At 40.7% G+C, this 1,117,505-nt stretch overlaps 3 protein-coding genes and 3 long non-coding RNA genes across 48 annotated transcripts; 4 read left to right on the top strand and 2 right to left on the bottom strand.

The window, feature by feature from the left end:
- The first annotated feature begins 48,022 nt into the window (after positions 1–48,022).
- On the top strand, positions 48,023–50,878 carry OTUD1 (OTU deubiquitinase 1). The gene has a single exon (XM_044762315.2). The coding sequence runs from the start codon at positions 48,171–48,173 to the stop codon at positions 49,617–49,619; it is 1,449 nt and encodes a 482-aa protein (XP_044618250.2). The 5' UTR covers positions 48,023–48,170; the 3' UTR covers positions 49,620–50,878.
- A 64,517-nt stretch (positions 50,879–115,395) lies between these two features.
- On the top strand, positions 115,396–164,810 carry LOC123282124 (uncharacterized). 2 transcript variants are annotated; one of them, XR_006522097.2, is made up of 4 exons: positions 115,396–115,532; positions 116,607–116,791; positions 117,914–118,020; positions 164,331–164,810. It is a non-coding gene; the product is annotated as an uncharacterized lncRNA (long non-coding RNA). The 2 variants fall into 2 exon arrangements; XR_011499223.1 differs by lacking the exons at positions 115,396–115,532; positions 164,331–164,810 and adding an exon at positions 149,319–149,426 and having other exon boundaries at positions 116,506–116,791.
- LOC139042481 (uncharacterized) lies at positions 152,277–160,332 on the bottom strand. The gene is made up of 3 exons (XR_011499224.1): positions 160,251–160,332; positions 157,595–157,771; positions 152,277–154,414 (listed from the first exon to the last, which is right to left on the bottom strand). It is a non-coding gene; the product is annotated as an uncharacterized lncRNA (long non-coding RNA).
- An 85,109-nt stretch (positions 164,811–249,919) lies between the features above and the next one.
- On the top strand, positions 249,920–952,511 carry KIAA1217 (KIAA1217 ortholog). Of its 33 annotated transcripts, XM_070501282.1 has the most exons (24): positions 249,920–250,576; positions 504,763–504,918; positions 669,153–669,433; positions 793,663–793,743; positions 807,707–807,905; positions 855,062–855,260; positions 859,060–859,153; positions 886,465–887,297; positions 905,639–905,743; positions 906,248–906,297; positions 912,242–912,408; positions 923,297–923,472; positions 928,179–928,309; positions 928,849–928,996; positions 932,795–933,242; positions 936,148–936,331; positions 939,354–939,517; positions 940,230–940,394; positions 943,822–943,941; positions 947,562–947,597; positions 947,748–947,825; positions 947,938–949,542; positions 950,055–950,177; positions 950,887–952,511. In XM_070501282.1, exons 3-24 carry the CDS (start codon positions 669,320–669,322, stop codon positions 951,376–951,378), a joined length of 5,712 nt encoding a protein of 1,903 aa, XP_070357383.1. In that variant the 5' UTR covers positions 249,920–250,576; positions 504,763–504,918; positions 669,153–669,319; the 3' UTR covers positions 951,379–952,511. The 33 variants fall into 33 exon arrangements, with proteins under 33 accessions (XP_070357383.1, XP_070357384.1, XP_070357399.1 ...); XM_070501283.1 differs by lacking the exons at positions 249,920–250,576; positions 504,763–504,918 and adding an exon at positions 582,239–582,610; XM_070501274.1 differs by lacking the exons at positions 249,920–250,576; positions 504,763–504,918 and adding an exon at positions 659,319–659,691.
- Positions 952,512–974,284: 21,773 nt separating this feature from the next.
- Positions 974,285–994,027, top strand: LOC139042526 (uncharacterized). The gene is made up of 3 exons (XR_011499324.1): positions 974,285–974,423; positions 991,069–991,156; positions 993,889–994,027. It is a non-coding gene; the product is annotated as an uncharacterized lncRNA (long non-coding RNA).
- On the bottom strand, positions 983,821–1,116,876 carry ARHGAP21 (Rho GTPase activating protein 21). Of its 10 annotated transcripts, none has more exons than XM_044761865.2 (26): positions 1,116,729–1,116,876; positions 1,114,926–1,115,371; positions 1,058,834–1,059,013; positions 1,056,367–1,056,391; positions 1,033,020–1,033,112; positions 1,031,419–1,031,497; positions 1,028,810–1,028,864; positions 1,022,098–1,022,127; positions 1,018,914–1,020,774; positions 1,006,319–1,006,477; positions 1,006,074–1,006,176; positions 1,004,712–1,004,748; positions 1,002,387–1,002,512; positions 1,000,998–1,001,282; positions 997,874–997,938; positions 997,658–997,797; positions 996,896–997,038; positions 995,951–996,106; positions 995,776–995,854; positions 994,771–994,844; positions 994,603–994,692; positions 991,762–991,887; positions 991,529–991,570; positions 991,116–991,221; positions 989,179–989,210; positions 983,821–986,301 (listed from the first exon to the last, which is right to left on the bottom strand). In XM_044761865.2, exons 2-26 carry the CDS (start codon positions 1,115,001–1,115,003, stop codon positions 984,607–984,609), a joined length of 5,859 nt encoding a protein of 1,952 aa, XP_044617800.2. In that variant the 5' UTR covers positions 1,115,004–1,115,371; positions 1,116,729–1,116,876; the 3' UTR covers positions 983,821–984,606. The 10 variants fall into 10 exon arrangements, with proteins under 10 accessions (XP_044617800.2, XP_044617802.2, XP_044617801.2 ...); XM_044761867.2 differs by having other exon boundaries at positions 997,658–997,794; XM_044761866.2 differs by lacking the exon at positions 1,116,729–1,116,876 and adding an exon at positions 1,116,317–1,116,482.
- Positions 1,116,877–1,117,505: the final 629 nt, after the last annotated feature.

Raw genomic sequence — 1,117,505 nt, 5'->3', positions numbered from 1 at the left:
AATTGGGATTCAACCAGTCTGTGTCTGAAGCCCATGTTCCTAATCTGTATGTGTGCCATTTCAAATAGATGCATCAGTGAATAGAGGCAGATTCATTGAATTATTTATCCCACAAAAAAATTTATTGTCCCTCTATTTTTCTAGACATTTGGAATGAGGTACAGATGAAACAATTCCCTTCTCTCATGTAGCTTTTATTAGTGTGTGTGCACATGTGTGTGCCTGCACGATGAGAGAAACAGTCAACAAATGGATATGCGACATGTTGGGGGGTGAGAAGCGCTCTGAGGAGGAATAAAGCAGGACAGAGACGCGGAGAATGACGGCAGGATTCTGCTGTTTCTCTAGTGCAGTGAGGGAAGCCTTCTCTAGAGAAGCAATCTGAGTGGCTGAGGATTAAGTCAAACAGACAATACACAGCTGATTGGAGGAATGTTTTCCTGTTAATAGATGATTCAGTTAAAAAGATATGAGCAGATAAAATTCAAAGCAAGCACTTATTAAAGCTTCTTACAAGCCCGGGCCTGGAGAAGGCTGCAGAATATCCTGGGAGGTCATTTTGCACAGCTTGATGGTGGTTGTTCCAATTCCAGGGTAACGGAGGCAAGTTAGCCTGGAAGTACCCCTGCCCTGTCTTTGGTGGGTTTGCTGGGGTGGCCCCTGCTGCCTGATCCTGGACAGGCTCCTGGTGGGGAACAGCTCTAACCAGAGTAAACAGTGTCACCACCTAAATGCACCTCGGATTCATTAAGAACGGTAAAAATAGAATATAATCTTCCGCGCGTCCCCAGGTCAGCCCAGATGCCTGCTTCCCTGTGACTTCGAAAGGAAGTGGGCTGTTTTTAGCATCTGTGCTGAGGCCAACGGAGCGAGCACTTTGCCAGATGGATGGTACATTTCCTTCTGAGGTTTCATTGATGCCCAGGTGATAGGCTAAGGACTTGGCCCATCTGACTCGACGCTGTCTAAGAGGAAAGTCTTGGGAACACAGATACCTAACTGGAACTTTCGCTATCAGATCTTTGTGAGAAAATGGACTGAGCAAGATCCAGAGAACAAAATGTTGGCGAGAAGGATTCGGTGTTTTGATTCCTAAAGCAAAGGAGTTCTCTTCTAAGGAAAAAAACTCAAGTAGGTGTTCAGTGGCCTCTGCTATCACTAGAGTTTCTGAATAAGAATGAAATGCTCCCATTGGCGCTTTAGATCTCTTTACTCTGATCCCTTCTCTCCACGCCTTGTCTTTTCTTGCTTTCTCTTTCTTTTTTTTTCCTTTTATAATTCATTCAGGAGCTGTACACAAACCAGCAAAGCCACAGTCAGGACAGCTGGTTAGATGATACACCTTGAGGTTTTCGAGAACAAAAGAGCTGAACATTTCTGTTGTGCCAAAGGAGAGGAAGCAGAGATTGGCTGGGCCGTTGCGCTTTATTAAGAAGCCCATTTAGTCAGAAAGATTTCCTGACTGGAGAGATAAATCACCTGTTTAGTGTTTCCCCTATTGATTTGCCCAAAGACCATTAAGATATAGATTATATCTCAGAAAACTGGGTGCAGAGGTAAAAGTTTATTAAACTAACATTTAATTAGCAATGCAATTACCGTCTGTAACCACTGCCCCTGAGAAGGTGTCGTCATCCCTCTCTCATCTTGGAATTGAGATTAGTCATGACTCTTGTAATGTTTGGATAAACTCCCAGGTGTTGCTGTTGATGCTGTTGAAGTTAGTTCTTGTAGGGAGAAAGAACTATTCCTCTATCCTCTAGGTTCTTCTGGCTGATTAAGAATTAAATCAACATGAGACAGAATAACAGGAGAAAATCCAACAAAGTTTAATAACACGTATACATGGGAGAAACCACGGAAAACTGAGCAACTCAGCAAAATGGCCAGAGCCACCACCTTAAATACCATTTTCAGCTAAGAACAAAAGAGGATGTCGTGGGTAGTGGTTTGGGACTTCAAAGGGGAGGAAGACAATTCACATGGAGATGGAAAAGCAAATGTTTGGTAAACAAATGTTTGTTGAGCTAGCTGTAGACAAAGTGACCTGAGAGAGAACTTAGATAAAAACAGGCTTGGCAAGGATCCTCCCAGTCTACCATACCCAGAGCTCTGTGTGCTGATGGCCTGTCCTGGCACAGGACTTCTTAATTTCTTTTAGGCAATTAGGGGAAAGGTCAAAGTTTCTTTCAGAGTCTTTTGTCTTTAAAAATAATCAAGCCAAAGAGACACATTTTGGGGTGGCGAATTCTGATCCCCCACATTCTCAAACTCTATGGTTTGATTGGAGGAGATAGAAATATTCAAGGCATCATCTCCCTCAGGCCGGATCTGGTACCTGTATCATTTTAAAGACTTTCAGGGGCCGGCCCGGTGGTGCAGCAGTTAGGTTTGCACGTTCCACTGTGGCGGCCGGGGGTTTGCTGGTTCGGATCCCGGGTGCAGACATGGCACTGCGTGGCAAGCCATGCTGTGGTAGGCATCCCACATATAAAAGTAGAGGAAGATGGGCATGGATGTTAGCTCAGGGCCAGTCTTCCTCAGCAAAAAGAGGGGGATTGGCAGGAGATGTTAGCTCAGGGCTAATTTTCCTCAAAAAAAAAAAAAAAAAGATACTTTCAGCAGCAGGTAATTGAAGTCAAGAGAGAAGATAAAAAGTTCTCCCAAGGATTAGCTCAATCCAGCAGCTCCACCTCCATGTCTCTATAGTTCTCTTGGCTCATTCTAAGGTCCAGCTCCTTCTCAGGCCAGTAGTAAGATGGCTGCAGCCATTCCAGCCTCAAGTTACATCAACGTGTGGAGGGAGAGGGAACCATGTGCAAGAGTTCTCTCAAAAGGGCACGAACAGACAACCCACAGAAAGGGCAGAATATTTGCCCATCATATATCTGATCAAGGTCTGGTATCCAGAATATATAGAGAGCTCTTACAACTCAACAATGAAAGGACAAATAGCCCAATTTAAAAATAGAAAAAGGATTTGAATAGACATTTCTCCAAAGAAGATATACAAATGGCCAAAAAGCACATAAAAAGATGCTCAACATCATTAGTCATTGGGGAAATGCAATTTTAAACCACAATGAGCTACGGCTACACACACTAGGATAGATATATTCAAAAAGACAAAACAAGTGCTGGCGAAGATGTGGAGAAATTAGAACCTTTGTATACTGCTGGTGTGTATGTAAAATAGTACAGTCACTTTGGAAAACCAGTCTAGCAGTTAAATATTTAACTCAAATAGTTAAATATAGATGTACCATATGACCCAGCAATTCCATTCCTAGGTATCTACCCAACAGAATTCAAAACATACATACACACAAAAGCACGTGCACAAATGTTCAGACCAGCATTCATAATATTCATAATAACCAAGAAAGTAAAAACAACCCAAATATCCATCAATTGATGAATAGATAAACAAAATGTGGTATATCCACATAGTGGAATATTATTTCACCATAAGAAGAAAATGAAATATTGATACGTGCAGTGATGTGCATGAGCCTTGAACATGTTATGCTAAAGGAAAGAAGCCAGACACAAAAAGCCATACATTGTATAATTCCATTTACATGATATATCCAGAATAGGCAAAAGAGACAGAAAGTGGATTTATGGTTATCAGGGGCTGCAGGGAAAGGAGAATGGGTAAGAAGTTTCTTTTGGGGGGTGATAAAAATGTTCTGGAGTTAGAAAGAAGTGATGTTTGCACAATTTTGTGAATATGCTAAAATCACTAAATTGTACACTTTAAAAGGGTGAATATTATGGTGTGTGAATTATATTTCAGGTAACAAAAAATGAGCATGAACACTTCTTTCCCAAAAGTCTTCAGAAAACTTGTCGTCCCCTGTCAACGGCCTGGACTGCAGCCCATGAACAAAGACCAGTGTCCTGGGGGATGCTGTGTGTCAGAGAGAGGCTTGTGGGTCCTGGGCGACTCAGAATCCTCAGGGCCCACTCCCTAGAGCTGAGATCAGCCCCCACAACCTTATGGCTGCTATCAGCTCCTCTCTGACCCTAGAACAGAACGAGCCTGGGCTCCCCAGAAGTAGAAAAACATTGGGGCCGGCCCTGTTGCTGAGTGGTTAAGTTCGCGCACTCGGTTGCAGGCGACCCAGTGTTTCATCGGTTTGGATCCTGGGCGTGGACACGGCACTGCTCATCAAGCCACGCTGAGGCAGCGTCCCACATGCCACAACTAGAAGAACCCACAACTAAAAATATACAACTATGTACCAGGGGGCTTTGGGGAGAAAAAGGAAAAGAATAAAATCTTAAAAAAAAAAAAAAAAAGAAAAACATGAAGGGGGACTTGTCTACCTGACTTTTCGGAGTGGAACCAGCTCATGTGACAAGATCATGGCATATGAGTTTTTTTGGTGTTTAAAATATGATTTTCCAATTATTCAATAAATACCAGTTTTTACCCAACTTGTTACATCAAACACACACAGTCACGTCTTCAGAGAGAACTCTTGCTTCAGTTTCTGAAATGGGAAAGAGGCATTTGGCCTGACAAATAAAAATGGCAAGTAATAGGATACATTGGAGTATATGAGGAAGCCATTTGGTGTAAACCTAATTTGGCCTGACCTTGTCTTTCCAAAAGGGCCTGACGGAGGCCGTTGAGCATGCACTGTATATCTGCTTTAGAGATTCCCTATGGCAAAAGCAAAGGCCCTTGAGATAAAGGTGCAACTTCCCTCCCCCTCCCAACGTTGGCATCTCCTTAAAGGTTAAGCATCTTTCTTTAGGCTGGGAACCGATTGCAGCGCTCATCTGTGACCACCCAGCCCAAGGCAACACACCTGCCACCCGGCGGCGTTCACTAAGACAGCAGACCTATCTGCCGTTTCCATCAATCGCTGTGCTGACAGAGCAGCCTCGTGACTATTGTAAAAGGGACATTTCAATCATATGTGAAACATACTCTTTGAGGGTATATAACCACCCTATGTACCCCCACTTCTTTAGAGTGCTCTGTTCCTTTGTGGAAAGACTCTCCCGGGTTATAATCCTAAAATTTAAGTTCAGAATAAACTCACCGAAATTTTCATTTATAGATTGGCTATGGATTATTTTCGTGGACAGGCCTCTTGAAGGAAAGATTAAAAGGAAATCAGATTTTACTAATTTAAAACAGTTCTTTGAGATGGTAAGTAGGTATGGAGGAAAGGGAAATGACAGAGATAATTTATCTCTTGTTTGAATCTGAGGTCTCTGTTAAGGAGCATTTGATAAGATTGTAAGGGTCCCACCAGCTTTAATGCCTTCTAGTTGTAGGATTCATCGCAGCATAATTTGTTTCGGAAAGTATTTAAAGATAGGCACTAGAAAATGATATACAGCTTCAATTCTTTAGCTAAAAAACTTTAATAGTGTTATAATTGATTTAAAAGAGCAAGTATACCATGAGCTCAAAAGTTTGTGGATACAGTAAACTCACTAAGTAGAGAATGAACAAATCAAAGAAGGGAGGAAATTTCAAGGACAAGTTTGTGGGCAGAAAAGTGACAGAGGAGCTTTAGTAAGGACAAATAACAAGAAACACAATTAGAGAAAAATGATTCTATCTAAGTCTATAAATTCACAAATTCGGAGCTGTCAGATACAACCTAGGAGAAGGATTAAACATCACGGATATGAAAAATATATTCTCTATAGTCTATAGAACATATAGAAAAAATATGTGAAAAATACATTCTACAGAAATTCACACACAATTGGATGTTGACATCAGTTTCTTTATAACATTGAAAACTTGGGATCCCAATTGTTTAAAAAAGGAATTGCTTTAATAAGTTATGATACATCTATTTCAAGAAATAACATGTAGGTATTAAAAGTGATTTTGTAACAGTGAAAAAACATTCGTAGCATGTAGTTAAATTAAATGAGGCTACACAGTAATGTGTATATTTAATCCTAGTTCTGGAAAAAGAGAAAGAATGTGTGTATGCATAGGAGAGAAAAAAAGACTGGAAGGAGTTAGTGACAGACTGGAAAGTTAGTGACAGTCATCTCTGAGATTATGGGTGATGTTTTTTTTCTTTTGCCAAATTTTCAAAGTAAAGATTTTACACTTAGTATTTGGCTTTTTTCCACCTATAAAAAGAACTATGATCTTTACATTTGGGGGCAATAAAAGTAGCAAACACGTAGAATACTATCAGACAAGATTCTAAGCGCTCTGCTATATGGTCTCTTGATGCTCACAACCCTATGTGGAAGAAAGGGAATAAGGAAATGAAGGAATGATGAGGAAACTGAGGCAGGTGGTTTTATAAGCAAATGGTGGAAACGGGATTCAAATCAGACAGCCTGGCACCAGAGCCTGAGCTCTTAGTTTTGATCACTCTTGAAAGAAAGATGAGGAAGTGTACAGCTTCCATCCACAAGACAAGTGGAATGGCACAGATACCATCTGTTTTGTCCCTGCCCTTAATCCAGATGAATTTGGTCTAACACACAGTGTGCTCCTACATTCACAGCACCTGGAGGAAAACAGTACAGCTGGAGAAGTTACAGCAAGGGCCCACTGAAAAGCATTCGAGATATTGTGAGGGCTTCCCATTTCCACAGAGACTAACATGAGTCAGACTCTTTATTTGGCAAAACGAAAGCCATTGTGAGTGAGCAATATTCATGAAGACTTGAGTGAAAGCTACAAGACCAGCTCACTCTACCTCGAATCCATCCCATGGAACAGGTGTCCCACGGAACTGATGGGGAGGAACGTGTGTGCCCCACCCAGGGCAAGGGCTTGGAAGTGGGGTCTGGAAAACATCACATCTCTTTTCCTGTTTCCCATACTGAGAGGCTTCATGGATTTGAGATGTGTCAGGAGCATGTGGCTCTATGCCTAACAGGGCCTTACGCTTGGTTTAATGCTCTGCGGTCTTAATCATTCTATCTTTTAACTTACATTCTGTTAAGTGAAATCTGATGAGGCAACGGAACGTATGTGGAGCAGAGGAGATACACAATATACACATCCACCATAGATTTTTGTCCATCTTCTCAGTTCACACATAGTGCTTGTGGAGCCCCATAAGCACAGAATGTCAGTAAACTCATGAGGAATGGGAGTTTAGTGAGACTCAAAGCTTGTTATATCTAGGGTTGAATAAGTAGGACTGCTGACAACCTTGATAGACCACACTTTCCTAGAACCAGACCTTGCTTCCAACACAGGTAGAAGGCAACGACATTCTAAGAAACTCAAAAGATCAAGGAATGACCTGCCCAGGGGCGAGGTCACATGGTTCAAACATGGCTGCAGGAACACGTCCTGTGGATAGATGGGCTGGCAATTCCAGAGAAAGGGGGTTGCTGCGAGCTAGGCAAGCATCCCAAACTTTATCTGGGATGGTCCGTCAGTGAGTAGTCCAGAACTGGGGAGGCAGTGGGGATGTTTTTTGTGCTAGGTCTCTCTCTCTCTCTTCCACCCACGGCAATGCCCAGAAAGGGACTCAGGTGGGAGTTGTCAGCACCAACATTCCCAGCAGTTGGTGGGCTGAGCCCATCAGTCCTGAAATAGCGGATAGGATCCAAGCAGGATACCATACCATCCTTTACACCCCAGTGCTTGGAAATGATACATTTTTTTAAATAGAATTCTTTTTATAGGGACTGAATGATCCTAGGAATAAGGGATAAGAAGCGCCATTCTGATCATTATCTGGAGACACCCTGGAAACTTGATGAATTACTTTTATGCGTGAAATGTTGGCCTGTGACTCCGTGAAGTTAGTCTAAGTGGCAGGTATTTAAAATAACAATAATAGGGCTGGCCCGGTGGCTAACGGTTAAATTCGCTTGCTCTGCTTCAGCGGCCTGGGGTTCATGGGTTCAGGTCATGGCACAGACCTAGCACTGCTTGTCAAGCCATGCTGTGGCAGCATCCCACATGAAATAGAGAAAGATTGGCACAGATGTTAGCTCAGGGCCAATCTTCCTCACACACACAAAAATAATAAAATAACAATAATAAAATTTTAAAGTGTGTTTGGTTACTCAAAAAGGTTTTAGTGGCTTGTCTGGGGATAGTAGTGGTAGTGCTAGAGGATTCTTTGGGGACACAGAAAAAGGTCTCTTGCAAAACCACCTGGGGGATGGAGGAACAGGCAGGAAGAGGAGGGAGAAGCTCCCTGGTAGTTTACATCTTCTTTCCAGAAGCATCCCTGAACTCCAAAAGGAAATGAAGCAGAGAGGCCAGCACTGACACTTGGAAAACCCCTCAGGACCGGGGGTCTGATTTGGTGGCAGTGCCTTTAGCAGGTTGTTCCTTTAGAAATCCAGCCCAGAGTTTACAAAATACAATTAAATAGACAACAATGCATTTTTAGGAACATGGATGAAAAATATTTCTTCCAGAGACCCCTGGGCCCACTTAGGTTACAAGCTGAGTCACGTCTCAGCATTTCCAGCAGCCTTGGAAATTTGGTATCTTATTGCTTCCACAGGATACAAGGCTCAAACGTGAAAGGAGCGAGAGAGGGAAGAGGGAAGGGACACTGAGGCATTTTCATCTGCTCATAAATAATCCGAATAAAGTGACAGCTTCTCCAGTGGTACCAGAATGATTTTATCTTGCTCCGTCTTTGTCTTGGCTGTCCAGGCAATGTATTTTATCTGGAATTTAATTGTCCTTTGCTTTCTCATACCTTCTCCTCCCAATCAATTAATAAGCAACGAACATTTATCAAGGCATTCCTGTATACAAGGTAGTGTATAAGATCCTCTGAGAAAGAGGATATTGAATAAGACATGACAAGGGGATGTACATTCCATCTGAGAAAGTATGTTTACTGAGATTCCTTCTGGGTTGTTCTTATGCTACTGATACCAAAATGACGCATGGAGGAAAATGATGTTCAACTGATGTACCTAGTCCTTGCAGCCCTGCAATGGGCTACCAAAACTCAACGGGCGCAAGGGTTGACCTTTCTGAACACCTTTCTATGCAAAATTATTATGCCTCCAGTCTGATCTAAATCGTATTATGTAACAAATATTAGCTACAAATGTATCCATAGCACAAACCCTGATTTTACCCAGAAAGTACATTATAATTACTAGGTTTCTCTTGGGTGATTAATCAGAGAACTTTGAGCTTGCCTTCCACAAAACATAGAGGAACACTCCCATATCATTATAGAATGCTTTGCCTCTCCTTGCAAGAATGGGTTGTATGCTTCCTTCTGTTAAAATGTTTTAGAGGCCTCCAACTCTCCCAAATTGTTTAACACCTACGTGATAACAAAAGAATTTGACTGTGTTTCAATTATTAATGCTTCAGAAGTAATCTTGTAACATGAATGTTACAAGGAAAAAGCCCACAGACCATTTATTGAAACGGATGTGAAATGAGCACACCACACAAACAGTTGCTCTGATTCATGCCACAAGCCTGTTCTGCTTAAGCAGCCTCTCAAGATCCAACAAGCCATCTGGTGACTCAGGCAACTTGTGAGCAGAAAACAAAATGCTCCGTGCAACCTGTGTTTCTGAAGCATTTATGGGTGTAGCTCTTAATGATCCAGCTGAATCCTTTTTTGCAAGCCATGCAAAGAAGAATTCAATCAACAAAGCAAAACAAGTCTGTAGCATTCCAGAAAGATTCCCTAGTCTAAATTTAAATATGCAAGTTACAACTAATCTGACAGATCACAAATGAATGTAGGGAGGATTGTGATAGACGAAGACAATAAAAAGGCTAACGCTGGCAAATTGAATTGAATTGGGTACAGTTTCATCAGTTATTTACACTTGACAAAATCAGAACGTAAAAATATTTTAAAATTGTGACAGTTTGGATTAATGAGATCAACTCAATGGACAATCCGCTTCAACAAACTTTATGCATTATTAAGGTCATTAAGAAAATTCTAACCTATGGTCTGACATTTTAAAGAATAAGAACTTGAAGCATTTTTATAATTATGTCCCTAATTTTTATTGACGTTTTCACTAGTAGATATGATTACACAGGTAAACATAGATGGAATTTCTGAAAGCTCAGTGATAAAGAAAATTGTGAATAATGAGACAATGGCCGTACATTTTAATTTCTATATACTTATTTTTCTAGTTTTATTGAGATATAATTGACATACGGCTCTGTATAAATGTAAGGTATACCCCATAATGATGATATACATCTATTGTGAAATGATTTAGTACTTATTTTTTGTATGTAATTTCTATAGCACCTAATGTCTTAGCTTGGGAAGTTTTGTATTTAAAGCAAATACTTCTTGAATGGCAGTTATTAAATTGAGAATAAGAGTGACTACAGGAAAATAGTGACCACAAAAAGAAGTTTACTTCTCTTGTTATTTCAAATAGTATATGTGTTCTTAATTATATATTGGGGTTTATTAACTGCATTGTTTTGAAGCAATTCCATGCCTCCTTCTCCCCCATTTTTATTTTGAAAATTTTTTAAAAACTGTAGAAAAATTGAAAGAATAGTACAATGAACATGTATATTCTTTACCTAAACTCACCACTTTTTAATACTTTGTCACATTGGCTTTATCTATCTACTATCTATGTATCTATGCACATGTTTTGACTTGATTTGTTGATAAATTCTTTGTTCCATGTTTAATAAAAAAAGAATTCAGCTGGCTGTTCATACATACAATACATATACACATATATGGAGGGAAAGCGAGGAGGGAGAGTCATCTAAGAATAAGGACATCTTTTATACAACCAACCACAATCTACTGATCATATTTAAGAAAAAAAGACATTAATTGTATAATAACATTTAATATACAGCCCATAATTGAATTTCCTCAAGTGTCCCCCAAAATGTCTTATAGCTGGGTTTTTCGTTTTCCTGATCCTAAACTAAATCTTAATTGAGTTCCAACTAAGATTTGTACATTGTATTTGGTTATTCCTCTTTAGTTCTTAATTTAGAATAATTTCCTTGCCTTAAAAAAATATTTTGGGGCTGGCCCCGTGGCTGAGTGGTTAAGTTCGCGCGCTCCGCTGCAGGCGGCCCAGTGTTTCGTTGGTTCGAATCCTGGGCGCGGACATGGCACTGCTCATCAGACCACGCTGAGGCAGCGTCCCACATGCCACAACTAGAAGAACCCACAACGAAGAATACACAACTATGTACCGGGGGGCTTTGGGGAGAAAAAAGGAAAAAAATAAAATCTTTAAAAAAAAAAAATATTTTATACTAATGACTTTTTTTCATGAGAATCTTGACCAATGTGTCACAGTCTGGGTTCCTCCACTCATTTCTTCATTATTAGATTTAGGTTAATCAAGTTCTTCATATATGCTTATGTTGCTGTCAGAACAATATTTAAAATCAAATTTTGAATTTTCTTTACTTGATATTATTCCCCAAATTTCTGGTGTGCAAATACTTTAAACTGGTTTGATTTAAAAAAATTGTTCTATATAATCAATAGCATAGTTCTACTAGTAAATACAGCATATGTTTCTTTAGTACGTTTTGTTTTAGTACGGACAGGAAATACGTCTTGCAGACTTTCAATTTAAGCCTACCTAATACCAAGAAAATGCTCTGTGTATGTAGTTCCTTACACTCACTGACACAGTGAGCACTTGTGAGCTTATTCATACAGCTTAGCATCTGTACTCGGTGAGTCCACAAAGGTATTGAGAGCGCTCATGGTGAAAATAAACATAGAGTAAAGAACTCTACGGATAAAGTTACACATTAGCTTATGACATTCTGATCCTAAACAGTTTTCCTTGATTATTAAAATTGCCATGTAAGTGCATTTGAATTCTCACAATTAAATCCATAGAATATGGGGCCAGCCCCATGGCTGAGTATTTAAGTTCACATACTCCGCTTTGGGGGCCCGGGGTTCACAGGTTCAGATCTTGGGTGCAGACCTACACAGCGCTCATCAGCCATGCTGCGGTGGCATCCCACATAGAAGAGCTAGAATGACCTATAACTAGGATATGCTACTATGTAGTGGGGCTTTGGGGAGAAAAAAGAAAAAGAGGAAGGTTGGCAACAGTTATTAGCTCAGGGCCAATCTTCCTCACCAAAAAATTTTAAAACTTAAAAGATAAATAAATAAATCTACAGAATCAGCAAAATTCTCTGTGATTTCCCCACAATTTTCTAGAGTTATCAATGAAGTAAGGCTGCAATTGGGGAGATTAAATCTTCTAATAATTAATGAATTGGTCTAAACAACAACAGACTGGCTTCTTACCTTCATCACTATTGTCATGATCGTTATTGATAATGATACGTGTTTCTTGGATTATCACGAAGTTTATTACGCATGTAGATCATGAGAGTGTGATGGAGATCTTAAACGCAACTATGACATTGGAATCTCACTATTTGTAACTTAACATCAGCTATTCACTAACAGAAACAAATCCAAAAATCATGAGGCTGAAAGAAATTTCAAGAGGGCATTGTACATATCTCTCACCATTAGGTGGGCCAAAACTCTCCTATGTGGCAGTTGAAAATTTACTCTATTTGTCATAATCCTTTGCACAAGGGTTTTCTATTGCCTTGTGGGTAAAGTACTCCATTGTCAGGATACATCATGTCTAACTTAACTTCTTTCTAGACAGTGGCTCAGAGACAATAGCTGTCCTTCATTTGAAAGCTTTTCTCAAGTTCGGACTCAAGTTCTGTGCTGCAGGCAGAATAAGCGAAGTCTCTTTAGCCTTTCCTCATGGGTCTTGTTTCCCAAACCTTTAATCATTTTTATGGCTTTCCTTTAAACTCTCTCCAAGTTTTCCGTCTCCTTTCAGATACAAAGCCCAGAATTAAATATAGTATTTGCAAGGATATGATTAGTACCAAATTTAGAGGACAATTACTGCATAGTTCTTGTATTCTGTGCTCTAAGACTTGTTAATAGTTTTCAAAAGTTATCAGACTTTCCAGAAAAACAACAAAGATTCCAAGTACTGGTCTTGAATATTATACTGTGACGTTTTAAAACTTTTGACCGTGGTCCACTTTAGTGGGCTAAAAGACTTCAAAGGCCCACCTAGTCTCAGTTTTAGTGAGAAAACTCCTCAAAACTGCAGAAACGTCTTAGACAGAACTGTAAGGAGAATTCATATTTGAGCCACAATGCATTCATGTCTTTAGGTGTAGTTCTTGCAAAATTACAGATCTCACATAGCTGACACAGCGGGCCCTCAACAGCAGCACTGGTTCTGATGAAGTTTCACTACAGTATTTTATATTTAAAGGGAAGTTGGCCAGGAATGAAAAGTCACAATGAATTCAAAACTCTGTTGATCATGGCCTGATGACAAAGAAATCTGGAAAATTGAGAAAACTCCAGTCATGGGCAAGTATATATTTCCAGTGGGAGCTTTTGCATCATTGCCACGCATTTCATAGCAGCCCAAGTTCCTGGCAGACAATGAGGACTTTCCTTGGTAAACTCTAGCAATATGTTAGTTTTCCTTTCCAGTAATATTAGCCAAGCTATCATTTGTTGAATGCTTGCTATGTGCCGGGAAGCCTGTTATGCCCTCTGTATACATTTTCTCCTTTGAATCATATCAGCTTTGGAAGGGACATATTATTATTATAGCCAATTTATAGATGAGCAGATTGAGGCCCAAAGTTGCCTGGTTAGTGAATGTCAGTGGGGATTCACGCCCAAGTATTTCTACCGAATATAACTATTATGTTATACTGCCTTATGAATATCAAATTTCAGTAATCTAATAACTTACTAAAAGTAGAACTCAGTCTAAAATAAGACAATTTTATTTTATTTTTTTAAAGATTGGCACCTGAGCTAACATCTGTTGCCAATCTTTTTTTTCTTTCTTCTCCCCAAAGCCTCCCCAGTAGATAGTTGTATATCCTAGTTGTAGGACCTTCTGGTCGTGCATGTGACATGCTGCCTCAACACGGCCTGATGAGTGGTGCTAGGTCTGTGCCCAGGATCCAAACAGGTGAAACCCTGGGCTGCCGAAGCAGAGTGTGCAAACTTAACCACTTGGCCACGGGGCCGGCCCCTCAGTCTTATTTTAAAATACAGTTCTCTGAAGATGTATGGCACTCATGTGTAAAATCAGAAGAAAGGACCAGCAGTTTTAGATGGGTTCCTTACCCCAGGAGAGCCTTTAAAAACCCGTTGCTCTACAGCACTTAGAAAGAATGACACAGAAGGCCATGTAATGACACTGCATGGTAAAGACATAAACTCGCCAAATCGCTCCTCCCCTTTTCCCTAGACTTGCTTTTGGCAGCCTTTCCTGCAGTTAACTTTGGCCGTATGACTAAGTTCTCACTGGTGGCACGGGGGCTGAAGTGACATTTGCCCTACAGATGGCCCTGCACAGACACCCCCCCCCCCCCCCCCGCCCCGGCTCTTCTCCCTTCTGGCTGACTGGGATGGCCTTACCCAGAGCGACCTTAGAATTCAGTTGTGGGAGCCACCACCAGCCTAAGTCTTTAAATGACTTCATGAAGACTGAAGCCGAGCCCCTCTCCCCCTCCCGAAACTTGGAACTCTTACGTGAGGGAGAATATAAGAAATTCTTTAAGCCACTGTGCTTGGGGTCTATCTTTTGAGGCAACTTGGCCCACCCTAACTCATACACATATACACATGGTAAGATGTCAATACACGTCTGAAGTGAATATAGAAAGCTGTAGAACAATATTTAGAATATGTACCGTTTTGATGTGCGTAAGTAATCAAATTTGGAGGAATGGACACCAAAATGTTCACAGTGGCTGGCTCTGGGAAGAATTACAGGGAGGATTTTGGTTTCTACATAATATAAATTTATAATGTCTAATTCTAAACAATAGTAAATATGTCTCATTTGTAAGAAGAAAAATAGTCATATGGGAAAAGATGCCTTTAGCTTCATTTTACAGGAGCCAGCAAGATGTCCCCTTTCCAGCAATGTCTTATAAGAAACTTGCAACACATACATGAATTTCTCCTCAGAACACAGATGAAAAACTTTAAAAGAAGAAAGATACACCTTATTTTATGGCTTAGATATATTCTTACAATATTATCTGTGAAATATACTCCTATTTATCAATCCTTGTTTTCTCAATGTCATTCAAAATAAAATTCAAGAGATGTTTTCCAGGAAGGAAACTATAACTCAGTTAAAGAGCAAGTTCACCTCTTAATGCATCAACTTTTGAAAGCATGTACTTTAAGAAAAATGGTATTTTTTAGTTATAATATTAACATTCATATAAGGTAAGTAGCAGTGTAATCAATCTGGTAGTTATTTTTACATTTAGAAAAATATTCAAGACTTAAAGGAAAGACCACCTCTGATAACTCCTTTGAACTTGACAAAATGAAGTTTCTGTTAATACTCTCTCCCCGGTGTCATACAGCTCGGAATGTATACGTTGGATTGCCCAAGATGTGTGTTCTAAAGAATTAGGGGTGCATCTGGCTTTTAAAAATGACTTTTCTGGGGGCTGGCCCCGTGGCCGAGTGGTTAAGTTCGCGCGCTCCGCTGCAGGCGGCCCAGTGTTTCCTTGGTTCGAATCCTGGGCGCGGACATGGCACTGCTCGTCAGACCACGCTGAGGCAGCGTCCCACATGCCACAACTAGAAGGACCCACAACGAAGAATACACAACTATGTACCGGGGGGGCTTTGGGGAGAAAAAGGAAAAAATAAAAAAAATCTTTAAAAAAAAATGACTTTTCTGTTGTTATTTTATTTATTTCTGTTTTTTAAAGATTGGCACCTGAGCCAACATCTGTTGCCAGTCTTTTTTGTTTTTTCCCCTTCTTCTCCCCAAAGCCCCCCAGTACCTAGTTGTATATTGCAGTTGTGAGTGCCTCTGCTTGTGCCATGCGGGACGCCTCTTCAGCATGGCCTGATGAGTCTCACTAGGTCTGCGTCCAGGGTCCAAATCCACAAAACGCGGGGCCACCGAAGCGGAGCGCGTGAACTTAACCACTCCGCCGTGGCGCCGGTCCCATCTGTTGTCATTTAAAAAAAGAAACAAAGACACAAAGACACACAATAGGCAAGAAATCAAATTGAGTGGTAGAAAAATAATATTTCCAGAAAGTCATCATACATATTTAATGATTTCCCTGAATTTCAATGCTGTGAATCAGATTTTCAGTGTTATTAGGGGTTTTCCCCAAAGAAAAGAGAAAATATATTCATTTTATTTTAAGCCTATCTGAGTCTCATTTTCAGATTTCTTTTTAGGTCCCAGCCAAGGAAGCTGGTCATTCTTTCCATATCAACTCTCTGCCCTGCTCAACTTCCCACCCCAGGAAATCCACTCTCCACCCATTCATTCAGCTTCTCTTAATACCTCCTCCCCACCCTCAGGCCTGAGCGGGCTTCTCTCCCTTGTTAAAAACATCTCTGATAGAAAATCTGAGAATGAGTAGAAACTGAGCTGGAAGAGGAAGAAGGAATTTTTCTTAAGAAAAGCTAAATGAGTTTACATAACAAAGAGCTGGGAGGAAAAAGGGAAGTGAGAAAGAAAAAGAGAAACGAAGATGGCAGGGATGAAAGAAAGGAGGGAAGGAAGGGGGAGGGAAGGAGTCCAGAGGCCTGGAGCTGGACGTTGGGGGAGAATTTGTGTTTCTTTCTTATTGGGGAATGTGTGGTTGGTGGGCTTTGGGGCTGTGTGAGGTGGTAGAAAACTGTGAAGACGAGAAAAGATGATTAAAGTATTATTACTGGGATTTATGCATTGGACGACATGTAATGTTTCAGAACCTAGGCAAGGTTAAAAAAAAAAAGCTGGAATTCATTTTGAAGGGTCTTGTTGGCTGTTTGAAGGATGCTTCTTTGAAGGTGGCTCTGGGGACCACAAACAGTGCCTCCCGCCCATAGCCCCGGCAGGAGGGGCCTACGCAAGTGGGGGGACTTGCTCTGATCTTCTCCAGCTGGAGCCCATACGTGAGGAGTGGGCCAAAGAGATGTGCCCACCCAACATCCACAGCTTCTCCTTCTTGATCATACTCTGAAGTACTGGGGACCCCGGATTTTTCTGCTCAAATGGCCTCAGTTGATTTATAGGGCTTGTTCCAGCTTTGTATTTGGGTCCCTCTTCCCAAGAGCAGATGTGCACAGCAAGGCACAGCACAAGACCCTTCCCTCTGTGGCAAGAGGAGGGCAAGCGTGGGCCTTGTGCAGCCGCCTTCCGGCCTGTAGAGCATAACATGTAGCAGAACAACCTTTGGAATCAAACAGACCTGGGTTCCCGCTTCCTTTTATCCCTACCAGGTGTGTAATTGTGATTGAGTCTCTGAACCTCCATGACACTCGGTGTCTTGGATTATAAAATGGCAATTAATAATAGTAACGGATTCATTGCACCAGTATAAAGATTAAATGAGAAAAATATGGAAAAATGCTTGTCACACAGGAAGTTAATTATCTTCAAGTGTTATACTTCAAACTTACATTAAATTTCATTCAATATAGTATTATTTGATTGAAGCTCATTCAATAGGCAATTTCTTTAATTTACTGGGATATTTTGAACATTGATGTGGTCTGCCAAGGAAAATCAAATTTGTGAGTCATCATTTGGTACATTTAGGACAGCTACTTTCTCTAAATTGTTTATTGTTAAGTGATTGGTGCTGTTTACTGCAGAGTTGTATTAGCTTCTGCTCTGCCTCCATTTATACTGCTGGCAGATGTTTATCTTCCATCCTTGGGCCTTCAAATGTAAGACAACTATCACCCAAACGAATTCATGAAATCCTGTGTCATTTCTGGCTCCTTGTAAAAGCCCAGCAGTCACATTGGAAATCAAAGTAAAATGTGACGAAGAGCTGAGAAAAAGAGATGTATGTGCTTACTGAAGTCTCCGGAATGTTTCTTGACAGTCACAAGCCATGTCTTCCTTTCTTCCTTGGGAGCACTTTATGAAGCAGTGAACCCAAGTTTGCTCAGAAGGGCACATGGACACACGGAATTGACTTGGCCCATAGGAATTCTGCCCAAGCGGCTTCCACGCAGTCGGGGAACCAGAGCCCTGGGACACCAGCTGACGCTGCCCTCGGACTGTGACTAGTACAGTTTGGAGAGAGAACGCGCCAGCGGCTCAGATTCGATTTCCCTTTTCTCCTTCCTCTTTCAAGGGGATTATTTAACAGTCTGTGTGCACATCCAGCACTAGCTCACTCTAATAATAGCCCGTGAGCCTGAATCATCGTGCGTCACCGCGTGTCACGTGGAGTCCTCAGCTGTTTCCATGACTTGTGTGGTTGGCTCTCAACACTATCTGGAAACCTCTCAGAAGGTGCAGGTAATCAGTGATTTTAATTTTAACCATGCATGACGTGAGGGGTCTTCTATTTATCTCTATTGACGTGTCTTTAAAATAGTGTAACGATGAAGGAAATTCTGGGAAAAACTTCAGTGTGACCCCCTATAAAATAATATATATAGGTACATACAAATGAATTTTAAATATATTCATATAAAATGTATATTCCTGCTATAGGCACGATCAATTTGCTGACACAATTGAGACGAATATCTGAATAGGTTATAACTTATTTGGTGGGCTTCTGGGTGCCGACAGTGTTCAGTTTCTTGATCTGGGTGCTAATTACATGAGCATGTTCAGTTTTTGAAAATCCATTGAACCAAAGACTTATGATATGTGCACTTTTCTGTATTATATTATATTTCAATAAACAGTTCTAAATATTTAATATTTAATCTTAGTGTTTTGAGGAAAAAATTAAGCAATTGCAATAGTGTACTAACACATGAATACATATATGAGCTGTATCAAAGATCACATACTGTTTGAAAAATTTACAAAGGCCAATAAACCTAGGTCTCTCAGTTAAAGGGGGCTCTATTTTATTTTTTAAAAATTTCCCTCAAAACCAAAAATAACAGTTCTCATCTCCTCATAATTATAGATACGTAATAAATCGAGCTCTAAAATTACTCCTGTCTTTGGTCTTACACATTTTTGTTGTAAAAATCTTAACAATTAAATTGGTACACACTCTGTGCAGGGCAATTTGACAATATCTATAAAAATACAAAATGATCATGAATTTGATCAAGCAACTCTGCTCTAAGAATTATCCCAGAAACACACTGAGAAGTCTGCAGTATTTTGGATACTTAGTCATTCATACGCTCAACATCCTACTGACATGTATTTATTGAGCGTCTGTCCCGTGGTGGGTGCAGGGGTTGTAGCAAGTTCTGGAGATATGTTAGTGAGCAAGACAGCTGTAGTCCAGCTTTGCTGAACTCTCACGAATTCACCTGCCAGAAGAGAACGTAGATATCAAACAGCAAGTCACACAATTCATGATTTTGTTACACATTTAATTTAAAATTACCAAAAAAAACCCCACCAAGGACAACTTATTCAGATTATTTAATTAAATATTAATTAATCTGAAATGAAGGAGAAGTACAGACCACTATGCTATGAGAACATGTAGTTAAAGGATGTGGACCAGTCTAGAGAAGTGAAATAGAAAAAAATTTGGAAGATACGCTCATGATAGGTTAAAAGTTCAAGGATAGCTAACACATTATGATAAATTTGTAAATAGAGTTGTATACAGCTGTCACAAAGAATTAGGTAGTTGAAGGCATGCAAATATGTATATTTACATATTATTTATCCAAGGTAAACTACAAATTTGAAAAAACAAGTTGTAAAATAGCATGTGCTGTGGTATTATCCCATTTTTGTAAATGAAAATAATTATACAGTTTTTTAATCTATAATACATAATGTATATTACGTATTATATACAATATGTAATGTGTGTAATATCTATAATAGATTATGTGTGTACGTTTGTGTATGGCTGGCTGTTCACCATAATCTATTCTTCTTCCTGAGCACCTGTGTGGACATTTCTCAGCCTTCCTTGCAGTTAGGCGTGGTCAAGTGGCTAAATTCTCAAAATGGAGTATGGCTTGGATTGCTGTGTCGGTCTAGGTTCTTGGACAGTGGGCTTACCTCCTCCACTTTCTCTTCTTCCTTCCCACCAACGGAACCTGGACTCGGTGGTGACCCATCTCTAACCATGCAGACATTGACAATACCGTGGCAGGACAAAGACTTAAAAGGAGCCTGGGTCCTTGAATGACCATATAGAGCAGAATTCCCCCAACAGCCTTGAACTCTCACCTTAGCATTTTTAAAAGACAGACTTTATTTTCTTCAGCAGTTTTAAGTGTATGGAAAAATTCAGCAGCAAGTACAGAGACTTCCCTTATACTGCCAAACTCCCTCTCACTTCCCCGTTATTAACACATGCGTTAGTGTGGGGTATTTGTTACAATGGATGATTATTATTAAGGTCCATAGTACACATTAGGGTTCATTCTTTGTGTTGTACATTCTATGAGTGGTGACAAATGTATAATGGCGTATTTCCACTATTACAACATCACACAGAATAGTTTCATTTCCCTAAAAATGCCCCATGCTCCACCTAGTCACCCTTCTCTCTGCCTGTCGTCCCCACCCTGTGTCCCTGGCCACTACTGATCTTTCTTCTGTCTCTGTAGTTTTGCCTTTCCCAGAATGTCCTATAGTTGGAATCAGGCAGTATATAGCCTTTTCTAACGTTAGCATTTTTACATGAGAGAAAAATCAGTCTCTGTGTTTTTAAGGTCACTTGGTCCCTTTGTAATAGTAGCTTAACCTTTACCCTAATGAAGTTAGGATAGTCATAGAACAAATTTAGAAGACTGCAGACTACATTAAAAGACACTTTGTCCCTGGAAGGCCTTATGGGGGACTATCACTTTAGGATATTTATTTCTACTGACAAACTCTCTCTCCTTTGCTTAACTTTATTGGCCTGATCTTAGACTTCCCTCTCTGTCTTTGCAGAATCCAGTTTGAGCAAGAATTCCCCTAAATCGGTTTAGTGAAAATCCTTCCTGCTTGGGATCTGATCAAATTCCTCACCCCCCCACATCCTCAATATCTTATCATTCTGGCCTGACTTCAGCAAGAATTCTCTCGAGTTGGTCTAGTAAGAATCCCCTTGACCCTGATGCTTCCTCTTAGTAATTTTCCATCCACTGACCCCTACCTGCTCCTCACATATAAAGCCCCCCACTTGTCCTTGTTGGAGTGGAGTCTCCCCTACCACAAAGCCCCATTGCGGTAGCCCCCTTGAATAAAGTCTGCCTTACCATCTTTAACATGTGTCATGAATCATTTTTACCTTAACAGTACAATGTTTGAATTAATGATTACTTATAATTTTGTGATAAGATAAATAATACATACGCACATAGTTTTTTTTTTTTTTTGAGGAAGATTAGCCCTGAGCTAACATCTGCTGCCAATCCTCCTTTTTCTGCTGAGGAAGACTGGCCCTGAGCTAACATCCATGCCCATCTTCCTCTGCGTTATATGTGGGATGCCTACCACAGCATGGCTTGCCAAGCGGTGCCATGTCTGCACCCGGGATCCGAATGGCGGAACCCCGGGCCACCGAGGCACGGAACAGGTGAACCTAACCACTGCGCCACCAGGCAAGCCCCACACATAGATTTTTAAATTGTCTTCTAAAACTAAATTCAGAGGGGTCAGAAGTGATCATGATATTAATATAATATGAGTTTACTATACAGTGCTATTATAACTGATTGATAGGCATTATACAGCAGAGGTCAGGGGGCTGGCCCCGTGGATGAGTGGTTTAGTTCCCATGCTCCGCTTCGTCGGTCCAGGGTTCACTGGTTCAGACTGTGGGCACAGACCTATACACCACTCATCAGGCTGTGCTGTGGCGGCATCCCACATAGAAGAACTAGAAGGACTTACAGCTAGGATATGCAACTATGGACTGGGGCTTTGGGGAGAAAAAAGAAGATTGGCAACAGATGTTAGCTCAGGGCCAAACTTCCTCACCAAAAAGTATACCTTAAAAAAAACCAAACAGAGGTCAAAACCTACAAATATGACTCCCATATGACTCCCAAATTTGACTCCCTGCACCCATGTGTGCAGGCAGCTTAGGGCAAGAGAGTGATACAGAGAGAAGGCTGCTTTTAGAGAAACTGAGTGGTACGATTAAGATAGAGAGGAAAAGCTGGAGAGTGTGGCAAGCAAACCTTCACTGACCAGAGGCGAATTAGCTTGGAAAGGCTTCTACCTGAAACACAGTCACACAGAGGGACTTTTTAGATGGCTAAATAGAAAGCCACTTTACCCTGGAATGCTGGCCTGAATAATCCCAATGGTGAGGCTCTAGCTTTAGGGAATGGATGCTAAATTGTTTCAAGACAGTTCAAGAAAGGTGAATACGCGTCACTGTTTTGCAAATACTTTTTATCTCAAGATTTTCTTACTTTGTCATAAAGGGCTTTTTTGCTTGTTTATTTTTAATTCAACAAGGCTGGCTGACGATGCATTAAGGAAAAGATGCCTTTTAAGGTTGTTATTGATATTTGTTAATGTTTACTGTTTGCTTTGGTGGGTCAAGCACAGTACTAAGCAAGTCTTACGTGTATTGTCTCATATAATCCACACAACCTATGAGGTAGCTACTAATATTAAACTCCCGTCAATCCTCTTAACAACCCTATGAGGTAGTTACTATTATAAAATCCATTTCCCGAGTAAAGAACTTTCCCAAGGACGCAGAGCAAGTAAGTGGGCAGAGCCAGGGTTGAAACTTGTTTACAGGCTAAGCCTGACCTCCTAACCACGCTGCTTTATCCATAAAGAAATAGGATAGGTTCTTGAGAGCATGACCTCAAGAAGGAAACCCCCCAGTCACAGAAGCATAAAGCCGATGCACCTTAGAGATCTCTAGAGCAACTTCTTCACTGTCCAGAGAGGGAAGCTGAGTCACAGGCTTAGTAGCAGAGTGAGAGCACGGAACTAGGGTTTCCAGACTCACAGGCCAGTTGTTTTCCATTGGTCATTGTCCTTGTAGAAGTTTGTGTGGTGGTAGTGGAAAGCATATCTATCAACAGGAGAGCGTCTTTTAGCCTTCCATGACTGGTGAAAGACACTGAGCTTTCTTCAAAAGCACAGTCAGTTCCTTATCTCCCACCCTTCGCTCACTTACATTGAACTTTGTGGCTATCTGAGCAAGAATCCCATGTCTACAGTCATTACTGAGATATACCCATCATCGTAAGCATCATTTAAAACATTTCTAAATGTATAATCTAGACATAATGCGCTTGGCTAAGAGCAAGTTGTTGCCATGGCACTCAAGACAGCATTCGCGGTGCACAAACATCTTCTTAAAATAGTTTTTCTAATAAAAATAGAAAGCTGAGAGAGCAGTGAATTTAAGTAGGGTGAGGGGATTGAAAAATAAAAACATCGTTGTGTTTCTTACTGTTTTCAGTACCACTATTTTAGCTCCTGTCAGTATCATGGCAGTCATCATACGTAGTCATAATACTGGTATCGACCTCTGTTTTTCTGGTGTGTCTTCGGCCTGTGTTACGGTAACTATAATTAGACTACCCTCGAAACTACTTACTGATCAGGTATGCAGGGCACCTGCTCGGTCACTGAACGTGCCTGTGTGGTCTGGTCAGGGGCACAGAAGAGGATGCCACAGATTGGCTGAGCTAAGAGGACACTAGAGTCACCTAGCCGAGACCCTTCAACAAAAATGCGCATGTGCTTGCACACACACAACACATCTCTTTCTATATGAAGTGAAGAGATACCTGATTGCATTGCCAATCAGTGTGTATTTTTAGAAGTCCCCCTCCGGACTCCTCACAATACAATTCTGGGGAAGATAATTAATAGTCATCCTTGAACATGCTCAATGAATACAGATTTCTCCTCTGTTGCTTGCCAAGGCAGCTCCTCATTTGTTTCCCGGAGAAAGAAAAGGAAAAGAGGAGCCCCTGACATTCAGGAGCTGTCTCGGCATTCACAGCTCGGCCACATTATTTTGCTCTTAGACATAAACAATCTTACAGAATATCAAACTTAGACAAGCTTACTCTGAGACCAGGATAAGATGAGACAAAGCAAGGCAACTTTGTCATTTTGTCTAAGCACAGACAAAACCAGGCCACTGTACAACACACAAAACGCCAAACTTTCCTTCTCTTACTAAGCGAACGACTGCTGTGTCTGTACACAGCCATAGAGTTGCCCCACTTTTGGCCAGCATCTGACCTGGAGCAGACCCTCACTTCCTTAGACTTTCTCCCAAATCACCCCGTCAGGTTCTTTCTAACACCCTGGCACTAAGACACCCCACAGTTCCATGGGGTGTATGTTCTCCTTGCTGCATTGAGTAGTAAACCATTTTGTTCCACTACAGGTGTGCTCCTGGTGGTCTTTGGCTGGAGGGAATTGACCCTTTCATAGCATGGACTAAATGTTGCAATTATTTTATCTGTTTATTTTTTCTCCCAACTCCTCAACTAGAAGGAGACGTCCAGAGGATAGACGCCATGTCTACCTATCCTGTCCTGTACTATACTCAAAGCACCCAGTCCTTATGTGGAATAGAGTAGACGTTCAATGTTTGCTGGATAAATTAATGAATATGGAGGAAAATGGGACTAGACTCATATCCCCTCGCTTCCATATCTCATTCCTTCCTTCTCTCTTCTCTCTCTCTTCCTTGGTGTTCCCACATACATCAAGGAAGCTGGCCTTTAGGTGGTAACCAGCTTGTGGGGAGGAACTTGCCTCTTGTAACCACTAACATACACTGGAAAATGTACGGAAAACCTCTTTATAAACCATACTTATCATGTTACTCTTAGTGGTAATGAAAATCTTCCTCTGAAGCTTGGATTTCAACTGTTCCCAACAACTGATGTGAAGAAGTTTGTGTTTTTCCTCCTCCTAGATTTTATTTCTTTTTTTTCCCCTCCTTCTTCCACAAAACCCCCCAGTATATGGTTGTGTTTTCTAGTTGTGGGTCCTTCTGGCTGTGCTATGTGGGACGCCGCCTCAGCATGGCCTGATGAGTGGTGCCATGTCCGCGTCCAGGATCTGAACCAGGGAAACCCTGGGCCACCGAAGCAGAGCGTGTGAACTTAACCACTCAGCCACGGGGCGGGCCCCTTTTATTCCTTTTTAACGCTTTATTGTTTTTCTCTTCTGTTATAAAAGCAATACCTATCTATTTCAGTATTTGGAATTTGGTATTTGGAAACTTTGGAAAATATAGACAATTAAAAAAGAAAAGAAACCCATCTCCTATTCTCAAAGCAGGTTCTTTTTCCCCAAATTTAATTTACGTCACCTCATGGTTTGGAGATTGAGACTCAACATTTAAGTATTTAGATATTTAAAAAGCAATGCAAATTGTGTCATGTTTGGTGATTAAGATAGGAATTTTGGGGGGCCAGCCCAGTGGCACAGTGGTTAAGTTCATGTGCTCTACTTTGGCCCCTGGGTTTATGGGTTCGGATCCTGGATGCAGACCTACCCATGGTTCATCATGTCATGCTGTGGTGGTGTCCCACATACAAAATGGAGGAAAACTGGTACAGATGTTAGCTCAGGGCCAATATTCCTCACCAAAAAAAAAAAAGAAAAGAAAAGAAAGAAAGGAATTTGTGAAGATATTTAGTGAAAGGAACTAGGAATGCCAGAATCCTGCTCTGCCAATCAGCCAATCACCTTTTCTGCTTTGTAGGCCTGCTCATTCTACCTTGAATATTGGCCACAGGAAACAAGGTTTCTCTTTATTGATTGTGTCTGAGCTCTGGAGAACCTAAGTAAAGCTGGGTTTGAATCTGCACTTAGGCTGGAGCAATGGGATGGGTAGGGGTGGAGGGGTGGAGAGGACAGGAATGGTGGTGGAGAGGTGAAGAGCGGAGCGAAGGGTGGGGTGCTTCCTCTCTCTGAAGTCAGTCCAAGTCTTGTGGCTGGACTCACAGTTCAGGATCTGTTAGCCAGGACCAGCTGGCTTAGAAATACATATACGTATTTCTACCCCAGGAATTTTACTACCCTTCACCACCAAAAGACCCCTTTTCCACCCTCGGTAATTCCTTTTATTATATTCCCCAGTGGACTGTAATCCTTTGGGCCAAAATGCACATGTTGAGAGAGCATTGGTTTCAATTGCGTATCTCCTTTTTTCCCTTGCAAAATCGAACCATATATTTGTCAGGTAAAAATCATTATCAAAAATTTAACAATGTAAAAATTGCTGAACATGTCAGTGTTGTGATTCTGATGCTAATAACCAAAAACATTAGTTGATACCAACGAGCAATAATGTAAGTAAAATATGGATACTTTAGCACTGTTTCCTGCTATTATTTCTCGCTAAAATTCAGCAGTCACTCTGTACTTATGTATGAAGTTAATTGTGTGTTAGATTGATAAAATTGGACTTGTTAAAACTCTAGCATGTTGTAATACTCTGGTAACCATCTGCTCCATCTAATAAATCCCAGGAATCTCTATGATGTCATCAGCAGCCAATCAGAGCTTCTGTTGCCATGTAGTCACTTCACTAAATAACTGCTTACTTCCCACCGTGTTCCAGGTATGTACTGAGCACTGGCCCAAGGAAGATGAGTGAAACAGGCCCTTTCTGGAGAGCTTATAGCGAATCACCAGTGTGATAACCACACTGTGGATATATGCCAGTAAGAAGCAAAGAAATTGATATTTAACTAGTTTGTGTAACTTTATGAAATTAAGATTTTACTCATCTTTTAAAAATATTAAAACTATCTTTAAATCTCCATCATTATATTCATGAACTCCTGGTGGGAATCACTAATTATATCTCAAATTTCAGCAAATATTACCAATGTTTCATTAGATCAGAATCTCCATTCTCAGTTTTATTATGACTTACCTGTCATAAGATATTTGAAAATGTCTCAAATACATAAAGCTCTTAGTTATAAAATGAGAAGAAATATGATAATAAACTATGACGAAATTGTGAAAACATCTGAATTAAATGGTACTGCTTCTATAACTTGAGCGAAGCAATCCTTTCTAAGTGTCAAACTGGATCTGCAGGTATTGAAGTCCTTAGAGTTTTTCTTAAGATGGCCTTGGTTGCAAAACTTCAGTTATCACTGGTACAAACTTAGATTCACTATTTTTTTGTGTGTGTGAGGAAGATTAGGCCTGAGCTAACACCCGTGCCTACCTTCCTCTATTTTATATGTGGGACACAGCATGGCTTCACAAGTGGTGCATGGGTCTGCACCCAGGATCCAAACCGGCGAACCCTGGGCTGTGGAAGCAGAACGTGCAAACTTAATTGCTGTGCCACCAGGCCAGCCCCTAAAGTCACTCTTTAAATTAAGATACTGTTTAAAAACCTTATGTATTAGGAACCCACTTTCTTTTTTTTTTTTAGATTTTATTTTTTTCTTTTTTCTCCCCAAAGCCCCCCAGTACATAGTTGCATATTCTTCGTTGTGGGTCATTCTAGTTGTGGCATGTGGGACGCTGCCTCAGCCTGGCTTGATGAGCAGTGCCATGTCCACGCCCAGGATTCAAACCAACGAAACACTGGGCCGCCTGCAGCGGAGCGCACGAACTTAACCACTCGGCCACGGGGCCAGCCCCAGGAACCCACTTTCTATTCTTTTCTTTTTTGGGAGGGGGATCCTGCCTAAAGGAGGAAATCCACTTTCTATTCTTGACAAATGTCATTACTCCATTCACTCAGGTATCCAAACAATTAATGGTTGAAATGACTCCACTGAATAAACACAACATTTACTGGGTAATACACTGTGCTTTTAGCTGCACAAGGTTTTCAGATAAGTCCTAGAAATTTCACTCAAAGAAAGCACAGAAAGACCTTGAGAACCAGCACTAATTAGATTCATCTTTATCACAAAGATCTCTTCGTGAGACTAAAATGGAATTTTCTTTCTTCCCGGGGAAGACTTGACCTGAAAAAGCATTAGGGAACAGCAATGAGCGTTTGGTCTGGAGTGCTACTGCCTTGGGTTCAAGTCCCTGGCCTGCCCCTTACTATATATTCTGTACCTTACTTTCCTCATCTGTAAAGTGGTGATAATAGTGCCTGTCTCATAAAGTAGTGTGAGTTTGAACTGAACTAATACGTGAAAAATTCCTAAACAGTGCCAGGAACACACTAAGGACTCAGTAATGTCAGTCATTATTATGTGACTGACACATAATTCAAAAGTATCCAGATAAAAATGATACATCACGAGGTGGAGGTAATCAGATGATTCTGAAGTAATGGCTTCGGACGAGGTGGGCTGCCCCCCAAAGGTTTTATTTTTTTATTTATTTGTTTTTCAATACAGGTCCTTTGATCTTGGTTTATTAATTATTAAACAGAGATCCAACTGAGAGTGCCCTCCTTCTTAAGAGGGCCTTTCAGCAATGCAAAAATTGCTGTGGTTCAAACCTTGCTTTCTCAGTCTAGTGTTTTTTTTCCAAGTATCAAATAATGACTAATACAATTAATCGGTATACTCAGAACATTCTGCCTGTGTCTTCACTATTGTACTCAGAAGGAATCCATTAAGTTAATCAATATATGCTTATGGTTGGCAAGTTGCAAAAAAAATCCAATACTTCTAAGGTTGTGGTGAAGAGACCTCGGTTTTAGCAATGCTTATTGACTCACCCTTTATCTCTGAGTCATTTGTGACCGCCCAAACTCTTCCCAGTGCTAATCCTCTGCAGAGAAAAAGTCCAAGTAAATGATACAGTGTGGTATTTTTGAGGCTCTGACCTCACTTGAAGAATCAGAGAGAGAGGAAATCTCTCTTTGGAAAATAAAAAAAAAAGAGGACGCAGAGAAAGAAAAGGCACAGTCAAAAACAAGCCCTATAGAAAAAGAGATGTTGCCATTTTCCACCATTTTGAGATTTTCTTTCCCTATCCTCCTGCTCTTTTGTTTTCTATGCTTAGCCCTGGAGAGCGTGAGTACCTGAAATGGGAGGGAGAGAGCGCATTCAGATCTTTTTAAAAAATGGATTTAGCAATCTGAAAATGTTTAACCAGAAGCTGTTTTAATGAGTAATGAATCTTTTTACATTAGGGAGATTCACAGCCACGGCAGAAGCTTTGCAGGCAAATTCAGTAGAGGGTAGGTTAGGAAGTCTTATGGAATAGTAATAAGAAAGACTTGACTATACTTGGAGGATTACTCAAATATCTCTCTGAAGATTGCTTCATTTAGACTCTAAATTTTAGAACCGTAATCCCTAACACCAGAAAGAGGAAGAAACAACATACTAGTTTAGTTATTTGGTTTTTATGAGAAAAATAGAAAATGGTCAACTCAATTTACTCAGGTACAGGGGACATATATTTTATTTGAGAAATATGGCCATTTAAAGGAATGAGACACATTCTGAGGAAGGAGTAAGAGGATGCAAACCTGAGTGTTGATAATATGCCTAGTAATTCATTCTGTTTTAGTGGCTTTAGTGAGCTATAATTCACATACCATGAAGTATACCACTTTAATGCATGCATTCAGTGTCTTAAAATATATTTACAGAGTTGTGCAACCATCACCATAAACTAATTTTAGAACATTTTCATCATCCTCAAAAGAAACCTTGTGCCCATTAGCAGTCATTCCCACTTCCCCATTCCCCCCTCCTCTCTCCACCCTCCAAACCTAGGCAACCACTAATCTACTTTGCCTCTAGAGATTTGCCTATGCGGAACATTTCAAATAAACGGGATCCTACAAATGTGATCATTTATGACTGACTTCTTTCACTTGATGTTTTTGAAGTTCCTCCCTGTTGTAACATGTCTCAGTGGTTAATTGTTGTTAATTATTGGCTAATATTTCATTGTGCCAGTATACCACATTTTATTTGTCCAGTCCTCAGTTGATGGACATTTCGATTGTTTCCACTTTCAGTCTATTGTGAATAATGTTGCTATGGACATTCATGTCTAAGTTTTTGTGTAGACATATGTTTTCAGTTCTCTTGCATAGATACCCAGGAGTGGAATTCCTGGGTCATACGGTAACTATATATTTAACCTTTTGAGGAACCGCCGAATTGTTTTCCAAAGTGGCCGCACCATGTTATAGTCTCACCTGTAATGTACGGAGGTTCTAATTTCTCCACATACTTGCTAAGACTTATGATTGCCTTTTTAAAGTTTTATTGAGGTATAATTCATGTATAATACAATTCACCTGTTTGAAGTGTACAGTTCAATGGTTTTTAGTATATTCACAGTTGTCAACCATCACCACAATCAATTTTAGAACATTTCCATCACCAAAAAGAAACCCATTTCCATTAGCAGTCACTCTCCATTTCCCACAACCTCTCTCCCCCAACCCTCGGGTGTCACTCATCTACTTTCTGTCTCTATAGATTTGTGTTTATTTCCTTTAAAGATAGTTCAGTAAGAAGTTTGAACTAATTGTGGTTTTTGATTTATGTTTCCCTAAAGACAAATATTGAGTAACTTTTCACATGCTTACTAACCACTCCTATATTTCCTTTGGAGAAATGTTTATTGAAACCCTTTCCCTATTTTTAAAGTTGGCCTGTCTTTTTATTGTTGAGTTTAGTGCTTTTTATGCATTCTGGATAAGTCCCTTATCAGATATGTGATTTGCTGATATCTTCTCCCATTCTGTGGCTTGTCTTTTTCCCTAGTAACTTATTTTTTGACCACTCCTTATTCCTGGAAACTCCATGTCTTCAATCTAGTTTGAGGCTACATCTCCAGATCTGACTCCCCTTCCTTCCTCCAACTTGAGCATCTTTACTTTCAATCTTTCCCATTTTTTGTTTTCAGGCAGACAGCCTAATAACCCATTCCCATTCTTTTATACCTCTTTTTCCCTAAAGCAAGCGGTTCTGGTAAATTTGCCTGCTCTAAGCCTTAGCTTCCTTCAGACAATGTGATCTCAGATCCTGACGTGAAAGCCTATAGTCTAAAGGCAGCAGCACTCCTTTATTTGTAACAAGGAATTTAGTCAATTTTTTGCTTGGGAAAGGGTTCCAGATATTTGGTTCAAAAAAATTTTCAGAACGCTGAAGTCCCTTCTCTCCTTTTCAGGTTTTAATTTTGAACCAAGTTATTATCTGAGTGGTTGTAACACTGTTTTCATTGAGAATACGGAATAATTTTTACTACTGAAGAGTGGAAATATAACCAGCTATGTATGGTATGTCTAAGTTAATTCAAAAGATATTCCTAATTAAATATGATATAATTAATCACATTAGTTATTAGTTCTTATTTGAAAGTGTAAGATTCATCTGTCCCTTTTAGTTCTAAATGGACATATGAATATTTGTCTCTCTCCTATAACAAAATAGATTTGATTACAGGTTCCTTGGGTTAAAAAAAAGCACTTATGCCAAAAGTAATTAAGAACACTATAATCATGATATTTAGGAAAGAGGTAAATTAAATATGAATCATCTTTTAAAAACTACGGGGCTGGCTTCGTGGCCGAGTGGCTAAGTTTGCGCGTTCCACTGCGGCGGCCCAGGGTTCGGGTCCTGGGCGAGGACATGGCACCACTCGTCAGGCCACATTGAGGTGGTGTCCCACATCCCACAACTGGAAGGACCTGCAACTAAGATGTACAGCTGTGTACAGGGGGGGGTTTGGGGAGATAAAGCAGAAAAAAAAAAAATAGATTGGCAACAGTTGTTAGCCCAGGTGCCAATCTTTAAAAAAAAAAAAAATAATGTAATTCAGTTATATTCTAGATATTTTTCAATCTCAAAAACATTTTTTGAAGATGTGCTTAATGGAGAATAGACATAAAATTTATATAACTAGATGCCTACTAATCTATTAGTAAAAATAATTACATTAATACATAGTATTTATAATCTCTTCTTTGTTCCACAGTTCTTAAAGTTTAACACAGTTGAGTAAATATTTTTCCTCTGTTTTACAGGCTGTGAAATGAAAACACAGGCTGTTGCAGTCTAAGATGTAAAAGGCATTTATATACTTACATGTAGTAATTAAATATAAATACATATTTCTGCTTTTTTTCAGTCTTTCTAGATATATGTGAACTTCCTCAAACTGAGAGGATTGATTGTTTTTATGAGGAAAGCACAAGTTCCCCTCTAAACATTGATTTTTTCCAACAATCATGATATTAGTGGAAAGCTGAAATGGAGATTCAGCAGGGGAAAGGGAGGGATCATTCTTTTTGCAGAGCTTGTGATCCAGAAAATGGGCAAGTAACCACATGGTCCATCAGTGCATGAGGCTCAGGCAGTTGTGAATGCAAAGAAAAGAGGCATCCTACCCAGGCGTGCATGGAAGAATCATCATCTAAATTGAGACCTTATGGATGAATAAGAGTCCCCCAGGTGAGGTGTTCAAGCAAAGAGAGCAGTATGTGCAAGAGCCTAGAGATCAGAGAGACAGGGTCCAGTTAGAGGACTTATCATAGTTTCCAATGACTGGAAGACAAAAGGGAGACAGATGGTGAGTGTTGAGAGATGAGGGCTGAAGGGAAGCCAAGGGCCTGGCCACCAAGCCCACTAGGAAAAGCAATGGGGAGCCATAGAGGATCTTAAACAGAGGAGGATAGCAGGATGAGATTTGCAATTTAGAGATATAATTATAATGATAATAATAACAACAATAATAATGATTGCTAACGTTTATTGTGTCGATAACACGCCAGACGGTATGCTAAACGTTTTATAGCATACACTTTCTGATATATTTTTTAAGTTAGATTACTGTAGCTGACAATAAAAGTTATATACATTGTAACTGTCAGATAGTGGGAGGAGAAACATTTTAGTTTGCTTACATAGGGCTTTGTTTTATAATTATCAGTGTGAGTGCGGCTTTATGGGAAGTATGGACCCAGCTTTAGAGAACATAATTTGACAGTGTAAACAAACAGGATACTTTTCATTTTGAGAACATAAAACTATTTGGGAATAGTGGTTAAACTACAGAATAGCTTTTAATTAACACAGAATGAATTATGTTTAATTTATTTCTCCATAGCACAGTTTTGTGTTAGCTTACTAACTGTGTGTGTGTGTGTGTGTATTTATGTGTGTGTGGTGTGTATGCACTGAGGTAAGCGGAGATTGGTGAGAAGGCCTTGGAAGAAAGTTACAAATGTGTGCCTTGAATTATGGAAGTGTGCATAAAGTTTTTGAGAAGACATAAAACTACCAGGAGGATAGCATCTTTATACTGATAGGTTTCTTAAAGGCATTGTTGAAATGAACAGCTATGGAAATTATCATAAAGTTAGCTGGCAAGCAAAAGGCTGGACATGCTCCTAGAAGTGACATTAAAAATATTTAGTAACCAATATGATACAAGCATTGATTAATCAAAAAGGACTCATGTCACAGAGCTGGAGGCTCCCTGCTGGTGTCTGGGTACTGGGAATATCCAGGGGTGCTGAAGGAGGGACCATAGATGCTAGAGCAGCTGGGAGACCTCGGAGGTCATAGGGTCTTCACTGTTTACCAAGGAATATGGAACTATTTCAATATTTTATTACCAACCAGTATGACCATACCAATAGTATTGGCTTAATATTAGCTGCACGTGTTCCTATTTTTAGTATGAATAGCAAAGCTATATAAAGACGGCAAGATGGTAAGCATCTGTACAAGGTACAGGAAAATGTGCTCAGAGAACACTGCATTTGAAAACAATCAGTAAACTTAACATCCCTCAAATAGACTTATGTTCCAAAGAAAATGAGTCAGAACCCCAAAACAGAATATAAGCAGAGCCCAACTTCTAAAAAATGTAGCATTCATCATAATGGAGATAGATTGCGCTCAACATTGGAGGACACATAGTTTTGGCTCTTCACTAAATAAGGACATAAAATTCTCAGAATGAACTCCCACTTTCAAATGTTTACTGAGCTCTTAGAATACACAAGAGCATCGGGAGCAAAAACAACATTCTCCTTTAGTAAGGACATCTTCCTTGTCAAAGTGTATGGAGGGAGGTCACAGAGCAGAAATCGGAAAGCGAGATGTGTCAGGTCTGCCACTTGCTTCTGGATGATCTTTGAGAAGTTAATGTATTAGTTAGTATACTGGTTTAACTCCTTTACTAGAGATCAAAGCAACAGTGGCTTGAATAAAGTGCATTACGTTATTTCTCTCTCACTTCAAAGTCCAAGCTGGCAGGCAGTCCAAGCTGGTAAGCAGCTTCGTGTGGTCATCTGAGACGTGGGCTTTGCCATGCCATCAGGTGGCGTGTTATCCGCATCGTGGAAGCTGACTCAACACCACATCTCCGTTCCTGCCAGCTGGGAATGGAGGCAACATAGCGCAGTGGAAGGCATGGCTTTGAAAGGCGTGACCTACAACTTACACACATCAATTCAACTCACATTCCATTGACTATTACTGAATCACCTGGCCATCCCCACCTGCAGAGGAGGTTAAGAATTGTGGTCACCAGTTTGTCAGCTGTGTACCCAGCTAAAACTATGGAGGTTCCAGTATTAAAAGGGAGAAGGAACAAATGGATATTGGGGAACAATTAGCAGACCGTGACGCCTTTAACTACTCCAAGCCTCAGTTTCACCTTTGCAAAATATGGAGAATTGTGTTAAATGATCAGTGTGTAGAAAACACTTAACCCAGTGCCTGGCACATGTTAAGTCCTCAACAGTAATTAGTTTCCCTCCTCCCTGTCTTCATGCAGTGGTGGCCCCGGTAGTGCTGATAGGATTCTTGTTTACAGAGGGTCCAGCTAGGTAAGAGTGCAGACCTGGTATAAGGAACAGTCGTGTGGCGTCAATCTAGTTACTGTTTTTCATCCTGTGCCACATCCACGAAGTTCACAAGTTTTCCCAATGCACAAGGTTTACTGGTTTACTACTTTTGTTAGTTTTACTATTAAAGGGTATCTTCCAGGCCATCCCTGGTGGCCTAGTGGTTAAGTTTGGCACACTCTGCTTTGGGGGACTTAGTTCCCAGGCGCGGACTTACAAGGCTCATCTGTCAGTGGCCTTGCTGTGACGGCGGCTTACATACAAAATAGAGGGAGATTGGCAACAGATGTTAGCTCCGGGCAAATCTTCCTCAGCAAAAATCAATCAATCAATCAATCAATCAATCAATAAAGAGTATCTTCCTTGAGCCCCTGGATCTCTTTCCATTTTGATGAAATGAGTGCAGTGACCTACAGGAAGCCTCTCTAGGAAATGTGAAAGATCCCTCTGGAACCTCAGCTCTGAGGAAGAGCCTAGAGCAAATCCTGCATTGCCAGTCCTTCAGCTTTTTCTCCTCTGTATTCTACTTGTCTAAAATATATCCAAGGGAACTAGGCTCTGCTGGGGGCCATCATTCTTTTTCTTCTGTCCGGATGTAGACATTAGGTTCCTGAGACCCTTTCTTTGTAATTATTTCCCTGACTTGTTCCAACGGTCTCAATATACCAATCTTAAGATATCTTCCATCTCTTGTTACTTAACGGAGAAGTACTGCTCCCTTCCTAACCATATTTCCCTTATTTTTGTAGTATGTAGTCTCCAAGAAGGCCCCCGGTAATCCTTACCCCATGGTATTCACTTTCTTACATAGTCTACTCTCGCTCTGAGTCAGGGCTGGCCTGTGTGATCCACAGATTATGGTGGAGGTAGTGGTTTGTGACATCAAGGCTAGGTCATAAAGCTACTGAAGCATTCGCTTTGCTTCTTTTTGGATCCCTTGGTCTGGTGGACATGAGCCACCATGCTAGGAAGACACCCAGAAGCCTTTTGGGAAAAGCCCATGTGCCAACAGCCAGCGACAAATTGCCACTCACGTGAGTGAGCCAACTTGGAAACAGATCCTCCAGCCTCAGTCAAGTCTTCAGATGATTGCAGCCCCCACCAACATCTAACTCTGACCTCACGAACAATCAAGCCATGCTCTTTCTGCATGTATGATCTATATACACTGTAAGACAATAAATGTGTACTGTTGTTTTAAACCATTATGTTTTGGGGTTATCCGTTACACAACAATAGATAACTAATTTACAATTGATCTTTACTCTATACTTTTTGAAATTGTCATGTGTTTCTTTCCTCAAATCTTCTCCCACTGTATTTGTTGTGCATTTCCCTGGGTGAATCACTACAAGTCTTCAGTCAGGGTGAGTGGAGTGCAAAGCAGACTGCAATCCGCTCTGAAGAATATTAAATTTCTTTAGGAATTATTTGTTTTTAAAATATAAGTTAGAGTGGATTCAAAGTTATCAGTATAATTCTTTTGTTTGATTCATCCCAGTTTGCCTTCGCAAATGGGAGGGAAAGGACCCTTGTTGCAGGCTGCAAGACAGAAGTGTTCACAACCCATATACTGCCTCATCCATTAGAAACATCTACAGGTGCATCGTTAATAGTTGTAGGGCTAAAAAGTTTATTCCACCTTTTACTTTCTTATATTCTTCCCCCCATCTCAGTATATACAGGGGAGGGTAACATTTGTGAAAGTTACATATGCCATGATAAATAAACAAATAAACAAACAAATAATGATTGAGAACCCATTCTCAGACACGTGGATTAAATTTCACATACAAAATGTACTTTCTCCTGTATCCTGTTGATCATTCCCATCCACAGAGACAGTGGTGGACAGTATGTATACAAGATCACTAAACCAGACTGTGGGATGCCTAACCCAGGCGTCCTAGTAATATTATAAGCATAAATTATATAGTTGAAATGACGGTGTGAAGATACATATTAATCACCAATGCAGTCAAATAATGAGCTTGGCCATGGTAGTTTCACACACAAATTCTGATTCTCAACACGATTGCTTACATTTGGTCTTCTAAAATCCTTTTTTTCTTTTCTATCACTTTTCTTCCCAACTTTCTCTTTATTCCTGAAAGATTATTGTTTCTTCTTTTGGGCTTCCTTCTAGACGTACCGTTCTTGAATTCTTTTTTTTGTTTTTTTTTAAATTTTTATTTTTTTTTAATTTTATTTATTTTTTGATTGAGCTAACATTGATTTATAACATTATAGAAATTTTGGGTGTACATCATTATATTACAATTTCTGTGTATTTTACATCACATTCACCACCCAAACACTAATTACCATCCATCACCACACACATGTGCCTAACCACCCCTCTCGCCCTCCTCCTTCCCTCTTCCCTCTGGTAACCACCAATCCAATCTCTCTCTCTCTATGTGTTTATTTGTTGTTGTTGCTATCTTCTATTTAGGAGTGAGATCATACAATGTTTGACTTTCTGGAATTCTAATAAAGTGATAATATTGAGACCACTGAAGTTAAGTGTTTAAACGTAATCATGAAAATGTGCATATCTTTGCTGTTAAAATCAACTCTAACCACCTCACATTGTAAAAAATCTCTAGGGGCTGGCCTGGTGGTATCACGGTTAAGTTCACACATTCGCACGCTCTTCTTTGGTGGCCCGGGGTTCGAGGGTTTGGATCCCGGGCCTGGACCTACATACCACTCATCAAGCCAAGCTGTTGCAGCATCCCATATACAAAATGGAGGAAGATTGGCACAGACCTTAGCTCAGGGCCAATCTCCCTCACCAAAACAAAACAAAAGAAAACAAAACTCTAAAATGACTAATTTTTGTTCCCCAAATCACAAACACATATCTAGGCTTAGATTTCAAGTCGTATGTTGGCTAGCCCCGTCTCACCACTCTGCTTCTGCAGCGTCCACTTTCCCACAGCAAGCTTTCTTACTCTCCTGTTGCAGCCACATCTCATGTCCCGAAAAGGGGGGCTCCACTGTCTCAGAACAGACTTCTGTCCTTTAGGACAAAAATCATCTTTCATCTCCTTAATAAAACTTTACTAGACCAAACAGACTCTAGCTATGGTATCCCTCAGTGTTCTTAGTTGCAAACAGCAGCATTTACTCTAAGGAGCTTTACATACATTAAATAACCTTAAGACGTTTGCAGAATCCACCAGGAGAATCAGAGTCGAGCTGGAACAACCCCACATTATATCAGGAGCCACTCCAAGGAAGACATCAATTCCCTTGAATACCACAGCTTGCAGGAGGGATGCTGGGAACCCTGGCAAAAGATGGCTTCCACTGTGCACCTGCTTATTCCTGTTACTCCCTTCAGAATTTAAGTCCTGGGCCTGGGGGTGTGTTTGATGCATGGAGTTTAGGACAAACCCTGGACCTTGTTTCATGGGAGGTTGGGAGAATGAATCCAGGCTTCAAGCTGGGGAGGAAGGGCTCTTAATGTAGGAGCGGGTGTTGAAAAAGATGCTGGGCAGTGACAAACACGACAAACACCCTCTGTAGTCAGTAGCTCTTAAAACTATGTGTGCTGCCTTTTATTCAACTTGAGTGACATTAAGAGTATTAACTTATTAATCAAACATGATTTTAAATAGGGTCCACTTTTAACAAAATTGTGAAGTTGACAATGTTTTTAACCTCTCTCTTAACCTCTTAGCATAGTTTTCTTCAATCCCAGGCTCTCTGTTTCTCTCTCTACATGTTTTTCAGTGTTTCATCTGAGAAACTTACCTTCTATCTTTTTGTGGCATTGTGCTTGGGTGGATAGAAGGGACTGCTCTTGAGGCCTCCAATTCTGTTATGTACTTGACTCCTTGCTCTTTGAGCCCAGCCAGGTACTGTGACTCAGGCACTTGTATTGAAATGTTCTAAGAAATTATGTTTTGGGGCCAGCCCAGTGGTGCAGCAGTTAAGTGCGCACATTCCGCTTTGGTGGCCCAGGGTTCGCTGCTTCAGATCCCCGGTGCGGACATGGCACCACTTGGCAAGCCATACTGTGGTAGGCCTTCCACATAAAAAGTAGAGGAAGATGGGCATGGATGTTAGCTCAGGGCCAGTCTTCCTCAGCAAAAAGAGGAGGATTGGCAGCAGGTGTGAGCTCAGGGCTTATCGTCCTTAAAAACAAAAAAAGAAATTATATTTGGGGGATGGCTAAAGTATTGCATAATTTAGTTACCCCATTTATACTGTAAGCTTTGTAAGGCTGTTTTCATATCATTTCCTATAGCATAAAGCCATAATTTTAAAGTTTAAAGGAATCATAGAGATCACTAAACCCTCATCTTATAGATGAAATAATTAAGGGCCAGGGAGATACAAAGATTTGTTCAAAGCCAATCATTTAGTTTTAAAGTTGAGAGTAGCTTATCTTAGCAAATTATAAGACTCATACACCAAATATCAGCAATCCTAGGTTTTCATGGGTATGATAGAGGAATGGGCGCTGTAGGAGAAAATAGGGAAAAATATGAAAATAAAACCATTTTTTTTCCTGTCACCTATTGATAAAGTGACCACACATGCCATTGTATCTGGGACTCTTTTCGGATTACCCCTAATGTCTGGAATAATTATTAAGAGGCACGTCTTTCACTCTCAAAAGTTTGCTGGTTCAGAACATAAATTACAGGTTATCTCACTTATTAAAAAAAAATTGCATCACTCTTCAGTAGTCCCATTTGCTCAGCACATGTATTGAGGTAAAAGGATTGGCTTACACTCTAAATACAATGATTAACTAGAGTAAAATTGAGGCTGCAATGCAGTGGCTTTCAAATTGCAAGTCATAACCGTTGATGGGTCATGAAATGAATTTGGGGTTATAATCAACATTTAAAGAAGGAATAGAGTAGACGATAAACCAGAATGCATCACATGTAGTAAACATAAGTATTATTTTACAAACTTTTTTCAGTTATACACACATATACAGTAGCAGACTTGGTCTCAGGGTAATCTAGTTCTTATTGTGGGTTGCAATTAAAAAAAATGGGAAAGCCACTGCATGATGAAACCCAGAACTTAAAGAGCTCTGAAAAAGAAGATGCAAGCTCGCGATGGTTTATACCACTTTGCAGTAAGCTGTGAGATGAACCGGCTGTGTCGGTTCTAAAAGGTAACTTTTAGTTACCTTTAGTTAGAAGGTAACTAAAATTGACACACTTTGAGACACAGTAAAGAATAAATACTAACGCTTTCACTACAATTATAGTCAGAGGAAGTGATGATCACCTTAAAGTGTATGTTCTTTAGTTGTCTTCATATTCCAAAGTATTATTAAATAATAACGCAACACAGATCCACCTGCTGCAAACACTATTTGCAGCTTACCTAGTACCTTATGTAAGGATGTTACAGGATTTCTAAAGGACTCAGGGATACCTGATTTATTAAAATGCTATTAGAGAAAAATGTTGTAGAAGTATATTTCTAATACGACAGATATTTTGACATATCGAGTAAAAAAATAGATGACAGCATAGTACCTTTGATATGATTCCATTTCTGTAAAAAATAACGTGTATGTGCCTGTGTGTGTATCAGGGTTTGCCAACCTCGGTACTACTGACATTTTGGGCCAGATAATTATTTGCTATAAGGGGCTGTCCTACATACTACAGCATATTTAGCAGCATCCTTGCCCTCTACCTACTAGATGCCAGTAGCAGCCTCTGCAAATCCCCACCCAGTTGTGACAATCAAAAATGTCTCCAGGGGCCTGCCCGGTGGCACAGCAGTTAAGTGCGCACGTTCAGCTTCAGTGGCCCACGGTTCGCCGGTTCGGATCCTGGGTGTGGACATGGCACCGCTTGGCAAGCCATGCTGTGGCAGGTGTCCCACATATAAAGTAGAGGAAGATGGGCACCGATGTTAGCTCAGGGCCAGGCTTCCTCAGCAAAAAGAGGGGGATAGGCAGCAGATGTTAGCTCAGGGCTAATCTTCCTCAAAAAAAAGAAAAGTCTCCAGACATCACCAGATGACCTCAGATGAGACCCACCAATATAGGTATAATTGACCAAGGAGTTGTCTCTTTAGTGGATGGACTTGTTTTTTTAAAAAAATTTTCTCTCTTTTGATTGTTTATAGATTCTGATTTTTCTATAATGAGCATGTAGTATTTTCATAACGATAAAGCACATAAAAGTGTATTTCCATTGAAGAAAATGTATTGGTTTCTCAGTAGTTATTTTACAACTTTGATGATTGAAATTCTTAAGCAGAAAGATGTTCCTGTGGAATCAAGAAGGAGGCTCATAATTACAGAGGCCAAGTAAGCATGATTTCTTTCATTTTGTTTTATTCATTCATTCATTCACAAAATATCTATTTATTAGCACTGTGTCTGTATGTTAACATATGACAAAAAGAGAGACTTTAAAAATACAATCACTAAGTACCATTTTCCCTGTGCCTCACAGAAAACTGGAATTAGGAAAAAAATTAAAATGTCATTAAATATATTTTGTGAACACAGTAATTTCTAAAACAAATCAGATTCACTGGCATTCAAAACCTCCTAAGGTCATTAAATGACCTGAATGTCATTAAAAATATATTATCATACATCCATACTTTGGAACTCTTTTCCAGACATTAAAAGAATGAGCTAGAGCTAAGTATTGAGACATGAAAAATGTTCAGGATATACTAGTTAAGGAAAAAGCATACTGCAGAGAAAGTACACACAGTGTAATCCTACCATGAAAAATTTTTACAGGCACATGGATATTATAAAATATATAGTCTATATATGCTTATAAAAGTTCTAGAAATATATATAACAAACATTAACAGTACTTACCTCTGGAACATGAGAAAGGGGAGATGCAATGGAAAGGAATTCCACTTTTATTTTTACATGCTGGCATTGCTTTAATTTTTGCAACACACATCTAAAAAATAAAAATAGATTTGGAAGTGGCTTAATGTCTAGACTTCATCTTTTCCTTTCCTTAAGCCTTGGCAAAATAGTTATATAATGGCTGGGCATTTTTACGATTGACCTCTTAGTCACGAAGGGTGTGTCTCTCAGCCTGGTCTCAAGTACCTGTACAGAGGGAGGTGGAGGTGAGGGTGCCTCCCTCAGCATCGGTCTGTAGGAGGGGTAAGCCACGATGTTATCACGTTCACTTATTTACAGAATTTAACTACTATGTACACGTTGAAGATTGTGGATATTTAAAATGTTGGCATGCAATTGAGTTATATCTGAACCACCCTTGGCAACAGATTACTGCATAGACTGCATTGTTATTTAACATTTGTCTGTGTGTGTGTATGTGTGTGTGTGCTTCTTGTTTTCCCTACTTGTAAACAGGGGCTGCCTTAGCCTGCTTGGGCTGCTATAATCAAATACCACAGACTGGGTAGCTTGTAAACAGGAGAAATTTATTTCTCCTAGGTCTGGAGGCTGGAAGTCAGACATCAGGGTGCCACTGTGGTCTGGTGAGAGCCCTCTTCCGGGTCGCAGCCGTCTCGTTGTATCTTCACTTGGTAGGAGAGACTAGGGACCTCTGAAGCCTCTTTCATTAGGCACTGGTCCCATTCATGAGGGCTCCACCCTCAAGACTTAAGGACCTCCCCAAGGCCCTGCCTCCTAATACTATTATCTTTTTGGTTTGGATTTCAACATGAGTTTTGAAGGGACAGGAACATTCAGACCATCACAGGGCCATAGGCTATATTTCCATTCCTCCCTCTGCAACTAGCAGGCTTAGTCATTATTAGGAGACCCGAGCATCACATTGGTTAAGGCAACCAGAAGCAGTCAACAGAGCACCGAACGAAATGTTTCTGGTCTAACTACTCTTTTTCTAATATCATACTAAATTGGATGAACAGGATTAAGAGAACACCTGAGGTTTTTAGGTTCCTCCCCTTCATGCTGGAATGATTCAGAGCTGTGTGGGAACCAATTAATCTGTTCAGATTATGTCATCTGAACCTCCCCGTGAATAACAGCCCTGACTTTCTTCCTTTCTCTCAATAGTCCATTGAAGCCACAAGATGAAAAATGCCATTGCATGAGCAGAGGCTTGAACCATATTGCAATCACGAGGGGAACTGTTGCGCTATTTATCAAGAGGATCTGCACATTTTCCAAGCCTAAGCTTAGGAGTCAATGATTGCGCATACTTCCCAGTCTTTTTGCTATTTTTCGTCCTATTTTTTTTCCATACAAAAAACAAAAACCTACTGATTACTTGATCTGGTTATCATAAATTGATTTAGATTTCCTGGAGTTACGAGACCTTTAGATGATAGGATTTTCAGTGATACTAATAAATACAATTTCAGAAGAGCCATAATTAATTAATAAATAATTAATTAAATAAATAATTAAGTGGAGCTTGCACTTCTGCCTGGCAATTTCACTTCTAGCCAGTGACATGTCAGCAGTGGTAAACGCGCTAGAGAAAGAATATTGAAGTGTTTGCATGACATAGTGCCTTTATTTATTTATCCGTTCACTTTAAATTGCCAATTTAATAGAATGAGTATATATCAACCCACACAATACTTCCCAAGATGCTTGCCTTTATGGATTATGTTCCATTTTTACTTGACAACATTGAGAAAATATTTATTAAGAGCCTGCTACATCTCAACCACTTTTCAGAATCTTTTTCCACAATATTTTAAGTTTGGTTGGTTCTATATATGGTTAAGCTGCAACATATTCCCATATGCTTTGTGTACATTAGAGCTCAATAAAAGTTTGTTGAACAGAAGGCAAAATTATTTTTTATATCATGATGATTACACAGAAATTTTAAGAAAAAACAAAATTATAAATTCAAATAGCATTTCCCTAGCCCAGCTCTTCAACTATCCCTTTTTTCCTGGGCATAAATAATTTGTTTTCAGTAAGCTTCAACTTATTTATATCATTTTAACAGTTACATTTAAGCTACCATATAGAAGTACCATGAATTTGTCAGAAAAATCATTAGGATATATAAAATGTCCATGATCTATGCAATAATGTCACAAAGTAAGTGTTGCTGCTGCTGAGAAATTTATAGATGATACATAATCATCTTTTTATCTTGAGTGCTTAGCACAGTGACTGGCTCATAGTAGGGGTTTTTTTTAGCGACTTTATTTAGGAGTAATTCACATACCATAATATTAACCCTTTTAAAATGTTCAATTCGGTGGTTTTTACTATAATCACAGAGTTGGCAACCATCAGCATAATCTCATTTTGAACATTTTCATCTCTTCAAAAAGAAATCCCTTCCCATTGATAGTCACTTCCCATTTCCCCTTTTCCCTAGCCACTGGCAACCATCAGTCAATTTTATATCTCGATGGGCTTGCCTATTCTGGACATTTCATATAAATAGAATTCTACAATATGCAGCCTTTTGTCTCTCATTTCTTTCATTAGAATAATGTTTTCAAGGTTTATCCATGTTGTACCATGTATCAGTAATTTATTCTTTTTACGGCTGAATAATATTTCATTGTATGGCTATATCACATTTTGTTTATCTATTCATCAGTTGATGGATAACTGAGTTGTTTCCACTTTTTGGCTATTATGAATAATGCTACTATGAACATTGATGTACAAGTTTTTATGTAGACATATGTTTTCATTTCTCTTGGTTATTTATCTAAGAGTGGAATCGCTGGATCATATGGTAACTCTACAGGTAGCCTTTTGAGGAACTGCCAAATTACTTTTACAAAGTGTCTGCACCATTAAAATTCCACAATCAATACATAATATTCTAATTTATCCATATTTTTGCCAGCACTTGCTATTGTCTTTCTTATTACAGTACAGCCATCTTAGTGGGTATGAAATGTATCTCACTGTGGGTTTTGACTTGCATTTTCCAAATGACTAATGAGGTTGAGTATTTTTTCATGTGCTTATTGGCTGTTTGTATATCTTCTTTGGATAAATGTGTATTCAAATGACTTGTCCATTTGAAAAATTGGATTGTGTTCTTACTGTTGAATTATAAGACCTCTTCATATATTCTGGGTACAAGTCCCTTATCAGATATATGATTTGTAAATATAGTCCCTCATTCTTCAATTTGTCTTTTCATTTTCTTTTTTTTTCTTTTCACTTTTCTTTTTCTTTTTTTTTTTCCACTTTCCTTTGAAGTGCAAAGTTTTCAGTTTTGATGAAGTCCAACTTATCTATTTTTTCTTTTCTGTTTTTGGTGTCACATCTAAGAAACCATGGCCTAATCCATGGACACTGAAGTTTACACCTCTAATTTCTTCTAAGAACTTGAAAGTTTTAGCTCTTATATTTGATCCACTTTGAGTTAATTTTCGTACATGTTGTGCGGTAGAAGTCCAGTTTCATTCTTTCGCATACAGATGTCCAGTTGTCCCAGGACCATCATTGAAAAGACTGTTCTTTCTCCCAGTGAACTGTCTTGGCACCCTGTAAGAGTCACTTGACCATAAACATATGGACTTATTTCTGGAGTCTCAGTTCTATTCCACTGATCTGCATGTTTATCTTTGTGCCAGCACCACATGGCCTTGATGACTGTAGCTTTGCACTAAGTTTTGAAATTGGGAAGCACGAGTCCTCCAACTTGGTTCTTTTTCAAGATTGTTTGTCTTATTAGGTTTATAAAGAAATGATTATTTAATTAGTGAATAAATGAACACAGTTTTAAAAGTTTCATTTTGGGGTAGGGGAAGAGGTTGGGAATTTTATTACCCTTAAAGGAATCTAGCTAAGAGATGGTGGTATTTAGATGTGTGTACCTTCAAAAAACATGCCAGGATTGGTCCTATTTTACAAACATGGCTTTGGTGGCCTGGTTTCTGCTGCCTGGGTTGCAGGACAGAATGGATTTCTGAATTCTCTGTAATTGGCACCATGCTGGGAGCATACGGGGTGCTCAACAAATACTTATTGATTAAATGCCTTGTTCTTTTGCTTTGTTTTAACCTCTTGATTGTCTTTTTGCTACCTTTTGGTTGATAGTTGCTGAAATTTCTTGTTTTTCTAGCCTATTCAATAACTACGCAATTTTGGTTTAGAATACTATTTCCCTAAGCTTCTGCCGATTTTCTGCACAGCATCAAAATATGCTGGGCAGATGATATTCGAGAAAAGAACCATTAGGAATTCTTTTCAGATGGAGTATCAAGGAATTGGATTTGCCTCTCTTTCCCACTCTGTTCTCTTTACTCTCACTTGCAAGGTGGCCTTGCCTTCTCTCAGGCCCCAAGGGCAGAGAATAATGCCCTTTTCCAAGGCTGGCAATCGTGCCTGCTTTGAGTTTCCTGAAGTACCATTTCCTCCAAGACTCCCCAGACTGAGACAGAGTGGACCCTGATTCTCAGTGGATATTCAGTCTTGGATAGTCCACCACTCCCACACAAACTAAAAGAAAAAAAAGAGCTGTCATGTCTGTTAAAGTTTTGAATCTTCACATTTTTGTTTATATTTGTTCCTAATTTGGTACATCAGGCCTGGCCTGTCCTCTGTGTACCTCGAGTTAATTTTCCCCCGTGTTTACCTCAGCCTGTTAAAACGCATTCTTGTTTAAGATTTAAGTTCTAATAGTCTCCTCGTCTCCCTCCAGGCTCCCGGTACGCTAGCTCTGCTAGGCACACAGTGGGTACTCACTCAATATTATCCGAGGATTAATTTATTGTTAATTGTCTTGTCTTCCGTTCCAGAACACCAGCTACTGAAAGACTACAGGCAGAGTTCAGGGTGAAGTGTTTAATACACAGAACAACAGATACCCCCATATCAGTGATGAAATCTAAGTAATTTCCCTTTTCCAGTGCGCCAGTGGCTGCTACAAGCTCCCGATAGGGTGTGACGGAAAGCTGAAAAGATGGTTAGGCATAAACATGGTCGTCTTACCACCTGAGTTGATTTACCTAACTGGAGCGACCCATGCAAAAGGCTGCTGCTGGGATCCCGCAGTCAGAACCGCCATGGCAAATTAAAAGCCCTGGCTAGGGTCAGGAGACCGGGATCATAATTCGGGCTTCTCCGCTCAGTGTCTGTGAAACCTTGGGAACTCTTTTTCCATTGATTAATTCATTCGGTAAATATTAATTCGCTCCAACTATATGCGAGGGATCTAACGATAACAGCCAACGATGGGAATCTACATTCACGGAGTCTACATTCCAGCGGAAGGGTGGGGGGAGGCGTATGCCACAACCTGCGGCTATCCGAACCCCCGCCCCCCCAGTCTAAAACAGTGGGGTAGGCTCTAGGTTCAATTTGAATTGTTAAGGCCTCTTAACTTAGTATATGATCAAAGCTTAGAGTATAGCAAAACCTGGACACCACTGTGGTCATATGAATACCCCCTATTTCCTCTACAAAGCGGGTACTACTAACACTCCCTGGAACTGCTGTCAGTGTTCTATCCCGCCCCAGAACGCACCCCGCCCCTCCGCTCCGCCCTGACATAGGGGCAACAGCCGCACCCATTTTCAAAGGCTGCAGGCGGGATGGTATTTGGTATTCCGAAAGGCTGTTTGAAAAATTTCCTTTGGCCCAAATCATGCGTTTGCTAGTCGACATGGGTTAGGGGTGCAGAAAAGTGGGTTTCGGTTTAACAGTAGGGCAGCAAGGTGCTGGGGAGGTCAGGCGACCCTAACATTTGGACACGGAACTGCATCAAAAAGACGGCAGCGGTGAACAGAAGCCGGAATGACCCTGCAGAGGCCATGCAGGTTTCAAGGCAGCGCTCCGTCCTCCAGACCCAGCCTGGAAGCTTCTTTCCCAACGCGCGCTTTCAAGGCATTCTAGCTGGCCCCAGGCAGCGCCCACCCCACCCCACCCCACCCGCAGCCGCGCGCTCAGTGGCGCGGCGCTCAGACCCGGGGCAGAGCAGGGGGGGCGGCCAGGCCCCCTTCACTGCGCATGACCCCGGGCCTCCGCGCTCTCCGGCCGGGGCCCCGCCCGCCGCCGGCGCCGCGGGCCCCGCCCATGACGTCCGCCCGCCGGGGCGGGGCTTGGGCCTGGGGGCGGGGCGAGGCGCGTAGTTGAATGGGGCGCCGCGACGAGCCGCACATTCCAGCGGGCCCACGTGACGCGGCCGCGCGGGCCTGAGGTAAACAACCGCGGCCCCGCCTCCCGGCCCGTCCGCGCGCCCCGCTCCGCTCCTCGCCGGCGGGACGCGCTCCAGCGGGGCGGCCGGCTTCCTCCGCGAGTCCCCAGCGGCCGGCGCGGGCCGGAGCAGCGGCAGCGGGCGCGGCGCCCCGGCTCTGCGGGCCGAGCGCGTAGCCCTCCCCGCCCCCGCGCGCTGTGGCGCAGCAGGAATTTGGCGGGGACCCGGGCGCTATTTGCGGCTCCTGACGCGCCGGCGGCCCTCCGCTCATTTCTATTCTCGGGCCCCGGGGTCACCGCGCTCGGCTGGCCCCCTCCCCCGGGCCCGGAGGGTGTGTCCCCGCCGCCGGGCTCGCCGCGCCTATAAGGGGCCGAGCGGCGGGCAGGGCCATGCAGCTCTACAGCAGCGTCTGCACCCACTACCCCGCCGGGGCCCCGGGGCCCACGGCCGCCGCCCCCGCGCCGCCCGCCGCCGCCGCCGCCCCCTTCAAGGTCTCGCTGCAGCCGCCGGGCCCCGCCAGCGGCGCGCCCGAGCCCGAGTCCGGTGAGTGCCAGCCCGCCGCGGCCGCCGAGCCGCGGGAAGCCGCCGCCGCGCCCGCCGCCAAGATGCCCGCCTTCTCGTCCTGCTTCGAGATGGTGGCCGGGGCCACTGCCCCCGCCGCCGCCGCCGCCGCCGCCGCCGGGCCGCCCGGCGGGTCCTGCAAGCCGCCGCTGCCGCCGCACTACACGTCCACGGCGCAGATCACCGTGCGCGCCCTGGGCGCCGAGCGGCTGCTGCTGCCCGGGCCCGAGCCCGCCGCCGCCGCGCCCGCCGCGCCCCGCGGCCGCTGCCTGCTGCTGGCGCCCGCGCCCGGCGCCCCGGCCCCACCGCGCCGCGCCGCCTCGGCCTGGCTCCTGGAGGAGCTGCTGCGGCCCGACGGCCCCGAGCCCGCGGGCGCCGACGCCGCCCGGGAGGCCTCCGAGCGAAACTTCCGACTGAGCGAGCACCGCCAGGCCCTGGCTGCCGCCAAGCCCCGGGGCCCCGCGCCGCCCCCGGGCAGCCCGGAGCCCGGCCCCGGGCCGTGGGCCGAGGAGCACCCGGCCGAGCGCAGCTGCCGCGCCTGGGAGAGGGCCGGCGAGCGCGGCGACCCGCCCGGCGCCCACGAGGCCCGGCGGCCCGAGCCTGAGCCCGAGGCGCCCCCGGGCCGCAGCGGCGACGCCGCCCCGGGCGGCGCGGCCGAGGCGGGGGTGGTCTCCAGGGCGGACCCCAGGGACGAGAAGCTGGCCCTGTACCTGGCCGAGGTGGAGAGGCAGGACAAGTACCTGCGGCAGCGGAATAAGTACCGCTTCCACATCATCCCCGACGGCAACTGTCTCTACCGAGCCGTCAGCAAGACGGTGTACGGAGACCAGAGCCTGCACCGCGAGCTGCGGGAGCAGACGGTGCACTACATCGCCGACCACCTGGACCACTTCAGCCCCCTGATCGAGGGCGACGTGGGCGAGTTCATCATCGCAGCCGCCCAGGACGGCGCCTGGGCCGGCTACCCGGAGTTGCTGGCCATGGGGCAGATGCTGAATGTCAATATCCACTTAACTACTGGAGGGAGGTTGGAGAGCCCCACGGTGTCCACCATGATCCACTATTTGGGCCCCGAGGATTCGCTGAGGCCCAGTATCTGGCTGAGTTGGCTCAGTAACGGACATTACGACGCGGTGTTTGATCACTGCTATCCCAATCCCGAGTACGACAATTGGTGCAAACAGACTCAGGTGCAGAGAAAACGCGACGAAGAGCTTGCCAAGTCCATGGCCATATCCCTGTCCAAGATGTATATCGAACAAAATGCATGCTCTTGAAGTGTCTGGACACCTACACCCTGGGAGAATCGCATACGTCATTTGTGTTTGGAGAATTATATGAACTCGAATCAGGGTAATAGCACTTTTAAACTTCTAGTAGATTTACTGTAGGTGTAATGCCTTAATCATTTTTTTGAATGTTTTCTCCTCAGAGCTGAAGGTTGCTGGGCACCTAAATGATGTTTCATGATAGCTTTGGGTGATCTTCCTGCTATTTATAATTTGCTGTATAAAGATGGCACTACTTAAGTTGCAAGCGAATTTCTCACAGTGTAAATTTGTTCATTCCTGGTAATCTATTTTCTATAAAAATGTATTTTTGCACAACATTTTTAAAAATGGGTGTAGCTTCATCTATGATGTGTTCCATTTTGACAAACAGCTTTCCGGCATAAATCCAGAGAAGTGCTTTATATGAAGTTTATTATTTTGAACAGAGTTTGTGAATTTAGTAGTTATTTTATGTTGTTGAATTTGAATTTTACAGCTCTTCGGTAATTATTTCAAATGGATATTGATGCATTCATGTTACCAGATGATTGGCCCATTCCATTTTGATGAAACAAACATTTGTTGTTCTGGAAATGATTATTTTTCTAGAAATGGTCAACCTTTTAAAGAGAAGTACTTAGGGAAGGTTGTGGGGAGTTTTTTTTCGTTAAGGGATAGTACCAGGTCTTACTTGAATGAAAGTCTGATGTTTGCTGATGGCAGAGTGATTATTCTGTACTCTGGTTGATGTTTAGAGTAGATCGTCTGGTGCTCTCAATTGTTTTTATTTATATTTGTCATTTTGTTATATAAAAGAATTTTAATATGGTCTAAGACTTTGTGACAAGATGAGCCTCCTGCTTTATATAGCATCTTGGATTCAACTAAGAGATTTAAAAATTAATAGCATAAATGCCTCAAACCAACCTTGGCAGTTATTTTATAGCAGGAGAATACTGTCTTAATATTCTGTTCCTTTTAAATTCTTGGCAGAAGGCAAAATAGGATTGCCCTGTATTATGTACAAATAAAAATGTCTGTAAACAGCTTGTATGGTTTGCTGGGTCAAACAATGTTCCCAACCTCAAATCTATCTCATTTCCACTTTAGCTACTTTTAGTCATATTTATTAAGTAATGCAGTTTGTACTTTTTTATTTTGTAACATTTTGTGATTTTTTTGTACAATATTGTATTTGTACAATAGAGCAATTCTCAGCTGATGGAATGAATGAATAAAATGCATAATTTTACTTTTACAACGTCTTTTCGGCTAAAGTGGTTTGTAAGATATGAAGTGATGTCTGTAGAAATGTTTCTTACATGTATGCAACTTTTTATGTGTGAAGATATCACAGAATTCTGAGAGGTTTCTTAAGTTCTCACATGAACAGGGTAGGATAATTAGTAATTTCAAAGGATAAGTCTCAATGAAATATAATTTAAAAGTGGAGTAACTCAGGAAATTACTCTCTTTATTTCTAACTATAATTCCTATCTAAAATTACAGACGTACCCATTGGCTAATAAACAGGGAAGTGCAAGTATTCTGTTAACCAGTACAATGTTTAATTAAATATCATAGTTTTGTGTTCCACTTACTCTCAGAACAGATTTTAATGTTTTAAAGAGTAACCAAAGCAATGCCCTAATTTTTATCCAGTCTGACCTCTTGGGAATTTATTAATTTTAACACGTTATCAGATTTGGTTGAGAAGTGCACCTGTATACGTAATGCTGGGTATGTTTATCGCAGAGTTTGGGCTTTTTCCTTTCAGTTGATTATTTAGATGTCGTGGTTATAGACACAACTGAGCTTGAGTTCATTGTTAACTGCATTTTTGGAAGGATGCCATTGGTTATCAAGGAAAGACAATTTGTCAAAGGTTTAAATGTTAACTAATTATGCGTCTCTGGTCTTTTAGATAAGATAAGGTTTGCTTCATGGCTTCACTAATTATGTGACTTGGGAAGAAAAATTCTTTTATTTGAATTTACCTGGCTAAATATGGTTCTTTCCCTTTTCTCCACTTTATTTAGAGCTATATGAAATTTGGAGATCCTTCCAATTTACACAAGAAATGAATAGACTAATTAGGCATAAATTCCTAACAAGCCTTCTATAAGCCCATTACTGTTTTAAAAAACCAGATTCCTCTGTGTTCTGTTTGGTTTTCAAATTAGGATCCCAAGTCCTTGATTGAGCTTCTGAAGAGTGATGTGTTTAAATAAAATGAGATGGATGCTAAGATTGGGTTACATGGTAGCATGGCTGTTTGCTTCTCTCGGTAGGAGGTTTATGTCTTTCCCATCCTGATTCTGTGGCTTAGTTTCTTTGAAGAAGTGTGGTGTGGGTCACTCCCTTATGCTCAGTGTTTATTCTCCGCTGCCATTCCAGTCTTGTGTGTTAGCTGGAGCAGTCGTGGATGACTTGAGCAGTTGAAGAGTTGGAAATGCGGTTGGTTAACTCCTATTTACTTTTGGCAAACAGATTTATTAAGCAGTTCACTCCTTCAGTTAATCTTCTAGAGCTGCTAAGAGGCTCAAAACTTCTGAAGGAAACAGTTGATGCCGTGAGCTAAAGTTTCTTTAGAGTTTACTCCCTCCCCGATAAAATAGGATGCAGGAGGATAGAATCTATAAGTAAACCCAACTGTGTTGTTTTTAGGTAGATTAGAATGAAAATCATACTATTAACTGGAAAATTTTATGAAAGTGGTATGTAGATGAAAACTCTGATACAAATAACTATTAGTATGATTTGTTTTTGATCACTGTTTCATTTAAAAACTAAAGTGGCAGGCTGGCCCCATGGCCTAGTGGTTAAGTTCAGTGCAGTCTGCTTCAGCAGCCCTGGTTCATGGGTTCCGGTCCAGGGTACACACCTACACCACTTGTCAGCCATGCTGTGAGGGCAGCCCACATATAAAATAGGGGAAGATTGGCACACACATTTGCTCAGAGCTAATATTCCTCAAGAAAAAACAACCCCAACAAAACAAAACAGTGAGATTGTCAACAGATGTTAGCTCAGGGCTAATCTTCCACAGGAAAAAAAACTAAAAAAGTAAAGTGGTATAGTTAGTACTTCAATATCTTGGCAAAAACCTAATTCCTTGAGCTTTTTGTTTTCCTCTCAACGTTTTTTCTCTAAGATAGGATAAAATATACTTATTTTAGTATATTTAGTTGGACTGAGTAGTAAACTGTTGGTAAGTGGCTCAAGGATATATATATATATGTGATACTTTACGTTTTTCTAAACTTACAGTTGTATGCTTGAGATGGCAAAATTTTCAGTAGGTACAAAGCTGTTTCTCAGAAATCCACATTTGATAGAGGAGAGGAAATGCCTTAGAATCTTTTGAACATCAGAATTGGTTAGCTTCGGCTTGACTAGATTGTCCTAGGTTGCAATATTTTCTTCATAATTGATGTACTGAAGAAAAAAAGGATCTTGAAATAATCTCACTACTAAAATGTATGTGTTTTTCCTTTTTCCCTAAAAGATGAGAAAGTTAAACTCTTAAAATTTTACTGTGGTATTCTATGTGGTCATAGGGAGGAAAAGCGTTAGAGAATAAAAGTAGGTTTTCAACTTTTGGGCATCTGATAATTTGATATGTGGGTAAAGGTACTGGATAAATTCGAGAGTTTGTACTTCAAATGTGTAGCATGTTTATATTTAATACTTAGTTGTCACGTGAAACATAAATCCAGCACTTGTTTTTTTTGACGTCCCTAGAGTGTCTAGCACTGTCTCAAAGGGGCACTGAGAAAGATGACATTGGATTCCGTTTCGTTCCCCGAATCTAGCATGCTCAGTAGACATGGACTGCATTGTGTTCTCTGTGGAAACCCTGGGTTCCACCCCAGTTCCTTGCAGAGTAAATGCTCAGTAAATATTTGTTGAGTGAAGGAATGAAGTGAAGGGAAATGTGTGCTTTGGAAAATATTTAGTTGGTGGGTGTGAAATTAAATAAAAATGATTTGGTTCCAAAATAATTAGGAATTATCACTGACAAAGTAATTCTGAGAATTTTAAACCGAAATTGTGTTATAAAAAGACATTAAAGTATTGAAATCTATGATGGAAAAATAGGTGTTGAAACCAAAAATTAGAATTTATTGATTTTATCTATGTGTCATCCTCCAAACATCTTCAGAACTGAACCAAGAAAAATGATTTGAAAATAGAACTTCCATTAATCTGAAGTGATAGTAAAGGTTTTGCCTTGTCCGAAGGGACTTGCTCTGACTTCAGGGGTCACACCCGTCCCAAGCCCAGTCTACAGCAATTCCTAGTTGTGCTGTGTTTTCGTACTAAGCCTGGTTGGGAAGGAAGTGCTGGACAGATTTCCAGCTTACTTTGGGACTGTCGTGGTCAGGAGTGCTGGCTGCATGCTTAGGCCATTGGTCACTGGGGACTGGACAAGCAGTGTGAATCAGATCACGGCAGATCTATTGGGGGAAAAAAAGCAGTGTGTTTCCTCCTACTGTGAATTAGGTCAGTGACAATTCTATGAATAAAGGTCAGAGAGAGCGTTCACTGTCATCAGACTACTCACGGTAAAACCTTATCTAGCCTGCTTTCCCGCAAGTGAATTTTCTAAAGAATTGAACAATCCGTTTATGTGTAAAATATAAAACAACTGTTTTTGACAGAGTTCTTTAAGAAGTCACCTATGGTACACTTATTTGCCTTTGTAAAATAACTGAATCTAGTGTGATCTTCCCTTAGTGACTTAGGCTCTCCTGATGGCAGGGTATATGGCTGTATAGGGCCATGCCGGCTTGGCTGATTGCTGAGGAGTGACAGTGCCTTTGTACTTTCAAGGATCTCATTGCTGGGCCTTTTATCTTCATGGTTTGTACTTTCCCGTCTCCTCCCTCACATTCTGATTGTTCCTCTCTCCATTGTCCCTTTCCAGCCCTAATTCCGTATTGTGATTTCCTATGTTGAATTAGAGACACCAACCAACATGCTAGTCAGAATCGACTCTAAGATCATAGGAAATAGGTCTCTAATTCGGGACTAGGATGCTTTGCTATGAGGAATGTGCTTGAGCTTTAGTTTTTGGTCAACCAGGGAGCTTTTTTGCCATTTTTGCACTCTTTAGTGGTATCCTGGAAATGCTGAATTTGTCTGATTAAGGGACCTCTGAATGTGTGCAGTGGCACAAAACAAAACAGAACAACTTGTGGTTAGCTGTCTGAAATCCTCACAATGGGCGTTGATTTGTCATTGCTCGGTTAATACTTTGCTTCCTCTCTGCCGTATGTAATCCTTTTTAGGATGTACCTGCCATTGTCTTCCTTTCTTTTTTTTTTTTTTTAAAGATTGGCACCTGAGCTAACTATTGCCAATCTTCTTTTTTTTTTCCTGCTTTTTCTCCCCAAGTCCCCCCAATACATAGTTGTATATTTTAGTTGTGGGTCCTTCTAGTTGTGGCATGTGGCACGCTGCCTCAGCATGGCCTGTTGAGCGGTGCCATGTCCGTGCCCAGGATCCGAACCAATGAAACCCTAGGCCACCGAAGCAGAGAGTGTGAACTTAACCACTTGGCCCTGGGCCGGCCCCTGTCTTCCTTTCTCTTATGCATTTTTGTATTTAGTTTTCTGGTCCACCAGAGTATGCTAATTATGAAATAATTCAAATATCAGGTCCTCATTGAACAACCCCAAATCACAATGCACATGGACAGGTCCAATACAATTGTGCATGCTCTCTCTTGAATTTCCTCTCCCTAATACTTCTTTTGATGATGTGTATTATGTCTACATTGGGTAAATAAGTTAGTCTTCCTCATCTTGGCCTTCCCTTTCCTTGAAAGTATTTTTCCTTCATATTGATTAGAATGGTTGAATACATTCAGTAGGAATGTGTTACTATGCATTAATATGCTAATAGAACTGAGACAATTTGAAAAAATTCCAGTGGGATACATGCATTTTATATTTTAAAGCAGTTAAAGCAGAATCCTGTCCCCTCCAACCTTCCCCCCAGCATTTGTACTTTGAATTGGAATGATGTTAGCAAGCGTTACTGCCAAGTGGATTGGCAATGCATAGAGAGGTAACCTCGATGATATCATGACTGAGTCTGATCTAATGCTCCACTTGGATTAGAAGTTCTCTGAGTAATTTTGGGAATGGACCATGTGCTTGTATGTCTTAGCTTATCAAGGTACGGAAAGGTAGTGTGCACAAGAGCTAATTGTGCAGGGAACTTATACCAATGTGTCACGTAACACCTGTGCAGCCAGTTTGTAAAATAAACTCAAACACGACTTTCAGTTCTAATGACAAACAGGAAACCTTCACACTTTTGGTTTCTTACGGTGAAATTTGAGCTATACTGATGGTGTCATAGGAATGAAAGAAGTGGAAGAATACAGTCAGGAAGTTCTTAGTTAGCTGTCACTTCACTGCCTTCGCCATCTTGCTGGAAAGTGCCAGACCTAGGGGGAGTCAGCCATAATATTTTTTTTAAATCTAAACAATGGTCATGTCACAATAAACAGCAGGTGCCTGAAACAGAAACCTCAGTAGTTGCTGATGCAGGATCCCAGGACAAAGAAGAGAGAGATTTAAGATGTGTGTTGAGCTTTTCAATATAAAGTAGTTCTCTGGCAGATTTTTCATTACCTTTTCGTGTTACTGCTGGTAGCTGTACTACTCAGAAATTGTGGCAGTTTGCAAAGAGGTGGCAATACTGATTTAGAAGGCAATTGGACCCTGCAAGAATGGACAGGGCAGTGTTAATAGTTAAGCTAACTTGTTCTAACGAAAAGCTTATTTCTCTCTCACTTAACTGTTCCAAAGGGAGCAGTCCAGGTTGGCAGGGTGGCTCCCCAGGTCACTGTCACCAGGTGTGGGATCTGAGCTGGGCTCCCACTGTGTCTGGATTGTAGCTGGTGGGAAGAGCACATACCCTGAGGTGGTACAATTCACTTCTGCTCTTGTCTTGGCCAGAACTTCGTCACGTGGCCTCATCTAACTGGGAAATATCCTCCAGACTGTTCCCAAGAAGAAGGGTGAATGGATTTGGCAGAAAAATAGCAATCTTTTCCAAATCTTTATTTATTAGAAATAGTGTAGGGTTAAAATATCTTTAAGAAGAAAATTATAATATTGAGATACCTGGGAATAAACTGAATAAAATATACATTCACTTGTTTCACATGACAAAGATATAAAAGTGGAATTAATAGTTGCCGTAATTTTGGGTTCCTTATCAGCTCCTCAACAGTGCATTTGCTACAGGTTAAATATATACATAGGCAAGGCCTTCCATGTTTTGAGAAGGCTGCTGTTTTTCTATTTCCTTTCCATTCTTAATTGTTCTTTAGTATATCAGAAATATCTTGAAAATCTGGCCTTCAACACAGCCCTGCCTTTTTTGGGAAAGAACGTTATGTAAAACTTCTTTTCTTTTTAGGTTTTTACAGATCTTGCTTCTTTAGGGTATTTCTGGCTTTACGTCTCCTTCTTTATTTTCTCTTTTTTTTTTTTTTACATTGTCCTTGATTTTCTTTTAGAAGAGTTTTATGTGGTCTACTCTACTTAAAATTAAGTAATCTTTACTAATTTTTACTAATTTACCAGGTCTTTAAAAGAAAATGACTAAACCTTACCCTACCCCCTAAAAAGGGGGAAAAAAACATACCAGTAGTGGGTACTTAGTAGGTGAGAGGCTCCGTAGAAGGGTCATACTTAGAATTTAAGGATGAGGCTTACCCTCTGAAGTTAAAGTTAATAAGAAGCATCATAAATCAGTCAGAGCAGCCAGTTGTAAAGACAACACATCCCAAGAGATGCTCGCTGAAGTTCTCGTTGAGGAGAAGGGCTCCTCCCAGTTGAGTCAGGGCAGCTGTACTCCAAACGCCAGCCTTAGCAGGAGTCAGTCAGAGGTAACGGACGTGAAGAAAGCCATAACCGACCCAGGCACCTATATCCAAATTTATCTGTCAGCGTGTCTGTCCATCTGTCCTGTTGCAGGAAGGTATTGTCACAAGAGAAGGGTGGTGGTCTGTGCGATGCTATAGAAGAGAGCCCCGGAGCATTGGTCCATGTGTCCCTACTTTTATCTAGGTGAGAAGGTGCCCTGGGCAAGCCACACTAATATGCTGACTCGAGAAGAAAAATAAAGGAAAATATTTGTTGGAAATAGGAAGTAAATATTCATTCAACAAATACTGACGCTGCAGAGTAGTAGGTCCTGTGCTGTGTACTGTGTCAGCGCACAGGCTGCAGGGTCACGGATACCGTACAGATACTCCAGCTGAATACCTGGGGCTCTAATAATCATATCTCACACAAACAATTTTGCTGATGAGAGGTCTTTGGAATCCAATGGGCTGGGGTTCAAATGGAGGCTGAACCATTTATGACCTTGGGTAAGTTAGTTAACTTCTTGAACCCTACTTCATCATTTCTATAATGAATATAGGTATTGCATTTATTTCAGAAGGTTGAGTAAGGATTAAATGAGAAATAATACACGATGGATATATCTCAAGCACAGAGTTAGCACTTGGTGAACATTAGCTAATTCTCTAACTATGACCTTTAGGACCACAGGACCAGCTAGTTTATGTACATTGAACCTGTTTCATAGCTTGCCTTCAGGTTTAATCCTGATTTTCTATTTTGTACTTACTCTGATTTAGATGATTTTTTAGCATTGATTGTTAGACTGGTATTGAGCTTCATTATTATTAATTAAGAGGTTTTTACTTTATTCATGCAGATGCTTAATTTTAATATTTTTGTATTGGCATATTTAATAGCAAAAATTTTTTGCAAAACTTGAAAATTCTAAGTGCTTTCAAAAAAGTGATTATTGAGTAGCTTCCATTTTGCCATTTATTTATATTTTCATTTAGTCAGAACTTGTTGATAGCTCCAATTTGCCTAGAAATATCAAAACTCTCTTTGAAATGGACAATTTTTTTTTTGACTGGGGATTTTTCAGTGAAATTTTGATCATTTTGGTATGTGTGTTTAAGAACTATGGGATTCTTTCCTTTGATACAACATTCTGCTTTGGTTGTCTCATTTTTAATATAATGTCTCATCTGCCAGATTTGATGTTATAATTGGGGGGCATTTTGAATTTTGAATTTTCTAGATTCATGAATCTCATTCTTTCCTCACCACTTTTTGTGAAGGAATAAAAATAGGGGTTATCTCTGTTCTAAAGACAATGAAATTGAAACCGAAGTCAAGTTTTCCTAGGCTGTGGTGGTGTTGGGACCAGCACCAGGAAATTTTAAACCAGGAAATTTTAGGTTATAGCACATGTGTTTTCCCCAACAGACTGGTAGTGGTTTCCAGGGGCCCTCATTTAAGAAAGTCATGCCCAGGCTTGGTAGGAGTGTCCATAAGTCCACCAGAGCAGAAGGAAGTGGCAACCCGTGTGACAGATATTTGCTCTTTGTATGTTGGACCATGTTATCTACATGGCCTTTTCTGTGGATGCTTTGCAGAGTGGAGGAGAGCTTCATTATAATGATTTTCTATGAAACTTCAGCTGTGTTTAATTTGATAACTCTTAGAAAAAATAAATATTCATCCTTCAAATTTCACTGTTACAAAGAAGCACACAATGAAATTCTTGGTATTAAGAAGACATAATTTTCAAGCAGTATAAAGCTACATAGATGAGACTTATTAGTTTCACCAGTGGATAGATATGCATGTGTGTGTATTTTTACATTTATGTATGTATATCTTTATTATATTTATATCTGTATATATGCTTGTGTATTTTTATATGTAGATGGCATATCTTTATTCTGTTTACACATATGTATATTTGTGTGTGTGTGTGTGAGTAGAAAATGGTTCAGAGATTTAGTAGGTCTGGAATGGGGCATGGGCCTTATATGTTTAAAAGTCTTCCTGGGTGATTTTGATGATCAGCTAGATTTAGGAACCCTTGAACTACAGAAAGACCTTATGAGTCTCACTCAGTGAGGGAGCAAGTGCTCTTGTGCAGTTTAGAAAGATTAGGAGAGATGAAGAGTAAGAAGGAGTATGATGAAAATTCATAATATCATGAATGCTATGAGGATGAACCTGGATATGCTCACCAAATCCCCAAACACCAAGACAAGGTAAATTTATTCAGTTTGATTCTTGTATGTGTAAATATGCCCGTAGTTGTCCACAATATGTCAGCAGAGAAGACGCCGAGTTCAGAGCGTTGGGAACCTGTCGGGGAAGCGCCAGTTGGCAGGCTCTAATCACTGGCCTTCTTTTGGGAGGTGCCCTTTGTCATCACTCCTGTGCCACTGTAGTTGACAGGCGATGGTCAGGTTCTTTCTGCTTCTTAAAGAGAAAGATGTGATATTAGGATTCTCTGGAGTGCAAATGACAGAAACTTGATCCAAACTGGCTTCAGGAAAACAAACCAACCAACAAGGGAGGGGGGTGTATTGATCCGCGTTGTGGAGCAGGATCCCGGCACAGCTCACAGAGTGGAAGAGAAAGCTACAGGACCCCGGTCTTCAGGGCTTGGAATCAGGTCTTCCATATACAAGTCTGTCTCTTTGGCTTTCATCTCGACAAGTCTCTGCTTTTATTCAAGTGTTAGCCTCTTTCTTCCTAGCCCATGAGACATAATCAGTGCTTCTGGGTCGCCCCCAGATAGCATCTCCAATGAAAGGGGTCCATTTCCTTGTCTCTGTATCCGTAGGTCGCAAACTTTAGTGGGCATCACCTGAAGCATTAACAAGAATCTCCTGAATTGCCTGTTAAAGGACAGATTGCAGGGCTGCCTCCAGAGTTGCTGATTCAGTAGTTCTGGGTGGGGACTGAGTATTTGAATTTCTAGTGAGTTTCCAGGTGATGCTGATGCTGCTGGTCCCAGGACCACAGGGCTGTCCATTAATCCCAGAGCAGAACCTTGTCTTTCCTCTGGGCTTTGCACGTGCTGTTTGCTATGTATTACTTGGTCTGTACTGTTTTCACAATTATAATAGTTAACCTCAGTGCTTTACCTGCTTTTTCTCATTTACCTCTCAGGATAATCCCATAAGTAGGTATTATATATAATAGGTATTATATTGTTGTTACCTATAAGTGAGGAAGAGTAGAGGTAGGTGCCTGGCAGACAGTTGGCCTTCCGTAAGTTTTTCAAAGTATAGATGGAGTATTAGGTTTAAAAATGGCATTTTCAACATATTTTCCACTTCTCTGTCTCAAAATACTTACCAAAAAGAGATGGAAAAAACCCAGAATTCCACAAGAACAAAGCAAATGAGAAAGGAGGTGACAATAATAAAAGTGTGGAAACTGGAAAGAGGAGTGGTGAATGATTTGGCAGATCAGAGAGCCAAAAACTTTACCAGACTTGGGGAGAGTCCAGAAGCAGCCTCACTCGCAGAATCCCAGAGAGCGGAGAATCGGAGAGAGGCCCCTGGCTACCTCTGCTGGTGATGGCACCAGTGGGGCTAAAAACAGGGAATGTGGAGACACAGCTGCACCCCTCTCCCCGCTTAGATCTGAGTGCTGGCCGCCAGGCTTACACCTCTCCCCTCCCTCCTACACCCAGCCTTAGGCAGATTTCTTTCTGGGGAAATAGATTAAACCAAGAGAAAAGACCCACAGAGACTCTTAGTTGGGATCCTCTGTAAAACAGGCACTCCAGGTCACTCAGCGTGAAGCCACTGCTCCAGGAGCACCACCCTGCACGCACTGCAATCAGCTTTTCCCTCGGAAATATCAGCACCACGGAGCATGAGGCATTTTACATCATTTCTAGAACAAAAGAGAGATACCAACAAATGAAAAAAGAAAACGGTCAATAAAAAGGAAAGAGAAAGTAAGCAGAATGCAGTGAATGGAAGAAAACCTGAAATAAGAAAAAAGTAAATAGACCTATAGTTGATATTTTCAGAGAGAGAAGAGAAGATCTTGGATCCTGGAGAACAGAATACTATTTTTAAAAAGAACTCTTGTCAATTAAAAATAGCACAGCTGAAGTTAAATATTCAGTAGAAGTTTGGAAGATAAATTAGACGAAATCTCTCAAAAATGGAACAAGGAGACATGGAATGGAAAAGAGACACAAAATAAGAAAATGAGGAGATTAATCTAGGAAGACCGCTATTTGACTAATAGGTGTTCCAGAGATAGAACAAAGACAATGGTTGAGAGAAAAGATTGTATGGAAGATTTCCCTGTGCCAGCCCCAGTGGCCTAGCGGTTAAGTTTGACACACTCTACATCAGCAGCCTGGGTTCGGTTCCCAGGCACGGACCTACACTACTCACCTGTCAGTGCCCTTACTGTGGTGGCTGCTCACATACAAAATAAAAAAGAGGAAGATTGGCAGTGGATGTTAGCTCAGGGCAAATCTTCCTCAGTAAAAAAAAAAAAAAAAAAGATTTCCCAGGACTCAAGGATAGTAGTCTCCAGATTGTAAGGCCCCACAGAGTGTCCACAGGGTCATCATGGAGAGCCATACAAGTTTTGTCTATGGATTAAATGGGAATAGTGCTCCCTAGAGAGGTGCAGTGGACAACCTGTATAACTGTGCGTGGCAGCCCAATGAATGCACAAAGACCCACACCATGACATTTCGACCAGAAATTTCAAAGTATTAGGAATGACTAAAAGAATAGCCTCCAAGCCTTCAGAGGGGAAATATAAGTCATATTTGGAACCTTAGGAACAAGAATGGCATCAGACTTCTCAACAGAAATGTCACAGCACCAGAAGACTATGGAACAATGCTTGCAAATTCTGAAGGAACATATTTTCCAAGCTGCAACTCTATTCCTAGCTACATCAGTTAGTATTATTAATTGTAAACAGCAGAAACTATAGTTTAAGCAGATAAGAAATTTGTTGATCTCAGATTGCTTAGGTTGTTCGTGAACTTTTCTGGTGAGCCAGAGAATGCAGCCTTATATGCCACGTTGCCAGGATCCATACCCGAAGACCACTGTCTCCTGAGGAAACATCTCCACGGCCACGCCTGGCACAGACACCACAGCTGACAGCGATGATGAAGTGCCGCTACTGAGCCATCCCTCCCCTGCAGGGTCGATGTCTCTATTTCCATCATTTATTAAGAAAATGGCTCTGCAAACACTGCTCGCATGTTGCTTACTTCTGAAATGAAGTCTCATACAGGTTTATGTCATTGGAAGACTTTAGGCTACAGACCTCCTTCCCGACTCTCAGCAGCAAAAGAGCACATTCTAGATTCTACCTTGGAAAAGGGAGACCTAAGATGTGGGAAATTTACCAAGGGAAAGGTGATTAAAAGAACTTGGGTAGGGAGTTGACCCCGTGGCCGAGTGGTTAAGTTTGTGCGCTCCACTTCAGTGGACTAGGGTTTCACCAGTTTGGATCCTGGGTGCGGACATGGTGAGCCATGCTGAGGCAGCATCCCACATAGCACAACCAGAACGACCTACAACTAGAATCTACAACTCTGTACTGGGGGGCTTTGGGGAGAATAAGAAGAAGGAAAAAAAAAAAAAGATCTTGGGTGGCACCAAAAATAAACAATATTTACACCAGCCAAGCTATCAACAGTGAGGGCAGAATACACATATTTTCAGATAGTCAAGTCCCAAAAAATGTACCATGCCCTCAGCCTTTCTTGGAAATCTTCTGGAAGAAGTTCTCCTACCTACCCAAGGGTGTAAACCAAGGAAAATTAAGACGTGGGTGCAGGAAATAGGCATCCATCTGAGACAAGACAAAGGGAATGCCCTAACGGTGGTGGAAGGGACCTTCAGGTTGATGGCAGGGCCACAGGTCTAGAGAGCAGCTGGCCCAGCCTGGAGCAGGAGGGCGGGCTGCAGGGAGATGGTGACCTGAGTGTGAGTGTGGTCGGGGGGCTGACACTGCTGTTGAATGGTTTGGGGACAGATCAATGATAAGAACATAGAAGACTAGCAAATGGAAGAAAAGAAGACAATGATTAGATTTAGGGAGAACAAAAAGTTGCACAAGGAAAGGAAATATAACCGCAATACATTAAATGTGTGTACTCAGCTGTCAAAGATAATTGCACGTGTAATCATAAAATGTACACTCTGCATATTGACTTAGAAAAATGAAATATAATTATATTGGGTAGATAAGGGAGGGGAAGTATATGCATGTATGTGAGGATGTAAGAGTTAAATTCTTATCTTCTGTAATGGAAAATCAATATATATTATCTAAAAGTAAAAATCAGGAAGTATTTTAATATTTCTATTAAATATAACTATAGTATATATTTATGAGTATAAATTATTTGTATCAATAATTCACATAATTATAATAATAACAATATAAGCACATTATTTTATAATGTGGAGGAAAATATCACAGTAAAGTTGAAGAAGTGAAACTACTTACCTCTGGGGAGTGGGAGGATTGTGACAAGGGACTATCATTTTTCATTTTAAACTGTGTTGAACATTTGACTTAAAAATATGAATATATATAACAATAAAAAAAATAGCAATTCCAGAGTAAATTCAGTACCTTGCGGATTCTTGGAAGCTCTGTGTCCCATATTTTAGTTCAGCACTATTCCTAATGCTATAGTCCACGATCAAGACCTTAGTTCTTGTTCTAGTGTGAAATACTTGACATGGCATGAATGAGAGATCTGTGGGGAGGGGGAGAGACAGCAGTGAATAAAGTTATGTTCGTTCTTTAGTTAAGTGAAGCTAGACGCGCATCTCTTCTACGTAGATGATAAAATATGCTCAGGACATAAAGGTAACTGAAATTTACAGGAGAAATGGAAGAGAAAGGAGACTAGCATGTCCAGCAGGTTGCTAATTCTGTGCTAGAGTAGTTAAGTTCCTGCAGTGGTAGTAATTGGTTACACTGAGGCATCTGAGCTGGTGGTTAGAAGATTCATACCTCTCACATAGACCTTGTGTTCAGATCACCGGAGGGTTTCAGTATACCCTGGGGACGCAAACTAAAATACCATCAGTCCGTAAGGAATTAATAGTCTAGTGGGAGCATAAAATAATAGAGGAAATTATAAGAACACAAATGTGTTAATTTTTTTTTGTTAAGTTGACCCTTGAATTTCAGAAAAGTGGAAAATCCGTGAGATTTGAGTTATCAAAAGAGCTTCATGGAGGCGGCGGGACTCAGAGCAGACTTCGAAGGGAGGAAGGAGTAGAATTGTGAGGGGGAGAGGAGAAGACATCTCTGGGACCGCACCTTGGAACACACAGAGGTGGCAATGAGTGTGGTGTATTCAGATCAGTAAAAAACTGGCCTGTCGTGCCTTGAGGAGGAGTTCTTGTGGAGCACCGGGAGCGGGGCCAGGGGAAGTGTAGGATAGGTAGGCGGGGCTATATCATAGAAGATAGAAGTCAGGGAGGAGAGTTTGGACTCGACGTGTTAAAGAAGGTACACTTTAAAACAAGGGAATGATTTTTCTTGACGTATCTTGCCTTAAAATATAATTTTGTGGTTTTTTTCTTATTATAGAATTAAACATACTACTTATAGAAAATACAAGCATCTTAGATGGTTTTTGGTTAAGGTCCCGTGGGACAGTTCTGTTAGACGTAAAAGAGCTTGAGATTTGAGATTAGATCTGGATTAAGGTCATGACCTTGCCACTGGTGGTCTGTGACCTTAGACGAGGAGAAAGTTCCCTATTCTGCCTAAACTTTGATTGATTTCTTCATCTTTTAAATTGAGTGAATGTGGCAGACGCCTTTTGAGTTTCTCTGGAAACTTCCCTTTGCCCCCATTCACAGGGATCAGTCACTGGGGAGCCCCACGGATCATGGCTGATTGCCTCTGGGGTACATATCTGACCACAGCTGGACTAATCAGCTTCTTTCTTTTGGAAATTTGGCACATTTGTGGGCCTGGAATGGTAACATCTGAATTTAGGAGGCCATACGTGTAATCTCTTCTACAGACTCCTGGAGAAGCAGAAAAAGTAGCTGGTTTGCAGAAAGAGAGAAGAATGAAGGAAATGTGCTGAGAGATCTGGATGATAGATGGAGAGAGAATCCTGAGAGAGTTTCATTTTCCAGTATCAACCCCTTTCTAAGGCCAAGCTGCCTTCCTGCATCCTTGTAATAAATAAACTTTTTTTCCTTAAGCTAATTCGAGTTAGTTTTCGTTACTTACAAACTAAAAGTCTTAATTCACACAGGATGGTAAGAGCTATCTGTAGAGCTTATGCACTTCCCCATGTTGCCTGGCCCTACCTCCAGACTTGGGCTTTGATCCTTGCTTGATGGAGATCCCAGCCATCACCTCATCTCCTTGTACTTCCGGCTGCTTCTGCCACCTCTGAAGTGTGACTTCAGCATGGCACTCATTACATTCGTTATGGTGAGAACTGTAGTCATTCCAGTGACATGGGATTGGAGCCCCAGAAGCTACAGCTCCTCCCTCCACTTCTGGACTCCGAGGAAATGCTGAAACAGGGGTTATAGAATCTGGCTTCTCCAGTAGCTGCCCAAAGGGCCAGGTAACCCAATCCGGTAGTGTGGTGGAGTCCATCAGTTGACTTTTGCTACAGACCCGAAAACTTAGTGCCTTTAAACGGGAAACTCTTACTTACACAATTCCAAGGGTGGCTGGGCAGCTCTGGCCTGGGCTAGCTCATCTGAGGCTGAATGATGTAGAATTGAGTTACAGGTCTGTTGGTTGGCAGGCTGGTTGGTCTGGGGGTGCCTCACCCACATGTCCAGCAGTTGGCTCAGTTTTAGCTGGGACAACTGCATGTGTCCCTCCTCACCCAGCAGATGAGCCTGGGGTCATTTACACTCTGGCAGAAGGATCCTAGCAGCAAGAGAGGTCAAGCCCACACGCACAAGCACTTTTCAAGTCTCCACTCAGCATCGTATGTGTTAATGTCTCATTGGCCAAAGAAAGTCAAATGGCCAAACCCAGATTCAAGGGGTGGAGAAACAGACTTTTCCTTTAGATAGAGGTTGCTGCAAATTCACGTTAGAAAGGGACACCTATATAGGAATGGGAAGAATTACTGTGACAATTTTTGTAAATAATCCACCACAGAATTTTTTTTTTTTTTGAGAAAGTTTAGCCCTGAGCTAAGTACTGCCAATCCTCCTCTTTTTGCTGAGGAAGACTGGCCCTGAGCTAACATCCATGCCCATCTTCCTCTACTTTATATGTGGGACGCCTACTACACCATGGCTGCCAAGCGGTGCCGTGTCTGCACCCGGGATCCGAACCTGCGAACCCCGGGCCGCCGAGAATGGGAACATGTGAACTTAAGCACTGCGCCACTGGGCCGGCCCCTACCACAGAATGTTAATGCCTAGTGGGGTGAACTTTGACAATTAGAAGACACAACAGAAAGGTCAACAGGCAAATCTCTCTCTTTTCTTTCTCCTTGGTGGACGATTCTGAGTGCACCGGTTCTGCATGCTCTCCCCAGAGATGCCCTATGAGCCATGCAACTGTCTTGATAGCTTTCTCTTCCTTGACTCACTTCCCTCCTCTTGCCGCCCTGGAATTGTACTCACCGACAAAGTGTCTCATAGAGGCTTTGTCTCAGGTTTGTTTCACAGCTATTCCGAGCTAAGACACTATTATATCAGATTCTTGAGAGGATTAAAGGGGATATAATGTTTCTGGGCTATGCTCCATAAGTTCTAACTTTTGTTATCACTAACAAAAATATTTTATAATAGTAAAATCTTAGTGAATTTTAAATGTAGAAATTCTAGGGGCCGGCCCAGTGGTGCAGTTAAGTTCCTGTGCTCAGCTTCAGTGGCCTGGGGTTTGCTGGTTCAGACCTACGCACCACTCATCAAGCCATGCTGTGGCAGGTGTCCCACATATAAAATAGAGGAAGATGGGCACAGATGTTAGCTCAGGGCCAATCTTCCTCAGCAAAAGGAGGAGGATTGGCAGCAAATGTTAGCTCAGGGCTAATCTTCCTCACCAAAAAGAAAAAAAAAGTTCTTGTTAGTATTAAAAAAAAAAAAGTAGAAATTATATAGGTTACAGTCTCAAATCACACTGCAGCAAAACTAGAAATTAATAAGTTTAAAGAAAACATTCCAACCTGAGGAAATTAAAAACAAACAAACAAAAGACAAACCCCACAAACATTCCTACGTAGCATTTGGCCAATAACACAAACAACAGACTACAAAAAGAATGAAAAGAAAAAAATAATATTTAAAAATCTCCAGCGTATGCAACCAAAATTGTTCACACAATTAAATTCCTTAATGGTCCTGATAAACAAAAAGAGAAAATAAGACATAAAACAAGTATTCTTCTTAAGAGTTTAGAAAAAAGAGCAAAAGCAGACCCAAGGAACGAGAGTACCAACACAGCAGAAGTGTGCTGGAGTCTGCTCTTGCTGCTTCTCGAGAGCTGACTGCCCAGTTTTGCAGAATTCGGTGAGTTGGGTGTTACAGCCATTATTAAAAATTGCATTATATAAGCTTAAATAAACTCTATTAAAAACAAAAGTAATAAATACTCAAGTCACCGCTTCCTATATTTCACTTCATGTCACTGAGTTGATCACGCGATCGTGAGTTTGTTCCTGTCTGTTGTGTTTGTCTGGTGGAAATACCACGTGCTGTAATGGCGTCCTTCTGAGCATCTTATTCCCAGCGCCGTATTCACAGATGTCACACCGGAGACCAGCCGTGGTGGGAGTACTTACACCATGGTGTTTGGCAGTGCTACCAATCAGAGCCATCGCCTTCTCTTCCGCATCCTTCTCTTCTACAGACCTGTTGTTAAACATTTACCAGCATACCAGTGGCCAGCAGTAAATAATCTTTTTTAAGGCATATGAATTTTTCAGCATGAGATTAGAATAAAAATGAAGGTAGAGCGTTAAGACACTTAAAAGTGCACACTCATTTCCGTGTTGTGGAATGCTCTGAATCTCGGGGGTGCATTTCCTGGGTTGGGATGCTTGCAGTTAAATCAATTCTAATTATGCAAGATGGATCTTAGTACTTAAGACTGACCCAGATCTCAGCATGTTTCTCTAGATTGGCAATCAATAAGGACTGGGCTGTATGGAAGTTTTCTAGCAAAGTCTCTGGCTGCCTCTATGTTCTCCAGAATCTAGAAATTGGGGGTGGGGGTGGTGGCGGGAAGAATGTATTATTGTATAAACACAGATTTTTGTTAAATGAAATACACTTATACATCTTTATTTCTATAAAGCATAAGAAAAATGTAACTAGCTTGGTGAGTTTTAGTGAAAACAACAAATAGCAACAGCAACTAAATCCTTTTTTCACTGTAGGGGTTATTTTCTTTTGATTAGAAATAATTCTTAGTAAAAAATGCTTTATAGCAATTTGTGTTAAAGACGTTTTAAACTGGAAGCTTAGTTTAAAAAATAAGTTAATGCTAGTTAAAAATAGAGAATTATGTTAAAGATTTTGGCTTGAGTAAAAACAGCTTGAGCCAGCACACAATTCCATTAGGTACCAAGAGTTTATTTCTGTTTATTTTTTCAAATTCACTAAATTTGGGAAGAAAAGGTTCTCTTAATTCACTTTGTGTACCTGGTTAAGTTTCTTTCTGTTTCACCATATTAACTTTTAAACATAATGTGGAATGGATTTTGGAGGATGAGAAACGCAGCTCTATGAAAGTTACCTGACACAGGTTTCTCCTTTATGCCCAAAATGTGTGATGACGCTATGAAGTAAAGAAAATATATTAGAGCAGTTTACCTCTATATGAGAAGTATTATATTTGAAGTCTATGCCTTAAGTTTTAAGAATTACTTAATTTGTGCATAAGTTTCTTGTGGCCTATAGAATATAGTGCATCTCTTTTTTCTTTACTTGATTTTTTTTCTTTCTTTTTTGGTGAGGAAGATTGGCCCTGAGCTAACATCTGTTGCCAATCTTCCTCTTTTTGCTTGAGGAAGATTGTTGCTGAGCTAACATCTGTGCCAGTCTTTCTCTATTTTCTATGTGGGATGCCACCAAAGTATGGCCTGATGAGCAGTGTGTAAGTCCACAACTGGGATCCAAACCCATGAACCCTGGGCTGCTGAAGAGGAATGTGCAAACTTAACCACTATGCCACCGGACTAGCCTTTCTTTTTTTTTGTGGGCCGCTGCCACAGCATGGCCACTAGCAGATTAGTGCTGTATGTCCCAACCCAGGCTGCCAAAGTGGAACGTGCCGAACTTAACTACCAGGCCACTGGGGCTGGTCCTTCACTTGATTTTTTTAAGTAGCATTTGGTGTTAGATTTTCTTTTAAAACCAAGATCTTTCCTTATGCTAGTGATTATTTAAGAAATCTCTCTTAAAATAATGGTAAGATTTATTTTCAAGTCAGTTAGAAGACTTTCAACTAGAAAATAAGCCATTTCCAAAGATGTCTATGAATCATGTCTGACATCTGAACTTTCCTTTTCATTTGTTCTTGGCGTTGTTGGCTCTTATGGCAGTCCTGGGGCTTATTGGAGCATGTGAAGCTCTTAAGACTCGCAGTTGATATAATAAAACCCTTTAATGTAAATTTGTCTTATTGTTCTGCATGTGGTTGCTGATTCTGCACACGCGTCATTCAGAGCTAGATATAAAAGATTATATTTGGAAGTAAGGAACTAAATGATCCTTTCTAATTATGTTAAAATATTTAAGCATTTGGATTTACTTTCAGTCTAGATTAAAGATCTCTTGGAAACAGGACTCTACATTTTTGTTATTTGCCTTCGAGAGATAATCTAGCTAATTTGTAATATATGTGAAAGTGAAGTTTCAGGCTGAAGGGACCTAGTGAGATTTGGGTTACTCTAGTAAGAAAAATGGGAATGAAGGATAGACAAAGTGGATCAAAGCCTAACTGGATTATGAGAATATATCACTGGTCTGATTAAGTAAGAACTAAATTTGAGCCTTGAAGCACGATTTGAAAAGTCTACTTCTGGACTCCAGGTAGCTCTTTCACTTGTCTAACTCAGTGTAAATAAATATTTGTTAAGTAAGTGATAGGTAAGAAAATCATAATTTAGAGAAATAGTCTATGTTTTCAAACTAATTTTATATTTTTCCTTGAAATCTTTTACTGTTCTAAATGTAAGTTTAAGCAGCAATCTGGGTAACTTAATTCTTGGGTTTGCCAAAGTAAAACTGAGGGCTTATATGCAGTCTATTTTTGTATCATGATAATTTATCCGTTAGAAGCAAGTTTGACACGTTGAAGATGAAGCAGTGTCTTCTAATGAGGATTCCCAGAATAGAATCAGCGTATTAATAAACGTGCCCGTCATCCACCTGAAATCCTTTACCTGACTAGTGTTTGTCGACCAGTCACCGATCAGGCCTGTATTGACTCTTCTCAGTCTTCCAGTTTGACTGACTGCTGACTGTTGACCGCATTAGGTGTTGTCAGTAGACCAGAAGGGTAGTGAGTTTAACAAAATGATAAGCAATGGCTGTTTACTTAAATTCCAAGAGCAAATTCTTTGTTAAAAAGGACCTTGTGTATGAATTTTAAAGATCCTGTAATTGATATAATGATCAGTGAACAATCAAATCTGTCATCACTGGAACAGCTACTACTTGGTTGATTTTAACCAACAGATATCAGTCAACTGATCACCCTTAGTACAAATATGGTGCCCCATAGAGTATAATATTTGGCGAATCTATTATAGATATTATTGTAAGATTTTGCCTTGTTGGTTGTCCGTCAACTAAAAAGGAAAAAGGTAAGAATCTTTCACAAAACACATTTGAGAGTAGAGTCGGGGTGGAGGTGAGCTTGCTTTCTTTGAACACAGCAGAGATAAAGATTGATAATAGACATGTTTACCTGTATCAATTATCAATTAGCTGCCATCCAGATGAATTCATGAGGATGAATTTGTTATGTTCTAGCATTATGATTTTTGTGAAGCTATGTATCTGAAAACTTAAGAACAGTGTTATTCATTTGTTCATTCATTCATTCATTCAACAGACGTGTGCAATGAGGCATTAGATGAGGCTGGAGATGTGGGCAGGGCCAGGCCATGTAGGGTCTTATAAGCCACGGAAATGAGTTTGGACTTTATTGTAAGCCAACTGGGGGACAGTTGGAGGATTTTAAACAGGAGAGTAAACAAATAAAACATTTGATTTACTGTCTAAAAATATCACTGTGCTGTGTAGAGAATAAAGTGCAGTAAGCGAAAGTTACGGTGTTATTGCAATGGTCAAGGCAGAAAGGCTGGCAGCGTGGATTAGGGCAGGCAACGGCGAGGAAGATAAGCAGGCAGGCTCAGCTGTATGGGTCTAGACACTCGTAGTTGACGGAACAGAGAATTCAGACTCCACCTAATACCTAGACATTTTTTTTTGTTAGAGGAAAAGTGATCTTTACATTCTTTTTATTTTTCACCTGAAGTTTTAGAAAAGATCTCCAAAATTAATGCTATAGTTAAATAAAGTTATAGTTAAACTAAAGTTAAGTTACTGAACAGAAGTATACTACTGAGTATGCAAAACAGACAACAGAACATATTGACCCATCAAATATTAAACAATGGTGTCCTGACATAAACTTTTAAAGTTCTAAGTGAGTAATTTTCAATGAATACAGCAAGGAAAGGCTTTCCCCATATTGAATGATCTAAGACAATTGTTGGTCAGAAACACGGTTCCTGTATGGCTGTAGTCCATTGACTATTAGATGGAGATGCATCATGCAAGGAGGTTGCGCGGAGTATGAAATCTCCATCAACAAATGATGCTGAGACTGCCTACACAGCAGTCCTGTCTTCTTCCAGGGACATCACCAAATGACATGATTCTGGTATGAGAATTCTGAGAAGTCAGTTTGGTTGAGGAGGTTTTCTTTTGATGAGGAAGATTGTCACTGAGCTAACATCTGTGCCAATCTTCCTCTATTTTTCTGTACGTAGGATGCTACCACAGCATGGCTTAATGAGTGGTGTGCAGGTCTGGGCCCGGGATCCAAACCCGTGAACACTGGGCTGCCAAAGCAGAGTGCGTGAATTTACCCACTACACCACTGAGTGAGCTCCTCACTTTTTTGATTTGGAGGTTTCAGGAGATGATTGTGTGAGGTTGCTTTGGCTGAGAAGAGAAGCCATTACTTCCTTTTTAAAACATTTTTATCTTTATTATTTATTTATTATAATTTCAGATGCTTTTTTTCTTTTTCTTTTTTTAATTGAGGTTTAGTTGACATATTATATTAGTTTCAGGTGTACAACATAATGATTCAATATTTGCATACATTGCAAAGTGATCACAATAATAAGTCTAGTTAATGTCTGTCACCACTCAGTTACAAAATTTTTTTTACTATTTTTTCCGGTGATGAGGACTTCTAAGATCTACTTTTTTAGCAACTTTCGAATATGTAATACAGTGTTATTAACTATAGTCAGCATGCTGTACAATACATCCCCATGACTTATTTATTTTATAACAGGAAGTTTGACCCATTTGACCAACTTAATCCCTTACCATCCCACCCCACTCCCTACCCCAGCAACCACCAATCTGTTCTCTGTATCTATGAGCTTGGTTTTTTGTTTGTTTTGTTTTTTAGGTTCCACATATAAGTGAGACCCTATGGCATTCTTTCTTTTCTGACTTACTTTACTTAGCATAAGGCCCTCAGTTTCCATCCACGTTGTTGCAAACGGCAAGATTTTGTCCTTTTTATGGCTGAGTAGTATTCCATAGCATATATGCCACATCTTTATTCATTCATCCATCGATGGACACTTAGATTATTTCCATATCTTGGCTATTGTAAATAATGCTGCAACAAACATGAGGGTGCATATATCTTTTTGACTTTGTGTTTTCATTTTCTTTAGATAAATACTCAGAAGTGGAATTGCTGGATCCTATAGTAATTCTATTTTTAATTTTTTGAGAAAGCTCCATACTGTTTTCTAGAGATGGTGCACCAATTTACATTCCCACCAACAGTGCACAAGGGTTCCCTTTTCTCCACATCCTCACCAACACTTGTTATCTCTTGTCTTTTTGATGACAGTCACTCTGACAGGTGTGAGGTGATAGCTCACTGTGGTTTTGATTTGCATTCTTCTGATGGTTAGTAATGTTGACCATCTTTTCATTTGCCTGTTGGCCATCTGTTTGTCTTCTTTGGAAAAAATCTATTCAGATCCTCTGCCCATTTTTTAGTTGGATTGTTTGTTTTTTTGCTGTTGAGTTGTAAGGGTTACGTGCTTTAGATATTAACCCCTTTTCCAATATAGGATTACAAATATTTTCTCCCATTCAGTAAGTTGCCTTTTCATTTTGTTGATGGTTTCCTTTGCTGTGTAGGAGGTTTTTAGTTTGATGTAGTCCTACATGTTTGTTTTTGCTTTTGTTGCCTTCACTTTTGGTGTCAAATTCAAAAAATCATCATCAAGACTGATGTCAAGGAGCTTACTGCCTATGCTTTTTTCTAGGAGTTTTATGGTATCAGGTCTTGCAATCAAGTCTTTAATTCATTTCGAGTTAGTTTTTGTGTATGGTGTAAGATAGTGGTCCAGTTTCATTCTTTTGCATGTGACTGTTCAGTTTTCCCATCACCATTTGTTGAAAACACTGTCCTTTCTCCATTGTATATTCTTGGCTCCTTTGTCATAAATTAATTGACCATATATGTGTGGGTTTACTTCTGGGCTCTCCATTCTGTTTTATTGATCTACATATCTGTTTTCTTGGCAATACTATACTGTTTTGATGACTACCACTTTGTAATATAGTTTGAAACCAGGGAACGTGATGCCTCCAGCTTTGTGACATCTCTTCTTTTGATGGCATTCCCACTGAGTGCTTAGCACAGCACCAGTACAAGGACAGACTCCATGTTTCTGTGAATATGTTTCTCTCTGTTTAAGGAGATAGCACATAAACATATGAAACAATGAACAAAATAGCTTGGGCACTGATATCACAATATGGTGGAAAGAGAACACCTTGAAGTCAGACATAGCTTCAGTCCTACTTTTTGCTCCTACCAGCGACATGATTTTAGGCAAATTATTAACCTCATCAAGTCTCTCTCTTTTAATTTAACCTGAGGGAAAAAATAGAGATATGGATACCTTTTTTCCCTCCAGTTTGTTAGGATTAAATAGAAAAACCTGAATGGAAATTAAAAAAAGAGAAAAGAAAAAAGAAAAACTTGAACAGTAATAGGTACTTAATGCGTGTTTCAAGATTCAAGAGAGTGATTCTGACTTAGCGAAGGAAACAGCCTACCCATTTGTTCTGATTGTTTCCAGGCTGGAGATGGATGGCACAAAGCTTGGAAGTGTTAGTTTTGTGTTACCGAATAATCAGAGACTAGAAAACATACAATGTACAAATCATAAAGTATAGGCAAGTGTACACAGAATTAGAGATGAATACATGCTTTTAGTAAACTGGAAACTATTCTTCTCAGAAGGCTGATAGAACGTGGATAAGCATGTGGGAGAAGGGGTGTGACAGGAAACTGGAAATATCTATTACCTTTCTCTTCTGCACTGAAATTCTCTTCACTGGCCAGGATCTGGGCTAAGGCAGCCAGCCAAGCCAGATGATCTTTCTGTATTCCTTTTCCTGGTTCAATTTCTGCAGGACTCTGACTCCCAGCCAGGGTAACTCAAAAGGTCTCTGCTTTCGGCAGCGGGTTCTATTGCCAACTTCTGTCTCCACATCTTCATGCTAGACGTTTACACTGCCAAATGCACCGGACGAAAAGCAGAATGACTCTTTGATTTCTTAGAAGCAGCAAGGTATATGGGGCTTCTATTTTATGCAAAGAAGTTTATGATGTGCTTTGTAAAATAAAGAGAACTGTGAATCTGTGCTTAACCTCAGGCATTAGAGAGCTCAGAATCTAATCTAAGAAACTGTGGTTATGTGAAATGAGATTGCCCTGAGATTCAGATGGTAAATTTATCCACACTCAATGAGTTGGCAAAGAGGGTGGTTGGCCTGTGAAATGAAGATGGATGAGACAGTACTACATGGAGTTACTGTTAGGAGCAAAGGAGTAAATACATGAAAGCAGTTAGAATGGTACCCTGCACACAGGGTGTGTTCAATAAATGTGAGCTGTTATTGACTTTAAGCAATGTTTCTTTTGCCTCGTGATAAATGTCCCAGAATTCTTCAGCCTTCGCGAGTTTAGAAAACACCACCTTAAAGCAATGGTTCTCAAGGTTTGGGTACCTTAGTGTCACCTGGGAGAGTCCTGGGTGGGAGTGAAGAATCTGCATATTTACAAGAGTCCAGAGAGATTCTGATGGTAGTAGTGACGCAAAGGGGCTTTACCCCACTTAAAATAAATATCTCCTTAAAGACATTCACTGACTTCGTGTCAACTATTCCCAAACTTCAGTTCTTGGTCCAAATATCAAAGTTATTGCCCCAGACAACATCCCCTGATTCAACTGGCTTCCCTAGGGCCTTCCAGCCTTTCTTGTGCGCTCCAGAGCCCCTGTTCTGTGATCAATGTGTCCCCTTCAGCCTCAAACGATCTTGTCCCATTTCCTTCACTTGCTTGGCTCCCCCAAGGCCCTCTCAAAGACTATTTATTCTCTCTCTGCCTGAATGTCTCATAGTCAGGATGAGGGGAGCAGTGTCCTTCGTGCTCCTCCTCAAAGCCTTTTCAAGGTCATGAGTCCATAGTGGGAAACAAATTCATCCTTCTCCTGCTCCTACTTACCACCCCAACTCCTGAGTATCTTGGGAGACTGCAGGGTTCACCTCATGACACATCTACCTCCTGAGCCACTTGATTCCTGGATGGAGTGAATGATGTTGCATGCTTCTGAGCACATCCAGTGTCCCTAATATGTCCAATGGGAGAACAAAGATGGCCAGGCGCAGAGTCATTATTAGACCAGGCTGAATGAGTAGTACTGAAAACTACAGAGCAGGCAGGGTAAAGAGCGGCTGGCCTGAAACATTTCTTAGGGACTATTTATTTATGCTAAAAAGCAAGCAAGCATTAGTACCTTGCATTCAGCTTATGAACTACCATAAAATTTACCTATTACGTTGTGAAAGAAGTTTTTAGGTATAGAGCAATCCTCACAGCGATGTTACCAAGGGTCTGGAGGTGAGAGTGGTCAGTCCTGGATGCAGGCAAGAAAGGGATGCACTGATGTAGAGAATTCAAAATCAATAACCAAACCAACCAAAAATCGATGTGTTTTTTAGAAAAATCATCATGTACTGGCAATTTTAAACAACTTTAGTGATAAATTATGCCTGCCCTGAAAAATCAATTCTGAACAATTGCTGTGGTTACTGTTGAGTTTGCTGTGGAGTAAGCTTCCAATGAGTGCATTTTAATGACTTTAATAAACATTGTATTGTGCTGCAAGTTAATTTAGAGAACTGGTAGTTATACTGTGGACTCATCTATACTTATTTGTCCACAGAATAATTTCGTGGAGGTTTGGCATCTTTGAAGCTAGTTTTGGAAGCCTTTTCCAAGCCTTCCAAATATGTAGTATTACATATTTTTTAATTTAACCATAGGTTTGAAATGAACAATTATAACATAGGCATTGTGAAGACAAGAAATGACTTGAGTTACTTCAGATTTGCCATTCTCTGTGACCACTCGGGGTTTCTATTTGTGTTAAAAATTTAAGAGCGTAAATTGCAAGGTGTAATATTTTTGTTTGGTAAGTGCAAATTTTAGCTCATACATGAAATATTTGATCAAATTTAAATAATATCTTTACAATTGAAAGTTCTTTTTTATTTTAATCATAAACAATTTGTTTTAAAGCTAAAGAACAAATAAAGAAAATAACAATTGTTACTGATCATTGCATGATTATTAATTTTTGGCCTATAGAAGGGGATGTTCACAAATGATTCTCTTTGATTGTCCAATACGCTAAATATAGAAGATGCACCACTGGTTCCTCAAAATACCACTGTTAGTTTCAACTAAAATAGAACACGTTAATCAGGATAGAGAGAAAATAGACTTATAACCAACTTCTGTCTCCCTCTCCCCCCATAAGAATTCAAGAAAAAACAAGGAACCAATTAAGACCTCTGAGTATACTTTGACTTATGACCTATAAGTATGCTTTGCAGATCAGAGGAACTCTTAACTGGCATTTCAAAATTTGCGTATGTCTGTACAGTGGTAAATTCAGGAGAAGTTGCCTTTTGAATATGGTTAAATATGTCGGAGGGGTATTTTAAATTTGGTGACTATCTTGTGTCAAAAATGTTCTTAATAATTTTAAAATAAGTGTATATTCTTGGCATTGAGTGGTGCAACTTAGGAAGTCGTGTAAGATGCTGTCACCAAGTTTAATTTAAATGATAAAGTGTCTTGCATGTTCTAATGGCAGCACTAGTGAAAGCTGTGTTTGGAAATGTAATTTTGTCGCCAAGCTATTTGTGAATCCGCGGATGTCTGGGGACCAGGAGTTTCGTCTCAGATTGGTCAGGCTCCCACTCCTTAGGTGCCAGTTGACCTCCTGGGCACACACTCATGCAGCCACTAGTAGAGATCACCCACATTTTTTAAATCATTTCCTCTTCCTTTCCTTTTCCCCCTCTCCTTTCTTCTTTTCTCCCCTCCTCTGCCTTTGTGTCCTCTTCCCATTTTTACTCCATACCAACGCTTATAGCTAAATTCCCTTGATACATTCTCATAGATTAATTTGTATATGAAGCAACTCCACAGTATTTGGCAAGTGACAGTATTTTGGCTTCTATTTTCATTTCACTTGCACTAACACAATTCAAGCAACACAGAATGTAGGATTAAGATAATGTATGTAACAGGGTTGGGGGTTGGTTATGTGCTTGTTTTGCAAAATAATCTGAACTTAAAAGGCAATTGCTTTAGGACCTTGCCAAAATCAAGGATGAAAGGACTTCTCTTAAAAACCATACTTTTGATTCTCTAGAGTTGGCAAAGAACGGAACTTTCAGGGCACCAGAAGTCAACAATGAGTCAAAGGGTTTTTCAACTGTCCCCTTTGTCTTCTACCCAAAACCGTGTTAAGCAATATCTAGATATTACTCTCGTTAGTTTTCTGGCACGTACAAATGAGATATTTCTTCATAAAATCTTGGAATGATCCAGAACTCTTATTTACTTGGGCAAAAGTGGGTACAAAGAAGCCCTGCAGCACACAGCTGGGCTCTGTGACCCTAAGTGCATTTGTCCTCCAAAGGGTGGCAGTGTTCTGCCCCTTACCACCTCCTCTAGAATAGAAAATATCTGCAAGGGGGCCGGCCCAGTGGCACAGAGGTTAAGTGCACATGTTCTGCTTTGGCGGCCTGGGGCTTGCTAGTTCAGATCCCGGGTACGGACATGGTACCACTTGGCACACCATGCTGTGGTAGGTGTCCCACGTATAAAGCAGAGGAAGATGAGCATGGATGTTAGCTCAGGGCCAGTCTTCCTCAGCAGAAAGAGGAGGATTGGCAGCAGATGTTAGCTCAGGGCTAAACTTCCTAAAAAAAAAAGAAAAGATCTGTGAGAAGACCTTCAGCTATCAGTCTCTTCCCTTTGGACTCATGCTCACTGGGCAGATTTTCTCTAATAACTGCCCTAACTGGCAAGGATGCACACATTTTGAACTGAGAGAAATTTCTTACAGGCATTTTGCAAACCTATCTTTCCCTTGTTGCAATATTCGTCTTCTGGGAAAGGACTTGCAGAGCCTTGGGGTAAGTTGCTTAATAGTAACCATGGCCTGTTAATTCTGGGTGTTTTTCTCCCTAAGAGAGAGGGGAAAATATAACCAGTGAATATCAAAGTCCCCAGGCTCATACAGCGGCATTGGACCAAAGGTCTCCCAGAACAGCAGTGCTTTATTCTAAAATAAAAAATTCGCTCACCAGAGCAGGGAGCTTGACTGGAGTCCGTGGGCCCAAGGGGAGGCCTTGGCTGGGCAGCAGGTGCCGGAGACCCCTCTAAAAAAAGGCTGCCCAGTCTGTTTTTGTATGTACATTTCATCAGTTTTTCAAAAGCTTCTCTGACTTTCTAAAATGATCTTTTGAGTCATTCCAGAAGCTAAGATTTGCATCTGAAATTATATTGAAATTAATTCTTAATTGACAGGTGAAACTTACATGCCATTGCCTAATTCCATTTTTCAGAATGTTAAATAAAAGAAACATTCAGGAGACAAGAGTGATGCTAGAATACGGCTGACGCTTGCCCTGTTTTTCCTTCTTTTCAATTTAGTGGAACCATATTGATTTCAAGAGCTTTGCACTGAAGCGTATTGAAGTGCCCCTAATTGAAAGAGAAAGATATCTACTTCATTAGAGTAAATGTATGGTAATCTACTGGGTAAGGTTCCTGGCTTGATAAATGCAGTAAAATTTATTTACAATATTTGGTTATGTGAAAGAAAACACTTAAAAAAATTGAGTTTTTAAGTGTGAAGAGCCTTTATTTCTGAGTAGAGAAATTGAGGTTATTTTATACTTTCTTTTATTGAGCTTTTCTATATTGCTTAGATAAATTTAAAAAATAGACCACTTTTCTTTATCCATGTAAGGGAAACCCTGTTTTAACTGTTAGTAAATTATAACACTATTTATAGCAACAATTTCACCGCATATAGTGGTGAGAAAGATTCTGAAATATTAGATAACGGTGGACCTTTAAATAGTAATTTTATAAAACTTGGGAAAATCGGTATGGAACATGTCAAAAATGATGAAAAACTGATGAAATGTCGGTTTATTGAAAGTTTGCTAGCTAATCTTTTTGTAAGTTTACGTATACCTCTTGAATACTTCTATGCAAGATTTATTGCATAAAATAAACGCAATAAATGATGTCATCTCATTTTGGTTAAAAGCTTATAGCCACTCCAAGAGTTTAATGGAAAATGTTCCTATAATTAAATACATAGGTTTGTTTTTATGTGGCTCCAGAATAATAACGTAATATATCGAGCACTAATGAGACTCCGGGCCCTGTGTATGCTACGTGGTCTAGGAGGATTTTCTCATCCAAACCTGTCCACAGCTTTATGCAATAAGAATTAGGACTATCATCCTTGTTTTGCAGATGGAGAAACTGAAGAACCCAAATTCTGGGATTTAAGAGCTTGCACTCTTCACTACACAAAACTTATTTTAAGTTGAATTAAAAAGTAAGTAAAATAGGAAATTGCATTTTTTATTATGGAAAACTTCAAGATTGCATAGTGAACCCTCAGGTATCCATCACCCAGCTTCAATGATCATTAGCACGTGGCCAGTGTGGCTTTCTCTGTGTCCTCTATCTTCTGCCATCTCTACTACAAAGCAAGTCCCGGACATCACATTATTTCATTCAAAGGAATTTTTAAATTAAAACAAATACACTTATCAGGATGAGTATTATGATCCTGTGTTACATAAATATTAATGATATCTTAGAATTTTTAAAGCACATTTAGGTGCATCCTCTCATTTAATTCTCATAATCTTTGAATTACTAATCTTTATTCCCATGTTAGAAATGAGAAAACCACGACTTTGAGAGAGATTGTCATTTCTAAGTTATAAAACAAATAGTGACAGAGTTGGGACTGAAATTTAAGCCATCAGATTCCGAATCTTAGCCTCGTTCTCTCACACCACTGTCACTTTACAGACTGATAGTTGTGAATGAACTTCAGCCATGTCACCATGGGAGCGAGAGAGAGGGAATTTAAAATGGTTCATGCATTTTACAACCTAATCTTCCATTCTCCTGAGGATTTCTGGATTTCATCATCCTTACATCAATAATTGTGTTTTGTCCTGTGTTGTGAAATTGGACTATCAGAACCTTGTAGGAATTATTCTTAGTATGAATGAGACACTGGGTTTGGATTAGGTTGAGATGTAATTAGCACATTCTTTCTCTTGGTTAAGTTGATTCACTTCTCTGTGCTACAGATAGAATTGATATGCTAACTCAGTACCTGAATGCCGTGTTTATGCATTTACTTTTATGCTTAAACTTGCCATGCCTTAGGGGATACCAAGATGAATAAAGCAGACTCTGGCCTCAAGAAACTTACAATCTAGTGGTAGGGAAAATATATACATAAGTGTCCATAATACAAATAAAATGCTACACGTCAAGGTCATATATAGATAAGTTTAGAAGTTCAGAAGATAATAAAAATAACCATTGTTTATGAATAACTTCCCTGTTTAAGCAACAGGAATGTGTGTAATTTATTTTAGTGTTTCAACACACAACTTAAAAGGCAAATATTATTAACCCCAAATATAGATGACAAAGTTGAGGCTCAGGTGGAAGGTGACAACTGAATTGGCCTTAAGGGATGAGCAGGCTTTGCATATCTGGTGAGTTGGGCATGTCAGGAAACAGAATTTGCTACTCCAAAATGTGTCTCTTTGGCTTAATTATTTTTAGGAACAAAAGACTCAGGAAGAAACTTTGACTTTCCCCTAATTGCCTAAAAGCATTTAAGATAGAAGGCCTGTTTGAGGAAGGAGCTAATATCATAGAAAACTACAGTATATTATGATCTAAGTGTGGTAGACAAGGAGGAACCTAGCAAGGCCTTTTTGATCAGTCTTCTCCATGTCTCATTGTCTCTGCAAGGCATGGCAAACATTTGTTTACCAAACATTGGCTTTTCCATCTCCATATGAATTGCCTTCCTCCCCTTTGAAGTCCCAAACCACTACCCCCAACATCCTCCTTTGTCTTTAGCTGAAGACGGTATTTAAGGTGGTGGCTTCAAGGATTTTGGTGAGTTACTCAGCTTTCCTGGATTTCTCCCATATATACGTGTTATTAAATTTGCTTGATTTTCTCCTATTATTCTGTCTCATGTCGATTTAATTCTTAAACCAGGCAGAAGAACCTAAAAGGGCAAAGGAATATTTTTTTCTCCCCTACAGGCATCCGAGGTGAAGGAAAATGCCACAGAGAAGCACTGAAACAGCCAGGGATCTGGGAAGCAGAGAAACCTCCCAGGATCAGGGATCAGGGAAAAGCAAATGGAAAGATCAAAAGCATATTCAAGGCCTCTAATTTGTAATGATGAGGAAAGACACTGAGTGAATGTATATTGTCAAGTGTAGGCTGAACAAGGACAGTGTGGTTTCAGTGAAGTGTCTGCTGATCAGTGAAATTCCCCCGGACCCTCTGAGTGATGTGAGTTTTTGGGGAGGCCGTGACCTTAGAATGTACGAAACTCTCTGATTTGTGCCTTTTATTTTCACCTGTGGTTCTTTCTCTTTTTTCATTCTAGACCGTCTGCGGTCAGCTCTCTGCTATAAGCAATTTGCTAGCAGCTGAGCTTTAGTTAAAGCCTTGTAAATCACCTATATAATTATATTACCAACAAAGAATAATTCAGCAGTGAGTTAGGCTAATGAAGACATTATTATTTTATATTGTTTAACCATCTTTGTTCCGTTTAGAGTAGCCTAAGCAATTTGTTTTTATTATTATCCAGGTGTCCCCTCTATTAACTAAATTTTATTTTTTAATGTAAGAATTAATAGAAGTTATGGCAGTGAAACTATTCTGTATGATACTATAATGGTGGATACATGTTATTATTCATTTGTCAAAATCCATAGAATGTACAATCCCAAGAATGAACCCTAATGTAAACTATGGACTTTGAGTGATAATGACGTGTCCTTGTAGCTTCATCAGTTGTAACAAAGACACCACTCTGGTGGGGCATGTTGCTAGTCAGAGAGGGCATGCATGTGTGGGGGCAGGAGACACATGGAAAATCTCTGTCCTCTCTGCTCAGTTTTCCTGCGAAACTAAAACTGCTCTAAAAAAATGAAGTTTATTAAAGAAGTTAATAGAAGTAGAAAACTGACAAAAGCCTGAAGCCGTCTATCTAGGCAATTTCATGTGGGAGTTCAGAAGTTGGTGGTAAAGGCAGGGGTAACAGTCATAGTGCAACTGGGAGCAGGTGGGAGCCTAGGTTCTTCCAGCTGCACCGGGGGTGGCGCGAGGTTCCTTAGAAAGAATAAATTTTCCTGTGGTGTGAGAAGAGACAGCTAATGAGAACACGAGAGAGGAGAGATCTTGGAGTCAGAGCAAATATTAAAGAATTCTAGAAGCGCAACATTCATTGTCCTGTACCATCCAGAACTGATGCGCACTGAACCCTTCGTCTATCCCTTGCTTTCCAAAAAAGACTTTTAGTGATGTCTTCCCTTAGGAATGCATCTTGATTTTGTAATGGAAGTTGGCTATTAGGTTGTTTTTTATTTTTACCTTAAAGTTTCAAACACAAAGAAAAACGTGCATGTCTAATCTAATCTGTCCAATTCTGCCAAATCTCTCTCTCTCAATATTTTGTTAGAAAATTGTGACAGTGAAATATATGCGTATCCCTGGCATATACATGCCCTTTGTTCTCACACGCCTGTTTGACCTAAGTACTTTTCACCATCACTTACTCTTCCATCTCAACTCGTTTGTTTTGAGGTTGCTTTTTTATTTTCACTGAATATTTTCTTTTGAGTCTTAGTATTAAAAACTATAACATGACAAAAATCTGGAAAAAAAAGCAAGAGCACTGTATTGAGACTTGGAACCAGGTTTCTTTGTTATTTCTATATTGCTGGTTTCTGAAGGCCTCGCTGTCCCCATCTTGTACATCTTCATTAGCCACAGACATATTTACATTCATTTAGGGGCCTGGTTGCTTGGCCAATAATTTCATTTCTTTAAAGAACTTTATGACTTGTAATTACAGGAAGGGACTAAATAAGCCAGGAAATGAGGATTCCCGATCGAGCCTTCAGTCACTTTCCTAGAGTGTTAGTGAAATCAATTAAGTCCTCTTGGCATAATTCTTACCGTAAACCTGGAGTCATCCATGTCAATCTTATTAAAGACTAGGAAAGAAAATTCATATGGATCTGTTGAAGGGGCACAAAATAACTAAATATCTTGGGTTCAGCTACTATACTTTTAGCGAAAATAATAATATTTAATTTTAAAATATTTTATTGTCTAAAAGCAATCTGAAATTTTTCTACACAATCTCTTTATGTTGAAATTTACTATCTCTTACGAGAAATATAGCTTCAGAATTTTCTCTTGCATCACCATCTGCCAATCACAGAGAAATTCAGTGAATGCTTATGAAACTAGAATAATCACCTATGTCTTTGATGTCCTTGAATTCTTTTTACTTCCAGCATAATATTTTATTAATTTTTTTCCCATGCTCTATAAAATGTCTATGATGTCTCTATCTAAAGATCTTGGCTTTTTTATGTTGTGTAATTGTCTGATTTGTAATTGCTGCTCTCTTGTTAATCCATTTGCAAATATTTACCTCTGTTCTGTTCAGATTGAACATTCTGGAATTACTTGACAAGTCAAAATCCTACATTTCTCTTTGGCTGTTTAAATGGTTATTATTGATCTCAAAAATGATTGCTTATAATTTAATTTTTCATTAGTCTTACTTTTTAAGTAAGAAAGTAAAGTTACTTTCTTCAAAAGATAATATTTGACCAAATTTTTAAGGAAAGCAGAGATGTTTCCAATGAGTGTTTTATATATCTATAAAACTGGCTCACTGAGTTACTTGCAAGGGTAACATACAATGTACATAACAGTCTATATCGTATCAGTACCAACCAAGAACAGGGTGTGGGTCTTAAAGCTAGAGAAAATTGCTGGATCATGAAGAGGGGCTCCCGGGAGAGCGACTGGCTAGCTGAAGTAGCGGTGTCAAAAAGACTCAGCTGGCCATCCATTCTATTGTTTGAAGAGCTGTGTCAAGATTCTAGATTCTATCTTGATGTAGGCCAGTTGACAGATACAGCAACTTACAATACATTCTAATGAAGCAGCATGACACTGAAGAAAGAGCATGGACTACAGAGTCAGAAAGGCCAAGGCTGGATTCTGCCTTTACAGTTGATAGTTGTGTGACCCTGGGCAAATTTCTTACCCTGTGGATATCAAATTTCCTTCTCTGTAAAGGAACACAGCAATGTCCTCCACGTGGGGTTGCCAGAAGGATAGGGGTAGCATGGGTGAAACACAGCACCTGGCCTACAGCAAGTGTGAAGTCGCTGAGAGTGGTCGCCATCATTCCCTCCATGTCTGTGATCCCATTCTCTCGGGATGCTCTTTCCTCCTTGGAAAACCTTTTCCTGGGCTCTTCGTCTTCTGCCCCTGCCTTAAACATGGCTGCTCGCTGGGATTCCTTCCCACATCTGTCTTTTGTTCTCTTTCTGCACATTCTCTCCGCAATCTCATTCACCACCTTGACTTCTGCCATAACCTCAGCAATGACTTCCTAATCTGAATCATGGTTCAACATTTCTCCTGGCCTCCAAATCCAGCTTCTTACTAGTAATCTCTGATTGAATATCCTACAGGGATCTCAGACTCCTCATGTCCCTATTGAACTCATCTCAGACTGTTTCCTTACGTCTCCTAACTTGGTTAAAGTAGCACTATTCAATTACTCTCTTAAGCCAAAAACCTGAGGGTCATCTTTGAAGATTCACTACCATTTTTATACCCAAATATGTCATCCATTCCTGTCAATTTGCCTCTAAAATATCTTTTCATCCCCACTGTCTTAGTTTAGGCCCCCATTCTTTCTCTGCTGTAAGGTAGATTTCCCAGTTTCCAACATCAACCCTCTCCAGCCTATAGCAAGCCCAAGAGAATAATTTTTTTCATTTTGCTATTACTTTCTTTTAAAAAGTTTATTATGCCCTAAATGACTATTTACTGTAAAAAGAGTAGAAAATACAAATAAATAAAAATAAGAAATAAAAAATATCTGTAATGTACCAGCTAGATGAAACAACTTGCTAAAAATTTGGTATATATTCTTTCAAACTATTTTAAACATACAAATAATAAAACACTATGTAAGGTTGAATCCTTGATGAGACAAGATTGAAAAGAAACTGAACTTAAATTTGCAATCTGACCTGCACTGGGCAATTGATGGTAAACACACTGTGCCAATAAATTAAAGTCAGACCATTGCTTGGTGATTGACTATTGGCTGATTTTATTTTAAAGGCCCATATGGTTGAATCACATACCTTTCTTGAGGCTGTGGTTTCTCCTCAAAAAGAAAAAAAATATGTCGTTGATGTCAGTCATCCTAGCAGCGGTCAATCCTGGAGCATGAGACAAGGCAAGCTGAGGTGAGGTAAAAGGCTTTTCTCTTTGACTCCAGAAGGTCCTTTAGTCTAAACCCTGAGGAACAGGATTCCAGGGAATTTCCAGTGAAGGAACAGCTATGGCTACATGGAGGAACCTGGGAGCAAACCAGCCTTATTAGGGATCAAGGGTAAGCCCTGGGAATGAGCAGTAGAAATTCTGAGTTATCCTGCGTGTGCTTCATCCTTCCCAATATTCCCAAAACTACAGTGAGACTGGATGGAAGTTACAGCCTGCTTCCTGCTGAACTGTGGGGAAATAAGAGAAAGGTTCCATTTGATGCTTGAGACAAGATTAAATGATGAGAAAATGCGACTAGAAAGGCTGGACAGAGCCAAGACAGCCAGTAAGTAAACATAGTCGAAATATATTCAGCACCTGGTCGGTAACAGAAAGTGAGTAAATGTAGCAGACAGTTGGCATCTTTTCAGCACTGATGGGACTTAATTTGCTTGCACTGCATGTTTTATGTGTGTGGCAATAACTTCACTGAGTGACCTTTAAAAGGCAAAATCTTCTCTAGGTGTTTGATTTTTAGCTAGGCAACAATCCTTTGAGGAAACAAGCCTTCATAAACAATAGGTGGCCATGTTTATCTGGTTCATTCATTGTTCCGAAGCTCTTCATTGTTGCCTGTCATTCATAGGTTTGTGAAATGGAGGAAGTTTCTGTGGTTAGTGGCCCCCACATGATATTTCCATGTCGCCTTCAGTGACCATGTTTCCTGGGCGCTTGTTGTATGATCTATTATCTTATGAAGGAAATTGCAGCTCTTCAATTGAAATCTATCTTGTTAACGCTTCCTTGTTCTACTAGTGGAAAGTAGAGCTGAGATTTCCTGAGTCTCAAAATGCATTTTTAGGTACCAATTATTTTAACCTAATATCGTTGAAGACAGCAATTATAGTATAGTATATATAATAGAGTACTTAAATAGCTAAGTTTTCCCTCTGGATCTTCTGGCCTCTCAAATGTCACTGATCATGTGCATTGCATGCTACAGATCATGGGGAAGAGGTGCTTCAAATTAACGTAAGAACAAATTCCTCCTTTCCATTCCTAAAGCTAATTTTATTTTACTGTTGTATTACAGATTCCAGTGGGAATCTGTTCTGTAACTTACCTTTTGTTTCTTAAGAATACTCTTCTCACAGAGTTAAGTGAAGTACCTTTTCAGTCTTCCTCTAAATATTTTGCATTCATGGATATGCAATGGGAATACTTTTAGTTTTTAAAGCACCAAGATTATGACTGGACTTTTCATAGTAGAATAAAATACACCAAGATGATTTGTGTTTTATAAATTGTTTTATGCCGATTGAATTAGATGTACACTAGTGTTTAAATATTCATGTACACTAATATTTAAATATTTGTCTTCTCTTAAGGCCAAGATGGAGGTTATTTATACTGCTGGATCTCCAGCTTTAGCTTGTATCTTAATTGCCTAGAGAATACTGGATCCCACCCTGAGTTTCTGATTTGGTAGATCTGGCGAGGGGCCGAGAATTCACCTTTCTAAGTTTTTAGGTGATGCTGATTCTTCTGGCCTGGGGACTCCACTTGGAGAGCCACCCATTTGAACGTTCAGAGGGATGCTCTTCGTAGGGCTTGCCGGGATACCGGAATGTTTCCTTGGCTAATAGGCACAGACAGGGGCCCCTCAAGGATGTTCCAGTTCTAAGCCCTTTGGTCTTATATCTCCGTTTAATTTCGTGACCTTTGGAATTCTGACCCAGGTGATGGAGAGAGGGCTGATGGCTTTGGTCCCCAGTCAGCTCTTGGAGAGCAGGCAGGAGTAGAAGAGTTTGCTAGTTTAGGTTTGCACAGCTGAGTTGGAAGTCCAGGTGGAGGTGGGCTAAAGGCAAATAGAAACTATGGACCAGCGCTCAGGAGCAAGAACAGGGCTGCAGGCAGAAGGAAAACTAAGAACTTATTGATGATCCAGTGATAGATGCCTTCATTTCATTTAATCCCACAAGTCTCCTGGGGGTAGGCAATAATATTCTTTGTTTGTTTGTTTTTTTGAGGAAGATTAGCCCAGGACTAACTGCTGCCAATCCTCCGCTTTTTGCTGAGGAAGGCTGGCCCTGAGCTAACATCCATGCCCATCTTCCTCTACTTTGTATGTGGGATGCCTGCCACAGCATGGCGTGCCAAGCGGTACCATGTCCTCACCCGGGATCCAAACTGGTGAACCCTGGGCCACCGAAGCAGAACGTGCACACTTAACTGCTGCAGCACCAGGCTGGCCCCAATAATATTCTTATTTTTATAGATGGGGAAGGAAACTGAGATTCAGAAAGGTTAGGTAACTTGTAGTTGTCTAGGACCTTAAATTCGAACCCAAGTTAGTCTGTTTCTAAACTCTTTATTATATCTGTAGATGAAAGAGTTTGAGAAGGGAAGGTAGGAATAGTGTCAAATACTGCAAAAAGATCGGGTAGGATGAAGGCTGAGAAAAGGCAATTAGGGTTGCTGTTTCAAAGAAAAACTTTAGTATTTTGATTGGGGGTGTAAGTCCCCCAACTGCAGGGAGCAAGGAAGGAGAGGCAATAAGTGAAGATTCAGTTTTGAAAAGATAAGTTTTAAAAGGAAAAAGACAAGAGAATGATATCTTGAGGATTAAGGTCTTCCCTAATATACGTACCTATTACGGACTGAATTTTTGTGTCCCACCCAAATTCGTATATTGAAACCCTAACCCCCAATGCGATGGTGTTTGGAGATGAAGCCTTTAGGAGGTAATTCAGTTTTGATTAGGTTAAAAGGTAGGACCCTCATGATGGGATTAGTGCCCTTATAAGAAGAGGAAGAGAGAGATCTCTCTTTCTCCATGTGCATGCACCCAGAAAAGGTCAAGTGAACACACAATAAGAAGGTGGCCATCTGCAAGCCAGCAGGAAGACCCTCACTAGAACTAGACCACGCCGGCACCCTCATCTCAGACTTCCAGCCTCCAGTACTGTGAGGAAATAAATGGCTTTGTTTTAGCCACCCACTACATAGTATTTTGTCATAGCAGCCTGAGCTAAGGCAGCACTGACGCAAATTGGTGGGTTGCTTATTCAGACGTGGTCCATTGCAAGATTGCTCTGAGGTTTTCGAATACATCCAACTGGAGTCCCTTGATGTTTTTTCCCATCCCTACTTCTACAGGAACCCTTACAAACAAGCAGGGTATTCCAGTCTTGTCAGGGTTCTCCTGCCAAATATGCTTAATTGTGTAACTGGGTGAGGCGTGCATTGCCTCTTACATAAGAACTGGTTTTTCTGTCGTTCATCAAGCTGGACTGGGCTGCTTTCTTGCTTGTGTGCATGTGATACGTGGGGTGGTGAAGGTGGTGTTAAAGGCATTCCTTGACTGGCTTTCAGTTTTAGTTTGAGCTTTAAAGCTGATGAGCTAAAGTTCTTAACACTAAGGAAATCAACTCTATCATGTGTAAGTCTTTGAAGTATTTAGAGAGCTGTCCAAAATAAATGAAATATCCAATTATTGATTCATATAGATTAGTCCATTCATATAAAAGATAGTGTAAAATCTTTTGAGGTTACAATGGAGATAACTCACAAATGACTATAGATTTTTTTTTGTGGCGTGGCTAAAGTGATTCTTAGCTGATTTATTACCAAACTCCCAAATATTTAACAGGTAGAGCCAAGACAATGAACAGCATACTAAACAAGAAGCCGGTGTGGCTCAATTTCTTTTTAGAACCAGGTAGAATACAAAATAACCAATGCATTACCAAGACTGTAATTAGTATCTAAAAGAAAATGATATTGCTGATATCATATGATTTCTTTGAACTGAACTAGGTTTTGGAAATGATTTATGGGTTTTTCTTTGTCTGAAGCATATTCTAGCTAAGTTTTCAAAACTGCTAGGCATTCTCCCTGAGGGTAAGTAAGAAGGCTGTGAAGTCGTGTTCTTCTGGTTCTTCAGTAATATGAGGACTTAAGAGTAGACGCACTCTCAGACTCCCCCAAAAGTCAGCCTGTGTGTAGGTGAAATTGAACAGCTACCCCACAAGACTAGGGAACCATCAGCAGCTTCTAACATATATACATATATATATATATATATATACATATCTTTCTAAGTCGCTTGAAAGAAATCACAAATATTAGAACATTGCTTTGGGTTACACACCAAACAGGTGAATTATCCCCTGGACCACCTGTACTTACTACTAAATTTGTTGTTAGTGCCATCTAGTCAATTCCAACTCCCACCCCTGTGGACAGCAGAGTGGAACCCTGCCAGGTCTTTTGCGCCATCCTCTTGCCTTCGGTGCTGTGTCAGATAACGCCCCGCTGTTATTCGTAGGGTTTCCATGGTCAATTTTCTAGAAAGTGGATGGTCTTTCTTAGCTTGGAAGCTCAGATGAAACCTGCCCACCCTGGGTGACCCTGCTGGTATTTGAAATGCCAGTGGCAGAGCTTTCAGCATCACAGTGACACGCAGCCGCCACAGTATGACAACCGACAGACGGATGGTGTGGTTCTCTGACCAGGACACAGCAATGAAAGTGCTGAATCTTAACTACTAGACCACTAGGGCTGGCCGTATATATATATATATATCCATTAGCTTTCTGTGTCTCAGTTTGCTCTTCTGTAAAATGGGGATAATGGTAGTACCCACCTTATAGAGTTGTTATGAGGATTAAATATTAATGTGTGTACAGCCCTTAGCACTATACCTTCCATAGAGTAAGCCTCCAATTAAAGTAATACATCTATTACCTGGAAGGGAAAAGGGAATAAGCCATCTTCCCCGAAGCTGTCAAAGAGTGAAAAAAAAGGAAGACACATAGAGGTGACTCAGCCAGGAGCGTTTGGCAGAGAAGAGGCAGATGGATAGCATCGGTGCAGAAGACACTGCCCAGGAGGGGCCCATCCTGATTGCCATCGGTCTTCTCTGCTCAGGGGGCACTTTTTGTGGGGTCACTGTCTGCCAGTGGGTGGCCAGTGTAAGCAGGGACAAGCTTTTTTTTTTTGAGGAAGATTACCCCTGAGCTAACATCTGCTGCCAATCCTCCTCTTTTTGCTGAGGAAGGCTGGCCCTGAGCTAACATCCGTGCCCATCTTCCTCTACTTTTATATGTGGGACGCCTGCCACAGCATGGCTTGCCAAGCGGTGCCATGTCCACACCCGGGAATCCAAACTGGTGAAGCCCGCCCGCCGAAGCAGAAAGTGCACACTTAACTGCTGCGCCACCTGACCGGCCCCAGGGACAGGCTTTTGAATTCCCTTCCCAGGAGCTGTGCATTTGCTTTCCGACTGCTGTCATCTCTGAGCACAAGCTCCAGCTTGGGTGGCCTTGGAAGGAAGCCACTTTCTCCCCCTCAAGACTCGGGGTCCACCTAGAAATAAAAGGGGCTTCCCATCTTTTCCATGCCTTCAACTCTTATCTCTGTCTGGGGGAAAAGCACGTTGTCTACTTCCTTAAGCATGTATGGACAGATGCTTTTCTTGATGGAACTGTCTAATGAAAGAATCTTAAAGCATCCTCCAGATATATATTTAGAAATGTTGCCACAGTCCCTGCTTCCTGTTCAGGCATCTGTCATTTGGCGATTGCAGCCTGCAGGTGAGACTCTTCCAGTAGCCATGTGGCACCATGTTTGGGGGAATGAAGAGCCAAGAAGAACCATCATTATTGTTGTCAGCAGCCTTTCCTGATTGCTTTACTATTTTACTATCACTGGGCAAGTCACTGGCCTCCCTGGGACTCCAGTCCCTCCCTATGTAAAATGGGGGCGTTGGGTGAGCCTCTAACCCCTTCAAGCTGTGATGTCATATTTGATTGATTTGACCCCAGTCATGAGAAGTTGATGAACTCTAGGGTTGCTAACATGTTTCTTACATACTGATTGTAAAAACAATTTGACAGAAGCCCCTTCTACTCAATAACAATCTCAAAGAGATTGGATCTGGTGACCCGGAAGCTGCTATTACAGTGGCTCCCTTGGGCGCCATTCCCTCTGGTCTGACCTCTCCCAACCCTCACTTCACTTGAAGCAGGCTTTGCTATTATTTACTTCCTGGAGGCTGCCAAAAGTCTAGCCAGTTTGTCATAAAAAGTCCTGGGGTCACAAAACCCCCATGGAAGTGAAAGATTCTAATTCCAGCCAGGACAGGATTGGACTGACCAGGGTGAGTCTGTTCTAAATAAGTATCATCTAGGATTCTACTGTTGCTGGCAATTGCTGATGTAATAACTGGTCGATAATACTTTGAATAGGGTCATTTTCCAGACATGATTGTGATAACATTTTTCCAGGCAGCTAGCAACTGTGGAGAGAGGGTGGGAAAGAAAATTACTATCATGGGACTATGAGCTTGCTGTGAAATTGCAAAATTGGATTTCTCATGTATTTTAGGGATCACAAAGTGACCAACAAGAGAGGTTAATGCTGACTCCATCAGTGACTGGCAAACTCTAGGGCGAGTATAAATGAGCTCGTGGATGTTATGTCTGACCCTGATGGGATTTGCTCCCTGCATATTTCTAGCAGTCAGCTGTTTAAGTGTGTGGATATTCTACAGATGACGAGCATGAACTTGTCAGGTTTGGATCCAAGGTTTCGTAAATTATTTTGTAAACTTCTTGTGGGTAGGCATTGTCTAATACAGTTTGTCTTACCCAAAGTGCCTGCTTCATCATGCTCAGAACAGAGATTCAGCTGCTTCAAATGCTTTTTGAGATGAAGAGAGGAGATATCTATATATAGAAATAAATTGCAAGCGTGTTCAATACATATTTTCAGTGAAAATGTGGTCCCCTTTTCTGTGAGAGAAGCTCATAGGTACTCTTGAGTAAATTAGTTTAAAATGTCCCCTTTCCATTGTATCATTCTGGTTTGGGGACCCAGAGGACGTAAGTCATATCCAAATGCACAGAACAAGACATTTTCTTAAAGCAATTAATATCTTCCCCCCAGTTTATTAGGCTTGAACGTTGTCAGGGAGTATTACTGGGGATGCCAAAACCTAAAATATTTCATAAAACATGCAAAATGATTTAAAGTTAGCAAGAGTTCATTTCCTAATAAGCTGAACCATTGCGTATGTGCCGCCTTCTCTTTTCCTGAGAGCTTTGCAGGGCCCAGGAGTACATATTAGCCCATTCCTCAGCACGACTCAGAAATTGTTCCAAGGTTTCAACTTGAAGAGTCTGGGTGTTTGCATCTCTTTTTAGTTATTTATTAAAATTATGATATATTGTAAATCTATAAATAGTATAGATGACAGTGTAATGAACATTCAGTGTACTGGCCACCCGGTCTAAAAAGATCACAAACCCAACTGAAGTCTCCATGAAAATTTATCACCCTCTCCCCTCCCCAGTTCTAAAAATTCTATTTCTGGCTATCTTTAATTTTTATATAGATTGTATCATGCTGTATGTATCCTTCTTTAAAAACTTTTTTTGTTTGTTTAGCAAGATATTTTTGACATTTAACCATGTTGACAGACGTAGCTTTATCTTGCTCACTCTCACTGAGGTTTGGTATTTGAAGTGAATAGACCAAAAATTGTTTTCAGCTGCTCTTATCGATCAGTTGTTTCAAATCTTTCTCAGTTTCAAAAACTATTGTGTTAAGCATTCTTTAACATTTCTCCGTATCGCTTCTGCAAGAATCTCTTGAGGCATGTGTACGGAGGAGTGGGATTGCTGGGTTGGAGGGCACCCACATCTTTACCAAGACTGGCTGTTGGCAAATTGCTCTGTAAAGTGGTCTGTGCCAATTTACAGTTTTCCTGAGCAGTGTCCCTATCGCTCCACATCCTCACTAACCCTTAGTATCAGAATTTTTCATTTTTACCAATTCAGTGAATGTGAAATAGTATACCTTATTGTTTGAATAGGCATTTCTCTGATTGCTACTGAAGTCAAGCAACTTTTTATATATTTTTAGCCATTCAGATTTCCTGTTCTGAAAATTATGCTGTTATCAATTTTCGCTCATTTTTTAAGGTTTTCCTCTTCTTAGGGGTCTATAGGATTTCTTTATAATATTTGGTCACTAATAATCTCCCAGCCTGTGGTTTTTGATTTTCAGATGTTCTCTCTTAATTAACAAATAATTCGTTAATTATTTTTAAAGTTTTCTGTTTAATAACGTTTTTCATAGCCTGGGGTCATAAAGCTATTTTTCCAAATTGTTTTCCTAAACATTTTAAAGTTTTTTTCTCTCATTTAGCTTTTAATTTATCTGCAATTGAATTTTATAAATCATGTGGGATAGGAATCTAATTTTATTTTGCTTTTCCATGCAAATAACTAATTATGCTAGTATAACTTATTGAATGGAATCTTTTTAGCTGGGAATGGGTGAATTTTTATTAATTCTGTTTGGGTTGGTTTTGCTTCCTGAAACTAAGGAATCAGGTTATTATCAATTCGGGGAAAACTTAAGACATTATCTCTTTAAATATTTTCTTTCCTGCATTTTCTTTATTTTCTTGTTCTGGAACTCTTATTAGAACTATATTGGGGGCCGGCCCCATAGCTGAGAGATTAAGTTCATGCGCTCTGCTTTGGCAGCCCAGGGTTTCACTGGTTCAAATCCTGGGCATGGACATGGGACTGCTCCTGCTCCGAGGCAGCATCCCACATGACACCACTAGAAGGACCCACAACCAAAAAAAATACACAACTATGTAGTGGGGACTTTGGGGAGAAAAAGGAAAAATAAACTAAAAAAAAAAGAGAGAACTGTATTGGACCTTCTAATTCTATCTTCCATGTTTCTTGACTTGTTTTTCATAATTTTCACATCCTTGATTCTCTGTCTTGTCTTGTGTGCAATTTCCTCAGATTTAAGCTCTCTCTTACTAATCTTTCCTTCAGCTGTGTCTAATATGCTGGTTAACATTTCCATTAAGTTTTAATTTCAATGACTATAATTTTCATTTATATAACTTGTATTTTATTCTTTTTCAAATCTATCATCTTTTTTATAGTGTCATTTTTTCATGTGTTCAATTTTTCTTTTGTCTTTGTTTCGGCATACTGATTTTTTTTTTTTTTGAGGAAGATTAGCCCTGAGCTAACATCTGCCACCAATCCTCCTCTTTTTGCTGAGGAAGACTGGCCCCGAGCTAATATCCGTGCCCATCTTCCACTAGTTTTTATATGTGGGACACCTGCCATAGCATGGCTTGCCAAGCTGTACCATGTCCACACCTGGGATCTGAACTGGCGAACCCTGGGTTGCCAAAGCAGAATGTGTGAACTTAACCACTGTGCCACCGGGCCAGCCCCACAGCATACTGATTTTTTATCTCTGATAATTTTATGATCTGAAGTTCTCCACCGTGTGTTGAGTAGGTTGATTTTTCAGTCTAATTTTCCTGTTTATTTGTAAATTTTGAACTGTGAACTCACCTTAAGTGCGACTTATCGGTGGGAATCTTGTACAACCTCCAGAGCAATTTTTAATCTTCTACTGCCAAGGATATCTGCAGCTTGGCAGGACTTTTTTTTGGTTATCTTTTTGGCTCAGACATCTCCAGCCAATGGAATAGGCTCATGATTATACATTTTTTGGAGAGAGAATTAATTTTTCCACTTCAAGCCTAGGCCAAGATAAACTGTCTTCTTTTTTTGGATGGCATTTTTTTTTTTTCTTAGTACACCTTTTGCAGAGAGGTAAAACTTCTGGAAGCTCTCTTGATTTGGGAGCCTCAGTTCTATCTCCCTTTCCTCAAAAAAGCTTCAGGCTTTATCCATGACTCACATGGTGGTTAAGAACCCAACCTGTTGGTTGCAAAGACGTGCAAAACCCTGTAGAGTTGTCTAGCATTATTCGCTAATTTGTACCTTTCTAGTTTAAGTTTCTCAGTCGTTTTTGGCCACTGTAGATTTCTCTTGCCTTATTACCTTTAGTTTTATAGCAGGAACATTTTCAGGTTTCCCAACTCTCAAACTGCCAGCAACGAAAGTCTGTTTGCTTAACTCTTAAAGCTTAGGCTATTCAGATAGGAGTCCTGGGTTAGAAAGAAAAGGATTCAAATAGTAATAGAGCCAAACAATCATAGAGAATAATATAAAGGTGTTTACCTTAGAAATTGGTTTTGTGCTTTTTGCCTTCAGTAAGCTGTATTTACAGGAAAACAACTTGCTCTTGACTGAAAATGTTTCTATTCTTTCAACAGGATGGTACTAAGTGTCTAGTATCTGCATGAAAGCATGGGATGCACTTCAGATTTCAGCATATTGACTCCTGACCTATTTCTCTCTTGGTCAAAAGAGAAACAAACCCATGTTTAAATTGGGAAAATGACAATCAATGCTGTGCAGATCTTTCATGTGAAAAATGTGTCCTTAAAACAAAACAAGGAGATTAAATGGTGCTGGAATTTTGACAATGTTGTCATGAACTGCTGCCCATTAAAAGCAATTAACTGGGGTTGGCCCTGTGGCATAAGGGTTAAGTTCGCACATTTTGCTTTGGTGGCTCAGAGTTCGCTGGTTGGGATCCTGGGTGTGGACCTATGCAGCAGCTGTCAAGCCATGCTGTGGTGGTGTCTCACGTGTAAAGTAGAGGAAGATGGGCACGGATGTTAGCCCAGGGCTAATCTTCCTCAAAAAAAAAAAAGAAAAAAGAAAAAAGAAGCAATTAACCCATTGTTCTTTATTAACTGGCCATGCAGTTTATGCAACTCAAAGGGCTCACAGTCTGAATCTGCTCTGATCTTGTTTTACAAGTAATTATGACCCAAGTATCTACAATTATACATATGTGTCTGTCCATTTTGCTCCCTTAGAAATAGTATCCTCCTATTTGTACTTATCTAGAAAAGAAACTTTTCCAGTTCAGCGAACTTGGTTTACTTGGCAAGAGAATGCATAAGGACACCCGTTTACATCTGTTGATTTGGCAGAGAGTTAAAGAACATGGTGGGTAATGCCCTTCATCCAGGCTCATCTCTCCTGAAAGGTCACTGCAATGGATTTTGAAGCCAGGTGTTCTTTTCAGGAAAAAAAAAAATCAGAACTTAAAAAATAATTCAAATATTATGGCTATACTAGAAAGTTTCTATACCCTTAAAGGGCTAAGGGAACTCTAGGTATAAGCACCAAGTAACAAAAACTATTCCTTGAGCCAAAAGAGATCCTAGGAAGTCTGTTTAAAGGTCACTATGACCTTGAAGCAAGCTGGAGCACATCTCTCTTCCCATGGCCCCAAAATATTGTGAGGTAACTCAGAAACCACAAAGGACACCCTCGAGTATGAAGACAGAGGGCAAACATCCATTCGTGCATTGCTGTGGCATCTCTGACCTTTCTCTCACCAGTGCCTGAGATGTCCACGGGATTCCAACAGCTGAGGGTGATGGAAAAAAGTCTGTAGAAATATTTTGCTTCTCCTGTGGTTGAGTTGACTAACAGGGCTGAGAAGATGCCGTGTTTCTTAGAATTGAATTTGTGAGTTTTTTGACTCCATAAGTCATCAATGAAGGAATGACTCATTTAAAAACACTTAAAGAGAGTCTACTAAGTGCTTGGGTTGAAGTGACAGAGGCAATTAAAAATTGATTCCTGCCCTAAAGGAACTCACAGGGAGGTGCAGGAGGCAGAGAGGTCAATAAGTCAGTTCAATATGATATGATAAGAGTTAGGGATATGATAAGAGTAATGTGGGTGGAGGAGGGGTCCAGGTCCAATCTTGGGAGTGTGGGGGAGAAGGTCAGGAAGGGATTCCCAGAGGAGGTGACCTCTGACTTGAGTAAAAACAGAATTGTGGCATTAGCTAATGCTAAGGCAGTAATCATATTACAACATATAAGTGCATCAAACCAACACCTTGTACAGCTTAAACTTGCACAACGTTATATGTCACTTATATCTCAATTGAAACAAAAGGGAATTGCATGTGTGTTTGCCAAGTGAACTCTTCTCAACCATAAGAGAAAAGCAAAACTTAGGTATCCTTTGGTTAGGAACAAGGCAGGTATGGCTATTTCTTGAAAGGAACTGTCCCATTTGATTATTCTTGTTTTGCTTTATTTTTATTGCCTTGGTAACGTAGCCTTCACTATTATGTGCGGTGTTACTTTCAGAAGCAAAGCGTTTCACCCTCTGAATAGCTTAGATGTTCCATGTCATAACGCACACCGGGGGAGTGCCTGCTCTATCACCTACTGCTGGACCAGGCTACCTGCCCGGAGGAGATGCCACGAGAGGGTGGCAATGGACATTTCCATTACAGTCTGGGTCTTCTCAGGCATGATGTCAACTGGAAGAGAGAGAGTGGCTGCAGCCTGAATCCTAGCCTGAGGGTCAGGATGAAACTAAATGCACTTTATAACTGCAATGAGTAGAGCAAAGCTCTGACCATTTGCTTTGGACTCTGCACTGGGGAGTAGACGAATGCAAACAATGGACTGAAATGAAGGGGAGCTTTAGGACGGAGGCATGGATGAGAGAGGACTCTGAGAAGTTCTGAGGACAGGGGCTTCTCCATCTCTGTTCCACTGAATTGACAATTTCTCACAAGAAGTTTTGAAAATTCCTCATTTTATCGTTGAAAGGAAACAATTTAATTCAACACAATTACATTGTTAACTCTTGTACAGCTACTATAATGAATTCTGGGTTTATATTGATGAAAAAGACATTTCTGCCTCAAGTTGCTCACAGCGTAGACAGACTCTTAAACAGGTAACCAAAATGCAGTGATAGAATGGATTTGGCTAATTCATGCAAAGATTCTATCCCCGTGATCTCATTACCACTGATTCCCTGGCCAGGTGTGATAGATAAAGTGCAGGGGAGATGGTCAGGCTCTGATTTTCTATCCTAGATCTACCCAGAGCTGTTCATCATTCAGTAATTTTCTTTGCATTTCACACCTCCAGATCCCAGTCATAGTTAATAGCGTGTCACTTTACCTCGCCACTTCTGTGGAATTTCCTGGCTGCATGCAAACTCAGCTCTCTAAGAGAATTAGGCTGTCTCTAGACCACATCTGTCCCTGAACCCCTGCCTCTGCTTGGGTCTCCTTGTCCCAACATTAACCTCGGCCCCTATTTATCCTCAATCCTTCATCTCGTCCTCTTCCCCACTTCAAAAATCTTTTGCTCGGTTCCTGCCATTCTTGAACCCTTGTAGATTTCAGCAAGACAGAGCTAAAATAAAAAATGGAACAAACACTCAAAGGAGTTGCATCCTGGATCATTGAACCTCATTGGTGCACCTGCAAAAATAGAGCCAGGATCTTGAAAGAACGGAAGGTGGCAGTAGAGGAACGAGCATACTTTCTGGTCCCGGTGCTGAAAAAAGGCCAAATCCAGGATTCCAGCTTCACTCAACTTTCTCTCACAGATGTATTACTTCTCTTCGTGTTGCCATTTCTCTTCTTTTTTATCCCTTTCTAATTCAGTCTTTTATCTCTCCTCTCTGATTCTTTCTCCATGTTCCCCCAATTGCTTTGGAAGGCTTTGTGCAAGCTGAGATATCATTTCTAGTTGACTTTTTCCAAGAAATATTAAATCTGCCATCCTTTGCCTTTTCATCCATTTAAGCCTTACTTAAATGAATGGGTTCTAGGAACTAATACAACAACTTACATTCTCTACCATCTTTAATACAAAACTTACCGAAATAATACTGGGTGGGTAAAATTAGCAAACGTGTGATTTTAGGCAATTGCCTGTAGAATTTTTAACGAGTTGCTAAACTACTTAAGTAACTTCCTCAGGAGAATCTATATCAGGGATCAGCTAACCATCACCTGAGGGTCAAATCTGGTCTGCAACCTGTTTTTGTAAATAAAGTTTTATTGGAGCATTGCCATGCTCATTTGTTTACCTATAGCCTATGAGTGCTTTTGCACGACAATGGCAGAGTTAAGTAGTCATGACAGAGACTGCATGGCCTGCAAAGCCTAAAATATTTCCTTTCTGGCTCTTTACAGGGTTTGCTGACCGCTGCTTTAGGTGTCTGTATTAATCCACCGGCTGAGTTGTGCTGCAGAAGGAAATGATTGAAAACCGCAGTGGCTTACAACAAAGGGGCACTTCTCACTCATGTGACATGACCTTTGAGGGTCAGCTTTGATGTTTCACTCCAGGCTGCAGGCTGGAAGAGCAGACCCCATATGGAACAGTGCTGATTTAGGAAAGAGGGAGAAGAGAGAAGGCAGAATCACAATATCTCTTGAAGGTGGCACATGTCAGTTTCACTCATGTTTCATTGGCTAAGAAAGTCGCAAGGCCACACACGTGGGGAAGGAAATATATTCCTCCTTCAGGGACTTCTGGGAGGGAGAGGCCTGGTGAGGAAGATCCAGAGAAAACTTTGGAAATAATACAGTCTATTACAGTGGCTGTTCGGCTTTTGTTAAGAGTTCAGAGTAAAAATGAAAACTACAAGGTCTTAGGGCAGAAAGGCTAATCATTTTTGTCTTCTCTTCCTTTGAAGCAGGTCAAACAGTATGAGTCCTACAATGAGTACGGCCTCAGAATGCTATGTGTTCCGAGGGTGACAAAGGAAGCTCAGAGCCTCTGGATTCCTGGCAAGACCCTCCACCTCACTCTCCCCCATGCTGGCACTCACAGCCTCCTCTTCGCTCTTTGCTTGGAGAATCTCAGGATCCATCTCACCATTTCCCTTGCATCACAGATTGAGTTTCCTGAGCAGGAGATTTGAACACAGATGGTTCACTGGGGAGTTCTCTCAGCATCGCCAGCTGTCGGGGGAATGGAAGGCAGCAGAATGGGCCTGGGCAGAGTAGTGGCAGCAGAGGCCCGCCAAGATCCTGTAATGCCAGGAAGAGTTCCGAAACTTTGATGATTTTTTAGAGTGGCTATGAGGAAGGTAGGCCAAGGGGCCAGGCATTTATCTCTCTCCATTGACCCGTCATTGAGGGGACTGAGTGAGCCCAGGAAGCGGTGTGACGTTGAGTGAGGGAGCTCTCTTCATCCATGGGCAGTTCAGGGAGGGGCACTAGGCTAAGAGCTGTCAGCACTGCCATCCCACAGCTGAGACATGAGTGCTTCAGTCCTGGAAAGGGGGTTGGGGATCTGGGCAGAGCGCTGCAGCATTTACCACACCTGTCTACTTCAAGCACCCTCAGTAGTGCAGGACTCAGGGCGCCCAGGTTTCCCCATCCCCTGGATTCTCATCTCCATTCAGCTCTGCACATTCTCTTTCCTGTCCCGGTCACCCAGCCCTCCCCAAACCCTGACTCTCCTACTGTGCTCTTTGAAATTCACAGGCAGTCACCAGCACTCTTGTCTATATCTGCAGATTCTTCTCTCACAATTCCCTGCCTCTTCATGCTCTAAGTGAAACCTAGCTCTTCCCTGAGGCCACTTCATCTTCAGCAGACCTTCAAAGGATGCTGTTTTCTCACCTACACCCTGTACCCCTTGGACACAGAGGTGGGATAGGTGTCCTCCCTGTCTCCACATTGCCACTTCCAGGCTTTGCTCCTTCCTGCCTCCCTAGTACTCCCAGCTCCAAATCTCCAATCAAGAGAGTGCCGTTCACCACCTCTCCATGTTGCAGACCAGTGGGTCACTCCCACTCATTCCTTGAAGACTTTAGCTCCTGGCACCCTGTAAGTCTTACTAACACAAGTCCTGTCATCATTCTTGTGATATAAATGTCCACATAGAGGTTGCTCTTAATGCATCTGCCCCCTGATTTGTTATTTCCCCTCCTAGAGTAGTCTTTGGTTCCACTCTATCTCATCAAATTATCCTCGTTCATAGTCTTGACCTTGTTACCAATGATAACAATCCATCCAAGTTCCCGTTATAAGCACCCCATGCTCCAGCCATCATCTTGTGTCTTTCCAACTCATTTCCTCAGGGATTCTAACTCGAATAATTGACTCCATTGGGACCTCAAATACGACCTTTCCTCTGTCCCTCTCTGCCCAGCTGAGATGTCTTGGTTCATCATGTACACATTGTCAATTGCATTGCTCCCCTTGGTCCTCCTCACCTGGAAAAAGTTCAACTCTTCACTCATTGCAGTTGGACAGGGCTTGAGAAAACCGTGCTTGTTAAATGCATGGACTGTCTTAGTCCATTTCAGCTGCTAGAACAAAATACCAGAGACCGGGAATGTGAAACATACCCAGAAACAATAGAAATTTATTTCCTCCAGTTCTGGAAGCTGGAAAGTCCAAGATCAAGGCACCAGCATGGGCGAGTTCTGGTGAAGGTCCTCTTCCTGGAGCCTTCTGGCTGTGTGCTCCTATGGTAGATGAGGAGAGGAAGATCGGTGGGGTCTCTTTTCTAAGAGTACTAATCCCATTCATGATGAGTCCATCCTCGTGACCTAAGCATCTCCCAAAGGTCTCTGAATACCATCACATTGGGCACTAGGATTTCAACATATGAATTTTGCGGGGACACAATAGCATTGACCTAAAGTGAGGTCATAGGGCTATAGGTCATAGCTATAGTTACCTAGTCTGTTTTCTTCCTGACTTTCACACTTTCTCCTTTCCCTTCAAACACCCAACATCTTCTCACTCTCAGCTGATGACTTTGTATTTTACTGAGGAAATAGAAGCAAACATAAGACTCTTTCCACATGTTCCCTCCTATCTCCATCTGTACCCATAGAGTCTGACTTCCCTCTTGATCCTACAGAAGAATAGTCTTTATTTCTATCTCAAGCCAACACCCCAAACCCGCACTTATGTGGTAGATCCTTCTCCTTTTTACATACTGAAGGACACTGTTCCAGTGTTTGTCTCCTCCCTCTTGTACATTATCAAATTATTCTTGTCTACTATATCATGCTATCAGCGAACAGATATGCTGCCATTTCTTCCATCCTAAAATGCCTCTCTTGATCCCATATCCTCCTCCAGCAACTACATTTCTCTGTGTCTCTGGATAGCAAAACTCAGAAGAGTTGTCTTTACTCATTATCTCCTTTCCCTGTCCTTCGCCACACTGCAATCAGATTTTCATCCTCTTCCCCTCACCAATCCACTAAAAAGGCTGTCACATTGTAGCTTTGATGGTCAGTCCTCTGTCCTTATTGGACTTGACTTCTCAGCAGCATTGGACAAAGTTGGTCACTTTCTCTGTCTTGAAATACACTCTTCTCTCAGCCTCCAGAATACCACGGACTCCGGTTTTCTTTCAACATTGCTGGCTGGTCCTTCCCAGTCTCCTTTGCTTGCCCCTCCTCAACCTCCACATTGCTAAATACTACAGTACTTCAGAGATTCTCCAGCAGACATCCTCTCAGCTCTGACTATGCTCTCTCCTGGGGGAGCTCACCTGGTTCCAAGACTTTAAATGCCATATAGCTCCCAAGCTTATTTCCACACTCTGAACCTCTGCTTTGATATTCAGACTCATATATCTAGTTGCTCACTTGACATTTCCACTTGGATGTCTCACGGGCAGCTCAGACTTAATGTGTCCATCTCCAGACTCCCGATAATAGCTGTCATGTGGCTGCTTTGAGAATCAAGTGAAGCAATGCATGTGCTGTATCTTAGACTATCCGTCATGGTAAACACTCAAGAAATAGTAACATTATTATAATTGCATTGAGCAGGTACTCAAATATTTGTTGAATAAATGAATATTACAGTTAATTGCTAGGGTAATAATATACTGTCTTAGGTAGTCAGTAATAATAAGTATATGTTGATGGTAAAGAGAATAAGTAACATAGCTTGTTTTTTATCCAATAAATATTTGATGTGTACTATGTACCAGGACCAGTTATAGAATATAGCAGAAAAGACCAGATAGAATCCCTTCTTTCTTGAAGTTTACATTCTGAGGGGTGGAGGGGGAAGGTGACAAATAAACAGTATGTGTAAATAAACAAATATATACTATGTCGGATATTGAGAGACGCAATGGAGAAAAATAAAGTAGGGAAGAGAGATTGAGGGTGCTAGGGATGTGGTGGGGAGGCTGTTTTTGGTAGCATGGTGTATTAGTAAATTATTGCTGTGTAACAAACTACTCCTGAACTTAAAGTAACAACAAACATTTATTATCTCCCACAGTTTCTGTGGGTTAGGAATTTCAGAGCACCTTAGCTGGGTGGTTCTGGCTCAGAGCCTCTTAGAAGTGTACAATCAAGGTGTTGGCTGAGGCTACTGCCATCTGAGAGCTTGACTAGGCCTGGAGTTGGCTCCCTCACAGGCTGGCAAGCTGGTGTTGCCTGTTGGCAGGAGGCCTTTGTTGCTCGCCATGTGGACCTCTCCACAGAGCTGCTTGCATGTCCTCATGGCAGAGCAGTTTGTTTCCTCAGAGAAGGTGATCCATAAGGGATCAAAGGGGAAGCCTCATGGTTTTTGGGGGGGGGGGGTTTGGTGAGGAAGATTGGCCCTGAGCTAGCATCTGTTGCTAATCTTCCTCTTTTGGCTTGAGGAAGATTGTCCCTGAGCTAATATCTTTGCCAGTCTTCCTCTATTTTGTATTTGGGATGCAGCCACAACATGGCTTGATGAGCAATGTGTAGGTGCATGCCTGGGATCCTAACCCATGAACCCTGGGCCACCAAAGCGATGTGTGAGAACTTAACCACTATGTCACTGGACCAGCCCCAGAAGCCTCATGTTTTCTATGAGCTAGTCTCCGAAATCACACATTGTCATTTCCACAATATCCTGTTGGTTACACAGGTCCAACAGGTTCAATGTGGGAGAGGACGACAAAAGGGTGTCGATACTAGGAAGGAAGGATCATCGACAGCCATCTTGGAAGCTGGTTACCACATGGCTGCAAATTCTTTGACACTCTATTGACAAATGGGATCAGTATCACCTTCTCTTCTATCTTGGGAGGTGAAGAGTGCTCAGTGACTGCTTAGGCCAATAGACTATAACAGAAGTGACACTATACTAGTTTCTGAGCCCAGGCCTTAAGGACCGGGGGCTTTGACTTACTGCTTCTTGGAATGGAACACTTGCTCCATCATGTAAGAAGTCTGACTACCCTGAGACCACCATGCTGTGAGGAATCCCAAATTAGCCAGTAGAGAGACACTGGACATCTGAAAGAAGAAGCCTTCTGATGATTCCAGCTCTAGCCTCTATTTGACTGCAACTGTATGGAGGCTCCCAGAGCTATGAGAGATAATAGTAAATTGCTGTGTAAATCACCAGTTTTGTGATGGTTTGTATCACAGCAGATGATGGGAATTCAGGGAAAGCTACTCGGAAAAGACAGCATTCCAGCAAGGATCTGGTTATTTGAGGGAAGGGCCATCCAGGGAACAGAAAAAATAAGTGAAATAGGCCATGAAATAGGAGTGTGCTTGGTGAATTTGAAGAATAGCAAGGGGGCCGATGATGAATCAAGGTGAGAGAATCAGTAAAAGAGATTCCGAGAGAGAATTCTCAGAGAGAATCAGAGAAAAGTAAGTGATGAAGTTAGAGAGGTGGCTGGGGACCAGATCCTGTTGGGGCTTTGAGTTTGTTATGAAGACTTTCAATTTTAGTTGGAGAGATATGGGAAGCCATTGAAAGGGTTTGCTTAACCAGAGAAGTGACATAATTCACTTATATTTTAAGTGGCTCAGTCTGGTTGTTCTGTGGAACATAAATTGTAGGGAGGCAGGAGTGGAAGCAGAAGAGCAGTTGAGAGACTACTCCTTTATAGCCCAGGAGGGTAGAGTTGGAGGTGATGGGGATTAATAGAATTCTGGAAGTGTTTTGAAAGTAGAGTCAACAAGATTTACTTATAGATTGCATGTGAGCTGCAGTGAGAGAAAGAAATATGTCAAGAATAATTCCTAGGGTTTGTCCCAAACAACTGGATGAATCAAGTTGGCATTTACTGAGATGAGGAAGAAAAAAGGAAGAAATAGTGGCTTATTTGGGGGAGGCGAGGGTTAAAGTCCTCTTATGGACAGATTAAGTTAACTTCAAAGTAGAAATGTAGGTTAGATATATGTGTTTGGGGTTCAGAGTAGGACCAGACTTATAAATTAATGAGTTATAAGTATATAGATGGCATCTGAAGCCAGTAGACTGAGATCATCACAAGAGTGTAGGTAGAGAAGAGGTCTGGGAACCAAACCAAGTTGACAAGAACAGGAAGATTCCATCAAAGATACTGAGACCAGGTAGCCAGGGATGAAAGAGAAGAGCAAGAGTGTGCTGTTTAGAAACCAAGAGAAGGAAGATTTCAAGAAGGAAGCAATGATCATATGTGTCAAACCCTGCTGATAAGCAAGAGAAGGAATAAAAATTGATCAGTGGATTTGACCATGTGGAGGTCATAGGTGATGTCGATGAGAGCAGAGAAATGGTATAGTACCTAGAGCAAAATGTGGGGACAATAGAGATATTTTTAGATGGAAGGACGTGCAAATACTGATGAAAATGATTCAGCAGAGAGAGGAAAGTTGATGACGCAGGAGAGAGAGGGGATATTTGCAGAAGTGAAATTGTTGAGTAGGCTAGAGGGAGTGGGAGCTAATGCACAAGCACCAAGTTCATTATTATAAAAGGGAAGACAAGGTACATGGCTTCCGGTGCAAAAAGTTAGTAAATTTGTTAAAAGAGATTTTATTTTTTCTCATTGAAATAGGAAGCAATCAGCTGATCTTGGGGAGGGTAAGGGGTCTGAGAGGTTTGAGAACAAAGTGTGAAATAGTTGTTCAGAGAATAGACTTGATAAAAATGCGCAAGAATTGGCAGGCAACACGTTGTTTGTGATCATGATTCTCTAGCCATATTCAATTGTTCAGGGGCAGGTGGGGAGTAGGGGAGAGAGAGTCAGATTTGGTCAAGGTTGGAGAATTTTTTGGCAGTTATGTCTAAAGGAGAGATGAAAACGGAGTTGAGAGTGTCTGCAAAGGAGTGCTGATAGTGTTGACCACGGAATTTGAGCTGAGTATGTAGAGAAATGAGGACGTGACCACGGGGAACCAACAATGAAAATGAGGTGCCAGTACAGCCAAACATCTTTGGAGTTGGGGCAGATGGTGGAAGAAGAATGGGATGCCTGAAACTGGGATTTTGGATGGGATGCTCTTGTTGGTGATGGCAGGGACTAGGGTGTGACCATGGAGGGGTGTGGTTGAGGTGAGACGGAGGACAAGATCCTTGTTGGTGAAGAGGCAGAGATTCGGGAGGCTGATGAGTTGAATGTATCTCCTTTCTAGGGTATTGAAATCCCCAAGAATTATGACAGGAATAGTGTTAAGAGACAGTGAGCCGGGTCTGAAACCTTCAGTGAGTGAGAAGCAGTGACTGTGAGTTTTATGGGCAACTACAACACTGAGAGGCTACACGTATCTTCTAATACTAATTTTATGAGCTTGGCTATTTCATTCAATCAGTGTATGTCTTGGTTGATCTGTCTAAAAATAGGGAAGTTGGATTAACACCAATGGACAGAACATCCAGACAGAAAATCAACAAGGAAATAATAGAATTAAATGAAAAATTAGACCAGATGGACTTAATAGATATATATAGAACACTTCATCCAAAAACAGCAGGTTACACATTCTTCTCAAGTGCACATGGAACATTCTCAAGGATTGACCATATTTTGGGAACCAAAGCAAACATCAATAAATACAAGAGAGTTGAAATAATATCAAGCATCTTTTCTGATCATAACGCTATTAAACTAGAAATCAACTACAAGAAAAAAGCAGAGAAAGGTGCAAAAATGTGGAGACTAAACAACACGCTTCTCAACAAACAATGGATCATTGAAGAAATTAAAGAAGAAATCAAATATTATCTGGAGACAAATGAAAATGAGAACACGACATACCAAATCATTTGGGATGCAGCAAAAGCAGTCCTAAGAGGGAAATTCATCGCAATACAGGCTCACCTCACTAAACAAGAAAAAGCTCACGTAAGCAACCTCAAACGACACCTAACAGAACTAGAAAAAGAAGAACAAACAAAGCCCAGAGTCAGTAGAAGGAGGGAAATAATAAAAATAAGAGCAGAAATAAACGATATTGAAACAAAAAAGACAATAGAAAGGATCAATGAAACAAAGAGTTGGTTCTTCGAAAGAATTAACAAAATTGACAAACCCCTAGCCAGACTCACCAAGAAAAGAAGAGAGAAAGCGCAAATTAATAAAATCAGGAATGAGAGAGGAGAAATCACAACAGATACCAATGAAATACAAGAGATCATAAGAGAATACTATGAAAAACTATATGCCAACAAATTGAACAACCTGGAAGAAATGGACAAATTCCTAGACTCCTACAATCTCCCCAAACTGAATCAGGAAGAAATGGAGAATCTGAATAGACCAATCACAAGAAAGGAAATAGAAACGGTAATCAAAAACCTTCCCAAAAACAAGAGTCCAGGACCAGACGGCTTCTCTGGAGAATTCTACCAAACATTCAAAGAAGACTTAATACCTATTCTCCTCAAACTGTTCCAGAAAATTGAGAAAGATGGAGAACTCCCTAACACATTCTATGAAGCCAACATCACTCTGATCCCCAAACCTGACAAGGACAACACAAAGAAGGAGAACTACAGGCCGATATCACTGATGAACATAGATGCAAAAATCCTCAACAAAATTTTGGCAAACCGATTACAGCAATACATCAAAAAGATTATACACCATGATCAAGTGGGATTTATACCAGGGACACAGGGATGGTTCAACATCCGCAAGTCAATCAACGTGATACACTACATCAACAAAATGAAAAACAAAAACCACATGATCATCTCAATAGACGCAGAGAAAGCATTCGACAAGATCCAACACCCATTTATGATAAAAACCCTCAGTAAAATGGGTATAGAAGGAAAGTACCTCAACATAATAAAGGCCATATATGATAGACCCACAGCCAACATCATACTCAATGGACAAAAGCTGAAAGCCATCCCTCTGAGGACAGGAACAAGACAAGGGTGCCCACTTTCACCACTCCTATTCAACATAGTACTGGAGGTGCTGGCCAGAGCAATTCGGCAGGAAAAAAAAATAAAAGGAATCCAAATAGGTAACGAAGAAGTAAAACTCGCGTTGTTTGCAGACGACATGATCTTATACATAGAAAACCCCAAAGAATCCACAGAAAAACTATTAGAAATAATCAACAACTACAGCAAAGTAGCAGGGTATAAAATTAACGTGCATAAATCAGTAGCATTTCTATACACTAACAATAAACTAACAGAAAAAGAACTCAAGAACTCTATCCCATTCACAATCGCAACGAAAAGAATAAAATACCTTGGGATAAACTTAACCAAGGAAGTGAAGGATCTATACAATGAAAACTACAAGACTTTCTTGAAAGAAATTGACGATGACATAAAGAGATGGAAAGACATTCCTTGCACATGGATTGGAAGAATAAACATAGTTAAAATGTCCATACTACCCAAAGCAATATACAGATTCAATGCTATCCCAATCAGAATCCCAAGAACATTCTTCACAGAAATTCAACAAACAATCCTAAAATTCATATGGGGGAACAAAAGACCACGAATTGCTAAAGCAATCTTGAGCAAGAAAAACAAAGCCGGCGGAATCACAATCCCTGATTTCAAAACATACTACAAAGCTACAGTGATCAAAACAGCATGGTACTGGTACAAAAACAGGTGCACAGATCAATGGAACAGAATTGAAAGCCCAGAGATAAAACCACACATCTATGGACAGCTAATCTTCGACAAAGGAGCAGAGGGCCTACAATGGAGAAAAGAAAGTCTCTTCAACAAATGGTGCTGGGAAAACTGGACAGCCACATGCAAAAGATTGAAAATCGACCATTCTTTTTCACCACACACCAAAATAAACTCAAAATGGATCAAAGACCTAAAGATTAGGCCTGAGACAATAAGTCTTTTGGAAGAGAATATAGGTAGTACACTCTTTGACATCAGTTTCAAAAGAATCTTTTCGGACACTGTAACTCCTCAGTTGAGGGAAACAATAGAAAGAATAAACAAATGGGACTTCATCAGACTAAAGAGCTTCTTCAAGGCAAGGGAAAACAGAATTGAAACAAAAAAACAGCTCACTAATTGGGAAAAAATATTTACAAGCCACTTATCCGACAAAGGGTTAATCTCCATAATATACAAAGAACTCACACTGCTTAACAACAAAAAAACAAACAACCCGATCAAAAAATGGGCAGAGGACATGAACAGACATTTCTCAAAAGAAGATATGAATATGGCCAATAGACACATGAAAAGATGTTCATCATCGCTAATCATCAGGGAAATGCAAATCAAAACTACACTAAGATATCACCTTACCCCCGTTAGATTGGCAAAAACATCCAAAACCAAGAACGACAAATGTTGGAGAGGTTGTGGAGAAAGAGGAACCCTCATACACTGTTGGTGGGAATGCAAACTGGTACAGCCACTATGGAAAACAGTATGGAGATTTCTCAAAAAGTTAAAAATAGAAATACCCTATGACCCAGCCATCCCATTACTGGGTATCTATCCTAAGAACCTGATATCAGATATCTCAAGAGTCCGTTGCACCCCTATGTTCATCGCAGCATTATTTACAATAGCCAAGACGTGGAACCAGCCTACATGCCCAGAAACTGATGATTGGATAAAGAAGATGTGGTATATATACACAATGGAATACTACTCAGCCATAAAAAAAGACGAAATTGGCCCATTCACAACAATGTGGATGGACCTCGAGGGCATTATGTTAAGCGAAATAAGTCAGTCAGAGAAAGACGAACTCTATATGACTCCACTCATAGGTGGAAATTAGTATATTGAGAAGGAGATCTGATCGGTGGTTACCAGGGAAAAGGGGGGGTGGGGGGAGGGCACGGAGGGGGTAGTGGTGTACCCACAACATGACTAACAAAAATGTACAACTGAAATTTCACAAGCCTGTAATCCATCATAACATTAATAAAAAAAAAAAAAAAAAAAAAAAAAAAAAAAAAATAGGGAAGTTGGTTTAGGTCATCTCTAAGTTCCCGTTTGTTCTAGAATTCTATGATTTGAAAAGAATATGTATATATAACCATGTTTAAAAACTCTTCTGTTAACTGGAGAACAGTTGAACTATAAGTTTTTCAAATTTTCTGACCATTTAAGGAAATCTATTTATTTCAGACTGTAATGTATAATCCTGCTAATTTGCAAAGGCATTTTCTTATAGCTAACAAGATAAACTAAAGGCCTTTTTGGTTTAAAAGAGGTGGAAGACCAGGGAGGGAGAGGGAAAATTCAACTCTACAAGTGTTTATCAGGTACCAACTAGGCAAATTTAGAATTAATGTTGTTAGAGGTTTCACCATTAAAGAGAGAAAGCCACATGACTGTTAGTTTATGAAACGAGCCAACAGGGAATCTGACAGCAGAACTCGAACTGAATGAACCACCCACTTATCAAAGAGGATTCCTTCACTCCTCCATTCTCCCTTGACTCTGATGTCATCCTTCTAATAAAGCACTTTTCTCATTGCTACGTAGTAGTTTGATTTCTTCTCTACCTCTCTGCTTGGAATTGGAGTTCCACAAGGGGAGGATTATTTCTTGTTCATTTTTGGACCCATCTTTAAGCGCAGTGCCTGCTATACCAGTCACTTGATAAATATCTAATCAATGGAGGATTGAATGACTGATTGAATGTATGAATGGAAGCAGTAGCCACTCATTTATTAGCTTTAGCATCTATTAAAAAGGACCATCTTATAGGTTGCAGTTACTGTGCAACTTAGGTGTTTGTAGGTATTTAAAATATACATTTAAACTGGCATGTGAGAAAGTCACATAGTTGGATAGGATTGCTGGTTCCTGCTGAGTGCCATCCCTTCTTTACTCTAGGATTCTGTTGTATCTTTTTTTGCCAAGGAAGATTTGCCCTGAGGAAGATTGCCCTGTGGCCAATCTTCCTCTATTTTGTATGTGAGTTGCCACCACAACATGGCAGCTGATGAGTGGTGTAGGTCTGCGCCCAGGAATGGAACCCAGGCCTCTGAAGCTGAGCATGCCGAACTTAACCACTAGGCCACAAGGCCAGCCCCATGGATTCTGTTATATCTTATACATGTGTGTGGCAACACCTCTCCTCGTACAAATCCTTCTGACTTGAACTTGCATCACACCAGCGAAATATCTCTAGTAATCTAGGTCTTTCGGCAACTCTGGGGCTAAGAATCCTCAAAAGACCTAAATGAAGAGCTTTGAGGAATTAACCCCCTCCTGCTGTCCTTTGTGGAAGCTCTGCACTGTGCTCTCCCACACTGAACACTGGTGTACACTTACCACAGTTCCTTATTTCTAACTGATGCTGGACGGTGAGCCATTTGTTCCAGCCCTGGAAATACTCAGTGAAGCTTTGATGTAAACTCAAGTGGTGCTTTTTCAAGAAACCCTCTCTTTTGACAAGCCAGGACTATTCTGGATGCGTGGGAGGGGTGAAGTGGCCACCACCAGGTGGAGCAGTTGGGACTCACCTGGAGATGAAATCATTCCCCATCTTACCTTCGCCTCTAATCGGCTGAGTCACCATCAGCAAGTTACTTTCCTCTGTGGACCTCTCTTCTCATCTGTACAAAAACAGGGTTGGCTCAAGAGGACCTGAACCATCTTACCCTGCTCTATCATTCCTGAAATGCTGCAGACTTTTTCTTTCAGAACTGAAAGTAGATTCCAGTACGAGTTGTCCTTCCAGCTCTCAGTGAGCCCTGCCCAGCCACTCCCTTCTCCTCTTGAGATAATATTTTAGCAGTAATCTTCCCCAGGCTCCACCTCAGTCTTGTGCTTTTTATCTTTCGTATCATTGTTTTCTTATTCACATCTAATCTGGGTTGCTTTACAAACCTTCTGGAAAAATTAAAATCCACTTGGCATACATTTATTTAGGTATTAATCTTAATCTGAACCACATACTGGGACAGGACAAGACAGGGCTCAGCCCCCCAGGCTCATACAGCTTTGTAGAAATGCCAGTTAGCTCCATTGTTGAAGATTCAAATTTTAAAGACCCTAGATGCTTACAAACATTGCCTCTCTCTCCCACTCTGAGAATTTTATTTATGCATTTCCAAAAGGATATAAGGAAGTTACTAGTACTATAAATACAAATGGTGATGAACATTTTTCTCTTTCCTTGGTGCAAACACAACACGTACCTTCTATTGAGTATTAATTTGGTTAGACTACTTCCATTTGCAGAATCGTTATCGTACTGTGACTATATTTTTTAACGATGGGGAAAATGTTAAGTAAAAAGCAAGATGTTCAAAGTTCTGAGGACCCAGAGTTGGAAGGGAAGCAGGCCCAGTGAGCTGTGTGGACCAGTGGTGCTGAGTGAGATGAAGGGATGGAGGTCAACCTGTGGGCATAAAGCACCATAGTGCCCTCTAAGGGTGAGAGTTACTGAATTACTTGGCTGACATACAGTTTACCCTTTAAAAGCTTTTGAAAAGCAAAATTTTAGCTGCACTTCTGCTCCAAGAGACTAAATTCTACCTAGAGAAACTCTAAATCTATTTAAAGGAAATCCATCTATTCCCACTGAAAAAGCTGAACCAGAGTGGGCGCCAGGAAATGGCAACTTCCTAGGTTTCCACAGTGAGGTCCATTTTATGACCTGCTAATAGTCACAGAACACCCAGTCGTCACATACTTCACTCGAAGCACAAAAATACTTCCAAGGAAAAATATCAGTGAGTTTCAAATGGTCCTCACCTCTTCTCCTCTCCATTATCTTAAGTATTAGAGAATTGAGAACATTATACTTTACACGCTTTATAGTTGAAATTTGATTGGTTACTTTTCCTTTCCTTGTTTTTACTTTTTGGTAGTTTTATTGTCTGATTATTAATTATTGTTGACATTTATCAGTAATGAATGACTATCCAAGAAAATCATACCAACTTCAATATGCATGTGAAAAATACTAGAAAATGTGCTTGCTATTAAAGAATATTTAACTAGAAAAAAAGGGTCATTTTAGGAAAAACGTCTTTCTTAGGTAACATATCCCATCTTTTTGCCACTATCTCTGAGCTCTTATCTCCTCTCTCGAATTACTGGGTTTTTGAAAGTAGAACAACATTTTGCTCACTTTTGTGTTCTTTCCAATTCCACAGGTCTCGCACAATGAAAGAGTGCAATAAAATGCTTGATTTAATGCTATTGATTTTAGGAAAACCTTGTGACGTAAGCAATTAAGCAAATCATTCACCACTTGTTACTCAACAAGAGAGATCAAGTAACTTGCCCTTGGTTGCACAGCTAACAAACGGTAGGGCCTGGATTCAAACTCAGGCCGTTTGGTTCCAGAGTTCGCTATACGTAGTCAAGGGTACATGTTGGTATACCCCTCCCCCCCATCACACACATACACAGCTGATGTTGCCTCCTTTTCCCTTAAAAGTCCTGATTTTTACACAGGTATCCACACTTCCTGTATGCAGCCCACGTCCTGGAGGGAGTTGGTTTCATTTCTTGCTTCTGAGATGGAGCGTGTAGCTGGGCCTACACTCGTGATGCGCTCGCTTTCTCTGGACAGAACTATTGCATCAGAGGTGGACAGTAAGGCTGCAGACCATGTTTGCTGAGGGATTTCTGGGAGAGAAGTGTCCTCTCTCTTCTGGAAAAACTTTGAGTAACCACCTTCTTTCTCTATCCTTAGGTATAAATGGAAATACAGCCCAGGTGGTTGTGGACAGCCAAAATAGAACTTCTAGAAGTGAAGTTGACATTGACAAGGGCAGACAGATGTAGAGTTAACCTGGTCTTGGAGGACATTGGTGAGCAACTCAATCAAATCAATCCTGAAACCAACCCTACCTCTAGCACTCGTCATGTAAGCCATTAAATCTCTTTTACTGTTTAAGCCACTTCGAGTTGTTTTCTATCTTTTTCATCTTCTTGCTCAGTGGAAGCTGTTCATGGCCATAATTTGGCAAGATAAGATTCTATCCCTTTCTCAAAAGCAAACTGGTGAGAACTTTGACCAAGTATAGTTGTTACGCTTGGTGAGGACTAATTAGATCTTGGTATTTAAGAGCTATGTGATAACTGGTTCGTGTTATATTTACAACTCTATTTTCAAATAAAGTCTAAATGTCAGGTGCCTGAATACAAATGTAAAAATCTCAGGACCTGCTGTTACTGCAGCTGAACCTAAATTATGGCTCCCTTACAGAGAATCCATACTTTTCTTTCAAGCCAAACGCAGATTCCTTCATGTATTTCCAAATAAAAGTAATAAACCGCCAAGAAAAATATTTAAAACATACCTCTATAACAGGATAAAAATTAGGGAAAGGTCATATTTGTCTGTTCCAAGGGAAAAATCATCTCTTAAGTTCCTCCTCTCTAGGATTTGCTTCTCTTCCAAAGTAGAGCCATTTAAATAATTTTTGGAGTAGAAGATTTGATTGTTGGTAATTATAAAGACAAATAATTCAAGGATAAAGATAAATAGTCCAAGGAAAAAACTGTCATCTTGGAGGAGAGTTTCCTTGAGATTTCAATGGTCCTAAACTTTAAACTAGATACAACGACAGCATAGGGAACCAAGTGTCCTTAGAATAATGGGAGGGCATGTTGATTCTTCTTGGTTAGGAAACCTGCAAGGCCCTCTTATGTCAAGGTCTCTGTTGTGTTTTCCCTTTTTTGACAGAATCTAAAGGCTGAATACTTTCCTATTCAGCTTGGAGAGTACTTCTTTCATCTCCTGGCCCTGTATCTTGAACAGTCAAATAGAATTATAGGATGCACATTAAAGTTGGGAATAAGAACATCATTTTCTGCTTTTGGTTTATTCATATTAGAAAGAGCAGAGGTCCCAAGCCATCTAATGTCACGGATGCAGTATCCAGAGAGTCTCTCATTTCAATAACTTCCTATAAGGAAGACTGGTTTGATTTTCAAGGTCCCTGGACTACAGAGAACGTGAGCTCTTGCTGCAAGTCACCTGCCTCTAAGAGACATAAATAACCACAACTGGCAGAAAATAAAGCAGGCAATCTCTGGAAATGCCTGGATAAATTAAAATGAAATACAACCCAAGACTCCAGCACTGTAGACTCCGTTGAATGCTGTGTTGCCAGTCAGCAGGTAAGATTTTAATTTATTTTATTATTGCATTTTTATGACAAAGTGTAACATAATTCATTCATGTTGTGAATTAATCCTCTCTCCTTCATAAAAATGGCATACATGATGATGACCTATATTAAAGTAATTGTCTACCATGTGTAGCATTATAGTGATCATCCATAAATAATATAAAAGCTTGCAGAAAATTAAAGTAGAAAGCACATAACTGCGGAAAGAGATAAATCTTTAAATATTTGTGGTTTTTTTCCTGCTCACATATTGAGCTAGTGTTTCAGCCATTTGAGCCACCTAGTGGTAATATCCATGAAATATGATTTCTTATACAGAAAAATAATGCAAAAGCTTTAACAGTTTCCAACTTAACGGGAAAGAACTGAGTGAAACAAATCAACCACTGTGTACATTCAGATTTTCAAATTAATATTTATTTATTGGTGGAAGATTGAGCATTATAAAATAAATTATAGAAACATAACTCTTTGCTTATTTTGTTTCTTCTAGTAGAGGCTACACAGCCAAGAAAATAAAAATTATAAGAAATTACAATAGTTGATGAAGAGGAAGCTTTTGCTATGTATGACAAAGAAATAGCTATAAAACATTTAATGGACTAAAATGACTAATATATTTTAGAACTTACTGTATTCAAATGTCACCTTCGATAAATGGTCTTGAGTATAGGTAGCCATGTTTCCTAAATCTGTCTTCCAGCCAGTCATCAGTTATATTCAAAGAACAAAAGTTAATCACCAATCTGCTCAGCGGTCCGTTAGGAACGCTCCATACCCAGATTAGATGGTGGCTAATTTTAGATTTCTTTGACTGGGAATTGCAGATCAAACTCAGTTTCCATGTTGGCTCTGTTCTTATGTAATAACTTCCTGCAGAGCCAGATCACTAAATACTGTTCACATCACACGCTAGAATCCACATTCATCTTTTCCTTGTTAACTTTTAGGGAGTTTTTTATTTGTTGTTCCAAGAGTGTCAGCTTCTTTGGCTTCCTGCTTTCTTAAATTGCCATATGTCTCTAAAGAGGTTTTTCAGAAATCAGAATTAGCACAAAGAAATTATAGATTTGTCCTCTTGTTCGAACTCACCAAGCTTCCTACTTGGTAGGATTGCAAAGCCATGATATGAAACCAGCAGGGAGAACAGCTTTGTTTTTGGATGATCCTGCTTGTCTGACCTCTGACCTCCTCCCTTCTCATCTGTGCTTTCATGAGGTGAGTAGAAGCCGGGTGGTTTTCATGAGTGGTTCTGGAAGCGAAGGTATCTAGAGGAGTGAAGAGTGTCAGCCTGAGAGCAGAGGAGACCTTTACAGAGTGATTGAGCAGAATAAAAATGAAACAGGCTCTAAAAGAGGGGAAGCTTCCCCGAGAGATAAGGCACCCAGGCATATCTCTGGGAGAATGACGTCACTGAGGGAGGGTTCTGCTTGAGCCTATGGTGGAGGTCTATTATTGTGACTTCTTTTTTTCTCTATGAATACTAGCTTTCTGGAAAGAATGTGTGGTCATGAGGTAGATGTGTTTTCCAGCCTGGGCCAATGAGAATTTCCTCAGGTATTTTGAACTTGGTACCAGTGAGAAGAGTCCGCCCGACATCTTCTCTGAGGTGAAACCTGGGAGATGCGAATTGTGGTGCTGCTTCCTGCTACGTGGAGAAAATCAGTCCAAAAGATGAGAGATGGAAGCCGAGATGCAGAAAGGGGCAGAGACACGGGACAGGGAGAGTGTCTGAACCATGTTTCTTGGAACCAATGCACTTCTCCCTTTGCCTCAACCAGTTTGTCGTGGGTTTCTGTCACTTGCAACCCCGAGAGTCCTGATTAATACAGAGCAGAAGCTGCCTACACACAGCCACGTAAATTATTCTAGTGTTTTAGTGCAGAAAATTGATGGAAAAGAGCAGGTCCTAGAGCCCTGAGAATCAGGTAGATAATGACCGGAAGAGCCCACCACAAGCTGGCGTTGACCATGGCAGAGTGAGCAACCTCCTGTAATCGTCATAGGACGCTGAGAGAATCTGTGCCCATGTAGGTGTCTGAAGAACTTCAGGAGGACATGGAATTTTCATCTACCCTAAAATGCTCATTACAGACCATATGTTTCCTTAATTTCTTTTCTCACTGTTAAAATTTCTACTGATACATTGTGATGACTCACTTTTACAAGTGGAAAGTACCAGGATGCCTAATAATAGTTTCTGGGTTGGGGCTGATGCTAGCTATATCAATATTGGTGCCTGTTATGCCCACAGCTCCATTTGAGGGAAACTGCCCAATATACCTCTTCTTAAAACTTTGGCCCCATGCAGCCATGTTTGGTATCAGGTAGACGTCAGCTGAAGCTAGGGTCTACTCCGTGTTCAATCTGGTCTTGATTCCACATCCTCTTCTCATTCTTCATGGGCTCTTTGAATCAACTTATCTATTCTCACGGTTAGCTAATTCCCAGGAATGTGCTAATGGTTTCCAAATTCACTTCTCTGGTATTGAATTCTTTCTTGAAATCAAGTTCTTTATCTAATTGTGTTGGACATTTCTTGTGAGAAGTCCTGTGGAAACCTCAAAGTCAATGCATCTAACAACTAAACTCTTACTGAATTCTTCATTTTCCCTGGGTCAGAGAGTGGCATCACCATCTACCCGGTTGCTTAAGCCAGAAACTTGTGAATCCTTGGGGACTCCTTCCTCTTTTGACCCCTACATTTGACCAGTCACTATGATTTTTCCACACTATCTCTGTTACTTCCCAGGCGCATCTCTTTCTCTCCATCCCTACCACCACATCCTTAGTCAAGATCCTTATTAGTTTTTGTGTGGCTTATTAGAACAGCCTCTTAACTTTTCTCCCAGACTTGAGTTATTCACCACGGGCTATCACTTTCCTTTCTGGAGTTAACTTTGTAAATCGAAGATCTCATAATGTCATTAAACATTTTTTTCATGACTCCCCTTGCTAAATAACTGTAAGTTCTTTTGTATGGCTTTTCCTGCCTCTCCAACAAGATTTTTAGCCCTTCCCTTCTGACCATTCCACTTTCTGGCTGTGTGAGTTGCTCCCTGAATGGGTCATGCTCATTCTTGCCTCAGTGCTTGGGCTGCTCCTTCTGGGAATACCGTCCCCGCCACTTCTGCCTGTACAGCTTCATGATTCAGCTCAGTTACTCCCTCCTTTGGAGAGCCTTTCTTTCTTTTTTTCCCCCCTTTTTATTAAGATTATGATAGTTTACAACCTTGTGAAATTTCAGTTGTACATTATTGTCAGTCACGTTGTAGGTGCATCACTTCACCCTTTGTGCCCACTCTCCACCCCCCATTTCACCTGGTAACCATCAGTCAGTTCTCTTTATCTACATGTTTAACTTCCACCTATGAGTGGAATCAAACAGAGTTCGTCTTTCTCTATCTGGCTTATTTCACTTAACATAGTCCCCTCAAGGTCCCTCCATGTTGTTGTGAATGGGACTATTTTACCCTTTTTTATGGCTGAGGAGTGTTCCATTGTATATATATACCATCTTCTTCATCCAATCATCAGTTGATAGGCACTTAAGTTGCTTCCATGTCTTGGCTCTTGTAAATAATGCTGCAATGAACATAGGGGTACATGGGACTTTTGGAATTGCTGATTTCCAGTTCTTTGGAGAGATACCCAGTAGTGGGATGGCTGGGTCATATGGTATTTCTATTTTTAATTTTTTGAGTAATCTCCATACTGTTTTCCATAGTGGCTGCACCAGTTTGCATTCCCACCAACAGTGTATGAGGGTTCCTGTTTTTGGATAGCCTTTCTTAACCTTCTTCCTCTCTGGACACTTCTACGAGAGCACTTATCACACTGTCTTTCTATCATCTGCTTACTTCTGTGTCTTCCCAAATGTGCTATAAATTCCGTGAAGCTCAAACCAGCAGCTGGATATTGAATGAACAAACAAACAGAGCCTTTCAGTTAACCAGTAAGTTCAAAGAAGAATAAAACCATGAACTATTTACTAACTACCCTGTTTGGAGTTTACACTCTGGGTAGCATCAATACTGAAACCATAAATAAGAAAAATGAAGATATTAGTATTGATAAGACATTGCAAAGGAGGAGCCTCCTGCCATTATCCACCCACTTCTAGCAGAACAGATTGGTGGGTGAGAGAAATGAAATACGGTACCCTAAACTGACCAAAACTAGGGTGGGAGGAAGGCAGTCATTTCATTGTGATAGAATAATACCTGGGTAGAGACTCTGCTCCCTTGTTAACTTTTAAGCAGCTGTAACAAGCATTGGCAGGTGTCTGCATGACCAAATTTGAAAGCCTTTGATTGTCCAAAAAAGACTGGAAAATGCTTTTCCAGAAGCAAGAGAGAAGAGAAGCTGTCTGGGATCCTGTGAGGACTCAAATGGAAGAGTGGCTAAAATTTGGATTTGTATGCTCCCAACTCAAAGGAATTGTCCAGGTAGCTGTTTTCAGTCTGTCTCCTGTCATTTTATCTATTTAGGCTGTTTCTCTCTCAGTGACATTTAGCAATTAGCTAACAAAATAGCGTTTGCCTTCTTTGTAGGTCGACTAAATTAGTCTCAGGATGGCTGCCTCTTTCCTCTTGGGAGCCTGACCCAGCTGCTGGCGATGCCTTGGTGATTATCCTCCACAAAGGGGAGCTAGAGACACATTTGAGGGACATAAAACAAGGGATCTAGCATAGTGATCAAATCAGAAAATTTCAGCAGCATCTATTTAGCATCAACTCAGAAGTTGCTCCAGAATTTCTATAAAAAGGGGATTTAAGGGCACAATTTGTTTGAAAAGGCAGACTAGGGAGGGGCGGATGGAGATACGGAGATTACGGAGTGGTAGGGTGAATGTAAATCCCTCCTGAGCTCCGGAATCCCCTTCTTGTGTTGCCGTGGTAACTATTTTCTTACTTCATTGTGCTGGACATCACAGGAGATTAAAAAAACAGCAACTTGATTAAAATGAACTCTGCCCTCAAGGGAATTAGAGTTCAGCCAGAGGAGACAGAAAACTAACAGGTGTATGAGGTTATTAACCAACCTGGAAGAATTTTCTAAAGACAACTGAAGTACAGGAAAACCCTATTGTAACTTGATAAACGAGGGTCCAAAAGTTCTGGTAGTGTAAATGCAGAGTCTACATTATTGCAAGATAAATAAATTAATTAGGCGAACCTGTGCAGCTGATTGACCGAGAGGTCTGGGCTGGACCACACCATTGAAATCCTTTGTGCACCCACATGCAATTTAGTATCAGCTGGTGGCCGTTGTGTCTTCTGGCTAAATATCGATGGAGATGATTCTGGGTTTTGGGCCTGGCTGGATTTTCAGGGCAGCAGCAGGAATTCCAGAAATCTCTGAAGCAATGCTCATCTCTTCAGCCCTTTGTAGGGAAATTGGACTGAGAGATTAGTGGGGATACGGACATGCTCCCTTCACATCCCTGTAACCTAAGATAGTGTTGCCTACACTCTCTTCCCCCAGTCTCATACCCTCATCCCACGTGTCTCCTCTCCAGAAAATGAGAACTTTGCTTGCCCTGACCCATTTGAAAAGTGGGTTTGGCCACGGTTGAAGACACTTGCCAATTTTCAATTGCATTGTATCTGGATTCACACTATCCTGGGGCATGGTTATCCAGGGATTTTTCTATAATAATGTTCTCTTTGAGTTGAAAGAAATCGGAGTGTTGCCCTGAGGAGGAAGAATTAAGATATAATTATTGTACAAGGTGGATATGTGTGAATAGTAATAACTAAGGATTATTGAATCCTTACTATATGCCAGGCATCGTTCTAAGCAATTAACTTGTGTTATCTCATTTATTCCTCGAGGTAGCCCGATGAAGTCTTTACTATTATGATCTCCATTTTAGAGATGTAGAAATTTAGGTATAGAAAGATAATTTTCCCAAGAGCATGTGGCTGCTAAGTGACAAAGTTGGGTGTATAAACTCAACTAGTCTTACTCCCGAGACCATATTTTTAACCACAAGGTTATTTTGCCATGGAAACATATAGGTTGTCACTTTGTTTTGTTTTGTTTTAAAACTAGCTCAAATTCTCAGCTGGACTATAATAATTAAAATCCCAGTAGCTAACTTTGTTATAAATGAAAAGAATACCATCAGGGTAGGAAAACCCTGCAAATACTTGGGATTTTGATTTCTCATGTCCAAAGAAATTCTGATTTGATTTCTAATCTTAGCCTCTTATCTTTTCACAGAGGTGTCCTGCAACCTTACTTGTTCTTTCTTTCCCTAGAATTTTCAGTTTTTGTCTCTCTTTTAATTTCTTCCTCTTTCCATTTAAATACGCCCATGTCTACTGTATCTTGGAAAAGAATCATAGGCTGATATATTCTGGGCTGTACCTCTAGTGTTTTAAAAAGACCTATTTCTCTCATTTCCTTCCATTTCCACTCCACTTCCCGAGGGTCTGTCTCTTGAAGGCCCTGGTAATCTAGTTGTGAAGTTCACAGGCATTTGTCAGTTTCATTGGTTCTGGTTCCTTTCTCTTCTCTTATTACAGAGAGATCCAGCTCATCTGCTTCTTTTTTCTTTTTCCTTTTTCATCTCTCATCTTCCTCCTACCCACTCACTGTGGGTTCCTCCAATGCCTATTGCATAGAACTCTGCTATTCTTTTGATGCATTCTTCCCTTTGACAAAGTCATCCATTTTCACCTCTCCCTTTCATACAGGCTATTTTATATCTATCTAAACCTGAGTAATTTCCTCTAACCCAAATGTCAGTATTCATTTCCAAGTGCTTCCTGGAAATTTCCATTTAAGTATTAATCTGCTGTTACCATTGAGCTCAAAGTGAACAAATCTTAGTTCAAAATTGATATTTCCCGTGTGGGTTCTCATGATAATAATAATAATAAAAAATGATTATGCAGCATGTACACAGAGCCTGGCACCATTCTAAGCACATTATATGTATTAAATCATTTAGTCCTTAAAACAATTATTATCCTTCTGTTACAGATGAAAGAACTCAGACCTAGAGGTGTGAAGCAATATGCCCCCAATTGGCACCACACAGCTACAAAGTGGAGCCACAATTCACCCAGGTGGTGTTGTGTAAGAATCTCTACTTCTAACCAATGCTTTATATATCTATGCCATGTTGTCTGATTCCTCACGTTCAAAACCATATTCATCAACATTCTTTTTATCTTCTAGTCCAGTCCATAACTTCTTTACTTTTCTTTCAAAACATTTTTGTCTATATTGCTCAGGGTCTGCAAACGCACAAATGGCCCATTCAAAAAAAGACACAGAGGTATGGTTAAGGGAACCTGAAAGGGATGGAGAAGCTCCCAGGTGCCAAAACCATTGGGAAGCTGTCACCACCCCTAGGCATGAAAGGGCAGAAGGGGTAAACAAAGATTTGGGAGTCCAGAAGAAGCTAGATCTATGGAAGTGGAACCACCACCAGTTCCTAGAGGAAAGCAGCCACTGGCAAACCCTAGTGAGGCATGGGATGTGGGAAGGAGGGTGAGAAGACTAAACATCCCAACCCCTCTCTCCTCGTGGCTTCCGATTTCCCACCTGTGCTTCTTTACCTCGTGCCTGGATCGTTGCTGCTGCCTCCTCTATGATCTAACTCCGCTCCCCTCCGCTTTATCCTGCAGTCCTATCATCAGACCAGTCTCTCTAAGATCCCGCATTCGTTATGTCATTTTTCTTCTCATAACCTTCAAAGGCTTGTCATTACTCTTCAGTCTGTTGTTGGCCATTCTCCAAATCCCGAGTTCAATCTCTCTTTCAGATGTTATCTTCTGCAACTCTCCTAGCCCTTTGCTCTGATTGGCCTCCTCATTGCCATCCCCCTTTCTATAAACACGCCACTCTCATCCCTGCATCAAATGCTGTGATTCATATCTTTCCGTATGCCTGAAATACCCCTGGTCTTCTATCCAGATGCTATACATCCTTCAAGGCCCATATCTTCTGCAAAAACTTCTCTGACCGCTCCTACATCAGTGGGTCCCTCTATCTTCCCAGGTTTCTGCTGAATTGTGGTAACACCTTACCAGTTAGGTCTTAATTGTTCCTATATGTTTCATAAACACATGCTTTGTCTCCTCTAACCGAAAGGTGAGGATCCCCAAACCAAAGGTGTGGTCGATTGTTCGTTGGTGTGACTCTCATTTTCTAAGCTATAGCAGCTTGAAGGGGTACAACTAAAGCAGTGTGGGGGACAGTTAACATGCCAGCAAAAAGTGATCTATGCTCTGAGCCCCTTGCTGTAAAATCAGGGCCACCCCAGCCTTCAAGTCCCTCGCTCTCCTGGCAGAGTTCCAGGTCCTCTCCTTTGCTGCTGAAGCACTTCAGATCAAGTGCCAGAGTCATCTCTGCGGGGCTCCGTCCGTGCTACTGTAGGCTGCAGGTCTTACCGCAAATTGAGATTGATCAGTGTTCTGTGGGCATCTTTCAACTTTCCTTCTGGGGATTGTTCATTTCCATATGGTTTGCGTTCTTACTCTTTGTGATGTAATCCATCCTGTTTGCCAAGAGTTGCCTGTTGGAATGGGATTATTTGGTTCACACCTCTAGAGAATTCCAGTCTACTGACCCCTAGCTAGTGTTTCTGGCTTAAGTTGGTCCATGTCAACTCTTCCCTCATGCAGGGCAATGCCTGGGAGTTAATCTTCATTTCTCTTCTTTGCTCAAGAATCTGAGTGCTGGGGCTGTCTATGAGCTCTGTTCAGCCAAGAACCCTCTGTGGAACCCTCTGTGACATGCTTGGGCACACCTGAGTCCCCTAACTAGCATGATAACTTGTTCTCACAAGACCCTTCCTTCTATTTGTCATTCACTGTGGTGTTTACATATTGATCTTTTCTCTTTCCTTTTCCCAATATCATACTTTTAGACCTTAGAATCTCCTTTACTCTCCCTAGGAGGCTTAAAACTCATCCTTTTAAGAGTTAAGTAGAGGCAGGATGAGTTAATGAACATAAATGGACTTATTCCATTGGTCGTTTGTTTGGTTTCTCTGGCCTTATATCTAGAAACCTGTCTCACCTTTTTGTCTTTTTCTACCTTGTCTTTTTAAATGAATACTCCTTAAGATGACAGGTTCTCCAATAGCTTAATCTGAACTGGAGAAATTTTAAAAAACGATCCTAAGAAAGCCTAAAGTATTTCAGAAGGAGGAAGAATTTGTGTAGTGAAATCTATTAATAATGGATATCTTGGGGTCTTCTGAATTATATATGTACAGCTGAAAAAATAATTCTTTGTGCTCATTAATTTTGGAGCAAAGAAATGCAACTTTCATCCTTTTCTAATCTGCTATGGTTTGTAATTAGGTGATGAAATGCACTCTTCTCCAAAGTCAGCATCAGTTAGCTGTCTGGATGTTTCTATCTATCGAGTCAAAGCTATCTTACTTTTTTAGAGATGATCACAGAAATGGAAAGCGTCACGAGACTGGCTAAATCAAGACATAGGGAATGGAGGAAAAAAAGAACCATTGAAAGAAACAACTGAGTCCATACAAGAACGTTCCTTTTGCAGACTTTGACATCATGAAGGACATATTTCTCTGTCTACCTCAGCTGTTATAAAATTGTATGATGTGCAAGAGAAGCTAGAACTAGATGGGAGCAGAGAAGGGGGTCTGGGCCCTTTTGCAAACACCAAGACCTTTTGTTGGAATGGGATAGAAAAAACCCACAAGCTTAACTTGGTAGGTCTGAGGGCTTGCTAATGCAACCAGCTGAAACTTTGTAAACGTTTAGCATAAAACTCATTTTTAATCTCATAAACTTAATTTTTTCCCCTAGCATATGGGATGCATAAAAAGGAAATAAAACTTTAGTAAATTGAGCCTTACTTGTGCTTTATAAAAAAGAAATTGAATTGCTCTAATGGCAGCTGCAGCTGGCTTTCAGCTTCGAACAACCAGTGTAAATCTCGTTTTTAGTGCTTGATTTAGTAAACACTCAGCTGCGAACAGGCTTGGAAAACAACTCTGAATGCAGGGTTTTCCATAAAGGCAGTTATGTAACCTCTGTGTGTTATGCCTTTAAAATCTGTGAAGAATAGCAGAAACCCTGATTGAGATATCTTACAATTATCCTTTACTCTGGATTTAAATCTGCAGAGAGTTTGCTACTCATTATGCACAGAGCGAGCACAAATGGATTCTAATAGGCCATACATTTAGATGTATGTGTGATACTCGTTAAAGATATTAAAAAAGTAGAGTACTAATAACCAGTTGAGAAGCCAGAGTTGAGTTGGGCGTGTCATCTGGTCATCTCCAAGTGACAATCACAGCTTGTTTTTTATTCTGCCCTTCTCTGAGCCGTGTCGGGCTCCTATACATTGAAGAGCCGTGAGAATTCCTGGTTTGTATTCTCTTTAGCAAAGGTTGCACGTGCCCAGCTTGCCATTTTTGCTAAAAATAGGGAGAAAATCTTCTTCCTAATGAACAAGATGAAACATCCAAGTGCTTTTAAATTGACACACAAATCACTTACGATTCTAAAGCCAGTTTATCCTAAATATTTCTAGTGACCTGGACTTAGTGGGGATTTCCGTGTTTTGGTTGTTGGTTTTCCCATCTCTCTATAGACTCACTGGTAGACAAAATGAGAGTTGGCACCTTGTGGCATTCCTGCTAAGGGAATCATTTAAAATAATTCTGGCTAGGATGGCCAAGGTTAACCCTGGGCACAATTTGGAATTAGGATAAATTGATGCCTCTTTTCTTCCTCCCTGAAACATCTTCCAATCCCTCAGGCCTATTTTTAGCTGGCTGCCAACCAGCCCTGCATGAGCAAATGTGTGAAGGTACGCTATTTCTCAGGGGCATTTTCAATTTTAAAAGAGACTCTCAAATGTGGAAAAGTCGTCAGACCCCAAATCTGTGCTGTTTACATGACGGGTCCTGGGGTTGATCGTCTGGGCAGAGGGCAATTTGTTCCAAGGCTGCCTCTGGGCGCAGTGGCTGGACTACAGAGAAGTAAATTCACACACAGCCTCCTTTTTCCCGCCAACTGGTTGTTTGGCTGCCAGCAATTGGAGCTATTAAACACATGGAGACTTGATGAGAAATTCGAAAAGACTAATGCACAGTGTGGTAGGTGGAGAGAGTCACCAGTGGGCGGTTCTACTCGTGGCTCTGCGGTACCAGCTTCGTGACCTCAGGGAAGTCACTTAAACTCTCTGAGCTACTGTCTCGCCCCACCTTTCAGGCCTGTTGCAGGATCAAATACAAACATGAGAAAGTACTTTGAAAACTGTCCCATTGGGTTTCAGAGGACAAATGTGGGCAAGTAGCAGATCCTGTTATGCCTGTGGATGGAATTCTGGATCCTGGAGAAGAATCGATGGCTGACTAAACAGTTAAAAAGGATGACAGCACTACAGAAGTCAGAGTGAAGATATTCAGGTGAAAACAAGAGGGCTATTCCAGGTGTAATCTGTATTATACCTCTCTCCAGCCAGGCATTCAAATGATATCATGACTCTTTTTAATATTCAAATTATCACTCGAGAGACTACCTGTTTATGTTGGAAGTCCAGTACTTTTGTGTTCTTTATTTTTATTTTTAAATTAAATTTTACATGCGTGTAGTTTAAAAAGTCAAATGGTAATAAAAGAGATGTTACAAAATTTAGCTGTTACAGGAGCCCTGTGGCTGAGTGGTTAAGGTTCCGCACACTCTGCTTCAGGAGCCCGGACTCACCAGTTCAGATCCCAGGCACAGACCTATTCCACTCATCAGCCATGCTGTGGTGGCAACCCCCATACAAACTGGAGGAAGATTGGTACAGATGTTAGTTCAGGTCTAACCTTCCTCACCAAAAAAAAAAAAAAAAAAATTGTCGCCATTACAAATTTTAGTTTCCTGACTTACCCTTTCTCACTTCCCCTGGTGCCCCCCTCCAAAGGCAACAGCTTGCAGCTCTTTTAAAACTCCTTTTGGCCTTTACACATCTCCAAAGTTCTAAAAATTATGGCTATATTGCTTTCTCTTGATTTGTCCATTAGGCATTATCTATTGAATTCTTACCATGGAAGACAGAGCTAGCTGTGTATTCTGCTGTCATTTTGCTTCTCCTTTCTCATCTTCCCAATATGGTCCTCTTAGAATTTTGGTTAAATTAGCAGCAGATTATTCTAATATTCTTTATAATTGAGTATTGCCACATACCCTGGCTTTTTTCCCCCCTTCCTTCCTTTATATTTTTCACAAAGTTAATAACATCTGTTTTTCATTTGCTGAGTATCCTTTGTAATCTATTTTTAATTATTTCCATTTCTTCTAATGGCCTTTTAGTAAATCTTTCCAGAAAGTCAATCAACAGCTCATCTATCAGTTCCCGTAGATATTTTTGAGACATCTTCCCTTCTTCCCCTCTGGCCTGGCTGCATGGTGGTCATCTTTGGATTACTTTTACTCCCATTTCAGGGCTGAGTGGATTTTCTGGATTCATATCTTTCTCTTTGTTTCTCTCTTCTTTTTCATTAGAGAACATCCTCTAGTGGTTTCATCCGGTGGATGCTATAGTAGCAGAGGGAATTGGCAGCTGCGCCCATGTCGATCTCTTGAATCACATGATTTCATTCATTCTCTTCACTTGGTGCCCTGTCATCATTAGGAATCGCTCTTCCCCATCACCTTGGAAATTCTTTTTCTCTTTCCCACTTCAAATCATCTCTTCCCTCTATCCTACAGATCCTTCTCCGCTTACTCCTTCACTCTGATGAGGGCATTTTCAACAGCCTCCTGAGAAAGCATGCATGAAAAGCATATTTTTTGAGACCTTACATTTCTAAAAGTGTTTAATTTGACCTCCTCTATAATTTAGGGCTGAGTATTGGATTCTAAGTTGGAAGTAATTTCCCTTCAGAATTTTGAAAGTGCTTCATTGCCTTCTGGATTCCGATGTTGGTGTCAGAAAGTTCAAAGCCATTCTGAATCCTGACACTTTGTGGCCGTTTTTTCCTTTCTCTAACTTGCCAGATCTTTTCTTGGTCCACAGTATAAGGAACTGAGGTGCTTCAGGGTGAATCTGTTTCTTCCACTGTGCTGGGTACTTAGCGGGCCTTTCAATCTGGAAACTGATGTCTCTTGGTTCTAGGAAATTTTGCTTATGATTTCCTCTTCTCTGTTTCCTCTCTTCTTTCTGGTAATCTGATAATTCTGATGTCAGACTTCCTGGAATTGTTTTCTAATTTTCTTATTTTTCTAGTTGTCCTTCTATTTATCTTTTCCCTTGTGTTCTGGGTTTTCCAACTCATTAAATTTTTCATTTGTGATCATGTGTTTAATTTTCAAGAACACTCTTTGTTCTCTGTATGCTCCTTTTTGGAGGACTCTGTTCTTGCTTCAGGAAGGCAGTATCTTTTCTTGTGCTCTTGTTTTTAAAGTACTCCTATCCTTGCACTGTTTCAGTTTCCCCCAGGTTGCTTTTTTCTGTTTGCTCTGGTCGTTTTTTTCCACATTAGCGGGTTTTCTCATATGTCTCGAAGCCCTTGATTGTCTGCTACCGGTCAAGCTTAAATCTCTGCAAATGAGGCTGGGGCTTGTCAACTTTGAGCTTCCCAGTGGGGTCATCTTCCCTTGAGTCATTTGGAGGGGAGTTCTAGGTGTTAATATTTTTAAATCTTTCTCTTTTTTTCTCTTACTCTTTTCCTAGCCTTAACAACTTTTTTTTTTTTTGCTACAATTTCAGTATCTACATGGTAACATGTATTGCAGCCTCTTATAATAATGCTGTGCCTTTGAATAACTTTGTTGTTGACTTAAGACATTTGTGAATCTTGTTTCTTTTGACTTTTATTGGCCTTGTAAGCTGCTTAACAATAAAATGTGGCTTATTACATAGTGCCTCTTGGTATTCTAGTCTTTCTGAAAAAGAGATTTTTCCATTGAAAATAAGACTAACAATGATGTCTTTACAACAAAAGTATTTCCCAGTCTCCTTCCTTTGAAACTCATGATTTTCATCAGCTGCTTTTCTCTTCTTGGCAGCAACCATTTGGAAAATGACAGCCTCTACTCACACCATCATCGTCCATTCTCCCCACCATCTGCCCACTGACTCCAAGCCAGCAGACACGTATGTCTACCTGCAAGACAAACCCAGTCAATGATTATCCTCCAACTGTCAGGTGCTGCCATTGGCACATCCATCGGCACATGAGTTGCAGATGTCACAGGATGTGGCCAAGCCAAAGTAGGTGCCTTGTCTCCCTAGCTGTTAAGTAAGAGGACTTCTGATATTAGACCTTGGGCTGTCCTGCCTCCCTGAGGCTCCCTTTCTTCATCTCTAAGAGGGGGATAATAACATTAATTTGCAGGGTGGTCGTGAGCATTAAAAACAAATTATTAGGCTGGAGGCTTTAGAACAACTGACTTTTAAGGAGGTCTTTTTTGTTTTTTTTGGTGAGGAAGATTGCCTCTGAGCTAACATATGTGGCAATCTTCCTCTATTTTGTTGTGGGACATCGCCACAGCATGGCTTAATAAGCAGTGTGTAGGTCTGTACCCAGGATCCGAACCTATGAACTCTGTGCTGCCAAAGTGGAGTGTGTGAATTTAACCACTGTACCAACAGGTCAGCCCCTGAAGGAGGTTTTTGAGGGTCCTGAGGCATGCTTACTCTGCATGAGGATGCAGGTGCCGCCCAGTGACCTAAGATGTGAACTCTAGGGCATTTGTGGTTTCAATGATTACTCACTTCCAAGTATTTCCTTATGAGGTTGTTTTTGTTACTCATGCAAATTTTAATGTAGAAAAGAGAGCCAGGTAATGAGAAGCAATTGCATTTTATTCCTAGTGTTGTTGTAAGGGACAAATGGGAACAAACTAACGTGGTGGTTCTCTTCCCTCTTTTCAAGCAAAGATTCTGTCAGATGGACTCCAGTGAATGGTTTTCTAATAGTACCTATTATGAGTGCACTGACACACACTAAGCTTGCTGTGCAGGGGGAAAATCAGGGCAGATCTGGGGAGATGAGGCCATGGCATGAGAAGAGCGTGGATTCTGGAGCCAGATTGGTGTGGGTTGGAGTTCTATCTCTGTCCCCTGCCCTTTTGACCTTGTGTGAGTTTCTTATCTGGACTGCGGTTTCCTTGTCTGTAAGATGGAGTGATGGCACTTTGCAGTGTTGACGTGACTATTCAGTGAAGTTAGGATCACAAAGAACTTCGTACACAGTTGGTGCTCAATAAATATTTGTTCTCTTTTCCTTTCTTGTGTTCTAAAACAGTTTTTGTCTTATTATATTTATTTTAAAATATATTTAAATGTGTATTTATTATAAAATAATATCAATTTATTATTTTTGATAATAGTCTATGTTTCCTTGCAGACTTTTCAGACCTTGACCTGAGGTAATCTTTCAAGCCAGGTGCTAGTTACAGGCTTCCATGCAGTAACCACCACTGTAAGTCCTAATGGTCGCTTATGGGCCAAGAGGTGAGCACGTGTGGGGACAGACGGCCTCTGGCTCTCTTTCCTTGTCTGCTGTTGCCATTTCTCTGTGATCCCCAAAGTCACCACTATAGCAACAGGGCATCTCTTCTACGAAAAACCTTCTGCCCTGGGATGAGATGGACACAAAGCAAAGAAATGGCCTTACTGACTTAGTTACGAATGCACGTGTAAGCTCTCTTCCCTAGATAACACTTGTGTACTTAGTGCTTTAGCCAAAATGAACCTGATTCATTTTATTATTTCATCTCTCTGTGTATTTGTACTTTGTATTGTTCTATCTCCCTATGCATTTCTTCCTAATTTCAGATATTTATCACGGTTCTTTTTGAGGGAAGGGTGGAGGAAAGGATTTCAATCGAGTTTGCCAGGAGTTGTGAATTTGAGAGAAACATTTGTATTGAATGTCCAATTATTTGATCTTTTAAATGAGATGTTCTATTAAAATCCAGGTATAGTGCATCTGTAGGATCCACCCCAGTCACAGAAACTCCAGCCAACTTGCCATGCACTTATCCAAGAGTGGACCAGGGTGGATGGGCAAAATATTTATTAGGATTATGTCAAATTACAATTTGAACTTTTAAGTAGACCCCTAAATATATTCTTCTTAATGTCTGCTAAAGACTTCTGCCACACATTTTTTTTTTTTAAGTAATCATAGTATTTGAGAGAGTACCTAGGCTAGCTTTTTTCTTCAATAAGTTCATGTATTCTTAACAAAAAGTAAAGAGGGAGGTCACAAAAAGGCCATGAAAAACGCCATTGTGTGTGTGTTTGTGAGTTGTGTGTGCTGCCCCAGATGGGCTGAATTTCCAAGTAGAGTTTCAGAATCCCCCAGGCCTTGGCAGGAGTAGGGTTTGCCACGAGCAAGAGAAGGACAAGTGCGCCATCTTCAATCGGCCCCTTTTTAAAGAGGCCTGGTGCTTCAGGAAAATGAGGGTCTTCGTGACTATCCCTTTGTACAGTTCTCAGTAACTCTCCAGTGTTTGGCATCTGTTAGGCTTATAAATAACACAACAACCATCAATCCATAAAGCACTCATTAAATACCTATAGAAAAATGTGTGGAGTACAGAAGTAGCTAGTGTTTAAAAGCATGGCCTTTGAAGTTAGAAAGATGGAATTTAACTCCATCACTAACTAGGTGTGGGGTCTTGTATAATGTTTTTATCCTCAATTTCTAGCCTAAAAAAATGGAGATAATAGTAGTCCTTGATTTACAGGGTAATGAAGAGCAAAGGGAACAATGATTATGTTATTTAACATAGTCTCAATATATAGATTTTTAATAAAAATTTAAACAAATGATTTTTATAATTTTCATTACCATATCAACATTTTATTAAATATCCCTTGAGATACTCTCTATGTACATAAATTCAAGAAGATATGGAAACCATCTTTCTATGTAAATGAAATGAAACTATACATTTTATCCTATTATCTGATCAATTCACTTCACTATATGTTCTGAGACATTTTCCAAGTCAGAGGTAAAAATCCACATCATCTTGGGGCTGGCCCAGTGGCGCAGCGGTTAAGTTCGCACGTTCTGCTTCGGCGGCCCACTGTTTGCTGGTGTGGATCTCGGACCTACACACCACCTGTCAAGCCATGCTATGGCAGGCATCCTACATATAAAGCAGAGGAAGATGGGCACAGATGTTGGCTCAGGACCAGTCTTACACAGCAAAAAGAGGAAGATTGGCAGCAGATGTTAGCTTGGGGCTAATCTTCCTCAAAAAAAAAAACCCAAAAAACAAAACTACATCATCTTTTTAAATGGCTATAGTGAGTTTTATTTAATGCATTTATCATAATTTATATAACCATGCCCTCACATGTGAACCTTTAATTTGTGTCCATTTTCTTTTTAACTAAAAATTTGTGGAATGGATATCCTTATGGGTGCCTTTTTTTGGGTACGTGTGCATTTTTCTCCTCAAAGAAAATTTCAAGAAGTGAGATTACAGGCTCTTTAAATACTCTTATTTTAATTAAATTGATCCATTTAAAAAAATAGTTGGTCATCTCTGCTTGAGACCAATGCAAAGTGTGGTTTTGCTATCTTTCTCAAAATATTCCTCACTAACGTATGACACATCATTGTTTTCTTTCTTTCTTCCTTCCTTTTGGTGAGGAAGATTGGCCTTGAGCTAACATCTGTGCCAATCTCCCTCTATTCTTTTGTATGGGGGACGCCGCTACAGCACGACTTGATGAGCAGGGCGCATAGGCCCGCGCCTGGGATCGGAACCCCAAACCCCGGGCTGCCGAAGCGGAGCACGCTAACTCAGCCACCATGCCATCGGGCTGGCCCCTGTTCTCATTTATATTTAATTATATAAGTTATTCATAATGTTTTGGTAAAAAAATCTACATAGATATAGCAAAAAATCAACAGCAATCTCCTCAAAAACAACCAACCACTGCTATTAGTTTCTACATCAGTAAATGGAAATCTACCCCATCCTTTGAAGCTACCGTACATAGACTTATCACGATTTAACCGCATTCCAAGTTATGCACGTTTAAAACGTTTCCAGTTTTCACTTTTGCAGGCAATACTCCAGAAAAAATCCTTATACGTGCTTGTTACATACGTGTATGCGTATGTCTCCCGAACAGATAACTAGGGTTGAGTTGCTGAGCCAAATGGTATGAGTGAATAAAGCCTTAACAGAGACTGCACAATTACTCTCCAAGAAGTTTTAAAAATTCTTACTCCTACAACAATATATGAAAGTACTCATTTTCCCACACTCTTGCCCATAGGATAGTATCAGTTTAAAACAATTTTTGCCAATTGTATGCTTAAAAAATGCTGTTTTTGATTGTATTTTAAATTAATAATGAGATTGAATGATTTTGAAACTTTAATGTCCCATTCATAACTATTACTAATTTTCTATCAGGTTGTCTTTTCCTTATTGATTGAAGTTTATTTCAGTTGATTGGTATGTGTGTGAAGGAGAGTGTGTCCGTATAGCAATTCTTTTTCATTTATATATGTTGCAAATACTTTTTCTAGTTTATTGTTTGATTTTAACTTTGTTTATAAGGTCTTTTCTTACATAGTTTCCAAAGTTTCATGTAGTACAATTTATTTAAAAGTTTTTGTGTTTGCATATGTGGAAGCAATTTTGAGTAAAAGGTAATAAACATATTCTCCTATATTTTCCTTGAAGTTTTTCAGCTTTATATATTTTTAAAATAGCTTTATTGAGATATAAATCACATATCTTACAATTCTCCTGAAGTATACCATTCAATAGTTATTAGCATATTCACAGAACTGTGCAACCATCACCACAATCAATTTTAGAACATTTTCATCTGCCCAAAAAGAAACCCCAAACCCATTTGTAATCACTCTCCATTTCTCCCTAACACCTCCTTAGCCCCTCACCCTAGGCGACCACTAATTTACTTTTTGTTTCTATAGTTCTGCCCATTCCGGACAGATCTAAGTGAAGTGTGGTCTTTTGTGGCTGGTTTTTTTCACTTAGCGTGTTTTCAAGTTTCATACATGTTGTATCTTTATGCTTTTGTAATTAAATCTTTAATCCATGTGAAATTTATTGATTTGAATAAATTGGGTAAATAATCACATATAAATTATTGATCTTTTTAAAAAGCATAGCCAGTTGTACCAATACTATTTACTTCAGATTCAGTCCACCCCTTTCCCACTAGTCTGCCTCGTTCATCCATACCTATGGGCCTGGTGCTGGGCTCTCTTTGTTCGTGTGTCTCTGTCACAGTGTTAGGACTCAAACTCTGCAGTATAGTTTCGTTGTCTAGTGGGGCAAATCTTCCCTCATTTTCCTTTTCCTAACATTTTCTTGGTTATTCTTCCACATTTTTCCTTCCCTTTGAACTTTAGAATTGGCTTGTCAAGTTTCATCAAAATATTGTTCACGTTTTGATTTGAACTTCGTTGAAATTGTAGATTAGCTTTTGAAGAAATTTCATCTTTATAATATTGGGTTTTCCTATGTTTTATTGAATTATAGCTATATTTTTTATTCATTAGAGGGAGGGTATATGTTCCATCTGGAATTAGCTTTTTAACTGGTTATTGATGTGTGGGAAGGTCCTTTACTAAGATAAAGGCTGCCGAGGGAGGAGCAGAGTTTGATAAAAAGATAATGAGATCTGCTTAGATTTATTCTGCCTGAAGATGTTGATGAGAAATGAAGAGGAAGATGTACGCACCAAATATTGCACCATTAATTTTGGTGACTTTTTTAGAACGGCAGTGGGAAAGCAGATGGTCCATAATGTCTTTTGAAAGAAAGTATGGTCTTTGGACCAAAAACGTTTGAAACTATTGGATTTGAAAACAGCAGAGCTTCTAACCTGTAGTTGCAAATTTCTTTTTCATAAAGAGGAAACAAAGAACAATTAACTGTTTAATTTGACTTACCTCATGTTGAGAGACTACTCATAATAATTCATAGTAATGAATAATTCCTGAACCTATAGCTGGTCATGTGCCCCACAGCCTTCCCTTCTCTCCAAGGTCTGGTTGTAGTTATAGCCTTCCATTATCGCAGCTTTCAGCACAGCAGGTCGTAACCTGGGTTTCCTAGGCAACCTGAGTGGCTAAAAAGAAGGTGATGATAATAGTAGCCAGTGATATTTCTCTTCTCTTTACACACACACTCTTGTAAGATCTTCAGTTTCTCAGTTTGAAGTCCTCCTCATATATCTCAGGCAACCCTCAGGGGCATCTGGTGTTTCCAGGCATTGTCCTCTTAGGTTCCTTGCAGAGCCTGACATCTCCCCCTGTCCTGCTAAGCCTCCCCCATGGGGACATGAGGCACTGTGCTCTGATGCCCACCAAGATACTAGGGAGGTGACTCATGGCCACATCCCATTTTGTGTCCAGCACAGGGTCACGCTGCCTTTCAGTTGAGCCACACTGACATTCAGCATGCTGTGTCAGAGACGCTGTAGCAGACACACAAAAGCCCTGTCGCATGCTCTCCTAGGGTGGGGAGACCCTTTCCTCTGTCTCTAAACATCACTCTTCTCTGCCCGGAGGAGAGCTGGCTTGGGTTCTCAGCAAACACCTGGGCACATGGGATTGGGTAGCGGGATGTGCTGAGCGAAGGCACTGTGCTCAACATCTCCTTCCTCTCCAGCTGTCCAGTTGTGTGTGGTGCCTTGACCTTGAACCCAGCTTGTGTATGATTACCAGTCTCTTCGGTCTTGATCCCACGCATATGTAGACCTCTGGTATCCCATTACTGGGACCTTCCAGATACGACCAGAAGGTCTGAATCCTACAATGACTATAGTTTAGGTTCAAGCTGGAACCCCTTCTGCTCATCTAAGGAAATGATTCAGAATCATGTATTGAGTCTGAATCATCCTGGTAGGCCTGTGGCCATCTGCTCATACTTGTAAGGAGAGAGACAAATTGTGGTTTTGGGCATATGGCTTTTGCTACTGAACCTTAATGGTGAAAATGGTACATTGTTTAAAACTAAGGAATTGTGACAGCATGTGACTAAATGTATAATGAAATGCCATAGAAGTTATATTTATAATTTGGTGCTCAAACTAATGGAATAAATATGAAAGTAGGAAGGGATGGAGCATGGAGAAAATTGTGGCCATGGACAAAAAGATGATTTCTTGGCTCATCATTTTTTTTTTTTTTTTTTTTTTGGTGAGGAAGATTAGCCCTGAGCCAGCATCTGTGCCAACCTTCCTCTATTTTTTTGTATGTGGGATGCCACCACAATATGGCTTGATGAGTGGTGTGTAGGTCTGCACCAGGATCCAAGCCTGCGTACCCCAGGCCATGGAAGTGGAGAGCACGAACTTAACCACTAAGCCACCGGCACAGCCCCAATTTTTTTTCTTTTTTGATTGGGAGTGGCAGGAAGTTGTCGGAGAGAATGCCCAGATGGTCGTTTCTCCTCTTACCAGAGATGATTGTTAGTAACTACCTCCCCTCCATTTGTCTTTCTCTTCACTTCAAAGGGGTGAAGAGGTTTGGTGGCCTCAGCCTGCCTGTCTTCAGGACCTGCTGTGGATGACACTCCTTATGACTTCTCTGGTTTGGACCAATTTGAGGCATTGGCAACACACAGAAGTTAACTTCAGAGAGAAGCAGCTGGATGGTTTTAAAGAGGCTCACCCTAGTAGGCTGAGACAGAAAGGTGACCGTCAGATGCGAACTTTCCTAGCAGCTGCTCTAATTCAACCCCTGCTTTTAGACAGGACGTCCAGTCCCTTCTCATATATCTCAAAGACATCCTGTGGCTACACATCCCCATGTCTCACAGGCGTTATTAGTATTTAGGAAAACCTTTCCGACTTTTGAAACTTAAGTCAAGTTTTAGTTCCTGTTTTATTCCTGTTCCGTCTTTGGTGAAAATAACAAATAGCTATTTTAGTTCTCCTGGCCCCAAACTGCATATGGAATGGGATGTAAAGGAAAGAACATAAAGCTCTGTTGTCAGACAGACCTTAATTTAAATCCTGGCTTCACCACTTGGTAGCTGCGTGACCTTGGGCAAGTCGCTTAACCTCTCTGAATCCTTCTTACTGCAATTCCAAAGTAAAGATTTAGTGCCCATCTCAGCGGGTAGTTACATGAATTAAAATGAAATGATGGATGTGAACATAGCTGGCATACATCACGTGTTCAACAAAGGCCCTTGCCCTATGTGTTATTTTCAGATATGCTCTAGATCCACGTTTTTATTGATCCTGCTGCTTATGTAGCAGGTGACGTCAGCAAGGAAAGAGTCCATTACAATCAAGGAAGTCTTTAGAGATCTAGTTACAGCCTAAAGATTGGACTGATATCCAGGAGACGGAATTATTTTGCAACCCAAGATTAGTTCAGTGAGAAAGATTAATGAGGCGCATTATACAATCGGCTCAAGCTAATGACAAATGAAAATGTTCTGGTTTTTAGCTAGAGTTGATTTAATAATATCTGTGCAGTAACAGCATTAAATTCAAGGTCTGTTCTGGTGAATTAGACTTTACGCAGAACTTTCCTCTTGGAGGCGACGTCATCCTCCTGATCTGACTGACTGCTTTGGGGGCAGCCCCCTCTGTGGTGCAGTTTTGGGGCTGCCAAGAGTCCCTCTAATTCACAAACATTCTGCTCTTCCCCCTCCCTCCTGTGATGTAACTTTTAGGTAATTGAAGCTTTCATCTATCTATTTCCACGAATTAAGTCATCTGGAAAAATCATAGATTAAGCCAGAATCAGGCATTAGTATCTTAATCGGCATTAATTTATCTGACAAACCCTAACAGGGAGTAGTCATAAGAAAGGTTGTGTTGGGGAAGAACAAGTCAGAGTGGGAGACCCAGACCATCGGGAAGAAGTGGGAATCTACAGGGCTGAGCAACTACCGATAATGGGGTATTTGTTACCCTGAGCTGCCAGCACAACTGTTTCATTTAGCATTTGGGTCGACTGTGACTTGTTCTGACATTACTGTTTTCATATTTCTGTCATTCCCATCAGGTTATAAAATCTTCAGTGGAAAGGAGCTTCCCTTTCAGGTCTCTGACTTTCCCTCAGAATGCCTTCCTTGTATCTAGTAGGCACTTAATAAATGCCTGCTGAATGAATAAATAAGCCAGTGGAAGCAAAAGGGATATGCAAAGTGAATGAAGAGGCATTGAAGGAAACCTTTGGTTTTTTTCACCGAGGGCTGAACTTCATAATTCTATTTCCATTTGTTGCTTCAGGGAAACTACCCTTCGGTGAAGTCCTTTCTATTTTCTGCCCAGCTTTGGGTTCCTTTTGATCTTCATGGCCATCACCTCCGATACGCCTGACCAGGCTTACATTGCTGGTGAAGTATATGGCTGTCTCTGCTTCTTCCTTCTTACCGAACTTCTGGCATCCAGCTGATGCCACTCAGAGCGACCAGGAAGAAATCCACCATTTCACTCTACTATCCCCTGAGCCAGAAACAACCAGGGATCACCATGCTTTTGACGTGCTCTATCTTTAAGTTAACATTATAGTACAAAAATTAGTTAGTTTGCTAATAAAGACAGACAAATATTGAGCACACCAACTATACACCAAGACCGGAAATAGAAAATTATGCAAGATAGATACTGCAAGAGACTACTAAAAGTATTTTGATGAACAAAATTTTGTTGCCCTGAACAATTTTTAAACTTTGGTCTGGAATATTGGAATGACTTTATATTATAGAAAAAATCATTTCACTATTTCTTTCATTGGAATGAATTGTGTTGACTCTTTCTCCCTTTTTCCCTGTGGGAGAACAATATATTCAGATACATTTTACAATTAAAAGTTTCACCTTGAGGTAATTGTAGATTCACGTGCAGTTGTAAGAAATGATACAGAGAGAGCCCACACTCCTTTATGCAGTTTCACCCAGTGGTAACATCTTACAAAACTGCAATAAAATATCGCAACAGGATACTGACGTTGATACACTCAAGATGCAGAACACATCCATCACCACCAGAATCCTTCACATTGCTCTTTTTTAGCCACACCTACTGCCCTCCTGCCTCCTGCTTTCTTAATCCCTGGCAACAACTAATCTGTCCTTCATTTTTATAATTTTGTCACTTCAAGAATGTCATATAAATGGAATCACATAGTCTGTAATTGTTGGGGTTGGCCTCTTCCATTCAACATAATTCTCTAGAGCTTCATCCAGGTTCTTGCATGTATTAATAGTTCATTCCTTCCTGTTGCTATGATGTGGAGGTACTGAAGTTTGTTTAACCATTCACCCATATCCAGTTTTTGGCTATTAAAAATAAATCTACTATAAACATTTGTGTATAGGTTTTGGTGTGAACATAAGTCTTCATTTCTCTGGGATGAGTATCCAGGAATGTGATTGCTGGGTTGTATGGTAGTTGCATGTTTCATTTTTTCTTAAGAAACTACCAAAACTTTTTCTAGAATGGCTGTACCATTTTCCATTCCCACTAACAATGTATGAGTGATTCAATTTCTCAGCTTTCTTGGCAGCATTTGATGTTATTTATTTATTTATTTTATTTTAGCCATTCTGATATATGTGTAGGGGTGTCTCATAATGGTTTTAATTTGCATTTCTCTAATAACTAATCATGCTGAACATCTTTTCATATGCGTATTTGCCATTTTTATATCTTCAGTGAAATGTCTTTTCATGTCTTTTGCTCATGTTCTAAATGGATTCTTAGCTTTTTTTATCTGTTGAGTTTTGAGAGTACCCTATATAGTCTAGACATTAGTCTGTTAGTCCTTTGTCAAATATGTGGTTTGCAAGTATTTTTCCCACAATTTGTAGTTTGTCTTTTGATCTTCTTAGTAGAGTCTTTCATAGAACAAAAGTTTTTAGTTTTTATAAAGTCCAAGTTATCAATTTTTACTTTATGGATTGTGCTTTCAATGTTAAGTCTAAGAACTCTTTGCCTAGACCCTGAAGAATTTCTACTTTTTCCTAAGAGTTTTGTAGTTTTACATCTTACATTTAATTTTGTTATAAAGTGTGAGACAGATTGAAATTTATTTCTTTGCCCGTGGATGTCAAATTGTTCCAGTACCATTTGTTGAAAAGCCTATCTTTTCTCCATTGAATTGCGTTTGCACCTTTGTCAAAAATCACTTGGGCATGTTTGTGTTGGTCTATTTCTGGGTTCTGTATTCTGTTGCATTGATCTATGCGTCTACTCCCTCACCAATATACAGTTTTGATTATTGTACCTGTATAGTATGTCCTGAAATCAGGTAGACTCCTTCCTCTTACTTTAATCTTCTTTTACCATCTTATTTTAGTTATTGTAGTTACTTTGTCTTTCCATCAAAATTTTGGTATAATCTTGTGTATGCTTGCAAAAAAATTTTGCTGGTAGAAATTACATTAAATCTGTATACTAGTTTGGAGAGAATTGACATATTTACTCTGTTAAGTCTTTCAATCCATGAACATGGCATATCTCTCCATTTATTTAGATCTTCTTTGATTTCTTTCATCATTGTTTTTTAGTTTTTATCATACCAAACCCCATACATGTTTTGTTAGATTTACACCTGAGTATTTATTTTTTTAGTGATTGTGAATGGTATTGTATTTTTAATTTAGGTTTCCATGTGTTCATTGCTAGCATGTAAAAATGCAATTGATTTTTATATGTTTACCTTGTGAGTTTGCTGAACTCACTTATTAGTTCTAGGAGTCTCTTTTGTAGATTACTTTGATATTTCTACAAAGAAATCATGTCATGAAAATAGGGACAGTTTTATTTCTTCTTTTCTGATCTGTCTGTCTTTTAATTTTTTTCATTTTTCTTGTCTTATTGCACTGGCTAGAACTTCTAGCACTACGTTGAATGAGATTGGTGAGAGTGTACATCCTTGCCTTTTCCCCAATCTTGGGAACACCTTCAGTCTTTTACCATTAAGTATAATGCTAACTCTAGGTTTTTTTAGATTTTTTTTACCACATTGAGGAAGTTCCCCTCTATCCCTATTTTTCTGAGACCTTTTATAATGAATGTGTGTTAAACTTTGTCATATGCTTTTTTTCATCAATTGATATGATCATGCAATTTTTTTCTTTAGCTTGTTAATATGGTGGAATATATAGACTGATTTTAAAATATTGAACCAGACTTACATTTCTAGAATAAACTCCACTTGGTCATGGTGTCTAATTCTTTTTGTATATTACTGAATTCTATTTACTAATATTTTGTTAAGGATCGTTGCATCTATCTTCATGAAGTATATTATTCTGTAGTTTTATTTATTGGTACTTTGTCTTTGCCTGGTTATGGTACTGGGGTAATACTAGCTTCATAAATAAATTGAGAAGTGTTCTCACCTCTTTTATTTTCTGGAAGAGATTGTGTAGAATTGGTGCTAATTCTGTAAAAGTTTGGTAGAATTCTTCAGTGAAGATTTCTAGGCCTAGAATTTTCTCTTTGAAGTCTTAAAATTATGAATTCAAATTCCTTAATAATTATAAGGCAATTCAAAATTATCTGTATCTTATTGCATGGGTTGTGATAGTTTGTGTTTTTCCAGGAAGTGATTCTTGTCATCTAAGTTGTCAAATTTATGTGTGTAGAGTTGCTAGTATCCCTCTGTCTCTATTTTACTGTCTTCAGGGTCTGTAGTGATATTCCATGTTCCACTCCTACATATATGGGTCATTTGTATTTTTTCTTTCTCAGTCTTGCTACAAGTTTGTCAATTTTATTGAACCAGCACTTAGTTTTATTGGTTTTCTCTATTGTTTTTCCATTTTCAATTCATTGGTTTTTGCTATCTTTGTATTTCCTTCCTTCTGCTTGCTTTGGGTTATTTTTGCACTTCATTTAGGTTCTTGAGGTAGGAGCTTCGATCATTGATTTGATATTTTTCTTCTTTTCTGATGTATGTCTTTAGTACTATAAATTTCCCCCTCAAAATTGCTTTAGCTGTGTCCTGTGAATTTTGATATATTGTATTTTCATTTTTATTCAGTGCAAGGTATTTTTTTTTATTTCCCTTGAGACTTACTCTTTGACCTATGGATTATTTAGTAGTGTGTTGTTCAGTCTCCAAGTCTTGGAGATTTTCCTGTTATCTTTGTCATTGATTTCTAACTTGACTTCATGTGGTTGGGGAAAACACTCTGTAAGACTTCAATTCTTTTAAATTTTTTGAGGTTTGTTTTATGGCCTGGGTTTTTGTCTATTTTGGTATATCTTTCATAGGGACTTGAAAAGAATGTACCTTTGGCTGCTGTTGGATGGAGTATTCTATAAATGTCTATTAGATCCTGTTGGTTGATGGTGGTACTGAGTACTTCTATATCCTTGCTGATTTTCTGTCTTCTTGTTCTATTAATTGTTGAAAATGAAGTGTTGAAGTTTCCAACTATAAATTGAATTCTGTCATTTTTTCAATTCTATCAGTTTTTTGCTTCACACATTTTGCATCTTTGTTGTTTTGTACAAACACTTTTAGGATTGCTGTGTCCTTTTGAAGGATTGACCCTTTATCATTATATAATGTTCCTCTCTTTCTCTGGTAATTCTTTTTGGCTAAATCTACTTAGTCTGATGCTAATATAGACACTCTTACCTTTTTTGATTAATGTATACATTAATCTTTTCCATCATTTTACTTTTAACCTGCTTATATTGTTATATTTGAAGTGAGTTTCTTACAGACAGTAAATATTTGTGTCATGTTAATTAGTTCACTGTGCAGAGATTAGTCAAATCTCTTTTAATTAGTTTTTAAAGACCATTTACATTTAATGTAATTATTAATGTGTTAGGGATTAAGACAGCTATTTTATTTTTCATTTTCTGTTTTTTCTCTTTGTTTCTCAATTTTTCCCCCTGTGAGTTACTTGAGCATTTAAAGAAATTCCATTTTGATTTTTCTGTATGGTGTTTTCAAGTGTATCTCTTTATAGCTTATTTAGTTGTTGCTCTAGATATCACATTTAATAATTAGGTGTCATCATTTTACCAGTCTAAGCATGGAAATCTAACTTCTTTTTACATTCTTTACCCTTCCTTGTTTATAATACACAGTTGATTTTCATTATTCATAGTCATTATGTTCTATAAAGTTTCTGTGAAAACTTAATTAGCAAACGCTAAATCATTGCTTCTAGGGGAAATACGGAGTTAGATTCCTGTGAGCCTCAGGTTGCGCTTTCACCAACCAATCAATACATAACCTTGTTTTATGTGTGTTTCTGTTTAAAGGCACGTACCTTATTTAATATATGTTGTTGATTCATTGATATTGGACTCATAGCTGATGGGACTATAAGTCACACCTGGATGAAGTTTATCTAAGACATATATTTTCTCCATAAGTCACATCACAGTCTTCTTGCACTTAGGAACATGAGACAAAACTTCAGCAGTACACTTGGAAGCCATTTTAAACAGTGAACAAAAAGCACAAAAATAGTGCAGAATACATCACACTAAATAGAGTAAAAAGAACACTTGTTTACTATATGAGAGCTAACACAAGAAGGTAGAGTTTTGTTTTGTTTGACCTTAGTTTGGAACAGGGGTATTGATAACTGAAATCTTTCACCATTCTGCATTTGTCTGTGAATGACTAAAAGTGTCACAGTGTTAATTTTGGAGTTACAAATAAATTTCAGTGAGTAGGCAAATTTGCAAATACAGAATATGTGAATGGGAATAGACTATAATTGTCTTAAATATTTCTTTTACATACATTTAGAACCACATCAAACAGTATTATTATTTTTGCTAAAATCATAAAACAGTTTGGAAAACTCAGGGATATAAGGAAGGCCTATTATATTTACCTACAGTTTTGCTTACTTGTTCTTTCTCCCTTACTGATGTTCCAAGGTTCTTCTTTTATCATTTCTTTTCTGTTTAGAGAATTTCCTCTCCATCCTTTTAGGGTAGGTCAGCTGATGAAAAATTATTTTTGTTTTCTTGAATCTGAGAATATCTTGATTTCCTCTTCATTCTTGAGGGATATTTTTGCTAGGTATAGGGTTCTGGGTTGCCAATTCTTTTGTTTCAGCACTCAAAAAGTGTTGTGCCACTTCCTTCAAGCTTCCACGGTGTTTGATGAGAAATCTGCTATTGTTTGAATAGTTTTCCCCCAAAGGTAAAATTTTATTTTTGTTTGACTATTTTCATGATTTTTCTTTGCCCTAGTTTTCAGAAGTTTAATTAAGAGGTATTTTGGCATGGATTTATTTGAGTTTATCCTGATGGGGTTGACTCAGCTTCTTGGATTTATAGGTTTATGTCTCCTGCCAGATTTGCAAAGTTTTCAGCCACTATTTCTTCAAGAACTTTTTTAGCCCAACCTTCTTTCTCTTCTCCTTCTGGGATTCAATGACATAAATATTAGACATTTTCTCAGAGTCCTACAGGTCCCTGAGTCTCTCTTCATTTTTTTCTCTGTGGTTCAGATTGGATAATTTCTATTGTTCTGTTTTCCACTTCACTAATTCTTTTCTCTGTCCTCTCCACTCTGCTGTTGAGTCCACCCATTGGGATTTTTATTTCAATTATTGTATTTTTCAGTTCTAAAGTTTCCTTTGGGTTCTTCTTTATGATCTTCTAATTATTTTCTGAGACTTTCTATTTTTCTTGCTAAGGCTTTCTGTTTCTTCATTTGTTTCAAGAGAGTTCATAATTGCTCTCTGAAGTATTTTTATCATGGCTGTTTGAAATATCTGTTAGATAATTCCAACAGCTTGTCACTTGGTGTCAGTATCCATTGATTGTCTTTTTGCATTCAGTTTGAGATCTTCCTGGTTCTTGGTATGATGGGTGATTTTTGACTGAAATTTGGATATTTTCGTATTATGTTTGGAGACTCTGGATCTTATTCAAATCTTCTGTTTTAGCTAGCAGTTTTTGAAAGAACTCTGGCAGGGAGAAGGGAAACATTACTGCCACATGGAAGTAGCAGTCCAAATTCCCCACTGTGCCTCTGTTGACACCAGAAAAGGACGCTCCTTGCTATACCTGGACAGAGATGGGAGTTCTAGCTTCCCATGGGGACTCCAGTGACACCGCAGTGGGGCAGAGCTTGTTACCACTGGGCCATAGGGAAATTTCTTTTCTTTCTTTCTTTTTTTCCTTTTAAAGAAGATTGGCCCTGAGCTAACATCTGTTGCCAATCTTTTTATTTCCCTTCTTCTCCCCAAAGCTCCTCCAGTACATAGTTGTATATTCTGGTTGTAGGTCCTTCTAGTTCTCCTATGTGGGACACCTCCTCAGCATGACTTGGAGAGCAGTGCTATGTCTGTGCCCAGGATCTGAACCAGCGAAACCCTGGGCTGCTGAAGTGGAGCACACGGACCTCATGGGACTGGCCCCTGAAATTTCTGACTTTTCATTATGCCTCCTGTGACATCACCCCAGTGGGGTATAGTCACATGTTTTAAAAAATCTTCCTTATATCTAGAACATAGATACAACTAAATTTCCTTAATGAACTCTTTAGTTTTCCATTTCTGTCGTCTCCCTGCTGATGAATTCTTTCATTTACCATAAATCTCTTCACCTGTATGGATCCAGCAACTGCTCAGACACTTTTTCTTCATCTGCAATGACTTTTCATACGTGTGTCTACTATTTTCTCCCTTCTTTATCCAGGTACTTTTCCACTCCTCCTGCTGTTTGTCACAATTAATCTCCTCTGTGCCTTCCTTCTCATTGTTTACTCCTTTTGAATGTTTGTTTGTATTGTGTGTGCTCTCTTCAGAGCATTTTGCTTTAAAAAAAAAGCCAACAACCAAAAAGGGGGTTAAGTGAAAGTGTCAAAAAATGCAAGTAAATGCATCCTGAGCTGAGATTTCTCCTTCAGGGTTGGAGGTAGGGTGCGGGGCATCTCAAATTGACTGGAGAAGGGTCAATAGGAGAGACTAGCTGAGGAACTAATTTTGAAGACTAAAACTCATTTCCTCTGAGGAAAGGAAATAGTGCAAAACTATTTTAGATCATATTTCCTTGTCTCAGCCACTCGAGTTGTGTAGTGGCAATCAGAAGCTATATATAGATAAACTTTGCTAGAAGCACCTTAAAGAACCATCAGGAAATGGCTGGCCTTGTTCATGGTATTTTAGAAACTAGCATGTTAGCACCTGATACCACTATCTCTAATTTCACTTTTGCAAACATTATTCATGGAAATTGGCACCCCTTTGTCAATCTCTGGGATTCTCAGAAGTCTTCGTTTAATTAATGCCCATCCCCCCTGCTCTATACACACTTGGGCTTCTGGATGCCCAAATAGGATTTGAGTGATTGATTAGCAAGTTCTACTAATGATTTTGATTAGTTCTATTTGTTTTGCATGTAATTATCTTTTCTTGGTAATTAGAATTTAGTCACAGTATTTATACTTGATATAATTTTGGATAAAGACTATCCTAGTTAAACTCAGATATATTTATAATTTCCGAGCAATTATAGAACAATCTTAACCTATAGTAGCTGTATCTTCTGTGGGAAAAAATGTTCTGTTTTGTTTTAAAGTCTGAAGTCATTTTAGCTAAGATGACTGATAACACAAATTGATTGTGTTTTTAAAAATGATGTTTCCTGACAAATTATTTCCTAGATAAAATTGATATGAATCTAGGACATAGTAACCTTTTCTTTGGAGAAGGATTTGAATGAGTTGGCCTTTTGGATCCATTTATTAGATTAATCTCTTTTTAGAATCCCAATTATGCCGTACTGGTGTCTGGAAAAGAGAGAATGCAGGTGTCCCTGTCCACCTGTGTTCACAGACTTCAATAAAACATTATATTTGTGGACTATAGCATTCAGCTGGTGTCTGAGCGGGTCTTCTTTTATCCCCTTAGGGAAAATGAAGTGGTTATCTGGATTTATCCAGGTCAACAGCAGAGCGGGGCTGAGCAGGGCTTTAGCTGATCTTTCTCTAAGTACGTGGGCAGCTGTGTGGCTCCCTGAGCCCTTGCTGAGAAGAGCAGAAGCACCAGGGCATCCTGAAGGCGTGGATAGGCATGATTCCTTCCCTGGCCTGCCAGTCAGGCCAATGGGATGAAAATGATAGCCGCGTTTTTGACGATGTGCTTTCTATTAGCCATGCTCTTTTGTAAGATCTCTTTTGGAGGCAGTAATGATGAGTATGAACTGCTTCCTACAACTACTTTAAAGGCATCCTAATTGGTTGGTTTTTGTTATAAAGCCTTTCAAAGAGACTAGCTACATATTCGTTTGCTCACAGCTGCATATTAATAATACTTCCCTTGGAATTTGATTAAACCAGCTTCAACTCCAATTTTTGTATGATTTGATAGTGGTTACAGAATGATCTAAACTAAAGCTCCCAGCATGACGCAATTCCTCCAGAGACCCAGGGGGAACTTTGGCATGGAGGAATTCCCATGCATGTGCTTTATCAACCACCTGGCTGTTGTGAGTGGCAGCTCATAAGCAGGTGAAGGAGCCATGGCCAGGGGACCCATCAACATCAGCACTAAGGCTGCTACCTAAACAGTTTAACTCCCTTCTGCTTGGTTTGCCCACAGACACTGCTGACTGTGACTGCGACTGCTGATAAGCTGAGTAAGGCTGAAGGTCAACAATCTGGAGACTGCTCTTAATTATTAAAGGATCAACACGTCTTAATGCATTCGTCCTCTGAACTGGAGCCAAACAACTGGGTCTCAGGGACAGAAGTTTTCCCTTTCTTTTTAAATTAGCACAAACAAACAAACAGACCAGTTGTTGGGGCGGGGGGAGCTAAAGGGTTTTCCCTATACTCTAATTCTAAATTTGGAACTTAAAATATCGAATAGGGAGAAGGCTCTTGATTACTCTCCAGACTCAAACTCCCGTTTAATTGAGTCTCTTTGTTGATGTGATCTACGCTTAATCAATTGAACCTTGACTCAGTCCCACATCTTGGACCCCTTGGACGCAATGGCACAGAGCCTCATCGGAACTTTGTGTGTCTGCCATGAATTAGTGCCTTCTCTTGTCCTAAATTAAGCTCATCAACATATAATTATCCATCCCACACATCGAACCTAACTCCAAGGTAAACATTTCTCCTCAGCTAATAGCTGGTTCACACTACAAAAAGAAGTCTTCCTCTCTCCACCTGCTCCCTGTCACCACCACCAGGCACATTGTGAGTCCTTGCTCGGTGGTCTGTCCTCAGTCCTGGGCTGCTGTAACATTTTTAGCTTTAGTGATTACACAAAGGTGAAGGCGAGCCTGAGGAAGAGTGGCTTGTGTCCTTCCCACTTTACTTCTTTCTTTTCTTTCTTTCTGCAATTTGAGGGAAATCTGTCAAGATTTGTTAAGAGCAGTAAAGTTGGATTTAATAAAAACAATTAGGACACCACTCAAGTGACACAGTTCACAATGTTAGCAAAGGATAAACGCTTCATAAAATTAGCAGCTGGGCGGGTTATCTCCAAAGGCGTATTGTGTATGAGATGCTGAGCGTATCCCGGAAATTCGGCTGCATGAGTCATCAGAAGTACCTGTTTCAAACTTTAGCAAGACCTGAGCTGAGCCTTGGTTCCCGAGAGTCCGCATGAGCATCATGTACGTGGCAGCTTCCGTATTTCGGCACTGTGGCATTCCACACCCATAACAGGGATAGCAAAGAACAGAGATTTGAAAAAGCCATAGAACAAAATGACCAAAAAACATAGAAAAACGAGTTCAAACTAATTAATAAAGCAATAAGGCACCTTAAGCAATCTTTTTTTGCCTATCAAATTGGCAAAGATCTAAGAAACAATAATACCCAGTATCGGAGAAGGTACTGGGGAGTTATAGAGTCAGAGGGGCGGGTTTTGCTTCTTAGCTCTCCCTCTGACTAGCTGAGGGAACTTGGGCATGTCATTTATTTTCTCTGAGATTATCTTCCTTATCTGTAAAATGCAGATAACATCAGTAACCTCCTCACAGGGTTTTTGAGGGAATTAAGTAAAACAATGCTTATAAAGTGTTTAACATATCATCTGGTATGTAGTAAAGTGCTCAATTAATATTAGAATTATTATTGGAAGCTAGAGTCCCAAAACACTGATGGGAGGGTAAAGTGGTAAAACCCTTAAGAGTAAATATTTGACATATATGTTAAAACCTTAACGATGTGTGTACATTTGACTTAGTCACTCCACTTCTAGAAATTAGTTCTGAGAAAACAGGCACAATGATATGTTTACAAGGATATCTTTCATGGTATTTTTTATAATGACAAAATGGAAACAATTTAAATATCTAACAGTAAGGGAATACTTAAAATTATGGTTTGTCCACCTACTAGAGTTCCACTCCAGCATTGCAAAGTATAATTTTGAAGAATATTTATTGGCTGAGAAAAATGATACTGTGTAAAAATAATGGTTTTTGGTGATCAGTGGGATTACCTGTTGTGTTTTTCCCTGATACTTATTTGTAATTTTAAACTTGTCTGTAGTCTATACACACTTCTTGAACATCTGCTGCACCTTAGGCTCCATGGCAGGTGCCTTGGATGTGGGAGTGAATTAAGCAGACAGGGTGCTGCCCTCATGGAGCTTCTAGTCTCTCCACTTGAAAATGTGTAACTTTTATAAGAAACAAGGCTATTAATAAAACAGAAGGGAAACTATCCTAGTTTGCTAGGGCTGCCGTAACAAAGGACCACAGATTGAGTGGCTTAGAGAGAAATTGATCATCTTACAGTTCTGGAAGCCAGAAGTCCAAGATCAAGGTGTCAGTAGGTCTGGTTTCTCCTTGGCTTGCAGATAGCCGGCCTCTCCCAGTCTCTTCACATGGTCTGCCCTTTGTAACTATGTCCAAGTTTCCTATCCTTGCAAGGACACAGTTCAGATTGGATTAGGGCTGACTCTAGTGACTTCATTTTAACTTAAATACCTCCTTAAAGATCCTGTCTCCAAATACAGTCATATTCTGAGGCGCTGGAGGTTAGGACTTCAAAATATGAAATGGGGGGACATAATTCAGCTCATAACAGAAACTATTTGATACTCTTCCATGTCTGACAGTTGCTCTTCTGAGCCATGTGATAAAGAAACTACGCGCCTTTCCTTTCCCTTCAATGGGATATTTTCCACCCCTTTGGAGAGCCCCTCAGGAAGACTAAGAACAAGTACCACCCTTTGAAAGCTCAGTCGTTGGCCCCAGCATGGGCAGCTGTGGAGATTTCAGTTTAGATTAAGGTGACCTTAATGCGTGGTCCAACGTCACCTCTGGAAAACAATGATGTTCAAAGTTTTCCCTGGCACTTCAGGTTTGTTCTAGAGTGAACAGGGGGCTCCTGGCTAGTCCAGGGTCTCTACCTCAGCCCAGAACCAAGCACTCCAGATGGACTTTGCAGGAAGGACTTCCTGACGGGGAGGGTGGAGCCCTAGAGTGTAACCAGATTCACATCCAGAGTCTGCAAATGCAATCTTCTGGGTGTGGCAGGGGCCACCCAGGGAGAATGAGTCATTGGTGAAGAGCAGCAGCAAAGATGGTTATGTAACTCTATAAGCCAGAAGCTTCTTTTATTACATAAATCCAATTTTGCTTTCATTAAAAGAGAGAGAAACAAAAGAGGAAATAGATGATTGTTCTCAGCTGGAGGATGATGGCAGGTTAGGATTCATGGGGAAGTGAAGTGAACCCGGAGACACCAAGTTCAACCCCTTGTTTTAAAGGCTGGGGAACTGGTCCTCCAAGGCCACCTGGATTTGCTTCAAATCACACCTCTGATGAGCAGCAAAAGCTGATCTCAAGTCCAGGGATCGCGACCCTGGTCCACTGTCATTTCCATGACACTCTGTGAGGGAGGGAGGGGGCATGTGTACTGGAGGAAACATTGGACCTGAGTTCCCACCCCAGCTCAGCCACTAAACAGCTGCATAGCAATGGGCATCCTGAGTGCTCTCTCTAGTCTCCTGTTTTATTTACCTTCAAAATGAAAGTTGGATAATACCATCGTCCCTTCTATTGCTAACGTTCCATGAGTCTTCCATGGGTACCATTCATCTTATATTCAGGCCAACAGACTTGGCAGGTGGGTGCAGATGTGTTTGGCACAGAATGTTTATGTCATGGTGCTTAGCACACCGAAGAAAAGAGCAGTGACTTCACATCTTGTCTAAAGAATTAATGAAGACTGAGAATCAGGAAGTAAAAACAATGACAAAAGGTAGAAAATGAATGGTAAGAGTTGCAATCTTGTGTTCACCTCCACTTAGATTAAAAAGCCAGGTTCCACTCCACTACTCACATATTGATTTAAATGCTGATATGTTTTGTTGCTTTCTCAGATTCCTGTAACATAATTTTTACATCTGTTTTAATTAACAAGTAAAACATCTTCATTCCGTTGTCTTTTCCTCTTGAATCACTAAACTCCTAATTTTCAGAGTGCCAAATGTCAAGAGACTGATGAAAGTCTTTTCCACTTTTCCTTCAATTAGGGTTGGAAAACATTTTCTTCTTTTTCTCCCTCTCTTCTGTTCTCTTCAGTGTATGATTAGGTTTATTTTCAAAAGGTGTTATAACCTTAGCAAAATTTTCATTAGGATTCCCCGTGCATCCTTTAATTAAAGGAAACTCACATTTTGCTCAAGTCATTGGAGAAATGAAAAATATAATCTAAGGCTAAACATGCTCATACTTTGTGTTAATTTAACTGGACCCCGTTCTCTGAAATAAGAACAAAAAGAAGGCCACAGACCAACACCTAGTCTCAGAAAAATTCGTACATAGCATGGTTCCAAGACTGTTTCCAATTATTTCATGTCCTTTTTAGTTTTAAAGGACAAAGATCCAAACGAGGAGTTGTACCTTCCTGCATGAAACAGAGCATTAATTGCTGACATTTTTACATGCCGCTGAAGAGTGTACATGAAGTATAACGCATATATTCCTACAGGGTTCCTGCATTGATTGTACAAGTTTTACTTGGGTTACTTGCACTAATCTTTTTATAAAATTGATGCTGCTAATCTCATTCATTTTACAAAAATTGAAATTTAAACCATCAGGCTTTCCCTCAAATATATGGAAACCTAATACACTTTATTTTACTTGTCGCATCATCTTTCATCATACATAGTGATTATGGAAATAAGGGTTCTTGGGATTTTCTGCTTCTTTCTTATTCCACCAAGAGGGAAGACCATCTATTTTCTTTTAATACGAACTTCCATTTCTGTGATTTTAAACGTACGTAAAACTTTGCTCTGGAGTGTCAGATCCAAGAGCCTATATTTCCAGTGACCATCACACAATCACTTTCTTTTTAAAAACTGCTTTAAAAACCTTTCATTTTGGGGCCCGCCTGGTGGCATGCTGGTTAAGTTCACGTGCTCTTCCTTGGCCCGAGCTTCACAGGTTCGGATCCCAGGCATGGAACTACACACCACTCATCAAGCCATGCTGTAGCAGCATCCCGTATATAAAAAATAGAGGAACATTGGCACAGATGTTAGCTCAGCAACCATCTTCAAGAAGAAAGAGGAATCGGGGCCATCTCCGTGGCCGAGTGGTTAAGCTCGTGTGCTCCGCTGCGGCGGTCCAGGGTTCGGATCCTGGGCGCGGACATGGCACTGCTCGTCAGGCCACGTTGAGGCGGCGTCCCACATCCCACACGTAGAAGGACCTGCAACTAAGATATACAACTATGTACCGGGGTGGGGGTCGGGGGTTGGGAAATAAAGCAGAAAAAAAAAAAAAGATTGGCAACAGTTGTTAGCCCAGGTGCCAATCCTTAAAAAAAACACATAGCATTGGAGATTGGACTGGTGGTTACCATTGGGGAAGGGGGGAGGGGGAAAGGGGAGGGGGAAGGGGGAGGGCAAAAGGGGTGATTAGGGTCACATGTGAGGGGATGCACTATAATTAGTGTTCGGGTGGTGAACATGATGTAATGTATACAGAATTCGAAATATGATGTACATCCGAAAAAAATAAAAATTAAAAAAAAAGGTAACTGGGCTATGAGACATTCAGATAGACATTGGAGTCAAATCCTGGTTCATCTACTTAACTAGCTGTATGGTGTTTAACAGATTACTTGGTGACTTCAGTTTTCTGATGTATTAAATGGAGATTCTAATAGTATTTACTTCATCACATTGTTGTGAATATTAAATGAGATAAACATAAAGTGCTAAAAAAAAAAAAAAGGAAGATTGGCAACAGTTGTTAGCCCAGGTGCCAATCTTTAAAAAAAAAAAAAGAAGAAAGAGGAAGCTTGGCAGCAGATGTTAGCTCAAGGCCAATCTTCCTCACCAAAAAAAACCCTGTTTCATTTTTGTGTTCTTTTGGTTAGTGTGACTTAGAAGTTACTCAGGTTGGTGAGTAAATTTTTTTCAGATAACTCTCTCCATGTGCCAAAGAACAGAATGTTACCCAAACTGCCTGCTTGTGTGCTGTGGTTCCTTGGCAAAGAATCTTGAACTAGCCGGGAATCCACCAAGGGCTGAAAAGAATGGACAGTTATAGGCCATGACCCCTGCCCCTGGTCATAACTCCGTCTGCCCTCTGTGGTGGGCTTACAGGAGCTTGTTCTTGCCACTATTGACTGCTGAACCTGAAAAGTGAAGTAAGAGTGGTTGAAATGTCTACAGAACAAAGAGTAGGATGGGACTCCAACCAAGTCAGTTCATGATCAGTGCACACCGTAATCTAAAGGCAATTCATTAAGTCATGGGAAGTCACCATCAGAGACCTGACATACTCAGAATCTGCATGTCATTCTCCCTGTGGATAGACTTAGATGGGAAGCCAAATGATAATTATAAAATTGCTACATGAGTATGGAATTAGAAATGGAGAGTTAATGGCCCTCAGCTAAAAGAGGTGGATGTATCCATTTCATAAAAGGGATGTTCTTACAAATGGGACCACAGGATTTGAAGTCCATTAGCTAAAACTCCTTCATCCCTGCATGTGCTTGTCTAGGCATTCTAGCATTTACCTCAATGACTCACTTTGTTCTACGTTTCCTAATTGACCAACTCCTTTAATGATTGATATATTCTTTATTTAGACACGTCAATACATTTAATCAAATTAGGATGAAATTAGCCCTGCCTGGCAGCCATTCTGTCTCTTTAAAATGATAGTCATTCATTCATCAAATATTTATGGAGCATCTCCTATGTGCTGGGCCCTCCATCCTGTATTAGGCATACAGCAAGTTATGTATGAGTGAGACAAGTTATACAGTCTGGCGGGGGAAATAACAATTAAACAAGCAGTTACAGTAACGTGTGATGTGTTACAGAATGAAACGAGTAAGGAGCTATGGACCACATTATCCCTAGTCTAGGGGATTCAAGAGGGCTTCTGGGAGAAAATTATGCCAAATTTGAGACCTGAAGGATGGAGTTGAGAAGGGCAGAGATAAGAAAAGTATCTTGGTAAAGGAAACTTCCTGTGTGAAGGCCCACAGGTGAGAGGGTGCAACCGACCTTCGATGCACTGGAAGAATTTCATCAGGGCTATAATATAAAGTGAAGATGATAATAGCTGGTGAGCTCAGCTGGGATCTGCACGAAAGATCTTAGTAGACCTGTTATGGAGATTGGATTCTCTCCTAAAAGCAGTGGGGGAGACTCTGGAGGGTTTTAAGCAGGAGAATGATGATTAGGTTTGCAGTTCAGAAAGAAGATCACTCTGGCTGTAGCACGGAGAAGGAATTTGAGGGGAGAAAGATTAGAAAAAGTGAGGCCAATTAGAGACCATGGCATTATTTTGGGCAAAAATGGATGGTGGGTAGATAGGGTAGATAGAGGTAAGATTACTCTGATTAATAAGAATTGAGAAATATAATGTTTAGAGATATATTTATGGGGAAGAATAGATACGACTTGGTGCCTAGGTGGATGTGAAAGGTAAAGGTGATTACGAATCAAACATGACTCCAGGTTTTTCTGACATAGGGGATAGTTGGGGAAGACTGGGTGTGGGGAGAAGATGATGAATTCAGGCCAGGACATGTTCAGTTTGAAGTGTTCAGGAGTCTGAGATACCTTTGGATACATAAATCTGAGCCCAATAGAAATATCAGAGCTGGGGATAAGACTTTGGAATTATCATCATAAGGATACTCTTTGAAGCCATAAGAGATGAATTCACTTATGGAAAATATGGAGAATAAGAAAAGAGACCAGCATTAAATTTCCACTGGAAAAAGTACAGCCTGAGAGGCAGAAGGAGGTGCTTCAGATGAATACATACTTCAACCTCCAAAATCCTGTCTTGTGTGTCTGCTTTCTAGAACCATTTTCCTGTTCTACTTTTCTGAGCACAGGTTTCTCTGGAAAATATTCTAAGGCAAAGATTAAAGAAAAGTTCATGCTTTATATGGTATGTTCAAACCCAGCAAAGTAACAAGGAAGAGAAGAAAAGAAAGATGAGAATCAATGCAAAATGATGTTCAGCAGGGACCAGATCATAAGGTATCTTATTAGAACTGTTAAAGAGATTGGACTCTCTTCATGCTTGCTACCATTTCATAATGAGCAGGAAGAGACCCAGGAGGTGACTCACAGATGTGTCCCCTAAGCACACAGGAAGTCCACTTGGACGTCCCTAGATGGGCTGCAATGAAGCATCATGCCTTGGAGTAGACTCTGGGAAAGAGGAAAGTGGAGGGATTCACATGCCTACTTCTCTTCCAGATCCTATTTTCCATTATTAAGTGTTACCCTAGGTGTATCAGTTATAGTTAGCCAGAAACAGAACTAATAGGTGACTACACATACGGATTTATCACAGGAAATTGGCTTATGCAATTGCAGGGGCTGGTTCAGCAGTCTCCATAAAGCTGTCTCCATACCTGATGCTGGAGCTTTAAGTCCACGGGGCAGGCAATCTGGAAGGGACAATCATGAGCAGTCTGGAAGCCCGTGAGGATGGACTAAAGCCCACATCCATTCTTGTTGCCTCCGAACTCTGCAAAGAGGGTGGTCTTGCAGAAGCTTGTGCTCTTCGTCATGGAAATAAACACATACACCTGGCCCAGGAGTTAGAAAAACTGAAGGTGAATTGAGAAAGTGGAACAACTGCCAGCCCAGATTCTGCCTCATGCCAATGAGGGAAGTCACCCAATCAGCAACTTGCAGTAGACACAAAATGGCGGCTTCCTTTCTTCTTCCTAACAAATCTCCCAGCAGTCTCCCTGTGGCCCACCTGGGGGCATAGCTTTTCATCCAGACTGCCACCTACTTTTCCTTCAAGTCTCTTTCTGGGGCCAGTTCTTGAAAGCACAGGACCTGGCAGGAAATTAATTCTCCCCATTTCTGGGTAGCATCTTCTGGCGTCTGCAGTGTGGGGCTTCATCCAAGTCTAGAAGTTCTGGGAAAAGCCAGACACTTTGGGTAGCTGCCAATGGGGAGGACCTGGCATGTCTAGAACCAGTGTTTGCTTGGCGCTTAGCAGTAGCAGAATGGGCTGAGAGGCAGGTGTATCTGCGGGAATCTGAGGCACTTAAATAAAAGATAGCTATCTGTTGGGAAATTTCAATAAAATTGTACACAATAGGACCTTTAAGCTTGAGTAGAAAATGTTCTAAAACTGGGCCAGAGACTTTGAAAGGTTTATTTTTGTTGGACCAAGAAACATAATATTTCAGAGACCTGCTGCCTGAAGCTTGTAACTCTTATGTGTCGACTCCAAAACCTTTTGCATGACAATGTTCCTGCAAAGTCAAAGCGGATTTCATGCATACACTGTGCTGCTTCTGGGAAGAGCTATCGAATGTTAAGGAATTATAAAACTTGTTAGATTTTATTCGTTCTTTTAAGAAAGAAAACCATCCCAGATAGAGAGGTTTACCTATAGAGCAATTTCAAACACGGTTCAGTGACAAGAACAATGCCTGGATTGGAAGTAATGAAAAGTGTGAAGATCATCAGATTATTGAAAAAAATTTAAATATTTCCCTCTGCTTCCAGGTTTCATGCATGTTCCCAATCCTTTCTCTGCAGAAACACAGTAAGAACAAATAAAAGGAGAGATGGTGCCCACTATAGTGGCATTTCTGAAAAGACGATTTGATGTCAAGACTATAGGCATACACAGATTTATTTCCCCTCCCTGATTGGTTCCCTGTGGTTCTCATTCTGAGTTACTACCTGTGACAGATGATGTTTATATAAATAAAACACCCTGTGGGCTGAGGCACTGGCAGGTTCTGCTGTGGCTTTACTTAATCCCAGCTCCCTGCCTGTGATACCATGCACTTCTCTCTCACTTAAGAAATCTGGTCAGAATGCATGTAAGTCTGAGTAAGTTATACTATGGATAATGTGAACTGTTAACAATTTATTTAAAAATTAAGTAATTTTCAAATTTTGAAACTTTACCGCTAAATGTTTTTATATATATCATTGTGTCTCTCACACACTTACGTTTACAACTAAAATCCTAAAAGCTGGTTATGAGGGAGAATAACCTTCCATTCAGCTTCTTAAGTGTTCCTGTGAATAAAGCTTAGTGATAGGATTATTCCTGTTGATTCTAGAGAGTGGTTGGGGGGAGCGGAGGGATTAAAACTTGCTCACCAGTATTCTCTCATCATTGGAAATAGTGCTTTATATTATTTTGAAGGTATCAAATTATCAGTCAATTGTCGTGACTTTCTTGTGGGGTATATATCAATTTTAATTCCTTGATTAACTTCAAGTGAAAACAAGCCACGTGGTACTTTCAGAAAACCAGAGAGCAGGAATGACCATGGGCAGCTTCACAGAGGAGACAGGTTGTTCATATCCATTCTTCATCTCCACTTCTGCACTCACAAGTCCCTCAGGTATTAGACAGAGCTGTTTTGACTGCACATGACAAGAACCTGACTTGAACTTTGTTGTTAGTAGCATCAAGTCAATTCTGACTCCTAGCAACTCCGTGTCCAGCAGAGTGGCACCCTGCCTGGTCTTTCTGTGCCATCCTCTCACCTTCCAGTGCTGTATCAGACATGCTCCACTGCTATTCACAGGGTTTTCAAGGCCAACTTTTTGGAAATGAGTGGCCAGGTCCTTCCTTCTTCCTAGTCTGTTTCAGCCTGGAAGCTCTGCTCAAACCTGTCCACCGTGGGTGACCCTGCTGGAACTGGAAATACTGACGGTAGAACTTTCAGCACCCCAGCAACAGGCAGCCACTATAGTGTGACAACCAACTGAAGGGTGGTGTGGTTCTCTGACCAGAAACAAACACGGGCTGTGGCAGTGAGAGCATGGAATCTTAACCACAAGACCACCAGGGCTGGCTGACTTGAACAAGCTTAAGACAAAAAAGGGAATCTGTCTTCTATAACTGAAGTCTACAGGAGATTTCCCATGTGGCTGAATTCAGAGATTCAAGTGATACTATCAGATCTCTCTCTCTCTCTCTCTCTCTGTCCCTTTGTGTCTCTCTCAGGGTCTCTCTCTCACACGTACTACACAATTTCTATCAAATCACAGCACAGCATCAACGTATAAAAGAAAGTTTACCTGATAGCAGTGGTGGAAGAGCCTCAGGGAAAAGCTGATGGCTCAGCCGGGGGTGTGCTCACCCCTGAACCCATCACTGAGTGTTGTTAGAGGATGGGCTGTTCCAGTTGGCCAACTTGAGGAGGTGGTTGGCAACCCCATTGTGTAGTAAAGAATTAACTTTACCCAAGAAGAAGTTTGGACTTTGTCCCAGCTCTTGGAAAGAAACCTCTAAATTCTTAGAATTTCCAGAGTGGGAGGAGTGTCTTTGTTATTCCTGGTGGCCCCTTGGACCACACCTAATAGTTTATGTTAGTGAGGTGACTCAGGGTGGGGGCATGGCCACACGAGAAAGACCAACTATGTGATGAGAGAGTTGGCATTTTGAGCCATGAGATATCAATCTGAAATCAGAGGAGGTGTAGGGGGTTGGAAATTGAGCTCACTCATGTCAACAATGAGTCAATCAATGATGCCTCTGTAATGAAACCCCAGTAAAAACTCGGGACATGAAAGCTGGGTGTCCTTCCCTGGTTGGCAATATTCTTTGACTGTTGTCACTGTTTTGATGGTGGGAGGGTAATGTGTCCCTGAGTATGATGAAAGCTTCATATTTAGAATCCTCCCAGACTTCACCCCTTGTGTCTCTGGTTCTAGTTTGTATCTTTTTGCTATAATAGAACTGTAATTGTAAGTATAGTGCCTGCCTGGGTTCTTTGAGTTGTTCTAGCAAATAATCAAACCTGAAGGTGGGCATGGGAACCCCCAGATTTGTACCCAGCTGGTCTGAGGTAAGGGTGGTCTTGGGAATCTCTGAACCTGTGGCTGGTGTCTGAAGGGAGGGTCGGCTTGTGGAGACTGACCCCTTCGACTTTGAAGTTTGACATGCTCATTGCAGTTGTTGTCAGAAGTTTTGGGTAGACTTGGCAGTCTGTGACAGTGCCCTTAACCTTGAGTTTTCCTACTTCTGCTACCCACAAATGGGGAAAGGCTGTTTCTGAAAGGAAAAATGCTGGGTAAACAAAACAAGACAAAAACAAAGACAGATGCCCAGTTCTTTTTTTAAGGTAACTCATCACTCCCAGAAATATGGTGCCTATAACAATGTCCCAGAGCTACTGTTAGGGACTGAATATTTGTGTTCCCACCACCCCCCAAATTCGTATGTTGAAGCCCTAGCCCCAATGTGGTGGTATTTGGAAGTGGGCTTTCGGGAGGCAGTTATGCTTAGATGAGGTCATGAGGGAGGTTCCCATGAAGGGATTAGCATTCTTATAAGAAGAGAGAGACCAGAGCTCACTCTCTCTGCCATGTGAGGACACAGCGAGAAGGTGGCAGTCTGCAGTCGAGGATGTGGGCCCTCACTGGGAACTGAATCTGCTGGCACTTTGACCTTAGACTTCCAGCCTCCAGGACTGTGAAAAATAAATGTCTGTTGTTTAAGCCTCCCGGTCTACGGTATTTTGTTATACAGCTCAAGGTGACTAAGACAGCTACTAAGACCTTTCAGGAAATGCTTAACCAAACCTGTAACTGTGGGCAGCATTTGGTATTTTGTAGCATCCTTAACTACCAGAATAAAAATTCGAGTTTAGTTGCTAATTATGGATAATGAATTAATGCACTACCTTTCTTCCAACATTTACTTTGAAAGGTATTTAATTTTTAACCCAATTTGGAGAGTAATCCAGAATGTATGCTTCACAAGGACAAGGACTGGTTAGAAAGTTACCCAGTGTCAAGGTGGTAAATTAGGACCATGAGCCAAACAATTAGGACTTTATTCACTTACTGGGATAGTGTTGGCAAGAGGCCAAAGAGAGGGAAAGTGCCGGCTCCCCCACTGTTCCACTTGTGCCTGGGAATGGCTCTGGGTGAGGTTCAGATGGATCAGCACACTGCTGAGGGAGCCCTGAACAATGGGCTCCTGCCGGTCTGTGGAAGGGAGGAGAGAGGCAGGAGAAGGAAAATGGCTAGGAGTGGAAAAGCACTGAGCACTGAGTCAGAGTGCAGAAAGATGTCTTGGAGCACCCTCCCCACCATAAGGAAGCCTTGGCAGAGGAGCTGGAACAAGGTCTCAGCAGAGCCTCCTTGTCCCAGTAAGGAGGCCTCCAATTGGAGGCACCTAGCCTAGGAAGACAGGTGTGTGTAAGAGCGTGGCCAGCCAGGGGAGGCTGACTCCTTGGGGGCTACTCCTTCCAGAGAATGCAATGCACTGGCTGTGCACCAGCCCTGGTGTGGGGAGGGCAGCTTCTCTGCCAGGCGAAGCCTTGTAATTGGCTGTGGTCAGCCTGAAAGATCACACATAGGCTTTTGGCCTGGAGTCAGACTCCTCAAGGCCTTGTCTGTTTGTTCCCTGATGCATCATAAATGCCTCAGATAGTGCCAGGCACAGATGAGGTGCTCCATAAATTGTTGATTTGATGGCTGGTAACTTTGGTGGGGGAGGAGAGCCACTGGGGAGACTCCATGCTGTTCCGTTGGCCCTAATGTCACTGAAGGTTGGAGCAGCTGGCTCCCAAATTGAGGAGTTGCTTCAACACATCAGATGCCCAGTCCACCTGGGTCTCCAGCAAAGCAAACACAGTGAACACTGGAGTTGTGGCATGTGCTTGGGAAGTAGATGAAAGAAGAGAACTGGCAAAGGGGAAAAAAAAAGCATAGAAAGGAATGAACGGCGACTGGAGGTTTGGGAAGTGCCCTTTTGTGCTCATTGTATGAAAATTTAGCTTCGTAACTCTAAACTCTGGTTGGAAGAGAGCAGATTAGGCTATAAAATTTATAACAACTCCTGCACCTTCTGCCATTTGGCCTTTGGGCTCATTCGCAATGGTCACGATTCGCCATGGGTCAGCAGAAGAATTATTTTCCTGGCTCTGATTAGAGCATATTCTTGTTGAAGAGGGGTGTCCCCTGATCTGTGCATGCTGCTCCCCCATCTGTCCCTCCAGTTTGTGCATTTGCCCAAATCCAGAGCTATAACTCACAGTTCACACTGTAACGTGGGATGTCTGCGGTGCTCGGTGTTAACCCACTGAATTGAAAGCATCAGAGACTAAACTTTTCTAAACAAGAAAAGCCTCTTCTGTTGAGGGCTTCTTGGAAATTTGCATATTTTCATTTCATCGCTTTGTAAATTATTACCAGGAAGTTAAATCTTCGGAGTCTATAAACAATATGGTGAAATGCAATTTTTCTGTCTCTAATGGATCTGTTTTTAAAGAAACAAAAGCTTGGATTCCAATGTTCCAAAGATGTTTTCTACGATCCCGTGTTATTTAAAACTCATTCATTAAACATCTGATGAATAGGTCTATTACATTTTTCTAAGCTGATTAAATGCTTATTTTGGAAGGATGGGATGAATTACCACACAATGATTTCATTGCAATACATCTTTGTAGGTGACCAGTATTGTATCGAATTGAGTCACAATCTGCTCTACAAATTGACAGGCTAGCAATCATTATTTTTCACATATAAGCAGGAGTCTATCTTTGATCTCATCGTATTTTTCAGTGGTAGAAGAGATGGAGGTGGTGAAGCATTATGATTTTTCTTCCACAGAAAATTATTCTACAAAATAAATCATGTACAGGGGTGTCAGTACGGCTGCAATGGTTATGACAGGAAAAAAGAATAGTTATAGCTACCCTTTGGTGCACAGTGAAATAGTGAACAATTTGTTAAATATTCCCGTAGTCAATTAAACTGGCATATGATCAGTTTGGTGTCTGCCAAGCCTCGGTGGGAGTCAATTAGAATTCACCAAAAATGAAAATGGATGAATCTGGAAAAGTAGCATTAGATTTATGGGGAAAAGCAAACCCGTCATTGAGCCAAGAATAATCTTGGTGGGCATCCTCTGAAGGAGATTGGTAAATACAAGGGCTGTATTGTTGTACCTTGTTCAGAGTGTTTTGAATGTTTCTTCGCTATATTTTAAGGCATCACTGCAAAGGAATTAAATTAGTCAGATTTAGCCCACACAACATGAGAGAACCATTCTGCAAATTGCAGCCATTATTAATTTCGTACCAGAAGCAGCCTTGCGTGAAACATTAGAGTGATTTTTCTTTTCTTTTTGCATTTAAACTACAGATAAACACTACAGATTGCTCCAGAGGAAGGCTACGGAAATGCTGAAGACCATATGACAATTCCTTTTAAAGTCAGGTATTCAATTGTGAAAGATGTGCGAACAATCTAATGATGGATGTTCATTAGTTCACTGCTGTCAAGACGAGTTACTACTCCACATCTCTGATACTGATCGTGTTTTCGCAGTCATGATTGAGTTGTTGAAGAGAAAACACTTCACAGAGCTCTCTCGACTGTGTCCAAACCAGCAGCAACTTGAAATATCATTGGCTTACTCAGCAGCATCGAAACCCACAAAGTGAATAGGTTAGATCCATCCAGAGACTTTTCTGCAGCAGCAAATGGATTTGCCCCTTTTAGAACAGGGAGCACAGTTCCAACACAGTTACTCTTATTGGAACAGACTAAGGAATTTACTTCAAATGCGGTTTCTGGTTGTCCTGTGGAAGCTATGTCAGAATAAATATTCAACTACTCTTCAGAGGCGTAATTGGTTCATTCTCCCATGAAACATTTGTGCCCCATGAAGTATATATAGCCAACTGTGTTTAGATGGAGCAAAAATTCTTTCACTCTAGCAAAACTTGCATATAACTCAGGTAGGGTCCCGTTTTAATGAAAACACTTCACCGTCCAGATTTCAAAGGGGCCATTTTCATGTGCCAGATGTCCTGAAGCAATTGCCTTTGTTACTTGTGCACAATCAATTTTATTAAGGGAAAAATTCCAAGTGACAGATGTCACCAGTGAATGTCCACATCGGTTTAATGAAGACATGGCTTGGAAATCTATCATTGTAGGGTAACTATTTAAAAGCAAGGCCTACACTGTTACCATTTGACAAGATGTGATGTTTTTCAGATTTGTAGGGACAGGCACTGCCAGGTCCTCATGAGACACAGCATATACTTTTTCCTTCGTCGAATCCAAACCTTCCGGAACCTAAGACAGTTCTGAATGTGGTGAGAACTCAGGAGATGCTTGATAATGAACTATAGGACGACTGTGGCCCAATGCTTTTATAGGGTTGTTTGACTGACTGAAAGCAAAAACTAGGGTGTTTCCTACATGAGAAGTAGGAACAGGCTAGGATGTGTTGTCAAGAGGAAAAAAAACTTTTTATGAAAATTCATTCTTTCTTTCTAAAAAATACAGTGTCTGTACTAGGTATAAAATATTAGGCTAGACATTCTAAGTGATACAAACTCACTGTGTGATAACTTGGATTTCCTGATGTGGCTTGGGTTATGGATGGTGGCATCTCCTTTCTCTGTGTTGAAATTTAAGGACTACCAAGAGTGGACTTCCAGTTAATAGATGGTCTTAATATTGGCTTATAATGAGCTAGAAATGAGGTCATTAGACTTGTACCTAAAGTGGAGCCTTTGGTAGGGCTTCTTCCACTCGACGGAGAGTTAGGCAAGAAGAGCCCCATGGATACTAAAAATGACCTTGGGAGCATTTACATAGGTCCTTCCCAATAACATTGCCAACGTGTGTATTTAAAGCAGCCATTGAGGGCATTTAAGGCTTATAGCTTCTATCTTATTCCTGTGTCCATTGACTCTGTTTGGAAGTGTCAACACCATTTTATACCTGTTTAAGGTAGCCTCATTTATACAGCAGCTCCCCCTTATCCATGGTTTTGCTTTCCTTGCTTTCAGTCAACTGCAATCAACCACCTTCCAAAAATATTAAATGGAAAATTCGAGAAATAAACAATTCATAAGTTTTAAATTGCACGTCTTCCCGCCTGGAACATGAATCATCCCTTTGTCCAGGGTATCCACACTGTATACCCTATTTACCCATTCGTCCTTTATTTAGGAAAAAGTATAGTATATATAGGATTTGGCACTATCTGCGGTTTCAGACATCCACTGGGGGTCTTGGAACAGATCCCCTGTGGATAAGAAAGGACTACTGTATGTCAAGCTGGAACATCCCTCTGCTGTTGGTCTCGTCCCATAGCCTGTTAGCCCCATAAGGTAATGTTCCTTGTTAGAGATGTGTCCCCTAATATCCTGGAGTTGACCAATTCCATGTCCTCACTGTAAAGGCATGTGCAATCCTTTTTCTCTCCATGTTCCCTGCCCAGCTGACACAGGTAAAGTCATGTGCCACATAAGGACGTTTTGGTCAACGACAGACAGCATATACACAGTGGTTCCATAAGATTGGTACCATATAGGTGTGTAGTAGGTGATACCACCTAGGTTTGTATAAGTACTGCAGGGGAGAAAGAAATTTTTCTCTACCCTTCTAGGTTCTTCTGGCCAGTCTAAGAATTAAATTCACATGAGACGGATTAATAGAAAAACAAAAGTTTATTAATGTGTATACATGGGTGGATCCGAGGGAAATCGAGTAACTTGCCAAAACAACCAAAGTCCTCACCTTAAATACCATCCTCAGCTAAAGACAAAAGAAGATGTTGGAGGTGGAAAGATTCAGGGACTTCAAAGGGAAGGAAGGCATGCACAGGTAGATGAAGAGGAGCAAATGTTTGGAAAACAAGTGTTTGTGTGGCCACAGAGACACAGAAGAACACAGAGGGGAGTCCAAGAAACTGGCTTTTCTTGGTTCCTCTCTGTCTGCCACCGAGTTCATGTGATGCTAAGGTGCTAGCTCGCTTCCCGAGTCAGGTTTTTTTATGTGAATTCTTTTAGGCAGTTAAGGGGGAGGTAACAAGAAAAACTTTCTGAGTCTTTTGTTTCTTAAGAATAATCAGCCTAAAATAAGCCTCACGTTAAAGAGGCACATTTCGGGGTGGCATATTCTGTTCCCCTTCAGTGCACTCTATGATGTTTGCACAATGACGAAATCGCCTAAGGGCGCATTTCTCAGAAGGTTTCCCTGTCTTTAAGTGACACACGACTCTAGTCCTATCATTTGACAGGGATTACTTTTTCTCCTTAGATTTTTAAATCCTTTAAACATTTAACATATTAAACTGAGTGCTACAGTTGAGTCTCATCTTTCACTGGTATCTGGGGATAATACTGAGACAGACAGTGTTGGAAATACTTCCTTTTCAAAGATATATACATGTTTTTTGGTATCTGATTAAATCAGTGCTACCAATTTATCACAGCATGTTGGTAACAAAACCAGCCAGTTTTTGCCAGGGCCACTCTATCTTCTAGAAAAGTCTCCAGGACACAATGAGTACATTTATCATGAGGGGATTATAAAGGTTCACTCTGACATTTCAAGGGAGACTGATTATATGTATTCTTTTCGTGAGATGCTGAAAATCTATGCATATATCAGTTATGCCCAAGGAACTACCAGATCTTGACAACTTTTCTGTCTCCAAAGTTAGACCGTGAGATCCCACAGTTAGGGAAAATTTCCACTTTTTAGCTTGGTTGGGCCAAATATTTGTGTCTCCTCAAAATTCATATGTTGCAACTTAACCCTCAAGGAGATGGTATTAGGAGGTGGGGCCTGTGGGAGATGCTTAGGTTGTGAGGGTGGGATTAGTGCCCTTATAAACGAGACCCCAGAGAGACCCTTCACTCCTTCCACTTTGTGAGGACACACAGAGAAGACAGCCATCTGTGAACCAGAAAGTGGCTCCCACTAGATACCCAATCTGCTGAGACGGTGATCTTGGACTTCCCACCCAGCAGGACTGGAAGAAATAAATGTTTGTTGTTTATAAGCCACCCAGTTTGTGGTATTTTTATTATAGCAGCCCAAACTGACTACGACGTAGCTTTAATATGGCTCCTAGTATGTTATAAATAAATGGAATTTTAAAAGCTTTAAGCAAATTTGTAATATACAGATAATTGGGAAAGCAAACATTTTTTTACAGTTTTTATTATGGAAATTTTCAAATAGTCAAAGATAGAGAGTAAAGTCTAATAAACCTACGTGTACCCAACTGCAGCAATTAGCAACATTTGGCTAACTATGCTTAATTCCCTCCACCTCTTTTTTGCTGCAGTATTTTAAAGTAAATCCCAGACATCGTGTCATTTCATACCTAATGCTTCAGTACGCATTTCTAACTAACAAGCTCTTTTCCTTCCATTTTTTTAAAGAAACAAAACTACCATACTATTATTATAGATAATAGAATTAAGAATTTCTTTAATTTCATTTAAATCCAGGCAATATTTGAATTTCCCTGATTGCCTCAAATGTGTCTTTTTATGGTTGACTTATTCTTTGTCAGGTTCCACACAAGGTCCACGTGCTGCATTTAATGAATATGTTAGGTCTTTTTGATCCTATAACCACACACTCCTCCCCCCCCCCCTTTTATTGTTGTCATTAGTTTGTTAGAGAAACTCAGTCATTTATCCTCATCTAAAATGAAAAAATGTCTAACTTTCCAGGGTTGGCCAATTGCTTCCTCATCGTGTCAGCTAACTTGTTCTCTCCTCCATATTTCTGAACCTGAAATTTAGGTCTAGAAAATTGATTGGATTCAGGTTGAATTTTTTAGGCAAGATTACTTCACAGGTGGTGCACGGTGCTTCCTAGTGTGTCATGTCACAAGGTGTATAGTAACCCATTGTACCAGTTATTTTAGGAATGCTGAGACTGGACAGTCTGTTGAGGTGGTATCAGTTTAATGTCTCCATCTGCCATAAACCTTCCTCCAAATGAGCACCTTTTAATTACTTGTTTAATGACAACAGATTTATTGTCGATATCTAACATCCTTGAGACTGCTTGACCCACGCTCACTTCAAATGCATCCTTGGTTCCTATGCCACTCCCTGTCTGTAGTTTTGACACCAATTTTATGCTTCAAAAAAGGCACTTTAACAGTGTTCTTTACTCTCCATTTCCCCAAATGTCCTTACATAATCCTCTTTTTCATTGACATGCACTTTTCTTCACCCCCTTCTTTTTCAAACACAGACTCATCAGTGTTTTAGAAATAGATCTTTTACTAAGGTCCGGGATGCACTTCAGCTTGCTCTCTGCAACAAAACTGCACGACTGCAATGTGGCATCATCCATTTAACGGGTCTGCTAGGCCTTCATCTGTAATGTCCTGTGGTTTCAAGTAGGTTACTTGGAGGAACTGCAGTGATTTGTGGGTGACCTGACAATATGGAACCACCTAGAACCTTCCAGATAATGAATGCTATTGAATGAATAATTTATAATTAATTAAATTTGAATTTTCAAATTCCAATTGTTCATTTGATAAATAAAGAGAAAATAATATGTTTTCTTATAGAGTCCGTTGAGCTCCAGTCTCGGGAGCAAGGGATTCCTTTGCATAGGATGATATTTAGGGTGGAGACAGAAAAACATTAGGAGAAAGGGTTTGGGGGTAATAGGAAATATTCTTTCAGCAGCAGTTCAACTGGACTATATTTATTTTTCAACTGAGCCCTTGCATTTCCATTACCCTGTCCCCACCTATCCATGAGGGGACATTCTGGAACATTCTGTGAGTGCTTATGGGGTGCCAATCACAGTAACAGACTTCACATTCCTGAGGCTCCAAAAGATTGTTTAACTTGTGGAAGATCATCCAGGTTGCAACTGTCAAAATTTATCTGGACAGAGGTCTCTTAAATATACACTACATTGCTCTCCTGCTGGAAAATTTTGAGAAAAGCCACAATGTTTGCAGTTTCTACACTGCAGAGATTGGTACAACCGCCATTAGTAACAGCAAGAATTCCCAAGACAAAAGATTGTATGCTAAGAGCTAAACTTTGGGCTGTTGCAGATGATGAGACAAACTCTTTGCAATGACATATTAGTGACAGTGCTAGAAAGCCACCAAACCAGCACTCACCAGTGAGGAGCACGTGATTAAAGAATGAGAGGTGAAGATGGAGAAGTGGGAATAGAAAATGAGATACGTGTAATGAGGACACAACTCTGGACATGTTCTTGGCCAAGGTCTTCACCACAGAGAACAAATGGGTAGATAATCCCACACCCAGGCTGGACTTTAACTTAAATTATGTGTAACTGGCTGTCTATATTTATGGTAAAATAATTAGGTTTAATGATTGTCAACAAAACTTATTTGTTTTTATACAGTTTCAAATTTGAAGACTCTCTTCAGTTATTACTAAAGTCTACCTGGACCAGGTAGACTTCACCGACAGGTGTAGTACCAACTGTTACACCTGCATTAGAACAACTCACAAGACTAACTGGATTGCTTATTCTTAGCATCAATAATCAACATAACCATCACAAAATGTACGACTCATATAAAACTTCCTTACTTGACTACTGCAAAGATAATCCTAACAACGTAACTCCTCCCATTTTCACCTCAGTGTTTAATTGTGAGACTTGAATAGGTTCTCCCTCCAAAAAACCAAAACACTACTGACAAAGCAAAATTTTCATATTTATTCTGGGATTATAAAGTAATTCCTTCTAACAGATCTCCACAAGTAAAGGAAAGCAAATAATTCAAACGAGCTTTCTTTTTGCCGCCGTCAAAGGGGAAGGGTCGAGGATGAATCCTCTGGAATTTGCCCAACTTTCTGCAGCAGGGGATGCCTGGCCATGTGTTATGTTAGTTAACAACTCGTGTCTGAGGTTCACTAAAGGGAATTTCAAGGGTTGCATAGTTTATCATCCATCTGGAAGCAAGACCAGCTGGGATTCCATTTCTCAGAGGATTTGGCAGTGGCATCTACATAAAAAAGGACCAAGGAGATATTTCCTAGTTTGTTTTTCTAAGATTATTTTCCTCTCTGTAGATTCTATAACCAGAATAGTATCTATTCTACTATTTTAAAAAACAGTAAAATTTTCTGTGTCATGATTCTAAAAAATATTTTTAGCCTTGTTTTTGTTGACTTTTCCGGTAGGGCTCCCGTTAAAGTATGCCAATGAGAAGAAAAACAAAATTAAAAGCTGTTCTGAGAAATGAGAAATCAAGACTCTTAGAGGCATTTTTTTTTGTATGAAAGAAAAATGGGGGTTTGAGGGTACTTTCATTATTGCTCTTCAAAAATCACAAATGGCTTTTATCTTTTTTCTCTTTCTTCTTAAACTGTTCAGACATTTTTATTTTAAAATAACCTTCAGCTTAGAAAAAAGGCAACGGAAAACGTTGACACGGCAAAGAATTCGGATAATGTATAGGGCAGCTGTTCCCTGAGGAGCTGGAAGAGTGGGGTGGGCTCTTATATCAGAATTACCAGTGGGTTTTTTCAAACTATGTTTGCTTAGTGAGGGCCAGGCAAAATTTGAGGGGGTTGAGGCTGATAGAGAGAGAGCAGCGACCCTTTCCTGTGGAAACTGGTTTATGCTGTATTTTGCCAGAATTTTCGAGATGTTCTCAAATGAGTGAACATCTGTCCAGATTCCTCCCTCCCTTCTTCCCTTCCTTCTTTTCTTTTTGAGAGATTCTGTTGAACATCCAAAATCACTTGCTTCCCACAAAAGAAGCTAAAAAAAAGCCAGGTACTTGTCCCCACCCCACCCCCGCCAGCAAAGTGTGAGAAGATGACTGGGCTTGACCAATCACACACTCTCATTAGAACTCTGCGTTGGGAGGGAGGGACATGCAGAAGCAGGGAGGCTTCAGTTCCCAAGGGCGGTGGTGGCAGTGGCCGTGCTCAGTGTCCAGAGCTGGGGCGGTGGAGTAGCAGCTGCAGAGGAACCCACACACTCTTCTGGTCCTGGTTCCCTGGCCTTGCTGGCCGATTTTGGGAGCTACTCAGTGGCCTTCCAGCATGTTCTTTTTCTGCTTCAATCATTCAGAGTGGGTTCCTGTCGCGAACCACTAAGATCCTGCCTGACACAGGCTCCTTCTGAGATTTGGAGAGATCTAAGTCAACTTGAGCCCCTGTCACACAGCACAGGAGCATTCATTTGTGGAGATGGCCTTTCTCGAGTCTGACCTGCTCCCTCTCACCTGATTTCTCTCAGGAGACTTTCCTTGTCAAATCAAACGCCGAGGGAGAATGATGTAGTACTAACAACTCACAGGGAACAGAGTCAAAGAAGTGTAGTTTCAAGAAAGAGATTAATGCCACTCTTTCCAACCCTTTCAACATTGCTTGAATTCCTGTTCTTTCATGGAGAACAATAGTTCTGGAAAAGGCACCAACGTCTTCAGGTGTGATGTTGGGGTTCACTTAGCTAAGCCTTGTTGAGGACAAACTTGTCAGTAGCTGACAGTTACCTTTTCCTGGTCCCTTCCCACCTGCCCATTGAGCCCATTTATGGGAGGTGAAAAGTAGCAACTCAGAGCTAAGGACGGTATTACCTGCTAAGACATTCTGAGACGGAGCCTCTGAAAAGGAGACTATAATTTATCAAGCAGTGTGTGTGCAATGATTCAGAAAGATCCATATGTGCTTTTGTTTCAGCCGCCCTAATGAGAATGTGTCATCTTCAGTTCTGTTCTTCTGTTATCAGGCTCATTCCTGACAGACCCAGAGCGGCTGGAGTGCGCTTGCTTTCCAGAGAGGCATTCTTCATCATCCGGGACTGTTGGGTTAGGACTGAGCCCTCTTCAATTCTTAAAAATCAATATATTATTTCTAGAAGGAATTTGGCAATATTCCAGCATTATTATCCACTACCAATTTTTAGAATGAAAAGGAAAAGGTCTATGGCAATATTTTCAAGAGTGAGTGATTTTGAGGGGTGTGGGATGGGCTGGAGCCATAGCCAACACAGAACAAGATGTCACATTGTTTAAAGATGAAAAGAAAATGACATTCTTTCCAGTTTCCTGCTGAAATGAAGGTCAAGTCTTCTGGTTTGGAGACAACTGGTGTCCCAAGGGGACAGAATATTTTACAGTCACAAGAATGTGCTGTCCAGCAAGTGGATCGTGAAATACATGAGTGGCCGAGGATTAGTATAAATGTTCCACTGAAGAAAAATGATCCTCACCTGAATCTAGCAAAACTCTATGCTTTTGTACAGAAAGAGAAACCCTGAGAATAAAAATGGGAATTTTTGCGTGAAGTGTGACGCAAATAATGGTTTTTATTTTTTTCAACCCAATATCCTGTCTGCCTTAAGGGTGAAAAACACAAGAAACTTCATGGCAGCAGGAACTAAGAGAGGTGTTCTCCTTAAGTAGCTGAATACGTTCTATGTGGGGCCGAGTCTAATGCCTTATTTGTGAGGATGGTCGGTTAAGGACAGGGTATAAAGAAGACAGAAGACAAGGCAACCAGCCAGCGCCCCTCAGAATTGATTTCTGCGTCATCCTTCTTGGGGGGTCTGAAACCAAGATTCTCTCTTTGATGTTCTGGGCTGAGATTTTCTTGCTGACTTCCTCATAGGCAATTTGCATTAGACAATTTGTGATTCAGGGACAAACTTTCCCAAATTTGCTCTTTTTACTAGTAGGTGGATCTCTCTATACCAAGTCATCAGTCTCTCGGGGAAACTTTAACAATTGTCAGCCGTGATGAGGACAGCACAAGCGACAGCAAAAACTTAGAGTCCTCCCTGGAAAAAAAATAATCTCACTGATTCTTGGATTAAAATTCCATCTGTAATTTACCTCCTCCATTTCTCTACTTTGATGATGTCTGTGTTTTCATTGACTAGTTCCTAGCGCTTCCTACTTATTAACATCCTGAGGAAGTCTTAAGATTGTTGACAGTTTTAGCAAGCTACTAGAATTTTGATGACATTTCTGTCACTCACCTTTTATGTTCCAGTAATAATAAAAATACTATTTATTATGTACCAAGCACTATGGGTGGTACTTTACATATATCATCTTTAATTTTTATAACAAGCCTGCTCAGTGTCGGTGTTATCACTCTCTTTTTTCTTTTTTTGAGGAAGATTAGCCCTGAGCTAACTGCTGCCAGTCCTCCTCTTTATGCTGAGGAAGACTGGCCCTGAGCTAACATCCATGCCCATCTTCCTCTACTTTATATATGTGACGCCTACTACAGCATGGCTTTGGCAAGCGGTGTCATGTCCACACCCGTGATCCAAACCAGGGAACCCTGGACTGCTGAAGCGGAACGTGCGCACCTTGCTGCACCACCAGGCCTGCCCCTACCACTCTCATTTTAGGGGTTTAGAAATTATGGCACAGAGATTGGCCAAATAATTTCTGCAAGCTAGCTGTTTTCTTGTTTGAAGCTGTATTTCTGTTTGATTTGACTACATGTGTTTAGGGAGAGTCTTGCGGGCTTTGTGGGTTGATTAATGCCCGTTCCTGATATTCTCTTCTTCACGCACAGCTTTCTGCCATGTCAGTAGCATCTCATTCGATTTTGTAATTGTTTCTGATCCTTTTCAAGTGAAAGCTGCTTCACTCTCCCTTCAGCAGGGTATCAAAGTTGCTGCTGGCAGTTGATAGGCATTATCAGAAGCTGCAGATCAGAAGATGCTTCATCAAATCGAGTGTGCTTTGGCTCCGAGAAAGCAAGCAACATGGGCATTTCTTTCCATCATAGTGATGGAACCTTAGGAAGAATTAACTAATTTGCTGTCTAAATGGGTGTCTTTGACTCAAAGCTGTCAAACTAGGTGAATACTGCCTATTACCTAATTTGCAACTTGTATTGAAATTTCCAGAAACTCTAAAAGGGCATTGCCTTTGAGCACACAAAGTTGTTCTTTTTCTAAATGCTAGGTTAGTTAAGAGTCAGAATGTACAGTATATTTATTAGATTTATTTAAAATTTGCCAACATGCTGTCCAAAAAAGAATACCAATATGACATGTATGAACCAAGAATTTTTAAATATGGATGGAAAATGAGCAGCTTAGGAAACAACTGTAAGATTTTTTAATAAGATTTCCCAAAATATAGTCCTAGAGATACTAACGCCACAAGTTGTTCCCTGGAAAAAAAAGAAGTTAAATGGTTAAATAAATTTGGGAGACAACGCATACTTTATTTCTCGCTTGGAGAGTTACAACACACATTAGTATGTTGTAGAATCTGAGGCCCTCTGCAACAGGAAATCTGTACTTTCCTTAAGCCCATTGTTTCTCAAATGTACTTAACCATGGAAGATTTTATTGAGTAATACTTGGGTTTTTGTTTTTGTTTTTGGTGAGGAAGATTGGCCCTGAGCTAACATCTGTGCCAATCTTCCTCTGTTTTGTATGTGGGTCACCACCACCGTATGGCTTGATGAGCAGTATGTAGATCCATGCCTGGGATCTGAAACCACAAACCCTGAGCCACTGAAGAGAAGTAGGTACACTCAACCACTATGCCACCGGGCTGGCCCCTGAGTAATACCTTTTGACATCCCACAGACCACCCTTTGGGAAATGCTGGACTGTGAAAATGGAAAGAAAGAGATGAGTTTAAGCTTTTCAAATATGGAGTCTTCTACCAGAGAGATTTTGAGAATGCCAATGCCTGAAGCCAGTGTTCTTGCAGGTTCAAGCCTATGAAGGAAATTTTTGGGTCTGTCAGCAGGGGCAAATTTGTATTGATATGCACACCATCAGCCCTTGGCCACCTTCCAACAGCCTGGCATGTGATTTGCATCAGCTGTCAGCTCCACCCCACCCCCACCCCTGGATGGCACTCTCTGCCATTGGACAGGGGACCCTGTGTCCACTCCTGTCCCCTCACCAAATGCAAATGAGGGGAACAGGCCTGTGAAAACTAGGTAATCATCCTCTTGTTTATTTTTATAAGAAATTTGGCGCATCAGAGTTTTTCCCAAAGTACCTCACATATACCCTTTTTTTTAAACGGAAAAATACTACTTTCGAGTATCATATAATCAGTCTTAAGGTCAGTTCCTATGTGCTGATTTCTTTAGAACAGAAAAGAACTTAAATATGACACCATCTATTGCATTATATTTGTTTTGAATATGCATATTGCATTTCACGTCCCATATGCTTTTCCACACCCTCTTGTTCTAGCCTTGGTAGGAACGATTCCAATGAGACCGCGGCCCTTTAACGCCAGCCAAGCCTGCTCCAGAAAAGGTGCTGCGTCAGTTTTCATTAGTGCTCTTGCTTAGATAACAAGCTTCCCGAAGGCAAAGATGACAGGGCAAAGTATAGGAAGGCTGGACTGTCAATAGATCAACAGCCTGAATTCTAAAAGCGATTCCGTGTCTTTCAGCTGTCCTTGGAGGAAGATGGACCCCGATTTCGCATGCTTGAATTCTTGGTCCATGGCCTCTCGCCAGCTTCCTCGTAGGACCTTGCCCAGATTTCCGTCTCACCAGCAGGCTTGTGACGTGCCACCTCTGTAGACGGCTTTCTAATCTGGGCCAGTACGCTGTCCCCCTTGTTGAGATGGAGTCTGGAAGGATATTCACAGGCCTCTTGGAATCTCATTCAGCCTAATGTACTTGGAAATGAATTCGCTTGTCAGAGAACAATTGACAAAAGAAAGAAAAATCTCCATTAAATTTTGGGTCTAAAAAAAGCTGCTCTTAATCACTTCTTAAAATAGCAGCCCTCCATTTCATCACTGAACTCGCAAAAATGTGCGGGCCTGAAATTTGGTCAGCCTTGTTTCAGAGATATGCTTGTCAAGGCTGGGCCGCACATTGCCACTTACAACAAATCACACACACACAGCAACGAATTAACTAGAAAAACATGTATTTTTTCACAAGCTTATTCCTACAGTTCCTAGTATTGCTCAGGAATAATACTAGCTTTCTTTCCAGTGAAAATATTTTACTAAGGATTTTTTAGCATTGAGGGAAATCTCCAGCCCAGAGACAGTAATGACTATGATAACATGTCTGTGTCTTCAAGAGAACAGAGACACGGTTAAATATCTCTATCAGTGAGGGCTGCAAAGTGTGCTCCAAGCTGGGGGTTGTTTCTGCTGTCATTTCTACATGGCCAGGTTAACCAGTCACCCCAAGGGCATCCAGGCGGTATAGAAGGGAGAGACTAGAAACCTGCTGCAGTTAAGATTCCTGGAATCACCAGGCAAAGATAGATGGATAGACACATACCTCACAACAGTACATGAAAGAAATGTGTCGCAAGTTGGGTTTCTTGGGGAACAGACTCCAAGATGGAGAGTAGTTTTCAGGAGTCTTGTTAGTGCCCTTGGGATCAATCCCTGTGGAAGGGAGGGGACGGCAACAGGACTGGGCAGATGGGGAAGCTGGGCCGAGATGCAGTGTCAACAAAGACCTCAGCCAACCCCATGGGAAGCCCTGATGCTGGGATGGTCCTTCAGTGTTGTCCTAGTGGGAGCCAGGGGACTGTCCCTTTATACTCTGTGTTGGCCAGTCGTTGGATTGCTCTCCCCTGAAAGGTGAGGTGGCTCTTCAGCTGAGGCAATTCCTGAAGGGGCCTGCTAGCTGAGGGGGCTCTGCCAGCAGGATGCCCGGCAGGTGGGGGAAAGTCTTTTGTCTTGAAGGGGCACCAGGACATGCAGCAGAGCTTCCACTATAAAATTCTTCAGTTTTCTTTTCCAACACAGCGGTAACTCAATGAATGAACCTAGAGAACCAGAGTTCTATTAGGACAGAATGTTTTATTTGAAAGAAACCGCCATGACTCAGGAAAAGCAGCGATGGCGGGCACCCAGTGGCAACGGTGGTTTTCTACAAATTGAGGACAAGCTCCTCCATATCCACAACTTCTACTCACTTGAAGGTGAGAAAGCTCTGTTCTGGTTGTGATGAGTTTGGTAAATGATGTCTCAGCCTTGGCCTTGCGATCTTTCTCTGCAGCCCTGCTACCCCGCGCCTCCACCACCGTGACGATCTCTCTTCTCTTTCATCCCCCTACCTCACCTTGTCCCTTTGCCCCACAGATCCCTTAAGGCACAAGAGTTTTTGTGCATATTTAACATTATTTTATTTTTAATAATATTTTTGTCTATGAACATCACTTTGATATCTTTTATATTCTATTTCACCCTTGGTAATGAAATCCTGGCAACAAAGAAAGCTATTGAACTTTTTCTTCTGTTACAAAAAAAGACAGCATACGGGGGCGGCCCAGTGGCGCAGCAGTTAAGTGCACATGTTCCACTTTGGCGGCCCGGGGTTCCCCGGTTTGGATCCCGGGTGTGGACATGACACCGCTCAGAAGGCCATGCTGTGGTAGGGGTCCCACATATAAAGTAGAAGAAGATGGGCAAGGATGTTAGCTCAGGGCCAGTCTTCCTCAGCAAAAAGAGGAGGACTGGCGGCAGATGCTAGCTCAGGGCTAATCTTCCTCAAAAAAAAAAAAAAAAAAAAAGACAGCATACATAGAATTTAAGTGCAAACCAGACGGCCACAGTTTGAGCCTGGCGCCATCACTTAGCTGCTGTGTCCATTGGGCAAGCTGTTAGCTCTCCGTGCCTCAGTTTCTTCATCTGTAAAAGACAGAGAACAGTAGCACTTTTCAGAGATAACAATAGGGTTTTCACAAAACAGGTTGTTATAAAAATTAAATGAGTTCTTAGTAAAGTATTTAGGACGTATCTGGTACACAGTAAACAGTATACAAATATTTTCTCATTAAAACACTCTAGTCATGCTGCCTCTATTTCTTTGTCTGGAAAGGGAGGGGGTTTGGAAAGGGGAGGAAGGAACTAACCCCAGTAAAGCACCTACATGTGCCAGAAGCTGTGCTAAGGCACATAGATGCTTTATCTAATCCTCATGATAGCCTATCATGTAGACGTGGTTCCCCTTTTACAGATGGAGACATTACAATTGGCAGAGTTTAAATGGCCCGCCATCATGGCGCTGGTGAGTGGGGAGCTGGCAATAAACCCAAGAAGACTTGACATGAATGGCTTTGTTTGTTCCATTTTGCTCTTTCCCTCTCACCCCATTCCCACTCTTTTTTCATGATACCCCCTCAAAGTGGTTTTCCATTTTCCACTGAATAAAAATGGATGTGCTCAGAAGGCACACAAACCAGAATTTCTAATTCCCATGAGAACTCCCTGTGAAACTGTTAGTTTCATTTGGTTTCTGCGACGACATCAAACAAAGAGTAATGACATGAAAAATATGACTTGACAGCATCATTTATATTATTATTTTTCCCATATTTTGAACTGCATCCTTAAAACAATCCTTTTGTGGCAAAAATTAGCTTACTTTTGTTCTGTTGTTAACTGCAAAAATTATGCTTTAGTTTTTGGGGTTTATTTGTGTTCAAGGAACTCATGAGCAAATGTTTCTGCACAGAAGAAAACTCAAAACTGAGAAGATTAATTCATAATAAGTCAAATCTTGATGCTAAAATAGTTTGATCTGAGATTACCATTGACTACAAATTGCCATCTGTGCTTACTTGTTAAAGATGTCAAGTGTAATTAATTCAGTGGCCCCACTGCTTGACAACCTCTGTTAACGGGATTTGCAGAATACGTACTGTATGTTAATTTTCAAATTAAACCTGCCAAGTCGTTGTTGGCTTTGTGAAAGTAGCTGCTTCCCTCATTTGACCAAACTTTGAAAGGTCCCCATAAGGGGGAAAAAATGATCATTTATCAAAGACCGATTATGTGTCAAGCACTGTACTAGCCACTTTTACTTACATTAGCTTAATTCATCCTCCATATGTTCATGTAAGGGGAAGTTATTAGCTCCTTCAGTGAAAAAAGGCCCCTGAAAGCTTTTGTTTCAGACCCCATGAGATGCGAGAACTCTTAGGTTAGTTCTTTGTGTATAAGACTCATTGTTGACATAAATGCGCAGAATTGGTCTTCCCTTACATGTTCTGAGGGAGAAATAGAGGACAAATAGGAGACAATCGCTTTACCACTTAGGTGTCGCCCAATCACCACCAGTGGTCAAAACCCTTAGAACTCCTCAAGGGGCTTGTGTGTTTGCTTGAGGGCTAAAGGGGAGAACCAGGTGGATTGATCTTGTTGAGGGAGAAAGGCCATCTTGCGCAGAGGCAACAGGAAGCGGCAGGGAAAAGAGAGTGGTGGACTACTTGTGAATAATATCAGAAATAAAACATTGACAGAGGAAGGGAAAACCTGACCTAAGTCGCAATATGGAAAGAAAGGCTTGGCCCAGAAGCTTGACCCTGAAACTCTGTACCTTTTCCCCAAAACTTCCACCCAAGGTCCTGACTCATTTTCCTTATTTCCCACCAGTCCCATCATTAGCCTGGCCTGCTGGAGCTCCCACACCAGCCCACAGAAACCACCATAAGTGTCGCGGGTTGGAGAAGGTCCCGGCACTGGTCAACCTCAGAAGGGAGAAGGGGCAGAAGAAGAGGAGGTACAGCTCTTACTGCAGTGTGGGAATAAACTCACTTCTTACATCTCAGCTTGAAACAGAATTTCCTATGATATAGTCGTAAGAAATGGTAGATAGACTCTGATATTACTGGAGCCAATTCCAGCAACAATTTGTGAGAAATAGCTCTTTTCTTTTCTTTTCTTTTTTAATGAACTGGTCCGAGGACCTATCAACCACGGACAGCATAATTTCTCTAAGAAAGCGTCTTCCTAATTTTCCAATAATTTATCTTTTAAAGTATTTTTTAAAAATATCGTAAGGTGAGGCTAGCTTAAAATTGAAGAGCTGTGGAGAAGACAATCAAAGAATCTAACAAATTTCTTAAAATAGGAATATAACAATTGACAAGTGAAATTAGAAATGGCACACAAAAGGAGATACTAAAATTGACCAAAATTAGGGAAAAAACTTGCTTTACTTTGAAAGAGTTAAGTAATTTACAAAACACGTTAGTGCTCAGATTTACTCTATTGTTTATTAGCCTTTATCTCAGACAACATGCATTTACTTTGAGATAAAATACACAGCAAATATACGAACTTATCTATTTATTAATTTATTTTTATTTAAAATTCTATGTATTTGTGCTAGGCATATGTATGTAAATGTGTACTACAATTTTTTGAAACATTTACATTGTGTTCAATATTACGTCAAAGTGCTTGAATTAATAATAAACAAATCAAGCCTCCTACTTTTACAGTTTTATGATATACCATTACACCTTAACATTTGTAGTTTTCAGTATTTTCTGAACCCACGCTAAGTGAGGGCTTTCTTTTGTATTTTTATTTCTAGATTTCTCTATTTTATTGGACCTTTAATTTATGTGCAGTTATAGACCAAAAGAAAAAAAAATCCTTGCTTTCTTTCTAGGCAAGTTATGGTAGCTGAGGAAATGCGTGCTGTTTCTTTAATATTTTTCTACATAATTGGATCTATTTTAGCAGTCTGAGCTACAGCAGCTATTATGAACCGAACAATGGAGGGAGACCAGTTATTCCAAAGCTGCATTTAATGGCTGCTCACCTTGCACAGCTATCTCTCTTCAAAATCAACTACAACGCAACATGCATTTTCCGAAGAATTCAAGAGGCAGGCAGATCAACGCTATTAAACAGCATCATTTTGAAGTCTAGTGGCAGACATTAAGAATCCTGGACCATCTGTACTGTTATCCTGTTTCTTAGAGTTCTTGGCCAGTTGCACTTTTAACTATATATTTAAAAATGCAGATTGATGGTTAGAAACGATCTCAAAGAATTTTTGTTCATAAAATCTTCTTTTTGAGAAACATGTTCTCATATGTCCTGTGTACTCAATATAGATAAGTTCTCCCAAAAATAGCTTCAAAACTAGCTCAAGTAAACAGCCATAAGCATTAGGGGAAATGTGCCAAGATTAAAATCTGAATAGAAGGTACCAGTTGAAAGAGACTGGGAAATTGGGTAATAAAACTGAGCTTTAAAATAGCAAGTGAATAAGGTAAACTACCATTATGACCTCTGTATGTCCAGGGGCGATGCCCCTAAAGCAAACCCAAGGCCTCCCAAGCTCTTTGACAGACTTCTCTTTGCCTTAAGAAAAATGGTAATTTGAGGGATGATGGCCTTCAGCACCTCCCTGCCTTACGTGATCCTCCATCATTGCTCACCTCAACATCTCACTTCAGTTTCCCGAGTTCTTGGGATCCTGCCACGCCTTCCCCCCAACCTGGCCAGTGCCCCACATCCCCAATCTTTCCTGCCTCGTCCCCACCACAGTGTAGCTGACATGCATTCTTTTCCCTTGGGACATGTCTCCCACTGAGGTAGCATAGCCTCATTTGGGAACCAGATAGGCTTGGATCCAAATTCTGGCTTGGCTACTAATTAACTGTGAGAATTTGGGTGAAATATTTAACCCTTTTGAGCAACTGTATGTTCATAAGTAAAATGGGCATAATTATAGGAGTACCTAACAAGGTTGTTGTGAGGACTAAAACACATAGTATGTTTCAAATGGCTAATATGATAGTTGAAAAAAAGCAGGCTCCCAATAAATGGAAAATATTATAACTGATTTGATAACTCACAGTAAAAGAAACCCAGACTTTCACATTAGCGAAAAATCTAGCAAAAAATGTACAAGTACTCTACAAGGAAAATTATAAAAGTTTATTGGGAGAAATTAAGGAAGATCTAAATAAATGGAGTGATGTGCCATGTCCATGGATTGAAAGAGTCAATATACTAAGGATTTAAATTTTCCCCAAATCAATCTACATATTTAATGCAATTCCAATAAGAATCCCAATAGAGTAATTTTTGTATTGACAGGCTGATATTAAAATTTATAAAAAACACAGGAAAATCCCAAGAATATTCAAGACACACTTGAAGTAGAGTGATAAGGAGAGATTTGTTCTGCCAAATATCAAGATTTATTGTGGAGCTGTATCAAACATGACTGTGTAGTATCATTGCAAATAAACACACTCATGGAAAAGAATAGAGATACCCCACAAAGACTCATTCATATATTGATATGATTTGTGACAAAGCAGGTAATCCAGAAGAGTTAGGGAAATGGTGGTCTTCTCATTAAATGGTGCTAGGATAACTAGTCACCTAGGTGGGAAAAGAATGATACTGAACCCCTTCCTCACACCATACACAAGAATCAACTCCAAGTGGGTTATGAATTTAAATGTGAAAATAAAAATTTTAAAGTGTTTATATGACTATAAATTTCTTGGTGACATTGGGCAGGGTTTAAAAATATGACAGGAAATGAAAAGATTGTAATGATGTTAAAATTAAGTAATTAAACTCATGAAAAGAAACCACAAAGAGTGTGAAAATACAAGCCACAAAATGAGATGATATCTGCAACACATAGTCAACAAAGAACTTGTATTCACAAGTCAATTAGAAAAAGACAGACAACCCAATTAAAAAATGAGCAAAAGACTTGAATAAGCAAGTCATGAAAAGGAAATCCAAACACTAGTGAGAATATACTTAGATGCTCAAGTTCATTAATAATCAGAAAGTACAAGCTAAAATCTTATTGAGATCCCAGTACACACACCAGAGTGGCAAAATTAAAAATCTGCTAGGAGCAAGTGTTGGCTGGGATGTGAGGTAATGAGAGCTCCCATACACTGTTGGTGGGAGTGGAAATTAGTCCAATTACCTTGGAAAACAGTCCACATTTTCTAATAAAATTTGAGCTACACATCTTATGATACAGCAGTCCTAGTCCTGGGAATATCTCTAGAGAAATGCACGCATTTGCGTATCTGGAGACATGTATAAGAATGTTCTAAGCAGAATTTTGATAATAGTCTTAAACTGTAAGTGAAGCAAACATCCAATAACAGTAAAATGGCCATAAACATTAAGTGGATGAATAAATTGTCATACATACATTAGCACATTGAAAGCCTCACAAGAATGTAAAAAGAGGAATAGAGCTTTTTTTTTTTTAAAGATTTTATTTTTTCCTGTTTCTCCCCAAAGCCCCCTGGTACATAGTTGTATATTCTTCATTGTGGGTCCTTCTAGTTGTGGCATGTGGGATGCTGCCTCAGTGTGATTTGATGAGCAGTGCCATGTCTGCACCCAGGATTCGAACCAATGAAACACTGGGCCGCCTGCAGCAGAGCATGTGAACTTAACCACTCGGCCACAGGGCCAGGCTGAGCTTTGAGCTTTTTTTTTTTTTTTTTTTAACAAATCTTGCAAATACAATATTGATCAAAAGAAACAAGGAACGTAAGAATACACACAGTATATTTTTAATTGATATAAGATTGAAAAATAAGAGAAACCATACTCCACAGGGGATAAACGTATAAAGAAAAGCCAGAGGAGCTAGGACAGGACCATCATAAGCATCAGAGCAGTGGTTACCTCTAGAGAGAGAAAAAGGGCTTCTATTAGGAGGAGACACAGTGGGGGCTTCAGAGGAGTGACCAAGATTCCATTTTGTATCTTGGATTTTGGTTATAAGCATATTTACTACATAATCATATATAACCTTGTTTATTTGAGTATTTTTGCATTTTTCTGTATGCCATGTCAAAATAAAAAATTTTAAAAAATACACCCACAGGAAAGAGTCATGTTGGTATCATTTTAGATTCCAAAATAGAGAGTTGTTACCAGTCTCTATGCCTTGAACATAAATCCAATATCATGCTGACATCTTCAGCAGCCTTCCAAGAGTCCATGACAAGCTGTATTTAATGTTAAATAATAAGGTAACATATAAATGAAGGGCTTATTATGCCCAAGGCAATGTGCTAAGGGTCTAGCACACATTAGCTTTTTTAACCCTCCCAACAACACTGTGAGGAAAGTGCTATTATTAACTGAGCCACTGTCCTGTTTCACCCCTTTGTTAATGGTTAGACATGGTCACTAACAGGAAAACCTTGAACATAACCAGATGACCACTATACAGAGATGGTTCCTACAGCGTGGCATTCATTCATACATTTCACAGACGTGTATGTGCCAAGCTTCCTGTTGGGTTTTGTGGCTACAAAGAGGAAAACAACACCAGCCCTGCCTTCTGGGATCTCCAAGTCCAAGAAGAGAGTCAGGTAAATGAACAAATAAATAAAACCAGTAGTTCTTGGGTGCCCTAAAGTGGATGAGGACAAACAAGGATGGAAGAAGAAAATGGACAAAGGTAAGAGAAGCTCAGCTCTACCCAGAACTTTTTACCCAACCAACCAACCCATCCTTCTTTATGCCTTACTCCTTTACCCATCTCTAATTACCTTGGAGATAACTCCATCCCATCACTCACTTTCCCCTAGCTGGACTCCAAGTTCTTCCATTCTTTGCCTTAGAAGGTAGGATTGTTTTGGGTCCTCCTTCTCCCTATCCCCTTTTCCCCCTCCCCAGCTCCTACCACCTCTCCTCCCCTTCCTCTCCCTCCTCGCCTCCTTTTGGCTTCCTAAGTCATACTAATAGCTAGGCCTGGTGGTTAAGATTCAGCACTCTCATGGCTGTGGCCCAGGTTCATATCCGGGTCAGGGAACCACACCACCTGTCTGTCAAGTGTCACACTGTGGTGGCTGTGTGTTGCTATGATGCTGAAAGCTCTGCCACTGGTATTTCAAATGCCAGCAGGGTCACCCATGGTGGACAGGTTTCAGCAGAGCTTCCAAAGTAGACAAACCAGGAAGAAGGACCTGGCCACCCACTTCTGAGAAAATTGGCTGTGAAAACCCTATGAACAGCAGCAGAGCGTTATCTGATACAGCGCTGGAAGATGAGAGGATGGCACAAGAAGACTGGGCAGGGTTCTGCTCTGCTCTCCACAGGGTCACGAGGAGTCAGACTGGATGGCACTGACAAAAAGCCATACTAATGCCTGGATCAAATGTGCCTTTCTCTGTAAACCTCCTGATACCCACCTGGAAGGGGGCGCTCTCTTACTGACATCCTTTCACATTTTGTCTATGTCATTTTTGCAGCCTATAGCATATTTGATCTTGTATTAGAATCATTTATGTGCGTATTTTGTCTCCACTGCTAGCGTGCAAGCTCCTTCTGCCCAGAGACCATGATTAATTTTGCTTTGTGTTCCTCCACAGCCCAGCTGAATAGAAATGGACACATAACCAGAGCTGAGAGGTCCTGGGTAGCAAGCTGACCAAGCTTTTGGAGGTTGGGTGGGTCTTTTGGAGCAAAGGTATCATGAATGGTATCATAATAGCAACTGACAGTACGTTAACATCTCAAGACTTTTTTAGTTGGGATAAATGGAATCAATAGAGAGAAGTTCTCCACAGGCCAAAGAATACTGTTGAAATTATTTATGAAAACATTTTCTCCTTTTGCAAGAAAAATCATTTATGAGGAAGCATACCTAAGTTTTCACATGTATAGAATATGGAAAGGATGACCAATCACTCGCCGATCTGTTCTATCGCGCTCATGAGTTCTACCATCGGCAGCAATAATTACGGACTTTAGAACATAATCGATATAAAATACCATTGGTTACACTATATTTATAATTGTTTCATTTTTGCTTGGTGATATGGAATAAAACCATTACAATCCTTTCAATATTTTGGTTTGGAAATTTCTTCGCTTTTCATTTCTTAGCGGATTTCTCGTCGTTTCTTATCACAGCTTTTTCTATTTTTTTTTCTCTACTGGAAAAATTTTCCACCTACCAGACCTGTAGAGTAGGTAGGAAACTTAATGAAAGTCTATGCAAGTTTCATTATTTTTAGTGTCCTCCCCTTGAAACTTCTTTATGTTTTTTAAATGTTTAACGTTAAATGGTCCCTAGGGAGTTCCGCTGTGTAGTTAACTAGATGTTCAATTTAAAACACTCAAGTTAAGTTAACCAGCTTGGAGGCGTACATACAAAAGAAAGCAAGTCACAGAAAAGGCACAATTTTTAATGCTAGCCTCAATTCCAGATTCCCCCTATCCTTGACAGTGCCTGGGGACAGCTCGCACATTCTCTCTGTGACTGTTTGAGTTTCCCTCTGAGGCTTATGGCTTTGGTCTCCCCTCTCCTCAGCCTCTTGACTTATATGGCTGTTGTCCTCATGACAGCATAGACCAAATTGGTCACTGGCCACAGATCAGGCCGTTTCTGGAGACACACTTGGGGTACCTCGTTAGTGGGGCTTCACTGTAAGGAAGTAGAGGGAGAGAAGAAGGCACAGAGAGCAGCCCCAGGTCTGAGTCTCACGGTGAACAGGAACAGAACTCCAGGGGCTGTCACTGCAGAAGCTGGTGTCTACTGCTTTGTATACGTTTCTGCAGTGTCCTCCAAACGTTTTTGATCATTCAACAGTGAAAAAATTGGGGTATGCTCCCCTCAATAAATGTATTTTTAGGTGTTCACAAATAATAACAAAGAAGAAACAATGAGTAAAGAAATAAATGTAAATAAGGAGTTCTAATATTTTCTTCTAATGCCACAGTGGGTCATCTTGCAAACCCCGCCCTGGACACCATTGCTTGGGTGCTCCACACCCAGGGTATCAGTCACCATCTCTTTTGCTGCTCCTGTAGCTAACAGCTAACTTCTCTCTATGGTGTGATTCCCTTTCGTTGTGTTCTCTGTGTGTGTCTCCACACTGGCTTTGCCTACTCTGGTGCTGATTCCCTCTGTATGTGTCACATATAAACTGCTTAAGAAAGGGATCCAGGGAGGCCTGTCAATCATGTCTGTGTGGAGCTCTCTCCTTGACAGAGCTTTCTTGCCAGGCCCCAGCTGACCAGCCTAGAAAGCTTGGTGGAGTTGGATGTTTGGCCCTGGTTCAGTCATCTATGGCCAGGGTAGCAGTACTATATTTTGGAATATGTGGCATGGGAGTGGAGGGGGCCATGAGTGTGACAGTCCTGACAGAGACTGTGCAAGACTCAGTCCATGGGTGGTGGTGTTTCTCCTCTCATAGCCGTGTTTCTTTGGTCGCTGCTAGAGTTCTTGGTTAAAGAAGTTGATTTAACTCTTCCTTTCTTGTATGGTCCCCCACTTCAAACACCCCCATCCCCTCAACTATAGAGCTGCAATTTATGTATTAAGCCCACAGTAGGAAAGCCCTGCTACCTCTTTCTTCTAACATCCCAAATAAAGAAACATTCATTTAACCTGCTCTTGGTTAATCAAAGTCCCTCTCTCGAGGAAGGTAATGTGAATTTTCAGGACAATCTGGCACATCTCAGGGTGAGTTCTCTCTGCCTAGGGAACCCTTCCCAGAAGGTAGAAGGGTGATGCTTTGCCCACCTCCCCCACCCTGCTGGAGAGTTTGAGATCTAGAATCAACTGATGGCAATCATTTGTCTGGGTCGTCTTCCTTCCTGGAGCCTATGCACATTTGTCTAAACTGCATCCAAGGCTCCTGGCCCAACCTGCCGTCACATACTACGTGTGCTAGAGGCCAAGAAGATGAGGCTGCTTGTGGGCTTCCCTCCACCTGTGAGAAGCAGTGTCCAGTGGAGGCTCAAAGTGAGGACTCTGCAGCCAGGCTGTCTGGGTCTCTCATCCAAGGTCGGCCACATATTCATGCAATGACGCGAGCCAGTCACTTAGTCTCTTTGTGCCTTGGTTTCCTCAAATGGCAATAATAGTACCTGCCTCATGGGCTTGCTGTGAGGATTAGTTGAATAAATATATAAACCCTTATTACAGTTAGTATTCAGTAAATCCAAGCTTTTATTATCTAGAAGGAATAATAGACATTTTGTGATTTTTCAGACCAGGAGGGCTTATTTCACTTCTTGCTGAAACAACTGAGGATGAGCAGAGTGGACGATGGGTTTCCTTACCTGTGAAATGCACGAACAGCAGTGTGCGTCTGCCTCCTCCGCTCCTGTCTCCTCAGTACCGAGCCCTGGGACAATGCAGACATTCAATAAATATTAATTATTGTTTTAGAAAATGTTAGGAAATAGAATTATATAAAAGTGAGTATCCTTAAAGGGATTCTAACAAGTTTTTATTTGCTGAAGGAAAAGGCGATGAGGCTTATAGGTTCTGGGAATGTGCAATGATCGTTTCTGTTTACTCAATATTTCCCTCCCATCCCCCCCCCACCCCTGCCAAATATCTTACATAATCCTCCTAAAGTCCTCAGAGGTAGACAGTAGTAATCATGTTTTGCCGATGGGAAACTGAGCTCCACAGAGTTTGTGACCTTCATTATGATCACAGGGCATTAGGTGGCAGAAAATTGAACCAGAGTGACATGAATGGTTCTAAAGTCAGTGCCTTCTCTGCCAACCTGTTTTTACGGCAGTGAGGACCACTCAGAGGGAGCGCTGCTCTCTGGTACCTCAAGCATCCAGAACTTGACCATGAAGTCACTCTAGGATGGAGAGCCCTCAGGCTTCCTAGGCATGTCACTTAAACCATCCACTGTCATTCAGTTCCTACATTTGTCATCAGAAACTGGCTTTCATCTGATGAGAATTAAGAGGCAAACAAATTGCTGTACTAAATTCAAGTGCTTGATGAACTTTTCGCCGTAGGCTTGTCCTGTTTGATACTTCTTATTTAAATAAATGCAGAATCTAGTTGGTATGTTATGCAAGAAGGATCAGGAACACAAAGATGTATACAGGACTGGGGAGCCAGAGGGAAAACTGCAAAGAGCGTGGATGGGGCAGTTAATTTCTAGCTTTTGTTATCATCTGCAAGAGGAGTTCATGCCTACTCACCTTCTAAACCAAAAGGGAATTTGCAAGAGGTGCTATTCAATGCTTTAAAAATAGGTTTTTAAATAGTTAAGATAAACGTTAAAAAAAGCCAGGCAATAAACTACTTTTAAATATTTTACAATGGTATATTGCTAATGTGACTTATATTCAGACTGTGTCCTAATCTGGATATTTCGTGTTTCTACAGTTTGTTCTATAGATCACTAATCAAAAATAAATAGTGACCATTTCTAATTACAATGATAATTTTTCATAGGCTGCAAAGAGAATGGCAATCTTAGAAATAAATGCCTTTGTTCTGAATGAATTCTCTCTGAAATAACTTGTTGCTTAGATGAGTAATTTGTGGAGATAGGTTTTTTTAACATTTTTTTAATTTAATTAACTAATTATTTTGAGGAAGATTAGCCGTGAGCCAACTGCTGCCAATCCTCCTCTTTTTGCTGAGGAAGACTGGCCCTGAGCTAACATCCATGCCCATCTTCCTCCACTTTATATGTGGGACGCCTGCCACAGCATGGCTTTTGCCAAGTGGTGCCATGTCCGTACCCGGGATCCGAACCAGAGAACCCCGGGGCGCCGAGAAGCAGAACGTGTGAACTTAACTGCTGTGCCACCAGGCCAGCCCCAGTTTTTTTTATTTTTAAGATTGGCACCTGAGCTAACATCTGTTGCCCATCTTCTTCTTTTTTTCCTTCTTCTTCTCTGCAAAGCCCCCTAGTACATAGTTGTACATTCTAGTTATGAGCGCCTCTGGTTGTGCTATGTGGGACGCTGCCTCAGCGTGGCTTGCTCAGTGCTGCTACGTCCATGCCCAGGATCCGAACCAGCAAAACCCTGGGCCGCCAGAGTGGAGCACGTGAACTTAATCACTTGGGGACGGGGCAGGCCCCTGAGATAGTTTTGATATAAGGGGTTACAACTAGAAATAAGGAAATGAAATGAAGCAGTGGAAAATTTGGGATGGATATCAAAAAAATAGGAGGTTTTAAACTTCTAGACTGTGTGAAATAGATTTTTGGGGGGAAGAGAGACAAGTTCTGGTTATTTAAAAATACCAGTTAAGCCCCAAAGTGATTAGGAGGCTGTTTATTCAGTAGGAAACATTTCAGTGCTTTCTAAACACCATTGAAAAATATTACCAAGCACACTTCTAATGTTATCCCTTAGATCCTGAGCAGATAAGTCTTTGGTGTCTGTGAGTAAACACTGAATTTCAATTCTACCACAAATAATTATTCCTCAAAGTAATTTTCTTTAGAAGGATAAATTGTCTAACTCTGTTTACTTGGAGGGACGGCAATTTTCATCTTGAAGAACTATGATCTGATCTGATATGAGGCTGCAGAACTGAAGGCAGGAAGCTTGACTTCTCTGGGTGAATCTGCTCAAGGTTCCCTAGACGAGAATCCTTAAGCCACATAAACACAAACATTGCCAACCCAGGTAACAATGTGGGTCTTATTCAGCTCACCTGGATGTTTTTCCAGGCATCAGGAATTTTTTCAAATCCCCCAGGTGGTTCTGAAGCGCAGCCAAGATGGAGAACGACCACCAGGACTCCTGAGAGAGACACCCATCTTTTACCTGTAGTACAGACCTGCCTCCACTCGCCTGATTCTCGAGGGACTTTGATTATTATCTCTGCAGTTTTGCCTGAACACAAGGAAAATGGCCTGTAATACCTCTACTGAGGTTCTTAACTGTGAGGGTTAATTTTGTGTGTCAGTTTGAGTTGGCCCTGCGTGCCCCGATTAACCATTGCGTGTGCCTCTGAGGGTGTTTCTGGGTGAGATTAGCATTTAAATTAGCATTTCAACTGGACTCAGTAAAGCCGATTGTATTCCCCAAAGTGGTTGGGCATCAACCAATCCTTTGAGGACCTGAAGAGAACAAAAGGGAGAAGAAGAAGAAATTTGTTCCCCTGCTTTCCTGCCCCACTGGTTGAGCTGGGACATCTTAGTCCATCTTCTCCTGCCCCCGGGCTGGGAGTTACCCATCGGCTCCCCTGGGCCTCAGGCCTTTGGACTCAGACTGAGTTACACCACTGGCTTTCCTGGGGGTTGTGGGACTTCTCAGCCTCAATAATTGTGGGAACCAATTCCTTATATTGGTTCTGTCTCTCTGGAGAACCTGATTCCTATATTAATATTTTTTTGAAGAATCCAATAGACACTCTCCCAGGAATGTACTTTTTCTTGGATGCAATTTAAGCGTGTTCTAGAACCCTACACTCCTACCTCTAAAAAGCCAGATTAAAGTCCCCATTTTACCTACATGGTGCCTGAAACCAGGTACCCTTATTCTTACCTAACTGGAGCTGTTACCTCCAAAGCCTATGCCTGAGCCCAGGAGACTAGGACATTTGTCATGTCCTTTCCCAAAGAAGCAGGAGAGACCACCAGTAAAGCCTGATGCTGAACTCCATTTGTGTGGCTGTTCAAAAGTGACTTAGAACTCTACAGGTATAGACACAAGAATGTAATTCAAAACAGAGCAGAATTCCAACAAGGCAACCCCACAAAGGTTACACAAAAATGTGGCAGGGTGAGGGGCTGGCCCCGTGGCCGAGTGGTTGAGTTCGCGTGCTCCGCTGCAGGCGGCCCAGTGTTTCGTTGGTTCGGGTCCTGGGCGCGGACATGGCACTGCTCGTCGGGCCGCGCTGAGGTGGCGTCCCGCGTGCCACAACTGGAGGGACCCACAGCAAAGAGTATCCAGCTATGTACCGGGGGGCTTTGGGGAGAAAAAGGAAAAAAATAAAATCTTTAAAAAAAAAAAAATGTGGCAGGGTGATTTGCTTAGGACTGGTTACCAGAATCAGTCTCAACACCAAACAATGGGGATTAGCCTGATTGGTTTAGTTGGGGCTTACCCCTGCAGCTGGGAGAGAGTGGATGAACACTACGGGGGCACCTGTGGAAACAACCACAAAGTCAACAAGTCTTCTCTTCGGTTATGCTGCCACAGCTCTGGGGCACACCATATTAACTGCAGAACCTCCCACGACGTGTTCTTGGAGCTCACAACTCCACTGAGATGTCCACATCTCTAAAGCAGTGTTCATCGTTCGTCAGGAATCTCAATATCTACACCTACTTTCAGGCACCTTATTTAAAAACAACGGAGATATAATTGATATATAACTGCATAAATTTAAGGCTTACAGCATGTTAGTTTGATACATTTATTTATTTCAATGTGATTATTACAGTAGCATTAGCTAATATCTTTATCGTGTCACATAGTTATCACTTTTTTTTTTGTGTTGAGAACAGTTGATTTAGTTTCTTAGCAACTTTGAAGTTTATAATACAGATTCGTTGACTATAATCGGTACGTTGTGCATTAGCTCTCCAGAATTTATTTATCTCCTTGTTGTAAGTTTGTACCCTTAAGCAGCATCTCCCCAATTCCCCCACCTCCCAGCCCCTGGTAACCACCATTCTCCTCTCTGTTTTTACAAGCTTAGTTGCTTTAGATTCCACATATAAGTGAGATCATACAATATTTGTCTTTCTCTGTCTGACTTTCTTCACTTAACATAATGCCCTTGAGGTCCACCCATGTTGTCACAAACGGCAGGATTTCTTCCTTTCTCATGGCTGAATAATATTCTGTTATACATATGTATATATGAACCACATCTTCTTTATCCATTCATCTGTTGACAGACACTTAGGTTGTTTCTACATCTTGCTATTGTGAATGATGCTGCAGTAAACATGATTGTGCAAATATCCCTTTGAGATGCTGATTTCAATTCCTTCAGATATATTCCAGAAGTGGAATTGCTGGATGATATGGTAGCTCAATTTTTAATTTTTTGAGGAATCAAGCAGCTTTTTATTGTTTCTCTGTTACTGCAGGGTTTAATTATTCATCTAAATATTTCACAAATAATTTTTCATTTAAAATACACATGTTTATCTTATGATAATTTGAACACAATTTAATATTGAGCAAGACACATTTGAAACTGAATTGTTCTGCTTTATAACTTGCTTAATAGAGAAATGTGGTTTGAATCATAGCTCCTCCAAGTATTCCTCTAAATTGGGATTCTTTTTCCCTTGTAAAGGAGAAAGAAATAATGTTACCTTTAATCCAAACAAGGAAATGCTCATCAGTCCATTTATTTGAAACATTGAGTTTTTTTTCCCTTTTTTGGTCAACCTTTCTACTTGGCAGCACTCAAAGCTAGAAAATCGGGATGAAATATATCATAACCCAAAAACATATTGGCTCAAAAAAAGTTAGAAAATTTGTTTAGATCATTAGCTGTAGTAGATCGTGAAAAGTAGACAAATATCAACAACTCCCCAAAGACAATAGGCCCAATTTATGGATGAGTCCTGTAAAACCTTCAAGCAACAGATAATGACTATTTTAAACAGTTGAAGAGTATTAAAAAAAAAAAGAGAAGTTTCCTTATTTACTCTATATAGCTAGCATTGCCCCAGTGTCAAAATAGGACAGGTAGGCACTCAAGTAAAGGGAAATCATAATCCAGTTTGAAAATACAGATGCAAGTATGTAAATAAAACATTAAGAAATCAAATTCAGGGGCCGGCCTGGTGGCACAGTGGTTAAGTTTGCACATTCTGCTTCGGCAGCCTGGGGTTCGCTGGTTCGGATCCCAGGTGCGAACATGGCACCGTTTGGCAAGCCATGCTGTGGCAAGCATCTCACATATAAAATGGAGGAAGATGGGCATGGATGTTAGCTCAGGGCCAGGCTTCTTCAGCAAAAAGAGTAGGATTGGCAGCAGTTAGCTCAGGGCTAATCTTCCTCAAAAAAAAAAAAAAGAAAAAAAGAAAAGAAAGAAATCAAATCCAGTGGTAAATAAAAAAATACATGATGACCAAGTGGGTTTCATCTCATGAATGGAAAGGTGGTCCAACATCAGAACACCTATTAATCTAATTCACTACATTAACAAATGAAAAGAGCAACTAAATTCAATCCTCAAACATGATAATGATTATTAAAAACACTCTTTATAAAAAGAAGAGAAGCGAACTTCCTTCCATCCTCAAATAAACCTGGTGTTGAAACACTAAAAGCCACTTCCACAATTGGCAAAAAGACAAGGATAACCATTGTCACTGTCACTATTCAATATTTTATGCAGGTTTTAATTATTGGAATAGATCAAGAAAAAAATCAAGTAAATGATGTGGAAAACTATTAGGACTTAGAATTAACAAATGTGATTGGAAATAAGAACATACAAAATTGATGGCATCTACAATTACCAGTTAGAAAATTTAATGAATAAAACACCATGACTTACAATTAGCAACTCATCTTTAAAGTACCTAATGAGAAATATTAGAACTATATGAATAATACAAACAATTTACAAGACGTAAGTCAAGGCATACACACATTCTGGAGAGGAATATCCAACATTGTAAAGACATCAAATCTGCCTCAAATTATTTGATAAATTAAATACAACCCTAATAAAAATTCTATTAGAATTTTCGTCAGAAATCTGAAGTTTATCCTGAAGATCACTGGAAAGAAAAAAATGCATGAGAGTAGCAAAGGTATTTAGGAAAAAGAAGAACAGAGGAAGAAGGGAGGTTCTCTGCCAGAAAGGAAAACACATAAACCTATAATTAAAAAAACGGCAAGAGAGTGGTGCAGAAATTGACATAATCAATGAAACAAGGAGTCCTGGGACAGACTCCTGTAAACATGGGATTTAGTTTTGATACAGGTAGCATTTAAAATCTGAGATGAAGAATGGAAAATTTAATAAATGGTGACTGGATAATTTCCCAGACAGTTGAAAAAACATAAAGCTAGAGTCACTAGAAAGCCCAAGTATTGACAAGAGATGGATTTAAGAAGGAAATAAAACCTTCTCTTGGAAAGCCATTAGTCAGTCCATAAAAATGAGAAAACAAAATTACAAAATGATTAGAAGGAAATGCAGAAAATTATTTTTGTAATATCAAATTGAAGTAGACCTTCTGAAACAAGACAAAAATTCACAAAACACAGTTAAATCAATCTCTTTTTAAAAAAATTAATATAAAAAAGAATGTATAAGCAGAATTAAAATATGAGCAATAAGACTGAGAAAATATTTACAACATATTTAATAGGCAAAGATTACTATCCAGAATATGGAAAGAGAATATTTAAATCAAAAGAAAACACTCAAAATAGCTGGAAGAGATGAATAAACAATTCATGAAAGTGGAGATTAAAAGAAACAAATGAAAAGATTCTCAATGTCATAGGTAGCCAAAAATACAGATTAAAGTGTTAAAATATATTTTAACTATCCAACTGTCAAACTTAGAGAAAATGCTTATCTAAACTATTTGGGGAGTATATAGGAAAACATGTATTTCTATAAACTGTAGGCGAGAGTATATCTTTTTTTTTTTAAAGATCGGCACCTGAGCTAACATCTATTGCCAATCTTCTTTTTTTTCCCTTCTTCTTCTTCTCCCTAAATTCCCCCAGTATTTAGTTGCATATTCTAGTTGTAGGTCCTTCTGGTTGTGCTATGTATGATTCTGCCTCAGTGTGGCTTGATGATGGGTGCCATGTCCACATCCAGGATTTGAACTTGTGAAACCCTGGGCCACCGAAATGGAGAGCATGAACTTAACTACTCAGCCACAGGGCTTCCCCTGGTGAAAGTATATCTTGATGCAGCCTTTTTGAAGGTGATTGGCCACTCTATATAGATGACAGAAAGTTCCTATCATTTGGCCCATGCATTCTATTTCTCAGATTCAAGTCTTCAGAAATATCTACACTTAAATCTAGAAACATATGTACAAACATGTTTCAACATTGCTTCTTAGCATGAAAAACTGGAAATAATATAAATCTTCAGTAAAACCTAGTATCTCTGCTATTATTGAATACTACATAGCTTTAAAAAATAACAATAATATGAAGTCATCAAGTCACAAAACATAGTTAGTATGATGCAATTTATAAATCTCTCACTACCTAAACGTATGTGTGTATACGTGCATGTGTCTGTGTGTAAGTTCAAAGGAAAGAGTCAGGAAGGATCCACCAAGTATTGACAACCGAGATTATGTCATGAGTAGAAGACAGGGAAGGGAAAATTTCATAGTTTCTTCATTTACTTCTATTTCATTTCAGTTTTTAATAATAAGAATATATTCATATATTGAGCAATATAAATATAAAAAATAAAATAATGTGATCTGAAAAATTTCAGTCGTACCACAAAGCCCAATGACCATGAATTTCCACCTCCCACCCCTTCACCCTTGACTACGTGGCAGATGAATCAAAGTATATAACCTTCCTCTACATTGATTCCTCTACATTCCTCTACAGTGATTCTAATGACAGAATCATTCAGTTGAGCATCACAGTACAAGATGAGATTCACAGAGTGAAAACATAAGACATGAACTTGGAGAAGATATTCACAAGGCATATATTTGGCCAAAGACTTGTATCCAGAATCAATTAAAAGTTAAATAGAAAACTCCTATGAATCAATAAACTACAATACCAGATTAAAAACAAATGGCAGAAGCACATCTGGAATGATAGAGTAAGGATCTCAAAAAATCCACTTCTCTATATAAGCAGTAAGAACACTGACAAAAATAGTCAAAAAATAAACTTTTTCAGAACTCTGGAAAGTAATCAAAGGTTTTCAACAATCCAAGGAACATTTATTCAAGAAAAGCAACTGAATCTTGGTAAGAACAGTGAGCTTTGTGGCATTATAACTTGCTTTAACTCCTTCTCCCCAGCTCTGCAGTAGCCTTGAAAAGTTAAAGCCTTTTAACCATACTTACTGTGAAAACCAGCAGCCCAGCAGCCCCTGCAGGGGGCAGAACAAGTTTGGAGCCGACCAAAAAGCTCTGTCCCCAAAGAATTGTAACTATTTGTCCTATCTTGCTGCTCCCTGGAAAAGCTCCATTATCAGAGCTTGTTTCTATTTTACTAGATTCAGCCTCCTCTATGCAAATAGCCCATCCCCAAAGTGCTTGTCAAAAACAATCAGTGGAAATTGTTTAACATAGCAACTGACTGAGATAGGGATGCGAGCTAGGGCACACAAGAGCCTGATCAAAATTCTTACAAGAAAAAGCACAAGAATGAGAAGTCCGTAGGGCACTGGTAAGTACTTTTACATATTTCTGGCAATCCGGAAGGCCACATGTGTGTGAAGGGCTGTGCTCATGCTCAGGAAAAAACTGAGAAGGCCCTGATCTCTCACTTCCACCTTACTATGAGGCTCTGTGCAAGTAGGAAGTGAATATTAAGGCAGCATTGTAAACTACTGGAGCATTGAAAGTATACTGAAACACATACCCAGAACCCTCAGGCAAAGGCTGAGAGACTTACTGGTTCAAGGCCTTTAAGGAAATCTATGTCCAATCATTGGCAAACTCAGCAGAGACTTCAGTGGCAACTCTGGAAATCAGATCACCCTTCACCCCCGTGGATTGTCATTGTTGCTGGTGGTTGTAGTTGCTGCTCTTGCTTACTTATTGATTTTCCTTGACTAATTCTGTAACATCTGTATTCTTTGTTGCAGATACAAAAGAAGACAAAAGACATGAGACATATAAAATAAAAAAAGCAAAAAGACAGACATAAATCCTACTTTATCAATAATTACACTGAACGTAAATGAAGCATTCCAATCAAAGGACAGAGATTGGAAGAATGGATTTAAAAAATATGATCCATGCATATGCTATCTACAAGAAACTTTCTTCAAATTAAAAGAAACAAATAGGTTAAAGATAAAAGGATGAAAAAGGATATATTATGCAAATAATAATCAAAAAAGTACTTGAGTGACTTTGCTAATATAAGACAAAATACACTTTAAGGCAAAGAATTGTTGTTAGAGACAGAAAAGGACATTATATAATAATAAAGGAAGCAATCCATTAGGGAGACACTAGAATTAAAATAACAGAACATCAAAATACGTGAAGTAGAAACTGAGAGGACGGAAGGGAGAAATAGAAAATCCAACAACAACAATTTGAGATCCCACTTTCAATAACTGAGAAAACAACAGAGTAAAAGATCAACAAAGAAATAGAAGATTTGAACAACACTATAAACCAAGTAAATTCGACAGATATCTATAGAATACTCGACCCCAGAACAACAAAATACACATTTTTCTCAAGTGCACCTGGAACATTCTCTGGGACAAACCATACGTGAGCCCATAAAAAAACCTCAATAAATTAAAAATAAATAAACTTATACAAAGTGTGTTCTATAACTATAGTGAAATGAAATTAGAAATCAACAATGGAAGGAACCAAAATCAGAAGAAAATTTGAGAAATTCACAAATATGTAGAAATTAAACAACACACTCCTAAATAACCAAAGAAATCAAAGAGAAATTGTAAAAGTCCTTTGAGTTCATTGAAAACACAACATGTCAAAACTTACGGGGTTTAGAGGGAAATTTATAGTTGACATGTACACTTAAAAGGAAGCAACATCTCAAATCAATAACATAACCTTCCACCTTAAGAACCTAGAAAAAAAGAGCAAATGAAACCCAAAACAAGCAGAAATAAGGAAATAGATATTATAGTGGAAGCAAATGAAATAGAGAGTAGAAAAACAATAGAAAAAATCAGCAGAACCAAAGGTTGACAAATATTTACCTAGTCTGACCAAGGGGGAGAAAGCTCACTCAAACTGCCAAAATCAAGAATGAAAGAGAGCATATCATCACCTACCCTACAGAAACAAAGAGGGTTGTACGGGAATACGATGAACAATTGTATGCCAACAAAGTAGACAACCTAGATGAAATAATACAAATTCCTAGAAAGCCACAAACTACCAAAACTGAATAAGTAAGCTGGAGACCCAGGAGAGTTGATGATTTAGTTCCAGTCTAAATCTGAAGGCCTGGCAACTAGAATAGCCAGTGGCGTAGTTTTTGTCTGAAGGCCAGCAGACTTGAGACCCAGGAAGAGCCAATGTTTCAGTTAGAAGGCAGTCAAACAGGAAATAATTCTCTCCTACTGGGAGAAGCGTCCACCTTTTTGTTCTATTCATGCTTTCAACTGATTGAATGAGGCCCACTCACATGGCGGAGGGCAACCTGCTTTACTCAGTCTACTGATTTAACTGTTAATCTCATCCCAAAACACCCTCACAGAAGGACCCCGATGATGTTTGACCAAATATCTGGGCATCCTGTGGCCCAGTCAAGTTGACATACAAAATTAACCATCACAACTGGTAAATTCTATAAAATTCTTAAAGAGGAGCTAACACCAACGCTTTACAAACTCTTCCAAAAAGCAGTGGAGAATGCATTTTTTAGCTCATTCTATGCTACCGGTATTACCCTGATATCAAAACCACACAAAGATATCACAAGAAAAGAAAACTACAGACCAATATACTTTATGAATATTGACATAAAATCCTCAAGAAATATAAACAAATACAAAAATTTAAACATAAAAAATATAAAATAGCAGCAACACATAAAAAAGATTATACACTATGACCAAGTGGGATTGATCCCAGGAATGAAAGGTTGATTTGACATGCAAAATTCAACCAATGTAACATGCCATATTCATACAATAAAAGACCAAGAATTGTATGATCTTCTCAATACATGACAAAAAAAAATTTGACAAAATTCAATGCCCTTTCATGATAAAAACACTCAACAAACTAGGAATAGAAGGAAATTTCCTGAAACTGATAAAGGCCATCTATAAAAAACCATAGCTAACATCATACTCATTGGTGAAAAACTGAATTTTTTCCCCTTCAGATCAGAAACAAGACAAAAACTTCATCACTTCTACTCAACACAGGAGATTCTAGCCATTGCAGTGAGGCAAGGAAAAGAAATAAAAGGCATACAGATTAGAATGGAAGAAATGAAACTATTTCAATACATAGATGACATGATCTTGTACATAGAAAATCCTAAGGAGTGCACACACCAAAAATGTTAGTACTGATAAACAGGTTCAGCAAGGTTGAAAGATACAAGATACAAAATCAATACGCAAAAGTCAATTGTATTTCTATTCATTAGCAATGAAGACTCTGAAAATGAAATTAAGAAAACAATTTCATTTGCAAAAAGTGACATACTTAGGAATAAACTTAGAAGAAATGTGACATTTGTACAATCAAAACTCAAAATCTTGTTGAAAGAAGGGGCCAGCCCCATGGCCAAGTGGTTAAGTTCATGCGCTCTGCTTCAGCTGCCCAGGGTTTCACGGGTTCAGATCCTGGGCTCGGACACGGCACCACTCATCAGGTCATGTTGAGGTGACGTCACACATAGCACAACCAGAGGCACTCATGACTAGAATATACAGCTATGTACTGGGGGGCTTTGGAGAGAAGAAGTGAAAAAAAAGGAGATTGGCTACATATGTTAGAGCAGGTGGCAATCTAAGAAAAAAAATCTTGTTGAAAGAAATTAAATAAAGCTAATAAATAGAAAGATATCTTATGTTTATAGGTTGGAAGTATTAATAATAAATGGCAATACTCTTGAAGTTGATCTACAGATTTAACACAATCCTTCTCAAAATCCCAGCTGAATTTTTCCAGGAATTAATAAGCTGATCCTAAAATTCGTATGGAAATGCCAGGGATCTATAATAGCCAAAACAACCTTGAAGACGTTGGAGGACTCACACTTCCCAACTTCAAAACTGACTACAATACTATTGTAATCAAGAAAATGTGGTACTAGCAGAATAGACACATAGATTAATGGAATAGAATTGAGAGTACAGAAATAAACCCTTATATATATAGTTAACTGATTTTTGATGAGGATACTAAGAAAACTCAACGAGGGAAAGAACAGTTTTTTCAACAAATGGAGTTGCAACAACTCTACATCCACACGCAAAAGAATGAAGTTGGACCCCTCACTACACCACATACAAAACTTAATTCACTATAGATCATAGACATATATGTAAGAACTAAAACTTTAAAATTCTTATAAGAAAACTTGGAAGTAAATTTTCAGATCTTAGATTACACAATGATTTTGTAGATACAATACCCAAAGCACAGATCACAAAAGAAAGCCTAAATAAAATGAACCACGTCAAAGTAGTATGGAGTGTTAAAGGACACCATCCAGTAAGTAAAAAGACAACTCACAGAACGGGAGAAAAATATTTCCAAATCACTTACCTGTCAAGGGAAATGTATTGAGAATATATCAAGAACTTTTATAACTCAACAATGAAAAGAAAAATAACCCAAGTTAAAAAGGGACAAAGAACTTGAACAGACATTTCTCCCAAGAAGGTATACAAATGGCCAATAATCACATAAAAAGATGTTCAAATCATTAGTCATTGAGGAAATGAAACTGAAAATCACAATGAGATACCAATTCACACCCACTAGGATAGCAAAATTTTTAGAAAGGGACAGGCAATAGCACGTGCTGATGAGCATGTGGAGAAAATGGAAACGTCATTCATTGCTTGTGATATTTTAAAATAGTACAGTTGCTTTGGAAAGCAGCTTGGCCGTTCTTCAAAATGGTAAACATAGAGGTGCCATATGACCCAGCAATTTTTCTCCTAGGTATATATCCAAGAGAACTGAAAACATATGTTCATTCAAAAACTTGTGCACAAATGTCCATAGCAGTATTATTCGCAACAGCCAAAAAGAGGACACAATCCAAATGTCCATCAACTAATGAATAGATAAAAATAAAGTAGCATAGCCATATAAGGGAATAGTATTCAACAACAAAAAGGAACAAAATACTGATACATGCTACAACATGGTTGAACTTTGAAGACATGTTAAGTGAAAAAAACTAGTTACAAAAGGCCACCTATAACGTGATTTTATCTATATGAAATGTGTAGAATAGGCATATAGACTGAAAGTAGATTACTGGTCACCAGGGGATGGGGCGGATACAGAGTGACTACCTAATGGCAATAAGCTTTCTTTTTGGAGTGATGAAAATGTTCTGAAATTAGATGACGCTGATGGTTGTACAACTCTGTAATACACTGAAAACCAATGAATTTATACTTTCATAGGGTGAAATTTATGGTATGTGAATTATATCTCAATAAACCTGTTATTATTTCTGTGTGTGTGTGAGGAAGATTGGCCCTGAGCTAATGTCTGTTACTAGTCTTCCTCTTTTTGCTTGAGGAAGATTGTCCATGAGCAAATATCCATGCCAATCTTCCTCTATTTTATGTGGGATGCCGACACAGCGTGACTTGACCAGCGGTGCTAGGTCTGCACCGGGACCGAATCTTTGAACCCAGGGTAGCCAAAGTGGAGCATGCTTAACCACATGCCACTCACCAGCCCCTCAATAAACCTATCATTAAAAAATGAAATGAGCAAAGGACTTTCACAGGCGCTTCATGAAAAAGCATATCTAAATGCCAATAAGCATATAAGAAGATGTTCAACATTATTAGTCATGGAGAAAATGAAAATTAAAACCACAACGAGATACCACTACACACCCGCTAGAATGGCTAAAATTGAAAAGACTGATAATACCCAGTCTGGCAAAAATGTAAACCAACTGGACTCTGATACGTTGCTGATAGGAGTGTAAATTGGTGCAAACACTTTGGAAGATAAGTTAGAATTATATACTAAAACTAAATATATATCTACTTTAAGTTTCAGTAATTCCACTATAAAGTATATGTTCAACAGAAATGAGTAGAAACATCCACAAAAAGACATGTACAAAAATATCAGGTAGGTTTCTTTTTTTTGTACCCTTTTCCCAATATTTTCCTATATCCTTCACTCCCCAGTCCCTGGCCGCCAACTTCTTACTCTCTGTTTCTATGAATCCAGCTTTCTTTTTTTTTTTAAGATTCCACAAATTAGTGATAGCATGAAGCGTTTATCTTTATCTGGTTTACTTCACTTGGTACAATGCCCTCCAGTTTCATCCACATTGTCGCAAATAACAGAATTTCCCTCTTTTTAAAAACTGAATAATATTCCATTGTAAATATATAGTATCAATTCACATTTTCTTTATCTATTTATATGTCATTGGACACTTAGTTGTTTCCATACTATGGCTGTGTGAACAACGCTGCTGTGAACGTGACGGTGCAGATGTCTCTTCAAGATGATGATTTTGTTTCCTTTGGATATACACCCAAGAGTGGGAGTGCTGGATCATGTGATAATCCTCTTTTTAGTTTCTTGAGGAACTTCTATACTGTTTTCCACAGTGGCTGCACCAGTTTACATTCCCACCGACAGTGCACAGGTTCCCTTTTCTCCACATCCTCACTAGCATTTGTTATCTCTTGTCTTTGATAATAGACATCCTAACTGATGTGAGGTGATAACTCATCATGGTTTTGATTGATTTGCATTTTCCTGATTATTGGTGATGTCGAGCACCTTTTCATGTACTTGTTGACATTTTATAAGTCTTCTTTGGAAAAATGCCTATTCAGGTGCTTTGCTCATTTTTCAATTGGGTTGTTTGGGGTTTGTTTTGCTATTGAGTTTATGAGTTCTTTGCATATTTTGTACATTAGCCTCTTATTGGATATGCGGTTTGCAAATATTTTCTCCCATTTCATCAATTGTGGGAGCTTTTTAGTTTGAGGTAGTCAAACTTGTTTATTTTTACTTTTGTTGCCTTTGATTTTGGTGTCAAATCCAAAAAATTATTGCTAAGAGCAATGTCAAGGAGCTTACCACCTATGTTTTCTTCCAGGAGTTTTATAATTTCAGGTCGTACATTCAATCCTTTAAACCATTTTGAGTTGATTTTTGTGTGTGGTGTAAGAGAGGGGTCTGGTTTCATTCTTTTGCATGTGGCTGTCTGGTTTTCCCAAGACCATTTATTGAAGAGACTTTCCAGAACGGCTAGACATTCTTTTCTGATTTTTCCCAAAAAGACAGAAATAAAGATTTGTTTTGGTAAGCTCTCCCAATTTTTAAGGGTCGAAACTATTTCATATTCTGTTTTAAAACCACTCTGCATGCCTAACAAAGCACATTGGCAAGTTCCATTCAGATCATGGACTGCCATCTTGCAGTGTGCATGTGACATTGTTCTTACTCTCTTTTCTGGGGTTAATTATAATAGGTATCTGGATCTAAATGCTTCTTTAAAATACTCTTGTTAAGTAACTAATTGACAATAATATATAATTAGTAAAATTCAATAGTAAGACTTTTAGTTCAGTAAAGATGACATAAAATTAAGAGGTAGTCCATGTGTCTGGGAGTTAATCCATTGTGGAGCAAAGTAATAGTCTTTCTTTTGTGAAAAAACTTGTGGCTTCATCACTCCAATTTCTGCCTCGATCTTCACATGGCCTTTTCCCCAGTAACGTTCCCACAGTAACGGTGTTTCTGTGTCTTTAAATCTCTCTCTCTTTGTAAGGATTCCAGTCATCGGATTTAGGGCCCACTCTACTTCAATATGACCTCATCTTAACTTGATTACATCTGCAGTGGCCCTATTTCCAAATAAGGTCACATTCACAGGTACCTAGGGTTAAGACTTCAACACGTCTTTGGGGGGACACGATTCACTTCACAACAATGACTACAGCTTGCATAACCATGTAGAAGCACACAAAAGTGAAATATAAATCTTGCCTTCAAGGAGCTTACATTATATGAAAGATGCAACACAGACAAGGATACAATTTCAGTACAATACTATTTTTTTCAGGTATACATCGTAATGTATTTTGAATGTGTAGATTACATCATGTTCACCACCCAAAGACTAATTATAATCCATCACCACACATGTGAGCCACCAATGTCACCCCATTATCCCTTCCCCCTCTCCCCTCTTCCCCTATAGTCACCACCAATCCATTCTCTGTTGCTCTGTGTTTGTTTGTCACTGTTTTTATCTTCTACTTATGAGTGAGATCATATGGTATTTGACTTTCTCCCTCTGACTTATTTCACTAAGCATAATACACTCAAGGTCCATCCATGTTGTCACAAATGGCTGGATTTCTTCATTTCTTATGGCTGAGTAGTATTCCATTGTGTATATAAACTATATCTTCTTTATCCTTTCATCCTTTGATGGGCACCTAGGTTACTTCCACTTCTTGGTTATTGTGAATAATGCTGCAATGATCATAGGGGCGCAGGTATCTTTATGCATTTGTGTTTTCAAGTCCTTTGGATAAATACCCAGGAGTGGAATAGCTGGATCGTAAAGTAGATATATTCTTAATTTATAAGAATATGTTTTCCATAGTAGCTGCAACAGTTTGCACTCCCACCAGCAGTGGATGAAGGTTCCCTTCTCTCTACATCCTCTCCAACACTTGTTGTTTCCTGTCTTGTTAATTATAGCCATTCTGACCAGAGTGAGGTGATACCTCATTGTAGTTTTGATTTGCATTTCCCTGATACTTAATAATATTGAACATGTTTTCACGTGTCTGTTGGCCATCTGTATATCTTCTTTGGAGAAATCTCTGTTCAGATCTTTTGCCCGTTTTTTCATTGGGTTGTTGGGTTTTTTTTTGGTTGAGACGTATGAGTTCTTTGTATATTTTGGATATTAACCCTTTATCTGATATATGGTTTGCAAATATCTTCTCCCAATTGTTAGGTTGTCTTTTCATTTGGTTCATGGTTTCCTTTGCTGTGCAGAAGCTTTTTAGCTTAATGTAATCTCAATTGTTTATTTTTTCTTTTGTTTCCCTTGCCCGGTGAGACATGGTACTTGAGGGTTTGTCATATATGGGCTTTATTATTTTGAGATATTTTACTTCTATACTCATTTTATTTACAGTTTTTATCATAAATGGAGGCTGTATCTTGTCAAAGGCTTTCTCTGCATCTATTGAGATGATCATGTGATTTTTATTCTTCATTTTGTTAATGTGGTGTATCACGTTGATAGATTTGCAGATGTTGAACCATCCCTGCATCCCTGGAATAAAACTCACTCAATCATGATATATGATCTTTTTAATGTATTGTATTCAGTTTGCTAGTATTTTGTTGAGGTTTTTGCATCAATGTTCATCAGTGATGTTGGTCTGTAATTTTCCTTTTTTGTGTTGTCCTTGTCTGGTTTTGGTATTCGGATAATGTTGTCTTCTTAGAAGGAGTTAGGGAGCCACCCCTCCTCTTCAATTTTTGGAAGAGTTTGAGAAGGATAGGTATTAAGTCTTCTTTGAAAGTTTGGTAGAATTCACCAGGGAAGCCATCTGGTCCTGGACTTTTATTTTTGGGGAGGTTTTTGATTGCTGCTTCAATCTCCTTACTGGTGACTGGTCTATTCAAATTCTCTACTTATTCTTGGTCCAGTTTTGGAAGGTTGTATGATTCTAGGAATTTATTCATTTCTTCTGGATTATCCAATTTGTTGGCATATAGCTTTTCATAGTATTCTTTTATAATCTTTTGTATTACTGAGGTGTCCATTGTAATTTCTCCTTTTTCATTTCTGATTTTATTTATTTGAGCCTTCTCTCTTTTTTTCTTGGTGTGTCTAGTTAAAAGTTTGTCAATTTTGTTTATCTTCTCAAAGAATCAGCTCTTGGTTTCGTTAATTTTTTCTATTTTTTTTTAGTCTTCATTTTGTTTATTTCTGCTATGACTTTTATTATTTCCTTCCTTCTGCTGATTTTGGGCTTTATTTCCTCTTATTTTTCCTGTTCCTTTGGGTGTACTGTTAGATTGCTTATTTGGGATTTTTCTTGTTTGTTGAGGTAGGCCTGAATTGCTATAAACTTCCCTCTTAGAACTGCTTTTGCTGTATCCCATAAATTTTGGCATGTCATATTTTCATTTTTGTTTGTCTCCAGATATATTTTGATTTCTCCTTTGATTTCTTCATTGACCCAATCATTGTTCATTAGTATTTTATTTAATCTCCACATTTTTGTGGCTTTTCTGATTTTCTTCCTGCAGTTGATTTCTAGTTTCATACCTTTGTAGTCAGAAAAGATGCATGGTATTATCTTCATCTTCTTAAATTTTTTGAGACTTGTTTTGTGGCCTAATATGTGATCAATCCTGGAGAACGTTCCATATGCATTTAAAAGAATGTGTATTCTGCGGTTTTTGGATGGAATGTTCTATATATATCTACGAAGTCCATCTGGTCTAATGTGTGGTTTAAGACCAGTGTTTCATTATTGATATTTTGTTTGGATGATCTATCCATTGGTGTAAGTGGAGTGTTAAAGTCTCCTACTATTATTCTGTTACTGTCTATTTCTCCTTTTATGTCTGTTAATAATTTCTTTATATATTTAGGTGATCCTATGTTGGGTGCATAGATATTTACAAGTGTTATATCTTCTTGTTGGATTGTTCCCTTTATCATAATGTAGTGCCCTTCTTTGTCTCTTGCTACAGTTTTTGTTTTAAAGTCTGTTTTGTCTGATATAAGCATTGCTACCCCCACTTTCTTTTCTTTGCCATTTGCATGGAATATCTTTTTCCATCCTTTCACTTTCGGTTTGTCATGTCTTTAGGTCTGAAGTGTGTCTCTTGTATGCAGCATATACATGGTTCTTGTTTTTTTTATCCAATTGGCTACCCTGAGCGTTTTGATTTGAGCATTTAGTCCATTGACACTTAAAGTGGCAATTGATAAATATGTATTAATTGCCATTTTGTTACTTTTGTTTTCTGGTTGTTTTGGTAGTTCTCTGTTCCTTTCTTCTTCTCTTACTCTCTTCCTTTCTGGTTTGATGGCTTTCTTGAGTAATATGTTTGATTTCTTTCCTCTTACTTATTTGTTTACTTATTATAGTTCTCTGGTTTGTGATTACCATGAGATTCCTAAATAATATTCTATGTATATAGCAGTCTATATTGAGTTGATAGTCTCTTTAGCTTGACCTCTTTCTAAAAGTTCTACCCTTTACTCCCCTCCGCCCACGTTTTATCTTTTTGAAATCATATCTAACCTCCTGTTTTGTGTGTATCTATCCATTATCCTCTTATCATTGAAATAGGTAATTTTAGTACTTTTATCTTTTAACCTTCATATTATCTTCCTGAGTTGTTGATCTGCTACCTTTACTGTATTTTTTCCTTTACCAGTAATTTTATTGCCTGGTTGTTTTCTGTTTTTTGATAATTTTCTCATCCCTATTTGTGGTCTTCTCTTTCCCACTTAAATAAGTCCCTTCAGCATTTCTGTAGAACTGGTTTCTTGGTGATAAACTCCTTTAATTTTTGGTGTCTGGGAAACTGTTTATCTCACCTACCATTCTGAATGACAACCTTGATGGATAGAGTATTCTTGGCTGTAGGTTTTTTCCTTTCAGTACTTTAAATATGTCATGCCTCTCTCTACTAGTCTGTAGGGTTTCTACAAGAAGTCTGCCCATAGCCTTATGGGCTTTCCTTTGTATGTCACTTGTTATCTTTTTCTTGCTGCTTTTAGGATTCTCTCTTTATCTTTTATTTTGGTCATTTTAATTATAATGTGTCTTTTTGTGGGCCTCTTTGGGCTTATCTTGTTTGCTGTTCTCTGTGCTTCTTGTACTTGGACGTCTGTTTCCTTCCTTAGCTTAGGAAAGTTTTCAGCTATTATTTCTTCAAATGGATTCTCTGCCCCTTTGTCTCTCTCTTCTCCTTCTGGGACATATATAATATGGAGGTTAGTGTACTTGATATTGTCCCAGAGTTCCCTTAGACTGTTCTCATTCTCTTTAATTCTTTTTTCTTTTATCTGTTAGGCTTGGGTGATTTCCTCTAGTCTTTTGTCCAGCTCGCTGATCCATTCTTCTGTATCATCTACTCTGCTATTGAGCCCCTCTAGTGAATTTTTTGTTGCCAGTATTGTATTCTTCATTTCTGATTGGTTCTTTTTCATATCTTCCAATTCTTTGTTGATGTTCTCACTGTGTTCATCCAGTCTTCTCCCAATATCAGTGAGCATCCTTATAAGTTTTTGTTTGAACTCTCTGTCAGGCAGATTGCTTATTTCTGTTTCACTTAGTTCTTTTTCTGGGGTTTTGTCCTATTCCCTTGCTTGGAATGAATTTCTTTGCCTCCTCAATGTGCCTCTTTCTCTATGCTTATATCTATGCATTAGGTGAGTCTTCTATGTCTCCTGAGCTTGAAGAAGCAGCCTTATGTAAAAGATGCCTTTTGAGGCCCAGCAATGTGCTTCCCTCTCATCACCAGACCAAATGATCCAGTAGTGGCCCTGTGTGGGCTACTTGTGTCCTTCTGCTGTGGCAGGATTGCTCTTACTGCAGGTACCCAGGGAGTCTAGTCTTTCCCCTTCCTGGCTGGCTGTTTGTAAATCTGGTGTGGGGAGCCCCAGCACCATTGGCTACAAGGTATAATAGCACACTCTTGTTGCAGTTTTCCTGTTAATTGGGTAAGTACCCAGTGTAGCTAGTAGCTAGGCTCAGGGGCTTACAGTTGCTGTAGGCCTCAGGTAAGTACAATTCTATGCATAAAATATGAAGAATCATCATTGCAGAGCTTGAAGAGAGCTTCAAAATCATCTTTCCAAAGCCTTCATTTTCTATTTGAAGGAAAGTGCAGTAGTGGGCTAGAGCCAAGTTTCTTTGTTTTGTTACTATATAGAATATTTTAATTTATAGTCTAAGTTATGGATCTTTTCCTTTTTCCTTTGCTATGTCCAGTAAGGTATTTCCCAACCCCAAATTATAATATTAAGAATCAATATTACTTTATGATCTTATTCTTTTACACTTAAACTTTTGTATAAATCATAATATAGAATGCTAATTAATGCTTTTCTCCAAATCACCCATGTTTAACTAACTTGTTATTTCTATGCTAACTATAAATACCACAATATTCATCAATCTGTTTCTATTTTTGTCTATTTGTATCTATTTTTGAGTCACAATCTGTTTTAATTTCTGTGGTTTTACAATATGTTTTAATATATGATAAAGTAAGTCTTTTCAATCTTCTTTTTCAAACATAGCTTGGTTCCTCTCAAGTTGATCTTCAAGTAGAGTTTTAGTGGCATTTTTAAAGTTCTAGAATGATTTTGTTTGGAATTACAACTGGGGTTGCATTAGTTTATAGAGTCTTGCCAAGGGCTGTCAGAACCAGAGCATCTAAGAAGGATGCTCCCATAGAAGGGAAGTCTGGAAGTCTGCACCCAGTATGGTGCAGAGGGAAACCATGCAGAGCTGCTGCCTGGTAATATGTGCCAAAGCCTGAGTAGGGCCTGGAGGGCATCCACAGAGAGAGGACATCCACCCTACGGGGGGAGTCAGCAGAACATGGTCCACATCTATGATATTTCTTCCAAGGGTGCATTAGTTGAATTCAATCATGAGGAAACATCAGACAAGCCCAAACTGAAGGGCATTCTACAAAACAACTGGCCTGTAGCCTTCTAAACTATCAAGGTCTTGAAAGCCAAGGGAAGACTAAGGAACTGTTAGTGACTGAAGGAGACTAAAGAGACATAAAAATGCTGTGCATGATTCTGAACTGGATATTTTTGCTATAAAAGATTATTGAGATAGTTGGTGAAACTTGCTTATGGGGTTTAACGATTAGATGGCAATAATGAATTGATAAGAGTTTCCTGATTTTAATGGTTATATTCTCATTATGTAGAACCTCCTTGTTTGTAGGAAAAACACACTAAAGTTTTAGATGATCGGGAAACAGGAAAGCAACATACTCTCAACTAATTCAGAAAAAACAGAACTTCATATTGTACTTCAACTTTTCTACAACTGTGATTGCTTCAAAAATAGTTTTTCAAACAGAAAACAATTATGTGCTGTAAATAAATGTATAGACTAAACTGAAAAAGAATTAATTTTTTTCAAGATCAAATCTTCCCATTCAGGATCTAACATATCTCCAGTAATTCAAGTTTTTTTTAAAATATTCTCCAGAAAAGTGTTTTTTATTCTATATGGGTCTTGAATATTTCATTCTTAGGCATTTTATATTTTTTGCTATTGCAAATGGTACCTTTTTTCCATTTCAATTCTTTTGGGGCTTTTTTGTTGTTGTTGGCACGTAAGAAATATATTGAGATTTCTATGTTTATTTTTTATCTTTGGCACATGGCTGACCTCTGACCTTTTATTAATTCTATTATATATCTAGTGTCTCCTTATAGTTTATTAGTACTAAATCATATATCTGCAAATAATTTTAGTTTTGGTTCTTCATTTTATGAATGTATACCTTATTTCTTTTCTTATCTTATTGCTAGTAATTCCATAATGATGTAGTATATAGACTTAAAGGTTGATATCCTTGTCTTAATCTTGGCTTCAGTGGGAGTGCCACTAATATTTTACTGTGAGCCATAATATTTAGTATTTGTTTTTAATAGATACTCTTTACCAAGAGTAAGAGAATATCCTTTTATTCCCTAGTTTGCTAGGAACTTTTCCCCAAAGGATTGGATATTAAACTATATAAGATATCTTTGTGGCAATTATCAAGATATTCATATGAATTACATAAACAGATTTCCTAAAATTGATCCATTCATAAATTCTTATAAATAGTTCAACTTTGGAATTAATATAACATTGAACTTAAGGTGATAATGTTCTATATAGGATTTTTACAACTATATTTGTAAACAATATTGGTCTTTATTTGTTCACGTCTGTTATGTTGGTCTTGTTCATTTTTAATTTTAGGGCAATGTACTTAAACCTCATAAAATTAACTTGGAGACATTCCAAGTTTTCTATCATCTATAATTGTACAGATAACATAGGAATTAATCAAGCTTTCAATGAACAGAGAGACCTTGTCTATCAATCATGTGGGCCTATAGCCTTTTCTTTTCTTTTCCTTATTATTATTTTTTAACTTTTCCAGTTTCTTTCCTGGTTACTAGACATGCAAATTTGCCATACTTTTGGGTCAGTTTTGGTATCCTACATTTCTACATGTTCTACATAAAATCAACTCTTTCCTATGTATGTTCCAGCTTATTTTGTCCCCTTGCCGTCTTTTGTTGCACTGATCAAGTTTTCTTTGATTTTTTTCTCTAGTGATTTGAAAGTTACATGTCTAATTTTCATTCCATTACTGGCTATTTTTACATTAAAAATATATTTGAACTTAAATTTCTCTGTCATTCTCAAGAACCAGATTGTATCTAAATACTCTCCACCCTCTGCCGCCTTTGTCCCAAAGAAAACGAAGTTAGCTTGTTTCATATCCCTCTTTTTCCAATTCTATCCTAGATTTTGTTTACCTAGCTCTGGGTTATTTTAAAATATTATATATGTTTATACTAAAAATATTTAGAATTGCTTTACTCTTCATAGTCACAGTTATGTGACTATGTTATTATTTTAAATTTTTGTTTCTTTTTAATCATCAAGTAATACAGGAATATATTCTAACTGTCAAAATTCAATCATTGTACATAAAACTAAAGTCTTCCTTTATCACCACTGAGAATGTCAGTGCCTTCCAAAGAAGTTATTAGCATTATAAATTTGGTATATATCCTTTCAAGTATATAGTGATGCATGGCATGTGTACCCAAACCATGTATTATACATGCAATATTTAGAATAAATAGTTTAATATGGCACAAATTATTATATAACTTCCCTTTTTTTAACTGACTGAAGTCTTTGAGCTTTTTTCAGGCCAGTGTGTATAGATTTATTTAATTCCTTTAACTGTTGGAACCCATAGTATAAATGCACCATAATTTATTCACCCATTCCCCTATTATTAGACACGTAGGTCATTGTTTTGCAGTTTTGCAAACAAAGCTGACATGAGCATCTTTTACGTGCCTCTTTTTGAACATATACAAGTATTTGCCAGGGCTATAGATCAGTTGGGTTTTAATTCAGGAAACAGAAAATAATCCAGGTTTTCCAAACATAAAAGGATGGAATATAGACAGAAGCTCCCTGTAAAACAATTGTAAGTGCTGGAGGTCTGGAAGTCAGGGTGTTCCACTGGAACTTGACTTCAGTTTTGACCACTGTTGATGCCATGCCAGGATTAGGTGATTGCTGCTGCCACTGCTGCCAGAGCTATCATCGCCACCATCCACACCCATGGAACTGGTGACTAGATGGTGGATTATGAAGTTTGGCCACTGCAAATTCCCTCACCCTTCAGAGCTTCCCTGTCTGTCTACACCATTGCAGAAAGATGGTGTAACTCCTGCCTTCAGAAAAGCTCATGCAAATGTATTTATTTGGAAGAACCAAATTTATATCCAGAATCCCAGCAGCAAGAGAGTCTGAGGAAAGTTTTGAGCTTTCTTATCTCTCCAAATAGAAGAAAAGGATGAACCAGGAGTTGAGTGAGTCAAACCAACCTATCACAGTCTAAACCTTAGACTACTCAATATCTATAAAGAAGTTTCTGTGCACAGGGAGTCTTCCAAATAGCCACAATGGCAGCAACCTACTTCCACCGAACATTACGCAACTATCCCTCATACAAATAAAACATGCCCTTTTCCCACAGAAAAGGTTCAAATCCCAATAAATGCTGTCTCCATCCCTGAAGATGTTCATTTCTTGTCTAGTTCAGTCACAAACCTATCTTGATATCCCATAACCTAAAAACTAAATTACAGTTAACTACCATTTCATAGAAATAGAAGTGAAAGGAGAATAAAAAATAGGAAATTGATTAATACATACAGATATATGCATAGTAAAGCAAAGAAGAAAAATATATACAGCTATTATAGTCCTTAATCCTGCAACAGATCAGAAGAACATACTTGCTATTTATAATTTCCTTTGTCTACTACTAATTTTTTTTTAAGATTGGCATCCGAACTAACATCTATTACCAATCTTTCTTTTTTTCTTCTTCTTCTTCTCCCCAAAGCCCCCAAGTACATAGTTGTATATTATAGTTAAATGTCCTTCTAGTTCTGCTATGTGGGATGCCACGTCAGCATGACTTGATGGGTGGTGCCATGTCCGTGCCCAGGATCCGAACCGGCGAAACCCTGGGCCACTGAAGTGAACCACTCAGCCACAGGGCCAGCCCCTGTCCACTACCAATTTTATGGATCAGTTTTCCCTCAGCTAGCAATTCAGTGGTCAGAGTTCTAGATCCAGTGGGCTGGTCCAAGTCTTGCCCTGCTAAATGACTGAGCATTCTTGGTTTTGCTTTTATTGGGTTGCTGTGATCTTCCATTACTCTTTACTATGGGATATAGAGGTACTAGGAGACACTCCAGGTGATGCTCTGGGTTATAAATGCTCCCTCTTGCCCTTGAAATGTACCAGTAACTCTAGTTCTGCTTGATAATCAAGGTCAATCACTGGAGTTACAGTGGTAAATCTCCTCTTTGTCTATTAGTTCAGTAGCATGAGAACCCCAGAGTGGCCAGGTGGCTGATTCATCTTTAAGTTCAGTGAAATCATTGTTGTATCACAGGTGGAAGTAGCCCTCCAATGGGAAATAAGACATTTAAGCCAGTAGAGTTCAAAATCATGGTAATGAGAAGCAAAAATTGTGCAAGTGAGTAATTAGATACAATAGTGAGAGGAACTCACTCACACTTCACTCTCTGGATGCCCAGACTCTCATACTTTATCGGCAGGAGAATCAGCACCATATTATAGGACTGTCCCCAATATCCCAGGGAGTTACCTTTTTTTAAAAAATTTTTTTTATTGCAGTTACATTGGCTTATAACATTATATAACTTTCAGGTGTACATCGTAATACATTTCAAATTCTCTGTAGACTACATCATGTTCATCACCCAAAGACTAATTACAATCCATCCCCACAAGGGTGCCTAATCACCTCTTTCACCCTCCAGCCTCCCCGCTTCCCCTCTGGTAACTACTAATCCAATCTCTGTCTCTGTGTGTTTGTTTGCTGTTGTTTTTATCTTCTATTTATGAGTGAGATGACACAGTATTTGACTTTCTCCCTCTGACTTATTTCACTTAGCATAATACCCTCAAGGTCCATTCATGTTGTCACAAATGGCTGGATTTCTTCATTTCTTATGGCTGAGTAGTACTCCTTTGTGTATACACACCACATCTTCTTTATCCATTTGTCCCTTGATGGGCATCTAGGTTGCTCCCAAGTCTTGGCTATTGTGAATAATGCTATGATGAACATAGGGGTGGGGAGTTATCTTTTAGCTGATGCATAAATGAGTTTTCAGTGGACTATCCCACCGTTTTGTAAGGTTTTGGGATACAGAGTAACATCTATGAATCTTGTAGAATGAGTCCACTGCCTCATTTTTTAAGAAATATAAAATGAATCTCTTGGTCAGAAGGAATATTGTGTGAAATACTGTGATAATGAAAAAGATATTCAGTTAGTCCACAGATGGTGATTGTAGCAGAACCACTTGGACAGAGAAGGCAAATCCATACCCAGAATAAGATTACTTTCTGAGTTATATATGAAAGACTAGGCCTAAGCAGGTCACGAGCAATTTCATGACCTCCACTTGCAGATCTGGTAATCACCTGGTATGAAGAGGTATGGTCACATCAGATGCAAAAATATTTGGAGACCTCTGCAGTGGCTAGTAAACAGTACTTCCCTGAGCTCCCTAACTCTTTATCTTCTCCGAGATGCCTAGCTGCCCCAGTTCTTCCTCTGAGATCCAGACAGTAGAGTGAAGAAAGGTGTAATTGATAGTTTGCATTTTTTTTATTGTTGTCTTAGGAGCAAAAAAGGACGCAAGCAAGGGATTTCCCTTCTATTCATATACTATCCCTGGCATTCCAAATTCAGCTTAGATTGAAACCTTCTCCGTAATAAGTAATAACTTCTGTGTTTTTTCCTGCTCTGTGTCCGTGTCATGTGACTACATAGTATGCCTTCACTATATTTAGTTTGATAAGTTAAAATGTCTTAATATAAACTTTGATTTGAAACTTTTCCCCATGAGTTCCAACCTGAGACTGAAGTTCAGGACTCAATTTTACCTTTCCTGGGTTTGTCCTAGACCATGTTAATGAGGTTATGGGGAGGGTAGGGCAGGGAACATTATACACTTGACTGTCAGACTCTGGGGCAACAGACAGCGTGGGTCGGCGGGTGGGTTATCGTCCATGTCTTACTATATCCCTCCCTAGTGTCACCCACCAACATCTCCCTGAGAACTCCTCAGTCCCAGCGTAGATGCTAGCATCACACCCTGGTTTATGTCAGAGCAATGGAACTTGTCCTTCTATATGGCTGCTTCGCCTCAGTGGAAAAGTAGAAGGAAGGAATGAGACGAATATACTCAGGCTGCCACGTTTGTCTCAAAAAGTCTCCAATGATGTTTCCATAAAAGGTTTAATATTTATTCTGATTATAAAAATAATACATGGTCATTTAAAAACTGATATCATACAAAAATACATAAGAAGTGAGATTCTCCTTTATTCTCACTACCTCTTCCCATAACAACCATTGGCATCAGTTCTGCATTTTATACACACTCACACATATCTACACGTATATACACTATACCATAATAATTCATTAGTATTTTTACCAAAAGGAATACTAGTATATGGTTCTGCACTTTAAAAAATTAATAATCTATTTTTTCATTTCTCCTTAACAGGTCATCTTATTCATTTTATTTCTTTGAACGGTGGTGTAGTATTCCACAGCTGGTCTGCATCATGATTTATTTAACCAATGCAGTATGAATGAATATGTAGTAGTTTATACGTTTTGCTTTTTTATATCTATGCACATATGGCGATAATTTAAAAAAGTTGAAATTTCACCTCTTCTTCCTTGGATCTTGGACTCATCACAAAAGTTAGCAAAATATAGAAGCTTCCTAAATTTAGGGATTTGCCAATTAGTTTGGAAAGCTAGGCTTGCTTTTGGGTGTTAATTTAGAATCATTTTTGCAGCAAAACAGGCTTCTTTATTTATTTTTGTTTGGAGAAGAGAATTGGAGAGTGTGGTGTTGGTAAGTGCAGTCTGTGTATAATTGTTCCTTAAATAAATGTGTGGCATAAAATACTTTTTAAAGAATGTGCATATTTATACGCTACATTAAAAGTAACCTTTATTTTTGTCTTCCAAGAAAATAAAAATAATTTGCACGATGATGTTTTAACTGAACACACACCCCTCCAGAAGTTGCAACTAATCTAAGGATTAGAGAGGTTTTTATACTCTATTTGTAATAACTTTAAATTTTGTAGTTACTGAACCATTCCTTCATCAATTTTCATTTCTTTTTATTTTACTTTGAGGTGGACTGGTTCCAAGTTGACTAAGTCACACATTTAAAATAATTAAAGGTTTCATATTGCAGAAGAAAAATATACTCTTTCTTCCACCTTGGAGTACGTCCTTTTCTCCACTCATTTATCACAATAATACAGGGAAAGAGTAAACTAAAGCAAGCATTTCATGTCTAACCTTCTCATCTCCAACATACAAGATGAAACTTATGAGTATACACAAGCTCTTGCACGTGAGGCCTGTACTCTTAACAAAGGCATGGAAACAACAAAATGTTTTTAAAATTACGTTTACAAATAATGTTTGCATATTTGCAATATTTTTGGAAGAGTTTTTCATGCTAGCAAAATGCCTGTATACAAACAGTTTATACAAGCAGTGAAGGAAGGGGAATGAAGAGAAGGGCTATGTATTGCTAAAGGCACACGCAACTTATCTGAAGACAGAAGGCGATGCCCACGGACTTAATGAGGTCACGCCAGTCTGCGGATTCTCTTCTCTTGCAACTTCCTCCTCCTCCTCCACCCCTCCACTGCCCATCTCCATGAACTGCTCTTGGAGATGCATTTCACTCACATTTATTTCTCTAATTTTAGGTGGTGGAGACTCCAGAATTCCTTTGCATAAAGAATTAACTGCTGACAATCTTGTAGGGGAGAGAAACTTGAAGCTGGATTTGTGTTGCTTTTTATATAAAATGGAGAAAATATTGATGGTATTAAAGAATGTCCTCTCCCACCCAAAACCCAGGAGTACTATGGCACTTAGAGTGAAAAGGGAGCTTAGAGAGAGTCTTCTCTGATGCTGTTACTTCATACATGACACAGAGGCCCAGGAGTGGAAGCTAGTTGCCCCGTCTCACAGCCAGGTAATGGCAGAGCCAGTCTCCCACCTCTCCCTCCAGTCCTGACATTTAGAAAGCATATATAGAATCATAAATAATTACCACAAATTTAATATTTGGTTTTGGAACGTGTTTTATATTTATATAATTCCTGGTCTTATAGGAATTCACTTTTAAATGAAATAATCATGTCCTACAGCAAAGGCCTAATTTAGGGGGACATGTCGAAAAAATTCACTTTTTTACTCTTTCTCCCTGCAACTGCTCTTGAACTTTTCCTAAAATAGTGTTGTGGTTGAATTTCCAAGTATTCTTTCTGGTGCATAGCAATTTAATCATTTGGATGCACTAAAAACAAAGGTTCAACAAAGATAATTCGGTGGTTCATTGTAGGTTCTCTTTTTAAAAAATTGAAAAAGATCTTCTAAGAAGCTGTAATAAGCTTGAAGGTAAGATGGCTGCTCTATCTAAAATTACAGTTAAATTTTCATTATATGAGATTTGGAAAGACTAACATGGTGGATCAAAATGCCCTCCTCTAAGGCAAAATGTTCCATCTCCCAATTAAGACATCTTCCTAGTCTTTATTTTTATCCACAGAGAAAAAACACATGGGTGCTGTAAAGGTACACCAATGACTACATAAAGACTGATGTTAAGAACTTCAGCACTTGCTGGCAACAGCATCAAAAGTTGCTTCTGGAAGTGGATGTCCATGTAAAAATATGTTTAGGATGCCAGAGTGAAGCCTATGACATAGAAATGGTTGTTGCATCTCCTTGTGCAAAGGTCCAGAGACATAAGAAATCTTGGCCTTCTTGGGGAAGTGAAGGATATTCAGTAAAGGTGAGCAGAGCTGTGCAAGAGTACGTTCCTCAATGATGGAAATGCTCTATGTTTATGTGTTCAATACAGTAGCCACTTGCCACATGTGGCTATTGGGCACTTGAAAATGGCTAGTGCAACTGAGTAACTGAATTTCAATTTTAATTAATTTAAATTTAAATAGCACATGAGCTAGTGGATACCACATTGGTCAGTGCAGTTCTACAGCACAGACAAGTGGATGAGAGTGAAGACATGAGTTTGGACTTAGCCACGATAGGAAGTATGGACTTTGTCCTGTAGGCAGCAAAAAGAAACTGAAGATGGATGGCTCATGGTTCGGGGTCCTGAAGTTGGCATAAAAAGATGAGCCCATGGGGGCTGGCCCCGTGGCCGAGTGGTTAAGTTCGCGTGCTCCGCTGTAGGCGGCCCAGTGTTTCGTTGGTTCGAATCCTGGGCGCGGACATGGCACTGCTCATCAAACCACGCTGAGGCAGCGTCCCACATGCCACAACTAGAACAACCCACAACGAAGAATACACAACTATGTAGTGGGGGGCTTTGGGGAGAAAAAGGAAAAAAAAAATAAAATCTTTAAGAAAAAAAAAAAAGATGAGCCCAAGAGCACAGATAGAGAGGTTAGCCATGGACTATAACTTAACACCCAGGATCAGAGGAAATGAGGCAAGGATGCTCAATTTATAAAGAGAGAAGATACAATTTATAAACGGAAGGAGAAGGGAAGGAAAATTTAAGGAAAGTCAGATCAAATTCAACTTTTTCCAGGTAGCAAGACACCAGTCTGTCTACTGAAGCTGAGAGAAGGAAAGATGAGTACCGTGCTTGGAAAATGTGAAGAAGAGAGTAAGGTTGGTCTGAAATGATGGTTTGGGGACTGACCGACGATAAGTTATAGGATTTCCTGGTGGTGAGACTGAGAGCACAGTTGAGGTCTAAGTCTGTAGTTTTGAAATAGCTAGAAACTGCAGTTCTAGAAAGGCTGATTTATCTGGGTATGGGATTAGAGAAGGTGAGTTGTAGCAGGAATCCAGAGTTGTAGCCCCAAGTAATTACTGCAAAAGGCCTGGGGTCAAGGAAACTCAGTAAACTGGTGAGGCAGTACTTCAGATAGTCAATAACTTAAGGTCATAAAAGATCCAGAAGAGTAAGATGGGTCATAGAATGGAAAATTGGAGTTGAAGCCTTCAGAGGCGTATAAAGGTGAACACAAGATCCATGGTAGGACCACAGTAATCTATGTTTGCAAAAGATTAGAGGTGAAAGTCATGGGAGTCGAGGTGCTTAATGGGCCATCTATGTTAACAATGAACAAAATGGCAAGACTTGGGATAGAAAGCGAGGACGTGAGCCAGATGTCATCAATGAATGAGTGAAGCTATTAGGACCTCAGAAAGAAATATAAAGAAGAAGGAGAAGAAGGTGGTATGATAAGATGGCATGAGCATAAAGGAGAGCATTTTTACATGAAAGCAGAGAAATAATGCCATCTTTAGTCCTAACCCGAGAACAACACTGTTGGAAGATGGGCTGTCTCTGGTGGTTGGGCTGGTGGGGAGACAGTGTTCCTCAGAGTAGAGACAAATTTCAGCTAAGAAAAGAGATAGAGTAAGTGTCCAGTGACTCAATGAATGATGTCATGGAGCTTATTTACTGGGTATGGAGAGTCCAAGAGGGTCCATCAGTTACCTATGTGAGGGGACCAGTCAGAGGAGGATCGGGTGAGAGAAATTACAGTGTAGGAACACTAGCAAGGTCTAATATTGTGATAAATTTGCTAGTATGATGTACAGTCATTTTTACTGACTTTGGGAATAGTTTAGGAAAAAACAGATTTTAGACCCTATCACCAGTTAGATATAGGGCAAACAGCCTTCATCACAGACATGGGACAACTGGGTCTAGAGCTTTACTTTTTCTCTCCTCCAGAACACGGCTGTGCCTTCAGAGAGGGAGGGCATAATGCAAAAGGTTTGTTGATCTGCTTTTCTGATCATCTTCAGAAACAGGATAAATTCTTATTAGTCTCAGATGATTCAGGTGTGACTGTCTACCTGAAAGAGAAGGACAAATTATATTACCTTACAAATGCTTTTATGTTCCACTGATTTTGTGAATCTAAGCTATATCATCTCAGATTCCTGAGTATCATAAATACAGTGGAATATCACTACAACATTTTTTGAGGGTTTGTGGTGACTTTACTTTATAAACTTAAAATCAGAACACATGGTCCAGCAAATAGATGTTTTCTAACCTCTAAATTGAATAATATGAAACTACATTTGATTAAACATTGAATGTGCCACCTTTACAGCAAAGACTAAAATAAATTTATACTGGAATTGTCCCAGAAAAGTCTAAGATATATGACCACTACACTCATAAGTGAGAATAATTTATCAGGTGGATATTTCAGTAACTATGCCTTTTTGGATATAGTTTAACAAATTCTCATCTAGGGCACAGAATGTCCCCGTGGAGTTGTCCAAAACCAAGAAATGCAAGATATAACTCATTGAATAATTTATATTTTTCTTCTCTATCTACTTGAAGTCATTCTGGTGTTACTCTTCTCCTCTTTTTCTTACTTTTCTGTGTTTTCAAGAAAAGAGGTTCCTTGTTTCGCTCAACTGCTCAGAAACAAATTATCTCATTTAAAATGAGGAAGCCGATGAGAATAAGTTGGCTCTATTTTCAGTGCTGTAACTCAAAGAAAACTCCTTCTGCAAATGATAAAAAATTCTCAGCATGTTTAGCCACAGCTAATCCTATTCCTTTGGGTGCAATGTGGTGCTGTACACTGGAACGTTTTAAGAGCATTTCCCAGCTAGCAATAAACATGCTTTTAAGGGCTTATCGGTAGTATGCTGACTCAAAGCAGAAATAATATCATTTTACATTTCCACCTCCTCATTCATTCTTTCTAAACACCCTTCTAGGCTTTTCAAGGTCTTTTTGCTTTTATAAGAAGACAGTTTCAGAATTCAGTTTATTCTATGATCTGAAAACAGAGCAAAACAAAACAAACAAGAAAATCTTGATATTTATTTGAAAGTTCATGAAGTGAAGAATTCTCAGTCAAGAGATCAAGCCCAGCCTTTTCTTACTGGTGGCATACCTGGAGTCACTGATGAGCTATGACTGGGACCTGTTCGTGCTGTAGAAAGCACCTTTGGTGAAAAGAACTTTAGTTGGAATTATGGGGACCGGAGAAGAGGAAAATAAAGGTGTGAGAGGGGAATGAGAGGAGAGAAACCCCGTTAGAGTTGAAAGTGGACAAAGGAAGGCAAGGCCAGAGCTAATCTAGCGGCTTCTGAGAGTAGGGCTATGGGAACAGAAAGTTGTTTCTCATTACTTCTGGAATCTGACAAAAATGGATGCTTGAAATACTTATTCTTGGAAACTTGAGAGCTTTTTGTGAAGTTCCCAGACATTACGATAGTAGTTAGGAACTATAGCCTACAGATCTGGACCTAGGACATTGTAAGATTTCCTGAACTCATATAACTGCCCCAACTTATTGTTTTTTCTCCACAGAGGCACTGGTAAGCCCTCCAAGAGTGAATGGTCCAGGTGTCCATTTTGAGACCAGTAAGGAAGGGTCAAGCAGGGGAAACAGTCTCTTCTGTTGCCAGATTTGGAGGATGAGGGAACAAGGAATATAGAGTACGGGCAGCTTTAAAGAAGAATGGAAAGCAGGCTTCTCAGGTGACCAGAGAGGGACACCTCACAGGAAGCCAGCCAAGAACTCCTTCAGGAGTTTGAGGCTGCCATCTTGGCCAGGGGGTGACGGGAAGGCTCATGGGATCACGGGGTCTTTCAGTTGCTGCAGTACTGGAGCTAGAGTCAGCTGCTCTGTGTTTGGAGAGCTTTTGGGAAGGCAGTGTTTGGTCTTCATCTCTCTAATCTTTCATCTCAAATTAGTCCTCTCCACTTCTGTCTCAATAACATTTAAAATCAATTACCCCTACTAGTGGCTCTCTATCACCCACCAAATTTGGTCCAAATTCCTTGACAACAAATTCATGGCCAACTTCAGCCAACTGCAATTTGGAATTCTGCTTCCTGCTCTGAATATTGTAAGCAGCCAGGAATTCCATTTGAGTTTGACCTCTGCTGGACCTCAGCCTCATGGTTTTCACCTTCATGGTCCTGTCTCCCTTGGTCAACTGGGCTATGATAGAGCTTCCTGTTATACAGAAAGCCACCATGTTTAGTTCTTGTTGGCTATCTAAGTTACTCCCTACCCATGCAAACAGTTTCAATAAATTCATAAGGAACTCTTTCTGACGTTCTGTGTTTGCGTGTGGGGACAGGGAGGCAGGCTGTGGAACTGCACAGGAGGTAGTGCTTAATTCCTTTCACTGCCAGTTGTCATCATGATTCTCTTCCATTCCTTTTGCTTTTTATCCTTTGATTAGAAAACACATCTCCTCTCTTTGTGATTTCACAGTGAACTCTCTGTTCTCCAGTTTTCCAAAATCCTTGTAATCCTAATTATAACTTAGTTACATTGCTTTTGACTACTTACTGTCCATCTCTTATTTCCATTAGACAGTGAGCTCCATAAAGGCAGAGATTGAATCCATTTAAATTTGCAGTTCCAGAATCTAGCACTGTGCCTAGAAATCAATAAATATTTGTTGAATGAGTCAAATAGAATTAGAACTATCTTCCATCCTTGTAATACACGACAATGAGTTGATTAGTGACATTCTCCATTGAGTTTCCATCTGAGGTTTACAAGCTGCAATGACCACCTGTCAAATGCTTAGTCACAGACATTTCTGATCTAATACTGGAGGGTTTGGCCCTAGAGGAAAAGGAATCTGATGAGACACACCAGAAGATATTGAAGCAGCTGCTACTTTGCTCATAATGGATTTAGTGCGTCCTTCCCTCTGGTCTCCTGCTCTACATCCACCTAGAGGGTACAAAATCACCATATGCCCAGGCACCAAAGCCTTCTGGATAAATGGGTGCAATATCCTTCTTGGAAGATCAGCTCCTACAGGCTCAGCTTCATAAGCCCACAAAGGGTGAGCTCCGGGGGCAGTGCTGATGGGGGAAGCCTGAGTTGCCAATTTAAAGCACAATTGCTCCAAGCTTTTAACTCACATAAGCCTCTCCAGGAGCTTGCTTCAGACCTGGCCTCCCTTCCTACCATGTTGACCCTGAGCAGGCATCAATCATCATTCCACCTTGTCCAGGGATGTTGCCATGGGTCTTTTTATTCATGACTGGGCCTCAGGGTATCCTGTTTACAATATTCTCCATCCTTCTATTTAACCTAAACAAGTCTCAGAGATGCTAGAATCCTACCTGCACACACCCCAGCCTACCTCTCCCAGATGCTGAAGTGATAGAGCAGAGGGTAGTCTAGGTGGACAGGATGCAGGGCCTGGGCAAGCCACGTCATGCAGCTTGTCTGTACTCAACATTTGTCTTGGGGTGAAATCAGGTGAAACAAACATCAATGGCAGTCATAAAGAAAAAGACGTTATTGGAGGACAACATTTATCAAGTCCTTTTTCCATACCAAACTTTACATTTTCTAACTCAGTCTTCTTCCTAACAATACTCTGAGGTGAGTGCTATGAGGTGCATCTGTGGTGAGCATGGAGATGCACACCTCCCCCAAGACCTCCACTCAGGGAGACTTGTCTCAGCTCCTTCAAGGGCCGCCGCAGCTGTAAAGAGCCCCTTCACTCAGGGCACGCCCTTCCCAGGGTGGCTCACATCCAGTGACTGATCATGGTAGGGCATAAAGGGGACATTCCAACGGGCCATGAAACCTCCTGGGGAAGGAGGAGTCGGCTGAGCCTTTGTCTGGCTTTGTGGCAGTTCAAATTCTGCCTCTGCCCAGTCCTGCTTCCTCACCCTCCCTTCCACAGGTGTTGATCTCTGATAAGTACCCTCCATCCGAAACACCATCTTGGCACCTACAGAACCCAACCTGTCACAACCACACTGCAGGATGCTCCCAAAGCCTACCTGATTGGACTGAGGGTGAACACCTGACCTGATCCAAGAGGAGCCAGAAAATCTCCCCTGCAGATGTGAAACCATGGCTGAGAGACTGCTGGTTAATCTCTGCAGGAGGTCAGACTTCAAATGGTAATCTGAACTCCAAGTCATTAAAAAAAGTAATGCTAATGCTAACAATATTCACAGTAGAAGAATATGACCAGTTTATGGTATTTGAATTCAATTACCTGCTCTACCACATGGGTTTATGTATGAGACAATCTAATTAGAGCTTCAAAAATACGGACAGTAACATGGTAGACTAATATGTCAAAATTCTACAACAACAAATCATTTAAAAATACCAAGAGATTTTTCAGTTTTTTTTTTTTTTAAAAAATCACATTAATGGAAGGTCAAGAAAATCACTGAGGCCAGGGACAAAGTGAGAAAGTCAGTCCAAGGCAGGTTGGGATTGCTGAAACTGTTACAATCTCTGAGAACATCTGGAGAACCTCATGCTTAGAGTTTCCCTGAAAAGAGTTTTTTTGGTTTTGTGTATGTATGCGTGAGGAAGATTAGCCCTGAGCTAACATCTGCCACCAATCCTGCTCTTTTTGCTGAGGAATACTGGCCCTGAACTAACATCCATGCCCATCTTCCTCTACTTTATGTGGCATGCGTGCCACAGCATGGCTTGACAAGCGGTGCATAGGTCCACACCTGGGATCCGAACTGGAGAACCCTGGGCCGCTGGAGCAGAACATGCAAATTTACCTGCTGTGCCACCGGGCTCACCCCTTGAAAAGAGTTTTAAGAAGCGTTGCTTTCTAAGAAAAATGGAGAAGAGGAAGAAAATAAGTCCAGAAGACTCAGAATGCAAGGAAAACTGTCTCAGGCTCAATTCTGAGTGGGTGTGTAAAGAGTCTCCCCCAAGATTTCCAAGGTCACTAGCCGTGACAAGAGGTTCTGGCTCTGAATGTGCACTATTTGTGCGATGTACTAAATCTCAAGATAAAGGAGACTCTGGTTAGACATCACCTTAGATGACTTCAGAATTAATGCATCCTTCTAGAGTAGAGTAGAGGAGAGGAACGCATGACTGCTAGAGTAACACATTCTCCACCTAGGTCTCCCACTCCCCAAAAAGAGAGTCCCCACAAATACAAGCCCTTAGTTAAAAACACACAGAGAAACAAGCCAACATGCATGACAGCAGAAAACAAGCACAAAACTGGACCCACAAGAACTATCAGAAGTAGTAACAACTAAGTTTAATATGTTTAAAGAAATAAAAGAGAGAATTTTTTAAAAGGATAAGGAAAGAGAGGCTATAAAATGACCAGATAGATTTGAAAAAGAACAAACTGCAATTCTAGAAATGAAAAGAATCATGATTTAAGTGAAGAACGTAATGGAATAGTTCAACAGCAAAATAGGCATAGCTGAGGAGGGAATTAGGAGGAATACAGATTACAGAAACAGATGAGAATATGAAAGGGAGGTCAAAACGCTTGAGAATTTTCCACGATTGTAGAAAAACACATCTCCTTAAATCCAGAAGACCAAGAAATTTCTACTTACAAAAATGAAAAGGAATCTGTACCTAGATGCATCCTAGTGAAACTTCAGAACACAGAAAATAAAGACAAATAGTTAAGAGCAGCCAGAGAAAAAAGGCAATTTACTCAAGAAAGAATAATGATTAGAATGAAAGCTGAGTCCTCAACAGCAATGACGGAGGCTGAAGATCGCAGAATATTAAAATATTAAAAGTCCGTGCAGAAAGCAACTGTAAAACAGGAATTGTATTCAGTGCAAAATTCTCTTTCACAAACAAGAGGAAAATATTTCCTGTATAATAAAACTGAGAGGATTTGCCACCAAGAAATTTTCACTCATGGAATTTCCAAAGGGTGTTTTTCAAGTGGAAGGTAGAAATCTCCAAAAGAAGATCTGAGCTATAGGAAAAAATGGTATATAAATAAAATCATAAATATTTTACTAAATCTAGTCAATAATGAGAGTATAAAACAATAATGTCTAATTTATGAGGTTCACAATGAACAATACAGAGCTAAAAGACTGAACAAAAATTAAACGCTGAGGGATAGGTTGGCAGTGGCTGAAACTAAAACTATAAGCCTCTGTCTATTATTTTGAAGGTGGGCAAATATATCTATAAGAAAGTTACAACAGTACTAAATATATACAAACGTAATACTATAGACTAAAAATACCTGAAGGAAAAATTAATAGAACTACAAGAATAAATTGACATACACTACTGCAGAGTGGGAAGTTTCAACATACCTCTCCCACTTATAATAAAGAACAACAGCAAATTTAGAAAATTTGAACAACATAACTAGCAAGGTTGATTTAATGGACAATATGAAATTCAACTAAAGAATATGAATTATTCTCCAACAACATGGATATTTACAAATTGATTGCAAACTGAGGTATAAAACAAGTTTCAATAAATCTCAATAAACAATAATCATATAGACCACATTCTCTGACCACACTGGATTAAATAAGAAGTTAACGATAGCACAGCTTCATGATTATAGCTCATAATACTGTATTGCATATTTGAAAGTAGCTAGGAGAATGGATCTTGAAAGTTCTCATTGCAAGAAAAAAAGCTTTGTAACAATGTATGGTGATGGACATTCACTGGATTTATTGTGGTGGTCACTTTGCAATATATACAAGTATCAAATCATTATGTTGTACACCTGAAACTAATATAATGTTAAGTCAATTTAAAATAAAGAAGTTAACAATAAAAAATTAGTTTAAAAGTCTCAATGTATTTGGAAATTTAAAATAACTAAAAAACTCATGGATCAAAGGTAAATCAAAATGGAAATTAAAAAATACTGAAAACTAAATGATAATGAAAACATTCTTATTCAAACTTGGAGAATGTAACCAAAGAGATGCTTCAAGAGAAATTTAAAGCAAAAAAAAAATAATGTATATTAAAAAACAACAAGTTGAGAGGTAATGCAATTTCCAAGTTAGAAAATAAAATAACAGATGACAAAGGTAAAGAGAAGGGCAGAAATCAATGAAAAAGAAAACAAACACACAAGAGAGAGGATCAAAAAGCCAAATCTAAGGCGTTTGAAAATTAAAAATAGACAAATCTCTTAAGAATGTTAAAGAAAATGAGAGAAGACACAAATAACATTATGGATAAAAAAAGAGACATAACTAGAGATACAGCCAAGATAAAGAAGATAGGAGAATATGATCAATAACATTTTTCCAATAAATTTTGAAAACTTAGATGAAATGGAAAAATTCCCAGACAAATACAACTTACTAGAAGTGAGTAAAAAAGAAATTATAATAATAGCTAAAAATCTTCTTAGAACCAGAAAGTTTTAATGAGCTCTACCAAACTTTTAAGGAACAGATCACCCCAATCTTTTACTAACTCTCCCAGATACCAGGAAACAAAGGACAATACTCCCAAATTCATTCTATGAGGCCAGTTTAACTTTGTACCCAAACCAGATATGAAAATACTAGAAAAGATCATTGCAGAATCATTTTGCTAATTAATATAAAATTTAAAAATCCTTAAAAAATATGTATATGATCATTCTAAGGCAAAACATTTTTTCACATTTTAATGTTTCTGAATTGAAGATACTGTTTTAAAATATGTTTTCTTACTACCTAGGTACGGCAACACCAGCAGATCAGGAGACAATTGCCATTGAAAGGTAGCTTTTTACTCACAGATACCAAGAGGAGGGGCCGTACCCTGCCACAGGGGGCCACACGGGGAAGCACCAGGGTGGGTCAGGAGGAGACTAGGAGGGTAACTCGTGGGCCAGAACCTTCACTGTCGTCTTCTGAAGGAAAGGAAGGATAAGCAGGTGTAGGGTTGGCTAGTTGGAGTAACTGCAGTGGCTCTGGAGTGTGGGGACTGTCCTGAGTTGTCTGGTGTCTGGCCAAGAGGTGATTAGGGCAGACAGACAGTGCCCCAGAATGTGGGGTGTGAGAACTCCACAAAGGAGATGGTTGGGGGTTTGGGCTTTGGGCTGGTTGGTTTGCATGTGAAAGGCATTGTTATGGGCAAGAATTAGCTGAGCCTGTGAGAGTCACCAGGGTCAGCAAGGCTCTAGATTTCAAAGCATCAGAATACAAAAAATAAAAGACCTGGTCAACTCAGTTACTTCTTACAATCAATGGTAGTTTACAATAGCTACCAGATGGAAGTCATGGCGTAGGTGCCATGGCCTAAGTATGCACGAACTTCATTACTATTCATGACTTGGAGGCTTGTGATTCCTCAGTATTTCAGTCAAGAAATCAATTATTTTGTTTAGGGGATGAAAAAAAGAATCCTTAAGTATACCATATAAAAATCAACTCTAGATACACTCAATTTTTTTTTTTTTATTAATGTTATGATAGATTACAACCTTGTGAGATTTCAGTTGTACATTTTTGTTAGTCATGTTGTGGGTACACCTCTTCCCCCTTTGTGCCCTCCCCCTACCCCCCATTTTCCCTGGTAACCACCAATCAGATCTCCTTGTCAATATGTTAACTTCCACCTATGAGTGGAATCATATAGAGTTCGTCTTTCTCTGACTGGCTTATTTCGCTTAACATTAGATACACTCAATTTTTAAAAAATACTTTAGAATTTGAAGAAAATATAAATGAATATATGTCTTTGTGGTTTGGAAGGATGTGTCTAATAATATAAAATAAGGCTAAATTTGATCACATTAAAATTAAAAACTTATGGGCCAGCCCGCATGGCCTAGAGATTAAGTTTGGCACACTCCACTTCAGCGCCTGGGTTCGGTTCCCAAGTACAAATCTACACCACTCATCAGTGGCCATGCTATGACAGAGGCTCACATACAAAAAGAAAATTGGTAACAGATGTTAGCTCAGGGTGAATCTTCTGCTGCAAAAAAAAAAGAAAAACATTAAAAACATTTTTAATGAAAAGATATCTTAAAGAGAATGAAATAATTAATTACAAACTGAGAGAAGTTATTTGCAATACACATGACCAGTAAAGAAAACTGGAAAAAAGATATAAATAGGCATTTCACAACAAAGTAAACATATTTGGTCAATAAACATAAAAAAATGCTTAAGCTCATGAGTAATAAGAAAAATACAAGTCAAGACCACAATGAGACATCATTTTACACCAATTGATTGGCAATAATTAGCAAGTCTGACAAGATCAAGTGTTCTAGTCTCCTGGAGGAATCTCTTAGACATTGCTGGTGGGAATGCAAATTGGTAAGCCACTTGGGAAGATAATCTGATATTTTGAAAAGCTGAATTCATTCAGCAGTCCCTCTCTTGGCCCTGAGCTAACATCTGTTGCCAATCTCCCTCTTTTTGCTTGAGGAAGATTGTCGCTGAGCTAACATCTGTGGCAATCTTCCTCTATTTTGTATGTGGGACGCTGCCACAGCATGGCTTGATGAGCAGTGTGTAGGTCTGCCCCCAGAACCCAAACCCGTGAACCCTGGGTCACCGAAGCAGAGCACGCGAACTTAACCACTACGTCACCAGGCCAGCCTCACATGTACCATTCTTATACTACGGAATATTCGGAGTAGTAGTGTTTGTCATCTAGAAAATTTGAAGTAATCCTGTGTTAGTTTAGGTCCTCTGGGAAGCAGACACTAGGATAGAATTAGAAGTCCAAAGGATTTGGAGGGGAAATTCTCATGAAGAATAAAGGAGAGGGAGGAGCAAGAGGGAGAAAGAACATACCGACTGTGAAATTCTCTACCAGGCTGATGGGGAGCCCCAGAGATAGCCTGGCTCAAGTACTCATATGATGCTCAGCTATTGGTTGAAAGCAACCCGGGAAAACCATGGCCTCTGTTTGAATACTGTAGTAGATCCTTCTGTCACTGGAGGATGTCAGCTAACTACAATCCTCACAGCAAGTTCTCTCTTGAAGAGAGATCTGAATGCCACACCTCCATCACTGCCTCAAATCAAATGCCCATTGATAGGAGACTAGAGAAATAAATTATGGAATATTCGTGTATGAAATACTATACAGCAGTGAAAAATAATCTAGACCACAACAATAGGTATGACTCTGTTTTTTTTTTTTTGGAGGAAGGTTAGCCCTGAGTTAACATCTGCTGTCAATCCTCCTCTGCTTTTTTTGCTGAGGAAGAGTGGCCCTGAGCTCACATCCATGCCCATCTTCCTCTGCTTTATATGTGGGATGTCTACTACAGCATGGCTCGATAAGTGGTGCATAGGTTCACGCCCAGGATCCGAACTGGTGAAGCCTGGGCTGCCAAAGTGGAGCTTGTGAACTTTACTATTGTGCCACTGGCCGGCCTCTGGTTGACTCTTAATTCCATAAAATCAAATGAAAAAAGCTAGTTCCAGGAGACAACCTAGGAAACTTTATGAAGTCTAAAAGCACACAAAGCTAAATGGTACATTTTTTAAGATACACATACATATGTGATGAAACTACTTTTAAAATAGCAACAAGAAAATGATTAACATAAACATCAGGGTAGTTGTTATCTCTGGAGATGAAACCAAATTATCTATGATGGAATAAGGAAGGAGTTTATAGATAGATGCAGCAATATTGATAATATCCTAGTTCTTACGTTGAGCGGCAGGTTCACTCACATACGCAAGTAATGTAGGAAAACAAAACATGATCGAATTAAAATGATGCTAGATGACAATGGTATGTAAGCTTTGAGATGGGTGACTGGGTTAAAGCATCCTAAGCCCTTATATTATTTAATAGGCAGGTGAAGATATTGATTAGAGTTTTAAATGTAAACATTAAAATTTCAAGGACAACCACTTGAAGACCAGAAATAAAATATGTACTTCTAAATCAGCACAGGGAAAAAAGTGGACCGAAAAAAAAAAAATAACTTCAGAAGACCAGAAAGAAGAAAGGTGAAATTCAGAAAAAAGTTGGACAAAATAAAATAGAAAAAATACGGCCAAATATATGAAGAATCACAATGAATGTTAAAAGCATAGATTGGTAGTCTGATTTTTAAAAATCCACCTATATGCTGTTTGTAAGCAAAAGTTGATGAGAATTTTCTTCACCTGGCTTACCTATGCTAACCTATCCCAATTATGTCCCGTCTCTGTGTACTTCAGGTGCCTAATGTAACAGAAATTCACAGATGTCTGAGCCAAGAAATGTCAAGCAAGTCAGAATTAATTTGCCTCCAAGGCTCTTGAAGACCTTCAGAGACGTGCTTTTATTTCATCAGTCACTGCCTGAGGGTGTGAGGTATTTTAGGCCAGCCCTGTAGTCTCTCTAGCAGTTTCTCTGGATCCTATAAAACTGACCACTCAACCAAGTGCTTGGACAAAGCTCTTCCCAATTGGAGCATCATCGACCTTGGCATGGGACTTCAACCTCAGGATGTCATTTTGGGGCCTTTTCTGAGGGCTGAATTCCTCCTTGGAGAGCCTAAGGGCTGACTTTACTAAAATCTGATTCCACATTTGCCTGTCTATAGAGACATTCAGTTATGTCAATTTCATAATGTCAGGGCCAATCTTATTACATAGGCTGGTAGTCAGCTGTCTAGGGCAGCAAAATATTACCAGCATTAAAGTGCTGAGTGACTATGTTGGCAGAAAAAAAATTCTATTTAAAAAGTCCAAGAAAACAGAGTGAAAGAGAAAACTTTCAAATCTAGGAGTTCTTATCCCTTTGCTTCCTTTAGAGAAAATAATGCTATGAAACTTAAGATCCATCCTGTGCGTCTTTCTTTCCTGAGAAACTAACAGGGCTAGCTCTATGCCTAGGCAGATTTGAAAAACAGAAAACAGCTTTCTCTTCTCCAAAAATATTATCCTGCAGGCTTCCACTCTGACTGACATTCTTACAATAGGCAACTGCAGTTAAAAGTCAAACTTGCATGGTTATTTTTTCAAATAACACATCTAATAAAAAACAGTACTCCCTTAGCCCAATACCTGAGCTGAGCATCACAGAAGCACTGTCTTCCCTTCTTTTAGCTATTTCTTCTGATAATTACCTGTATAATTTTAAATACAACTCTCACTTTAATTTTTCAGTTTTAGATACTGTTGACTTCGTGGTATGAAAGAGGAGCATTTGGAACTCTAACGAGACCACCCCCCTCCCTCAACTTCCTCCTTCCTCTGTCCTCCCAATATACTCACAGAGAACTTTTTAATAAAATCAACAATCAGCCTTACATTTTTATAGCTATGAAAGTCTTATTCTCTGCTGAGCAAAATTTGGTTTATGATCGTTTTTCTTTTTTATGAAACTTTCTACTTGTCCTGAAGTTGATATTTGCTTCATTTCTATTTGTTTTTTTTTTAAATGCTTCCATCACAAATTCCTCTCAAACTCTTCACAAGAACTATAAAACCTGTGATACTATTTTAAATACATTTCCACTTGGTAAAATGTAGCAGGTAATCTATCAATTCGAGTTTGTTTCTCCTGGAGACATATTTCTTAAATTCTTCTCTCTTTCTCTTCCAATCTGGACAGTGCGATATGGCCCATTGCAGAGATGGCATCCTGGGACTTCCCTGTGCTTTACTCCTGTATTGGATTCTCTGTTCCTTAGATTTGCTCTGTTTTTCTTTCTCCCTCTTTTATTTTTCTGTGTAATATCATCCAGTAGCTTTCTGAGAAATAGTGCATGGGAATTGGCAAGCAACATTTTTGAGATCTCGAATGCCTAAAAATGTGTTTATGTCACCTTTGTGCCTTTGATAAGTTGGCTGGATATGGATCTTCTTTTTCACAGTTCTGAAGGGATTGCTCCATTGTCTTCTAGCTTCCAATGTCTCTGATAAGAAGTCTAACGTCATTCTGATTCTTTACCCTTTGAATATATCAAGTCTTCTTTGCTGGAAGGTTTTTGGATTTTTTTCTTTTAATCTCTAGTGTTTTAAAAATTCATAATGACACGCTTTGCTACAGTCCTTTCTTACTCATTTTGCTGGGCTCATCATTTCAATTCTGGGAAGTTATTCTGTATTTTTTATTGACCAAATTCTCCTCTTCTCTGTTTTGTTTGTTCTCCTTTCCTGTATTACCTATTATTTGGATGTGGACTTTTGAATCAATCATGCAATTTTCCAGAATCTTTCTTTCCTGTTTTACATCTCTTTATCTTAGGTACTACTTTCTGACAGGTAGTCCTCAATTCATCTTCAGGCCTTTCTTATATTTTTTATTTTGTTGACCCTGTTTTTAGCATCCAAGAGTTCTCTATTTTTCTCTCATTGTATCTTTTATTATTTTTTTATGGAGTCAGTATCTTCTCTTAGCTCTTTGAGGATATTAAATGCAAGTTTTAAAGTTTTTTTTCAACTTTCTGCATTGTCTTACTTCCCCTGAATGCCTCTGGCTTCTTGGATGTCTCTTTATATTAAGAAGCAATTTGGAACAGGTGTGTGTGTGCAAGTGGGACGTATCTACAAGGGCTTCATGCGAGTTTCCTAGCAGAGGCCCAGCTGATTCAGTGAGTATTATCAAATGTCAGGATATGCAAATCTTCCCTTCATCCTCCACTCAGTCTTTTTATATCTCAAGAGAAGAGAATTCTCCAGTCTCCAGCCTTGGGAAATATGGCTGGTTGCCTGCATTCTTGAGCTGAGTCATGGAAAATTGGTGGGTGTCTCAATATTCAGTGTATAGGTTTTTAAATTTTATTTTTTAATTTAGATACAGTAGCTTTTACTCTTTTTGGTTTACAGTTTTACTAATTTTGACAAATGCAAAGAGTCACAAATCATCACCACATTCAAAAAAACAGAACAGTTCTCTAGTCCTCCAAAATAACTTCATGCTTGTCTTTTGTAGTCAATCTCTCCTCCGAGTCCTAACTGCTAGCCACCACTAAAATAGTTAAAAGAACTTTGCAAAGAAGTCCTAAGGCAGCATGCCTTATCCAAAGGACTGTGACTTAAGGCTTCTGCTTCTGGTCAAGATGGAGTAACAGGTATTGTCTCCTGGCAGCAAAAACTAAAACACTAGGAATAATATATTAAATGATGGTTTGACAGACATTGGATATCAGCCAATAAAGAACAGTTTTCCATGAGAAACAGGAAACAGATGAGGTGAGCATTACGCCTGAAGGAGCTGGACATCCGGGGATGCAAAGTCTGCTAAAGTTTGCAGAACAGAATCCCAGAGAGGAGGATGCTGCACAGACAGGGAATTCCAGAGATCTCCAGAGAGTTCCTTTTGAGTATTCCGGGTATTGATAAACACACACATGTGAGAAAACTATCCAAGGCAGGGGAAAGAACCACTTAAAAAGATTAGAGGGAACATTCTTGGTGTTTGTATGGGGTCTGAAATAGTGCCTGTTGCCAACAGCCAAAATAGAAAAACTTATAATTCTGGGGGCATTGGGTAGAACACTCAAGGCAATCTTGCCTAAGAAGTAAGAAATAATTAGCCTTAGAGTGCTCACTACTCTGAACCTGCCTGACAAATCAGAAATGCCAGATCCAAACAAATCAAACAGTTTCACGATAACTTAACTGCATCCAAGATCAAAGCTTAGGAAGACTTATAGGAATACAAAAATACCCAGCACCCAATAAGGTAAAATTCTTAATGCCTGGTCCAATCAAAAATCACCAGGCAAGCAAAGAAGCAGGAAAATAGGATTCATAATGAAGATAAAAACTGAACCAATCAAAGTGGACCCAGAGCTGAAACAGATGCTAGAATTAGCAGACAAAGACATTAAGACAGCTCCTATAACTGTACGCCAGATGTTCAAAACACGGGAGGGAAGACTGAATAAATACAAGCCTAAATCATACTTCTAGAATGATAACTAAAATCTCAGAGATGAAAAAATTCACTGATAGGATTATTGGCAGATTAGACATTGTAGAAGAAATGATTATTAAACTGATGACACAGCAATAACAACTAAACAAAATGAAAAACAGAAAAGAAGAAGAAGAGAATCACTGAGATGTGGGATCACCCAATGTCTATCATATGTGAACTTGAAGTCTACATAAGAAAGACAGAGATTGAGACAGAAAACTATTTGAAGAAATGATGGAAATATTTTCAAATTTGATGAAACCAAAAACCTATACATCCAAATCAATGAACCCTGAGCACACACACACACACAAAAATGAAGAAAACTATAGCAAGGCACATCATAATCAAATTCTCCAAACCGTGATTAGGAGGAAATCTCAAAGGAGCCAGAGAAAGTAGACTTATTAAGTATTGAGGAACAAAGACAGGGATTACAGCAGATTTTTCAACAGAAACAACACAAGCGAGAAAGCAGTGGAGCAACATCTCCCCTGGAAATGTTGGAAGAAAACTGGAAGAAAAACTGTCAACTGAAAATTCTATACTCAACGAAAACAACTTTTAAAGAAAAACTTGAAATAAAGACTTTTTTGAGACATACAAAAGCTGAAAGAATTTATCACCAACAGAGACACATTACAAGAAATGTTAAAGGAAGTCCTTTAGACAGAAGAAAATACCAGGTGGAAATAAGGGTGGACACAAAGGAAAGAAGCGCATTGGAAATAGTAACCATGTATGTAAATATAAAAGGCCTTTTTCCTGTTTACTTAAATCTCTCTAAAGGATAATTGACTATTTACAGAAAAAACAATAATGTATTATGAAGTTTAAAACATATGTAGAAATAAAATATATGATAACAATAGCACAAAAGACGGGGGCTGAAATAAAAGCATACTACTGTAAGGTTCTCATGTGACGTGGTATAGCATTACTTGAAGTTAAAGATAAGCTAAAGACATATACTGAAGATAATTTAAAGATGAATCCAAAAACCCTAAAGCAACTGGTAAAATAACAAAACAAATAGTTATATCTAATAAGCCAACAAAGGAGATAAAATGAAACCATAAAAATATTTCACTAATTCAAAAGAATGCAGGCAATGAAAAAAGTGGAACAAACAGATGGGACAAATAGCAAGATGATACATTTAAATCTAAACATATACACATAAAATTAAAGGGTTTAAATACCCTAATTAAAAGGCAGAGACTTTCAGATTGGTTAAAAAAGAAAGCCCAAAGTATTGGCTGCCTGTAAGAAACCTGCTTTAAATATATAGACACAAACATGTTAAAAGTAAAAGGATGGAAACAGATTTCCATGCTAATACTAATCTAAAGAAAGCTAGTGTGGTTATATTAATATCAAAGTAGATTTCAGAGCAAACAATATTATCTTGGATAAATAAGATTATTTCATAGTGATAAAGACTTTAATTCATCAAGAGGACAAAACAATCCTAAATTTTTATGTACCTAATAAAAGAGCTTCAAATACGTGAAACAAAAACTGACAGAACTACACAGAGAAATAGACAAATCCACAAATGTAATCAGAGAATTAAATCTAATTGATAGAACAAGTAGACAGAATATCTGTAAGGACGTAGAAGATTTGAATAGCACTGTAAATCAACTAGATCTAATTGGTAATTATAGAACACTTCATTCAATAGCAAAAGAATACACATTTCTTTCAAATGCGCATGGAACTATCTTTGCCAAGACAGATTGTGTTTTAGGCCATAAAAGAGTTTCAACAAGTTCTCTGACCACAATGGAATTAAGTTAGAAATCAATAACAGAAAGGTCTCTGGAAAATTTCTGAATATTCGGAATCTAAATAACACACTTATATAACCCTTGAGTCAATTATGAGGTCAAAAAGAAATTAAAAGGTATCTTGTACTGAATGAAGATGAAAACAGAAAATATCAAAATACGTGGGATGCCCTTAAAGCCTCAATTAAAGGGAGATTTATCACATTAAATGCCTACATTAATAGATGGTAAGAAAGGTCTCAAATCATTGACCTCAGCTACTATCTTAAGAAACTAGACAAAAAAGGGCAAATTAAACCCAAAGTAAACAGAAGGTAGGACATAATTAAAGGTTGGCGTGGAAAACAGACAAACAATAGAAAAAAATCAGAGAAACCAAAAGCTGTTTCTTTGAAAAGATTGATAAAACTGATAACCCTTCACCCATATTTATCAGAAATAAAAAAGGGCTAACACTACCATAACTACAGATTTTAGAGATAATAAATGGATAATAAAGAAATACTATGAACAACTTTAAGTGAATAATTTGACAACTTTGAGGAAATTAACAAACCTCTTGAAAGCCACAACCCACTAAAGCTCACTCAAGAAGAAATAGATAACCTAGAGAGCCATATAGCTATCAAAGTAATGGAATGTGTGGTTAAAATCCTTCCTAAAGAGGCCAGCCCTGTGGCCGAGTGGTTAAGGTCGCACACTCCACTTCGGCAGCCCAGGGTTTTGCCAGTTCGGATCCCGGGCATGGACATGGCACCACTCATAACATAAGGCCATCCTGAGGCAGCATCCCACATGCCACAACTAAAAGGACCCACAACTAAAAATATACACAACTATGTACGGGGGTGCTTTGGGAAGAAAAAGGAAAAATAAAATCTTTAAAAAAAATCCTCCCTAAAAAGAAAATTTCCTTTTCATTGGTAAATTTTACTAAATACTTAAGGAAGAAATAATACATACTCTACATAAACTCTTCCAGAAAACTGAACCATAGGCTATAGTTCCTGGCTCATTCTATGTGGACATAATTACCCATACACCAAAACCAGAGAACTACATTGCCAGAAAAGAAAAGTATGGAGCAATAGCCCTACTGGACATAGATGCAAAATTCTTAACCAAACTAGCAAAGCAAATCCAACAACGTAAATTTAAATAAAAGATAGGGGCCGGCGCCGTGGCCGAGTGGTTAAGTTCACGAGCTCTGCTTCGCCGGCCCAGGGTTTGCCAGTTCAGATCCTGGGCGCAGACATGGCACGGCTCATTAGGCCACGTTGAGGCGGTGTCCCACAGAGCACAACTAGAAGGACCCACAACTAGAATATACAACTATGTACAGGGAGGATTTGAGGAGAAAAAGCAGAAAAAGAAAAAAAAAGAAGATTGGCAACAGTTGTTAGCTTAGGTGCCAATCTTAAAAAAAAAAAAGATAACATATTATGACCAGGTGAGGCTTAGTCCAGGAATGCCGGGTTGGTTTAACATTTGAATATCTGAAAATTGACATGATTCATCATCTTAACAAACTGAAAAAGAAACAGCATATGAATATCTCAACATGCACAAAAAAGTATTTGACAAAATCCTAAATTCGTTCCTGATTAAAATTTGTTTTATCAACTTGATAAAGGGCATGTATGAAAAATCTATGGCTGACATCACCCTTAATAGTGAAGGACTGAATACTTTCACCCTAAGATGAGAAACAAGGCAAGGATGTCCACTCTCACCACTTCTGTTCAACATCATATGGAGTTTCTAGCCAGTGCAACTGGGCAAGGAAAAGAAACAAAAGGCATCCAGATCAAAAAGGAGAATAAAATTGTATTTATTCACATATGACATGATTGTCTATGGGGAAAATCTAATGGAAATGTACAAAAGTTGCTAGAACCAATAACTGAATTTAAAAAGTTGCAAGATACAATATCAATACACAAAAGTCAATGTGTTTTTATATATTAGCAATGAGTAATCAGAAACTGAAAGTAAAAAATAACATCATCTATAGCAGCACCAAAATTATGAAACATTTGGGATAAATCTGACAAGCAACATGCAAGACCTGTACATTGAACATCCCCAACCATGCCAAGAGAAATTTTAAGAGATCTAAATAAAAAGGGAGATATATTGTGTTCATGGGTTGGCAGACTTAAAACTGATAAGATATCAGTTCTCTCCAGATTGGTCTATAGATTCAACATAATCCCAATACAGCTCAGGGCTAACACTTCTAAACCACACCACAGAGCTGGTCATGGTTGCCATTGTTGCACTCGACACTTGACTTTGCATGGCTGCCCACAACTCACCTTGGCTTCAACTGCTCCAGCCAGCGCTGATTCCACCTGTCAAGATGCTGCCTTGCAATCACAGCTTCTCCTGAAAGCTGAAGTTCTTTGCCGTCACTCTCTCCACTAAAGTGGATGCTCCACCCAGAGGTTATTTTTCATCTTGCTCTCTTCTGAACTGAAGCCTCGTGGTGGGGGTGTAACAGACTATTGGCGCCAAGTCACCTGTCTGTGCTCTAGCTGCAAAGGAGGTTGAGCAAGTGAGATATCCTCTTTTTTCATCTTGAAAAGGTGGAACTTACAAAATGGAACATTTCCCAAAATTAGAAGGATATTGGGCAGCCAGAAACATAACATATGTCCCTTATATAGGCCAAATCCTAAAAATAATCAACATAAAATAATTGGACTTCAGGCTTATTTTACAAGAAACTCCCTAAATTTGAAGTCCATGAATCCTTTCATTAGTCCTCAAGACAAGAAAAGCCTGTGTTTTAATCCAGGAGGAACATCATTTCCATTTCCCCCAGATTCACTTAAGTGCCAATGTGTGTGTGCAGGTGGCAGTCAGGAAGACAAAATACAAAATCAAAAAATAGCCTAAGGGATGCAGAAAGTCTTCATCAAAAGTCTAAGGAGAAATGACCTATTTCCCTTTGCCCAGTCTGCACTGCTTCCCAGGGAGGCAGAGAGAAAATGGAGAAAGGGGACCACGTGTGATTAGCTCATGAGCAGATGAGGACCGCCTCCTTGGACATCTTTCAAGAAGAGCTAGTGCTTGAGTCTTGGGTCTTTCCCTCACCTGGTTTCCTGTTGATGTTGTTTTAAAAAGATATGTCAGAAGTTTCAGAAAAAAAACTGAGATACCAGAGCCATTGTTAACATTGCTGTTATAATTTAAGGCATTCCTGGCAGTCTTGGGGAACAAATAAGCAAGTAAGATTTGAAAGAATAGTACATTTCTTCATAGGTGCATTGGATTTTTAAAAGAACATCTTTTTATATAGCTTTATATGGATGTAGTCTAAAAATATGTAATCTGTTTCTCCAGGCCATCAAAAGAGTGGGGACTTAGGCACACACACACACACACACAGTATTTATACAATTCTACTCCCCACTCTACTATAGGACTATAATTTTCCACCTAAAGAGCACTCCTTGCATCCCCCTGAGAGGTCTAGCTCCAGGGCCAAATCCTATGTGGGATCTTTGGGGGCCAACCATAGGTAATTACAAAGGTTCTGCCAGGCAGGCCCCGGGGCAGGAAGCTGCCCTCCTCACACCAGACTTGGTGCACAGCCCCTGCACCGCAGTTTTCTGGAGGGAGTCCTGGTCAAGGACTCAGGCCCCCAAGGCCAGCCATGCTCATCTTCATATCTGCATTCTCAGACCAGGCACCTTCATCCGGAGGACACAGTGTGGTGGCCTCGACTGAGGCAATTTTCTCAACTCTGAGTCAGTACTTTTCCACTCGATTCCTTCCCCTACTCTCCCTGCTCCTCACCCATGGGTCCTTAAAAATGCAGGAGCCGTTTGTTCAGGGCTCCTCAACAGTGAGCCTATACCCTGCCCCCCCCCCCCCCCACACAAACCTGCTCTGATCCATTTCATCCTTGCCCAGCGCCATTCCCTGGGGGAAAACGGGACATTGGGCAGCCAGCCCGGCTCTGCGCCTCGTGCTTGCACCGCCACAGGAAGTGACGAGAGGCTTGATGGTTCATTTCCGTTTGGGTTGTTGTCCTAATTGACCATCTCGGCACTTGGTTGTGCAGCAGCCCTTCCCGCGTGTCCCCCAGTTATTTCTGAACCTCTGCAGGGGTCCTCCACCAAAGGTACTGTCAGCTACCTTGGGGAGCTTGTGGCTTCCTCTTCTCTGGTTTCTGTCTGGTCCTCGGGACTGAAAACTGGGAAGTGGCCTCTGAACTTCCAGTGCTGCTGATACAGGTGCCATCTACTAGTCATGCGTTCTCCGCGAAGCTGGCCCATTGTGTCAGACCCGCCATGCTCCCACCATGGGTACTGCTGGTGCTGTCTACTGCCCACAGTCTTCATGGGCTTTTCTACTTCTGCTGTGTTTTCTTTGCAGGAAGATTCCCTCCCTCACGTATCCACTCCCATTACGGATGCTCATAGCAGAGCTGCTTCATTTGCTTAAGGATTTGGAGAGGTTTCTGTGAAATGGCTCATTCAGTGTTTCCAGTATTTTCTCTCTAAGATGCTGACAGAGAAGACGCCGCAGGTGAGAGGATCTGAGCAATAGATATTTACTGTTCTCAAAATGACCCCATTCCCTGCTACTGACCAGCTTCACGAAACCCCTCCTCTCTCTCAGACCCAGCGAGTTCTTTCTTGGCCGGCGGGGATTGGTACTGTTCATTGACTCACTCAGTTGCTATTCCACCCCCAGGGTTGGAGAGGCTAGGAAGCTAAAACTTCATTTCCCATGTTCCTTCACCGAAGGTTCTAGATTCAAGGTAGGATTCACTAATGAGGTACGCTCACACATGATTTAGATGGCAGAAAGGAGGCAGGGGCCACCTTCCTGCCAGCTTTGACTGTTTCTGCGGGCAGAGAAGGTCACAGAAATTAAAATCTCCCTGCATTGGCAGTCTCCTGCTTTCTGAAGTCCAGAAACAGCTGCCGCAGCTGAGCAGACATGGAACATATTTTTGGACTCATAGGTCCAGTGGCAGCCTCAGATGTCATGGCTGGCCGGGGAGTTCAGTTCCATATTTTTTGCATGTCATTTTTGGAGTCTCGGGTCTCCAGTCAGAACGTTTTCCTCCTCATCTCCCCATGATTTTGTGAGCACCTCATTCTGGATGTTGAATTACTGCTTGCTTAAAATATCCAGAATAATTTCTGTTTCTTATCCTGAACCCTGACTGATATACCCATCTTGTAAGTGGACCTCTGGGATGCAAGTTTAAACTCAAGCAGGAACATGTCCTCTGTCACCTTAACCCCACCCATCTCTTGCCACTAAATATTTCTCCTTCGATGTATGTTTTTTTCCTGCTGAGCACTGAGCAGTATATATCTTCTGATGGTGTTTTAATGAAGAAGATGTTTAGTTTAAAACTTCAGTAGTAGTTGCTGGAGAACAGGTACAGTCATTGTACACGTCTCCTTTTATCATCTGAATGGAATGTTCTGGAAGGCATTTTGACTTACATTTCTCATTCGCCATGGTCTTTTACACACAAATCTGAGGATTAGGTCCAGACGGCTTTCTGTTTGTTTTTTTAAAGCAGCTGCAAATGAAGACATACATACCTAATGATTATTTTGGTGGATTGGACAATGTTACCAATGCTAACATCCTCCAAACTCAGTTCCATGTCCTGTAAAAATCAATGGGTTTTGCTCTGGTGGAGAGGACCTGGAGAGGCGGGATGGTTGAGCAGATTCGGCTCCTCTGCCGGTGTCAGCTCTGCAGCCAGCCGGTGGGTTCTGGGAACTATGCCTTAGGTATTTCTGCAGCAGTGTCAAAGGGATTTTTACTATGTGATGCCATATCCAATTAATTCAGAAGACTAAAAATACAGCTTGAGACACTGGAATTTTTGAGTGCAGAAGTCTCTGGCCAAGGTTTCCATTCTGGCACATTAAAATAACATTACTGCATCAGAAGAAAACCCCGGGGCAAAGAGCAAGGACGGCAGGGAGCTCCGTCTTCTTAGGCAGTAAAATGGTGCGAGGTTTTCAATTTTATGTGGTACTGCTCTTTCAACACTATATATTTTCAAATGCCATGGGTATTTTGGGCATGTAAGCTGTCTGCTTAATGATTTAAGCCTCAGTACTAACTTAATTACCTCAACCTGGCAAGTTCTTTGCAGGAAGCGATCAGTGGTGCTGGTTATTATAAACCAAGAGGCATTTATCGACTGCGTTTTCAGCAATTTCTTTGCTCTTTCCTCTGAGTTTGAAAATGAGAGGCAGTGCACCGTTTTTACAACAAAGTCGAGGCTAATTTTCTGATGGCTATTTAATCAGACAATGAAAGCTCAACCAATTTACAACTGTGGCCATTGGTAGTTACCAATGGTTGAAGCTTATGTAAATGCCCGGAGGCCCTCCATTTCCTGCAGTAAACTAGTGGCACTCTATCATTCTCATGCTATCCTTTATGTGGGACGAATTGTACATTCCCATCTTCTTGTTCAAGTTACTCCTTCAGGATGCATCTATCTTAACCACACTTAATGCTGGCTGGCTTTTTGGGCGGAAAAGGCTGAAAAGGAGATTACTTTGAATAGTTTGCAACATGAATACAACTTAAGTATCACCCTGCCATTTCTGTATCTTAGAGGTGGGTGGAGGAAAACTGCAGGTGCATCTCTCTGCCAGAATATATAGTAACATATTTTTGGAAGATTGTATAATGTAGTGCCCATTATACCATTGGTTTCATGAGATAATTATGAAGCACTAACGCAAATCAGCATGCTAGACTGGTTGAATATGCTAACATTCTAATTTTGTATAGAGGGTGATTACTGTTATTATTATTTATAGAGTGCATAAGTGTACATAAGGCTTTATAAACACGTAGGCAGACAAGGGCTCTGCCCAAAGGTGCCCAAGTTCTAATTGCCTGAATTAGACAATGTAAATGGAAAAAGCTACTCTGCGCAAAAGTGGGAGACCACGCAGAAAATGAGGTTCAAGAAATAAGCATTTCTGAAGGGGCGAAGGATAGACGCCAGTGTTCTTTCAGACTTAGGTTGAAGTTGCTCCATACAGTTCAGGGAGAATCGAAGTCCTGTAACTAAATCCACTTAAAAATACTTCCTGAAGACTTTTAAGAAATTTTAATTGGTTCCCACCCAGTCAGTCCTCCTCTTCTTACCAAGGTCTAGATCCCAAAGCATACCTCATCGGGAGTTCACAGGGAAAGCAAGAAAAGAGAAAGGGTACCAGACTGTAGGCTTTCGAGGGCAGGAAGCAAGTCTGATAGGTACCTGACCTTCTAAATCCATTCTCTTGGCTAGGACTTTTCTTGACTTGATACCAGCGACAGCAAACATGAAAACTGTTACTAGCAGCATTGTTTTCACACATAAGCAAATCCACGTATGGAACATTATGTATGGAATACTCTTATATGGAACATTCCTTATACAAACCCCTAAAACCTACTCTTTGAAGAAGCCCTCCCCCCAATTTGAACTGAAAACAACCACACACTCTTTGCTCATTAGGTGTTACGATGTGACAGAAATGTCCTTAGAATGAATATTATGTAATTCACAAAAAAGCAGACACAAGGGGGGCTGGCCCCGTGGCCGAGCGGTTAAGTTCGTGCATTCTGCTGCAGTCGGCCCAGTGTTTCGTTGGTTCAAATCCTGGGCGCGGACATGGCACTGTTCATCAAACCACGCTGAGGCAGCGTCCCACATGCCACAACTAGAAGGACCCACAATGAAGAATATACAACTATGTGCTGGGGGGCTTTGGGGAGAAAAAGGAAAAAATAAAATCTTCAAAAAGAAAAAATCAGACGCAAGGAATGATAATTCCTATTTGAAAATCTATAATGAAGTATAATTATAACACATGAACACATGTATAAGTAAAAAGTTCTAATATCTTTAAATATAATAACACCAGCCAAATCGCATGTTCATCACAAAATTATTGCTAATCTGTAATAATATTTTGGGAGTACTATCTATAAATACATTATGGCAACTGCTTGTTTTGCTTATGACATTTCTGAAATTTGGATTTATCAGTTTTGACTTTAACTTCTTCAAAGAAATCGGCCACTTAGGTTTTTATCATTGGGGTTAACTCTACCTGGATTTGAGGGCACTACACAAGCAGTTCAAATACAGAGCTATTAATATATCATGAAGCATAAAATATTAAGAGCAAATCCAAGTCCTGAGAGAAGTTGTAGGAAAATTCCGGTGTTTAATACCAAATTTACCATGTTCTGAAAACAAGTATTTAAAATTTTTGATCTTTTCTTTGTCATGAGCTAAAATATTTTAGGCTCTTTTTAAATGTCTCTCTAAAAATGTATCTACCTAATTGGACAGATTTATTAAAATCATTTTGTCCATAATCTATAAGTGGTATGTATATGCATATATGGATACACATGTATACATATACTATAAATACATACAAGATATATGTGTTACTGGTTTTAGGTAAGTCCTATGTGAAATAATTTTTATCCTTATTCTTTCCTTTCCTTTTTTTTTTTTTTTTTGTTGTTGCAGAAAATGACATGATGTATCGTGGACTTGTTTTGCTCAGGAGATAGCTTCTGGAAGGACAGGATTATGAATCGCCATAGTTTTGCTAACATGTATTTGCTGGAGGGTTTGGTTTAGAGGCTTTAGTGGCTATAGAGTGTATGATGAAAAGCCACTGCTATATTGAAATAGTGCCCCTCTCCCCAGGAGCACCACAGCCCCAACTCCCAACAGAGCTGTTCCTTCTTTGTAAACATGATGTTCTGGCTCTGTGGTAGCTGTGCACTGGTGTGTGTGTGTAGCTAATTTTCCACCTGGTCGCTGGAATGTACCTGATAATTGAAGTGCCTGGCCATAGGTGTCCTGCACTTGACAGCATGGTCACGCAAGCATTGGCCTGCAGCCTATCGGGCCATATTACCATGCCTGGACGAGTGTGAGCTGTCCTCACACTGATTAGGACAAAGTCCAGGGCAAGTCGAGCTAACAGTTTTTCTTAACTTATTAGAAATGCAAACCCAACTTAAATGATATGTCGCATTCTGAACAGTGGAAGAAAATTTGTAGTGCCCTTCAGACAGTGCTTCTGAGTTCCAAACACCAAACTTTAAAACATGTAAATGTCAATTGACAAACATGAAAGGATTCTCATAGGGTAAGAGCAGCAGTGATGTTTCCATGGACATTTCAAACTCCCACTCAGCCATTGACAGTTATTGTGAGAACTGATTTTTCCTCTCCTCTCCTCTCTTTTCCATTTTGTATAAAATATGTAAGTATAAATATATATAAATATATATTTTTTTGTTTGTTTCACATAGATAGTATATAAGTCAGTTTAAAACAGATTTTAAAAATATAGTTATTTTATACTCTTTAAAAAACAATTAATCAAGTCAACATATATTTATTAAATGTTTGCTATTTACCAGGCACTGTGCTGGGTCCTGTGGAAATAAAGACAACGTTCCTGTCCGGGAAGAGGTTATAGATTTAGATGGGACACAGACAGGTAAACAACCAATCACATTAGAATGTGGAAAAGGTTATCCTGGAGGTGTGAACAGAATACTATAGGAAGCCAAGGAAGTCATGCTTAGCCTGCCACATCCAATACCCATTACTTGCCATGGTTCTGTCAGCCAGGCTGTCACACCTGCTAATACAGCATCACCAACTAGCTGTTGACACTGAACACTTGGAAGCAAAGTTGTGACCCAGCTTAGAAGGTTGATATGTACCCGCATAGCTGCCACTTCACAATCTTGTTTTCAACCCATTCCTTTGTCCGCTACTTGTTTTTTCCCACACTATTAATCTGAATTATTATTTTCAGGGACAGCCATTCCTACTGAAGCATTGCTGTTTCTGAAACTCATACAACTAGGATCTAGTTATGTAATTTCTTCACGATGACAGTGTGTTTTCAAATTTAAAAAATATTAAATATTAAAAAATAGGGGGCCAGCCCGGTGGCACAGTGGTTAAGTGCACACATTCTGCTTCGGCAGCCCGGGGTTCGCCTGTTCAGATCCCGGGTGCAGACATGGCACAGCTTTGGCAAGCCATGCTGTGGTAGGCGTCCCGCGTATAAATTAGAGGAAGATGGGTACAGATGTTAGCTCAGGGCCAATCTCCCTCAGCAAAAAGAGGAGGATTGGTAGCAGATGTTAGCTCAGGACTAATCTTCCTAAAAAAAAAAAAAAAAAAAAAAAGGACGGTTGCAACAGGCCCTGGAAGCTGATACCCCGTGAACTTCTTTGAAATTCCCTTGTTCTGTGTTCTAGTTAGGAACTTGCTGTGTCTTTATTTATTTTAATTACTGTATCTATTTGTTAAATGCAACCCGTAGTTAAGGATATCCATAACATTGCCTACTTAGCTAGAATTCTAATTTTCAAATGTAGGAATTCCTGAGATTATTAAAGTGAGGCAGTAGACAGGATCTACTCGCTTCCACTTTGTGAAGCTTCCGTTTGAGATTCAAGATTGTGATGAAACTTTCTGCGGCTTCAACGTCGTCTGATCCCACTTTTAGTAACTTTATGAAGTTGACGTTAAAAAGTGTGACAGGGGGCCTTTTCCTTCCATTCTGTTTACTTTTCAACTCCCACTCTTCACCCTTTCCATGTTAAACAACTATTTTAATAAATAAGAGGCAACTCGGGCGATCAAACCGTGTTCTGGATTCAGGAAGGCAGAACTTTGCAGTTAAAAACCCTTGCCATCCGACGGGCGCAAAATTACCAACCGCTTTGGGGTCCCTGCGGTGCGTGCCCGACGCCTCGCTGCTGACGGCGGCTCCGGCCCCGGAGGTGGCGAGCGGGCGGCTCCCGGCTGGGCCCAGCCGCGGGGTGCAGAGTGCCACGGGCGCCCCGAGTCACGCGCTCTGCCCCAAAGATGGCTGGGTCGCTGCTGAGGGACAAACACTGCAGGGACAACCTTTAGCCATCCTAGAATCTCTTAAATATCCTTCATGTGCTGCCTCTGCCGAAAGTCTAGTATATTTTTGGCCCCCAGGACAACTTCAGAGAACGAGGAAATTTGGGTGGCTACTCAGGTCCCTTTCGAGAGTAAGGTCCTGGAGGGTGGCAAAGACTTAAACTGTCCCCTCGCCCTGATGATCTCGAGGGACTTTGCTCGGAGTTCTAACCACAGCGGCATCCGAGCCAGACGCCAAGGGCAGGGTATCGCGCACCCGGAGCCCAGCCCCTGCCTGGACCCGCTTCTCCGGTTCCGGGTGCGTCCGCCCAGCTTCTGGGGGAAAGTCCTCCAAGATTCACGCGGGGCGCGAATTAGGCGGGGAAGGCCCGGGCGCTTTGATCCCTTTGCAGCAACTTCTCAGTGCACGGCCACGGTGGGCTGGGTGTCAGCTTCGAGAAGGCGAAAGGTGCCCTTGGCGCACCAAAGCGGGCTCCCTCCCAGGACCTTGGGGCGGGAGTGGAGGCCAAGGGGACCCTGAGAGCGCCCCGTTCACATCCCGCCTCCTTCCTACAGGAGCGTGAAAATCACCCCTCCCGCACGGTCCACTCCTCTCTTCTTCCTAAACCTCTAGCGCAGCGTTTTAAAGGCGTCCAGTGCATCCTCCAACTTTGGGGAAAGAGACACCCAACTCCCGCTCTCCCACCGCCCCGGTTGCGTTAATCCGTTTCCTTTGGTCGCATCCAAACTCCGCGTCCGTAGCATCCCCGCCCCAACCTGGAAGCGAGCGCCCCCGGCTGTTCACGGCAGCCCCTTGGCGCCTGTGTGCAGGGAGCTCGGTTTCTGGCAGGATCCAGCTGCGGTTCCGACTGGTCCCCGGTCTTGCGAGGCACACGCGCGTGTGCACACACTCCCGCGTCCTCGCTCCGTGCACCCCACCCTCTGCACCGCTCCTCCGCGGGGTGCGGGGGGGGGTGGGGTGACGTCAAGACTGCAGTCCCGAGGAGAGCGGCTGGAGAGGGCTGCGCGCTCCTCGCCGAGAAGCTGGAGGCGCACTCGGGCGGCCGCGGCGCCCGCGCTCCTCCCTCTGCTCTGCACCCGCTGTCACGCTGCCCGCGCGCGGGGGAGCATCGCAAGCCTCCAGGTGAATTGAAAGTCGTTTCCGGGGGAGGACGGCGAGGGTGCTGCAGTCCTGGCATGCACTGAAACTGCAACTCGGACAGAAACGACCCAGCGGAGGAGCGCGGCGCGCTGCGCAGCATCCTCGGGCTGCTGGAGGCGGTCGTTGCTCAGCTCACAGCCGAGCGCCGCGGCCGGACCTCGGCCCCGGGACGCCGGCCCTGGGCGCGCTCGCCCGGAGAGACCCCCAGTCCTGCGCATTTCGCCGCTGCGCTCGAGTGGGGAATGCGAGCGCGGTGGCTCCAGGTCGCCGCGGAGCAGCTGCCTGGCGGAGAGCGAGGAGAGGCGAGGGGGCGGCAGCCTCGGCCCGAAGTAAGTGCAGCAGAAGTTTGCGTCGGTTTCCCCGCCGCTCCCCTCGAGCGAGTGGGAGGCAGAGCTCCTCCCCTCGTTCTCTGAGGAGACCCGGGGCAGACTTACAAGGGAGCCCCTCCCGGGAGAGAAAGCGTTTCCGGGGGGGCCAGGACCGAGAGCACAAAGGCCAGGAGGGAGCCCAATGGGGAGAGGGGGTGCCAAAAGAGGAGACCCCTGCCTGGGGTGAGGGACACGCAAGGAACCCGATCCAGGGGATCTCAGAAAGGGAGAGATCTGGAGAGAGTGCAGGTGGAGGTAGTCACACCTATTCTGGTGACCTTGGCGTGCCCCCCTGGAGCGGCAAGCCAGGGCTGATCAGAGGTTGGAAACGGGTGCGACTAGGATAGTGCGTGGCTTCTCGCCGGCGTGCGCTGAGGGCATCGCGCTCCCAGACGCTGGAAGACCAGGGCAAGAGGAGAGAGAAGGCGGCCCGAGGCGGCGACGCTGGAGGGTGGGGACGCCGGGGAGTCGGGACCCAGGTGCTCGGAGTGGGAGGTTGGGATCCTCTGGGATGCTCCAGCCGCGACGCGGGAGACCGCGGCCGGAGGAGGCGGGTGCGACGCTTTGGGTCGCTACAGTTGTTGCGCGTCTTTCGAGCCTCAGTAGCGAATTCTTGTAATTGGGAGGCTTCTCTGAGGGCGACAGCGCTCGGGGAGCAGGTTGACCGGCCGCGGCGGCGACGGGCCTCCCCGCTGCCCTCCCTCTCCGCTGCTCTCCCCGCGCCGCCTCGGATCCCCAGGGGTCTTCAGGCTGTTCCCCGCGGCCGCGAGGGCCGGACCAGAGTGGGTTTGCTCAAGTGACGTCGACTTTCTCCTCACTCTTTCTTGGGCCATGTTCAGCTCTTCTTGGCTCCCTCTTCTCTAATCAGACTACCGAAGGACGTCTTATTCTTTAACCGACCAAACTTCTAGCGGGGAAAAAAAGTTCCTGGAAGCTGCGTTGCGCCTAGGAGCAGAGCCCCGCGGTGGGGGGGCGAGGGCGGCGCGGACCAGCTCGACCACTCTTTTTACCTGGGGAAGGTTCTCGGAGAATTTTATATAAAATGTGATAAGATTATTCCGGGAAGGCAACGAAAGCATCCTTTTCTAGAGTAGGGCTGTCTGTGCCTAGGAAACCCGTATCCCACTCAGCTTCTGGTACCAAGGGTACACTTTGCGGGGAGAGGAAGATGGCTAAATAAATCTTTTTTTCTTTTTTAAGTCATTCACGGTGCATCCTGATTTCATTTACTCAGATTCATTCATTTATTCATGCAAAATGCTTTATGAGGTCCAATATGTGCCAGGCCTCGTGTTAGATGCTGGGGCAATAGAAATAAATGATTGATGTATGGCCCCAGTACTCAGGGAAGTTACAGTCTATAAAAGAAGGGATCTGGAAAGAAGATGGAAAAAATACATGTCCCACAGGAAAAGGCAGATGCTGCCTGGTTTTTGTCACAATGACTCCCTCCCAGCTCATTAACTATGGGGCCCAATGTCTGCTGGATTTTCTCTTCCCTGAAGGCAAGGATCATTCTTCTTTGATGCTCAGAGGTCAACACTGTGCCAAGCACATAGTAGGTCATCAATAGCCTCTGTTAAACGAATGGATGAATGGATGAATTATTCTCAGAGACAAGTGTCTTAAAGACGATATCAGGCTGTATTTGGGGAACATGCAAAGAAGAAAGAATGTGTTGGAAGGAGAAGAAATAAAGGGAGCTGGAGAGGGCAAGAAATAAGAGAAGATAGGGTTCATAGACATTTGAAGGTACATATTCTTTAACAAACAAGTTTTGTTTTCCATTTTCACAGAGTGGAAATTACCAGCACCCAGCTCAGTTGCCTATCTATGAAATATGTGAATCTCTGTGGATACTTAGATTATAACTTTTTTAGAGCAGAGTCTCTGTCGATTTGCCATATGGAGATCGTAATGTCGTGCTCATGTGGATATATTGATAATATGGTGATTTGGATATGTCTAGGACAGTGGAACAGGTTGGTGAAAAAATACTGGGGAATTACCAAAGTAATTCCTTCGAACATTTCATAATATTTTGATACTTAATGACCACATTTCTACCCCTGTAGTTTAACCATAATTAATTTAAATTTGATTAAAATATTTATACATAGATTTTGCCAATGAAGATTAAATACATATATGCAACCCTCCCCTTGGTTTAATGAATTGAACCCAAGTTACCATCTCACTCATATAGAAGGTGGTAAATTCCAAGGTGAGTGAGAAGGGTTTTTCCCCCTATTAATTTAATGTTATTATTTTTACCAGAAAAGTAAAGCTTCATATATTCTTCTTATTTGTACAACAGAACTACTTACTTTTTTCAAAATCAGTATTTACCAGTGGTAATAATAATTCAGTGATTTTAATCAAGAGATTATAGGCAATAATCCTGGATTTAGTTATTGGAACCTTCTCAATGCTATGAGATTTGGACCCATTCTAGAATTTTTGTAAACCTTGTTTTCTCTACTTAGAAAACGAGATTATTTTACTTAAATGATTTAATTAGGCATGTATAAACAGAGTGTCAATGTAGAGTGCTATTTCATTTTGGATGTTGTACTCTGTAGTTGATGTCATTAATTTAGTATACCAACACTGACAAGCAATTTGTAATTAACAAATAAAAAAACCCATATTTTCCATTATTAGGTATTTTGCACATGTTTTAGGACATTATCAGAGTTTGAGGAAGAGTATTGTGATTGTGGACAATGTATGGTGATTAAAGATTATATTTTAGAAGTAATTGTAAATAAATACTAAAAAAGGTAGCTAAACTTTGGGATTCTTTAACCAAACACTGAAATGTGTCTTCTGTTGTGCATATTTGATTTGGATTGTTACCAGAATGGTACTGTTAGAGCAAAGGACTACTTAAATGAATCTTGCAGATTTGACAAAGAATACATTCTAGAGGGCAGAACTTTATTTGGGAAATGTAGTGACGCTACAGAAATGCTGAGGTCATAGGAGTGTGGGATCTTAGATTACCGAGCTTAGAAATTCTCTAACCTCATTTTTGCAGATGAGAAAACTGGGGCGTAGAAAGATGAAGGGTCTAGATTTCCCAGGATCACATTCAAATGGGCAAAAGAGTCCCATATGTTGTCCGTTCTAGGCTGGACAGGCAATCATGCCCTCAGGGCACATAAACAGGGGGACAAGTTAATGAATCTGCTATTGTTGGATTTCCTCTTTTCTCTCATTCTCTCCACTTCACACCCTCCCCTGGCCCCATCTCTGAGAGGGCTCCCACCTGCCAACTCCCTACTCTCGTTGTTCCTACTGCCTTCAGGTCCTTCATTGGACAGAAGAGTAAAGGACTTGGTCAGGTTCCATTCTCCCAGCCTCATACACAGATCTGGGCCTCGACAGAACTGTGAAATAAATCAAGTTTGGATTGAGTGCTCCCCACATCTTTCCTACATTTTGACATCAATGCACATCATAGAATCATAGTTTCAGAGCGAGAAGACCACAAATCATCTGGTCTCTGTATAGATCATCTTATCGATGAGGGAACTCCAGCCCAGAAAATGTTCTGTGACAGTCATATTGCAGCCATCATGAAGAACTTCACGAATCGAGTTCTGATTCTCATTGGCTGCTGTGTTCTGTCTTCACTGAATGGCTCTGGCTGGCGTTCTGTTAATGTAAGCGTGTGGCCTCTGGAGGGAGACAGCTTGTGTTGCTGTCCCAACCCTGTCTCTCCCCAGCTAGGCAAGTTACTTAAGTTCTCCAACACCTCTGTTTATCTATCAGTAAGTTTTTGTTTTGTTTTGTTTATAGGCTCTTACCTATATATAGGTATTGAAGTAGTTGCGTAATTATTTGTTTATTGTTTCTCCTCTAGATTGTAAGTTTTATAAAGAGAGGAACCGAGTATTTCTTGGACACTCACTGCATGTCCAAGACTAGCACACTGTTTGGCACACAATGGACACTCAGTAAACATTTGTTGAATAAAGGAATGAGTGAATGAATGAATGAGTGAATTTAGTAATGATTAGGTGAAGGAGGCATCATTTAGGTAGAATTGGAATTCTTAATATGACAGCCATATCCTTCTAAAGATGCTAAATCTAAAACAACATCACTTCTTTGATGCTCAGAGGCCAACACCATTTTCTGGGTTGACAAGACCCTGATATGCCCCTTCCCAAACCTACTTCTCTGATTTATTCCTTCTCTCAGCAGTAATGAATAAATGTGGCAGCTCCGTTTTTTTTTCAATTGCTTGAGCCAAAAACCTTGGGGTCATCCTTGACTCCTCCTTCTCTCACAGCCAGCGATTTTAATCAAGAGTTTATAGGCAATAATCCTGGATTTAGTTATTGGAACCTTCTCAATGCTATGAGATTTGGACCCATTCTAGAATTTTTGTAAACCTCGTTTTCTCTACTTAGAAAACGAGATTATTTTACTTAAATGATTTAATTAGGCATGTATAAACGGAATGTATAAACAGAATTCCATGCATTCGTAAGTCCTGTAGCTGTGCCTTTAAGATATATTCCAATCCCCACCACCTCCCTTGCTACCAGCCTAGACCAAGCCTCAGTCATTTCTCACCTGGATTATTGCAGTGGCTTCCTAACATCTCTCTCTGCCTCCATCCCTGCCCCACCCCAAAGTCTAGGTTCAACACAGAGCTAGAGCAATACTACTAACACTTAACTCTGGTCTTAGTACTCCTCTGCTTCCATCTTCCATCTTCTCATCTTCCTCTTACACCCCATCTACCATCTTCCCATCTGTCTCAGAGTAAAAGAAAAAGTCCTTACAATTAGTTAATTAATAAGGCTCTACACTATCTAGCCCCTTCCCACCCCCCTGACTTCTTGTCCTATTTCCCCTCCAATCACTGTGCTTCTGCCACGCTGACGTCCTTCCCGTTCCTACAACACACCACGTAGGCTCTCTCCTAAGCAGCTTTGAACTTCTTTACCCTTCGTCCGGAATGCTTTTCCCCAGACACCTGCTTGACTCACTCCTTCACTCCCTTCAAATCTTTCCTTAAATTCCCCTCCTCACTGAGGCCTCTCTTGGCTACCCTATTTAAGATTACACCCCTCTCACCTTTTATTCTCCTTCGCCGTGTTAATTTCCCTTTTAGCTCTTGTGACTATAAATATTCTACACACGTCTGTTTTGCGTTTCTCTGTGCGCCTGGCACACCGTATATGCTTAATTAGTATAAGATGTTATCATTATGGTGTCATCTCTGATCTCCTGGCCTTTTTGTCCCTCCTTTGACCAGGATTGTGGTCAGAGGCAGAATTCTTCCAGGATCCTTAGCTGTTATTTTTGGAAATGACCTTGAAGGAGTCCCAGTGGTTGTTTACATCTCCTGCTAGAATTAATTAGGAAATAAAATGCAGTTATCTCTCCAAGATATGGCCTAATCCTTTCCATGAAATACCTTCTGGCCTGGGGCTTCTGGAAGGTTGCTGCTGTCAGTTCCATCCTCAGGGAGAGAGTATCGTGTTCTATCAGGCTTTCCACACAAGCCCTCCTCACATGGGGCCGGGTCTTCTTCCACTAAGGGATCACACTGTGTTTCTGAAATGGCAGCAGCAGTGGGAGGTTGGGAAGAGTGGTATCCCAAGGCCAAAAGTGGAGTCAGGGCCAAACTGGGAAACAGCTGTTTCTGGAACATTATTTCCTAATGCCGTCACCCAGTCAAGTCAGGACTGAGAACAGGAGTGTGTGAGGGGTCACTGCGAGGAACTTCATAGGACCACTCGGGTTGGCTTTTCGTGTCTCTTGCAACTAGGTTTGCTTCTTGCTTGTCTTAAGATGAATTTTCTCGTTGGTTGCCTCCTGACCCAGCAAGTTTTAGCTGAGGAGGAGTTACGAGGCCGTATCAATTAACCAATGAGACCCTACATGAGAAAATAAGAATTAGATAAAACGACCCCTGTAAAGCCATCCCCAGGCCTGGGAAGAGCGTGTGTGCTACATAACACAACTTGATTGCTTAATAATTGGCTGTACCTGTTTAAATGTGCTGTTGGCTGAGCTGATAGGATGTTTTTTACGGTTCTACCAGCATATTGGGAGCAGATATTGTGCCTATGTGTGAAAGTTGGGTACCTTCTTACCCTTCTGTAAAATTACCATACCCTACTCGTAATTCCTATTAGCTCAGAGCAGTCACACTTTACAAGTTCGCTCAACAGACGATATTTCCAATCCTGAGTGTTCATAATGGTTTTGTCTTAACAGAGAAAAATGTTCTGCTGTGCCCATTTTTGGCTCTAGAAATAGAAAGGGAGCCCTGGGTTTAGTCCTTGTAGGTTACTAGTTCTGTTCTTAGCACGCTCTGTGACCTTGTCCAATTTACAGTAGTTTAGAGTACCTTTCTGGAGCCAGGGAAAGTCACCGCAGCAGCAAAAATGGGGCCAACAATCTTGAAGTATAGCCATGAGAAATCCATTTTCTTCTAAGTCTAAGAGATGCAGCCAGTGCCACCCTTCGGGAGAGACTGTATTTTTGGGGGTGTAGCGGGTGTGTATGGCTTTTAGGATAGAAACCCAAACTCCTACAACAATGAAAAGAAAGATGGGGTGACTTTTAACTTTCCAAACCACTGTGTACACATAATTTTTTTTGCCTAGTTTACAAACACATTTTGTTCTGAACATTTTTCATAAGTAGGCTGTTTGGAAATTTTCTCATAGAAACAATGTTACATGTGGAATTTAGGTTCCCAGCTGCCTTGGGAAAAGCCTGTTTAATTCATTGCTGAGTATTAAAAAATGATACTATGGTTGGCTTTTTCATATGGGAAAATGAGTATTAACTTATAATTAATAAAATTCTAATTTCCATCATGTTACTCCTTGAAGATCTAGGTTGGCATTTTTATAAGTAATCTCTCCCTTGACTCTTAGTAGTTTATTCAACAGAAAAGAATAATGTATATATTATTATATATGATCATTCAACTAAACAGACAATCTTGGATCTCCTTTATTTACCAGCTTTTGAAAACAAGTTTTATAAAATCATGTTAAATGAATAAAGCATGAATAAATAAATGCATAACCAACATTACTTATGTAGACATCATGGAGAATTAAGACGAGTGCAAGGCAAATCTCAGTGTTGATATATCCATCAATGTCTCGTGGATTTGGAGGGAATGAGCTGCTCCCCTAGCCTCCCACCCTGAGGCCTCTGCTGTGACCCCATTCTGCACAGGACAGGGGTGCTTAGCTTGTTGGACACTTGCTGAGATTTTGAAGCCAGTTTTCTCAATCACACCTGGGTCCTTTGCTTACCGGATCCCCAAGATTGGACGCTGGCATCTAGTACCCCTTGTAGATGACACAAAACAATGATCCTTTCCTCTCTCTTTGTCCTCCTTCCCTCCGACCTGCAGTGTTCATGGCTCCTCCTTCCTTTTGGCTTCATTCTCTGGTGAAATCCAGCCTTCTAGTCCCTCAAGCGCCCTTATGCAAAGTGTGACCCGCCTTCCCTCTAGTGGTGATCAGGAAATCTGCCCCTCCATTGGTTTTCTCTCCTAGGTTTGTTGAGATATAATTGACACATAACATTGTGCAAGTTTAAGGTGTACAATGTGTTGATTTGATACACTTATGTATTGAAAAATGATTACCACTATAGTATTAGTTAACACCTCCATCATGTCACATAACTACCATTTCTTGTTTATGGTGAGAACATTTAAGATCTGCTCCCTGAGCAATCCATTGCCTTGGTTAACGCCAGGAGCTCGTTTTCACCTGCTGCAGACCTGGCAGTGGGCTGCGCCCTTCCCTTGCAGCATCTCCGGAGACCTGGGAGTGGAGACTCTCCTGGAGGTTGCTCATGCATAGAATGGGTGTCCCAGCAGAGTAGGGACAGAGGGAAGGGGGATTGGAGTCAGTGACTGTGAGATTCTGAGGGTTTTTTTCCTTTGGAGGACCCCAAACATTGCCCTGTGTGCTTCCCTGTCCATTTTGAGCTTTGTACCCTGGTGTCTCATCTACACATTCCCTGAGGTCCCCAAAACAGGTTCAAAGCTTCTTCCCTACCCTCTGATTTTTGAAAAGTGGAGAGGTGAGAAGATTTTCAGGTTTTCACTTGGAGGTGTGCTGGCTCTCTGGAGGAAGAAAAAGCCCTGATTTGTAGTGTTTGTTGATTTCTGTGTTGTAAATATTTCCACTCTAGCCGATTTCAGCATGATGTCAACTGGCTGGCAAAACCCTTGAAAACTGAACAATTGGCTCTTGCGAATCTGTACAAGCTGCTCCCACACTCTGCTCTTCTTATTGCGGACAGTGGTGTAAAAGAAACGATAGAAGTTTTCCTCTTCTGCTCTCTTTCTCTCCCCGTCCCCCCTCGCATTTTTCACTCAGTGACTTCTAGAAAAAAAATAAAATGCATAGATCTGGGCGTCTGCATAATGGTTCTATAAAGATCCAGATAGTAAATAATTTTAGATTTTGCAGTCCACATTTGGTTTTTGTCACATCTTCTTTTTCTTTCTTTCTTTTTTTTTTTTTTTAAAAAAACAGTCCTTTAAAAATGTAAAATCTATTCTTAGCTAAAGTCAAAAATCATGCTGAGGGTTAGATTGGGCCTGTGGGTCTCAGTTTGCTGACCCCTGGAATAGATGATTTGAGTGAGTCTTTGGAAATCCAAATTTCAGAGGAGTGGTGTAATAGATATATAATATATGCAAATCTAATATATTATACATTTACATAAATACATATGTATAAATATTTCTGAGACAGTCCAGACTGAGGGAGGCTATCCTGACCACTTCACCGTGGGGCCCAGCCTTGGGTTTCTGTTGGAAGAATCAGACCTCTGGGAGCTGGGAGTTGGAAGTGGTGAGGACACTGCGGATAGTGATCTCAGGGGTGAATAAGGAGGAACATGGCCTCGGGGCATCTTTTTCTTTCCTTCTTTCTTTTTTTAAACAGTCTTATTGAGATATAATTCACATGGTATAAAATTCATCTGTTTAAGTATGTAGGTCTGGGGCTGGCCCTGTGGCACAGTGATTAAGTTTGGTGCACTCCACTTCAGCAGCCTGGATTCGTGGGTTGGGATCCCAGGTGCAGACCTACAGCACTCGTCAGCCATGCTGTGGCGACAACCCACATACAAAATAGAAGAAGATTGGTGCAGATGTTAGCTCAGGGCTAATCTTCCTTAAGCAAAAAAAGAGAAAGATTGGCAACAGATGTTAGCTCGGAGCTAATCTTCCTTAGCAAAAAAAAAAAAAAAAACCTATATAGTTCGATTTTTGTTTTTTAGTGTATTCATAGGATTGTGTAACATCACTACAATCTACTTTTAGAACATTTCCATCTCCTCTAAAAGAAATTCCCATACCCTTTGCAGTCAGTCACAATTCCCTCCCTACCTGCCTGCCCTGCCAGCCCCTGGAAATCACTAACCTACTTTCTGTCTCTATGGATTTGTCTATTCTGGACATTTCATATAAATGGAATCATACAATATGTGGCCTTTGGGGACTGGCTTCTTTCATTTCTTTTTATTTCCAAATAATCGTCCATTGTATGGATATGCTACATTTCATTTACCCCATGCATCAGGTGATGGACATCTGGGTTGTTTTCAGTTTTTGGCTGTTATGAATAATGCTGCTATGAAGAGTCACGTACGAGTCTTTGTATGGATATATGTTTTCATTTCTCTAGGGTAGATATCTGGGATGGAGTTGTTGGGTGGTGTGATAACGCTTATGTTTAGCATTTTAAGGAACTGCCAACTGGTTTCCAAAGGGGCTGCATCATTTTCCATTCCCACTGGCAGTATAGGAGGCTTCCATTTTCTCCACGTCTTTGCCAATATTTGTCTCTTTTTTTGGTTATAGCCATCCTAATAGGTGTGAAGTGGTGTCTCACTGTGGTTTTGATTTGCCTCTCCTTAGCAACTAATGATTTTGAGCATCCGTGTACGTATTGGACATTTATGTATCTTCTTTGGAGAAATGTCTATTCAAAGACATTCTCTGTTTTTAAATAGAATTATTTGTCTTTTTATTATTGGTTTGTAAGTTGTCTAGATACAAGTCCCTTGAAAATATTTTCTCCCTTTATGTGGGTTGTCTTTTCACTTTTCTGATGGTTTAGTTTGCAGCACAGCAGTTTTGATATTCTGATGAAGTACAATTTATCTATTTTTTCTTTTGTCACTTGTGCAACAAATCCAAATTCATTAAGATTTATTCTTATGTTTTCTTCTAAGTGTTTTGTAATTTTAGTTCTTGCTTAATTTAGGTCTAATCCATTTTGAGTTAATTTTTGTGTATGGTGTGAGGAAGGGGTCCAACTTTATTCTTTTCCATGTGGATATTCAGTTGTCCCAGTGCCGTTTGTTGAAAGGAGTTGAATTTTCTTGGCACCTTTGCTGAAATCAATAGATCATAAATGAGAGGTTTTATTTCTGGACTCTCAGTTTTATTCCATTGATCTATCTATATGTCTTCTCTCGTGCTAGCACTACATTGTCTTGACTACTGGGGCTTGGTAGTAAGTTTTTAAATGGGAAAGTGTGAGTCCTCCAGGTTGGTTCCTATTTTTCAAGATTGTTTTGGCTATCTGGGTCCCTTGAATTTCCATATGAATTTGAGAATCCATTTGTCAAATTCTGTTGAAAAAGCCACCTGGGATTTTGGTAGGAATTGTGTTAGATCTTTAGATCAATTTGGGGAGTGATGCCACCTTAACCATATTAATTCTTCTTGTGAACGTTGGATGGCTTTTTATTTATTTAAATCTTCTTTAATTTTTTCAACAATGTTTTGTAATTTTAGGTGTAGGAGTATTGCACCTATTTTTGTTAAAATTATTCTTTAGTATTTCTTCCTTTCCAATCTGTATTCTTCCCTTCTTTCTTTCCTTCCCTCCTTCCTTCCTTCTCTCTCTCTCTCCCCCTCCCTCCTTCCCTCCCTCCCTCCCTCCCTCTCTCCCTCTCTCTCTTTCTTCCCCCCCTTTCTTTTTTTTTCATCCTAATTGTCCTGGCTAGAACCTGCAGTATAATTGTCAAATAGGAGGGGTGACACTGGACACCCTTGTCTTTTTCTTGATCTTAAGGGGAAAGCATTCAGTCTTTCACCATTAAGTATAAAGTTAGCTGTGGGTTTTTCACAGATGCCTTTTATCCAGCTGAGGAAGTTCCCTTTCTCTTTCTGGTTTATTGAGTGTTTTTATTGTGAAATAGTATTGGATATTGTGAAATGCTTTTTCTGTGTCTATTGAGATTATCATATGGTTTTGTTCCTTATTCTACTAAAGTGATGTATTACATTAATTGCCTTTCAGATGTTAAACCAACCTTGCATTCCTGGGATAAATTCCACTAGGTTGTATTGTGCAATCCTTTTTATATGTTGCTGGATTTAGTTTGCTGGTGTTTGTTGAGGATTTTTGTGTCTATATTCATAAGAGATATTGGTCTGTGATTCTCTTTTCTTGTGATACCTTCATCTGGTTTGGGTACCAGGGTAATAGTGGCCTCTCTTCTTCTATTCTTCATTCATAGCACTGCTTTTCTAGCCACTTCAGGGACTAGCACAAGTGTAAGATGAGAAGAAGAGGAGGTGGATCCCAGGCAGCAGCATGGAAGCAGGGAGGAAAACCCCAAGTAGAGTCTACAGAGGACACAGGGTTCTTGGTTGTCACATGGACACCAGACTGGATACCTATTATTGGGGATATCTTATGTATAGGATGTAGTCTATCCTGTACTTTTTATACATATATTCATTCAGAATATTAATTGGTCACCTACTGTGTGATAGGAAGTACATTTATTACTGATAAATTTAAATAGACACGTTCCTGTTGTATTAGAACATACAGGCTAAAGAGGTAGACAGATACAATAAAATAATAAAAAATTAATTATAACCTTATAATTGCATTCAGGACAATGAAGAGAAGTTCCTGGTGCTGTGAGAGAGAGAGGATTTGGTCTAGCGTTCTGGTGATGAGAACAACCTTCAGGAAGGCTCCACTTTGGGAATAAGTGATAGAAGGCCAAGGAGGTGGAGTGCACAGAGCAAGAGGAAGGAGAATAATGGGGAGGAGATAGGTGAGAAGAGCCAGACCACTCCTGGCCCAGAAGTCAGGCTAAAGGACTGCGTCATCATCCTCAGAGCAGTGTGTTTTCACTTTTAAAAAATTTCCTTGCCCGGATTAACTAGTCATATTTTTGTTTCAAGTTTTCCTTAAAGAAGAAAATATCACTCGTTATTTCTGCTCTTTCCATTTTAGTTTCTTACTTTTATGAGACTCCAAGTGGAGACAGGAGGGAAATGGAGCAGAGTGAAGGATGAAAAAATGGTTTCAGGCTGGTCATAGAGAAAAGGAAAGGAGAAAGAGAGGGTGACAAGGTTCTGTTTGTTGAACAGTAATAAAAAGGATGGGAGCTGGAAGGAGAAGCAGCAGGCATCTGGTCCATTCCCTTAATTTTACAGGTGGACACACAGGCCCGAGAACACCGGCGGACTCCTTGCTCACATAGCCTGAGGGGGCAGAGCCAGAACCGGTGCCCCAGCTGCTCACCTCTCTTTTGAGTGCTCTTCCCACAGGAGTCACTCTTCCTCAAGCTGAGCTCTAAAGGGTAACAAACTGTTGGTCAGGTAAAGAATGAGGGGAGGGAGGTTTCAGGTATAGGGCCCCGATATACAAAGACCTTGAGGCAGGAGAGAGCTTGAACATGGACTTCAAAGATGGCTGCTCTGGTTGGAGCATAGAGTGACAAGAAGACAGTGAAAAGTGAGGTGGAAGGGTTAGGTAGGGGCTTTGTCACAAAGGGTCTTGTCGGTATTGGTAAGGAGTGTGGATCCATTCTAAGTGCAATGTGAACAGTTTTAAGGAAGGGAGTAACATGAAAAGATTTATGTATTATGAAGATGACTTGCTACTTTGCGGAGAAGAGATTAAATGGCGCCAGAGCAGAGGTGGACAGTCCAGGTATGACTTGGTGGAAGGTGAGATGGTGAGGAGAAGTGGACAGACTAGAGATGTGCTTTGGAGTTAGAATGGACAGGACTTACACATTACCTTTACGGCATTGATGGGACATCCAAGAGGAAGATTAGGAAAAGGGGGCAGTGTAGTTCGCTCCTGGGGAGTTGGGTTATTCTGGAAGCAGATGTATTGGCTCTTCCTGAACCTCCTGAGAAGCGCAAAGTTTTGGGTAGTGGTGTCCATGACTTGCCCTCCAGTTTTTTTGACCAGATGTTGCCCCCCCCCCCAGTGGTGGGGGAAAATTCTCGGAGAAAAAGAAACTTCCTTCCACCTGCAATGCCCTCCCTTCTTTCCTGATGGACAAATGTTTACCTGTTCTTCAAAGCTTGTCTCAAATATTACCTCTTCTGTGAAACTTTCAAGTTATTTATTTATTAACAAACACATTTATGACACTTTTTAATGTCAATCTAGCCCTCATTACTGTGTTTGTATAACCCTTATTCTGCCTAAAGTGCCATGTTTACCTCCATTTAATACACAGCAATATGAAGCACAGAGAGATTAAGCCACAGGGAGGCAGCGTGGCTCCACAGCCCCATGCTGTGTGGCCCACACCCACTACGCTCTGTGGCGTCTTGCTGGGAGCTCTCCAGGCACAATACTGACTCCTTCTCTTGCTTCCACTGACTTCTGTTATAGCACTTTTCATCTTGTGTCAAGAATTAATTGTTTGAATGTTTTTCTTCTCTGGTAGAAAGTGAGCAAATTGAAGGCAGGAACTGTGTGTTGTTTATTTTCATGTCCTCAGTGTTGAGTACATAATAGATGCAGAATGAATGAATGAATGAAGGAACATGAGTGAATGAATGAATGGCTGAAGGAATAAAAATATACTGGCAGAAGTGGGATGGAGCCTTCTGTAACCTTATGCAGGCTGCACTTTTTGTAGGCCAAAGAATCCCCGAGCTGCATTATAATTCAGGCCAGTGTAATTTCTGGCTTTGCCATCATATTATTTTAAAATTTCCATTAGTCCTTTGATGTGTTCTAATCAAATAATGCTATTCTCAGTTAAACAGATGATGAAGCTGCTGCACTGGCAGGTATTATGCTGTCTAAACAGAGTCGCTCTTTTGTCACCAAGGACATCTTTGCATCTGATATTGATTTAAATATTCAGTTATGAATGTTGTGAAGACGACTTTATTTATAGCTAATGAGGATTGTATTGGCTGAAGGAACTGGCAGTGTGAATCATACAGCGTGTGCTTGTTAATCCAATGTGAATGAATGGAGTCACTTCATTGATCAGCATTCACAAGGCTATTTGTTCTGTACTGCTATACAGTTGAAAATATTGGGTGAAAAATGATTTGATTGCATTTTAGTGTCAAGTGGTAAAAGTATTTTTGGAAAATTCATTATATTTTGCAGATAATTCAAGTCGTGTTGAGCTTTTACTCAAATATTGATTTATGTAGGTGTGTCTTGATTTGGAAAAATTGTTTTACAAAATCTGAATTGTCGAATAGATACATTAGAAACAAAGTCCATTACAAAAGAATCTTCAGGTGGTTCATCAAATATCTATGGAATGGGTATAATGAGTCTAGGGGACTGGGTCACCATCTACCCTTCTTATTCTCCAGGGTTCTGATCAATACAGCAAACCAACCAAGCGAGATTGGCAGCCAGATGGAAAATATAAATAGTGGTTTTGCTTGTCTGTATAGTCCTCAGTGCAGAGTTCTGTGAAATCTGTATTAGAATATACACTTTAGGCCTCATCCAAAGTGGGACTTTTTACTCCTACTCTTTATCTAGAATTGAGCCCCACAAGCTCAGGTGTGCTTGCAGAAGGAAGGAGGGACCAGATCATCAGAGCAGACCCTCCTAACATTTTCTTGAACATGGATGAGGCTGGCAGTCTGCTTCCAGAAGAAAAGTGTGGTAGGCAGAATAACAGCCACCCCCAAAGATGTCCACATCCTAATTCCCAAAAGCTGTGAATATTTTTACCTTTTGTAGCAAAAGGGGCTTTGCAGATGTGATTATGTTAAGGATCTTGAGACGGGAGAGTATCCTGGAGTATCCGGGTGGGCCCAATCTAATCACAAGGGTCTTTACAAGGGGGCTGCAGGAGGGTCACAGGAGATGTGACGACAGGAGCAGAGGTCAAAGTGATGGAGCGCCACAAGCCAGGGAATGTGGACAGTCTGCAGGAGATGGAAAAGGCAAGGAAATGGATTCTCTCTGGAGCCTCCAGAAGGAACGCAGCCCGGCCAACACCTTGATTTTAGCTCAGACAGTTCTGCCCTGCAGAACTCTAAGATGGTAAAGTTGTGTTGTTGTAAGCCATTCAGTTTGTGGTCATTTGTTACAGCAGCAATAGGAAACTAAAACAGAAGGCTTGGGGACCTGCCCAGATGTACTTACCACAAGGGAACAAGAAACAAAGGAGAGCCCTCTGGGTCCCATCCCAGAAAGTGAAAGATGAAGTAACCCTGCCCACTAGAAGAGCATCGTCCAGTTAACGGCGAGCTTCAGCACATCAAACCAACCACGCTCCTCTCCTGAGAATGAGGGAGTGAGAGATACAGGAGCTAATGACGGTACCTCAGAGGGGAGAAGTTTAACTGCACGAGTTAGAGACTTACACAGCCGTTGGAAGATGGGTGAGCGAGCCCAGGATGACCACTTTCAGGAAATCTGGAAGTGTGGGAGTCCCAAAAGGGTGCCAGATCTATAGATCGGGCCTCACTTCTGCTGTCTGCAAACACCTGTGAGCTTGCCTGTGGCTGCCATCGAAAAATAATACCTTTCACCCTCCAAATCTCACGTGGGGTGGACTCTCAGAGGGAGCCTGCAGGCCAGGGAGAAATGTGGTTTCTAGACTTTATCACTCCCAAGCTCAAGGACTGAACTGGACAGAGTATCAACAATATCTGACATGGAGGGTGAAGAGAAAATGATGGCAGAAGTTGGCTTCGTTATAGTTGGAGGAAGAATGTGGAAAAAGGAACATAAATGTCCCTCCTCATAACCCCCAGTCCCTTTGTTCTACTGGGGCTTTAGCCACCCTTAGGGGGCCAGTTGACGAACATACTGGCAATTCTTTAAGTTACTGCAGAGCTGAGCAGTAAACTCAGTACCCAAAAGCGAGGAGGTGGATGTGAAACTGAATGTTAACGGATACATTTAAAATGATTGTGCTGTAATTTAACCACAATTTACCAGGTATATATTTTGAACCTACCTTATTTCAAGGGCATTTTTCTTTGAAGCTTTTAACAAAGAATTTAAGCCAAATTAATATTCATTGCAAATGTCAGGAGCAGTTGAATTTTATTTTCATAGGGCCTTTGAACTTCTGTGTTTATGGGGCAGGATCAAATGTTATCACGCCATTATTTCTACTTTTTAAAATTTGATGAAGTTGCCTGTGTAACATTATCTAATTATTAATAGTTATAAATACAATTTAATTAAATAATGTAGGAGTAAACTCAGCATGCCATATTTCTTATTCCTCTCAATCAAGTATTTTCAGAAGATTTGCATATTACCTATTAGTTCAATCTTTAATTGCTTCTTCAGAGTACAGAATTGCTTCTGGTATGCCAAAAGCAGCAAAGCCAGGTGGGATGGTCAGAGCCGAGTAGAGCCTGCAGGCATTGGGTTCTGTGTGTAATCTTGGAGGAGGAAGGTGGGAAACAGCCAAGGTTAACACCAGGAAGTCAGTAGGAATCTCTAGAAATTGAGTAGGGAGGGGAGCCAAGTCAACCCTTGGTTTCCAAGCATGAACTGAAGATTTGGAAAAGAGTGAGGGAGGGATGTGTCATGGATTCATGAACGTGGCAGGAGATAGGAGTGAGGGAGCATGTTGCTAGATCATCGCTGAGTAGAGCTTTTTGAAGCTCTCATACTTTGGACTGCCTTTACGTGCTCAGGTACCCCAGGTGTCTCCTGCAGGCCCATCCAGCACAAGTTCTGGTCTGTGAAACTGTCTTCATTTGGCTCTTTGCCCCTGGCTATCACACTGAGTTATTTCTCCATTTCCAAGACCATAAGGCCGATATCAAGAGCTATCGGTTTCCGTTCACAGTCACTAATCATTTCAGTTTTATTTTATTACTAGAGATTTTGTTTTTGTACTTCCAACAAATCAGTCTGATTACTACCCAGGCAGACTGTTATGGACCAGAGGGTGGGTCCAAACACTACTCTTGTCTAACACTGCACCAGTCAGCAAACATTTTAATAGTCCTTTCCATTTTTTACCAGACTCATCGGAACGATGTTTCAATAGTGGTGACCATTCTACAGATCATATTTTCAGTTAATATGGAAGTTTTGCTCTTATATAGTCTAATTTTTAAGGTTGTGCCTACTTTCTCTCTGTCTAGGAGTCTGTTCTGATTTCCATGGTGATATTATTATTAGTTAGTCTTACTCAAAACACCTAGCAAAACTCTTCAGTATGTCTAATAAAGTTTGGCCCTAATTCCCACTAGAATACGTGATATGATTCTGGAATTGAAGGCATTCTAAAAAATGGTCAGTTTAGTTTACTCTATTCCCCAGCAAAATTAATGCTTCGTGATCTCCTATTTCTGGTACCTCTAGGCAATTTCTTTTATATCCTTGACTTGAAACTTACTCTCAAACCTGTTCAGCTGAGAACTCTCTTCTGAATTCAGCCTTGCATACACACTCTTTATTCGGTACTGAACCCAGCTGTTTCACAGACATCTAATGCTTGATATGTACAAATCTGAAATCATCACCCCATCTTCCACTCCTTCAGATCTGCTCCCAGTTCTATATGTCCTCGCTCTCTGAGGACACCAGCTAGTTGTGCAAGTTAGATATCTGAATTTATCCTAGATTTCTTCCTAGACTTTATCCCCCTATCCAGTCGGTTGCTAAGACCTATCAATTGAGGCTTGCAATGGTGGTTCTGCCCCCAGGGTAGCTGCTTCTCCTGTGTTCCCACAGCACTATTTACTGACTTCTGTGATAACAGTTATTTTATTGTATTGCAACTGTCATTTGCATGTCTGTGTCTCCTTTATGATGGTGGAGGAGAGAGACGAGATTGTTTTCATTTTCATCTCTTTGATGTTTAGCCCAATATTTGTTGAGTCAGTGAAGTGAGTGAAGGAGTAAATAAGTTTGATGACAGTACTGTGATCAGAGTTTGTACATATTATGTCTTAATTTATTTATAATGAGTCTGTGGTTCCTTATTTTATTTTACTTCTTCTTTACTGTTGAGTATTATGTGACCTAATGATAAAAGTTGTATTAATTTTAGTCTCTTCAATACAGCTATAAGATTTTACATGTATTTTATGATTCACAATGTGAACTTTCAAATATATACCAGAGAGATTTTAAATGAGCATTAAGCAGATGATCAACATGTAAATTTGTGAATTTCAGTGTTAAAACATATATATTCATTTTCTCTCATCTACAAGTATTATGTTCTTAAAAATAAGGTAGAATTGGTTCTAAAAGAAGTAATTGCATTACCCAAATTCTAACAATTAAACTTGCTCATGAAAGAAAAGCAAACCTTACGTAAAACTTTAACTTTTACAACATTTTCTTTAAAGGATAAGTGTCATTACTCAAAATGACCTTTAAAAGCCTGTGATCTTTTAAAAAGAAATGATTTTATTTTAAAGGGAAACACTTTGCCCCAATTTGCAAGTTAATGGTTGTATTTTTGCCTTAACAGTGATAAGAAAGCAGAAATTGTGGCACAAATGATATAAACGGTGTGTTTCAATTTTGAAAGGCATTATTGTTCCTCTTATTTCTTAAATAAGCATTTATGGAAGCATTCTGACTAATGCTGTATATCAGAAATTTGTGCTCCTACTTCCATTAGGTCAGGATATTTCATTCAAATATATATACATAGACTTTGTGCACAGAAAATAAAGCAAAACTGTACTCAGGGCATTTGGAAAATTTCTCCTTGTGAAATCAATGAACGACACCTTTATTTAAATCCATCTGAAACAAAACTGTGACTTATAATATAGGGCTTAGTTCTGGATCATCAAATTCCCTTTGTATTGGATTCTTATGCGTACATTTTGTGGTAGCTCTAAATATGTAAACTCATCATCCTTTGTGCGAGGCATCCCTCGTACTAAATAAATAATTGCAATATGTAAAAATCTTGGATTACAAATTATAAATGAAAACAAATTCAATATATCCAATCAGCCCTGCTTACACTTACAAGGTGAAGGGCTTTGTCTTTCCCTGAATAAAATGAAACTTGTTGGGCCTTCCCAAGTGTTAGATTTACAGCCACTTTCTCCATCTGAAGACTCTCCCCTCCCCACCTCCAGCCTGGCCCAGCGCTGAACACACAGAAGATGTCACCATTTGATGGTGCAAGTCAATGGGGAAAGCTGATCCAGTTTACTAGGAACATCTTTTTAGGTCTGCCTCTATTGTGTATATTAAAAGATGTTTATATGAACATAACACCAATGAAACATTGATGTGGCTTTACTTGTTAAAGGCTTCTTTAAAGACAAGTAGATTGTGAATGATTGCTTTATAAAGTAGACCCCAATTTACTACCTAACATTTTATCTTTGTCATCATCTATTGTGCTTTTAGGTCCTAATTTTTCATTTTCCTCACTTTTTCAACTTCTTATATATTAGGTTTGTTTATACTTATTTGTCATCATCCCTGTGCCTGTCACAGTGTATATTCATCTTTCACCCGTCTTAAAAACACACACATGCGTAAACGTACATGAAACAAATAAACAAAAACCACACACAAAAATTAAATTCTCCTTCAATACGAAACCCTCTGCTTCGGTTGCCCTTCTGTTTGCAGCCTGTCTTTTTGAAAGAATCGCACTTGATCTTCACCTCTATGTTTCTGTGAACTTAAAATGCATCTTGACATTAAGAAATACGTGGAGGCCAGCCCGGTGGCGTAGCGGTTAAGTTCTCACGTCCCACTTCAGCGGCCCAGGGTTGGCAGGTTCAGATCCCGGGCACAGACCTACGCACTGCTTATCAAGCCATGCTGTGACAGGCATGAAATAGAGGAAGATGGGCACAGATGCTAGCTCAGGGCTAATCTTCCTCAAAAAAGAAAGAAAGAAAGAAAGAAAAATACTTGGTTACCCCTGTGATAGTGCATTTTTAGATGAAGTAGGTTGGATTCTGCTGTTAGATGTTTTTTTGCTCTAAATTAAACTCACAAGAGGACTTGTTAGCATGCAATGGCTAATAAGAGCTGATTTTTATTGAGCACTCAACTACGGTCCAGGCGGTGTATTAAACCCTTTGCATGGATTATGTAAGTTATGCATCACAGACACATGATGAGGTCAGAATTTTGCCCACTGGTAGCTGAGGAAAATGAGGCATCATTCGTTGTGCCCATGCTCTCAAGCACAATAATGCAGGTCACCTTAAGATCATCCCAACCTTGGATATTATAGATCACTGGAAATACACCAACTTTGGTTAGGTCCTAAAATCAAAAGTTGGCAGTGGCTTGGTTAGAGCAATTCATTTCTTTATGTTCTTGCATTGTTCCTAATAGATTTTAAGTCACAGCAATAAAGATATACACCATGAGAGTAGAAATAGGGATACGAAAGCAAACGAACCTAAGATGAGATTAGTCTACAAAATGTATGCTCCAAAATCCTCTACCCTCGGAGATGTGAATCAGAAAATCGGGCTCTGAGCTCACCAGCAGCTAATGCAGATCAAAACCTCATCAGTGACATGATTCACTGTGTCTGCAATCTAAAAACAAACCAGTTGTTCAGGAAAAAAGCAGCTAATCCTGATAATGAGACCCAGATCCTCATAGTAATGATCACAGGGGATTACATGTAAATCCCCTTAAAATATGTGTATCTTTTCAAAAAATTTTTCATATGGGTTTTGTAACTTTCTTAAGCTGTGTTTTAGTGTCAAAGCCATTATGATCAGACTTTCCTATGGGTTTGCCTACATTCTCTTTGTTTCCATTGTAACTGACAGTGTATGATTCAGTAGGTGTGGAATAAATGTGAGTTCTCTCTCCCTCCCCACCTTAAATCCTCAATAGAAAAAAAGTGTAGGGCTGGCCCGGTGGCGCAGTGGTTAAGCGCACACGTTCTGCTTTGGCAGCCTCAGGTTGCCGGTTCGGATCCCGGGTTTGGACATGGCACCGCTTGGCAAGCCATGCTGTGGTAGGGGTCCCACATATAAAGTGGAGGAAGATGGGCATGGATGTCAGCTCAGGGCCAGTCTTCCTCAGCAAAAAGAGGAGGATTGACAGCAGATGTTAGCTCAGGGCTAATCTTCTTAAACAACAAAGTGTGGTGCAGATAAAGTAAGTGTCTCTGAAATGGCCCTTCATCTATTAAATATCTTAATACTTACAAGGACAGTTTCGTTTCTCATTTTTTGTTCTGGAAATATTTAAATGTGGCTTATGGGGTAGCAGAAATATTCTGAAGAGCCATTTGTTTATGAGCAAGTTTTGTGTCATAGGGAAATATTTTATGACTCAGGATTTGTCCCATTTGTTTTCTCCATGTTTAAATAATTCTTTTTGCATGCTTTGTTATTTATCACAAGCTTAAAACAGTTTTAAAATTTCATTATTTTATAGTTCCTGATAAATCCCTTATCTGGGGAGAAGAGTATGTGGGTGGAGAAACATCAAGACTGGTCTGATGCAGAATAAATTTACAGAGATGGAGGCAAGGAAAATCTATCCCTTTTTTTTAAACGAAGATCTAGTTAGTGAAAGAAGATAGATGACAGGATTTTTCTTTGTTATAAAGGACCTTATTCTTGACAATCTTTTCTTATAGCAATCTCAAGGTTTATGTAGATGAAGTGGTTATTTAATAAATAGTTTCAGAGCATCCACAGAAGCATATTAGGAGCTGCATAACTTGCAGAGAGAGAGATACAGAGAGAGAGAGAAGGAAGGAAGGAGAGCAAGCGAGCAGAATGCAAATTTAATTAAACACAAGGACTTCCCTTCAAGAAACTTATTAAGTTAGATGAAATGCACACACAAAATAAGTGTTTGTGTTTGGCACTTCCTCAGAAAGTTAAACATTGAGTTGCCATATGACTCTGCAATTCCATCCTAGGTGTATACCCCAAAATATTGACAACAGGGACTCAAACAAGTCCACGTATACACATGTTCACAGCAGCACTGTTTGCAATAGCCGAAAGGTGGAAATAGCCCAGATGTCCATGGATGGAGGAATGGATACACAAATTGTGGTATATCCGAACAGTGGAGTGTTAGTCACCCATGATAAGCAAGGAAGTAGTGATTCAAGTTCCAACAGCAATGAACTTCCAAAACATTGTGGTGAGTGAAAGAAGCCAGGAGCAAAAGGTTACATGTTGTATGATTTCATTTAAATGAAATACTCAGAGTAGATAAATCCCAGAGACTTAAAGCAGATTGGTGATTGCTAGGAACTGGGGGGAGAGGGGAATGGGGAGAAATTGCTTAATGGGCAGGAGGTTTTACTTTGGAATGATGGAAATGTTCTGTAACTGGCTAGGGGTGGTGGTTGTGCAACATTGTGAATGTATTAAATGCCGCTGAATTGTTCGCTTTCAAATGGTTAATTTTACTTATGTGAAGTTCACCTCAAATTATTTAAGAAATAGCCATATAGACGTATTATGTGGAAATATAGAGATGTTTAAATGCCAGATTAAACAGCTGAAAGATTCAAGTGTTTACCTCCAGGACAGAAGAATGGGGGATTGGGGAAGAGTAAGAAAGCATTGTCGTGTTTTTGTTTTCAACTTTGCAAAAGTACTTAACCTGTTCAACTATGTGTGTCACTTGATAAAATAAAATTAATTTAAAAATTTAAAGAGTGTTTGCTTATCAAGATTTTATAGTAATAGGCAGTTACTAATAATGAAAGATCTAAATCCTTGAGAAATGTTGAATAAAAAAAGTGACTCGAATATTGAGGGTCATTTGAAGAAATCTTTATAGCTTAAAGTATTTTGAGAGTGAGGTGAATAGGTTGATGGCACAAATGGAGCGAGGGGGCAACAGAATGAGGTGAGACATGCAGAGGCTGAATGACTGCGGAATGATAGGAAGGACTTCCCCACAGCTGAAAGTAGAGGTAACAGGAATCCAAAGAATTGGTCACCTTTTCTTCATTTTGTTTATCATCTGCTCTAAACAGTTTACTTACATCTCTTTGCTTTCAATTTTCTAGTTGGTTAAGCAAAAGGCACACTGGAATCTCACAGCTACATGTTGGAACTACTGTAAGAATCCTGTGTTCTGGGGATAGGAAAACCCCTCCTAGATTTTATAGATACGAATTCAGTGTGAGTATGTTAACTACTTTAAGCCTAGAATTATTCCACTGACATTCACCGCTTACCCGTATGGAAATGACTCATATTCTCTAAGGGATGAAAAATCTGTGAGTCTGGATTTCGCTTAGAGAATTGAAATGAAAAGGTATGAATTCCACTGATGCTTTTTTAACTTATTGAAGACCGGAAGAATATTTTTGGACTCAGGGCATTGATAATGGCTTCTACCCACCCAATTCTGTATAAACTTCTGTCGTTTTTAAGTCTTGCTTTTTCACGTCCATTAAAAAATCATTTTTAGAGTGAAATATGTGAGAACTTCCTAAGACATCTTGGAAATTAGCCACATTCCTTGAGAGTGCCCTTGAAAAGTCAGGTGGGGCTTTCAAAGTGACTCTAGGAATTCCAAATTGTTATCAGAACCCACTCCTTCATCTCATCTGACCACTTCAGCCCCAAAAGTACAACCACGGGGCACATTGGAAAGTGAGTGAGGGCTTCCTGTTCTCAGCATTATTTTAATTTGATGTCTCAGAGCTGTCACTTTTCACCCAACTAGCTGACAGACTCCTTGTCTTGCACAGCGTATGAGTAAAATGATAGCTAAAGCATCATCATCTATTGAAGTCAAGGTTACTATTATAAATAACACCTTTTATTCCTTTTTTTGAACCTATGATGAACTTCTCCTATTGCTTTCACTACTGGTGTGTGCTATTCCTTTTCAATGCTTATAAAAGTATAAGTAAATAAACAATCCATGTTCTTGGTTACTTAAGGCAATCCAAACTGACGAAGCTAATTAAAAACGTTCTCTGAGCTTGTTTGCCTTCAATATAAATAAATTGTTAAAGTTTCCTGGAAAAAAGTCCCTCATTCAGGAACCAGAGTATTTGCCTTCTGAGACAATGGAAGAAATTAGCATAAGCCCACCTGTTCAGAGTTTAAAAGAATTCAGCCGTAATGCCCAAAACACATGTCGTGGGGGCCTCTAATAAAAATTTTGAAATTTTGCTTTCCATTAAGTCAGGTACACAATGTTTCCTATATTTTATCTTCTTTTATTATTCTTGTTTCTATCCATATTTCCTATCTTTTTCGCTTTTAAAATATTTTGCTATTGCTGCCCAAGGGTCCTTCAATGGATGAATGGCTGGACAAAATGTGGCGTCTGTATATACAACGGAATATTATTCAGCCTTAAAAAGGGAGGACATTCTGACACATGCCACAACATGCATGAACCTTGAAAGCATTATGCTAAGTGAAAGATGCCAGTCACAAAAAAGACAAATATAAGTGATTCTGCTTATATGAGGTACTTCAGAATAGTGGTTACGAGGGGCTACAGCTGGAGGAAGAGAGGAGAGAATGGGGAATTGTTGGTTAATGGGCCCAGAGTTTCAGTTTTGCAAGATGAACAGAGTTATGTGGGTGGTGATGGTAGCAGAATAATGCCCCTGAACTGAACACTTAAAAATGGTTAAGATGGTAAATTTGATGTTTTATGTATTTTACCACAATTAATTCCTTATAAAAGCAATGGTTTTAGCACTTTCCATTAATTTTATCATTAGCTCTTGGATTAGGTTAAATACTCATTGTTGTGTTAAAGAAAAAAATCTTGCGAATATTTTTTATTAACTATTCGAAAATTCCAATAATTCTGGTAAAAATATTTTCCAAGTGTATCTAGCTTCTTAAATATAGTCTATTAATAGTCTTAGTTTTTAGAATGTGCCATCCTTTGGAGTGACAGACCACATGTAATGCAATATGCTTGAGATCTGTTTTCTCATTAAATCCTCGCAATTATCAAAGTGGAAATTTTTACCAGTGAGGAAATTGAGGCTCGAAGAAATTAAGTATCTTACTCCGTCCCCCAGTGCTGAAAACAGAACTTAGCTTGGTCTGTGTAATAAGAAGCTTTGGAATGCTTGTAATAGAAAATCCCAATTGACATTGACTTCGACAGGGAGATAATGTAATTCATAGATTCCAGTTCCCGAGGGGCAGGTTTCAGATCTTGAATCTTGGGTCTAGCTATTCTTCCCTTAATTCTGCCCTAACTCAATTCTCAGACTAGTGGCAAGTGGCTAAAGTAACTCTTGAGTGTCATCAGACAGCCCTTCAGTAGTCTTCGTCGCACACCTGTTTGGCCAGGATTGGTTCACACGCCCATCCTTAGACCACTGACTGGCCAGCAGAGAGTGATGAACTTAATTTAGAATTTAGGCTCAAATGCATATTGAGGAATCCACCGTCATGACCCTTTTAGCCCGTCTGTGTCTCATGTACTATGCTGCTTTCTTAGAGCTATAGACGTTTTTGATCTGTTTCTGCGCTGCATGGCCCCTACACTTTTATGCTTTTGCATGATTGTATCTGGCTTATTACAATTTCTGTCTCTTGCTGTCACTGTGAACCACTATTTCCAGTTTCTATTAAGTGTGCTTGTTCCCAGCAGTCTTCTCATTTCTCCTCTGATTATTTAATTATTTGCTTCTTAGATACTTTGCCCTGGGAAAATGAAAAAATATCACCTTATTAAGGCTTTATATAAAAATTTAAAAATAGACTAATAGTAATGACATGTTGGTCTCTCCTAAGAAAAAAAATGCATGAGCTTTAATGGGTGCAATATGTATCGTGACTTTTTGCTGTGCAGATGTTTTTGCACGTTTACCGCTTCTTCTCAAGTTTCTCAGTGGTTGAGACTGGCTCCTGAGTAACTTATAACTGTGAGAATTTGAAGTTACACAAAAGAGTATATAATACTTCTACGTATTTCAAAGCTGTAATGAAATTAGTAGCATTAGAATTTTTAGCGTTCCTAAGATGTTGTCCAAGCTATTTTTCATAATCAAATTAGATTTATCAATAGTGGAAGGTAAGGCGGAAAGGTAGGTAGGAAGCTGATTGTGAAAGATTTTGATTGCCAGGCTGGATAACTTAGCAGATTCTTTCAAATATTATCCTCAATATCCCTAAAGGTAGAAGAGAATGGAGGCATGATCTCATAACTTGGGTGGTCAGCCCTAAATGGTCCCAAAACACCCATCAAAATTTATTTGAGTCCTTGTGTTTCAGCTTAAAAATTCATGTAAATTTTGTATTCCCCTCTATAATGTAACTCTTTTAATGTAACAGTTATGCTTTGAGTACTTGTCATTGAATTAATTGACAGACCAGGAAGGCATGCCATTGTTTGCTGATGACTTTGCCTTCAAAATGTCCCACACCCGGAAGGACTTGCATATCTGACCATAACCTTGGTCCCAGGGGAATGTGGAGCCCTCCAAGTCTGTTCTGCCAGCTGCTTGAAGCCATCGCCATCGGGTCGGCCTCAGTTCTACAGAGTGGGAGCCCTCCTACACCCAATATTTGATGCCAGCCTTTCTCCCAAAGTGCTGGCTCCTGCCTGCTGATCGCACGGGTTCACTTTCCTCTTATGTCTTCAACTCTCCTGCTTCTCTGTTTTGGCATTTTTCTTCCCTTCTAAACTGAATTTGGACTTTTGTGCACCCTGACTCAGCCCTTTCCATGGAGCAGGACTAAAAGCTGAAGATTTCTGTAAAATAGCGTGGTAGATTCAGAGTCTTTCTGGAAACTTGGTCTGTGCGAAGGGTTTACGTGGGGAGCCACGGAGTTAAGGACACCCGTTAAAAGACCCGTAGAAGGCAGGTTTGGCAGGAAGGCTGGCGTGATTCGATGCCGTTATGTCAGGACTACAGAGAGACGATGAACTAGGCCTTGAATTATCCTTTTTTACCCCCTTTTGATTAAAGACTGTTACGTGGGCGAAATCATTCATGTGAAATGTTTTAGGCATTGCCCTACATTTAACTTCATGATTGCAATCAAGTACGGGATCTATGAGAATAAGACACTATTAAACATAACACAGCAAATGAGCTAGTTGCCCCCTTTCTTCCAAGAAGAGTAAAATTCAGAACACCGTAGTTAATGGAATAATTAATATCCACTGCTGATTAGAGCGAATTCTTTGGTTGGGAACAATAAATGTCATTCTGCTTACATACAGGGCTTGTTTATTCGTTGAACTTTTGACTTACGGAAACTAGCATTTTACTGTAATAAACACTTGGTTACATCTGTTATAAATTGAATACAATTGGATTTTCCAAGAATAGTGTTCCAATTCTAAACCAAAATTATAAGCAGCTGTCTGCTAATAGATATGCACACCAACTGCCCACCTTTGTGTCCTGTTGTTTACAAATGTTGTCTATACCTCAAAAGTCAAGTTCAAATTGATGTAATTTCTCCTTTGAAAAAGTTACTTTAGGGTTTTTTGTTCTTTTCTGTGCTTACTCAAAGAATGAGCCATTCTGTTTGGGGAGAAAATGGTTGTTTGCAACATTTTCCTTCATGTTGTCCTTTAAATGAATTCAACAAAATAGTTCTGTGTTAATTTTATCCACCATTCCACCTAAATTTAGCTTTATCTTTCTTTTTAATTCTTATGGGGTTTTAAATTCACCTTTTTTCTAAGTGTCTGTTTTTCTTAGTACCAACCTAGAATGTTCCTAGGACTTTGGGGAGGGCAAAACTAATTTGTTTGCAAAAGATAAGCTTAATATTTGAACATTAGTTTTTCATTTTCTTATTAACTTTCTTAAATTATAAAAGAAATATAATTCACATATGAAATCTTGGAATATAGAGAAAAGTAAAGAATTTCTTGAAGTCTTATCCAGTCAACAAAACCGCTCTTATAATTTTGGAGTATTTAATTCCATTGCTTTTTATAAGCTTATTTCTTTTTAGAAATATAGTTATCATCAAGATGTACATGTATCTTTGTGTTCTTTTTCATCTAATGTTTATTAATATGCTTTTTTGTTATATAATCTTCAAAACTATCAGTTTTAATACCAGTAAACCATTCCTTTGTGGAGATATATGATGATTATATTGTTGAACATTTACTTTACTTTTCACTGTTTTGAATAAACTACAAAAATAAGGATTGTCAAAAGTAGGATATCTGGATTAAACTGTAAGAATATTTTTAGACTATTAGAATGTTTTGACAGTTCATCTTTCGAAGTTCATTTTTTAATTGTATCCTAGTATATGGTAATTACAGGATTTCAAGTACCCACATTTAATTATACAATAGCTAATACTGAATTTTTAAAAATGTGCCAACTTAATTGGCAGTAATTTTTGGCTTCAATTGGCATTCTTTTGGCTGTTAGTTAAGATCAAATCTTTTTCCATGTTTATTTTCTAGTTGCATTTTGTATTTTGTAAATTGTTCTTTGTTACTTGACAATTTACCTACTGAATTTCTAATATTTTTAATAATTTTTGTGTATTTCTGACTGCTCCTTATCATGCTAAGAAGTATAAAATTTTTCTTTCAAGTGTTTTTATCATGTAGCATTTGATACATACAAAATATTGAAACAGACAAGTAAGTTATAAAAATAAATTTATATAATTATAATACCTCTTTAACTGGAACCACGCAACTTAACTGGAACTCTCCTTAACCAGAACATTAGCTCTTGACTTAGTAGAATCTTACCCCAACCCACCCCTCCACTGTCTGCTCCTCCCCACCCTCCTTTCGTTGGTATGCACTAATCTTACTTTGGGATTTATCATTCTCTTTGAAGTTGTTTTTAAACTTTTATCACATATATTTGTATTCCTAAGCAACATTTTGTTTGATTTTGCTTTCTTTTGAATTTTTAGAAAATCGTATCCTACTCTACGTGATCTATGCAACTTCTCCTTTTTCTGCACTATGATACTTCTATGAATCATCCATGTTGTTGCATTTAGATATAGTTTGTCCATATTCACCCTGGTGAATTTCTGTTGAGATAACACACCACAATTTATCCATCCACTCTCTTGTTGAATGAGCATCTGAGGTTTTCCCAGTTTGTTACTATTGTAAATCATGCTGCTATGAGTGTTGCTGTAGGTGTCTACTAATGTGCACAGGCACAGCTTTCTCTAAACTATGTTCCCGAGAACAGAATTACTGGGTTATAGGGTATGAAGAGCTTCAGTTTTAAAGTCTAAGGCCGCACTGTGTTTTGAAGTGGCATACCATTTTAACTTTCTCCAGCAAAGTGTAAGAGTTCCTGCAGATCCGCATCCTTGCTGATGCTTTGTATTGTTAGACTTTTTAATGTTTATAAATCTATGGAAGAAAAGCGATACATCGTTATGATTTTAAAATTACATTTTCCTGATTACTAATGAGATTGAGCATCTCCCTATATGTTTATTTGCCATTTGTGGTCCCTCTTTGATGAAATGCCTGTTTGTGTCCTTTGTCCATTTTTCTAGTGGATTATTTGCTTTCTTATTGGGTTCAAGGAGTTTTTAAAAAATGTATTATGAATACGGTTCCTTTGATGGTTACAGATACCTTCTTCCCATTGTGGGCTTGTCTTTTCACTTTCTTGACTGTACCTTTTTTAAAAAGCAGCTTTGTTGAGTTATAGTTGACCTACAATAAATTCCCAAAAGTTTCCTTGTGCCTCTTCTAATCTCTCTTCTGTCTCCCACACTCTTCATCTCCAAGTGCCCGCTGATCTGCTTTCTGTCACTACAGATTAGTTTGCATTTTTTGGAGTTTTATATAAATGGAATCATGCAGTAGGCATTCAGTTTTGTCTGGTTTCATTCACTCAGTGTAATTTTTGGAGGTTCAGCCATGTTGTTGTATATCGATAGTTAATTCATTGTGTTGCTGAGTAATATTCAATTATGTGGATATACTACAATCTGTTTATCCATTCACCTGTTGGTGGACAGTTGTGTTGTTTCTAGTTTTAGGCTACTAAAAACAAAGCTGTTCCTACATTTTTGTATGAACATATATTTCCTTCTCACTTGGGTAAATACCTAGGAGTGGAATAGCTGGGTATATGGTAGGTGTACTTTTAAATTTTAAGAAAGCATCAAACTGTTTTCCAAAGTGGTGTACCATTTTACACTCCAGCTAGCAGTGTATGAGAGTTTCTTCATGGTATCTTTTTATGAACATAAGTTTTTAAATTTTAAGGTAATTAAATGTATTAATCGTTTCTTTCATTATCTCTTTCTACACGTTAAGTTCTTGCCTCCCGAGACCATAATAACATTCTCCTATTATGTTTAAGGTTTTTAGGTTTTGACTTTTATGTTCAAGTCTTTAACCCTTTGGTGTGGTGAGTGTGTAGTGTGATCAGTGTGGTGTGACATGGAATCCAATTTTATTTTTCCCATATGGACTACCAATTGTCTTAGCAACATCTATCAAACGTCTCTCCTTTCCTTTGTGATCTTCAATGCCACCTCTGCCATCCATCACATTTTCCCATATGAGAGGCCCAGGGTGTCATCTCTATACTGTCTTGGTGGTCTCTCCCTAAGTCAGTGCCACACTATGGTAATTAATCAGTGCAGTTTTATAATAAAGCTTCAGATCTAGTAATGGAAATCTCTCTACCTTTTTTTGGTCAAGGTTTTCTTGGCTATTCTTGCCCTTTGTTTTTCCATGTCCTACATTTTAGAATCCGGCGTCCCACATAGCACAACCAGAAGGACCCACAACTAGAATATACAACTATGTACTGGGGGCTTTCAGGAAGAAGAAGAAGAATAGGAAGAAGAAGAAAAAAAGAGATTGGCAACAGATGTTAGCTCAGGTGCCAATCTTTAAAAAAAAAAAAAGAATCAATCTGCCAAATTCCGTAAAAAACATTTCTGGGATTTCATTGAACTGCACTTAATTCAAAGATTAATTTGAGAAGAATTGAAATCTTTGCAAATTGGAGTATTCTGATCCATGAACATGGCATTTCCTTCCCTTTGAGTCTTTCATGTCTTTCAAAAGAGTTTTATAATTTTTTCCGCACGTCTTGCACATCATTTGTTAGATTTATTCCCGGATTCTATATGTTGAAGGGAGATAGTCTCTTTTAAATGCTACTAGCAAATACATTGACATTTTAAGAGGAATTTAGTCTCTTTCTTTTCTAGTTTGCCTTCCGTCACTCTTCCTCTCCCTGCCTGCAAAGACACATTGCTCTTCCATCAGTTTAATCTGGAATTTAACACAAACAAACAAATCTTTTGAAACAAAATGCCCTCTTTTTCAATAATGCATATTTGCATTCTGTTTTAGTTACTATAATTATAATAATTAAAATTATATTTGTTAGAATCTATTTTTTTCATAACAGTTAATGTATGTATTGAATCATCTCCAAGCAGTTGACTAGTTTCAATGCCTGCTGGTAGTTATTTTCTATTAAATGACTCCATTTCTGAACTCGTAGTTTTATTAACCTCTTCATGTTGTGGAATATATTGTCAGTCAATTTTTGTAGAAAACACATTGGCTGGTAAACTTATAAAATCTTTTCATCTCTTAGCTGATATTTTTTATAATATTTTTCATCTGCAGGAGTGATTATTTAACATATGTTGTCCTAACATATTAATAACACATAAATATTTATAAAATTCTTGAATCACAAACTTTCTCCCTTCATGTGCTATGAACTGCTTTGTGGTCTGGCATTTACTGTTGCAGACGAGAAACTGAAATTAGAAAAGGGGCTGTAGTTGATGTTTTTCCCCCAGTTTGCTTGATTTTAGGACTCATTTAAAAATTCTTTAAGTCTAAAATTTTCATTAGGTTATGTCAAAATATTTATTTCTGCTCATTACATTTCTCTGGAAGATGTTAAACTATCAGTTTCTAATCTCAAATGTGCTTTTTCGGGTCTGGAATGTTTTACTCTCTCATACCTCCTATTATTGCTTTTCATCTATACATTTGTTCTTTTTTAAATTTTTTTTTGGTGAGGAAGATCAGCCCTGAGCTAACATCCGTGCCAGTCTTCCTCTATTTTCTTTGTGGGATGCTGCCACAGCATGGCTTGACAAGTGATGTGCAGGTCTGTGCCTGGGATCCGAACTTGAGATCCCCAGGCCACTGAAGCAGAGCATGTGAACTTAACCGCTATACCACTGGGCTGGCCCCATACATTTGTTTTTTTATTGGATGATTTTCTCTCCAAAGTTTGTCCTTCAAGTGTGTCATTCCCTTTGTGCACATTTTTCACAAATGTATTCATCTGGCCTTTATTCTGGGAGTGCTTCTCAAGTTTATTCTCTACAATTATGAATTGATTTCCTGTATGCCTACTGATTTTATTTCAGTCACTACCTATTTCATTTTGCTATTCCTGTATCTTATGTCAGCCAGTTCTTGTTTAATATATTCTTTTCTCTATTGGGCTCAAAAAGTAGATATTCTTAAAAATGTTTTTCTGTTTCTTGAAGTTGGTGTGCAAGGGAGTATGGTGAAGAGACAATAACAGGATTCTCCTTTCAGCCTTTATACTTTCTTTTCTTGGACAGGAGAAATTTATGGATAGATAATTGACTGAATAATTCAACATATATTTACTGAGTACCTACTATGTGTCAGGCACAATTCTAGGCACTAGGGATACAGCAGTTAACTAAATATGCAAGAAAAATCCCACATTCATGGAGGACATCATCTACTGGGGAGACACAGGGAATAAACGAACAAATAGAAAACATTACTTCAGGTGGAGGGATGCGCAACAGAGAAAAATAAGGTGGAGAAAGGGGAGAGGAAGTCTTGGATGGGGATGTGTTGGCTGCTTTTAAAATAAGAAAGTAAAGATATCCGGGGAAGAGGATTCCAGGTGGATGAAATTGCTGGTCCAAAAGCCTTTAGAGGGAGCATGCCTTGTGTGTGAGGAATGACAAGGATGTCAGCATGGCCTGAGTTAAGTGAGCAAGGGGCCGAGTAGCAGGAAGTGACGTCAGAGAGGTATTGGGACCAGATCACACAGGGCTTCTTGACTTTGCCTCTTTCCTGTGTGAGATGGGAACCAGTGGGGGATTTGGGAGCAGAAGCGTGATGGGATCTTACTTTTTTTTTTACAGCCTTACTCTGGCCCCTTGGGTTAAGGATTGACTGTGGAGGTCAGAGTAGAGGGAGACCAGCGAGGTTTCTGCAGGGCCCCAGGGAAAGGATGCTGGTGATGTGGGCCAGGTGGTGACAGTGGAGAGGTGCCAGCGGGTCAGCTCTTGAAGCAGAGCTGATGGGATTGGCTGAGGCATCAGATGTCAGGCGAAAGAGAGAGGAGTTAAGGATAAGTTCAAGTCTGTTTTCCTGAGAACTGAATTGGAGTTGCCCCCTCTGAGCAGCAGAAGACAGACAGAGGATCAGATCTGGGGAAGGTGAGGGGTTCCGGTTTATACATCTTAGATTTGAGATGCCTCTTGGACGTGTAAGTGGAGCTGACAGGTAGACAGCTGGAAGCTCGGAGGAGAGGTCAGGCTGGAGAAATGACTCGAGAGTCATCAGTGAATAAATGGTTTTTAAAACCATGATTCCGAATGACACCAAGGGAGGAAACGTAGGCAGGGAAAAAAAATGTGTTGACAGTCTCACCTGTTTAATTCACTTTTGAGTTTGACTTGTTGATCTTTTCTTATTTCTGCGGTTGTCCTCGGAGGCTGGCTTTAGGTCATCTCCTGTGTGGGTCCTTGTATGTGAGCGCATGTTGGGTTGTTTTGTTCCGTGAATATAGAAGGTCCATCCAGGTCTGTGTGGGAGGACAGACAGAGTGGGAAGATTGTGCTCAGCTCATCACTGCTGTATCTAAGAGTTTTCTTCTAGACCTTAAGATTGTGTGCAGGTTGGTGTGGAAAACATCTTGCATTGTGCCTGGAATAAAGGAGACATTCATCAAGTCCTGGTTCGTTCCACTAGATACGGATTTCCTACTCTTTCTCCAGTTTGGTTGCCTAGCACATTGTCTGGCCCCAGCTCCGTTGCACTTCAGCAATAGACCATGAGGGTGGCATTGCACTCAGGAATGGGTAATCACATATCCCTGGACAAGGAGTCGGTCCAGTGGTGCACATATGGTGCAAGCTGGGCCGATCTGAGTCATCCCTGGGATTGATACAAGCCTGTTGGGATAAAGAAGGCTTCTTCCCACTGAAGTTATTAGTTAATGAAGTTAATTAGTTCCACTAATTAATATAATTCTGGAATTGACAGTAGTCACTCCCTTGCTTGCATGAAGGAAGCACAACTACAGGAGGAGAGAATACAGCTTTTATAAAGAGGAAAACTGAGGTGAGAAATGGGAGAGAATATAGACCCTAACAATATTTTTAAAATATCCTGGATCGAGCCATACCTGAAGTCACTGTAGGACAGCTTTCTTTCTTTCTCTCTCTCTCTCTCTTTCCCTCTCTCCCTCCATCCCCTCTCTCTCCCCCTCCCTTCCCTCCCCCTCCCATCCCCTCTTCTCCTCTTTCCTTTCCTTTCCTTTCCTTTTTGGAATTGGCTTTCTGTTCACTTGCAGTTGGAAGAGTTCTGACTGATTTCATGCCTACTCAATCCTTTAGGCAACCCTCAGGCCCAGGTGTGGGAAATAAAGATCCTTCCTAGTGGTTCCTTGAACAAGGAAGCACATTCAGATGCTTATTTAATTAAGCTCCCTTCTCTGTATCTCAGAGATGGCATCACTGAGTAGTTTCAGGATGTGTTTCTCTGTGAGCACAGAGGCTGTACATGCAGAACCAGCTCCAGGTGGCTTGAGAGGCCAGCCAAGACCGGAATGGGGGTCAGTTGGGGGTCAGTGGCGAATGAGTTGGTAAATTTCCTCCTTGTCTTTATTTTAGTGGGGGAGACAGACATCAAACAAATAAATATAATTTAAGTAATAAAGCAGAAGAGGGCATAGGGAGTGCAGGCCCAATTATGGATAGGAAGGGCAACTCTGGGGAGGTGACCTTCGAATGACACAAGAGAAAGTAAGTGCATGAGCATGGTGATCTAGCAGAGTGGGGTCCAGGTGGAGGCTGTAGGAAGGGCCCCGAGGGGGAATGAACTTGTGTGTTTGAACATCAGCAAGAAGGCTCATTTGGGGGAACAGAGTGAAGGATGGTAAGAGCGGCAGTCAGAGTTGTACAGGGGGTCCTGTCCAGGCTGCAGGTGTGGTGGTAAGGATTTGGAATGTTCTGAAGGCGTGAACTCCATCTGGGTTGGGCAGAGGTAGGGAGGGCGAAATCAGGGAGGGCTGCTGGGAGAAGGTGGCAGGGCCAGAAATGATACCCTGAGCTCCTCCCTCCCCATCCACGCCTCTTTATGCTTCACTCCAACCTGGAGGGAAGGAGGAGAGTGGGGCAGGGCCTGCAGACCACATCCAGGATTTTGATATTTGTCCAAGAACTATGAGGAGCCACGGGAAGATTTTAAGATGCCACATGACATGGTTGGATCTTCATTTCAACACAGTCCTTGGAACCAGGGGAAGGAAGCATTATATGGTAGAAATCTCTTTGTTATTTTTCCCCCTGAAAATGCATTTAAGATTGTCAACTGCAAGAATAAATTTTCCTCTAATCCACACCCCCATTTCTGAGTATAATGAGGAGCTTCTGGGTGGCTTTGACCAGAGAAGTGATGTGATTTGCTTTATGCTTTAAACCATCACTAATGTTCTATGAGAACTGACTGCAGAGGCAGAAGGACCAGTTAGTGGTCCAGGTGGGAGGTGATAGTGACTTGGACCAGAGTGATGGTGACAGAGGGTAATCAGGAGCTGGGAGATAAAGCTGATGGGCTTTGCTGGTGGAGTAGCTTTGGGGTTCGAGTACATGACAGAAGTCGAGCATTGCGTGTAAGGTTTTTGTCTGAGTAAGTGAGTCATTGTATCATTTACTGATATGGGGGGTGAGGGGTTGATTCTGGGAGAGGACATAACAAGAGTTCTCTTTGAGAGCTGTTGTGTTCAGATGCCACTAGACATCCAGGAGGAGATGCCTGCTGTGTGGACTAGTCTAGAATGCAGGGAAGAGGCCAGGGATGGAGGTACACATGAGGAAGTCAACGACTTGTAGATGGATTTGAGGTCATCAGACTCGATGAGAGGTCCGGGAGAGTGGGTGTGGAGAGCAAAGAAGAGAAGTTGGAGGCCTGAGCTCTGGGAAAGTCTACCAGAGGCTTCTAGAAGCACTAGACTGGAGAGGGGCTGCCACCAAGCAGAATACTAGGAGGTTGTGGCATCCTGGGGACCAAGGGCATTTTCAGAAAGAGGGGTATCGACTTTATAAAACATTGCTGAGCAGCCAGGTACAATGAGGAGTGAGGAATGACCATTGAGTTTGCCATTGTCATCATAGCACATCAAGGCCAGGGGTTGGGAGGGATGGAAGAGCCTCCAGGCAGGGACTAACCCTTGACCGAGTGTGGAGGGGCCGTCCCTCCGATGTGCCAACCTCCGAAGGAAAGCAGAATGTGCAGAAGCTGCCCAAACCCATCCTGCCTCTGTGGAAGCGTTACAAATGACGAGTTGGGTACCTGGAAAAAAAGCCAAAATGACACCACTAACACTGTGGTAGAGAAAAATGCAGAGTGCTGGGAATTTCAATAAGATTAAGATAATTTTATCGCCTTTCTGGTATATTTGAATGTGACCTGCACAGGAAACCTGGAAGTTAAGCTAAGTAGAAAAGTGAAGCTGCCTCGTGGTGGTCCCAGGTGACAGATGAATTTTGCAAAAATGAGTGAGTGTTTATGGTAGTTCTTACCACAGTCTGGTGGTAATCCCACCCAACATTTATTTCAACAATTAGCTCAGTTTTATTATTTCTTTTGCAAGTCACCTCTAAGTTGAGCACGATATGTGCTAAAATCAGCCCGAGGCGGGGAAATTTCTCTGGCATTCGAAGGGATTTGACATGTGTTAGTTTTGAAAATTCCCAGCAAGAGGGGATATTTTATTAAAACATTCCACTGAAACAGATTGATAGTTGCTTGAATGATTTTCAAGACAGAACAATTCCATTTGCTCTTAGGGATGAAGGATCTGAAGAATAGAGGTGCTGAGGGTGGTTCTAATAGAAACAATTATGAATGGGGAGCTCACACTCCCTAATGACCAGTACCCACCCCACGACCACTGCACAGTAAGTTTTTATGTTTTGGAGTTCTTATATTTGAGGCTAATGTCCGATTTATGAGCTAACTAATCACGAAAAAAGCAGCTGAGCTATCTAATACCGAGAATCTCTGTTTACAAATTGCATCTGTAAAGACTGGAACAGAAAACAGGATAAGATATAACCAGTGAAACTTGCACTTTCTCCTATTTAGACTAGTTTTCTAGGACAACTTTCACTGGGCTGATATTTGAATATTTGGTCAATATGACCATCTTTTTATGTGTGATTTTAATCTTCAGAAGTAATATAAATGTCTCTGGGAACACAGTTCAAGGAGTAATTAATTTTTCCTGGCAGGAGTCAGGAGAGACTTCAGAAAAAATGTAACATTTGAGGCAAATCTGAAGGGAGGAAATATGGAAGAAAGTATTCCATGCAGAGAGAAAGATGGGCAAAGCCATGGCCACATAGAAGGGCGTGACATGCTTGGATCCAGGCCACGTGCAGTGGGAAGGTGACTGCCTTGAAATTAAGGACTTTAAAGACACGAGCAAGCTTTTGTGGTGTCCGCAGTTTCCAGTTAGCACATGCATGAGCCGCTAGGTGGCCTGCTGACGGTGGGGCAGGATTGACTGCCATTCCCACTGAGACATTTTCCTGCTGCCTGTGACATTTGTATGACCTCAGCCCAGGATCCAAACTGGTATTGCTCAGATCTAAAGATTGATTTTTGATGAGGTGCTAGTGGTAGGTGCCACAAGTGGGGCTTCCAAAGGGCAGGCTTTCCTTGATGGCTATATTAACTCAGTTGGGGCCACATCCAGACTGCATCATGGAGGCCATCACGGGAGAGCCAGAAATGACCAATTGCTCCCTGGTCCTTCCTGGGAAGAATGTGATGGAGGCCACCACAGAAATGAGTATGAGTATGCCTGTGTGAGGACTGGAAACCCTTTCCATCAAAATCAGTTATTAAAATAATTTACCCTATATTAGTCAGGGTTCTCCAAAGAAAAAGAGTCAATAGAATGTGTATATTTGTAGAATAGGTACATATGAAGAATATTATATATGCATATATTCTTTATTTCAAGGAATTGGCTCATGTGATTATGGAGGCTGGCGCATCTAAAATCTGCAGGGTGGGCTCTCAGGCTGGAGACCCAGGGAAGAGCCCATATTGCAGTTCAAGTCTGAAGGCCATCCTGGGCTGACAGAATTCCTTCTTGCTCAGAGGAGGTCAGTCTTTGTTCTATTAAGACCTTCAACTGATTGGATGAGGCCCACCCGCATTATGGAGGGTAATCTGCTTTATTCAGAATCCACCAATTTAAATGTTATTATCCAGAAAACTCCGTCACAGAAACATCAAGAATAACATTTGACCAAATGTCTTCGCGCCATGGCCCAGCCAAGTTGACTCATAAAATCAACCATCACAACCTCCAAAGACTGATGGAGAAGGAGGCTTCTCTATTAGAGCTCAACATCGGCTTATTGTCTTTTTGCCACTTTCCATGTTTCTGTATCCTCGGTGCCAGTAAGATTACCTGGCCCGTGCTAGGTGCTCAAGAAGTGTTATAGAAATGAATGAATAATAGGATAAATGTTTGAGTCTATGTATTTGGAAACACACTATCCGACACTCCGGGTATTTCCCTCCTGGCCAGAGTGTTTGTGCTAACATATTGTGACTGCATTGAGTTGCTCAGTATGTCTGACTTGAGCCTCTGCACCTTCCCAGACATAAATTAGGCATCTTTGGAAATTGATTAGAGCTTTTTCATATTGCTGATTATCATGGAGACATGGGGAATGGACTTCAATGCCTTATGGTTGAGTCTGTTTCATTGAGCAGCTGTCACACTAGTGAAAAACCCTAATGAATGATCTGAGGAATGGTAGCTGTTTTAGCTGTATACATATTACAGTGCTTTGAAAGATCTATTTTCTTTACCAGCAAAGCTTGAGAGGCTATTTGTAACTGTCCTTGGCCCACAGATAATTTGTAGCCCTGGAAAACAAGACTGACAGGTGTGGAAGCTCTCACAGAGCCTATGGTGAGAGGAAGGATGAGTCACAGCCTAGGGAATGGATGGGTGACCACAGGGAGATGGCACGGCCAGAGGAAGTTCATCAGGCAGTGGTGCAAATGCAAAGCTCAGTGCTTCTGATTCAAAACCTCTGCTTCTGATTCTGTCCACAGCCGATGAAGACAAATCCACACTTACATTTCCCTGCTGGTTCAGGTCTTCCCTGTTGTTTTGCACCTGTTGTATTTTGCACTGACGTTATTCTGAGGACTGCACGGAACCTTCACGGGCCACGTTCCTGCCCTTTGTTAACCTACATCCCAGGTAGATGTCTAGGGGCAGAGATGTGTGTTTACCTCTTCTATCTGGGGTGGCAAAATTATTCACATGAGTTAGAATTGGAGTGAAAACTTACAGGAGAAAATAGAGGGACACAGAGATGGGTGATGGCACTCATTCTCTGCCAGCTGCAGTGGGGAAGCAGATATGGGGATGGGAATGAAGGATTAAACAAAGGGCCAAACGAGTATCTGTGATTGGAGTGAGGGAAAGTGAAAGACTACAGGAGTGAAGAAAGAGTCAGGAGAGCTGGCAGAAGGCCTTGAAACCGCCAGGAAGGAAGCCGAGGCTGCAGGACCCAGAGGACTGTCTTCACTCATAAGAATGTCTCATTTGAAAAGCACTTTAGCACTCAGCTCATAGGAACGTGATGTGATCAAAATATCCAGCAAGAAGAAAGCCCTCTTTGTGTCTCTGGAGAGGAAACTATTAAGAAAAAAGAAGGCGGCTGAGAAAATGACAGCAGCCAGAGTCTTGTCTTGAGGAGTAAAAGATCAAGGAAGGTCTTGAAGGGTTGGAGAGAGGACTGGCATTTTATTTCTTATAGAAATCGGGTGAGGGGCCCGCTCCGTGGCAGAGTGGTTAAGTTCGTGCGCTCTGCTGCGGCGGCCCGGGGTTCGGATCCTGGGTACGGACATGGCACCACTCGTCAGGCCACGTTGAGGCGGCGTCCCACATCCCACAACTAGAAGGAGCTGCAGCTAAGATATACAACTGTGTACAGGTGGGGTTTGGGGAGATAAAGCAGAAAAAAAAAAAAAAAGATTGGCAACAGTAGTTAGCCCAGGTGCCAATCCTTAAAAAAAAAAAAAATAAGATTGGCAACAGTTGTTAGCCCAGGTGCCAATCTTAAAAAAAAAAAAAGAAATCAGGTGAAGATAGTGGTGCATCTTTTATTTCCTAGTCTTCTGACCCTGGGTGACTGGGGTGACTCTCTGGGGCTTTATGAAGATGAGCAGAGTGATGGGTTTCCGAAAAGAGATAAAGACTGTCGTCTTTATGTTCAGGCAACAAAGACGAGTTCATGAAAATACACTGTCAACAGAACTGCAAATGAGCATCTTGGACTGAGCCAGAAAAAGTCAGGATAGGGTGACTCTCAAGACCATGGCAGTTGAGATAATTAAGGGAGCACATTCCTTGTTAGGAAGAAACTGAGTCTAGATCCCAGAGGAAGATTCACATATAGTGGGGGAAATGATGAAGGTGAGCCTTCAAAGGAGATACAAAGGTTAGAAGGATACAGAGAAGCAAGATCAGTGGATTCCTTCAGAAGCGTGATCTAGAGCTGGCTCGTCCCTTTGCAAAAGGTCCAGCTTCCTCCTGAGCACCAGGGGCCATTTCTGTAACAGACACTGAGGAATACATCCTCGTGCCTCCCACTGTCCTGTGCTCAGATTCCCTGGGTCCACAGTCTAACCAGGCCTAGGCTGCCTTTGTAATGAGAAACAGGTCACAGAAGCTACTCCTGTGTCCTCTGCTTGGATTCCCTGAGAAGCCCAATGAATCAGGATCTGCCCATTGGGACAAATTCCACTGGAAACCCAACAGCCTATTAGCCAGTTCCTCCAGGCTGCACACCCTTGACATTCTTAACTGCTTCTCAAAATCTAAGTCCCTCCAGAGTAAGTTACCTCTTTTGTGCAGCCCAGCCTGCTCTGTGCTTCCTTCCTCTAACCCAGCCTCCACCACTCCCTTCCTCAAAACCTGTGCACTGTGCCTTATGGAATACTGGTTCCCTTCCTCTGCCCTCCTCTTCAGTGGAAGCTCTCTTTACCGCTGGGTCTTAACTGACAGCTTCCTCCATCTCAAGGCTTTCACTTTTCCAAAACTGCAGGTTCTATGAGAGCAGAAAGCACATGTGATTTGTTTACCAAGAGTCTTCCCAGTTTCAGGCACAACCCAAGCACTAGCAGGTACTCAAGAAATGCTTCTTGAATGAATGAGTGGGTGCAGGTAGAATTTGCCCGTTTGCCACAGCCTGTCTTCTCAGAATCAGGACCTGGGGTTGTGATCCCTTTATTCCCTCTGCATTTTACAGATAATGATTCCACTTCTGCTTATCAATGCATTCTTATCAATGTGTGCTCATCTTCTCCATCTATGCCCATTTCTAAAATGCCGGTGTTCCTCAGTGTTTCATCTTCTGCTCTTTTTTCTCTTAACTCTCCACTTTCTCCCTGTGCCATTTCTGCCACCCCTTGAATAATTATTTGCATTAGAGATGTCTTCCACATTTAGGTCCACTCAGACCAGCTGGTGAGATCCAGATAGAGACCTCAGTGCTGCGCACTGATTCATTGTACCTAAGGGGCTAATATTGACCTCACATTCAACCTATTGTAAATTGAACACATCATTTCCCAAACATCTCTCCAAATTTGCTTTGTCGCCTGTATTTTTTTTTTTTTGATAACCTTCCTTGTATATCATGATTGTTTCATTCTCTCCAACTCCATTCACACAGCCTTCTTCTGGCCACCATCATTTATTGCCTGGGTTATTGCAATCCTTTCTTAAACTGCTTTCCTGGTATCTACTTCGAGCTCCATCCAATTTAATATCCAAACTGTCATCTTTCTAACACAAAAATCTGATCATGTCCTTCTCTTGCTTAAAACCCTTCCGTTTCTCTACATTCCCCTTAATAAATGTCTAAACTTTTTGGCATGGCACACACAAGCCTTCAAAATGTAACCCAAGCTGACCTCTTCTGCTTCATCTCTTGCCACTCTTCTGTCTGCCCAGCCCTAACCCACAGCCCTGCTGAACTTTCAGCAATCCTGAGAATATAACAATGGGTCATTCTTTCTTTCGTGACTGTTTCTGTTGCTTGAAAACAGGCTTTTTCTTTCCTCTCTTCCAACTACTTCTTCATTTTCCAACTTACATGACCTCCTTCCCTGATGGCGTTGGTGCCTCTCCTGTGTGCTCACACCCACAATTCCTTCTTTCATGAATTGTCCCTGTATGTTGTGCTTGCCTGTTTACTTCTCTCGTTTGTCCCCCTCACTAGACAGAATGCTCCTTGATGGCAGGTGCTCAAATTGTGTCACTGTTCACTCCCCACTGCCCAGGACAGTGTCTGGCCCACAATATAGTTGTTGAGTTAATTTGTGACTAGACTTGGAGGATGGGCTGTGACTGACTAATGATGGTGTCAATGCAGGAGAGTTCCACTAGCTGCATCTCGTCAGGGTGAAGGCACTGGTCCTGTTTTATATTATCATTAATATATTCAAGTACTTTTTACAGCTTGGAAACATTGGAAGTTTAGTGGTTCGTGAGCAAGCACGCCCCTTTTCTTTCTTCCTTGTAAAAGGTTGGCCATTAGAGCTCTCTCTACAACACTGTGTGAGGCGTCCCGTGCACTGGAGCCGATGTCTTGTTTGGGAGGTTTATCCACGCCCAGATTTTAATAATTTAAACTGATGAGCATCCGTGTGCTGAAGCATTTGAAATATATGCTGAAAATGTCTTCTAGTTTTCACTTCCCCACATTGTGAGTCATGAGGTCCTTGCAGGAGCTAAAATTTCTTTTGGATAATAGGACACCCTTTCTCCACCTCTTCTCTCGTGACCTTGAACTTAATTTCAGTATGAAAAAAATTCAATCTCATTCCATTTCACTGTGATGGATGAAATTAATTTGTTAGTCTGGCTCATGGTCTTGAAAATCAAAATAATTTCCTTGGTTAACAAATCTGGTTGCAGAAAAATGTGAAGACAAAGTTCTAACCTTGTGGCTTCCTTTCCTGTATCCGGAGACGTCTCCAGGGGCGTTTTGTCAGATCATGTGTCTTGAAAATATTTCTGATTAGTTATGGGCAACAGAACCTGGAAGAAGACTGTTAAGGCTCAGGTTTTGAAAAATGTTGAGATGAGGGCACATCAGGAGACATTTATTATTGTGTCTACTTTTTAAATAAATTTTCTGGAAAATTTTTTGTACAGGCAAAAAATGAGTCCAGTGCATTATTATTTGTTTTGCTTTTGACAGTGGATTCTGTATTTTGCGTCCCTCAAAATCCACCCTCAGGTGAGAGGGAAGACACAGGTGGTTTGTGGGTATTTGGGAGCCCTTGATAGATCCAGCTGGATGCCAGTTTCTATCATTGTTCAATTATCCTGTGGTTCATGTTATACCCAAAATAGTTTTCATAAAGAAACAGATTAAATTTCACCGTGAACATTTTCATCAATTCCTGGAATGTAAGAATGTCATTAATTAGCAGGTGGAAGTGTTGCATTATGTGTCAGGAGCAATTTAATGAATTAGAATAGTATTAACTTTGTCTCTCTTTCTTTCAGTTCCTAAGACATTTACGTTTTATTTACTCTTTAGCTGTGGGCTTAAGCAAGCTTTATTTTAGAGTGGAAGTTATTGAACAAAATATTTGTTTGCTCCAAAGGTAGGTTGATTTTATTGCTTTGAATTGCATGGGAAAAAAATTGTGCTTTGATCCAAATGTTAATTGAATGCTGAAGAAGTGTTTCTGAAAATTTGACTTTTTATTTTTTATTTTTGGTGAGAAAGATTGGCCCTGAGCTAACATCTGTGCCAGTCTTCCTCTATTTTATATGTGGGTTGCCACCACAGCATGGCTTGATGAGCAGTGTGTAGGTCTATGCCCAGGATCTGTACTCGTGAATCCCAGGCCACTGAAGTGGAGCCCATAAACTTAACCACTGTGCCACCAGGCTGACCCCAATATTTGACTATTTTTAAAAATTTTTATTTACCTATTTATTTATTTATTTAATTGCAGTAACATTGGATTATAACAATAGATAGCTTTTGGATGTACATCATCATATATTTCGAATTCTGTGTAGATTACATCATGTTCACCACCCAAAAACTAATTATAGTGCATCCCCTCACATGTGAGCCTAATCACCCCTTTTGCCCTCCCCCCCCTTCCCCTATGGTAACCACCAATCCAATCTCCATTGCTATGTGTTTGTTTGTCCTTGTTTTTATCTTCTACTTATGAATGAGATCATATGGTATTTGACTTTCTCCCTCTGACTTTCACTCAGCATGATACCCTCAAGGACCATCCATGTTGTCACAAATGGCTGGATTTCATCAATTCTTATGGCTGAGTAGTATTCCATTGTGTATAAATACATCTTCTTTATCCATTCGTCCGTTGATGGGCACCTAGGTTGCTTCCAAGTCTTGGCTATTGTGAATAATGCTGTGATGAACATAGGGGAGCAGATATCCTTATGCCTTTGCGTTTTCAAGTTCTTTGGATAAATACCCAACAGTGGAATAGCTGGATCATATGGTAGATCTATTCTTAATTTTCTGAGGATACTCTATACTGCTTTCCATAGTGGCTGCACCAGTTTGCACTACTTATTATTTTGGTTGGGAAGATTGGCCCTGAACTAACATCTGTTGATAATCTTCCTCTTTTTGCTTGAGGAAGATTGTCACTGTGCTAACATCCATGCCAATCTTCCTCTCTTTTATTTGTGGGATGCCACCACAGCATGGGTTGATGAGCAGTGTGTAGGTCTGCACCTGGGATCCAAACCTGCAAACCCTGGGTGGTCAAAGCAGAGCGTGTGATTTTAACTGCTATGCCACTGGGCCAGCCCCCCAAATTTGACTATTTTTAACGAGTTTGATACAGGCTCCAATTAAAATGACCACATAGGGGCCGGCCCCATGGCTGAGTGGTTAAGTTCACACACTCTGCTTTGGCGGCCCTAGATTTTGCCAGTTTGGATGGACATGGCACTGCTCATCGGGCCATGCTGAGGTGGCGTCCCACATAGCACAACCAGAGGGACCTACAACTAGAATATACAACTATGTATGGGGGTGCTTTGGGGAGAAGAAGAAGAAGAAAAAGAAAAAGGAAGATTGGCAACAGATGTTAGCTGAGGTGCTGATCTTTAAAAAATAAATAATAAATAAATAAATAATAAATAAAATGACCACATATAACATTGACTTTCATTTTTATTAACTCAGAATTGTGTGTTATAAATATAATTTTCCACTGCTCATGCAATAGTACACTTTCTCTATGTCCCTTAGGTACTATATATTTGATTACATTTATTTTGAAATGATCTTTTTTCTCTTGTATCAAAACTATTAGTTATGACATGTTACTAATGAATGTAAGCATACAGGAGAGACACTTTTATTAAATCCTAAGCATTAGATTTTATTCAGTGTCTTTAGAGTGTTGGCTTTTAAAAAAAGTTCTATCATGAGCCAACGTAAACAAGCATTTGCTGAGTGCCTTCTATGGGTCAGTCCTGTGTTAAGCTACATGTGCTACGGCCTTAAACCTACAAGAGCCCTACAAAGTATTATTATCTGCAGTTTACATAGAAGGAAGCTGAGACACAAAGACATGGAGTACCTAACCCAGGTTCACACAAATAGCAATTGATGAATTTGGGATTATAGACCTTTGAAATCAGTGATAGATCCTTTGCATATTGATTCTCTGGTTTAATGCCTCTTATTTTCTGTGGGAGCTCAAATTTTTATATAGAAATTTTCTTCTTCTTTGTTTTTTTTACTGAGGAAGACTGGCCCTGAGCTAATATCCGTGCCCATCCTCCTCTACTTTATATGTGGGACACCTGCCACAGCATGGCTTGACAAGCAGTGCATAGGTCTGCACCTGGGATCCGAACTAGCGAACCCCAGGCCGCTGAACGGAACGTACAAACATAACCACTGCACTACCATGTAGCCCCTTTATAGAAAGTATTTTGTGCCTAGTTGAAAAAAGATTCCAGATTTGATAAGCAGTGAGGCCAATGAAGTAGAAATCAAATAATAATAGAGGAAAAATAGGCTAAGACCAGTGGTACTGGTTGTAATCAGTGTCCATGGTCATTGCCTAGAAGCTTTATGGAAAGAAAAGATAAAATCCTCAGTGACAAGGATGAGAAGGTCATTGTACCCCAAAAAGCATGACCACTAAACTCATAGCTGTTAATGGAAATAATCTGAGAGTTTTGTATTGTAACATGCTTTATCTATTATGTCTGCTTCATCTGTGCACTTGCTTGTGAACATAATCAGAAGTCAGATAGCTACCTGCCTGTTTCTGGGTTGAAGTAGCTGTAATAATTTTAGGTAATTTAGGGTGCAAGCTAGGAACTGGATTTGGAGATTTGCAGCTTGCATGTGGCTGAGTTGACCCAACTCTCTATAATATACTCTCAAAACATTTGGGAGCAGGAATCTCACTGATTGAAGCAAGAGTTATCCAGACTTGCAGTTTCTAGAAGGGTGAGGGAGAACAGAAGGAGAATCTATTCCATAATAAGCAAATTAATCTTTTTTAATGATTGAAAACACCATATGTCCAAACTGCAAACTAATCTCAACAGTTGATCAATGAAAAATAATTAAGAGCTTTTGATTTACCAACCCATCTAATATAAATTTTAAAACATCCATTTTTTTTAGAATGTAAGGGAAATCATAGATTTAAAAACTTGCGGACTGTCACTTTCAACTCTGCCTTTGCAGCTTAATTATTCTAACTCCTCCTTGTCTTCCTGATAAATTTCTACTTACCCACAAGACCCAACTCAAAAGTGCCCTGTCTGTGAATTCTCCCCTAGCCATTAACTCACTGTTTGCTCCTCCCTAATCTTCTCTGTTCTAATGGGAAACAAGATGACTGCTCGTAGGTACACATAAACAGTCTCTTTAAACTGAAGCTTTACTACAACTCACACTTTCAATGTTCTGCCTAGGAGACTTCCAGCATTTTTCCAAGTAGTCTAACAGACAGACTCTCCCTCCTTTCTTGTTATGATCTTTGATGAATCTCATTGGATTTTCTGATCCTGACAACCTTTACTGGGGCATGATGGAGGCCCAGAGGTGGCAGCTAGCAAGGCTGCTGCCTCTGTATCATCTCCCACACCTCTTTCTACCCCTTTCATCCTTGATGCCCCTATGTCCCAAAGATAAAGTGTCCCTCTCTTTCTGATTTTGCCCTCAAGCTTCTCTTTAGGACACTTGAATCCTGACACTCAACTTGTTAAATTTCTAAATGCTCCTTTTTTTGCTTTCTCCTGTTTCCTTCATCTCTGGGCATCCTCTGAGGGAAGGAGCTATTGGGTCTGTTGTACCATTTCTTACAATATTTTTTTAACGAGCATTGCTAATTTTTTCCATTTGTGAGCCTTAGTCAGTGATATTTAATTGCTGCATTAAAAGAAAGGATAAAATCAAAGGAAAAGGAATTTTAAAATACCATTGGCAAATGGTTTAAAGCCACCAAATTATCAAAACAATAATTAAATACAAACTGGATTTCATCGTCATTATACAAACACCCAGGCAAATCACAGACAATGTAGCCGTCGTAGCTGACACTCGTGATCCAGAGACCTGCAGCTGTACCACCCCCACACACTCTGCCAGGCCCAGCTGCCTCTGGCTGTGGCCCGGATTCTTTCCAGAGCTGTACAGCAAATGGAACAAAAAAGTTTGAAAGAGAAGATAACTTAGATCCTTGGAGCTTACTAAGAGAAATTAAATCCTGAAGAAATTCTAGGAACCTAAATCTATGGGTTTGAAAAAACATTTTTTTAAGTATATATGGCAGTTCTTAACCACTGATCTTCTCTGTGATCCAGGGAATTAAGACTCCTGGTTTAGTCTCAATTCAGTCGCCTTATAACTGGCCATATAATAATTTTGTCCAAGTCTCTTAGCCTCTGTCATCTTCAGTGATCACAGAAGTCCCTAATAGTGCTAGAATTCAATACTTCTGTGATCCTATTGGTAAGAACGTACAAAATGTGCAATGAAGAGATGAATGTAGATGATCTTTTCTCCCCAATGGCATTTAGTGAGGAGTGAAATGCTTATGACTATGTGAATGCGAAGCAGAAAGAAATGAGGAACGAAAAGAGAAGAGAAGCAGAAAATAGAAGCCTCGAGGGAGAAGATTTAATAGGTTATTGTGGGAGTAGCAATACCAGCAGGAAAAAATAGAAAAGTCAATAGTCAAAACAAGTCTTTTGGCCGTGCCGTGTACCACGGAGAGCCTAATGGAGCGACTGAGAACTGATGAGTGCAGCAAAGCTTCCTGTTGGCCTCAAGTAAACACCTATGCCTCGTGTCGTTCACGATTATGAACCAGTGCGTCATCGCAGTGATGTTTCATTTTACTTTCTAGTCATTCACACATTTATATTACCTTTGGTTATTATGTGATTCTGAGGCCTGCTTTAAAGAAGCATAAGATTTAAAAAAAAGAGAGAACATATAGATAAATACACAGGAATTGATGTGGGTTGATATTTTGAAAAGCAGTCTTGGGAATGCTGAAGATGAGTTTGATGGATAAATATATGGTGCATTTAGTGTTTGTTTTTGAAAGGACTGCTGTCTATTTTCAGATTATTCTTGTTTATTTTTTTAACATTTTTTCCATTTTTTTCATTGCAGTAAAATATACATAACATGAAATTTACCATCTTAACTATGTTTAAGTGTAAGTTTTTTATAGTGTTGGGTCTTACCTTTAGGTCATGGATCTATTTTAAATTGATTTTTGTATATAGTATTAGGTAAGGGTCCAACTTCACTTATTTGCATGTAAGTACACAGTTTTCCAAACACCATTTGTTGTAAAGAATGTCTTTTCTCTGTTGAAGGGCCCTGGCACCCTTGTCAAAAATCCTTTGACCATATTTGTGAGGGTTTATTTCTACGGTCTCTATTCTATTCCATTGACCTCTGTATGTCTATCTTTATGCCAGTGCCACACTGGTTTGATCACTGTGGCTTTGTAGTAAGTTTTGAAATCAGGAAGTGTGAGTCCCCCAGTTTTGTTCTTCTTTCAGGATTATTTTGGCTATTTGGGGTCCCTTGAGATTCCGTATCAATTTTGGGATGGATTTTTCTATTTCTATAAAAATCAACATTGGGATTTTGATAGGGGCCCCATTAAATCTGGAGATTGCTTTGGCTAGTATGGCACCTTTCCATTTGTCTATGTCTTCTTAATTTCTTTCAGAAACGTTTTGTAGTTTTCATTGAACAAGTCTTTCACCTCCTTTTTAAACTAATTCTTAAGTATTTTATTCTTTTTTTTACTATTGCAAATAGAAATTGTTTTCTTAATTTCCTTTTCGGATTGTTCATTGTAAATATATAGAAATGCAATTGATTTTTTTGTTGCTGTTGAATTTGTATCCTGTTACTTTGCTGAATTTGTTTCTTATTTCTAACAGGGTTTTTTTTTGTGTAATATTTAGGTTTTTTTTACATGTAAGATCATATCATCTGTGAACAGAGATAATTTTATTTCTAATTTGGATGCCTTTTGTTTTCATCATTGAATTGAACTTACTGAAATAGCAGAGGCATTTAGTTATTACACATAGTGAGAAGTCTAGGTACAGGTAGTTCCAGAGCTGGTACACCCAGGGCACTGGGTCAACCACTCTGTGACGTTCTGGCCTTTTTCTTATGGATGACAAGGTGGCTGCCACAGCTCCAAACATCACACCCTCACAGCACAATGTCAAAGGAAAGAAGCAACAATAACCAGGCTACTGAGAGAGGTCTCCTGGAATGCTTTCCTGTTTTCTCAAGTATGTGGAACGTGATCAGCTACAAGGAGGCTGGGAAAGCCAGTGACTCCTCTTTAGACTTTTGGGTTCTCAAGTCTGTAGGCACAGCTTTTGGTCACTGAAGAATATTCTTTCCCATCTGTCCTTTCCAGACACATCTGTGGCAGAGAGAATCCAGTTCTGGAGGTCAGAAGTCTGAAATGGGTCTCACTGAACTAAAATCCAGCTGTCTGCAGAGCTGTGTTCCTTTTGGAGGCCCTAGAGAAAAATCCATTTCTTTGCCTTATAGCTTCTAAGCTGTCCGTATTCCTTGATTCATGGCCCAATTCCTTTATCTTCAAAGCCAGCATCATCAGGTAGAGTCCTTCTCATGCTGCCACCTCTCTGCTTCTTCTGAATGCCTTTTATTTCTTTTTCTTGCCTAATTACTCTGGCTAGGACTTCCAGCACTATGTTAAATAGAAGTAGCAAAAGCAGGCATCCTTGCCTTGTTCCTCATCTTAGAGAAAAGCTTTCTGTCTTTCACCATTAGTATGTTTGCTGTGGGTTTTTCACAAATGGTTTTATTATACTGAGGTACATCAGTGTTTAATTTTGAATGTTGCAATTTCTCTGAATGTCTGATTTTGGAGTAAGTAGCTTTATTGTGTAGAAGGCAATAACAGAAACAACAACCACACACATAATGATTAGATAATGGTATAGAGAGAAGATAATTATGTCTGACAGACCTTGGGCTGATTCACAACTCTATCTTCTGGCTATCGGATTTGAACAAGGTGCTTAACCTCTGTGAGCCTCTAGTTTCTTGTCTGTGGAATTGCCCTAAAAAAATGGTATGCATCCTTTAAAATTTTCAGATTGCTTCTATATCCACACCTGCACTGTGTGTATGAAGAGTGCATTACTTTGCTGAGGAAAACTGTTTCCTGCAACTTGATACCATATCATTATTTAGCTCATTTCTCCCATTTCCCTCATATTGTGCATACATCCTGCTAGGAGACCAGCCAATTTTATTTTACTCTGAAATTTTTCTCTCTTCTTTCGTTTAGAGAAGTTTTATTTCACTGCCCAGGCTTTCACGTATGTTTCCAGGAGTTGGCCTAGACAGGTTGGTGTGCATACAAGAACCTAATCAAGAAGATGAGGAGCTGACGGTGCATTCCATCATGTACTTGCTAAGAACATCCTCTGTTGCCCTAGGGGTCAAGCTCCCTTTCCCACTAGGCGTGAAGGGTATAAGGACAAGATCACTGGCCGTGATGATGTGCACGTTACAGTGCATGCAGGAGGCAGATGGAAGCAACTCCTTTCACCTCAATGCTGATTGATTTAGGCTAGTCCATAAAGTTCTCATACCATCTGAATAAGACTAAAAGTGAAGTTAACAAAGAATTTGTGACATTCTAAGTTTGCATCAGTATGCACTAAGATGGAAACATTCAGGAAGAGCAAAGCAAAAGAGGGGAACTGACAGTGGGACAGGAATTGAATTCTAGCAGTCACAATAGGATGTCTATGTTGGCAACCAAAGATTTTTTTACCTTTTTCAATAATAATAATAAGAAGAAAAATAGGAACAAAAAAGTTTGCAACATGGGAGGATGAAAAAAAAATGAGTCAAAAGATTGATAGTAAGATGAAGGCTCTGCATGTACTTACGTTGAGACAGTTGACCAGTTGATAAAGAAAAGTTCAGAGAGTTGAACAAGTATCCAATTCAAGGCTGATCTAGACCTAAATTCAGTCACTAAATCTTAAATGTTGATTTTTTAAAAATGTAGTTGGGCAAGTCATTTAAGTTGAACTTTCTTGTTAGTTACCTTGTGATGTTAGTTATGATAAAGACTATAGGACAGTTGGACAGAAAACTCTTCCTTTTGTTTTCCCTTTTCCTTCTCTTCAATGTCACCTGTTTCCTCCCCCAGCAATGTGCATTAAACATCAGAATAAAAAGCATTCCTTTGCTATCCTACCTAACGTAGGATCCTGCATTACTACTTTCAAATTTCTGAGTCTTGTCAGGGGTACTCAGTAATTTTAATTTTATTGAATTATCACAGTAAGGGAGAATTTAAAGGTGCCTTACAGAAGAACATTTGGCTAATAAGAAGGTAGACAGTAGTTAAATTTCTTTAATTAGTAATAATTTCAGAGTGTTCTTCTGCTCTGTAGGAGATTCGAGTCAGATGACAAGTTGAAAATCATGTATTCTAAAAAAAACTGGGTCTTTCCCCAAGAGATTTTTATGGCTTCTAAATCAAGTGTGGTTTCATGCCCTGTTGTTGTCACTAGTGGTGTGATAGAGTGAATATAGAAAATATTGATTTTTGCTTTTGTAATGTTTGAATACTGGCTTTTATTTATGAGAAGGATCTTGAGATTCAAACAAACATTTAATAGTTTGATCAAATTTATCATGGTATGGTTTCCTCTGGGTACCAATTAACAGCAAAGAGCAATAATTTATTTTTTCAACCCTAATGTTAACTGGAAGTTCAATCAACAAATATTTAGGTTCAGAAGCCCTTTGACTCCTGAGCTGTGGTTACCACTCTGTGTTCAAGTTCCTCTCTGGCAACATGTCGTTCTTGCCTGTTTTCAGTCATTTGTTCAGCAAACATTTATCTAGGCCCTATCCTGTGCTGAGTGCAAGAGAAACAGAGATGGGCATACAGAGGCCTACCTCCTAAGGACCTTATGGATTAGCTGGGAGACACAGGAACTTTCATGGTAGTAGGTGGTAAGAGAAGATAGTCAGAAATGATTTCCAAAAAACAGATGGACAAAGAGGGCAATGAGTGCAATGGCAGAGAGATATGAATGTGTGCATAGTACTTCCTGAAAATTACAGCTGAGGGTGGGGGGAGGAGATGATTCTACTAGGAAAGAATCAGAAGGGCAAGGTAATGGACTGGATAAGGGAGAAGGAAGAGGCGAGGACCACTTGGGTTGGGCAGTTGGGAGATGCCATTCACAGAGGAAAGAAAGGGCTGGGGAGGCATTTGGGTGGGGCTGGGATTTTAATGCCCTTCTCCCTTCCATAGTTTCCTAACACAGAAGTGTATATGTAAGGAAAAAACTCAAATGACACATAAGCACTGCTTTAGTAATAATCATGTAAGCATCCTACGCCCCAAGAGAAGCCCACAACTAAGGCTTAAGTCTGGGAACCCAAGTGGGGCTTCCTTCTTTCTTTCTCAACAGAGACAGCTGAATCTGGGAGGCAGACACTGGGTCCTCTAATTCAGGAGACCAGAAGGAGTAGGCTGGCTTGTTGCCCCCGTGGCCAGGCCCTGCCCAGGAGCCAGGATCCTAGAAGAGCAAGACTTGGGAGAAAAGTGACCTCTGAATTAGAAAGTGGCAACAAAGTAGATGAAGCCTAATTCTCTCTCCGAAGAACAGTGAGCCCATCCATTCTTAAAATGGGGCTCAATGGATATTTCAAGAGCTGACCAATAAGATTCATAACTTTTCCCTTGGGGAAGAAGTAGTGAGGGGATGGAACAGCGGGGCAGGGACATTATCTCTTGTATGGTCAGAGGCAGAAGCATAGGGACAGTGACAGAAGCATATTCCTTTCCACACAGCCACCCCAACACTGGACATAGTGACTCTGGAGGCTGTGAAGCAACTGAGAGGAAACACAGCAGGAATTCTTCCTCTGGAGAGAAAGAGTTGTTTGGGATGTCATCAGAATTTTGGTGGTAGTTAAAAGTTAAAATGGGGGCGGTCACTAGGGAAAAATGTTTCATGAATGAGGAGGGAAGTGTATGGAGGATGGAATATGGGAGCACCAGTATTTAAGGGACATATCAAAGAAGTGGTGTCTAGAGAGGTAAGTCAGAAAAGAGCGTTGTCATTGAATCCAAGAGAGGAGAGAGTGTCAAAATGGAAGGGGCAGTCAGGAGGGCAAAGTTCTTTAGATGGATCAAGCCATATAAGTTTCAAAAGCACCCATTGATGATTTCAAGTAGGGACCTCAGGTAACTCGTATAATGCCAATGCATGGTTAGGGGAGAAGACAGGTTCCGTGCACATGGGAGGAAAGGAGAAAAGAAAAGGCTGAAAATGCAGGGGTTGGTGGAGATGAAAGAAGGAGCAAATTTCAGAGATGCTGGGAAAGGTGGGAGGGAGTCAGAGCTCCAGGTGAGCCGGAGTCTCAGATGCACCAGGATCTTTCCCATCTCAGGGACTTGACATCTGTGCTTCTTCTTACTTCCAGCTCTTCACCTACCAACTCCTGCTCATCTTACATGTCAGTTCATCTAAATACGTTCCTCAGGAACCTCAATCTAAATTAAGTGCTTCTATTTTATTATTTTGTCACACCCTATATCTATTCTTGAATTTCAGAAGGCTTACTACTGTTTATAATTACATATTCTTCTCCATCCTTATTTGTTTAATGCTTGTTTCTTCTATGAGACTGGAAGCCACACGAGGGCAGGAATCATGTCTGGTTTTGTTCACGGTTGTGTTCTTGCCACTTAGCCTGGTGTCAGGCTCATATTAAATTCTCAGCAAATATTTGTTGAATCCGTCAGTGAAGTTTGTTGGACTACTCCTGTCTACTGAAAGGTACTTTAATTTTACTGTTCAGGAACAAAGGTATATTTGTAAACTCTTTATGGGGAAAGTATAAGCTGCCATTTTAAGGATATAGGAAAAACTTAGTCTTGATTTTTTAACCCAGTGGCTCAGCTTTACTGTGATCACAAGAGATGAGGGGTTGAGAAAATACCTGGACATGTAGCTCAGAGATGGATTAATTCAAGGATCATTGACTTGCCTATGGGCAGTCCTGGGCTGAACTTGCATATGGCAGGGCTGAGGGTGATGCGGATTTGCCTGGATCTTCTGGAGCTGCACAGATCTACAGCAAACAACCCTCCAGAATCAGATCAGAGAGTTAAACGAGCATTGATCCCTACAGTGTGCTGTTTGCACTGCCAGGTGCTGAGGGTCCTCAACTGAACAATGCACATCCCCCATTCCCACAGAATTTCAAACCTAGTGAGGACTTAGAGTAACGGGGAAGAAGGTGGGACAGCAAGTGTGTTTAGTCAAAGGAGTGGGATTGATGGCCACTATATTATTCTTTCATCCCCTCTCTCTCACAGGTTTTGCTTTAATGACCTTAGAGTCTAAGAAGCTCTATTCAGAACACCAGAGCACATTTGGCTTTGACATATGTAATCATTGCATGCCCTGAGAACTCAGCTCCCTTTTACCTCAAAATTAATTATAGGCATTTATATTTTCAGGGACCAAAATGGCTAATCAGTCCTAATTAACTGGTAATCAATCAATGCTTCTCTTCTTCCCCAGGTACAATGGCAAGTAAATGAAGATAATTTTGATTCTGAGAAGATTAGAAACCCTTGGGAGGCTGGAAAGAACCATTCTAACATGATGCACGGGGAATTTGATGTGTGGTTTCTACTATCGTTAACGATGTATGGTGGACACGTAGCCATCTTTCTCACAGTGCTCAAACCCATCCCCACTTGGTGTTTTTCATGTCTTCTATGGCAGAGGGTGTAGTAAAATTTGCAAATCTCATCTCTCAAGTGGTTACACACTGGATGAGTCTTGATTCTTACTATCCCTGTTGTTTAGGCTTCAGTTTGAGTTGAGTTGACTTACACGTTGTTTATGGTTGTTTAAAAGATCTTTTCAACCTAAGCTCAATTTTCACCAATACTCACAGGCAGGTAAAGTTCAGTGAGTTCAGTTGTGATGGAAGGGGAAAAGGCAGGTGTTGGTGACATACCACTTCAAAAGCAATATCAAAATGTTGCCTCATTGGCTTCCAAGGATGGAGAAGACTCTGTGAAGAAAGTTATATTGTCGCATGGATCTAAAAAGTTAATTTTCTGAAAAAAGGTTACTATATCGTAGCATCAATCTAAAAAGTTTCTAAGAGTAGATCTTAAAAGTTCTCATCACAAAAAAAAAAATTTAGTAGCTATGTTAAAAAAATAAAATGAAAAGTTAGTTTTCAATTGTCTTTTTGAGGGAGTGATAGTAATTTTCCTCTTATTCAGTACTGAGTCAATCTGGGTTCTCTAGCATCTCCATGATGCACAGGTCTTCCCAATTTCTCTAAAGTAAGTGAGTCACAAGACTAGCTTCTGTGCACAGATTAACCATTGTAGTTTTCCGGTGGCTCCCAGGAGCCCATCTGTTTTCCAATGTCATGGAACTCAATGGAGTGGGAAGCCTAATGGAATTAAGGAATGTATTGGTTACAGAATACAAGTCACGTTTTTATGACTGGCAGTATTACTGCTGCACATTCAAGCTACTTCAGGTCAAGTTTGAGATACTCCATTAATGTGACAACGTAAATTAGCATATATCAACTCAGCACTCTTTCTGTCCTCAACACTTCTCTCCTTTCATCACCTTGATGTACTTGATGTCCTCAAGTGCGTGGAAATTCTAAAGAAGTGTACCTTGTAAGAGCTGAGGTATTAATGTAATGATGCCACCAGGTTATGATATTTCTTATGCCATTGTTAGATCTACTCAGGGATGGTTTCCAAAGATGTACCTTTGCCTCCTGTGTAGTTCTGGCTGAATAAAGATCTCTCCTAATATAAATTACCCAATATGTAGAGTTTCTGCAGTGAATATTAGAGCCTAGTTGTTTCTTTACCTCATACAGCATGCTTTTGAACTACTTCCTTGTGCCAGAGGTTTGGATTTAGGAAATGCAGGCAAACTTTTAATTTTAGCGTGAGTAAGAATTAGGAAAGTATATGTTTTTGCTTCCAAATCCCTTGCATCATGTCAATCCAATCCAGGCCTTAATTTATGCATCGAAGGTAGTGCTGCTTTTTGATGATATTTTGTGATGTTTGTATCATATATGGTAACCCTGGCCACTGAACAACAGATGAACTTGAAATCTTGAGGCATGAACGCTAGAAGTTTATTTCTCGGTCACATCATGTGTGCTCCTCATTAGTGGGTGGCACCCTTCCAAGCAAAGATTTGGAGACTCAACTTTCTTTCATCTTTGGCTGTGTTATTTTGGATACAAAGCTTCCACGTTACCATGAAAGAGTAAAGGGCATTAAAGATTGCGTGTGTTTAAGGGCCTGGCTTGGAAGTGCCACACATCACTTCTGACTCATATTTCCTTGGCCAGAATTCAGTCACGTGTGAGGAAACTGATACTGGAGTCCAGCTGTGTTCCCCGGAGGAAGAGGACACAGCTGTGGTCCATGGCTAACCCGTCTCTGTCACCATTCTTTCCTCTCTTCCTTTATATCCTCTCCATTCTTTTGCAATTTATCTTTTTTCACTTCTACACTGCAAAGTTGGCAGTATAGCCCAAATGTTGAAAATTTAAGAAAGCATCTAAAAATACATGATCCTGTCAAATATTTTGAATTTTAAACCATGTGAATTTAAAAAGTATGACTTAAATGTTAGTAAATATTAGCAGAAGCTCATTTTACGTGTAAAATTTGAAAAAATAAAATATACTGAATTTAAAAGCAATCTAAATTGTATAATTTCAAAGCTGGCTGGCAAAGCCAATTGTAAAGTATTTACACCATTGACACTTGGATGCCGCACCTGGCCTGATAATGGATATAGCCACCATCCTTATTAGGTATACTGTGAATCATAAAATTCTTTACATGCAGTAGAAGCTCTGATGATGATTTTAATGACCAATGTGCTATTATCTTAACATCCATGGTTATTCTAATTTAAATCTTTCTTATACCCTAAAACAGTGGTAAACAAGAACTAGTCAACTGGGTATTAGTGCCAATGTGGGAAATGTGCTTGAAAGTCAATTCATTGAAATGGAAGGTCAGTAATAAGCAGGAGGTTAGAAGAGGAAAGGGGAAAGAAAGGAGGAAGAAAAGGAAAAGATTAGCTAACATTCATGAGACATTGTTCTGGTCATTGTCAGACCCTTTTACTCCACACACTAACCCTCAGAGGTAGGTAGGAGGTATTGTTACCACTCCCATTTTGTAAATGCAGAAACATAATATGCTTGGTGGAAGGCCACTTACCACCATACTATGCCATGCTGTTAATTTAGAATGGACACTCTACAAACTATTAGAGAGATTGCAGAAAAAATTAAAAGAATGAAAGCAATCTTTTCATCCTTCCCCATTCTAGAATTAATCCTATGGGATAATTAACAATTATATGTTATGACAATATAATTCTTGGAGAACACATGCCTAGTGTACAAGCAGCTGCCCTCTAACTTTATACATGACCACAGAGACACACCCTTGTGATTTCTACATCCTTTTGGATCTAATGCCCTAATTTACTGTTTCTAGTTCCCTTTCCCTCTGTGTCCTTTTGTAAAGAAGCTGTTTCACTCCCATCAATGGAGTAGGGTTTTATTTTATTTTTTCTTCCTGGAAGCCCTGATGGATTTAGAAATCCAGTAATGAGAATGGAAGTTGAGGAGGAGAAAAACAGGGATGGGTTAGAGATAGGGAAATAATGAATTGATTCATCCATTAATTTCCTCATTCATTCATTAAGCTGTCATCAAGAGTACTTTGTACCAGGCATTGCTGTAGAATTGAGAGATTTAAAGTGGAGGGAGCAATCAAGGTCTTGGAGGCTGCTAGGGAAGAGGAGTGTTAGGAATACAAAAAAGGAACTGCAGAGATGAGTCTAATTTCCCTGGGAAAGGTCTTCACCTACAGCTTCTCCAGACACAAAGAGGTGAAAGGACCTGACATGTTCCAGCAACCAAGAAACGTTCCACGTTGCTGGTGTGTGGGTTGTGCTGGAGAACAGTACTGCCCTTCAACTTGGGTGACAGGCACCCTTGTCCTGTGTCCTGCACTTTAGAGAGTATTTCTCTGGCAAGAGGTCCATGGGGCCAAGGTAACCTGCCAACCTGGAACCCCTGCCCCCTATGTTACCAGGGACCCGAGAATGTCCTGCTCAGATGGCCCCCAAGCTCACTTCCAAGGGCCTCTTCCATAGGTAGCTCTCTTGAAAGTGGGAATGCACAGTAGATGTAAGCATCTTTAACCCTGAGCTGGGACCAAGGGTGGTGTTTTCAGGGGCATGTGATTGAGTTCTGACATCAGCAAGGGGTGTCCACAGCCTGCCCATAAGGCTGTTCATGGAGGGAAATGAGGAGTGGAAGAAAAGGAGGATAGGGTGCAGGGTGGGGGCCCAGAATCTTCCTGTGCTGCTGTTTCCCATGTAAGACTGAGGAATCCAAGACTTCTAAATTCCCCTGTTGCCTCCAAGTCCCTTAAGCAGTTATATTTGTTAAGATCGAAGGCTTGAGCATATTTGCCAGTTTATACGCTTGATTTATAAGTTTTTATTCATAATACAGTATATGGGGCTCCAATTCTGCTCTTGCCCAGGCCCTACAAATGTAAGGGACCAGCTTCATGCAGGACATAAAGCTGATGAGGTAGATTGCAGTCAAATGGTGAAGATCCTGATATATCACCCCAAGTAGCAATAGGGAGCTAACAGATGTTTTTAAGAAGATTCCATGGTGAGATGAATTTTTATCAAAGACAGCTCCGAGGGCAGAGTGAGGCATGAACTGGGGAAGACTCTCAGGCAATGAGTCAGTTACACGCTGTTAAATTGATTAGCTCACAGATGACGATGACGAGGAAGTGAGTGAAGGCTGTGGAGCAGGCAGTGGATGGGAAGCTGGGATAATGAGGAGAATCTGGATGTGAGGGACATATATGAGGTAGAATCAACAAGCTTCGTTGATTATTAATAGGTTAATGGGTGGACAGACAGAATGGGAAATGGGGAGTTAGAAAAACAGTACTCAGAGGAGGAGTTGAGAAGGACTTCATTTGTTGTTGTCTGGGAAACTGTAAGGAGGGCGATGCCATTGATGGAGTTTGGGAGGTAGAGAGGATTGTGGGGGACAGACAGCAAGTTCGGTTTCAGGTCCCCTAAGTTGGAGGTGTCTCTAAGACATCCAGGGCAGGTGTGTGAGTGTGCAGCATGGAGCATGCACTGGGAGGAGGGGTCAGAGCTGCAGCTAGGCCGTCATCCCTCCTCTCCCCCCAAGCCACACACGTGTTGTAGTGTATGAAGGTGGATCCATGTTTCATACAAAGTGAATGACCAACATTAATTGCTATCTTGACTAAAGAGACTAAATACTCGAGTTAATTTAAGATTTTAAACTTAGTTTATGATAGACCCAACATTTTAGATCATACTAATATTTCATATCATGTGGAACTTCAGGGTGATTAATTGTCTATAAGTATTGCATTAAATGGGATAAATCTGCATTTTCTTCCTTTGATGTCACTGATTTGTACTGCAAGACACTTCCATCACCGACTTTTTTCTAATGGTCAGCGGTGTCTCTCCACATTTTATATATTCTTAATTTAAAGCATTTTATGTTGTAGCCCTGTGAACTTCTATAATTTCTATAACTATAAAACATAATTATCCCTCAGACGTATCAGATAATGTTATGAAAGTAACATTGAATCAGAGTGACTTTCACTGAGTCAGGTAAAGAACTCTAATGATTTCTGTGAAAATTATAGGGCAGGTCGTGTTCAGAAAGGAATCAAATATTAAGTAGAGAAATTACATTGGATCAGTGCCCAGGTTCTTAAGAGAGACCATTGAAGATGATGACATGGTTTCCTCTGAGCTTGAATCCAAATAATGTCTGCTTTATAGCGCAGTCTCTGACACTAAGCCTGAGGATGAATCTCGTGCTTGCAGAATCTTCCCCAGAGGACACTGGTAACAATGTAGTTCGTATCTTGATTCCTGAAGGAATTTAGTCAATGCTCACTATATGAACTTCGAGGAACTATTGGGTGTATGTGTGTGTATATATATATATACATATATATAAAATATATATATATATTTTAATTTTCATCTATGAAGATGTAGATGATGATATTCCTGTGCCTACTCATTATTGCTTTATTCACACACTTATTTCATGCATTTATTCATTATATTCTCCTATGTCAGGCTCTTCTTCCAGGTGACAATTGTATACACCGTAAGGGGCATATTTGGATATAGATATTACTTGAGGCTGGTATCTCAATAAAATATTGATATTAATAAAATCTAAAGACCTATTGTTATTTTAAGACGTATAGACAAAATTACTAGAACAAACACATCGGAATTATTAGTATGTATATTGAATGGTATGACTATGGGTACTTTTTCTTTTTTTATACAAATCCTGTAATTTCCAAAATTTCTCCATTTAACATACTAGCCTTATATTCAGAAAATGGAAATATACCCTTTTTAAAAAATAAAAAAGATGCATGAGGGACATACATGGTTGAGGAACAGAGTGATGAAGTCACAGGAGGTCATGCAAGTCTCATGTGAAGGCACACTCATACGTTCACTAAAAGGAGATAAGAAAACCAAGAAAAGGAAAGAAAGAGAGCAGCTCTCAATGTGCTGCCATCCTTGTAGGATGGAAAGGAAATTAAATTGCAGAAAATACTTGCCTTCTCCTTAAAAAGTCTGACTGCCAATTTTTCACTAAGGATGTATTTGTGGCAGGTTGAAGCATCAGTTGCTGCATAAGAAACATTTTAATTTCATAATTGGAAGAGTTACCATCACAATTTCTTTATCATTAAAGATTTAAGCACATAGAAAAGTATCGAGAAAAAATGTGGGCCAACCCCATGGTGTAGTGGTTAAGTTCAGGGCATTCTGCTTCAGCAGCCTGGGGTTCGCAGGTTTGGATCCCAGGCATAGACCTACACTACTCATCAGCCACACTGTGGCAGTGACCCACATATTAAAAAAAAAGGAGGAAGATTGGCACAGATGTTTGCTCAAGGCTAATCTTACCAAGCAAAAACCAAAAACTGTAACAACCGTAACAGCCATGAGCTCACAAGCCAGCTTTGTCAAAACTTGGCATTTTGTGAGATTTGCTTCAGATATTGTAATGGTGTTGTCAAGTAAAATATTACAGCTATAGTGGAGAGAAAGGGAAGGCTTCAAGCGTGCCTTAATTGGAGGCTGTTGGCATGGGGAAGCTGGAGGTGAGCTAACTGGAAGTGGGGCATCCTCTGGGGTTAGTTAGGGACACAGACCTGGTCCTAAGTTGGAAGTGGGACAAAAATTATGGAAGTTATTAATCAAGTCCTGGCCATTTGGGGCCAGTTGCTGCAGAAGTTATTGTGTACCCTCCTGGGTTGTCACTAAAGATAGCAGTCTGACTTCCTGCAAGTCTGACTCAGAGCAGAGTGGCTTCCTGGGCTGCTTATTGGAGGTGAGGGGCTGATTTCCTGGGCAGGTGGCTGTAGGCTGTGGGTCTGAGTTGTGTTTTTGTATATGGTCTGGCCATTGTCTGTTGGTATATTCAGTCTCTCTTGATACACAAACCTCAAATTCATTCATGTTTACCTGTTAAATGGTATTTCATTGTATGACTATCCCACAATTTATTTATCCATCCTGCAGCTGATATAAACTTGGACCACAGTTTTTTTCCATCACAAACAGTGCTGCAATTAATATTCACGTCTGCTTATAGAGAAATAACTTTTATTCAATGTTTCATACCATAACTTTCCTGATCTACATCTGTTTTTGGACCAGAAAGATATGATGACTTTTTATAACTCTTGTCTTTCCCTCAGGTCAGGTCTAATGTCCTGTACTTTAAGAGCTGAATCAAAGATCGCTAGAATTAGTAAACACCGCCCAAGACTTTCACGGCCTACAGAGGTAGGCCCGCAAACCACATTTGTCTGGTGTTTAAATGCTTATGACAAAAAAATCATTGTTTCTCCTCCTTCTGCAAAAACACAAATTCCACCTCCCCTTCCTCCTCCTTCTCTTCTCTTCATCTGGAATTCGTCAGAATGGCCACTCCAGCACTTCACCAGGATAGGAACCTCTTTAAGCTAGCCATTATAAATGGTATCCCTGTTGCTTATTCAGGACATTATCTCATAAAGCTCACCCAGTGTGAAAGTTTTCAGTCAAGGCCAGGTGACCAATAGATACTTAACTAGAAGTTAAATTGACCGCAAGTTCTAAGACGAGCCTTTGGTATTGAATAATCGTCAACACTGCTATTTTATGTTTATCTTCTCCTTTAAAAGCTCTACTGTGTATTGAATATTAATATTCTAATACAACCTTTTATATGGATATGCTCTCTAGGATTTTCATAGCTTGTCTCTTCACCCCAGGTAATCACTTAATGCGCACTCATGTGAATAGTAAATATTTATTTCAGAGAAATAGTAAAAGAATAAAAACTTACAAGAGGAAAAATATGAAGCTGTGATCCTTACTTATGTGGCCAAATTTTAAAGACCCAATCTCTTAACTCACAAACGTGTTCCTTTTTGTCTCTCTCACTGCCTCCCTTTCTTGCCTGAACTGTTAAAAGCAAAAAGACCCTTTCTAACAATTCTTGCTGTCTCTGGGCTTGCCCCATTTTGACGTATTCTTCCAACTGCTACCAGATTGATCTTTCTAAAATGAAAATCTAATTAATCCCCTACTTAAAATCCGTTGAGGCTTTTTATCATCTGAGGATAAAGTAACAACTACTTAGTCAGCTATGAAGGCCTTTTGTGATCTGACCACTTCTCCGCGCTCTCCCGGCTCTCTCCGGCACAGTTACACACTAGACAGCCCTACTCTCCAGCTGCAACCAGGGGTTCCCACAGATCCCATGGGCCCTAGACGCTTTGCCTGGAATATTCCTCCTTCCCCTGTTGATTTGAGTAACTCACCTGTCAGGACTCACCTCCAGAGTGACCTGCTCTGTGAAGCTGTTTCAGAGCAGAATCAGGAGCCCCTCCCCTCTGTGCCCTGGGCCTGCACGTACCCCCGTTATGGCACTTGAAGAGTTTTGTAATTAGGAGCATGTCTGTCTCCCCTACTGGACTGTGGGCTCTTTGAGGCCAAGGAGTGTCCTGAAATACTAATCTATTTTTCTTTTTCAGTTTTTAATTTAAATTAAAAAATATGTACACATATATACGTGTATGCAAACATATATGTACATACATATACTTGGCTTTTAGCTCCTCTCTACCGCTTGGTTTCTGAACTGGGACATGTTATTTAATCCCAGTGTTTCAGTTTCCTCATGAGGAAGATGAGCTTAGTTAGGTTTTGGGACTTTGGAGGAGTCACGAAAAATCTCGACCAAAGATCCACCCAAAATAAGACCATTTCTCCTAACTTCTTTTTCTGTCCTTAGCACCCAGGAAATTACCTAGCTCAATGAATGCTTGTTGAATAACTTGAAGGAAGAAAGGAGTGAAAGAGGAAGGAGAATGGGGAGGGAGGAAGGTTGGAAGAAAGGAAAAAGGGAGGAAGGGAAAGAGGGAAGGATGGAAAAGGAAAGAAGTGGAGGAAGGGAACATACAAGGATATGAGGCATTTCTTGAGATCTACATGGGCAAGGGGGATGCCTAAACAACACTGAAATAATTCTGTTGGAAAAGAGGAAAAAGGAGGAAACTGATGGTGGGTAGGCAGCTAACAGTGTCCACACCAAAAATGTCTTGTGGGATATAAAAATAAATCAGACCTGAATCTTGACCCCAAGGAGCTTTCTCTCTAGTAATGACATTTAAAACATGTGTTTACACAAAACTGCAAAGCAAGTGGTGAGAACCGTCTGGGGCAATAGGTTTCTGTAAAAGTCCATTGAGTGAATAAATAAATGAGCAAAGTGCAGTAAGATAAAGTTCTTGTGGGACTTCAGAGGAGGAGTAAATTCCATCCAGCTGAGAAGCTCAGGGAAGGGAGAAGCAAGAGTTGACCGTAGCACTGAGGGCAGGGAGGGTTTGGATAATGTGAGTAGGGGCAAGGGTTTGGGGTGATGGGAAGATGGGGTGGGAACATTCCACGTAGAGTCAAGAGTGGAGAGGAGTGAATGGGAACTGGGATTAATTCAGTTTGGCCAACTAACTCAGTTTTGATGGCTCCCAGTGAGGATGGGAATTCTAATGATTCTGATGATTTAGACATGCATTATTCTCTGATCTTGACTTTTCTACTATTATGATAATCATCAAATATCATTTCTACCTCTCCCAAGGCTTAAAAATATGTTCAGAAGTAACCAAAAGAGTATTAGTCAAAATAGTGATAGATAACTATTGCAACTCCAACTTTGTTACGTGCAACAAACATAGGCACTAAGAAACAGCTCCCAAGTGTGATGGTGGCAGAGTTTTCATAGCCTTGTTTCTTAGGAAGGATTGAAAGTTCCTTAACCAGAGTAAGCCAAAGGCCAACCGAGGTGCTAAGATTGGCAGGCACAGCGAACCTGGATAGCACACTGAAATGTGACTGTACCTCATCACGTGGAACTGCACTTTCTGCTTATGCTGCTTGGAAGTCTAAATTCATATAGAGAAAGAATATTTTCCAATCATCAAAGCTTAGCCTTTAATGGTCATGACAGCTACCTTCGTGGTTGCCCATAGGTCCTCGATAGAGGAGGTTGAATATGACAATAAGAAAGTGAAAAAATATTTTCTGTTTTGTAGACATTTAAAAAATGTTAAAGTTTAATAGCATGATGGTTTTCTTTCTAGGGACATTTTTTCATTTAAAGTAGATGTCTGAATAATTTTTTGCATTATAAGCAATCATATAAAAGATACTAAAAGGGGAAGTTCAATATATTTTTTAAATATTAAGGGGAAAAAAACCCAATTTCTTGGGGCCAGCCCCGTGGCATAGTGGTTGTTTGGTGCACTCTGCTTTGGTGGCCTGGGTTTGCAGGTTCAGATCCTGGGCGCCAGCCTTCACTATGCATCAGCCGTGCTATGACGGTGTGCCACATACAAAATAGAGGAAGGTTGGCACAGATGTTAGCTCAGGGTGAATCTTCCTCAGCAAAAAAACAAACAAAGAAGCAAAACAAAACCAATTTCCTGATCTTGTGAATTATCTCATATTTCCAAATGTTCACCAATGACATTGATCCTCTGGGGTAATTTAAATATATAGTTTGATAAGTGGAAAATCCTCTTGTTTGACAATTGAATGAGAGTATATGAGATTCTAAGAGATTTATGTTATTCAGCTTTGAATAACTACTGGTTACCTGCTGCTATGTCTGGTACGAGGCTGAATATTGGTATGTAATAGAACAGAAACTTTCCTGACAGTGTCCTAGGAGAGTCAGGAGAAGCAAGTAGGGCTCACAATTTGACCCACGCAGGTAAAGATAGTAGTAAACACAAGTTTCTCCAGGAGCTTCCAGGAGGGCACCTAACCCAATCTGGAGGGTCAAGGAAGGATCCTGGAAGACTGGACCTTAAGGTAGAGTACATCAAAGGGAAAAGTTGGAGATGATGTTCTGGACAGAATGCTCAGAGGTGAGAGAATATTGCAAGGAGTTGTGAGAAAACCAAACCAAAATCCATCACACTGCCAAGTTCCACGTTCAGTGTGCCACATACATATTGTAATCCTGAAACAGAAATAGCCTTCCTTAAATGTTATTTCTTTTCTGAATTGTTTGGTGAAACAAATGATTTTAAAGATGTTAATCTACTGTAATTCTTTTTGGACTATATTCTTTAGGACAGAAATTTGTGAAAAGTCTGTTAGTTGTTTAGTGTTTTGTCATTGGTAAATCCTCTTCTAAACATAACTGGTTATTTGAGAAAAAGGAAGATCCCTTTCCTCACCATTTGTGGATAGCATGATGGGAGAAACATGGAGTATCTTGCTGGAATTCTTCAAGGAACTCATAGGCCTCGGTGAACCGAGGTAGCCACTGAGTTCCAGATGGAGGAAGGGCCTTGCCCAAGGTCACTCAGCCTCCGAGGCCAGAGGGAGATCTGTCTACAGCTCAGGTTTTTAAACGCCCATCCAGTGCCATTCTCTTAACACTTGAAATTTAGTCCTAAATTTTCCGACAAAGGTCTCATAGGGATCCACTAATTCTTTTGTAAAGTGTCTATTATGACATTTTTCTTTGCTTCCACTTCCCTCTTCTCACATGTGGAGCTTTCAATTAATTAATGAAAGGTCAGGTGACAAATGGTTCGCTTCCTGATGGGATTTTGATGTGAATTATTGAGCGTGATTATGTGTGCACATTTTAGGGACAGCATTTTCCTTATAGCACTCAATAACATGGTTAATTATTGCGTGCAGCCCTTGTGAGCCAGCTCTGCCAGGTGAGGCAGGACAGGAACAGGGAGAAACCACCAAGGACATGACGTGAAACCCCCAAATTATGCTCTTTCATTACTGAACAATCAGAGACACGTTTTAGATGGAGCCGAGTGACTTGTTATTCCAATTCTCAAGGTCCTTTTACTTGAGGCTTCAGAGAGCCCTAGAACTGAGGGGCATGACAGAGATGAGCTGCAGGTCACAGGGGACTATTTTTGATAAGTTTCTTTACAGGAGTGGGGAAATGAACTCTCAGCTACCAATAAAATGCAAAGCTCTTTCTGCATCTCTCTAGTTCTTAATGAAACCCTTCTGAGACCAAATGAGAAAACTTTGTTTTCTCTATCTCCCTTCCTCTGATTACAAATAAGTTTATAAGTGAAAAGAGGAATGGCTTCTATTTCATTGAGTTTTTGTGTGTGTTTTTATTACACTGGACGTAGTGAAGTCATGAACATCAGATGCTTGTGATTTTTACCAGCCTTGGTGACCTTTGCTTTTAATCTTTGGTGATTCAACTTTTGTATCTTGATTCCCGAAACAGACCACTGTGTGAGTCATCTGGGATTGTACAGTATACTAATCACCTATGACAGAAAACTGCTGTTTCTAAGCTTCTCTTTTTTCTGTAGATATTTAGTTCAGAACCTCCTTTGAATGTAGGCTCTGGAATCCGACGTTTTTGCCTTCCTATCCCAGCTTAGCCTCTCTACGTCTGAAAGATACTGGGTGAGTTTACTTAAACTGTCTAAGACTCAATTTTCTCACCTGTACAACTGGGATGACAATAATGTCCACAGGAGAAAAAATAAGATTCCCTAGCATCTTTGCCAAGTGGTCATATGAGCCTTGTATGTTGTAATATATAAACATGTATTTTAAATGAATCTTAGTACCTTTCTGGGAAAAGAGTACATATTTTTAAAAACCTGGTGTTTTCTTTATCAGTTTGAGAAAACTACATTGTGCTTCGTTATTGTTTCAATCACTGTTAACACAATATTGATGACAAAATTAGAGTTTGCTTTTTAATTAACTGTCAGGCAAAGAAATAAAATAGAACTTTGCTTTTCTCTTCTGGGGAAAAAAAAGAGAAGTGTCCACATCACAGGGTCTTGGTGAGGATTCATGAGATAAAGTGGATAGAGCCCTTAGCAAGGTGCCTAGCCCATCATAAGACCTCAGTAAATGCTACCAAAATATAATGTGACTGGTAAGGTAGAATTTTAGAAATTTCTAGATTGCATTTGGTATTTTAATCTTTCCTAATGGCACTGACCCCGAGTTCCATTACTGAGAAATGGCCAACCTCAGTTATAGGTGCTGAAGCATGTATTTCTTTAAATTGTCAATAAGTGATCATATTGGTGATATTTGTAGTGAATGCCATGCAGAAATTTTCTTTTGATTAAAATAGCTCACTTTTAAAGAATAAGTGATGTTTCCTCATTGTACTACTAAGTAAAATGAGGGATAAAGGACTGTTTGTGAGATCTGTAAATCTCTCCATGCATAGCTTTCTTTCAAGAGTCTTGTTAATTCAGTTTATTGACGTAGACATCCTTAACCTAATAATATTACGACTTCTGCTTATAATAATGATCAAATCTTTGAATGCTGCTTTTAAAAACTTTGCATCATGAAAAATTTCAAACATATACAAAAATAGAGAGAATAGAGCTATGTCTATTTGTACCTATCATTCAGCCTCAACGATTAACAATACACAGCCAGTTATTTTTTAATGTTTTATTCTTTTTTTCCCAGCTTTCTTGAGGTACAATTGACGGATAACATTGTGTGAGTTTAAGGTGTACAACGTGATGATTTGATACATGTATGTATTGGGAAATGATTACCATAATAAGGTTAGTTAACACCTCCATCACATCACATAATTACCATTTGTGTGTGTGTGGTGAGAACATTTATGATTTACTTTCTTAGCAAACTTCAAGTATTTAATACAGTATTGTAAACTATAGTCACCATGCTGTATATTGGTTCCCCAGAACTTACTCATCTTATAACTGGAAGTTTGTAGCTTTTGACTAACATCTCCCCATTTTCCCCATCCCTTAGCCCCTGGCAACCAGAACTCTACTCTCTCTTTCTGTGAGTTCGGCTTTTTAAAATTCCACATATAAGTGAGATCATACAGTGTTTGTCCTTCTCTGTTTGACTTATTTCCATTAACATAATACCCTCAAGTTCTATCCATGTTGTCGCAAAGGGCAGAATTTCCTTCTTTTTTATGGCTGAATAGTATTCCATTGTGTATATCCACATTTTCTTTATCCATTCATCTGTCCATAGACACTTGGGTTGCTTCCATGTCTTGGCTATTGTAAATAATGCTGTGATGAACACGGGGTTGCAGGTATCTTTTTGAGTTAGTGTTTTTGTCCTTGGGATTGTTGACACAATCACGATATCTATCTTTCATTCTATTAATGTGGTAAATCACATTGATTGGTTTGCATATGTTGAACCATCCTTGTATTCTATCACTTGATCATGGTATATGATTCTTTTAATGTGCTATTGAATTGGTTTTTACTAGTATTTTTTTTTTTTTGAGAATTTTCGCATCTGTATTCATTAAGGATGTTGGCCTATAGTTTTCTTTTCTTGTAGTGTCCTTATCTAGCTTTTGTATCAGGGTAATGTTGGCCTTGTAAAATGAGTTTGAGAATGTTCCCTTCTCTTAAGATCTTTGAAAGAGTTGGAGGAGAATTGGTATTAATTCTTCTTTAAATATTTGGTAGAATTCACCTGTGAAGCTATCTGGACCTAGGCTTTTCTTTTGTTGGGAAGTTTTGATTACTGATTCAATCTCCTTACTCATTGGTCTTTTCAGACTTTCTATTTCTTCATGATTCAGTCTTGATAGCTTGTATGTTTCTAGGAATTTATCTATTTCTTTTAGATTATCCAATACTTTGGCATGTAGTTGTTCATAGTAGTCTCTTATGATCCTTTATGTTTCTGTGGTATCAGTTGCAATGTCTTCTCTTTAATTTCTGAATTGATTTATTTGAGTATGTCCTTTGTTCTTAGTCTAGCTAAAAGTTTGTCTATTGTCTATCTTTTCAATAAACCAGCTCTTAGTTTTGTTAATCGTTTTTATTGTTTTTCTGGTCTCTATTTCCTTTATTTCTATTCTGATCTTTGTTATTTACTTCATGATGCTAACTTTGGGCTTAGTTTGTTCTTCTTTTTCTAGTTCCTTGAATTGTAAAGTTGTTTGAGATTTTTGTTTTTTCTTAATGTAGGCATTTATCACTATAAATTTTCTTCCTACAACTGCTTTCCCTGCACCCCATAATTTTTGGTATGATGTCTTTTCCATTTTCATTTATTTCAAGATTTTGAAATTTTCCCTTTGTTTCTTCTTTGACCCATTGGTGTTCAAGAGTGTTTTATTTAATCTCCATATGTTTGTGAATTTTCCAGTTTTCCTCCTCTTATTGAGAATGGTATTGACCGCATACCATTGTGGTTGGAAAAGAGACTTAATATGATTTCCATCTTCTTAAATTTGCTAATGCTTGTTTTGTGACCTGATATATGATCTATCCTGGAGGATGTTTTGTGTGCATTTGAGAAGAAGGTGTATTCTGCTGCTGTTGGATAGAAGGCTGTATATGTGTCTGTTGTGTCGATTTGGTCTCAAGTATAGTTCAAGTCCAATGTTTCCTTATTGATTTTCTGTCTGGATGCTTTGCCCATTGTTGAAAGTAGGGTATTGAAAGTCCCTTACTGTTGTCATATTGTTGTCTATATCTCCCTTCAGATCTGTTTTTGCTCTGTGGTTACCATGGGGCTTACATAAAACATCTTATAGATATTGAAATTTGTTTTACACTGATAACAGCTTAACTTTGATCATATACAAAAACTCTACCCTTTTATTCTGCCTCCCACATTTTGTTTTTGATGTCACAATTTACCTCTTTTTATAGTATGTATCTATTAATAAATTATTGTAGCTATAGTTATTTTTACTACTTTTGTCTTTTGATCTTTATGCTAGAGTTAAGTAATTGACATACGACCATCTTACAGTATTAGAGTGTTCTGAATTTGACTATATACTTTCTTTTAACAGCATATTTTATATTTTCATGTTACTAATTAGTGTCCTTTCATTTCAGCTTGAAGAACTCCCTTTAACATTTCCTGTAAGTCAGGTCTAGGAAGCCTTTACTTGTCTGGAAAACTCTTTATCTCTCCTTCAATTCTGAAGGACAGTTTTGCCAGATAAAGTATTGTTGGTTGGCAGTTATTTTCTTTCAGCACTTTGAATATATCATTCCATTCTCTCCTGGCCTACAAATTCTGCTGAGAAATCTGCTGATAGCCTTATGATGGTTCCTGTATATTTGAGGAATTGTTTTTCTCTTGCTGTTTTAAAAATTCTCTCTGTCTTGAAATTTAGATAGTTATGTTATAATGTGTTTGAGAGGATTGTTTTGGATTGACATTCTGGGGTGACCAGTTAACTTCATGACCTTGGATGTCCAAATCTCTCCCCAGACTTGGGAAGTTCTCAGCTATTGTTTCTTTAAATAAGTTTTCTGCCCCTTTCTCCCTCTCTTCTCCTTCTGGAACTCCAATAATGTGTAGGCTTTCTTAATAATATCCCATAATTTATGTAGGCTTTCTTTATTCTTTTTCATTCTTTTTTCTTTTTGCTCATCTGACTGGATGATTTCAAATGACCCATCTTCTACTTCACTAATTCTTTCTGCTTGATCAAGTCTCCTTTTGAAGCTCTCTATGGAATTCTTCAGTTCAGTTACTGTGTTCTTAACCTCTAGGATTTCTGTTCATTTTTTTTTTTAATGGTTTCTATTTGTTTGTTGAACTTCTCATTTTGTTCATGCATTGTTTTCCTAAATTCTTTTAGTTGTCTATCTGAATTTTCTTGTAGCTCCCTCAGTTTCTTTAAGAGGATTATTCTGAATTCCTTGTCAGACAATTCAGAGATCTCCATTTCTTTAGAGTCAGTCATTGGAGCTTTATTAGATTCCTTTCGTGGTATCATGTTTCCTTAATTATTCATGAGACTTAGGGCCTTGTGTGAGTTTCTGCTCATTTAAGGAAGCAGGCACCTCTTCCATTTGTTACAGACTGGCTTTGGTAGTGAAAACCCTCACTAGTCAGCCCATCCAGAGATTCTGGGTGGGTGTCTGATGTCATCTGTGGGCAGGTTTGTGGCTAGAGTCTTCAGCTAGGCAGGTCTGGTGCCTGGGCCAGCAAGGGGGCAGGCCTGGTGCCTAGGTCAACAGAGGCAGGTCTGGAGCCTGGGTTCTCTGGAGTACCTCTGGTGCTTGAGTCTATGAGTACTGGCCTGGACTTGTGTGGGCAGATCTAAATCCTGGATCCAAGGGGACTAGCCCAGTGCTGGGGTGGCCCAGGAACCTGGGTCTGCAGGAACCAACCTGCATGCTAGGGCCATGGAGGCCAGTCTGAAGACTGGGCATGCAGGAGCCAGTCTAGAGGCTATGTCCATGGGAGCTAGCCTGCCACTGGGATAGGCTGGGAACCTGCCTGGAACCTGGGGCTGCAGGGTCTGGCCTGGTGCTGTGGCAGGCTGGGAGCCTGGGTTCACAGGAGCTGGTCTGGAGGCTAGGTCCATGGATGCCAGCCTGGTGCTGGGGTGTGGGGGGCTGGAGCCTGGGTTGTGAGAGTTTGCCTGGAGCTGGTGTGGGCCTAGTGCTGGGGTCTGCACTGAAGTCAGGTGCTCTCTTCAGTCTCCTTTCCCTGTGGGGATGATGTCTCTATCCTCGCTGAGCTGCCTGGGTTTGGGGAAAGGATGATGGGAAAAATGTGAACCTGTCTTTTCTAACCACTTCAATGCATCTTTTCTTATTTCTGTGCTCCACCCAGATGCCATAGTCCCTCATCTGGAATACTAAACTTTTGTGGAGGTACTTCTGTGCATGGATAGTTGTTCAAATTGGTGTTTCTGGTAGGGGACAAGAGCTAGAAATTTCTATACTCTCATCTTGCTGACATCACTCCACTGGGCTGGGATCAGTCTTGTTTCACCTGAATCCCTACTCACTTCCCTCCTGCCCCACTGCACTGGGTTATTTTGAAACACATGTCAGAAATCTTATCGTTTCATTCTTAAATTCTTAGGAATGTATCACTAGAGAGTAAGGACTCTTTTGATGGAAATATAACCACAATACCATTATCACACCTAACCAAAATTTAAATTCCTTAACATCATCAAATACCCAGTCCCTTCTCAAATTTCTCCAATTATTTTTATGAATATTGTTTTATCGTTTGAGTACCATTTTTGAATAAGAGAAAATGAAAAGAAAACACTAAATAAAAAATAATTTTACTTTGCATTTATGTTCATGTGATACACTATACTAATTTCTGGCAATTGCCTCTGATGGAGTAAAATTATACCACCTAAAATATTGAAAAATATATATTAGTTCTTGAATTTTACAAAGCAACTGCTGGATGCAACTAGATGGCAATGATATTATCAAAGGTGAGCATTTGCATTGGGAGTGAGAAATACAGTGATGTTGTATTATGCTTCTAACAAATAAGAACTGATCTTTTCTCTCCATTATCCAGACAGTGTCATCTAGGCCCCGATGCAGGATAATTTATATTTCCAATTTTATATTCAGGAAACCTATTGAAAGATTTTCCTTTTTTTTTTTGGCAATTTGAGCTCCATTTGTACCACATTCTGTCTGGAAAAATATTGATATCTATAAATGGTTTCATGACCTTCATCTCTAAAAGTGGTGAGCACCCCAGAAATTAATTAAATACAAACCCTCTCTTCTGGGTGATCATTTTGTGATATGTTTTATCTTTGCAAACTAGGACAATAGAGGGCAAAACAAACATTTAACCTGTCCAACAGGGTTAGAAAAAAGCAAACCTTTTCTCTTTCTGCCACAGCTATTCCAAAGGATGGCAGGTAAATCATACTTTCAGAGCCAAGCAATGCTTTAGATGCCTACAGGAGTTGATTATTTAAGGAGAATTACAGAGAATCCTTTTGCAAAATGAAGAATGTATTGTTCTGAACCTTGAAAAACATAGTATTAATTTAGTTTTCTTAGAGTAAGCTTTCCTATGTTAGCTTTTTTCAAGTGGATGTTGCCTGAATGTCATTACTACTAAAATATTATTCTGTTCTTACTGTTTTTGTATTAAAGTGAGAACGGATGTGAGTAAACATTGTAAGCTTCTATGGCCTTTTAACGTCTCTGTTCCACAGAATTGCATATCCCTAAGAATAGTTTGCTTTCCTTTTCTGTGAGCCAGTGTTAGGCTGAAATGGAGCTGGTGGGTATTCTTTAGCCACGTTTCCTGGTGCCTCACAGATTGCTAGACCAATGGGTTAAGTGATTGTCCGGAAACCACCACTTCCCATGTGGGAGAAGGGATGACAGTAAGCATGCCAGGTCACTGAAGCTCCCGATCATGGCCGGGAAGAAATGAGTAAAGTTTCTTGCAGAGTTCTCTTCCATTTGTTAGTAATGTGTGCATTTTATTCCCATCACTCTGCATATTCCACCACCAGAATGAGACTTCTAACTCTATTCGTACTGTGGTCACAAGGAGGACCTCACAAGTGAGCATGGCTGGCCCAGGGAGCCCATTTCCACTCATGGAAAAGCAGCTCACAAGGTGTCCGACTCAGGCATTGGCATCACCTGGAGTTCCTAGGCCGTCCTCACATAGCATGTGTCCACTATCTGTTTGGCTCTTTGCTCACTCGGTTACTCCATGGTGCTAATGACTCCCTGGCTGAGGATTAGATGTCTATATGAGCCAGAAGCCACATTCCTGTTTGCGCCTTCCTCTGCCTTTCCCACCTCTTCTTCCAACTGTAGTGCTGTTTTCTTCCTGGACAGTTGGCACCACTTCCGGGAGAGTATTCAGTCATTTGGTGAAGGTTTAGTGCTATTAAATGCACTTTTACTGAGCATAATCTTTGGCATGGAAGCAGTGCCTTGGCTAGCAAGCCACTGCCTGACACATGCCACTAGTTCCTAACCATGCACAGTTTTGCATAGAAAGTGTCTCGTGCAGAAGTGCCTGCTGCTTTGCTCTGCTTGGTGCTGGAGCACTGCTGCCTTCTAACCTCCGGCATAGGCGAGCTGCAGTCAAACACGACACAAATGCCACAGACGTGCGAGCTGTGGGCTCAAAGCCCCCAGAGGTAATTTAGGCTCTGTCAGTAAAAGCACTTAAAAGCAAAGGAGATGATTTCATTTTGACCCTTCCCCCCCATGGTTCAAATAAGGTGAAATTAATTGTAACAGTCATTCATCAAAGGCATTTTGGCTATTATTATAAAATCATTGCTTTTAAAAGTAAGCAAATGCTTATAAGAGGAAATTATTGGACTTTTAAATAGCCTTCCATTAAAAAAAAATCCTTTGATAATGTAAAATCATAGAATTTCTAGAGCTTCTTGAACTTTACTTCCCAACTTGCCTTTAAGCCATTTATTTGTAGACCAAAGTGCAGAGAGAAATGCATCATTTCTTCCCACCTGTTTGGGAGGTTGTTTTTTAAGTGGATGCTTCCTCATTGTCCAGTTCTTCTGAGGTGCTTATTTCTCGCTGATGGCCATGGTCACTGATCAGACAGTACTTAAATATTTTTGAGAATATCCTAACATATATGAAATGAATGATTCGGGAGGTAAAAATCTTTCCTACAGTAACTTGCCTTGTGGGTAAGTTGAGTCGTAAGGAAGCTGACCCAGTTGGTTCTGCTTTCTACCTCCTTCTCATTATAAGGGATCAAGCAAAGCTCAGGTTTTCACGAAAGGACACATTTTTCCTCAGGCTTTTGCTTACAAAGGCAGAAAAGGCTGTTGCTCATGTTTTTATTTAACTGACAAAATTGCGGTTCTCTCTTTTAGGGGGGATTTGATTTTTGTTAACAACTGTGAGTCATTTCATATATGATGCATGCTTTGGTTTTCGTTCTGTCAAATTTCAGAACAAAATTTTAGGTTTCCTGAAATAAACATGGAATATATGATTTGTCCGATGTAGAAGAAACCAGACTTATAAAACTGATTAAACAAAATAAATGCGTACTTCCTTACCTTAACCTAAAAATGCCCTGGAAAATGTATGCTGGTTTTAACGTATATGGTTGTGTCTCTTTTGGTGATAAAAATATAAAGATAGATTCTTTTATGTGACTGCCAGGGGGCACTTGAATATCGCTTGGTTTTAACACTTGTAACAATGTCAGGGGGGCCTCTTAGTCTTTGAAGAGCTGCTTCCACTTGGCCTGACTCAGTTTCCCAGTTTATGACCCCTCAAAGTCCTTTGTGGGAGAGCTGGGAGGCCCTGGAGCTTCCTTCCTCAGGGAACCTTCAGCCTCAGTGCTCCCCGGTCTGTGCAGCAGCTTCTGCTCCACCTGGCCCACCCCGGTGCTGAACACAGCCTCTTCCCCAACGGGTTTTTACCAGAAAAGCCACACTGATGACGTTTCCTGATTTCAGTAGTCTTCATTGACTATTTGGGGAGCTGTGGGGAGGGCTCACTCAAGAAGTGACTTCCCTCTGATGTATCTCTGGCTCTTCCTCCCTCTCTCCTGCTCTCTTCCCTCCCCCACCCCCTCTTACTGAAGAAGCGGATGCCTCCCCTGCCCCCTCACTAGTCCTCTTGCAGGTCTCAGCTTCTACCCATGGTGCTTACACAGATATTTTCCAAAGGAAATCTGGAATATGAAGTGATCTCCATCTTGTTACGTGCTGCACAGAGATTTTAGCTTAGGTTCCTAAGGGACACAGTGGTGTGTCAGGAAGAGCGTTTCACCTCTCTAAACCTCAGCTTCTCCATTTGTGTGATGGAGGTGGTAACACCCACGTTACCTTCCTCAGAAGCTGCCTGCTGTGTGTCTTTCACATTCTCCGGGATATCCTGGAGGATGGAGCAGCTCCAGAGTCTCCACTGTCATCCACATGCCCATGGGATTACAAAATGGCGCACCCACAGGATTCTACACAGGAGCCCTTCTTCAGAGGAGCAGAGTGCTTTGGGTACAATGTCTTAAGCACTGTGTAAAATGTATATTTTAATACAAATATTGAGCATGCTATCATGTATGTCTAGAATATTCCAGCCATATCACCCTTCCCCATGAGGGGCCTGAGTAGATGTACAGATATTACGAGGCCTGAGGGATTGAGAGGGAAGGACTCTGTCTCCCCGGACAATGATGGGGGTTCTTTATTGAATACTCCTATGCCTGGTGGCACTGGGCACTTTATATTCGTTATCCATTTACTATTCACAACCACCCTGGACGATAAGATACTGTTATCTCTATTTCAGAAGAAGGAAACTGAATTTCTGAGAGATTAAGCAACTTGCTCAAGGCCACACAGTTAGCAAGTATGTCTGGTTCCAAACATATGCCTGACTCCAAAACTCATGATTCTGTTAGTCTAGGTTAGGGTAGAGATGGCCATTGGTCTGTGCAGAAAATAGCATCTGTGTTTAAAACAGCTGCTTGTTCTCTTGAACCGTAGAAGGAAATTTAAACTCAGAGGAGTGAGATGCAAGAAGCCCATTAGAGTCACTGCCACCTACAGCATTCTGGGAGGTTAGGAATCCAATTCTTCATCCACAAGTTAAACTGGGTGCTCATAAAGGGACTTTTTTTTTTTTTCTTGTTTTGCCTCTTCCTTTAGAACAATGTTCTCTGGAGTGTGATGTGAAAGACAATCCATTAGGGTGTGGAAAGAAAACAGTAGACAAGAAGAGGAGCTGGCCAGTCTCTTAAGGGCTGGCCTGAAACTAGCCTTCTGTATTCTGTTGGTCAGATGGTCCCAGCACACATATAAACTCAACAGGAGGACAGAGACCTCACCTCGGGATGGAAGGAGTGTCACAGAACATCTGGCAAAGCACCATTTGTAGGAGCTACACGCTGTGTTCCTATCCTCCACCACCTCCATCCGTGAGCTGGAGCAGTCCACCCTCTGACTACTCCATGCCACTTCAGGGTGTTTTAAAAAAGATGTATCCCAAGTTGTTGGAGCTGAAGACATAGGTGATCAATTGAGTCTGGCAATTTTCTGCTAGGAACCAAGCAGAAAAGTTAATGGTGGAGTGACTGTAGGCTCTCTAGCATTTGTTGTGTATCTTGTGAAACAAGACAGAAAGGGTGCATTGTGTCTCCGCAAATATTCTGAAATGTGTAATGATCCCCGCTGGGCAAGGCACTCTCCTTCTGTCGATTAACATCATGACAATAGCTAGCAGGTTCTTTGCAGACAGAGTCCTGACTAAGATGTTCAGTTTGGCTAAAGTGTAGACTCCATTAGAAGGAGAGATGGGAGATGATGCCAGAGAGAAAAGAAGGGCAGATCATGAAGACCCTTTGTATAAGTTTGCTAGGGCTGCCTTAACAAAGTACCACCAACGGAGCAGCTTAAACAACAGAAATTTAGTGTTCTCAGTTCTAGAGGCTAGAAGTCTGCCATCAAGATGTTGGCAGGGTTGGCTCCTTCTGAGGCCTCTGAGGGAGAGTCTGTGCCCTGCCCATTGCCTAGCTTCTTATGGTTTGCTGGCAATCCTTGGCATTCCTTGACTTTTAGAAGCATCACTCTGATCTCTGTCTTCATCTTCACATGGCGTTCTCTTCGTGTACTTCTCTGTCTCCAAATTCCCCCTTTTTGTAAGGACATCAGTCATATTGGTTTAGGGCCCACTCTAATGACACCATTATAACAATTACGTCTGAAAAGACCCTATCTCCAAACAAGGTCACATTCTGAGGTACTGGGGGTTAGGATTTCAACAAAGGAATTTTTGGGGAAACTGCTCAACCCATAACAGCCTTGTAATTAAGCAAAGGAGCTTCAACTTTGTCATCAGAGCTTTTATTAAGATTATGTGAGATAATGTTTATGAAAGCACTTCCAAACTCTGAAGTACAACAGATGTGAGCTATTGCTATGGGAATTGCTATGTGTTTTACAATTTTTCAGGCTATTTCTTCCAATTTTCTCCTGATCTTTGGACACTACAAAGCAGGCTGTCTCTCTACAGAAAGTCTGAGGAAGGCAAAATGCTTCTGCTACCACAAGATTATTAAGAAAGAGAGGAAACAGCTGCCCTTAGCATATTCTTCTAAAGAATTAGGATCTACTAATTAATTTCTGATTTTCTGAGGGAAGCCAAGAAACTTCCTCCAGAATTTTTATTGGATCTGTTAAGACTCACTCTTGTACTCCAGCCCACCGGGCTTATGTATGAAATAGAAATGTCTGTTTAAGGAAACCTAGCAGCTTCCATTCTCTGCTCTAATAAAAAAACCCTGAGAATCACTCTATTTGGAATGTCAGATTTAAAATGTAGAGAAAATTTTATATTTAAAGGACAGCAAAAAGGGTAGAGTTCTTTTAGACTAAGAATTAAGACTAAGTTAGTCCTACAAGAAATGCCTTTCTAAGATATAAACAAGATAAATTTTAAAGTGATTTCTTTTTCTTTGCCTGTATAATATTTTTCTGGGAGCAATTTTGTTTGTTTTGAAAACTATCACCACCGGGCGTCTTAGAAATCTCTTGATTGCTTTTTTATCTGCTTACAGCCCACCACTCCTCCACCATAGCCTCTTACATTTTGACAACAATAGAAGATCAAAATTCATTTAAACAGAATGAAGAACACCCATAAAACAGAACAAATAGCATAATAGGAAACAAGATAGTCATTCTATATGGATTTGTTGCTCTGTTTAGGTGTATAATGACTTTATTCCTCAATGGCTTTGATGTGGCTCATAAAACCACATCAATTACAACAGGATTAAATAGCATCTAAGAGAACAGGGGCCTAAGACAAAACATGGGTAACAAAATATAAACTAGAGGTAGGCTCAACACAATGAAACACATACCACATGGTCCCGTGTCCTTGTGGGAGGTGGACCTTAGATGGTGCCCAGCTTCTCAGTGGCCATGGGATTCATCACAAGGAGCCTGGGCTCTCTAAGACAATGAAACTAATGTGCTCTTCACCTAAGCAGCTTCCCAGCATCCTTGTCTGCAGAGATTTCTCCCGTGGGACTTCATATAGAGGACTCTGTATGATGGTGGGCAGGGCCCGTAGATAAACAGTGGGTGTCATGCAGTTGGCCTCTTGTACCATCCATCATTGAAGGCCAATGGTATAATACTAAGGCATAATTCAGAGAAAGCCAAGTCAAAGAGAACATGGTCCAACTCAAACTTTCTGATGGTCTGACTCCATGAAGGGTTTAAATGAGAGTATCCAGAGCAGTGTTTCTGAACCTTTTTGGAATGATGGACTCCCTTAGTAAGAAGAATAGTAGCAATATAAACTGAGTACCTACTGTGGCCACGCCTTGTTCAAAATGCTTTACTCGGTTACCTGAGGTTACCTCATTGACTCTGCATGCAACTCAGGCACAGGTACTGTCATTATCCCGCTGTTACAGGTTAGGAATTTGAGGCTCTGAAAGATAAGTAACTCACCCAAAGTCACATAGTAGGGGAACTGGATGTAACTCAGGCTGAGTTCAGCCTGCCCTTGACCACTATACAGATCATGGCAGCCTCCGGGTATTGATATATTAGGTTGCAGATTAAGGACAGGTCCATGAGTTTTTCCAGTCAGGGAAGGTATGAGTAAGGTGAGAGTCCTCTCATGAAAGCTGAAGATCATCACTGAGTGGGTGGTTGCTCTTGCTGCACAAGCAGAGAAGCTGGCCAGGGAACACCTGCAGAAAACGGTTCAGTGTCTGCCCCAACACATGGACCAATGAGTGATTGAGGCGCCACAGTTTTCTGCCTACATAATCAACTTAGCCGGGAGATATTGTTCCAGTAGCACAAGGTGACAATATGAAAATTTCAATAAAGTAGCCACAGTGTATCTTCCTTTTAAATGGTGTGGTCTCCTGGCAACTTCCCTAGATGAACTCTCTGCAAATTGTGCCCCCAGGTATTCGATAGACTTGACTTATTGCATAGAATTAATTCACACGAGCAATTAAAGGTTGGAGGACATCTGACAATGATGATGGGTTTTGATTTTAGAGTAGTTGACCTAACACTGCCCTTTCTACTACTCTCAATAGTCTGTTGAAGCCATATCTCCTGATAATAAAACCAAGAACAGAGGAGAAACTTACATTTTTTCTTATCAATGACGTGGAAGTTAACCAAGGGTACCACCTGGAAAGAGGCTCCTCTGACCTTGAAGTGGTTTCTGAGGCAGATTCTGAGTAAGTGTTAGAAACTGTGAAGTGATAATGAGTTTACAGAGCTTTCCAAAAATCATAATGCTGGTTATAGATAATGGAGTGACAGGTACTCTTTTATGATCTTTGCATGGATAATTTAATTTATTCTGTACACCGCATGAGGTAGGTACTATTATTACCGTCCCTGTTGTACAGATAAAGGAACTGTTGCCCTTTCTACAAGGAATGCTAGCATTTTATGCCAGTCAGAATTCTCTACAAGGTGATCAACAGCACTTTTCCATGTGGAAAAGCTAGACTACAGTTGACTCACTGACCTAAGAAACCAGATTATCAGGAGGGAAAATCATAAAGTTTAGAAGGAATATCTGATAGATACTCATCACAGGAATGTCTCATAGTGATGCTGCGGTGTCCCACCCAGGCCCCCACTTTGGGCGTAAGGCCTGCATTTCCCCAGATGCCGGGAGTGTCACTGCTAATGGCTTACAGCTGAGTCCGTCTCCAGGCATTGCCCTCCCTTGCCAAGGTTGTGCCCCTTCACTAGGGGCAGCATCCTATGACTGGGCAAGGCAGCAACACAAGGGCCCAGCCCTTGTGCGTCAATCTGGGGCATCTCTGAAAAGCCATCCCAGCTCCAGAGCTTCCCTTGAGATCAGATGAGGTCTCTTTTGAAACTGAAGATCATTTCAATTCCTCCTTGTGCCCTATCCTGCTGCCATCATGCCCTAAGACGTACTGCTCCCGAGGGCACTCTTCCGTAAACATCACGAAGACAAATTTTGATCTCAGAATCTGTTTCTTGGGGAAACTGACCTATGACATCTGTCTTTGTTTACAATGTTCCTTTCTTCATTTTTAAATCAATGAAAGATTGCTTTCTCATTTCACATAGGATGTCTATTAAATCAGTTTTTTTTTTGGTATAGATCTGTTTTTCTTGTATCCCACTGCTTTATGGAAGAAATACATCTTCAATTGCATCTTGATGAAACTACCATGAGGATGATATGATTTTACTTGGTGAGTTTGTACACACACACACACACACGACAGATATTGATGAAATTCTTACAAATATATGTGTATTTATATAAAATTAAAATCATTATAGATAACTTCATTTAATATTGATATACATATGAACAAAAATATAGACATAAAAATAAAAATATTTTATATACATAAAATCATTATGTGTAACTCCATAGACATATAGACACAAATGTGAACAAAAATATAGAGGTACAGACAAGAATATAGCCATGGACACAGATATGGCTTTTTGTTGTTGTTGGATCGTGTTTTCAGCCCAACGCTTCTTTTTCTCTTCACTGCTGGTACCTCATCTTTATCAGGAGGACAGGTGAAGTGACACTGTTCAAATATGCCTTAAATCAGCTGCTGGGAGACTTCAGGGAAGTTTGTAATTGTAAGCTGCAGATGGGTTGCAGGATCCTGCAGGGCAGTGAGTCGATCTTTCTTTCTGAGCCCCTTGCCAATTGGCCTGCTTTCTGTAGGGGTGCACACCATAGGGAGTTGGGCGAGAGGTACCTTTGAACACTGAATTTCTTCTCTTTGTGTGAGTGCAGGGGCCGGAGGAGCTGCTCACTCAGATGCTTTGCATTTGGTTAACACGACAACAACCAAATTTTGAGAAACATATGAATAAATGTTGGAATTTTTCTTGGGCAAACTTTTTTTTTCAGTTTTTAAACAGAGAATATGTGCTTGGGGAATATGAGCATGAGTCTTGTTCATGGTGCTTCTATCAGTCTGCTTGTTGCTCTGAGTTGCTTTTCCAGTGCAGTGCTGGACATACACAATCTTGCCATTGTCTCATGCACTGCTGGTGTATATTGAGGAGATGCTGGCTGAATGAAAGTGTCTAATCTGAGAGAACAGGGCAAACTGCATCATTCCTGTTAATCCTCCAGTCAACTAACCCAGTCCTTGTGTTTTGAATGAAACCTCGATTTGAACTCAATCCCAGGGCCCTGGAAGAGAACTCTATAAGGTAAATGCTTTTAATTAATCTCTGGTTATCTGATCAGATGGAGTTCCCATCTTGAGAATTCCAGAGACATTCAACCCAGAGATGCCTGAGAGTTGATTGAGGTGTGTGTGCGAAAGCAGAGTGATGAGAAGGTATGGAATGGAAAAGTGTGTTGAAAAGAATGCTGTCTTTGATGAGTTATGTGACAATATTTCCACAAGTAAAAAGGATGCATATCTAAGTGCAAATTAAAGGTGATGGGTAAACAAGTCCAAATTGAAAAATAAATAAGAAATGAATGATAAAATATGAATGATTTTTTGCGTTAAATTGGCTATACTTTTGGACAATGGAATCAAACTGGAGACTCAGATGGTGATTTTTCATTTCTTCAGATCCTGTCCTAATTACTAAAACTTTATTTACCTTGGTGATGACCTTCTAATTTTACATTCATCAGCCTTCTGAAGGATACCATTCTGCATTCTCACAAATTATACTGTGAGCAAAAAATTCTCAAAACAAACATCTGGGTGGGTTTTTTTTGTTTTCATATTCACATTACATATTCTATTACTTTCCTCTGTCATCTCTTCTAGGAATAATGATTTTTTGCTAGCCGAGCTGAATCTTCTTGGGTTTGAACTAACTGTCTTTCCTCTTTTGAATGAGTTTAATTTGCACTGCTACTTTTTATTTTTGCCGACTCTTTGAAGATTGCAATCAACTCCTTTTTGGCCTTCACTGTACATTTTCAAGTTATTGATTTACTTGCTATGTAGTATATAAATGAAGCTTACAAATGCAATTTCTTTGGTTCCTAAGGTGGTTTTTTCTTATCGTTCAGTTCTCTGATGTCCCAGCAATTCTAACTCTATATTCACAATATCTTGGCCCATTAGTGGCTAGGATTTCTTTGGGCACAGGGAACTATATTTCCTTGCTCTAATGAAGCACAAAATATAACTGCTATCTTCTTATCAGGCTACCCTTTCTAAAGAGGGCACAGCAAATGTTCCCTTAGAGCAGAGAGCTAAGGCCTGAGAACTGAATGAATTCTAAGGTGCTGTCTACGTGGGCCTGGTCCATCAGTATGAAACTCAGCATTTACTTCAGCTGGCTCAGCTGCTCCTGTCTCCACAGAGCTTTTCTGACCTTTTGAATGGACACTTTCACTCTCCTGTTTGGGTTTTGTTTAGTTTAAAGCATTGGTGACCTGGATGACGTAGTCAGCTATGCTTTCAAGCCCCATTTTGCATTTAATGAAATGAAAGATTCACAGATTTTGAAGTATTCACAGCCTGGATGAAATATCATTATTAGAAATAGAAATTGGGCCTAGATGCCACCCCTAAATGAGGTTTCTTAAAATGAAGATGTGATGCTCATGGAATGTCGGAGGATGACATGTAGGCTGTGACTGTTGTAGTATGGGATGCAGGAATTAGGGATATGATTGCAGGTGAAGTTTGGGAGCCAGAAGCCCATCTGGATGAAGAGTTTTTAAAATAGCCAGCTAAGGAGATTGACTTTATTCTTCAAGCAAATGGGTATCCATTAAAGGCAATGTGATGATATTGTGTTTAGAAAGACACGATGAATATGACTGAGTTGATATGAAACAGCTTCCTGCCCTTTCACTTCAACACACAGAAATATCAACAAAATATAAAAATGTGCATACCTAGGCCACGTTAAAAATCAAGAAATGGAAATCCTCAGCTGTCAGAAATGAAGAGGAATTCAAAGCCAAATCAGTGAGCAAGAGCTGAAACTTAGATGGATCGTGAAAGAAACAATAAAGATTTAGGCAGCTGAAGTTTTAAGGCCCATGGACAGGAAGTTGAGGCCACAGCCTCAGATCTGAGCAACCTGCACCAAACCAACAGTCACAAAGTGCTGCCTAGCATACTAGAAAAATATCTCCAAGAAAACTGTGCACTGGCTCAGAGAATTGATGATGAAGCTTGCCATATATCTGGGACCACAGGGAAAATTATCACCAGAAAGAAATTAGAACTCCAGGCTATTGCCATTGCAGAAATAAAGTCTGGATTTATACTATGTATGTGGTAGAGAACCCAATATTGAGAAATTGACAGGAAAACTGTTCTGGAACCAGAGAAATTAGTAGACCTCTGGCAGATGCATCCACAACCATCTCATTGGTATCCTTTCCTACAGAACTCTAATGGAAAATAACCTCCACTGAAAATGAGCTCACACTCAAAAAGTACAAATCATCTGAATAACAAAATACCACAGAGAGAATTAAAACACCCAACAAAGGGGAGAACGTAGGTTCCAAGAGCTAGAAATGGTAGGATAATCAGAAACATTAACATAAGTATATTTAGAATGTTCAAATAACCAAAAGAAATAGAAAAAATACTGGGCAAGTAAAGAACTGTGTAAAATAGGTGTATTTGAAAATAACCAATAGACTTTATAAAATTAGAACTGTAGCCATTTAAATAAAAGAAATAAGTGGGTTGAATAATAGACCAAACAGATACAAAGAAGTGGTAAATTGGAATATTACTCTGAGGACATCATGGAAAATTAAATGCAGAAAGAGAGAGGTGGGAAATATATAAAAGAAGTTAAGAGGACTAGAGATCACATTGGGAAAAGTCAACACAAGTCTAATACAAGCTCCAGGAGGAGAGAAACTAAAGAATGAGAAAGAAGCAATATTCAAAGTGAAGGTGGTGAGAATATTCTAGAATTAAAGTGAAGGAGCACACTAGGTCCTGAATATGATGAGTAGATAATAAAATAAAAATATAAATCACATAAGACACATAACTGTGGACGTGCAGAATATCAATAGCATACAGAAAATTTTATAAGCTTCTAGGGAGAAATTTAACTGTCTGACAAAGAAGGGAGGTAGAATATTAGTACACTTTACATCTGCAACGAGACATGTCATGAGACAACAAAATGATATTTTCAAAGTGCAGGCTAGGATAGTATGCTCAGATAAATTATTATTTAATAGTGAGGATAAAATGAAGACAATTTCTGACTTACAAAGCATAAGAACATTTACTACTCTGACTCCACAGTTGAAAGAGATACCTCAGAAAGATGGAAATTAAATCCAGAAAAGACTGATGAATGAGAAATTTTGTAAACAAGCATGCAAGTCAAGTAATATTCACAACACCTAATTATGGAGATTTAATAAAAAAAGGTAGACTTTAAACAGTACTAACATAAGATATGGGTGGGCAGTGTGGAGAATGAAGTCCTTGTGTTACCTGCAAGATTAGAGACATTGATTAAATCTAGACTTACTAAAATTAAGATTACGTGTGAAAACTTGAAAGGTAAATATTATAAGAACTGGAATACGTAAGTTTGGGAAACCAAAGATAACAGCAGAAAAAATAAAAAGGAATAAAGAAAATGATTAACTCAACAAAAGTGAGTTAAGGAGGGGAAAAGAAATCAAAGAAGAAGCAAGGTAAATTCAAAATGCAAAATAAGATGGTACAGTAAAGCCTAAATGTGTAAGCAATTACAATTACTGTAAATGCTTTAAACATACCTCGTAAAAGACAAAACCTCTCATAGATAAGCTATAAATTAGTAGGAATTTAAAATGTCACTAAATTGAAGTTCAATATACAAAAACTAACTGTATTTATGTAATACATTTTGGCAACAATTAAAAATATGTTTTGAAAAATACTACAGACCACAGCTTCTGGGAAGATTGTGGAGTAGCAATCGCCAGGATTCTGTCTCCTCACCAAGACAACAATTGCACTGGCAGGATCTGTCTGATGTAACTATTTTGGAACTCTGGAGTCTACTGAAGGCTTGCAACTTCCACGGGAAAGCTTGGAGAGTAACTGTGATACATTTTGTTCAATTTCAACTCGTAGCACAGTAGCAGCTACCCATCCCTCCACCCCATCCTCTGCCCCGACCCCATGGCAGTTCACTGTGCACGTGCTTAAGAGCAGCTTATGGGAGCCAGGGTGGGTGGAAAAGGACCCTGTCCTCCAAATATCAGAGAGCTGTGCTCTGATGGCTGATTGCTACTTCTTATCTCAGAGGTGCAGGCAAAAAGGCAGGGAGCCAGTTGTTGTTGCACCTCCTTCCATTGTTGCAAGCCTTTCCCTCTCTGGCTGATATGACTTCCAGGGGATTTAAACAAGTGGGGCCTGAAAATTTCATTCCCTTTCTCTTCGTTTTTCCCCTTTTTTTCCCCTTTTGGGAGTCAAACATTAAAGACTGGGACATTCCATAGCAACTGCATATAGAGGGGAAATTAGAAAGTCACTGTGCTTGCCCAGGGAAAGGCATAGGCTCAGAAAAGACCTGAGAAGAACCTAAATTTCACCACAGGCTAGTGTTTAGCACAGAGACAGCCTTACAGCAATCAAGTAAACAAAAAAATTTTTAAAAAACCCCAGCAAACCCTGGGTAAGGGGAGCATTTACCCTTGATTGAGAAGTGATTTCTAGAGTTACCACATTATTAAAATCAAATGTCCAGTTTTCAAAAAGAAAAAAATCACAAGCCATACAAAGAAGCAAGAATGGCTCATTCAAAGGGAAAATAAATAAATCTTTGGAAATTGTCCCTGAAAAAGAACTGATGGTGGATTAACTAGACAAATACTTTAAAACAACTGTCTTAGACGTCTAAGATACTTTAGTTCTTAGATACTAAAAGAAATAAAGGAATATGTGGAGACAGTGAAGAAAATGATGTATGAACAAGATGGAAATATCAATGAAGAGATAAAAAACTTAAAAAGATACCAAAAAGAAATTTTGGATCTAAAAAAAGTATAATTACTAAAATGGAACATTCACTAGAGGGATTCAAAGGCAGATTTGAGCTGGCAGTAGAAAGAATTAGTGAACTTGATGACAAGACAATGGAAATGATCAAGACTGAGGAATAGAAACAAAAAAGATTGAAGAAATGTGAACAAAGCTGAAGGGCCCAGTAGAACACCATCAAGTGGGCCAACATACACATTGTGGGAGTCCCAGGAGGAGAAGAGAGAGAGAAAGGGGCAGAGAGAATATTTGAAGAAATAATGGCTGAAAACTTCCCAAATTTGATGAAAGACATGAATGTAAGTATCAAAGAAGCTCAGCAAACTCAAGGTGAGAAGAATTCTGTACCACACACTGAGACATTATAATCAAACTTTCAAATGACAGAGAATCTTGAAAGCGGTAAGAGAGAAGCTTGCCAGTTTTGTCTGAAATGCTTCATTTCTTCTTAGAAAAAAATTATATTTACAGCAAAAACGACATTGTGTTAAGCGGCATTCATTATTTATTTTCTTGTGATGTGATTTTCTGTATATGTGTGTTTAAAACTTTTTAAAAAATGCAGTTAAAAAGGGAGGGGAGTTGGGGCCGGCCCTGTGGCCTAGTGGTTAAGCTTGGCACATTCCACTTCCGTGGCCTGGGTTTGCAGGTTTGTGATGTTCAGTTTATTTTTATTTTATTTTTTTTTTAAAGATTTTATTTTCTCCTTTTTCTTCCCAAAGCCCCCCGGTACATCGTTGTGTATTCTTCGTTGTGGGTTCTTCTAGTTGTGGCATGTGGGACGCTGCCTCAGCGAGGTCTGATGAGCAGTGCCATGTCTGTGCCCAGGATTCGAACCAACGAAACACTGGGCCGCCTGCAGCGGAGCGTGCGAACTTAACCACTCGGCCACGGGGCCAGCCCCGTTCAGTTTATTTTTTTGTTTGTTGCTGGTGCTTTTGATGTCATATCAGAGAAACCATTGCCTAATGCAAGGTCACTCCCCCTTTTTAAAGAATAACTTTTATAACTATCTGTTTCATTATACTTCTTTTCTATGTGTGTATACCTTGTCTGATCTTCTCCCTCTCTTTCTGTCTGTGATTATCTATCTTTAAAAAAAGTTATTCATGTATTTGATGGTTTCATCCTGTTTTTCTCACAAAAAGTTTTATAGTGAATATTTTCCCATATTCAAAATATTTGGAAAAGATCACATAAAATGGCTGTAAATCCCACTATGTAATTTACGTACCTACCATAATGTACTTAATCGTTTCCATATTCTTGCAGATTTATAAACTGCTTTCAATATTGTGATATTACTATTAAAGGCTAATCAACATGCATATAAATATATCTTGGTCCAAGTACCTGGTTCTTCCCCTAGAATATATTCTGGTTAAAAGGTAGAGTTAGTGGGTCAAAGGGTGTGAGCATCTTTCTAGACTGAATGCAAATTTTTTTCCAAGAAAGTTGTGCCAATTTGTGCTTTCCTGGTCAGCACCTGTTTCACTGCATCCCTATGAGTATGAGTATTATTTTTAAAAATGAAGTAGTAACTGTAGGATACTTCTCTTCTTTGATGCCCCAGTCCATTCATTTACTTAAAACTGAGAACGCAGCTGCCAGTTTCAGCATAATGCATTCCCAGGGAAGTCATAAATTCTACCAAACGTTTCACAGGATTTCTGTGACTTTTTGGTGACTTCACACTCCATTAAAAAAGGCATAAAACAATTACCAGGTCATTAGCAAGCACTTTTTTTAAAGGAACTTCAAAAAGTCTCTCATAAAGATGGCTTCTGAGTTGGTGATGTTTATTGTGGAAGGAATGGGGAGGGAGATGGGACAGGAATCATTGCCAGAAACGAACGTTTTAAAGGTGAGTGTCAGGTTATGGGAAGAATGAGTGGATCATCCCGCTCACTAGATTTAGGTGATCTCCTTGCGGGCAGGGACTCCAGCTTCCTCTTAGAATGGGAGGCACTTAACAGCATAGTCTCCAGGCAGACAGATCACGTGGGAACCCAGGCACTACCATTCTCTGGCTGTGTGACCTTAAGTTCACCTCAACTGTACACAAAGTACTTAGCATAGCTAAGCACAGAGTAGGTTCTCAATAAATGTAGTTATTTTCCATTATTTTTCATCTCTGTCTCCCCAGAAGGATAGAAAACACTGGGACTAGCTGGTAACAGCATTCAATACAATCGTTAAACGAGTTTATGAATGTGTTATGGAAAAACTAGGAAGAGTGTGTATGGAAGAAACCTCCCAACTTTCCAACATTTTGGACCACTCATGATCCTCCATTTCAAAATTGAGCCATCTCGTGTTTGAAACTTTCCTAAGCTGTTATCCATTTAGGCCTCCTTGGTGAGATTTTACTCTGAAATAAACCATTATTTGTACCCTGTCATGTTCCTGTTCCTGCAAGGATGTGCGTTGTGCTTTAGCTCTTCTATTGTAAATCATTTAGCAGATAACACCACCACAAAAAATCACTTTGAGTCTGATTTAATCAAGAGGCACAGGGTGAAGTGTGAAAAATCCAGTGGTGTTCTGATGCTTGGCTTTATTGAAGGCTGCAAAAAGGTATAAATTAAGTGACCTTTCCAGGTCAGGATTTTACGGCTCTGATAAATTCCCCAGACTGAGCAGCTGTCGGTGAGAAACATGTGAGTGAGAGACTCTGTGGATCCTTTCCCCCAACTGCATCTTTCCAATGAGGAGATGAGATAATGGATTTGGAAGTGCTTTGAGAAAAGTAAAGTTTTATAAATCTAAAACAGGATTATTATGATGGAGGTGATATAAGCACAACAAAATAAGAAGGAGTTAAAATTGAGGCAAAGACTTTTTTTTTAATCGTTTCATAAGATCTTACAGTTAGAGGGACTGTTGAGGTTTTATGGTCCAAATCTCTCATTTTTATATATGAAAAGAGTAAAGTGACTTTATCAAGATCACATTACTTAAAACCAGAGTCCTGTTACTCTCTATAAAAATCACGGACGGTAAAAATTAAAGTTTAAAATGCTCATGAAAGACTGTATTATTTATCTTCACAATGCAAGAAAATATAATTCATGTGTTTCATTTATAATGAGTTTGCGTGCATTTTAAATGTTATCGTCCTAAGGTAAACTTAAAAATCTGAAATGAGAAATTTCAATTATGAAGGCTTCATTGGAATTGATCATGTTAGTGCTTTGAAAATGTTTTTGCTGCCTAAGCAGTGCAAAGTTTAAATTCCCAGACTCCACATGTATAGTAAGTTAGCCAAACAGCCTCTTTATTTGGAGAATTGTTTGTAAGGAGGGTGTGATCTTCCCTGGAGGCTAATTTACACTGGAATTATCAAAGTTTAATGAAGTCTGTTAGGAACAACCTTTTTTCTCACGAGGTCCCATATTTAAAGTTAAGCTACTTCCCTTAAGCAAAACTTTAAGAAAGTTATTTCCCGTAGCCAGCATTCACATTACTTTGAGCTATCAAAGTGCTGTATGCAAAGTATTGAGTGACATTTCAAATACTCAAAAAGCAAACACTAGGTTGCAATTATTTCTGCAAATATTTACTTTGATCCTGAGGAAGAGCAGTTTCCCACATTCACTTTTGGATAGTACTGTGTTGAAAATACATTTCTCCCTTGTCCACTTCTATTTGGAAGGGCTGAAGAGTGGGGAACCGAGGAATCTAAACCACTTCAGAGAGTTCTAGAAAAACTACATTCTGCTATTATAATTTCAAGGGCAAATGGACAAGTGGTTGGAGGTTAAAGCTTTTGTATCATTTATCACTAACTGGAGAGACTAGTCGGGAGGTGAGCACCGGAAATTGTCCAGTTGAGCACTATTCTCTACGCAACAGAGTAGGGCACACACAGATTCTGGAAAAGAAGCAAAAGCAGAGGGAGGGAAAAGGGAAAAAAGATGACTCTGCTTTTCTCAGGCTCCAGCATACACTGCTATCCTGCTGCTTTGAGCTTGGGATAACAATGGGCATTGCAGAATGTGCATCGCAGAACTTCTTGACATCAGATAATCCTGCATAGCTGGGAGGCAAGATGATCCTTTTCCCCTTGCAAAAAGCAAAGTGCTAGATCTTCCAAAAGCAGTACTCTAAGACTGTTACATAACACTCATTTTAAATGATTTGAAATAATTTTAATTGGTACTTACCTGGGAGGCTACATCACTTTTCATTTCACCAACACTCTCAAAATGGCATAGTGAATTGCTGCTCATCGGCAGCTGTGAAAGTATGATAAGACAGGATGATGTATACAAACGATTGCTTCTTCGGAAGAATTCATCCAGAAGAATTGTCAAATTATTTTTCAATGGCTGTAGTTCTTATTGAAACACTGCAAGAGAAGTTTAAAGCTTCACTTGCATTATGTGACCTTGCTATTTAGTAGTCCTATCGTAGAATTGTGGGATATGTTTGAGCTGGGACATCTTTAGGGGCCATCTTTCCTAAAGCACTCACTTTTTCAAAGGAGATAAGAGCAATCCAGAGGGGTTAGGTAACTTGAAGCATATAAAGTAAATTCGAGGATAAAAGGAGCCTTCAGAAATTCAAAAGATCACAGCCACTCATATAATTGATTGTGAAGAAGATTGAAGGATGTCTCAAATGGCTTCGATATTGACAGTAGGACATTGGAGATGGGAGCAATGGAGAGAAGGAAATAGGTTGTTAAGAGGAGTATTCCATGGACTTTGGTTACAATGTTGAAATAATACTAGTCTCATTTCGAGATATTATTTCAGAAGAGCTTTTGGCTGATAGTAATGTAGGTTTTCTATAAAGTGGAGGGGCCAGGCTCTCACTCTGAACAGCTATCTGGGAAGGGCTTAAAGAGACTGATTATGTCCAAAGTGAAAAATATTTTGCATTTACTTAAAAGCTAAATTTTGAGTAACTCATGTTTTCTAGACTCCCTCTTGGTAGTCTCCCCATCATGAGGAACAGGAAGGAAGAATCAGCAATCTTAATCTCTGTAGTTTGGTTATGGAGACCAAGACACAGGGCGCTCTGTCACAGAGGCGAAATCTGAACCTCTGTCTGCTCCAGAGCATCCACTTGCTTTTTAGTGCTTGTCTGATCCTGACACAGGCGACCAGAGTCATCTGGGGAGAGTGAAGGGCCTCGGTTGCCTTGGCAATGATTTGGTCTTTGACACTGTTTGAGGGAGTAGCAAAGAGGCAGATGAGGTGGGTGGAAGGGGCTGGTCAGACCCTTGAAGAAATCACCCACTCTCGTAAACTCTCTTGACAAGTGTCGTGACCTGGTGACTAATTTCTTGTCCTATGAGGCATTTTCTAATAGCCCAGGGGTTATTTTGCTGCTGTTAGTATCAATAAGGCAAAAATGTAAGCTTATGATAATTGCATTCTAATAAAATATTTCTCATATACCAAATGTGTTTTAAATGATTGTCATTATGCTGGTTCATATTACTTTATCCATATAAATTATAGCATTCCATTTTAATACCTGGTTATTTGCATAATATTAAGGCATTCTTTGAATTTGTTAAGATAGGGGTTGTTGATCAGAAGTTCTGTGGAAAAGGATGCTGGTGGCTCCTCGTGATCATTCTCTCCTTCTTGCCTAGTAACAGACCCCTGATATTAATGGGGCACATGGCCACCATGGTAAAAGACTACATCATCCAGGGTCCCTTGCAGACAGGTGGGGCCACATGACTATGTTCTAGTTAAGATGATGTAGACAGATCTATTGTTGGAGACCTCCAGGAGGTCTTCTAAAAGAGAGGAGTGTGCCCTTTCTCTACCCCTTCTCGTTCTTGCTGGCTGAATTCAGAGGAGATGGATAGAGCTCTAGGAGCAACCTTGAACCCAAATGTAATATGGGAAAGATGTGGAGCAGAAGGGACATGGGTCCATAGCAGCCTTGAATTCCCTGCTGCTGGACTTCTTTAGGTGATAGAAAAATTAGTATCATTCTCATTTAAGCCATTATTACTTGGGAATCTCTGCATATATTTAGCCAAATATAATCCTAAACAATACACATCTTAAAATATTATGCAACATTTAGCCCGTATAGAAAAATTGTCAAGCAAAAAGTTTTGCCAATAGACACATAAAAAAATATGATGTCATTGTAAATGGAAATTTGTCTTGGTGGTTGGAAACTTTTTATGTCATAATATTGAGTTTTTGAATCAAATTCCCCCTTACATGCTGTATGGGGAGCTGTGAGAGGAATGCTGGACTAATAGTTCAGGAGCCCATGTTCTGTGCCACCTGCGTCACTTATTGTCCCTGTGCTCTTGAATACTCCATCCTGACCTCAGTTTCTCCATCTGAAAAATAAAATTCTGGACTAAGTAGTTCCCATAATTCTTCCAAGCTCTGTAAGCTGTAAATTTATAAAATTGCCTATTTTTTTAAAAAACCACTAAAACTGATTTTGGCCCTAGTGACATATACAAACATATGTTAACAAATACTTACGGAGTGCCCAGTGTATGTAGATGATCACCCAGCTTTGCATCATATGGGATATGTGTGTATTCAGGAGAGGAGGGTCACAAAGCTCATTTTCAAGGAATTTACATTCTACTTGTGTAGAAAAACTAAGCAAACATCAAGTCATAGGATTTTGAATGGCCTGTGTCTCCTGACTCCTAGTTCAGTGTTATCTTATCTCAGTACTCTCTCATCAATCCCATGTTCCTTCACTCACAGAACTCCACGTAGTAAATTGACCGAGGTCTGCTAGCCATGTGGTTTATAGAGCTCTTATTAAATTCCAAAAATTTTATTTAATGCCACAAAATACAGTTCTGCTCTATTATTGCCCGTCCAAGACTAAACTGCTTGCTGTGATAACGGCCATCCAACCTCTCTCTAATTAACATTTAACTGCACTTCATCTCACCTATAAAGCTACGTGTCAAGGAGGGCAAAATATTCTATTATTAACTGTGTATCCATATGTCGAAAGAGTTGAGGGAACAATTAAATCAGAAAAGACTTTCTGGAGAAGGTGAGTTTCCATCCAGAGTTGGGTTGTCAGAAAAGTGAAGAAGTTGTCTGAAAGGGGTGAATGTTATTTGCAAAGGAACCAAGGTAGGAATGATCAAGTGGCTTGTGGCAGATGGTGCCCAGGTTGGCTGAAGGAGAGCACAGGGTGGAACTGCAGGGACTGGGACTCCAGAACTTTCCTGCCATTCTTTTTCTTCCCTGAGTCTCTTACTAGCATGAAATACTCCCTTTAAGCCCAGTGTTTGTTTTGAGTATGGAAGGAGCTCACGTAGAAGCGAGATGGATGAGAATATGACTCTGGTGGAAGTCATTTTAAAGATACAGAGCAAGGAATGACAGAATCATCACGCAAGAATGTATCCCCTTTGTACAAAAGGGATTCCGTTTGCATATTTAGGCTTCATGCTTCACTGTGTGCATATGTGGTGTGGATGTGATAAAGTGGCAGAAGGAACTTAGAATTGCCTGACTTTTGAAAGTTAAGTCAGCTGTGACTTTCCACTAATAAAGTATCTTCATGGGCTTAATTTTCTGGTGGTTGTGTGTGTGTGTGTGCGCGTGTGTGTGTGTGATATTTAATGGGAAGAGAATAAGTAGGTAGCTGATTTATCAGTGTGTTTACCTGAGTGTGTCATCACTGAAATTATCATAGACATTAGAAGTGGAAACATGTCACAGCATTTAGTATCAGTTCCAGTCTCTTCCTTTTGCAGCACAGACCTGACGGAGTCATGACAGCTCCTAAGCACTGATTTGGACATTGTCACAGGAGGAAAGCATGTAGCCATATGTTCAAAGAACACATCATACACTGTCTACAGCACACTGGATTGGCCGAATAAAAGGAATGCACGCACACTGCAAAGCAATCTTAGTACTGATTTATCTTTTCTATCAGAGGTGCAGAAGCAGCTCTCCATCCTGAGTCTTCCAGGCTTCTCTGAAATCTTGCTCGTGCCTGGCGAACACCCGTGCACAGCAACAACCACAACTGACCGAGCAAACCTTGAGGAGAAGGATGCAGGGCCCTTTCGCTTGTCCCTCCTTTTTATAGCTAATTTCTTGGGTGCCTTTCATCTACTCTGCCCCATCTACCCATCCACATGTATGCATATAGCTGGCACAAACCTGCTCCACAACAGCCATATACAAAAACACCACATTGCTTTATGTGTCGATATTTAGTTAAATGTCAGTTTTAGCCTCTGTTGGCTCAGGTAGGTGGACACCCAATATCTGTCATTATTGGAGGCCTCAGCACCTGAGAGGGACCCAAGAGTCCCATGGTATTCTGCATGCTGAAAAATCCAGCGAGGGCCTCCAACCTGTAGGCCACTGTGGTGACTGCTGAGATGCGTGTTGTCCAAGCCTTCATGGTCTGCTGCGCGACAGGAGGCCCTTCTAGCAGGAGGCCCTAGTAGCAAATGTGAACATGGACATCGTTCCCCATGTCAACCAATGCCACAGCTCCATGTGTTCAAGGCCCGGCATCCCAGACCGTCCCATCAGACATCCTGGACGATAAATAGGAGTGTGGGCAGCTGCTTGCACTTACCACTCCAGTCTCTTCTTTCAGTTTCCAGGACATTTTCACCATCTAAACTCAAAGCCACATCCATCTCTTTGGCTAGTAATAGACTCCAAAGCGTGGGTAGGGCTGTTATTCAAGTGTCTGGCAATGTTTGTCTTCAATTCCTTAACCTAAAATTTCTGGGTACCCTGAACTCAAGACTTCTCTAGAAGAAGGGGGGCAAAATTTGCCTTATTTCTCTTAGATCCTATTGCAGTGGCAATAACAAGAAGATAAATTTATATTTTAATAGATTATCTTGGCACATACTTGTTATAGGAATTCGTGGCAGGTGGGAAGAAAAACAAGAATTTTTTGACCAGTGGAAAATTGGCAAGCTTTTTTATTTGTTTTTATTGTTGTTGTTGATTTTTCTTTGTGTTATATGTACAAGAATCTTTTTAAGGCCAGTTTCTTAAGGTCAATATGACTAATAAATTAAGTCAATAGGTAGAATTGACTGGTTGTTTCTGCATCATAGACTTACTCATCTCTTGTTCCATTTATAAATTCAGGTTAATTATTCCATTCTGGTGGTAGGTGGAGGATAGTGTGTCCCTTGAATGCTTAAAGAAGCAAAGTGTTTTGCTTAAGTCTCTCACAAGGAAGGAGAGGTATTTAGAAAAAGACAAATGAGGAGATATTTCCCGGAGAGTTTTGTGAGGACAAGAATGAACTAAGTGTTGACAGTAATGATGTGTGCTTTGAGAATGAGGCCCTCGAAATTACTAAGTTTATCCTTTGATATGAAAACATGACAATTATTGAAAAATCAATTAGCACATGCACCATATGTCCAAATAGCCTAAAATAAAGATGAAGGAGGCAATTTTTTTTCATTTATTAGGAGCCACTAACCCATGAACTTCTCCTCTCAGAAGTAAGTAGGGTTAAATACCATGTATGTATGTATGTATGTATATAGATAGATATAGTATAGTATATATATATATATAGTATTAGTTTTCTGTTGCTACTGTAAGAAATTTCCACAAATTTAGTGGCTTCAAACACCCATTTACTATCTCACAGCTCTGTAGAGCAGAAGTCCTGTTATAGCGTGCCTCAACTGGGTCCTCCACTTAGAATCTCACAAGGTCAAAATCAAGCTGTTGGCAGGGCTGTGTTCCTTTCTGCTTTCAAGTACATTCCAGTTGTTGGTAGAATCCACTTCCTTGTGGGTGTAAGGCTGGGGTCCTGTTTCCTTGCTGGCTATCAGCTAGGGGCCACCCTAAGCTTCCTTTGGCTCTCTCCAGTCCTTGCACATGGAACCTTCAATAATGCGACCTTCTCATGCCTAGAATTCCTTTGAGTTGCTCTTTTGCTGTGTCTCTTCTGTCTCTAGCTGGAGAAAACTCTCCACTGTTATGGGCTCATGTAAGTGGATTGGGCCCATTCAGATAATCCAGGATAATCTCCTCCTCTTAAAATCCATAACCTTACTCACACCTGCAAAATCCTTTTTGCCACATAATTTAGCATATTCATAGGTTCCAGAGATTAGGGCATGGATATCTTTGGGGGGTTGTCCTACCTACCAAAATGCCTTTTTGTAGAAAAAGAAATATGAAACATTCAACTTCTCTTAAGTTAAAAAGCAAAGAACACAAAATTAGTCAATAAAAGTAACAAAAAATTTAAAACTTATTTCAGTCCCAGGCATTGCCAAATTGGGATGGGCTTGGCAGGATGGCAGCAACACAGAATCCAGAAGAGAGAATTAGTTTTGAAAAGGAGAAGCGGGGAGAAGAGAGCTTCATAGATGGCGGAGGGCAGAGCCATGGCAAGAGAAGATCAAAAGGGAAAGAGAGGAAAAGGGAGAGACAGAACTAGGAAGAAAGGTAGAGAGGAGATGAAGGAGGAAGGGCAATATATAAAGGTTAAGAAAGATATATGACTATCCAAAGGAAATAAAATCAGTATCACAAAGAGCTATCTGCACCCCCATGTCCATTGCAGCATTATTTACAATAGCCAAGGCATGGAAACAACCTAAGTATCTGTTGATGGGTGAATGGATAAAGATGTGGTACCTATATATATATAGTGGAATATTATTCAGCCATAAAAAAGAGGGAAATCCTGCCATTTATGACAACATGGATGAACCTGGATGACATTATGATAAATGAAATAAGCCAGACCCAGAGAGACAAAACTCCATGATCTCCTTTATATGTGGAATCCTGAAAAGTCAAACTCATAGAACCAGAGAGTAGAACGGTGGCTACTAGGGGCTTCGGGGTGGAGGAAAATAGGGAGAGGTTGGTCAAAGGGTACGAACTTCCAGTTATAAGATGAATAAGTTCTGGAGATCTAAAGTACAGCATGGTGACTCTAGTTGATGATACTGTATTATAAACTTGAAGTCGCTAGGAGAGTAGATCTTAAGTGTTCTCACCACACCAAAAAACAAAAGGTAACTATGGGAAGTGATGGATGTGTTAATTAACTTGATTGTAGTGATAATTTCGCAGTGTGTACATATATCAAAGCATCATGTTGGACACCTTAAAATATACAATTTTTATTTGTCAATTATACCTCAGGAAAACTGGAAGAAAAAGACATATGAAAGGAGAAAACAGATGTATGAAGACATGTACATAGAGTTTAGCAGGCTTTAAAGAGAAGGGCAATTGAAGGTCTTTTGGGCTTTTAGGGCATTTGTCCTCTATTAGGGTGACCATATGCTCTAGTTTTCCTGAGACGGTTCAGGTTACACTAATTGTCCTGGCATATTTACTAGTAGCATCTTTCATTTTCACAAGTGTCCTGAATTTGGACCACATATTATGTAGTAATCCTCCCTTAATAGGGTTCCATCTGGAAGGTACATTAACTGTTTACTATTTTTTGCATCTCTTTTTTTTTCTTTTTTGAGGAAGATTAGCCTTGAGCTAACATCTGCCACCAATCCTCCTCTTTATTGCTGAGAAAGACTGGCCCTAACATCCATGCCCATCTTCCACTACTTTATATGTGGGATGCCTGCCACAGCATGGCTTGCCAAGTGGTGCCATGTCTGCACCAAGCATCCAAACGGGTGAACCCAAGGCCACCGAATTGGAGCGTGAGAACTTAACTGCTGTGCCACCAGGCCAGCCCCTATGTTTTGCAGTTTTTAACATGTTATCAGAACACCTGCTCCACATGCGTTGGTCTCAGAATTCTGCAAAATGCATGAAATTCATCAATGACAGGCTCAGGTGTCCCAGAATCAAATTTCTTTTTTTCTTTTACAGATTGTCACCTGAGCTATCATCTGTTGCCAATCTTCCTTTTTTTTTTCCTTCTTCTTCTCACCCAAATCCCCCCAGGACATAGTTGTATATTCTAGTTGTAAGTCCTTCTAGTTGTGGCATGTGGGACGCTGCCTCAGTGTGGTCTGATGAGAGGTGCCATGTCCGTGCCCAGGATCCAAATCAGCGAAACCCTGGGCTGCCGAAGCGGAGCTCGTGAATTTAACCACTAGGCCACAGGGCCGCCCCCAGAATCAAGTTTCTAATTCCTGAATTCATCTTCTGTTTCTCTTTGTCTCTGACATTCACTCTGACAACACTGTAAGTGGTATTTGGAAATGGCTGTGTTTTTTTTTTTTTTTAAAGATTTTATTTTTTCCTTTTTCTCCCCAAAGCCCCCCGGTACGTAGTTGTATATTCTTCGTTGTGGGTCCTTCTAGTTGTGGCATGTGGGACGCCGCCTCAGCGTGGTTTGATGAGCAGTGCCATGTCCGCGCCCAGGATTCGAACCAACGAAACACTGGGTCGCCTGCAGCGGAGCACGTGGACTTAACCACTCGGCCATGGGGCCAGCCCCGAAATGGCTGTGTTTTTTTGTTTAGACAAATTTCCTTTCTCCTCTTAATATATCATTATATAACACATAGTTTAGAGTGTAATTTTATGCTTTTTGGAGGGAGAAAAATGAAAACTTGTTATTTCTTAGATATTAAATCAAAATATGCTCTCTGGCATTTTAGTTTTTTCACATCAAAATCTCAGCTTTTCCTTATCATTTGGGTCCACTTTAACCCACTTAAGAACTTCAAGAACTTCAGGTTCTTAGAAGTCACATTCAGGTTTCCATGGTAATTAATCCATTTTGGTGAACACATGTATAAATAATGGTGATAAATAAAAGAGCGGGTGACCAGTAGAAAAGCTAACTCTGGCTTTAATGAGGCTGTATTTTAGGTTGCTTTTGGTTAATAAACCACACATAAAGCTCTTGCCTTACAGTTATTACATTCAGCAGGACTGGTTATTTGATTGTGAGATAGTTTTAATATTGGCTTAAATAAAATTCATTTTCATAGACTGCACTTTAGTTCTGAATAACCCCTGTATTATTCTGGATTGTAATGCCTTTAGAAAATAGTGAATAACAGAAATGTCCAGTTTGTCATGGATTAAAAAGGTGTGTGTGGCCCAGGTCTGGTAACATGGCAGGGTGGTAAAAGAAAGCAAACTTGGAGTTAGGCAGATGGACCAAATGCTGCCTTTGTTCCTTAGCAGCTGTGTGACCTCAGACAAGTTGCTCATCTACTCTGATATTCAGTATCTTTGTGTGCAAAATCAAGATATCAGTATCAACTTGGGGTTGGGGAAGGTTTATGCAGGTTAGATGAGATTTTTGAGAATCCCCTAACAGTTTCTGGTACCCAGGCAGAGTTTAAAAATTATTAGTTACCATCTCCTTGCCTCTTCGGGTGGCTGGTCTGCTAGGATGTTAACTTCCTGTTCATCCGTCGTCTTTAGTTTTGTGATGAAATAATTGGTCCCTTTAGATTTAATATTTTTTATATTGTTCTATTATATTTGAATTTTTTTTTCAGTTATACCCTCAGGGTCTACTAAAAAACATCTAAGTATTTTATATGATCATTTCCTAAGGCAATAATAACAAATCTTTTTCTGAAAAGATTAGAAATTTGAAATTTCATAACAGGGCCAGGAACAATCGAATTTTATGATTTACAGTAGATTTGTCATTTCAATAGCAAATGCTCCTAGTTGAAAGGTCTTACCACAAAGAGCTTAATGTTAGTCGTTCTTCTCAAGAGTTGGAAAAATCTCCTTTGTGTTGTATGTTTTTTGGACTAAAGAAAATAGCTTTGATCGGTGGTTTGGGAGCAAGGTCACTGTCGCCCTGTGATCCCTTTGGTGCTTCATTTTTGACTCCTTCGAGGTGCCCTTGTCCGTGGTGCTGACCGCCAGACAAGCTGTGCTCCAGTTTCAGTATTTGATGGTTTCTTCCATGCCGGGCACATAAAGAGCGCCCTTTGGTTTGTAGCTGCTGTTCTGTGTTGAGTCTGTTATCATTTTAAAGTTCCACTTAGACTCCCCAAAAGTTTGAAGGGCCAACTTGTTCCTGGTTACTATTTTTTAAACACCTCTATACAGTGTCTTGTTTCATGCTGTGGTTCAGCATTTTTTGAAATGTTTCGTGGCCCACCTCACTTGTGGTTGTTGGGATTCAAGTCCCCCACAATGATACCCTCACTCATTCATTTCACAAACTTTTGCTGCTTCTCTACTATTTAGAAAAACCTCAGTCTTTCTCCTTTACTCCCGCACTACTACCACACTCATAACACTTCACATGCCAATTGCAAATCCACGTTGCCACCTGTGCTTCTGACCAACCAGCTGTAGATTACAGGTTCCATGATCCCCCTCCTTGGCTTCCAATAATTTGCTAGAGTGGCTCACAGAACTCAGAGAAACATATTACTTACTAGAGTACTGGTTTATTATAAAAGGATATACTCAGGAACAGCCAGATGGAAGAGATGCATAGGGCAAGATATGGGGAAAGGTCATGGAGCCGCCAAGCCCTCTCTGAGTGCATCACTCTCCCAGCACCTCCACATGTTCATCAACCTGGAAGTTCCTAGCCCTGTCCTTTTAGGTTTTTATGGAGGCTCCATTACGTAGCCATGATTGATTAAATCATTGGCCATTGGCAATTGATTCTACCTCCAGTCCCTGGAGGTCAAGGGAGTGGAACTAAAAGTTCCAACCTTCTACTCACATGGTTGGGCCACTTGGAAATCAGTCCCCATACTTAGATTACCTAGGGTCTTTCCAAATGTCACCTCATTAACATAAAAAAAGACACCTTTATCAGTTTCATCACTTATGAAATTCCAACGGTTTTAGGAGCTCTGTGCCAGGAACCCGAAAAGACTGATTATCCATTTCTTATTATAAATCACAATATCACACCTCCTAAGTATAGACTTCTGTCATGGGCACTATAGGAAATTAAAGGTGAATATGATTTGTACCTGACTTCAAGAAGCTTAGAATCTGGTAAGAGGTGAGAGGGAGAGATGAGTAAACAGATTAGGGAAAGCAAGGCAGAATAAACTAAGTATTGTAGGAGACATACAATCCGTGTGCTGTATGAGCCTACAGCAGTGACTCTCAACACTGCTACTCAGAAGAACCACCTGGGGAGCTTTGAAAAATCTCAGTGCAGATGCTCAATCCCAGACATGTTGGGAAGTTCTAGGGATGGAGGTCAAGGCATCAGTATTTCGAAGTCTCCAGGTGATTCCAGTGTGCAGACACAGTCGAGAACCACTGGCCTGAAGATGGGCCTGACAAATTCTAATTCTAGCTGGCTCTGCAGTAGGATAATAGTAAAGTCTTTGATACCTTTGTTTCCATTGATTTCCTGCACTTGTCCTCATGCTCCATATTGAGTTTTGAGGACTACGCACTTCAGTGTTGGTAGGACCTTGCATAATTACTAAACATTAAGTACATTCATTTGTTGATAGATGAATACCCACTTTTTAAACTGCTCCCTCCCCCCATAACAACAAACATGTATTGAGCACCTGCTGTGTTTGGGGCACTGTACTAAGTGATGGGGTTAGAGCAGCAAATACAAATACAATCGTGTTTCTGCCCGGATGCTCTCTTTTCCCCACACTTCCCCACACTTTCTCTCCATCAGAACCATCTGGGGACCTTGTTAACAGAGCGGGCTCTGGGATCCCTCCCCAGCCTCTTACTGAGTCTCTCTTCACAAGCTACCCAGATGATTCCTGTGCACAAGAAAGCCTGGAAGTGCTGAGTAACCATGCTTGCAAAGCCATGATGACAGGACAGAGCTGGGGGATGAGTGCTGTGGCACCACTGCAGAGAGGCTGCCTTATGGAGGAGCCAAGAGAGAGGGCTGGGAAGTGGTAGCCACTGAACTGGGTCTTCAGTGATGACTTTTTGCTCACATGGAGGGAATAGGAGGGAGAGCATTTCAGACAAAAGAAAAACTTCGTGAAATTACAGAGACATGAATTGAATGCGGCACATTTAGGAGTTTGGAGGCCACTGTGAAGAGCCTTTTGTAATTTTAAGTTAATTAACCTTTATTGATTTTCTACAATGTTCTAAGCACTGTGCACAAAGAGGGTGGCAAACTGCTCAAAGAACAGGGTGTTGCTGGGTTTGGCTCTGAGTTCTTGTTTGCTTCGACTGAGCGATTCACTATCAGTGCTAAGTTCTAGAAGTCTCCCAAGGACCCAGAGGGCTTCTTGATTCACGGTGTTATAAAGCCACACCCCAATGGCTTTATAACCCCAGTGTAGCGTGTCTCTGCAGGAAAGGCACAGAGTTCTGGATGGTATAGTAAGGATCACCTGTCCCTGATGCAGCCCTGGTAGAGGGGGTAGAGATGCCCCATCTCCAACCTTCTGAAGGCTCTGGAAGGAGGCAGAGTCTGGTCTGGGAGGGTGGGCGTTGGCTGCTGAGATGCTCGTGGAGGTCATGACTGGTGATACTGTGGAATTGGTGGTTTGGTTTTATAACACTATTAATGCCAGGCTATAGACTTTGTGAGTAAAGGAAGCTTTGATAGCCTAACCTGGCATTGTAACCACCATTTATAACATTTTGTCTAAAGGAAAGAGTAAACCAGCTTCCAAAACCTAAAATTTGTTGAATAACAATAGTTAGCTATTGTTTCTTATTAAGCATCAGGACTCAACTGCTCTGAGCTTTTCATTTACTTCTCATTATTGCTCATCCCCTCCTCTCACCAACCGTCTGAGATATGTGGTATTATTCCATCAGTTTTACAGATCATGTGGCTTGTCAGTGACAGAACTGGGATTCGAACCCAGGTGCACGTAGCTATTAGAGACTGAGGGTGTAACAACTTGCCAGGCTACGTTTGGAATGTGGCTTTTTATTAAATTGGTGATTTTTCTCTGCCTTCTTATTTTACTCACATATTTCATAGTGTCTGTAGGGGTTTTGGTGGATAGTTAAGGTAAAACAGATTGAAAATAAATTAAATGCCCCAGAATACTGTCCTTCTATCCTTCTACAAAGCTGGTTGCTATACACAAAATCCTTTCTCCTGGGTAATTTTGCTTAAGAATGCCAGTTAAAGGGGTGAGAAAATGTAAAGCTATTCAATTTGGCATCCATTGTAGCTCAGGTTGAAAATCAGATTACTCTGCTCCAAGGAGTGTTTTCAGATACAGTCACATATCACTTAAGGATGGGGATACCTTCCGAGAAATGCATCATCAGGCGATTTCCTCATTGTGGGAACGTCACAGAATGTACTTACACAAACCTGGATGGTATAGCCTCCTACCCACCTAGGATATATGGTACTAATCTTATGGGACCACTGTCATATATGTGGTCCGTCATTGACCGAAACATTGTTATGCGGCCCATGACTGTTCAGTGGCTATAAGATAATTCTTGATCACTTGTTTTACAATTTTCTACATACTTTGGCATTTAATCCAACCGTTTTATGTTTATTCACTGGATAGTCTAAGTATGTTCTCTCTTTCCAAATTTGACTGATGTTTATCATCATTTGATATCATACAATTATATTATTTAAATAATTACTGAGTGCTTCCTGAGTACCAAGTATTATATTTGTAATCATTGTGTACGTGTGGTAATTTCGGGTACCAAGGGGTTAACAAAACATTGCATAGCTGTTAGGCATTTCAAAATATTTGTGGTGAAGATATGAATTTAAATGACCTTTAAGTAAAAAGAAATTAATTGAGCTCATGCTGTGAAACTAGATAAATCAGTGGGAAGAAAAATGGTAGGGTTTACTGGCAGAAGTAATTAGATCAAAGGATTCTTTTCCATTGAACTAAGTGCCTGTGTTTGTTTCTGAATGGCTGCTAATGTTTAAATCTCTGTGCTGCCAGATTCTTACTAGTATTTTGCCAACAACATTTTCTCTACTCCAAGTGTTACTGGAAAACTAATGAGATGCAGTAATTGATTTAACAACAGAATGATTCAATAGTTGCAATCTTCCATAAAATCTCCCTTCTTCTTTATTCTGAAGGTAAATTGTCAACTTATGGGTCTTCCAAGAAAAAAAGTTCTCTCTGCTTTCTTAAAAAGAAGAGTTCTCTGCACCCAAATTTGTTTTGGGGTAAAATGTTCTACCTATTGAGCCCTGTGCTGGGGTATAAACAGTTTGCTGACAACCAAGTCTAAGGTGGTAGTCCCATACGATAACTATATGGCTGTTTAAAATTGCATGTAATCAAGATGATGCAATCTAGATAGAAGATGATGCTTGCCTGTCGCTGTGATAAAGGTTTTTGCTTTGGGAGCCTCTGCTCTGTCTGAACTGCCTACCTAAGCCCCTAGGACCTGTTTTCTGATGGACAACATGCAATTCTCCCTTACAGGCACATGGAATATGAGGTATACCTATACACATAAATGCATATAATTATATTTATATATATGGTTAATGAGCAGAGAAAGTACCAAATAGACATGAAAACTGCAGATTTCATGTCAAGGCTAGAAGTCTCCTCCAGGGCCCACAGGTATGGAGTGTGGACAGGGCTGGCGGTGAGGGAAAGGGACAGAGTGGGCGGGAGACACCACTCTGGAGAGCCCTGAGCTGAGCTGACCCCTCACTTCTGGAACTTGTCTTTTCTACTGCTTCCTGGACAATTGGCAGCTTCCCTTCAAACAGCTGGGGACCCTCTCAATTTCTGCATGCCACCCCCAGCTGCCCAACTGTCTCCACAGCTGCTCTTTCGTATCCTCGCTGGTACAATGGAAACATGTACACTATTAAACATGTAATGTTTGTATTGATAATAAAATTGGAATAGTACAGAGATGATAATATAGAAAATAATTATCTCCTCCTCCAACCGTATCCTCCATCTCCTCCCATTTCTGTTTCTAGTTCTTCTTGGGGTCTAATCATCCCAGGTAATGCGCAGATCCTTCTATCTCTTGATTCATCAACTTTAAACAGTCCATATTGATTCCCTGCTGTGAAAGATGAGGAATTTAGCATACTTGTACTGTTTCTTCCACTTCTGAGGAGGTTTTATTCTTATTAGTGATCCATTTATTAATTGATTTTATAAGTCTAAATATACTTAACTCTCTTTTTCTTCCTTATCAACCTTGGGTACCACATCTATACTCCTCGATATATCTGTAAAATGAGGATAGTTATACTTGTTTTATAAGGCTGTTATGAGGATTAAGTGAGAGAATCCATTTAAAGTGTTTAGCAAGGGCCTGGCACTTTGTGAATTCTCAACAAATGTGGCCAGTATTCCATGATGGCAGTCCCCAACCTTCAGCTCCTCATTACCCTCACTAAACATCCACCTCAGTCAGCTGTGACTTTCACATTATCAGTGTTGATGTCATTTACGTTCTCAACTGCAGCTTTTCTTGTTGACGTAAAACAATTGTGTGCCTTCACCTGATTGCTAGGGTCATTCAGCTCATTAATAGCCCAGGTTGTTACATTTGAAGACATTCTCTTTGGGCCCCTTGCTTTCCCATTCTAATTTGGACTGATTACTTTCCAGGTCTGCTGAATAGTCGTCATCCTGCTTATCTTATATAAAAGGATCAGGGACACCCTCTTTGGAAAATTGATATTTTAGCAAAGACCTGAACTAGGGAGAGAATTCTAGGGAAACAAGTGGAAAGACACCTTTCCTACTGAGGGCACCTTTCCTCCCTCAGGAGCATCTTTCCTACTGAGGGCATAGCAAGGGGGCCAGTGTGGCTGGGGTGGGGTGAGCAATAAGGGTGGACATGATAAAGGTAATGAGAAATATTTTAAAGATACAAGTAAATGGATTACATGTGGAATAAGATATAAAGAGAGGAATCAAGGACAATCCAGGTAATTGTATTGTAAGCAATTGGAAGGATTGGCTTGCTGTTCACTAAGATGGCGAAGATGGGAAGAGCAGATTTGGGCCATGTGGGGTAGGGAGAGATGGGGCAGGAAGGGGCAGAGAGCCAAGTTGAGTTTTGGAAATAATCATTTAGAATGCCTACAACTTATTCAAATGGAGATGTGAAGTGGGGAGCTGGGATTATGCTCTGGAGTTTGGGACAGACATCTAAACTGGGAGTTGGAACATGTGGTGGTTAGGCCATGAGAGGAGTGAAGTCATGGAGAGAATGTAATCCGAGAAGAGAATAAATAGGGCTGAGGGTCAAGCTCTGGGTTATGCCTCCTTTTAGAGTTGGGGGAGATGAAGAGGAGCCAGTGAAGAAGGCGAAAAGGAGAGTCAGTGAAGCATGAGAAGTGGGAAGGAGGGGTGTTTGGGAAGCCCAGTGAAGAAAGCATCTCAAGAGGAGAGAGTAAAAGAATTGCAAAGACGATTAAAAAAAAGAAGAGAAGAGAAGAGTGATAAACCAGAACAATGTTAATAATAAGAAAAAGAATATGAGAGTTGAGAACTGACTGCTGGATTTAATAAGTGGAGGTCATTGGTAAATTTCATAAAAGCTAACTGGTTTTATTTTTTTCAGCTTCTCTTAGGAGAGAAGGGGGACCATCCCTAATCCTTGGGACATTTTTACTCCCAGAGATGATGAGCAGCCCACCACTTGGTGGCATCTGCATTAGCACTTAGCAGGGCTGTGCTTTAGCCATTGATGTTTCTGCTCTGTTCCTGGTCCAGGGTGATATTTATGTCTTAGGAAGCCTGGTTGTTTTTGCTTGCTCTTCTTCTATTTGATCACCCTGGCATGTGTTTAGAGAAGTGGGAGTACAAGAAATCATGAATCCATTATACCGTTTTGACTGAAATATCTTTCTGCTAAATCTTTAAGTGCTTTTCTTAATGTTCCTTTTACCTCCTGGCTTTACCTGCCTCACCATTGAGGGTGTGATTTTCGTGGTCACTTTCTCAAATGGAAGTCCTTTCTCTTCCCTGCTCCATGTACAGCTAGGTTGGTGCAGTTGGTGTCTCATCACCCCACACTGCCACTAGAAGCCATTTCTCTTTCACTTATGTTCATCTCATTGGATATAACTTCCTCTGTTCCTCCTAGTTTTTGTTACTTTACAGCCTCTTGTTCACTCTCTGTTATGGGCTAAATTGTATCCCCTCCCTGAAATCCATATGTTGAAGTCCTAAGTCCCAGTACCTAGAATGTGGCTGTATTTGGAGATAGGGTCTTGAAAGAGGTAATTGAGATTAAATGAGGTCTTTCAGATGGGCGCTAATCCAATATGACTGATGTCCTTATAAGGAAAGGGAATTAGGACTCACACACACAGAGGGAAGACCATGTGAAGACACAGCCATCTGCAAGCCAAGAAGAGAGGTCCCAGAAGAAACCTGCTCTGCCAACACATTGATCTTGGAATTTTAGCTCCCAGAATTGTAAGAAAATAAATTTCTGCTTGTTAAGCACACCCAGTGTATGTTACTTCATTATGGCAGCCCTATCAGACTAATACACCCCCCTCATTCACAGAAGACTCTGATGTTTAGTTCACAGACCTTCCTCCCACCCAATGGCCTGCCTTCCTCCTGGCTGACTTCAGTGTCTGCAGAAACAGTTCATTCAATACCCTGATGATTTAATCATCTCTGAGGTCCTCTTCACTCTACTCAAGCCAAGCACTCCCAAGGCCATTCTCTGGTTTTCACTCAGAACTGCCTCACCATTGAAATGAGACGCTCACCTTTCCAACAGTCTCACTCAATTATTCTTAATATACTGGTTCTTCTAGATTATCTTCCCATTTTATCAGGCAACTTTTTCATGACTTCATCCTCATGTAGCTTAGACTCCATGACTGTTCCTTCAAACAACCTCTACCAGAAGCCCCTAACCCTTAGAACCTGTTCTTATGTTCTCTGATGCATCCTATAGATCATCCCTTTCCAGAAATAGTACAGGAAAAACTCTCACCTCCCCAGCTTGGGGAGCATGGCTCCCACAAACTCTTCTCCTCATCTTACAACAGATTTTTATTCCAAGATTGATGCCTCACCACAAATCTGTCTTTTTCCACCCCAGTCAAATAGTTTTGCTGAAAATGCATGTGTCCAGGTGGATATGGAAAAGAATTGACAGAAATGGATGGGGAAGGGAGTCCTGGCCTGCAACACAACATAGCTTCTGCATTTAGCTGATGGCTTCCCTTATTTTGACCAGAGAATGGTCCCAAATCTGAGGCAGGCCTGCTCCATGGGCAATGGTGGAAATCGCCCATTGTCCTCTCCTTGGGTTCTGTCAGCGCTTGCTTAGCATATCTGGTATATTCCTTCTTGTCCAATAAGACCAGTAAGTATTCCTTATTGCCAGTGCTCTTCTGATTATGTCTTTCTTTCAGTGTCATTGTGAGTATTTCAATGAGAAGGTAGAAAAGGGTGAATGTGAAACTCTGAACTATTCGTCATAGTAATATGGAAGTCTGTGTTTTTCTTAGAAGTTATAGAATATGGTTTTAAAAGTGATAGGGTTAATAGAGGGAAAGAAATATAGAATAAAGAATTAATGATCCGTTTATGTTAGCTTCAAATATGTTGTGTAAGAAAAAAACTTGAACGTGATTGAAGTTTTAGGGATGAAAGTTTTTCACCTATTTAGCACATTTTAGATTTTTTGCTTAATGGAGATATGTTTATTACAAGTTTCCTAGATAGGAAGAATGCAATAGAACTGACAATAATTGACTTTCTTCATATTACTCTACTGGCAATTGCATTTTTGCCATATTTTATTTCAAGAAGAAACATAGACTAATGGTCAAGAGCATGAGTTATGGAGTCAAACTACCTGAATTCAGCTTTCAGGTCCATCAATGACTAGCTACAGGTCCTTGGGCAATTTGACGTGACTTGTCTGTATTTCCATCTCCTCATGTACAACGAAGTAATAATAATGATAGATACTACATAAAGTTGATGCAAAGATATTTAATTTAAGTACATGGGTGTAGAATTTGGCTTATAGTTAGCACTATTATGTGACTTCTATTATTATTAGTTTTTTGTGATAAGTCTAGGACTGTTTGGCAATTCCTGTTGTAAAAGTGACTTTTTCATGAGGTTGTGCAGAAACTAGAACGTTGAGAAGGAGCCTGTGATATTAAGACTAGAGAGAAGACCGTGCCAGAAAGAAGAAACAAGAATTGCAAAGGCCGTGAGACAGAAATGAACTTACCGTGTTCAAGGCACAGTGAGACCTGTGTAACTGCACTGTCAGGGGCAGTAAAGTGGTACACAGTCCTTGATGCATGTTTGTTGTTGGTGGTCATCCAGTCGCTTCCGACTCTCAGTGACCCTGTGTAAATTAGAGCAGAACCCTGCCCAGTCTTTTTGCGCCATCCTCTCACTTCTGGTGCTGTATCAGATGATATTTTGCTGCTATTCATAAAGTTCTCATGGAGGTTTTTTCAGAAGTGGGTGGCCAGGTCCTTTTTTCTAGTCTGTCTTAGTCTGGAAGTTCTGCTGAAACCTGTCCACCATGGGTGATCCATGGTATTTGAAACACAGGTGGCAGAGCTTTCAGCATCCCAGCAGCATGCGGCCACCATAGTCTGACAACTGAGAGAAGGGAATGAATCCAGGCCGTGGTAGTGAGAGCGCTGAATCTTAACCACTAGACCACCAGGGCTGGTTTGGTGCGTGTTAGTGCTATTTATAATGCACCAAAATAGTTAATGCGTCCTGCAAAGTACCCAATTTACTCATGCCTAATACAGTATATCATAGGGATGATCTGATTGGTTTTTATCTCTTTTGTATACTATTCATGGTAAAGACAGAGCTAAATAACTATTTTTTTTCATTATCTTCCAGTAATTTGCAAAAGAAAAACTAATACCTGATGCAAAAATAATAGCTTCTATTTATTATGTCCCAATAAGTATTACGATTTTTGGTTGTAAGAAATGGGAAACCAGCTTGAAGTAATGAAAGTCTAATGAGTAATTTATTATGAGAAGATTGGAGTGTCTCACAGAATACAAGGACAGGACTCTAGCTAACCCTTAGGTACAGGGAGAATCAGGGCCTCCCAACCCAACGGGACTCTCTTTCTTCATCTCTGCATATCTGCTTTATTCTTTCTTATCATAGACCAGTTTTTTTTTTGTTGCCCAGTCAACATAATAGGAAAAAAATGGCTTCTGCCATCAGCTCCTGAGTTAACATCTTCACTATCCAAAAGGACAGCCAAGCTGCTGTCCACATTCCAAGAGACAACTATAATTGGCTGAGCTTGGGTCCAGCTGTTCATCCTTGGACCAATTGCAGTCCTCAGAGAAAGTGAGGGGAAAAAACAGATCCCAAAAGAGAGGGTGGTGATATAGCAATTTCCAGAATTGGAGAGCATGCTGGAGGCATTCTACTATACACATGTTCTTTGATTTAATCCTTATCACACTTAAAAAGCTAGGAAATAATTTGTCCACCGTCACTCACTTTATCAGTATATAGAGCTGGAATTTAAACTCAGAGCTCAACTTCTTTATAGCGTGTGTTCTTAAGCACCATGCTACACGACAAAATTTTAACTATATGATGTGGAATGAAATGTCAGTGCCTTAATATGATTATATAAATGAAATTCTGGGCTCCAGAAGGAACTTAACCTATCTAAGTAGAAGAGTTTCCATAATGGACTTAAAAAATAATAATAATTAGAATCTTCAGACCTATTGAAAGCAAGCATAGATTTGTCACAACTATTCTAAATTTGAACATTGAGATGAAAGGAATGAAGTGGTAGGCACCAGGAAAATTACAAGAAATATTTATTTCTGACAAAGAATCAAGTAAAAAATTAACTTAGTTCATGGTGGTCGGATGTGTCCTTATGTGGACCCTGAAAAGAGCTCACCAGTCTAGACCAATGCTGAAGATGCAACTCAGCTTGAGAGCTGAGGACCTGGACCTCCTGAGCCTGGATGTGGCCTCTTAAATGGCAAAGAAAATTCCCTAGAGTCACAAGCTGAGCTTTCATCCTCAGTGTCTTTGTTTTTTGAGTATTTCCAAAAACAAAAATCAATGGGCAGAAGTTGAGGGAGGCCTCCAGTATTGGAACATTTCATGTGAAACCACTTAGGGCTATCTGTGATAGAATAAACTGTCAGTGTTACCAGTGTGAATGTCTCAGGTTTACCGTTGAAAGAGACATAGTTTGGGATTTGAATAATTTTGATTTCTGTTTTTATGACTATGTAAATCTTTTATCACTTGTGCTAGAATTATCCTGTCAGTATCTAGATATTCTTTATCTTTTTTATTAAAAGACCTAAATCTTGGTTAAGCAAAACAGTAATACCTTAAGTCAAAGTAATTTTGTAGAACATCTCTAAATCCTCCTACCCCCAAAATAGATTTTACAAACCAGAGAGTTATTTCTTTCTAATTTCTAAGCCTTTTTCCAGCTTCCAGATCTATTAGATGATTTTCATCCTAAATCAGTCCCAATAGAGATTACTTAAAATCAGTCCATATCCTTCCTTGCCTTTCTGTCTGACTCTGTCCTCCCAAGTGTTTTCTGCCAGTTTCCAGAAGCAGCTCCCATTACGTGGCCCTCCTCAAGGTCTTTCCCCTTGAGGAAGACGTCTTCCTGTGGCCCCTCCAGATCTACTCCGTCCTACTCACTCTGCTTCCTATCTTTGGAGGCTGATCTATCAACCAGATTCCTTGCCCTTTGACTTCCAAGCCCTTTGGCCAATAGGGATAGTCAACAAGAGATTGGAGAGAAGAATCAGACTGACAACAGGTATTTTGTTGACTGTGTTCTTCACCGTAGGGTGATGTTGGTTGACCTGTTTCCTTTGGGAAAAACCTATGTTGGTTTCTTTGAGTCATTTCTCTTGGGCTGGTCAGATTTCCCAAAGAGGGCTTAACTAATCTCTTCCTAACCATATAAGCCTGGCTACAGTACATATCAAGGAAGAGAATCGAAGGTCTCAACCTTCCATAAATAAAGGATTTAACTCTCCTTTATTCAACATGGTACTCTATCTTCAATTGTGCCTGGAATCCACCATCCTAGACATCTTGTGGTACCCACTGCAGAGAATAAACCTCCCATTGTGTGTTGGCATGAAGCAAGGACAACTGTACAGCTGCATGGTGTGAAAACGGGTAAATGAAGATTTAATCGCTTTTTAAATATTTTCCATCAATCCTTCTATATGTAGCAGCCCCTTTCATCCTCACTTCCAAAGGGACCCTGTGTCACAATTTCTTGAGATTTCTTGTGGGGTCTGAAATGGTATTTGTGTTGCTACTTCGCTTTTCCTACCTGTTTAGGATCCAGCTTTCTGGAGTCTCCAGTGGTTTCTGTCTTCTCTCCCTTTCTCCTTGTAAGTTTATGCCTTTTAAAAAAATTCTTTCGTTTTGTTTTGAAAGAGAGTGGGACCAAATCTGTTTCCATCCACCGTCTTTCACTAGTGGTCTCCCACTCTCCTTCAGCCCACTCAGGATATAATTGCTGTCTCCATTATACAACTAAAATATCCCCTGCTAAGTTACTAATGACTTGTGCTGTCATATGCTAAATACAGGCCTCATTCTCATTTTACTTGATATTTTAGCAGCATTTTCTTGTATTGACTACTCTTCTTTGAAAAAGTTTATCTTCTGAATTTCAAGATAGCATATTCTCCTGCTTTTCTCTGTCTCTTTGGTTCCTTCTTTCTCCATATCCTCTACAGGATAAGGTAATAAGTGTTGGGATCCCTCAAGGCTTAGTTCTAGGCTCTCTTCTCATCTCACACTATACCATCTCCATAGGCATCTTTATCCATGCTTCTGACTTCAGTTTTCTCCCATTTCCTCATAACTTCCAAATTTATTTCTCCAGCTAGATATCACCTCTGAATCGGAATGCCCACCCAATATCTCTATTTAAATTTCTCAAAGGAATCTCAAAATCAATATATCCAAAACTGAACTCAAGAATCTCCTGTAATACACTCAAAACATATACACCACCTACCCCAAAATCATAGATCTCTTATAGCATTTCATATTTCAGTGAATGCAATCATCATCCATGAAGCTTGACAAGTCAGAGAGTCGTCCTTGACACCACCCTGTCCCTCACCCCACATATCTAATACATCTCCATTTTCTCTTGCTTTTACCTCCCTTATATATATTGAGGTCTCACTTGGAGGACAATTGTTGTCTGCCTTGGAGAATTGTGTGGTTCCACAATGGACTTTTTGTGAACAAGAAATACACCTTTGTTGTTGCAAGCAATGAGATGTTGAGATTGTTTGTGGCTATAGCATAATTTAACTCATCCTGATTAATGCAGTATATGTCACAGTCTGAAATTATGCATTCCTTTTCATTATTAACTTGATGTCTTCCTCCCTTTAAATTGTTACCTTGAGTAACGGAGAAATTGTGTCTATTTTTTGTATCCCCAGAACCTGGTACAATCCTAGCACATAGAGGGTGCTCAAAAGTATTTGTTGGATGAATGAGTAAGTAAAAGACATAAAGCTTAATGTTATTGTTGATACAGTTCTTCAAATATCTCTCCATAAGTGTTGATAGAACAAATGAATAAAGGAGTTGATTTTGTGCCATAATTTATAGCATTTTACCAGTGAAAACCTTAAAATACATAAATCTTCAATAGAGAAATAGGAACTAATGTTGGGAATGAGCTAAAAGCTGGCATTGAGTTGTATTTTCTGGGGACCAGTTCTCATTTACACATATATGCTACATCCAAATTCTGGTAGAAGGAGCTTCAGTAGCAGCTGGTTCTTGTGGAAAGTTCTTTGCTCACCCTCTCCTCAGGACAAGGACCCTGGATCTCTGTTGAAATAAGGGGAAGTGAGGCAGTCACTCTAAAATCATCAAGAGTAGCTCTTGGTTAATAGAGTGTGACTTCGCCAGTCCCTCCTAAGGAATATTCTGAAAGTTCACATCAGGATAGCGTTCACCTGAATACAGCTGAGCCTCACACCTCACTAACTGCTTAACTGTTGCTCTCACTGGATTTTCTAATCCTTGCAGCTCTCCAGCTAACTTCCCTCTCATTCTCTAGATTGATCAGAAGACTTTCTGTTCAAACCACCTCTCCCCCGTGATGACCTAAGCCCTTCCAATGTGACGGTCTCTTAGTTGACCTTTCTCTGTTCTCTCAGGAGTCCTCTGCCAATTTCCAGGCACTTATAAACGTTCATACATAAACAACAGACACCTTGCAGTCTTGCTTGCTTTCTAACTGGAATAACCTATAAATCCATCCCTCAGAGACTGCTGTGAGTTTTTTATTGTGTGCTCAAACCAGGAGGCTATTTTTAAACACAATTTACAAATTAGGCTTTGGAAAATGAGGTGGACCAAATCCTTGCTTTTACCACAAGTAAATGTCTGAAAGTCTATCCAATTGAAGAGGTTTTAATTAAAAAGAACAGCCCACAGGTGCCTCATTGTTCTAGCATAGAGGATAATTCAGCAGCTTTCAGAGAAAAGAGAAGAGTTTGCTCCATGGTTAATGTCCTCTAGACAAAATTAACCCTAGCAAAGAGCTGGGCTGGCCATTAGAGGCTAAGGGAATTTTGTTTGAAGTGTTACCAGCTCCTTATTTTCATTTCTTTAAATCTCCCAGAATAACAAAGAAAAGAGTAATCATGGCCTCAATTATTTTCTTTCCTCCCCACACATGTTAATATGAATTTCAAAGAATGCCAGCTGACAATTCCACAGTAGGGGAAAAACCAGAAGCAGAAGTGTAAATAGGGATAGGATAATTTTCCTCTTCATTACTAAACTGTGATCTTCATGAAGGAAGGGGCAGAGATTAACACACCCTTGTAGGCCCTGTACCTGGTAGAGTACATCAAACATACTAGCCTTTCAATCAATGTGTGTTGAATGAAATTTACGTAAGATGTTACAATGCTTTTAATTAATAAATTATGATCTCAAAAGGAGAAAGTCCCAAAGCTTCATTAACTGTTGATGGACTTCAGGAGTCAGTAAATTTTATTCCTCAGGCTACTAGAGTTTCCTCTGTTGCCTCTACTGAACATATGGTCCAATAGAGTTGATCAGTTCTCTTTATTTGTTAAAGGAAATAGGACAGGACTGAATGGGAGGCCAGAGATAGAATGGAGTAGGAATCAAATGGTGAGTTGAAGAAAGCATTTGCTAGAAGCAAAGCTGTCATTAATAATGATGCATCTTTAGCTGTAATTAAAACCACTTTGTAGATTTATTCTTGCCTGTTTGCCTTAGAGTAGAGGTCCACAAGCCTGTGTCTGCTTTAGAATCACCTGGGGAGTGACGGGTGCAGGTAAAAGGTGCTGAATCAGAAGTGCCAGGGCTGAGACCCAGGAATCTGCATTTCATAATAAGTGGTTTATGTGTTTCTGAAGCACAGCTAGTTAGGAAACCACACTGCCTCTAGGAATATCCAATACAATATCGGACTATCCAATTATGATATAGGACTATCCAATATGATATTCCTTTTAGGAAAGGAATGGGGAATCTTTTCTCAAGAACTTCACATTGATGGATGAGTGGATAAAGAAAATGTGGTATGTACATATTCTGCATATATATACACACTCAATGGAATAATATTATACATATCATATTTCTTATATATACATACAATGGAATATTATACATATGTACATATATATACATACAATGGAATTTTACATCAGAAGGATTTTACTGTATTTATAGCTTTCCCTGTACATCAATCAGTTACTTTTCTCATATATATATATATATAAGAAAAAATATAGAAAGAAAAATACCATATACATTGTGTATACATAATGGAATATTATTTAGCCGAATTTATACACACACACATTGGAATATTATTGAGCCATAAAAAGAAGGAAATCTTACCATTTGAGATAACTTGGATGGATTGTGAGGGCATTATGCTAAGTGAAATAAATCAGGCATAGAAATACAAATAGCATATGATCTCACTTACATGTTAAATCTTAAAAAAAAGCCCTGGGGATGTAATATACAGCGTGGTGACTATAGTTAATAATACTGTGTTGTATATTTGAAATTTGCTAGGAGAATAGGTCTTAAAAGTTCTCATCACAAGAAAAAAATTGTAACTGTGAGATGATGGATATTAACTGGACTTACGGTGGTGATCACTTTACAATACATACAAATATCAAATCATTATGTTGTACACCTGAAGCGAATATAATGTTATATGTCAATTATATCTGAATACAAAAAAAAGAACTTCACAAAGAACCAGCTGTGATACATTGGAAGAGAAAAGCAACTGATTGTTGTACAGAGAAGGCTGCAGAGATGGCAAAAGTCCTTCTGATGTAAAAGTTAAGGGCAGGGAAAATAAAATTTTATTAAGTACACATCAAAAACATTTTAAACATTTCAACCTGGTTAAAAGAAGATAGATCAAGAGACCTCAAGCAGGAGACAGCAGACAGGAGGCAGGCCAACAGAATCAGATCAGGGAGAGGCAGGATGAACAAATGTGTGCTGCCAGATACAGCAGGAAAAACAGTCAGAGGAGGATTGCCCTGACCACTCAAGGAGGGCGGCCAGGGCCGGATCCCCTTCTTCCTCTGGCTGCTCCTGGTGATATCGTAGGACAAGCTAGGTCCTGGGGCAGCTCAGACATTAGCTCCTCAGGTGACCTGGGGAAAGGAACTTAACCTTGCCAAATCTGTTTCCTCTCCTGAAAGATGAGAAGGATGGAGAAGAGTAGTGATTTTCAGTGCAGCACGAGAATCTCTTCATTTTAATGTCATCATGAGGAGAACAATATGTTGGCAGTTGTAATTTTAGTGACCATTGATTGAAAAATTGATGATAACTAAAGAACAACAAACTTAGAACTTCTTTTTCGACCCAAAGCCCAAGTCCATAGTTGTATATCCTGGTTATAAGTCATTCTAGTTCTTCTGTGTGGGACGCCACCACAGCATGGCTTGACGAGCGGTACATAGGTCTGCACCCGGGATCCAAACCTGTGAACCCTGGGCGGCTGAAGTGGAGCACATGAACTTAACCCCTTGACCACGAGGCTGGCCCCTAGACCTCCTTTTAATTAAATTTCATTTTATTTACCACAACAGCATCTATATACATTTTCAGAGTGGTTATATATACATGTTTATAGCAGCTACTGGTATTATTCCATAAATTCTGATGTATATGAAACATCACTTTTTAAAAAAATGACTTAAATCTGGCTATGAATATCACAAAAATGATTTTGTCAGTCTAGTAATATATCTAATTTCAGTCATTGTTTGGGCTCCTCCTTCAAACCTAGGATCCCTCCAACCTTCAACCAATCCTTATTACTGCTAAAATACTCGTTGTCCAAAACCACTTGGTCCTTTTACGGTTGCCTCACTTGCTGGTTCTCTGGGCGTGGTAATCTTTGCCAAGTATAAAAGTCCTGGTTGTTGGTTGGTATGCCTTCCCAGACATACCAGACATACTAGAAAACTAGAAAATTCTCTATGCCGTTGAGTCTGTTGCTCTTCCAGTCTTCTGTGCTCTCTCAAAAGACTTTCATATCTTCCTCAGTAGGGAAAATCTTCCTTACTTTGGTTTAAAGCTTCCACCCTTCTCCCCCACTCATAACTTAATTCTTCCAAGGAGCTTAGGGTTTCAGAAAATAAAATATAGGAAGAAATTCAAGCTTATTCTGAGCCAATGTTGTACAAAGAGCCTGACTACCGTCTTGTAAAGGAGAAGGGAACACAAATGATTTCAATATGTTCTAATTTAAAATGTAATAAGTGTGGGTGGATGTGTTTATGTGTGTGTATATATATATAAATGTGTGTGTGAGTGCTATATATGAGGCTCGTTGCATTATACATTCATAGTTCCTTTGTTATGATAGCAGCCTGAAGCCCATGGATTGGGAACCTCTGGACTAGAGGTTCTGTAAGATCCATTCCAGCCTTAGTGTTCTGTGCTCCTAGGATCTCTTTGCCCTTTAGTATTGACCTTGACTGGGAGGTACTGCCTACAGCATCCAGCAATAGGTACTAATCTCTCCATGTGTAATGACAGGAGTAACTTTGGATGGAATTGTCGTTGTTGATTGGTTGATTGGTTTTCTAACGTAAGGTGGAATAGAAACATATTCAACGTCATGTTTGGAAAAATAATGGCACCACCTTCCGCTAACCACAGGGCTTGAGACATTCTTTGCGCTGGTACCCGAGGGATAACCACTGCCTACGGCAGTCAGACTGTGGCTGTGGTGACATGTGAGCTTCTTCCACATATAAGCAGCTGTTCTTCAGTATTTCACACTTAAATCGGAACATTATTACTTTTGGCCATGGCGTGTTGCAAAGCTTTCAATCCAAAAAACAAGTACACTGTGTACTTCAGCAAAGGTTATATGCTTTCAGCAGAATTTCTAAATATACAAATTGACAACATTTTAGAGATGGGTTTATTAGCCTCATAAAAGCATCACTGTGTTTAGAATGAAGTGCCTGAAATGACTTTACCGTGATTTTTTTGGCAGCAGGCACTAAAACAATTACTCAGGGTCACTGACATACAAGACTTCTGCTTCTGAATTAGAATATCGCATGGACTTTCAACGGCATGTGCGCTCGCTGTCATATGCTCATCTACCTAATGGCATTTGCGGCCACCATGCTGAATGTCACTTGTCAAAGTATAAGAGGGGTGAGAGGGAGCAGGAGGACTGATGTCCGTGAGCAGCTCTGCCTCTGCGGTGCGCTGACTCCCACGCCCTCCTCGTCAATGTCAGGAGCGGCTACATCCTCACAGCCCAGGGCCGGTCCTCCTTGCTTCTCTCTCTCTTCTCCCTGCCTCGCTCTTCCTTGATGCAGCTGAGGTAAATGCATATTTTTTTATCTTGACAGTAAACTCTAACTGACCTTAATGGTGAAATCTTTAAAAATTTCTCTCTCTGGTTTCCTAGGTGATAATTTAATATCATTCCTCCTTATTACCAACCTTGGAAACTATTCTGTGTCACTTTGGTCCTCTTTTTAGTGTGATTTCCATTATATAACCCCCATCAAAGCTGACAGGATTTTCTTGCCACCTGTAAAAAGGATATCATTTAATGACATTAGTATTATGCATAGCAGTGGAATGTCTATATGGGACCAACCATGTTTCAACATAAAAAGATTAAACAAATAGAGTTTTGGAGTTAAGAATTGTTATTGTCAGTACTTCCTCTGTTCCTTTATTTATAAACAATTTGGGCATCCAGTGTTTCTAAGCTATTCAAATACATCACTGCTGTAGTAATCAAATAAAGAAAGGAATTGCTATAGCACTAATCATGGAGACTGTGATTGTCTTTATGGTTTGCTTTCAACTTGTTATGGGCAAAGTAAAGGTCAAGAAACATTAAATCTTTTTTAATGTTCATTTTTTTTTTCTGGGGAAGAGTTCACTATTCTTGTGTTACACAAGGAAACTGACTCTTCAAAATTCTTGGTAGGGGCTACAGACTTAATGTTCGTGTCCCCCTGAAATTCATACGCTGAAACCTAAACCCCAGTGTGATGGTATTTGGAGGGCTGGCCTTTAAGGAGGTGTTTGGGTCATGAAGGGGGAACCCTCATGATTGGGATTATTGCTCTTATAAGAGACTCAAGAGAGCTCCCTCACCCCTTACGAGGACACAGTGAGCAGACGGTCATCCATGAACCGGGGAGCAGGCTCTCACCAGACACTGAATCTACCAGCACCTTGATCTTGCACTTTCCAGCCTCCAGAGCTGTGAGAAATAAAGATTTGTTAAGCCACCCAGTCTATGGTATTTTTGTTATGGCGGCCTGAACAGACCAGCAGTGGAATGTATCTTATCTAACAACACAGGCATGAAACTTGCATGAAAAAAGGCAGACTTGGTGAAATTTCAAGTTAACTTGGATTGAACAATGAAATACACAGACACGGGGGTGTGTGGTAGTCACTTTACGGCCCATGAGCAATGCAGTAGGCAGAATGGACCCCAAAGATGTTCCTGCTCGAATCCTCGGGAACTGAAGACGTCACATTACCGGGCAATGCAGACTTTGCAGAAGGAATTAAGGTTACAGACCTTAAAATAGGGAGATTATCCTGGATTATCTGGGTGGGCCCAATCTAATCACATGAATCGTTAAAACAGAGAATTTTCTCTAGTTAGAGTCAGAGAGATGTGGCTGAAGGGGAAGTCAGAGAGATTCAAAGTCTGAAGTCTTGACCTGCCGTTGCTGGCTCCAAGATGGAGGGGCCGTAATGATGGGGATGCAGGTGCCCTGAAGGATTTGAGAGAGGCACCGGACTGACAGTCAACCAGGCTATGAGGACCCTAGTCCCACGACCATGTGGAAGTGAGCTCTTTGGACAACCGGAAAGAGCCTGGAAGTGGATTCTTCCCCCAGGACTTTGAGAGAAGAGCCCAGGCCGGCTAACTCCTTGATTTCCACCTTGAGGGACTCAGAGCAGAGAAACCAATCGAACCACCAGGATTTCTGACCTACAGAGCCATGAGAAACAAACTGTGCTATTTAAAGTGACTAAGTTTGCACTACTTGGTCATGACAGCAATGGAGAGCAATAGCAGTAGGGAACTTGGCACCAGTCTTCAGAGTTTAGCTCTAAACTGATCAACATTGTAAGGATCAAACCTCTGCATTAGTTATGAGTAGGATCAACTCCGTTAGACTGCAGGTTTGAGTCTGGGCACCCAGATGTGATCAGGTGAATTCAGAGCAGCCCCACAGGCTCAGTGGTTCCTAAATCGTTGGTGGCATTTTACACCTAATTTCTCATTGCCTTGTTTCTTTTGTCCCATAGTAAGCTGGATTTTTTGCCTATGTGGCAGGCAATAAAGAAAAATATTAGTGAAAATGAACATCTATTTCAGTGAACTTTGAATGTTTATAAATAGATTATAAATAGGGTTATTGTGCATTTTAAGTTAAATTTTAAAATAAAGAATTGGAGGTCAAAAATTGGGAAGCAGGGGGGCTGGCCCCGTGGCCGAGTGGTTAAGTTCGCGCGCTCCGCTGCAGGCGGCCCAGTGTTTCGTTGGTTCGAATCCTGGGCGCGGACATGGCACTGCTCATCAAACCACGCTGAGGCAGCGTCCCACATGCCACAACTAGAAGGACCCACAACGAAGAGTATACAACTATGTACTGGGGGGCTTTGGGGAGAAAAAGGAAAAAAAATAAAATCTTTAAAAAAAAACAATTGGGAAGCAGGGGTCAACCCCATGGCCACGTGGTTGAGTTTGTGGGCTCCACTTCAGCAGCCTAGCATTCACCAGTTCAGATCCTGGGCACAGGTCTACATGTGGCTCATCAAGCCATACTGTGGCAGCATCCCACAGAGAAGAGCTAGAATGACCTACAACTAGACCTACAGCTAGGACACACAACTATGTACTGGGGCTTTGGGGAGAAAAGGAAAAAAAAAAGAGGAAGATTGGCAACAGATGTTAGCTCAGGGCCAATCTTCCTCACCAAAAAAAAAAAGTGCATACTTAAAATTGGGAGGCAGGGAGAGAGAGAGAAAAAGATGTGAAAGTTGTCCATATTGACACACATGAGTTGACTCACAATTGTCCATAACTCATGTTGACCAAACACATTCTATCCTTTACCAACTGTATAGCTTTATCTCTGTCTTTGCCACCACATGTCTCCCAGGAGTTCTATTTCCACATTGCAGTTTAAAATGTAGGGAAATTTTGTGATTGCTCATTAATACTCTGTATTTATCAAACAGATTGGAATAGTAATAGAAGTTAGTAGACAAGAAGTTCAGGTTATAAAGGTATATTGATAAATTGTCAAGGAAAAATCTCTAACATCTTTTTTTTTTTTTTTTTGGTGAGGAAGATTGGCCCTGGCTAACATCTGTTGCCAATCTTCCTCTTTTTTTTTCTTTTCTTCCCAAAGCCCCAGAACATAGTTGTACATTGTAGTTGTAAGTCATTCTAGTTCTTCTATGTGTGATGCCACCACAGCATGGCTTGATAAGCAGCACATAGGTCCACACCCAGGATCCAAAGTGGCGAACCCCTGGGCACCAAAGCAGAGTATGTGAACTTAACCACTCAGCCTCGGGGCCGGCCCCTCTTCTCTAACCTTACCTGTGCACATGGACATCACAGCTCCTCCAGGCCACCTTTGTGTGCTCAGGGATTCCATCTGGGGTGAATGAATTAGCTTTGTGGTTCTCAATCTGGATGCATTTTATAAGCACCTGTGGAGCTTTACAAACTTATCAGTGCCCAGGTCCCACTCTCAAAGTTTCTGAAATAATTGGCTGGGGCAGGGCCTGGCCACAGGTATTTCTCAAAACTTTCTTCCAATAACAAAAAATTTCTTCCAATTTCAAAAAATTTCTTCCAATAACTACAAAGTGAAATCAGAATTGGAAACCACTGGCTTCTCCAGTAACTAAGGCATGAAATGACACAAGAGTGACTTAGATGAATTTTCCGTCGCTCCTAAATACAAGTGTTGTAAAACTTCATCAGTGTTTTTTAATCACATTGGTTGAGTTCTCTGTTTTATTTATAAAATTTCTGGAAACTTGTTGGAGGAAGGCAGTGCATAAGTCATATATAAATAAAAGGAATGGGCAAAAGCCAGTTTTACTAGAGGAATTTCTACAGTGTTTTATTGTGTGTGTGTGAGGAAGAGAGACAAAGAAAGAGAGAGAGAGAAATCATTAATAATGTATTCTGAGCCCTCCAGAGAACTGATTATCTCCGCATGACTTTCTCTTTCAACCCTCCCTCACCCCCGTCTTCAGATACAACATTACTCATTCCTCACTTACACTTCCCTTCTTGCAAATCCAAGATCCCGTCCTCTTCCAAAAAAATCTCACTTGAACCTCTTCACTCGTGCAAAGTGTTTCCTGGTTGACCTCAACCCACCGTCTAACCCGAGTCTACATGAGGCTTGTGTGCTCTGTTTTCGTACTACATTAACTTGTGCACTTGTGCTCATGTGAATATTGTATATGTGTGTGCGTGCATTGTGAATGCACAGTTAAATTATGGTCTTCTTGGGAAGAAGTACGCAGCCTCCCAGCTTTATTTCTTAATTCCTTTAACAAATCTTTATGGGGCTCCAACAGGTATCAACAGAGGTTCTGGTTGCTGGAGCTGTTATAAGGAAAAAAACCACATCCCTCTCCTCATGGAGCCCATATGTGGTGTTGGGAAGCAAACACTAAACAAGTAAACATCTGGTGATGTTGATGAGAGCTATGAAGAAAAAAAGCGAGAAGGACAATGGAAAATGACAGGGGTAGAAGGAATGCTGTTATGGATAAGCTGTTCAGGGAAGGCCTCTGACAGGGAGACAAGACAGAGACATAAATTAAGAGATGCTGACATCCAGGGGAATAGTGGTCCAGGCTGAGGGAACACGAGAGTGTGAATTCCGCAAGCAGGAGAGTGTGTTTGTACCAGGAACAACAAGGCCAGTGAAGCTGGAGCACAGTTAGCGAGGCAGAGAGTAGCAGGTGATGAAACCAAAGTGGTAGGTGGGCACCAGATCAGATGGGACCTTGTAGGCTGACTAGGGATTTTGTTTTATTCTGAGGGAGCTAGGGAGCCTTTGGAGAGTTTCAAATGGAGGCAAGACTTTATAACTGCCTTCCTATCTGTCTCCTGCCTTTGGCTGTTACATTTCTTGAAAAAATATTCAATATTTACCATTTCCTCTTATGTATGCTCTATTCTTAAAGCCATTGAACTCAGACCCTAACAAGGATGAGGTTGCCTCCCGATTGCCAAATCCAATGTCTTTTTTCAGTCTTTACCCTCCCAGACTCTTGGCAACCCTTCACGCCTTTAACCGTGTCCTCCATTTTGAAATTCTCTTCATCTCTTCATAACCCAGTTCCAGCAATTGTTAGCTCTGTGACCCTGAGCAAGTTGGTTAATGTCTCTTTTCCTCAGTTTCCTCATCTGTGAAATGGGAAAAGTAATTGTAACAACTGTGTAGGTTGTTGTGAGGGTCATAAAAAATAAGCACTCAATAAACATTAGCTATTGTTATGTGCCCAAACTCCTTATTGTATATCCTTCTCCCAAACCTGCTCCTCCTCCCTTAGGAGCATCACTGTCTAATCCAGAAACTTCAGCAGCATCTTTGATACTGAAATAATCTTATAGATTTCACCTCCAAGATCCTCCCCTCCACTCGTTCCTACTGCTACCGCCTCTTCCCTCTGAGCTTGATGGCCGTGCACACGTGCCCACGCATGCTCACACACACACGACTTTCCTTACGTTACTTGGGCTGTGTGGAAGTACTCTACCAACCACCGAACCACTCTTTGCAAATTTGGGCTCTTTCAATAGCTCCCTAGTAATCTTGCTGCCTCTATCTCTAATAACAACAAAAACAACGGTAGTAATAGATGTGTTTGCTCTGCCAACATAAAGCATACTAAGTGCTTTTCAAAGGTGATCTTATTGGATACTCACAGAAACCTTGTGAAGTAGGTATTATCACTCCTACTTTATAGATTAGGCACTACAACTCAGAGGAATTAAACCATATATAAAAGATGACACTCAAGTAAGTGGTGGAGCTAGGATTTGAACCCAGATCTGCCCGATGTGAAAGTGCGAGCTGCTGAATGCTCTGCTCCCACTGCGCCCAGAAATGAGCCTGTCTTGGTGAAGTGTCTTCAGATCACTGTTATGTGTGTGCTTCAAACCTTTGATGACTTTCTGTTCTGTTCAGGGTAAGTCAGAGCTCTTTACCCTGGTGTGAAACCTTATACTATCTGGTCCTCATTCATCCTTTTAAAATATAGTTGATTTAGGTCTTTATTTTCATGCATGTTCAATTTTTATATACTTGTGGTTTTATTGTACTTTCTTTTATATTATGCTACTTCCTTTTTTCTCTAGATTTTTTTCCCCTTTCTCTTCTTCCTAAATACACACGTATCAGTATTTTCAGCTTGGTGCAAATTCTTCTTCAATTTTCCTCATGTTCATACAAACTTATACAAACATAAATACACATGTATAGAGTTTGTCTGTAGCTATGGAAAAACTATATGCATATATTAGTTAGGCTTATCCAGAGAAACAGAATCAAAAAGATGCATATACACAGAGAGAGAAAGAGAGAAGGATTTCTTTTAAGGAAATAGCTCACATGACTGTGGTGGCTAGGAAGTTTGAAATCCACAGGGCAGCCTGGCAAACTGGAGACCCAGAAAAAGTTGATACTGCAATCATAAGTTTGAAGGTAGCCTGAGGTCAGAATTCATTCTTCCTTTGGGGACCACTGTCTTTTTCTTTTAAGACCTTCAACTGATTGTATGAGGCCCACCCACATTATGGGGAGTAATCTGGTTTACTCAAAGTCTACTTATCTACTTAATCACACCTAAGAAATACCTTCACAGGAGTGGCATGGTATATTTAAAGTGATGAAAGGAAAAAATCTACAGCCAAGAATACTCTACCCAACAAGGTTATCATTCAGAATGGAAGGAGAGATAAACAGTTTCGCAGACAAGCAAAAAGTGAAGGAGTTTATCACCAAGAAACCAGCCCTACAAGAAATGCTAAAGGGACTTATTTAAGTGGGAAAGAGAAGACCACAAATAGGAATAAGAAAATTATCACAAGAAAAGCAATAAAATCACTGGTAAAGGCAAAAATACAGTAAAGGTAGCAGATCAACCACCTATGAAGATAATATGAAGGTCAAAAGACAAAAGTACTAAAATTATCTATTTCTATGATAAGAGGGTAATGGGTACACACACCCACACAAAGGAGTTAGATATGATATCAAAAATGTGAAATGTGGGAGGAGGGGGGTAAAAGAGTAGACCTTTTAGTAAGAGTTCAAATTAAAGACACCATCAACTTAATATAAATTGCTATATATGTAGGTTATTATATATGAACTGTATGGTAATCACAAACCAGAAACCTATAACAAATACACAAAAAAGAGAAAAGAGCGCAAACATAATACTAAAAAAGCCATCAAACCACAAGGGAAGAGAGCAAGAGAAGAAGAAAGCAACAGGGAAGAACTACTCAAACACCAAGAAAAAAGTAACAAAATGGCAATAAGTACATACTTATCAATAACTACTTTAAATGTCAATGACTAAATTCATCAATCAAAAGGTATAGGGTAGCTGATTGGATAAAAAAACAAGACCAATTTATATGCTGCATACAAGATACACACTTCAGACCTAACGACACTCACGAATTGAAAGTGAAAGGATGGAAAAAGATATTCCATGCAAATGGCAAAGAAAAGAAAGCTGGGTTAACAATACTTACATAAGACAAAATAGACTTTAAGACAAAATTGTAAGAAGACAAAGAAGGACACTACGTAATGATAAAGGGGACAATCCAAGAAGAAGGTATAACACTTATAAATATCTATGCACCCAACATAGGAGCACCTAAATGTATAAAGCAATTATTAACAGACATAAAAGGAGAAATGCACAGTAACACAACAATAGTAGGGGACTTTAACACTCCACTTACACCAATGGATAGATCATCCAAATAGAAGATCAATAAGGAAACACTGGCCTTAAACAACACATTTGACCAGATGGACTTAGTAGATATAGAAAGAACATTCCATCCAAAAGCTGCAGAATACACATTCTTTTCAAATGCACACAGAACATTCTCCAGGATAGATCACATATTAGGCCACAAAACAAATCTCAATAAATTTAAGAAGATTGGAATAATACCAAGCATCTTTTCTGACCACAGTGGTATGAAACTAGAAATCAACTACAGGAAGAAAATCAGAAAAGCCACAAATATGTAGAGACTAAACAAAATGCTACTGAATAACCACTAGGTCAATGAACAAATCAAAGGAGAAATCAACAAATACTGGGATCAAATGAAAATGAAAATATGACATGACAAAATTTATGAGATACAAGCAAAGCAGTTCTAAGAGGGAAGTTTATAGCAATACAGACCTACATCAACAAATAAGAAAAATCTCAAACAAACCATCTAACGGTGTACCTAAAGGAACTGCAAAAAGAAGAACAAACAAAGCCCAAAATCAGCAGAAGGAAGGAAATGTAAAAATCAGAGCAGAAATAAAGGAAGTAGAGACTAAAAAAAAATAGAAAAAGTCAATGAAACTAAGAGCTATTGAAAAGATAAACAGATTTGAAAAACCTTTAGCTGGACTCATTAAGAAAAAGAGAAGGTTGAAATAAATAAAATCTGAAATGAAAAAAGAGACATTACAACAATCTCAGAAATACAAAAGATTATAAGAAAATACTGTGAAAAGCTATATGCCGACAAATTGGAAAATCTAGAAGAAATGGATAAATTCTTAGAATCATCCAACATTCCAAAACGGAATCAAGAAGAAGTAGAGAATTTGAATAGACTGATCACCAATAAGGAGATCGAAACAGTAATTAAAAACCTACCGAAAAATAAAAGTCCACGATCAGACAGCTTCCCTGGTGAATTCTACCAAACATTCAAAGAAGACAATACCCATCCTTCTCAAACTCTTCTAAAAAATTGAACAGGAAGGAAAGCTACCTAAGTCATTCTATGAAGCCAATATTACCCTGATACCAAAACCAGACAAGGACAAGAGAAAAAAAGAAAACTATGGGCCAATATCACTGATGAACATCAATGCAAAAATCCTCAACAAAATACTAGCAAATCAAATACAACAATACATTAAAAAGATTGTACATCATGATCAAGTGAGTTTCATTCCAGGGACACAGGGATGCTTCAACATCCACAAATCAATTGACATGATACACCACATTAACAAAATGAAGAATAGAAATCACATGATCATCTCAATAAGTGCAGAGAAAGTATTTGACAAGATACAGCATCCATTTATGATAAAAGCTCTGAATAAAATGGGTATAGAAGGAAAATAACTCAACATAACAAAGGCCAGATATGACAAACCCATAGCTAATATCATTCTCAATGGCAAAAAACTAAAAGCTATCCCTCTAAGAATAGGAACCAGACAAGGATGCCCACTTTTACAACTCTTATTTAACATAGTATTGAAGTCTTAGCCAGAGCAATCAGGCAAGAAAAAGAAATAAGTGGGATACAAATTGGAAAGGAAGAAGTGAAACTGTCACTATTTGCAGATGACATGATTTTATATATAAAAAGCTCTAAAGCATCCACTAAAAAAACTTTTAGAAATAATAAATGAATACGGTAAAGTTGCAGGATACAAAATCAACATACAAAAATCAGTTTCATTTCTATACACTAACAACAAAGTGGCAGAAAGAGAAATTAAGAATACAATCCCATTTACAATTGCAACAAAAAGAATAAAATACCTAGAAATAAACTTAACTGAAGAGGTGAAAGATCTGTACACTGAAAAGTATAAAACATTGTTGAAAGAAATTGAGGAAAACACAAAGAATTGGAAAGAAATTCCATGCTCTTAGATTGGAGGAATCAACATAGTTAAAACGTCCATAGTTCCTAAAGCAATCTATAGATTCAATGCAATCCCTACCAAAGTTCCAACAACATTTTTCACAGAAATAGAACAAAGAATCCTAAGATTTATATGGAACAACAAAAGATCCCAAATAGCCAAAGGATTCCGGAGAAAAAAGAACAAAGCTGGAGGTATCACACGCCTTGAATTCAAAATATACTACAAAGCCATAGTAACCAAAACAGCACAATACTGGCACAAAAACAGACACACAGATCAATGGGACAGAATTGAGAGCACAGAAATAAACCCACACATCTATGGACAGATAATTTTCAACAAGGGAGCCAAGAACACACAATGGAGAAAGTAAAGTCTCTTCAGTAAATGGTGTTGCGAGAACTGGGCAGCCACATGCAAAAGAATGAAAGTAGACCATTATCTTACACCATACACAAAAATCAACTCAAAATAATTAAAGACTTGTATGTAAGACCTGAAACCATGAAACTTCTAGAAGAAAATATAGGCAGTACACCCTTTGACATCGGTCTTGGCAGCATATTTTCAAGTACCATGCCTGACTAGGCAAGGGAAACCATAGAAAAAATAAACAAATGGGACTACATCAAACTGAAAATCTTCTGCACAGCAAAGGAACCATAAACAAAACAAAAAGAAAACCTAACAATTGGGAGAAGATATTTGCGAACCATGTATCTGATGAGGAGTTAGTATTCAAAATATATAAAGAACTCATGCATCTCAACAACAAAAAACTAACAACCCAATTAAAAACTGGGCAAAAGATCTGAACAGACTTGTATCCAAAGAAGATATACAGATGGCCAACAGGCCCATAAACAGATGTTCAACATCACTATCAGGGAAATGTCAATCAAAACTACAATGAGATATCACCTTGCTCCAGTCAGAATGTCTATAATTAACAAGACAGGAAATAATAAGTGTTGGAAAGGATGTGGAGAAAAAGGAACTCTCATACACTGCTGGGGGAGTGCAAACTGGTGCAGCCACTATGGAAAACAGTATGGAAATTCCTCAAAAAGTTAAGAATAGAAGTATCATATGATCCAGCTGTTCCACTGCTGGGTATTTATCCAAAGAACATGAAAACACTAATGTGTAAAGATATCTGAACCCCTATGTTCATTGCAGCATTACTCACAATAGCCAAGACTTGGAAGCAACCTAGGTGCCCATCATAGGACGAATGGATAAAGAAGATGTGGTATTTATACACAATGGAATACTACTCAGCCATAAAAATCAATGAAATCTGGCCATTTGTGACAACATGGATGGAACTTGAGGGTATTACGCTAAGCAAAACAAGTCAGAGGGAGTAAGTCAAATACCATATGATCTCACTCATAAGAAGAAGATAAAAACAACAACAATCACATAGAAGCAGAGATCGGATTTGTGGTCGCCAGAGGAGAAGGGGGGAGGAGGGTAAAGTAGTGATTAGGCACATGTGTGTGGCGGTGGACTGTAATTAGTCTCTGGGTGTGAACATGATGTAATCTACAGAGAAATCGAAATATAACAATGTACACCTGAAATTTACATAATGTTGTAAACCAACGTTACTACAATAAAAGAAAAAGAGTGGAAAAAAAAAGTTAAAAAACAAAACAAAAAACCTTCACAGCAACACGTAGCCTGGTGTTTGACCAAATATCTGGACAGCAGAGTCTAGCCAAACTGACACTACAATTAACCATTACAATGCATTTTTTTATAACTGGCTTTTTCTCACAAACAAGGTGCCATTGATCTCCTTCCATATCAATAGCTACAGATCTAGCTTGTTCTTTTTAATAGCTACATAACATTTCATATTTTACATACTTTTAACAGTATTAAGTACCATAATTTGTTTAGCCATTTGTCAATTGATGGATATTCAGGTTATTTTTAGAGATTTCTTTGGGAGGGAGGTCTCTACAAATAATGCTACACATTGCAATTATTTTACTAGGTATTATTGGATTACTTTCTTAAACTATTGTATCCATGTTTCCATCAGCAGTATTTGGGAGAAATTTTTCTTTTGTCCTGGCAGGCATTGAGGATTACTATTCTTTGTAATTAATGCCTATCTAATGGATGAAATATGGCATCTTTTTGTAGTTTTAATTTGCATTCTCCAGACTATCAGTGAAGTTGGGCATCTTTTCTTTTATTTATTAACCATTTGGACTCTCTTTTGTGAATTGTATTTTAAGAATTGAACCATATTCCTTGCCCATTCGTGTTAATTTCTATGCCTTTTTCTTATCAATTTATATATTATAGAATTTAACTCTGCATCTTACATGTGATTTTCAAGCAAGTTTTACCATCTATCATTTGTCTTTTCACATTGTGGATTCATTTATCATTGCAAACATTTTTTAAAAATTTCTTTTAATCATCAAAACTGCCTTTGCTTTATAGCTTTGATCATTCCAATTTTGCTTCAGAACTCTAAGCTGCATTTTGTTTTTTAATTTTTAAACATGTAAATCTTTAATTCATCTAGAATTTATTTTTGTATTTGCTGCGGGATGAGATCCAAATTCATTTTCCTCAAAATGGTTAATCATGCCAGCAAAATCCAACCTTATTAAATTTTATTTTAGAGGAGAAAGGACTAAATAAGCCATCATTTCTCCTCTGAATCAAAGTATCATTTTTGTCACATGTCAATTTCTCATGGCTACTCAGATTTTTTTCTGGATTCTCTATTGATCTATCTGTTGTCCCTGTGTTGGTTTGATCAAAGAAACTCTAAAATAAGTTTTATAGCTGGTAAGGCAAATCAAATCCTCAGCCTCAAATACAATGTGCTCTATTTCCATTCCTCATAATTTCATAATATTCTCTAGACTTATTCTTCCATGCAGACTTCAAATTACTTCATCCAGTTCCAAAAATAAAATAAGTAAAATAACCCCTATTGTACCAAACCAAACACACAACCTTCTAGGATTCTACTTATAATTGCATTATATTTTATGTTCTTTCAGGGAGAAACATTGCTGTCTTCATAATATTAAATCTTCCCATTTCAATAAAAGTTGCTTATTTGCTGAACCAATATCATAATAGTTGCTTCAAGTTGATCAAGTCTCAAGGAAAACTCCCCCATTGGGTCTGGATGGTTCTGTGTCATTGATTAAAAAGTACTAAAATAAAAGTAGATGAAAATTTAATAAAGTAAAAATTTATAGTTTAGTAGGTTTCTCTTTGTTAGATGAGGACTAATATTTCTTGTTGTTATACCCACCCCTTATTATTACAAAGAGCGTGAAACGTTCTCCTAATGAGAGCCCACCTGGTCGAGGGAGTCAGTTTAATCGTGCTGATTTCCTAGGGGCTGCTGCATCCCTGCCCCAGGTGTCTTCCTCTAGAGGGAGGAGGGATGCAGCCTCCTGGGCACCCCACCCAGGCTTAGGAGGGAAGATGCCCCAGAGGTTCCTGTTGCCTCTCTCCCTCATCTTATTCACCTGAGCCTCCTGGGCTGGCTGCACTGTTTTCAGACCTTTGCATTCTGTAGGAGTTAGGTCTTCATGCCACAACATAGGTCACACGAGCGAGCCTGGCACCAGGCAGCTCTTGTCCTTGGCACAGTCATGGTGTGCACTTCACATGCTTCCTCATTTCCTTCCGCTTTAGGCCTGTTTGTTTTTTGGTTGCTTTTTACCGTTTCTCAACTCATAAAAGACCTCTGGACCACGTGGTTTTCTTTGTCGCTGGGAAAGCAGCCCAGATGGATGGCTGCTCAGTCAAACCAGTCTTGGCATGAAGGATTCGAAGATAGACCAGCAAATAGGCTGAGCAAAGCCTGGACAAAGGTTGCCCTGACCCCAGGGCACAGTGACAGTCAATGCACTGCTCACATTGTGCCTGGGGTCCGGGGCAGAAGGGACAAGTGTGTTTGCCTAAGTGTCTTCCTTGTCTGTATATCTCTTTGTTTGGTGATTTAAAAAAAATTTTGTCCATCTGTCACCAAACCATGACTCTCTTGGCCGTCTGCCTGGGTCAAGCTGCAGTGGTTAGTTCCTTGTTCCTTCTGAAGGCTGACATTTTCCAACATCTGCAGCCTAGATATTGAGCAAATAATTGGCTGTCAACTCACTCAGGGGGAAGATCCCTCCTTTCTCTTGTGACCCAAGACGGGGACACATGGCAGGGCCTGAGCTGTCTGTCTTCTGTATTACCAAAGTCTCCCAGCTCTCAGGCCTGCTACATGGTCAGGAAGTTTGCAAAAGCATTTTACCGGCTGGAATAGCTAATATAAAGTTATCACTTGCTATCACAGGTTAGGGCTACCCTCTCTGTGCATATTTTCGAATAATATTTGAAAAAATATCTTCCCTTTGGAAAAGCTAGAATATCTTTTATAAAAATAGACCTGTTCTAATGTCAATTTTCTGCCTGAGTAAAAGTGAATGAATATTAAACATTGCTGCAGGCTGCCTTGTCATTGGAATTGAAGATTCTCTGCTATAATAAATAATTCTGTAAAAACACAAATTTTGTCTAAGCAACGTTAGGCCTAACTTTTTTCTAAATGTATTTTCAGTGCAAGGTACGTATATTTGCAGCTTAATGTGTGAACATGAGACGTAGGTTTTAGAATAAGTAGCATAGTTTTTGAAATAGCAATATAGCCACCCACGTGGTAAAAGGTGGTCCAGAGGCTAAACAGGGAATAGACGGTTTGCCCTGGGGGGGGAAGTGGTATATATCTTGGAGGAAAGTGAGTCACACCCAACACTACTAAATTGTTATTCACTTGAATAACACCGTGGGCCTCTGCTGAGGGAAATGTGATGTGTCATGTAAAAAGAACACTGGACTCAAATCAGTAGACTAGGTTTCAAGTGGGTGGTGGCATCGCTACTTGCTGGCCATGTGACCTTGAGCAATTTGCTTATGCTTTCTGAGCCTCACCTTTATCCACTACAAGAGAGAAGTATCAGACTAGGTGGGAGTTCTAAACCACATTATGGTACATACTGGTGTGTCTGGATCGATTCTGAGGTAAGTAATTTATTTCTACTAGCAATAAAGTCCTGAGGTTTGCGAACAATTTATGGTTGTAGCGCAGATAGATTTAGCCCTGTGATGTCATTCTCGCTAACTCGCCTTCTGAAGTGGTTTCTTGAGAGGGAGAGAGGAGCATGAATTGTGGCTGCCATACCGGTACAACAAGTGCCACTGCCACAAAGAACTTGCAAATGACCAATTTCGCTATTTCTGTGCCTATAAAATGTCCTCATGGATGTCACTCCCCAAACCCTTCTGGATATTTGCCTTATTTCCATATGAATATTTCTTGTCAATTTTTTGTCAACGTTTATCAACATCTGGGCACAGCATGAAGAAGGGCTTCTCTTAAATATGACTCACCACCTGTGAACAGCTGGATGGATTTTCCCTGGCATTCCTTCTGGTTAACTACCCTCTTTAGAGGAACAAGTGAGGACTTCCACGCATCCAAAGTCGGGGGCTGAGGGAACAGACACTGACTATATCCAGAGATGGGAATGGACCTAGAGGCAGGAGCATCTCTAGAATATTTCTGCTGCATTTCTGATTCTGTTTTTGCTGCTGGCTGCTTGATCATGGAGACTGACTTCCTGGGGATTGAGTACTTTGAGTTTCAAATTCTGTATTTTCATATTCTAGATTCTCTTTGCTTCAAGGCATCTTAACAAATATATGATATGAATCGAGCTATAATGAATCTCTCCCCTCCACCGCTGTCCACTTGCTCCCACCAAGCATACACACTTAAAGAAACACTGGTAAATGGACAGACAACACAAAGGAGTGGTCATGACAGACAGGGTAGGGAGGACGCAGCCCAGCTCTGGCCAGGACTTCGTTGATGCTTACCCTGTGCTAGACAGGGGGTTACCTTTTACATACTTTAATTTGCTAATTCTCATAATTCCATGAGATAGGTAATATTAATATCTGCATCTTACAGGTGAGAATGCTGAGGAACCAGAGAAATTAAGTAACTCACCCCAAAGATACCAATTGCATGAGATTCACGCTCAGGCAGTCTGGATCCAAAATCAAGGCTCTTGACCACTCTTCTATGCCATGTCATCAGTACCCTAAGGGAACTGAGCTTGTGCAAGTTACTTTCACGTAACTGTCCTCTGCTGTAGCTCTTACGATCCCGATATTGTATTTGAGGAAGCCAAGGATGGGTGAAATTAAATAATGTGACTAAGTCCACATGGCTGGAAATATCGATAGGCAGCGAAGGAGCTGAGATTTGCATCTAGGTCTCTGACTGTAAAGCCACACTCTTTCCTCTGTTTCCCATTGTTTTCAGTATAATAAAGCAATCTAATGGAAATGAATGTGAAATGCTCCCAGAATTTTTTTTCTGAAAACATTCGTCCTAATAGTTTGAAGTCTTCATCTATAGTGGGGCATCCGTTTTTAGTCGCTTGATAATTAGAATTTTGCCAAGCACCAGGTTTTGAATATTTGTTGGAGTTACCTTTACTAAGACTTGGAGCATACGTTCCAAATAGAACAGACTGCTGTCTCTATCTTCCTTAGCCCCATTCAGGTGTGGATGACATTTACTACTCAGGCTCGGCCCCTTCAGTCCTGAGCTGATCAGAATTAGGTAAGCCAAACTAACTCTAGCTCCCACCCACTGGTAGGCGGGAAGACCTAGCGCACTGTCAGGCTTGGTTCTGATTGGCTGTCAAGCCCGACAACCTACTAGGTCTTCCCGCCCACCAGCAGTGGGAATCCGGAGCTGGTCTTGCTCGCCTAAGGTGGCTCCGCCAGTTACGGCTTCCTTCCCGACCCCTGGGGGTGACCGTGGGCAAGATGAAAGTTCGTCCTAGTTCTTGATTTTCAGTCAGGTTCTTTGGTGGAACTAGACTCTTGCTCTTAGCCTTTGGCCACTGAAAAGCCATTAGCATAGTTCAGCTCCCCTGCTTTGAACAAGGATTGAGTCGCTTATCCTTAAAGATTGGCTAGGATAAACCCAAACATCTTCCCCTTCCATCTCCACACCCCAAAATTGGTCCATTACAAGTTCACCATGCTTTCCTAAGTATGGGGGTTTGGATGACACCTCAGTTACCATCCTTTCAATGGCAAGGTCTTTTCAAGCCTCTAACCCTAATATCAGGTTGTTGGGAGGATTCTAGAACTACTATGAAAACTCAGCAGCAATCAATAACCGTTTGCTAATAGCAGCAAGAGTTAATAGTAGCAGCAGCACCAATATGCCATTTTAAATTTCCCATTCAAAGTAACATGCATGGAGTGTCTCCAACATGTCAGGCAATGTGTTTAGCCCCAGGGATCAATGACAATGAGTCCTGGATTGTGTCCACATGCACTTGCAGACTCGTTTGCGCCAGCAGAGATGCCTTCTTCTCCAATTTTATTCAGCTTTTCTGAGGTCAAATGGCCTCTTTGTTTCAGAATCTTTATATGATTGCATTTTCCCATGTGGAGAAAAAACACTCAGCTTCCAAAATTTAATTCAGAAGAGATAGTGCAAGTATTTGTGGTCAGAAATTGTAGGAGCAACAGAGTGAGACCATGTGGCCTGGAAAACTTAAGAGGAGCGGGAGGGAAAGTGGTCATTGTTACTTTCCCAAAGGCAAGCAAGGACGTGCCAGGAGCAGATGAAAGAACACTCTTTAGAATGAACCTGGAAAGGATAGATTTTCAAACACTTAGGAGAAATAGAAAGTGGAAGAAGTTTAACATGACTGCTAAGGTTCATGTTCAACTTGTAGGAAAAAAGTTTGCTCTCAGCATCTTGAGAGCGAAAGCTGCAGGGGCTGACTGTGCTGTCTGCCTCGTGCGGACTGTCCCCCCAAGTCCCTCCCTGTGTCGTGCTAGCCTTGCCAAGACTGCAAAGAGCTTCATTTACCAACGCCACCACTACCATATCTCCACTAGCTAGCGTTCACATTAAGGGAAACAATTATCAAGTTAATTATTTGGGTTTTTTCTTTGCTTTTGTATTCTCAAAGTCCCATTGCCTTGATCAGTAGCTTAGGCGTTTTGATGTTCTCCCTGAGCTAGCTTCCAGGGTTCTCAAAGCAAGGTTGGTGAAAATATAGCATTTCAGAAAAGCCAGCCAACTAAAGTGAGAGTTTAATCTTAATGACTAATTTCTGATTTCTCAGCAGAAGCTCTTTATACATTTATATACAATTAGTTTTGGAACAGAAATAGAAATACAGATAGATTTTCAATTGTTCTTCCCAGAGTTTATCATTGGCATTAAGGTCAGATCTCCAGCATTTTCAGAATGAAACAAACCTAGAATAAGCAAGTAAACAGCCTGAAATGAAGTATGAGTAAGTGACAGAAGTCTGTTACGTAGCTCATGCATTTTCCTCAATTAGAAATGTTTAGCCTCTCATTGGCTAGAAATTATATAAAATTAGAAGCAGGATATTCTGATAGCGAAAATCAAGGTCAGGACAACACAGTATAAGAACAATAATCTGGGGTCATTAAATGTGGAGACAATAGCTTTTCATACCTTAATTTCTTTTCAGAGCAGCACAGCTCTTAGATGAGTTAACTGTTCTTCCTATTCTTCTCAAGAATAAAATCTAATTATGTTTAATATACACTAAAAAAAAGTCATGATTAATGTTCTTTATAAATAAGTCAATAAAAATCATGACATTTTTCTAGAAGATGACTCTTAAAAGAATGTAATTTATGTAAAAAATGAATTTACATGGAATATCTCTTCGGTAAAGATGCTAGATGAAGCATTAGTATATTTCATTGAGCAAGTTGCATCCTACCTTACTTCTGAATTAGGTGTTATACTCCAAATTTTAAGATGGGACAGTGAGTCATAGTAGGGTGGTTGGATGTCAGCAAGATTTGCGCTTGCCAGGGCCGATCCAAGATGCCATCACCTCTTCTCCAGTTACTGATCTCATCTATGCAATTGGCTGAGAAGGTAGGAGGGAGACAGGGAGAGCCCACTGCTATCCTCTTTTGGTCCTCCAACCACCCTCTCTTGCTCTCTGTCATTGCTCAGAATTGAATTGAAAGTTAAAATACTCATTGCCTTAGGTAAATGCTGATTACAAAATTTCAGTCTTATACCATTGTACAGGAAGAAAAGGGGAGTACACATGCAACATGATAGTCAAGCATTCCAGTTATATGAACTAGCACAGTCCAATTCAGTTGGATTTTGTACAGTGACAACAGTGACGTGAAGCAGTACCTGTCATTAATTGAGCACTTACATGGTAAGAACATATCCAATATATTATTTACTTCAATGTGAAGAAAATGAGTAATATTTATGGAACCATTCTGTAATTCACCCAAGCTTGGATTCCATTTGATATTAACCAAGTCAAGTTGGGTTTTTACTCTGATTTTCACCCCTTATGGTTAGTTGTCACACCTCAAACCCCCAATTTCTCCTACAAGTCTGCGGTGAGCCATCATGGAGTGATCTAATAACACCTTGTTGCATTCACTTATTGATTGCCATAGGTTTTGTATTTTCTGAGTAAAGCTGTCACATCCTTTTATTTATATTCTAAGTTCTCTCTCTCATGTCAAGAGATGTCCCTTCACTGTTTAGTTAGTCACATGATCATGAGGCCACATGACCAGAGTCCTGGCTCTGCCACTAACTAGTTTTGAGATCTTGATTGATTCACGTAGCATCCGTTGACTTTGGTTTCCACACCACTGTACAAAAGGTGGTCCTCAAGCTCTCTAATATCCCTTCCAACTCTAAAATTCTGTTAGTTTATGACCCAATTTATACCCTTCATGATTCCATAATCTTTACTTATATGTCCTTTATCTAGAACAGTGCCATAATTATGTATACCATCATTTGGAGATATTTTTTAAAATACCTGATGCCGGGCTCCCACTCCAGACCAGTTAAATCTGAGGGTGGAGTCCAAACATCATATTTTCAAAAGCTCTCCAGTTCGTTCCAATCTGCAGCCAGAATCAAGAACTACTAGTCCTCACTAAAGCATCCTGATTTTATCTTTGACATCTCCACTGGTCACTATTACAAGTAACCAGACAGAAGGACAAGGGGAAAATGTTCCAAGATCCCTCTTAGTAGAAGCAAGGAGCCAGGAATCTGACAGGAGGAAGGTAGCCAACAGCAGAGGAGATAGCACGGCTTTGAAAGATACTGTACAAGAGCCATTATTTTTCTAGGTGCAGAATATAACCCTTCAATGGCTTCACTGGTGGAGTTCCAGGACAACAGAGAAGAAGAGTGGTTGGTCTCCATTCTAACCACTGTTTCAATTTGTTGTAATTGGTTTTCCCCATGAAAACACACCTCCAGTTTTACAAGGCACAGTTGTGGATAGAGTATGCTTTACAAATATGCTTTGAATATGAATATGCTGGAATGGAGCTCTTGCACAAACATGGGGTGTGCACACATATGTTCTGATTCTGGCCTGTGTCCCATAGTGCATGGCCTCCTCTTTCATAAATTCCACTTCCTTGGAAAGCCATTGTGTAGCAGTTGAATTGGAATCTCTAATTCAGTGCTTTTTTTCTTGACTATGAAATTTTTACTTTTCTTCCAATAGAAAAGAAATGGTTAGATTTAAAGCAATATGTGCTTAGGGCTGAGACCCCCATGAAATTCTACAACTATACTTGACGACATCGATCAGGGATGAGTTATGATGAGTTGAGTTGGGGTGAGAGGCAGCACAGTGAAGTAGAGACACCAGCTCATGTGTCCCTCAGTCTGGAAATTAGTGATTAGTGACTCTGCCACTAAGTGATTTCATCTTGCCGAGTTTTTTTAACCTTTAAAAGTTCTTCATTTTCAAAACTGTGGAATGAGGGCACATGACGAGATCATCTCTGTGGTCCTTTTCTGTAAGGGTCAGGTTCTATAGTTTTAAGTTTATGTGTCACCAGCTGTACTTTCTTTGGCTAACAAATGGATTGTCTATCTAATTTTCCTCTTTACGTGACACTGAAGTTTCTAGACTTTTATGAGATGTGATCACATGTAAGGCAGAGGGCTCTGTGGCCATCTCCTTCATAGCAGGCATTAGACCAGAGGACTTGATCAACCCCAGCTGTATTATCGCATCTTGTTTGATTCTCCACTTTAATTTCATATAGGCTTTTATATCTGCAGAAGAAAATTTGTTTTTTATATGTCCTGATTTGTGAAATTCTATTTATTATTTTTAAGATTTCTAAGACATTTCCCCTGGACCCTCAGTCTGATGTTTTCCATCCGCGAGCAAAAATTTTTTCCATAGCTAGAAATGTTGAAAATTGGGTGAGTGCGACAAGTCTATAATCGACATGTTTGTATTAATGGTGTGGATGCCCTCATATCTTGAGAAGTTAATATATTTTTGCCTAAAGTAATTACAGCTTCTCTAGAAGGATATGGTTAGGTTTCAGTGAGCCATCTATCTTTTGCCCTGTCAGACATGCACAATTGTCTTTAAAAATTAGGAGGCTAATTCTCTTTGATAGCTTCTGAATAAATGTTCGCTCTCAAAGGCTTTAGGTTTAGATATAAATTGACACGAATATAAAATAGGCTTTAACAAAATCTCTCTTCTCACTTGGCTAGCATCTATTTCGTTATATACCAAATAAACACAGGTATATAAAAGACTCATACTGTGATGCCAATGTTCTTGATAGAGGGTTCACGGACATGGTGAAATCTTGATTTGTAGCCACATAAAAGCATCGGTTTTCCACTGTTTCTTGTCAAGCTCCTGCAGAGGCACCATGGGAGCCAAATTACGCCGGGCACACGGTTCAGCTGCATCTACAACGAAGGCAGAGAAGTTACCGGTAACACAGATGCATATTGTCACAGTAAAGAGGCACAAATGCCCTCTGCTTTTTTCCTGGCAGGAAGGCTCTGAAACAAGAAGACTGACTTCTGAGACAGCTTGGCTCTGAGCAGTGCGAGACACTGAGTCAGATCATGGCAAGAAAAAACCCAGACGTGATTATATTGAAATAATATACTTTTCACATCCAGCATGTTTTGGAGGAGGCATCCTCCTGTGCCAAAATGTTTTATCCATATCACCATACCAGTAGATCGCATCAAAAGGTGGTGTTCCAGTCGCAGTTTGGGTCAGCTCTTCCTTCTTGCTTAAAAGGATCACACTAGTTTTGTCTTGACTCGGTTATATAATTGTATTTCCAGAGGAGTTTGTTTGCTAGGATATAAAAGATTCAATCATTCATTCAACAAATATTTATGTTCATGTTCCAGATTCTATTTCAGATGCTGGGCCCTCTTGAGCCTGTATTCTCAGGGAGAGACTGAGTTAATAAACAAATCAGTAAAAGATGTGGTGTGTCTGATAGTGATAAATGCAAGGGAGTGAGATAGAGCAGAATGGGGATGGAGCATGCAGTGTGAAGAGAGGGTGCTGTTTTAAATACTCTGGTCAGGGAAGCCTTCCTTGAGTAGGTGATATTTGGGCAATGAATCAGAGGAAGTAGGGAGCAAGCCATGTGCCTGTCTGGGGAAAAGTGATGAGATTTTGGAGCAGGGCGGTAGTAACAGAGGTGGTGAGAAATGACAGGTTCTCCAACTATTTTGGAGGTAGAAATGACGAGATTTTCTTCCAGATTGAACGTGGGTGTGAGAGAAGAATGACCATGATGACACCAAGGGTTTTTGGCTGTAGCAACTGAAAGATGGAGCTGTCTTTTACTGGCATGGAGACTACAAAAGCAAGTTCAGAGAGGGTAGGATTAAGCATTCTGCTTTAGATCCATGAAGTTTGAAATGCTTAGTAGACATTCAAGTGCAGAAGTCAAGTGGGCGGTTGGATATTCGACTGTGGCGTTCAGGGGCAGGATCTGTGAGGAAGACATCTGTGTGAGGGTATCAGTTCTCAGATGGCTTGCAAGGCTGTGAGACTGGATGAGATCATTTAAGGCAGTGATTCTCAACTGGTACCCAACTCTACCCTTAGAAATTCTTCTCCAATTGATCTGTGGTGGGTCCCAGACATTGGTATTTTTAGAAGCCTTCCCAGATGATTTGTATATGCAGAGTGGGTTAAGTACAGCTGACTTGTCCAGGGCATGCTAACATTAGAGGCAAAGAAGATGAGGAAGAACCAGCAAACAGAAGGAGCTACTGAAACAGGAGGAAAATAAGGAGAGGGAGAGGTTCCGGAAGCCAAGTGAATAGTGTATTAAGGAGGAGGGAGTGATCAACTGTATCACATGCTGTGGACAGGTCAAATTAATGAAGACTGAGAACTGGCCATTGGATTTAGTGATGGGAGGTCATTGGTGGCTTTCATAAAAGCTGTAACAATGGCCCAGCAGGGAAATAGCTTGGTTGGAATGGATTCAAGGGAGAATAGGAGGAGAGAAATTCGAGTGAGTCCTTATAAGACAACTCTTTTGACAAGTTTCTCCATAAAAGGGAGCAGAGAGTAGGAAATTAGCTGAAGGGAGAAGTGAGACTAAGAAAGTTTTATTGTTTTAAGATGGGAAAAATAATAGCACAGTTGTATGCTGTGGAAATGATCCAGTAGAGAGGTGAAATGATGATATAGGAGAAAGAAGGAATTGGTGGAACAATCCCATTGGTTAGGCAAGAGGGGGATGCATGTGCAATGGGTGGTTTACTCTGCCTGGGGACATGGCAAGTTGCTCCATAGTAACAGGAAGGAAGGTTTGAGTACATAGGCCGTTTGCAGATAGGTGAATGCTTCTGGTGGCAGGTGCTGGAGGATATTTTCTTCTGAGTGCTTCTGTTTTCTCAGAGAAATAGGAAACAAGATCTTTAGATGAGAAAGGGGATGGGTAGGAGAGATTAGAGGCCAGAGGAGAGAGCAAAGTACGAAATGCACATAAGGAAAATGAGTAGGTCAATTGACAAGGGAAATGTAGAATTGATGAGCAGTTCAGGGATCACAGGTTTGGGGTGAGATCAGCAACATGGCGATATGTGTATTTTCCAGCCACATTCAGCTGCTTGCCTGGTGCAGAGGACCTGGATCTCTGGGTTCAACCAGGGTGGAGTCTTTGCCAGGTGACTAAAATGAAGGAAGAGTGGGTCACAGAGTTGCAGCTACATGCAATGATGTGATTATAACGATGAACCCCTGCAAGGTATGCTAGTGGGGGAAGAGAGGACAGCAGAGGGTGAAGCATAGTGAAAAGATGGTAGGATTAATGGATTGGAGATCTAGATAGGGTCAAAAAGTTGCTGAAGACATGGTTCCAGTAGCTCCTCATGGTGTGAAACTACTGTCTATTTTGATGAAAGGTAAGCGTATTCATCACTGAAGCTGATTTTAGTTTGAATCTACTTAATTAAGTTTTCCACAATTCAAATTAGTTAAGTTATGCAAAAAGAACCACAGCTTTGAACATTAGTATGCATTCTTTCACTTACAATTATGAAATGAATATATTAGTGTATAATCTAAAAACAATTAGTGATTGCTAGAATACAGCTCAGTAATCTTTCTCTTGTAAAGTAATAAATTGCCAAAGACAGAATTAAACTATCTTGATCACTTTTTAAATATTCATGCTTCTTTGTAACCCCAGTGGCTTGGGAAAATGATGACAAACAACGTAATGTATCTCTCTGCCTATTTTGTAAATCACTTTAATTTTGCTAAATTGCTGAAAAGGGATTTACTGTGGTTAAGAAACACTCCTCAAAAATCTAATTGATAAAATTGTGTTATATAAGACTGATGCCAGAGCTATAAAATACTTGACTTTGATTAGATTTTGTCCGTTACACTTTAGAATTTCTATGTGTGAATGGGGATTTAGCTATCCCACAACCTAATCTAATGACCTTTTACTCCATTGACTGGAAAGGGCAGATCTGATGCCTTGCTCCATGTCCTTGTCCCATGATTGAATGGAGAGTGCCAATTTCCTCTAGCATGAGGACCTGTCAGCATGGTGGACTCATGTACAGCGACCCTCCTCTGACACAGCCTTCTGGCCAGGTCGCTTTCCACCAATTCCATTCTGATTGGTCCTGGTTTATCTTCTGATGTCTGATGCTGGAGCCCCCCATCCACCCACCAAGATATAATCACCTTACAGGTGTGAGGGACAACATGAACTTGTGTCATTTACCTCTTTCTTTAGGAAAAAATACAGTCTCCAGTTCTGCAAAATGGAGTGCTCTTTGTGGTCTCAAAAGTGTTATAACTCACTACCATCAAAGACTAAAATTTTGAATATATTTTGAAACAATAAAAGCACATACAAAAACCCCCCACAATTTTAAGGTTTACTGAATTCCTGGTTAAGATGAGATGCTCAGTGTTGCTTCTTTTTCTCAATTTGGGAAAATTTTCAATTTTCTCAGTCTTCTCTCACACTCAATCTCTTGGTCCATTCCAGTGGCACATGTTCGAGATCGGGTTCAAAGTACTCACTATTATTCTCAAGTTTCTCATGTCCAGACCCATCAACCATTCTCTCACCCTCTAATGGGATCAGTCTGGAGCTTCAGTGAACGTGCTGAAGTGGCCCTGAGTTCAACCACACATCCAGTCCTCCATTGACTCTACCTTGAACTGCAATGCTTAGATACAGGTCTTTGACAAAAGTAGTATGTCACTTGCATATAGCATATAATGCAATATGAGTTGGATGTCTTAAACTTTCCCATTCAAATTATGATAGAAGAAAACTACTATTTACACATAAAATGTGTTCCTGAATATGTGAATATGTGAAAAATCAAATGTGGGAACATTGAAAAATAGACATATTTCACAAGGAATTCCTATTTCTACAGACATTTAAAAAATTAAATCCCTAATTACATTTGACCTGTAATCCTCAATGATATGGTTTTAATATTCAGATGCATTTTAAAATTTTGTTCTTTCTTCAGAATTAGACATTTTCTTAGTTCTAGTAGGTGTTCAGTTGAGGCTAGAGATTTGCTGTTTTGTTAAACAATCTGTGTTCCTTATCAATACTATCAGAGCTTTCCTTTTTCTGTTTTCCCTTCATTCCTATAAAATAACCTGGACAAAATGGAATATCATATTTACATTCCTACGTAAACTTTACTGTACAGATGAAGGTAGCAATGTCCCAAACCTGAGCCATTGTACAGCAGACACTTGCCTTATGCAATGATTTGGGAGGTTTATTCATCCACTGAATATCAAAGTATGGCACTTTAGATGATGAGTGTTGCGTGAAAACCAGACATATCACCACCAAGGAAGGACCACTTACATATTTGTTAAAGCAGACCCCATGGATAAGGAAGAGGAAAGCATTGAAGGGGAACTAGGACACATGGCTGATGGAGGATGGGGAAGAGGGTGCAAGGTCTGCAAAACTCACCTCCCTGTCCATTGAATGGTGGTTGGGAAACATGGGTCAATACTCCCTCACATTCGAATTATGTTTTGTTTCACTTAGAATAGCATCTGGGAATACTTTGTACCCATTTTACTGACTTATGTTTATTGATGGACTGATTGATTTGCAATTGGGAAACAAATTGTCACAATGATTAAATAGAAACAAAACCTGGACTTAAAGTTATGTTCTCTGCTCAAGGCAGCCAATGCCTTCTCAGGGAGTTACTCTAGTAATATTTCTCATGCTGAGTATTAAATACCAGAATGTCTCCTACTTCACTTTGGGTTTAGCATGTTTATAAATCCTCTTCTTTGTGAGGCATTGTATAGATTGGAAGATATTTGTGTGATTCCTCATGAAAATGGGTTAAAGAATAAAACTGTGGCTAATATCGCAATTAATAAATAAGTTAGAAAACAATCCAAAAAGCTTGGGAAGAGATGATGAGAGACAGAGCAACAGTTAATTGCGGTGGGAGAGTTTACTCTTTTAGAATGGTCTTGGCCAGAGGGATATGCCTCATGAAACTCTTACCTAGAATGTTTTGCATTATAGTAATAGCTGCCTCAGCTCATGCTTCATTTTTTTTTTCTTTAACAAAGCCAAGGATCAAAGACAGGGACCAGGGACAGAATTTTTACTTGAGTTATTAAGGTCACTTCAAGAGCTAACCAAATCATACTATGCTTTATTGAAATTACAGTCTCTGGAACTGAGGAAAATTGTGATAATACATTGGCCTGAACCTTAAGAATTGAATTCTAGATCCTGTCAATGGCCTAATTCACTCTGGACCTGAGGCAAATAATTTAAAGGCCGGGCATGAGACTAGATAATACTTCAGATTCTAGCTTTCAAAATTTATATTGTGCAAAATAAAAGGTGGGATGCAAGTAAGCTATTTTTGCCCTTTACTTAAGAAACTTAAATAAAGCTTTGCACCTGAGTATTGGTTGCTGTATACAAAAGAAATACTGGTATACTTGTCTTACCCATTCATAATTATTCAGGAGCCTGAAAGTGTGCTCTGCGAGTTCCCAGAGATGTCTGACCACTGGACACATAATGACAACGGGAAAGGAAATGTGCCATCAATCTGGTGACTGCCTCCTTGTCCCTTCTCCGAGCAGCAAGCTGGCAAGCCATAGCCTTAGTTCACGTCATCTTCATCTTTTAAACCAATGTAGCCTGGTAAAATGCTGTCAGTTAATAGTCTCAGCAGCAAAATTATTTTTCAAGGTAGGGAGGCCTCTCTCACCAGTAGCCAGACTGTTATCCAGGGAAAAATAAAATTCAGCCACTACAATACATAGTCTCTTGCATTTCCAGTTGCCTCTCTAATTATTCTATCACAGGTACTAGTACATGGCAGAAGTAAAAGAATTATTCCAGCAGATTTGCCCTTCACTGCAGGCTTCGGGATTGTTCCAAGTCACTCACATATTCGCATCCTGTTCTTGGGAATAGAAGATGCTGTGGCACCTGCTGTTGTCCCCAGGATGCTAATGACCCCAGGTTTCCACAGTTCCTAATTAACTGTAGTAGCCAGTCCTCAACTCATTGCCTGGAAGTTTAACTTGAGACAGAATTGTTTGGGATGGGTCACCCCTGCCACCTTGTCTTCTCTCCTCTCTCTTATCACACTGCACTATTCTTTCCTAGTTGCTTAAATTGCTGTTTTAGGAAGAAACCATTTCTATTTCCTCCAGCCAAAGAAACTGGGCGTTCTTTGAGTTTTATACTTCACAGTGTACTGTTTTAAAGCACCTAAGCTGAAATCTCTAGAGAGGGACAATGATGGAGAGAGACTTGAAGATGAGCGACCTCACCAAGGGGGAGTCTCAGATGGAGGCAATAGAAGGGGCAAATCGGAATGACAAATGCTTCTCTCACCAGCTTGTTTATAAACTTGACCTCTATAAGGTCAAGAAAAATGTCCTGTTCATCTTTATATCTTCAGCATGTAGCCCTGTCTTTTGCATTTAGGAGATACTTGAAAAATATTTGTGGCCCTGAACAGAACACAGATGCACACAGCTGAACTGGGGATGGAGGTCAATTAGTGACTGAGTACCATTGATGATGGAGCGATGGGAGAAGGAAGCAAATAAACCTCTCGCCCCTGCTTTTATCTCCAAATATCTCTCTGCTGAACCCCTGTGTGAAGCCGTGTGCTTGTACAATCCATTTTCACAATCAGCTCTAAATCAAGCTGTCTTTTAAATTGTTGAAATACTAAAAATTGTTGTACCCGTCTTTAGTGGATTATTTGTGTAACCAAAGGTGCCCAGACGAAATAGTCATTTCCCGTAACCACTTCACCAACGTGAAGCCTTGCCTGCTATTTGGAATATAATGACTTGTATGTCTGCTTCCATCCTGGATTTGATGGTGCTGGTGATGCCTTCAGCGCCGATGGTGACTGTAGAGTCTGCAGCTGTTAGTAGATAAATCATTATCCTGATGTTGGCTCCTGTTTATCACCTGCCTAGCCTTTACAAACAGTGAGAAAAAGAAGAGAAAAGCTGATACTATAGTAACACTGTCGTAAGCTTCTCTGATTCCCAGTCATGAGCACCAAGTATCCCTCTCATGGCTAACTTTGTGGGTGTCAACACGGGTATCTTTGTATTTGGATCAGAAGGCACTATTTTTCTAAAACACATTTCTTTGAAAATCTGGCATCTCATATTCATTCAAAAGGATTGTCACCAGTGTACACGTATGCCTGACCCCACCAGTCAGTTACTTTTTTGTCAAAGCCCTTTCTGAATGATAAAAGCTCCGTGTTAAGCACGCTTTGGAACAGCAATTGCAGAAGTAGCCCCATAAGTCAGAGGCCAACGTGCTCTTTCAGATTAGGGGGTCAGACAGAGGAATCTGTCGGGCTTTGGTAAATTTATTTCATTTCTAACATGTTCACTGGGGTGCAGCAGTGAGAAAAAGTTGTGTGTGTTCTCTGAGGTTGAAGATTTCTGCCACTGAAGGCTGAAGGACTGACTGAAATCAAGAACCATTGAATGAACCGGAGAGACACAAAGTTCAGATTCAGGTTCATTTACACGTGTCCGTTATCTGAAAAGACACGTCTTCTGCTAGTAATATTGCCTCTTAGAGATTGGGTGGTTATGATCTCTATTATAGTTTAAAAATAGTTCTTTTCCCTAAAAATTGGATTTGATAACAGACTAGGAGTTATAAAGGTGCTAGGAACTAGGGATATTTTAAATTGTTTTTTGGTTTTTAAAGGAATGTACAGCTAGAATGTTAATCATTTGAATTTTGGACTCAAATTCTTCAACTGCTGTACCAGTAGAGAACACAATTTCCCATGTCTTAGCTTGTAAGTCTATCAATAATGAAAGGGATTTGAGGCCTTTCCTAGTTTAATCTTTCCAGGAAAATATTTCAGGCTATATTTGATAGAGAAACAGATTGAGTCAGGAATCCTAGATTTTAAATTTGGTACTGCCATTGTCTAGCTTTCTTACCTTGGGGACATCATTGAATCCCTTGGAGCCTCAGTTTCCCCAATTGTAAAAAATGAAAAGATAGTATCTCACACCATTGTTGAAGATTATATCCAATAAACTAGTTTAGAGTATTTCTAAAAAATGTGAAGCATTATATAAGTGTTTATATTTAAGACAAGATATGGATGAAGAAGATGGATTCTATAAATGCTGGGGGGGTGGTGTTTGCTTTTAATCTCTAAATCACATTCCTTTGAAATTTTTCCATTACTGATGTTCTTATAACAGAGTTGTTAAAAAAAAAAAAGGAAAGAGAAAGAAAGAGGCACAGCTATAGGCAACTATTAGGATAAGTTAGAATCTGAGTCTAAAGAATGTAAGTCTCTTCACATCTCTGTCCTGAGGGGTCAATATCTACAGTCACACAAGAAAAACAAAATTTTATCTGGGCCTACAAGCCAGTCCTGAAATTTGCTTATACTGACAGTAATCAGGCTATAAAAGTACTCATTTTTAGTTATCTCTTTTATATCACATTTTCTTGGTTTCTTTTAAATAAAAATCTACCTTGTCAGGGTTCTGTGAAGATCCAGATGTGATTGACCTATAAGAACCTGAAATTTAAAAACCACTAAGAAATTTTACCAAGGACCTGGATTTTGTTGGTTGGAAAACCTGAAGCAAATATTATCCAGTTGCTAGTCAATATTTATTTCATATATATGTATCTTAGGAACTAGTTCTCTTTGTGATGTTGTACAAGTTATATTAATTCTCATCAATTTTTGGTACTATTTTTCAGGATTTTCTTCATAGACCAGATTGTTCTCTGTAAAAAGAGAACAATGTCCTATCTTCACAATATCTTTAGCAGATTTTTACATTTGCAAAATGGAATACAGTCAAGTTTTAAATTATTTTTATGCCCCTTTCCAAACATTTCCGCTTGTCTCGCTGAGGATGTCCAAGCCTCGTGCAGGGAGTTGCTTACTAAACTAATTGTTCCATTTCCCAGTTTACCATCATTTTGCCAGCCTACACCTTTCTGGAATTAAACCTTGGGACCAAGTTGAAGAACTTGAACTAATACTAATTTGATCTCATTCAGTCTCCATCAAAAAAGATACCAAGACTGAAATCAGGATAGATCTTTTTTTTCTTTCTCCCTATTTTTATCAACATCTCTCTCCCTCTTTTTTGGCTCTTTCTAAGGAGAAATAAATGAGATGTACTATTCTTTTTTGGGGGGGGTGAAAAGGAAAATCATCTTTTATTGTCTTTGCCGGGTAAAGGGAGCATGCAGCAGGCTAATGCCTCAAGAACTGCTGGCTCCCTGTTAAGAAGTGGGGAAAGGTCTTTAAAGGTTTTAAGGAATATGGCTGCTTGTAGGGAGGGGGTGCATATGGCCTTGCTGTTTGGCACTTTCCCACCAGCCTGTGTTTGGCCTTGTGAGGCTGCTTGCTGGGAGGGGCATGTGAAATAAGGGAATCTGCAGATGGATGGCCTTGGTTGTCTGCCTCCATGGTGGATGGTGGATTCTGGTGCCAGGAAGTCGAGGAGTTGGGGCCTGTGAAGCTTCAGTTTCTTGATATTGTCTGGACATCAGTTTCCCTGTAATAAACTCACTTCCAGAAAACGTTGCATCCCCCGAACCCTGAGGCAATAGTTTTCCGACCCCACATCACAAAAAAAAATTTTATGAATGTAGATCATTCAAGTTTCTCCTTTAATCTTCATCTTCTGCAAATAACTTGCCAAGCAGGAAAGTCTATAGCATTCTCTTACCACAAAAACCATAAGCAGCTCACCCTAGTGACATCTCCTTTCTTACATACCTCCTGTTCCTCCAGTTGGAAATATATACCAATCATTTCCACCATCTTTTTCTTTGTTTAAATTCTTAACTTCTATGGGCTCAAAACTGTAAGGATTGTCTTAAAGCATTCTCCTAAAGTTTGTAGTTTCAAAGTTTGATATGTTTGATATAGTTTGATAAGAGAGATGTACTATTCTTGAATGGCTAGTTATATACGGGATCATGCATCTGAAATCATCCGTCTGGATTTTGAAATTCAGGGATAATGTTTAGTATGTTGTTTCACGTTTAACATCTGGCTAGACTTTTTCTTAGAATTCGGGTGTAGGAAGCCTAAGGAATGTGCAAAGGGACAGATGAGATTGAGAGGACTACCTAGTATTTTTTAAGTGGAATACATTGTTTTAACTGACTTTTGTGCAAACCAACTCTTGTGCAAAGGTAGTTCTGCTAACTGCAAATTAGTCTGTACTTGGAAAATTTTTAATGAACTTTATTGACGTATGATTTACGTAGAGTAAATGCACCCATTTCAAATGTACAATTTAATGAATTGTGCCAAAGATACAGGCCCTTGTAACCAACACCTAAATCAAGATATAGAACATTTCTATAACCCAGAAAGTTCTCTCTTGCAGACTTTCAATCAATTCAATACCTCTCCCCACTTCCAGCAACCACCGATTTGATTTCTAGCACTATTGATTAGTTTTTCCTGTTTCAGAGCGTCATATAATTGAATCACACAGTATGTATTCAACTGTGTCTGGCTTCTTTTGCTCAGCATTATATTTTTGAGATTCATCAATTTTGTGACACATTTTAATAGTTTTTTCCTTTTAATTGCTGAGTAGTTGCTATAGACTGAATGTGTCTTCCCCAAAATTCGTATGTTGAACCTAATGTGATAGTAAATAGGAGGTGGGGCCTGTGGGAGATGATTAGGTCATGAGAGTGGAACCATGAATGGGATTAGTGCCCGTATAAAAGAGGACCTGGAGAGCTTCTTCACCCCCTTCCACCACGTGATCTTACAATGAAAAGATGGTGATCTGTGAACCAGGAAGCAGGCTCTCACTAGACCTGGAATCTGCCAGCACCTTGATCTTGGACTTCCCAGCCTCCAGAACTATGAGAAATAAATTTCTGTTGTTTTGCAGCTACCCAGTTGATGGTATTTCTGTTACAGTAGCCTGAACCGACTAAGACAATAATAGTATTCTATTTTATGAATATACCACAGTTCACCTTTTATGGACATTTGAGCAGTTTGCTGTTAGGAGATATTATGATTAAAGCTACTCTGAATTTTCAGCACAAGCAGTGATGTTGATATATGTTTTCATTTCTCTTGGGTGAATACTCTTGGCCATAAAGTAAGTGCATGTAATTTTACAAGAAATTGCCATATTGCTTCTCAAGTGATGGGGCCATTTTGCATTCCTACCTGTAATGTATGAGACTTCAGCTGTTGTACATCGTTGTCAACACTTGGTATTATTATTATTACTTTGCTATAGACATTCTAAGGAGTATGTATTGGTATCTCATTGTGGTTTTACCTTGATTTCCTGTTGACTAATGATGATTAGCACCTTTTATTATTATCCATTTACACACCTTCTTTTTGCACAATGTCTGTTCTCGTCTTTTCCCCACTTATCACGTTGTCTTCATATTACAGATTTGTAAGAGTTCCTTATACATTGTAGGTACAAATCCTTTGCCAGATGTGTGCTTTGTAAATATTTTCCCCCAGTTTACGGTTTGCATTTTAATTTTCTTAAAGGTATCATTTGAGGAGCAGAAGCTCTTAATTTTAACAACTCCATTTTATCAAGTTTTCTTTTATGGCTAGCATTTTATTTTATTTTTTCCTATCTAAGAAACATTTGCCCACCTCAGAGTCAAAAGGGTTTGTTGGCCTATGTTTTGTTCAGAAATACAGTTGATTTTTGTCTTTTGACCTTGTATGATTCAACACTGCTAAATTCAGTTATGAGTTCTTATTAATTTTTGATACATTCCTTAGGATTTTTTTCACAGACAATCTTGTTGTCTGTAAACAGAAACAATGTAATATCTTTAGCATGTTTTGGTATCAGGTTAGTACTGTTACTTGGTTAATACTGATTAATACTGGTTAATACTGGTACTTGTCTCAGAAAATGAGTTTGGAAGCGTTTTCTCTTTCTCTAATTCCTGAAAGAGTTTGTGTCAGATTGATATTAATTTTTTCTTAAATGTTTGATGGAATCCACCAGTGAAATCATGTGGAAGTAGTTTTCTTTGTGGGAAGCTTTTGATTATAGATACTAATTCTTTAATAGATATAGAGCCATTTAGATTTTATCTTTCTTCTTGAGGTAATTTCTGGCAAGCTATGTCTTTCAAGGAGTCTATCCATTTTATCCACATTATCAAATACATTGGAGTAAATTCTTAATAATATTCTCTTATTAATTCTTAATAATAATTATTATTCCTTTTATAATCTGTAGGTTCTATAGTGATAGTCCCTCTGACATTCTTGACTTCAGTAATTCATGTTTTCTCTCTTTTTTCATAATTAATCTTGCTAGGAGTTTATCATTTTTAATGATCTTTTCAAAGACACACTATTTGTTAATATTCTCTGTTTTCTTTGATTGATCTCTGCTCTTTATTATTTTCTTCCTTCTACTCACTTTGGAATTAATTTCTTAAGGCAGACACAGATAATAAAATTTAAATCTTTCTCTTTTTTGAATTTAATTATTTAAAGTTATCAATTTTTCTCTAAGCACTACTTTACTTGTATTTTGCGTATTTTGATGTGTTGTGCTTCATAATCATGTATTTTGAAATGTTTTCTGATTTGTCTTTTAATCTTTCTTTAATCCATGGATTATTTAAAAATATTTTGTTTAATTTTCAAACATTTGGTAATTTTTAGATATTTTGCTGTTACTGATTTCTAATTTAATTATTTTATGATCAGAACACATGTTTTGTCAGTTTTCAAATTTTTGCAACTTATTGAACCTATTTTATTGTTCAGCATATTGTCTATCTTGATGAGTAGTTAATGTGCTATTGAAACAAATATGTATAATGCAGTTGGATAAAATGATCTGTAGATGTCAATTAGATGGAGTTGGTGGATAGTGTTTTTCAGATCTTCAGTATCCTTACTGACTTTTTGCTTATTTGATCTATTTACAGACAGAGCAATAGTAAAAACATTCCAACTATGATGTATATTTCTTTCTTTAATTCTGACAATTTTAGCTTCATGTATTTTGAAGTTTTGCTATTGGTGCACATGCATTTAGGATTACTATGTCTTCCTGATGAATTGTCTTTTCTACCGTTATGCCCCATCTCCCCTTTACTCAATTAATACTTTTGCCTTGAAGACTATTTTGCTATTAATATAGCCTCATCAACTTTCTTTGTTTTTTTTTCCAAAGATTGGCACCTGAGCTAAAAATCTGTTGCCAATCTTCTTTTCTTTTTTTTCTTCTTCCCCCCAAAACCCCCCAGTACATAGCTGTATATTCTCCTTGTAGGTCCTTCTGGTTCTGCTATGTGGGATGCCACCTCAGTATGGTTTGATGAGCAGTGCTAGCTCTGCACCCAGGATCCAAACCAGTAAAGCCCTTGGCCACCAAAGTGGAGTGCGCAAACTTAACCACTTGGCCACAGGGCCAGCCTCGCCTCATCAACCTTCTTATTCTTACTGTTCACATGGAAATCCTTTCCAACCCTTTTACTTTCAACACATTTGCATATTACATTAAAATGCATCTTTTGAGTTGATAAAGTATATTACCTAGTTGGATCTTTCTTTTACATACAGTCTAATAATCTCAGCCTTTTAATTGGATTGTTCAATCTATTTACATTTAATGTAACGATTAATCTTGTTATGTTTAGAGTACATCTTCCTATCTTTTTTCCATTTGTCCCTTCTATTTTTTCTTCCTCTGCTATTCCTTTACTGTCTTCGTCTGGATTCATTGAAAAACTTTCAATTTAATTTGCCATTTTATTTCTTCTCATGGTTTTAAAGTATTTCTGTTTTATTATTTTTAGTGGTTTAATGGTTATCAATGTTTCTTTAGTTTCGTTATAGTACCACTTCCCATTCTCTTCCCACTTTCCTCTTCCTATAGACACTTCATGCTCTTCCCTTCATAAATTTAATTGTCTTACTTCAGTAGAATTCCACATAACTGTCCCTCCAGTACTTTAAGCTGTTATTTTCATTTCTTTTACTTCTATATACATTATTAACCCCATCTTACAATGACATTATTTTTACTTTAAATAAACAATTGTCTTTTAAAGAAATTACAAGAAAAAAAATAGCCTTTTATATTTACCCACTTATTTCTCATTTTTTTGTTATTCATTCCTCTGGGATGGAAATGAGTTTCCATCATTTTCTACCAGTTCTTAGTTTCATCTGGTATCTTTTCCCCTCAGCCTGAAGTAAATCCTCAGGTCTGCTGGCAATGCTTTCTCATAGTTTTCATTTATATTAAAATGTGTATATTTCACCTTTGTTTTTGAAGCATATTTTTATTGGATATAGAATTCTGAGTTGACAGTTTTATTTTTCTTTCAATACCTTAAAGATGTTTTTCCATTGTTGTCTGCTCTCTATTTTTTCCTGTTGAGAAGTCAGCTATAGTCTGTGTCATTGTGCCCCAATATATCTTTTTCTCTGACTGTTTATAACATTTTCTCTTCCTCTTTGATTTTTAGCTATGATGTGCTTAAGTGTGATTTTCTTTGTATTTATACTGCTTGGGGGGCATGCTGAGCTCTTTGGATGTGTTTGTCAGTATTTTCAATCAATTTTGAGAAGCTTTTGACTATTATTTCTTCAAATATTTATTCAGCCCTTTATTACTCTCTTCTCCATCTGTAATTCCAGGAACATATACATTAGGCTATTTGATATTGTTCCACAGGTCCTTGAAATTTCGTTCATTTTTTTACTTCAATCTATTTATGCCCTGTTCTTCCAATTGGACATTTCTACTGGTCTCTAATCAAGTTCACCAACTCATTTCTTCTTCCATCTCCAAATTGCTGTGAATTTTTCATTTTGGTCATTGTTCTGTTCAGTTCTAGAACTTCCCTTTACATATAATTTGCATTTCTCCTGTCATATTCCTCCTCAGTTGACTTATTATGATCATCTTTTTCTTATGTTCTGGAACATATTTATAAAAGTGGTTATGAAGTCTTTGCTAATTCCAACATGTAGGTAGTGTCAGGGTCTGTTTGTTTTGATTATTTTTTCTCTTTACCATGGGAGACATTTTTCTGTTCCTTCCCATGTACAGTAAAGTCTGACCAATATTAGAAATTGTAGATGATATGTTGTAGAAACTGGATTCTGTTTTCTTTCTCTAAAATATGCTGATTTTTGGTCTTGTACGAAGTTCAGTTTCTGAATGATCATGTTGAACTTGTATTAAGCTTTTTTTACACTTTGTTAGATTGGGTCTATGGAAAGGCTAAAGTGTTTCCTAAGTTCTTCAAGTGGACAAATCTTCAAACTCTGTCTCCCCTGTGGATCTCGATGTGTCGTGGTTTTAGAGTTTGTAAAGACAGGCACAGTGGAAGCCTTACTTTAAGTTATGGTCCTTTCTCCTCAGACATACCCTTTCTGGTGTTTCAGCAGTGTCAGTATTGTATACTGGGTTATAACTAAGGTCTCTCTCATCTGATTGAGCCAGAACACCAAAATCTCCCGGCACTGCTTGAACTCAGTATCTCTGTTTGACTTGCAACTGGGTAGTAGCAGCCTTCTGGTAAACCTTAAGTATTTCTCAGTGCATAACAGCCCAACCCTGAGCAAAGAACTTGTGGGGAACACATATCTAGACTTCTAAGTCCATTTCCCCTACACCCTGGCAGCTCTCTACCCTCCAGGACCTAGTCATTCAGGTTTCAGTAGTTTCAACAACCTCAAATTTTGATCTTTGCCTCTTCAAATCAGCAGAACTGTTATGCTTTGCTTGGGCTCCAACCCCTTGAGTGAGTGAGGGAATTGTCCTCAGGCAGACTTCCAAGGTAACTATGGGGCTCACCCCATTCATGGGTTTCTCTTCTCTGAGGGATTACATTCTTGTATTTCCTCTCGTCTATTGCCTAGAAATTATTGCCTCATATGTTTTAGCTAGTTGTTTATGGAAGAAGGCTTGGTCTTTGGTTGAGGTTAGAAGTTGACATCTCTAAATTCTTTCTGTAAGTTCCTTTTATCTGTTTTCCCTTTAACCTCCAGGTGTTAATTTTCTCTTATTTATTACTTTTTCAGTTATTTTTCTATTCTCAGAACAATTTTTTTATACTTCTTAATTAAAAAAATTAGTTTCCCTCTGAATTCTTGTTTGATTTTAAAAATGAAAAACCACAGGAATTATCAAAACATCAAATTATACATATATATATGTTTTCAAAGTAAATGCCATTCGTTTCAATAAACCATTAATCAAAATATAAAGAAAAGATTATTATTATTAAATGCTTTAATATCTGTTCAATTTGAAAATTCCCTTTTAAATATTGCTTGTCAAGTTGTGATATATAAAGAGGTCTCTTTTGTGAGAACATGGGTAACATTTAAGCAAACAGTGCTTTTTATGAGATTTTCCTTTAGTCTGGTTTCTTCTAACTAGTGGAAATAAAATTATCATTACAGTAAATGGGAAGGCTGTTTCTAGTCCCCAATAGCATGTTTCAGAAGCCTTGTTGAGTTTTGTGGTACATCTGGTACAGCCAAGTGAGTCATCTTTCATAATATGTTCAGTGTCTGTTGGCCTCAGGACTAGGAGTCTGCTGATGAACCTTGGCCTCTCAGTAATAGGAATCAGCGTTTGAATTAAGTTATTAATGACACACATTAAGCATCAGTTTTCATTTCCTCCAGGAAGCAGAAATCTCATGAACAATTTGCACAGTGTACCTCATTTATTGCATTAAATGTCTTTTAATAATGATGGCTTACTTTTTAATATTATTCCAGATTCACAAATTTGAGAAAGTTGTTTGTTCTATATTATAAATAAAAGAAAAGATGCCTCAGTTAAGAATTTTGATAGTACTTGGGAAAAAAAATAAACTTGCAACTTAAAATAGGTAATACCATCATCAATGAACCATGGCCTGGTGGTTTCTCTGTTAGGAGCCAGCGCTGAGGATGGGAGCTACAAATACTGGTGGTTTTAACCAGCTGTGGAGCCAGGGTGCATGGGTGGATCACAGTCCTTTCCATGTTGAAGATGTTTCTATTTAGGCCCCTGGGTGCTGTGAGAAATTCAGAGGAATGGAAGCTAACTGGCAACTGGAAGCCCTTCTGCTGTCTTCAACCTTCCTGAATTCTGAATGTTTATAGGGCAACGATTTTTAGTTTTATTTGACGTGAGGACAAATCACTGTTCCATGTAGAACCGAAAAAGGTTATTCTCTCCTTAAATATGAAAAAAACTCTTTAAACTTCTAGAGTGTATTGTAAAAATTTAATTTCTTAAAATAATCTGACGTGACGTTGCATTTTATTTAATAGTAAACAATTTTTAAATTTTTTTTTAAGAGTTCTCTCCTGGATCCTCAACTTTCCTTTTCTTTGTGAGTAGAATTCTATTTTTGGGTTAGGCTAATAGCAAGAGTTTAGAGAGAAACTGCCAGAGCATCTGTGATATGGCTATTTTCTCTGGTGCCAGTGCTTAGCTGTTGCTAGGGGAGTATAAGAAAACAGTGGCTACTCATATTTTATTGAACAGGCTGCACATAAATTCTGACTCTAACCAGGAGATTGGGTGTTTTATTGCAACAGAATGACTTTCCAACCTGGAGCTGGGTTCCACATACTCCATCATGCTGATCTCAATTCTAACATTCAGACCAGAGCTTTTTAGCTTGAAAAAATAGTTTATATATTCATAAGATGTATATATTATGCATATACAACCATCAAACTATATCCAACACAACTATCATCATTGAAGACCCTTACAAGCCCTTTCTCATTTCATGGCGTCATCTTACTTTTTATTACCACCAATGTTTGTATCTCTAAGAATTATATGGGAAGTTGCAGGTGTTTGAGATTCATAAAAATTGAATTATGTCCTGTGTATTCTTCTGCAATTTTCCTTTTTAAATTTTTAAAAAAATTTTCACTGTGGTAAAATATACAATTTACCATCTTAACTCTTTTCAAGTGTACAGATCTGTATTTTTAAGTATATTCATATTATTGTGCAACCAATCTCCAAAACTTTTTCATCATGCAAAACTGTAATTCTATACGCATTGAACAAGAACTCTCCGTTTTTTCCTCCTCCAGCCCCTAGCAGCCAGCATTCTACTTTCTGTCTCTCTGAACTTGACTACTTTAGATACCTCTTATAAATGGAATCACACGTTAGTTGTCCTTTTGTGACTGGCTTATTTCACTTAGCATAATATCCTCAAGGTTCGTTCATGCTGTAACATGTGTCAGAATTTCCTCTCTTTTTAAGCCTTAACACAACTTTCTTTTGATCCACTCAGCATTAAACTCATGGGCCAAACTGTATTGGTATATATAACTATTGTTGATTAATTTTCACTGCTATATGTTATTCCATTATATAACCGTTTCATAACTTATTTACCCCTTCTGTTTTTTTCTAGACTTTGAGATGTTTCTGGGATTCACTTATTTACTTTATAACCAATTCGCCTGGATCATCTTTCTCATGGCATCTTGTTCATGTTGTGTGTACCTATGCAAGAGTTTGATATTTTTACTCTAATTTATTCTAGTCTTTTTTCTTTCCTTCCTTCCTCCCTCCCTTCCTTCCATTCTTTCCTTCCTTCCTCTCTTTCTCTTCTTATTTCCTGCCTGATTGGCACCAACTAAATTGACTTCACAATCCACAAATGTGGTGGTTCTCAGTGGGGACAATACTGCTTCAGGGAAAGTTTTGGATATTTGCGAAGGTTTTCATGGCATTTATTGGCCAGGAACCAGAGATATGTTGTATAACACAGTCCCAAACAATGAAGAACTATTCTCCATATCACGGAACTTTCCATATTGCTACAGGTGATCATTACATATTCACGTAGATTTTAAAAAAATTATTTACCTGAGAAAGAACTTGGTTTCACCAAGTACATTTTGCATTGTTTTAATATGCAATGTATACTTCTATTATAGGACTTATGTCAGTCTGTCTTATAAAATAGTGGTCTGACACCTGCTCAAATGGAAGCTCCTTGAAGGCAGGACTGGTGTAGCAGCAGCATCTGGGTAACATTACAAGTGCCTGGCAAGGGGCCTCATGTACAGGAAGTAGGGAGGCAATACAGTGGAGGAGTGAGCATACAGGCTTCAGTTAGAGAAAGACTTGATTTAAATTCCAGCCACACCAGGTCTCGTTGTTGTGGATAAGGGTAAATTATGAAGTTTCTCTAACCATCCATCTTTCACCTGCAAAATGAATCAGTAATACACATATCATAAAGTTTCTGTGGGGATTAAGTAATATAATGTTTGTAAAAGTACAGATAGTAGGTGTTCAAACTATCATAACTATTGTCACTGGTAACAATTCTTTTCTTTTGATAAATGTTTGTTCCATTGACTTTGACCCATCTTGTTCAAATATGTTTATTTAACCATAATAAAAGAGCTAAAATTTGTTGAGTGCTTGCTTTGTGTCAGACATTGAAGCTTTACAGTGTTACTTTCCTTAGATTAATATCTGCTAGAATCCTCTTATAAGGTAATTATAATTGTTATCTAGCTGAGAAAATTTAGGTAAAAAGAGGCTAGGCACCTTGCTCAAGAGCTCACCATAATGAGCAAGGAAGCCAGAATTTGAACCATGGAAGTCTTATGTCAGCATCTATGTTTTAACCATTTTTCCATCGTTTGCTCATATAAAGAGCTTTTCAAAAATTCCACTACAGTCTTTCACTTCAACTGGCTTCAAGTTTGACAAATCTTTGATCCTATTCTACAGAAAATAAAGTATACTGATATAAATAAAGCAGGAAACCAAGCCTATGCCCAAGAACACAAACACAAGAAAGTGTGTAAAATTGCTGCAAAACTAACTTGTTTCGGAAAATAAACATCTAGCTCCAAAATTTAATTTGTGGCTTAGGACTGAATCTATTGTGGAATCTTGTTTCTCTAATCATGCCATTTCATTAATCAACTAAGAACTGAAATATTAAAGAGCCAGCATATTCAGATGTGAATCCAGATGACAGACTTAACCAAAAGGTCCACTTTAGGTGGATATATAGACCTTCTATATTGAGTTTAGCATGAAGTTCGGTGCTGATGGGCCCAGCGTTTTGTCTCAGTTCTCTGTGTGCTGGTCAACAGCTCTCTGACCCATGGGCGTGAAGGAGTTGTATTTTTCACGACAGCTAAGGATCACATGTAAGCCTGTAATTTTGTGGAGATGGTGTGAGAAGTCTGGATGGATGGATATGAAAACATTACCACAATTGGAAACACAATTCAAAGTACCCAACCTCCTGAGGTGGGGTCAGGAGCTTCTTGCTTATGATGTATTCTTGGTACAAGCTGAATTTATGCATGAATGTAAGTAGGAGGGCATGGTGCCATGCTAAGCTCTGAACCAGTTCACAGCAGTACTTAAGAGGCAGCATCAGATGGCAGATAAGGCCATGCCTTACACAATCAGCCCAGCAATATTGCATTAGTGCTCATTACAATTTAATGTTGCTGAAAATGACTTATGACCAGTTGTTGAAGTGCCATAAAGTTACAATAGGAGAAAAGAAACACTCACCAGAGCTGAGGTCTGGGCATAGCTGCAGAACTGCTCCACTGATTTGGCCAAAAGGTCTTTGAGCTCAGGCAATCATAAGGTCCAAGTGGCCCACAGCTCAGAGGATATTGTGGAAGGAGAATGTTAGCAGAACAGCTGAGGGGAAGATTAAAATCGTGACACAAAGACAAAACCTTGAGGCATAGGGGTGGGGGATGTTAATGACAAGAGGGATATTAAAGTAAAGTGGAGAAGTTGAGACTGGAGCCAGTTTCAATGAAAGCTTTTTAGTTCCTTTGCTCTGTAAGGTGGGTAGGACAATGAAACCCCCATTTTCTTACTCTAAGGTGCTTTTTGTCATTAGTCCACACACAAATACCAGAAATGGGGATGGAGATAAGGAAATTTCTCTCCCATGCCTTTAGTTTGTTGTTGTTGTTATTAATTAATAAAATTAAATCAATTCAATTTTTGCTATTTTAAAAATTTGCCCATGATGGACTTACTTTCTTTCAGGTATGGGTGATTCTTTGATGGATATTAGAAAAAACATCTAAAAAGTCTTTCTAGCCCTGGGGTTTGGGGACTGTGCATGATGCATCCCTTATATATTTTTTTTATTGAGGTGTAAATGATACATAACATTATATTAGTTTCAGGTGTACAAAATAATGCATTGATATTTATATATATGGGAAATGATCAGTACAATAAGTCTACTTAACATCTATCACCATACATATTGAGAAATTTTTTTTTCTTTTGATAAGAACTTTTAAGATCTACTCTCTTGGCAACTTTCAAATATGCAATACAGTATTATTGACTATAGTTGTCATGCAATACATTACATCCCCAAGACTTATTAATGTTATAACTGGAGTTTTGTACCTTTTGACCACCTTCACCCATTTTGCCCACCCCACCATTCCCTGCCTCTGGTAACTCTCAATCAATTCTCTGTGTCTACGAGCTTGCATATTTTGGGGATTTTTTAGATTCCACATATAAGTGAGATCATGGGGTATCTGTCTTTCTCTATCTGACTTGTTTCACTTAGCATAATGCCCTCAAGGTCCATCCGTATTGTCACAAATGGCAAGATTTCCTTCTTTTCTATGGCTGAATAACATTCCATTGCATACTACATTTTCTTTAACCATTCATCCAACAATAGACACCTGGGTTGCTTCCATATCTTGGTTATTGTAAAAAATGCTGCAATGAACATAGGAGTACATATATCTTTTCAAATTAGAGTTTTCATTTTCTTTGGATAAATACCCAGATGTGGAATTGCTGATCATGTGGTGGTTCTATTTTTAGTTTTTTGAGGAAACTCCATACTGTTTTCCATATTGCCTACAACAATTTACATTCCCACCAACAGTGCAAGAGAGTTCCCTTTTTTCCACATCCTCACCAACACTTGTTATTTCTTGTCTTTTTGATAATAGCCATTCTAACAGGTGTGAGGTGATATCTCATTGTGGTTTTGATTTGCATTTCCCTGATGATTAGTGACATTGAACATCTTTTCATGTACCTGTTGGCCATCTGTATGTCTTCTTTGGAAAAATATCTATTCAGATCTTCTGCTCCCTTTTTTTTTTAATTGTTATTTTTTGTTTTTTATTTTTTTGAGGAAGATTAGCCTTGAGCTAATATCTTCTGCCAATCCTCCTTTCTTTTGCTGAGGAAGATAGGCCCTGAGCTAACATCGGTGCCCATCTTCCTCTACTTTATATGTGGGACGCCTGCCACAGCATGGCTTGCCAAGAGGTGCATAGGTCCACACCCAGGATCCAAACCGGTGAACCCCTGGCTGCCGAAGCAGAAGGTACAAACTTAACCAGGCCCACCTCCTGCCCATTTTTCAATCAGATTGATTTTTTGCTATTGAGTTGTATGAGTTCTTTATATATTTTGGATATTAAACTCTTATCAAATATATGATTTGCAAATATTTTCTCCCATTCAATGGATTGCTTTTTCATTTTGTTGATGGTTTCCTTTGCTATACAGAATCTTTTTAGTTTGATGTAGTTCCTCTTGTTTATTTTTGCTTTTGTTGACCTTGCTTTTGGTGTCAGATCCAAAAATTATCACCAAGACTGATGTCAAAGAGCTTACTGCTCAAAATTTTAGAATTCTTGTTTTGCAGATGGAAGAAAAAGGAATGAGAAATGTTAAATAGCTTGCCCACAGTCACCCAACTAGTAAGAGTTGGGCCAGCATTCGACCCTGGTCCTTGAACCCCAAAATCCCTTATTCTTTCCATCTACCACAGAGTAAAGCTTATTGCTGAGAGTGCTTAGAAACAGGCTTTGGGGCCGGCCCCCTGGTGTAATGGTTAAGTTCTTGTGCTCTGCTTTGGCTGCCCAGGGTTTGTAGGTTGGGATCCCAGGTGCACACCTACAGCCATGCTGTGACGGCATCCCATACCCAAAGTAGTGGAAGACTGGCATGGATGTTAGCTCAGGGATCGTCTTCCTCAAGCAAAAAAAGAGGAAGATTGGCACCAGATGGTAGCTCAGGGCCAATCTTCCTCACATACACACATGAAAATAAATAAATAAATAGAAACAGGCTTCACGTTGACTTGGGATTTTGCAGAGTAGTCACCATATTGCCAAGCATGTAGTGGTACCTAAAGTAGCAGTATGTGGCCTATCATCTGAACCTGATCTCAGGAAGGGGCTGGTTATTATGTTGCTGTTGAGAAAGTTCCTAGGTGGGGTAGAGGAAAATCTCCTGAGAGGGTCTGAACAGAGGGAGTAGTTGGAGCTTGGCTCTACATGTCTCCTCACATAGGAGCTGGCCTTCTGTGTATCCCACGGCATGACCTGCACCTGTTTGGGGTGTGAGTCTTTATCTGTGTGTACGTGAGTACTGCCAATGAGCCTGGAGATAAAGGAGTTCAGCTGGCCTTCCTTCAGGGGCCATACTTTAGTATGGTTTCCACTTTATAGGTAATGACAGCAGGTCCTCAAAAAGGTTCAGTCACTTGCCTAAGGTCATAGAGATAAGGGAGTTGGGGACAGCTCAGGACTCCATGATTCTCAGGGAGCCTCCTTTGATTGCCCCACACAGCCTCTGAAGGAGCCCCACAAAATGCTTTGCTGCAGACCTGTGAGAGCAGATAACAGGCAGGAAGAAGGGTATAGATTGTACCCATGAGCTGGAAAGAGCCCATTCTTTGCTGAAAAGGGGGAGGAGTTAATGACTATCTCATTAATCAGAGAGTAGTAATATTATCATCCCCCAACAACTTTGAAACGCTTAACAACAAATGTGAACCATTCCCCTGAAATTCCAAGACTCAGGTTGCCACGACAGGGAAGTACACATGTACACACACAGAAACACATAGGCCCCAAGCATATAATCAAGGTTTTTCTCATGATGTTATGTTCCTAATCTCTTCATTACTCATCGCTTTCTTAGAATAACCAGATGTAAAATGGAGCATATTTAAAAAACAGATGAGAGGTGGAGAAAGAAATTATGTTTGAAGATATTTGGGGTTTGGGGTTGGTATTTATGATTTTAGTTTTTTGTTTGGGGGAAAATGATAATTAGGGTCAATTTTTATTTTGATTTATGCAAAGTAGTCCTAATTCCAAAAACATTTCACAAACTCCCCAATTTGCAATTTCTTCTAAAATTTTATCTAGGAAAAGAGTTCTGGGTGGACTGCTTAAGAAAGCTGGTCATCTCCAGGACTGAATCCCCAGCATGCATTTAGCTTCATAATTGCCATGAGGTATTCTGGAACATATGAGAGCAGTTCGTAGGGTAAGCCAAGCAAAACTGCTGTTCTTATTACTGGAGCCCAACAGGTGCGTGGACGTCAGAAAAGAGACAGAAGTCATGCTGTAGGGCTGATGTGAAATCCCCTCATCTTGGCTCAACTTCTTTGTAATTAATGATCCTCCAGTCCGGTGCCACCATGACTGAGTTCCCTTACACTATACAAACGCCTTGTTTGAGCACATGTGCAATTTAACGTGCTAAATTCTATCACGGAGAGAATGTTTATGAGAAAAATAACAGCCTTCCTCAATGACTTAAATATTTATACACTGAGGTATTGAGAACACAGTGTATATGAAGCTGTCCCAGCCAGCTTAAAGGCCTTTATGGATTTCTATATATAAATAATTGACATGAAAACTGCACACCACTCTCCCATGTGTGTTAAAGCAAATGGCCTAGGGATCTTTATTGGACTGCTGCTTTGCTTGAGTTATTCAAAAAATAGGCTTATCTTTCTTTCTCCTTCCTTCTTTTCTTCAACAAATTATCATTGAGGGCTAACTATGCGCCTGCCCCTCTTCTAGGCTCTGGCGAAACAGCCATGAACAAGGCATAACTCTCTTCTCATGGAGTTAACGTTTGGGAGTAAAGGCGAAGCACCGCAACAAGTGTATGAAGATCATTCAGGGAGTGCTGAGCACCGTGTGGTTAATGGGAGGGCTTGTCAGTGATGCCAGCAATGCAGGTAGTCAGGGAAGGAGTCAAATTTGAAACATGAGCAAAAGACCATGAGAACCCTTGGAGGAAGAGAATCCCAGGAGGAGGGAAGAGCTGAAGCAAAAACAGAAGGCAGGGGGCCAAGCTTCATTCAGAGAGCCTGTGTGGCTGGGGCCAAGACAGAGACGGTGGGCAGGGTCCTGGTGGCATAGGGGTTGTCTGCTGCTAAGGAATTCAGATTTAAGAAGCTGTCGGTGTGTTGTTTTGTTTCAAAAGTTTTCCAAGATTTGGATTTCACCCTCTCAGCTATACTTCCTCCAATTCCAAGGCTAACACTTTCCCCTTCGGAACTGGTGCCCATTCTTCCCTGAGGCTGGTGGCCTCACTCTCGCCTCATTTTCTTTCCCCCTCTCTGACTGCTCTATCTCTGCTCCTTCACTGACTCTTTTCCTTGGAAAACCCCTTAGGTGTTGCTGTGCCATGTGTGACCCTCAACTGTCTTCTGTCTCTGAATACCCTCCCTGGGTGACCTCTTTTGCAACATGGTTTCTATTACCGCTAGTTCTCCAACCCAGCCCTGACTTCTCAGCTGAGCTTGTGGGCCAGCCGGACTTCTCCACTGGGAGATATCCAGTCTTTTCAGTGTCAACTTTTTCAATGTCTCCATATTCAGAAAGATAAAGTCAAAGCTCCTGAATGACCCTTATTCTGTGTCCCTGCTCCATCTTCAACCTCATACCTGCATCTTCCTCCCAAGGCTGTGAGACACACATAGGGCAGCTTGTCAGGTACTCTCACCAGCCCAACTCTTTCCCCAAATGCAACTTCACTGAAGAGCTTGTTTCATGAACCTCTGGCCACCTAATGTGTGTCAGGTGGTACCCTGTGAGCCCAGCACACAAAGATGAACAGGACCTCCTGGATTCATAGGTGAGGCTGAGGAGCTCACCGATGAGGATGATGGAGTTTGGGGAAACCAATAACCTCTCAGAGGAAATAACTGAAAGTGAAGAATGTGCTTTAAAATTTTAAAGGGTCCATCAAGTTTTTTTTCAAAAAAGGAAATTGAGCAAAAACATGATTTAGGGAAAGGGAAGAAGGGACAGGAAATTGGTTAGAAAATAGAAGTTATGTAGGAATGAAAAGCTAAGGAAAAAGTGGACAAACTATTTCAGTACTTTAGGTGAAAATGCCTTCTGAAGAAGCAGGGGAAAGTGGGAATTTCTAGATAGGAAGAAAAGAATAGGCAGACTCCCAGGGAAATCTCCACATGGCCTCAATTAGATTGTGGGCAATGGGTCCAGTGGCACCTCTGATGTTACTGTCTTCACCAGTGGAAGAAAAGTGATGTGCCATAAGCTAGGGGAGACCTCCCCTGAGAACAAGCCTCAAGGTTAAGTAAAGGGAAATGAAATACTCTAAGGAAGAAAATTCAGTTCTCGGTAATGAAACTTGAGGTGTGACAAATGACAAAGAAGATAAAGATAGCCTGAAGCTGTTTATTTCAGTAGGACATTAGGTGTAAGCTGGTCCCTCTGCTATGAACAGCCACAGGTCTGAGAGCTGGTCCGTGGTGGTGATGTCTGGCCCCAAGCAGCATAAAGGAGACTGGCCAAGAGAGAAATCAAACCCCTGGTCCAGTCTTTACCAGCAAGATGCTCCAACCTGATGGGTCCACCAGCATGGTGTTGTACATGGTGATCTTCAAGACTCCTCCAAGGATCGATGGATATGTGCTACGCAGGATTGGAGTCGGGAATGTATATGCTAAAGAAAAATTTATTTATAAAACTGTTTAAAGATGCTAAAGAAGACTTTATTCAAGGAGGACTACTACAATGGGGTTTTGCAGTAAGGGGCAGAGATTGTGCTCAACTCTGAATACGGTGAGGAAAAGTGGGGATTTACAGCCAAAGAGCAGGGTTTGGGGTTGGCGGATGGGAAATTACTTGTTATATGTAACCTGTAATTTCAGGCATATGGATGGCCATCCCTGGTCCCCAACACAATTTAGATTCCACCAACACTTAAAGAATATCTACAATGTGCAAGGTGCTGTCACGTACTTCCACATATTATTTCATTTCATCCATACAAGTATCCTGTGATGTAGGCATCAGTATCCCGACTTCAAAGGTGAGGATATTGAAAGGAGAAGCAACCAGCCCAAGGTCACATGTCTGATAAGTGAAAAGCCAGGATTCAATCATCTGGCTCCAAGTTCAGAGGTATTTCCATGGCTTTGTAACTGTCTACAAGGTTCTAGGGCTGACCTTATTATCTGCCTGCCTCTGGGCCCTTTATCACTTTGAAATGGTAAGAAGACACCCAAAACAGCCTCAGTTCTCTACACATGCCCAGTGGGTACTTCAAATTAGAACTGTTTTAATCATTGACAGCTTTCTAGTTTCTACCATTGAAATGCAAACGATTCACTCTTTTCATTTTGCAATCACACATAAGAACAGATGCTATAAACAAAGGCTTTTTAAATGTATTTGTGTGTGCCTGTGTGTTTAGAAGTTTTGTTTCTCTAACCAACCATTCTCTTCCCCACCCAACTCCCAAATTAAAAATAAGCAAATGATAGATTTGAGAAGGAAATTTTATTTATTGTGTTTATGGCAAAACTGGACTGACATCACCCGGAGTTTTAGCAAGGCATTTGATGGAGGTAGTCTTGTCTTCCCTGATAAGGGTGCCTGTCTAGGCCTGACATGAATGATCATCCAGTTCAGACAGCAGAGGCTGTGCAATGCCTTCAGCTCTGACTTCCATGTAGAGCAGCACTTTGCAGTCGGTCAGGGGTTGGAATGAGACGTCCTTGTCAATAAGCGCCAAGCTCTATGCAGCTGTAAGTTGAGTTGTGATAGCATGGACTGCTCCAGGTAAGGATGAACAATGAGGATGGGCACAAAGGAAACCCTCCACTTCGCCTCTCGCATCATCCTAGGGGGCAGCCACTTACCTGCTCCTGGGTGGTATGCTTCCTTGACATGCTTCCTCCTCCATTTACCTGCTTATCGATGCTGTAGGTTCCATTAACAAAAAGTAAGGCCCCCTCATACCTCAGTTTTGAGGAGAGCTTTAAGTGTAAATACGCTTGAGGGAGGCAACACGTTGACCTAAATTGACATGGAGGTGATGACTCCCGGTGGATTAGGCCTCAGGTTCTGAGCTTTGGGGAGCTGTTGTCCACCTTTCTACACCCAGATTTAAATGAGCACTTAAGGTAGTCTATTAGAGAGGATCTGACAGCACCAGGTGAACTGTCCAGAGGATCTCGGGTAAGATCCAGGACAGTGTGTAATAAAATAAAGAAGTCACTTGCCTGTCAATGTGATTGGAAGAATGGAATACACGCCCCACTGGACAGAATTTGAGAAGCAGAGTAAGAGCAGCAGAAATACAGAGCAGGCATTTAAGTACTGGGTGCAAGAGATTGGGCACCCCACCCATCTTAGCGCCACTTCATGGTCCTTTGTAAATACAGTGACATTCTCGGCGCTCTTCAGCAAGGCCATCACTGGTGTTTTCCTTAGAACATCACTTTCTCTCCAGAGTTGTCTGTATAGCGTGCAACATAGCATGGCCAGTAGGAAAGAACCAAAGCGATGTGATTTTCATTCATTTGTCCTTAGGAGCAAAGGTCACCCCTGGTAACTGTCCTTTCCTAAGACAGCCTATGAGTTCACAATGACTTGTGACAGCCAGCCAGAGTCTTAATGGAGACCTTCCTTTTACTGAGAAGATCTCCCCCGAAGGCTCTGCATTAGCCTCCTTAACTGCAGGCAGATAAAGGAGTTGTCATCCTGAATCAGGCCCAAAGAACAGACATCCTCTCTAGTACATGAGCTGATACTGGCAGGAGGACTAGTGGAGCCCCATAATCCTGGTTTCTTACCCAGTGCTTTTCTGTTCCTAAAAAAAGGAAAAGGAGGTGTTCCCCTCCTCCAGTATTACCCCAGTCCCCACAACTTGTCTTAGAACTTACTTGGGGGTCTGGAGGGATTTTTGGATGAACATGGTGGGGGTGGCAGGGAGGAGAGTAGGAAGATGTATTTAATTAGAGGACCAGAAGCTGGAATGAAGAGATAAGTGAGGTGGGTACCCAGAGGACACTGGAAAGTTTGGGAAGGTGGAGCATGAGGCAGGCTGCCAGGGAAACTCCTGCTTCCAAAATAGTGTTGGCACTCCTGCCTGGCATACACTCCAAGAGAGACACCTCAGCCAGATTCTTCAAATAGACTAATAAAAATAGGACTTCTCCCATCCCTTTTCTAGTTCTGCCTTTACATACTGGGGAAGCAGATAGTCAAATGGAGAACCATCTTTGAGGGGTTGGGGGGAGCAGGTAACTGCTTCCTGCTGCTTTGATCTATTATCCTCACACACGCCAGGTGTGGCTGGTCAATCTGCAGTCACTATTCAGCCCTTCACTTAACCAACATTCATTGCAACCTCCTGGGAACCAGGCACTTCCTAGGTGCTGGGGATGCTGCAGTTAACACAGATGGATTCTCTCTGCCAGCAGAGGGCTGGGACACAATGCTAACCCAGGAGTGCTAAGTTAGGAGAGGGGACCCAACGTAGTCCGAGGGCTCAGGTAAGACTGCCCTAGGAAGAGGACGCTTAGGCCAAGATTGAAGGATGGGTGGGCCTTGGCCAGCTTCCAGGCAGGAAAGACCCTTCCAAATGAAAGAAAACTCCTTCTTACAGGCAGAATGCAACTTACAAAGTGGGCTTGCACGAGGGTGTGATGAAGACACATGTGAGGCCAGTCACCAGTGCACACATTTCCAGCTTTTCCCTCTATCTTCGGAACAAAATACTGATGTCAGCTCTTACTCAGCCATCATGGCTCTGTGGGCGTAATCAGATGTCATAGTAAGTTATGCTCCCTCACCTTTATGTCACCCCAGCCCAGGCTCAGGGACAGTGTGAAGACCTGTGCCACCTTCTGTGCTTAGGTCCAGGATGGTTCTCCATTTCTGTGAAATCCATTCAAACAAGGAGGAAATAATTTCCTGGTGAACTGCCTGTTTTGTTATATGTGACAATCACTCTGTATCGAACTTAGGTACAATCTAAACTCCCAACCCAAGAGCAGGATAGGACATGGTAGAATGCTCTCAAGGTGGGAGACAGTGGGCTGGGCCCCAGGAATGGAGCAGGGAGAGGAGGCAGCAGAGCTGGGCTTGAGCTGCCTGGGGGGCAGGCTGGGAGCTTTTGTAGATATGCTCTGCTTCTTTGATGCTCAAGGGGGGCTTGGGGTGCAGATGTAGGTTTGAGTCGTATGATCTATTTATTAATGGAAGAATTGAGTAAGATCTCTCAGCAAGAATGTCTTGAGTGAGAAGAAAAGAAATTATAGATCAGACCTAAGATGACCAACACTGAAGGGAGAGCCGAGAACCTCACAGAGAAAAGAGCAGGGGAGAAGAGGAGGGAAGAGAGGGAAGGAAGGAGGAGGAAAAAAATATCTGGAAGGGAGGATGAAAATTAGGAAAGCGAAATTGCATGGAAACTAGGGGAAGTGGCCAATGTGGCAGAGAAGTCGTATAGCTAAGAAAAAAGAAGTTGTCCTTGGATTTAGAAACAGGTGGGTCATCAGCAACGTGGGCAAAGTCATTTAGTGATTGCAGTGGGCTGAGCTGTAAACAGTATCTGTGAGGGCGGGAACTGAAGGAAGTCATGGATTTGGGGCAGAGGCTTTTATTGTTTGTTTAGAATATTGTGGAGACCTGGCTATGCTAAATGCTATTAGGAACAGACAAAAAGGAGATGAGAGCACAACTGGCGAAATTCAAATAAAGTCTAGAGTTTAGTTAGTAATAATATATCAATGTTGGTTCCTTAATTTTGGCAAATGGACCACGGTAACGTAAGATGTTAACATTAGGGGAAGCTGCGTGAAGGGCATATGGGAACTCTCTGTACTATTTTTGCAACTTTCCTGGAGATCTAAGATTATTCTAAAAGAAAAGATTTATTTTAAAATAAGCTGTTGGGAACCTGCTGCTAGAGATGGAATGAGAGACCAAGAAGAGAAAAAGGAGCAAGATTGGTAGGAAGGCAGGGCCAATGACCAGGCCTAGGAGGAAGGATTGGGCAGAGAGAGAAGAACATTTGTAGCTATGATGGTGGGAAGTTCAGGGCCATCTCCTTGATGGCATTTGCTTTCTCTGTGAGGGAGAAAGTTCCTTCATTGGCTAATTTGAGGGAGGAAGGAAATGGAATTTTAGGGAGTGAAAATTCTTTTAAAAGCCACAGTGTATAATGGAACAGAAAGAATGCCTAAAGCAATGTAGAAGAATATTTGAGTGCCATTAATGGGTTTTAGGCATTTTATTGTATGCTGGTTATCAATATTTTATTCTGTCACTTAACAACATTTAGCCTCTGGTTGCGTATACCACAGTCCAGTTACTATTGTCTGCTTGCTTTATCCTAATGAAAAAGCTCACTTAAAGTAACTTTATAGATTGATTGATGTCTAATGAGAGTGAGCTGGACTTTCAATTGTCTAGAGTGATAGTAACTGACAGACTGCCTATGAAGCTTCATATAAGCTGTGGGTTTGAGGGAAGTTAAATTAATGCTTATTCATCCTTTGCTTCCCTCTTTGGCTCTGAGCAGTTCCAACCCAACAGGCTCAGATAGTCCCTCCTCTCAACTTAACCACATCCCACTAGGCAATGTTGGTCACTTCCTTCACTGAGCACTCACACCTCTTCATATGTGCTTCAGCTAGAGGCAGCATTATCTCATTGTATTGCAATCACTTACTTGTTTATTTAATGCTTTGGAGCTAGATTAAAACAAACACATCATACCTTTCAAAAGCTCCATATAAAAGTGTTTCCTTGCAAAGGTTGCTAGATGTGGTAACTTCTAGCTTAGAGGTAGCCATGTAGCTTAGAACCATATCCTGGTAAACTGGAATTGGAAATGTTTGACTTAATATTTCTTTTCTCTCTCTTCTTATAGAATAGAATATATGCATACAAGTTGGGCCCTCAAGTTTTAACGCTTTCACATTTTAGGTCATACTTGCAGTTCATTTTAGTGTGTTAATGACACCGTGGTGGCTATCATGGCCAAGTTAAGCAAGTGGAGAAAAATTCAGATAAAGACAGCATTGCATAGAGACTCTAAATTGATTCAATATGAAGAATGGAAGTCTTGCTGCATTGCAGTTTCCAAAACCACTGTTACTCACCAAAAAGAAACCACTAGGATTTCAGTCCAGCCAGTAGCCAGGGCAGTAGAGCTTCCAGGAAAGGGGAATACTCAGATCTTTATTTCTCGTTGTGAAACTCAGAGTGCTTGTCCTGTGAGAACTTGTCAGCCTACATCTGGTCAAAAGAGGGCACTAGAAGTGGGAAGTGGAGATTTCGGGACTGCCGTGGGGTGGGGGCAGGGAACAGGTGTGTTTGGGAGCCACAGAGAGAGAGAGGCAGCAAGATTAAGTAACAGATCAGAGACCTGGAGCCAAGGACTCAGGCTGTGTAAGTGGAAAGTGGCTTGAGTTTTAGCTTGGAGATGTTATTCCCAGAGCTTGTCTGTCACAGGCAATATGAAAGGTCAATGAAAAGGAACTAGCAAGAGAGTTCCAAGTAGGTAACACAGGGCTCTCTCCAACTGTCCACACAGCTGTAGTGACAAATGATATCTGGTTCCTGCTGCCACAGCTCATCCCAGGTGTGATCAGCAAGAGAGGATGAGGAAATGGATTCCGTTGCCTAAAGCTTAGGAAGGGCCAGTGACTCCATCTTGCCTTTGCTGAGGTTCCATCAATTGACTACTCTGTTTTTAGGGTGGTATGTATTGTGTATGTCTGTAAAGATGTATGTGTATATAGAGTGAGCTAGCATAGTTTTTTTTTTTTAAAGATTTTATTTTTTTTCCTTTTTCTCCCCAAAGCCCCCCAGTACATAGCTGTATATTCTTTGTTGTGTGTGGGTCCTTCTAGTTGTGGCATGTGGGACGCTGCCTCAGTATGGCTTGATGAGCAGTGCCATGTCCGCACCCAGGATTCGAACCAACGAAACACTGGGCTGCCTGCAGCGGAGCGCCCGAGCTTAACCACTCGGCCACAGGGCCAGCCCCTAGCACAGTTTTAACTTAAATATTTTTGATAGGACTTATTTTTTCAATTGAGAAGTGACACGTTTTCTATTCCACAATTCTTAAAGAGAAAAAACCCAAGAGGCTAATGAGAAATTGGTTCATCTCATCCATGTGAAAAGTGAATGGAAAAACAAGCAGTCACAAATGGATCTTGTCATGATAATGTAACATAACTGACCCTTGGCCAGTCCTTTTGGGAAGCTGTTTTTAGCCATGATAACCTTTGGCTGAGGGCTGCTCCAGCGCTGGGTCATGGCTGAGATCCCTTGGGAATGTCGCTATTCCCATGGTTGCTTCAGCAGGAAGGCAACTATAAGAGCCCTTGCTTGATTGCAGACCTGCTGTCAACGTCAGACTGCCACCAATCCTGCTCAGGACAGAAACAGAGAAGTTCAGAGTGCTCCCAGCACTGAGTAGAACATGAATAATTTTGTGTCCCATGTATAGGGGCAGTTTTTTGTTCTTTAAGAATTTAAAGAAGAATGTGCAGTCCATGGCAATAACAGGACGAAAAAAAAAAGCTCTCAGAGCTAGTTGGCTAAGAGCACATGTCAGGATAGCTTTTTCGCCAGTGAGGCTATTACGGAGCCAGAGCTGGGTATCCCCAAGCCTGATTAGAAGCCACCCATACAGGTCTTAAGCACATGGGGGTTGAAAGCAGGCGTCTGAGGAATAAGGGGGCAGGGCCGTGTAGCATCAGAAACTGATGCAAATGACTCAACATCAGCTTGTGATGTTGAGAGAAATACAGTCGTGCATCACTTAACGACAGGGATCTGTTCTGAGAAATGAGTCATTAGGTGATTTCATCACTGTGTGAACATCATAGAGTATATTTACACAAACCTAGATGGTATAGCCTGCCACACATCTAGGCTCTATGGTACTGTCTTACGGGACCACTGTTGTGTACACCATCATTGACTGAAACTTCGTTACGCAACCCATGACTGTCGAAATGATTTCCCCACCTCCACCCCGACTCCGTCATTCAGTGTTTATTGTCGTTGGTTTGGGACTATCTGAGTGAAGATTTATCTCATTGAATAGCAATCCCGGAGTGTCTAACCAGGAAGGTGCCAAATGTCAAGTGTTAGCCATGTATGTTTGAAGCTAGAGTCACAGTCTTTGAAACATTTATCCACTTACCTTGGCTACAACCTCTCTCCACTAAATCTCTAATAGGCTATGGCTATGCAGCTTCCCTCATTCATTCAACAAATATTTACTCACATTTACTAAGTGATCAAGTACTGTTCTAGGCTCTGGGAGCAAATGACAATGTTTATTAACCCAAAACTTTCATCTCAATTCCATTCTGCTGGAGCTGGCCAAAGAGAACTGACCTAAATCTAGAGGAGTCTCTGTAACAAGATAGAGAAGACCTCAAAATCCTGCCCCATGCCTCCTTTCCCTTGAGCACTTAGTTCCTATGTGGCTTCTCCATGGCAGAGCACAATCTAGTGCTTGCTGCCCTCTCAGAAGCAAAGAGTTTTATGGGACACATCTAGAATGAAAGGGCTTCCAAGAAAGACCAACCCAAGGATCAATCCTCCAAGACTCCAAATAAGGTGACCTCAAAGAAGCCTTGCCACATGGACATGAAGGTCGTCAACCCTGCGCTCCACACGCAGCAACTCATGGACAGGAAGGTCCTCGGCATTGTCCCAGCTTCATTCCAGTGCTTCCACCATCACAGTAACTCTTGGACCTTTTTTGCCCCAATGCATTTTAGGGACGACTCAGGTGAGAGGAAGAGGGCCTATATGTTCTTTTCCAGAATCTCCTTTGGGACCATCCCTGGGGATGCTGATTCAGAGGTGACAGTTGGACGCTTTCTCTTTTAGTCTCTACTTATTCCATTCCAGCCTAGCCTCTCCCTTGGGAATATCTCTGACTGGCTGGGTTGATTAAAGTCTACTCCATTTCTAGATTGATGAAGCTTTGTTTTGAAGGCACCTTGAGCTTTTTGCATAGCCACGGAATACATTGGTCTCTCTAAGGTCTGTCATGTTGAAAATTAAGAAGAGTTATCAGGACACTTTAGACTTGGCCTTAGAGTGATTAACCATCGAGTTTGCAAGAAACTTCAAGGACATTAAGTCTAATTATCTTCTCCATTTGTTGCTTGAATTCCCCTTTGACACATTCCGAGAGATAGTTATTTGGCTGTTTTTTTGGCATAGTCAGTGATGGGACTTCTCTACCTCAAGATGGCCCAGGCTACTGATAGTGCTAATGGAAGTTCTAATTATGTGAATCCAGTTTTAGTTTATATTAATTTGTTTCCATTTTAAAGACAAAGCATTGTTTCTTCTTTATATAGGACCATTTCAACAACTGGCACATTTATCGCTGGTGAAGTGCATATGTTGGGATTCCTGTACCCAACAGGAAACAAATGATTTCTCTACAGAATTGGGTCAGAGAGACAGAATACTCCCACTGCAGCTGGAGCCCAAAACAGACAACTGCTGGCTCCTTGTGGTCCTATTTTCTGATCCAGTGAGCAGATTCCATCAGGGAGAGCACTTTGGTTTTTCCTGACTCCATCTGCTTGAAAGATTTAGTTTGAGATTCAAGCACATTGTTCTCATTTCCTTCTCTCATGGTTGATATATCTGCTGTTATACAGATATTTCTTGTACGGGGCAAGAATATCTTTTAAACTTTGCCCGGGGAAATCAGAATCTAGCTACCAGTAGTTTCAATAGCCCCTGTTTAAAATGTGTGATGTTTTGAGATGGGTGCTTAGCATATACTTTGCACAGTCCAGTGATTTTCTTCTGGGAAGATGTTCCAGGATGAGCAGATTCTCCTTCACAGAGAAGGGAGAGTCTTACAGAGAAGTGCCAATGGCCTTTTCAGAACAAGTGCCAATGTACTTGGTTCATAGCATGATTCCTAACTGATTATTCGCAAAACATTGTTATTTACTGGGTTGTGACTACGTGTATCCTTGACTCAAGAGATGAGAACGTCAGAGTTCAATGGATATTAAAGAGTATAATGGGCTTATTTTAGTGATAGAGAATGTTACTAAGGAATATGCCTGTGTGGGACAAAGTAAAGGAAAACTTAGCCAGAAATAAGGGCACAAGTTACAAGAAAGAAGGGAGTCCGTCCAGGCTGTTATAACAAAAATGTAAAGTAGGTGGCTTATAAAGAGCACAAATTTCTCGCTTACAGTTCTGAGAGCCCCCATCCAGGTTTCAGAGTGCTTACTTCCTGTTGTATCTTCCCATGGCAGAAGGGGCAGGGGACATTTCTCAAACCTGTTTTATCAGGGCACTAATCCTATTTATGAAGGCTCTGCCCTCATGGCCTAATCACCTCCCAAGGGCCCATCTCCTAATACCATCCCCTGGAGGGGTAGGATTTCAACATATGAATTTGGGGGGTACATAGACATTGAGATCATGCAGAAAGGGTAACATAGTACTTTAAAGAATACAGTAAAAAACAGTTTTGATGCAGATTATAAAGTAAACCAAGTAAGACTTTTTAAAATAAGAATTCTGTGCTCAGAATGATGAGAAAAGCATGCTGCAGTCGGCTGAATAATGGCCCCTAAAGATGTCTATGTCCTAATCCTGGAACCTGTGAATGTTACTTTATATGGCAAAAGGGACTTTCCAGCTGTGTTTAAATTGGGGATTTTGAGATGGGGAGATTATCCTGGATTATGCAAGTGGGCCCAAAATGTACTTTCAAAGGTCCTATAAGAGGGAGGCAGAGGAAGATCTGACTATACAGAGGATTTGATGATGGAAGCAAGATGGAATCATGTGCTTTGAAGATGGAGGAAGAGGTTGTAAGTCGAAGGGTACCGGTGACCATTAAATGCTAGAAAAGGCACAGGAACAGTTCTCCTCCCAGAGCTTCCAGAAGAGACAGGCCCTACTGATACCTTGACTTTAGCCCCGTGAAACTGATTCCAACTTCTGACCTCCACAACTGTAAGAGAATAAATTTTTGTTGTTTTAAGCCACTAAGTTTGTGGTAATTTGTTACAGCAGCAATAGGAAACCAATATACATGCCTTTAAGTACGTTTTCAAGTGATTAGAGGAAAGCTGAAAATCTTAGAGACTGACCAAAGGAAATTATAATTACCAGAATGACCAAAGAACAAATGGAAGGTTCTAATCATGAGCATAAGGTGTACTTATGCTCTGCCTAAAAAAGAAAATGTAAGATTAATACTTGTAAATTGTCAGAGGAAGATATAAAGATTATACAAATTTTGTGACAAAATGAGAATAGTGAAGAGTGGTAGAATCAGAGTATTTTAGAATGAAAGTGACCTTAAAGGTCATGTTATGCATCCTCCCATATTGTGGATGAAAGGATTTAGACATAAAGAACTTCAAGAACAAGGCCAAAGTCACACAGCAAGGCCATAGCAAGCTGGGACCACATCTTTGCTTCCTGACTCCAAATCTCTCCAGGGAATTTTCTCCTACTCCAGGATATTTATAAGCCTGTGAATAATCTGTAATGAAAAGAGAAATGCTGTGGATGAATTAGGTGCACAGTGCCCCAGTAATAGGGCTGGGCTCAGTCTTCATTATGACTCTGTTATTGGGTCTGAATGCGGGAAGGGGGAGAATATTATTGCAATCTGCAAATGCTGCTAATGAGGGTATAGAGTTCATTGTTACGGAAAAAATAGATAACAAAGAATTTAGGAATATGCTTTCAATTTAAATATTTTCAAAAATAGACTGACTTAGAGAAAAAAATCTCTTTTTAATTTGCGAGGCAAAATAGCATTATCCTGAGAGATCTAGAAACTTGACATGTTTTTCCCACTATCCTGACCTGAAAATGTCTTTGAGGTGAAATATCCTAAGCTTTGGTGCCAAAATATTAAAATTATTTAGAAACATAGAAGAAGGAAGAAGAGAAAGAGGGGAGAAGGGGCAGAGGATCAAGAAGAAGGAGATGAAAGAGGAGGAAACAATTTATAAAGGATGGTAATTGCTCACTTCCCTCCTTCTCCTCCAGGACACATAGGCGTACACCCATTGAACAAGGATTTATTAAGCCAGAGCCACACCTGAGCTTGGCCCTAGGGAGGCACTGAGAACAAAACTGCTAGAGCTTCTCTCCAGTGGACAGACACGCAATAAATTATAGACTGATTAAGGGAAGATTCATGCCAAGTCCTCCTCTCGTCTCCCACCCCTCCTCCATCCTACATTTTGCAGGATCCATATCTTCAGACTATCTCTAGCCTGTTCCAGTTTACTTAATAATTTCCTAAGTTTTGAAAGAATTTCTTGAGTGAATTGCAGTTTAACTAGCTTTGATGCTGTGTTTCATGTTTCCTAGGAACAAACCTTGGCTTCTCATGAATCCTTAATCATCTTCCAGAATTTGCCATCTGTGATTGAGATGCTGTCCTTATGTAGTTCTGGAGTGAAAAAGTGGAAGGAACCCTGGGCAAGTGTAGACAGGCTGGGTTAATTTCTGATCCCTGTCTCTTTCTAGCTGTGTGACCTTAGATAAGTTACTGACTATCCCTAAGCTTGGGGTTTGGGATTCACGGAGATCTGATAAAATAGCATGCCTCTTTCCTGACTGAGTTTTGGTCAATTGAAAATTGAAACAAAGTAGAAAGTGGATGGGTATCAAAACCACACCTATGTTCTGGGTAAAGATGATACAGAAGGAATTTGGATTATATCTCAGGCTAGTAGACTTTCTGATGGAATCTCAGGATGTGTCTACTCACCCACACCCCATCACAGTGGTGCAAGGCTCAGGTAGAACCCCTCCCACCAGGGCAGAGCCGGCTCCTGGAGAAGTAGGGTAAAAACTGGGCCGTATAGTTTCGCTTATATGTGGAATCTAAAAAACAAAACAAACGAACAAACAAAACAAAACAGAAGCAGACTCATAGATACAGGAAACAAATTGGTGGTTCCCAGAGGGGGAAGGTGTTGGGAGGCATGCGAAATTGGTGAAGGGGATTAAGAGGTACAAACTTCCAGTTATAAAACAAATAAGTCATGGGGATGTAATACACAGCATAGTAAATATAGTCAATGACATTGTAATAACTTTGTATGGTGACAGATGGTAACTAGACTTGTAGTGATCATTTTGTAATGTATATAAATAACAAATTACTATGATGTACATCTGAAACCAATAGGACATTGTATGTCAATTACACTTTAAAAAAAAAAGAAAGAAAGAAAACTGTGCTCAGGGACATCAGTCCTCGGGAAAGAGAAGGCAGAAGAGGCAATTCTGTTCTGCTGGGTATCTCCTCCAGGCTCCTCAGTGAGAGTGCATCACATCTCCCCAGGGCAGGTAGCAGGGGACAGGGGAGGGTGCGGGGTTGGGGAGACCCAGGGGCAGGAAACAAGGCTCACTGCAAATAGAAGGAAGCATCAGAAGTGAAGAGAGGTCCAATCTCTGAGCTTCTCATCTTCGAAATGAGGTCAATACTCATCTCATGTGAATACCATGCCTATGAAGAGGCGCATAGGCAATGCCCTATATCGAAGTACCTGGAAAATTCTTACCTGCCTGTCTCCCTTCCTCCTTTCCTTGCTCCTTCCTCCTCGCCTTCCTTCAATCCCTGTCTCTCTCCCTCTCTGTTTAGTGGAAGTTATTTGAGAAAGGAATCTACCCTATTTGTTTTAACTGCCTGAAAATTTGTACTACAGATGTATTTCTGCTCTAGGTAGAGTACCATTTTCTCTCATATGGCTTTCCCTAGCAAGTCACAAGAAAGGAGTGTGTGTTTGTGTGTGTGTGAGTGTGTAGGTAAATGTTATCTGCAAGTCAAGGTTCTCTTCTTGCAATATTACTGGTCATTATTCTATATGAAGTATAACATGGAAATAACATGAGAATTAGTGTTACATAAAACTTCCAATAAATTTAAGATAGAATTTTGAGGCATCAAAATCAAATTTTGTTTTACTATAAAAGAAGGGTGGGATCACGCGGGGGATGCTCAGATGTGATCTGCAGTGAGGATGTGAGCTCATGAAAGTAAAACCTTAAGGAAGATAAAATGATTATGCATTAGGCTTTTGGGCAAATATATTCGAGATTGGATTCATAAACCTCTATTCTTTCCCAGAATAAATGCTTCTGACTGTTTTCTTGCTTTATGTCCCCTGAATGTCACCTGTTTGTGGTGTCGTGGGTTCTGTAGCACAGTTGCAGGTATAAACAGATGTGCTGTTCTGGCCTCCAGAGACGGCGAAGTTCTTTTTCAGGCTTAGCTCTGAAACTGTTGTGTGATAAACCAAATGTCACATTGAACATAAGACGGGGAACTCATGTATGAAAATAAGTATTATGATAATCACTAAATGATTTTAAAAAAATTAACCGAAAACCTGCATAATCCAATCAGTGAGGACTGGTGCTGTTAAACTTTAGGTCAGAGGCAGTAACTAGCCCACAGCAAACCAGTCAACATGAGTTCCTGACGCGTGTAGCTTGCTCTCTGTTTAAAAGCATAACTTCAAAGAAAACACAGTTACGCTGTTGACCTCTGCAGGCTGAGCTGACTTCTGCATAATCCTCAAGCGGTTCAGAACCTCTTTGAGACACTGTGCTTTTGTGTTTCTCAAGCAAGCCACATCTGGAAGCTCCTGCCGTGCGGCACGGGGTCCCCTGAGAGCAGGTTAGTCTTGGAAGGGCCGTGATCCAGATCTATGTGTTTTCCAGCTCTTCATTTTTGAAGCAAACACCACATTCTAGTTGAAAAGATTGCCTTTCAAACCAGCTGAGAAAGTAGCTTCCCAGAAGTTGCAATGTTAAAATTTTAGTTTTTAGTAGCATGATAGAACTTTCTCTTTGTTAATGACCATGTATTTACTGGTCTGTTTGTTCATCTATTTATTTACATAAATACGTATAGTCATCATTTAATAGTAGTTATTGAGCATCTGGTCCATGCCAGGCATTATTCTAGGCTCTGGGGATAGAGTATTGATAAGACATAAAAAGGTCCTTGTTCTAATGGAACGTAGAGCCTTCAGATGTGAAAAATAGTCAGTGAACAATGAATTATGCACACACATGCTATATAGTGCTTACTATGTGTCATGCTCCCAATAATGCTATGAGGTAGATACTGTTACTATCTGCATTTTACAAATGAGGAAATTGAGGTCCTTGCAGCTCAAGGGCCCGTACCAGTAGTAAGGAACTTGAACACAGGTGATGTGGCTCCTCAGTCTGTTTTCTTCCCTTCCACGTGGAAAATTAAAACATGGTGCGGCAATAGCCCCCGAGTGGCCACTTTAAATGGAGAGATCTCAGCAGGCCTCTATATTGGAGGAGACGACCTGTAAGCTGAGGTCTGAATAACGAGAAGAAGTCAGCTGTGCAAAGAGTGGAGCAAAGAACAGTGTGTACAAGCCTCTAAGGCACTAATACACTTCGCATGATAGAGCTTCGAAAAGAAGACCAGTGCGGCTGGCAAGTCGGAGGAAAACAGTACAAGATGAGGTGGTTATGCAGAGGCCAAATCAGGTAGGGCTTTGTGAGCCAAGCAAAGGAATGTGAGCGTTTATTTTCTTTTTAAATATTGCTATGCCAAAAAAAATAAATAAATTTTAAAACACAAAAACCTTTCATTTACTGCTGATTATTCATACAGTTTTTTTTTCCATAGCTAACCACCATGAAGTCTGCACCAGTTATGAAGAAAAAAATATGGACACACTGAAATAAGGGATTTTAAAATCAACCCCTGAATCTTTAAAAATAAATACAGAAAAACATCAGACCTCTGTAAGGTCTGCTTCTGTGTCATCTTACATAGTTGTTATCTAAATATTCAAAGTGGAAAATGGTTGGAATTCCTAGTGAATGGCAGTTAAGCTTCAACAAAAGCAGTGTCCACATTTGTTCTGTATCATACACTTTTTGATCTCAATTCTACAGCAGACATTTTCTCACATTTGAGTGTTTTCAAAATTGGTTTGCATCTCACAATCAAGATGTCCATGTATATACTACCAAAATAATTGGCAGGGTCTTTCAGAAATTGTAATTTCTGCATCTTGCTAGGAAAGAGCAATATGAAAATTGAGCTATTTACAATTTCAGCAGGAGTCAGGGTCAGTGAAAGAGATCTTTGCAGTGTATCCCTGACTCCTTGGGAAGGAGTTAGACATTTAAAGATGTTCTACCTTTTTCTTCATTACACTCTAGCTCCATCTGATTCACGAAAGTTAGCTCAGGGTAAAGATGGTGTTCCTAAAGTTAAGGCCTGGATTCCATGCCTTCAAGAGTGTGTGTTTCACAACCATAGAGGACCCCTTGGTATTGGTCATTCCTCAGATGTGTCCCTCTTTCTGGTCTCTGAAAAAATCCAGACAATTATATGGAACTTCTAGTTCAAACACTTCACTGTCTTTCAAAATTAAATGACACATAACACATCCTAAGTCTGCTGGGCGTATCATTGTCGTATAGAATGTAGCAGCAGAATATTATATTAAATGCTTTTCTGTACTTCTCTACACTCCCTACTTTTAGGCTGTGAGCTGACCTACCTTGTCTGCCTCTGTTGGTTATCACTTATGATAACAACAGCCTTTATAGAATGCTTCCTAAGAGTCAAAGACTGCATTATGTTTCTTATTAGGATGTCTTGAGTAATTCCCAAAACACCCCTGGATGGCACTGGTGTCTCCATTTTATAGATGAACAGAGTCCAAGAGAGAGTGAGTAACTTACCCTTGGTCACATAACCAGTCAATGGCAAACCTTGGATTTGAATCTAGACAATTGTATGTTTGTCCCCCACTCACCTATGCCCTTGCCTTTCACTCCTGTACCTAGAGATGCCAAAAGAAAGAAGATTCACTGTGTCAAGGTCACTCCAGCTAACACTTACCTAGACCACTAACTAGACTGTGAACTCCTTGAGATGGGAATGATGTCTTATTGTTTTCCTGTGCCCTGCCCAGTGCCTGACACAAAATCTCTGCATGATAATTATTTGTGGACGCAGGATCCCTCTTCAAGGGTAGGAAACCTTATCAAATTGACCTGAAAGTATTTGTTCACCTACAGCAAATGAGCACCATTTTCCTTCTTCATTGGTAGTGTTGAATTTATATTCTAATATTTTGTTTAAATATATGGCATATCTGCAATTTCTTAGAAATTTGTGCATCAGTCAGAGTCCTGGCAGGAAACAGATGATTCGCTCAAGCTGAGAAACAGGAGTGTTTACTAAAGGGGCTGTTTTCCTAAGGGGGTGGGCCGAGTTTCAAGGCACACAGAGAAGGATCATGCAGTCCTCCAGGACTAAATGGCTTTGGGGGCTGTCATCACCCATCCACCTGAAAAGGCAAGGGGGGCCCAGGTACTGGATCCCAGAAAGAGACCTGAATGGAGGCCATTAGTAGAGGAAAACCACCACAGCAGCCCAGCAGGGAGCGACCAGGAGCATAAACACCTTGGCTTCACCCTTCTCCCACCTCCATCTCCCACCAAGCCTCCCTCATATTGCTGAAGGTAGCCAGAAGCAAGCGCAGGTGCAACAGAACCGGAAGTGAAGGCCAAGGGCACGCTTCCCGCAGACTTAAAGGCCCTCTCCTGGGCACAAAGTGCAGAAGGAAGAGTGTGCAACCGGTGGAGCAGGCAGACAATATTCATTACAGCTTGCGAGAAAAGCCAAGAGCGTAGCCTGTATAGTTCAAAACAGTATTGATGACATAGTATAACTCTCACTTGCTCCATACATATTCATTCATTGGACAACTAGTTGTTGATGGTCTCATATGTGCTAGGCAAAATAGATAGATTGAGCTAGATTCTTCTAGTTTGTAAAGTGCAACTTTAGAGAATCTCAGAAACATTAACTCTTCAAAGATGCTTGAGCAATATAATGCATCATCAACTCCAGCGGCTTAACACACAACTTTGAAGACATTTATACATGGGGAGTGTGGAATAACTATAAAATTTTACACACACAGAACTCCCTCAGAGACTATTGAATCCTGTCCTCATGGAGAACTTTCTTTATGATTTTTACATAGTAATATTTTAACAGCATTTTTAGTTTATACTGTTGATAGAAAATTTTCTTTTACACTAAAAAACATGAGTTCTGAAGTCATTCGGTGTTGTCTTTCTTCACGGTAGCGAAATAGATGGTGTTAACCATTGCTGTTTAGTTTTCAGCTTATAAAACAACTGGTTGCACATTGCAATGAGTGTCTTTAAAGTGTGTTAGTCTAAATTAATAACTGAGATAATGATGAAGCAAAAATTTAAAAATGAATAAAGTTGCTTAGAAGAATTAATAAATATTAAGGCAAAATTAGGGCCATTTGTAAGTAATGCCCTTGTTTTCTGGCCGTTACTTTGACAGGCAAATTGAAGATCCTAGGAACCTGTTATGAGCAATTCGTTAGTCAATTAGCTAGAACCACAGGCAGTTTATAATGTAAGTACTGTAGAGGCATTGTATTGGCATTTGAACACTTCTTATGATTGCTATTATTTTGCCCATTTCACTTCCTGTATAATAAAATCAGCATATTCTTTGCTGAACATTGTGGAGCTAAGGTCTGTTAGCATATATTCCTTGTTTACATCTTCTCTGCAAGCTGTTTAATGACACTCTGAAGGGAGAGCTGATGATAGAAGTTGGTAGAATTTCAGACTAGCAGATATTACTTGGAAAGCCTCAAAGAGCAACACTCTCTTCATGTGAAGGTTGAATTAGTTTCTGAGCTGAACGTTCTGCTTTGGACTAGGGCTCCAAGGATGCAGGACATGTGCTTTGCTAGATGACCGACCCTTTTGCCTAGAGTAAGGCTCTAGTCCCCCCGAGCCTTCATTTCTTCAGTCGTAAAATCATTACACTAACTTTTAAGGGTTACCAAGTCACTTTCCAGCTCTAAAGTTCCATAATTTTCTGCTAACCAAAATATAAAGTAGTCTTAGGGCATATTTTTTAAGTTCTTTAGATAAAGCATATTCAAAACAAATACACATTAATTTCTTCAGCCTCCAAAGATGAAGTCTACCATGAATATTGACCAGAGTGTGGAACTGATGACTTTACAAATCCATGGGCTGTTCATATTTTCCTCTGCCACGTTGGTGGCATTTCTTGTTAAGGTAAATAAGGTCTATATTCCCTAGGAAAATGAGTGACAGTGCAGAGGAAAGGAGGGTACCTCCTGCATGTTGAACTCTTGGTCTGTCTGAAAGCTGAGAAAGCCCAGAGAATTATTGGGAGGCATTTAAAGACCATGGTTTTATTGCTAATTATTAAACTGACTTCAAGTCAATATGGACATGTTTATCCAAATACAAGACTTCTATCAACCCCAGACCACTGAAGGAAAAACATCTGAGCATTCAGAATAGTTGCGAGCAAATATCTGCACTTAAGCCATGAACTTTATTTTGTTTGTCCTCACTCAGCATTTATCGGCTCTAATTTAACCTGGAATTCTCAATTTGACATGCAATTTAACCTGAAATTCTACAAACTAGATTATTTGGTCTCTCAGACCAAAGTATAAATAAACTAGGAGTTAAGTAAAGGGAGGAACTTAGAAATACATATAATAAAGGCAAAGGAAGTGAGGTTTCAAAGTCTGGATCTGAGGAATAGATAAAGTAATAAAAGGTAGACAGAAAATTGTATAATTGCAACTATAACTAATATTCACAATAAATTCCTGTATCACTGATTACATATTGAGTTATTTGCACTGGCATTCATTTAAGAAACAGTGCATTGGTTTTCATCAATATGGTTAGTTTTTCTAGTTTTGATGCTGTAAGAGATGAGCTACAAATATATATATTATTTAAAAACCACTTGTTTAGAAGAGCTGAAGCCCAACTATGGTGGATAAATGTCAGGGACCCAATAGGAGACAGATGGCACACACAAATTAGGATAATTCTAGATGGCTTGTTAATAAAGGGACTGATTACAGACTGTAAGATAGACTGCAGGAAATATCAGAAGCCAAGCTATCCCCACTCCTTGTTCCAAAGAGCAGGAGGAACAGTTTACTGCAGCTGGGAATGAGACAGAGTCAAGTAGAGCAGATGACCTGGCAACCTTCTGTCAAGGCGCACGGCAAGGTGGGGGTCACTTCACAGAAGGGAACCAGGTGGATAAGTTCTCTGGCTTCACTCTTCTCAGTCCCTCCAGCCTCCTCCTGGGGCTCTCCATTCACTGAACCCAACTGAAAGCCAGAGGTCATGGGAGTCCATTGATGTAACCCCTATAGGTCAACCTCCAGGGGCTGAAAGAATGGAGAGAAGGGTGGATCATAGAATTGACAGTTGGAAGAAGGCATCTGACACACTACTTGTGGTGGGTTGAATTGTGTCCTCGAAAAAGATCTGTTCCAATCCTAACCCTGGTACCTGTGAATGTGACCTCATTTGGAAATAGAGTCTTTGCAATGACCTCAAGTTAAGCTGGTGTCTTTATGAGAGAAAGCAGAGGGCTATTTGGACACAGAGACACAGAAAATACACACAGGGAAGAAGAAGACTACACAACAATGAAGACAGATTGGAGTGACGCAGCTACAAGATAAGGAACTGCGAGGATTGCCAGCAAGCCCTAGAACCTAGGAAGAAGCAAGGGAGGATTCTTCTCTAGAGCCATCAGAGGGAGTACTGCCCTGCTTATACCTGGATTTCAAACTCCTGGACTCCAGAGAATCAACTTTTGTTGTTTTAAGCAACCCAGTTAGTGTTGATTTGTTACGGCAGCCCTAGGCAACTAACACACATATAGCAGCCATATTGTATAGTACCACTGTAATACAAATATAGTGGAATTCTCCTTCATTTCATCCTTTTTGTCAAGTGGTCACAACCTCAAAGCTAAGTTACATAGGATATAGTCATAGGGATGGAAGTATATGGAAGTAAGTGAGAGGTATACCTACTAGGACTAAGAAATGGTGTTCTAAGACTCCTGGGTTGGATAATAGCATGCTCACTCAAACAGATGCTCCCCTATCCGACTAATTTGTGACACAATGACCAACCAGCCTTCTCTTGGGGTTTCCCTGGGACTCATTCCTGGACCCTGTCCTCCCAAATCCCTGTGGCTGACCTGGCTTGTACTTGTCCTCCTTCTAGATTCCACCCTCTTCACCACACACATCAGGCAGTGCTGCCTCAATTCTGTTCACCAGAATCTGTGCCTTTCTCAGCCCCACTAACCAAGGTTTCATATGCAGGTTTCAAAATAAATCCAGGCTGCAAAAGATTGCTGACAGGAAGATCCATAGACTAGCCAATTAATCCCTCCTTTGCTTCTCTACAGCACCTTGCTTAATTTAGCATCACCATAAATAATAGGAACTTCTGCTGTAGGCCAAATTGGAGTGACAGGTCCCAGGTATCCTTTTCCTTGTTCCTAAACAACTAGTTTGAACGACTAATAAACTAGGGGAAATATAAGAAATAATGGTTTTCAGATATTGAACAGGGGCAATGTAGGGCAGGGATTCCTGAGAGAGAAGAAACGAATAAGATGAGCCTTATCATTACTCCAGTTTATTTCCTGGAGTGAGTTTCCAGACTCCAGCACAAGGAAAGGAAGCCCAGGCAAAGCCCAGAGATATTCTTGAGTTGAGAAGATAGAGTTTAGAGTTCAGGCAGACAAGGTGGCTAATGTTAACAAGGCGGGGTATTGGAGAGGGAAGAGCTGCTCGGAGAGCGCTGCAGATCTGGAGAAGATCCCTTGCAAGTCTTCTGCTGAGAATGTTCAGCATACACGTGTGAAGAAAATTCCTAAGGTTGGAGAATGGACCACTCAAAAATAGCAAACAAAAATTTATTCAGAGTTCACATAAGACTTGGAAGAGTTGGTGTTTCCACCAGGCAGAGTAGGAATATCTCATAACACATGGGGCATTAGATGGAGTGCTCAGACAGGTATTGCGTCAGTAGTGGGAAAAAAATCAGCCTTAGGTTAAAGTCTGCTCTGATCCTACTAACTAACCTTAAATGCAATCCTGGAAAGAATCAAACTGCTTCCAAATGACTAAACTATGTCCTAGAACAAAGTTCGTATGTACATATGTGTGTGTATATATATGTGTGAGTGCAAGTATATACAGTACTCAACAAGGTAAAGTTCACAATATGTGATATTCAATCAAAATGTAACAGGCATATTAATAAATCAGGAAAATATGACCTATAATGAGGAAAAACATCCATTTAAATCAATGCATAGAAGACAAAGATGATAGAATTAGTAGATAAGGATATTAAAACAGCTATTATAACTGTATGCCATATGGTCAAGAAAGTAGAGAAAATAGGAATGTAAGGAGAGATATGGAAGATAGACTGTGGTAAGTTAAAGATATATACTATAAACCCTAACACAGCCACTTAAAAAATAAGTATAGCTAATAAGGCAACAAAATAGTTGTAATGAAATAATAAAAAATAATTAGTCCAAATGTCAAAAAGGAAGAAAAGGAAGCAAAGAGCAAATGGAACAAATAGAAAAAAATAGCAAAATGGTAGATTTAAACCCAACTATATAAAAATCGCATTTAATATAAACGGTTGAAATATCCTAATGAAAAGAGATTGTCAGATTGGACAATCCTTATATATAAAAGTGTGTGTGTGTATGTGTTTAAATTTAAAGACACAAAAAGATTAAAAGTAAAAAGATAGAAAAAGATATACCATGCTAACACTAATCAAAAGACAACTGAGTGGCTATACTATATTATATATTATATATATACTATATTATATATACTATAGTATATATTATAATATTCATAATATATAAATATTAGATGCAGTAGATTTCTGGGGAAAGAATATAACCAGGGATAAAGAGATTCATTTCTCAAAAACAGATGGGTCAATCATTAGGAGGACATAATAATCCTACATATTTATGCACCTAATAACAGAGCTTCAAAATACAGGAATCAACAACTTGTAGAACACACACAAAAAAAACAGGTAGACAAATCCATAATTAGTAATAGGTTTCAACAGTTGCTCAATTATTGTTTTGCATTTTTTTATTGCAGTAACATTGGATTATGACATTATATAACTTTCAGTATTTCGAATTCTGTGTAGATTGCATGATGTTCACCACCCAAAGTCTAATTACAATACTTCACCATACATGCGAGCCTAATTACCCCTTTTGCCCTCTTCCCTCTCTCCCTTCCCCTCTGGTAACCACCAATCAATCTCTGTTGCTATGTGTTTGTTTGTCATTGTTTTTATCTTCTACTTATGAATGAAATCATGTGGTATTTGACTTTCTCCCTCTGACTTATTTCACTCAGCATAACACCCTCAAGGTCCATCCATATTGTCACAAATGGCCGGATTTCATCATTTCTTGTGGCTGAGTAGTATTCCATTGGGTATGTATACCACATCTTCTTTATCCATTCATCCTGTGATGGGCATCTAGCTTGCTTCCAAATCTTAGCTATCGTGAATAAGGCTGCGATGAACATAGGGGTGTATGTATCTTTATGCATTTGTGTTTTCATTTCTTTGGAAAAATCCCCAGCAGTGGGATAGCTGGATCATAAGATAGATCTATTCTTAATTTTCTGAGGGAACTCCATAATGTTTTCCATAGTAGTTGCACCAGTGTGCACTCCCACCAACAGTGTATGAGGGTTCCCTTCTCTCCACATCCTCTCCAATACTTGTTGTTTCCTGTCTTGTTAATTATAGCCATTCTGACCAGAGTGAGGTGCTATCTCATTGTAGTTTTGATTTGCATTTCCCTGATAGTTAATGATGTTGAACACATTTTCATGTGCCTGTTGGCCATCTGTATATCTTCTTGGGAGAAATCTCTGTTCAGATCTTTGGCCCATTTTTTAATTGGGTTGTTGGTTTTTTTATTGTTGAGATGTACGAATTCTTTGTACATTTTGAATATTAACCCCTTATCTGATATATGGTTTGCAAATATCTTCTCCCAGTTGCTAGGTTGTCTTTTTGTTTTGTTGATAGTTTCCTTTGCTGTGCAGAAGCTTTTTAGTTTGATGTAATCCCATTTGTTTGTTTTTTCTTTTGTTTCCCTTGCCTGGTCAGACATGGTACTTGAAAATATGGTGCTAAGACCAATGTCAAAGAACGTGCTGCATATGTTTTCTTCTAGAAGTTTCATGGTTTCAGGTCTTACATTCAAGTCTTTAACAGATTTTGAGTTGATTTTTTTGCATGGTGTAAGATAATGGTCTACTTTCATTCTTTTAAATGTGTCCAGTTTTCCCAACACCATTTACTAAAGAGACTCTCCTTTCTCCATTGTATGCTCTTGGCTCCCTTGTTGAAAATTAGCTGTCCATGTATGTGTGGGTTTATTTCTGCGCTCTCTATTCTGTTCCATTGATCTGTGTGTCTGTTTTTGTGCCAGTACCATGCTGCTTTGTAGTATATTTTGAAATCAGGGAGTGTGATACCTCCAGCTTTGTTCTTTTTTCTCAGGATTCTTTGGCTATTCAGGGTCATTCATTGTTCCATATAAATTTTAGGATTCTTTGTTCTATTTCTGTGAAAAATGTTGCTGGAACTTTGACCGGTATTACATTGAATCTATATTGCTTTAAGAAGTATGGACATTTTAACTATGTTAATTCTTCCAATCCAAGAGCACAGAATATCTTTCAATTTCTTTAGGTCTTCTTCAATTTCTTTCAACAATGTTTTATAGTTTTTGGTGTACAGATATTTCACCTCTTTGGGTAAGTTTATTCATATATTTTATTCATTTGGTTGCAATTGTAAATGGGATTGTATTCTTAATTTCTCTTTCTGCTAATTCATTGTTAGTGTATAGAAACACAACGAATATTTGTATGCTGGTATTGTATCTTATGACTTGATTGTATTCGTTTATTATTTCTAAAAGTTTTTTAGTGGATTCTTTAGGGTTTTCTCCAATCCTGGAGAAAGTTCTATGTTTTTTAGTGGATTTCTTTAGGGTTTTCTCCAATCCTGGAGAAAGTTCTATGTCATCTGCAAAGAGTGACAGTTTCCCTTTTGCTTTTCCAATTTGGATCCCTTTTATTTCTTTTTCTTGCCTGATTGTTCTGGCTAGAACTTCCAATACTACATTAAATACAAGTGATAAAAGTAGGCATCCTTGTCTAGTTCCTGTTCTTAGAGGGATAGCTTTCAGTTTTTCTCTATTGAGAATGATATTAGCTATGGGTTTGTCATATATGGCCTTTATTATGTTGCAGTATTTTCCTTCTATACCCATTTTATTTAGAGTTTTTGTCATAAATGGATGCTGTATCTTGTCAAATGCTTTTTTTGCATCTATTGAGACGATCCTGTGACTTTTATTCTTCATTTTGTTAACGTGGTGTATCATGTTGATTGATTTGTGGATGTTGAACCATGCCTTCATCCCTGGAATAAAACTCATTTGATCATGGTCTATGATCTTTTTAATGTATTGTTGTATTTGATTTACTAGTATTTTGTTGAAGATTTTTGCATTGATGTTTATCAGTGATATTGGCTTGTAATTTTCTTTTTTTCTTTTGTCCTTGTCTGGTTTTGGTATCAGGATAATGTTGGCTTTGTAGAAGGAGTTAGGAAGCCTCCCCTCCTCTTCAGTTTTTCGGAAGAGTTTGAGAAGGATAGATATTAAGTCTTCTTTGAATGTTTGGTAGAATTAACCAGGGAAGCCACCTGGTCCTGGACTTTTCTTTTTTGGGAGGTTTTTGATTTCTGTTTCAATCTCCTTACTGGTGATTGGTCTATTCAAATTCTCTACTTCTTCTTGGTCCAGTTTTGGAAGTTGTATGATTCTAAGAATTTATCTATTTCTTCTAGATTATCCAATTTGTTGGCGTATAGCTTTTCATAGTATTCTCTTATAATCTTTTGTATTTCTGAGGTATCAGTTGTAAGTTTCTTCTTTCACTCCTGATTTTATTTATTTGAGCCTTCTCTCTTTTTTTCTTGGTGAGTCTAGTTAATGGTTTTTCAATTTTGTTTCTCTTTTCAAAGAACCAGCTCTTGGTTTCATTAATTTTTTCTATTGTTTTTTTAGTCTCTATTTCATTTATTTCTGCTCTGATTTTTATTATTTCCTTCCTTCTGCTGATTTGGGACTTTGTTCTTCTTTCCCCACCTCCTTTAGGTGCACTGTTAGATTGTTTATTTGGGATTTTCTTGTTTGTTGAAGTAGGCCTGAATTGCTATAAACTCCCCCTTAGAACCACTTTTGCTGTATCCCATAGATTTTGGCATGTCGTATTTTCATTTTTGTTTGTCTCCAGGTATATTTTGATTTCTTCTTTGATTTCTTCATTGACCCAATCATTGTTCAGTAGTATTTTGTTTAATCTCCAAATTTTTGTGGCTTTTCTGATTTTCTTCCTGTGGTTGATTTCTAGTTTCATACCTTTGTGGTCAGAAAAGATGCTTGGTATTATTTCGATCTTGTTAAATTTATTGAGACTTGTTCTGTGGCCTAATATGTGATCAATCCTGGAGAAAGTTCTATGCACATTTGAAAAGAATGTGTATTCAGCAGTTTTGAGGTGGAATGTTCTATATATATTGATGAAGTCCATCAGGTCTAATGTGTCATTTCAGGCCAATGTTTCCTTATTGATCTTCTGTTTGGATCATCTATCCATTGGTGTAAGTGGAGTGTTAAAGTCCCCTACTATTATTGTGTTACTGTCTATTTCTCCTTTTATGTCTGTTAATAATTGCTTTATATATTTAGATGCTCCTATGTTAGGTGCATAGATATTTACAAGTGTTATATCCTCTTGTTGGAGTGTTCCCTTTATCATTATGTAGTGCCCGTCTTTGTCTCTTGTTACAGTTTTTGTTTTAAAGTCTATCTTGTCTGATATAAGTATTGCTACCCCCACTTTCTTTTCTTTGCCATTTGCATGGAATATCTTTTTCCAACCTTTCACTTTCAGTTTGTGACTGTCTTTAGGTCTGAAGTGTGTCTCTTGTATGCAGCGTATATATGGGTCTTGTTTTTTTATCCAATTGGCCACCCTATGTCTTTTGATTGGCACATTTAGTCCATTGACATTTAAAGTAGCTATTGATAAATATGCATTTATTGCCATTTTGTTACTTTTTTCTGGGTGTTTTAGTAGTTCTCTGTTCCTTTCTTCTCTTGCTCTCTTCTCTTGTGGTTTGATGGCTTTCTTTAGTATTATGTTTGATTTTGTTCCTCTTATTTATTTGCTTACTTATTGTAGGTTTCTGGTTGGTCATTACTATGAGGTTCCTATATAATATTCTACGTATATAGCAATCTATATTGATTTGATACTCTCTTTAGCTTAACTTTTTTCTAAAAGCTCTACTCTTTTATTCTCCTCCTCCCACATTTTATGTTTTTGAAATCCTATCTAATCTCTTGTTTTGTGTGTGCCTATCCTTTACCCTCTTATCATTGAAACAGGTAATTTTAGTACTTTTGTCTTTTAACCTACATGTTATCTTCATAGGTGGTTGATCTACTACGTTTACTGTATTTTTGCCTTTACCAGTGATTTTATTGTCTTTAAAAAAAATAATTTTCTTATCCCTATTTGTGGTCTTCTCTTTCCCACTTAAATAAGTCCTTTCAGCATTTCTTGTAGAACTGGTTTCTTGCTGATAAACTCCTTTAATTTTTGCTTGTCTAGGAAGCTGTTTATCTCTCCTTCCATTCTGAATGATAACCTTGCTGGATAAAGTATTCTCGGCTATAGGTTTTTTCCTTTCAGCACTTTAAATATGTCATGCCACTCTCTTCTAGCCTGTAGGGTTTTGGCTAAGAAGTCCACCAATAGACTTATGGGCTTTCCTTTATATTATACTTGTTGCCTTTCTCTTGCTGCTTTTAGGATTCTCTTTTTATCTTTAATTTTGGACATTTTAATTATAGCGTGTTTTAGTGTGGGCCTGTTGGTATTCACCTTGTTTGGTGTTCTCTGTGCTTCCTATACTTGGAAGTCTGTTTCCTTCCTTAGGTTAGGAAAGTTTTCAGCTATTATTTTCTCAAATAGATTCTCTGCCCCTTTGTCTCCCTCTTCTCCTTCTGGGACATCTATAATACAAATGTTAGTGTGCTTGATATTGTCACAGAGTTCCCTTAGACTGTTCTTATTCTTTTTAATTCTCTTTTTTTTCTTCTGTTCACCTTGGGTGATTTCCTCTAGTCTTTCTTCCAGCACACTGATCCATTCTTTTGTATCATCTACTCTGCTATTGTGTCCCTCTAGTGAATTTTTCACTTCCAATATTGTATTCTTCATTTCTGATTTGTTCTTTTTTATATTTCCCAAGTCTTTGTTGACGTTCTCACTGTGTTCATCCAGTCTTCTCCCAATATCAGTGAGCATCCTTATGAGTTTTTGTTTGAACTTTTTGTCAGGTAGATTGCTTATTTCTGTTTTGTTTACTTCTTTTCCTGGGGTTTTGTCCTGTTCCTCTGCTTGGAATATAGTCCTTTGCTTCCTCATTATGCCTCTTTCTTTTCTCTATGCTTATATCTGTGTATTAGGTGAACCAGCTATGTCTCCTGATCTTAAAGAAGTTGCCTTATGTAGGAGATGCCTTTTGAGGCCCAGAAGTGTGCTTCTCTCTCGTCACCAGACCAAATGATCCAGGAGTGACCCCTATGTGGGCTGCTTCTTTCCTTCTGCTGTGGCAGGGTTGCTCTTACTGCAGGTACCCAGGGAGTCTAGTCTTTCCTTCCATGGCCAGCTGTTTATAAATCGGGTTTGGGGAGTCCCAGTACCATTGGCTACAAGGTCTAACAGCACACTCCTGTTGCAGTTTTCCTGTTAACTGGGTAGGTACCCAGTGTAGCTGGTTGCTAGGCTTAGGGAGTTATAGTTGCTGTAACCTCAGTCCTGCAAGGCTGTTGTCATCTCTTTTAGGGTTGCAGCTAAATGGGACGAGCCCTAGGCATGGGGGCACCCAATTGTTTCAGGCTTTGCAAGGTGTGGCTGATCCTTTTTGTGGCTTTTTGTGAAGCACAGGCCTTCTGCCACTGATAAGTCCCACCTCCCACAGGCCCACACACACCATCAACACAGCCCTGGTCCATGCACAGTTCCTGACCCCCTGGAGCATAGCCAGTCACCTCACTGCAGAAGCTGCCACCTCTTCCCCAACATCCCCGACAGTTCACCTGATCCTCACACAGGCCCTGCCCCAAAGAGACGGACACACTTGCCTGCCTGTAGAGGATCAAGGCACCCAGTCTGTGTAGGCCAACAAGTAGTCTGAGGGTTTGCTCTTGGTTGGGGCCATTCCCTAGGGTGGGCTGACTATCCTGGCTGAACTGGATTAAATCTGTGCTCTCGTGGGTGTGGCAGACCTCTGGGCTATCAGGCCAGGGGAAGAACTTCAATGGTGTCTGCCAGCGTCTGTGTCAGCATGCCTGTACTAGGTCACAACAGTGGCTGCCACCAATGTCTCAGTCTCTGGAGAGGTCTCCAGAGTCTACAGGATGCACACAGAGCCTACCAGGTGAGTGTCTTTTCACCAAAGGACTGTGCAACTTTCTTTTTAGTGATTTTAGGTTGCTCTCTGAGTCAGGTGAATTTGTGCATGGGTCCTGTAAGAGCTGGGTTTTTTTTAGCTTTCATCTGACAGCTTTTCTGGGGGTATTCCCTGGTGTGGTTAATAGCCAGCGAAGCCAGATAGTAGAACACTTGTCTCAGTTGTGCTAAGTCTGAAGGATGCTTATAGAGGTAATATGCCCCTGCTAAGGTCCCCACTTCTCCAGGGAGGGCTGCATACCTTAGGGTGGCTCCTGCCCAGCTGGCTGTGAAGCTCTGCCACTCAGTAAAGTGGCTTTTTTCTCTCCAGAAGGAATTTCTGCCTCTTCCACCTCAGTCAGAACTGTCCCTTGTTGTCAGGGTTCTTTTTATGCAGTTTTCAGTTTTCTCTCCTGTGTAATTTTTCCAAGAATAATTGTAACCTGGTTGTGTTTGTGAGAGGAGGTGAGTTCAGAGTCTGCCTGCACTGCCATCTTGACGAGATCTCCTCAATTATTGATAAAACAAGTATATATAAGACTTGAACAAGACTTTGTCCAAATTGACCTAATGGACATATATAAAATACTCCACCCAACAGCAGAATACACATTCTTTACAAGTGCACATGGATCTTTTTCTGACATAGGCCATATTTAAGGCCATTGAACAAATCCCACTAAATTAAAAGGATTCCATCATAAAAGGTATGTTCTGTAACAACAATAGAATTAAATTAGAAATCAATAAGAGAAATATATTTGAAAACCCCTATCCAAATAATTGGAAATTAAATAGCATACTTCTGAATAACTCATGTCAAAGAAAAATGATAAATGTATAGGTATCTATTCTATAAAGTCTTCTTGATCACTGTAATCACATTCAAACTTTTTATTTCTATTTCTGTTTATGACTATACCAAACTAAATGAAACAATCAAAACAATAATTCCCAAAAGAATGAACAAGCAACTTCTCCCAAGTTTTGTGACAGAGCAGCTCTGTCTGCAGGTGTCTATATATGAAAATGGTTCAGGTGCCTACAGGCTTGTGAGAGGTTTAGGTCATTACATCCCTGTTAATTAGGCATAGACAAAGGTCTGGAGGTGGAGAATTTAAATTTTTAACTATGGTTTTTTGGGTAGTGAAATCATGGATAATTTTTGTTTTTTTACTATTATTTTTTGAATTTCCAATATTATTCTGTAATGAATTAATCATATATTTATAAAAAGCAGGGGGGGGAATGAAAGATCATCCTTATTAAAAATAAATGTGGAATAATTTTGGGTCCACTAATGGTGTAGTAGATTGGATTGGACTAATCATTCAATATAATAAGTTTAACTCCTGACGAAATATGAGCAATAACTATTCAAAGTCATTCTTCAGTGACCAAAAACAGGCAGAAACTGGAAGAGCTATGAGCCTGGATAAAGAAAACCACTTTGAATCAGACCAACATTTGTACCACTTTTGTCCTAAAACTACTCTCTTGCTGATTAGAACTCAAAATATAGCTTCATTCATAGTGGCTTGATTTGTCACAATGGCTGGAAATTGAGGGAGAAAATTCCCAGAGGAGGCAGCCACAGGATGTGGAGCCTACATATTTGCATATAAAACTTCAAATTCTTGATTGACTCCTGACCTGAACATAGATGAAGGAAAGTCCAAGGACCCCAGCAGAAGGTAACAGGTGAAAATCTTAAAAAGCTGAATAGTTCAGATACTGCTTAGCACAGAGGAGATAGTTTGGAACTTAAATTCAGTCATGTTAAAGGGTTTGGTAGATGTGAAAAATTTCTACTGAAAATCCAGAAGAGCCAAGCCTTAGGAGTCAAGTCAATATCCTAACTCTAAGGATTCATCCTAAGAGTAAGGGTAAAAGGTGAAACAGCCTGCCCTGACAAAATGAAAAAGCAATGCTTCACAATGTCAAGACAGTCAACCAGTAATTCAACTGCCTGCTAGAACAAAGATCTACACTCTTCAGAGGAAGAAAACAGAATTCAAAGCCACTGAAATTTGTCATTGACAATGTCCAGTATATAATCAAAATATACTAGACATGTGGAGGAACAAGAAAAGGTTACCCAGTTATCAAGAGAAAAAGTAGTAAATAGAAACAGTTGTTGAGGGGCTGGCCTGGTGGCATAGTGGTTAAATTCGTGCACTCCACTTTGGCGGCCCAGGGTTCACCTGTTCAGATCCTGGGTGCAGACCTACTCACTGCTCATCAAACCATGCTGCAGCAGCATCCCACATAGAAGACTAGAATGACCTTCAGCTAGAATATACAACTATGTACTGGGGCTTTGGGTAGAAAAAAAGAAAAGAGGGATATTGGCAACAGATGTTAGCTCAAGGCCAATCTTCCTCACCAAAAAAAGCATACCTTAAAAAAAAAGAAACAGTCACTGAGATGCCAAGGATTTGGAGATTATCAGAAAAGGGCTTTTAACGAGCTTTTATAAATATGTTTAAGTACATAAAGCAATAATGGCAATAATGAATGGAAAGATGAGGAATATCAGAAGAGAAAAGGAAAGTTTGAAAAAGAATTAAATGAAAATTCTAGAACTGAAAACCCCAAAACGGAAGTGGAAAGATAGGCTTAATAGCAGATTGGAGACAGAAGACAGAGTCTATTAACTTAATTTCAGATCAGCAGAAATTATGCATTATGAAAAGCAGAGAAAGAAAAATAAACAAAACTTCAGCCGGAGAAAAAATGGAGCAGAAAAAGTGTTTGAAGAACTAATGTCCCCCCAAAATCCCTAAGTTTATGAAAAACAGTAATATACAGATCAACAAGTCTCAAGACACCGATTCTGATCAATCAAACACATACACACACTTAAGTCCATCGTAGTAATGTTGCAAATATCAAATATAAAACCCGGAAAGCAACCAAAGGAAAATGATACATTATATACAAGGGAGTAAGAATAAACAAGGATATTTAGTCTTTCCACTTTTTTGGTTTGTTTTTTGATTTTGTTTTCAATAAAACTTTATTTTTAAGCTCTTGGGCGATATTATACATTCAAAATCTGTATTAAAGATGGTCATAAAATTTGATGTTAACTATTCTCCACGTCTATTCATTGTACTGGAGACCCTAGCCAATGCAACATGGCAGGAAACATATATATTCCATGTAGTTTAATGTATTTTAATATGGTACTTAAAAAATGGAAATATGAGAAAAATAAGAGAAGGGTAAAAACTGTCTATATTTATAGAGGACATGATTGTTCTTTAGAAATTCCTGAGCAATCTAAAAATCAACTACTAGAACAATAAATTTACCAAAGTCTCAGAATTCAAGGTCAATATATAAAAATCAATTGTATATCTATATAGTAGAAGCAAACAATTGTGAAATTTTTATGTCAAAAAACATAAAATAATTAGAAATACATTTAACAAAATCATGTAATACCTGCACAATGAAAACTATAAAATATTGCTGAGAGAATTTACAGAAGATCTAAATAAATGGAGAGATAGGTCATGCTAATGGATTAGAAAGTCAATATTGTTAAAATGTTGATTCTTCCAAAATTTATCTATAAGTTCAGTGCAATTCTGGTCAAAACAACAATAGGGCTTTTTTGAGTAGAAATTGATAAATCGATTCTAAAACTTACATGGAAAAGCAAAGGCCTTACATTGGTTTAAAACATCTGGAAGAACAAAGTTGGAAGAATCACACTATATGATTTCAAGACTTCTATAAAGCCAAAATAACCACGACAGTATGGTAGAATGGTAAGGATAGATAGAGAATGGAATAGAATAATCCAGAAATAGACCCATAAATGGTTGGTTCAATTTTTTTTACCGAGGCACCAAGGCAATTCAATAAAAAAGAAAGTTTTATCCACATATGATGTGGGGAAAACAATGGAAGACTAAGCTGACATCTACTTCACCCTATTAAAAGAAATTAATATTAGATGGATCTAAAAATAAAAGCTAAAACTGTAAAGCATCTAGAAGCCAACATAGCCAATTTCTTCACTATTTTGTTTGACAAAGTCTTTAGAAAGGATACCAAAAGCTTTAAATGTAGGAGAAAAAATTGAAAAACTGGGCTCTATCAAAATTTAAAACCTTCTGCTCATCAAAAGATGACAAGCATTAAGAAATGAAAAACTGCATTCTCTATATGTAATAAACTCTATAAAATAGTAATAAAAGACAAAAATTTAGTGAAAAATTGGGAAAAGACTTGAACACATACCTTATCAAAGAAGGTATACAAATTACCAATAAACACATATAAAAGTGGTCAACATCCTTGGTCATCAGGGAAATGCTAAATAAATCAACAATAAGGTATCATTTCACACCAAATAGAATGGCTAAACTTAAAAGATTGATGACACCAACTGTTGGTGAGAATATGAAGAAATTGAAACTGTCAGGCAGTGCTGACAGAAGTACACACTGGAAAAGAGTTTGGCAGTTTCTCATAAAGTTAAACATATATCTACTCTATGATCTAATAAGTCCACTTCTAAGCATTTAACCAAGAAAAATAAAACATATATCCACAGAAAACATTTCTACAAGCATGTTCATAACAGCTTTATTCATTATATCCACAAATAATGTAATTGTCGTCAATAGGAGAATGGATAAACAAATTGTGATACATTCATACAACGGAACACAGCTCAGCAATAAAAAAGAATGAAATATTGATACTTGCAACCACATGGATGATTTTCAAAACCATTAAGCAGAAGAAGGTGGGCACAAAAGACTGAATATTATTTTAATTCATTAACATGAGGTTCAAAAAGAGACAAAAACTGATTTGTGGTGTAGAAATTAGAACAGAGGCTGCCTATGGAGGGAGGTAGGAATTGATGCAAATGGACATAAGGCAACTTTCTGGAGCAAGGGAAATGGTCTACATTTCAATTGAGGAGCTGGTTACAGGAGTATATACATTTATCAAAACAACAAATTTTACATGTAAGATCTGTGCAATGTGAATTTTATTAAAAGAGAGCTCATCTCAAGGAATTCTAAGAGACTATCAAAATTCTTTTATTATGCAGGAGAGACATTTCTTAATTTACAATAAGTGGTGTATTTGCTGGAACTTGGAAATGATTCTCCCGTATATTTAGTTTCTAATAGTAGTAATAGTTATTATTTTAAGGGTCCATTTCTGTAGGATTCCACACATATGAAATGACAGGACTATTAGCAAGAAAGAAGTAGAATGTCTATTCTGACATGTGAAGGCCACTCCCAGCTGCAGAGAGCTCTGCAAAGCCTTGTACTTATTTTCGGCTCTTGGCTAGCTGTAGAGCCTGTTTTTAAACCCTGAGAATATTTGACTGTGGAACTTAGCCTAGTGGCTAATGAAGCTCTGTGTAGATAATAGTTGTAAACCACACAAATTCTTTTTGGCCATACTCATTTTATGAAACCCTGCTAACTCTTCTTCTGGGCAGCTTCCCATCCATCACCACAGGCTTCTGCCTGAAGAAAATACACACAGGCTGTGAGCCTCCAATATCTGTTCTGTTAAAAAGAAAAAAGAAGTCAGGAAGCTATTTGGCCTGTAGAAGGAAAGATCAATAGAAAAACAACCTGACTAAAATCTCAGTCAGCCTTCCTGATTTATTTCAAGGGCTCAGATTGTGTCAGTGTTTCTTTAATTATATATGTATTTGTTTTAAATTCATGTTTTACCTATACACATAACCACTTTTAAGTTGAAATTCACCTGTCCATAACAAACAACACATTTTCAAGAAAATACAATTGATGTCTTCAGCTTCCAAATTAAAAAACAGAAATATGAAACAGCACTGTGTAGAAATGATCACTGCGAAGTGTTATTTTCATCTTTCTTTTCCTTTTTTATTATTCTAATACTTAGGGGACAACATTATCATCACATAACCGTCTACGTATGGACTCTTCAAGAGTTTATAAGAACCCATCTTTACAATGGTAAAAGGTTTGGATAACAGTCTAGTTTGAAGGGATGGGGAGGAACTTCGGAAAGACCACTTTATTTGCTCCTAGTAGAATTAAAATATAAGGATCAAGTGTGTATATTTGTATCATGAAACATTTATGACTGGAAAAAAATATCGTTGCATAAAAATAATTCAAGAGAGACTTTGTTGAGCTGGCCAAAATCAGGACTATGACTTTTAAGTGATGAATATTGATCTCATTAGCTAATTCTCTATTTCTATGGCTTGTAATTAGGGTAATCCCATTATGTGCAATCCATAGACAAACATCCCAAGCCTTTCTTTTAGTTAATCCTATAAATTTCATCCCATACCAAAGCTTTTCATCTAATTACTCATTTCCATAAAAGTAACATTTTTGAATTTCATTATCTTTCCTCTCCTCTCTTTTTTCAACAAGAGATACTAATAGAAGGTGACTGCAGTAAAGTTAAAATTGTGAAATTACCATTAAATTCCTCCATCATTCAATAAGTTTTTACTGACTGCCTTACTATGTGGCTGGCACCATTCTTGGCAAGGAGATGCAGCAGGAAACTAAATGCACAAAATTCTGCCCTTATTGGGCTCATCCTGTAGTTCAGGGATACAGACAATATACAAGATAAGTACATATATGACATTACAGATGGTGACCATTAATAAGGGGGGGAATTAAGAAGAAACATCTAGAAAAGGGGAAATGCACTTAATCTAATTTTGAATAATTGAGAAATTACTGTGTTCCTGTCATCGCCCAGCCCTGACAGAGAAGAGGATCTTTTCCTTGTCTGATTAACTCAGATCCTTCCAGCACTGGTCATTTACTTAGTTACTTTTCACTCAGTGCAACATGAGTGCAGAGACTTTCCAACATGTCTGTGACCTAATATGATACCTTGTCTGAGTTCTTATGTATTTCTCGTATACAAAATTATTTGACATATTGTCAATTTGTTTGCCTTCATGAGTTTGGTTGGACTGAGTGTTTGCCACTGGTACCAATGGAAACCCAGTAGAAACATGGGAAGTTAGTCTATTAGTAGATCAGAGCATAGATGCTAGGGAAAACTGCCTTGGTTCAAATCTCATCTCTCACCAGCTGTGTGGCCATGGGCAAGATACTGAACTTCTCTGTGCTTCACTCTCTGCAACTATAGAGTGAGGATGATAATAGTACTTACTTTATAGGGTTGTTGTGTTAATGTATATACAAAACACTTAGAACAGTGCCTGAAAAATTATTTATTACATAAAACCATACAAAGAAGACCACGTTGGACACTTGTTCACCTGGATTTCAAATTTAATTCGAAATTATCAGAAAAACTTCATTTGTTGTTTGTTCTTTATTGTAATTTTCCTTCCTCTAAAAGATAAGCTCCTTGAGGGCAGGGATTTTATTTTTATTTTGTTTACAGATGTAACAAGTGCCTAGCATAGTGTTTGGTTCATGGCAGGCATTCAGTACATTGGGTAAATAAATGAACAAAAGAATGAATGAATGAATGATTGAATGAAATACAATGTAATTAGAAGTGTGAGGAGCCAGGTGTAATTCTGGCTTAGTCCCTCATCCCAATAGGTCTTTATTACTTGTCTATCTGTAAAATGTCTTCATTTTTGGAACTTTTATTGAATGCCAATCTACATAAAGTGATCTGCTAGACTGTGAGTGCTCAACAAGCTCACAATTTGGTTGCATAGATAGGAAGGGAACATAAATAAATGACACAAGGTAGAGAGAGCTAGATGCTAGATATTCTGAAAAGAAAAAAGAAAAGTGGGAGAGGGAAGTGGAGAGATTGGGGGAGATTCCTCACTGGCCTTTTATCATTTAGGAATTCTTGGGCTGCTTCATGACATCCCCTGATGAAGTCTTCTTAAATAAATCTTTTGAAAATTAAGATATTTTTCAAGTTCCCAAACCTGTGAAACCCTGACAGAAAATACATGGGGAGCTCTCGTAAAACAAGATGCCCTCACGTACAAAAGCAAACAAGCAGTGGAGAGGATGGTTGTTTTCTAGGGGACTCTGATGAAATTTTGTAAGTCTGATTATGTTTCAGTTGATTCATGTATATTTACACTTCCAGTTGTTTTCTTACCTCTCAGAGTTATTTATGTTATTTAATTTGGAGAAATACCCAAGATTTGTGGCATATGCGTAGTGAGAATTTGTTTCTCTGACAATGATTACTTCTATTTGTATAGAATAACATTACAAATGCATTAAATCCAGCTATCCAAGAGAAATGGCAGCTATGAATTTCATTTACCGAAAAGCAGACATCATTTCCTTTTTTTTTTTTTTACCTTTTTCAGATTTAATCTTTATAATATTGAAGGAAAGATTGCCGGATTTTTTTAAAAGCAACTCTACTGCCAGTCATTTGTGATCAGGATAATGCAAGTACTGTGAATGAAATTTTTACTGTAAAAAGTTGAAAAGTGTTCAATTTTGTACACAAAAAGTAATCAAGAAATATCAAAGTGAGAAATTATAACTTCTTTACAATTAAAATTCTTTAGTTTGTTTGCTAAGCCGTCTTCAGTTGCATTATGAAGTGAATAACGTGGGATAGCATGACAACCTTAAATCCAAATAATAACAGCCAACATCTATTGATCACATCCTCTAGGTCAGACTCTCTTCAAAGGTTTTTACATTTGTTAACTCAGTGGATCCTTATAACAAATGTGGGAGGCTGATGATTTCATTATCTCAATCATATAGATCAATAAATCAAATGAGAGGCATTAAGAGAATTGCAATCTTTGAGGGCCAGTAAGTGGCAGAGCAGAAATTTGACCCAAGACCCTTCTCCCCCTCACTTTACAACCCTGAATGACCCTTATACCAAGTGTGTTGACCCACCAGGCAAATAGTGGTTATATGGTAGTTGTAACCATACCAATGATCCAGCCCTTTTCTACAAAATTTGGGGCTGTTTTTCACGTAAGAATTTTTGGTAATCATTACATTGAAGTGCTGTAAGAATTCTATCAATGCTTTATGAGAAGACAGCAGCTAAGATAAAGTTCAAATGCTGAATGTTGGAGTATTTCAGCATTTTTTCTGAAGTTTTTATAGTGTTAACTTTAGATCTCATCCTTTCTGATCCACTGAGGTTTGCCTCCGTGGTGGGACCTTTGCTGGCATTATCTCAAATAGTACACAAAGTAATTCTATTACTCATTTGTTCATTAATTCGTTCATTGGAGATGGTAATAGAAATGAATTTTAAGTGAGAGAATTGTAGATGAAAATGGGGTGTGGCTAGAGATAGGGATGAAGCTGATCTTGGGCCCAGGAGACAGAAAAGGATGGGCTGGAGATAGTTTGGGATACAGGATGAGGATAGGATGGGTTGAAGACAGTGCATCACCATCCGACATATTGTATATTTTGTTTATTCATTTATTGTCTCTTCCCCCTACTAGAATGTAAACTCCATGGAGGCTCAGAATATTCTGTGTTTTCTTTATTGTTGTATTTCCAGGGTCTAAAACAAGGCCTAACATGTAGCAGGAGTCAATATTTACTGAATGAATGAGTGCTTTCATACATATTCACTTTGCTATGCCAGTCACTTCACTAGTGCTCATTGTCCATGATAAAAGAAAGTGCTCTTGCTCTTAGTAAACTTGCTGTTGAGAGATGAACACAGAAACAGGATGTTGCCATTTATGTAAAAGGCACTACTGTGAAGGCAGGAATCAAGAAGCACCTAAGCCAGTCCTGAGGAGGCAGAATGTCCTCGGAGAAGAGGCAAGAGCATCTAAGCTGAGACTCAAGGCAATATAGGAGAAGGGAGGGATGGGATGTTCCAGGCAAAGGAAACAATAAAGAACAGACTGATGGGTGAGAGGAAGCATAGCAGTTCAGGGGACTCTAAGGTTGCAGTTAATGTCCTCGTGTTAGTTTTGTGAAAATTGAAGGTCAGAAAGTGAATAACTGGCCCAAGGTCACAGTGAATCAAGACCTTGGTGATTCACATTGAATCAAGTTTCCTACTCAGTTTTGTCCGCTTTCAAACGCCACAGCTTTTCCCACCTGCCATACGCATATGACCTCACAGACCAGAGTCCCCTAGTGTATCAAATGTCCTCCTCCTGTTTATGTGACTATAACTTTCCAAGTGAAAATTATTAGTCTCATTTCTTACCATTTAACACATTCCTCAGAGAACCACAAAGCTAACTTTTCTTTTTTTCCCATGTGATGTAGACTGGGACCAAGCTAAATGTTTAGAAACTTGTGTTCACTTTCTTAGGACACCAGAGATTCATTTTGTGGACTAATATGTACATTGAATCAATGTAGCCTAAAGGGCTAGAAGAATTTATGTGCCTTCCAAACAGGCTGATTTTCTCCTGGGAAATAGCTTGCACACAGGGGTCATCATCCCTGTTCCCAGAGATTAATTGTTCAACAACTGTTGGACCAAATTTTGTAATAAGTATCGACTAGCTGATGGAAGATTGGGCTTGTGTCCAGCCAATGCCATCTGCATTTCCAGCACTCATCCTACATTGTCACTTAGCCAGCTTTGCCTTCTTCTGGAGACTTCCTTTGCCCTTGCCCGTAGAACCAGACATTTGCTGAGTCGGAAGTGTTTCTGTCCTCTTATCCTACATCTCTGCTATAACCATCACCATCCTTGTGCTCTAGATCTTTCTGTTCCCCTTCTTTCTTGTGTGCTCAGTAGGTACCTCACAAAGGTAAGAACATAGTGAAATTCAAGTCTGTAAAAGGCAGCCCTATTGCGATCTGTTCTTGGAAACATGGGGGGCTGTAATAATGTCCACTGCTAAGAGAAATTACCTCTGACTACGGGCTACAAATAGGACAATTCTAAATACCTGGAATCAGCTGGAGATTCAAGAGTTCTTCCATCACAGCAGTGTTAATAAGACTCTTCAATACTCTTCTTGGCCATTTTCTCCCATCTGGGAACAAGGTACTAGGATTTGGAAAATCTAAATCTCAGCTTTAGCTCTGCCATTTAGAATTCTTGGTCTTCTTGAGCCTTAGTTTCCTAATCTGTGAAATGCGGATAGTAACACTGGACTTGTCATAAGGAACAAATGAGATAAATTGTCTGCACATAACTGTAAACCATAAGACTTCCTGTAAACGTAGCTGTTAATATTATGATGATGATGATGTACGGATTGAGATACAATTGGATGTTTCATTTCAGCTCTCTGACTATGACCCACTATTATTTCAAGCAAGAGGACCTGGCTGAGTGATGTAGAAACATAGTGCTGAGCATCAGTAGCGCCTCCGTATCACTTGGACTTCCTTCATTCACAAAATGAAGAAGGACAACACTACAGATTTCAGGGATTTCACACGAGGGGTTCTATTGTCTACTTTCTGAGAGAAGACAGTTGAGACATTCTATAGTTCTATTCAATGATATCTTAAGTATTATTAAAAGACTATCTCTGGGACAGGTCACTTAGCAACATGAGGTAAATGGCCTAGAAGGTATCACGCAATGGTTAAGGGTTTGGGATCTGGATTCTGCCCAATGTTCTAACATGGTATTTTAGTTAGGATTGTACTAGAACAATTACAACAGAAACAAGCTACAGAAACAAGTTAATCTTGAAATATCAGTCGTTTAATGTACTGTAAGTGTATTTACCTTTTATGAAAAATCTGATGCAGGTCAATAACAGTTTTTCTTCATCCAGTATCCCAGGAATTCAGGCTCCTTGCAAGTTGAGACGTTGCTATCTCAACACAAGGCTTCTAAATTTGCCAAGGTAAGGGAAAAAATTAGTACAAAATTGACACACCAGCATTTGAATGCCTTAGTCTTGATGTGTCACCCATCATATCTATTCAGATTTTGTTGGCTAGAAGATCACATGACTTTGTCTAACTACCAGAGTCTGGGTGGTGTAGTCTTTCTGTGTTGCCAGGAAGTAGAGGAGAACCAGCAGGAGAAGCATTAAGGGTCTCTACCATACTCCGCTCCATCCACTTCTTAGCCTTAACTTGGGCAGGTTAAGTTTCCTCACATGTAAAATAGCAGTAATGATAGTTTCTACCTCATGTGGTTATTGTGCAGATCCAACGAGATAATGTACATAAAACATCTAGCATAATACCTGGCACAAATAAGTGCATAATAAACGTTAGGTATTATTATTGTTGTTATTGATGAACTGGTTGACCTAATCGTCAGTTGTATTAGGAGTCTATGAAGGCACTCCATAGCTTACCTCTGAATTACTTGGAGGAGAGTCTTCAGCACAAGAACCAGCTTATTTCTAAAAGCCTTTGAGATTTTTTCCCACAACTATTAAAACATCATGAGTTTTATCATTTCTGGTTGGAACTCTTCTCTTGTTATGAAATGAATACTCTCTTGATTTAGGTCAATTTTATCCAAAGACCAGATGAAAATGCTTTTGTGTGATAAGGTGTCAGCCCCTTGAAGGGTCTGCCATCTTCTGCATCCATTACACAAGACCATGGTGTCATTTTTTCAGGTGGCTGTTTTGTTTGTATTTAAAATCATCTGGAGCTTTCTTCCTCTAGTTAGTCAATTGCCAGAAAGGTTGAAGCAGATGTACCCAGCAGACAGGAAAATTCTTAGGAGTCCTGGCCACTGGTTCAATAGCCTCAATGAAGGTGGGAAAATCAACATATACTGATTACCTGCTTGACACTGAGCACTTGACATGTCGTTTCATTTAATCCTCACAGCAAATTCATGAGGTTGGTACTCTCTCCAGTTTACAGGTGAGAAAGCTGAGTCTCAGGAGGGTCCAGTTAACTGGTCCAAGGTCTCAAAGGGCTTGGCTCCGAGTCACACTTTGAGGAAGGGGGAAAATAATAGAAAGAATATATTATTTGAAGTGAAAAAGAGCTGAGTTTGAATCCTGACTTTGCCAATTACTGACACTGTGTCTCAATTAAGTTACTTAATCCAGCTTATCCACCCATATACTGAAGATAATAATAATACTGCCAACAATAACAAGTAACACCTATATAGGGCTTTCTGGCAGGGATTTTTGTATAGGGCTTACTATGCCAAGTCCTTTTGATGTGCTTTCTATATATTAACCCACTAAATCTACACAACTATCTGATTAAGATGCGGAACATTATTACTCTTATTTTACAGAAATAAAACTGAAACACTCAGTGATTAAGCAACTTGCCCAGGGTCACACAGCTAGGAAGCAGCAGAGCATGAATTCAAACCCAAGCACTCCAGCTCCAGAGTCTGAGTCCTTAGCTACTAGGTGTCCTCCATGGATAATAATGCCATGCAGGACAAATGGGAGAACACATAGAGTTCAGTACCTGCCCCTGGTTGGGCCTTAGCAAATACACATCATCCTCATCGCCTTTCCACTCGACAATACTGAGATATTTCCAAGGAGGCATCTTCCCTCTGAGGAAGGATGATCTAGCCTGGGACCACTGACCATTGGCCCAGCTATGAATGAGTCTTCACCTCCTTTGTCCATAACAAGGCTCCTCTCCCACCCTTTATATTGTCTTAGGCTTTATCCTTCCATGGATCAGGTATGTGCAATTTCTCTGATTCTAAGGAAATCAGTTTGGAGATGGGACCACCCAGTTGCCATTAGCCTGTGATGGTAGGTTCTTTGCCCACTAGGAAGGCTGTGGGTGATGAAATGTGAGAAAATTAAGGAGTCAAATCATGGTCTTTGAGAAGACCATCCATCAAATGGTGAGTTAGCTGGATAGTATAATTGCTTAGAGATTTTATCATATATTTGGGTTTTGCTAATGGAGGGCCTAAGTGTAATCCTCTTAAATTGGTTAGCCATTATTCCTGTTGTTAGGCCAAGTTGTTAAGAATCGTTCCTCATTTCCTTTCACTTCATCTTATCCCAGAAATCTAAGAGATGAAGAGAAGTTCTATTTTCAGATGAGTAGTTAAATGGACAGGAACAATAAGAGAAAATGTGAAAGGCCTGAGATCTTTAGATTGGATACGGCTGTCTGATAAATTTGGAAGAAATGCTGAAAGAGGGAACAACTTGCTAGCTGAACAGAAAGATGATTAACTGCATTGACTATAGCGAGCAGTCATAGTAAGTTACTGTGAAAATATTTTCCAAACCTCCAGGCAAAAAGCGCAGACTCAGTGAAGACAAATGGCTCTCAGAGTCGTTTTGTTAGGTGAATCCATAAGGGAGCTACAACTTATGAACTCTCTCTAATGGCCTCGTTTTAATCTTCTTCCTCTCTAACACTGAATAAAATAAAGTAAAAGTCGAGGTTAAGTGAGAAAGCGATCTTTCATGACACCTTTCTGTTCCTATATCTTTGGACAGATTTTTACCTCAAACTTAAGACCTAAAAAATATGTGTACACATACACACTCACACATTCATTTTAGCATTCTTGTATATCATATGAATTGCTGAGTGTCCTTGGGAACTTATGGGAACATTACAGTAGTTTAATTCAATATACATCATTGAAGACATATTATGTTCAAGGCAGTAGGCTAATTACCTCACTCCATTAAAAAAAGATGCCTGCGGGAGTCACCTTGATGCACCTTCTAACCCCCATCTAATCAAGTTAGCTAGTCCTGTGGACTCTCTGCAAGGCCCGCCCCCATCACCACCTCCCCGCTTTCCAGTTACCACCATTGTCTCAGGCCTGTACCTCCACACCAGCTTCTCATTGACCTCCCCAGGCCTCTTCCTTTCCTTTGAACAGCAGTCTGTTCTTTCAAATGTAGATCTCGTCATGCCACTCCTGCATTGAGAACTGATCTGTGGTACCCTGCTGCTCTCCGCTTGATCAAATTCACCTGATACATTAGACGGCCTTGCATGCGCTGTCCTCACGTATCCAGTCTTCCTGTTCAAGCTGCACCGTTCTCCAGTCTCACTTGCTCTCGGTCATTTCCTCGAACGAGCCTTGTCCCTTCCTTCCCCACATCCTTTACACATCTGCTGCCTCTGCCTGCACAGTTTTGCACCCTGGCTTCACCTACCTAACTCCTATCCTGCTTTCGAGCACTTTACTTTTTTCACCTGTCTCTCGCATCACAATTTATTTACATACCTGGTTGTGTACTTAGTTGCAACCCCAACAAAAACAAACTCACAAACCTTCATAAGGCGGTGGTTGATTGCTGTATCCACAGGATCTAGCACAGGGCCCCATATAGAGAGAAGCTAAATATTTGTTGAACAAATAAATGAAGTAACTTACTCTTCTTGGAGAGAAAAAGAATATTTGCAACTAACTGAACATAAAAGAAATACTGTGGAGGCCGGATAAGAGAGCCATTTGTTCCCTATAGTCAGACTGAGAAAGTCTCCATAGATTTAAAGTGGACTTTTAAGGATACGCAGGATTAAGATATGCAAAATAGAGGGACAGTCCTTCCCGTGCAAAGATAAGCACTTGGCCAGAGGCACGCAACACAGGACACTTCTTAGCATGGGAGAGAAGTCTAGTAGAGCTCAAACGTAAGGGGCTATGGTGGAGATGGTGGCAGGTGGCTGGAAGGGGAGGTTGATTGGAAGGTGGCCTTGAGTGCCACACCAAAAATTCAGGGCATGCATGTAGATAAAAGACAGGCTTCCTTGTCCTTGCGAGGGAGAAGAGCATGACCCCAGATGATTTTAGCAACACTTTATGGGTGGGTGAGAACAATCTAGGCGAAAAATACTGAAAGCCTGAACTGGGATAATGGTGAGGTGAATGAAAGCAGGGAACGGATTCAAGAAATAGCGCAAAAATTGAGGTTTCTTTCCACAGTGAAATCAAATACGTGTTTGATATAAGAGTTTGTTGAAAACAACAGTAACTTTTCCCCTGTGACTGAGTCATTCATTTGAAATGACTCTTTCTAACTTTTCTGGGAAATGAAAGAAAGAGAGAGACAGAGAAAGATTGTTTGGTTGACTGTTTTGGTTGCAAGGAAGATTAACTTAATCAGTTTAGGCAAAATGGGGAATGTATTGGCTGTCATGCCATAGAAAAGCCGCGACACCGCTGGATGCTCTCGATCTGTCATCTTTCATCTCTGTTTTGCTTTGGGTATGCGTTCTGCTCTCTCAGACAGGCATTGTCTGAACTTTTTCTAGCAAAGGTTGTCACCACACGTCCTTTACGTGCTATTAGATAACTTCTGGAAAAGGGCTCTAGGTGACCTGGTTGGGATGCCCATCTACTCCTGGGACCTGGAAGAGGTGTTCTATGCCAGCTGTTCTCTAGAACCATAGGCCCGACATTATCTGCTGGCAGAGATCTCTAAGTCAAGAAAGGGTCCATTACGGAAAGAAAGAAAATATCTGGTGAGACAAAGCAATAGATATCTACTACATATACCGTGACATGCAGCATCAGAAGTGCTGATTATTGTCACATATTTGGGGACCATAGATCAGCATGGCTACTCACATGTCTCTTCTTGGTGCTATTCACTCATCTTATAATAATTCAAAATATCTTCTCCAGCATGCATTGCTTGCAATTTGAAGAAAATAGAAAGCCTTATTTTTCCTCTTATGGATCTTGGGTTTGGTTAACTGATTATGTTTCTCTTTTCATGAATTTGGAGAGTGCTCTTTTCATTCCTGAAATGAAAGAATATTTGTGTAGAAAAGGAAATAGCTGAACACAATATTTCTGCTCCTTCTGATTCTACCTTACTTCATAGTTGGATAATGTCCTAGATAGCCAAGGGGAAATAAATAATGGAACCAATATTTCACTTAGAAATTTAAACAAAGCAAAACAAATATCCATTAAAATTCTGGGACTCTAACTCAGTTTGACACACCCTAATGGATTCATTGTCTTCATTCCTTATATAAGTTCAGAATACGCCATTAAAAAAAAAAAAGATGAATATGGGTGAACTGCTTAATAGTTCACCTTATATTTCCTGTAATCACTCTCACATTATTTTATAATCACAAAATTGGATTCAACAGCTGTGGATTTCAGCAGCTATATCTAAGGACAGATAATTTAAAGCACATTACATTTAAACGAGATATCTTGATACTATTAGGAAATCAAAGTCACTAAAATATGAAATTACAATGCCTTAAGAATGTTGAAATTATATTTTTATGGATTATAAATTGCAAGATTTTTACAAAGCCTCCAGGGAATTTTAGAATTTGCATGGGAAGCCATTCTATGGAATTCCATAAAACACTTTAAAGGTAGTAATTTTCATGGGTCACTAAGGATGTGTGTAGGGCCCCATAAAAGTGCAATTTCCATAAAATATCATATTAATACGTTTTAGTTTATTTATCTTTGTGCCTTTCCTCCAGCTGTAACGTAACAATCATTCCATCTTTTACTTATGTGACTTGCTTGCGATTATACTCAGATGTAAATCTGTACATTCATTATATTTCATGAAGCCTTTTGAGGACCACGTTATCCAAAAATAATATTTGAAATGGCACCGAGAAACGTTTTTGTGAAGCTATCAGCCAACAGCGCCATGGGTCGGGAGCAGGTTGAAACAGAGACTTTCAACATTTCTAAATAAGCTTATACACCAACAGATTACATGACAGCGTCTATAATTTTAAAAAATTATGCAGCAAGGATTGCATTCATAGTCACCCCTGGTTCTCTCTGTGTGTACCACAGGTTGGCTGGTAAAATCATCCTTCTTCATGTGTTATTTCACCTATAAACTGTCTTAAAAATAACTCCTAAGCTTTTTTTCTTAATGTGACAAATAAAACTATATGGATCTTCGTAAGCCTATGAAAACTTCTTTTTGGTAGCAACTGAGCTAACATGGCGTATGAGTTGGCTAAGTCTGCCATAACAAACTGTCACTGACTGGGTGGCTCAAATTGTCTCAGCCTTCTGGAGGCTGGAAGCACAAAATCATGGTGTCGGCAGGGTTGGATCTTCCTGAGAGCTCTGACCGAAGGATCTGTTGCAGGCCTTTTTCCTTGGCTGGCAGATGGCTTTCTCCATGTCTCTTCACCTCATCTTCCCTCTGTGAGTGTCTGTCTCTGTGTCCAAATTTCCCCTTCTTGTAATAACAGCCATCATATTGGATTAGCACCCACCCTAATGACCTCATTTGCACTTTATTACCTCTCTAGAGACCATTATCTCCAAATTCAGTCATATTCTGAGATACTGGAGGTTAGGATTTAAACATGTGAATTTTGAGGACACCCAATTTAACTCATACCAGATGGGTTGACCTGGCTGGCTGACCATGCAGGCGAGCACTGGTCAAGGACATTGTAAGGCATTAGTCTCTTAGAGAGTGGTTAGCAGCATAGCTCCTGGGGTTGAGGGCCTGGATTAGAATATGGCTTCTGACACTTGTTACCTGTCTGACTGGGACTAATACTTAATGTCTCATGGTCTCAGTTTCCACATCTGTAAAATGAGGGTAAAACAGAACCTGCTTCATGAGGTGTTCTGAGGCTTAAATGATATAATCCAGGAAAGTGCTTAGCAACTAGCTCAGATATGCCTCAAGGAACTTGGAATGAAAAGTACTATGGACTGGGCCTGAAATCTGATTATATTTAGAAAACTAGTGGCCAATGGAATGGTCCCTTATCCCACCCCAAGGGGTACATATACAATATTCTGATTCGATCTATGACTTAAAAAATTCTTTTGTGCACACAGGACTGGGCTGGAAGATAAATGGACTAGAAATTCTAGTCCAGATTCTACTATCACTTCTCTTCTCTGTGTTTGTTACCTTTTCTGCACAAAGAAAGATGCTGGACTTGAGGCTAAGATTTTGTCATTTAGACTTGAGCAGGAATGACGACTCTTCAAACATGGCCACTTGTTGTCTGTCACCAGACAGAGCACAGGAGGAGGTTGGCGCCCAGGCTCAGATCTTACTTTATCTGTGTTGGGTATTTTACAGACAAAATCTCACTAAAATATAAAATCTCTAAAGAGAAAACAGAAAAGATTTTCAGGTTCCAGTTAATCATCTTCTTAACTCAAGTGTTAGGTTGAGCTACAGCAGAACCAACAATATTTGACCTTTTTTTTGACCCACAAAAATAGCAGTTTCATGGTTGAGTGGGATCACTTCTTTTGGTGGCAAAAGAACAAAAATGGCTTCACCGCCAGCTGTGTGTTAAAAGGGAAATACAGACACATGAGCTATCACTATTGTGTTTGACTCTTTCTCAAACAGAGACTTGTAAATATTGTAAGAAGTATTTCTGTGATTAGGACCAACCTGAATTAGTGAAGATAAAATGACAGCCACACATTTATAATTCTGGAATGTCTTTTCTGAAAGAACTTAAGCCGTGTCTAGACACATGAGTGAGCATTGTGCCCCATCCAGGAAATGTCCTCCACACGTGTCCTCTGGGAACTCGTGAGCTGTGGATGCTGAGGGTTGCACTGACGCATGCCTCATCCCCACCTGGGCATGGTCTCATGGGCACAAGCCCCACAAGGCGTCCTGCTCCTAGGTCAGTCAATGGCTGCAGAAGAGAGGTTAGTTTAGTCACTGTGAATAGAGGGCCCTGTGTTTTGGATGCCTTTCCTGTTTTCAGCTGGTTTCCACCTTAGGGTCTGGGTATCAACCTATAGCTGTGTATGGAAGGGGCCGGGGTCACACTGAGCTGTAAGTAACTGGAACTGTGCCACGTGTTGTATGATCACATCAGAAACTCACAGCATTGCCATCTCAAGGGTGCTTATGAGGTCTGTGCAGGAAGTGAAGGAAGAGAGCAAAGGTGACAGCAGCAAGTGGGCTTTTTAAACAAGCCCTAGCTACACATCTTCAGCACAGCGTAGGTGGGAATGCAGCCTTCAGGGTAACTGGAGTTCCATAGGGTGCGGTTTCTGCTCTTGAGGCTCAGGATCTGTGGGAAAGGAACCCTCTGCCTTATGCCCACAGGGCCTCTGCAGAATTTACCTCCTGTTACCCTGATATCTTTAAAAGATACCCATTCATGTACAACAAGAGAGTCTTGTAATCATATCCCTGTAATTGACGGTGTCCTTGTAAGTGACACTGATTTAATGGCTTGTCCCTGACATGCCATGATCCTTTCTGAGCCATGACATCATGGCACGTTTTAGCCAACATTGTTCCTGGGACATTGATTAATGGTGGTGGCAGAGCTGGCTTCCTGGGCGTGTGGCCTGAGCGGTCTCACAGAGCCCTGTGCTTAGAAGGGCCCCACACCTGGTTTAACGCTCTGCTGTCTCCATCTAGGGATTCTTAATTTTTGAACAGGGGCTGCACATTTTCATTTTCCACTGGGACCTGCAAACTCTGTTGCCAATGCTGACTGACGGACAACAAGCCTCCGTGGGCCCCATCTCTGGGGAGGTCTGAAGAGCCTGAACGAATGCTGTAAGCATTGTGTATGGAACTGAAATGAATCTCAAAGACAGGGTGTGTAAGTATGAGTGTAAAGTCTGTGAGGGAGCGGTGTTCTGTGAGAGCCTCATGGAAGAGCTTATGGGGAAAGGCAGTATCGCCAGTGTACCCCTAAACCCCTCCAGAGTGGACTGCTGCCCCAGGACCCCTTTGAGCCCACTCTGCCTTCTCAAGGAGTAACAGCCAGACTGCCTTGACTGACCCTTCTGCTGTCCTGCTGTCTGCAGCCTCCATCATGCTAACCATGAGGCAGATGTTTGAAGCAAGAAAATAAAAAGGTGCTGTTGTCTCTTCTCATATACAATAATGACTGTTTACCCAAGCTCCATTCTTTTCTAGACCTTCTTTTGTCTTCGAGGGAAGGCTAAAGATGATACATTTGTGATCGAGACTGATGAAGTCCTCTCTAACTGTTCATCCCAGTGAAAGTAATCATGTAGTCAGAAACTTAGGAAATGACTACAGAATTATATAATTAATTCTCTCTGGAAGGGCAGTAAATTGAATAATATTAAACCATCCCAGGCAGTTTCATTCTCATTCCCTTTAGTAGGCAAGCCATGTACCTCTTCTAAAAGGGTAGAATACTTGATATGACAGAGACCCCTTTATTTTTAAACTAAATAAATGTTGAAAAGTCACCAATTTCATGGAATCGAGTTTGATAAGCAAAGAATCATTAACTTTTTAAAAGGACAACCATTTGGAAATATAGAAACACCTCTTCTAAACAATTCTTCAGTGAAAACAAGTAACAAAATAGGTAGAAAATAAAAATTGTAGAAACATGACATAAGATAAGACTAAATTTATAATCCCTAATGCTTTCATATTTAAATCAAATAAAGGAAAATAAGTGAATTAAGAGTCCAATTCAAGAAATAGAAAAACAGCTATAAATAAACCTAGGAAAGCAGAAACAAATAAATAAGAAAACAAAAAATGACAGAATTAATAAATAAACTCAAGGGTAATTTTTTTTTAAAGTTTGGCACCTGAGCTAACATATGTCGCCAATCTTCTTTTTTTTTTCTTCTTCTCCCCAAAGCCCCCCAGTATGTAGTTGTATATTCTAGTTGTAGGTCCCTCTGGTTGTGCTATGCTGGACACGACCTCAGCATGGCCTCATGAGTGGTGCCATGTCCCCGCCCAGGATCTGAACCAGTGAAACCCTGGGCTGCCGAGGCAGAGCTCACGAACTTAACCACTCGGCCACAGGGCCGGCCCCAAGCATAAGTGCTTTAAAAACAAAAAAACAAAAGGATAAACCAATGATTGTTCTATTCAAGAAAAGAAAGTAGGATGTATAATTCACAAAATTAAAAGAGAAATAACCAGCTAATCAAAGAGTAATTTACATGACTTCACAAATAAACTTGAAATCCAGGATGAAGTTTTCTAGAAAAATAAGCACTGCCAGAATTGACCTCAGGAGAGAGAAAAACCTAAATAGACTAAGAAACCCAGAAGAAATTAAGATTATCAATGCATCTCCCTCTCATTCAAACACATGCACACCATTAATGTGAAGTTTGGCTGAATTCAAACCTTTAAAGAATTTGTAATTTGATGCTCTATAAGCTTTTCTAAAGCATAGATAAAAGAAACTTCCAAATTCTTCTTACAAGGGCAAGAACTAAAACTTGCTGATGATAGCAAACACAGAAAAGAAATCTGCAGACCATCCGTGTTTGTAAATATGAGTGTACAATATGAACTACAGTCCTACCGAATGCAAGTCAGCAGTGCATTAAGGAAACAACTTGCCACAACCAAATGAGATTGATCCCAGGATTGCAAGGATAGTTCAATATTATAAAATCTAAACAAACAAAACTTAGTTTTCCCTTTTACCATATAACTAAAATATAAGCTATATAGCTTCAGGGAGCTACCCCAAGAAGAAGGCAATCACCTTCCACAAGAAGTGAGAAAATAAACAATGGCTTCAAAAATGTGCCTCACATCAATCTAAAGACATGAGAGCAAAAGTTACTTTTCACAGGGCAACTGTCTCATGTGCTGCAGGGTGAGAAGAGCAGGGACTTCTTTGAATAATATTGATTGAAGATTTTCTAGAAAAACACTGAGGAAGCCAGCTAGACATATGTATTCTAATGCTATGCTTAATATAGAATACAGTGGCATTTTTATTGAAGATAGAAACAATTTAAGAAATCCCATAGTTAATATTACTTTATTTACACAAGAGAATCAGCAAAAAAAAAAAATAACATCAATAAGGTAATTCAGAAAGAGGGCTAGTTATAAATTCAAAATCCATAAAACATAAGTATGCATGTGTATTTTCCCATATTCAAACCAATCATCAGAGGATAAATATAATGGAGAAATGGAAAAGATCTCATTTATAATAACAGGAAAATACTTAAGAACAAACTTCAAAAGAAATGTACTGGATCTACATGAAAGAAACCTTACAAAGTCTATCAAGGGACATTTAAAAAAGTTTGAATACATGTCCTTAGGACAAGTCATTATTAAAAAATATAAATTCTTCTTAAATATCAGGACCAACAATATATTTTTCTGGGACCTTAACAAAGTGAATCTGGAGAAATAAACATGTGACCTTAGCCAGGATATTTCCAGAAAAGAAGAGTAATGAGAGGGACTATCAGATATTGATATATTCTGAAATTTAAGTGCTGAAAACAAAATAGATAGAAGAGCATTGGAATAGAATAGTCTAGAAACAGACCCAAATTGATAGAGTTTATGAAACATTGTTCAAGCTAAAAATAGAATTTCAAATAATTGAGTAAAATTGGGATAGGCGTTGGCCATTTTAAAAAATAAATAAAGCTGAATCTCTATCCCATTTGTTACATCACAGCAAACTCCTCATGTATCAAAGTTTTAAATGTGAAAAATAAAACCATGAAGGATCAAAAGAAAGCTCAGGTTTGTTTATTTCTAATCTTGAAGTAGAAAAATCCTTCTGAAGGATGGTATAAAACTCAAAGCCATAAAGGAAAAGATTAACAAAATTAACAGCATAAGGTTTTAGAAAATTATACAGCAAATTATATGCTAATAAAAATAGACAGCTAAAGGAGACATATTTCTAACATGGATATCAGGAGAAGCATGAATTTCTTTAATGTTCTACATAAAAATTAATAAAAGAACAAGGAATTCAAAGAAAAAGAAAAACAAATGTCCAATACATAAATAAAATGATGCTTAGACTTTTTTTTATAAGCAAAGAAATTCCACTTAAAACAGAAATGCATTAGAGCCAGCCCTGATGGCCTAGCAGTTAAAATTGGGAGCTCAATGCTTCAGCAGCCCAGATTTGTTTCCCGGGGGCAGAACCACACCATTCATCTGTCAGTAGCCATGCTGTGGTGGTGGCTCACATAGAAGAACTAGAAGGACTACAATTAGAATATACAACTATGTACTGGGGCTTTGGAGAGGAAAGAAAAAATGAGAGAGGAAGATTAGCAATAGACACTGGCTCAGGGTGAATCTTTCCCAGCAAAAAAAAAGAAAAACTCTTTAAAAAAAAAAAAAAAAGCCAGAAATGCATTAGCTTTCACTTACTAGAATTCTAGATAGCATTGACAAAGATTTGGAGAAGTAGGCATCATCCTCCACTGCTGGTAGGAATATAAATTGGTGCAAATTTTAGAGCCAATTTGGTACTATAATTCCCCTTCAAAGAACTAATCCTATGGATATACTTACAAAGAGATACTCCTAAAACTATACCAATGTATGCACATAATGAATGTATAAATATATACAAATATAAATATGTACCTATATGCTGCATCATCAAATTCAAGGCTGGAAGTATTCTGTGTCCGTGATGAGGAAAATAGTTAGATATATGATAGACAAGAATGCCAAAGAGCTGTGTAACAGTGAATGAAGTTGATAGGTATGTGGTTAACAGGGAAGGCTCTCCAAGAGGTATAGCTCATTTACTTTCATTTCTTGGCTTATGTAGACTGTCTTCATGTAATGTGACTTTTGGAAAGCAGCCAGCACAACTTTCTTTTTTGTTTTTGTTTTTAACAGCTCTATTAAGATATAATTCATATGCCCTACAATTCACTCCTTTAAAGTGTACGATTCAGTGGTTTTTAATATATTCACAGAGTTGTGCAACCATCACCAATTTTTGTCATGCTCCAAAGAAACTCTGTAGCCATTAACTGTCACTCCCCAGTACCAACCAACCTCCCAGCCCTAGGCAGCCACTAATCTCCTTTCTGTCTCCACAGATGTGCCTATTCTAGACCTTTCATATAAATGAAATTATACAGTGTGTGGTCTTTTATGACTGGCTTCTTTCACTTGGTGTAATATTTTCAAGATTCATCCATTTCTGTAGTGTGTATCAATACTTCATTCTTTTCATGGCCAAATAATATTCTATTGTACAGACATATCACATTTTATTTATCTATTTGTCAGTCAATGGAGATTTGGATGGTTTCCACTTTTGGCTATTACAAATAATGATATTATGAATATCGGCGTACAAGTCTTGGACGTATCTTTTCACCTTTCTTGGGTACATATCTAAGAGTGGAATTTTGGAGTCGCAAAGAAACTCTATGTTTAACATTTTGAGGAACTGCCAAACTGTTTTCCAAAGTGGCTGTATCATTTTACGTTCTTATCAGAATGCATGGGTGTTCTAATTTCTCCACATCCTTGCCAATACTTGTTATTATTTATCCTTTATTATAGCCATCCTAGCATGTGTGATGTGATAGCTCATTGTGGTTTTCGTTTTCATTTCCATGATGCGTGTTGAGTATTTTTCCACGTGCTTCTTGGCTATTTTTAAATTTTCTTTCGATAAATGTCTAGTCAGAACCTTTGCTCGTGTTTCAATTGGCCTATTTTTTTTTATTATTGAGTTATAAGAGTTCTTTATATATACATATTCTGGATACAAGTCCCTTATCAAATATATGATTTTCAAATACTTAATTCTATTTCATGGGTTGTCATTTCACTTTCTTAATGGAATCATTTGCAGCACAAAAGTTTTTCATTTTGTTGAACTCCAATTTATCTATTTTTTTCTTTTTGTTATTTGTGCTTTTGGCATTGTATCAAAGAAGGTTGAATCCGTGGTCACAAAGATTTACTCCTGTGTTTTCTTGTTAGAGTTTTTAATATAATTTTAGCTCTCATATTTAGATCTATTATCCATTTTAAGTTTTACTTATGGTGTTAAAAAGGGATACAACTTATTCTTTTGCATGTGAATATCCAGTTAATCCAACTCCATTTGTTGAAAACACTGTCCTTTCCCTCATTGAATTGTTTTGCCAGCAACATTTTCTGAATATTCTAGAAGCAAATGTTAATTAATGTTGATGAATTTTTATGACTCTTTTTGTTTAACAAAAATTTCCATCCCTGTGAGATAATTTACATAGAATTTATATTACATTTCAAGAGAAAAATCACCAGATAACTTCTTGTTACACTTCAGTTTTCACACACATTTGTCAGTATTGATTCTGCTTGAATTGAAAATGCTCAGTTTAAAAGGCTATATGTCTAAACACCTTTGATTTTTCTCTATCATTGTAAAGTTGCAATATCACTTTGTCAGTTGATGCTGATGAAACAAAAGTTTTTTACATCTTTATAATTTAGGTACACAGAGAATTAAGTATAGGAGAAAAAAATAGCTCTGGAGAGGGAAAAGGGAATTATTGAAGAATTTTATCTTGATCCTTAGAATGATAGCTATCATTTATTGAGCACTTTCTTTGCACTATGTATGTTATCGGATTTAATCCTTAAAGCAACCTATTTTACAGATTAGGAAACCAAGACTAGAAAGTTTAAGTAAGGGGTGGGCCCGATGGCACAGCGGTTAAGTTCACATGTTCCACTTCTCGGTGGCCCGGGGTTCGCCGGTTTGAATCCCGGGTGAGGACGTGGCACCACTTGTCAAGTCATGCTGTGGTAGGCATCCCACATATAAAGTAGAGGAAGATGGGCACAGATCTTAGCTCAGGGCCAGGCTTCCTCAGCAAAAAAGAGGAGGACTGGCAGTAGTTAGCTCAGAGCTAATCTTCCTCAAAAAAAAAAAAGAAAGAAAGTTTAAGTAATATCCCCAAAGTCACCTATTTATAAATGGTAGAGTGAGATTCAAAGCCAGGTCTACTTGAATCCAAATTTCAAAGACAGCTTATTGCCCACTCCTGAAATGATTCCCAGCCTCACAGAGGGATCATGCTGAAATTCTATAAAATGGCATTATGGGGCCCAGCCTGGCAGTGCAGCAGTTAAGTGCACACGTTCCTCTTTAGCAGCCCAGGGTTCACTGGTTCCGATCCCAGGTGCGAACATGGCACCACTCGGCAAGCCATGCTGTGGTAGGCGTCCCACATATAAAGTAGAGGAAGATGGGCATGGATGTTAGCTCAGGGCTAGTCTTCCTCAGCAAAAAGAGGAGGATTGGCAGCAGATGTTAGCTCAGGGCTAATCTTCCTCAAAAAAAAAAAAATGGCATCATGCATTAAGGGAACAAATACACGTATTTGTCCAGATAAAAGACAATTATTTTGTTCAGGTCAAGGAGGACCAGATAGCAAATTTCATAACTTGCTGAACATACTTCAAACAAGTACACTGTTCACTTCTGAAAAGCGAAGAGGAGGAAAAATAATCTTCTTCTACCCTCCTGGGTTCTTGGCTCAGACCCCCCTGTAATAAACAACAGATTAACAGGAGAGAAACAAGCAGAAATTTAATAACATACACACCTCCTGTATACACGGGAGATACCCCAGAAAACTGCATAACTCTCCGAAATGACCCAAGCCATCACCTTAAATACCATCTCCAGCTAAAGACAAAGGAAGATGGGGGCAGGAAGAGCCAGCTATGGGAGGTTTTCAGGCAAAGCACAGGGACAGAGTGTGGTGTTAGGCAGATTTAAGTCCTTACCTTCTCTGTTGATAAGAGTTTCTAGAGATTTGGCCATCCCCCTTTCCTGGTACAAGAGGGAGACACCATTACAAATGGAGATTTCCCTTATAAATGTAAACATCTCTTACAAAAGAGTAGCTCCTACTTGGTTTTCAGAGCTTCCCCTGTGTCTGCTATTTCTTAAAAATAAACAGTCTAAAATAATTCTTATGCCAAAGATGCTTATTTTGGGCTGGCAAATTCTGCTCACCTTCAAAAGGCTCTTCCTTATCACAGGCAATTAGAGGTAATGATGAGAAACCGTGATTCATGCTGCAAGCCTAAGCGCTTCTCTCAAGTCTTAGCTTTCACGCTAGTCTCTGTCAGCAATTTTTTTCCTATGGGACCAACTTCTCACCAAGAAACAATGACTTGGAAAAAACTTGCATTTCACCTCTGGAAGGAAATGCAGTAACATTCCCACTGATCTTGGGATCAATTTCAATGCTCTGTAACAATCCTAGAATCAGATGTTCATCAAACAGCCTCCAGGAACTCAACCCATTTTTTAAAAGTGGAAAATGAAAAAGGATGTGACTGATATAGAAGACAAATTGGATTAACTCATTGACCATAAGAAAGAAGCATTCATGTTGACTGTGTGTACACCCCAGATTGAAAAACACAGATTTAAAGGCTGAGCCCTTAGCTTTAAGGCACTTCATTATTAAGTGTGCTGCATGATCAAGGTTGTATACCAGGTAGAGGAGTAAAAGCACGTGTTGTGAAGGACAGGGTGTGAAGTCTATGTCCAACAATTCCTACAATGCTAATCTTGGAGAAATTACAAAACTCTGAATTACACTTTCCTTGTCTATAAAATGAGGATGCACTTGTAACCACAGGCCCATTTAGAGTCAGTTTGAACAGACGCCATTTCTTATGAACAGAGTGATTAAGACATTGTCTTTCAGAAAATTTGCAAAGTCACAGAGCCAGAGCGTGTGTGGAAGAAGAAATCTTGACCAGGACATGACAGGAACTTGAAAGTCAGGGTCTTATCAAAAGCAAGCGGTCAGTCATTCAGGAAGGTCTGGTGTTAAAATTCCTTCCCTATCTTACCATAAGTGTTTTACAACCTCATCGTGAATGTTTAGAACCTTACCATAAATGCTTGAAGCCTGCCAATCAAAACCTGTCCCACCAGCGTTTCTGCATGCCTGCCTATTCTCCCTAACCTCTTAAATTTCACCCCAAATCCTGAATCAGGGAGACATATCTGAGGGCACATGCCCCTGTCTCCCTGCAGATTGATCTCACAGAATAAAGCTGATTTCTTTTCCCAAAAGCTGACACCATAATTAATTGGCTTGGTTATGCATATTGGGTAGGAGAACTCTATTTTTGTTTGGTAACGCTATTTATTAACTGTTAGACATGTAGTCTGTGTAAAGATCAGGAGACTGGGCTTTGTACTTATTCATACCAGAGTCCAAGTCCTCATTCCTTTTCTTATCAACTTTGTGATACTGGGTAAATAGCTAGCCTCTTTAAACCTCAGTTTTTTCTTATGTAATGGAGTTATTAACACAGAAGTTTAGTGAAGACGAAGTAAGATAACACGTACCAAGCACATAAAATTGAACTTGGCTCCTACTACATGCTAAAAAATACATGCACCATTTGTTGTTTATTATCACTAGTATTACCACTGCTATATGAAACACCCAGTACAATGCCAATCATGAAGCAAGAACTCAATATATGTTACTTCCCTCTCCTCATTTCATAATTTGAAATAATATTCATAAGTTTAATGATTATCCTTCCCTCCTATGGACAAGCATTTCCTCTTCAGCCATAGTGTAAATGTAGAAAACTTCTGGCTCCTTTTCATGAGTTCTGAGTATAGCTGTGCTATTTCTTTCTCCTTAGCAGTTAACTTCAGAGTTTAGTTTAATTACTCAAAGCACATTGCAGAAAGTGTGCCTTTCCTGGGTCAGTGGCTCACACAGCTGATACACACAGAAGTAAAAGAGCTAGGGCGATGGCTTGTCAGTGCCCTTTCCGCTTGCACAGAAAGTGCATTTTCAATTAAAAATCTCCATGGAAGCCACTGGCCCCAGAGGCAGAGACTATTTTTATCTGAAGAAGTTGGCCCCTAAAACTTTCTTTGCCATCTGATTTTACCTCACCCTCACTCCTCTTGTCTGGCTCCCACATTCCTTTCCCACTGGAAGTGAGATCTAGTTTCAGGGAAACGCTTGGCTGGCAGGCAGGCAGGACACATTTTATAAAAAGCAAGTATCTGAAATTAAGATTTCAACCTGTTGTCCCCATAGCAGCTTCTTCCAGCTTTTACTTTCTACCCTGAAGTGAAATTAGAAATACCAAAATTTCTTTGGAAATAAAAGGTAAAAAGGGAAGCACTTCCTTGGTTCTGATTAAAATGCTCAGACCAGTGCTTCCTTACCTTCCTTGTATGAGTCAAAGAGAACTCACAAAGAGGAGTTCAAATCCCTTACCAGAGTGGAAGTGACTTCCTGTGGAAGATGCTGTTGGTGGGAGGAAACGTGAAGATCAACTATTCCTCGCTGACGTTGAGACACCAACGATTCTACTCAGAGTCCCACAGGTGCAACAGCCCCACACCTCCCCAGAATGACACAACTCCATATTATGTTTGATTTTCTGGAGTAAGGGACCTCTATCCTCTTGCTTTCCTTCACTTTCGAAAATGTCACAATGGATCCCTGTAATACAAGTCACTTATCTAGAAATAGAGATGGTTCCATGTGATTGTTACAATCCTATGCCCAACTCCCTTTTTGACCCATTGCACCCATTTTCCAGGCAGTTTATTAGGTCTGGCCACGCAGATTCTAGGAACTCACCTCTCTATGTAGGGGTGCTCCCACTAGCAGTCTATGCCTATCTTTTGATCCATCATTCACAGATCCAGAATGAATTCAGAGACTCCAAGCTCCATGTCAGAACGACATAGGAGCCCATGATCACTCAGTCACATCCACTCATTTTTAGCTGAAGGACTGAATTGAAGCTTAGGGAGATAAAGCAATTAACACACAGTCACCCAAGCAGCTGTGGCAAAACCGAGACTAGAAGTCAAGATCTTTCTTTGTCATTTCAGACTGTTCCTCTTCCTATTCCTAAGCAGTGGGACTTTACTGAGTAGCAGCTTAGCTGGACTTATTCTTCCTCAGCAAGATTATAAATGGTCTATTCTCAAATGGACTGCAACTGCTAAATTGTTAATAACAATTTAGGCATATTAGAATATGATAATTTGTGCCCAAAGGCACAACTTCTATTTCTAGGCAGATGACACATGCATCTATGCCAAAATTCTCCCTCTTGACTCGGGCTCACATAATATTTTGTGTACAAGATAATATTCCTCAACACTCAACCAGTGCATATTTAATGAGTACCTCCAATAGGCTCAGCACTCTTGCAGGTGCTGTAGAGATTAGAGGGGAAAAAAATTGTCAATACAGATTTAGAAGAATGAAGATGCCTATGGAGGAAATTTAGAAGGAAGGAGTCCAAAGGCTTTGGTTTCCAAAGACATGCTGGATCCAGAAGTGTCAATGGCTGCTGGTGGTCAACTGAGGGGGCAGAGATGTTATGTAGAAGCCCACTGAAGATGCTGTTATATCACACCGACCAGGTCAAGGGAAAACTCTTGACATTTCAAGATGAAATATACTTTGCTTAAATCAAGACTCTGTGTGTGGGTTTAATTTATACAAAAGGAGTACAGGGGCAAAGTCATTGCAGTCAGAGAGCTAATAAAACCCCATGAGACACCACTTTCTTTCTCAGCAGAATAATAGCTAAAAGTTAAAGACGGTTATGACTTAGTCTGCGAGCCATTCTGCTGACAGATCTTTTTCCTGTGTTTTTTATATCTAAATGGAATGATGGGTACCCTTGAAAAAAATGCTGCCTAATTCTAGAATTAGATCCCTCTTGGTTCCATAAGGATGATTTGTGATTTAAGGTTTGAAAAGAATTTTGATTTAGTGATAAGAAGAAACACCCATCATGAAATGGTTTCGAAGTTTGTCAGATTTCTTTTCCTTAATGAATCAAATGCCATCTTCCACTTCCTAGTTTTTAGAATGCCATAAATTTATATAACTCTGAAGTTTACAAAGCACTTTCATTTCCCCACTTAGAGAGGAAAGGAGAGCCAGTATCGTTACCTTCATGTTATAGATGAAGAAACTAAGCTTCAGAGAGGTTGGGTGACTCGCCCAAGATTATACAGCTAATAAGTGGCAGAGTTAGATAAGGGGCGAAGTCTTCACTCGTTTCATCCAATGACCTTTCTGTCACACTCGAATGGCCTAGTGTTAAAAGGAAGAAAAGGAAAAGGAAATAAGATTAAGGCAAGGGTTAGGACTCATGGATACTTCCTAAGGTAACCCAGCTTCCCAAAAAGTAAAACAGTTGGAAGAGAAAATCCACTCCATTTTTATATGTTTTAAAGCCCTCACCAGTGTCATATAAAATGAAAAATTAATGAACACCTGTAAAAGATTTCATTGCCCAGATCTCTGGGGTCACAATTTAAAGTTAATGTTATTTTCTATATTAATAGCTGCTCCCAATGATGTTTCCTTTTAAATTAATGCAGATGCCAGGTAATTTGGAAGAGACCAAATAGACCAGGAGGAGCAGCTCAAATTGCTCACTCAGCAGCCCTCTAATTTGAAAAGAGAGCTTCAGGAACAGTTACTACCTTTGGGGCCTCGTCTGGGGTCATTACAAGCACACAAGTTACTCCTTAAGGATAACAGCCCCTATTTCTTATCCTTCAGAAAAATGTGGGCACTCCTAGTAATGGCAGAATAGAATTCCATTATCACGATACTCCTACTGAGTTTCTCTTCCACTCTTCATTTTTCAAACATTTTCCTTAGATATGACTGCTGGCTCCAGCACCAATGAGGGAGTAGGATGACACACTCTGCTCATACAATGGCCATGATCATCAGCATGGCGATTTCAGATGAAGAATGGAAACATCCTACGTCTGAGACCCAAGCTTAGGAGTCAGAGACTGCTCAAGACGCAGCAAGCTCTCCAAGTCGTGTCTTAATTCTGGAAGAGCTGAGGCTGTGCCCCAGCCTCCTTGAACCTTTAGCCAGACCTCCCTCAAGGAAAAGAACCTCCCAAATGTTCCCAGGTTCGTTGCTCCCCACCTCCTCTGATCAGAGACATAATTATTTCTGTGAACAGGAAACAAAGGAAACGTGTGGGTGTCTTTCCTGACACTGGTTTGAAGTTATTCTAATATATTAGCCGAGATAAGAGTGGAATTCCTCGGGCACAGTGAACATTTCAGGTGGAATTCGCGTTGAGCCTTCGTATGGGCCTACTCCTTTCCTCTCAGCCTCTAAGTTTGCTTTTGAAGCACAGTCTTATGGAGAATTAATGGACTAGCTGTATAACTGTAGAATTGATGGACTCCAAATATTACCAGTAACAGACCACCTCATATAGATAATGTATGCATGCTGCTCTACCAACACATGCTAAGACACAACATGCATTTTAGCACATGAACAGAAACTGCAACCTAAAAGATAACTAGAAATAGGAGTTGTATTTTTTCTGTACTTTAATGAATCCTCTTAAGTCCTTCTTTAACCAAGGTTTAAAGCACTCTTATGAGGCCACTGGACTAACCATCATGTTCTACCCGCCATTTTTTCTCTGGTGGCCCTGTTGGGTATGGTAGGGAGAGGAGTCTTAATGTATTTTGCTTGAATGAATTCTTTCTGCTTCCTTGTTACCTGGCTAGCAAAGCAAGCAGGGCACATGGATGGTGGCAGAGCCTCATGTTTCATGTTCCCAAATACTTGGAACATCAAGCAAAGAAGAGTGGGACAGAGACCCAACTGTATCTTTTCCTCAAAGGCATGTCTCCAATGAACGTCTTTTAAGTTTTGATTAAATTACTCTTATATAAAGTCACTTTGAACTACAGAAAATAGAAAACGAGAAAAAAGTATTACTCTTTCCAACATTCCTTAGAATTATGAACTTGAGATATTAGTAGTCTTAAAAGTAATTTTGCAGGTGGTTCACTGAGTCCCAGAGAGGTGACAGGACAGGCCCAATTTTACACAGCCAGTCCCAGTGGATGGCAGATCTGGTGCTCCAAGCCTTCTAAGCTCATTTTCACTCTAGTAGAATTTATGTTTTAAGGTGGCAAAGCATTGGATTCCCAGGTCATAGACAATCCCACCTTTTATGCCCCCTTAAATTTTTTTTCTCCTCTTGCTTTCCTTCAAGGAAAATATATTGTAATAAAGTTTCATATGTGGCTTTCTCTTTTTCTGATTTAAGATTCTTTTTTTTCACATTTTATTGTAAAATAAAACATAAATAAACCCACACAAAACATATTTTGGGGTTTGTTTTCCCAAGATGGACTGGGAGCATTCCTGTCTGTCTCTTGCAGCTTAAGCGTGCTTGCCTTTCTCTGCCCTGACTTTCTCGCCCACCTTTACCATCCACTCCCAGCTGGTGCTCCTGTGAGGAAGCTTGCTCTCAGGATTACTCTCAACCCGACTCCATCCTGGACCCCTCCATCTTCCTGTTTCTGCATGGGCTGCTGCAAAGCTCTCAATCTGGAACATCCCTTAGCTGATTTCAACTAATTTTCTATTTTTAAAAGAATTCTTTGTTTCTTATTTCTCATCTCTTTGCTCTGCTTTCTGGAAGATTCTCTGAACTTTATCTTCCAGCTTATCATTTTTTTAAAAAACCTTGGCTATTTTAATTTTATTTTCCAAGAATTATTTCTTATTTGTCAGTTGTCTTTCCTTTATAGCATCCTGTATTTTCTCTTTCAGTCCAATGATAGGGTTGCATATATTTAAAGTTTTCCTCTGTTCTTTGCAGTTTGTCATTTTCTGATGTGATCTTGCTTCCTGGTGTTGGTTTTGGTCCGTCTCTTTCGGGCAGGAAGCTTTGCTCAGTGTCCGATGACCTTGGCTGTCTGTCCTGTTGGAGAGTGGGGCCCGGAAAGTTTGACAAAGAGTTCATGTTGGGAGTGCCGAATGGCGAGCTTCACGTCAGGTCATTGGGGGGCTGATCTAGCAAATGATAGACGGCGTTATCTGGACACTGTCTCTCTGAGGTCTTAAATTTCCTCAGAGCAAAACCATCCAACTTAGCTGACGGCCAGCATTCTGGAAGCAGGACTAGGAAGGTATCTGAGGACTCTTCCATTCAACATTGGAGTTTCACTTCGTTACATTTTGAGTCCTCCACTCCCCTTCACTCTGCTTGGTGTTTTGAGTCCAGAGTTCATCCAGGGAGGGTTCCTCAGATTTCCTGTGGGCAGGGTCTGTTGGCAGCACGGGGGGCGAGGGACGACCGGACTGTGGGTAGAGAAAGGAAGGGATAGCCATTTTGTAAAGTATCACAGAACCCCACTGCTCTTTCAGCCATCTCCCTGCTTTGGCCTCGTCCTCCTTCTGTATCCCTCCGCCTTCCTGGCGCCTGGTGTTTCCAAGAACTTTACTTTCATTGGTCCTGTAGGGCATACCAGCTGGCTGCTTATTGACATGCCCCTGGGCGGGCACTTGAGCCATAATTCTGCTCTGCTCAATCTGTTATCACTTCTTCCCCTTCCCTTCTCTGATACTTGTAAAACTTCTCATCCATTGCTGTCTCCTCCAATTTTCCTTGTGCATATGGTTAATGCCTTTTTAGGTTTCGAGAAAGAGAGGAGATAAATGGATGTGGTTAACTTGCTGTTTTAAAACCTGATATCAGTAGGCTTCATTTGCCTTCTCAATGTCACCATAAAGTAACTTCAGTTACACGGTCAATTGTTCAAGGTTGCTTAAAGTTTTAAAATAAATCTATATTTAGACCAAAGTGTAGAGAAATTTTTTTGATGCACCAGTGGATCCATTTAAAAGGCAGGAGATTTATTGTTTGCTCAAATAGCAATGATTTTAAACTGCTGAAGTCCTTATCAATAACATCCAAAAGAGATTTCTTTGGGTACTTTTTGAGATTATAAAGAAATTTTGTTTAATTCAGATATTCATTTCAAATTACAGCATTTTAGATTAAGTCTTCATTTTAGAGAATATTTTTCTCAAGTAATTTCTTGGAAGTTTTACCAACTTCCTCTCAGAATTATAACCATAGCTGTCCTCTTTAGAAAGCATCTACCAGATTGACTCAGCTGAAATTTTATCTCATGCTCCTTGCGCGATTGCAAAGTCCCCATGTCCTTACACATAAGAGAGCTATTGGTGACCTTTAATTCAGAGGTTAATTTTGATTTTGCAAGTCCTTGTCACGTCTATGAGCAGGTGAGGGTCATTTTCAGAACATGTAATAACTTAATAAGGTGAAAAACCCATTTGTTACTCTCTGCAATGACTCTAATATTAATTTTTTATAGTCACAGCAAAGGACCTTGTTATTCTGCCTGAATTTCTTGTATTCTCCTCCTGGAAATTGATATCTTTCTTCACACACATCAGGCCCGGTACACCATCTGTACTCTAATGGACTTGCAGTACCGCCAGGGGCTGTACGTGGCCCTGAACTTTTCAGTACCAGTCATTTCTTGGGTTTGCTCATGAAAGTTCCAGTTAAAATGCAAATATATGAGTATTTCAGCTACTGCTGTCCTGGGATAACCAGAGCAACTGAATTCAACAGGGCCTTAAGAGACTAGGACAGGTACATTTTAATGGGACCAAACCAACGAAGATGATGCTGTGTGAAGCGTTATCCGGCACTGCAGAAGCGAGAGGTGAGAAGAAGTGGGAATCCCTCAAAGCTGCCTGAGAATGGATCGGGCTGCCTCTGGGTAGTGAGCCATGCCCCTGGAATAATTCACGCAGATGCCAGATGAAATCTGGCAGAAATCCTGTAATAACAATAGCTCCCCTGGTTACGTAGCACAATACTATTTTCAAAGTGTTTTCACATCCATTATCTCCTTTCCTTTACTCCCAGTCGTCCTATGAATCCTATGAAATAGAACAAGTTATAATTTATAAAGAAGGAAACTGGATACCAGAAAAACTATGTAACCATTCCCAAGGTCACACTACTGATAATAAATAAGTAGTGGAACCAGCATTAGAACCCAAGCTTCCTTACTCTGGGCTGGGGTTCTTTACTAGACAATGTTTTTCAAAAGATTGCCTGAAAACTCCTAACATCAGTGGAAGTGACCAGTGACTCTGAGGTCTAAAACTATTGTCTCAAAAGGCCCAAGGAACGGTGACTTCCTTGAAGTCTTATGTTTTATCTTAAAAAATAGTGGGAAGGTTGTATTTCGCTCTGTATTAGTCTGTTTTTTCTTCAAAACAAGCTACTTCAATGATCTCAGGCCTTAAGATAATCAGTATTTCTTTTCTCACTTACGGGTCTGGGGGTTGGCGGTGACTGTGTGGACCTGGCTGAGATAGGCCGGCCTTGACCCTCGGCTGTGTGTTGGGGTCAGATCTGCTCTGCAGGTCTTCTCATTCTCCTTGGACCAGTAGTGACCCGGGGCATGTTCTACTCATGGCGGATCAAATGAGTGCAAGAGGAGCAAGCAGAAAGAGGCGATGCCTCTTAGGGCAGCTGTCACCTCCAACCTCCTTCTGATGGCTGAAGCATGTCATACAGCTGAGCCCAAAGTCAGTGGGGCAAGATATATTTTCCATTTGTTCTGCTATACTGCAAAGTCACGTGACAGAGGAAATGAAGAATTGAGACATGCAATCCAGTCAACCACAGCCTTCCCTCTTGACCACAGTTATTCACCCCCAGGTGTAAAATATATTCACCTCCAGGCTAAGACTCCCAAAATTCTCATCTAATCCCAACATTAGGCTCCAAGTCCTGAATCTCATGATTGACATCAGATCCAGATGCAACTCCTCTTGTTATGGAGACTTATAACCTAAAAAGACACGTTACCTGCCCACCCCCATGCCTTTGCATACATCACTTCATACTTAATGTAGAATGGTGGGAGAGGGAGAGGCTGAAAGCCAAAAATATTTGGCAGACCAAAAATGAGAGGCACACAGCATTCAGTAATCCACTGTAATTCTGAAATCCCATTGGGAAAATGTTGCCAGGTCATAGATAAGGGAGTATTTCTTGATTGGGCCCAGTTCTGCCCCCTGGGAGCAGCCCCCAAACATTGTTCTCTGTTGATCTTGGCTCTAGCTCCCAGGAAGTCCTTCCTTTTTGATCGTCTTTTATGGCCACGCCCCACAGAAGAGGGTTGTGGTGAATATGTCCTTCCTGGTGGCTGAGCAGATTTCACTGAGTGTTTCTTGCTTATGGACTGTTTGCTGCCCCTGGTCTTTTTAGAGCTAAACAGTCATAGGCTTTTTCAATTAAGACTGGCAGTAGTTCTGCCAATATAATCATCTCAAGAGCATTGCAAGTTTTCCATGTATTTGATTTCAGTCAATTCCATGGGCCTAAGCCACACCCACCATTCTTTTTGGATATAGATCTCTCTATAGACTTATTATAAATCCTTTGAGCTTAATAGGCTTCTGAGGGAGCATACCCCTAGTCTATATAGAAGCACTTTTTTTCCAGTTAAAACCGTCTATAGGAGCCATTTTAATCCTTTCAGATGTCTTTAAAAAGGTATGACTACCATGACCTTGATTACTGTTTGCCTTTAAGGACAGTGCCCTGGATCAAGTCATTTCCTGAGGCGGTGTCTTGATGGCTTCATCTTTAAGAAACAGTTGCATTTCCTAACCCTACAAGTCCCCAAATTTCTGGGCTCTCTACTCTGTTTGGAAACTGAGTTTATCTTTCTTATAGTACCTAACTAAAGGAACCAGCTCATTTTATCAACATTTTGCCTCAAAACGCTGACCCAACACCACGTTATTATGAATATTTTCTGTGTTCCGAGTTACCACAGAGGACAGTCTTACCAAATGGTTTGTCAGTTACATAACATAGGTCACAATTTTTCCATCTTCTATAATAATTTCTGTATTTTCTGTCAGTTGATCTCACAGCCAATCTTCTAGAGATTTCTTTCACTAGCACTCTAGTTCTAGGTACCAATGTCTGTATTAGTCAAAGTTTGCCACATAATAACCAAAATCAAAATCTTAAGGGGTAAAACAATAAGTATGTATTTTTCTTTCTCATGGTTCTTCAGGCTTCCTTGGCATGGCTCCAGGCTTTATGTTGGGTTCAAGTTGTCCCTACACGTCTTCTTATTCTCTTTGGACCAATGGCTACCTGAAGCATGGTCTCATGGCAGATCACAAGAGGGGTACTCAGAAATCATTATCACTTCTGCCTCCATTCTCTTGTCCAAAGCACGTCACACAGCTAAACCCCAAATCAATGCCTATTCTACTGTTCTGCAAGACACATGACAGAGAAAGACATAGAATTGAGACAAATAAGCTAGTTATCATGCATTTCATAATGTACCTTTGTTTTAACTTAATTTTTAAAGTATACTGGAGACTTCAAATAAAATTAATATTCCAGGATTATTTCATGGCTTTGAATACTCCTGACACTCTACCAAGCGCCCCTTAGGGGGATATGCTGTCCAATTTGGAAAGCAGAGCTTCATAAAACTGTGCCTCAAGCATTGAGAGGGACGATGATCTTGCAGGTCCTTTCCAATAAGGATTTCCTGATTTTATGACAAAGGATAGGGGGACACTGAACCCTTCACCCAATTCACACTTTTGCCTTAGGCCGATCTGAATCAACTTTTGTCACTTCTGCAATATGGTCTCACCTGCTCCCTATCTTCCAGCAACAAAATTATGAGAAGGATGGAGAATGAATGCAGGAGGAAGTCTTCCTTTGAAAACACGTGCTGATTGTTGCCTATAGGCATTGCAAAAGGAAGAATGCAAGAATATAATGTCCTTTTACTGATTAATTCATTCAACAAATATCTTTTATGCATCTATTGTGTGTCAGATAAGGATGCTAGTGGTTAAGGTCTGAATGTCCCTGAGGAATTTTCAGGTGGACTTCCCGGGCCAAACTGTTTCCATGTTAATGCTAAAAAGTATTTTCCATTTTTTACTCTTGTTCTTAATATCTTAATAGAAGATAAACTATCGCCTATTATGCCAGACATTAAAAAGATTTCCAAAAACATAAAACAATGCCACTCTTCTCACTACTTTTGTTTTACTCATTTCTCATAAGAAAAATACAGTCATTTGTCATAAGAAATATCATATTTATGTTAATATGTAATGATTTTATTATTGTTATTTTTAAATGAATTAATAAATTAACACTGTTAACTCTTCACAATTTTCATTTCCATTATGGGAAACATTGATAAGTATAACCCGCATAAATGAAAGCTCTCAGTGGTGTCCTCAAAAAATTTTAAGAGTGTAAGATATCCTGAGACTGGGAAGTTTGCAAACTACTGTGAGAGTGAATGGAGGCAGCATGGTCCTTCTCATTCAGAGCTTGTACTGAATTATCTAGAGACTGCCGAGCAACGCTCCTCCCTTCCATACGCTGCTCACTATGACAAGGGCTGGAAGCCTGAGAACTCATTTCCTAGAATCCCTTGCCAGGAGGGTTTCAGATTAGATTCTGCCAGTGAGATGCATTCTCACGAGAGTTTGAAAATAGAAGCCAACTTGTTACTCCATGGGCAGGCGTCTGGGCTTCAGCAGATATGAGGTTTTTCGGCAGCTCTGGGTATTGCTGTATCGCTGTTTCAGGGACTCGTGCAGCTATGATTATCACCCATGACTTTTTGTGGTTCCAGAAAGTTCCTGACTCTCTGAAAGCCAGTGGCAAACTTTAATTGTTCTCCTTCCACCTTTTCAACATTTTTGTAGTCATCCAATTCGCTAATTTACATCCCTTTCTGCTTGGAATACTTGGAGAGATTTTGTGTTCCAGAACCAGCTTACCTTGTTGTTGGAGAGTCAAACAAAGACCAAATGAACAAATAAATTACAAAACACACCCGGGCTGTGATAAGTACCGCAAGAGAAATAAAATGAGTGTTGTAATGTAGACTCGACTTTAGGTTAAAATATAGAGGCTCTCCTTTAGGTTAAAAAATCTGTACATCAGAACTGTATAATCTATTCATTCATGTTGATGATTATGTATCTGTTTTTTGTTTTCTAAAAAAAGCATGTGTTTTTTTTAAGTTTCAAGGCATGAAGAAATAAAATCCTAAAATTATATTAGAAAAGTGACATTGACTTTAAGAAATTAGTAGCAGTGCTCCTCGCCTCCATGATTTGTGAATGTGTCATAAAGTTTTACAGACTCTCACCATATGGAAATGTTTTACACAGAAATGCTTGGGAACATAATTTAGAATCTTGTTACATAACAGCTTGATATAAAACATTGATTTGCTGGTGTGATTAATGAAAAGCAAAATTTCCATTAATTTTTATTTAATTTCTGAGAAGTTTTCTACTTCATTAACTCTTCTGGAAATATCACCACAATCTGAGTCCTAGGAAACACAACTTCTAGTGACTGGAGCAGAGGCCTTAGTTTGCAGCAACAAAATTTTTCATACCTCAGTTAGGCAGAAACAAGCAATGTTCACCATTAGTAATTATTTAGTTTAAATATTTTACCAAAGTTGTAAGGAAGACATAAATGTTGAAATTGCATTCATCAGATGAAATGGGTGTGAAGTGTGTGCGTGTGTGTACAGTAGAATTAGATTTCCCTGAAACTTCAAGCTGTCTTCTTAGGTCTGTAAGACAAAAAAGGATGTGTTGTGGACACACACAAGTTTGTCATTAGAAAAAGCCTTAGAAGTCAAATGCTAAATCAGTTCCTTTTCCAGATTTCAAACACTGCTAGGGCTAGTGACTTGTCCAAGGGCACATCTAGAATGCAGCTACTGTCTGGGCTCTAGAGCAGTTAGTGAAGCCCAAGACCCAGTGGCTATGGAGAATTTTCCAGAGCTCAGCTTTCTGGAATTTGTATTATGAAAACAATAGACTTTTTTTTTTTTTGAGGAAGATTAGCCCTGAGCTAACATCTGCCACAAATCCTACCCCCCGCCCCCGGCTTTTTTTTTTGCTGAGGAAGAATGGCCCTGAGCTAATATCCATGTCCATCTTCCTCTATTTTATATGTGGGATGCCTGCCACAACGTGGCTTGACAAGTGGTGTGTACAGGACAGTTCCAACACCTGGGATCAAGCTGGTGAACCCTGGGCTGCTGAAGCAGAACGTGCAAACTTAATCACTGCACCACCAGGCTGGCCCTGAAAATAATACACCTTTAAATCTCAATATAAAATTTACTCTAATGTCATAAGTACTTTTAAATAACTCCATATTCTTCCCTAGAGATGATTGCAAGTCTCTCCCTTCACAGTCTGACCCTTCCATAGACAATTTCCCCAACTTGAGACTTTTAGAGGAAGCAGTCTTTAAAGAAAGGGAAGAGGAATTAACTTGAAAGAGTATTTCTCACACTTTTTATTAGGGATTCTTATTGAGGAAAGACATAATAGGAGGCAATTTGGTGTCAGATCTATCTTCAGATAACGGTAAGTTACTTAAGAAACTCACATCTTCTTTGTCCTGTAGCCCTTGAGAAGAGGGCACTAAGATTCAGGGGAATCTAATTCCACTGTTCACGTGAATAACTGCCAGTTACTCAGCTTATTGAGCCTCAGTTTCCTAATCAAGAAAGGTGTGATCATACTGAGCTGCTAGGACTGTAGCAGGAGCTAAACCGAAATGAATGTTAGATGCCTTGGGCAGTAGAGCACACAGTAGACACCTAAAAAGAGTAGCTCCCTCACACAGTCACCTTGGACTACAGTGGGCACAAGCTGTGAAAGTAAGTTGATCCTATGTCACTCTTCTCATCATGTCACATATAATGAAGTTTAGAAATACTAAGAAGTTGAGCATGTTGCACATTTATTTACTGGGATGAATTTACTGGTTATAAGCCATACAAAGAGGACAGAAAAACTATTTGATTAAACCTCATCTCCTAACCTCAAAAGTGAATCATGGCACTTATTTTCCAACCAAGCAGATGCTATAAAAAGCACTACATAAGTCAAGGGATTGGATTTGTATCTTTTTATTTGTGAATTTTATTTAAATCTTTCCCTTTTATTCTTCTTTTCAGTAAAGCCTTTAAAAAATCACTTTTAGATCTTTCCAATAAGTATCAATATAATATCCTTCACCATTATTAATAACCTTTTTAAAACATAGTGGCCCTTCTGTATGTATTCAATCAAAGGAATCCACATTCTTTTCCTAATTTGGTTTCTAAGGGTATCCCTTCCCTCCTCTAATGATGAGTCATATCTGTGGGTGCTGAAAAAAAGACGGAAGTTATCTCAAATATATCTCAGAAAAGCATGCATTTTATTTTTTTCTGAGATTTTTTTCCCAAAGGAGGCACATCTGTTTAAAGTACCACTAGCTTAATAAAAACTAAATTGCTACAGGAAGAATGACAGAGTCATGATCAAATGAAAACTAAGGAACTGTCTTAGTTATTTTTAAATTGCTGCTGTATACCATTTTGACAAGAGGCCCTGATCAACAGACAAAATGGCTGCCTTCTTTACCTGGTAACAATGGGTGTTAATGGACAATTAACTGATGAATGGGGTGAAAGCCAGAGAGGAAAGAAGGGGTGGTAGAGACAGAAAGTGGGTTATAAGGGTTGAGGATGCTGGAGGTGGAAAGAATCTTGGAGAACAATCTAATATTCCAAACCCCTCGTTTTATAAATGAGGAAATTACAGGCAAATGAGATAAAGTGACAATCAAACTGAGAACCTGCCCCTGGAAAATCAAGAGTTACAGATGACTTGTCTGCACAGGAGAAGCCCAGGGAGAAATGGAAGCCCTTCTCTGTGCTCAAATTAGGTTTAGAACTGGAATTGTCAAGTTGTGCTCTCTCTGTTGATTGGGTCATCAAACTAATCGGCTCTTTTCCTAATCTCTGCTGAAAGCTGTGCTTTGCAAACCCAGCGTGTGTGTGCACAGGAAAGTAAAGGTCAGACCTTGCACCCCAGCAGCTACCTTGACAGTTTTTAGCACCGGTTTTGTGCTGAGAAAATACCTTCCTGCAATACTGTCACATCAGCTTCTCTGTTATTTTTCCTGTAATCCATTGTCTATTTACCAAGCACCCAAGATATGCACAGCCCCGGGTTGAGTGCTTCATGGAAATATTAAAGTACAAGGCGAGTTCCTTTAGGAGCCTACAGTCTAATTAGGAAATAAATAGATGGATGGAGAAGTGAAGTGACAGATACGTGCCTGTGTGCGTGAGGAGTCAGGGCTATGGCTCAGCAAAGTGGTGACTTCTGTACAGTGTCCTGGATTTGATCTGGAGCAGGAAATGTGGACACGTTCTAGATGTAGGAAGGAGACTGGGAACAGCATTCTAGGAAAGGAACAGCATGTGTGTACACTTTAAGTTGGTAATAAACACCATGTATATCAGGATCGAAAAGGAACATAATCTGTTGAGGGAGCAGGGATTCATGGTGAAGAATAGTTAGATAAGTATGTTTTACAAGGACTTGAGTACCAGGCTGAAGCACTTTATATTTATCTCATTAAACACAACAATCCTGGGCTGGCCCAGTGGCACAGTGGTTAAGTGCACATGTTCTGCTTCAGGAGCCCCGGATTCACTGGTTCGGATCCCGTGTGTGGACATGGCACTGCTTGGCAAGCCATGCTGTGGTAGGTGTCCCACATATAAAGTAGAGGAAGATGGGGACAGATGTTAGCTCCGGCCAGTCTTCCTCAGCAAAAAGTGGAGGATTGGCAGCAGATGTTAGCTCAGGGCTAATCTTCCTCAAAAACACACACACACACACACACACAAAATCCTACTCATTACAAGCCTATGAGTAAATAACCTATTTGTGGTGGAAAGTAGAGAAGATAAATTGCCTTGTGATCCATTAAAATAATGACATGGAGCCAATTTTCCAGATTTCCAAAAAGCCCCTGATTTTATGAGCTACTCCTCTAGTAAAATTACCTTTCTGACTCCGCAACAGTAAAAAAAAACACTCTCCAAACCACAATACTGAAACAACTGGGGTGTTTTGGGTTTTCTCCACATGTGGATTTATAAGTCTTTATTACTATTTCATTGTGGAAATTGTTTTGGCAAATATGTGTTTGGAAGTATGGTCTGGGGCTGGCCCCATGGCCAAGTGGTTAAGTTCTTGTGCTCCACTGCAGCGGCCCAGGGTTTCGCTGGTTCGGATCCTGGGCACGGACATGACACCGCTCATCAGGCCACATTGAGGTGGCGTTCCACATGCCACAACCAGAAGGACCTGCAACTAAGATATACAACTATGTACCGGGGGGTATTTGGGGAGATAAAGCAGGAAAAAGAAAAGATTGGCAACAGTTGTTAGCTCAGGTGCTAATCTTTAAGAAAAAAAAAAGATTGGCTACAGTTGTCAGCTCAGGGGCCAATCTTTAGAAAAAAAAAAAAAGACGTTCAAAAAGCAAAGGCTTATGAGGGGAAGAAACCAAAAATGTAATGGATCTGACAGAGCAACAGAGAAATAGAATGATGAGGTCTGAATTTCCATTAAATATATTAGTGTTTTGTATGACTGAACCAGAAGGAGATGCAGTACCCTGCCTACCCCCTAGAAACCTCTTAAAGGTCGAAATGAGACCCGTGAGAAGCAGAGAAGAGATGGAGGCTGCTGAAGGGAGAGTGACTAAAGGAAATAGCTTTGAATATTCTCACGGCCTGATTTGAGGTTGAGGACACACCAGGACAAGGGATGGTCCACGTAAGATATGTTTATTTGGCAGATAACAAAGGTCAAGGGAACCAAGCTCCATCATTTTTTCTAGGATGCCCTCATGCTGGGATAAGAAGAACATGTTCCAGCCAATGATGTTGAAGGAGCTTTTGATGTCAGGATATGAGCTGTTGTGGGGTCCCATGGTTCTCTATCACTGTCAAGCTAGGCATCCCTGTTGGCTCCTACAAATGGTCCAGAAGAGCTTGTTTGGGGTTGTGGTAGGGTCACACAGATTGTCCTGCTCTACTGAGCGTGCAACTCCAGAGGGGACACATATGGAGTGCAGGTGGTGGGAGGTGGGGGGAGGAAGAAAGGGCAAACCCACTTAACCAGCCAAATCAACGGAATCTACACTGCAGGACAATGGAATCAGTGATTTCACCGCCAGCTTCACTTCACCCCTCTTTGTGTGTATGTGATTTAGGAACCACTTGCAGTCACTTCTCATGGACTCTGATGGCTTTATTTTCATCCCTACCTGCGTAAGTTGGCTAAATAGCGAGCCTTAGGGCTCCCTTTATGGCCTCTTGTCCTTTCTTGTCCTGGGCTAGTTGTCCAGCCCTTAGTCCTGGCTAGAAGCAGCCAGCACCTTCAGGAACTCCTTGTGAAACTCTGGTGACCAGGTTGCTGTCCAGCCATCTCAAATGTCTCCGAGTTCAAGAGTTTGGCTGTGTGTAGGCAGCCTTTTCTAGAGAGATGCTGGATGGGGCAGGTCTTCTGAGTCTACCCGGACCTCAGCCCAGGCTCCTAGGCATTTAGGGGAACAAAGAAATGGTGCCAAGGTTAAAAGTCCTCCTGCTTCCCCCAGTCTGGTGGACGGGGGCACATGCCAAGTTTACCAATGGCTCCAGCTCCTGAGTGGATTTGGAGATCCATGGAGGGAAAGGAAGAGATGTAAGTGACATAACCAGTTCCCTTTGGATTAACCTGGTAATGACTGTGTTGTATTCTTAACCCAGCCTGGCCTAGAAAAACTCTCACACTGAATAACCTTTCATGGTTTCTAAACCACAAATTTGTGACTGCTGAAGCTAAACATGACCTCAATGGTCTTTTAGCTGCCTTATCATACCTGGGATGGGAGCGTGGATATGTAGGAGTCTCAGGGATCCCGATAAGGGATCAAGAGTGGCAGATAATAGGAAACTTCCTTTGTGCTGGTTTTAGGACTGACACCGTCTCACACATGGGCCATCAGGGTTGCTGTGTTCTCCGCTGGAATCCTAACATCCTCCCATAAGCAGTTTGCCTTTCTCCCTGCCACCCAGGGCAAGCTTTGGAGAAATGGGGCACAGATAATATGTGAAAGTTGAGCAGGGGTCTCAGACTAAGTCTATAAGTCTAAACTCAGGAGGCTTTCTTGAAGGAGTTGCTATGGAAGCCAGAGATGAAGTCTGGGTTTTACTCCAAGATTGATGAGGTTTCTGAGCATAGTTAGCATGACACCACGAGGGGGCACTGTGAAGCTGTGGCCATTACTCATTTCGCTCTTGCCCAAAGTGAAATTTAAACCTGGCAACATATTCTGTCTCTGTACGGGAGCTTCATGCAAGTCTTTAGGTAGCATTTAAACTTTAAAGCTGTAGGAACGTTTAGTAAATCTGACAGCATCATTACGAGCAGGCTGGATTTCCCTCCTTAAAACCAATACTGAATTCAATTTTACTGGGAGTTTGTCACTGTTCATTTTCTCCTTTGAAATGGCCACTTTTCAGTGGTTTCACCATCTGAAGTAAGAATGTGTTATTGAAAATTATGTTATGCCCTTGCCCTAAGCTGTAAAATAGGAAACTTGCTTTCCTCTGTCTTGTAAAGCCTTGCCTTCAACCCGCGTGATTAAAATGTAAAAGCATACAAGGGCAGCGTGGTGCCAGAAATGGATTCACGCCCAGATTAAGTTCTTTTCAGCTCTGGCAGTATGAAAAGCATTGCCCTGGGAATGACGTAGCTCCTGCCCTCAGCGGGCTTACGATCTCCCAGGGAATCTGACAAAATAACAGAAGAGCCAGTTCCTGGCACACTGTTAGTTTTAAGGGAAAAACTGGTCAATTTGGAAAAATGGAAAGAAGAAACACAATAGAATCATTTCTGGAACCATCACAGTTTAGGGAACTTGACATGTCCATAATCTCAGATTTGGGGGCAATACCCCCCAGGTGAGTTTTCTACTTTATCAAATCCATTACGGTTGATATGGCATGTGTGTGTTTGTGTATGTGAGTCTCTCTCTCTCTGTCTCTGTGGAACAAAATTAGGGTAAATGACATCTCCATTACTGAGAGAGCATTTTCCCCTTTTCCTAAAGTTTTCGTTAGTTTCTAAGTAATGTTTTCCTCAGGGCAATTTTGCAAATATGTGATACATGGGAATAGGCACAGGTTGAAATGGTAATCCAGGGACCCTCTCATAAAAATGTTGCAAAGTTTGGAAGAACATTGAGTTTTTAGATTGAAACAGCAATAAAATAATGTTGCCGTGTTATGAACCAGGTGCTGCCTTCTTGCCTAATGTGTCTTAATTCTAATTAGTTAAACAGCAAAATCGAGCCCTTCTTTTTTGGCAAGGTTAAGCGTATGGTTGAGAGCGCTCAGCACAGGATGGGGATTTATAAACTCTGAATCCTGGTCCCAGGTCTATTATTGACTTTGGGAAAGTCATTGAACCTCTTGTTTCTTTTTTCTCTGGAGTAACATGGAGGTAATAAAATGGTCCATCTCACTGGGATGCTGTGATTAATGTCACAAATGATGGAAATATATTTTGCAAATTCAAGTTGGTATTGCAATGCTGATGCGAAGCCCTAGCAAAGGGGGCATGTGTCCTGTTTCAGAGAGAAAGAGCCCCTGGCCCTCCCTCTTTTGCTCACCTCCATCCTCAGAATATGTCCAGAAGCTCCTAGAATGTCCCCCAGCCCTCCTTGCCTTTATGTGAAGTAGAGACATGATCATTTCAAAGACATTTAGAAAGTGTCTTATTTTTATGTTGAGGAAGCAAGGTCTGCTAAAATCAAGTTATTATAGTGCTTGCTCCCCTTCTTGCCTTAGGGTGATGGGGAAGGTATAGGGATTGGGGAAAATAGGGATAAAATCATTTTATTATGTAGGAAAGAGACAATTTCCTTACAAGAGATGGAGGGCATTGGACCAGTACCTCTTGCAATGGCTTTCTCCTCACTAGAGAGCATAAAAGCAGGAACCAGGCTATTTTCTTTTTTACTGTGTCCCCAAGAGCTGGCAGAGTCTCTGGCACAAAGTAGCCACACAATAAATGTTTGTGGAAGGAATGGTGGAGAAAAAAATCAGCTGGTTCCCTTGAAACTACTAATAGCCACACCAAAGTGCTTAGTAGCTGCATTTTCGTGAAGACTTAAATAATAATCATGAAATAATAGGAAATAACCACTAAGCAATTTTATCTCAACTATGCATAAAATAAAAATTTAGCACATTCAAAAATGAATTTTAACTTTCATCTTTGTTATTTTTTGTTTTTTGTTCTTTGTGGTTTCTTAGTGGTCAAATTTTTCTAGAAGCCTGAGTGTCTAGAATACAAAAGAATGAAGAAAGATGCTAGTTGAAACTCAAGATACATTGTGGCCTTTCCAACTAAAGTTAAAGTAGTTCACATGGGAAAATGTAATTTCCGTCAGATGGATTTTATTCTTGTTTACTCCTAAGCATCCAAAATATTTTTACATGTAAAGACAGGAAGAATAGATGCAAATGCCTTCAGAGCCTACTGTTATCTCTTAGAAGCCCCGTGTTACCTGAGAATTGAAAAACAGCATAGCTTAGTCGTCTAACCTTTTTCAAATTTAGAAGTAATTCTCAAGTCTCACCTACAGATGATTCGTGCTGGGATTTCAGCAATTTATTCTTTCATGCACTCTCAGGAAGAAGCCACCACATTTCAAGACTTTCTACTTACTTCCAGAAAGTTCTATCATGAAAAGAAAAGTGAATTTGGTAATACTTCAGGAGAAGAGTTACATTCTCTCAGATTACCACGTGTCCCCCAAAAGCTATTCTTGGAGGGCAAAATAGATTATCGCTTGAAAGAAAATGTGGGTTTAAAGCCATTTTCAAAAGAAGTGCTTTATGTTTTTAAATGAATTGGATCCATATTCAATAAAGAGCTTTGCTGATCGTTTTTTCTAATTACTTTGGCTAACTCATATTTGATGGAAAAAAAATATTTTGAAAACTGCAGTGAAGTGCGAGTTGCTCTCCCATGTAATTAGTTTGTTCTGGGAGCTCATTTTTATTACAAAAATAATTTGTGGTTGGTAGTTATAAGGGAGAGCTCAAGCTGGAAAGCTTCAAGATAATATTTACTATAGGAAGACTTCTCTACCATGACAATTCATATTACTCCTTGGAAGTCAAACATATACTTTATATCTAATTCCAGATATACAGACTTAACAGGCTCAGGCCCTGGACTGTCAGACAGGGTTTCCGTGGCATTCCATTCACGGAGGGAATTAAAGGCTTCGGGCGTCAGTGGCCATCTGTTTTCTTCCAGAGAACCTATTGCCGGGGCCCTGTTTCTCTTTCCTGCCTCTCTTCCTTCCAGCACTAATCTGATTGCATGGAAGATACAGGGGCTGGTGGAGGATGGAGGGAGGGGAAAGCCATGCTCATAGCTGGAGTAACATTTGGGGACATTGACTGGTTTTGCTCCTGGTTCCCTGAAGCTATGAGAAAGGGTGGGGTGGGGATGCTTTCATTTTCTTTTAAAACCAGTCCCTCTGCCAGTGCTCTGGATCCCATCCATACCAGCCCCCTAGGAACTTTCAACTATTTTCAGTTTTATCCTCCATTTGGATCTTTCTCCTTTGCCGTCAAACATGACTAAGTTCATTTGTATTTTAAAAAAAAAGGCTTAACCTTACCAAAGTCTTCAAACAAATGTTCTTTCCCTGGTGCTTTTCTTTCTTTGTGATCCACTTTCTGGCTTTTATGTACTTTGCAGTCTGGCCGTATCCTGAAATACCTTTATGTCTAAAATGTTAATTCAAGAAAATCATACCTCAGTACAGAAAAGAACCCCAAGAGATGATCTGATCTCAATCCATAACTTCAGGCGTCAGTGGCCATGTATTTTTTTCCCCACAGAACCTACTTCCAGGACCCTGTTTCTCTTACCAACGTCTGTCTTCCTCCCAGTGCCGGTATGATTGCATGAGAGACAGATGGAGAGAGAGCCGTGCTCTGCCCATACCTGCAGTGCTTCCCCACTTTGTAGACAAGGCCCTGGGGCCAACAGCCAGAGGAGGCCATGTCTCTGGATAAATCTTAGGGTGCTTTCCCATGCTCTTCAGTTTTTCGACTATGTTTGATACAGTTGAAAGGCCTGTTGAGTTTCCATGACACTGCTTTCTGAATTGAATTCTGAACAACAAGGGAGCATTGGTTGGGGAACTGGAGCTTTATAAAAGGTCGCAATGATGCTGTGGACCAGCAAAGAACTGTCATAAGCAGAGGGCCTTCATGTTACAATGAAAAGCCTTGTATTCTGTGAGCAAAAGACCAGCACATTTCTAATGGAGAAAGGTTACTGACTTAAAAACAATTCCGAGCTGAGTGCGAGTTCAAGATTCAATGTTTGACTAAGGGTCGTTATTTAGATTCTAGAAACATGTCCAAGAGAAAAAGGCATTGACTGAGTTACAGTATAACAGACAGTATATTTCATATGTATTCAAATATCCAAAATTGAATCTCTCTCATTGGGATAGTTATGTTCTTATTTCTGAGACTAGCTCTATCACTAAAATAACCATATATAATTTTTTCCTATTTTTTCTACTTTTCTTGTAGCCGCTAATATTGAACAATTGATAGGAAACACTGCATTTCATCTTAAAATGAGAATACAGAGGAAGTGGATTGCATTGTTGGATGTGTCTTTGGTGGTGTTTGCTATGTTTAGTTTATTGGTTGATTTGTACAGGAAGATTCAAAAGAACAAGATGAAGGCTGTGTATTTGCTCTGGGAGAGTTCCTAATTGTGAGAAACAGAAGCAGAGCTGAGCCAGGAGACTGAGGTTGACAGAGTCTGAGTAGCTGTGGCCAGGCTTGGACCATGGGCATAACTGGGTAGGGTCTGATCATAAAGGATGGGGAGCAATGTGACCAGTGCAAGGTCACTGCCCTCCTTTGCCACCACCACTCCATCTAAACATCCCGTTGAGTTTGAGTCGTTCCCTTGGGGTTTAAAGAGGAGCCCAGGTCACCTGCCTGGACCCTGGCTACCAGGACTGCTGAAAAGTGATGCGGGAAGGGGAGAGAAAAACCTGAGAAGGATCTGACTCTTTCAGCTTCCCTAGATTGGAGGATGAAGGGACAGGTTCTCTCAACAAGTCTATATACCAGACAGAATTTCCTAACAATGGAAAGAGACCTTGGATTTTGGACAGCTCCCCTTACCTCTCTCCCCAGTCCCCCATATTCATTGCAGAGGGAAAATGTATTAGAAGACTCTGCCTAATAAAAATTCCGTATGCCCTCTGCAGATTTATTAAGATTACTACAGAGTTCAGAACACCATTCTAAGCATGGCTAATATATTGTAATAATTTCTTGCATTGAAGACTTTTTTAGTCCAACTCAGTAAAAATATACCTTTCCATCATTGGCCTCAAGCATTGAGGAATACAACGTGCATGTTGTAGGGGGCGATGTCATTTCTTCAGCTTCACAGGTCACCCTTGCTTCACATTAAACCAGCAATAACCAGCAAAGGGTTTAAATGCTTTTTAATAGGAACCAAATTAACCAGACCCCTTGACCTTTATACTCTTCAAATCATATTTCTTTAATTCTGAATGTCACCAACTGTTTCACATTTAGGAAAAATCTCATCTTGCATTCTTGTGTTCCATCTAGTTATGCAACCAGTTTGGATTTCTCAGATGAGAAGATTTGACTGGTAGCCAGAGGACCAGAGGGAGAAATTCTGTTGCAAAAAGGGGTGGGTTTCACAATTGCTTTTCTCATGAAGATTTTGCTGGCACAGAATAACCCTCTGGTGATCAACATGCCATTCTGAATCACAGGATGTTTTCCATAATTCTGCTACTAATAGTAATTTGCTGCAGTTAATAAGATTTCATTCATTCAGACTCAGTAGTTTTCATATTTCTCTTATCTCAAAGTCTTTCAATTTTGAAATAATTTGACGCTCAGCTGGTTTGAAGTTAATATTTACTAAGTAATCAATTTTGAAATAATTTGACGTTCAGCTGGTTTGAAGTTAATATTTACTAAGTAAACTCTCTCTTCCAAAATCTTACAAACTGGGTAGCAATATTCAAAATATTTCAGGGGCCTTTTTATTTTATCAAAGACAAGATTTTCAGGTAACATCCAGTATTTTGAAGGTACTCATTTGTTTTTTAACAATCCAGTGATTGCAAATATTCTTATTCATTCATTATAACAAAATCAGTAAGAATTTCCACTTGGCCATTTTTAGTAGAGTAACCGCAGTTACTCTTTTTGTGTGAAATAAGTAAAACTGTAACTATTTGAAAATATATTATAATACTCTTTTTAATTACCTGCCCCAATTAGTCTGAATTCACCAGATTTGACCCCATGGAACTTGTTTTTTGTATGCTTTTATGCTTTTTTTAAATTTTGATGAGGAAGATTGGCCCTGAGCTAACATCTGTTGCCAATCTTCCTCTTTTTTTTTTTTTTCTCCCCAAAGCCCCAGTACATAGTTGTATATCCTTGTTGTAAGTCCTTCGAGTTCTTCTATGTGGGATACATCCTCAGTGTGGCTTGATGAGCGGTGCATAGGTCTGCGCCCAGGATCTGAACCGGTGAACCCCAGGCCGCTGAAGCAGAGCACGTGAACTCAACTACTTGGCCAAGGGGCTGGCCCCAGACCCTATAGAACTTTTCTACAAAGATCTCCAAGCAATGGCTTATTATCATTATTACTTCTCAGCAATACCCAGTGACCAGCAAACAATTCAGGATGTATTTTCCTGTCCTGTTGCAACATCTGCTCTGTTCACACACAATTTGTCTGTTTGCTCATCTATGACTTTCTCATATTGCCCTTCTTTTCTCGCACATGCGGTGGTATGAGTAGGAAGGGGAAGGGAGAGAGAAATGGCAGCCACTGGGACAAAGGTTTCTGGGAAGAGGAGCAGAAAAGACTAATACCAATATTTGGAACAGGGATAGAATTGGGCAAATCCTGTGAGGAAGTAGGGCCGTGAACCTGAGAACTAGGGTGGACGGGGAAACTGGTGTGGTGTCGCTGGAGACCAGAATGGAATGGTTGGATGACGGGACTCAAGGAAAAGGGGGAGATGTTGGGAACAACTTGGGACTTTTTGTCCCAAACAGTAAACTGATTCACACAGAATTGTAAACTCTCACAAATACAGAAACCAGGTAGCCACTGAGAGAATGGGCTCTAGAATTAGGCTGACATGAGTTTGAGATCAGGCTCTGCCACTTACGAGGTGATTGTGGATGACTCATTTAACCTCTGTGGCACAGCCTCAGCGTGCTCATCTGTAGAATGAGGCTAAGAATGCCTCACTCATAGGCTTATCGTGATGATTATGTGACCTAGTGGGGGGGACCTTATGGTTGTCACTCAATATAAGCTAATTATTGTCTTTATTAATAAAGCAATCAAATAGCTATGTGGAAAATATTTTATTTAGTAAAATAATCATTCGTTGGCCTGGTTAGCGATTTGTGTAAGTGGAAGGATCCCAGACTTTGAAGTTAGGTTGACCTGGGTTCAACTTGGGCCCACTCCTCGCTGGGAATGGAATTTTTAATCTGGAGGCTCTCTTTCCTTGTGAGCAATGGGGGATCGAGTCTGCTTTTCTCAGAGAGTTGTCGGTGGCATTTAAAGTGACACTCATGGGCTCAGTAGTGTGCTTTATTAAGGTGCCAGTGAGTTGGCATAGCGATTTTCAATTTTCAGCATTTCATAATTTTTGTCATTCAGTGGCTGGAGGAACTTAACATGGTGAGTGGAGGAAATGCTGTCACAAGTATTAAACAAAGGAAGAACTCAGAGTGGGTAAGAATGTGCATAAAGTTTCATGATGAAGCAGTAGGGGAGTCAGCACGAGAACCTGGAATGTAGATTAGCCGAGTGAAGGACTCTTTTCCATTATAATAGCATTGATAACTAATTGATCTCAGCGCAAGAAATAATCTAAATTGTATGGACATAGCCAATATTTTAAAAGTTTCATAACATGCCTATTCCAGGGTCAAAACTCAATAATATCTTTGTGATATATTTTAATTGGGGCATAGTTCAAATTTTAATAACATGCCTATTTTAGGGTCAACACTCAATGTGTTTGTGACACACTTTAATTGGGTTCAAAGACTTTTTTTCATACTTTCATCCATGATTTTTTTTCCACTTAGAAATGTATTTCTCTGGATCTTAAGAAGCACTGATATAAACAGATTTCCATCTGGGGCAACGTTGTTCTAAAGGGTTGTACTATTCTGTGTGTGCTCCGTTCACTAGCATCAGCTGAACTCCCCACAGCTTCTGGCAGCATGCAATCTGCTGATGGTAGGGGCAGATTGCAATGTCAAGCTCAGTTTTCTGGGGCTCCTTGGTGATCTAGAACCTTCCTCTGCAGAAGAGGTGCCTCTCAGCCTCATCCATAATTTCAAAATCTTTATGTTGGGAAACTCATGTTCATCAGTGGCCCAGCCTCCCCTACCCATCCTCAAGCCCATTGTTTCCCATGTGGCCCAGCATATGGAATCCAGGCATTTCTGTGTAGCAGGCTCTTCAAATGATACAGCAATTGCAGCTGCCCAGTCACTCCCTGACAAAGGAGCAGAGAGGCTAATGGGGATGGTTCAGCCTTTCATTTAGCGTTTCGATTCTCTATTGGCTTCTCCTGATTTCCTTCCACCCCCAATTCCATCAGCTTGCTCTTATGATCATGGTTGATCTAGTTTAATGTGTTTACCTTCCTCTGTAATGTCCAACTGATGTTTTGCGGAAAACTGGAAGTTAAAAATCTCTAAATTTAGGTATCCTTATATAGAAGCACAGGTGTGATCACCATGCATTCTGTGCTGCATATTAGGTATGCATTTTACTCCTACTCCTTCCTGTGTTTTTTGGTTTTTTTGAGGAAGATTACCCCTGAGCTAACTGCTGCCAATCCTCCTCTTTTCCTGAGGAAGGCTGGCCCTGAGCTAACATCTGTGCCCATCTTCCTCTACTTTATATGTGGGACACCTGCCACAGCATGGCTTGACAAGCAGTGCATAGGTCTGCACCTGGGATCCGAACTAGCGAACCCTGGGCCGCCGAAACAGAAAGTGCAAACTTAACCACTGCGCCACTGGGCTGGCCCCCTTCCTTGTTTTTTAATCAGCATAAATTCCTAATTACTCCGTTTGCAGTTACTTGGTGGAAACAATGACATCATTATTTGTATTTTACAGATGGAGAGACTGAGATCCTAAATTCAGACTGATTGCGCTGTGAGCTCCCTTGTCCTGGAGACAGAGCTGGAGCCCCAACCCAGAGTCCCTGGGTGTCGCCTCAAAAGACTGTGCTGCTTCTCCATGGAGCACTCCTCTTCCTCACCTTCTTTTTAGGTAAGCCCTATCTTTTTATTAAATCATAAAATGATCATTTGTCATCTTGACAGTGAATGAATTATGAGCTAAAGTCCTATCTGTGAAAGTTGGCTTCTGTTGATTGCCTCCCCGAATCCTGTGGAACCAAGTGCCTGAGTCGAACCATGCGATCTTCTCCCAATGTGTATTTGTTCTGAGATGCAGCTGTTTTGTTTTTTTAGCCATTCTTCCTTGAGTTAGCAGGCAGCACCATTGACATATGTGTTACTTCTCAGGCCATGTTTTATTTTCACGTCTATGCTTGTCTTTATGTTCAGACTCTGGCTTGAAGCCATCATGATGACCAAAGAATGAGAGAATGCTCAAAAAACATGAACTTTTGGCAAATGATATGTGGACCTGTGTAGGTGTCTGATGACTTTCTGTCTACGGAGTGAATAGAGTGAATCAAAATTAAGAGTCCAAGTCAGGATCCCACAAAAGTGGCAAAATAAATTTGGCAATTTCGTCGAGATCCTTTGGCTTTGCCCAGATCAGCCTTCGTAGGTGGCCTCAAGCATCTGGAATGGTGGGATGACCAGACTGCCTCTCAGCTATAGCTGTATTCATTTGGCCCAAGTTCTGATCATAAATCCACCAGTTTGATATCTTATACTAATAAAAGGAATCTCCATTTTGAGTTTTCTCCCGTTACAGAGGTCCTCATGCAGCCCTCGCCATTTCAACATCACATTGTCAAATTTTGGTATTTGATCCGGAGGAAGATAGGAAAGAGAATAGATAGATCCTATTCCAGGACAGTCTTGATTCAACTTGGATTTTGCTTTAGTGAGCAGCGTGAATCAATGCTCAGCCACACTGCAGATCACCAAAGAGATCACCATCTGAGAATCACTGACAAGAAGTCATTGAACTCAGCTTTAACAACTTCAGAATCAGGAATTCATGGCTTCCATGTTTGCACCAGCTCTGACACAGGAAGTTCGCTGAGTCAGGCAACAGTCATACTTGCAAAACAGCTTCTGAATTCAAGGAACCAAAGAGGGCATTTCTCCTCTTTCTGTAAGGTGACAGTGTTGGAACACCTTCAGATGAAAGAGGGCGTGTGGATGCTGGATTTTGTACAGCTAGAGAGCTGGTTAGTAGGTCCTGTTTATTCTCAGCCAGAAGCTGAACCAGCCTCAGAAAGTGAGTTCAGGAGTCCTCTTAGCTGCCGGTGATTTACTCTGATTTCCCTTTACAGGCATATGGAGTCGATTTTCTACTGTCTCTATAAATACTGTTGTGTCTGTCTCTCTGCCAAACCAGCTACCTTTCTCACCCCAGGGAGAAGCCAGAGATCAGACATTCCTACACTACAACCCCATTAGACCCCAGAAGGGGAGGGAGCAGTTTTGGCAGTCAAAATGATGTGTGTATTTGAATCTTGAAAGAGCCAGGCTAAACTTAGAGTCAGTGGGCCCCCATAAATAACCTGTGTCCCTCTCTCTTTGTGTGGTTTGGACTGGAATGCCTTTCTCTTTAAAGTCGTCCAAGCAGCCAGAGATCAAACAGTCAACCCGTTTATGGATGCGTAGTTCATTACAAAATCATAGTGCTCCGCGGGAGCACTCTGGCAACAGCACAGATAATTTTCTCCTGTTATTATTTTGTTACATGGGTTGGGGGTGGAGGGCACGAAAAGAACTTGCAACTACTTTAAATAACTTTTAAAAGAAAAGTAGAGATGAAAATTCGCTTTCAAAGGAGGGTTAAAACTTAACTGGCATCTTTTTAGGGTATGGAATGTGGTAGGAGGGAAAAGGAAGTAAAGAAATTGACCCATTACCACGTGGAATGTGGTTCGAGAAGAATGATAGAAGGCAGAACAGTATCCTGTGTAATTGACTTACCCTTGGGTAAGCATTACGGAGAGCCTTTGATAAGCGGAGCAGAACATACACAGGGATTTTTTTTAAAGCTCAAACTAGATAATGTTTTTGAAAAACAGGCTTTGAACTAGTTTGCTGGAATGTAAAGTATAATATGTTTCAAATTATAGCATTGGTGATGTTAACAATCTCGGGATTGTGGATAATCACAATGGTACAAAATAATGACTACTATTTATTCAGTGTCAACTGTGCGCCATGCGCTGTGCAGTGCTCTTACCTTTTAATCCTCCCGACTATGCCCAGGGAGGTGCTGCTGTCCCTACTGACACCCAAGGAAACAGGACTCCACAAAGTTTAAGTGCTTTGCTCAAGGTCACACAGTCATTAAGTAGGGAGCCCAGGATTGGAACTGAGTTCTGGAATGAAGCAGAAACACTCCCACTTCGCCTGTAGTTAGGGTTTCTGGCTCCCAGCTCCTCCTCTGGCCTCTGTTGCAGGAGCTGTTGGAGCGCTTCTGTTTTCTGAGCTGGGGAGCTTTGCCCTCAAAGAGCTACCTCACTCTGTGACTGCAGCTGTTCAGACCAGGGTAGAGCCTCTCTGAGTTCAGCTTCCCTCCATTCTCATTTCCCTTACCCACACAGTCGCACTCTGGCTTCTAGAACCGCCACTGAGCACACACAGGCCTTCCGCCAGGAGCATTCCCTTAATATGCGATGAAGAAAGCACTTAAAGGAAATAATTAGTCAGGTCTGTTGCCCTTTCCAGGGGCAATAAAAGCCTTGTTGGACTTCTTGTTTAATTTGTATACAGTTATAAAATACTTTTTTTCAAAGAAAACTCCAGACACTAAATGAGTCTGTCAGTGTGTGGGCCGTGCTGGTGTGTTGTCTATAGACATTCAGACTTGATCACTGACATTTCATACAACATATCGCATAGGCAAGGTCCTTGACCTGCTGTTTTTTGCATGGATGTCAGGGACTATATATCTAGTGGAAGAACTCTTGTCACATGCTGGATCAGTTGCAGTGATAACTGAAGAAACATTTTCTCAAATGTATTATTTTCAACAGGAATCTTGTTCTGATTTCCCATACTTTATGTGAACTCTGTGAATCTTAAAAAAATTTGAAAGTAAGGCAGATAGTATAGTGTAAAGAAAGCAATGATTAGAGTCAATATGAAGTCTCAGTGGCCATGTCGTCCCTGAGAGCCCTTGTCCTTATCATTGATAAAGTGACATCACAGGGGTGCCACAGGACCACATAATTCAGATGATTGGAACACTACAACACGCTACAAATGTTACTTTCTTTCTGTTCTTTCCAGTGTCATTAACTTGTTCAATACATGTCTTCATACTGCTTAAAAAATAGTTCAAAAGGGTCAGAAATAGAAGCAAATAATTGATCGATTCTTTTTTTACTGATTTAATGGGAAAGCAATTGAGAGCATCATCCAAAATTCAGTGGCTCTTCTCCCCTCCAAGTTTTCTTGAAAGATTTCACACGTGCAGTGTAAGGAATTGTGAGTCAGCCCCCTCTCATCCTGACTTGAAGAGTTGCAGAAATCATCTGCCAGGCAGCACATATGTTCTTCGTTCCATGAGAGGAAGAAAACACATTTACTGAAAAGAAATGGAAACTTTAAAACCAGTTGAGTTGTAATAAAGACACTTTGCATTTTGCTAACTTCTTTTTCCCTCAGGTGCCTGACTGCTTTGCTGGCCCTGGACAGGTTCTTCTGCTCATGAGGCATCTATCACCCCAAACACGCCCTCCCTGGGGTGTGGGCTCTAGGTGGCCATGGAGGGGAGGCACGGGAAGTGCAGAATGACCACAAGATGGGATTATGATGCAGAAATAATAAATCAACAGTGACCACTTCTTGAATGGAAGGCACTCAAATCCTGTAAATCCATTCTGTTATCAAGATCTTGTAACAATCCAATGTGATAACAAACTTTGGGAATCCTCAGTCTGCACTTGAGAAGACCTCGCCTCAGCAGGCTGTCACTCGGCCGAGGTCACACAGCTAGTGAGCCAGGAAGAATCGAACGAAAGCCCTCTAAGTGTAGTATTGCACATGTAGCATTACACACGGGACCTCCAGGCGTTGGAGTTATTTTCTTCTGGGCAATTGTCTTCAACAAAGCATACACATGAGCCCCCATCCCAAAGAGGCAGACAGCCGGCAGGTACTATTGCTTCGATGTTAATGTCGTAGAAACCAGATTCAAGCAAGTTGTGAGTTCCTCTTGAACCCAAAGAAATCAGTTACAGGGAAAATGAAACTCTCAACTGAGTGCTTTATTTAAACTCATTTCGTGGTGTTTTCCACTTCTTCACCTCTCGCTGAAGCAGTTCTGTTTTTCAGTAATTGGGATCTGCTTGTTCTTGTGGATTGTCGGTTAGCATGTTTTTATTCATTAAATTGTGTAAGTAAAAATGGATGTGCTAGAAGCAGCAGAGCAGCCTCGGCCACAGAACAAAGCCTTTTCTAAACCAGCATTTCTCCCATAACATCTGGGTGGATGTTTCATGTGGGTTTTCTTTCCCTATGTAGCCAATGCGTGATTCTATGTTCAGGAAGAACTGACAGTGACATTTCATTGACCAAAAAAGGAAAAAAGAAAGAAACATTTAACAAAATCTAAAGGCCACTTGAAAAACACTTTGAAAATTTGTTTCCATTCTGCGTTCTAAAGCAGACCTAAGGTGTTTCTGCAGACAGGCAGTGTGCCAGGCGCAGTTCTGCCGTGAATCCTTGTGAAAAGGATCATGTTGACCTTCTGAGAATATTTCAGGCTTCTTCATCACAAAGGACTTTGAAACATGGTTTTAAAACTCTCATTGGAATGGGTCACGAGGTAAATCCTAAAGAGAAAACCAAGCCAGGGAAACCCAGGATTTTGGTTCCACGTCAAACCTCACAACTGGAAACCCCAGCTTATACTTCTCGAAGTTCTCTGAAGCAGACTTCTCTGAGCCCATCCTCCCCACAGCCACTGACCCTGTGGCTTCCTTGATCCTGCTAAAAGTCAGCCAGGAAGCAAAAGTTCACTGAGTGCCATTTTGCATGAAACTATCAGGCAGGATGGAATGACAGCAGTAAGAGAAGAATTCCTGAATCATAGAAAACCAAAGTGTTTGATGGTCAGCCAGTAATCTTTTCCTTCAGGATTAGTGGGGGAAATTCTCCTTCGTGCCTTTGAATGAGGGATTTCCCTGAAGACAATACGAAATTCTCTGTTTAGTTGCTGGAATCCTGCAGCCCTGGGATTAAAAAGAAAAAAGTCCGAACTTCGGAAGAATATAATGCACACTATGATGAACTGTAATTTAGAAGCATCCCGTAGACACAAGAGAATTTAAGGCTTTTAAACACGGTTTTAACAAAACTTTAAACTTCAGCTGGATTAAATTGTCCCTGATTTCCACATTCCTCAATCGGCAGAAAATGTACCTTTTAAAACAGGGAACTTTTTGGGGGGTTACTGTTAGCAACCTGAGCCGTAGCATTTTTATGATTGAAATAGAGTCAGTCCTCATTATTCCTAGATTCTATATTTGCAAATTTGTCTCCTCACTAAAATTTATTTGTAATCCCCAAATCAATATTTCTGGCGCTTTCACAGTCATTCCCAGACAAGAAGAGAGCGGCAAAAAATTTGAGTCGTGCAAAATGCGTGCATGTTCCCAGCTGAGGGGACAAGGCAGTGCTCTTCTGCCTCTATGTTTCAGCTCATACTGTATACAAGCATCCTTTTCATGGTCTATTTGATGCCACATTTTTCGCATTTTTTGTGCTGTGTGTTGATGCTTTCACTGTTTAAAATGGTCCCTGAGCAAAATGCAGTAGTTCTCTCCAGCGTTTCTAAGCACAAGAAGGCTGTGCCATGCCTTAGAGAGAAAATATGTGTTAGATAAGCCTCATTCAGGCTTGACTTATAGTGCTGTCAGCCATGAGTTCCAAGATAATGAACCAACAATATATTCTAAATAGCATGTCCTTAAACAGAAACACAATGAGGCAAAGTTAGGTATTGACGATCAGTTGATGAAAATGCTGTGACCAGAGGCTCTCACGAATCAAACCCTGTATTTCCCCTAGGAGCAGCGGTTCAGCATCCGCTAATTCAGTGTTGGCACAGATATTATAGAACTTAACTACTGAAAAAACAAAAATTGGCTGTATTTGATTGAAAGCTCTGTGCCATCTGCTTACTTGAGTGGCTGTGTTGTGTGTAGATGGTCTTCACTTATCATCTCAACTGTGACTCAGAAATGTCCTGCTATGTTTGGGACTAGGTTTCAAAAGAGTCAGGAGTTATGTAGACCAGATGAGAATCCAGTGAATTTTATATATGAGGCCAAGAAAGGGAAGCTGGTAATGGAATGTAGGCAGAGAAGGGAAACTTGGCCATTGGCCATGGCAAGGGTTGCCATAAGGGGTGGGAGATGGAGGCGGAGGAAGAAGCTGAAGAGAGAAACCTGATGGTAGAAGAAAAAATGGGTGAGATCATAGTAAAACTGAGAGTCAGTACCACGAGAATGCTCTTAACCATGGGATGTGGCACTGTCTTAAAGTATTCAACATCCTCCTCCCACTGAAGTATAGAACAGGAAAATTAATGTGTGTAAAATGTCATCTGTTTTATTTTCCTGAGAAGCAGTAGGTAAGATGCCAATACATTCTGCAGAGCATAATGACACTGTTTTTACACAAATTGAGTTTTGTTTATTTGTTTTTCCTGTCTCGTGTAAGGTCATGACTCTTTGTTTCATGGCTACCCAGAAAAGACAATTTTGATTTGGGATAAATAGTATCTGTAGAAATGTTTCTCTTAAGCCAGCAGTACTTGCACGCACTTAAGTTAATGGATTTTAATAACCTACTTAATACGCTGTGGCAAGAGAGAGAGTTTTACTAGCTAACTTAGAGAAACTATGTGTTCTCATATTTGTGCAAAAGATAATTTGTTTTATAGGCAGAAAATAGAGTTTACAGTCTGAAATATACAAATCATTACTTTAAACAGTGTAAGAGAAAGTACACTACTTCAAAAATAATTGCTTGTTTACATGCATTTGCTTGTTGGAAACAAAAGACTGAAATGAGAGCTCCTCTAGCATTGGTCTGTTGTGTGAAGAAACGAGAAAGTATACACGGGGACCCCAAGCAGTAGAGAGAATTTCCCATAATTCCATGTGGACATGACAAATTGTACCATTTTGCCACTTAATGGTATATTAGATCAATACAGCATCTAACTCCTGAGCTTCAGTTAGAAACCTCAAGTCTGATGGAAAAGTTTTTTTTGATATTTCAGGAAAGATTCTCAAAACTTTAGGAAAAATCAGTGCTGATGAAATATAGCCAAGTTGTATCTTCACATACGAAAAATGGACTATTTTTTCCTAGGCGATTGAAAAACATTTTGAGCACTAGGAGTTTTTTAAAGCAGTGTTAAAACCACATTGAATTGTTGCCAACAATAATCATACCCATCTTAAATATTTTTAAAAATTAAACAAAATAAGGCACATAAAATATGTAGAACAAATTAATGCAAATTGTTCGATAAATATCAGCTATTATAATAATATTGTTGTTATAATGAATGTTGACCCTAAAATGGTACATAATTGTCAATTTGTCCTAAGCAAAATTTCATTTTCTTTTGACCATCATACAAAGGACCTCGTCACTCTTGAAAATCCCTACAACCAACAAAGTAAAAGATAGGAAACAATGAGGGAAAAGGAAATTTTGAGGGCTACAAAGACACTTTTCTGAATCCTCCAAGACACCATCTATAAAGGACTGTGCAATGATTTTGCTGGTCTGCATTCATATCTGTTTCGTTAGTCAGGGTAATTAAAACTCACTGCGATAACAAGAAACGTCAAAATCTCAGTAGTTTAAAACAATAAAGATTCATGTATTGCTCGTGTCATAGTTACATAAGAGTCAGATGGCTCTTTGAGGGGTTCTCCTTAGATGATTTCTTCTATCCCGTATCTTCCTTGGTCTAAGTGAAAGAGAAAGAGTTTGTATGATTGTTTGGGAAATCTATGGCCAGGCCTAGAAATAGCAAGATACCTTTCTCTCTCTTTCTTTAACCAGAATTTAGTCCTAAGGGCACAGTGTAACTTCAAGGTGTTCTGGTAACTCTTGTCTTTCTGTTACCATGGGGAAAAGAAACAGAATGTGCTTTCTTGATTCTACAGAGATAATAAAGCTTTGAACTTTCCAGTATGCTCAGTTTATTTCTTAGCATGCCATTAAATGGGGTTAAGTGTTTATTATAAGAGAAAAAAGCCACCATTTGATGCCCTAATTTATGTTTCTCAGCATGCGGTTGTGGTTGGTCTTGAGCACAGCTAAAGTTCCAAGTCTTTCAAAAAGCTTCCCTGATCATCTCACCACGCCCTGTAGTGATCCTCTTATCTATGCTGTTACAGTGACATTTAGCAAATATTTCCCTGTGCAATAGTACTCCCTTATCTGCAGTTTCTCTTTCCAGGGTTTCAGTTACTCAGGGTCAACCACAGTCTGAAAATATTAAGTGGAAAATTCTAGAAATAAACAATTCATAAGTGTTAAATTGCATGCTGTTCTGAGCAGCATTATGAAATCTCACACCGTTTTGTTCTGTCCTACCTGGGACATGAATCATCCCTTTGTCCAGTGTGTCCACACTGTATATCCTACCCATCCATTAGTCACTTAGAAGCTGTCTTGGTTATCAGATCAACTGTTGTGGTGTTGCAGTGCTTGTGTTCAAGACACCCTTATTTTACTTAATAATGGCCCCAAAGCACAAGTGTAGTGTTGCTGGCAATTCAGATATGCCACAGAGAAGCCATAAAGTGCTTCCTTTATGTGAAAAGGTGAAAGTTCTCGACTTAACAAGGAAAGAAAAGAAATTGTATGTTGAGGTTGCTAAGATCCACAGTAAGAATGAATCTTCTTCCTGTGAAATTGTGAAGAAAGAAAAAAAAATCACACTAGTTTTGCTGTCGTGCCTCAAACTGCAGAAGTGATGGCCACAGTGCGTGATAAGTACTTAGATAAGATGAAAAAGGCATTAGATTTGTGGGTGGAAGACATGAACAGAAAGCGTGTTCCAACTGACGGCAGCATGTTGCGCCAGAAGGCATTGAGCCTACACGAAGACTTGAGCAAGGGAGCCCATGAAACGCGTGACACCAAGCTGTTTGCTGCATGTGAGGGATGTGTACACCCATTCAGGAATAGGTTTGGACTGAAAGAGCAAAAGACCACATTCACATAAATGTTATTACAGTATATTGTTATAATTCTTCTATTTTATTATTAGTTATTGTAAATCTCTTACTGTGCCTAATTTCTAAATTAAATTTTATCATAGGTGTTCATAAGAAAAAGCATATTACATATAGGGTTCATCTGCAGTTTCAGGCAGCCACTGGGGGTCTTGGGTTGTATCGTCTATGGATAAGGGGGAGCTACTGTAGTCTTTGTTCTTTCTAATTATTGTCTCTACTATCTTCCTATTAGACTCCAGCTTCTCACACATAATAGGATAGTGTAGTCTAGTATCATGTAACATCGTATCCTGTAGTATCATATCATGGTCAAGAACGTTGGCTCTGCAGTCAGACTGGAAGGATTTGAATCTAGGTTTTGTTACTTACTAGCTATTTACCTAACCTAATTATTTAACCTCCGTGTACTCCAGTTTCCTCATTTAAAAATAAGCATAGTAACTAAAGGACATACCTTATATATTTGCTGTGAGAATCACACGTGATAAAATATATAAAAAGCACTGAGAGTAGTAAGCGTTTAAACCCCCATAGTGAGTCCTTGGGAAATGTTAAATATAATTACCAGTGCAATGAAGAACTATGACTTTCTATTCTCGAATCCTCTACTGCTGCTAGCATACAGTCCTGCCCATAGCAGGTCACAATAAATGTTTGCTAAAAGAAATAATGAATACTTTTGATTGGTGAAGTACAGAGCCTTCTACTTCCGTGTAAGAATCCTTTCCCAGTATATTTCCTCCAGTTCCACACTGATGCCAACATTAAGACATAATCTTTTTCTTTATAATTAGGAATCCACCTTAAAATGTAAATAAATCTGGAAAAGTAACATATTGGCTTAAATTAACCCTATATTTTTCCATTTAAGCAATAGGATGTGCTAAATTTTAAGTGAAATGCCTCCTAATATAGGATACCTAATATCCTGGATAAAATAAAACATCTAACTTTTTTTATGTATTCCTGAGCTGTTATGAAAGTGAAAGAATTCCTGGAAAAGCTAGAAATTATATGAAATTGTAGTTCCATGGAAGGGCAGGCATTTACTCTGGGGTGTTTCCCTGTATTTGCTGAGTATTTGCTATAAGAATCACTCATGATAAAATATATCAAAAGCACTGAGAGTAGTAAGTATTTAAAACCCACATAGTGAGTCCTTGGGAAATGTTAAATATAATTACCAGAGCAATGAAGAACTATGACTTTATATTCTGGAATCCTCTACTGCTGCTAGCATATAGTCCATACTCAGGGCTCAAGAAACACAACCTAGGACCAGAGCAGAGTGGGAGGATAGATTGGAGATATAGATAAAAAACAAGAAAGAGGGGGGCTGGCCCCGTGGCCGAGTGGTTAAGTTCACGTGCTCCGCTGCAGGCGGCCCAGTGTTTCATTAGTTCGAATCCTGGGCGCGGACATGGCACTGCTCATCAGACCACGCTGAGGCAACGTCCCACATGCCACAACTAGAAGAACCCACAACGAAGAATACACAACTATGTACCGGGGGGCTTTGGGGAGAAAAAGGAAAAAAATTAAAAAAAAATCTTAAAAAAAAAAAAAAGCAAGAAAGAGGATCAGTGTTTAAAAATGCACATTTCATAGAGAGTTAATGGAGATAATTGCTTGCCTCAGCCTTCACTCTGAGAGGAGCAGGAAAGAGAAAATACCTGCCTTCAAAATGACTAAGCTCAACCCTACCAAGTTACCATGATAGCCAAAAAAGGGGCAAAATTTGAGTTCAAAGTAGCATCGAGTGTCCCAGCTGAGACAAGAGAAATACAAATCCTATCAGAGAGAATTCATTTTAAACTTAAGCCTCACATTAAAAAAAGTTCCCAAGGAACATGAGCTCACAAACAAAAATTACCAAACACAAGGAAATAAGGTACCACAAGGAAAAACCAAGAGAAATAAAAAAGTGAAGAATTTTGGAACTGTAATTTTTATACCGGGAATATATAATGTTTTATTTCTTTAATATGTTCAAGAAACTAAAAGCATATAGTTACATGACAAGTAACAGAAAGTTACATAACATGAAACTGAAATTTGAAAAAAATTAAACAGGAGATGAGAAATATAGTAATTGAAATTAGAAACTGCTTTACACATCAGATTAGACTCATTGAAGAAAGAATATATGAACTGGAAGATAAATTAATAGTAATGATTAAGAATGCCACTTGGACAAAGAGGAGTAAATCTGAAAGAAGGGTTTAAAGATGAAGAAAATATAATGGGGAACATAGAACCCATGTCAAATTGGAGGTGCAGGACAAGAGCAGGCAACTTTTTCTGTAAAAGATCACATAGTAAATATTTTAGGCGTAGTGGGCCATGGGGTCTCTGTCGGAAATACTCAACTCTGTCATTGCAGTGCAAAAGCGGCCATAGATAATGATGTAAACACATGAGCCTGACTGTTTTTCAGTAAGACTTTATTTACAAAAAGACAGCAGATTAGATTTGGCCCATTGGCCATAGTTTGTCATAGCCTGACCTAGGAAATAATATAAAATCAGGGCAGAACAGATTTGAGAAGATAGTGGATTATATTCAATCAAGATGCCTTCAAAAATAAAAAGTAAAGCAATTAAATCTCAAAAGAAAAAGGCACGATAATGTCTGGGAGTTTTCCAGAAATAATAAAACACAATTCTCAGATTCAAGAAGACCAAAAAGTTCAAAGCAGGAAAAAATAAAAATAAATTCACCCCTTGTAAATTACTGTGAAACTGCAAGTCAAGAATGACAGAGAGAAGAATTTAAAAGTAGCCATGAAAGTCAGTAAATTCTCCCACCCCACCAAAAAATGAAAATCTCACACCGTTTTGCTATGTAGAATGTAGAAATTGGACAAAATTGTCCAAAATATAACCATATCAGGGCCCTGGAAATCGATCAAAGGCAAATAATAATTATGAAGCATTTATTTATGAAAAATACTGCTCGAATTTGGGGTAAGAATGGTAGGAATCTGTAATCTTCGTGTCTGGAGTTAGTCAAAACACCCCACTGCCACCACTAGCTTGGATGATACTGTAGTTTTACAAGCGGGCTAGCTGTGAAAACGAGCAGTTTAACTATCAGAGAGGGATGACTTGACTTGGAATGAAAGGTGAAAACCTATACTCAGGTGTGTTTTTAGTAAAAGTAGCCAACTTGAGAGGAAATGAATGGGGAACATCTGCCACTCTTCACTTTGAGCATAAGTAAGGAAGGAATGATTGAAATAATATTTTCTGGGCCCTTGTAATTATTTTGAAGACAGGGCAGGGGAAAACATTGATTATTTTTAGAATTTTTAAAGATAGACATTTATGTTTAAATATATAAGGTAAAAATTTAAGAAATAGAATGTATATATCCAAACTTATGGAAGAAAAGTTACAAGAAAAAATACAAGTCTGAGCAAAGAAAAAGGAACAAAGAAAAATCAAGCTAAATAAAAAGGACAAAAATAGGGAATAGAAATAAATCAAAATAGATCAGTAATCACACTCAATGTAAATGAACTATTACATTAACAGTTTAAAGGAGAAAAACTGTATGTTCATCCCAAAGGTTAAAAAATAAAAATAGGGGCCGGCTCCGTGGCCGAGTGGTTAAGTTCGCGCTCTGCTGCGGCAGCCCAGGGTTCGGATCCTGGGCGCGGACATGGCACCGCTCGTCAGGCCATGTTGAGGCAGCGTCCCACATCCCACAACTAGAAGGACATGCAACTAAGATATACGACTGTGTACAGGGTGGGGTTGGGGAGATAAAGCAGAAAAAAAAAAAAAAAAAGATTGGCAACAGTTGTTAGCCCAGGTGCCAAATTCTTTAAAAAAAAAAAGGAAGATTGGCAACAATTGTTAGCCCAGGTGCCAATCTTTAAAAAAAATAAAATAAAATAAAATAAACAAAAAGCATATAATAAAATTCAGCAATCATTCATAGGGAAAACTTTCAACAGCTAGGAATTAAAGGAAATATATTTAAACTCAAAAAAGAATATGTATAAAAAACCTATAGCAAATATTTTAATTACTGTTTAAATATTAAAAGAATTATCTTTATATTCAAGGTAAAACCCAAATGCTATCACCATTTCTTTTCAGCATTGTACCAGTGAGCTTAGCCATCACAATAAGACAAGAAAGAGAAAAGGCATAAAGATTAGAGAGGAAGAAACAAAAATGTCGTTATTTGCTGATTATTTACCTAGAAAATCCAAAAGAATCTGTATGTTATTAGAAATAGTAAAGCAGTTTAGTAAAATTGCTACCATGTAAGACCAAGCTACAAAGTTACCTTTCAATACCAAGTATAACTGAGCATTTGAAGAAACTGGAATTCTCATACTTTGCTGAGCAAAGAGTAAAATTTCACAACCATTCTGGCAAACTATTTGTCAGCATCTGTTAAGCTAAATATGATACAGGCAGTCTCTCACCATCAAGACGTTAGCTGTGTTTTATATCGACATCTTTTATCAGATTAATGAAATTCTCTTTTATTCTTAGTTTACTAAAATTTTGACATATGTGTTCATGATAAATTTTAGTGGTTTTTTTTCTTATAACTTATGATAGTAATTCAGCCTCATAGAATGAGTTAGGAAATATTTCCACCGCTTCTATTTTCTGAAAGAGTGTGGATAGAATTTGTTCGATTATTTTTTTTTTTAATGTTTGGTATTATTCACCAAGGAAACCATCTCATGCTAGAGTTTTCATTATGGTAAGATTTTTAATCACCAATTCAATTTCTTTTATAGATATAGAAATATTACCTATATCTTCTTGAGTGAGTTCTGGTAGTTTATATCTCTAAAGAAATTTGTACATTTCGTCTAGCTGGTTGAATTTATTGTCACAAAGTTACTCATATGTAGTTCCTTTATGTAGTGATGAGCTCTCTTTCATTCCTATTATTGGTAATCTGTGTAAGTCTCCTTTTTCTCTCGATTAGCTTGGCTAGACTATTATAAATTTAATTGATCTTTTCATAGAATTAGCTTTTGTTTGCACTGATTATTCTCCATTGCTTTTTTATCTATTTCACTGATTTTTGTTCTTTATTGCTTTTCTCTTTAGTCGTATTTTAGATTTAATATTTTTCAAGATGGAAGCTTAGATTACTGTTTGAGAGTTTTCTTGTTTTCTGGCAAAAATATCTATAATATATCATGTTATAACTTTCCCTTTAAGCAAGCTGTAGCAACATCACTCAGATTTTTATATGTCATGTTTTCACTTTCAGTGAGTTCAAAATATTTTATAATTCTCCTTGTTATTTCTTCTTTAACTCATGGGTTATTTATATGCTTGTTGTTTAATTTCCAAATGTTTGGGGATTTTTCAGCTATCTTTCTGCTATGAGTTCTAATTTAATTCTGTTGTGATCAGAGAAAATACTCTGGGTGTTTCTGTTACTCGGTGTAGCACCCTCCCGTGATATTTTGCCCTGAAAATTATGCCTTTGCCTCCCTGAACTTTGACAACTGGCCTCCGTTTGGGTGTCCCTTCCATTCACTATGACCTGGAAACTCTCCCAGGCAGGAAGCTGGGACATTCGTTGGGCTCACCTCACTTGTTAGCATTCTCTCAGGAATCACTGTCCTCTGCTGTGTATTGTACGATGTCTGAAAATCATTGTTTCTTATATTTTGTCTGTTTTCCTAGTTGTTTGAAGAGGAAGGGTAAATCTGGTCCCTTTTACTCCATCAATGTCAGAAGCATGACAATAACTGTTTAAAGTCAACTGTGTTTCCTCATAATAGTAACAAGCAAAAAATGTAACTTTAAAATAACATCTTTTTCAGTAGCAGAAACAAGAACAGGCACTTAGGAATATATTTAGCAAAAGATGTGTAATTTGTAGAATATTATAAAACATTGTAAAAATACAGTATATAATACCTAAATATGTGGAGAGAAACATCATGTTAATGGATAGGAAGACTGAATAGTATAAATTTATCTATAGATTCTATTCAATACCAATGAAAAATTTTTTTTCCAGCTTTATTAAGATATACTTGATATACCACATTGTGAAAGTTTAAGGTGTACAATGTGCTCCTTTGATCCGCTTACATTGCAAAATAATTACCACCATAGCATTTCCTTTGCTGTAGAGAAGGTTTTTAGTTTGATGTAGACCCACTTGTTTATTTTCACTTTTGTTGCCTGTGCTTTTGGTGTCAAATCCAAGACCCATGTCAAGGAGCTTACCCCTTCTTTTCTTCTGGGAGTTTTACAGTTGTAGGTCTTATGTTCAAGTCTTTAATCTATTTTGAGTTGATCAACTATTTTGAGTTGATGTAAGATAGGAATCTACTTTCATTCTTTTGCACGTGGCTGTCCAGTTTTCCTGGTACTGTTTATTGAAGAGACTATCCTTTCTCTATTGTATATTCTTGACTCCTTTGTTGGGAATCAACTGACCATATATGCATGGGTTTATTTCTGGGCTCCCTATCCTGTTCCACCAGTCAATGTGTCTGTTTTTTATGCCAATATCATACTATTTTAATTTCTATAGCTTTGTAATTGTAGTTTGAAATCAAGAAGTGTGAGGCCTCCAGCATTGTTCTTTCTCAAGATTGCTTGGCTGTTTGGGGTCTTCTGCAGTTCCATACAAACTTCAGGATGGTTTTGTTCTATTTCTCTGGAAAATGCCATTGGAATTTTGATACAGATTGCATAGAATCTGTAGATTGCTTTGGGTAATGTGGATATGAGGGTGGAATATCTTTCCATTTATTTGTGTCCTCTTCACTTTCTTTCATCAATGTCTTATAGTTTTCAGTGTAAAGGTCTTTCACCCCTTTGGTTGAATTTATTTCTAAGTATTTTATTCTTTTTGATACAGTTGTAAATGCGATTGTTTTCTTAATTTCTCTTTCTGATAGTTCATTGTTAGTGTATAGAAATGCAACTGATTTTTGTATATTGATTTTGTATCCTGTGACTTTACTGAATTTGCTTGTTAGTTCTAACAGCGTTTTGGTAGAGTCTTTAGAGTTTTCTATATATAATACCATGTTATCTGAATAGAGAAAGTTTTACTTTTTCATTTCCAAATTGGATGCCTTTTATTTCTTTTTCGTTCCTAAGTGCTCTGGGTGGGGCTTCCAGTACTATGTTGAATAAAAGTGGAGAGTGTGGCTGTCATTGTCTTATTTCTGATCTTAGAGGAAAAGCTTTCAACTATCCACGATTGAATATGATGTTAGCTATCGGCTTGTCACATGTGGCCTTTATTATGTTGAGGTATGTTCTCTCTATACCCAGTTTGTTGAGAATTTTTATCATGAAAGGATGTTAAACGTTTTCAAGTACTTTTTCTGCCTCTGTTGAGATGATCATAGGATTTTTATCCTTCATTTTGTTAATGTGATGTATCATCATGATTGACTTGCAAATGTTGAACCATCCTTGCATCACAGGAATAAATTCCACTTGATTGTGGTGTTTGATCCTTTTAGTGTACTATTGAATTTGGTTTGCTAATATTTCATTGAGGATTTTTACATTTATTTTCATTCGCAATATTGGCCTGTCATTTTCTTTTTTCATTATGTCCTTGTCTGGTTTTAGTATCAGGGTAATGTTGACCTTGTAAAATGAGTTTGGGAGTGTTCCCTCTTTTTCTTTTTTGGAAGAGTTTGACATGGACTGGTACTAATTCTTCTTTAAATATATGGTACAATTCACCAGTGAAGCTGTCTGATCCTGGACGTTTCTTTGTTAGGACCAATGAAAACTTTAATAGTTTTTGTTTTGCATGGAATTTAGCAAGATGTGTATAAAATTTTCATGTAAGAGCAAAGGTCTAAGAAGACCCAAGACATTCCATAAGAAGACCCATTTCCCAACCAGATATCATAATGTATAATACGAGTCAGCTTTGCACAATCTCTGTGGATAAATTGGGTTTCTAATCCTGCCTAGGTACCTACAATTTATTTCTCTGAGCCTCAGTTTTCTCATCCGTATAATAGTAAGGCCCACCTCATAGGGTAGTGATAAGGAATAAATTGGTTACCACCGTGAAAAGTGCCTAGAACAGTGTTTGACATATCAAAAATGTCAGCATGTATTAGCTATTTTTTTTATTATCTAGCCCTAATTATTAAAACAAGGATAGACAAACAGAGAAACAAAACATGCTCAAGAACCCGGAAAAGACTCACACAAAAATGGAAACTAGTAAGTGACAAAGCTGACAGTTCAGATCCACGGGAAAAGATGGATCTTGGTGTGGTGGAATTGATTGATTGATTATCCATTTGGGAAAAAAGTCAAAATGGGTCCTTCCCTCACACGAAAAACAAACCAAATATTCATCAACTGCAAGATGTAAGTTGCTCGTTCATTGTAATATATTCTTGTCGTGGACCACTATACAAAGTGACAGTGAGTGCATTACAGTATGGCAGGTACACACATATATGAATCTCAAGAAACATATGTTGTTAAGAGATATATACACATTTGTAAAACTGTGAAGAAAAACAAAAGAATCATTAAAACTAAATCGGCGGGGGGGGGGGGGGGAGGAGCTGGCTCACTGGCGTAGTGGTTAAGTTTGCATGTTTTCTGCTTTGGCGGCCTGGGGTTCGCAGGTTCAAGTCCTAAGTGTGGACCTACACACTGCTCATCAAGCTATGCTGTGGCAGCATCCCACATACAAAATAGAGGAAGATGGGCACAGAGGTTAGCTCAGGGACAATCTTCCTCAAGCAAAAAGAGGGAGATTGGCAACAAATGTTAGCTCAGCACCAATCTTCCCCACCAAAAGAAAGAAACAACAGCAACAACTAAATCCAGGGAAGCTGTCACATCAGGACACAAAGGGCATGTGGCCAATTGGAAACAGTTGGAGGACTTCAAATTCTTCAAAGGTAGTGTTTTATTTCTAAAGCTTGGCAATGGGCTCGTATGTATCCTTTGTATTATTTTTATCTGTACATTTTAGTATATGTCCTTTCTATGTTGGCTGTATTTTAAAAATTTTTTAAATTATCTGAGGAGTACCAAAAAAATCTAAATATTATTTGTGGCATATCAATAATTTTCTGCTTCCATAAATAAGTATTATATTTGTTATTTTTAAATTTCCTTAACCTAAAAAATATTCCAAGTTATAAATATCCCATGAAGAGCCTTTCCAGAAAGCAGGCTTTCAGTGAATTAGAATTAGGGGTCTCCTGAGGACGTAAAAAGAGATGTCAAGGAGGAAGCAGGAAGTGAAGGGAGCTGAGGGCTAAGATATAATGGAAAATAAGCTTGTATTTCACAGTTTTCTTAACTGCCCATAAATGGATACATTTTTTGTCTATGAATTTTTTTTTAGGGAGGAAAAGAGTCATCTGACTAATCCTACTTCGGATTGGAGATGCAAAACAAATCAAAAAGAGTCTTTTAGAGGCCCGTCTGGTTTTGTAAATTAGAAGTGTCTAAAAGAGGGACACACCAGACCTCTCTTTAAAATATATGCTGCTCTATTTCTCTACATAAATATCTCGATTGCCTTGTTTGTGAACATGAGTCTTCAGAGATAAGAGAGTGATAGACTCTTCTCATGCAGCATGGCATAAATTCTTCCTTTCATTCACTCGAAAGAGTGCTCAGGGACTGGCGCGAGCTGCTTTTTCTTCATAAAGGCAAGTGCAGCCTTCTCAGTAGATCTTTATTTATTCATTTAGAAAAAAATGGAACACCAGTATAGGAGCCTCTATAAAATAATTGAGGGCAAATTTTGGAAGGTCAGGGACAAAGGATTAGCTAGCAAGGATTCTGAAGCCGGAGGGGGACATCTCTCCCTGATTTTGAGGAGGGTTTGCTATGCTTTTCAAGAAAAAGAGATGCTCTCCAGGGAGAACTTAAGACCAGTGCCAGAGAACCAAAGAGCCAGGAGACAAGTTCTGAAAAGTTGGTTTCAAAGTCTTTGTGAGGCAAATCCATCTCTAGGCTTGCTCATTACTATTTAGAGCAGTAGTTTGCATTTGTTGTTGTAAAAGTCGGGGAGAGAGAAAGGAAGTAAGTTCCCTTACAAGGGCTTTGCATCTTCTGCTTTGCAATGTGGCTGTGTGACAATGAGTCACATATTGCTTTGCAATGTGGCTGTGTCACGTTGAGTCTGCCGAGCAGCCGTGGTTAGGCGTCAATGAGAAAACCACGTCTCTCCTCTGGTAGCAGAGTGACTCTGACCGTCTCCTTAAATCCACCTTGTGAACCCAGAATTTGCATCTAGGCATTGCCCAGGCTACGGAAAGCTGGAGAGAGGGAGAAGATGGAACATTGTCTAGCCCTTGGTACACAAGAAGAAAATAGAGTACCAACTGTGTGCAAATATGAATTTGAATATCTCTTCATTGTAAGAAAATATATATAACATAAAATTTACCATTTTGGCCATTTTTATGTGTACAGTTCTGTAGCATTAAGTGCATTCACATTGTTTTACAACGATCACCACCATCCATCCTCAAAACTTTTTCATTTCCTCAACTGAAACTCTGCACTCATTAAATGCTAACTCCCCATTCCACTTCCCTTCCAGCCGCTAGTAACCACTGTTCTTTCTTTTTCTATGTATTTGACTACCCTAGGTATCTCATATAAGTGGGATCATACAATATATGTCCTTTTGTGACTGGCTTATTTCTCTTGGCATAATATCCTCAAGGTTCATTCATGTTACAGCATACGTCAGAATTTCTCTCCTTTTTAAGGCTGAATAATATTCCATTGTATGCATATACCACATGTTGTGTATCCATTCACACGTCAATAGACACTTGGGTTGCTTCCATATTTTAGCTATCGTGAATAATGCTGCTTCAAATGTGGGTGTACAAATATCTGCTTAAGTCCCTGCTTTCATTTCTTTTGGGTATACACTCAGAAATGGAATTGCTGGAAAAATATGGTAATTCTGTGTATAATTCTTTGAGGAACCACCGATACCATTTTCCATGATGGCTGCACCATTTTACATTCCCACCAAGAATGCACAAGGGTTCCAATTTCTCCACATCTTTGCCAACACTTGTTATGTTCTGATTTTGCTTTTTTTTTGGTAACATGCATCTTAATGGGTGTGAAGTGGTATCTCATTGTGGCTTTGATGTGCATTTCCCTAATCATTACTGATGTTGAGCGTCTCTTCATGTGCTTACTGGCCTTGAATAATGTTTAAAACTGTACTATCTCAGGTTCAAAGAAAAGAGCTATTTCTTAACTTCACTACTTTTTTGTGTGTATCTGGTTTCTTTATTACTTTTGTGTAAAATTTACTGTGGTTTGGATAAAGGGAAAAGGGAAATGGAATCTTTAAACACATTTAAAAACAACATTTGTGTTGTCTGTATTGATGGATCGCACGTCTTTCAAAATGTTTAATTGGTGCACTTTCTCCTCACTCCTCCTTCATCAAAAGTTAATTGAACACATAGAATTTCCCCAGAAGGTTTCGCATATTGTTAGTTTTATTCAAATTTGCTCATTCACATCATGATTTCTCATACCCCTCCCAGTGCCATTAAAGCAGAGCATTTCAATGCCTATGGGAACCAGGAAGGATTTCTGTAGGTTTCTGAGAAAAGCAGCAGGTGTCTGTTGAACGAAATGTCATTCCATGTTTCCACAAGTGCCTGGAAGTTCTGAAAAAAACTTCTTACCTTTTTCTCTTTTAAGATTTGGCTTTTACTAACCTGGAAAATTCAATATGTTGGATGTTTTATAACCAAGAACTTCAGTAAGATAATTTGAAATTATGCAAATAAAGCCCCATCACCTTTATAAGTTACAGTAAGAGAATTAAGAAACTCATCCACTTTGCATTTTAGGGTGAGTAAACGGTACTGCCTATTAGAATCACAACTATGTAAAACCTCGTGGATAAACCTGAATACACTATTATTACTAATAAGTCCTAAGAATAGCTTTTAAGTTACTCAGCGTTTTCACGTTATACTTTGTTATATTTTCAATAACATCACTGAAGTCGAGCTTAATAAGAAATAGCTTGTCTTTACTTCAGGATTCTACTCAAACAGAAAATTTTAACTTGCGCGTAGAACTGATATAATTCTTAAAATGGCACATGGAAAACCGTCTGTGACTACAGAATTCCAGCCTCCATAACAACCTGGTTGTCTAACACATTTTTGTACAACTTTTCCAAACTCCTTCCAAATCTACTGTTGGTTCAGAGAAGTCGATCAGTCTTCTATGTATGGGAGTGTTTTGTGATAGAAACTAAAAAAGTTCTTGGCACTGACAATTTTATAACATACCAAAGCATGTCCTAAATAATTTTAAGATTCTTTTACAATATCGAAGTACAGATGGGTGACATCATGGTTTAAAGCAACTTTTATTGGACTCATAAAAATGCTTTTTAAAGGATTCTTAGAAATTAGAGTTGTGAAATCAAGAAATCTCTGTAGCGTTTAACTAGGAAATTGAGGAATCTTTGTCTTGACTCTACCAACCTTTGTCTTGAATCTATGAAGCATGCAAAATTTTACAAGATAAGTTCAGACCACAGATTCTGTCATCTTAGGATTTAAACCATGCCTCCCTAAGTGTGGCAACCTAGATAAATTAACCATTGGTAGAAAATGGTAGACCATGATATAATCCGGGTAGCCAAAGAGGTGGGTGTTACTCCTGTCTCAGCTGCATTCTGTAATTGAGTTAGAATCAGCATTGGCTCTTCATGGAAACCATCAAGAGCCTTATCTCAAGTCCCTGAATGCGACCTAAGTTCCAAATAGAAGAGCGAGGTAAATTTCAGAAATTGTTCATATCTGGGTTTGGAGCCAGAACATGGTGCCCTCCTCTAGACACAGTGAGACAAGCAATCCACACAACAGGTTTTAGTCAAGGAGACAGGAATCAGAATGATAGTGTCACTCACAATGGGTTAACTGGCTGCTGTAGAACAGGGGTGAACAGAATATGGCTGACTGTGCCTGGCCACCTGTTTTTGTAAATAAAGTTTTATCAGAACACAACCTTGCCCAATCATTTACGTTTTATCTGTGGCTGCTTTCACACTCCGATGGAGAAGGTAAATAGTTGCAATGGATCACATGGCTCGCAAAGCTGAAAACATCTGCTGTCTGGCCCCTTACGGAAAGTTTGCCTACCGCGGCTATAGAAGACTCTGCTTGGATACCAAAGTAGTCTTTAGACAGAACAAATAGGAAAATTGGTACTTTCTAACCACTGAAATTATTACTGTTAATTCATGTTATTTTACAAATGTTGAAGTGCTTTCACATTCATTATCTCACTTGATTGTTGCAATAACCCAATGATATAAACAGAGCAGATACCATGACACCTTTTCAAGGTGATTTGGTCCTGAGAGGTGAAGTGACTTCTCTGGGATAACATAAATTGGGGTATTCCATTCTAGGAGTACGGGTAGGGTAAACTCAGAAGTCAGACAAATCTCATCAAGTTGTTTTGCTTGACATCTGGCCAGAAAGCACGATCAGGAGGCAGGGATGTGGAAAGGTCAGGAAGCCTGGGAGATGCTGACGCTCAGGCACCTGTACTCCTCATGACAGCTTGGCTGCCACCTTCAAGCTCGTTTTCTCATTGACCTTCTCTGAGGGCTTGCTGGCTCCATGTCGGAAGCTGCTCGTTCACACCCTCCAGACTGCCACTCTCCCCCATCTGCTCCCCAGCACAGGATGCTGTGCTTCCAGACGGGAGCTGCTTGATTCTCATGACACTGAGCTCAGGCACACATCCCATGCAGGGACTCTTGCAGCCACACGGATGTGGTGCTTTTGGGGGTCTGGTGCATGACATCGAAGACGGCAGGGGCCCTTTTCCCAGGTCACAGATGTGACCAAACAATCACTGTCAGTGAATGTTCACACTCAGTGTGTGGTGTGGATCGCACCAGACTTTTTGATTTCTAGAGAAGAGGACAGACTCTGGGGCCAGATTGATGCAGTTCAAATCCTAGCTTCAATGAGACCCTGGGTGAGTTTCCAGCCCTGTGAGTGCTTCGGTTTGCTCATCTGTAACACAGAGATAATAGCACCCCTTAGGGTGACTGTGAGGGATAAATGACTCAGAACAGTGCTGGGTGTATAATAAATGCCCAACAAATATTAACTATTGTTATTAATGATCTTTACTGTCTCAAGGAGAGCTAGGGCCCTGCAGTAGCATTTTCATCTTGGGTGGCATCTTTACTGTCTTGGGGTACCTGTTGCCTTTACATCTTCAATTGGAAGTGAATAGTCTCATGCATTTCCTCACTCACCCAGAGTACATCCCGCAGGTTGGGAAGAAGACAGAATTTAGGAAAACCCACTCCATATCTGCAACACCAAGTGTGGGTGCACTGGGAGGACACTAATCCTTCCAGCTTCTGAGGCAGGATGGCTGCCTGGGAAGGTGGCCAGGGCCAACTCTAATCTCCAGATCATGGGCAAACCCCAGTTAGACAGCACACAGAACTCTCATCATGCGAGGTCTCTCTTAGGGATCAGGAAGAGATGAGGGAGGGTATTCCCTTCTAGATGATCTCAATTTCCATGTCAAAACAACAAGAAAAAGTTTGTTTGAAGCCCATAGGAGGGGTTTGGGTTAGCTATAAGAAAGAACTAGTAAGCAGGGAGATTTGGGGCCAGTTTATGCCTTCAGGATTTGGAAAACAGAATAGACTCAGAGAGGTGCAAGGAAGCTCTGAGTCAGGCTTCGCTGAACCAGGAGATTACAGGATATGTTGTCCTAAGAACCAGACTCCAGCTGGATCAAAGGACAGTCATGGGTGGGTAGCCACTGGTGTCAAATTCTGATGAGAAAGCGGAAGCTGCACATTAACAGGTAGAACCCTTTGTAGACTGTGAGAGAGTCTGGGTGACGGCCAGCCAAGTGCAGGGTCTCTGAAGGCCATGACCTTGAGCCAGCCTCCAACAGTGCCCCAGCAGCACCCGACTTCACGGGGGCAGCCAGAAATCATCCTTGGGCCAAGGCTGCTCAGGCAGTTACAAAAGCAGAATTCAGGAGCTATAGCACAAGGCCAGACGCCAAGAGGAGAGTTCATGGGAAGAGCTAGCTGATTTACTCAAGTCCCATACTCCAAACTCATAATGTTGTCTCTTTAGTGAGGAATGACGTCAGCAGAATGTGGATTTCCAAGGAGGCCTGGGGAGCTACAGGCATCCAGACATGAAGGTAAATAGAGATATCCGTGGGGAGGAGATCGGGGAGGGACACAAGAGCAATGAATAATTCCATAGTGATAGCACTAAAAGGGGTTCAGCAAGATGTTCTAATGCTGAGAAAACAATGGGTGGCTGGGTTTGGAACAGACAGGGTAAGTGCTTGGAATTTTAGAATAGGAAGGAAGTTTCTGTCCCCATCCTTTCTGATCAGGCCAACTCCAGAGGAACTGATGGTGAGATCATGAGACTCAGGGAGAAAACCTAGGGCCCACTGGGGGACAGACACTATCACCAGCATGTGTAGAAGGCTTGTTACTTACAAAGAGTCTTAAGGAAAAGGCCAAAGTCAAGGGCCAGAGTTTGAGTCACTCTGTGATTAGATCATCATAGGGAGAGAGTTAGCAAGAAGGTGAAGCAAACAGGAATAAAATCCAAGAATTCAAAGTAAATCCAAGTCTAAAACCACAGTAGGAAATGACCCTGGCCTGAAAGTGTTAAGATCTGGGGTAGATGGGCAAACTGCATCACAGGAGAGACACTGTCTACTGTAGATCAAAGCAGCATTCTAGGATTAAGCTTATAGGTGTGTGCTATTTCCCAGAGTGAGGCCAGGTTTGTTCTGTAGGGGCAGGTCTTTGCCCTGAGGTCACTCACAATTTGAACAAGATCTTTGTCATCCAATGGCACCTTCCTAATCTTTGGAATCAAACTAGTGATAAAATAACATAAACTTTACGCACTCTCTTCTTTCTCTTTTCGCTTTGGTGCTAGGAAGCTCAGAGCCAAATTTGCTATCTGCCTTTAGTATGGAAACACGTTTCCATGTTCTGACTTTTCCTCCAGTCTCTATTATTCGTTTCTTATTTGAACTTCACATTAAGTTACTTCTATTAGTGTACTTATTTTGTAAGCCAACTCAGCTCCTTTTTAAGGAATGAGGCAAGGATAGAAAAAAATTCATGACACCTCTCCTCTTTATTTTCATCTTTCATTTTCAGAGGGGTTTTGTTGGGCTGGTTCGGGGTTGCATGGCCAAGCCGATGCTTCTGTGTCAACTTTCAGCTCTTTTCTTGGTTTAAAATAAAAACATACCATCAGTTTGACGAAACTTTTTGATGGCCTGAGGGTTTGATACATACTAAATGACAAAGCTTTCCAGGAAACTTCCAGAATGGAGAGGAAAAATACCGAACCATGTGATGCTTCAATGTGCTTTAAAGTATTGGCCTTGTGGATGCTCCAGCGTTATTTAAATGGATGCCTGAGTGTTGGTACAACGAGTGATGTCTATTTCTTGAGTAACTGGGGAGTACACTAAGCCTTGGGTATTACAGCTCGAACCAAGCATGTTTACTGAAACCCTGGTTAAGTGACAAATGAAACGAGTTTGGTGTTCTCAGACACGTTCCCCGGATCCCCATAAGGGACCCACTACACGACCTGTTCACGGAAGGTAGTCTACAAAATAGAAAGAACAAATGAGCAGGCAGCCTGCAGGTGACCCGCCCCTCTAAGGTGCAGCAGCACCCAGGAGGGCAGCCAGGAAAAGCCTGACCCACCGGCAGCTACTAGCGTGAGCACAGGGAAGGGAGACGTCGGTGAGGGACTCCCCTGAGAGTTGCTTTCGTAAATTTCTGAGAACCCCTGCTGAGCTGTTCCCCAACATTTGAGTCCACTGGGCCTGAGATGGAGCCTCAGGAATGTTCACTTTTAGTGTCTCCAGGTGATTCTATAGCCTCTCAGATCTAGAAACCACCATGGCCTAGAGACAGCTGCCCCCACACACCCCTGCGCCAGCAGTCCAGGCATGTCATAGCAAAGCTTCCTCTGGTGGAGGGAGGGGCACATGAAGGTGAGAGAGAATGGATCCCACATGGGGGCCACTTCCTCAGTAAGGGATGATGGTGGAGGCAGGGCCCCTGTTTGAGGAGGTGTGAGAAGGGGGAGGAACGCCCTGGCCCCCATCACGTATCGGGGTAGTAAAGAAGAGAAAAACGGCAGAAAGACAATATGTGGGGCCTGGAGACACCTCCACACTCAACCAGGTGCTGCAGCACCAGCTTTGCCCTCTGTGATAAATGGGGACTCTAGAGGCTTCTTCTGCTGCCCTGAAGGGACGATTGTAGGAAGAAGAGGAAGGTACGTTTCTTTTTTCTCTCTCCTAGAGGTCCCATCCTATGGTGGAGTTAACTGAATGAGATTTTAGAACACAACGTTTTGGTCACACATTGGAACCAAATGCTGTGTTGAGGGAAGTTGTTTACATGGCTAATACACACTTACTATTTAGGGGAACAATAAAAATCCTACCTTCTCTTCTTGATGTGGTAGGTAGCTTAGTATGGCAGTCTCCATGGGTTGAAAACCTAGGAAGGATATAGTTTAATCCCTGTGATCATAAATTTAAATGCCAACTTGGCTAGATTATGGTGCCCAGTTGTTTGGTCAAACACTAGTCTAGGTGTTGCTCTGAAGATATTTTTTAGATGTGGTTAACATTCAACTCAGTAGACTTCGAGTAAAGCGGATTACTCTCCATAACGTGGGTGGGCCTCATCTAGTCAGTTGAGAAAAGACTGAGATTTCCTGAAGAAACAGCAGTTCTGTCTTAAGACTGCAATATAGAAATTCTGCTTGGGTTTCCAGCCTGCAGATTTTGGACTTAAGACGGGCACGGCAACTCTTCCCTGAATTTCCCTCTTGCTGGCTTGTTCTAGAGATTTCCAACTTGCCAAACCCCACCATCACATGAGCCAATTCCTTAAAATCTCTCTCTCATGCATATACATATGTATGTATGTGTGTATGCATATGTATACATATATTCTCAGGATCCTCCAGAGAAACAGAACTAATTGACAGGAGATGTATACATATACACACCCCAATAAGATATATGTCATATGTGTATATGCATATATACACATGCATGTGTGTGTGTGTGTATCTCCTCCTGGTTCTGTTTTTCTGGAGACCCCTGATTAAGACAATCCTTACCTCTGTAAGTGGCCTGTTGCTTCATGTTTTCCTTCTCCTTCAAAAAATGGGTCTAATTATACTGGGCTCTCCCAGAGAGTGAAAATGCACTATGAAGAGCCATAATTCCCTTCCTCTGAAAGCTTCTACCCACATTGTACAGCCAAACCACCAAACCACCAATGCCGAGGGTGTTAGGACGCAATCACACTCCTTTCCTGGCCCTGATCCTTCCACTTGGCTTTCCAGGCTACAGTCTCCTGCCATGTACCACAGGTCTTCAGCAGCCCTGTGATTTGCAAACCCCACGGTCCAAGAGATGTCATTCTTGGTCATTGTTCTGAGGCATGAATTTAAAATGTGAGCCTGCCTTTGGAGTGGTCATTTGGCTGGGGACTGCTGGCTCCTCCATCGCAGCACAACTCAGATGCTCTCCACTTGACTATCTATGAAGTGGCTGAAGTTAGTTTCTTTAGAAATCTGTTCCTGAAAAGAAAGCCAACTGCTAGAGTTGATGAAGAAAATGGAACCCAAAGAGGCCTAAGAAATCAATGGTTCTCAGGTGGAGGTAAAAGATGATTTGGGTAAACTAAAGCATGGACTATCCTATTTGGACAGAATTATTAAGGGGGAAGTGGTCACTTAAACTTGGCACTTATGCTTTCCAGTATTTAATGGAGCAAATTTCACGACAGAGCAGTATTTGCAAATGCGTGTTTCATTAAGTTCACAGGACACATTTCTCGTAATATTAGGGATCTGCTCTCACATGGCTTCTCCCAGATCCACTGGTCTGAAATCGGGACTGTGATCTTATCGAGGTCTCTCTGGTCTGGCTCAGGATTTGATTTCATAACTCTGATGTTTTATAAGGCTGTACTAGACCCATTGGGAATCTTTAAAACTGTGAATTTTTAGAAGGACAGGATAAGGAAATTCAAATTTTTTGAGGGTTACCATGTACTGGACAAGGTACAGATTTGTCACTTCAGTTGATCTATATAGCGAGCATATGAGGCAAAATCACAACCCCAATTTAACTGATGAAAAAAGCCCAAGAAGGTAACTCGCCCAGGGCTGGGCCCATATTTAGAGGTAACTTCAGGTTCAATTGATTCCAAAATTTATGCTCTTTCCAGCACATAATTCTGCCTCTGATAATGTGCTAAGTAGCTGTGCATATGTCAGCTATAAATGGGGAATAGCGCGGTATTTACACGTGGAGTGGGGTTGTGTGATCACATACTCCCAGATACTTTTTATAGTTCATAGAGAGTTTGTGTAGACTCTCCTTAAGGGGACACAGAATAATTGAGCTGGGAAACAGCTTAACCCCAAGTCATAAAAGTCACTGACATGGGACTCTAAGAGGAAAATGGTTGCCCTTAGTGGGGAAGAGGTTGTGCGCTCCATACGGGCTATGTGTTCAATTGGTGGAAGGAATGTTTTCAGCCTAGAAAAATATGACCCCTTGAACACACTTTATTTTTACACCACTACTATTGGTCTTTCAGAAAGCATGGTAATTATGAATATTCATTTGCTCATTAGAATAAAGTCTCAGCTCTTTAAAAGGTAAAATAATTTACATCTCTTCCCAACTCCTCACACCTCCCACACACATGCACACGCATACACACATCCTACACCACACCCCACAGACACACGACTCCTTATCAATTAGGAGGTACCCCATGGCAGTCCAAACAGGTATGGAAATTACATTCTTCTGTTTTCCTTCTTTTTCATGGTGCTATGCATGTTCTATAAACAGCAGGAGAAGTAATTATATAGGTGGGCATTCGTTACACAGTCAACTCCTGGAGTATAATATAGGAATGTGCTAAGGTGAAGAAATATTTGCTTGAACTAATGCCTGGAAACTGAGGGTGGTATGTACTTCATAGTAATATAAGCCACACAGCTGGGTTACTTTCATATGTTGTACCTGAGTGGGTGGGTAATACTTACATTCTTTTTCCATGTCCAGGCTGTCCAGTGTCATCTACTCCATGCATGCTAGGAAGTTCTGTGTGTGTGTGTGTGTGTGTGTGTCTATTTTACGTTGCCTATTCCAGCATCTGCCGTTGACTCTGAGTTGGAGCATTTACCATTGCAAAACTGTCACCAGCATCTTCGAAACACGCATTTACATTCCACAGGTCTAGTAAATGGGCTCTGTGGCTGCGTGATGCCTTTTGTTTAAAAGAAATCCAAGTGGCAGCCCGGCACTTTCCATCCAGCTGCACTTTATACTGTAACTGTGGCAGCTGAAAAGTAAAGCTCAAAAGATTTTTCAGAATCTGCTGCCCCAGCAGGTAACATTCTGGGGTCGGTTCTTTTTATTGTTGTTTTTTCTGCTGTTTAAAATGTCCAAACCTTCTCGCTTGGCTAGACCTTTCTTCGCTAACGCGGCTTCTAAGCTGTCATCATCTAGAAGGGACGATTTGAACAGCAAACAGAAAAAAAACAGTTTAGGTGAGAAGATTTTGAAAACTGGGAGTGAAGGAAATTTGGTCAAACAGCAGCAGGTGCCAACAGCAGCCAGTCCGGCTCAGCAGAAGGCTGCACCACACAAAGGTAATGTTTTAAATCAGCTGTTTTGTCAGCTTATGCTTAGAAACTTCTTTCTTAATAATACTGCCAGGTAATTTAAATGAATGAGATTTTTTGCGGTTTCAAAAACTTACCCGTTGGCGAGTGCAACATTTTTTTAAATCCGAGAGTGTGTTGCCAAAACAACCAATAATTAGGAAGATGGAGGTAATCAAACTTTCTTTCATTAATTAAGGAATGATAAAAGAAAAACCAATTGTTTTCACTTCTCTTTGAAAATGACAGGTTTTCTTCTTGGTTGTGTTTCACAGTCTTTCATAATCCAGGCATACTTGCATGAAGTTTCTTTTTTATTGCTTATTTATATCAAAAGAAACAAAAAAAGAAGGAAACTGTTCTAAAACCACATCATTAACTAGCAAAAGAATTTTTATATGTTTAATTTTTTGAAGCCTCTTTTAAAAATGAATTTGTATCCAAAATGATAATCTAATGATAGGGTCCCTTGCCAAGCGTGACAAAAATCTTTGCTAACATTGTTACCTGGAGCATTTAAATGAATCTTCTCAGGTGAATATCAGAATGTTTCACTTAGTAAAAAAATTGTTGAATATTTGACATGGAATTGAGAAATGTAGTAGCCAAATAAAGCTATCTACTGTTATTGTGGGTATAATCACAGAGGGCAATGAAATCATAGTCTAAACTATAACAATAATTTCCTCCATTATACCAAGAACTACATATTGAATCACTAACAACATTTATAATAGTTATTTTAGTACATTTTGTGCTCAGTACCAAAAACGTAATTTTTGGCCATGAGATTTTATATTGAAATAAAAAATTGTTTTAATATTCTCATTCTTATAACTGGAAGTTTTTATTTTATAGAAAAAATAAGGTCATGGTACAATTTCAATCTTGACCTCGTCTCTATTAAAACTATTACAAGTCAATATGCAGTGATGTATCTTCACACCATGTGCTATTTCAAAGACTCAAATTTATTTCTGGAAAATTTTAATTATTTCCTTAACTTGGCTTATTATTGTTTTATCCAGAATGATCAATGAAATGTTTGTACAAAAAACAATGAAATGCTTGGTCAAAATACTTGGTAAAAGACACATACAATGAACACTGAAGGACTTTGGAAGTATTGATGAAAATTGCTTGATAGACTGAATGTTGGCTGCTTAAAAGGAAAGTTCTCTTTGATGTTTTGATATGTGTGAAAATCTAAAAAGTTATTCTAAAAAGGAACGTCAACCACCTCAACCTGAAGAGGGTCCAAACGTTTATATGGTGTATATCTCTTTGTCTGGGTAAGGTATGCCAGGGAGGAAGTTTTTAAACAAACAATCCAAGGCTAAATGCTTATTCCAAAGACTATTCAAAATGCTGACCTTCTTCTGGCAGCCTATGGGGGCATCTGTGAATAGACTTAGCAGGTGAAAATAGTTTTTCTTTGATAACAGATTTAGTTTGGGGGTTAGTTAAAAGTCATTTGAAACCAAGGGTGATTATCAAGGTACGAGGTCAATATAGATAAAGCATATTTTTGTGAAAAATAAACTAGGGGCAGATGATAAAATAATAAGGTGGTGTTTCCTTTTGTCTCCCCGAGAGGGTTCAGGCTGGCCAAAAGGAAAAGTTCACTGAGAGAATTTTGAACTTGGCAGCAGGACTGGGTTATTTTGAAAGACAACACTCATCAGCATGTGTGTTTGTTTTTATTTTTAAACAGAATTCACTTTTCCCAGGCACACATCGTGTCGTATAGAACCAATAGAAGTACTTAATTGTTGGAGAACAGGACTAAGACTCTCTTTATACGATAGTTGTGTTGTATGAGGCTTTTACTTAAAGTGGTTGTTATAAGATCACGAAATCCAAATAATAGTCGTGCTGTCTTAGGCTGGTGTTGAGTTAGGGTGCATTCTTGCCCACAGCATGAAGATCTTAGTGTTAGGTCTTTAGAATGTTTATTTCATTTGATCCACAAGGTTTAGTTCAGTCTCTTTATATAGGTTCTCGTGAATCTGACTTCCCTTTTTTCCCCCTTGTGTAATTTATTTAGTAACATAAATGTATTCCGGTACATTTTTAATGTTTGGTTTTTTTTAAAGTTTGTTTCCCATTTAGTTTATTTCTTAAATTTGTGCACAGACCTTTCCCTCACCTGTTTTCCAGCCCTCCCTCTCCATTTCTTAAATTTTATCTTCTGTATTTCTTCTTATTAAAAAGGTTGATAATTATTTTTTATAGTAATTAAGTCTGCCACGGTTTATTTTGTGGGCTAATTCTAAAAGTTGCAAATCAGTAAGGTATATAACTAATAAGATGTCATACATATTTTCATTGCCAAGCCAAAAAATGTGCTATAATCATTTTCTCTTATAGTCTTAAAGTCCTTAGTCTTCCTCTCTCAGCATTTCTAATTCTCTCAAGGACAATATAGATTTGATCATATTCACAGAACCCCCTTTTCTTCTGGATACTTCTCTCCGTGGCCCTCAGGTCTTTTGTCTTGCTCTTGCCTGACCGATTTCTAGAGCACCTGGACAAGTCTTTCTTCTTTTGACTCTTCATTTTGCTGATGTGCACTCCCAACAAATTTCCTAAGAGAAGCTAAACGGGAGGTAAACTTTGAGTTTTTCCATGTCCAAAAAATATCTTTATTCTCTTTTCACATTTCAGTGATAGTTGGAACAGGCATAGATTTTTAGACTGAAAATAATTTTCTTCCTCATAATATTAAAGGCTTTTCTCCATTACCTTTTAGGATCTAGAAGCGTTGAGAGAAGTCCCATGTCGTTCACACGTTCATACATTCCTTTTTAGTTGATTTTTTCTCTCTCTTTCTTGAAGCTTTGAGGATATCCTCTTTATCCTTGATGTTCTGAAATTTCACTGAAATATTTAAAAGTGTGGGAGTTTTTCTGTTCATTTTAGCTGGATACTTGATGGACCCTTTCGATTTAAAGAGTAATGGCCTTCAGTTCTGGGAATTCTTTTTTATTAATTCTTTGATAATTTCTTCCTCTGTATTTGCTCTAAATTTTCTCTTTGGTTATCCAGTTATCCAGTTATGGTTATCCAGTGAGCTGTCTATTGAATCCACTGCATCCATTTTTTGATACTTATTTTTCTCTTATATTTTCTAGTTCTGTCTTTTTATGTTTTCCAGATTTTCTTGACCTTATCTTCTAACTCTTCTACCGTCTAATTTTGTTCATCATCATATTTTTAGTTTTCAAGAAACTTTTCTTACTCTGATTATTTCGAGACTGAAACAGATAGTGCTATTTTCTGTATATAAGCAGAAGATCTGTGTGCTTTATTTACCTAATGCAGTTACCTTTCTCTACTCCAGTTTTACAGTACCATGCATCCATGTTTAGTGATGTGAGTAACCACATCACTCTGATGTAGCTGTACTTTTCATTCTGAGCCAAAGGTCCAGATTAACCCCTAGAACAGAAGAGCTTGGCAATCAATAAACTTTAGGACAGCAGGATTAATATCTAATTTTCACCCATGAAGAACTGGCTTCATGATGACAACCCACTAAACGGAAGATGAATGTTGAAGTGTGTGTTGATATGTGCCCACAATTTTATTCAGGATGAGGATATGAGTCAACATCTGAGAATGTGATGATTCTTCCTGAGTTTTCTGTATTCTCCCGAATTCTGTTTAGGTATATTTCCCCAAAATAGTTTTGTCCTGAGTTTACTTATTTGACCTCTTAATTGTTCTAAATAAAGAAAAGCATTTTTTTAGAAGTGGGCGTGAACACTGACCAGTAACTTACTTTGAAAAAATAGTTTTCACATGCTGTGCATTTGTAATGATGATGATGATAATATCTAAGCTCTATGGAGCTCTTCCCATGTGTTCAGCACAGTTCTAAGTATATTGTAACTATATTGTCTCATATCATCCTTATGACAATCTTATTACGTAGCACTATTACTGTCTCTATTTTGCAGATGGGGAAACTGAGACAGAGAGTTTCAATTGTTTTTCCAAGATCATACAGACAGGAAAAGTAGAATCAGAATTCTAATTCTGGCAGTTTTGACTCCTGAACTTGCACATTTCACCACGATGCTGAAGTACCTTTTTATAAAGAAAAACAATTCGTTCATCAAAGTGAATAAAATCTATCAAAACTTTGTGATTGGACAGACTGATCCCTGAAAAAACTGTCTGGTGACATTCTGGAGTTCAGAATGTGCTCTTCTGGCTTCAGCCTTTTTATTTGTTGCCTGGGGTTGTTGTTTCTTAGACAAAACAAAGAATTGAAAAAGGAAGAAAACAAATTTCAGAGTTAATAAATTTATCACAATACTGTAAATGTTTTTCTAATTTTGAGAAATGAAATGGTATGTTCAATATAGGACTTTGCACTCCCAATATGTACACTCATGCCTACAGACTTGAGTGTGTATGCACACACACACACACAGAGATACACAAATACTCTGCATACAATTCAAGAAAGACTCTTCCATCACACATGACCTGGTGGTCCAAGTACAAGCCTGTAGGCCAAAAATCACTCAAGTCTAATTCTTTTCTAACACAGGCTCCCTCTGTGGCCTTGAGCAAGGCAATTATCCTTCCTCACTGAGTTTCATCAACCATTAAGGCATAATAATATGAGGTTTATGGGGAGAAGCAGTGGTGAGGATTAATGTCTTAGTTAATGTGTGTCCAATGCTTTCAAGAGCACATGTTTCGCGTGAATACTCTAAGTCAAGCACAATGGGGTCTCTAGTTACCCTCAGTTGCTGTAGAAGCTAAAAACTTATTCTCTCACAAATATCACGCATGCACCTACACTGGAAAAACTCTGAAATAAAACGCAATTGCATGCCCCACGCTATTCTTTATGTACAAGGGTAACCTCACATGCGTCTTGTTTGCCAAAGCACATATTGATTGAGATTGTCTATGAATACCTGGAACTCAAAATTGTTCATGTCTATAAGTCTATGATATTAATAACCGGAGCACAAAAAGTTTTTTTTCTCTTTGTCAGGGTTCAAATTCATTCTGGACACTACTGCCGACTGCAATGATGTCAAACCCTTGCGCGATGAGGTAGCATGGAAGGTAATCGTGGCTATGGACAGGCAGTGTCTCTAATGCTTTTGCCTGTAAGAAGCTGATCATACCAGTAAGCAGTCATTACTCACTGTAGGGCCTGAACGTTGCCCGGTATTTTCCAGAAGCAGCAGCGAGTTTGTACTGATCATGTATGCTCCTTTATCTGACTGCCTTGTGACCAATATCACTCATTTCTGATGAGAGCTAAGGTCAAGGGCACAGTATTTCTTCAGCAGAGCAATGGTAACTTATGCTCACAGTTACTAAATTTACGCTTTTGGCTCATTATTGATACTCGTTAGTCTGGAGTTATGCATTACACATCTGTGTAGGCCGGAAAGTCTCTCCATCCCATTACTAAAACTCACGTGGCTTACCTTGGACGGTTGTTTTAGAAACAAAAACTAAACATACTGAACGCTGCTTACCAGCATTTAATGGCAATTTTTCTCCAACTAGCTACAGTGTGAATTATGACTGTGTGAGTATTGAAAATTAACAATTTCTTCTAGAGTTCTCCTGATTTTCCCTTACTAACTTTATCGTTATTTGTCTTCTTCTATCTAGTAATAGATGAGAAGTAAGAAATAAAAGTACCACGTGTTCCCATATTCTATTTGCTTACTTGATTCTGTTAAAATTCAATACGTCGGAAAAGGACTATAAGACCACCTCTCAAAATTAATCTAGTGTTTTCTTTGAACTAACCCGTGCGTTTTCAGTTACTTAGACACAGACCTCTTAGCCTAGTGAGGTCAATAACTCACAAGTCTGATAAAAAATTAAACGCACCGACATTGGAGAAGCATGGGACACTGAGGAAAAAGAGAATTAACAGTCTCAGAATTTTAGAGTGCGATAAAAACTTAAAGGTCATCCAATTTATCTCTCTCTTTTGATACATGTAGAAAAAGTCTAGTTCCTTCTTTTGATCAAGACTAAAGGTGCACTGGCTTGCGCCAAGGTCTTCTGACTCAGTGGTTTTTTCCTTTCTTATATCCTCTGCAGAAAAGGCAAAAACTGCCAGAACACCTTCAGGCTTCCTTCAAATGTTCACTTCCTTTAGCTGGACTCCTGTTAAGCTCTGGTACATAACATCTCTTGGACTATGCTTCCTACACTCTTGGTTCTCTGTTGTTACTCGCTTGCTCCAAGTTCAAGATAACTCGGCAGGGAATTGTGCTGATCTTTACTGCATTTTATCCTTGTAAATAATCAGAGATCATTTAATGCTGAAAAGTTGTGAGCAGCATTTCTTATTACATTTATAACACACAGGTTTGCCTTTGGTTGCTTAACTCTGATGAACCTGATAAAGGAATATATTTCTTAGCTTGATAAAGTTAGAAAATCATAAAACGATTTGCTGTTTCTCCTTTAACGAGAGTTGAAACCTAAAGTAACAAACTTTATTTTTACAAATATTTTTCTAAAATCTGTATTTTTCAGTACCTTCCAAAATTTAGATCTGTGCCCCAGTGAAATTTTTCCTCTGTCAAGAACTCGAGATTGTATACAACCACAAATGAGAAATTTTGCCAACCTCAGTAGAATACTTACTACCTGGACTGCTTCTTCACTTTCATGCCCTGTAGTCAGATTTTCACTTTGTTGGATATGTTCCTTTCAGCTTTAATTTTTAAGTCCACTGAGCCACCTTATTTTCAAAATGTGTATATTCTTTTGGATTCATTTAAGAAATCAGAATTTGGCCTTTTGAAAAATAATCAGAATTAGTATAGATGAAAGAGTGTGTGGTTACCTTGTCCTTTGGGGATGTATTTATACAAATTCTCCAAGTGACTAAATCATCTCTATACATCATTACGTGCTGTATATGTTCTTAAAAATGGTTTCATTAACCTTGGCTCTTTAGGAGCAAACTATCATGCATCTCTGCTGTCTGTCTGCTTATAAGGCTTCTTGTCTCTTCTGTAATCACATAACACTGACCTTCTGGCTCATGGCCAGATATGGGTAGGATAAATGTCTGGGAATTTGAAAATCTAGACAGAAGAAAGCCTTTCTTCTTGGGATGTTGCGGTACCTGGTTACCTATTGTGGTTCTTGACTTAATGATCTCTAGTGTCTTCTATTAAGTCACAAACTCTACCTATGTGGTTTTCTCCCCCTTTGCAACAGGAAAAAAATCTCAAATGGGCTCAGGTTCATCTTATTTTCCATGTTTGCAAAGTGTACAACTATATTTCCAAAATAAACTAGAGAAAACCACAAGTAAGTAAAGAATCCTTTCTTATATAAAAAATTTCAGTTGAATATTATCTGTCAAGAATACAGATTTTTTTATTATGTGTTGTATTTCTTGATAATTTATCTTTGCAAATACAATATACAAGTTATACTTTAAAGGAAATTCATTATTTAAACACAATTATTTCTTCAGATTATAGAATATTATGCTTGTATCTGGCAGTTCATCATATGCATTATGAATATATAAAATACTATGCTCATATGTTACATATCATATATAGTCATTATTTTGGAATTAATAAACTTAGGAAGTTCCTTTTGGATATATATTAGATATACATTAGGTTGGCTTTGATTGAGTCAATGTTTTAATGCTTGATCCTGATGACTAGGTTGTTTTCTGAAAATATAATTGCTACAATGCCTTTATTCACCCCCCTGCCCACCAAAAAGCCCTCAATGACTATCTACTATGTGTCTCGCATTACATTAAATACTGGAAAGTTAAAAAAAAAGTAAAACATGGTTCTTACCCTTGAGGAGGATCATACAATGACTGGCATATCCAGCTTATTTGGAAATCTAAATAGAATTTTATGAAGGATTTATGTACAAAATTGTATGAGTGCATAGAAAAAGCAGAGCAGGCTATTTCCCCAAGGTAGTAGGAGTTTACTAGGTAGGGGGGAAAGCAAGCATCATAAAAGACCCTTTTGCATTTAGGAAATGGCAAAGCAGACCAGAGTTGATGGAGTAAAAGAGAACTAGTGAGAAAGAGGTGGAGGGAGGGAGAAGGCTATTTGGAAAGATTCCAAAAGAGAAAAGGGTGTTCATTTCTTCATTCCTTCAGTGAATGATTATTTGGCCCCTACTGTGTGTCAGGTGTTGTTCTAGGCTCTAACCAAGTTGAAGGCCATCATAGACGAAGGCTTTGGCTCCATGGGGCTTACCTTATCATGTGGGTTCTCTGACAAACATTTAACAAGGTAAAGTGATGAGAGTAATAGAAAGTAAGGCTTCTGGGGACTGAGAAAGTCGAAAGTTCTGTTTATGATGTGGATGTGGTCTAGCTATTAAGTATTCAAGAGGCAATGCTGGATAGGAAGTTAAAGACCTGGATCTAGAGATCAGGGCAGGGCAGGGACTGATAGAAAAAAGTGGGTCACCAGTATATAAATGCTATTTAAAGCCATGAGAGTGGATGAAATCACCTATGGAGAGTACAGAGAAGAGAATGTAGCCCAGGACTGAGGAGAGAAGGTGGCCCAGGACTCTGGGGCTCTCCAACACTCAAGGGTCAAAGCAGGAGCAGGAGCATGTCTTAAGGCTCGTGTACACCAATTTGAGAACTTCCCTTTAAAACTCCAGGCCAGAGGATTCTAAACATTCCCTCCCAACAAAAACAAATGCATTCATGCCCCTTCGGTGGTTTCAAACAAATACTCCAAGTATGAATTCTCTTTAAAGTGTTTTATATTTAAAATTATCCAAGTCTTGTACTCTAGCCCATAATATATTGTTTATTTAATATAACATCATGTTTAACTTAATTACCATCAGAATTAAAATGTTTCTGACCATGTTTAATTTATAGCTTCAGATACCTACAAGAGCCATATCACTGGGGGTACCACATGTATTCCACTTTGAGAAGAAAGACTCAACAATGGGGAGCTATTAAGAAGCATTCAACAGACTTCTATTTTTATTTGTAATTTAATATTTACATCACATAATTACTTTATGTGATTTGTTAGTGTTTGTTTGGCTATCTTTCATATATTCCTGAGAATGGAGTTTTATGTTTGTTGATTATAAACTTCTTTCTCAGAAGGTGAGGACTAATTTGCTACTTCAATTTCTAACACAATGTAATATGAAGTTTTTTTATGACGAAACTTCTATTTACATTCTTAGGGATTCATGAAGAAGAGTCTTGATTATTTAAAAATAATACACTAGGAAAATCTCAAATATATTCTATTTGGGCCCTGTTTATTATAGTTATTTCCCAAGGATTTTTAAATATCTATAGCTAGAAGAATCATCAACAAATAATAATGGGAAAAGTACATAATAGATGTTCAGAGAACACCCTCCCAGGAGAGTAAAGCTAAAAACACTGGATTTTTTAAAAATACCATATATATCTTTTGTAATGCCAAGTTGATCTGACAGGAGGGTAAAAGAATTCCTCTGAGGCAAAAAAAAAAAAGACCCGAAAAACAGGAAAGCTTTACTGCAAAGGAATAAGTGAAAGCTGGAGCCATCATTTGTGTAGTGGTCTGTATCAATCCCTTGTGGTCTAGGGAATTTTAATAGACACATTCAGTGGAAAGTAAGTAAATCCTGATGCCAAGAAGAGTGATGGTCATATCAGAGGCCTCTGCACACAGCAAGGATGACACTTTCAGTGGATGGACAAGGAAAAATACCTGCCCTGCAGAGGGACACCTTGGGTAAAGCTTTTGACTCCACCTCTGCCCTGGGTGGAGACAAATGAAGGAAAAGAATATTGTGAGAATGTCTAACCTCATGTCTTCACTCATGTGGTCCTGGAGTCTGAAGTCATATTATTGTAGAGTAGGAAAAAAAACAAAAACCAGAAAAAGAAAAAGCCAAAAGTATTATTTAATGGTCTCAAATTGGCAGCATCCTTGGCTGCTTTGTGGCAGAAGATAAAAATCCTCTTGGAAAGAATGTACTTTATATCCAGGCCTTTGAGAATTCCCACAGATGAAAGCCCAAAACCATATGCCTACAATAAAAATTCACCAAATACATAAGGAAACAAGTGACCATGAACAAGATTCAGGAAGGGAAAAGAATCCTACAGAATCAGATCTTCATAGACTGCCGATATTGGAATTGCAGATATGGAACATGATATAAATGTATTATACATATTTAAAGTACAAATTCTAACAATGTTGACCTGTCATATTTAAACAATAGATCTTCTAGAAATGAAAAATATAATAACAGAAGGTAAAAACTCAATGGAATTTCTTAAACGGTGAACTAGATACAATGAAGAGAGAACTGGTAAGCTTTTAAAATTCCTAATAATAGAGCACTGAGAGACAAAGTAATGGAAAAATGAAAGAAGTGTTAAAAGATATAAATAGTAGAGTGAGAAGGTTCAACATAAGTCTAACTGGATGTCCAGCAGGAGATCATACAGAGACTAAAAGAAAAATATTATTTAAAAAGATAATGGCTGAGAATATTCTGGAATTGATAAGACATTAATATCTAAAGTCAAGAAGCCCAATAATTCCCAATAAAGATACATTTTAAAAAAATAAAGCAAAGTCAGCCTTGATGGCCTAGTGGTTAAAGTTTGGCACTCTCACCACTTCGGCAGCCTGGGTTCAGCTCCTGGTTGTGGAACCACACCACTCATCTGTCAGCAGCCATGCTGTGGTGGCAGCTCACATAGAAGAACCAGAAGGACTTACAACCAGAATATACAATCGTGTATTGGGGTTTCGGGAAGGAAAAAAAAAGAGGAAGATTAGCAACGGATGTTAGCTCAGAGCACATCTTTCCCAGCAAAAAAAAAAAATAAAGCAAACATAAAACTCTCACCCAGACATATAATAATAATAAATACTGATTTCGTTTTTATATTTATATATATAAAATATAGCTATATGTAAATATAGATAAATATATATCCATATATAGGGTTATCAAATAATAAATTGGTACATGACAGTTAATCAATTTTAATAAAATATGTACTCTGTAGACATGTCTATGGATAATACATTAATATATAAATTAGTTACTAGTTCTTGTTATAACTGGGCCAAGCACATTTGAGAAGTGTGTGTTTTTGAACCAGCCAGAAACACAATAGTAGTTAAAACTCTCGACATAAAGTTTAATAGCCATATCCTGTTTTTTCAGTGGATGGGGAGGGGAACATCAGTCCTGATTTGTCCAATTTTTGCTGAAAGTGTTTTCAACTCACTTCCATTTGCCTATTATCTATGGAGAGAAAGGTCGTAAAAAGGGGAAAACTATTTAGAGAACAATATGCAAATGGGCATTAGAAAATAGAATTCTAGAAGTTTGTTGTTTTATAATCAGAGCATGTATGTATCACTGAAATTGTGTCTCTGTGAGATCCAACTAGCATTCACGTTGCTTGGATGTCATTGTAGCCTTGTTAATATTTTTAGAGATATTTCTATAATCATCATTTCCTGAGTATTTAAGAAAGTTGGTACTATATCTACTAAATAAACCATTATATCTGTTAGCATACCTAATGGGACCAATTAAAGGGACCATTGTGCCATCATCAAAGGAATTAGGACTTCCATTAACAGATAATCCCCAATTACTGAAGATAACAGAAAGCTTGCTTCTTTGTTCGGTTATCCATCCAAAGAGCTAGAAATTCTAAAAACTGTGCAGGTAATTATGTAATCCTCTTCTCTAGGAGGGAATCAGAAGGGGACAAAATATTGCAAGTTTTGTTTGTAAAACCTTCATTGGAGAAAAATTGGTTTGAGAAGTACTTTGTACTCACTGGTTCATCTATATGTTTAAAACTTTATCCAGCTGAGCTTAATGCGCTTAACCTTGGCTGTCCTAAAGCTAGCTTTCCTCTTCCACCTGTACTCAGATAACGTAAGTATTTCTCCAGATCTGAGCCCTAACTGCACAGTGAAATCAGCATAAAAAGAGAAGAGGTTTAGTATTTTTAAGTCTTTCCTTATAACTTATTATTTAATTAAGCAGACACCATGCTTAATGATTTCTGATTTTGAAGCACATGTTTTGGGAAGTCTGGTTTCTGCTTCGTTGATTTTTTGATGCCAAATGGTGAGTGAAAGATCAAGTCCAGCCGGCTGTGGACTTATATATGATGAAGAGTATATTTACACTTAACTAAATGCCTTCAGTTACTAGATGACAATGACTGCGACAATGACCCTGAAAGGCATTCTTGCCCATCATTGCCACAAAGTAGGAGAAAAATATGGCCAGTGTTGAGACAGTAATGGGGAAGTATGGCACAGAGGGAGAGAGAGAGAAGAGAGATGAGAAAACATATTTGGAAAATGACAAAGTAATAGAATATTATTTTGCTTATTATTTCACCATCTTTTAAGTCAGTATACAAAATCCTTGAGTAAGCGGTGCTTCCTCAGCATTATTTCTTACAAATGTTACTGAAAAATAAAAAGGGAAAATGTTTACTGTGTTTTAATAATAAAAACCCAGGTCCGGAGGAGAGAGATTTTGAGAAGCACTAATTTAGCGCAGACATCCTAAAGGGAAGATTGGTCAATTTATCAGGAAAGAAGAAATAAATATTGTTCTTTCCTAAATGTATAAGGTAAACATAAACAATAGCAACATGACCATTTTTGTGCTACTATTGAGATGTTTAAACTCAGGCTATCAATAACGTGTTACCTTTGTAGGATCTGTTGAAGGGGCCGGTGTGCTGCATGACAAATGTGATCAAATAGCTTCAAGGGTCATTAGGCAAGTGAAAGGTCAAACGGCAAGGGTCATTATTGAGCAGCCACAACCACAGAAGCCTAAGCTATGCTTAGAACACTGGTAATCCAGCAAGACTTCGAAGAATGTTGAGTAGGGGGTGAGCGACATGATCAATTTTATACTAGTCAGGCAACTTTGGAAACATTTTGAAGGACTGGGAAGGAAGATTAAGAACACAGGCAGAGAGGAAGTGAACCTAACAAAGAAAGACAGAATCCTGTCAGAAAGAAGACTCAGTTCTTCACATGCCTCAGCAGCCTTGGGCAAGCAAAATAGAGCACATTCACTTCATAAACGTTCAGCCAAGGTCTGAACTAAGGAATGAGCGGTGGGACGCAAGAAAAGAAATATGAAGGAAGCGTAGTTGATGACTTTAGACAACAATGGGACAAGGAAGCGTAGTTGATGACTTTAGACAACAATGGGACGAGGAAGGTGAAGGAGAAAGAGGGTTCTAGATTTCTGTCTGAGGCAACCAAGTGGTGGTGAGCCATTCACAGAGCCATGGAATAGGAGATGCCTAGTAACTATGTGGAGAAGGTGCTAGAAATAGTCAGGGGCATATAGGCCTTGAGATATCTGAGGAACACCCAAGTAGATGTCCAGGTACCAGCTGGATATATGGAGCCGAAATGCAAGGATTCTGGGCTGCATACATAAATTTGGGAGTCATCAGCTATTTGAGCTTTGGGTATGGATAAAATTGCCCAGAAAACAAAGGCTGAGGACTGGAGCCTGGGGATTTGAGATGGTTTAGTTCTAGCTGCTACAGTTTGGAAGAGCCAGTGATAAACTAGAGCAACCTTATGACAGAGGAAATGATTCGAAGGGCTGGGGGAACTAAGAGGTGAATGCTATTCCAGTATGAGTGTGTTCCACAAGGCGTGGGCTCCTCTGGACTTCCAGAGTAGGGCTGGTGCCAACCAGGGCAAGTTAATGGAGGGAGCTTTGAGCTTAAAACACGAGACCAAATGAGTAATTAGAGTGCCCCAACAAACAATCAGACAGCCTCCAGAAGTCGTGAGCTTCCTGCCACAGGCCAAATGGGGAATGAAGGGGAGCAGAGTTTCTGCATTTGGTGGCAAGCAAAATTACGTGGGTCTTTCTGCTTCTTCCCACTCTCAGAGTCGGGGATAAACTCTGCGCTGTAACAGAATGGTATACTGCAAGATTTGGGTATCACAGAAAATAAGTGGCTTGTTCCTGGAAAGAAGAGTTTGAGGTCGTTTTTGAAAAATAGACTTTAAAAGCGCTTTTGGTATTGCAGACATTTTCGTTTTCTGTCTGTATTTACCTCTATTGCCCAGTTCCTCTCCGATTCTCTGATTCCCTCCTCTCTCTTCCTCTTGCTCTCTGTAAGAACGTGTCAATAACAAACATAAAAAATGTCAAAGAAACCAAATAAAAAAGGAAAGAGCAAGGAGAGGTAGGTCATACGACATCTCTTTGAGGCTCAATGTCTTCCGCTTTTTTTTTTCTTCTTTCTGTTCGTATTATCTGGAATTCTCATTTCATCTCCACTGCCTGTCAGGGGATTGCTCTACCCATTCCTCTCCGCCGTCTCAGAGCTGTCTGTCCCTCCCGTGGGCTCGAAGGAGCTGGAAACTCTTTCTGCGCCTCCTATTCTCACACACCACTCCTCCCCCCACCCCCGCCACGCACACACACACACACACACCCCTTCCTCGTGTGCTCAGCACAGCCTGAAATTTCAAAGTAGGCACTTTATTCTCTGAATTCAGGCAGTCCTCCCACTAAAACACAAACCATTGTGGAAGATTATCATTCCAAATGATTACTGGTTTTTTATGCCTCGTGTGAATGAATGTTACATCTCTCTAAGAGCTATTTCTTAAGAGGGAGAGAATACAAGGATGCTGAAGTTTAAGGAGAGGGGACTGGGTGGAGCCGTTGCGGCAGATCTGGGGATACCCGGGGACATAGGCTCTCTGCCCCTTCCCCGTTGGTCTTCAAATGCCACCACCAGATGTATTTTAGGAACTTTGCCTCTGGTAAAAAGACACGTTACCAACGTTTTCATGACTTATCTGAGTCATTCTTTCTAGTTTCTTCCTCTTCCTTAATTTTCACAGTGGTGACTCATTTCAGTCAGTGATATATTGTTTATATTTATTGAACAATGTAGGTCCTCGATCTGACGATTTTATGTTTATGTTATTGTCTCTTTCATGGTTTCCCTAGTGATCTGAAAATGGTGGTTCTGTCCCCGAATCTAAAAGCATTTCGTCCATTCTTATTATTGTGCTTATTAACTAATGTTAGTTTTTTTGAATCCTGAGAGGTCATCCCTGAAGATGCATTAGCCCCTGAGAGAAGCTTGCGAACTCTTCTCTTATTGAAGGCAGTTAGAGACATTTTCTGTAGGGAGCTTTTTAGGGTAATAGGGCCTTGGGGGGCATGAGTGACAGTGAGTGGGACCTCATCCATGTACTGGTTTCGAGACCTGAGGCAGAGATTGATAGCCAGCTGGTGATAGCCTTCAGTCACTCCCAATCTATCTTGGCCAGCCCATGAGTCATACCAGGCCGTGGGGCAATTTTCCTGCTGAGCTAATCTAAAGACTGATATTGAACAATTAAGCCATGTTTAATACTGAACACCCAGCGTCTACTGCTTGGAGAACTTACTGAGCTTAAGCAGAGTGGGGCTGCCCCATTACCTGGCAATGTGACTGACTGTGGACATAAACAGACACTTTGGTATTGTGGCCATGAAGAGAGGCACCTACCCTGGGGATTTTTTGTCTGGGCCTCTTCCCAGAGCCCAGCCATCTGATGCTCGTGTTTCTGGAACTTAGGGTCTAAGCAGCTCAGGATGCTGGTAAGTGAATCCTTGTCTTTGCTCTCTTAGGGAGCAGGAAGATTTCCTGCTTCTGCCTCCTGGTGAGTCTGGGAATCACATTTGCTTCCATGTGTACAGAGTACCTCTTTCAATTTCCACAACAACCCCATTTTACAATGAGGAAACTGAAAGAAAAGTAAGTGCCTTATCCAGGGGTCTCAAAATCAGAGAGTTGCAACCCAACACAGGGTCCTCTGTCTCCAACATCCATGCCCTCCCCTGTCCTAACCAATTACGTAAAATGAAGACCTGTTCTCTTCATTAGGCCAAGAGAATACCAGAGAAAGAGGCAGAGAGACTCGAATTGTTGTAAGTTCAGACATTTTTAAAAGAGAAGGATGCTACTATACCCTCAGACCTATTAAGCAAAAACTACTATTTAAAAACTAATAGTAAAAATACTATTTAAGGAGATTCAGATGTAAAGGACTTTGAGCGTTAAGAGAAGAAACATTGTCGAGGGAAGAATTTGGCCCAAGGGTGTGAACTGGGCCTTGGGGTTTGAGGACTGGCTCCTCTTACAGAGGGGAAGCCCAGATGGAGCAGTGCTCTGGGGACCTGAGAGGACAGGGCAGCTGGAGATGGGTTGAGCAATCGAGAAGGAAGTTGTTCTTATTACGCAGCTTTAACTGTGACTGGCAACTTTCTAGAATTTCTCTCCAGTGAATCCATTCACTTTAGACTGCACTATTTTTCTCTCAAGTCAGGAATCTTACACTGGACACTTACCAGCAATGCTGATGTGCAGACAGGTACTTGGGTTCTAGTCCTCACGTTCCCTCCGACTAGCTGTGTGACTCTTCACCTCTCTGAACCTCAGTTCTCTTATGAGCTGCAGAGGCACAGTAGATCGTTGTCTTCTGAGTTTCCTTCCATGAGACAGTGGTCAATGCCATGGCCCTTTGGCTTCCTCTTGCATATGGAACACACTGGAGAGTTATGTGAACTCCCTTTCCCCCTCCATTGATAGATTGACTCATGAAAGGATCTGTCAAGGGCCCATAATGGGCAGGGACTGTGGGAAGAGACAACTATAAAAGATACACAAGTAAAGAAAACAAACACTGAAATGCAGAGAAGAGGAGATATTCGGTGATGTGTAGCTGTGAGGTTTGGACCCAGAGGCACAGTTCAGGGGAAATGGGAGAGCAGCAGTCACCTACACCCCCATGGAGGGCCATGTGAATTGACTGTAGGGCCATGAGGCGACTATGAGTACCAGAGTTGGGTTTGGGCACTTTCTGTTCACACCATTAAGCAGTCTTGGTACACTGTTTATCAAATGGCCACCTCTTATAATTTTCTCTCTGTATGAGCTGGATAACAATCTCTATTTCCCTTAGAAAATAAACGGAGTAATACCATTTGCCCCTTCATGGTATTATATTGTCATTAAAAGGAAATAAGATAAGCCTATTTAAGTACAAATAAGATATCTGATTATTTCCATTCCTTTGAAATACTGAAACATGCTTCCTGCAAAGGTCAGTGGTTGATCTTGAATAAGAAATTATCCATTCCATGATAGAACATTCTTTTGAGCCCAGATGAATCTTTTGCAAAGAGGAACGTCACCCCTGACACTGGTCATGGATAACTTTTGGGATGATGGCACAGCCCACATCTACATCCTCATCACCCACAGACATGGCCCTCTGTCACAATATTTGCATCCCCAATGCCAGGCTGTAGATGCCACAACTGAAATGAAACACTGATATAACAGATAATCTCTTCTGAGAATATAGAATTGGGTCTGTTGTTACTTAAACCAGAACATCCCCACACATCCATCTTTGGCCCAGTGTGTAGAGAATCAGAGAAAAATGGTTTATAGGGAGAAAAAATAAAAATAAAGAGGCGTGCAGAGAGAGACAAACGAGAGAGACAGAGATAGATGAGATTGCTGAGTCCAGACTCTCACATGGTGCGTCTCTGCTCCCTACCTATGTCTTGAAGGCAATACCCCCATATCCTATAAATCCTCTTTTATGTTTAAGCTAGTGTCAGTGCGTTTCTGTTACTTACAACCAAAGGATCCCTAATTAAATGTCCTGATTTCTAAAACCTTCTTCTCTGTTTTTATTTTTGTTTCAAGTTTCTTGTAGGCACATGAGATCTGGTGAAATTTTAGCAGAGAGAGAGATGAAAACACGTACATTCCATTTTTAATGGCTGCTAGCTGAGCAGGCTCTTTTAAACTCTCATGATACCGTAAGCTGTTTGGTTGTTTATCCAGTGCTCCTGGGTCACTGTTTGTCCTTGGTTTTGTTTAAGAGGCTGGAGGAGGAAGAAGGGACACTCTGTCCTTGGCATAACTAGTATTGCTCAGTGGCACATCTGTTTTCCTAAGGCATTAATGGATCCTTCTGGAAGCAGCCAATCCTTCCTCAAGCATTAGGTCACCAATCCTGATTAGAATCAGCATCAGCCACCCTTGAAACGAGAAGCTTCTCTTGTGATTTATTATTACAATAAAACCTCACTAATTAACCATAATTAGGAGGAAAAGCCCCTCTCAATTTTGAGATTCTAAAAGAAGCAACATTTTAATTTCTTCCAACTTGGCCTAGTGATTTAAATTAGGTTAACCATGTATATTTGACTTAATGTATAAATAAAAGTGATTTCTAGAGAGCACATCAAATTAATATATACATTTGGGGTATGTAAATGGTCTTGAAGGAACAGCTTTTTCTTTCAGGCAAGCAATTTAAGCATTCTACTTATACTTTTATAGTATTAATAGTTTAGCAAATGCTTTTTCCCATTGAAAACAATGATTAACTTAATCTTAACACTTGTCAAAATTATTTTTAAATAAGTAGAGTCTGAATTGCAGAGATTATTGTATTTTTGGATCAATACAACAATGATTAAGGGAACAAATGGGATGAGTTAGAGTGCCATGAAAACCTGTTTTAAAGCTTTCTCCATCTTTCACAGGGGTTTATACTGCAGTCAAAAGTGAAGTTGATTTATTTAAGAGGAATGAATGTGTTGTGAATGTGCTGAAACTCATTTCTCCTGCGTGTTTGATAACGCTACGATCTTCACACCATGGTTCCAGTTTACAAAGAGACAAGGGCACATGCAAATCAGCCTGTGATGGGATGTTTGGGGCCCTGGATCATTTCTCCTGATTGTGTATTTGCTGTTTATGAAGTCTAAAGAAAATCAGCTGAGAAGCCCAAACTGATGTTGTGAATAGAGATAGCTTAAATGGCTACACTCATTTCAAGCTGGCAAGAATGTCCCTTTAGGACACCTGATGTCAGCTGCATTGGGCTACCAAGGCACAGAGTTTTCATTTGTCTTCTGTGGGGGCACCCGTAAGAGCTGGGGTGAGAAAGCTGGCACAGTGTTTGGGTTGGTCCTGAGACAGCACCTGCTGAGGAGTCGGAGAGAACCAGACTCACACCGGCCATTCATCTCCTGGTCGAGCCTCCTCCCCCTGGTCCCTCTCCCTTCCTGTTACACTGGATACTTTCAGCTTCCTGCCTTTCCTTTAACCTGAGCACATAAAACTATCTGCATTGTCTAGTGGGACGGAACATGCCTAAAAACGAAGGCAGGTTTTTAGACTTGTTGGAAACTGCCTACCTTCTGGTGTTCCTGCCCATAGAAGTAGGAGCTGCACCCTTGCCCAGCTGGGCCCAGGAGTGCATCTCTGACTCCACAGGGTCAAGTCTGCTAGAGGCGGGCCCCTGGTAATTAAAAGACTGGACTACACATGGCATTAACGTTGCCAGAGTCAGTAACGGAAGATGAAAAGGAGCTCTCCATGGTTGCAGGCCATGGTGCTTGTCCCACCCGTAGTTCAGCCTCTGGACGGGAGTGACCGATGGGCTGTGGGTAACTCCACCCCTGAGGAGCTCGCTGTGCTTGCCCAGGGCACCAGTGTTGTCCCAATTCTTTTGGGCTTCAACACTTTTGAGTGTTTCTGTTATTGCTTGGCATCTTTGCTTCCTTTTTACAATTTCTCACTTTATATAAAAATAAAGTTTGTATGAGATAAAATCAAATTTTCCTAAAGAGGAAGGACAGGAAAGAAGCAGGACCTGGTGGCATGAGCACAGCCTTTCGCTCAGTGCCACTCCGTGACTGCTGCCTCTGAGACCACAGTCTGTGTCTATGCCTCCCTCCCACTGAGGCCTCCTGATCCCAGTGGGCACATGACCTGAAGGATGTTCCTAGTGCAGAGTACCTGGGCATCTCCCCACCCGAGTTCTAATCCAGACCCTACTATTTACTATTTGTGTAACCTCGGGCAAATTGCTTCATCTCTCTAGGCCTCAGTCTTATGAGAAATACAATTAAGTAAAATCAGAAGAAGTCCTCAATAATTGCCAGCTAGCTTTGTGACATAAGATTTAGGGTAATATGCGGGCCTTTATATACCCTGGGAGAGAATTAGTCTCTACGTTTTATCTAGCTCTTCCTCGCAGTAGAGGAACAGCACTTTACATTTCAAAGTACTTGGACACACATCTCTCAATATTTTGTCCATTGAATGTCAATTAAATTATGCTTGTTTAATAGGTGAGATGGTAGAGTAAATTTAAAGCCAAATGTAAATCTAAAATTACAACATTAAGAAGTTGCAGGGGCCGGCCACTTGGTTGAGTGGTTAAGTTTGCGCTCTCCGCTGCAGGCGGCCCAGTGTTTCATCGGTTTGAATCCCGGGCGCGGACATGGCACTGCTCATCAAGCCACGCTGAGGCAGCGTCCCACATGCCACAACTAGAACCCACAACTAAGAATATACAACTATGTACTGGGGGACTTTGGGGATAAAAAGGAAAAAAATAAAATCTTTTAAAAAAAATTAAAAAAAAAGAAGTTGCAGCTAGTGGTGGGCCCCGTGGTGTAGTGGTTAAGTTTGGCACGCTCTGCTTCAGTGGTCCAGGTTCGCAGGTTCGGGTCCCAGGTGCAGACCTACACCGCTCATCAGACATGCTATGGTGGCAACTGACGTGTAAAATGGAGGAAGCTTGGCACAAATGTTAGCTCAAGGTGAATCTTCCTCACAAAAAAAAAAAAGAAGAAGAAGTTGCAGCTAGTCAGATATAGGGGAGAAGGGAGGGAGGAGGTGAGGCTGCCCCCGGGTTTCTGCCTCATGCGGTAGGTGGATGATGGTACTATTCACCCAGGCAGGGATCGTGAGGGAGGGATCGTCAAACAGGGGGAGGATGAGTCTATTTGAGGACCTGATGAGTTTTAGGTGTCCATGGAACATCTAAAGGAAGTGTCTAATTAGAGGCTGGACCTTGGGAGAGAAACTTAAGAGCTAATGTGTTATAATTAAGAGTTGTTGAGGCCTTGTACTTGCTGGCTCTCCTGTCTGCAACATCCTTTCTCTGGGTATCTGCACCATTCGCTCCCCGTCTCCTTCAGAGCTTTGCTCAAAATTCATCTTTACAGTAAGACCGTCCTGGTCACCCAATTTTAGGTGGCAAATGCCTGCTACCAAAGCGTTCTTTGTCTACTTTCTCTGCAGCATATTTTTCCATTGTATGTAGCATTATTAAATTACTGTATATCTTACTTTTACTTATTTCATTTATGATGTTACACCTTAGAGTGTAAGCTCCGTGTGGGCAGGGATTTTTGTCTGTTTGGCTTACTTCTGTATCCCCAGCAGCTACAATGGGCCTGGTCCACAGAAGCACTGAATACATAGCTGATGAATGAGAGAGGACCCCTTACTGTGTGCCTGACACTAAGTGCTTTCTCTCTATTATCTCAATTCATCAGGCTAGAGAAAGAAATTCAGGAGCTACAGCTTTATAGTTAGTAATAAGAGCCATGAAAATGGATGAGATCTGCGGGGTGAGTGTTTAACAAAAAAGAGAAGAGGACCTAGAACAGAGAAATAAAGAACATTGTCTTTTTAGAGACAGGCAAATGTGGAAATGGACCCCCCGTAGGAAACCAACAAAAGCCGCTCAGAAAGCAGGAGGAAAACCAGGCTGCTGTACTGTTGTCAGACCGACTGAGGGAGCCTTTCAAGAGGGAGAAAGCACTCAAAGGTGTCAGATGCTACAGGGAGGTCGGCTTAGGTAAGGAGCAAAAAGTGACTAAGAGAGATGAACTGGCAGTCTGACCACCTTGGCCTCCTGCATCTGATTCATTGCCGACTAACCTCTTACCAAAATGGGTAGATTTGTTTTTATTACTATCTCCTCTGACAAAGCATATTGCAAGGATATAAATGGCAGCGTTTGCTTTTAAGCAAAATGTAGATGATGATGTATGCAGTTCAGTGGTTTCTAGACTTTGGTAACATTTTAGAAAAAAAATGAGTCACTGAAATATTAGTCTGCCTTGTCAGTCATCTAGGCATTTCTCTCGGTTCATAAAGGGCAATCTGACCACAAGGAGTGAATAAATTAAGAATCATTTAGGAAACATGAAACCCAGACAGCAAGATCATTTTTGTTGGCTTGGCTTCTGGTCCTCAGTGCAAATCAGAAATCTGTTTGGAAAAGGTACAGCTTCCAGTTCTTTGCCACCAACTTGCCTCATCATGGGCACTATTGTTTGCCCTGCTGCATCATTTGCCATAACTCACAACTGGGACAGTCTAGATTGAATTAGAAAAAAAGCAGCAGTCCTTGGCCAGCCTGAAGGCCTCGTGGTTAAAGGTCAGCATGCTCTGTTTCACCGGCCTGGGTTCAGTTCCCGGGTGCAGAACCATACCACTTGTCTGTCAGTGGCTTTGCTGTGCCAGCAGCTCGCATAAAAAAAAAAAAAGGAAGACTGGCAACAGATGTTAGCTCAGGGCAAATCTTCCCCAGAAAAGAAAAACAAGGGGCCGGCCAGTGGCATAGTGGTTAATTTCATGCACCCCTGCTTCAGCAGCCTGGGGTTAGCAGGTTCAGATCCTGGGTGTGGACCTACACACTGTTCATCAAGCCATGCTGTGGCAATGTCCCACATACAAAGTAGAGGAAGACAGGCGCAGATGTTAGCTCAGCAACAATCTTCCTCATTCAAAAAGAGGAGGATTGGTGGCAGATTTTAGCTCAGGGCTAATCTTCCTCAGGAAAAAAAAAAAAAACCCCAGCAATTCCCAGTAATGCCAAAGAGAAGCTTGAAAAGTCTTTAGCACCTTTAACTAGTAATCTCCATCAGCCTTCCCACCCAATGCCACAAATAAATATACAGCCATATAATCTCAATTTTAAAATGTCTTGGTTATGTCACTTTAAGGCAAGTCCCCTGGCTGCCCTCACTGCTCCCCCCACCTCACACACACACACACACACACACACACACCTGGCACTGGGCAGGTGAGATTCTATGTGATATGGTGTCTGGTGTTGGTTGTTAATGGAGTAAGGCTTTCAAAGAGGAGATTACTAAAACCGGGGTGGAAGTGACTCTAAAAAGAAGCCTCAACAAAAGAGGCTTTTACCAGGGCCAGCTCTGCCTCCGGCAGTTGAGCAAATCAAGCATTCCTTTTGCCTCTGATGGTTTTTCAAACCAGTATAGCCTCCCCTATTTTTGGAGAGTACAGATACTCGTTCATTATCAGATTGACATTAGCCAGAATATCTTAATGTCAACAAAGACATGTGAATGATTGTTAGCCTAATTATTTCCTACAGCCCCTTTGGAAGTTTCCATGTGTACGGGATTTTAAATAAGGAGTATGTCCAGATTGACTTTTTGTTGGTGTTCTTGTAAGAATCCTGAATTTTATCAAGGATGCAATCCAAGGGAACTTGGAAGAAAGCTTTAGTTTCATATTTTCTGGCTAATGTTCCATAAATGTCATAACTTTGTTGTTTAATGGGAAGCGTGTTTTTTAATGTAACAGATACACCCAACATTAATGAAGGGAAGAAGAGAGAGAACGACGGAGAAATGCCATCTCAAGCTCAAAAACATCAAAATGAGCCATAAAAATAGAAGTTTCTTATCACCAGGAATGAGAGGGAGATAGCCACAGACATTAGAACAGACACAGCCGGGTCCTTGCTCCCAGTTTCCCATGAGGGACTCATGGGGTGACCTTGACCCATAGTTCATCCGCCTCGTGCCTGTGTTTTTCCTCCATTTGTTCAGTGGGGACTGTAGGACTGCTTTGCCTAAGTGACACTGAGGTTCCAGCTGGTGCAGGGGTGTTGTGACAGTGCTGCAAGGACATGGCCTTAGGTCATCCTTGTCACTCCACTGACCTCTAAGTCTCGGGGTAGAGTCCTTCATCTAATGTGGAGATTCATGCATGATGTTTGTGCTGTCCAAACCCAGCAAATCTAGTAATCCTTAAATGCAAGCCACTCTGAGGAAAAGTTTTAGTACCACCTATGACTCACGGTAGCTGAAAAAGTCAGTCTGATTTAGTTAGAAGTATGAAACATAGAAAAATCTTAGGAAGTGTAGTTTTATTACTTTGAAAGATTTATAGTAACTGGGATTAGGTTAAATCCTGACCTAACAGCAATTCTTTCAGAAACACTTAGACACATCTTTAAGAATGATCTGTTTTTAATGTATTGTCTTTGTGTGCTTCTAAAGGTACTTCTAACAAGGGTTCTTGAAAACCACTATCTTACACAATTAGAGCATTCTTCTGTAGCTATATCAATGTTTCATTGGTTATTTATTTCGATGTTAAATTTTATGTGCTTTCTAAGTGATTCTCAAATTCTTAACTAAAGGGGTCCAAATAGATGAAGTTTTATTATTGTGGTTATCTTCTCTTTCATACCAGTTTTTCTCTGCTCATACACTGCTTGGCAAACGTAATAAATAAAACATCATAAATGTTTGAATGAATGAGTTGCTACATGAATGAATGGCAAAAGGCCATAGATTCAACCCTCCTCATACTCTTTAGCTGGCTTCATTTTATTCCATGTGCAGAGACAGAATCACTAATGCTGTCTATTTAATGCCATCTGCAAAGACCATTTGTCCAATCCAGGCCACTATCTTAGTCTGGTCTGGCTGCTGTATAAAAGTACCGCACACTGGGTGGCTTATAAACAACAAAATTTATTTCTCACAGTTCTGGAGGCTGGAAGTCCAAGATTGGGGTGCCAGCACGCTTGGGTTCTGGTGAGGGCCCTCTTCTGGGTTGCAGACTATCCCCTTTTCACTGTGTCCTCATGTGGCGGAAATAGCATAGAGCTCTCTGGGGTCTCTTTTCCAAGGGCACAAATCCCATTCATGAGGCTCTGCCCTCATGACCTCATCACCTCCCAAAGGCCCCACCTCCAAAAACCATCACACTGGGGGTTAGGATTTCAACATATGAATTTGGGGGGACACAAACATTCAGTCCATAACAGTCACAAAGGAAAGCATATTATTGCTATGTGACATGGGCTTGATTCCATCATGGCTGAATCTCCTTACTCACAGTGACAGATCCCAGCACTCTTTTCACATTCACCTGTTTAGGAATTAGGAGTCAGCAGGTGTATGTGCTTCCTGGCTGCACAGGAGTTAGAAAGTCTGTTGTGAGCAATTTTCTTTGATATCAGACCACAGCTCTGTCAGGCTCCCGTAGCTTCCCATGATGGGATGTGAATGGAACAGGGCATACACTGGTTTCCCAAGGCAAGTAAGTAGACCATACGCTGTTGACAAGGGAGCCCAAACATCCTTTCTCTGGGCTCACTGCTCCATTCCCATTCCACATCTCTCAGCAGCCCTATAACTGTGCTGCCTGGGATAAACTCCAAAAATTAGGCAAAGAATGACTCTTCCCTGGGGAAGAGGCTTATGGCTTTGGGAAGTCAGAAATGCCTGTAGACACATGGCTCTCCTCCAGCCAGGCTTAAGGAGTCGTTTCCAAACCACGCTCTCCAAGTCTCTGTGTTTTAACGCATCTTGACCGCTCTGCCTTGGCCTTGCTCTGCTCTGCCTCCTCCATCAGGAAGATCCTGCTTATTCACTGAGTTTCAGTAGATATAGACGCTTTCTTAAGCCTATCTTCCCTAGACTTTCCTAACTGAGCTAATTTTCCCTTTCCTGTGCTCCTGATGACACAAATCACATTGGATTCTACTCTCTGCATTCGGGTCTCTCCGAAGAGTAATTGAGGGAACGGACTATCTATAATCCCCGCTGGACCCCCAGCCCCCAGCACAGAGTGGCGGCCCTTTAGAAGTCTGTGAGTGATTCAACATCAAGCAACAACTTTATAATCACAGAGCTATTTCCTAACATGCTTAACCCTGCTTTAATAGTGCTAAGTGTTCTAGAAGGAGTTTCTCAAAAGTACAAGCAAATTTATTTATAGTATGGCAGCCCTGAAATACATTACATTGTGGGCTGAGAAAATCAAAACAATAACCAAAAGTCATTAAAATACTCATCACCTGTGTAGATTATATCCGGATTCACAGCCCGAGTTGCCATCTGCAGAATTCTTCCCTGATTATATTAGACTTATGACTGTTTCCAAGCCTTTCCAAAAACAAGAAATTATGTTTCCTGACTTTAAACCCTTTTCAGGTACATTAAGATGAGGTTACCAAGCACGTTCTTTTGTGCAGAACTGTTTGGCAAAGCATTTATCGGTTCCTATGAGTTTTTAAGGTATTCAATCAGATATCCAACAACTGACGGTGTTATTATCAGTCCCAGCTCACAAATTGCTGTGTTCATATCAGAATGAGGCTTTATGAATCTGAATCATTGGCTGGAGTAATTTCAGATATTCCCTGAAGATCTCAAAACTGTAATTTCCTCAACAACATACCCAACAACTTGCATCATCATCATTTTGGTTAATATAAATGCTGTTTTTCTTATTGTGTCATTATTGTTACTGTTATCTTCTTTTTAAGGGTAGAAATAGGTGAGGAAAAAATATAGCCTGTTTTACTCATTAATGAGTCAGAGGAAAAGTCACCACTGCTTCTAATTATCAGGGTCAAGGTCAGGGTCTCTTACAAGGAAACGTGTTCATATTATCAAGAAAGCTAACTCATGTGCCAAACTGTACGATGTTAGGGGAATTTTCATGACCACGTCACCTGCCCCCGAGTCCTGTTCATACCTAGGTTCTATGACCTGTGGGCTATTTGGTGATCTGGTGGTTCTTTGTGACATTCAGATCAAACTTTGGCTATCAGAAGAGTATTTTTGTAGAAAATGAGGCAGAACATCCCTCTGGAGATAAATATTAACAATTTGCTGAACTTGTGGCTTTGCTTCTTTTCCTTAGCAGCTACTCTGTCACTGCTCGACTAACAAAGATGATCAACTGCCACCGCCAAGAACATTGATTGGCTCTTACGGAAGAGCATGAGCATGGGGTAATCATGAGACAGCCTGGTTGGGATCAAGGGTTTATGCAGGCAGGTAGTTTGAAAGGTCTGAACTTGTCTTCTAGCATCCCCTATATGGTCACGTTATGGTCAGACTAGGGCTTTGAAAGGCTCATTGCTTTCCTGCCCTCTTAGTAAAACAGGGGGTGTACCTCCTTCTAATCAAAAGCCAGTCCCTCCCACCCTATCAGCAACCTTACCATCCCCTCCTCCCCCACAGCCTTCTCTTTGCGTTATCTTCAACTTCTCCCTGTCTGCTTTCTCTTTCCACCCTTCATTAAACATGCTCAAGTCTTTTTTATCTTTGCCAAACCCTCCCTCCCTCCACCTCATGGCCACCTCTAACCACAGCTGTGTTCACTGTCTCCATGTCAGCCAGAATTCTCCAAAGCATTGCGTTTGTTTACTGTATCCACCTCCTCACTTCCCTCTTACTTCTTAACCCTCTCCAATTCTGTTTTGACTTTACCACCAAAGCTGCTGTGATCATTAAGATGCTAAGGATTATAAAGCTAAATATAGCCTTGCCATATAACCCAACAAGCTCACTCCCAAGAGAAGTGAAAACTTATGTTCAAACAAAACCCACATGCAAATGTTTATGACAGCTCTATTCATAATCAACAAAAGTGGAAAATAACCAACATGTCCTTCATGTGAATGGATAAACAAATCGTGGACTATCGGTGCAATGAAATACTACTCAGCAATAAAGAAGAATGAGCTATTGATTCATATATGAGTCAATAATAACATGAATGATTCTTAAATATATTTTGCTAAGTGAGAAAGTCAGACCTAAAAGGCTACATAATGTATGATCCCACGTATGACATTTTGGAAAAGACAAAACTCTAGGAATGGAAAACAAATCTGATTTCCAGGAGTGAGAAAGAAAGGCTGAGCTACAAAGGGACAGCCTGAGGACATTTGGGGGTGATGGAACTGTTCCGTAGCATGACTGTGGTGGTGAGTAAAAGACTCTATGCATTTGTCCAAACCCAGAGACCTCTACAGCACAGAGTGGATTTTACTGCATATCAACTTTTTAAAATATCAGCCAGGATGTAGGAGAACCCCAAAATGGAGTACAAACTAACAAGTGAAAAAAACAAAATGATGCTAATGGCCTCCAGAGCTCCATGGGGACTCAATAGTCCTTAGCATACTGCATTCAACATGGTGATACTCCCACTCCTCGACATACTTTCTTCCCTTAGCTGTCCGAGCACCGCGCCCTCCCACCTTCCTCCTAGTTGACAGGGTTCTCTTTCTCAGACCCTTGCACTTTCTTCTCTACTCAATCCTTCCATGTTGCTGTTCCTTGAGCCTCAGGCCTGGGCCACTCTTCTCACTCTAAAAGTTCTCCCTAAACAACCTCATCCACTCCCATGGTCTCAATCACCAAATATGCCAATGAATCTCCAATCGATAGCTCACACTGGGACCTCTCTTCTGAGCTCCAGCCTGACGTAGGCTACTACCTACTAGAGGTATCCACTTTGGATTAAACTGCCCAAGACTCAACTTGGCATCTCAGTCTTCCCACACCCACACCTGCTTCTTCTCCTGGGCCCCCAGCTCCTTAAAGACAAAGAACTTGAACATCATCCTTAACTTACTTCTCTCTCTTTCCTCTCCCTCACTGCTGATCACTACATCACATCTATCTTGAATCCATATATTTTCTCCTTTTCCACTGACTCCCATTGCACTGCACTGGTCCAAGCCACCACCATCTTTTTCTACACTACGCTCTTACTTGGTCACCCAGCAGCATCTTCAAACCTTCTCCAGTTTGCCGCTGGGGTGACCTTTTTAAAACAAAATAAATCATTGCATTCCTCTGCTTCAAATCTGCCTGTGGTTTCCCATTGCTTTTATAATAAAGCCCAAATTCTTCAACATGTCCTACCAGGCTCTGCATGGTTTGGCCCCCGGTGACCTTTGGCCTTTACCCCCCACTGTACTTCCCCATGTCTCCCTGCATCCAGCCACACCAGGCTTCTTTCTTCCCACAGACCCATCAGGTGCTCTCCCACTCCAGGCCCTTTGCACATCCTTTCCCTTTCACCTGCACTCCCCTAATTAATCTTCATTCACCCTGAGGCCTCAGCTTAAATGTCACTTCTGGGGAAGCTTCCCATGACCCCAGAAATTACCTTTGCTTCCCTCATCATGGGCTTTCATAGTTTCTCTTTTTGAGCATTTATCTTTAATATCAACCTCCTTCTCTAAAAGGCAAACAGGAAATGGGTCTGGCTCATTCACTGCTGTCTCCCTAGAGCTAAGGATGATGTAGAACACACTGCAGGTACTCAATAAATGTCTGTTGGAAGGAAATAAAAATTAAGTTAATAAGTTCAGTATTGCACAGCACAATGTGTTGCATATAGGTAATAGGGAGCTATTGAAGGCATCAGTGCATGCAAAGACAAGGTGAAATGTGTTAAATGGTACTAATTTGGTGGTCATTTCTAAGGAGATTGGAGAAACCTAAGACACAGAGACTATAATGTAATAGGCCGGGCATGGAGAAGTAAGAGTCTGGATTAGAATGATGACAATAAGAATGGGGAGAAAAAAGTTATAGGATTTGATGACTAAGTGTATTTGGAAGTGAGATGGGAAAAAGTAGATTCAGAAATTAGAGTCAGGTGATTTTTGATATAAAAAAATTAAGAAGAGAACCAGGTTTCAGAGGAAGCTAATGATGCCAGGTCAATAAATTGCCATGGAGTCCGTGAGGCTTCCAAAGAATTCCAAGTGGCCGAAAACACTGAAGTCATATTTCAAAGACTGTCTGCATACCTTTTCCAAATCAGGACCATCTGCAAGGAAGCCTGCAGTGAAATCGTTGTTGATGCAGATGATTTTCTCTGCAGGTGGTCTCCTTTTCTTCAGGGGGCGTTGTGTGAAGCCAGACTATATTTCATGCACAGGCATGGCCACGACCCCACCGGGGAGGTAGCTACATTCTTCTAGGCGAACTGCCTGGGACTGCAACCTGCAGATCTCCCCACTCCAGGGGCATCATACCTTCCTTCTGCCTGCGTGCCCTCAAGCTGCCACCGATCTTTGGCAGAGTTGACCTGGAAAGAAGGTCAATGAGCCCCAGACGACAATGCAGTGACATGTGAGTGTGTGGGTCATGGACCTGCTGGAATTTGGTTCTCTGAGGCAAGGGGAGAGGAGTAGCTATCAACAAGCCACATGGGATTCTGTGGAAACAGAGATGCTGTGAGGACCCTAGGAAGTGTGGGAGTGGAGGAGAGATTTTGGAGACCTGTCATCAGTCACCAATGAGGGGTTGAGATCTCACCCAAGGGCGGAGGGGATGGAAATGTTCTGTGTAACTTAAACTGAGAGAAAAAATAAAGAGTGGTTTTAGACTACAAAGCATGGAGAAAGGAGAATGTCTGAAATATGGAACTGAAGTTTGCAAAAAACCAAATAGGAAGGAAACAGGACTATTCAGTGATAAAGGCCGCCTGAGGCCCTGGATGGATTGCCCCTGGTCTGGGGTGGGGAAGGGTGTGCCCAGCTACATCCACAGAGACCAGAGGCCCAAGTTAAGGGCCCAATGTACTGTAGTGGAGCAAGATCCAGGCCAACCACTTTCTGGCAGCTCTAGAACCATGACAATTTCTCTGAGCTCTGGGAGGAGAGAAGTGGTTTAAGGTGGGGTCCATAGGGTCAATCTCTGTTCAGACTCCAGATTATTTGACTATCTATTAGAGAACAGCTTGTAATTCTCATCAGATTGAGAGTGTGTGTGTGTGTGTGTGTGTGTGTGTGAGTGTTTGTGTAAGAGGAAGAGACAGAAACACAGAAAGAGAGAACACTCCCAGCTTGAATTTGCCAGTGTCCATCTTGGCAGGGGTTCAAGACCAGACTTAACCCACTTTGGTCCACCCACTTCTACATGGTTGAAAAAACAAGAGCAGGGAAAGCTTTACCGCTCCCTTTGTGATCCTGATCCTGAATCCTACCCTTGTTTAGGCAAACCCATTTCCCAGCTTACAGGAGGAAGAAGGGAAGGCCTTTTGTTACTCACTGCAGAGGTCGGAATTTACTGTTCTGCCGTTGGGGAGATTACTCCCACTCGAAACACTACCTAGCTTCACCTGCCTTAAAAGGAGGCTTGATTTCATTTATCTGTGTCTCATTTGCCTGCCAATAACATCCTACCTGATAAGAGGGTAATGGTAGCTCTCTTAGACTTGCATTATTAGGCCTACCCTATCTTTATTCATCCTCCACTTCTCTTTGCCCCTGTCTTCACTCTAGCAACCAACCTGCAAAATCATTGTGTCTTATTTCAGTGGTCTTCAAATCTTTTAGAGCTTTTTGCATCCGTCCACCAGGAAACGGGGGTATGAGGCTGCTATTATGATAGTTATGTTGGTAACAAGCCCAAAGTTGTTACTCTACCTAGCCAACAACTTCTGAGGACAGCAGGGTGCGTGCACATCTGTTTCATGGGCTAAGAATAAAAGATTCCCTGCAGAGGGCAGCCTTTGGGGTGGATGTGCTAACGGTCTCCAGAGAGAACTCTGTAACTCTCAGTGCCAAGTGATGGAGGCAGCTATAGTGTGGAAGTAATGTGGAGAGGGATAATATCCCCAAATATCTTCCATACCGTGAGCACACAAATTATCAAAAAAGAATGACAACGAAACAAACATAACTAAATCTTGCCAAATTAAACTATACCCTGTCTCAAATCTATCTACTGAGCCTCAACTTTTCCTGTAAATAGGATGCTCTGTCACTCTTATATAAGGCTAGCTCTTAGTACTTAAAGTGAAGATTGCTTTTAGGAAGAGTGTCATTTAGTCTGTGTTCTGGCCCAGTTTAGACAGTTGCCTTAAAGGCAAGAAATATCATTAACTCTTCTCTTTCCAGACTATTTTAAAAGGACATCAATTTGTATAATAAAGATATATTTCTAGTATAGTGTAATTTGTATTACATGGATCTAATCGTCCTAGATATTTCGCTTCTCCATTTCTTCCTTTTAGCATCAGTTTTAGGGAAATTGTTTTTCTGACATTTTACTCACAAAATGGGCTAGGGAAATAAAAACTCAACTATGTAACCCTATTATTAGCTTCTCTAAGAAAACACGTGTAAAGAATACGTCCAAGGGACCTGGGGTGGATGTTTAGTATCAGGAACTTCCTGGCCATTTTGTTGGAAATTTTAGCCCCGCTGACAAGCATTCTTTAAGCTTTTATGGTTTTTCTTTTTCTCAAAAAAAGAGAAAAATTCCACCTTACTGTTTCTCAAAAGAACTGAGACAACAAACTGCAGTTTGTCTAATCAAATTGCAATAACAGTCAAGGTTAAAATATAGTCACAGCTTGGAGAAAACAGCCTCCCTGTGTTAACAGCAGACATTGCTGCAGAAACCCAGCTGATGGTCATCTGAGGAGATGACTAGCAGTGGGCATGCCATATTGGCACAAGGCCCATGTTTTTTCTCTAATGGTTACTAGTGGGGTTTTATAATATGTTTATAAATTATTCATGAAATTCTCTAACAAGTTTAAATACTGTTAAAAAAAGTTTTGTTAAAATAAGTTTTAAAAATAAACAAGTGGGAATTCATCAGACTAAAGAGCTTCTGCAACGCAAAAGAAACTAGGATCAAAACAAAGAGACAACCCACCAACTGGGAGAAAGTATTTGCAAATCATATATCTGACAAGGGGTTAATCTCCATAATATGTATGGAACTCACACAAATGAACAACAAAAAAGCAAACAACCCAATCAAAAAGTGGGCAGAGGAGACGAACAGACATTTTTCCAAAGAAGACATACAGATGGCCAAAAAACACGTGAAAAGATGTTCAACATCACTAATCATCAGGGAAATGCAAATCAAAACTACACTAAGATACAACCTTATGCCTGTTAAAATGGCTATAATCACTAAGACTAAAAATAGAAAATGTTGGACAGAGTGTGGAAAGAAGGGACCCCTCACACACTGCTGGTGGGAATGCAAACTGGTGCAACCACTATGGAAAACAGTATGGAGATTCCTCAAAAAACTAAAAATAGACCTACCATATGACCCAGCTATCCCACCTCTGGGTATCTACCCAAACAATTTAAAATCAACAATCTAAGGTAACATAAGCACCCCTATGTTCATAGCAGCACTATTCACAATACTCAAGACATGGAAGCAACCCAAGCGCCCATTGACTAATGATTGGATAAAGAAGATGTGGTATGTACATATATATACAATGGAATACTACTTAGCTAGAAAAAAAGACAAATTCATCCCATTTACAGTAACATGGAAGGACCTAGAGGGAATTATGCTAAGCGAAATAAGCCAGTCTGAGAAAGACAAACACCAGATGATTTCACTCATATGTGGAATATAAACAAGTACTTGGACAAAGAAAACCGTTCAGTGGTTACCAGGGGAAGGGGGTATGGGGGGTGGGCACTGGGGATGAAGGGGAGCACTTATGTGGCGACAGTTAAGAAATAATGTACAGCTGAAATCTCACATTGATGGAAACTATTATGAACTCAAAAAAAAATTAGTTTTAAGTACTTGGATCCCCTTTCTGTGTATGCTTAGGAAACCACCCAAGACATCCATTCTTATGGAGATATGTTAGCGCTGGAGGATGCTCAAATTCAGTTCTGGCATGTGCTTTATAAAATGTTTGCAATTTTCATTTTTTCTTATTTTGCTTACACGTTATTGTTACTATGCTTGGGATCTGACTTTAAGTTGAATTGAAGGCTATAGTCATCAAGGTATTCTGATACAGTTCCTTGATTCAAGCACACCGATGCGAATGTTAGATTGACCCTATGAAATTGCCACCATTAGGTCATTTTGCCTATAAAAATGACAATTTCATAATGTTTAGTCTAGTATTTTTCTCTTAGAAATTGGTCATATAGTGCTTTGAATTATGTTTTGTTTTTCCTTCTGTACTTTTAAATTTTGTCACAAAAGTTTATTTATCTTGGATGTTGGCTTCTTTGTGTAAAATGTGACCACCTGGGGAGTAGGGAATGAGAAGTGACTGTTAGTGGGTATGGGGTTGCTTTTTTGGCTGATGGAATTGGTCCAGAATTAGATAGTGGTGATGGTTGCAGTTTTGTGAGTATACTAAACCGCTCCAAATTGAACAGTTTAAGAGGGTCAACTTTATGGCAAATAAGTTATATCTCCACAAAAAAATTATCCAAAGGTATAGAGATTTGCAAGGAAGAAATAAAATTGTCTTTGCTTGCAGATAACCTGATTGTTTATGTAGAAAATCCAGAAGAACCAACAAAAAAAAGAAGCCCTGGAACTAATAACAAGGATTCAGAATACAAGGTTAATACACAAAAGTCAATTGCTTTCCTATATACCAAGAGTGAACAATTGGAATTTGAAATTAAAAACACAGTGCCATTTATATTAGCACCCTCCAAAATGAAATACTTAGGTATGAATCTAACAAAATATACACAAGTTCAATATGAGGAAGACTATGAACTCTGATGAAAGAAATCAAAGAAAATAAATAAATGAAGAGATATTCCATGTTTATGGATAGGAAGACTCAATATTGTCAAGACGTCAGTTCTTTTCAACTTGATCCATAAATTCAATGCAATCCCAATCAAAATCCCAGAAAGTTATTTTGTGAATATTGACAAACTGATTCTACAGTTTGTATGGAGAGGCAAAAGACCCAGAATAGCCAACACATTATTGAAGGAGAAGAACAAAGTTGCAGGGTTGATACCACATGACTTTAAGACTTACTATAAAGCTACGGTACTCAAGACCATGCGGTATTGGTGAAAAATTAGACAAACAGAACAATGGAACAGAATAGAGAGCCCAGAAATAGACCCATATAAGTATAATCAACTGGTCTTTGACAGAGAGCAAAAACAATACAATGAAGAAATCAAATGATGATGGAACCACTGGACATCCACATGCGAAAAACACGAATCTAGACACAGACCTTACACCCTTCACAAACATTAACTCAAAATGGATCATGGACCTAAATCTTAAATGAAAAACTGTAAAATTCCTAGAAGATAACATAGGAGAAATTCTAGATGACCTTGTGTTTGGCAATGGCTTTTTAGATACAACACCAAAGACATGATCCATGACAGAAATAATTGATTAGTTGGACTTCATTAAAATTAAAAACTTCTGCTCCCTGAAAGGCACCATCAAGAGAATGAAAAGACAAGCCACAGTCTGAGAGAAAATATTTTCAGAAGACATATCTGATAAAGGACTGTTATTCCAAATATGCAAACAACTCTTAGAACTCAACAATAAGAAAATGAACACACCAGTTAAAAAAGGGGCCAAAGATTTCACAGACATCCCACCAAAGAAGGTATACAAATGGTAAATAGGCATATGAAAAAATGTTCAACATCACATGTCATTAGAGAATCGCAAATTAAAACAATGAGATACCACTATATACCTATTAGAACAGTGAAAATCCAAAACACTGACAGCACCAAATTCAGGCAAGGACGTAGAACAACAGGAACTCTCATTCATTGCTGATGGGAACGCAAAATGGCACAGCCACTTTGGAAGACAGTTTGGTAGCTTATGACAAAAACACAGTCTTACCATATGACCCAGCAATCACACTTCTTGGTGTTTTCCCAAATGGGTTGAAAAGTTTTGTGCACATAAAAATCTGCACACAGATGCTTATAATAGTTCGATTCATAATAACCAAAATGTAGAAGCAACCAAGATGTCCTTCAGTAGGGAAACAGATAAACAGTGGTACATCCATACAATGAAATATTATTCAGCACTAAAAAGAAATGAGCTATCAAGTAGTGAAAAGACATGGAAGAAACTTAAATTTTGCTAAGTGAAAGAAACCAATATAAAAATGTTGTATACTATATGATGCCAACTACATGATATTCAGGAAAAGGTGGAACTGTGAAGACAGTGAAAGATCAGTGGTTGTCAGGAGTTGGGGGAAGGAGGGATGAACAGGCAGAGCAGAGGATTTTTAGGGAAGTGACACTCTTCTGTATAATACTCTAATGATGTGTTGTCATACATTTATCCAACCCCATAGAATGTGCAACACCAAAAGTAAATCCTAATGTAAACTATGGATTTGGGGTGATAATGATTTGTCAATGTAGGTTCATCAGTTGTAACAAATGTTGCACTCTGATGCCAAAGTTAACAGTTGGGGAGGCCATGCATGCGAGGGGACGGGGCTAAATGGGAACTCTCTATACTTTCCACTCAATTTTGCTGTGAACCTGATTGCTCTGAAAAAAAAAAAAATCTATTTGAGAAATTTATCTGTATCCAGTCAGAAAAATGGTAAACTCGGGCTTTTTTTATTGGTAAAGCAACATTTGTTAAGGTTGCTGTGTATCTCACTTTGCTCACTGCAGGATCTTGCCTGGCGTAATCAGAGGGGTTCCCCTAAGACACATTCCTATCTGTTTAAATTTTTGGAATAGCTTTCTACTTGGAATTTTATGAAGACACCAAAGAGAGTGTTGAAAATAACTAACCCCCCCAAAAGATGATAATTATACACATTTTATTTTATAGTTATGTAAACATAAATATACATGGCCGACTAACTAGAATACAACTATGAAATCCAAGGTTTGGGTCCAGGTTGAAATTCTAGGGCCTCAAAGAGGCAAAACATTGAGAAGCAAGAGAAACCCCAAGAGACAGTCCCAGAGAAACAGACTCAGGAAACACCAGGATAGTACAAAGCGTCAAGTCCCAAGGAGTGCTGGTGGACAGCGAAAGCAGAAAGGCTCAGCCATAGGGGCCAGCCGGACAGTAGATTCAGGAAAGGAAAGGGCAGTTGGAGCCAGAGAACACACTCGGAGACATTCACATACCACAAGTAGCAGCTTTTAATGAGCCCTTCCTCCAGCTCATCCCGTAGGTGAGAACAGAGCCCCTAAAAGCAGCAAGCTGGGCCAAACATAGATAGGCTTCTAGTTCCTTCTGCCCAAGAGACCAGTCGTGTCTGTCCTCATCTAGAGCCAAGATTCTTTTCATTCCAGGCCCACTGAAATCTGAGCTTGCTGTAGGACTGCATTCCCTCTGTGCAGACTAGTTTGACTCATTTTTCAACAAATCTTTATTGAATGCCTACAATGTCCCAGGCACTCTTCTGGGATATGATGGCGAATAAACAAATGGAAAGACTAAGTTCCTGCCTTCGTGGGGCTTGCAGCCTGGGATGGAAGCCACGGCAGCCACAGGCCAGGAGTCAGCCATGCACGTGGAGAACTTCCCCTGGGCAGAGCAGTGGGGAAGGAGAGGCATCTGGGCTCTGCCATGTGGAAGGAGGGCCTCCATCCAGGCAGGACTGCTGTCCCAGGAACGTGAGGAAGGAATGAGGCCCAAAGGAAGAGTAGGAGTTATTAGGGAGCTGGAGACCAATTCTAGGCACAGGGAACATCGCAACGGGATGGACCTTTGTGCAATAGTTTTAACAACGCCACTGCCACCCATCAGGTGGTGGCAATTTATGTAACATGCTCTATATTAACCACTTCCAGTACACTGGGGTGGCAGAGGCAGTTAGTTGTCTACAATAGAATTTTGCCTCCTTGGAACAGAACCTTGATTCTTGGCTGGACACAATGGCATCTGGAGAAAAGATTCCATTTTGCAGGTTTCCTTGCAATTAGTTTGGCCATATAACTATAGTCTAATCAATGAGATGTATGTGGTCTGTTGCATGGGACTTCAGAGAAATATCTTTAAAAAGAACATCTTCCTCCCCTTCCTTCCTCCTGCCTAGAATGCAGATTTAATGGGTGGAGTTCCAACAGCTATTTTGGGCCCTTAGTTGACTTGGAAGCCAGAAAACTGGCTCTCACATACTACATTATAAAGATAATAGGAGACAGTGTCCCTGATTATGTGGATCTCCCATTCACACCCGGAATTACATAGGAGTTGACTTCTGTTATGACAGAATAAAACCCTTGTCTGCTTATGCTTCAGTTCTGGAGGTGAGGAATCTTAGTTACCTTTAACTGAACAATAAACCAGAAAATAAGATGTCATTGGGTATCCCAGCTTGTCTCACCTTTCTGTTTTCAAGTATTCTATGCCAGATGAACAACAGAATACATTTTAATCTGCTCTGATCAGGGTACATATTTTTCTGCTTAAATGGGGAGGACAGGACCGAATCCTCTGGCAAAGTCCCCACCAGCTCTCTCAGCACGGGTTCTTAAATAGTGTGTCTTGGAGGTGAATGTCTTGCCACATCACATCTCCTAGCAGTAGTTAACAACACATCAGAATCTTTTTCCTTTTAAAAGGCCCTTGCATTCACACAAAGGGTGAAGAATATTGCTTAGTGTTGCAAAAAGGAAGAGCAGTAGTGGCGAAGGGCTGGCTGGGATGTCATCTATAAGTTACTTTCTGTTAGTCGGGGAACTATAAAGTGAAAGAGAAAAAGATAAATGAAAAATTAATGATGTGATCGTGTTACTCTGCGACATGGTAGGGGGTGGAATGGACTTGCGCAAGCACAGGCAGGTCTGGGGTTTCATCTAGGAGCAGATTTTCAGAACACCCAATAGACCTCACATGTCAAGGCAGGGAAGAAGGAAGAAGAGAGAGATGCCATAGGAATAAGCAACAGGAAGTTTCCAGAAGCCTGCAGGTGTCAAATTTGACCCCTCATCCTAAGGCAGGCTATTTTATTTTATCTACTAGGTGTGAGCAACTGTGTAACCGTAAGGATTCTTTATAAAAGAAAGAAATCACACATCTTCAGAAAAATACTAATTTTGATTGAGCAGGGGCAGAAATGCTAGGATTACCTCACCGCCAAAGATATTTAGGTGGCAAAAACAGAGAGGGACACCTGATAGTCATATTATTAAGTAGAATTCAATGACTGAAGGGTTCTTAAGATTAAAAAGATATAGTATGTTGTATACTAAATAAGAACAGAGGAAAGAGAAAAAATGTGATACTTTTAGTTTTAAAGGTTTTATCAAAATACAGCTTAGAATTTACTGCCCAGAAAGTCTAGCTTAAATCTCTTGTGAAGTAGTTGAACAACTATTAAGAGAAACCTTTAAGCCAACTAAAGTTTAGAAAAATGAGGAGTAGAAAACATGTTTTACTAACTCAATTGCTTTTTTTATAGAAAGATAAAATTAATGGACACAGAGAATGCAATAGAACTTTCTAGAAGCAGCTTTTGCCATGTCACCGAATTTTACTCAATAAGTCAATTCAAACTTGCCAAGATGTGGATATGTTCCCTAGATTAAAAAGTACATGGAAATCTGGGCAACATCTAATGATGAATAATGGGGAGACCTGAGAAAGTAAAGTGCTCTCAAAACTGGCCATAGCTTGAATTTCACTTTATTCGTCACTCTTTTCATTAATGATCAGAGAAATGAGATCAACACTATGAATAAAAACAAAACAAACAAAATGCTATTATGGATATTTAAATTACTTAATGTCACAAATGGAAAGAAACCTTACTAACTTTTTTGTCTATTTTCCTAGTTGCCTTTTTAATTTTTCATTGTGATAGCTACCTTGTTTTATGTAGCTAGTTGAGGTTATCAACTTTTCAGTGGAATTGTGGTCTTCTTTTTTAGGCATACTTGAGTTTGCTGGATAGAGTACTGAGCAGCATTTACATCGATCCACAGCTTTAAGGTCTCTGTACAGCTCCACCTGCCATCAGTAATTCTCTGTGTGGATTAACTGCACTGGAGAAAACCAGTAGAAAGGTGACGAGACGGAGACTGAAGGTAGAGTAGAAAGTGAGCTAACCGGGACCCGAAATCAACAGAAATCCAGATGGACATTCAGGGAAAAATGAAAAATATTGGAAAAGAGGGAAAAGGGGTTAAAAGTTAAAGGAAGAATGATGAAAGGAAAGATTGACCCAGGAATAATTACAAAAAGAATCAGGAATAAAAAGTAAATGTTTTGGCAGGGGCAATGGGTATAAAAGATATAGGAAGAGCCCAGGAGTAGCTGTCAAAGGGATCCAGGACAGCAACAGAGAGTTTGGGTTGAGAACAATTTGGGGTTGGTAATTATTGAAATAAAAATTCCATTTGATTGTTGTTGATAATGTATGTATTTTTTGTTCATTCACAATTTTTTACACACCGATCAATTGCAAATAGTTCTGGTGTAACTAAGGATAAGAACTGGTTTTTGGGACAGACTTGAGTTTGCATAAGAGAATTGTGGTTCATAATTTTCCTTTTCCATGTTGGTAAATCCCTTCGTCTCTGTCGTCATATGAACACAGACTAGTTGTATCTTTGTATCAATCATGAGAAAGTGAAGTATGAGCACATTTCAGAGCTCGCCTCTATCTATATGAGAGAACCATTGAGTAGGATATTCTCTGACTTTACTCTCTGTTAGGGAGCAAAACCAAGAGGAAAAACATAAAGATTCATTTTCCAAAGGAGTTCACGTACACTCTTAATGGTTGCTATGATTAGACAATAAAATCATACAAATTTAAGGTATTTGGAATCCCTTTAATGGTGAAATAAAAGTATGTAATTACGTGGCTAGAGAAGAAAAATATATGTAGATTGAGGCATACTTATGCAAAGTCCTGACCAATAGCTTTGTTCCGTCTTTCTGCGCCTCTGATTCCTTCTGTGGGTCTAAAATACAAATCTCAAGTGTTTTTGTCTTAATTTCTCCACCTAAAGTGAACGGATTTTAAAGCTTTGTTGAGAAGTGTTACAAGAAATAATTCATTAATAAATGTGAAATGTTACGAAATGGCAAAGTGGCATATGTTTTAAGTGCCTATTATGCCAGTAATGTTTCTGTATTGCAAAATTGGATTTTAAATTATATGGGGACAAATACTTAGGTTAGAACAATGCAAGTTTTAGTTTCCTCAAAGCGCATATGAAAAATGAACTAGTTTAATAGCTAACCACTAAATCTATTTTCAAGTTATTTTTCAGACACGACATATTTTTAGTAATTTTTTCTTTATGCATTCTTATAACTTAAATATTCAGATTTTTGTAGCTACAATGAGCTTTGGATTAATACTTTTGGTGACACATTAATGTATGCCAAGAATGGTTGTGTTGTGTGGTTTGCTTATACCCGTAGTTATTTTCAATGTTAGTTACTTGGTGTAAAATACAATTCTTACACATTATGGGAACATAAACTTTATTGCTGTATCATTACCATGCAGAAGCCAAATATGAGCAAAAGAATATCATCCTCTATTAATCTTCCAAAGATTGGTTATGGATAACCCAAGTGATTACATTATAGTTTAATTAATGGAGTAAGAAGGGAATAAATAGCTTCAGTGCTGCCTGATAAATGTAACTCTCTCATGGCAAGATATGTACAGCAAAAAATGGTAAATGAGTTCTGATGGCATGGCTTTTTGTGTAGTTCATAATGCAATCTTTTCTTCCAGGCCCGTAAAAAAAAGATACCTCCATCCTAAGACTATATTTTGTAGTGTCATTTTAGGCCTTCATTTTTGGGGGAAAATTATTTGCTTCTTCAGCTTTAAGGAATTAGATCCCATTGAACTAGAAAAAAGTATCTAAAATAGCTTAAATTGTTTTTTGATTTGGAAATGTAAAAAGTCGTCACTGTACATGAGTGAAGTGACATTGGTTTCAATGGCTTTGCCTGACATTTTTCTCCTCTACACAAAAGCTTGTCCTTCGCGGAGGTTACTGTGGAAATTCTCATAGGTAGAACAAAATTGGAGGGGTGCATTCATGGGGGAAAAATTTTAGATGAGGGGTTGGTATTTTTGATGGTTTATTTTGGGTAAATTATCGACATTTCCCTGTAACTTTAAGATTTTCCAAGTGCATTGGAAGAAACCCAGATGTCCCTTCATATTTGGACGTGTCCTGATGGTAGGATGTGTTTGAAGGTAAAACAAACTTGCCACTTCTTGCACTTTCTTCCACAACAGTATGGTTATCTCTAACTCCTTCTAACCTCACATGTCTGTAGCAGGTTGGTTCAGCTGGCCAGGAATAGACAGCCATGAGGCCAAGATGTTTGACCTCTGTGTAGACCAGATAGCTTGATTTGGTTCTACAGGCTCAAATCTATACCCTGGTGTAGTGGGTTGAATAATATGCCCCCCAAATTCACATCACCCAGAACCTCAGAAGGTGATCTTGTTTGGAAATAAGGTCTTTGCAGATGCAATTAAGTCAAGATGAGGTCATAGTGGATTAGGGTTGGCCCTAAATCCAAAGACTGGTGTCCTTATAAGAAGAGGAGAGATACAGAGACACATGGAGGAGAACGCCATGCGAAGACTGAGGAGGCAGAGATTGGAGTGAGGAACGCCAAGGAAAGCCAAGGCTTCCCAGCAACCACCAGAAACTAGGAGAAGTGGCACCGAACACATCTCCCTCAGAGCCTCCAGAAGAAGCCAACCCTGCCACACCTTGATCTGGGACTTTTGGCTTCCAGAGCTGTGAGAGAAGAAATTCCTATTGTTTATGCTACCCAGTTAGTGGTAACTTGTTACAGCAGCCATGGGTTACTGAGGCACCTGGACAGACATATTCCACCTGTCACGTGGGCATTCAAGTGAGACTGTAGACAGGCTATGATTCTAGGTCACCAGTGGGAAATCAGCAGTCTATCAGTAAGGGAAAGAATGCATCTTTACAATCAAAGGGTGCAACTAATGTACACAAGTCCATCCCCACTAAACAGCAGCTCAGCCTCTCCGCCTCATAAAGAGCATGTCCAGAACATGGAATCTCAAAATTGCCGCGAAATTCTACCACCTCAACAGTACAAAGTCTGATGATAAAACAGGAAGAAAGCTCTTTAAGAAGCCAGCTTGTTCCTCCAAGTGTGTCCTTAATTAGGGATGAATATTGCTGAAGATAGCAGCATCCGCTCTGTTTTAAACAGAAAGAGAATTTTGCTTGCAAAATTCTTGGAGAGCTGGAGGAGCAGAATCTAGGCTGGGCCTCCAAAAATGCCTCCAGAGACAACACCTGCGAGCAGAGCTGGCCTCCCTCTGTCATGACCAGGAAGATGAGGACCATGGAGCCACTGTCCCAGCTATTGACTCCTGGATCATGGCACCCGAGGCAATATCCAGAGAACTGGAGGCTATGGTCATCCCTGCTGGCTCTGGGAACACCTCACCATAGCTCCCTCCAGAGTGGAGGAGGCTGACTCCAGAACCATCGGCAGGACCGGCTACGTAATCTGTGTGGCCTGGTGCAAAATGAAAATGCAGGCCGCTTGTCTAGAATTATTAAGAATCAGGACAGCAACAACAGAGCATTAATCCAAGTGCAGGACCCTTCCAGACATGGGGCCTTGTGTGTCTGCTCTGGTCACAGCCCATGAAGCTGACCCCAACTATTGGCTGCAGAGTCACGCTGACCTGCTGATCTGCACCTGCAGAATGGATGGATGCATCCTGTACTATTGCTCTTCTTGACTTAAGTCAGGACCAAATTCAAGTTTGTCAGAATGTGTAAGGCTGGCAGAACCCTGGCTGCAAGGGTGTCTGAAAAATGTCCCCAGCTGTCCATGCTTTAAGGTGAAGGAAGCACTCCAGAAGGAGCTGGAAGAAACGCTAAGTGAGCTGATCTACTGTATCCACCCAAATGTTCAAACTCCAGAAGCAAAGATAACTTTTTGCAGAGCTACGTGTTCTCTTCTCACTTTGGGATTTCCAGACCCACCCGACTCACTTGTAGCTTTTTGTTCACAATATCTGATGTACAGCTACCAGAATAACATGCGTCCCTTCTGTGTGTGAGTCATGTGCTGGGGACACAGTGGTGACTAAGGGAAACCAGGTAGCTGCTTGCTGTGGGTGGAAATGAGAAATTAACATGTGGACAACTAAATGAGGTGACTTCAGATGACCATTTCTGAGGGGAGGAGTTGGTGGGCCTCCAGAACACATCTCAAACCATTCTCTTCCCTTGAACACTAATGGCACCATTTTATCCCAGCCAACACCCATCTCTCAACGGATCTCCTCATTTCCACTCTTACCTCCCTCCAATCCACTCTCAACAGGATGGGTAAAGAAATCCTTTTGAAAACATAAATCAGATCACAGACATTCCCCTGCTCAAATCCTTCCTGTGGCTCTGCCTTGCCCTTGGAAAAGATCCAAAGCCCTCCTCATTCCTGCAAGACCACACACCATCTGCTCTCTCTCGGTCTTTAGGCCTCCACGCCACTTGCCCACTCTGTCACACCGCTGTCCTTCTGCTTTTTGGGGCATGCCAAGTTCTTCCTTACTTCTCTTTCACTGGACAGCCCGCTCCTTCTCAGCTTCCAGCATTCGGCTAAAATGTCACCTTCTCAGAAAGGTTCTCTCTGACCACCCACTTAGGATAGAATCCCCCCACCCCACAGGTAGTTGACAACACATCACTGTGCTTATTTCTCCCAAAACATTTATGAAATTATCCTGTTTATATGTTTCTGGGTTCTCTTTCCTCTCTATGAGGCCAGAGACCTTGTCAATCTGATTCAGTCCTTCACTCCAAGCTCAGCACACTTCCTGGCACATAGTAGCAGCTCAAGAAATATTGGTTGATGGGCTGACTTACTAACAGGTTGATGAATGAAAAAATAACTCCATTCATGTGACCTAGAAAGTTGAGTGAGCATTCACTATTTAGGGAGAAGGAATTAAACTTCAAACCCGAGGGGCTGGCCCCGTGGCCGAGTGGTTAAGTTCTCGCGCTCCGCTGCAGGCGGACCAGTGTTTCGTCAGTTCGAATCCTGGGCGCGGACATGGCACTGCTCATCAAACCACGCTGAGGCAGCGTCCCACATACCACAACTAGAAGGACCCACAACGAAGAATGTACAACTATGTGCCGAGGGGCTTTGGGGAGAAAAAGGAAAAAAATAAAATCTTTAAAAAAAAATAAAAATAAAAATAAAAAAAAAACTTCAAACCCAAGCACTATTTGGGATGACTGTGGAGTATGGGAAAATTAAAGCAGAGAGTTCAAAGTAAGGGGCAGTAATCAAATTGTGCAGGTCAGTTATTCTGAAAAAAAAATGCAGGCTGGCTTTGGGGTGAAAAGGTCAGGCCAAAAACGGCCCAGTAGGACAGATGATCTCACACTTGTTTACGGGTTGTTTGGAGGTTACGCTCTTCCTGTTCACACGGGGCAAGTTCTCACAGTGAGATCACTGACTCACCGGGAACAGAGACCCTGTCTTCCTCCAGGGGCCCCTGGTGATCCCCAGGAGCATGAAAGTGGTCCCCTGCTTCTTACCTAAGCTCTCTAAGGACAGAAGATCCCCAGCACTGGGAAGGTATGGCTACTGCCCTCCAGGTTTTTCTTTTCAACTTGATTTCCACCTCTTCCTGCACAGCCCCAGCAGTTAGGGTGGCCAACAGTCCAGAGTCCTTGGGACCAAGGAGGTTCCCGGATGCAGGATCTTCAATTTTAAAACTGAGAAAGTCCAAATTGGGACAACTTAGTCACCCTTCCACCAGACCACCAGAAAGAAAGTGTCCAACATCCTTATTTTTTGCTCAAGGTCTTAGTGCTAACAGCTTGCTCCAGCCGTTTCATACTCCATATCCTGACTTGTAATAACCAATCTCCATTATTTTCTCCTCCATATATGGCTTTATTGTGCTTCTCAGTTCTCGCTCTCAGCCTTCTTCTCTGGCTTCCCTCCTTGATGATGTCTGAATTCTGCTTCTGACTGTGTCATCCCGCAACACCCCTGTATGGTCTGATCCATTTTGTCTCCCGGGAGCTTGGGGTTTCACCCCCGCTTCATACCTCTAAGAAGCTCTCCTGGTCGCATCTGCTCTGGGAGTAGTGAGAGGACATCTGAGTGATCAGCATTCCCTCAAATACAATTATAATGGTACTTCTGACTAGACAATGCCAAAAAAAAATGCCTATGGATTTGTAGTTACCTAGTGACCCTCTATCATGTAGAAGAGGAGTCTGCGAGCTTCTAAAGTAAAGGATCAGATAGTAAATATTTTAGGCTTTTTGGACCACACAGTCTCTGTCATAACTACTCAGCTTTGCCACTGTAACAGGAAAGCAGCCATAGACAATATGTGAACAAATGGGTGTGGCTGTGTTCCGGTAAAACTTTATTTATGAATACTGGCAACGAGCAAGATTTGGCCCCTGGGCCATATGTGGGCCCCTGATGTAGAACATCCTTCCAGATAATTTTGAAAATTTTTAAATTAAGCCCACAAAAGTTTTCTTTGTCCCCACCACCTAGATAGGTCCTAGTTCCACATACAACTTAAACATCTTCTTCCTCATACCCATCTCTACTTCTTTTAATCATTCATGCTGTCACTTAGCTCGGCTTGTAGAAACATTTCCCCCACACAATTAATTCTTGCACAAACACATTGACTTGGGAAGAAAGACCACGTGAAGCTTATTTCTAGCAGGATATTTAACACCAGTTTGTAATATAAAAGATGGATATGGAGATCGAGAGAATTATTAGGATAATTGAGATTAATACATGGTTAATGCTTTGCTAATGGAGTTGCTGGATTAATAGGGGAAAAAACTCCTCTGATGAATTGTAGTACCCTCACTGTTGGTGAGGGGGAGGGAGGTAACCCCAAATAGTGCTTTTAAAGGTAGGTTTTAAGATATTAGCTCTTTTTGTTTTTCTTTTTCAAACTAAAAAGTATTAATCCACGGGGTCAGTGGACAGGCCTCCCTAGTTGTGAGGGGTTTATGTAGAGTGATGTTTTCATCATATGTGCAATCGACTATTCCTGCCAACTGGTGTCTTCATGACATATTTTAAAGTGTGCTGTCCTTAGAAGTGTACTTTCAAATGGGGGAGGGGGGAAGGAGAAAGAAGACGTTGGTAACATTTCAAATTAATTTTGGGGAATGTGCTCACAAAGTGCACCTACCTGGAAACAGCTTATCTCAGATCAGAAATCAGGAGGTAAATGTGAAGAGACACGGAGAAAACAAATGGGAAAAGAAGCCTGTCCTTATGTACGTTTCTCTGGTCTTAGAGGTAAGAGGTGATTGAGACACAGACTGTGACAAGCAGGGCGCTAACATACCGTTGACCTGCATCCTGCGAGTCATCTTTGCTGATGGGGTTATTGCAGAATAACAGAGTTCTCTTCAGCACGGCAGCAGCCCATGCAGGCTCATTGCTGAGCAAAGACTGCTGAGTCTAGAAAACGGAGAGCCTTAACAAGTAAATTCCACACCCCCTCGAATTTGTGCCTCAGTAGGGAATCCTCAGCAGGAAATCCTCCATATGTTTTCTTTTACTACAAGGAACTTCAGAGAATGAGTTCATTTCTCTTCAAACATCCTCACATTGCTGTAAAACAGCACTGACTGGGTGATGAGAAATGTCACCAGGAATACGGGAGGATGCCTTCAGCAGAGAGAGGGGAGCAGTTACGCTTCTGAATTAGATATTAGCTTTGGAGAGGTTTCATTTTTCTTTTGTTGCTTACATTCTGGACATCGTGAGTTTTTTTTTTTTAAGGACAGTCTTTTGTTTTTCACTCCTTCCTAGTAGAGCTTGGATACTTGGAGAAATAAATATAAAAGGAAGACTTCTCAAAGATTTGTCCTGTGGAGGAATGGAGTATAGACTCTGGACCAAAGGGTTATAGCTCAGATCAGAGTCTTTGCTCTTAAGCAAAAAAGCCAAATTTGAAATTCAGGATTACTTTAAAATTATCATTGCAAGTAAGTACTTTATTGTTCTCTTTTCTTCCTTCTTAATCCCCTAATAAGCATCGTTTTTGCATTTTGTAATCTCAGTGAATCTATCAGTTGGACCCAAAACATAAATAAAACGATTTGCCAACTTGTAAATTAATTACAAGACGAGGTACGGAATGTTCTGCTCTTAACACTGTTTAGCGGGTAGCAGGTAATATTTATAGTAATGTTTATGTGTTTATGCTGAGAATCATTTAATTTCATTAATGGTTTAAGTGAATATCTCTTGCCTCATTTCCTGCAGTAATATAAACTACGTTTTAGATGGAAAATAAGCAAGTAAAAATTTCTTCTGAAAAGAGCATTGTTAGCCTAGCAAGTAGGACAACTTTTGTTGACTTGTCTGGAATATTTAGGTAGATTTGCTGAAGAACCTGTAAATCTAGGGAGTAAGATTTGCTAAAACCATGCCTCTTGTGAACCCTTTTTGAAAATGTCATGACATCGTGTTGGAAATGTGAAAAAAAAAAACTGACTCCATGGCAAAAGGGCATTGAAACATTAAAATTTTTCTGCTGCTGTTACCTTCCTTAATTACGCTATGAAACTGAGTGACAGCCATGCCTGTGTTGGTGCCTGCTCAGGACTCCAGGAATCTAGAGCTGTCAAGCTGGCCTGGCAGGATATGGTTAGACAATGCACAAGTAATCAGGGAGGCAACTAGAAGTAGCCAAAATGTCCTGTTCCCCTCCAGACTCCTGATTTCCCACACCCATCCGTCAGCCCTCCCCTCCTTAGGTGGTAGCTGTCAATCATGAGTTTGCTGCTGGAGAGGTCATGCTTCTTTTCCCAGCAATCATTTGGGGGAAGAACTGGCTGCTTTCAAAGCATTGCCTGGTTGATATTGGGGAAGAATGAACATAAGAATGATCTGTGCTTCCTCTGCACCCCAGTTCCCCGCTTCGCTACTAAAGCCATCATCCAGGCCACGGCTTTCTACAGACCAGCTGGTCTGAAATGATGCATTCAGCAGAAAGATAAGGAGTGAAAGCCCCTTGCATGGGTGGAGAGTGTTGCATTCTTCCCTCTACCTTCCCCTAGTCTTTGGATCCTGTCTTCCTTGTCCTCTAAGAAACATGATTCCTGTTCATCGTTGGTTGCCAAAGCCAGTGCTCCCAGAACTGGCCTTGTTATTGCTTAGCCTGTCAGTTAAGGATCATTATCTGCCAGGCCATCTGTTATTTTCCCTCAGGAGAGTGTATGATTTCAGTTCTATAGGTGTGCTTTAAATTTTCCCCTACGTGTTGTGTAGTAGCTAGATGTCTTCCAAGAGTAAAGTCCTGTTGTGAACAACAGGAATCTGTGGCCCACTTTTGAAAGTGTTAGTGGTAATGGTGTAATCTCGCGTGGCCAGAGAGGGAGCGGGGGATCTGGGAACTGCGTAAAATGAAGCCGAATGAGAGTCTGGTCTTTACCCTCCACAATGGTTGTTGCTTTCAGAGGAGTTACTTGCTTTCTGATTCAGTTGTGCTCAAGGATTTGTGCTTCTTTCTAGGGTGCTTAGTGTTGCCCCCCCACCTTATGGATGCTTGACTGTTCATCAGCTATGGTGATTTGGGGGCTCAACCATTAGAAAGGAAGACCATGAAGAATGTGAGCTTTCCTCCTCTTCATGCTCCTCCTTCACCAGTGAAGAAAATGTTCGGTAGATTTTGCCTCTTTAAGTGGCCTCTTATCTACCTGCTAAGTGAGAGTGAGCCTCTGTGACTTCTTTTTTCCCCAGTGGAAATTATATTGCTGAATTTCAGAAGACATCAGGTCATCTCTGCAACCTTGGCAACTTTCCTTTGTCAAGAGAATGGTTGCTTTGAGCAGTTCTTTTATAAACCTATGTCTAGGACAAATCTGAAGCACCATGTCCTGTGGCACTAGCAAGTGATAATGATGATCATGACGATGACCATGATGATGACATCCAAGTATTGACCGCCATCTTTTGCCAGGCTTGACAGTAAATATTCTATGACATTCATGACATTAAATCTTCCTTATCTTACCTGTAGTAAGGTAATGTAGGCAGCCTTATTCACATATTTCAATGGATGAGGATCAAAAAAGATCCAAGAATGTTCTTCTCAATTAGCATCCTGTATTCTTTTTGCCTGTTGTCCTTGTTGTTTCTTTCATTCAACTGTCTAACTACCAAGGTTGTGATTTGTCCTGGCTCCTTTCTGTATTACTTTTAATTCATGAATAACATTTCTGGCAGAAAATGGGTAACCTAGAAGGTAGCAGGCTGGGATGGAGTGGGAAGAGAAATTGGGACTTCAGCAGTGAATTTTTGGTAGATGTTTTGGAAATGGATTTCATTTCTCTCTTCTCTGCATTAACCTCTACGCAAAGAGTGACTTCACCCCACGTCATGCTTCTCTGTGCTTCATTTTCTGCAGGGTTATGGGGACAATTAAACCTTGTTGGATAAAAGCATCAAAATCCTGGGGAGAAAACAGCACATTAGTGAGCAAATGTGTTTTAGTTGTCTGTGTTGGGCCAGGTTCTCAGTGGGAGCAATTAACATTTGGAAGATAGAACAAAGTCTTTCAAACTGTCAGAAGTTGGGAGCCATGGAAGGGGAGAATTCAGACTTTTTGCAGTCCTAAAGCATATATTTTGAGCAAAGTTTACTATAACATCTACTGTTATAAAATTTTTATTAACATATAACAAATTGGGATAAGCTGGTTTGTAGATAATCACTCGGGACAAATGACATATGAAATAATCAATGAGTAAATGAATAAAGAAACAATCCATTTATAAATTTGGGAATGGAAGTCATTGGGGGTTTAATAACACTTTTTTGGTGTTTTTATATGGTTCCTAATCTGGGTCACGGAAACATTTTAAGCTAATTTGCCACATTTATTACATCTTTGATTCAATGATTGTTTATCGAATATCTCTTAGGGCATGACTTTCTGGAATAGTCCATGATTATACTTGGGAATAAGTGTACTGCTATGTGGTGAGTGAGTATATACTTTGAAGATGATGTCCAAGGAGACAGAAAAATTGAATTCAGAAATACTATTCTCTTACAACCTTAGTCTCACAGAAATTTGAAACTAGAATAGATTTTGGATCATCTTATCCAACTCCTTAACATTACGTATGAGGAAACTGAATCAGTGTGGTAAAATGATTTACACATCACTAATTAGTTGCAGAACTAGGATGAGAATTCTAGCCTCTGGCCTCCAAATCCAATGCCTTTTTTGTTTACTTTTTAGTTCTATGTTTTTAAAATATTATTGTGGCTTTTGAACGATTAAAAAATAATAAAAACATGCCCCCATGATCATACTAATTATATTGCTCTTTTGCCTTTTAAATATTTTAACATAAAATATCTCAAACATACAAAAATAATATAACTATCTGCAAACCCACCACCAAGATTAAATATAAGTTATTTTGCCATTTTTCGTTCAGATAATGTGTAAAATCAAATGAAACACATTACAAGTGCAGTCACAGCAGTACCCTCTCCTTTTCCCCCTCCCTCCTAAGAGATAATTATCGTAAAATTGCTCTATTTCATTTCCATATATCTTTTAGTATTTTTACTATTTGTGTATTTGTGTGTGCATGTGTGGGGGGGGTGTTAGAGCCAGACATAGATATCGCTATATGTGGTTACAGCTAATATCTGTTTGTGGTTCTATTATTACTGTGTGTTCAAATTTTAAAATATATAAAGCATCATCCATATTCTTTTGTGCCTTTTTTGTGTTCAACATGGTTTTGGAGATGTATCCATGATGATATATAGGTATCTGGTCCATTTGTTCTAGCTGCAGGATAGGATCACGTGGCATAAATAATCCAAGGTTCACTCATCTGTTTTCCAACTGAGGAAATTTGGGTTGTCCCTGTAGTGTTGCTATTGCAACAGCACTGCAGTGGTCCACATACATACTTTCTTACACTCACACTAGAATTTCTTGAGAGGAGTTACTCAGAAGGTGAGTTGTTCAGTCACAGGGAGTTGAGTCATATTTTCCCGTTTCTAGATATTACTAACTGGGTCTCCAAATTCTACTGGTTTAGTGGGACACCAACAATATTGAGAAGTCCTTCCAAACTGGTTTCAGAAAGAATCACCTAGGGAGCTTTTTAAAATTACCAATGCCTAAATCCCAGCCCAGACCAATTGAATCAGAATCTCTGGGAACGGGACCCAAAACTGGTATTGCTTTTCAAGTTCGCCAGGTGATTCTGACGTACAGCTAGGGTTAAGAACCACTGATTTAGCATTTCTCTTTCCCGACATCTTTTCCAATGTTTGGTATTATCAGACATTCTGTTTTGCTAATCTCTTAAGTGTAAGGATTTTCTAATTACTGGTGTAGATGAGTGTATTTATATAATGTTATTGAACATCCCAATTGAGAATTATGTGTTACATATTTTACCCATTTTTTCTCATTAACTTTCTTTTATTGTTGATTTATAGGTGCTTTCTTGATATTCTGGACAGTAATCACGAGATGGGGTATAGAATTTGCAGATACCTACCCCAGTCAATAACTTATCTTTCACTTATCTGTGGTCTCTTTTATCATATATAGAAGTAAAATTTTTAATATAGTTAAATCTGTCAATATTTTCCTTTATGGGTTGTACAGTGGGAAATCTTAAGAAATATTTTCCCGCATGATTTAATAAAACTATTTTTCTGTCTTTTCTTTGAAAAGTTTTACAGTTATACTTTTTTTCTAATGAGATCTCGAATCCATCTAGAATTTCTATTTCTGTATGATGTAATGTCTTGATCAAATTTTCTTTTTTATATATGAATAAGCAATTGTCCCAATCTAAGTTATTAACTGGCCCATCTTTTCCCAGGGACATTTAATGCTATTGAGTCCCCATTTGTCTTTTTTCCAATCTATCCCTGTATCAATACCACAGTTTTAATTATTATAGTCTTACAATAAATGAACCCTCCTTACTATTTTTCCACAAATGTGCCTTGACTATTCTTGAATATTTACTATACCATATGAATGTATATGCATCATCATTTCAGGTTACATGAAAAACAATATTGGGATTTTGTTTATAATTGCATTGAATTTATATATTATTGGGGGGGACAGTTTCTATATCTAAATATTGAGTCTCCCCATTCATAGTTCTAGCTCTCCATTCATTTAAGCTTACTTTTATGTCTTTCAATATATTTTATAATTTTCCCTATAAAAATCTTCCATATTTTTGTTAGATTCATTACTAGGTACCTTATAATTATTGTTGAAGAGGTTTATTACTACTGTAAATTGTATTTTTTTTCTTAAATATTCTAGCTATTGGCTGATGGTTCATAAAAACATAGTAGATTTTTGTTTAACTCTTGTTTTCAACCCTGTTGAACTCTATTAGTTTTAAAAGCTTGTAGCTTATTTGGATTTTCCAAATAAACAATGATTATATATGCAAATAATGACAATTATATTCATTCTTTTGTAATATTTGTATATTTTATTTTAACTTGTTTAAATAAGTGTGAGTTCAATATTTAATATATTTATATTTGTATCTTTGTTTCTTTCCTCCACTTGCTGTCATTGTTGGGACCTCTTGTGCAATGTTAAATAGAAGTATTGACAGCAGGCATCCTGTTTATATGAAATTTTATATGAAATGCCTCTGACTTGTCACCATTATTATATTTTCTTGGGTTTTTAGCGGATGATGTCTTTTATCAGGTTAAGAGTTTCCTTCTATTCTTTGTTTGCCCAAAGGTTTTATCAGGAAAATGTTTGGAAGTGTATCAAATACTTTCTGCATTTATTGGAAAGAACTTATGGTTTTTCTCTTTTAATGTGTTAATTGATGAATTATATTCATACATTTTCTAAAATTAAGCCATCCTCTATTCTGGGATAACCTCTACTTGATCACAATTTTTAAAATGTTCATTCTAAGTTTAGTTTGCTAATATTTTATTTAGAGTTATTATACTTATAAATGAGATTGGCCTGTCATTTTTCAGGTTTTCTCTTCCATCTTGAGTAATTGTAAGTGACATTTGTACTTAATTGTCCATTTTGGCTAGATTTTCAAAGGCATTGACATAAAATTATCCCTGATATTCTCTTTTTAAAAATCTCTACCCTATCTCTTGTTATGTCCCTAGTTTTTTCCCATACTGATATAGTCATCTGAGCTTTCCCTTTCTCTCTCTTTAAATGAATCTTACAAGAATTTTGTCTGTTTATTAGTTGGTTTTATTCAAAAAAAAACCAATTTTTTGTTTTCTGGTATCTCTCTGTGAATAATTGGCAAATGCTCTCGATAATTCAGTTGGGTACGTTATTTTAGATTTGCCGTTATTTTCTCCCCTTTCTTTAAAAATATTCCACTGACTTCTGTTACTTGTCTTTGCTTTTGAGAAGTCTGTTGTCTGCTTGCCATCCCTCAGTAGGTAACATATCTCTTCTCGTTAGTTGCCTTTAAGATATTTTCTGTCTTTGTTCACATTTTCACAACAATATATCTCACTGTGAATTCGTCTTTTATCTTGATTTCTTCCTAACTCATAGAAATCATATTTAATCAATTCTGGGACGTATACAGGCATGTATCTTTGAATACTGATTCTTCCATAATTCCATTCTCTTTCTGAAATTCATATTAGATGTTGAATTTTTTGGTTCATTTCGTGCTCTCTGTCCCTTACCTTTATATTTCTCTCTTTATCTCCCAGTGCTGCGTTCTGAGTTGTTCCCTTAAACTTGTCTTTCAGACATTGATTGTCTTCAACTGTGTCTAAACAGCTGTTTCACCTCTCCACTGAGTTTTTCATTCAATTGCTACAGTTTTCAGTTCTAGATAATCTGCCTAGTTATTATTTTAATACTGTTTTTCTTCTCATACAGCTTGTATTTCCTTTAGTCTTAGTCACTTAGAATTTCTCATAAATACTCTGTTATTTTTTTCATTTATCCAAAGTTCTCAAGATTCAGAGTCTCCTATTTGTTGTGTCTGGTCATATGATTCTTCTGGTGGATTGTTTCTTCACGTGCTTTGCAATTTGAGACTATGAGTTCATCATCAATGAGGAATACTATGTAAAAATATGCAGTCAGAATGTCCCCTTCAAAGACATTTTGCATTTAAAATATTGTCTTAGGGTAAATCCTTATGCTAATTTCTTGACTCAGGTATTCCTGGACCACACACATAGCCCTGGTTATAAATTCTGAGTGGATACTATCATTGCCCTTCACTTGGTATCTAGATAGAGACAGACAACCATCATTACTGTGTGCATTTGCTGGAACACTTGCACCTGACCCCTACTCCTACATAGGAATTTAAACCCAAGCTTCTAGGTTGCTGAGACCCATAAGCCTCCTCAATGCAGATGAGTATCTGTTTGTACCCTTTCCATGTTGCTGTTTAGGTCCTCATATCTTACACCCGGCTCACTCTTGCTTCATCTCTGTCTCTCTCTCTTGTTCATTCTCCCTCTTGCTCTCTTTTTTTGCAAGCTCAGTAATGCATTTGAAAGAATGATATCTTTTTATTTGTTATTTCTAAGCATTTGTAGTGGCAAAGTTTTCAGGTTGTCCTGAGAATAAATTCAGAAGAAGAAGTCCTACTTTGGCCTTTTTGACAGTAAAAAAAGTGTAGGAATTTCACAAATCATAATCACTATGCAAAGTTTCCTTGCTAGCTTTTGTAGAAATGTACAATGTCCAAAAATCAGCTTGAAATTTATTAAACTAATGTAACCCTTAGTTTTCGCTATCTAACTGCTGAGGAATTGCATTCTTTTGACCTTTTACAGTAAACGCAGCCACGGTCTGGTGTGTTGAAAATCACAGGGCGAGGGGGGAGGGGCTATATCCTACTTTGAGAAAATTTTCAGGGAGGAACAAATAATATTTTCTGAAATAGTGCAAACATCTTTTGCTTTTTCTTATTGAGAGACCAGGAGGACCTGGTTTTTAAAAGGTTATAGTGAAAACCCCAAAGCCCTTTCTAGCTCTAGAATTCTATGATTTTTCTACAACCTTGAGACATTTTTCCAAACAAATCTTATAGCCTGTGTACAGCTTTGTAACCAAATCCTGGGTATCAAAGTCACTTAATCTTCTCAAGATGCTCTCTTGTTCTCTCTACCACTTGCCAAAGCACCCCAGCAAGTCCATAGATATAAAGGGGACGGTGTTCAACTTTTTCTCTGCTGTTAATATTTGTTCACATATAATTTTTATGATATGTCAAAAAGTATGTTACCAAACAAAATAATTATTTGATTAAAGAGAACATTAATTTTTGAATTCTGTCCAAACATGACATATTTCAAAATATACACTGCTGGAAGTTTTTATAACTCCTGTTGAACATGTTATAATTTTGAGATATTTTACCCCAGCATTCTCTTTGGAAGCAGCAATTTGGTAATATGACACAGTTTGAAATAAAAACAAAGGATTCGTTTCTTAAAATACAGCAAATATTTGCTCAACACTTCATACCCAAAGTTATTTTTGAAGCCTCACCATATTATTTTAGATTAAATGTCTTAAACAAATTATTACAAAAATAAATCCATCTCTTTGCTGAGTTTCATCCTGTGTTTGCATTGAGGTGGAGTCGGTTGTTAGCTGCATGATCAGAGCACAGACGCTGAGTCTTTTTATTTTCTTAATTAAGAATTACTGTTTCAAATCCTCATCAGTGGTTACAATGGCAATAATTCCTACCAAAACAGTTGTTCCTCTGGATCCTAAGTGGTTTGCCAGAACATTAACCTCGACATGACCCCTCATGGTCACAGGGGAGATATACAAGAGTCAATAACCATTTCTAGAAAACTATCAAGCGTGGGCTGTATCCTAGATTATGTAACTTGCCTTTAAAAATAATGATAATGTGTTTGTCATTTAAAATGACTAGGATCAGCAAGGCTAATGAAAATGTTTAAATCCTTATCAGTCGGAATGAAAAGGGCTGGCTCCAGAAGGTGCTGACCTCAAAATTTTTGAGCTGCTTTTGTTGATCCTGTCTGCTGATGCACATGATGTCCCGATGTGTGGCTTGGCACGCCATAGAGACTTATTCATCCATGCCGTATGTGAAAGGGGCTTCCGGGCCTCTACATGTGCTGTGGCACATTCCTCTAGTTCCCCAACAAAGCTTTTAATTGGTGTCTGTGACTAATGAGCATGAAGTCCCAGGAGAAATGCAGCACAGTCTTCCTCCACCCATTAAGACAAGCTGTAAGCTCCACACTTATCAAGCTTGAACCAGGAGAAGTTGGGGCCAAGGGCTTGAGATAAAACAGTCACTAATAGTTGCATAAACTGCATTAATAATTCTTAGCCAAATTGCAGTGCACTGTTATTACTAAGCTATCATATCCAAGCGCGTCACTGGCCCTGGCCATTAAAGGCAACATACTTCTTTTAAGAGAATTTGAATTAACCCTACTTTTAGCTGAAGTTTAGCCTGTGGAGTAAAGTAATCTTTTCCCTCTTTGTATAGGGAAGTAATCTCATTCTGCCTCAAGTCATGTGGGACAAAGTAAGTGCTGCAGGTGGGCCGTGTTGAGCTGGAGAGAAATATAAAGAAAGTCCTGATGCAAATGGTTCTACCTTAGGATTTTTATTATTTTTGTTTTTTAATTTAAGCTTTCAGTTATGTGGCTTGCTGCAGTGTAACAGAGGAATAAATGGATTAGAGGAGAAGCAGGATGAGGAACTCATAGTCATTACCTACTATTTATTATATTTGGTCAAGAATGTCAGAAAATAAGGTCATTAAAACTCAGTAGGTTGCTGGAACCAGGGGGGTGGATTATGCTCTGTCCCTAAAATCTTGGCATTAATGTTTGAAAGGACACTTGATCTATTATTTGGCCATTAATATATTATAGACCTCATACTTCTAAGTAGCATAAGTGACTCTGAAGGCATATTTGATAAAAATATTTTAAATTTCTTTAAAGTATATAATCATTAATTGTTCATTATAAAACTGTTATATTCGTCCCCACTCCCATTGTTGATTTTAAATAGTCACCTCTCTATCATATGACTCTACTATTTCTTGTCCTACATGTCTGTGTCCTACCACTTCTACTTATCTATCTCCTTTGCTTTACAATTTCCTCTCACCCATCCCTCAAAACTTTGCTTGAACTTCTTATCATCCTGGCCATCTAGTCTTCAGCTTTTCATTGAGCTCTTCTTTCTTCCTCCTTATGTGGTGTTCCGTTGGCTCATTATTTCTGTTACTCAGGTCCCGATTCACCATCTCAGGTCTCATGGACCTGATACTGAACCTCTTATTCTCAAGTTCATGTTCCCAACGTCCAGTAAACCAAACACTGAGACACTGGTGCTCGGAGATGGAGAAAGATTTTTTCGAATAGGCCAAAATGAGATGGCAGGAAGATAGGTTGTCTCAGGGGCTAGCCATGTGGCCAAGGGGTTAAGTTCGTGTGCTCTGCTTCAGCAGCCCAGGGTTTCCCCGGTTCGGATCCTGGGCATGGACATGACACCGCTCATCAAGCCATGCTGAGACGGCATCCCACATAGCACAACAAGAAGTACCTATAGCTAGAATCTACAACTATGTACTGGGGAGCTTTGGGGAGAAGACTAAAAACCAAAAAGAACAAAACAGAAAGAAACAAAAAAAGATAGATTCTCTCAAATCCGCTTTAATAAGAGAAGAAAGCAGGGGTGTTTGTAGAGCTAAAGGGCTTTGCAGGAGGAGTTTCAGAGATGCAAAGGGGAAATCCATGTTTCTTTCACTCCTGATAAGCCCCTGGGCAATCTGACTTCTGGGCATCAATGGCATCTCGGAGCTGGTTATCTGGTCATCTTTGAAGGCATTCTTTTTCTTCTGTAATATAAGCTCATAAATCCTTGTGACCCTTGAGCCACTATCAAGAAACAACAAATTGACACTATCAACTTTTTTTATAATGAAGTTGAAAGGTAATCTTATCAAATATTTAGAGTAACCCTCAGGTACCTGGCTTCAGATCTCTGCCCCTGTTCCCTGTTCCACCTGCCCTCTTCTACCTTGATTCCTCTTGCCTCCTTTCTCCTTTCTAGTAAGACCTGCAAGCTTAGCATCTACAGACTTTTTTTGGACACTTGTTAATCATTCTCCTCTGCCATCTCTTACACAAAAATGTGTCTATTCACATCCCTTCTGCCCTCGGTGTATAAGTTAAACTCAACTTTTCAATGAAATCTCACTTGATTGGAACTATTGGGTTATTTGAAGTATAACTTGAGTATAAATTTCCTATATTAAAATGTTTAACTGGCATGCATTGGGAAGGATATGTTTCATTATTTTGCTGGATACCAGATTATACACTATTTTAAGATAGTTACCAGGTTTCATGTTCTGTAGCATCTTGTGTGAATCCTGAACCCTTAATCTGCATAATCAATATCACAGCAGCTAAGGATGGTAGTAGTATCCAAATGCCTGTGTAAAATGAACTTCTAGCAAATGTCTGACTGGAACATAGAGTTGGCAGAACACCATAGAGTTCCTACATTGTACTTTAAGAACTGAAAATTATAAAGAAATAAGTATCCAGGAACCACTCAAAACAGATAAATCATCCAGCTGCTCATAAAAATCAGAACAATATCTATTAGAATTACCTTTTCATGTACCTAGTAACTGGCGTATGGTAAGTTCTCAATAAATATTGAATTTACTGTCATTGGCACATGTTTTCAATACCATATGATTCATCACCATCATCAACTTTTCCAGCAGTTTTTCTATAAAATCTCTAGCTATTTCACGGTTACCTCTGGAATCCTAAAGGCCATTATGAAATCAGTGCAGCAACTGGTGGTCACGACTCTTTCAAGTGAAGTCCTTTAATCTAGGGATGCAAGCTTCTGTCTTCCAAAAGATAAAAAGTGAAAGTTTTTCAAGTCTGATAAGATGGTAATAACAGTTCTTTCTCATGGAGGAATGAGAATACACATCTTAAGATAATTGTATGAATGATTTAATTAAAACATAGAGAAATATGACAGCTCAGTGTTATTGAATATTGAAGCCGATAATAGCAGAGGATATGCAATCACCTTCTTTACATTTTATTAAAAATATGATAACACACTGAGATTCAAGGTGGATTTGGAGACTAACTTAATCCCTACAGATCTAGGATTTTACGTTTATCAATGATAGCTCTCCTGTTCTTTGATTACATGGTGTTTTTTTCAAGGTATTTTTAACTTTAGAACACCAAAGCCAAGATGTTCAAATTCAACCTTGGAGTTAATACATCATCTTTTTCGCCAGAGACATTTTTACTGATCCTGTGTTATTTAAAGGCCAAATGGAAGTGTTATGGTGAAAATCTGAAAAGAATGTCAGAACTAACACAGTATGGAGATCACATTTTCACAGAAATAATGATTCCAAGTCTTGTAATTTAATTTGCATGGTTGAATGAACTTATCTTTCTCCTACTCCAAAAACACAGCCTACCACATCCTGAACTACAGCTCTTCAGAAAAGACGCCAAGTCCTTAAGCTAGCATTCCATAACTGTGCCTACTGCACACCTTCATTCTCAGTAACAATTTTTTAATTAAAAATGAATTCTAAGCCTATAAACCTGTCCTTTCTGAGAAAATGATGGGAGAAGGAAAGAATTCCTATATATTCCTTTTAGCTAAAAATGAAGTCACTTAACCTAAAAAGAGCAATGAGACATATTTCAGTTGGGGGTATGTGAACTTTCAAAGAAAAGAATAGATCCTGTTACCTGGAACCCAAAGAAATACTATACTTTGGGCACTTTCTCGGGAGAGTTGAGAAAATTCTTCCTAGGAGGTTTTCCCTAGCTTGCTTTCCTGAGTATTTTATCAGAATCTAGCCCTCTGTGTTAGTGGGCACAGTTCTATAATAAACAATCGCCACATTTCAGTGCCTTATCACTATAAAAGGGTGTTTATTACAACACAGTCCAGCAATGTGAGGATGAGGGCTCTGCTCCAAACAGTCATTCAGGGACCCAGGTTCCTTACAATGTGTGGCTTTGCTATTTCTAGGTTTCCTACCTTCTCTGCATTCAGCCCACCCATGGGAGCAAATCACAGGGGACTTCCCAGGAGGCCTTCTGGGGCCAGATCTGAAAGTGGTGTGTATCACTTCTGCCCTCATTCCATTGGCGGGAACTCAATCATACAACATCACCTAACTATGAGGGAGACTGAGAAATGAAGACTAGATGGCTGCCAAGAGGAAAAAGAAATAGAATTTGATGAACACAGAGCAGTCTCTGTCACATCTTCAATAGTTTGAATTGGGCTTAATTAACAGGGTATGTGAAAATAGCCCCATGGCTGGTCCTGAATGCTAGTAGCTATAAGAAAATATAGGACCAACTGTGCCCATTACAAGAAGCTGTAGCTACATGTTCCCTATTAGGGAGAGGGCTCAATTTTAGATGCTGTGAGGGGTATGAGTTGACTCAGATATTGTCTTTGCCCTCAGGCAGTCTACAGTCTCTTAAAGGAGCAGGATATCTGTACAACTAGCTGTATTATAGCTTGTATAACAGGACGTTAAATTGAAAGTTTCTACTGAGGCTCCGAGTTCTCATAGATGTAAAATCCCAAAGTGAAATATCAGATCTAGGTGCAAATTTTCAAAGGAAAATCAAAAATGGGTGCTATAACCTAAAATTTTCTCGTCTTTGAAGAGGATATAAAAGATCTCTGAGCATGAAAGTTGAGAGAGGATTTCATGAGGAGAATTTCTATTAAAAAAATTAATAAAAAAGAAATTTTTTAAACCATGCTTTCCACCCACATCCCTAAGGACAAGGGCTGGGGGCTGTCTGCCTCCTCACCTAAATTCTAGTAAGGCTGACTTCAACAGGACCATTTTGAGAACTTGACACCCACTCCCTGAAGTTGGGAGATGTGACACAGTGGACTGATGTTGCCCTCAAACCTGAGAAATCCGAAGGAGGATACACCATGACTGGCTAGCTGTTCTGGTGGCAGGAAAGTTGTTGCCAGGTTGAAATCAGCCTGCCCTTCCAGAGTTTGTTTGCTAAAAGCATGGAGGCCATCTTAGATTCTGTCCAATATGGCTGCCCAAAGGGCAATGGGACTTCAGGAGAGAAGTGCTGGAGGTGGAGCGCTAGATACCTAGGTGCTGAAAATGAAGCAGGCTGGGCTAGAGCCGCACTGCCTGGGTCAGCAAGTCAGGAGAAGACCTCAGAGTGGGAGAATCTCTGAAGAAGCCACAAAAGTGATCTTAGAAAGAGCCAGCTTCAAATATTGGCCACAGTGTCTTGTGATTCTATTGGTAAGAAATATCTTTCCTGTCCCTCTTATCTCTCTTCCATACTTCACCTGTGGGGATGGAGGTTGGTCAGAGACAGCAGTTAGGGAGTGAAGGAGGATGGCAATGGGAAAGATACAGGAAGCCAAACACTCCCTTTATGTTGGAGACAGCAGCTTGCCTGCGGGCAGCCTTGGCCAGGAGATGGTGAAGAAGTTAGCTTTGAGTGATGGTTCAAGTACCGATGAACATTAGGCTGGGCGTTCTCGTTTTCGAGCTGAGACTGTGTTTTGTATCCTGCAGTGAACATAGAACTTTTTCTTAACTAGCAATGATCAGAAAAGTCATAGTTTTGCTGGCGTTTTCATCAGGGACATGGGGAAGAGCTAATCCCTTTGATCAGGCTTAAAGGGACAGTGACAGGCAAAAAGACTGTTCTTTTATGACTACAGCTGACATAGCTGATTTGTTCAATGTGCCGTGTATGTTTGAATTCTGATGAATTGCTCCAGGAGAAGTACAAACAAAGTGCTCTGAGAGGTCACATAAAAAGTGCTCGTGTCTAGCTCGAGCGGAAGTGTGCCTAAGGAAAGGCTGCGTGGAAAAGAAGGCATATGCAGTAGACCTTAAAGATAACAGGATTTGAATGTGCAGAGATTTGGGACGGGCCAGGGAGGATAGGCAGCTGATAGAGCTTTGTTAAAGGCATTGGTATCATAGCAAACACAAATAGCAAGACATGTGTCAGCGTAGGTTTATCCTTGGTAAAAAATGTAACATTCTGGGAAGTGATGTTGATAATGGGAGACACTATGCATGTGTGGGGACAGGGGGCATGTGGGAAGTCTCTGTACCTCCTTCTCAATTTTTGTCATAAACCTAAAACTACTCTAAAAAAAATTGTCTGAAAAATAATCAAGGCGACAGAGAAACATAGCAGATGCAACTAGAATAGCAATTAGTTCCATTTGACTGAAGCCAAGCATGGGGCAATAATGGAAAATAAGGTAGAAAGTGTTGGTTTCTGGCTTGGGTAAAAGGCACCAGGCATGCTGGAAACCTCAGCAGGGAGTCTGCAGAAAAGGCAAGAAATCAAAGATGAGGCAGGTGACCAGGTCAAAAAGAGAACCCCTGTAGTGGAGCTGACCTTCATGGTAGGTAGCCAGATGTCTACCTTATAGGGACAATGAGGTATGGGGCATTTGTTTTTATCTAGATAGACCAGGTTGATCTCCAGGGGGGGCTAATGTGATCAGTAGGGTGTGAAAAGGAATTGTCAGAAGCGGGGATGATAAATTCAGTAAGATGTACTTGAAGGTAGTCATTTCATCTTGAATAGGTTTGGGAGTCAAATGTGTGTAGATAGGAAAAGCTTCTTTTCAGACAGGCAGCTCCATCACACCAGTTCTATGACGTCCGACAAGCAATTTGACTTCTCTAAGCCTCACGTTTCTCATCTATGAAGTAGTAAAAATAATATATAATAAGACAATCCACACACAGATTACCCAGCATGTCAGGGACATATTTGTCAGGCACATATTTGGGGACCAGGAAAAGCCAACTCCTTTCCCTTTCCTTCAAGGGGAAAAGGATGGAGATTTCCTAATGAGCAGGCTGCAATTCAGGTCATGGTCACTGTCTCTGCGAGGGAACTACAGAAACAGTCCAGAAGCCACAGCAGATGCTCAGTTTCATGGACCATGTCATCAGTGGGAATAGGGGGAGGCTTTAGGTCAGTGGGTCTTTAGATCTTCTCAGTACTGAGCGTAGGACAAGAAACACCCACCCTATGGCAATTCTGGGTCTGCTGGCCTTGGATGGGACTGGCTCAGGGACTGGGTGAGGCTGACTTTGTAGGTTCTAAGTCCTCAGTGATTTAAGGTGGTCTGGGAGGCAGGAGAAAAATGGAGAGTGGGGAAGGTGTGCAAGTCTTTCACAGGCTCTTAAGGAGGGCAGAGCTGGAAGAGGAGAGAGACCTGAGACTTCACATGTCCATGTAGCCATGGAGATGGCAAGATGGGCAGATGGGGCAGCCCGGAGAGTGAAAACAGCATGAACCAAGGCCTGAAGCCAGAAAGGGATGGTAAGAGTCGGGAGAGAGGGCTCTAGTCATAGCTCTGCGGCTCAGCTTGCTGAGGCTTGGTTTCTCCATCCATCCCATGGGCTTACAGTGACACTTCACTTACCCGTAGGCTGTGATCTGAAACCTCGTCTATCCAAAATTCAGCCAAAACAGAAAAGCAGATAAAAGTGGTCTTTGGGTAGTCAGTGTAGACATTCTTACACCTTCCTGCTGAAAATATGAGACAGTACCCCTCTCCAGTTTATTCACCAAAGACTATATACTTAATTCGAACACAATTTTAATATGTTTGACATTCTAGTTACTCTTCCCAGAGAACGGAAGATACAAATAAAGAGGGTGTATGAGAGTATGAGATGTGGATAGGAACAAGCAAGGGTGGAGGAGGAGATAAAAGGAGGAGGAGATAAAAGGGAGCAAAGGAATTTTTTAAAAAATAGCAACATGGATCTATTCAGTGTAAGGACAAGGAATATACACATCTCCATATGCTCCGAGGCCTATCCATACTTGTGCTACAGTTTCTGGATCTGCAAACATCATGAGTAATTGATACTTGCAAAGATAAGTCTGAGTCATCAAGAAATGGATAAATTACTTCCAGAAGCTTCTATTATAAAAGAGACAGGGGAGGGGACTGGAATACTGTTTTTTTTTTAAGTTTTATTCAAAGTTATAGAATTTTAAAAATTTGAGCCTTTCAAGGGGCAGGTCTTCATTATATGAACATTCAGTTATCCGATATTTATCTTTTGTAGGTCACAGTATTCTTATAAACACCCACTGTGACTATAAAGTATGCAGACTGCTTTAAAGAAAAACAAGAGGAAACATATGCCAGAACATAGTCAAATGAATAGTCATCTAGAAGGCTATAAACTTACCCTGATGATCCTGCCGTTGCTGAAAATATTTTTGTGATTTGTGTTTATTGTCTTTTTAGTGAGTTTATATATACAAGGCGACAGTCTCCTTCATTTAGAATCTCAAGTTAGTATTTACAAAGAAAACCACCACCACCAATAACAACACATTTTGAGCCTGATTCTTCTAGAAAATATTGTTTGAGCATTTAACTCTATGCCATAAAAAGGAGACACTGGCTGGCCCTAGAAATTAGCCCAGAGTGAGGCTGAATTATCCATATTATTCACTTTTTCAGAGCTTACAAAACATTAGGCCTACCTTAAAGGTCAAAATGTTGCCCCCATTGAAAAAATTTTTTTAAATGTGTCATAGCTCTGGCGTCAAGTTCCCAAGTGGAGTATCAGTGGTGGCTTGAGTGATGACAGCACCATTAAAATAAGGTAACTTATTTGAAGGAGACAATACTCATTTAATATGTAAATTCTGGCTTTTTTTTTTTTAAAAAGTCATCACATGGAATCACATTTGAGAGGGCATTGATGTTAATCCCTTTACAGAAGTAAAAATACTGCTGTCATCATCATTCTATTGGAAGCTGCCTTGGAGCCTGGAGATTGCAGACTTGAGTTCACCCTCACTGCTGTCTGCAGGATCACAGTTCTCTGTCCCTGGCAGCCAGGCGGGTTGATGACTGAATCCTGCTGAGACCCAGGACTGCAGATGCCCAGGCTTGTAGCAGAGCGTCCCTAGGCCCTCAGGAGAGCACTCTCCCAGGGTGATTCAGAACAGAGAATGACACTTTGCAAACAGCATTATCTTCTGCTCCAACCCAACTGTCTTTGAAAGGCCACACAACATATGAGCCAACCTGCCTTTCTTGAGATGTCTAGCACCACGAAGGTGGGACTAGAGCCAAAAGTTTTTGCCCAGACTTTGAAATGGTTATGAACTGATTTCATCTTTTCAGCATGTAGTTTTAAAACAGAGTAAAATCATATTATTACACGAAGTATTATAAGTCATTTATAACTCTACTGGGATGTGCCAAGCCTGAACTTGAAAACAATAAAGACAGTATGTTGTATTTGGGGAGATTTCGGCATCAAAAATATCCTATTCATCCTAATGACTATGAAGCACTAAGATTTAATTATCTGTTTATTCCTTTTTTAAACTGATGTCATGACATCTTATTAAAAACACTCCTCATCTACTCATAGTCATAAAACATAAGGGTTTAAGTAGACAAGTCAGCTCATATTCAGCAGTTCTTTCAAAAGCACAGATGAATTCTGTTGGGGGCTTTTAATAGCAAAGGATGTTTGTTTTGGTTTAAATAACATAATTTAAAATATAAAAGTAACATATTATTAATGGAGATTTGAAAAACGCAGAAAAATAGATATTAAGAAAAAATCTAAAGATAACCACTATTAAGAATTAGACTTTATCAAAAATTAAAACTTTTGCTCTGCAAGAGACACTGTTGAGAGAATGAAAAGGCAAACTACAGACTGGGAGAAAATATTTGCGAATCACATAGTTGGCAGAAGATTTGTATCCAGAATGAATAACAACACTTAAAACTCAACAGTAAGGAAACAAACAACCCAATTAAAAAACAGCCAGATGACTTGCACAAACAGTGCACCATAAAATATATATGGACAACAAATAGGCATGTGAAAATATGTTCAACATCATAAGTGCTTAGGAAAATGCAAATTAAACCATGGTAAGATACCACTATGCACTTATTAAAATGGACAAACTTTAAAAGACTGACAATATCAAGCACTGGTGAGAATGCAGAGCAACTGAAACTCATACACTGCTGTTGGGAGGGCAAAATGATGCAACCACTCACCATGGAGAAGAGCTTGGCAGTTTCTTTTAAGGTTAAACCTACTCTTACAATATGATCCAGCAGCCCCACTTCTAGATATTTACCCTAGAGAAATGAAAACTTGTGTTCACATAAAAACTACTACACAAATATTTATAGAAGCTTTATTCATAATCTCTAATAACCGGTAACACCCAAATGTTCATCAAAGGGTGACTGGTTAAACAAACTGTGAGAAATACATGCAGGGGAATGGTCCTCAGCAATAAAATGGAATGAAAATTGGATACGCGCAGCAACTTGTATAAATCGTAAAATAGTTAATGCTGATTGAAAGAAGCCAGACAAAAGAGTTTACCTAATATATGATTTCATTTCGCTGACATTCTCAAAAAGACAAAAGTATAGCGACAGAAGATCAGGGGTTAGGGAGTAGACAATGGTCTGACTACAACTGAATAGCAAGAAGTGGGTGGAATTTTTAGGTATCCGGATTGTGGTAGCACTTACATGAAACTGTCCATGTATTTAAATTTATAGAACTGTTAAATTCATAGAGCACATACACCGTCACACAAAAGTCAATTTTATTGTATATTAATTAAAAATAAAATAAATAATAGAACGAGTAGGCATATGTAGTGGGATTTTTATGAGAAAAACTAATTTTTCTATTAAATTATGACAGGATAAATAACTTTTAAAGTCGTTCCAGAATTTTGGCTCTCTTCATAATATAGGTTACAGCATTTTTGCAGAAAATAAATTTTCCTTTCCTCCCCTTTCTCAACTTTGAAATCTTTGCTTTGTAGTATTCAGGAGATCAAAGAATGTGTCTAATCACTCGTTCTAACCTTTTTTATGCAGTCACTGAGGAGTGCCAGCATGTAAAATTTGGTAACAGAAATGGTTATTTGATTAAGAAATTGCCTCCTTGTTCAAGGGTCTCCTGAGGATTCCTTCAGCGATGGGAACAAAATGACCCAATGCACAAACAGGTGGAATGCTCACCTTCCCAGGTTGTAAGTGGACAGAGGACTATAGACAGGAGAGAGGACAGGGAAGGTAAAAGACAGCCCCTTGGAAACAGGAGGAATGATTTCTGAGTCAAAGAATCCCCCATCCAAAGTCCATGGGTTTCCATCGTGTTGAGGATTAATCGTACCTCCTTGATGCACAATTGCACAGAGGGAAGTTTTTTGGAGGGAGAAAGGATGACTTAGTGAAATACAAATTCTTACACTGAAATAAGATGATTTTCTGCCCTGGCTATGGACTCAAGCCATGAAGTCTTTAGTGGGAAAGGTCTTTCAAATCTCTGCTGAAGTATCTTCTAGCTAGAAGACTTGGCTTGGCGGAGGCCTCTGGCCCCCTTTGAGTTGTAGCTCTAGCACGGGTGACCCAGCCCTCATACCTCTGTGATCAGGCTCTAGGGGCCTTTGTGCCTTCACAGCAACCACGCTGAGAAATGAGAACTGGTTGGTTCCTTGAGGGGATGCTGAGCCTTTGGGTATGGTACTTTGGCAGATTTTTAAAACCACAAATAACTCAAGGAAAAATAAACTTCAGATGTATAGTGCACAAGAATGAAAACGACTCTTTTTCTAGAACAAAAGATTAAAAAAAAAAAAAGAGGAAGGGAGAGTTAGTATTGCTCTTGCTACAGCATTTAAATATCTGCATTGGTTGGGTAAAGACTTCATTAGCATTGTTCTTAACCCTCAGATGGTTATTAGCATCGTAGATTAGCATTGTTCTTAACCCTCAGATGATTGCAGTTGGAGAGGTCAGATCGTGACTCCAGAATATTTCCACTGAATTCTGAGTCCAGTCACTGGATTGAACAGCTGTGGTCTAATTACATTCAGCTGCTGTTCTTTAACAAATACATATCTGGGGCTCATTGAACTTGTGATGCCAAAAAGAAATAGATGATAAAAGTAAATTGAATCTAATGCCTACTTCTGATCATTTGGAAAGAGCCAGGATCAACATATACATACAGTACAAGCTTACAGACCTATTATATTTATTTTTAATTGACTTATTAAAACTTAGAACCAAGTAACCCATAATGATGATGTTAATATGAATAATGGTTAGATTCTTAGGCTATCCTTTGAGGGTCTATTTAACCCATAATATAGCTGCTGGACCACAGAAACTTATCACCACACACAACCTTGTTTCTCTTGGAAAAGGAATTACAATTTCACACACAAAATGGAAGGCACACATCTCTCCACCCAGACAGCTAGAGAAAGTTCCCTTCACCCACTGACTGGGTTATCCAAATGGGCAGACTACACATTTCCTAAGGGTATAAACAAAGCAGAAACACTAAAATCTTTGCTATGGTCTGAATATTCATGTCCCCGTGAAATTCACATGTTGAAAGCCTAAACATAAACATCAAACCTTGATGGTGGTGATGGTTTCATGGGTATGTACTTATATACCCCAACTCATTGAGCTGTATCCATTAAATATGAACAGCTGTTTACATATCAATAACACGTCAATAAAACGGTTTATAGAATTAGACCCAGAAATTGACCAGGAGCAAAAGTTTGATCCAGATATTAAGAACCAAGGTTTGATTTGGGGGGGTGTATTCAGAAACCAGCCTATTGAAGATGATAGTGATTTGGTTAGAAAACAAACAAAAAAAAGACACAATTTATCTACTATATTGAAATAAAAATTTAGTCGTAATGAATATTCTCCCATTTCTCATGACTGGGGTCAGTTTACTTGCCAAAGAGAGGAAATTTCTACTTAGGACCAGGTAGATTCTGTGCGTGTGCACCAGCTCTCCTATCTAGACAGTGCTGTCCAATAGGAATATAAAGTGAGCCACATATGTAATTTTAAATTTTCTAGTAGCCACATTAAAAAGTAAAAAGAAACTGGTGAAATTAATTTTAATAATATATTTTATTTAACCCAATATATCCAAACTATTAGCTCAGCATGCAATCAGTATTTAAAAATGTTAATGAAAAATATTACTAAAATATTAATAAGATATATTTTGCTCTTTTCTTTACAAACTCCAGTGTATATTTTACACTTCCAGCACAGCTCAATTCAGACATTGTTTTCATCAGAAATACTTGATCGGTATTTAAATTTCATAAAATTTACCATTGAAAATATAGATTCACATGCTCAAGTTGTTCCAAACATTCCTAAAAGTTTTCCAATAAGAAAATCAAGTATCAGTTTTTAAATTTGTTTATAAATTGAGAGGTTTGGACGAGGTGATCTCTTCCTGCTCTAGTAGACTTTGGCTCTATGTTTTGCTAAATTATATGATTCAACATTCTTAGGCACGGGCTTCATATAAGTAAGAGAGCATCAAGGTGTAGGTAGTCTTGATGTATATCAGAAAGTTCCCTGAGTCTACAAAGCTGAGAACAGGAGCAAATGGGACACACAGAAGAGGAGAAAGATTAAAGACTCTGCAAAGAAGATGCTAGGGCTTTTGTTAGAAAGAAAGATGAAAAAGAAAAATACTCCTCAGACAGGAGCACAGAGGAGCTGTCAAACTTCAACACTGCTGAGAGTGTGAAAAGGATAAACCAGTTTGGCCTCCCATGGTGTCATGTGACCAAGAACTGTTACTGAGAAACTTCACAGTTGTCCCTGTGAGTTTAATAAAAAGAAAATGACCAAAAAAAAAAAAAATCTGAGTACTGTTCTTGATATTAAAAAACAGGCATATATACAGAAAGAGAAAAAGAATTTATTACCAACGTCAAAGATCAAAACTACAATAATTTCACAGCAGGGGAAAGACATTAATCTATACCGTGCTAAACAGTTTTCTACTAAAAAGTAGAAGGACAGAGAAGAGGAATAGCAAGGAGCAATTTGCTGGTTGTCTCAGGTAGATTCTTGAGGGTTGCAAAGAGCAAAGAGATGTCAGTTTACCTTAGTTAAAGAAAACTCAAACAGAGAAATAAGGAGGGAAGTGTCTCCATGGCTGCAGAGAAACCTCGTGCAACAGGAAAGCGGCGCAGGATGCAGCTGGAGTGCAGTGGCCCTCTGGACACAGCAGCTGTAGTGACCTGGTTATCCTGTCATCCCCTCAGCTCCAGACGCCCATTTCTCCTAAACCTGTGCCCCACCATTTCAGGGACTCGGCTACCTTCTACTTCTGCTCCTACTGATTTTGCTGGTGTCACTTACTATGTGCCTCACATTCAGTCTAAGAACTAGGGTTTGATTGGTTCGGTCAGTTACCACTGAGCTGGAGCCGTCTTGTTGACATATCTGGCCTCCTCCTAAGCCAGCTGCAAGCTTTTGGATCGGGAGCTGATCCCTGATAAAAACAGCTCTGGCCAGGACCTCAGGATCACGTGGAGCAGAGCATCTGCCTTGTCATAAAGAACTGAACTATTGATTTCATCAGAAGGGAATTCTGGGCATGGCAGACATCCAGCGGATCATGGACATCTCAGCCAACTTAAGGTCAAGTCTGTAATCCAATTCTATAAAAGTTAATGCATATGTTGGCTATCTGCATCATTAGACTAGACTTAAATCTACTTAACCTGGATAGAAAAGTGAGAAAACAAAGATCCAGCTATAAATAACTAAAACTAATTGGATCAGAGAAAGTTTTATTAAACAAAAAATTTTATTTTTCTTCATACGTGCGTTCAAATCTTAAAGTACTTTTCAATATTCAGTGAGGAACTAAATTTTCAAAGTTTGCATCTCACTTTCTGAATCATCTCGGACGCGTGAGTAATTCACAAGCCTTTAATTGATGAGTGTTAGGAAAACCAAGCAAGAGAATATTTTTACAGCATCTCTTGTTGTAAAGCAAAAGGCAAAGAGAAATAAAAGAGAAGACACTAAGCAAAAATTAATGTAGGGTGAGCTCTAAGTGTAGAAAGGAGGCACATTTGAAGATGTGTTTGCAAGTCTTGCATCTTGCGCGTCCATGGTTGCTTGCAAAAATGAGAGGCGCAACTGTTACTAACTCAGTTTTGTGATTCGTGTAAATTCACAACGAGAAAGCAATGCAACATGAAACTGACCTTTTAAAATAAGAATTGAGAAATCCTGGTCTAAGGACCAGCAGCACAAAGCAGGATGTGTAATCAGTATCTTTACTGAATAGATAGGAAGGAGATGCATTTTTAAAAGATGCCTTTTTATAGATCTGACTTGAAATGGCAGGATTTGGAGTACAATGGCAAATCGAATATCTTTAGGACCATTTCCTACAGTCCTGCTATTTTTAGATGTTTTGTGCTTTCTTCTTCCTTAGGTCCTCGTGGGCTGCCTTTTAGTCCTCCAAGTGACTCAGGGTATCTGCGTTTCTCTATTTAACACCACTTCTCTCCTTCCTTACTCACATTCTTTATGATTTATATATCCTGTTTCTCTGTGAGTTTCCCAATCTTAGACAAAGTTATTTACAGCTGCCAAATGGTCACAATGGTTTTGTAAACAAGGAACTCATTTGAGTTAATGATTATCTTATTTCACTACAGATCAAATGAAATCAATTTGGTATGAGATTGAACATTTTAGAGGCTCTGTTTTGGAGATGCAGAGAGAAGAATGCAAGCAAAGTCTCCCCCAACGTGAACTGGCTCATGTTCCAAGCGTCTACCTGTGCACTTCATATTTGTTTTCTCTCTGCCCATCTCCAGCAGTTACACAAACAGGTCTTGAATTGTTAGAAAATTGAGATAACAGTTTGGTCAAGGATACCTCTGTTCTCCCTTGTCTGTTTCACTGTGACTTTGAGGCCCCGCTCACAAACATGTCCAGGTGTTGATTATCTGAGGTTAGTCAGGGGTCTAGATTAAGCATGGTACACATCTGTGCTTATGAACTTCCAACAAGGGCTATTCTGGCAATTAATTGTTCTAAAATAATCGTATACAGTAAACAGGACTTCAAGAAAGGCAAAGCTAGAAAATAAGTGTTCCCTGAGTAACCAGCATATGAGTTGCTTTTTTTTTTTTTTGGCCTTCGTTAAGAAATTCAGCATTTCCCTGATGAAAAGAGATAAGCATCTACTTGTAATAGGAATCAACCACTATGGGTTGCATTCGTAACATTTGCTCACGAGAGATACAATGAGGGGTCACATAAATGCTCCCCCTGCACATCTATTTTTCTGTTTTTTTAGCACCTCACAAAGTATTTGGTATGAATACCCTTTGAAGTTTGAAGAAAAGTCAGAAGTTGCTCATTCTCATTGGTGGACTGAGATCCTAAGTTATATGAACTACGTAGACACACGTTCTCTTTTTAGAAATTGATATCTTGAAGAGAATCCAGGCACTACTACAAGAACTGTCAACTCGATCTGTAGAGGAACCGAGTCTTAACTGGACACAGTCTGATCATTATCAAAAATTTATTAATTCCCTGATCAAAATATCAAACAAGAAGAATACAGTAGCCCCGATCTTTGTTTGCTAAACCCTGGTGGGAGAAGATAGGCCAAGATCACCCACTTTTCCACCTCCCAAATGTCCCCACCCCATCTCCCAAAATGGTGGGAGAAAGAAGACGCAAAACTGCTATGCAAAAAAGAGAGAGTTGTTTGGAAAACACTTGGTGCTTCTATGGGGTTTGAGGATTGCTCCGTCCCTTCAGCATCACATGCCGTGGCTGACACATTTCCGTGTACCTAAGAACCACTTAGGGAGCCTGTTAACCAAACTTCCCCAAGATTCTGATTCCAATTCAAAAGACCTGGTGAGGCCCCAGGAGCTGCAGTTTTAACTACCCTCTCTCTGTAATTCTGGAACAGTCTGAATAATAGCTTCCAATGATTGATAAATGTGGAACATCTTGTTCTTTTCTACCAGTGTTTTCATTGCAAAAATCAAATGAGCACCCTGTTTCCTTTGACAGTTGCAAATTTAATATTTTTATTTTTGTAATTCAGTGGGGATGAGGACAGGGGAAGAGTGGACTGTCTTTCTTTCTCTAAACACATTCTGTTTTGAGGAAAAGAAAAACTCTTTGAAGTGACCTGTATCATCAGTTCTTTAGGGAGCCTCTCCTAACCTGGAAAGCACCACTTTGGGAATCCTTAGAGGGTCCAGTTAATGTATTTGACTTTTAAAGAGGGGGTTGTCCAGCAGATGTGTTCTGTCTCAGCAGTGGTAAAGTACTCATAATGTCAGAGATGCATGTTGAGCAAAATCATTATTCCCTTAAAAAAGTGAACTTACTACTCTGCCTAAATTCACTTTGCAATGACTATCAGAAAATGCAAAAGAAAAGCTATTAAACTTAGTATATGTATTACCAAAACACTGGTTTTTAAAATATCAGGTTAAAATATTGTTTTAAATATAGTCACTTTTGAACTTGTAAGTCCAAGAAAACTAAAAGGTTTTTTCTCTAGCTCCCTAAAAATAAGTTGGCTTTGAATAAAAACCATATATGGAATATTTATCCCTAAAGGAGACATTTTTCTTTCTTGGTTTTAAATTGCTAAGACTATTTTGCATTCTTAAGTACAGCATTCATTACTATGAATAGATTTAAATTTTTTCTTGTGCATATTTGAACTGAGTTTTATGGAACACTTACGTAGTATTATGTAGAGTTGCTGCTTCTGATGCTAATGTTTTACATGTAAATAGAAAGACACAGTTTTCTAAAGCTAGAAGAAAAAAACCCTAAAGTTAAACTTCATATTTTTCCCATTTGCTTATATTTAATTGTACTGAGAAAAGACGTATACTATTTTTTTATCTGAATATATGTTTTCATTTCCATAAAATGTTCATTCCTGACCCTCAGACCTTAATCTATTTTGTGTGTCTTCAAATAATATGGAAACTGAAGTGAGTTTTTATTCTTGTCGACAACATATCAACTCGAATCTTCTGTTCTGTATATACTCTGCTTACCGCCTGGTGTTGCGTTCCCTCATGGATTCGAAGTTAGAACCTCCTGGATTCTACAGATGCATGGTGTGAATGATTTGATAGGACTCACAGATTATAAAAGAGTATAATATCAGCAACAAATTTTTCGTCCTCAAAAACAGTATTTTTTTTTTCAGTAAGAAAATAGAGAAGCTTGTGTATAAACACATATTGGATTTCATGTGTAAGAGATTGAAGTGTCTTGAGGTAAGAAAAAAAATTAGGGACAGATTTTCTTTTTAAATAGAACTGCAAGGTATTCTGTATCTTTCTAAAACATTCATAAGCATTTTTCAGAAGGTAGTAAGATCTTGTTGACCAATGTTTCTATTTAAGAAGAGAGCCAATATTGCATTTGTTTAAGAGGACGGTCAGGTCTCCAGATAGCACCCAGACTTTTGGTGGTGAACACGACTTAGTCTATCCAGAAATCAAAATATAATGAGGTATACTTGAAGTTTATATAATGTTCTAAACCAATGTGACCGCAATAAAAAATAATAATAATTTTAAAAAGGAGAGAATGGTCAAGTCTTGCTTTCCTATTTCCAGGCACTGGTCTGATTCTAGTTCCATTGGCAGCGTGGGCCAGACTAGGGAAGAGCTATGGGGACAGAAGGGCTTGTTTAGAAGCAATTCTGGAGGTTCCACTGATTTCCGGGTCTATCTTTTCCTCTCTCTCTTCCTCTACTCTTTCATGCGGTCTTTGAATTGTCTGGCTAGAGTATTGTCTGGCTAGGTATCAAGGCTCTCTCACTTGCCAGGAGCAGAAATCAACATAAATTGGCCCAGGGGTGGGATGGGGTAAAGATAATCAATTGGTTATGAAATAAAATGACTAGGGATATATCAGCATCAGGAATGGCTGTATCCAAGGTAGCTGTCAGCAATCTCTTCTCCCTCTACCTCTAGGCTCTTTGTGCCTTTTCCTTGGCTTCATTCTCAATAACTGAATGATCTGACAGAGCTGACAGCTTAAAAAGGGGCATAAGTTTGCCAAGAAGTTATCAATAATTGGAAGTGAAAAGTGTTATCCTTCCTGGGAGACAGAGAGGCAAGACTGGCCTGGTTGGCAGCTTTGCAAATTCTGGATTCCAGCTCACACCTGAAAAGGAAAAGCATGTTATCCAAACAGGCCAGGAGTAAGATGAACCAGAGTGAGGCTCGGGAGGCTGGAGAAGCTGAGATCAGACCTCCAGTCCCTGGAGACAAAGCTAAAGTGTCGGAGGCCAGGTGTGCCTGGAGCTGAGCAGGGAGAAGACATACCTGAGGCCATTGCTAGAACTAAGTCTAGAAATGCCCTAGTTCTTGATCTGTTGTTTGTTTACTCTTTGGTTGTAGAGGGTTGGGGAAAGAGCTTACTAAACACAGGCGTCACACACTTTACAGTTTCATAGTAGTCTGGGCTACTCGGACTGAATTTTACATATTTTGCATCATTGAATTAAAACCTTAGAGGTAGCAACTGTTATATCATTATCCCCTTGTTAAGGATAAGGAGACTGAAGCTTTAAGAGACTAAGAAAGTTGCCCAAGGACACTTGCCTCAGGTAGGGCTAGATTCTGGCCAGAGGAGGGGTTTTCCTAGTGTTCATTCATTGAGCATCTCGCATGTGCCAGGCATGCTTTGAGGTTTTATGACGGAAGAAGGATGGGAGCTGGAGAATTCCCCAACCGTACAATGCCATGATACATGTTATGGAGGGGCAAACAGTGCTAAATGGAGCTTTGTCGTCGGGGCTGAGTGCTTCATGAGGACTTAAAGTCCCTCCGGAAAGAGAATGCTCTCTCGTCTCAGGAAAGAATGTCTGCCTTCCTATCTCCTTAAATTCCTCCCTAAATTTTGCTGAGTGTCACAACATGGAGGGCCCTGCGCTCCATGCACTACCAGCTTTTTGTGTCAGAGAATCACAGCCTTCCAAATCCCCCTAGACCCCAGGGAAAGATTCAATCTGATCCCCTCATCTTCTAGGTTAGGGAATGAGGGCCAGAGGGGACCAGTGGATGGCTCAAGGTCACACAACCAACTGTGAGTGGCAGTGCTAAGACTTGAATCTAATCTAATTCCAAATCCTCTGTTCTTTCCATACTAACCCCAACCGTCTGACTTTCATGTTTAAATATCCAAATAGAGTAGCAGTCCCTTGCTGTTAACCAAAGTAGTTAAGTTTTGTGACCGTAGGTCAGACCTGACATTTTAAGTTAGAATAGCTTTCAAACCGCCTTTCTCCCTCCCTCCCTTCCCCTTACTTCTTAGTTTCCACTGTTTCAAGAATGCTTAGCTTCTTGGATATGGACAATAAAATCTCTCTCGGTCTCTTTCTCTCTCTTTCAGCATTTAGAGTATCAAGCAATGAGTGTATGATTTTCCTCTGATGTGGTTTTATGTATTTTAAACACTGGTTTGACTAGTAGACATTTGCTGTAAATGCCCAGATTGCCAATGGTAGGGAAGTGCTATAAAAATAAGATGTTATTATTGTAGTAAATATCCACAGAATGAGAAGGAGCACTGGTTCCCAGCTCCATTTCCTCTTCTTCTCATTGATCGGATAAGTACTTAGCCTTTGAAAAACCTTTCTGTGCGAATCAGTATATAAAATGTTTGCTGCATGTGTCCAAACTGAAAGTTAATGAATTACAAAATATTCTGATTTTGTGAAATGGCATTTTCGGTCTCTTTATGCATAAAGTACACAGAAATGGGCAGTGGCTTTAAGTGTGATGATGGTCTTTACAAAGCAGAGATTATGTTACCTGTGTGAGACTTCCAAACCCCCCCCCACTCCATCCTTTGGACTAAATAAGGCAGAACATATTATGCCTTTTTCATCTACTTTCTAACTCTTAAATAAACTTTACTGTCTTGTACTTTCTTTTCCCTTCAAAAAAGCAAAAGTTCTCTTTGTAAGGAAAGATTGTATTGATTTATTTGAAAAGCAATGTCAAATCTTTTAGCAAGAAGGGAAGACACTAAGGTTGAATTGGGGTTTTTTTCTCATCATTAAAAACAATCTCTTTCTAGAAATTGTGAAATGCCTGCAAGATTATTTAATAATGATTAAGTCTCAAATGACCAATATAGAAAAGGAAAGAAATTCACTCATTCTGGAGTTATGAATAAACCTCAGAACAGTTTTGCTTAGAAAAAAATAAATCCTTGAATATCTATAAGGCTGACTTACTCAGAAGGGTGTCTGCTGGGTACAAATCCGCTGTTTGGGGGCTTGACGGCCTATTGTCGCGTTCATGAACGGCTAACGTTAGGCCAGTTGGCCCATCACAGCCCCTTGATTCTTTCCACCATGAAGTCTGGCGGTGGGACTGTCTGGTTCACTCTGGGGTTGATTGGCGACAGCTGGTCTTGGAAGCAAATGTCTCTTCATATAACATCTTAATGTCCTTAGACTGCAAATTCCTACACCCTAGGATTCACCAACAGCTGAAACGGCAGCCGAGAAAGGGTTAGTTTATGCTTTTGAGGGTAACAACACCACTTGTGGTTATGTCTGTCTGGAATCTTATTCTGTGTCTTCTAGAGACGTTTAACTCTAAACATTGGAAGTAATAAAAACATACACTATGGTTACATGGTACTATACTTCTTTCAGAAGGAGCTTGGAGCTTTACATATTTTATCTAACTCATTTTTATTTCACCTTGGCTTTAGGAATGAAGTGACATAAATAAACACACACACATAATTGATAGAGATGGGGAGACTGAGCCACTAAGGTTTTAAGTAGCCTATTACAATCTAAACAGGACCGGTAGGTGAATGAATTCCACTGTGTATTTCTTCTCGAACTTCTGTCCTTCCTTTGCTGGATCGCTGCCTTTTCATTGACTGTTCTATCATCTGATTACAGCATGGAAGGACCAGGGCTTTGGAACCAGCTGACCTATGTTTCAGTTCTAGCACAGTGATGTCTTAGTTGTGTGATATCGAGCTTCCCCCTCAAAGCCTTAGTTTGTTCACAATTAAAAAGAAAGAATAATTCCTACTCCTCTGGCTTTTGGGGAGGATTAAATTAGATAGATTAGATAAATTAGATAGATTAAATTAGATTAGATTAGATTCAGTGCTGTATGGTTACACTTATATGAGGCACCTAGAGGAGTCAAATTCATAGAGACAGAAAGTAAAATGGTGGTCGCCAGGGGCACTGGGGGGAGGGAAAATGGGGTCATTGTTTAATGGGTACAGAGTTTAAGTTTTGCAAAATGAAAAGAGTTCTGGAGATGGATGGTAGTAATGGCTCCACAACAATGTCAATGTACTTAATGACACTGAACTGCACATTAAACATGGTTAAGATGGTATATTTCTTATATGTATTTTCTATAATTAAAAAAAAAGAACTTAGTGCATTGCCAGAAAACCTTCGTTAACCTGCCACTTTCTGCCTCCTTTCCTAGTCTTCCTTTTGCCCTTGGCAAATGGCTGACAGTCGCTGGAGATCTGCTCAGGCATTATCTGGAACTCTCTGAGCAGGGAAAGTTGAGTAAATCCACATAACCCTGAGGAGTGAAGTTAGGATCCACTGCTCAGAAGCACAGAATCACAGAATCACAGATTGTCAGAGATGCGTCAGCTCAGAGAACATCTAAGTGTCACATCTTCATGCTAAATACAAGAAAACTGAGGTCTGGAGAAACTGAGTTTTTTGCCTAAAATGACAAAGCAAATCAGTGGCAGAGCTGAAACCCAAAGCCAAGATTACTAACTCCTAGTCCAGTTTGCTTCCCAAGAAATCTTGGATCTGCAGGCATCTCTGGGCATCATCTGGACCACTCTGTGACCTCAAATTGGGCTAAGGGTTTTCTATTCTCTGATTAGATAACTTCAAAGACTAGGATATAAAACATTTCCTTGATGGGCAGTTTGTTTTAAATAGCTTTCTTTATTGGAATATAAATGACCTATGGAAACTGAACATCTTTAATTGCACTATTTGAAGACATTTGGAATATTCAATTCTTTATACATTGAAACCCGTCAATCTTTTCCTCAGTGATTTGTTCTCCCACTGTGAGTTCAGAAAGTCTTTCTCTACTGGAGTTAATTAAAGATGTATTTCATCTTCAAAAAAAATAAATTGTACTATTTGATAAGCCTTGACATATGTATATACCGTGAAACTATCACTACAATGAAGATAATGACATATCCATCAGCCCCAAAAGTTTCTTTGTTCCCTTTTTTAATGATGCTCTCTATCCTACCTTATCACCACTCGACCACTGATCTGTGTTCTGTCACTATAAATTAGTTGGCATTTTACAGAATAAATGGAATCAGACATACTCAATTTTTGTCTCCTTCCACTCAGCTTAATTATTTTGAGATTCATCCCTGTTGTTGCATGTATCAATAGTTCATTCCTTTTTATTCCTGAGTAGTAGTCCATTGTTTGGCTGTGCCACAATCTGTTTGTCCATTTAGCTGCTGACATCTGTTGGGGTTGTTTCCAGTTTGAGGCTATTACAGATAAAGCTGACATGGACATTGACGTGAAGTCTTTGTATGTACATGTAAGCATGTGTTTCTGATGTTATGACATCTGGGTGCTCTTGGAGAGGCTGCCCCTGCCTTCAAATGTATCTTTCATATGCAAATTAACCAATCCAGAGCACATACCCCAACTGCCTCTCTCATGGGGCTCTTACACTCTGAGCCATTATCCACCAGTGTATGAGAGTTCCAGTAGCCCCACTTCCTCACCAACACCTGGTATGATCAGTCTTTTTAATTTTAGCCATTCTAAGAACTATGTATCTCATTGTAATTTTAATTTGTATACTCTTAATGAACAATTATGTTGAACATTTTTGTATGCTAATTTGCCACACATGTCTTTTTCAGAGATGTATCTATTCTAATCCTTTATTCACTTTTTTGTTGGATTTTTTGTTTCTTATTGTTGAGTTTTGAGAACTCTTTGTATAGCCTAGATACGAATCCTTTATCAGATATATGATTTGCAAAGATTTTTCCCCAGTCCCTGACTTATCTTTTTGTTCTCTTAACAGTGTCTTCTGAAGAGCAGAAGTTTTAAATTTTGATGAAGTCCATTTTGTCAATTTGTTCTTTTATGGATTTTGTTTTTGGTATCAGATCTAAGAAATCTTTGCCTGACCCAAGGTCACAAAGACTTTTCCCCTTTGTTTTCTTCTAGAGTTTTTTAAGTTTCACAGATCTATGATATATCTAGTACTATTTTTTTAATCTGGTGCAAAATACCAACTGAAGTTTGTTTCTTTTTTTGCATATAGATATCCAATTGTTCCAGCATCATTTGTTGAAAATACTGTTCTTTCCCATAGAATTGCCTTTCCACCTTTTTCAAAAATCAGTTGCTCATATACGTGTAGGTCTATTTCTGGATTCTCTATTCTGTTCCATTGACCTATTTGTTGATCTTTCTGCTAATTCTACACTGTCTTGATTACAACGGCTTTATAATAAGTCATGAAATCAGATCGTGTTAGTCCTCTAACTTTGTTCTTTTTCAAAGTTGTTTAGCCCATTGTAGGTCATCTTCATTTGACATGCATTTAGAATTATTTTGTCAATTTCCACAAAAAAACCTTCTGGGATATTGATCGGAATACATCAATTTGGGAGAAAACTGACATCTTAACAATATCAAATCTTCCAACCCATGAACATGGTTTAATCTCTCCATTAGTGTAAATCTTCTTTCACTTTTCTAAGCAATATTTTGTAGTTTGCAGTGTACATGTATTGTGCATCTTTTGTGAAATTTATCCCTAAGTATTTCAAACGTTTGATGCGATGTGAATGCTATTCTTTTCTTAATTTCAATGTCCAATCGGAAAAAACCTTGTTCCATCAAACTTGAATGCTCTGTTTCCAAAGAGGACAGTAGAACAATGGTGTCCCTGTTCTATTTTGGCCCCTTTCTCTCTCCAGAAGTTCTACAAATGGATTTTCCCCTCAGTCTTTCAAACTAAATGCCACGAGTCTTATAATGAGGTTGAAAATGTAACCATGTTGCCCAGAAGGAGCTAACTGTGCTGTCCTTGTTGGCAAAACCTGCTCAGCAAACTGAGTATATGAGAGGCACAAGTTTCTACGGCTTGTGAGGGTTCTGTCAACTGTGGTTAATGGGGATGAATTACTCTGGCCATGAGAACTTCAACTTTTGCACTTCCTGACTTCACGATGGCTAAAATTGAAATACCGAAGTGGTTGTCCCCAAACGGCTTGAGTTCAACAGCATTAATTACCAGGCCCCCACATGTCCATAAATTCTTATTTAAAAACTCAACTATTCTATTTGTAATTCCTGGGAGTACTTAACTTTTAGCGCGTTACCAGTAAGTTTTTCAAAAAGCAAACAACCTCATCTCTGATGTGAAATCCATTTAAGGAGTGAGCAAGCAGCTCTGTGTCCCCAAAGAATGGCTGTCCTCAGGAGGTGTCTGAGGGTCGGAATTTGGCTGGATCTCATCTCCTTCTCTTCCATTAAACTCTTATTCTCTCGGAGCCCTGAGGAAACGTATTCTGGTAAATTCCTTCAGCATAAAATGTCAAGAACAGAGAGAGCAGGTTAACACTCCTAAGAGTATTTGCATCTCAAAAGACTATAACTCTAATGCAGAGACATTTATTGTAACAGTGGATTTCAGTCACTGTGGGAGGGAAGGACAGAGAGAGAAAAGAAAGTCTTTCAATGTCCTCTCTGATCTCATTGTTAGTCATGGCTTTTGGTAATTCTGATCCACATATGAATTTTTTTTCAATTGAAGTCACATTGGTTTATAACATTATGTACATTTCAGGTGTACATCATTATAGTTCAGCTTCTGGTTCACTACCGTTCCGTCCACCACCACACTTGTGTGCCTCTTTACCCCTTTCGCCCTCCCGCTACCCCTCTTCTACTCTGGTAACCACCAATCTTTTTCTGTATCTGTGTGTATGTTTGTTTGTTTATCTTCCACATATGAGTGAAATCATACATTATTTGTCTTTGTCTGATTTATTTCGCTTAGCATGATACCCTCAATGTCCATCCATGTTGTCACAAATGGCATGGTTTTGTCTTTTTTATGGCTGAGTAGTATTCCATTGTATATGGTAGTTCTGATCCAATCTTCACCTCTGACTTTGTGAAGATTGGGTTCTAACCACTGAAAAATATGACTAACGCACACACAATTTTTCTCTCCCTATATCCCAACTATGTAACAATGGGTCATGGATTTCTTTTACATACATACATATATATGCTTCCCTCACAGGACAGTTGAGAAGCTAGAACACCATATGCAAAGTCACACTAAAGAAAGTTCATGTCCAGCTTGAGCTGGTATTGTTACCATTATCCAACTCCTTCCTTACCATGCCAGACTCTTAGGCACTGGCATGATTTGGTGACACATATTAAGCCCCTACTGCTAAAAGTCTTGAATGTCCCTCAATACAGAGAATCAATGTGGCGATCCAGGAAGGATACCCACAGAGACAAGGGCAATGTAGACCCAAGTTGAGCTCTACTCAAGCATGAGGACTAATGGTGAGAAGCAGATGGATAAGAAAATGATACTGACTAGACAGAATCACTTGAGAAAAGCTCTATAAATCTCATGAGCTCAAACTTAATGATGAACAAGGAAAAAGACACAGTCTAGCAAAGAAACAGGGTGGGGTGACTCAGGGGCCAAATGGTGCCTTTAAGACTCAGGAACACCAGCATAAGTATATCCCATGCCTTAAATTGGTAGTATTTTAAAGAGTCCACATTCCTAGAACTAGTAAAGAAAATATGAAATTTGGGTTCACTGACATCTTCAAAAATCTTTTCCACCAAATCCAGGGCAGGGAAAGGGCAGGTTCTGGAAATTTCAAGTTCTCCAAAGGCATGAAAATAGCAGCAAGAGATTGTGCATGTTTAAAGGAAGTCTGCCTAAAGCCACGCTTTGTATTCAGTCTTCTCTGTGAACATCAAACTACCGCCATGCCTTTGTTCCAAGTTTTCCAACGGAAGTTTAGCACAGGCTAACACCTGCCATGCGATGCCCTTGAGGAGGCGTTGTTGGCATTTGGTAGAGCCACCCTCCCATTTCTTTATCCCTGTTGGCAGAGACAACTGAGACAGGTCCTGGATCAGAGCCAGTGTCTGTCTGTCTCTCCCCTGTGTGAGAAGGGGCAAGAAGATGAAGTTGTCTCTGAGTGATGCAGACCATCGCATGGTACTCATGATTTAGAAGAATTAAAGCACTGTGCCTGTATTAGTTATCTATTCTTGCACAAAAAATTACCCCCTAAAATAGAAGCCTAAATAATAAATGCTTATTCTCTCACAGTTTTTCTGTATTAGGAATTGGGGAGCCATTTAACTGGTTAGTGGAGGCTCAGGGTTTCTTGTGAAGTTGCAGTCAAGCTGGCTGCCGGCACTGGAGTCACATGAGGCTGCTTCTAAGCTCACTCATGTGCTTGTTGGCAAGACTCGGTTTCTTGCTAGCAGTTGGTTGAACATCTCACTTCCTCGCCCCGTGAGCCCTTCCATGGGCTGCCTGAGCATCCTCACAACATGGCAGCTGGGTTTCCCCAGAGCAGGTGATCTGAGAGAGAGAGAGACTAAGATGGCAGCCACAGTCTTTTATAACCTAATCTTGGAAGTGACATACTATCACTTCTGCCATATTCTGTTGGTCATACAGACCAACTTTGGTCCAAAGTAGGAAGGGACTGCACAAAGGTGTGAATCAGGAGGTAGGGATCGCTGGGGGCCCTCTTGGAGGCTGCCTCCCACAACACCTCTAATCTGACAGTGCTGAGAACACAGTTGGCCCTGATCTTTGATATAATGTCTGTCAAGTAACACGTCTTAGCTTAGAGGCCCTATAAAACAGTGGCAAGACTAGTGGACTGGGAGTAAAGAGGTTTGGATTCAAATTCAACCCTGCAATTATAAATGCTATGTGATTTTGGAATACTGCTTAGTCTTTTTGGATATCTCTTATTTCATCTGTAAAATGAGAGGATTGTCATTAAAGATCTCAAAGATATCTTTCAGCTCTAAAATTCCATGCCACTAAGAAATATGCCATTTCGGGCATGAATGTTATGAAGGCAATTTTGTTTAACAAAATGGGCAATTCCAATGAGATTTCTCTTATTTCGATGTAATAAACCAACTGGAAAAATGGCACTCCAGAGCTTTCTTGGATCATATTTCTTTTCCCTTCATTATCTGTACTTTATTCTAGTAAGTGAGCCTCACAATAAGCTATTTTTAATTGTATCACACTTTAAGGTGTAATATATGATTTTTAATATGCAAATGAATTCATTCATAAATCCCATTAGGATACCTTCTGGCACCTGATCCACGTAAATGAATGGAAATGCTCCTTCATCTCTAAAATCTCAAAGTCTAGAGAGACAGCTGTAACAGTGTGGCATATCCAGGGTGGACTAGCAGTGGAATAAACAGGGAAGCTCTTTATCTCGTGTGCTAGCCTGGAGCAAGCCGAAGACAGGGAAATGCATCTTGGGAGGTTGAACTCTAAGATGAGAATGGGAACACCACCCATTGCTTACCTTAAATTCCCTGGACATGTCCAACAGGCTCCCTCTTCAGGGCGTTTGCATTTGCCTTGTCCGGGAATCATTTAGGTCCAGTTCCATGGTCTCCCATTCAGATAAGCCTTCTCCAGCCACAGTCTGAAGTGGCACCTTTCCTTCCCCCTCAGTCTACACTGCATTTTACTCTCTCGGAGCACTTAGCACTATCTAAAGTCATCTTCCTAGCATACCTGTTTAAAGTGCTCACCTCCAATAGAAGGGAAGCTGTCTGAGAGCGCTAACTCCGTCTGTCCTGTGTGTTCCACATCCCCAGTGCCTACAACAGTTCCTGGGGCAGAGCAGGCACTCGAGAAATATTTGTTAAATGGATGAATGAACTGACCAGTGTGGAAAGGCTTGTGGCTTGTTGGACGTGAGTTTCAGGAGATGTTTGGAGAGGAGGATAAAAGAATATTAACTGGGCCTTCTTCCTGTTCCCTTGGGATGAGCAACAAGGGAGCGAATCTGAGAACAAAGTGGCTTCAAGGATCCTGCACACTAAAGGTAAACCCCAATAGTTGGGAGCAGACACGGTCCACAGGTTTGGAGGGGAATGGGTCCTGCTTCTGGAACCAAAAAGGATGCCCCAGGAAGGGGAGAAAAGGAGACAGGGGTATTCCTGGGGTATCTGGGACCACTCCATGAATGCCGTGCTCATTGTGACAGGGGAGTCTCTCACCTGGTGACAGGAGGGGTGCTGTCCCCTTCGTGAAGCCAAGGGAAGACTGCCTTGAAGAGAAGTGGGCTGGCCAAAGGGCAGAGTGGCACCTCTTTTGCTGGCTGGATGTGTTCTTAGGTGGCAGACCTGTGCCTTGTCCCAGGGAAATGGGGCAGTAGAAAGATGGCAGAGCAGCACAGAGCAAAGAACTGGCATGAGCCCAATGATACCGTGCGTGGATTGATGAGATTCTTGAGCGGAACAAGGACGGGCTAGCGCCATCTTGAAAGTTCTCTATCAGCAGAGTAGGGCTCCCAAGCTTCTAAGAAGACGCAAGGAGGGGTTGGGGGTGGTGCTGCTGGTAGCAGGAGCTGTGTTGGAGTGGGAGAGGTTGAACAGGGGCCTGATCTCCCACCTCCAGCATCTATGTAGACCCTGCAAAGCAAGCCAAAAAATTTAGTCAGGTACCCAAGAGCCACATTTGGATCCTGTCACATGGTGGATGCTAAGAGCTTTTCAGCATCAGCCCAAGAAACAAAGCAAACTACCCAAAGACGATTCACCTCATCTCTCCTCACTGCCCCAAACCCACGGAGGAGCCAGAGTTTGAAGAAGGGTGGAAGAGGAGGTGCCCAGAGGTACACCACGTCCTGTCTCCATGGGGTGTCTTTAGAGCACAGCTCAGGCTGCACTGGAGGAGGGAAGGAGATGAGCTTTAAATTGGATATGAGATTCGAGTTTTAAGTTGGCCTGGACGTTTGATACTGGAAAGTGGCCAGAAGTTTACAGAATCTAGCTGAGATATTAAGGGACGGGAAAAGGCATTTGACAGAGCATGGTTGAAGGCAAGAACTGGGAAAGATAGATAAATAAAACCATTCTGTGTTTTCAACACTGAGTTCAAGCTCTCCAATCCCCTAGTTACAGCAAGAAACAGGCAGTTTGGTGGACTTTGAGGAAGAGAGTTTTTCAGGCATTTGCTTTTGCTTTAGGTGAACTATTGCTGGGTTTTGTCAGAGCATAAGGTAACAAGACAGTTTATAAAATCCACGATTCAAGACTCAGTTACTCTTTGGGGCCAGCCCGGTGACCTCTTGGTTAAGTTCAGCAGCCTCCGCCTCAGCAGCCCAGGTTGGGTTCCTGGTGCTGACATACACCTCTTGTCTGTCGGTGGCCATGCTGTGCCAGTGACGCACATACAAAATAGAGGAAGATTGGCCACAGATGTTAGCTCAGGGCAAATCTCCCTCAGCAAAAATAAAAATAAAAATAAAAAAATAAGACTCACTTACTCTTTCTTGTTTCATGGACCCTCTCCCTGTGAGAGCGCTGAAAGCTAATTTTATGAAAATCATTTTCCTGAAGCTTCAAAAGATTTTGTAGACCTTTGGCAAATCATTTAAAAAATTTCAAAGATACTTTTTCCTGAAACTGAGTGGCTGGATTGAGAGAAAAACACCGCCCTCACTCCCTCCTTCCTTGATAAATAAATCCCCAGGAAGACCTGTGAGATTATCCTGAATGGGTGGATGTCCTGGGAAGGCATTTCCTGTTGCTGTTGAAAGCTGGGTCAAGGCAAGACCTACTGAAATCCAGGTTCAGGATAGCCCGGGTCAGAAGAAACAGTTTGGTTGTTGATCGCTGGAGAGAGCCTTTTAGAAAGGAATGACAGTTCAGTAAATATACTTAAAAGTTACTATATACTTAAAAGTTAAGTATATAGCTTTGGGTTTTACAAGATCTATTGTTAAAAGGAAAATACATTTTTTGAATGGTTAAAAAAAAACCCAAAAAACACGCTTACTTTTAACAGAAAAAAAAAAAAAAAGATGTCTAATGACAGTAAATCAGTAAAACCCACTTTGCTTGGCCCTCTCTCATCTTTGTTTCATGGTGCCTCTGCTGCCAAGAACCCCTTTCATCTTCCTGATAAGAAGCACCAAAAAACAGAATAACATGCACCTAGAGCTGTTAGAAAGGTTGTGTGTGTGTTACTTGCGAAAACCCATGGCTTTTCCCACCTTTGCCTGACATTGACGACTGTGAGGACCTCACTGGCTTTCCATTACATGGTTATATCCATCAACCAACCCCTTTCCTCACTGCCCTTTCTCCCCTCCCTCACACAAAACCAACATTTTCTAGTCATTATTAGACCAAGTATGGGAACTAGGTTTTATCTCCTTTGATGATTGCCATGTATTGTTAGAGGAAGCTGGGGGTGCTGTGTTGAGAGGGACTCTGGGCAGGATTTTGGCTGGGACTCAAGGATAAAGAGGAACATGAGGGATTGACAAAGTCCTGGAGCAGAAAGTAGCAATGTGTTCACAGACAGTCTGTCCTCTCTGGTCTAGGCACTTCCTTGAAACTTGACCTTTGTTAACAGATGGAACATTGGGATCCTAATTCAGGCAGATTCTTCCCTCTCTACTGCAGCTGAAATTGAATCCCGGGGGGTCTCGGGGGGGGTGGGCGGTGTGGCACAGAGACCTAAAAACTATCAGATTTGAATTATTATTAATAACGGTAATAGAAGTTATGACCATCCATGATTAAATTTCTACTAGATGCAGGGGAATATATAGATAATATATACGAATATATAATTTTCAATCCTTAAAGCATACTTATTAGGAGGGAATTATTATTTTTTCAGAGGAGGAAACTGAGGCTTGAAGAAACTATGTAACTTTCCCGAGGACACAACCACGTAAGTGGATAAGCTGGGATTCAGTCTTGAGTTTGACTCAAGCATGGCCTCTTTCCAAAGAAAACTTTTAAGCAGAAGCTGGAGCACGGCAGGCCATTTCCGCCGTGCTATGGAGAGCTCTCGTGGAGGGGCTGGGATGTGGAGCATCTTCTCCCTATATGGGATCCCCGCATTTTCTTTGTAACAGAAACGTGGCAGACTGAATAGCTGATTAGTAACGAATTAGGTTATTTTCCGTATGATAAAGTGAGGCGAGAAGAAAGAGCAGACTCGCCAATAAATCAAAGGATGGCCTTGATGTCCCCCGCACCAGTGGAAGGGGCTGCTCCTGTGACATGCGTTTCCTGAAGCCAGTCTTGGGCTCTCCCTGGCCACGGCCTGACATTATCAGGGTTCACGTGTCTTAGCCTCAAAGGACACCCTGCATTCCAGAGCACCCGCCTCTCAGTTCCTGGAGAAATCGTTTTTCTTCTGTTAAGCAAAGGAAAGCCCCACTAAGGAGGCCGTTTTTCATCTGGATCATCAAGTAACGGCTCTGAAGGTGTCTTGAAGTCACTCTCAGATGTGCTTGCCAAGCTCACAATGTGGGGGCTGGATTCAGGGGCATAATTCATGAGATTCCAGCTGCCAGCGGGGCCTGGTGAGCCTCGCAGCAAGGTTGGCTGATCTCATGAGCATAGTTAACTCTTCAGAAGCATGCAATGCAACAACATTTCCAAAAATCTTCCATACATCAAATTGTTTCTTTCTTTTTTTTTTTTTTTTTTTTGGTGAGGAAGATTAGCTCTGAGCTAACATCCACCACCAATCCTCCTCTTTTTGCTGAGGAAGATTAGCCCTGGGCTAACATCTGTGCCCATCTTCCTCTATTTTATATATAGGATTCCTGCCACTGCATGGCTTGATAAGGGATACAATAAAGGGTGCGTAGGTCTGCGTCCAGGATCTGAACCTGCAAACCTGGATAACCGAAGCAGAGCACGCAAATTTAACCACTACACCACCAGTCTGGCCCCTGTACATCGAATTTTTGTGCTGAGCCTGAGTTATCTTTACTTATTTATCTTTAAATTACCAAGGATGTTAAAACACAAAGCTTTGGGGCAAGAAGGCTCTCAGTAAATACACCATCACTTCTTGGCACACTTGGCATAAAATCTTACAAGATCCTAATGGTTTGGCCAGTGCTGGCTCTTCCTGACTGTGTTCTACTACTCTTCCCTGTATTCTCTCTGCTCTAGAGTCTTCTAGAGACTTCCTTGATACACTGCGTATTTATCAAAAATGTTTTGCTCTGGGGTGTTTGCTGTTTCTTCTTCCTGGAACATTTTTCCTCTAGGTAACTGCACAGCTCGTTTAGGAACCTGGAGCAACAATGTTACCTCATCAGAGACACATTCCCTGGTCACCGTCCCCCAGCCCACGAGTAACACTGCCACCATTCTCTACTCCTCATCCTGCTTTGATTTTCTTTGCTGCCTTTGTCAGTGTTTGTTTACTGCTGTCTACACCACTGGAAGGCTACCTCTATGAGGATGGGAAATTCATTTTGCTCCCTTCTGTATCCCAAAGCCTGGTAGTTATTCAGTAAATCCAAAGCTCATGATGAATGAATGAATGCATGAAATATAGACCTGGAAAAGATGATGGTACTCAATTGATCTGTAGGTCCGTCCGATTTTACTGAGTCCCTAACTTGTCCTACGTCCCCTTTGCTAGGGGCAGACAACTGAGGTTACCAGGACTCTTCCAACAGAAAGGGTCTTCTTTTAGATGGGATAAGTTTCTCTTCTCGTCTCAGTCACCATCTTGTGTTGATGGCAGGCCATACATGGCACTTCTGACCCTCAGCAATTTATGGGAAGTAAAGTACCCTACGCTCATAAAACAGTACAACTCTAAGCTCACTGCATTACTATTTGGGGAGATAATTTACTAATACTCAAAAGGTTTTAAGGATTTTTTTTTCCAGAAGGAGGCCATATTTAATAGCAATGGTTGACTATGTTATGCGGGTCCATCTCTCTGCTAGCTGTGGAAAATGTACAGATTTTGTCCTAGGATAGAGACTACTGGGTTTGATTATCTACACATACCCATTCTTTATACAAAAATCCAAATTAAATTAAAGATAGCATTTTCCATTGCCAGTTTGTTTCTGTCCTAAATACAGCAGTGCTGAAAAAGACTTTATTTCATCTTCAATATTTTGCAGCATTTGCTGCTCTTTGCCTGGTGGCAAGTTGAGACTTCAGAAATAGGAAATAGAGTTGCTCCTGAAGGCAGGAGAGGAAGGGGAGAGTCCCAGGGGAACTGGCCTTTGTGTTTGATGAATGAGTCTTTTTCAGGTATTTCTGTTCTTTGGTTTTTAAAGGAAACAGAGACCCTTTCCTATCTGTCCCCAAGTCCATTGTGTGAAATTTGCCTTGTTTGGGGACTCCGTTGTTTTCCTGGCTGTGAAATGGAGAGCCAGTAGGGTTTCCAGGAATGTACTGTCTGAAGACATTCCCAGGGGAGGCTCTTCTTTGGCAGCCTTCCTCATCCCACAGTCTGGGGATGATGCTCAGTAAATTAGTCCAAGTTCCGTGATACAGAGAGGACAAAGGCAGTGATGAATGGATATGATGGTCAAAAGCCCCTCGCCACTTTGGACGTTTTGTTGATATCTCTACCACCTCTACTGCCCGTGTAACAAAAGGTTAAAGTTGGCACCATCCATTTCTATTCTGAATTGACTGGAGTTGTATATAAATCTAAAAGATGCTCTATAAACTTGAAGGAAAGTCTGCATGAATTGAAAGTTAGAAAAATGAAAAATAGTATGGCTTGTAGCTGCAAGATATCCTCTGATGGAGATGGCAGAAACTTCCCCCTACCCCTCTTGAGTTCTTTTGGCTGGTCTAATAATTAAATTGACACAAGATAGAGTAACAGGAGAAAAAACAAATTTAATGTGTATGTACGGAGGTCTCATAGAAATGGAACCTGAAGAAATGACCAAAGCAAGTAGCTTTTATACTATCTAGACAAGGAAACAATAAATTTGTAAGGAATTGACAAGACAAAGAAACTTAGGCTTTGGGGGTTTAGTTAGTGAAGAATCGAAGCAGAGTTTACTTACATAGCCTTCTCTGCCCTGAATTCCCTGTCTCTGACGATAAGGATGTCTCTCCACTTCCTGGTGCAAGGACAGCACCTTTCACATGGGAGATTTATTTCCTGCTTTCAGGGGGACAGAGAGGAGAGTGAGCGTGTTCTCACATTGGCCGTTTCTCAAGTAACATTAATTCAAAATAATCAATATGCCACCGTGGTACATCTTGGGGCAGCCTGCCCTGAGCTCTAATACCTCCTTAGAACTATTTGTGCATAAAGAGGCTTCATGTCCCCTGGGTGCTCTGGCTATAAAATCCCCCTGCAGGGGGTTCCAGATGGATCTGCTTTTGTTGGGGTAGAATTCTGCCCAGTCATGACTCATGGAAAAGCAAAATTCCAATGCAGTTTTCTAAACATTCTTCTCTGAACTGCGTCAGCAAAGCTGAGCCTTCCCAGCCTGTACGGGAGAGCTAAAAGCTTAGATTGACAGCATCAATCTGCCAAGAGCAAACAAAGAGTAAAGTACTTCATTCACTCAGAGACTTCACTTCATTCAGTCAGAATCACCCTCAGCTGCCTTAGATACTGTTCCAATGTGAATGCTCAAAGTGAAAAGGTTTGTCATTGTCTTCATCATCATCATCATCATTCTCACCTTCCTTATATTTTATAATGAATTTATAACACCAAAATATACATCCCTGATAAGAAAAGCTCCAAGAAACGTTTTCATTGAAAAGATCTCGAATAGGGAGTATAGCATGACTAAAAGAGACTTCACTAGTCTAGATATTTACAAAGATCTCATGAAATGTTTTTAAGTGAAAAATCTTAAAAAGCATTTAAAGTATTTAAAATCAAACGTTTTCCCTTCAATAATAATGATGATCAACTTCATAATCAAAATCATAGCAAATCCCTAAGGGTTATTGAAACGTTCCTGCAAGCCAGGAACGGTGGAGAGTTTACATGCATTGTTTTAATTTAATCCTCACGACATCTTCTGAGGCTGGTGCTGTTATATTAATCCCCATTTTACCAAGGAGGAACTGAGGCTCAGAGAGGGCAAATGACTTGGCAAAGGTCATATAGCTGGTATGTGATGGCACCAGAATTTAAACCCAAAACTGTTGACTAGTGTACTGAATGTGTAATTCACACAAGTGGTACAGAAACAAATTGGATAAATTTGAAATTTTGAATTTCTATCGAGACCGCAGCCATTTGAATGGGAACTAAGCTTTTGCTGTGACTTGCCCTGAAGTGGTGAAAAAGGAGAAACATTTTAAAGGAAAAGCTGTCAAATGATTTCTCATTCCTAGAGAAGCCAATTTCCTGCGACCACTGTGCCAAGAGGGTATTTTCTTTGTGTCCAAATTCATAAAGACAAAATAAACAGCCTGCTCCAGGATTCTGAAAGAAGACAGCTAAGTTACCGTTTTGAGAGGCAGTCTATGCAGTTCTTAAGAGCACATACCCTGGAGCCAAACTTTCTGGATTCAAGTTCTGGCTCCAACACAGACTAGCTGTGTGACCTTAGAAAAGTTATTTAGCCTCTCTGTGCATCTATTTTCTCATCTGTAGAATTGAGACATGTATTCCATTGAGTTGTTGGGAGAATTAAAAATGAGTCAACGTTTGTCCAGTGGTTAGAACATCCTTGGCCCATAGTGAGTACTTTGTAAATGTTGGCTGTTACTAGTCCCTACATGGGAATAAGCCTTGTTTAAGGCCCAGCAGTTGACCAAAGACATCAGTGCTGTTCATGATTCCCTGTCTGTCCACAAGTTCAAGCTCAGGCTCTCCACGCATCTTGTTCTTAAAGGAGTGGAGGGTCTATGTATCCACTTCCATTTTCTCCCTTTGACATAATGCTCCAGTCCTGTTCTTGCCTTCCTGGCTCATTCTTAAATGAATGATAGACTTTCCCTTTGTTCTGCAAGCAGAATAGTAAGTTTCAATGAAGTTAATTAACAAGATAATTCACAGAAGCATAATACTCAAAAGTTACCGAGACTTCTTAGATGATATCATAATAGTCACAGAACCTAAGAATTCAACTTCTAAAGTGACCTGGTTCAATCCTCTGTCTAAAGGATGGTTCGCCTCTGTCACATTAGAATGTTCTATAGACACTCCAAGTGGAAACTGATTCTAAAAATGGAGTTTTTCCTAGATAATTATAGAATTTAAAAAGATTAAAATACAACCTGGTCCATAGGAAGTGCTTAATAAATATCAACCGTATTATTAATATTAGTGTTAGTTTGAGTAACTCAAGTCTCAATGTGACAAGAGAGTCACATGGCCTTTTCAATTTCCAATTATAAAGCCTGAGCAGCCTCTATTTGCCATGAGTTTACCAATTTCCGTGTGTCCCTCAGGCATTTCTGAACATCCCACTGGGGCTTTCTTACACCCTCAGGAACATGTCCCTTGTGACACCCGTCATGTTCTACTAGCTGTGGCCACCATGGCCTCAGCTTCTGTAACTTACCTTGGAAATGTCCTATCTCTGGGCCCAGCTGTTCTCTGCAAGGTCACTGTCAAGTCCACCACTACCTTGCCTCTGGAGAAGGGCCTCAGGGCTCAGCATGTGCAGGACCTCCTGTGAATGGAAACAGGCTTCCTGGACATTCTGTGGAAATATAAGGGCACGGAGCATGAGTTATTGTTACTCCTGCTCAGAGCCCACAGACCCAGAGCTTTCCAGGTCTGTCTAGCTCCTGGCTTGCTGCCTTTTGACCTGGCCAGCTCGCTGCCTCATCACAAGGTGTGGTCCAGGCATCTCCACAACCACCACCAGGCCGCAGGAGAGAGGAAGGCATCCTCCACCCCTGCACTGCCACATCCATCACACACACGCATGCACGTGCACACCCACACACCCGAGACTAAAGCTATACCTTGGAACCCAATTCCCTATCACAGAAGATGATTCTTCCAGAAGACTGAAGAGCAAGAAGCCTATTTCCTTCTTAGGGAAAACACATCCTCCTAACGAGAGGCTGTTCTTGCCTTGTGGCCCCAAGGAAACAACTTACATGAGAACGTATTGCTTCAACATAGCAGATTTGGGGTCACAGCTCTGCTGAAATAGTCAAGTTATGTAATCAGACCAGTGAACAGCCAAGTCTGAAAGATCTGCACTCAGGCACTATTTTAGTACACTTTTGTCTTTCCCTTGCTTACATTTCATTGATTAAAAAGCCCATTGTCTGCCCTAAGGTAAATTTAAGTCTCCTCTCTAAGGATCTATGAATGGCTTATAACTTTAATTGATTAATTTAATTTCTATAAGTTAGAGTGCAATCTCAGGGAATCCCTTTAGAAAGGACAAAAAAAATATGTAACCACCCATGCACACACATGCACATGTGGAATGAGTAAATTAACAGAGAATATTGATGACTTGACATGACGACCTTAAGAGTCACTATAACCTTCTGCACAGGGAGATGGGTTAGCAGGCTTTTCCTACAGTTTGCATGGGAGGAGATGGTGACTTCGACAAGGCGGGAGCAGTGGAGGTGGGAGAAGAGTCAGATTTGGGGTATATTTTTAAGGTAGAGTGAAGAGCTCTTACTATGTAAACTGGCTTTAGGGTGTTAGGGGAAAAAATTGATTTTTGTGGAATATTATTTAGCCATAAAAAAGAGGAATCCCACCATTTGTGCCAACATGGATGGACTTTGAGGGTGTTGTGCTAAGTGAATTAAGTCAGACAAAGACAAATACTGTATGATTTCACTTATAGGTGGAATCTGAAAAAGCCAGACTCATAGAAACAGTGTAGGTTGGTGGTTACCAGGGGCTGGGAGTTGGGGAATGGGGAGATGTTGGCCAAAGGGTACAAACTTCCAGTTATAAGATGGACTACCAGTGAGGAGACAGAGCACCAGGAGAGGGTGGTGTCCCAGAAACCAAGTGGAGAAGGTGTTTCAGGAGGAGGGAGGGGATCAGTGATCCTTAATGCTGCAAAAGGTCAAGTAAGACCAGGACTGGGAGTTGACTATTGGCTTTGTCAAGGTGAGGTTGGTCATGCCGACCTTGTTGAAAGGGGTTTCAGGGGAGGGCCGTGTGGAGATGGAAGCCCGAGGGAGAGAGATGTCAAGGGACCTATGGAGTCTTCTTAGTGAAGGCTCCCCTACAGTCTCTAGCTGAAAATCAGAATTGTGAATTCACATGGTCTTAGGGTGAATTTTCCATAATCCTAATGTTTCTTTTCTTTTCTTTTCTTTTCTTTTTTTTTTTTTTGCTGAGGAAGACTAGCCCTGAGCTAACATCTCTTGCCAATCTTCCTCTTTTTGCTTGAGGAAGATTCGCCTGAGCTGACATCTGTGCCAGTCTTCCTCCACTATATGTGAGTTGCCGCCATATCATGGCTGACGAGTGGTGTAGGTCCAGGCCTGGGATCTGAACCTGCAAACCCAGAACACCAAAGTAGGGCATGTTGAACTTAACCACTACACCGCAGGACCAGCCCCCCTAGTTATCTGTAATACAGGTAAAGCTTTTTAACGTCTTGTAGAGGTGGTACTTTGTTGTCACTAAAGCACACAAAATACATAATTTTTTGAAATGTCAGGAGTGAACGTCATTACTGAAATTTTAGAAGTAGAGGAGTTAGATGAATGAAAATGAAGACGCTATTACCCCGAGTCACTGTGTGATGACCCACTGGGATATCAGATGGGGTGGGGGGGAGTCCTTAAAGGGGTAATCTCCCATCTGTGCCCACTCTGTCCTCCACCTCCCCACCCTTGCCTGGTGAGGGCCTGGCTGGCTCACCTTGCACAGAAAGGAGCTAGACTTCACATCTCAGAGGTACTGGCACACGGGTGCCTGGGGTGGAGTTGGGACTCCCCTGTCTGGGGACTGACTGAAAAACTGCACAGCTGCCCAGTTGTGTGACCCCAGAGGGCAAAAGTGAAGGCATGTTTGAGGTAAAATTTGGAGGTAAGGATTGGGAACTGAAGTGTGCCATCAAAAGGGGGCCCAGAAGCCAGAGGAAAAGTGGATTAGAAAAGAAAGGAGAGGGTGAGAAGAGATTCCCGAGATGGAAGGGAGACATACAGAGAAGGGTTTTTGTGAGCTCCAGACTTTGGCCAGCTGGGCCCATGGAAAGGGACCCAAAGAGGAGGGTCTCCTATAGAGATGGTATTGGGAGACAAGGCTCACACACACCTTACAGGATCAGATTTGTGCTTTTTGGAACTGTTACGGGTGGTATTGTGTACCCAAAAAGGATATGTTGAAATCCTAACCCGGATCCATACCTACGAACGTGACCCTGTTTGGAAATAAGGTCTTTGCAGACGTAATCAGGTTAAGACGTGATCATACTGGAATACAGCGGGTCCTAATCCAGTACGACTCGTGTGCTTATAATAAGAGCAAGATGTGGACACGGACAAACACAGAGGGAAGATGGCCCTGAGCAGGTGAGGTGGAGAGTGGAGCAATGTGCCACAAGCCAACCCAGCCTGGGGCTGCCAGCAGCTGGAGGAGGCAAGGACGGGTCCCAGTCTCAGGGGCTTTGCAGGGACCTGGCCATTCCAGCCACCTGATTTCAGACCTCTAGCCTCCGGAAGGGTGAAAAGGTAAATGTGCCTTGTTTGAAGTCACCCAGTTTGCAGAACTTTGTGACAGCAGCCTTCGGAAGCCAACGGAGGAACTGTAGACACTTTTTGACATATTACACGTATATATGTAAATCTGTGATACAAAAATATTTTTTTGCAACTTTTTTACAACCTTTTTTTACTTTTTATAAACTTTTTTTTTTACTTTTTATAAACGTCTAAACGGATGACATTTTTAAAAAGCCCAACTCAGAAAAAAAAAAAATGCACAACATCCAAATCAATGCCTATATTTATTTTTTTCTCCCAAGTAATTAAACGAATTTAAGGTGGTGGCGGAGGCCAGCTTCGCTTGATTTCCAGTGAATAGTGTTGATGAGTTCGGGCCGTTACATCCCTCGGAAAATGCCCCGTAAAAAGCAAAATCTGAGTGTTGTGTTTACTAAAGTGATACCATATGTTGGTTGATTAACAAGTTGTCAGAATATTAGAAGTTCTTGGCTGATTGCGAGAAGGAGCATCTGTTTTCTGAATCTTTTATCTAATGTGTGTACAGATATCTCCAGGTTTGGCACTTTTCCTAAATATCAGATATAAATTCCTGCAGTGTTTAGTTACTCTCCAAAGAGAGTAACACTGATGTACTGTTAGGGTTTACGATGTTTTATTCTCAGGAAAGCAAGTGAAATGAGGCCAAAGAGATGAAGTACACACCTAAGAGTGTTATGTATCATTCAGAATTGTTTTCCCATTATACCTTAAATTACCTACTACAGCTAATGCTTGCTTGAATGTCACTGGCACAGTAATTTAAGAAAAGAAAGATTAAATCTCCTTTAGAGCCAATTAGTGCTTTCCTCATTGATAGAATTTAATAATGCCTTATATTTATAAAGCAATTTAGAGTCTGCAAATGCTGCCACACTGGATTCTCATAACCCTGTAAAGATGGTAAGAAATCACATCCCCGGTTCACAGATCAAGAACCTGCAGTTGAGTTGCGGTAAATCTATCTGGCCTTGGACATGGTGAAACCAGGACATAAAGCCAGGTTCTCGGAGCTCCATCATGGCAGATTCCACATGCAGAAGTTCAGGAGCTGGCTGGAGGTGTTACAACAGGGTCTAGTCAGGGTGAAACTCTGGAGTTCTCCTTTGTACCTTTTCACAACCCCTCTTCCATTCAGTCAGCCGCCAAATATTGGATTGTGCCGTTTTAACTTCAGCAAGTAGATCCTGTTGGGGAGGAGAAACTTTTCCTGTAACTTTTTAGGTTCTGTGACTGGGGCCTGTGAATTCAAGTGACAAACAAAACAGATTAACAAGAGAAAAGGAATACAAATTTTAATAATATTTTACATGCATGGGAGTTCTCAGAACAAAATGAAACTCAAAGAAGTGGTTAGACTCAGGGGCTTATATACACCATTTTAACAAAGGTTTTTCTTTGTTTGGGCTCCGAGGAATGATAAATCGTGGGAAAGTGACTTGAAAATATGTGGGGGAAACTAATGGAAGACAAGAGTTATTTTAGAGAGGTTTGTTTGTGCAAACTCATCTCAGTGCTGACTCTCCGTCGCCGGTAATAAGAGTTGCTCTCCTCTTCCTGGTACAGGCGTAGGGCATGCCTTCACGAGGTGAAATTTATGCCCTGCTTTTAGTCAGAGAGCTGGAGGGGACAGAGTTTCTCCTATGTCTGCTGTTTCCTAATTGCTTTCAGCTCAAAATAATACTTACGCCCAAGTGGCGTATTTTGGAGTGGCATATCCTGATCCCCTTCAATTCCTTTCCACCACTCATCAAAGCAGACAGGAAATAAGTAAGGTGGAAAAAAAGAACTCTTCTTATATTAACTGAGTTCAAAGGTAGACTTCTATTTCAGTCCTTCCATTTCCTTTGAAATTTCTAAGCACTCATGGTCTTAGAACTAAAGTGCCTCCGTGACATGACGTAAATGTCGCCTTTTTCTTTAGCCTTGATTTTTTGTCCTATATTCTTACCACATACACGAAGGCTACATTATGGAGATGTCTTTTAGTGCTTCAGAGAAATGAGGCGTGTTATGAAAAGAGAGTATTTCCTTTTAAATATCCCAAATTTTAGCCCTTTAAATTGCCAGTCAGGTGTTACTTTGGGGAGTTTCTTCCTGTCATTCTTTTGCTTAATGTAGGGGAAGGAAAAAACTCTTCCTCCACCCTCTTATGTTCAGTGACTGGGGCCTGTAAATTAAACTGACAAAAGATAGATTAACAGGTGAAAAGTTTTATTTCATATGCACACAAATGGACTTGATGTACAAGAATTGAAAACCTCTAAAAGTAGGCAGGCCTGGAAGATTATGTACCATTTTAACAAAAAGTGGTAAATTGTGGAGAAGTGATAAGACAAAAGAAAAGAGGTTTGGGCTTCTAGGCAGAGTTAATCATGGGAAGGTAAATATATGGGGGCAACTAACGGAAGATAAGGATTCAGTAAGGTTTGTTATGCAGACTCAAGTCAGCACTGTCTCTATTGATAGGAGTCATCTCCTCTTCCTGGGACGAGAGAGGGGAGAGAGGACACCTTCACAAAGAGAAATTTGTGTCCAGCTTTTAGGTAAAAAGAGGGAAGGCAGAGAGTTCCTCCTGTATTTGCTATTTCTCAATTGCCTTCAACTCAAAATAATTCTTATGCCGAAGTGGCATATTTTGAGGTGGCACATTCTGATCCCCCTCATTAACTTCAAAGAGCTCTGCAGTCAGGCCCTTCCCTCTATTTCCAGTCATATCCCCAACCACTCAATTTCTGAACCGTCTTATCAGCCTAGGGCCTCACTTCCTGCTTCATACCTCCCTTCCTCTGGACTCACGCTCCCACTTGTCTGTCTCCAACACCATTTCCCTCCTCTCCTTCTTTCCCACATTACCCATCCTATGGCACTAGCTCAAATTTATTTTCCTATTTTACTGTCTCCCCAGACATCCAGCCACTTCGGGTGGCACCTTCTTCTAAACGTTTTGGGCTATCATCGTCTGAGGAATTAAGCTGACAATCTACCATTTAGTCCTACAGCTCTTCAGTGGTTGTCTGAACAGTTGCATAAATCTTCTGTTGTTAATTAGCTTCCCAGGTTTGGCTGCCTTTTGTCTCTTTAACCTCAATTCTGCTTCTCTCCCCTTGTTCTCTGTATCCTGGAGAATTGCTTTCCAAAGTATGAGCCAGGACAACCTGCATCAAAATCCCCCAGGGTTCCTGTTGAAAAGGTAGATTCCTGGGACCCATCAAGGACCTGCTGGCTTGGCTTCTCGGGTGATTCTTCTGCATAGTGAAGTTTATGAATCACGGATTGAGACAGCACATGTCATTGATTAATTTATTCATTCGACAACTATTTGAGCACAACTTAGGAGCTAGGGACCTGAGATACAGCAGTGATTGAGGCAGACAGGTCCCTGTTATCTTGGAATTTCTAACCTAGTTTGGGAAACCAACAATGAACAAGGACTTGAAAACATGATGTGGGTTACAAAGGAGAGATGTAGGGACGGCCCGGTGGCGCAGCGGTTAAGTTCGCACGTTCCACTTCTCAGCGGCCCAGGGTTCGCAGGTTTGGATCCTGGGTGCAGACATGGCACCACTTGGCACACCATGCTGTGAGAGGCATCCTACGTATAATGTAGAGGAAGATGGGCACGATGTTAGCTCAGGGCCAGGCTTCCTCAGCAAAAAGAGGAGAACTGGCAGTCGTTAGCTCAGGGCTAATCTTCCTCAAAAAAAAAAATTCCAGAATGAGAAACCTCCCCACGCAATTCTTGAGCAATGCTCCACCCGCCTCTACTTGGTTATTCTTAGTGGCAGGGAGCTCCCCCCTCTATTTTAGAAATCAACCTATTTTGTACTAAATCCAATTAGACAGAATATCTTTCCTGTAATGAATCAAATGAGCACACTCGCTGGCATTGGTTCTGCACCTCACAGCCACACAGAATAAATCTATTTTCTCTTCCGCGTGACAGCCTTTCATGTACACTAGACAACTGTCGTGTCTCCTCAAGCTCTCTCCTCTGCAGACTAAATATCTCCAGGTCCCCATAAGAAACATGTTTCTTCTCGGACACTCTTTCTGCATTCTTCATCATCTTTATCAGAACGCGTCTCCTCTGGGCCCTCTCAAATGGCGGTCACCCCCTTGTAAGGGACAGCCACACTGACCAGGGCCATGTACAGCGGGACAGCTTCCTCCCAATTGTTCCCGTGGTTATGTTTAATGACAAGCACTTGTTTTAAACAGAGGACAATGAGTGGATACTGAGGGCTGCGTGGGTTGTGTGTTGTTTTTAGAGCTCTGACACCTTCCAAGGTAGGTGGAATATTTACATTCGGTTTATAACAGAGCGGCTTTTCATTTGTGGGACTTGAAATGTGCTGAATCCCAGTGGAATTACTGAGTAATAAATGGGAGGGGTTTAAATTCCATCAGAGTAAAATGGGAAGATGGTTCCCTTTTTCACTTTTTATGTGGCAGTTGTACCTTAATCTGCTTTCAGGAACAGCTGTTGTAATAGATGTTCATTTTAGATGGTATCTTTTTTTTTTTTTAGTATACCTAGCAAAATCCTTTTCATGAAGAGATGTTTATGAAGACCCAGACCTTTTTTTTTAAAGCAAATAAGCTTCCATTTGTATAGCACCTTCAGACTGTCACCCACCTGATTAAGGACCTTCGAGGGCACAGTCCTCTATTCCGTGTTATAGCGGGTTTCACATGAAGCTAATGCTCCTTCCTCACTCAAGAAACTTCCAGTTCACTGACTGCTGTCCAGCACAGGCTTCCAGCTAATGCGGAGTCACTGGTCAACAGAGTGGGTTTAATGGAAAGAGGAAAGTCAGCCCCATACCTGGGAGTATTAGACTCAAAACCTGCAGCAGCATAAGACTATTTTTTCCCTATTCATCCTCATTACTAGGCTTTGGGCCTTGACCCCATAGACAGTCATTAAAACAAGATGGAAACGACAGACGTCCTGGTGAATCCTGCTCTTCACCAGTGCAGAAGCAAAAACTATATTATCTCAGAAAAAAATGATTGCTCTCATTTACACATAGTATCTAATATAGATATGAGTCACACTTATAAAATAGGTGTTTCTGTATGTAAAAAGAGAAAGAGACACAATGCTGAAATAATATTTTTCAAATCACTGACCTGGAGGCTTGATCTGAAACGAAACAGGAGGCCCTCAAGAAGAGGTGTCTCTGCTCTCCATTTATCTGTGATCTAAAAGGGGGAAGTCTTTGCTAAAGAGTAAACTCTTGGGATCACCATCTACCCAACTGTCACTGTTGTAAAGTCTTCACATTTTCACTGTGTACCCTGTAAAACCACAGGTAACGTTCCAATACTTAAGTAATATTGATGCTCCAAGAAGATCTGCCACGTGTTAGCCCAGCAGCGTCTGGAATTCCAGTGGAGCTAAGATACCAGCACATGTACTAGGACAATACTCAGTTCCATAGTTTGGCTGTAAAAGCTTAATGAGAATCTCCCCCAAGACACTCTCTCTAGCGTTCTCATTGCAAGTCCTCAAACTCTTCCTTTATTATAAGTACCTGTTATTTTATTATTTTAAATTTACTTTAATAAGCAATCTGTACACCTGATTAAAAACTCAGAGTTCTAATCCATACTTCTATTACCTGATTTACCAGCTTTAAAGAATGCATTTTATCTTCCATTTGCAAACATCAGGAAATCAACATACGTATTCTCGCTTCTCTTCCCTCTTCCCCTCCATTTCCCAATACTTGTTAGCAATACTGTTACTTTTAAATGGCCATTGCTCATAAAATTTAAGTTCTGAAATTATAGTTCTGACAGTTGTCTTAGTTTTAGTACTAAATGTGTTCCGTCCTCAAGGCAGCCCTTTTCCTCCGGCTTTTTCAGTCCTCTCTGGGATGACTAGGATTTGGTTTTCCAATATTTCTTCAAAAGGGCTAAAAGGAATTACTTTCCTGTGTTCTTAAAATTGAAAAGCCTTTGCCTTTATACTTGAATGACAGTGTTGAGGGTAAAACTCTTGGGTCACTCTTGACGTCTCTGAAGTCTTTGTACTCTTACCCACTGCCTTCCAGAATTGACTTTTTTCCTCTTAGGATTTGATCTGTATCTGTTTTTTCTTAGTCTACATTTCAATTTGTAGATTCAAGTCTTTTATTTCAGAGAAGCTTCTTGAATTATCTTTGGATATAACTATGCCTCTGTCTCTGATTTGGTCTTCTCCAGAGATACCTATTATTTGGAAGTTGGATCTCCTTTGTTACCCTCAGCTATAAGTTTTTATCTAATTACTTTTCACTCTTTTCATCCTGAATTCGTTTTACCTGGTTTCCTCAACTCTACACTCTGTGACTCAGACTGTGCTTCCAGCATCATCTCTCCTCCTCTTTTCCTCTTCCAGGGTTGTCTCATTTCTCAGATAGCTTCAGTTACGTGCCTTTGAAACTTTCCTCACAACCCTGATCCACCAGCCCAGCCAGTGTCTTTAGGATCCGTTCATAAACAATTTCTGAAAACCTGATTAAGAATCTAACCTTTCACTCAATTTTTCCTAACCTGAGCTTCCTCCCTTGTTACAACATTGTGGGCTCACTAAACCTTTTCTCTCACTTTTTATATTTGCTCACGTAACTTTTGTAGCTGACTGAGCTAACCATAATTAAGCTCCTCGTAGTTTCTCTCTCTGCCCTGCCTCCCAGGTCATCTGTTTCTTTCTCAGTCTGGAGGGTCCAGCTTCTAGAAAATATCACTATCTATATGTGTTTATCTCCCTTCAGTAATTAATACATTCTGTGCTCTTTAACTGTTTCCACCTAGTTATGTAGTAGCCCCTAGCAGAAGAAAAAGGAGAACAAGGACTCCTGGGAATTCTAGGGTGTAACCTTGAAGGGGTTGGCCTCATGTGAGCAATTTCTTTGAAGTGCAGCATTTTATCTTAAAAAAGGAAGGCAATGTTTTTATTCAACTCCGCAATATCTGCGTTCGTATTAAATGTTTGTTTGAAGTGTTTTAAATTGCTTAGCTATCAAATTACTTAATTCCCCCACCCCACTGCCAATCTTTGAGTAAAATTGAAGCCTCAGAGAGATAAGCCCTAATAACAATGAAGTTTCAAGTACTTTCTAGCATTCCGTCGGGGATCCTCAGGGGTGTGAGGATCACAGCCATGAATAATCACATGCTGAAAAGGGCCCCTCATTTGCATCTTGAATCTCTGGTCTCTGGCACAGGACCAGGAGCATATTTGGCATGCAGTAATTGTTTGCGGAATTGACTGGAATTGAAGTCGCAAGATATCTTTGCTATGTTCAGTAGGCTGCTGCCTATTTTAGTTTATTCTTGGGGTCATTCTAACTCAAATGCAATTGTTCTTTGTCCTGAAGGAAAGATGGAGGTGGGGCCTTAAAGAATCAACTGTCATGTGTGTTTTTATTGGGTCGTCAGGAGTCAGCTATTGAAACAGGTGTTTTCTGATTTCCCCTCCCAGCCTCAAGGAGAGCAGACCCTTGTCTTGAGCCCCACTGAGGGAGTACGCAGATCATTCGGGAGCATGGACTCTGTAATCAAACTGCCTGATTGCGAACCCTGGGATCACCCATGGCATTTGGGAGTCCATGGGCTTGTTATTTGACCTATCAAGCCTTCATTTTCCTCATCTGTAATATGGGGATGATAATAATAACTATTTCATTGAGTTGTTGAGAGGAATAAACGATGCTACCTGTGAAAATGTCCAACATAAATCCTGAGACAAAATATGCACTCATTAAATGACAACTGTTCTTAATACTAAATGGTTGACTAAAGGGATCCAGAGATCATAGGATGAGCCCAAATCATTTTGTTTAAAAATGCCTTGAAAATCTGACCCAGAGACTAGGGAGTGGCTCTACGACATAATTCATTGCCTTGGAGTAAAACTCCATAATTCCCACAATGAACGTAATAATTAAAATCTTTTCCCACTCCCTTCCCCTCCTGCACACATGCGCATACACTCTTAACCCAGAAATAGGAAAATCGTTAAGTGAGGAAGGTTTTGCCTACAGGTCCTGGGCTTCAGCCATTTCGCATCCTTCTAAAGCCTGCACTCCCCTAAACAGCTTGGTGCACACGGGGTGTTGAACCACCTACTTTGGGGGACAATGGTAAGCAGCCTGGGGTCCCACTGAGCTTTATAAGTTAGCTTTAGGGCTTTCCCATAACAGAATTTCCCTGGTTGGCAAACATAAGGAGCCCAGAAGTTTCTCCTACCCACAGATTCCTCCATTCCCCCATATGTCCTGGGAAAGCCCAGTGCTACCCAGGAATTCCAAAACTAGAATGAGCCGTCGGGGATGTGTTTAAGGGGAGGCAGTGTGCTGACTAGTTATTTTCTTAACGTGTTCCCATCCTTTGGCATTTACTCCAGGAAACACCAGCCAGAACTCTCCAATTAGCTCCCATATGGGTAGAATCTATAAGAAAACAATGTATAATCTATATCAGTGAAGCAGTCTGATGAACAGATGATTTCATGGGGAGAAAAGGCATAATGAGGATGAAGGCTTGTCATGCTGTCCTCTTAAAAGTCGTTCAGGCAATCTCGCACCAGTGTCTATTTTTTCATAATGCAGTTTTGCTCTGTTTAATGTGATTTAAACACCCGAATTTTTATCTGTTTGGTTTGGTTAGGAGTGAGAAACATTAATGGGCAGAATAGGAAAGTTCTCCATTCAGGAGAGATACTTACGGTTTTGAAATTCCTGTGAAAGAAATCTGGATGAGGATTGAAGATGGAGGCAATGAAACAATCATTGTGACCTATTTTCCAGCACCATCCCCCCTAGGTTAAGTGCTTCACGTCGCCCTTGTTCCTGGCCCAGGCTTCTAAGAGGATATTTGAGGCTTGAAATGGGGCCACGCTAGGGCCCTCCAACCAGAGCTAAAGGTCACACCCAGATAAGGACTAGCAAGATCCCTAATGGACTGGAGAAGAGCACAGGGGTCAATGAATCCATTCTATGTTTGTGACCAGAAGTGGCATTAACAATGGCTGGAATAGGGCTTACAGCAAGACCTTGGGAAGCTCACATTGATAATGACTAAAAAGCTCTGGCTTCGGAACTCCCTCAGGTAACGTTTTACTTGTCTTAAATCTTATAGCCGTGATTTTCTCAGAATCCTGTGGACTTATCTGGAGAGAATACTTGCTGTGAAGTGGTAGATGTCTGATACAAGATTTCATGCCAGTGTCCAATTCAACACCTCCTTGGCAGTGTCCCTCCATGATCCAAATGCTGAGTCCTGTGTAGACATTTGCTGTCATGTGGCTCACCGTCTGTCCTGCTGAGTTATAAATACTGCATTAGAGACTTCTTCTTCACCTTCCCCATGGTCAGGTCTGTTAAAAACAAGACAAAGGGCCCAAAATGGAGTCACTTATGCTAAGCCCCACATCACCAAAACGAGACTTTGCTTAATTCTAGTATCGGCCTCTCCCAAAAACGGAATCTTAAAGCAGTCCAGCAGGAATGGTCAGCACTAATGAGGTCATCCACCACATGGAGCCCTGCTGTGACCCTGCCACAACCAATCCGAATTTTGCTAGTGTAACTTCCTTGTTCCCCCTCCCTTCTGTCTATCAAAGTCTCCCATTTTGTCCAGCTCCATAGAGCCCCTGTCTATCTGCTAGATGGGATGCTGTCCAATTCATGAATCATTGAATAAAGCCAATAAGATCTTTAAAATTTGCTCAGTTTGGGGCTGGCCCCGTGGCCGAGTGATTAAGTTCGCGTGCTCCGCTTCAGCGGCCCAGGGTCTCACTGTTTCAGATCCTGGGCGTGGACGTGGCACCGCTCATCAGGCCACGCTGAGGCAGCGTCCCACATAGCACATCTAGAAGGACCCACAACTAGAATATACAACTATGTGCTGGGGGGCTTTGGGGAGAAGAAGAAAAAAAAGAAAAACATTTGCTCGGTTGAATTTTGTTTTTTAACAGGCCATAGAATGCTTGTCTTCCCTTAGCTATAGGGGAGAATTCTCTACCTTATTGCTACCTAATCTGAACAAGAATGATGGCTTAAATAGTTTCTCCTTGAGGAAATAAGTGAGCTTCCAGATGCTCTAATCCAGATAGCCCTCTCCCTGTCAACAACAGAGGAGAAAAAGTGTCCAACTCTTAACAGCTAAGGTATTAGAGCAGATCTCAGCTCTCAACAGGTGCATTTATTTTTTTCCTGGTGTTTTCTCCCTCTTCAGTGTTTTCTTAACAAAAAGAAGAGTCCTGTGCTTTGGTTTGTTGATTTAAAGAAAACTTAAAGTAACTTGGTTAGAAAAAAATGAGAAGATTAAACCAAAAGAAATCCTAGCAGAGGGCACATAGCCTGGAGGTAGTCTCTGGGCTCTACAGCCAGACAGCAAGTTTGAATCCCAGCTCCTCCCTCCCCAACTGTGTGACCTTTGTCGAGCTAGTGAATGTCTTGTTTCTTCATTTGCAAAATAATAATAATAATAGCACCTTCTTCCTAGGGTTGCAGTGAGGATTAAACACAAAAACACACATAAGAAATTTAGAACAATGACTAATGCATATAAGAGGATAGATTGTGGTTGTAGAGGACCCCATTTATAATACCACTTTCCCTGCTCAAGTTTGGAGCAAATTAAGAAGTAAATAAAAGAGTAAGACAGAAACAGACTAAAATATCAGCCTGGTTACTGATAAAGCCAGTGCCAAAACAGAGCTTCCAGTTAGGGCAGCAGTGGGCTGCACCCCAGAATTAGGCTAACTTCCTCACCAGTTCCAGACACATATTGTGGACCACACAGACCTCCCAACGTGGGGGCCCAGAGAGAGAGAGAGAGAGGCTGAGAGAGATGTTTGACTGGGCATGTCCTATTCCTCTCTAGGAAGGAGTCAGGAGTACGGCAAGAACGTTTGGGAGAAATCCTTCCTTCTGAAAAGTCAGGGAATGGGAAGAAGTACTTCTCTGCCAAAGTGGTTGTTACCGAGCCCAGATTCATTTTTGCCCATTGCCCAGAAAGCCAAACACCGAGATGTCAAGATTGCAGCAGAGAGAGGGTTTAATCACAAGGCAGCCAAGTGAGGAAGCAAGAGAAATGAGTCTGCAATCCACTTTGCCAAAAATGGGGACTCAGGGGCATTTATGGGGTAAGGGGGCAAGGTGGTCTGAAATGTGGAGGTAGATGGTTGGAGGTGAGGAGAGGTGAGAGGTCATCAGATCTGCACAAGTGTATTCAGACTCCATGCCTCCTCATAGGACGCAGTTCACCAAATGGCAGCGTTAGCATGATCTGAGGGTGGAATTTTTAGCCTCTTGACATCAAAAGGTCACCTATCAAATATCTGTGTGGGCCCAGTTGATGAGTTGGTGGTCTTAACCAGACTGAAGTGGACAAGGGGTTCTAATTCCTGAAAAACAGCTCAAACACCCATTACCATGGTGACCCAGGCTCCAGGGCGATGTTATCTATAGGAACCTAGTGGGAGTCAGATAGCATATTGCCTAAACAGCACAGTTAACAATGGGTGGGGGACAGCTAAAAGCTATAATTAGTAATTGCAAAAAGGAAGAAAAACTTCAGTTACTAGCTGCTTAATCATCCACGGCTATTGGATTGAAATCCACATCCATGGATTGTGGGTTTCAATCCCCCCTATTCTTTGGTCATTCCTCATTCTTGAGGGATTCTGGGTGACAACCGATCTAACTACTTCCTGCTGAATTTAGGCATAGATCTGGGTTAGAGGAATGAAACTGCTTAGCACTCATTTGGAAATATTCTCTTATTCCCAGCTTCAAGTTGACATCTTGCATTATTAGAATTTTGTACCTTGCTCAACAGTTTTGGGAAAACATCTAAAGGCATGTTTTATAATCAAGTATTCATCCAGAAGGATAAGAAGTATAGACAACCCAAATTGTAACAGTCCCTGAAAAATAGACCTAATCTCAGTGGGGCCTCCATCTGATCTCCAGGCGGGGGCAGACATCTGGTCTTAGTTCCTGATAGTCTTTGTTTTGCTGGATATGCATCAGAGACCAGAGCAAGGCCCTATACTCTGATCCTTCAGTTGTCATTGATGATGGCAATGAACATAGACTTTCTTCCCGGGGGTCATCACATTCCTAAGGAACTCAAGGGAACAAAGTCATCAAGTTATACTGGCTGGGTGGGGACATAAAATCTACACAGCATGTCTAGGTTAGTTAATCAGAGGTCATCCAACGTTACAATACAGTTTCTTTGCTACAATATGGCTTCCTTTATGTCAACCTTGTGTTGAGCGGGTATCATGGTTGTTTGGTGTGAGCAATTACAACTGAACTGTGGACATTTCATGTTTAACCTGCATTCTCATGTAGTTGAGCTGGACATAGTAGGCCCTTGACAAGTGCTTCTGAAGGAATAAGGAAGGAGGGCTATCCATTTTGCTGTTTGTTTTTATTAAAAATCACCTCCAAGGAGACCACAAATAACTTGCCAAACCTTCTATGCCACCTTCCCCGCCAATTCTGGCCTTTATTTTTGCTGTCTGCTCAACTCCCAAGCCGGGTGTCTATATAGCTCCCTTGGTTCTTAGCACAGGCAGCCTGCATTTGTATTGACTTTACATACTTGCTCTTTCTCTCCATCCATCTTATTCCTCCACGTTCCTCAGCACCCTGTGCATCATGGGCTTCACATCATTTCCCCATATTTTGTGATACTTTCCACTCCATGCAGAGGGCAAAGGGAGACATTGGACTTGTCTCAGGGAGACTAGAGCAGAAGTGGAGACCCATCCATGGACCTTTCTGGACCGTGCCATCTCCATTCTGCACATTGCTTCCACTACCTCAAAATTGGTGAATTTGCTATTTAATTCAGTTCAACAAACACTTCACAGAAACTGAAGGCCAAAGAGAAGGAGCCGGGCTCACTCCTTCCCCAGCCCCCTCCCTGCCAGGTCTCCCTATGTGGGTTCCTCTCCTCTGGGGAAGGCCACACTCTGCCCAGCAGCCCTCCCCTGGAGCTCTCTCTCCAAGGCTGCAATAAGTCCTCCTTCCTCTTGCTCCTTCGGGGCTGGGGTATGTAAGAGTCTCCATCCCGATCGCATTATCCCTTGGAGCCTGTTTTGAACTCTGCCCACCATATAGAAACATTGTGGTCCCTTTATTAATCTCCCTTCAATTACCAGCTTCAGGTTGCCACCTCTTCTTACCCTGGACCCTGCTGGAACAAAATATTAGGCAGATGGCTCAGGAGCACTTGTCTTTGTTTAGACTGAAGCCCAAGTTGTCTTTGGATGATGAATCTGAGCCTGTCAGCTGCCCAGTTTAAGGCTTTTATGGACAAGGCAGCTAGGAGCCTGTCCTGTCCTGAAGGTCCTCTGAGTATCCATTTTTGAGATCAGGGATAAGGTGTTTTGTTCTAGGGCATCCACTTCTGGAAAAGAGGTTAAAAACACAGGGGAGGTTGCGATCAGAGGGCAACAGAGCCAATAAGGTGATGTGTGAAAATGCCGTGAAGAAAGTAGGAAAGTTGGAAAATTTGATGACAGCAGGGCGTCAAATGCGTATTCTCCTTCATGGCTTGGTGAAGAAGTGGTGAAGCCAGGAGAGAAAATGAGGAGGAAAGGGAGAAGAGGGGGACTAAGAGATAAAATATGCCAGAAAGGGAACAATGGAAGATTTCTTCCTTTTTTATTTTTATTTTCTTACAAAAAACTAGGGCTTTGCTGATTATATTATTTTAAAAATATGCAACTGTGTTGAGTTTCTGCTGGGAGCTAGTCTCTGTGCTAGGCATACGGACGCAAAGAGGAGCAAGAAACACCCTGTAGGCCCCACCCTCAGGGGCTGGTAATGTAGTGCAGTGTTGCCAACCCTGTCTTTGCTCCCATATACAGGGACAAGGAGAATGACGCCTCCTTGTAGGTGATTGGAACTTGTCCCCTTCCTTCTGGTCCCCACTGTGAATCGCCGATGCCATCACACACACAAACACTTACCTGGAAGACTAGGCAGGCATGATCAGTGCTATATCACACAGCTAAACGTGGCCCTTCGGCAGCACAGAAGAGGAAGCAGGAGGTAATATTTAAGCCAGACCTTGAGTAAGGAATATGACACAGGTGGTGAAGTGAGTAGAGGAAGACCATTCCAGATGGAGGAGATGGCATGAGGAAAGGCAGAGAAATCAACTTCACCTTGTGTGTCCTTGAAGTGTCTCTGTGCTCCATGCAGGGACAGTTGCCAGATTTAGCAAATAAAAATAACAAATATTCATTATTTATCTGAGACTCGAGTTTAACTGGGCATCCTGTACTTTACCTGGCACCCCTTCCTGACTGGGAGGGCCTCTGGGCACAACTCCTGGCCATTCCAAGGAGCATGTCCAGCCTCACAGTTTCTGGGCAATTGCCCCAGAGGCAGCTCAAAGCAGTGGCCTTACCCAGTCCTACTTGGTCAATCTTGGGAAATTTTCTGGATTGTTTTCTGTTTTCATTTCAAGATTATTATTAGAAAAAAAGGAAAGCATTGTCAAAGGTGGAAATTTCAAATTGCACGGGAGTGAAATCTTACAACGAGTTCTGCTGTACCACATATTGGGAACTATTAGTAAAAAGTAGCTGAGGATGCTACAGAGGAAGCTTGGAAGTTTCCCCCTGCACAGGGCAAGGCTGACGTCCAGAAGCAGACTTTTGACTCTCTTGCCCTCTAGCGGCCAAAGGCCTAAACAGGGATTTGCATTCTTACTCGTTACAGTCTCTCGTCCCCTTGGACTCCTCCATTGTGCCAACTCTGCCGGAAGTGACGTCATTAAGAAAGCCGCAGGAAGATGCAGGTGCCTGCAGATGCTAAGCCCCCAAACCAGCTTTCCAGGCCCTTCCACCTTTCCAGGGAAGTGGTGTAGATTGCTGTGCTGCTCTTCTGTAGCCTCTTCCTACTTCATGATGTTCCTGGGCAAGGCTTCAGGCCCTGCAGATGGAATCTGCCCACAGTTGCCTTTACTTTCATTCATTTATCCAATGAATATTTCTGGAGTGCCTACTATGGGCCAGGCAGGGTGCTGGATGCTGGGCATAACGTCTGACGTATTTCATTTTGATTTGGAGTTAAACGAAAGAGTGTGCACAGAGCTCTAGAAATTGCACCCAAGGCAAATTGAACACATCTCCAGGCATGGGAATTTTAGAACTCTAAGGGGTCTACACGAGTCATATATTTTTAGTTGACCTCTAATTTCCCTGCCACATTCCTTCTTTATAACTCATAAGCACAGCGTCTTTTTGATAAATGGTCATTAGACTTCTTGACAACAATTTATAAGTTGGCACACAATAATTAATCAGATTGCATATAATATAAAATTAATGCCATGTGATGGCCCTAGAGCTATTCCTAACTTTATGGGAAAAAAAGAGGGTCTTGGCAGAATGTTGGATTTTTTCCCTTTTCTGGGACATGCGATGCTGAGTTACTGACATTGAAAGAACATACCAACAGAAACCTATTAGAGCAATGAAGTTGTTCTGGAAATGGTTGGCTTAAACGAAATCAGTGTAAAATCCTAGGTGAGATGTTGATGTTTCACCTAGTTTGCTCAGCTGTATGGGTCATCTTCTCAACTTCTGCCAACTAAATTTTTTTTCTCAAATCTGCATTTTTTTATCCTTACTACCTCCTTAGTTCAGATTCTCGCATCTTTTTTCCTAAACTATGATAATAGACAGTTTAGTTAGTCTATCTTCCTGCTTCTCTCAAATCCATTCTCCACACACATTTATCTAAAATACAAATCTGATCATGTCACTGCTGTTTTTATCCTGTGCACGAGTCCACACTGCTTACAGGATAAAGCTCAAGCTTTTTGTGCATTGAATGCGTGGGACCGCCCCTTGTCCAGCCACATCCTCTGTCACTCCATCATCCTTCGCATCACGTCCCTGCCAGGGTTTGCGGGCACTCTGTATTGGTTTGTGGACCTGTTAAATGAACATCCAAACATATAAATCTACTTCTGTGCTCTATTGCTTATAGGTTTTCTCCTTCATAAAACCAGGTAGCCCTGAGGTGACTGAATCCCATTCTGAACATGTTATGAATTGGTACTGACTGTGTTTTAAGAGTGCTGTTATGAGTGAGTGATATGTTTATCAGATTCCAGAGGCTTCCTGCCCTTCCCTTCCCCCACCCCTCAGCTGTGCAGAATTCTCTGGCTAATTCTCTCTGGGTTCCAGGGTTGTGTTAATTAGATTTTGACCTCAACATGGAGTAGAAATGCTTTGGTTACAAAGGCCTATTGTCTTTTTTGGAAAAGTTACTGGTGGGGGTGAGAGTGGGGAGCCCCAGTCTTTCTAACTAGGGGAGCAAGTTCATCCTTGGCAGACGCTTCCTACATAGTCTATCTTTCTACACAGTCTAATTTTCCATAATACCACTGGGCATGCCACATCCAAATCTATTCTTGATATTTCTATTATGTTTAGATTCCTAAGGTCACTGCATTTTATTTTCGTTCAGAGGACTATAGACATTGAAGAAAAGTGCCAAAACAAATTTCTTGAATCTATTTTGAAGCAGAGAGGAAACAGCTATCCATGTCACCGTGTAGGAGTAAACCAGTGATTACTAAGGGATCTTGCTGATCTGCCCAGCAATGTCACTTTCTACTCAGACCAAGAGACCAGAGAATATTTAATCACCTGTCTGGTCTCTTAGGGATCATGACCCACATTGGGATGATAAAGGTTGGTTTATCGTGTTATGACCCAGATTGATGGAATTGCCTATCACATTCTGTTTATTCACTGGCTCCACTTAAATGGCACTTAGAACATGCCACACACTGTTCTCCTTTTAACCTCACAACAACCCTATGAGGGAGGTACTATTGTTATTTCCATTTTATAGGTGGGAAAACTAACATACCTTTCCCAAGTTTGCACAGCAAGCAAGTGGTGGAGCAGAGATTCAGGCTAGGACTCCAGAATTTGTACTCTCTCCTCCCTGACGCTCTTGCAGAAATATCAGCTGCTCAAGGTGGCTAAAATCATGTGGCTCCCCTTATCTCAGAGTTCAATGTGCTCTCCCCTTGGCCTCTGTGTAAAGCTGAGGCCTCAAGAACGAGGCTGTAACCTTGTATGTGTGGTCAGAATTTGAGCTCAAGGAAGACTACTGAGAGTAAAGCATAGATAACTCCCTTCTCCCTTCCATTAGTAGAGTGGGGCAGCCCACGGAAGAGCTGCTTAGGGAGGGACGAGGCCTCAGCGTGAATTATCTTGCAGTACTAATAGGAACCTGGGTTGTCTGGAAAAGATATAGTAGAACTGAGACATAATGTCATAATTGAGAGAGCTCTCAGAGTTTATCTAGCCTGAAGCCTTCATTTGACAGATGAGAAATGCCAGGGCCCAGAAAGGTGAAATAACCAGTCATCCAAGAACACACAACTCAAGAGTGAACATGCGGTTGCTTCTGCATAAATCGAGAACTTGAATAAAACAGCACTTTGTTAATTACTAGTTTCCCGCCTCTGTTTTGTTCTCTTTGGATTTTTCGTTCACCAGGTCACATCTGTTGTTGTTGATTTTTTCTTCTTACTGGATAAACATAGATGCTGGTTCAATCATCTGCATAATTTCTGTGTAATAGCGATTCAAACTTGCATGTAATGGATGAGCTTTAACTTGGGAGAATATTTAAATCAGAGTGGGCAGCTTGTAGGGCACTTGCTGTTGTGTGTAAATACACAGAGCAACGGAGGGACAATGTCCTTGACTCCAGCAGACACACCCCACGAAACAGTGTGTGTGTCACAGCTCCTGATTGTTCTGCTGCCCATCCCCCACCTCCTCATTCAGTACAGCCTCCATTGCGCCAACAGAATCTCTCTTCTGAAGTCCAGATTTGGTCCATTCTTTCCTTGTTGTTGACTGGAGACAACTGAAACTTCTCATTGGAAGTGCAAGAACCCTCAAAATTGGCCCTCCCTTATTTTGTCAATCTTCTGCCAATTCCCGTCCCCACCATTCATTTTTTAAAATGTCTTTACTTTCTGCCATTATTTGCCCGCCACACACACGCTCCCTGACGAACACATCCCACTCATACTCTCTCAAGGCATTGGCCATTGCCGTTGGGGTCCTTGGATTGAAAGTTCTTTTCCCAGTGAGTCACCTGGTAAAAGCCTATTCATTCTTTCAGACAACATGTCATCTTCCCTCCCAAGACTTTCCTGTTCTTGACAAATATGGCTGCTCTTCCTTCTGTGTTTTTTGTTTATATCTCTACTAGAACTCTTCCCTTCTTTTCCCAATTAAGTGAACATAGACACTATTGTCTTAGTCTTCATGATTTCATCATTCTTTAATTGATCCTACCAGGCAAAAAACATTTACACAGCATCTCGGTGTGCCCAGGACTGTGGCAGGAGCTGAGGATTCAAAGATGACTAAAGCTATTCTTACTCCTTTGAGATCTCACAATCTTATGAGAGAGGCTCATATATAAGCAAATAAATACTGTGCAGGGTGATAAAGGTCACCAATCTTGGCTTGTCTTATCAACTTCAGCTTACTTAGCATCCACCAATGGCAAGTTAGTGCTCCATAATTTTTGAACAAATGAAGGTGTGAATGAATGATGGGATGGGTGGATTGGTCATCTTTAGCCTAAACTAGTACTCATCAAACTGCAGCATCTTATGAGGCAATTTTCAGAGCTATATGGACAAAATATTTTACTTTTTAAAAGTAGTTATGTATTTACTATACTGTAAGAAAAGTAAGAAACTATATCATTGTTTTATTAAACCCATACTTTTAATATATTATAGATGAGAAAAAGCTTAATCTTTTTAAGTGAGTCAATATACAGTCAATACTAATATAATTGGTGACAACTTGATGACAGAAAGCAAATTGCCGAAGTTTGAGAAACACTGACCTAAATGAGGTAATTTTCACTGTTTCCTTTTCCTTAGGTTTTGTTCTTTTTCTGACTCCAGTCTACATAAATTCACCTTTAGAATTTTTGGAACCTCATGAAAGAAATGGTTTTACTATAAAAACTTGCAAGCAAAAGCAATTTTTAACTAATTTAAATATTTAAAAGATTAGCACAAAGAACATTGTGTGAGTTGTGAAAATGAACCAAACCATACTTATTATTTATTTTGTCTCAGAAGTGACTCTATAAACCTTCCACTTGGATGTCCTGATTTTCACAAGCTGTGACCTGTGCAGATGACAAAGAATATACCTACCCATAGGTTGGGTTATTCTTTATATGAGGAGTTAGGAAGAACAGGAAATGGCCTCCCCAGGCCTCCTGAGCAGTTGGACGTGGTTCTTTGACATTTAGGATGCAGCAGGAGCTACATGAGGATGACAGCAATTCTGGGAAACCAACAGGAATCTTTCCTTGTCCCTCATTCCAGCTGTTGCATGCCTGCTTCTTTCTCTAGCTGCTGCTGCAGCATACTATTCCTCTCTCTCCTCTCTCTCTCTCTCCCCGTCATGGCTTTTGCTTGCTAAAGTCTCTGTTTGCGGGTCTCAGCTTTTGCCCAGCATACTCCCTGCATCTGGGGTGACCAACTGAATCCAGTTTTCCCAGGACTATCCTGTTTTTAACGCCAAAATTTCCACATCCTAGGAACACCCAATGCCCCGGGCAAACCGGGAATGTTGTTCACCCTAACTGCATCCCTTTTCTAAACATCTCATATTCAAATTCTGCAAGGAAGAAGAGGGGAGATCTGACTGGGTCTCTTGGCCCTTCTCTAGCCCAGAGCATCCCGAGCTCTCCCACCAGGACCGCTCCAAGCTGATCCCTCCTGACTGGACCAAGGGCAGGCTTGGGGGTGGCATAGAGAAGCTTCCTGGCACCTTCCTCAGAAGGGACTTGTGAGCAGGGCAAGCCTGGAAATATTATCAATTCTTCTCTGGGGTCCATTTTCTCATTTTGCACATCAGTTTGTCACTCATCAGGGTCCAGGGGTTCTTATGTGGTGGTGGGGGAGGGGGTATGAGATGGGGGATATGTATATATGGAGAAGAAGGTAGAAACTACTTATTATCATTTTATCCTTTTCACTTTTTTTTTTTTTGAGGAAGATTAGCCCTGAGCTCACATCTGTCACCAATCCTCCTCTTTTTGCTGAGGAAGACTGGCCCTGAGCTAACATCTGTGCCCATCTTCCTCTATTTATATGTGGACGCCTGCCACAGCATGGCTTGATAGGTCTGAGCCTGGGATCCGAACCATCAAACCCTTGGCTGCGGGAGCAGAGCACTCAAACTTAACCACTGTGCCACCAGGAAGCCCCTATCCTTTTCACTTTTATGAATTCAGTCATGTTATACAAATTAGACTCCTAATATAGTGTTAGCCAGCCCTGGTGGTCTAGTGGTTGAGATTCAGCCCGCGTTTGTTTACGGCTCAGGGAACCACACTACCCGTCTGTTGGGTGTCAGACTGTGGTGGCTGTGTGTTGCTTTGATGCTGAAAGCTCTGACACCAGTATTTCCAATTCCAGCAGGGTCCCCCATGGTGGGCAGGTTTCAGCAGAGCTTCCAGACTAAGACAGACTAGGAAGAAGGACCTGGCCACCCACTTCCAAAAATTTGGCTGTGAAAGCCCTGTGAATGGCAGTGGAGCATGTCTGATACAGCGCTGGAAGGTGAGATGATGGAACAGAAAGACCAGGCAGGGTTCTGCTCTGCTATATGCAGGGCGCTGGGAGTCAGAATCCGCTCATCGGCATTAACAACAAAGCACATGGGGATGAGCACGAATTCACTGTGGCTGCAAGGCGGAGAAGGTGAGGTGCAGAATAGTTGGCAAATGCCAGAGGTCTTCTTCTTCCCCCAATTTCAGCACCCCACCCACCCACCGAGCTCCAGAAACTAGGCCCTTCACTATTGAAACCGTTTTTCCCATCTGCAAGGAACAGAAGTTCTCCCCTCTCCTTAAATTCTGTGGACTGAGGTGGAGAGAGAAAAATGAAATCCCTGTGAAAACACTTAAGTTCTGAAGCACATGCTTGGTTTTCAGGAATTGACTATAAAACTGGAGGGTGCGCCTGCCTGATGGGGAAGCTGGAGAGCGGTGGCTCCGGGAGGGAGGCGGGGAGCGCAGCTGCAGGGCCTGCTCCCTTCCAGCACCCCGTGCCCGGCAGCACCCTCCGTGCACTCCCTGTGCACTTGCGCTGGCTCTTCCATTCTCTGTTGCCTGTGTCTCTCTTAAAGTTTGTGGCTGTTACTTACTAGAGCTGAGAACGGATGAAAAAGTGGAGAAACAGAAAACTAGATGCATTATTGAAACAAGGTCTATTTCAGGGTTTATTTAGCAGAGGAGTATATAGAGGCGATCGATCCAATTTCAAATGTGTTTCAAATGTGTTAGGAGCTCTGAGTTCTAGAGGTGGGGGCAGCAGAGCAAAGGCTCAGGGGAGGGAGCAGTAAGGGAAGCCACCCTTCAGGACCCCAGGAGGCACGTCAGGGACCTCTCTTTCTGCTGTTTCAAGGTCACCTCTAGGGCCTGGCCCTCAGGGCCCCCAAACCCACCCCTGTGCTGCACCCGACACTAGCCTTCATAGCCACGCCTGCACCCCAGGCTCTTCTCCTCATCTGACCATGAACAGGCTCCTCCTCATTAGCAATGACGGCTGGTCCCAGCCTCCCCTCCTCTGGGAAGCCCTACCCACCTGGGATGATCCATGGCATTACAGGACCAAGACATGGGCTAGCACCACACCACACACCAGGTCTCAGCGAGCAGCGAGGGCATGCAGCTCTGGGGAGGCCCTTCGTTACGGCTGTAGTTGAGTTGTCTGATGTCTCATGGCTGGCACAGCAATGCCCCCAAGTAGTACCAGACCCAATTCTATGGTTGGTGGGAGAAGGATTTTAGAAAATAGGGATGGGGGCTGGCCCAGTGGCATAGCAGTTAAGTGCACACATTCTGCAGGGCGGCCCAAGGTTCACCGGTTCGGATCCCGGGTGTGAACATGGCACCACTTGGCAAGCCATGCTGTGGTAGGCGTCCCACATGTAAAGTAGAGGAAGAGGGGCACGGATGTTAGCTCAGGGGCAGTCTTCCTCAGCAGAAAAAAGAAGAGGGTTGGCAGCAGATGTTAGCTCAGGGCTAATCTTCCTCAAAAGAAAGAAAAGAAAAGAAAAGAAGGATACTCCCCTTTACCAACTCTGACTTTATTCTCCATTTAATTCAGGATTTGGAATAATTGATGGATCCCCTAGGGCAGTTGTGAGAAAAGAGGTTAAAAGATCTTAAGCATTCAGCAAATGCAACAGGGTGATGACTGACTGACTCCAATTAACTCTCCAGGCCTCAGTTTGCTCATCGGCAAAATGGGGGAGGCAAGAGGGAGAAGTGAACCCCATTATCCCAATTTCCTGGCTCCCCGTAGTTAGTGCTCTCTCCACAGCTCACTGCAGCTTTGAGGGAGAGCATGTGGAGAAGGCCAGGGGCAGAAACAAGGCCAGGGAAGTCCCTTTCCAGTGAGGCCTCCCAAATAGTCTATATTGAAAGGACTCATCATGGCACCATTGGGTAAACTGAGGAAGCAAATGGATGCTGGGATCTGAGGAAGTTCTCACATTCTTGTGGATTCCACCCCAGGGTGCCTTTAGGAACCCTGTGGAAGGCATCAGGGTTTAGCTCACTCTGGCATAAAAGGGGTGAGCGTCTGCGAGTTGCAATTTTCACTTGCAAGCTGCCACCTGGAATCCAGACTTGGTCTGCAGCAACCGGACAGCAGAGCTGAGCGCCAGCTTCTCCACAATGTGCTGCACACATGGCAGCTCCAGCTACAGGGGTTGGCAGACGTGGTGGTTGCTCTCCAGCATCTTCCTACTTAAAAGAGATAAAAGAAACCCCGATAAAAATGAACATCAATGGATTCTCTTGAAAAGAAAGAAAATATGCTTAAAGTATTAACACATTGGATCGAAATGTAGTTTATATTTATAACCGCACGAGGAATTTGTATGGGGCAGGGGAGGAAAGTTCCAAGACTTCAGAACAGAGAGTCTTGAGTGGAGGGGCTCTTGGCCACTTCACTCTCCTCTTGGCTGGCAGGGTCTCCTTGGAGCAGCTGGCATTTTAAGGATTGCAGGCAAGATGAGAAAGATTGGTGACCCTCTGCAGAGAATGCTGGTGATATAAATGGTGACCTGATCACATCTATAAATGGTTCCGTCCCGGTCACACAGAAAGGAAAATTCTGTTTTGATCGGTGAATCGTGCAGAATATCATATCGTGGAGTTTGTGTTTTCCAATGTGAAATTATTGGTGAGACTTGTAATACAGCTCTAATGAGTTCACACCTTTAATTAATGCTTAAATTTCTCTTATGAGGTCTGTCGGGGGAGCTCCAACAGCATTATTTCGCATTTGGAAACCCGTGGCGCATGTGGGGCTATCTTGGACTACACAGAGGTAACCATCTGTGCTGGTTTGCCAGGAAGAGTCGTGGTTTCTGCATCTTGCCTTACTGTAATTATTAATAGTGTCCCCTTTCTCTGTCACAAATGCTCTGGTTTATATTTAAGTATAAGGCCACCCTAGCCAGCTGACACACTGCTGGCACAACTAGAATTGAAGATCCCACATTTCATTCACCACATCATCCACTGAAGCAAATGTTTTCCCAGTTGTCAGAAGTCCTTTATTTTTGAGTGACAGGGTGACACACAGCAGCATGTCCCTTAGAAAAGGCAATGCGTAACACATCAAACATGACGTCTCTGGTGAAAACATTTTTGTTGTTTTTCCCTTTGCTTTGTTTTATTTTCACAGTTACCAATGCCTTTGAAAATTACATTTTATGACTTCAGCAAGCATTAATTATTCCTTTTGTGTCCTGATGTCATTTTAAGCTATCTTGTTCCTAATAGGATTTAAAGTTTTAAACAAAAATTGAAACATATATCAGGGTTATGCTACTTATGCTTGCTTCTGGAAATGATTTCTCTCTCCAAAAACTTACATAAAGGAAGTTGACACGCTTTCCACAGCCCTGTAATTAAATAGGTCTGCTGAGAAGTTGTAGGTAATAGTTTATGATTCTTGAGATTAATGCCCATCATGGCGGATGCCCGTTTAAGTTGCGTTATCAAAACCAATAACGACCCAGTTCTGTAATAGGTTAGCACTGACTGCAAAATCACCATTTGCCCTTATAGCTCTCTTTTATCTCATCACTTGTCTTTCCTTTTAAATGACACTTTTTTGTGTGTTAGCTCATTCTGAGTCAAGAATTGCCAACATATGGAGCCATTAACCAAGAAATAGTATTGCACCTTCCCTGGTTAAGAGAAATGGAGTTGAAAATTTAGCCCCCTGGTATCATTATGGTAGCTCTCTATATGACTGGAGGAAAATCACATTTCAAGTTCTTCTCGCTTCCCTTCTGCCTTTCACAGCAAATTTCAAAGAATGGCAGGAGGCAGATTGGTTTGTAATAGCAATTTTTAAACCCCCAAATTAAATTAAACCGAAAAGCATGGTATACTTCTAGTTTAAATAGCGTTTCTTCCAGAAAGAACATCTCCACAGTAACAGCAATGACAACAGTAGTATTTTTCACGATCTGAGTTACTGAGCTTATGTAGATTGCAGAATATAGTTACTGTTTTCCAGAGAAACTGACAATCAGCGGAAAGTTCTTAGTAAGATCTGTGTGCTTCCAGGAGAGAGCTGTGGTCGTCCAATGACATTAGCACAGCGCCTTCTCAAATTGTTTTCAGTTCTCTTCCCCAAGGAAGAGGAACAAAGGGCCAGTAACTAGTCCAACAGAAGCTTTTCCCCATAGAATGGTCAGAAAGTTTAACTATTCAAGAGAACATATTTTACTGTAAATCTCTGTCGAGATTTCATGGTCCTTAATGATTTATGTTAATTTTTTTCACTGGTAATGCCTTTTTCTTTTGTGCATTCCACAAAGTTTTGCTCGGAGGAAGAGCCACAGAAGCTGCAGTCTGCTTTGCCGGTGGGGGAGGGGAGGGTCCGAGCAGCTTGAACAAGTAGTCCGCTGAGGCGGCTCCTTGGGCTGCCTGGAAAGGAACCAGAGCTCAGGACTGGTGGGGAAGCTGCCCCCACTTTGCCTCGCTGGGGATCCACGGGGCCCTGAAGGATGGCTCTCAAGCTTTCCAAACAGCCCCAGGAAGCACAATCTGCATCTGAAAATGAATCTTTTCTGCCTGGATTGAGCTAGCCAGGAAGGCCCAGGGCAGGGCAGGGCGCTGTTGGTTGCAGCCGACTGCCCTTGGAGGTGTGCTGTTGGATCCTTCATCCTGGGGGGTTTGCCTCTGTCCTGTGTCAAGTGACAGGCAGGAGTGGCTCTTTGCACGCGGAAGCAAGTCCGGTTGGTGCCAGAGCCGCAGGCCCAGGGATATCTGGTTTGGGCCACACTCTGGTGCTGCAAGGTTGCGCTAGCTCCTGAGCTCGCTCTCTCTCTCTCTCTTCTGCACCACTTCCCCCCGCCCCCACCACGATCCTTTCAGGCATTAATAATTTGAAGACAAATACACAAGAGTTATCCAAGGATCAGCATATTCTGGTCCTGGGGGCCTGAACACAGATTCCTTCCTTCGTGAACATCTTGTACCTGAGGAAACAGTAACGATAAGACGAGATACATCTGGCATCTGCCCGCCGGCCACCAGTGCAGAAACTATGCACGATTAGTTCCTCCTTAAAGCAAGATTACCAAATAATTCCGTTGTCAGGTCCTGGAGACCTAGAGTTACCTGCCCTGTCAACCCGACTGCCTGTATTCATGCTGCCAGGGGCGGGCTTTAGCTTTCTGGAAGATTCACCACATCTTGGATTTCAAGAGAAATCTTAGGAGTTGAAGGGTCTTTTCCTCCCTTCTCCACATGAAGTTCACTCCCTGGCAGTATCTACTTTCCCTTTGGTTTACCTCTTTTGTCCTTAGGGCCTTCCGCATCTTTTTGTTCTAAGTGCCCCAAATATGTCTCCCACACTGCCAAAACACACAGGTGACTCAAGGTCAGAACCTGGAGGCTTGGCCAGCCATTGTTCTGCACACATTCTTCACCCGAATTAATCTAAACCCCGGGCTAAATGGCCCGTAAACTGGGTCAAGGTATGGTCAGCAGGCCAACCATTGTCCTTTTTTTCCCCTCAAATGATGGGGCCACCACAGATGAAAATATCCCGCTCTTCCTACTGGTGATCGTGTTACTTTCAGATAGCTGAAATAGCAGGGCTTGGATTAGTTTCCCATCCTTTTTGTGTGGACACGGTGCCTCCTTTTTCCACTTTCTGGGAAATTTGCCAGTTTTTCAAGGACTGGGTAAAGAACAAAATAAATATTTGTAGGTAGTTTAAAAGGAGAATGAGTCTGTTGGATGTAACTCTGACTCTCCAAAGGAAAGCATTTTAATTGCTGTTCAGAGATTTTTAAGTAATTAACTTGAGAGATTCAGAAAATCGATTTTACTCAGTTTACTTTTCAGATCTATGGTCAAGGTTTGTGTGTGTGTGTGTGTGTGTGTGTGTGCGCGCGCGCGGGGGGGGGGGGGCGGAAAGGGGATGAGTCAAAGTGTAGGCGAATGAGTATAAACTCTTTATAAAGTCCGGCTTAAGTGATCGAGATAGTGTGGAAAGTAAACAACCTCTTTGTGTTTAGTAATCAGGCTCCCAGTCAGTGCCACAAAGTGTTTACTCAACATTCCGCATATACTCTAATTTTTTTTAAGGGATTTCACTGAAATTTGGGACCTTAGGTGGTTGGTTGTTTATTACTAGTCTATCATTTTGGGGAGGCTCGTTCTGTGTCTGAGATTACAGACCAGAGAACTGGATTCCAGCAAAGGTTCCTGCGGGGGCCCCTGTGTGCCATGCCTTCCATGCCTGGCTGCGGAGCCTCCGCGGTTCGTGGCGGTGGCAGCAGGCGGCCTGGGTCCCGGGGAGGGAAGCCCACCACCTGTTGGGGCCGCGGGAGCGCGCGGCGCGGGGCCGGGCCGGGCACAGCCCCCATCCCTCCCAGGCCAGTCCGGCCCGACGCGGGGCGCGCGCGGAGGGACGGGGGAGGCCCGGCGCTGGAATGCAGCGTTCTCGGGCGCGAGAGACTTTGCACCGGAGTCGAGACTCGTTTGGGGTGGGGTTTCGCCCGGTCTCCTCCTCCCCACCCCTTGGGCCCCCTTCCAGGCGCTTTGTGGGAGCTTTCAGAACCGCGCTCGGAAGTTTAAAGCGCAGCGAGGAGCTTGTGCCGTAGGCAGGGACAATGGAAGAAAACGAAAGCCAGAAATGTGAGCCGTGCCGTCCTTACTCAGCAGACAGCAGACAGATGCAGGGTAAGTAACAGACTCATTCAAAGATGGAGTTACAGGTCCCCGCGCCCCTCGCCGCCCACTGCTTTTTATAGCTGGAGACAGGGCGCATGGCGAAGAAAAAGCGTGACTTCTTGGGGTGGTGCGTTTTCAACACTGAGTGGAGAGCTGTGATTTCTTGGGTTTGGCTTGATCTCTGGCAGGATTTTCTGGAGCAGCAAAAGCAGTGGCGTGGTGATGTCACATTTGTCGCACAGTAAGCAGTCAGTATGTGCTGTATCTCTAGGCAATGACAAATGTATCGCAAAAAGCAGCTTTTCCCACTCGCTGCTCCAGGCGTGGGAGCAAGGAGCTGCTTCTGTGAACTTCTCCCTGGCTCTCTGGGACGGCAGCATTTCCATTCATTGGTCGGGGGGTTCCATGAGGCAAATGCATGTTGAACGCAGTTTTGTGGTGTTTTAGAGCTAAATCGGGGTTGAGAGGTGTTTCATTTTACAGATCAGAACAGCGGGGGCGCATTTTGTACATCTGGACGATAGATGGAACTCTGTGAATCTTCTGTGTGCTTTAATTCAAAAGTTGGGAGTTGTTAGGCAATTTTGGTCAATTTTCTCCTGGCAGTTTCCCTTTAATTGTGTTTATAATAGACTTGTCTTTTCCGTAGGGAATTTCCAGAAGCTTCTCTTGTTCCAAAGAAATTTCGCAGTGGGGCTGGTGGGGAGAGGACTGCTCTGCTCTCCACTGTCTGACGTCTGCGGTGCCCGGGCCTGTGCTGTTGTATCATATAGGCAGCGTGTTCAGAAACCGCACGATCCAGAACCACCCCCGCCCACCCGGCCCCAGGTTCATCCAGGGGCCAGTTAGTAACCAACTAGGAGACGTGCTTGCGGGGCGCCGCGCGCTGCGTGGGCGTAGGGATTATGCACAGGGGAAAAGGTGTGTGTTTGTGAAAAAGGCAAAAGGGAAGTAACAAATGACTCATCCACACTGAAAAGGCAGAACTAAGCCAGACAGAAGAAAAAGCAATTACGAGAGATAGAAAGAAGCCCCCAGTGAAATGCAGGCAACTTTAAGCTTAGTAAACCCTGGAGAATCCCTGAGTCTGACAGTCATCAGTCTGGCTGTCTGTTTGTGCTTCCAAAGCAGAGCGCTCTCCCTGAGGGCGCCTGGTCAGTGGAGTCCAGCAGGAGATAAGGCTCCCTGCCCTCCCTTCCCCCGCTGATTTGATGGGACTGGATCCTGCAGCAGCCTCTGGGCCTGGCTGAAAGAAATCGGTCAGAGCCTAAAGGGGCGATTAGATGGGACCAATTTAAGGAATCACTTTCAAACAACCACAGCAATTCGAAGATGCTCTGGAGGCTGAAGATGGTGAGACTGAGGGAATGTGATCACTTGATTCATGTATTCATTCATTCAAGGAATATTGAACATCTGTTATATAGTAGTCCCTGTTTTAGCTGCTGGAAATCCAGCCGTGAACAAAGTTGACTAAAAGTACTTGCCCTCATGAAACTTATATTCTAAGGGCCAGGTTTTGGAGGAGAAGGAGGAGGTGGTGGAGACAGATAGTGAACAAATAAGCAAAATATGTAGCCTGTTACATGGCAAGGTTGCCAGATTTAGCAAATAAAAATACAGGATGCCCAGTTAAATTTGGATTTCAGATAAACAACAAATAATTTTTAGGATAAGTGTATCTCATGCAATATTTTGGACATACTTATACTAAAAAATTATTTGTTTAGCCGAAATTCAAATTTAACTGGGCATCCTGTATTTTATCTAGCAAGCCTATTAAATGGAAATAAGGCTGTGGTGAAAAATAAGGCTTGGAAAGGCAATAAGGAGTGTAGGGGGTGAAACTGTAGATAGCATTATGAGGGAGAGCCTCACCAAGACCCGAAAGAGGAGAGGGAGGGAACAGCACGGATATGCTCAAAGAACAGCAAGAATATGGGAGACAGATGGGATGAAAAGAATTTAAGAGGTAATCCCAGGCCAGAGCATGCAGGGCCTGTGACACGACGGTAAGGACTTGGGCTTATATTTCAAGGGAGGTGGGAGCTGCTGGTAGGTCTGACCTGTCTCATAAAGGGTGATACTGGGTGCTGTATTGAGAATAACCCAAGTGGGGCTGGGGGAAGGGCAAGGAGGCTAGCTAAGAGGCTTCTTCAGTAAAACAGGCAAGAAATGGCACCAGTTTGGACTAGGGGCAGTAGAGCAGGGGATGATAAGAAGTCAGATCCTAGACGTACGTTGAAGGTAAAGCCAAAAGAATTTGCCAAGGGATTGGATGGGGGATATAAGAGAAACAGAGGAGTCAAAGATGACTTCACAGATTTTGATGTGGGGCCTGCCCTGTGGTCTGGTTAAGTTTGGTGCACTCTGCTTCAGCAGACTGGGTTTGCCGGTTTGGTTCCTGGGTGCTGACCTACACCACTCGTTTGCAGCCGTACTGTGGTGGCGACCCACACATAAAGTGGAGGAAGATTGGCACAGATGTTAGCCCAGGGCTAATCTTCCTCAAGCAAAACAAGAGGAAGGTTGGCACCAGATATTAGTCCAGGGCTAATCTTCTTCAGCAAAAAAAAAAAAAATTTGGTCTGCACACCTGGAAGGATAGAGTTGCCATTAATGTACTTAAATGGGAAAGCATTTGAGAGGACTAGATGAGAGGGTGTTTATGGTTTCAAATGGGTGGAGTGCGGAAAACCTTTTGGGTTTGTTAGGATTGAGAAGTTTATCAGGCATCCGTGTGTAGATGATGACTGATTTGGATATTTGTGACTGGAATTGAGGAGAGAGGACTGGGGCCTCTGATGAGAGATGGGCTAGGATTGGGTCTCTGTGGGGAAGAAAAGATCCAAGAGATGCGCCCTGGGGCACTCCAGCATTTAGAGGGTAGGAAGGAGTGGCTGGAGAGATGGTGAAAGAGGGATAAGAATCCAGGTTAGCTTTTAAGATCCCATTGAGTTCTGGGTGAAAATGATGCTGTAAAGGATGTGGCTTTGTTTCCAGTTCTTCGGTCAGCACAAGGACCACAGATGGGAGGCTCTCTGATGCAAACATCATCCACAATACTACATGTCCTTTCCTGTCATTGCACTATCCATGGATGATGTTTGTTTCTCTGTATGTTTCAACCAGTGACCACGTGGTACTCCAGGGCAAAGACCACATCTTCATCTTTATGTCCCTGGCACCTAACACAGCGCCAGGCGTGCAGAAGCCCCTCAATAAATATTTGTTGAACAAAAGGTTAATTATACCACCCAGGGCTTTGAGTTGATCAATCTACTATAGATAAGGGTCCCTCAGTGATCATGTAACTTTACTGTCCAAACCAAGACACTTCTGAGAGTGAAAGTGAACGCTATAAATAATTTCGCTGGGACAACAGTTGTAACCCAGAAGTGTTTTGGCAAACTGGGCCATATGGTCGCCTCAAGAATAGCTCTAATCGATGAGGTTTTTGTGACTGAATGGGCAGGCCGCTGGGTAAATAACAGTGTGAAGTGTGCTGCGAGGTGCATTGTGAGTAGGCGCTCAATAATTGGTTGGATTTGAATCTAACTATATCATGCTCCCTTTGACGGCCATGGGCTCCTCAGATTGGTCCTGCAGGTTCCTTGGGATGCATCTATGTGGCCACAGCAGCCTGCGGTGTCTGCTTTTGCTCTAGCCCCTACAGTCTGGACGCCTTGTGCAGGTGAAGTGCTGTCAGTGCCCCTGCCTGCCTCCCCTACTCCCTGATTCACCAGCTTTTAAGATACTTAGTATTTGCTATGGTGGCAATCATTTTGCAATATATAAGTGTATCGAATCAATACATTGTACACCTTAAACTCAGACAATGTTATATGTTAGTTCTATCTCAATGAAGCTGGAATAAAAAATAGGTATTACTGGCAGCCTGACAGAGTGCAAGCTTGGGGAGTCCCAGGCATTCAGCTCTTTCTCAGAAGTCTCCTCTAAAATTGCCCCGTCCGTCTCTGTCCCTTATCCTGTTTTATCCTTCAGAGCACTTATTACTACGTGACATTTATGTTGCCTATTGTTTGTTTGTCATCTACTCCCTAATTATAATGTAGATCTTCTATGAGAGAAGAGAATTAAGTCTGTGTTGATCACCACTTCGCTACATCTCCTAACTCCTTTCAGTGTAGGAGAAAATACTCAATAAATATTTGTGTGAATGAATGAATGAGTCAATTAACTAACCAGCACTTGAGACAAGAATGCTTTTCTGAGTGAGTGAGAGGCTGTTCTTATTTTGCGTAAAATCTGTACCAAAAACCCTCTTCATCACTTACTTAATTTTTAAGAGTTTTTTAGAAGAATACAGTGGTCTGGTTTTGGCTGTAATTTCTGTACCAGGTTGTATATGGTGGTGATCTTTCTGATATTAACAAGGGAGCTGGAAATCTGAGGAAGCCTGTGGGCCCCCAACAGAATATGTGACATATATTCGTCAAATAGGCTGATTGCTCTAACAACCCCCTAATCTCTGTGGTTTAGCATAATCAAGGTTAACTTTTTGAACATAGTGGAATGTGGACATTCCTGGCCAGGTAGATGTCCTGGGTGGCCCACCTCCAGGCTGACTCTGGGATTCAGGCTCCTTCTGTCCAAATTGTGACATTCCACAAGGCCTTGTAGGTTTCTGCTGGAGCTTTTGCATCCAACTAGCCAAAGAGGAAAGAGAAAGGGTGTGGAAGATTATTTAGGAGGTCCGGGGCCACATCACTTCGGCCCACATTGCATTGACTAGAATTAGTACAAGGCCCCAACTAGTCCAAGGGGACTAGAACATGTAGTCTTCCTGTGTGTGCAGCAGGAGGATATTGTTCGAATTTGTAGCCTGACAAAATTCTGTCACTACCGTGGTAGGGCCAGTAGGTTATACAGCCAGACAAAACAGCAACTCCCCACAATATTCCTATGACAAGAGACCATCTTGGCACAATTTAAAAAGCTGCATCTCAGAGACAGCTAACACCAGAAGTCGCTATAAAGGAGTGAGGGATTGCTTCTCTAAGAAGCCGTGGCCTACAAATCTCGGCCCAGGAATAAGATCTCAGGGAAGCCCTCAGCCCCGTTGCTGGCTCTCAGCTACAACGCAGCAGGGAATGCCTGAATGATACAAGGCCCCAGGTCTCTTGCTGCAGGTCAGCTGATCCAACACAGCAGCCTGAGTTGTGGCCTAGAAGCCAGCGCCAGCAGCTCCTGGGATCACCTGCCTGCAGGATGACGTGCTGTGTGCACGACTCATCTTCCATAATCCTCTGTCTACTTGGTACCCACCCCAGATCCCACTTTCTCCTTTCACTTTCCAGAATGTCTACACCCCACCAGGAATCCCTTTGAAACACGGGAAGAGTCTCCCTGTGGCACTTCTGCCCTCCTCGTGCCCACTTCTGCTCCAGGAAAGATTGGAGGGGTTGTTCCTGCTGGAAGCTCCTGGTTTGCTCTTTGCCCTGCTGGAAGCGAGCTACAAGGAGGAGTCGCTCTGGGCTGTGCAGAGGCTGGGAGGGGCAGGAAGGGGAAACTGGAAGCCTTGTCTTCAGGCGACAGCTTCACTATTTGTTTGACATGGATTCCCAGAATAGCAAACAGCTAGACACACCCATATTTAAATGTTAGCACCAAAGCACATTCCAGATGAGAAATAGAACTGTCTTTCTGTTTTGATGGCTTGGGTACTCTATTCATGCGGCTAATGAGGAGCTGGCGGGCCTGAGATCCCTGACTCCATGGCTGTGGAATTGTGGCTAAACCTCCTTTGCCCGCTCCCTCTCTTGTTTGTTTCTATCCCTGCTTAGATTTTCTCCTCAGCTGAGAGACCACATTCTCTCCAAATGACTGGGATGGGTGGGTTGTCCTTCTCCCTCAGGCATGGGAGTTGGCAGCCTCCAGCCAGCTGAGTCTTACCGAGGAAAAGGCTCAGGTGACCAGGATGCTCTGTGTGGAAAGTGGTGCTGGGTTGCTGGGGGCGTCTGGTTAAAGTGGAGCAGATGTGTGGTGGTGGGATGGGAGGCAGTTGGGGCCGACAGAGAGCTGGGGCAGCAAGGAGCCGGCTCCTAGGGCAGTTACACATCTGCCAAGGGACTGTGTGTTTAGCTGTTGGTGCATCAACCACTGGTGCTGTTCGTTCCTTTCCTCCAAATCGCTTTAACCTGTTAAGCCACCGGAGACATTTTAGAAGTATCCACAGGAAAGAAAAAATGGAAAAGTAACGTTAGGGTTAACATGACCTTCTCAGTGCAAAATTAGGAAAGATGGGGCTTTGGAGAGTCAGTAAGTTGGGGCTGCCTGAAGGTGAATGTTGACAGAGGACTGACTCTAGACTCCAGCCCTCCACCCTCCTCGCTTCTTTCCCAATTTGTTTCAAGGAAGAAAGTGGAAAACTCTTTTCAGTCTCCAAGCGGCTGCTGTTCTGACTCTGTCGACCTCTTTTGAGGATCCCTGGATGAAACAGAACAGTTCGTGCGAGTCTGCGTGGTGTAGAGAGGCAGAATGGGACTCATTGGTATTTGGGGTCCGTGAGCGTTTATTCATATGGGTGGATTTGGATGTTTGCGTGTTATGCCCATGTAAAGAAATCATCTTTCCAGAGATTCAATCCTGCTAATTAACCTAACTGTCCTGGGTAATTTTAAAAAGATATTATTTTAATGATGTCCAAAGTAATCTTTTGACAACAAAAAAAGTGAACAGCCTGATCAAAAACTGTGCAGAGGGTATGAGCAGAAGTTTTCCCAAAGAAGGTATGCAGATGGCCCACAGGCACATGAAAAGATGTTCAACATCACTAATTATTAGGGAAATGCAAATCAAAACTACAATGAGATATCACCTCACACCTGTCAGAATGGCTATAATTAACAAGACAAAAAATAACAAGTGTTGGAGAGGATGTGGAGTAAAGGGAACCCTCACACTGGTGGCGGGAATGCAAACTGATGCAGCCACTATGGAAAACAGTATGGAGATTTCTCAAAAAATTAAAAATAGAAATACCATATGATCCAGCTATTCTACTACTGGGTATTTATCCAAAGAACATGAAATCAATAATTTAAAGAAATTTATGCATCCCTGTGTTCATCGCAGCACTATTCATAATAGCTAAGACATGGAAACAACCCAAGTGTCCATCAATGAATAAATAGATAAAGAAGATGTGGTATATATACACAATGGAATACTACTCAGCCATAAAAAAAGACAAAATTGTGCCATTTGCAACAACATGAGTGGAGCTTCAGGTTATTATGCTAAGTGAAGTAAGTCAGACAGAAAAAGACAAATAATGATTTCACTCATATGTGGAAGATAAACACATAGATAAGAACAGATTAGTGGTTATCAGAGGACAACGGGGTGGGGAGGACGAAAGGGATAAAGGGGCACATATGTATGGTGACAAATAAAAACTAGGCTATTGGTGGTGAATATGATGTAGTCTATATAAAATCTGAAATACAATAATGTACATCTGAAATTTATACAACATTATAAGCCAATAAGACCTCAATAAAAAAAAAGTAATCTTAAAAATCCATTTAAAAGTCAGCAGAGTTAGGTCAGGTATACAGCAATTTTGGCTAGTACAAAACTCATACGCACACGCACATTCAAAAGTGTAAAGCCAAACCTCTTCAGATTGCACACATATTTACCAACCTGAGACGCGGCATTTTCTGCATCTAGCTTTATTCAATAGATCGTGTTAGTTCTGTATTGTTAAAGAAGACACCACAAAACAGGTAGCCGTCATGTGAGTTCATGCAATGAGAGGGTAACCTACATAAATGAAATTACGGTTAATCTCCCAATATCTTTTAAACCGATAGTTCTGTCTTCTTCCCCTTCTAAACTTGCTGCTGAAACTAATGAAAAGTAGAAGTCCACTGATCTGGCTGTTTTTTTCTCTGCCTTTCCTCATCAGTGTCTGATGGAGATGCTCTAGGTAGCAATGTAATGAGAAGTGAAGGGTAGACAAGAATTATTCCCAGAACACACATGTAAAGGTAAAAGATGGGAACAGGAAGACCAGCCTGTGAATAAAATATTTTCTATACCTAACCAAAGCGCGTCGGACCTAGAGTTCTACACGCAGACGTTTCTAGGCAGAGAAAAGGGAAATGTGGTGGCGGCATCGCCTTTAGACGAACTGGTTTACGCGTACGTTCTGGACCCCTGTTGCTTTGTGTCACTGCTGTGAATGTTGGTTCTCTATTTATCTGGGACTCAAATCTAGAACTCTCAAATATTGGATCTCTTTTTCTGCACGTAAGTTGTAAACATAAATAATTGGCAAACAAACTGTTACTGGAAACATGTTTTTTAAAATAACTTAGAGTAGATTTAAAAGATTTAGAGCTAGAAAACTCTTTGCATATCTAACGCTAGTCCGATCATCCTCATTTTGTAATGAAGACAATGAGGCTGAAAGAGGTCACATTGTTTGTTCCAGGTCTGGGATTAAAGGCAGGACTCCTGCAAGCCACCCCAGTGCCTCATCCAGGGAATTATGGACACAGGCATCTTATCCTGCCTCATTGTAATGCTGTAGGAGAACTCTCCCCATGAGGAGAACTGGACAGTTTCTGGATTGCTTCTGAATGTTCCTTACTTTCTCTTCCTATTCTGGTTTTTCAGAAGTAACTCCCTTTTCTCAGTTAACTGGAATCTTCATACCTGACAGCCCATTTGCCATCATTGAGAACGAGTGGAGACTCCCTCTCCATGTCCTGCGCTTGAAGCATCGTCCTTGCCTGCCTCGGTTGCTCAGTTCTCAGTAGAAGTCAGCTTGTTCTTTAAAGGCCAGGTCAAAGGCAGGGTGTCTAGGGCAAGGCCTTCGAAATGTTCCATATCTCTTCCCTTTTCATTGTGTGTTTCAGATAAAGTCTACTTCAAGTAAGATGTGTCAAAGCCTTTACATCCCCTCGATTATTCCTTCTAATAATATTCTTATGCTTACTTGGTTTATGTGAATGAAGAAAATAGAATTTTCAAGTGGTTCACATGCCAATGATTATAATAGCTGTTTTTGGTCTTGGAGATGAAACAAATGTTGCAGAAATCACCTTCAGATTATAAAAATATAAAAATCCTGTTACCAGGATGAAACTATAACCAGGATCACTGGCGTTAACTTGTCTGTAGTTACAGATGAAGGTAAGCCGTAACCCAGTTTGCCTGCAGACTAGTCTGCCCAAGTGTTCTCATTTTGAATAACCTCAGAGAAAGAGTCAGGAATAGCAGAGTTTTTGCTGCAATATCTTTATTTCTAAAGTGCGATTTTTCCTATTCTTTTTGATTATTGATTTTTTTCCCCTTCTTGCCTCCAAATTAAAAACTCTGCTAAGTAACAGTCATACATTAACGGCTGCCACAGACCTTCTTGGTGTTCTGTAAATGAGATTTCTAGTGTGAAATCATTAATTGTAAACTGTCTTTGTTTTTTTTTTGGCTTTTAGAACAAGGAAAAAGCAATCTGCATGGAGCATTAGAAGATGCAGAATGTCGCAGAACTAAGGAACGCCTTCCTAATGCCAACAGTCGGGTTTCAGGTTCCAAGTCATCCCGCAATATCCCAAGGAGACACACTCTAGGTGGGCCCCGAAGTTCCAAAGAAATACTGGGAATGCAGACATCTGAGATGGACAGGAAGAGAGAAGCGTTCCTAGAACATCTAAAGCAGAAATACCCGCATCATGCCACAGCAATCATGGGCCACCAAGAGAGGCTGAGAGACCAGGTACGGATGTGTCTCCATGTCACTCTGCAAAGCTCGTTCTTTAATGAACACGAGGGAAAGCGAAGTGACTTGCAGTTTAAAGGGGGAAAAATGGTTGAGTGGGCTGAGCCCGCCATTGAGTTCGTCCAGATGTCTTCTGGGGCTCTGGAGGAGGGATCAAGCTGTAGAAAAGCATTGGCCTGCCAGGTAGCCTTCTTTTCCAGCACAGCAAGAGAATAGGAGGCCAGAGAGGAGAGACCCAGAGAGTAGACACTTCCCCAAAAAGTGTCTCCATATTCAACCAGAAATACAGCCAAAGTGCGGGCATTGAAGGGGTATGGTTTGACTCGGTAAAGCTTAGGACCAACTACTGTGCACTCTGATGGCACTGAGTGCTTAGCATAGTGAATGAATGAATACAAGAATACATTTTCAGGGTGAAATAAAGCACAGAGAGATAGACTTATGATAAACCCCTGTTCCTTAAGAAGCTGACTTTAGGGTTTTGTTTCTGCTCGTTTTTTTTCTTTTTAACCAGAGATGTTTTCCTTTTGCATGTGTGGCTTTCTGCTGCCTTCAGCTACCTGTTTTCTCAGGTTATCCTGACAGCCAGGCAGATATTACCCAACTGTGGCTCAGGGTATTTTTGTTTTGTGGTTGTGTGTAATTACTGTTCAGCAGACGGCGCAGCTTTGGGGTCACAGGAGATGGCAGGCCTCCTCTGTAGCCCTCATAGGCGTGTTATCAGATTGACCTTTGAGAATGGAGAACATCATAAAGGAAGCAGAACACTTAGTGATATGCATGTCAGGGATTTCCACACTCTGGGTAGAGAGGCAGGTTCTGTGTTTTAAGTCTGCTAGCTTGCCAGTTGGTTTGTTATAAAAATGATCTGTAGGGGCCAGCCCTGTGGCCTAGTGGTTAAGTTCAGTGGGCTCTGCCTCGGCAGCCTGGGTTTGGTTCTGGGCATGGACGTACACCACTGGTCAGTGGCCGTGCTGTGGCGGTGACCCACATACAAAATAGGGGAAGACTGGCAATGGATGTTAGCTCAGAAGAAAAAAAAATTCTTCAGAAGAAAAAAAAAAGGTATCTCTAACTAACTCAGCTTTTGATCATCCATGGAAACGGAGATTGGCATCAGCATGAATAATTTAGATCTATACTTTATCCTCAATCTCATTCTCTCCCTTATTCAGCCTTCTCTTCTATGAAGTATTTTCCAGAGTGCCTAAAAATGTGAGATGTGCTTTTGAACTTTATGTTTGCTTTTTGCTCACATTGCCAAAAGGCAGTAGACCCAGAGAAGAGAAAGGAAACAGGAATCTTGGTTGATGTAGAGATGAGTGGATTAATTCTTCAGCTATTAGTAAAGGAAGGCTATCTTCATTCAAGTATATATAGAAAATAACCCCTATTTTCTTTAAAAAAATTTTTTTTCTCATTTTTAAATTTTTCCTTAGTTTTATTAAGATATAATTGATGTCCAGTAGAAATTCCCCTATTTGCTGTTGGTGGCAGGGTCACTGTTCACTTAAGTAATGGAATGAATGTATGCCTCTCCTCTGTCATTTTTGTGAGGTGCCATACTTTATCCAAAGTGGTTCAGATTGGGCAAACTCAAACTCAGTGTAGTTACAGTTACAAAATTTGCTATGGAAAAGTTGAAATTTGAATCTGGTCTGAGCTCAGAATCCTGTTTATTCCACTATTCTGTAAGTTGAAGATCTTGCTGCTAGAGCAGATAATATGGTCTGTACATGGGGTATAAGGGATGTAGGGAGGATGTGTGTGTGTGTGTGTGTGTGTGTGTGTGTGTGACTATGGAGACAAGAGTCGGTGAAGGAGGCTAGAAAATTGATTATGTGTTGAGTGAGGAGGGAGAATATATTTTTTTAGAGTTAAAATATTAATTTTGCTGAGAAGTGTAGAAATTAGTCTGTCAAATGGTATATTTTCCATGTTAAAAATATTTCAATTACTATCATTACTAGCAATAACAATTATTATTGTACTATTATTCATGATGTCATAGTTAGTGCTACTAGCCAGCTCTGGTAGTCTAGTGGTTAAGATTCAGTACTCTCACTGCCTTGGCCTGGGTTAATTTCCATGTCCGGAAACCACACCACCCGTCTGTTGGTTGTCACACTGGTGGCTGCATGTTGCTGTGATGCTGAAAGGTATGCTACCCTTATTTCCAATACCAGCAGGGTCACCCTTGGTGGACAGGTGTCAGCAGAGTTTCCAGGCTAAGACAGACTAGGAAGAAGGACCTGGCCACCCACTTCCAAAAAATTGGCCATGAAAACCCTGTGAATAGCAGTGGAGCATGTCTGATATAGCTCCAGAAGGTGAGAGGATGACGCAGAAAGACCGGCAGGGTTCTGCTCTGCTGTCCACAGGGCGCTAGGAGTCGGAATCCACTCCATGCACTAACGCCAATTATTGCTACTACTATGTTGATGGTGGCTTTGGCTAAAACTATTACGTGGGGAGCCTAAATATAACCAGAAGGTCGTGAAGGGTGCGTGATATCAGATGACAGGAAATAATGAATGTGACTTAGCAGCCTCAGACTCGGATCTCCTGTCACATAATCTCTGCCATAGGTGTGGTCCGGCCATGGCTGATCAGCTGTCCCTTCGCTGTGTAAATCAAGATGAATTCTTTTGTATTCCAAGCTGAGCGTCCAAAAGGGGAAAGATTTTGTTGCATGGATCTGTGTACACATTTTTCACTCCACTGCTGTGTTGCAAATGAACCCTACTTAGCATTGTAAACATCAGAGATAAGCTTAGGCAGTGGTGTAGGAAATTCTTATGGACAGAACATCACCTTCTGTCTTTTTCATTCTTTTCTCCTGCTCCCCATTTCCGCTTTCCTATCCTCTTCTCCACGAGGCCCTTTGTTCCTCCCTGACCTTTTGACAATGGATTATTCCCATACTTCCTTTGCAAGAAGATCACATGACCAGCCATAAGGAAGAATTCCAATAACCCAAACCTGATGGATTTCTCCAGATCCTGAGGTTCTAAATTCCATCTACTCTTCTGGTGGCTGTTTTCCTGGCTGCCTCCCAGAGAAGTGGCTTTAGTGAGAAGAGTGCCAAGGAGGGAGATCAAGGATAAGATGTTGAAAATGCTGCACATAGCACCTTACATGAAGTATCTTGGTACTAAGGGAATCTAGCTTCTAATTCCTTGGTATTAAACCTAAGGAGAATTACGGCATGCCTTATGTTTTGAAATCTGAATTCAAATACTGGAAGATTCATGGTTGAAAACTTTTATTTGAGTCTTTGAAAATAAGTCAGTCAGGAATTTTCTTCAGTCTAAATTATTGAAAAGCAAAGAGGTTTCCTTAACGCTCTTCTACTGTCTTTAGAAAATGCACATGACCGTTACTGCTGCGTAATGCTTATCTGCCTAATAGTAGCTGTAATGTGCTTGTGTGGGGCGATCAGACTGAAGTGCGTCATCTGGCAGCCCAGGGCTGGGCTCTGTGGTCAGGCAGGACTGGGTTGGAATCCAACCTCCACCATGTGCTAATTGTATGATTTGCAGCTAATGACTTCATCTTCCTGTTTCAGTTCCGTCATTTGTCCAAGGACAGTAGCACCTATATCACAGAGTATTGAGAAAGAAAATGATAGAATCTCTTACTGTCTCAATGGCAGCTCTTGGTGTCGTAATATTCTGGTTTATGGTGTCCTAAAGAAGAGTCTCAGGGGCTCTTATTTTCAAATTAGTGTTTAAAGTCATTTTACTTTTTTATCAACATATATTTGAGTACCTGAAGAAGTTTCTTTTTCCCATTGTCAGAGCGTAGTTTTATTTTATTTCTGAAACTTACTTGTATTTTTCCTTCATTAAAGGCTTAAAATTTTGGATTTCTTTCACTCATTCATCCCATACATATTTATTTGGCACCTACCATGGTAAAGGCGTTGCGAGGTTTACAAGGGATGAGCTATAAGACAGTGAAAGAAATAAGGCATCTGTGTACAGAGACTAATCCTTCAAGATCCAGCCCCAATGTCACACCTTCTGAGCTGGTCATAACATCTTGCGTACCTGTATTGTAGCATCTAATCATGCCTTTATTGTACTTTCATTTATGTTTCTTTCTCCCATCTAGAATATGCTTTTGGAGGCCAAGAACCTTGTCTTAATCACCTTTGTAAATTCAGCATTTAAAGGAGCACACAACCTAAATTAGGCGTGATCAATTTTTGTTGAATGAATGAGCCAATATTTCTAATACGTTAGAATTAGATAGGTACCATAGAGTGGTACAGATGTGGGGTGTTGGGGGGGAATCCAAGAATTAAGAAATTGACTGCAGTTTGGGTAGTCAGCAGAGATTGAAGCTAAGAAAAGCAAAGAAAGGCTGAGTAACTTCCCTCAAGTTAAGAAGCCAGCATTTGAATGAGGGTCAGAATTTCCAGTGTCTGTGATCTTTCCATTCGTTATTGACCTTGGGGTTTGCTGCCTCCACATTTAATTTCTCTAAAGTTTTGCTAACAAATTATGTAGGTCACAGTGAATCAAACAATACAGACATTCCATTGTCATTTCTTTAAAAAGATAAATCTTAATTCAATTCCAAAGCATGTGAGGTAACCATAGCAAATAGATTCTGGTATATATTTTACATTGAAGGAAAGTTACTTTTTGGAAATAGCTCTGAATTCCTTAAGGTCTGTAGGTCAGCAGTCTCTCGGTCATGGTCACTCTGTAACTATACATGTGGAAATGCTCTTCCTTCATGTCTTCACTGATAAAGAAGCATGTCCAGCTGGCCTCTCACCTGCAGAAGCCAGCTCTTCACTGCTAGTCTCAGAAACCTTTCTGAAAATAATTTTTTGATCTTTATTCCCTGTTGCCCACAGAATTTCTATTTAACTAACTAGAAATATAGTTCCTGCTTTGTAGTTACAGTTAATTTCTGTGTGTTCTTATATCTAATGTGGTCAAACTGATACCGAACCTCTTAATCTCAAATTCGCATGCCTGATGTGCGGTAAACCAGTCACTGAGACTTGGTGCTTGGAGATGGAGAAAGGTTTATTCAAATTGGCCCAAATGAGAAGGTGGGAGGATAGGTTCTCTCAAATCTGCCTTAACAAGAGAAGGAAGCAGTGGGTTTTATAGAGCTAAAGGGCTTGCCACGAGGACTTTTGGAGAAACAAAAGGGAAATCCGTGTTTCTTTCACTCCAGGTAAGCCCTTGGGCAATCTTACTTGTGGGTACGTGGCAGCTGGGGCTTGGTTATCTGATGATCCTTGAAGGCATTCTTTTTCTTCTGTAAAATAAGCTCATAAATCCTTGTGACCCTGAGTCACCCGTCAGGTTAAACAAGAAAACAGCAAATTGACAAGATTAACTTCTTTTCATCCATGTCTGTGTTGGGAACAAGGTGGAAAGGTAATCTTGTTCTTATTGAATATTTACAGTAACCCTCATGTTACTTCAGAACCTTAGGAGGAAAGACCTGCCCTCAGGCCAGGGCTGTGCCGCTGTTGAGTGCCCCTCAGGCCTCCCCAGCGCCCCCTCATCAAACCAGCCTTTGTGTTTGTAGGAAATAGCACTGGAGCTGTCTTCTCAGTGCCTGGTTAGTTTGGCGCCACTTACCATTGTCTACTGTAGTCCTGGTGTATCTGGTGCTGAAAGGTAACTATGCTGCCAATTATGAAAATGGAAATAAAGCAAATATCTATCAGTCTGTTTATTCATAAACACCCCAAGTTTCAGTTCATTCTACTCTTTTTTTAACAACCTCTAAAGAACTTTATTTATTGGTGCAGTTGTTCTATCGAATTTGGAACTCATGGTTTTGGTTCGGATTCAACAGTATCCATTCCTTTGACTCACATCTCCTTTAGAGAAGATATATACAGTAGCCCCCTTTATCCGCTGGGGGATACATTCCGAGACCCCTAGTAGATGCTTGAAATCACAGATAGTACTGAACCGTAACTAATAACAAAATAGAACAATTATAACAATATGGTGTAATAAAAGTTATGTGAATGTGGTCTTTCTCTCTCTCTCTAAGTATCTTACCGTACTGTCCTCACTTTTCCTCTTGTGAGGATGTGAGATGATACAGGGCCTGCGTGGTGAGAGGGGGGAGGGACATAGGCCTTGTGATGCAGCGTTGGGCTACTGTGGACCTGACCATATGTCAGAAGGAGGAGGACCTGTTTGGGGACCGCAGTTGACCTCGGGTAACTGAAGCTACGGAAAGCGAAATCTCAGATAAAGGAGGATGACTGTACTCAATTTTGTCAAGAATCGTGGAAAATTGGACAAAAACAGAGAACAAAAGAAATCTTAACTGCGTTTGAATCAGAAAAATAGGCCTTACGAAATAAACACTCCAGAAGCAAGCACTGCTTCCAGTTGGTAGAAAACGGCATTTTGTTCCTGTTGCCTCAGAACTCACTGAAAACGATTAAGGGTGTTAACAATGGAAAGGGAGAGAGGAAAAAACTCTGTCTGGAGCAAAACAAGGAAATGATGAGGACCCACGGAAAGGCTTGGGGAGACCAGGAGATGTCTTTCTGGAGACCCAGTGAACACAGAATATGGGAAGAGAAGGTAGAGTTAAAGGAGGAAAGGACGCTGCCATCAATTTGTGCAGCCTTGACCTCACCTTCAACAGATGAGGCTTTTTGGATGAAAAGTGGGGTTAATAGAAGAGGGGAGGCCGTGATTACCAGATCTCAATACATCGAGCCACTGAAAGCCTGTGATTTAAAGGGCTTTGCTGTGCACCACACAGACGTCGAATGCCACACGCTGAAGAGTGAGGGTGACACACTTTTAGGGCAAAGCAAGTAACATATTTTTGTGGAGAGGGCTTTTGATGTCACAAACTGAGACTAGAGTGCCAGCTGCCTCTGCTCACTCCTCCCTTCTGTGTGCTAGTTTTCTATAGCTAGCTGGCCCCATTCAAATGTGAGCTATAATAAGAAAGGAGCCAGTAGGAGGTGTATACCTTAAAACTGATGTATTAATCAGGACAGTCTTGATTATGCTGCATAACAAATAAACACTGTTGGGGTATGTGTGTGTGTGTTATGACACAAAAATATTTTTTCACACACATAGAGTTTGTTGTTTGGGCAACTCTCCTGAGAAGTTGTCCTCGCAATAACTTCATGATTCAGGCTGCTTCCATCTTTTAGTGATGCCATCTTGACACATGGATTCCCAGTCGCCATGACAGAGAAAGAGCGAGCGCTAATGGGTTGTGCACAGGCTCTTAAATATGTTGGCCCAGAAGTGGCATCTACCACTTCCCTTCCTTGTAGCATCTTGGTTCTAGCACCTACTGAGATGTTTGGTTTATCCAGATTTTGGCTGTGGAATCTAGTTCAAGAAGGAAATCTCCCATTTTCTTATATCAACTGTCCTAAGTGCAATTAATGGTTTCATTGACTTTGCTGCACATAGTACTTCATACCTATCTGGACAATAGCATCAATCACATTTGTATATAATGTAAATATAGTAACTATTTATAACTATGTGCCATGGCATCTTTATGACTTATTTTTGATGAATTTAATTATATCATAGCAGAACTCCTATTGCATTGGATTACTCTTCATCTGTACATCTCAGGATATCAGTTTGTAGTCCCTCCGTTATGTATAAAAAACTCCAAATTAGTCGGGTTTTGTCTGTCACATTTGTATTAACTCAGATCAACCTATATATGTGAAAGTGTTCAGAATTCCCAAATATGCATCTATGTTCATGGATATATCAGCAAAGCCTGGAAGGTGAGGCTAATTGGAACTAAGGATGTGCTAAGACCATGCACCATTCAGTTAGTGGAGGCCTTAGGCCCTGGGAGAGGTCTGGGTAAAAGCTGATGGTGTAGAGGGGTAGGTTTTGAAAAATCGTACATGTTTTGTAAATAACACAAATGAAAACTTTATAAATTATAGTAAAGGAAATAGACCCATCTAAGAATTTCCTCTTAGAGCTATTAATTTATTCTAATCCAAAGGGGAAGATGATGGGAGAATGACCATGTTTAGCAGCAGAAACAGTTTAGCTGTTTGAACTAATGATGGAATATGAGTTTACAGACCAATTTTTTACCTAAACCTTTAAGGAAAAGCAAACAACTTCTTGACAATTAAGAAATCAAATACAGTGTATGTGGAGCAAATAATAATAATGACAAATCACTATAGGAAGAGGAAAGAAATATCCTACACAGACTACTGGAGAATTTTGTCAGATGTTCAGCATTTTTTTTAGCACTATTTTCTCAAACTATGATTTATAGTGGTGAGAAAGTGGAAAAGATTACAAGGAGAACATATTATTGGCATCAGCTAAAACTGTGACACTATTGCTGTTTATATTTATTAGCATATTCCATCCTCCCAACGAGTCCATGGGATAGGCACTGTTATTAACTCTCCTTAACAAAATGGGAAACCGGGGCACAGAGCAGTTACATCTTGCCCAAGGTGACACAGCAAGTAAGTGGCAATGCCAGGATTTAAATCTTGTTGTCTGGCTGTGGGGGCCTTGCTCTTAACTTCCAGATTACACCATCTCTCTGATGGATGATGGAATCAAGAGATGTTCTAGAACACTGAGGAAATGGAGAAGGACCAGAATGGGGGACCAGTTTGCCCAGTGTCAGTAGGTATGAAATTTAGTAGTGATCCCGGAATGGCTGAAATGCCAGCCTCCTGATTAGATCAACCTTTAATAATTCGGGAAACCAAAGCAATTCGGCACTAAAGGGGCAGTGGCGGGGGCCGGCCCAGTGGCACAGCGGTTAAGTGCGCCCGTTCTGCTTCGGCGGCCTGGGGTTCACCGGTTCAGATCCAGGTGCAGACATGACAACGCTTGGCAAGCCATGCTGTGGTAGGTGTCCCACGTGTAAAGTAGAGGAAGATGGGCATGGATGTTAGCTCAGGGCTAGTCTTCCTCAGCAAAAAGAGGAGGATTGGCAGCAGTTAGCTCAGGGCTAATTTCCTCGGGGAAAAAAAAAAAAGAAAAAAAAAAAAACCCAGGAGCAGTGGCATAAATAGTGATGAGCATCTGAGAAAGGTAAAAATTGAGAAGATGTTACTATTGCCAGAGCAACACCTCCCAATGGAAGGAGCTTGTGTCATAACAGAAGTACACATTGTGCTTAGAGAATTTATATTAGTGTATATGTGAGTGTGTGTTTGATGAACTACTGGATGCCTGTGAATAAAGAACGCGATGGGATTGAAAATCAGTATAAATAATTTCTTGTTCTCAGAAATTCCAGATCATCTTGGATATGTCTAAGGGAAATCAGACTGTGATCAGAAACAATAGTCATTTAACTTGGAGTATGATGAACAACTATAGTAAAAATAAATAAGCAGAAAGAGCAGTGTAATACTTAACAGATGATGCTACTCAGGGACCAGATGAAGGAGCTAGCCTGGAAATGTTTCCCAGAGGACTGATATTTTGAATTGTGACCTAAAGTGTGGTGGAAGTGCATTTCAGAAGATTTGGAATATTACATAGTAGGACATCTTGTGGTGGGGACTCAGTGATTGAAAAGACTAAATTCAAGGGGTTGCAATTTTCTTGCAAAATTGACTTTAGGTTGACATTAATCATACCAAATACAGAAAAAGGAAACAGAATCCTACATGAGGATCATTCATAACACATGGCTTTTAATCCATCTTTAATTGGGTGCCATCCACCCCTGCGTTAGCTCTCATTTTAATTAGTGGTGTGGAGGAACGAGAGAACACATTTTGAGAACAGCGCTATATTAAGAAGAGCTGTGCCAAAAAATCAAAATAAGATTCTACTGGAAAACCTGTTAAAGAGTGCCTGGGAGGAGATGGGAAAGTCAGGGGGAGTCAAGAACCAAAGTGTCATTACGCAGTGGCAGGAGACACCTGGAAAGTGGCAGTCAGCAGAACCTAGAGGAAATTGCCACCAGATTAGATGGAAATTTTCAGTATTGAGGAATCTAAGAAAGACCAGTGTGATTCAGTCCAGCATGTCGATGCAGAACTCATATTGCAAACGTCTAAATTGTCCTTCCTCCTCTCACTCATCAAGCTCATTTCTTTGCTGTTATTCGTTCTTTCTCCTGCAGGTGTTTCTTTGGATTAATTCAGTCAGTGGTTATTTATCATGGACCTACACTAGCCCAGCATCAGGCAGTGTATAACAAGTAGACAGTACTTGCCCTGCCAAGGATGCATGTCGTTAGTGGAAAGTATACCAACTTTTGGGTCCAATGTAACTGAGTTTATGTACGCTGGGACACCCTTAACTGTGCGATTGTTGGTTGAGTCAGTCCATTTTCCTGAAGCTTCTTCTTAACCAAAGAAATGAGACAGACAATACTGTTGTGGTGAGGATTAGATGAGATAATACATCTGCCCTATAGCGGGTGTTGAATGTGTGTCAAAACTCTTCTCATTAAGGGGAAATCATTCGGGTTGGGAAGTCAAGGCCAGGACACGTTAGGGCAACATGAAACAGTGTATATTCTCAGTGGCAATGATCTAGACTAGTGTTTTGTAAGAGTATGTTCTACAGAATCCTAGAGCTCTAGGCTGTTAAAAGCTGTTTCATGAATGGGCTAAATGTTTCTAATTTGGGACATTCTTGGTCAACCAAGGTTAAATTAATTTCTACACTGCAGGATTGCTCAGATCTCTTAATATGCTAAATGACATTGTGAATCTCAGGTGGGCATTTGTGAGTAGGTGGGTGAGGAATGAAATATGCAGGATTTCCCCAATCTATTTGACCACAGAATTATTGTTTTGGGGACTCTTGTTTTATGGGACACATTAGGAAATAGTGGTCCGTAACTCAAAAGCTTGCTGGCATTCAGAGCAGTGAAGGAAGATTTCACATGGGAAATCAGAATTTGAATGGAGTCTCTTGGAATGATTGAGGGTTCCAGAGACAGGAGACTTGTCCTAATTATCTCTGTTTCCTCAGTGCCCAGTACATAGTAGCTATTCAATAAATATCTATGGCAAGGATATTGACAGATTACAATTTAAAAAAAAATTTTATTTAGGTCATATTGGCTTATAACTGTAAATTTCAGGGTGTACCTTACTATATTTCAGTTTCTGTACAGACTGCATCGCATTCACCACCAATAGTCTAGCTCGTATCCATCACCATGCATAAGTGCCCCTTTACCCTTTTCGCCCTCCTGCTACCCACTTCCCCTCTGTAACCATCAATCTGTTCTCCTTAGACAAATTATGATCTGAATGAATAGAATGAAAGTGTAGAGGCATTCCGATGGAGGAAAGAGGACAGGAAGGGACAACACTGAGACAAGAATGGAGGCGGCTTCCCTGTGAATCAAAGGGTAGGCCCCTCCAAGTGAGGCGGAAGTGTCATTTGGAGAAGAGGGAAGTCAGTGGACTCAAGTAGAAGAAAGCAAGATTGTGTTGGATCTTGAAAGTCAAGCAGAAAGCTCAGTGGCAGACACTGGGCACCACTGTAGCCTTGAGTAGGAAAGTGCAATAAAAGCAAAGTTTACAGGTTAGCTTTTCAGTGCTACGCAGGGGGAACTACGAGTAAAGCCTGGCTGCTGGCCCGGAAGTGGCTGTGGTGTCCAGGCCACATTGATAAGGCCCAGGATAGGGGCCGTGGGAATGGAGCTCAGCCAGAATTGAAGGAGGCCAATCTGAAGGAGGACACATCAGATATTCAAAAGAAAAATGGGAATGACTTGTTGACTGATGGGAGAAGGATGAAGGTACGAAGGGCTGCAGCAGGTGTAGCAGAAAAGGCAAGAACACCCAGTCAGGTACCCCAAGACCTGGATTCTGGTCTCACTCTATTCCTAACTGTGCAAGACCTTGAGCAAGTCACTAAGCTCTCTGTGTCATCTGTCCGTATTGTGTGGAACCACTGGAGGGCTAGAGAACTTCCACTGAAGTCCCATTAGTCATGATCATGAGAGGAGTGGGTGGAAAAGGGCACCAGTGTTAACTCTTGGCATGTGCTGATGGGGATGGAATTTGGGGAAAACGATCTGGTCTGGTGCTCAGTGGATTTTTCAATGAAATTCTGTAGTGTCTTCTTTTTGAAACACTCTCTGACATGTCCTCTAAGGGCTCCACTTTAGCAACCAACCTCATTTTGCATTTCCACCTCAGCGTCTTAGTCTTATCAGGCTTGCCCTTTCTCCTTCCTTCCATTCACCTAATCCGAGGTTTTAAGGGGATGTGCTGCAAACCATGCACACATATGAAGGTGAATTGTGAATGTTGTGTAACGTTGTGGGGCTATCAGGGGAACTTTGAATTGAGGCATTGGTTTTGACCAAATGTGGAAAGGGGTGCAACTTACTGCAGTAGGTAAGAGGCTTTACATTTCATCATGCTTGCACCGAGGAAATATTTTTGAATTTAATGGAATATGTAGGGTCTTTGCTTCATGAGTCCTTACTATCACAGCTGGGGCAGTAAACATTGCTACTCAAAACAGCACCAAGATGCTGACGGGAGAGCAGGTGGATGGTGTGGTACTATAGATAGTGGTTGTCCATAGTGGGAAATCAACGGGTAGTATGTGCCTAGTTACCGCTTACTGATTCCATCTTTTGGGTTCTTTGTCCTCCCTCTGTCCCTCTTCCCCCTTCCTTTGTTCCTTCTTTCTTTCCTTTTTGTTCTTAAACATTTCAACTGAACCAGAACATTCTCCTATACAAAAGTGTGCTAAATATTAAAAGTGTGAGAACCATTGCTCTTCCAAGTCGAGCATGTGTGTGCCCCATCTCCATGATTCTTTCTCCAGTTGCTCCATCCAGCATCTATTTTACTTCTAGTTAAGTACCAAGAAATTTAGTGCCCATATAAGCTTCTAGAGAGCAAATGTCATTTTTGCACTCTCTCGGGTTTATCCGTTTTACTAATTTCTTCAAAGAATCAGTTTGCATTTATCTATCTTTTCTAGATTATTGTTTGCTATCTCATTATTTTCAACTTTTATCTTAATTAGTTGCCTTTTCTTAGTTTTTAAACTTATCTTTGTTGTCCTTTATAATTTCTCAAAATGAGTATTAAGTTCATTTATTTTTAGTATTTTTTGTTCAATAATGAAGGCATTTAAGGGCATATATTTCCTGACACCAGCTTGGGCTGTGAACTGTATACAAAGTGTGTATTTGGTATCCTGCAGTTTTGTATGAAATATTTCCTCTTTTATTTCTTTAAATAAAATTGAAAATTTCAATTTTGATTTTTTTCTTTGATTTAAGGGTTGCCCAGGAATATTTCATTTCCAAGTAGTTGAGATTATCATTATTTATTTATAATGTTCTTGGATGTGACCAGAGAATACAGTCTGTAAAACTCCTACTTTTTTTTTTGAGTGGGGGGAAGATCAGCCCTGAGCTAACACCAGCTGCCCATCCTCCTCTTTTTGCTAAGAAAGACTGGCCCTGAGCTAACATCTGTGCCCATCTTCCTCTATTTTATATGTGGGACGCCTACCACAGCATGGCTTACCAAGCGGTGCCATGTCCACACCGGGGATCTGAACCAGTGAACCCTGGGCCGCCAAAGTGGAACGTGCAAACTTAACCGCTGAGCCACCGGGCTGGCCCCCTAAAATTCCTACTTTTAATTTAAGGATTTGTTTAGCACATTTTTTTTTTTGAATAATCAAATACACAATTGATATGTGTTAGTGTTCCATAAATATTCATTAAAAATGATCTGTTTTGTAGTCATTATATATACACATACGTGCACACACACGTGTATCAGGTTTGTTGTTTGTATCATTCGTTTCTTCTCAGTCCTTATTTTATTTTTCTAGTGCTGTTCAGTTCTAAACAAAGGCTCACTATATTTGTATATTATATATTATTGTACAATATTGTATATTGTAATTAAGGCTCACTATAATTTTCTTTTTATCCTGTTCGTCTTGCATTCCTAGTTTTTAGTTGTTTTGTTGTTTGTTGTAAACAAATTTATGATGATCATCCCTTCTTCATAAATTATGTCTTCTTACATTACCAAATGATCCCTTTTTCTGTTTAATGTTTATTAACTTTTCCTAATATTAATCTTATCACTCTTGCTTTACATTTGTTTGCATTTATCTGGTATGACTTACTATCCATTTTCAACTTTTCTTTATTAATAACGAGTCTATCTATTAGAAACTAGATACAACTAGGTTTTTTTTTAGCACTAATCTGTTAGTCTTTGTCTTTTAATGGGAAATTCAGTTCATTGATATTTACTGTAATAATCAGTGAATTGATTATATTCCTTCATCTTAATTTGACAGCAAATATGTCTATTCTTCTTTATAAAATACAGTTCATCCTCAATAAATACTAAACAGTCACTTGGGTTTCAGTCTTGACAAGCTGCATTTGAAATTACGGTAGGTATTCCAAGTGAAAATAACTGTTAGATAATTGGAGTTAGGAGACAGCTGGAATCTAAGCCAGAAAAGAAGACTGGACACATACATATTGGCATCATCTGCTCTGTTAATCAGATTTCTCCAGAGAAATGGAACCAATAGGTTAGGGAGAGAGAGAGAGAGAGAGAGAGAACTTGATTTATTTTAAGGAATTGGCTCACACAATTATATGGACTGGGCAAGTTTGAAATCTGTAGAGCAGGCCCATGGTCTGGAAATTCAAGTAAGAGTTGATGTTGCGTCCTTGAGCCCAAGATCTGCAGGCTGGAAACTCAGGATTCTGATGTCACATTCTTAAGTCAGAATTCCTTCTTTGGGAACTCTCAATCTTTGCTCTTAAGGCCTTCAACTGATTGAATGAGGCCCACCTACACTGTGGAGGGTAATCTGCTTGACTCACAGTCTACTGATTTAAATGTTAATCACATCTTAAAAATATCTTCAGAGCAGCATCCAGAGTGGGGCTTGACCAAACAATTGAGCACCATAGCCTAGCCAAGTTGACACATAAAACTGACCATCAGCTCAGCACCATAGCAAAAGTTGACTAAATGTGAATGGATAATTTCTAAAGCAAACAGCAACCACAAACAAAAACAGAGTGAAAGTTCAAGGACTTAGCATTAGGGAATGACCACAGTTGGTTTCCATTGTTTCACTCAAAAATTCAAGTGCCCAGGGCCAGCCCAGTGGCATAGTGGTTAAGTTGGCATGCTCTGCTTCAGCAGCCCAGAGTTCACTGGTTCAGATCCTGGGCATGGACCTACACACCACTCATCAAGCCGTGCTGTGGCGGCATCCCACGTGGAAGAAGTAGAAGGACTTACAACTAGGACTCACAACTATGGACTGGGGCTTTGGGGAGAAAAAATAAAAGAGGAAGATTGGCAACAGATGTTAGCTGAGGGCCAATCTTCCTCACCAAAAAAGCATCTCTTAAAAAAAGAAATTCAAGTGCCCTTATTCTTTTGGTGATACAGTGTGTTCTTGACATATAAAATGTATACTTGTTTTTTTCTTTTTGGTGTTTGTCAGTTTTTCTTTAATCCAGAACTTTAGGTTGCAGACCTTTCTCGGGAGTCTGCTGTTTCATTAGCCTTATCTGCATTCTAGTGGCCTATTTGTCCTGGGGTTATGAGCTGTAATATGTTAATCCTACTCTGTTCAGTCCTTACAGGCCTCCCTATAGCCCAAAGCCACATAAATGCCACCGCTGTGCTGATAGACTCTCCCCATCTGGACTATTCTGGACCCTGGTCCCATCTGTTGACTTGATGTATCTCGGTGGATCTGCAGAAGGTCCATGTTTACCCTTTGCAATCCAGTATGTACTTTCAGGTTAGTCTACTAAAGAAACCCTTCAGCATGGCTTGCTTAGTGAAGATTGCAGTATGTCCGATGATGAGCAATTTTATTAGACTAGGGATAACATCCGTAGTGGTTAAGCGCATGTGTTTTGGATTCAAATCTCAGGTCTCCCTGGGTTCACATGGAGATTCCGACACTTAGTGGTCACGCCAACTTACTCAACTCACCCAGCCTCTGCAGGGCTCGCTTTCTCCACCTGTAATATGGGGATAAGAATCATCCTTGCATTATACTGTTGTCCTGAGGCTTAAATGCCATAAGCATTGGTTATTTTAATTCTAAAAGTATTGTTTTTTTTCCTACTCTGAGAAGTATTCCTTTTCTACGTGACAACTTCTAACTCATATTTTTTTAAGAAACAAAATTTCAGGCCATAAAGGGTTAAGTCCAACGTCTTTCATCAGTTACTTTTATTCTTATATTTTCATGGGTCTTTTCTACATCTATTATGAGCAGCTTTTTATCTGTTATAGGAGTTTTGTTGAAACAAATTCAAGGGAAAGAATCTTATTTGCTATCCAAGTCCATCATTGCTACTTCTGAGGTTGCTAAATATAGAAACAAAATAGCCCATCTCTATGCATATTGAGCTCTGACTTGGTTAGTGTGGTACTCTGTAGCTATCAGGCAGATCTCAGTGCTATAAAAGCTTGATCCTGCTTGATATTTTCCTCATTTGGGGATGGGAGGAAAAGTCATAACTGGGCTGGTCACCTCTAAGCAAGCCTTGGGATTTCTGTCCAGCCCTCGCATGTATTGTTGTTGCTGAGATTGTTGTCCAGAACTTACCCTGCTCTAAATATTTCAAGAGCCTCGCATCATCATAGTGATGTCATTGTTGGTTACCAACTCCTCTGTCCGGTGTTTACCTCGCCCCCCTGCTGATGAATGGGTTAATCGGCTGGCTCTCACATCTGAGTTATTTTGTGACAATCTCCATTTGCCTGACTTTCAGATTCTGACTCTTCTCACCCTCATTTCCAAACTTGAATTCAATAAGTAAAAGCTGTGATATTGTGATTTCCTAAATAACCCAAAGGGAAGATTTGGTGTAATTTATAACCACTCTGACTGCTGAATCAATGTCCACATGCTTCTCTCTCTAATGGAACTTTGAGGAATAACCATAATTGAATAGTGCCTCCGCCCTACCTTCAGATTTCACTGAATAAAGCCTAGATCGGGTTGTATCTTGTTTTTGTTTGTTTCACATTGTGTGGGTGCCCCACTGGGTAAAGCACAAGTGTAGACTTCGTCTGGATGTATTTTCATCTCACGGAGGCAGTAATTGAATCTCTCACAATAGTCTTGCCTCGGAGGAGTGTTCCTACTCTGGCTGCTGTATTAAATGAGAGTAGTTCCCGGTTCCCTTGGAAGGTACTGTCCCATCTCTTGACTGTGAACTATGGCAATGCGCAACTCAGAATCGTCAGAGGAGGGGATCAAAAGCATTTAGGATTCCTTCTCTGAAAAGAGCCGCTCTGAGAGCTTTCACGAGTGATTGCTCTCTCTGCAAATACCTGGGCGGGCTCAGCAAGGTGTGGGGGTTAAAACTTGCTCTCTGACCTTGGAGGTCAGACGCTGTGAGTCTGCTGCGGTTTGCAGCAGGCTCTGTGGCAAGTTAAAGCAGGCTGCATTTTCAGCTACTGCCGCTTCCAAGACTGCCGTGTTGGAGCAGATTCTGCTTGAGGCTGCCTTCCAGTGCTTCCTGGTTCCCTGCTCACTCCCCCTGAAGAACTTTCTGCTATGGCGTTTGACAGCCATTTGATAACATCATTACAAACTCTCATGGGTTTAGAGCAAATCCCATTCAAACCTTTCTGGTCCCTTGGGGTCGGCAGACTTAGACTTGGAGTGTGAGGTGTGTCCTGCGGTAAATTTAGAGGTGAGAAGAAAGAGTGCTGAGCCCAGAGTCACTTCCACCTACAAGAGGAGTTGGGCACAAATTTGGCAGAAATTTGTCCAAAGATTTATGCAGACATTAGGGATTTGATAACATTTGGTATGGTGAAAAGTGAGTGAATAAAGGAGAGTTTGAATGTCTTAGAGCCTGTCGACCATTCGCAAGAAAACCCAAGATCATTGGCTTTGATGTTATTCTGGTAACTTATGCCAGCTAGGACAAAGAAAGATGTGCGTGTGTTAGGAAAGAGTTAAAAAATTCTCAACACCTTCTCCTACCACCTCTGCAACCACAGAGGCCAAGAGAAAATGCACATACACACACACACATACAGACATGCACACACATTCCAGCAAGGAACCTGTTTTGCAAGTTTTGCTGGTAAAAAGTAGGAAGGGGGGTTGCCGGAGAGCAGAGTAGAAAAGCCTTAGAAGTATCAATTGAAGATTTTTCAAAACCTACATTTTCAACGTAACTTCATCCTGCAGAGAGAGGCACATGCTGCTCTGTAGGGTTTTCTTCAGCCGATTAAGTGCGTTGTTAGATGGGGAGAGGCGGATTAACGAATGCCTATAATTTTGATCATTGTTTTCTGCAAAACAGCTCAGGCTTTGAAAAATGAAGCCATCACTCTTGGCTAAGTTTCTGCCAACAGCACAAATTATACCATGCAGGGATCCAAAGCCCCTAAAAGGGTTTCATTAATGAACAATTTCAGACGATTGTTTAAGTCTTTGCCTGACAGGTAACGTTGGCATGTAGGCAGGTGGGGTTAGGGTTTCTATGGAGATTTATGATGTCATGCTTGAAAAAGCATGTCAAGACAGCCAATTTAACAAGTAGCTACTCAAAAAGTCCTTATAGGCTAGAAGTAGGTTTTATGCAAATGACAAGAGTTTCGCTGGGAAAAATTGCAAAAGAAAACGGTGGAGACATGGAGGGGGGTTTTACCTGACAGCTCGGAAGGATGACCCTGGAGTCCTTTAGAGACGAAAAGTTCCAGAAGATGAATTAGATTCTTGACTTTACCTGTGGAGCTCTGGGTACTGGTAAATATGCGTTTTTTTTTCTTTCGAGTTATTGCCAAAAATTATTTTGGAAACATTGAGCTCTGTTTCTCTGCATTGTTCTGTTGGCAGGAAAGCTGAATCAGTACGCACAGCTTTCCCACCGAATGTACGTGCTTTGGGGCTGTTTTTTTCAGAGCTTTTTTATTGAATGAACAGAGATTTTTGAATAGAGCTGAAAAACAAGTGATGCATTATGCATTATGCTGATTATACCCTGTGAATAATGCTATAAAAATGCCACAAATAAAGGTTAGAAGGATGATCTGAGGATTGATAGAATGTATGTATTTATGGATTATTCCCAGATGCTGGTTTCTTTCTTTCTTTCTTTTTTTAACTCTTAGACCTGAAGTTGGGACTATGAGTATTTCTGTATTTCCAAGTTGTAAAATGGCAAAAATAAAAATCCACGTAATGTTACAGAAACAGTCAGGTTTGTGAACATTGCACTTTTTTTTCCCTTAAGTGTGTCTGTTTACTTTTCTCACAGAGGCATTTTGTGAGACTTAGAAAAATATCCTGTTTGCGATATCAGGGTTTCTGGACTTTAGGAAAGGAGGACTTGTGAATTCTAAGAGGACAGATAAAGGCTTCTAGGGTGAGGAGAATGGTTGATAAAAGTAGTTTTTAAAGCCTGCTTTAAAAAAGGAAACCTCGCTTTGGCGGGACAGGGTTTCTGCTGGTGAGACTGAGTCAACAGTCTTGTCAGCCATATGCATATGATAACAATCTCTAAAGGGAGCTGTAGACCCGAAAAGTTGACTTAAAGAGGTTAATCTGGGGACATCGGGCCGTGATGTGAGTAGTTAGCCCACCACCAAGCTTAAAGAGACGTGAAAAACATATTTGTTTCTTTCACACACTGTGGAAGGTTCAAGCACAAAGTTAAGAATCATTTAAAGATACCTGGCAAATGGGAATTCGGGCTGTTGAAACCAAAACGATTTAGGAGCAACTGAGCAGGTATGAAAATATTTGTAAAACTGTCTCATGTGTGAGAATGCGAACCTCCAGAAATTTTGCAGTCAAGTAATATGGATTCGCGCTGGAACTGATATTCATAACAGATTGTTGTGCTCCCGCTGTGATTGAAGAACAGTTGGGTGACAGAACTGTGCCCCTAACATCAGGAGGCGTGGGTTTGGGTCCTGGCTTCACCACTTACCACTTGTGTAATTTTGGGAGAGGAAATTCATGTCCTTAAGCCTCAGTTTTCTCCTCCATAAATTGGGGGTGATAATAGTGGCATTGTGAGGATTAAATGACAAAATAGCTATAGCTGCACTTCTCAGAATTCATGCCCCACGTGTTAGTGATTGTTTTTATTTACTGCTTATGTGGCACTGGACTGTTTATGAAGTGTTTTCATATGCTTTACTTTATCTTATCTTTGCAACAGCCCAGTAAGATTAGCAGAATCGTTTTATTCCCACTTTCCAGATGAAGAAACTGTGGCTCAGAGAGATACTAAAATAGACAACGCAATAAACTGTCCTTCTACATTTCCTGATTGTTTTTTCCTTATTTTAGGGTTCTAGAAAAAAATTAACGTGTTAGTGACATAACTCCCAGCAGCAGCAATTATTTCTGTAAGTTAATTAAAATATCAAATGTTGTGTGTCAAAGGAGGTAGGATATTTGTGTTTTTACATTAATTATGTTTGTGACACTTTTTCTAGACAGGTTAGAGAAGTGATATCAATTTACTTTGTGCTGGCACCTGTTGGTAGGAGCTCAAGTCCCTTCACAGACTTACCTTTTTAACTCTTACCTGCCTCCGCCATTTCTTGGCCTATAAGGAAGAGTCAGGTTTTGCTGTCCCAGGGTTTCTGAGCAGGAAACCAAGTCACCAAGGGGCTGTGGGAATCGCCACAGGGAGTGAGGGGTTGGACAGACTGTCTTTGCTCCTTTTAGACCTTGGCACCTCCTTCCCTTTTCTACATCCCAGACCGAAACAGCCCATAATTATATTCTACAGCCATTGTATGTAAGAGACAATATGTTTTCCATTGTGTTATTTTTAGCAGCCGTGTTCCTAGCCAGGGAAAACACTCTATTAGTCTCAGGGTTTTCCTAATGGCTTTTCCAACGTTTCCAAGTCAGACTGTTCGGCAGCGTGCAGGTTCCGGCCTCCTAGAAGAAGGAGCACCGGGTAGGCTCATCGAGTGGGATTCTAAAGGTGTTCTAACCTCTGAGCTGCTTGAGGTCGAACTCATTGTGTCCCAGATAACATATAAATGAATTAAATGTGGTCACATGAATGGCATCAGGCTGCATTGTGGACTCCAGTGCCCAGCACTGGTTTGGGCGCTGAGAAAGCTCTGGTTATCTCAAGGGCAGATCTGTGAGTCTGAAAGCAAATATTTATTTCATTCAAAGTTCAGCTCCAAATGGGAACCACAAAGCAGCAAGTTGAAGGTAAAAAGGGTCACGAAATCGAACAGCCATAGGGTGCCAAAATTCCAGATAGGTTCAGAATCACTAATGAATATTTTATGCATTTTTTTTTTTTTTTTAACCCACAGACCCTGTTTTGGAAGTCCATTAAAGCTTTTTATTACACTTTATTGTTGCATTGTTCAGAGCTTATCTGTTGATCAATAAGTAGTGATTGCGTCTAGAAGCGTGTTTTGTACCTAGCGGGGTTTAGTAAAGGTTAGTTGAGTCAGAGAGGCTGCGTGCACAGTGATTCAAGAGCCGGGTGTCTGGGTTCGAATCCTGCCTCCATGACTTCCTAGTAACACAGGGTTTCCATTGAAGAACGTATGGAGGTCTGTTCATATTCCAAAAAAAAAATCTAGCATCTGATTTCCAAAAGCCTCTTAGGGAAGGAATTAGTGATCTCTAAAAATCATATTTTTTTCTTTTAAAAACTTTTTGGAATTTCTATGGAAATTATTTCTTCAGAAAGAAAGGCCCTGGAATCTCCCAGTTTGGGAAATGGAACTCGCGCTTCCTGAGGGACAGGCCGTTGGAGAGGTGGAGAGTGTCGAGTTCATCTGAGTGGGAGGGAAGCTATTTCTAGAAGCTGTTTAAGGCTCAAGCCCTTGTCACTGCTATTCGTCAATTTAACTTCATCAGAAACAGTCTTGTGTTGACGCTGATGGGGAGTAAGTTTCCACAACTCTATTTATTTCCACAAAAAGTCATCCTGAAAAATTGTGTCCTCCCAGATAACGTTGCTTTTCTTCTTCAGATGTGTGGCGGCTGAGGGATGAGCAGGGGAAGTGGGCCGGGTGCCTTTCTCCTCCAGCAATCAAACTTTTCTCTTGCTTTTCTTTCCTCAACTCTTTCTTAAGCAGCTAAAAACGTGATTTAGTAGAAGCTAAAATTCCTCAGGGGACCCCGAGTTTGGGATCTGTTTTTATTATGAATTGTCAAGTACCATGAATGGCCTGTGAATTTTGGCCAGTTTGTATTTCAGGGTGGAATTTCCTTGAAAGTCATTCCAATATTGATCGCCTTCCCATAAACTTTTTCTGGAGGCATAATATTAAGGTGGGCAGGATCCTGAGGTTACTAAATCTGCTGTCCCCTATAATACCAAAACAACAGGTCCTCCTTGGTTCATGGTGACAGTTGTGTGGCTTCTGGGCAACTGGAGGCCTTGGAACCTGTGGGCTGTGGTGGAGAGAGTGGAAATCTAGACAACCTTAGCTAGGAAGGGATGAAAGATGGAGGTTGGGATGAGCTTTACCCTAATGACAGGAAGCTCTGCTGCTTTTGTTTCCAGGCAGTGGGCTTATAGGCAGCGGAAAGAAGTTAGAACTACCCATTTGTATGAATGATGAGAGCAAATGTGAAATATTATACATTTGGAGAAATCCTTCTCTAGAGATCTAGGAAGCTGTGCATTCCTTTCTGTAAGAATGTACCTGTGATGGCATGAGAACAGTCCATCCAAAGTAAAGGCAGGTGATAGCTTTGTGGCCTCTTACAGCTCCAGGATTCCATATTATGGATTTCACTTCACACCCTATGTGCCATTGCATGGGACTCTTAACTTGCACTCCTGTCTGTTAGCACATGATGAAGCAAGAGGAGTGGTAATGGGGTTTCCCACCAGCAGTTTTACTAGGTTAGTAAATGCAGGTGATAACGTTGGTCCCCATAAACCCGATGGTGGGACTGTCCTCAGAGCTATGAGTCCTCCCTGTCTGGTTGTCCTGCTCTGTGCTCTGCTCAGATCACACAAGATGGAGAGAGCAAAGCCCCCCATCCCAGAGTGTGTGGCCCTGTGAACTTTTCAGAAAGAACTTTCTTTGGCCTGGCCACCAGGCACCACATGTTTTTTGGGACAGCTGAGAAAGCAGTGGTTCAGATGGACCCTTGGTCATTTTCAGTCTTTGGCATTAAGAATGCTTGTCAACACCCCTCAGAATGTCATGTGGATGTCAAATCACATTGTCATAGTAGTCATTAGTAAGGTAAATGTGTCACCACCATCATTCAGCCTGCTGTTCCAAAGGGAAGATTTTTTTTAATCTGTTTAAATTTTGCTGAAGGAAAGGTTGTATGGACTCCATCCTTAAGTGTAACTTTATTTGGACCTTTTTCAGGGTAAGTTTTAAGACTGCAGCAGAAAGCAACGCCAGCCAAATGCCTCATAAAAGACAATTTTCAATTTCTTCTTTGGGGAGAGTGTGTGTGTGTGTGTGTGTGTGTGTGCATGTCTGTGTGTGTGTCTGTGTGTTTATGATGGTGAGAATAGCACAAACTCTGATTTAAAACTATTCTCTTTTGAGAGCAATTATAGCAGTGCCCTCATAATCTATTAACTTGACCCCTTTTAATTGCTGTTTTGATTGCTTCTTTCTCTTCCTGTTAGGAAAATACTGCAATGACCTTGTGTATCTGTGCACATATCAGCAAATCTGAGAAATAAATTCCTAGATGTCAAATTACTAGTTTACTACTACTAGTTTGTTAGGATTGCTAGTGTCAAAAGGTATTGCTCAATTTCCTCTCAAAAAAACTCACCAATTCGGTCTGTCACTATGAATGTCTGAGAGTATGTTATGGCGCATTCAGAGAAGCCGCTTCACTGTGGTCATGACAATATATGAAATAGACCCCGTGTGCAGGTGTGGACACATAGCCAAGTTATAGTAAGTAAACATTACAATTTACAAAGCAGTACAGAGAGCATGATCCCATTTATTTTAAAAAGGCTGGATCCTATTTGTATGAAAAAGCATATTCATTTTCTGTATACATATCTACACGTTAAAAATTTCTAGAATGATGCCTGATAAATCAGAAAGAGGGCCTAGTGGGCTAGTGAAGACAGAAGCTTTTATTTTTGACTTCTGGACTTCTCTATTTATATTTTTATCATATGCCTTTAATACTTTAAAATTTGAAAACCAGTTTACAACAGAAACAGTTGTGTGGGGTGTGGCCTGTGTTCTTCGAAGGGAGGCCGCCAGTTTCCAGGTAGACTGAGAAAGCGACTCTCTTCGTCTCACACACTGACCTGGGAGCATACTTGTGCTTTCGTGTAGTTGTCCCTTGAGGAAAGTGGTGATTCTCTGCTTTTCCTTTTCCTTCACAGGGACAGTCAATTCTCATGCCATTAGTAGTCTCGTTCCCAGCAGAATCTTCCCTAACCGAGTTTATTCCGGTCAGGACCCCACCTTTCCCATCAGTGCTGTTTTGGGTTCTCAGCATCAGGTGTGTTTGGATTAAATATGTTTAAGTTGCACGAGCTTTTCAGTAAAAGCAGTGAATTCACCCTCCCAGGTCAGGCCATCTTCTGACCCATTGTATAAAATCTTCACGTGAAAATACTTGATGACTAGACCTTGCCCCTTGCCAGCTTACTAAGGATCAATTTTGGATAAAGGATTACTTAGGCTTCCGTATGATGTCTGTAACGATATAATGATGATTCACTTTCCTAAATGAAAACGAAAATATTTTAATATACAGGACATTTAGATTTGTAAAGACTTTTCTTTTACAGCAAGACAGGTCAAAAATAGCAGGCATACTGTTGGAGGATGCCTTTTGAAAGAAAAGAAACAACCCATTTGATACTTCAGAATCCCTGAAGAAAGCTTTAGACATTATTTTCAACTCCAGCTCCTTTTTAATTCAGATGCACAGAATGCATTACCACAAATACAGTAGATTTGATTTATCCGTTCTTTTGCACAAGTTGGTATGTACGTATCTTCATTGAAATTAGACTTTTCTTCTTTCTCCTTCTCAAAAGCTCCTTTTGAAACTTCACGTTTTTCCCAGATATGTACTTTTTTGACTTCATAAAATATCTCCATTCTGCAGCTAACTGCAAATATTTGCAAAAGGGAAAAAATATAAAATAAATGTCTCTTAATGTGGTATGTTTTGAGTAAACATATGCTTGACGTTAGTTGGTTAACCTAAGAAATAATGAGGAATCACTATGCTTAGAGGAGAAAGGGTAGAGTGGTGGCTGTGATGTGCAAAATAAGGAGAGCCTTAATTTAAGCAATTCCATTAAAGAGACTATCATTACTGTAGCCTCAGGGTGGTGGCCGGTCACTTTTAAGCCTAATTGAACTTTTTCTGTATCATTAGAAAAATGGACCAAACTTTGTGTATGGTGGGATAAATACAGTATTTTCTTCCTACACATATTAAATACCACTGACTTTTAAAGACGTATACGTCTAACTCTTGAACGCCTTCATGCACGCCAACACAATGCAATAAAACTTTCCCTGTATGCAGGCAAACCACTGCAAATAAATCCTGGAATGCCCACAAGTATTATTACGTACTGTATGCCAGAAACTTTCACACAAATTATCTCATGTGACCCTCTGAAGAAATCCTACAGAGGAATAAGTATAAATAAGGAAACGAAGGATTAGAAGAGTCTAGAGACTTCATTCTGTAGGCTACAGAGCGGGCGTTTGAACCCGGCGGTTCTGACTCAAGCCCAGGGCATTTTTCTGGGATCCCTGAGGTGTTCGCTGTGAACATTGTTGTTCATTTTACGAGCCTGGATTTGCAAACACTGTAACCACGCACCGAATGATTTACTCCTTGCCTCTGTAGCCTCGCGTCCTCCTTGTGCCTCCTACCTTTTATTGCCATTTTAACATGACCCCAAAGGGTGGACTTGAAGAACGGAGGAGGTTGCAACAGCAATCGGTTTTGCTACTTGTCAGCAGTGCCTCTGAAGTCAAGCCTGCAGCTGACTTGTCAGGAATGCACACCTTCCTCCTGCTATCAGCGGCCGAGAGCTGCAAGCTTCGATCAGATCCCTCCTTCAGAAACCAGCTCTCTGTGAGCAGACCTTTAGAATTCGCCAGAGAGAAAGAATGCCCAGTGGTTCACAGCATGGCCTTGTGAACACATTTTGCATAGTTACCCCCAAGCACACGCACTCCCCTTGCCAATATTCTGCGTGTGATTGCAAAAACTCTCACTGGACTTGATGGGACAAATTGGGCAGCTTTCACAGGTGACTTCCTTGTGCAGGACAGGATAAATATAGATCAGAGGCACCAGGCCTGGGCCCAGGTTGTCCAGAAAGGCCAGCACAGTGGCTTCTGTACGTTTTGATAAGCCACTGGAACTTTGTAGAATCGGAAATTTTTACATAAAAATCAAATTTCTTACATTATAAGGGAAAAATCAGATGATTGGGAAATGCTGGGCTCAAATTCCTTTGTTAAAACTGCTTCTAGAGCTAAGTAGCAGCTGCCCCATTAAGATGGGGGATCCAGGTTCCCGGGTTCACCATAGTCCCTCACTCTCCGTCCTGCCCCTGTGTCCCTCACCTGCCTGACTGCTCTCGCAGCTTCCATGTTTGCAGGCCTGCTCCGTGAGGCACCGTAGTGAAGTGGGAGGAATCTGGCCTTTGTCCTTGGACAGACTTAGGGCTGGGAACTGGTTCTACCACTTACCTCTTTGTGTGGTCTTGGGCAAGTCACTTGATCTAAGGAAGCTTCCGTTTCTGCAGCCAAGTGGTTTGCAGATTGCAAGTGTGTGAGAAATACCTAACCCAGTACCCAGCATGCGGTAGATGCTCCATACATAGAAGCCACTACAATGGAAACATCTCACAGAACATTCTGGGAGAAAGGATAAGAGTCTACCAATCAGAGTTTTAAATATTCGTAGGTTGTTCACAGGAGGGACCTTAGAGCTGCTACAGAAAACATCCTAGCTTTATGGAGGAGGAATCGAAAGCCAGGAGTTGACAGTCTAGTCCAAGATTACTCAGTTACTCAAGGCCAACAGGTCCAGAGCCAGTGGCTTTCCACCGAACCACAAAAAGTCTTCGGAGTATGGTTTTGAGGATTAAGTATGTGAAAGTGCATTTTGCATTTGAATTGAATTAGGCAATTTCGGTTAGCATGAAGATAGTACAGCTGTGTGTGATCATCAGCTTTGGAAAGAACAGAGTATCATTGACTCATTCATTCCTTCAGCATTGACTGAGTCTCTAGTGTGCACATTCCTGAGCTGGAAATCCAGCACTGGGCCTGCTGGAAGGGCCACCGCCTTCGGAGAGCTTCGACCTCACACGGGGAAGCAGAGGAGAAGACAGATATGCAGACAATTTCAGGTGGCCGTGAATGCCGGCAAGGAAAGCAAGAGGCTTTTGTGAGAAGCAGCCAGTCTTGCAAACAGCCAGGCAGAGCGTGGGCAGGTAGGAAGTGCAGGGACCCCGAGGCAGGAGGATTTATCTCCTAAGGACCCAGGTGACCTGGGAGAGGTGCCCAGAGGCTAAGGAAGCAAGGATAAAAGTTTGGATTTTATTCTTAGGGTAGTGCAAAGGATTTTAAGCAGAAGAGTGATAGAAAATATTTAGCTTTTGTTCAAACACTATTTTACACAGAAGCCCCTTTCAGGGTGGGGTTGGAGAGAAGACTTTTAGCTGAGCCAGTCTCCCCTCCCTCCAACTCTGTGACTGTCCCCAAGGGGTCCTTTGGCTCGCCAGAGCTCCCTATAATGCACTGTGGAGACCCCCAAGGCAGGCAGTTTTCAGAATCCGGAGAATCTGTGACTTGCCCACCTAGGGTCCCACGCCCAGTGTCCAGAAACACAATGCAGTGTTCTTGTCATTAACCCAAAGGCTGATTGCTGGTATTTCTGTTCCTTTTTTTTTCGTTTTTTTCCTAATTCTCAACACTTTTGTTGGCTCTCATGTATTCACTCTTGGGTCACTAAAATGTTCCCTCTCAACCACAAAAGAACTATAGGTCGGTGCATAATGTCTGAAACGAGATACATGTGTCAGACGTCCCTGAATTTGAGTTTTCCAATGACATTATGATACAGCTAACTTTTGCCTTTTTCTGTGCTCTCAACTCAAAGAAACCATTCATTTGTATTTCAGTCCAACTCAGTTGTTTTCGTTTTGTGGTGGTTGATTTGAGGTAAGATGTTGCCAACGGTAGAAACCGCCAGCTTCCACACGAAGCCCACCCGGAGCTCCCCCTGCTCCTAGCACAGGCCGGGCCTTCAGATCCCACCCAGCTAAGGTTGGCTGAACAGTGCAGTGTAGACGATGACAGTCCCACTAGCACCTTTAATTCTGGGCATTGTGTACTTTAGGCTTGTGTGTAAAAATTATGGAAGTGCTGGAAAGGGCAGGAGATAGCATTGAGCGCCTTCATTTTACAGGTCAGGCAACTGAGCCTCAGAGAAGTGGTGTGATTTGGGTCAACCTCACAGCTTGCAAGGGCGAGAGCAGGTCTGGGATCCAGCCTTCTGACTCCTCCGAGTGACCCTTGCACACCAGCACGTGTGCTTTGAGACCAAGTTCTGAGCATGGTCAGGCAGGGTGGGTGGCACAGGTCATGCCATCAGGAAATCAGGGGCATATTCTTGGGTAGTTCTCAAGCATTTGTGTGTCATGGTCTCACCCCGCCCCCACCCTCTGTCTTTATTCTTTATTCTGTTGTTCTAGAAGTTTCTGCCTGGTGGGTTTTGGGGCCAATGTGGTCACAGAATGAAGCATCCTCACCATGACCGCATTGCTTTTCACCATGAAGCAGTTTGACCAAACACTGATGGTGAGACCCTTGGCGATTTGGGCTTTGCCTCATGATGGTAGAGGCGCAATAAACAAATTTTGATGTGAACTTAGTAAAGATCTGTCTCTTTTTAATCTGAAACTGCACAAGAACGTTAACTGCCCAGATGTGTGCTGGTGAACTTTAAATGGCTCCTGCCCGCTCTGTTCCCTGTTTGACTTGAATTTTCTTGAACAAGTGGTGTGTGGGTTCAGCCCATTTGGCCAAGTGAGAGGTATGGGAAAGAGGTACATTTGCACCCTCCTTTTTGGTGTCCACATCCGGATTTACCTAAACCACACCCAGGTTGCATTTGCGTAGCAATGAAAAACCAGTATTTTCGATCCATGAATCACACTATAAATCCTGGGCCTCTGTCTGTCAGGGGTGCGTCAGGCCAACTCGCAAGAAGGATGGGCACGGTTGAAGGCGAGCTGCGTGCAGATGGGGAATGTCCTGCTGCCTGGGGGCCCGGCAGGTGACTGCTGATGTCCACTTGTGGATCTGGACATGGAGCCATCTGTGTGTCCTCCTGTAGAAAGGCCGAGAAAGGACGGCAGCTTCCTGAGTTTCTGCTGTCGGGGACCTTGCAGTGCCGCAGACAAGAGTAAGGTACAGAAATGGCATGCTCCCGGGGGTTGCCGCCCCTCCTTGGGCTCTCTCATCCGCTGTGCACTGTGTCCCCTCCTTACCTGGGCAGCTCACCTGGGCTGAGCGGTTCCTGGCCGTTTACTGCTGAGTGGGAGCCGGAGAGGGCTGTGGGTCACAGGGTTTCTTTTAAGTCAAATGGTGCTTCAGTGCAGAAGATGGTTGCCCGCAGCAGTTAAACCTTGTTTAATGATAATGAAGTTGCTTTTCTTTACCCTGAAAAATATCTTCATTTTCTGTACAAAGGCAGGAAGCATTTCTCTTTGATTACACGGAAGGTCTCTGGGTAAGGTGTAATCTATTTTACCGTCCTGGATGCTGAGATAATGAGTCTGCGGGATCCTGATTTGTAAACGCCACAAAGATTAGAAAACCGAGTGCTTCCAGTTAAGAATTTTCTCAGAAACCAAAAAAGCTGCTTTTCCCTCCTTCCGCCTCTCCCTTAGGTTCTGCCTTAATGCTTGGGTTAGGAGTCTCTTAAAACCCCCATGGCTGCCGTTGAACCGGTCTGGGTTACCTTTTCAAAGAGTGGAGGAGGTGTGGCGTGTCCCATCTTGCTCCTTCCTGACTTAATCCCTACTCACTGACGTCGCTGAGCTGCCCCAGGAGCCCGCGGAGCTGGAACAGTAGAAAGCTCACCTCTCCCAGGCCTTGAGGAGTTGACCAGCCCTTCTTCCTGGGAGGAAAAGGTTTTCAGACAGTGGAGGCCGCAAAGAAGAGACTTTGGCTGAAGGCCACATGAAGAAACAAGCAAAGCTCCAAAAATGAAAAGCCCTAAAACGGGACTTCATTTGCTGAGTCTTTGTCTGATCTGTCGTTTCATGTGCCCGACTTCCCACTGTCAGAATTAAGATGTTCTGGAAAGAAAGCTTAGGAAATGTGTTTAGGAAAAGCTTGAGGTAGCGATAGAAGGGAGGGGAACCATGAATTTTCCTGAAGGAACTGAACCAAGTTTGGTTTTAAAAGCTTGAGTTTTAAATTTCAGTGGAAACGTTTGGCAATATGAGGATTTGTTTGTGCACTTGTGTGTGTTGTGTTGGAGCATTGGAACATTTTGGCTCACGCTGCTGTTGCTCTCGCAGTCTTCGAGGTTGACTCTGTGGCCTGGCGTGCCTTGTTCACACATCTTTGTGCTGAGGTGACGCCGAGCTGGCAGCGAAGGGCTGGGGGTCGAGGTATGGAAAGTTGGGCCCGTGGAGAATAATGACAGCATAAGTCACCCAAGGGCATAGGTCAGAGAAAGCAGATGCTTGTCATGTCCATGGAGAAAAGGAGAAAGGCCCAGGGTCTCACTACTGTAAAATTTGGATGAGGCAGAGCACAGGGGTTTGGGTACATATAAATTTGTTTAACCAAGATAATCAGAAAAAAACTTTTTTTCAAAGATGGTTTGAGTGGAGTGAGGCAAGGAAATCCACAGTCTTGATATTGGTGGGCTTGCTAAGGAAGGATGGGTCATGGCTTCTACGTGGAGACCTGAGTTCTGCTCCTGCCAGAATGGAGGATGCAAGAGCATTCTGTTTTGGAGAGGCCCCCTCAGTTTCTACTTGGTTTGCTAATGGCTTTTTAAAACTTGGGTCTCTGAGGACATGAAAAGGAAGATAACATGTATTAGAGAAGTGACTGGCAGGAAGTGCCAAGTTTATTCTTGAGAGAGGATGGAGCCGCATGGGAGGGGAGGGGTCCTTGAGACCGCTCTCCGAATTCCCCTGAGCTGATCAGAACAGGTCCACAAGATTCGCCAGACATCTGAGTGTAGCTCAGATCCAATACAGGACCCTTCTCCTTTCTTGCTTTCTTCTTCTCTCCTCGAACCTGGATCAAACTGTCCCTGATTCCCTCACTCAATCCCAGGACAGTTTTCTGGTTGAATTCCTACCTCGTTAAGTCTTCTTAGTCTTGATCTGAGAAACAAAACTAATTCAGATCAAAATCTAACTCAGAGAATCAGAGCTGAAAGGTGTTTCCGGCAGTCCCCAAATGACACAGGAGGTCCTGAGGCTGGAAAGCTTAGGTGACTTATTCAGGGTCACAACTCAGGCTTCCTGAGAACAGTCCCCAACCTGTAGTTTTTGGCCCTTCTGGAGGAAGGGCAGAAGGATATGCATGAGGCGGGATAGCATAGGAGTCCCAGGTGGCTTGGGCACGCACCCTGATGGCTCCCCTGTGCCCTAGTGTCCTCATTTCTGTTATGCCCTGGCCATCAGGCTCTGCCTCCTGATTCCTCTTCTTGCTCTCCCTTCAGTGGACCACACCAGGCAGCATGGAGGAGCTGAGTGGTGGCCCCTCCCAGGCAGCATGCATCCCATTGCCTAGTATCACGCTGTTAAAACTCTGTGATGGGGGCTGGGTCCGGTGGCACAACAGTTAAGTTTGCATGTTCCACTTCGGTGGCCTGGGGTTCGCGGTTTGGATCCCGGGCACAGACACACACACCACTTATCAAGCCATGCTGTGGTAGGTGTCCCACATATAAAGTAGAGGAAGATGGGCACGGATGTTAGCTCAGGGCCAGTCTTCCTCAGCAAAAAGCGGAGGATTGGTGGCAGTGTTAGCTCAGGGCTAATCTTCCTCAAAAAAAAAAAAACCCACAAAACTCTGGTGATGAGTACGGTCTATGACAAGTCTTAGAGGCCAGACAGATTCTGGATGGGGGGAAAGGAAGTGAATGTGAGTGAAAGGGAAGATCTCATACTTGATTATGTATTGTATTCTCCAAAACCCAAAGGCAGAGACACGCACACACACACATGCACACACAGTGGGATGGGATATTTGAAACCCTGACAGGCTTGGAAAATCTAGGGCTAATGGTTGACCTAAGTGAAAGGTGATAAGAAAAAGCAAATTTTTGAAAGATCCAGCCTGAGAATGGGGACCTGTGACTCGCCTCGGAGCACCGCCAGGTGAAGTTAAGCATTATGATGACTGAGGATAGAGCCAGCCCAGGGTGCGAACTCGCTCAGAAGCAATTCCTGTCATCCCCGGGCTTACGTTTTAATGAGCCTGTAGATGCCTGTCAGCATTGTGTCATTGCAAAAGTGATAGCTTTTTCTGGAAAGATACTTTTCCCTCCAAGCCCTGGGCTCAGAGGCAGCTCTTCAAAGACAAACTACTGTCTGATTCGAGCAGATGCAGATGGGGCGACGTTAAGCTGCTTCTGCCCCATTCAACTGTGATGAGATTCCAGCTAAAGTCAATATTCAAGAGACTGTGCTTGCAGGGGACTCTGGTGTTTTTAAAAAATAGAACGATCTGTCTGTGTGGCTGTATTTGTGAGTGTTTCTTTCAATAGAAAATGAAAGCGCATTTTTCACAAATTAAACTTTGGCCGTTTCTCATAGATAGTCTTTCCTAACTGAAAGCATGTTTGTCAAATCACCTGGAATTACCTTCATATGAACTTTGTCAAAATACTTGGTGCTGAAAATGGGCTCTGCTTGGGGGTCTCTTCTGGAAAGTTCTGGAGTCTGGAAGTGAATTCTGTGTTTTCCCTACTCCCTCCGTCTAGAAGCCTGAGCACCTTTGAAGATGACAGACACACAGGGTAGCCTGGTGATGGCTCCCTTGCTGGGGTCCCACCTCCAACCGGGGTCATTCCAGAATGTTCTGTCTTGGTTCTTTCTACTCCCTTCACCCCTTCTTTCCCAGATGGAGAAAAGGGAGAGTGTGAGAGGAAAAGCAAGCAAACTTCCACTTCCTTCCCTATCCCCCCAGTCCAACCCCCAACACACACACACACACACATATATACACCCGGGGCTGGGACTCTCTCTCCTGTGAAACTGAATTCTGAAAGGCCAAGCCATTCCATCTGTGTTTTGGCTCAGTTGCTCCAAAGAGCTCAGGTGTCTAAATTTGGAATTTTCCCATGGCTTTAAAATTCTGTCCTGCAGATCTGTCCCCTGTAGGAAACCGAGGGGCCTTCCTTGGGTTTGTTTTTCTCACCCTGTAAAGAAAACAGAAAGGTTTAGGCCTCGTGTGTGAGGGCTTAAGTAGGAAGGAAAGATAACTTAGATCAAAATACTCTCATTGTGGAATCGTAAGCCTGGGTTTCGTGTGTGTGTGGTGCCAGCTGGAAAAATGAAGACGAGAGTCAAAGCTCTTTGGAGGATTTGGAAGGGGATGCAAAACCCAGCCCTTTTGCTTCAGGAAGCATGTTTTCATACAGGTTTCTCAGAAACGCTCGCCAAAAGTGGTGAGGGAACCTCAGACTGAGAGAGACACCACGGAAAACAAAACAGAAAGTGTTTGTTATAATCGTTCATGACACAGTCAACTTTTCAATTGTGCAGTCATTACACACTGAAAGACACAAGCATGTATAAAAAGACAGTTTTGAGACATAAAATAGCTCACTAACAGCTTTATCTAGACTACAACTTTTTCTCTAGACTTGACAGAAATTGTTTAATGCTGGAATGTTACATTATTTATCTTGCCTGACCTGTTCTGTCTGTGAACGGAGATGTCTGTTTTTTACCTAGTCTGCAGGACTGTCACAAGGAAAGTAATAATAGAGTCACAGTATCAGAGGTCGAGGGGTCAAACGCCCCTTCATAAAAGAGCCCTAGTCACACAGCTATCTGAAGTCACTGTTTAATGTCAGTTCTGAGTGGTGGTTCTCAACGCCACAGACACCACAGACACTGTGTATCAACACCTCTCTGTCATTGTGCATATGTGCTTCCCCAAATGACTGTTTGTGCCCATAAAAGTTTATGTTTTAAGCTGGTTGTGTGGAATTTGGCACCCGTTTTCCAAATAGCCCCACAGAAGTGAATTTACTCTGCAAATTAACTGACCACCGTGCTCTGAGTTTTCTGTTGTTTCTATGGGAAATGGATCCTGAGTTCTCATTCTGTGTTGGGACTTAGTGAACACTTCTCTCCCAGGAGGGGAGGAGGGGGGTGAGGGAGGGGGATGGGGTGTGAGAGGGGACCCATTGCCCTGTGCTGTGGGTGGAGAGGCTGTGCTGTTAGTGAGGGCCTTCCTGGGATGTATGACAGAGTGAGAGAAAGAAACTTCTGCAGTGATCTTTCTCAGGATGGGTTGGGGGAAGGGGTAGTGGACCCCACCTGCAAAAAGGGATAGGTGGGGGTGAAGAGGGCAGAGTGGGGTTGCTGTGTGGAGTTTGGGGATGCGGTGGTGTAAGCTTGGTTGTGGTAACCAGGACCCAGTGGATGGACTCGGGGCAGTCAGTGTCTGGGAAGCGTTGCAGGGCCTGCTGCCATGCACATTGCATGGAAAGGACATTTGCCTGAGCTAAGCCATGGGAAAAATCTAAATTTAGACACCTGAGCTCCTTCCAACCACTGAGCCAAGACACAGTAGACAGAGTGGTTTGGCCTTTGAGAATCTGAGTTTTGACATACAAGGATCCAATTTCACAGGAGAACGAAACTCCTCAACTCTTGTGTGTGTGTGTGGAAAAAAATTGGCATATGAGGATCATTGGAGTGTATTGGCTCCATATCCAAGTGTTCGGCCCCGTTTTAGTTATCACAGAGGATTCAGGGAGGAAAAGGTGACAAGTGATAAAGGAATGGAAAGGTGAAAAGAATTGGATTGTTACTGAAGAGAAAGCTGATGGTGATGGATCTGTTGTCTGGAAGCATATGAAGAGGATGCACATATCATTTCACGTGTCCAGAGAGAGCCACACAAGGAGAAGAAGACTTTAAGGTAAAGTATTGGTTGATCAATATTTTGTGAGAGTTGACATGACAAAACATTGACCTGTGTTACCAGCTGGGGGATTAGGTTGTTGCTGTTTTAGAGGCTGGACGGTTCTCTGCCTTAAAGAGTAAATAATTGTGGAAGTCCCAATTTAAAGGTCTAGGGAAAGTGGGAGTTCTTCCTGAGGCTTCCTTACGGGTAAAATATTAATATTAAAGAATTCCTGAGTAACTTGCATGTCCTGGACGAGGACCAAGGTCCACTCATATACAAAGTGCTCTCGGTAGGAAGGCTCTTCTGTCTGTGTCTTGGCACTTCCTCGTGCTGAGGTCATCCTTCTAGTCGTCCTGCTTCCCTGTTCCCGACTTACATGGTACGTGAGTGTGTGCATGTGCATGCCAGGGCTTCTCCCAAAGCCTGGCACGCTCAGCCTCCCTCCCTCCCTTTTCCCTCTCGGTCCTTCCTCCTGTCCTCTTTCTGTCTGTATATGTATATGTAAATACCCACTGAAGATTAGCTTCTACTTATAAATTTTCCAATCATACTTCCTTCATAATGATTCACGGCTACTCCTGTTTGTTGGTGACTAGGAGAGAAGCGTCTACAGCAAGGTAGCTTACAATTGAAAGAGTGCAAAATGCTAGGCCATCATGGGGAGAAAAAAAGGCTTGAAAGTAAAGGCGTCGGTCATTCCCTCGTGCTTATTAGCTCTTGTGGGAAATGTGTGCCACACCGCCCTGCTGTGTTGTCCCCTGCCTGGGTCTCAGCCCGCTACAGTAGAGTGCGGATGGTGTCTTTAATGTCTTACAGAAGGGACTCTGGGTTCTTGGAGGCCAGAACTCCCTTCCCCTTCTGCCACTCACTTCTGCCTTCACTGACTCATCTTGACTCTCAAAAGGCATTTTAACCTCTCAAACCTTGTTTTTCAGCCAAAGACAGATAGTTATTTGTCTCCCATGTGTGTTTGGGAGGCTAACCACTAAGCATTTAGCTTTTTGGATTTGAAAGCTGTTTCTTTCTGAGGACTGCCTTGTTACTGACTGGCCTTACCCAACTGAGTGGAGTTATGTTTACATTTCTGTGGGGAGCCTCTAACCTGTTTATTATTTTTTTGTCCATTGGATAGTAGGTTTGGGAGGAATATTTGAGGTTTTGTCAGGTAATTATAGATTTCGTGCTAGACATAATCAATCAGACAGCTCAAATCCATATCACAAATACAGGGTGATTTTTCTTTTTCTGCTCTGAGGTGAATGGGCTGGATAGAACATATATAATAAAGGTCAAAACTGTGTTAGAGTGCTTGAAATTCAGTCTTTCCCTATTTCGTTATATTTCTGAGACAGAGAGAGGGACAGGAAAAAGCTGCCTTTTAAAAGGATCTGCTAGTGAACACATACCCGAATGGTAATTTAGGAACCATGTGGGCAAGATGAGACAAAAGCAGACAGGTTCAGATTTTATCAGCTCGACACAGTTGTGTAAGGAGATGAAAGGTGAAGTCTGTGATAATGTGTTGAACTAGTAATACCGGCTCTAGAGTTAAAAAAAGAGAAGAAAAGCACAAACACAAAGGGAGTTGCATGGAACATTCCAGGAAATCATTGAACTGTGAGCGATAACATGTTTCCTTTTCCTTCAAAGATGCGTTTCAGAGAATGGCTAGGATAAGAACTCGTACTATAAAAACAATACAGGGAATTTGTCAAGAACAGGGAAAGGAATTATCTGACATGGCATTTATCATCACCAAAGTTTTTCATAATTTAATTTAATCTGAACTTACTATGGTGTTGGTCTTGACATTTCAAAAACATTGGCCATGGCCTTCATAATGTATCTGGACTTGAGTACTTCGTACCTTTGACTATAAGTAATGCTTACATTGGGCTCACACATGGTTTCAGATCCACCAACATTTCATTCAGGTCCAATAACAATCATCTGGATAATGCCATTATGTATGAGTGTGGTCCTTTAAAAAATATTAAAAAATCTTCTGTAACGGACAATACTTCATCCTCATGTTAGTGCATACTCCTTCATTCCACAGCAACATCTACTGTTCCCTATGCAGTCTTTCTTACTTAAGACTTCTTGTCTTAGTAGCTTTCTTACTTAAGCTCTGGTCTTTATCCCTCAATATCTGAACAGATGCTTCTTTCTTGAAAGCAGCTCAGTTAGAAAAGTGGAGGGGGAAGGGACACTGACCTGCCAGCCATAGCTGCCTGTTTCCCATCTTGATATCATTGTCTCTCCCGTCTTCTTGTGAATGTTTTTCTTTCCCTTCTTCCTTTTTCCCTCCGTTCACTGAATAAAGATATTGAGTATCTATTTTGTACTGGACACTGCTAGGCCATGGATGTACCTCAGTGAGCAAGATGGACAAGGATTCCATCTTAAGAGGAATAAAACATGAAATAATTACAAGGGTGGTGAGTGTTAAGAAAAGATAAGGGATGTTTAATGGGGGAACTGACATAGTCTGTGACTGGGAGGAGGCGTGAGGGAAGTCTGAATAATTAAAGCCATAAAAGAAATCAAAGAACTCTAGGATTTATCTCTAAAAAAGGGGAAGGAGAAAGCCATAAAATTCCAAAGAGAATAAGGCGGAAAGATGCTCTGTTTTATACAGAACATTGGAGGCCACATTATATTCAATTCGAAATCTGTGAATTCGTGAAGACTCATCGTTTCTTATTGGTTATCCAAACACTTCATCTTTCCTCTTTCTTCAATGCCATTTGCTACTTTTGACCATTGTGCTACTCATCAACAGCTCCCCCTGCGGCTAGATATAGGAATAAAAAAAAAAATCTGCCAGTATGCTATCGTTAACATGTGACTATCTGTAATAGGAGGTGAAAAGTTTGGAGTTGAAATTTGTCAGTTTTGATTACAATGAGATTGAGGTTTTTATAACTTTCTGCTTTTCGTCTTCTCCATAAATAGAATTAAATAAATTCTCATTAAGCGTCCACTAAGAGCCAGGAATTCATGTAGCTAATGGGAATATAAGATTGATAAAAACCGTTTGTGTTCTCCAGGAACTTCAGTCTATCAGCAGAGATTCACATATACAGACCGCGTGGGAACAATCTCCTGCCGGGAATATGAGTAAAGCATTATAGGAACGCAGAGGAGGGAAGAGTTCGCCCCAGGGGAGGGACCCTGGAAGGACTGCAGAGGGGACCAGATATCTGAATTGATCTTAGAAGAATGATTAACTGCTAATATAGCTAAATAGGCTTTTTTAAAAGAGTCAAATTATTTTTGTAGTTAATGCTTAAAATGAGTAGTAATGCTTTAAAGAGAGAAAAAGCACCCAATTGAAGCACACCTGCTTTCTTTCATCTAGGTATCATACTTGGCATATGTTGGTCAAGAAACAACTTGATATTCTACTCACATTGTTGCATGGCTTACATAATAAGTGGAGTCTTGAAATTTGGGCATGGGTTGAATTTTCAGAAATCAAATCTCATTTCCTACTATCTTACATTTTATTACAGAGATGGTGTGCTTTCTGGAATTGGCAGGGGTGGCTAACCCTTAACTCTGTTTTCCTGCCCTAAAGCTCCCTTCTCCGGCCGTTAGTTAATTTCAGTGCACGGACGTTAACATTAAGTTAGTAAGAGAGATGCTATTGAAAATTAAAACACAAAAAAACTCTGTTCCTGAACAGGGAAGGATTCTGGTGCAAATCATTGTTCCCTAGTTCATTTGGGTAGAAAGGTCAGATTACTTATATTGGATTTTCATAAAACCAGGCAAACTAACAGTTCCCTGCGTACAATATGTCAACAACCTATTATATTTGAAATTACTCTTTAAAATGAGGTGTAAAACGGCACTATGCTTTCTCTCTGCCAATAATTGACTTGCTAACCTCCTGCCAAGGTCTGTCCATTTTAAAAAGGATTTAAAAAATATAAAAAATAAAAAGGATTGCTTTAAACATTCATCAAAAAGCATATAGCGAATTATACTTTGGCAGAAACACGAAGACTAATATCTGGATCTGCGCATCCATCCGCTCGCGGCTTATCACTCTGAAGGGAAAATGAGTGGTGCTGGTTTTCTCTCAGAGAAATGTTGCCCTGGGACAAAGACCCTTTTTGTTCTGTGCAACCCAGCACTGTAGAATAGGTTTGGTTACCTCAGGAAGTTCTGTAATGTGTTCAAACAATGCAGATATTTATCAAGGGGCACTTTTAGGAGTAGTAAAATGCCAAACCATCCCCTCCGCCTGAAGTTTAGGGCCCCATGCTACATAAAATACTCAGTAAATCTCCGATTCTGTGATTGTAAGAGACAGTGAGAGGGCCCCTCGTCTCTTCCCACCATCTCATCATCAGCCACAGGCCCACGTCAAAACAGCACGAGTAGGAGAGAGTCTCTCCCACCACAGGGGAGAGCAGTGGTTGGTGGAAACGGAACTCAGGTCAGATTGCTGAGTGCTGGTTCCAGGTCTACCCAAGTCCCTGGACACCTGGTCTGTTTCTCTAACTGTAGAGCAAAGGTGTTGGCGATGGAAAATCCTCAATATGTTCTTTAACTTCCAAAAGAGAATAATTGGTTTTCGTCATCTGCCTTAGTAAATCGTTCACCTTTTGCACCTTTATTCTGGACCCATACCCAAGATTGTTGTTGACATAAAGAGTAAGTTTGATCACAGAGCTTTGTCCCTTCCAACTCTGTGACGCTTGCATGGATTCTGTCCTAGGGGCTCACACTCGGGCGCCCACTCACTAGGTTCTGATGATGTTCTTGTTACAAGTGGGCTGTTAGATAAACACTTACAAACCATCCCTCCATCATCATAAAGGCAATTCATGTGCACATACTCCATGGAAATAGAGTACACTGTTGCTAAGTTGCATGAAGAATGGCATCTTTGTTATTCTCATCTTTTTGCCAATTAGCAAGTACGAAAAATGAAGGTGATGAATTAAGCTACAGCACTGTGAAGTGTAGTGTAGATTTCTTTCTTTTGATGACACTCAAGAGTAATCCTGGCACATACCACACCCCCCCCATTTCCATTTTAAAGTGATATTTCTTTGAACTACAAAGCGCAACATACAGTTCTCTGTCTACTGAAGGGAAATGGGTGAGAATGCCAGATTTCTATGAGAATTATAGGGTTTTCAAATCATCATGGAAAAAAATTACTGTGGTTCAGTGTCATGAGAAAAAAACATATTCTTAACTTGCCTGAAATTTTTCTTTTAATTGGAACTTTGGTTCTGTTTTCAAAGCACTTTTAAAGCTTTCTTTTCCAATTTGGCACCAAAGTTACTTTAAAAATATGCTGTTTAATTGTAGAATTATTTTCTATTTTGATTGACATAAAATATATCATTCTGCCCAGAAAAATGACAGTGGCCTACCACAAACTAAAACAAGTGATAGCTCCTATTGAAATTGCTGTATCAGATGTGGTATCTTTTCTAGAAAAGATTAATTTTATGTTCTTTGATTTTTTAAAGAAATGAGTGAGAAATAAAATTAAGTGTAACTTTTTTGGGGATCATTAGTTTAAAAAAAATCATCTGACCACCATAATAAAGTCTTACCCTTGGCTCATTAAAAAAAATGATATATATATTATTCTAAAGGGAAAAATATTAACACATTTTTGGGTAAGGAGCTGAGTAATATTAAGCTTTGTAATCACCTCCCTAGGAATGAAGTTTAGTGGCTATAGGTATTAGGAAGACCTCACAGTCTAACCAACATGCTCTCTGAATCTTGGTTGAGAGTCCAGACCATAAGTGCTAATTTTGATTCTAATGATAACCGTTTCATTAGTCAATACTTGCTTTTTCCTAAGGGAATAAAGAATAGGGATAATGAAATTGGATCCACACAGGCCTTTTAACAAACTTTTCTCCTGTGCATAGCTCATTCTCACTGTATATATTCCTTGGACACCCCCCCCCCCCCCCCCCAGGAAAAAGTTTCATTCTAAATATGTGTTTCATTGAAAAATAGGACTTGGCCACACCTAAGGTAAAGTAATGCTCATTGCCAGGATCGTGCAGAAGTCACCTCCATTTTAGGCTGATCCCTGAAGCACAGAGAGACCAAGGCCAGTGGAGATGCTTGCAAGAGTCAGAAATATGGTGGGCTCTGGGCTGGGGAGGCAACCTGGAATTTCTCTGCCCTCTGCCTAGCAGTGACATTAAAAGTCCCTCGGGTCTTTTTCTCTCTTCCCTCCACATGATCAGGGGCCCATTCCTGTAACAGAGGGCAATGTGGTTAGGCAGTAAAACTGGATAAGGGGGAACTACCAGGAAAATGACTATTTGCTTAGGGATGGCATTGATGCTCGCTACAGATCCAGGTTAGTGATGGGGGCCCCGGACCAGGAGGTAGGAGGGATCTCTTCTAGCCTAGGCCTATTTCTAACTCGATGTGTGACCTCAGTCACTTGTGTTTTTGGGCCTTGGTAATCTTATCTATTGGTAAAAAGATGATGAAATGATATCTGAGGTTTCTTTCAACTCTAAAATTCCTCGAGTGAGTGACCCTTTGAGAAGAGTGTGAATTCCCAAGGCCACCCTCTGGGGAGCCCCACCTTCACCAGCACCCCCCCCCCATCATTGTTGAGAATAAAATGCTGAGGTTGTCAAATTCCAGTCAAATGTACATCCGCAAATTCCAGCCACGTTCCAGCCAAATTGAGATAGCTGTTACAAGAGTAACGGGTTTATCGAATAATTGTCTTTGAAATGTTTTAGTTATTTCTTTCAAGGTATCGTTAACAGCCATCTTGGAATTTCAGCAAAAATCTGTTTTTACGTACTCTTCACTGATCCCTGTGAAATAAATCATACTGAAGGGGTTTTTCCCCCTTAGGAGGTATTTGCCTGGAGGAGAAATTCTTAACTTTCTTTTTCTTCTAAACGCACGTTGGAATAAAGTCTCCTTTGAAAAGGCGTAATGAAAAGAGCAAACATGGGACTTGCTCTCATCCCATTTCTTTCCGGGGATGAGAATGAAGTCTCTGATGGCCACAGGAATGGCAGGGCACTCCTGCTGTGAAGGAGTTCATGCCTTCTCCTCCTCAGATAGTTAGTCTGTTGACTAGTTGTGGAGAGCAGGCTTTGGGAAGAAAAAATATTAAAAAGTAGTTCGTTGCCTATTAGTTATTTTAGCATTATGTTTGGAGACTGATAAAGATCCCTACGGTTACTCTCAAGAGATCAGACTCTTATTAACTTTTGCAAAGTGGGAACAGAGAAGAACATTTGAAAAATAAACATCAAATTAAGTAATACTCTCTCCTTTATTCCCCTTTCTCTAGAGATATTCTTAGGCAGTCCACGCTGGGCATTAACAGTCATCTTTGACGCAAAATAGACCCTTGCTTCTGTCGTTTCCTGGGTATTTTTAGGTCCCCTCTTTTGGACCACTTGAGGCAAATGGAGTGGCAGAATCCCTCACATCCAGCTCGCTGTCCCCACCCAGTGAGGATCCCACATAAGGGCTCTGCTTCCCTCTGTGTGCAACTGTCCCACCCCCCCATCCTTAAAAAGAACGCCAGGTTACCTTGGAGACGGATGGGGCATCCCCTTCCTACCTGAATTCCAGAACATGGATAATATCCCAAACATAAAAATGTGTCATGTGGAACCCAACCAGAGCAGATATTTAATGCAGTGAATTTTCCAATACAGTACCCATGAATTACAAATACGTACCTTAACCCCCAAAACAGGTGAAACCTCATAAACAATAAGGTCATAGTTTATATTCCACATATTACTAGATTAATTTTAAGAGCACACATAGATACATAGATCTCAACTGATTTTACAGAAATTACTAGAAACTTTTCTTTTTTTTTTTTGAGGAAGATTAGCCCTGAGCTAACTACTGCCAATCCTCCTCTTTTTGCTGAGGAAGACTGGCCCTGAGCTAACATCCATGCCCATCGTCCTCTACTTTATACGTGGGACGCCTGCCACAGCATGGCTTTTGCCAAGTGGTGCCATGTCTGCACCCAGGATCCGAACCGGTGAACCCTGGGCCGCCGAGAAGTGGAACATGCGAACTTAACTGCTGCACCACTGGGCCGGCCCCCTAACTAGAAACTTTTGAATTGGCAAGACCTGAGGTGATTGATGCTTATTTTCAGATTGGTCCAATATTATTGGATAATGTGGTGGAATAATGAATGTTTTGTAAGACTTGGTGATAAGAAAATCTAACTATTGCTATCTTTAAAAACTTTGCAGGGGCTGGCCCGGTGGCATAGTGGTTAAGTTCACATGCTCTGCTTTGGCAGCCTGGGGTTCACAGGTTTGGAGCCTGGGTGCAGACCTTCACATGGTTTGTCAAGCGATGCTGTGGTGGTGTCCCACATAGAAAATAGAGGAAGATTGGCACAGACGTTAGCTCAGTGCCAATCTTACTCACTACAAAAAAACAAAAAACCCAAAAAAACTTCGGAAATAGTTTTAACAAAGTGGTACTCAGACAAAAGTAAATTGTTACAAAGGCATTTCACACTGTGTTAAATAACTTTTACTTAGTCTATATTAAGAGGATTTGTGTATTTTAGTCTAACAACCTAGTTGTTGAAATTTAGCTTTCCATGAAAAATAGGTCTCGGAGAACTATGACAATGTGACCTAGAGTAAAAACCACAGTGCTCCTGAGTGGAAGCTGGAGCCTGGGTAAATATCACCTTTGCAGTGTGAGCATATACTAGTCTTGGTTTTTAGAGTATGTAAGACTAGATTTGAGGTCTTGAAGTCTTAACTCTCCAATGAATATGAACAGTCCACCTGTAAAATCCTCATTGTGAGGAAGCCCATTTTGCAGGTAAAGATGTGTAAGTTCTTTTTATTTTAAGGTGAAAATATATATTAGGTTTAGGAGTTAATCCTAATAATTATGACTCATTTCTAATAAAACGTCTCAATGAATAGAGGACCAAATAAGTACTAGCTGGCTATGTTCTCCTGTGCATCCCCAGTGATGAGAAATTGTCAAATTCTTAAATCTTCAAAAGAGTAAAAAAGATGAACCTACTATATGTAAATATCCTTCACTGCTTTCCTACAAGTCCTGTTTTATGTGTTTATGGCCTTTTTACTGTAGTTTAAAAACACAGTTGATTCTCGTTATCTGCAGTAGTTATGTTTTATGAAGTCACTGAAAACATTCCATTAGTGAATACTGAACTTATTAGTGAATACTCAATTTCCAAGGGTTAGATTTTTGTGAGCCTCTGGTCACGACATTTTTGTCGCTCAGTCAACATGAAGCCTTGTTTTATGTGTGTTTCTATTAAAAACCACCTTATGTCATATGTCTTATTGATTCATTAACATTGAACACCTGGCCAACAACACTATAACGCAGGCCTGAAGGAAGCTTACCGAACATACAAATTATATCCATAAAGCACATCCCAGCCTTCTTGCTCTTAGGATCACTAGGCAGCACTTGAGCACACACGGGAACCATTTTAAATAGTGCAATCACCAAAAAAAGCAAAAAACATAGCACTGCACAGACTACGAAAAGGACACTCGTTTCCAGTATGAGAGCTGAAACCGGAAGGCGGGCATCACCTTGTGGGGTTTCAGCTGGGAACGTGCTCGTCAGGAAACTCAGATTGGCGACTGCTCTGCACATGTCGGTGAGTGACTGCAGAAGTGCTGGGAGTATTAATTTGTGGCTACAAATAAATTTTAGCAAGGAGACAAGTTGGTAAATATGGAATCTGTGAATAGCGAGCACTGATTATATTATAATATAGCAGCTTCTAGTATCTTTTTTCCCCACTAAGCCTTTGCTTAAGATGCAGGTGAATGATGTACACTTTAAATATCTTACAATTTTATTTGTCAAATATACCTCAATAAAAAATGGTTTTTTGACCAGGAAAAGAAAGGCAGGTGAGATGGATGCTACTGGCTTTGTTGACTTTTAGCCTCAGTGCGATTTGGTTCATGATAGAATTTGCTAAAGTAGAGTCTACTCACCATTACAACATGGCAGGAGCAGATGACAGCAGGAGTCCTGGCCATCACTTCCACCTTCTTGGCTCCTTTGATATTCTTGTTGAACCCGTCCTTCCAGACTCAGCCCTCCAGTGGACTTGGCAATGTTGCCATGAATGTTGGGCGGAGGCAAGCTGCTGCCTTAGTCCTGACTGTTTCTCTTTCTGCCCAGGCCAGCTCAGAATGTGGAAGAGAAGCTGAATTGAATTCAACAGCTTGAGTACTATCGATTTTGCTGTTGTTTACTGAAACCATGATTGAATCAGGCTACAAGGACTTTGGAATCAGTGCTGTTTCATTTCATAATGATATTCCATGTTATTATTCTAATAATAGTACAAATGGAGTTGGATGCTGTTTCCCAGTCATGCATCGTATTGATAGTGTTGAACGGAATGGAGAAACACGAAGGGAATTAGACGGCATCTCAGCTCTGATGTCCTTTGAAAAAGGAAGGTCTTTCCAGAAATCTAAAAGACGAAACAACTTATAATTCCATCTACTTCTTCCTGTTTGGAAGCATCCCTCACCATTTCGGAAAGAGCTGCTAAATCCTGTGGAAATCTGGGTTTGGATTTTTCAAAAACTTAAACCAATAGTCAAATGGTCTGTCCTCTTACAGCCTCTTCCCCAGTTTCGTAGATTGGAAGTTCTTGCTCTGTTCAAACCAAGTCAATGGAAAGCTGGCGACTTTTCGATACAGGCTGTGTCAGCTCTCAGTCTGGGCTTGTCACTCCAGAGAATGGCTTTTTCTGGATTGGTGAATTGACTTGCAGTAATTCAGATGTTTCTGAGGTAGACCCTGCAGTGGCCTCACATACAGTGGAGCTAGCAGGCCTGGGGCGGGTCTCCCTTCCAGAAGGAAGCCTCGTAGCAGAGTGGGTAAGACACCACGCTGGGTGGCCTCTGAATAGGAAGACAGAAGCCCGCCTGCTGTCTAGGTTATTCCCAGTCATCTCTCTGCCTGCCCCTCCCCTGAGGCAGACCAGAGGTAATGGGCAGTGGCGGCACAGCCAGCGCCCAGCTGGGCCTTGAGTCCACTGTCCCCTGGAATAACTCAGTGCACTTCGGCCTTGCTTTGTGATGTTTTTGGATGGCGGCTCTATGATCTGTGCCTTTTGTCCTGTTGATGCCTAGTCTTGGCAGCTCCAGGAAGCTGTCACGGGTGAGATGCAAAGCGTGGTAACATCCTCTCCCAGGTTCTGTGTGAAACCAGCGAGGAGAAGCAGGCTCTGACGTGCCACTTGGGGAAGGGATATAGGCGCCATGGAGAAGAATGTTCAAACCACAGTGGGTGTGCGGAGGGTCAGTTTACCACCCGGCTTCTGGAAAGGCTTCATTTTTGAAAGACTGTCAGGTAGAAGATGGATTCGAATTACTCTGGGAGGGCCCACGCACAGAACTCTGCTCATTGTGCACAGACCACAGGGACAGGCAGTGTCGGCAGGGAGATAAGCAGGAATTTTGAAGCTATGCAGACCTAGTTTTCAATTTGCTTGTGAGCTGTGGGACTTAGAGAAAGTATTTAATCCCACTGACCTTCATCTGTAAACTGTCCAAAAATAATACAGCGTTTGCAGAGTTGTGTGGATAAGGGATAATCTTTTCAAAGCACCTGGCCGGGGGCAGCCATGCCATGGGCGTTGGGTAAGTGGCAGCTCCCTTATATTGAGTCTCATTCAACCAGTGAATGAATGTTGGGTGCTGACTCTGGTCTGGGCATTATGTGAGGCACCGGAGAGACAAAGGAATAAGAGGGACAGAGTGACCTGGTGCCTACAGTCTAGTGGGGACAGTGAAGAAACAGATAGTTAAAATAGACCAGGAGAAGTCCAATGATGACAGAAGAAGCTGTTGATGAAACAGAGAGGGGACTCCTAATTCATGCTTATGGGGTAGGGAGCTTTTCCATGAGGAAGAAACCTCTCCACGGAGCTGGAAAGATGAGCTGGCAGGCGGGGAGAGGGAAGGCTGGGCTTCCAGGCACACAGAGGAGCATATGCAGAGCCCTGGAGAGAAAAGAGAGTGTGGATCTTTAGTGGAATGGAACAAAGTTCAAGGCACCTGAGCGCAGGTGCCACAGGATGTGTTGGGCATCAGGGCATAGGTGGAAGGAGATAGAGAGAAGATGAGCAGAGCCGGGAGGCTGTGTCAGAGTCTAGATTTATGTTAAGGGCAATAGGGAGCTGTCGAAGGGTTTTAGGCACAGATTTGCTTTCAGAAAGGCCACTGGCTGCAGAATGGAGGTCAGATGGGAGAGCAGGGAGGGGGAGGCAGTTGTAAGACACCAGGTGGGGAGACTTGGTAGCAGGCTGTTGCTGTGGTCCATGGGAGAGACGAGGAGAGGCTGCTTCGGGGTAGAGGTAGTGGCAGGGAGAGAAGCAGATGGATTCAGGGGTGTTAAGGAGCTGAGATCAGCAGGACTTGGTGAATGGAGGAGAGGAAAGAAGGAGACTGACTCTCTTCAGTTTCCAGCATGAGCATCAGGGTGGATAATGATGTATTTCACAAGATGAGGGAGCAGTTTGAGAGGCTGAAGTAGATAAGGAGTTTGATTTTGGCTACCACGTTTAGGATGACATAGGACATTCAAGGGGAGATGTCCATTAGGCAGTTAACCAACACAGGAGGGAGGTGTAAGCTAAAGGGATTGAGTTGAGACTCATCTGCATGTAGATCATTTGAAGCTGAGGGAGTGGATGGGATGGCCCAGGGGAGCGGGCAGAGGAGGAGATGAGGGCATGGGACAGACCCTGTAAAAGTGGTGCCCAACCAGAAAAGCTGAACACTTACCCAGAGACCTCTTTGCATTTTGCCAATTTTGATTAGTTATACCAATCAGCTAGTAAGGGTAATTTTCTACTTTTTTTTTTTGGTGAGAAAGATTGTTACTGAGCTAACATCTGTGCCAATCTTGCTCTATTTTGTATGTGGGATGCCACCACAGCATGGCTTGATGAGTACTGTGTAAGTCCATGCCTGGGATCCGAACCCGCAAATCCCAGGCCGCCGAAGCAGAGTGCACGAAATTAGCCACTATGCCAACATTTCTTTTAAAAAGGTTAGGGAATTTTCTACATTTTTTTGTTGGCTAATAATAGCAAAAATAAAACTATATTTCGATAAAGCAAATTTTGACAGTTTAGAAACACGGTGAGAAGGACTTTATAGAGACAAAATATTCTAAGAAAGTAAGACATTTCTGAAGGAAGCTATTTACATAGAACGAGACCCAGTGACAGCAAAACCAATGTCTAATTGCCGAAGGCCTTTGCAATTACACGTTCTTCAGGGGACTGTGAAATTTGTCTCTCAGCGTCTAGGATTTGAGCTCTCCAAGCCATGCCTTGCATCTCTTACTTTGCAAATAAAACAGAACAAAAAGAGTCTGATTCTGGAAGTAAATCCAGTTGTTTTTAATTGTGTAAGTGTTCTCTCAACAACATGTTTTAATCTACACCTCTGGAGTTCTCTAGGTTCACAGAAAAGGTGGAGGAATCAGCATTAATGTTTGAGATGCTTACATTTCTGCTTGCCTCTCAGTCTTGAGATTTCCTGGATAATTAGTCATGAGGATAAGTTCTCTGTGTGCACAAGGAAAGGGACTTTTTGGCATTCGCGTGTGTCCAGTTTCACAACATGTTAAGTCTGTGCTGCCATCCCTGGGTCAGGAAAGGCTCAAAAACCATCCAAAATGCACCTTGGGCAAACTATGTTCTGTCTTTGAAAATTTACTCTTATCTTATTATCTCTAAATTGCATTTCTATTCGAGACACTTTATTTAAAGTAGTTTCTGCAGAGGAAATTGGCACAGAGTTAATGACCTAAATCTTGCAGAAAGCTAAGAATATAAAATGAATGTCGTGTCCAACACACACTTTCATTTCTTAGGAAGGTAACTCGGACTAGAAGGGCCTCCCAGTACTCTGAGCCAAAAATCACCTACTGTGCCTCGAGTTATAAGTTAATGGCACCATAACATAATGGGATTTAACATCTTGCTAATTTACAGTGAGTGTGTGGTTATATAATTAGAGGTTAGTAAACAGGTTCGAGATAAGGCAGTGCTGCGTTCCTCCTGTATGTTTGAGGTTTTGGCGGCTGTGAAGCCCACGCCAACTCTTTCTTGAGCCTCAAGCAGCATCAGTCTCTCTCATATGGAATCATAGGTTATTTTGGGCAGCTTCTGGGCCTTCTGTGCCAAGAAACCTATGCCCATACATCCTAGATGAGAGCAGTTCCGGAGTTATATCTGTTTGGGCAGAGTACTGAAATGCTGTGGATTTTCCTGAAAGCCAGCATTCATCTTGCCAGCTTCTGCCTGTCATGTGGACTCGAGGCTGTGCCTTTTGACTCTGCTCACACTCTCTGTATCTGAGTGTACCTTCTCACGCTACATTCTTTCTATTCTGGCTCTCCTACCCAACATAATAGGCATTTCAGAGGGACTTGTTCTAAATCTCAAGATTCAGTTTTGTTGCGGTGGACCTCACTAGGTCTTGTGGAATGGGATCAATGCTAATTTTTAAAGTTTTCTGTATTCTGGATTGAAAAGTTGGAAAAATGTGAAAAATACTCCCCCATAAACCTACCCCCAAGAAGCAATTCTTGTTCACATTTTTGTTTACAATTTTCAGTATTTCATCTATGCAGAGATATTTTTAGATAAAAGTAGCATCTTTTGGTACACTCTAATCTTTTAAATTTGTCAACATTTCATGAGCATGTTCTCAAGTCATCAAAATAAGGAATATAAATTTTTAGCTTCACTCATATCCTCTTAAAACTGAAAATTCATCCTTCTTCAGCTCTCTAATCTCTTTGCCGCTGCTCGGCAAACCCCAACCTTAGAGACTTGTCTTCAAGAAATAAATGTACAATTACCTTGTCATAACACCTTTAGAAATATTATAATTCTTCTATCTCACTTGCATCAGAGATGTCAGGTTAACTATGTGGTGGACAACTAGAGTCCATTATTTAATTCATTCAGTTGTAGAAAATACCAGTTGGATAGGTAGCATGCCATAACTGTCACCATCGCCATCAGAAAGCATTAATTAATCATGTAATTTACAAAGTATCCCATGGTTAATAGGAAAACTACACTGCGTAATCTCTGCCTTCAAGGATTTACCACCGCAGGTGAATCAGCTCCTGGTTTTACTCACTGAAATATATGACTTTGACATAACAGAAGCCGTCATGGCTCCATCACACATAGGTGGTGGTCGGCTATTGTAAGTCATTGATGCTAGCTCTAGCCATGACGTATGTTCCAGAAAATCAGGATTGAACCAAAGCACAGTGGCTTTTATTATTATTATTTTTTTTGCTTGAGGAAGATTAGCCCTGAGCTAATGTCTGTGCCAGTCTTCCTCTACTTTGTATGTGGGATGTCTCCACAACATGGCTAATGAGTGGAGTAGGTCCACACCCAGGATCCAAACCCATGAACCCCGGGCTACCGAAGTGGAGCACGCTGAACTTTAACTACTTGGCCACAGGGCCAGCCCCCAAAGCCCAGTGATTTTTGACTCCTCTAATTCCAACAGCCAGATACTCCTTACGAGATGAATTGGGTCCTACCACCAGCATGATTTACATTGTCATACCAGATAGAAATTTACCTCCATCAAGTAGCCACCCCTCTCTTTTGTTTTTAAATAAAACAGGGGTTGAAGATTGCTTACTGTGAAGATATCACCAAGGAAGAACTGAGGCAGTTGAATCTACTGGGGGTTGGCTCAAATTAATGGAGATAAAGATTGAGGATAAGACAGAGTAGGCATAGGAATTATGCTTTCCCCTTCCAGTCCCTTATGTCTGTTTTGTATATGTGCCAAAAAAAAAAAAATTTGCACGGTCCATCATATGCTTTGCTAGAGCCAAGAGCATAGTAGCATCCTTGAGTTCAAAGTCCTTCATCATTGATAACATCTGACTCAGTCATAATCGCCTTTAATACTTCGCTATGAAATCTACAGTATTACTCAAGTGGAGGTATTACCGTTTAACTGGGAGATATTACTGATTAATGAGTATGTGGAAAATTTATCTAGAAAATGAAGCGTCTGTGAAAAAGAATGAAAGGGTTTTGCAAAAGACCATATGAGAATGATATTATAAACCGAAGGTTTATGAATTCTACATATTAAATAGAAGCAGCTATTAAAATATTTATTTTACTACAATTAAAAGGAGTAATTGAATTAGAACCTATCATTAAGAATCCGGAATTTATGTGAAAACTTATAAAACTGAAACGTAATAAATCCAAAATAGAAAAAAATTTCACCAATTAACTCCGGTGAAAGCTTTTTTCTTCTTCTTTTTGCAGTACCAAAGGGAAAAAATTATTGGAAAACATATTATAATAAAAAAGTGAAAGTAATATTGCTAGTGTGGACAGAGGTTCAAGTTCATCTGGTGGTTGCAGCTCTGATGCTGTAAGGGGTTCTGTACCATGTGGTTCTCCAAGTTTTATGTTTAAAAGTTCATATTTAAGATCAAGGATGCTATTGTGCTCTTGGCTTTAGGAAAGCAAATGATGGACCCTGCAAATCTTTTTTTTTAAGACTAATTTGAAAATTTATGGTGTGCAGGGCTCAGTGAAGACTCATCTCATTGAAGAAATGATTCTCTGAAATAAAATGAATGCGTGGGTCCTTTATTATCTTTAATGGGATGGCGTGCTTGGGCTCAAGCGTAGGTTTAAAGAGGTGGATGATCTTCCTCTGTGCTCAGATTATCACAGACACTTCTCTAAAAAGGAATGTTGAAGTCTTTTAGATGGAATTATTTGAAATTGACCTTTACATATGTCAAAAACAGTCTGACAACTACAGTTTCATCTAATTCATGCTCATGAATTCTGAATGGGACTAAGACTGTGAGTTGTCTGAGTTGGCAAGAAATGAGGCTCCACATTTTAAGGACAAAACAATGTTTGCAAAAATGTAACAGAATATCAAAAGAAGCAAAACACTTTTGCTTTTCTGGAATTTTTGGAATAATCTGGGGTACAAAAGGGTGGACTTTGGGTGATGATGATAGCTCAGTGTAGGTTCATCAATTGTGACAAATGTGCCACGCTGGTGGGGTTCTGTAAACTAAAATGAAAGAGTGCTGAACTTCACCGCTTAAGTTGAAATTTGCCTAGATTCTGGGTTGAAAATGACTTTTTCCTCATACGTAAGCAAATTATTTCAATGAAAGAATAAACCTCATTATAATTTTTCAGTTTAAGATAGCTATTTTTCTATTTAGGAAAACATATAGTTATCAAGTATTTGAGAAAACTGTGCTTCTGTTCAAATAGTGTAATCTTGACACATGTGAAGGACAGTATTCCTTAGATTGGTGTGTTGATAGCTTATTTCAAATCAATATTCTTGATTTATTAAAACGAGATTGCCAATAGGCAATATTTGGTAGAAAATAATGTAATTTTCAAAACTTGACATATATTTAAAACAAACTTTTTACTTTGGAATAGCTTTAGATTTCCAGAAAAATTATGAAGATAGTGTAGTTCCCTTATATTCTCCTACAGTTTCCCGTTATTAACATCGTACATAGTACATTTGTCACAATTAATGAACTAGTATTGATAGATGTTATTGTCTACAGTCCATAGTTTATTCAGCTTTCCATAGTCTTTACCTAATGTGCTGTTTCTGTTCCAGGATCACACATTACATTTAGTTGTCATATCTCCTTAGGATCCTCTGGGCTTCGACAGTTTCTCAGACTTTCCTTGTTTTCAATGACCTTGACAATTTGGAGGAGTACTGGTTAGGTATTTTGTAGACTGTCCCTCAAATGAGACTTGTCTGATGTATGTTTTAAATTTGTTTGTTTTTTATTAGGACAGTATTTTTAGAGCACTTTTAGGTTCATAGCAAAATTGAGGGTAAGGTACAGAGATTTCCCCTATGCCTCCTGCCCCCATACATGCATAGCCTCGCCCATTATCAACATCACTCAGCAGAGTGGTACATTTGTTACAACTGGTGTACCCACACTGATACATCATACTCACCCAAAGTCCATAGTTTATATTATAGTTCAGTCTTGGTAGTGTACATTCGATGGGTTTGGACAAAAGTATAATGATGTATCTACCATTATTGTATCATACAGAGTGTTTTCACCACCCTAAAAATCCTCTGTGCTCTGCCTAATCATCACTTCCCCGACCCTCCACCCCTCTTAGCCACTGATCTTTCTACTGTTTCCATAGTTTTGCCTTTTCTAGAATGTCATATAGTTGTAAGCATACAGTATGTAGGCTTTTCAGGTTGGCTTCTTTTACTTAGTAATATGCATTTAAGTTTCCTCCATGTCTTTTCATGGGTTGGTATAGCCACGATAGCTCATTTCTTTTTAGCATTGAATAACATTTCAGTGTCTGGATGTACCACAGTTTATTTGTCTGTTCATTTACTGAAGGACGTCTTAGTTGCTTCAATGTTTTGGCAGTTATGAATAAAGCTGCTATAAACATCCATATGCAGGTTTTTGTGTGGACATAAATTTTCAGTTCCTTTGGGTAAATACTAAGGAACACAATTGCTATAGCATAGTGTAAGAGTATATTTGGTTTTGTAAGAAACTTTTGAACTGTCTTCCAAAGTGGCTGTACCAGTCTGCATTCCCACCATCAGTGAGTGAGAGTTCGTGTTGCTCCACAGCTTCACCAGCATTTGGTGGTGTCACTGTTCCAGATTTTAGCCATTCTAGGTGTGTGGTGGTATCTCGCGGTTTTAATTTGCATTTCCCTGATTACATATGATGTGGAACATCTTTTTGTGTGCTTATTTCCCATTTGTATCTCTTCTTTGATGAGGTGTCTGTTTGGATATTTGGCCCATTTTCTAATTGGGTTGTTTGTTTTCTTATTGTTGGGTTCTAAGAGTTCTTTGTATATTTTGGATAACAGTCCTTCATCAGATGTGTCTTTTGCAAATGTTTTCTTCCAGTCTGTCTCACTGTCTTCTTTTTCTTTTTTTTCTTAAAGATTGGCACCTGAGCTAACAAGTGTTGCCAATCTTTTTTTTTTCTTCTGCTTTTTCTCCCCACATCCCCCCAGTACATAGTTGTATATTTTAGTTGTGGGTCCTCCTAGTTGTGACACTTGGGACGCCGCCTCAGCATGGCCTGATGAATGGTGCCATGTCCGTGTCCAGGATCCAAACCGGCGAAACCCTGGGCCGCCACAGCAGAGCATGTGAACTTAACCACTCGGCCACGGGGCTGGCCCCTGTCTCAGTGTCTTCTAATTTTCTTGCTGTTATCTTTCACAGAGCAGTTTTTAATTTTAATTGTCTACCTTATCAATTGTTTTTTTCATGGATCATGCCTTTGGTGTTATATCTAAGAAGTCCTCTTCATACACAAGGTCATCTAATTTATCTATATAAATTACTTGGAATTCTTCTGCATGAGAGATTTGTCTCTTCTGCTTTTATTTATTTAATAATTTGTTTATATCTATATAGAGTCATGGATATTTATTTATACTTTGAGTTTTAATCTAATACTACTTTATCATCTTGCTGAAATTGTTGCAACTTTGGCCATTGGGAGCTCCTTCAGTTGGTCCCTGTGTTCTTTTGATAGACTCTCATCTTTAGGTGTGTGTGTGTCTGTGTTTCGAGCACTTCTTTACTTCACAGCACTAAAAGATATCTCAGATTCATCTTACACATTTCCTGCCACAGTCCTAGAACCAGCCATCCCTCTAAGAAGTTTTGGTTCCTTTTATTGGAAAACGGTATTAGAAACCGAGATTTGCTCTTTGCTCCTGGGGTGTTTCTTCTTTTAAAGCCTCTCAGTGACATAGCAAGGAACTATATGTGTGGGAAGTAAACAGTGAATATGCACATATCTATGATATTTCCATATGTAACCATCTCTTTCTATATTAAGCTAAACATGAGTTCATACTGATGTTTCCAACTCTGATCCGTAACCACATGGATCATTCTTTCCCTTGCTCATCTGTGACCTCCCACTCCAACAGTGTGGAACCCGCCTCCCACCATCTGCCATTCATTTACTTAATCATTCAATTCTAGTATACATGACTAATGGTATCAGAATTGTTAGCCAGTGCCCCATGGGAAATAACTTTTTCAACTAGAGTGCAGTGCTTATGTACAATTTCTTTTTTCTTTAGTCTTACAGATTTCACTCCTTCCCCAAATTAATTAGGTCAGCACCTCCCCTGCCCCCCCACACCCCTTCAGAGAGTTGTTTCATAAATTTGCAATGCATTAGACTGTTTTATCACATTCCTACATTCCATCCTAGGGTCCCCTAAACTCTTAAATGATTTAAAAATTTATATACATTAAGGTTAACCCTTTGTGCTATAAAATTCTGTGGGTTTTGACAAATGCATAGTGGAATGACCCCACCATTACAGTATCATATGGATTAGTTTCACCATCCTAAAAAAAGTCCCCTTTGCTTTATTTGTTTGACTCTTCTCCCTTGCCCCAAACTCCCAGCAACCACTGATCTTTTTATCATCTCTATAGTTTTCCCTTTTCTGGAATGTCATATAATTGGAATCATACTCTATATAGTCTTTTCAAATTGGCTTCTTTCACTTGGCAATATGTATTTAGGATCCATCCATGTCTTTTTGTTGCTTGATAGCTTTTTATTGTGAAATAGCAGTCTCTTGTTTGAATATACCACAGTATCATTGACCCATTGAAGGACAACTTTGTTGCTTCTGGTTTGGGAGATCATGAATACAGCTGCTATAAATATTTGTGTGTTGTTCTTTGTGCGGACATAAGTTTCCAGATCAGTTGTGTGACTGCCTAGCATCATGACTGCTGGATTGTTTTTGGTAAGACTATGTTTAGTTTCATAAGAAATGGACAAACTGTTCTCCAACATGGCTGTACCATTTTGAAGTCCCCCCAGCAATGAATGAGAATTCCTATTGTTCTCTATCTTCACCAGCAATTGATATTGTCAGTTTTTTGTATGTTAGCTATTCTCATAAGTGTGTAGTAGTATCTCATTATTGTTTTAATTTGCAATTCCCTAATGACAAATGATATTGAACATATTTTCATATGCTTATTTTCCATCTGTATATTTTCTTTGGTGAGATAGCTATTCAGATCTTATCTGTTCAGACCAGCTCATTTTTCAGTTAGGTGGTTTGTTTTCTTAGTGTTGAGTTTTAAGAGTTCTCTTTATAATTTCACTTATTTTTCAAAACCCAAATACTCTACATAGTTTAAGAGACCTTAAGTGCTATCATCAATTTCTCAATTTTACAGGATTTCTTATTAATTCAGAAAAAGGTTTACACTTCCTCCATGAATGTAGATTAGAAAACTTATTCATTTAGTTTCAACAAATATATATATTTGTACACATCAAATAGGCTAGACGAGGACCCTGCTTTTAGAAGTTTATGATTCAGGAAGGAAGATTCAATGGGAGGTATTATTATAGATTTAATTTGATGGGAAATAAGGCAGCAAGTTTTAAGGACATTATCCCCTTAACATCCTCTTCACCCTTTGCCGATTCTGGCTTTAGAGAGACTTCAGAAGTCTTCCGGAGAAATTTTTGCATTCTCTAAAGGAATGTTCAAAATCCTAATTCTGGGGTAATTTTGTTTTACTCCAGATTCTGAGTGCTAGGGTTCTGGTCTGTAGATTCTCACCAAAACATTCTGTCCCTTCCAGGAAGGGAAGCACTGGTGAATAAAAAATGCTCATGCTCTGTTAATTTTTCTACGTAGCACTAATTGGAACGGCCACCTAGTCAGACCATTTCTTTCACTTTAAATCATAAGATGGAGGATTATAATTATATTTGATTCAATGAAATAATGAAATAATTCCCAAGTCCATGCCTATGGATTTGAATTTAAAAGCATCCTATCCTTTACTTCTCAGAAGCTTTTCTCACTTGTTTTCAATTAGGATGCTTGGGTCAGTGAGAACTTCTTGTGAGTCGAGAATGACCACATTCATATTTGAGAAGACTTAGGCCAACATATCAAGTTTTTAATTACAGGAAATAATCACAAACTACTGTAGTTGCAATTAAAGACATTTTTCTTTGGGGGAAGCTTATTTGTCTTTTATTTTTTTTTTCCAAAGCTCATTATAAAAAATACTATACTCTTTCATGTGTATCACCTGAACTGTATAACTTCCTGCTGTGAATATGGAAATGAATTTTGTTGAAATCAAAGAAATTAGTTAATAGGATTTTTTTTAGCCTGTTAGAAGTGGTTTAACGTTTTTAAAGAAAATATTTGCTTTGTTCATGATTTAACTGAACTAAACATCTGACTCTGATATCTATGAAATCCCACACCGCTCTTTCTGCCACCGATGAATTGTTTTAAATTCTATGAATTGAGAATTGATGAAATAAAACCATAATTCGATTCTCCAAACTGTTTAGAATTCAAATGTATGAAGTATATCTCACTTGATAACATGAGAGTTTTTTGTTTTTCTTTGTAAATGTTCGCTCTGGTATTCGGCAGCCACCAGAGAAAGATTTGGGTTTGGAAAGGCATTTTAGGTCAATCCTAAAAGCCTGGAGAAGAACTGAGTTGGCAGAATATAATCCTGCCAGCTGATCTTTAGCCAGCCTTTGAAACTTATTCTCATCTGAAAAGTACTACAGGATTTTTAAATAATGTAGGAGCCATGCTCCCTAGGAGCCCGCTCCCTAATATTTCTGTCATTCCTCATTTGCCAAGATGACTTGTTGATTTGAAAGATATTGGAATGGGGGCTGGACTACACATATTATGATCACTTTTCTTCCTGTGTATTATTTTAATTTGAAAACATCAAAGTATATTACTGAGTATTTTCCTATTTCACAGATTTGTAGACTGAGAGAGATGATTTTGATGGGCTTAAGCTCTCAGGGCTAGATCTCCATTTGGCCTTATCTTCTCCTATTCACTACCGTCCATACAAGGCAGCTGCACTACAGGGCATTCTCTTTGAGTCCTGCTTCTGCTTGCCATTCCTTCAACAAATATATATTGGACAGCGACCACATGCCAGGTAACGCAACTGCGAGTGTGGACAACGCTCAGCTCTTCACCTTGAGCCTAGTGCGAGAGATGGTACACAACTGCTATACAGGATGTAGGTGCTGGCTTGAGGGACAGAACATGCGCTGGGACCCAAGGGATGGGGGACTTAACCCTGGAGGAAGCAAGGAGATGAGAGGCGATTTGGATCAGGGAAGGTTGCCCAGAGGAGCTGACCTGAAGCTGATTCTTAAAGAATGAGTCAGAGTTTTCCAGACACAAAAGAGTCAAGTGGAAGCAAAGAGATCATGGTGTTCCAAGAAGTCACCTGCAAATAGTTTAATGAGCCTGCAGCACAGCAGGTGGGGGAGCGGCAAGGGGGCGTGGCATGCTGGGAAGTGAGGGAGCTGGGGCAGGTCAATGAAGTGTCTGGTACATCAGCTTAAGAAGTGCAGACTTCTTCCTGAGGAAGATTGGGAAAGATTATAATTAGGGAAGTGACATGACCAAATTTGCATTTAGGCAAATCCAATGAGAAGGGTTTGAGTTCTGTGTTATAGAAAGCTGCTGCTAGATGCCCTTCACATTTATATAACTAACCTGTATTAATCCTCTACTGTGTGCCCAGGCATGCCCATATACTTTTTCCTCTACTCTTTTTCCCTTCTCTGTTGGCTCTTATCTGCCTCATCCCATGCCAAGTTTATAAACATGACTAAGTCCAATATTATAAATCAAATAATAATACTAAGGCATTAAGGTGAGGATATTGCTATCACTGTTGGATTCAGCAATCAAGAGGTCATACAGCCTTGGGAAGAGCCAGTTCAGTTGAGGCACAGGGGCAGTGGGTCAGGAATTGATTGGGAGGTCCGGAAGGTGAAGGGGCTGGGGGTGGGGATAGGATATAAATGCTTTTTCTGGAAGCCTTACTGTGAAAGGAAGGAGTTAACCACAGAAGATTGTAAGAAGTGTGTGGTCCCTAAGGAAGCCTGAGAGGATTGAGCTGAAGGCATGGAGAAAGTTGGTGGGTGGATTTGCTTTAAATAAGGGAAAGAGTTGGAGGAGGGATGGAAAGATCTTTTCAGCTGTCAATGAGGAAGACTGGAGGTTGGGGCTGACATAGATGAGATTTTCTGTGGCGGTGTAGGAAGTTGGAGAAGTCTTGCTGCCTGCCTTTGATTTTTCCAATGGAGATCTTCTACTGAGCATAGCAGAAGAGGCTGGTGAGGAAGGAGCTTGAAGAGTCTGGACAAACTTTGAGGGAATGTTTGTGTGGGAAGGAGAGGGGAATGTTGAGAAGAATTATCACCGTGGCCCTGTGTGAGGCCAGCCCACGATAGAGACTGCAGGTAGGCAGTGGCACCACGCAGCAAGGCTGGGGAATCTTCTTCTGCGCTGACCAGCAGCCCAGTGAGGAAACACAGAAGGTCAGTACTGGGAGTGACGGGAGATTGAGGTTTGGCTGTGGGGACGTGGGAGAGGCTAAGTGGTCAAAGGAGATGAAGGTTTTGAGAAAAGTGTGAGGAAGTGATAGATAAGTCATTCAGTCTTCTTAGGGATAAAGATGTAACCAGGAGGGGACTGAAAGAAGACGAGGAATGGCCAGAGTAGGTGACTGTGAGAACCGAAGGGTTGTGATCAGAAGTGAGGATGACAGAGTGAGAGCTGAAGATTTCAGACAGTTGTGGGCAGTGCTAAGCTCCAAGGGATGGCCATTAACATGGGTGGAGTGCAAGCGATGGTCCTCTAAGGTAAGGAGGCCAAAGAACCTGGAGGCAAAGGTGTGAAAAGCTTGTCCTAAGGGTACTGAAGCCACCCAGGGTGGTGGCAGAAATTAGAGTGAAGAGAAAGAGTGGGAGGAGAGCTCCAAAATCATCATGAACAATGGAGTCCTTATCTGAACAGGAGTAAAGATTAATCTAACCGGAATGTGCTCCTCTGTAGAAGAAAGCTGCTTACTTGCACTAAAAATATTAAAAGTAACTCTTAAAATCTGATAGTAATCACAATTTCTCACAATGGATTTGAGGGTCTTGGAAAAGGTCAAAAGTGCCCCAAAGTAGGAATCTATTGGAATTCTGAAAGTATGCTGAAAACTATGCCGGTAAATAGTCCCTGTCATTCATCTCTCAGGTGAGGCTTTATAAGTTCCCCAGAAAAGCAGTAGTTCTTTCTCCTTTTCTGAGTTTCACCTACCACAATAACGCAACAGGAAGAAGGCTTTAACAAAGCAGAATAGAACAAATATCTCTCTTAAGACCTTTTGTTTGGGGAGGATTAAAATATATCAAGCAGGGATAGCAAATTGTCTTCTCTTTCCAAAGCTTGTTTTCCATCCTTCACCTATTTGAGTTGTCCTGCTTCATATTAAGTTTTATGATGCTCCCTGTCCATGGACCACAGTGGTTGCCAGGATAAGAAGCACAGCCCTCTAAGATGGTCTCGTGGACAAGGAGAGCCAAGCTACCTTTTCTTGCCATATACCCATGGGCAGGGCCGGAACCCGGTCCCCCATGGGAAATTCCCACCAGCTTTTATCTTAAAAAAACTTTGACCAACCATTCTACTTCGGCTCGTCGCATTCCTCCTTGGAGTGTGGGAACACTTCTATGGAAGTCTGTGGGGACGGTGACTTTTATGTTGTGTCCTGTCACTAATGGGCTCTTACCAGAAATATCTTTTTGGTCAAACCACACCATTTCTGTGTACTGCCACAGAATTGACAAACAGTATTAACCATTTCTTCTTGCTTTTCTATCCCAACTTGAAAAAGAATCTTACTAAGGATTATGTTTCCCTTTCGGATTTTTCAAATCTAGAACTATTTAAATACAAGGGATCCCAGAATTCTAAGACTGAAGGCTTCAGGTTCATCTTCTGTGTGCTGAATTCTCCCATTTCTATACATGAGGCTTTAGGGAAAACAGTAAATGTGTGGTCCTAACCTCTGTGGCATACACAGAGAATCTGTATCCTGAAGTCAAATGAAACAACACTGGAGGATTTTTGTTATTGGCTTAAAATTCAATAATAATTGAAACACAGTGTCCAGGTCTCTAGTGGAGACGCTTGGATGAGTTCTCTGCCTCTTTTCTTATCAGGAAAGGCAAGTGGAGAATTAAGGGTGAGAAAATAAAACAGTCAAAACAATGCAAAATTATTCTGGATTAGTATGATAGTATGAAAAAAGAGGATCCCAAAGGATTAAGTTGACGTCGTTTGGAGTTAGGGCTAAAGTATCATGATGATTTGCTGTGGAAGTTGTTTAACTGATGGAAAACTCCAGAAAATGGGCCCAGGAACTGAATTGGACGAGTCTGAGTCTGGACCAATAACCTGGAGCTCAGTGTTGCCCATTGTATTCCTCCAGTCACAAACTCTGCTCATCCAAATACCCGTTGCTCTGCCCTAGCAGCTCAGGCTGGTCATGCAAACTTCCTGGAAGACTGCTGTGGTTCTGGCTCTAGAAGAAGTCCACTTACCTCACTTGTCAGACTTTACATAAAAGGAATGTATTCTGAGTAACTGAACAGGTTAGGGAGAAGGGTGGGGAGGCAGTGGGTGTTCTTAACATTCCATCTAGGGTTAAATGATCCTGTTAACTTCTTAAAACTCTGGCAGAATTTGCCCCAGACTATTTACAGTGCAATTCATATCTACTACAGAATTTCTTTGTAGCTAATGTGCTGACTCCAAAAATGGGGAAATCCATTGCCCTGCTCTGTTTTCTTGATAAGGAAAAACTACCAGGTTGTGGTTGAGGTGGACTGATGGAGATGTCAAAGTCTGGGTCAAGTTAAACACTTAGGATATTGCAGACAAATGCGAGACACTGCCTAGTGCAGCCACTTCTGGAAGTTCTTCATGGTGGGTGGAAAGAGGATACAGAGCACTTCTTTCAGTTAAAAAAAAAAGTGGTCAAAAATTTTCTTATTTAAGTAATCTCTGGAAATATACAGACATCCAGGACTTCAGTTGCAGCATCCTGTGAACCAAGAATCTGACTCCTACTTGCTGTGTGCTGGGAAGTCTCCTTTAACGGCAATAACTAGATGAACTCTGTCTTGCCTTGGCTGTTCCTAAACTCCCCATCCCTCCACCCTTTCTCCTCCCCTTCCCTTCATCAGAGGAAAGCACCTGGCATTTAGCATCTTTCATTCTACACCCAGGAAATAACAGATATGCTCAGGGACTTTTCTTCTTACTCGCACCCAAGCATGTTTGTTGGGCTTGGCGGCCATCAGGCCTACACCGGCTCAGCATAAAAGCTTCCACGTTGATCTCCACTCCGAGCATGCGCCGTGGGGCTTAGCGGTCCAGGATGTCTTGTGTGCGCGGTTCGATCTCTGAAGCTTCATGTTGTCTGTTCTTCGGATAGACTATATCACCAACAGTGTCCTCAATTAATAGCTTCTCTCTGCTGGTAGTTTACCTGCCAGAGCCGACACAAGGTTTCTCAGTCCTTAATGCCCATTAATGAAACTAACACCTGGGACGCAGAAAGCCAGGCGGGGTCTACTTTGCGTTGGGGCATCCTGGCATGAAGAGTATACCACAGCTGTCCTTGCTATAGTCCTTTTCCACCGAGGGTGGGGATGACACTGGCCACCTTAGGGCCCCACCTTTGCCTGCTTGTCCAGCCAGTTTTCTCCTATTTCGTGTACATTTCGCTTTTTCCCTCTTAATGTAAATGCCGACTCAGATATATACTTCTTTTAATAGTTATCTAAAGACTCCAGTTTTTTTTATATCAGTGAGATGGAGACTGAACAACTGACATGGCACATTTCCCATCCAGCGAGAGGCGTGCCATTTGCTGTGGCCACAAGCTGCTTCCATTAGGCAAGTTAATGGCAGTTACATACACTCACGCCGAGGAGAAAATAGACTACTGAATATGTATTTTGTAAACAGAAATGTAGTCTGCACATCTGTTTCCTTAACAGATCATGGTTCTGCTGCACTGTATGGTTCGATAAACTGCTTCAGAGTGATCTTATTCCTTAGAAGAATTTTGACTTAATGAGGATTTAGAAAGGAACATGGCAACTGTAAGATCTCCTTTTGGTCCGCTGCGTATTTCAGGGGCTTCTGTTGTCTTCTGCTGAGATGGGAAAAGTCAGTGGTTTGAAACTTTAAGATCCAAAGTTAAGCACAATTTGAACACTGTCCACGTTACCAGGGTGTCAAATCACACACACTGAGCCTGATAATGTGGGAATTAGGGAATTTAAAATTATGTTATTTTCCACCTTGCATTCTCCCTGGTATTTGGAGGCAGCCTCCCTTCCTCTGTTTCAAAGCAGAAGCTTTTCTCTGGAAATACATCTCTTTTTGGAGTGCCCTAAAACCAGTGCAGTGCTGGGCATTGCAATAAGAGGAAATGTGGTTAATGATACTAAGACCACCTCTTCTGAGAATGAAAAATGACCGAGTATTTTGTGTTAGGTGGGACATTATTCATTAATAGCACACTTAAATCTTAAGTCTCTGAAAAAGAATTACAGCATTTCTTAGTTATTTCCAGTATAACCCAGGGGTGAGCACTCCAAAAGCGTCATCTTATAACTTTTAGTTAATGTATCAGTTTTTCCAAAATCCATTAAGAAATGCTTGTAACTTTGCTTGTCAAATCAAAAGAAGGTAGATCATTATTCAAAGTAAAAAGCCAATATAGCAAATTCAGGTATAAATGGCTCAGCATTTTTTTTTTCTTATGAAAGATTTATGACTGTCTCTATTTTAGGCCTTCTTTATCTCTTTCCTGGACTATTTCAATAGCCTCTTCATCAGTCTGTCAGCATCTGTTTCTCTTCCTCTGCCCCTGCGCTCTGTCCCTCCCACTGCCCTGTGGGTAATTGTCATAAGCTCGGTTGTAGATTTCCTGACTTCATGTCCTGAGTTCTTCCAGGCTTCTCTCAGGCCAACTTGAAACCCCAGCTCCCACCATTTATTCACACCTCCTACAGTCATTCCCTCCAAACGGGACCTCTCCTTCTTCACGTGAGCATGTCACACTTTTTAATTCTGTGCTTGTTGACGCTGATCCCTGTTCCTTCTCTTCCTCCTTGTGGCTACATACCCAATCCTATCTTCCCTAGGGAACCAGCCTAAATGCCGTCTTCTTTCTTCTTCATATCTTCCCAGACAGCCAACCACTCCCAAGCCAGGAGTCATGCTTTGACCTTGAAGAGCAGTTTATCTGTTGTATTACTCATTGCATGTGGGTCTTCTATTTATTTGGAAGGTATATATCTCCTTATCTAAACCGTAAGTTCTTTGAAGGCAGGGTCCATGTTTAATTTAATTCTTTGATTCCCTAAAGTGCCTTGTTACTCAAAATGTGGTCTGCTGACCAGTACCATCAACCTTACCTGGGAGCTTGTTAGGAATCCAGAATTTCAGTCCCCATTCCAAATCTGATGAATCAGAACCCACATTTTAACAAGGCCCTCCAGATGATTACCCTGCACATGAAAATTCGAGAAGCTCTGCTGTGTTACGTCTCGCAGAACCTCATGTGAAGCAGTTACCACATGGATATGTGTTGAATGACTAATGAATGAAGAACGTTGAAAGCTGAGGTTGTTCTCATTGACTTACAGGAAGATGATTTCATAACTAAATACAGAAAATGTCATCCAGCGTACTTCATTTTTCTGTGACCATTTGCAGTCTTAAATCATGGAGACCCTTTTCTGCCTTTAAAATCTTTGATTTGTTACTTTCAGGTCACTTTTGGTAGTTGTTTGGGCTTTTTCGGTTTTGTTTTCATTTTTTTTAAATCCCTTCACAGGGCAATACTGGCCTTAGGTAGATAAGTATAGAGAGAAATCTTGCTAATTAGGTCTAAATATAGATTATGTGCAAGAAACAATTGCTAGCTTCTGAAAAGAAGCACTCATATGGCGTGTATCATTTTGTCATCTTCACTTCTGTGTTCTTGAGGACCAAGTGAGTGGCAACTAAAGGCTAGGAGTGTATTCTCTGTCACTCTGTCAAAAGCCAAGTGACCCAGTTCATGGGTGTTTGCTAATAACCGTGGAAGGAGATGACAATATAATACGCTGGGATTTTTGAAGCACTGAAGATTTGATATTAATGTCTCCTTAGCTGTCTGGGAATAAAAGGAGAGTGGGGAGAAACTTGTAAAGTATGGAGGAGTGTTGCCTACAGCTTAGAGGAGTCAAAAGTACCACCCGCTGTGGTGTATTGTGGAAACTTGTGGGGCCATTTTGCTTGTCCTGGTCATTGGGGGGTGACATTTTCATGGGCACAGGCCAGGAATACTAGATGCTCTGCGATGCATAGGATTGTCTCACACCGTGAAGAATTGTCCCATATGAGGCCATGACTTCAGAATGTCTGGCCGGTTTGTGGGTGAAAAAACATTTATATTACTAGGATTACTAGAATACACACATACAAAGAGCATTTTAAATACATGCTGAATTTTTGAATTTTCCAGGAATGTGACCACCATATTAATTGAGAGGATATTGTTCTTTGCTTAGAACTTTACTGTATGTTTATTTCAGAAAAATAACGTCACTGCTCCCATCAATCTACACGTGTAGCTATTGAATTCACAGTGATCTTCCCTAGAGGTGTAAGCATCGCCTCTTACGTCTTTTGGTGTACTTGTCCCTGAGCATTTATATATTGAAGTGCATCTCATTTGTTATAGATATCCTTTTGTTTCTCCCTTATGTAATAGTTAGGACATTATATTGATTTAAAAAAGTGTATGTGACTAGGCAAGTTTTTTATTTATTACGTCTCAGCATATAAAAGGAGACATTGGACCTGATGGGTTTGAGACCTTGTCTGATGTAGACAGCCTCGTTAGTTTTTGTCTGAAGACAGAGGGTCTTTGTAAAGGCTCAGGCTGCATCCGAGTGTGTCAATAGGAAGAGTCGCATCGCACGTGATGAGAAGCTGCGGGAGAAGCACAGGATTTGGGGTTGCTGCGGGAGGGATGTACGTACAATTGGGCAGAAGGGGCAGAGCTTGGTCCAGAGGTCACCACACCTGAGTGCCCAGCGCCCCCCCCCCCCCCCGCCACTGACTGCTGGATGGCCCTCATCACCCTCTTGACCTCTGGCTTCTGTGGATCTTTGCGGGGTCAGAGTTGAGGATGAGAGATTAATGGCCTTAAAACACTTGGCACAGAGGTGCAAAAATCTTACCAATTGTAAATAATACATATGGTGACCCTAATATCATGTGACTCTCTGAAAATGGAAACCCAGGAAGCTATATCATTGGCTTCTGGAGAAGCTGAGAGTTTTCTGTGGTTCTTGAGGGCTGGATTGTGTCGAGGTTCCAAAGTCCAGGTTCTTTAGGTTATTATGACACCGACGTCCAACTGCAAGCAAAACTCCTGACTTGAACCACTCTCTCTCTCAAATTCCCTAGCCTCTTTTGGTTTTGTCCACGTGGGCCCCTTCCTTCAAATTACACCAAACGTCAAATAATCTGTACAATCCCTCACGCAAACCTGTGACTTTCCCATGGCAAGTTCAGTGTCTTCCACACGTTAGTTGTTTTTTTTAATAGTCACTATAATTTTATGAAGGAAGAAGAGATGAAAAAAAAGTATTTCTCCTGGCACTCTCTCAGTCATCGCAAAACTCACTCTGTGCCGGAGCCCTGCCCGGCCACCTGCCAGCTCCTTAGGAGACTGAACTGGAGGGTGTCTCCCTCCCACTCCAGCTTCCCTCCCCCACCAAACTATTTCTGCTCTCCTCTTTATGCCCCCAGAACCTGTGTGAGCTTTGAATCCAGCAACCCTTTTTCTTATAGGTCCTTTACTAGCTTGTTTAATTTCAGGTATAAGAAGGATGGACTTCCTAAGCATTTCTCATCTTTTTAAGAAGGGTTTCCATGGTGGCTATACCAATCGGCACTCCCACCAGCAGTATGTAAGGCTTCCCTTTTCTCTACATCCTCTCCTACACTTGTTATTTCTTGTCTTTTTTTTTTTTTTTTTAAAGATTGGCACCTGAGCTAACATCTGTTGCCAATCTTTTTTTTTTTTTCTTCTTCTTCTCCCCAAAGCATCCCAGCACACAGTTGTATATTCTAGTTGTAGATCCTTCTGGTTATGGCATGTGGGATGCTGCCTCAGCATGGCCTGATGAGCAGTGTCATGTCCACGCCCAAGATCCGAACCGGTGAAATCCTAGGCCTCCGAAGCAGGGGAGCACACGAACCCAACCACTAGGCCGCGGGGCCGGCCCCCTCTTGTCTTTTTAATAATAGCCATTCTGAGGAGTGTGAGGTGATATCTCACTGTAGTTTTGATTTGCATTTCCCTCTTAATTAGTGATGTTGAACATCTTTTCAGGTGCCCATTGGCCATCTGTGTATCTTCTTTGGAAACTAGACTTTTGGTGGTGAATACACTGTAGTCTATACAGAAGTGGAAATATAATAATGTACACCCGAAATTTACACAATGTTATAATCCAATGTGACTTCAATAAAATAATTTTTTTTCAAAAAAGATAGTTTCACTTTTACCCTAAGGGAGAGTCACCACCCCTCACCCGGGTACTGATGCTAAGGTTATGCAAATAGGGGTGCTTACGCACCGGTCCACCTTCCTCCAGGGACATCTGGGTGAATTATTGGAACATCTTTGTAAGACATGCGAGTTGTATATTTTGCATTAAAACCTCTTTTAAATGATGATAACGAAATGAATGCCCGCTTTGCAGGGTAAAGAGATCACGGCTCAGTCAGTTTCCTTTTGGAAGAATTATTTCAGATTTCTTTTGAATGTTAAATACCAGTCGTTAGGAAAGTGACCATGTGGCCACTTGAGTCTATTCTAACCTTTCCGTCAATTTTTTCTCCTCTTGTCGGCCTTTTTATTCACTTGTCACAATGTGTTCACAGAGGTTCCTTATGTTCTTGTCTTTGGCATGATTATCTTTAAGTGCGGTATAAATAGAGCCCTCTCCTGTCCTATTATAAAGGCCTCTCTCTTAGCATTTCATGCATGGTTTCTTTAAGCTGTTGCCTGCCTTTTGGGTGGCATCTGCCTTCTTAATACTGCTTTTAAGCTTTGGTATCTCAGACAGTAAAATGCAGCGCATCTGGGGCGGATAATGCCCTCTGCCCTGACATTTCTCTTTGGTCTTGGAATGTTAAAGTTAGACCAAGGTCATTATTTTTGTATCAATGACATTTTCATAATGCACTAAATAATGAAGTGTTAAGAACACCAAAAAAAAAAAACCCTTAAAAATGACTAGAGCATTTCCTGAAGCATTTAATATTAAGGGTATTAACCTTTCACATCTCTTTTTTTAATATAAATTTGATTATGAAGCATATTCAGTGACTTCAAACTGAGGTATTCAGTATCTGGAAAATTGAAATTTAATTGCAATGTGCACCACATCACCCCAGTCCCACGCCCAGCTTAGCCCCTCCGTGCTGCAGGCACCTTCCACTTCCATTTCTTGGCTAGTCGTAGGTCTTCTCTCCTCACCTTGCTCCAAAGCCCAGTCTTCTCCACCTGCTGCAAATTGAGCCAGGTCCGTGATGTCCTCAGCTGGAAGTAATTTGCTCTTCTATCAATTCCAAGAAGCATTTTGCTTGCAAAAAAGGCAACAAAGCTTCCACATTCAATATTTTGTACTCACGCTTTTTCTTCCTGTATATAATACAGTATAGACTCTTTGAGGCAGGCAATGATTAGTTGATCTTTCACTCTACAGTTTGCCTAATATACTGCCTGTCACCGTCACTGCACAGTGTTTTAAGTAATTAGATATCACTTCCACACTAGCTATGCATAGAGTTGTGTGTGAGTTGACTTTTTAAAATGGAATCCTATGAGAGCGATGCTCATTGTTTAAAAGAAACCTTCAGGGAAGGCAAATGATTCTTCTTTTAGCATGAAGAGTCCTTACCTAAATGAACTACCGTTGATCTGGCATTACAGTTATTATGTACATGTCCTGCTTCTCTTCCATCCTTTCATTTCTTGAGTGTATATAATAAGGGAATATTATGTACCACTCTCTGGGTGTGGGAAAACAATAGTGAACAGAACAATGTGCCTGCCCTCTCAGCACTCACATTTCAGTGAAGAGAGGCAGGTGGTAAACAAGGGTGAGAAGTGACATGTGGTATAAGGGCTGCGAACAAAAGTAAGGTGGGGTAAGGGATATAGAGAGACTTCAGGTGATTTTTACAGAGAAGGCCTTTCAAATGAAAGGACAATCTGAGCAGACACCAGGGAGAAGGGTGGGAGGCAGGCAACTAGTGTGTGGATTCGTCTACAGGAGTAGCTCAGTCTACAGAGGAAACAGCAAAAGCCTGGAGGTGGAGGTTCCTCTGCGGAGTCGGAGGAACAGGGTGCTGGGAGCTAATGTGGCTGGAGTGGACTGAGGGACTGGTGCAGGGTTGAGTCTGGGGAGATAGCTGGGCAGGGTCAGGTCGGGCCTTACAGGCCGTGGGAAAGACGAGTTTTTACTCTGAGTAAGAGCGGAAGTCATTGGAGGGTTTTGAAGACCTACATACTTTTTTTGAAAGAATGATTTCGGCTGCTGTGTAGAAGAGTCTGTAGCAGGATAGGTCAATGTGGGAGCGGAAAGACCCTTTAGGAGGCTCCGAATAGCCTAGTGGGAGGTGACAGGGGCCGTGAGTAGGGTGGTGGCTGGCAGGCTGAGCAGTCATTGGATCCTGGTTCATAGAGTTGATAGAATTTGACGGTGGGCCGACTGTGGAGGCCTGTGAGAGAATGAGGGGAATCAAGAATGATTGTCAACAAGGTCTGTGGCCTTAGCAGCTGGAAGATTCATGTTGTCATTTACTGAGATGGAGAGGTCTGAAGCAGGATCAAGTGTGAGGGACAAACTCGGTTTTGGTTTCGGATGTGCTGTGTTTGAAGTGCCTGGTGGACATCCCGGGCTCTTGACTCTGAGTCTCCCTCACAGATGTGTGAGTCCTTGAGTTCACGATCATGTCTTGGTCATCTTAGTATTCGCCAATTAATATGCAGGAGTTCTTGCTCATGGGACACCAAACACTTGTGTATGAGTTAATGGATTCAGATTTGCATACGTGGGATTTTCTGAAAGTGGCCTGCGGTTTCACTGTGTCTTCATATTCTTTTTCATCATAATCTGTAAAAGCAAAGAAAAGACAATTGGAAAAAAATGCTGTATGAAACTTGCTGAAAGTGGGCAGAACCAGAAATGATGCTGACAGGAGGTTTAGAAGTGCAAAAATGGAGAGTACTCAGGCCAAATATAAGTAAATTAGCATAAATCATCATTCTCTGATTTCCATGCCTATCGTACCCAAGTTGGCTGACTCAACAGCTGCTTCTGTGACTACAGCTGTGCAATTCCTCCACATTTTCTTTTTGCATGGAAAAAGTATTCCAGTTTGTCACTGCTTCATCACTTGCAATTTTGGATTAAGTTCTTTTTTTTCGGCCTGACCATATGGTTAAGAAAAGTCTTGCAACTGTCCTCCATTCTGTTGAACCAACTGTTTCATTGTTTTCACTCGGGGTTTTGTTTGAGATCCACTTAGAGTTTTATCATTTGCCTTTGGGGCCCTCCAGAAAGCTCTTCTTAGATGTTTGGAGATGCTTCTCTCAGGAAACTTCCTTCTACATAGTTGAGCCTTGTAGGATGGTGGGGGTTCCAGGTGGAGAAAGACCTCATGGGCAGAGGGAAGAGCAAGTGCAAAGACCTGTGTCCTCTGTGAGGGCAGGTGCCTAGTTTGGTGTGGCTGCAGCATGGGCTTCATGGGGAGTGCAAAGAGAGTTGAGGTAGAAAGAACAGGTGACAGGCAGGTAATAAAGGTCCTTATGGGCTATGCTAAGTAGTAGAGAAAATGGGGAGTATCAGAAGTTTAGAGTCTGGAAGTACTGTGATGAGATAGGTATTTTTGGGCAAAGCTACTGCCATAGAAAGGACAGAAGGGAGGTGGGGGAGACTGGTAAGAAGGTTCTTGGTGATGAAGGGAAAAGATCATGAAGTTCTCGTAAAGCTCTTAGAACAGTGACTGGCACACCTTCAGTGTTATATAAGTGTTTATAAAATAAGATTCAAGAAATGAAAGCAGAAACATTTGTGATGGGGAGAACACCAAAGTAGAGAGACATCTTACAGGCAGGATTACAGCATCTCCTTGGATGGGCAGTGATGTCATTCCAGGACAAGGAGCAGGTGGGTTAAGTGGAGGTTGACGAGGGGCCATAGTTCCATCCGGACACGTCCTCTTTGTGAAGCCTATGGAGCATCATTAGGCAGCTGGAAATATAGCTCTGAAACTCAGCTGAGACCTTGGCCTGAAAGAACACGTTTGGAACACATTTAGAAATCTTCAACATCTAAATAGGAAAGAAAGAAATCAACCCAGGAAAGGAAATAAAGCAAAGGGAGAAAATGGTCAAAAATGGAGTCCTGGGGAATCGGTGCCCATAGGATTGAGTCTCTGTGATACCGGTGGTCCTACCGCTGATGTGGGGGTTAGAAAAGAGGAGCAAGTTATCTTCAAATTTTGGTTTATTTAATCTCTTATGAAGATTTTCTGGCTAGCTAACTGGTAAGTGTCCCAGGAAATATTACATTATTTTTGCTTTGTTAACAAAAAAAGAATACAAACTATTTGTTTACTCTTAAGGCAGTGCCAAACGGTGTCAGTGAACACATCTTAATAAGGTGCCCTTTCTATGGTGAAGGTCTGCCACAGTCCACTTCGAGGTTCAGTCATCGTAGAGGATACCGGCATGTTCTGGTTTCCCCAAAGCATCAATAATTTGCAACTTTGGGCGTAAATGTTCTGTTCTTAATATTTTACAACGCTCAGTGGTATTGAGACTTTTGGAGTCTTAAGGAGTTGAAGTAAAGCATCATTTTGCCCCCAACCTAGATGCCACAATAAAAAACCAAGCAGCCTCCTCTTACCAGCAAGATGGATTCCTGAAAGATATGAAACAATAATAAGTTCCTGCATTTTTTGAATTCTCTCCAAAATGGCAGGTCCTTAGCATGGTATTTAAAGCTGTCTCTTTGGCCACTTGGTGTGTCTTGGTGACTTGCAGGCAGCTGTCAGCCTTTAGTTGGAGTTATTCTCTGAAGCCATAGAATGCATCAGGGAAGTCTGGACGCATGTCACATACATGCATGGCATCTTTCTGAAACAGCATCTTCCAAGTGATAAAAATAAGTCACTTTAGTCAGTGGCCGTGAAGCCAAGTGTCCCCTTTCACTTCCTGTTCTCTGTTGGTATTCTGCAAGGGAACATCTTGTCTTCCACAGTTTGGAATGTGATGTGTCTAGTCTTGCTAATTTAACTGTCTAATATCTGTCTGCTTCTCCTGTTGTCTAATATTTTAAGGGTCCTCACCTCTTAAACGCTTGTATTTTACATTCCTCATGGCTGTTGTTCATTCATACAGCAAGAGTTTGACAGCTACCTGCCAGGCAGTGGCTAGCATAGATGTTTATTCTTTTTTGTCATTTCCCCACTTTTTAGGCCTAAGCTGTTGAATTACTGGGCGACAACTTTCATGTCAGTGATTCTCTTAAAAGTCCTTCTTTATTTTATTCCCCCATCACAGAAGGTTCTTTCAGGTCCGCATTACTGATAATTAATGTATATCCTGCAAAATATTGGATCATCTTTTAGATTTTGAAGCTCTTCACAAGTCTCCTTTTTGAAATCTTTATTGACTAGTGAATATAGTTTCTTTTTTCCATTACCTCCAGGCTGAGCTCCTTCTCAGAAGCTCTTACGTTATAAAACCTACATCAGCGAGCATCCAAGGATGGGTGGTGGGTGTTATTAATCATTGAAAGATGTGGCTGCCGGTGGTGTTATTTCCTGCGTCAGGCTTCCCACTGTCAGACCTGGCAAAGAGCTGCACTGCTGTGGGGACCGCCTTCGTGTAAACGCTGCTGACCCCACACTTTCTCCTCCCGGGCGTGACAGAATGGCATACGTCTTCACCCAGGATGCCGGAGCAGGCCGGCTTCATCCCTCACCACAGAGAAAAACCTCCCGTGTACCTGCTAACAGAACCGCTGAGTGGTTTGCTATTGGCGGGAACAAGGGAATGTTAAGTCACTGCCTGAGTCATAGGCTCACTACCCGAGCTATAGAAAGTTCTTGATTTCGGCAGCCATATTTAACTGACCAATTACATTTAAAGCTGTAAAAGAAAAATATAGCCTAAGATCATTGGATACCATAAACCAATGTATCTTATCTGTTATTACATATAATAATTGTTGTTTGGGGACCAGGTTTTTTATTGCTAAGCAGGGTGAGGAGCCTTCCTTTTCCACTCTCTCGGCTCTTCTTCTCCATCATTTCCTCAGCCCTGTCTCTTCTCAGTCTCTTCTGCTAACTGATAGCACATGTGTTCCAGAGTGGAACCTGGAAAAGGAATGTGTATGGAAATACCGTTCCAAATTCCATACGCCATTAGATAATACACTGGCTAGACCATCGAAAGTCACCCCAGAAAGGGGGATTTAGATTGGAAAGGAATCAAAGGAACTGTGGGGCTCATATAATTGACTGCAATTAAGCAGTAATGGGGTGGTCTGGACAACTGGACGGAGGCCAGGTTCAAAATCACAAGCAATACCCCCTACCCCTTTAGAATGAGGCGAGTTCTCCGGAATGGAGAATAGAGCAAGTCTTCAACTTGCTTAGGGTTTAACCCAAATGTGGGCCCTGAGCTTTGTCTTTTGTTCTCTGAAAGGGACAAAGATATTGATTCCAACCGGAAAAACCCATGCTTAGCCATCGTAAACCTCCACACAATTACTTCTTTTGTCCCCCTTGTCTTTGTCTCTCAGAAACAGGGTCTGAAATAAGTTCTTGGTTGTCTGATAAATATCAGTTGATGTCCATGATCCCTTCATCTCCTTTGTCCCCAGCATAATGTCTACCATAACATATTTGTTGAATGAGTGAATGAATGAATCGCAATAGTGTCAAAAAACAGAGAAAGTGTTAGTGAGTGGAGGAAGGGTGAAAACAACAAATCCTAGTTTTCAGGGTAAGGAGTGTGCCTTCCATGCCAGGGGGAAGCGGTATGGTATGAGTGAGGGGTTACCCAACCCTGTATTCCATGGAACAGTAGACCATGACAAAGTGCACACACACAGACACAAAGGCTTCTGTTATCTGACGGATGTTGCACACTGTATCACACTGTGGGATCCACAGTGTGTATTTGCATACTGAAGTCTCTGAAAAGACCAGCAAGGAAGATAACCTGGTAAATCTTTATTTTACTCAGCTTTTCTCCCAACATATTTGGCCGTGGAACTCTCTGGTTTACGTCTTTTATATCCAGAACCCACTGAACACACTTTGGCCAACACTGGTGGAAATTTACAAAATCCTCACAGACTTGAGACCAGCTGACCGGGGTTTGAATCACTTACCGCGTGATCCTGAGTCAAATTAAGTAAACTGTGGTCCCCTGTATCCTCATCTCTAAGATGAGGGCAACGTTCATTTCCTACAATCAGAGAATTAAACCAGATAATGCGTGTAAACCATCTTCTGTGCGCCTGGCACAGGGTGGACCCTCCCTGGTTATTTATTTCCACGCTGATACACTGCATTTCTCTGAACCACACTGGTACCCATAAATAGGGGCTTTTTTGGGACACAACCTGTTGTCCTTAATCTCTGTGACCAGTGGCAGACAATTGTTATTTGCGCTTTTAAAATGTGAATAAACTAGCCTTTTTTTAAAACTGCTTTCCCACAGGAGAGGTCTGGTGAAAGGCTCAGAGCTACTTTGGTATTTGTTGGTGCTGTCGCTTCCTGAGTCCTGGCAACATTGTTTCCCTATTTTTTTCTTGACTCCTTCTGGTTCTTCTAAACTGGGTATTCAGAAGGAAAATGCCTTCTAGAAATGTCTTTTATGAATCTACCAAATAAATGGCCATCCAAAAGCTACCTGGAACAAAAATAACGCACGAATGCTTATTTCGCATGTACCAGGCACAGCTCCAAACTCTTTCTGTGTATAACTTGTTTAGTCCTCACCACAACCCAAGGAGTGTGTGCGGGGTTAGGTGCATTTTGCAAATGAGGAAACTGAAGCTTTAGGAGTGACGTGGCTAAGGCCACCCAGCTAACGAAGGATGATGGTGACTCTGAGTGATAAGAGCTCACGCAGACTAGCACAGACAAGGACAAATTGAAGACTGGAAAGCCACCTGGTGGAGAACCTCGAGATTTTTATTTTCTTGCCACGAGCAGGTGAAAAGTTTTCATTTTTCAGGAAATAAAAGTTAGGTAGCCTGTATTAGTCAGGGTTCTCCAGAGAAATAGAACCAACAGGATTTAGATGTATCTAATGAAATTTATTACAGGGAGTGAGAGGCCCCAAGATCTGCAGTTAGCGAGCTGGAGACCTACGAGAGCCAGTGGTAATAAGTTCCAGTCTGGACGCTGGCATGCTCGAGACCCAGGAAGAGCTGATGTTTCAGTTCAAGACCAAAGGCAGGAGAAACTCATGTCCCAGCTCATGCAAGCAGGCAGGAAGAGTTCCCTCTTACCTGTGTGTGGGAGGGTCAACTTTTTTGTTCTATTCATGCCTTCAACTGATTGGATGAAGCCCACCCACATTAGGGAGGGCAGTCTGCTTTACTCAGTCTACTGATTCAAATGTTAATCTCACCCAGAAAACGCGCTCACAGACACACCAGAAAAGTGTTTGCCCAAATATCTGGGCATCTGTGGCCCAGTCATATTAACACAGAAAATTAACCACCACATATCCCAAAGTTGTAAATCACAAATTAGGCATCCTCCTCTCTAGTGTGTATGTTTTCAGGCAAGATCAACAGAACCCAGTGGGGTCCTGCTGAGTTCGCCCACCCCATTCCACAAGTTCCTCCAAAACTCAGCCCCTTTCGTGAGAAAGGGCGAATATAATTGAATATTGTCAAATATTCAAATGTCAATTACTATTAACAACTTAAATACTTAAAGTTTGAGCAGAGGTCTCTTTAAAGTCAAAACTGCTGTTTTCCCCTGATACCAGCAGTCATAACAGGGGACCCCGTGCTCTCTGGGGTGATCGTGAGTGACCCGAATTCAGAGCTTTGTGCTCTGCATGCATAAAGCAGCCCCAGGATCAGCTATGTATCAGGTCATAGCCTGTGTCCTGTGACAGCGAGGAGAATGAGTGACACATTTATTTTTGAAGAGGTGAGAACGGAGCCCTTCTTTCGCCAGCTGCTCTGCTGTTGTCTAAGCATCTCAAGGACAGTGAACGGGTCTTAGCTGGACTCGTCTCTGAGCTCCACAGCTTGCCTTGCATGCAGGAGTCAAGTAGTAAATACTGGCTGAAGGCATCAGCAGATGTTTGCGAAGCCACTATGTGCTCTCTGATATTTGCTAGAAAAACAGTGACGGGGGTGGAGATCTGAGGAGCAATAGGGAGCTGCTCTCTGAGTGAATCAGCTTAGCTTTCTTAGCCCATGGTTTCAGCTCTATGTAACTATTTCTACCTTATTACCTGAGATGATGACCAGCAAACCCTGAAAACTGATCCCGTGCTGGATGGTTCTGTAATGGTGGCCTCTAAATTTGAGTTAGGTCTCCCTGTATCAAATAAGAGGCACTTAGGAGGCTAGACTCAGGGTGTTAAAAATCATTTGGGGACTTCTTTTTATCATCTAGGGGAAAAAAGCCTCTTCCATAAAATTTAGAAAGTCTCCTTTTTACTCTCAAGATGAAAAAGAAATGCAGTTGAGATGGATGGGGGCTTGTAGACGAGAAAAGAGAGGGACTTGACAGGTGACATCTGAACTTTGTTCAGCAGCGGAGAAAGGAGGAAGAGGGCAGGAACACAGCTGTTTTTTCAAGACTCACTGACCCTTTGGCCCATTGATACGAAGCTCTGCCCTGCAAAGTGGACTCTCCTTGCAGTGGAATTTTATTTTCCTCCCTGGGCTGGTGTTAGATTCTCTGGATACATAAGGTGACATGAGGAGAAGCAGATGATATCAACATCACAGTTTATTTGTGGAATCTGGGCCTCCTCAAGGGCGATGATTTTCCTCCAAAGGAGGAGGCACTTACTGATGCCCAAGATGCCTGCTCGCTCTCTGAGCCTTTGGGCACAAAAGCAAGAAGGAGAGGAGTCCAGCGAGTGGAGTCCGGTCCACAAGTCATTTCAGGAAAAATGGATGTAAATAGAAATGGCTGGAAGGCCGAATGTGTTTTCCGCTGGGGCAAGGTTAACGTGGAACCCTAAATCATAGATTTTCTGAAAATTAGCATTTTAGAATACACCAGGCCTGGAAACTGGCAAAAGATAACTTTGGTTTCATAACATATGAAGGGAAATCTAGCATCGCCAATCCTCTCCTTCCAATTAACTTCTTGATGAAAATCAATAGGAGAGCGGGACATATTTTGCAGTGTTCTGGTTGATTTTTAAGGAACCTGGGAAGGTAGATTTATAAACGTTTCTTTGAAGACGGTGACAGGAGCCCCAGCAGAGCTAGCAATGAAATCGTAGTCCTGTTTGTTGACAAGCACTGACGTAAACGCAGGACAGGCTGCTGTCGTTGGTAGGCTTGAGGAGAGCAGCCTGTTGATTAGATGTTATCTGAGAGTGAGCAGCGTGGCTGCGTTCAGCAGAGCCCATTATGTTGAGTGCAAGGCCCATCAACAGTCCAATTAAGAGGAAAGAGAGGGTGCCTGTGGAAATATCAGTGGGTTGTGTTGCTGAAGCTGTCTGGGTTTAGAGCCAAATGGGGCTTTTTAGGATGAAGTCGAGATGAAACTCTTGGTGTTTTCGCGTCAGATGCCCTCCTACAGAGGGGGCTGGTTTTAGATAATGATTGTTTTTGCTTCTCTGGGATACCACCTGCAGAAATGTGTTTATTTTGACTGTTTAGAGACTGCAGAAAGCTGCCGAAACCGCTTGGTGAGAGGATTCTTTGGATGGGTGTTTTCCATCTGATGACAATACCCAGCTTGGAATTGCCAGCGGGCTAAAGGTTACAGGCCATGATATCAGAGCTCAGTGCTGGTTTACAGACCTGCTGTGCGTGGGCGCCCTTGGAAACGCTGGAGCCAACGTTATTCAATTCCAAAAGACAGCTTAATCCTTAGTGAGAGAGCTTCAAAAACACCTATTATTCCATACTTTCCTTTAAAAAACAAATCCTGGGGCCAGCCTGGTGGCGCAGCGGTTAAGTTCGAAAGTTCCCCTTCTCGGTGGCTGGGGGTTTGCTGGTTCGGATCCTGGATGCGGACATGGCACCGTTTGGCAAAGCCATGCTGTGGCAGGTGTCCCAGTATAAAGTAGAGGGAGATGGGCACGGATGTTAGCTCAGGGCCAGTCTTCCTCAGCAAAAAGAGGAGGATTGGCGGTAGTTAGCTCAGGGCTAATCTTCCTCAAAAAAGTAAGCTGCTGTCCGACAGCTCCAGTTAGTTCCCTTGGTTGTTGATGGAGGTTCACATGTGGTATTTGGTGATCTCTACAATCTACAAAATAAACCCATCGTTTACCTGAGAACCCATGCCTGTCTGGTGCCTCTTGTTGCTGACAGTCTCTAGCACTGAGGGTCTTCTGTGGGACCTGGAAGTGCCCAGAGGTATCTCTGGAAGATTGATGCAGAGAAAGGAGAGGGCTTGGAGAAGTTGGGGATAATCTACAGGAAATTTATGAAGGGGAGGAGGTGCTACAAACCCCTGGTGGGCACCAGCAGTTGCATCAGCTCTTGATGTTAAGGATAACTGCAGAAATCAGTGGTGCTACCTAGAAGAAAGGGGGGAGCGCAATTTGAGGCCAAGTGAGTTTTTTCCAAATGTGAAAACGAGCCCAAGAGTTTCACAGGAACTCTTCCCTGCCTTTGCCAGATCTCCTGCTTCAAAAGTGGAAATCCTCTAGGATAGGGGCTGGATTCACCAGGTGAACGATGTGCTTCTCCACCTGTTTTCTGGAGAGTGATTCTGAGTGATGGAGACTATCTGAAAGGAAGGAGGTGGAGCTTTGACTAATTGTGAAAATAGCACTTTTCTGTTTTCGGAGGAGACAGACTCCCTCCTGTGTCCGTGAGGCCTCAGGGGCACAGCGGATCAGCCAGATCTCCTGCCACTGGGCTCTGAGCCTTCGTATGTTTTCAAATGCAGTATCCACTGATGGAAATGATTGTAATTTTGTCTGTTGCCAGAAGGGGAGTTAAATATTTTTAAAACATGAGCATTGAAACGGTAGCAGTGTATGCTTCACGTGTTTTCTTATTTATGATGGTTTAAACTTTTGATCATATAAACAGGGACTGGGTGAAAGTTTATCTTGATATTATCTAACAGTAGGGGGGATAAAAAGAGCTTATCAAAACGAGATCTGATAGAATGAAGATTATAAAGAAGGATAGTTACCTATAAAGCTGAAAACGCTTTCTTTAAACACTTGGGTATCCCTTTCTCCCTCAAGGGTGAGCGTGGAGCCCAGTCTAGAGCACTGTGAGCAGCGCTTTTATACATACACATCCTGGTGATGTAGGAAACGCCAGGTTGTTTCACCTGCTTCAGGTGACGTGTCTACTCCAGTAGGTACTGCTCAGTCCAAGCTATCCGTCGGTTGCTGCGTTACTGTGGTTGGAAACACTTCACAGTGAAATGGGCCGCCAGCAGGAGCTATCTTGTAGTATCATTGGAGGGTAGGGTAAGTAACTCTCCTGTCCCAGTTTGCCAGCACAAAGGGGGTTCCAGGGATGTGCGACTTTCAGTTTTCACACTGGGAAAGTCCTGGGCAACCCGGGATGAGTTGTCACCCTGTGTGGGGTAATGGATTTGAGCATAAACTTCAGTGTTACATTTCAAAATATTAAGCAGTTGGTATTCTGAATGTTCCCAAGCCTATTTTACAGCACAGAGTGAACTTTTTCCCGAAGGACCGTGTGTGCACGCTTAGCCGACTCTGTCAGTTCTTGAGGTTCTCCTTCTTGAAGGGAACCCCAAAATGGTTTCAGAATGTGTCTCATTCTGCTTCACTGGCTCTGTGTTGCTGCAGACTGGGGCAGAGCAAGCTCAGACGACCGGGTACCCCACCTCACCCTGTTTGTTCCCTGGCCTCCGTCCTCCTCCTTCATCCAAGACGTCACACTTTTATCTATCAAACAAAATGCTTCACGGCTCAAATTTTAAAAAATAATATACTTCCAAGCCAGTGGCTAGATGCCTGCCCAGCTCTTCTGGCTCCAGCATTCTGTGGTCTTCTATGGAGAATTGCTAATTTTCTTAACGCTTTCAATGGAAAGAATTTAAAGAAAACTGCCTGTTCAAATGCTTCTTGTGATAGCGAGAGATACTAACTGTGTGGTCCTTTTATTTTTAGTAATAGTGTTGGAAGAATCAGGTTATGTTTATTCTGAGTGTCTGGGGGGGCTGGTATGATTGTGTAGTCTAGAAAATGCTGGAATTATAAATTATTATAAACGTTGACCGGGTGGGGAAATTCATATACCAAAAATACTACAATATATAAGTCAGTCTATAGATTTTTCCCCTAGTTCATTGCCCAAAAATGTATACATTGGCTGAAGAGAATAAACCAAGAAAGCACTTTCATGGAAAAATATAAATACGTTTAACTGGGCTGTTCTTTCGTCAAATTTGTTTTCATTTCAGATTTCTTGCTTATTCAAAAAGCCCCAATTTGGGGTTCATTTATTTTTTGCTGCCTTCCTTATAAATCTCATAGTGTGGACTTGTTTTTCTGTTAGATAAATACATTCAAATTGTAATACTTGCTAGTTTTCAGCATTAATCAAATATTTTCTAGATTTTCTCGGAGCTATTATTGGTTGTTAGCCTTTTGATGTTTGTTTTCACTAGAATATTGAGTTTTCTGGAGGGCTGCCTACCTGCTGGGGTATTGAGGGCTGGCGATAGCGACATTCGCTCAACTGGAGCCAGAGACCCCATTTAAATGGATTGGGTTCTTTTTATGGCCAACCAACTGTCCTCAATAAATAACAAGTTCACCTTCTCAAGAAAGAAAAACCACATTGCCTTGCTATCTCAGGAGGGCAGTTCCATAAGTATTATTATGCATGATGGAACAGCATCTTTATTCAATAGAGCAGATATTGGCAACAAAAATGAAATAATAGAGGAAAGAACTTCTAGTGGTTCCCAGCTTTAATTATGAGAAATAAGTGAAAAAGAGAGTTTGCAGTCAAAGTTTTTTGCACGGTGATCGTTGGCTGTCTTTTATTCTCAGGTGCATATGCTCTCAGGGGAAAATAGATAAAATGAAAATTTCTTTTAAACGTTTTCTGCCTTTGGTTTTTGCTTTATAAGGTCAAATGTTACACTTGGTTTTAAGCCACCCACAGACTCAGCTATTTGGGTAGGGCTGGCCTCATCACCGGGACAGAGGCCGGCTCAAGTTTATTATTATGGGATGGCCTCGCCATATCGAGACTCATTTTAATGAAATTTCTGCCTACAAAATGTTTCCTTAGAGGCAGTGTTTTAAAGTGTTGTTTTTTTCTAAATCAAGGAGCATTTCCCTTATAAAAACACCCTTATTTATCACTGGGCTGAGTACTTTTCCTACCCTATCTTGACAACTTTTTCTAAGTATGAAGACATGAGAGAGGTTAAAAATAAACATTTTCCCCTGGAAAATGATAAACCTTCAATTTCTGACAAGAGCTTTAATCTGTCTGTATTTATTCTATTTTTAAAATAAAATATGACATAGGTGAAAATCAGTGTATTACACTTCCAAGGAATGCCATGACAGGCGTGGGTGGGGATAGTTAATGGGGAGGAGAGGAAATGAGGATTGAAAAATACATGGCTGGAAGTCAGATCGACAGTAGGTTTGGTGGAGGAAATAAGAAATCGAGTTTGAAACATCTGAGATGAGGTAAATGTGGGAATTCTCCTCTTGGGAATATACATGTATATTGGCATGCATTTAGAATATGCATGTATATTGAAATGAATTTAGAATATGCATGTCTGGAATTTGGAAATACAATCTGGGCTGCCGCCATCAATGTATAGGTCTGTTCTTTTTTTTTTTTAAAGATTTTATTTTTCCTTTTTTTCCCAAAGCCCCCGGGTACATAGTTGTGTATTTTTAGTTGTGGCATGTGGGATGCCACCTCAGCATGGCTTGATGAGCGGTGCCATGTCCACGCCCAGGATTCAAACTGGTGAAACCCTGGGCCACCGAAGCAAAGCGCGCGAACTTAACCACTGGGCCACGGGGCCAGCCCCCTAGGTCAGTTCTTAAGCTTTCTCTGTTCATGGCAGCTCAGTGCTGATAGCCAAAAGAAATACCTACCAGTTCTGTTTATTAAGTGGTAAAGCCCCAGCAACTTAATAGGTATTTATGTTCTAACAACTCAGTGGCTGATTGAAATACAATCATGTAAATTGAAAGGAAATGTATATATATACAATTTCATTCCTAAGTGATAGTTAATTTTGTGTGTCAAGTTGGCTTGGCCACAGTACCCAAACATTTGGTCAAACACCAGTCTGGATGTTGCTGTGAAGCTATCTTTTAGATGAGATTAACATCGGCATCAGTAGACTTTGAGTAAAACAGATTACTCTCCATAATGTGGGTGGACTTCATCCGATCAGCTGAAGGCCTTAGGAGATAACTGCTGAGGTTGCCTAAGGAAGAAGGAATTCTACCTCCAACCTGTCTTCAGACCCCAGCTGCAATGTCACCTCTTCCTAGGTCCCCAGCCTGCTGGGCTGCCTTGCAGATTTTGGGCCTGTCAGCCCCCACAATTGCATGAACCAATTCTTTAAAGTTTCTTTCTCTCTGTACACACACACACACACACACACACACACACACACACACACATTCTATTGGTTCTGTTTCTCTGGAGAATCCCAACTAATATACTTACCAATGGGATGTGTGCACCTTTTGGGCACTGCACAACTTCTCAGACCTTGGAAACAGACTGAACACCATTTCCTGTTCCACTTTGATTTTTATACTGTACTTACTTTTTGTCACAACTACCTGTGAGAGCCCCGATTTGCAAAGATGACGTCATCCAAATGACTGTGGGTCACCTGATGTTGAAACTATGAACTTCCTCAAGCTAGTAGTTTGCACAGTGTCCAGCAAGTGCCAAATACGGCTGTGTTTCCCACACAAATTTAAAATATCTCATAGAGCCTGTGTGAGCTCGCTGTGGCATCCCAGGGCACCTTGGCACACAGTTTCAGAACTGCAGGTACACGTGGTGTCATGAGTCCTGGGGAGTAAATGAGCTTGGGCAGAAAGAGCACAGAAGGAGCAGAGAGCAGAGATGACCTCCAGGCAACATGCGGAAGGAGAAGGCAGCAGAAGAGGAGATTTTGAGAGCAGATTCTGAACGGAGACTAGAGAAATAGGAACAAATTGATAAACTATCTGAACAGAGCAAGGAGAATATGATTACAGCTAAGAAATGAATCTAGGTATAGGGAAGAGGACAGAAGGAAATATTTGTTAAAGCTTGCATGGTTGGTTGAGTTAGGATAGTGGGGCTATGGTAATATTTTCACCCTTTTCTCTCTTGTCCAAAACTTTTTTGCATGTGTATGTCTTCATTGTATAATGAAAGATTATATATTGATAACCATGGAAAAAATATTGCTGGGCCAACCCCAGTCACCTAGTGGTTGAGTTTGGCATGTTCCACTTTGGCAGCCGGGGTTCGGTTCCCAGGTGTGGACCTGTACCACTCGTCAGTGGCCATGCTGTGGCAGCTGCTCACATACAAAATAAAGAGAGACTGGCAACAGATGTTAGCTCAGGGTGAATCTTCCTCAGCGAAAAGAAAAAGAAATCGTATATATATATATATATATATATATATATATATATATATATATATATATCTTGCTTTCTAGCTCTGCTGTCACTCAATACACTTGATCTTTTTTCCTTTTCATGCACCATGTTTCTGTTCAGTTCCAGCATTGAGCTGGGGGGGGGGGGGGTAAGGATAGGAGGAGATAGTTAAACCAAGAGTGTTACAGAAAAAAATACTTCCAGGTTTCCTCATGAAACATTCAGTAGAGTCAGAGAGGTAAGACGTGAAGCAGGTTCTCAGGAGACCACGCAGTGAAGCCTCAGAAAGAAGCCACAGCCACATGTGCAAGAGCAGCAGCTCAGAGGTGTGCAGGGCTGGAGGGGGCCCTGGGGAGGGCGGGAGAATCGCACAGGTGAGTGGAGCCGGGAGGAACACCTGGGCTGAGTCTTAGCACAGCACATGGGCAAGACCCCAGCAACTGACCCTCAGAAGGGTCTGAAACGACGCTGTGTGGCCCGGCTTCATTTCGCAGTCTCAGTTTTCCCCAGCCAACCTTAAAACCACCAGTCTTTGCCAAAGCCCCTTAAGTCTCTTGGCATTTGTTGAAATTAATTTGTCTGTAAGAAAATTCATATATCTGGCTTTGTTAACTGTGCATTCAGGTAAAATGTTTCTGTGAGATAACTAAAGCCCATATTTATGATACAACAATGTGACAAAACAAAAAGGTGACATGAGTATATAAAACTCAAGACTTTTTGCAATTACTATCATCCTATACCTGTTTGTTTCATCAGATAAAAACAGTGATTCCAAGAATCGTGTGGGCAGAACCAGTGGGCTTATGCGGATGATATGAAACACTATTTGGCGTCTATTTTTTTGGGGGGGGGGGAGATAAAGCACAAGGAAACATCCTATTGCAAGTCTCCAAGAGTGTTATGTTTTTAATTCTGCATCAGAGAAAATGCAAACAAATTTGTAATTACACTTCATGCATGGAGCTCTGTAGAGGAAAAATAAAGTGGTACCCAGATACCCGAAAGCCATCAATCAGACATAGAATGGCTAATCAGATATAAAGTGTGTGCTTGTGCTGATGACCTTCTCCTCAGTCTATTCTATACAATTAAGAATTTAGATTTTAGGCTGGCTGTGCGGTTTTTGAAGTAGGACTCAAAAGCACGAAGTTGATTTTTAAACTCTCCTAATCCTGGTTTGCACTTTTAGTTCCTTTTTGGTTCCAGTAGTATCTTCGCGAGGCCCATGTTAAGTAATAAGGACCGCCTTAGACAGTTTCCAGAGCACAACAGCACCCACCCGTGATTTATCAGAATAACCAAAAAGCCTGATGGCTGAGAAAACACAACCGTTTTTGCTGTGTAAAAGCAAAACAATTTTCAGTGGCACTTGTCATTCATTGATTTCATGGGATGGAGCTGGTTCTAATGGGCCCAGCACTTGTTTTCTGCCTTCCCATTCTCATTAGAGACACCTTGGAACATCTTAAAAGGAACATTCGGAGGAAATGGTACACCTGCTATGAAAACAGTATGGCAGTTCCTCAAAAAATTAAAAATAAAATTACCATATGACCCAACAATTCCACTTCTGGTTATTCAACCAAAAGAATTGAAAGCAGGATCGTGAAGCGATATTTGTACATTCCTGTTCATGGCAGCATTGTTCACAGTAGCTAAGAGGCGGGAGCAATCCACAGGTCTATCAGTGAAAGAGTGGATACACCAAATGTGGTATAGCCATACAGTGGAATATTATTCAGCCTTAAAAAGGAAAGGAACCCTGCCATATGCTACAACATGGGTAGACCTCGAGGGCATTATATGAAGTGAAATAAGCCAGTCACAAAAGGACAAGTACTGTATGATTCTACTTAAGTGAGGTACCTGGAGTAGTCAGATCCATAGAGATAGAAAGTGGAATGTGGCCGCTGGGGGCAGGGGAAGGGAAGTAATTATCTCATTGGTATACAGTTTCAGTTTTGCAACATAGAAAGAGTTCTGGAGACGCATGGTGGTGACAGTTGTACAACAATGTGAGTGTACTAAATGCCATTGAACTGTACGCTTGAAAATGGTTAAGATGGTAATTTTATGTCATGTTTATTTTACCACAATTGAGAAAACAAAAACGACAGAAGAGTGGGCTCCACCACAGAAATTCAGTTCCAGTTAGTCTGCAGCAGACGCCTGGAGGCAGTGATTCTGGTCCAAGGCGTGGGGTGATCTCTGGAGTGGTTAGACCCCAGGAAGCAACCAACAGTGGAGGCCCATGCTGCTAAATGACAGGAGGGGACAGCTGAGCACTGGAAAGAGAGAATGGCAATGTGAGGGGCAGGTAGACTCCAGCAAGAAAGAAGACCCTGCACACGGGTTTGGCCAAGGAATTATTCCAGTGAGGGAATTTCAGGCATTGTGAGTAATTTGTTCATGTGATCCAGAAGGGTCTTCCAATCATATCTGGGCTACTGTCCTTCTAAGCACACGGAGTCAATGGAGGTCTGTCTTGCCTCCAAGAAGGACCAACTCTGTCCTGGGTCTCACCTCACCTGCTGCTCAGGAGAGTCTTGAAAACAGTGGACACACATCTGCTTAGAGTGAAGCAGAGATAGGAGGAAGGTGAAGTGAATGGACCACATTGCTTTTCATCTCAGCGATTCATGACTGAATAAAACAACTTTTTTAGATGCTTAAAAAAAAGACTCGGTGATGTGGCTTCCAAACCATCCTCCATTCTTTTATTTGTGAGGACGGGAACCTGGGTTCAGCCCTTTTGTTTCCTCAAGAGCTTGGACTTCTGGCCCAGAAGCACCTTACTGAACGTTGGGTTAATTCAATTTACACACCTGCACGGGGAGTTTTATGCATGCTTCAATGGCTCACCAAGTAAGACAAACCATAGTTCAGTTGAGTAAATCCTTCCATGCCATGAGAAATCTCTGATGGTGCTGAATTGCTCCTTTTCCAGAGAATTTATGGCAATCAATAATAGCTCATCCTGGTGGCCCAACTGAAGCTCTTGATTGAGTACAATTCATTTTGAATGACCTTTACTTTTCAGTAATACTTCCTTATTTGTGAAGTGCAGATTGCAAACGGTCTAATCAGCCCTCCAGCTTTGGGCTATTAGCACTCCATCTGCTTTCTAATGCTCTTGTAAAATCCAGCTGTGCTGGGAAGGAAAAGAGTATTGACTGATTCTTTTTTCTCTGGAGGAAAAATTTGTGTAGCCTTAAGATTATCGAATGGCAATGTCTTCTTTTTGTTGTGTGTGTGTGTTTGACTAACTTAAAGTGTTTGTCGTAGTTCATGTTAATACCTGTGAGTTCATGTGCCCTCCTGAATGTTAGAATTATGAACAGAAAAGTTTCTAAAAAGCAAAGGAGGAATAATAAGTTTAACAATAAAGTGTTACAAGTATGCAATGTTAGTATAAATAATAAAATGTTATAATGTTAAGCATTAGGTCTTAAGCTGAGCCACTGTAAATATGAAGAAGAAAATATGGATAAGAGGTTGAGCCCAGGGTGACAATATTAGTAAGAATTATTGGATCTTTCTTCCCAAGCCATGGCTCATTAGTTATTTTGTAGTTCTGCTTCTTCAGTAATCTTTGCATCTTAGATTCTGCTTTTTAAAAAGATGATGTTGCTACTTGTTTGTATGCTGGTCTTGTCAAGTCTTGCAAACTTGTACCGCTGTTGTGCTAATTTCTTGGCGAGGAGCCAAAGATTATCATGTGTTTGTAATAATGCTTATCCTTGCTTTTATCCAGAATCTGCTAGAAAGAGCCTTGCCGTCCTGGGTTAATCATGAGCTTGACCCCTCTGATACTGGCTGGAGAACTTGAGCTGGAGAAGGTATAAGTAGGTGACCATCGAGGTGCTGGTCTTGTTACCACCTTCTCAAATTGAAATAATGCTAGAAATTCTCATTTCCATTTATCGAAGAACAATGCCAAAGCCACCTAGAAATAAGCAGTCAATTTAAATTGAAGCTCAGTTTTCTCACTTGTCTTCATTCTTTCAATATTTCCTCATTACAGAAGTGTGGGGCAATGATTTCCAAATTCTTTGAAGGTGGTGTTTTGTTAGGATTTTCTTTTCCCTTTCAGGTTTGGAGCTTAGCTCTTTGATTTCAAGGAGGAAAACTCAAGCAGGCTGTGGCAGTTCAGCTTTCTCTGCTCACATCGCTTCCTGGAGTTATGGATGAATTGGAGAATTATTAGGAGGAATATATGGAAGCAAGATGGAGTAAGAAAGAAGGCTGTGCTTGGTCCCTGTGTGGGCATCTAAGACTGAGAGTGGAGAGTGATCTTGGTCTTGACCCTTCAACCTACAGATGAGGCCCCAGAGAGAACACAGGGCTCTCAACCAAGGTCTCAGATGGTTGCAGGCAACTCAGCCGCCATACCCCTTATCAACTGCCTTTCACACCACAGTATAGATGGATTCTCTTAAACCTCTCAGACAAGACTAATTACAAGCAACCAGTTGATCCTATAATTCACCGATTTGTCTGGTCTGGCTGTGAGACTAGAGAAAATTATGTTCTTGATGCAGGGGGAGGAAAAGGGAGTCGGTAATGGGGCGGAAGTTTTGCTTTGCACATGGATGTGCATGGACATGTATGGACGTGTTTGTACACTTTGAAGGAGTGATGAAGAGAAGACAATGAAGAAATCTGCCAGTTTGCCAGTTTCTCTCCTAAAGTCAGTTTCACTATTTTGTAGGCTTTCTACTCAATGCTATTTTTTTATGAGTTTATATTCTGTGGATTAGATTCTATAGGTCTGGCTTTGGGGTTCTTGTTCCTCAAATCCAGGGTTCACAGAATTATTTGAGCTTACAAGAGGGGGAAGTGTGCGCTGGTGAAGTCACTTGCCCAGTGCATTGCTGATTACAATTGAGGCTGTCAGTAACAAAGGTAGATTATTGCCCACCTCCCTCCCCGACACACTCTTTTGGATCACTCATTGATTGGTACATTGCTTGAGAAAGTCTGATCCTAGAAATAAAAGTGGGTAAATATCAGGTGTTGTTTGTATAACTTGTTTACTGAAAAATTGGCTCTAAATTTTAGCCATCCTTTTATAAACAAAAGGAATTTATCCTAGCAATGAACAGCATTCCGTAAATTGGAATTTAGAGGAGATGGCATAAGGATGGATCCTAGGATATGAAGTTCTCTCCCTTGTCCCTTGTCCCTTGTCTGGAGTTCTGGTCTTTTGTCTCTCTCTTTCACAAGTCATGGGCTATAGTGCCCAGTTTTCTTTTCATGCATGCTATGTATCCTAGCATCTTTCAGGATTGTCTCTCTCCCAGGCAGCCCTAGGAGAGTAGGCAGGTCCAGATCCCAGACTTGTTCAAGAGGTTTCTAAGACAACACCATTGCTCCTTTTTCCTAGACCCTCAACCCAGAATGAACGGAGGGTGCCACTCCCAACCACCCCAGTGATTTATCCTGCCTCCTCAGAAGGTTTACCCATCATGGCATCCATGCATCTGAGAGAAAAGCTACTCTCTCTAAATGATCACTCCAATGAATTTGTAAGGGAAAACTCTCTTTGGGGAAACCAAATAATTACACTTACATTTTTGTTTTAAATTTTGTTCATACTATATGCAGTCTTGTTCCATTTATGTGTTACATTATTAGTGAAATAGCGTATTCTCCAGCTAAGTAATTTCCTGAAAATTGCTTGGTTTTCATGTACTCAGAGCTACTCAGCTGAAGGATAGGTCATCTTCGTAACCGCTAAAATTTCTTGGTTTCACTTCATCTCCTATTTCATCTATTATATCATTGCATTATATACTTAAAGGGAACATGAACATAAAACTATCACTTTTTGTTTTTAAGATGAGCAAAATTAAGGCAAGCTTGTATGCTCATCAGAATGATCTAGAGAAAAGAGAGGGACAATTGTAGGAGGGAAGACACTGAGCAGGCCAGAGGGTTGCGATTTAGCATCCAGTGGAGGGCTGGCCTCAGGAGCAGAGACAACTTTTCCATCTTAAGAGTAGGAAAGGCATCATGTGGGTACATAAATTTGGTGGATTTGAGGGTGAGGGGAGGAGGTAGTTCTTGTCTGTCAATGACAAACCAAGGGAGGTGAGCAGCTGAGAGTAGGAAGAGCATGTTTGCAGTGTGAGGAGAGAGGAAAAACTGTGAAATAGATGGTCATCCTGGAAAATAGTAAAGTGAGATAACGAGGAAAGTGTTGAAGAATCAGTTAGCAGAGTTGAGTCTAATTGGAGATTTGTGATAATGAATTTAAGGTAGGACCATTAAGTGGGGGTGTTTTCTTCTAGCAATTTTAGCTGCTCACTTGCAGATGGTTAGTTAGGTTGAATCTGTGTTGATTGTCAGGCTGGTATAATGACAGAAGAGAGGGGCAAGGCAGATGAAGATATTTGCAAGGAATTGATCACAAAGTTGAGCCACACCGTCTAAGCTGGGCATGGAGGACAGTGGGCACATGAAGTGATAAGGTCCATGTGGGGTCAAGGAATCACTAGAAAGGAGGGGTTAGGTAAGTATTTTTGACCGGTTTAATCTTTACGTCTTCACTTTGACTGTGTGACTGTGCATTGTTTAAACTATGCTCTATATAGCCAACTGTCCTGAAAGCACATGGCAGGGTGAGTGATGGGGAGGAGGTATGGCTATAGGTCCAATAGCCAAACTCTCCTATCAGGGAAAAACTTGGGATCAGGGTTTTTATTTAATAGACTCTGTTAACCTTTGAAAGATTATAGAAGTTTCTTTTGTTTATCAGTTTATCCAATTTGGCGTTAATAATTTTTTTAAAAGCTCAGCTGTTTTTTAATAGATTTTTTTTAAAAACCTGTCCCTTTTAAAAATTTCTTTCTTTCTTTCTTTTTTTTTTTGCTGAGGAAGACTGGCGCTGAGCTAATGTCTGTGCCAGTCTTCCTCTATTTTGTATGTGGGTGGCCACCACAGCATGGCTGATGAATGGTGTAGGTCTGTGCCCGAGATCCAAACCTGCAAACCCAGGCTGCCAAAGTGGTGTGCACAAATTTTACCACTGCATAAGAGAGCATCTTCAGTTATGGGTATACCAATTAAAGGGGCCATGACTTGCCCTATCAAGGTCTTGTTGGAAGCAATGTCTCTATTTCAGCAAGTTCTAGGACTGTTTGGAAGAAAGTACCATTATGAAGGCTTTGGATACCTGGGAAAGTAAAAGAACCTTACTTTATATCCTCTTTTTACTTCTTTATCTTTCTCATCAAGCTCTTTCATCCTAGGGTACCGTGTTGATACTGTTAGATGTTATAAGTTGTAAAGTTTCTTATAGGCTGTCATTTTACTCGTCGTATCTCCTAGGATCATTCATTTCACCCAGGATCTTAAAATTAACCTCTTATAGTAGAAAACCTTAAATCAAAAAAATTCTGCTTGCTTCCTCACCCCCCCCACACACACCCTAAGAATTAAAAAACGTGCTATTTTTTAATTTTGATGGCAGACTACTTTGGCCTAGCTCAAGGAATACAGATATTTGTGGTAGCCTAGTTTAAGAAAAACAGACTGCAGCTTTTCATCACACAGGTGTTGTAGTTAGATAGTTCAGTTTTTCCAATGTGCTCTAACATTTCTCAAATCTGAAGGTGTGAAGGGCATGGTTACCAAAACCAAATAGATGTGAACGATGCTGTGTTATTAAATGTCATGCTTCTTGATTTATCGGTCATGTATTATCTCAAACAAAAATGGATTTTCCTACGCCTCTGCTTCTGTGTCTTCTCAACTGGGCTAGCCACTAAGAGGTTTGTGGCATTCTTATTTTCCAGTGAAGAACACAAATCTAAATTGCTTTTGGTCCCTTTCACAATTATATAAATTAATTCTGGCCCTCAAAACCCTTATCCATAGGAAAGGTACACTTAAAGTAGAATGGTGTTTTGATGGTAACTAGGGAAGAAATTGATCTGAAATAGCGGATGGTGTGTAAGCGATTTGTAATAATTTAAGCAGAGAAAGGTAGTAAATTGTGTCCATGTTGGAAATGTTTTGCATACACCACTTTTAGTTTTCCTTTCATTGAATTATACTTACCTCTTGGTATTTTCAAAAGATAGCATAAAATATTTGTTTTTGAGTTGTTTTCTGGAAGATAAGATGAAAAGTGCAAAGTTATCGCATTTTTATTGGAATGGATGCAAGTTAGTTGCCGTCTTCCAAACTGGTATTGCTTATCCTTTGGCAAGAGCTAGGCTGGGTAGTGTCAGCATTTTAGAAAAACATTTCGTGGGTGCTGTCTTCACAAGGTCAGGTAAGATGCCAAATACGGAGGTTTCCAAACTATAAGTTCAACAGGTTAGTATCACTGGTACCCAGACCAATCCTGGCATATCACGTAACTGAGACGTTTAACAATCTCTCCCAAAATATGGTTACCTATATGATTTTAAGTGTGTTTTTGCTATTTTATTAATTGATGCAAAATCCCCTTTCTCTGTAAACTTAAGGGAATTGCTCATTAAGTCCTATGAGCTGTTCATGTAATAAGGCCTCCCAAATACCTTTGAGATATGTAACTTTATTTTTATTCCCATTTTACTAATGAGGAAATAGAGGCATAGAGGATTTATATGACTAGCCCAGGATCGCAGCCAACAAATGGCAGAGCCAGGATTCAAACTCTGGTTCCAGAAAGTGTAATCATAAATCTATATGCTGTTATTTCCTTCAATCCCGAGACTCTGGGACATAACGTTCTTCATCTGCTACATATTATCATGGTGCACCCTATTCTGAAGGCAGAACATTAATGTCATCTCTGTGTGTGAACCTGAGACTCCCTGATTGGGACCCAGACTGGGCCACTGAGCCATGAAACAGCCCTATTAATAGAGATCTTAATGTATTTATTTTTTATTTCCTAGGAGTAAATTAGGAATTCGTATGTTTTGATCGTTAGTATATTGCCATAAGGAACTTGGCCGGGTCTGGAGAATCCACCATTAGCAAAGAAATCGTAATGGCAAGAGGCTGCACAAATGCACTAAGCCAGTCCTGTTTTATGGGTTTGCCTAAAATAAAGGAAATAAGGGAAAATGGGGGCAAAGAAATCCCTCTTCTTGACCCAAACCTTGCTTGACTTGTCTCATGTATGACTTACCTGAGAATTCAACAGTGAGGACTCTTTAAGAATAGGTAGGGACTTGTAAGGGTACGTTACCATTTGTACAATTCTTCTTGTGATTTAAGAGGATGTAAAAGGAGATCATCAGGCAGAAAGTTTCTAATTTCAGCAGTAAACTTTTAGAAAAAGCAAAGGGAACCCTTTCAAGGAATTTCGAGGTAGATCTCTCATTTAAGAGAAGCCGTGGTTGGGCTTTCTTAACATCTGACCAAGTCAAACACTTGGATGGTGTCAGGGATCTCGTTGTCCTCTTCTGCCTTATAGGACCAAATAAACTCACAGAGAAACAGTGGGATCATTTTGGAGAGAAAGCAGAAGACTCAAGGAGGGTGGCTGCCCCATTTGAAATTATCGATTACAAATGAAGGAATTAGATCAGTATCTGATTGGGAAAGATGTTTGTATTTCTTGGGATCTTCAATGGCCAAAAATCGGCAGTATTAATAAAGTTGAATTTGTGAAAATGGATTCCAAGTATTTAAAAGGAAACTGTCACTACAGACATGGAATAGAAAAAGACATGAGAATCCAGCCTTAATGAAATTCAATGAAAGGAAACAATGAACTAAGGTAGGGAAAGTAGGAGGAAACCCAACAGATGGAATAAAGAGCTGCCTGGATAGCTGAGACGCGAACAAGAATGCTACAACCAAGTAGGGAGGATGGCAGAGGGCCAAGGAGGAGTACAAAGAAATAGCAGAGTCAAGTCGGAAAGCTCAAGCAGGAAATGAGAAGCAACTTTCAAAACACATCAAGGGAGACATTCTTTAAATACATCAGAAGCAACAGGACAAGGAAATGTCGCTTCTCTGTTCAGCAGAGGAGGGAGTTGGTTTTAAGTGACAGCAATGGGTCAAGCTGTCTATTTTTTTTTTTTTTTTTCAAAAGCAGAACTTCTTTGTTTCAAAAGAATCTGGTATTGTTGACTGGGAGTCGGGGGAGGAAGCAAGATTATTAGAAGAGCTGGCAACAGGCTGTATGAAAATCGGTAGGCACCGATGGATACTGAAATAGTTGCTTAGAATGATGGCCTCACAGAACACCAGTTGTGGAGAGAATATGGAACTAGAAAAGGAGCAACATGCTATTTCTGTGTAACATGGAGGGGGAATGACCTTGAAATGACAAATCTGAAAGCTTTCACGACGTGGAAGAAAATGGGAGAGCGGAGAGAAGTAGCAGATACCATCACAAAATTGGACATACCTTGCAGGCTGAAAGATAGCGAGTATGCCAGGGTGGTTTGAAAGAAAGCAGATTTTGTGAGACTGACATAGGCGCTCTCTGTGACAGGGTGGCAGCCCGATAGACTGAGGGAAAATGGAAGAAATGATTTAATTTGATTTTGGGGAAAGCTAACGATGCTCCTCCACCAGTCTCACTTACAGGACCTCAGAGAAGTGATTATTTTTCACTATACCATTCTTTGAGGGGCTACCTCATTGGAACACATTGAAAGTGTGTTTAATCAGGAATTAATGTTCATAGTGGAGTGGGTAAAAAAAGTCATAGCAAGAAATGCTCTGAAGTGATCAGTACTAGATCCAGTGCTTATTCAGAATGTTCTATAACCTGTAAGATATGCAGGAAATGCAGAAAATGACCAGGGATTTAGGTCAGGATGATTGTGGGCATTTGGAGGCGTGGCCAAAAACTAAGTACTAGAAGGTAATGTCAAGGGCAGAAGGCAGGGCATAAGAGAATGGATACATTTTTGTATGTAAGTATCATGATGATCTTAATTTGAATGCATGCTCAGAAGGCATACATTTTGAGTTTATCTGATAGTGGTGTTTTGTCCCCAAAAGAACATTGAAGTAGTTTCTTTCTGAACCCTATATGTTGGTCCTTTCTGGACCGACTGCCCTTTTAGTAGGGTTAAGAGAAGGCCTTGTGAGTATAAAGGTCAAAATCAACAAGCCAACATACAAGGTCAAGTAACAAAGTACCCTGTACTAAGTTCAGGGCTTAGCCTTAGGTAAGCAAGGATCTGCTCTTAGGTATGCTAGTAAAGGAGTGGTCGGAGACCTTGAAAAGAGTCATAAAGATGGTTTACAGGTTGGGGAAAAATAAGGCTTCCAGGCAAAACGAAGCTTGAATTCAGTGTAGAAAAGTGTTGAGTGATAAGTTATTAATGTTAAGTATCTAAAGGACTCCTAAGAGCGCATTGATGGTATCTGTTCTGTATTCCATTTGATGGCAAACTAAGAAAACAAAAACTTACCTGAATAAAGGCTTGGAACAGATTTAAAGGGAGATGGAGTGACCCTTATTAAACATTGAGGTAAGGTAGTGAGGAAGAATGTGTGTCTCTTTCCTAGAGGTCTTTAAAATTATGAGCAATTACCTTTTGGGGATGAGTACGTTTTATACATTTATAAAATGTCTGAGTTTGGACTTAAAAGTAGGCAACGAAGGAGATGAGCCCTCTGATCTCTTTCAAGTGTATGTCGAAATTTGTATGTTTTGAAGGACTTAGTCTTTTGTAAGAAAGTTTTAATTGGCATTTTCCTCTTCCTACTACAACTGTGTATTTAGCTCTCTTCTAATTACCATGTAATTCCTTTATGTTAGTGTTTATAAGTTTTTATTTGCTTGCTTAATTAACAGTCTCCTTGGTGCCTCTCAGCTTTGTAAATGGACCATGTCTATCTTATTCACCATTATAACTCCAGTTCCAACAGATTATCTGGCACACAGTTGTAACATTTGTAGGATGAATGATAATGTTGAAAAAAGTATGACATCGAAGGTTGTAGGCTTAGAGTTGTCATTTTCAGAATGATTTGTTGGAGGCTGGAATATTGTTAAAATATATTTCCCAATCTTGAGCATTTTATAGAAGTCCCACTCCTGGAATTGTGTGTCATTTGAATAGAAGAACTTCCTCTCTGATCATCTTCTTTTAAAATGCAAGTCGAATCCACACAAAAACTTGTACGTGAATGTTCATAGCAGCATTATTCATAATTACCAAAAAGTGGAAATAACCCAAATGTCCATCAGCTAATGAATGGATAAACAAAAGGTAGTATATCCATAGTATAGAATACTATTTGAGTGTGGGGTGCGCATCCCTCCAGAACATGAATGACTTCTTGTTCACCAATGCAGAAGCTCTCCAAATTCCTTTGGTTAGGGTTTTTATGGAGGCTTCACTATATAGGCATGCTATATTAAATCATTGGCCATTAATGATAAATTCAACTTCCTGCCCCTCCTTCCTCCCTGGAGGTTGCTGGGTGGGGCTGAAAGTTCCAACCCTCTAATCACATGGTAGGTAGGTTCCGCTGGCAACCAGCCCCCCATCTTAGGGGCTTCCCAGAAGTCACCTCATTAGCATAACTCAGGTGTGGTTGAAAAGGGCTTGTTATGAATACCAAAAGATGCTCCTTTCATCTTTATCACGTGGAGCTGTTTCAGGAGCTGGAGACAAAACCCAAATATTATAACAAAAAATGCTCCTTTGGCTCTTATCACTTAGGAAATTACAAGGGTTTTAGGAGCTTTAGCCAGGATCAAGGGACAGAGATCGAGTATACATTTCTTATTACCTTACAAGTTGAACAGACATTTCTCCAAAAAGGATATTCAAATGGCCAATAAGTACATAAAAATGTAGTCAACGTCATCTGTTATTAGAGAAATGCAAATCAAAACCACAATGAGATAGTACTTCGCACTCATTAGGATGGCTATTAGAAGGAAAGAAGGAAGGAAGGAGGGAGGGAAGGAAGAAAGGAGGAAAAGAGAAAGACAGAGAGCATGCTCAAGCATAACAGTTTGGTGAGGTTGTGGAGAAATTAGAACCCTTGTGCATTGCTGATGGAATGTAAAGTGGTAGTGGTGCTGTGGAAAATGGTATGGCAATACCTCAAAAAATTAAACATACAGTGACCATGTGAGTTAGCAAGTCTGCCTCTGGGTAGATACCCAAAACAAATAAATGCAGGGACTCAGACAGACATCTGTGTAGCCATGATCATAGCAGCATTATTCACAATAGTAAAAGGTGGAAGCAACCCGTGTTCATTGCTGGGTGAATGGCTAAACAAAATGTGGTGTCTACACACAATGGAATATTATTCAGCCTTAAAAAGGAAGGAAATTCTGACACATGCCACAACATGATGAACCTGAAGATATTATGCTGAGTGAAATAAGCCAGTCACAAAAGGACAGATACTCTGATTCCTGTTATGTGAGGTTTCTAGAGATGTCAAATTCATAAAGACAGAAAGGAGAACGGTGGTTGCCAGAGACTAGGGGGAGGGGGAACGAGGAGTTCTACTGTTCATTGGGTACCAAGTTTCATTTGGGAAAGATAAAAAGGATGATGGTGATGGTTGCACAACAATATGAATGTACTTAAGGCTGAAACTGTACACTTAAAAATGGTTAAAATGGTACATTTTATGTTTTATATTTTTACCACGATAAAAAAATTATTATTTTAAAATGATGGTGTTTACTTACATAGAGTAGTCTGCCATAAAAGTCCATTGTCGCCTCTCTCAGAACAGATATCCTCAGTTGCTTCTTTTAGAAAATAGCGAGCCCAGTAAGCATGGCCTCACTTTGATTCTTTTACAGCTTCTATTTCAGGATTACTGAGAGAACCAAGCAGTAACTGACATTTTCAATAGTGCTTAATACACTATTGGAAAACCCGGGCGGGGGGGGGGGGGGGCTGCGGGGCCAGCCCTGTGGCTGAGTGATTAAGTTTGCATGCTCCACTTTGGTGGCCCAGGGTTTCGCCAGTTCAGATGCTGGGCGCAGACATGGCACCGCTCATCAGGCCATGCTGAGGCAGCGTCCCACATGCCGCAACTGGAAGGACCCACAATTAAAAAAATACGCAACTATGTACGGCGGGCTTTGGGGAGAAAAAGGAAAAATAAAATCTTCAAACAACAAACAAACAAAAACCTGGGATACGTTAGTCATTATCTGGGCCAAACTCCCTGAGATTGAGAGTGTTGCTTTTTTATTGTTGTTCTAATAATTTTTCATACTAACTTATTTGATTCAGTAATTTAAAAATATATTTATAAATAATGTATTTTTGAAAGATACTACTACATCTCATGAGCTATTTCTTAGTAGAAACCAAAGATTTCCTCACAATGGTGGAATGCAATTTTTTTCTTTTCTTTCTGGTTTTCTTTTGTTGAGGAAGATTGGCCCTGAGCTAATGTCTGTTGCCGGTCTTCCTCTTTTTGCTTGAGGAAGATTGTCACTGAGCTAACATCTGTGCCAGTCTTCCTCTATTTTATGTGGGACACCGCCACAGCATGGCTTGATAAGCAGTGTGTAGTTCCGCCCCCTGGATCTGAACCTGCGAACCCCAGGCCACCAAAGCGGAGTGGCAAACTTAACCACTACGCCACTGGGCCAGCCCTTTGGAATGCAAGTTTGATGCTTGAAAAGGGGTCTGGAACATCAATGCTGTGTGCACATTATTTCTTCTGTGACCTATGGCTTACCCTCTTGGGTTGGACTGCCCATGCAAACCTCATTTCAGGGGAGCATGACGCAGAAATTTGTTGATCTAGACTTAACATTTTTGCAATTGCCTTTTTCTAGATTTTTGCCCGTTTCAGCAATAGATGGGACATTATAATCTCTCAAAATGTTTCCTAAATTTAACTGAAGTGAGTTTGTAGTCTAGTAGGTGACCAACATGTCCCCAATCTGTCATAAAAGTCTCAATGTCCTACCAGCCTCTCTCAATTCCCCTTGAGTCCTTTTGTCATCATAAGTCAGGAGTAGTCTTTGTCCCAGTGTGGGTAATTTTCTAGCTTCTTCTGTCAAGGCTGTTTTCAGGGTCTCTTCCCAGGTTATTCTGGTGTCTGAAGTGCACCTTTCAGAATACTTAACATCCCATTATGGAGGATCTGGACCTTAAGCAACTTTCTTAACTCAAGTCTGCCAGTCCTGGAGGGTCACCCCTCTGTGGCCCTGACACAAATGACATCAGTGGGCCCTTCCTTCCAGAGGAGTCACAGAGACTCTTCAAGTTCTGCAGGATGTGGACAGGCTGCAAAGAACCTCATGAAATTATTCATGCGTTCAAGCTGGGCTGAATTTAATCCTTCAGAGAGGCAGCTGTCAGGTTTTGAAGATGTCGCGTCTGTTTTACAGTTTGGACTGTGATGCCCAAGATAGTCCTCTGTGTCCAACCTAAAATTTGTTTGAAATGGATTTTCTTTTCACACAAGATAAATGTATCTGTTTTTTCCTGATTCTAGAAGTAATACCTGTTCTTTTTAAAATATTGTCAATTTGAGGCATTTTAAGTTTATTTCCTTTGTTCTTTTCTTGTGGCTATGAAATTTAGACAGAATTGATTCTTATAATACAGATGATTCTTAAGAAAGAGTAATTTCATTTTAACAGAATCATGTTGGAACTATCTTATAGAGGGACATATAGAAATATATAAACTAACGTTTCTGGGGTAAATTCCATTTACACAGAGAAGGCAGACTTTGAGTTAAAGTGACTCACATTTTGATCCAGGTTTATGCCTGAACCAGCCTTTCTTAGCAGGTTTTTGAAGCTGGGTTTCCTTATGTGTAAAATTGAAGATACCATATTTTTTTCAGCGTTAATGTGTGGGTTGAATAAAATACTACATGTCAAAGAATCTAGTAGGTATTTGGTAATCATAGTAACTTCTCAAATAATATCTCCTCCCATACTTTCTTCTCTGTCTCAACTTAACCTTTTTTTCTTACATACTATCTCTGTATAGATATCTCTTTATGAGCACAGAAAATATATTTACTTAGGATTGTAATCATTGCAATTCAGTCATTGAATATATGTTTCCCCTCATGGGGCCTTGTCACTCAGTTTTCGGCCCTTGAAATAAATCTTCCTTTATCATTTATTAATTATTACCTAATTTCAATCGAAAAAAAAATTAGTCTTCAGAATGGAAGGGAATTCTGTGCCATCCTTTGTAAAGGATTCACCTTCTTGGTGTCAAAGTAGCACATTTGTGCCTAGGCCTCAACCTTACACGGGCCTATTGAATTACTGGGTTCAGAAGCAAAGGTGAGATGATAGTCAGGAATTTGGATATTATTCGTTTAGTAACTACTCTGGGCCAGGAACCAAGGCAGGTGCTTTGCAGATGTTTTCACACTTAATTTCACAATTCCCCAATGGGTGTTATTATCACAATTTTACAGGAGAGGAAATTAAGGCCAACAGAGGTTGGTTGGCTCACTCAGGATGGCACACTAAGAATGTTCTGGACCAGTGTTGCAGCCGGGCCTGTCTGCGACTTTTAGTATTTTCCACAATTTAATTGCATTTAGGGGCCATGATTATGGGGAGCCATGTTTTCACATATAGAATTTTAGTATCCCTCCACAGCCAGTGTTAGCGTCTGTCTCACGAGACAGATTCTTTCCTTTTCTCCAAGTCTGTCCTCTCTCCCACTCTCCCTTGCCTGCCAGAGACACAGTTTCACTGTTTAGAGTGTGTTAGTAAACATAGCTAATTCCAAGGACTCATAGTGTCATAATATCAGGGAAGAAAACCTACTGCAGGCCATGCAGTTCTGGGTAGAAGGAAAGGAGAATCTAATCGAGACTTAGTCTCCAGGCCTTTGGGGGTTGGGTAGGAGGGAGGACTGCCAAGTGTGGCCTCTGTTCTGGAGGAGCATGAATCCCACACTGCCACCATTGCTGTCCTCTTCTAATTAGCACTGCTGTTGTTCCCTCCCGGCGCCCACTGTCCCCTCCCATCCCTGTGGCACCCATCATGGGGCTGGAGGCAGGCAAGACTCTTCCAACCCAAGCCAACTGATTCATAGTGAAGTTTTCTCTTGGGAACTCTCTTTGGCCTTAAACTGCCACTGAAAGAACTATCTAGACGGCTACCTTCTGTAGTTGACTACCTCACATTTGCTGCAATGCTCTTTTCTTCTGAGAGATCAAGCTCACAAGGAATCATAAAATTTTCTTGGAAATTGTTTTCAAGTAAGCAGAAATACTTCAGCATTCAGTCAGCGTTCTCTGAGTGTGTGTGTGTGTGCGCGTGCGTGTCTGTAAATGTGTCTGACACATGTTATGTGGAGATAGTTCTCTGTCATGTAATCCTAAGAAATGCAAATCCTTTCCTTTGCTTGCTTTGCTCTCTCCTTTCCTGTAGATGTTGTTTTGTGCTCAATAGGCTGCTAAGTCCATATGGATTAGAGCTGCTCGGTATCCTTCCACTATTCCTGTCAAAGTAATCAACCATATCAGTGCAGAAGGAAAACCAAGAAATGCCTGTATTCTTCCAGTGCTGAAATGAGACTCAGTGCCCCACCTTGCGAATGGACTGTTTTTTATTTCTTTCTAGAAGCATTCCACGGTTGTATGTAATAGAATTCCCTTTTTCACATCTTCTGTGTGTAGGCAAAATCTTTATTAAACCCTTGTTGAGATGGCAATCAAGAGATTAGCTGGAAGATTTTCATGACAAAATGATTCCTTCTCCTCCATTCCTAAAAAAGCGACCTCACAGAATTGTTTTCATTTAAATTGAGTGTTTTGTTAATCACTATCTGGAGCTGAGTTCTCCGTTGCTTTCCTCTTCAATGGCGACTTGATGTCTATTTCATTACTTCTGGCGCTAGATAAGTGTAGCATCTCCCCGAGTCAACCCTGATGGGCTAGTGGTTAAAGTTCGGTGCTCTCACTGCTTCAGCATCCCAGGTTCAGTTCCTGGATCGGAACCACAGCACCCATCTGTCAGTAGCCATGCTGTGGCAGTGGCCCGCATAGAAGAGCTAGAAGGACTTACAACTAGGATATACAACCATGCACTGGGGCTTTGGAGGGGAAGAAAAAAAAAAGAGGAAGATTAGCAACAGATGTTAGCTCAGGGTCAGTCTTTCCCTGCAAAAAAAAAAAAAAAAATCCTTTCCTTTCTCATAAAAAAAAAAAAAAGCATAGCATCTCCCCTATCTGACCCCAACACTCCTGGGAAAACTTTAAGAAACTGAAACAGGAAAACAAAGTGAGTTTCCTTTCATGTTCTATGTCATTTCCTTGTAGAGTCCATGGCTCCTTTAATATGTATTTCTATGAGCTGAGGTTGTAGTTTAGATTTCCTGAATATGGTTTTTAGAGCAAAAAGCAATGAAACTGGCATTCGGGAGATCTAGGATTTTCCACTGGCTCTCCGCTTGCTAACTGGTGACCTTAGACAAGGCATTCAACTTTGTCTAGTTTCAATCTCTTAAATGTGGGGGTTGACCTGGATAGCTCAAAGAATCCTTCTGGGACTCTGAAAAAAAGATAGTTGCATAGAGTAGGAACATCCTTATTTGTTCCTAAAAGACTGTTCTATATAATAATTGATGTTGTTTGAAAGAAGGACCAATATACAGATCTTGGACAAATAATTGAAATTTGGGGAAGTCTACCAGATCGTTCTTGCTAGGATGAGATGATGCTTCAGGGAATAGCACTGTGGCCTCTTCAGCAGCCAGCTTGTTTCTGAGAAGTCCCATCCACTGTAGACATCGGAGTAGCCAGTGAGCTCTGTGTGCAAATGCGCACAAGGCCACAAGCACAGAGAGCGACAGCCACAAACATCTGGAAAATCGCCGTAAATTCAAATGTGGAAAAGAGACAGTTGAGAAACAAATGATTGTCATTAAGCCTAAGCATTTTAATTAGAGGGACAACCACGTACCCTACATACTTGATCAATTTAGTAGAAGACTATGACAACAGAAAAGATGGCAGCTGACAACAGAAAGAGGACTAATTCTTTTTTATGCTTTGGTTCTTTTTGGTGAGGAAGATTGGTCCTGAGCTAACATCTTTTGCCAGTCTTTGTAGTTTTCCTTTTTTTTTTCCTCCCCAAAGCTCCAGTACATAGTTGTATATATCCTTGTGGCAAGTCATTTTAGTTCTTCCATGTGGGATGCCACCACAGCATGGCTTGATGAGTGGTGTGTAGGTCCGCACCCAGGACTAATTTTTTTGATTAAAAGTTTTAAATGAAATGCAATATGCGTACATTGCAAAATCTTCATATCATTCATTAACCATGCCTACACCCATACAACTAAAATCTTCTACTCTCAATTCTCAGTCTTTCTTTCCAAAATTAACCATTGTTAATAGTTTCTTATAAGATCCTTTCCAAAAACAGTATGTGCATATCCCAGTAGATATATGCCTAGCTTCTTTTCACATTTATATAAATTACCATATTGTACGTTATGCTTTTCTTTAATGATGCACCCTCAAGATACCCCATGTTAGGTCATACAGATACAACTCGCTTTCTAATGACTATATTGTTTACCTCTCTGTAGGTTATCATAATATTAAATTAGTCTCCTATGCAAATTAAATGATCATTTCTCTTGTTTCCATCTTTCTCAGCCTACAACACTGACATTTCAGTCATTGTTCTGTTTCTGAGGAAGGCAAAGCTGCATTGAGCATTCTGTTCATATATTTGGGTTTTTCCCCCCAGCTATTCTATAGGATAAATTTCTAAAAGTGGAATTGATTGTTCAAAATGTTTACAGATTTTACCAGAAAGGTTGTACCAATTTAGATATCCCTGCAACATGTAAGAATTCTGTTTTCTCTGCTGTTGTTACCCTGGATATGAAATTTTGAAAAATTTTGCAAGTCTAATAAGTGAAAAAAAGACACTCATTATTTTGATTTATCTTTTTAAAATAAGTGATGTTAAGCTCTATTTTCCTATTAATTTGTTGCTTTTTTTGTGTGTCTAAGGCTCCAGTTTATGTTATTGCCAATTTTTAATTGGATGATTAGTCTTTTTCATATTGATTTGCAAGAGAATGTCGTAAATTAAGGAATTAACTTTCTGTCATCCTTGTTGCAAATATTTCTCCAGTCTGTCTTTGGATTTTGTGGAGATTTTCTCCCCTGGAAGTTTAAAATTTTCACGCAATCAGATTTAGAAATCTTTCTTTTTGTATTTCTGGCTTTAGAGTCATGTTTTTAGGAAGGCTTTCCCCATTTGAATATTACATATTAAAAACTTGTTTATGTTTCATTCTAGTGCTTTTAGAGTTTAACTTTCTTAAGTTGTAATATTTGATCCATCAGAGGTTTGTTTTGAGGTAAGGAGTTTGGTAGAGAGCTAGCTTTATTTTTTTTCTATGTGGCTAGTCAGTGGTGCCACTACCACCGACTGAATAATTAATCTTTTCCCTACTGATTTGAAATGCCACCCTGTGGGATCCAAATTTCTGCTTGTATTTGAGTTTATTTCTGAGCTCTATGCTTGGTTCCATTGAACTCTTTTTTCCTTGTCTAATTCCACTATGTTCGAGCTACTGTATTTTTAGATATGAGTCAAGCAAGGGGAAGATTAAGATTGATTGTTCTGCTCAGTTCATAGGCACACTGTTTGGAGGCTACTTAATGAAGGGACTTCTGTTTTCAATTTCTCTATTAACATCAGAACCAATGTTCATGGCAGTGTATCATCTAAAAAGAATTAACTTTTGCCATTACACGAAGCTTAAAAAGATAGAACATATGCCAAATGAAAAATAAATAAGATGATTTTTAAAATGGCATTGAAAAAGATATATTTTTAGTATCTTCTTTGGAGATCTCACTTCTGTGACAAGGTTCCATAAATAAGACATTACTGTAGCTACGCACACACGCATTTGTAGGGGATCCGCCAGAAAAGCATTTGTGTTTCTTGTGCTCCATGTTTAATATGTGGCACAGCAGATAGACTTATGGGTTGCCCTGATCTGATGGATTTCATGGAAAGGTCTTTGCTTTGGCAACCGTTGGGACCTCTTCACTCTCTGAGGTAAATCTTCTTGCAGAGCAGGAAGCTGAGGTTTTGGGGTAGATTCCAAGAGTTCATTCTGACCTTATTGTTGGGGAATGTGGAAACCTTCTGTAGTTAATAATGTGAATAGTGAAGGATCTTTTTCCCGCTGTGCTAATTAAGTATTTTCTAAAAGAGGATGAACTTTTAATAATAGGAGCGTAGCTTTTCATTTTACACAGATCTGTGCTTAAACATGTCAGAGAACAGCCGCTGCTTTAAAATGTCCTTATTTGTACATGTTATAGTTCAAAGGAGAGACCTTACTATTTATGCAGAGAGAAAATAAGTGCGATTTCTTTCTATCTGTCTTCCATATGTTTAGTGGTAAGATTCTCTCTTGGATCCTATTTTGAGTTAAAACAGACTGTGGATTCAATGAGTCGCTACAATTAAGAATCGTCCTTATCTCAGAATTAACTCTGCGTTCTATCTCAGAGAATCAAATATCAACTTTGCAGGGAGAGCCTTCTTAAGCTGAATGGGCAGTTTGGTTGTTTCTTTTCAGTTGAACGAACATATGCACTCATTAGTCCCAGATTCCAGTCAGAGAAGCGATGTGGGTGTGTGGAAAAGGTACGTATATTCTATTGTCTTGTCTTAAAATATGAGAAAACTTTTTGCAGTCCAACCAACTTGAGACACCAAGCATAGTGATTTCTTCACCGACAGCGCTGAAAATGAACAACCACATCTTCCTTCCATAAGAGGGGCTGTGAAAAGCTACGGCAGATGGCACTTGAGGGAGAGTGGTGCTTGTGGCTTGAGTCCACTCAGCATCCAGCACAGAGCTGCCCACTTGGTACGAGTGTGGCATTATTTGCCTACACACAGCACTCTCCCCAAATAAGAAGGGAGGGTAGACTAATTGCAGTCTGCCTCAGCAAGCATATCCAAAGGGCATCGGTGTATAGTCCAGCATCTGAGAGAAGAGTGTGGTTAAATAACCCGAGGGATCAAAAGATTGGGAAAATACCAAAGGGACCATTTGGCAACATGAAATATGGCTAAGAACTTCATTCAGACTGATCAAGTCCAGGGCCGTTCCCCTCTGGAGAGAGCCATTAGGATAAGACTTAACTTTGACTAAATGTAGAAGCAAGGAATTGCCCCCACATCACAGATGATGTGCTAAGAATAATTTGCCATTTGAGCCCTCCTTATATATTTAGATACTTTGTAGGGAACCCAGGCTAGGAGTTGTTCCTTCTTATTCATTTTTTTTTTGGCTCTTTTATTTGATTTATATATATTGACTATCAACAGTATTTTATTATTATTATTATTTTTAATTGTGGTAAAGTGCACATAGTATAAAATTTTACCATCTTAACCATTTTTAAGTATACAGTTCAATATTGTTAAGTATGTTTGCACTATTATGTGACTAATCTCCAGAACTTTTTTATCTTGCCAAACTGAAACTCTATACTCATTAAACAACGCCCCAATCCTCTTTCCCCCAGCCCCTGGCAACCACCACCCTACTTGCTGTCTCTATGAATTGACTACTCTAAGTATCTCACAACAGTGGAGTCATACAATATTTATCTTTTTGTGACTGGCTTATTATTTCATTTAGCATGATGTCCTCAAGGTTCATCCATTTTGTAGCATGTGTCAGAATTTCTTTCCTTTTTAAGGCTGAGTAACATTCCATTGTGTGTATACACTGCATTTTGTTTGTCCATTCATCTGGCAATGGATGTTTGGGTTTTGTTCACTTTTAATCAACAAAATATACATACACTCCCATTATCCATGTGACTATGTCTCAACAAAATAATTTTAGAATCTGAAGATACTTCCTGGTTAGACTTTTACTCTTGTCAACACGTGTGAGTTGGCTTAGGGAGCATTAAGGCACACAATAGTGCTCCCAAGGATTGCTTTAGAAATAAATTGCAGCAGTTGATCACTAATCTTGAGACCTTAAATCTTCCCCACTTCAAGTTCAGGCAGCTGCAGGATCCTGAAAGAAGCTGAAGGGCAAAGGTGACAACCACTCGGTGAGGGATGTTTGCTTTCTTGAACTGATTTCCCTCCACCTGGGATCCAGAAAGGTGTGTTTCTCATGGCTATTTTAGGACTCTAAGCTTGAGATGTGGGTGGATTTTTCCTCAAAGACACAGTATGTGAGCTTTCTCACCAGACTCTCTCAGAGGCTCCCTTAGATATACTCTCAGAGGTCCTGAAAATGGGAGTAAGGGGAGCCACTTAGGTTAATTCACATCCTCTTGCTCTGGAGTACTTTCCTTACTCGACACTTTCCTCACATTTCTCAGAGGAAGAAAGAAATGGAAACTTGGTACATTTATTTTTTACATATGTGCCAGCTTTGACCACTCTTGGCTCTGGGTGAGGAGGAGATTAATGATTGGGGTTATGCCATGGAAAAAGCCATGAGCCTTCACATCACGATTTTTGTTTTTAAACCATTTTGTTTTCATAGCTGGGGATTACTGTTTTGGCATGGGGGGAGAATGAAAAAAGTATAGTACGATAAAAGAGAGAGCACTGATTAAAAGAACAAAATATAGAGTACATATACATTTAAAAAAAATAACAAATTCCCCATCAGTTTTGTGAAGAAATGATATGAGTTTGAGGTGAATAAATAGGATATTATTGCTACGCATATGCCATTTGCATATCATTCCTTCCCTTAAGAAAATTGCTGAGTCACTAAGAGGTAATTGACTGACCCAATGAACTTAGGGTATGATTATTCTTATCCTAAAAGGATTACCAATAAATTTACTTCTGAGATAAAAGTTACTCTAGTTCATTTCAATATTCACATAATAGACTCAACTTAATTTTACAGCTGTACTTTAAATGGTAAAAACTTAATTGAAGATAAATTATAAATGAAAATAAAAGCTTTGGTGTAATCCTCATATTTAACCAATTAAGAAATGAAAAGTATAATCCCATTAAAAATCGTTTGACTCATATGCAACCCTTTGAGAACATACTTGCTGTATAACTTGATATACACAAATAGCTAGAAATGTGTGCACACATGTTCATTTCACTGTCAGTGGATGCAGTGGCTTCAGAATAGCATATCTGGCATAGTCAGCAAGTGGACACATTTACTGGCCCTGAATATTTACTCACAGCAGATATTTCTTTCCTTTTTACTCTGTATTTATAATGAGATCTTTTAAAAATTATTTTGCGTTTTTGATAAAAATTACCTAAAGATAAAGAGAAGTTATTAAATTTTGTTTTAAATTAGTGAGGTCTTAGGGAAAAAGAAGAAATGTTGTATACAGGTCAGGAAAGCCACCTCCTGTGCTGTCTATAGGATCTCGTAGATAATGGAAACCAGAAAAATCTAAGTTAAGAGTAGATCTCGAGAATAAGTGGGCTAAATTCTCATACCCATTCCCTGAGCAGTGAGTTCAGGGAAGATCACTGGCTTTGGGGAGAAATACGGGGCCCTAGCAAAGAGTAGTTGGTGCTCTGAGCAAGTGACTGCCGCCACAGTATAGGCCCCATCATGCAAAATGAGGTGGGGTCTAATATTTTTCTAAGGGGTTACTTTGATTATAAGTGGATATATATTAACTTAGTGATTTTATAAAGAACATGTCACCTTCATCATTTGAAAGGGAAAAAAATGACTGCCAGATTCAGCCAATGTGTAATGTAGAAAACAACCCCCCTAGCCCAGGGGATCCCCTAACATCTGTGCGTATTTGAGTAGAATTTTTGAAGACAGGTTGGAGAGTGAGCAAAGCGAAAGTATTTGTTGAGCATGGACCAGTGCCTGGCATGAAAGTTATTTTATTTTACTCCTCACTGAAACTCTGAATAAGCTACATGGTGGTATTCCCATTTTACAGACGAGAAGACTGAGGCTCAGTCAGGCTAAGTTATTTGGTAGACCATGTATGTGGGACAGTCTGAGTCCTAGATTCTTATTCTACCAGACACATCCATATGGAGCCTCCCTATGTATAACCAGAGGCTGTGTTACCTTCTCTGCATTGACTGGTGCAATTGTAAACGTTGGAATGTGCATGCCAATATCTGAAAGCTATTAAGGAAAATGAGTCACTTGCTGGATGCAATGAAGTTCTTTCGAGCATGAGAGCTTCATGGAGGAATAAAGTACCAAATCATTTTCCTCCTTAAAAAGAATTGAATCTCTCTCCTGAGTAGAGATTGTTGGCAAGTTCCTGTGTAGTCATGGTCAGCAGAAAAGAAATTTAAGCAATAATGAAAAGCTTGTGTACTCGGAATGCCTTTAGCCCCCAGAGCTGAAGAGCAGACCTTTGGGGGAATCTTGGTGAAAGGAGGTAGAATTGGGGCATGCAAAGAATTCTGGTCTTGGAGGAAAACACAGGTAACAAAAAATGAGGTTAAAAGCAGGCATGAGAGGTAGTTACTCTTCATGCCTGGGCGAGGCGGTGTAAATTGGTTTTGTTTCAACCCCTACCCCCAAAATAATTTTTTTTAAAGAAAGAGAAGAAAATATTTTTGAGGTAACTCATTACCTTTTGGCTTCAGGCCTAGAAACCTCAGAAGTTGGAAGTAATTTTATATGCTGCAGATGCTTCCTGGTTTTAAAACCGTGAGCTGGCTCCTAAACCATGATGACATCAACGCTGAAGGGTAATATTCTTCCATATCGTGTAATTCCAGTAGTAGCCGTGGCGTGGTCTTTATGAAATTAGGGGAAGAGGAGGCAGTCTGATTTAGATCGCGAACTAACCAAAGAAAAGTTAGTTAGTGTGACTGCTATCGTATGTAAAGATAATCTTTTACTGTGTTCCAGTTCTGAGTAGATAAACCCATCTTGCTTGTTTGTATTTTAAAATCTTCGTGTTGATTACATACTTTTGATGTGTTTTCATAATCAGTTCAGACTCCAGAGCCATAAAACACCAATAATTAAGAAAAACTCTCCCTCAGGGAAGAATCAAGGAAACTCTGCTTCCGTTATCTAATTTTTGACATCTCTGGAGGGACACAGTAAACTCTGTTCACCCATTAGTAGTTGACCTTGAAATAGGATATGTATTTCCTCTATAGTCTCCTTGTGAGTCTCAGTTTTATTCTTGTGAGCATGAGGTTAAGTGATGGAACCAAAAGAAACTTCATAAAACAGATTGTTTCCATATCCTGTCCTCCTACATTCATTGGAGCTAGCTGACAGTAGATATGTGATTTTTATGGTTGATCAGACCTAATGGGCCATGCATTTCAACTGTTTCTTTTTGGAAGAATGACTATGTGGCTTGTAAATAGATTTTTGGAATCTAAGTCTTCAAAAATTTCTATCTGGCTTCCTTTCTTCTCCTCTAAGAGTCCCCATTTTCTTGCCTGCTCTGGGCTTCATTCTTTTCTAAAGCTCCTACCAGTCTCTCTAACCATACCCTTCACAGCACAATCCAAGGTCAGCATCCATTCACGTCTTCATGTGGTCATTCAACAGTGTGGGTGGGTGTAGGCGTGCTCCACCACTCCTGGCAGGAGAGAGCTGCTAACAGAGTCTCAACCACAGTCGGACCCTGCTGCTCATTGTAAAATGGGGAGGTTCATCCTGTGGGAGAGGGGGAGCTGGAGAGCCAGTGGGAATACGAGACTTTTCCCCACCTCGTGTCCAGGCTTGTGAACCCATGAAAAACAATGAAGTCAGGAATAGTTGCCTTTGCACCAGTTACTTCATTTCTGGATCTCTTCTCCTGCATTTTAATCAAGATCTCCTCTCAAGAAAGACTCTACTAAATTACTGATACTGAGTCTAACTATCTGATAGGGCTGCTGTCGTTTCTCTCCCAGTGGGGTCTGCACTTTTGGTGATGGAGTCCGAAGCCCCTGCTTAGCTAACCAAGGAGCTGTCAATTTGCAGGGTTCATCTGGCAGGTTGGTGAGGTGTTCCTGGAACAAGATAGCTCCTTAGTTCACATGAAATCACCCTCCTCCCCCCAAAATGCATCCACAAGCTACTACCCTGCCTGCTCACATGTCTGATCCTGCCCTTGCGGTTGATGAGCAGGACAAGAGTCTACACACGCTGGTGGCTGGTAACATGATAGGGAAGAGCTGCATTCTCCTGCCTGGGGGTATAACACAGCTCAGGGCCAGGAGTGGGCCTTCCAGATGCCCTTGGGATGGATCACTTGCCCAGCTGGGCTGTTTTTCCTCATCCCTGTTGTGCTGGCCATCAGCATGACTGCTCTGTATGTCCCATTGAAGTCTGCCTTCCGCCTCTGCAGCACCGTTTGCTCCACTGCAGTGGGAAAGAGGTCGGTAGACGAGTCTACAGCAGAGCTAATCATTGGATTACACTTTCACCCTAAGTCTTTTCAGCTGACCTAAGAACTGCGTTAGGAATGAGGAGGAGGGGTGACTCAGAGATAATCCTTTAAAGAGAGACTGAGCCCATAGAAGGTCTACTCTCTTTCCAGGGTTCCACATGGAACAATCATGGGCCACGTAACAGTTGTGCATTTCCATGCAATTAATTGCAAGGTCTGTGCGAACATTTTAAATATAAACTTAAAAACAGCGCTTGACCCTTCTCATAAACGGGTGCTGATCTGCTTATGATAGATTATGGTGGCCAGAGCACTACTGTTCCATTAAAAATAGAATCTTTTTTATGCTAACCAGTCAGATGCTCTATCTGTTTAAACTCTGTCCTCCATTTTGGATTTTAAAGCTCTTCAGTGGCATCTCAAAGTCAGCCCTATAATGAGAAGGTCAGTGTCAAACTAGGAGTAAATGCAGAGTCAGGGTTATTCTTGCTTTGCGATCTTGCCTTGAAAGAGTGAGTTCCTGTTCCCAGAGGCAAAGGATCTACTGCTGTGCCTTAGTTGATGATATACACATGGGATTTATTAGCTTTGAGAAGTAGAAAGTCTTCATGATACTTGGTAAATTACGAGGAGGGCCAAGGGGCCAAAAAGGAGATGAGCAGATTCTGTGCCAGACATCCCTGGCTAAGAGTTGAAATACCATGGAACGAATAGTCTGACAATTATGAGTGATCTTCTCAGGTTCGTCCTAAACCCTCACGCCTGGGGATGCAAACCAAAGGAGGGAAGGTGGCTTTGCCGGGATTTAGGATGGGGGGATGGCAGCTGGCCAGTACTCCAGGGAGTCCTGGAGGGTGAAATGGTATTGAGGCCTCCCCAAGAGCCCCAGAATGACCCCATATGCCTACACATCAGCCTCAGACCCACAGCAGCTTCCCGGGCAGAAGAGGAGAGAGAGATGTGCCATACAGGATGTATTCAGACCACTGGGGACTGCTCATCTCAATGATGTGGTTTCCTCTTTGCTCCCTGGCTGCAGGTCCCCCATCGCCTCACTCCACCTCAAAACTGCTGAACCAGACCTCTTTCAGAGGAGGGAAAATAAAGCCACTTCACCCCGTAGCGTTAACATTCCAGTATTGCACCTCCCCGATGTTCTAAAGGACAGGAGGTGGGGCAACCTAGGCAGATGGTCCAAATGGAAATGGCTGTGAAATAATAGTGTCATTCCAACACTTATTTGGAGCTTATTTATGGTAAAAAACCACCTTTACAATAGCACTGCACAGTCACGCGTTGCTTAATGACGGGGACACGTTCTGAGAAATGCGTCGTTAGGCAATCTCATCGTTGTGTGAACATCTTAGTGTGCACTTACACAAATCTAGATGCTATAGCCTACTACACACCTAGGCTGTACGTCGCAATCTTATGGGACCACCTTCCAGTATGTGGTCCATTGTTCCAAAACCTCTTTATGCAGCATGTGACTTCTTTTTGTGAGTAGCAGTTTTCTGTTTTTCTTTCTCTCTCGACGCATTCCTCATTAGGTTTGTTCCATCAGATGTTTTCAACTTATTTCTTTATGAAGTTTAGATAGGAGGAGTGTCAAGGAAGTTCTGCATTAGCTTTTTTTTGCCCTTCTCCTCGAAGGGCAGTTGGCAATCTTAAGTGTTTTTTTAAAAGCCTTTTAATGGCACTACCCACTGCCCTGCTGATCATTTGTGAACTGTGGTTGCATCCCAGCTCCAAAAATTCCATATTTATGAGGCTAAACAGGAGCTATACAACTTTTAATTTATCTAAGGGCCTATTTTCTCTCTCTTGATTTCACTCTCTGTTTTTCAGTGTTAGGGCCAGCCAGAGGCTGTTTGTGTACTTAGAGATGTTTTCAACTTTTGTTCCTGCCATTTCCAAGCAATTAACAAAGTCTGTTTAGAGTTGAATTGTTATGTGCACACATTCCATTTTATATGTGTTGTAATTAGAGGGACGTGTATTAAACTTCTTCGAGAAGAACTCCTAGAATTCCACCTTCTGTTTCAAAAGACTAAAATCTTTACTCATTTTATGAACAATAGATTTGACTGAATATTAAAAATGACAACCAATAGTATTCACTCAGCTGGGAGAATGTATGAATGCTACTCCAGTAACTTCAAAATCATGCTAGAGAGCTATAGCTGGGTTTGATTTTGTTTTTCTTTTTGCTCCTCTACAGATTATTTTCCTTAATTGCAAGGTTAAAAATACTAATTTGTAATTATGGTCCCAGTTATGCTGTATTTCTTATAATGATGATGTTTCATCACAGAAACTAGCAATTGATGATGGCTCGTGTTCCTCGTCTGTTTAAATAGTATCAGGCCATCTTTGAATTTAAGCAAGGGCATCATTCTCTTATTTAATTGCTATTAGCAGTGAAATGGAACTGTCTAGAATCGTCTTTGTCTAAGAAGGCATTTTTCTTTCAATAAAACTTATCAGCTTTCACAATAATTTTCAGCCCCCAAAGTTTATTTGGCTGTTTCCGGAGATTTGTAGGCCAGAAGCTGGGAAATGAGGCCAAGGTCCAGCTTTGAGCTCTCCCCACTGATGTGGGCTGGTGAGGGCAGGCGGGTTGGTTGAGCCGAGTCCCTGGGGCTCAGCACACGCATGGCAGCAGAGAACTGGAGATTAAACAGTAATTAGCTTGGGGTCAGGGGTTGTTGCAGATCCCTGGGTGGATGGGCCTCAGGACCTCAAGACAGCAAGTCTCACATCACAACCCAGGCTCCAGCTGGGGCTGGGGACGCTAACATCTGCCAGCATGATTTTCCCTGGCTCAGGAATTAAGGCTACATGTTGAAGGTCTCTGTTCCTGCAGCTGAGCTGGCTGCGGTGGGCACAGCCAGACCTCAACCTTTAGCAGCAAAACGTTTCAGGAACTTTTTTTAACTGTGCATGCCTCAAGCTCCTTCTTCTTAATAATAACACTGCTGCTTTATTATTTTTAGAGCTTTACAGCCAACAATGCTTTTGTCCAGTTTACCTCACTTGTGCTCCTTGGTGACCTTGCAAAGTAGGCGGAACAATCGTCGCCATTTTGCAGATGTGGAAAGTGAGATTTAGTGGCTTAATGACCCACTACAAAGCCTCATGTTGGGTTAAGTAATTTATTCCAAGTAAGAGAGCTAAGGCGTGCTGCGCTAGGTCTGGAACACGGGTCCTTGTGACTTGAGCTTCTTCCCACCTGCACTTCGAGCTTTGGAGCTGAGGGGCTGACAGCTCTGGCCCTGCACGCCAAGCCTTCCTCGGTAATGACTCTGTGAGGGGAGCTCTCTGGTGTGGCCAAGGATGTCAGGAGGCAGTTGTGTCTAGAGCAACCCAAAGCTAAGATTTGCCCTGGAGGTTGAATCTAACTCTTCGTTTTACACATAAGGAAATTGAGGACCAGGCAAACACCTAAGTTACACTGAGTGTGAGGCAGGGTCTGGGCTGGAACCCACGCTCCGATTCTCAGCCCAGTACTCTCTGGACCATTGAGCCTTACCTCTCCCTCAGAGTGGCATCGGTCATCATTCTGCAGATGCCACCTTTCTATCACTACCAGCTGTGATGGAAGCTTCCAGAGTAGATGTTGTGTGAAAAGGCGAGCCCCTTCTCATTGTAGATAGAGAAAGACAAGATGCTCAGAGGCATCCTTCAGCTGGGCTGGGTGCCCTTGACAGGTGGTGTGAATGACCTTGCTTCTGATGCAAGTTAAGGGGAATCGGAAGTTCATTCCCAACTAGCCTCAATAAATGACTCCATTTCTCATCCCATCTTTCCTCCCTATTATTATTAAATGATCCCACTTCTCCTCTCTATTAAAATTCCTAGCTTTGGTAAGGTCTTGAGCGTGAGCAGGCTGCTCCTACAGCGAGGTCTGGTCAGATCGCGGCCCAGGCAAGTGTTAACTGGCACCTTCTATCACAGAAGGAAGCATAATTCCTCTGCAGCAGTTTACCCACGGGCGGCCACCGAAGCGAGGATGGAATGCATTACAAAGCCTTTGTAATAATGAGGGAGAAATAGAAACCTGGGGTTTGGACGCTCTTGTTTTCTTGAGGGGTTTTGAGTATTTTTGTTTAACTGGAGTTTAGTGTTCCAGGGGAGGAGGGTTTTGGTGAAAATTGAAGAGAAACCCTGCCAAACAGAAATTCCATATCAGATGGAGATTTTCCTCGTTTCAAGAAGGTGTGAGAGCAGCCAAGGAGCATGAAAACACGGGGGAGTGGGGAGTCCGTGAGCCTGGAATGCTGTCGGAGCGAGTGGTGGCTGGAGATGAGGAATGCTCTCGATGGAGCAGGCAGGTGGGCTGGGGAGGCTGATATGCGTGTTGGTGAGCTTGCAGGCTGGCTCCCAGTGTAGTCAAAGCTTCCTAGCCACACATCTGAACTCCTCAGACCCGACGAGGTAGTTTATAGTCAAGAGGTAGACCCTCAAATCAAGCAGGCTGCCAAAGCCACAGCTCCCCAAGGACCATTGCCCCTTCCAGCCTTTCATTCATTCATTGGAGACGTGAAATCTGGGCACTGGAGAGACGCCTGCCTTCCTGGTGCTTACATTCCCGGGAAGGAGGACAGACAAGAAACAAGCAAGAAAGCAAACTGCCTAGGGTGTCAGGGGGTTCTTAGTGCTGTGGAGGAAAAATAAGCAGAATTCTCAAGGAACTGGTCACCCCATTGTCCATAGGCTGCACCTGGTTGGGGCACTTGCGAGAATGTCTGTCACCTTTGTGGAGATGACCTGCGTCAGCTCTCCTAGACACTTTATATAACTCTGGGCAGGGACATTTCCATGTCTGCTTCCTGCCTTTTCTCTCTTCATTAAGCGGAAACATGGAGGCTCAGGAAAGAACTGAGATCTGTTCCTCAGACACGAGTCATCTTCTCACTAGTTCTCCATGCGTTTGTTTATCCTGAGGCCGCCCTTCACTGGCATGAGACTGAACTCTTTCAAATGTCTCATAAATCTATTGCATCACTTCAGTCTCATACTCTATGAGGTAGGAGGGGTGGATATTGAAACACAGAACTGAAGATGAATGACCAGGGTTAATGTTACAATATTTACCAGTTGCTGTGGCATGGGCTGCCAAGTCGGAACAGCGGCCATAAACCTTGGTGAGGCTAAAGGAGGAACAGGCTGAATGTCCACCCTGCATATGGCAGGGCTTCTAGCTTACTGTGCGCTCTGTTTGCTGCAGACATGACAGATTATAGAAATAATTGTGTCCCCCCGCAAACCCACTACTTTGAAGGCCCGCACTTCATTGTGTGCATAAGGATACAAAGCATATTTGGTTTTAGTTTTTTTAAAAAATCAGACTCCTTACTTCCATTTGACTCGGAGGAACCAGAGGGATTCAGACAATTCCCTCGGCCACATACCGGCACAGGAGCGGTGGCAGTCCTAATATTTATCAGGCTCTTCCTATGCCAGGGACTGCGCTATTGTACGCTAGGCACCGGGTTTAGCATTTCTCATAAGTTATCTCATTTTAGACAACAAACTGTAATATAAGCAATATTGTTACGATTTGTACTATCTTATGGATGAGGAAACCGCACGGGAAACATGACCAGGGCAGCATTTCCAAGGTAACATGCCCATAGTAACATGCCCACAGTAGTAACATGCCCATAGTAGTATCATGCCCACAGTAGTAACATGCCCAAGGTAACGTACCCATGGTCTCACTGATACTAAGTGTTGAAATTGAGGCTCAGGCCCTGTTCTGTCTCTTTCCAAAAGTTGTACCCCCAGTCACTGTCCTAAATTCACCATAGGATCACTTAGGGTACCTAGGAGTGAGAAAGTCTTAGGACTTCTGCCCTGAACTCCTCTTGTTAGATGTTGCAGCCTTTTTCATTTGTTTGTTTACCCTTGAGAGTCCCTCAGACTGTATCCTTTATTTTATTTATTTATTTTTTGTGTCAGGAAGATTAGGCCTGAGCTAACATCTGTTGCCAGTCCTCTTCTTTTTGCTTAAAGATTGTCCTTGAGCTAACATCTGTGCCAATCTTCCTCTACTTTATGTGGGATGCTGCCACAGTGTGGCCTGATGAGCAGTGCTGGTCTGTGCAGGGGATCCGAACCTGCGAACCCCAGGCTGTGCAAGCGGAGTGCACGAACTCAACCACTACACAACCAGGCCAACCCCATCCTTCATTTTAAGATTGTTGTTATATCAATTATAAATCTTAGCGTGACTTACAAAGTCTCACAAGGCTACCTAATGTTATTCCATCTTTAATATTTTAAACATTCTTAGAAAAGGAGTTATACTACAATTGGGTTTCTCAGTTGAGTATCTTTTTTTCTTTTTATCCCAAATAACCTGAAATTTCTTTGGTCCCCAAGTTACTGATAGATGTGTCTCTTTAGGATAGAAGTGCTTCTGAGACGATTTCCTCAAAATTTGTTTTTGTCGTGTTCTTTAGTTTTGCATCACAGGAGCTACTGATTTCTGTCTCTTCAATGGCAATTTTATTAAATCTATTAGACTTGCGGAATCAACTCTCTGCCTTCTGTGTTTGGTGTTAATGACACATGCGGTCAGCCCACTGCAGTTTTTGCACAGACTGGTTACCTACAGCCGAAGCGGGCTGCACAAAGGACTCGGGGAGGCATACTGAAGGGGATGAGGATTGACTCAAAGCAGTCAGTGTGGAGCACGTCTTGTTTCCTCCCCGGTTTGCGATTTCAGCTGCTTCCATCACGCCAGGCTGTCCTGCTGTACTTGCTAAGTTCAAGGCGCCCCCTCGTGGTGCAACTGATCCATAATCAACGTGAGAAAAAAACGCCGAGATTACAAATGATAAAGAGGCTATGCATTTAGATACGATCTTATTGTTCTTCTCATTCTTAAGCCTCCAAATGAATAAAATCTTGTTTTAAACTCATCAGTAGCTATTTATATCATACTCAATGCTAAGTTTTATTGGAGGTAGAAACGAATCGGAAAAGCAACCACAAATAATTTGATGCCAAATCCCAGGTGACGTTTAAAAATATTTTTTTATTACAAAAGTAGTACATGTGTGTTCTAGAAGTGCTAGAAAGAACAGATAAAGAGTAAAAGAATCATTTACGATCTCATGACCCACATGTATTAACATTTTGGTGTATATCCTATTTTTTTCTAGGCAAATAGACTCAGAGAAAACCAAACACGTACCGTTTTTTCTAACATGATTTTTTTCCACTGACTTGGATGTGTGAACTTCATTATGTGTTGTTACAGAGTCAGCTTCTTCATCATTGTTAGTGGCTGCTTAGTTTGATTGGTTTCATTGTGTACATCCTTGTGGATTGTTATAGATTATTTCCTTAAAGTCAGTTGCACCGAATAGAATGGCTGAATCAAAAGGGTAGGCAAAGTTTTAAAGCATTTGGTATTTATTGCCTGGTTATTTGTTAAAGCAAAGCATCTTTTCAAGAATGCATTTTTTTTTTTGTCTTCACGTTTCTAACATTTATTTGCATTCTTACTCAGTGCCAGGAATTGTGCATCATGATTTACCTGCATTTGTCGCATTGAATACTCACAACAGCCTTGTGAAGTAAATACTATTATTGTCCCCACCTTACAGATAAGGAAAGTCAGGCTTAAGGAAATTAACTAGCTGTTATGTGATTTCGAATGCAAGGAGGGGCCGACCCCGTGGCCAAGTGTTGAGTGCGCATGCTCCACTTCAGCGGCCCAGGGTTTCGCCTGTTCCGGTTCTGGGCATGGACATGGCGCCTCTCATCAGGCCAGGCTGAGGCAGAGTCTCACATAGGGCAACCAGAGGGACCTACAGCCAAGAATATACAACTATGTACTGGGGGGCTCTGGGGAGAAGAAAAAAAAAAGCAAGGAGACAGTAGGTTTTCGGGAATTTGATAAAAATAGCACTTTATACTCCTTGAATCTTGAACTAAGTGGAAACTAATACTGATAATTCTGCATTTGTAGAATAAAGAACAAGAAGGTTGACAGTAAGAGAGGAGGAACAGGAAATCTGCTTCCATAAATTTAGAAACATGGATGAAAATCTCGGTGAAGGCTCTGGCAATTAGATCTCCATGTTAGAAGAAGATACGGTGGACGCCTCCATGATTGCTGTCTAATTACAAACTCTAAGGACTCCTAATATAGACGTGTTGCCACTAGATCTTATAATTTTTCCCTGAATGCGTTTTCTTTAACCACAGTTAGTCTTCAAACTGATTAAATTGCTCCCAAATAGTCAAAAGTTGCTAGAGGTAAAGCGATATCAGAAAATCTTCCATTTCTGAACAGAACCAGAACCTTCTGTGCGTTTGTACATTTTACCAGTCTGCAGTGTTCCTTACAGTTTCTCTCATTGTTCACTAGATACCTACATTTCAGTCTTGCCACCTTTAACAACACTCTTTTCTTTTTATATTGTCATCTGTGTTATAGAAAACTCAGAGAGAGACATAGCGAAAGAAAGAAAATAAATATTGCTCATCGTTGGCTGTTATAAATACCCTATGTGTGCTGTTTGTTTGTGGTTCTCTGTGCCACATCTGTGCAGTGGACATTTACCTGATGTGTGCTATTCCCGATCGGCTCTTTTCAGGCTCCTCAGCATTGTCTTCATCCTTAGGAAGGAAATTTTGAACCTCTTTTCCAAAGATTCCTGCCACACTTAACCTTTCAAAGAGATCTCAAGTACCCTTCAGTATAAGGGCAACATCTGTTGTTTCTCTTTGCCGTTTTCCTCTTATGAGAGCCATTGGATTTATGTGTAGTCTTTGAAATAATCGAAGTGTCCTTCTGTTTAATTTTTATGCATTATTATTTTTGCTGCTCCAGCTGTTTCCTTGAGGTGGCAAGTCTTGCATTTTCTGTTATTCTCCCTTCATCTTGCTGCAGCCTCGATATATGGATAAACTACTTGATCATCAGTATAAGTCTCTGAAGTGACTCGGAAACACACAGCTCCTTTCCCACCCACTCTTATTTTTTTAGGAATAATTTTCTATTTTAGAGTCAAATCCATAAATCAGTCTTGGAAGTTCTACACACTTGATTTAACAGGAGTATGTGAGTGGCCTAAGGAAATCCAGTTTTCTTTCTCTGCGTTCTTACCAGAGGGCTCAAAATCTGTGGGGTTCAAAACAGTTTCCACGCAGATGGAGACTGCTGAGAAGTGAAAAGTCTTTCTGTGAGTTTAATTTTGTAATCCTGAGAAAATTTATCTGTCACGATGGAGGCTGATGTTCCTGTGGCCTCGAGTTCTGAAGCCCTTTCTCTGTAGGAGCCATGGATCTCTGAGAAGGACCGCCTGCCTCTCCAGCACCCGCGGTCCCTCCTGCTCTGATGCTGGGAGACGCTTCCTGCTTCTGTGTTTTCTTGACCTCAGTCAGTGAACATAGAGAAAGATGCAGCCAGTGCTCCAAGTTTGAAGGTTCTGACCACTCGTGTCTTTCTCTTGTTCCTATTGTCTTTTCTTTTGAGCTCATGTTGGTTTATAATAATATATAAATTTCAGGTCCATATCGTGATGTTTCAACTTCTATATAGACTACATCATGTTCATCACCAAAGTCTAGTTGCCATCCATCACCATATGTATGTGCTTTTTTTTTTTAAAGATTTTATTTTTTCCTTTTTCTCCCCAAAGCCCCCCAGTACATAGTTGTATATTTCTCATTGTGGATCCTTCTAGTTGTGGCATGTGGGACGCTGCCTCAGCGTGGTCTGATGAGCAGTGCCATGTCCGCGCCCAGGATTCGAACTAATGAAACACTGGGCCGCCTGCAGCGGAGCGCGCGAACTTAACCACTCGACCACGGGGCCAGCCCCCATATATATGTGCTTTTTTAACCCTTTCGCCCTCCTCCCATCTCCCTTCCCTGTAGCAACCACCAATCTGTTCTCTGCATCTGTGTTTGTTTGTTTGTTTGTCTTGCACATATGAGTGGAGTCACAAGATAATTCTCTTTTCTGTCTGACTTATTTCACTTAGCATAATACTGTCAAAGTCCACCTATGTTGTCACAGATGGCACGATTTCACCATTTTTCTGGCTGAGTAGTATTCCATTGTATATGTATACCACAGCTTCTTTATCCATTCATCCATCAGTGGGCACTTAGTCTGTTTCCAAGTCTTGGCTATTGTGAACAATGCTGCAATGAACATAGGGGTGCACGTAGCCCCTACTTTCTTGACTTTCAGATGATTCTTACCTAAAGCAGTTGTTTTAGCGACTTCCTTGTCCCATTGTGTCCAGGTATTCTATTCTTGTTGCAGGTTCCTCTGCTTAGCATCACCTTGCAGAGAGAGCTTGTGGTCTCCGCCCCTCCTGGCAGCCTTGTCATCAGGGGGCCAATCTCCTCCAACCCCTCCATTTGCTGTTGTTTCTGCAGGGCTGTCTCCCCTGGGTTCTCTGCCCTCAGCCCGTTTTATTCCCCGTCGCCTGGGGATGGAAACTGATTCTCTGTATCCTTTTTCCCCTTGCCTGTCCACAGCAGCTCTTCACATCTCTCATCCTGTTTTTTATCTTGCACTTTTATTTATCGCACACCTGTGGGGCTCTGAGATATGTCCTTCATAGTCGATGAAGCCTGTAAAACTCGGAGCAGGAGAATTGGAGGCCCTACAGCAACGCTCGTCTTTCTAGCGAGAATATATTCACCTCGAAAAGGGCTCTTATGAGGTCAGTCTAGCTAATAGCTCTTCTAACGGGGTCACTCCCCTTTTCTCCTAAAAGTCCTTCCGAGTTCTTTTCCTCTTTTTTAACTCCTAAGTGCATTCTGGGTAGAATATTTCAGTACGGTTCTTGTCTGGAGGCCTGTCTGTTGGCTTTTGGGCTTTTGGATATGGCCCTCTGTATTCCGGTGATCTTTGTCTTGTGGAGATTCATGTCTGATAAGTGTGTGAGACTAGCATCCGAATAATATAAAGTTACTCAGAAATAAAAGAAACACACATATTTTATATATATGCATATATCTGCATCCATAATGGTGGTATGGATCATGGATATTTCAGATTCAGTTTTGATGGTATTTAGGGCCTCTGCGTCTGTCGGTCATCCATATGGACACATCTATATGCATGTGCAGTAATATATGAAGTCAGCTGCCAAGTCATAACGTCTCATTGGCTGATTATTTTCCTGTTTTTTTCTTTTTCATTGTGGTAAAATATGAAGGGCATAAACCTACCATGCTAACCATTTTTAAGTGTACAGTTCAGTGGTGTTAAATACCTTTGCATTGTTGTGCAACCCATCCCCAGAACTCTTTTCATATTGCAGAATTGAAACTCTGTATGCCTTAGACCATAACTCCCCCCTCCCCTCCACCGCCCGCCCCTGGCACCCACCATTCTACTTTCTGTCACTATGCATTGTCTACTCTAGGTACCTCACAGAAGTGGACTCCTGCATTATTTGGCTTTTTATGACTGGCTTTTTTCACTTTGCATAATGTTCTCAAGGTTTGTTCATGTTGTAGCATGTGACAGGACTCCTTTTTAAGGCTGAATAATATTCTACTATATGTATATACCATGTTTTGTTTATCCGCTCATCTGTTGATGGACATTAGGGGTGCTTCTCCCTCTTGGCCGTTGTGAATAATGTTGTATGAACATGGGTGCATAAATATTTCTTTGAGATCCTGCTTTCAATTCTCATTGGCTGATTTTGGATGCAAGAATAAGTCATTCTTCTTTCATGGAGATTATGAAAATTTTGTTTTCTTAAAACACAAAAATATCTTCCCACTATGATTTTTTAAAAAACAAAGCCCTGTGGCCTAGTGGTTAAGTTTGGTGAGCTCTGCTTCGGTGGCCCAGGTTCAGTTCCTGAGCATGCACCTACACCACTCGTCAGCAGCCATGCTGTGGCAGTGACCCACATACAAAATAGAGAAAGATTGGCAGTAGATGTTAGTTCAGGGTGAATCTTCTTCAGCAAATAATAATAATAATAATAATAAAGTCCAAAAATTAGTCAGTGGATCAAAAAGAATTGAAATATTTATTTATTTATTTTTTTTTTTTGAGGAAGATTAGCCCTCCTCTTTTTGCTAAGGAAGACTGGCCCTGACCTATCATCTGTGCCCATCTTCCTCTGCTTTATATGTGGGATGCCTGCCACAGCATGGCTTGTCAAGCAGTGTGTAGGTCTACACCCGGGATCTGAACTGGCGAATCCCGGGCTGCTAAAGTGGGACATGAGAACTTAACCAACTGCACCACCAGGCCAGCCCAGGAATTGAAGTATTTAAATACTGGCACAGTACGCATAGTAAACTGAAGGCATTCTCCAGGGTCAGCCAGGTTCAGGTGTCAGAGTTTCTTTCCTGAATTGTGATTCTGATCTTCTGTTCCTGTAAGTATACACATTGGGTCTAGTCATGAAAAACTCTTGTCATCCTATGTGGCAAAGCACAGACACAGAGCACTGTGTCACAGGCCTGTCTTTGGAGAGCAGCCCAGTGGCCAGTGCCAAGCAAGATGGCAGGCTGGGGCTTGCCACCAGACTGCATTCTGACTAAGGAAGGTATTTTCTTCTGGCTCCGGTAACTGCCCTGCAGCCTTGGGACAACCTCAGGACAATAGGCCAGTGTGACATATTCTCGGACGACAAGGTGAATTGAGATCCTCCTGTGGCAGGATATTTTGGGGAAAACTCATTGCCAGGCGGGACTTGCTTTCAACGTTTCTCTCTATAACATAAGGATGGAACTGCCACCATCCTTCCCTTCTTTGAGGGGAGGGGGTCACCTGTGCCACATTGTCATCATGAACGAATAGATGGTCCATTGGGTCCAGCTATTCTTTTTCTATTCATGTTTTCACCCTTTTTCTTTTCTATTTCTCTCTCTCTTTTTCTCCTGCCACACAGGCTTTGCAGTGCATGCTGATCTCTCTTCAGGCAGAACTTGACATTCAAAGGTACTTGATGAAAATTGAGTCATCCCAGCGAGTTAGTACTCTACCTTTTCTTTCTCTGCATTGGGTTGCTCCTCACCTCGTGCCTTTTTCTCAACCGCGTGTGACATTCTAATCAGTGTCAGCCACTAAACCAGATGGCCTGGACGTTTCCCTGTCTACCCCAAGCCCTGATTTAAACCTGGCAAAGCCAGACGCTTGCAGCCTTCTGAAACACGTGCATCGTTTTTAAACTGTGAGAGTTAATATTACACTGAGCACTAATTGCATGCTTGCTTCGAAATATTTCCTTGACTTCCCACAGATTGCGTTGTGGAATCCACAGTCATGCGGCAGTGAGTCAGAGGCCTCTGCTCCGTCGTCTGAGGAGTGGGGCTGTCTAACGGGAGACTCCGTCCTCGCCAGCTGACTCAGGGCAGAACAGTCGTGGAAGTGAAGTAGAAGCCTACATCATTCGAACAGTCTCAGAGCTCTGTGACTCCTCCTCCACTCAGTTCCAGTAAACCCAATATCTGGTCCAGATCGTTTTCCTGGCATATATCTTAATACTAAAAATGATGGGAATGAACACGTTTATATAGAACTTACTATGCGCCAGGCACTGTTCTAAGCGCTTTACGAGTATTAACTTCTCTCAGCCACCTCATGAGGTAGGTGTACTGTGGTCTCATTTTAAAAATGAGGAAACTGAGGCACAGAGAAGTTAAGTAACCTGCCCAAGGCCACAGAGCTAGTAAGTAACAGACTTGGGACTGGACTCCAGGCAGCCTGGCCTCAGAGTCAGTTTTCCACATATTTTTTATTTGCCCGTAATTCTCAATGCCCTCTGGTTCTTAAGAGGTCAGGATAAACCTGGAAGGGAGTGGGGCGAGTTTCCAATCCCTTGGCTTAACTTTGGACACCTGTACCAACTGACCCTTTGGCACACACCTCTTGTGCCCTGACCATGGACTGTTTCTGTATCGTCTCCTGAGCATGCACAGGGCAGAACGTGTGGTCTTTTCTGTGAGGCCTGAACCATCCTGTGCTTCCGAAGCATCCAGCAACCTGGCTTTTGTACAAAGGTGACTTCTTTCCCATTCGGTCGGTCTTCAGTGACCACACTGACCTCTTGGCCTTTTCTTTCTTAATATTCAGTCTCTTTGATCTTTTTTTAAGAATAATAAGCTCAAATGGGAAAGCTCCTGCCCAAACAAATCGACACAGAGGTAAAAGTTGTATAGACATACTACAGAGAATCACCGTCATGCCCTTCGCCATCTCAATTCTGCTGGGCCGGGCACCTTCAGTTTTCTCTAGGAGTTCTTAATTGTTTTCACATTCGTATAATTCATGCCAGATAGAGGCATCTTTATGATTGCCTTGCACACACACTGTGCACTAAATAGAAAGGCAGGAAGGGAAAAGAACGTCATGAGGAGTTCTTCCCTACAACTCAATACACTGCCATTAACTCTTCCTTTCTAATTTTGGAACAGAGATTTGACATGATGATGTGGGATTTTCCGTTATCAAAAGTAGAGTCTGGGGTCCTCCTTACTATTCCTTTTTTCCTTATGTTTGAAACAAATAAATTCTCAGGCCTGACTTTTTTTTATTTTTTGGCATCTCAGCAAATAATGGGATATTTGAGAAATTTTTCAAGGTTCTTTTTAAGCATTTATACGCAAGTTACCGTGACAGTGGTGTTTTTTGGAGAAGGAAGGAGATGAAAGTTAGCGTTGGAAATAGAAGGTGTTCTTTCTCCCCTCTGGGAAGGGAGTAACTCTCAGAGCGGCTGTGGATGTCAAATTCTCTGTTTTGAAGTTGGAGGTGACCATTTACCAACTTCGGGCAAGGTGGACACAGTGAGGAGTGCAGTAGGGAGCCAAGCCCCCTAGAACCACCCTAAAGAGAATGGTTCTACAGAAAGGTCACTACACACTTCACGTCATTTACAGTTGACAAATTCCTGTGCACTTTTTCTCCTCACTACAACTATATCAAGTAGATATTCTGATTCTTTGATAAAAGTGAGAACTAAGGTTCAGAGAGATTTCCTATGAGGTCACAGTGTCAGCGCATGGCAGGACTGGAGTCTGCATTGTGTAAGAATAGCCTGATGAAAAGAGTTAAGTCATGGGGCCAGCCCAGTGGTGTAGTGGTTAAATTCACACTCTCTGCTTTGGCAGCCTGGGGTTTGTGGGTTGGGATCCCAGGTGCGGACCTACACTGTGCTCATCAAGCCACGCTGTGGTGGCATCCCACGTATAAAATAGAGGGAGACTGGCCCAGATGGTAGCTCAGGGCCATCTTCTCACCAAAAAAAAAAAAAGGAGAGTAAAATCCTCTCATTCTAAATCTTGTCTTCCTTCCATCTCTCCAAATGCTGGTATTCTTTCCTCTAGCAGGACTAGAAGAAAAGAGAAACTTGGGCCTGAAAAGCTAGTTGGAACTTTCACAAGGTGTTTTTTCATTTGAAAATCACTCCAGTGAAATTGGGATGGTGGTTGTGGGAAGCGGGGTGTAGGGAGGGTGCATGTTTTTGGAAATGTGAGTTTGAAAGTAACAGCAAACTCTACTCCTCCGATGTCTGGAGAGGGTCTGGCTACAAGCACCGGAGCCTTGGTGGCCTCGGGCCCCACAGTATCCTCTGTGACCCAGCTCTCTGTGGCGCCTTCGCTCTGGGGGGTGGGATGGATGTCCTCACATCTCCCACAATGCCTAGGGAGGGGGCCTCTGCTACCAGGAAGAGCCTCTTTGGTTTCACAACAATGCGGTTAAGCTCTGGGGACACCACCCCTGGCTTGGGGCCCCCACATCCTCTCCAGAAAGAACTGAAGTCTGGGCCACAGGGATGAGCTTAATCACAGCTTTTGTTCAGAGGTCGTCTAAGGGGCATATTTAGCGCTAAGTGTTGTGCTGGTTGTATTTTGCTTGAAATTTCAAAGCCTGCAAGCAGGTCCGTTTCCTTTCATCGCTGTAATAACAGCAGTCCTCACAGGGACACCTTTTCTTCTGAAGCTTTTAAGTGCATTCCTGGCTCTCTGAATTGCAAAGGCATCCGCTGCCTTGCTCCAGCCTCTCCCAGTGAGGACTGTGGGAGCCAAAGCCTGTGAAACTGTTGGTTTGTTTATAATGCTCATCTTCTTGTTTCAAAAATAAAGAGACTGATTGAGTCAAGGTAGCTTGCAATAAAGAGACATCTACCTGAAGGTGGATTAACTAAAAATCAAGCCGTGAAACCTCGTAGGAAGAGGAAACAAATCTACAAATATAGCTAACTATGATTGGCTTGAACATTAAATTTAACTTCGACCTTTCTGATATACAGGATATTTTATACACAGTCATGCACCCCATAACGACGTTTCAGTCAATGACGGACCGCGTTTACGACAGTGGTCCCATAAGATTAGTACCATACAGCCTACGTGTGTAGTAGGCTACACGATGGAGGTTTGTGTGAGGACACTCTGTGATGTTCGCATAACAAAATCACCTAACAATGTGTTTCTCAGAATGTGTCCCCGTCGTTAAGCGACACGCAACTGTACTCATTATAAGACAAAGTAGTACTTGTTACTCCTTTATGAAGCAAAATTATTTTCCTTGTTTTAAATTCTAAAGGAAACATTGTTTGTTCATGCTTTCGTAAAAGGGACATCAATCAATTGACATAATAGACAGGGTCAACAAGAAAACAGCAGTATTCTTAATCTGACCTTTTATTTTGTGTCAATTCCTTCAAGAGGAAAACACAACACTAAATAATACTTGCAGGAGCTGCAGTGTCTGAATTGGGTGAAGTGGGTGGGGGGCTAAGTTCCCGAGCTCCAGATTGGGAACTTGCTGATGTGTAACTTTCTGAGTTGATGGAAGGATGCGAAAGAGAGAGGGTGGCAGGCTAGGCCTTATCTTCTTTCAGTAGCCTTTATCTCATCCTGGCTTTGGAGGGAAGTCAGAGCAGCCAGTTCAAGGTGTTATTTCAGAAGCAAATCTGTGTCATGTTACAGGTAGGACACCAGGTGGACAGGTGGCAGGTTGACATCTATTCCCAGAAGTGGAGAAGGCAGCCCTGCATGCTGACCTGGTGAGGGGCCCACCCTCTGTCTGCAGGCCAGCAGGCTTCAGCTGCTCCTCGAGGCACAGCCAAACCGGTTAAAGGAAAAAACAAGGACAACTGTAATTTTAACAGCCTTAAAATTAAGTTACTGTGATGGTATCAGAACTACAGATATGAGAAACTGTCTCTTTAAAAGGTGAAGTGCATAATCTGCGTGTCCAAAATTATTTGATGACCTTTGCCTCTTCTTTCTTTTTTTTTTTTTGTTGAGGACAGTTAGCCCTGAGCTAACATCTGCTGCCAATCCTCCTCTTTTTGCTGAGGAAGATTGGCCCTGAGCTAACATCTGTGCCCATCTTCCTGTATTTTATATGTGGGACACCTGCCACAGCATGGTTTGATGAGCGGTGCGTAGGTCTGTACCCGGGATCTGAACCTGCGAACCCCAGGCCGCCGAAGCAGAGTGTGGGAACTTAACTGCTGTGCCACCAGGCCTGGCTTTTCTTTCTTAACTGTATCGTTTTTGGAATTGGAAGTCCATGCAATTCTGGATTCCTGCAAAATTTTGCATTGCATGAAAATGAAAATGGGTCTTCCTTCCTGTGTTTTCCTAAAATTTGTGTCCTCATTTCAGGGGCCGTGTATAAGGACAAATCTTTTTACCTGGCGTTTAATCATATGGAATACACATGAGAAGACAGGAATGGGCATGAGTATTTTCAGGTCACCATCAACAAGAATCTTTCTAGATTCTAAATGTTTTGTGAGAAAGTTTACCTTTCCCCTGATCCACTCTTTGGAAATATGTTTATTCAGTCATTTCCTGATTTGCGAACATAATATATTCTCATTTTGGAGAAATAAAGAAAAAAGCATGTCGCTCATAAATATCTCTTATAAAGAAAATCAGTGCTAGTATTTGAGTGTTGCCTCCATTTAAATTATGAAAAAAAATCCTTAAAAAATCTTGATTCTGATTACCTAGTATTCCATAGTATGACTACATTGTAATTTGTTAACCGGTCTTCTAAGTCGTTTCTAGATTTTGTTTATTCTATTAAAGGTGTAATAGGTACACATTTTGTCCCTGACATTCTAGTACAGGAAGTATCACTTTTTAAATTTTTGCAAATCTAATTAATCTGGCTTGTCTTCAGCAACTATTGAAAATTTTGTTCTCATTACTTGGGGGTCATTAAGAAATCCTAAGGGGTCTGGCCTGGTGGTGTTAAGCTCACATGCTCCACTTCGGCGGCCCAGGGTTCGCCAGTTCGGATCCTGGGCACAGACCTACACACTGCTCATCAGGCTGTGCTGTGGCTGCGTCCCACATAGAAGACCTAGAAGGATTTACAACCAGGATATACAACTATGTACTAGGGCTTTGGCGGGGGGGGGGGGGGGGTGGGAGGAGGAAGATTGGCAACAGAGGTTAGCTCAGGGCCAATCTTCTTTACCACCCCCCGCCTCCAAAAAAAAGAAATCCAAGGGAGTGTGTCTAGTCCATAGAACTGGGTAGGCCCTCTTGGTCTCCTAGGACTCAGCAAATGGCCTCCCATGCTGTCTGTTGCAGTGGGCTTGTGGGACTCTCTGCCAAGCCTCTCAAGCTTGGGCACCCAGTTTCAGCCGCTGTAAGCATGTCACACATCCTTTCTCCTTGAGGGGAAGAGGCCACTCCTTGTAAATGGAATCTGGGTGTCAACGATTCAAGAACACTGTCACCATCACCTCACCACCAACAAAACTAGCATCCTCTTCCTGGCCCTGGAAAACCATTCACCCCCTCTTCCTGCCCAGTTAGCAACATCCCTCCTCTCCCATTCTGGCGGCCACCTCCAGATTCATTTTCCAAATGCCTTTACCTTCTAAGGCCAATCTAGGGAGAAGGTCTTCAGGGTGGCCTCTGTAGCATAAGGACACCGTTAACAGCCCTTCTCCCCGGGAAGACCTTAGAACACAAAGGCTTGGCAGTTTTCCCAGAAAGTTGGGGTGATAGGAGTAGATGTTCCATAATTTTTTTGTTTTTGTTGCTGACAACTATGAGGACAAGATAAATTAATAATATCTCAAAAGATTAATCTGACACGTGAACAACTCAAAAGAGAGGATCTGTGTACTATACTGCTTCTTTACATAATGAGAAAGCATCCTTTTCTGCAAAGAGGTGTTCTTGTCATTTCTTCCTTGGCATCTGTAAGATGGGGCTTTGCATGGCAAGAGTGGGTTGGCAGAGGGGTCCCACTCAGCTCTCTCGGCTCATTGCAGTGCCTGCCTCACCGCATGTATGCTTGTGGCCATCTCTAGACAGGGAGGCAAGGGGCAGTGACTACTTGGCATCACCCCCTTGTCATCTTTCTGATCTGATAATGAAGTAATACACACAGTGAAGGAAAATGTGGAAACAAAAGACACGGTTGTACTTTGCTCAGCTGCTGAATCATCTGATTTTACACCAGACCAAACATCTTTCTGTTTGCACAGGTGAAAATCATGAAAAATGTCTGGGTACTCTTTGGGTGGAAAGAGGGAGGAAGGGGTTGAAATCGTACCCTTGAAGAAACAGGGAACAAACTGAGTTTATCAAGGATAATTCATCAAAATAAATCCCAGAGAAAATGCTTCGCCTTTGTCCAAGCTGGGGAAGGGAAATACTAATTTTCAGAGCTAAATGTAAGTCTCTATGAGGATCTCAGATATGCAAGTTGGAAATTGGCATTAGAATGGGGTTTGGTACATATACATCCTTCTCGCTGTAAAGCCCAGAAGTTCCTGGTTACCAGTAAACCTGGCATGTGTCCACAGACTGCTCACGTGAAGTGCCCAGATACACACTGGACACTCAGTTGTGTGTTTGTATTACCAGCAGGACTTTTTAGAGCTTGCACCCAAGTTTTCTATTAAAAACAAAAGCTGATCTTCTCCTCTAAGTCTTTAGCATCAGGCCCACTCAAAAGTTTCGTAAGTGTTATAAAACTAAGTACAATCTCTCTTAAATTTGTATTGCACTTCTTACATAAATCTTCCATTTCTAGAACCACAGATGTGCTTAGTCTATTCCCCAGATTGGCCATCAGCCACAGAAGTTGTGAGAAGCAGCCAAAAAGCCATGTGGGGACCAGGGCCCACTGCTGCAGAAGCACACCTGGCTGATGGTCCTAGGACTCACCTGAGAATGGCAGGTGGCCGGCCCAAAGGGAGAGGATCTGGGTTGATGTGGCCACCTGGGATGGGTTTATTAAGGATGGGAGGTGGGATGGAAAGCGGGTATGCCTTAGGAGGGCTCTTTGTCTTTCTTCCCATCCGCAGACCCAAAGCCAGCATAGGTTTTAGACTTTGGAAACGAGGAGAATTGTGGTTCTAGAAAGGACTCTATAGGCAAATTTAGAAGCTTAAACCTTCCTAGTGACAATTTGCTAATTCTTCTGATGCTAGAGGATTGTGGAGCAGGAATGGTGGAGGAAACTAATGTCTCGGTATGGTCCCTTGTTTAATTTCTGATATCTTGCTCTTTGAATCTTTTGAACTGGAAAGTTTTCTTTGGTTGAAGTCAGAATTTTGACTGAAATTTTGAGTTAAAAGCTTCATGAGTGCAAGAAATGGGGTTGACGTGTCTGACTGTCATGATTAAATGAACCACGTCAATTAATGAGTACTTGGTTAATGAGTCATTCTGAACATATTTGCGTGCGGGAAGCTTTACTCTATTTCCAAATTCTCTGTGGCAGACTGGGCTTTAATTAGGATGAAGTAAGACTTCAGTAAGGCAACGTCGAGTTTTCTTTTCAAAATGTAACATAATCCGAGGCACAGTGTACACACTGGCTAACCAGACACCCCACCGTTCCCGACAGTTAGTGTATTACGAAAAGCTCCATTTGCAGGTTTTATTTTCTGGACCTGGGCATTTCAATTTAGGGCTTAAAAATGGGAATGAAGAAACATCATCAATGCCTCTAGCTCTACCTTTCTTTTCTCTTTGGCCTTAGTCTCCAAATACAACAGCATTGTAAAGAACGAGAATAAATTTGACCCCCTGGTACATCATCAGGCTCATGGTGAACATTTCAGCCAATATTTGTTCATGATGATAAATGCAAGCACAGCAGTCTTTTAAAAATTAATGCTGTGCAACTATGTTGCATGCACTTGAGGATGTAAATGCAGAAAACTAGATCTTAGTTCTAACTAGCTACTTATTTCTATAGAGCAAGTGCTATAGGGTCAATAATTTGAGGAAGTCTCAGTAAAGTTTTCTGGGTGACATGATTTTTTCTTCTTTATGTATATCTTAGGGTTATACAGTTTTAGTCCTGAAAGGATTAACTACCAACTAGTTCACCCTCTGGTCTTACGGATGAGAAGACTGTGACTTAGTGAGGTTATATGTTGCCCAGTTTTTGGTAGAAGCTGACTAGCACCAGCATCTCCACACTCCTGGTTAAATGACCTTACCCCTGAGTGTCAGCTCTGGAATCCTGCAGGCTCGATCCCAGTTCCTTCACTTGCTAGAATTTTGGGCAAGCTGCTCCCATGATTTGTTTTCTCAATGGGAGCCAGAATGATGAAGTTGCATAAGGGTTAAACAGTGTCACCTAGCACAGTGCAGAGGCACTCAATTTGTTTGTCCCTTTCTCTCTTCTCTCACCTCTTCATTAGGAAGAGAATCCTTCTAGAGAGCTGGTCTGCACGTGTTGCAGATGAAGCAGAGGGGGGATCTGCAGGAAGCCTGTTACTCTAGTGTCTCTAGGTGATCAAAAGCCCTCTTTGAAGAAAAGAAGACCAGAAGGGACAAGTGAGGTTCAGATGGGCTTGTTACCCAGACTACCCCTTCCTGCACAACCCCAAAGGACTTCCCATTGGGCTTTAGGTTTGGGGGTCATGTGATGATTTGGAGAAACTTCCAGAAGGTTGTGATGGAAACAGAGAGAGATTGGTTGGTGTCATGGATCTCTGTGAAGCACCAAGGGAAATCCAGCCTTCCCCATCCTTGAGTCCTGCTCAGGTGGCTCAGAGAGCATCTCCACCATCCCCTGCTTCATGCATCTTCTCTAGTTAGGGGCACTTCTCCACTCAGCAACTTAGGGAAGAGGATCCAAACGCCACTCTGTAGACAATGCATGACCAAAAACAGGCTTCACCTGAGCCCAAAATGAGAACAATAACTCTCAACATAAAGACTTTTTTTTTTAAAAGATTTTATTTTTCCTTTTTCTCCCTAAAGCCCCCCAGTACATAGCTGTATATTTCCAGTTGTTGGTCCTTCTAGCTGTGGCATGCGGGACACCGCCCCAGCATGGCCTGTTGAGCAGTGCCATGTCTGCACCCACAACTCTAACCAGCGAAACCCCAGGCCGAGGAAGCGGAGTGCGAACTCAACCACTCGGCCTTGGGGCCGGCCCCAACGTAAAGATTTTTTTATTAGGCCAAATCTGAAATTGTGCCAGTATCCTGCTTCCCTCTTTTTGGCATTAAAATATCTTTCCTTTCTCATGGTAATAATGATACCACAGAGAGTGATACTTTCAATAGAAAGGGCATTTTTGGATGCCTCAAACTTTGCAAAATAAAATCTTAACCCTATATTGTACCCTCCCCCATAATTTTTTTAAAGAAAATTTAATCTATGAAATACAAAATAATGGAAACTAATGCTCTGGAGAGTTTCGCTTTCTCCATGGGTATTGCTAACATCATGAACCTGAGAGCCCATAGCAGCCTAGGCAGGGTTGCTATTACAGTTGCTCTTTGTCAGTGATGGTTTACTTGCAAGGCGCAGAGTCAAAACTAGTTTAAGAACAAAAATGGAATTGATTGGAAGGAATTAATCAGAAGGGCCTCACAGTGTACTGGAATCAGGAACTGGGACGCCCAGGGGTGCAGGTAGCTCTTTTCTTTATCTTTCGGGCTCTCCCATTGTGGTCTTGGGGATCTCTCGTCTCCGTTTTCCTATGCAGATCTGCTTCATCCTTTCTCTGTACTCTTCTCTATCTGTTTCACGTTCCCTGACCATTTCAGCCACAGCTTCATACGACCTCCCAGTTCAAGTTCTCAAAAGACACTGATTCATAGCTCCTCCATCCCAGGTCTGCATTTCCAGGGGTAAGAATATGATTGGTTCAGCCAAGATCAGGTGGCTACTGATTGGTCCAATCAACTGAGACTGGGCTGGGAGTGGGTTATCATACACTTTGTTGCTCAAACCAGTATACACTTGAGAGTGAAAAGGGGTTAGTCTCGATAATTTCACCAGGACTGCAGGTGCAAAGCAGGACCATCCCAGGGAAGCTGTGATGTACACTCACCCTTGATATGGGACATGGGGCTTTGGGGGCTTATCCATGTGCGCAGAGAGGAATTGCTCAGAGAAGCGGGACATTGTTTAGGGGCCAGGAACTCTTTCAAAGATGGCTAAGTGTCAAGTCGAATAATAAAAGTAGAACTTCTCCACGTATTCAGTATTACTGGAGAGGCTTACAGGAGGCATGATCCCATCACGAGGTTGCCTGTAAAAAGAGATAACTTGGTACTCAACTGCTTTTGGATGACGTTAGCTCAGTTGAGAGAGCAGAGAAAGACTCCAGGCTCCCATGCCTCAGATTGTGTGCAGGGGTCAGGGGAGAGACTCCTTTCGAGGCCGGCATTTGTCCCACCTTCTCCTCCTTGCCCCTGAGTGCACGAAGACCAGAGAACATGGGTGAGTGACTCAGCTCAGGGCATCATCCCATTGCTCTTCCTCATCCCTCCCTTAGCTCCCCCCCTGACCCACCCTTCAATGTCAGCAGCTATTCCCCCAAACCCTTCTGCCCTGCGCTGTCACCCTGACACACCTCTTAGCTCTTCTTATCCAACGGTTACATGTATATTATCCTTGACCCCAAAATACACCTGAAATGCATTATGAGTTCAAGAACCACCTTCAGCACTTCTAATCCCCAGAGCCTAGCACTGCTGAGTACTGAGTCTCTGTTCCAAAGGCTTTTTGACTTTTTTTTTCCATAGATCAAATCACAGGGTATCTGATATTAGTATCAGCAATTTCCATTGTCTTTTCTCTGCACTAAATGATGTCTCAGCAGCAAGCTGGCATCTGAGGGGAGGGTACCTTGTGAGGAGATTGTTAATATGAAATGATGGTTTGCAGTGAGAAAGCGAGTGACATAAAAACAAGAGGAGCTTATATTTAGAACTGAGTAGCTGTTATAGGAAGTTTAAAAACAAGATTTAGCCCTTACATCTTTATTTTTATATATACTACCACCACGGTGACCCTGAACAAGAAATAGAAATTTGATTTTGATTTTCTTCAAGGATTACTGCCTTTTGCAATGGAAAATGACAACTCATCAAATGGGTCATGTCTACTGTAGGTTGCAAAGATGACCAAACAGCAGAGGTTTTAAATGTAGCCATGTTACTTTGAGTCATATTATTTCTCGGCTGTTTTGCTAAACTAAATGCGTCCTTTTTTTAAGTCAAGGATGAGGACATCTTAGCTTGATATTCTGCTGAACAGAGTAACCAGATTGCTACTTCCTTGAAGACTGTATGAATTTATGTAAATCTTGGTGAGCTGGGAAGCGATTTAGGGTTGATTTTTCTAGTGAAATAATATTCTTAAAGGGTGCCAATCTCTGTAACAGAAGCAGACTTTATGAAAAATAAATCTAGGGATAAACCACTTGGAGAGCTTGCACAGCAAAAGTAACCCGAAGAGAGAATTTAACTGTTAATGGGTGTCCTTTCTGGCCTTGATATTGGCATGTAATCTGAGCTGAGAGATTCCTGTGGAACACCCAGATTAGACACCTCCCCAATGCCACATCTGGCACTTAAGGGGGTACAGGGGACTATGTGCTGACTTTATTCCTCTTACCCCCTATGGAAAGGTCCTGAGAGGCAGAGCAAGGTGCAGTGTCTGGATAATGCAATAGTACTGCTGTCAAGAGGGATGTCCTTGTACTTCTAGCAAGAAAGAGAGGAAAGAAGCTAGTCATCCCACCCTCAAAGGCTCCCCCTAGAGGCTCAGGCACAGCTGGGGCATCATGTCTGAAAGAGCTCTGTAGCCAGAGCTGAGGCGGGGCTGGCTACATCATTTCCAGTGGACCTTGTTCCAAAAATGGTTAAGAATTTCAAGGCAGCCGTAGCTGAGCATGAAACTGAGCACGGAATTCTTTTAAGGGTGGGGCTGCACGGGCTGGACGCCCAGGAAGCTGCTCCTGCTTTGAGAGTTAAGTGCCTGGTGCTTCAAGATGCACTGGCATCCTTAGGAAGACTTAAAGGAAATTAAGGAATGTAAACAAACCAAAAAAGTGGCTCCCAGGGACTGCGTTTATCCCACAACCTGCCCGTCGGCACCTTTGGCATCTTAGAGAAAATTCACCTGCCTGATTAATTCAGCTCAGTGTGCCTTCTGGAAGGTGCCTGGAATCACGTCATGCAAGGCTGGGGGCGGACAGAGGGAGAGGGGAAAGCTGAGATAATGCATTCATTCAGCCTAATCCCCCCAGTTTCTCTGACTCCCTTTCTCTGACCTTCCACAGTATAATCTATCTTCATACGATAGCTCAAGTGATCTTCTAAAAAATGCTTCTGATCCTGCCCCCTCCCTCCTTTCCCTGCCTAAAATACTTCCATGGCCTTCTGGTGCCTTAGAGCCAAATTGAGAATTCTCACCCTGACTCCCAGGCTGTGTGTGAGCTGGTCTTTGCCTGACTCCAGCCCCACCCAGCCTCCAGTGTTAGTCACTTCCTTCTACTTCAGGGACTTTGCACATGCTGTCCCCTCCACCTGGAATGCCTTTCTCTCTCTTCATCCCTACCCTCTGGTCGCTCCCTCCTCCCAACTACCCTCTTCCTGAAGATCACAGTTTACATGCTTTTCCAACTGTACACCCATGTACACCCCCTCGCCAATCTGGGTTACACACACTCATTGCACTTTTAATCGGTCTTCAGTGTCTGTCCCCTGACTAGACTGTAAGCACCAGGAGGGCAGGATCATGTCTGTTTTGTGCATCGTTCTATCCCCAGGACCTAGCTTAGGTCCTAGAACATAGTAGATGCTCAATAGGTGTCTGTTGAAAGGATGAATGGATGTACCACACGGTTCATAATTATACACGATCTTGTATTACTTGCTGTCCTTCACTAATTTCACCAATTAGTTCTGCAACTCTTTGACATCAGCAACATGTTGTCTATTTTTCCAAATCTCCCACAATGCTCAACCAGTAGTCTATGTTCATGGAATGGTATTGACTAATAGATGATGAGCATTTACGTATCCAATCCCCTGCCATTACAGTATAGATAACTAAGAGAGAAACCCAATGAGGTGGTGTGCTTGTGTGGGTAAGTTGTTATCGATACTTGCTGCTGATTGGCAAAGGAAGTAATGACCAAACCAGACATAATCTGACCCATGGGATTTCTGCCTCAAAAGAAAAAATTCAACTGTGATATAAATATCTCCCTCACAATTTTAGTTTACTGAATTTGGAGACAGTCTTGATAAAGCCTTTAAAGAACTGGATGTGTTCAGTGTACTCTGGCGTGAGTGCAGTGTCCACTTAGGGATATATAAATGTGCGCAGTTCCATCTGTTGCCATAACTGCTGTTAGAATTTGTCTAGCTCAAGGAATTGATTTGCCATCCTTCTTTCTTATAATGTGGCTTGTCCTCAACTCCTTGCGTGAAATCGCATTTGTACAGTAGATGTCCAGTGATAAAAATCTTAGTGGAATGCTCAGGGACAACATACCTTTTTCAATAACTTTCACAACCGATCCTGTGACCCACTGGGTCTTTAGTTCTCTACATCCAGTCCTTCTGATGGACTTCCTTCCCTGCCATATTGTTTTTCCAGATTGGCACACCTTGATGGCATTGAAAATATTTTTAGCATCATTAATAATAGTCTGTTTTCCCACTTTCTTTCAAATGCTTTTTGCAGACAAGAAGCCCCAAACTGTCTCACAGTCCCCAACCTCCCAATTTGGGCGACCCGGTCGAGCATTTATCAGAGGCGTCTGTTGATTCCTTGGAAGCCATGTCTGAGGGAGACGCTCCAAGTCCTTTTTCCAGAGGCAGCCGGACTCGAGCCAGCCTTCCGGTGGTGAGGTCGACCAACCAGACGAAAGAAAGATCTCTAGGTAAGCTTCAGAAGGTAGTTTCCGATGCCCCTTTATTACCTCGTGTGTGTTTTTATAGTTGTTCTGTTAATTCGATCTTGATTTGTAATTAATGCAAGTACTCGGAAACTTCATTGATGTAACATCAAGCAGTGAGGATGCAGCTGGTCCAAGCTGTCTTAGGGGCTGGGCACGTTCAGAACTGGCAGGGGTGAGCCGCTCCAGCAAAAGGCTAGTAGTGCTTGCCTATGTTCCTGATATAGGGAATAATGAGGGACAGACCGCAAGAATGAGCCTCGTTTCTCAGGAACCTCCTCCGAAGTCCCAGAAGCCTGAGCAGTTGGGGTTTGAGCCCTATGACGTGGGTTCGCACCAGCCCCATGTCTGACAGTCTCGGGGAAGGATATGAATGGCTCCAGAAAAAAACAGGTGCAACGTGGCCAACACCCCCATGACAGGCAAGGAAAGCCACAAACATGGGGCTGTTCTCCCCACCACGACACAAAAGGATGGAGGGGCTTGGCCCCTGTTAACGTAGATTTTCCTTCTAACGAGCTTTTAAGAAAAGCAGGAGGATTCTTTCTGCCTTACCAGTTACCATTTGCTTTCTCATATTGGATATTCACTTTCTATCCTGCTCTGCTTTTTCTTTTTCTGGCCCTTTAAGAAAATGTACAGGTCATGAGGGTTTAGACCTCTCTGCCCACTGGGCTGGTGCTTCATACCCTTAACCTGCCATCTCAAGGTTCCAACTCGGTACCTGTGTTTGCAGACAATTCAGGTTAGGGGCAGGAGAGGACAGGAACAGGGTCAACCCACAAAAGGCTTCAGGGTCTGGCCCCTGCAGAAGATGGCTCAATTCTACCTCCTAAAACGTAGCAGGTGCTTGCTTGAAGAAGAAAAGAGAAGAAAGATGTGGGGTGGAATCCTGATTTTGTTTCCTCAGAGCAGACTGGGTTCAGACATTGACCTAGCTGTCCTTAAAAAAACCCTATTATCATTTTCATGATCAATATTAATTTTTAACATGAAATGTGGTATACTTCGTCTTAGCTTAGTCCTCCAGGGTCCCTCATTTTACCAATAAAAGAAAAAACCACAGAAAAATAAGCTTTTTTTCCTTTTTTTTAAGGTCAATAGTTAATTAAATGGCAGAAGTGGGAATCTAGGCCTCCAGTTCCTATTGGCCCTGTTTTCAAATGAAGGCACAGGGACGCGTGGGGACGTGTACACCCACGGAGCATACTGGGCCAGTGTATAGGGAGCAGTGTCAAGATGACAGCTTCCCCACTATCCACAGCAGGCTGGGGGCTTTCCCTCTGGATTACCGAGTCCTGTACTCTCTTAGCCCCATTCTGGCTTGAGGCATGAGTGCAGGAGCCAGCCAAGGAGTGGAATTTGTCCTTTGTGCTCTGCAGGAAATGAGTGAGGTTCAGGTCTCCGTAAAGATAGCCTGTGCTTTGAGAAAGAAAATAAAGATAAGAATAAACGCCTCTGCGCCTTCCCCCCTACCTGGGGACTATTGAGCCTGCTGGAGAATGGACCCTTTGTCTTACAGGCAGGAATTTCCCCTGCGGCCAAGCGCGGTTGGCAGTGCACCGAGATACTGGCAGCGTTCAGGAAGCGAGCTCTGGGCACAGAGGCGGCAGCATCCGGTGGCATTCTTGCCCTAGGAATTGCTGAGGGTGGCTAGTGTTCTCTCAGGCGGTGGCTGCACTTCTGCAAAACGCTCGGTTTCACTCTGAGCACACCTTGCTGTGAAGTTCTGGCGAGCGCTGAGTCACAGCAGATTAAAAAATGCATCCGAGGTGCTTCTTCTTCCAGCTCCATGAGGGGCTTTTCGGTCTGTGATTTTCACAACTCCTGGATGGAAACAAAGGAACACTGGGAGAGGAAAGGAGAGAAACCAGAAGTTTGCCCAAGCGCAGGGAGCCCTGGGTCCAGAAAATCAGGCTGGCACTGGGCGCTGCCCTTGACCGCCTCCTTGTGGCCGATTTGGGAATGTCTTCCCGGTCGCACCAGGCCTTGGGGCGTGATGCAGTTAAGCTGCGATGGGAAATAAACAGGAAAGTGCGAGTCAGGGGGAATCTAAACACAATGTCCCTGCCAGAGCCTTGCTCAGTGTTCGGGAAAATCCCCGTATGCCTGTCTTTATTTCACACGCAGACCCGGGCTCCTGGGAAGAGCAGTGTCCCCAGAGAACCTGGGTCAGGAGCAGCCCTTGGTGGCAGGCGGAGAAGCGGAGCTCTGACTCCAGGGCTCAGAGGCTGCCAGGTTGGAGCCTGAGTTGTGACCTCCTGCAAACCCACTATTGGTGCCATCTGGAAGCTCCGGTTTTCTTTTAGGATCTGTACATTGTCATTTTATCTTAATCCTCAGAATTTTAAGATCTCTGAAACCTTGTTGATCCTGTCTTTATTTAAAATCTTGCTAGTTTGTTCATCGTGGATTTTGCATTTTAAAAAATATTATATTGAAATATAATTTAATCTTGATTACTGAGTTTTGGGGGGGGGCCCTTAAATTTTACACCCGAGGAGAATGCCTCACTCCCCTGACCCCAGTGGCTGCCCTGCGTGTCACCCCGGGAATGTCACATACCAACGGTGTGGCCTTCAGCCACAGAGCCTGGAATGAGGCCGGGGTGAGAAATGTCAGAGCTCCAGCTACTCTTCTGCACATGCGCACTCTGTCCCTCAGGCCTTTCCCAGTTCGGGCAGCGCTGAGGGGGAGACCTGGGCACCCTGAGGGCGGAGCGCCCGTTGGACAGAATCCTCAATCCTCTCCTGCTCCCTGGAGGGGATGAAACTTCCCCTCGCTTCAGGCAGGCTGTGCCTGGAGATAAACCTGCCTGCTTAATCATTTTTCCACTTGACTAATTCCTCCTTTCTATTAGTTTTGCGTATTTGGGGGATGGGAGGAGCGCAGGGAGGCTGGGCATGGTGCATTTCGCAGAGGCTGTTAGAAGACACGGAGGACAGAGAAGGGAGGGCAGGAAGCCATCGTTTAGCACAGAGAAGCTAGCCATCGCTGGTGCCTGTGTAATATTCTCCCTTAGATGCTGTCCTGCATGCAGGATGTAAGCTTCTTATTTGGGAGAGGCATTCTGAGACTGCAGGCAGGACCAAGTGACCGCAGAGCACAGCAGTCCTTTCTGATGTTGGGGGCCAACTAGCCCTTCTTGGAGGTTTACAAAGCAGAAAGGTAAAGAAAGGAGTTTGCTGGGCGGCTCTGATTTATAACATGACCAGGTCCCAAGGATTGCCCACCTCTGAATCTTCACTTCTGCAGAGCGATGGGCTCCCTGCCGCCTCCACCCTCCCGGAGCCCGCACGAAATTCTTCTCAGTGGAATTTATGCCGTTGCTCCTTCTCCGTCTCAGTGCAAATGGAGGCGATTGGGAGAAAGGAAGTCTACAAAATAAAGTAAAAGCCACTTTGCAGCACAGTTTGGCTTTAGAAATAATTTCTGTGAAAAATTGCCCCACTAGGGCCAGCCCGGTGGCCGAGTTGTTAAGTTCTCGCGCTCCGCTTCCGCGGCCCAGGGTTTCGCTGGTTCAAATCCTGGGCGAGGACGTGGCACCTCTCATCAGGCCACACTGAGGCCACATCCCACGTGCTACAACTAGAAGGACCCACAACTAAAAATATACAACTATGTACCCTGGGGTATTTGGGAAGAAAAAGGAAGAATAAAAATCTTGAAAAAAAAATTGTCCCACTGATGTTAGGTCTGGGTCTTCATGATGGAGTCTTTTGCTTTTCATCATCGCTGTGTTATAAATGCTTGTCTGGAATGCGAATGTGGCCGGGGGCTGGTGTCTTGCTGCTGCGCGGCCAGCCTTGGGGAGAGGGTAGCCACAAGCTGTTCCCACCCTTCCGTGTGCCCTCAGGAATTTAAAAATAAAACTTATGTGAAAACAAGACCAGGGGCAGCAGCTTCCTTCTGGAGGCAGCCAGATGCCTTTGTTGACTGTGCTCTGAATGGTTGGCTTTAGAAGGGAGGCCTCCCTTACCAGCCCAGCTGCCAGAGGTGCTGCCATTTCCCTAACAAATTTCCTCTTAAACGTTCCCACTCAATAAGCAAGAGTGATTTTAAATGGCTCAAGAGGATTATAGGCTAATTGAGGGAGAACTTCCCAATGCATGTGAATTGTTAAGTATCTATGTGGCTGTTCTTTTATTCCAAGGTGGTAACAGTGATGGTGATCATTCTGTAACGGGGATTTAAGGAAAGAAGGTTCATGGTTTCCAGAATCTTCCCTACGCATAAGAGTAGGTAGAAGGTTAGGGCAAAGGATTGAAGAAACCTCCCTCCACCGAGTGGAAAGCCAGGAAGGTTTAGAGGCAAAGACTGTAAGACTCATATTAGATTGTCTGATTGTGGAGTAAAACCTTTCAATGCTGCAGCTGGAGCTATGGGGTTAAGTAACACCATTGAATAGTTAAGAAAGAAATACATTTCAGAAAAATGAAAAGCAGTATTGCTCTATAGAATAAGTGAAACATTTATGAAATCTGTTTTCCTAAGTACTAGTAGCCATTAAAACGTAATGTAAAAACTTACAGGAGAGAGTCTCGTAGTAGATCAATAGGTTGGGGCACATTCCTGACCTTTTTAGGGCTGTCAAAGAAAAGGTCAGAGTATTTCCTCTAGCACAGGCACCAAGTGGATGGAGTGGGTGCATATGGCAGCTGACAGGCATTGTCCACTCCAACCTCCTCCTAGGGTGCCTACACTTACTTCAGAGACTGGAAAGCAGACTCATTCTGGAATATCAAATGTGCTGGGTTCCACAAGGTAGGAACCAAAGCATTTGTGGAGGCTCCTGGGTTTTCTTTAGCATCATTTGCCAAGGTCTCAGGGCATCGTCTCTGCCTTGATAGCATCGAGAGTCGGGGGCTAAGGCGTCCATCTTTCTAGTTCTGAGGGCACAGGTGTGGCCTGGCTCTGCGAGAGTACCTACCAGCGACTTCCTGCTCCAGGCAGCCTGGGTCTGGAGTCACAGCTGGCCAGAGTGGCAGTAAGATTCCTCCTGGTCAAATGGGTTCGGTAGTATCCCAATTCTACAGTGAAAATTCAGCCCAGTGATTCTGAAAGCCGTTTAATACATTCATTTTGGCCTGAACTAGCTGAAGTCAGTTCAGTTCTCTGCAACTGAACTCTGACTGATACAAGGGGTCTAATTTACTGTATTTGTAGAACTTATAGTGCCACCTGTTCAGAAAATATGAGGAGTCCTTGTAGGTACAGACTGATGACTTCTAGAGACTTGAGGGTGAACTGGAGAATGAACTGGAGGTGTGGTTTTCTAGCTGTTCTCAGAACTCTAGAGTTCTGTGGAGTTTTCTCTGCTATAAATATTGTGGTTTCGTATAAGATTTCATTTAAAAGATGAGCTATGCTAAATTGCTCACACACAGTAGAAACATTAGGTAGACCAGAGGTATGGGGGAAGAAAGAAAGAAGTTATGAAGAAATTTCCTCTGTACAACAGGAGTCCTCAAGTATTTGAATTTGGCAAAATTGGGTGAGTCGGACAGATGGCCTCTTTGCTTTCTTGCACTTGACGTAATGAATGTCGTGAAACGTAGTTTTTGTAAACTGAATCAATCTTTAAACCAAGAAAAGAAAAATGGATTCAGGGCTGGGAATTAACCACTGAAAGGAAGATTTTCAAGAAATTCTTTGGTACAGTGAAACAGTTCTTGTGATACAAGTAATCACCCCTAATTTTCCTTTGTAAGCTTGGATGTTCATACATGAGGTTTTCTGAAAGAAGGGAGGATTTATTCAAGCTTACCCACTTGGCTCTCAATTCACCCGTAAGAAAGAATGTTCTTGTAAAAGATCGTGTGGACTCATGATTTGTTTGTGCTTACTTTGAAAAATAAAGTTAGAGGTCTTTCGAAATTTCTCACTGTTAAAATTCCTGGGTTGAAACTCTAGAACAGATTTCTGAGACTTTGAAGAAATTGTTTAGTTAATGTGGTACCCGAGGAGTTCTGTGCCGTTTACCAGTATCTCTACAATTACTTTGCAGACAGGATGCAGGTAGGAAAAGCATCAATGAGGTGAATAGAGATTTGACTGATTCTAAGGGTCAGAGCCCCCCCAGCACGACCATTATTTTACAGGGTCTCTTGGTGGTGGGCAATGGAGTCTTGGAGAAGACTTGGGTTCTGCAGTTTCTCCTTCTTCCTTTATGGCCAGGGCGTTGCTAAACCTGGATTACAGGTCATCTTTTCATAAAGTTCACGTAAAACCTTTCAATACTGCAGGTGGAGCTATGGGGTTAACCTGAAAGCTGACTTCAATTTCCAAAACCATTTCGGAGAATCAATCTGCCAGCCAGCCAGAGTGAAATACTTCTTTCTCTCTCTGTGACAATCGTGATACCCCACCCTACCCCAGACACCCAGATAATGTTGATGGGGTGTTTTTCCTGATGTAAAAAATACTTTTATTCAAAAAAGAACTCTTCATCAAGTTTCATAAGACAACATAGAAGAAAGTAAGGCAAGTTTTATCTGTTATGTATACCGCTCTACATCTGATATAGATTTAATTTGACTTATTTAAAATTAATAAAATTATACAAGAACCTTTAAAACAAGAATTAATACAAGTAGCAGTGGGGCACAATATGCATGCCCAAAATATTAAAATAAGAAGAATTGCTGTAATTGCAGCCAAGACAAAAAAGGAAGATAAAAAGAGAAATATAATGAGTCAAATGGGTTTCATTATTTAAGAAGAGGTTTATGCCAGCTTATTAGAAAAAAAAGACTTTAAAGCACTATAATGCAAGAACTCCTATATCTCAATGTTGTTGACAGCATATAGTGTAATAGACAGTTATATTTATCAGTCGTTTTATGAAAAGGTTTTTCATATAAAACGTCAAAATCCAAGGATGTGGTGTGAAGCCTTGTTGTTAGAAGGCATGTTTTTGGATTCTCTAGGTTTCTGATGCTCTAATCTGATGCACGGAAGGAATTGATATAGTCTTGGTGATTGACCTGGCCCTCAAATGATTGGTCCTTGGCTATTAATTGTCACATCAGGGTGGGTAACTTCAGATAGAGAGGAAAATCTGAGGAGCAGGTCATTGTTGAAAACTTCAGTGGCAAAAGAGAGAGAAGAAATCTCCCTGTGGTGAGAAAATTCCAAATTTTTAATATGTTCTAATAATAGCAGCTATTATTGTACACTCTCTCCAAGAATGAAATTGGAAGTATCTGGATTCAGGTGACATACTTGGATATAGTCTGCTACGGTTTGGTTAGAAAAACAGAGAGTCCAGAAATGTTGCCTGAACTACTTATGGGGGGAAAAGATTTATGTTATCCATCAGTCTCTTTTGCTTTCCTTTGCCATGAAAATTCTACCTAAAATCTGTTGACTGTGCCTTGCTCTTATTTTGGTAAATGCAAGATTCACAGCACATTTAGTTTCTTGCCACGTTAATTTGTTCTTTAAAAGCTGACTTTAAAATATAATGTTTTATCTTCAACTAATTCTCTAAGAGTTCCCACACATTTTTTGCACCGGCTTTTACAGAATATTCTATGAAATGCTGAAAAAGAATATTAAGGTGCAAGCGAGCTTTATGTTCTATACCCAAGTAGAGCTCCATTCTTGGTGCCCTCATCCTGGGAGTGGCCTCCAGAGGGCCACCTGCTGCTATCTGGAAACAGGGATTTTTGGCAATTTATATTTTGAGAGGAGTACAACAACACAAGAAGGCTCACATTCTGCATTGCTAGAGGGTAGATGTGTGTCTTCCGAGGTGAAGGAGTCGGTGAAGGGTCCAGGTCAATTCCCATCCAGATTTCTCAGTTAGCTCTGGGATTTGGGGCTATGACTAAGCAGCCTTGGGGTCTGGAGACAAGGTCTGTCTGGACCACCAGGGGACTCACTTTCCATCCAAAAACTGCTTTTGAAGCATGATGGTGGTGCCTCAGTTCTTCTTAGTCTTAGCCGCTCTCATAGCAGCTGTTGTTGGCCGAATTGTGTCCCCCTAAATTCATAAGTTGAAATCCTAACCCCCAGGACCTCAGAAAGTGACTGTATTTGGAGATCGAGCCTTAATTTAAAGAGATAAGTTAAAATGAGGTCATTAGGGTGTGCCCTAATCCAGTATGGCTCGTGTCCTTATAAGAAGAGGATATTTGAACATGGATAGGTACAGAGGGAAGACCATGTGAAGACATAGGGAGAAGATGGCCATCGACAAGCCAAGGAGAGAGGCCTCAGAAGGAACCAACCCTACTGATGCCTTGATCTCAGACTTCCAGTCTCCAGAACTGGGGGAAAATAAATTTCCATTGTTTAAGCCCCCTGGTGTATGGAACTTCGTTACGGCAGCCTTAGTAAACTAATACAGAGGCTCAGGGCTCTCCTGCTCTCCACTTCCTTTCTCATTTGAGGGGACAGTCAGGCTGATGGCAGTTGCCACAAACTTAAAGTGTTTCTTTCTTCAAGATAGTAAAATTAGATTCGTCAAGTTTTCTGTTTATTTTAATTTGGTTTTATGCTAGTCTCTTAACCTTATCACAGTCCATCAAGTTGGGTTCTTAGCATTATAAGGGGGAAATTTTAAAACCCTTGGTACAGATTCAACTTCCATCCCTACTTTTCTGCTTGGCATCTCCCAAGCCCCATCCTCAAATTTAGCAAATCAATGTGGTTTGGCATCTTACTGGTTTAACTGTCTCCCATCAAGAAAAGCTCTTATTTTCATCATGCTGAGTTTGAGTTCTCAAAAGTTTGGTAATGTCATTAAAAATGATACTCCCACCAACTTTTCACTTTTAGAATTTTTCCAAGGTGTTAATTGGCTTTCAGACATCTCTGGCTAAGTGTCTCCCAGTAATATAAAGCTAAACGTGATAAAAATAAGTCCTTCCTTTTTTTCCCTCCATAAATTTTGCGCACTTCTCAATTTTTTTCTCTATTCATGTATTTATGTGTTTATTAGGAATCTATTCAGTTTCTGGCGCTGTTGAAGATGCCATGGTGAGTTATTTGAAATCTGGTTCTTGTATTTAAGGAATTTTCAGTATAACAAAAGACACATGGTAACCATGTAGGACTTTAAAATATACATAAATCAAAGACTACCCAGATGAAGCTGTGCATACGCCAGCCATGCTGGCCTCCCAGCTGTTCCAGCGATCTCGCACCTCAGGAACTATGCCCATGCTGCTCTCTGTGCCTGCCTTCAACCCCCTAGTCCTGGTCCCCCCATATCTGCATGGCCCCCTCCTCACTTCATTCAGACCTCTGTTCAAATGGCGCTCATCAGAGAGCTCTCCCCTAGTAAGATAGCACCCACCCTGCCAGACTCTATCAATTTACCCTACTGCCTTCTTTCTCATGATACTTATCATTTAGGATGGTGGTTCTCAAACTCTAGCAGAGAACTTAAAGCAGATTTCTGGCTCTACTTCTTGAGTTTCTGATTCAGGAGATGCATTTGGGCCCTGAGAACCTGCATCCCTAACAAGTTCTCAAGGGATGCTCTTGCTGCTCGGCAGAGGATCGCTGATTGAGGACAATATTAAGTGCTGGGGAAGACAGTGTCATTACAACATAGCACCACATGAGGGCATTTTACTCAGTCCCCAGTAGGCAATGGAAAGTCGTCATTGTACTTTGGCAGGAAAATATGGAGACCTTCCATGTCTGGCCTGGATCCTGTCCTTAAACTGGAGTATTTAATCCCAGCACATGCGACTTGCAGAGCCCTCCCCAGAAGTGTGGGGATACACGTCCTTCTCGCAGTGAGCTGTGGAGCCATCCTGCCCATGTAGGTCGGCGTCGCTTTCTACTCTTTGCCGTTCCTATTTTTGATCCTTATTTGATCTCTGAACCACCTTTATCCACCTCCTCATCCCCCAGCTTGACACACTTAGAAATGCAGGAGATAGACTCAACGCTGAAAAGGTGGCTGGCCTTTTCGTCTACTTCACGCCTCTCTGCACACACATTCCAATTTCCTGAATTCAGGGATTTCCCCCACCAGTGTCCTACCCTTGTCTGCCCCAGGGGAACTCTGGCTCCAGCCACCATCAGTTGACACCCAGACATTGATATTGCTCCCGGTGGTGACAAGGCCTCAGAGGCAAATGGATGAGGCCAGTGCAGCTGAAAATGTCCCTGAGGAAGAAAGTTTCCTTGGGACAGATGCTTTATGCTTTGATCCAGTGATTGGTTTTGCACAATTCTAGGGTTATGTACTTTCATATGCTTCCATTTGCCTTCATAAGAAGAGTCAAGTAATGTAGGAGCCTTTTGAAGAGCAAAAGAGTTCAATTTAACAAAATATGTATTAAATACCTACATTGTACATGGTGCTATGATGGGTGGGAAGAAAGGAAAATCATTCTTTTAATAGTATATACTGAGTACCTACTAACGCACTCTTGGATGCAGTCAACAAAAGAGTCACGACCCTCTGATCTTCTCTTCTGTTGGGAGAGGCAGATGATAAACAAATCTAATGTGTAACAGATGGTATACGGGCTGTGGAGAAGAGTAAAGTAAGGGAAGAGGTACAGAGATGAAGGTAGGAGAGCTGTCATTTTAAAAAGGATGGACACAGAGAGCATCACTGAGAAAGTGACATTTGAGCCACATGCTGGGGCGTGTGAAGATGTAAGCCATTCATATCTGGAGGGAGAGGATTCTAGGCAGAGGGAACAGCCAGTGCCAAGGCTCTGAGCAAGAGCATGCCTGGAGCATTCAAGGAACAGCAAGGAGACCACTGTGATTGGAGTCATCCAGCGCCAGAGGAGTAGGGAATGAGGTTGGAGGGGCAACATGGGTGAACAGTGTAGGGCTTTTCCAACAGCAAAGACTTGGGCTCTGCTAGCCATGAGAATGGCTATATTGCAGAGTTATGAACAGTGACATCACCTCACTTTTAAAGATTGTATTCTGGCTGTTGGGTTTGGCTAAAGGGGGCTTGGGGAGAAGTTGGGAAACCAGTTAGGAATCTTGCAATAATCTAGGGAGATGAGAGTGTTAGCAGTGAAAGCAATGAGCAGAACTTGCATTCTGTAGGTTTTCGAAATTAGCATAAGATTGATCCCTACCATCCAGGAGTTTGTGTTCTAGTGAAGGAGGCATATCTGTAAGAAAGCATGAATGCCAATGTCATCATAGCAGCTAATTTTGCTAAGCACTTGCTCTGTACCAGGTAATATCTAACACACAAAGCCAGGATCTGAATGTCAGCAGCCAGTTTCCAGAGCCCACAAGTTTAACTACTACACTGTACTGCAAAGAGAAAGAAGGAAATCCCAATTCTGATAACTTGGAAAGTTTTTAATGAAAAGCAGCATTTGAATTAGACTTCGAAGGATGAATAGAAGTTGGACAGTTTGAAATAAGGGCAGTAACCAGAATAATAACTGCCGTATATCGAACACTTGAGTGCCTCCAAAAGCTGGGCATGAGCCACAGTGGTGAACTTCTCTCTGTGGTATTCACCCCTGCCCTGGGCCATTCACATCTGTAGCTGCAGCGCCCCCTCCCCCTGAAAAAAAGGCACTGAGGGTGACAGAAGCAGCCGCTGTAGTTATTAGGGCACCTCATCTGGACTCCATTACTTTCCTGGTGTGTGCCTTGTGGCAAGTTATCTAATCTCTGAGCCCCTTCCATAAATACGTATCTCAAGAAGAGTTGTAAAGAGCAATCGAGATCATATAGCGTTCTTAATACGGTGCCTGGTATATAGTCAATACTCCATCAATTTACTGACGTTCATAGTGATGACCTGAGTTATAAATAAAATTGTCACTTACATTTTGCTTTCTAAGGTAGAACGTTATGAATTTCATTTAGAAATATTCACATCAAAACAGTTAAAATCAAAACATTGCCCTTTTGACACTTACTCGCTTCTAGCTTACTCTATTTACCTGCGAAGTTAATTCAAACAGATCACCTCAACTTGCCCACAATTCAAAACAAATGCCCCATCATCGCCCTTTCATGTTATATTTCATTTGCTAGGTTTGGTTTGTAAGTTATTTTGCAGTAAGTACATTTTCGGCTGGCTGAATTCTCATAGTCTTTACTTTTACCAGTCACTTGCCTTTAAATTACATTTTGGGCTACATTGTTCCTAGAATTCCCCTGGAGGCAGCTAGCCTATCCATGACGTCCTCCCTCTGTTTGATTGTTAAGTCTCCTCTCTGTTTGATTGTTAGATGTCATCTCTAAATTCTAGTGCCCCCTCCATTTCCATTGTTCATCTGGATCAGTATCTTTCAACTCCTTTCTTCATCAGCTCTGAGTGTGTGACCCAGCCATCCCAGCAAGGAAAGAGCTGGTGTTAAGCTGAAAGTGGATAATGTTTCAGAAAGAGTCCAGAAAATATAGAAATTGTGCTTCTAGAGAAGAATGATGTTAGGGAAATTGGCAGGTGAAGGAGCTTAGCATGCCAACAGTCCCTGCCTTACTACAAACACATGGAAACACAGGATGGAATATAATAACAACAATAAAAAATTAATGTATGGGCCAGTTTGAAAGAGAAGAGAGGAAATTTTCAGGTTCCAGAAATGAAGAAGTGGAAACAACGGTGAACATGGATATTTCATAAGTGGGCATTGGTCCCAGGCCTTTGGCCGGAACGCTGATACTTATATAGCAACAGGAAAATGAGCAGAAAGATGAACTAATGGCCCCTGCAAAAATAGCCTAGGGGTTCAAATAGCTGGTCATTTAATAAAATGGGATGGAGGTAGGGGAAGACGTTACCCACAGCCCAGGAAAGCAGCAAAGAAATTTGCCTTCTGACCTGGACATTGGGTGGAAAAGTAAAAATTATCTGAGAGAAAGAAACGTTCTAGACATGAACAATGCATAGCATGGAGCCTGAACTTAACAATACCTGCATTTTCGGGTGCTCTCCAAGTATGTCAGTCAGCGTAGGCAACGTAATGCTGCAGTAACAAACAGCCTCCAAATCTCAGTGGCACTTATCTCAACCAATGTCTGTTTCTTGCTCAAACTGCATGTCCAGTGCAGTTGGCGGGAGTATCTGCCTATCAGAGCCACTCAGGGACCCATGCTCGTAGAGGCTCCATTTCAACGTGTCACTGAAGCAGGATAAGGGGAACATGGAAAGTCCTGCTCTGTCCCTCAAAGCTTCTGCAAGCAGTGGTATTTCAGTTAAAAGCCACCAGGCCATGCTCAACTTCAAACGGGACAAGGAAGTGCGAACCAACAAAGTGCCTAGAGGAGAGCTAGAATATTTGGGGAACAAGACCAATGACAACCACACCAAGCCTATAAATTTACACAGAAATGATCAAGATCATCAATACCCCTAGAGCAGTTATACAACCGAAGAGAGAAATAGTCAGCTAGAATATAAAACTTAGGAAATCTCACAACCTGAGCAGAGATAAAAAGAAAGAAGATGTCAAAGGGCAATTCAGAGACACTATAAAATGACTAAGACTGTCTACATCTAATAGGAATTCCACAAAGACTAGAAACAGTGAGGGGAAGACAATTGTAGAAGATACGATGGATGAGAACTTTTCTAGAACTGAAGACAGACCTGAGCCTTAAGATTGAAGCATACCACAAAATCCCAAGCAAGATTTAAAACTGAAATCCACACAAGGCCCACTGTGGAGAAACTTCCAAACGTCAAATATCAAAAGAAAACAGAAGCAGCCAGAGAGAAAGGACAGGTTATCTATAAAGAAAAGAAAACTACACAAGAGCATGCTTTTATAAGCCAAGAAGTCAAAAGACAATGGAATAATATCTTTGAAATCCTGGGGAGAAAATCCCTTTCAACCAACATTTCCTTAACCAGCAAAATTGTCACTTAAATGTGAGGGCAAAAAGAAGACATTTTCAGATAAACAAGATTTGCGTACTTAGCATGCATACTCTTGCTGAAAGAACTAATGGCACATGTATTTCACACAAAGATTCTCAACAAAATATTAGCAAACCAAATCCAACAATGTCTAAGATGAATAATGCATCACTACCAAGTAATTTATTCCAGGTGTGTAAGACTGGCTCAACATTTGAAATTCAATCATGTAATCTACCATATCAACAGGCTGAAGAGGAAAACTCATATGGCTATATCAATTGACACATTGAAAGCATTTGAAAAATATTCAATACCCAATCATGATTCAAAAACACCCCAAAATAAACCCAACTCCCAGCAGACTAGGAACAGAGGAGAACTTCCTCACCTCATAAAGAGCATCTACAAAACACCCGCGGCCAACATCATACTTAATGATGAGAGACTGAATGCTTTGCCCCTAAGATTGGGAGCAAGGCAAGAATGTCCGATCTCACCACTCTTATTGAACATAATTCTGGAAGTTCTAGCCAGTGCAATAGACAAGAAAAAGAAAAGAAAATGTATGCCATTTGGAAAGGAAGAAAGAACTGTCTCTGTTTCCAGATGACATTGCCTAATAGAAAATCCCAAAGAAGGTACCCAATATAACCCTCATAGAAGTAATACGTTAAGTCCAGCAAGATCACAGGATACAAGATCAACACACAAAATCAGCTGCATTTCTATATACTAACAGCGAACTATGGGAGCCATAATAAAAAACACAATACCATTTGCAGTCGCTCTAAAGCAAATGAAATACTTAGTCATAACACTAACGGGACATGTATAGGATCTGTATGCTGAAAGTTACAATATGCTGATGAAAGAAATCAAAGACCTAATCATGGAAGAGACAAACTGTTTTCATAGATTGGAAGGGTCAACAAAGTAAAGATGTCAGTTCTCCGCAAATTGATCTATAGGTTTTAAAACAATTCCTATTAGAATCACAGCAAGGTTTTTTTTAATAAACATAAACAAGCTTATTTCTAAAATTCATATGAAAAGACAAGGAGCCAAAATCGCTAAAGCAATTTTGACAAAGAAGAATAAAGTGGGAGGAATCAACCCACCTGATTTCAAGACCTACCATAGAGCTACAGTGATCAAGACTGTGTGATGTTGGCAGAGGGATGTACTAATAGATCAACGAAACAGAGCAGAGATCACAGAGTTACACCCACACAATTAGACCCAACTGATTTTTGACAAAATTCAGTGGAGGAAAGATAGCTTTTTCAACAAAGGATGCTGGAGCAATAGGACATCCATAGGCAAAAAAACAGAACTGTATGGGGCCGGCCCGGTGGCGCAGCAGTTAAGTTCGCACGTTCTGCTTCAGCAACCCGGGGTTCACCAGTTCGGATCCCAGGTGCGGACATGGCACCACTTGTCAAGCCATGCTGTGTTAGGCGTCCCACATATAAAGTAGAGGAGGATGGGCACGGATGTTAGCTCAGGGCCAGGCTTCCTCAGCAAAAAGAGGAGGATTGGCAGCAGATGTTAGCTCAGGGCTAATCTTCCTCAAAAACGAAAACAAAAACAAAAACAGAACTTTAACCTGAGTCTCACACCTTATACATAAATTAATTTAAAATAGATCATGGACTTAACTCTAAAACCCTCAGGAAAAAAATAGGAGATATCATTCAGGACCTCGAGCTTTGTGAAGAGTTCTTAGACATGACACCAAAAGCATGGTCCATAAAAGGACAAATTGATAAAATAGACCTCATCCAAAAAAAAACCCCATTACAAAGATGAAAAGACAAGCTACAGTCTGGGAGAAAAATATTTGTAGTCACATAACTGACAGAGGACTAGTATCCAGAGCATATAAAGAACTCTCAAAACTCAATAGTAAAAAATCAAACAATCCAATTAGAAAATGGACAAAATACGGAAAGAGACATTTCACTGAGGAGAATGTATAGATTGTAAATAAGCACATGAAAATAGGTTCATCATTAGCCTCTTGGAAAATGCAGGTTTAAACCACAAGGAGATGTCACTACACACGTCAGAATGGCTAAAATGAAAAATAGCGATAACGCCAAATGCTAGCGAGGGTGCAGGGAAACTGGGTCACTCAGACATAGCTGATGGGAATGTCACATGGTACAGCCATCTAGAAAATAGTTTTATGGTTTCTTTTCAAACTAAAAATAGCCTTACCATATGACCCAACAATTGCACTTTTTGGCGTTTATCTCAGGAAAATGAAAACTCATCTTCACCCAGAAACCTGTCCATGAATATTCACAGCAGCTTCGTTTGTAATCGCTGAAAGCTGGAAATTGCCTAAATGTCCTTTAGTGGGTGAATAGTTAAAATGTGGTACATCCATAGCATGGATACTACTACAATAAAAAGGGACAGAGTATTGATGCGTACAACAAGTTGGATGTGCGTGTAGGGAATTATGCAGTGAAAACAAAAAGCACCAATCTCTGAAGGTACTATTCCGTTTTTAGAAAACACTATTAAAATAAAATTATAGAAATGGAGAACAGATTAGTGGTTGCCAGGGATGATGGTGGAGGAGGAGTTGACTACAAAGGAGAAGCACAAGGGAGCCTTGTTACAATGGTACAATTACTACTGTGACTGGGTCATATTTACACAGTTAAATTCCATAGAACCATGGAGATACATTCTGAGAAAGTGTCGTTAGGCGATTTCGTCATTGTGCGAACATCACAGTGTGTACACACACAAACCTAGATGGTATAGTCTACCACGCACCTAGGCTGTCTGGTACTAATCTTATGGGACCACTGTTGTATATGTGGACCGAAAAGTTGTTATGCAGGACATGACTGTACAGGAGTCCGTGTGTCAATCTGAGTGTGCTCTGTGGGTTGTAGCCATTTCAATGACCTGGTTTTGTTATTGTATATGATTATATGAGATGTCAACATTGGTGGAAACAGAGTGAAGGGTGCATGGGACCTCCCTGTACACTTCTTTGCATCTTCCTGTGAATCTGTAATTATTTCAAAATAAAAAATTTTTAAAATACGTATTTACTAAGAAGCATAATAAACCTAGGAGGAAGGAGTGGAGTGTGTGACGTGATGGTGAGGAAATAAATTGGTAAGCATGTTTTTTGGAAAATCTAAATAAACATCAATTACAATGAGTGATTTAAGGGAGTTAAAAGCAAGATGAAATAAAACTGCCAGATACAAACAATGTGAGACCAGAGAGGGTAATCAGACTGAAAGCATTCTAAAATCCTCCTATTGTCTAGGAGGAGGACAGAAAACCATATGTTTGCAATATCTTTATGAGAAAAAGGTAGAATGGCATCTGAACCAACAGATGTTATTTTAATTCATCCTAAAATCATTCACTGGGTATCTGCTGTGTGTCTGGAAACCTACTAGCATCACTAGGTTCTATTATAATCCTGAAAGCAGGTGGCTTTATCCCCTTTCATTGATGAAGAACAGAAGAGGCAAAGTGGGGCGAATAACATATGAAAGGTCATAGCAGTGAGTAGTGAAGCCAGGATTTGAACCCAAGACTCGCTGATACCCAGGCCTCTGTTCTTTTAACCCCACTGTGCCCTCCTGGGTATAACGAATGTTGAAGTGAATTAATTTTCTAAAGAGAATGCCTGCAGTGTTTTGAAGGTGAAATATTTTGACCTTTTATGGAATGAAAAATGAATCATCTCCAAACTATGGGTAAACAGAAAGCTTTCATATCTACCTTTTGCATTTCCTTTCATTGCCCAAAGCATAGGCAAGCTTACTACAAAACAGAAAGCTTTCCTCTCTTCCCTTTTCCTTTGTGAACTCTAAACGGTCATTGGGAAGCTGTGTCGCAGGAACCCCACCTTCAAGTAATTGAGTTACCTGGAAGCAGGAAGAGCATCAGTTAACACTCAGATTTAGTGTTTTCTCAGTAAAGCAGAGAGCATAGAAATAAAATGTTTGATCTTATCCTGTGTGGATGAGAAAAGGAGGTGATTGTTTTGAAAAGCAAGGAAAATTACATGTCTGTTGAATTACTGGTTAATTTCCCATTTGTAAATCTTGTTTGTTTCTCCTGATTCTAAAATGATCTTGAAGTCCAAGTATACTACCTTCTCTCACACACATGTTCACAGAGCATGTGGGGAGAACACACACACACACACACGCACATCGGTAATGAGTCCCTAGGAAAGAAGTAAAGAAGTATTTGGACTCAGTTGCTCATGTTTGCTGACAGGTTTGAATAAAAGAAACCTGAAGATTCGTCTCTGATCTATCAGGCTTTTTCTCTTTCTTTTAGGCTGGAATAAATGACTAAAGCTCTCCATTTTATAGGATTAAAAAGAAGTACTTTTATCTTGAAACATTGTGAGGCAGAAGCTTCTATTTACTGGCTCATAAAAGATTTTATGCCTCATCTGTTGCACTTAGGATGACTGTAGAGAATGTACCAGAAAAAGATTTGAAATGTGTTGCCTCCTGAAGTCAGAATTATAATCAGGTGTATTATTGAACAGTCTAACTTTCCTTAATGTGTACAGATTTCTGCACTGGCAGGAAGTATTGAAGAAAACCCAAGTAGAACATTAAGCAAAATATAGTGTCAAAATCTAAAAACATGTATGATTGCCCAACACTGTGTGTGCAGACTTCAGAATGTGTTTGCCCAGCTCTTTCGCAATAGTTCCATCTGATGAAAGAACAAAAAAGCACCTGTCCTGGGCTGAGCTCCCAACCTTCTATAAAAACATCAGGAATGAAGTTCTGATCCCAGTCACACCATTCTAGCTCTGTCATGGAGTAACTTCGAGACCCTGGGCAACTCTCGCTCAATTTCCTCATCCATCACATCCTGACCCATTTCCTAGGAGATTTCAGAGGAAGATTGGCACTAGAGAAATGTTTATAAAAAGCAAGATGTCTCCAAGAAATTCCTAGTGACAATAAAACAAGGGACCATTGATTTATTTTGTAACCTTGATAGAGTGAAGAAAGCTACCCTTTTAACATGGAAAAACGAAAACAAAAGTACCAGAAAAAAAATTCACCAAAAGTCAGGCAGTTGTGACCATAATGCTCTGAATTCTTCATGCCCAGCCCCATTTTGGCATCAATGTTTTTCCAAAGGGTTACCTTCGGTGCAGTCTTTAACAGCACTCACCGTTAACATGGTCATGGTTATGGAGAGTGGCCAGGTAGCTCTGCCTTATCCAAGCGGACCTATGAAAAGTCGCTCCACTGAAATTTGGTTTATCTTCTTAACGAAAGATCGAAAGGTTATTTCTGAAATTTTTGTTTGAGACAAATGTTTCAATGAATTTCCATTATAACATTTGTTTCTCAATGTTTTGATTGGTCGTTTCGCCAGATCAAAATAGTTATTATTTCCCTAATACATTAACCTCGAGAGATGATATAGCATGTGGTTAACGTAAAGCGTAGACTGAAGCCAGACTGCCTGCAGTCACATCTCAGCTCGATCATCTACAACGATGGGATGTTGGTTAAATTACCTACCTACTTCTTGCCTCAAATTACTTATCTGTAAGTGGGTATAAAAGTCGAACCTACTTCATAACGTTGTAAGGATTACATTAGTTAATTTATGTTTATTACTCAGTCTAGTGCCTGAACCATGCTAAGTACTACATAAGTTGAGTCTTGTTATTACTAAGCATTTCTTAAAACCAACGTGAGAAAATAAATCATGAGTTGTTGGCCCATCTTCAAAATGTATCTAGGACCTGACTGCATCTTACCTCCTACACTTCTAGTTCACCACCACCTCTTGCTGGGACTATTGCAGTAGCTTCCTGACTGGTTCTTCTGATTCCCTCTTGTCACCAAGAGTCTCCGTAGGGCAGCCTTAGTGATCGATCTAACCCCTGAGTCACATCACACCACTCTTCTCTTCCCTGTGCTGCATGGCCCGTCATCTCATTCAAAGTACAAGGCCATCTACCATCTGGATGAGTACAAGCCCATCCACCATCTGGTATCATCATCTGCCACCCTCCCCTCGTCCCTCTGCTCTAGCTACTGGCATCTTGGTAGTTCCTTTAACAGCCTAGCTTATTGCTATGTTAAAGCCTTTGTACTTTCTGTGCCCTTTATGTGAAAGGTTCTTCTCCTAGACATCTGTGGGTAGGGTGGCTTCTTCATTCAATCCTTATTCAAATGTCATCTTATCTGAAGTGGGCTTCTCAGGCCACCCTTTCTGAAATATCTTTTCCTTTCTTGTTAGGTTTACCCCCAACCTGCTTTATTTCCCTGCAGTGGACTAATTACCATCCAACATAGTATGTGCTCATTTGTTTGTTGACATAGCCTTGTCTCTCCCCAACAAGCATAAAAGGTCCATGAGAGCAGGTGTCCTGTTTTGTTTACCGCTCTTTTACCAGCTGCTAATATGGTGCCTATATAGAGTAGATACTCAACAAATATGTGATGAATAAATTAGTGAACTGGAGTAGATGATAGAGTAGCTCATATTTGATTGTCAAAGCACAATCACAAGGGCACGCAAATTGCTTTTTTGCACTTATACCTATAAAGAGTGGGTCAGATCCCCAAAAGATTTCTATGGTGACAGAAAGCAGAGCAGTGGCTGCTCGGGGAAAGCAAGGATTGCAAAGAGTATGAGGGAACATTTGGAGGCAATGCAGATATTCGTTATCTTCATTGTGGCGGTAGTTTCATGGGTATATGCATATATCAAAACTTATCAAACTGTACATATTGTACAATTTGTACAATACTTTATTGTATATTAATTTGCCTCAGTGATGCTGGTTTTTTTCCTGAACTTATTTATTTTTTTGAATACATGAGAGTTTATCTTTTTTTTTAACTTTCAGATGTACATCATAATATATTTCAAATTCTGTGTAGATTTCATCATGTTCACCACCCAAAGACTAATTATAATCCATCCCCTCACATGTGCCTAATCACCCTCTTGCCCTTCTCCCTCCCCACTTCCCCTATGGTAACCATCAATCCAATCTCTGTTGCTGTGTGTTTGTTTGTCATTGTTTTTATCTTCTACTTATGAGTGAGATCATATGGTATTTGACTTTCTCCTTTGGCTTATTTCACTTAGCAAAATACCTTCAAGGTCCATCCATGTTGTCACAAATGGCTGGACTTCATCCTTTCTTATGGCTGAGTAGTATTCCATTGTGTATATACACCACATCTTCTTTATCCGTTTGTCCCTTGATGGGCACCTAGGTTGCTTCCAAGTCTTGGCTATTGTGAATAATGCTGCGATGAACATAGGGGTGCATGTGTCTTTATGCATTTGTGTTTTCGAGTTCTTTGCATAAATACCCAGCAGTGGAATAGCTGGATCATATGATAGATCTATTCTTAATTTTCTGAGGATACTCCCTACTGCTTTCCATAATGGCTGCACTAGTTTGCACTCCCACCAGCAGTGTATGAGGGTTCCCTTCTCCTTCCATCCTCTTCAACACCTGTTGTGTCCTGTCTTGTTAATTACAGCCATTCTGACTGGAATGAGGTGATATCTCATTGTAGTCTTGATTTGCGTTTCCCTGATAGCTAGTGATGCTGAACATGTTTTCATGTACCTGTTGGCCATCCGTATATCTTCTTTGGAGAAATCTCTATTCGGATCTTTTGCCTGTTTTTTAATTTGTACAATACTTTATTGTATATTAATTTACCTCAGTGCAGCTGGTTTGAAGAATTCTTGGGTAACTAGCCTAAGGTCACTCAACATTTTTCTGGCAAAGCTTGACTAGACCCCACATTGGCGGATTCCCAGTTGTTCCCTGCCCACCAGGTGATAAATGAGACCTGCGTCTTTAACAGTAACAACCCCAATTTACAATAACATTTATTTATGTATTCTCTGTGTTGAAAGGGGAACTTTGACTTTGCAGTTTAGAAGTGCTCTCTCTCACTTACATAAGGTTCCTTACCTTAAATTAAGTGAAAATCAAATCGCCAAAAATAATTGGATGGTATTTGAGGAACTGCACGTTTATAGAACTCGTAGATGAGCAAACTGAGAGAACTCAATGGTTTGACCACGGTCATCTGGAGCAGCCGCTTTGGCACAGGAATTAGAAACTGGATAACCGTGAATTTTGTTTTTCAGCATAAAAACCACATTTCTCTTCTTTCCATCCTTTATTGGCAAATTGTACCTCTCTTTTTTCCAAAGTACTGAAAATATCTTTTCTCAAAGTCCCTCATGCCTGTTTTCTTTTTCTCTCTTGTGAATGAGGCCTAAATGCCTTCTGGCACACACAGGACTCACTGTTATGGTTTCTTGTTTTTTTTTTTTGATTTAGCATGTAAAATAGGCACCACCTACTGAAAATAATATCAACATAGCTCAAGTCAGTAAAGATTATCAGCAGGATGTGCATGGCAGAGTAAGTTAAGGCTAAAATTCTACCTATTGTGGTCAAATGGGCCACACTTTAACTAATAAATCTGTTCCTGACAAAGCAGTTACTTTCAAATTGATTAATACTTTTCTATTCAAATGGACACATTAAAAACAATTTTTGTACTGTCTGCTGTTGAATACCTACTTAATGCTCATCGACCCAGAAGGATGCAAAGATTAGGTCAGCCCAACTCTCACGTAGACAGAATAGAACAAACACACAAGTATTTTGTGTTGCAAGGAAAGCCCGCTGTTTTTGAGATTCCTAAGACTATTTTCTTTGTTTTGAATTATTAACAAATCTTTACATTTTAGCTTTAAATGCATTAGCTTATCCCCTTATTGCCCTTATATTTCCAAGAGCCTTGGTCAAATAATTTATGATTGAGATTTTTAAGTGCATTTGGATACTAACTACTGCTTAAAGGGTGTGCTTGGTGAATTCATTGATAATATTAGTAATTACTCTTTGGTTTATCTATTATGAGAAATTGTGTGTGTACATATGGATATACAGGTACATATATATACTCACACACATGTGCTTTTCTTAAATCGGGACACCGTTTTCCATTATATTTGCAAGCATCATTCAGTAATCTGAGGCAAGCCTATTCTGGCAGAGAGAAAGAAAACAATGGAAAATTAAAACTCCAATGAGATTTTTTTTCGTTTGCATCATTCCCCACATCTAAACAGACACTAGTATGTTTCCTTGAGTCTAGCTGTGAACTTTGTTGAAAATTTTTCATTTTGCTTTGGCATTTGGAGACTGGATGCTTTCAGTAGGAAGTTGCTGATGGAAATTGATGCTTTTGCTTCTGGCCAAGCATACCGCAGAGATCACAGAGGTACCATCCACCTCGTGCACAGGGCGTGCCTTATAAAACAAGACAGGTCCTGGTCGAGGGGGGTTAGGAATCTGCATCACACTGAGCTCTAGATGGATTGCCAGATATCGCTGTGACCAAAAGTTGTTTGTGTCTGCAGAATTCTAAAAGAAAGATCCTGCACAGTTTTTATGTTTGTTACAATTTTCCATTAAGCTTGTAACAATGCCACAAAAATGGTCAAAAGGAAAAGAAATTTGAATCTTTTAAAAATATTTCTATTATTGCTGGTGGCACCTGAGCAGTGTCTCATCTGACTTGCTTGTTGGTCTTCAGCAATCATTTGGGACTATTTTGAGACTGGATTTTCCACTGCTTTAGCTTAAGCTCCCCACATTTTACAAAATCCCCTTGCAGCTACTGTGTCATTATGACAGAATGACTAGAGAGTTGTCCATAAGCACTGCCTCCAATTCCTCTCCTGTGGCTTCTCTTGAACCCTTCCACTCAGACTTCAATCCTACCACACCATAGAAACAGCTCTGGTCAAAAGTCGCCAGTGACCCCCATGTGTTAATCAGCCCTCCTTGTACTTGACCTGTCAGCACTTGGCATGCTAGACCACTTCCTATCCTTAAGACACATACTTCTCCTGGCTTCCTGGACACCCCTCACTGTCAGCAGTCTTCCCACCTCTTTGGTCTCCGTTGTTAGTTCCTTCTTGTTTTGTTACCCATAAACTTTGGCCTCAGCCCCCAGACATCATCTGTTCTCAACCATTCCAGCGCCCAAGGTGATCTGATCTAGCCCCGTGGCTATGTGGTTGTGTTATTCAGCTCTAGCTGCCATAACAAAATACCATAGACTTGGTGACTTAAACAATGGAAATTTATTTCCTCCCAGTTCTGGAGGCTTGGAAGTTTAAGATCAGGGTGTCAGCATGGTCAGGTTCTGGTGAGGCCTCTTTTCCTGGCTTGCAGATGGCCACCTTCTCACTGTGTCCTCACATGGCCTCTCCTTGGTGCATGTGCCCAGAGAGAGAAAAAGGGCAGTCTCTCTAGTGTCTCTTCTTATAAGGGCGCTAATCCCATCATGAGGGTCCCACCCTATGACCACATCTAAACCTACTCGCCTCCCAAAGGCCCCACCTCCAAATACCGCCACACTGGGAGTCAGGGCTTCAATGTATGAAATTTGGGGGGACACAAACATTCTGTCCATAATAATGATATGACCCGTCTGGCCCAGACCTCTCCCCTAAAGTCCAGATTGATATTTTGGATCACCTACTTGACCTCTCACCCTTAATAGGCCCAAAGATGAACTTCTAATTCCCCCCAACAAAACCTACTCCTCCCAAAGTCTTCCCCATAAATTGTGACCCCATCCTGCCAGTTGCTCACACTGAAACCTCACCATTCTTCCTGACTCCTCTTTTGATCTCATTTTATAGCCAATCTGTCAGGAAATCCTATTCACTTTACTCTCAAAATATATCCAGAAATCTGACTGTTCTCACCATCTCTTATCACTCCACCCAGGTCTAACCCACCGTGTTCTCTCTCCCGGATTAGAGCCTTAGGTTCTCGTGGCCTCCTGATTTTAGTCCTTGTGTCCCCTTAGTCAGTTCTTAACAAAGCAGCCCTGATAAATAAATCTCATCTTGTCACACCTCTGCTCATTAGCCCTCTGTTGGCTTCCCAGCTCATCTCGAGTATAAGGGCCTTCACGGTCTGACCACCTGCTACCTTTCTAATCTCACCTCACCCCATTCACCATCTCACTCATTTTCCTCCAAACACACAAGCCCTTTGCTCTTCTTGGAACACATGCTCTTTCCTCGGGAAAACTTGCCACTCCCTCTGCTTGGATTGTCTCTCCCCCAGATATCTGGGAGGCTTACTCCCACGCTTCTTTTAAATGTCTTATCAGAAGGACATCCAACACTGTGAATAAAATGGCAGTCCACCCACTCCCACCCCATGCTCTGTATCCCCCACACCCTGTTTTATTTTGCTCCCTATTAATTGGCACACTCTATACTTTCTTAACTATGAATTTAGTGTCTATTGTACATCAGTAGATGCTAAGATCTCTGAGCTCACTGTTGAATCCCCAGCCTTTAGAAGACCCAGTGGCACATGAAGGTACTCAATAAATAGCTCCAGAATGAATGAAATCCGTCTTTTGTGGTTCTAATTCTGCTTAAGTGAATGCAGGCTGCTGCTCTGTAAATCTAAAACAGCCCTGAGTTCCATCAACATTTCTCTATTCCTAAAGCTTTTCATTTAAGGATCAAAATGACAGTTCAATCTGCTTAGTTTTTAGTTGTTCTAACTTGCATAAGCACACTGTGCAGGTTGAATTGCTTGTCCTGCGGAAAAAGGACATCGTCTCTTATTCTCCCTTTTGTTATGTTTTAAAGCATAATGTTTATGTATCAGTTGAATTGCTCTGAAAGAAGATAAAGCCAAGCGAATGCACAGATGCCTGTAAGGGATAGTAATTGGAGCTGGGTCTTGTTTCTCCATGTTTCTTCCAGCCCAGGGTAGGCACTCAACCTGTCTAATGCATGTGATGCTGGGGGCAGCCCAAGATAACAGCTTTACTTGATGAATTCTTTAGCTCATCAAGCACAGTGCTTCCTGCTTCTTTCTCAAAGCTCTAGTAGGAATGCCAATCATTGTCATTTTGATCTTGAGAGACTTAGGGAGGACTCTTACCTATGAATGTAGGGACAAAGGGACAAGGTTATTTATGGTGAATCTGGAGGCAGGGGCTGTATTTTACAGGTAGTGATGGGGAGACCTGGGGACGTGGATCTGCGCAGGGGCACTTAGTCACTGTGGTCCCTCCCCACCCACCACTCCCAGAGCTGCCTCAGCCACCCTCAGACATTAGTTCTTTATTGCGACCGTCCCTGCGGTTGAGAACAGAAGCTACTCTTAAAAGGCAGCCGCTGAAACTTCAAAGGAAGCAGGGAGGAGGAAGTAGCCATGTGTGATGTCTCTTAAGTGCCTCTTCAGAAGCTAGCAGGGGGGAACAGAAGATAAAGGTACAATAAAACATCTGTCAGGGTCTTTTAAGGGCAGGTTGGAAAGTTCGTTTTGTCCAGCCCAGCCCCAGAGATTTACGTCATGGGAACTGGTGCCCTGGAGCCAGCCTCTCCTTGGAGTCCCCGCATGCTGGAGGCGAACCGTTTGAGGGAGCGACTGTGATCTGATCTCATTACCCTCCTGCACCTGGAATTCCACTGGCACCAACTCTCTGTTCTCACTTGCCCTTAAACAAGAACTGGCTTACAAGGATACGCTTCACAAAGACTTTGTAAAAGCCCCATTCTCCACCAGGACAGGTGCCATCAAGTGACCAGAACACTTGACCCACAGATCGGCCTCACCCACCGTTCTCTCTTCTCTCCTTCTCATACACCCTTGCACACTCGCAGGCACAACTGTGCTCCTGAGTACCTATCCCAGGCCTTCGAGAATTGGGGCACTTTCCACTGCTCTCTCTTTGGATTCTCCTAGACAGTAGCTCTCTGGAACCCCTTTATTCCTCTGGCCAGAGCTGAGGGAAGGACATTCCAGATCTCCCCATAGGGGCAGTGTGTAGAGGGGCAAAGACAGGAGACACAGAAGAGGCTTGCAGAAGCTCCACACCCTCTGGCATGGGCCCGAGGACACAGGAGGAGTGATACTGGAGCAGCAGGGAAGACACAAGGAGGAGCGGGCGGGAGGCCAGGGACAAGCCTCAGAAGGGACTCGCCCACCTCGCACTCTCACTGCCCACTTCAGGCAGGAGTCTGGCTGGAGTTTCTGGAAGCATCCACAGGACAGCTGTGGCCTGTCACGGTGGAGGGAACTTTTATAACAGCCCAGGAAAGCCTATTGAAAGCTCCGAAGAATCAGATCATGAACAAATAACAGAATAATTAGCATGTAATAGTAAGAGGAGAATTTTAATTCTTAAATAGTAGCAAAAAGCAGTTCACCAACATATATAATGTGGAGACTCGAAAAGCAGCTCACCATGACTCAGCGTTTCCTACCAACATGAAACCAAAAATAGAGTAACCAAATCTCTGGAGACAGACAGGACACTCAGGTACCCGCCTCCAGTAGGACAACCCACAAAAGAAGCCTAGGATCACCGTTGATAGAGTGGACAGCGTACCAACCGGAATGCCAGCAGGCAAAGAAGGTTCTATTCCGAGCTTTGACACCAATGTTTGGGAAATGCTCCTAATCTTTCTGTGTCACACACAAGTCTGCCTGGAGCAAGAGCACAGAGGCTCATCCACCATCTGTCTACGTATTTTTAAAGCTATAAATCAAGCTGACAAACTAAAGTATGTTCCATCCTCATACTTTGACCAGTATATCCTCGCAACAACCTAGAAAGCCAGAGTTGATCTTAGAAATTCTCAGCCGGTCTGAGTTCTGTGCTGGGTCGTGAGACCATCCCCACCTGGCAGTAGCCCTCCTTTCTCTTCATTCTACCTCCAGCTCCGTTTGCATTGCACATGGCAGCGATTGCCCAACCTGCGTGGGTGAGCGCCCTCCACACACCCTGCAAACAGTGGTGCCTTGAGCCCTGCTCAGTACTTGGGGTGCATGCACCGATGTTGGGGGTTGGGGGACTCTAAAGTGTAGGGCCCCGGGCAGGGGCCCCTTTGCCATGCTCCTCCTCCATCACACACTTTGGCCCTTATTCCATCGGGACTTACCCTCATAAGCCCTGCACTTCCATCCAGTCACAAACATTAAGGGGAGCTGATCATTCCCACGAGAACCAGCCTTGGGTGGATTAGGTTACTTAATGGTTTTCACATGATAGAGCAAGTCTGTTTTTTTTTTTTTAAGAGCTTTGAAATGAAGACCAGTGAGATATGAATTCCCCTAACTGCCCACACCCTCTTTCTCACCACTCTGGAAAACTTCTGAGCCTCCCCCTCAGACACCTAAGAAGAAGCTGAGAAAAAGCAGCCCAGGAGAGGAACAGCTGCTCGGCTCGTGCTGCACCCTCGGTCGGTCACGTTTCCCTCTATTGCCTTCTCTAGTAGACCTGGAGAACAAAAAGCAAGGAGTGTTCCTCAGTATCCCTCAATGGCTGGCTGTGGCTAGAGTATCACCTTTTACCTAAGGCATGTGCCTGTTGGACCCCATGACGTGATTGGTTGCACACCTGGGCCCGGCAGTGGCAAAGGCCAGCTGTCTGCAAATTGATGGTCATTCTTTGCCCAAAATATTTTCCTGAGGTCCTAGAGAGTGGATGAGTTCCAAGAAAGTCACACACTGATGGGATCCGTACTTGCTGGGCTGAGAGCCCCTGTGAAAGGCTCGGCCTTGGAAAGAGACCAAGGTGTGGAGCCCAGGAATGAGTGAGAAAGGGAAAAACGTGGGAAGAGGTGGCACCAAAGGCTCTTTGGGGTCCAAGCATCCCACGTTTACTGCTTTTTAAAGATGAGCTTGAAAAAGTAGAGAGTCTGTCGTACGAAAAGGAACCCCACAGATACAGATCTACTGGCGTTTGTTTACGACATTTGTCATCGAAGGATGGTTTTCATTTTTGTGTCGTTAGCATGACTTAGGGTGTAAATGTGTAAAGAAGCATCACTGTTCTCATTTACCCTGAAAGTTTCCTCTGGAAACTCTTGATGATCCCAAGGTTTAGTCACCAGAGGAGAAAAGAGGTTCATCCCATTAACAAACGCCTCCCCATGTCCCTCTCCGCCGGCTTGAGGATCAGTTTGTACCTTTTCCAGCAGAATAATTTTCACATAACAGTAGAAAAGAAAAGAAACCCTGAACAATAAAATTCATAATACTATATATTGGTGTTTTTTTAAAAATCTGCATGTAAATTATATAAAAGCCAATATTTCATACTGGAAAATTTTCTGAAGATACATTCATTCCTTCATAATAATTACTGGTTATTATTATTTAAAATATTAATAATTTAGCAGGGAAGAATATAAACTTGGGATTAACTCAGCCGTTTTCTCGCTAATTTCCATAATCTCTGTGCCTAGATCTGCTGATTGGTGTGATTAAAGAAAATGCCAAATGTATAAATCTGCTAGTGGGAGTGGTTATAGACTTTTTAAAAATTATAGTCAATCTTTCTGATACTTGGAACTGTAAAAGTTGCACATTTCATATTCCTAAAAGGCCAATCAATGTTTTTCTGGGATCACGATTATTGTGCTTTTATACTTTCCTTCTTATTTTTACAAAAATCTTCTTCTTCCTTTTTTGGCCTTTACTCCTTGCTTTGTATTATAGAATTTCTACATCCACCCTTTCAGTAAAAGCCAAGGAAAACTTCCAAATTTCCATAACTACATCCAGGTTTAAGCTCCTGGGTCAAATCTGGGTGCTCTGTGGAAGGGCCACTAGCTCGACAGCATTATTTTGATATTCTTTTTCAAAAGATGATTTATTCTTTAACTTTTTGAATGGGAGAAGTACAGAAAACAACAATAAAATAGATGTTACTGAAATTAAACAGGTATTCACATCTCTTTAAGACCTGAGAGGCAGCGTACACAAGGGTTGAATCATTAGCTGGGTGAGTCACACCCTGCTAGTCATACTTCTCTTTGCCTCACTGTTCCTCATCTGTAGAGTGGGGATAACTGGGGAAGCCACCTCATAAAGATTAAATGAGTTAATATTTGGAAAGGGTTTCGATCAGTGCGTGGCACGTAGCAAGTGCTATATGAGTTGTTGACAAATTTTTAAAAACATGTTTCTAGAATTGCTTCAAGCCTCTTACGTTTTTAAAGAAGCAAAATATTGCAAAACCCCATCTCCTTTCCTTCCCCCTCCTTCTTTCCCAGAGCTGACCACATGCTGAAGTTGGAGGGTATGATTGCCAGGCAGATTTGGGTGCTTCTCCTGTATTTGGTGCCTTCATAAATAATGTGTATTACCATTTTGTGTGTTATAAAACTTTACATAAGTGGGATCATCCTGCTTGTATCCGTTTGAAACTTTCTGTGTTCACTCAACTTCATGGTTTTTTTTTTTCTTTTCTTTTTTTTTCTTTTTTTTCTAGTTCATATTTTTTTTATTAAGATTATGATAGATTACAACCTTGTGAGATTTCAGTTGTACATTATTATTAGTAATGTTGTGGGTACACCACTTCACCCTTTGTGCCCTCCCCCCACCCCCCCTTTTCCCTGGTAACCACCGATCGGTTCTCCATGTCTATATGTTAACTTCCACCTATAAGTGAGGTCATATAGAGTTCGTCTTTCTCTGTCTGGCTTATTTCGCTTAACATAATACGCTCAAGGTCCATCCATGTTGATGCGAATGGAACAATTTGGTCCTTTTTTATGGCTGAGTAGTATTCCATTGTGTATATATACCATACCTTCTTTATCCAGTCGTCAGTTTCTGGGCATTTAGGTTGGTTCCACGTCTTGGCTATTGTAAATAATGCTGCAATGAACATAGGGGTGCATGGGATTCTTGGGATTGTTGATTTCAGGTTCTTAGGATAGATACCCAGTAGTGGGATAGCTGGGTCATAGGGTATTTCTATTTTTAACTTTTTGAGGAATCTCCATACTGCTTTCCATAGTGGCTGCACTAGTTTGCATTCCCACCAACAGTGTATGAGGGTTCCTTTTTCTCCACAACCTCTCCAACATTTGTCACTTTTGGTTTTGGATATTTTTGCCACTCTAACGGGTGTAAGGTGATATCTTAGTGTAGTTTTGATTTGCATTTCCCTGATGATTAGCGATGATGAACATCTTTTCATGTGTCTATTGGCCCTACTTATATCTTCTTTGGAGAAATGTCTGTTCATGTCCTCTGCCCATTTTTTGATCAGGTTGTTTGTTTTTTTGTTGTTAAGCTGTGTGAGTTGTTTGTATATTATGGATATTAATCCTTTGTTGGATAAGTAGCTTGCAAATATTTTTTCCCAATTAGTGGGCTGTTTTTTTGTTTCAATCCTGCTTTCCCTTGCCTTGAAGAAACTCTTTGGTCTGATGAAGTCCCATTTGTTTATTCTTTCTATTGTTTCCCTCATCTGAGGAGTTATAGTGTCCGAAAAGATTCTTTTGAAACTGATGTCAAAGAGTGTACTGCCTATATTCTCTTCTAGAAGACTTATTGTTTCAGGCCTAATCTGTAGGTCTTTGATCCATTTTGAGTTTATTTTCGTGAATGGTGAAAAAGAATGGTCGATTTTCATTCTTTTACATGTGGCTGTCCAGTTTTCCCAGCACCATTTGTTGAAGAGACTTTCTCTTCTCCATTGTAGGCCCTCTGCTCCTTTGTCAAAGATTAGCTGTCCATAGATGTGTGGTTTTATCTCTGGGCTTTCAATTCTGTTCCATTGATCTGTGCATCTGTTTTTGTACCAGTACCATGCTGTTTTGATCACTGTGGCTTTGTAGTATGTTTTGAAATTGGGGATTGTGATGCCTCCGGCTTTGTTTTTCTTACTCAGGATTGCTTTAGCAATTCGTGGTTTTTTGCTGCCCCATATGAATTTTAAGATTCTTTGTTCAATTTCTGTAAAGGATGTCCTTGGGATTCTGATTGGGATAGCGTTGAATCTGTAGATTGCTTTAGGTAGTATGGACGTTTTAACTATGTTTATTCTTCCAATCCATGTGCATGGAATGTCTTTCCATCTCTTTATGTCGTCGTCAATTTCTTTCAAGAAAGTCTTGTAGTTTTCATTATATAAATCTTTCACTTCCTTGGTTAAATTTATCCCAAGGTATTTTATTCTTTTCGTTGCAATTGTGAATGGGATTGAGTTCTTGAGTTCTTTTTCTGTTGGTTCATTGTTAGTGTATAGAAATGCTACTGATTTATGTATGTTGATTTTATACCCTGCAACTTTGCTGTAGCTGTTGATTGTTTCTAATAGTTTTCCTATGGATTCTTTGGGGTTTTCTATATATAAGATCATGTCGTCTGCAAACAGTGAGAGTTTTACTTCTTCATTGCCTATTTGGATTCCTTTTATTTCTTTTTCCTGCCGAATTGCTCTGGCCAACACCTCCAGTACTATGTTGAATAGGAGTGGTGAAAGTGGGCACCCTTGTCTTGTTTCTGTCCTCAGAGGGATGGCTTTCAGTTTTTGTCCATTGAGTATGATGTTGGCTGTGGGTTTGTCATATATGGCCTTTATTATGTTGAGGTACTTTCCTTCTATACCCATTTTATTGAGGGTTTTTATCATAAATGGGTGTTGGATCTTGTCGAATGCTTTCTCTACATCTATTGAGATGATCATGTGGTTTTTGTTTCTCATTTTGTTAATGTAGTGTATCACGTTGATTGACTCGCGGATGTTGAACCATCCCTGTGTCCCTGGTATAAATCCCACTTGATCATGGTGTATAATCTTTTTGATGTATTGCTGTATTCAGTTTGCCAGAATTTTGTTGAGGATTTTTGCATCTATGTTCATCAGTGATATCAGCCTGTAGTTCTCCTTCTTTGTGTTGTCCTTGTCAGGTTTGGGGATCAGAGTGATGTTGGCTTCATAGAATGTGTTAGTGAGTACTCCATCTTCCTCAATTTTCTGGAATAGTTTGAGAAGGATAGGTATTAAATCTTCTTTGAATGGTTGGTAGAATTCTCCAGAGAAGCCATCTGGTCCTGGACTCTTATTTTTGGGGAGGTTTTTGATTACTGTTTCTATTTCTTTACTTGTGATTGGCCTATTCAGATTCTCCATTTCTTCCTGGTTCAGTTTGGGGAGGTTGTAAGAGTCCAGGAATTTGTCCATTTCTTCTAGGTTGTTCAATTTGTTGGCATATAGTTTTTCATAGTATTCTCTTATGATCTCTTGTATTTCTTTGGTATCTGTTGTGATTTCTCCTCTCTCATTCCTAATTTTATTTATTTGAGATTTCTCTCTTCTTTTCTTGGTGAGTCTGGCCAAGGGTTTGTCGATTTTGTTAATTTTTTCGAAGAGCCAACTCTTTGTTTCATTGATCCTTTCTACTGTCTTTTTAGTTTCAATATCGTTTATTTCTGCTCTTATTTTTATTATTTCCCTCTTTCTACTGACTCTGGGCTTTGTTTGTTCTTCTTTTTCTAATTCTGTTAGGTGTCGTTTGAGGTTGCTTATGTGAGCTTTTTCTTGTTTTGTGAGGTGAGCCTGTATTGCGATGAATTTCCCTCTTAGGACTGCTTTTGCTGCATCCCAAATGATTTGGTATGACGTGTTCTCATTTTCATTTGTCTCCAGATAATATTTGATTTCTTCTTTAATTTCTTCAATAATCTATTGTTTGTTCAGTAGCGTGTTGTTTAGTCTCCGCATTTTTGCACCTTTCTCTGCTTTATTCTTGTAGTTGATTTCTAGTTTCTTAGCATTGTGATCAGAAAAGATGCTTGATATTATTTCAACTCTCTTGTATTTATTGATGCTTGCTTTGTTTCCCAAAATATGGTCTATTCTTGAGAATGTTCCATGCACACTTGAGAAGAATGTGTAGCCTGCTGTTTTTGGATGAAGTGTTCTATATATATCTATTAAGTCCATCTGGTCTAATTTTTCATTTAATTCTATAATTTCCTTGTTGATTTTCTGTCTGGATGTTCTATCCATTGGTGTTAATGTGGTGTTGAGGTCCCCTACTATTATAGTATTGTTGTTGATGTCTTCTTTTAGTTCTGTTAAGATTTGCTTTACAAATTTTGGGGCTCCTGTGTTGGGTGCGTATATATTTACAAGTGTTATGTCTTCTTGGTGGAGAGTCCCTTTTATCACTATATACTGTCCCTCTTTGTCTTTCTTTACCTGTTTTGCTTTGAAGTCTATTTTCTCTGATATTAGTATAGCAACACCTGCTTTCTTTTGTTCATTATTAGCCTGGAGTATTGTCTTCCATCCCTTCACTCTGAGTCTGTGTTTGTCTTTGGGGCTGAGGTGTGTTTCCTGGAGGCAGCATATTGTTGGGTCTTGTTCTTTGATCCATCCTGCCACTCTGTGTCTTTTGATTATTGAAATGTGGGGGCCTACCGCTGCCATTTTGTGTCTTGTTTTCCAGTTCTCTTCAATTTCCTTTGTTTCTCGTCCCATGGTTTAGTCTGTTCTGATGGAGAGCTGCTACTCTCTGTTGTTGTCCTTCTACTTATCTCCTTTGCTCTTGGTTTTGTAGTCCCTTTCTTTTTTTTGATTTTTCAGGAATGAGGGTTTTCCTGAACATTTCTTGAAGAGGAGGTTTGGTGGCAATGAACTCCCTTAATTTTTGTTTATCTGGGAAAGCTTTTATTTCTCCATCGTATTTGAAGGATATTTTTGCTGGGTAGAGAATTCTTGGCTGCAGGTTTTTGTCCTTCAGATTTTTGAATATATCATTCCACTCTCTTCTAGCCTGTAAAGTTTCTGCTGAGAAATCTGCTGAAAGCCTGATGGGGGTTCCTTTGTAGGTTAATTTCTTCTGCCTGGCTGCCCTTGGTATTCTCTTCTTGTCGTTGACTTTTGCTAGCTTCACTACTATATGTCTTGGGGGTTGGTCTACTTGCATTGATAAAGTTTGGAGATCTATTGGCTTCTGTCACATGAAGTTCCATCTCTCTCCCCAGGTTTGGGAAGTTCTCAGCCATTATTTCTTTGAATAGGCTTTCTGCCCCCTTCTCTCTCTCTTCTCCCTCTGGTATACCTATAATCCTTAGGTTGCATCTCCTAATTGCATCAGATAATTCTCGGAGAGTTTCTTCATTTCTTTTTAGTCTTAGCTCTCTCTCCTCCTCTGCCTGCAGCATTTCTATATTCCTATCTTCCAAATTGCTAATTCTTTCCTCCATATTATTGGCCCTACTGTTCAGTGCATCTAGATTTCTCTTAATCTCCTCTATTGTGTTCTTCATTTCCAGTATTTCTGTTTGGTTCTTCTTTATAGTATCGAACTCTTTTGTGGAATAGCTCCTGAACTCGTTGAGTTGTCTATCTGAATTCTCTTTTAACTCATTGAGTTTTTTAATGATGGCTGTTTTGAAGTCATCATCATTTAGGTTGTATATTTCATTGTCTTTGGGATTGTTTTCTGTGTGTTTGTCATTTTACTTCTGTTCTGGAGATTTAATGTAATTTTTCATATTGCTTGATGGTGTAGATTTGTGCCTCCTCATAGAGATAGAGTTTAGTTACTGCTTCCATTTGTTTCTACTGGTGTGGTGGGGGGACAGCTTTTATACTGCTTCAACCAGGAACCCTATCAGCTGTTGCTAACTGGGCCTGGGCCCTTGTCGCAGTCACAGTGATCCTGTAGGTTCCCTCTTCAGCGGTGGAGGCCGTCACAGGGGGGCTTCAGACTGCTGGTGCCTACTGTTGCAGACCACCTAGACGTGGTCCCTCCTTAGGTTCTGCAGCAGTGTTATGGGCTTTCCCAGCGGCCAGGGGCAGGATCACTTATATCTGCAGCTCTGTCACTGTCGGCGCCCACAAAATCTCGCTTGTCCACTATGGGTCACAGCAGAGCTATGGGCATTTTCTACAGTCTGTGGTTAGCTCACCTAGCTATGCTACTTTTGTCCCAGGGTCTTCCAGCCTTGTGGCTGCCGGATGGGTGCTCTCTACTAGTGCTGTGCAGAGGCTATCACTGAGGCTTCTGTGAGACTGTAGAGCTTCCCCCTGGGCCACAGAGCCGGGTTGCTGGAACTCCACCCAGCCCCAGTTCTCTCCCCTAGGATCTCGGGGAGCCCATTGCTCTGTCTGGGGGATAGCCAGATACCTTGAGTTCAGTGGCAGCTGGTCGGCTGCTGCCCTGCCTGGGATTCTCCTCTTTGGGACCCTCCCGGTGTTGTGGATGCTGGGAGGGGCCTCTCCGATAATGGCCAGTAAAGACTCTTGCCTGCTGCCGGGACGGAACTCTAGAGTTTCTCTCCCGGGCTGCATAGCCAGCTGCTGGAGCTCCACCCAGCCCCGGTCCTCTCCCAGGAGATTTCCGGTAGTCCCAAGCCCCTCGGGGGGGAAAGCCCGGTCAGTGGAGCTGGTCAGTGGAGCCGGCGGCGGCAGCTGGCGGGCTGGGGCACCATTTGGGATTCTCTCTGGGTGCCCCCAGGCGTTGTGGGTGCTGGGCGGGGCCTCTCCAATAATGGCAGGGAAAGACTCTGCCTGCTGCCGGGACTGAACTCTAGAGTTTCTCCCCCAGGCCGCGTAGCCAGCCGCTGGAGCTCCACCCAGCCCCGGACCTCTCCCAGGAGATCTCCAGTAGTCCCGAGCCTCTCCCGGGCGAAAGCCGGCTCAGTGGAGCTGGCCGCAGCAGCTGGCAGGTCGGCGCGCTGTTTGGGAGAGCCCCCAGGCGTTGTGGAGGCTGGGCAGGGCCTCTCCGATAATGGCAGGCAAAAACCCTGCCTGCTGCCCAGCCGGAACTTCAGAGTTTCTCCCCCAGGCCGCGTAGCCAGCCGCTGGAGCTCCACCCAGCCCCAGACCTCTCCCAGGGGATCTCCAGTAGTCCTGTGCCCCTCCCGGGCGAAAGCCCGGTCAGAGGAGCCGGCGGCGGCAGCTGGCGGGCCAGCGCGCCATTTGGGATTCCCTCTGGGATCCCCCAGGCGTTGTGGATGCTGGGCTGGACCTCTCCGCTAATGGCGGGTAGGGGTTTTCCCCACCACCTCCAGTGTGTAACTCTGGAGCTTCCCTCTGGGCTCAGGTGTAATTGCGGGGGGCTTAGGTAGGGCTCTGTTCACCTGTTTCCACAGTCGCTCCTCTGGTGTGCGCTCCCTCCTGCCCTTGGCGTGCGGCGATGTTCTGGGGGCATCCGCAGGCTCTAGGCTGTTCAGGGGTCGGGGTTGGAGAGTTTTCACCTATCTCCACCTCCTCCCGGAGGGAAGTCCGTCGGCCTTCTGATGTATAGCAGTGTGGGTCTCTCCGACGTCCTGAGATGCTATATAGATATCCTTTGTCAAGTGATGAATGTCCAATTAGTTGTAGATTCGAAGGGGGAGAGACAAAGAAGTCTGCTCACGCCACCATCTTGGATCTCAACTTAATGTTTTTGAGATTTATCCATGTTGATAGATGTGGTTCTACGTGATTCATTGTAACTGCTCTTACTTTCCATTATATGAATAAACTAACAAGAACAAATCAGTGAGAAATGGTGCTCCAATGAGCATCCTGGAATAAGTGTGCACACATGAGATTTTCATCTGTGATGGATAATTTAAAAGAAATAGCCAGGTTATGGGATGCACATCTTCAGCTTTACCAGGTGTCCCAAAGTGATTGTGCAAATTTACACTCCCACCAGCAATGAATAACAGACGCCATTTTCCCATGACCTCGCCAATATTTGAGGTTATTAGATTTACTGACTTTTGCCTAGCTGATGAGTATAAAATAGTGTGTCACTGATTCAATTTTTATTTCATTGTTAGTAGTGAGGTTGGGCATTTGTGTGTTTATTGGCTGTTGAGGTTTCTTCCTCTATGAGTTGCCTATTTGTATCCATTTTGGGGTATCCATTATTGTCCACTTCCTATTTTCTTATTGATTTATAAGGGTTCTTTAGTTATTCTGAATACTGCTCCTTGGTAGAGTCTGTGAGTTATAAATATCCTCCCTCAGACTGTGGTTTGTCTTCTTTACTTTGTCTACAATATCCTTTGTAGTACAAAAAATTCATTTTAATGTAGTATAATGAAGCACTATCTTTCTCTATGGTTTATGATTTTTGTTTCTTTTAGAAGTCTCTCCCTATATCCATATGCCAGGAGACGACACCATGTTTTGTTTTTTTAAGTTCCATAGTTTAACTTCTTACACACAGGTCTTTAGTCCGTCAGGAATTTATTTTACTTATGGTGTAAGCAAAGGATCTGTTTTTCACTTTTTCCATATGGAGAACCAATTTTCCTGACACTATTTATTGAATAGTCATTTCTCCACGGATCTTACCACCACTTCTGTCCTATATCAAGCTTTCGTAAAACCTGCGTCTTTTTCTAGGCTTTCAGTTTTGTTCTGTAGTTCCCATTTGTTCTTTCCCTGTGCCAGAACCACACTGTTTTAATAGTGTTGATATTTGGTAGGGCAAGTAACTCCCTCTTATTGTTGTTCTTTGAAATTGCCATACTGTTATTACAAATGATCTATTTTTATTAAACTATACTTTCTAATTTTTTCTAGTATTTGAGGTTGCTGTTGAGTCTATACATTGATTGTATATCAGTCAGTCATATTGAATACTTATTAGTTCTAATAGTGTGTCTACAGGTTTCCTTGCATTCTCTGTGATATCATCTGAGAATGATCACAGTTTTGATCCATATGCCTTTTATTTCTTTTTCTTTTGCTGAGGAAGTTTCACACTGAGCTAACATCTGTGCCAATCTTCCTCTATTTTGTATGTGGGTTGCTGCCACAGCATGGTCACTGATGAGTGGTGTAGGTCTGCATCCGGGAACCAAACCTGGGCGCGTCGAACTTAACAACTAGGCCACAGGGCTGGCCCCTATTTCTTTTTCTTCTATTAACTGTGCTAGTTAGGACTTCAGATGCAATGATAGCGAAAATTCTGAACTTAAAGAGAAGGCTCCTAACATTTCATCATTAAGCATTATGCTTGGTGGAGACTTTTGGTGGATACTTTTCACCAAGTTAAGAAAGTTCTCTTTAATTCTTAAATTATTGGCTTTTGAAAAACTATGAATGTGTTATAGGTTTTCCTTAACATTTTTCTGACACTATCAAGATTGTTGCATAGTTTCTCTTTACTCATTTGTTATTGCAGAAAGTATTGAGATTAAACTTTCTAATGTTAAACTATCCTTACATCCCTGAGATAAACTCTTCTTGGTCATGATATGTTTTTTCATACATTGCTAGACTTGCTTTCCAATATTTTACTTAGGGGTTTGCATTTAAATTTGAAGTCTTTTCTTTTACTACTTTCCTAACATCCAGCCTTAAAAAAATGAGTTGGCACTGCCATGTTTAATGTAACCGACAGTTCACCTTAAGTGTAAGAGAGAATTCAATTACGGTTGTAGCATGCCCACAATCAGTTACAGTGTTTCTCACAGTGTTTGCCTATGATGCTTTCTACTTGAATTGTTGAATAACCTTTAAGATTAAATTACTGACTAGGTTGATTTTGCTGTAGGTTCTGTAGTGACTTTGCATTGTAGCTTCTTCATAGACAAGTTTCTCCCTATCCACGTAAAAGGACAGTAAGACTCGTTGGGAATGACCGGGATCGGAGCACCAGAAATCAGCATCTTAGACATTAGGGTCTTCACCACAGCTTGAATCCCAGAAGTCATCAACAAATTCTTGAAGGCATTTTTTTAGAGAAATGCCTTGGGATGCTCACTTCAGTGGTATTATCATTTCACTTGAGTCCCAACTGTACCAATTGGTCTAGAACAAAACAAAGTTAAAGGATTAAGCACTCAGGTGCCATTACTAAGACTTTGTGTTGAGAATGCCTCCAAACAGGGTCTCTGTCCAGTGACTGCTGTCTGTCAGGTTAGTGGATGGAGCAAGACTCTACCATATTTAACTTCCTACAAACTTATTGTTTTTAATATGTCCTTTCATGATGCTAACGCAGGTTGCTGCACAGTTATGACCCTTTAAAGCATATTCTAAATTAGAATTTGGCTTAGAATTGCTATGGCCTGAAAGTTTTGAGTCCCTCTCATAAAGACTCTCCTTTAAAGACTTTCCAGAGGGTCTCCATAGTTCCTCAGTTAAAACTAATAGAAGACAATTAGTTAAAAAACTTGAAGCCTTACGTTGTCTTTGAATGTCAAGTATCTGAGTGAAATAAGAAAATATCTGATTGATAGAGTCCTTTTCAGATGCTGCAGCAAAGATTTGGTGTTTACTCAAAGCAAAGATACTGAAATCTGAGAGTAAAATCATTCCAAAAATAAAGAGCATCCGGACTTTCCGTGGAGAATAAATTTTCTATTATCTTTTTCTTCCTTGCAAGGCAACCTTCACCGTCCTGCTTTGTCACTTACTTGAAAAGCTATTCCCTAAGAAGGGACGTGGCAGTGTAAGTTCTCTCTAGGATGTGAAAATTTCCCGACATCAGAGGGCATGCTGGAGCTTTTCAAGGAACAGACATGGCCTTGTCTTCCAATTGCTGCTGTGTCTGAAACAAACTGTCAGCTGGTGTTGGGCATAAATTGCTACCTTCTAAAGAACAGTGTCATTTATGGAACCACAGTAGGGGTTAGAACACAGGGGGTGGCCATAAGTTTATCCAGTACCTCCCATTCCTGGCACAGTACCTGGCACACCATAGGGGCTTGTCCAGAGTGAATGAAAGATGCCATTTCTACAGGTCCCTCTAAGGTACCTCTCAGTGAATTACACTTTTTAAAAAAATCTTAAGACTTTTGAATTCAGTCTCTTAAGAATACACCACTGCATTAACTATACTGGAATCTTTTGCTTATTAAATACCAATATCTTCCCCATTTCAGATGCCAATTTACATTCTACCACCTCCACTGAAAGTTTTTCTATGAGCAGCCTCCCCTGACCCATCTCTTCTGGCTTAAAAAAAATTAGCCAGTTAACTGAGTAGGATCCTAATTGGCCAGTCTCTTTAGATCTGCAGGGATTATCTTTTAAGATGATCAAATCAAAGCATACTTGCTTTGGAAAGTATAGCAGATCCAAAAAAGCATAAAAAAGAGAACATTATCACCCATGAACTCGCCACCCAAAGACAACCACTCTTGACATTTTGGTGTACATTCATCAAGTAGGTAGACTCAACCGTGAGCCTGATGAAACCAAGGTTCGGGCCTCTATAATAAGTAAGTAACTTTCATGCTGAATTTTATGTTTCTAACTTTGTATTCTTGTTCTTAAAGAGGTCTCTCAAAACTGTATAAGTTTCAGGCCCCACAAAACCTGGATCCATCACTGCCATCAAAGTGACTAACTGATTTTTAAAAATCTAGTTCCTCCACAACTAGAAGGACCTGCAACTAAGATATACAACTATGTATAGCGGGAGTTTGGGAAGATAAAGCAGAAAAAAAAAAAAAATGATTGGCAACAGTTGTTAGCCCAGGTGCCAATCTTTAAAAAAAAAAAAAAATCTAGTTCCTTTCTGTTTTATAACATACTTTGCCACTTAACAAAATGAAATTTTTTTCTCATTGCCATGTTCTTTTAGAATTCCCTTTAATAACAGCATAGTATTCCAATGAATTGGTTTCTTAAATGAATCCTCTAATGTTGAGCTCGCCCCCATATTATTCTTACAAATGATGCTTTGTTGAGCATCCTGGTGAGTACATCTCTGTGCATAAATGTGCAGAAGTAGAATTACTGGCTCGAACCATATGTATATTTTGGGGGCTGTTGACAAATATTGACAAATAACTCTTCAGAGAGGTGGTATCAGTTTACTTTCCCAATAGTAGTATGTGAGAGAACTCATTTTCCCAACCCTTGTCAACACTGTTTATTTTATTGTAAAAATCTTTGCCAATTCCATAGGCGTAAAAAGCTATCTTATTATTTTAATGTTTATATTTTTCTTATTAAGTTGAAAACTTTTCGTTTACCATCAGAAAGTACTGTAAGAGCTCCTTAGATTTTTAAGGCATTAGCCATTTGCCATAGTTGTAATGCAAGGATTGATTTGCATAATCTTAAGTGGATTTGGAGAAACTGAGGAATTTAGGTCATTTGGAATTGTCAACATCATCTGCCTGCGGAAAATGCTGTTTAGGGGAAATTGTAGAAAGCATTCCAGAAGGCAAGCATACATCATATTAACTTGGCCATGTTACAGGGAGAATTGAATTCATTTCAACTAAAAGAGATCTGAGCATCTACTGTGTGCCTAACACTTTACGATATATTGCCATCTGATGAATTCAGCTAACCAGAATGCAAAATTAGAAGCCATGCTTGCAATTTTAGTAAAAAACAACGTGAGAAAAATTAACTCTTCAATTCTTAATGGAAAAGTGGTGGAGGAATGTTTAGGGAAAACTGCTCAGAGGAGGTGATGTGTGTGCCAAACAAAGAAATGGTGGCAAGGTCACCCAAGCCAATGGCACAGCATGGAGTGTAGATGTGTATAGATCTGGTATCTGCAGGGAGCCCACTTCCTGGTTTGCAGATGGCCATCTTCTCGTTGCATCCTCACATGGCAGAGAGCAAAGAGAGAAAACAAGCTCTTCCATGTCTCTTCTAAGGGTACTAATCTCATCGGGGGGCTCCACCCTCATGACCTAATTACCTTCCAGAGGCCACACCTCCAAATACTATGCCACTGGGAACTAGGATTTAACATGAATTTTGGAGGAGCACAAGCATTCCATCCATAGCAAGCCACACTGTGAAAATCCTTGCATAGCATATTAAGATAAAGAATATTTTAGATGTCCCACATTCTGGAACTGATTCTGAGATTCAAAAGATTATGAGGATGTATATCGCCCAAGTGTGACCTGCCAAGTGCGCTTGGTTTTTTGTGAAAGGAAACCAAGAGTTCTTGGTGAAAAATGCATATTGCCTTTGCAGAGCCACTGAGGTAGAAGAATTCTTGAGTTTTCAGGCTTCGCAGGAGGGCCCCCAGTGTTGTGAGGTTCATTTCAACACTCTTGCTTTCAGAGCTCTGCGCCTTCGCCCGCTCGCCCCAGCAGGTGGATCGTTTCTAACCATGTGTCAGCATTTACTTCAGTTGACTTAAAGACAGGAATCTTCTTTCTGAGCTGCCCCCATCATGCTTCAACATCTTCAAGCAGATGGTCAGGCTAAAAGTGTGAGGACAGCTAAGATCGTCCAGAGAGAAGGTTGGAGGAGATGGATGTGGCTAAATGCGGAATTTCAGAGGCTGTATCCGTCAAGGGAGAGATCATGGGTTCTGCGCATTGACAGAACTGGATGTATAAGTTAGTTAAACCATTTACTAGCTGTGACTTTTAGGAAAGTTACTTGGACCTTCTGAGCTTTCTTCTCCCTATCTGTAAAAAGACGTAACACCACCCTGACAAGAGATGCCATGCTGATTAAATGAAAGACATGCGTACCATTTCTGACACATAGCAGACATCCCATAAATGCATTTCCCTGTCCTCTTGCCTTCATCATAAAAAAAGAGTTTATGATCCAACGTCCTTCAGACTTCCTCTGTGAGTCTGGAGCAGCCAGCACTAACTCAGAGCTAGGGATATGTGCCAGAACATGCAGAATGTCCTCACCGTGCCAATAAAACGCCATCGTATATTAAGAGAATTCCTTCTGAGTTTAAGCATTTCTAAATACCTTTCCTGAATTGAGAAAGCAAACTGAAGCAAGTGTCAAAAGACTACTCTGCTCTGTTCGTGAAGGCTTCTTTCCCATCTTCTCCAGATTTTCATGATCTCTAACTGGACTTGTGTATCCAGCTGGCAGCTGCACCAGCCAGACCCTGAGGTAACCATAGTTTAGGCCCATTTTTTTTTCACCCGGAGCCTACAAATTCTATTTCAAGCACACACACGTACAGAATGCAGATGTGGGGCTGACAACCAGGCCCTTTGGCCGAGTGAGGCCGGGATAGTTGACTGTAGTGAGGCCGTAAGTGGCCCATCTGTAGGGGCCTCACCCAGGCATGTTTGGGACCCAGACCTCAAGAGTGGCTTTGGCCTTTTGATGTGGCATTAACAATCACATGGGACAGTCACCACATCTCCTCCTTGGGGAGAAAACATTACACGATCTGTGATCAGACAAGCTTGGAAGTTTTTTTCTGTGCTCTGAAAAATGTGTGACAGCATGGACATCCTGTAAGACTAGCTCCCTGAAGAAGCTGAGGGTCAATACTGTGATGGGTGGAGAGGGGAAATTGAGCTGCTTATGCTCGATGCAAAAGGACCACTCCAGTCAAGGAAGCAGCCACTTCAGAATGTATTTCTAATGTGTATACAAACCAGGAATGAGATTACTAGGCTGTTTATATCATGTAGCAAAAGCTCTTATAGCTTGGGTAGATCCCAACTGAACATTCCTTTTGGATATTGAAATGACATCATTCATTCATTCATTCAACAAACACTTATTAAGAACCTACTACATAACAGTATCACGGGTACTAATGATACCATGGTGAAGAACAGCAAAAAAAGTTAAAAAAGGAATCCCTGACCTCATGAAGCTTACATTCTAAAGGGAGAGGCTGACGATAAACAATAGCAATAATTAAAATATGAATTATAGTGTATAGTGAAAAGTGCTCAGGAACAGAAATGAAGCAAGGATGGGGTGTGAAATATTAGGGAGAAAGGGTGCTGAAATTTTGGATGAGGTGGTGCAGGAAGGCCTCACTGAGAAGTGGACTTTAATAAAGGCCTGATTGATTATTTGGATGGATGTGGACCTACAATCAAAAGTATTTCCTCCCAGATTTTCGAGGCTGTTTCTCCCTTGCCTTTAGTTTCTGGGTTGCTGTTGAGAAAACTAATGCCTTTCTGACTGCTGATCCTTCCTTTGTGACTTTTCTCCCCATCCTCAGGAACTTGTAGGAACCTCTGTTTTCCCTCTGCCATCTGGAATGTCTCAGTGACAAACCTGGGTGTGGTGAGCATTTCATGAACATTTTCAATTTCCAAGCTTATATCCTTCAGTTTTGGGGGAAAAAATTCTTATAATTCTTTTTGTAAAACTTCTCTGTTTTTCCTGATCTCTTTTTTTTGGTTTTTTCTCTTCAAAGCCCCGGCACATAGTTGAATATCCAAGGTGTAAATCCTTCTAGTTCTTCTACGTGGGACACCATCACAGCGTGGCTTGATGAGTGGTGTAGGTCTGTGCCCAGGATCCAAACCGGCAAACCCCAGGCCGCCAAAGCAGAGTGCACAGACTTAACCACTACGCCACTGGGCCGGCCCCTTTCCTGATCTCTTTTACCTAAATCCCCATTATAAGGAATTGAGATGCTCTGAAATAATTCTCTATTTTTCTTACAGGATTTCACCCTTTTCTCATCCATTAGTCTTTTTACTCCACTTTCTGAGATTTCATCCACTTTTTCTTCTTCACTGAATTTTTCATTTCTGCTCTCGTGGTTCCCAGAGCTCGCTCTTGCTTTCCAAATGTTCTCCTTCTGTTGGACTGTCTCATCTCTTCTGAGTTTCTGTTTTCTGTTTACTTTCATCTTTTCTTTCAGGTTAGAGGCTTTTATGAAATGTCTGTTAGTCCCAGGAGTCTGTTAATGTATGTGCGAGGCACAGTTGTAGAACAATCTGGAAGCTTTTCTCTATGATCCAGGCTGCTTCACAATGGATGACCAGACAGAACCTGAACATCACCCTCAAAAATCTGCTGGTTTCTTCTGGTTAGCTAGTCAAGAGGGTTCCTCCGGTTTCCCGACTGAGGCATCAGCCCTTTGCCACATTCTGTCAGAGGACACCTCACCCGCCCTCCCCTGTGCTGTTGAGCTAGAATCCAGTCTGTTTGGTTCGACCTCTTCAATCTTCTGTGGATACTGAGAGTCGCTTGGCTGAGTGGGATAGAAAGGGAAATGTAGGCAGGTTGCTACACCATTGGAAAGAAAACAGAAAGTTCAATCCAGCCCTGTATTGTCCACTCACTCTGCATTCCTACCTTCAGAAGGATCAGGTGCCTCATGATCCCCAGCTTCCCAGGCCTGCATGTTTTATGTGGAGTTCTCCCCTTGAAGACTTAGGTGTCAGCTTTCTCCCGGCTGCTATTGTTTCCCCTCTCATTCCCTCAACTCTTTGATTTATGCCTTTTTATTCCTCGTTGTCATTTTAATGGAATTTCAGGAGGAGGTAGAGATAAATTTGTTACTGCCATATTTAACCGAAAGTCCTATTCTATTTTCTTTCGAGTCTCCCCTGCCAAAGCCTACTCTGGTGATGGTAAATGCCTCCTCAGCAGGTTCCCACAGGAAGTAGGATTCGTATTAAATGTCAGCATCTTCGATAGTTGTTTCAGTTATTTATTTCTGAATAATAAGTAACCCTAAACATAGTGACTTAAAACAACAACAGTTATTTATTTGCTCATGATTCTGCAATTTCAGCAGGGCTTGGAGAGGGCGTCTCATTTCTGTTTCATGTGACGTGGGGCAGCTAACCTGGGCTGGGGCTTCCCCTCCCAAGATGGCGCACCCGCATTACTGGCCAGTGGTCCTGGCTGTAGAATGGGTACTTAGTGGGGGCTGTCCATCAGGGCTTCCATTCTTCTCCATGTGGCCTCCCTATGTGGCTCAGTTGGACTGCACAGAAGCTTGGCTCCATGAGGGAGCATCCAAGACTACACTCACCAAGAGGACAAGCTCTAGTATGTAAGCAATTATCAAGCCTCCATTTTGCATCACACTTGCTAATGTCCCAATGGCCAGAGCAAGTCACATGGCCAAGCCCGGATGCGATGTGGGAAGATACTACACTCCACAGGGACATGGATACTGAGAGACACAGTTCAGTGGGAGCCACATACCCCCGGAACTCTAAAATGCTCTGATCCTGTGCTTGTGTTTTTCTTTGTATAACTGACTTGTTCCATTTTCTACCTTGAAATGTTAGGATGCCAGACTCTTTTCTTGTAAATAGTTTCATATGGTATAAATATTCGATAAATACGTATTATAGCCATAGAAATATTGTAGCATTTCCACTTAAAATGTTTCTGAATAGACTGTAAAGACTTAAACTACGTGTCTTAACCATTGTTGTAATGAATGTGTTTCTAGTTAGTGAAAGACATGGAAAAAATCGCCCTATGAGGGGATCACATTCCTAAATACACCTTTCAAGGGAATTAAGTATTGCCTTTTGCTTTAGGCTACCCGAGGTTAGCGTCTTGTCTTTTTGGTTTTAAAACAGTTGAAAATTAGCCTCTTTAACACCTGCCTGGACTGTAAGAGAAAAAGTGGGTATTTATGTGATAACTAGAGAGTGCATTCCTTGGAAATTCCAAGCAATCATCTCTCATTACATGCTTTCCGAGCTTGTCCTGAACATTCCTGCCTGTGGTAGGATGTAGGTGGCTTAGCTTGTGCTTCCTGTTTCGTGAGTCTTGATCTTGACTGATCACTGTGCTCATTTTTCATGCAGGGGTTCTCTATCTCCAGTATGGAGATGAAACCAAGCAGCTCAGGATGCCGAATGAAATCACAAGTGCAGACACAATCCGTGCTCTCTTTGTAAGTGCCTTTCCACAGCAGCTCACCATGAAAATGCTGGAGTCGCCCAGTGTCGCCATTTACATCAAAGATGAAAGCAGGAATGTCTATTATGAATTAAATGATGTAAGGTGAGTATTCACATCGTTTGCGTGTGTGCATCCACCACATTGCATTTACCATCGCCACCGTTTGTACCCAGTCCTAATCTCTCCGTGTCCCATGAAGAAAGCATAGCTATTATCCCGATTGGCGGGCTTACCTTACACAAGTGTGAATTCACTATCTTGTTTTCTATGATTCACTTACAAGGTGTGGTTTCCAAAGGTGAGGACAGACTTCTCCCACACAGGTCTTTGCATGTTACATATGAAAAGAATGTAAGAAATGATCCAGTCCACTGTTTATTTAAGAGTTAGGGAAACTAAGGCCAGAAAGGTGATGGAGAGACTTGATCAAGATCCTAAGAGTTGAAAGCCATACTTACGAAGAACTTTCCCAATTCTTTCTCCAGTGCTCTTTCCCTCATAGACAAGATGTTTTAGGTAATGATACCATGGAGCCATTATTTACACTAACAAGTTAGAATAAAACAGTGGACTCTATGCTATTGTCCACGAGAAGAGAGGCTGAGAAACATTCTTCCTTTCCATTCATTTCTTAAATAGTTGGCCGTTCCTAAAGGATCTCATCTTCCAGGTGGGCTTTCTCCAGGGCCCCTAGTAGAATGTATTCTAAAATGAGACTGAATGGACTCATGCTATTGCAGGTGGCGTGGATAAAAGCATCTTTTTCGACTGTCATGGTGTTGTGTATAGAGCAAAAGGGATGCAGCTGATCTCTCCCAGCCAAAAACCCTGAGAAAAAAGACTGAAATCAACACAAACAAGCAGTCACTAGTATAGCCTCTAAACATTTTAGAACTTAAAAAATCATTTAGTGAATAATCCAGCCCTCTCCTTTTATGGGGCCAGAAACTCAGATGCGTCAAAGTTCAGGGACTTATTTAAGATCACACAGCCAGTTCATTTCCAAGCCCAGCCCCAAACCTGACTGTCCACATTCTTGGTCAAGAATTTTTCATTCCCTCAGAATGTTCCTTCCCCAACTCGTCTGGGCCACAGGCTGGATTTCTGGATCCCTGCCCCGTGGAGACAGCAGGCTGCCCTGTTTCTTCATGATGGAATTAATGGGAACCACTTTTTAAAAGTATGCCTCTAGTGCATAATAAATGTAAACTGATAAATATCTGACAATGATCACAAATGACATATTTAGGCGTGTGCCAAGGTGTGTGAGTAATTTAGGGCTTTCAAAGTTTGACACATGCCCTCAGGTGTGGGTGCCCCCTCTGTTGCACAATACCCCCTGCTTTTTAAAAACATGTTAAATATTCATGTGTAGCAGAAAATTCATGTTTGTTTCCTGAAGTAAATTATTAATCAAGCTGTCACCAAAAAAATTCTGAATTTGCAAAGCATAAACTGAAACATGAAGTAACCACATTATATATAAAGTATGTGTTTGCAGTAACAAAATCCCATGGAGAGTTTTCACGTGGACGTGCCATTTCACTGTGTTTGTAGTTAGAGCAATCGAGGGAATGGGTAATAATAAATACACATGGAACTTCGTGAAGCTACTTTTGATTATGGAGCTCAAAGCTGATGAGGTTATTGTGAACCATTGGACCCCACTGTCTTGCAGAATTTTTAAAGTATGACAGTGAGTCACGATATTCTAGAAGCTTCCCAAGCCTCAGAGTATTAATCCTAGGACTTCCTGCACACATTCTTCGAGACTGTCATGAAGTAGTCATAGAGAGAAGTGGGAGGGAGGAGAAAGAAGAAGAGGTCCCCAAAACTTCCAAACCGAAATGATCCTCCTTAATGCAAACTCAGTTGATAAAATAGATGCAAGCAGTGCTTGAGAGAAGCAATCAAACATTAACAATCTTCAGTTAATATGTCTATATTTGCAAAATTGATCCTTACACTGCAGCACGAATAGCCTGATTTCTTTTAAATCTCATTTAAAATGTCTAAGAGGAAAGTCATTGATTTATAAATTTGTCTATAATTTTATTTTTCAGTGTTTTGAGTTACATATAAGAATGCATCTAAAAATATTTAAGTGGATCAAATGTTTTTATTTGGTGATGACTATAATGTTTATGCTAGATGATCAGGTGCATATCCTTTCCAGAGAATTATTCTATTCCTCTGCTTTTATGCATAAAATGCCTGTTATATTTTCTTTGAATTGTAGAGTAAATCCTCACTATCAGCATCATATAGAATGTCCCCTCCCTGCTAAAAAACTGTATCATGTAGATTTTAACTGAAGCCAATGGCTTTAATCTTCTAAACCCAAAGATAAATTTCCTTTCACATCCTTCAGTATTTTTGAAGTGAGAGTATATTTGTTAAACATTTGGCTATTTCATTATGGTGTTGGGGTTTCCGTATTTTCCATAGGAAAAGCTACAGAGCGTTCAGGTTGAAATTCTGTGTTGTAAATGTTGCCATGGTAAATGCAATCTGGGCCTTTCCTGTTGGTTCATCATGGATGAACATGTTTCTAAATTAATCATAAACCAACCTCATATATTTTAAATACCTTTAGAATCACGCTAAGTTTTTTTCGTGGCTCAAGTAAGATTTTCACTTTCTTCATATCATCACTTGTGTCTTTTCCCCTCAGCCACAGGGTAAGTTCCTTTAGTCAATCTCCACATCCTCACCTTCTGTGACCTCTCCCCTCCATGGTAATCTGGCCCCGTCTAGTAACAAGGACTGCATGCTCCCCCTTAAGCAGACTTCTAATGAGCTCATTGAAATCTGGAGCAACCGTGCAAGCTTGGGCTAGTCGTGGCTTCAAAGCAATTACTGACGGATATTTAAAGAAGGGAAGCAAGACTAGTCCAAGAATCCTCCACTTTGTTTAAAACAAAAACATAACCCAATAATCCCACCGATTGCGATCAGCCCACAAAACGTGTGGCTGCACCTGGAGGAAAGGAATGCATCTTCTTGCACACACTTCCCTGAGCTCATCGCGCCCGCATTGGAAGGAGTCACAGTGTAGATGGGGCCGAAAGTGCCTTGGGTGGCCCTTGTGTTGATGAAAGCTGAATACGGAGGGAGAAGGACTTCGTGGACATTCATATGTCTTAAATAATTTAAGGTAGGCTCTGAGCAAGATGTGGGACCTTTGCCCTTTGCCTGAGGTATGACCAGGGCTCTGAATGGTGGGTTCAGAAGCAGAGACAGACAAGTGAGAGAATTTATCTGCTGCTACTCCTTCTAAATACCCTGCACGTCCAGTAATTCAACTTGTCTGTAGAAAAGTATTTTTAAAAACTCACTATGGAAGAAAACAGCCATTGTAAAGGTACTAGTTTTGGTCTTTGGGCGACTTTTTTTTCTGGACAGCAGTTACATTTTTTTTTCCCTTCCTGAAATCGTTTGAAGAAAAAAAAGCATTTTTCATTTGTGTGCATTACATGAGATAAGCAGAAAAGCAGGTGTTTGGGCAAAGTAAACAGTTAAATATTTAAATATTAACCAAATCTCTTTGAATGTATTGTAAATATTGGAGCTTTATTGTTTCTTAAAGTGTTAGCTTTCCTCGCTCAGAATCTTGAAAGAAAGTTCACACTGCCTGATATTTATGGGTGGAGAACGACATGGAAAGAAAAATACTTTCCTGAAGAACAAAAAAAAGGAAAGAAAAGCTGAAGTCATTTTTCTTCTTTTCCTTATTTATTGTTGCCTATTTTATGATAAAAGAACATTTTGTCTGGTTGATTGCAGACAATCACCGGATTGTCTGTTGATGTCTTTTACCCGATTCTTGAGGGCTGGCAAAGGAAATGCCCAGAGTAAGGCTCCTTTCATCTGCCATAGTGATTGATGCTTTTGATTCCAGGAACATTCAGGATAGATCGCTCCTCAAAGTGTACAACAAGGATCCCGCACATGCATTCAATCACGCACCGAAAACTATGAATGGAGACATGAGGGTAAGTGCTCCTGTTCTATTTTTTATTTTATTCGGTGGGTCCAAACATCCCTTCTTCTGGCATGTGCTCCTGATGTAATCTCCCCCCACTACTAGGTTTTAGGGGTTCTCGTCACTCATCTCGTCTAATGACTCATTATTTGTTCCTTGGTAGAGAAATCAGATTTCCTGGTCTTTGGGGGCAAAGGGATTGAAATAGGGCCTGACATAGCCCCATCCATCTCTAAGCATGGAGTTTAGTTATGTCCTCACTCCAGGGAGATCCTGAAAATCTTTACATAAAAGGGTCCTTGGTCTATAATACATTAACTCACTCAAAGGATCTCTTGCTATTTTTTCTCTAGTTAAAGGAAAATAATATACAAAAAAAAATGGGGAAAGAAAAACTTGTGCACAATTGCCTGTAAAATCTATTCATGTTCTTACATCAGTTATTCCAAGTCCTAGCATTCTAATTAAATTATTCATCTTCTAATTCACGACTGTTTGCTGCTTTACTGTTTTAAATATGATCAAATCTTATCTCAATCGTGTTGAGGGCATAGTACAAAAATATACACAATTTGTGAGCTAAAATTCTCTAGATTTAGATCATCTCAGAAAATTACCCAAACATTCAAAGCATACAGGGATGTTTTGAAGAAAAAAGAACAGAGAAACTGAAAAGGCAGATTTTAAAATCACATGAACACAGGTCCACTCGGAAGGGATTGAGTTTCTAACAATAGAGCTGCATTTCTCTGCAGTAAAAATGGAAGGGAAAAAAAAAAGATTAGCTTCTCCAGCTGTACCTAACCTCCCCCCCGCCACCCCGCCTGCCACACACACAAATTTAGAAGGTGCCATGCCATTTTATATCATCTTTTCTGAGGATCAGCACTCAGCTGGATGCTGGAGTTTAACCAGAAAAAAATAAATTAATAGGTTTTATGGCCAAAGAAACCCAGGAAATGTCTATCCCAGAGTTGTAGTAGAGTTCTTCAAGGGAAGCTGTTTCTGATTTCTGATGGTTTGTATCAGTTTTCTATTGCTGTTGTAACAAGTTATTACACATTTTGTGGCTTAAAATGACACAGATTTACTATCCTTCAGTTCTAGAGGTCAGAAGTTCGACCCAGGTCTCAGTGGACTAACATCAAGGGAGCATCAGCATTCTTTCTGGAAGCTCTAGACAGAATCTGTTTCCCTTTTTTCCAGCCTCTAGAGGCCGCCCGCATTCCTTGGCTTGCAGTCCCCTGCCTCCATCTTCAAACCCAGCAAAATAGCATCTCTCTGACCCTGCCTCCATCCTCACACCTCTAACCCTCCCTCTTACACTGTTAAGGGCACTTGTGGTTACATTGGGCCCATGCCATACTCCAGAATAATCTCCCTATTTAAAGTCAGCTGATTAGCAACCTTAATCCCCCTTTCCCCTGTAGTTAGAAATTTCAAGGATTAGGATGTGGGCATCATTGTTCTGCCTACCACACAGGGTATGTGAGTTTAGGACCAAGGGGCCAGGAGGTCCAATAGAAAGTGCTGGAAGAATTTCTCTGTAATTCTGGACTGGAATATGAGTGATGACATTGTGGGATCAGAGCCTACACTTGTGGAGGAAAAGGGCTCTTACGGACTCAACTGCTGCTTTTTTATGTGAGAAATGATGTGTGATTTGAAGTGAAGCCTGTGTTGCTACTTCAGAAAAACCTAGGATTTGGCGGTTTATTTTTAGCCAGTTACGCTTTCAGTGCAAACCAGCACCAGGTGTAGACAGATTGAGTCATGCGAATCACGAAGCAGGGACTGAATATTACGGTATCCTTTGCCTTTTATTGCTGCGTTATTCTCCTTCTCGGTGACATTCTTAAGAGTCTTGCTCCCTTGGGTATCTTTACTTTTCGATATGTCTAGCCTTCAAACTGGAGTTTTGTGGTGCTCAGAGTTCTGTTTCTGTTACACGGAGCCTACGCAGGGGCCCCAGCATCGCCTCTGAAAATTCTATTTATGCCTGGGGAGGACACCTGTTTTAACTCTTAAGCAGATGTGGTCCCTACATAAGGACCAGCAGCGAGCATGGAGAGAAGCAAATATTATCCATCTGGATGAAGCCTCTTAGGATTCAGAACTTTTGCTATGGGTTTCGGTAAAGTTGTTCTGTTTCTACTTTTAGACAAGACCCTGGTGGTCACTTTCCGAGTTACCCACAGCCTACTTGAGACAGCAAGTTTTTATCTGAGAAAATCAACTGTTGTCCCAGATGAGCAGACAACAAATGTTCACCATCCAACCCACAGGAAAGCTTTAGTTTCAGTGAAGACACTTGGAAATGAGAAAGAGAATGCAGTGTAAAAGCCAACCAGGTGTAATCACGCCTGGAGTTAGTAACTTGGCCGCTATTCGCAGATTCCAGAAGCTAAGAGACATGGAATTCCTTCAGCCTCACCTTTTGGCTCTGGAGGTTGGAATTCTCTCTCCTTCGATGAAGGTGGCTGCCTTGCCATTAAAGGGAAGGAAGCTTTGTTGAGCCCTGTCTGAGTGCAGCTGCATAGCTCCATCACTCGCGGTGAGGAACAGAAATAGAGACCAGAGCCAGGACCAATTGGTGTAGACTAAACCAAGCTGCACGGTGGGCTTAGGGGAGCTCCATCCTCCCGTAGGTTTGCCATGTGCGCATGGCCCAGAAGGAATTTATGATAACTACTCACATGAGTCCGTCATGCAGCCCTGCGCCTGATGTCATTCAACTTTACTCACCAGCCTCCATAGGCAGCCTGGGACAGACCTCCCAGCTGCCCGCTCATTACCGATAAACACGCCTGTCATGAAAAACATTGGTTGGACCAAGCAGAGGCGAAACAACACACCACCAGGACTTTGTGGTGGCCTCTGAGACTTTCCTTAAACAAGGAATTTAATATCTTGCCCGCAAGAAATGAAAATGTAAGCCTCTAGATCTACAACAGTCAGCCCTCCAGAGCAGTTTCATGATGGTGGTGGTGTTACACAGGAACCATGATAAACTAAAGTGTTGACTCCAAGGCTGTGGGCCTTGGAGCATGCATGCACTACATGCTTGGTGGGGAAAACATGGGTCCACTTTTCATTTAGCATCTAGCTGAGTGCTTTTAAGGCTAGGCTGTCTAATGAGACTTGTGGTTCTCTACTGGGAATGAACACATTCAGCTCCTGATTCTTTACACGTGGGTGCAAATCACCCCCATCTGATTTAATTGTCTGGCTTCTGTTTCATTATATTAGATAGCAGCTTTGATAATTCAGTTTCTAAGGTACTAAGCTCACCTTATGGAACAGACCCTTTTGCAAAAATTATGAATGTACTCACAGGGTTTGTAATTCACAAATGCACAACTCAAACATGAGCCATTCCCTTCTGTGGCTCTCAAAAGGTACCAATGACTTCCTGTTCATCAAACCAGTGGCTTTTTCAGTTTCTGGGCTTCTCTACCTTCTTACGTACTTTAAGATTATTGCCTGAGATTCTCTGCTCCCATCATTCAGTTCTCTCCCTCTTGTATGTCTTCAATTTTTACTTAGATGTAGACAGCTTCCAGATTTGCATTTAGAACACATTCTCCAGGATTGGCCCTGCGTCTTAAATTACTTCCTAATACCCAAATCAGTCACTGCCTCCAAGACCTCTTCTCTCTGAGCTCTGCATCTGACACCAAGGAGTGGTCTTACAAACCCTAATTTCCATACACTATCATTTCTAAATTCCTTGCCTACGTTGAAACACACCTCAGCCCCCTTCATTCACTAACTCTTCTTCCTCTTGACCCCTAAATGGGCTTCAGTGTATTCAGGCAGGCTTCACCAGTTTGTATGCAGGGATTTTTTACTTTGCTCTTTTTTTTTTGTCTGTACCTTTTCACTTACTATTTTTATCTTACTACTGAGTTAACTATTATGTCAAAGTCGATGACCCTTGAAACTATCTCCCTAGCTCTACCATTTGTCTGGAGTTCAAGACCTAATCGTTCAACTTCCAAGTGGTTGTCTTCACATGGATAATCTTCTAGTGTTCCCAGTATATCCTTTTGAAGAAAAACATCCTAATCTTTTTCCCCCCAGCCTTTCCTCCTTGCTTCTCTATCTTTGTGAATGATAGAGTGACTGTGATGGTGTGTGTATGTGTGTGCACACGTGTGTGTGTTTTGAAGGGTGGGGAAGAAGAGATTTAAAAAGTTGAATTATCAGTGATTCTTCAATTGCTTAACTCCTGTTTCTCAACATATCCCACCAGTCATCGGAGCTGGTCCATTCCACTCTGCAAGGCCTCTTCCAGAAGACCCTCCTGCCATTGCTTGTACCAGTCCTCTTACAGTAGCTAACTTTTTAGGGCGCTGACCAAGCACTTTCACTGGTAATTTTATTTAATCCTCAAGACAACATTTTGAGGCAGGCATTGGTAGTGGTTTAGGTATGTTAAGAAATTTGCCCAAGGCCACACAGCTTGAGGGTGGAAGAGCTGAGATTTGAACCCAGCAGCTGGGATCCAGATCCCAAGCTCTTAGCAATGCTGCTCTGCTGTTGTAGTTACAGCACTTATTATTTTTCTACTGGTCAGTTATGCAACCGTTTAACTAGCCTCCCCAGCTCTAGTCTAACAGCTACTTCCTAAGACATGTCCCTAAGCCCAACTCCCCATTGTGCAAAGAATAGCACAGGCCAATAGTCAGTATCACCTCAACCCTGACATCCCAAGCACAGCCACCTCCCAGTTCCTACTCCAAGTATCTGAAATGCCCCCTCCCTCCCCATATAGCTGCCTTTCAAAATTCCACCCATCTAACATACTACAGGACAACGGCCCGATTCCTTCAACAGACTGCAGGCATGAAAAAGGGGTGGTAGGAGAGAGTGTTACTGTGTTTCTCAGGTCCCCTGTATACCGTAACAACCAAAGCCCATGTGTGCGCCTTCTTTGGATCCTGATTGGAACTAACCAACTGTAAAAGACATCTCTGAAACTATTTAGGAAATTTGAACATGTGTTAAGAATCAGACGATATTAAGGGATAACCGGTAATTCTGTTGGGTATAATAATGGCTTGGTGGTTATGATTTTTTTTAAATGAGACACACTAAAGTATTTACAGGCTAAATGGCATGATTAATGGGATTTACTTTAAAATGCTCCAGCAAAACAAACCAAAAAGTGGAAATAGATGAAGCCAAATTGGAAAAACGAAAAATGTCAAAGCTGGTTGATGGGCATTCATGATATTATTTTTCTCTACTTTTTTTATGGTTGAAAATTTCCATAATGAAATGTTAAAAAATAAAAACTTGCTTTTAGAGGCCAAAGAAAAGACTGCCTATTCCATGAAGCTTTCCCTAATGCTCTGTTGGAGTTAATCTTTCCCTTTGGGGGGCACATTGCACGTTCTCCTGATGTTATAATCATTCAGGTGCATGTTCATCTCATTCTCAAGACTGTAAGTTCTTCAAAGGCACAAACCAGCTCGAGTCTGTCTTTGTATCCCTCAGAAAGCCAGTCGTGGTGTCTTCCCCATGATGAATATAAACACTTGTCAGACGGGGTGCATTGAGTACTATAATGATAGTGTCGCAAATGCTCTATTATTCATTTTCTGTCATTAATGAGAACCCACTGTAAAAATATCTCTCTGTTCTCATCACCAGAAATAGTTGTGCTTCTCCCAGTTTATTTTTATCATATGGACACTTTGAATCTTGTAAGTGATCATTTTCCCTCTTTGTGCTGCTAATCTAAAGCTTAGAATTAAATTTGTGGCCCACCCACAGCCAGCGTACAGGCATTTGTGGAGTGTGTTTTGTGTGTTGGCTTCGTTCCTGGCCTCTCTTTTTAATTTTCCTACTTTCATCTTCTTTTTTGTCTTATGTTCCACTTTGACTCTTTTTTTTGGCGAAATTGTAATAATTTTTGTGAGCTCTACTAATTTCTTTGTGGAATCAGGATATAAGTAGTATTCATTCTATATCATTGTTTTTCTGGACATAAAATAATAGACCTTTTTGTGTGTATGTAGAAAGCAATGTGTTAAATACTTTACGTATTACATAAATTAGTCAACACTTCTGCAAGGTAGGTATACTGACTCAGTTTTTTATGGATGATACAACTGAGGCCAGTGATGTCTTTCCCAGGCCCACACAGCTGGTAAGTGTAAGACACTGGATTTGAACCCACTTCTTTCTGACTCTTTGTATTCAGCCCCCACAGCCTCCTTTCCTTGATATGTCCATGTAAGTTTTGCAAGTTTTGAAATGATGCTCCTAATGAGATTTTAGAACACATAAAATATCTTTTCTTAAGTTTTTGTATCACTTAATTCTGTTGTGTCTATTTCATGACATCTTTTTATATTTAAATTTACTCCATTCTCTTTTGTTCTAAGTTAAAAAGATATCCCACCAAAAAAAAGAGAGAGAGAGAGAGAAAGAAGTATGTGCTCATTTAGTATGTATGTCTGAAGTGGCCGGGCTATGAGCTGTTTTTTCGAGGGCAGTGTTCTTGTTGAGAAGAAGGGTTTGGGATTAGGGGGTGGGGGATGGGGATGAAAATAATCCTGTAGAAATGGAAGAGAAGAGAATCTCACAGAAATGGAAGTTTCAGAAAACATTCTTAGCTAATTTTCTTTCATTCATTCAAGGTCCTTCTTGACCCAACCACCGTGGTATTCCTTTCACTCGCATAACGACAGCGATATTAATAACTAACGTTCATGATATACTTACTCAGTGCCAGGTACCATGCTGAGCATTTTGCTCATTTGATTTTCAGAACAGCCCAGTGTGAGAAGAATTCTTATTAGCCCCCTGTTTCAGATGTGGAAGCTGAGGATCGGGGAGGTTAGAGAACTTAATCAAAGCCACACAACTCGTCAGAGGTAGAGTTGGATTCAGAGCCAGGCAGACCAACTCTAGAACTGACCTTCTTAATTGTTCTCGCGGTCACTGCTGTCTTCATCATCGCTGTCCATGCCACCCAGTTTTGAAGACCTATCTTCACCAATCCTTCCCTTACTCCTCTCTCCTCCAAGCCTCACCACTATCCCTTCTCTGAATTTCCACAGAATATTACCTGTCTACCTTCCTCTCTCAGCACACCCAGTTTTTCCTGCCTGCGTTGTAGTTGTTGATGTATACATCTTAAGTTCTTTTCCAATCTCTAAACTTCTTAGGGGAAAACTCCCCATTCCACTTACCTTCACGTTTCCTCTGTTTTCCTGCGACAATGTCCTGCTCTGAGGAAATTCTCATCAAATGTCTTGATGATGAGGGGGCTTTCTTTAGACTTTTCCTATCACAGGCTTTCAATGAATGCCCTCTCTACTAAGATCAGTGCAGTGATTTGTAAATGTAATCATTTGAGGTTACAACACATTCCCTCATTTATCCCGGTAGTAGTTTTAACCAAAATGAGAATTAAGAATGTCTGTCTGTCCTAACAAAATTCCCCATCCTCTCAGTATAATTTTGTTGCAGTTAATAACCTTAGAGTTTAAGATGAGAATAACAGATTTGTCAGATTAAAGTTAAATGTCAAATGCACAAATATCTGCCATTTTTAAAAATTTTATTTTCAGGAGTTAATTCATCTATGATGTAGGTGAATTCTACATCTATGGTAGAAAGTCAGCTCATCTCTGGATAACAAATTAAATAAGACAGATCTTGTTTTGCTGTCTGTGTAACTCAGTAGGACAGATCTTGCTTTTAGGTTGAGTTGATAGTCAGTATTTCAGATACCTCTGAACTTATAAAGGAGGAGTGATGATTTTGGAAAGTTAACTAATTCCATTATTGTGAAATTTCACTGGTGCACTCACCCAAGCCTTGTGCATTGAATCCCTCCTCTGGTTCAGGCTCTGGTGCAAGATTCTGGAGATATAATAGTGAGCAAAGATGGTCACTGCCCTCACAGATCTTACAGTCTAGTAGAAGAATAGAAAGATAATAATCAGTAAGGGTACAAACATCTATAATTTTCACATCAGTTCCCGGCTATGTGAAATCCTTCCCTTCTTTCTATTAGTTGCTTAAGTTAACGCTACAGAACTCATTTATGAGTGATGTACCTACTTATGTCCCTTTTATGTCATGTCTTTCTGACAGCAAAGAGATGTTTCTATTGCAATTGGTAAGAAATTACCCTTATTGAAATGATTAGCTAGACAAACACATCTTAATACAGTGGTGATCCAGAACAAGGTCGAATTTTCTTCCTCCCTCGCTGCTTCCAGTTTTACTTTCTTTTCTTTTTTAAGAAGCAAGAAAGGGTAAGATCTGCTCATCTGTTACGCAGCTTCCAAGTGATACAGATCTCATCTTTCCCGCTGTGTGGCTGCTTGCTTTTCTTTGCACTTTTTTTTTGTCATTGAGAGGTTATGACAACATGAGCCATATTGTATTTATAAACATCACGTGTTTCCTTGATATGGCTTGCAGCTTCTGCCAGACGGAACACATGGAAGAAACATTTCTTGTTAGCTCAGCATTGGTTTTAGTTATGCTGATTTCCGGGACAGGAAAAATGCCTTCCTACTCAGATTTAACTTTCATAGAGTAGAAACAAAACCTCTGAATGTCCGTGAAATAGTTTTAACAAGGGTGGATACTGCTCCTTGAAACCACATATTTTGACTAAAAGCTTCCTTCTGTAAAAAACCCCAAGCCTTGCTTTTAGTCACCATAAAGACAGGCAGAGCTGGCAGCTTTCGAGAGATGGGTGGTTTCAAGGTCTCTGCAAGTCTAAAAAGTTTCTTCTAGAAGAGAAAGGTTCATGGAAGATGTAAGGTAAGAACTGTGCCTTTATAACAAAATACAATTTTCAGAATTGTTTTTGTCATGCCATGACATATTTACATTTAATGGAGCCCAGTTTTCTGTATTCAAGTTCAATTCAATGAGGAATTTAAATTTTAGATTTTTATTTTAACTTCTTGCACACTCTTTAGAAGGAAACTTCTTTATTATTGGCATTAATCTGTTTTTTTAAATCCACTTAAATTGCATTGGGCTGTCTCCAGTTTATAAATCCTGTGATCTGGTTTCTGTTTAACCTTATAATTTAGAAAAGGATTTAAAATGTCAACATTCATTGTTTGCTAGTACAGATCTCAATGATTTACGTGTTTTGTGACAATTTTCAGTGGTTTCACGAAGATGTTGACCTCCATTCAGTTTCTGAGACGAATGTAGAAAATCTGAAGGTTTGAAATGGGGGGAAATTAGTATGTGTCTTTCAACATTCTAGGGAAAAATTATTTGTTGTTTTTTCCTCTTTAAATTTTAAAATAAAAATAACTCTTTTATCTTGGTTTTGAAAATTTATTAAAGAAGTATCAACTTAAGACTAATGAATACCATTTAAGACATCTACAATTTTTACAGAACAGATATAAGCCTGTTATATCAGGTTTAATGCTTGCCTGAAAAAGTCTTTGGCAGAAATTATATTTACTTGAGATAACTATTCTCTCTTACTCTTAGAATAGTTCAGCCACAATATTTTGCATTTATTTCATTTAAAGGAATTTAATGAGAGCAATGTCCCTTTAAATCAATCCATTTCCTTTTAAAGGTAAATGTGTGTATGGATCTGCTTATCCATATCCCTGTGAATATCTTTATCCCAATTAATAGACGAATTAATATGCATGCGAAGTTGTTATCCGACATGGTCTAAATAACGTGTATATATATGTATGTATCAGTCATCATAGTAACCCTATGGCATCGGTACTATTATACCCATTTTAAGATTGGAAAATTGAGGCTGAGGGACATTAAGCAACGAGATTGCACACCAGTAAGTAGCAAAGCTGGCATTCAAACCCAGGCCAACTGTCTCTATACTCCTTGTTTTAAAATCCCACACTGTGCAACCTTACCAGTAGCTTAGAGCTGCAGGTCTGAAGTCAGATGCAGGTAATTTATCTTGAAAGTGATAATTATAGATAAGTGATGCATATTTGACTTCAAGATAAATTATTTTGTACAATTTTGGAATTTTTCCTTTTTAAATCTGTAGCATCTAAAAGTTCGTATCCGACTGGTTGTTTATCCAGGGACCTGGTTACAACTTACTTGGAGTGAAATGAAAACAGCGAATGTCAGATAGTGTGGGGAAAGCAGAAACCACTGTGGATAAACTACCCTTCCCTCTTAACTGCTTTCTTCTTTGCCTTGTGTGCTGTATCACTCACGAAGACTGTTTTCATGGGATAGGGCGGGAAGCTTATTCCTGAAGTTGATTTGGAAGGAAGAAAAGTGTCTTTGAGTGGTGACTGCCTACATGTGCCTGCCTGCTGCCCTGTGAGGCTTCTGGCAGAGCTGTTAAGAGACAGACAGGAAGAAAGTTAAAGGACATTGAAGGTGAAGGGTTCTGGAGTCAGGGTAGCTAGCACAAAGACTGTTGCTTTCCTCACCAGCCCCCCCACACTTCCCAAAGATTGAGACATCCACTCAGCTGCAAAAATATCCTGGTGATTTGTGATGCGAAGTAATTACTGCCAGCAGCATCAACAGAGGATGCAGCTGCTCATCGCCGCACTGCACTTGGGCTTCAGGATTGAGGCGACTTGCTTCCAGTCCCATTTCGGCATAAAATCCGGGGCTGGTTAAACAACCAACACAATTGGAAGTCGACTGGGAGCAGGACCTTCCTCCTGCTTCAGTGGGGACTAGGGTTAGCTCCCCAAGAGTTCTGTGCTGTTGCTGGAGAGTTCAGGGGGAGGTTTACGCCACACCCACAGCCCTGGGATAGCCAAGCCACATCCTTGTCTTGGCTCTTGCAAATATAGATGTTAGCGGAAATTGCCTTTGACTGGGAGCATATGTCCTGGTGTTTTCAGGTTGTAGCCCTTGTATCTACGTGCTGTTTTCTTCCTGGGGTTTGCTTTTCTGTCTCCTCTGTGGGTCCCCATCAGGGTAACGCAGACCACAAGAGATTGTTTCCCATCACATCAGCACAGGTCGCCTCGGTCCAAGGTCCGACCCTATAGAGGGCTGCCAGGTGACCATTCTTTTCTTTAAGCTTTTTCTAAAATTTCTCAGGTAAGCATGTGTTGTTTTCATGTAAATTTATGGGGGGGGAGCACATGTTAATTTTTAAAGAGGAAAAAAATGCTTTTAAGACACATATCACCTGGTGGTCTCTCTGCTCTGCTTCTTTCCCATGGGGTCTGTGATTCCATTGCTTGCGTGTAATTTCCGGGAGTGACTCTGTCTGCTTCTGAGGCATGAGCTGGCTACTGTAGATTTGTGACTGAGGAAATATACCTGACCCGCACCGTTGGCGCTACCTCCAGAAACAGGCCTGACTTATTTGGAATCTAAGGGTTTTAAAGGTGGAAACAAGGTCTTACCCATCATCTCTTGTAACCCATTCACCTGTCAGTTGACCCTCAGGAGGCCTAGCGTGGTTGGACTGACTTGGTCAAGATTACAAAATAAGGAAGTGACAAAAATAGGAGCCGAAGCCACCGGTCCCTTAGGTGAGTCCTTTTCCATCTCCAGTGCCCTCCAGCTTTTGTTCTCACCCCCCTGGGTCCCACAAAGTTTGTTTTCTTGATTGATTTAGGAAAACACTATGTATCTGACCTCTTTTGGCCATCCATGGCTGTGGTTGAGAGTGGCCAGATTTCCCCTCCAGAGAGAAGCGCAGCTCTGTAGTGAGGCCAGAGCTCACTAATTGGAAATGCATGGGCCTCGACCCAAAATAAATGGATTTTGAACTAACCAGATTTAGATTATCCAATATTTTTATTGAAGGAGAATAGGCCATCAAGTCAACTGGAAAACATCAGCTGCTTCGAATTACGAGATGCTTTGAATAAAACAATATTGGCTTAAAAGAGTTGTGTAGCATTACAGCGTTATTTTCAAGTCAGCCTCTTTGCTAAGGCAAATGGCTCCTACGATAACTCTGTTTGAAACTTTAATGTATTACTACTCGAACTACTTTCAAAGCTGTTTTTCACTTGGAGCCGGTGACTTTAGTTAGTACATAGAGAAACAGGTTTTTAAATTTTAATAATTATATAATATCATTTTAAAGAGTGTTGCAAAGATAATTAGCAGAAAGAACTTGAGAGTTAATGAATATTACTACTTCATCACAACAAAGTAAAAAAGAAGTCCACTTAAAATTGACTTAAAGAAAAGCATTAAATGAGTAATAGTACAATTGGTGTAGGGAGACAGCCAAAATGGTGACCATATCTTGTTATTGAGTGAAGTGTAGAAAGCCATGTAGAAACATGGCTTTAAGATAAAGACCATGTCAAGGATTCGTGGAGGGGATAGAGGAAAACGTTAAAGATTATATAGTTGAAAAAAATGTGCCATTTTGATATCATAATCAAATCTAATTCTTGTTTAAGAGTTCTCAAGAACTTCGGTATCTTGTTATTTGCCCCAAAAGAAGAGCTGTTGGATAAATTATTTTTGTGCCCATTTACTTATAGAAGGCCTCTCCAGATAAAAGGTGTGAATATCCAGTGTGTCACTTAAGCTGGGGGACCCCTTCTCATTGCTCAGGCAGCACTAACCCACTCCGTATTCCTGAAATACAGAAAATATGTTTCTCTCAGCCGTTTGATGGACACATGTGCTTGATTTCTTTCTCTTTATTTTTTTCTTTTCCTGTGAAATCAAAGGTCACGTTTTGCCTTGTTCTGATTTAACTCTTTGAACCTGCTCCTTTTCATTTGCCCTTGATATTGTAGGAAGAGCTGCCAAAGAAAAACCCAAACAATAAGAAATCGGCACGATGTCAATGATGAGGCAATTCAGAAACGGCAGCCACCTGATCTGCAGTGTGTTAAACTTCAATGCATACTTTTCATGAAACGCACTTCTCAAGCGTTAGGCGTCACGGTCAGTCGGATACGTTCATTACGATGAGGTCTAGTACTGTTCCTTGCACTCACTTCCCAGGAGGGAGGTGAATGAATAGAACATTCCGTCGGTGGTTGATCCCTTGCAATAGGGACGGAGGGAACATTCTAGATACAGATCCACAAAGTGGATACCATTTTTGCTTGCCTTTAAAAGACAATCTAAAAATATATTTCCTAGCAGCTGTGTAACTGCAAAACAAAAAAATCTGCTCCACTGCAGTGCAAATTACTCACTGGGTTCAGATCTTAATGCTTCAGAAATTTGCTGCAGATTTTACTGTATATATTTAGACCAAGGAGCCTATTAGCTTGCGATCTCTGAGAGCCACTGCATTCTCATGAAAATGAGAAATGTGCCACTGTTGGCAACCTTAGGCTATAATTATGTTAATCTGACCATTTTAAGACTGAAATATGTTGTTTTAAAATGTTTCTGTTTTTATTATTCATAACAATGATCTGAAGAAATTTAGTGAAATGCTAATAAGTTTCTATTCAGTATCACTTTGTGACTAGAGCATAAAAATGAGCCAAATGTGGTATTTTGATATTTTTAATTTTGGCAGAGAATTTTTATCTACAGTTATGTACTCATATATAGAGAGAGCATCTTAATAATATAAAAACTCCCCAAATAATATTTTTATATTTTAAGTGTAGATATAGTGAATATATGTGCAAGGCCATCTCAGCATACATGTTCAATAACAAAACATTTTTACAGTGGCATTAAATCACCACATTTTGCTATACTCAAAAAAGCCAAAAATTTATTTTTTGAGCAATACTGCGAGATTAATGTTTTTTTAATCAATAACTATCCTAAAGCATGCAGATCCCCGTTTTGCATACAAATGTGGGACTGGACTAGAAAGGACTATATAGTTGAAGTTCTGGGAGCATCTAAACCCTTGTCTTTAGCTGATTGGTCCAGCCTGCTCCTCACCAACAAACACTTTCATTCCAGCCTCAGGCAAGTGATGATGTGGATTCTCTTTTCATTCCCTAACAGAGTTTCTCCTGGGCGGTGAGATGGGAAGGGAAGGAGAATGCTCCAAAGCAGAGATGTGGATAACCGCCCATCTCATAATTTTTATAAATAATGGATATTTGAATCTACTTATCATACCAATGTAAAGTGGATGGGGAGTCTTTTATAGGGCCTGGTCTGGGTTCAGAATCACCAGTTAATTGGAGAATGGGAATAAGGAAAAGCACCTTCTTGAATGTGAGTCCGTAACATATAATTGGACTTTTTTCTCAAGGATGCTGTCTTTGGAATATAATACAGCATGGTGCTCTTACATTCAGAATCTCCATTCTTTCCTGAGCTCTTATCTCGAAAAGAGTGTGTCATTCTCTTCATCCTCCTATGAATATATTAAAGTAGACATTATCCATTCTATTCCTTTTGCTCTCACAATTTATTGAGTAAGCCCATGAATGCTTATTGGCGATATTTGTAATAACTCATGTGGATCACACTTTTCTGCATGCAAAGTCATGTAAGCATAATTTAGCTCATTTGATGTGCACAGCACCAGGAGGGTAAGTACAGAAGGTATTCCTGAACCAATTAGCAGCAGAATCAGAGGCTCAGAAAAGTTCAGTGGTAGGACCACAGTCACGGCCATGAGACCACAGCCGAAGAGCTCCTCAGGAGGAGAAACCAAATCCTTTCATTCATAATCCAGCGCTCCTTCCACCACACCCTACTCCTTCCTTGAGTATCGTGACTGAAGTAGAGTACTGATTGAAGAGGATGATTAAACCCTTAAAAAACAAATTGGAAACTAATTTGTAGGCTTCAGTACATTGGAGAAGAAGGTGAGAGTCTTGAGGGTCATCAGAATCCAGCCAATTTCTTGCTGCCTAATTTAACTCTTTTTGTCTGTTTATTGGCCCGTATCTTCCTGTCGTCTCTGGGAGAGATTTGTGCCCCAGTGTTGTTTTTCAGAGAAGGGAAGAAAAGTAAGAGAAAGAATAATGCAACACAGAAGAAAAGAAAATGCTAGAGGTTGGATTGGGCAGTGGGGGAAGATGGGTTCCTTGGGGTCAGCCTGGAACCTATTTCCTTTTGAAGTGAGTTGAAAGCTCTTGCTACTTGTCGTGAACTTCCAAAGGTGCTCCATAGATTACAAAGCATTTTCTTCACATGCCTGTGTGGCAGAGGATTCTTTCCTTTCAAGGGGTAGTATGCGGGGTGAAGGCAGACAGCTAGACCATGTCTGCCCCCTTGCCTGATGTGGGCATTTTGTCATATGGAACATGACTTCTTTAGGTGGAGTCACTGGGCCAGTAGCTGTCTGTTTTGTTTCTCGTGAGCTACTCAGTTTCAGGAATGCAGGGCTTCACTCGAGTGTAGGAATGCTCAAAGGCCTGGCAGTTTGTCACTGGGACGCAAGGAAGCAGATCTCGTCTCTGAGAAAGAGACTCCTGACAGTGTTGGAACCTGATGGGGAAGTAGCGACTAGCTGATGACTGGCTTAAATCCCCCGGCTGTCAGTGGAGGGCAAGGCATGATAGGGTGTGGGGAGAGAAGCTTGCCAAGCCCAGCCTTGGGGTATGCACGACTCCCAAACTAGTTGTCTTTGAGGCTGTTATTTATCCAAATAAGGAGAAGCAGTGGTTTTGATGACCATCTCAGATTTCCAAGCCATGTCCGCTGGCTGGCTGGCTGGCTGACTTGATATTTGAACTGAAAACACAAAGGTATTCCTTTGAAATGGAGCACCCTTGTGGGGCTCATGGATATCCTGGAGTCATCATTTGGAAGGCAGTTTCCCCCCACATTTGTAGATAACAGTAATGTGGTCTGGTCTGTTTTACTCTTCTCTTGTGCCTCTTGCAACATTCAATACAGATGACTTTGTTCAGGTATTTCTGGACCTGATTTTAGACAGAAATAATACTGATCTTAACAATCCTTGAACCATTGCCCTCCTTTGAAGAGTGTTCAAAGAAGGTCAGGCCTTTACACTGACTTCTTAACACTAGAGTGCAAGATCGTTCTGACTCTGTTTTTTGAGTTTGGGTAAGACACTTGAAGTCTCTGAGCCCCGGTTCCTCATGTATAAAATGGGGATTATAACATTTATCTGATAGGAATAAGCTGGGGAATTAAATAAAGTAATTCTGCAAAGCATTTAGTAAATAGGAGGTCTCCACAAATATTAGTTTCCTTTTCCTATCTTCTCCTGGCAGATGTAGTTGAAAATATTTGCTGATAGAGAGATTCTAGGTAATCGTGATTGCCACTCGAAGTTTAATAGGGTCAACTTTCCAAATTATGACTTAACCAAGCCCACAGTAGAATGGAGATTTTGATGTGAGCTTACCATTTCCCTCTGGTCCCCAGAGCAGTGGTTTTCAAAGAGTGGTCCCTGGAGCAGCAGGTCAGCATCCTCTGGGGACTTGTTAGAAATGCAAACTTTCAGGCCCCACTCAAACCTGCTAAATCAAATACTCCAGGAGTGGGGCCCATTAATCTGTGTTTTAGCAAGCCCTCCAGGTGATTCCTGTGCTGAAGTTGGAGAACCTCTGCCCTAGAATAACTTGCTGGTTGGGTCCAAGGTCTATCCATTGCACCAGGGCACTTAGCACTTCCCCACCCCTTGTCTCAAAGCAGGCCTTACTTCATGCCTGGAATACCTAAGAAAGCAAACTCTTTCTTACCTACTGAAATTCTGCTCATGATTTTTGGACTCACTTAAATCTTACCTCTTTAGAGAAGTGTTCCTCAACTCTCCCAGCCAGAAGAATCTTATTCTTCTATAGAGTCCAAGAGGATTGTTCTATTGCACTCATTTGACACTTGCCAAAGTTATTCTTGCTTCGTGGTATTTTGAATATTCATGGACCTGCCTCATTTTTCCTCCTAGATTGTAAGCTCTTCAAAGGTAGGAACTAAGTCTTACAGATCCTTTTTCCCTCATCGTCCTTGTTACTGGGCTTTGCATACATAGCGGCTACTCAATAAATATTTCGTGGGCCCACAGAATTTTGTAATTGGAATGGGCCTTGGAGACAGTCTAGATCAGACTTGTTTATAGATAAAGAACCTGGCATTAACACCTGGACCAGAATGCAGTTTCCATAATATCCTGTTTAAGATTCTTCCTCCTTCACCATGCTCCACTGACTGCTAAGACACACCCTGAAGGGAGGCATTCGGGGCCATTGGCCTGGTCCAAACTAGCAGGTGTCCTTGTGTTCTCTGCCACAGACTCCGCTAAACCCAAGGAAAACAGATGGGTTTTCAAAGGTATATTCATTTAATTTAAAAACTGGAACCTTTTAGATTCTATCATAACTCGTGAGACCTGGGAAAGTTCACGAACCCATCTAACTATACAACAAATGTCATCCATTCCCAGTCTTACACGAGAGAGTTCTCCTAGCTCACACACTCAATATACTTGGGATACCCATGGAACTTTTTTTGGTTTCAAAAGTTGCTGTTAAGAGGAGAACAAGTGGCTCTTCTGAACCCAGGAAGAACTGGCGCAAGGGCTGTTTTGACCTGGCTCTCCATCACTGTTTTTTCATGTTTATTTTGAGGGAAAATTGAACTTGGTGGATTTGTTGAATTATTGTCCTTCACTGTTATCCTCTGGGGCTCTTTCCTCATACAACCTTTTCTTCATTTGACAGATTAGCTAATATTGTTCAGCCAAGGATCAAAATAATGGCACAACTAAAAAGGCTTTCATCAGAAGCCATCCATAAAATTCCCTTTAAAATTGGCTCTGCTGACATAGCTCAACATGTGTTGTGTGTTTGTTCTATTATTTGGTAATGGAACCAGCACATATTCTACTCCAGTCGATAGGAAAACAGAGCAGAATGCAGGCAATGGGATGATTCCAGGAGGAGGGCCATAATTATGACCCTGGTCCACAGAGTTGGTTCCAGAAAAGTTGTAAGGAAAAAAAGAGAAGAGGTACAGGGAGACATGAGCCAGGCCTGAAGGGGTTAACGCCACCTGGGAACACTTGGTGTTAACAAGCTGAGATGGCTGGAAGTGTGGTGAGAAAGGGGTTGATGAGAGGAATGAGAGTCCTGAGATTTGAGTAGCTACATTGTAAGACAACAGTGACAGACTAAGAATAAAAGACCATTTGTTTTCCAACGTGGCATCTAGCATTCATCAGTGTGTTTACCATCATTTTTTCCAATGGTCTCTGAAAATTTTCTATCCTTTAAGCTGCAAGTGTAAAGCCTAAAATTCTAAATAGAGCATTATCAATTTGTTGTTTAGAGATGTTGAAGATATGTTATATCATCAACCTGAATTTTTTTTAATTCTTACATTATTATGATCATCCTAAAACTATATAATGTTGTAGCAACTTTTTTCACTTACAACGTAATCAACTTGCTCGGTTTCCATAATAAAGGTAAGAGGAGCATAGGGCACAGGGACAGAGATGTCAGTGATTCATGCATCTCTGAGAGGTGTGGTCCCAGGAATGTCACCCAGTAGCAGGATTGTGGTCATAATGGTAAGGAGTGTTAAGCAGATAAGGCCCGGATATTTTATCCTATAAGTAATCTCGTGTCTGTGATGAATGAAAACATATGTGTGTATATACATATTTACACATATATAACTAGTGATGTCATGATATCTATATAGTGATAATTAATTAGTGATACATAATATATAAATATATGTAAGTATAATATATATAAGAATAATATATACTAATATGTGTATTGTTAAATATAACGTATAACTAGTTATATAACTAATTTCAAAGTGAGAAGATAAATACTTAATAGTTAAGGCAAGAGAGTATCTGAATAATTAGATCCTAAGCCCACTGAGATGTCCCAGTTACTCTTTTCCTTTGCTGTGAAAATCTAGGCCTGTGAGTAAAGCAAGCGAGAGATCTCTCAAATAGAGTTCACCATGCTGAAGGTCAAAATCAAGCCAGTAACCCCCTCAAGTCATCCCCGTTGGGAAGGCCTTGGGAGCACGACTCCTCTCAGAGCAGCTCCCTGCGTCCTGGAGGACCCGAGATTTCACACTTCCATGGTGAAGGAGACAGTGACACAGTGGCCAGGCTGTGTCTTCTTGCTGCTTCACTACTTAGTAGCTTCGTGAAGTTGGGCGAGGTTCCTAACTCCTTACATTTGCATGTCCTAACCATTCAAATGGGTATAGTAACACCCAACTGTGTATCCCACGGAGTTCTGAGACCCATGAAATAAAACCACAATTGAAAGCACCGTGTAAACTGCAAACTGCTGGATGACTAGTCTGTGTGTGTGAGTGTGTGTGTGGGTATAGCCATCTAAAATCCTTTGTAAAATAAGAAATGTTGTAAATACATAAAGCAATATATTATATGCCACGGTATGGACGTTGACAAGTTAAATAGCAGTTTATAAAAAGAAAAAGAAAATCTAAGGCAATAAAAAGTTATATTTGAGTGACAGAGATGGCTCACTACTAACAGCCAATCTAGAAACACCAAAAGGGAGTCACCTAGAAAAGAATAGTGTCCATCCAGGAAATGAGCGGATGTGCGGAGACAGAGATAAGTAATGAGGAGTTATTTGTACCATCTGTTGCAAATGGTAGAAAGAAGATATTATTTTGTAAGCTGTAACTATTTTAGGTACAAAAGGAGGCTGACCTTGGCCTGGATAATACATGAGTATCCCAATAGAAGATTGAGTGGACATAGAGAAGGACATTTTTCTTTTATCTGTCCTGCAACTTCACACAGTTACTGATTGTGGCTTGGAAGTTAAATGATTTATTTAATGTTACTTCGTTATTCTGTTCTGGACTGAAATCTTTAATCACCATTGGGCATAGTGCTAAGTCAGCCAGGTCTGGTACGGGGAGAGCTCAGCAGAGTCCGCCATGTCAAAATACTTGTGGAAATAACGCTCATCTTAAATATAGCTATAAGCTAACCACTGAAGGGACCATCTCTTTCCTGAGAATTAAATAGTTTTGGCAACAGTCTGTCTGTCTCATGTCTGGGAGACATTCCATTTACGATCAAATGAAACATTAATAGGTTCGCTGAGACCTCACAAATGACCGTCTTTCCAATTTTAACAAGGTAAGCAAGATGAATTTAAAATTTTTCCAGTATCATAATCACTTCCCTTCACAATATCATCTTCATGTTTATAAGCACATTTTAGATTTTCTTTTAGCATATGTAATTTTCTTAAAGCCAATAAAGAAATGAATAAGAAAGGGGAAATTGTGATAAATTTCACAAGACTCTTAGCCTTACCAGAGCATAAAAATGATTTCCTCTTGAGGTAATGCTGCGTATTTACTAGCATGTCCTTTCTTAGTACTAACTCAAAAGAAATAAATGGCTTCCACTTCACTTATAGTGCCAGTCCATGAAAGGAAGAAGAAGAATGAATAGTGGGACATTGACTACACTCCTGGGAAGGACTAGTTCACAAAGGGTCTAGCATCATCCCCAGGAAGGCCAGGCTGAGGAGGAGCTGGTGAAGAAGGGAAACCAGAGCGTGGGGTGTCAGTGACTGGGCACACCCAGAGTGAGCCAAACTTTGTGATGAGGTAGCCTGAATGAGCTGTTCCCTGAAGAGCAGGAGCCACTCAGGTGAAGCCCAGGTCCTGTACGACACCAAGATGTTCTTCAGATTAGCTTACCTAAGCCTTAAGATAGGGAACCTCCCTTCTTTCTTGGGTGAGCTGCATGCTTCTTCCTAGAATGTTTAACTCATCCTGATTCACGGCAGGATTGGACCAGCTTCCAACTCCTGAGAGGGAATGACTGCTCTAGTCATGACAAAGCCATGCGTGTACTCTCTAGACGGTGCCCTGCAGCCTTTTGAAAGTGAAAGGAAATTGCTGTGAACATGGCCGGAAGGAAGAGATGGGGAGGTAAACCAAGGTGGGAGGTCACCTTGCACCCACCGACTCGCGTGGTAGCAGAGTCCACAGAAGCCACCTGTCTCTAAAGCAGCTGATGTGTGGAGCAGGGCGTGAATCACTGAGCCAGACAACAGCGAGAGCTCAGTGCTTCTGTTTTCTGGGGGGCCGCCAGCCCAGACACTTCACCTTCCTTCACTCTTACAAGCTGTCCTGCAGGTGTGAAGAGCAGGTAAGTCAGTACAGGAACCGTGCTACTTAGGACATCTTAGGCCATAAATCAGGGTCTCAGGGGTTGTAGTAGGGGTGGAATCATAGCTTAATCAGACAAGGATGACCAACCCTCCATCCCCTTCCTGGAAAGCATGCATTTGACTGAAGAAAAAAACCCGCCAAATGTATCCCAGAGGCGCCAGGGCCCCCAGTGTGTGCCTGCCATACTCCGGTGAGAAATAACAAACTCTCGCTGATGCGATTAAAAATCCAAACAAGGGTTTTCGCATTCCTTCTGCTCCTTTCTGACCTCTTAGGTGGCATCTGTTGTAACCACTTCACCCAAAAGTTGTTTCTAATGAGACATCTTAGGAGGGTGGCGATGTCATGTGCCCCGTTTTCTCCCTCTTTTAAGAACCACAAAGTGTTGAGATGGCAGTAAACAGTTTTTTTAGAAAGCCTGCAACGCTGACTGGATTTGAACTTGAGACGTCATGGAATTCTTTTGGTCAACAAGAACAACCTCTAAAAGCCTTAAAATGTTTGAAAAATGCACAGGCTGCCCAGAGCGTGGTCGTGGGGTGTGGCGAGAGGCCAGCGGGGCTTCCAGCCCAGCATTTTGGCTGACTTGTTTCTGAATTCCCACTTGGAAAGCTTTCTGTTCCACTCGCTCCCCGAGGGCTCAGAAAGCATGATGGTGATGGAACAGAGCCTAGCTGGGAGCTGAGGAAATGCTTCCTTTCTCCCTCGCCTTTTGTTAGTGATGTGTTAATACCTGTCCTCCCTGGAGCGTGGCACAAGCCACTTCTTGTTGGAATGCACGCCTCCTTGTGCCTGGTCCCCTGGAAGAGAATAGCTGCGTTGACAGCGGTTGCCCACGGAGTTCTCTGGAGACTGCCCTGGCCTGCTCCTCCATCTTGTTGAGGGTGGGGCAGAAGGGCTCCAGTTTCCTTCTTGAATGCCCTCTGCGTAGCATTGGCTGGCCCTCTCTCTCCTTCCCTCTTCTTTCAGGTATGTTTTCCAGTTGCTAGCCTGGTGCTGTGCAGGGCTGATTAATGGCTGCTACCCGAGGTTCAGCTTGGTAAAACCAACCTGGTTAATTAATAGACAGCCTCCTTGTTTTCCCTCTGGGGTTATAAACCAGGGGAAGAGGCTCACATTTCCGTCAGTTGCCAATCCACAGACTTGCAAAGTCTGGCAGCAGAGTGGGTTTTGGGGGCTGGTCTGTCTAGGTTTTCCAGCAGCGAGCACCCTTCCTCCACAGAACACTGATCTGAGAGTTGGTTCCGGGGGGTAATTAGCATGTTGGGTTTCCCGATAGTTTCGTTGGTGGCTGGTTGTTGGTTTGTTACAGTGATCCTGTTTGCTTTAGTAAAATCTATTTTGTCCTGTTTCTTTCATTGTTAACCCATTTACCTTGGCCTCTCAGAGTTCGTTCATTGGTGTGTGTTTTCCGTGTAAGCAATTGTTAAAGGACTGAGTCACCCTGAGTAGCCTGTGGTTGGATGTGGGCTGAGGTTATTCAGTGACTAATTTCCAAGGGGAGGAGAAATTGGCTTATCATGGGGAGGACTACTTTTTATCCATGCCCGTGGCAGCTTTGCTCAGAAGACTGGGTAAAACAAAATGGTCTTTACTGGTTGAGAACACTCAAGCTGGGGAACATTTTAGGATCTGTGTCCTTTGTCATTTCTTCTCTGAAGAGAAAGCTGTGTAAAATATCCAAGAGTGGAACTGAGGATTTAGATGGAGCCAGCAAACAAAGGAGTCGCGTAATTGGGAACTGAGCCAATGTGCTTTTTCACGGAATTAGTTATACAGGTGATTTCCTTGAGAAAAAGTAAGTGGCTTTAATTCTTTGAGGACGAAAGAACCTCATAAGAATACTTTTCAGTTTTGTCCGATTACTTCATTGTGTGGTCTGATTGAGTGGTATGTTTACAAATTCTAGACTCGGAAGGGTGGGGTTTGAAATACAATCAACTGTACGTAATACTCCCTTTCCACAAAGAATACATATATATTTTAAATGCTCCACAAAAGGACACGATTACATGAGAGAGTTTCCCAAAATGATTTGAAAGAAACATTTTTCGTGCTAGATTTTTTCCGGAAACAGTTTTAAGATTTTTTCCCCCTCTTATATTCAAGAAGCTTCTAAATGAGTATTATTTGGTTTAACTTACAGTGTTTGGGGGAACTGAAATATAGATATATATGTTAGGATTCCTAACTCACACTTTAAGTAATTCATTTGAAACTACCCCAGATTTTTTCTGGTCTTTGGGAAGTACAAGCTAAACAGCTTACTGAACTATGTGCTGTGGCCAGAGACAGCAGCCTCTCAGCTGGGGCCATGGTACTCAGGCTCTGGAAGAAACTACGCTGTTCACAAGAACTGGAAGGACTCAACCAAGAGACAGCACTGGTTTGGGCAGAAATGGAAAGTGGGAGAGATGATACCCAACCAAGTAGATGAGCAGTGGAGAATAGCCCTGTTCACTCATTGCCAATAGATACAGTGCAGATAAATGAACATTTTCTTTGTCTAGGCCGAGGTGCAGGCCAATAAATCACCATGTTGTATTCTGGTAGGGTGTTAAAAGAACCTTTATTTTTGTGTTTAGGTCTTTTCTTGCTGTAAAATGAAGTTTGTTAAAGCTCACGTAAAGACATTTGTGTTGAAATCTTCTGGGGCAAAAGTGTCGATGATATAACATATCCAGATACTTTTAACTTCCTAAGAGAAATGAGATAATAGAGAAGATTAGTGGCATCAGAGAGGTTGGTGGGAGAACGAGGGACTTAGATATATTAAGCTGAATAGCAACTGTATGTATGTGTTTTGCTTATTTATTTTACCTTTAAAGTTTAATATAGTTTTCTCTTAAATGGTCTGACTTTGAGTGCTAATGCAAGAAAAATCCAGTATGTGTTTAATGCCATTTCTTTGCTTATTCATCAAAAAATAGTTAAAATCAAAACAAAACTGTGTACGTGCCTGATTCTAGGAAAATATCTCCATGGAAAGAACATTAAAGGCTTGGATTTTTTAAAACTATGAATTATCGAATCTTCGTCATCATTTGGGTTCAGTCAATCAGACCATGAGTACCTCTCGGAGTACATAACATCTCCTTGTGCTGCAGTAGCAAGCTGCTTCCTTGGGAGGTCTCGCTGAAGACTTGGAAAAGATTCTCTCTTGGCACCCCATCATACCTTCCACCTCATCCCAAGAGTGAATTGTCTTTGGTTGATCCATATCCTTTAGTGTGTGAATCCAACTTATCTCACTTTAAGAGTTCATTCTAGTTGTAGGTTTAAAACATTTTCCCACTGTATAATGGGAACATCATGTCATTCTCTTCTTCGGCTCTATGTAGAGCTGAAGATGGAATTATCAGGGTTCTTTTTAAAACTCAGTCTTGGAGAGTCAGTCGATAGCTTGGCAAGCCAATGTAATAATTCTGCCAAAAGCTTCCAACCTCTAAATCACCCATACTGACGGAGACATTCAACCTTAGATTACCCGTTCTGTCACTGCTGAATGCTTGTATTCACCTCCACTGTGGGTAACTCAGGAGGACAATGATTCTTTCAGTGACCCTGTTGAATGATGGCAAGATTATTTTGAAGTGGACAAGGCAGGGCTGATATACAGCATTACCATTAGGTACACGATGCTGATCGCTTATGGCTAGGATCCATCCTTGTTGGCTGAGGTCCCATTCTGATAGGTTGGTACTCATGTGATACTGGTTACTAGATGTTAAATATTTTGGCTGTCATCTCCATTCCCCATATGAATAGACAGCATATCAGAATTATTGTTAATTAATTGTTACATTTCTTTCTGAATTCATTTACACCAAGAAAGTCTAATGAAATTTTTTTGTGTGTTTCATTTTAAAAGTTAGTTGTATAATGTATCCTAACTCTTTCTTTTCATATCACTAGCTATATTTTTAAAATACTTATACAGGCATGTCTGTTGTTTTAAAAGAAATTTACTCAACTTTTTGTTGATTAAAATTAATTTTGCATTTTCATTTCGTTAATATTCTGTATCCTTCTAGACAGTTCTGTACTCCTTAGAATCTTGACATCTCTTTTAATTCTCTTGCCAGAAAAAGGGGGTGTTAATTGGGATCAGGATTCCCAAATCAAGATGTAATCTGAAGCCGGATAAGGAGGGAAAAGAACAGGGAGTGGTGACTAACCTTGTCAGGATCATTGTTCTTCCTAAGAGGTTTCTAGACCTTTGAAACCCTTTTTTACTTTTTTGGAATTAATAACAATAATGACAGTAGTACCTACCATTCGTTTGCACCTGATCCCCCTTGAGCACTGCGGTGTACTTTATACACAGTGGCATCTTTGAATAGATATGATGAATTTATCTTTATGTTCATTTGAGTTGATTACTGCATTGTGTGGTCTGATTGTGTGGGGCATTTGGCCAGCTATGCACTGGGACAGTCCCTCTTGTCTTTTGTGAGCTGGGTATGACCAGGGAGGCTCTGCATTGTTTACCACTCAGCCAGATCTTTCCTTTCATTGTGCCCTGCCTTGTGGAAGACAGAGTGGGAGTGGTATTTATAGAGGATCCATGTTGATCTGCTGCAAACCTTCTGAAACGCGGTTGCTCCAGCCATTCTGGAATGAGAATTGGGTATATTATCACACAGTGACCTTGGGAATGCCCTTAGATGATCAGGTCTAAGGCCCTGGGCACCTGACTCATGAGGGTGTCAAGTGAGTGAGCAGAGAGAGGAGTGCATGGGCTGGAGTGTCAGGGCTGGGCCATGTGGAGCAGACGCACCTGGATCCCAGCCTCGAGCTCGGCCTCACTTTGGATCCACAAGGGCTAGGAAATGGGGAGAGAGTCCCAGGGGTGAGGACAGCTTGAAGATATCCCAAGTTCAGTTTAGAGGGGGGAATAGACTAGCCTATGTGGTGGGAGTGTGTGTGGATGTTGGGGAGGTGGGGGTAGTGGAGATAAAATTGTGATTGCGAGTGAGGGGACTGCATACTCTGGGGTCTCCAGAAACAGCTCCCTAAAGGGGCTGAGGAGCCAATTCAATGATGCTCAGGTAATGTACCCTCAAAGGGTTCCTTTTGGTTGCTATATATTTCCACTTTGCTTGCATTTTTTATTGCTCATTTCCATTATAAAATCCATCATAATATGTAAAACTCCTGGGTCAGGGATTCTGCGCTGCTGGATGGTTCCAGAAACAAGATAAGGAAGCTGTGGGAGTCCTGCCGGTTCTTCCCCTGATTCTCATCTAAGAGATGTACCTTCTCGAGGGCAGAGACTCTGGTGGCTTGTTTAGAGCTGTATCCTAGAATAATGCCTGGTTCTTAGCAAGTGCTGGGTAAATACTGTTTACTAAATGAATAAATTTATAGGGTAAGGAATCAGTACGTTTTCAGGCCATTGGGCTCTGTTTCATTTTCAACCTTTCCCTGTTGCATCTGCTTTTTCTTCTCTCTTCCCCCATCACCCACACTGTGGTTCTCTCAGCTGCTCATCTTGGTTCTGGTCCATTTGAGCCCACCTCCTGTCTCTTCATTTGAGCCCCTACCTCACCCACCCCCCAACCATTATGCCCTCCTTGTCTGTCACATCTCCCAAAAGTCTGATGGGAATGTGGCCTCCTGTGATAACACAAATAGAACTTGAAGAGTGGGCTTGGGAGATTCCACAATATTGAGGTCTCTATCAGGTATATTCATTTCCTGCGTTTGGTGTAACAAATTACCACAAACTTGGCTTAAAACACCACCAATTCATGATCCTACAGTCGTGAAAATCAGAAGTCCAGACTGGGTTTCACAGGCCAGTATCAAGGTATTGGCAGTGCCACAGTCCCACTGGAGAGGCTCTAGGGGAGAACGCATTTCCTTGCCCTTTCCAGCTTCTGGAAGCTGTCTGCATTCCTTGGCTCATGCTCCCCTCCTCCATCTTCAGAGTCAGTAGTGTAGCATCTTCCGGTCTCTCTCTCTCTGACCTTCTTCTGTCATCACATCTCCTTCCCTGACTCTGACCCTCCTGCAACCCTCTTTCACATATAAGGACCCTTGTGATTGCATTAGAGCCCAATCCAAGATAACCTCCTCATCTCAACATCCTTAAGAGGGGACACGTGCAAAGTCCTTTTTGCCATAAAAGGGAACATAGTTAACAGGTTCCACAGTTTAGGGTGCAGACATCTTTCAGGGGCCATTACTCAGCCTCCACATCAGGGAAGCCACTGTCACATTGAGACTTCTCTAAAAACATGAATATCAAAGTAAATTTTCTAATTACTGTTTTATTTTCAGATGCAGAGAGAAATTGTTTATGCAAGAGGAGATGGCCCTGGTGCCTCTCGACCTGGATCCACAGCTCATCCACCCCATGCCATCCCAAATTCTCCACCGTCCACTCCTGTGCCCCATTCCATGCCTCCTTCCCCATCCAGAATTCCTTATGGGGGCTCACGCCCAATGGTTGTTCCTGGCAATGCCACCATCCCCAGGGACAGACTCTCCAGCCTGCCAGTCTCCAGATCCATCTCACCCAGCCCAAGCGCCATTTTGGAAAGAAGAGATGTAAAGCCAGATGAAGACATGAGCGGCAAGAACATTGCAATGTACCGAAATGAGGGCTTCTACCCTGAACCTTACCTTTATCATGAGGGGCGGATGAGCATCGCCTCTTCCCACGGCGGGCACCCGCTGGATGTCCCTGATCACATCATCGCATATCACCGCACAGCTATTCGGTCAGCGAGTGCGTACTGCAACCCTACCTTGCAAGCAGAAATGCAGATGGAGCAGTCACTGTACAGACAGAAATCAAGGAAATATCCAGATAGCCACTTGCCTACCCTGGGCTCCAAAACGCCCCCTTCCTCTCCCCACCGAGTCAGTGACCTGAGGATGGTAGATATGCATGCTCACCATAACGCCCATGGGCCCCCTCTCACCATGCAGCCAGACCGGGTCTCGCCAAGCCGCCAGGCCTTCAAGAAGGAGCCAGGCACCTTGGTGTATATTGAAAAGCCACGGACCACCCCAGGATTATCTGGCATTGTGGACCTCGGCCCTCCTCTCGTTGAGAAGCAGGTGTTTGCTTACAGCACCGCCACAATCCCCAAAGACAGAGAGACCAGGTAAGGTGGGCAGGGTGGCCGGGGCTGATCTGTGCCTGTGTGTCGTCAAGGGCTGCTCTTCAGAGGTCAGACCAAGAGAAGAGATGTCAGCTGAGCACCAGCCTTGTGCAGTGTGCCCTGTGGGTGCTGCTGAGGGCATAGAGGAGGATCAAAGGTCATCCTTGTCCTCAGAGAGTCTCGAAATTGGTGGTGGTCAAGTGAGGCAGACCAATAGCTGTGCTAAGGGAGGGCAGACACACCAGCAAAAGTGGTCAGGGTGTGCCTCCGGAGCATGCCTCTAACAGCATCATCGTTGGTATAAATCTGAATAATTCAGAAGAAAATTCTGATTAGCAGAAACCATTCTGACAGATGGAGCAAGAGCTTATAGTAGGGGCCGGCCCGTGGCCAAGTGGTTAAGTTTGTGCGCTCCGATTCGGCGGCCTGGGTTTTACCAGTTCAGATCCTAGGCGTGCACGTGGCACCACTCATCATGCCATGCTGAGGCAGGTGTCCCACATAGAGGAACTAGAATGACCTACAACTAGGATATACAACTATGTACTGGGGCTTTGGGGAGAAAAAAAAAAAAGAGGAAGATTGGCAACAAATGTTAGCTTGGAGTCATTCTTCCTCAACAAAAAAAAAACATACCTTAAAAAAAAGAGAGAGCTTATAATTATTGATCTGCCATTGAAAATAAGGAGTGAGTGGTTCAAGTTTTAACTGTTTGAAATGGCAATTTGTGTTTTTCCTTGTGGAGTACAATGGTGTTTTCTCATCTGGTTTTGGAAAATGGCAAGAATGTGTCACTGTCTTGTCATCTAGGGTGATAAAAAACGCGAATTTGCGTAAAGATAGGACGGTTTTAATACTCATTCAGGAGTGGTTCTGTGACCAGCAAAAATTTTTTAGTGAATGAGACACTCTCAATATTTAAATTTCTTTTTTAATATGCATGTTTTTATAATTTACCAGCCCACAACCTTCCTACTGTGTCTTAAAAACCCTCCAGGGGCCAGCCCTGTGGCCGAGTGGTTAAGTGTGCGCACTCCACTTCAGCAGCCAGGGGTTTCGGTGGTTCGAATCCTGGGGGCCGACATGGCACCACTCATCACGCCATGCTGGGGCAGCGTCTCACATGCCACAACCAGGAGGACCTACAACTAGAATACACAACTATGCACTCGGGGGCTTTGGGGAGAAGAAGAAGAAAAAGAAGATTGGCAACAGTTGTTAGCTCAGGTGCCGATATTTTTAAAAAAAACCTCCAAAGTTCCTTTAATAATAGAAAAGCTAATTTTGATAAACGGGATTTCTCTTGCCTGAACTGGTTGAAAGAAGTCAACATAATAATTATAATCATAAAAATCTAGTCAAAGAAATTGAGTCCAAAAGAGGTTAAGAATTTTACCTGTTGTCATATATGAATTCAGAAGGCATGTGAAACATAAGATTCAGATATTCAGTTTTTAAGCACCTTATTACAACCACTGTCTCCTGCTTCTCACCAAAAATGATAATATCCCTTACTGTAATCATAACTTTATTTTAAAAAGGCCAAAATTGTGGCCGGAATGTGAATCATCTGTCTTACTTTTTTCCACACAAATCAGAAAGCCTTGTTTTCATGAGCAGGATTTTATCGTGAAAGGGCCATCTCTCCTTATCCGTTTAGTCAACAGCAAAAAGATTCCAGGAGGATGGAAAGAGAATGAACATGGAAGTTTGGGGTCAGTGATGCAACAATGAATTCTAACCCTCTCACACAGCTAAAAAAACAGCAACGGTGACTGGCTTGATGATTAGGACCGAGAAATGGATTGGAAACTGGTATTCATTCTCTTCTTTCCAAAGGCCTTAGAGGGAAATTCTAAGACTCAAAGAAAGACGCTTCTCATGAGCACAGACAGCTGAGGGGTGTGGGATAAACACTGAGGCTCCTTGGAACAGACTAGTGTCACAGCTAGAGGGAAATCTACCAACACCCGCCTTAAGGCTTGGAAGCTTGTGCCCTGTGCTTCAAAGAAAGGGTAACACTTCTGCTGTCGTGGGCTGTGAGGGGCTGGTCGGGGAATGTGTGTCACTGAGAGGGTTAGTGTGTCACTAATGTCTTAGAGTCATGAGGATTTGGTCCAGGAAACAATAAAAACTATCCATCTCTAGGATATGATGTTGACGGCCAGAATCCATCCTCCCCACTGTCCCCACCCACCCCCACGCTGACCCACCTTGTAGGTAGAAGAGGATTGAGAGCTTGATTCTGCCCTGGGTCATATGAAGCCATTTCTACTCTGCTGGTTTCTAGGCACATCTTGGCCAGTGATGGTGTCTGACTTCTTTCCCAGCACCTAGCTCAGGGTCGTATGTGCAGTTGCCACACATATGTAACTTAATGAACATCATTAAACCCAGCTTTTCATGGGATCTGGTTATGGGAGAAAACAAAATGAAGGAACCCTCTGCTTGCAAGTGGAATCTTCTAGATATCACTCTCTGATTAAAGTCTTGAAGAATTTTAGCTTTAAATAGCATCACTGTTCTTTCGAGGCTTCCATTTCCTTTTTGAAAAGGATTTGCCGCCCTCAGAGATTTCCATTTTACTGAAGCTCAGAAAATTCTATGGATTTCTGTTTTGCATATTAAGAATCCTTTTTAGGAAATCCAAATTGTCTCATTTCTAGTATTAAAAAAATTGACTAAAAAGGTTCATGTTCACCTAAAATATACTGTCATTATCACTACCGTATTCTGACATATGATTGTAATTATGAATGTAATTTTACGTGTTCACGTATTTTCATGCCCCGTAATGTGAAATAGCAGAGGAAGAATTTTATCTCTCACGTCTTGCCCAGGTGATTCCTCACCTTTTAATCAGCTTATCTCCAGAGGGTGGAATTGGAGGGCAGTGCTGGCTCGATTTCCCTTCTTCTGTAGCCCTACACACACACACACACACACACACACGCACGCACGCACACACCTCTCTTCATTTAGAGTTGCTGTTCCTGAAAGACCTAAACATCCCCACTAACTCAACCCAGGCACATGACAAATGTGTGTATAGAATGATTCTCCAATAAAAAGAACTTGAGTCTGGAAGTATGGTTATCAGCCCTGCCATCCATCACTTCATTGTTACCTAGATAGATAAGAATGTAGGACAAAGGAGCAAGTGCCATGCTGCCTGGGTACTGCTGGGGAATATTAGAAGAAGAAGAAGAAGGTTGATGGTAGCTATCATTTATTGAGAACCTTTTTATGAGCTAAACACTGTGTTAAGTAGTTTTCATCCATCATGTGATATGATCCTCATGATGACCCAGTGAGTTATGTTCTATCATCATCCTCATTTTACAGATGCAGAAATGTAGCTCAGAGAGGTTAAGTAACTTGCCCAAGGTCACAAAGCCAGTAAGTAACAGAGAATGTCCAGGTCCCTTAAGGAATCCATACTTTTTACCAGTGTGCAATATTCTGCCTGATGAGTGAGAACCGTGAGCCATACCACCCAGCAGAGAAGTAAATTCAGGAGTGAATTCTGAGCATTTCAACCAAAATTCTTAAAAAATTGTTTCAGGACTGGATGCAAAGTAACTGCCCCTGGAGATGTTTACGATCTTAAACATGGTAGAATTTGCATAATTATGCTGCTAAATATATACATGTCGTTTAAAATATAACTGCCTTAGCTAGTATATTAGCACAATTATGCAGATATAGGGAAAGAAATAAGAGAACATTCTTGGTAGATTTTATTTTCAAAAAATGAGTGAAGGCAGGGCTGGCCCCGTGGCCGAGTGGTTAAGTTCGCGCGCTCCGCTGCAGGCGGCCCAGTGTTTCGTCGGTTCGAATCCTGGGCGCGGACATGGCACTGCTCGTCAGACCACGCTGAGGCAGCGTCCCACATGCCACAACTAGAGGAACCCACAGCGAAGAATACACAACTATGTACCGGGGGGCTACACAACTATGTACCGGGGGGCTTTGGGGACAAAAAGGAAAAAAATAAAATCTTTAAAAAAAAAAAAAAATGAGTGAAGACTGTCGGACAAAATCTTTTAAAATGAGAATTCCAGAAACAATTATTGAAGCACAAGATTATAGTGCATTGCCTCACCTATACCATGATGTTATTTTAGAAATATTTGATCCATGTAAGTGTTTTCAAAGAGTCTTCAACTCCTAAAAGTCTAACTTCGTGAGTACAGGGCCCTATAAAGTGCTAAACCAATTTCTGTGGCAATTTTATAATATTAAAAAGCAAATCTGAGAGTGCTTTTTATATGAAACGCTCAAGTGGAATTTTACATCTGAGCTGTGAAGCTACAGGAACACAGGAGGGAGACTGAGAAATCCATAGTGATACTTTCTTATGGGCACTGCTGGATTCATGTGCTGTTCAGAAGGGCACGTCTATGAAATAGTCCAAATAATTGCAAGATGTGCAAAATCAGAGAGCAAAATTCTTCCTTTCCCATCTGTACTTAGGAAACTTCCAATGGTAGCTTTTTTTTGTTGAGGGAACATGATTTTATAAAAGCTCTATTGACTTGAAGAGTTAAAGATGAGGTAATTTCATCTTGATTCTTTTATTTAGCCATGTACCTTAATCTAAAGAATTTGACCTCTACTTTCTTATAAAGACACTTCCACAAAGCATCTAGTGATGACAAATTGTATATAGACGATCTGGAAAAGATGATGTATATGGTAGAACATGTGTGATGGTAGGGCTGTCTACCCAAGGTGGCCATGGACTTGGGCTAGAGCAACAGATGTTGGCTTTCAGGATAGCAATTCTCCTGTCTGAACTTCTAGAAAGAAAATGATCTTGAGTGACGAGGTGGCTTTACCCAGATGACTTCCCTTCAGCTGGGACTCCAAGAAAAGAATGGATCCATGTGACTGTGAAGGACTGCCAAGGGAGACGTTGTGTGACAGATGACTTAGTGCATGAGGTTCCGTCTTCCCTGGGTTATAAAATTACTTCATTAAACAGCATCACTCTATCTATGCATGGAGCATAAAACAGCCCTTAAGAATTGTAAAATTCTAGGACATTTATGTTTTGCTTTTTCCTGTTTAGAGTTTGGATCATATAATGTAAAATATCTTTACTGAAATAACTTTCAAAATTCAAGGGTACTCATTGCCAAGTGTCTAATAGCTCTCCTTCCAAATATATAACAGATTCTTCCAAATGTAATATTTGCAAGACATGGTAAATGAATTGAGATCGTATTTTTACACTATTCTGCACCTACAGTAGCTAAATTCAACACACTAGTCAAGAATCCACTGGGGAGCCAGTTCTTGCCCTTTCTGGGCATATATATCTGGAGAAAGAGAAGCCACATGAGATCTCACTGTGATTTCTAAGAGGAAGAATCCTTGCCTTGGGCCAATCAGAAAGAAAGAGAAAGAAAACTTCTGTGTACAGGAGGAAGCCTGCATGGTAACTGGTAGCTTGTGTCTGTTCTTAATCATTTGACATCACTTTCTCATTTTATGAGGATTACGTGTTATTGTGTTGGTAGCTTCCAGGGAGGAAATACATCCTGGGTTTAACAGTTGATTGAGTGAAAGTTGAAATTCAGATTTATGTCCTTTAAAAATGTTCACAGTGACTGGCAGACCATTGAAGATTGTCTAAACTATGCTTTATCCTGCCAGAGAGGTGAGTCTGAATGATTAAAATAGAAGGATTAATTTTTCTCCTTTTTCTGCATGTGTAGTCAAAAGTGAGCTACATCAGAGATCTCCTAAGTAGTTGGACTTGGGATCTTTCTAGAGCAAGGTTTCTTAATTTCTTCACTATTGATATTTTGGGCCCAATAATTTCTTGTAGGGGGAGTGCTCTCCTGTGCATTGTAGGATATTTAGTGGCATCTCCAGCCTCTACCCCACTAGGCGCCAGGAGCCAACTACACTCCTCTAACCCTACCCCAGTCAGGACAACCAAAAACAGCTCCAGATGTTGTCAGATGCCCCCCAAGGGGCAAACGTCCCTGGTTGAGAAACACTGTTCTAAAAGAAATGTGGACTTTTTCTACTTAATGAAGCAGAGAAACGAAAGAATGCCCCACGCTCAAGGAATGTAAATTGTGACATTCTTAAAACATGGATCTTGACAATTATCACCTCAGTTCCGCCCTTGACCTCTTGATAAAGCAACTTCATCACCGTTAGAATTTGCTGTTAGTACCTTCGGTTCATCAGTCTGTGATCAGTCATTTATTGAGAGGCAATAACGTGCAGCGTTAGGAACGTGGGCTCCAGAACCAGACTACCTGGGTTCAAATCCTGATTGTAACACTTGCTACCAGTTGGGACCTGTGGCAAATTGCTGAATCTTTCTCTGCCTCAGTTTTCTCGTCTGTAAAATAGGGACAATAATAACGTCTGCCTCACCAGATGGAACAACTCATTGCAGTTAGGTGCCTTGTGCCAGGTCTGCCACATAGGAAGCATGCTCTACTACATGCTACTAAACAGAGCGATTAATGCCCAGAGATGGCTGGGACAAAGGACTGTGCCTGAAGAAGCAGGAGACAAATCGTTGACTATAATACCAGGAAGAACATAAAGCAGGTGGGGGTGTGGGAGAGACTAAAACTCAGTGTGAACAGAGAATGGAATCAGCCGGGCTTAATGATCCAAATTAGGATGTTTAGAATATCAAAGCCACTTTTCAGTCCACTTCCGGAGAGCAGTCAGGGTGGCCCCTCTTCTTGGGTCAAGGAGCAAAAAGACAAGCTGGGGGGCTGGCCCTGTGGCCGAGTGGTTAAGTTCGCGTGCTCCGCTGCAGGCGGTCCAGTGTTTCGTTGGTTCGAATCCTGGGCGCGGACATGGCACTGCTCGTCAGACCACGCTGAGGCAGCGTCCCACATGCCACAACTAGAAGAACCCACAACGAAGAATACACAACTATGTACCGGGGGGCTTTGGGGAGAAAAAGGGGAAAAAAAAATAAAATCTTTAAAAAAAAAAAAGAATAGAGTTTAAAAAAAAAAAAAAAAAGACAAGCTGGGATTAGGGCATCCTTTTAAAATTGCACCTGAGCTAGATGATTGAGGAGAAAGACACCTAACCAGGTAGAGTCGAAACTGCCAAGTGATCTGTTTTGATGCCTAATAGTGCCTGACTGGTTCGGCTGTTGTCTGAATTGCTTTTCCATGTAGCTCTAATCATCAATCAATAAATGTTTATTGAGCTCCTCGTACGTGCTTAGCTGTGGGCTGGTTGCTTTGCAGGATACAAAGAAACTTAGATGTGGTCCCCGTGCACAACAAATGTATAGGGGGAAGACAATGACAAAACATTAAAAGCATAATATAAATGTATAAGCTATGCCACGGTTAAGGACAGGAAGCTTCTGAGCTACGAATGCCTGCTAAATAACTGTTCTGCAGGAACAGCCACAACATATGATTTCATTTGTGGGTGATGCCCAGTGATGCTCCTCTTGTCACCCTGAGAGTGACAATGTCTCCTGGTGAAGCAGAGAGAAAGGAGGCGGCCATGCCAAGTCCCTAAGGGGTAGAGTGCCCCTCCCTGAGGCTGGAGCTCCATGGGGAGATGTGTTCCCGACATCTCCAAGTCCAGCTGGAAAGTCAGGGCACGTTTTCCTCAAAAACAATGGAGAACAATGATAGGACTAATAATACATTATAGGGTAAAGAGCCTTCCGTGGGCCAGCTGGAAATCCAGCCACCGTTTATTCCAAGTTCTAAACAATGAAAGTACAAGTAAACTTTTCAATTACAAGCCTATCATAATTTGGGAACTGCTTGTACACAATTAATTCTAAAGAAGTGATTACAGACAGTAATTGCTATGAATTCAGAACTTTCCCGAACTTATGCTGGTCTGGGAGCTTTCATGAGAATGTCAAAATGGACTAGAATTTAAGGGATATACTTAAGGGAATGAATGGATATCATTTGGAGAGACAGACTGACCTTTATCCAAAATTTGCTATATTTCTACCATTCTGATGCCTATAAAAATGACATCTGGATATGATGTTTTGCCAGTCTTAGAAGTCAAATAAGTGCTGGTAAATTAAATTATTACTTTATTCGTGAGAATATAACATCATGGTTAAGTATATTTGCTAGTCATTCCTTCAGCTGCTGAGTTCAGGCAAGAGCTGACTGATAAACAAGATACTTCACCAACTGACAAATGTGTGAAGATAGGCCTAGTCTTACACAAGGGATATTCTATCAAAAATACCAGTAGCGTGACTGTCACGAGGTCTGTGTTGCTTTAAACAAACCAATTTCTCAAAAGGGAGAGCCATCATCTGTCACTAATTAGGTGAAATTAAAATGCACCCCTGGATGACCTTTGAATATTCATGAGGTGCTGTCAATCAGATGCCTTAGGTCTAAAACCAGAAGCTAAGCCAGAGTCACCTTGATACTGTGAGATTCAGATAATCCCCTTTCCTTGACGACTAGAACCTCCTTCATTAAAGAGAAAGGGAGTAAATGCTTAGGTGCAGGCCTCCCCGAAATGTGGCCAGATCAACGCAATGCAGAGTCAGTGTGGCTGCCACCCAACCCGAAAATGGGGCTCGTCTAAGTGGCCTGACAGTCCAGCAGCTGGATAACCTGGGCTCTCATGATGTCCAGGCCTCATTTTAACATCTTTTGTGGTTAGCTGTCCTTGTGTCTGGTGGAGAGCACAAAGAGTACACTTGTCCTTATTTGATTTTGGACTTTATTTTTCATAAATGAACTAATTCCAGTATATAGCCAGGTCTAAGCATGAATCTGAAGTTTCAAAAATTGCAAGTCTGAAAAAGTCTGTATTGCCCACAACACTCATGTAGGGCCGGCTGGTATTACCAGTAAATACCTACTCTCCCTCCTTGGCCATCTTCAGAGCTAAATGGATCTTAGAGACCGCTGTCTTCATAGCCGACTTTCCAGGAGAAACATACAGGAGACTTCCCTAAGCTCCAATGACGGGACCTTCTCTAGTCAAATGGTGTTTTCACCACTGCGCTGTCGCAGCATTTTTTTGTTTTTATAGTGCATCCCTCTGTCTTCCAACAAGCACAGTTATCTAAGAAGACAAAATTTAAAAAGAAGCACGCAAAAAAGGCCAAGTATAGGAAATGTCTTCTTTCTTTTTCGTAAGTCACCAGCTTTCGAGTCCACCCTAAGATTTTACAAATCAAAAGCAGATGGGAGTGGGGAGCTTCTTTCCAGGGCTCCCTTAGGACCACTCAAGAGACCGTCTCTCTGTAGCCTCTGACACCGTCTCTTGTTGGAAGGTAAATTACAGGCCCTGCATTCAGGTAGTCGGAACCTGAATGAACGGCTATTCATACTGGTTCGTACCTGTGCAAAAACTGAGATGTCACTTCCAGAGCATGAATAGTAAAAATTACCCTCAGGGACGAGAAAGAAAATGCAAAGTAAGTGGTTTATTAGAGCAGGGTGTGGGCTTGCCCTGGGGAGTGAAAGCTGTCGTCACCGGGAAGTGGAGGGCCTCACCCCAGACATGAGTCACCATGGGAGGCCACTCAAAGCCATGTGGGCTGAGGGTCTGCAGGAGACGTAGGTGTGCTCCCTTAGGCCTCGCTAAGCCTCAGTGTCCTTTGCTGTCAGAGTGGATGGTAACCACCACCTCTTAAGAGGTGTATGCAGTTTAAGTGAAAATGGGTGTAAAATCACTTTGTGAACTGGAAAGTTCTCTATCAATAAGAGTCTTTTTGACATAAAAGCATGAAGCCATAGCCCCTTACAGAAAGAGCAAGGCTGTTGGATCTGGCCATTTGGATCTGAGAGACTGTGTGTCCTCAGGCCTGACTTGGGACAGTATTCTGGGCAGAACAGCCTGCCCGGAAAGTAAGTTGTGAAATCGAGTAAAGGCTCCCTGGAGCATTGCCAAGGACAGCTGCTGTGCTGGGCAGAACGCTATTGGAACCTTGGAAATCAATGACCGTGCACATTGGAGCACAGGCCTGGGTGTGGCTGAGCTTTGCCCGACCTGCCAGGCCTGTCATGCCTTTTTTGACTTCAGTCAAGATCACGGAACCAGAAAAGAATGCTGTGGGGCCTAAGGAAGTTCCCTTCAACTAGAAAATTATATGATTCTAGAATTCTATGGGGCAGGATTTCAGAAATGGTGTTTGTTGAGTGTTGGGCGTAAAAGAATGGGCACCTCTATTTAACAAAGGGTGGGAGCCCGAGGAGGCCCTGTTTCCTCTGCGGGCCAAGAGTTCATTCAGCCTCTTACACTGCCTGGCAAGAACTCCTCCAGCACTGGTTTCCTGTGTTTGAATTTGTTGGGACTCTGCATTGTCTCTTCCTCAGCTTCATGCACCCTTCTAGCACATGTCCACCTGACTGGCTCCTCGCCAACATTGGAGTTTCACTCAAACGCCATCAGCTCAGAGAGCCCTTTTCCCACCATTGTACTGGAAGTTGCAACACTTACACACACACACACACACACACACACACACACAAAATGGTATAATTAAGTAAATTTTAGAAATGTATCTGAATATATATGTGTTCATGTGTATACTTATATATACTTATATACTTCTATTTGTCTACTATTTAGTTTGCTGTACCATTATCCTTACCCTCTAGAATGTAAATTCCACAAGCCCTTGGTTTTATTCACTGCTGTAGTCCCAGCACCTGTGCCTGGCGCACAGTTGCTGCCAGAAAAACATTTGCTGAATGAATGAAGTTGAAGGGGTACAAGGAAGCCTTGCGCATCCATATGCTTTGCAGTTATAATGTGCTTGCACATACCTTCTCTCCTTTGCCCTCATTTTCTACGTCTCTGTAGAATGACAGCCCTGAGAGACAGGGAAGGAAGTTGTTATCCTGGTTTGACGGTTGGGGAAACTGAGGCTCAGGGGCATTCGGTGATTTTTGGGTGCAGATTGATCTCCCCTTGGAGGTCCATTGCTCAACCCCAACTCAGGACATCCAAAAATGAACTCCTGTCTTCCCATCTCAAGGATGAAAATGTCATTCATCCATTACCAGGTCAAAGGCCTTGGCGTTGTCTTGATGGCTGTCTCTCACACTCCACATTTGGACAACCAGAGGACGCGGTCAGATCTATATCTGAAGCTCCCCTGACTCCAGCCATTGCTCTCGGCCTCTCGCTGCCACTCTGCTCCAAGCCACCACCACTCTCACCTGATCTGCTCCGACGGCCTCCTACCTGGTCTCCCCACCTGTCCCTGCCCACCTTCTGTCTGCTCGCAGCAGAGAAACCAGAGTGAGCCTGTTAAAATGCAAGTCCTTTCCCATCCCTCCTCAGCTCAGACCTCCACGGTGGCTCCGATCACATTCAGAGTCAAAGCCAGAGTCCTTAAAATGACCTGCAAGTAGGGAGAACACACTTCCCAGTTGGACGGGCACAGTTCCAGTTTATCCCTGTGTCCTTCTGCAATAATCAATAGCTCCCTTTCACTTTCAAAAGTATCCTGGTGTGGAAGATTAAGTTATATGATCCCCTTTAAGCCCTGACAAGGTCGACCCTCTGCTACCTTTCTGACATCATCTCCTACTACCCTCCCTTCACTTACTCTGCTCCAGGCACACTGGCCTCCCAGCTGCTCCTCCCAGCCAGCATGTTCCAGCCTTGGGTGTGTGCATCTGCTCCTCCCGTGGCCTGGAATGTTCCTTCCCTGGATAAAATACTCATGGCTTGCTGCCTCACTTCCTTTAGGTCTTTATTCAAAAGTCACTTTCTCAGTGAGGTCCTCTCTGGTCCCTATCTAAAATGTCAAATCCCCTTCTATCCCCGCCCTGGCCTTTGTTTTTCTCCTTCACATCATTAATGTCTGAGATCAATTATTCATTTTGTTTATTGTCGGTAGAACATAACCTCCACATGCACAAAAGTTTTTATCTGTTTGTTCACTTCTGTATCCCCAGTGCCTAGAGTATATCGTAGGTGCTCAATAATGCCTGTTGAATTGATGGGTGAAAGAATGGTCACATGGCTGTAAGTGAGGGAGTCAGGGCACAAATCTACGTTAATTCCCGGTGCAGTGTGTTTGCTTCCATTAAATTTTATTTAGTCTAATGCTTCTGCCCATGCCTGGAACTCTCCTTAGAATAGTCTGTTCTACTCTCCTTCCCCTTCCCCCTCTGGCTAAATCCTACCATTCTTTTTGGCTTCATTCACAGTCTCCTCTTCAGAGGAGTTGCTCTTCCCAACTGACTGCTGTGTCTCATCATCCAGGAGCACTTGATCCCTAAGAGGACATGCATCCTGCAGAATCCAACCAGCTGTGCCCGCCCAAGCTAGGTCATCTGAAATCTGGAGTCAAGAAGAAAGACCTTGGCATCACTTACCCCCAGTCCTATCTCATCGTTCACACTCAGTAGCGATTGTTGATTTGAATTGAAGGTGTTGGTAATCAAATGTCAGCTGAGGCATTTAGGGGACCAGCATTAGTCACTAATAAGTGAAGAACTATTTATTACAGGGAATACCATCATTGCCACAGCATTCTCTCTTCACATCCCATAAGCTCTCATTCTCTCAATGCCTTTGGTGAATTTATGAAGAAAGATTAGAAATAGCTTTTTTTCCCCCCAGATCCTTGTAAATGGGGCTCCATTTTTACCCATTTCTTTATGGGTGTCATTAAATGTGTATATCTTCATGGATTATAAGTACAACGAGAGCATTCCAGATGAACACCTTCGCTTTGGTCATTGTCTGTTCCTAATTTGGAGAAAACCTGGTTGCCTGAAGAGAGAATTCCACACTCTTCTCCTTGAAGCATCACCAAAAAGAAGTGATATATGAGGAAATAGAAGGGACACAAAGGGGCCAATTCTTCTCATGTATTCCCCTGCTCAGTCAGTCAGAAGGCAAAGTCAGTCCAACATAGGAACGGCAAGGCCAAGAAAGAGGCCAGAAGCAAGAGAATCCACTCAGGACAGTGAAGAGAGTGTGTGGGTTCCACACACGTGCGGAGGAGGAAAATTAAAAGGAATTTCCAGACAGTATTGATGGTTGGAGATGAAGGTTGTGAGGATGCAGGTAAAGAGCTGGTTTGTGTAAAGAAGGGAACTGAAGACAACCAAAGACCGCTATACTTACAGGGGATTCTGGAGTTTCAGATCTAGACAGTAAAACCCTACCCAGTAAGACTCCAGAGTATGTCTGAAGAAGACACTGAGGATCTATAATGCCAGCTTTTGAAAAGGTTATCAGCACAGATGTTGAAGCTACAAAAGATGATGGACTGGGGTGTGACAGCCAGGAGGCCAGCTTCCCATACCGAAGTCATCTAAGGATGTCAGGGAATTTCCTGGATGCTGATAGGGAATTTATGAATGAGTAATTCAGAATTCAGAAGCAGGGAGGTTGACAGATGATTGATTGAAGTGGCAATAGGGAACATTGAACATGCCCAGTCTTCCTTCTCCATGAGCAGAGGACGGGGGTGGGGAGGAATAGCAGTCTTCAAGGTCAGGGTTATAAATAATATTTCTTCATGACCCTCTGTGTGCCCAGTCCTCACCTAGGGACTGAGAATGCAAGAAAAAGTGCAGGACATGGACATTACCCTAAGGGGCATGCGATGGTAGCAGGACGGTATTAATGCACACGAAAAATTTAGAGGGATGTATCATTGGTGGCCCCGTTGCACTTACCACCAACTCCATCAGTATCTCCTCAGTAAATCTAGATGCCTCAATGAGAAGGTAAATTCATTGGGAATTTTAGGAAGAATGTCTTTAGTTATACAACTCTTTCATCAAAAGGTTAACATTGGGCAGAAAAAGAAAGTTGATTGCTCAAAATCCTTTTTGAAGCTATACCACAAATTCAGATCATTTGAATTCCAGTGTTCTGTTGAACTCATCTGAAAACAGTGTCTTCAATTACTTTGGTCTTTTTCCTCATACCAGAGAATCAAGCCATGAGCAAACAAGGGCATAGCTTTAAACATGTTCACTATTCAATTCTGGAAAATGCCTTTGGCACTGCCAAGACTAAGGGGTTTAGTTCAATTAGATTTCTCCCTCCCCCAAAAAGCTGATTTTGTGAAAGGCAGGTGCTGCTTAAGAACAATGATACTTTATTCACTGCTGTGTCCACGGCAGCTTGCATAGCTCCTAATACATATTAAGTGCTCAAAGGTATTTGTTGATGACTCATTGTGGTCTCATTTTCTGGGTGGGAGAGAGATGACAGGCAATGAGCAAGAACCAAAAAAAGATCACAAAATATTAGAACTAGAAGTGAGTTGATCTGCCACCTAGTAAGTAGTCTCTGAATGCCAGCCCTGGTTACCATAGTTGTTACTGACTGTCCAGCACCACTAGATGTCACAGTTAGAAACTGGTTAGAAAAGTGAATGCCTCTGACTAGGGGCTAGTCACAACAGCTCGGCTGGCTGGTTTCCGCCAGCTCCTCAGCATTCCTTTTGGATATTTAAAAAACATATCCTTAGGGATTCATTATAGGGGAATTACCAGTCTCGTACTTGTTAATGGCGCTGACTTGTTTTTTAATAGCCATTAATTTACTTAGATATACAATGGTAAGGACTTAATTCAGGCTTAATGAGGCCTCGGTCAGTACAAAGGCAAGTCCCCAGTCAAAAACTGTTGAAGGTGAAAACTGGCATCGGAAAGTTCTGTCAATGGAGTTACTGGCTAAAACACATCCCCGCTAATGCGGACTTTTTTCCTTCCCTGGACTCTGAAGACAGAGAGAGGAGGCCACGAGCAGTCTGGGTCTGGCTTCATCTTCACAGACAGACCCAGGAATGCTGGTTGTAGCAGCAGGAATTCAAATTCTGGGATCAGCACTTTCCCTGGATTGGACTAGAATTTTTTATTAATATTATGCTTGGGCCCCAAGAAGATTCATTCAGCCAGGCTAAGTTATGGCACTAAATGACTAGTTAACCATACCTACTAATCACATAAATATGGTTTATGGAATGATATAAAATGGCTTATGAAATCACTTTTAAACCATCTTTTCAACGGTAATTATACCAGTCCTATAATACCTTAAACCAAACGATATTGGCACGAATTAGCTTAAGCATCTTTAATATTCTAACGATTATCATACAAAATTGCCTCTGCAATAAAATGACAGGGTCGTATTTAATGTCTCCTCTTTCACTGCATTTCTCTTTCTTCCCCGCTACATTAAAACATGCTTCATAGCATTTCATCATGGGAGAAGGCTGCATAAGTTTCCAGTTGCTGTAATTTAGTTAAATCATAAAATTGTTTCCAGATTACCAACCATGAAATGGAAAGACAATCTTATTTATGAATTTATAAATCAGATAATCTCCCTCAAATGAATCCTGAAACCAGAAACACTTTGATGATTAAATAGGAGGGGAAAAGTTTTTTCATTACCATGTGTCAAAAGAGTTCTATTTTTGTAAAGCAGTTTTGGCCGAGATGGTGGGACACGCGTGTGCCGTCATTGTGGCGTGTGCTGCTGCCCCGGCCACACTCGGGCCCTGCTGTTTCCTGGGCAGTGGGAGAGAATGGCTCCCCCTTGACCGTCAAGCTCAAATGTTCTGAACTTTCAAGGCTCTAACAGATCATGTCTCCTTCCTGGTGGCCTGGGCTATGGTGACATAGCCCAGAGGAGGCCACCCAGGGGCATTCAGTCCCATCCTCACAGGTACAGTGTGGACACCTGGATAGAATATAAGGTTTGGCCACAAAGCATCCAAACTCTCATCCCAGGCAGCTCTGCAACTATGTCAACACCATCTCGAGGAGTAAGGAGAATGCGATGCTATTTGGGGATGGTCTTTCTCTGCATCCTAAAACCGTTGTCTGGGGGAAGCCAAGTACCCACTGAGCCAAGGAAAATGCCAAAGACTCATATGAAACCCTCTGGATGCCAGTGTGGAGATGACTCAACCTGTGCTGTGACACTCTGCAGTTCTAACCTTGGAGATGAGTCAGCTGAAGATCAATGTCCTGAATCTGGGATGATGCAGGTGCTTAGTTTCGGTTTTTAATTCTACTGCTGTCCTTTGGTAGACCAGCTGATGAAAGCTGTGGACCAGAGAGGGCCCAGAAAGAACGCTGCTTTGGTCCTAATCAGGATTGTGCCTAGAACCAATGCTGGCACTCCTTCTGCCACTTCTTTCCCATCAGATTCTCATTTCCTCTGCAGCCGTAGATGTATCGATTTCTTACATTTCTTAATATTACTGTTTTCTGTGTGGACTTCAGTTGTCACCACACCTTCTTATCCCATACTCCAGCTTCACAAGATCCCTTAAGCCACTTCCTAACCAAAGCTGTCTAGACCCTAAAAATGTCATGCCGCTTATTTTTTTTTTTAAAGAAAGCCTTCACATTTGCCTGGGATTGAATAAGAGCAGAACACTAGTACAGCTGGAGGTAGCTCTGAATGCACCTCCACTCCTAGGGTCATGAGTTTGACTTCCAGCATTATGGGGAAGAATAGGGACACTGGACAACTTTCACGCAGTACCAGCAGGTCCCCTCGGAAGTCACTCATTTCTCAAGAGCCTATTTGTGTGGATCTGTGTTTCCCACATGGCAGGTATATGATCAACCACCACCCCAACGTTCTGAGACACCATTGCAACTCGGGTCTGATGAACTTAGGATTTCTGTTGTGTGTTTACTAACCTGTTTTCTTGATTGGAATGTCTTACTAATTTTCTCTTTGGCACATGCACCGATGGCAGAGAGGAAGCCAAGAGCACAGGTGTGACAGAAAATGCTCGAAGCTCAGAGGTTTAGCATTTGCTGCTTTGCCAGGGAACGCCTCTGTGGAGAGGCACTTCCACTCTCACTGTTCGAGATTTCTTCTTCCCATGCCATTAGAACAAAGAGATCATACTATTAATACTTAAATTGATTTTTTTCCTTAGTGGGTTTACAACCATTAACTATCCAGACTGCATGACTTATGTCCAAGACACTCGGTATTGTGACAGAACTATCCATTTTAAACTAAAGAAAATGCCTGGAATTCTGAAGTGAGAAGCTTGTCATTGTGAAATTAAGCTCAGTGTTTCACACAGCACTCAGGCTTATATTCCAAAGGCAAAATGCAAGGCCAAAAACTTGTGTATGGACAACATCACCCTTGAAAATCCTCTTGATGGCCATGAAGTTCAAGATAGAGATATAGGATCTCTCGATTACGCCAAATTAACCAGTTATTTTTCTCTAGTGAAAGAACAGACTGCCGTGATTTTTTCCATTGGGGACCAGATAAAGTAGTGGGCTAGTATTCAAAAGCCACAATGTATGAATATGCTGTTTGTGGCACAGGAATCACCATCGCTCACACCACGAGAGGCCTGTGGGACTGAGACCCGCAGTGAAGAGTCGGTCACTTCTCTGTCCCACGCTGATGCTAGGACTCCTGCTGATGGGGACAATGGCAGGCCAGGTGCCCACACTGTTCACACTGTTGTCCCCGCTCTCCCATTATTGCTTTTAACCACTAAGCAAGTGTAACTGAATGTCTACATGGTGACATGTGTGCTGCCCTCTGCACTTGGTCAGTAGAGGTCACTTTGTTGGGGTGGTGTTTTTATAATGTGTTGAAAAATAATGGTCATAGTTCTGTGAAACTACCATTGTCTGAGGTACAGAAATGCAAGCCTATTTCAGAAGCCAAATGAGTTGCGACGTAACAGAGAGCCCTGAACAGAGAGATGAAGTATCTGTGCACAGTAACTAATTGGGAGGATTTTTCATTCACGTCTTGAGATGACCCAATTAGAGATACTCGTTTTCCTGCTTGATCCTGTCAAAGCCTGAGGTTAAAATTCCTATGACATTCGATTGAGGACACTCCACCCCAAAGTCCAACACTGATTTCAACCTTATTTTTCCTTGGTCTTTAGAGACATTCGTTTGAATTGCTCTTGGACTGTAAAACAAGAACATCTCCTTCATTTACACCAACGCCAGTCAGCAGGCTCCCAGCTGAGGAGTCCGGCTTAGAAGGGTGTGCCACCAGGCCACAGCTGGCCTAGGACACCGCTGGTGCCAGAGGTAAAACAGCGAAAGCAGGGCAGAAAGGCTCCAAAATCCATGACATGCAAACAGTTTTATTTCCAAGGGAGATGTTTTTCAGTTTTCCAGGAGGCTCTGCTGGTCTGTCCAGTATCTTTCCAGTGAGGTCATTGGGTTAATACTCAACTCTGATCATTGAATGATCACACGGAAGATTTGCAAGCTTTTCACGTTCCCTGAGCCAAGTTGGGGTGAAATAGGTGGTATCTTTTATAACCCTCATGTGATCATTCACCTAGACAAACCAGTCTGAAAGTCAACATAGATTTAACAAATAATCTTCTTGTTTTCCAGAGAGAGGATGCAAGCCATGGAGAAACAGATTGCCAGTTTAACTGGCCTTGTTCAGTCTGCGCTTTTTAAAGGGCCCATTACAAGTAATAGCAAAGATGCATCTAGGTAAAAAAAGAAAGCAAACCAATGAAAAATAATTCAGTCTGTTTCTCTTTAATCATTAAGATCATTCATTCAAATCCGTCTCCTTGTAATCATTCCAAGGCTGAAAATATTCACATCTCTATGAAGCATGGTTGGTTGGTTTGTTTTTTTCTTTCTGGTAATTCTTGGTCGAAGGTTACTCTTTGGCCCAAGAAGGGTAAATGGGCTTCCCAGTGCATGTGGCTTCGTGGACCACTGTGCAGCGCCCGCAACCTCCATCCACACGTGTCCACATCCACCATCATCTGAAAGTCGTGAGTGCTCCTCTGCTGCATTCCACCTGCAGTGTCAGATGCACACCTGGGAAGCCTTTTCCATCCTGGCCAATCGTGGTGCTGATGCTGCAATACCCTCATTGCTTAATATCATCACTAGCTGCTGCTGATTGCTTAGAATGGTGAATGGAAGGGGCAAAAAAGGGCATCTGGGAAACTATGTAGCTGACTCTCTTTTTCTTTTATCCAGCGAGAAAATGATGAAAACTGCAGCCAGTAAGAACCACACAGATAGTGCAGGTAAGTGTTCTCCGCAGCTCCAGGAGGCCTGCAGGCTACCTTTAATTAGCCCTGGCTTGTTTCCAGAAGTGTTAACCTTTCCTAGTCACCTAGGTGGTATGATTTCAGAGGCTTCTGGGGTAAGTCCCTGCGCCACCACTCCTTCCCTGTTTAATGCTGGAATTCCAGATTTGTCATTAATTCGAGGGACCTCAGCCCTTCAGTCTTCATTCATTTACTTATTCATTCATTTATTCCCTTGTATGGTCATACATCCAACAAATCTTTGTGTGTCTGATACTGAGCAAGGACAGTGGGCATCATTCAGATGGGGCTGCCTGCCTCCTCGTCCTGTCAGGAAAATGGATACGGGACAAGTAATTATATGTGCGTTGAGTGTTAAGAAAAAGTACAGGATGAATGTTTAACTAACAGGTCTAGCCTAGACCAAGAGCACTTCCCTGAGGAAGTGACACAAACAGAGGCCTGAAGGAGGTATTAATCGGACTTAGGTAAGTGAAGAGGGAAAGGACAAGCTGTCGAGGTAGAGGGAGAAGCACATGCAGATACCTTGGTAGGAAACTTAGATGTAACTCTAAGTGCAAAGTGAAGCCAGTGGAAGGTTCTGCACTGGGGAGGACCTCAGCCTAGCTGCAGTGTGGGCATTGATGAGCAGGGATGAGAGCCGATAGGGAGCCACCAGCGATTAAGGTGGGAGAAAAAGGCATACCTGAACCAGGGCCCGCTTTTTAAGTGCCAGCATTCCCCCAAAAGAGGCCCCAACTGTATTCCCCATGGAGTTTATTCGCATCCAGGTATATTTGATGTACATCTTATCCTGCAGGCTCAAGGTGCATCTCTCTTAAGAATATGAGGTCTTCCCTCCCATTGGGTTCGAAATAGAAATGGTTACCAGGATGTGTTGGGCTGCTGAATGACACAGGAAGCATGTGGCAAGTTGGGTGAAAACCTTAATTTGGGGAAGCCACAGAGTGTTGTGCAGCATGACAGAGAGGACAGAATTGGGGACTTAAGTTGAGACCTCTGTGGGTCCTGGTTCCGCACCAGCCGAGTATGGGCAGTTCCGCTGTAAAGCCAGCGTGGCTGGCTCTTCCAGCATTCCCAGTCCTCATGAGATTTGTTGGTTTCCTTACAAATCAAGCAGTGACCTTGGCTGCAGCCAGATAATTATTTCATGGAAATTGCTAAACTTGTCTTCAGAGCAATTGCCAGTTTGTTTTAGAGATATTCATTCATTCATTTATTTTCTGATTTATTATGAACTTAGGGAAGAAAAGGAGCCTACTGAACTTGCAGAAACAGAGTAGAAGAGTGGTTGCCAGGGACTGGAGGCAGGGGAAATGGGTAGTGGTTGATCCAAAAATACAAACTTGTAGTTCAGAAGATGAATAAGTTCTGGGGTTCTAATGCGCAGCCCTGTGATTATAGGTAACAATGCTGAACTATATACTTGAAAATTGCCAAGAGGCTAGATCTTAAATATTCTCACCACAAAAAAGAAATGGTCATTATGTGACATGATGGCTGTGTTAGCTAACACTATGGAGGTGTTCATGCTGCGATATCGAAGTGTATCAACTCAACACATTGTGCACCTTAAAGTTACACAGTGTTATATGTCAGTCATAGCTCAATAATGTTGGGGGAGGGGCAAGAACTACTCAGCACTAAAACCTTCCGTTCCTTTAGGTTCTGTTCTCGAAACGGTTAGTATCCAATACCATTGTTCTAATCAATAGGTACATGCTATTTTGTATTCTCCTTTTATTCCTTTTTACTTCTGGTGACATAAGAAGAAGAAGAAGAAACATTTAGTGAGCATTTTCCGTGTGCCCGGGATGCGGGATGGGATAGGTACAATCATTATTCCCATGTTCCAGGTGAGGTAACTGAACACATGTCCACACACACATGACCCAGATCAACATGATCCACCCACCTGTCATTTTATGTCATCTCTTTTCTTTTAAGGTGCCCTAGTCCCTTTGAAGATATATAGGTTGTTTCATTTCTTTGTTTTGAAAAATTGTGTAAATGTCTTTATGGGAGCGTGGGGGAAGGAGCAGGTGTAATTTCCATGGGATGTTATTTCCCAAAGTGGAATCAGTAAGTCCAAAGGGATGAACAGTTGAGTGGCACTGGCCACACACCTCCACTTTTCTGTTCTGAAAGGCAAAGCCCATTTGCGATGCCACTAGCAACACGTGTGTGTGTTTGCTCCCCCACGTCTATACTGAGTTTGGTCTTTCTCATGCTAATGTGTCAGGGCTAGATGTGGTCCACAGGGCTTTAGTTGCCATGGCAGCTGCATTTGGTGTGTAAAATATATTAATTCTTCCGGAATCCTAGGAAGTGAGCTACAAGAGAAGTATTATCCCTGTTCTGTAGACAGGTACATGGAACTGTCTAGAAGTGAAGGAGCTCATTTGGCCAAGGGTAAATGAAAAAGGAAAACCCAGACTTCCTGTTACTTTAGGATATTTGGTATACTGTGGATGTAGGAGAACAGAAGGAGCCTCCCATTTTGAAGGCACACCATGGACAACCCTATAAGAAGGTGTTAGCCACACTGCTGTTGAGTCATAGCCAGGCTGGCCAACCCCCAAACCCATGTTCTTTCTGTTACAACAGGATACGTTAAATTCACATCAAATTTGCATTTAATAAGATTCTTATTAAGATATGCTCAACTAAAGTAAATTACCTAAGAGAGGATTTGGTAGGAGAAAGGAGAGGCCTTTGCCTGGAGAGGGGGACGTGCACAGAAAGGCCTGAGGTTCTGAAGAGGAACTGCGCGCTGACTCTCCTACTAGACTAGAATGGGACTCCCCGTTTGTGGGTGTGGAGAGCAGATCCCAGGTCCTGTGAATTTAATCTGAAGGGGAACTCATTTACCACTCGGGGCCCCACCCACCAGATCCAGCTCCACCCATGGACTTCAGGGCACCTGCTTGTAGGTCTCAGCCTGTTGCTGTTGCCACCCCCAGCCTTCTGTACCTGCTGACACTCCAGGTGAGGAGAGAAGCTGGCAGAGGCACCTCCTGCCCACTCTGCTCAGAGAACTAATAATCACAGCTAACCACAATGAAGGGATCCCTCTGTGCCAGACAGTGGGCTAAGCAGTTTACTTGTGTTAATTCCATTATGCCACACAATAACTCTTATATCCATTTTACAGATGAGGAAGCTAAGATGGTGAGAGAGGTTAAGGAACTTCCCAAGGTCACACTACTAGGAAGTGGATACTGAGAATGATTTCCTGGTTTCTGGTTTAAATTGAGTGAATAATAGTGTCACTGGCTAAAATGAGGCCTATAGAGTTAGAGGTTTGAGGAAGATGAGCAGAAATAATGAATTGGGTCTGCTTGTAGAAGAGTCCAGTAACGATGTGAAGATGTTGCTCTGTGGAGCTGAAGATTACTGTATGCTGGAGACAAAGATGTGAGAGACCTTGGCAGGTGGTAGTCGTGGAAGTGGCCTCCTTGGAAAGCATGTCCAGCGAGAAGAGAAGCAGGCCCAGGACAGAGCAGGCTAGGGTTTGTTTAAAAGGTTGACCGAGGAAGAAATCAGAAAAGAGACTGAGCAAGATGGAGCTGCAGAGAGGGGAGAAGATGAGAGAGAGGAAAGTTTCAAAGTGACTGAGAAGAAAAGAAGTGAGTGACAAAACCCAGCGTCAATCGAGGAGTCATGTCAGTCCAGCCTCCGTTGGGTTGACAACTGATCACTGGCCACCTTAAAGAGCCATTTCAGTGAATGATGGATGGTGTTAGAAACCAGATTGATGGGTGTAGATTCCAGAAAGAAATTTGATTGTGAAAGGTGTTTTTCAAGTCGCTTATCAGCATTTGACTCTAACAGATGGTGTGGAGACTCAAGCCTCTCCTCCATACAAGGGATTGGTGAGGTACACTGGTGCCCTCAGAATGTGTAAGGAGAAGAAGGGATGCAGAAGGATTGTGGGCCTTCATTTGGCTGAAGAATTAGCAGAATAGCTCTTATTACCAAATAGGAGAAGCTAGCTAGTGCAGAGTCATTTTTGTTGGAGAGAGACCCCGACAGTGTATCATTTGTTGTACAAATGGTGGTGTATGGCATGAGTATGGATTTGCGTGTGTGTGTGTGTGTGTGTGTCTGCATGCATGTACCCATGCGCCTTTGCCTATGGAGATCAAGGGATGATAAAGTAACTTGACCAATTCTAAAAGAAAAACTTCCAGTTTATTATGATCACCCTCAGAATATTTGATCTTGAAGATGCTGTGTCAGCTCTGACATGCTGCTGTTACTAGAAATGTCACTTGTTGTCCTTCCACTGAGGACCTTTACAGTTGGAGACTATTCTTTTGAACAATTGCAGAGATGGCTATCTTGCTCCTTTGAGGGTGACTGATTTGGGGAGGAACAGGCAAAAGTTGGTCAGAGCCATGACTGGTGCTGATGGGAGTGGTCAGTTAAGCTCAGAAAAATAAAAAGCTCACTGTCTGCTTTGCAGGGATTCTTTTGGAAATCCTTCAAATGCTTTCTCATTGGCTCCCCTGACTTCCCCAAGAGGGCCGTGGGGAGGCTGCGAGACTGGTTCTCTAAAGATGAGGAACCACATGTGCCATCAGCTCTCTGTTCGAGTTGCTGAGGCCAAGCAAGTAAGAGGACAATTGTGCGGCACACCCTTGCTCCCTGGCCTGCCACCTACATCCCATAGCCGCAGCTCTGTGAGGTTTGCAGGGCTGTGTGTGCCAGGGAAGGAAAGGTTCCAATGGATGTTGGGCCAAGATGGAAAGAGAGCCCGCTGCACTGTCACCACTCCAGGATATGCAAAGCAGCGACAGGGTTGTGTCGTGCAGGACCAGCCTGGCCTGTTGCAAAGCTTCCACTTTGTCCTTTACAGGAACAGCCCCTTCAGAAGCGTGTGTGTGTGTGTGTGTGTGTTTGTGTATGTGTAATGTGGATTCTATTCTGGAGGCCTATTCCGTAGAATTACATTGTCCTAAAAGCATTCACAGCTCCTTTTGTGTTCTCCACCTTGCTGGTCCTAGAAGTGCTTCTTGGGGTCCTTTTTGAGTCATTTTTAAAGCAAACTTGTCACATCAGGCCCTTCCCAGATGGACTTATGAAATACACAAGGCTTATTTAAGTCGGATTCAAGGAACAAAAGTTTATGACAGCAAGAAAACTGTTTAGGAAAAGTTTCTTTCCGCCGCCTTTGTCAATTCCTCTCCTCGAGGATTTTCGCGTCATGCTTGATTTTCTCACTAAAGGACATATGGGTAGAGGTCCTCCATCTTCTGGTTTGGAAACCCAGAGGGATTCAGGAGAGCACCCAGTTCTTATTAATTTCCCCTTGGCGATCAGCCAAATCTCTGCCCAGAACTCAGGGCATGTTCTTGGGGTGCAGCTTCCTGCCAGGACTAGTCACAAAGGCAACCTGTGCTAAGTCCCAGAGTCTTCAAATTATTTTCTCTATTATAAAATTATAGATATTCACGATGCAGATTTAAAAATACAAAAAGCGGTAATATAAAAAATATAAAACTCATAGCATACCACCAGCTGGAGATACTGTTAACACTGTGTTATATGTACATCTAATCTTTTCTCTGTGCAAGCCTGTGTGTTTCAAGAAGATACACAGATAGGTAGACAGACAGACAGCTGGCTTCCTTAACATGGCATCATGCTGGACATACTGCTCTGTGATCTGCCTTCCTAGGGCACTAAATTCTAGAATATGACTTTTACACATGCAGCCTATAATATGGCTGGAATGTTCCATAATTTATTTAAACCCACTTCCTTATTTTTGCCATTTAGAGGACCAACATAATTAAAAATTTTTTTCATAGTGAAGGAATTGGGCATTTTTAGTGTTACCAGTAGTCTGTATTGGGATGTCTATCAGACTTTCCTTTGTGGTCTTCTTAGGGACTTTGCTGCTCTTGTCTCATAGGAACCCCCCATGTTCCTGGTGGGAAACCTCTCAGCGCCCTGGAGTCCACGGGACCCCCCAGCCAGCCCCTACCTGCTGGCGCCTCGGCCATCCACATGAGCCTGCTGGACATGAGACGCAGTGTGGCCGAACTCAGGCTCCAACTCCAGCAGATGCGACAGCTCCAGGTACAGACCATGTTCTTCGGGGACCGTGTCCACTGACTTACTTGCCCAAAGTCAGCTTTCTTCCCCTATTTGCCTCCTCCCACATCCCTAGCCCCACAGCACCTTCCAGGGTTCTTTCCACCATCCTTTCCTGGGGGGGTAACCGAAGACCTGGATAACAGAACTGGACCAGTCTGATTTCCTCTCACACACGTAATTTGGTCTAGAGCCTTCCACTGTAACTATAGTCAATCTATACCCACTTGTTTAAGCTGTGCATGCTTTTACACATGAAAAAACCATTAAACATCTGCTTTTTGGAGGAGAGCTGAAAGGCAAGGAGCCCCATGGAGCATCCAACAGCCCATTCAGACTTCCTGCCTGCAGTGTTTGACTCTTTGCTCCTCCCCAGTGGGCGTGCACAAAGGTGAATCGTCCGCTAAGCATTTTTTTATAAGGAACTGTGATGTATTTAGAAATGTGAGTTGAGACTAGAGGATGAATTCAGAAAGAAAAAGCAGCCACCGGGGATGATTTATTGAGAAAAAGTCTGTGTTTTATTTGGAGAGTGTGTTGCATAATAGTTTCCTTACCCTTTTCCATTGTTAAGGAATATGTGAGCTATATGGGACTCAAAGGGGAGGCGAAAATGACCCTTTGTGTCAAAATCTTGGTAAACAAATCCTATAAATCTGGCGAAGCAGAATAACGTACCTTCTGGTTCTGGTACTGAGGAGCTGGTGCTGTGTATCTGTACGAGGTCATACGTCTGCTTCAGGTATCAGCCCCAAACCTCCCTGCCTTTGGTGGGAGATTGGGCATTGAGCATGTAGTGCTGGCTTAGACTAGAAGCTCATAGTCCAAACGTTGGTGAAAGGCAAACCCACCCAGGAGCCTAGAGCAGCCACACAGGTGTGGTGTCCTCAGGAGCCAGTGGGATGCAACCTCCTGAGCTGGTGACGTCCAATAAGGAAAGGGCTTCAAACCACAGTTTCTCTCCCTTTAACTCGCAGAGGGCCTGAGCCCTACATTTTTCACCATCTCATTAAAGCTAAGAAGATTTCCCCTTGCTCTTTACCTGCCAGAGAACGAACAGAGAGCAGCTAGGCTGGGAGACCCGCCCTGAGGCCCTGTCACGGATCCTGAGAGCTAATGGGATGGGTCACACTGCTCAGTGCTCAGGTCTCCAAAGACGACGTCCCAGACACCTTGGACACCCCATGCAAATTCATGTAAATCCTCTTCTGAAGCAGGTTATCTGCAAAGTTCCCCCCCCCCCTTTGCATTCACCTGTCCTTGCTTTGCAATTTTAAAGACACTTTGCAATGAAATGAAGTGTTCAGGTTAGGCTGAGGGTGTGTACAGGTGTGACAAGTCCAATGCCCACAGTGTCCAGGTAGTAACTTAAGTGAAGTGGAGGAGGGACAATGACACGTTTGCGCCTCTAAAGGGTAATCACCACTCAGCTCCACGCAGCTCTTAGCCTGATAGAATTGAAGTCCAGCGTTTCCAGATGTTTCAATATTTTAGGAGAATCTGGAAATACAGATTTTATCTGAAATATCTGTATTCATTCTAAAAATGTTGTAAAGTAATTAAAAAACAATTATTTAGTACTCTGCAGGCCAAAGGACACATGTGTAGGCCAGAGAGGGACCGTTGGCTCCCAGGTTGTTGCCTGGCGTTTATGGAGAGTTAGCCCCTTCTCACACGGCTGCTGCCTTTTAGCGCCACCTACTGGCCATTTGGAAATTGTGCGATCCACTTTGGACCCTCACAAGAGAAAAAATCGTAAATATATGGTTTGTACGGTAGCACCTACTGCTTTCAAAAGTGAGCGTTTGTTGGTTTGGGGGCAGGGATGGAATTGCTGTAACATAAACACCATTCTTCCCCTGAAGCATGGTGAATTTGATACCCAGGCTGTACGTCTGTGGCTGTGGCGTCACCCTGTTGGTGGCTGGCATCCTTTGCTCCTCTGGCTGGCTGGGAGGGGTCTCCCACTACTTGCCACTCCTTGTAACCCTTGAACTGTGGCAGCTCGGTTGCCGAATCATAGCTTCGCAAACAAAGAGGCTCTTCGGTCAAGGTCTGGGAATGCTGTCTTAACCACACAAGTTCCTTCATTGCCCCAGAACTGCTCAGCTTTCCTGGCTGGCGGGGTGTAAAGAACAATGAGCAGCTGTGCTCTTGAGCTTAGAAGTTTGTGCTGTTCTAAAGAGCAGACACGGAGGGAAAGATACACATTTTCTTTCCTAAACTGGCTGCAGTTGTTGCTCCCTCAGTCTGCGTATTCTCTGGTCCCCGTCAGCTTCCGTCCCCCCCAGCCTCCACCTTTCAGTCAGGGGAATCTATTTAGGACAAAACCGGCTTAGAAGAATTAAGCCATCTCAGCATCACTTCTCCTTCAGCATATGTATTATACACCAAAAGTGAAGAACAAGCCCAAAGAGATTATGAGTCCTCATGGAGCTATCATGAGAGATATACAAAACCCTGTAGAATGGTCTCAAAAGAACAAAAATTGAATTAGAAATTCAAATGTTCTTTGAACTGTGTTATAAAATAGTGAAACTGAATGAAATCTTTTGTGCTTGGCAGCCGGCTCCAGTAATTAGATAATTAAATCATTGGAAAATCCTAGACTGTAGAGCATATCCTATTTGAGCATTTCATTTTCAGAATTGATGGGTTATTCTCAGGAATGGAAATCTGATGCAGACACAGTGGGGTGGGTATATTTAAAGGGGGCAAAAAGAATGTCGAGGGAGGCCAGAGGAGCCTAGGCAGAAGATCAAGAAAACCATTGAAACTCTGTTCATGTAATTTCCTGCTCTCCAATTTCGCATGAATTATCAGTCTAAGAGAATGCTTCTTAATCCTGGCTGCCCATGAGAATCACCTGAGACCTTTAACGAAAGTATTGATACCTGAGAAGCATTGCCAGAGTCTGACTTCATTGGTGTGGACCAGAGGCTAGGCAGTGGTGATTCTAGAATGTTCCAGGGTAAAAACTACTGCTCTCAGGTATTTTGAATGCCCCGTCCATTGAGATGCCTCCTGGAAATGTTGAGCTCTCAGTCAGCTATCACAAAGGGTGAAGCAGAAACAAATGGGGTGTCCACCACCTTTGAGAAAGACACACCCAATAACTTCAAACAGTGCACCTCATTCCCAGTAGTTAATCAGATGTGTTCTCTACTTAGTAACAATTGAGACAAGAGCTATACGGAAGTTTTATGTTGTCATGTTCCCATTCCCATGTAGCAGCTGGGTCTGCAATTAGCTGGCAACAATGCAAAAGGAGGCAGGTGAAGTCTTGTACCTAACAAATGTTCCCTTCAAAAGATGATTATCTTTGTTTATTACCTTTTCTGGTATGATTTAGAAAAAGCCTACTTTTTCTAAACGATGAGCTGCATCTTTTTTCCAAAATGCCGTTGTACTTGGACTTTATCAAGGTAATCCCACATCCACAGACAAGACTACAGTTCCACCCTTTTCTGTGGGTTGAGGGGAGGGAGAAGCTTCTGGAAGAGATGTTTCAAGTTCTGTAGGGGCCAGATAAGACTTGGCCTAAAGAGAGAGTGGGTATATCCTACTTCTCTAATTCCCACATATTTTTTTCTTGGTCCCTTATCTCCCTATTCTAAGTCCTGATAAATAAAAAATGAGATTATTCTGAACTTAGTGTTCCATGTTTAAGATTAGTGAGGAGGCAAAACATCATTATAAAAGAGAAATATAGCAGTACACAGAGTCCGTGTATTTGAAATGATGTAATTCAGTACAGTTATCTTAAGGTGTCTTTTTATAAGAAAGTGCCTCATAGAAATGTGCCGGAGTCTCATTAATCTTCTTACATCCAAAATAATGGTCTTGGGAATGAGAAAAGCACACTGAAGGTTGGCCATGCTGAGCAGACCTGTTTTCCCCTACTGGGCAGAAATAATAAATGGAACTAGTACAGGGTTTGGCAGGTAGACAGCCATAAAATGTCTCAAGTCCTAGTTGGACCTTCACACAGAGGTTGTCTAAGTTGGGGAGACTTCTCCTGGATAGCATGTAGTTGTGGCCAGACATGCTTTCCCTTGTTCCTTACAGCCTAGCAAACTTATCCAGGTGGTCAGGAGTTATTCTGGGGTCTGGATTCCATTATAAAACTTCGTGATTTGTTGAACAACCACTGTTCAATGTCACGACTTGACAGCAAAATCAGTTCAGTTATACTATGCACCATTGGCAAGACCAATAGTCTTAGATTTTATGTAAGAAATCAAGATTGAGTATGTGAGGTATATGTTCATTTTGAGGTGGGTAGAAATAGGTTTAGGTAGTTTCCTAGTTACTTGATGAAGTTGATATGAATTACTTATTGGATCCAATTACATTTTTATGGCCAAGAATATATTTCTGTTGAAGTATTTTTATAAAAATATCAAGTATGGAATTTTCAATAAACTTATGTTTCCAGCAATAAGGGTGTAACTACAACTGTACTTGCCTTCCCACTGTTGACAGCAGGAAAACTGAAAAGTAAATAAATGTATGAAACAACTCTTTTCAGACATCCGACAACAGACAACACAGGATGGTGATCTTAAGGAGAATGGAAACAAAGGAGGTGAAACCTACATGTGACTCAGCTTTCTGCGTGGGGGCTCTTTTCAGATCATGATGCAGAAAGGGCTACCTAAGCAGAGCACTGACAGTCTTACTGAGTTGAGGGGATAAGATCAAAGTGTAGAGAGCTGAAGCAGCTAGAATTTGTGGAGTACCAAGTAAGAGGAAGCTCTGTGGAGGAAGAACTATATAAATCTGTGAGTCTGTTATAGAATACTAAGCCAACCACATGTAGTTGAAAGACCGCTAAGCCAGGCAAAAACAAAGTGGGAGGCTATAAGCTAAAAAATTACCAGAGCTCACACAGGGCTGGGAGATGCTCACGTTTTGACAAGCAAGAGTAAAGAGGCTTTATTGATCAATTGAGTCATTCAGTAGAGATTAGAGAAGGACCATGCTTCAGTCTTAGGACTAAACTAGCCCCAGAGTAAAAACTACCCTGGATTCACCCTAGCTAAGGTTAAAAACAAGTCTCTAAAGAACAAAAATAATTCACAAGTAGTTGAACTCTCTGCCAGAGAAAGTCCAAAAGCTGTAAAGGAAAACAACAAAATCCAGAACACCATGTCCAGCATCCAGTCAAAAATTACTAGACATGTGATGATGCTGAGAAATGTGACCCGTAGGCTTAAGAAAAATCCAATGGAAACCAACCAGAAAGGATAGGAATAATGAGATCAGCAGCAAGGACTTTAAAACAGCTATTATAATTATTCTCAAGGATTTAAAGGCAAACATGAACACAATGAGACAAGAAATGGAAGCTATAAAAAATATCTAAAGAGAACTTTCAGGAGCTGAAAAACACAATATCTGAATGGACTCAATAGAAGATTAATCAGTGCTGAAACAAAATATCAACCAATTTGAAAACATAGCAATAGAAACTGCCCAAACTAAAGTACAGAGCGAAAAAAGCCTGAAGAAAACCAACTGAATCTTAGTGAATTGTGGAACAATATTAAGTGGTAAAGAGGATGAGAAGAATGTTAGAAGGAATAATGGCTGAAGGTTTTCCATGTTTAAGGAAAGGTGTAAATCCACATACCAAAAAAGCTCAATAAAGCCTTAGAATAGTAAGCACAAATAAAACTACACCAAAGCACATTGTAATCAAATTGCTGAAAATCAGGAATAAATAGAAAAATCTTAAAAGCTGCCAAAGGGGCAAAAAGATACATTACATGCAGGGAAACATAAGTAAGAATTATCACTGACTTCTCATCAAAGACAAAAGTTAAGTCAGGAGACAATGGAATGGTATCTTTTTTTTTTTTTTAAGATTTTATTTTTCCTTTTTTCTCCCCAAGGCCCCCCAGCACACAGTTGTATATATTTTAGTTGTGGGTCCTTCTAGTTGTGATACATGGGATGCCACCTCAGCATGGCCTGATGGGTGGTGCCATGTCCGCGCCCAGGATTCGAACCAGCGAAACCTTGGGCCACCAAAGCAGAGCACGTGAACTTAACTACTCGGCCACGGGGTCAGGCCCTAGAATGACATCTCTAAAGTATTGAAAGGAAAAAACTCCTTCAGAAAATAGAGGACACTTCCCAACTCATTTTCTGAAGCCAGCTCTACTCTAAGAGCAAAACCAGTCAAAGATACTATAAGAAAAGAAAACCACAAACCAATATCCCTCATGAAAATATATGTAACAAATCCTTAACAAAATAGTAGCAATTGAATCCAGCAATATATGAAAAGGATAATACCTTTTCCTGGGTATTATGCCAGGAATGAATGCAAGATTGCTTTAATAAAAATTTTTTAAAGACCAATATATTTGACCTTATTAGCAGAATAAAGGAGAAAATCATATTGTTTCAAAAACTGCAGAAAAAAAGTGACAAAATTTAATACAACTGATAAAAACATTTAGCACTCTAGGAGTAGAAGAGACTTCCTTAACCTGATAAAGGATGTCTGAAAAACCCACAGAAAACATTATAGTTAATGAGGAAACGCTACACACATTCCCTGTAAGGTTGGGAACAAGACTGAAGAAGCCAGCTCTCGCTTTCATTTAGCACTGTACTGAAGATCCTAGCAAGTGTGTTAGCTCAAAAAAGACGTAAAAGCCATACAGATGGGAAAGAAAAAGTGTAATTGGCTTTACTCACAAATGACGTGATTGTGTACATATAAAACCAAAAAGAATCTACAAAATAATGCTACCAGAAGTAAGTGAATTTAAGCAAGATCACCATAATCAAGTCACTGTGTAAAAATATAAAAATTTCATTACATACAATGTACTTAATCGTACATGGATTTATCCATGCAATGGAATACCACTCAGCATTAAAAAGAATGAACTCAAGACTCAACAACATGGCTGGATCTCAAAAACAATATCCTGAAGGAAAGACGCCAGACACAAAAGATTACATATTGTATAATTTCACTTATATGACATTCTAGAACAGGAAGAACTAATTTATAGAGACAGAAAACAGATTGGTAGTTTCCTTGGGCTAGAGGTTGGAAGATTGATTGCAAAGAGTCAGAAAGAAATTTTCTAGGGCGATAAAAATTGTTGTCTAGGGGCTGGTCTGGTCGTGTAGTGGTTAAGTTTGTGCACTCCACTTTGGCACCTTAGGGTTCACAGGTTTGGTCCTCAGTTGCGGACCTACACATCACTCATCAAGCCATGCTGTGGCGGCATCCCACATACAAAATAGAGAATGATTGGCACAGATGTTAGCTCAGTACAATCTTCCTCAAGCAAAAAGAGGAAGATTGGCAACAGATGTTAGCTCAGGGCCAATCTTCTCACCAAAGATAGATAGATAGATAGATAGATAGATAGATAGATAGATAGATAGATAGATAGATATAGTCTATCTTTTTAGTGGTGGTTACATTGGTGTATACATTTGTCAAAACTCATTGACCTGTGCACTTAAAATGGGTATATTTTATTGTTTATAAACTATACCTTAATAGAGCTTTTTTTTTAAGTCCACAATTGAAATGTAGGTATCACTGCTAAGCAAAAATAAAGGCAATGATTGGATGTGCTGATGACTAATTTATTTGAAGCATTTAGAGAGAGATGTTGACCTACTTCCTGCCTTCAGCGTCATTTTTATGCACTGTTAGGATGAAGTGCTGGAGACAGTGGCAAGACCACCAGGCAGGGAGGGTGAGGGACCAGAGGGAATAGAAAGAAAACTATGCCCATGTTTATTCCTCCACGATTAACTCATTGTTGCTCACATGCCAGCCAGTGTGCTATGGAAAATTCTCTCTTTAGTCCCTCCAGCTGTCTCTGGTAAGCCCCTTCTTCTGGGAAGGGGGATCGTAGAGCCTAGAACTCCAAACAAGACCCTCCCTCCCCTCCTCTTTGAGCAGAATAATTTGAATGTGATCTGACCATGTTCCCAATTGAATAAATTGTGTATTACATGCAGTTGTGTTCTTCTGACATGTCCGTAGGCTTCTCAGAAACGATATATGGAGTCATTCATACAGCAAATGTGTGTCGGGCACCTACTGTGTGCCAGCAACTGTGCCTGTGGCTGGAAATAGAACAGACGTGCTCCCTGCCGTGCTCTCTGGCACTCTCTATCTAGCAGATGGTGGTTGAGAAATGACTGGATTGAATTAAAAAGACCAATTCTCATCCTGCTTCTGCCCTGCAGTTGCCGAGGGACTCTGACCAAGTCACTTAACCTCTCATGGCTTCCCTTTCCCAGCTCGCAAGCTTCAATTTTGAGGATTTTAAATATTCCAACAACACAATTTCCAGCTTGATAGACACTGTTGATATCCACTGCTAACTGTACCATAACCTTATTGGAGCTCGTCTGTGAAATTTGTGCAAAAGGGCTGGCTGCAGAGAGCTGTGCCACACAGCTCTTGGCACAGTGACATCATCTATCCATTCAAGAGCCCTTTTCTTAGACCGTGATGCTCATCTTTGGTGGCACATTAGAATCATCTGAGGAGTTTAAAAAATTCCCAGCGCCTAGGCTGCACCTCAGACCAATTAAATCAGACTCTTGGAAGTGGACCCAGGTGTCAGTCACTTTTAGACACCCTTAATCATCTCCTTATTTGTCCCTTACATACCCATTATCACCCATCGCCTTTCTGCCCCCCTAAAGGAAATAGCTCTGTGGTATTTGACGCATGGCATGGAATTTGTGTGTACCATTTGGTATCAGGTAGTGTCACTGTGTATATTTAACAACAACTACAGACAGAGCAAGTAAGCGCATTAGTGCTGACCCCAGGGCATATCTGAGCCCATGGGTCTCCCCATATTTCTACCATCTAGGAAAGAATTTTGGATTCTCCATTGTCTATTGTTAGCAACATTACTGCTTAATTCATGCATTCAAGACATTAAATGAAGGCCCGCTATGCGTGAGGCACTGTGTCCTGGAGATCTGTGGAGAGCTGAAATTTACCAGGTGGAGGGAATACCATATGCAAAGTCCCTGTGGCAGAAAGGATCTCGGTCAGTCAGAACTGAGAAGATGTTCATGTGGCCTGAGCAGGGAATATGGCTGCATGCCAGTGCAAGGAGTCTGGGAAGTGGGAAAGGACCAGACCCCCCCGCACCTTGTGGGCAGAGCTGCCGCTGCAGAGAACATAGGAGGAAGTTGACCTCTGTGAACTGTCTCCAAACGTGGTGCCTTTCAGCCATATACTGACTGGCTGTTTTTAAGACCACAATAAAAAGACATCATTAGCCAAAGCAGTGAGAGAGCGTGATCATGAGTCATACAGAGGGGGTAACCCAAGAGTGGCACATTTTTATTTGGTTTCCTCCCAGACAAAACCGCAGGCCCCACCCCGAGGGTTATGCTCCCTGATAACAATAGCTGGTATGTACTGGGAGCCAGGTTTGTGCCAGGCACTATCGTAAGCCCTTTCTTGCCTCACTAACTCTCCGTTACCAGCCTATGGGATATGAGCTATGACTACCCCTTCTTATGGATAGACACAGAGAGATTAATAACTTGCCCACAGTCACCCAGCTATTAAGTGGTAAAACTAGGAATCGAACCCAGGCAGGGTCTCTCCGGATGGTCAGTTGATCATGGTGCCATGCTGTTGTTGGAAGGTGATGGTGATGGTGGCTCTGCTGGTGGCTCATGTTGAAATGTTTTGTCTTTATTCAGAGAAAATGGAAGCCATGGTGAGGTTTCAAGCGGGTGGCCACATGGTCACATGGCATTTCCCCCCAATTTGCACAGATAATGGACAGTTGACTGAGACATCACTCCTATGAGCTGATCTACAGTAGTTGTAGAAAAGACCACGAAACCAGAAAACAAAGGAAACAATAACAGCTAATTGGAATTTCAGGGGAACCTTAGGTATAATATAATAGATATAACATAATTACTGTTTTGGAGGCTGATGGAATGAATTCACATGATGTGTGTGCTGTCAGAAAATTATCCTGCCCCAGGGAAATACTAAACACCTTCCCTTGCAAGTGTTTGACTAGATTCTTCTGAAGCCTTAATGCAAATTCGCATATCCTATACTCTCCGGGGTGAGAAACAAGAGTGCTCTGGAAACTATATGAAAAATTATATGGAAATTGTGGTCTTACACATGCAGGCAGCCTACGTATACTCCAAGGAAATTAGTAAATTGCCACACGCCTTGGGCTCATCTGAAATCATTATTGTTGCCACCGTCAACATCAAGTACTGGGATTACACAATATTTGGTACATGGACCCATATAAACACGAGGGACACAGGCTCTTTTTTAAGCGATATGCTGAAGTAGTCCATAGCCAAATGAACATTTGTTGAGTGCCTCTTCTATACCAAGCAGTATCTCATTTAATGTTCAGACTAGCCCTGCATGGGGAAGTGACTGCTCATCCTTGGAGATAAGATAATGGAGACCAAGAGAGTCGAAGTAACATGCCAGTCTCACAGTAGCAGGGAGAGCGTTTAGGGTTTGATCCAAAGTCTGCTTGGCTTCAAAGCCGGTGCTGTTGGCTGCTCCCGATAAAAACGTGTCAGCGAGGGTTTATGCCCATTGTCCATGATGCTCTGACCAGAGTATAGAAAGGATCCAATTTTTTGCAGACACAGACATGAAAGTCTGGTTGTCAGCTGGCTGCTAAAACTCAGATGTTGGCTGAGTATGATATACAGTTTTTGCTCCCTTCCCTTTCTCATTGAAATAAAGAAATCCTCAGCTGCAGGGCCATTTATCCAAACCCGCTGCTGAAGACTGCCAGGCGTGCGGTTGCCACGATGTCAGTCAGGCAGAGCCAGCTGAGGTTGATTTCTTCTGTTCCAACAGCTGCAGAACCAGGAGCTGCTGAGGGCGATGATGAAGAAGGCTGAGCTGGAAATCAGTGGCAAAGTGGTAGAAACGATGAAGAGACTGGAGGATCCTGTGCAACGACAGCGCGTCCTGGTGGAGCAAGAGAGACAAAAATACCTGCGCGAAGAGGAGAAGATCGTCAAGAAGCTATGGTGAGTGCCGGTCACTTGCGGCATATTAGCTGTTTCACCTGAAAAGGTAGCCTGTCTTTGCCAATTAGGAGGCCCTTCCTCAGTGATGGCCCCCCACCCTTTATTGAGCACCCACTATGTACAAGTTCACGTTCTGCTGGTTCTGGGTATCCGCATACACTTAGCGCCCTTCCATCCAGGCCCCAAAAATTCAGCAATCCTCAGGTGCACCATGTTCTTCTGTAGGGCTCAGTAAGATAAAATTAAAAGGAGCAAATGGCAAAACCTAGTGGTAAAGGGGAAGTCTGCATTTAATCTCAATAAACTAAAACTAGTAGCCAAAATAATGCAGCACTAAAATTACCATCCCGTTATTCAACTGTAGTTAAAATCACGAAAGAAGAATTTAAATACAAAGGATGTCCAATCCAGGATGAAAGATGCTTCCTTGAATGTTACTAATCTTATATGAGGTTCTTATGGAAAGCATCTATCAAGTCCCACTATTGAAGTGAGCAGGGTTTTATTACTTCCCAGCCCGTGGGGCAGGCAATCTTTTATGTTAATGTATGTTTTTTTATGCAACGAAGGTTTATCATAGAACTATTTCGCCTTTCAGTATAATGAATGCTAATTTTTGTGGGTTCTTCTAGTGTTGGTAATTCTCTTGTTTCTTGGAAAGCTTGAAGCTCCCAAACTGGGATTGTAAGGGACCAACTTTCAAATTCTTCTCATGACCAGAATCACCAGAAATTTCCATCATGGAAAGTGTTGTTTTCTATCACCTGTTTGATTTTGAGCTGTAGTTTATGTCACTTCAGATGCCAACCTAATGTGTCTGATTAAAATTAGAATGTGCCTTTCAGTAGCAGTCTAGAGGAAAAAATATATTTATTATTTTCCTAAAAAATTACATTTGACCACTGTTCACTGACATCTCAAAATAGCTTCTAAAATTTTGTTTAGTTCATGCATTTATAGACAGCTAATCACCCACCATGAGGTAATAAGGCTATTATTTGTCTGAAATGTTTTTGTGACAGCCCGAGTTGTCTAAAACTAGGTCTGAAGATTCGTCTTGAAAACGTCTTTCAAAATAGATAGCCTTTTAGTAATATTTTTATAAATTTTCCAATTAAATTATGAAAAAGTACATTTCCTTCCTTTAAAAGTTGTGATTATTGGTTAGCTGAGGTGCCAGGTGATCCTACACAAAGGAGAGTTTGCTTCTGGCCCCAGGGATCTGGAAAACAACCTGAAATAATTCTTCTTCATATGCCCCCAGGCCAAGCACAGTGCCGTGCGCACAGTAGGGTCTCACAAATGGTTTGTTAAACTGAACTGAAATGGCCTCGAAGACAGGTGGGATTTCATCGGTGGAGGCTAGAGTGGGGGACGTCCCAGGCAGAGGAACGACAAGTCTCAGGACCCAGAAGCCACAAGACATCCGTGGAGAATTGGGGGTAGTTGAGTTTGGCGGGAGAGTTGTGTACAAGATACTAATCGTGTCTCATATTTGGGTCGCACCATTTCCGTTTGCGTCGTCCCTGCCCATATCTTAGACCATACTCGCGCCCTGCATGCCTGCTTGCTATCTGTCTGGCCTGTGTTTACTGAGATGGCAAGATCATGCAACAGAAACCTGGATTTCTGGCTTCTCATGAAAGTTCCTGGGTCCAGCCCCAGATTCAGAATTTCTCTGGAGGGAGCTTGGGAATGTGCATTTTGCAAAGGGACAGGGGAGATTCTGAAGCACCTTCCCCTTTGTGAGTCACTGCCCGTCCTCATGAGGAGGTCACTGAAGTTTTTGGATCAAGGAAGTAGGGGAGTCAGAGCTGTGTTTCAGGTCGGTCCCTCCAGCAATCCCATGAGGGACTGACTGAGGGGGCAAGATTGGCGTCAGGGTAACCATATTGGAAAGAACTATCATGGTCCAGACAAAAGCCATTAAGGCCTGACTCAAGCAGTGGAAATTGGAATGGGCAAAGAAATCAAATGCAAAATGGACTGATTGGATGGATCAGAGTGGTGAGAAAGAGCCCAGTGGTGTAGTGGTTAAGTTCACATGCTTTGCTTTGGCGGCCTGGGGTTCGCCAGTTCAGATCCCAGGCGCAGGCTTACACACCGCTCATCAAGCCATGCTTTTGGCGGCATCTCACACACAAAATAGAGGAAGATCGGCAGAGGTGTTAGCTCAGTGACAATCTTCTTCAAGCAGAAAGAGGAAGATTGGCAACAGATGTTAGCTCAGGGCCAATTGTCTTCACCCCAAAAAAAAGAAAAAAAAAGAGTGGGTTACCAAAGACAGCGGGGAAATTTCAACTCAGGTACATTAGGAAAACAATGCTATCTCCCTTCCTCCTCCCATTTGGCCTCCCCCTGCCCTTCCTCCTCTCTCGGTCCTCCCCATTCTCCTCGCCCTGCCTCTCTCCTTCCATACACACACACTGGAAATTAAGTTCCCTTGGGGATCCTGATAAGTTGCTGGTGAGCCATTCAGATGGCAGAGGAATGAAATTTGGGTCTAGAACTATGGAAAGAAATTGGACGAAGATAATTTCTCTTTGGTGGGTTTCTACATGGAAATGATAGTTGGGCTTCTAATAACAGTCAGATGAGCTAGATTTCAACAAATTAATGCTTTCTTTTTAACTAAGGTAGAATGAAAAACAACTTCAACAAATAGAGTGGATTTACCTGTAAACCATAGCATCTGTGAACATCTGACATTCTTTTGAGCAGAGTTCACATCTCAAAAGTCATATTGATTACTATAATATTGAAAATTTATTCTTAGTAGTCATTTTAGTTCCATGGTCTCTTTTACATCTTGAATGAACCAATTTTATCTGAATGCTTCATCTATAATAGATATCATAAACATATAAATAGAAGTGACATTGTTGTGTACAATAATATCAGTACACATTTGTGTACGTTCCACGATCAATAAAGGAAAAGCTGTGACATTTAAGGGTTTTCTGTATGCAGGGTTATGAAATCCAGGAGGCACATTGTGTAGAAGAGATTAAAATAGAATTTTAGGCAGACTGACTTTGGGTCAGATGACAGCTCCTTGCAGTATTATTTGCAACCTGGCAGGCTTGTGGGTTGTTAATGGAACCATGATAAATTTGGGTCTTAGCTTTTCCATCAAAGCTTAGGAGGATTGGACAATGTGTCCAGTCTACACATCAAAGGAATTCTGCTCGGTGATGAAATGGAAGAGAACTTTTCCATACAGAGTTACTATACTTAGTGCTCGTCAGAGGGATGGCACACATTCTCTCCGCCTCAGGGATGTACAAGCTGTAGGAAGTTTCCTGTGGGCAGGGTCACATAACACCGGGTGCCCTTCTATAGTTTGCAGATGTGGACAATGAGCAGATGAGGCTTTCCCTTTTGGTCCTGAAGCTGCATCATTTCATCTGAAGGGGTCATAGGCAATTTTGGTCCATTTTCCGTAACAGGATGAAAGATAGCACCAAAAACTCCATCCCACTTCGTGAAAGTGGATGAATTTGTTGTTCACCTTATGGTCTTTATTGAACATGTGCAATGTCCTGCCTGAATCTCCTGCAGCTGCCATGCCATCCATAGCTCCATCTGCTTGCCCACCTAGTAGGAGGGTCTTGGTGGGCCGTCTTTTTGCAGAGACGCTGTTCCTCCTTTCCTCTTCCCACTGCCTGCTCTGCACACACAGCTCCCGCAGGTGGACTAGCTGGTCACTTACTGCCACCTACTGGTCTTCATCTCTCAAAGTTCTTTTCCTGTTTCTGTAAGACAGATTTTCTGTTGTCTGATTTGTTGCGGGCAAACTGAAAAGATATAAACGTGTGTTTAGGATGGGGTTATTAACATGCCCAGGAGATAGGATGTTGTTGTTGGTTTGTTTATTTGGTTGGTTTTTTGAAGTGAAAGATCTTAATTTAGTTCTATTGGGACTGGCAGTACCCTAAGGGATGTGTGTATGTGTGTGTGTGAGAGAGAATACCACACACACACATACCCGAGAAATCAGATCTGTGATCATTTTTGCTCTTTGTAGCTTAGAGAGGAAAGTCAATCCTTATTGCTGGGACAATCACTATAAACCAGAGGTTCTTGGTCAGGGGCAGGTTTGCTCCCCTCCTCTCCCCCAGGGACATTTACCAATGTCTGGAGACATTCTTGTTTGTCACAAGTTGGCGACTGGCATCTAGTGCGTGGAGAGCAAAGGTTCTGCTAAACACCGTACAATACACAGGACAGGCCCCTACGAGAAAGAATTGTCCAGCCCAAAACGTCAAGTTCCAAGGTTGAGAAGCCTGATATAAAGCAGTCCAGGCTCCTCGTTCTACTCCACTACAGCATGCACACTCTTTCTCTTTCTCCTCTGTTGTGTCACAAAGTGCGTGCGCCCCTCCCTTAGTTGGCATCCACACCACTGAAAATGCAGCGTGGGTCCTTTGTCAGCCAGGCACCGTCTTCCCTCTGGCCAACCTGGGCCTCCCCATGAACAGGCCCTGGGAAAACTTCCTCGCCCTTGCCTTACACCTCCAAATATTTCAAGCCAAACCAAGCTACTGTTCTAGGATGTGCTCCTGTCATCTGAGTAGAAGGCGAGGGGGGCAGGGGCTGGGACACAGTACACAGCAGGAGGCCCAGGCAAGCCCTTTGCTACAACAGCCGTCCTTTTTGAGGACCTCAGTGTTCACTCCCATCCACTGGTCTGCTCGCTCCCGCAGTGAGCTGGAAGACTTCGTTGAAGATTTGAAGAAGGACTCCCCATCGGCTGGCCGAGTGGTTACTCTAAAAGACGTGGAAGATGGGGCTTTTCTCCTGCGACAAGTGGGAGAAGCTGTAGCTACCCTGAAAGGTGAGTGTCCTGCTCGAAGGGAGAAGTCAGAAGCGTGTTTCCTGGGGTGTTGAAAAATCTGTCAAATAGTGAAGGATTTATTTGCACATGCCTGCATGTATTCATCAAACACGTGCATGTGTCAGGCACCCTTCTAGACACTGGGGATACACCACTGAACAGAACAGGCAGACGCCCTTGTCTTCTTGCATATGTTGCAGTGAGTGCTGTAAGATTTGGGACCAAATGATGCCAGTAACAGTTTCTGTTCTCTGGGCTCTTATAGTGAGCCTGTGCCAAATTCATTAAAAAGAACCCTAAGGGACAGTTGACCTTATGCCAAAGACGCAGGCAGGAAGTAAGGCCTAGAGCTCTGCTCTTGCCCAAGGTCACTTTGAACCCAGTTGCATCTGAACTTGTCTGCCTCCTGATCATGCGTGAACCGCACTGTGGCTGCTGAAGCCCACACTTCTCAACCCTTTCCACGGCTGGGATGCAGGATGGGGGCTTGCTCTTCTGGCTTTTTCTCCCACAACTCTCCAGCTGCTCTCGGCCCACAGGAGAATTTCCAACCTTACAAAACAAGATGCGGGCCATCCTGCGCATAGAAGTGGAGGCCGTGCGGTTTCTGAAGGAAGAGCCGCACCGGCTGGACAGTCTCCTGCAGAGAGTGCGGGGCATGACCGACACCCTGACCATGTTGCGGAGGTGAGCGGCTTCCCAAGGGGCACGAGGGGTGGGAGCACGTGCTGGCCAGGTTGGGGGCCAGGTTGTGGACTCTCAGGCTTCCTCCGTGCTCCTGGGACCTGTCTCCATTGTTGCGACGAGTCATGTCTTATTTCCAGTGTTCTGAGGAGAAACCATTTCTCCTTCCCACCTGGGACATTCTACTGCAATATGGCTTGAGGCCTTCATTCTTCAGCACAGGCTTGCTGTGCTGGGCACATCCTAGGGCTTAAAATAAGTAAACACAGTAAACATTTTTTTTAAAAAATCATTTGAAGGAGATTCTTTTTAATAACATTTTGAAGTTGAAGAATGGATCAGAATATTTTATTAGCCTCTTTCACTTCAGGGGCATAGAGGACTTCAGTTAGAAGAAAATGAATAGAGGGGCTGGCCCAGTGGCATAGCAGTTAGGTTCGCGTGCTCTGCTTCAGCAGCCCAGGGTTCACCAGTTCAGATCCTGAGCGCAGACCTACACACAGCTCATCAAGCTGTGCTGTGGTGGCATCCCACATAAAAAAACTAGAAGGACTTACAGCTAGGATATACAACTATGTACTGGGGCTTTGGGGAGAAAAAAAAGAGGAAGATTGGCAACAGATGTTAGCTCAGGGTCGATCTTCCTCACCAAAAAGCATACCATGAAAAAAACAAAAGAAGAACAAAATGAGTAGAAATAAAGTCTTTCTTGAATTATCTACTTAAAGAGTATCTGAGAGGTTGTTGGTCCCATGTAGAAAAGAGAAATGAACCTGCCGGAGTGGCATAGGCCAATCACTCTTACCAAAGATGCACCTGCTAGTAAAAGAGGGTCACAGTGGAGGAAAAACTGAAAGAAATCTCTGACTCATCCATGACTGTCATCAGAAAGAAAATTCCAGAACTCCGTACCCACATAAAAAGTGCTGACATACACACATGCAGGATTTGTGTTGCCAGAAGCACCTCTGTACATGACATCTCATACCATCATATACTGTGTCTTTGAGGGACAATTAGAACTCTTTTTTCTCAACATAATCATAACAAGAGTTTACATCTATGAGCACTTTCTATGTATCAGTCGCTGAATGAAGCCATTTTATATTTTATATTTTAGCTCATCTGGTCCTAATTAAAAACCCTAGAGGGCAAGCATCGTTACTCCCATTTTATAGGTAGAACCTGAGGTTTGAGGAGGTTTTCTGCAGGTCAGAGAAGGGGCTGGAATGTGAACCGAAAGTCTGATTCCTCAGCTGCTGTGGTTTGGATCTCACAGCCAGGCAGGCAGTAACGTTTGGGCATTCGCTCTCTTCCAGCCCTGGTGCTGGTTGTTAAAATTACAATAGTAAATATGACAAATAGGACCCTTGCCCTTTTAAAACTTCCCCTCTCACATGAGAAATAGACACAACTACCCCAAATAAACTACTTCCTGGCAGTGGCAGTCCCTGAGCATTCAGTGTTTTACTGGAACTAGGCAATTGCAGAGATGTTATCCTTAAAATCTTGGGCCAGATTTGAGAACAACTCACAGACAGAAGCAACATATAGGAAACTTTCTTATATTTTAATCCCTAACTAGAATCATTTGGTCAAATTTGTAAGAGAAATATATTAAATGTGCAGTTGACTTTTAGATGCATTATTAACCATAAGGAGCAAGTGAAATTCTCCTAGTAAGGAATGACCTCGAGAAAGAGCCTCTTTTGCTAGGATGACACTACAAAGCAGCCGTATAATCACTTGCGACAGTTCCAGGATGCCAAAGGAAGTCTGAATTAACCCAACAATGGCCTCCTCCTGCAGAGATCACATCTGACTGGATACAGGAAAAAATTGTACCTGAATTACATTTTCTCATGGGTTCACTCATTTTAAATAGGCGGAGTGAACTTTTTCTTCCAGCAGGATAGAAATCTGTTAAAAGAATTCTTCGTGAAGCTCCTACCTAAACAAAGTAACCCATCCACAGAGCCTAAAACACACCACCCTTCTCAAGTGGAAACAGATAGCTGGCCGGCAGGGAGTACTGCCCCATTCCCGCCTCTTCCCTGGAAAACAGCTAAAAGACATTCTTAGAGCCAGCACAGAGTGATGAAGCTCAGTATTTGTCTTATCTCCAGGGAATGCAAGTTCTAAAAACAAGATGGGATTGTGTGTTCATTGTTAGAGGTCTTTTTGTCTGATAAATGTTCAGTGGTGAGAATGATAGATAAACCTAGTTAAGTAACTTTGAAAATAAAAATAAAGGAAATTTTAGCTGCCATCAGGCTGCCCATCACAAACCTTTATATTAGTAATTTTTTCTGGGTATCTTTTGGGTATAATGTGCTGAACTCGGCACTGTGGAAGCATAAGGAGGAAGGTAGGAATATGCACACCCCGAAGGACAGGTATAATTTTTTTCCTGTACCCAATCAGATGTGGTCTTTGCAGGACTGTCCTGCCATGGCGAGAAGATAAAGCAGGTGACAGTCAGAGTTCAGAGCAACTTAGCAGCTTGGGGAGATGCTGAAGTGGTTTGGTAGCTGTTGAATTTGAGTTGCTGGAAGGATATCCAAATAGAGAAACTCAATGGGCACTTAGAAATGTGGACTGAAGATCAAGAGGGATTTAGAGTGGGGTCCCTGCCTAGCTTGGAGGGAGGCCGGGAGGGAGGGAGAAAGTTTTAGAACTGGAAGTCGCCTTCATGAAGATGATTATTGAAGATGGAAGAGATGGCATGATAGAATGAGAGGGGGAGGAGGGAACAGAGCCTTGGCATCCTTGGGGATTGAAGGGACAGGTGGGTAAAGTAAGCAGCAAAAGAAACAGAGAAGCGAGTAGCAGAGGAGAGTCATAGAATGCAATGTCTTTTTGCAATCAAAAAGAAAAAAGAGAGCATTTTAATAAGAAGGGAATGAGGGACTAATTAAAAATTATGCGTCAGGTACCATCTTTGACATTGTCTTACATATAACCACATTGATCCTAACAACAACCCCTCAGCACGGCATTGGAAGGCATTGTCATCATCACTGTCATCATTATCACATTCTACAGAAAAGTATCTGAGGCTCAAAAAGGTGAAGTTCCTGACATTCCACAGCTAGAACATAGTAGAACTGATATTCAGACACAAACACCAAAGGCTATGTCTTTTCCACTGCGCCATGGGTGGAGATCAACAAATAGCATCAGATGACCCCATAACGCAGAGGAGGATGAGGATCAGCCCAGCTGTTAGATTAGGAGTCACTGTTGACCTTGCAGAACGGCTCGGTCGAGTCCAGGTGGGGAAGCCAGATCACACCAGGCTAAGCTACAGGAAGAGCAAGCAAAAGCGACTAGAATATAAACTACCCTCCCAGGGTGTTTGGCAATGAAAGAGGCAGAGTGTGGACTGTTTAGGAAGCTTTTGGGGTTAGAGCTGAGCATCTCAAGAGCTGTCCAGGCCAGGCTCAGGTAGACCAAGTATTGTTAGACTCGTGTGTTCAATCATGCCACCACCACCCAAACAGTGACGGAACCTCGCCAGTCTGGGCACAACCGTGCTAGTGGAAAGGGAAGGCAGCCTATCTCCTGAGGGAAGGACTGAGTCAGCAGCTGCCAGAGATAACTAGGAGGCAATTCAAGGCCTTTAGGAAGTTGCTATGGAAACCCTCAACCCTGAGCTTCTATTTTGGGTTTTAGAATGTTTTAATTTTGCAACAAAATCTTGCCTGGCTTTGGGATGACACAGCATCCAAGTATACCATAATAATAAAATGAAACTTACCTATTTTAAAAGTTAATGCTGCTGTGCATGGTTTCTCCCAGACACGTCACCGATGGGCTCTTGAAAGGTACAGATGCAGCCCAGGCCGCACAGTATGTCGCTATGGAAAAGGCCACCGCCGCAGAAGTCCTGAAGAACCAAGAGGAGGCACTCCACACCTCAGGCCAGCCCCTCCACGGCGCAGGAGTCCCGGGCGACATGAAGTCAGAGGTGATGCCCTTGACAGTTCACCATGCACAGAGCTCTCCCGTGGTCATCCAGACCTCCCAGCTCTCCTCGGCCCTGCTGAACCCTGCCCAGCACTTGCCTGGGGGCACTGGCCCTTACCTGGCCAGCTCTCCAGCTGTCACACAGGAGGGGACCTCTGCTCTGCAGTCGGCACAGGCTCCTCAGTCCCCACAGACGCCCGTGAATGGTTCCACCATGCAGAGCTTGTTCATTGAGGAAATCCACAGTGTGAGCTCCAAGAACAGGGCGGTGTCTATTGAGGTAGAGTCCTATTTCCATTTTTTGTAAACCCATAAAGGAGTGTAACTCATGATCCTGTCCCTCAAAGAGATTACAGTCTGGTTGTAGAGATAATTCATGTAAGTGTCAAAGATACAGTGTTACCAAAGATAGATAGACAGATAATGTCTTTTTTTAAACTACAAATGGGTTTCAATAGCCAGATGAAGAGAAAGGTCATCAGATTTCAGAAAAGGGCGAGACACCTAACCTTTAGGAAGGTGAGACAGTGGTGTGCTGGTAAGGGTTTAACCACTGGCTCTCTGGTGGGAAAAGTCCTGATTTGTAGCATTTGCCAATTTCCATGGAAGATTCCCACTGCGGCCGATTTTGAGTTACAACGTGACGTCATTAAACATGCACTGGAAGAAATGTGACAATTAGCTCTTCTGAGTCCGTGCGCATTGGCTCAAGCACACCACTGGTGAATGCAGGCCTGGGGAGGATTTGCCACCAATCTTGAAAAATAAGTAGAATCTGGGTCAGCAGAGAAGAGAGGTGAAGGCATTCTGGGGTAGAGGAATGCTGGAGCAAAGGCTGGGACCATGAGGAACCTGTGTAACTGGAACAAGAGAGAGGAGATAAGGCTGGCAAAATAAGCTGACACCTGATTTGGGAGAGCTTGAAAGCCAGTCCAAGAAGTCTAAAGTTTATTGTGTAGGCATCTGAGAGATGCTGCAGCTTGGACCAGTGAGTAAAAATGGCATCTTCAGGAAATTAATCTAGAAACAAGATAGTACAGAATTGATTCAAGTGATAGGTCTAGAATTAAGGGAGCTGCATGGGAAGTTCTCATGGTAATCTCAGTGTGAAAGGAGGAGGCAGTCAAAATGGAAAGAGAAAGCTAGGTCTTGAGGTCACACAACATAGAGAGAAAACATGCTATTTTTAAATATCTGTTTAATCAAGAGCTGGCATCAATGCTCAGATAATACATTTGCTCCCCTAGCCCTCTCCTTGCTCCAACCCCACGGTACCCCATCCCCAGCAACCTGGTCCTAACCATGCCTGCCTCTCTTGCAAGTCAGCAGTGGATAACTGAGGTGTCAACAGGAGATGACCTCTTAAAACTGCTAAGGCCACAGTCACAGCTACTGCGTCTCTGAACACTAGGTAGCTTCTCTCTGTTCCAGAGTCAGTGCTGTGCCCCCAATCCAAGTCAGCTATTTACAAAATGCATATCACAGGAGGGTGTGGAAATGTGATTGACAGATGATGATTCTATTATATCATGCTTAGTGGGGTAGGGGAGAAAACTGAAATTACATTTCCTCTGAGAATTAGTGATCTGCCACTTTAACCATCTCCATATTTAAAGGATGTCAATAGGATGACTCTTTAATTAACAAATATCTATTGAGAACCCACTGGGCATAGTTATCATTTTTGTGTGTGGTTTAAGTTTCAACGGGAGACTTATGAGTCATCTCTGAAGATGACCTGAGCCACACTAGGGAGGCCGGGACCTTCCTGCCACTTCCGCCACTGACAAATGGGGTGAGCTTCATTCACTCAACAAATATCACTGAGCCCCACTCTGCCCAGGCCCTCAGAGGCTCAGAGGTTGGCAGTGAACAGAGGCAAAGTCTGTGCCTTCGAGAAACTTAGCCACTTGTAGGGAGAGACAGAGAACAAGTATATGTCAGGTGATAATAAATGCTAGGAAGAACAAATAAAGGAGAGTAAGGATGATAACACCAGTGGCTAAGATTCGGCGCTCTCACCACCGTGGCCCCGGTTCCTTTCCTGGTCAGGGAACCACAGGATGCTGAAAGCTCTGCCACCAGTATTCAAATACCAGCTGGGTCACCCAGGGTGGACAGGTTTCCGCCGAGCTTCCAGACTAAGACAGACTAGGAAGAAGGACCTGGCCACCCACTTCCAAAGAAATTGGCCACAAAAACCCTTGAACAGCAGCAGAGCATGTCTAATAGAGCGCCGGAAGGTGAGAGGATGGAGCAGAAAGACCAGGCAGGGTTCTGCCCTGCTGCAGAGTCAGAATCCACTCCACGCACTAAAAATAAAAGGATGGTGACAGTGGTGGCTCTTATTCATAGAGAGTGAATCTTGGGCAAATCCTTCATCTCACTGGGCCCCAGTGTTCTCGTGTGTAAAATGTCTTGATTCTGTGGTCTCCTGGGTCTTTTCCACTTCTTATATTATGTTCTTACCTTCTGGGGTTCCACCAACCCTGGTGCTAATTTCCACCCCACCCTCCTGGAATGATTCCTGTGCCATCGCAAAATCACAGGAAAATGTTCTCTTAAAAAATGTACAGGTATTTAAAAATACCTTTTGTGTATTTCTCCCTATTGTAAAACTTAATGGAGCTTAGAGGTCATCTAAATAACCCCCCATTTTATAAGTAAGAAAATTTGACCCGGAGGCCATATGGCGATTCTTTGACGAAAGTGGAACTAAGACCTAGGATTCTTTGTTCCTAGTGAGTGTTTGGGGTTCTGTTTCTGTTTGTTTGAATATCTCCTCCACATTGAAAACTCAATTTAGGAAACAAAAACTTGGTTATGGTTTTGTTTGCTTTGAAATCATTTCTCTGTGTCCCTTTTTGTTAGTATTGGTAGAAGTATGGAGTAAGTGCTCAGTAACAATTTAATGAATGAATTTGGGTTTCTGAGCCTGCTTCTCTGTGAATGAATTCACTTGGGCTTAAATGGCAGGCCCTTTAGCTATAGAAGATGGAGCAGACAGCACAAGGGTCAGATTCTTCTGATGTGCAGTGGTGTCCTTTGGCATGGAAACCGGAGCATCATTTTACCAAGACTTTAAGTATGTTCCACCTCCTCTCACCCCAACATGAAATCTCTAAACTCTGAATTACCTTTTCCTTCTGGTTTTTAAATTTTCTTCACTTATGATTGTCCTTCAGAAAGCAGAAAGGAAATGGGAAGAGAAAAGGCAAAATCTGGACCACTATAATGGGAAAGAGTTTGAGAAGCTCCTAGAAGAAGCTCAGGCCAATATCATGAAGTCAATTCCAAACCTGGAGATGCCACCAACCTCAGGCCCACAGCCAAAGGGCGATGCTCCAGTGGATAAGCTCGATCTTTCAGGTAAGGCACTAACAGAGCTGTACGGGCTAGCTGCCCTCAGATCAGTGTGGGGCCCCCCACCTGGGCACGTGCTGGCCAGCAGGACCAATCTCTCAGTTCTTAAGAGTCTTGGAAAATTTTTAAATTCGAAGAACAAATCCTCAGGTGCCCCTAGATTCTCACTATTTTTAACTATGACCATAGCAGGAAGACTGCGTTCTGCGTTAAGGTACTAGCACAATGCCCGATAAGGTAACATTTAGATTCCCAGCTTCCGCATTCCTCTGACTTTATGACACTTCACACTCCCAGCTGGGAGAATAAGAGGCCTGCATTTAAAGTAAGAGCTTTTCATATGCTACAGAAAGAAAATGCTCGCTTTCATGAGCTCCCAGGGGGATATTAGATCATAAGGTGAAACCGCATTTTGTTAAAATTGAAATTATTAGACTGTATATTTAACCAGCTAAACTATGGGATCTAAGCATCAGTGTGTCAATAATAACATAAAATAACTGTCAGAAAACTCAGTCTACTAAATTGCCAGCCAATTACAAGCCAGGTCCCTTATTCTGATCTTAAAATAACGTCCAAAGACATTATTTTTCTTGCAGCCTAATGTCTCTCAAAGCCACATTCAGTGATGCCTCGTCCAGTAACTAAAATTAATTTGAAAAGGAATCGCCATCTTGACTGGCATGTCAAGGCACATGAACATGGGTCATTTAACCACTGTAACAGTCTCCTCCCAGGTTTTCATTCCCCAAAGCTGTTCTAAAACTCCACTCACTGAAACCCTCTCTCTCAATCTGCTAAATTTTTCACCTCCTTCCCCACCTGCCAGCTCTGTGAGGCCTGTCTAGAGCCCCTGGAGGGTCAAGCAGCAAGTGCCCAGAGAGGGAAGAGCCCTCGGAGAGGCAGCTCTGCTCTCACAAAGATAGCTTTTCTCCCAAAGTTCCCATGGAGAATTTCTGACGGATAAAATTATCTACCTCATTACGTTTCTATCTGGCCTAATTTGGCTCTCCCCGTTATTAATTTTATCATAAAGCCCTTTGATGTTTTATAATTACGACTAAATTGTAAATAAATTATAATTGTTCCTTCTCATGATTATACAACAAAACTAATGTTACATTTTGTTAACTTACCTCATTTGGGCCTTTTCTTCTTTCAGATTACAAAAATTTTGCATAAATTATTTTTTAAATTACTCCCCAAAGCATTTTTAATGCGTTAAAATGTTCTTATTGCTGTTTTTTTGTTTAACACATGGCCTAATTTCTTGTCAGAAAGAGTCCACTGATGTATAGGCCACCACAAATATGTAAGAGTATCATCCATTATCTGTAAACATTGGTTTCTATTATTTTTATTTATTTGTCATGGATTGTTATTGTTTTTATTTATTTTTGTTTACTAACAAGGTAAAATTGTAAGCTTGGGTTTTAAAAAGTATATGTATTTCCTCTTGTGTGAGTTGTCTGAATACTTAGGTAATGGGGAAAGATGGAAAAATCCAAGAATCCTCCCAAAAATCAATGGAAAATTTGGAGGATTTTGGCCTCAGTAAATGTTAAAGAAATTATTCACCAGGAGCAAGAAGACTTTTTATAAGACTATCGCAGTGGGGGAGAGAAACTGGACTCGGCTCTGAATACAGCATATCCAGGGCAGGGGGACTCTTGCAAAAGGCAGGCCAAGGACTTAGCTATGAAGGGTGGGGAATGAAGAGCTTATCAGATATCAAGAATGGGGGCATTCTTGCTAACTGACCTAGCAGGATTCTTTACTGAAACTGGGCTGAGCAGACCAAGGTCAGGGCCTAGTGGACGAGAGGGCTCAAATGAGCCTGACTAGGTGGTCAAAGCAGGAGTTTTTGTCATTACACAGGAGAGGAGACCCGGGCCCACCTCCATGCTGGTCAGCCCATGCCAGTCCCTGGAGGGACCCAAAGCTCAGGCAGCCATCCCGAGGCTGGGCTGCCAGAGTGGGAACCGGCCACGTGGCACGATGCTGCCGGGGCCCTGTAACCCGGCGCCCTGATGCATGAGACAGAAACCGTCCGCTACAAATAATCCCTGGCATTTCACCCTGGTGATTTACCCATGTCTTCGTTCCATCTTTAAGAGGAAACTCCTCAAGCCTTTCCTCTAAACAGCTCTGTCTAGGTTGCTCAGAAAAGACAAACACAGTCCCAGGAGGCCAGGCCATGTCCCTAGAGAGAGTTGGGACATAGCCCACCTGGAGGGCTGATCTTGCATTTCTGGTTCTCCCGCTTTTGTGAGCTGTTGGGCAGAGTGCTGGTAAGGGGCAGAAGTGGGGCTGTTTGTTGAGTTTTTGTTAAGAATGCCTTTTCTGGGGAAAGCTGAGCAGATATCTGCATTTCCTAACTTTTGATGTCAATACTAATTTCTAATTCTCTCATTTCTGCATTTGCTGCCTCCTTCCGTTAGCAGAGAACGTTTCCAACCACATAGCTGTGACCCCAAATCTACTTTCTCCCTGACTTTGTTCTCTGCTCCCATCTGCCTCCCATACTTTCCCCTGGCCCTTCCCTGGCCAGACACGCCAATCACTCCTGCCAATGCCGCGTGCCTTTCAGACTCAGGGACAAAGGCATGGAGGCGATGCAGGGAGTCTGAATTTGCCTTTGGGCACTGAACTTTCATCTCTCCGAGTAATACTCAGCTTTTTTGTGTAAAAACAATGGCTGATACTCGCTTAGCATTTACAGTCAGCCAACAAGCACTGTTCTTTGCATATGAAGTCATTTAGTCCTCATAGCACCCCAGTGGACAGGATATTATTGTAATACCCATTGAAAAGATGAGGAAACTGAGGCAGAGAGAGGTTAATTAACTTGTGCAGGGTCTTTCTGGGATTTCAAGCCAGTTGGGCTTCAGGGTGTATGCCATTAATCGTTGCACTATGGAGAGCAGAGAGAAATTTTTAAGTCAGATTGCATCGAGTTTATAGAAATACACTGTTCTGGATGTTCTCTTGCAAAGAGATTATTTGACAATGACATACTGTTTTCCAGAAGACTCTTCAAATTCAGAACAGGACCTGGACAAGCAGGGGGGTAAGTCCCCACCTCCTCCTCCCCCACCCCCACGGCGGAGCTACCTGCCAGGATCGGGGCTGACCACCACCAGGTCCGGCGATGTGATCTACACCAGCAGGAAAGAGAACATCACCACCAAGGTCTGATGGGTTAAGCTCTGGTAAACTGGTCTCTGAGTTCCGACGATGCCCTTAGACAAAGTGCTCTCTATTCTCGTTTGGAACATAAGAAGTGGTGAGGCAGAGAATCGAGTAAACTAGATCACCAGGAAGCACCACAGATGGGAAAATGTCAGCGATGCTATTGGACTAGGCTCAGCACCACAAGTTTTATCCTTACTTGACTTTTAACTGCAACTATGTGACATGCAAATCACAAGCTACTTTCCCAGCAGGGCATCATAAGGTTGAAAATGAGGGTTAGAGGGGGAAGCCAAAGAAAGACCATCTTCCAAAGGGAACTGAGTTTAGCTAACACAGTTGTGGGAGTCTCTACAGAAGGATGTTCAATGAGCTTTAGCTTCCACTTAACTTGGCAAGTTTTGTCTTTTGTGTTGTGTAAAATACAATTTCCAAGGAGATGCAGTGTGGGAGGGCCTTTCTGACAGGCACTGAATGTTGGGGAGTTACAATTTTATTATAATTCTTCAATCCGTTCACTAAAATGGCAGCCTGTGCAAACAAAAGCCTGAACTAAATGCAACGGGATCAAATAGCCTTTCAGCTCGACTTGAGGAGCTAGGAAGCCAACATTCCGGATCGTGAGGGAACGTGGGTTCGTCTTGTGATCTGTCCCTCTTTTTGCCAGCACCTGGGGTGTTAAGCCAACATCTGTGGTTTGAATCTTCCATAGGCAAGCAGTGAAGATGCTGGACCAAGCCCGCAGCCTAGAGCCACAAAATGTCCAGCAGAGGAGCCTGCTTCAGCCTGGACCCCATCTCCACCACCAGTCACTACCTCCTCCTCAAAGGACGAGGAGGAAGAAGAAGAAGGAGATAAAATAATGGCAGAACTCCAGGTACGTGCATGAGGTGACTGACTGTGGCTTCCTGCCTTCCTCTTTGGAATTCTCTGGCTACGTCTCTCACAGATTCATTAGCTAACGGGGGCTGGCGAAGAGCTCCATGGACCTGGACCCTGTAAGCGGCATCTTCTGGCCTTGGCCTCCACTTGTCCACGATGGCGCTGAACTAGGCTCTCAGGGCACCCTTAAGATGTATGTGAGGAATGACCATTTCACAAAACAACTTCAGAAAGTTGAAACGAAAAATCAGTTGCAAGCTCTCCTAGCTGCGGCGTGCAGGATTTCCTTTCCTTTCTTTCAGTTTTAATAGTCTTGCTTCATTTCAAAAGCAGTTAAGATGGGGATTAGAAATCCTGGCCATCACCTTGTCTTGATAAGGACTGATTAAAGCCCACTGCAGTGTTTGTTCCATTCTTTGGATTTAATACTAAGAATGACTGACCTTGAGTCATGTGGCCTCTTGCCCTCCATACCAGGTTCCCACTCAGTGTCAATGTCATCTTCTCAAATATTCTGAAAAGCTGAAGAATTCTGTTTTTCATTTTCCTTGGCCTATTTGAGAAATGATCCTTTATTTATTAGTTTTTTATTTTTTTAACTAATTGCCACAGTTTACTCACAGGATTAAGGGGGTACAGGGGGTATACCCAAAGCTGATCCCACATTCAAATCATGGATGCGAATCTTCCCTAGGTGTACATTCTAAGACCTTGTCTAATCAGGGACATCCATACAATTCCTAGACCAAAGTCTGTTTGTAGAATATTTCATTTGGCCTATGCTTATTGTAGGATTTTTTTTGGCCATTAGATGGTCAGATCACAATGTCCATAGGGCTCCAAAACTTGTTGCCTCTTCACCAATATCCAATGTCCAAAGATCTGCATTCTTCATTTGCAGTAGGGAGAACTTTCAAACCATGTCGTCTCCACTTCAGCTGTTCTTTCTGCTTTCCATGGCAATTACCGCCAACCTTGAGCTGCTTGGATTTTACGGGGAAAACCGGGCTGCTGGTTGGGTGTCGTATGCATGAGCCCCTCCTAGCCTCACTAAAACTCGCAGACAGGCCTGGGACATCCCCTCCACCAATCTTGTTCACAAGTTTTTAGAATGGTTGGAGAATTTCATGCATAGGATGAAATTATGAAGTTAGTGACTCATAAAACAGTTGAGAACATGCAGGCATCTGTCACTCAATTATCCAGTGAGGACCCTCTGGCTAATGACACAGGCATGTCAAGGCTGCTTGTTGTGGGGATTGATGCTTGTCCTAAGAGGTGTAGGCAGATTCTGGGGGTATTCATTGTAGCACGTACCCCTGAATTATGGTGTGAATTGATCATGGCCCAGTTTGGTTCAAATGGATGACAAAGCACTAGATAATTTTCACTCTGTACAAGGTGAACTGTCACTAATAATCAAAGTATAGACTTTTAGGCTTATGAGTAATCCTGCACCAGCTCCCTAAGAGAAGTAATTTACTTATTCCAGCCTCTTAGAGTCTATCACTTGAGAAGATCTCCCTCCATTGCAGTCTAAATATCTTTGATGCTTTCTTCAACAGAAAGCTTTACAAAGGGTGAAGTATCTGGCTTCTTGTTACTTTATTGGTAGTTAGGTCGTAGTGGTGAATGAAGTACTCTAGTCCTAACTTAACCAAACTCAGTTAGCCCTCCTGCTGGGAGACGCAACCTCCTGCATCAGAAAGTCCAACGGCCAGTGGTCGGCTGGTTCCTTTGCCTCCACAGGCTCTGGAGTTAGACGCGCCCCCCCTCCCCCCACCAAGGCAGGACCAGGAGCAAATGCAGCCCCCTGAATGTAATTGTGGAATGACTTTCCTGCTCTGTGTCACCAGGCATCAGAAGAAACCACAGGCTCCGAAGTCCAGGGTCTAACAGCCCAACGGAGATGGCTAGTAGACTTAGTAAGCAGAGCCCTGGGCATCTCCAGGGCCAGCTAGGACTGGGGTGTCTAAGGGACCATGCGGGAGACGATGTGGTGAGAACTGAGCAAGCACGGTAATGGAAGAGCAGGCCAGAGCAGGTTCCCCCAGGCCTCAGCTCCCATCGTATTTTAGGACCAGTGCTAAAACGTTCACTTGGGGAGGGCGTCGGTTAGTCTTTCTGCCTGCAGAGTTATTTACAAATGACAATATTTGACATTAAGAAAATAGGAGGCAATTATTTGAGATTATTCATTTAAATAAGTGGTCTTTAATCCTGGCTGCACATGAGAGTTACGTGGGGAGTAAAAAAAAGTCCTACAACCCAGAGGTTCTGACTTGATTTTTCTCTGGGTGAGGCCTGGGTAGTAGTTTTTTTGGTTTTTGGTGTTTTTTTGCTGGGAAAGATTCACCCTGAGCTAACATCTCTTGCCAATCTTCCTTTTTTCCCCTCCCCAAAGCCCCAGTACCTAGTTGTATATTTTAGTGGTGAGCCCTTCTAGTTCTTCTATGTGAGTCGCTGCCACAGCATGGCTACTGACAGATGAGTGGTGTGGTTCCGTGCCCGGGAACTGAACCTGGACTGCCCAAGCGGAGCATGCCAAACTTTAACTGCTAGGCCATCAGGCTGGCTCAATGGTATTTTTTTTTTTAACTGGGTGGTATGTAGCCTGGTGGAGAAGCACTGATTTCAAGAAGCTTGGGTCCTTGCATTCTCTGTCTCTCCTACTCTCATAATCATATTGTCACTTCCTTTCTGCCCTCTGGACACAGCTTGTGCTTTCTGTCCATCTCAGAACTGGCCTCCCTCACTCAGTGTTCACATGAGCCGGCTGTGGGTTCCTATGACAATGGTCATTAATTTTGGGACCAAGCTGCTCAGGCAGCTCCTAGGCCACTCAGCATCACCTGGGGGCCAAAGAGTATCACCATATTCTAAATGAGCCTCAGAACACCTCAGAGCACAGGAGTACCTGTTACTATTGCAGAAGTGTTGGTAAGGATCTCTCTTATTTTAAGGTTTAAAGGTTTGCAAGATCTTGTGCCCTTTTTTCTATAATCTCAATGAAGCCGGCCAAAAAACATAATCAAGAAAAAAGAAAGGGAAGATAGCCTCTTGTTTTGTTTTAATTCATTTACATATTCAACATTTTTGAAAGGTCAAAGCAAGAAGGCCTACTAAGTGCAAATCAGGTTCACAGTGGATAGGAAGAAAGGGTGTTCTTTTCAAGGGCTCTGTCCGTTTTTTTCTTAGCGCGGCCCAGAAGTAAGGAAGTCTTTGCCCTCTGCGCAGTTCCCAGCTTTGCCAGCAGGGGGCCAAATGGGGAGCTGGCTTTGAAGACGCTGCCTCCCCGGCCCCAGTGGGACCTGCATGCAAGATCAAGCTGGGGTCTCCAGGCCTCTGGATTCCCCACCTGTTCCCTCCTTCCTCCTCTCTGCACTTGGAATCCTGTTAACCTCAGTATTTTAATTCCTTAGGCATTCCAGAAGTGTTCCTTTATGGATGTAAATTCAAACAGTCATGCTGAACAGTCCCGGGCTGACAGTCACGTTAAAGACACTAGGCCGGGGGCCACAGTCTCACCCAAGGAGAAGAAGGTAACGTGGCAATTACTCACCTGCCACACAGTCGGACGGTCCTTCTTTCCTTGCTCTGACACTAACACCACTCCTGCACTTGATTTTCTGTGCCCTATCGGTTTTTTTCTCTCACTTTTTTTTTGTTGTTTTTTTTAAACCAATGGAGGAGTTTTAGGTTTAGATCAGAGATCCCTGGCTCAGATTTCCAGAGCAATTGCTGTGTTCCTGTGCACAGCATACAAGAGTATATGCAGAATTGTGGCATTATCTTCCCAAACTAAAGAGTATACACTTTTCGAGATTTTCTGGAACAACTCTAGACAAAAATAGAAACATCAACCAAGCATGTAGCACTTTTTCCAATTTTTAACATGTCTTCTGGACCAAAAAAAAGGTCTACATTAAAAGTAGGTAAGAGCCTTTGATTCCAGGAAATATGAAAGCCTTTGATTCCAGGCAGAGCCGTCTACCTTCCACCATCCACAGGTGTGGCCCCATGGAAACACACACATATGTATTTGCACACATGTTCAAGCATGCCACACAGAATTTTTGTTAAGTATTACAAATTCTCAAAGTCTACCTTCCAAGATAGTAAGTTCAGTATCGTCTTAGCGCTAATATACTTCATGGCATTCTAATGGCTTCAAAACACATGTCCAGGCTCAGAAACAAAGTTTGCCGTCATTACATAAGTACTCAAGGCAAAGGACATTAGCCTGAATGTTTGAACTTCAACTTTTTAAGGTAGATCTAGAGCTTTTATGATTTTTGGATATAGAGCCATCTTAGATGACTGGAGCCTCTGTCTAAATTTCAGGATAAAAATCTTATCATGATGTTTTTCACCAGGACTTTATATTTCAGAATTCAAAGGTTCTAGCTTCCTTTAAATAAAAATCAAACAAATCAGCCATAATGTAGCCCAATAGCTACTCCGAGTGGTACCTCAGTCCATGTATAAGTAAGCTCAGTGATGGAGATGCAGGATCACAAAATCAGAGGGCTATTCTAACACAACATTTCAAAAGATGCAATCTTGGGACTCACAGCTCCCAGTCCTGAGGCCCTGCCGAGGAGACCAAGCCATCACAGAGCCCTTGTGTAAACTACGTCTGACGTAATGTGTCATGTAACTGACAAATGAAACTGTTAACCTGGCAGTGGGGGATCTCTCTATGCACCAAGGAGATTATGAGATTATTGTCGATAAATCTTTCTCATGAAGAAAACCTCCTATTAATTTGAATTGAACCCATGACATCACATTAAAAATATATTGCTTTTTCAGTCTGTGGAATGTCCTTATGTGGCCTCATTTAAGTCCATTCATGGAAGGCCCAGGCATATCCTGAGTGGCATACTCGGGCCATTGTGACTGTTTTCTGTCTAAAACACTGGGAAGTGGGAACTTCTCAGAGATCTCCCTGGAGATAATCATTGTCTCATTGTGGAATTTTGCTAATTGGCTAAAAAGTTGCCCATGAGATTCCTTGCCCTGTAATTAGAAACCCATATCCCATCAATCTCATTGATCTCAATCAAAGGTCCATCAGATAATAAGTGGGTCTGTACTGAGTGTCCAACACTGGGTTTAGTCACAGGTGCTTATTGTGGATAATTATTCCCAGTAGATCGATCTACTTCATAATAAGCATGAGTATCAGACTTGTTCCCAAGTTTTTGTCATTATTAACCTCTTCCTGGGCTATTCATCTACTCTTCTATAAATCAAATGTTTCTTCAAATTTTTCTCCTATCATCATGAAACACTAGCCAAGTACTTCACTTTTATGCAATTCTCCTGTAACTATGTCTCTCCTTTTCGTCTATTGCCCATATGCATATTGAGCCTACTTCACCAGTTGTCTGAACAGTACCAATCTCGGGGCCTATAAACAGATATTAATGAGGCTAATTTCCTTTAATGCAGAGTCTTGACTATCTAAGATATCTTTGTGAGATTCCATGACGATCATGACCGAGTTACCCTGGATAGCATTAATGCACTTGCTTTGATACATTCATTCTTTTTTCTGGCCCAGTGATAAAAATGACAGGTCATGTGAAACCTAACCTTGACATCTTTATCTTCCTGACTTCCCATTGGAGTATTTCCGCTACTAGATCTGTTTTGAAATACATGTATCACCTGATGGCATTTGAAATATCTAACGATGGGTGTGCCATGGGCCCTGACCAATCAGAACAGATGCCAGGCCTGATCCCCAGTACATGGAGCCAACAGAACATCAGTGTGCAGCCTCTTCTTTAGGTTACCTGCCAATTCCTTCTTTGATTCAAGGGTAAATTCTCGCTCAGGTCCTAACATGCTAACTTCATGTTTGGAGTTGAAACCTTAGGCCAAAACCTCATTTATTTTTCTTCTTGAAACCTTTTACCTGATGTATGAGTTGTTTGATAATCTAAATTTAAAATCCCAGAAAAGAAATCATGCTGTTCAACCGCAGGCGCTGAATTGTTGCACTGGTTCAGGAGCCTCCTGGGGTTAAACAGGAGGTGTTTGGTGTTTACTGTACCTTGTATCCTGTGCGATATTTCCATGTGATTAATACTGACTTTGTCGTTTGTGTGTGTTTCCTTGAATGTGTATGAACGTTCATTCCCTTTTTCACCAGGGCACTAGGATCGCTCTGGGTTGACTTTGGCAGAGTCTGGGTTATTGTGCTTTGTTATGTTGTCATTGCTTTAACTGAACAGCCTTCTTGGGATTATGTCCCATCCTGCTATAATCACCTCTTCCTCTTGGGCTTCTGCAGCCAGAAGAAAGGGCAGCAGGGCCTTGGAAGTGACAAGGCATGGCTAGTGTTAGTTTGTGGCAGGGCCCGAGGCTATGGACCCCCATACTGGAAAAGGCCATGCTCCCTGGTGAAGCCCTCTCCATGCCTGGTCGTCGTTGCTGAGGTCTCACACTCTGAATCTGGGTGAAAGCCTCAGAAATGTATCTTCGCTCTGCATCAGGGAATATAGAGAAGGAAAGCTGAATCATGATGCGATGGTCACCGCTGTAGCCTCAAAGATCTGTTCTGTAAATGTTTAGATGATATTTTGGCAGCGGTATCATTCTGACTTTAGATTTGATCGTCTTGGCTATGATGAGTTGGAAGGTTATTTTGACATTTTACTTGGCAAGTGCAAGTACAAACTGCCAGTATGTTTTTAACCTGTCATTTGACCAGAGAAAAATAATGTTTTTTTCATCTCAAAGTACCACACCCAACCCATGCAGAGGCCTGATAGGGCTATTCCCATAAAAGAAGCAAAGATAGGACTGAAATAACTAGCTGGAAGGGACGTGAAAAATCTCCTGGTCTAGTTCCTCGGTTTATAAATGAGAAAACTGAGACCCAGAGAAGTGAAATGATTTGCCCAAGGTAACACAGTTAAGTGGCAGGTCTGGATTAGAGTCAGAATCTTCTGCCTCCTGAGGCAGTGTGCTCCCTACAGGGCCACACCACTCTTCTGGTTTTAGATTCTGCTAAGCTCCCAAGGAGCTGAGAAAAAGAGGACGCATTGATACAGAATCAGTCCCTTTATTCTCCTAACTGCTCCCCCTACAAAATTTGAAATACTTGAAATATTTTGCTAATTGAGATTTTCATCTTGTGCAAACACAGGGCATTTTTGGAAGTTGGAGAACAAAGCAGCCCAGGGTGAACAGAGCTTAGGCTTTGGACTGGTGTGTAACAAATGTGCTTGGCCCGCATGTTTTGGAAGTGTAATTAAAGGAACAATGTAGTTATAGTCCACTTTGGGGGGGGGTGTGGTTTTGTGGAGTAACATGTCCTACACTATTCTACCAGAATTTGGAATTTTTCCATGAAGACGTACGGAAATCTGATGTTGAATATGAAAATGGCCCCCAAATGGAATTGCGAAAGGTGAGTTCACCAGATCAGTGTTCCAAATGATACCACGCAGATTAATTACCTTCCTTTGCAGATCCATTTCTGATTAATGTGTGTGGTTTCCCTCCTCCACTCTCCCTCTCAGGTTACGACAGGGGCTCTAACACCTAGTGACCATCCTAAGTGGGAAAGAGGAGTGGAGAATAGTATTTCTGAGGCATCAAGAACATCCGAATATAAAATCGACATCTTAATGAAGGAAAATTCCATATCTAATAAGAGTTTACTTAGAGACAGTAGAAACTACTCCCAGAAAAGTATGTCTAAGGTCAATTCCAGTTTCCCTGGCATTAGTTCATCAGAAGATGAACTAAACAAAGGGCCTAAAGTCTCAGGACCGCAGCCCCCTGTATCTGACACTGAGACTCAGAAGATGAATTATGGAAAGACAAAGGAGATGACTCAACAAGGACAGGAAAACACAGATAAATGTCACCTTCCGTCTCCCGCTAGATCAACTGAACTGAGTATCCGTGACGTCAAAACTCAAGATCAAGAGGTTCCCATGACAGAGTTTGGCCAAGTTGTTCTAAGACCCAAGGGGGCTAGGCATGCTAATGTGAACCCTAATGAGGACGGAGCATCAATGCCAAGTTCTCCCACTGATGAAAATGCAACCACCGACAACATTGCTTTCATGATCACCAAAACCGAGGTCCAGGTCCTGTCCAGTGGAGAGGTCCGAGATATAGTGAGCCAAAAGGGAGAAGATGTACAGACAGTTAACATTGATGCCAAAAAAGAGACGGCTTCTCAACAAGAAGGAAGTGAAAATGAAGAGCCTGTCGTGTGCCTGGACAAGAAACCAGTGATCATCATTTTTGACGAACCCATGGACATCCGATCCGCATATAAGAGACTTTCAACCATATTTGAGGAATGCGATGAGGAATTAGAGAGGATGATGACAGAGGAAAAGATAGAGGAGGAGGAAGAGGAGGAAACTGGAGGAGACCCTCTAGCCCAGAATAACACTTCCCAAAAGTTTCAGAAGAAGGTTGCCACTGGCAGCCTCGGATCAGGACAGCAGGCTGAGAGCAGCTTACAGCCACGCTTCCTTTCAGCAGAGACCAAAATACCAGGAGGACAGGAAATGAATGGTCCTGAGCTGAGCAAGTTCAGTCAAACAGATTCTCCAAGTTCAGAAAGCAAGTGTGACGTGACCGATGACCAATTTGAAAGCCCCAAGAAAAAGTTTAAATTCAAGTTCCCTAAAAAGCAACTCGCCGCTCTCACTCAGGCAATTCGCACAGGAACCAAAACGGGGAAGAAGACCCTGCAGGTGGTGGTCTACGAGGAGGAGGAAGAGGACGGCGCTGTGAAGCAGCACAAAGAAGCCAAGCGATTCGAAATTGCTAGATCTCAACCCGAAGACGCGCCGAGAAATATGCTCAGGAGACAAGAGCAGCCCAGTCTAGACAGCACCTCTCCCATCTCAAGAACGGATGAAATTAGAAAAAATACCTACAGAACGTTGGACAGCCTGGAGCAGACCATCAAACAGCTTGAAAACACGATCAGTGAAATGAGTCCCAAAGCCCTAGGTGACACCTCATGTTCTTCCAACAGAGATGCTTTTGCAAGCTCATCCCACATAGCCCAAGAGTCCTCTCCCCGAGCCTTGCTAGTTCTGGATGAAGCTCCCTCTGCCCTAGAGCCCCCCTCGTCCATACCTTCAGCTTCACGTAAGGTATCTTGGTCTGATGGAAAATGAAAAGACCCAGCTGCTTTCTTAAATCTGCCATAATCACCATTAGCAACAGGTGTCTTGTGATTGACTCGCTTCCTTTCAGGTGGCTAGTTTTTTTTTGTCTGTTCGCCATGATGCCTTTCTCTCACACTTTCTCCCTCACCTTCAAAACAACAACTAGGTGTCTAACAGCTAATTGATTCTGTTTTTTTACCTCTGTTGCTGATCGGTGTTGGGTAAATGCAAGGACGCTGGGTCAGCCGTTTGCTGTTGAAATGGTTGCTTGGATACTCACATTAAAATCCGTTTGATCAGTAGTGGAGCAGTTTATTCTGTTTGATTCTTCGGATTAACCCCAGTGGTGTCTCCTGATGTGCGTCTCCTAGATCTGTCCTGCATGTAGGGCTGTGGCTTCTCACGTTGAGCTTCTCTGCACACAGTGGGGCAGCCTGGGTGATAATCTACTCATGAGCTTCTCCTTCTCTTCCCCCTCTCGCTGCTCTTCCCCACAGGGCTCCAGTGGGACCCCGCAGACGAGCAGGATGCCAGTCCCCATGAGTTCCAAGAATAGACCCGGAAGCCTGGACAAACCCGGCAAGCAGTCCAAATTGCAGGATCCCCGCCAATATCGTCAGGTAGTTTTACCTTAAACCCAATTTTGGATGGACACTATTGCAGTTAAGAAGCAAGTCACTGACTTAGTTTATACCAAATATTGTGTTTTCTTTGTAAGATATGGTTTACGTAGACATCCTGGATCTGGGGGCATGAAGAAAGTCTAAAAACCTGTGTTGAACTTTTCACCACGCTTTTGCATGCTTGCAGTAAAACATCCTTTACTTTGTGACTCCAAAGTTTAACTGTTAACACACGGTGCCACACCCATTGGCTTCTCTCTGGTAAACGTAGCGGTTCTTCAGAACACCTTGGGAAACTGAGACAGACAAACCTGGTGTTGAACTGCCCTGAAAGTCACCAGTACTAACGTATATGTTGACTGCATTGCATTAGAGGCACATTAACTGTCCATCACGATGCCCCACCCCCACCCCAATAATAACCCAGACGCATGGCCGACCTAGCACCGGAAACGGTAGTGGGACGATGGGCCTGTTCTCACAAACGCTGTTCTTCCTTTATTCCTGTTCTGTACGTCCTCTGCTCTGTGCTTTGGGGTTTCTACCAGGTCCAGTACAGCACAGCAAGACTTAGCTCAGGCCTTGAACTGGTTTGGTTTGGTTTCTTTTATTTAATTATTCTCAGAAGGGCTGTGTTGCCAGACCCTGTGGGTTGATCATGTGACCAGCTTTCTGACAAACTGTCTCCTGCCGTCTTTATTTGCAGGCTAATGGAAGTGCTAAGAAAGCTGGTGGGGACTGTAAGCCTACTTTCCCCTCCTTACCTGCTTCTAAGATTCCAGCCCTTTCTCCCAGCTCTGGGAAAAGCAGTTCTCTGCCCCCTTCTAGTGGTGACAGCTCTAACCTCCCTAACCCTCCTGCTACTAAACCATCGGTTCCTTCTAACCCTCTCAGCCCCCAAACAGGACGACCTGCTCCCTCTGCCTCCCTCATCCCCTCTGTCTCTAATGGCTCCTTAAAGTTTCAGAGCCCCACTCATACAGGTAAAGGTCACCATCTTTCATTCTCACTGCAGACTCAAAATGGCCGAGCCGCCCCTTCCTCCTCCTCCGCCCCCCCCTCCCCCGCCTCCCCCACCTCACTGAATCAAGGTGCCAAGAGCATCAGGACCATCCATACTCCTAGCCTCACCAGCTACAAGGCACAGAATGGAAGTTCAAGCAAAGCCACCCCATCCACAGCAAAGGAAACCTCTTAAAGGCCAATTCTATTAGGCACAAGTTGGAGTTACATTTAAAAAAGAATTTTTTTTAACAGTCTTCAACAACTGTTTTCACAAGAGAATGTAACATATTGCTGTACTGTTTGAGGCTTTAATGCTAAGTATGTGCTAAATCCTGGATTAATAGATTTCAGTAAGGCTTGTTTGTTTCTTTACTTTGTTGCTGTTGTAATAACATAGTGTTTACAGTCTATATTCAATACCTGTTAAATGAAGTAAGCATGTGTTACGAAGAGAGTGTGGCAGGAAAGAATGCGTGTGTGAGACAGGAAGAAAATGTATTAAGCATGTAAAACATGTATGATTCCAGAATTTTAGTATGTTTTGTATAAAAATATTTTTCATTACGGAGACTCGAAGTGAACAGAGAAATACACAAGTGTGACTATACAAATTGTAAAACAGATACTATAATATTTCCTTTTATTTTAGTGTTATTTAGCTTTATTACAGATTTCTATTTTTGTCAAAAACTTCATGGTTCCTTTCAAGATCTTTTTTGCCAAAACATTTTGATACTATAGCATTGTACATTTGAAAGTAGTATGCTAGAGAATAAGCCAATGAACTTCTATACAGGCCAACCAGAGGCGTATGTAGAAGGCAATTTGACAAACCTATTGCACTGCCATGAAAATGATGTATAATAATTTGCCAGCCCAAGCAAGATAGTTTTCTTTGTTTTTCTTTCTTTCTTCGTTGTTTAACATATTAGGATTCTCTAGTTGTTTTCCTTGCAGTATCTAACCCCTTCCTTTGTTTTCTGAGACCTGGTACCCACACTATGGCATTGTGGATTTTAAAATGTACACTTCTGTACGGTTCTGTAAACTGATCAACTTTTGTAAATATATAAATAGACATAAAAATACTGTATGTGACAGCACATAGAGTAGTTTTCCCACACCAAAGTTAATTTTTATGCATGCTTTAAAAATATATATTGGGATGGGCAGAAATGGGACTCTCCATACATTTTTAAAAAGCAACAAGTTTGCACAGCTAGAGTGTTTTGTAAATAAATGTATTTGTATAACACAGTCATGTAATATACAGAACTATAAGCAGAGACTTTGCAAAACTAAATAAAGGGCTGCATGCTTATTATTTTTTGTATCTTGTGACTATAACTACTTGCTCGTCAAAGAACAAACGTAACTATTACTAAGTGAAATGGTTTAGGCTTTGAGGGCATTATAAGGAACATGCAACCGGCCGCAGACTGGTTTTCTGAAAGCGCTGGGGTGACTGATGATGAGTTCCAGAGAAATTCATTGCAATGTGATGCTTTCCCGTGTAACCTGCTGACTCTTCTCTGTGGCTTATCAAGGTGTAGAAAGCAAACCTGGATACAGTTTCCACCCTCCTGTCCCAGAAGGGCTCTCAATACTTTCTCTTTCTTTTTTTAATCTCCAGTAGAAGTAAAGCAGAAATAAAATGCTTCTAACACTAGGATTTTTTTTTTTGAGTTCTCAATTTTAAAAAATATTATTGGTCTTGAGAGACATGCTAGCTAACGTTACACTACATATATATTCCTTTAAAAAATAGGGAGAAAACTTAGTGAAAATAATACCAAGATTATGAAATGACAACTACAAGAACAATCTCAGGAACCCACTTTTCATTATTTTTTGGCCTCCAAAATGCTTAACTTGGTGGTTTGATGTAAAGTACAAATATTGTTCTTACTTTCGTCCCTGGTTGCCAGCTTAGTGTTCACAAGCTGTGGGCTTCCTGAGCTGGGACGCCTTCACCGGAAATATTTTATTACATCTCTACTCACTATATCAATTGTAGTCACGTGTTTCAGCCACTCGGGAAAGTCATTGTCTTATACTTTTTAGGTACAAAAGGTTCCAACATTTCAATCATGTCCCCTAATCCCCTCAATAACTACGTCATGTTAAAATGTAAAGTAGTAGCTGGCTGATTCATGCCAGTTTACTTGCTCCTGTGGGTGGACAAGCTGAGAATTCTTTGTAAGGTTCTAAACAATAGATTGTGGCTCCTGCTTTCAGTGTAACTTCAGACTCCCAGAGCTCTGGCAAGATATACAGGTGATGGTCAATTTCAGCCAATGTGATGAAGGACAGAGCCAGGTCCATCCAATGGCCATCAGGTAAGGGGAAAACTCAGCATGGACCCAAGCATTATCCTGCCTGAGACCCAGCAAAGTACCACCTGCCACTTCAGGAAATTAAAGAGGAAACTACCATAATTGGAGAAACTGAATCCACGTGTACACAGGCTGCCTATGACAACACTTAACACAAAGGCATCTCAGTTCCTTTAACACCTAAAGTGGGTGAGGGGCCGGCCTGGTGGTGCAGTGGTTAAGTGCGCGTGTTCCACTTTGGCGGACCGGGGTTCGCCAGTTAGGATCCCAAGTGCGGACGTGGCACCACTTGGCATGCCATGCTGTGGTAGGTGTCCCACATATAAAGTAGAGGAAGATGGGATGGGCATGGATGTTAGCTCCGGGGAAGTCTTCCTCAGCAAAAGGTGGAGGATTGGCAGCAGTTAGCTCAGGGCTAATCTTCCTCAAAAAAAAAATAAAGTGGGTGATGTTAGGCAGGATGAGCTGCTGGATTTTTAGATTTTGTTAAACTACCATTATCTTTTAAGCTCATCATTCAATTAACAGATTGTCGCATCTGAAAAAGATTCTTAGAAATAAACCATTGGAGCTTCTCAGATTCATTCAACAAACCATCAATCAATGTCGTTTGCTGGTTGTGCAGCCTTGGGCATGGCTCAGTTTCCTCATCGATTAATGGAGACTAATAATGGAACCTACCTCACAGGATTGATGGGAGGAGTAAATGTGATGTACAAAAAATCCTTAAGACAGAGCCTGACAGATATTGCACCCTCAATAAAGCTTTGTTAGGATTGTTGTCTTTATCACTGCTGCAATGATAACACAGTTCCTGCCCTTCAAAGGTTTTCGGGCTATTTGGGGAGGGGGGTGGCATCACCACCAGCAGGCAGGAAAGAAAGCCAAGTCTAACAGTGGCAGCAGGAGTCCCGAGGAGAGGTCATTTCATGGAGCTGATGGCATTGGGCCCTCGCCAGGTACAACACAGAACTTAATAGTTTACAGCATTCAAAAGGCTGCTTTTCTTTTAATGCTGCTTGTGACCAGAATTGTTTCCAAAGTAAAAAATAGTTGCACAAACTTGGAGCAAAGCCGATGCCCTGGAATGACGGCTACAGAAGAGTGGTCCTTTTGTTTGGCTGCATTTTCAGGCTTGGGAGAAGGTGCTCCCAAACCACCCCATCCCTGAGCTGAGCGCCAGGGGCAAACCCATGAGGAAAAGTGGACTCACCCATGGCGCCGGGGCCAAGAGCAGGTTTGGCCATGCCCCTCCGCAGCCAGATTCATGGCAAACCCAGGCAGCTTCCGGACTGCCTGCCCTGTAATTCAAACTGACTTCCTCCCTTCTCCATGGCTCTGTAAATGCAAAGGCATTTGAGACCCACAGGAAGCTTTCATGGGGGGAGTAGAGGAATGAAGACTGCTTCAAGCAAAAATTCAAGAGGTCATTTTGCAAAAGTAACCAGGTGACATTGTCCAGGAAAACACACCAGCCCCCACACGCAGCCCTGCACTCTCTGATCTATGCTCCCGAGCAGATAATGTCCAAAAGAAGTAAAGTGATCACAAGAGCACTTTTGAGGAGAGAATGCCAGAGCCTGCCAGGGCTCATGGGAATCTAGAGACAAAAGCTCACCCTGATGACCCGGAGCCAGGAAGGTCAAGTTATGCTCAACACACTCCACCAAGAAGGCAGGGGAGCTTACAGTGCATATCTCGGATTTATAGAAAATGCTTAATTTGTTTAATGGCCTAGCATTTCGGGGGAGTCCTTAATCCCCGTGTCTGTGAACACATCCACAATAGCCGCCATCTGTTGCCCATTATGGGCCAGATATAATGCTAAAGCGTTTTGCACATAGTGCCTTTTAATCCTCACAAAACCCTGAGAGAAAGTTACTGTCATTATCCCTCCCCATAGCACTGTAGAAAACACGCGCAGGCTAAGAGAGATGGAAACTGCAGGACGCACGGCTGGGATGAGGCCGAGGTGCAGGCCCTTGACTGCTCCGCTCTCCGTGGGGGCCCCTCTAGTGGTCTCTTTGAAAGAAGAAGTTAACAGGCGGTTTTTCATTCCTGGACCAAACGAATTAGCATCATTCAAAAAATCGTCCAGTTAGGGATTATTAGATTGCAAATTTTGGCTGCCTCACCTTCAAAAGATGAGTAGGTAGAGAGGCGCTCTGCTCAGGGGGCGAATATTCTCATCCAACGTCACTTGGAAGGCAGGTGAAGCTGGGTCGATACCTGAGATCGCGGACTCCTTTTTTCCTAAGCACCAGGAGGGCAAACCCGGAAGGCTTGCGGCAAGGACCACAGGGAAATCGGTCTACCTGCCAGGAAGGCCCCGCCCCGCAGGGTCAAGCCCCGCCCCCCAGCCCCCGCCCACACCACGCCCCGAGCTATCAGGCTCCACCCCCAACCCCTCCAGCCCAGCCTCTCACCCGGCCTGCAATCCTCCAGGTACCGGGTTGAACTCCGCCTTCTCTGGTCCCGGGGTTAAGTGGTTCCCAAGCGTCCTCTAAAAGGTGTTTTCGGGGTTTTGCTTCCCGAGGTTTCCCAGGCACCGACTTGTGAGTGGGCAGTTCAGCCCCTCAGAGACAGCCTTTGAAATGCGAGTGCAAAGGTCTCAGTCCTATTGGATCCCTCGCTCCCGTTTAAAGTTCAAACGTTTTGTACGAGATAAAATTGTTGATGATATATCCTACCTACTCACTTGTTTCAAAAACAAAACAAGACAGACTATAATGCGCTGACGGTAAGCTGACGAAGCCGTCACATGCCAGCACCGATCAGCAGAAGGCAGCGACGAATGCACACGCTGCATCGGAGGCTCGAACCCCAGGAACGGCTTTGCTGATGTGACTTTTCCCAAATAGTGAAAGACTAAAGCTTCAAACAAAGCAAAATACGATTCTCCTTCAATTTACACGTTCTTGGACATTTTACTGCATATTTTAAGAATGCAAAAAAAACTTGTTTATATGTAAGACAGAGCTGGCCTCCAGGCTCGGATCACTACTTATGTAAACGTCCAGTGGGACACGACCAGCTCCTGCTGAAGGGGACAGTTCTTCCTCGGCAGCTCATTGTAGCACACCCAGCATCCCTGGCCCACACCCACTAAATGCCAGTTTTGCCTCCATCATTGTGACAACTAAAAAACTCTCCAGAAGTACCTACAATGGCTTCTTATGGGCAGTACTGCTGTGGTCGAGAACCACTGGCCTAGAATAATAAAGACAGACCTCACTGTTGACAAAGTCAGGGCAAATCCCAAGGGCATAGGGACTATCCAGCCTAGTGACTCCTTCTTCATAAGATAGCAGCACTTAGGGGACACAAGTAGAGCATGAGGCTACCTGCGTGTCCTTCTGCCCTTCTGGAACTTCTCCCCATGCCTCTGCCCCTGTTAGCATTTATGCTCTCTTCATTCATGCCTGGAAGAACAAGCCATTAACAAAAGAAGAAACCCAGCCTCTAAGCCGTTGTGAGGAGGAGAGGGCCAGGAACTCTGGGGAAGGTGGGTGGGAATGGATTTCTCTTTCCTCGGTGCTGAACCTCTGGGTTTAGCAAAGGGCTGAATCATTTAGGATCAGACAGCATGCCACAGACATCCCATGACCTAACGTGAAAAGATGGGACACAGGATGATGGCCAGTGGGATACACCCCAGCAGCGGAAGAACCCAAGAATGCCCCATCTTGCATTTGGGACAGCCTTGGCTTGGGTTCCAGGTTCTCAAACTTGGCTGCACCCTAGGATCACACGGGAAGCTTAAAAAATGCTGAGGCCTGGCTCCCACCCGCAGAGATTCTAAATCAGAGGCTCAGAGGGGCTGCCTTTGGAGGGGATTGTCAGATATTTCCAGGTGATTCTAACAGGAAGCGGGGGGCTGACAACCACAGTCTTGCATAAGGAAAGCAGCAGACCCAGGATTAACAAGCAGATGCTGTTTCTTAAAAGGTGACTACTACCACGTGGCAGCAGATTCACACTTGAAAAGTATGGCTCAGCCACTGCCTTTGATTTTGTTTCCAACTTTGCAAATGTTAAAAAAAAGTTAGTTGGAATTTATGAACACTCTTTTGCCCTCCCAGCAGATGTTGTCACTTGGTGCATTTTAGAGTTTTGCCTATGTTTTGACGCTTCCGGTGCTGCTGGGCTCTTCCAACACTGGCTCAGCTTAGATCTTGTTTTGTTTGCTGGTAGCTGACATTTATAGTATTCACGTGGAGTTGGAGTAGCTTAAGGATCCTTCAAGGAAATACAGATGCAGCTCCTCCCTTAGCCTCTGGAAATTCTGAAAGTCCCCAAAATGGTTCCCAATATTCGGTTAAATGAGACATTTCAAGGACACTTGTTTCAGAGTTCCCACCTGATGGTGACTATCGTTTTAGTGATGTATTTCAAATGTTGCATCTAGATCTCTATTTGAAATATGATGAATGTATAAAGCCGGGAAGCAGAAGTGCCGAACCACTCCCTTTTGGGAGGGGGGTGGGGGGAAGGTGGCTCATGTAGATATGAAAACCATTCAGGTGATATGGGATCTGGGGATAGGGCAGGAGAGTTCAGAAACAAAGATGTCCAGGTAAGCAGAGAAACAGCGGGTAGAAGAAAGCCTGTCTCCAACGTCACTTTGTAGAGTAAGAAGGTCGGTGGGTGGTCTAGAGGCTCCCAGATCATCAGGTTAGAAATGTAGGCAGCACCAGGCCACAACCACGAGGCTTTAGTCCATCCTTTAACCCTCAGGGGTATGGCTGTCTCAGCTAGCCCCTCCTCACGTCTCCCATGCCGTCTTCACTTGAGATCCTTCATCTAGACAGGTGGTGCCGCTCCTTCCCCAGCCCCCTGCCCCAATTTCTTCCCTTCAGAGAAGACCAGCTGGAGAGCCCTGTCTTGGTCTTCCCCCCACTCCTCAGCCACGCTCACTGGCTTCTGCTCCACCACGCCCTGAAATGGCTCCCTCCAGGGGCACCCGAGGCCTCCATATTGCCACACCCAGGGCACATTTCTCAGTCTCCATCTTTGGCTTGATGTAAAGTCTGCAAATATTCCACATTAAACAAATGAGATTAAGTCCCTTTTCTGTTGACGAAGGACAATAGGGACCAACCTTGCGTCCTTTCCAGTCCAGCACCTCTACAGGGCTGTAGGAACCCAGGTGATCGAAAACACTGGCCAGCGGCGGTCCTGCCATTGTCTAGCGAAAGCATCAGGTACTTCTCAGTGGAGCAGTTACTCAATCACATGCTGTTTGCACCAGCATTAAAAGTGGTTTTCAGCGCTGCCCCTTAGGCAGATTAGATCTAAGCTTATTGACAGATAAGAGATGGAAGCGTCCTTAGTTCGGTCAGGAAGGGGAAGTTCGTCTTGGACCCGTTGAGTCTCCTTTCTTGGGTATCTTCCCCCGCCTTCCGATTTTGTGCTCGCTGGACTACACGCACCACGGCCAGGGCTGGGGCCTCCGCGCCTCTTTCCTCCACATCCCTGGTCTCTAAGCCAGGGCAGGGCCTTCCAGGCACGGCCCCCGCCCTGTCCCTTGAGAAGGGCTCTTTGCCCCTAATATCAGCTCGAGTAAACCAAGCCAAGAGGGTGTCAGGGAAGGAAAGTTTCAGGGATGACTAGATCATTGTATGGTGATTGCGAGCAGACGGTCCCATTTCCATAAATGAATAAAATCACATAGAGGAAGGGGCCTTGCCAGGTCTGACACGCCTGCCATGTCCTGGAGAGATCATGGCCTTTCACGGAGTGACCCCAGAGAAAGAGCCATGACTTCCTTTTGCCCTTCTGCCCTTGTGTCTAAAATTCGTCAAAGGAGACACTCCCAAGGGGAAGCAAGCCTTTCCTGCCCTCCAGGACCGGGCTGCCGCCTACCCTTCGTCTCAGCTCAAACCCTCAAACCACCAGCCTCGCTGCTCCCTCGGCCGGAGCTGCCCTGCTGTCTGTTCTACCCATCCAACAAGTGGGAGCCACACGCTGCTCTCTCCGCCTGGAATATTCTCTGCAGGAAGCCTGGCTCAGGGCCCCTGCTATGAGCCCCTTCTTCAGAGCATTTGGGGGAGTCAGAAGTATACAGTGGTGTGAGGTAGTCAGTAAAAGTTTAATAAGCATCGAATAAAGGTCTAGACATATACAGAGGGGCCCATGGCAGGACCTGCTAGAAACCACGAAGGACCATGCTCTTCTGTGGAGACACAAGCTCGTGCAGGAGGAGTGGGGAGCTCATTTCACTCCTGTCACTCATGTCATCCCGAGCTGAAGGACACCCTTAAGATTCTGCTTCATCTTAGGAAACGACTGTTCACTTGCTGCCACCTGGTGGTCATTTATGGAACGTCCTCTAAGAAACTATGGCAAGCCCAGCTGCTCGCTAAATCTCTCAACTTCCTTCGTCTCAGTTTTTGGCCACAGCTATAAAAATGCACAACCCATCAGCAGTGTGCAGCTGTGGCCCTGGATGAGTGTGTGAGGCTGGTGACATTTTTCCTCATCACAGGGCCTCCCTTTCAGAACGACTCACGACCTCCCATCGTTCCGGGGAGGCATGTGATGATAAACTAAGGCAGCAGAAAATTAATGTCCCTTTCTAGGCACTTTAGGGCTATAGGAAGAGGGCAACATGTAGTCAGAGGGTTGAGCATCCAATGGTGGAATTCCCAGTATCAGAGGACAGAGCTCTTATGGACTGAATGTTGGCGTCGCGCCCCCCCCCCCCCAAATTCCTCTGTTGAAGCCTTAAACCCCAATGTGACGGCACTTGGGGACAGGGCCTTAGGGAGGTAATGAAGGTTAGATGTGGTCGCGACGGTGAGGCCCTCATGATGGGATTGATGCCCTTTTAAGAAAAGACAACAGAGAAGGCCGTCATCTGCAAGCCAGGAAGGGGGCTCTCACCGGAACCCCACCGTGCTCCCGTCATGATCTGGGCTTCCAGCCCCCAGAACTGTGAGAAATAAATTGCTGTTGTGTAAGCCACTCAGTCTGGGTTATTTATTCCGGCAGCCCGAGCAGACTAAGACAAGACCCAAGATGACCCACCCTGGGAACCCAGATCCCACGGGCAGGAAGGCGAGTCCATGAGAGACAGCCCTCTCTCCTGCCTACCGTACATTTCGCTCTGCTCACCATGAATTTGCTGCTCTTTCACCTCTCCTTGCGGAATTTCTGGAGCAGGTTTTGTTGTCCACTGCAGGGATGAAGGAACTAGAAGGAAGCCATGGGAGCTGAGGGGGCCCCGACTCAGGCCAGCCAACCGAAGTGATGGTTCAGACACTAAGCCAACAGCCCCTGCTCTATCCTTGTGCCATCGATATTTTGGCCCCAACAATGAATTTATATTTTCACCTCTTAGACTCAACAGATCACTCTAGGCACATTTAAATAAAATCCAAACTCTCCATGAGGGCCTGTAGGGCTCTGCTGTGTGGCTCCTGCCAACATCTCCATCTTGGCCTTCTCCTACCTCACAGACACTTTTTCCTGAGGAGAGAAGGCAAAGACGTTACCTCTGTGTATCAGTAACGCTCAGCTTGATAACCCTTATTGAGCCTCAAAGCCATATTAGAACGGTGGGGAAGGTTTATGGAAATTTCATCTGTAACAAAGGTTTCCATGTTACCAAAAAAGGTGGGGAAATTCTGCCTCGGCATCTTTTGGAAGTGCTGCTGTCAGCACTCCCCGTGTCTAGGCTCTCAGATGTCAGCAGTGTGTGAAAGTCGGGACCACTCAGGGCCTGAGGTGTTCCCGTTTCAGATGTGCCAAGTCCCCTGTTCTCCCCATCGAGTCCCTGGCAGGGCTGACCCCTCGTCACCTGGTGACCAAGAGCTCTACCTCGGGGGTTCTCACCAGAGGCAGTTTTGGACCCGGGAGACGTTTAATGTCTGGAGACATTTTTGGTTCTCACAACTAGGGGAGGGGAGGATGCTACTGACCTCTAGTGGGTAGAGGCCAGGGGTGCTGCTAAACATCCTACAATGCACAGAGTGGTCCCCACAACCAAGAATGACCCGGCTCGAGGGTCCACAGTGCCGAGGCTGGAACTCTGCTTGACTTCCACACCCGCCCTTGTTGGGCATTTACGTCTGTCCTGGGCTGAGAGCTCCATGAGGACAGGGTCTAGGTTGTACCATTTCTATTCTCGGCCCATAGAAGAGGCCAGTGAGTGAGTAGATTGTGTCGTATTTTATACCCAAAAGCCATCCCCTCTGAGAGCAGCCCCTCCATTGGCAGGTGACTGTGACACAGGGTGGCCTCCAATGGCAGAAAAAGGAAAAGCCCCCGCCGCACACTTTTCCATGGGCACCGGGCCAACTTCCTCCCACCCTTGCACCCCTGCTCCCTCTTTTTTGCCCCCACAGTTTAGCTTTTTCAAACTTTTCCCCTTTCACGTTTATTTTAAACTAAGTTCCCCTATTACAAATAGGGTTTTGAAGGGAGAGAGAAGGTCGTAGAAATTCCCTCAGGTGTCACAGGGTACAAAGTTTAGTCCTCTCACAACCGACTCAGAATGGAACAGCGAGGTGACCCACGGTCTCAAGAGTGACCATGCACAAGAGTTAACAGTGGGGCTGGGAAAACACTCAGGCTGGAGGGAGGCTGGGCTCTGGTGTGCTGGAAAAACTCAGCAAGGTAGGGAATGGCCAAGGTGGCAAGGGGCAGCTTTCCTTCTAAGGCCCACCAGGAGGCACCACACCCCTCTGCCTGGGGACAGAGGGCAGAGACTCTGAGGCCTCCCTCACCATCTCAGGGTGTCTGTGACCTGCTCTCCTGAGTATGTATGGTGGGGGTCGAGGGGCAGTTGGCCTGAGAATATTCCTGTAGCAGTAGGGCAGAGGTTGAAGGGCAGCCTTGAGCACTGAGGGAGAGTGGGCCTCCTGGTTGGCCTGGCCCAGCCTCAGTCAGGAGGCAGCAAGGGGAGGGAAGACAGAGCGGAGCCCATGTGACCAGAGAAGCTGAGATGTCTGCTTGGAGAAGCCCCAGGAGAAGAGGGGTGGAGACGGGTGGGTCTGAGGCTCTGGCCCTGCCTCCATTGCCAGCAGCATTCGAGGCCCAGTGCCAGTTCTGAGTCACCATCAACAGTTTTCTTGAGACAGTGAAGAAGTTCTTGCTTCTGACTAGATCAGCCTACATAGGAAGTCCTGCCTGACATGCCCTTTGAGAAATCACATGTGTGAGCTACAGGCATGATTTCCAGAGACCCTGTTCCCTGAAAAGTGAGGGTGTCATCTAGAAGGGAATCATCCTTTCTTGGGGTGACCAGAGGTCTTGAGATCTTTCACCTCTCCAAGAAAAAAGGGCCCCCAATATGCTGCCAGAATCCCAAGATAGAGAAACTGCTCTAGGGGGAGGGGCAGGAAGGAAAGCCTCAAGGGGAGCTGTCATTTGAGCTGAGTCTTGATGGACGAGCAGTTATTAATGAGGCAAAGAGGTGGGTACAGTACTGAATGCAAAGGATGTTAGTGTGTGGCCTCAGGGCGCCAAGCAGTCTACCATCTTGGGAGCCAAGTGTGAGAGGATTGACGTGTGGGAGCATGGGGAGCCCCGTGGGGGCAGGGGAGACCGGCTCCTGGACACTGTGCTCCAGGGTTTTGTCCAATGATTAGTCCACCTTAACCAGCCCGTAGATACTCTGGCCCTCTGCCCTTGAGGAGGCCCTGGCCATGGCCACCTTGAATGACCCCTGGGTTGTAAGCGTGTGGCCTCGCCCACTGCTGACCTGCCTTGAGGGCACAAAACCTGCATGCCCCCAGGTCTATTGTCACGTCATTGTCTGGCCATTGTGTGAGGTCCCATGGGGAAAACACCCCTGTCCTCAAAGAACCCAGAATCCAGCAGGAAAGGCAGGACAGCAAACAGATACCACCCCCGGCGGTGCTGGTAGGGCTGGACAGGTGGGAGCACTGAGCAGGGGGCTCTCACTCTCCAACAGAGGAGGAGGAGGCACCATCCACTCAGAGACGCAGAGCAAGGACAGCGGATGTGTGGCCGGGCCCGTGCCTTAGAGAAGGAACAGAGGGGATGTCATCAGAGTCACTTGGAACCAAAATAAAAGGGCCTTGTACACTAAGCCACAAAGTAATTTTCTCTGTAGGCAAAAGGAAAGTATTAGTAGATTTGAAACAGAAAAGTGACACGATTCACATTCTGAAAAGCATTTTGGAGGTGGGTGGGGAATGATGAAAGGGGAAGGTCAGAGGTGAGAGGGCTCAGGAGTGTGAACTGTGGCTGCAAAGGAGCTAAGAGGACAGGCCCCACAGGCTGACAAGAAGGAAGTGACTCCATCTGGCGCCTAATTGCATGTGTGGGGACTGTGTTCCCACTTGGCCCCGAGTCCCACTTCTCCTGCCCCTTTGTTCCACCTCTGCCTTCTGCAAAATTAAAATATCCTGCTTGCCCACAGATGACATTCAGAAGAGGAAAATCCCTAAATTCCGTCAACCTTAGCCACTGCTTCTGCAGCCAAGCACGTTTCCTCATTCTGTTGTCATGGCAATACCAGATCTTTCTGGCAAGATGGTGGCACTGAGAAAAACTGACAGTATTTTTTTAAAAAAGCAATTTTTGTTTTTTTGACTGGAGATCAAGTTTCTGAAAAATTAGCCCACTATTCTGGGTGCAGCCACACATCCACCACCCCTGGGCTCTAACTGCCCGCCTTCACCGTCAGGGCTGGAATTGTCCTGCCTTATCTGCTTCCAATGAGAGTGTGCCACCCGACTTCCGGTGCCCCCTGTGCAGTCCCCTCAATGAAGGCCTGCGTGGCATGCAGTCCAACTGGGAATGAGGCTTGCATGTGTGTGAAGTCAGCTCCAGGCCAACCTGGAGCTCAGTGGCAGCCACGGAAGCATCAGGGAATGGAAATGGCTTCATGCTGGGCTATCTTCCTGCCACAGAATGAGAGCAGACTTGACATTGCTTTGAGTCAGTGAGCAAACCAGCTTACTTCTCCAAGACTTTTCCTCATCTCTTTCCTAGTGGGAATCAGGGTGGTCAAATGGTGCCTGAGAGGAGGTGGGATAAGGGGCGGGGGGGGGGGTGTGATTGAGGGGAACCTACAAGCTGGGGGTGATGTGATGAGCGCATGGTGAATGTGGCTCTGAAGTCAGGAAGAGCAGCAGTGATGTCAGTGATGGCTTCCAGAAGCTGAGATGCACCCAAGAGGCAGGAGAGGTTGAGTCAAGGAACAATCCAGGTGACGTCTGCAAAGGCAGAGGGTTGTCAGTGAGAACGTTCTGAGGAAACAAACAGGAGAAACTGTCCTAGAAGGAAGGAGGAGTGCTCTGGACTCTCTTCTAATCTTTTCACATCTGGTATATCCTTTCTATTTTGATTTCTTTTTTCTCCCCAAAGCTCCAATACATAGTTGCATATCCTAGTTGCAAGTCATTCTAGTTCTTCTATGTGGGACGCCACCACAGCATGGCTTCACCAGCGGTGTGTAGGTCTGCGCCCAGGATCCAAACCTGTGAATCCTGGGCTGCAGAAGCAGAGCACGCAGACTTAACCACTACACCACCAAGCTGGCCCCTATTTTGATTTTGAGAAAAGAAATTGTGTGCACCAAGCTATCGTTTGGCTTTCAAATAGGCATTGAGCTTGCTGGTATAGTTCAGTTTGAAAAATTGCAAACCTGTGCTTTTTCTCTCTAGGAAATGATTTTTGTGAGCAGAAAATGAAATAAATTTAAAGAAATTAAAGCATTTTTCTTAAGGGAGTTTTATTTCTCAGAGCCCTTACTCTGAATTTAGTTTTCCTATGAACAACTGAGATTGCTTATAAAAAGGGCCCCGAGTTAGTAATTAAAAGCATGTTTAAATTACTTAAGTTGAAGTGTTGAAACAATCAAAAGTTGTGTCCTGTGTGTCCTCTGTATTTTCTTCTTGATACACTTCACCCAGAAAATTCTTTTTCTTTTTTTTAAAGATTGGCACCAGAGCTAACATCTGCTGCCAATCTTCTTTTTTTTCTCTTTTTCTCCCCAAGCCCTCCAGTACATAGTTGTATATTCTAGTTGTAGGTCCTTCTGGTTGTGCTATGTGGGACGCTGCCTCAGCATGGCCTGATGAATGGTGCTGGGTCCACACACAGAATTTGAACCGGCAAAACCCTGGGCCACCTAAGCAGAGTGGGCAAACTTAATCACTGGGCCACCGGGCTGGCACCTTTCTCATTTCAGAAAAACCTCATATACAGAGAAAAACCTCTGTAAAATCCTCAAGTGGCTAGTAGATTTTATTTAGATACATATACTGACCTGATGTTTTCATTTACTTTTGTGTTCTTAGAGTATTATAAAGGGATAGAAACCTCTAAATTTTATAAGTTCCAAAATTCCATGTTACTAAAACAAAAACCGGAACCATTTGAGTCAATGTGATGGATTCTAAAGCCATGCTAGGTATTACAGCTTGCTGGGGGAGTCTGACCCGGGTGGAAAGCCGTTTGTCATTCCTCGCTGCATAATCTTGGACTAATCACACAATCTCTGCCTCAGTTTCCTCATCTGTAAGAGAGGGATCTTACTCTTCTGTATCATTCAGGATTAGGTTCAGCTGCATGTGACAGAAAATCCAAAATAATAGCTTAAAACAGAAGTCTATCCCTCTCTCGTATCCAAGCCACCCAGGGGTAGGGTCCACAGTCCATCGTGTCAGGTGCGCAGGCTCCATCATGTGAGGCTCCATTTCCAGGTTACCTCATGGGTCAAGAGTGCTTCTGGAAGCCCAGGCTCCATCAGTGCAAAGAGGAAAGCATGGGGAAGCACATGCCGCTCCCTTTAAGAACACTTGCTGGAAGTTGCATAAACTACTTCTAGACAGTGGGCAAGAACTTAGTCACAGGGCCACATGTGGCTGGGATAGAGGCTGAGAAGTGTAGGCTTTAGAAAGAAACCCTGGGAAACAAGCAGGACTCTGTTTCACTGGGCAAATGTGAGAATGCGGTGTTCATCAGCATAGAAAACCCTTTGAACGCTAGGTGCCAGACACACAGCTGGTCTCTGCTCACTTCATTTGAGCTGTGGTCATCAGACATGGAGGGTGGAGATAACTTGACATTATGGAAATGTACGAGTCAAAAGAACTTCTTCCTCAGTTGTCCTTTTCCATTCTTTCTTATTCCTTTAGACATTGCGACTGGGGATGGGTAGAGAGGCCACAGGGTTGTACTTTCTTTATTTAAGGACATCTAATTGATCCCAGGAGTCAAGGCAGTAATTTGGGGCTTAAGGCAAAGATCGCAATACCGATGTGCAGTGGGCCTGGACAGGTCGGGGAGGCCGGCCTGTGGGGCCTGGGTGAGCCAGAAAGCGCATGCTCTCCCTCTAAGGGGTGGCCACCCCTCCCTCACTGCTGTGCAGGAATGTGGGACTAGTGGGACCAGTGCTGCCAGACTTTCCAGTTTTTAAAAAATCTGGATTTTTCTGTGACATCTCTTTTTGTTCACCTTGAACCCTCTTCTTATTATGGCCACAGGCAAGCAATCAGTCCACGAAGACCACAGGACATGAAAATAATTAGGTAGGGGGCAGCCTGGAAAAAGCAATCGGGAGCCGCAGCTGGAGGGCAAGCTCGTGAAATGTTACAAGGCAAGATTCCCCGAGAAGAGACAGCGGGGGCCGAGCTTAACGAGATGCGCTGGTGTGGTTCTTCAGTCTGCAGCCCCTTCTCAGCACAAGGAACCCACGAAAGGAAGTCTCAGTCCTGAAGCTACCATTTTATGATTTAAGAGTTTTCTGTGCATGATGTCTATTCAACTGGGCTGGAGGAATGGGAAGATTACTGCTTCCCAATATTTAAGATGTTCTCTCTCCTAGAAATATAATACAGTGTTCATTAAAACAAGGACAGTCACATTTCTGTTTTTGTGTTTGACAGGTGCGAAGCTACCTGGTTTGAGTTTTTGTTCTGTTGTCCCCCAGGTGAAAAGTCTACAAGCAGAAGGAGAGTACTTCGCTCTCTCCTTCTTTGACTGAGGATGAATCTGTCTTGGTTTGAATGATGCTTTCCCAGGGTGGCGATGGGGAGTGTCTGCCAGTCCATAATAATCAACCCCTAGGAACCGCTAGGGTCTGAAATCAAAGTGCTGCTCCCCTCATTCTTCCACAGCTAAAGGGTCCTGCAGGGCTGCTATATTTAGGTTTTCAGAACAGGTCAATCATGGAAAATTGGAAGGAAATAATTGGACATTTCTCCTTCTAAGAATTCATGAGAAGGAAAAGTTTGGAATGTTAAAGCATAAAAAAGTCAACCTAGCCTAAGGGAAACCTTAATAGGTTTCTTCATGTCAGTCACTTTGGCCAAAATGAATAGAGATAAGGAACAAGTTACAAATTTGAAGTTTTCTCTGGCTGCCTGAAAAGTGAAATGAGGGAGATTGATTTTTTTGCCAATAATACTGTCTAAAAATGTCATTGTTTGTCGTCCAGGTTAACAGGTTTTGATTTCTTGGTGTCTGAGATTAACCACAGAAAAGTGAAATATTGTAAAGTCACCTGGCTTCACAGTGACTCTTGCTGGTTTTAGCTATTGATAGACATTTATTTTTTGGTTCTTAAGATAAAGTTTCCTCTAAGAAAACTCTCCAGAGTCTCCCGTGTGACTCCAGGAGTGACTAGGAATCTCATGTTGACTCAAAGCCACAGAGTAAGTGGTATTAAAATGCCTGATACCTCCTCCCCCTTACTCTTCAAAAAGAAGCCTTTGGGTATTCTCAAAAATAGAAACAGAGAAAAATATCATTTGATATATTGAACTATGTACACTGTGACAAACGTTTATGTTTTTGGCACAAAGATGATAATAAAATTATAAATCTCTTTTTCTGATTTATATGATAGAAAGTGTAAACATATGTTTTAACATATAAAAAAACAGAATCACCAAAAGCAAGGGTCAGTAGAAATATCAGATTAAAGAATAAGACCTAAAGTTGCTAAGAGAGTAAATCTTAAAAGTTCTCATCACAGGAAAAAAAATATGTAACTATTCGTGGTGACGGATGTTAACTGGACTTAGTGTGATCATTTCACAATATATACCAATATTAAATCATTATGTTGTATACCTGAAATTAATATGTTATTTGTCAATTATATCTCAATAAAAAAGACCTGATAAAACTGAAACTACAGCAATTATCAGATCCAAAATATAACAAAACAACAGCAAACACATATAACAATAACAAGGAGCTATGGATTATTATTTCCTTCATTCCACATGTGCGGAAACTGAGACACAGAGAAGTTAGGTAGCATGTTCAAACTCATCTAATTTGTAAACGGCAGAGCCTAGATTTGAAGCCAGACAGGGAGGTTCTAGAATTCATGCTAAAATAAATGTGTTTAATATTTTATAGAAATAAAAGAGGACATAAAATGTGATGCAAACAAGATTGCAAAAGTGATGAGGCTGTTTTGAAAACAAACAGAACTTCTAGAAGTGAGAGATAAATGAGATTTAAAACTCACTGGATAGATTAAACTGCAGATTAGACACTGCTGAAAGTAAAATAGTGGACTAGAAAGTAGCTCTGAAGAACTTACCCAGATGCAGTGGAGAGAGAAAGTGAGATGTGTAATATGAACGAGAAGGCAAGGGATGTGCAGGATAGAGTGAGTCAATCAACATACATTTAATAGGAGCTCTTGAAGGAGAAAATAGAGCAAAGCGGGGAGAGTGAATATTAAGAAGTGACTGAGAAAAGTTACAGAATTGATAAAATGCCAATCCTCAGTTTCAGAAAACCAAACACATCCCAAGCAGGATAATAAGAAATCCACGGCTAGACACATCATAGCAAAGCCTTAGAACACTAAAGACAAAGGGAGAATCATAAAATAGTCTGAGTATAAAAACAACAGATTACCTACACAGACCTGGACTGATGTCTGACTCACAACCACAACATGAGAACCCCAAAGAGAATGGATTAATATCTCTAAGATGTTGAGGGAAAATATTACTGTCAATCTTTAACTATGTATCCAGCAAAAGGATCTTCCTAGAGAGAAGGCAAAATAATTATATTTAAAGATAAATAAAAGCTGAGAATTTTATCATCAACTGACTCTCACTAAAGGAATTTCTAAAGAAGTAATTCACGTAGAATGATCCTAGAAGGTAGGCCTGGACTGTAAGAAGGAATAGTGATCAATGAAAATGGTAAATATGTGAGTAAATCTAAGCATTGACATTGACTGTATAAAACTACAATAATAATGTCTAATTTATGGAGTAAAAATAACAATAAAATTGTGGGAAATGATAGTATATAGGTTGGAAGAGGACAACTGGAATTAAAGTATGCTTATCTTTGTATAGCTTGAGAGGAAGGTACAGCTATTGGTCAACTTTAAATTTTATTTAGTATGCATCTTAAAGTTCCTGAGTATCTATTAAAAGGATAGAAATTAGGTAGGGGGAAAATGGAAAGAGGAAAATAGCAGTCAATCCAAATTCAGGTAAGGATGAAAAGGAAAAATAAAACAAGAACAAGCAGGCAATTCAACAGATGACAGAAACAAATCAATAAGCATTATCGATATAAAAAGACTAATCATGGAAGTTAAATGATACAGTTTGTCAGACTAATTTAAAAAGAAACAAAGGGAAAGAGAAGGAAATGCCACTCTGTGCTATTGTAAAGACAAACTCAATATATAGAGACATAGAAAAGTTAAGGATAAAAAGATGGAAAAAATATTCCAAACAAATGTAAACCAAAACAAAGCTAGTGCAGCTGTATTAATATAAGACAAAATACAAAATAGGCTTCAAGAAAAATAGGAATGAAAAGAATCAGTAGGAAATGATAAAAGTTTAATCATTGTGTAATCACAAGTGTCCTTATGAGAGAGAGGAGGAATTCTAAAGTTGTAGGATAGACTCAAAAAGTCTCCATAAGCCAGAAAAAAAAGAAAAAGAAAAGATGGAACAAGAAGGAGAAAGTGAAAAACACATCATGCCAGTGGGCACCATCCTTAGCAATTAATAGATCTCCAAACATCAGTAAGGGTATAGATTAGAAAATCTCAATCGGCACACATAGAATGGTGTGTACTGAAGGGTACACATCTTTTCCAAACACACATAGAACCTTAATCTAAACTGACTGGGTACCAGCCTCAACAAATTGCAAAGAACTTGGATCATATAAAACACATACTCTAGCACAATGCAGTTAAGTTTAAAACAATTACAGAAAGATAAACTAGAAAAACCCCAAACCTCTGAAAATTTAAAACAAACTTCTAAACAACCCATATGTCAAGAAGCAATCATAATGGAAATTTAAAAATACTTAGCATTAAAACTTGTTTGATATAACATACCATTTATAGGAAAAGGTATAACTTTAAGTGATTATATTACAAAAGAGGAAAGACTGAAAAGAAATGAGCTAAGCTCTTAGCCAAAGCATTCAACTTGAGAAAAGTAAAAAGAGAATAGGATAACTCCCAACAGTAAAAAACAAAACAATTAAAGACATCGTATTGAATTATAAAATTCATGCAGAATCTCATTGTACCTAAAATAGCCTAGTTAAGAAGAATCAGGAAGGGAAATTTTCCTATGAAGATTTATAAAGTGCATAGTAGTCAGGACCAATGGACTAGAATAGACCAATGGGATAGAATAGTGAGCCCCAAACCTTCCCACACATACTGGATAGGGGAACGTGCCATATGGGAGAACTGGTGTCGTACATCAGTGGGGAACCAGGGCACTATTAAGTGCATGGTACTGGGACCATAGGATAAAAAATATAGGTCCTCACCTCACAACATGCACAAAAATCAATGCCACATGGATCAAGATCCTTTACTTTCTAAAATGTCCTGTTTGGGAGAATAAATTATATGGTGACCCTATTTCTACCCATACGATTTTTTTCCCTCAATCTAGGCTTTCAACAAGATCTTCATTCAACAAATATTTTCTGTGTGCCCACTATGTTCCTGCCACTGTTCCAGGCATTTGGAATACAACAGTAAACCAAACAGACAAAGATCTCTGCCATTGTAGGGTTTAGTTTTATAGATAACCAACATATGAAGCCAGGTACCTAAGGGTTACTGTAAATACTCAATAAGAACATGGTTAGCCTTCAACTTTGTTCCCAACACAGCCACAGATGAAAAGAAGTTAATAAATAATCTTAGTCCTCATTATATGTATTTGTTGAGCCCAAATGCTTGCTTTGCAGTCCAAGCATCATTATAGCTTGTTAATTTGCTGTTTGCTTGTTTAACCAGAGGGGTGACTCAGGGTCACAAGGATTTATAAGCTTGTTTTGTAGAAGAAAAAGAATGCTTTGGGGATGGCCCAGTGGCATAGTGGTTAAGCTCATGCACTCCACTTCAGCAGGCCAGGGTTCCCAGGTTCGGATCCTGGGTGTGGACCTAGCACTGCTCATCAAGCCATGCTGTGGCAGCATCCCACATAAAACAGAGGAAGACTGGCACAGATGTTAGCTCAGTGACAGTCTTCCTCAAGCAAAAAGAGGAAGATTTGCAATAGATGTTAGCTCAGGGCCAATCTTCCTCAACAAAAAAAAGAAAAAGAAAAAAACCCCAAACCCCACAAAAAATACCTTTAAGGAAGTTACAACCACCAGATCACTACCACCACCACCCTCCCCCCGGCCCCCACCAGCTGCTGCTGAGGCCAAGATGTCTGGTTGCCCAAGGGCTTATCTGGAGTGAAAGAAACATGGACTTCCCCTCTATTTCCCCAGAACCCCTCCTCCCAAGCCCCTTAGCTCTATAAAGACCCCCCCCCTGCTTTCTTCTTTTGTGAAGACAGATTTGAGAGAACCTATCCTCCCATCTTCTCACTGTGGCCAATTCGAATAAACGTTTCTGTACCTCCAGTGTCTCCGTGATTGGCTTACTGCACATCAGGCACACAAACTCGAGATTAAGAGGTTCGGTATCACATATATGGCACTTACTATGTATCAGGCACTTTCTAAGCCTTGACATTAACTCATTTAACCCTTGGTAGATGCTATCGTTAATATCTGTAAGTGACAGAGCTAGGATTTGAAGTCAGTCTGTCAGCTCTCAGCTACTAGCTACTAGCTACCATATCATACCACCTCCTCAGCACTATTGACTTGGTGAAGAGTGTGCTGTGCAATGTGTTTGCTTAAACATGTATGTGTGATGACCCTAAGACATGCATTGTGTGTAATGAATTAACTTCTTTTCTATGAATCCAGTGTGGTACTGGACATGCACCATCCAACCTTTCAAGAACTTGGAGAATAGCTACTCAAGCCATTTTCTGTGTTGTGTGGTTCAGATGAGAAATCTTGCTTTAGAAAGGCTGCTATGATCTTATAGGGACCAGAGGAGTGCTGCAAAAAAGCATTACTGAGTTGGAACTCTGTTTTAATGCTGCCCATTAAGTTCCTTCTTTTTTTTTTTTTAAGATTGGCACCTGAGCTAACTGTTGCCAATCTTTTTTTTTCCTTCTTCTGTTTTTTTCTCCCCAAATCCCTCCAGTACATAGTTGTATATTTTCGTGGTGGGTCCTTCTAGTTGTGGCATGTAGAATGCCACCTCAGCATGGCCTGACAAGCGGTGCCATGTTCGCGCCCAGGATCCGAACCCGTGAAAACCCTGGGCCACCAAAGTGGAGCGCGTGAACTTAACCATTCGGCCATGGGGCTGGCCCCCTAAGTTCTTTCTTAAAGAATTATAATACTTATCATTATGGTAGTAGCTGTCCAAAATTAAGCTTCTTAAGCAGCAAGGAGTAAATGAGGCTGAGTCAAGTTCTTGGCCCCTGGCTTCATAGAAACCTAAGTATACATTTAAGGATAATGTATACTAGACAAAAAGTATGTCATTAGAATATAGCAATTTGGTAACTTTTACTCTAACTTTTGGTAGGTCACAGTTGTGGGAGGCTAAATAATGGTGCCCAAAGATATACAGGTCATAATCCACTATTTCCCAGAACATGTGAATGTTACCTTATACGGCAAAAGGGATTTTGTAGATGTGATTAAGGGTCTTGAGAGGAGGAGAGTGTCTTGGATTATCTGGGTAAGTGTCATCACAAGAGTCTTTGTAAGAGAGGCAGAGGGAGCTTTGACTACGGGAGAAGGTAATGTGACAACTGAAGCAAGATGCTATCCCACTGGCTTTGAAGATCAAGGAAGGGGCCATGAGCCAAGAAGTGCAAGGAATGCTGCTCTAGAAGCTGGAAAAGGACAAGGAAACAGCATCTCCTACACCCTCCGACCGCGCACAGCCCAACAGACACCTTGACGTCAACCTAGTGAAACTGATTTTGAACTCCTGACCTCTGGAAATAGCAGGGAATAAATGTGTGCTGTTTTAAGCCACTATATTTGCGGTATTTCGTTATAGCGACGATAGGAAATTAATACAGAAGTTATTTGCACTGAAAGAACTTCAAGCTAAAGACTGCACTTCATCTTTTGAAAAATCCATCTCTAATACAAAGGGCAGGAGGATTAGCCCCACAGACTGGGATGTAATGAGTTAAACAAAATGGGCGGCACAGAGAGTGAGTGGTGGAGCGTATCAACCTCCACTCACAGTCTGCGCCCTCCTTGTAGGACTATCCCTCTGCCATGTGGAACCCGGCGTACTTCCTGCTTTGATCAATGGGTGTGGGGGCTCTATGGCCAGGGTGTGGCTTGCCGTGTTCTCTCTTCTGCTGACACAGTGACTGGCAATGCTCAGTCCAGAGTGAAGAAGAGGCTGAGCAGAGCTGCAGCTGACCCACAGTGGACATACAACACGAGGAAGAACCTTTGCTGTTGTGAGCCTCCGAGCTTTGATTTGTTCCTGCAGCATAACCCAGCTTATCCTGGGTGATCCAGCAAGCAAACCTTTCTCAGCTCAGCCACACATATTCACACCTGTGGGAAGGTAAGAATACTGAGAGAAACTGCTTAGAGGCTACTGTCTTTCAGTTTGGGAAGACAGGAATTGGGCCTGTGAGACTAAAAAGAGCCAACATTATGCTTATTTTTTTAAAGCATAAGTTGGGGAGGAGAGGACTAGAAGGATGATTCTGGAAACTCTGTGTGTGTGTGTGTGTGTGTGTGTGTGTGTGTGTGTGCGCGTACGCCCCTCAGAGAAAATACCTTCTGAGGGGGTTCAAAAATATGAATACTGGGGCTGCCCGGTGGTGTAATGGTTAAGTTCGCGTGCTCCACTTTGGTGGCCCAGTGTTCACAGGTTTGGATCCCAGGCATGGACCTACATACCATGTGTCAAGCCATGTTGTGGTGGTGTCCCACATACAAAATAGAGGAAGATTGGCACAGATGTTAGTTCTGGGACAATCTTCCTCAAGCAAAAAAAATATGTATATATATGTGTATATATATGAATACTAACACTAAAATATTTGAGAAAAATATTTGAGGAAACTGAAGATGTAGATGATTGAAACATAAATGCAAAAGAATAACAATGTCAAAGCTAGAGATTGGAATTTACACACAGAGTGCACACTGGGTTAAATCAAACCCTTTGCTGTCCTTTCCCTTGAGAGGTGGAGTCTAATTCCCCTCCCCTTGGATCTGGTCTGGCCTTAGTGCCTTGCTTGACCAATAGGATGCAGAAGTGATGTTCTGGGCTCCTGAGGCTACGTCATAAGAAGTCTTGCAGCTTCTATTCCATCGCTCTTGGAACAGCTTGTTTTGGGATGTTCCCTCTTGGAATCCAGCCTCCACGCCATGAAGCCCAAGCCACTTGGAGTAGACATGGAGTCAACATGCTGAACTCCTAGCTGAAAGCCAGCATCAACTAACAGCTATGAGTGGGCCATCTCGGACATGAAGCCCAGTCATGTCTTCAGATGTTAGCAGCCCCAGCTGATATCTGACTGCCACAGCATGAGACCCCAAGGGAGAGCAACCTAGCTGAACCTAGTCAATCCATAGAGCCATGGGAGAGAATAAAAAGAATTTGTTATTTTAAGCCGTGGCATTTTGGAGGGGTTAAATACTCAGCAAGAGATTACTGGAATACATATGTGGTCCCTGTGCTATATCGTTAGAGGGAGCCTACAGCTTCAGAAGTTTAGGCCTAAAGAATTGCCAGAATGCTAGGAAGCTCACAGCGAAATCAGGGGAAACTCATAAATACACAAGAAGCACGAGGTAGTGGATACGCTACTGCCTAACTCAATGGCTGGCAAATAAGAACTCGCATTGGAACTAGATGTCTTCCTGTGAAACAAAGTCCCGTTAAATTATTTCCTATGGCTGTAAGAAAACCCTAAGGGACTAGAGGCAGTAGTAGATCTGATTGTTTTTTAAGGAAATCAGGATTTGCACATTTCTTCAAAAGAACAAACTTCCTTGGTAGTGGTCATTAAGGCATGCTTCCCGAGTTGCTTGGGTAATATCTGAACAGGAAGTGGAGAAGTCTAAGTCCCGGCGTCTCGGTCCCTCTGTAAATGACATCCAGGAAGGAGGACAGGGTGTTTGTGAGAGCCCACACAATCTTATTCGCAAAATCCATTTTCTATGTTCTTTCAGGCCAACAACCAGGACCTGAATGGAACCACGATCGAGGGTAATCCAGTACAGACAATGCACACCGAAACAGGTCTAGAGGTGCGAGACCTCTGAGTGGGGTCACCAGTGGGGTCAGCCTTTATACTTTTTGAGTCAACTCAGTTCATTTTTAAACACCTAGAGTTGGTTAGAATTCTCTTCCTCCTATGGACATAAAATCCACCGCCTTGTAACTTTTGACCATTCTTCCATGTTACACAGTCAGAATGCTTAAAACGGAAAAGATAAGACTGGGGAGACACGATAAAGATCTTCAAATATTTGTTGGGTAATTCTGTAGAAAATGAAGCTTCACTTAAGTAGCCATTGACTTCAATGCATAAAATTTAAAAATCCACCATGAAACTATGATTATCATTATAAGATTACCAAAGTACCTGTATTTATATAGTACAGTCAAGAATGGACACACAGTAATTTCACCTACTGGGAACTTATCCACATCTCAAAATCTAGTGCTGACTAATCTGGGTGAAATTCAGCCTACAGTACAAGAGTACCCTGGTGTTTTGCTTAGTTCTGTTGGTAGATTTTCATAACTGTCATCTTTATTCTATCCTAAAAAAGTAAAGGTTTCCAGGGATCTTTTTGGTTTTCTATGTCTGTAAGAAAGCATCTTTAGAAATCTCTCAACGTGACAATTGACGAACCACTATTTCCATTTCACAACAGTTTCCCTTGTATCTCCTTTATGACTGCAAGGTTTGAGCGTATCTTACAAAGTCTCAGTCCTCTCCTTGGTGAGACAGAACTAAGCTTTCCTCTGCTTTTGTATTTCTTTTCACTCTTCTAGCTCTCATTTTAGCCTCCAGAGCAGGGATGCTGTGAGGCCCATGCAACAGATGTCTCCCCCAGGACACTCCACTCTCAACTTCCGTTCTGCGTAGCCAGCCGAGATGCCCATATTACAACCAGCTCCTACTCTTCTCTATTGGCACAAACAGTCGGCTGAGGGATCCCTGCTGGTGGGGCTTCATTTCTTCACCTCGCAGTGAAGGGGCAGGTGGGGACATTTTGTTGTCCTGCTTAAGAATTCCTAGATCTAGAGTTTTTTAGCAAAAATCTCAGCAATAACTACCATAGGGGGAAAAAAAAATCCCACCTCACATTATTCATAAAATAAATCCCAGATACATAAACACCTAAAAGGGAAAACCACATGTTAAATCTATTAGAAAACAAATAGAGCTTATGCCTGTGGATGTGGAAGTATTTCTTAAGTGGGACTCAAAATGTACATAAGTGCCGGTAATGCTGATTAAATAAAAAAATCAAAATGTATACAATTAAATACCTCAAAGTTTAAAAACTACAGGACTGAAAGAAGGTATTTGAAATCTACACAACAAGCAAAGGATTAGTACCCAGATCATATAAGATCTTTGAGAAAAGCAAGAAGAGAAAAAACACTTTTGACGAGTAATGTAGGAAAAGCAAAACAGGGAGATACCACCTCACACCCATTGATTTTGTTTTAAAAACAAAACAAAATTTAAAAACCCTAAAATATCTAGTGTCCAAGAGGATGGGAAGAAATGAGAAAACTCATGCACTGCTGATGGAGTGTAAATTGATACAACTTTGAAGATTAATTTGATAAAGCCTAGTCAAGTTGAAAATGTGCCTATTTTTCAACCCAGAGGCTTAAGACACTCTGTATGTGTGCACAAGGAGACATATACAAAGAAACCACTTCAATAACCCTGGCCCTCCTCAAGAAAATGGGAAAATAAAATAGAGTTACATGTATCAATAAAGACAGATCTCAATGTGCAACTGAAATTTCACAATGTTATAAACTATTAGTGACCACAATTAAAAAAGAAAAAAGACAGATCTCAATGTATCCAGTGAAAAAAAGCAAGTTAGATAGATATCATATGATTCCTGTAAATTAAAAGTATATTACTATGTGGTAACTATGGCTATGTATATAATAAAATGTGGACTGGCAGGATATACTTGTGATGTCTGACTATGCGGAGAGAGGGAAGGGAATGGGAGGAGACAAGGTAACAAGGCAGAGTAAAACTTTATGAGAAATATTTATTTTGTTAAAAAAGATCTGATGCAAATATTACAAAATATTAATATTTGTTAATCTCGAGTATTATAAAGTGTCATATTCTTCTCCGTGTTTTCAACACTTTTTTCTACCCTTTTAAATGAAAGAAATGTTGCCACATCTAGAGGGTTCTAGTAGTCTACAGAAGAATCAGAATGGTGGTGCTGAAATTACTTTAGGATCATCTATTCTTATTCACTTTTTTTACAGATGGGGGAACTGTGGCCCAGAGAAGTAAAGTAACTTGCCTAAAGTCACACAGCTGGTCAGCGGCCAGGTTGTGGCTACACTCGGGTACTCCGAACATCCAGCAAGGCATTGCAGGTAGATTTGAAGTGAGGCTTAAGGAATATGATCTTATGAAAAAATCAAGAAGTAGGAATTTTCAACATCTCCATGTATTTTCACCTGTTAACTCATTCAGAGGGCAGAAACTGCATCTCAGCAAGCACTCCATAAACATCTCAATGAGTGAACCCCAAACAAATGCTAGTTCCCCTCTTCAAGTAAAGAAGCGGTATAAGCTACTTTTAAAATGAGACTAAAAAAATCCTTAAAACATTTTGATTAAAAAGTAGAAATAAAACTTAGGTAACATATCTGTGGGAAAAGCTATTTTAATCATTACATTTTTACTGAAGTGAGACCAGAATAACTTACAGGACAGTTTGAATGACTGTAAATTGCTGAATTAGGCACACAAAATCAGATTACTTAAGAGGTGCTACCTGGCTGTCTGGCTACTTTTAGAGAACCTATCATTTCTAAGATTTATTAGAAAATATCTTCTTTTAGTATTTAAGTGTATCAGTACAGGTACCTATTCCTCTATTGTTAGAATAAACATAATTTTGTACTGGAGGCTCCAGGGTGACAGGTGTTGAAATTCCCACATAATTAAGAATTATCTCATATATCCCACACAGTTTTTAAAGTTCTGACATTCTTGTAGGTGAAAAACCTATTTATAATGATCTGAGTTTAGGAGACATCTATTTCCAGCTACAATGGAACAGCTCATAGCAGATGAACACTCCTACTGAGAAGAATTAGAAAAGCTGGATAAAATACCGTCAATTACTCAATCAATACGCAAACAAACTGGAGAGATGTCAAGGCAGTTAAGACAAGGAGCCAAAACTAAAGTCAGGCATGGGAGTCGAGGGGTCTACTAAGAAGCAGGCTTTCAGCAGTTTTCCTGGGCTGGGGGGTTGGGGTGGCATAATAAATAAATAAATAGGAGTGCAGGGGGGCAGGACACCAACTCAGCTAAAACTCGAGGAAACAAAATCCCTGAAAAAAGTGAGTCAGAGAGAAGAGAACCCTGTATTTGGTGGTTTTCCCTTGAGACACCTGCCAATACCTAAGTCATTCAGGGCAGCAGGTTAAGAGGCTGAAAGCAGGTTGAGAAAGTTTGGGACTTCTGGTAATTTCAAAGCGTGGAGGTGTTCAGGACATGCCCAGAGGAGGGGCCATAGGAAATCCTGTAGTTGATCAGTGGAGATCTCTGGAAAGTTACACCCACTTGATTTCAGTAATTGATCATTTGAGCCACTTGTTTTTTCTTGCTTTAAATTCACTCTTAGGTTTTATTTTTTTTATTTTTATTTTTTTGAGGAAGATTAGTCCTGAGCTAACATCTGCTGCCAATCCTCCTCTTTTTGCTGAGGAACACTGGCCCTGAACTAACATCCGTGCCCATCTTCTTCCACTTTCTATGTGGGTCGCCTACCACAGCATGGCTTGCCAAGTGGTGCCATGTCCGCACCCAGGATCCAAACCGGCAAACCCTGTGCCACCAAAGTGGAACCTGCGCACTTAACCGCTGTGCCACCGGGCCAGCCCTACTCTTAGGTTTTAAATTCATGCTCTCAGGGTTTACCCAGAGACAGGCGCAGGCTTACAAAGATGGCAATCTTGCTTAACCAGCTCTGACCCTGCCTGCAGATGCAGAGCAACGCTGACCATTATCTCCAAAGCAACAGTAAGAAGGACAGCTAACTTCTCCACAGTAACAATAGAAACCAGAAGAAAACAGAGTGGCATCTTTAAAGTGTGGAAGGAAAATCCTAGCATTCTACAGGCAGTTAACATACTCTTTGAAAAAAGGATGCAAAATAAAGACATTTCCAAACAAACATAAACTGAGAGAATTCATTAGTAGATTCACACTAAAAGATATCATAATTAGAGTTCTTCAGGAAGGAGGAAAAAGACCCCAGATAAAAACATGAAAATACAGCAAAGAATGAAGAGCAGTAGAAATGGCAATTGTTGGTAAATGCAGATGAATATTCAACTATATAAAACAAAAATAATGTCTGACAAAGTATGGAGGCATATATAGATATCTATCTCAACAATAAACATGTGGAAAGTAGTGAATGTTCTAATTTAAATTAGATTCTATTAAGTAAAGAATGTCACTAAAAGAATAAATAAGTACCATGATAATAAAAGGGGAGAAGGGTATAATAATATTTCATTAATCCAAAATAGGCAAGAAACAAGAGGAAAAGGTACATAAAACTTGTGGGACAAGTAGAAAAAAATAATAAAATGGCAGATGTGAATCCAAATACCTCAGTAATAACATTAAATATAATTGGATTACATATTCCAATTAAAAGACAATAATTATCAGACTACATTTAAAAAAACTCTATGCTACAGGAGATAAAACCTAAAGACTACAAACACAAAAGGGTTGAAAGTAAAAGGATGAAAAACATTATACAAACACCGACCAAAAGTAACTGATACACCTACATTAATATCATATAAAAGAAACTTTAAGACAATCAGCTTTGGTAGAGATAACCAAGGGCATACCATAACAATAAAAGAGTCAATCTACCATGAAGACAAAACAATTCTAAATTTACACCCATGTAGTACTCTTACCGGCTCTTACTTAATATCAGCCTTGATATTGGCTCCCCTACAGTGAACCTGGCACATAGGGTGTTAAAACTAAAAACCTGCATTCCTGGTTCCCTGGGTCTTTAGTTACACTCATATGTACATGTTTGTGTCTTTAGTCTCTGACTCCCTGAGCTTTACAACCAAACAGCAGTTACAAATTGTTAAAGCCCAGATGGCTGGGCTCCCACTAAAGTTGGACCTTGAAGTTCTTTTATGGAGAAACTAATGTCCAGAGAATATCAAGAAACTTAAGCTTCCCAGGCTCAACTCCTCGGCTTCCTGACGTCAGTCTCCCGTCCACCATGGAGATGAACAGTCAAGGACGCTCACCTGAGAAATCTTTTGTCTCCTCTGCTGGAAGCCGCCCCAGATGCAGGCGGATGGGAAAATGCAGACCAAGAAGGCCACGGCCCCCTCCCCTACCTAAAACCCCAAATAAAAACCCCTACCCATATCTCAAAGGGGAGCAAGCAATTTGGGGGCACTAGCCCTTGCTTTGCTCTCTCTGCCTGGCAAAGTAATGCTTTCCTTTTTCTCCCAAGACTCTGTTCTCGTTATTGGATTGGCATCAGGATCAGAGACTGAACTTTTGGTAATAGTACAAGCCTGAGAGTGGGCTTTTCATTTATAACACAAGTACCTGACTTAAGCTTTGATTGTGAGGCATCCACTCCAAACAGAGCTATCTGGAATAAACACACTGCCAGCCACAGGACCAGATAAAGAGCCAGGCCATCTCCCTGCACTGAACAGCCTTTGTTTCAGAGATCTTGGTGGATTTCAGTAATTGACCAATTGGGCCACTTGTTTTTTCTTGCTTTAAATTCACTCTTAGGTTTTAAATTCACTAATAAAGAGTGAACCCCTGAAACCTTATGCTCCTACCCTCAATCCCATAAAAGCAGAACACCAGGCCCGTGCGCTCTTTACCTGTGACCTGTGTGGCCCCAGGTGTGCTATGTAATTTCCAGTCCTGCAAGTAATAAACTTTTTATTTTTTCAAAGTTTCCCGATGATTATTGCTGAAGGGCCGCTTGCAATCACAATAAGAGTGACAAGGGATGGTATGACCACAACACTGATTATTGATAGGCTGAGCCTGGCATGTAACACTCCACCTAGCAAACCAACTGCCAAACGTATACGGAAAACAAGCAACAGAAATAAGAGGTAGATAAATCTACAATCATAAGACTTTACCACCTCTCAGAGAATGAGAAAAGCCAGGTAAGAAATCGGTAAGATACAGGAGATCTGCAAAACGTGATTAAGAAATCTGAGCCTATCCACATAATAAAGCACCCAATGACACAATATATGTTCTTTTCAAGTGGACATGAAACATTCATGAAAACTGACTGGATATATAATGGATGTCTCAATTTCAAACAACTGAAAAGTACCAGTGTTTTTAATGATCATGTCATACAGAATTATGCTAGAAATCAATTTTTTAAAAAGATAACTAGAAAGCCTCCCAATGTTTGGAAATTAAGCAATACACATCTAAATAACTCACGGGTTAAAGAAAAAAATCACAATGGAAGTTAGAAAATATTTTGAAACAAATGATAATGAAAATACGGCAAATAGTCTTTTTAAAAAGCATGTATCAGAAAACAACAAGGGCTGAAAATAAGTGATCAAAGCAGACATCTCAAGATCCAAAGAAAATAATAAATATAAAAGCAGAAATGAACAAAATACGATTATTTGAACCTTGACCCTAACTTCTTTTTTACATATAAAAAGTATCTTTGATGGTTTTAATAATACACTGGCTTTTTCAGGAATGTACCTACTATGTAAACTAAGAAAAGAATGTACTTTATTTTGTTCATAACTTTACCATGAATCATCTATCATTTAAGAAAAATCACATCACCAACAATAAAACTATTCATGGTACACGAAGTTACTGCATCATCAGTGACTCTATATATTGGTGCAATTCTCTGACACTTTTCATAAGGAAATACTTATTATTCACTTTCCTTTTATTATTAATATTATTAACCACGTTCCGTTTATTCCCCTTTTCTATAATAATGAAAGAATTATGGATATTCTAGTATACTGAATATATGTAAAGTAATATATAGATATGTTATTCAGATGTTACACAGATATGTCATACCTATGAATTTCATTTCAGAAGAGCAAAGGAGAAATTACAAAATATTTTGAATAGAAAGAGAATATTGGGTCTGACAGGGTTGGGAATCACTGGAATTGATTTTAAGGCCCTCTCAGTCTTAACATTCTGAGATTTTAAGTACTCATCGTTTCTAAGAACAGCTTTGATATATTTTGCAAGTAGTATGTGGCAGGCACTATATTTGGCACAATATCTCATTTAAATCTAATAACCCTTATAATAGATGGTAGAGTCATTGTTTATATGCGGGAATAAATTCAGAGAAGTTAAATAATTTGTCCAAGTTTACATATCTAGGAAGTGCAGAGTTGGTTTGACTCCCAAATGCATGTTCTTTTCACTCATTATCTCCAAAAAAGGGTAAAAAATAACATATTACTTTAGCTAGAAAAGAGAAATATTACCTGTGTACAGGAGCGAAGTTAGGCCAATGTAAACATTTATAAGAGATCCCTGCCGGGCACAGCAAAAATGGGGAAAGATGGAATGCATAAGTAAAGTAGGTACTTTTTTTAAAGTCGGGACCAATTAAGTTATAAACGGATGACATTTAAACACAAATCAGAATAAGTTTCGAGCCATGCCAAGTTCACCAAAACAATGTTTATTTCCAGTGTTTACTTGGGTATGCACACAGGCAGGACACAGGTTTCGATTCATTAAGCCCTCATGCAGAATTACATTCTTCTCGATCAAGAAGCCAGTTCCATCCAGGTCACTATCTACACACCTATGTTACAACATTTATATCAAATCTGGTATCTGAAGAAAAGATACACATAGAATATGTTCATTTAAGTTACGTATTTTACAGAAAGATTAAAAATTCAAGTCACGCAAAACTCAAAAACTGTATTAAAAGTTTGAATATAAAACTCAGAGATCCACCTGGAATGACTAAAGAATGGAGGTTCTGTATCCACCTGTGTTAAAACTGGTAAATGTAATGAAATTTGTTACCAATAAAACACATTCATTTATTCAATGTAAGTTGTCTAATTTTAACAATATGGCACCCTAAAAACCAAATGTATTTTGATGATGAGGCACTTTTGTTAGTGATGAAACCAAAAGAACAAATTTGCCGCAGACTAATGCCAGCTATTTTCTTCAGTAATCTCGGGTATACACTATGTGGTGAGTTGCAACAAATACCTCGCTCATTTGTATACAACTATCCGATATATTTTTAAATATATATATATGTTCTTCTGGCTGTAGTAATGCACTGTAAAGCTATTTCACAGTGCAAAATGATGAAACCAGCCCAAATGAAGGCTGCATAATAACAATTCTGGTACAAGAAAATATTTACAGAGTTACTGGAACGTGTAACAGTAGCTTTTTATTTGCTAGAGTGGACACACCCCCAGTTCAAAGACAGGGACGAAACTGTGCTTTATTGCCTGGGGTTTCAGACAGTTTATGAGGTTGGGCAAGAGCTGCAGAACTAGCATTTTGGCTCACGTTCTGGAAGCTTTCTCCGTTTATTTGGTCAGGGGACTGTGGTGGTGTGCAAAGAAGGGGCCTGTTGGTTGAAGCCAAGGTACCAGGAGAACTGCCCGCGTCAGACTGAAAAGACAGAGGGGGGTCCGTCATGGCTATTTCTAATGTGCTAGAGTTCTCCGGCTGGGGGTCCCCCGTTTCTCCTCGGCTAAGGTCCGACGCACTGGTGCGTAAGCGCTCCCTTGCAAGCCAGTCTGAGATGGAGAGGTCCTGGGCTGAGCATTTTGGCTTTAACCGATTCACAGCTGAAAGTTCAGATTCTCTCTCCCCACTCTGCTCCTGCGCTTTCCAGAAAGTCAGAACACTGATTTCAGCAGCATCTCTGTGCCCTCCCAGCGTATGTCTGCGTTTGATGTTTTTCCTTTTGGCCGTCTCGGCACTCGTTTTCTGATTTCCTACTCCAAACATGTCATCTGCTGGTGCTCTGGGTCTCAGTTTTAACCGATCTGCTATTTTCGTTTTCCAGGTGGGCTCCTGTTTCTCTGGTTCACTTCTGGTCGGTGTTAGCAAACTCCCTGTCGATTTTCCTTTTTTCATAACATCAAACACTTTAGTTATTGAAGGTGTGTCTTTCTCACTCTTGGCATCTCCTAGACTTCCGCTGTCTGACTTGAATCTAGCAGATTTTTTCCTGGAGAGGGTGTCACATTCAATAAGTTTATGCGAACTAAAGTGTTGTCTTCGGCTATCTAAACTTGGGGTTAAACTTCCCTCCGTACAACTTACTTCGCTTCCTTCAGAATTTCTCCGGCTTGTCTTAGTGACCTCTTGTAGTTTTCCTCGGAATAGCTTCTCGGAAGTCAAAGCTGTGGGAAAAACAGGGAAATCGTTCTCACTATCCGTCTCCACAGGCCGCCCTTCACTGACCAGTTCACTTCTCTCATCGTCGGCTTCGTCTCCCTTACTTTCTGCAACCGACTGCACCTCGGGGCTCAGTCGGCTGGAGTCAAGGCTAGTCAGGTACGTAGTAGATGATGTAGTTGAATAATCTGAAGTGATGGTGCTGACGTTGGCCAAAAACTCACTATGTTTAGTTTCTGGACTGGTGGACTTCTTCGTGGAATGTCTTGCCAGAGAAGCCTGGGAGGAGGTGCTGAGCAAAGTGCCAGAGTCAGACCCTGTCTCCTCAAACTGGGAGGACTTCTGTGTCCTCGGCAATCTGGGGCTCTCCTTCAGGATGGTGAAGCGACAGCTCAGAGTTGGTGACTTGTTATATTTTGAGTTGTGTGGGGGTGAGGGTTCTTCAGACGGCATGCTCTCCTTTGGAAGTGATATCTTTTCATCTTTTGTTGCACTGATGTCTTTCTTAGCGCTATTTTCTTTGGAAATGACGATCCTTTGTTTTCTGCCCCATGTCTCACTCTCTTTCTTGGACTCTTCTTTAGTCTCACTGTGACACTGTTCTGCACTTTCTTTCTTAGAGAATACATTGTCCAATTCGTCTTCTGAGCTGCTCGGTTGCGCTTTTTCTTTTGGCTTTTTCCTCTTGCGACTAGCAGCTGCAAAGATGGAGGAGACAAGCAGTTCTCTGCTATATTGATCTTTTCCGGATCCCCAAGACCCCTGAGAAGCAATCAGAGAAATGGGACTTTGAACATAAGAACGTCACTAAGGTCTAAATATACTTTAACAAAAACACTAGATTGTGGATCTAGTAAGAGAAACTCAAAATTTCTTATTTAATTTTCTGAAAAGGTTTTCCCCCAAATATTTCTTACTGAATTAACTCCACTAATGCTCCGGAAGTACTAACAGAGTGTAGTTGTTTATGCCTCCACTTAACTGGTACCTAAGACATTTCTATTTTTATTTAACTACTCCCATTTCTTGCTGGTGTTATTTATCTGCCCCAGCGCAGCTCATTTACATGTGTCTTTCAGGGAAAGACTCTGTGTCTAGCGCCATCAAGCTCTCCTATTCTCGTTCATTGCCCTGAATCTACTGACTTTCCCTGCTTCTGCGATGCTCAGACATTCTTCAGATTCTTTCACCTGGAACACATGCTTAAGAGTTAATATTCTGACACAGTTGAATATGATATTCTGACAGAGCTTGCTAAAATTTTATGGCTGACTTCAATTTTCTAATTACAGATACCATAGGATACAGATATTGTGTCAGATAAGCTTATTAAGATAAGGGAACTCTTTGGTCTCTCATTAGTTCAGCCAGGCTGGATCTTCAGAGACTTGCCTTAGGTAAATCGGGTTGATAATCTCTTCATTTATCTCAAGGTAACAACAAAATCAGGAAATTCAAATAACGTCAGGTCAGTTAAAGATCCTAAGTCCTTACCATAGAGACACTTTAGTGCACTGTCATTGTAAAGTTGTAGTGTAGGCTACCGGCTTTGTTAGCTATGCATAACAGGCTCTTGATGACAACTATTTAATTAATTTGTTCATAATGCCTACATGCTAAGTAAATGGTGGTGGCAGTGGTCGATAAACACTTGCTGGTTTACCACATATCGTTTAAGACAAGCAGGCAGGCAGGAAGTATGCTGAGTAACAGAAGTAGAAAGTATATTTCTCTATTGTCAGAAAAATCTTAGACAAGCTAAAACTACTACACTGAAGTTTTGAGAAATAAAGTAAAATTTCAGACTATAGTGTAAGACTAAAAAGGACTCACCAACATGAAATCGCAGATTAACTGAACTCTGCTTTTATAAATTATAAACGATTTCAAATCGTCCAGTACATTTCTAATGGCTGTTCCCATTTAACACGTTCTGCTGAAGACCACAGGGGATAATGGTTGTGACTGTGCTAGGAATTGGGAGACCCAGCCTTCCTCCCTCTTACTTGCTGTGCTTGACACGGAGCAACTGATTTACCTTGCAACATCTCAGTTTCATTGTTTATTTAAGTGAAAAGAAATTAGATTATATTTCTTTAAGATTTCCTAGGGGTCCCTTTAAAATCCTGTGATTCTGTGATCATATACGTGTTGGAGCAAATACTCTATTTATTTTACAGTTGAAAAATTGTTACAAAGAGTTATACCATTTGAATATCTGCTATACTATAGGCATGGTACAAACACCACTAAAATTAAGATGAAGGGACTCCTATAACAACAAGTTAAGAAATACACATCTAGTAAGAGGGAAGGAGAGAATTTCAAACAGGTTTGAAATCTAAAGTCTGAAACCTTATCTTTTGGCACAAAAATGGGAAACTATTCTAAAGAAATCTAAAGAGACATGACAACAAAATGCAAGGAGTAATCCTTGATTGCATCCTGTATAGGGAAATAAAAAACAACAAACATTATTGGGACATTGGGGGAAATTTGTGTAAAAACTGTCCATTGGAAATGATAATGATTGTACTCGTGTTAACTACCTGAGTAGGACAATGACACAGTGATCATACAGGATGCCCTTGTTCTCAGAAGACACAGGCTGAAGCATCTAGGGGTGAAGTGTTATCATGTCTATAAGTCACTCTCAAATGATTCAGAAAAAAAAATTATATCTATCAAGATTTACCAACTGATGAATCTAGGGCAAAAGGTTTGGATGCTATTATTCCAGTAACATTTTGTACTGGAAGTTTTCAAAGTAAAAAGTTGGGACAAAAAGATGGTAAAGATCACAATATAAGTGATAGGGAATGATATGATTAAAATATTTTGTAACATTTTCTGCGTGAATTATAATTTAATCATATGCAGCCCCATTATGACAGTGAAAGACGATATGTAAAATTCACGTCTTATTTCCAAATAGGAAAATGTCTTAAGAAATTTATTGACAATTCTAGTTGCTACTGTCTCAGCAGGGCAAAGTTTAGACAAATTGAATTAATTAAAAACTTTCTAAGAACTATAAGAACTTCCTAAAAATTACTCAAAACGTTGTGTATTTTGGTGGTGTTGTCAATAGAACACAAATTATGTTTAAAAATTGATTATAAAAACAAAATTGTTATTTTGCTGAAATGAAATATACCTTTTCTATAAAAAATATATAACAACAAAAAGTCTATATTACTACTGAAATATTTACACACATAATGATGTGATGTTTGAGATTTGTTTCAAAATGGTCCCAGGTGGAGGGAGGGAGCAGAGCGCAGATGGAACAAACTTGGCCGGGCGGAAACTGCTGAAGATGGATAATGGGTGCGCTGGGGCTCATTACACTATTCTCTCTACTATGTACATGTTAGAAATTTTTCACATTAAAGAGTGAGAAAGAAAGCCTACTTCTTCATATTATACTAATAAACTACAGTGAGGGAACCCTAACATTCCAACTCACAATCCAGTATCCTTCTATCGTATTCCATTTTAAGAATTAATTTTTCCCTTATTAGACATCGTCGCTGTGTCCTCAGACACAGACAGGGATGCATCTGTATACTAATCTTCACAATCAGCCAAAAAGCAATTTCCCTCTAAAATACTTCAAAATCGTGTGAAACTCTTTACCTTAGATTTTGCTGAGTCACTAGCAGCTGAATCTGTGAGAAGTTAAATAAAACATGGTCAGTATTAGTCAATCTTTACTGCTCTCAACAAACGATGCAAAACTTATGGAAAAGACAGGCACAGAACAAAATGTGAAAGCAAAACTCAAACAAAACAAGAGAACACAGTGGATAGTCAGAGCTCACAAAGATGCAAGCTGCACCACAGAAAGCCACCGCCATGAAAGGATGCTGTGAATTGTAGGCAGAATCAGCTCAATGAGAGGGATGGCAAAGGAGCCCTGTACTAAACAAAAACAGAAATACTAGTGTTTATTCGATTTTCTAATTATTACATCTAGCAATAAAGAAGCTTGACGACCTTTTTAAGAATTGTACTAGGTACCACATCCTGTATCTGAAACTGATACACAATGCAGAACTTTTAAGATTGTTGGCTGCCCTCGCTACAAATGGAGACACTCATACTCGGTTATTTACATTGATTTTTGTCAGACTGTCAAACTTAAATTTTAGAAGCATATACTGTATGCATATGGATGCATTAGGATAACCCTGCTTCCAGGTCACTTTGGTTTTATATTAAATTAATGCTCATCTTTGTGCTTAGACCCCAGTTTCATATTTGTGCAGTCAGGGATCCTTTTGACTAGTTTGGTTAAATGCTACCAGTTTTGTAATTATCTATTAACAAATGCTATCATGGAAATGGAAAAATGGAGACCATAATTTTACTGTCTGGCAAAAACTCAGATTATACAATTACAAAGAGGGTAGGAAGGGGCTAGCACTAGTCTGGATAACATCAATTTTGGAATTTCATCTGTCAACTTTAGGGAAATTGATTTTCAAAATTAATGAGCTGAGCCCCGTGCCACGCCCCTTTTAACACATGGCTAAATGCTTTATGACTTGAAGAACTGGTAGACCATACCATGCTATTTCTCCTCACGGTCTGCTTCAGAAATAACAAGAAACAGCAGAAAAACTTTTAAGAAAGTAGTATTGATCTGTTTACAATAATCTTAAGAGAAATTTACACCACAGATCAACTATGTTCGCATTTACAAGAATCGGGGGTTTCTGCAGACAAGGCAGCTACAGTGTGGACAACAATCCTCCTTCTTCCTACAGTTCCAGCTGTCCATCAGGGACACCACAGAATCCACTAGCGACATTACCGTGTGATAGACTCCTCCCACTTCGCCTGTTCAACATCAGTATAGATTTGCCTGTGTCAGTAAGTGCTGAAAAAACCCTTTAGGACTAAAACAAGAACTGGAGACAAAGGGAGAACATTGTGTAAAAACATGCTGGATTAGTGCAACAGTTTGGCAGGAGAAAATTTTCATCAAAAGAGCCGATAAAAACTAATACTTAAACGTTAGGGTGGCAAGAGAAAACAGAAGAAAATGTCAAAGAGATTGACCTTTACTGTGACATCTATAGTGACAAATAATATACTGTATTTATGAAAATGGTGCCCATTAGCGGATCAACATATTTAACTTGCTGCTGTTAAACAGAATGTCTAGCTCGAGAATAAGAACTACTTATACAGCCTAGATCATACTTTCTGCCATCACAGCAACCACATATTCAGTAGCATATATCTGTTTTACCTTGTGATGACTATTACATGGAAACTGTGAATTAAAAAAAAAAAGAACAAAACAGTGGTTTGCATGCTCATTTCCCTCATAGTTCCATTCTGACAAGCATTACAACTCCATGCACTGCCAATGGCATTATAGTCACTGGAAGATAATTAAGATCAATCAGAAAAGGAAGATTAAATTTTTTATTAGTAGAAAGGGAAAAAAAAAGGGAGAAAAGGAAAAAATCACAGTGAGTTGTTACTTATGACCGATTTGCTCTTTCATGTTACAAGAATTTAGCTTTTAACCTCGAGACCAAGGCTGCCCAGGCAAGAGTTACCTGATACATCTCCAGGGGAGACTCCTGTCCTTCCAATGTTGGTGAGTAAATGATCTATGTTTGGCACTGGCTGGCAGTCTACTGTGTTTTCCTCCTGTACTGTTGTCTATGGTTAATAAACAAAGATCTCTTCGTCATCTCTTCAAAGATACTTTCTTTAAAATTCAAACAACATTTAGTAAAAGACACATTACTGAGTGGAGCACATGTGTTTCATCGTTTACACATAATTAACTACAAAAGAAGCATCGTACTTGTATTTTCATTAGATCAGAAACTGAGGTGCTTTAGACCTGCTTCCGGGTGCAAAGCGGACAATAGCATACAAAGCAGGAAGTTGACATTGTTGTAGCATCAGGATCTTGTGTCCCAAATGAAAATAAAGAGTATAAATGCCGACGGTTGATACTTACAAGAGGTTCTTCAGCACCTTCTTCTGTGAAAAACCAGTCATGCTAAAATTTAAAATAAAAACGGTGAGAAGAGAAATTAAATAACCCCCTAAATATATATATATTTTGGAGGATGGCATAGAAAAAAGGGTAATTATCTTAGGAAAAAAAAATTATAACTAAATCCTGTCCTACCAAATATCAGCTGCTCACAAAAAAAGGATTTTTCTGGATGAGACAAAGCCTGAACTTACATGCTGGATAAGGGTCTCTACAATCTTGTACTGGTCTGGCATGTGAGTGACCATGTGGGTCATGTTATCTTCAGATGTCCTCACAAGGGTTGGACCAAAAACTATTGCTAGGTTTCTCGGTTCCATCTGAAATAAAGCATGATATTGGAAAACGTAAGAATTTTTCTGAAGACAGGCTTAAATTCCCATTGCATGTTTGGCATTTTATTTCTTTTGATGAAAAAGAATTCAAAGAACGATTGACTGACGTATGTGAAAACAGATGATGCTTCTTAGTTGGGATTTCTATAAGCTAATCTATACATAACTTCTCTCTCCTTGCTTTAATGACAATGCACAATAGTTAATTGGCATTCATTTTTTCCAAGGAGTCTTTGATTGAAAGCAACTGTTTGGTTCAAAACTAGTAGTACCAGAGCTAGGTTAACCGACAAAAATATTAAAATCAAAGGAAAAAATCTCGCAAAAGAATAGGGATACTCTCTCCCCTCAAAAACTAAAAAATGGAAAAGTGTTTAAAGATACATAAAATTTTCCAGATTTGCCCTAGCAGTATATCAAAATCACCAATATGTAAAAACCTAATGTCTAGAAATATCTTTTGACCAATTTTTACTTTAACCAAAATTTCTGAAGGTCTTTGCTTATCCTTGTGCCAATCTGAACACCTCAATATTACATACTTGTATGTTTATACATTCATTTCCATGTTTTGTATTCTTTGTTTAATTACACGATTATCAAAGGTGTGGATCTTTTCTTTTCCTTTAATGTATCTACACTGTCTGGTGTAGGACACTGGTGAATTTAGGATTTGATTAAAATGTTAAGTAACTTTAACCAACTCTGAAAACATATCGGGGGTAAAAAAATCACTGCGGAACTCAAAAATCAAACTGGGTCAGGGAACCACATTAGTAAACTGTTCTGTGAGAGGCACGTGCACACTCACCTATTGGGTATGGTACAAGGTGGAAAACCCTCAGATCTCCCATTCTGAAGCAACTGTTAGGCATCTAATGTTAATGACCACAATACAGGCATTATTACACCGTGCTTACTGCACATAAGGAGAAATTGTGATTGAAGCCAGTATTTTCACAGAAAGTTGACTTAGTGGAAAAAAAAAACTATGACTGCAGGAAGAGTTTACTTAAACTGGGCACGAGGCATGTTTTTTATTCTCCCTCCAGAGGTTGTCATCACCTAATTCCTATATCCTTACTGGTTAACGTGGTTCAAAGAATAAAGTCCATCTCAAGGGTCTTACGTAAAATTCTTACTAGATTCTTGTCTACTATGATTTCATTTAAGCTTTTAGAGTAATGATAACATACATCATTGTTTATATGTATACAGTAATATTTATTATGTGGCTATACAATTTTAGCTGGCTCCTACATAAAACTATTAACATCAGTAGTTCACAGTTTCTCTATTCATTTATTACCTAAATTCTGTATTTTTTGAAAGATGCTCCATAAAGTGTAGTTAAATAGGTCTGGGAAATGAAATGCCTTAGCCACTTCTTCAAGATTCACAGTGTTAATTAATATATTAAAGACTACAAAATTCTGCAGTAAAGAAATTTGTTAAATTTTGTTTAATTCAGTGCTTTCTAAACTAATTAGACCAACAAACCCTATTTTCCCAGTGACTCCTACTAGCGTCCAGCAAAAGTGATGAATGATGTCATACACTTTGGGAACTGCTGAAATAATCAGAAAATATTTCAGCTATGATTATATTGAGAACTTTTTGGCTCCTACTGTATGAACTTCTGGAAACGGTACAATCAATTGATATAGGCTTTCTTTTCCTTCTTTCTCGCTCTCTCTCTTTTTTTAACCTTTTTTATAGCCTTATCACTACTGAGGAAATTGAATATTTAAAGGAAATTATAACACTGCTTGTAGACTTCTCAATTTGCAGGTAACAGGTGTTGACACTCTCTCATAATCCAGCCTCTCGACAACCATGGGCGACCGTCTTCCAGAACACCAACAGCCACTAACTGAGCTGAAAGAATGCCTTTTTCTCTACCTTGAGCAAGAACTGCCCTTAGAAAAGGGAGTGACAGCAATGTTCCTGACCTTGTGGTATTCTCTATTTTCTTTTCTCTTCTAGAAACCAAAATGACTGTGCAAGTATTTTAAGAAGTAATGCTCAAAAGTCAGAAAATCATCATTTTGCAACCTCGAACGACACCATGGATTTAGGCAACAATCACCAATGATGGACGAAAACCATGAAAAGTTGAGACTACAACTATCAACCAAACACCGTGTATGCACCTTGTTTGGATACTGATTTAACAAAGGACTTTAAAAAGACATTTCTTTCAATCAGTCAAGAAAAACTGAACCTAAACTGGGTATTCGAAAATATTAAGGAGGAATAACAAATTTTTGTGTGTTTGATAAAGATAATGTGGTGGTGTTAAGGGAAAAAAAAGTCTTATCTGCTTGAAACTAAACAAATCAAAAAAAGAAAATGTTATTTTTTCACTCCGTAGCATTTGGTACATTTTGACTTGTGTATCGTGTATAAATGTTACCTCTTCAAAATACTGATATACAGTTGAAAGATAGAAGTAAAATTTCATTTTTCTTGCTGGATAAATGTAAAAGGAAATTTCTTTTTAAAATGGTGAAAATTGGTATTTTGGGATCTTTTCCTTTTAAGAATGATGTTTAGAGGGACTGATCAGCCAATAGGATGTATTTTCAAGCTTTTGTTGAATTATAATCCTATTTTTGACTATTTGGCAGGAAGCAATGGAGCCTATCTTTTCAACTAAAACCACTGAAAATCCATTTCTTCAGTATGCACTTTACATACCTTATTTTTTTCTGAATTTTCTGCCACTGTCTTCAGATGAGCCGAAAGAAACTTCAGTGTTTCATAATGATGTTCGGGCAAATCGTGAATCTGAAACATATTATTTTCATGATGGATTTAAAATGCTGAATTTTAGTTGTATTTCCAAAAATAGAAAACAATACCTACTAGTCTCTTTAAGGTTTTCAGACGCTCTAGAGGATCTTCTTTGCGGTTGGCTTCAATAAAGTCAGCATATTTCTCTGACAACAGCAAGAACAATAAAACAAATTTATCTTCAATTGCCTAGGAGAGTTGTAATCCAGTTTTCCTCTAAGGTTCAATTTTAAGCCACAATAAAAAAAATGCAGAGAAGACCCTAAATAGCCTTTGAAATGTAAGTGTCTGAAAGGGCCATAGTTTTTATTAATTCTCCAAACTTTACCTACAAACAGAAGAAAATTCACTAAAATTTGAGTTCTCTGAGGGTATCATCTATATTCATACAGCCTGCCCATTCTTCTCTCCCCTTTACCACGACAACATCTAGTGCAGTGACTTACGTAGCACTCAAATATTTGGTTTGACTGAAAAAATGTTTTTTCTACTAACTTTACCTTGTCATGTCTGCAGACTTTTGACTGAGAACAGTCATAATATATACATATATATTTTTTAATTTTATTATTTTTTTTTCCTTTTTCTCCCCAAAGCCTCCCGGTACATAGTTGTATATTCTTCGTTGTGGGTCCTTCTAGTTGTGGCATGTGGGACGCTGCCTCAGCGTGGTTTGATGAACAGTGCCATATCCGCGCCCAGGATTCGAACCAACGAAACACTGGGCCGCCTGCAGCGGAGCGCGCGAACTTAACCACTTGGCCACGGGGCCAGCCCCAGTCATAATATATTTTTAACTTAACCGCAGACATGGATGAACAGGATAACATAAATTTTACTGAACCTAACAAATTTGTTATAAACTCTATTTTTCACAGAAACTTATCAGGAGGAAAAAAATATCCAAATGACAAAAAATAGTCATAATTATGCTTAATATATAAATAAGAACTAAACAAGATTTTCTATCTCCTTTGACAAAAATATTTTCTCCTGGTTCAATTTAACACTCTACGGTTTGCCAACAATGTGATTTTAAACTGTTTCCTCTGGTATCTTCCATGGGAGCTGACTTACCATTTGTGAAGAGAGGTTCAGGGAGCTTTCTGAAGAAGGATTTTAATAAACTGCTTATCACATTCAAATCTCGCCATTTCTAGATGTGCAAAATAGAAATACAGTATTTTTGTCATCAATACTACCAAGGAAAAAAATACAGATCAGTTATTCCAATAGAAATAAACAAACTTACATCATCTTGTATATCAATATCAGCCATTCCTTTGTTGAGTTCTTCTTGCATACTTGAGATGGCTGCATTATTTCCAGGAACTCTATAAATACCTGTGTATTCAAGACCTCTTTCTTCAACTAATTTGCAACATATGTCAACTATTAATGGAATATACTGCAAAACAAGAAATAAACACTTTATTTAATACAGCACAAATGTTTATATTTCGTTAGTAGGTGTACACTGTAGCTACAAGGTCCTTTCTACCCAAAAGGAAAAATACAAATTACCGTTATTTGATATAGAGAAAATAAAGAATATAGACACTACAGACCCGGGAACAGATAAAACCAGTAAGAGATATTTCAGGGAGTGGGAAGAGAACAAATAGGCTGAGACAGAAAGAGAAGGGCTCACAGGGAGCTAACAGTCTAAAGAGGAAACAAGAGCAAGCAAAGAGAATGTGGGAACAGTTCAGCTGAATAAAGGGAAATAAAGCCAAAAAAAGAAGAGGGGGAGAGAAAAACATCAGTGAACTCATGACATGAATCCTAACATGGGTGCTGTAAACACACACACACACATGTATGCACATTCACATTTATTACACTTCCTTAATCAGGTCCTTGTTCTCATCCTTCTTTTAAGATGCTAAAAGCAGAACACACATGATTTGAAAATGAATTCTTACTGACCATTTCAGGTACATTTCAAATACATTCCTAATGGTTGAATAATTATTCGATTTCAGAGTCAATACATCAGAAAAAAGCATTATAGATCAAATCACTCAACACACCCTTACAGGTCAGAAAAGCTTAGGGAAACTAAGCTCTGTGATGAAGAGGAAAATGCTCAACAGATGGACAGATACTGTTATCTGAACAGCTGTGTACTCAGGTCCTGCTATGACTATGACTGAATTAACGACTTCAGGAAACCCGGCTGGCTGGTGTCTCCTACCCGATTAGTATGAGCTGGCGGGCAGTCATCCAGTCTGACACCGAACGTTCCAGTGGCGGTAGGCTTTTTTTCAAACGTCTTTCTCATAATACTGGGAATGCCTTTTCTCCAGGTGCCTTTGTCTTTTGGTGGACTGGTATCATCTTTTGATTGTTATTCAAAATAAAATGACATAAGAAAGAAAATGGAAACAAGAGTGTTTAAATCACGACTTTAAAAATCCTTTATCAATATTCATACAAATCAGAGTCCTGTACTATAAATATGTCCAATATTTACCAAAAGGACTGTATTATATTCTCTTCCTAATATAGCACTCCTTTAACCTTCCATATAATTTAATAGGGATCAATTATGCTACCTCACTCTTAGAATTTGTACCATGATTTTCCTTAAAACAGTCAAGAAAACAGAATCATGTGACATCTTCAGAGTGAAATTTTAGCAAAAGAAAACATAATGGTTTTATCTAAAAATGACAGCACCTGGGTCGTCAGTATTAAACAAATTTGCAGCATCTTGTATGCAGATGTCTGTGTTGTATTTTCCTTGACTTTGTCTTTATTACAGGAACTGGCATCCTGGACCCCACCTTAAAGGGAAAGGCCCCACTAGCCTACACCAGGCCTGTAGTGATCATTGAGCTCGCTCAAAAGGGGAAGGTCAGCAGAGATGGTACAGAAAACCCTGAAAATATCTTTAAAATCCCAATTTTAAATCGTGTCACCTGTTAAATTCACCCGAGACTGCTAGCATCAGTACCTTTACTGAGCAGTTTCCTTTCCGACTCTTCCTTGGGAGAATGTGGACTCTGAGTCTTTGGCTCTGATTTGGCTCCGAGCAAAGTCTGCCGGATGCTGAGAGTCTGGCGAGGTGTTTTTGGCAACTGTTCTGCTTTGCTGCTGAAAGAAATGAACAGTTCTTAACAATTACATATTTTACGTCCAAATTAACTTGTAGGCATGGTGGGAATCTCACCTCATCAGACTGTTGTATTCTTTTATTCTTCGACTAATTAGATCCCTGTTAGTAACTCCAGTGTCCTACGGGATAAAGAGAAGGCAAAATCAGAAAGCCATCTCTAAACAGAAACAGAGCTCCCTACTTTTGTTCTCTGAGGTTCTCTCCTGCACTGCTCTGCGTATTCAATACACACACTATACTTTACTCTCACGGGGTTGTTTTAGAACCTCTACCCAACATCACACCCCAACCTCGCCATGTGATAAATGTTCCAAGGGCCTCCCGCCTTGCCCAAAGACTTTTCTGTTGATTTTCTGCAGCCCTGCAGTACCTAGAGTAGCAGAGCAAATAGCGAGTGTTCAAACTGACTGAATTCATCTGTCATTTTTAATAAATGACTAAGATGTGGAGAGCCAGTTTTTTCTCTCACTAATACTGTAAAGAATGATCAGCATTCCAAAATAATACAGTTGGGTAAAAGATGGAAAAATACTGCCCAAATTTGTCAATGATTAATTTGTAGGAGCAGTGAGATGCAGGGTCAGTTAGTATCAGAAGTGGCAGTTAGATTAGCAGAAGAGAAAAGCTCAAAACTGGATTTTTTAACCTGAGCAGGTTAAGTTTAATAACATGCTATTTGGTAAACTCAAAAAGTTGACCATAAGGTGATGATTTTTCTCCTATTGATTCCACTTATACATCGATATATGTCTTCAATTTTTTTTCACTTGTCTCATTTTGATTCTAATAAACAATACATTCTACAAAGAATACAGGCTTGGAGTCAGTCTCAAATTCAAATCGACCGTTCCCACTTACCAGCTGAGAGATGGCACAGTTAAGATCCAGCATAAGATTGCCTGGGTTTGAATCCTGGCCCTGACACTCACCAGCCATGTGACCGTAGGGAAATGACTTACCCCTCTTTGTGGACCTGGTGCCAATTTTTAACCACAAACAAGGTAGGGTGTAAACTATCACAGGGAAAAAAGCACAGGCATTTTTCCTATGGCATACGTTTTCTATAATTTGAATTAGATATAATGGAAATGACTAGATTAGAGAAAATAATTTGCATACCCTTACAGTTAATGTAGGAGTTCTGGCGTGCTGTGAGTAAGGGAAAGAACGCTGTGCTGTTCTTTTTTTTGTCATAACAATGGGAACAAAAAGTGAGAATAATGTGTAAGAAAAACTGTGTTAATGACATGAAAAAAGGTACTTGAGCAAAAGCTAGACTTAATCATTGCTGAATTTACTCTGTAAATTTTAAAGTTATGTACACTTAAAAAACTACCTTTGCTACTGAAATCCCTGCTGTAAAAATATCTTGATGGTTGTGAGCCAGAAGCTCTTAAGTCCCTAAATATTATTCCTTCTTAAAAAGAAAAACTAGAAATTGGACAGCCACATGCAAAAGAATGAAAGTAGACCATCATCTTACACCATACACAAAAATTAACTCAAAATGGATTAAAGACTTGAAGGTAAGACATGAAACCATAAAACTCCTATAAGATAATACAGGCAGTACACTCTTTGACATCGGTCTTAGAAGGATCTTTTCGAATACCATGTCTACTTGGGCCAGGGAAACAAAAGAAAAATTAAACAAATGGGACTTCATCAGACTAAACAGCTTCTGCAAGGCAAAGGAAACCAGGAACAAAACGAAAAAAACAACTTATCAACTGGGAGAAAAATATTTGCAAATCATATATCTGACAAGGGGTTAATCTCCAAAATATATAAAGAACTCATACAACTCAACAACAAGACAAAAAACCTGATCAAAAAATGGGTAGATGATATGCACAGATATTTTTCCAAGAGGCACATGAAAAGATGTTCAATATCACTAATCATCAGAGAAATGCAAATCAAAACTACACTAAGATACCGCCTTACATCTGTTAGAACAGCTATGATAACCAAGACAAAAAAACAACAAATGTTGGAGAGGATGTGGAGAAAACGGAAGCCTCAACACTTCTGGTGGGAATGCAAACTGTTGCAGCCACTATGCAAAACAGTATGGAGATTTCTCAAAAAATTAAAAGTAGAAATACCATACGATCCAGCTATCCCTCTACTGCCTATTTATCCAAAGAACTTCAAATCAACAACTCAAAGAGACTTATGCACCCCTATGCTCATTGCAGCATTATTCACAATAGCCAAGATGTGGAAGCAGCCCAAGTGCACACCGACTGATGAGTGGATAAAGAAGATGTGGTGTGTATATGTGTGTACACACACACACACACATGCACGCACGCACAATGGAATACTACTCGGCCATAAAAAAGACAAAATCGTCCTACTTGCAACAACATGGATGGAACTTGAGAGTATTATGTTAAGTGAAATAAGCCAGACAGAGAAAGACAAACTCCATATGATTTCACTCATATGTGGAAGATAAACAAACACACAAGGAGAACAGATTAGTGGTTACTAGAGGAGAAGGGGGTTAGGGGATGGGTATAAGAGGTAAAGGGGCACATATATATGGTGACTGGCAAATAATAATATACAACTGAAATTTCACAGTGTTATAACTTATTATGACCTCAAGAAAATAAAAAAAGAAAAAAGAAAGACAAAAAAGAAAAACTGGCTTATAACATGCTTTCTGATAACACAAGTTTTCTAGAAACCAATTATTGTATTACAGTAGGCTATACTGTATTCTCGTGTGTGTAATTCTATTAACAAGAATCATAATATCAGTATCTCTTTGCATTTACATAGTAATTTGTTTTGATAAGCATTTTCACTGTAACTTAAGCCCTACAACAATCCTGTTTTTGAGATAAGGAAACAGACCTGGCATTATTTAGTCATAAAGGTAATGACCAGGAATAGGAACCTAGGTCTCCCGCTCTGTGGTTCATTGCTTCTGAGAAGGTATGCAGAATATATGAATAATCTGTTTTTCTAGTTCAGTAATGGTGCTTTTCTAATAAGTGAAAATAATAAAAAATAGGTACACTTGAGTTTTCCTTTGATCAATTATTTTTAAGTAAAAATAGCATATTACAATTTTTTTAAAAACGATCTATCAGATTCTTTCAGTCTTCTTAAGAAAAATGTTATCATGGTATCCGATTTTATCAACAGCATTTTGAACACACACCTCTTCATTTAGAGTGCTGCTCTCCTGGATGGTCTTGATCCACGCTAACATGTCATCTCTGTCTTCAGCCTGAAACAGGCATTCACAGTCTGATGTGGTAAGTCGAAACACATTTTTCCTCTTGGTCTCACTGTAAGAGATGTCTATTAAGCAGGCATTAACACTGATGGGTTGTTCTTCTTCAGATGGAGTCATTTGCTCTCTTTTATCTTTGTACAAGTAAAGCGAATGGCCCCGAAGCACCACATACATCTGCTTCCATGGCCGAATGCTTCCCCCAACTCGCTGGAAAACACGAAACAGTTCAGAAATACTTAATGCTTGGCTACATCTTAGTGACGGGATAAATATATTAAGCAACACTGTTAACACACATAAATGTATACCACACGCAGCAGGTGTCTGATTTACCTCAACATAATATATTTGTTAGGAGAGAAAGGACAAACATTGTAGAATATAAACCAATTAGGCAATGCATTCATATCCCAACCAAGGGAGAGTGGAATTTCAACTTTAATTTGGTTGGGAAAACAAAATACACAAAGTAATTAAGATAAAACAAGTGTAGCAAAATATATAAAAAGTGCTAAGGGAATAGAATATAAGAAAAAAATCAGTCAGAAAAATCTTTTGAGTGAAACTAAGGCTTAAGACAAGTCTTAGATCATGCAACTGACAAACACTGCATAAGGAGATCCCAAAAGAGGATGTACAAGTAATGAATTAAGTTAATGAAACTGATCAATTTTATATGGCTATGCAACAATATCCACATCTAAGGTGGGGTTTCTTAAAAATTTTCAACTCCTTTGACAGTATTAAAATTTTCTTATAAATAAGCTGCCGAAATATTGTAGGAAATTTTCTGGTGAAGTTTTTATTGTATTCGAATCTACCTAATGAAGCATATATTGATACTGTAATATTCATTTATATAACTCAATATTTATAAGATAAAGTGAAACAAAGAAACTATAAAGGCAATTCAAAAGGACAAACTGGGAAAAATTAAACAAAAATTTTGAAAAGTATTAACATGGAGAATTACCACTCCTTAAAGGACAACTCTGTGATAATCTATGGCTAATAAACTATTTAATAAGAAAAGCAGAGTTCCTTCTTCAATACTTTGATTTCTTCTCTACATTGCCAAAATATAAAACAATATATGCCATATGTAGCTGATACAGAGGATAAAAATACTATAAAATTAAATAAATGGTTAGAATTTTTTAAAAATAATTTTTCCTCTATGTTGAAAAATATTTATAAGTGATTTTTGCCACTCTATTCTGGGTATTTTGCCATTTTATGAATAGAGACTTTATGCTTTATTTTGCAGGACCTGCATTTCATCCACTCACAGTAGCTGAGAAAATGCATTACCTTGCCCTTATCAGTGACAAGTGGTCGGAAGTGGAGCCACCCTTCTTTGGCAGCATCACTGAAAACCTCTGACGAAGAATCTTTTCTGGATCCGGAGTCTTCTGATGACTTTTGGCTGTCTGTGATCTACAGAAAAGCCCAAGAAAACATAGCAAAATGTCAGCTTTTTCCTTTATAAATATTTGCCCACTGAAATTGCTTTGCTGAAAAAAGTCCTTCATGTAATCGTCCAAGCGGAGAGTTATTTTCAAAAAACCCTAACTTTATCAATTACATTAGAAAAACTTCTGGTCTTGTTAAAAAAAATGGGAATTGACCACCATCATTTTTTTAGTCGCCTGAGGAATATTTAATCATTAAAAAAAATAGAAAGGCATAATTTTCCTGCTCTTAAGAGCTCACATTTTAGTAGGAAAAGACAAATAAGAATAAAAAGTTAAAAAACAAGAAAATGATCAGATTGTGATCGTGCCATTTGGAGAATGGAAACTGTGAAACACAATAACGAAAGACTGAGCAGCAGCTATAAATTGGTGGTGCTGAGGAAAGGCCCCTCTGAAGAAAGAATGTTTAAGATGAAATTTGGAGGAAAAATTTTAAAAAGAGCCAACCATTAAAGGTCAGGGGAAAGAAAAGCTCAGGAAGAGGGCCTAGCTAATGAGTATCCATTCATCATAATCATTTTAAATGTTCACTGTTCAATGTGAGTAAGAGAAACAGCTAATTATAGATTGTTTAGGGTCTTTTAATCCTAGGTAGGAAGCAGGAAGAGAAGCTACTAAGTGATGAATCAGTGGAGTAACGTTATCTGATCACACAGTTCAAAGGTCACTGGAGAATGGATTGCTACCTGGAGAATGGATTCTAAGGGAACAACCATGAAAAGAGGTGTTACTGGAGGAATCCAGGTGAGCACTGAGTGCAGCTTGGACTAAAGTAGCATCAGCGAAGAAGGGAGAAATAGAAAGATTCAGCGGATGCTTTGGAGGCAGAGTGGACAGCACTTGATATGGGGAAGGGTGAAAAAGAAGATACAAGGCTAGTTCCTAGATTTGGGGTGTGGACAACTGGAAGTGGACTTAGCGAGATGGGGAAACTGAGGAATAAATACAGCTGAGGGTAATCAAGGTCTATTTAGCATGTAAACCTCAAATTACTCATTATGCATCCAAATGAAGACGTCATATAGGCAGCAGTCCACATGAGCCGCAGTTCGGGGAAGGCGTCAAGGCCAGCAACGTAAACTCTGGGGGACCTCTGGATGAGATCATCGAGGAAATGAGGGTAGACACGGAAGAAGGAGCAGTCAGAACCAGCTCTAGACTGTTCAGTATTTTAAATATTAGGCAGAGGCAGAAGTGGAAACCAGCCCAGAAGAAAGCGTCTGAGGAAGGGACTGGGAAATTGTGTTGGATACTACCGAAGGGTCAAGCAAACGAAAAAGCGAAGCAACCAGTAGTTTTGGAACGTGAATGTCAGTGGTAACCTTGACACGAGCAGTGTCCTCCTGATGTGTGTGGGTTGAGAAAGATGCGATGTGAAACTACAGACAACTTTTTCTCAAGGGGTTTTGCTGTGCAAAGTGAAAGAGAAAACAGGAGCGGTAAATAGAGGGGGATGTGGATTTGAGGGAGGTTTTTTTTTTTAAGATATAGGATATAGGAGAATGTGCTCACATACGAAGATGAATGAGCCACTGGAAAAAGTGATTTTGCAGAAGAGAGGCGGCTCTTGAGGAAGTAAAAAGTGATGCAATCTAAAGAAGAAACGTGAGTGTCAGTTTTTCTTACGATAATGTAAAAAGTAAAAAGATATTTAAGAGTAAGGAAGGCAGAGAGTGTGGGTATAAATGAAGGTGGCTGATATTTTTGGAGAAGATAAAATAAGGAAATTCCTGTGTAACAGCCTTTAGTTTTTCAATGAAGCGAGAGGGAAGGTAGATGAGAAAGGACAGGGGTGGACCAAATGGGGGGAGGGTGAAGGGAAGACATGAAACAACAAATTTGAGGCTAGAAAAGCAAACATACAACAAAATACGGAAGGATTGCTAGGGAGTTAGATTTCTGGCCATATACTGATAAAGTGAGAAAAATCAGCATAATGTGTGTAATATACTCGATGAATATGTTTCAAAATTAGAAAAGAACATTTTATACGTAATATTTTCCAAATGTACTTGAAACTTCAAGAATTGAAGGTTAATGATATTTAAATACGAAATGTCTAATGGATGAAAGAAATAATTCTCTAAGAAGAGCTCATGTAAACTAAGGTAAATAGAAACATTTATCACTGGCTGGTATTTTTAAAATATTGAATACCAACCTTGATTCCCTTCAGGCTAGACACGTGCTTAAAGGACCTGTTGGAAAAGAAGTGTATAAATATTTGCAATAAGTGCATAAAATATTTTAAAGATGTAAAAATTATTTGAGTATTACCACTCTAACATTTCATTAATAGGCTGACATTTCATCTTTACCATGTTAAATGTTCACTGTTCAATGCAAGCGAGAAAAACAGCTAGTTTTCTAAGCCCTTCAACTTTTGATTCAATTACAGAAGCTTTCTTAGTTATCTGGTAAATTAAAACTGTTTCTGCCTAAAGTGTGAGATTTTCTTATCCTTTTTTTTTAGATCAAAGAAGAAGCTACTCAGGCTGAACACTGGGCTTTGTGTTATTAGAGAACCAGAGCTGTAATGCTAACGAGGCTGTCAGGGGGGCGTCTCTCCTTCTCAGTTCTTAATGTTAATCAGATATGGAAAAGCACTTCCCAGAAAAAGAAATATAAACATCTCTTAGATATATATGAAATGATGTTCAATTAATAATAAGAAATTTTCAAACTAAAACTACAATAGGATACCATTAGATTTACAGAAAATCAAAAGTTAAGTAACACGCTGTGTTGGTGAGGGGAGTGGCAGAGACTTCTGTACACTGTTGGTGAGAATGTGATTTGCTCTATCCTTTATAGAAAGCAACTGACAGTGGATACCAAAATAAAAAATACACACACCCCTTGGTGTAACAATCCCTTTTCCAACCATACTCACTCACTTATGTGCTAAATGAACTATGTACAAATGTAGTCACTGAAGCATTGTTTGTGGCACTATAAGATTAGATCAATCTAAATGTCTATAATAGGATAAAGCATACTAGTTAACTATATTATGGTACAACCATTCAATGGAAAATTAAACCATCATGAAAAAGAATGAGGTGGGAATATATGCATTGAATGATCTCTAAGATCAGTGTGGATAGCATCTATCATTTGTTTATAAAAATAATTAGACTACATACACACACACACACGTACAAGCAAGTAAACATGTATATGTGATTTTTATGCATAGAATGACTCTGGAACTACACACAAAAAACCCATAACACAGTTATGTCTGAGAGCAGAACTGGGTCACTGGAGGTCTAGAGTGGGAGTGATTATTTACTCTATTTATTTTTCATATTATGTTTGTATATTACCGATCTTGAAATATTAATTACAAAATTCAATTGACTGTATTACCAAACAACAATTTTGATTTTATTCTTTACTTGCATTTCTAATGTCACAAAGTTAGAAAGTATAGAAGACATCGTTAAATTCAGTATTTATATGTCAAAATTATGCTGAATACCCACTAACAAATATTTAAAATAACATGCTCGAGACTTACAATTTCGCATCTTCTCTGTAATCATCCAGGCCTTCATCATATGATTTTGATCTTTCTGTCTTTGAGCTGGGCTGGGCATCCAGGCTGGGAGGTCCACCAGATTCTGTAATTCAAACCCAGCATTTAGACATTTGTAAGTGGTTTCTAGATTCTTTTAGTGGTGAAAAGACCACAGCTTGTCACCATATTCTGAATGGAAAACTGAGAAGGAGAGATGGTTTACAAAGCCACTCACTGACACGTACCCTGGTCGTGGGAGAGCTGCCGTCGGATTAAAGGAGCTGACGTCGTGAGGCTGGGAGGAACTGTCGCTATAGAGGGGGCCTGGGAGGCAGAGGCCGAGATGACAGCAGAGGCGGGGATATGGGCAATGTCATGATCAATGCTGGGGCTGGTTGGTTCATCTACAAGGTAAAATGAAGACAAATTCCAGAATGTTAAATGACCTAATTATTATTAATAAGAACAATAATAGAACTAATAATCAGTATTCGTTATTAAAAGAACCAGATAAAGATTTTAACATTTAACCACTAAAGTACCGATAAAGACCTATTTGGTCTGTTAAAAATCTACTTATACAGTTATTACTCTAGTCATTCCAAAGAATTCTGAGAATATGGTCTAAGAAATTAAATAAATTGCTTCTTTACCAACCACTTAATACCTTCACTAACTGACAATCAAAATACCAAAGTTTATAGGTACTCAGAACCTAAGCCTATAAAAGCAGAACAATTATCATACACCATCCTAAAAGGATTACTTCCCAAATTTGAAATGTGTTACACAGGATCATTTCAGGAAGTTAAGCAAGGGAATTTGGTTGAGGCTTAACTTTCAGAGTATCAATTCCTAAAACCTTTCTCCCCATCACACACAAACACACAAACAAGTGTATCTTCCATTTTTATAGAAAAATAAGAAAGTACAGTCTATTGCTTCCAGAAAGTTACACATTACCAAGGCCACTGCTATAGACGAAATGCTTGTGTCTCCCTGAAATTACTATGTTGAAACCTAATCCCCGATGTGCTGGTTTTTGGAGGTGGGGCTTTGGGGGTAATTAGGTCCTGAGGGTGGAGCCCTCATGCATGGGATTAGCGGAGAAAAGCGCCTTGCCATTTCTGTCATGTGGGGACACAATGTCTATGAACCAGGACTCAGGACCTCATCAGACACCGAATCTGCTGGCGCCTTGACCTTGCAATTTCCAGCCTCCGGAACTGTAAGAAATAAACGTTTGCTGTTTAAGTCACCCAGTCTATGATATTTTTGCTGCAACAGCCCCAATGGACTAAGACAGCCACTGCTAGCTTGTCTGGCACTTTTGTGCAAATCAGAAATAGGTGCCCTCTTGCCCATGTAGATGTAGGCCCTCACCCAGAGGAGAAATCCCCATTTGTCCCCTTGAGCAGCTGCCCTTGTACCTTGTAGAAATATAAATATTTTAGGTGTCATGAATTTTAAGCTGCTCAAAAGCCTGTCATTATCTGTCAAGGGCAGAAATGTATATGTGAATGCATATGCATGCATAATAACAACAGCTAACATATTAACACGGCTTACTAGGTACTAACACCATTCTAAATACTTTAAATATCATATTTCACTTAATTCTTATGAAATCCAATAAAGTACTATTTTATAAATGAAGAAACCAAGATCGACAGGTTAAGTAACTTGCGTAAAGTTACCAAGCCACAGGGACAGAATTGAAACCCAGACAGTCTTGACACCGAGTTCTTATTCCACATTATAAATTATATTTCTTTTCCAGTTGGTGAACCATAGCTCTGTTCAGAATTCTTACTCTTGTAAAAACATCAATAGCTTAAACTTTTAGGCCAAAAGAATGTAATTTCATAGAATGCCAGACCTAGAATCCTTAAAATTAAATGCCCTAAGTCTTAAAAAATCATAATTAACCCTTTAAAGAAGATAGTGTAATGATGGAACAGAGTTTTGATTCGTCGATTTGAAAGGTCAAACTGTTTTAATTTTGACCAAATTCTAAGAATGCTCCATCACTTTAATGATCAGCATTTTAGTCAAGATGACTAATAACGTTACAAAATTATAACGCTTCCATTTTATAGCTACTTCTGACTATCTTAAGCTGATTTTCTATTTTTATAATTTCTTTAAAAGCAGCACCTTATACTTTAGCAATAGAAAACATTTTGAAAATTTCTCTATAAATCAATTTTACTAAGCATATGACAATTTAATATCAATGTTAGTGAGAATGCAATCATTCTTTTCCCAAAAGCAACGAGATACCAGATTTTTAATTAATTCAATAAGGATAAAAATTCAATTTCACTAAAGGTGGTAGTATTCTTTAACACTGTCATTAGGATTTAAATTACCACAAATGAACAAAGTTTTCTCAAATGATACATAGGTATAAGATAGGCTGGTCTTCCGGAGTCTGCTGGTCCACAATCCTGTTATGGATTCATGAGGACTGATATAAATGGGAATATACTGTATATTATGTAGCATTGATAGTACTAACAGTTTACTGATAACATTCACTGAGTGGTTCAGATGATATCTACTGCATAAATCCAGCTACAGATATAAAAAGGCATTTTAAAAAACTGAGATGGTGCTCATGTAACACAACGTTTCTCCAAGCGGAGCGACTAGCCCTATGGGAACACGTGGTCATCATGTGTGTCAAACAGTGTTTAGGAGATGCCGTGGCGTAAAGCTCTCAAGAGGATCAATTTCATGCCTTGCAAAGTAATGAAAACGTGTTTATTCATTTGAAATTAAACATCATGGAGTGAAATTCAAAATGTGCATGGATTAAGCATTAAACAAAATTTCAAAGACAACTTTTGATGACTCTGGACTTCCTGAGGTAGGCATTCAATCTCTTTTGACTTACTACATTTAGGAAATTTTTGCATTTAAATAATCTCTGCTTCAAATATATGTGTGCAAACAAGGTGGAAATAGACACCCGCCTGTTCTGGGAAGTAAGAGTGAGTGGAGGAGGTGTGGGTGAGAGACCAGAACATTGTGTTTACACACTTCAGTACTGCGTGCATTCTTCAGAAGAAATATATTCACTACTATGTTAAAAGAGAAAAGGAAAGCTAGATATACTTTTAGAATACACAAAATTACATTACCTCACATGTATGGATTATACTAATAAATTCTTTATTCCCCGTGAAAATACAAAAACTTTTCTATTGTTTTAAAAATATCATTCTCATTATACTGATTAATTGAAATTTTAAAACCCTAATTTTCACATATGCTTTAATTATCATCATTGTGTAGATTATGTAAAAACAAGAATAATTCAGGCGTATCTCATTTTCCAATGTAAGAAAATAGACATTATTTAGGTGTCCAAGGAGAAAACCAGTGTGCCATCAGATTTTCAACTGATTTCTAGAGTTTTAACAATCAAACAAATATTCTGTCAGATGAAAATAACTGATCATCCTTGTCCTGGGCATGCCACATACTACATTAAGACATTAAATGACACACGTAAGAACATATTTATGAACTATCAGAGCTGCAGACTTGCTATTATCAAGTGGCATAATCATTCATGGTAAAGTGAATTACATAATCAAAGAACTGACTTAAGAAATGAGGCTTTAAGTTACTTTATTGACTAGAAGCCCCATAGCTCTTCACAACAAAGAAAAGCTGAAGAAGACTGAAATTTTTTTTTTTTTTAAAGATTGGCACCTGGGCTAACAACTGTTGCCAATCTTTTTTTTTTCTGCTTTATCTCCCCAAACCTCCCCTGTACACAGTTGTACGTCCTTCTAGTTGTGGGATGTAGGACGCCGCCTCAACATGGCCTGATGAGCAGTGCCATGTCCGCGTCCAGGATCCAAACCCTGGGCTGCAACAGTGGAGCGCGCGAACCTAACCACTCAGCCACGGAGCCGGCCCCATGAAATTTTTATATTAATAAATTCAACTAATCACTGTTTATTAATCTGTAAAAAAATTACGAAATTCAAAAATTTGTTCAAAAATTTTGTTTCATTTTTGAAAAAGTGTTTTCCAAAGGTAGATAAAAACTAATTCTCACAGATAAAATATTCTCCGTAATTCAATTTGGATTTTTTCCAAATGGAGAATACTACAAGTTATGATGTTTAAAATTGATTATTCATATTGGAAAAAGAAACTTCTACTACTGTTATTTCTTATCAATTATTATTCTAGAAGAACATCTAAAAGATCCCACAAATCAAGAAAAATGCAGACATATACAAAATCAAGCAAGTATGTTGTGTGTACATTTATGTACAGCTGTTAGTCATTTTGCAGGCAACAAAGCATGAAAAAAGAATGGAAGCCCTAATATACACTGAGAGCTCTTATAAATAAAAGAACCACTCAAATCACAACAGAAAAAGAGCAAAGCACATGAAAAGACAATTCATGGAAGAAATACAAAAGCCTAATAAAAATGTGAAAAAAACCTTGTGAAAACCTGACTACTAATGAAAGAAAATAAAAGACAGTGATACATAGCTGTTTTTCATCTAATAAACTGGCTAATATTTTCACCCCATGATGTTCTTATCCGATTTGTTCCTCTTCATATTCTATAAGATGACCGACCACAGAGAACGTATGTTGTTTCCCTGCCCATCTCCATCTCTGAGGTTCGGTGGAATTTACTAGAGGGCCTCACTTCCTGTGGATGGGCACAAGATCTAGCCCCAACCCAGCACAGGGCCTTACCACTGAGTCCACAGTGACTCGCCAGGGCTAAGAATATGATCCAGTCAGGACCAATTATGGTACCTCCATCAGATTCGACATATAGCTACTGAGAAAATTATGGTCTTTCTCTTCCCTTCCTTAGGGAACAAGAACTTTAAAAATCAGTAAACTGTGAGTTGCCAGTGGCCATGTTTTCCACCATGTGGAGAAAAAGTATCTGAGAAGGAAGAAAGCAGAACTGAGAAAAAGAAACACAATCTTTGACTCAAATCAAATCACTTGAGTGCCCAGACCCAGCCAAGCACAGAACTAGGTCTGCCCAGGAATTTCTTCATTGTGAGCTGACATTCCTTTCTGGCATGAGCTAATTGGATGTAAGTTTCTATCATCCATAACTAAGAGAATTCTGATCAATACAAAAGTGGAGCAGAATGTGTTTCACAAACAAGCATCGCTCCTCATTAACACCCGCTGTCCAGGGCTGCGGGTTAGAGCACACAGCAAAAAAGGTCCCTTCTCAAATGAGCTGGGTCATGAGGAATTTTTCTCACAGTTCACGTAATCATTCAAAAAGAGCACATCATCAATGTAGTTTATATTTTGCAGTTATAGTTGAGAATAATTTTATACAACTCAGTGAAATTATCAGAATTTTTGGCACAGACTGTGGCCTTGATGTAACTTTGCTTTTTATTTCACCTCTGCTAGGAAGGGGTAATCCTACCCCCTCCCCAAATTAAATAATAATTTAAGGAATGTTAACAGTATACTATTCAGGGATGGAATAAGCTATACGTTGCAAGGGGAGGAGTAAATTTGTATAAGTTGGAAGAAAAGGTGACTAATATAGAAGTGTATATATAGTTCCAAAATAGCACGATCGTATATATATATATATATATATATATATATATATATATATTTTTTTTTTTTTTTTTTACTAAAAATATGGATTGAAGAAACTGCTTCTGTTCCAAGTCCTATGAGAAGGGACATTCTCTGCAAAGTCCCAAAAAGTCAATCTATACCTCAAGCAAAATACATGTTTAAAAATCTGTGAAATTGTTCCTTGCCCTTAAGGAAAAGGATAAAAAATACTGCTAATGGATTCTTTGTCTCAACAAGAAATTCAAACAGGAGAAATTTCTTTTCTTTTTATTTACCTTCTGAGATATGTACACTCAGTTTAAATCAATGGAGATGAACAGCAGTTAGCTGAGGCTGAATTATCTTGTCAATAGGCCAGCACAAGCTCTTTCTTATGTATTAACAAGCAGCAATTTCTTAATCTTTGGCAATACCACAGTTTTGTTTGGTGTTCAATCTAATTTTACTTAACTCCATTAATACCATTACTGAACATCAGGTTAAAAAGTGTAAGGTTGATAAAAATGGCATGCTTGAGAAACTCCACATACATTAAATTAAAAGGGTATGGTTAGAAAGAATGCTTAAAAAATAAGCCACTAATATATGAACGTGTGTATCCAATCTCTGATCAAGTGACAGACCCCTGTAGACTCACTGAAATGTTTTCGTTAATTACGTAGGGAGCTCTTGAAGCAGGAAGTCTCGTTAACTTTTATGTAGCTGGTAAGATGGCACCATCACCTAGTTCAATTATCCCCAATTTTTATAACAGTTCAACTCATTATCATAATTGGAATTCAGTTTTTTAATTAAGACGAATCTTCTTTTTTTCTTCTTCTTCTTCTTCTCCCCAAAGCCCCCCAGTACATAGTTGTATATTCTAGTTGTAGGTCCTTCTAGCTCTGCGATGTGGGACGCCACCTCAGCATGGCCTGCTGAGTGGTGCTAGGTCCGTGCCCAGGATCCGAACCAGGGAAACCCTGGGCCACTAAAGCGGAGCCCGTGAACTTAAACACCTGGCGAAGGGGCCGGCCCCAAGACCAAGCTTCTTTAATGGTCAGTTCAATAAACACGCATTTAAACAAACATTTGGCCTTTTGAAAGTCATTTTGATTGATTATTTTAATAACCAAAACTTCAATGCTCTATCTTCCTATTAGATGATTTTTAGAAACGTTAAGAAGGGGGGAGAATTTTGAATCTTTTACTCATACTTGCCATGACCATATGACAGCTGGTGCTGAGATGAAGGGAGTGAGGTTGTAAATCTAAGAGGACTTGTTACGGTAGGGATCTGAAAGGCAGGTGTATGAAGTAAGAGCAGAAGCAGGAATGTGTGTGCCATCACCGTCAATGTGGGGGCTAGTCAGCTCCTCTGCAAGGGAGCATGTGTCAGAGGAACATGGCAAGTGCTCTAATTTTACAAAGGGCAAGGGGAAGTGTTACTCTTAGATTTGCCACAGATAATGGGTTACAATTACTTTGCTGAATTTCTGCAGTCCCATAGATCAGATGAGCTAAATTAAGGTTTTAAGATTTCGTGGGTTTGCGTGTATGTGACGGGCATGTGTGTATGAAAAATATCCTAGCCTGCCAGCTGGCAAATGCTGGGAATATTAATTTCAAAACATCCAACATTTACTTAAAAAGAACGTAATAAACATTAGGCACCAATTTTTCTTTAAAATGATTAATTTTCACACATAAAATAAGCACGCTATTAGGAATGGGGAAGTCTGAGCTGGGGGTCCTGTCTTGTTTGACTTTGTGAAAGCCACTTAATTTTCCTGGATAAAATAAAGAAATTGGACTAGGATTAACAGAAGGGTCAATTCTTGCTCAAGATGCAGACCATAGTAAAATTACTCAAGGGGTAAAATTATCTGTTTAATTTGTTAACAATATAAAATACTTCCAGGTTTTTCTAAACTAGGGGGCTTTTTGGGTTTGGATCTATTTTAAAAACTGACAGATCTAGCTGAGAGTGTGGTTACTAGTGGACCTATCTTCAACATTAAAGGAACTAGCCAAAAATCTAGAAAGTCTACCTTAGGGAAACAATTCCATAGTGGGTTGTTTTTTTTTTTTTGAGGAAGATTAGCCCTGAGCTAACTGCTGTCAATCCTCCTCTTTTTGCTGAGGAAGACTGGCCCTGAGCTAACATCCATGCCCATCTTCCTCTACTTTATACATCGGACGCCTACCACAGCATGGCGTGCCAAGCGGTGCCATGTCCACACCGGGGATCCGAACCGGCGAACCCCGGGCTGCCAAAGAGGAACGTGCGAACTTAACCGCTGCACCACTGCAACGGCCCCAATTCCATAGCTTTTGTAAGTGCTAAGTTAAAAAAAAAATATTTCCCTAAATAAGTAAGTAGAGTATTTCACAAGGTGTGCTACCAACAAATTTAAAATATTCTAGGATAGAAGCTAATGCTACTAACAAAAGGAAGATAAACGAGCATCTAAAACTATTCCACAGTGAACAGTTTTATTAACAAACCTGGAACACATACATTTATTTAGTGAAAAGATACCGATTCAAACTTGGGAAATCTGAGTTAAGAATTGTGAAGTTTAGAATCATATTTTAGGCTAAGATTTAAAACAGTAAAAGGCCACGATTTTAATTTTAGCACATTTTCAGGGCATTGTCGAAAGAACACGAGATTTGGAGCCAGCAGACAATCAGTTCTGTCAGTTAGCTGCCAAGAGACCTTGAGCAAACTACTTAATTCTCCTTACCCATAAAGCGGGCTATTTATCTCTGACCTAAACTCCCTACTGGGTTGCTGTAAGGATTGTATATGAGATACTTGGTAGGTTATAAAGTACTACCGAAGTTTCGGGTATTTTTCATTACTATATTAAAAATTACCTCACATCATTACTCAAAGAATAGAGGCAAAAATCTCTATCTAAGCTTAAGAATCAAGGGAATCACTCTTGGGGGAAAGCTGGTATATGAAAAAGATCATATGATGACAGAGTATAATTTTCTCTTTACAGATTATTTGCTGTGTAGAAAGACTCAGTATGTATTTGTATAAAAGAGCGGCTGGGAGCTCCCTGCATCCTCCTATCATATTACTGTTGGCATTAGACTCTGGAGCTCCCAAAGGAAGAAGCTGGGTATAAGGTGAGTCACTCACTCCCATTCCTTTTGGGTAGATTTCAGATCGCTCACTTCACCCGTATAGACACTGTACCTAGCTCTATGTATATATTTTACAAGCTTTAAAACTTCTAAATTGGGGGCTGGCCCAGTGGTGCAGCGGCTAAGTTTGCAGGTTCCGCTTCAGCGGCCCAGGGTTCACGGGTTTGGATCCCGGGTGCGGACATGGCACCACTTGGCAAACCATGCTGTGGTAGGCGTCCCACATATAAAGTAGAGGAAGATGGGCATGGATGTTAGCTCAGGGCCAGTCTTCCTCAGCAAAAAGAGGAGGATTGGTGGCTGATGTTAGCTCAGGGCTAATCTTCCTCAAAAAAAAAAAAACTTCTAAATTGGTTTACAATGGCAGTGCCAATAAGGCTGTGCCAATCTAATTCAATCTTATGTTGGCTAACACTAAAGACACATACTGGCCAACTTTGGGGTGAGAAGAACAAGCAGGAATATTAGAAACATGGCAAAAAAGAGGAGAAAATGAATTTGAGGTGAACTCTGGGTGTGGGTAATACAGCTATAGTTTCTCTACATTAATAGTTACAGTAGTATAAAGAACTGTAGAAACTCAGGATTGTAGAATACATCATAATTCCTGCTACTCTATGTCAAATTACTTATAAACTCATTACTCATTTTGTGTTTACACATAAAAGAAGTTGAAATTTATTTTCAGTATTTACTATGACGCTTTATAAAATGTGTGTGTGTGTGGGGTATGTTCATGACTGATAGTCCTAATTTAAAAACAAATAAAATGGTTTATCTTCTTCATTTTTCTAAACCTTTGTGAACCAACAGAAATATGAGACTTTAAATGTGTAACAAAATGTCAGACGATTGTCTTTCTGTAAGTCAGAGTATTAGCTCTGAATTATAGGTAAGTAAATAAATGAATTGGCTCCATTCTCTGATTTTTTGGGGAACAAAGCCAGGGCACTTAATTATTATTATTTTTGCATTAGTCTATAATGTTTCCAGATAACAAAACTAATTATTAAAATCACAGAATATAAGATTCTGGAGTGTGACAATACAAAAGTAAACCTTAATTTCTTTCTTTTCTTCCTTTTAATTTAAATGTTCCATAAAATAGCATGGAGCATAGACCAACACCCTCCAAAGTGTGTTTTATGGCAGAGTAAATTGAGATACTCTAAACAAAAGGATCCATGGTTGAATACTTCTGAGAAAAATTGTATTATATTCTGCCTAGAAAATACGTAGCAGCACAATACTGATTTTCAGAGTCCTATGGTAAAGACAAACAGACAAAACTTAACTATTTAAACCCAGCACTTCTCGATTTATTTTATCACTGATCTCTTTTTTTTCCCCTTAATCAAATGAAATTAGCGTTCCTGAAAAATACTTTGGGAAACATCGCAAACAGTCTCTTTCACTCCATTTCAATGCTGGTGTCTATCCCACTAAAATATATATTTTTAAAGTAACTAGATTGGAAATAAAAACACCTATGGTCAAATAAAACTTTAAAGCTCATTAATAAAAGGATTTCAATATTAAATTTTGGAACTTATATTTAATGAAATGCTAAAAGTTCTTTTATTGATTGGTTGTTTATATACTTAACAACACAGTCTCTAATTAAATTCTGCGTTCATATTTCAGTTCTTTATTCTACCCTAGTCCACTGGTCATGGTATAATGGATAGATCATAGTAATCATATATTATACACTAAGAATCTAGGAGGCATACATGAAACAATTGGACTATAAAGACATTTCTATCCTGGGTCATGATACAAGTCATGATTCATAAAACAAAAGATACTAAGTACTTAAAGTAAAATCTGATGAGAACTAACTAGTGAGCACTTTTATTTTTAAGAATAAACAAAATGGTTTATGTTAATCATCTTTCTAAATCTATATGTATATAGAAGTATATAGATTTTTATTTGATACTTTAGCCAAAGTTCTCTCGTTAATAACATAAGTGACTTTTTGATTTATTCCTGTACTTAGTGGTAACTAGGAAGAAATATTAACAGATAAACATAGCATACTTTTTATTACTCCAATATAACTTAATTATATTGATCTTATCAAGTAGGAAGAAAATACAATGCCGTTATTCTGGTTAAGATCTCACAGGCCTATGAAATACAGTCACAGGTTGTAAGGCTTTTTATGTTTTAAGAAAATCATGAAACAATCATTAACACTCAGTTATCTTCTATAAAATATCTAGATAATGTATAAAGTTCCATCTACAGTAAAGTTCTAATCACTGAGCTGGGCCTTAAGGGTACAGATGTAAGTGACAGTACAGTTTAGGTTGAGATCCCCCACAATGTTTACAACCTGAATATATCATATTTATAAAAAATATAAATTATACAGAACTTTTTTTTAAAGCTCATCCTGATAGCGACACCTGACAGTCCAATAGCTCAATAGCTTCAGTTTCTCTAGAAAAGAAAAACTCTGAAATATTACTCAAAGAGAAGCACATGATATTGTAAAATTATGAGAATTCTTCATGAACCTACGGGGTGACAGGTGGGAAAGGGTGTGGGCCTCGGCCTCAGAGCAAGGCCCTTGCACCCCCCACCTCCAGGGGGCGCTGCTCACCACGCTTTCCATATAAAAGGGGCCCTCTGGAGACCACGGGCTCTGTGATGAGGCTCAATCAGGGAAGCCAAGTCCTGGTCTCCACCGCTTATTAATTTCTCTATAGCTTAAATTTCTCACTTTTTAAATGAAGATAATACTCCTGTTCGCAGATTATGTCTTAGAACTGCACAGTAATTACGCTGAGAACATCTTTTTTTGGTGTTGCTATATACATATACATATACATATATAAATATATCTTGATATATATATAATCTCATCATCTCAAGGTTATCATTAACCTATTATTTCAACCAATATTTACTGAGCGCCTTCTATAAGCAAGCAAAAGATCTCAAATCCTGGATCTCCTGTAGCTTATGTTAGCTCTGATGAGAATCATGTAATAAACACAAAACACAAAACATATCAAGCAGAAACAAGTGATATGAAGATAATAAAGTAGCTTAAGGAGACAGAGAATGTCAGGTTCTGTGTATGCGGGGGGTACCTATTTTAGACAGGCTGGTCAGGAAGGGCTGCTTTGATAAATCAGGGAGTATTGGAGCAGAGACCCAGACGTAGTGAGGGCGAGGGTCTCGTGACTATCTGCGGAATGTGTTCCAGGGCTGGGAACTGGCGGTGCCAGGGCCCTGAGGCAGGGCATGCCTGGCAGGTTCCAGAGCTGCAAGGAGGTTGGCGTGGCTGAAGATGGGACACACGCACACGGAAGATAGCAGATGGGGTCAGAGAGGTGGAGCGGTGTTGTGGGGCGGATCATGGAGGGCCTCGCAGGCCATGGCAGGATTTTGGATTGCATTCTGGGTGACATGGGAAGTAAAGACAGGGCTCTAGCCAGAAGAGTAGCATGATCTGATTTATATTTTTAGAACATCACACCAGCTGTTTTGTGAAGAATACACCTGGGGGGTGTGGGAGCAGACTAAAGACTCAGTGAACACAAGAGCTGTTCTAGATTGGGGCACGTGTTTATAATTGAAGTCATTTTTCCAAATCTATTCCAAGGTTTACTGTAAGACAAAGTAACTTGACAATGGGGAGGTCTTTTCATTCAGCTCAAGTTAAATTTACAGAGAAATGAGCTTTAGAAAAGTAAGTAGCACTGTTTAAATGAAAGGTTGATTACTAATTAGCAAAACCGTTCCACTCGGCTTTTCATTCAGATGAATCATCAACTAGGTACAATTTGGTTTGCTCAGTCCCTTGGCCCCAGATGGTAGGAATTTGTTTCATCAAAATAAAAATTAAAAATAGGTATTGAGTACATAGTTTTTTTTTTAAAAAGAAAATTGTTACTAGAAATAATTTTTGAGGGTGAAAGCTCATGACTCTGGTTTTAGCTCAGTGCAGGAAATTCAGAACAAATGATTTAAAATCACACTGTAAAATTTGTGTGTCTGTTGAACTAGAAATAATACTTGGCTGAGCAGATTTGTTAAATGTTCGACATAATAGCCAATGACTATGAATGAGCTCACCTATAAATGGGATGGACGCCAAGGAATCGCCCGGCGGACTGGTACTTGAGGCCTTCCTTTCCTCCATTCGTTTTATGTGGACCTCTCGACGCGCATCATTAGGCAGCCAGCAGGTGGTGTCTGACCCGGTGTCCTGGTCATTGACTGCCAAGATGTACGACTGATGCCTTAAAGGCTGCGGTGTTTGACGACCAGATGGAGGTTTTTCTCGCAGGACGACAGTTTCTTTATTATCTAAAGTATTTGACTGCTGAATTTCAGCCTCTTGTAAATTTGAATCCTGATTGCTTTGAGTGACAGGTAACTCTAAATCTGAAGTGCCAGAGTTCTCACTCGCTGATGAAGTGGAGGGCTTCCCGGTCTCCACCTGGTGATCGGGCGCACTTTCAGTTCTTAACCACGTCTGCTGATTCAATAGACTGTTTTGATGCAAGTGATTTATCGGTCTTTGGTCTTTGATAGAAACAAACGAGTTCTGGCTAAAGGATGGTTTTGTGACATGCGTAGAAGGCGCTTTCAGAGAATTACTTCGGACTTTCACAAGAGGTGACCTGTCTTGTGAAACACCTCGAGGCAGTGACATTCCACAAGTAGTCTGAAAATTTCTGTTTGACTGCGTTGTCTTTAGATCGGATGGAATTTTTTTAAACTGTGCTCCCACTCCTCTGCCACTCATTCGCCTGTTATCAGAATTAACAATACTCGGAGCCACAGTAAAATTGGAACCTCGGAAAGATTTATGAATTTCCTGCTGCCTCGGTCTTTCATAAATACCTCGTCGATCGTCCTGTTCAGTGAATCCACTCCACTTATAAGTCTGTTTTCGTTCTCCATTTGAATCAGGTATTTGACTTTCAGAATTATTTTCTAAGCTCTCACCCTGTCCCTCAATATAATCCCAAGAACGAGTCCTATGATTACTAAAACTAACAGATGGAGACGTCAGTGCTCCTTGAGACGCACTTCTTGGACAATACTTCATTAACACAGAATCCTCCAGCCTTTCCTGGGACACACTGCGTTGCCGAATCTGAACCGACTGGGGCACTCGATCATGAGAGGTGCTTCGACGTCGTACCTGCAAAGTAGTGCGGTTCGGTACCACCTGGTTATAATCTGCTGTGCCCTGAGATGCTGCTCTTAAACTATCTAATCTTTCTTGAATTGTCCGACAACCTATGTGCAATCGTCTGTTATCGATATACTCTTTGTAAGTTTTATAGTTTTTCCAGTCTATGTGCTGATGGGAATTTGGAGAATAGTGGTTAACAGATGCAGAAGGAGAATCCACAGCCTGACATCTATTGCTTGAGATTCCTTCTGAATGTCCACTGTAATTGCCAGATTTAAGTAAAATCCCAGAAGCTTCCAACGACCTGGGGCCTGTAGTCTGATGAATTAGATGGGCCGTGGGAATGGATGAGGATGGTGATGTGGTTCTTGACACTGTTTTTAAGGAGGTCTGCTCACTTAGGCCATACCTCACTTCTTCAGTCCTATGTGAAGGAACTGTGTGGTTGTTTCTACTAGTTAATAAATCTACAACCTTCTCAGAAGGTACAATGACAGTCCTTACACTCTCATTGCAAACACACACTGCCGTGTTTGACTTTGCAACATCTGTTGGTGATGGAGGCACTTGTATTTCCATTCTATAGGCCCTGCCAGGTTGCGTCAGTACTGGTGTACTGGTTTGCTGTTTGCTCGATGATGAGTCTGGAGGAGATATTTCAACTGGCTGTGCCATGGCTGACGGGGCGGATGGCAGCCAGGGATAGCAAAGCGGTGGAGGTTCAGGTATATTGCGGGCATTGCCACTGTAAGCTTCATTGCCTTTTAGGTAGGCATCTTGAGAATACGCCTACATGGAAATGAGAGCAAAGTGTCACGTGAAATTCGCAAAAAGCACAATCATTTCCACTCTTGCAGTGCACTATTTCATGTCACTGTGCCCTACCTTGTTCCTGCATGACATTCACTAAAGCATGCATACAAACACAACATAGGGTGCTCCACAAGTATAGAAAAGGGCTAGACTCTCAGAAATCAAATAAATTGTAGAATCTGCAACAAAGACGAATTACAATTGCCTATTTTCTCAAAAGATCTGAAACACACCAAATTTTGCCCCTACCAAGGAGCTATAGCCATGTTGCTTCTAAAATTTTTCCCATTCAAGTTTTAGGATTTTCCAGCAGTCGACAGGTTAAATGGCTGCCTGAGAAATCTCAGCAAAACAAGATGCTGATCTTTTGCCAGAGTGGTGAAAATATTAACAATCTTAATCAAACACATTTTTATTTTAAGTGCTACTGCTATCATAAATTAAATGTAACTTATTGAACAGTATCAACGTCAATTAATGATTGCTGAGGCCCTAAAAATAATTCACTTTGATAAATTAAGTCCTTCAACAGCCACGCTAAATATTTTAATATCTAAAATAAGAGAGGAATATGCATGTTTAAAAAACTAAGAACATATATTAAAGGCATAAGATAGGAAAGAGTTAATTCATCTTTCTATATATAATTTATATATTTTATCTTAAGCTAATGCAAAATTATATGATACGAATTTATTTGGTCTCTTTTACTTATTATAAGGAGACATCTCTCTGTTACTAACAGGCAGGCAAGCAGCTCAAATTATTTTTCATCCATTACTTGTGAAATTACCTAGCAGTATTTTTAAAAACTTAAGAATAACTGAAATTAAATACAGAGAGTGTGGAAAACAGAGCGATGTAGCTCGGGACTAGGGTCAGCATCTGAGACAGTTAGGTGTGGTATCATATTCCATAGCCTCCCCTAATCAAAACAAGCTTAATTCACGACTATCATCATATCCTGTCTTTGCATTACACAGCTTGCAAAGCTCAAGTGCAGCCACAAACATAGCAGCAAAGTGCTAGGGAAAGAGAGAGGGTGAGATACTTAAAAAAAATACAGATGCAGATAAATAGTATGCTTTAACACCAGCTATGTACAGGATACAAAAGCAATCCAACATAAAAATAAAAAATAAGGCAAACCATATATCACAACACATTCTGCAAATTAGTAAGATTAAACTATGGAGGGATTTCACTAAGCAAACTTACAGTTTTAATAGATTGGCTTATTACAAATCTCTACAAAACAGGACTTAGAAAGCAAGCAAATGGCTTCTGTGCGTTTCTTACCAGAGCTGTGACATCCTTTGTAAATTGTAGCTAGCAGAAAATAGGAAAACATAGTAGAAGCTGCTTACTGATATAAAGACAGAATCATGTTGTCATATTGATGCTGGAAACAGCAAGCTAAAAATACATTTATACTGATTTCTCTGGAAGGTACCAAGAGAGGTAAAGGGCAGTGAAGCATAAAGAATAACTTCAGTATCCTTCTGAGCATCTTTTTCTCAGGCTTTCATCTGGTTCTTATTTGATTTATCTACTATTCTTGCAAGTAAAATACATCTGGTGACATGCTCTGCTAACAGATATTTTCTTCAATATGCACTGCTGTCTGATAACATGCTACAAAGCTTCCCTTCCTCAACAGCAACATTGATGTCTCTCATTTCCCCTGAGCTTCTTCCATCTCTGCTTCCAGATGACGAAACGAATGCTCTATTATGCATTTGAAATAGTACAACCTCCTCCTTCTCCTGTAAATCAGAGCATGACCACAAGCTGTCAGCTGACTGCAGCTGCCTTACGCTACGATTTGGGAAAAAAAGAAGGACTTTTATTAAACAGATTTCACTCAAAAACTAAGATCTTTCAACACTGTACCTTTCATCCTGATTTATTAGTTTATGAAAATAACTACTGAAAAGACATAAAAAATATTACTTCTAGAGTAATTCTTAACCTATAATAAATAGCATAAAACACAAACCAGAAGGCAGTGAGAATTTAAAGCCAAGTAGATAAAAGAAAGCATGCATGCCGTAATATTTTGAAGGCATGAATACAGTCAATCAAAATACACATTTTGGGTATGTACCATTGACACAACAAGCCTATCTTTTTAATGCTGACTACAATCACACCGACACTTTTCCATGACAGGAAAGCTGTCTGGATGAGTGAACTCTCTGGTACAGTACTTCCCACAGCATGTCTGTGCAATTTTATTAAGCATCGCCTGAAAAGGGGGCATGTGGAGGAAGGTTCTCTGTGGTCAGTGATGTAGGGAAAGGCTGGTTGGTAGGCTTCTTGACTTCTCAAAACTTCTATTATGTTAATGTACATTGTAAAACTCAGAGGGAAATTACAAACTTATTTGGCCATGGAATCCATTTTTTCCAGGGGTTTTAACATGGTTAGAGTTTCTACTGAGAATGCTGTTCTAGAAGTAATAACTTAAAGATACCTACTTTATTCAAATTTGGGGAGGAATATTATCTTTTGATAATGGAAGTATATAACCAGAACTATTAAATACTTAAAAAAATATTTGACATACTTCAGACACCTCTAAGATTCCTATATAGGAACTCTAAATACTAAATAGTCTATATTCATGGGTCCTCAGTGCTGGGTAAAGTTATGGCAAAGAGTCCTTAAATACACACACACGGACCACGTATTAACAGTGGACTGCCTGAACAGCATGTCCTACATACACAGTACTACTGTCTAATGGAAGCAGACACAGTTGACAGAAATAAAATATAAATTCATTCAAGAGCATTACTGAATTTCCTCATCTGTTCTTTCAGTTCGTGAACACTAAAAAAGTTTATCTATCTATCATCTACCTATCTATCTATCTATCTATCCGTCTGTTTAAAAGTTCCTCATTCTCATAAAGTTTGGGAACCAATACCACTTAGTTAACATCCATGGGGAAATGAGTGGTGCCCTCAGGCCGCTGTAGCCTCGTTTGGGTTTCAGGTAGGTCATGGACATACCTGGGAATTACTCTATGGGAATAAACTTCTATGGCTATTCTGAGAGGCATGGGACAGACACAAATTAGCTCCAGAATTAAGCTGAAGGAAGTAAATTAGGAATAGGCAATATGCATTATAAGGAATCCTCTTCTCCCATGATGACTTCAGTGTTCCACTAGGAAACAAACTGCCCACTAAGAAAGGCTTCAGACTCCTTCCAGGAGGAAGGTGTTCATCAGGCCTTGGGCAAACACTGGGGTGGACCATCTGGAATGGATTATAATATGCAACTCTTTGAGGTCAACATGGAACCCAGTGTAAAGGCTTTATATTCTGGGAACAGAAGTGAAAACTATAACCGTGGCAGGCTTTCTCTTAAGTGCTTGGTCAAAAAGCACCAAACTGGGGATCTTTGAATTGTCAGTGGGCACCAGTTAAAGAGCATAAAATACCATTTAGACAAAGTAATTTATATATAGTGATGCCAATTTATATTCTTATATAATGATGTCAAAGTCATCTTGTATTAATAAATTTGTCTGAAATGGTATGGCCTAGAAATTTTTGAAATAAATGTCTTCAGAATTGCATATTCGACTCTTAATAATTTTGATTTTTACGTTTAAGTCCAAATGGAAACTTCACAATATATGCAGATGTTTTGATGGAATTCGACAACACAAATTTTCCCCAATTGACTAACTCTTGTGAACGCAGTAGGATATAACAAAAAATTTTAGCCAATTTTTTCATTCAGCCATTTTATATACCACTCCACATTCTTTCTTAAATTTCCTTTATCCTCGTACTTAAGTTTTATATTACAGTAGTTTAGTAGTTTAAAAGCTTGTATTTGAAAATTGAAAATTAATGAGAATAGAATAGTAGCAGCTTTATTATGCCTATAGATCCAGAAAGTTCCTAAAAAGGGGGCTAGGGGCAAACAAAGCAAGGAAAGAAAGATGACCCACAGAATTCTTCATTTGGAATTAGAAGCACAAAGAGCATATTAAATAAAATTTAATATTAACAGTCTGGATCTCGATTATATGGACAGTGCCTAACAGTAACTAAATAATCCTAAAATACTCTTTCAGTTCAGTTTTAGCAGAGCTACATAAAATCACTATTACCATACATATGATATTTATGCTACTAAATAGTAAAAACAAACCAAAAAAAGAGAAAAAACCTAGAGAATAAATAAGATTACTGAGACTGTCCTGTTAATTTAATGCCTTTACCTATGATAAAAGCAAAAGTAACCACATGTCTGTCTGTTCAGTAAAATAAATGCCAACCATGCCACGGCAGGGCATGGGAGAAGGGGATGGCGTGAATGGGGAAGCACTTTCTATTTTATACCTTTCTAAAATATTAGAAACATGCTAACAAGCATGTACTATTCTTCTAATTACTTAAAAAGAGATTTTTAAAAAGAACAAAGTAGGAAAGAACCTTCGAGAATTCCTACTCTTGCTTCCCTCACTCTAGGAAGGACCACCTTGATCCACACTTGACAAATGGAGACCTAATTTTAAATAGAATATTATACTGATTATGATTATTTTGAATGTGATTCTAACAAATCCAAAAAAAAAAAACTTGGGTTAAATTACGTTTTTCAATTTATACCACATTTTCATGGAGTGGCAAGTAGGGCATGGATGCAGCCCAGAGATGTGAGCTGGAATAAAGCCCTGATGCTAACCAGCAGTGTGACTGTGGTAAGCCACTTACACGCCACATTGGTACCCAATGGCAGGATAGGACTGCGGTTCAGAGGAGAAGTGTTAGTCTCAGACCTGCCTGGGTTATACTAGAAAAGTTGTTTAACTTTGCTGTGTTGAACACAGAACAGCAGGAATTAGGCTCAAAATATCCTGCTCAAACAATAGACATATCCAAAAATCTCCACAGTGATCAGAACCGATCAACTAAATTTAATTTTGAGCCCACTGAGTCAAATGCTTAACAAAATATCTCGAGGCAGCCACTGAGAGGAATGCTTGGATCTAGTCTCCCATCATGAGTCCATTCAAGGACCAGTCAGCATCACTGTGTAGATGACGTGATGAAGGATCTAGTCAGCATCACTGTGTAGATGACGTGATGGGATTGGCTGTTTCATTCATACACAGACATTTGAGAGGGTAACAAAAGCATTTTGTTTTCTTGAAACTGAAAGAGGAAATGCTTTATATTTTATAAGGACACCTTAAAAATCTAAACCTAAGACAGCACAGTCTAAAACATTATAAAATACTGTCAAAATGACTAAATGAATGTAATACTATTCATGTTGTTAATCCAGAAAATATATATTGATTTAAAAAATGAGGCCGCCAAGCACGGGAGGAGTATTACCAGTACTAGTTGAAAAATGTCATGAATTGTTCTTAACTTTACTTCACGTTTTTCAACATTATATCACGGTCATCTATAAATTATGAAATTTATTGTTATATACCTGTCTTTACAGGAGTAAAATTTTAAACTAAATAAATTGTCTATGCCACCTCTCAAAGGTGAGCTGAGGACCTCTAGAACAATTTGGTCCACACATCACTTCAGGAACCAAAGTCCCAAGGATGCCCAGGCTTGCTGTTGCCAGGCAAACACATATACACTCTGACAGGCTTTACCTTGGGTAAATAATTTTACAGTGGCTGTAAAAATGTTCATGTTTACTTTTCTTTACAATGAATATTCAACCTCACAGGGACCAATACCTCCTCACAAGCATATATTTTGGGTAACAGACTTAAGATGAATAAAAATACTTGTGAAGGCCCATGATAGAACATTTTAGCTCTAGAATCTGTTAGAGAGAGAGAAGCATTTCTACATATGGTTTTTTAAATCCCAGATTCTCTTTGTGTTTTATAATAGCTTTAAAAAGTGGTATTTGTAGATATTCTAGCTAAAAACATTTATGTGGAAAAGAAGCTGCCACATCCTAATGTCATTTAGGGAAAACGCATAGTACTCATTAATTATATATACTCCTTTGATTTCCTAATGAATTATAGCACATTCAAATGTGAATGAAGGCTGGGTTTAAAAGCGGGATTTTCTTTTCTCATTAAGGGTATGGGCTTTTAATTTCTTATGATTAAAATAATTCAAATAATATGCTTTTAAAATGAATTTTGTTACAATGTAACAGAATCCTCTACTGATGAATCTTGAAGATCTGTTTGCTCATGTCAGTCTAGTGAACGAATTTTTCCCTGTGTTTGCAACACTTTGTATTTTACTGTTATTTAAGTGCGTTTGTCTTAAACAAAATATAAAAAGGCAGATAAACCTAATTTTCCACTGCTCACATCATTAGAAGATTATTCCTTCCACTGCTGCTACTTCCACTGTTGCTGCTCTTCATCAACCACACAGCAGGCTAGCATGATGAATCCGATTTGATTCCTTCCCTAGGAACTTAGTACAATGCCAGCCCATTCTGTGAAATGAGAACTATTCGAAATAGCGTCCAACCAGTGCCTTCACCTTGGCACGGAAAGAAGCTTCTGAAGATGAGAAAACAGTTCCATTTGGAAGTCCATCTGTGTTTGAGTCATCAGATTGCAAGAAAGATTCAAGAAAAGCCTTCCCTACTGTCTCTGTGTCATCTCCTAGTAAGAAGTAAGTGTGTAAGTGGAGCACGAGAGGCGAATCCCCTATTTATCTCTAATCCAGTGACCTGCATTGCCTTCAGTGGTTATGTCTGCTACCTTGCTGAATCAACTGGAGAGGCACTCCACAACTAGCTCCACGTGCCAAGGAGAACTACTGTGGATAGTGACACCTTCCTTGTTAAGACGCCCCAACGCCAACAGAACTGTGCACTTAAGAAGAGTAATCTGCTATCAGCGTAAAGCCATTCCTAAATACAATCAACACACATTGAAAACACAAGGTTGACCTCCATAGATTTCAGGTAATTCTATTTTACATGTCAGTGAATAAATTGAATCATTATGATTAGCTTTACTGATATTTTTGTAAAAAATTGTTTACAGAAGATTATTTCGGACTTTAGCTGAGCTAGATTCGAACTGATGTCTTACAAATCAAAAACATGACTTTACCATTTCCATTCCCATCACAGAGACTCCATAAGTTCCCTATTTTTCTCAAATAAGAAAAAAACCCAACTATTCAGAATACTAAAGGAAATTTAAAAAAACACAAACTTCAGTGGCCATTTCCTAGATGTGTTAGTTTGCAGAATGTTACTTAAAAGGTTTTGCTCATGCTGTCTTATTCTACTTAACTGCAATGTCAACTGTGGGAAAGTTTTATTTTCTTGAACGAAATTTATATATTTTATCATCTCTTTACTTTCAGCAATATTTAGGATTAATAAAGGACTTAAGTATTATTCTATCCAATTTATTTTCTTTCTAAAAATAGGAAAAATATTTTAGACTTTATAAATGCTAAAGTTTTCAACAATATAGTTTCATTTGCTCTCTAAGGCCCTCACATATTTCTCCCTTAAGTTGTAGACTCCAGTCATTATGAACATTACTTCCAATGGAATGAATTGACACAACCAAATTACTTGGTAAGTAAATTTACAAACACTAATAGTTATTGGAAAATTAAGGAACGGCTTTTATAAAATTCCTGTCCTTACATTTAAAAAAAAAAAAGATATTTTAATTCCTGGGGATATGTACTTGTACCCTGAGTTTTGGCTTTTGGTCAAGGACTACCTAGAATGCAACTCTGGGGCAAACCCTTTAGAAATCTCATTCTAAACAACAACAATAAGAGTTCACTGTGGAATCAATAAAACATTCTCATGTCACTTAATCGCAAAAAGTTAACAATGATTTTTTTGAGGGGGATAAAATGTAGAGAATTCCAGACTCTGCTAAATGAAACACAGAGTTTGGGGGTTTTTTTCCTAGATTCTTTTTTTAAATTCAATTCACCTCCATCTTTAAAGGATTTTTATTAACATCCGTGACTATAAAGCAATTCATATTTGAACAAATAAAACTTACCACTTGGAGAATGTCTTCATCTTTTGGCATAACACTAAGTTCCAATGTTGTATCACTGAAATTGAATATATATACACTATTTTAGGAGAAGTGGAAGTGTATAGAAAAGGCATAAAGGAAAAATAGTTAACTCAGAAGTATTTTTTAAGTTGCTTAAGAGTTTAATTTTTAATTTTTTAAATCTTTACTTTTCAAATCCAAACCATTAAAATGAAGTCACTTTTATATATAATAAGCTAATTATACATGACAGAGGGCACCCTGCCATATGTTTCAGCTTTTCATAATCAGTCAAGTCTTCTTTATAATGTGTTTCTAATTTAGAAATATAAAGTATATTATAAAGTATATTTGTCCTGCAACAAAACCCGTCAGTAGATAATTACTTATATAATTACTTCAGCTCACAGGACAAATTACAAATTTTGACCACATATTCTATTTATCAAGTTAAAAATACGTTAACATAAAAATAACCAAAGAATCCTCAATTTAATATTTTAAGCAATATTAAACATCCAAATTTTGAAATATTCCCTGTTGGCCTCAGAGGTATCAAAACTATCAAAATGTCTCCTTATTTTAAAAAGTATATAGCATCTCAACTATTTACTTTCTTCTCTATGATTTAATTTTAGAGCCTTTATAGAAACAGCTCAAAGTCTCATTTTATTTTGGTAGTGTAAATTTCCTGTTAAAAATAATAGAGAAGTTTCTCTAGGTTTAAAAAGTTCAAAGGGGTAGATTACACTGAGTCCTGTGATCTGTAATTACATTTGGATCAGGCTGGAATGGTGGTGCTCTCCCCACCCAGTGCTTCAATATCTAATCTGACAACATCAGAAAGATTTCCCCCCAACACAATCAAGAGATTAAAAAACAAACAAACAACAAAAAAAGGAAACAAAATCGAATAATTTACTGGTGCCTTTCTTTGACAGATTGGAACCCTATTTTTAGGTTCATAAATGCTGAGAATAGTAAACCAATAAGAACCACAGGTTCAAATAAATTTAACTAGTAAAATATGTAGGCACTTGTATTTCAACACGCAGAGTTGGTACAAAATACCTACTGATGTTTAGATAAATTATTCTGCAAGGATACATTTTTACATTAATACAGTGCAGAATCTCAATGGCTTTGTGCTGTATTATTATTCATTTGCTACCAACTGAAGACAAAAGGAACACAATTTTTTAAAAGAAAATAGGATAATGAAAAAACACGATTTCTCTATTTTTCAAATTGCTTTATTGGTTGAAAAATTAAGACTGTCACTCCAAAGCGTTATGACTCTGAAAGATGAACTGCACCAGCAACAAAAAAATTAATGTAGATTTTGAGGAAAACAAAGATTAAGTTATGGTTACGTGGAAAAATAATACTTTTAAAGAAGAAATGTTAGCAAATACACTTGAGATCCTGAAATTACAGGCTGACAAAACATATTGGTGTATTTAGGATGGTCTAAATTATTTTAAGGAAAAAAATTGGGGGTGGATCTCCCCGCTGCCTCTGGAGAGTTTTTAAATTCTTCACCAGTCCCCATCAGTCTCATCAGTCCTTTAAGACCAAATAGGTGTCACTGTCAGGAACACCCAGAATCCAACATTAGAGGCAAGGTTTCTCAGATTTGCTTTCTCAAAGAATGCCATTAAATATGAAAACAGTATTGAGAATATGGTGAGATCAATAAATCATGATCACATCATTTAATTGCAAAAATGACAATGGATTAAAGCATTAGTGTAAATCGTTTAGATTACAGCACGAACTGCTTTAGACACAGTTAGAGGAGCTTGATAAAAATCTTCAGAAAATAAAGAACGATTCAATTCTAGACAAGTAGATATGAGTAACATAGGCAACAGAGAATCAAAAGTCACTATATTTGAATCTGGGAAGAACCTCTTACAATAGTGATGATCTGGAAATCGGACTCCAGAGTCATGGCCTACTCTTGACAAAATTCAGTATGGCAACCTCTTTGGCTTTTGATTTCTTTATTTGTAATGTTAAAAAATCTTCTAGGGGTGTGATAGAAATACAGCGGGACTAAATTAACTTTAAGGTCCTATAGATAGTCACTCTATACATATTTATTTACCTTAGAACTCAAAATTCTATCATTCTGCAGAGTATAGGTAGCCATATGGATTAAAAGAAAATTCCTTGCTGTCTTGGTTAAAACCAATGAAGACATCTGAGCTGAGAATCTTACTCAATAAGCTATTTACAGATAAATTATCTCAATAAGAGTCTTTAAAATTATATATGCATTCATTTATATACTTATTAGAAACAAAGTATACATTTGCTTGTCACTTCAATTGAAACTTGCAGTAAATCTCAAATATGTGCCTCTTAGACTCTAAAGAATTTTAATCACAAATCTGATAAATCTGCCAAAGCAAAGGCACCAACTAAGCTATTCTTAGGTAGTTCCTTCTTGGCAACTCAAATGTATTATCACTTTAAGAGAAAATTCTCTATCTTCACATCACACTAATTCCCTACAGGAATACAATACTGTATTAAATCTACCTGCCTCATTGATTTATAAAACCCATCTGCGGCCAAAATTAATCATGTTTTAAGAATCTTACCTGTTCTGAATCAAAGCAATTACTTGGGAATAGGTCTTTCCAATAACACTTTCTCCATTGACTTTTATAATTCGGTCACCTTCAAAGAAGAATAAAAAACCACATGAGGAATTCCTAAAGAAAGTCACTTCTGAATACTTTTTCAAATATTTCTTGAGTAATGTTCTTATTTTTGATATATCTTTGCTCATTGTTTTTGAAAGTATCTTTTATGAAAATGAATCTGAATTTTAGTATATCCAGCATCTTATGAAATATAGCCATGTTTTAAATGAGTCTTAGTCATTGATGAATTTAGAAGCCTCAAACGATGTAGCCACCAAGCGAACACAGCTATACCATTTGTGCCCCATCTACTGTTTTCTGAGTTGTAGAACAACTAATTATTCCTGTTTACCCTGTCATTTCTGTTGGAGAAACACTATTCAACAGGCTTAAACAATTCATTGTCTTTATTACCTCGGGGCGCTCTAGTTTTAGTCCAACTGATCTCCTTGTAGTGTTCTCCCAATCTATTTAGTTTATTGATTACTGCTATATTACAGAACTTAAATATGGGTATGCATATCACTTTGACTTTCTATATATTAACTTGTTCTTCCTTTTAATGGGGAAAAGGACATGTAGATTACACAGAAAAACTCAGAGGAGCAGAAAGGAAAAGAAGAGGAGAGAAATGACAGGGGAAAAAAGGAAAATAGAAAAAAACATCCTTTTTGTGTGCTTATCACAGCATCTCCACTTCATCTTCCCAATTGTATGAGGCTTAGAACATGACAGATGATACACTCCAGGTAATGGATCCCATATGTACATCAATATACATATTTATGATATTGAAATTAGGCTTATTTTAAGAATGATGAAAAAGATAATTAATTAAGGTACAATAAATTAATAGTGCATCCTAAGAAATCTTAGCAATGATACTCACTACTTATATTTGTAGATCAAAAGACAACATTTTATTCAAAAGGCAATAAAAAATAGCTTTTCACTAATTCCAACTTAAAATTACTTCATGTTTAAAAATATGAGAAAAGAGTAACGGTTTTAGTGTGCATTAATCTAACCAAAATCTCTAGTTTTTATTAAAATCACAAATCACAAAATGTTTGAGGGCAAAGAGCCATCAGACCACCTCCACTGACACCTGCAGATGAAGCTGGGCTTGTATGGCACTGAACATTTAAGCCACTCTGGAGTGCAAATACATCAATTCACCTCTGGCAGATCAGGCGTTTCCAGAACTTGGAGATCCAAGATTATTTCAATTATGGCAATAAATATCATCACCATTTTGCTACTTTGTAACCCTCTATCAAAATTAGCTGTATGCAAAATAGGTTATTTACAAGGGCCTCCAAGAGTCCATTATCTGAGTGGTGACTAAAAGTTTAGCCCAAGATTTATAATTTATATATTATTTCTGTTCAAATCCACCCATTTGGGTATCGAGAAACATACAATCAATTAGGTCTCAAAATACTAATAACAGACGTGAAGAAAAAGGAAGACACATTTGGAGGGACATGACATATGGAAGAAGGAAGAAATGGACTAAGACAGAACCAGAAGATGGTGAAGAAGACCAGCCCCACCTGTGCATAAGCCGGCTTCGAACGCAGGCCCTCCTTCTTTAACTTGTTTAACAAAGATGGTGTCCATTGGTTCCAAGCGGTTTCTTTGTTTTCCTGTGGGAGAGACAAAGCCCAAGGCACAGTTTACGTCACAAAATTTTATTAAAATACCAACATAGAAAATGATATTTAATTGAGACAATTAAGCAAAGACCTTTACGAAGTGTTAAATACACATCCTGCATTTGGATGCTAAAATCCTAATTTAGGGATTTTCATTAAATCAGACATTTATTTTGCTTCTTCCATAACACAACAACAACCACAACAGTGGCAACAGTTTCTTTTTACTGGGTACATTCTGTACAAAAATTACTACAGTAAGTACTATATATAACTGAGAGTTACGTTCCATAGCAAGTAAGTATTACTACCATCATTGCATAAAAGAGGAAACTGAGGCTCAGAGACATTAAATAAATTCTCCAAGGTCACACAGCTAGATTACACAGGCGGTGCTCACTCTATTGCTTTTTAACACTGCACTGTGCTAAGCTTTAACGATGAATAAGACACAGTCCCTTCCCTTCAGGGATTCTGGTAAGAAAGAGACACACAAAGAATGGCCCTATAGTATAAAAACAATCAGAGACAAATACAATATCCGGCCATGGCAATGAGGAGCACGTGGTCGACCCTGTAAGTCAAATATTTCACAGACTGCTGTCCATGGATCATCTGCATTAACAACTAAGGTGCTTGCTACAATACCAATGCTTTGGGGTCCAATCAGAAATCTGCTTTGTCAACAAGTTTCTCAGGCAATCCTTACACACACTAACATTTGAAAACAACTACGTTTCAGCAAAATAGAAGTCAAGGAAAGATGTGCAGAGGAGAGGACACACAAGCGAAGTGATAAGCACCATGATACATACTATCAGGGGACAAAAAGGCAGACAGGTTCTCTCTCTTTTTTTTTTTTTTTTTTGAGGAAGATTAGCCCTGAGCTAACTACTGCCAGTCCTCCTCATTTTTGCTGAGGAAGCCTGGCCCTGAGCTAACATCCGTGCCCATCTTCCTCTACTTTCTCTGTGGGACGCCTACCACAGCATGGCGCGCCAAGTGATGCCATGTCCGCACCCGGGATCCAAACCTGCAAACCCCGGGCCGCCGAGAAGTGGAACGTGCGAACTTAACCGCTGCGCCAACGGGCCAGCCCCCAGATGGGTTCTCAAAGTGTGGTCCCCTGACCAGCAGCATTAGTGTCAGCAGGGAATGTGTTAGAAATGCAAATTTGTAGACCCACCCCAGATCTTCTGAATCGGAAATGAGGCAATTGTGATGCAACTCAACTTTGAGAACCACTGAAGTAGAAGACAAGGTCCTGACCCTTAAAGAAGTCTATAACAGAAAATAAGGCCCATGCACGCATGGAGTAATATAACAATACCGGTTAAACAGCAATGCTGGGCAGAAAGTGACTGAGTGTCACATAGAAAGAACTCCTATTTATATTGCCACACTAAACTGAATTTTTACCATCGTGTATCACAAAGGTGGCTCAAAAGACGTTTCCTAGTAAAGGAATAGCTATCAGCACCTCCCCTTACAAATCTAGCTATTTACTCTGAGAGAAGTCCTCTAAAGCAGTGAGTGGCTAACTCAACTACTGAGAAAGCAACAGGGTTCAGCGGAAATTGCTCGTGTTTCACAAGCCATTAGACTTGGATTCAAGTCCTTGCTTTGCCACTCGATAGTCCAGTTGCAATTAAGTAAACTCTTTTACTTAAAGAAATTATTACATTTTCTTCTATAATTGTTCTATATTTTTACATTCTTGAAAGGTTCCTATGAAGACTAAATGAGATAATGTAAAATCACTCAGCACAGTGTGCAAGTGAACAAACTCCTCAGTCAACGCATATTTTCACTCTTCTTTGCATATTTCTTAAATGAAGACTAGTGTCATATTTTTATGATTTCAAGAATTAAAAATCTGAAAGGTCATAAAAATACACTTGCAAAATATCTATCATCCAATTTGAAATACTATAAATCTATAGTAAATATATATCAGAATATCTTCCCAAAGACACTTTATACAGCCTTTTCTCTATGTTCAGATGACATGAAAATATTATCAATCCTTTAGCCACTTCTGATTAGTTATGACAGATAGCCATGACTGCTCTCTCCATGAGGTTTAGGAGGAAAAAGAACTAACGTTAGTTAAATCTCTACTATATAAAAGAATGTCCTAATTCTTTCTTTTTTTTTTAAAGACTGGCACCTGAGCTAACATTTTTTTTTTTTTCCTTCTTCTCCCCAAAGCTCCCCGGACACAGTTGTATATTCTAGTTGTAGGTCCTTCTGGTTGTGCTATGTGGGATGCCGCCTCAGCACGGCTTGATGAGCAGTGCCAGGCCCATGCCCAGGATCCAAACTGGTGAAACTCTGGGCCACCAAAGCGGAGTGCGCGAACTTAACCACTCAGCCATGGGGCCAGCCCCAAGAATGTCCTCATTCTTAAGAGATGTTTAATGAAGTACTTAGGGACTAATTATAATGATATATGCAACTTAGTTTTCAAATGGTTCAGAGGAAAAAATAAACCAAGACACTCACACACTCAGACACGCATATAGATAGATGGATAAAGAAAATATAACAGCATGTTAATTGCTGAAGCATGATGGATGACATACAGGTGTCTATGGTACTTTGAAAATTATAATAAAAAGCTAGGGGAAATTTTCTATATACGCCAGGCTTTACTTTTCTTCATAGAAGTTATCACTCACTACTTAAAATTATGTTTTTATTGGCTTACATGTTGGTTTTGTGTCTCTCCCACTAAAATGAAGAGCAGGAATTCTGTCATGTTCACTGATATCCAGACCACCTGGAACAATGCCTGGCACAGAGCAGGCATTCAATAAATAATTATTCAGTAAGTCAATAAATTTATTATGTAGTTTAATTCTCACAACAAGCCTTCAAGATGCCATTGTACTGAAGAGGAAACAGAGACTAAATAACTTGCAGAGTAAGGATTTGAACCCAAGTCTGAATCCAAACATGATGTTCCATGCTGCTTCAAAAGGAACGGAACAGCTTACTCATTTGTCTAGCTTTACTGAATACAAGTGGATAGTATACTTACAATCAATTTGAAAGGATCCAAATACTTAATTCCAACCAAGGTGGTAACCAAACTAGGTCCCTTTGGGGCCAACTCAACATTACAACAGTTGACCTTAAAGGAAAGCCAACTATTTTTTCTTGGCTAGAGATTTGAGGGTTTAGAGTTTAATATGTTTTGTTGTATCAAGTCATTGCTTTCATAGAAAGACTTACATAATAAAAGAGAAGACACATTTTTCTTATTAATGTCTTCTAGTCCACTTTGTCCCAAAGGTGATTATACCATACTTATATTTAAAAACACAAAATGCAAATGACCATTAATGAATTCTACAAAATAAGTTGGTTGAGTAGCCATATAGTGACTCCTGAAAATTCTGATAGAAAGTTTGAGTTATACAGAATAGATGTAGTCCAAAACAGTTTGGTTTTAATTTCCAAAAATGAAATACTAGTTTTGCAATGACCGCCTTGGTAGAATCAGAGACACGTTGCCATTGACAAATCTTTCAATACAGTGTGAGAACAGATGATGATGGAATAGACTGAAGTAGAGGTCAAGGCACTAGCCTATATGCCTAAGCTGTACTTTTGATTCTTGTTGTTTCTGGGCTTTTCTATCTGCACTTCTTCCAAAATTCTGACTTGCTATTATTACCCTAGCTATCATCCAATTCCTTCTGGACAACAGAAAATTTCCCATCGATATCCCTCAATTACAGGCAGGTTTCACTAAAAAACAGACTGCTCTTCACTTTCCGTCTTCCTTGTCTCTAAACCTTGAGCTGAACACTTGGCTCATTAATGCCAAGAATGTCTTCTTTTTACTATCTGCTGCCTGCCATTCTGCTGGAACTGGAAATCAAAAGTATCAAATTTAAGACATGTTATTCAATCTCTTGTGCCTTTAGTTTTTTTAAGTCAATGTCTAGATATGCAACACTAGAAGTCCAATCCTGAATTGTAACTCACCAGGAAAAATTATTCCTTACTTGCCAGCATGAGCGTCTGGCAAAGCCAGATGGCTGCCCTGGTAACTCTTAGCAAAAGCCTCTTTCAAGTCTACATCTGTATTTTACAATTTCTCAATTTTTCGAGAACACTTAGGACACATTTCAAAGAACTGTTAAATACTTTATTTAAGCGTCATTTCTTGACCTTACCAAAAGAAAAGGAAAACGTGTTTTTTTAGCACACACATGTAATTAAATCTTTCTGTATTTGAGAAAAGGAAGTAGAAAGACAATGATCTTACACAGATGAGAATGGCTAAAACGACCAGGTACAGAAAAAGTCCCATTTTATGTTATTTACTCCACAATTAGTAAAGACTTGAACAAGAAGATGTAAAAAGTATATATGAATTTACTTGAATTTGAATATTACACTTTAAATAGGAATGTACATACTTCTAAATTAATATAACCAGTAAATGTAATCAGTTGGGGAAAAAAAATGTGAGGAAAAAAATAATAATATATAGGTAGTAGCTGCCATCCAAATACTGAATGTACATCCAGGTGGATGTGATTTTTATTCTCCATATCCAGCATAAGGTCGTAGTTAAGAGTTTGGGCCCTAGGCCCAGAGTACGTGGATTAAAATTCCAGCTCTACCATTTATTTTCCAAGTACAGTTAGCAGATTTTGCAATATTTGGTACATTCTTATACTAAAAATTATTAGTTGTCTTATCAGAAATTCAAATTTAATCGGGCATCCCATATTTTATCCAGCAATCCTTTCTCCAAGTGATTTTAGACAAATGATTTATTTATGCCCCAGTTTATTCATCTGAAAAATGAGGAGAATGATAATTATTCCTATCTGGCAAGGTTGTTGTGAGGATTAAAAGAGATAATCTATTAAAATGCTTATGTAATGTCTAATACAAGTCGGTATTTAATAAACGCTACGTATTACTATGCTAGTCTGATGATAAACCTCCAGAAGGTTTACACACAGATCAGGGATGACGGACGCCACAGTGCTTGTGACACTGAGTGTCTGATAAATACTGGTTGAAAGAGTATCTATACAAACTTAACTGTCACATAATGGGGAAGTCGGGGAATACAGACCAAGGAAAAAGGATGACTAAAGAAAACAAGGAGAAAAGTGAGAGAGACCGTACTTAAAATTTTTCCAGTAACTCTGACCCAAACTACACACCTGTCTTCAAAGAGACTGCTGTCTAGACCCTGGGCTCTGTCAGTTAAGACGATCTAAACCTCTAATGACCTCTTCTTTGGAGAATGTGAAAGTCAAAGTCACTTGCAACGTTTAAATTATTTCAAAATTTAAAATATTAAGTATACAAAGCAAAGAGACTAAAGCAAATAGATTATTTCAAGAAGGAACAAAAATTGAACTGTGCCACTTACAAAAAGAACCCTGTAATGAAAGAGCCACATAAAAATACATAAGCCCAGGTCAGGGAACCCTATAGTTCTGGAGACACACTGAGAAACATATGCTTCACACGAAGAAATAGCAGCCCGTATTTTAACCAAAAGCAAAGCAATAGAAAATAATGGCTATCACTGAGATTAAGCTTTTTACCCCTTCTCTAAGCTCTCAAAGACCCGACTGGACAATTTTTTGAATGGAACCAAATCCTCTCTGCTTTAATAAAGACTTTTTTTTTTTAAAAAAAAGTATTCTTTTTATTGATTTCTTTATTGTAAGAAAAAACCCAACTCTACCTCTACACAAGAGAAGCCTTTTGCAATTAAATTATGCTTCAGTATGAAAGTTATAAAAGGCTTGGGAGAAGAGGACTCTCCACAAAGGTGGAAAGCTCAGGGGTACATCACATAAGGGAGTATGAAAGCCCCAGGCGTTCACTATTTAAAGAAAATCAATTAAATAGCTTATTGAAATTAATATCTATTTTGCAGACCAAAAATAATTGAAACCACCATGTAGGTTGAAATAGACATCAAAGTTAAGTCTGAATGAAGAAAAATGATCTTTACTTCTCTTTGATGGATAATAGATGGTCACAGAAGAAAAACTGGGCAGGAAGAAGAATTTGTTGAGCAGAAGTTAGGAATTATGGATCCATTAAGGCAAAAAACAAACGGAAAGAGAATAAACAACAAGTTCCGGCTCATGGTTACCTCTGGGGGAAGAGAACAGGGAAAGAGTGGTGTCAAAGGGCCTTAACCATAGTTAGAATACTCACTTTTATGTCTTGAAGAGAGAGACAGAGATGTGGAAGAGAGGGGAGGATACTGAAACGTTAAGATGACAAAAATAGGTGGCAAGCATTTGGAAGTGACATTTTTTCCTATATTTTCTGTTTGCCTGAAATATTTCATAACTATAAAATTGTTGATAACAGCCTTCTAATTTTTATTTTGGGGGTGCGGTTTGCTAATGGCAAACAAAAGTATCTTAAAAGCCTAACAGAGACACATTATCTAACATCAAAAATCTATGTATCATATGACAAATACACCCTATATGATAAGAAATGAAGGGGAATCCAATTTAAGAAGACTGATATGGCAGATCCTTGGGTATTTTTTTTCCTTTGGTAATAGCAGAAGCACTAAGTAAAAAAAAAGCACCAGCTTACTAAATCTAGGTGTTCCCCAAATTTCCACTTAAGATGCTCTCACTTCAAGAGTGACGACTAGTACTTTAAAATTATACCTCCCAAGTCTCCAATCTGCAGCTCCAATAATTATCATGAGATTCACATCCAAAATCCCAATGATCTCTGGATGTTGTCAGTAGAATGTCACCTGCTAGGACTCGATCACATTATATCTATCATAAGCAAACACATACTCTCCACTCAATCTGATCTTCACATAATATCAAATGGAATAAAATGAAATAAGAAAATCCCTTAAATACTAAAAAGCAGACCATGTTCTAACCTAATCATGATAAACTTTCTTTCAACCTAGACTCATCTAATTATTTTTTTTTTACTTCTTATTGTGGAAAATGTCCAACATACACAAAAGTAGAGAAAATAGAATAAACCCACATGAACGTCACTTAATAATTATAAAAAAAATGTCACTCTTGTTTCATTTATACTCACCCTTTTTTCCTAAAATATTTTAAAGCAAATCCAAGATATCATGCCAATTCATTCATAAATATGCATACTTCGGTATGCATCACTAACAGATGAGAATTTTTCTTTACTTTTCTTAAAGGAAAGACAACAAAATCCTTGCACGTTCTCCATAGCATGTAGTGATCTACACAGCGTGGACAACACTAGTCGACAACAAACCTAATCCTACTTTCAGCCTCCTAAATGCCTACTTAACATTAATGAAAAGCAGTACGTCACGACATGGAAATGATAGCAGCAAAAACTATGGAATGAATTTAGAAGGGTTCCACATGCAGAATCACAACAGAACCCTAAATTAAGTTCCTGAACACGTTACCCATGCCCAGTAGGATGCTCTGCCTGTGCATTCAAATTCGGTGAGTTCATGGATGCAAGAGGCCATTCGCAGCATGAATATCTCCAGCATGTAGAACAGTGCCTGGCATACAGTGGATGCTCAAGAATTATTTACTGCTGACTGATTCAAATTAAAGCCCTGGAAAACATCAACAGTAAACCTATCCAAGGACAACGGAGAGATTTGTTTCAGGAACAAAGCTATCATACTGCAACTGGTCTGCAGAATTTTCCTCAAATAGTAGGAGAATGCTGCCACTTATGCTAATTTGAGCACAATACCACTAGGTGTCAGACGCGAACCAAAATTTTCTAGCATTATAAACAACCAGGCAAGAAAGACTCTGGAAGGGTGTTATTCATTCAACAAATATTTACTGAGTTCGTAAATGTGCCAGGCGCTGATTACCCTACAACGAACAAAACATCCTGGGATCTGTCTTCTGGGGTATTCGAAGTTTATGAAACATGGGTTTTTTTCTCTCTCTAAAGTTTCAGGAATTTCACAAACTATATATCACATCTAGATTCACAGCCTTGTTATTCCTGTTGTGCTACATTTTAATTTCCCTACAAGCCAGAAAAATTTGTTACAATGCTCTAACCACAAGCAACTATCTTTCCATCTCCTACCTTACCATCGCGCCATCCCTCAACCAATTCAACTTGCTCGTCGACTCTGTCAAGACCTCCCATTCCCGTTGGCCCTCTCTACTCTTCAAGGCTATCAATCTCCCTCCAGAAATCACTTTCTTCCACACTAAGATTACCCATGGATCAATATTTCAACAAAATTCACCGGCAGCCTCAACTTCCTTTCCCTCTTGACCTTTGAAAGCATTCAATTTGCCCATCTCCAAGTGTGGAGAATTCCAACCACATGCCTGCTCTGCTCTTGCTCTTGGCCTGCTAATTCAGCTGAACAAAACTGCGTGAGCCCAGTGATTTATAGTTCCCAAGTTCAGCTAAGTTCTTGACACTGCTCCATAAAGTCTCTCAATTGTGTTTTAACACCCATTCCCTCCAGGTTGCTATTTCAAACTTCTAATAGCCTTCTTGAACTTGCTATTCCATGCTGATGTCCTCACACTATTTGGATAACCTGTCTCTTAACTTCACTATATCTCACTTGCTGTATCTTCAATTTCTTTCCATCTTTGCCCATTCTTCCTTCCTTTGTCCTACCACAGGTGAGGATTTAGGTCCCAGCCTTCTTCAGGACCATGCTCCCCTAATTAGTTCTCATGCATAAAACCTGTTTCTCTCTAATCTTCTCTCCAGATTCCCACACTTACACAAACAACAACAAAATTCTCTGGCTTTCCAATTAGCTATCATTTCTCATTCCCTATCCTTCATTTTCATACTTCTTGCAAGAATAGTCTATACTCGTTAATCCTCATTTCTTTACTTCTAATTCAAGGTTTCTCAGACACTGACAAATGTCCCCTGCGGCACCAAACTGCCCACCCAGCCCACTCCTGCTCTCATGTGTAGTTCACTGCTCTAACTTACATTCTGATTGCTGATATTTGGTTTCTTCATCCCTTCTGTCCACTGCACTGAAACTGTTCTCAAGTAACTTTACCAATTTGCTATTTGTCAGATCCTGTCCAATAGTATGCTTTTTTTTTAGTGAGGAAGATTGGCCCTGAGCTAACATCTGTTGCCAATCTTCCTCTCTTGCTTGAGGAAGAGTGGCCCTGAGCTAAGATCTGTGCCCAGCTTCCTCTATTTTGTATGTGGGTCACCACCACAGCATGTCTTGACAAGTGGTGTAGGTCCACGCGTGGGATCTAAATCTGCGAACCTGGGCCGCTGGGGCGGAGCGCACCAAACTGAACCACTATGCCACTGGGCTGGCCCCCCAACAGTATCTTTTTAGTCCCCATCCTAATGAATTCTCTACAACAAATGACAAGTTATCCACTCCTCGCTTAAAATTATCACCTCTTAATTAACAAGTCACCAACTCCTCCTGGCTCTCTTCATACCTTCAAAACTTATTCTCCAATTTCCTCTCTGACCATCTCTTAGATGTTGCCCTCCCTCGGATCCTAGCTTCATCCTCTACATCTTCATACTGTCTGTGTACAGTTTCATTTATGCTTAGAACTTAATTATAACATATATAATGATGACTTCCAAATCTATTTTCACCCCCCCACCTTCCCTATAAGCTCTGCACACAAATTTCCAACTAAGCACTAAACATTCCACAGGCATCAGAAATGCAACTTGCCCTAAACTCATTTCCCCAGGGGGAGGGGATCGAGATGTTTCCCCTCCAGGGTCCCTCAGTGAACAGCACCTCCATCTATCCACTCATTCGTGCCAGAAAAGCCAAGCATGATCCTCCACACGTCATCCTTAACTAGTGACACACAATCCATCCTCAAGTCCTGCCCCCAAATCTGGGCAAATGTATATTCTAAATACCTCTGAAATCTGTTCTAGAATGCTGCTTTGCCTTCCTCCTGATAAAATCCTCTTCATCTGTCAACAGCACAAAGGACACCCCACTTTAGAATCTCCCCTGATAGTTAGATGATTCCCTGTGCTGTGACCTATAGCAACTGCACATCCCTCTACTTCCGCACTTCTGGAATTATTTTACACTTCATCCTCCACCAGAGTAGGAGCTTCTTGAAGCCAGAGTCTGTATCCTATCTATCTTTCTATCTATCTATCTATCCATCCGTCCGTCCATCCACCCACCCATCCATCCATCTATCTATTCATTAATGTCTGCATGCCAGGAACCGCTCTGAGTTTTAAGAAAAAAATAATAAACAAAATAAAGTTCCTGTTCTACTTTCCAAATGAGGTAGACAACTGCTCAACAAAAAATAAGTAGTATGAAGTGCTATGGAGAATAATCAGCCAAGCGAGAAGGGAAGTAAGAGTGACGGGCAGGGCTGTCACACCGCTTTTACGAAATGGTCAGAGAAGCCTTCTCTGACAGGTGACATTTGGACAACTGTCTGAAGGAAGTAAGGTTAGAGGCCACTTTGCTCCCTTCCCAGCAATTAGCTTATAGTGACTGGCTCATGGCAGTGACTCATCAAATGTTCGCTAAGTGAATGACTCAACAACAGGAAATATATTTCTAGATTTAATGTGTTTAGCATTCACACACAAATATTTCTGTTCTGGTTCTATACCAAAGATGAAAAGTTATCTGTTAAACTTCAAAAGCAGGGACAATAACTAATACAATTAACTTTTTATTAATTGTATCTGTAAATCACATACTTTGTAGATTAGCTCGAGAGCAATCAAGAAAAAAATGAAACTATCCAGCTAAGTGCGGTCTGTGATCAAGGTCTTAAGTTAGCGAGCAGCCAGGAGAAGACAGCTCAAATTCACCTAATTACAGGCTCATCTCTGGCACATTTTCTATAGAGAAATTATTTCCACAGGACAGCAGAGAACATTACTACTCCAACCATGTCCTTTCCTTGACTTTTCACCTTTTTAGCCCTATCTCTTCAGCATCTTCAATTAGTTCTCTGAAATCAAAGATTTCACATTTCTAAGGGTTTTAGAACCCCAAAAGAGATTTTTTTTAATTGTATTTATTTTCTTGACTGCCAAACTAACTCCATGCAATATATCTTTCAAAGTCTTAAAACCTACTCCTAAAAACTGGACTTCCGACAATGCCTACTTTAGACCAATCAAATTTCCTTCATTTTAGATTATTATAAATATGGTCTCCTAGGACGTTTAAAGTGAAGTTAAGAGAAGTTTTTTAAGCTCTCATTTAACTTGACCACTTTCCCAGTTTATTTTACAAGGAGGATGCTCAAATTCCTCCAGAAGTCCAGGATTGCCATGTTGTTGTTATTGCTGTTCCAGTTTACACACTTGGCAGCTATGTGAGATAAGGTTTCTAAATTTAAAAAGTGTCCCTGACACTTCGCATTAGAAGGGAACTAATGGGAGAAAGGTGAAAGAAAAGCGGGAAGGCAGCAGAGACTGGAGTCTCCTTCCTCGACAGCAGAGGTAAGGACGCAAACACGCCAAACTCCCCAACTTCAGGACCATCAATTTGGAATAGTGCCAGGTCAAGGTGGCGGTTTCTCCCTTTATGTGCTATATTTACTCAACAAACATTTCCACTCCTACTACGTCCCAGGTACTCACTAGGCACTGAACATTTGACAGTAAAAGGCAATTTCCATCCTTAATGGCCTCTGTTCTTAAAGTAATACATAAAAACATTTTTTTCTCATAAACATAATGAATAGCCTGGGTATGTAGGAAAATTTGATTTTGCATATTCTAATGACCAATTTCTGATGACAGATATACTCACTCCTCTTATTTCTCTATTTTCCCATGTTGGATTTGCGCTGCTGCCCCCACCTCCCAGGACCAGGCATATCAGGAGGCGGAAAGTCTCTACTTGTTCACCAGGCAGCATGAACGATCACTCAGTTTAACTGTCTCCAAAATAGCAGTGGAGATTCCCCAGCAGAGAAGGAGGGAGTCTAACCGCATCTTTCACTAATGAGAAGCCTCCAACAACCGGCTCCACCTGGTACCAAGAGCCTTCCAAACATCTGAAAACAGCGACCACTTTCTCTCCTTAAGCATCTCCTTTTCAAGCAAAAGTTTCAAGTTCTTTCCATCTTTTAATAAAATATGTATCATAGTTTCAAAATTCATATATATATCTTTGCCATCATTGCCCTTTAGATCTGAGGCTCCCCAGTGTTTTGACCAGGTCCGATTTAATCAGAAGAAGATCCTGGGGCCCTCCTTTCCCACTTGTCAAATGGAGAGGAATAGAATAAATATATTGAGGTTAACTTGTTACTAGCAACATATAGAATCATTTATGATAATCTTTGCCTATGTGAGTATGTATATGTGTGTGTACATATGTGTGTATGTATATAAGCTTACACATTTTTACATTAGGCAACATGGCACACAATAGCAAACCACAAATAACTGGATAATTTTATTATAACTACATTGATAGAATTTTTAAAGGTATTTTAATAGGACAAATACATGGGCAGCAAATCACCCAACAAAGTTACCAATGTACTAGCCAACTGAGCTAGTATAGCACAAGGCACATCTTATATTTAAGCCATAGCGAATATACATGTAAGGCCCAGCAACTAGAAGATTATATCTTGAAATACTATTAATATCAATAATATAATATATGTCCAGGCTACTTCCATTTGAAGGGCTTCTTTACCCAGCAGGCAGAAAAAAGATCCCAAGTTATGTCCACTTAGGAATCTATTAGGAGACTCTCCCCACATTAAAGAGTAAGGGTAAGTGGAAAGAATGCTCCATCAACCCAGAGGCCACCTTGGGGTTAAGCAAAGTTGGAGTCAGGGGCGGGGAGGGAAAACCAACCTCCAAGACATGGCTCTAGGCCAAACTTCACATAGATTTGTAGGCTAAACCATGAAATAGCCTGGCTCTGAATAAAAGCAAATACCAATCTACCTGAAGAACAGCTTTTTCATTCTAGATCTCAAAGACCCTCCAGTAATAGTTTTTGGAGGTCAATAAACACAAAATAGTGTAACATGCATAGCAAAACAGCAACAAAACACACAAAAACCAACATACTTTGAGCTAGAATCAGCAGGAAAAAAGAGAAAAGAGAAACAGACTCACAAAGACTCCTCATAACAGAATTACCAGACACAGATTATAAAAAAACTGTTTACTATGTTTGAACAAATTTTAAAAACAAGCCTAAAAATGGTAAAAAGGAAACTCTTAAGACATGACCAAGCATATCTGATGTAGTACCCTAAGGAGCTTCTAATAATCAAAATTTAAAACTCAAACAGCTAAGAAGAAAATTATTGTATATTGTAAGAAATTATCTAGAATGCAGCCCAGAAAGAAAAAAAAAAGAGGAAAAAATAGAGAATTTAAGAGCCATGCTCCTAAGAAGATCTAGCATATGTTTAATTTGGGCCCCAGAAGAAAAGAGAGCATTGGGATAGAGGGACACAAAATGTGAGGAGATGCTGGCTGAAAATTTTCTGGAACTGATGATAGACATCAATCCAGATACAAGAAGCTCAATGAATCCCAAACCAAAAAAATAAAAATAAATCCACACCTAGACTCATCATTATGAAATGGCCAAACACCAAAGATAAAGAGAAAATTGTTAAAGCAGCTATAAAAAAATTTGCCTTCAAAGAACCAATAAACCAAAATATGACTTCTTACCGGCAACAATAAAAGCCAGAAGAGAGTAGACTATTATCTTCAACATGCTGGACGAAAATATCAACTTAGAATTCTTTACCCAGCAACAGTATCTTTCAAACATGAGGGCAAAACAAAGACCTTTCAAGGGGGAATAAAAATCCTGAGAGAATTGCAACACAACATAAAGTAACATGTGGGTAGGAAGGAGGTAAGTAGAATTAATATGCTTTAAGAGGAGAATAAAATATTAATTAGCATTAGACTTTGATGAACTTGCATATTATAATTTCTAGGATAACCACTAAAAGAATGGCAATATATTATATAATCTCTCAAGCAGAGAGCATAAAAGAGAAATGATTCTGTTTCCTCAAAAAAGGATAGAAAAAACAACCATAGGAAATTCGAGATAAAATAGAAACAGAAATTTCAAAATAAAATAGGAGATTAAACAATAAATATATAATTAATTACATTGAATGTAAACAGAAAAAAATTTCCAAATTTAACTATAGTGAATTACCTTGTTTCAGAATCAACTCTTTCACCCATAAACAACAAGCAGAAAAGTTAGACACAGGATAAATACCATTCGTGTGAAGGCAAAAAAGTTACCCAGGCAGAAAGGGCCTGAAGGGACAAGATCCCGAGAGAAGGAATTTCAGAGAGGTGACCCAGTGTTTTAACTGCTTTTTGCCTTGAGGCATTTTCTGCTTCAAAAGTAATGGCTGAGAAACTGAAGAGCTGTGCAGAGCTTCCATCAGTCTCAAAGGGCTGGGGTCACAAAAATAGGTATTTGAGGGCAGCAAAGAAGGGGGGCCCTGGAAAACACCTTATCTTTCAGGTGGGGCCTCCAAAGGAATATAACCTGTGAGTAAGGATGAAAAAGTAGAAGCTGAACCATGTCAAGAATGGAGGTATGTTGCTCAGATCTCCTTCAAGAAAACCCTCTCTAGAGAACACAGTTGACTGACAGCCCCAGCTGCCACCCCTTGAGATGCACCATCATGTTCACCGTGAGGCCACATTTCCCTACTCCTGTCCAATGCAGGATTCCTCTAAGAGGCAGTGTTTGCTTGGGAAGTCATCACTAGCCTAGCAGAGACCTTCTTAGGACTGTCCTTCCTACCAAATCCTTCTCTCCCTCTCTTCTTTCACAGCTGTCAGACCTGTATCACAATCTGAAGTCTTCCCCATCCTCTCCTGCTCCCTTCTTTATCCTTCACAGGCATTTCTCCCAACAAAGCTCTGGCATGTCTAATCTTGTCATGCCATCTGTTTCTTCTTGGTGTGTGCTTCTCAGAGAATCTGAACTGATACATCAAACATCAAAAAGACCCATGTACACCTTTAGGTGAAGGTCAATCCTTGAACAGAGATGCAAAACTCCTAAATAAAACAGAAAACCAAATCTGGTAATATGTAAAAAGTATAATACATTATGAACAAGCTTGGTTTAGTCCAGGAATGCAAGGTTGGTTTAACATTTCAAAAATAAAGCAATATAATTCACTATTTTAAGAGATTATAAGAGAAAAAAAAATCAAAGGGCTATCCCAAAAGAGGTAGAAAAACTCAACACGCATTCATGGGAGAAATACACCACATTCATAGATTGGAAGATCTAATTATTTCAAATATTTTCAAGTATTCAAATATCGTAAATAACACAAAAATCAATCAAAATTTTAGCAGGATTTTTTTTGGGGGGGGGGTCTAGAAACTGAAATACCAACTCTAAAACTTACACTGCAAATGACAAGAATAGCTGACCCAATCTTGAAAAACAAAACTGAAAGACTCTAGCTAATAGCAGCACTTACTATACAGCTACAGTAAGGAGGAGAGTGTTTTCTTGCTACCAAGAAAGTGACCAATGGAATAGAACAGAAGTTGGCAAACTTTATCTGTAAAGGGCCAGCTAGTAAATAGGTTAGGCTTTGCAGAAAATGTACAGTCTCTGTCATATATTCTTCTTCTTTTGTTTTTAACAACCTTTAAAAAATATAGAACTATTCTTAGTTTGGAAACTGTACAAAAATGAGCCAGAGGCCAACCTCTGGAATAAAAGAAAGCCCAGAAACAAACCTACACATATAGGAACACTTTTTGATCAAGGTGGTACTACAGAGCAGTTGGACAGTACAGACTTTTCACTGAACAATGCAGGGTCAAACGCACATCCATACGGGGAAAAAATTAATCTTGACCTCATATCACATGTAAAAATAATCAATTACAGGTGAATTGTAGCTTTGATGGTGAATAAAACAATAAAACATCTTGAGATAACAGGAGAATATCTTCACAACCATGAAGTAGGAAAAAGTTCTTAAATAGGACTCAAAGTATTACTCATAACAGGCAAGACTGATAATTTGGACTACATTAAAATTAGGAACTTCCCTTTATCAAAGTTACTAAAAAGAAGTTGAAAGGCAAGTCACAGCTGGATATCTGCTATATATATAACAAAATTCTCATCGAGAATATTTAAGGAACTCCTACAAATTAATTTTCTTTAAAAAAAGGACTGACAGCTAATGACCAAATAAAAGGTAATCAACCTCATTAGTCTTCAGGAACATTTAAGTTAACCCACATTCCATACCACTATACACCCACTAGAATGACTAAAATTAAAGACTGGCAAATGCCAAGTGTCAGTGAGGATATGGAGCAATTGGAACTCTCATACTCTGTTGGTGAGTGTATAAATTGGTACAGTCACTTTGGAAAATTGTTTATTAGTCTCTATTAAATGTGACTGTGTGCATATCTATGACTCAGCAATGCCACTCCTAGGTGTACATATCCACTAGAAATGACTACATACACGCACAAAAGTACATATATAAGAATGCCCATAGCTGCATTGTTTGAAATAGCTAAACACTGAAAAAAATCTACATGTCCATCAATGGTAGACTAGATAACTAAATTCTATATATTCTTTTTGTTTTAAATCAATTTTATTGAGGTATACTTTACCTGTGATAAAATGCACCCATTTTAAGCGCACACTTCGTAAGTTTTGACAAATATATATACCCATGTAACTACCACCACAATCAAGATACAGAGGATTTCCATCATAACAAAAACATTCCTTGTGCCTCTTCCCAGTCAATTCAAGCAACTATGGATTTGTTTATATTTGTCTCTCCTAGAGTTTCATATACATAGAATAGGACAGTATGTACTCTAATGCTTGGCTTCTTTCACTCATCAAAATGTTTTTGTCAGGAAAAGCATGAGCAACCAAAGAAAAAGTGATAAATTTCATCAAAATTTAAAACTTTTGTGCATCAAAGGACATTATCAAGAAAGTGAAAGGACAACCTACAGAATGAGAGAAAATATATGCAAATCATATATCTGATAACAGTCTAGTATCCAGAATATATAAAGAACTCTTACAACTCAAAAACAAAATGACAGAGGCCAGCCCGGTGGCGCAGCAGCTAAGTGCACACGTTCTGCTTCAGTGGCCTGGGGTTCGCCAGTTCGGATCCCGGGTGCAGACATGGCACCTCTTGGCAAGCCATGCTGTGGTAGGTGTCCCACATATAAAAGTGGAGGAAGATGGGCACAGATGTTAGGTCAGGGCCAGTCTTCCTCAGCAAAAAGAGGAGGATTGGCAGCAGATGTTAGCTCAGGGCTGATCTTCCTCAAAAACGAAAAAAAAAAAAAAACCAAAATGACAGACAAGTCAATTAAAAAATGGACAATGGACCTGAATAGACATCTCTCCAAAGAAGACATACAAGTGGCCAAGAAGCACATGAAAAGACGCTCAGCATCGTTAGTTATTAAGGAAATGCAAAGCAAAACCATGATGAGATACTTCACACTCACTAGGTTGGCTATGAAACAAAAACAGAAAATTACACATGTTGGTGAGGATATGGAAAAACCGGGACTCTCACACACATGAACATTCCTGTACAAATATTTTTGCAGGCATATGTTTCATTTATCCTGGGTAAACATCTATGAGTACCTTCATCATGTCAGGAAAATATGTGGAAAACAATACCAAAAAAAAGTATTATGGGTCATAAGACGGATGGGTATCAAAAAAATAACCAAATCAAAGATGAAAATCAATTGCAGATATTAAAGCTACGATGCTTTATCCTTAAGCTCAACAGACTTAAGCCAATAGGACTTGTTCAATTATGAAGATAAAGAAGAAAATTAATGAACAAGTATGAAATGCTAATACTATGTTAACCAAAATTTTACCTGAAAGTTGAATTAGGGATCTTTTAATACTGCTTACCTTTCAAGGGAACAGAACCCTCTTTCTTACCCATTTTCAAGAATGACTTATGCAAGAGTGAAGAACTTTCTGAGACATAGTGGTAGAAATTGAGAGGAAACTCTAGAACCAGATTGCCTGAGCTTGTAGTCCAACTCTGTCACTTACTAACTGCTTAAACACTTTGTGCCTCAGTTTCCTCATCTAAAAAATGGAAGTGATAATAATATCCACCCCAGAAAGTTGTGAAGATTAGATGAGTTAATCTGTACGAAGTCTCGGAACAGTGCCTGGCACATTGTAAGTTAGCTGCTGCTGTTGACACCACACCATCGCCACCAACACTGTCATCATCATCATCATCATTTCTACTTCCTAAAATATCTTCGAGTTAATTTACGACACCTGTGGTTGTTCTACTGCACGGCATTAAGGTTAATAAAATTATGCAACTAATTAGTGTATACCTAACTACCAGAGAAACTCCAATAGTGTAAACTGTTAATACAGTTAAAAACGGATCCTGAGGGCTTCAGTTAATGCTCCTTCTCAAAGACATCAGAAGAGATCCATGGAGCTCACTGAAGACTGCTACATTTTAAAAGTAATAGAAACATGCACTGACACCCAACCACCACACCAGAGACCACGGACCTACAAATAATAAGAATTTCTTCTTACAGCAAATACGCACGTCCGTATTTTAGTGTTGTATTATTCTGAAGGGATAGGTTTTCAATCTATTAATGGAAATCAATGGCATAAAATACACTCAATTTTCTCAGCTTAATTGGTATTTACCTCTTCATTAAACTGAAGAATATTTGATGTCTAAATATAGTCGGTATGGAACAGCTGGCATTAAATGATGAACTGGGCCAATTCGATGTTTCTCTCAGGAATTCGGAAGTATTATGATGAGAGAGGCAGGGAGAAGGAAGATATAGTGAAGGCTGCACCTTCTAAAGAGGTCCGCTCATGAGAAAAATCATGTATAATCAAAACTGTGAAAATCGTTTAAATCACCCTGTAAATACCAGAGTTTGGGCCTCTGGAAGATCAAACGCCAAGACGTTGCTGTTAGTTTCCGCATTTAGCAGCTTTCCAGGACCTGATTCTGGCGTCTGTGGCGCGTTGGGTATCCTACAGTTCTTGACTTTGAATTGGGAGATGCTGTTGGGTTTTTAGAATTAACACATCTTTCTGGAGGTGTCTTGAGGGAGTTCCTATGTCTTGCCATTAGAAGAAACTTGATTAGAAATTCTAACATAGGCTACAAGTTGTTTAGTGAGAAACAAGCGCAATCACAAAACACAAATTTTTACTAACAAGAAAATTTACAGAATTCCCAGTTACCTTTTTTTCCTACTGTTAACATGATTGAATATAAATTTTAACACCAAAGCAGAAATACAACAATTATTTAAGCCCCTAACAAAATGAGACAGACATTTTAGAACACTGGAAATGTCCCTACAACTAAGGTGAGATTAAATTTTTACTCATGGAACAAGCAAAAAAGAAATAATAGTAACTAGAAACCTTCAATTATTCTTATTTTGATTACTTATGAAAATTTCCTCCAGAGATTTAAGGTACAACAGGATGTCAGCAAGATAGCAATTATCCACAAGCAACTACTATCACCAAAAAATATTTTTCTACTTTAATGGCCTTTTTCTTGTAAATATTATTTGTATTATAGTACAGAAAACTAGCCAACAAGAAAGAAAAATAATTTTTAAAATACAAAAGAGTTCACAGAATGGAAATCACAGAACGGAAAAGTAGGGTAAGGAGAATAATCAGACAATTAAGTGGCAAAAGAGATTCCACTCAATTGTCAAAAGGAAAGAACACCAAATGAAACCTTTCAACCGTTTCACAGAATTTTGGCATTATAACAGGATCCCTTAGGAGTGTGAATAAAATGCTGGCAATGATTTTCTCTCCAGGATTCTAGGCTTTGACTCGGATCATTGCACTGGAGGCTGGGATTCTATTTCATTAAAACAAAGGAAATTAGCTTGAAAATAAGTTTTAAAAGGAAATGAGACTATAAAATAAAAATCATAGGGGCCGGCCCGGTGGCGCAGCGGTTAAGTTCGCACGTTCCGCTTCTCGGCGGCCCGGGGTTCGCTGGTTCGGATCCCGGGTGCGGACATGGCACTGCTTGGCAGCCATGCTGTGGTAGGCGTCCCACGTATAAACTAGAGGAAGATGGGCACGGATGTTAGCTCAGAGCCAGGCTTCCTCAGCAAAAAGAGGAGGACTGGCAGTAGTTAGCTGAGGGCTAATCTTCCTCCAAAAAACAAAACAAAACAAAAAAAATCATAATATTAAGTTGAATTAAAATAATAAATTATAGGTCGTCTGTCTCTAAATAGGGTGCATTCTAAAAACTAATTTATAAATAATTGTTCAGAAGTCAGAAGAAATTTTTTCACATAGAACACATTCTGATGGTTGGTCAGTGGCTGAAATGGTATTATGAGTACTAGCTGACTAGGCTTCGGTGGACTAGCCTGTGACCCCTACTACCAGCTAGGATGACAAGAGCAAACCGTGCCCTGGGATGCAAAAGCAGGCCAAGCACTATAACTCCTTAAACTCATTCAACCTTCCAGGTCCCCTACTACCCGGGTATTCAGAATTGAGTGGCAAAGTGATGGTTGCTCCTATAAGATGTTCAGGGCCTCTAAACTTGGGATACCTCTGACTTTTATGTGAATTCTTTGTCCAGAGGTGTTTACAAAAATGGAACAAGTTTCCTTGTTTTTAACATTCTCAGTGCAGAGAAATTTCACAGTTAATTTCACAACACACTAATATACCCTATATTTATCTACTAACTCTTGACCCTACCTAAGTCAAACTATTTTTTAAAAGACGGAATTATTTTTAAAACAAAATTAGAAAAATAAAGAGGGAGACTGAAAAATAAGTCAACAGAAGTGAGATGGCAGAGGTAAAAGATGGACTTCAGAGTTAGATACGCCTGATTTGGAAGTCCAGCTCTGTCACTGAGCTGTGTGATCTTGGGCAAGTTATTTTACATCTTTCTCGGCCTCAGTTTCCTCATGTATAAAATGGGAATATTGTCTCACATCTCACAGCGTTATAGTGAGGATTAAAGAAGAAGATAACAGATATTATGATGCCTGATAAAGTCTCAGTCATATGCTAACTTCTACCACCCCGCCCCCGAAAAAAATCAAGCAGTTCTCCTTCTAAGTATATTTCAAGTATATTAAAAAATTTCTTTAGGTACTCTCATGCTTTTTCAGATTCTTCTTAGGAAGAAAAAGTACAGTTGTTTTGGATTTCATAAATATCTTATTTTGATGAAGCTCGCTTCACAAGAGGTAAGGTGCTTGAATTTGCATTTCTCTTATTTTAAAGCCTTAGTTTTCATGTGTTTAATTCTTTTATTCGTTTTTTTAATTACGGATTTAATTTTTTGTTAACATAGCTTATAATTATTTTCTCCCTTAATCTGTTAGACTCCTGATGTTAACTTTTTATTACATTTCAATTATTTACATCCTTTGTTGCTTTTTTATTTTCTAATATGATATTGATTCTATATTTTCTAAACATGTAACCAATCTTTTCTTATTTCTGATTATCCCTTCATCAACAACATACAATGCCAGTAGAATAGCCAGGTAACTTAACCACAAACTAGAGCAGTAACTCAATTCAGATCAAAGTCCAGCTATAAGGGATAATAATCATAAGATCCCAGGATATGTAGTCTTGAATATCCTTTCTTTGAAGGGGTCTGAGTATTGTCACTAGATCAAGCCAGACTCTTGGGGACCTGCACAGGGGGACCACACTGTTTGGGTGTTCATCACTGTAATCCAGGGTTTCCCGGCGGTGGCACTATTAACATTTTGGGCCAGATAATTCTCTGCTGTGGGGAGCTGACCTGTGCTTTGTAGGATGCTCAGCAGCACCTCTGGCCCCTACCTGCTAGATGCCATTAGCACACTATCCTCCCCCAAGTGAGACAACCAAAAACGTCTACAGATACTGCCATGTGTCCCCTGGAGAGCAAAACTGTCACCAGGTGAGAGAAGCCCTTTAAAGTGAATTGGACCCTGGGGTTTTGAAATCAGCTTATGTTGAGGGATCTGTTAAAAAACAGCCATGTGAAGGAATGGCATTAAGGATATTATCTACTCTATTACTCTTTGTTTTCCACTATGAAGGAACAAAGGAGAAGTTTGTCTCAGACTTCAGTGCAAACAGGATATTGTTTTCTTATGGATAATGTGAATCAATAATCATATTTTCATTTTTTCTTTGGTCACCAGAAAAGCTCAAAAGCAAATTCACAGCCCACCAAGCTAATGAGGAGAAAACATCAGACAAAGCTAAACTGAAGGACAGTCTACAAAATAACTGACCAGTACTCTTCAAAAGAGTCAAGGCCATGAGATACAAGGAAAGACTGAGGTACTGTCACCAACTAGAGGAGACTAAAGGGACCAAGACAACTGAATGCACTGTAGAATCCTGCAGCAGAACAAGGACACTAGTAGAAAAACTGGTAAAGTCCAAATAAAGTCCGTCATTTAGATAACAGTATTGTGCCAATGCTAATTTCTTAGTTTTGTTAACTGTACCATGGTTATTTAAGTTTTTAAACATTAGGGGAAGTTGAATGAAGGATATATGGAAATTCTCTGTACTATTTTTCCAACTTTTTTAAAGTCTAAAAATTATCTAAAAATAGAAGTTTTAAAAATGGATACTTTTTATTATGCGTAAATTTTAACTTATTAAAGCTCATATAAAATTAAAACAAAAATAAATGGGAATTATTGAGAAATAACCCTATTCCCAGCCTGATTCTCCTTTTAAATTCATTAAATATTTAAATCAAGAGTGAGATTAACTACAAGAAGAACCAAAATACTTTACTTTCCAATAATTGAGTCAATAAATCTAGTAGATAAACACAATATTCCTTATCTAAAAGAATTACTAAATTTAAAAGATTACTAATTGAATAAAAATCTCAGAATCACTTCCCTCAGAATCATATGATATACTCCCCCACATAAGCACTAATATTTCCCCACATTAACAATGAAATTATCATGCATTCAAATCATGATGAGACAGTTCAATTCATAAAACTTTGAAGTCTACAGTAAAAAGTATTTAATTTCTATGACTCTCACATCTAAGATTTTTTATATATTTGGACTCCAAAACTTGTATCATCTCATTTAATATTTCTTAAAGAACAGAAAGACATGAGTAGAGAAACATGCAGAGAAAAATTAAAACATTATAGCATACCTCCCCTGTTGCCATTTTCTTCATCCTACAAAATAAAAAAATATATATCCATATATGAATAGCTAGTTACAAACTCCAGTAAAATCACAGCAAGGCTCAATTCAATTCAAATTACCCTTCCCCAAATGTGTCAATTACGATCTCATTAAGCAATGCCTTTTGCCAGAAGGATGGAGCTTTCATAAACAGAGATGGGAAGGCCATGGGTGAAGCCAGCTTAGAGGGAGGACATCGGGAGCTGTGTTTTTGACACACTGAGTGTGAGATGTCTAAGAGAGATATCCAAGTGGAGTTGTCAAAAGCAAGCAGCTGGACAGAAGAACCTAGAATCTGGGAGAGAAAGCCTGGCCAGTCATCACTTACTGTACTATACTTTGAGATTTTATTTTTCCTTTTTCTCCCCAAAGCGCCCCAGTGCATAGTTGTATATTTTTAGTTGCGGGTCCTTCTAGTTGTGGCATGTGGGACGCTGCCTCAGCATGGCTTGATGAGCCGTGCCATGTCCGCACGCAGGATCCGAACCAGCGAAACCTTGGGCCACAGCAGCAGAGCGGGCGAACTTAACCACTCGGCCACCGGGCCGGCCCCTGTACTATATTTTAATAAAACACGCCTGCAGGGGCTATTACAGGATCCGGAACTGTCTTTACATAAATCGGCTCCAAATTGCTATATATCTGATTTCTTGTATCCAATTTTGAGGTTTGTTTATCTATTTGGTTTCTTTCATTGCTACCAGGCTGTCTTGCTGCCATGTTATCTACTTCTAGATGGGAAATTAGAAAAGTAACTTTGGAAAACTTGTATAAAAATACATCTATTCAAATATTTGTTGAGCCTCTATCACATGAAAGCTATAACATACTGTAGAAAGAAAAACAGATACTTAGTAAAGGGCTGACAATTTATTATATAACTTTTGACCTTTATTTTGGCTGCCCAAATTCATTTTTTTCCTGGTTATAAGCTCTATTCTGAGACTGCTAAGGTTGCCAGCCAAGTGACATAATAAAGATATTGTTGTATTAATGGCACATTTCCTAAAAGCTACACCATATTAAATTTTTTTTAAACTCCTTTGAAGGGAAGGGACATTATTTCATAATTGAAAAGCAAAGGATTTCAATATATATTTTCCATGTAAAATTTACAGGACTGAGACTTGTTGTTTGCAAGAACATCTGTGTTAAAGTCCTAGAAATATTTCTTAATAATAATAATACATTATTAACCTGTGTTTGGTAAAATTATCTTATAAAAATTGTACTACCTATATGTTTATCATGACCCAAAGCTCTCCTTCAAAACAAAAGACAAAAAAATAATTCAGCCAATATGCAACTAAAGGAAAGGCCCCAAATTATCAAGTGCTTTCATATGTGACCTAATTCTTAAGTAATACTATTTTAGACATTTTAAGATAAAGTGGATTCTTAGAAAATCCAGTTCCACAGTTTTACAGACATTTCAGAAAACCCAAACTGGTAAGTATTCATTCCAAAGGTAGCAGTTATTTATAATTCTTAAAAACTATTCAGTACTTTAAAAAGTTTTCCCTATAAGACATTTTACTGGAAAGATAGAATAAAAAGAGTGTGGTCTCCAGAAGCCATTTGACACTATGTTTTAAGAGACAGACTTAGATTCATAGAAATTTAGAATTAGAAAGGACTTTTTAGTTTAATTCCCTTGAATTAAAATGGAAATCCAGAAGCCAAAAGAAGTTAAGTGGCTTGGCCAAGGCCTCATAACTCTTCTGAATATCATTATTTCCATTACACTGATGTACACTAGTTAAGCATCCGGCATTCATGTTGGCCAAGTTCAAAATCCTAGATCCACTACTTACTCATTATGTGACTCAGATCAGTTCCCTTATCTGTTATACGGGGCTAATAATGAAGTGAGATAATGCTCATAAGGAATCGTAAGGAACACAGAACAAGTACTCAGTGTGTCAGCTGCCATTATAAGTATTCCATGATGCCTCTGACTAGATCATGTTACAAAGCGTATTAACGTAATTCACTCTGGTGAGAAGCTATGTTTTGATTCTGACTCACCATCATATTACATATCAGAAAGTTACATATTATTCTAATTCCATTAACTTTTTATAACTGTCAGAATATTTTAATGAACTATTTCCTCTGCATACTCCGCCCAGAAAACTCACCAACTTTCTAGATGGTAGAAAAACAGCTATACATTAGAAAAAGTAGACTGAAGTTTGGAAGCAGAAGTCCTAGTAAAATAGATTTGGAGTTTATAATCAGTATGACCATCCAGCGAAGATTAAAATTTTTGTTCTAAAAGATAGAATAATATCTAAAATAATCTAATAAAATGCAAATATAACAATTCTTTTAAGATAGAAAGAAGGCAGGAAGGGAGGGTAAGAGGAAGACAAGAAGGAGATAGGAATCGTCTTGTGTTTTCTTCAAGTTACTTTAATTATTTCTCTTACCTTATATGAAAATTGAATTGCAGACTCTGGGGGATAAACAATAAAATGCCTTAATGTGAAACCAAAGCCCTGAGATGTTCTCTTCAACATCACTGTCTTGGGACCCGGCCAGGAGAAGGTTTCATCTTCGGATGGTGACACGGTTTCACTTTGCTCTTTTCCATCTTTACTTTTTGATACCTAAAATGAAAAGATATTTAAAAGTTAACAATATAACACAAAATATTTCCTCACTTGGACAAAACTGTGTAAAAATAGAATACCTGAGTGCAGTTATGAACTTAACAGAGAAAAAGAACCGTATTCTGATGCATGAACTATATGTATTAGAACAAATCACGCAGATCAACAAAAACTAAATTTTTTTCTAGAAAGGGATGTCATGAAAAGTGAGAAAGAACTCTTAGAAATTAGAAATATAATGGCTAAAATTTGAAATGCAGTAGAAGGAATAAAAGATAACACCAAGAAAATCCCATATAGCACTAAGGACTAAGAAACAGAAACTACAAAAGAAGAGATGTGAAATCCTTACTAAGTAAAGACACTAAAACTGTTTTCAGATAGTCCAACAGCAACAGAGGATGTTAGAAAATAACAGATGAGGCCTTCAGGTGCTGAGTACAAGTTCAGTGTCTACTGATAATCCTTCCAATGTTCTGGCCTTCCAGCTCTTTGATCGCCTCTCCTCCACTCTTGGCTTCTATCTGGTCATGATTGAAAACTCTTTGCAATCTCAAATCAAGGATCTCACTCTTCATTCCCTCTCATCTCTCAACGTTCACAATTCTTCACTCTCATGCTGACCGTACCACCTCTTCCCTGTCCCTCACCACCCCAGGTCCTCATTTCCCTCTTAAGCCAGCTTCACTTCCTCAAAGTCACCTGACAAAACTTAACCCTGGATAAATCAACACTGTCTACCCTGGGCCTGCACCTATGCAGCCGAGCACGGATGGAGAAAAACCAAAACTGAGCTGCTAGCTTTAACTCTAAGTTCATGACCACTAACTTCAAGAGAGCCTTTAGTTCTGTTAATGATACATTTCTCTCCAGTCCATTCCTCCTAGATGACCATTTCCTCCCTTCTCCCCCATCCTCACTTGTAGCTGATGACCCTGCTTTCTATTACACTGAGAAAACACAAGCAGTAAGATGAGAACTTAATCTACCCACCCACCTGCAGCCGTGCCATGTTCTCCCGTCTTCCGTCCTGCTACCACGGCTGAACTGTCCATTCGTCTAAGGCATCCCCACTCGGCTACTAGACCCCATTCCCTCTTAATATTCAAAGATATGGTTCCAGCAATTCTCTCCTCTGTTGCATTTTCTCTTTACTATATCGTTCCCATCAGCACACACACATTTCATAAATTCTTTAATCTTAAAACAACAACAACAAAAATCCCCTCTTGACTACACAGCACTTTCCAGCTACCACCTTATTTTTCTGCCTATCTTTAGAGCCAAACTTCTTGAAAGTTGTCTACAGCTGTTACCTCCAATTCTTTTTCTCCCATTTTCTCTTGAATCCCCTTAAATCAGGCTTTTGTGTCCATAATTCTCTGAAACTGCTCTCGTCAAGGTCACCAGTGACTTCCACTTTGCTAAAGTGAATGGTCAGTTCTCAGTTCTCATCTTACGTGACCTATCAGTTGGCACAGGGATCACTTCCTTCTTGAAAAATTTTCTCCCCTTGACTTCCCACATTGATTTTTTCCTCCTAACTTATGGGCTACTTCTCAGTGTCCTTTGCTGCTTCTTCACCTGCTAAACTTTTGAACTTAGGAATACCTAGGACTCTGTCCTTGGACCTTTCTAGCCCTACTCTGTCTTTTGATGATTTTCCCAGTTTTTTTTTTAAAGATTTTATTTTTTTCCTTTTTCTCCCCCAGCCCCCCGGTACATAGTTGTATATTCTTTGTTGTGGGTCCTTCTAGTTGTGGCATGTGGGATGCCGCCTCAGCGTGGTTCGATGAGCAGTGCCATGTCCACGCCCAGGATTCGAACCAACGAAACACTGGGCCACCTGCAGCGGAGCGCGCGAACTTAACCACTCGGCCACGGGGCCAGCCCCAGATTTTCCCAGATTTTATCTCTAGCCCAGACATCTCCTCAATCTAACAGGTATCTCAAACTTAACATCTCTGCCCTGCTGCTAAGATTTTGTATTAAATTACAACTCCAAATTCATCTCAGCAGTTTTGAAATGTCATCCTTATCAAATGGCAAATACTTGAATATGCTTCATTCTACTATATTTTTTATGTTCCAGTAGTGAGAGTCTTATCTATTCTTCCACAATGATTTGCTTCATAGGAAGGTGTTTAAACTTGAAAATGCTCCGGAAAGCAATTTTTGCATTAAAAATTTATTATACTTCAAAGAAAATAAAGAAACTTCTAAATCCTGAACATTTCTATCACATAGTCAATATGTGGACTGTTACTAGTCAGCTATTCACCAATTTCATTTTCTTTTCTGTTTGGAAAGACAGCTGGATAGTTAACATTCTCCAGCCAAACCTGCAGACTGAGTTCTAGTTGATGGAAGGTGAAGGAAAGTAAAATGCAATATACAAAAACCAACAGTATCTCTACATACTACCAATAGGCAATTTTTTAAAATACCATTTAAAGTGTGAAATATTTAGGGATAAATATTTAAGGATAAATCTGACAAAAGATTTGCAAGACCTGTAAACTGTAACTCCAAAACACTGTAGAGAGATTTAAAGAATATCAAAATAAATGAAGACATATATGGTGTTGATGGCTCAGAAGACTCAGTATTGTTACAATGCCAACTCTCCCCAAATTGATCTACAGTTTCAACAAAATCCCAATCAAAATCCAGGAGATGTTTATTTAGAAGCCGATAAGCTGTTTCTAAAACTCAATTTAAAATGAAAAAGACCTAAATAGCCAAAACAAATTTGAAAAAGAAGAATGAAATTGGAGCACTTACACTGCAAGACTTCGAGACTTATTAGAAAGCTACAATAATCAAGACTGAAGCCATCTATGGAGACTCTGTATGTTCAAAACTAATTTATCATAAATGCATTTTAGTTTATCACCCCTTCTAGGATTTGGGGATTTTGCAAGGGGGGTTGGATAACACCAATCATCAACATGGGAGACTCAGGCTGAGTCTCAAGTGACGGCAAAAGTGATCATATGATTAGGGAGAGTTGTAGGGTTAAAGGTTATTATTCTAGGCTTAATTACCCAAATAGTTTAGTTAAGCTTTAAGTGGTGACTGGATACTCCTCTTGTGATACAAATGAGAGAATCACTTTATACACGCATACAAGTTCCCCCTCTTCACATTCATTTGGTAAATAAATATTTATTGTGCACCTACTATGAACTCAACACTGTCCTAAATGGTGGGGATACAAGGGTGAATAAAATATGCATAGTTTAGCAGGGTTTTCTGGTGAGGAAGATTGGCCTGAGCTAACACCTGTTGCCAATCTTCCTATCTTTGCCCAAGGAAGATTGTTGCTGAACTAACATCCATGCCAATCTTCCTCTATTTTGTATGTAGGATGCCACCATGGCATGGCTTGAAGAATGGTGTGTAGGTCTGTGCCCGGGATCCAAACCTGCAAACCCTGGGCCACCAAAGCAGAGCGCACGAACTTAACCACTATGCCACCAGGCCATCCACTTGTCTGTTTTTTTTAATTAAGCTTACTTTGAGATAATTATAGATTCACAAGCATTTGTAACAAATAATACAGAAGGGTCCACATAATCTCTATGCAATTTCCCTCAAAGGTAACATTTTGGAAAACTACAGTACAATATTACAACCAGGTAACTGACATAAATACAATCCACCCATCTTATTCAGAGTATAGTTTTACTTGTACTCCTGTGTGTGTGTGTGTGTGTGTGAGTGTGTGTGTAGTTCTATGAATTTTTATCACATTTACCACCAGTCAAGATATAAAATGGTTCCATTACCACAAGGATCTCTCCTGCTGCCCTTTCACAACCACACCCACTCTCTCCCTCCACCCCTTACCCAGCCCCTAACGCTAGGCAACACTGATCTGTTCCATGTTTCTACCATTTTGTCATTTCAAGAATGTTATATAAATGGACTCATACAGTTTGTGAAGTTTTGGGGTTGGCTATTTTCACTCAGCATAATTCTCTGGAGATTCATCCAAGCTGCTGCAGATATCAATAGTTCATCCTTTTTATTGCTGAGTAGTGTTTCATGGGATGGACGTACCACAGTTTGTTTAAAGGACATCTGGGTTGTTTCCAGTTTTTGGCTATTATTATGAATAAATGCATTACGAACATTCATGGACAGGTTTTTGTGTGATCATGATTTTCATTTCTCTGGGATAAATGTCCAAGAGTGCAATTGCTGGGTCATATGGTAACTGCATGTTTGGTTTTACAAGCAACTCTCAAACTGTTTTCCAGAGTGGTTGTAGGATTTTACATTCCCACCAGCAATGTAAGAGTGACTCAATTTCTCTGCATCCTTGCCAGCACTTGGTACTGCCATTATTTTTTATTTTAGTCATTGTGATACTGACTGAAATTATAATTTGCATTTCCCTAATGACTATTAATGAACATCTTTTTATGTGCTTAGTTGCCATCTCATTACATAATTTTAAAGCACAAAACAATCTGTAAGATTTAGTCCAGGTAAGTGAACCCTTTCACGTTACACATGAGGAAACCGAGGCCCAGATTAGTTAGTGATTTATTCCAGATTATTTATGGCCAGTATCAGAGCAAGAATTAAAATCACAGTTTCCTGCATCTGAGACTAGAATCTTTCCCGTATGTCACATTATTTTTCATCATTTCTTCTATTCTGTAGTCTGCATAAATTTTTCCCTCCAAAAGCGCTTTGATCTAACTTATTATATTTTTAAATACCATTTTTCTGCAGGACTCTAATTTTAAGACCTCAAAAACTTTACCTGTATTAAATTGGTTTCTAGTGTGTTATTATGCTCTGGCCTCACAGCTCCAAAATATATTCAGATTTTCTTTCCTTTTCCTTTGAATCGTATAGATAACTCTCCTGGGTCACGGTTTCATGCTTCAAGTTTCCAAAGTGAGCCTATGTCTCGTTCTACCACGTTCTTTATAAAAATGGAGATGGGGCTTTTTTCCTTCCTGCAAGCTAATTAAGAATTTTTTTTTTTTTTTTTAAAGATTTTGTTTTTTCCTTTTTCTCCCCAAAGCCCCTCCGGTACATAGTTGTATATTCTTCGTTGTGGGTCCTTCTAGTTGTGGTATGTGGGATGCTGCCTCAGCGTGGTTTGATGAGCTGTGCCATGTCCGCGCCCAGGATTCGAACCAACGAAACACTGGGTCGCCTGCAGCAGAGCACGCGAACTTAACGACTCGACCACGGGGCCAGCCCCAAAGCTAATTAAGATTTTTGAATGCAACACATCACAGCTCAGTTGTCTCAATTATTCCACCCTCTCAAGAAGATCACATTGAATCCTCTCTAATCTCCTATCTTTTCCCTACAGGAAAGAAGGGAGGGTTATATTTCTTTCTACACAGAAAGAGAAGATAAAGAGAAATATACATCTGAGCCTTCTTCCCTTCTTCTCCTACTTACCCACACAGCCTTTTTTCTGTTGGATTTTCCAACAAGGGGAAATGGCAGGCACAAAGTGAAGGACACAGCAGGCACAGATTCCTCCACTCGAGAAGACCCCCAGCACGTCTCCCTCTACACACATCTCATCTCCCCACGGTGAGCACCGATTCATGTTCCAGCAGCATCAGAGCACAAGATGCCAAGAAGCGGCTGGAATAATAGCAGTTAAATTCCTGTGGACTAAGACCTGTCATTTGATTCCCTTAAAAGACTTCATAACAAGGTCACTTGATTGAATAATAAACTCAAGGTTAAAAGAAACCAAAATAAAGGATAAAAGCTAACTCCATAAAAACTAGATATAACAACCAGACAAAGCAACCTAAAAGAAGAGTGAGAGAAAATTTAAAGGGAAAACACTAATCATGTAATAATAAAGGTAATAAAAACCTCACAGAAGGGAATGCAAACTGGCATAAGGGAATTTTTCGGGATAATGGAAATGTTCTAAAAGTAGATTGCAATGAAAGTCTCACAACTGAATAAGTTTACTAGAAACCACTGAAATGTACACTTAGAATGGATGAATTTTATGGCATGTAAATTACACTTAAAGATATTTTTTAAAAACTTGCATCGGTAAAAAGTACAAAGTTTACATGGTAGCCAGAGGTGAAAGACACAGGGCTGTCATGAAAAGTAAAAACAAGAGAGTTATGAAAGAATACACAATGAATATACAACCCCTAAGCTGTCTTTTGTAATTATTTGTACTTTAAGGAGAACGGGGAGAGCTTCCTAGTATACTCCAGGAATCATCCATGAAAAAGCAGAAGAAAGCATTATATTGTGTTCATCTTAAAAGACTCTAATATCCATTCCATCGCATACTTAGGATTATGACCCCTATTCCTATGGATTCTTTGAAAATATTTTGTTATTTTCTTTATCTTATCACTGATAACATTAGTAGTACCAGTTACTTAAAGAAAGATTTGCTTCCTTATTTTAGGGCCAAATTTTTTCATGGTGACACAACACCTTTTAAAAATGTCACTTGCTGAGAAAACACAACACAGGATTTGAACGTGTGTGTCCTTAGGGTTTTGTCTTCTTTTAAATAGTTGAATTGTGGGACTTTCACATTTATGACTGCCATCTGGCTTGATGTCTTTTCTTTCATTACTTGGGGAGATGGCATGGTGGGGATGAAGAACGTGGCCTCTGGAGCCAGACGACCCGGGCCCAGGTCCTTGACTTATCAGCTGTGGACCCTGGGGAAGTTCCTTGGCACATCTGTGCCTCAGTGTCTCATTTTTAATATAAGGATGATAATAATAGTGCCTTCTTCATATCCTTCTTATGAAGACTAAATGACTTAGAGTTCGTAAACTGTTTAAAGAGCACATCACACATAGGAAGCACTATTTCTAAAAAAAATTTTTTTAAACCACAGGGGTCACCAATACATAAATGCTCATTTCAAAAATGTATTACAATAGCCCTTTTCAGATCCTCAAGAGAATAGTGTATATATTACAGTTTTGTCTGAAGGGAAAAACAAAATCTTGAATATCCATAAAACTTTTTACTAGATTTTTACATATATCACCAGTCAGATGGAGAAATGGGCTTATGGCAGTTGAGTAATTTGTCAAAAACAGGTAGTAAGCAACAAGGCTAACCTACTCTTTCCTCTCTATGCCATGAGCAGAAAAGGAATAATAGTATGGTTTTACACATTTAGATATTGTTTATCTTTAAACCACTTTCTCCACAGTCCTAATGCCACAGAGAATTAATCTTACAGTAAATTATTCCTCACATATTGGGTTTCTTCGATGGGGCATTTCTCCCCAAAATTTTTCAACGTGTGGAAATCTGATGTTTTTAATTAAAAGGTTTGTTTGTTTGTTTGTTTGTTAAACTCCAACTGAGTTAAAAGACTCTCAAAGAAATTTTTTTTTTTTAAATATTGGCACCTGAGCTAACAACTGTTGCCAATCTTTTTATTTTTTTCTGCTTTTTCTCCCCAAGTCCCCTCCAGTACATAGTTGTATATTTTAGTTGTGGGTCCTTCTAGTTGTAGCAAGTGGGACGCTGCCTCAGGATGGCCTGATGAGCAGTGCCATGTCTGAGCCCAGGATCCGAACCAGCCAAACCCTGGGCCGACAAAGTGGAGCGCTCGAACTTTACCACTTGGCCACAGGGCCGGCCCCCCAATTTTTTTTAATATGTTAAGTATGCCTGGCAACTCCTGACTTGTAGCTTCTGTTTAGGGAATCTCTTTCTAAAGATTTTTTTTTTTTTTTTGTCAATCCAGATTACTAATAATTAGAACCACTACTATTTAGATGTATCTACACGTATTTTTCCAAAAGTTCATTCTGGTTTTCAGTGGATATTTTGGTATTTAAGAGATGGAAGATTATGATTAAAGAAACTGTAACCCTCTCATGACTTTAAGCTGCAAAATCTAGATGACTTTAGTCCAAAATATTTCAAATTAAACACTTAGACTTAATTTTTTAAAATATGACTCAATTTGTAAGCTTAGTATTTATTTGGACATTCATTTATAATAGCTGTCATCTATGTGGACTGGGTCCTTTCTGCTGCTGTTCCTATATGGTTTCATTTATGCATTATTTTTAATCAGCTGGTATTTTCCCATGTGATTTCCTTCCTTATTCGGGGTTCTGGTTTTTAATGTAATTTTACCTACACAGCACTTTTCTCTCTCTGATTACTTTATTTTAGATCCCAACATTTCAGACACAAGTTCTTAATTCCTCATTTTCAGAATTTCCCCATCATAGAAGATAGCTATTTTAAAATCTGACATAAATGAAAAAACTGGAAAGAATGTGGTGAAACTTCTAGAAATATTTCATAAATAGTTTAGTCCTCACTACTATTATGAATTTAAAAAGTTATTTCCAATTTCTTTATGACACAGATAATCTGGTAACAGTCTTAGTCTCACAGAATGACAAGAAGGTGAAAATCACAATGTACTTCTCTTCATAACTGATGACCCATTTAGATCAATTTCCTGAGCATATTCTCTGAATTGTTTTATTAGGAGTGATAATGGGTTTAGATGACATTTATTTAATTCTCTCCCTTGGGCCTCCTTGTGACTGACAATAAACGTTTTCATGATAACAGGGGAAGCCTGAGCTTGTTTGCTAAAACAGAGAACTCACTTTCAAAATGATACCTGGAATGAGAATTCTTACCGTCATCTGACATTTGTATAATTTTCCTCTTTATGACTCTGAGTCCAGAAGCAAGTATGACTGAATCTAACAAGCGTATTTTCTGCATTCATTCTTTCTTCTTGGAATAGCCTCTGACACTACTTTCTAAATTGGTCATTAAAAATATTCATTAAAATAAAGGAGGGTGGGAAATGTGACTAACTGTTTGCCAGAAAGAGGAGAAAAGGGTGGACGAACAGCTGGCTAGTCTCTGCTGTGGTTCACTGATTTTCTCTGGTCTATAAAATTCCATTGTGAATATAACGCATCTTATTTATCTATTATCCTATAAATGGTAATAAGGGTTTTTCCAGTTATTTTGCTATTACAATTTTTAAAAAATGTTGCTAAGAATATCTCCTGACTATAAAGACATCCTGTATGCCATAATTTCTTTAAAGTATTTACACAGTATTTACCTGGTTTCTTTAAGGTATTTACCTGGTACAAGATACGTCTTTAGAGTAAAATGCCAGAAGATGGCCAGTTAATATAGTAAGTTTCAAATGTGTCATTCAGAATCCTAATCTGGACTATGGCCATGAGCAGCCACTACCACAATCTATCCCCACCATCCTCCTCCACCGACGGGGACACATGGTCAGGACACCACCTGCCCTCTGACATGCACTTTGACTCAGCTCAATATTTCACTCTCAAAGTTTCTTTCATACTCCTTTAGTGCTTTCCTCCGAAATATTAAAAATCATATCATTTTTTAAAAAATGGTTTATGACTTTGATTTCAGAGAAAAAGAAATCAAATGAAAAATATTTTTATTAAGTATTTTGCACACACTGCATATATTACAGGGTTGTTTCCTGAAGAATAGAAAGCCTAAATTCTACTTTATATAGGGGAAATATTTCCCCTTCAAGATACACCATTCACTATACCAAAAATTCTTCAAATATTAACCATAACTAAACATGAGGATAAATGATGGCAACAGTTCCACTAACCCCCAGTGAGCATTTATTTACTGAGCATGACCCATGTCAGCATTGCCATATTTAACTATGCTTACAACTTTGAGAGGAATACATTTACATTTTTAAAAAATGAGGCTCAGAAAAATGAAGTGACTTTCCCATAGTCACAAAACAAATTGACTCCAATTCTGGAGATCTTTCCTCCAAAAAATAGCTCTCCATCCAAAATTGTACAAGAACTCAATCTGATTCCTATATATTCCTGTGAAATTTTGAATTGCTTACCCAGGACTAAGTTTTTCAGAAAAAGAATGTTGGTTAAGCCTTAAAATACTAATGACTTCTAAACAATATTTCATTTTTCAAAAATGGTCATCAGTCCCTTTACTAATAGCAAATAAGACTAAGTATACATTAAACTAACTTGTATTTATTTAATCTAATAAATTATTCTCCTTACACTACATGGCACACTTAAATCCACAGAGAAGAATCCACACAGAAGAAAGGTCCACTGCACACTTCAAGCATTTTCTTTTTTAATGAAACTTAGATCTTGCAGAAATAAAAATTCCAACCTAAATACCTATGACAAGCAAAACTTTCCAGAAGTTGATCAGTCTGACTGTTGAGTATCTTCCGAGCATACTAGGAATGGGTTTATAACGAATAATGAGATATTTGGATTGCCAAAATTACTGAAATCTGCTTTACATAAACTCTCGTTTACTTTTTTTTGGGTAAAGGAGCACAGAATAAAATGACTAAATGAAATACACATCTAAAATGAAAAAAAAATCTAAAAATGTCATTTTAGCCATTCATGTACTTCCTCAACAAACCATATAGCAGTACTGTATAAATAAGTATTAAAATTTCTGTTTAATTGCTTTTTCCTTTCCTACATTGTAATAAATATTGAACTTCCACAAGGCAGGAAGAGAGGCAAATGATGAAAAGAAAGAAATAATTTACTAACTACATATTTAAGAGTATAACGGTAGTCAGTCACATTTAGCACACCCAAAACAACAACAGAACATTACATCAAGGTAGCTATTTGCAGTTTAAAACAATTTACCCTAGCACAAGCATCTTGCTCCTACCCTCAAAGTCTAACAAGCTCTATGGAGCTTTTATAATCAATCTATTGTCTTTTAAGTATGTCTACCAAAATCAGGCAACAGCTTTAGTTGCATTCTTCATTTGCTCCTAACCTGCTAGGAAGCATCTGCCAATCATAAAGATGCAATGATAGATGATCATTTAGTGTGACAAACAAACCTCTCTCTTTTCCAAATACAGCACTATACTGATAGAACTGTCTTCTTAAATAGGAAGTTAACCAGTTCCTAAAATCTCCTTCCACGAGATTTTCAAATCATAAAGGAAAGATACTGCATTTCCAAAATATTTTTCTGCTAAGAATGTCTGAAGGAATTTCTTTACTGATCTAAAGTTTAGTTATGCCTTTCACTAACACTGTTCTCTACAAGCAGAGAAGGACACTGAAGGAAAGATACTACACTAAAATTAGTCAGAAAAAAAGTGAGAATTCTCATCCACTTCTACTGGGACTACAATCTGTCTGTAAACCTACTTGGCAATATTTATCAAGAGACTAAAATTTTATACCTTTTAACCTGGTAACTAATGAAATAATCAGAGAGAGGGCAAAGATGCACTTTACAAGATGTTCATTCCAAGGTATGATAAACTCAAATTGGAAACTAAATGTCCAACAACAGCAACACAGAGGAATAGTTAAGTAAATTATGACATGTTTACTGAAGTCATGAAAGAGAAAATTTTTTAATGGCATGGGAAAATGCCAGAAATATAATGTTAAGGAAAAAAATAAGATAGAAAACATCACAGTATGACCAAAATTACTTTAATCTCTCTCTCTCTTTCTCACACACACATACCCCCTTTGGAATAGGCGGTCAGTTTCCTTTTTTCCTAAATAATTCATAGATTTTCTACAGTGAGCATGCATGCAAGCAGCGGTAACTTTTCACATCAGCCTGCAATGTGTGCAGCATATCCCTTGCTGACAAGATGTGTTCTGAAAACTTCATCTGTGCCAGCTGAATAATCTACTCCTTTCTCGGTGCCAAAGTGCCCTATAGCAGAACTTCCCGACCAGCATCCTCCCAGCCTCAGAGGCAGTCTCCCAGGCCCTCCACTGTAGAGAGCACCTTTACGTATATCATAATTCCTTGTTTCCACATCTCTCTCTTCCATCAGAAAGCAGCTTCCTCAGGAGAGGGTCTACGCCTTGTTCCAGCGCCCAGGACAAAACCTGACAGACGTCAAAAAGGAATTAAAATTTAAAGGAACTAAATGACCCAAGTTTACACAAAACAAGGATAATACTGAAAGAGGTTACTTTAAAACCTTGTTGAGGAATTGCTTCTGTTTACTTATTTCCCCATTTTTCTCATTTGAGACAGTAAATGCAAATAGCTCTATTTCACATCAAATAGACAAAAAGAAATAGACACAAACTTCAAGTAGATATCTATTTTTTTACACAGATTTTCTTGTAAAGAAGTTCTATTACCAGATAATATAATAGAGTTGTTTTCAGAAGCTATTTTCTGATATGAATAAAATCTTGTTTACTCTGAATCAGAGAACAGATTGTATTTTTAGGTTAAAAGTAATTATCTCTCTGCCCTTTGGGCAGCCAGGGATCTCCAAATTAAGAGTCAAGCTTAAATTTCAGTTCATCCTAGCTACCAATGACAAAGTACAGTCCCTCTGAACAGATGCAAGTGATACTGAGCATGTATGCGGGCTAGAGAAGATACAGGTACAGAAGAAGGCCAGACCCACATCACGTAGTTTCACTATTTTGTGTGAAGCTCTGTAAGGATCCAGAGTATCAGAGACTCATCTTACTAAATGTACATACGAGTAAGTTTTCCACATCTAAATTAATTATTTTGGATTATCAATGACAGTACATTGGCAACCAATGGTAATAGCTGACTCAATTTCATTCGTCTGAACTATAGAGACTATATAATTTTACAGAATTTTATATAGCTAGAAGGAAACATGGAGACTATAATCCAACTTGGTCATTTACCATTTTATAGAATAGAATATTGAGTCTCTGAGCGGTTAAGTAATTGGCAAGAGGTGCACAATTACTGGTGACCCAAACTATTCCTTAGGGTCCAAACTGAAGCAGGATAGACCAGGAAGAGAGTATTACTCCAATGGGTCAGGAACAAATACAAAAACAATGCATAAAAGATGCTGAAGTGGTTCTTTACATACGCAAAAATATAGGTCTCTCTACGTCAGGTAGAGCAAAGGCACCCATATCAGGCATGAACTATTCATTTACTCACTACTTTCTCAATGAACGAAGATTATCATAGTCTGACTTCTCCAGGAGAGCAAGGGCATCTTGATACACAAAGCAAGCTCTGTCCTACAAAAAACTGTGCCCCAGCAAATAGGAAGAAGGTGGAAAGCTTAAAGGAGGGAGCATACAACGCACTTAAAATTACTGAATCTTAGAAATAGGATGTTCTTCTCTTTCCCCCTTTTACTTTTTCCTCACCTTTTGCTGAAAGATAGCTTAAAACAGAAACGCAGTATACAAAATATCAAACACACAGCTGCTCTGTGTGGGGAGAGGGGCAGGGCAGTTGATACAGAAACCTCTCCATTCTCTTAGTTCTTCGGAAACTCTGTTAAGGAGTTTAAAAACCAGAGATCTAGTTCAACCAATTTATTTTACAGAAACTGAGGCCCAGAGAGACTTGCTAATGGTCTCATAGCTAATTAGTGACACAGCCTGGACTAGAACCTACGTTTCCAGTGTCCTGATCCTAAACTTTTCGACTTCACCACACCACTAACAGACTGTTTCAGCCATTTGGGGATAGTAGCCAAGGAGTAATACACCGTTCTTTTTCCTCGTATAATTTATATTTATTAGACACATAATATACTTTCACTAAAGACATTAAAAATCAAATTTTCTATAATTTTGTTAAAAAAAATAAAGCTAAGCAAAAAGAAAACAACTTAGCTCCCGTTCCCCCTCTAGAGAAAATTGATGTCAATATTTTGGTGTATATATATCCTTCCAGACTTTTTCATATGTAAATATATACAGATACACACTTTAGAAAAATGCTCTTCTAAGCAGCTTATTTTTATTTAATATGTTATGAATGTCTTTCCACATTAATATAATACACAACTACACATTAAAGACTGCATGGTATTTCACCATATGAATAAATCATTTTATTTATCCACTCTTCTCTTTGTCATTTAGGTATGTACACTGTTCATTAAACTTTTTTATAGTACCACTACTACTACTACTACTATTACTACTACTATTATTACTACTCCTACTACTACTACGACTACTCCTACTACTATTATTATTACTACTACTACTACTATTACTACTACTACTACTACTATTACTACTACTACTACTATTACTCCTCCTCCTACTACTATTATTACTGCTACTATTACTACTACCAGTCCTATTACTATTATTACTACTACTACTCCTCCTCTAACCACCTTGTAGACCAATCTCTGTGAAAAGCCAAGAGTAGTTCATTAGGATAAATTCCTACGGGTGGAATGCTAGATCAAATAGTTATTTTTTGTTTGTTTGTTTTTAGACAAAATTTCAAAGTGCCTTCTATAAAATGAGGAACCAAGTCACAAATCCACTGACAGCATATGAGTCGGCTATATCAACATTCCAGACAACACTGGGTAGTTATTTTTTAATCTTTTAATATGCTAAGATGGAAATGGTCCTTATTGTCTTAATTTTTTGTTTCTTTCATTAGTCGTGAGGGTAAACATCTTTCCATGTAATGTACTATTCTTAAAGACCTATAATATAAATAAGACAGAAAAGATTATAGAGATGGTCTGCAGCTTGTCTAAGATTAAAGTATGAAAGAACATGTTGTCATGGGAGTTCAGAATACAGTTCTCAAACAATCTTATAAATGAGGTTTCACAGGAATGTCTTAACACACAGGAGGAGAATCCAAAGCAAACTCGAGAACTGCAAAGAGAACTGAAAATACACAGGAACTGAGAGGTGACCACCTGGGAAGCAGACCCCAGATCTCAGAGAGGAGACAACAAACCCCCCATGGAAAGGGGGTCAAACTGTCTCACGCTGAGATCTGTCACACACTGGGATGCACCCCAACTTCAGGCAGAGACGTGAGAGCGGGGACAGCTTTGAGTTCTGGTCCAGCAAAGACAAATGACACGAAGTGAGCTAACAGCATCCACAGTCCCTGGGGAAGACACGGCTTGGAGACGGAGCAACTGGGATGCCATCCAATTTCTCATGTGGCCACGTACAGTCCACTTATGCCCTTTCAAATGCATCCCTGTTTTTCTAGGTTGAAGTCATTTCTGTTTCACTTATCTCAAAAACCTAGCTAAGTAAAAAATTCCAAATGCAGGAGAGGTCCTGGTTTTATAATTTGTTCATGAAAAGTTATGCTTAAATATCAATAAGTACTTTAGTATTCACATTTTAGAAGCATTCGTGGAGCTTACTATTTAAAGGAACCCTGGGATAAGGCCTTTTGGAAAGCAATAAATTATTTTAAGCACTCCATAATTTATGTCCTATAAATACATTGCCCTTCAACATAATGTTTTTCTGGAAACCACATTACAAAATGGATCATTTTAACAGAAAAAAATGCTTTAATTGGATAAAACACAGAAATGATTCAAGAATATATCAGAAAAGCAAAGATACAACAATTAGAAACCTCTAAAACATTTACAAGTGCAAACTTAGGATTTTTAAGTGAGCATAAATATAACAGCTGCACATTATACAAGAAGGATCTTAAAGTATTATAATGTACATACAATACTCATAAAAAATACAAGCCAACATCCCATAAATTTTACTAAAAATTTATAAGTCAGAAAAAAGAAACATTAATCATTCAGATCAGCCTGAACAGCCAAAAGGGAACTATACACTGAAAGAAGGGCTTTTTACCCTCCTTTGCTTTGGTTATACGGCAGGTATTGATGGTTGCACTGATGCCACAGGGCACTTCCTCAAATGCTGGCTGGCTAGACCATCTCCCAGATCAATTTCTAGATCTTTGTTGAATGATACTGAAACTGTTGTGTTAGAAGTAACTCAAATTTTGATTAAATAATTATAATTTCCACAGGAAGAAACCAGAATGTGTCTTCTTATAAACTAGTCCTACTTTGTGAAAACGGATTTTCCTATATCCACTTTAGCTATGCTCAAATGGCAATTCCACTCACTCTCTGGATCTATCTTTATATGATATATTTATATAAATTTTTAATTTAATAAATTTTATTTATTATATATTTATATAAAAAATCTTTATATTTGAGTAGATATTTTCAAGGCAAAAAATATTTAATAAGTAGTTCTTAAGGACTTCTGAAAAATAAAGGCCTGGGACTGATACTAACTTGCTTTGGCTACTCAAATAGAGACTACTCAAAGAAACTCAAAATTAGACGACAGTATTCCTATTTTATGGATTTTTAACACTGTACTCAAAGAAATGAGGAAGCTTATTCAAGTTCATACATCTAGTGAATGACAGACCAGAGATCTCAACAGCCACTTCACAAAAGAGGAAATACAAACAGTCAATAAGTATAAGAAATGACGCCCAACCTCATCAGTTATCAAGCAATGCAAATTAAAACCATAATAAGAGGGGCCAGCCCCGTGGCCGAGTGGTTAAGTTCCCGCACTCTGCTTTGGCAGCCCAGGGTTTCACCAGTTCAAATCCTGGGCGCAGACATGGCACCACTCATCAAGCCATGCTGAGGCGATGTCCCACATGCCACAACTAGAAGGACCCACAACTAAAATATGCAACTATGTACTGGGGAGATTTGGGGAGAAAAAGCAGAAAAAACAAAACAAACCCATAATAAGATACTGCTACACACATGCCAAAATGGCTACAAAAAATTTTTAACTGGCAATCAATTATTGGCAAGGACATACAGTAACAAGAATTCTCAAATATTACTGATGGGAGTGTAAATTAGCACAACCACTTTGGTGGAAAAACTGCTTGGTGGTATCTGTAAAGTTCGGCCCTAATTGTGCATACCCCACATCCCAGTGACTCCTCGGCTAGGTATATACTTAGCAGAAATCCATACGTATAAAGCCACGCGCCAAATGTGCATAGCAGCATTATTTGTAACGGCCAAAAGTTGGAAACAGCCCAAATGTCCACCAAGAGTAGAATGGACAAATAAATTGTGGTATATTCATACAACGAACGACCATAAACAGCTTTTTAAAAATTTACAGCTAATGTAACAACATGGATGAATTTCAAAGGTAACACTAAGTGAAAAAGGTCAAACACAAAAGGATGCATACAATGTGATAAGATTCATAATAAAATTCAAACCAGGCAAACCAATACATGGCGATTATCTTTAGGGGAGAGAATAATGACAGCAAGGGGCAGAAGAGAGGCTACTAAGGAGCTGCTATTCTGTATCTTGAGCCAGACAATGATCCACAGGTGTGTTCACTTTGTAACATTCACTGAGCTCTGTATTTATGATGTATGCATGTTGTGGATGGCTGTATTTCCATTTAAAATGTTTACGTTTGTGAAAACAGTTCATGTTTGTTTAAACATGAATCTGATAACGTCACTGTCATGCTAAAAACCCTACAACAGGCTTCCCATCACACGGGGAAGAATCCAAAACCCTTCCCCCCTTACAGACCCTCCATGCTGGTCCTGGATCTGGCTCTGACCTGACTCCCCAGCCCTCCCCACGGTCCCCGGCTCCTGCCACACCCATATCCCGCGGCCTCAAACACCCAGCTCATGCCCACCTTAGGGGCTTTGCCTCTGTACCTCCCTCCACCTGCACACTGACATCAATCCCTGAACTCACTCAGGATTCTGCCTACACATCCTCTATTCAGAGGTGACTTCAGAGGGGCTTTTCCTGACCACCTTATCTAGAACAGTCTCCCCATCACTCTATCCAGCTTTATTTTTCCTCATAGCACTTATCACAATCTGAAACAATATTATATATTTTTAATTTCTTTATTGTCTATACCCCCTCCATTAAAATATGAGTTCCCTAAGAGCACAGACTTTGTTTTGTTCCCACCAGGACAGTAGCACCAAGCAGGTACATAAAAATGGTACCGTATGAATAGAAAATGGGCATTTTCTTTTCCTGTAAAGGAAATTTTATATTTGTAATGATTTATTTCTGTGTTTATTTGTTTAACATGTCTCCCTTCCTCGAGCATAAGCTCCAGGAACACAGACGCATGTGCTCACCATCTTATGGCCAATACACAGCATAGGAACCAGGCAAAAGCCAGGTGCTGAATAAATATTTGTGGAAGCAAAAGGTGGACATGAGGGCACCACCGAAACTTCACTTTTTTCTAAGCTCACTACAAACACGCACTGCAACGCCCTGGTCAGGATCTAAACACGAGGATTACTGCCTGAATTAAGCTCCTTTCATCTCAAAGCCCTAGAAAGCACCATTGCCCTCTCACCTCTGTGCGCGGGCTCAGAATCATTCATTTAACAAAACATTTTGACTGATCACCATTATTTATGGGAAGCTTAACATAAATTTCCATTCCCTCCTTGCTGTCCTTAGACAGGCCTGCTTCCGAGGCTGGGCCTCGTTGTCATCTGGGATCTGGATTTCGGGAGAGTTCCCACCGCTCCCTGACTGATGGAAGCGGCTCACTGTCCGAAACTGGGTGTTCACAGCTGGGTGTATGCTGAACACCTGCTTTCTTCCTGGGAGGCAGGAATTTCGGTACAGGCTAGGCAGAGGGTGCTTACGTGACCAGCCCTCAATTAAAACCTTGTCTCAAATGAGCCTCCCTGGTGGACAGCATTTCACACGCGTCACCACAGTTTGCTGCTGGAGGAATTAGGTGCATCCTGTGTGACTGGCCTGCGAGAGGACCCCTGGAACCTTGTGCCTGGGCTCCTCCGCACTTTGTCCCATTCCCTCTGCTGACTTTGCTTTGCGTCCCTTTGCCATTAATGACTCACAGCTGTGAGTACCACTAGATACTGAATCCTGTAACTCCTCTGAGCAAATCACAGAACCAGGGGTCACTGGGGTGGTCCCCAACACACCTCCCAATTCTGAAATGGATTATAATCAATCACAACACCGGGGAAAAACAAAAGAAGGAGCAGAACCATGACCCCATCTTCGGTACTCATGCCTACGCACGACCCCCACCCCGTGAGTGCGGGCTGGACCTAGTGACTTGCTTCTAATGAATGGAATGTGGCAAACATGAGGGGACGTCACTTCCAAGATTAGATTACAAAAGACTGTGACCTCTGTCTTGCCCACACTCTCTCTCTGGCTCCTCTTTCTTGCTCCTTCTCATGAAACAAGCTGTCCTGTTGTGACCCGTCCTCTGGGGAGGCCCATGTGACAACAAATGGGGAGGAGCCTCCGGCCAACAGCCTGTGAACTGAATCCCACCAGCAGCCACGTGAGTGAGCCAGGAAGCAGATCCTCCCCGACGTGAGCCCGGGATGACTGCAGCTCTGGCCGACCCCTGAGGGTGACCTGGTGAGACACTCTGAGTCAGAGCAGCTGTTGAAGCCACACCTGGATTTGTGACCCGCAGAAACTGCGATAATAAATGTTGTTGAAAGTCACTAAACTCTGGGAGTAATCTGTCACGCCACAAGAGACAACTACCACATTCTACCACCCAGAACAACTAAAAATCCAGTACTATATATGAAACAATGGTTTCCAGACATTGCACAGCAGACAGCAAAGGACAGTGACTCCTGAAAAAATACGAAACAATCAAAGTGAGCCTGGCTGCCCTTGCTTTATTGCACAGAAAGTGTCAAGGCCGTGGCACAGGGAGGGGACCCAGGCAGGGCCCAGCGGCCTCCCTGAGTTCAATGAGGCCAAGGTGGTTAGAGTTCACAGGGAGAGCTCTAGAGAGAAGTGGCACAGAGAGAGCTCAGACATCCGCCGAGGGTCCTCCCCACCAGTCTTCACCCCAGTACTGAGGAGCCTCTGGGAGAAAAGTGCCCAGGGAGGGGAATCCGAGGGACCAACCACTCAAACTCAAACAGGAACAGAGCCTGTTTCCACCAGGCAGAGTGGGGAAAACCTCCTAAATCACAGGGCATGGGGTACAGCACTCCGAAGTACACTGCCTCACCAGTGGGGAAAAATTAGCCTTGGATGAAAGGAACTTTGGTCTCACCTAATAAAGCTCAAAAACAAGACTCAAAAAAGCAAAAAGGCAAAGGATTATATGCCCAAAAAGTTGCAGGCCAACATATACTGGTATATGGGAGAGAACGGCTGGGGGTGGTTCTGAGTGTCTTAGATCAAGGGTAGAGTACGAAGCTGGATAAAAAGGCTGAGATGGCGCACTTGACCTGACCCAGGATTTAACCTGAGGCAAGGGCTAAGACAGGCTCGAATACATGCCTGGGATGGCTCCAGGAAGCTTAGAAGAAGTGAATGAAGTACACATGGCAGACTGTGACAGAAGGGATGAATCTAAAGGCTCAGAGAACTGGGCATGCTAGAATGGGTCAAGTATATCAGAGCAGAAAACCAACCAGCTACCAACCTCTTAGGGAGGGCCCGAGGACACTCCATTTACCAAGGCAGTTTAGAATGTACTGATGCAGGTGGATCAGCTCAGCGGAGAAGCTTGGTGCTGTCTGTCCCCTGCAGGCCAGTACTGACAGCAGAAGATACTGCTACAGATCTGGACTTCTTAAGGAGCAATGAGGATGCCAGGATCATAGAACAGCAGAGTCCAGGTAGCAGCATTTGACATTCAGAGTGAAGGCAGAGAAATTCAGGAATGTGTATCAAAATCAGAACCGCATCCAGGGGGCCTGAGCCAGAATGTATACAGACAGGTAATAAAGCATGTTATTCCTAGGGTCAGTCCACGTTGACTCTCACCTGCCCCTGGGGAAGGTGGGAGTCATGTCCCAGGAGAGACAAATCTCATTAAGACAAGGGAAACTGTCTGGAGAAGGGGACAGCTGGTGGCAGATGGATGAGATTGCCTTGTAAAGGGGATAAGATGAAGCAGTGAGAGGGGCTGTGGGAACAACGGGGCAAATAATGGGATGCACTCCAGCGAGAGGAAAAGGAAAGCGGGAGAGAGAGAGAGACCCCACCTTGGCTTTCTGTCTCCTGCCCTTTTTGCCTATTCTGCTCTCCCTCTCTCCTCACTTTCCCATCCCATCTTCTTCTCCCCACTCCTATTATTCCCGGTTCAGTCCACATCTTCACCAGAACTCCCTAACTGGGCAGCAATCGGAAGGATGCTTTTTTTACATTTTGAATACAATTTTATCATTCCTATCTTAAAAGCTGATGAGTTGAACACTACCTTCTTCAACTAAGGGGCAGTATAGTTAATACGTATTTCATTTTGGGGGGAAAACTTTAAGGCACTGTGTTGATAAAACCCGTAAATTCCGTAGTTCCTACATTTATTTATGTTTGAAAACCCCTGCAAAAATTAGGTTGTGCATATTTCAATGCACACACTGTAGAGTTTGTATTGAATGACAGACTTTCCTATTCATCCTGTAAACCAAAAGTCACTATGAACAGTACCCTACATAAGCAATTCTTCCCACCAATCGTGAATAAACATGAATCAAGGCAGGAGTTAAAATTTCATTCCTCAAATATACAGCAGTATATAAGACATATCCTGCTTTTCTAAGAATCCACTTTTTGTTAGAACTGAGAGAAAGAAGCTCTGGAAATCATCTAATCAGTTTACAGATAAGAACACTAAAACCCAGAGAATTAACAGAATTCTTCAGAATCACACAACCAAGCAGTGGCAGAGCAGACAAGTGTGCAAGAGCCTCCACTCTTAGTCCAAGGCTCACTCTTTCTACCAGACCATCCGACTTCTCAAGCAAATGGTTTTCCCCAAAGTTGGGGAAAAGGTAACATTCAAAAGCTAGTGTTTTTTAAGTGCTTTTCTCCTTGCAATCAAGTCCAACTATCGTCAAGAAGCCAAAAGAGATGAAACCTGCCATTCCATTCACCCACACAACATTTAGTCTTCCCTTTCGAAATCCGCATTTTCCTTCAGAGATTTCCATTTTGTCTTTCTTACTCATTTAAACCTGATTTCTCTCATAACCAGAGCTCCCAGGCAGAACACCTATGCCACGTGTGGGTGTGACAGAAAGAGTCAGCCTCCAAGTTACAGACCAGAGGCGGCTGGCTTGATGTTAACCATCAGTATGGACTAGATATTGGAACTGACTGCTTACCATTCCAACTTAACCACTTTTCAGGCTCAAAGGCAATTATGCATATTGTTAAATGACATTAATGATGCCACGTTTTAAAACTTTATTTCAACATTAAACTCTGCTCCCATAGGCTCAGTTTATAATTATATTGCTTATATAACACAGTCACCAACTCACAATATATTCATCTACATGTACATTCGCGATGCTAAAGGTCTCAGTATCAGAACAAAGGAAGAGCTAAGAAAGTGACTCATCAACTAACCAACGTTACAAAAGGCACCTTGAACTCAGCCACCAACAGTCACAGCAAAACCTAATTCTCACTCTTTCTATTTTCTTACTTTCCTTAGCCTGCTCGTTGGCCTTTATCTCTCCTTCAATACTGCGCATCTATCATTCCAGACATTCCTGTCCCTTCTCGCCTCTCCCTGCTATTATTCCTTTTTTAGTCCACTTTTCTCCCCTACTCCCTAAATTGGCCATCAGCCGGAAATAGATACATACACAATTTTTATCATTTACTCTACATTCTTAATACAGTTTTAAAAGCTGATGAACTGATTCCTGTATTCTATCCTTCAGTAAAGAGGCACAGAGCGTGCCTGGTAAGAGCCTAGACTGAGTTTCACTCCCAGGGTCCGCATTCTGCTCTGCAGCTTCTGGGCTGGCGGCCCCGGACAAGTGCTTCACCCCCTCGTTTCTTCATCTGTAAAATGGGAATATGAAAATAATATCATCTCTGTAGGGTTGCTATCAGAATTAAAAGAGGTGAAATATGTAAACTGTCTGACACACGGTAAGTACCCGCTAAATGTTGCCTCTCTCTCACAAAACATTGACCTAATGCTCCTTGTGACATTTGCCAGCTTTTCCTAGGCTTGGTGTTATGGGGCTGGTCACAGGGCATAAGGCTGTTTGGTTCCTCTTCTGCCTACAGCTGATAACTCCAAGAGCTATAGCTCTGAAGCTGTAGGTCAGTGGTTCTCAAATCCTGGTGAAACGTAGAAGAGGTCTGCTTGTACTTCTGACAATGAGCAAGAGGCCTCCCTCCTATTCTCAGCCCACTTGACTTCATGCAAACTCTACCTGTGGAAAATGAGCCAACTGCGCATTGTGACAATGTTAGTTTTATCCCTGCACATGTAAGTGTTTCTGCTAATCCCATATTCACCCTGCCCACCAGCAAGATCCTCCCATGCCACTTCCAACAGATACACCTAAGTGCCTCAAGTACACAGCCCTTTGTGTGCAGGTGAGCAGCGGGCATGACGAGGAGAGGGGAGACGAGGAAAAAGCACACCATGCGGCTACATAGAGGGCTGGCCAGGAGATGGAGCCAAGAAAAAAGGCAAGTGACACTGTTATGCCTAGCAAGGCAAAACGCGCAGAATCTTTAACCTGAAGTCCTCATTTTCACACTCCTTCATTAGAACAATAACAATTAAATAAAATACCTAGGAATAAACTTAACCAAAGAGGTGAAAGATTTGTACACCGAAAACTATAAAACATTGTTGAAAGAAATCGAAGAAGACACAAAGAAATGGAAAGATATTCCGTGCTCTTGGATTGGAAGAATTAATATCGTTAAAATGTCCATACTTCCTAAAGCAATCTATAGATTCAATGCAATCTCTATTAAAGTTCCAACAACATTTTTCACAGAAATAGAACAAAGAATCCTAAAATTTATATGGAACAACAAAAGACCCTGAATAGCCAAAGAATCCTGAGAAAAAAGAACAAAGCTGGAGGTATCACACTCCCTGATTTCAAATTATACTACAAAGCCATAGTAACCAAAACAGCATGGTACTGGCACAAAAAGAGACACACAGATCAATGGAACAAAATTGAGAGCCCAGAAATAAACCCACACGTTTATGGACAGCTAATATTCGACAAGGGAGCCAAGAGCATACGATGGAGAAAGGAGAGTCTCTTCAATAAACGGTGCTGGGAAAACTGGACAGCCACATGCAAAAGAATGAAAGCAGACCATTCCCTTACACCATACACAAAAATCAACTCAAAATGGATTAAAGACTTGAATGTAAGACTCGAAATCATGAGACTTCGAGAAGAAAACATAGGCAGTACGCTGTTTGACATCGGTCTGAGCAGCATATTTTCAAGTCCCATGTCTGACCAGGCAAGGGAAACAAAAGAAAAATGAACAAATGGGACTGCATCAAACTAAAAAGCTTCTGCACAGCAAAGGAAACCATCAACAAAATGAAAAGACAACCTAACAATTGGGAGAAGATATTTGCAACCATATATCAGATAAGGGGTTAATATCCAAAATATACAAAGAACTGATACAGCTCAACAACAAAAAACCAACAACCCAATTAGAAAATGGGCAAAAGATCTGAACAGAGATTCGCCACAGAAGATATACGGATGGCCAACAGGCGTATGAAAAGATGCTCAACATCATTAGCTATCAGGGAAATGCAAATCAAAACTACAATGAGATATCACCTCACTCCGGTCAGAATGGCCATAATTAACAAGACAGGAAACAACAAATGTTGGAGAGGACGTGGAGAGAAGGGAACCCTTGTTCAATGCTGGTGGCAGTGCAAACTGGTGTAGCCACTATGGAAAGCAGTATGGAGTTTCCTCAGAAAATTAAGGATAGATCTACCACATGATCCAGCTATTCCACTGCTGGGTATTTATCCAGAGAACTTGACAACACAAAGGCATAAAGATACTTGCACCCCTGTGTTCACTGCAGCATTACACACAATAGCCAAGACATGGAAGCAACCTAGGTGCCCATCAAGGGATGAATGGATAAAGAAGATGTGGTATTTATACACGATGGACTGCTACTTAGCCATAAGAAATGACGAAATCCGGCCATTTGTGACAACATGGATGGACCTTGAGGGTATTACGCTGAGTGAAATAAGTCAGAGGGAGAAAGTCAGATACCATATGATCTCACTCATAAGTAGAAGATAAAAACAACGACAAACAAACACATAGCATTGGAGATTGGATTGGTGGTTACCATAGGGGAAGGGGGAAGGGCAAAAGGGGTGGTTAGGCTCACGTGTGAGGGAATGGACTATAATTAGTTTTTGGGTGGTGAACATGATGTAATCTACACAGAATTCGAAATATGATGTACATCCGACAATAAAAAAGAACAATAACAATTAAAGATGGTTCAGGTTTTTTCCTTCTATGTTAATAATGAAGTAGAAAACATGAAAAATTGAGATATTTTTCCTTATGTCCAGGTATTCTGGATTAGTTGGTCTATTATCCAGCAATTAAAAAAAGAAATAAGGAGCATTTAGCCACTTAAAATTTTTCTATAAATTTAATTATTTAAATAATCAAATTAGGGATAACACCATAATACTACGCATTTGCATTAATTTTTAAAGGAAGATACGATGTAAAGTAATATTTAAAGCAAAACAGTTAAACTGAGCATCTCTAAAAAAAAAGTCTTTAACTCTCTTTCCATCAAGGCAGAGCTTTGACGTACAGGAACAACCTGAGGATCTTGTCAAAATGCAGATTCTGATTTTCTTCGTCTGGGGTGGGACCTGAAAGTCTGCATTTCTTACACTCTTTTGGGCCATGCAGATACTGCTGGTCTGTGGGCCACACTTACAGTAGCAAGAATTTAAGGCACTTTGCGGGTTAAAAAGCTATTCCTGATTTCCCAGTTTATCAGTTTCAAGCCTCTTGTGCGAAGTGTTCTAAGGAACAAAGTGAGCCCTCAGCTACCAGACGCTTCTCAACAGTAAGGGAGGGCGGTGAGGACGACCGAAGAGGAGAAGGCGCTGAAGGGGAAGCAAGTTTAAAAAGTCCTCTCCAGCCTCTCTGTCTGCCTTCCATTTGGTTTCCCCATGGAAGAGAGGGAAAATGTATGCCTGGGTCCTCACGTGGGTATCTCCTGGTTTCCAACTCACGGAATCCAATCCAGGCCTCCTCTCCACAGCACGTGCAGCTGTGCAAGATCAGCTGTCACTGGAAATGAGGGAAAACCAAGAACTGGATTACGGGATATGTCATATACATGAAACCTTAACGCCCAACTTCTTGTATGTGACTCCACTGTCAACAAAGATTCAGCCCCGAGTTCTCAACACTAATTAGAACATTTGAAATTGATCAGACACCAAGTTGGAAAAAGAGAGACAGAGAGAAACACAGGGTCCTCTCCTCCTAGGGATGTTGTGGGAATTAGTACTACAATCTATAAAATTTAAAACTTCACTTGTCTCTCACGAAGTCCAAGGATACTCTCCTCTTGAAGATCTGAATTAATACAGAAATGTATTTTGTAAAAGTTATGCTTTAAAACATTATCACTTTGACCCAGTAATCTCACTTTTGAGATTATATCCTATGAAAATAATCCTAAACAGGAAAACAATTTTAATCATGAAGATAGCCACCATACTTTATTTCTAATAGTAAAAAACTAGAGGGCCAGCCCAGTGTTAAGTTCACGCACTCTGCTTCAGTGGCCCAGGGTTTGCAGGTTCGGATCCTGGGCACAGACCTAGCATGGCTCGTCAAGCCTCCCTGTGGCGGCATCCCACATAAAATAGATGAAGACTGGCAACAGATGTTAGCTCAGGGCCAATATTCCTCAAGCAAAAAGAGGAAGACTGGCAACAGATGCTAGCTCAGGGCCAATTTTCCTCACACACACACACAAAAAAAAGAAAAACAAAAAAACAAAAAACTAGAAGCAATTTAAATGTTCAATAGATAAATGATTAAATATATTGATAATATATAAAATAGTAAATATATTATGATAATATATTTTTTATATATATCCTCTAGCTAGAATAATTACACAGCCATTAAAAATGCCACAACATGGCAAATGTGTATAATACAATTGCAACTTGTAAAATACACACAGGAAAAAAACTACGCGCACAGGAAAAAAGTTGGCAGTATACATATCAAAATATTAACAACTGTTGCATTTGAATGACTGAACTAGGTAAATCAATTTTAATTGCTATTTTCCAATATCTACAAGTGACCACGAATTTCATTTACAATTTAAAATTTCAATTAACGCAACCCCTTTTCTCTTTTTATTTCCAAAATAAATCTCATATAACATCACCTCCATGTACACTATATCAACCTAGAATGTATTAATAATAGCCAGCACGTATTAAGCACTCATGGCGCCAGGCACTGTGTTAAATGTTGTAACTGGGTTATCTCATTTAATCTTCACAACAATCCATGACGTAGGTTCTACTACGGATGGGGAAGCAGAGGTGAGTGACCAATGCTGGAGTCATCCCAGAGCCAGGGACGGCACTGGGCCCTGATGCCAGTTTCTGGGCACTAAAATCTGCACTCTTGACACTATACTGCCTCTCTGGAACAGCACGGAAACATTCAATAAGTAATAAAACCTTGATGAGACTTCTCCAGCAGTATGACAAAAAAGTGCCAGCGGAGAACTGTGCCAACTGTGGCACTCTCCCATTTCCCACCATATCATTCCTCTGGTCTGTCTCCTTTAGTCTGCCTCCCTTGCTCCTCATCCTGCCTTTCCATTCACTCCTCTTATTTCCCTCCCACACTTCTTCCCTACTGTATACACACCATAAGCTTTCCAGAGGTACCCAGCAGCATCCTTGGGCACCTTGGGCTTAGCTTCAATAATAAAACTGAAACAGGGGCCGGCTCCATGGCTGAGTGGTTAAGTTCACGCGCTCCGCTGCGGCAGCCCAGGGTTCACATCCTGAGCGTGGACATGGCACTGCTCGTCAGGCCACATTGAGGCGGCGTCCCACATCCCACAACTAGAAGGACGTGCAACTAACATATACAACTGTGTACAAGGGAGGTTTGGGGAGATAAAAGCAGAAAAAAAAAAAGATCGGCAACAGTTGTTAGCCCAGGTGCCAATCTTTGGGGGAAAAAAAAAAGGAAGATTGGCAACAGTTGTTAGCCCAGGTGCCAATCTTTAAAACAAAAAATAATAATAATAATAATAAAACTGAAACAAAACCAACAGCTGTCCTAAGTCTTTCAATAAATCAGAAGTTACACACTGGAAGCCTAGAGCCACATCTGCCCACAGATGTGTTTTGCTTAGATCTCAGTATTTTGAAAAAGTTGAATTAGTCATCAACATTTAAAAATTGGGATGAGTTCACATAAAAATGCAAATTTTTAGTTTCTCTTGAAAACCAAATGATTTGATTTGGTTTGGAACAAAAGGTGCAACATGGCATCGATCTCCTGATGCTGATTCTCCAGTTAGCCACAGTCTCCACCAGCCCCTGCTATCTTATACCTGACTCTTCAACGCTCTTCACTCTTTTATGGGACCTGCCTAGCTCCAAAAGCACTGAGTTCGTGACCCCCACCAAATACTTTAAGTGGCAGCATAAAAGCCACCGGAGATGTGGTCACATGCCCTTTTTACTTTATACTATGTTCTACAAACCCTTCTTCTGAGAGATGCTAGCAACTAAATGGCTATTGTCAGATCTAAACCACAGTGAAAGTAGCAACAGCAATCTTGCAAAACCCAAGGCAAGCGCATGTCCCAAAGCACCTTCTATTGCTGGCTTCCTGGATCAGCTCATCCCCAGATTCTGTTCCACCCCAAATATGCCTATGGGATTAGCCAGAACGAAGAAGTCTAGATAAGGTCCAGGACCTCAAAACGAGAAAGTTTTCTGATGATGAAACTAATAAGTTTAGTAATAGCTGCAAACTAGCTACTAAACACTAAATTTTTTTTAAGTTTCAGCGTTAGTATGCTCCTGCTATTATGAATTTTACATGCTAAGATAATTGAAGTATCTATCTTCTTTTATTCTCTAAGTAGCCATTCGAAATCCATATTTCTCTGGTAATGTAAATCCATTAGGGAGAGAACTAGAAAGTGCACTGAGGAATCAATCTTTCGCTGGAACAAATATAGACTAAATGACCTCCATCTCTAATTTCTGATACATTAGTCTATTGCACCCAACCTAAACTATAAAAATATCTTCTTACCATTCCAGAATAAAGAGAATAGAACATAAACAAAAGTACTGGAGACCCAAAAGTCCCACTTGGAACTAAGTCCATGTGTCATCAACTCCTGTCCACGCTACGGCTATGGGAGAACCAAGAAATGGCGTTGGGGGTGGGGAGCAGATCGGTACATTTCATTTATCATTCATGGCTTTCAATATTTTAAATTTAGCTTTTCTTCTAAATTTCAAACAATACTAAAGAACTTTGTTAAGGAAGATGAATACTCACAAAGTGATTAATAACCCCATAAGATAAATAATTCATAGTTTTTAAAGATTCCCTGATAACTGGAATAAAAGCTATCATCCAGGTTGCTTTCTATTCAGTAAGAGAAGACATCATGTGAAATATGTACAATATTATTTGTGATTTACAAAAGCAGTCTGCACCTGATAATAACAATGCTGTCTGAGGCTTGAAGGGAGAAATAAGAGTTTTTGCTTCTCAGGAAAGAAAACTCAAAAGCATATGATAACGATCATAACAAACATAGCCAGCAAATTTTCTCCCCTGCAAAACAACTATTTTCTTAAAAGCTTGTCTAGTAACAGAGTAACTTCAAAAAAGAACTCCCATTTAATCCCATAGTGAAAGAAATCAAGAACCACATTTCATTAAAAATGAAAAATTAGCTAAAAAGCAGCTCATTCCAAAATCCTGCCTACTTGCTTATAAACACAGTAAATGTCTCCAAAAATACAGAACATTTACCTTATTTTACAATTTTATTAATTCTTGCTAGTTTGATTTTTTAGGGAATTCATTCTAACTTCCCCTCCCCCACCACATTAACACTCTACAAATAAAGGCTTATCTGTACGACTTAAGAGTTAACCCTCTTAGAGAAACTGAGATCATCAGAGTTGAGATCCATCATGTTAAACAAGTATTTCAACAAAAAGTAACAGTCTAAAAGATTACTAGCACAGGAAGACAGTAATTTTGTATCCGGCATATTCAGATTTTTTTTTTTTTTTTTTTTTTTGCTTCATACATTATAGCAGTTTTGAATTAAAAAGCAAAAATATATATATTTCTCAAACAAACCTGACCCCTCCATGCACAATACAGATTGCACAATAAACTCCAGTTGTGGTTGATCATACAGTCTAAAATCCCAAACTGAGCCATGACCGCCTACAGCGCGGGCTGCAAGTCTTCTCTGACTCAGCTTCTGTGAGTGCCGAGCCGTTCCGAGAGCTCTGCAGAGATGTGAGCCACAAACAGGCTCTTCCCCTCCCCTTCCTGTCGAAGCAGCAAGAGCTAACCGGCAGCACTACATCATCTTCCTAAAGATGGTCCACCCAAATTATTAGATCACGAAGGAAAGACGTTTCATAGAAAGCTTACTCCGTATCATTATCATTTGATTTTTTTGTTAAAGATTATTGCTTTTTCCTTCTTTCTGGGTATCACAGGGTGGGATTTATTCATTCAGTGCAAACACATCCTGGGAAGGCGGTATAAGACATTAATCATGCTGGCCATATCCCACAACAAACCAGCTCGCAACACAAGGCTATGGCAGCATCTTGACCCTTACACTGTACTCAATCCACAGTCCCTCTTAGTCCTTTCTCATCACTAAAGACACGGCCCAGGGCTAACAGCTCTTTCAATGGCGCTCACCCTGGGTTCCATATCACCACTCTCTTGGATCTCTTCTACTCCTCTAACCATTCCTTCTTTGCAGGAGGCGGTATAGCAAAGTGAGAAAGCCCCACTAAGACAGGCTTCCAGCATCCAGCAGATGCAAGACAACGAGCTAAGGGCTGAACTCTGAGCTTCAACTCATTCATTTGTAAAATGAAGATAATAACACCTGCCCTCGTGTGGTTTTTGGTATGAAATAAAATAACATCTGCAACACACTTAAAATTAACAGACACCTAATAAATGATGATTAGGAATATTCTTCAGATGGGCTTCCCTTCATGTCTAAATTAGAATTCTACCTCCCATTTCTTATGCTACCCCTAGATGTCATCCTCCAGAGCCATGATTTTAACTATGAATTACTCCCAAACCTTTCTTCAGTCCCACCCTTTCTCCCGAGCTCCAAATTTGCATGTCTAAACTCTTGCTAAGCACATGCACCTAGATACCTCACACTACATGCCCAAAACTGAGCTCATCATCCTCCCACTCATAACCCGCACCAGCTCTGTAGCCCCGCATCTGCATCATGGCAGCACAATTTATCCCTTGGTCACCCAACAGAAACCAGAGTCATCCTAGACTCCCTCTTCCTTACCTCTTACATCCGGTTGCCAAATCCTGTCACTTTAAGTCAAACGTACAGTGAACGCGTCCCTCTGCTATTCACACTGTCACTACTTAAATTCAGACCCCCATCAACTTCCTCCTGGACAACCACATGGGCCCCGGCTGGTCTCCCGCGCATCCTGTCTCATTCCTTTCTGGAATCTTGCCTCTACAGGACTCCCAAGAGAATCTCGGAAACCACAAGCTCATCCTCTGACTCGCTACCTAAATCCCCTCCATTGTTCCTTTCTGCCTCCAGCAGCGTTTCCCAAAGTGTGTTCCTACTCGTTCTGTAGGATCCAGAAGATGAATCAGTTAAGCGAAGAAAGTCTTCAACGGCAAAATAAGTTTACAAAAAGCCAAGGCCGCTTGCGAGACTGCTCAGAGTCTGAAGGACAGATTCAAAGGCCTCAAAATCTGAAAACTGAGGCTCCTGGAACGTTTGTTTTTACTAGTTCTTCTTGAAATTGTAGCTGTTGTGTCATCTTCTCTCTGTTCCTTAATTTCCTCCAAGGCCTTCTTCTCTACTCGTCTCTCTCAATAAGCTCAGCTATTCCAAAACTATAATTAGAGTAGATGTTGGTTTAATTGACCTCTGCCTAACTAACTTGCTAGACAAACCAAAATTCTCAATTCCTGCTGTATGAAGACTGGTTGACCCCATGGCAAGCTCAACTCTTATGTCCGGGAAGATATTCTCTAGCTACTTATTTCTGCTCCTATCCAATGAGACTCACTCTGAACACAGCTAGTTTATTTTTCCATGAACCTCTTTACATCCGTTTTGTGCTGTTACGATGTAGCTTAGATGAGACGGAAACTGATGAAATATGAGTGAAAATGAGAGTTGTTATTTCCATGAAAACCTGAATGCTTTGAAAAGACTGAGTAAAGGTTGCTGCTCACTTCTATGCTTTTCTCTTTCTTGGTCTTCTACATTTTTCTCCTGTGAGATATTGGAACGTCCCTCTAGCAGCACCCTCTAGATATGTTTAGAAGCTAAGGTTGTTCCTTCTGCCAGAACATTCTTCTCTTCTTTTTTACCTAGCTACTCCTACCTGACTTAGCTAAACACGGTCTTCCCCGGAAGACTTTGTCCTGCTCCCTACGCTGGGCAAAGTCTGCCTGCTGTATAAAACATAGCTCTCTGCCCTTCTCCTAAAGCAACCTCCACCACACTCTATTATAATCACTTGTTCGATTGCTGCACTTTCTGTTACCCACGTATATGCAAGAAAGCAGAGACCAGACTATATCCGTAATTTTTCACGGCTGCATCCCCAGAGCCTGACACTTAGAAGGTGCTCAATAAATATGTGTCGAATGACTTAAAGAATGTGCACAGTCAATTATAGGTATAATAGAAATCTCTGGCAATAGAAGCATCAAACTTGAATCATTTTAAGATAGAATCACTTTTATCTTGGGGACCAAGGCGTCATTATCACCAGTTGTGAGCACAACACAATTTGCCTCCTTCCTCAATTCCACTAAGCTGTTGGAGTAGATGGAATTCTAGCAAAATCTCTAAATACCTACACTGACACCATCTATTCTATCCCCACCTTAAGATTCTGAACAATTCTGGGAGGGGGAGGGAAGAGTTTTAAGCATCTGACTTTCAAGAGTTCCCAGGTAATTCCGATAGACCTTACTAGTTAAGAATCACTGAACAAAAGTTTGTACCGAAAAAAAAGATTCAGAGACTAAAGGCCCAACTATAATCAAGCTGTTATAAATCATTCCTAAACACAGCGTGTAATTTAATAATAATATTGTAGCAATACTAATTTCTAGGTTCTGACTATTGTACTATGTTTATTTAAGATATTTACATTAGGGAAATTTGGATAAAGAATATAAGTGAACTCTCTGAATTCCTGCAACTTTTCTATGAGGCTAAAGTTATCTTAAAATAAATACTATGAAAAGGACCATCAACAAGTGCAACCCAGTAGCAATGAACATCCCTAACATCCAGATACGACCTTGAAATGTCATTCACCAGTAAAACAAAGTAGGGCTTCCTGGAGAAACGGCTGATTCCAGGTCTTGGGCAGGAAATGTACATAAAAGATGAGCTGGAAACCACACTGGACAGTAAGGAAGCTACCAAAGGTCTAAAGGCCTCAGAAGAAAACTTGAAGAGGTTACCACTGGTCAAAAATGGGACAATTGCAGGGCTGGCCCAATGGCAAAGCAGTTAAGTTTGCACGCTCTGCTTCGGTGGCCCAAGTTTGTTGGTTCAGATTCCGGGTGTGGACCTACTTACTCCTTATCAAGCCATGCTGTAGCAGGCGTCCCACATAGAAAGTAGGGGAAGATGGGCACAGATGTTAGCTCAGGGCCAATCTTTCTCGGCATAAAGAGGAGGATTGGTGGCAGATGTTAGCTCAGGGTTAATCTTCCTCAAAAAAAAAAGGGGGGGACAATTGGAACTACAGTAAGAATTAAAACATGGGACATATGTGTGCATCTACCAGTTAATAACACTAGATAGACAGATAGAAACATACATACACAGGTAATACACACATAGAGATCACCTTTGAAAGTTGATCAGGGAACTGATTCATTTTATAATTAAGGGAAAGAACTGAGCAAAAATAAAAATTATAAAGTGTCACACGATTACTATATTTTTCTCAAAATACACAGTTTATACTTCAAAAAATTAGTTAATACATATCTAGAATCCCATATTGACACTTCTGAAATTCAAACAGCCCTGAAAGTCAAAACATTTCTTGTAATTCATTGATGGCAAAACCTGACCTGCCCTGAGCTGACACAAAGCTCTTCCTAAGCCTTTATTTCTTTCCCAGAGAATAAATATTCATACTTTTTACAGCAGAAATTGCTCTATGAGCTGAGTGCCATCCCAGAACCTGCACCATCTTACATTTCTAAAATCTGAAAACTTCTGAATTCTGAAAAGCCCAAGGATTTTGGATAATGGATTACAGATCTGCATAAACAACACTGGAAATATGGATAACTAGACAGCAGGAGTACAGATGAAAAGAAAGAACGGGGAAGAAGACCAGAGAACGCAAGGTCATCTACCCCAAGACCGGGGACGTCTTTTCTACCTGGGGTCACTAAGGTCAGAGAAAGCTTCATGAGCAGATAAAATCTGAGCCAGACTTTGAAGAAAGTGTGGGATTTACATAAATGACAAGACGTGGGAAAGGCATTTCAAGCAAAATGAACAAGAACAGACATGAAAACACGTGAGACTGCATGTATATTCGAGGACAATGGGTCTGCCCTTTGCTTCGAGTAAATATTTCAAGTTGGACAGTAAGACATTACGTGGAAGCAGTCTATGTACTTTAAATCCTATTACAGTCCTTCAGCTTTAAATGAACTGCAGGCTTTCTACAAAAAAACATTTTTATATATGATCAATCTACCACTCTAGAGAAATGATAAGCAGAAACTTAAGACACCTCGAGAAAGTTACCTCCAAACCTTAGTCTGAAGGACCATCCCTAAGACTTAATAAATTGAGCAGATGGCTTGTGCTCACTAATTTAACACACTGAAGCAACAAAAGATTCCAGTCGTTTATATCATAAGCTGACACTTTAAAGCCATCAGACATCAAGTTGCCTTGTGCGTCAAAAGACACAATACAGAGGTGACAAAGTTTTCAAGCTATTAATTTGCCATTGAACCATTTACCACGTGGACAATCGAACACAAACTATTTCTATCTATGTGAAACCAGTAAATCTAGATCAAAGTTAAGATTTTCTCCCTGAAGCCTTTTTCTTCCTTCTACTAAAGCTGTTATGGCCAAGTTAACACTCTATCCATTAAAGCACTATCGTCCTCTTCTGACTGTGTAACCTTGGTTAAGTTAATTCAGCTCTCTATACCTCAGTTTCCACATCTTTTAAATGGACATAATAATCGTACATACCTCATGGGGTTGTTGAGGATTAAATGAGGTAAATAATAAGTGTTAAGGTACTTAAGGTACTTAATGTTCTCTCTTAAAATCCTAAAAAAAATTATCTAAAATCTGCTTTGCCTAACTATGTATTTCCAGGAAACAGATGTTACAGTCCAGCACTTACCAATGATTAAACAGTATATTAAGATCAAACAAATATTAAGGCTAGTAAATGTCAGTAGCTTGTATACCTAAAGGGCAACAGGAATAAGGAAGATTAATAGGCTGTGTTACTCAAAACTGGAGACAAACAGATAAAATTACATATTGCATGCTAGACATCAAAGGACCAGTAACTAACATTTTTTTCTGATTTATATAACTTCAGGCAAAAAAAAAACCCAACTATATAAACTAAATGCAAAAGCTTAATTACTCTTGTATTTCCAGCTATTGGGAATCTATTCTGATGGTCTGTATTTTTATTCTGAGACCAAGACATCCAATTAGCCTCTTTCCCTACTAAGAGTTTGAGACCACTTTGGCAGACAGGCTTCTAGAAATATACACAGTTAATCTAACAGAAACAATTTCACTTTTCTTGACCTTGCCTGTTCAGATTATGTACAGAAACGCAAAGCAGGCATCATAAAAGCCCCAGCAGTTCGCAGGTTATAAAATAGGAGAGAAAGGAAATTAGCAGAAGCAAAGATTAAGTAAGTGAAGAAGCCTACAAACCAGAATACATTAAAATATTTTATAAGGAGAAGAAGTATCTGACTTAACTCTTTAAAAAGGAAAGCTTAAAAAAATACTATCACCAATATTTTTGTCTTTCAGGGTCCTCAGGCCAATTTACTGACTTTGTAAAAAATTACTCACAGCTAGCTAGATCCCAGCCATTTTTTTTTTTAAATCAGATTCTTGTGGTAAAATATAACAGAGGTCCCCTATGTAGCACCCTAATCTACCCAAAACTGTTTGGAACCAGAAAGAAAAGCAGGAAAAATAAGTTCCAGACTCCAAGCACTAAAACTCCATGCGTTTTACTCATGCCGCACATTCCTAATCAGAGACAATGGCAGAAACAATCTCATATGGAAATTGACTTATTGACTATTAAGTGTTTATTTTAATATGACTTTTCTTCTTTAATTTTTTGGTAGTCTTCCCTCTTAATCACTCACTCAAACTTTACCTTTGTCATACTGTTCTCTCTGCCTGAAACCCTGCCACCACCTGCTTCAGAGATTTCTGTGTCCTTTAAGACACCGCTCAAGAGTCATCTTGCCTCTCCTCTGCCAGGCCGTGAGAGCGCCTCTCCAGCAGCCACACGGCCACACATCTATCAGTAGTTATCATACAAAGCCCTAATTGAAGTTTCTAATCTGTCTCTTCCCCCTAAACCGTGAGCCCAGAAAGGCAGAGACTACTGTCTTGTCTGTTTCTGTTCCCCTAGTAACTGCCTGGCACAGTCCTAAGCCAAAAAAAGCCTTCAGAAACTTTTTGTTGACTGAATGAAAAGAATGAATGGATGAAAATGAGGCAGCAAACTATAACTGAACGAACATGGACTTTGCAGTCACATAAATCTGAGCCTGAATTCCACTTCTGACGCTTACCAACCTTGGAAGGAAAAGGACGTGACCTCTTTGAAACTCAATTTCCACAACTCTACAATGGGATTAATGCTATCTTCTTCAAAAAGTTGTTTTAAGAATTGAATAACAACACAGTGTCAGACACACAGTGGGTTCTCAAGAAATGCTAGTTAATCCTCTCCCAGCAAATTTTTCGATTTTCATGAGGATATGCACATTTAACTGTCGTTACCCAGAGTACTTTCAAATACTGGGTTTAATATATTTAGAATTAATATAATCTTGGCATGGAATTTCAAGGGACTCTGAATAGCCAAAACAATCTTGAAAAAGAAGAATAAAGTTGGAAGACTCACACTTTCCAATTTCAAAACTTACTACAAAACTACAGTAATCAAAACAGTGCGGTATTGGCATGGGATAGATATATAGACCAATGGAACAGACTAGAGAGCCCAGAAATAAACCTCCACATACATGGGCAATTGATTTTCAATACGGGTGCCAAGACCAATCAACGGGGAAAGGACAGTCTTTTACACAAATGGTACTGGGAAAGCTGAATATCTGCATGCAAAAGAATGAAGTTGTACCCTCAGCTTATAGCAGATAGAAACATTAGCTCAAAATGGGTCAAAGAGCTCTAAATTTAAGAGCTAAATCTATAAAATTCTTACAAGATAACACTGTACAAAATCTTCATGACCTTGGATTTGACAATAGTTTCTTAATTATGACACCAAAATTATAGGCAACAAAAGAAAAAAAACGGATAAATTGGACTTTATGAAAATTTAAAAATTTTGTGCATCGAAACAAACTATCAAGAGAGAGAAAAGACAACTCACAGAATGGGAGAAAATATTGTAAGTCATATATCTGATAAAGGATCTAGAATATATAAAGAACTCCTATAACTCAACAACAAAAAACATACCCAATCTAAAAATGGGCAAAGACCTTGAACAGACATTTTTCCAAAGAAACTATACAAATGGCCAACAAGTACATGAAAAGATGCTCGATATCATTAATCATTTTGGAAACGCAAATCAAAACCACAATGAGATATCACTTCATCCATACACAGGTTGGCTATAATAAAAAACAAATATTTTAAATGGAAAATAACAAGCGTTGGTGAGGATGTGGAGAAAAGCAATGTTCATACAAGGCTAGTGGGAATGTAAAATGGTCAGCCACTGTGGAAAAGTGGCTGTTCCTCAAAATGTTACAAATAGAACTACCATATGCCCCAGCAATTCCATTTCTGGGTATATACTCAAAAGAATTAAAAACAGAGACTCAAACAGAAACTTGTACACCATTATTTATAGCAACATCATTCACCATATTCAAAAGGCGAAAACAATCCAAGTGTACAACAACAGACAAATGGATAAGAAAATACGGTATGTACGTACAACAGAATATTATTCGGCCATAAAAAGGAATGGAGTTCTGATACATTCTATTAACATGGATGAACCCTGAAAACATTATGCTAAGTGAAATAAGCCAGACAAAAAAGGACAAGTACCGTATGATTCCATCTATATGAGGTATCTAGAATAAACAAATTCATAATATTGAAAGTAAAATAGAGGCTACCAGGGGCCAAGGGGAATGGGGAATTATTGCTTAAAGGCATAAAGCTTCTGTTTGGGATGATGAAAATGTTCTGGAATGGTTACACAACATTGTGAATGTACTTAATGCACTGAATTGTACACTTAAAAATGGTTAAAATGGTAAATTCTATGTTACTTGTATTTTACTACAAAAAAGTTAATCAAGATCCCCTGAACCAAGAAAAAAAGTGATTAGCGGTCATAACCAAAGAAAATATTACAACATAGGATTTCCTACCTAAGAATCTAGTACTACAGCATTTAAGCAAAATACTTTCATAAGCAAACCAACCAACTACCATTTTTTCACAAACTCTACTCAGAGAAGTTGACTTATTTATATAGACTTCCAAAACAAATCAAAGGCTTATATAAGATTAAATCGCCCTGTAGTTGCATGCCAATTTCATTAAACCCAAAGACATATCAACTTTTTGCAAGCTAAAAATCTAAGAATACGTAATGTTTTATTTTCCAGAAATCAACTACTTATATGTTTTCAATGTCACCTGCAATTAAGGAAAAAAATAAATTTTAAAACTTTTCTTTATAGAAAAACAAAACTGTTAAGAATTTTGCCAAACTACTTAGGAGAATATGAGTAGGCCAATGATGTGATATGATATTAGAGCTATAAATTAAATTCAAAGTTTGACATCAACTTTCTGAAAGGTACAGCAACTCTCTCCCTGACTCTTTGCAAAAGAAGCTTTGAAATAGATCTGAGAAATCATAGAAGCTACAAGTATTTTGATTCCCTTCTTTTTAAAAAATATACTTGGCAGATATGAAAGTGAGGGCAGACAGACCTAATGTTCCGGTACTGGGTGAGGTGTTTAATGTCTCATTCAATATTTTTAGTTTCGTCCTTTAACTTCCCATCTTCTCATTCTATTTTTAGTTTTCTTTCCTCGTTTCGCACTTTTATTTTTCGTATGTTTTAATTGAGGCATAAATATGTACACACAATGTAATGCATAGCTCTCAAGTGTACGGTCCATGAAATGGTCACATGTTCATGTACCTAAGTAATTCACACCTACATCGAGAGACAGAACATTCACATTATTCCCAGTAGGGTCCCTGTGTGTCCTCCTGGTCATTCTGGAATCTCCTCCTTCAACCAAAGAGGCAATCCTTGTTCTGACTTCTATCACTATACATGAGTTTCGCCTATTCTAAAACATTTCATGAATGAAATCATACAGTGTGTGTACCCTTTAGCCTACCTTCTTTTATTTAGCAGAACGTTTTTGATATTCATCCGTATTGCTGCATGTATATATAATCTGCTGCTTTTTATTGCCAAAAAGTATTCTACTGTAGGAATATATGATAATTTTTTATCCATTTTCCTATTCATAGACATCTGAGTAGTTCCCCGTTTTGAGCTACGACGAATAAAGCTGTTACGAATATTCCTGTATAGATCTTTCGTGTGGACATGTGTTTTACTTCTCTTGGGGTAATACCTAGGAATGAAAGGTTAGATCATAAAGCAGGTATATGGTGAACTTCATAAGAAACTTATAAACTGAAACGTTCTAAGAAAGGGCTTTTTGAAGTGTTGTGCCATTTTACACTTCCAGGAGCAATATGAGAGGTCCAGTTGTTCTGCACCTTCACCAAAACTTGTTGTTGTCAAGCTTTTTTTCTTTTTTTTCTTTTTAAAGATTTTTTTAAATTATTTTTTTCCTTTTTCTGCCCAAAGCCCCCCGGTACATAGTTGTATATTCTTCGTTGTGGGCCCTTCTAGTTGTGGCATATGGGACGCTGCCTCAGCGTGGTTTGATGAGCAGTGCCATGTCCGCACCCAGGATTTGAACCAACGAAACACTGGGCGGCCTGCAGAGGAGTGCGCGAACCCAACCAACCACTCGGCCACGGGGCCAGCCCCAAGCTTTTTTTCTTTTTAAATAAATTTTGATGTAATTTAATTCATGTACAAGAAAATGAATCCATTTAAAATGTACAGTTCGATGAATTCTGACCAATGTATACATCCATATAACCACCACCACCACACAATCAAGGTACAGAATATTTCCATCATCTCAAGGTCTTTCACATTTCTTTGCAATCAAAGCCCTCCCTAGCCCCAGACAACCACTGATCTGCTTTCTAACACTACAGATTAGTTTACTCAGCTCTAGAATTTCATATAAGTAGAATCATATGCGTATATCAATAGCTTGTTCTTTTTTAATTGCTCAGTAGTATTCCATTACAGGGATATACCATAATTTCTTTATCCACTCATCTGCTGATGGATATTTGCATTGTTTCAAATTTGGAGATGCTACGAATAAAGCTGTTTTGAACATTCATGTACAAGCCTTTTTGTGGACATTGTTTTCATTTCCCTTGGGTAAATATCCAGGAGTGGGTCATAAGATAAACGCATGCTCAACTTTTTGAAGACTGCCAAAACGTTTTCCTAAGTGGCTGCATCATTCTACATCCCAATCAGCAATGTGTAAGAGTTCAGCTGCGCCACATGCCCAACAACCTTGGTATTTTCATTCTAATGGGAGTATAGTGGTAGCTCTTTGTAGTTTTAATTTGCATTTTTTCCCTGATGATTGATGCTATTAAACATCTTTTTTTTTCATGTCTTTATATGCCATTCACATATCCTCTTTTATGCATTAAACTTTTGCCCATTATTAAAAATAGGCTGTTTGTCTTATTGAGTTCTAAGAGTTCTTTATAGATTCTGAAAGCAAGTCTTGATCAGATATATGTTTTGCAAATATTTTCTCCCTGTCTGTGGCTTGACTTGTCATTTTCTTAATCGTGTTTTACAAAAAGCAAAAGTTTCTAGGGGTCAGCCTGGTGGCGGAGTGGTTAACTTTGCACGCTCCACTTTGGCAGCCTGGGGTTCACAGCTTCAAGTCCCGGGTGTGGACCTAGCACTGCTCATCAAGACACGCTGTAGCAGCATCCCACATAAAATAGAGGAAGAATGGCGCAGCTGTAAGCTCGGTGACAAAGTTCCTCAAGCAGAAAGAGGAAGACTGGCAACAGATGTTAGCTCAGGGCCAAGCGAAAGTTTTTAATTTTGATGAAGTCCAATTTATCATGTTTTTCCTTTTCTGGTTAGTGCTTTTCATGTCCTATCTCAGAAATCTTCGTCTACCTTAAAGCCATGCATATTTTGTTCTTGACTAAAGTTTCATCATCCTAGCTTTTACAGTTATGTCAGTGATCCATTTAGGGTTAACTTCTGTGTAATGTGAAGATGGAGGTTCCTTTTCATCCATCTACTTGTTCCAGCATCACGTGAATTCACCCCAGTGAATTGAAATGATCATATATATACATGGGGGTCTCCCCACTCTCTATATCTTCCATTGTTCTATATATCTATCATTACACCGACTCTACAGTGTCTTGATTTTTGCAGCTTTCAGTAAATATTATAAAACGGCAGCGTAAGTCCTCCAAACTTTGTTCTTTTTCAAAATTGTTTTGGCTACTCTATGTCCTTCACATTTCCACATAAATTTTAGAATCAGTGTGTCTATTTCTAACAAAAAATTTTTAACACCCTGCTAGAATTTTAAGTGAAACTGAATTGAACCTATAGCAATTTGTGGCTAAGTCACATCTTAACAAACTACCTTCCAGTCTATAAACACGGCATATCTCCCAATTTATTTGCTGTCTTTAAAACATTAAAATAATAACACTATTATTTTTATTTCATTTTCCAATTGTTTGCTATTAGTACAGAAATACAATTGACTTTTGTACACAAGTAACCTTGTATCCTTGCCTACATCCTTATATCCTGCAACCCTGCAAAACTTATTAGTTCTAGTAAGCTTTTTGGTAGATTCCTTATAATTTTCTATGTGCACAATAAAAAACAAATAGTTTTATTTCTTCCTTCCCTATTTCCTTACTGCCTTTCATTTCTTTTTCTTTACTTATTACACTAACTAGGGCCTCCAGTACGATTTTAAGTAGAAGACAGCTTTGCCCTGCTCCTGATGTCAGTAGTAACGTGCTCAACACATTTCATCATTAAGAATGACAGCTGTGGGTTTGCTCATAGATTCTCTTTATCAAACTAGGTAGGTTTCCTTATTTCCAGTTTTCTGAGAGTTATTATGATGAGTAAGTGTTAAATTTTGTCAAATACTTTTTCTGCATCTACTGAGATGATCCTGTGAATTTCCCCTCTGTTCTGCTAACGTGTTAAACTGTTAATATGTTAATTGTTAACATGTTACAATGATAAATCTTTCATTCTTGGGATAACTCCAACTTAAGCATGATGTATTATCCTTTTCATATATTGTTAGATTTGATTTGCTAACATTCTTTTGAGGATTTTTACATCTACAAACATGAGGGATATTGGTCTGAATTCTTTCTTATAACATTCTTGTCTGGCTGTCACCAGGCTTACGCTGGCCTCATAAAAAGGAGATTGGAAGTGTTCCCTCTGCCTCTTTTTTCTGAGTTTAAACAGAATTGATTTGATTTCTTCCTTAAACATGTGACAGAATATATACCAATGCAGCCATCTGGATCTGCAGTTTTCTTTGTGGGGAGGTTAATTCCAAATTCAATTTCTTTAACACATGGCGCTAGTCAGACTTTTTCAATTTCTTTTTTGTGGCAGTTTTGCTAATTTGTATCTCACAAGGTGTGATATTGTGATTTAGAGTAAGAAATACGTATTTGGTCTTAGTCCCAGTTTCTGGCACAGAGCTCCTAAAACCCTTGGAATTTCCTAAGTGATGAGAACAACAAAGGTGTCCTTTGTTATGTTAATGAGGTAACTATTGGCCGCACCTAAGGTTGGGGGCTGGTTACCAGGAGAACAACCACGTGATTAGGGAGTTGGAACTTTCAGTCCCAGCCCTGACCTCCAGGGAAGGGAGAGGGGCTGGAGGCTGAATCAATCACCATTGACCAATGATTTAATCAATCACGCCTGTGTAATGAAGCCTCCACAAAAATCCAAAAGGATGGAGTTCAGAGCTTCAGGTCCAGTGGACATGTGGAGATGGAGGTTAAGTGGCATACCGGGAGTGGGCATGGAACCTCCCAGTCCTTTCCCCATACCTTGTCCTACGCATCTCTTCCATCTGGCTGTTCCTGGGTTATAAGCTTTTATAATAAATCAGGAATCTATTAAGCAATACATTTCTCTGAGTTCTGTGAGCCTCTTTAGCAAATTAATCGAACCCAAGGAAGGAGTCATTGGAACCTCCAACCTATAGCGGTTGGTCAGAAGCACAGGTGACAACCTGGACTTGTCACTGGCAGCTGAAGTGTGTGTGTGTAGGGGGGCAATCTTAGAGGACTGAGCCCTCAACCTGTCCAATCTGATGTTATGATGATGCCTCCGGGTAGACAGCATCAGAAGTGAGTTGAATTGCAGGACACCCAGCTGGTGTCAGAGAATTGCTTGGTGTGGGAACCCCAGCACACACACAAATCTGAATTGGTATCAGAATCTTTACATAGAATTCGCCCATTTCAGCTAAGTTGTCAAATTCACTGGCATAAAGTTATTCATCATATTCCCTTTTTATCATTTTAATGTCTGTAGGTTCTGAATAATGTCCCCTCTTTTATTCATATCAGCATTGTATGTGTTCCCTCTTAGTGAATCACACAAACTGATTTCTAAAGTTTGAAATCCTTTTCAGAGACTAAATAGATCCCTATCTAGTCTGCTGTCAATTCAAAGCCAACTGGAAAAGACAGACCTTTTTCCTTTCAAAAATATGTCAAACATTTCCCCATAGTTTGGAGAAATCAAGTATTATTCACTTTCTGAGCCACATGTTTTGGGGTATCCTTATACTTCCTGAATATAAATGTATATTTTAGGGCTTTGATACCTGCCTACCTTTTTCCTAGAGATCCCAGTTGCTCCAAACACAATTTTTCAGTAACTTGTTTGAAAGCAAGGGCTAGATAAAAAGATGATGATGGTCAAATGAAAAGAGAGCCAAGAGTGATGGCAGTAGCCAAGGATTAAACAGAGAAAATGATTCTTTTTCCAAGTTCGTCTCCTAAACAGAATAGAAGGTGCACTTCCCCTTGTCTAGAGCAAATGCAGTTCCGGTTGCCATAAACCATGAAGTTCTCTCAATATTCTGAGAGAGGGATTCTAGCCTGGCTCATACCACACCAAGGAAGACTCCAGTGCTTCCTGGACTCTCCCATTCACTCCACAGTGTAACTGATTTTTAATCAACTGCACATTTTGCTAAGGCATCACTGGTGCTTTTAGGCAGCAAAAACTAGCGAGAGTCAAAAACGAAGGCAGATTAAAAAAAACACATAACCCAATGCAAAAATGGGGGAAGGACCTAAACAGACATTTCGCCAAAGAAGACCTACAAACTGCTGGACAAGCACAGGAAAGGGTGCTCAACATCACTCATCATCAGGGGAATGTGAATCAGAACCACAATGAGACAGCACCTCACACCTGTTACAACGGCTATTGTTAAAAAAAGACAAACAATAACAAGTGTTAGCGAGGATGCAGACAGAAGGGAACCCTGGCACACTGCTAGCGGGAATGTAAATTGGTACAGCCAATGGAGGTTCCTCAACAAATCAAAAATAGAAGCATCATCCGATCCAGCCATCCTACTTCTGGGTACATGTCCAAAGGAATGGAAATCAGGATCTTGAACAGAATATTTTTCAGCCTTAAAAAAGAGGGAAATCCTATCACTTGCAACAAAATAGATGACCCTGGAGGACATTATGCTAGGAGAAATAAGTCAGAAACAGAAAGACAAATACTGTATGATCTTACTTATATGTGGAATTTAAAATAGTCAAACTCCTAGAAGCAGAGAGTAGATTGCCAGGGGCTAGGAAAGGGGAAAATGGGGAGATGTCGGTCACAGGGTACAAAGTTTCAGTTATGCAAGATAAACAGATTCAAGAGATCTCCCATGCGGCATAGTGCTTATAGCTAACTACTGTATTGCATACTTAAAATTTGCTAAGTTGGTAACTCTTATGTTAACTATTCTTACCAAACACACACACACACACACACACACACACACACACACACACATAATAACAATAACAATAATAAAGGGGGCCAGAGGAAACTTTGGGAGGTGATGGATATGTTCGTGGCCATCATGGTGGGGATGGTTTCACGGACGTACACTTAATCCCCAAACTCATTAGGCTGTATATATTAAATACGTACAGCTTTTTACATGTCAATCATACCTCAATAGAGGAGTTTAAACACAGAAAGAAATGAAGGCATCTAAAATACTCAGAAGTCTGAAATATTTGGCTATCTAAGAACTATTATAATAGTAGGACCTTCAAGAAGCTATCCTCCGACCTCTGTTTAAACAGCTTCATTTCCACTAGAAAAGCTAGGATATTCTATTAACTCTGTAGCATTGTCTCTACCTGGGAAAAGAGAATCTGTTCACCACTGCTATTCCTTCTTCTACTGACACATTCATACCCACTTTTTAGTTTTTCTTGGCAAAGAGAGCCTGAAGCATGGGGTCCAAACTAAACATCACTTCCTAGAAGAAAAGAAATGCATCCCCATATAGGCAATCACATTCAAGGACATCAGCTTTCTCAAAAGCTTCTCTTAATCCTTCGAAACCAACTCATTCTCTTTTGAGATGCCCACCAAGCTTGACTGAGCTTTCTTCATTTGTTCACTGTCTCACTCTGCCAGACTCCCTTTGTCAGTGGTTTTGCTCCTTCTCCAACATCACTTTCACTGACTTCAAGAAATCCTGCTTCTTTTGCAGGATTGGCAGTTGGCCTCTGAAATGAGTTTGCACTGTATTTGCATTGTATTATCCAATGCATCTCACAATCGGTGAGGTTGAAAGACAAGGTTGATTCAACGGACAGACAGAACAGCTACTGATGTTAAATGAAGAAGGGGGTGTAGAGTTATTAACGATTAGTTTATTATTTATGTTAGAATAATTTCTGAAAACCTTCACAATGTATACTTAGGTAAAGAACATCTTAAATATATACACATATATTCTTCCATTGTAACTTTTACTATTCTTGATAAAAAGTTAACATGAACAAATGATTACAAAATGCACAAAAGAAATTATTCCAACAGTTTTTTGCTTAAAGAAAATACACCCTCTGTAAATGCCACTAAACAAATTACTTTTATAATACAGCTAAAAAGTAACAATAGCTTCAATACAACCAAAGTGAGAGTTTTATCATTTTAAAATTTTTAACTTTTGATTGAAGTATAATGTACAGTCCATCCAAAAAAAGTGCAAGACCTACCAGTGTTGAATTTTGAAGTGCTCTTTTGACACAAAATTTATTTTATTTGAAAAGAACTTTATTTAGGTAGATTATTGACATGTAGAAATCTATTTGATTACAAATAGAAGAAAATAACTATAATTTTAATCCTGACATTTTCACTGGTTTACAGTCATTTACATTTTCTCTCCATACTTTTACCTGTTTTCTTTACATTGATTTCAATTTGGTCATAATAATTCCAAAATCAGGGTACCATAAGAATTTAGAATTTGGAAGGAGCTGTGAATGTCATTTAGTCCTACTGCTCTCAAATTTGGAAGATGAATAACCAGGAGATCTTTTTAAAAGTTAAGATTTTTTTTTTTTGGAGGAAGATTAGCCCTGAGCTAATACTGCCAATCCTCCTCTTTTTGCTGAGGAAGACTGGCCCTGAGCTAACATCTGTGCCCATCTTCCTCTACTTTAATACGTGGGATGCCTACCACAGCATGGCTTGACAAGCAGTGCCATGTCCGTACCCAGGATCTGAACCAGCAAACCCCAGGCTGCTGAGAAGCGGAACGTGCAAACTTAACCACTACGCTACCGGGCCAGCCCCCTAAAGGTAAGATTTTTGAGGTCTCACCAGGGATTCTGATTCATTAGGTTAGTGATGGGGGCCAAAAATCTGTATTTTTCAAAGTTGTCCAAGTGAATCTAATGATCATCCAGATTTGCCTGACTTCAATTCCTACCAAAGCAGGAATCTCCTTTGTAATACCCCTAACTAAAGGTCATCGTTCTTCCACAAAGAAAACACTCAATTTCAGTTAACCTCTAATTTAAAAAAATTTCTTCTGCACACTAGGCTGAATAAATCAGCCCATTTATCTATCCACTGATTCTAGTTCTGCCCTTCATAGCCGTACAAAGTAAACCTAATCTCTCTTCCACATTACAGCCCTTGAAAACATCTTTGGACTGTGCTCCATTTATAAAATTGGTACACACAGACACACAAAACCGAGGAGCAGAGAAGGGACTCTACGATACATTATCAAATGAAAAAGAAATAAATTGAAACTAGTTTCCTAAAAGCATTATAATAAAGATCTGATTTAAACTGGGTGCCCAGAGCATTTCCTTCCCCTACGTCCACTAGTATATAATGTTTCCAGAAGCCAATGTGCAGAACCCAGAGGAAAAAATACGTCTCAGTGACCAAACTAACACAACTTCTTGAAAATACAGAATCTTTACTTATTAGGAAAATACTGGGAATTAAAGATGTCTAGATATCTCAAAGTTAAAAAAAAATGATGGCTATTAATCTCCAAGATCACAGTAGCTAAGACATATCCAGAAGAAATGTAATCATAAATCCAGCTTTGCATCTACTGATATTTAAGAATACTCTCCACACAGTAAGTAAGAAGAAAATAAAGAAGTTCTTAAGAAATATAAGTCCTGTCAAGATATTTTAAAGATTAATGCAGTGAACAGAAGAGAAGTCAAGAGACTCGGTCTTCATCAGGTCACACGAAGGAAGGAGAAGTTGTGGGATTATAAGCATTACTGGGGACATATCATTACCCACAGCCATGCCAGATGTCTATTCAGAACAGAGATAAGCACCAGGGGGAGAAGGCAATAGGCACCCAATTCTGAATCAAAAGCATGTCCAGTATCAGATGGAAGACGCGACAGCCACTGCCCTGACGAGGGAAAAGTAAATGAACTCTTTAACTTGCTGCTTTTTGATAACAATAGTTTGTTCTGGTCTGTCTAAACTTTCCCAAAAATAGAGGACTACTCAGAAATACCAAATTTCACTTTTAAATCTATTTTCTTCATAGGTCTACACAGTGGAATTTCTTGCATATTACTAGAGAACCAGAAAAAAGAAGACTTATAAAACACAATTTCTACCACATTTAGTGTCCTAACCCTATAGTATCGTATATCCATTTGTCTTTCAGATTATCTTAGAGGTACAAAAGGCCATTTTCCAGGTTTCATTTCGAAATAAACTACTTGCATAATACTCAATTTTGTAAAACGACAAACACTTAAACTAAAAAACAATTTTGGTGGAAGCAATGCAAAATTGAGCTTTTGAGTGACGACATCTTCCTACGTCAAACCAACAAAATATACAGAAGGCTTATAATATTTTAACACATTTAATTTCCTATGGTCAATTAGAATTAGATAAATACTAGAACAATCTTTAAGTCCAATAACGTTTCATTTTACTAATCTAATCACATCAACCAGAAAGAAAACAAGTGCCGACCATATGGTCTTGCTGTAACAGAAAATAGCTGCCTTCAATAACAGCATCTGCACATCTTTATCAACACTAGCGCTGCCCATACTTGAGTCGGCATATTGTTAAATACAGTAAGATGACAGGGCCCTTCACAAAGAACAAAAGAAACTGAGTATCATTTTTGTACTAGATTATTTGACCTGGTAGTAACAAAAGAAATGACGAGCAGATCAGAGATTATATAATCAAGACACAGGACTTCATAAAATATTTAACTTGGAAGAAGTGAATGCTAAGGAACACTAACAATGTATGGAGAATTTTTCTTTAGACCTGGGTACTCATTTTGTTGATGGCCCTTATCTAGTGATGGGTCCCACTCAGTACATTCAAATCCAGATTTCTGCCCAAATGCCACTTAGACACCTGCTAACAGACTTTACCTTTCATCCTAACTTGCAGCATGAAGCTTTTGACATGCAATGGTACTGATATTTAGATTCAGGTATATGAAGGAACGCACATTCAAAATTAAATAACGGTATTATACTATATTCTATCCTAGAATGAACCCTGGGCCTCCACTGAAGAAAACATATGCTCTTAAAAAGTTGTTTAAGTATGTTTTGAATAGTGTGTATCCTTTCCAAAATGTGTTTAAATTTTATGTTAGGCAGTCGAGGTTTTCTAGAAACCAGATTTTCACAAGACTAGCAACATATTACCTATTGTTAAAATCTGTAAATGGTTATCTTTTTACTGTCATTTTGGAATTAAACAAAAAAGAGAAAACGCAAAAATAATATAATCCAAATATTCTCATCATCCAGAATTAACAACTGTTAACATTTTGTCATAGTCAATGTTGTGATTATTTTTTAACTTATAGTGAAATACTTATGAGACTAAAAACTGTAGGGGCCGGCCTGGTGGCGCAGTGGTTAAGTGCACACATTCCGCTTTAGCGGCCTGGGGTTTGCTGGTTCAGATCCCGGGTGTGGACATGGCACCACTTGGCAAGCCATGCTGTGGTAGGCGTCCCACATATAAAGGAGAGGAAGATGGGCATGGATGTTAGCTCAGGGCCAGTCTTCCTCAGCAAAAAGAGGAGAATTGGTGGCAGATGTTGCTCAGGGCTAATCTTCCCCCCCCAAAAAAAAAGTTAAAATAAAAAATTATATATATAAAGAACATTCATATACCCGCAATTCATTTCAAGAAAAAAAAAACATTATCAATACAGACAGTACCTTTGTATAGTTTCTTCACCAGTCTGATTCCCTGTCCACTAGTCTGCTAATTACCATTATCTCATCTCTCAGAACAAATTATTTCATACATTTGTACTACACACTGTCTTGGTTACTGTTACTTGGTTACCAGCTTCCCAAAGGTAAGAAAGATGCAAAGAAAAAAGGCACCAAAAATGTTAACAGCAGTCCTAACGCAAAGAGAGGTCAAGGAAGAACATGCACTTCATATTTGACACATTTTTGCATAATCTAAATTAAGTATTCACACATTACATACCTAGATGCAAACTCAGTAACATTTGGAATTTTTCTTAGTCTTCATTCATTCATTGGAAAAAAATATTTGAGGCCCTACTATGTGCTAGGCACTCTTCTAGGCACAAGAGATACAATGTGAACAAAATAGACTCACAACACTCTTAACACTCACATTCTAGACACAGTACCTATGCAAACAAATAAGGAAAATCAGATGGATTTGCATGTCAGACGGAGATTACGGGATAGGGAGAAAAATCAAGTAAGGAAGGAGGGCAGGATGGGGAACAGGCTTTCAATAAAAAGAACGGTGGGTAAAGGCCTCAATCAGAAGGTGACCTCTAAAGAGACAAGGAAGGAGGTGAGGTCAGCGAGGTGGGGGGTAGACAGTGCAGAGCTTCTGAGGGCACCGTAAGAACCTCGGCTTTTAATCCTGAGGGAAATGAGAAGCCATGAGAGGAATCTGAGCAAAGGAATGCCATGATCTGATTTACAAAAGGTCCACTTTGATTATTGTGTGGAGAACAGACTCAAGGCTGAAAAGATGACACACTGAGAGACCAGTCAACCAGATTTGCATGTTATGCATGAGAAAAAAAGAGAGATCAAAGATCACTCCAAGATGCCTGGCCTGGAGGGGTGGGACTCCTATTGCTTAAATTGAGGAAGACTGTGGAAGGAGCACGTTGGGAGAATGAGCTGGCGGAGTGCACGTAGAGAATCAGGAATTTGACTTCGGATTTGCCTATTTAGTATCCAAGTGGGGATTCTGAGGGGTCAGGTCAGTTGGGTATAAGAAACTGAATTCAACGGACAGGTCAGCGGGTAGAGAAACATACATACATACATACACACACACACACACACACACGCACGCATGCACACAAATATACATACATGAATATATGTATATATATGAATTATCAGTTTATACTTGATATTTAAAACCATTAAAACTGATTAGAGAGAGAATAGAGGGTCAGACTGAGCCCAGAGGTATATGAAGATTTAGCAGGTCAGGAAGTTCAGGAAACTTCAAAAAAACTGAGAAGGAAGGAAGAAGAGGTGGGAGGATAATCAAGACAGAACGGTGCACCGAAATCTACGTGAACACTGGATAAAAATTAAAGCCTTTCTCACAAGTTCATTCATTAATGCAACAAAGATTTATTGAGTACCTACTATGCACCATACATTGCAGAAACAAACATGTTTCCATTTGTTGTCCCTGTTCTTATGGGGCTTGCAATCCAGGGGGAATATAGATAGATAAACTTGTAAGTGCTAGTCCCAATAAAGCACAGGGCGTTTGGGAATAACACATTAGGGGCAATTAATCCAGTCTTGGAAGGTCAGAGAAGGCTTTCCTGAGGAAGTGATGTTGAAGAAAAAACCAGAATGACAAGTGAAAATGAGCATAGATGGGTGGAGGTGGAGGTGGGGAGCCTGGAAAGAAGGGTGGGAGAAAACAGCATTTATAAGGACCTGAAGCAAAGAGAAACACTGTGATGGCCCAGCGGAACTGAAAGTAGTTCAGTACAGGAAGCATAGAAAGAGATAACAGAGAAGATCCAAGAAGGGTGGGCCAGATTACCAATGTCCTTTAAGACTTCTCAGGAGTTTGAACTTTATTCCAGAGGCAATGGAAGCCAGAAAATTGTTTTACACAGGGGAAAGTAATGATCAGCTTTCTATTTCAGGAGGGAAATTCTGACTATGGGATGGACAGAGCCCTGGAAGGGACAAGACTAGCCAATTGGGAAATTAACTAGGAAACTTGGTCCACAGTCCATCACTGAGAAGCAGCTGACCTGAACTTAGGTAGTGGCAATGGGCATTTGGAAGGTAGATTCAATAGGACTTTGATATGAGGAGAGTGGAGTCAAGGATGAGAACTTAGTGTTTGATTTGGACAAATAAGTAAACGGTGGTGCCACTCACTGAAAGGAGCACAGGAAGAGGGGAAGCTGGTAGCAGGGGCAGAATTCATTGAGTGAAATGTCTATGGGCTACCCAAAACAAAGGCTTGGTAAATAGGCAACTGGTTATATAGATCTAGGGATCAACCATAAAATCTGAGGTAGAGTTGTAAATCTGGAATCAAGGGCAGACAGATAAAAGCTACGGGAGAGTGTAAAATGAAACCCAGGAAGTGAGAAAGAGAAGAGCAGAGGAATGGCAAGAGCTGGGTTCTGGTTAAAACCAAGGAAGAAGAACCCTAAAGAGAGAGAAAGATGGAGAGAGGGAGCCAGAGAAGGAATGAGGAAATATATATAGTACTCCAGAAAGAACATCTACAGCACTCCAGAAAGAAGAGCAGAAGTACGAATTTTCATATGAATTCATACAGAAAAATGCCTTATTTTGTTATTTACACTATTCTAAAATCAACCAACAAATTTTTTTCATCAGCCATTATACATTTTAGTCATAGCATCATCTCAGCCTAGGTGAAGAAGCATAAAATGAGATAAATTAATTGGCCTTAGTAAATAAGTTTGTTTTAATAATAGTCCATGAATGCGCTAAAAATTCTATTACTAGACAACACCATGGAATACAGATAAAAAGTGAAATACATGTTAGAAATGTGGAAAATAAGGTGGTCTAGAAAGCTGAGGAAAAAGTTTTCACCTTTGGTTAAAAAAAAAAGCAAGCTTAACCTTAAAGGATGAAGACCATACGATATGAAAGGAGGCGGTAATATCAGAGGATTCAAGTCTATACGAAGTGATTTTGTGACAGTTACTCAGGGCCAGGTGTCAGAACACTTTACAGATCAGACTGCACACACACACACACCAACAAAGATTCATCTGGCTCCGAATGAGTGAAGCCAGTTTTGAAATATATATCTTTAGATGTACAAAGTATGTAATTTTTGTGAATATAATTGGGCCATCCTCACTGTATAAATGCCAAGATATACTCTACCGAATTGTCACAATTCTTTATTTGAAGAGGACTGTTTGTTATTAGTTTGTTTTTTAACCTTCCAATATATTCTTGGGGCTGGTACCTACATTTATTCATATATCAACACGATTAGATTCTAATACTTAAGATGAACAAGAAATTTCTGATTGTTTTTCAACAAAACAATAGGCCTCATTCACAGAAGGTGGAGCTAGCTAATTAGATAAGGCATGAAACAGGGACTCCTATTAATTCACCACATTGATTTCTTCCGTCCTGCAAAGTTAAGTTTTTTGGCTGATTAACGGCATTAATATTAAGACACATATGCTCGTGTCTTGGCTAGGTAAAACACATAAATTTACTATTCAAACACATTTAGGAACATAGCTCTTGGTTTTAACAATGGAAAAAGAATGACAGTACTACTCTAGAATGTAATGCTTTTAATAAAATTAGGTGCAGTGTTCAAAGACTTACATATCTATCAACCCAAAGTATTCCAGCGGCCAACTCTATTTTTGTTACTAATAAATATTCACAAGATTTAATGTGCATCGGAAGCATCAACAAGAGAGCTAAACACAGGCAATAAGCACACAAGTCCCCTCACTCCTCACCCTGCGATTTTTAAATGCTTTCTGACAGCACATAGCCCCTTTATTTCTATTTCCACATGAAATCTAAGCAAACTATCTATCTATTCTTTACAAAATCAAACAATATTGCAATTTAATACCAAACTCAAGTACTGTAGATAGTCTTTAAACGAGCAAAATACAGAAAATACAGCGTTTTCTTGGTTCCCAAACTAGAGATAATACGGCCAAGCCAGGAGTATGGTCCAAATGAAAACAAATTTCACAGCCCTTAAAAAAATACATAACTGTCATTGTTAATAAAAGCCAAGTTTGCAACTGGAAACACTGCCTTCTAGCCAAGGACAAGATGTGTCTACGTATTATAAATTCTTGGTTTGGGGACATCCCAAATCATTTATGACCAAAAAAAAAAAAATCAATAATGTTAGTTTTTGTAAATATAATGCAAATAGCGTGCTAATTAAAGTATTCACAAGACAATGATAAACAAGGCCTTGGGACCACAGTACATATTATTATGTAACTACAATACACATTAAGCAATCACCAAGTTGTAGGTAGGCCTTCCAAAGGAGTTATTATGGTTTACCATGATCAGAGGATTGTGGTGGTGTACTTAATCATGATTTTACCTGCAAGCAGGTGTTTACAGGTGTCCAAAAGTAAAACACTGATTCTAACTGTAAACCTATCCATCTATTGAATAAATTGTACAGTAACAGCACACTGTACCAACCCCCTGTGTTTTGCATAAACTTTCTAATCCAACAGGAAGTAAGCTGTAAGAAGCAAGTTTCTCTGCTTACTTTACGAACAAAAATTTAACTTCTGATTCATTTTTATTAAAATGCCAAAACTCCCACACTTAGAACTAGAGCTTGTTTCAATGACCATGCAGTTAAAATTTAACACTTAGGAGGCACAAAAGAAATGAGAGTGAAGGCTCTTTGGGGATGTTATTGTTATCTAAAGTAATCTTCAATGTTTCAAGAAAAATATAGGCATCTCAAAAGCAAAGTTTAAAGGATAATAGTATTCAGTACATTTAGCAAGCACATTACAGAAACCATCAATAACAGAGTAAACACAATATAGTCACTATATAAGTAACTCCAAATATAAGGAGAAAATACATAAGAGATGACAGGCAACAGAGCATGTGGGCGTCATAAACCAATGAGTTTTCTATGATTTCTGTCCTGCCTGATCAAAAAGCTTCGGGAAGCCTGGTGTAAAATCTTCTGGGCCCTTCCAAAGATGCTGGTCTGAAGGCAATGCAAGCCACCTGACACCCCAGAGCAGCTCACAGGACTTCTGAGCAGTGAAAGGGAGGGCATAAATAAAAGAACACTAAAGGCAGGAGATTTTTCAGGGAGTTGGAATTACAACTCTATAAAGCAGTTTTCCAAGGGCTCTGTCAAAACTGTCTACGGGAAAAGACTTGTTTTTCTACCCAAAGCAAAGATCCACACCAACAGCAGCCAGGACACTCATTAGTGCTAAAGAAAGACTCAGATCCAGAGGCAACCAGCGTACCAGCTGCCACCACCTCGGAGAGCAAACCTTGGATACACCACACAAAACGCACATAGCCAGCCCCTAAACAGCCCAACTCCAAAAATCCTGGAGGATGGGGACTGAAGGAAACCAGAGGCCTGGGGTATTACCAGCCCCTCGATAGGAGAGAATCCCACGCTCTGAGATGACCGAGATGGGACATTTCAAAGCAGGGAAAACGTTCTTGCAAAAGAATCACTGGAAGTTCCTGGAAACAAAAATGGCCAAAGCTTCACCTCCCTTCTGGTCAAGATCGGGCGCTCCCACCAGCCAGCCTAAAGCCCCGGATGCCTCTTCTTAGCCCCCGTGGCAGCTGATCCCCAAATGGCAGGACACCTCAAGACACAGGCCACAGCATACCGGGGATGCTGTCTCTGCCCTTACCTCACAGGCGGGGGACCCGCAGTCCTGGAGCTTGTCACCATCTCCCTCCGGCAGACCAGTCCGACGTGTGGCCATCATTTCATTTCAAATTACAAAGAAGGGACCAACCCTTTGGAGTCCACATTGGGGGGAAAATGCCACCATACACCAAAATGGGAAGAATTCCACACCAGGTTCCGAGGAGAGGCAGGGCTGGTGAAACAATGTGCCAGGGAACGAGTGTTTTTAGGAAGCCCCTTCAAAACGCCCTGATGATTTCTTCGGACTTCAACGGACTCCACAGTCTTCGTCCATTTCTCGAGACGGAAAAAACAAAGACAGGTCTTCTTGGCAGCTAGTGAGGCCAACTGCAGAAAGCGGTCCCCCTGCTCCCAGGGCTCCTCCCGAGTCCCAGAGGAATCTGAGCGGGTCGCGGAGGCTCGAGCGTCAGCTCCCAGAGACCTTTCCTAGAAGAGGGAAAAGTTAAAGGGCGTGAACTTTCTCCAGACGCTGACCTTCGCCTTGCCCACATGTCTACCCCAAGTTCGCGTTTCCAACACTTGCAAAGATCATTTGGTCCAAGCTGATGAGCCTCATGTATGAAAGATGGAATAATCTCCCCATGCAGAAAAAGAAAACAAAAAGAAATCTACAAATCAGGAAAAAATGAGAAAGATCAGAACTGCACGGTGGTTGCATCCAACACGCCTGGCTGTTGTGCAGGCTTCACGAGAAAACACTCCCTTTTCAAGTGCATTTTAATTCATGTGTTTTCTGGGCAGAAGAGGGGAATGTGTCTGTTTTTCTGCATCACCTAGATACGTACACTTAACGCAAGTTTTCTCTCCCTGAGACTAAAATGGGATAACACTTTACAAAACCCCTCCTCGGTCCCCTCCATTCCCCACCCCTGAAAAAAAAACAAAAACAAAAAGCCAGCCTCGGACGCGGCCAGCGCCGGCTGGGCCGGCGTTTCCAAGCGGGCTGGGTGACTCGGGCGCCCGCAGCCCTGCCCCTGCGCCCCGGCCGGTGTCCCCGAGGAGGCGGCTGTTTTCCTTGGCCCGCGGCGGGGCTGGGTGGGGACGGCGCGGGCCGGGCGCGGGTGGCACCCGGGCGCAGCTCCCTCTCCGGGGCATTATTCTGGAGCTCCATCCATGGAGCCGCAGCCCCAGCAACTTTGATCTCGTTGCTGCTCCTCCAACTACCATTCGACACGATCCTTCCCTTTCCCCGCGGCCACCTAGGGAAGAAAAAAAATAGGGAAAAGAAAACCCCCACCCACCTACTACTATTTCCTCCGCCCCTTCCAGAGGCGGGTCGGGGATCGCGAGCTCCCGGGAAGGGCGGCCCAAATTTGTACTTTGGGAAAGGTGCGGGGAGATCGGGGGAGAAGCTCTAGCGCGGGGGCTTACCCTTCCCGCCCCGCTCGGCCCGGCTCCCGAGGCGCGGCGCGCGCAAGAGCGGGTACGCGGGCCGGGCGCGGGCCCCGGCGGGACGCGCTAGGCCGCAGGCTCGGTTAATATTCATGAGCGCACGGGAGGCGCCCCTCCTCCACGGCCGGCCGGCCGGCTGGACCCCGCGCCCGCCGCCGGCCTTTGTGCCCTTCCCTCCGCCCTCGGCCCTCCCTCGCTCCGCACACGCGGGCGCGGCCCCTCCGCCCCCGCCGGGTGCCCGCCGGGGCTCGCTCCGGCCTTGCGCCCGCGCCGGGCGGGGTGGCCCGGGGCGGCGGGCAGGAGGGAGCCGGCGGCCAACCAGGCTCTCCCCGCGCCTGCCCGCAGGCGCTGCGCCCCCTCGGCCGAGGCGGAAAAGAAATCAGACACGCACCGGAGACCGCGGGCGAGTGGATCCGCGGCGCGCTGGCCCGCCCGGGACCGCGCTCCCGGCGCGAGCCGGCCCGAGCGGGAGCACGATCCGGCGCTGCCCGCCGCCGCCGCCGCCGCGCTCCGAGGCCGCCGCCCCCGGCCGGCCGCTCCCAGGCACCGCCGCGACCTGCCCCGGCCGGCCCCGGGCTCTCGGCCGCCGCGGGAGGGCGTGGGGCGGGGCGGCGGCCGCCGGACTCTCCCCTCGCCTCGCCGGGCCGGGCCGGGGCCGCGCTCGGGCGCCGGCGATCGCCAAGTGACAGAGTGCCTCGCTCCGCTGCCGCGCCGAGCTGTTTCCCGGGGGCGGATTTCTCGCTTCTTCCTCCCTGGATCCACCTCCTCCCACTCCACCTCCTTCCCCTCCCCTCCCCAGGGGAGGCTCTGGGGCTGAATATTTTCTGTCTTGAATAATACGGTCCCGGGGACCGACGCTGGAGAAGGGGGATTAGCTAGGAGGTGGGGGGGGGGGGAGGGGGGCGGGGAGGGGTGCTCGCCAACCCCCTCACGATGTGTCTGGGGACCTCCAAGCCCTGACCCCTCCCCTGCACCCCCTCAAAACCAGGCACACACAAAACCTTCTCCGCGCGCCCGAGCGCCGAGCGGGAGCGGCCGGGAACCCGGGCTGTGCTGGGAAGAGACTCGGGGCTCAGCATCAGGGCCAGAGAGGGGGACTATCACATGGCTGGATATGCGGAATTGAGGGATCACAGGTCCCAGCCTGCGGGGGACACGTCTGGGTGAA

Source organism: Equus asinus, chromosome 29 (genome assembly GCF_041296235.1).
Source record: "Equus asinus isolate D_3611 breed Donkey chromosome 29, EquAss-T2T_v2, whole genome shotgun sequence".
In the NCBI taxonomy this organism is placed as follows: Eukaryota; Metazoa; Chordata; class Mammalia; order Perissodactyla; family Equidae; genus Equus; species Equus asinus.
Note: the sequence above shows the minus strand (reverse complement) of the source record. Positions and strands in the feature narration are given on the sequence as shown.

Bases quoted from the DNA above. Each gene is read 5' to 3' on its own strand.
- KIAA1217 (XM_070501274.1), top strand. From the start codon at position 659,622: ATGGAAGAAAACGAAAGCCAGAAATGTGAGCCGTGCCGTCCTTACTCA. The intron at 905,744-906,247 runs GTAAAAAAAGAA...TCTTTTATCCAG, and splicing joins AATAGCAAAGATGCATCTAG to CGAGAAAATGATGAAAACTG. The intron at 947,598-947,747 runs GTGAACAGAGCT...CTATTCTACCAG, and splicing joins GGAGAACAAAGCAGCCCAGG to AATTTGGAATTTTTCCATGA.
- ARHGAP21 (XM_044761865.2), bottom strand. From the start codon at position 1,115,003: ATGATGGCCACACGTCGGACTGGTCTGCCGGAGGGAGATGGTGACAAG. The intron at 997,039-997,657 runs GTACTGATGCTA...AACAATCAAAAG, and splicing joins AAGGAAACTGCTCAGTAAAG to ATGATACCAGTCCACCAAAA. The intron at 994,693-994,770 runs GTAGGTATTGTT...AATATGTTTCAG, and splicing joins TGAAAACCTTAAAGAGACTA to ATTCACGATTTGCCCGAACA.
- OTUD1 (XM_044762315.2), top strand. From the start codon at position 48,171: ATGCAGCTCTACAGCAGCGTCTGCACCCACTACCCCGCCGGGGCCCCG.